General features: G+C 40.7%; 2 protein-coding genes across 11 annotated transcripts in view; one reads left to right on the forward strand and one right to left on the reverse strand.

Moving 5' to 3' along the window:
- LOC125458195 (rap guanine nucleotide exchange factor 6-like) overlaps positions 1-180,735 on the forward strand; it is a 345,812-nt gene extending 165,077 nt beyond the window's left edge. For 2 of the 8 annotated variants that reach the window (XM_048543196.2, XM_048543204.2), the window contains 24 exons: positions 53,779-53,910; positions 61,078-61,258; positions 73,836-73,972; positions 78,210-78,368; positions 79,917-80,069; positions 83,450-83,614; positions 83,860-83,967; positions 85,082-85,285; positions 86,689-86,797; positions 92,184-92,430; positions 104,577-104,734; positions 109,437-109,451; positions 123,953-124,193; positions 124,752-125,135; positions 133,044-133,255; positions 135,119-135,242; positions 142,714-142,737; positions 145,830-146,053; positions 153,664-153,834; positions 155,829-155,981; positions 163,816-164,041; positions 168,108-168,664; positions 170,350-170,685; positions 178,091-180,735. In XM_048543196.2, coding sequence (XP_048399153.2) covers positions 53,779-53,910; positions 61,078-61,258; positions 73,836-73,972; positions 78,210-78,368; positions 79,917-80,069; positions 83,450-83,614; positions 83,860-83,967; positions 85,082-85,285; positions 86,689-86,797; positions 92,184-92,430; positions 104,577-104,734; positions 109,437-109,451; positions 123,953-124,193; positions 124,752-125,135; positions 133,044-133,255; positions 135,119-135,242; positions 142,714-142,737; positions 145,830-146,053; positions 153,664-153,834; positions 155,829-155,981; positions 163,816-164,041; positions 168,108-168,664; positions 170,350-170,685; positions 178,091-178,116 — 4,446 coding nt within the window. In that variant the 3' untranslated portion in view covers positions 178,117-180,735. The remainder of the gene's footprint in view (positions 1-53,778; positions 53,911-61,077; positions 61,259-73,835; positions 73,973-78,209; positions 78,369-79,916; positions 80,070-83,449; positions 83,615-83,859; positions 83,968-85,081; positions 85,286-86,688; positions 86,798-92,183; positions 92,431-104,576; positions 104,735-109,436; positions 109,452-123,952; positions 124,194-124,751; positions 125,136-133,043; positions 133,256-135,118; positions 135,243-142,713; positions 142,738-145,829; positions 146,054-153,663; positions 153,835-155,828; positions 155,982-163,815; positions 164,042-168,107; positions 168,665-170,349; positions 170,686-178,090) is intronic. The other 6 variants (XM_048543198.2, XM_048543203.2, XM_048543199.2 and 3 more) reach the window with 6 other exon arrangements.
- Positions 180,736-428,165: 247,430 nt separating this feature from the next.
- LOC125458394 (follistatin-related protein 5-like) lies at positions 428,166-954,300 on the reverse strand. 3 transcript variants are annotated; one of them, XM_048543646.2, is made up of 16 exons: positions 954,151-954,300; positions 943,479-943,614; positions 850,498-850,528; positions 762,273-762,521; positions 609,256-609,446; positions 605,099-605,219; positions 474,342-474,508; positions 471,795-471,915; positions 467,816-467,977; positions 465,539-465,673; positions 455,870-455,896; positions 452,611-452,729; positions 447,862-448,011; positions 446,833-446,940; positions 441,302-441,426; positions 428,166-434,166 (listed from the first exon to the last, which is right to left on the reverse strand). In XM_048543646.2, exons 2-16 carry the CDS (start codon positions 943,602-943,604, stop codon positions 433,467-433,469), a joined length of 2,532 nt encoding a protein of 843 aa, XP_048399603.1. In that variant the 5' UTR covers positions 943,605-943,614; positions 954,151-954,300; the 3' UTR covers positions 428,166-433,466. The 3 variants fall into 3 exon arrangements, with proteins under 3 accessions (XP_048399603.1, XP_048399602.1, XP_048399605.1); XM_048543645.2 differs by having other exon boundaries at positions 954,104-954,300; XM_048543648.2 differs by lacking the exon at positions 455,870-455,896 and having other exon boundaries at positions 954,104-954,300.
- Positions 954,301-1,153,433: the final 199,133 nt, after the last annotated feature.

A 1,153,433-nucleotide genomic window follows, 5' to 3' on the forward strand; every position in this document is an offset into this window, starting at 1 on the left:
GGTATCCACACAAGTTCCTTCTATGCATGTCTGTTTGTAGAATGTATGGAACTTGTTCCATTCCTACCTGCAGCCCTTTCTCTGAATCATTAATAATGGCTTCAATGCTGCTTCCTGCTCTTGCCTGGAATTAGAAAAAATAATTGGTTTTGCTTTGAATTTCTACCCTTCTCTCTCATTCACCGGTTCATTTCTAATTCTTCCCTTCTCTTCCTTGGTTTCAACATTTCTATTTCTGAGGACATGCTGTCCACCAGTGTCCATTATAAGTCTCAGTTACCTCAAATACACTGCCTCAAACCCCGCTTCCTGCAACTGTTCTATTGCATTCTCCCAGTTTCTCAGGTTCCATTGCATCTGTTCTGATGATACCATCTTTCATTGGGCCACCTTCGATATAACCTCCTTTTTCCTCAACTGAGGGCCCGCTGCTTTTTCCAAAGTGGTTGACTATGTCGTCTAGCCATCTGCTGTACATCTGCCCTACTTTCCAGAACAATGAAAGGATTTCTCTTGTCCTTACTTTCCATCCCACTGGTTTCTGCACTCAAAAGAATCATCCTCCATCATTTCTCCTACCTTCAGTAGGATGTCACCACCAGACACATCATCTGTTCCCTTCTATTGTCAGAATTCCACATGGAGCATTCAGTGTGATACCTTGGTCTTCTGCACCATCACTCCTAACGCTTTCTCAATGCCAATGGCACCTTCCTGTGCAATCACAGTAGGTGTAATAATTGACCATTCAACACCTCCCTCCTTACTGTTGCCAGACACACCTTCCAAATGAAAAATCATTTTGCTTGTACTAGTCTGCTGTATTTGCTGCTCACAATGTAGTTTCCCTTCCATTGGTGTGCTCAAATGCAGACTGAGTGACCACTTTAGGAGAACACCTCCAATCTATAAGAATGACCTTAACCTCCTAGTTGCTTGCCTTGTCAATACACCATCTTACTCTTATTCTAATATTTCTGTACTGCACTTCCTACAATGTGCCAGTGAAGCACAATGCAAGCTCGAACAACACATCATTTTCTGCTTAGGCACTTTACAACTTCAAGGCCTCAACATTGAATTCTATACCTTCAGAAACTGACAGCATTATGCCAGTTATCCATTTTTCTTACATTGTCTGCCGTCCCCACCTTGTCTCCACTGCCCCCAACCTTGTTTTGTTTATTTTGATCTTAGTAGAGAGGACCCATTCTCTCTCTTTCACACCTTTAATTTACACATATCTGTGATTGTCTTTCACAATCGATTAACAGCCCCTTTGTCTTTTACGTTGGGCCTCTGCCCTCTCGTTCCTCTTCCTTTGTCAAAGGTATATTTTAAAAAATCCAGTCTGAAGAAGAGTTGTGCCAGGCTTGAAACAAACAGTTTCTCTATCTGTAGATGCTGCTAGACCTGCAGAGTTGTTCTTCAGCATTCTGTGTTTTTAAATACTTGTCCAGTTCCCCTTTAATACTATTTGCCTGTTAACATCTCAACACTCTATAGTGAAGAAGGTTCTTTTATTGTATTTTGCACTGACTACACTTTCTATGTGGTCACTTTCCCACAAAAGAAATTATTTTCTGCTATGTACTATTATCAAAACCAGTGAGACCAGTGTATCATTCTTTTCCTCATATTCATGCATATATACTAGTGCACTTCTGGTATTGTCTTCAATGCTCTCTCCAGTGCCAAAATTCATTTATGGAATAAGGGCATCACTGGTTTGGTCACCACTTATTGCCCATCCTTAATTGCCTGGAGGGTAGTGAGGAATCGACCATGAGCCTGGAGTCATCTTCCCTGAAGGGTGATGGTGAACTAGATGGGTTTTTACAACAATTGACGATCGTTTTGTGGTCCTCATTAGACTCTTGGTACCTATTTATTTGTTTATTTGGTTGGTTATCTATTTATTTAAATAAATAATAATATATAAAAATTTCAAACGCTGCCATCTGTTGTGGCGGGATTCCGCACCAACTTCTATGTAGGCACCATTGAAAACATACTGTCTGGGTGCCTAATGGCCTGGTACGGCAACTGCTCTGCCGAGGATGAGAAGAAACTATAAAAGGTTGTGTGAACAGCCCAGACCATCACAGAAGCCAACCTTACATCATGGACTCCACAGCAACTAGCTGTGTAAATAAAGATGGCCAACATCATCAAACACCCGTCGCACCCTGGTAATGACCATCTACAACCTCTTCTTTCTAGCAGAAGATACAGAAGCCTAAACACGTGCAGTAGCATGTTCAGGAACAGCTTCTTTCTGGCTGTTATCAGACTGTTGAATGAACTCTAGCCTCAAATAATATGCCTCTGTCTTTTTGATCTATACATTTTTTGCTAGCTGTGATTTGCCTGTGCCCTTCAGAAATGAAGCCTTTGACTGAATTGCGGTACACATGACAAGAAAATCAATTAAAGGATCAAATTCAAATCTGTGTTCCCAGACCTGGGTCTCCGGATTAAAGGTCCAGCGATAATACCACTAGGCCACCTCCGCTCCTCTTTACAAGATGGCGACCAGAACTACTTGCAGTACTCTAAGTGTGGTCTGACCAAGATTTGATATAGGTTTAGCATTATAGATCAATTTTTCAATACTGTTCCTCTAGAAATAAAAACTAGTGCTTTCTTTCCATTGTATTAATGACTCTGCTAACCTGTGACACAACTCTTTGGTGTATTTGTACACTCGGAGCACCTTTGTTCCTTTATTTAGACTTGCACTTTGCAAATAAGTGGTCTTTTATTCTTATTTCAAAATGTATCATCTCAGTTCTTGAAAAATTCATTTTACAGTTATTTGTCTATTGATTCACGGGATACGGACCAACATTTATTGTCCAGCCCTGACCCGCCTTGAGAATGGTATGATGAGTTACTTTCTTGAACTCCTACAGTCCATGAGCTGTAGATTGAAGAGGGACTTGGGGGAGCAGTAATATATTTCCAAGTCTGGATAGTGAATTTCTTAAAGTGGAACTTGCAGGTGGTGATTTTCCCAAGTATCTACTGCCATTGTCTTTCTAGATGAAAGCAGTCATGTTTTGGGAGGTGTTGTCTGAGGAACCTTGGTAAATTTCTTGAGTTTCCAAATTTCCTCCTGTAATTTGTCACATTTCTCGTCAGTAGTGACAGTCTCCTCCACTTTGTTAGTTGCAAATTCAGCAGTTTTGATTGCAAAATGCAATTGTTCATGCAAGTTATTTAATATCTTGTCCCATGAGTGGATACAAAAACATGGGTGTCACAGGCTAGCCAGCGTTTATTGCCTGACCCAAGTTGTCTTTGAGAAGGTGGTGGTGAGATGCCTTCTTGAGCTACTGTAGCCCACATGCTTAAAAACAAAGTTTGCTAGAAAGGCTCAGCAGGTCTGGCAGCATCTGTGGAGGGGAAAACAGTTAACGTTTTGGGTCCAGTGACCCTTCCTCAGAACAGTTTGCTAATAAGCTCCGTTAAGAGTTTTAAGATCAGTCTGGAGGGGATGATGGGTGTTGAAGGTGGAGCTGTAACCAGTGAGCAGGAGCCTGAGGTAGGTGTCATTGTTGTCCACATGTTCCAGGGATGAGTACAAGGCGAGGGATATGGCTTTTGCTGTGGGCATGAGTAGGCAAATTATAGGGGATTGAGGCAGGCTGGGAGACTGGAGTTGATGTGGACCATGACCAGCCTCTTTAAAGCACTTCATGATTATTGAGGCCAGTGCAACTGGTCAGTAGCCTTAAGGCACATTGCATGTGCTTTCTTGGGTATGGGGACATGGTGGTTTTGAAGCAGGTAGGGTCTTTGGCAATAGAGTTAGCGTTAGGGTTAGACCCCAAGTACATTAAAATCCTTGGCTCTTGATTACTTATTGCCTCCACCTTGTTATTTTTATGTTTAAATCCCTGCATGATCTACTGTCCCTTACCTCTTAACCCCTTCTTATAAATATACCCAAACATTCTCCTAACAACTTCTGAATTTCCCCATCCATTGTCCTGTTAAATACCAGGGCTTTTTGCTCTTGATAGGGAACTGAACTTTCAGAACATTACAAGTATAGCATTGAAGGTGTGACTACTGAACAAAAGTTCAATAAAAGGCTAACTGCTGATGCTACACATTGATTTACAGTGACTGCATGGGGTCAATATCTGTTTTTATTACTGGTAATAAACCACACTTGCATGTATTCTTGGAGTCATATCCCGGCAGCCCTCTTCCTAACAACAGCCACGAGATCATTGGTGATACAATAGCAAATTTTGTTTTAACTACAGGATTTTAAGGTTTATTGGTTGCTGTTGTGCCAGTGACATTGCACAGTTTTCAGTTTTTAATCAAAACTCAAACTGGTGACCTACTGCATTTAATATAAAGCGGGTTGGGATGTGATCTATTAGTCGAAGGTATATATGAACATAAGTTGGGAAAGTGTTAATGGAAAATGGAGGAAGAGTGCTTTGCCGTTCTCGCTTGCTCTTGCTCTCTCACACTCTCTTCTACTACACACACACACACACACACACACACACACACACACACACACACACACACACACACACACACACACACACACACACACACACACACACACACACACACACACACACACACACACACACACACACACACACCAGCTAGTTGATGAATGGCTTTAGCAGGCTATTTGTACACTCCCACTGTCATCACCTAACCTGGGGAGATGTGCAATGCAGGATAGACTAATGTTTTTCAATTAACTGCTGTCTTATTGTTAATTGACAAATGGATAACTGAAATCCTGTTTTCTAAATAATAATCGATGTATATGACCTTCTCACTTTTTTTTTTGAGTGGGAGAACAGTGGGAATATGATTTACTGGACATATCTCTCACTACAGTATGAGGAACATTTTCCTTTAATTATATTTCATCAAGGGACTGAATAAAGCAATTAAGCATGAGTGATAAAAATTATTTTGATATACTGTATTTCCCTCTGATATTTACTAAAGTGAAATTTCTTGAGTATTAGTATTATTTGGGCTGAACAAATGCTGACTGCGATTAGTGATGTGGAAGAATATTCGATCTTTCTGTCAGTCGGCTCCTGCAGTCACTCATAATGTGCAAGAAATTGTTTAAATGTGAATAATTTGATATCTAATGCATTTCGTATTGATTTTTTTTTTTTAACTTTCCTGTCTTTGTTGCTTTTGTTGCTTTATTCAATCCCTTGATGGAACATAAACAGTCAATGTTCCTAATGGAGATTGGAAATTTCCTCCTGAACTTGCCCAAAACAAAAATCAGCTGAATCTCATTTGTACGTTGTTTTTGGTTAAATTCATTTCACTAGTGCTTCTATTTAACCGTACATAATAATTCATAAAAAATAAAGTTAGACTTATTTTTCATTTGTGATCTGAAATAGTGTGTTCGGTTTGAACATTGAGCAGTCTGCTGAGGAAAATCAGATAATAGTCTGTCATTAGTTGTCAGAATGGGTTTACCTGGCAATAAATTCACAAAACATTTGAAAATATTTTGTATATTAAGTGTTGATGATGTTCTGTTTGAGCTCTACTTAACAAAAAGGATGAGCATTCTAACATTTAAATTTATTTAAATTTAATGTTGTCTCAAGATGAAAGTAATTCACCACACATTTCAAAAAAAAGTCTTTGTTGACAACACAAGTGAATACTACATATGTAATGATATCCAGACTGATGTCACTTATTGAGGGGTCTGTGTAGTCATCGTATTTCATGTCTCCATCACATATCGAAAGAATCCAGCCTTGTGTAACATGGATGATGAAACTTAAGTGTAGCAAATTATAAGTCACTAATATATTGAGGAATTGGGTTGATACATCAAAATGAAATCTCACCTTGGCTTCACCTAGGATATTTCTCAATTATGAACTTGCGTTCTGAAGTGTTGATTGTCTTTGTCTTTGTTTCTCATGCCTTTTTTTACATTTACACCTGTTGTTCACTCAGTGCTGTTCACTTTTGAGCCTCTTGTTCTGTGACCATTTTTGCTAGCCAAGAACTTAGCAACATTTAGGGCCAGGTCTTAGTTTAAATATCTAATTGTGAAGTGAAGTTTTTAATTCAGAACATCCATCTGTTCCAACAGGATTTAATCTTTTCATGGCTGTAAGTATTTCAATTGAATTTCCCTGATGTGTCTCTTACTTGTTCAAACTTCGTCTTTTATTGTTAGACTATGATGTAGCAAAGAGGATTTAAATGAGATATTGATCCAGCGGTTCTTCTCAGTATTTTCTAGTCTACATCTCTGAACTGATCAGTTATTTGAATTATGCTAATCCAGGGTTCTGTACAAGGTCACTATGAAGCTTTCTGTTTTTTAAAAAAAATTTAACCTAGTTCTCTAATCAACCTGTTCAGAAATGTTATCACATACCTCTGGAGCAGGTGGGACTTGAACCTGGGACACTACCACTACACCACAAGTGGGTCTTAGATTTCTATTTAGTACTTGAACATCCTATCTACGAACCTTAGCCTTTCAAACTATTTTCCCCTTAAAATTGGATTTTGTTGCAGGAAAGTATTATAAAATGTAAATTGCAGTTACGTTTGCCATTTTCAAATTAATAAATAATCATCCATGTCAGTAATTTTTCCTGACTGAGAACTTGGCAAAGCTATTTATTAACTGTTGTAACACAATGATGCTACTGTCCAAATTCTCAGTTTTGCCAATAATGAACCAATCCATGCAGGGGAAACAAAACGTTACTCAATCATTTGTCTTGGCTGACTGAAGAAATGGTGACCATTAAGGGCCAAAATAGGCAGTCATTACAGTAATGTGATTATCTGATTCTGATTCTGCTTTAGTTTACTGCTGTCAGAAGAACAATTAATCCCTCTTGTTACTTTAATCGTGCCAAATTGCTCACGTGTTACATTTGTAATGGAGATAGAAATTAGAGGGATGTTTTTATTGGGTGTCTGGGTTTTGTGTTGTGTTATTGCAGAGAGTTGCTGCATTTTAAAATGTTCTTATTTTATTTTATTAAAGTAGAATCTGCAAGCTACTTGTGAAAACCATTCACAGAACATTCTGAAGTGTTGTACTTTTGTTATTGAGGGTTGAAGAAAGATTTTATGTATTTCTTAAGGAAGCAGTTTGACACAGCTGTAGCATTCACTGAGAGTTACTAATGGCCGTTGGTTTCAGTGGCCACTCAGTACCTAGGCCTTTTTTTAAAATTAGATATTCCATTGCATCAAGTGATTGAGTCAATTTCTGCCGCTTTTTCAAATGAGTACAGTGGCTGAGAGGTTTCTTCCAAGTCAGCCTGTTACTAACACACGCCTGGAGCAGGTAGAACTTGAACCCGGGTGTCTCAGCCCTGGGGTAGGGACACTACGACTGTAACACAAGAGGGCCCGTCTTGTTCTTAATTAACCTATTTTCCTAATGAACCTGTTCAGAAATATTATTACATACCTCAGGTGGGACTTGAACCCAGGTCTTTTTGCCTAAGGGTAGGAACAGTACCACTGAGCTACAACAGCCCCTTCTGCTGAGGGTTCTTTAATTGAGTAGTTAACCAGATTCACTTGGCTTTGACTTAATTACTGATTTAAGCAAAATCCATTGCATTAAATAGTCTCAACTTTTATTCATATGTTAAGTATTGGACAGTATCCATTAACCCAGTAGTATGGTTGCTGCTATAATAGACTGGGAAACCCAGTGATTAAATTAATTGGAACACTGGATTTCCATTACAATATGAGTTCTGCATGCTGTGTGCAGCCAGTTGTAAGAATCCAGATTATCCTCATGATACTTGTCAAACTCCTTGTTGGCAACACAGCAGTATTATTAGAAAGTTCAGTGAAGTGGGCAAATTCATTTCCCGTTTATGTTACTGTCACCATTTTTCCCTCTTCTCCCTTATTCGGGTGGTGGTTTTAAATGCAGTTGAAACTACTAACTTGTTATAATTATTGTTCCTCAAAAATGAGCTGAAATATTGGTCACTTGCATAAGAACATCTGAAATGAGAGCAGTATTATGCTATTTGGCCCATGAGCCTGCTGTACCATTTAGTAAGATGAAGGCCAATCTGATTTTGGTCTTAACTTCAATTTTCTATCTGTCCACAGAACACTCCTCTTCCTTGTCAAACAAAAATCTGTCTAACTTAGCCTTGAGTGTATTCAATAACCAGTCCCCTTTTCACCGTATGAAAGAAAATTTTGACAATAATGAACCTCCTGAGAAAAAAAATCTTTCATCTTTGTAAAATAATAGGTTGATTCTCTCAGTAAAGTTCCAACAGAATGTCCTTTCACAGTGCCATGTGAACAGCTGTTTAATGACACCTGTTGACATTCCCTAATAAGAGTGTATGCCTTGAATTACTCCGTGGTGGTAGTAGTAGTGCCAGTCCCACAATACCAGGGGCAAATGGTATAAATTGCCTGGAGAAGAGGCCAGTGATAGTACAGTGTTGTGGGTGAACCACAAGGCCAGTCCAGCAATCTAACCCCAGAAGTGGAGAAATACTAAAGAGAAGCTTAGAGGTGACAGAAAACACTGAACAAAGACATGAAGACCCACCTATATACCTGTCTGTGAAGAGGGAAAGCAGTGCAACAGCTGAAAAAAAAAAAGTGGAGGTAAGCACAAAGAACATACAGTAAGTAACAAGAAAATATTGTTGTCCACAGTGAGTAAAGCATTGAAGTTAATTGGCAAAACTTGTAGGCATGCAGAAGAAACGAGGCTTTGAAAATTCAAGATCTGGGACTTGACCTTTTATTGAAGAAACTTTTCTTTTAAGAAAATAAAATGGAGGCGGTCATGTTGTCTGCGTATTTCAGCAACCAGCAAGGAAGTGTAGCATACTCTAACTACTGTTAGAAGAGAAAGTTGCTCCCTGTGTAAGAAGCAGGACCTCAGCCCAGAAGTGATCAGTTCAGTCACCAGTGAAAGCAAGTGTAGCTTCAAACATTTCTATAGCCTGCAAATGTTCTACTGCATTTGAGATGTTTCATATTAAGGAGTTAGAAAGGGATTTTCACGCTGAGCTCCAGTACAGATTCATGGACATTGCAGCTTCAGGAAGGATAGATGATGCCCCACTTGCATTGGCAGAAGCCATACATGTGTCACACATCTTTACACTCATGCAGAGAAAGTGTCAGTTCAGCTTAACATATTTGGGGGAAAAAAAAGTCAAACCTCTGAAATGATCCATTAAGGGGAAATTAAACAACTAAAGACAACCAACAAAAAGCTATCCAAGAGAGAAGATATGCTTGTGTGCAAATTATTGATGTCAAGATTCAGAAATCAATAAGACCCTTCTGATGAAGGGTCTAGGCCCGAAACATCAGCTTTTGTGCTCCTGAGATGCTGCTTGGCCTGCTGTGTTTATCCAGCATCACAGTTTAAGTTGCATAGTGTAACTGGCTGCTGAAATGTACAAAGGCAACTCATCAACATGTCATATGCTAACAAGACGTTCTTGTATTCAACAATAAAGAGGATCAAGCTGTAGACTGTTGAGTCATGCACAATACTTTGACAGAGATTTTTTTGACCTTTTTGAAAAAAAACTTGCAAAATAATAACTCTCCAAACTCCGAAAACAGTCACGTTCAAGACCTCCATGTTTAGAAATGGAAACTTATGCAGAAGTAGGATGATCTTTTGAAAATAAGCCTTAGGCCCTGATCTGCTAACAGGAAGATAGTTGTTGAAAGAAGGTAAACAGTCATTGTGTGTTAGGAACATACTGAAGTCCTGATGCAGAAAACTCCATCAGTATAGCCTGGGATGTTAAAACTTCTGATGGGCAATTACCCAGCCATTGAAATTCTAGAAAAACATTGCCAACTCCCAAGTTGGAAGTGAAGACTATGGATGTTCTGGCTGACTTAGTTCAATAGTAGCCCAATTTAAACCAGTAAAAGTCCCTCATCATATCTGATGGATACCCACAAAAGTATAAATTTAACTCGACATTTTTTCATCTGAATATAAAAGGATGATGGGGTGGCTGCTGAAATTCATTCCATGCAGATGGGATTGAAATTTTTAAAAAAATACAATGTTGAATTTTGACAAGGCAAACCATGGCAGGACATACACAGTTAATGGTAGGGCCCTGAGGGATCTATGGCTATGGGGGCATAGTTCCTTGAAGGTGGAGTCACAGGTTGACAGGGTGGTGAAGGCAGCATTTGGCATGCTTGCCTTCATTGGTCAGAACATTTAAGGATAGGAGTTGTGATGTCTTGCTGCGGCTGTACAGGATATTGGTTAGGCTACTTTTAGAATATTGTGTATAATTCTGGTTGTTCTTCAGTAGAAAAGATGTTGTGAAATTGGAAAGGGTGCAGAAAATATTTATAAGGATGTTGCCAGGAATGGAGGGTCTGCGATATAAGGAGAGACCAAATAGGCTGAGACTTTTTTTACCTGGAGCATCGGAGGCTGAGGGGTGATCTTACAGTGGTTTATAGAATCATCATGAGCATGGATAGGTTGAATAGCCAACATCTTTATTTCTAGGGTGGTAGAGCCCAAAACTAGAGGGGATACATTTAAGGAAGGAAGGGAAAGATTCAAAAGGGATGACGAGTAACTTTTTCACGAAGGGTGGTGTGTCTATGGAGCGTGCTCCCAGAGGAAGGGGTGAAGATAGGTACAATAACAACATTTTAAAAGGTATCTGGATGGGTGTATGGATAGGAAGGGTTTAGAGGGATGCTTTTGTAAATAGGACTAGGTCAGATTGGGATGTCTGGTTGGCTGAGATGAGGTTGATGTGTCTGTTTCAATGCTGTATGACTTTGTCCTTGTTCCTCATTTCACCCTGTGAGTTGCCCCACAGAAAAGCTCACTTACCAGTGCAAGTTATCACGGCTATGCAGCCTAAACCTCCAGCGATACTATCTAGCTCCTTGAAACTACTATCTTCAGATTGGCCAGCACACTCGGGTGGCTTGGACTTGAGATGAGTCTGTCGACTGGTTGAAAAGCTTGCTGGTGGCACGCAGATAACTGGTCAGCGTTTGAACAAGAGACCGGTGTTTGACATGGTGAGCTTTCTCGCTGTGATGGCTAGGCAGTTAGTTGCAGCTGAAGCAGAGCACTGAATTCTAGCCAATGTGTTTATGATGAATGATCACTGAATTGTTGATGGGTTGGGTGTCTCCCAATACATTCCACTATCAGTAGAATAATTTATGGTACCTCAATCTGCTTGTGTTTCTGTAGCAAACTCACTGTATCCTCTGTAAAATAAACTCACCCCTATGCATCCCGTTTGAACACTCAGCTATAGTCCTGTGGTTTTCTGCACCTGTATAGAACTCAGAACTCAACTCTCTGAATTCTAGACAATGTCCCCCTTTGCGTTCATTCCTCTTCAAATTACTCAAAACATTATTATTATCTCTTGCAGAATTCTTAAACTCATTTCTGGACCTGATTGAACCAGCTAGATTTATTATTGAAAATTCCATCAAGTCAGCCACAAGGGAAGCAACACATACTATTGTGCAAAACAGCAGTGAAAATCCTGAGATAATAGGAACTGCAGATGCTGGAGATTCAGAGGTAACAAGGTGGAGAGCTGGATGAACACAGCAGGCCAAGCAGCATCATCAGAGCGGGAAGGCTGACATTTCGGTTGAAGGGTCTCGACCTGAAACATCAGCCTTCCTGCTCCTATAATGTTGTTTGGCCTGCTGTGTGCATCCAGCTCTACAACTTGTTATCTCAGTGAAAATCCTGACCTCCTCAAAACAAAATGGTACACTAATCTTTCAACAGCAGTACATGTCATGAAAACATAACCTATAACATGGTTCAGCAAACTGTTACCACCCGTCACCTGGGACCATCCTTTCTCGGTTCAGCCCTTTTTTTTCTTTTTCTGACTGTTTCTTCAACCTGAGGCTCAAACACCCATTTACCTTTGAATGGGCTGGAGAGCTTGAAGTTTTTGAGAAGATTTATAGCTTGGGTTGTGGATGAGGTTATAGACTTGTGCGCTAAGTCGGTGTGTTTGATTGCGGACGTTTTGTTACTCTGCTAGGTAACATCAGTGCAGCTCTGGTGAAGCGTTGGTGTTCTGCCCCACTTGTTATTTATATCCCTCTGTTTGCTGGGGTGGTTGGCATCACTTCTGGTTTTGTTTTTCATTAGTGTGGAGCTGTAGGAACACAGCAGGCCAGGCAGCAACAGAGGAACAGGAAAGTTGACGTTTCGGGTCAGGACCTTCTTCAGAAGAGTCTTGACCCAAACCGCCAGCTTTCCTGTTCCTCTGACGCTGCCTGGCCTGCTGTGTTCCTCCAGCTCCACACTGTGTTCTATCTGACTCCAGCATCTACAGTTCTTATGATCTCCAGTTTTGTTTTTCAGTGGTTTGTATACTGGGTCCAGTTCAGTGTGTTTGTCGATGGAGTTCTGATTGGAATGCCAGGCTGGCAGGAATCCGTTGGTCTGTCTCTGTTTGGCTCATGCTGTTATGGGTGTGTTGTCCCAGTGGGAAATTGAGTCCTCCTTTTGTCCATGTGTACTGAGACCAGTGAGAACTGCTCGTGTCTGTTAGTGGCTAGTTGGTGTTTGTGTATCCTTATTGTCAGTGTATCCTTATTGTCAGTTTTCTTCCAGTTTGGCCTGTGTAATGTTTCTCTCAGTCCTTGCACAGTATTTTGTATATTAAGTTGGTTTAATTGGTTGTGGGTATGGGATCTTTTATGTCCATCAGTAACTGTCATAGGGTGGTTGTTGGTTTATGTGCTACCTTGACACCTCAAGGTCTGGGCAATCTTGTGGTCATCTCTGATATGTCTCTGAAGTACAGTAGAGTGACTAGTGTGTCTGGCCATGTTGTGTCATTTTGTTGTGGTTTGTTGCGGAGCTAATGGCGAATTGTGGCTTTTGGATATTGATTCCTTTTGAAGACTCTTCATAATTGCTCCTGTTCTTCTTTGTGCAGTTTTGGGTTGCTGCAGTGTGTTGTAGCTGATTGAATAATGTCCCGATGCAGCTCCACACTCTTTAAACGAGCAAACTGAGGCATACAAATAACAAGTGGGACAGAACACCAATGCTTCACTGGGGGCACACTGACGATGTTACCTAGCAGGGTGACAAAACATCTGTAATGGAAAGTTTGGAGTTATTTGGGTGATGCAAGAAATGAAACCATTCCTGTTTCTTTTTGACATTGCTTCCCAAATTTTGTGATTCACAAAAGGGTCTAATTCACTCCATCCAAAAAATGTCTCCCTGGCATTTTAACAAAAAATCTAAAGTGAAATAAAAGAAACAAAAACAGAACTGGGACAGGTGGATTTGCTGAATCCGACAGTCATGTTGTTCTATTCCTTCCGATTAACGTACTAGATAGATTCACATAAACATTTCTGTACAAAACTAATTATGCCACACCAAACTTGTATAAAGTGCCAATATCCTGGCTCTGCATCAAACCACAACAAAATGACACAACACGTCTAGACTCACTAGTCACTCTACTGTACTTCAGAGACATATCAGAGATGACCACAACACTACCCAGACCCTGAGGTGCCAAAGTAGCACACAAACCAACAACTACCCTATGATAGTTACTGATCAACATAAAGGATCCCACACCTTTATCCCAGTCCTTTTCTCTGAAATTCATCACGATTGGTCACAATAACGGCTTTTCAACACAGCGTTTATCATGCATTCTGTTAGGCATGGATTTCCCTGATTTGTAAAGTTGCCCGGGGTAGAATTTGGGTATTTTTTGGGGTTTTTTGTGCCCAATAATCTTGCATACAGAAATGATAACCCTTGTTGGAATCCCTGACTTTCTTTACCTTTTCGCAAGTTACCTTCTAAGTAAAAGGGAAAAGCCGAAACGTGAAGCTGTGCGTTGGGTCAACCTGTAAGAATAAACACTTAAAAGGAAATTTTAAAAAATGTGGAAAATGCTGGAAATACTCAACATTTGTAAAGCAAGAAGCAGATTGTTTCAGGTTGATGGCCTTTCCCAAAAAGCCTAAATCTGCAGAAATAAAAGAAACAAGGCAGTTTAATTTGCAAGCCAAGCGTTGTGTTGTCTTTTGCAAAGTTATGAGCACTTGCTTTCACAACATGTAGATGACCATGGAAGTTATTACTGACGACAGTAGTTATTGCATCCTATTTTAACCAAAATGTTTAAGTGCTTTGAAATATTTCTCAGCTGTCAAATCATCTGGTCAGCGAAAAGCTGTTTTCCTTCACTGAATTCTTTTCACAGACAGATGAACTTGTTACGAAGTAAAGCTGGTATTTAGGTGGGGCTTTATCATGTTGAAATGTCTTAAGTGTTTTTTTTAAATACAAGATTTATTACTGAAGTATAATAGTTTGTATTTTGTTTGGGCATGTGTGGTATCCTGAGGCCTTATGAGTTTTGACACTGTGTATCTTAGCAAACTTTGTCATTCATTACCTACCCCATCCCTGTAGCATTCTTCATGTCCAATTTCACCACAATTTACCAAGTGCTATTTCCAGAACAACTCGCTGCTCAGCACATATCCCAGAATTCACTGGTAACCCTTTCACATATGCCATCTTTAAAAGCTCATTGTACACCCAGACAAGCAGAGAGTTTGGAGTTACTCTGCAACATTGCTGGAATTCTTCCCTGACATTGCAGGCAGGAGAAGATCGGCGCCTGTTTGTCAGTAGTGTTGTGGAGGTCCTGCTGGATGGAGTGGTGCGCAAGTAGGACTTTCTATTTCCCTAGATCTGGTTGTGGAGGCCATGGTATTAGATCAATCCAGTCTGGTTCAAGGCTGCATTCCCAGTTAAATCATTCTCAGTCAGCTGGAGGAATTGATTGATGCGTTGTCATATGTACCGGAGTAAAATGAAAAGCTTTGTTTACAAGCAGTGCAGGCAGATAATAGGATGCAAGGATTTACAGATGAAAGGTTATAAAAACAGGTTACATTGCACAAGGCATGCCGTAGGTGAGACTAACATTAGCAAGATCAGCATTATTTGAGACTAGAGAATCCAGTTAATGGTCTAATAACGACCAGGAAGCAGCTGTTCTGGAACGTGCTGGTGAGTGTGGTAAAATTTCTATATTTTCTCCTGCAATCTCTTTCATCAGGCAGATCATTACCAGGATGTGATGGGTCTTTGATGTTGGCAGCTTTTCCATGACAACGAGCTGTGTAAATGGACTCTCTGGATGGAAGATCGGCTTCCATGATTGTTTGGCCTGTGCGTGTAACCTTCTGTAGAAAGGTCCATGCCCTCTGTTTTGCCAGCATAAGTGACACCATCTTCTCTCCTTTACTTCACGTTGACTCTATATCTCTGTTCTTAACTTACCTCTCACCAAGGGCCATGCCCTCCCATTCTTAGCATTGCCTGCAACATCTTCCTCGTTCTCCCTCATTGGCTTCAACCCACAACACCACTAACCCTGAATACCTCTGTGCTGCTTACTCGCTCACTGAGGACACTGACCCACATACACCAGTAGTAAAAACTGCCACCAGCTTTTTGCCTTCCATAATGCCTACCCCTTTTATATTCCAGATGGAGAAGAGTCTACAGTTGGGTAGAAAGTGCACAACTGGTGGTGTGAAGCCTGTCATTTGACTACCTCCCCCTTGTGAGGAAGGACTGGACTAGTTTAAGGCTGCTCTTGACTTGCTGTGTTGGGATTTGCTAATAGAAGTCTATATTCCCCTATGACTTGACTAATGCTTACTCACAACTAGGTTAAGCTTACCAGTTTTGTGTCTGCACTAAAGTACACAAGGAGACAGCTGTAATGCAAAGCTGTGCAAGGCAGCAATGCTGTAATAATCCAGGTAGAACTGAGTGAGTCGGTGCTATGACAGAGTGAAGAGTCAGAGATGAAGCCTGGTCCAGTCTTTTTAACTGGTGGTGTCCTTGTAGAGATTACATTAATAATTGCTGGTGCAGACCAGGGGGTGCAGCAATGAAGTTCAGAAGCATCCTCCAGTGGATTGGAGATGTTGCCATGGGGATTTTTACAGACTGGTACATCTCAAATATGTATTTCTGTGAATCTGGAAGTGTGGAAAATGGATTGGTACCCAGTATTCAATGTGGAAGTCATTTGGAGCAAATAATGACTGAGTCTGCCACATGCTTGCTCTGGTTTACTTGAGTTTTCCCAGTGTCTAGCTTTGGGTTTGGAGAGTTTGGTAAGATGGGAATTGAATATTAGTGAAACGATCTGTGCTGTTTTTCAAGACATTTAACAAAAGTGTTGATCCCCATTAATTGACATCTGAATCTTGCCATGCTGCATGTGATAAACACAAATGGTGGTGTGAGTTGCTACAGATTGTCAACATATACTTCACAGTTGTTAGCCAATTCTTGCATGCATTGCTCCAAAGCCCATGTTGCTCAGTTCCCTAAACGATTGTGCCTGAAGTGTTAATTTTAAAAAATTGTTCATACAATGTGAGCATCACTAGGAAGGCCAGAATGTTCAATTTAGATGCTCCTGGAGGAGCACTACATCTATTGTGCCCATTCAACTTAAGTCTTCAGGAAGTGTTCTTATTGATTTGTACATGTCTGTTGGAAAAAATGTTGGTCAATTTTCCAGGTAACAGGAATGGATACTTCTCTTAACAGTGCATGAAACAAGATTAAGCATGGGGAGATGGCTTTAGATTATTAAATTATACCATCTGAGGTGCAAGTCTTAAATGCAGGATAACTGTTCAGAATTATTTTCATTTACTTGTGCTGAGAAGCTCTTTCCCAGTTTTCTTCACAAAAGAGCTGTATATTACTTGGCTGGCACCCAGAGCCATCAGTAATCTTATGATATTTTGCTCCAGTGTCCAGTCTTTGACTCAGACATGACCCTGTATGTTCATCTTTTGTTTGAGCACTTGAAACCATTATCACTGAACTGGATTGCTGTTCTCATTAAACATCATCAGTATTTTCCGTCTCCTAAAATAGTTACTAAGGCTAACTATAGCACTTGTCAAACCTCCATTCCCAGAACGGATCTGGTTTTTGCTTGCCTTTTATATTTGTTTCCATTATTTTATACTTCTTCACCATTACATCCATCACAAATCTAAAATAAGCCATAAGAAAGATGAATCCATATTTTTGTTGATTGTGACTGGTCCCTAATTGCATGCATTCTAGGATGACGTGCCCATTTGTGTTTTCTTCTCCCAGGAAACACCTGGGAGTTTGCTTGTTGGAACTTCCTGGTAAAGTAGAGGGATTGGAAGTTTGTCGTGGCCAAGACAATGGCACATTTATTTATTTCACAATGCCTCAAAACAGCATATTTTTGTGGCTACATGGTGCAGTAACTTCTTGAAATAAGTCACCATTATGTTGTTTGAACAGCTTTAATTGCAACGATGGTTTAGTCTCCAATGGTGCTTTTGCATTCTTATGATCGTTTAAGTAGCATTGAGCCCTAAAAATTTGGTAATTTTGCCCATGGTTTGTAAGCGATGATTCTCTTTCCCTCAAAAGGCAGTTTTACATATTAGCGTATATTCTACACAAATCTGAACCATATTTGATCATGCTTTTTCTATTAGTGAACTAGTTAACATTTTCACTAACATGCTTTCCCTTATAACGTATTCATTTGTTGTAATAAATGCAGTTATTAACTCAATATTTTAAACAGGTACAATTTATAAGTTTAAGAAACCATACAAAGGAATGTTGAGGCGACCTGATAAATAGTAAATATAAACTTTGTATCAATTTGAAAAATTATGATTGAAATGCAGAACGATTTAACATGCCTCTATAAAGACCACCTCGGGGTTCGATCCATTTGATTTTTGTCTTCCAAAATAACAATACTGCTGCCACATTCTGAGACAGCAGCTGGTTTTGCTTCAATAACTCCTGCATTCTGTATAAAACAGTATTCCTTCACAATTTGCTCAATTTGTTGGTCACTTTCCATGTAAACAGTTTCTGCATGAAGAAATACTTCCTAATGTCCGTCCAAACTGTTATCCTGTTGATCCTGAGGTTGTGTCCCCTTTTCAGGCTTCCTCGTCTTAGGTTTACTTGACCAATTCCGCCATCTGTTCATCAGAGGCAATGATAATGGGAACTGCAGATGCTGTAGAATCCAAGATAACAAAGTGTGGAGTTGGATGAGCACAGCAACATCTCAGGAGCACATGAGCTCTCTGATGAAGGGTTTAGGCCCGAAACGTCAGCTTTTGTGCTCCTGAGATGCTGCTTGGCCTGCTGTGTTCATCCAGCTCCACACTTTGTTATCTTGTTCATCAGAGGCACCTCTTTTTGAAGTTGAGAAGCCCTAGTTTGTCAAGCTATAACTCATTGTTCCAACCTGTGATTCAAAGAGCTCCCATGTTTTTGAAAACTGTTTTCTTCCTCTCTCAAGCTCTTAACTAGTTTACAAGTGGTCTCCTATCCAAAGAGGTGAACAAAATGTGTTTTCTTGACCTTAGCAGTAACAAAGAGATGTTATGGAACTAAATGCATAACTAAAATGGTGTGGAATGATATTGCACTCCTCACTCAGGAAATAGGTCACTCTTTGACTGTTTAATTTTTGGAGACTACTAATGAATACTTGTCGATGGCTTAACAAAGTTAATTGCTGAGCCTTTATTGCAGGGACACTGAAAACTATGGCTGTTGTGTGAGAAAGCGCCATGGGATGATTTCCTACCTGAAGCTGTGTGGCACTATAATAATGCAGATTGCTTTCTTTGAAATGAGGTTGATACTACTTGTTCCTACAGTTTTCAAATTTCAAACTTTATGATGTGACTCAATTTTTTTCGCATCTTACTCTTTTGAATCAGATATTGTTTCTTGCATTTGCAAATCGAGCCCTTTCACTTTTGCTCAAATACTAACCTTAACCAATAAGTTGTAGAGAGATTGTTTATATTGTAAATTAATGTGCAGTGGATTTTTTGCTGCACTGACTTGTTGAACTCAAATGATAACTTCATGTGAAACACTCTTTTCAAAGGAATTATATAAATTTTTGCAGTCGTTCCATATCTTAATCTTTCAACATCCAGAGGAAAAAAACACTACAAAGAAACATGACCTTATCTACCAGGCTATCAGGGAAAGAAATACTCTGCCAATTTCTGAAGAAGGTTCCAGACCTGAAAAGTCAGCTTTCCTGCTCCTCTGCTGCTTGGCCTACTGTGTTCATCCAGCTCTACACCTTGTTAACTCTGCCAATACATTGTATTTTCTGCTCATCACTCTATAAATAACAGTAAGCTTAGCATGGTAGTACTACTTGGATCTGATATTCCTAGTTCAAGCTTTATTTTGCTACCTTTTCTTGCCCAGTCCTCATTTGTCCTGTTAATGTCTTATTCAATGGATGTGCGACATCCTTGACTTGTAGAGATTGTTTGTTTACATCTAAGCTCTGCCAGAAAAAGTTAATAGGTTATTTGAATATAGGGTTAAACCCTTATTTCAAGTCTCCCACCCTAAACATCCTCAAATGGTGCTCCTATCAAAAGGGGGTTACAGGAAATGGTTTGCTTTTCCTATACTTGACAGGGTCAATGTGGGACAAGTTGTTTCCCTTGTGGGAAATTCTAGGACCAGCAGACACAATCTTGGTTTAAGGGGTGACCTATTTATCATGTAGATGTAGAAGAATTTCTTCAAGTGTGAGGAGCTGTGGAATTCTTTACTGAAAAAGGAAGTCGAGGTTGAGTGGTTAAATATATTCATAGAATCATAGAATCCGTATTATGTGGAAGCAGGCCATTTTCCCATCCCTCTACCCTATCCCTGTGGGCTGAGATTGATTCACCTACTAATTAAGAATTTAAGATTATGAGAAATGGCAGGAAAATGGAGTTGTGGATTGTCAGATGAGCTAAGTGGCTGACTTTTGCTCCTATCTCTTATGGTCTCGTATCTTTCAAGGTGTGGTTAATGAAGTCCATAACAAGGACCTTATCAATTCTCTAACAACAATTAGCTCCTTATGGCAAACTTGTTCAATATGATTATTAGTGTTTCTCCCATTAGCTCTGATTAGTCTTGATTTGAGCAGTTTTATCAATGTGCTGAGTTATATGTTGCATATTTTGAGCATATTTCCAAACCTTTCCTCATGCTGGGCTCAAGAATGTGCCACACAAGACCTCAGAAGTGCTGCTTTTGATACAGAAGTCAACTTCACCCATTTGATAGAAAATGGCAAGTTCAGGTACAACATGGCTTATTTTTATGAAGTTGTAGAATTTAGAGGGGAATGATTCTCACTGGTTCATTTAAAAAAAAAGTAAGATTGAAGCATTAAATTCTCTGACGGCTTCCATGGAAACTGTCAATGAGTGCGTGCACTTCAGCCACATATGCACGGTTAGTGAGTATCTTCAGATTCAGAGTATCTTCAGTGATGACATCAAATTTGTAAAGTCTTGGCTTTGCACCTCTAACAACAGGCAAACATTTGATCATTCTCTACATCTTTTAAAATGACAGTGATGCAACTCTGCTAATTATTCAATGGTCTGCTTTCCTGATGTATATCAATCAGACCCAAGACAAATCATTGTTTGAGGTAAAGAAAAACTAATAAGAAGCTGCTCAGGGGAGCAATATTTAGCATTCCATCCTTTTTTTAGTAATGCACCATCATAAAGCAACTCACTGTTGCACATTTCACTCAGGTCTGGAAATAGAAGGATAAAAATGTGTGCATCATTTGAAGTGCATTGCTTTATCATTTCACAGATCTAACTATATCATCATACAATGTATGCCCAATCACGAGTTGTGCTCTATAACTTTAAAATTTCAACTTGGAAAAGAATAATTACATTCACTAGCTGTGAAATGTTTTTGATTTTGTTTTTGTACCTTTTACACTCTTCCCTTAGAGAATAGTGTAAAGTAGCAGGAGGAATTATTTGTTGATTAACAACAGTCTGATTGTTCACAACCATTTTTATACCAGTTGATACATTTGCAAATTGTTTACAGCATGCATGTTTTATGGACCGTGACAGCATCTGAATTGTGGAAACAGGGAGTAGGGCATATTCAAGCCATGAATATCTAGCTGGATCTCAACCCAGGCTCAAAAGTCAGAGCTTAGAACTTTTCTGGCTAGATCTAATTTAAATGGGATTTTGACCTTGCATATTTTAACTTGGAGATGGAAATGTCACCAGTAAAACAAGGGGCCATTCCTTAGAATTAGGATATGGATGTTCAGCAAATTAGTGCCTCTTCCAGTCAGTTATCAAGTGACACATCCTCAGGAATAAATTGTTCACTAATCTATATGACTGTAATGCAAAGTTTGAGTTTGTCAAAATTGCTTGATTCCTGAGCTCATTATAGCCTAGATCCAAACATGGACAAAGCTGGACTCCAAAAGTGAGGGTGACTGTCTTTGACATTAAAACATATTTGACTGCATCTTGCATTAAAGAACCTTACAAAACTTGAGTTTATGGGAATTAGGCAAGACCCTCCAGGAGTTGGAGTCATATCTAATACAAAGGGAAATGCTTAATTTGGGACATTGCCCTGAGGGATACAGTGATACTCTGAAACAGCTAATTGCTCACCAATAACCACAACCCTCCATCTGTTTCATTACTAACCTTCCATTCATCATGGGCTCAGAATTTTGATCTAATTGTTAATAATGCAATATGTAGCATCATTTGCAACTCGTCAGATGCTTAAGCAGCCTGTTTCCATATGCAGCAAGATGTGGATAGCTTCCAGGTTTGGACTTGTAAGTCTCAGGTAACTGCAAGGCAGAGACTTTCTCTAACAAGAGAATGTAACCATACCCCCTTAATGTTCAAAGACATTACAATTGCTGAATCCTCCACTATCAACATCAGTGTTTCTATTGACCAGAAACTGAAGTGGACTTGTTACATAAGTGCTGTAGCTACTGAGAGCAGATCAGAGGGTAGGAATTTGTGGTGAGTGACCCTTTTCCTGTTTCACCAAAGCCTGCTGGTCTGCAAGGCACAAATCAGAAATGTGATTGAATACTCTAACCAGAATTAGTGCAACTCCAACAGCAATTGGAACTCAACACCATCAGGACAAGGCAGCCAATTGATTGACATCAATCCAGCAGTTTCACCATCCAAGAATAGTGGCACCAGCGTGCACTATTGACAAGATGCACTGAAACAACCCGCATGAAGCAGAGTCGTCATTTCGGGTCCAGTGAGTCTTCAAACTGTCTACCTCTGTAACCTAGGGTAGCTGAGGCTTGGGACAACTGCCACCTGCAGTTTCCTCTTCAAGCCATGCCCCACCCACACTTGGAAGTACACCAACTTCCTTCAATCTCACCTATTCAAAATAGTGGAACTCCCTATTAACATTGTGTGTATACCTGCAGTCCAAGAACAGCAGCATTTCAAAAAGACAGCTCACAACTATGTCCAAATGTTTAGTGGTGGGCAAAAAATGCTGGCACAGCCAGTGACTCCCACATTCCATGGATTAATACAAATAAGTTGTGAATTATGTTGCCTATTCATAGTTCAAAGCTGGTTGAGTACTTGAACAATAAACACCTGCCATCTCCTGCAATGCTTGTGGTCAGAATTGCTTAATTTCCTTTCTGTAGTCTCTGGAGATGCTGGTTATTACATGGATGTTCTTTATGTGACTGTTATTCATGTATGAACCTAGTCACTAAGTGCTGGCAACCTGTTTGAGCAGGGAATGGATCATGGTCAAATCCACATGCTCACTTTTGAGTAGTGAATTATTGAGAAGTGATTGTAAAGAGAGTTACTGGCTGATTCCACACACTAAGAATGGTTATACTTGGCTGAGAGCAGCTAACTCGGTGTAGACCAGGTCCTAAACCCTGGATCTGATGGTGTATGTAACAATACTTTACTAGTTAGGTTTCAGTTTTTATAATCAAGGCAGTATGATTAGCTGTCTTTATTTTTATTTAATTGTATGGGAGTTTAATCTGTATTTGTGCATGTTGACCAAGATAAGGTGCAGCATACTGCGAATGTCTGTCATGCAAAAATGAGCGATGTCTATCCAGTACTTTTATAAGGGAAAGGAATTGATGCATATTTGTCTTTTCATATTTCTTAAAAAGGTCTTGGTTAATGTAGAGTAACCAAGTTAAATCTCCAAAATCAAACAAAGTCCCCATCTTTTCTGTACATTTGTTTATTCCCAGAATACATAATGATCCTTTTGTTTACTTTTATTTTGCATTTACATGCAAGTTTCAGTATCGGAGTTAAAATTCTTTTGGAAATATGTAGTAACCATTTATATGTATACTACATATCCTGCAATAGCAAATCAAGCTGAACATGCGTTAATTTGTAATACTTAATGTGTAATGTCCTTAAGGTCTAAATGCTGCCTTAATGTGTAATAGGACTATTGTTTATCACACGAGGAGCAAATCTTGTATTCATTCTTATCTACTGAAAGCTACCAAAATTATTTCATACTAGGGGCGGCACGGTGGCTCAGTGGTTAGCACTGCAGCCTCACAGCACCAGGGTTCGATTCCAGCCTTGGGCGACTGTCTGTGTGGAGTTTGCACATTTCCCCATGTTTGCGTGGGTTTCCTCCGGGTGCTCCGGTTTCCTCCCACAGTCCAAAGATGTGCAGGTTAGGTGGATCGGCCGTGCTAAATTGCCGGTAGTGTTCAGAGGTGTGTGGGTTATAAGGGAATGAGGCTGGGTGGGATCCCTCAAGGGGCGGTGTGGACTTCTTGGGCCAAAGGGCCTGTTTCCATACTAGGGAATCTAATCTATACTCATCGAAAAAGCAGGAAAATTAGTTGCTTTATTTTTCATATCGGTATATCATGAAATTTTTGGAGAAGGCATAAAGTGACCTGCTGAATTCTTGCATTGTGAATATGCTTTTCATTACAGAAAGGATTGCTCACAATATTAGCACACTGCTGCTAATTTAACAACTAAGGGACTTGCCACCTGCTTTCAGGTCAGATGTCAGCAATTAGCACGATGGTATTAATACACTGGGGTTTTACTTGTGCAGTATTTGTAATATGTCACCATAACTAAGTAGTAAGCAAGAAAGGCTTGTCTTGTATCTTTTTAATTCCAAAAATTAGAACTTCAAATCAGATCAAATATTATAATCTGCAGTGCAGAAATCAAAACATCCAATCCGATTAATAACTTCTCTTCATTTAAGTAGAAAAAGACGGAAGCCTTGGAATCAGTAACAATGCTGAAATTTAATAGGGGCTCATGTGATAGACACTGCTAAGTGTAGTTTGAGTGGTTTATCACCACTGTCAGTCCAGATATTTGATTACAGCCTTCATTGTTTTGGTATCAATTACCTTTTTGGTTTAAGAAAAGCATTAATATTATTTTTGTTTTTAAAACCTACAGCATAAACTTTTTGGTTAAGTATACACTGTGGTCTGAGTTTCAGATTTTTCAAAGAAATAATGTTTAAATACTGCATGTAAATTATAACAGGGTTTTCCTTAACAATGTGAAACCTGACTTCTGCAAATATGGCAGTATCCCCACAACCTCTGAGCTAGGTTACAAAAAAGTTGATTTGCTAGCTTCCTTTTTATTCTTGCTTTTACGTCTCATTGTGTACTCCCTTACTCCTGATTTACTACTTGGCCTGAATCAAAGACAATTAACGTATAATGGCTAAGACATTGTTATCACATGACAAACTACTCGCAGTTCGATCACATACATGATTGAGCTGTGAGGCATCATTACAGGTTACTTAATGCAGTTCTCTGGTTAGTGTCATCTGCTAGGTTATGCCCTGGTGTTGTATGAGAGATCTAAAATTGAAAATCTGACCTCAATTCTGTTTATAAACTGAAACACATCAGTATACCTTTTATTCAAAATGATTGTTGAGCTTGATAAAAATATAACCTTTGATTATCTACATATATTTATCAAACTATGACGCGATTAGACATGAGTTAGGAAGCATGGACTGGGATCAATTGTTCCATGGTAAGGGCACTATAGACATGTGGAGACTGTTTAAGGAACAGTTGTTGTGTGTGATGAGTAAATATGTACCTCTGAGACAGGCAAGAAGGGGTAAGATAAAGAAACCTTGGATGACGAGAGCGGTGGAGCTTCTTGTGAAAAGGAAGAAGGTAGCTTACATAAGGTGGAGGAAGCTAGGGTCAAGTTCAGCTAGAGAGGATTACATGCAGGCAAGGAAGGAGCTCAAAAATGGTCTGAGGAGAGCCAGGAGGGATCACGAGAAAGGCTTGGCAGAACGAATTAGGGAAAACACAAAGGCATGTTACACTTATGTGAGGAATAAGAGAATGGTCAAAGAAAGAGTAGGGCTGATCAGGGATAGCATAGGGAACTTGTGTGTGGAGTCTGAGGAGGTAGGGGAAGCCCTAAATGAGTTTTTTGCTTCTGTCTTTATGAAAGAAATGAATTTTGTAGTGAATGAAACCTTCGAAGAGCAGGTGTGCATGCTGGAATGGATAGAGATAGAGGAAGCTGATGTGCTGAAAATTTTGTCAAACATTAAGATTGACAAGTCGCCAGGCCCGGACCAGATTTGTCGTCGGCCGCTTTGGGAAGCGAGAAATGCAATTGCTTGGCCACTTGCGAGGATCTTTGCATCCTTGCTCTCCACTGGAGTCGTACCTGAGGACTGGAGAGAGGCAAATGTAACTCCTCTTCAAGAAAGGAAATAGGGAAATCCCCAGCAATTACAGACCAGTAAGTCTCACGTCTGTCGTCTGCAAGGTGTTAGAAAGGATTCTGAGGGATAGGATTTATGACCATCTGGAAGAGCATGGCTTGATCAAATACAGTCAACACGGCTTTGTGAGGGGCAGGTCATGCCTCACAAACCTTATCGAGTTCTTTGAGGATGTGACTAGAAAAGTTGATGAGGGTCGAGCTGTGGATGTGGTGTATGTGGACTTCAGTAAGGCATTTGATAAGGTTGCCCTTGGTAGGCTTAATCAGAAGGTCAGGAGGAATGCGATACAGGGGAACATAGCTGTCCGGATACAGAACTGGCTGGCCAACAGAAGGCAGCGAGTGGTCGTAGAAGGAAAATATTCTGCCTGGAAGTCAGTGGTGAGTGGGGTTCCACAGGGCTCTGTCCTTGGGCCTCTACTGTCTGTAATTTTTATTAATGACTTGGATGAGGGGACTGAAGGATGGGTCAGCAAGTTTGCAGACGACACAAAGGTAGGAGGTGTTGTTGACAGTATAGAGTGCTGTTGTAGGCTGCAGCGGGACATTGACAGGATGCAGAGATGGGCTGAGAGGTGGCAGATGGAGTTCAACCTGGATAAATGCGAGGTGATGCATTTTGGAAGGTCGAATTTGAAAGCTGAGTACAGGATTGAGGATAGGATTCTTGGCAGTGTGGAGGAACAGAGGGATCTTGGTGTGCGGATACATAGATCCCTTAAAAAGGCCACCCAGGTGGACAGGGTTGTTAAGAAAGCATATGGTGTTTTGGCTTTCATTAACAGGGGGATTGAGTTTAAGAGTCGTGAGATCTTGTTGCAGCTCTATAAAACTTTGGTTAGACCGCACTTGGAATACTGCGTCCAGTTCTGTTCGCCCTATTATAGGAAAGATGTGGATGCTTTGGAGAGGATTCAGAGGAGGTTTACCAGGATCCTGCCTGGACTGGAGGGCTTACCTTATGAAGAGAGGTTGACTGAGCTCGGACTTTTTTCATTGGAGAAAAGGAGGAGGAGAGGGGACCTAATTGAGGTATACAAGATAATGAGAGGCATAGATAGAGTTGATAGCCAGAGACTGTTTCCCAGGGCAGAAATAGCTAACACGAGGGGTCATAGTTTTAAGCTGGTTGGAGGAAAGTATAGAGGGGATGTCAGAGGTGGGTCCTTTACACAGAGAGTTGTGAGAGCATGGAATGCATTGCCAGCAGCAGTTGTGGAAGCAAGGTCATTGGGGTCATTTAAGAGACTGCTGGACATGCATATGGTCACAGAAATTTGAGGGTGCATACATGAGGATCAATGGTCGGCACAACATTGTGGGCTGAAGGGCCTGTTCTGTGCTGTACTGTTCTATGTTCTCTGTTCTATGCTCTATATTTGTGAGGAACTCTAGCTAATTATAATAGACTTGATCAGTCTGCATTTTAGAACATAGAACAGTACAGCACAGAACAGGCCTTTCAGCCCACGATGTTGTGCTGACCATTGATTCTCATATATGCACCCTCAAATTTCTGTGACCATATGCATGTCCAGCAGTCTCTTAAATGACCCAGTGACCTTGCTTCCACAACTGCTGCTGGCAACGCATTCCATGCTCTCTCAACTCTGTGTAAAGAACCCGCCTCTGACATCCCCTCTATACTTTCCTCCAACCAGCTTAAAACTATGATCCCTCGTGTTAGCCATTTCTGCCCTGGGAAATAGTCTCTGGCTATCAACTCTATCTATGCTTCTCATTATCTTGTATACCCCAATTAGGACCCTCTCCTCCTCCTTTTCTCCAATGAAAAAAGTCCGAGCTCAGTCAACCTCCCTTCATAAGATAAGCCCTCCAGTCCAGGCAACATCCTGGTAAACCTCCTCTGAACCCTCTCCAAAGCATCCACATCTTTCCTATAATAGGGCGACCAGAACTGGACGCAGTATTCCAAGTGCGGTCTAACCAAAGTTTTATAGAGCTGCAACAAGATCTCACTACTCTTAAACTTAATCCCCCGCTAAATAAAGCCAAAACACCATATGCTTTCTTATCATATTTTCTTTTAGATTTTCAAGAAAGCATATCTGCTGCCAGATAAGATTTTCCAAATGCACAATCACAAGTTCAGTATATAGCTACACTCTCAACCATTTAAAGATGATCAGTTTAGCTCATAACATAGTTCATTATGCTTGTAAGAAGTAACAGATAGTCATTCACTGCAAATAAAAGTAAATCTCTTCAGCCTTGCACTTTTATTGAATTACTCAGGAAGCCTGTAATTCCCTGTTGCTTACCTTTGAAAAAGTTTAGAATAATCTAAGTCAACTTGCCCAACAAATAAATGACCCATTCTCTAATATAAGTTATTCTGATCGGTTGAAATTTGGTGTTCTTGCATTTATCCTGATCGATGAAAGAAAAACTCCAGCAAGATTTCTTTCATCTCAGAAATCTTCAAGGAAGTGTTTGTTGTCAACCCTTTCAAGATGATAATAATAAAGGATTGCAAACTCGGTTGCCCTTTGTACTTAAATCTTTAAAGGTCACAGTTTTGCAAATGTTAACTTATGTAATGAAAACCACTAAGTTTCCTGGAAATGAAGCTTCTGTTAGTGTATTTATCAATGTTTTGTTTCTAAACAGGCAGGAACACCTCTTGATAATTGTAGTTATATTCTGGAACTACTGTCAGAATTTCAAAAGCATTCCATTGACAAGTATCGTGAAGGTTCACAATGTATAGCCGTGGAGTACAATTATATCCCTTGAGTAAACTAATCTGAGTTATGACCAGGACCAAAAATAAGATACAAATCACTATCTGAGGAAGGGCCTAGGCCTGAAACGTCAGCCTTCCTGCTCCTCTGATGCTGCTTGGCCTGCTGTGTTCATCCAGTTCTACACTTTGTTATCTACAAATCACCAATGACAGTTTCTACTTGCAGAGTGCCTCTTTAATGCAGAACTCTCTGAAAGTTGCATCACAAGTAGATGGGGACGGTTAAGAAGGTGTTCAGCATGCTTGCCTTCATTGTTCAGACCACTGAGTATAGGAGTTGGGACATAATATAGAGGTTTAGAGGATGTTGGTTAGGCCACTTTTGTGTATAGTTCTTGTTGCTCTGTTTTGGGAAGGATATTATTAAATTGGAGACGGTTCAGAAAACATTTACCAGGATGTGGCTGGGACTGAAGGATTTGAGTTATAAAAAGAGAGGCTGGATAGGCTGGGACACTTTTCACTGGAGTGTTGGAGTTTGAGGGATGACCTTATAAAGATTTATAAAACCCTGAGGGGCATAGATAAGGTGAATAGGAAAGGTCTTTTCCCAGAGTGGGTGGGCTCAAAACTAGGGGCATATTTTTAAGGTAAGAGAAGTACATAAAAGGGACCTGAGGGACACCTTTTTCACATGGAAGGTGGATCGTATGTGGAATTAACTGCCAAAGGAAGAGGTAGATGGAGATACAGTTACAACATTTAAAAGACATATGGATAGTTACATGAATAGGAAGGGTTTCGAGGGAAATGGACCAAACGCAGGCAAGTGGGACTAGTTTAGTTTGGGGAAACTTGATCAGCATGGACAAGTTGGACCGAAGGTTCTGTTCCGTATATTCTATATAACAGCAGCTCAAATGTCTCAAAAGGTACAAATAATAGAAACTGAGCCATAATACTCGTGTTTAAATAAGGAAAGTTTAACTAAACCCTTTAAAGCCAGCCTTAGTGTGGGATTTCGCGTGCATTTGTAACGGGTTTATTACTTCAGTGATTTTCTGATTTTCCTAGCTCATAGTTAGCTGAGTATTCTGTGACAGAACAGTTTTAAACCTGTCTTTTGCCACCTCTGTCTCATATGTGCCCTCTGACCTTCCTGGTTTGCAGTGTCAGTCTTTACTTCTCAATGCAGATCCCTTGCCATTTCAGCCTACCTGTACCCCCTCATCCACTGTGTAGTCTCTTTCTCCCCTCACATCCATTGTTCAATCTTTTTCTGCCCTCTTCATCCTTCTCCTCACTCCAGCTCCTTTGAAACCTCTTGCCCCCATCATACCAATCTCACTTGGAGCCTGTTTTTCCCCATGCCCCCGCAAAGCTGGTCTTGTTCATCCTTTTCCTCCTGAAATTCTGCTGTAGGTCGTCATCCCTTCACCTGATTCATCCACTGTTGCCAAACATGCATCTTGAAACTGATACTGATACTAGCTGAAATGTCTTGCATTTAAATATTAGGAAGGCTAAAGTCATTGTTTCTGATTGAAATTTTCTTTCAAAAATGTCCTTCTGTAATAAATGCTGCCTTTCCTTATTGTTGACTCCATCCTGCTCCATGGCAATGGATTGAAATTAACTCGCACTCTTCAAGTTTTTGGTGTTGCGTTTAAACCTAAAATGAATTTCTGACCTCATAAATTTGATTTTAACATCACCTGTTTTTGCCAACTCTGCTAATCTGCTGAAACCCCAAATTAGCATTTTTTCCCCTCCAGATAGGAATATTCCAATCCTGGATATCTTCCCGGATTCTGCCATCCATACACTTATTGCCCAGAGCTGCAGCCTGTACTTTAATTGGCACGAAGTCTCATTCACTTGCCACACCTGTGCTTGTGGCTTATGCTGGCACCCAGTCTAGCAATGTATTCATTTTTACGTTATCATACTAGCTTATCTCTCTCCATAGTTTTGCTACTCCCTAATTCTGCATTCTCCTGCAGTACCACAGCCTTTTGAGATATCTGCACTCTAATTCTGACCACTTGACCATCCCCAATTATAATCACTCCATTATTGATGAGCAAATCTTCAGTTTCCCATGCCCAAATCACTGGAATACCCTTCTTTCATGTGACTTTCCTCCTTTGAAATAGTTTACAAATAGATATTAGTAAATTAAGTCAGTGGGGAAAGATGTTGACCAATGGAATATAATGTGCGAAAATATGAAGCTGTTCATTTGGAAGGGAGGACAAAAGAGCAGAATATTATTTAAATGAATTATAACTGCAGAAGGCTGCAGCTCAAAGACCCTTGGGGGTACTTGTGCATGAAGTATAGGAAGCTAGCGTACACTTGCAACAGATAATCAGAAGGCTAATGGGTTATCGCCCTAATGTGAACAGGTTGGAGTATGAGAGTACAACGTGCCATTGAGACCACAGAGTCATGAGAGTACTGTGAACAGTTTTGGCCCCATTATTTAAGGATATCATTTTATTGGAGAAAGCTCACTATGATGATCCCTGGTGTGGGAATGTGTTATGAACGAAGGCTAAACAGGCTGGAACACTGCTGTCTGAAGTTGTTTAGAAGATTGAGATGTGATCACATTGAGTCATATAGGATTTTTTTGGGGCTTGACAGGGTATATGCTCATGTTTTCATTTGTGAAAGAATCTGGAACCAGTGGGCATAGCCTTAGAATTAATGGCTCCAACTTAAGACTGAAGTGAGGAGGAATCTGTGAGGTTTGGGTATTTTTGGAATTGCGTGCCATAGGGAGCAGTGTGGCAGAGTCCTTGTGTATAGTTTAGGCTGAGAGAGAATCTTGATCAACAAGGGAACCAAGGTTACAGGGAAAAGACAGGAAAGTGAACGTGAGGAATGCTGAATCAGCCGTGATCCTATTGAATGGCAGAGCAGGCTCAAAAGACTGAATGGCCCACTCCTGTTGCTATTTCTTATGATCTTAAAAACCTATCTCTTGACCTAAGTTTTGCGTCTGTCTAGTTTTACAAAATGCTGCTGTGAAGCACCTTGGATGTTTTATTATGCTAAGTGTGTTTTGGAAATATAAATTGTTGTTCTCAAATAAGATAAAGGAATTTAGGCAGGAAGTTGTAAAATAAAGGGCAAAGAAATTAGAATTTAACTGGGTGGAGCATGGAGAATAAAGTAATGCAAACATTTAATTTTAAATAAAAACATTAATCTCTGGAATTGTTCAAAAACATTGATTGACTTACGGACACAACATAGTGTGGAGCTGGAGGAACATAGCAGACCAGGCAGCATCAGAGAAGCAGGAAAGTTGACTTTTCACGTCGGGACCCTTCTTCAGAAACTATGTGGGTAGGGGGTGGAGACGGGAGCTGTGAAATAAATAGAGAGAAGGGGTGGGGCTGGGGAAGGTAGTGGGGTGGTGATAAGTTGGATGCAGGTAGCGGGTAGTGGGGTTTGATCGACAGGAAGCGCAGGGCGGGTAGTTGGAGAGGAAGATGGATAGGCTGTGTCAGCTGAAGGAGGTGAGGATGAATGGGAGGATTGGACTTGGGATGAGGCTGGAAGTGGGTAGATTTTAAAATTAGTAAATTCAGCGGTTAGATCATCGGGCTGTAAGCTTCCAAGGTGGAATATGAGGTGCTGCTTCGCCAGTTGCATGCAGTGTCATTGTGACGCCAGACGAGGCCCAGAATGGATGTATCACAGTGGGAGTGAAAAAGAAAAAGGTTGTCGTTTGTTGTGTACAGAGTGCAGATGCTCAACGAACTGGTCCCAGAGTCTACACTACGTCTCAACAATATAGAGGAGGCCACATTGAGAGCAACGGGTACAGAAGACCAAGTTGGAGGATATGAAATGTTTGCTTTAGGTCTTGAATGGAGGTGAGGGGGGAAGGTGTGGAGCCAGGTGTAGCACTTCCTGCAAGTGCAGTAAAGGCGCCGGGAATGTGGAGCGGACGATGGAGTCACGGAATGAGCAGTCCCTATGAAAGGCAGATAGAAGTGGCGAGGAAATATCTCTTAGGTGGTGGGGTCAGATTGTAGGTGGCTGGAGTGGTGGGGAATGATACGCTGAATGTGGAGGTTGGTGCGTGGTATGTGAGGACCATCATTGTGGGATGTTATCAACTGCAGTAACAACAGCAGCACAGTTGCCCACCCAAGCAGGGGCAGGCAGCCAATTAGAAGTATTAATTGTCCAATTCACAAGCCTCACAAATCAGGACTTCATCTTAGGTTGAGTTGACAAAGTAAATGGTAGGGGTTCCCCAGCAGTTTCCAGCTGGAGGGGGTACGTTGCTTAATGACTAGCCCATGGTCCAAGGGGAGACTGCCTCAATGATTAAGGTCATTGCGGTGGCTTTGACACCACTGAAGGGGATTCAGTCTTTTTTTTTGAGGGCAGAAGTGTGGGAGATGCAACAGATGCAGTTGAGGGCATTTTTGATCACCAGAGGGGAGTAGTTGCAGCTCTTGAAATAGGAGGGTACCTGGGATCTCCAGGAGTGCAACACTCCATCTTGAGAGTGGATGCAGAGGAATTAGGAGTAAGGAATCGCATTCTTGCAGGAGGGTGAGTGTGAGGAAGTGTAGTCCAGGTAGCTATGGGAGTTGGTAGGCTTGAAATAGCTGTCGGTGTTGAGAGATGGAGATGGACAATTCCAGGAAGGGAAGGGAGGTATCAGCTGGTCCAGGTAAATTTGAGTTTGGGTTGATTGACTTACATTCTTTTCTGATATTCTGGTTTTCTTCGCATTGCTACTTCTCTGAAGCAGATTTATTGTGGACCGTAGAATGGCAAGTACTTTAGTTCACAATGTATGATTTAGTGCCTGCAACAAATGCACACGTGCTACTTGAGTGCCAAGGTGTCAAGATAAATTCTGACATTATGCAATAACTAGAGTCTAAAGGGCTGAATTTTCCCAAATCTTAAGTTATCCTTGTGTCAGACCCCAGGTGAGATATAATTGGCAGTGGCCAATTATGAGGTGACAATCTAGTTGAGAATATTGGCTCCACGTTACAAAGCTGCTGGCCCAATCAGTGGTGCTCCGGAGGCCACAGGAACAAAAGAGGCTGTTTCCAAGTCCAGGCAGCTGTAAAATGCTAGGTAAGCTTTATTATTTACTGTGAATCCTTCATCAGTGGTGTCAAAGCCAAAGTAATGACCTTAATCATTGTGGCAGCCTCCCTTTGGGCCATGGACTAGTCATTAAGCAAGGTACCCCCTCCAGCTGGAAACTGCTGGGGAACCCCTGCCATTTACTTTGTCAGCTCAACCTAAGATGAAGCCCTGACTTGTGAGGCTTGTGAATTGGCCACTTAATGTTTTTAATTGGCTGCTTGCCCCTGCTTGGGTGGGCAACTGTGCTGCTGTTGTTACTGTAGTTGATAACATCCCACGATGATGGAACTGTTTCTGCCTGCCCTCCTGATGCTTGCTGCTATTGTTTTAAGATGCTTCTTGTCTTCCAGCCTGACTCCATGTTTTGGAAATCTCCTCCCACATTTTAATAAAGTTCAAACTCTAATTCTTCAGCCTCCAGGTCAATTACTTTTCCTCCAAACATTAATTCTTTTTCTCTTGTCACAGATGTTGTCACTTTTGAAATTTCTGTTTTTCCCTTGTAGTATGTTACATGCGTGGAAAGTATGCTTTTGTGATCCGAAGGAAGTAAAATTAAGATCAATATTGCCATTAAAAATGCAGGAAGTACTCACCTACCAGCCTCATGGCATAGGACATGATTTTTTTTGTTTGAGTTGTACACACACATACCAGATGCCTTTAGCAAATATCTTTAACATGGAATTGAATTCACATCACAAAACATGAAATGCAAAGAAGGAAAATCAAAAGTTATCAATAAGGAATCAACAAAAGGTCATTTTATATTGTCTCTTTAGTGAATCTTCTGCTCCCAGTCAGCATCTGCAGGCGATGATCATGAAGTCATTGACATGCTGGACAGATATATTGTGTACTGTATAAGAAGTGACAGGCAATCAGAACAAAGTATGGTCACAATAGAAAAGAGCATTGAGTAAAATCAGAAACAAAATATATTATTCCCCTGCAAAAATAAACCCTTATTTGTTGTAAAAAAATCAATCTATAATATTTAAAAGAGCAAGCTTATCTCTTTTATTTTTAAATTGTGTTTTGCAATCTCCCATTTTTTTCTGGGCTTCAACCAGCGTCTTTTCAAAACTGCTGCACAACTCTCAATTGTCTGTCACCATCTTCGCAAAACTCAAAACCCAAAACCTGCTACATAGCTTAGAACTCAAGCCATTGTTTTTACTATTTGGAATTATACAACGTGTGTTTAGAATGAAAACGTGAGGGGACAGGTAAGTAAAAGTTAAAATATTTCGTGAGCATGTAGTTAATGGAAAAATATTGAATGATAATGGATCAGCAAAGAGACCTAAGCACTCAGGTAAGTAATTCCATGTAAGGAGGGATAGATACAAACATACAAAATGACATTTACTCTTTTACAGAGATAGTAGGAACTGCCAATGCTGGAGAATCTGAGATAACTGGATGAACACAGCAGGCCAATCAGCATTAGAGGAGCAGGAAAGCTGATGTTTTGGGTCTAAAATGAAGAAGCTTCTGAAGAAGGGCCAACACTCTTTTCAGACTTGTTTAATAGTTTATCTCTACCACCCTTGTTGGAAGTGGAACCAAGTTAGCTGTTCTCCAGTCTTCTGTAACTCCCTCACAACCTGACAGGATATAAAACTTTGGATCAAAGCCCCTGCACTTTCTTACCTTGTCTCCCACAGCAGCCTGGGGTACAACTCGTCCAGACCTGGGGATTTGTCCACTTTTAAAGCCTAGCAAATCCTTCAATACCTCAATCAGTAGTCAGGCTGGTAGGAAAAGTCCTACTTGTCCATCTATTAAATTCGTGTTTTAGAAGAAGAGGGCAAGACAAGACCACGGGGAGTGTAATGGGAGCTTTACATAAGATTGATGCCAGGTGGGCCTTAGTTTAATATCTCATCTAGAAGATAATAGCACTTCCAAACGATCAGTACTCCCTTCGCACCACTCTGCTTTTGGTATAATTTATTTGCTCAATCCCTTGTGTGGTGCTTCAACCCAGGGGCTTCTGATTCTGCAAGATGGGCTACTTGTAACTTATCTTGAAATACAAATGTCTTTGTCAAAGTCCTTACACTTCAGTTTTGCAGAAACATTTCAATGAATTAGGGCCATTGAATTTTTATCCACCTATAGGAAAAGCTACGTTGGAGTTCATTTATAGTTGCAAGTTATAATATTAAAATGAATACAAGAAAATCGTGCATCTGGCCTTTAGTCACATATTCATGCATTATATATTAAATAGACTTGTGATCTTGAGGCATTTGTGACAAATGGCAAACATTTATACTGCACCAAGGCCTATGATTTGCACTGAGTCAACACTGAAACCTGCCTCCAACCTACTGCATTTTTAAAGTATAAAACACCCCATTTCAATTGTTTGCTCATCCCTCATTAAAAATTTAGGAAGTACATGTCCTTTTCAAAACAGTTCCAAAAAAATGAAATGATTACATAGATTTACCATGAAAGTGAGAATAGTTTGGATAGATGCGACATTTTCTTTTTAGAATTTTGATGTGCATGACTGATTCATCACAGAAATTTGCTAATATGCGCAAGCTAGTGTTCATGTTTTGGAAACAACCATCCCAATTTTGAGGTACTGATAAGTGGTTATTGTGAATTACTGTCCAACCCTGACTGTGTTGGTTTATTTCAGAATGCAGATCCATATTTCCCTCCATGATATTATATTGAGTGATTGAAGTAATATTTGTTTCACGAATTGTAAATTTTATCTTAGTTTCTAAGATTCATTGTGCAGTTGTTTTGGATACCATTTTTAGAAGTGCAGTCTCCCTTGGAATTGCTGACCATAACTCTAGATTTATACCTAATATTGTCTTTGACTGCTATTTTAACAAAAAGGAAACTAAAATTAAGTTGGGCGATAATTTAGTGTCAATATCAATCATGGTTTTTTTCCTACCAAACCCTGGTCATTTTAGCTACAGTGCACATCATTTAAAAACTACTTTCTTTTGTGGTATTTACCATCTGTTCAAGAGTTGATTAGAGAAATGAAACACTCACTTGAATCCTGTCAAGAATGAAGTTTAGTTAGCCTCAAACAAAAAAAAACTTTCGCGATCTCTGTTCTGATGTTTTTCATGAAGTGATGCTAAGATGTACAGAAGCTTCATCATCCAGTCTTTGGTGTGTAGATGATCTTGTCGTTTTTGGTGAGCACGCTAGAAGGTAGCCCTATAACTTGTCACCTGGAACTAGTGAATTTGTCACCCCAGTGTTGTGAACTAGCCAATGAAATTTTCAGGTGAACCCATAGGAATGAAAGACAGATAGTAGATACTCAGTGCTAGTTTTGTCCTTGGGGCTGCAAATGGAAAATTTGTTGCTGAGTTTTTTTTAGCTCAGTAGAGGAGAACGGTCAATCAGATTTAGCTTATTCCTAGTTTCTATCTTTTGCAAGTGTGCCTCAATGGCATTTAAGGATAGAATTTAGCTTGGATCTTGCCTCCCAAATCAAACGCAATGTCATTAATTGCTTCTGGGATTCAAAAAATGGAGAATATTCTTTCAGATAAATCTGTGACCTTCCCTTCCTTGACGCACTGTATCCTACCTGAAATAGAGAAAATTAAAAGTACAATGATTTTGAGGTAGAATGAAGTAATAAAATGCTTTTGAGGGGGACAAGTCCCTGTTCATTTAAATCATGTACCAACATGGTCAGCATGGGTAATGTCAAGGTACAGTATGTGATGCACAGAAGCCAATTAATATATTTTCAACCTATATCTGAAAAGATTGAAATCCTCATTTGCTTGTGTATTTTCTTATTTACCAAATGTATCTTTATCCTAGAAGTACACGCAACTGATTTAAATAATTAATATCTATGAATCTGTTTCAAAATGCCAGATGTTTTAAGTGTCATACAATGGTGTCTATTTTGACTGAAGTGAATTAAGCAGATAGATGTTGTGGTGTTATTTGTGAGAAATATCAGTACATGATGTTGCTGTAACTGGGTAGGTTAGAGTAGATCAAGTAGTAATATTTTAATTGTGTGATGTAAGTACCACTTGGTAATTTATGGGAGTCCCTCATGATGAGACTGCACTACTGGAACCCAGTACTTAACTTACCTTTCCTCTCTGATTAGGGAATTTTTATTCTTTGGGAAAACACCTACAGAGCCATCAGAAATTTTCCTCCGAGAATTTCCCGTGCCCTTTGGAAAATATTCTTAAACTTTTTCTAGGCAGTAACTAAACGACTTGATGAAGATCAAGTCTGGCAAGTGTGCATCGGTTGGGAATGTTGATGAGTAGGGGATTGACATAATTTGTTGTAGTGTTCAATGTGTCCAATAATTATACAGGACCTTACTTGCACATACAAGATCTATATGCATCAACATGAATTGTAAAGTAATAATGATTCATTTGGAGGGATATAAGCCAAATGCTGCTGAATGGCACTAGATTAATTCAGGATATTTGGTCGGCATGGATGAGTTGGACCAAAGGATCTGTTTCTGTGTTGTACAACTACAGGACTGTGACTGTGTTCTCCGTCTATCCAAACTGATGAAAAACATTATGCTTCCAGACTTTGTAGCTAAACTTAAAAACTATAGCATAATGTTTTAAGAAGTAGGTGCAGACAGAAGTTTATTTCTGTTTATTAGATAGCGAAGTATTATTGCCATAGATTTTCCTGCATAATTATAACTAGTTGTTTCAAAATGTTTGAGTGCTTTCATGAGAATTCTTAAAACATTTTTGAGCTATGCCTTACATAGTCATTGATGCTTCAAGGATCTCTGTTGCAACATAATGTGAAGGTGAATGGGTCAAGAATCACCCAATTGTTACAGTGATGAAGATGGCCATTCAGCCTATTGTGTCTGTACTGACTGTCAGCATTTTAACTTCATGCCAGTCGCATGTCTGTTCCTTTGTAATCCTGCACATTATTTTCTTTAAATAATCATCCAATTCTCCCTGACTATACCAATTAAATCTGTTTCCATCACCCTTTTACACAGTGCATTCCTGACCCTACCTGCTCACTGTCTGAAAAGGATTTTTCCCCCTTTTTTGGCCACACATTTGCTGCTTTACAAATGGTTTGCAACTGTGCCCTCTGGCTCTCAATCTTGTTCTGAGTAGGCATACTTTCTCTCTACCTACTCTGTCCAGACCACTCGTGATTTTGACCTCCTATTCCAGGCACATATCACTGATGCTGCACCACTGACTTACTGCAATGGCAGGAAACAATTTATTTGAAAACTTTTCTCCGTTTTTGACTCCGAAATTGAAGATGATAATGACAGATCTTCTTATGTTTACATCACAAACCTGAGCATTCTATACAGTCCTACCTGGGATTTGATGTGGGGCTACTTATAACTAGAAATGTACAAAAACAAGCTGACATACAACCACTCCCTCACCCCATTTAAAATCCATCTCTCCCGCACTTGAGTGTCCAACTCCAGCAATTTATGCCTCCTCTCCTTCATGCAGGCAACAAAAATCTGCCCCATTAAGCAGTCACAAGAGACATTTAAAATGTTATGATGCTGCAGTTATTATTAAATAATGCTTATGTAACATGTAGTGTTTCTTCACTCAAGTGAGATGGCCTCTGTGGCTCATGGCCTATAGATCTTTTTTTTCTTTGGTCCCTTCCTCTTTTTGAAGGAAGCTAGAGCTCCAAGGACCTTATGTCAACACATTCTTCAAGAGTGAACCTGGACATGTGTGACAGTTAATTGCAGTAAAATTCACTGTTTTTTAAATACAACTCAAAACTATTGAGTTTCCTCAGAAAAGCTATAAAATACTAAATGTTGCATTCAATAATTTGAAATGCTTTTTATATTTTCTCAATGAACTAACTCTTTAGAATGAAGCTGTGTTTTAGAGCAGGGAATTTTACTGCAATTCACTATTAGATAGTTCTACATTGTGTTGAAATGGCACTGCTAACTTCTTTTAACAGTTTACATCAGTATCATTGCTTTGTTGCTCTCGTACCAACATGCATGCTGAGCTTACTGCAGTTGCTAACAGATGTATTAACTATACATGTTATTCTAAATCCTGTTACTGAAGTGGGTGCATTGAGGAAGGAATTGATCATTAACTGATATCACTGATGAAGGGATTACTACAAAATCCAGTAATTTTTAAAAGACCAGGTATCTGTAACATACTGATTTTGTGGTTTTATTTGCACCATGTAAATGTTAAATTTGAAGAATTTAGGAAGCAGGAGTGGATTGGTGTTTTGTTTACCCAGTACAATGCATATGTTGCTAGACTGTAAATGACAGCATGTCTGAATAGTTTCTGATCATAGTGCAGGAAGAGCACAGCCTTTTCTTAGTTTAAGGAACATTTAGATAATTGGCTAATTCATGAGACTGCACACTTCTTTGTCTCTTCTACTTGACATACAACTTTTCAAAATAAAAGCCAAAAGAACTGTGGATGTGTAAATCAGTGACTGGCAATGCTCAGCAGGCCTGGCAGCATCTGTGGAGGAGAAGACAGAGTTAACGTTTTGGGTCTGGTGACCCTTCCTCAGAACTCAGAACTTCCTCAGTTCTGAGGAAGGGTCGCCGGACTCAAAATGTTAACTCTGTTTTCTCCTCCACAGATGCTGCCAGACCTGCTGAGCTTTTCCATCAACTTTGTTTTTGATACAAATTTTCAAGGCTTGTTTTAAAGTGCAACTGTTCCTTTCAAGAAGCTTTACTTGCAGCTGTTCATGCACTTGCAATTATTCGAATATTTTCCTAATTATACAATGTCAGATATTTATCCAGAATTGCATGATTTGATTGTGGTAAGTAGGGACAAAGCATGTTACTAATAATTTACTGCATGTAGCTATGCCAAAATAATCAGTAATAGTGAAGTTCCTAATAGTAAGTGCTAAGGCATGTGTTGTACCCAATTGTATTGCCAAATGAAAGGCAAATTAAGACTTTACACATTTTAAAACAGCATATTTGTGTGTTAAGGATTGGTTAAATCATTAAGGGAGTTGAGGACTCTGGGGCAAAGGCAGGAAATTGGAGTTGAGGATTACCTCGTTGACAGAATTGACTTGATGGCCTGAATAGCCTAATTCTCCTCCATCTTAGGGACTTAATTTGGCAAATATTGCAGGTTCTTAATAATTGATGGTGAATCTTTATACTGGATGCAGAACGTGAAACCTGTATCCAAACAATCACTCATAGTTACTTGTTTGTTTGTTACTACTTTGTTGCAGTTAAAATTTTCGGTGTCATAACAATGTTTTCAAGCAACGTCATCTTGATAAGAGCCCAAACTGAAATTTGTTAATACAAAGGCCTCCATATCCCCTACCCGAATTTGGTGATAATACAGCACAGACTGTCGGAAAACTGCCTGATTGTTGGTCAGTATTTTCCTTGCATTATTGGCAGAGCAACCTCTGAATGCCCATTTGATCCACTGTTTTAAACTGTAGAAACATTGGGATGGAGGATGATATTACAATTGAGGTGGAAGGAGTGTGTGATCCAACAGTGTGTCCCACTGTTGCACCAGTGACCATGTTTAGTTTTAAACTAATGTTTTACCCAGTTATCATTATGGCCAATTATATTTGTCAGTCAGATTTCTTTGCTAATTAAAAATACTGTTGCTTAATTATAAAACAGATTTACTCAACGTGCAAAGCTTATTAGCATGCAGGTTGAAATATAACAGTTTAAATATATACCTTTCCAAATAACCTAATACAGACCAGTTAAAGGAAAAAATAAAAATACTGTCTCTATTGAGATCAACTTTTTAAAACAAAGTACTTTCACCAATTAGTTAATTTGTGAAGATAAAAGGGATGAAGTATGAAATATTCCAAATAATTTTCAGTTTGGCGTCCTTGCACACACGCATGTCACTAGACACATGTGGCTATCACTGGGGATGTTTTTGGAATCTGTTCTTTCAGATGTTGGGATGAAGTCTTTCAGCAGCTTCCCAGGAGAATAGCAGCATTAGTTTTTTGTTCAGCTCTCATTCGAAGATTTTCAAGACAAATATTGTCAGATAAGTTGGATGACTTTTTTTAGCAGACAACACATTAGCTGAAAGTCCAACAGTATCTCATGGCCCTATATTCTGACAGCCATAAATTTGTGACTTCAATAAAGATGTTTGAGAGGTGAAGTGAAAACATGAAAATTACAGTTAGTCTTTTTTTAAAAAAGTGTATAGACGGCCGTTACATAGCCTAGGTCTCAGATGTTGGATAGACAAAGTATAACAAGTTTGGAGGGGGAGTGTGAAAAGAAGTATGAGCAGCAAAGAGAGAGTTATGAGATAAAAACTGGAAGTTAACCTAAAAGGAAAGCAAAAAGTCTTCTACGTGGTAAAAGGTGGGTATAACTGATTAGTGGTCAGAGCCTCGGATTTATGCGTGGAGGCATGGCTGAGATACTGAATGATACTTTCCACCTGTCTTGGATGAGAAAGAGGATGATGCCCAAATGAGTGAAGATGGGGTCACTGAATTGTTAAATGAGTTAAAAATTTATAAAGAGGTGGATGTACTGAATAGATCGGCTGTGCTCAAGGTTATGAGGAATGCAACTGCGGTGCTGAAAAATGGCAGAAATTGCAGAGGAGTTTAGCATAACCTTTCATTCCTCCTTGGATCTAGGGTAGTGGTAGAGGAGGGGAAAATTACAAATATTACACCATTCTCAAAAGGATTCAACAATAAGCTTATCAACTCGTGGTCACGTGAGTTGAACTTCATGATGAGAAAGGTTTAGAAATTTCAGGACAAGATGAACAGCGTCTTGGCCAAATATGGATTAGTTAAGGAAAGCCAGTACAAATGGCTTGGGAACAAATCATGTTTGACTAATTTGACTGAGTTTTTTTGATAAGGTAACAATGAGGTTTGATTATAGTCATGCATTTAATAAAGTGGACACAGCACTTTACAATATGTTTTGAGTGGGCACACTGGGAGATCAGCAGAGTTGGGCTGCTGGAGAAAGAAAGATTATGTGGGAGATTTGATAGAGCTGTTGAAAATAATGAAGGGTCAGAACACAGTAGATAAAGAGAAATGGTCTCTTTGGCTGGAAGGGCTGAGAACTAGATGACACCAATTCAAGATGAATAGCAAAAGATGCAAATAGCAACATGAAAACACTTTATTGCAGTGCATGTTAGAATCTGAAATGCTCTGATGGTCTGGTGAATGCAGATACAATTGAGGGCTTCAGATAATTATTCAATTCTCTTTTGAAGTGCAAAACTTTGCAGTCCATGGTGCTTGACTAGATGAGTTCCTGTTGTAGAAAAAACATGATGGATTGAAGGACCTCTTCTTCTGTCACCATTCTCTGATACGAATCAGCTTCAGACAATGGATTAAGTATATATTATGCCATGACATCATTCACACACAGCCCACCATGTTAAACTTATGGACATAATACTATTCAGCACTATATTTACGCTTGTAATCCTGAATAAGTGTATTGCCGAATATCTTTAATTTATAACTTTAAAATTACTAATCTCGTTCTAAAAAACCAACACTAGGGATTGTTCTAGGAAAGGGTCATTTCTGTGTATATTGTTATTTTCTGCTGTTAACAGTATTTCCATAAGCAGGATATTTGAGCTTCTGATGAAAGGTTATTGAGATGTTGTGTCTTATTGCTCTGTCTATAGCTGCTTCCTGACCAGCTGAGCATTTCTAAAATTTGCATCATTTGCAATTTCCTGCTTTTTGATTGTGCGGTCTGTTTTGCTTGCATCCTGTATCTAATGAAATAAATACAAAGAAAACGGTGTACTTGTTGAATGAGTTTCTTTTCCAATGGAGTTGTGTAAATTGAAAATATAATTACGTAATTGGGGTTTGCAAGTAAAATAGATCTTCTGAAAAGCAGCAAAAGTAGGTAATGTGTAACTGTCTGGTAAATCATTAAATGGTAGTCTAATGAATGTACATTTATATTTATCAATGCTAAATTTCCAGTCTTAACTACGCTACTGTGAAGGAATGATCAGTGCTTTTGTAAAGCCATTGGAGAGAATTGGAAGTGTTCCTTCAAGATCTTCACTTATCAAGTTTCAAAGCAGCATTATTAGTGGCTGAGAGTGAATACATGACATGGAGAGAGAAAAAAGGGAGAAATATGGGCTTAAATCTGCATTCTGTCGTATTGGTGGTACAACAATTTGGGCAGACTATTATTTGGCACTCAGTGCATCAAGTTCAACAGCCTTCAAAATTGCTTTTTCTTCCCTTACTTAAATGACAATAGATTAAACTGATATTTGTCATCTGGAGTAAAATATTAAAGTACCTTGTCAAATTTCTGTCTTTTCACTATCTTTTAAAGATTTGCATGTCATTCTTAATTCATCTTGCAGCATACTATATATGCATCTCTGATACATCACTGTTAGCAATATTTTAGTGATTTCTTTTGAGTACTTTAAGCTAGGAATAAATAGAAAAAGAATAGCAAAGTCAGCATCTAGTCTGAGATCTTTTAACCCATTCAAGCAAAACACTTGTATGACGGTGATCATCTTTAAAAATGGTTTGCTTACATCCAGGAATGAGACATTTACACTGAATAGTTTGGAATTTATAGTTGTTTTATTTTTTTCCACTTCGTTGCTTCCAGTATTTCTAGTATATAGCAAATGTAGGGTAGAGTCCTGCTGCAGTGTTGCTATAGAATTGGTATTGAGAAGTGGGAAAGAGCATAATGAATAATAAACATGAATTTCTAAAAGACAACTTTTGCTTGACCAATGGCATTCAGATTTTCAGGTAAACGATAATGCAGTCTGTGTAATTTATCTGGATTTCAACAGGGGCCTCATAATAGACTTCCAGGGCAGGGTAGGGTGGTGTCTGAAGCAAATAGCCGAGATATATTTAAAGGGAAGCCAGATGTGCATTTCGGCGAGAGGTAACAGGATGGTTACTGTGGTAGATTTAAAAAAGAAAAGATGGGAGGACGCTTAAGCAGGTTATTTACTGTGGAATCATGATGCAACTATATTGTCGCCAAAACCCATTTGTTTCCCTTTTATGGGTGTGAAGTTTCTGTAATTACACATTGTCCTTGGTATCACAGCTCCCAGATGAAAGTATATTGCACTGATCAACAGTTAATAGTATGTGTTTCCACACTGTGGTGAGAGTGACAGCTCTTGACATCAAGGCTGCATTTGACCAAAGGTGGCATCAAGGAACCATAGCAAAATTGGAATCAGAGGAAATCGGGGCCAATCTCTCTGGTTCAAGTCATACCAGACACCAGGTAGATGATTGTGGTTGTTGGAAGTCCATCATCTCAGCTTCAGGATACCTCTAGGAGTTCCTGAGAGCAGTGTTCTAGGCCTAATCATCATCTAGGAAATGGCCGAGTGGTATTATCACAAGACTGTTAATCCAGAGATATAGGTAATGTTCTGGGAACCTGCGTTTGAACCCTGTTACAGCAGATGATGGCATTTGAAATGAATAAATTTCTGGAATTACGAGTCTAATGGTGACCATGAGGCCATTGCTGATTGTCGGGAAAATCTCATCTGGTTCACTAATGTCCTTCAGCGAGGGAAACTGCTATCCTTTACCTGCTCTGGGCCTACATGTGACTCCAGACCCACAGAATTATAGTTGATTCTCAACTGTCCTTTGGGATGGGTAGTAAATGCTGGCCTAGTCAGCAACACCCTCATCCCCGAATGTGCAGTCATTTTTATTCAATTTTCAGCATCATTCGTGATTCCACAGGTACTGAAGCAGTCTGTTTTCAAATGTCACAAGATTTTGACAATATTTGGACTTGATCTGACAAGTAACATTATTGCCATATAAATGCCAGACAATGCCCATCTCCAACAAGAGACCATCTAACTACTACCCCTTGACATTAAATGGTATTATCACAACTGAATCCTCCACTATTAACATCCTGGGGAGATATCAATGACCAGAAGCTTAACTGGATAGTCCACGTGAACACAGTGGCTACAAGAGCAGGTCAAAGACTACAAATACTATTGCTTGTAACTCATGACCTGACTCCCCAGAGCCTATCCACCATCTCAAGGCAAAGATCAAGAGTGTGATGGAATACTCCCCACTTGCCTGGATGGGTGCAGTTATAACAACTTGAGGTTTGAGGCCACCCAGGACAAAGCAGGCTGTTTGGCACCTTATCCACAAACATCCACTTCCTCTGTGATGGATACAGTGTGTACTGTCTACAAAATATACTGCAGAAATTCACCAAAGATCTTCCGACAGCGCCTTCCAAATCCATGATCACTTCCATTCCAGAAGGACAAGGGCAGCAGATACATGGGCACAACACCACCTGCAAATTCTCATGTAAGTTACTATCAATCCTGATTTGGAAATGCATCACCATTCTTTCGCTATCAGTGGGTCAAAATCCTGAGATTCCTTCCGTAACAGCATTGTAGGCTTACCTGTAGCGCACAGACTGCAGCAATTCAAAAAGACAGCTTGCTACCCATTTTCACCAGCACCTTGGGATGGGTAATTAATGCTGGCCAGCCAGTGATGCTCAGCTCCAATGATTGAATGAAAGAAGACCTATTGACATACTACTGACACAGTACATCCATGCCAAACTACATGTGCCTCTAATGAATATGGACCTATTTTCCTAGAGTTTAGGTCACCAGAGAGACACATGCAAACACAACTGTGTGCCATATAGTGTGAATATATTTTGTCGAGTGGAACAGGTGTATCCAGTGATAGTTCCCATTAGCTACAGAATGAGGTTAAGTGAACAAGGACTGATGGATGAGGTCTATGGTTTAATTCTGTTTGAGAGGACAAAATGGTGTCCCTGCAGACAAATCACTGGAGTAGAGAACTGGCAAATTCGTGGAAGGAGTTAGAAAGCATGATTTTCAATTCACTGGGAATGATTAATTATTGTAGTTTCCTTAGGTAATCCAAACCTTGTTTTTTTAAAAAAAATCAATGAACTTCTCTGCTACCACTACTGGGTTAAGTTTTTTTTTCACCCAAAAGGCATTGCTTCAAGAAATCTTATGAAAGCATCCATAATTATTTTAAAAAAAAACAGGTTCCTATTCCTAGTTCGAGGTAGGGCCTAAACATTCTATTAAGACCCCACTAAACAGTCCTTCAAAAGCTAGAATTGAACTTAACCTTAATTAAACTTGTGCCTTTTTGAGGTTTTCCCACTATCTGACATGTATGGCATGTCTAGCAAAATTTGACTACATCTTTATGTAATCCTGGCCAATAAAAATGTTTTAATATTTTAGCCTTTATTTCTCTAATATCCAAGTGACCTATCATCAAAATGTTATGATTCACTTGTAATATTCCTTGTTCTAAAATTTCAATCCGTAGAACCAGAAGACAAACAGTATTTTCAATACAATTAGATCCAAGAAATACAAATGTGATGGTAAAGATCATGTAGAGGGACATTCTACTGATACAAAAATAGGTGAAGTTGCTCAGGGTGAAAATGACCTAAAAATATTTGGAGAAGAATTTCTTAAATTAATCTTAGTACTGAGTGAATAAAAAAAGTGAATACCAAATTACCCTGTGAGTAAATGTGAAGCTAATTTGTCTTTTTCCTCCAAGAAAGTAACTTCACTCATTGTTAGATAAAGTGAAGTCAAAAATTGAAGTGATGCAATGGAGCTAATGTCATTGCTCACAGCACTTATTGCATGGTCACTGTTCCTAAAACAAATGGGAACATTAGGATCCGTTGGAACCTGAAAAAACTCAGCAAAGCTGTTCAATGTAAAGCCCATGCAAGGTCATTGGTAGACGATAGCCCAGTTAAATTATTCAAGAATGATGTGCTCACAAAATTAGATGCTAATATTGGATTTTTACAAGTGTCTTTGGGCCAAGAATGAGGTTAGCTATTTTGCAACAGTTTTTGGTCATTATAGCTTCTACAAACAATCATTTGGAATAGTTTCTGACACTGAAATATTCCAGAGGACAATGTCCATGATACCCCCAGGAAGGATGGAATAACATAGTTTGTGAATGATGTTCTGAAACGTGGTTTCTCAAAGGAAGAGAGTGATTATCAAGTTAGGGAGGTTCTAAAAGCATTGCTAAGCCACCGGTGTGGATTTAAGTTTCTTAAATAATATTTTCAATAAAATATTTGCCATTGATTGGTAAGTCATGTCAAGCAAACTACTAGGATAACAGTTGATTCTCTGAAAATGAAGGAACCATAGAATTTCCTCAGCCAGGCACGTGGTAAACCAAGGAACTTGTGTAGCTTTTATTAAGTTGGGAAATTAATTAATAATCAATAATTTGTTGATCTAAAGTCTACAGTGATGCTGAATGGTTGATCAGAATTTTTATTTGAAAAGATGAAGATATTGTTAATTTCATGCAAAGTATTAGAACATTATAACCTACAGTTAGCAACAGTAATAGCTACAGATATCCACAGTTCTGCTACAAATCCGGGAGGATGGAAAACAAAGCCAATACGTTATGCTTCAAGGTCTCTAATCATAGCAGAGAAAAGCTACTCTGCAATTGAAAGAGAAGAGTCGGTAGCAGTGTTGGCATGTGAAAAGTCCTCAGACTGTGGTATGGAGCGAAGGTATAAGATTGAAACAAACCACAAAGCATGACTTCCACTTGTTACAAAGGGAGTTTCAAGGATGCCACCTTACATTCAGCACTTAATCATGGAATGTTCACAAGGGAAGTACCAATCGGTGGCAGATATTTTACTGAGAAAACTACCTAAAACTGTTCAGGAAAAATAAAATTTAGAATTCACAGCAGAAATAAAAGCATATACACCAGTAGTAACAAAACATTTAATCAGCATCAGAGAGAAAAATTGCATGTGATCAGAAATCCAGAACAAAGGTGGAGAATATCCCCAGATCAGATGATATTGTCAGGCTGTATGCCCAGTGTTCATGACCAATAATATAATAGTAAGACAATACTTTGAGCAAAACATGTTGCAAATATAGATCATGTAATAGTCTTTCAAGAAAGATTAGCAAAACACGAAAAATTTAGATTCTCTAAAGGTTATGTCAAGGTCATCGTTGAACATTAAAATGGTGAGCGAGAGCCCAGTACTTGGTTTGGTTGCTGGCAATTACTAATTTTCTTCCGATTGAATGCGACTGCCAAGTCTGCGTTATCAAAAGACTCAAATATAAAATGCCTTTATTGTATTATTCCTTTTCATCAGGAACTTTTGGAAAGACCAAGATTAGATTTGTTTGCGTTCGGAGGGAAAATGATTAATCACCATTACACATCATTATGGAAGCAGGCCATTTAGCCCATGAATCTACACCAACCCTCTGGAAAGCATCCCACCCTGACACCGTAACCCAGCATTTCCCATGTCTAATCCATCTCAGCCTGCATATCGTGAGCAATTTTAGTGTGGCCAATCCACCTAACCTGCACGTCTTTGGACTGTGGTAGGAAACTGGGGCACCAGGAGGAAACCCCAGGCAGACACAAGGAGAATGCGCAAACTCCACATAGTTGCCCAAGGGCATAATCAAACCCGGGTCCCTGGTGCTATCCAGTAAGCCACCCATGTCATCCGTATTACTCGAGATGGATCAAAATGAGTCATTTGCACAGTATCACAGCAGGTACGGTGCAAAATCTTTTCTAAAAATCTATTTGATTTATGGTATTCTTCATTTAGTTGTAACTGATGACGGACAGCAATTTGTAAATGAACAATCTAAAGAATTTGCCAGAGGATGTGTGTTCATTCATGTGACAAGTTTGTCTCATTGCCCACAAGCAAATCTTGAAACACCCTAAAGTATTTGAGCTATAAAAGGGCTTCTGAAGAAAAATGACATTGATTTAGCTCTATTGAGTATAGGTCATCATCATTGCCAGATTAATAATCTCCAGTAGATTTGTAGGCGGGCGACTATGAATGCAGTTTTTCATAATTGACTGGAAAGTAAAATCTAACATTACCATTGGAAGACTTATGAGGGAGTGAGAAAACATGAGATTGAAAGAAAATCAAACAAGCAACTTCAGTCGTTGCCAAGGAAGGAAGATACCAATTTTTCACCTGGTGGAATGGACCGTACAACCAATGTCAGCAACAGGAAGGAAACGTTGTTCGGAAAACAACATCTGAGACCATGCTTGGTGGAAAGACTTCATGATGTAAGGAGAAATCTGAAAGACTTGTTTTCGTTGCGGGGGTGGGGGGAGAAGGCCATTACAAACATGGACGTACTGATCTCACTTTGAAGAACAGCAGAGACCTACTGAAAGCTCTCTGCATCTACAAGAAATGCATGCCCAGGTTGAGAGAAGAGAGAGTGTAACAGACCGTGAACCTCAGAAGCAAGTCTGAATGAGGTGACAGTATGTTGGGAAACCACCTATGAGAAAAACCCTCTAAAGTTTGTGATTTTTGGTAACAATAAATAGCAAGAACCAAGACTTTGGGGACAGATGTGAACTTAGTTGACAGCACAAGTCTAAGAGAGTCTGTAAATATAGGGTTCTTGTTAAAATGAGTAGAGACTGCTGTTATTTGAAAGATAATCAGACCATGTACCATCACATCAAGAATTCATACCACTTGCACTAAATCCAATTCTTAGTTGATTTCCACACTGCTAATTTGTGATTTTAAACATGGATACTAAGATCCGGAGTAGACCTATAGTTGAGTTGGAGTAGTTGATTATCCTTCCATTGTCCCTGAGATTTAGCATCTCTACTGCCAGCCTGAGTTTAATAAATTCAGCATAGTCCTGAAATGTAGTTTTGGATTCTTGTAGCCTCCACATGTCAGCTAGATACTTCTAAGCTACTGTGGAGTGTCTAAAGCATGAAGCATTGACTTTACAGGAGACCCTGCATTCTGATAAACATTTAGTTAGTAATTGTCAAAACTAATTAGTCCAGATGTCAGTCCGTGACAAAAGGACAGCGCTAGGCATTGATATTGAAGCAAATTCCCCCCCCCCCAATAAAAAACATTAACGATCTGTTTGGCGTGGATTTCACCTTTTCTGATTCGCTTTCATTTGGTGGCCAGTTCAAGGGAACCTCCAATCCACAAACAGTGATTTAATTAGAAAAGCAAAAACGGCCAATCGTATTGAGGAATTCCCATAACAAATTAAGAAACAAAAAGCACTGATTGCCCTTCACTTTTTAACCATTTTGCAGGCAACATAATAAAGATTAGGATAATAACATATGGTTAAGGTAGAATAATAAAATATTGTACGCTTTTTTAAAAAGCCAAAACTATAGAGTGTTTTTCTTATGGTGACAACTTGACATGCTATAAATATAAAATTAATATTTAGGCAGAAATTATACAATTGATGTGCTACTGAAAGTTCAGTTGCATTTCATTCAGTATGTTGTAACTTATTACATGGGTCTGATAGCATAAAAGTGCAACTCTTTGACAGTTAGTTTAAGGAAATTTTCGTCTACAGAAATTTCAACAATCCACCCTGTGGAGAAATAATGAATTACTGGCACTTTAACTGCCGCACGTGCAAATGCCAACCTCACATACCACCCCACCAACGTCCGGATCCAACGCATCATCCTCTGACACTTCCGACATCTACAATCTGACCCCACCACCAAAGGCATTTTTCTATTGTCCACCCCATCCCCCCCCCGCCTGCTTTCCGGAGGGACCACTCTCTCTGGGACTCCCTAAATTGCCTGTAGTGCTTGGGGCGTGTGGGGTATAGGGGGATGGGTCTGGGTGGGATTCTTCAATGGGCGTTGTGGACTCGTTGGGCCGAAGAGCCTGTTTCCACGCTGTAGGGAATCTAATCTAATCTACCCACTAACCTCATCCCCACCCCCTTGACCCATCTGTCCTCCCCAGACTGACCTATTCCCTCACTACCTCCCTACCTACACTCAGCTCTACAGGCTCCATCCGCGCCCCTTTCACTTGTCTGTCTCCTCTCCACCTATCTCTTCCTCTATCCATCTTCAATCCGCCTCCCCACATCTCCTCCCTATTTATTTCATGCCCTCACCCCCTCCCCCTTTTCTGATGAAGGGTCTAGGCCCGAAACATCACCTTTTGTGCTCCTAAGATGCTGCTTGGCCTGCTGTGTTCATACAGCTCCACACTTTGTTATCTCCCATAAGTTGTTGTCAGCTTTACTGGCTGCAGCATAGAGTTATTTTGAAAGCTGGTGCTGATGTTTTCATCGTCAATACAACGGCAAAATTTAGATCATTATGTTGCTGCCGACAAACTTCTATCACCTTATATGAATCTTGCTTTTTGGTTCTCACTGTCCCTCTATTTCTTTTAAATAATTTGTTTAACTTTTTGGGCTTTCATCTTCGTTTGAACTGTGTAACCTGCCCAGTGATTATGCTTACCTCTCTCCAAGCCTCTCCTCCTCTAACCCCGCACCTCGGTTCCATCCACTCCCTCCATTTTCTTTCCCTCAAGACCAGAGTTTCTTTCACATCCTCTGATAGGTACATACAAATCATCTACTTCAGTCCCTTTCCCTTCTCTTTTTCTCTGCTTATTTTCTACTGTGTCTATTTTGTTCACATGTTATGCAGTAAGTCACAATTCAACAAGAATATGTAAAAAGAATACAAAAACAAGCAAATGACAATGCCAAGTCTAAGTTTTCTGTTTGCATGTTTAATCATCAACATTGGGAATCCATGGGTTGATTGGAGTATTGGCTTAATTATACTTTGAAGGGGAAAATACTTTTTTTTTGTGCTGCTGTTTAGTGTCACAATACGGCATTTATCAGTTCAATATATCTGTTCAGAATTGTAAATTTTTTTTCCCCTTTTGTTATGGAAGTATATTGCATTCAATGAGGTATCTAATTTTCATAAACTGTTTAACTTTAAACAGGTATAAGTCTGACTTATTAGAGACCTCTTGTCATAGGGAAGTAGATGGCTAACTTTTGGAACAGGATGGCAGTTCTGTGTATCACAATCAGAGATGTTTATGGAACTGAGAAAGATTAATTCATAGTTTCTGTGCTAATTCTTTGTTACAGAAGTACAAAGTTAGTTAATGAGCTATTTGAACGAGACAATACCTATATGTGACTTTTTTTAAAGTTAAGTAGTCCAACTGAACATTGTGATTCAATAAAATGTTCCTGTGGTTGTGGCACTTTTTTTTAAAAGCACATGATTCACGATAGAAATGTAAATACTCAAGTTTTGCATCACCCGAGTATTGAAACTAGGTGATTTAAATAAATCATGTGATGAAAACCTATATTCATTGGCTCCCATCGGTATGCTGCATGAAGATTTTTAGTCATACAGACATTCCTTGGTTGTTAGCTCATGTTAATGTTCACAGCTTCATCTGCTGCTCTGCACCATCTACCATCTACTGTCCACCTCCCGTTGCCCACTCCACATTCTTTTCTTACATTGCCGGCTCAGATGCTATGTGTTATTTTAAGTTTTCCAGGCTCGGAAGATTAGAAACACTTGCTCCTTCGTTGGTGGAAAGGGCCTTATTCCTCACTGACAAATTGAATTTTAAATCTATCAATGAAGGAACTGCCTCTTCTACTTTGCCACAACTTAAGAAAAGAAGTTACAATGTTGAAATCAGTAGCAGAACAAAAGAAACAATTCAGCAAAAGTTTCGGAGCTTTCAAGCTGAATGTAACCGTGGCTGTTGCTTGGACAACTCAAATTGGATCATTTCTTATTATTAACTAGTGTTCTTCTTCTCTCAGGGCTTAACGAAGTAAATGCTTTTCCAATGATAAATATATTGCAAACTGTATACTCCAAGTTCAGTTTTTCCTTGTTCTAGGAACCAAAACATTCTGGAATGCAAACCTGTCTTTGAATCAGTGAAATTTTGTACTCCATTGACTTTATCATATTACATACATGTCAAAGAAATTCACACACTGACGCTAAAGTATAACTTGGTTCTTCCAAAATTCACTGCCCTCTTTGCAATGCCCTTGATCATTTAAAATTTTATTAAGGAGTTCAGCAAGCATGTCTAAAAGTCTTTTAATTTATGTTTTTGGTTCATTTATCAAATTAATGAATTTCTTTTCTCCCCTTCCTCCTCATAATTTTTACAGCTTCCTGCAGATCTTTCCAAGATGCACCTCACAGACAATCCACACCCACAGGTGACACATGTCCCTTCCAGCCAGTCCGGGTGCAGTATTGCCAGTGACTCTGGGAGCAGCAGCCTGTCGGATATCTATCAGGTAAAGTCACAATGAGGAGAAACATTGTAATTACAGTATTAAACGTTTAATAATTATTTGCACAGATGCACCCTTCAAAGTGAAAGTTACATTTTATAAAACACCTTTAACATAAAGTCCCAAAGTAAAATATGGATATTAAGACAGAAAGAAGAGATCGATGGTTGATCAAGGAGATACTGTTTTTTAAGGAAAAGAGAAAGAGACGTGGTTAGGCACAACCACTTAGGGATAGAAACCAGGCTGAAGACTTGTGTTACATAAAGGCATGTAAGTATGAAAAATGGTTCACAAAACCGCCACAAATAGAATACTGGGTTGATATAGGTTTTCTATAACTTATGGAGAGAAAGTTTGTAAAAGAAAGAGGGATTTAAAAAAATGTGAATTAGGATCTAAATTAGAAGTTTGGAAGATAGGATGTCAGTATGCAATAGATGACCAAGAATATTTGATGGGATATTGGGTTAAAATAATAAATGAGTTATTTTGGGCAGGGAAGGTCTTTAATCTCTGAGAAGAATGTTTATCTTTGACATTCTGTTGGAAGTAATGACTTTATTTTGTCCAATGTTTCAATCTATTTTGTTTGGAATATCAAATCAATATTGAAATAATGTTGCTGCCTGAAAGAATCTAAAATGCCACCGTAACCTTTAGAATTATGCCCTGACATTAGCTCTAATATCAGATTTAGACTGTTTTGTTTTATTTACGATCTTCGATTAGCACCGATAACTTATTCAGGGCTTGTAAGTATTCAAATAATATGGTATTCTTACATCAATTCGACACTAATGGCTTTACGCAGAGTATTGTCACCTGTAACTTACTTTTCCTTCTTTAGACGGAAGTAGTAAATTTGTGCTAAGTTCCTGTGTGAATAATTCTAGGGAACCACGTGATGTTGTGTTGTAAATAGAATTGTATTTATGGCACTGATTGAGAGAAATGATATCCATTGGAGTCAGCACTGCTTTCAACATATATGTCATAGTAGTTTGTGATAGACTGTGATAGTCCTAAACCATGTTAGGTAGAATTACTGTCTGAAAAGTAAGAACCCACAATAGGGTCTTTTCCAGTTGAATATTTTGTAACTGAATTTAAATACCATATCTTGGTAATGCTAATAATTTTCAGAATTCTTTTGAATACGTAAAGTTCTGTCCCAGAGTGAATGTGCTTCTCTGATTTTATAAGGAATGGAAAGTCAGGATGGAATGTGACTTGGTGGAGAACTGGCAGGTGTGCTCCTATACATCTGCTGCCACCTTCTAGGTGTTTGGGGTCGTAGATTTGTTGGTGATGGCCTGTTACCCATTCCCTGATCCAACTTATTCTGTATTCATGCTGTGCTGTTTTCGCTGGCTAGATCTTCATGCACTTCTGATTTCCCAGTATCCTGAGTCTCACTGCCACCAGGACTACTTATCATTGCACAGTATGATGTAAATGGCTCTAGTTGCGCACTCATTTCATGTTGCAGAATTGCTCCAACACTTTAGCTGAACTAGATTGGATCGACACTGTTAGCTTCAACAGATAATTTTGTTCTTCAGCATTCCTTACATCCTTGCAGCAATTCATCAGCCCTATTCCCTCACCTGCATTTGATTTGCCTTTTAAACCTGGCTGGTTCCCTTGATGTCTACTGATTTTAATCCTTGACTTTTGCTCCCATTGCTGTTTGTTCTTCAGTTTGTCAACCAGTTCTGCTGATGCATGCTGCTAGTATCTGAAGCCCTGCAATGGATGCTTGAATCAACGTTTGTACATTCATTGTTGATTCCACTCTCTGATCCATCTTCAATGTTCTGCAGTGCGCCTGCTGTTACTCCACTTCTCAGACAGTTTCTGGATTCATGTTCATTTCCACAGTAATCTCCAACATTGATTCTTTGATTCTTCACCTAATCTCACCATGTCCCATATCTAGCTACATTATATCAATAGACCTTAGACATTTGCCCTGAATTTTCTTATTATCTCATCCTCATCCCCATCCCCATCCTCTGCTAACAACTAGGACTTGTTCCTTCTGATCTTTTTGTAGCTTAAATTTTCTGTCAACCTGGTATCTATTCAGTTTGGCTGCAGCTGTAACGTATAACTGAATTTGGCAGTCTCCTGTTTTTTCCCCTCTCTTGGACCTTGCCAGTCCTCCTTGTCTACTCCTTCTGTACAAGTAACACTGCCACCTTCCATTTCCCATCATCAATATTTGCTATCTGATACATTCCACCAGATTCAATGCAACATATCAGTACTTCTCTGCTTCCTGTTTTCCTGCTGCTGTTATAGGCTTGAATGTCAACTGTATAAATCCACAGTGCCTCGCTTAGGATTCTGCATAAGGCAAACTGACATACCTCTAGCAGCTTCTTGTGAACAGTAGCCTTAACTGTACCACTTTTCTCCCATCCTAGCTTTCCTTTCTAGCGTGTCTACTCTTGTACTGACTACACCTTGTACCACTCATGGTAATACTGCCAGTTCTCAAGAACTCTGCCAGTCGATGAATAATGATCACGCTCTACAAAATTTGCTTGTGAATTAATGCTGTGTTAGTCTGAAGCTTACTGTGAACAGTTGCATTATCGCTGTGGTTTTAACCGATGTTTTGCATTCCATGAAAGAAACTATGTCCCTGACTGTTTTTCGCGCCCCCCGACCAACCCCAGCTGTTTTCTTAGCACCCACTTACTCAACGCTGTGGTAATGTGACTCATATTGTGAATTCACACCCTGGTATCTCCCACTGTTTCTTCAACATATTCTGCTTCCAGTGCTCCACTTTGTTCGAACCTGCTCACTTCTTTTCAGTCCCATCCTAAGAATTTTCCAGCAAAATCAGCCTTCAAATTCTGCATGGAATGATGACCCATTTTTGCTTGGTTAAATTTTCCAGTTCCAATGTTTGAACCTGAATGATAATCCCTTGCAACCCCTACCAATGAACTCTTCTTATCATGTTTCATTACATCATATGAAAAGATATCTGAGCTCATGGCTTTATTTTCACATCCTCATGCTCACTATTAAGCATCTGGTTAAATTGAATCAGTTGAAACATAATTGCAAAAGTTCAGTTTTGTAATGTTGAGTCAATGAAAAGATGCAACAGAAATGCAGAAAAAAAATTGCACTGGGCCAAACCATGAACTGTCATGCTGATGTTTGCACAGCACTTTTTTCTTGTTGAGATGCAAAATTTCCCCTTGTTTTAACGTCTAATGTCTGTAAATTTGCAAGGGCTAAATAGCTAAGCTCATTTACAACACAGAATGTATGTAATATGATATTCTTTTTATTGTACCTGAATTTCCACCGATTATGCTACTGTGACCTTTTATTTTCACATATTAGATTTATCACATCTCTGAATGTGATTATCAATTGCTGGTGCAAGTGTGGACTTTTGTACTGCTAAGTTTAGCATGATTTAATCACATGTTACACAAGATATCCGTGTTAGAATAGACATATTATGTCATCACTCTAATGCTATATCCAAAATTAAGTCAAAGTCATGAAAGGACTGTAGAGTACATTTTCTACTTCTGTGATCTTAACGCATGTTGGTGAAGTATGTTGCATCCACAGTGTGTAATATTTTACTCACTAAAAGTTCAGAACAGAGAAAAATATGTGGCAGCTGTGCCAGTGTGGAATATTACCACTATGTTCTAAACTGTTGAACCATCTTGCATGTGAGAGATGCTACAAAGGTGTATTTAAACGCAAACACTAAATGCAAATCATTTTTACAATTAGCAGTGGCCAATGTAATCAGAAAATATAATTGCATCAGGGAAAATCCATCCTAAAATTAGGCTAATTTTCTTGACAGGTGTAGGTTCTGTAGCCAACTAATTATTTGAAGGTCTCCCTAGATTGTAGAATTGAAGTGTGGTATATGATGAGCTGCTGACCCCATTGAGATTTATTACATTTAATTTTTCGATCTGCGCTGAATTAGTTGATCTCAGCTGTTTGGCAGTGGAGAACTACAGTTGTCTGTGGCTTTCCTAATCTATGAGAAAGCAGCATCAGTCAGATTTCTGCATTAGACTCTGTTGGATTGTATTTGTAACTGGTAACTAGCTTGAGTTTGGATATATGGTGACCATTGTTGTCAACTAGACTGTTTTCCGAAGGATCGCATTTGGATGAAGTATCAAAGGATCACTGCCCACTGCCTTAGGAAGGGAAATGATGAGAGTCTCACCATTAAGGTATCATTTTAACATTTCAAAAAAAGTGTTTTAATACTTTTCAGTGAAGGGAAATTTGCAATGCGCTGATTAAGACATTCCTCAACCTGTTGGTGCGAATATGTGAAAAAATATATTTAACACTTACCCCTATTTTTGTTTTGAGGTGAAAGGTGTAAACAAATTATGAAAATACGCAAGTTTGTAGCGATATGCTAAATTTCCTAGAGTGACATAGAATGAAGGTCCGGTTCATAATTTGGAAAGATTTAGGATTTCATAAGAGGTGCCAACCCCTCCACCTGTCCCTGACATTTATTGCTGTTTAGAACAGCTTTATATGGATTATTTATTTTGGTTGTCCTTGTCCGTTACTGCTTCCTTGACAGTTCACTGACTAATTTTTTTTTGGTGGGGTGGTGTTGTTGGTGGCTTGCAAGAGGCCTGTTTTTTTTCCTGTTCATTTTGTTAGAATTCACAGCATTTTGCTTCGGATGTTCCCTGTGTTAAGCACTGCTCTTCATGAGCATTCTAATTATGGATGACTTGGGATTGACTTCCTGTTGCTTTGGATAGTAGCAATGAGATCAGGTTTGTCTTATCCCAGTTGTCTGCCTTTCCTGAAGGTTAAGCAGGAAAAGATCATTCTGTTGCCTGCTGAGTTAGGGATTAATGGAAACCAGTTGTAGAATGCACAGATGGATGCAAGATTTTTAAAATAAAAGGTGAATGAAATGTATTCATGCAGAACAGTGGAAATAGTTTCCTAGTCAACAAGGGAATAAGGTTTGAAATAGATGCTGAAGAAACTGGAACACCAGGTAGAAACCCACACAGACATGTGGAGAATGTGTGGAGTTTGCACAATCACCGAAGGCTGGAATCAAACCTGGGTCCTTGGCACTGTGAAGCAGCAGTGCTGACCATTGAACCACTGTTTAGAATCAGTCCTTGCAATGCATGGTTTGATGCAGGGTGTTGATGCATTATGCCATCATTTTTTTTGTGATTTATTCAATGATTTTGCATTTGACATGTGCTCATCACAGCTTTGCAAGTAGCTTGAAAAAGAAGTTTTTATCAGTTGCAGATTAATATGAAAGTAAGTCTCATGTCCAACAGCTGATTTGATCCTTTTAAACTTCTTTATGCAATCATAAAATTTAACAAGACCAATAATAAATATTGAAAGAGCAGAGGGCTGAATCTGCATGCAGGGGAATAATTTCCACAAAGAAAATAGCAAACCAGGATCAGAGAGTCACTCTGTCGGCAGATAGTAAAAGCTATCATTGCTGACAATGGAGATTGAGAATAGCTCTGCTGGTGAATTATTTAAAAATACTATTATTAGCTAATAGTGAATGTTATTAGTTATGGTCTTTGGTTTCTTGTTTTATCTTAATTTTCAAGGTTAGGTGTGGCCTAAAAAAAGTTAATGCTGAGATACCTGGAAATATTTGCAACATGCTCTGGAATTGAAAGCTATTGATTTGAACGTATGCTGTCATCCAGTTTCCCTGTATAGAAAGTACAAAAGCAGAATATGCTGTATGTTTTGATCAGGTTCAACTGCCAACATAATTAACAAACAGTGAAAGAGTAAGTGTGCAGTAGTGATAAACAAATGTTAATTTTAGCTATATAATACTATATTAGAAAATATTAAATGGCTTGTCCTAGTACTTCAGCTGTGTTGTCCAGTTAAACTGATGTCCTCCTTTGTTGGAATGAATAGAAACGAGGAAGAGTTGGTCATGCCGTTTTGCTGCGAATTGACATTCATATACCCTGGTGGCAGGTTTCCTGCCCATATGTCCTATGTATTGCTTCTCGCAGTTGCTGCATTATATTTTGTAAATAACATCTGTCCTGCTCATTGTGGATAGGGGGTCTTTCGGCTTTGAGAGTAGCAACAGCTGTGGCTGTTGGTTTGTTTGCTATCATTATTCCAAGAGGTCATAGGAGTCTCGTCAGTTCTGATATGTTTCTAATAAAGGGTAGAGTGGCCAGTGTGTTGGGGCATGTAGTGTAGTCTTGGTATGGTTCATTTGACAGGCATCGATGGGTGAAGCTGATAGGAAACCCATTGCTTATAAAAACTTGTATGAGTCTTTCTCTTTATTTCTGCGTAGCTGCAGGGTGTTGCAGTGTGTTATCATGTGTTCCAAAACTAGAGTCTTGAAATGGCCCTGTTTGTGGTCACCAGGGTGTATCCCAGTTTTACTGGGGCAATGTAACAGTACTAGGACAAGCAACACAAAGACAAGTGCAGGAATTCCTGGAAGCCTGGTTTTCACCCACTGGTACCATAAACAAACATCTTGAAATAGACCCCATCTATATACCACTACAGAGCAAAACCTGAAACAGAACTACACACCTTAACAGACCAGGACAGACCATATAGATTCAGAACAGATCAGAACAACAGCGCTTCAGTGGAGGGTAGACAGCATTGAAGATGTCACATAGAAGGGGGATGAAACATTTACACGAAAACCAGTCAGCTCAGCAAACCAACCATCATCTCCAGCCATCACCCAAGCTTCAGATCTCCATGAAAACATTAAGTATACCATTGAATAATTATTTAAAGTTATAAACTCAAATCTAATAGAGATTTTCATTTTTGGTTAAATATAACTGACGTTCACTAAGTTGAAAACTATAATTTGCAAGTCCAGCCGTACTGTCAATTTGTGACATCTCTGTTGCAATCAAATTTTCATTTTCTGTTCTCTGAGCATAATGTCTCTGAGGGACATTTGTTTTGAGTAAAAGATTAATTTTATAACATCAGACGTTAGCATCAATAATTTATAAAATTGATATTTTGATTTGAGTGATTAAAAGTAGATAGAGACAAAAACAGCAGGCAGTGACTCAGTTTTTCAGAGTAATGCTGTATTTCATGGCACAAATCATTCACACTGCATTTTTTCTGCAGGCTACAGAGAGTGAAATGGGGGATGTGGATCTTACAGGTCTTCCTGAAACAGCTGTGGATTCTGAAGAAGAGGAAGAAGATGAAGAAGATATTGATCGAGCATCTGATCCACTGATGGGCAGGGATGTCGTTAGAGAGTGTTTGGAGAAGGATCCAGCAGACCGAACTGACGATGATATTGGTATGATTTAAGAAATTGTCTTTATTACCTGAGATAACAAGGTGTAGAGCTGAATGGACGCAGCAGCCAAGCAGCATCAGAGAAGCAGGAAAGCTGAAGTTTCGCGTCTGGACCCATCTCCATGTGTTCATCCAGCTCTACACCTTGTCTCTGAGCCTTCAGCATCGGCAGGTCTTGCTACATTTATGACCTTCCCTTTTTGCCACCCTCATTCTCGTACACATTTTCATGCACTTTGTCAGTCTGTTTCCCCAGTTACATTAGGAATGTGCTGAACTTTAGTCTACATTTGACTAAGCTGTTGATAAAAACCCTGGAGTGGCTGAACCCATATATATTACTTTTACAGAGCCCACTTAAGTGGTTGACCATGAAGCAGTGTTGCAGTTTATTCATATACTGCAATCAACATTCCATTCTAATGTGTTAATATAGAAACTTTTTATTACAGACAGATTAACTTTGTGCTTCGAACATTTCAGGCTGACTTTATTATCATTGACATCCTGCCCGATCCAAGTTGGTACAAAGAATAAGAGCATGGTATTTTTGGACACCTTGTCTGTAAAATCTGAATGTTGATTTCAGTAACCTGAGGTTTCAGCTATATGCTTCATTTTATTTATCATAACATTATCATAACAGCTGGCCATGTATACGGGATTGTTAGTATCCAACGATGGACAAGACAGGGAAATATTTTAGATCTTGATCTGTTGCCAGGACCTGGTGCTGATAAGATGACAAAAGCTCCTACTCTTATTTCTTTCCTCTTTTGGGGTCAGTAGATGTTCTGGGATCCGTTTTTGACATTTGAGTTAATGCAGTATGTTGGCTGGTTGCTTGTTCCACCAGATGACCAAATTGAGGTTATGGTGTGATTTGCTGCGTTTGGGCCTGAGGAATGTTGTCCCACTGGGATGCTAACAGAGACCCCCACAGTTAACTCCAGTTATTCTGAAGGGTAGAGGATTGTAATACTGAGTCCAGGGAAGCAGTGACCCAAAATATTTACATGCAGCCAGGTGGAATGCAATCTGCACTTTCATACCGCCAAAAAAGGCACAACAATGTTACACATTTTCTGTGTTCCCCAATTGAAACATATAAAAACATCATTTGTTAGTATCACAAGCTCCATCCCGAAGTGCCTAGCAGTCGCAGTGGACTTATGGTGATACCACTACACCTTCACTCTTAGAAAGAGGCCTCAGACTTTTTGCAGGCCGATACTAATACAATCAACAACAGTAGATTCATGCAAACATTATAGCAAGATGATTGTCATGGCGGTGGGAGCTGGAAGGCTCGCTAGAGGTTCTATTTTTAGATCCTTAATGCTCTGTAACACTGATCTTTCTTCCGAAGTGAAAAATCATTCCAACTGTGTTTTTGTTCAGTCTCATTTCAGACGTCCACTCTTTAGTGATTGGAATGAGGTCAGTCAGGTGGACCTCAGAATATGAGTTACCTAACAGGGACCGTTAACATGGTCCAATCAGGGAATCCTGACTTGACAGATATAAGCAGAAGTGTCAAGGGTTCTGCTCACTGTAGGAGCTGACTCTGAGCTAGCTAAGTTACTGCAAATGTAAATAAAGCGTGACTCGGTGATGGGACAGTGGATTTTGTAGAGTTATTTCACACACCTCGCCCTTTTGTTTTTGTTGTTCTATTTGATCTTTTTATCATTTTCTTCTCCTTTTGTGTTCTCTTCCAAGCTAAATATTTGTGTGTTCTTTTTAATACTTTCCAGATTTTGTTGATTTGTTTTTATCTAGCTTTCATACAATAAACAGTTGGTAAGTAATTCAACCCATTAACTATGTTCTCCAAGTTCTCCCTTAGTATTACTTCAGAAATGAAGATGCACACCAAAAACATACACCTGTCTTCGAAAATTTATGTATGTTGTCTGACCTGTGTATTTTAAATTTTATTTTTTATCCGTACTTAAAATTTTATTTTCTGTATTTCAGTCTTTTTAGGTCCTTGATGAACCTTAATGTGAAGCAATTACAAACCATATATTTGACTTAGTTTGTTGCCTTCTTGTCTGAGTTAAAAGCCTTCAATTCAATGCTCACACAGGAGATGTAAGCACAACCTAAGCTGGCATGTCGGTGTTCTAGTGTGGGAGTTCTTCATTTTAAGAACACATCTTGCTATATGATTTTACTCTTCTATGAATAGCATTGCTGGACATTTTACATTCATTTTCATTTGCTCCCATCCTTCATACCATTCTTAATCCATGTTTGACTGTTCTAGTGCATTGTAGCTGATCTCTTACGTTTTATCCTTTGTAAACAGGAAGTCATCCAAAACTCTTCTGCTCGTATCTTAATTTATAGAAAGTCCTGCTTACCTTTCATTTTTTAAACTTGCTGACCTACATTGGCCCCTGTCAAGCAAGGTTTGTACTGAAACTTACATTTTTTTCAAATTCCTCTATGATCCTGCCCTCCCGATCTCTGTCATTTCCTGCAACCCCACAACCTTATTATACAATATTATAGAATTTTGCATCATGTACAGAATTTTACATTATTTTACATTGAGGTAGTTGAATCTGAATCAAGTTTGTTAAATTTGAATAAGGGAAATCATGAAGGCACAAGGCACAAATTGGCTGAGGTGGATGAAGAAAATACATTAAAAGGCATGTCTATGCATAGGTAGTGGTTAGTTTTTAAAGAACTGTTACATATGATTTTCAGCTTCTGGATATTCTATCAAGATGCAAAAACTCAAAAACATCAGTCAATTGTGACTGACAAAAGAAGTTCAGGATTGCATAAGATTAAAAAACAAGGCCTATGAAATTGCCAGAAGCAGTAAATCTGAGGACTGGGACGTTTTTAGAAAACAGCAATGGAGGACAAAGGAACTGAAGAGGAAAGGGAGGATAGAATTTAACTGTAATTTAGCAAAAGAATAAAAACATATTTTGAAACTTCTAAAGATACATTAGAAAAGAAACGTTTGACTAAAACCAAACTCATTGCCTCCTGCCACCTTAAACAGGATTCCTCCACCTCCCAAATCCCCAGCCTGACCCTGCACCTCCCCCACAATGTAACCGCCGCCATTGACCATGAGGACACGGCCAGTGAACCCACCGATGACGTCACATCCGCCACCACCAGGCACACCGCTTCCGAGATCGCCATCACGACCACTGCTGGCCCACTGACTCCACCTCCACTACTTGCACCACAACACCACCGTCACCGCTGCTGCTGCCGCCGCCCACCCCGCTCCACCCACCACCACCGACGCTGCATCGCCAACCGCAGATGCCGATGCATCTTCGCCCACTGCCGACAACCACATCGCTCCGCCCACAGCCTCCACAGCCAGCTACCCCAGAGAAGACAGCCACACTGAGCCCTGCCAAAACATTCACCATCTCCCCAGACCTCCCACTGCCGGAAGACGAACGGTCATTCCTCAGAAAGGGGCTCACCTTTGTCCCCCTCCACCCACACATCAACGAATACCAGTCACATCTGGACATCAAGCAGTTCTTCCGTCGTCTCCGCCTCTGCCTCCACACTTACTTCTTTAACCGGGAGCCTAACCCTCCCTCCACTGATCTCTTCTCCCACCTCCAACACAAGCCCTCCTCCTGGACACCACCCCCAGGTCTCCTGCCCTCCCTCGACCTCTTCATCTCCAACTGTCATTGAGACATTAACTGCCTCAACCTCTCCACCCCTGTCACCCACTCCAACCTCTCCCCTGCAGAACAGGCAGCCCTCCGCTCCCTCTGCTCCAATTCCAACCTCACTATCAAACCCGCAGACAAGGGAGGTGCAGTTGTAGTATGGCGCAGTGACCTTTACATTGATGAGGCCAGACGCCCACTTTCTGACACCACCACCTACCGCCCCCTTGATCATGACCCAACCCCAAGAACCAAACCATCATCTCCCAAACCATCCTTGACCTCATCAACTCAAGTGACCTCCCACCCAAAGCCTCCAACCTCATTGTTCCCCAACCCCGCGCCGTCCGTATCTATCTCCTTCCCAAAATCCACAAACCTGCCTGCCCTGGTCGACCTATTTTCTCTGCCAGCTCCTGCCCCACCAAACTCATCTCCACCTATCTGGACTCCCCGGCAGTGATCGAGAACACCCTTGACTGTGTCTCCCCATTTCCTGCACCTCATCGCTCACACCCCGCCCTTGCAATAACCGCCAAAAGAGAATCCCCCTAGCCCTCACATACCACCCTACCAACCTCCTGGATATAACGCATCCATCCTCTGACACTTCTGCCATCTACAATCCAACCCCACCACCAGGACATTTTTCCCACCCCACCTTTCTCTGCCTTCCGGAGAGACCACTCTCTCCGCGACTCCCTTGTCCGCTCCACGCTCCCCTCCAACCCCACCACACCCGGCATTTTCCCCTGCAACCGCAGGAAATGCTACACCTGCCCCACACCACCTCCTTCACCACCCATCCCAGGCCCCAAGAAGACTTTCCACATCAAGCAGATGTTCACCTGTACATTCACCAATGTGGTATACTGCATCCACTGTACATGGTGTGGTTTTCCTCTATATTGGGGAAACCAAGCGGAGGCTTGGGGACCGCTTTGCAGAACACCTGCGCTCGGTTCACAGTAAACAACTGCACCTCCCAGTCGCGAACCGTTTCAACTCCCCTCCCATTCCTTAGATGACATGTCTATCCTGGGCCTCCTGCAGTGCCATAATGATGCCACCCAAACGTTGCAGGAACAGCAACTGATATTTGGCTTGGGAACGCTGCAGCTCATTGGTATCAATGTAGATTTTTCCAGCTTCAAAATCTCCCCTCCCTGCAATGCATCCCAAAACCAGCCCAGCTCGTCCCCGCCTGCCTAACCTGTTCTTCCTCTCACCTATCCCCTCCTCCCTCCTCAAGCCGCACTTCCATTTCCTAGCTGCTAACCTCATCCCACCCCTTTGACCTGTCCATCCTGCCTGGACTGACCTATCCCCTCCCTACCTCCGACCCATACTCTCCTCTGCACCTATCTTCTCTATCCATCTTCAGTCTGCCTCTCCCTCTCTCCCTATTTATTTCAGAATCCTCTCCCCATCCACCTTTTCTGATGAAGGGTCTAGGCCTGAAACGTCAAATTTTGTGCTCCTGAGATGCTGCTTGGCCTGCTGTGTTCATCCAGCCCCACACTTTGTTATCTTGGATTCTCCAGTATCTGCAGTTCCCATTATCTATGAGTCCATTGCAGGCAGATTAGGGAAAATTTATGATGGAGAATAGAGTAATAGCAGGGAAGCTAAGTAATTCATTTGTGTCTGTTTTCATCGAGACAGATACCAGAAATCTCCCAAAACTGGAGATCCCAGTGGCTAGGGTGAATGAGAAGTTGTAGGAAATTTATCTTTTTAATATCATACTGGAGAAATTAATAGACTTGAAAGTTGGTAAGACCCCAGGACCTAATAATCTACATTCCAGAATGTTGAAGGAGGTGGCGATGCCAATAGTCAATACATTTGTGATTATCCTATGAAATTCTATAGATTCCCGAATGATTTGATTCCTGCAGATGTATCAGCCCACTCTTGAAGAATGGAGTGGGAGAGCAAAGAGGGAGCAACAGAAGCGCCAGCTGTCCAGATTCAATTCTAGCCTTGGGTGTCTGTCTGTGTGGAGTTTGCACATTCTCCCCATGTCTGCATGGGCTTCCTCCCACAGTCCAATGGTGAGCAGGTTAGGTGAATTGTTCATGGTAAATTGTCCATACTGTCCAGGGATGTGTAGATTAGGTAGGTTAGCTGTGGAAAATCAGGATTATAGGGATGGGGTAGTGGGTGAGTCTGGGTGGGATGCTCTTAAGAGAATTGGTGTGGACTTGTTGAGCTGAGTGTGAACCTGTTTCCATGCTGTAGGGATTCTAAATGGGATTCTATGAAAGCTGGTTAGCCTTGCATCAGTCATAGTAGGGAAAATGCTAGAATCTTTTGTAAAGGATGTGATAAACAGATAATGGATGATATTTATCTAATTGGACATAGTAAAACTTGAAGATTTTTTAAAGACGTTGCTAACAAAATTGATAAAGAAGACCCGATGAGCATTGTATTTTCAGAAGTCTTTTAATGAAGTTCTCCATGAGAGGATGAATAACAGATCTAATTTAATAGGATAGGAAGTAATGCACTGGCATAGATTAGTGATTGGCTAATAGACAGAAAACAAAGTAAAAATAAATCAGCCATTCTTGCATCAACAGACTGGCAGTGAGGTGCCCCAGTTGTTCACCATATATCAGTGGTTTGGAGGTTGGAACCAGGTTTCCAGATTTGCAGATGGTACAAAGCTAAATGGGAATGTGTGCGTGGCAAAGAGGTAAAGTGGTTTCAGGAGAATTTAGACTGGCTTTGTTAATGGGCAAGAACATGACAGATGAAATATTATGTGGAAAGAACGTGAGAGTATCCACTCTGATAGGAGGAACAGACGTGCAGAGTATTTCTTTAAATGTTATTAGAATAGAAAATTTTTTTCTTAATTAGATTTTTCATTAGAATTAGATTTTATTTGTCATGTGTACTCAAGTACAAAAATTCAGAAGTACAGCAAAAAGTGTACAAACTTCCCAACTATGGTGCCATCTTAAAATACAAAACCAGAAGTTCTTCAAAAAAAAAGCCAAAAGAAAATGGAAAAGTCCAGATTTTAAAGTCTTATGTCCAGGGACACTAGTTTCCTTGAGTGTCATAAAGTTGTCACGCAGGTGTAGTAAGCTATAAGAAGAGCTAATGAAATGTTAGCCTTTATTGCAAGGGGAGTTGATTACAGGGAAATGAAGTCTTGATTCAGTTATACAGGGGCTTGGGTATACAGTACCTGGAGAACTGTCTGTAATTTTGTCTCATTTTGAGGAAGATATTTTTGCCATCCAGGGAGTACAGTGAAGGTTCGTCAGAACTACTCCAGGATAGCACGACATCTGTGCAGGGAGATTGGGCAGACCAGGTCTGTACTCAGTAGAGTTTTGAACAGTGAGAGCTGTTCTCATTGAAACCTGCAGAATAATTAAGGGGATCAATGGGGTAGGTGCAGATAATTTGGTGCCTCTGATGGGAGAATCTAGAAACAGGGGGAACCAGCTAAAAGTAAGGATAATGCTACTTGGGTCTGAGATGAGAATGTTTTCACGCATAGTATTATGAACTTTTGGATTTCTTTACCCTAAGGTTCATAGAAACACGTCTTTGAATATGTTTAACTTTGAGACTGATTTCAGATTATCAGTGACACAGAGTTATGGGCTGGGCTGGGCAAAAGACATTAAAATGACTTGTACAAACAGAAACAAATTTATGTTTTTTCTGATTTCCAGCATCCACGTTTCTCTTCTTTTAAAAATAAAATGACCTACTCTCTTACCTGTGTTTCCATGATATCTGCACTGTAATTCTGGACTCCATTTCCAGTTTTTCAATTGCGCCACCATTGATGGTTGTGCAGGTAGTTTATGGGTTGTGTGATTTTCTCATAGAATACAATAACTACGGCGTGGTAACAGGCCATTCGGCCCCATGTATCCTCATTAACTATCCGAAGAGCATCCCACCCGGAAGACTCTTTCCCCCCAGCCTGCCAAACCTATCCCTGTAAAGGAAACCGGAAGAAACCCATGCTGACCATTGCCTGAGGCTGGAATTGAACCCAGGCGCTTTGAGGCAGCAGTGCTAACCACTGAGCCACCATGCCTACCTCTGGGACTTGGCTTTTGACTCATCTGTCCAGATAACTCTGATGGGTTGCCATACCCAATATCCCTGTGCCTTGTTGTCACACTTGATTTTATAATACTCCTGAGAAGTGGCTGAGGAGGACATTTAATAATAATATAGGTGTTGTTACATAAGATACGTTTACTTCAATATATCATACCTTGACCAAGTTTTGTTCACGATCAATGCCACTGAAACCAAAAATTTTGGACATTTTATCTCATTGCTGTTTGTGGGTTTTGTGGCACTGTTGAGTAAATTGTTAGCCCTGTTTGCTTTACAGCAGCAGTTACGTCTCACAGACGATTAAATACTTTGAAGTACTTCCGGACTTCCTGGAATTACAAATTAATACAAGTTAAAGTAGAAAGAGAAAAACTTTGCCATCTGCCCATTCATGGCTTTCAAAATATTTATAAGACTAGGCCAATAAGGCAAAGATATGGATTCACATCATGAAATCTTACTGTGAAATATTCAACAATCTAGAACTGCAATCCACAAATGCAGTACTAGATTAGTGAGTTTTGAGAAGATGTGTAGCTCAGGTTGAGGTTCTGGATGTGAGTTTGCTCGCTGAGCTGGAAGGTTAGTTTTCAGACGTTTCGTCACCATTCTAGGTAACATCGTTAGTGAGCCTCCGACAAAGCGCTGGTGTTATGTCCCGCTTTGTCGGAGGCTCACTGATGATGTTACCTAGACTGGTGACGAAACGTCTGAAAACTAACCTTCCAGCCCAGCGAGCAAACTCACATCCAGAACCTCAACCTGAGCTACACATCTTCTCAAAACTCACTAATCTAGTACTGCATTTGTGCTCAGCCCACAAGCAACATTTTATAAGCTAATTATCAGATCTTGCTGAGGATCACTCTATTTTTTAGCAGTTGTTTTCACATCCTATATTCAGTTTCTCTGTCACTCAGTGGCCAGCAGCAGTTTAGACTGGTAGTATTGTTTTTTTGGCTTCACTCTTCGTCCCTACTTTCTCGTCTTGTGCCATCCTGTCTCCTTGTCCCTGCTATTACCTCTCGTTCGCACCATGCCAACCCTTTAAGGATTATTTGTGAATGTATGCAGCTGAAACTGGTCCACAGAGATATTCTCTGTAGTGCCTGAAATATTTGTTTTGATTATTACTTGCAAAATGATTTATAAGCTGTTTGTAGTGCAGATACGTCTTTAAGCAAAATCTGACCGGAAAGGGTCCAAATTGAGATATTGAACAACTCCAACATTACCTTTAACCCTCAACTTTTAATTTTAGCTTAAATTCTGTAAAAAGCATCTTAATCCAAAATTACTCAATGTTTCATCATTTCAAAAAGTACAGTGGACATTTACAATGCTTAAAGACAAATTGATGCTTTGATACAAGAAATTCTCTCAATTCCAAGTGGTAAATGATGTGACAGAAACAGGATATATTCTGTTCACTAACTTTGAATAATGCACACGGGAAATAAAATAATCGGCAAGTCAAGTTCAACAAAGATAAATGTGAAGCGGTATCTTGCAGAAATAACCAGCAGTTCCCCAGTGAAGCACTTCACCTGACAAAGGAGCAGTGCTTCAAAAGCCTGTGATTTCCAATAAAACTGTTGGAATGTGACCTGGTGTTCTGTAACTTATGACTTTGTACACCCCAATCCAACACTGGCACCTCCACATAATCATATGTGAGTTGGTACGGTTGACTTCAGTACTTCTCAGTCTAAGAAGTGAGTATTTCTTTTGCTACATTGTCATTCAGAATTGGTGCGACATAGTGCATGTCACCTAAGGAATTATTGCTTTCCACTGCCAGTTTGTTCTTGGCTGTGTCAGTGGATACGTCATTTAGGCTTTGCTTATGATTTAGACTCTCTCACAGTGAATGCCCACAAGAGTGACGTGCAGACAGCCATGATTTTGTGGTGCCATATCCTAGCAGGAGTTAATACTTTTAGGAATGTCGAGGTGAAAATTGAAACAAAATGGTTAAAGATGCTCTGCTATGAGCTTTGCGTTCAGTTCTCTTATTTCAATATCTATTTAACCTGAAATTAAAGAATAGTTTTAACTCCTAGAGATGTAACTTTTTAAGAATTTGACCAACTGAAAAAGGCTGGGAAATGAGCAGAAGATCCTGCTGAAACTCCTACTGTAGAGGTTTTGTAGCACAGAAACATGTTATCTGTATAATATAGTGACCAGAATGCATGCAGTACGTCAGAGTGATCTGAAAATGGTTCAGTACAGGTTTAGCCGAATTTACCAACTTTTGAATTTTCCTCCTCTATAATTAAAGCTTAGTTGGTGTTATGTTTGCTCTATTCAACAGCTTTGCTAACCTGGGGACAATTTTTGGTGATTTGTGCATCTGTAGTCTGAAATCCCTTTGTCCTCAATCCCACTTAGACTTGCATTTTCTAATGAGAAGGTGAACCGCCTGTTCTCCCTGCCAGAAGATATTGCTTCACATTTGAATTTGATTTGCCAATTATTTTCTCATTGTATGAGGCTGTTGTGTTAATGTCCTCTGCAATTTTCTGCAAAGTGGTATTCATTTTTCACCCATAAATAATGCATGTTTATTAAAGGAAAAATATAGCTTTTAGTGATTTTGTTCTTTTCGGGACGGGACAAGACAATACACCGGTGCAGATGTTGGAGGACTGACAAATTCTGAGCACTGCAGACAGTTTTCATTTCTAGCACCTATGCAGTGCTCTCAGAAATAAACAAATTTCTACCTTTTATTGTTAAATGGTTCTGGCTTTATCGTCCATTGTAATTTATGTCGTTGTCATTGTCTTTAAATTTGTAGTTTAAATTACTGAAATGTTGCTGCCTTTGGTTGCAGTGAGAATTTTCTACCCAATCTCAAGTACCCATAATCTTCAATTCTGAAATCAGTTTTTGTGTTTAACAAGAACATTACCGGTGATATCACTGTTGCCCAGTGTTAACATCATGCTGTCAAAGGTGCATGAAACTTTAGGGACTAGGTTATATCTGAGGCATGCTCATGCCAAATGGCCAATGCAATGTAAATATTCATCCTGACAGCTTGGTTGAATATGACAAGAATGATTTCTTAAATAACAATATGCTCACTTCCTTTTCCAACAAGTCTGTTAATTTTCTGTACAAGAAGTAGTCAGTTTGGAATTCACGAAATGGTATTGTGAATTAAGGTACAGTTGTTTCAACGCCTGCAACTACAAGGGATGAGTATAAGCTATATTTCATGTTTTTAAAGTTAAAGTTTAATTTATTTTTGAGTGAAGTGCATGTTGCCTGCGACAAATAATACATTCCATGTATCACTTTCATATTGATGAAATCACATGTGTAACCCTGTGTACAAAAGGGAAAATCAAGCTTCTATTGTAGTTAACTGCAAAAACTAAATCTTCCCCGACTCCACTTAACCCCTCGGCTGTCTACAGGACTGAAGTCAAAAGCAACTTGGAGTATTCATCTACACTGTAACGTCATTCACACTCAATATCATTCTGTCATTGGGCCAAACATTACTGTTTTGTGAATATCGTTGCTGCAAGCTCATGGAGGAGACCCATGACTACTACCTAAGGGCACCACTGCCTTGCCAATGTTGCCTAATCCCTAACACAACATTTCTCAAAAAAGCAGTTGCTGCATACCCATTTTCTGTGAAACGGCAATGTTCAAGAGCATGTTTTCCGATGTTAGAATTCAGACTGCTCTGCTTCCTATGCGAGACATTATTAACATGATAGCACTACAGCATGGAAATACAGCTTTCATTCACCTTTACTACTTTAATTGTTCTTTTCAACAAGAAATAAGTAAATGAAGAGCTAGCTGTTTTGCCCATCTAGGTCCCTTATACCAATGACTGAATATATGTAAAATATCTTTCAAATCTTTTTAAAAAAAAATCAACTGCTAAATTTCTTCCCCTCTCCCTTCCAGTAAACCGAATTAAACTTTGAGCTACCATTCACACTTTCCATCGTACATTGCATGTTTGTGGTCAGTTGCCTTCATTCATATGATATTTTTATGGTGAAAGTAGCTTAGCAATCCTTCTGTTCTGCATGTTAAATACATTTACTGTTTTATAGTGAAATGAAATGGTTTGGCATATTTTAAGTGGTAAGTTGTTGAAAACGTTCTAATCATTTGTAGACTGAATTAAAATTTCAATTTGAAAATATCTGTATGACATACAAATTCCATTGTTGGCTGTACTACATAGTTGCAGTGGCTTCAGGTTCATTAAATCAATGATATCATGACCCCAACAAATCTGATAATGAAGATATTCCTAGGTTAATTGACTAGTTACATGGTAAATTTAGAAAGGACCTGAGGGCTAACATTTTCACGCACAGGGTGGTGCGTGTATGGAACAATCTGCCTGAGGAAGTGGTGGAGGTGAGTACAGTTGCAACATTTAAAAGGCATCTGGATGGCTATATGAATAGGAAGGGTTGAAAGGCAAAGGGTCCAAATGCCGACCAATGGGACTAGGTCAGATTGGGATGCCTGGTCGACATGGACGGGTTGGATAGAAGGGTCTGTTTCCGTGCTGTATGACTCTATAATCCATTGTATTTTGGAGCTTAAAAAGTAAATAGTCGAGAGTGGCCCATGGCACTTCTCCAGCAGCGGAAACTAGCCAGTGTAAATGTGTCTGAGATTTTTCAGTGCTTCACCTGCAATTGCTATAGATGCTACTCAGAGAATTCATGACCTGACTCTGTGTTGTACCTAGAATTGGTTCCTTGGAAATATGTCACTGTAGCCAAGGCTAAATGTATGTTTGTTCCTTTGCAGAACAATTGCTGGAGTTTATGCATCAGCTCCCTGCTTTTGCCAACATGACTATGTTTGTCAGACGTGAACTGTGCTCAGTCATGATCTTTGAAGTAGTAGAACATGCAGGAGCAATAATAACTGATGATGGAAAAGAGGTAACCAATGCAAATCAGCTGTGTTTTTTATATTTACCATTTCTAGACTTTTACTAAATCAAATTATTTTCATTAGATCTGAAAGAATTGATTTACTTTAGTAAGAAAGTTTGCGATCTTTGTTTTCTCCCTAACCCTTGACTGCTTCTGGGAATATGGGACTTAGTCAATTGATTTTGAAACTGTTGCTTCACATTCATTGAGAACATTGATAATCTAGTTGTGCTGTCTACTTCACCTTCCTATTTCTCCATGCCCCCTTGATTGGAGGGGCAGCATGCTGGCACAGCAGTTAGCACTGCTGCCTCACAGCACCAGGGAGCCAGATTTGATCCCAACCTTGTGCGAAGTTTGCACATTCACCAAGTTTCTGTGTGGGTTTTTATCAGATCTTGTTTCCTCCCACAGTCTAAAGATGTGCTGTTTAGGTGGCTTGGCCATGGTAAATTGCCCCACACTGTCTGGGAAAGCTAAGTGGGTTAGCCATGGTAAATGTGGGGCAGTGGGATTAGGGTGGGGACGTTGGGTCTGGTGAAATACTCTTCAGAGGTTCGTTATGAACTCAGTGGGCTGAATGACTTCTGCTTGCACTGTTAGGGTTCTATGTCTGTGTTGTCTGTCTAACTCTGCTTTCAGTGAGCCAACCTCCAATAATCTATGGAGAAGAGATTTCCACATATTAATCACCCTTTTAGAGAGATATGTCTAAAATCATCATAGAATCCCGATAGTGTGGAAGAAGGCCATTTGGCCCATTGAGTCCACACCAGCCCTCTAAAGAATCAATTGGTAAAATCTAGAATTAAAAGCTTATCTCTAATGATAACTGTGGACCTGTCACCCTCTCCTATGTCTTATGGTCTTATTGGGGAGAGTGTAGGGAAGTGGAGTTGAAATGCCCGTCAGCCATGATTAAATGGCGGAGTGGATTCGATGGGCTGAATGGCCTTTCTTCCACTTCTGTGTCTTATGGTCTTAGTGTAAACGCTTGACTGGATTGCCAGTGCCCTTTTAGGGAACAATATTTGCCATCCTTACCTAGTGTGGCTTACCTGTCACTCCAGATCCACACAAATGTGGTTGATTCTTAACTGCCCTATGAAATGGCCTAGCAGGCCATTTAATTCAAGGGCATTGGGGACAGTAAAAATGCTGGCTTTGCCAGTGACCCCTACATTCTGTGAAAGCCTTAGACCACACTTCTTGTTTTCAAACTGAGTGTGATATTTCACCATATTATGATCATGTCATGTAAAGATTCTATTACTATTAGTTTATTTAATCCTGCCTCATTGCTCCTTACAAGGTCAAAGACAGAATTGAGCTCTAGAGCATACTTCTCCTCTAAGAAACTGTCCTGAAAGCACTGTTTAAACTGATTTTATAGGTTAACTTTTTGGCCAATCTGATTCTCCCAATCAACATGTTGATTATTACTGTGTGCCATTCTTGTACACTGTATTTGTTTCTTCCTATCTACTCTGTCCTGAAATGTAACTATTTTTAGGAAGCCTGTTAATTATTTGCACAAGTGACATCTTAACTTTCCTAATTGTTATCATTACCCAAAAGTGATTCCACAGCTTAAAAACTGAAATTTCTGCAGGGTAGGCAACATCTGTGGGGAGAAGGCAGAGTTCACATTTCAAGTCTGGTGATTGTGCATCAGATAATGCCAGAACTGCTGAGTTTTTCCAGCAGTTTCTGTTTTGTTTTACATATCCAACATCCACTTCTTTTTTTTTGTTTTATTTGATTCTACATCTTGTTTCTTTGAGTTTAAAGTCATCTCACAACTATAGCAATGACGTCCTTAATTATGAGAGCTACCATAGTCCTGTAGTCCTAACATTCATCACCATGTGATCATGCCTCTGTAATGGCTGTAAGGTGACACTTGTTTGTATCTGACTTAACAATTGATCCATTAGTTATGAATGCTAATTGTGTTCAGATATCGTCTTTAACTCATTTTCATCAACACTCCTTATCTGTTGGTGCACACGAACTTGTGTGCCCTGTGTCCCTTTCTGCCGCAGTCTGATTATTATTACCCAGATTGCTACCTTGCCCTATTACTGCATTGTTTCCCTTTTCAGTTACCGTATCTGTGTTTACTTGATTCTGTGGCTGCAGACTTACTGCAGCCAAGGTGATCCTTTCACAAGCTTCTAAAAATACAGGTAACCCAAATGGATGATGCCTGAGACTAATTAAGTTATGATTCTTTCATCGATTTCCCCTCTATCTGTCTGAGATAGACTTGATCTGCAATTCTTCTCAGCTGTGGAGGTTGGATTAGTAGCTTTGTGAAATGGAAATACCAGACTTGGGGCCCTGTGATCCACAGTGTTATTTATTCATGGAAAAACTGTTGAAAATAATTATCAAACTACTAAAATGCATGTTATTTTAAGCACTTTTCTGTTTATAAACCAGCGATCACATGCATGTGAATACCTCACTCTCCATTTCTCAATAAGTAATGGAAGTGTTTTGTCCCCGGGATGATGGGGTGGGGTTATGAAAGGTTGCACAGGGTTTGGGTTGGCCTTAAGCTTAAAAGAATGATTTTACTGTAGCCTATAAGATTCTGAGCTGGCCTGACAAGATTATTGTTGTGAGGATGTTTCCATTCAGGGGAATCCATAGTTTCAAAGTAAGGGATCTGCCATTTAAAATAGAGATGAAGAGAAATTTCTTCTGAGGGCCTCCAATCTTAGGAATTCTTTTGTCTAGCTGGTAGCAGAGTCTGTATCATTGAATATGATCAAGGATGAGTTAGACAGATTTATGTTTTCCTTTGAGTTTGACCTGGAGTTCCCTCTGGAACTGCTATACAGTTCTACTGCCCATCCTCTGACTTTCAGAAACCATGTCATTCTTTTGAAAGCCATATTGACAGTGCAATAAATTCAGAACTAAAGGCAAGTGGCAATTAAAGGCTGACCCTGGAATCGGGTAAAGTCTGAAGCTTAAATAATTAGGGTGATGCAATGGCCTAGTTATATTATCATGAGACTATTAATCCAGATACCCAAGAAATGTTCGGAGGATCTGGATTCAAATCCCATCATGGTATTTGAATTCAATAGAAATCTGGAATTAAGAGTCTAATGTTGATTGTCAGGAAAACCTATCTGGTTCACTAATGGAAGGAAACTGCTGTTCTTGCCTGGTTTGGCCTACATATGACTCCAGACCCACAGCAATGTGCAGCAAAACTGTGGGCAGTTACGGATGGGCAGTAAATGCTGGCTGAGCTAGTGATGCCCATATCCTGTGAATTGATTAGAAAAACATTACAAAATCGTCCTATGATTTCACTGTTGTAGGTGCTCCAGACTTTCTGTCAGACTCCCATCTAAATAACTTCAGCATAACTGTTATTTGTCGTTTTATTTCCACTTGAAATTTTTTGTGTATGGAAGTTTTATTTCTTAAATCCTATATTGAACTGCCTGAGGGAAAAATTACTGGATAATGGATCATATTATGAGACAGCTGAAGATGCTTCTAGTCAATATGGTTTCATTGATTTTATTTCAATGCATGTTGACTCTGCTTTGTCACAGATTGGCCATTGACTTTACTGAGCCCCATTTTCATCTTGCTATTATTCTTTCAACCTAGAAAGGGAAACCCTTCTTATTTACCTTCATCAATTTTCTTAGTCCACTGAGTACCAGGCAGGCAGCCAACTCCAGATAGTGCACCAGAATTATTTCAAAATTGGCCACTGGGAAGCTTATGGCAGTAATTCATAAATATCATAAGTACTGTCTATTATAAATCTCTTGACTATCTTGTTTTTAATGAAGATGTTGTTGAAATTTCCTCTTTTGGAAAGTGAGACTGTAGTTTTCATTGCCATGCTTGACTGAACCATATCTCAGACTAGTTACAGTAATTGATTCAAACTCATGTTTATTTGGTCGGGCAGTTAATACAGTTAAAGGCTGCCAATTTATGACCTACACCATTTTTCATGCGTCCTTCTCAGAATGTTCTGGGAAAGAACTCTTCACAGTTCATAAACATGCAGAAAACTAAAATGTTTGCTTGTGGCATTGTTATTAATAGCAGAGGGCAGAAGTCTGCCTTGTTTGTCATGACATTGTAGCTGAGAAAGAAACGACCTGGAATATTTGAGGCTTTTCAATTTGATTTTGATTGTTTTAAGTGACTTGTACAGTTTAAATCAATATTTTGCTATTTTGTTTTGTTTAACTTCTAGTTGGAGTCCTGGTATGTTATTCTAAATGGCTCAGTGGAAATCACCGATCCTCATGGAAGAACTGAAACACTTTGCATGGGGAACAGTTTTGGTATTTCCCCATCTTTAGAGAAACAATATATGAAGGGAATTGTTAGGACGAAAACAGATGATTGTCAGGTAAGGATGTGCTTCAAGAGCAATTTGGTTATTGCAGTTTAACAAAAGAGTTTCAAATTTGGCCACATTTGGAGGTTTTGAAGTGATGACTATTTCCTGGGCAACTCTGAAACAAAATGAAATAATTAGACCATCTCTTTGAAGGCAGCTGGGCTCTTGACACTAGTAATGTGTGCATGTGTTGGCAGTGAATAGTTACAGTTAGTGCCAGGTACATGACTAAGCTGAGAATTTGAATACCAGTCAAGACTGGTTGTTTCAGTCTGATATCATCTTTCCCCATACTCCACCTCAAAGTAAGAAAATTTCAGCAGTTTGGATAGAGTTTTTGGAGAGTGAAGAATAACTGTTTATTCACTTATGATTAATGGACATGGGCACTTCTTGCAAGGCCAACGTTTGTCACTGATCCTTGTTGAACTGTTTCAGTCTAATGGAGTGATTTAGAGGATTAGTGGGAAATGAAGTTGTCTTCAAATGTTACAATCAGTGTACTGTAGAAAATTATAGGATAACTGACATTCAAAAAAATAAAGCTGAACAGTCCCCCTCATTCTGCATTCTAAGATTAGTTTGTAAGTTTATTATTGTAATTGTTCTCCATAAGTAGTTGGGAAATTTGCAATGACACACCTGAACTTGTTAGTTTCCAGTGCTGTAAGTTTAAGATCCGAATGACCGTTCATAATTCCTTTATTGCAAGTTAAGCCAGATTCCTGGTAGGTTTCAATTCAAATGTCGCTTAGCCAGATAGGGAAGAGTTCTATGCCCTTTGTATATTTATGCCATTGAGTACATTGAGATCACTATCTTTAATGATGAGAATTTAGTCTCCTCAATTTTCTACCTGATTTAATTTTTCTAGTTGCAAGATGCTGCACGTTCTTAAACTTTGGAGTAAAAGTGTACTTACATGACATTTTATTCTGATATGATGAATGTGAGATTTTGTAGCTGGTAACAATCATGAGTATCTGCAGGGCAAAATTCTAATCACGCACGTAGGTTCATTGTACTCTTTTCCATAAGCCTCGCTGAGCAGTAAATATACTGTTGCCTCAATAGATTTATGAACCAAGCATGATAGAAATGTGACTTCTAGATGTTTTTTAGATCTTCAGGTTTATTGATCATCATTATAGACTAACTTTCAGTTGAATTTACCTGCTGCTGTTTTTAATGTTGAGCTGTAGTGTGGTAGTGACCATACAAATAGGTCACAGGAAAACTGACTTAACTGTTTGTACATCTATTGTTATTTATGTACTGTGACAGTAGTCTGCTTGTGGAATGGCTTGCCTTATTATATTTGCCTTCCTTCGTAAACTTTAATGTGCCGTCCATTAAGAAAATTGATATTGTTTTCCAGTCTTTAAGTAGCAAACTTAGTGAAATATGATTATCTGGCACACGATTATCTTCTAAACCAATTAGTCATTTTATCTTTGCAAACTAGGGTACACTATGTCCCTAAGCCTTGCAAAACTGACTTTTATTCCTAAAATGTGCTTAACATGACTATTTCTTTCTTTGTCTACCTTATGGTAGTTTGTAAGCATAGCTCAGCAGGACTACTGCAGGATTCTGAATCAAGTGGAGAGGAACACTCACAAAGTTGAGGAGGAAGGGGAGATAGTCATGGTGAAAGAACATAGAGAATTGGACCGTAGTGGAACAAGGAAAGGACACATTGTTATAAAGGTAAATTGGAGTAAACTGTTTCCGGATAGAACTGTTCATTTTTTTTTTTTCTCAGTGACTCTTTACTAAAATCGACTGTCCCAGATGTGAAGTAAATTTATTACCCAGCTATTATGTAACTACAATCTTGATGTACCATGGAAACAAACTGTTACAATTCCTGTGGATACTTATTCTGTGATCAACTTGAAATTTTCTCATTTGATTCCTTTAAGCTTTTACACCTTTACTGTAACTGACAAATTAAAAACAATATCCATTAAACATTGCCTAGTCAGCAATTAATAATCTGAACTAAGATAACCCTCGTTAATGTTATAATGTGACAGATACTCGTATGCATGTTGCAAAATACTTCTCCACAGGATAACAGACTTAACAGTCTAGAACTCTGTACTTGGAGAGTTGTGGAGCATAGAATGCTGCAAACATTTAACGAGAAGGTTGATAGATTTTTGACTTATCCGCTGGAGAGGGTTCAGAGAAGATTTACGAGGATGTTGCTGAAAATGGAGGGTTTGAGTTATAAAGATAGTCTGAAACTTTTTTAACTGGAGCATACAAGGTTGAGCCATGAGGGGCATAGGTGAATACCAAGAGTCCTTTCAGTAGGTTTGGGGGGAGTTCAAAAGGTTGGGGCGTATTTTTAACATGGGACAAGAAGGTTTTAAGAAGGATGAGGAGCAGTGTTTGTACACTGATAGTAGTCTGTGCAGAATGAAGTGACAAGTAGATGCAGATAAAGTTAGAACATTTAAAAGACACGTGGTAAGTGCATGAATAAGTGAGGTTTTGAGGGATATGGGCCAAATGCAGGCAAGTGGGACTAGTTTAATTTGGGAACATGTTCGGCGTGGACTCATTGGTTTGAAGGATTTGTTTTCACGCTGTTATTCAATGCGATAACACAAGAGGAGATGAGGACTGGGGCAGATCACCCATGATCTCATTGAAAGACAAATGTTACTTGCTTTCTCTCCACTGATGCTGTTTGACCCACTGTGATTTCCAGAAGTATGTTTTCATTACGGATTCCATCTGCAGTAATTTGCTCCTCTTATTTCTTTTGTCCTTATTGTTAATCCTTTGTGTATAGTGCATTATGTTTACTGATGTGAGACATTCTGGCTGGCATATAACCGTTTATGTAAGCTAATGGATTGAAGTGTCTGTCGGAGACTGTATCTGTTGTTACCATGACCACATATAGCAAAGAAGCTGTTTGCTTTCAACTGCAATAATTGTTGTTTTTAAAATGTACGAATTCAACTCCATTTTAATGGTGAAGTTTAAAGTCTCAGTGTTAGCAATAGTGACTCATGTTAATTCTTCTTCAGGGTTTGAATGAAGATTTGTAGCTTGGGTGCTGGTTGTAGATGTCGGCGTGCTTGCTGAGCTGGGATGTTTTATAGCAGACGTTTCGCCCCCTTACAAGGTGACACTGTCAGTGCTGTGCAGCCTTCCATGAAGCACTGTTGTCTTTTGCTAGTTTGTGGTCTGGTTTTTGCTGCTTCCAGTAGGTGCCGGTTCCGGTTTTTCAACTGGGACAACACTATCATCATAGAACAAACTAAACAGCACAGCCAGGGAATTCTTGGAGGCTTGCCATTCACCCACTGACTCCATCAATAAACATATTGAATTCGACCTAATATACTGACCATTACAATGCACAACCAGAACCGGCACCTACTGGAAGCAGCAAAAACTGGACCATTTAAATTTGAACTGGCACAAGACAACATGAGGCTCCACAGCATTGAAGATGCCACCTAGAAAGGGAACAAAATGTCTGTTGTTAATGCTCTGCCTGCCAAATTGCTTTCAATGTATCTGTTTCCATCAGCATGTAGGGTCAGTTCAGCTAAGTTGTTGGAGGGCTTGTTTGTGATACATTGTGATGCCAACAGCACGGGTTTAATTCCCCCACAGGCTGGGGTTACCATGAAGGATTCTCCTTCTCGACCTCTCTCCTCATCTGAGATATGGTGGCCCTCTGCTTAAACTGCCACTTGTTGTCTCTCTCTAATAAGACAGCATACCTGTTTTCTGGTAAGACCATGGCATCTTTATCTGCCTTTTATTTCAGTGTATTATCTAGTTATAGACACATACATCTCTGTATTGTTTCTAGAGCTAGATAAAATATGAAGACTGTGCTGATCCACAGAAATACAAAAATTCATTTCAAGGTGTCCTCTGGTTGTGTTCTGCATCTAAGATGTTGTTTCTATCTATATTAACATAATTTCATGAAAGTTAGGTGAACTCACTTAAAACAGGCCTAGGAATGAATTAAAATCCCTCAGATTTTTATTTTCATTTGTCACTTCCTTTCTTGCTTTCCATTTCTCAACATGTTTATCGTTGAGAATCATGTAACCAATCTATCAACATGTTAGTGAAGAGCTGCATCAGTGCACTGTCCTGTAACACAGTAGCCTTACTTTGCCTTTAGTGCATATTCAACAGCCAAAAATTGGTACACACTTCATATTGCTTTAATTTCAGGTCAGCTATTTGTGCTCTTCTAAAAGAAGTGAGAGCTTCCAGTTGTAAAATGCCCTTTCAACATTCAAGGAATTCTAAAGACCTCTATGGTCAACTTGTACTTTTGAAATATAGTCACAATTGTAATATACAACATGTTAGCTCATCTGCATATAATTAGTTGCAATTAATAGTACAGATGACATAGCTGAAGACACCAGGGGAGCTTGTCAGCACTACAAATTCATTTTGTACCAAGGATCTTTTCTGTCTACCTTGTGTAGTTACTTTATTGCCTTAGCTGCAAGTTGGCACCTGTGGCAATGCAACAGTTAATCAGTACTATGCTGAAATATCATCTTGGATTGTACGTCCCAATGCTCCCACTGACAGAAAAACGAAACATTAGTCGACTTTATTTTCAGCATTTATGTAAAAATAAAGATTCAATTTGCATGATACCCTGTACAGTGCTTCATTAAGTAAAAGTTAATCTTTAGTCACGCTAATTCATAAAACTGAAATCTAACAGCTCCTTAACATACATGTATGTGTATGTGCATGTGAATGTACAATTTTATTAAAAGATTTTGTTTTCAGTACATTTTTAAAAACAATGTTTGATTTGATGATGCTTGTACAGTGGTTCATGAGTTAAAAATTAAGCTCCAGTTGTGTTATTTTTATAATCCTGAAACTTAACTTACACATCTGATGAGATGCATACAAACTATAGATGCACATTTTAATATGACAGTGTATAATGTCTTGATTCGTCTATTTTCTCTGAGTGAAGTACTGTCAGCACTTCCCTGTGAACTGTGGAGAAGGAGAAAATCAAAAAGGTCTGTAGAATAATTGATTTTAATAACATTCCTTTACTTTTTCAGGGAACACCAGACAGACTTATTAGGCATCTGGTTGAAGAGCACTCCATCGTGGATCCCACATACATAGAGGATTTCTTATTAACATGTAGAACATTTCTGTCAAGCCCCATGGAAGTTGGAGAAAAATTACTGGAGTGGTTTCAAATTGATAGCCTTCGGGACAAGGTTAGTGTCAAGATTGAATTAGTTTCCAGAGAATAAAGTGGAAATGTAAAAAAATGGATAGTTGAAGACTTTTTTGTGCATTTGTATGAACTAGCATTTTGTGTGACTGTATGTATTGACAATAAAATACAGCAGCCTTCTGTAGTAATAAAAGTATGTAATTAAGTTTATTTCAAACTCATGAGTTTGCTTTATGGCTTGTTTCATATGTATGTATATCTAAATTCCGAATTATCTTGTTTTAGGTTACGCGAGTTGTGCTGTTGTGGGTGAACAATCACTTCAATGATTTTGAAGGGGATCCTGCCATGACCAATTTTCTAGAGGAGTTTGAAAATAAGTTAGAAACTGCAGTAAGTATATAAATTGCACTAGTAAAAGAGAATTTCGCTCATCAGTAACTATTTTTGCATGATGGAAAGGCAAGTACAGAAGTAAGCTCTAGTATGATTAATGATAGCAATATCACTTCAAGTTGAGCACAACAAATTAAATGCGTTGTTAATATGAGTAAGTGGACAATAGAAAATACATTCAGTGGTAGAATATGAGCACCCTGAATATAGTGCTGGGGGGGGAGCGGGATGGATGTCTATGGTTTGTGAAATGTATAAACTGGAATCATTTTGGAAAGATAGTTGTTTTTACAACTGAGTCAAGGTTCCAAGCAAGCACATTCATTGCCTACAAACAACTTGCTTTTTCCATATTGTCGTCATTCCCTATTTTGCTGGCACTTTAGTTATGCTATTGATGAGGCTCTGGTGAACAACACATGGCTCAAGCTTCACTTTTGCAATTAATCATGTAATTGAACCTCAGTAGTAATTGTACCTAAATGGCTTGTTTTTTTTCTAAGCGCCTGTCATAGAATGTCACTAATTTAGTTCTGATCAGATCAGTGACATAATGTAAAACTTCTCTACCAATCCCAAACACCATTCTATTAATTCATTTTAAAAATTGCCCATTCTTTTGTTCTATTGGTACAGCATTAAATATCATCACTTGTTTGTATGAGGTCCAGTAGGAATGATAGATTGTGAAGTTAAATTAATCAACGCTTTTGTGCATAGCTCTGCCTCATGCCAAAACATATATTACACTGATGCATCAAATGTCCCATATGTTGCCTTATCATGTGTTATTTCCTGAATAAAGATTATTCTTGTTTAATAGACTCACTTAACTGGTTTTAAACAAGTAGTGCCTATGTAATAGCCACTACCAAGATTTTTAACAGTAAAAACTGAAATAAAATGAAATAAATTAACTCTAGTTTTTATATATCTATTATATATAGTTTTAGGATGCATTTTGAATCACTTGTTGTGTCACGAGTATTTAATTTGAATATTTTGATTAGAATAACGACCTTCAATAACTTTGAATTACTCATTGTTTCCTACCTTTAGTGTAAAATGTATGCAGAGTTACTATTCAATATATATTCTTTTCAATCTGCAGAAAATGAAAGGGCATCTCAGGTTGTTAAATATTGCGTGTGCTGCTAAAGCCAAATGGAGGCAGATAACTTTGTTAAAGCCTTCAAGAGAATCCCCATTGTATTTCACTTTGCTTGGTGGCAGTGAGAGAGGATTTGGTATTTTTGTGGAAAGCGTGGAGGCAGGCAGTAAAGCTGCTGAGGCTGGTATCAAGCGAGGAGACCAGGTAAAAACTCCCACATTTGAAAATACAATTATTTGAAGCAATTGAACTTTTTGAAGCTTGGGCTTTTTAAAATTTACCTGTTTTAATTTTTGTAAATGTATTAATATTAAATGTATAGTTTTGTTAATTATATTACACATGAAATAGTGTCTGAAATAGTGTATGAAATAGTGTCTGTGTATGCAATTACTAAGCCAGTATCGCGCTCACCTCCTGAGTTACAAGGTTCTGGGTTCAAGTCCTTTTCCAGTTTTAATACGAGATTCAGTGACATCTGTAGGAGATGTTGTCTTTTGAGTGAGACATTAAGCAGAGTCCCATCTGGCATCTCGGGTGGATGTAAAAGGTCCCATGGTACTATTTGGAGGAAGAACCAGGAGATTATCCCTGGTGTCCCAGCCAATATTGATCCTTCAGTCAACATCACATCAAAAGCGTGTTTTCTGGTCATTATTCCATTTCTGTTGTGGGAATTTTCTATGAGCAGTTTAGGTGCTGCATTTTTTTTTTTGGATTCTAAAAATGACTGTGTTTAAAAAGTTCTTTAGTTGCAAAGCCCTTGGAGACATCTAGTAAAGCACCATGTAAATACAAGTTTTGTTTTAACTAGACTACCTAACCGTATATATGTAACCTGATATATACAGGGCATGGTAACTTGTGTTTAAATCTTCCCTTTGTTCAGTTTCAAGCATTAGCATCTGTGTTTATTTCATATTCTGTTAGTCCATGGAAGTATGTACAGGTAAATTTTAAACTATGTGACAATAAGTCTGAAACAGGGAAGACAATATAGCAGACTTAACTGTCACCTCGAACTTACACCTCAAAAAAACCTTTTGTATTCTGTTTTGAATAGTCAGTTTAGACATGGCACCTTACTATACATTGCTAAGACGGTACTCAGTCCTATCTTAGATAAGATACTTCACCTCTACTTGGAGCAAATCTATCTAGATTTCCACTGAGTCATATGAAGTGGAAAGCCACAAAGATCAAAAGATCAATCACCCATGCAGAGCTAGCTGATCTTGGACAGGATGAGGTTGTATTAATTCTATAATTAACCCCAACAATGTAGGGCCAGGAAGACACAAAATCAGCATTCTTCAGGTTTATATGTGGAAAACCCTGTTGAAAATACAGTTTGGAAGATCGAGTTATGACGAGAAGCCTGTGGTGAGAGAAGTTGAGGTTCTACTACTTTCTGGCAATGTTTAATATTCAGACACATGCTTAATACACAAAATAAGAAATCTATAACTGGATGACAGGTGATTGATCATTGGCATTTTTGACACAGTGATGATGCAGCTACCAAAATACAAGCAAAGTGGAATGTATGCTTTGATTCTACCTTAATATCAATAAGACTTTTTAAACAAGTGACAAAACTATTTCAGATTATGGAAGTAAATGGGCAGAACTTTGAGAATATACAGTTCACAAAAGCGCAAGATATTCTGAGAACTAACACACATCTGTCTATCACTGTGAAGACCAACATTTTTGGTGAGTGCATGTGATCTACAGGGTCAGGGGGCGGGGTGGGGGGTGGCGGGAGGAGATGTGTTGGTGCGGGGAGCAAGACTGGGTGGAATGATCGTCGGAGAGTTGATGTGGACTTGTTGGGCCAAATAGCTTGCTCCCACACTGTAGGGATTCTAAACAAAAAACTTCAATATAATCAAATTAATTAGTGCTGTTAGTGATATGACACATGACTTGAGTTATTGATTTAGTATCTTTGTGAAAATACTATATACTTTCTTTATGCATATGGTTACAAATCATATTTAATTTTGTACCGTTTGTCCTCAGGATGTCCCATTTCAAATGTACTATTTTGGCAGTATGTTCAATTTCCCAGATTGCATTCTTAGCACAGTGTTAGCACTTTCAGTTCAGAGTCAGGTTGTGTGCTGAAGCCACATGACAAAGTGTTGAATGTGAAATCTCAAAAGGTACTTGAGTTTAGTAATTAGTGTTGTAGTGTCTTTTGAATGTTAAACTGAGACCCTGTCTGTACAATCAATGTGAATAGAAAAAGTACATGGGTAGGTACTACTCCAAGTTCCCTTGATGCTGTGGTCAACATTTTTTTTCACAAACAAAGATGCAGTGTGTTTGTTCATTTCTGTTTGCGGAACATTGTGCTAATGGGGCGTTGTATTTACTGACCCAACTGTAAAAACACTTCAGACGTACTTATTTTTTTGCTGTAGAGGGAGTTGGAATGATCAAAGGATTTGCAACATGAGATGAGTCAAAGTTGTTTCTTCTTCGTTTATTCTAGAAAATTATGTTGCTTCCAGAGATTTTGTAGTGGCGATATGACTGTTTAAGGAAAATTTTCATCACTGTCACCCCAGTAAGGATAAGGGAAGTTGAGGACCAGAACCTACACAAACTACTACCAAACCAATGATCTCTGTCTTTTCTGTTTCCAGTTCATTAATTCCTACTAGTCCCTTTCTTTGTTTACAAATTACAGTTAAATTATTGTAGAAAAAATCTGTTGTGCACTGACTCATGTTGCACTCCTGAACAGCATTAAAAATGAATCTAAAGCCTATGTAATTTTTTTAGAAGCCATTCTACTGACAGTAACTTCAAAGACCTTGATACAAAGGAAGACTTTGAAATAAGAAGATTGATCTTTTGTTCCCATGTCAAATGCGCAAAGTGGGCATTATCCATGGCTCTGCAAACCTCATTTTAAAGCTGGCCTCTAACACCCACTGTTTTCAGAGTTAGTGGGGAAGAGCTGAATTGGAAGATGGACTAGGTGACCCAAGAGCTGAGGCATGCTGGGTGAAAAGCTTGATTTGAGCTCCAGCGCTGTGTTTAACAATTAAAATAAAAAAAGTCTTCCAGCCCTGAACCCCATACGCCCACCATGCCCCATACAGGCAACCAAATATCCACTGTCCAACCCCTGTCCTTCCATGCCAATTCATGCCAACCCAGAATTCCACCCTTTCTCCCACCCTTTCCTGCCAATTCATGCCAAATAATATTCACTAGAGCCTAAACACACAGGAGAAAACCAAGTTTTAGCACTTGAAGATCTACATTGGAGTGTTGACAGGATCAACACTTGCTGGGAGTTCTTTGTCAACTTAACAGTTCTACGAAGCATATAAGACCACACCCACGACCACTTTCATCTGGAAGGACGAGGACAGCAGATATATGGGAACACCATGAACTCCAAGTTCCTTTTCAAGTTGCTCATCATCCTGACTTGGAAATATATCGCTGTTCCTTCACTGTCACTGGGTCAGATCCTGGAATTCCCTCCCTAGTAGCATTGTGGGCCAACCCACAGCAGGAGGAATGCAGCGATTCAAGAAGGCAGCTCACCACCACTTCAGCAGGGCAACTGAGGATGGGCAGGAAATGCTGGCCAGCCAGCGCCACCCACATCCCATGAAATGAATAGGAATAAAAGTTTAGGAGCAGAAGCTGTTCAGCTGATTGAATCAGCTCTGCCATTCAGTGAGATCTGATAATCATCAATTCCTATATTTGCTGTTTACCAATAACTTTTGGTTTCCTTAAAATTAAAATTTTGTCCATCTCAGCTCTGAATGCGCTTAATGACCCAGCCTTGACAGCCCACCGTGGTAAAGAATTCTGCAGATTGACCGCAGTCTGAAAGAAAAATACTTCACATCTTTCTTTTGAAAGTGCAACCCCTTATTTGGCGATTATGACCACTGGTCCTAGACTCTCCCACAAGGGTGTCATCTGCAAACTTAATAGTATATTCACCTTACTTATCCAAGTCATTAATATGTACTGTAAATAATAGTAGCCCCAGCACTGATTACTATGGTACACCACTACAGGTTGGCATCCTGAAAATGATGACCTTATCCCAAATCTGTCTTCTATTAGTTATCCAATTCTCTGTAATAATGTATTACCTCCAGTGCTATCGGCTCTTACCTTATTGTGTAGCCTGAGCACAGACGTAAGCAAACACCTTCTGAAGATCCAAATATATTACATCCCCTTCCCCTTACACTGCTTCACCTTTGTCTATCCTGTTCACAGTATTCTAGTTAATTTGTCATGCATGATTTCCTCTTCATGAAGCCAAGCTGACTCTGCACGATCATGCTATATTCCTTAATGCTCTTCTGTTACATCATTTATAATAGACTGTAACATTTTCCCAATAACGGAGGTTAAGCTAATTGGTCTATACCTGCCTGTTTGTGTCTCTCTTCCTTTTTTAAAAAAAGGTGTTCTATTGGGACATTTCCATTATCTGGGATTTGCTGAAGGTTTACTGCCCAGTGCATCCACTATTTCTGTAACTACTACTCATAATATTTTATTAATGGGTCTAAGGGGCTTAACAATCTTTATCTCCATTAGTTTCCCTCACTGTTCTATCGCTAGTGAGTTATTCTATTTATTTCTACTCCTTTTCTCTCTTGATATTAGTGTCTTCTACTGCATTTATGTACAACTTGTAGGCAAACTCCCCTGTACTGGTAACAACCACTGAAGATCACACCACCTCCCGAAACAAAGGGCTTATACTAATTAGACAAAGAAATCCGCAAAGTGATGTGAAAACTGACAGTTCCATAGTACAAAGGTGCCAAAATCCCAGTGGAGCAGCTGATGATGGCCAGATACTCTATAAAATGTGGATTTGCAAAACTTGGCCTGACTTCACTCCCATCCCCATAAAAATGGCAAGTGCCATGGTTTAGGGCAGACCTATGATTTTGGCCCACAACAAGTAGCTTTGCAACAGAGAGTTTCTGTCGTGAGTTAAATTTGGACCAAAGTTTGGTGATTTGTGTTACGCAATCTATGGTGTTTTATATTTGTTATGTTTCCTTTCATAGAGGTGGACACAGGTGACATGCAGCCTATATATATGCAGTACAGTGGGACCATTGTATAATACTGGGCATAGTACTGTACATGAAAGAAAATCAGTAAATGGAGGAATGAAATATGTCGAGATTCAATTAGGTCGAACGGGTTGATAATCAAGCCCTACTATTTCACAAGCCAACGATCATTTTGCCTGATGAGTACTGTTTAAGACAAAAATAATTCACATCAAGTTCTATCATTCTTGCACACAAACCTATTCTTCCACAAATGGCAAAATAATTACTAGTTTACTACTATGTCACAAACTAAATGCCTTTAAAACCCTGAAACACAACAGAGGAAGATTTTCTAAGATTACAAAGAAATCTTGATCAAATGGGTCAATGGCCTGAAAAATGCAGATGGAATTCAATCTAGATAAATGCAAGATGTTGCGTTTTCATACAACAAACCAGGTTAGGGCTTATACAGTTAATGGTAGGGCCTTAATTGTAGTGTTGTAGAACAGAGGGACCTACGGGGTTCAGGTATATAATTCTTTAAAGTTCATGTCACATGGTCACAAAGGCATTTAACACACTTGCCTTCATTGTTCAGTACTTTGATTGTCGGAGTTGGGAAGTCATGTTGAGGTTCAGGACATTGGTGAGTCCTCTTCTGGAATACTGTATCCAGTTCTGGTCGCTCAGTTATAGGAAGGATATTATTAAGCTGGAGCGGGTCCATTAGAAACTTGAGGATGTTGCCAGGTGTAGAAGGTTTGAGTTATAAAGAAAGGCTGGGACATTTTCCACTGGACTGTAGGAGGTTTAGAAGTGATCTTATAGAATTTTATAAAATAATAAGGGGTATTGGTGGAGTGAATGATTTTCTTTTCCCAAAGGTGGTGTTTTCAAAACAAGGGGGCACATTTTTAATGTGAGAGGATAAAGAATTTTTTAAAAACCGGAAATACAATTGTTTTTATGCAGAGGGTGGTTCACGACTGGAATAAACCTCCTGGGGAAGTGACTGATGTGGGTATAATTACAATGTTTAAAAGACGTTTGAATAAGTAAGTGAATAGAAAAGGTTTGGAAGATGTGGATCAGGAACAGGCTGGTGTTTTGTTTGGGGTTATGGTCGGCATGGACGGTTGGACCAAAGGGCCTGCTTCCATGCTGTATGACTATGACCGTATACGTTCGTTCATGAATAAGGTAGATTAGCAGACTGTTTGACATGTATTTTAGGTGGAAAAATATAGACAAAAACAAATTCTGAGAACCAAAATCCAGACTACAAGAATGGATGAGTTGTTTTTCACAGTTCTTTTGGTTTTTTAAAAATATTGGTAACACAGTGTCTAAAGTGATGGTCAGTTTTCAATTCAGTAACTGATCAGGTGGACCAAAGTCTTAGAATGCTTTCTTTTTCGGAGTCTTCAAGTTTTAATCTTTTTTTTCCACTGAGATGGATGGTGAGAGATGCCTTTTGTTTGCAGGTGTCTAGATGTTTGAGTGTCATGTACTCTCAGATCTGTAACAAACTGAAGCTGAACCAGTCCTCCAGGCTCCATTAGGCAATTTTCACTTAACTCGAAGACTTCTGGTACTGCTGTATCTCCTTTAAGTATCCACCCATTTCCATTAAAAGTAACATAATCTTCTGCAGCTAAATGGTACGCTGCCTATTTTGACCTCCAAATAGAAAAATTTACTAATCTCTGATCTGAGTAGTGGCAATTGAATTCCTGACAAAGGGGTGACTTCATTTAGATTCAAAGTTTAAAGAAAATTGTAACTTGATCAGGAACTGTGAATATTGTAGCTTATTTACTCTTTGCCTACTAGAATTGCATAGTGTGAAAAATGGGTGAATAGTGGGTGAGGAGCAACAACAGTTAGTAATTGGAGGCAGGAGTTGCCAAATTTTGCAGTACTAGATTTTTGGGGAGAAGGGCTCAGAACTGGGCAATTTTAAGTAGAATTATTTGACTGTGGACATTTATCTCTGAGCTGTTACCAATTATTGACTCTCCTCTTCTGTCCAGTTTTTAAGGAGTTATTAAATAGGTTAATTCAGGAGAAAAAAAACGGGGCTCCTCACATGCCTAAGATTGCAGAGAAAAAGGGGAATCGTTACTCGCATCCAGATTTGCACAGAGATATGGAACAAATGTTTCCTTCCGAGAAGGGTAACAAGAAGATGAAAGCAAACACAGTATCAGGTGGTCGCAACAAAATCCGGAAAATACTTGACAAAACACGTTTCAGCATCTTGCCACCAAAGCCATTCAGGTAGGTCAAGTATTTGAGTCAGATGAACTTGTAATGTAGTTTTCATTAATGGCCAACTATCTTTTCTGAAACTAGCAAGCTACAATCTGTTCTTATTACTAACCTACATAATTTGAAATACATATAGGACAAATTATGGAATTGAGAGGCTATCCAATTAAATCCCAGGTCTGAAAGACACCACCCAACCAAAAAATCAAGTTTTTGATGATTAGTAGATAATTTAACTACATTGAATGCTAAACATACAAATATATGACCATCTGAATTAGGAGTGGAATAACCGTTCGGCTCTTCAAATCTGCTTCAACGTTCAATAAAATCCTGGTTGATCTGTTCATATTTCACATTCTGTATTCCAACCTACCTAACTTCCAGGTGGCCTTTGATTTCCTTGTCTAACATGAATCTATTTTCTTATGGTCTTAAAAACAAAAATGACCATGTCTGCGCCATCTTCTGACACCAGGAGTTTGAAAGTCATACTATGCCCGAGATATAAAAAAGAATTCCCTTCCTAAAGGGCAGCTCTTAATTTAGAAAACAATTGCCATCTGCTTAGGACTGAAACACAAGAGGATTTTTTTTTTCACATCTGCCTTGTCATGGTCAATCAGGATTCTGTACATTTGAGTCAAATTCTCCCTTGTTCTTAAACTCCTGTGACATTAAGCCGAGCTTATCTAGTCTTTTCTTCTTAGCTGATCCACTCCTTCCAGGTACCAATCTAGAAAGCCATCACTGAACTGCCTCCAAGATAACAAAGTGTGGAGCTGGATGAACACAGCAGGCCAAGCAGCATCTCGGGAGCACAAAAGCTGACATTTCGGGCCGAGACCCTTCATCAGAGAGCTCTCTGATGAAGGGTCTAGGCCTGAAACATCAGCTTTTGTGCTCCCGAGATGCTGCTTGGCCTGCTGTGTTCATCCAGCTCCACACTTTGTTATCTTGGATCTCCAGCATCTGCAGTTCCCATTATCTCTGAACTGCCTCAGATGTGTTTACATTATTATTTAAATAAGGAGACCAAAGCTGCACACAGTATTCAAGACGTAGTCCCACCAGGACCCTGTATAACTTAAGCATATTTTTTCATTTCCATTTCCATCAAAATATTGGACAGCGTTTCATTAGCCGCCTTAAATACTTGCAGTATCTGCATGCTGATTTTTTTTTAAATTTTGACTACACAAGAGCACCTAGCTGCCTATGCACCTTCGTGTTCAATCATTCTTCCTGTCAAGGTAACAACTTTACGTGTCCCTGCATAATTCTCCATCTGTCAGATGTTTACCTGTTCATTTGACGTGTCTATATTGATCTGTTATCTTTCTCATGTCTCCTTCATAACATACGTTTCTATTAATCCTATTATTGTCTCCAAATTTAGCTACCCTGTGTTAGATCCTAAGTCCTTGACAAAAAGTTTAAGACATTGAGAGCCTGGCACAGATCCTTATGGGACACTTCTCTTTACACCCTGCCAATCTGGAAAATAGACCCATTTAGGTATACATTGGCTGGCTGGCAGAAAATAACCTTCTATCCATGTTACTATGTTACTCTGCACTCTGAACTCCTACTTTGTACAATAACGTTATTTGTGGAACTTCATCAGATGTCTTCTATAAATTGCAAAGTTGGCTATTTGGTTGAAGGAATATAATGAATGTTAGCTGTTCTTATGTAGAAGCATTATCTTTACGTTGTTTTCCTGATGCCGCCAGTAAAGATTTGAAGGGGAGATGCAAAGTATACGCCAAGGCACATCCCTGCAAAGAGGAAGAGGCACTACAGGTCAAAAGTCAAGAAGCTGAATCATAATACTTGCTCATGTGCCACCTTCATAGTGTAAATACAGTGGGTTCAGGTTGTTTTCCCAATTCATTTGGCAACATATGGCATATAATGTAACGAGGCCATGAATGATGAACAAAGCCCCATTAGAATAAATAGTGGTTTGTACTAAATTTTCTGGCTTGATATAGATATAATAACATTATTTTATTCCTTTCATGTTTCCTCAATCCACTTCAACAACAACACATACATACATCCTTTTAACCCCAGGAGTTATTCCAGTGAACGTGATTGAAGGGTATAACTTGGAGCTGAAACCTTTTATTGTTTGATATTTGGAGTACCTATGAGGATGCTGCATGGAACAATTTAACATTAACATTTATTATGCAAATGTGAACAAATGTTCCCGAGCGTTACCATAGCAGCCATTTCTGATTTTTATTAAATTTAAACCTTGCTTCCATGAGATTTTTGGGCATGTTATTACTTGAGACATTAAGTTCTAAAGGTATTTTATTTTCACTTCAGCCTGCTCACATGTAGAAGTTTCATTTTATCATTGACCAGAAACTGAACTGCACTAGCCATATAAATACCGCAGCTGCAAAGGCAGGCCAAAGGCTAGGTGTAGCGAGTAACGCATCACCTGCTTCCCCAAAACCTATCCACTGTTGACAAGGCACAAGTCAGGGATGTGATGGACCTCTGCCTATTAGCACTCTATTCACAAACATTCACTCCCTCCACCGCTGCCACCCAGTCATGTGTATCGTCTACAGGATACGCTGCAGAAATTTGGAAGTACTTTGCAAACTCATGACCACTTCTTTCTAGAATGACAATGACAGCAGTTACATGGGAACACCACCAACTGCAAGTTCTGCTTTAAGCTACTCAGCATGCTGACTTCGAAATATATTGCTTTCTTCAGTGTTGCTGGGTCAAAATCCTAGAACGCCGGCCCAAATGGCATTGTGGGTCAACCCACAGTAAATGGACTGCAGCTGTTCAAGAAGTCACCTCACCACCACCTTCTGAAATGCACCTAAGGATGTACAATAAATGCTGACCAACCACTGACATCTACATTCTATGAATGAGTTATTTTAACTAAGTAAATCAGTGGGGAATAGATACTGAACAGATTTTTGGGTTTAGACTGGCAAGTCCTTGAGTCCTGATGGACTTCATATTAGGGTCTTAAATGGCTAGTGAGACAGTTGATGCATTAGTTTTAATTTTCCAAAACTCCCTAGGTTCAGGGAACATTACATTAGACTGCAAAATAGCAATTGTACTTGTATTCTTCAAAAAGAGAGAGATGCAAAAAAACAGGAAACTACAGGCTAATTAGCTGACTATATGTCATAGAAAGATGTAAAAAGATATTATGAATGACTTTCAAACAGGACAGTTGATGTTCAAGATAATCAAGCAAAGTCAATGTGGATTTGTGAAAGCGCAATTATATTTGACCAGTTCATTTAAAGGAGAACTGATGGATATACTGTACTTAGATTTTCAGGGAACATTTGATTAAAGTGCCATGTAAAAGGTTATTGCAGGAAATAAAAACTCATTGTGCAGGGGATAACATAATGCTACGGATAGAAGGTTGGCTAGCTACTAGGAAACTGTGTGTAGCCGAAAATGAACCTTTTTCTGTTTGTCAAGATGTAACAAGTGGTGTACCACAGGGATCTGTGCTGTGGCCTGCCCTTTTCAGGTACATAACTTGAATAAAAGTACTGAACGCAATTTTGCTAGAATGCAATAGGTAACAATATAAGTTTTGAAGAGAACATAAGGAGGCCACAAAGAATGCGTTAATGGAGTGGGCAAAGATTTGGAAAGTAGGGTTTTCTATGGACAGATATGAAATTGTCCTTTTTCACAGGAAGAATAAAAAAAGTCATATTTAATTGGTGAGAAATTACTGAGTTCCAATGAGCAGAGAGATAAGGGTGTTCTAATGTGTAAACTGCAAAAATTCAGCATACAGCCAGTAATGAGAAAAGCTAATTGAATGTTTTTATTTATTGCAAGGGGAATTGATTAGAAAAATGTGTCAGTTAGCTTCAGTTATACAGGGTATTGATAAAATGGCATCAAGGTTACTGTGTATATTGTTGGTCGTCTTGAAGGATTAAGTGTATTGGAAGCAGTTCAGAGCAGATTATCTCACATGTTGTCTCAAATTAGTAGGTTTTCCAATGAAGAAAGTTTGGATGGGGTAGGCCTGTGCTAAGGACAATGACAGACAACTTGTTTGAAATATATAACGCTATGAAATAGTCTTGACAGGGAAGTTGTGGAAAGGATGTTATCTCTTGTAAGAGATTGTAGAACCAGGTATCACTTTTCAAAAATAAGGAGTTGCTTTTTTAAGACACAGGTGTGGAGAAAATTTTCTTTGAGGTTCGTGCATTTTGGAACGTGTTTTCTGAAAAGGTGGTGGAACCAGAGTCACTGAATATTTTTAATCTAGTTAAATTCTTGATAAATAAGAAAGTTAAAGGTTATCACCATTAGGCAAGAACTGCTACTTTTTATTTGTATGAAATTTACAGCATTGTTCTTGAAATAATACCATTGGCCAAAAATTAGGAAAACATATTGGATAGTTAAGAAAGAAACATGGGTGTTCTCAAATTTGAGATGCAACCCTTTGGGAACTGATGGAAGCCTTTATATTACAATGTAGATGTTGTAGAACTAGTTTTCGGGAAAACTGGTCCCCTTGGACAAAATGGTTGGTAAAAACATACCAGCTGTAGAAGACACAGTGATTAAATTTTTGACTTTGCTTTCTGCCCATTTATATGATGTAAATAACCAATGTTCAAAAAGATCATGGTTCTTAGCCTATGCATATTGAGCAGTACGAACCATTTTGCCAAAAAAACCCTGCTCACACCATAATAAAAACAAACCCCCATGTTTTCCAAAATGTATATTTTTATGTTTCCCTAATTTTAATATTGTATTCATCATTAATGGGAATTTCGGAGAGTGTCCCAGTCTGATGGTTTCCTGACATATAATAATTTGGTAACTTCCTGGTAAATTTCAGTCAGAAGTGAGAAAATGTTTTACCAAATATGTACAGAAAAGGGTAACTAAAAGGATAATGTCTATGGTAATATTGGTGGAGGAGCTGTGGAACACCTATCTTTAGAGTGGCGTGCTCACTCTAAAGATGTGTGCACAATAGTGCATGTTTAACTAACTTTTTTGTTTAAATGTAGCATGAAGAAGCTACATTTTATCTTGGGAGCTCCACAATTTATGATTTAAATATTGCACATTGTGTCACACTTAATGTGTTGTCTTTTGAGATGATAAATTGTAGACAATTTGTGAAACGCCCCTTTTAAGTGTTTCATGGCAGTTTCACCAAGTTGACCACTCTCTCGCTCAAAGGTTGTTACTCCACGTAAAGAGACCATTTGGCCCATTGTGTCTATGCCAGTCAACTAAGATCTGACGGCACTAATCCAATTTTCCAGCTTGTGGCCCATTTGTCCAGAGGCTATGGCAACACAAGATTGTGTTTCAAGAACTTTTGACTCAGGCGGTTAGTTCCAGATTCACAACACCGAAAAAAAGACACTAACTGTTTCCAAGAAAGTTTCCTAAATCAATATGCAGAGGGCCTTTGAGAGGGTGCAACACTGGACATCCTCTTAGCAAACAAGGTTGGGCATGTGACAAAGTGTGACCTGGAGACCACTTTGTGTCCAGTGACCATAACTCTTAGTTTTAACATAGTTTAGGAAAAAGTTGGGACAGGTCCACAGTTAAAATGCTAAACTGGAGCAGGGCCAAATTTAGGGAGATTAGGTAAGATCAAGCAGATGTCCATTGGGTGAGTCTGTTTGAAGGAAAAGGAATGACTGAAAAATGGGAGGCTTTTAAAAGTGTGATATTAAGAGTCCAGCCGCAGTATGTCCCTGTTAGGGTGAAGGGAGAAGCTGGCAGGTTTAAGAATCTCTGGCTCTGGTCAGGAAGAAGGCGGCATACGTTGGGTTTAGGATGTCTGGCTCAAGTGAGTTTGGAGATGGCTATAAAAAGTGTACGAGCACGCTTAAAAGGGAAACCAGAAGGGTGAAAAGAGGGTATGAGATGGATCTGGCAGATAAAGTTAAAGATAATCCCAAAGAGGTTCTGTAGCTATGTTAAGAGTAAAAGGGTAGCTAGGGAGAGAATCGGTCCCGTTAAAGATCACTGGTTGTCTGTTCATGGAGCCATGGGAGATGGGGCAGATTTTTAATGAACATTTCTCCTCATTGTTTACTGAGGAGAGAATCATGGATGCTACAGTAATAAGGAAAACAAGTGGGAATGTTTTGAACCGCATACATATTATCAGAGAGGAAGTGTTTGCGGCTTTAAAGCTCATTAAGGTGGATAAATCCCCCGGGCCTGATCATCCTCCTTGGATTTTGTGGGGACCCCGGGGAAGAAATTGCAGATGCCTTTGCAGAGAATTTGGCTTCACCTTTAGCCACTAGTGAGGATCCAGGAGACTTGAGGGTAGCCAATGTTTTGTTTAAGAAAGGTAGCAAAAACAAGCCAGGGAACTAAAGGCCAGTGAGTCTGACATCAGTGGTAGGCACATTATTGGACAAGATACTGAGGGACAGGATCAACCAATATTTAGATAGTCAAGGTAAATTTGTGCCCAGGAAGTAATATCTAACAAGTCTTTGAGTTTTTTGAAGAGGTAACCCTGAGGATAGCTGAGGGTAGGGCCATGGATGTTGTCTATATGGACTTTAGTAAGGCCTTTTACAAGGTCCCGCACGGCAGGCTAGTCATGAAGGTTAGGTCACGTGGGATCCAGGGAGAGCTAGCTAATTGGATTCAAAATTGCCTTGATGGTAAAAAGCAGAGGGTGATGGTTGAAGGTTGTTCCTCAAACTGGAGACCTGTGGCTAATGGTGTGCCACAGGGGTCGGTGCTGGGACCTTTGTTATTTGTTATTTACATAAATGATCTGGCATGATTAATAAGTTTGCGGATGATACAAAATCACGGGGTATCATTGATAGTGAGGAAGGCTATCAAAAAATAGTGATCTTGATCAGATGGGGATGTGGACTGAGGATTGGCAAATGCAATTCAAAATAGGTACCTGTGAGGTGTTGCACTTTGGAATGTCAAACCAAGGTAGAACTTATACTGTAAATGCTATGGTCCTGGGGAGTGTTATGGAGCAGAGGGATCTAAGAGTACACATAGTTTGTTGAAAGTGGTGTCACAGGTGGATAGGGTGGTGAAGAGGGCATTTAGCTTGCTGGCCTTCATTGGGCAAGGCAATGAGTATTGGAGTTGGGATGCTGTGGTACAGCTGTAAAAGTTGTTGGTGAGACTGCACTTGGAATATTGTGCATGGTTTTGGTCATCGTGTTATAGGAAAGACCTAGTTAAACTGGATAGTGTGCAAAGAAGATTTATGAAGATGTTGCCAGCACTGGTAGGCCTGAGGTATAGGGAGAGGTTGGCTGGGATAGGACTCTGTTCCTTGGAATGTAGGTGATTGAGAGGTCACCATTTTGAGGTGCACAAAATCGTGAGGTGCATAATAGGATGAATGCATGTAGTCTTATTCTCAGGGATAGGGAATTGGAAACTATAGAGCAGAGGTTTAAGATGAGGGGGCGTAAATTGAAGAAGGACCTGAGGGACAACTTCTCACAGAGTGGTGCAGAGAATGGGCTGCCAGGGAAAGTAGCTGAGGCAGGTACAATAGCGGCATTTTTTAAAAAAAAAAACATTTGGATAGGAACATAGATGGAAAGGGTTGAGAGGGTTATGGACCAGATGCGGGCACTTGGAACTAGCTGAATGGACACCATGGCCAGCATGAACTAGTTTGGGCCAAAGGGCCTGTTTCCATGCTATGTGACTCTTACAACTGAGAGCAGAGTCTGAAATCTCAAATTTGTCATCTGAAAATCTTAGTTGTTTGATGAACAAAAGAAGAAAACAGTTGAGGCAAGATGGGACTTGTTCAGTGCAAGAGTGGCTATCATTAAAATAATGGCTCTGCCGGAAAGGCCTTTTGAAATCTTGGGAAAGAGGTGCATGGTTGAAAAATTGTTGGGCTTATTTTACACCTACGTGCACTACAGATTACCGGATAGTGGGATATTGCACTCAAACATACTTAAGGTCTACTAAGGTCTCCATATTTTACTCCATATTTATTGTCAAAATTGAACCATTTCCTAATGGATGCGCCATCTTTGCTAATATTGCTGCATATATCTTGCCTGCATGATTCATAGGTTATCTTTAATCTGGAAAAATTACAGCCAAAGGGAGGGAGTTTTTAATAAGTGCACTGTTAACTGCAGTACAGGTATTTAAATTGAACTGACCTTTCTCAATAGTAGAACAAAAACAAAGTTGCTGGAAAAGCTCAGCAGGTTTGGCAGCATCTGTGAAGGTTCTCCGCCATTCCACTATCTCAATAGTGGCAGAGTTAAGTTATATTGGGTGAACGCTTATGCAATGCTGCAGCACTCTGCTGGAGCTGTTGTTAGGTGCGTTTAGTTTTATGTTAATAAAATTAGATGATTGATTTGATTCAGTTTGTACAAGGGGGCATAACTTCAAATTGAGGGGTGATAGATTTAAGACAGATGTCAGAGGCAGGTTCTTTACTCAGAGAATGGTAAGGGCGTGGAACACCCTGCCTGCCAATGTAGTTAACTCAGCCACATTAGGGGCATTTAAACAGTCCTTGGATAAGCAAATGGATAATCATGGGATAGTGTAGGGGGAGGGGCTTAGATTAGTTCACAGGTCGGTGCAACGTCAAGGGCTGAAGGGCCTGTTCTGCGCTGTATTTTTCTACGTTCTATGTTCTATGATTCATTTTGTAGGTAGGAATAACATTTTTCTTGCTTTGTTGATTGTGCTCACTTTGATTTTTGGTCTGCTGTTTAGTAACAGAAAGGCTCTTTTAGTGTGCTTGCTTTGAGAAACTTTGATCATTAAACGTGCAGTGGTAGCAGTATTGACTATCTACAAGATGTACTGCGTCAGCTAACCAAGGCTGTTTCAACAGCTCCTTTCATACCTGCATCTACCATCCAGAAGGGCGAGGGTGTCCGATGCATAGGGATATTACCACCTGCAACTTGAAACCATATTGTCATTCCTGCACTGCTGGCTGATTAAAATCCTGAAACTCCCTTCCTAACATAATTGGTGTGTGCCTACACTGCGAGGACTTGAGCAATTCAAGAGAGCCGCTCATTGTCACCACCTAGAGGAATTAAGGATGGACTGTAAATGCAGTCCTCACCAACGATACCTATATCCTATGAATAAATTTTTTTAAAAAACCTTAAAATTAGCTGATCAATATGGCATTCAGTTTTAATTTTAAATTAACACAGACCAACTCACTGGTGCACCAACATTTCATTCTGTGCACTTCAATACATTAAGAAGTAAATGAGCTTGTCTTACACCATAAATTTATAACCCTGGTTAGAAAATCTAACAAAATTCAAGTGGGAAAGTTTGTTTAGATGTTCTGTGTTCCCTTAAAGTCTGGCATGATGTCCACCTTCAGGATAGAATTGTTTATTTTGTGGGAAAATAATGGCTTTATGGAAATTAACTTTAAAAATTAGAAAATTAATGGGTGGGTTTGGAATTTTTAATGTTCTGGAAACAAAAAGGCTATGCCATCAGTTTTCCATATCTCAATTATAGTGTTGCTAATGCGATAAAGGTAAATTCCCATAATGTTACCCCTACTTTTCAAATAGTTAGAATGAGAACATTATATGAATGCAAGGCACGTCGTCCAAGTGCATGAGATGGCAAATACAATAATTAAAATACTTTTAAGTCTGCAAATCTGGGAGTGGAAGATTTGCACAGATGCTTATTTATATAAGCCAGTGAACCATTTCTTTCTTAGTCTCTTGCAAAATGATACATTCTGGGGTTTCTCTTAACTTTCCCTGAGTCAGTTCAGTTATTTCTGTAGTTTTAATTTTGTTGTCATTCTTGACAGAAAATAAAAAATGCTGTTTCTTTTTAAGTGTCCAAGTCCTGCTTTCTTTTTTGAGCTTTGTCAGCCACCTGTTCTTAAAAGGTCAGGTGAATGAGTGACCTGCAGTTGATATTGCTGTCTATCAGAATTGACCAGGAACAACTATTTCCTTTTGGCCAATTCTATGTAAGGGAGGCTGCTAGCGTTCATATTCATGGCTTAAATTTATAATCCAGTTGTTTGTAATTATTCCTTGCTATTTCATAACTTGAGATGGGCTTACTTGGCTAAATGGGCTAGAATGACATGGGTTTGATTCACACACCGGCTTTAGTAGTTCACCTTGCCTTGTGTTTGAGAAATGGTTCCCCTCAAGCTAATTGTCTTTAGTAATGGAGAGCAATGTTTTGTGGACAATGGCTAACTACCTTACCTAATAACTTTGTCTCAGTAGTCCAATTATATTGCCCTCTTCACCAACATCTCAGGTGTGTTGTGAACCAGTAACTGTCAGTTTGCACAGTTATCATCCTAAAAGACACATTCTGATATATTGCATGGCGGATCAGATGTTCTAAACATTAAGCCTGTTACAATGAGCATTTTATAGATCCCTTTTCGAATAAGGAAAAGCAAAGAACGGGACTTTGTGTATTGATATATATATATATATAGCTTTCAGTAGAAGCAAATGCACAACACTGCAAGCCCACCTCGCAATCCTAAACTGTCAACTTAATTCTTCAAACACTTGGAAATATTCACTAAATATCATCCAATTATGGGGTCACATTTAATGTTGGGCATGGTTGTGACATTTGTAAATATTTGTGGTTGGGTACAGTTGCTTGTTCTTTGTGGACAGAAAGAACACTCATGTTATTATGCTTGTTTAAATTCTATAAAATAGGTGATGGGCAGCTCATTTCTCTGATAAATGTATTGACTGAACAACCTTAAACCAAGCCTGCCAGCTCACTGTCAACATCACTAAATAGGCATGCTCATGGCAATGCCTCTAATAATCAAAATACAGTTGAGCAGCATTCTTCTCTCATTTGGCATGAATGTTGGTTTCCCCCTCAAACTTCTGTTCTTGTGAATTGTCCTGATGAGTGACAGACAAAAGGCTTTGACAAAATTGTCTTTTTCAGCCATAGTTAAGTTCCGTATTGCCAACTGAGTATTTAAGTTTTAAACACTATTCCCTTGCTCTCAACCCACTTGTTTTGCTCCTCCAGCTATTGATTCCATTATGTCAAGAATTTTGATAGTTGTCAGTTTTGGCTTATGTAATCAATTGTGCAAATAGCATTTAGCTGTTTATCCTTGTCTGTTCTATATTCTAATATCCATCTCATGTTAAATGTTGTCTTCTTTCTGTGATTGCATAACCCATACAGGGGACTATTTTGGTAAGATATTTAATTTATTTAAAGCTTTACATTACTTAATGGGCCCAACTGCCTCAGTGCATTTTCCCAATTTCTGTGCAGGGATAGAAATTTAATTTTTTTCGAAATCAATATTTTGGTAGGGTTATCTATTTTGAGTAGCCCAGTAGCAGACTGTTGGAGCCTGTGCCATGGTATAATTTAGAACTGATTTAATCACTGCCATATGGCATTCATTCATTGTTCGGACCTTTGTTAAAAATAGATGACCAAATGCAATTTTGCTGTACTGTAGCCTCATTCTACTGACTTAATGTAATTTTGGACCCTGCTTTGAGATGTTCTTTTACATTGGCCGTACATGAGGCAAATTTATCCATCTTTGACATGATGTTCAACTAACAACTTGTGTAACTTAGTTACTGTTTTAAACAGAATGTTGATGTTGTGTGCTGCTTAAAACACGTTCTTCATTCATTTTTTAACCTTGGAGCTTTATTTTACCACCTTATTAAACTTCTTATAACACCCTTCATTATTCAGGAGCCAAAAGAGAGGCAGACAAGTTGTCTGTTTTCTGGTCCTCTGGTAGTATCAGCCTGCAAGCAATAACTAGAACTTGCCCAAGAACAGCTCAAAGTAATTTGCTTGGTTATTTTCTCCAACCTCCTTAGTATAGTTAAGGCTGTGGCCATCAAGCATTCAAATGCAAGCTGTGAATGCACTCAGTGTGAAACATAATGAATTGTGAGATCCTGAGACGAATTTTATAGATAATTTCAAACTATGAGAAATTAGGACAGTGAACCCTGGTGCCTTATCCCAATTCAGTATTGTGAATACACTAACATCGTTATTGCTTGGGTACAACTTCAGGTTATTTACCTTAATCACTGAACTGTTTTATTTTTGACTTTACTGGTCCATAGTGATGCTGGTGTGAGCCAGTCGCAGGATGATAGCATCGTTGGAACAAGGCAGTTTAGGCACAGTGTTGCTGTAATGCCTTTCACTGGAACGCTTTCGTCGAGTAGTCCTGACCTGTTGCAACCTGCTACTAGTCTGCTTGATTTCACAAATCCTACAGGTAAAAAAAACCCTTGAAATATTTCTTAAGCTACAGATGAAATTCAATATTAGTCACTTTTTAAATTTTGTATGTCCTTCTGAATTCAGCATAATGAAAGTAGCAAATGACTTTTAAAACTTGCTTCAACAATTTTTATACGTTAAGAAGGAAGATAAAAGGTCAGATCGGATCACAGCACCTCAATGAAAATTGAATGTGTGTGCTATTGTTATGTAGGCTAGGAAAGCAAAATATTAAACATGCAAGGGTCATGCATATGCTGGCATAATAAAGATGGTGTACAGATTAGAAATCCAGTGGAGAAACTGTCCTTTCAATAAGTTGTACCTTTTTTGGAATGATCCCACAGTAGAATTTTCTGAAAAAATAATGTTTGTAACTTTTACTTCAGCACAAATTAAAATCAGTATAAATCAAACCTGAATTAACAAACAGATGATACTTGAAATAAAAAGTTAAATTTCATTTTAAGTACAGGATGCAACCAATTATTATCTTGCGTAACCAGAAGCATCACTTGCACCATGCAGACATGTACCATAGCTCCATTGTTCCATATTATGCTGTTCTTTCTTGTGAGTGGTTGTTCAGGAGTCCCATGTGACAAGAGCTTTTATCCCAAGGAGAACATAGGAATTGTATCTATCAGGAAGGCACTGTCCTATGAACCCTGTCTCCCTCACGACATGGTAGCCATGATGGTGTAGCTTTCCAGAATTCCTTTCTAACCAAATCAACTACTGATTTGACAACGTCCAATTAAATGCACAGTTCTTTAGTGATTCCAAAATATTTACACAGATTTCAAGATTTTGGAGTTTTTGTTTTAATCCAGCTTGCCTCGAATTGTGTTTTTTTTAAATATTCTTAAAATCAGTTCGAGATTCTGGATACATAGAACATAGAACATAGAACAGTACAGCACAGAACAGGCCCTTCAGCCCACAATGTTGTGCCGACCATTGATCCTCATGTATGCACCCTCAAATTTCTGTGACCATATGCATGTCCAGCAGTCTCTTAAATGACCCCAATGACCTTGCTTCCACAACTGCTGCTGGCAACGCAATCCATGCTCTCACAACTCTCTGCGTAAAGAACCTGCCTCTGACATCCCCTCTATACTTTCCACCAACCAGCTTAAAACTATGACCCCTCGTGCTAGCCATTTCTGCCCTGGGAAATAGTCTCTGGCTATCAACTCTATCCATGCCTCTCATTATCTTGTATACCTCAATTAGGTCACCTCTCCTCCTCCTTTTCTCCAATGAAAAGAGACCGAGCTCAGTCAACCTCTCTTCATAAGATAAGCCCTCCAGTCCAGGCAGCATCCTGGTAAACCTCCTCTGAACCCTCTCCAAAGCATCCACATCTTTCCTATAATAGGGCGCCCAGAACTGGACGCAGTATTCCAAGTGCGGTCTAACCAAAGTTTTATAGAGCTGCAACAAGATCTCACGACTCTTAAACTCAATCCCCCTGTTAATGAAAGCCAAAACACCATATGCTTTCTTAACAACCCTGTCCACTTGGGTGGCCATTTTAAGGGATCTATGTATCTGCACACCAAGATCCCTCTGTTCCTCCACGCTGCCAAGAATCCTATCCTTAATCCTGTACTCAGCTTTCAAATTCGACCTTCCAAAATGCATCACCTCGCATTTATCCAGGTTGAACTCCATCTGCCACCTCTCAGCCCATCTCTGCATCCTGTCAATGTCCCGCTGCAGCCTACAACAGCCCTCTACACTGTCAACGACACCTCCGACCTTTGTGTCGTCTGCAAACTTGCTGACCCATCCTTCAATTCCCTCGTCCAAGTCATTAATAAAAATTACAAACAGTAGAGGCCCAAGGACAGAGCCCTGTGGAACCCCACTCACCACTGACTTCCAGGCAGAATATTTTCCTTCTACTACCACTCGCTGTCTTCTGTTGGCCAGCCAATTCTGTATCCAAGCAGCTAAGTTCCCCTGTATCCCATTCCTCCTGACCTTCTGAATGAGCCTTCCATGGGGAACCTTATCAAATGCCTTACTGAAGTCCATATACACCACATCCACAGCTCGACCCTCATCAACCTTTCTAGTCACATCCTCAAAAAACTCGATAAGGTTTGTAAGGCATGACCTACCCCTCACAAAGCCGTGTTGACTGTATTTGATCAAGCCATGCTCTTCCAGATGGTCATAAATCTTATCCCTCAGAATCCTTTCTAACACCTTGCAGACGACAGACGTGAGACTTACCGGTCTATAATTGCCGGGGATTTCCCTATTTCCTTTCTTGAAGAGAGGAATTACATTTGCCTCTCTCCAGTCCTCAGGTACGACTCCAGTGGAGAGCGAGGATGCAAAGATCTTCGCAAGTGGCAAAGCAATTGCATTTCTCGCTTCCCAAAGCAGCCGAGGACAAATCTGATCTGGGCCTGGCGACTTGTCAATCTTAATGTTTGACAAAATTTTCAGCACATCAGCTTCGTCTATCTCTATCCATTCCAGCACATTCCATATTCCAAGCTATTATTAATTTTCCTTATTGAGTTGCTTCCATGTCAAGATTGTCATGAAGTATTGTCATAACTGTTTTATTCCAATCAAACGATGGATGATTATCAAATAGAAAACAGTCATTGAAGGTGTTCATATTATTTTTTTTAAATGACCCAAAACTTACAGAATATTTCACATTATCGCAGATAGACAGGATAGTGAAGAAAACATTTAGCAAGCTTGCTTTCAGAACATTAAGTATAGGAGTTTGGGGTATCATGTTGTGACCACACAGGGCATTTTTGAGGCCACCTCTGGAATGCCACGTACAATTCTGGTCATCCTTCTATGGGAGGAGTGTTGTTAAACCTGAGAGAGTGAGTAAAGATTTACAAGGACTGGAGGGCTTGATTTATAGGCAAAGGCTGAATAGATTGGGGCTTTTTCTCCTGAAGTGTCAGAAGCTGAGAGCTCACCTTATACAGATTTATAAAATCATGAGGGGCATGGATAGGCTGAATAGCTAAAATTTTTTCCTAGGGTGGGAGCATTCAAAACTTGAGGGCAAACATTTAAGGTGAGAGAAAGCAGCAGAGGCAGGTAAAATTACAACATTTAAAAGGCATCGAGGTGTGTCTATGAATAGGAAAGGTTTAGAGAGATTTGGTCAAATTGGAATGTCTGGTCAGTGTGGACAAGTTGGACTACAGGGTCTGTTTCCATGATGTATGATTCTGTGACATTCAGAAATGAATGTTTGATTAAATCCATGCATTCGAAGATTTGGAAATCCTGAATCTGTTTCCTCACCTTTTTAAAACCTACTGAACTTAAAAAGGCATTACTGATAGTCTTTTGGATAAATGATCTGCAAAGTGGTACAGGTGGAAAATAGACGTGTTAGTGTTATACACTTCCTACATTTCCAAATAGAATTTTGCATTTGAATAGTATGGGATATTTTGGAACGGTAGTATCCACACCTTGTATGAATATTTCCAATAAATTTACAAAAAAGAATAAAATCTAAAATCAATTCGAATGAAATGAGTTCCAGTCAGCATTCCCACTCATCTCTTATGTGTGGACTTCTGAGATCCATGTGTGCCAGTGACCTCTGCGGTGGGATCTCAGAGAAACGTATAAAATCTTAATGGAACTGGTCAGACTAGATGCGGGAAGAATTTTCCTGATGTTGGGAAAGTCTAGAACCAGGGACATAGCCTAAGAATAAGGGTAGGCCATTCAGGACTGAGACGAGGAAGAATTTCTTCACTCTGAGTTGTAAACCTGTAGAATCTTCTACCGTAGGAAGCTTTTGGGGCTGATTTGTTCAATATGTTCACGGGGAGCTTGTGGCTAAAGTGTTCCAGGGATATGGAGAGAAAGCAGGAGTGGGATATTGAAATAGCGTAATCAGCCATGATCATATTGAATGGTGATGCAGACTGAAAGAGCTGAACGGCCTGCTACACCTATTTTGTTTGAATTCTGAAACCCTAAGTCGATGCTGCTAGCAATCCAGTCGTTGTACATCGATCCTTGGAGTAGTTGCAGGTTACTTTGCTTCAAGGACATATATAGACCCAAATGTTGATATGACAACAGTTACTGCCTGGTCATTACCAAATTATTGACTGTACTAGCTGTGCACAAATTGGCTGCTATATTTGCTACATTACATTTGTGACTATACGTGTAACTAACTCTTTGGCTGTAAGTCATATTGACATGTCTCGTGTTGGTGATAAAGCAACTTTAAAACACTGATCAAAAAGTCTGGCACTTCAACAGTGGTAAACATAACAACTTAAGATTCCATCATCTTATTCATCCCTGAAAAAAAAAGTTAGCCATTATGTAAAGCATTAAGTTTGCCTTTGTGTTTTCTGGATGCCATTTTCTAAAAACAGAAGCTGTCAATATAGCAAAGGAATCTGAACTGTAGTTCCAATAAAATTGCTTTTCTTTTTGAGATTTTGAAGTGACTTCTTCTCAAAAAATGCCATGTAACTCACTTTGTTGATTATTTAAGATTCATGGATTAAAATTTATCTATTTCTTGCGGTTTTATTGTTTCACATGATTGAAATTCTTACAAATTGGTTTACTGTAAATATTTTATGAATATTTTTTCAATAATTGGTATTGAATATATGTAATTTCCTTTTTTTGTCTGTTCTGTTCTGAAACATTCTGCATCACAGTTGCAGGTTTTTATAGTGAGTATTCACCTGTTCTTTGGTGTCTGTGTTGGTGTGTTGCATGCTTGTTTCCTTGTACGGTATGTTCACTTATGTTGGGCCTTCATTAACATAAGTATCTGTTACAAATGCTTACTTTGTGTTATTGCTTTTATTTGACTTTGTGGAGACTGATTAAAAATCCCTATGGGCTGAATTTTTCCAGCCCCTGAATGACATGAGTATCAGTGAGTCAGTTGGGAAAATATGGCAAGATCAGAAAAATGAGATTTGTGACATTGAGAAAGTAAAATCCCATCCACTACCTGAGGTTTGAACAGGAAGATGAGAATGTCCTTTGCGAGTGGAGAGAGGTATTTTTGTGTGCATTTCTGCCTCATTGTTGCCTACTCTCTCATGTAGCATATGACAGTTTCCAACATGAAAATGAGAACAGGTACCTGGCAGCTCCATCGGACCACTTGCTGCTCCTAACCTCTACTTTGACCAGCAGTTCCCAACACACCAGGACACACAGCACATGCAGTGACCACCTACACCTCCCAACCTCCTTGTCTGAAGAGGTTAGTATCTGACACGTACCAGCATCACCAGATCATCATGGCAGATCTTCAAATCACATAGTATTGCAATGGATAGCTGTAATCTGTATTTTGAAACACATGGACGCCTCGCATTGAAATGCTGTGGCTTTGCTGGCAGTGACATGTACTCAACTTGTGGATTGGAGCAAGGTGCAGTTAGCTTGGGGCATGCTGGCTTTGTGCCCACCTGGATGCTCATAGCATCCCTGCCTTGCCTTTTAACCATTATCATGCCATTCAGAACTTAGATGATCACTGTACCTTTATCTTGCCACTTAACCTGCCTACTGTTGTGTCAGTGTTATGTTTGCAAGCATCAAACAGTTAGGGTGCATATATGTTGCATTACAGTATCGTGCTACATCAGTGTCACACCTGCAGCATGTGCAAGCAGCTTAAAAGTCAAATGCTGAATGTGCTTCAAATAATTGATGTTAGAGAATCTAAGGGGGGGGGGTCAAGTCGAGGGGTCTTCTGCCGGTCTGAGGGAGAATAGGCACAATATGTCAAGGACATCATCTGGTATCAGTCCAGTGGCTTACACATGATTAGTTTTGGGTGGTCACTTTCCAGGGTTCCTTATCATTACATTACAGGGAATGTGTAACAGTCATCTGCAGGTTTGCTGCAGCCAGACAGGGAATTAGTGGCAAATTAGTCAGGAGCTTCACAAAAATCTGTCAGGTGCCTGGCCACACTCCAGTCAAAGCTATCCTTCCAGGTCATTGAGGCAGCGAGGTGGACCAGGGTCACTTCTGAACAATGAATCCATGTTATGCTGTACTGGCTGTGGGGAAAGAGTATTACAGTTTTCGACAGGATTCAAATTTGATGTGGCGCATGTGTAGTTTGATTGTTGTCGCTAAACTTACTTTGACAGTCTGTGATATGTAAGTGACAATACACATACAAATGTGACTTTTTATTTGTAATAAAGTGTCCTGAGAAGCTTTGCTTTTCTTGTTTGCCTCCCCCAATGTGTACTGTGAAGAGCTATTAGTAGCTGGCAGCAATTAACCTGATACAAAGTTGAGTCTTAAGTCTGGTGCCAGAAACGAAAATCCCAGCAGATCTACAATGGTGGGTACTCTGCTGCTGACAAGTGCAAGGTAAAGTGAGAGCATGTCAGTGAGGTGTTAGAACTCTCCAAGGCTCCTCTTGGGCAGCACGGTGACACAGTGGTTAGCCCTGCTGCCTCTCAGCGCCAGGGACCCAGGTTCGATTCCACCCTCGGGCGACTATCTGTGTGGAATTTGCACATTTTCCCCGTGTCTGCATGGGTTTCCTCCTGGGTATTCCAGTTTCCTCCCACAGTCCAAAGGCGTGCAGGTTAGGTGGATTGGCCATGCTAAATTGCCCATAGTGTTCAGGGATGTGTAGATTAGGTGGGTTATAGGGGGATGGGTCTGGGTGGGATGCTCCAAGGGTCGGTGTGGACTTGTTGGGCCGAAGGACATGTTACCACACTGTAAGGATTCTGTGATCTATGATTTTGATACTCCCTGCAACTGACAATTAGCTGATTAGCCTATGTCCTTTTGATGGCATGACACTTCATGCAATCTGTGTGCCACACTTTGAGGAAGAATGTGTATTTCTTGCTCACCATATTTCACTTCCCCTCCATGTGTTAGGTTTCAGACTTGAGTCAAGTACGTTTATAGAGAGGTGAGGTAATTGCTATTGTGGCTGGTAATTTCCCAAAGAGGAAATGAAAATCAAATAGAGGCTTGTTGTCAATCTGCTTCATGCATTCCTTGCGAACCAGCTGAAATACAGACCCTTAAAGCAAGTCATCCAATGGCAGGAATGCTACGTTGAAGTGTGTGGGATGCCAATGCCAAGAGTTCTGAAAAGAAGATAGAGGAATTTTATAAATTGGTCGTCTTCTATTTCCCGAGTTCTTTTTCAATAACACATCTTCATTGCAGCTGTTATTCAAATCCCTCATTATAACTATGTTGTAGCAACTGAAATTTTCATAAGTTGGCTTAGCGCTTTCCTGTAATTCTTTCAAGACTGAACTTTTTAAATAATATTTTAACCTATGTGAAAACTTGAGATATTGGAGAGACATATTATAAGCCCTAAATTGCAAATTTTCGCTTTATTTACCTTTAAAGTGTTGCATGTGGGAATAGAATACTTTCTGTAATGTCATGCTATGTTAATACATTCTGATAAAGCACATCCTAATTGGGGTATAGGTTAAGGAGATGTTAAATACAGTTTTAGTGTTACTGGCCAAATTCTTAATAACATTAAAATCAATTCCTTATATTTGCTGAGGCTAGCAGTCAAAAAGACCCAGGGGTGAAATTGGTCTGTGCTTGTCTCTCTAAATTTGAATCAGCTGTCTTTTCGAGGATTTTCTTTTCCAAAGACACTTATGCTGAAGTGTGCCTGAATACTGTAGGGTGTTCAATGACATAGCTATTTTTAAAAAGAGAGAGAGCGCTAACCTGGGTAATTATTATGAAGCTAGCTGAGTATCTGTGATAGTGAACGTTCTGGTCTCTGTGTTTGAAGTTGAAAGCATGTATAACCCAGTTCAAAATTCTGAGACATAGCATAACTCACATCAAGTTCTGTTCATCCTTCACCTTTATCCCACAGCCTGATACTTCTAAAAATATACTTTGATTTCCTTCTGTGGTTTCACCTTTCCCTATCTTTTTGTAACCTTTAACCCTGTAACAAATGTTCCCTGCAAGTTGTGTGGCCATGTAGTGGCTGGGAAGTTCCGTGCTTGCCCATTGGCATTCTGGCACGTAGTTTGTGTTTGCAGAATCTGTTGTGACGTGCGAACTTCTGAAGTCCACACAGTAGCAAGAAAAATTAGAGGGAGCATTGCCTGTAATATTCTGAGAGATCAAACTTGCTCTTATTTAGGCCTCTTGCACATCCCAAAATTTTCTTTTTCCAGTTCTGAAGAAGGACCACTGGGCACGAAACATTAACTCTGATTTCTCTCCACAGATGCTGCCAAATCTGACATTTCTGTTTTTTGTTTTTGATTTCTAACATCTGTTCTTTCTTTTTTTTTGTTCCAACATTTTCTTTGCTGCATTTTTTGTGATCAGCAGCAGCCCGACGACGCTCTCTTTTAAGACCGACCTTAAAATCTGACAAAGCTTTTGTAGTGTCATATTTTGAAGCCCTGGCTTACAAAGTCTGCTGTGTCTGTATTCAAGATAACGTCTCCTCAGGGTAACTGGTTCCTGCAATGGGTTATCGTATAACTTGACAGGCCAGTGCTCAACCCATATATCTTGGTGTTCATGAGGCAGTGTGTAAGAAGATGCAGTGTGTAGGCATTTATTTCATTGTTTCCTGCCCCTCTGCTGCTTCATTAAAGCAATGTGCAGCTTGACAAGTTGGTAACAGCTGTCCCTCAGTTATTCATGCTTCAAGGAGAGCTTTGGAGTGTTCTTCCCTAGAATGTTGGCCATTTACTGGCAGAACAGATGCTTTTCTGGCCATCCAGACACTGTGCCTGGTTCATCGTAGTTGGTTATGAAAGATATTTTCCCCAAATGCTCTGCAGTTAGCATTTGAATCCTCCCACTGACTCTAAGTGAAGTGGAGAACAATCGCTGATGGAACTTGTCTGGCCTTCTGGACTGTCATTGATGGGATGTTCAAGTCTCACTGATGTGCAAGGGAACGATTATATCAACTATCCTCTGTACTAGGATTTGTGTTGATGTACAGAGATTTTTGCTGTGAAGTGTCTGCTGCTACAGTTTGGACAAAACTGAGCTGGCGCAGTTGATCCAATGGTTGAGCCCCTTGTCAGTGGTGGGTTTTTTTGAGAAAAATGGCTACCAAACTGGGAGAGCATACACTCCAAAGTGTCTCCCTCAATTTATTATTGGAGCTGAAATATTAGGCTAGTCAGGTTAGAACAAGAGTTTTGTTTGACAATGTTCAAGGGCAGGCTAAATTTTTTGCATGCTGAATTGAAGGCACAGAATTTTGCAAATCAGATGCAGAGTAGGCAATAACACTGCAGTCATCCATAAACTGTATATAATGGACAAAAACAAAGTTGCTGGAAAAGCTCAGCAGGTCTGGCAGCATCTGTGGAGGAGAAAACAGACAATGTTTCGGGTCCGGTGACCCTTCCTCAGAACTGAAGGTGGCTGGGAAAATGTCACTTCATATGCAGAAAATATGGAGGTGGGTGGAATAGGGAGTAAACGATAAGATAGAGCCCAAAGAGAAAGAAGGACAGTTGGACAGACAAAGGAGTTGCTAACGATCAGGCTGGGAGGGTTAATGGGGACTGTTAGTGACTAACAACAGGGGGTGTATAGTGGCAGGTTATGTGGTAACAAGGCCTAGTGTGTGGGGTGGGGAGCTGGGACGTGAGAGAGTTTATGCCCTATGATTACTGAACTCAGTATTGAGTCTGGAGGGCTTTAGGGCCCCCAAGCGGAAAATGAGGTATTGTCCCACGTTGGGCTTCCTTGGAACACTGTAGCAAGCCGGAGGTAGACATTGACCAGAGAGCAGGGTGGTGCATTGAAGTGGCAGGCAACAGGTAATTCACAATCTTCTTTGCAAGCAGAACACAGATGTTCTGTGAAGTGGTTGCCAAGTCTATGCTTCGTTTCCCCACTGTAGAGGAGACCACATTGTGAGCAGCGAATGCAGTACACTAGATTCTGGGAAGTGCAGGTGAAGTGTTGCTTCACCTGAAAGGTATGTTTGGGCCCTCAGACAGTGGGGAGGGAGGAGGTAAATGGGCAGGTATTTCATCGTCGCTGGTTACAGAGGAAGGTGCTGCAGGGCTGTGGGGAGGTGTCGGGGCTGGAAGAAGTGTGGACCAGGGTGTCCCGGAGGGAGTGGTCCCCGCGGAAGGTGGACAAGGGAGGGGAGGGGAATGGGATACGTGTCTGGTAGTGGCATCTTGCTGGAGGTGGCAGAAATGGTGTCTGATGATCTCCTGGACGTGAATACTGGTGGGATGGTAGGTCAGGATAAGGGAAACGTGTTGCTGTTGCGGGAGGGAAGAGAAGGGGTGAAGGCAGAACTGTGGGAGATGGGCCAGATCTGATCAAGGGCCCTGTCCACAACAGAGCTGGGGAATCCTCGGTTGAGGAAGAATGTGGACATTTCAGATGCTCTCTTGTCGAAGTTGACCTCATCTGCACATGTGCATCGGAGAGGAGGAACTGAGGAAGTGGGGTGTGAGGATGTATAGTCCAGGTAGCTGTGGGAGTTGGTGGGTTTGTAATGGATATTAGTGGCCAGTCTACCCCCAGAAATGTTGAGGAAGGGAAGGGAGGAGTCGGAGATAGACCAGGTGAAAGTGAGGGCAGGATGGACATTGGAGATGAAATTGATGAAGTTTTCAATTCTCAACAAGAGAGGGAAGCAGCACCAATGATATCAGAGAAAGAGTTGTGGGTGGGGGGTCGGAATAAGACTGGAACAAGGAATGTTCCATGCACCTCACAAAGAGACAGGCATAACTGGGGCCCATGCGGTACCCATGGCAACCCCTCCTACCTGAAGAAAATGAGAGGAGTTGAAAGAGAAGTTGTTGAGCGTGCGGACAAGCTCAGCCAAGCGGAGGAGGGTGGTGGTGGGTGGGGATGTTCAGGTCATTGCTCCATGAAGAAGCAGAAAGCCTTAAGACCCTCCTGGTGGGGAATGGACGTGTAAAGGGATTGTACACCCATGGTAAAGAGAAGGTGGATAGGGCTGGTAAACTGGAAGCTTTGAAACCGGCGTAAAGCATCAAATGAATCCTGGATGTATGTGGATAGGGATTGGACCGTGGGGAGAAGACTGAGCCAGGGTAAGAAGAGATGAGTTCTGTGGGGCATGAGCAGGTTGAAACAATGGGTCTGCCTGAACAGTCCTGTTTTTTTGGCAGAAGGTAGAAACGAGCTGTGTGGGGTTGGGGACTATGAGCTTGGTAGCGGATGGGGTGTGAAACTAATGGATGTAATTTGTTGGACATCCAAATCTTCGGAATGCAATAAACAAAGCCTCACAATTTACTGATTCAAGTCAGGTCAGGTCAGGTCAGGTCAGTTAAATGTAATGAAGAGTTACTGGTGTTACCCCTGATATTTTCTTAAATTTGTCTGGCAATGAAGATCATTTTGAATGTTTCTTTTGGGACTTGTACCTGGACAGTCTTTTTGTATCTTATTGGAATCCATGTTACATTTTTTCTCATGGGAGTGGTGGGGATAAATTTCAGAAGATGAGGCTTATCGGTACAGTAAGCATGAATTTCAAAATTAACAATTCCAAAGCAATAAATTGATCTTTTAAAATAACAGTAATTAAAGTGATTAATAAAAATGACCAATACCATGTAGCTAATCTAATACATTTTTTAAATTACCTGACTTAAGAGGCCAAGCTAGAGAAAGACAAAGATACAGCTAGACAAATTCTAAGCCCAATTTCTAAATATCAGGGAAGGGATTGGAACTGAACTGCAGCGTTAAATTTAGTAGTGACATTGACCTTGTGTGTGCTTCTGATGTACACATTCTGAGTTGGCCTCAACAAAATTCATATGAAAATGGGAGTTGAAAGGTTGCCTTTCAGCCTAAATGGTTTATCATCTCCCAGCCAGTTTTGAAAGGACTTTGGGGAGGAAGAGCAGGTGTGTAACCGGATCTGTCCTCCCCTGTACACACATTCTCCCTCCCTGCACCCCTCTGTCTCCCTGTTTCTCACACACAGACGCACACTCACTGTCGCTCTCATTCTTCTGTGCTGGTTCTGCCAATACCTCCCACAGATATTCCCTTGCCAGAAATTTTACTGTATCCCATATATCCACACTCTCTTTTACACTTTACCCCATTCCATTTTTCTCAGTCTCTGATATTCTCTCACACATACTCAGACTGTGCTTAGTCTCAGAACATCTGCTCCACCATCCTGAAAGTAGTCTTACAGGAGATTGCCTTTGCCTTTGTAAACGAAGGAAGGTTATTTTGCCCCAGTTAGTTTCCATTCACCACCTTGACCCTGCTGACAGTTTCTGTCCCAGGTCTGCTCACTCACCCAGCAGGCAGGCGTCTGTAGCTCAGTTCAGAAGACTTACTGTCACTCCCTCTATCTAGGCTTTGCAGAATACCTATGTTCTGTTTATAAAAATTACCCTAGGTTCCAGTTGTCTGGCACTTTGACACATCACCATGTTCCCATGCCAATATTTCTCTCTGACCTGTGCAGTGCCGCAGTGAAGTTGAGCACAAGCTGGAGAAATAGTACCTAGCCTCCACTTAGGCAAGTGCACAGCCTTCATGTTTAACAATTTCAGAGCATGAACACCCCATTCCTTGTCAATGATGTAGCCTCACAACACAAGGATCTGTAACACAATGGATTGCTTTCACTTTGGCCAACTATTTTAGGTGTTCGTAGTTTCCATTTTCACCAGCCAGCTTTTCCCCTTTCCATGCCTGCTATCAGTATTCCCTTTGTCTGTCTGTCCTTTTTTTCCTCTCTGACTCTCTGGTCTCCTTCACAATCTGACTGCTCGCTCTGTTCCATCGCCACACCCAAGTCATCCACAAATGCCACATTTTTCTGGCTGATTCAAGCTCTAATGAACAGTCACAGGATTTGAAACATTACCTCTGTTTTCTCTCCACAGACACTGCCAGACTTGCTAGACTTCTCCAACACTTTCCATTTTTGTTTCAGATTTCCAGCATCTGCAGTTCTTTGTTGTATTTACAATATTCAATCCTTGTTATTATTTTACAAAAAAGCCCAAATCTGCACATGGACTAAAACTATTCCTGTACTCAGTGAGGATTACAGATAACATCATTAAAAACATCAAATAAGAAATTGCAACTTGAAAATTAGTCATTTGTATCCTTGAAGTACTTTCTTGGGGTTTGAGTAATGCAGCCCATGTAATTATGCACGTTCTTGTGAATAGTTAGCATTTGATGTGAAATACACTAAGATACCCAGTTATCAAAGTCCTATTTCAGTCTTGAGTAACTGCTTGAATATTGCACTGCAGTTCAAGGTAACAACTGCATTCTGAATAGCATTCAGTTGGTAGAGCATCAATAGCCAGCCAGCTATCTTTGGCAGCATTCAGACAGAGCTGTACTGCTTCTCCATCAAAATAATTGACATTCATACAAAACTCATGTTTCTTAGTTATTTCATCACTGTCAAAGACAAGAAATAAATTATTGGAAGATTGGAATTTACTGTTGCCTTGAGGTTACAAGTCAATCAACCTCAAATTTTCCAGAGCTTGCTGTATGCTCTGAAGACCATAGGCCACTTAGAGAAATTTCAGTTATTACCATTTCACTAGAGTTCAGTTTAATATAGCTTGTAATGGGCATCATTATAAATTATGCTTATCAATGAATAAAGTAGTTGGTTCATTGTGATATACGTTATTCACATTTCTTTCCTGCCTCTTAAAGACACTTGTTTCTAGAAATCCCCTGTTACCTCCCTGAGTGCAACTGTAAACATCAGGAAACCATTCAACCATTGCAGCTGAATCCAAACCTTTCCTCTCAATATCCAAACTGTTTAGCAGTCTGTTTCATTTCCTTTTATTCATCAGCCCAGTTCGTCCCCTCCCCCCACTGCACCACACAACCAACCCGGCTCTTCCCCACTCCCCCCCCCCCCCCCCCCCCCCCACCCACTGCATCCCAAAACCAGTCCAACCTGTCTCTGCCTCCCTAACCGGTTCTTCCTCTCACCCATCCCTTCCTCCCACCCCAAGCCGCACCCCCATCTACCTACTAACCTCATCCCACCTCCTTGACCTGTCCGTCTTCCCTGGACTGACCTATCCCCTCCCTACCTCCCCACCTATACTCTCTCCACCTACCTTCTTTACTCTCCATCTTCGGTCCGCCTCCCCCTCTCTCCCTATTTATTCCAGTTCCCTCTCCTCATCCCCCTCTCTGATGAAGGGTCTAGGCCCGAAACGTCAGCTTTTGTGCTCCTGAGATGCTGCTTGGCCTGCTGTGTTCATCCACCCTCACATTTTATTATCTTGGTGCCTGAGATCAGCTGTTTGAGAATTAAACCAGAGATTATCTGCAGTACAATCATATGGAACATGTGAAATAGAAGAAGAAATAGATCATCTGACTACTCGCGCCTGCTCGCCCATTCAATAAAATCATGGCTGAATTCTACATTCCCAGTTATCCAAATGACCTTTGACTCATGTTGCCTAACAGGAATCTGTCTTGCTCTGCCTTAAATATGTTTAGTGATGTCACTTCCCACTATCTTCACTGGCAGAGTTTCAAAGTCACAAAACCCTTGGAGAAAATTCTCCTCGTCTCTGTATTAAATTGATCACCCCTCATTTTAAAATGATGCCCTCTTCTGGACTTCTGCACAAGGAAAAAAAAAATCCTTTGCATGTACATCTTGTCAAGACCATGCAGGATCTTACCTACTTCAGTTGAGTCACCCCTCACTCGTCTAAACTCCAATGAAAAGATGTCCAGCCTGTCCAACCGATTCATATTAAAAGAAAATATGAAATCCAGCTATTCGTCCAATAAGCCACCTCTGAACCACTTTCAATGCATTTACATCCTTCCTTAAGTAAGGAGATCAAACTGCACACAGCATTTGATATAAGGTCTCACCAATGCCCTGTATATTGGAAACGTAGCATCCTTACCTTTCTGTCCAATTCTTCTTCTAATAAAGAAGAGCGTATCATTAACCTTTTTGGCTACATGCTGTTCACATGCCTGGATACTAATTTCTTGTCATCTGTGTACTAGAACACCTAAATCCTTCTGCACCTTGGAATTCCTCAATAATTTTCTAGTCAGTACTCTGCATTTCGTCTTCCTACCAAATTAAACAACTATTCATTTTCCCACGTTATACTCCCATCTGGAAGAATTTTGCCCACTCACTCAACCTATTATCTGTCTCCAGCCTCCTTATTTATAGTGTAAAGAGTATATCTGTTTACTTATAGACAACACAATGTGGAGCTGGAGGAACACGGCACACCAGGCAACATCAGAGGAGCAGCAAAATTGACGTTTCGGGTTGGGATCCTTCTTTAGAAATGGGGAGGAGGAAGGAGCTCAGAAATAATTTTTTTCCTAGAATCCATACAGTGTGGAAACAGGCCCTTCGGCCCAACCAGTCCACGCCGAACCTCAACATCCCACCCAGGCCCATCCCTCTATAATCCTACCTAGCATATACGTCACTAAACATTATGGGCTATTTAGCATGGCCAATTCACCTTACTCGCACATCTTTGGACTGCGCGAGGAAACCCGCGCAGACAGGGGGAGAATGTGCAAACTCCACACAGAAGTTGCCTGAGGGTGGAATCAAACCCAGTTCCTGGCGTTGTGAGGCCGCAGCGCTAACAGCTGTCTACCGTATTTAAAAAAAAAAAGAGAAGGGGTGGGGTTGGGGAAGGTAGGTGGGATAGTGATAGGTGAATGCAAGTAGAAAGTTGTGGGGATTGGTGAGGCAGATAGGTGGGAGAGAAGATGGGAGGTTGTGTCAGGTTAAGAAGGCGGGGATGAGGGAGGGTTTCCCATGGGATGAGGCTGGGGTTGGGGAGATGTTAAAACTAGTGAAATCCATGTTTAGGCCATTGGGCTGTAGGCTCTTGAGGCAGAATATGAGGTGCTGCTCCTCCAGACATCATTATGACACTGGAGGAGGCCCAGGGTGGACATGTCACCCAGGGAGTGGGAGGAGGAGTTAAATGGCTCATGTCGTTTCTCATGGGCAGATCACAGATGCTGTACGAAACAGTCTCAGTCTCTGCTTGGTCTCAGTCTCTGCTTTGTATGCGACACCAACAAAACCTTCCTCAGGAATCTCTGAACAAGCACCTCTGTTCCTCAGAATTTCTTTGTTCCTGCTATTCATTTTGTTCTCTCTTGTTACTTTTCCCAAAGTACATCACCTCATACTTATCAGGATGAAGTTCCATCTGTCACTAATCTGCACAAAATGTCTATATTCTCTGCTAACCTAAGACTTACTTCCTCACTATCAACAGCCTGGCCAGTCTTCGTGTCATTTGCAAACTTGTTTATCATCCACACACACGTTCTTATGTTTATTGTTTATATCCAATATGACCAACAATAAGGGACCCAGCACACATTCCTGTAGTACACCACTGAATACTATTCTCCTGTCTCACAAGCAGCCTTTACACTATCTCTGTCTGTCTCCTACCTCTGAGCCAACTTTGGGTCCAACTTGTCAAGTTACTTTGGTTCCCATGTGCTTTTCCCTTCTTTACCAGTCTTACTGAAACACTGTTACAGGGTTCTCGGTTTTCTCCCTCCATCCATAATACCACTTTTTTTGTGTACTTTTAAGAAATATTTCTTTTTTGCAACTCTGGCAGTAATAAAGCTTGATTTCCTGTGCTACCCAAGCAAGGTCTGACAGTAGCTTAGATTGGTACCATTTACCCAAGTAAGTCATTGGATTGATTTCTCTCTTATATTAAACCATCTTATACTATTTGCTTACCTTGAAAAGTCATAGTTCAGAGTGGACAAGTAAGAGTATTATCACATGTCATTTGATGTATCTATTACATCATGCAGATAGTTAGAAACATCAACATTTTGAACAAATTTGCGAGTGATTTGTGCTTTCTTCTATCTTTGATTTTTTTTTGTCTGTACTATTGCACACCTGTACATAGCAAGCAAAGCTGGTGAATGATTTCGTGGATGGTGATACCTCTGTACTATCTCATTCAAATTAACTTGCTTCATGTGTTTACATGACTGGGGGGCACCAACAGGTAACATACAATGAAGGCAAACTCTTTCCTCACCCATTGTGTTTCAGGCAATGTTTGCTAGCTGTTCGGTGTCGATGGGAATTCTGGACAATATCTTTCTTCCCTCTCTTGCTTTTAGCTGTTCCCACCCATTCCACCCCCATCCCTGCTGACAACTGAAACAAGATCTGTTAACTTGCCATACTCTACAGATTAGTTTGATTCAAAGAAAATTACAGCACAGGAACAGGCCCTTTGGCCCTCCAAGTCTGCGCCGATCGAGATCCTCTGTCTAACCTGCCATCTATTTCCGAAGGGTCTGTGTCCATTTGCTCCCTGCCCATCCATGTATCTGTCCAAATATATCTTAAAAGACGCTAACGTGTCTGCGTCTACCAGCTCCGCTGGCAACGTGTTCCAGGCGCCCACCACCCTCTGTGTAAAGAACTTGCCACATATATCTCCCTTAAACTTTTCTCCTCTCACTTTGAACTCATGACCCCTTGTAATTGAGTCCCCCACTCTGGGGGCGGAAAAAGCTTCTTGCTATCTACCCTATCTATACCCCTCATGATTTTGTAGACCTCAACCTCCGTCTTTCTAATGAAAATAATCCTAAGCTTCTCAACCTCTCTTCATAGCTAGCACCCTCCATACCAGGCAACATCCTGGTGAACCTCCTTTGCACACTCTCCAAAGCATCTACATCCTTTTGGTAATGTGGCGACCAGAAATGTACACAGTACTCCAAATGTGGCCGAACCAAAGTCCTATACAACTGCAACATGACCTGCCAACTCTTGTGCTCAATACCCTGTCCAATGAAGGAAAGCATGCCATATGCCTTCTTGACTACCCTATTGACCTGCATTGTTACCTTCAGGGAGCAATGGACCTGAACACCCAGATCTCTCTGTTCATCAGTTTTCCCTAGGACTTTTCCATTTACTGTATAGTTCACCCTTGAATTTGATCTTCCAAAATGTATCACCTCGCATTTGCCTGGATTGAACACCATCTGCCATTTATCTGCCCAATTCTCCAGTCCATCTATATTCTGCTGTAATCTCTGACAGTCCCATTCACTATCTACTACTCCACCAATCTTAGTGTCATCTGCAAACTTGCTGATCAGACCACCTACACCTTCCTCCAAATCATTTACATACATCACAAACAACAGTGGTCCCAGCACAGATCCCTGTGGAACACCACTGATTGCAGGTTTCCAATTTGAGAAACTCCCTTCTACTACTACTGTCTCCTGTTGCCTAGCCAGTTTTTTATCCGTCCAGCTAGCACACCCTGGACCCCATGTGACTTCACTTTCTCCATCAGCTTCTTATGGGGAACCTTATCAAACGCCTTACTGAAGTCCATGTATGTGACATCTACAGCCTTTCCCTCATCAATCAACTTTGTCACGTCCTCAAAGAATTCACTGGACCTACAGAATCATTGGCTATTCTTTGTATCGATAATTCTTGAAATTTATATTTTACATGTTAAAAGCAGTATAAAATTGTTAAATGAAAGCAAAATATTGCAGATGCTATAAATCTGAAGTAATGAAAAGAGAGAAAATGCGAGGAAAAACTCAGCAGGCATGGCACTGCGTGTGGAAAGAGAAACAGTTAACATTTCAAGTTCGATATTGCTTTTTCTTTGGAACATTTCATTTCTGAAGAAGTGTCATATTGGACTTAAAGCAGCAACTACTTCTGTCACCAGAGATGCTGCCAGATATGCTAAGTTTCTCCAGCATTTTCTGTTTTTATTATGTAAAACTGTTACACAGCTTGTGATGGTTTTTAATACATGGTCTTTTTTATTTTCACTCTGGTGACATTTTACAACAGATGTGATTGTTCCCTGAGTAATGCTGACCCACCAATGAATGAATCCACGTTAGTTTTGTTATTTGTATTCCAAAAACCGTTTTGACTGTTCTGTTTAAGTAAGTATGCAGAATAACAGTGAATGTTTTGCTGGAAAAGCCAGGATCTCGCCCTTGTTTTGTCATTCAATAGGTGAGATCTTAGGTGTATTTATTTGTTTGGAGAGAATGTATTCTGCATAAGGTAGATGTTTGATGTGAGATATTGGCAAGACAATGCAGATTGTGAATATATATTTGTAATTGACTTTTTCATTAACAGACATACCAGATCAAGTCATCCGAGTCTTTAAAGCCGATCAGCAAAGTTGTTACATCATCATCAGCAAAGATACAACTGCAAAAGAAGTTGTTGCCCATTCTGTCCATGAATTTGGACTGGCTGCACCACCTGAAACTTACTCACTCTGTGAGGTTTCTATAAGCCCTGAAGGTGTCATCAAGCAAAGGAGACTGCCTGATCAATTATCTAAACTGGCTGATCGAATCCAACTGAATGGCAGGTCAGAAATGCATAGTCTGTTACAAGCTGAACAGCTTTTCCTTTTAATCTTCTGGTTATGTAAGATTTTGCAAGACAAATTTATAGACTTCCTCCAAGAGTGATAACTTTCTAAGTATTTTGATCTTTACTGTGGAACGTATTGGAATCCAAATGCTATTTTGTATCCATCCATATTTTAGTGTATTATTTATAGAAATTCAGATCTATTACATCCAAACTGTTTTAATCACTTCTGGGACTTCTGGCTTCAAGCATTCCTTTATGTTTGTGGAACAGTTTCATTTTATAATCTAGAAAATCTCGTAACCAAAAATATAATGAAGAATTGCCATTTCCAGGCAGTTGACCAATACCTGTGGAAACTTTTAAAATTTGAGTCAGCAAAGAACACCTAGAATTAAAGGATGAGGGAGATGGAAGAAACGTGATATGCACATTTGGAAACAGATTCTGTTTTGAAAGCTATATGAGAGCAATTATGGATTATGTTGAACAAGTGCTGTAAAATGTCTGTGCATTTCAAAGCAATATAACTTACATTTATCTTGTTGCTCAGATACTATCTGAAGAATAATATGGAAACAGAAACTCTTTGCTCAGATGAAGATGCGCAGGAATTATTAAGGGAAAGCCAAATATGTCTGCTGCAACTCAGCACCATTGAGGTAGCAACTCAACTATCAATGCGTGACTTTGAATTGTTCCGTAACATTGAACCAACTGAATATATAGATGACCTGTTCAGAAGAGAGTCAAAAACAGGAAACGTACATCTCAAGCAATTTGAGGATATTATCAATCAGGAAACATTCTGGGTTGCCACTGAGATTTTGAAGGAAACTGTTCAGTGGAAAAGGGTGAAGATAATTAAACATTTCATCAAAATTGCCCTCCACTGCAGAGAATGCAAGAACTTCAATTCCATGTTTGCAATCATCAGGTATGAACTGAGTGCGTTTGTTGGTTTAATGGCTAATCTGGTATTATTTGGCATTGTCACGTGTCAGCCTAAAGTATCCTATTATGTGAAATGTTAACTGAACTAGCCAAAATATAGTCCTTGTACAGGATGAGCCATTTTCTCTTTCAATGCATCAGAAATAATGGGAACTGCAGATGCTGGAGAATCCGAGATAACCAAGTGTAGAGCTGGATGAACACAGCAGGCCAAGCAGCATCTTAGACGCACTGAAGGGTCTACTTTTGTGAGCCTAAGATGCTGCTTGGCCTCCTGTGTTTATCCAACTGTACACTTTGGCTACATTGAAAGATAAAACATTTTAGTGAATTCAGTAAACCAAAAGCTTCGTTTTATGCTACTTCCCCCATTACTATTTAGCTTTCATTGAACTAATGAGATTGATCATAAAAGAAAATCTCCATTTTAAATTGTGGTTCATAGAACAATACATTTATTGTCTATTTTATATTTTAATGTGACAATGTTATTAATAAGCAAGAAGCAGTAGATTGTGTCTGACAGACTAAGGCTTTCAACTTCCCCTTAGCAACAAACCTTAATCTTCTTCAACAACCTCCTATTCAAATGGTCTGATATTTGATCACCACGCAGCCTGTTTGCAGCCTTTTCAGTTGTCAAGTTAGTACAATTATTTTGTTGAATTGAGTAGTTTAATGTTGTGACATGCATTCATAATAGCTAGCAAGTGGGATTATAATTCTAATTTATTGTGATTTGGACACTTACCAGGGACTTCATCCATACGTTTAGTAGAGTGAATCTTGAGGTTAAAGGTGTTAGACGACTTAAACTGCAGTCACCGGAAAGAAAGAAGGGCTGCTTGAGAAGGATGCTTCATCCATGGCTAAATAAGTTGACACTAGTATCAAACTGAAAGAAAAACTGTACATATCTGCAGGAGTACATGTTAGGTCACAAGATGCATGAGTTTTTGATAAGCAGCAAAGAATAAGTCAAATAAAAAAAGTGAGACAGAATGAGAGAGACAAAGTGTGGAGCTGGATGAACACAGCAGGCCAAGCAGCATCTTAGGAGCACAAAAGCTGACATTTCGGGCCTAGATCCTTAACAGCTGGCTAGTAATATAAAAGGAGATAGTTTAAAAATAAATTCAAGGAGTATTTAACTGGAAAGTACAATTAAAACTAGCATTGGTCCTCTAGAGAGAGTGTCTCGGAAATTGATGCGGAAGATTATGATTAAGTTGTTACTTAGGGTAAAGTTGGAAAGGAAATGACAAATGTATTGAACAGGAATTTAATAGCTGTCTTCGCTGTACAGAACTTAGAAAACTTTCAAAGATCCTTGTAAATCAAGAGGTAAAAGGAAGGAAGGAACTTAAATGAAATCATCAATCTAAGGAAAAGTGCTCGGAAAAATATTAGACCTAAATCCTGATAACTCAGACTTTATCGTTGAATCCTAGAGAAAGTTGCTGCAGAGATAATAGCTGGATTGGATATGTTCTTCCAGAATTCCTTAGATTCTGGAAGTGTCACAGCCAATTGGAAAATAGCTCATGATTTAATGATACCTTTTCTTAATGCTTTTCGTAACACCTTTATTCAAGAAAGGAAAGAAACAGGAAACTGTAGGCCCGTTATCCTAATATCTAGCATATAAAAATTGCTAGAATCCTTTACTAAGAATAATGATGAAAATCGTAACACGAATGGGCAAAGTTGACATGATTTTGTGAAAGAGAAATTGTGATTAATTTATTAAGAAAAAATAATCTGCCGTTAGGCTAACTTGCCTATGGTTTCCTGCTTTTGGTCTTCCTTGTTTCTTGAATAGAGATGACACGTGAAGCTTTACAATCCACTGGAACTTTTCTCAAATTTAGGGAATTTTGGGAGATTACAAACAATACATCCACTACCTCTGCAGACACTTCTTTTAAAACCCTGTGATACAGGACCAGGGATCTTGTTAGCCTTTTGTGTCATTAGTTTCCCTAGTATTTATTCTCTACTGACTGTGTCAGTTTTTCAATCCCCATCCTTGCCCCATGTTTTTCTGCTGTTCTTGGAATGAGTTTTATGTTTTCTGCTGTGAAGGTAGATGCAGAATATTTGTTCAAAGCCTCTGCTATTTCCCTACCCAGTTATTAATTCCCTAGTCTCATCCTCTTACTTTAGCTTCTCTTTCTATTCTCATAGAAGCTTTTAATGTTTGTATACTGCCAGCTGTTTTCTTTCTTCATAAACCAATTTCTCCTTTAATTTCCAGAAGTTTTTGAATCTTCTAGCCTACCACAGCTTTTCTTTTAACTTCCCATGGATAGATTCATTCTTCTCAATATTCTTTGTTGGGAGTAATGCAATATCTCTTTTAAATGTTCACTGCTTAGTTGTTCTACAGTCTTAGTTTTCATAGTCTTATTTTCTCATCTACTTCAGTCAAATCTGTTTTTGTCACCTTACATAAAGACAATTACAAGGGTAAGGCTCCAGTTACAGAACCGCATTTCTCATCCTCAAACTATATGTGAAATTCTGACACGTTATTATCATTCAAGAAGACCATTTTACTATGTCACTTTTAAATAACCATGTTCCATTGCACCCTATCAGGTCTAAAGTATTGTTCTAAGAAAATGTTTGGAACAGATTGAAATGGAATCCTAACTTACAGACAATACCCCATGCATGACTGTCACTGCCCCTGAGTATATCCTGTTGCATGAGCAGGACAGTACCGATAGAGATGGCTGCACAATAGGTTAGGAAGACATTGCCATGTGAGTCCTCAGTATCAGCCTGGACACCACAACTTATTGTCGGCAAGGAAATCTCCTGATAATCATGTACTTCACGGCATATCTGTGCAGAGACGCCCACCCCGCACTCCCAGCCTCACTCCACTTTACTCTATTAGCTTCACATCAAGGATACCTTACATTGCATTGTGGTTCACTGTCACTGTGCTAAATGAGACAATGTTTGAATAGATATAGCAATTCAAAGCTGGACATCCATGAGGCACTGTGGCCCATTAGCAGTAACTGAATTGTACTGCAACATAACTTGCAACCTCACAGCTCGGCATTTCTCCCATTCTACCATGACCGTCAAATCAGGGAACCAATATAGATTGAGTGAAGATTGCACGAGGGTGTGCTGGGAGCAGCATTAGACATAAGGTGTCAACCTAGTGAAACTATGAAACAGAACTGCTTGCATGCCAGATAGCATAAGTAGCTACTGACAGATGGAGCTAACCAATTCCACAACCTGTGGATTAGCTCTTAAGCTCTGCAGTCCGACTGCATCGAATCATGAATGGTAGTGAACAACTAAATAATTCATTGGAGGAGAAAGCTTCACATATATCCCCATCCTCAATAATGGGAGAGTCCTGCACGTAATTGCTAAAGGTAAGGCTGGAATATTTCCAACAACCTTCATCCAGAAGTACCAAGTTGATGATCTGTCTTGAAGTCCTCCGTAGATCCCCAGTATCACAGCCAATAATCTCCAAACAATTTTCTCTACATGATATTGAAGAACAGTTAGGGATACTGCAAAGGCTGCAGGCTTGGTTAGATGGAGCAGTAGCACAAAAGACGTGCTCCAAAACTTGCTATGCCCCAAGTCAAGCTGTTCCAAACTACAACCCTGGCATCTACCTAATAATGTGGAAAATTACTCAGGTACATCCTACACACACATAGGACAAATCCAACCTGGCCAATTAGTGCCTGATCAGTCTTCTCTTGCTGATCACGTGGAAACAAATTCTGCTTCACATCTGTTTTAAATGAGCAACCCTTCATTTGTCATCAGACACTGCCCCCATTGCATACGTTTCAATAAAAGGAAACATCCTCTCCCATTTCCTTTGTCAGTACACCTCAGGATCTTTGTGGCTGGTCTCATCCCTTTGGGACCCTCCCACCCACATGCCCATCCTTGGTATGGCTCTCAGGAGTTTCCTTCAGGCCGTACAGAGATCTTTTTAGGGCTCTTTCTCCCCTACCCTTGGTGAGGATTCTTGAATTTTCCCTCCCTGCATTGCAGGGCCCCTTGACTTTATCTTTGCAGACATTCTCTCCTCTCACCTTTGCAACCTCTCCAATTCTTGCATTCTGTCTTTGCAGACCACCTTTTTGTCACCCCTCACCTCTTTCCAACACCCCTCCTTTTTATATTGTAGCTTTTTTGCAGCCCCCAGACCACTTTGCTGCTGCTCTCTCCTTCTAACAGCATTGCCTTCTCCAGCCTCATGGCCCAGCAGTATTGTTCGCTGTTGTCACTTGCTTTCTCACAGCTCTTTCCATCACAGGATTACATTTGATTTATTTATTTATTGTCAGCTGTATTTTGTTACAATAAAAAGTGTTGTATAGTGTTGCCACTCTCCAGTGCCATCTTAAAACACACAAAAAAACTAAAACACTGAATTTGAAGGCAGAAAAATTTAAAAAAACATTTGATTGTATAGTCTTTCTTGTTAAGTGCTCAGCCATGGTACAGATGGCCAGGCATAAGTCTCCTGAGCTGTCACTGCTGGAACGAAAGTTGCCACTCTTCACCTCCACTGAGAGGCGCGCTCTGCCTCGCGCGCTCTGCCTCGCGTCCTCAACAATGCAGAAGCCACTGATGCCAGTTAGCAGCAAATGCAAGAGCAGAGTCAGCTTCTGTTTCTAAGATTTTAGAATACCCAGCAGGGTAATGAAATGTCTGTGGAACAATGAACCAGCTCGTCTAGTCAACCAACCACATCACCTTCTGGTTGAAGGAGTGTCTCCTTACTTATTCTGTCCATTCCATTTACAGAATAAACTTTACTCTGGTTACCCATGATTAAGTTTTCTTGAGCGATTTGAGGAGTTTTGGGGCCAAATTCTCACTTGCTCTCTGCTTTTGAATAGTTCAGTCATCGCTGTGGGCAAGCATATATGTATAGAGCTGTTGTTTGCTAACTGCATTATCTGGACCAGTGTGAGAGTACTAGGAAAAACATGATTGAGCTTAACTGTGGTGTCTTCATTTAAGAAAAACTAGTTTCTTTCTGATGGAACTGCAGGAAAAGTTAGTGTCAAAGAAATTAAGCTTCATTAGGGATAGCAAAGGTTGTTTTTAGCTCTAGTATGCTATAACAACATATTGTACTGTTGAATGTGCTTTGTTTCATAAGTTCCCATTTCTAAGTTGGTATTATAAAGATTTTGTCACATAAATTCCAGCTATTAATGTTTATAACTAGCTTATCAGTTACCAATTATTTCTGTTTAATGATGAAGTAAAATGTGTAAGCAGTATTTATTTACATCAATGTTCTGAATTAGTCTTGGTACAAATCATAAATAATGAATGCGTAACAGTAATTCTTTGTTACTTTATTAGGATTGAGACCTGTTAAGGTTTATAGATAATTATAAGTAGTGAGTCTTTCTCTTCTGTCATATTAGCAGTAAACCCTCTTCTTGCATTTAAAAATGTGTTGACAATCCCTGTATGTGTAACAAAGAAACAGTCATTTTGGAGAAGTATTTGTTTCCTATTCTGTGTAACTTTGTTGTTGAAGCAAACCCATAGAACGGATAACTAATTTATGTTATCGAGCAAATAATCCAAAGAACATGAGTTTGAATTCCCTAATGGAAAATTGAACTCAAAAGAAATCTGCAAAAAAGTTTTTTTTTGAATAAGTCACCATGTTGATATTTACTTGTTGCCACAACAACTAGAAATTGCATCTGGCAGCCTCTTGGAGAGAGAGATTCTAGGGAAGAATCATACCAGACCCAAAACATTAACTATGATTTATACCCCATGGATGCTGCCAGATCTACTGATCTTCATCAGCATTCTTTGTATTTGTCTCCAATTTTAAGCATTCACAAAATTTTCCTTTTATTGAACTTGCATCTTTAACATAGTAAGTGATTATTAAATGGAAATTAACAGTGGCTTACGTACGTGGCTATCAAAACATGAGGCTTGATCTAATGTATATTTTGAGGAGCATTTTAAAGGAGCTAAGAGAAAGACTGAGGTGTGGAGGTTCAGGGACGAATTTTCAGAGTTTATTACCCAGGCAACTGAAAGCACTGCATGCAATTGTGGAGTGACTAGCAACAAACGTGTGCAAGATGTCAGAGCTGGAGGAGTGCTGACTTTTTCTAGGTTTGTGAGCCGAACAGGGTTGCAGAGATTAGACCATGGAACATTTTAATAACTATGAGAATTTTAAGGTTGAGTAAGTGTAGGCTGGTGTAATTGTTGAACATGTCTTTGTGTAAGTGAAGACATGGGCAGCAGAAATTCCTATGAGTTCAAGTTTTGTTGAGTCTAGAAATAGAGAAGTCTGGAGGTAGAAGTAAAAACTCAACTGATTCACCAAAATTCTTTAGTTAACACTTTGCCTTGAAGGAAGGCTGTCTTCTTACCTGATCAGATGGCCAGTGCATTCTGATAACTCCTGTTAACTCCTTACTCCCTTCTGTCAAGGCGCAGTGACCCAGACAAATCAGGACAACTAAAGGTCTGCAAATGATACTCCAAGTAGCAATAATCAAGTTCAAAAATTACTGATTAACAAATATCTGGACTGAGACTAGTGTTAAAAGCACTATAATGTCATCATTATACAGACTGGCAAAAGATAGAAAGTGCTGTTCCACAAAGTTTGATGTTAGGGCTATTGTTCTTTATTTACATAAATGATTTCAATTTGAACTCTGGAATATGAAGTGTAGATTCATTATATGTAGACACTTCTAAATTGGAGGGTGCAATTAATACGAAGAAAAACAGTAAAAATTTAAGAATGATAACTTTCAAAAGGAGCAAATAAAATTCAACATAGGTATGTGACTGGCATCTTGGTAGGAAAGTTAAGGAGGCACATGCTCCTTGGAAAATGAATGTCTATTTAAGTGATCCCTGCAGAGGGCTCTGGGGTCCATATTCACAAGTTATTAAGATTAGGTTAATAAGGCTAACAAAATATAACAAGGTACTGGGGGTTATTTCTGTAAGGATGGATTGAAAAGCTGAGAGGTTAATTTAAGCTTATAGTCTAACCAAAATTTGATACGGTTAAATGCTGACAGTAAGTATTGGCCCCCATAATACAATAATGATATAGAGGCACTGGAAAGCACTAATTTTGGATGGTGATTGATTGGGACTTCAAAACAATGAAAGGATTTATTAGTGTGAACGCAAGATCTTTTCGCTTCTTGGTAAGATGCCGAAGTCCTATAGGGGACGAGAAGACATAAACGTAAGGCCTTTACTGAGCGATCCATTGGATTTCAGAAGAAACTTCTTTATTCAGACTTTGAATAGAATGTAGAATTCTCTACCACTGGGCATAGTTGAAGTGATTAACAGGATGCATTTAAAGGAAATCTAGACAAACACGAGGAAGAAAGGAGTAGAAGAATGAATTGAAGGGGTTAAATGAAGAAAGGTTTAAGTGCAAGGGAAACACACTAAGCCAAAGATCTGAGATCACAAAGTGTAGAGCTGGATGAACACAGCAGGCCAAGCAGCATCTTAGGAGCACAAAAGCTGACGTTTTGGGCCTAGACCCTTCATCAGACCCTTTTTCTGATGAACGGTCTAGGCTCGAAACGTCAGCTTTTGTGCTCCTAAGATGCTGCTTGGCCTGCTGTGTTCATCCAGCTCCACACTTTGTTATCTCGGATTCTCCAGCATCTGCAGTTCCCGTTATCTGTAGCCAAAAATGTGTCTCTGTTGTAAATACTTTGTGATAAAATTAAGTCAAAATCTTTCAGCAATATAATCAATCTTAAATATGCCATTATTGGAATTAACTGAATGCACAAAATGTGATTGTTGTCGGATATAAGCATTACAAGTATGCCATTGAAAGTTTTATCTGTTTCAGTGGGCTAAATCTTGCACCAGTTGCACGCCTGAGAAGCACTTGGGAAAAACTGCCAAGCAAGTATGAGAAGCTACTCCGGGACCTTCAAGATCTCTTTGATCCTTCGAGAAACATGGCAAAATATAGAAATGTTCTTAGTAGCCAGAGTCTACAGCCTCCCATCATTCCACTGTTCCCAGTAGTCAAAAAAGATCTCACTTTCCTGCACGAAGGTATTCCATTTTTATAGTACAAGATGCTCATGCAATAATTTAGAGAACGCAGTGGCTGTTTATTAAGTGTTCAATTCTCACAGCCGTATCACCAATCTTGGTGGTCATTGTTTGGAACTCCCATTACTCTCAGGGTAATAATAAGACTACTGGCCAAGTATTTATTTTGGCACGTGTTGCTTTAGTCAGTGAAGAAAACGCTAGGTTCCGAGACATAGTTCTGTAATTTTGTAAATGAACTGAACAATTGCATGAATAGCACAGTGGGTGTGCACATTTAAATCTGTTGTATAGCCTTTTAATATGTGACATGCATCAAAATATGTTCCATTTTTAAGCAAACTGAGCAGTTGACAGTCTTAGTAGGTAACCCTTAAGCTTTTATTTGTGTCAGCTGTATAGATTTTGGATTGTTAAATAGAATGAAGGTTAATCTGATCGTCACAATTTGTTAGCGGTATGTCTGAAAACCAAAAAGACATTAAAAATAGGTCTTTTCAGATGTAGACCCAAACGGATCGATAGACACAGTGTTCAGGCCCTTTAGAAAAAAAAACTTGGCTTGACCTGAACAGACTTAACTGGACCGTAATTTGATTTTTTTTATTCCCCAAAGGGCCAAACTCAGCATGTCTACACGTCCATTCTAGCCCATTGGAAAGAAACTTCACATTTGGGTCCATTAAGATTTAAGTGAATTTATTTTCCAAAGTGCTTGAACAGACTACAGTGGATCCAAAAACTTTAGAACTTGGTTCAAAATAGATTTTGTTCGTGAGAATTGGTTTTGTCCTTCAGAACCAAGTTCTGAAGAAGGGTTATACCAGACTCGAAACATTAACTCTGTTTCTCTCACCGGAGGTGTTGCCCAGCATGCTGAATTTCTCCAGCATTCTCTTTGTTTCAGATTTTCAGTATCCACAGTATTTCGCTTTTCTTTAAGAGCAGGATGTGCCTTACTGATGGTTCATTAACTGCTCGTAATTTTAAGATGATTGATTAAAGTTTAGTATGGAATTCTGTGTACCCACATTTTAACAATATGAGGAACATGTGGCAATAATGCCAGTTTAAAAACTTACTCTAGCTGTGAATCTCTTTCCAATGTAGCCAATATGATTAATCTGCAACTTTTAGCAATTGCACATTCACATCATTGCCTATGATAATTGCTGCTTTCTTTAACATTCATAACGCTGACTCTAAGGGCAGCCATTTCCTTAATATTTATGATAATGGATTCCGGCACTGTCATCACTTACGACATTCGCATCTGTGATCATGAGAATTACTAACTTTTTTATTGGTGTTGACCTTCGACCCTAAAAATATACTTGTGCATGAAAACTGGAGACAATGGCAAATGTATATTTTTCTTACTGTTAGTTGCAGCCAATAATATAAATTTTGTTGATTGCCTTTTCCTAATAACAGCCAGCCACATTTCCATCGTTTTCAGAAACTGCTCCTTGACTTGTTGGCTATATTTTTACATGAAACCTGATAGAAAATGTCACTGTGAAAATATAACTGCAGAGACTGAAGCTGATATGTTGAATACAGTGGTGCGATGCAACGAATTTGAATTTTTGTATAGAAACTCCACAATGTGAGAACAGGCAATTTGGTCCAACAAGTCCACACCAACCCTCCAAAGAGCATCACACCTAGACCATCCCCCTACTCCAATCCCTTTAACTTTGCATTTCCCACAGCTAATGCACCTAACCTATGCGACAATAGGGGTGCATTTGACACTGACAGCACTCACCTTTGACCACTGTTGTATTTTATGTATTCTGAGTAAAATTTTGAACGTTACCATTGAATACAATGTAATTTTTCAATGTGTTACTTTCTAAGGAAATGATTCCAAAGTTGAAGGTTTGGCAAACTTTGAGAAACTACGGATGATTGCAAAGGAGATTCGACATGTTGTCCGTATGACTTCTGTAAACATGGATCCTGCTGTAATGTTCAGAAATAGGTTAGTAATTGTCAAGAAAAGTGCTATCATCCGTACATAACTATCTTTGTTAGGAGAATTATGTTCAGTCGAAATCTGGAAGATGATTCCTGTTGCATAGTTAATTTTAACACCATCCTTTTGTTTACATATTCCTATAGTTGGTGCAGAACCTTTTAAATGCATGAAAGTGATTTGTTTTTATTTATTACACCTATTTTATTACCTATTCCTACTTGGCCTTGAATTGGGTGGCTTTCTAGGCTATTTCAGAGGGCAGAAAAAAGTTAACCACATTTCTATGGTCTGGAGCCACATGTGAACCAGACCAGTTAAAGACTATGTTTTAGGATCTATTAAAGTTATTTTTTTGTGTTGTTTAAGCATTAAGAAGGCATTTGGTATGCTTGCTGTTATTAATCATTGCATTGAGTATAGGAGTTGGGAGGTTGTGTTGTGGCTGTAGGACGTTGGTTAGGCCACTTTTGGAATACTACGTGCAATTTTGGCCTTCCTGCTATAGGAAGGATGTTGTGAAACTTGAAAAGTTTCAGAAAAGATTTACAAGATGTTGCTAGATTGGAGGGTTTGAGCTGTAAGGAGAGGTTGAATAGGCTGCGGCTATTTTCCCTGGAGCGTTGGAGGCCAAGGTGTGACCTTATTGAGGCTTATAAAATCATTAGCGGTACAGATAGGGTATATAGACAAGGTCTTTACCCTGGGATGGGGTAGTCCAAAACCAGAAGGCATAGGTTGAAGATGAGAGGGGAAAGATTTAAAAGGGAACTAAGGGGCAGCATTTTCACACAGAAGGTGGTGCACAAATGGAATGAGCCGCCAGTTGTTGGGGCTGATAAAATTACAACATTTAAAAGGTATCTGAATAACATGAAAGGATATGTGAATAGGAAGGGTTTAGAGAGGTATGGGACAAATGGTGGTAAATGGAACTAGATTAATTTAGGATGTCTGGTTGGAGCAGATGAGTTAGACAGAAGGGCCTGGTTCTGTGCTGTACAGCTCTGTGCTTTGCCAACAGACCCTTAATTGTCAGTTCAATGCCCATTAAATACTCAGATTTTCCCTCTTTTGCTCAATGATGCCAACAAGCTATTAATTCAATGTTTACAACATGCCTGCATTTAAAATGTACCTGCTGGTGAGAAGAGTATGTGATACTGAATGCGCATCATCCGGTTTGGGTTGCGGTTAACAGCGCACTTCTCGTGGAGGCACATGGACGCAGTTGAGAACTGGATTGGGCCTGTGGCCTACACTAATTATCTGAACTCAACCCAGACTATTCCCCAAACTACCACAGTCTAGCTCATTTTCTGAGCCATAACCCTGCAAGAGTCACTGTCTTTGTTTAGGGAAATTGGAAGCAAAACCAGTGGAACCTTCCAGTATGTAAATTAGGTGAAATTCACTGTCAACAATGGAAATGCCTGTGAATTGTTTATCTAGTTAGACAGTAAATTCACAGAGCATGAACTGTGTTGTTTAATCCTGCATAGGCAACCTGCTGTTGCTTCTTTGAACCTGATAACTCAAGTATTTGGGCTGATGCATTCAGACTTTAAATGTGAAGTCTCCTTATTAATTGATGAGAATTTAAAAATTCCTTTTGAACACAAACTTATTCAAGAGCCAGGCAACAGGTAAGATCAGAGAAAATAAACTATAATTGCTGCAGAGAAGTGCTCATAAGAGCCTGCTATTCAAAGCTTGAAACGCAGCACCTCCAATTTCAAAGCTAAACAGTAGAAAGGAAAATGAGCAGTAACGTTTTCTATTCTACTGTGCTTTATTTAATATTCTTTGATTAAGTAATGTGTGGAGTAAGCAACTTTAGTTCAATTGAATAATACAAATCTATAAGATAAATAGAAGGTAAAACAACCCCTTAATAATGTGTGCTATGAAGCATGTCACAATAGGATAACCTCTGTTCCGCTACTTTACAGCAAAGTAGTGGAACAAATTTCCTCAATTCAGAACAAATGAATATTCCATTTTGCACTACTGTTAATCAAATCTAAATAGAACAATACGATTTATAGGTCTGTTGTTTCTAACAAATTTTTTTTAACAAAACTATAACACTGCTGCAAGTGTGGAGTCTTTAGAGAAAGACATAGCAGTTGGTTGAAGGCTCCTTGTTCTTTGATTCTGCTATATTTTTCCTGGCAATGTAGGCCAGGTATTTCTGTTAGCCAGAGCTGCTGTTTCCAAATCCACCTGTAAAGTGCCTTTTCCTGTATCTATGCGTGACTGAAGTATGGAATGAGATGAACATTGCCATTTTCATTCATTTTGTGTCTTTGTGTTTGTTTCCTTATCAATTTTCTTTCCTTCCTTGACTGAAGGCATAGAATCTTTCCAAACTTCATTTCCACTCTGGCATTTTGAGTAAATGATGACTTAGCTGAGCAGCAGTCGAGATCTATGTTAATGCAGGATACTGGTGAGGAGTTAAAGTCTGAATTGGTTTGACTGCAATAGATATTTAATTAGTGTAGTGCATAATTAAGTTAATAGTCTCTGCTGATGCCTCACTACAATGTCATCAGCATGTGCTATTGAAAGAGAAACAAATCTGCTATATTCCAAAATGTTTATGAATCTAAGAATCCTAAAAGGCACGAATCATGGTCCTAATTCCATTAATAATGCAACACACTGGCCTTAAAGTTCTGAGAGGAAAACAGGAAATGCTAGAAACATTAAGCAGGTTGAGCAGCATCTACATGGGGAAGAAAGAAGTTTGGTTATGGAATATCTATCACATTCTCTTAATTTTGTGTCTAGGTGCTTTGCAACAGCTCCCCCCCCCCCCCCATGCACACGCGCACACAGTGCGCACCCACATGTACGTTCACACAAACACAGTACATGCACGCGCACACAGTGCACGCACGCACGCGGTACAAATGTCCTTAAAACATATATATTAAAAATTAGCACGTGGAATGTGTGCACTGTCACAGAGATGATGCAAACTTTGTATGGTCTTCAACAGCTGTCCTTCCTGAGTCAGGATGAAGTAGGCAAGCTTATTTCACACAACATCTGTTCATTACTAAATAATCTGAAGATGTGGCAATCGTATAATCTTACCTTCTTGTCACAAATGAGAGCTGACTCAATTCCTTTGCAATCTTATCACATAGAGGCAAATAGTGTTTTTTTTCCTGAATCAGCCACTGAAGACAGTTCAACTTGAAAGAGTAAGTTCTACTGTCCATTATTCTCATCATAATTTTTTTTACATAAAAGGAGGTTTGCTTGTGTTTGTGTGTTTTATTTTAAAGTTTATCTTCCAGAAGTGCTAGTTAGCAGCATTTGAGAGTATATATTTTGTCTTCAGAATCCAGGGGTGCTGTCTGAGTAGTTGCAGTAATTGGTGTTCTGTTATTTGCAGGGTTTTGTTGGTTTCCCTTTCAGAGTTTCAGGAGGAATCTCACAGAACCCTAGATATTTGAGGCTAATGTCTTCCCACTTTTCCTTATCCAGGTGACATTTCAAGGTTCTTTCTCACTTGGTGCTATAAGTAGCCATTCAGTATCTAAAATCCATATCCCAGATTATAAAATAAGAAGGGGAAGGGTGGATCATAGAGTCTTACGGCATAGAAACAGGCCCTTCGACCCACCGTGTCTCTGCTGACCAACAAACACCAAGCCACGCTAATTCCATTCACCTAAATTTGGTCCGTAGCCTGCTGTGCCCTGGCATTTTAAATGCCCATCCAGATGCCTCTTAAATATTGCCAGGGAACCTGTCTCCACCACCCCCTCAGGCAGTATGTTCCATATTTTTCAGATCTCCTCTTAACCACTTACTCTTCACCTTAAACTTACACTCTGGTCTTGGATAAGTCTGCATGGGGGAAAGATTCCCATGATATACTCTGTCTCCTGTCATAATTATGTATACCTCGATCAGATTGCCCCTCAACCTCTTCTGCTTTAAGGAAAACAAACTCAGTCTATTCAATCCCTCCTGTTAACTGAGTTTTCATCCCTGGCAAACATCACGTGAATTTCCTCTGCACCCCCTCTAGTGCATTCGTGAGCTTCCAATAGTGTGATAACCAGAACTGCAGTTAGTATTCTGGTTGTGGCCTAACCAATGTTTTATACAGTTGTAATGACTTCCTTGCTGCTGTGTTCTACCCCCAGCTAATGAATACCACCGTCCTGTCTGCCTGACGTCTTCACGCATCTTTGAGCTTATACACAAAGGTCCCTTTGTTCCCCAGTAACCCTTGGGAGCTACCATTCATTTTTGTATATCCTTCCCTTATGAAAGCTTCCAAAATTCATCACCTCACATTTATCAGGATTAAATTCCACCTGCCATTTCTCTGCCCAACTTATCAACTGATCAATACCAAACTAATGTTTGAGATTGTCCTCCTCATTATCAACCGTGCGACCCATTTTCATGTCATTTATACCTTCTACATTCACATCCAAATCATTAATGTATGTAAGAAATAGCAAGGGACCCAGCACCAATCTCTGTAGTACTCTGCTAGTCACAGGCTTCCAATCACAGAAGTATCCCTCCTCCATCACCCTGCTGCTCCTCTTTTCAAACCAATTTTGGATCCAGTTTGCTAAATTGTTTTAGATCCGTTATGTTTTAGACCACCGTTCCATGTGGGACCTTGTCAAGGGCCTTACTGAAGACCATGTAAATCACACTACCCTCCATTGCAGTACCCCCATCAAAAATATATTTAGTCACCTTTTCAAAAACTCAAGTTAGTCAGAAAGGATCTCTCCTTAACAAATCTGTGTTCAAAGTGTTGATTAATCTTGGCCCTCAGAATTTTTTCCAGTAATTTCCCTGCCACTGACATCAGACTAACTAATTTGTAATTACCTGGCCTGTCCCCGCTGTCCACTTTGAATGAAGGAACCACATTAGCTATCCTCCAGTCATCTGGTCTTCATCGGCAGCCAAAAAGTATGAAATATCTCTGCCTGAGCTCCAGCAATCTCCTCATGCCTCCCATAGCAGCTTAGGATACATCTGATCAGATTCCGGGGATTTATGCATCTTTGTGCCTGCTAAAACATCTAATACGTCTACCTCATTAATCTTAATGTGTTCCGCGACCTCACTATCACAACTGAAACTTCCGAATACAGATGAGAGGCATTTACTGGCTACTGGTTCCATGCACAAGTTGCCCTTTTTGGTCTGTAAGAGGTCCCACTCTTTCCTTAGCGATCCTCTTAGTCTTAATATACTTATAAAAAGGCTTTGGGGTTTTCCTTGATCTAATCCTTTCACACTAAAGTTGAAATCCTGACAGCTGAGATGCTATTTCTCTCTTACTTTTTTGTGAATTGACCACATAACTATTCCTCTATCTCTTGTTCCCATACTTAGAGCATTGCACTGGAAGTAAAATAGATATTACAACCATTGTAGTCTTCCTGTTTTATAGAATCATGGGGATGTACAGGATGGAAACAAACCTTTGGACTCCCCTACCCTGGGGAAAAGTCCTTGACTATTCACCCTATCCATGCCCCTCATGATTTTATGAACCAGTCAGCCTGTGATGTTCCAGTGAAAATAACCCTAGCCTACTCAGCCTTTCTCTATGTCTCGAACCCTTCAACCCTGGCAACAGCCTTGCAAGCCTTTTCTGAAGCCTTTCAAGTTTACCAACATTCTTCTATAACAGGGAGACCAAAATTGAATGCAGTATTCCAAAAATGGCCTAACCAATATTCTGTACAGCTGCAACATGACCTCCCAACTCCTATACTCAGTGCACTGACCAATAAATGTGAGCGTACCAAGCGCCGTCTTCACTGTTCTGTCTACCTGTGACTCCACTTTAAATGAACTATGAACCTGCTTTCCAAGGTCTCTTTGTTCGACATCATAAGACATAGGAGTGGAAGTAAGGCCATTCAGCCCATCAAAGCCACTCTGCCATTTAAATCATGGCTGATGGGCATTTCAACTCCACTTCCCTGCACTCTTCCCCAGGTCCTTACCATTAGGTGTATAGGTCTTGCCCTACCAAAATGTGGCATGTCTCCTTTATCTAAATTAAACTCCATCTGTCAGTCATCGGCCCATTTAATCCAGGCCCTGTTGTACTTTGTACTGTTCCACTGCAACATCAATTTTGCTGTCTACTACCTAATTTTCTAAATTCCTGTTGAAAAATACTTGTTTCTTTTTTTTTTAAAACCCATGTCACTGGTATCGATATGTACCATGACTGCTGGCTGTTGACCTTCTCCTGTTGGAATGCCTTGCAACCAGCCTGAGACACCCTTGAGTCTGCCACCAGGCAGGCAATGAAAGATTTGTTTGCTGCCGCAGAACGCTCATCAGGTTCCCTTACAGTTGAGTTCCCTATCGCTAAAGCTGTCCTAGTCATTTTCCTCCACTGTTGTGCAACAGAGCTAACCATGGTGCCACAAACGTTAGCTGTTGCTGCTTTCCCTGAGAGGCCATCAACCCCACCCCAGCAGTATCCAACATGATGCATCTGTTTGAGAGGGGGTTGACCACAGAGGACTCCTGCACTACCTGCAGATGCCTACTAGTCTTTCTGAACTTAGAATGGTCATTTAGAATGACAATTGTTTCTGAGACCTAGAGGTGGGGAACTGAGGTCACTAATTAACTGTACTGAATTTGTCTTAAAATTTGGTGATACATTTCAGCAAGAATGCAGTTTTGCACATGTGTGGTTCGAATTTTTTATATTGCTTCCAAAAAAAGTATCTACAGGAGCCTAATACTAGCTTTGACATTTTTCTCCCTGTGTAGTGGGGAATCCTGAGATGTATGCTTGATTGCTTATGACCAGGTTCTAAAATATAAGCACCTAAATGAAAGGCACCCTAAATGGGATGTTTACTGCCTTGTTTGATTAGATTTAGATTTTGGTTTAATGAATGATAGGTACTTCCACTTTAATGAAGTAGCTTTAAATTTGAGGGCTAGAAAATTATACTAAAGAAAAGTCAATTATGGGGTTAGAAAATGCTTTGGCAGAACCTGAAGAGGTCTATGATTCCATCTTAAAAACCTGTGTTATTTCTTCCTGTATTCTTTAAGAAGCTATGAAAATAGAGGATCTTTACAATATTTGTGATGCAATGCTTAACAAGCAGTAATCATCGTAGGTTTTTTTCATCTCCCAATTAGCAATCGTAAAACATTTCTTTTAATCTTGAATTATAAAAGATTATGAATCCTCACTATATGTGCCACTTCATACCTACAGTAAGTTTTTTGGTGTTCATTTAAAAACAAGACTACACAATTAATGCAAATTTCAAATCCTTTTGGTTTTATAATGTGACTTGTGATGCTACTTTCATATCCCTCCCTGTTACTTTATATGACATTCTACCCCCTTATCCTCATGATCTTCTGAACTGCATTGTCTTTTCCACCTTTCTTTCTGAATACATGCTTCAATGTTCATGGCTCTCACTTACAGGAAGAAGAGATGGAGGAGTTTGGGGTAAGTAATTTGTGCACAGGTGCTGAGGTCTCGGCACATAACAGCTCTATTTCCTCACAACTGCCTGCACCTTAAAAACAGCATGCCTCACGTTAACCTAATATCCACCTGGCCTTCCCCTTAGCCCAATATTGCTGTTTGCAGAATATATTACTGAATCTTACATTAATTAAGCGTTTATATGTCAGAAAATTGCATGCATTTCTTTACAAGCTATTTACAATAAATTCGGAAAGTTTTAAAGCTGCCCTGAGTTTTGTTGTAGATATCTTGTAAGTTTTTTATTCTCAATAATATTAATTTGAAGAATAAAACACCTACAAGTTTCAAGCACTCTTTGCATCTGACAATTTCAGATTAGATACAGCACAATTAAGTAAAAGTCAACCTTTTTGTACATACCATCAGTCTATTACCATTATTTTAATATCACTTCTCACCTTAGCTGTCTTGGTTTTCAATCTGAAATTGCTGTTCAAGTCCAGTTAATTTTAAAGTAAGGAAGCATATTAACTAGGTCATAGGCTGAAATTATTTACAAGCAGTTGAAAAACATAAATGAAGACTTGCTTTTATATTTAGTTTTGAGTTTACAGATGAAATTAGAAATAATGGTAGTTTTGGAGGGAATGATTTTGCATTGTATTTGGAATGATTGGTTGTAAGAGATTGGGATGTGACAAGGGCATAGAGAGATTTAACCATGCAAATGAAACATTTAAGTATAAGGCATGTGGGAGGAACAGCAGATGAAACATGGTATAGTCTCGAGTGCAAATCGAAGATTTTTGGATTGATATTTAAGAAGGTGGGGTTGAAGCTCTCGCAGAGAGAGCATTGGAGTGATTATATTTAAATGTGAAAATGTGTAATGAGATTCTCAGCAGATGAGGGACTGAACTATGTGATGTGGCAGGGTAGTAGGCAGCCTTTGGGAGGAACTCAACTTGGAGCCAGAACTCAAAAGAAGAACTAGAGGACTTCACGTGAAGAAGGGGCTAAGCTCTGAAAGCTTCTGATTTCAAATAAACCTGTTAGACTATAACCTGCCATGTGACTTATAAAGATGAAAACATGTACCTCAGATAAGTTGTGCTGGAATTGTATAAAACACGAGAGCAGCCACAGTTGAAGTACAGTATGCAGCTCTGGTCCCCTTGCTGTCGGAAAGATTATACTCGAGAATTCCACAGTATACGAGGATGTTTACAGGACTGGAGAGCTTTAGTTTTGAGAAAAAGTTGGATAAACTCTTGTTGTTTTCTTTGAAACTGAAAAAACAATTGAAATATATAAAATTATGAGGGTTCTCAATAAAGTGAATGCAAAGACCCTTTTTACCTTGGTTGAGGGGTCTATAACCTGAAAGAATCAATTTGGGGATAGAGTTTGGAGTTTTAGAGGGGATTCAAAATGTTCATTTTCTACTAATAATGTTGGGGATGTGCACTCCAAAGCCTGAAAGTGTAGAGGAGACAAAATCCTTCATAGTGTTTAAAAGGTTCATGAATATGCATTGGAAGTGCTATACCCTTCAAATTTACATACAAGAGATGCATTTAACATACTACTATTTGTAACTAAAGTTGGGGAGGAAGTACAAAAGAATATTTTTCTTCCACACTTTGTTACAATATGTGCTCTATTTTCTTCTCTAACAGAAGAGTTGGTTTGATTTTCAATAAATACCGGTACTAGAAAAAAAGGACTTGTATTTATTATTTTCCAGCATGTTCCGCAATACAAATGATGGTTTACTGTTGAAGCTAAATTTCAGTTAGTGTGCAGATAAACATAAAACAGAACTTACATATAACAAAGTCCAAAATACCTGCTTATCTTTATACTGTGTTACCAAGTTGCTTAGCAAAAATGATAACAATAAATAATGGCCCACGTTAGCTCTTCGTTGCCCCACCAGTTCTAAATGTTCCATTATTTAAAAGCTAAACTGGAAAAGAAGAAACACGTACAGGTGACCAAAGGCTTGATCAGAGTTATTTTTAAGAAACCTCTTAAAATGACAGAGGCTGATGGCGGGAATGCTAGAACTTTGAGCCTGCACAGCTAAAACACCACCTCCAATGTGCAGGAGGATAAAATTGCATGGACGTAGATGATAATGAATTGTAGGGTTGGCAGAGGCTATAGGGACGGGAAGAGCTGTCGTTACTGAAGAAGGTGAGAATATGGATGAGAATTTAAATATTGAGCCTTGGACCCTGGAACCAGTAAAATTCAGCAATAACAGAGGTGATGGGTGAGGGAGATTTGGAGGGGAGTTAAAATACGAGTAGCAGAGGTTCAGAAATCTGAACAGCAAAATACTTTGATATACGCTTGCAATGTCATAACCTATAAGCCTATGAACCAAGAACTGGAAATTGAAATTAGGCTGAACGGCTGCTGAATGTTGACGGAGGCATGATGAACTGAATAATCTCCTTCCATGCTGTGTATTTTTAGGACTTGGTCTTTAGCATATGAACCTGTAATTTGGTTAATATAGCAAATGAATGAATGGATGGTATTCTGTTTTTGTTGTTGTCTGAGGGGAGGAATGTTGAGTTTATGCTTTCAAATAAAAAGCCTTGAGTCATTGTTTTATGTCTAAAACTAAGTCTGGAACCTCAAAATATAATACTGTGAAAAGTCACTTAAGTGTCAACTTAGATTATGTGCTCAATATGTAGTGTAGTGCGAACCAATACACCTGATAGGACAGTCCAGCTTCATTCAGGATGTACTATTATCCTTGGTTTAACCACAGTTTGTGGTTTAACAACTAAACGAATGCTAATTAACAGGAGATAAGCTTTCATTGTTTTAGCTTTGCAAATCTTGTTTGATGTGGTTAGTCAAAATTTTTCTGTAGTTGAAAGTTTTAAGACCGTCTATATTTTTATTTCATTCTCAACATTGCTAGTGTATTTTTCCTTTCTCCATTATTAATGAGGGCATGCAATATTGATAAAGTGACAACAGCTGCCATTAACTAATACCCTTCCTCCACTCATTCACTGCATGCACTGTTTCTTTAAAACAATATCTGCATTTGGCTGTACTTGATTTCTCTTTCTCCCCTGGGGCAGGTCATTAAGTCAAGGCAGCACAAATTCCAACATGCTAGAATCAGTACAAGGTGGGGGCCACAAGAAGCGAGTACGCCGGAGCTCTCTGCTCAATGCCAAGAAGCTTTACGAGGATGCCCAGATGGCTCGGAAGGTGAAACAGTATCTCTCGAACTTAAATGTTGAGACTGATGAAGAGAAAATCCAAATAATGTCACTGCAGTGTGAGCCTGCCTATAGCACGTGTGAGTAAACTGCATGGATTTTTATTCTAGTGAATCTTAAGAAGCATTTAAGAATTTATTTCCTGTGCAGACTTTATTCAAAGAATGAATGAGCCAGATTTTAACTGTGAAAATAATAGGGAAGCAAATGATGCTTGCTGTTGTTTATGCACGATTGGCACAGCAACATCAAGTTACCACCGAGGAAGCAAGATATTTTCTGCCCATGTACCGCTGCTCTGCCATTAACTCCATAAAATTCATATCTTGCTATGTACCTTACCGCTGAAATGATTAAGCACAGTGAGGTTGCTTTATTTGTGTGGTAGGTATGAAAACTGTCCGCAGATTTTCAGCCTCTTACGTACTTTTTAACAAAGTAGAGGTATAATTATTCCACCAACTTCTCTGGCACTGAAAATGAATAATTACAAGTGTGAAGTATTATTCTTACAGGCTTCAATAGTTAGAGATTTTGAGATGATTTTTTTTTGAAAACAAAACTTTTGCTCTACCTTAATTTATTCTTTTCCCATTGTTTCTCCCTGTATACCCATTGAGGCATTGAGTTCTCCCACTCAAAATTAACTCCGTTCTCAGTATTTTTGCTGTTAATTTCATAGTCCTTTAATGTGATTGGTTAAGGAAATATGTAATTGCTGGTCCAGCCTTTTTTTTGCTGTGAAATAAACTAAGCCTAAGGCTGGGGATTTGCTCTCCTTAGGAAGGGCAAATAATTGGGTAAGTAAGCGTCAGGGAGATATCTGACCCTTTGCCACCACCTCAGGAATTAAGTCTTGGTCAGGAGGTCCACAATTGACCTGCTTTAAATTGAAGCCCTGAAGTGTTCAATTAATGACCACTAAGGGCCTCAGCCCAATCAAGTTTGTTTCTAGCAGGTAAGAAAAGTGTCAGCCTTCCTGACTGATGTAGGGCGGCGGCATGCTTGTTGGGTTGCAGGAATCTGCCTCGATTTGTCCTAATTTGGCTGCTGAAACCCACCTCCCAACCCACCTTATGAGAAGTGGATATTTCCAGGGTCAGTAATGTTGAACAATCATAACGTGTGGTACTTTCCATAAGATAGACATGTTGACTGCTTCTACAGTTAGTACAGTGTGAAGCTGGTGGAACTTGCTTAAAACTGGAAAGTGAAAATGAATTTGTTGGAAAATATAGAAGTCTCAATTGTTTAGCTTCACAATTTGCAGTTTTTTCCAGAAGTATATATAGAATGACTATTGACCAGTGAACATCAGAAATTTTTGTTGCTGTGGGGACATTGCAGCCAACCCAACACTGACTCTTAGATCTATCAAAATTGTCCAATATCACCTCAATTGCTGTGTCCACAAGCTGCTTGTGTTTTGACTGGTTGTCCCAGTTAACCTTCTGGGCAGTGGCAATCCCCAGCTTGTTGGTGGTAGATTCAACAGTGGTGAGATCATTGACAATCAGGGGGGCAGTGGTTTGATTTTTTTTCTTGTTGGAGGCACCTGGCACTTGTCAGCAAAATCCTGGATGTTTTCCAGGTCTTACTGCATTTGGACGTAGACTACTTCAGTATTTGAGAAGTTGCAAATGGTGTTGTACACTGCAATCATCAGAAAATATTGATATTCTAAACTTATAATTGAAGTGGCTGAAGATGGTTATGCTCAGGACACTACTGAGAGACTGCTGCAGTGTTGTCAGAACCACAGAATTAGTGCAATGCAGAAGGAACCAGCTGAGACTTCCCATTTGATTCCCACTGATTTCAGTTTTGCTGGGGCTCCTTGGTCAGTGCCATGGGTGGTTCTGGAAGACAAGGTCTTCGATACTATTACCAAAACGTTTTCAGGGCCCATAGTCTTTGCACCATCTGATGCATTCACTAGTTTCTTGATTTCACATGAAGTGAAACAAATTGACTGAAGATTAGAATCTCTGATGCTGGCGATGCCTGGGAGAGACACTGATGGATCATCCACTTAGTATTCTAGCTGAAACTGGATGTAAATGCATCAACTTGTTTCTTGCACTGGTTTTCTAGGTTTCCCCTGTCATTGAGGACAGAGATATTTGTGGAGTCTTCTCCTCTTTGCTTGTTTATTTGTCTACAAACATCATGATTGAATGTTGTAGGACTACAGAGCTGAGATATGACCCTTCGCTTGTGGGATTGCTCAGCCTGTCTGTTTCATGCTACTTCTGTTGTTTGTTGACGGACATTGAAATCCCGTATCTAGAGAACATTCCATGGCCTTGCTATCTTAACCTTGAGTAGCATGAAACTATCAGGAATGGTTGGGAGGTCAGGTGTGGCAGGTTGGTGATGAAGAAATGGTAAGGCAGTAGGTGGTAATGCAGAGGAGATTTTCTTGTCTGTGTTTGACCTGACGTGATGAGACTCGACTTCATGGGGTCCAGAGTCAATGAGTACTTCAAGGCAACTTCCTCCAAACTGTATACCTATGTACTATCACCTCTGGTGGAACAGGAATACCCAAGGAAGGTGACTCTCATGTTTGGGGATTTGGCTGTATGATGAGGATTTGTGAATTTGACTTAATAATGCTGCTGCTTGACAAATCTGTGGGACTGCTCTCTCAGCTCTTGTAGATGTATGATTTTTAAAAAGCCTAAGTTAGGAGAAAACATCAGAATAATTAGTAACAGAGATAGTGGGAACCGCAGATGCTGGAGAATCCAAGATAATAAAACGTGAGGCTGGATGAACACAGCAGGCCAAGCAGCATCTCAGGAGCACATAAGCTGACGTTTCAGGCCTAGACTCTTCATCAGAGAGGGGGATGGGGTGAGGGTTCTGGAATAAATAGGGAGAGTAGTAAAATCGGTTTTACATCCCAGACCGTAAATCAGGATGTGGCTTTCAGAGCAGCTAACCTATCACTTTTAGTGATTTGCTGTTTCATAGTGATGGAGGAAGAAGAAAAGCAAAAAAAAATCACTTGTGTTAAACAGCACAGTTAAAATTGCAATTCATAAGAACTAGGAGCAGGTATTGGTAATTTTGCCCCATAAGCCTGCTTTACCATTTGATATGATTACAGCTGATCTCATCTCAGCCTCACCTCCCACTTTCCATAACCCTTAACTCCATTAAGAGTTAAAAATCTGTCTACCTCCTCCAATTTACTCAGTGTCCCCAGATCCACCTCACTTTGTGGGGTGGGGGGGTAGTGAATTTCACAGATTCACAACTCAGAAATAATTTCTCCTCATCTCTGTTTTAGATATGCTCCCTCTTATCTAAAACTATGACCTCTTGTTCTAGATTGCCCCATATGAGGAAAACATGCTTTTTTACATCTTTTAAATTCCCTTTAACATGTTATACATTTCAAGTTGATCTTCTCTAATTCTTCTAAGCTCCATAGGGCTTAAACTGCTCAATCTCTTGTCATAAGACAAATCCCTCATTTCTGGAATCAATTTACTGAACCACCTCTGGCCTCCAATGCAACTACATCCCTCCTCAAGGAAGTGTATTGAAATTATACACGGTACTCCAGATGCAGACTCACTAATGCTTTGCACAGTTGGAGCAACACTTTCTTTCTTTTGTATTCTATTCCTTTTGCAGTAAGTGTTGAAATTCCACATGCCTTCCACATACCTGCTGTATCTGCATGCTCATTTTCTGGGATTCGTGCATGAGGACAACCCCGCACTCTGAAGTTTCTGTCAATTTAGATAATAAATTGACTTTCTATTCCTGCAATCAAAATGGATAACTCACATTTAGCCACACTATATTGCATCTGCTAAATCTTGGCTCATTCACCTAACCTATCCGTATCCATTTGTAAATTTCTTATTTCATCACTGCAGCTTACTTTCCTGCCTATTTTAATGTCATCTGCACTTTCGACAGTACATTCTTGCCCATGTTAAAGTCATTAATATAAATTGTAAGTAGTTGGGACCCGAAAACCAAACCTTGCACCATGCCGCTAGTTATGTCTTGCCAGGCAGAAAAAGACCCATCTATCCCTATTCTCTGCTTTCTGTTGGTGTGCCAATCCTCTAGCTTAGCTAATGAATTAACCCTAATGAATTCGATTTCAACAAACATACTGCCATCATGTGATTAAATAGGTATGACAAATGACAGATTTCGTGTAATCTGTTTTATTGCCTGGTTTTCAAGTTAGAATTCATGGATGACATTCCCTTGCAGCAATAGCAAAATAAATCCTGACATTATTGTGGTGAGAAAAAGGATAGAAATTTTAGAAGGAATTCAAAGTGGGAGAGGTCAGCCTTGAGACTTTGAGCAATGAAGAGATATGAGTGTGTTAAATCAATTTTCATTGGAAAATCATGCATAATGGTTAAACAAAAGGGAATTGACACTGTTGCCTCATGTTTATTGATGATTTCAATGTTAAACCAGGATAGGGAAGGCAGAGAATATAACCAAGAGCGTAGAAAATTAGAACAATTATCTAACCAAATTAATTATATTTTGAATTATGAGGAAGAAGAATAATGCCCACATTGCTTTCTCAACTCCTCAGTTGATTCAACATCCAATGTTGGTTGAATGACTTCCCTTTTCCCACATTTTTACATTCAAGTCGTGAATTGCTGTATTACTGGTTAGCAAATGATGGTTCATTTATGTTAGCCTATTTTTTTCAAAGACATGTTTGGTGTTTGACAGAGAGAAATCATTCCTTCTGTATGTTGCACATAAGTTTTCTTCAAATTTATTCTTGGGACTAATGGGTGATGCTTGCTGATTCAGCATTGACTGGCCACCCCTATTTGCCCTTAAGAAGGTGGTGGTAAACTGTTGTCTTGATCTTCAGCAATCCATTTGATATACCTTGCCCACATTGACATTTAGGGAGGGAGATTCAGGATTTTGACTTAGCCAGGCTGAAGGAAAATTTCCAAGTCTGCATGGCATGTGGCAAGGGGGAATGTTCCCCTGTATTTAATGTTCTTGTCGTTCTAGATGCTACTGGTTGTGGGATTGGAATGGGCTGTCTAAGGAGCCTTGGTGAAATTCTGCAATGCATCTTGTAATTTGTATACACAAGTGCTGCTGAGTATCAGTAGTGAAGAAAGAGATTGTGGATGTGGTGCCAATAAAGTGGTCCACCTTATAATGGATTGTACCAAACTTCTTGAGTATTGTTGGTGCTGCACTCATTCAGACAAGTGGAGAATATTCCCTCACAATCCTGACTTGTACCTTCTAGATGGGAGGCAGAGTTTGAGGAGTCAGAGTGAGTTACTTGCTGCAGAATGCCTCATCTTGGACCTGCTGTTGTAGCCACTATTATTATGTCTACTTCAGTTCAGTTTCTGCGAAGGTAACTTTAAAGGTGATTATCCCATTGAACATGAGGCAGTGATGGCAAGATTCTCTGCTGTTGGAGATCATGATTACCTGACATTTGTGTGATGAGTGTTGCTTATCACTAGTCAGCTCAAACATGGATATTGCCCAGATCTTGCTGCATTTGGACGTGGATTATTTCAGTATCTGAAGAGGTACAGATGGTGCTGAACATCATACAATCATTGGTGAACGTCACCACTTCTAAACTTGTGATGGAGAGAAGGTTATTGATGAAATCTTGAGGATTGTTGGGCCTAGTACACTCCCCTGAGAAACTCCTCGAGATATGCCCTGCAGCTGAGATGGCTGGTTTCCAACAGCCACAACCTCTTCTTTTATACCATGTATGACTCTAACCACTGGGCCGTTTCCCTCTGGCACTGATTTCAGTTTTGCCAGGACTTTTTGATACCACACTGTGGAGAGCGCACCTTGATGTCATGGGCAGTCATCTCGCCTCACCTTTTGGAATTTAGCTGTTTTGACCATGTGGAACCTAATAGTGGTCCTAATAGAACACAAAATGGACATCAGTGAGCAGGTTGTTGAAAAGTAAATGCCACTTGACAGCAATGTTGCTGACCCCCTTCATCACTTCGCTGATGATTGAGAATAGACTGATGTCGTGGTAATTGACCAGATTGGATTTGCCATGCTTTTGTGTGTAGAACTTAGCTGGGCAGTTTTCCACATTATTGGACAGATGCCAGCTTTACAGCTTTATGTGGAATTTTGAGCTTTAACTCCTTTTAGAAGTGTACTAGATCAGGAGCATTTCCCTGATAACTTCCCTGTCTTCGGTTCACACCATTTGGCTCACATTGGCACTTACTTATGAGTGACAATTCAAGTAACTATCCATCAAGGAAAGAAAATCAGTCAAGAATGTGACTGTCTTCCAGATAACTTGATTCTCTTTAATAAGTATCAGCTAGGCTGTAAATATCCCAGATATTATAAGAGCCTGGGAAACTGTTCAGAGTATACATGCCTGTTTGGGGAATGTTTAGAAATAAGATCAATTTAGTTGTATAGGGAAGACTAGATAAGATGATTTGTTGAGTTTTATAATGTTATTAACAGAAAACAACATGCAACACATTTGAAGTGTGTGAAATATGTTGAACTACTATGCCAAAAACTATTAAATGATGGAAAACAGAATCTGTATTCTAATACAGAATCCAAAAACATAATGTTACAATTAATTATCTTAGAATACCTATCATAATTCAAAATTAAACATTACCTTAAATCCCATAAATTAACATTAATATATCCTTTCTCAGTTGGGAGAAACTTTACAAGAAGTGTTCCTTGAGAAAGAAAAACACATCTGAAATTTTAACCACTAGCATCTCAAATATGCACTTTTTTAAAAATCATGTCCTGCTTTGCAAATATGAATGTTTGCTAACTATAGGATTAGCCTCTTTCCATGTAAGGTTACATCATCATCTTATTTATTCCCAATCATTTAATTGCTGAAAATCTTTTAATGAAGTTGTAAGCTTTTATCTGCTTAAATTCATTTATAATATCTTTTACATTTTAATTCTTAAAATGCCCCCTTCATTGTAATAATGTTTTTTTTCTTTTTGCTCCTTGTATTTAGAAGGTAAAATAACATCTGCTTCTGAAGGATGTTCCATATTATGATTTATCATTTACTTCTGAAATAACAATGATTCTCTAGTGCTACCTTGTACTATTCTCTTAAGCATGATCTGTCAGGATTTATATTCTACAAACAATTTTTAATATATAAAATTCTTACTTCTAATAACAGTAGATGCTAACCTGTTCCCTACATAATTTAATTAATTTAATAAATAGCATTGTGTGCAATGCTTTTTTTTAACGTTACCTGTAAATGAACTCTGTCGTTTGACATTTCTGGAATATGGAAATATATTATAAATTGCAGGAGTATCGGAGATAGGACTTTTTAGCCTAAAAGACATATCAATAGTTTAATCTTTTCCTGTACTGAATAACTATTCATTTACTAAATCCAATATTTCAAATATGTCTAATTTCTACTCCGTGATATTGATTCTATATGTTACTACACTTTCTTCACAATAACATGCTATATTTTGCCTCAATGAAATGGTTTAACTTAAGAGTTCAGGTGAAATTTTATTTCCTTAATGTTGCCTCGACTCTTAATGAAATATAGTTCTATCTCCTGTTTTTGATTGACTGTGAAGAATAACTTGTCTTTAGCTGAAGGCAATGTTGCAGATATTTGATTTTTTTTTCATAACAGTAAGCAAAACATTTGGTGAAAGACGATCATATAAAAGCTCAGATATGTCTCCAATGACTATGAGGTCATGTGGTCAACCAGGAAAACACCAGTCACAACAGCGAGTGAGTCAAGCCCTGCAAGTACCATCTTTGTACCCATCGCGGAAGAAAGTATCAGCTGCATCGTTTGGTACGTGCTTTGCACATATCTGTGTTAATCAATATTACTGTCAAATGTAGTTACTGAGTTGTAGATGGATGCATGTTTTTGAATATCCCTTAATCATAAAGGAGAAAGTTTATGCACTACCATTCTCCTAACATAATTAGAAGTTGGGCTAATGACAGAAAGAGACTTCTGCACATTTACTGTTTTAAATCATTAAGTTACTTTGTGCAGATGTTTGTAATATCTTGTATGGTATTCTGGTAGAACTTGAGCTCAGCTTTGTAAATGTGAAGCTGCGAAATAAATCGAGCAATTTGGATGCTGCATTGAAGAGGTTCAAATGATGTTATTGTTTGATTAACCTTTGAACACATACACCCAATTTTGAAGTTAATTTAAGAACTGTTTTCTTGTAATTTTGTAGAGATATTTCTTTACTGTTTTTTATAGTATATTGTTTTAAAATGCATGAAGTTGACTTCCTTAGAGTGCAAAGTTTATCCAAGGGTTTTAGGTTAATGTTGTGTTATTACTCTCCGTTTAAGAGTTGCTCCCTTTCAATACTGCCAACTGATTTCTTATAGCAATTTCCTTGTACCTTTTCTTCACTTTTCCCCTCCTTAGATAGGTGTTGAATATCACACTGGACAGAAAATATCAGTGAATTCTTTGAATGGATGAGCAAACCACACATTTGATCCTAATTTAATTTTAACGACAGAACATATATCCATGCCAGTGTGGCACACTAAATTATAGCAGTGGGACCTCTAGCTGATATTTTCTTTCCTTAGTTCAGCAGCTCCTCGGACCAAATCCAGCACTGTATACATTGTGCTGGTTTAAGACCATGAGAAATAAGAACAGGGGTAGGCTGTTTGGCACCTTTAGCCTGTCCCACCATCCTACAGGATCATGGTTGATCTGACAGCCTTCATGTGCCCCTTACCTGTCCTTTCCCCATAAGCCTTGATTCCCCCACTGATCATGAATCCATCTAACTTGAACTTAAATATACACAACACTCTGCTCCCACAGCTTTCTGCCACAAGAAGTTCCAAAGACCCACCCAACTGAGTGAAGGAATTGTTTCTCATCTCAGTCTTAAACTGGTGCCCCTTTATTTTGAAACTATGTCCTCTAGTCCTAGACTCTCCCGTGAGGGGGAACCTCCCCTCAGTATTTACCCTGTCAAGCTCGTTAAGAATTGTATATGCCTCAGAGTTCATCTCTCATTGCTCTAAACTCCAATGAGTAGAATTCCAACCTATTAACCTTTGCTCATAAATCAGTCCCTCCATTTCAGGGATCATAGAAATGGAAAGTCTTACTAATACTAAAAGTTGTTAGTTAGATCATACATAGGTTCTGTGAAAAGTTTTGATTCTCTTATCAAAGAAAGGACGCACTGGCATTGGAGGCAGTTCAGATAAGATTCACAAAGTTGATCCTAGGTATGGAGGGATTTTTTTTTTTAATCAGGAGAAGTTGAGTAAATTGGGCCTGTGCTTGTTGGAGTTTAGAGGAATGAGAGGTAACCTTATTGAAACATAGAAGAGTGACAGGGGATTTGACAGGATAAAGAAAATATGTTGTTTTCCCTTACGGGAGAGGCTAAGCGTAATCTCAGAGTAGGGTATTGCCCATTTAAAACCGATGAGGACATTTTTTCTCTCGGAATGTAATAAATATGTGGAATTCTTAACCATGGAAGACTATTGTGCCAGGAATAATGAGCATATCCAAGGATGAGATAGGTGAAATTTTTAATCTCAGTCCAAAGGTGTGGCAATAAGATGGTGAAGTGGTGTTGAGGATTATCAGACTCAAAAGGCCAACTGCCCTACTTCTGCTCCTGTATCTTAACTCATCTAAATATTATTTGATCCTGTCAGCAGATTCCATTATCATTACAGATAGTAATTCATCCAGGAATACTATCACCAGGAAAGGAGATTTTGGTATCCAAAATTAAAAAGCAAGATTACATAGCCGAGTTAATTATGTTTCCACAGGCACTAATTCTCCTCAGTCCTCCAAAAAGCCTCTAATAGTGTCTGAGGAAGTGCAAACGGATAGAAGCAAGAAAAGCACGGAAGATGCGGTGTCAACAACATCATCTCAACTTTCATCTCCTCCTGTATCTCCTCAGAGCTCTCCCCGGAAAGGTAATCTTTAACCATGAAACATCTTGAACTGCAGCATTTTACAAATGAATACGTAGTCTAACCCTGTTCTTAAAGAAAACAATCAAAGCACAAAGCCAATGAAACATTGTGCTTAATTCCTACAGAAACAAACTTAAGGTAAAAATATATAGCTAACTTTCATTAATGAGATGCAGTTTCTTTTTCACAATGATGCAGACATAAGAAAGACAAGCCCCATACTTATTCTGCAATAAACACTGAGGCCCCATTGCTAATGTCATAAGTATTTTGCGTGGCAGTGCCAAAGAGATCTGCCAAGGCATTAGTTTAAAAACCATATTGGTGAGAATCCTACGGGGGAAGGCATCTCCTGCCATACAGTGTTACAACTTTTTTTGTACACCCTTCAGCCCAATAATCTTTTGCTGCATAACCTGTTTGAAGTGGGAGCTGATGACAATATGATGAGCACTTCTGGAATGTTGCTATCAAGTTGGTCTGGCTCTCTAAAGTTCAAAACCAAATTGGAGTTAAGGATTGAGAAACATACAGGAATAACTAAAAGGGAGGGTGAATTAAGGTCAATCAGGTGGAAGTAGTTAAAGGAAAATAGATATTAGTTCAAAAGAGAACAAGTGACTGAAAAGAAAAAATATATATTTCAAAATCACTGAAAGCAGTATATCACCAGGAAGAAAGATGCACAACTGTTCTAACAGATCTTTGGCATTGTATTTACAATTACCACATAACTAAAAATATAGTGGGTTGTTATTTTCTCAAATTCATAAAGGAAGTTAGATCAAATGCACAGTTAAAATGCAAACCCTGCAAGTTTTTGTTTAAATAAAAAGGGTTTGCTGACAGGGAGATTTATGCAAAGTGAATGACAGGGTCGTTTAAATCAACCAGTAATTTCTGCCATTTGCGAATTGCACATTGATGAGTGTGCATCGTTAGCGTGGTACTTTTATGGTAAGATCTGGCTTATTAAATGTATGATGGGCATTATCCCTTCATATATATTAATTCTTTGAGGGTTCGTTTAAAAACTGATAGGTATTCTTTTATTCAGTAATAGTAATAAAAATTTCTACTTACTTGAAATAAAGGAATGAGGATCTAAGTGACTTTTAAAGCAAGTTTAACTTGCAAAACAAAAGGTCAATGATTTCCTCTATTTAATGTGCAAAAAAATTACTTTGATAGGTGAATAATTTTAATTCCAACAAAGGTTTTGATAAAAGGATTTTTGCGTAGCTAAAACTTATTTTTGACTTTGTAGTTTTATTCTAAAATTAATCTGTATTCTGTGAAAATTGGGATCCTGTTTTCCTTTTGAGGCTTTGGTGAATGAAAGACATTGTACAATAATCATCAAAATCTGATCTCCAAGCTTGTGTTTGAAACAAAAGCCAAGAGTTTTAACATAGATTACTCAGCCGATTTATCTAGAGTATAGCGGAACTGCACAGATCAGCATGTTTCTAAAGTTAAATTTTGATCTCTAGAGATGGTCGTTTGGTTTTACAGAACTTAGTATTTGCTTTAAAAACAGCTTCATTTTGTCAACATTATCAACTTGAACTCATATGGACAAAATGCAAGTACACCAATTTAAGAGGGAAACCAACATTTATACTATGATTGGAAGTAGTGATCAGTTAGAAAGTTGGCTCTAATTGGCAGAAGTGTTGTGTCAATGAATCAGGTAATGTTGATTGACAGGTAACTGCCAGGCCTTGTTTAAATTTTAAACCAGGAACATTGACTTTGCCAGGGCATTGCCCTGAAAAATGGACTAATGAGTGGTTACCTCCTGTTCGATTATATTGAAACGGTTGCAGAGTGTTTACATATTCTTTCTGTCTGCCCTTTGTGTTAATATGTAACAGTACATGCAAATAAACCACACTGGGAGCTTGACTGCCAATCATTGATTAGTCATTACTGTAATTCTTTGCAGACCCAGGATCTTCCAGAATAATTCAAGGCATGCAAAAGTAATCCGTTAACAGCCAATCTATGACTGGCATTTGAGCCTACAATGTGGCATTCTTGTATGTACTGAAAACTGCATATGTAAACACGTAGGCCCCTAGCCTTTGCAACAAGAGAGAACATGTACATGCACTCTACCTGTTTCAATTAAACACAATAGGAGTCAGCCATTTGCTGGTTCATTTCTGAACGTAATGCCCTGACAATCAAGGCTTCTTCAAAGTACACTTGCCAACCAATGACCACTCTCCTTTCATGCAATATATATTTTGTTTTTCCCTCCTTGAATTTGTATTCCTGCAAATCGTTCTGATGAGTACAAGTCAAAAGGCCTTGACAAAATATCTTTTCTCAGCAGTGTTAACAATCTTTACAAAGTTAGCTGATGCTAACCAGAATTATAGCAGGGTTACTGAGAATTTCTGATTTAGGGAGACCCGAACTCATCCATTATTCCTATTGGAAATGAATGTACAGGGATATTTTGTTAATGTTGAATATTTCTTGCTGCTGTTAACCTTTTAGTTCTCAATACGAAGGTTCATTTATGAATAGTAGCCACATGCTTGAAGTACCAGTTGTGACTGATGGCTGAGAAGCTATAAACTGGCAGCATGGCAATACTTCTAAAAGAGTGGTAGGGGAAAAATGCAGACTAAAAATAAGGGCCTTTTATTTGGTGCCTAAATCTACCTCATTTGAACTCTGATTCAATGGAGCTAACAAAGGAAACCCAAGCAATATTATCGTGCTTTACATTCTTACATTTGGATACCCAAGTGTGGAAAATAAGTTTACTTATGATCAAGGGACACCTCACTTTGTCAGTATGTCAGTGTGTGCCAAAAGAAAAGAAAATGATCCCAAAATTTCAGGTAATTTTCTTGCTGGATTAATTGTGTTCTTTCCTCCTCATTTCCATCAGGCAGTGGTCCATTGTGGTCACAGGATTCAAGTCCATCAAATGTATCCAGCTGCTCCTGTTCCCTTGCTAGTGAGGTCAGGCACAAGAGCACTGCAGCCCAGACATATGGCATAGGTGGTGTCTATTTGCAAAAGAAAATACGCCAGATCACAGGCTTGACAGGCCGCACAGACATGGATGAGGCCATAGGCACTAGAGACGAAAGAGAAAAGGAGCCAAAAAGTAGAAAGCGAATGAGATCACCCTTCAGGAGATTCCGAGAAAGAAGCTCTTCCAGAGACAGACAGGTTTCAGCAGACAGAAAAGAGGCAGAAGGAACTGCAGGAAATATGGCAGGTGTTTCGGGTGGAAGTGTTGTGCCAGCTGTAGGGACAGATCAACATGACAGCACCAACACAAGTGGCACTTCCAGCACCCGACCTTTTGAATGGTTATACCCTAAGATGATGAGAAATAAGAGAAGAAAAACAATATGATTGTTTCTCAAGCTTGTATGTTGCAGTGGTTTGTCAGATAATAGAAGTAAAACAAAGGGATTGGCTAAGCAAGATATTTTATGCCTAGCATCAGATGAAATTGACTTCCATAAAACCAATTCAAAGCTGGAGCAAGATTTAGAATATGAGGATAATGAAATACTCATTATGTTGCTGTACTGAGAAGTCACTGCTGTCCTGTTTTCATATACCATATGCCAGCCTACGGGAGGAGCAAGTGATCTATTTCCAGGCCTCCTCTGATCTGAAGCTGGAGGCCTGGAAGAATGCCTGAATGGACCTGGTAATTATTTCTCCATATTTTCCAGCCCTGTGGAAAAGGTCCTTTCTTCAATTTGACATTTGCAAACGATGGCAGTGGTTGAAACTGAGACTGCACTGTTATAAGGGACCATGGGTATAAGCCCTCATTTTGACATAATATTGCAATATATCCATGCCACTCTAATGCAGCAGATTTAAACTGTTCCAAACATAAATTAGTGTTGTGTTTGCTAAGCTTTTAAATTAGTGAGATTTTGCTATAGTAATTTTAGAATTCTGATGGTTCAGGAAACAGATTTTCACATGTATATTTACTTTGTGTGAGCTTTTGATTTGGTAACTGTGATGAGTGTTTTCCTAAACATGTCTGTTGAGTTACATGCCTATTGATTCATTACAAGTTTACTTTGATAAAATAGGAGAATACTCGTCTGTGAAACTGCATCCTAATAAAAGCAGACAGCTGCTTGGAAGATAGTGGGAGTTCAACAGGAGTCATTTTCATGGAATACAGAACTAACAAGGAGAAAACAGCAATTTTCCCTTTTTCCACTTACTTTCTCCCTGCTCACTTTAAAAATGCATTGACAGCAACCCTTAGGTACTTCACTGGTTATTTCTATGTCTACGCATAAACAACAAGCATTGGTGGAATAATTTGTGTAATGTTTAACACAGCACACCCCTTTTAATGCCTGATGTTCTTACATGGTTCCTTTTGGACTTTTCAGCAAAATCACTGGTTAACTACCAGGAATTAAAATTATTGTTCTTTTAATCCTTTTTTCACACAAGCACATGTACATTTCCTAATAAAAAGCTGAGAGAACTGCAGATGCTCTAAATCAGAAACAAATCCAGAAATTGCTGGAAAAGCTCAGCAGGTCTGGCAGCATCTGTGGAGAGAAATCAGAAGTTTCTTCGCAGATGCTGCCAGACCTGCTGAGCGTTTCCAGCAATTTCTATGTTTTTCTCATTGTTAATTCATATCAGCCAGATTTATCTGTTAGTTGCTCTCATGTTGTAGTGTTTAGTATTTATAGAATGATTGCTATTTTAATTGCTTACTCTCCCTGGTGATTGAGTTTGGTTATGTTTTTAAGCTAATGTTTCATTGACAAGTACTTTCCCAGTACATTCAAATGTGTTGACTAATTGGAAAAACCTGAAGGTTACATTTTAAGAGAATTCTAGATGCTCAAGAATGCATTGTCCATATTCAGGAGACATTGGGTTGCTATGTTATTCACGTGACCACTATTGTTCTGTTGTACTCTAGCCAAAGGCATAAATTGAGATTAACTCAGTATCTCAGCCTTTGGTCACTGAATATCCTTTCTAGACATCAGCTGACAGGTTTTTGTTAATTGTTATTAAAATTGTTTTGTAAATTTGAAAAAATGAATATTACATAATAACGAAAGGAATATATAAACCTGAATGTGCTGCTTAATACTCCTCCCTGAATCTGATATGTTAAAACAAGAAAAATATCCATACTATACAATAATCACCTGCTGAGGTCTCTAAGTTACTATCGTTTTTCAGTTTAGAAAATTGGACTTGGTGATGTGACAAATCAGTGTACCTTTCCTTCACCTTTAACTTGAATGTAAGCAAAACAGGACAAATGGAATGAACATCGTCTTTGCTGATTGAAAGGCCACCGCCAGCTTCCACCCCATTGTCCACTGACTGTTTTAGAAGAATCTTGTGCAAGTTATTGTGGCGTGTAGGTTCACTGAAAATATCAGTTGATGGATGTGTGAAGTGTAGAAATACCATTGATACTGAATTGAAGGAGATAGATAGGTCCAACTTTATAATGTTTTTAAGTGGGTTATCTTTCTGACCTAGACATGCTTAATTTCAAGATTTTGCTCCTTGACAAGAAAGGGCAGAAATTAGAACGGTCTATCAGTTAGGATCCATGTTGCCCTGTCTTATAGCTTGTCTTGTCCATGAACAAGAATGCAAATAGTGAGAGGTTGCAAAGCATATTCCTAACCAAATGGTTAAAGTATTGGATTTGAAATGTTTTGGGGTTTCCCACGCAGGTTCAAATCCTGTCAACTACATCTCTCAATAAGTCTGAGCTTACAAATGTCTGTAGCAATAATTGTGGCACAGCAGGAACATTCCTATCTCTGGACCAGAGGACCCCAATTCAAGTCCTACCTACCACAGAGTGGGGCACAACACTCTGAAAAGATTGTCCAGAAATAATTATAAATGAGCAGCTTCTGAGGAGTTGTTGTGCTTGTACCAAATAATTAGGATGGATAATAGGCTTTTAGAAAGTTAATACTATTCCAGATGGAAATGCAAAGGCATTGTACTGGCTATTGGCTTTTTCCATTGTTCCTGTCAAAATACTGTTCACAATTTTAAAAAACATTTGTGTTGTCAATTGTCATTGCCCTAAGCTGATGATATGGACCTAGCGTTTAGAATTGCTGTAGTCCTGTACTGAGAACTTGCCATAGCAAGTATCAAAGATGCATAAAACACAATGATTCATAAGAAATTGTTGTTCCACACATTTGTGATAGTACAATTACTGATGCAGGTTTTTCTCCCGATTTAATTTCCCAGCAAATTCTATTTGAGAAATGAGTTAAACTAGAGAGACATTTTCTACCTGACAGACTTTTAGTGAAGATTTATTTTGAGACTGATTTTTGGTGCAATGTACAATAAACATATCATTTTTTCCAAACAATATTTAATTTAGGAAAGCATTTTTTCTCTGGCACACATTTTAAATACAAATTAAAGTCTACATTTCTAGTTCAAGAGTGTATACTACGTAGACCCATGTTAGTTTGCAGTACATATGTGATAATATTCACACTTCTAAAATATATATATATTTGCCTGGAACAAGTAACTAAATGCATATTATCCTTGCTGAAGAAATATCAGAAGTGCTATATTTTGTATTTAAACATGTCAAGATCTCCAGTTAGTTTCATGAATTAGCTTCAGCCCATTTAAGAGTGGATTTTAAATGTTTTCCCAGTGTAAGTTTTGCAAAATAAGATGCTACTTTTTATTTGGTGAGATTGGTTTATTTTTGCTACTTACTTTCTCATCTGGAATTCACATGTTAATGTAATGAATTGGCTTGAAATGAACATCTGTTCGTACTTGAGTGGAAGAAACGCTGACTAAAATTTAGTCCCACTTCTGTACATTTAAGAACAGTCAACTACAGAGGCTAGATATCTGAAATAAAAATGGAAAATGCCGGAAACACTCAGCAAATCAGTGCACACCTGTGGAGAGTGAATGGAGTCAATGTTTCATGTCAGTCTTTCTTCAAAACAAAATATGAAAATGATGATACCTCATTGACCTGTAATATTGACTTCATTTCTGTCCCTACGGATGCTGTCTGACCTGAATACTTCCAGCATTTTCCGTTTTTTTCCAGATTTGCAGCATCCGCAATATTTTCTTTTGTAAGAAGCTCACTTTGTCCCACCCCCAATGGCATGAACCTTGATTGGTAAAGCTCCCTAGCCCTCTCAACAGCCAGCATTTCAAGGGAGATGAGGACAGCTTTGGGGAAATTGTAAGTGGCATTGCCTCCAGGGTTGGAGGAGTAGAAATGTTTCCCATGCCCCACAGAGTTTGCTGTCTTTCGTCAGTGGCCAAATGTCCTTGCACCCTGGCCACCCCTTCTCCCAACCCAGTCAAGGATCAGACCAACCACTTCCACATACCCACCCATGTTCACTCACTGGCACAATGCTACCAGTTCCCAAAGCCTCTTTACATCATTCCCACCTGACTGGGAACAGGCATGTCAAAATAGCCAATTTTTAGGCAGGGATCCTGTCATAAAGGTACACTATTTGGAGTCAAAATTCTGTAGCTTGCAGGGAATGCTGTACTTCCAGGTTTCCTGCCTAAAACTCCAACAATCTACCCAATACAGTGGAAAACCTACCCCATCAATATGAAAGTTTGTCTGAATTCCACCTGTTATTGCAGGCATGTGATGAGAACTCTGAATAATATTATATGTATGTACAATAGCCTTGCCTTGCCTGAAAGTATAAATACTATGTTGTCCACTTGCACTCTTAAAAGTAGTAGTAATTTCAAACTAGCATCTGTAGTGCAACTGCTTGGGACTAAACTTGTATTTTCTGTTCAGCTTTGGCTCTGGCTCCTATTACAAGAGTCGACAATTTCTCGGACTCAAGTCACAGTGAAATTTCATCACGATCCAGCATTGTCAGCAACTGCTCGGGTGACTCCATGTGTGCTGTTCTACAGGATGAAAGATGTTTACCACAATCTCTCAGTGTCCCAGATAACGTGGAAGCAACTGGAGGGAAAAATGTGCATCCAGCAACCAGATCTGCACAACCTTACCCAAGGTAAGATGGTGCTTTATTGGACAGAAAAAGACATTTTAATATATGCTTTGTGAAATGAGAGAGTTTCTCTATGTTCTGCACACTGCTTATTAAATTTTAATAGAAATAGCACTAAATAGCAAATCAAAGCTTTCAGTGGACCAGCTGGAAGCAGATGTGGACAGAAAACAAATTTTCATAATATAGAATAGATATTTGTTCAAATGTTCAGGGAGAAAGTTTCCTCGGTAAATTTTGTTACTTGAGAAAGTAGTTACTACTACTTGTGTAAACCAAAATTAATAAAACTTACAGCTTGCAACATTAATAGTAAATTATATACTTAAATCTTAACCTTGGTTTACTGGTGCTGTGCTTCCACTTTTTCCATTTTTGCTACCATTTAAAAAAATTATATTTTAACTAGCTTATTTGTAATAATGTATAGCCTTTCAAAAAATTTAAGATGGGTATTAGCCTGATTGGCTTTATAATTTCTACCTCTTCCTGTTCGCCTACTTCTATTTTTATGACATTTTATATTTTTGAAACTTACGGGAATTTATTAACATCGTCTATTTGAAATAACTAGATAGGATAACCACATATTCCTCAAGGCTCCCTATTACTGTGTGCCATTACAGAATGCACTGCAACAATAAATGCTTTAAGTTGACATTTATTCCTAAGTAGGAAATTCAGGCAGAGTTCAATCTTACTGTCTACTGCGTAGAAAAAAAACCACATTGGAAGCAATTTGGGGAGGTTCACTCTATTGATTCCTGGACTAAAGTTGTTTTAGGAGGAAATTCATTTCATTCTAGAATGATGAGATGTATTGAAGTGCATAAGATTCTGAGGGGATTTAACCAGGCTGGATGGCAAGAGGATGTTTCCTCATGAGGGAGAAACTAGATCTAGGTGGTACAGTTTAAAGAAACAGATTAGAAGTATCACTTTTCTGTAGGAGCTTTGTATAAATGGGAATTCTCTTCCCCAGAACGTGGTAGAGACTGGGTAATTTTTTTTTTACAGGCCAGTTGGATAGATTCTTGCTTGTAGTTTAAGAAAAGTGATGAGGAAAAGCCAGGGAACAATAGATTGGTGAGCTTGATGTCAGTGTTGGTTAAGTTGTTTGAGGGGATCTTGTGGGACAAGATTTACATGCACTTGGAAAAGCAAGGACTGATTGGGGATAATCAACATGGCTTTGTGGTTGGGAAATTGTATCTCGCTAACTTTATTGAGTTTTTTTTTGAAGAAGTGACAAAGAAGATTGATGAAGGCAGAGCTGCAGACATTGTACGTATGGACTTCAGTAAGGTGTTTGACAAGTTTTGCCTGGTAGACCAGTTTGCAAGGTTAGATCATGTGGAATCCAATGGGAACTAGCCAGTTGGATACAAATTTAACCTTAGGGTATGAGACAGAGCTTGGTGGTAGAGGGCTGTTTTTCGTTCTGGAGGCCTGTAACCAATGATATGCCACAAGGATCAGTGCTGGATGCACTGCTTTTTGTTGTTTATATTGATGATTTGGTTGTGAGTATAGGATGTATAGTTAGTACCATTGCAGTTGACACCAAAATTGGTGGTGTACTGGACAGCAGGAAATGTTATCTCGGAGCACAATGGGACCATGGATCAGATGGGCCAGTAGGCTGAGGAGTGGCAGATGGAGTTTAATTTAGATAAATGTGAGGAGTTGTATGTTGCTAAAGCACATTAGGGCAGCACCTATACAGTTAATGGCAGGGCCCCTGGGGAGTGTTGCAGATCAAAGAGACTGTAGGGGTGCAGGTGCATATTTCCTTGAAAGTGGAGTCACAAGTAAACAGGCTCATGAGGAAGGCATCTGGCATGCTTGGCTTCATTGGTCAGTGCATTGAGTATAGGAGTTGAGATGTCATGTTCCAGCTGTGCAGAACGTTGGTGAGGCCACTTCTAGATTATTACGTTCATTTCTGGTCTCCCTATTATAGAAAAGATGTTGTTAAACTTGAAATGGTTCAGAAAAAGATTTACAGTGATGTTGCTGGGATTAGAAGGTTTAACCTGTAGGGAGAGGCTGAATAGACTGGGGCTTTTATCCGTGAAGCATCAGAGGCTGAGGGGTGACCTCATGGAGGTTTATAACATCATGAGGGCTATGGATAGGATGAATATCCAAGGTCTTTTTCCCAGGGTAGAGGCATCCAAAACTAGAGGGCATAGGTTTAAGGTGAGAGGAGAAAGATTTAAAAGGGACTTGTGAGGCAACTTTTTCATGCAGAGGGTGGTACGTGTATGGAACGAGGAGTGGTGGTGGTGGTGGTGGTGAGTACAATTATGTATTCTGGATGGGTACATGAGTAGGAGTGGTTTAGAAGGATATAGACCAAATGCTGGCAAATGGGCCTAGATCAGTTTAGGATATCTGGTCAGCATGGATGAGTTGGACCAAAGGATTTGTTTCCATGCTGTACCACTCTGTGACTCCACAATTACGACCAGGGAATCAAAGGGTTTAGAAATTTAACCATGATCTTATCTAACGGCAGAGCAGGCTTGAAGAGCCAAACGCAGAAAATGCTGGAGACAAAATGCAGGTGTGGCAGCATCTGTGGAGAAAAAATGTTAACATTTTTGAGTCTGAAATGACACTTCAGAGGAGCCAAATGGCTTTCACTTGTTCCTAATTCATGTGCAGTGAGGGATCATAGGATTTAAAAAAAACGCACAAAATTCTGAATGTGAATCTGAGACTTGCTGTCCATAATCCTCTCTTTGAACCTGGAGAAGATGATCGCACTCATGTTGTACAACATAATCAGATTCTTCAATTTTCTATTTTGTGTAATGCATTTCCTTTGTCTTGTCAACATCTTTTATACAACATACTTTAATTGTGGTTTTGGTGTTCCATTGAGCTGTACTTAGTGTTGGTACAAGTATTCTTTTTAAATTCATCAATTCCCAGTCTGAATCTTACATTCAGAATAAAACCTTCTTGTAAAATGTTTTTTTTTCATAATTGCTTATTTTGAAACACGTGAAATTACCATTCTATCACTCTATAGCTTTTCATATTAAAAAAAACTTAACAAGCAGATTTTGCGTAAATATAAAACCATTATGGAATTATACTTCATACAATATAAATCATTCTATTTATGCACATTGTAAACAGTTTATATTTTGGGTTGTTATTGTGGTTTATTTTGCTTATCATTTGCATTGTCAACATTACTGTTAATAAGTTAGTTAGGTTTAAAAACTGTTTGGGTATCTAGTCATTAGTCTCATTCACCCTTATTTGAATGTACTTTTGAAAATGGACATTCAAGGTCATATTTGTGAAGTTTTCATGTTCAGGATATTTATTTCAGTAGATCTAACATGACCACTATCACATTTGACATCTATGTGGGTTTACTGGAAGACAGAATTGTGATCATTTCATCCTTATTCTTTCACACATATATAAATCACGGATTTCAGAGTGCACCTCTTGAAACTCGCTCTTCGGCACTTATTAGAGTTTGAAACAGGTTTAAAATATAACAGATTTCCAAGTAACAAAATGTTACAAAGCTGTAGAAGTGGTGTTGAGGCGAGGCTCAGAATGAGTTTTTTAGACGGTGGAAGGAAGGAGACCAAATAATGGATTTGGCACAGGCCCTTCTGAATGTAGTCAAGTGAAAGATTAATTTACTTGATACTGTATCATTATCATTCATTTATACATGTAAATACATTTGCATGTCTACCATTGACTGTAGTATCAGATGAGCATTTGATCAAGCAAGCATAATAAAATAATCTTGATGAACCCACCAGAGCATAATTTTACATGGATGCATTCATCAATGATCACTTGCAAAATATTTTTCGTAAACCATTTCACTGACATCAAAACTGTATTTGTGTCTTTTCTCCCCCTTTCCCTTCAGACATTGCTTGAATGAGAAAAAAGCGATTTATTCTACAGGGTTTCAGAGAATACTTGGGAAATTTGGGTTTTAACTGTAGGAAGTTAATCACCAACACAGCTAAAAGTTGGTCAACCATAGGCTAAATAATAGTGACACATTTGTTTTCCCCTTCAGTTCTTCTGTAATTTTAAGTACTGAAAAGCGAGGGTGCCTGGTTATGGATTCAGCAGTCACATCTTCAAGTAATGAAGAGTTGGCCCGCGAACACAATGATCACAACTCAATTGATGCAGCGGACAGTGGCCGTGGAAGCTGGACTTCCTGCTCCAGCATCTCCCATGACAGCTTCCAGACAATCCAAAATCAGAAAAGTTGGGACCTACTAAATGCATCTAAATATAATCATACTTTAGATGGACCAATTGCAGAAACTGAACTGACACAATCTTGGACCACAGGCTCTCACTTAAACTCTGGAGACCTGACTAAAAGTACTTGTCCGATTCAGTCTAAAGACACCATTGAATATGTTCATTCCAGGGAAAGCTGGACACCTTCAACAAATTCTCACTTGGACAAGTTTGAAATGGATTGTGGGACTGCAAAACGAATAGACTTGCACGAGACTACAGTTGAAGCATCTGGGCGCAATGCAAGTGTTTCAAACTCTAAGTCAAACACTGATCCCTCTTACAAAGCTGTTACTTCAACCACAGAAAAGGGTCTTATTGGTAAGAGAAACTGCATGTAATTATCTCATGTTTATAATGTGTTTTAACACAAATCAGCTAAATTACTCGAACAAGTACAAAATTTACTGTTATCCTAGGTAATTTGATTGTCAGATGTTTTGTAGCTCATTCCTAGTTATTAACAGATTACTATGCTAAAGATTTCACGTAACTTGAAATTATTAAATTTTACTGAGAAGGTGATGTAATAAAATATTGAGGTTTTGGAGTGCAAGGAATAAATAATATCTAGCATTAAATTTCTGAGCTAAAATGCATTCAAGATATTCAATACAGACTGTTTTAGTCATCCCAATCTTTAAAGCACTGTATGAAGTCCTTTGAGCAAAGGAACATAAAGGATGCCTGGAATACAGTAGAGGTTTAATATTAGAGGTAAACATTGAAGATGTTTGCAAGATTGAACATTGAATACACAATGCCATCAATGTAGCAACAGTCTTGGATTTACTTTGACTGATCTAATTTATAACTATGATGAGGTATTACTGTTTGTATTATCATCTTGGAGAGGCATAACAAGATTAAAGCATGTTTCTCTGGGGTTTCATGAATATCTGTTGAAGATGGAGGCCTACTTAATAGTTGAATAATTGTAAGGGATCTTGGTTTTATAAACAAAGACGTAGAATGCGAAAAGGAAATTATGCTAATCTGATGCAAGTCAGTGGTTAGGCCTCAACTAGTGTAATGTATCTGATGCGAAGGATCACACCTTTTCAAAGGTCATCAAGGTCCAGGCACTGGTACAGAGGAGACATGCCAGAATTATGTCAAGGATGAAATTCCTCAAGTATGTAGAGAGGTTAGTGCAATAGGGTTGTTCTATTCGGAGCAGGGTACATAAAGGGGAAAATGAATATAGATACTAAACATTAATGACAGGCTTTGGTTGAGTGAATGAAGATAAATTGTGTTCACTGGATGTGGATCAATAACCCCGAAAATATAGATTAAAATTAATTGGCTAAATCGAAAGAAGGTAAATGAGATGAAAAGTTTTCACACCAAGTTGTGATATATTGTGCACCACTTGATTGGTTACAAGATCAGATTCAACAGCAACTTTGAAAAGAAATTGGATCTTTGGAAAGTAAAAGTTTGGAGAAATTTAGATTGTAAAGCTTATTCAAAAAGTTGCTACAGGTGTAGTGAATCAAATGGTCTTCTCCTTAGCTGTAAGATTTTAGGTTACTTTTTTTTTACTTTAATCAGAAGTGTTCTATATAGAATATAGAGATATGCTATATTAAAGCAGAGTAAGCTGGAAACAATTAGCAGGTCTTGCAGCATCTTAGGGAGTGTCACTTTTCATCGGAAAGATTGTCCACCTGAAATATTAACTCTTTCTTTCTCCATGGATGGTGTCACACCTGCTTAGCGTTTTCAATTTTACTGATTTTTAAAAAAAATTCATGAGTCCAGTACCTGTAGTATTTCACTTTTGCGTAAGGATATGATAGTTGTGTTACATGTTGTAACTCTGACAATGCCAGTACTTTAGAATAGATGTCACTGCTGCTGCTGTTACTTTGATTCAGTTTAGAAATTCTTCTATGTATTTTAACCTCTTAACATTTCATATCTTTAAATTTTTTGATCTCATTGACTTTTTTTTCTTTCATGAATCTCATTGTTACATTAATGATTATCTCTTATGCTAGTGTATTGTGTTACTGCAGCACAAAGGGATGGCAGGTACAGAGAGCCACCACCCACTCCTCCAGGATACGTGGGAATTCCGATAGCAGACATTAAGGAAGGAGGACATCACCATCCACGCTTAAAACCCCCGGACTATAATGTGGCATTGCAGAGGTCACGGATGATAACACAGACATGTGACCCAGCTAGACTACTATCGGTTCCCATTGCTAACCAACCAACATCAAGCAACCAGCCCAAAGCTCTGGGCCTACCTCACTGGCACAAAATCTCTGAATCCGACCCCAGATTAGTACAGCTTAACCATCAGGATCTTCAAGATAACGAAGATGATGGTAGGTTGCTCATCTGCAAGAATCCTTAGGAGCACAATAAGTAACCTCTAGCAATTAGTTAAATTAGCAAATGGTATTCAACAGTCATTGTGTGGAGTGTCTGGAATCACGTTAGTAGAGCACTATATGCTACAATGTAGAAAAAGCATATGAAATTTAGCTGGTCTGAGCAAAATCCTTTTAAACCAACTTTGCAATAGACGTTTTTATCTGTACTTTTGGGATAAATCCCAACTTTCGCTGTTTTGTCTACGTAATATCACAAGAAGAAGAATGAATCTATTGATTGTTCTTTGACTGATTTACTCAAAATATTCCATCAAAACCAATGTAATCAGGCTGCCTGAAGGATCTCGCCAAGATCCCAGAGACAGAGCTCCTTTGGACTTTCTTTCTTTTCTGCTTTATGTAGAAGTCTAGCCAGGCTTGACTTCTTCCTGTGACAAAGCAACGAAGATTAAGGAATTAGTGCACTGTCAGATCACGCACGTGCCTTGTCATTGAGGTGTTGATCCACAATATATTGCCCAATGTAGTATTTATCTATTTCTACACATTTGGCACAACAACACAAACATAACTAATTACGCTTTTAAAATTGTGAATATGTAGAGTAGGCGTCAGTTATATTGCTGAAGCTTCTACTAATCCTGCCACCAGCACAATTTTAACCTTACTATGCATCCACCCTATGCATTTTAACCTTTTTAAACATTTCTTTCACATTTGAAACTTAATTATTCTTTCATTGTTACACTGTTCATGCTCTGTGGTGATTTCCTTTATAGTAACATGTTCTGTACTCAGTTTACAATCCAAGGAATAATATGGCTGGCTAAATATGTCTACTTTACAATCCAAGGAATAATATGGCTGGCTAAATATGTCTACTTTTTGAGCATTTTTTTTCAACTCTATTCTCTTCAGCAGTAGTTTAGGCCTTTCATTAACTGTATGTCTGGTTACAGATATGTTTTGTCTATGTTCATCTATTCCACAAAGCAGGATTTTGTTATTCATTTTTATAATCTGGATCAATAGTTTTCTGCAAATCAGCTGCAAATTATTTAGTTATTCTACAATTACATCACAATTACCATTCAGTTTTTTAAACCCTTTCATCCCTTTATATGGGGGGGCAGTGGTGAAGTGTCAATGTCATTGGCCTCGTATTCCAGAAGCACAGGTTAATGCTGTGTGAGCGTGGCTTCAAATTCCACCATCGCAGGTTGCTGATATTTCAATTCAGTACAAGCTTGTAACAAGTATCTAATGGTCTAAAACCTATCTGGTTAGCTAATGTCATTTTGAGAAGGAAATCCGCTGTCGTTATCTATTAGGTATCTTATAGTTATGAAGAAGACCACGGCAAAGGAGGTAGCAAACTAGCAGAAATAGACTGGCTTGCTATTCGATAGAGTATGCATAAACGGGAGAATGTAATAAGTTTAACTAGGCTAGTATTATTAGTACTCGGGATGTGATTTTGCTAATACTCTATACAACTTAAGCATAATCTATGCTGAAACAATTTTACGTTCAATGTCACTTATAGTAAAGGAAAATAACAGCAAAAATTTCATTGGCCTTCTTAATTATTTGCTATGCCTACACTTTAATCTTCTGTGATTCCTGCATTAGAGCACCTAGATCCCTCTAAATCTTGGAATTCTGAAGTTGTTCTCTGTTTAGGTAGTACTGTTATTCTCCTGAGCAAAATAAACAATCTCTCATTTTTCCATGCCACGCCTACTTCTTCAACCGGGAACCTAACCCTCCCTCCACTGACAATGCCAACGGAACCCCGCCCACAGCCGACGACCTCAACGCTCCACCCACAACCTCCACAGCCAGCAACCCCAGAGAAGACTGCCACACTGAGCCCTGCCGAATCTTCACCATCCCTGCAGACCTCCCACTGACTGAGGACGAACGGTCAGCCCTAAGCAAGGGGCTCGCCTTTGTCCCCCTACAACCACACATCAATGAATACCAGTCACGGTTGGACATAGAACAGTTTTTCTGCCGCCTTCGCCTCCACGCCTACTTCTTCAACCGGGAACCTAACCCTCTCTCCACTGACCCCTTCTCCCGCTTCCAACACAAGTCCTCCTCCTGGACACCACCCCCAGGCCTCCTACCTTCCCTCGACCTCTTCGTCTCCAACTGCCGTCGAGACATTAATCGCCTCAACCTCTCCACCCCTCTCACCCACTCCAACCTCTCCCCCGCAGAACGGGCAGCCCTCCGCTCCAACCCCAACCTCACCATCAAACCCGCAGACAAGGGTGGCGCAGTGGTAGTATGGCGCACTGACCTCTACATCACCAAGGCGAAACGCTAACTCTCCGACACCACCCCCTGCCGCCCCCTCGATCATGACCCCACACCCGAGCACCAAACCATCATCTCCAACACCATTCATGACCTCATCACCTCAGGGGACCTCCCACCCACAGCCTCCAACCTCATTGTTCCCCAACCTCGCACGGCCCGTTTCTATCTCCTTCCCAAAATCCACAAACCAGCCGGCCCTGGTCGACCCATTGTCTCAGCCTGTTCCTGCCCCACCGAACTCATCTCCACCTATCTGGACTCCATTTTCTCCTCTTTGGTCCAGGAACTCCCTACCTACGTCCGTGACACCACCCACGCCCTCCACCTCCTCCAGGACTTCCAATTCCCTGGCCCCCAACACCTCATTTTCACCATGGACGTCCAGTCCCTATACACCTGTATTCCGCATGCAGATGGCCTCAAGGCCCTCCACTGCTTCCTGTCCCGCAGGCCCGACGAGTCCCCCTCCACCGACACCCTCATCCGCCTAGCCGAACTCGTCCTCGCCCTCAACAACTTCTCTTTCGATTCCTCCCACTTCCTACAGACTAAGGGGGTGGCCATGGGCACCCGCATGGGCCCCAGCTATGCCTGCTTCTTTGTAGGTTATGTGGAACAGTCCCTCTTCCGCACCTACACAGGCCCCAAACCCCACCTCTTCCTCCGTTACATTGATGACTGTATCGGCGTGCCTCTTGCTCCCCAGAGGGGCTCGAACAGTTCATCCACTTCACCAACACCTTCCACCTCAACCTTCAGTTCACCTGGGCCATCTCCAGCACATCCCTCACCTTCCTGGACCTCTCAGGCAACCAGCTTGTAACTGATGTCCATTTCAAGCCCTCCGACTCCCACAGCTACTTAGAATACACCTCCTCCCACCCACCCTCCTGCAAAAATTCCATCCCCTATTCCCAATTCCTCCGCCTCCACCGCATCTGCTCCCACGATGAGGCATTCCACTCCCGCACATCCCAGATGTTCAAGTTCTTCAAGGACCGCAACTTTCCCCCCACAGTGGTCGAGAACACCCTTGACCGCGTCTCCCGCATTTCCTGCAACACATCCCTCACACCCCACCCTTACCACGACCGCCCAAAGAGGATCCCCCTCGTTCTCACACACCACACCACCAACCTCCGGATACAACGCATCATCCTCCGACACTTTCACCATCTACAATCCGACCCCACCACCCAAGGCATTTTTCCATCCCCACCCTTGTCTGCTTTCGGGAGAGACCAATCGCTCCGTGACTCCCTTGTTCGTTCCACACTGCCTTCCAACCCCACCACACCCGGCACCTTCCCCTGCAACCGCAGGAAATGCTACACTTGCCCCCACACCTCCTCCCTCACCCCTATCCCAGGCCCCAAGATGACTTTCCATATTAAGCAGAGGTTCACCTGCACATCTGCCAATGTGGTATACTGCATCCATTGTACCCGGTGTGGCTACCTCTACATTGGGGAAACCAAGCGGAGGCTTGGGGACCGCTTTGCGGAACACCTTCGCTCGGTTCGCAATAAACAACTGCACCTCCCAGTCGCAAACCATTTCCACTCCCACTCCCATTCTTTAGATGACATGTCCATCATGGTCCTCCTGCTGTGCCACAATGATGTCACCTGAAGGTTGCAGGAACAGCAACTCATATTCCGCTTGGGACCCCTGCAGCCCAATGGTATCAATGTGGACTTCACCAGCTTCAAAATCTCCCCTTCCCCCACCACATCCCTAAACCAGCCCACTTCGTACCCTCCCCCCCCCCCCCCACTGCACCACACAACCAGCCCAGCTCTTCCCCTCCACCCACTGCATCACAAAACCAGTCCAACCTGTCTCTGCCTCCCTAACCTGTTCTTCCTCTCACCCATCCCTTGCTCCCACCCCAAGCCGCACCTCCATCTCCTACCTACTAACCTCATCCCACCTCCTTGACCTGTCCATCTTCCCTGGACTGACCTATCCCCTCCCTAACTCCCCACCTATACTCTCCTCTCCACCTATCTTCTTTTCTCTCCATCTTCGGTCCGCCTCCCCCTCTCTCCCTATTTATTCCAGAGCCCTCACCCCATCCCCCTCTCTGATGAAGGGTCTAGGCCCGAAACGTCAGCTTTTGTGCTGCTGGGCCTGCTGTGATCATCCAGCCTCACATTTTATTGTCACATTTTTCCATGTTGTGTTCCATCTGCCTATCTATTTCCTTTAACATGCTTCTGTCCTCATCAAGCTATCTTTGTGACATTTGCAGATTTAGCCACCATGCCTTTGCTCCCTTCATCAAAGACTGAAAGAAATTGTAAAATGCTGAAGTCCTAGCATAGACCCTAGTGGGACTCTATTTGTCACATCCTACCACTTAACAAAGATCCCTGAATGCATGATCTTTGTTTCTTGCCAGCAAGCCAGTCTATTCATCCTCGTATGCTACCTCCTCCATCAGATTCTTCCAAATTGCACAATAACTCTAAGTTGGTTAAACATGATTTCCCTTTCCAAAAATCGATTCTTCTGATTACCTTGTTCTTCTAACTGACCAGTTGTAACCTCCTTATTGACTGACTATTAGACATTCTCCAAAATAGACATTAAGCTAAATAGCCTGTAGGTTCCTGTTTTCTGCCTTCAGCTCTTCTTAAACAGAAGAGTTATAGTTGCTATTTTTCAGTTTGGTAAAACTTTTTCAGAATCCAGAGAATTCTGGAAAATTAACATCATCACATCTACACCTCATTCTAGCATCTTAAAGGAGGTAGCTAAGGAAGTCATAAGGATCTTTCTTCCCCCACCTCCATCATTTTGTTCACTACCCTTCCCAGGTAATTGCAATTTTACCAAGCTCCTCTTTCAACTTTTGATTTGCAGTTATTACTGAGTTTTATTTTGTATCCCCTATAGTCAATGTAGAAGTAAAATGTTTGTTCATTTCACTTGCCATTTCCTTATTGTGGAGCATCAAGGCTGTATCCACACACTCTAGAGGACCTGCGTTCACTTTACATACTCGTATCTCCTTTTTAGATACATGTGGGAACACTATTTTACCTTTCGTTTCATAATCAGAATGTTTTTCAGTTAACCTTTGTCATTCTCTGCCATACCTTCTATTCAGAAAAATCATCCGACCTGCCACTCAACTTTGTGCAATGTTTTTTTTCCTTAAGTTTAATTGTTTTACTTCATTACTTTAGATAACTTTAGATATTTTGGTGATCTCGGAAAAGGTCATTAACTAATCCTGCCACATTACACTGTAGCAAGTCTGATATAACCTGCTGACTGGTTGGTTTCATAACATGCTGCATATTCAGGTTCCTTTTGTCAATCTCGTGACCAGAGATAATGGGAACTGCAGATGCTGGAGAATCCAAGATAACAAAGTGTGGAGCTGGATGAACACAGCAGGCCAAGCAGCATCTTAGGAGCACAAAAGCTGACGTTTCGGGCCTAGACCCTTCATCAGAAAAGGGGGATGGGGAAAGGATTCTGAAATAAATAGGAGGAGAGGGAGAGGCGGACCGAAGACGGATAGAGGAGAAGATAGGTGGAGAGAAGAGTATAGGTGGGGAAGTAGGGAGGGGTAGGTCAATCCGGGGAGGACAGACAGGTCATGGGGACGGGGTGAGGTTAGAAGGTGAGAAATGGAGGTGCGGCTTGAGTTGGGAGGAGGGGATAGGTGAGAGGAAGAACAGGTTAGGGAGGCGTGGTGAGCTGGGCTGGTTTTGGGATACAGTTGGGTGGGGGGGGCCGGGTGTGGATTTTGAAGCTTGTGAAATCCACATTGATACCATTGATACCACTGGACTGCAGGGTTCCCAATGTGGATTTCACAAGCTTCAAAATCTCCCCTCCCGCCACTGCATCCCAAAACCAGCCCAGCTCGTCCCTGCCTCCCTAACCTGTTCTTCCTCTCACCTCCCACCCACCTGTCTCCTCCTCCCACCTCAAGCCGCACCTCCATTTCTTGCCTACTAACCTCATCGCGCCCCCTTGACCTGTCCGTCCTCCCCGGACTGACCTATCCCCTCCCTACCTCCCCACCTATAATCTCCTCTCCACCTATCTTCTCTATCCATTTTCGGTCCGCCTCCCCCTCTCTCCCCATTTATTTCAGAATCCACTCCCCATCCCCCTTTTTCTGATGAAGGGTCTTGGCCCGAAATGTCAGCTTTTGTGCTCCTGAGATGCTGCTTGGCCTGCTACGTTCATCCAACTCCACACTTTGTTATCTCCTTTTGTCAATCTGATTTTTTTCAAGTTTATGTGCATCTTAAGATCGCCTATGATTATTGCTGCCCTTTTACCACAAGTTCCCGATATATTTTCTTGTCTGCTTTGTGCTATATTGGAGTAACTGTTAGAGAGCTCCCAGTCTTGACTATTCTTTTCCTGTTATTCCTGCTCTACCATCTTTATTATTAATTATAATACTAATTAACGAAACTGCATTTGGTTTAGTACAGCCAGCAAAGTTTACCAATACTAATTAAGAGATTAGAATTAATAATAATTTTGGTTGTTAAGGGCTTAAACAAATATTTTGGAACCAGTCTGTTCAGAGATACAATGACACTATTCTGGAGCAGATCGAACTTGAGCTTGATACAATTCAGCTCAGAGGCAGCTACACTACCACTCCACACAAGAGCCAATGGTGGCCTTTTTATAAAAGTATAAGGATATGCTGAATGCCTCACAGTTCCTAACAGCGGTTATTCACGAACCAATGTATGACTTCACTGTGATGTCACTGTTTGCCTCTGTTTATCCTCAGTCTGCTCTCTTGCTGCTGCCCCAAAGCTAAAGTGCTGAAACAAATTTAATCTTTGAGCCTTTACTGACTTGGAATTCAACATTAAAAGCATTTCAATTGGCTGTTTCTGAATGTGGTAGTGTTTACCTGTATACATAAAATAGCCTCTTAAAAATTGCTTTAGGTTCATTATCATGACTGCTTTTATAACTAGAAATCTTCCACATTTTTGATTTGTCCTCGATAGAAGAGCTTTAAATTGGTATTGTAATTTTATGAATTTGAACTGATAACATTTCTTTCAATTTATAGAAGATGAGCAAGTTTCTGCAGTTTGACCCTTGGAACGTTTCAGGTTACCACCATGACGTGGAACACAGGACTCCTAAAGATTGCATACTTTTTTTTCCAGAATGAAGGCAGCTGTTTTGTTTTCCATTCTTTCTGCCTTAAAGTGCATCTTCAATGTGTGATGTGCTGCATGCGGCAAGACCAGGAGGATCTGACCACGTTGTCTTTGAGTAGTTTTTAAATCAAATATTCTTCAGTTTTCCAGGCTTGTAAAGCAGCACTCTATCTGAAGTATAGTACTTGATAAAATTATTCTTGCCAAATTGTTTTTAATCTTGGAAGTATTAGATGTTAGACTGCAAGATTGTCTTAATAAATGAATTGAATTGTATTGTACTTTATCGCTAATGCATAATTGGAATGTAAACACATTATACAAATAACTAGACTGCTTTGGGTTGACAACTGCAAATCATATATTGTTTTAAATTATGAATTGCACCAAAAATGGTGTATAACATTTCTCTTGAATGTGTTTATACCATTTAGGTGATTCAGATTAGATTAGTTCCTATTCAATTTTAATGGAAGCTTCATTGACATATGTTTTAATACTGTATTGGCATAGGTTTTAAGGGGTTCATGCAAGTGTGTGATGAAGGCCAATCATTTCACCTATTAATGATTTTATGAACTATTCTTCTCCAATTTGATGGCTGACAGGAGGGATCTGCACAAGTGTTTAGTTTTGTCCTTTGAGACGCTGGCCTGTGAAAAAAGGCTGTGCATCTTTTCCAGGTCATTAATGGCAAATGGAGGCCCCCACAAGTTTCCCATCATCACATCTACCATTCCCGTTCCCTATCTTGTCCAACATGCTCCCAGTATTTTCTACTCTGCCACCCCAAGGTCAGCCAACATGAAGTTTCGGGTTTATCTGAAGGCCCATGTCCATCAATGAACAATGAACACCTTTTCCTGAGCTGTGATGTTGTTCTGGCAGTGGTCACAGTACCTGGCAGAAAATGTAAAAAGAGATGACTTGGCCAGGTGGAAGTTGATGCACATGCAGCGTTTATGCCAAGATGCAAGGAGTCTACCCTTAATAGCACATCTTTTTTTTTACATGAAGCCCTATTTGGTAAATATTCTTGTTGCTTGAAGTGCCTGTGCAGTAGAAGAGCAGAATATGACATCTGGTGGCATAAATTCATGCATGTGCTTCTCAGATGCTGTGCACATACATATGAGTGGAATCTGTCTGGATTAAGCCCCTGTTTTGCATTAAACCAAAGACAGATGAAGATAGCCCACTTAGAGCTGCAGAAGTGGCTTGTGTGGCACTGCATCAAATCAGTGGCATATCAGTTCACTGTCCAAGCTATGCTTCAGATTTGCTGATTATTGAAAATGTTGTGTTGTGTAACTGCTTAACAAGTTATTTAAAATATATCAGTATTTGCTTGGGCCTTTGTACACACAGGAAATCTTTTCAATTGCTGAGTGTACAGTTTAACTTGTAGTTTATTTTTAACCATACAAATTTGTTTTTTGTACTAAGTGATCAATCCCACTTTTTCTATTTGACAGTCAATACAGAAAAAAATTGTCCCCAGAATTAACACTTTCAGGCATCCAGAAACTAGCTTTTAATTACTTATTAGATGGTCTAGTTATTTGTATATGATCGTATATGTAACTGGAAAAACTTTATTTTCGTCACAAGAAACCTCTTACATTGGCTAATAACTAGTAGTGTAATAAGATTACTTGATATTTCTAAACAGAATCATTTCACTGTGGCATTGACTTCACACCTTATTTGGTGAGAAAAGTTTACAAGGCGAGCAAGTTCAATTTATTATACTTAATTATTTTTGCCAGAATTAATTTGTCTCCCAGATTGTGATAGGCCATCAGTTATGGTCAGGATATTTTGGGAACAGTACCTTGTGCCTTCATTTAATAGTAGGGGCAGCAAGGTTTTTGAAACCAAGTAGTAAATTAAAACAAGTACAGTATTATGATTACCAGAAATTTCCTCCTGAAAAGACTAATATGGTTCCTGCCTCTGAATTGTAAATAAGTGGAGATATAAAAAGATAAAACTATATCCTGATTAGTTTTCCTTATATTCAGATTACAGTGTGGCCAGCATCTGCTTGTCCTAACCTGTGACTGTTTGGAAATTTAGCTGATCATATTGATCAGTTTGTTCAACAAGATTGTGTAGTATTCATAGTAGCAGATCTTTGCTGTACTTTATTTAAGTCTAATTTAAAACTCTTCAAGCTTAGGTGATTGTTTGCTTTTTGTTTCAAAAAGTCATTTGTTGATGGTATTTTGGGCTTTATTTTTGATATACATATATATTATATATAAATAGATACAAAAAACTGGACTGCACTTCATGGACAATGTATTATCCAATCAGGCGTTAGGCGTATTGAATAAGCTGCACAATCATTATAAGCATACAGGTATTAGAAAAATATTCTGCACATGCCCATTCACAAAAGGAGTCATTGTAAAGTATAATGTAATCAACTAATGTTTTTTTCTCATACTTTTGATACTACTTGTAACTTATGTCTTTTAGAAAGACAGTTGTCTGTATGCTTTTTTCGTACTTTTATCAGTGATTGTACATATTTGTTATATTTTTGTTGGACAAATGTTATAAAATGTAATGCTTATTTCTTCAGATTCCATTGAAATGAAGTTGTAAACCAATAAATAAGTGATGTATGATCATTTCTTTTTTTAATAGCCTGTTTTTTTTTTAGTGTGTGTGTTGGTTGATTTCCCCATGTTCTACCCCATTAGCAATATTGTGAAAGGAAACAGCTTAATAATGAGCTTCACTTAATGCATACCTGAAAGTCAGGTTAATGCTAAAAGCAAGTGGATTTCCTATTTCAGGTGTTGATCATAACCAACAAGTACTCCCAAATCACTGCTAACAGGCAGATCTTATCACATCAGTTTTCCTTCACTCCATTTTTAGAATAGCTTTCTACCCAGGCTTACTTTTGAAAGGCTGTATTGCAGGGTATTTGACTGTGAAACACTATGGGACATCCTTGGGTTATAAAGGGGTCAGTAAATGCAAGTTTGTCTAGAAATGAGATGGCGGAGTTAGAGCAGTCTTGAGTTATGGCCTTATTCTCAGTTGGGATTAGGTTAAAATGATGCTTAGTTTACACTGTGGCAGGCCATCACATATTATTGTCTTTGCCAGTTGGAAAGATCTGTCCCAACTAATTGCAATTCATAGCTTTTGATTTGTAGGTGTGGTACCTTAAATGCATTACATATTTTGTTAAATGTTCTGAGGGTTTCTATCTCTACCCTTTCAGGCAGAGGGCTACAGATCCCTGTTAAGCATTCTTTTCAATTTCTGATTTTTGAGAAGTGTTAGCACAACAAAGTTTGACTGTCAATTCGAATTTTAAATATTGATATATTGCTCTTCCTGTAGTTTCTAAACCCCAGCATCACACCTGAGCAATTTTAGGGAATAATTTGAGAAATGATGAGATCTCTGACATGTATCCTTGTTACATCAAGTCCCCATATTATTAACTTTGCATTCCTAAAGAAAATAAACATCCTGGAAACAGCTAACCATCTGTACAAGTCAGTATAGCTAGACATTTAACTCTTTGTTATTGGCTGTGAAGTCTCAGGTATGGTTGTTCATTTACTCATCTTCAAAGCCACTTTTTTTTTTCATTAAATCATCCTATTCAAAAAATTGTCTTCTGAAGTTGAGATGCTATTGACAGTTCTTTCCACAACTGATTGGGATGGGACAATAGAATTAATAGCTAGAATGGGGAGGCACAGTGGCTTGGTGGTTAGCACTGCAGCCTCACAGCACCAGGGACCCGGCTTCGATTCCAGCCTCGGGCGACTGTCTGTGTGGAGTTTGCACGTTCTCCCTGTGTCTGCGTGGGTTTCCTCCAGGTGCTCCGGTTTCCTCCCACAGTCCAAAGATGTGCAGGCTAGGTTGATTGGCCGTGCTAACTTGCCCATAGTGTTCACGGGTGTGTGGGTTATAGGGGGATGGGTCTGGGTGGGATGCTTCAAGCAGTGGTGTGGACTTGTTGGGCTGAAGGGCCTGTTTCCACACTGAGGGAATCTAATCTAATTACTGGTCTTGAGAGCACGATTAAACAACTCATTTTGCAGAGATTATTTAAATATGTTCATGTTTAAAGTATAATTCTGATACATTTTCTACAACAATCAGTACAGTCTTTCACACACCTCTTCATAAAGATTGTGTCCTAACATGAGTCATAGCTTGAGTCAAAAGGCTTTATTGAGTCATTTGCTTCTAGACCTCCTGTTAATGCCTTGACAAAAATCGTGGATGCGTTTGTTGTAATTTTTAAAATTCTCTACATTCCAGAAAGATTCCAACAGATTGGAAAATCTCAAAGAACAGGTCCTTATTCAAGCATGGAAGAAAACAAAGCAAACCCCAAATAACTCGCCTTGCCTACACATTATAGGCTCGTTAGCTGACGTGTGTCATTCGGAAATGACAGGATCTATTTTAAGTAGGTGGTATTCAGGAAATTTCAAAAGACAATTCAATTAGGCAAAGTAAATGTGGTTTGACAAATGTACTGTTGTCTTTGATGTAAAAAGCCCGGATAAAAGATAAACACTTTCAGCCAAGAATACATAATGATGCAGGGCCGAGAGCTTAGATAACCATGAGATGGTCAAAACAGCTGTGCCCTAAGGAGCATGTGGATTGACAGCTCTGGTTCTGTCTCGTCTGAAAACTGCAGAGTTTATTGATACACTGTTGAGGTTTTGAGTACTTATAATTTCTGCTATGGAAACCTTAAGAGTTTAAATGACTGTTACTTCTATGGGCCTTGATAAAAAGATTTCTTTAACAACTAATAACTTTCTACTTTCTTTAAAGTTAGCTTATTGTCACCATAGGCCTCATTTGTCACCATGTAGTGGGCCTGGAATTGCCATTGCTTGGTATGGGATGGGTGGGGGGCATAGGTTAGCATTGTGAGCATGAGAAGTTTCATTTTCAACTTAACGATCAAAAGGTACCTTACCAGACTACTCTGACAAACCTCCAGGAGAATTACAGAGAATGAGGATGTGGCTATCCTTGCAATAGTTGAGAATGCGTGTTTTGTGTTAATGATCGAACCAGCCTCCACCATTAAAAGGCCTTGGTAGAAATAGCAAACATTAGAACAATACAGCGCAGAACAGGCCCTTCGGCCCTCAATGTTGCGCCAACCTGTGAACTAATCTAAGCCCATTTCCCTACATTATCCCATCATCATCCATATGTTTATCCAAGGATTGTTTAAATGCCCCTAATGTGGCTGAGTTAACTACATTGGCAGGCAGGGTGTTCCACACCCTTACCACTCTCTGAGTAAAGAACCTGCCTCTGACATCTGTCTTAAATCTATCACCCCTCAATTTGTAGCTATGTCTCCTTGTACAAGCTGACGTCATCATCCTCGGAAAAAGACTCTCACTGTCCACCCTATCTAATCCTCTGATCATCTTATATGTCTCTATTAAATCTCCTCTTAGCCTTCTTCTCGAATGAGAACAGACCCAAGTCCCTCAGCCTTTGTTCATAAGGCCTGTGCTCCAGACCAGGCCACATCCTGGTAAATCTCCTCTGTACCTTTTCCAATGCTTCCACATCCTTCCTGTAACGGGCGACCAGAACTGCACGCAATATTCCAAGTGAGGTCGCACTAGCATTTTGTACATTGCAGCATGACATCACAGCTCCGAACTCAATCCCTCTACCAATTAAAACCTAACACACCATAGCCCTTCTTAACAGCACTATCAACCTGGGTGGCAACTTTCAGGGATCTATGTACATGGACACCATGATCTCTCTGCACATCCACACTACTAAGAATCTTTACATTGACACGGTATTTTGCCTTCCTATTATTCTTCCCAAAGTGAATCACCTCATTTATCCGCATTGAACTCCATCTTCCACCTTTCAGCCAAATTCTGCAGTTTATCCAAGTCTCCCTGCATCCTACAACATTCTTCCACACTCCACCACTCCACTGACTTTAGTGTCATCTGCAAAGTTACTAACCCATCCACCTATGCCTGAGTCCAAGTCATTTATAAAAATGGCAAACAGCAGTGGTCCCAAAACAGATCCTTGAGGCACACCACTAGTAACCAGACTCCAGGCTGAATATTTTCCATCAACCACCACTCATTGACTTCTTATAGAAAGCCCGTTTCTAATCCAAACTGCTAAATCTCTCTTAATCCCATGCCTCCGTATTTTCTCCAATAGCTTACCATGTGGAGCCTTGTCAATGGCTTTGCTGAAGTTCATGTACACCACGTCAACTGCCCTACCCTCACCCACATGCTTGATCACCTTCTCAAAAAGCTCAATGAGGTTTGGAAACACAGGAGTGGTGTCAGGAATTCTGGAATTAGGACTTTGGCCCAATTTTCAACCCTCCAATGATTCTCCTGACTCCATTAACTTGAGCCTAGATGCTGAAAGCACTTTATAACTAAGTGTTCTCATGAAATGGCCTGGGCTAATAAATTATGCAATTGGTCATACCAACGTGTTGAAGAGTTTAGACCCGAAACATCAGCTTTCCTGCTCCTAAAATGTTGCTTGGCCTGCTGTGTTCATCCAGCTCTAACACCTTGTTATCTCAGATTCTCCAGCGTCTGCAGTTCCTATTAACTCCGATACAGCGGAACAATGCTTTGTTTAAGTCCAAATGAAGTCCAAACTTTTCCCATTTTTAAATATGTTGATGATTATGTTCGTGCCACTTCCAGGACCCCCCCTGAACTGGATAATTTTCTTGACTTTGTTTTCAATTTCTAACCATCTCTCATCTTTATGTTGTTCATCTGTAGCTCTTCCCTTTCCTACCTTGATTACTTGCTGACAGTTTTACTGTGCAGGCAGCAAACAATTATGCAGTATATACCCACTCTCTCTCTCAGCTACATTTTCTTACATCCAACTTTCTGTGAGAACTTTGATTCCAGTTTCTCCAGCTCCCCATATCTTTGCTTGTGATGCAATCTTCCATGTCAGTGCTTTTGATATGTCTTCTAAAGTCACATCTCAGTTCAGTTCCCACAAAAACCAGGGTCCTGACAACATCTATCCCACTTCTTGCACTTTTGCTTTCAAACTTTTCCTGTCCCTTCTATGACCATTAGGGAGTTCACCTTTCCTTGCCTTCCTTCCTGCCACCTTTTAGATTCAAGGCATCACCCTGCATCATCTTCAAGAGAGCTCCACTACCCACTTTCAGCCCACAAAGTCTGCCAGATTTTCCTGGCCCATGGCCTCAAGTGGCCCATGGCCTCATTTTATGGTAGCATAAAATGCCAGCAGACAAGAGGCCTTTAAGTTTCCTTTAATTGGGTTCTTGAGAGTCTCAACTAGCTTCTGAGTGGGAAGGCTGTTCTTCCCTTCCTTGCCGTTGATAAAATTCCATGGCATTGGGATTACAATGAATCTGCTACTGCTCTACCTTCTGTCACTATTTTAGAGGTTCCATTGTTTCTCAATGCATTCTTCGAAGCCTGATAAATTCAGCACTTAGTGTTTACATATATATTTATAGTTCTGATCATGGGCCTGATCTCTTCTTTTTTACCTATTCATTCAGAGGATGAGGACATCACTGACTAGGCCAGCTTTTATTGTCCATCTTTTAATTGCCCAGAGAGCAATGGTCAAAAGGCATTTAGCACACTTGCCTTCATTGCTCAGACCTTTTGAGTAAAAGAGTTAGGACGTTGTGTTGAGGTTGTGCAGGATGTTGGTCAGGCCTGTACTGGAGTACTGTGTCCAGTTTTGGTTGCCTGTCATATAGAAAGGATAGTATTATGCTGGAGAAGATTCAGAAAAGCTTTGCCAGATATGTTGCCTGGAATGAAGGGTTTGAGTTATAAGAAGAAGTTGTATAGTTGGAACTTTTTTCACTGGAACATAAGAGCTGGAGGCGTGACCTGATTGAGGTTTTAAAAAAATCATGACAGGTAAAGATAAGGTGAATGGTAAGTGCCCTTTCCCTAGGGTGGGGGATTTCTGGACAGGGAAGCATATTTTTATGGCGTGAGGTGAAAGATTTTAAGAAGACATGGGAGCAACCATTTTACACAGGGTGGGTCATGAGTGGAATGAATGAGAAGAAGTGGTGGATGTGGGTGCAGTTACAATGTTTAAAAGACATTTGGATAAGTAGTTGAATAAGAAAGTTTGGAGGGGTATGGGCCAAGTGCAGGCAGCAGGGACAAGTTTAGTTTGGGATTTGGTTGGACCAAAGGGTATGCTTCCAAACTGTATGACTCTATGACACGTTGCTGTGGGTCTGGAGTCACAAGTAAGGTGACCAGGTGAAGATGGCAGTCTCCTTCCTGAGAAAGGACATTAGTGAACCAGATAGGTTTGTTTTCCCCAACAATCAACAATGGATTTGTGGTCATCATTAGACTCTTAATTCCAGATTTTTATTCATTCCACCAAGTCCCCAGGATGCTATCTAAGTCTCTGGATTAGCAGTCCAGTGATGATAATACATACAGAATTACAATAATGGGTATGAACCTTCAATTTCTATGGGTGCTTTTTGTCCTCAATTCCAAAAACTTTTTTTTCCTTTTTTAAAGAGACTGCTACAGAGACAAAATAACTGCATTTGTAAATTCAGAGGCTTGCTGGCAAAAATTCTCTGTCTGACTAATGGGATGTAATACCTAAAAGTGTGAAAGAAGCTTCAAACAGATTGGACAGTGATCTCTTGTGACTAAGAAGCTAACAAGGGACTGATGACTCACACTGAACAGCATGTCAACCCCTTCAGATTATATTCCAAGCCTGAGAGTGAATTTAATAAAAACTTCAGGGATAATTTGTGTTTTGCCCTTTGAAGAATACATGAGGACAAATGTTAAAAAGCCAGTTTGAGTTTTGACTAATGGGCCTGAATGTTCTCACATGCACCAACGTAGATCCAAGTGTTAGACATTGAGTAGATCACAGTCAAAGAACTATCTTTTAGTTACTCTTGTGCAGTTAACAACTTGTCTCTCTCTCTGAGTGATAAAAGTCAGCTAGACTAGCAAAATAAATACCAAAATAACTATGGATGCTGTAAATCAGGAACAAAAACAAAGTTGATGGAAAAGCTCAGCAGGTTCATTCTGAGGAAGAGTCACCGGACCTGAAATGTTAACTCTATTTTAACCTTTTGAGTAGTTGAGTTTTTCCAGCTAAACTAGCAGCCAGACAAAAGGAGATGGGCCAATGAAAAGACTGTCTCATCCTGAATGCTGGAATTTGACCGTAGTCAAAAGGAATCGGAACTACAGAATCTCAACTAATTGCAAAACTAAGGATTGTAAAATGGGCTGTTTACCTACCAACAACCAGGGATAGCCCCCATTATAACAGTTGCAATGTTCAACTATTGTTTCCTCATGAATAATTCAGGAAATGATCAACATATCTTAATATTTTACTTTTATCTTTTAGGCCTTGCCTTTTGTTTCTAATCTGTGTACATGCTTCTTCTTGCTTTTAATAATTAATAAACTCACCCTCTTTATTCATCAAGAAAACCTGGTTAAATTATTGACATAACCAGGTGTAGAGCTGGATGAACACAGCAGGCCAAGCAGCACCAGAGGAGCAGGAGGCTGATGTTTCAGGTCTAGACCCTTCAGAAGAAGGGTCCAAACCTAAAACATTAGTCTTCCTGCTGCTTGGCCTGCTGCGTTCATCCTGCTCTACACCTTGTTATCTCAGACTCCATCATCGGCAGTTCCTACTATCTCTGGTTAAATTAAGTCCTTTTAAAACACAAGTTCATTTGGGTCTGGGAGAAAGGTAACCACAAGGGAAGGGATCATTTTCAGATTAACCTTGCTGTGACCAATCTTGAATAAAGAAGGGGAGCCAGTTCACCCCTCTTCACCCTGGAGCTCAACAGTTTGGGTTGGCCCAACAGGAAATGAAACAAATGGGAGACCATGGCTGGGATCTGGTTGTAATAGTATGGGTGCATAGCGAGTTTTGAGAAGATTTGTAGCTCAGTTTGAGGTTCTGGATGTGAGTTTGCTCGCTGAGCTGGAAGGTTAGTTTTCAGACGTTTTGTCACCTTTTGTTTTTTTTTTATTTGAAAAAATATACTTTATTCATAGAATGTACAAAAAATAAAACATTTATACACCTACCCAGTCATGCAAGCCACTCCGGGTTATCCGGGGGTATGTACACCAACTAATGGAAAAAAAAACAGAGAAAAAAAAAGCAAAGAAACCGCCCCGCCAGTCGTCGCCCCGCACAGTCCCAGTTGGCCCCCTGACCAGTTGGTGAAGGCACCAGTTGGGCCCAGTTACCAGATAGGGTTCTTTTCCCTTTTCTGGACGAGGGGGCTCATACGGTGGTCTTTCCCCACCGCGCCTTGGCGGCGGCTGCCCCAAGCTTTAGCGCGTCCTTCAGCACGTAGTCCTGGACCTTAGAGTGCGCCAGTCTGCAACACTTGGTTGGGGTCAGTTCTTTCAGCTGGCAGACCAACAAGTTGCGGGCAGACCAAAGAGCGTCTTTCACCGCATTGATGGTCCTCCAGGCGCAGTTGATGTTGGTCTCGGTGTGCGTCCCCGGAAACAGCCCGTAGAGCACGGAATCCCGCGTCACGGAGCTGCTTGGGACGAACCTCGACAAATACCACTGCATCCCCCTCCAGACCTCCTGCGCATAGGCACACTCCAGAAGGAGGTGATCGACAGTCTTGTTCCCCCCACAGCCGCCTCGAGGGCAGCGTGCGGTGGTGCAGAGATTCCGGGCATGCATAAAGGATCTCACTGGCAGAGCCCCTCTCACCGCCAGCCAAGCAATGTCCTTGTGCTTGTTTGAAAGTTCTGGCGATGAGGCATTCTGCCAAACGACTTTGGCAGTCTGCGTGGGGAACCACACGACGGGATCCACCCTCTCCTTTTCCCGAAGGGTCCCGAGGATACTACGTGCTGACCACTGCCTGACGGCCTTGTGGTCAAAGGTGTTACCTTTCAAAAATTTCTCCACGAAGGACAGGTGGTACGGAATGGTCCAACTACTCGGAGCGTTCCGCGGCAACGAGGCCAGGCCCATCCTTCGCAACACCGGGGACAGGTAGAACCTCAGTAAGTAGTGACACTTGGTGTTTGCGTACTGAGGATCTACACACAGCTTGATGCAGCCGCACACAAAGGTAGCCGTCAGGGCGAGGGTGGCATTCGGTACGCCCTTTCCCCCATTTCCCAGGTCTTTGTACATGGTGTCTCTGCGGACCCGGTCCATCCTCGACCCCCAAATGAAGTAGAAGATGGCCCGGGTGACCGCAGCGGCGCAGGTCCAGGGAATAGGCCAGGCCTGCGCCACATACAACAGTACCGAAAGCTCCTCGCACCTGACAACCAGGTTCTTACCTGCGATGGAGAGGGACCGGAGCGTCCACCTGCCCAACTTCTGCTTCAATTTGGCGATACGCTCCTCCCAAGTCTTAGTGCATGCCCCAGCTCCACCAAACCAAACACCCAGCACCTTCAGGTAGTCTGTCCTGACAGTGAAGGGAATGAAGGAGCGGTCGTCCCAGTTCCCGAAGAACATGACCTCGCTTTTACCCCTATTGACTTTGGCACCCGAGGCCAGTTCAAACTGGCCGCAGATGTCCAATAGTCTACTCACCGACCGACGATCAGTGCAAAAGACGGCGACATCGTCCATGTACAGGGAGGTCTTGACCTGAAGGCCTCCGCTGCCTGGGATAGTCACGCCCTTCAGGCTCACGTCCTTCCTGATGGAGGCGGCGAAGGGCTCCACACAGCACACGAACAAGGCAGGAGAGAGTGGGCAGCCCTGCCTGACTCCAGATCTAACAGGAAAACTATCTGACTCCCACCCGTTGATTGAGACTGCGCTAACGATGTTGGCGTAGAGCAGCCGGATCCAATTGCGGATGCCCTCCCCGAACCCCAATTTGGAGAGGACGTCCCTCATGTAAGCATGAGAGACCCTGTCGAAGGCCTTCTCCTGGTCCAGGCTGACGAGGCAGGTGTCCACCCGCCTGTCCTGTACGTAGGCAATCGTATCCCTGATGAGCGCGAGGCTCTCAGCGATCTTCCTGCCCGGTACAGCACAGGTTTGGTCAGGGTGAATCACTGACTCCAGGACAGACCTGACCCGGTTGGCAATGACCTTGGCCAGGATTTTGTAGTCCACGTTCAAAAGTGAAATGGGATGCCAATTCTTAATTTCTTCCCTCTCCCCCTTCCTCTTGTAAATGAGGGTGATGATGCCCTTCCTCATGGACTTGCACATTTCCCCTGCCCAAAGCGCACTATCGTACACCTCCAGCAGGTCCTGGCCGACCAGGCCCCACAGAGCGGAATACAGCTCGACCAGTAAGCCGTCGCTTCCGGGAGTCCTATTCCTCTCCAAGGACCTGAGGGCTCTGGCCAGCTCGTCCAGGGATATCGGCCGGTCCAGCCACTCCCTCGTGCTGTCGTCTAAGACCTCCATGATAGACGACAGGAACGACTCGAAGGCCGTGCTGTCCGTGGGCTTCGTGTCGTACAGTCCGGCATAGAAGGATCTGCTGATCCTCAAAATGTCGGGCCGAGACGACGTCACCGAGCCGTCGTCCTCCTTCAGCCGGCTAAGCACAGAGCTCTCTTTGTGCACCTTCTGAAAGAAGAAACGCGAGCACGTCTTGTCCTGCTCCACGGAGCGGGCCCTGGACCGGAAGATTATCCTGGAGGCCTCCGCGGCGAAGAGCGAGGCTTGCTGGCCCCTCACCTCGCGGAGGTCCTCCGTGACATCGACCCCCATCAACTGCAGAAGGAGCAGGTTCTGCACCCTTTTCTGGAGTCGCGACAGCTTTCCCCACCTCTCTCTTGCCCTCTGAACACCCTTGAGGACAAAGAACCTCTTGATGTTCTCCTTCACCGTCTCCCAGCAGTCGCCTGGAGACTCAAAGAGGGGTTTCACGGTTCTCCAACCGGCGTACTCCCTCTTAAGGTCCTCGACGTTCTCTGGGATCAACAGAGTCATGTTGAGCTTCCACGTCCCCTTGCCGGCCGGCTGGTCGTCCTGTAAGTGACAGTCGGCCAGCAGGAGGCAGTGGTCAGAGAAGAACACCGGCTCGACGCCGGTGGACCTGACCGAGAACGTCCGTGACACAAACAGGAAGTCTATCCTTGAGCGAATAGACGCGTCTGGTGCGACCAGGTGTACCTCTGCTGCGCTCCGTCTGCAGGGGTGCTGAAGACATCGAGCAACTTGGCGTCCTTCACCGTGCCCATCAGGAATCTGGATGTGACGTCCAGTTGACTCCCCCCACGCCGGATCTTCCATCTGCATCAATGATGCAGTTGAAGTCTCCGCCTAGGATGACCGGCCTGGACGTAGCCAGCAGGGGTGGAAGCCGCTGCAGAACGGCCAACCGCTCACTCCATACCGCTGGGGCGTACACGTTGATCAGCCTCAGGGGAGCGTTCCTGTAGGTGACGTCAGACACGAGGAGGCGCCCCCCCCCCCCCCCCCACCTCCTGAACTTGAGAGATGGTGAAGTCGCGCCCCTGCAGCAGAATAGCCAGGCCCGAGGAGCGACAGTCGTTACCCCCCAACCAGATCGAAGGCCCACAGGTCCAGGCGCCGGACCATTTCCCGTACCTGCCGAGGTGCGGTTTCCCGCACTCCTGCAGAAACAGGAGGTCCGCCTTGATGGTGGTCAGGTAGGCCAACGTGGACACACATCTTGCGGTTGATTTGACGCTGCGCACATTAATGCTCGCAACTCGTACCCCCATTGTGGGCAGTGACCGCAGTACCCTCCCCAAGTCCAAGGTCCAGCCCCTCCATCTGTCCCTTCATGCCCATTGCCCGGGCTAACTGCTGGATGCTCTCCGGGCTCAGGAAACCGTCCGTGCTGCCTTCCGGGTGGCATCCCCCTGTCAGGGGTGCGGAGGCAGGAGGGTCCGGCTCCGGGTCAGGCTGGGGACGCGCTGTTTCCTCCTTCCCGCCTGGAAGTTCCGGGGGGCCCTCCAGTGTTCCAGCGGCACTTGACTGGGTGTCAGAGGGAGCCTCAGGATGCCTCCCGTCACCTGGAAGCGGGGTACTGCTTTCCTTCTCCCTCGAGACCTTTAACTTCTGCTTCGGGTGGCCCCTCTCCGAATCCTCCTCGTCAGAGGAGCTCTTATAGCCCCCCTGTAGCTGCCTCTTCCCGTCTGATGGTTGCGGTTCCTGGGCCCGTCGACGCACCTTTCTCCTCGCTTTCCGGACTGTTGTCCACTCCCCTGGGTCGCCTGTCGCTGCCTCCGTTGGCTCCGGGTTGTCGGGGGGGATCGGAGCCTGCAGGGGTGCTTTGCTGGCCTCGGGCCCATCCTGCAGGGCTGGGCCCTCCTGCAGGACCTGGCCCTCCTGCACATTAGTGGGGTCCTTGCTGGGCCCTGGTGCCTTCCTCTCCTCCGTGGGGGCTGGCCCCGCATTTCCCCTGCCGGCGACCTGGGCGTAGGTGGTACCCTGCCGCTGGCATGCCCTATAGAAGTGGCCCGCTTCCCCGCAAAGGTTGCAGCTTCTCTCTTGTGGGCAATCCTTTGCAAGGTGTCCCTCCTCCCTGCAGTTCCTGCAGATGGTGGCTTTGCAGTCGGCCGCCACGTGACCTGACCTACCACAGGCATGGCAGACTTTAGGTTGCCCTGCATAGGTCAGGTAGCTCCTGCTCCCGCCGATCGCGAAGCTGGACGGTGGGTGTGCGACATTCCCGTCTGCGCCCATCGTCAGCGTCGCCTTGACCTGCCTCTTACTGGTCCAGATGCCAAAGGGATCCATGATGTCAGTTAGGTTCCCTTCCACCTTCACGTACCTTCCAAGGAAGGTCAGGACATCAACTGCTGACACATGCGGGTTGTACATGTGTACAGTCACCATACGGCTCCTCTGCGCTGGCATCACAAACAGCGGGACAGCGGTCAGTACAGAGAGGGGGCCCTCACCTCCTTTCTCCTTGAAAACCTCCAGGAAGCGCTCACAAAGCTTGGCACTCCTGAAGGTCATGTCGTAAAAACCTCCTCCGGGGAAATCCTGCAGGCAGTAAATGTCCGCAGCAGCAAACCCGCAACAGTCCAACAGGACCCTCTTCACGAAGAAGGTGCGGTCCACAGGTGCACCTTCATCCACCTTCTTTACGGAAACACGGATGGTGTTCCGGACCCCCTGACCTGGGGCACGAGCACTTGCCGCAGCCATCGTTGCAGGTTGGCTGCTCCCCTGAACCAGCGTTAGGCCAAAGCCAGCATTAAGACCCACTGGTCGCAAGGGTGCACAGCCAACCCGACGTCCTCCTTTCACCTACAAGACAGCACTCTCCTCCTCTCGATCCACAAGAGAGTGGGTCTTTATTGTGTTCGAGATGTAAGCTAGTTCACTGAGCTTGCCAGTTTGTTCCCAGACGTTTCGTCACCATTCTAGGTTACATCATCAGTGAGCCTCCGGTGAAGCACTGGTGTTATGTCCCGCTTTCTATTTATCTGTTTAGGTTTCCTTGGGTTGGTGATGTCATTTCCTGCATTGGTGATGTAATTTCCTGTTCTTTTTCTCAGATGATGGTAGATTGATTTGGAGCCAATGTGTTTGTTGATGGAGTTTCGGTTGGAATGCCATGCTTCTAGGAATTCTCGTGTGTGTCTCTGTTTGGCTTGTCCTAGGATGGATGTGTTGTCCCAATCAAAGTGGTGTCCTTCCTCATCTGTATGTAAGGATACTAGTGATAGTGGGTCATGTCTTTTTGTGGCTAGTTGATGTTCATGTATCCTGGTGGCTAGCTTTCTGCCTAAACAGGGTGTATGGGTGCATGTATATTTGAAATTTACTCTTACGGTTTCTAAAATAGTGGTCCAAAGAATTTAAATTAATATCGGTTGCTTGTAATCCTATAAATGTATACAATTGTGCAAATAATGCTCCCATTCCTGACAATTTCTTCCTTTGCTAAACATCGGCATGCTTGCTTTGGCACTCCCATGTGGCAAGGAAAGGAACTACAGAGCTTCCTAATAAAATGAGAGATTTGCAATTTGAAACTTTTTCAAACAAGGCCTGACTTGAATGTAGTCAATAAGGCTATTAGTGCTAGGGTGAGGGATAAAATGTGAAGAAGTTTAAGACAGTGGTAGATAGATTTTTTGATTGCTAAGAAGATGAAAGTTTGGGTGGAGAGAATGCAGTGATGTAGAATCAGGTTTAAGTTAGATGCATTCCCCTCAGCAATAAGTATACCGTTTTGGATACTGCTGGGGGGGATGACCTACCAGAGGAAAGCCATAGTAGTCAGTTCTCTGGCACTGAGCCTGACACTGTGGCAAAGAAGGGAAGGGGGCAGAATAGAAAAGTACTCGTGGTAGGGGACTCGATAGTTAGGGGAATCGACAGGAGATTTTGTGGGCAAGATCGGGATTCCCGGAAGGTATGTTGCCTCCCTGGTGCCAGGGTCCGGGACGTCTCCGATCGGGTGTATAAAGTGCTAAAAGGGGAGGGCGAACAGCCAGAAATCGTGTTACATATTGGCACAAATGATATAGCCAGAAATAGGTTTGAGGATATAAAAAGTGATTTCAGGGAGTTAGGATGGAAGCTGCAGAGCAGGACGAACAGAGTAGTGTTCTCTGGTTTACTACCGGTGCCACGAGATAACGAGGTGAGGAACAGGGAGCGGGCGCAGCTGAACACGTGGCTACGCAGCTGGTGTAGGAGGGAGGGCTTCAGATATGTTGATAATTGGGATGCCTTCTGGGGAAGGTGGGACCTGTACAAGAAGGACGGGTTGCATCTGAACTGGAAGGGGACCAATGTCCTGGGTGGAAGGTTTGCTCGAGTAGTTCGAGAGGGTTTAAACTAGTATGGCAGGGGGGTGGGAACCTGAGCTGTATACCAGAGGTGAGCGTTGATGCAGGTGAGGCAGTAGCAAGAGGTAGACCAGCTAGTGGGAAGGATTTTCCTGGGAAGGAACCAAGGGATCGGTTAAAGTGTGTTTGCTTTAATGCAAGGAGTATCAGGAATAAAAGTGATGATCTTCGAGCATGGATCAGTACCTGGTGCTATGATGTTGTGGCCATAACAGAGACATGGGTTTCTCATGGGCAGGAATGGTTGCTGGATGTTCCAGGGTTTAGAACATTTAAAAAGAATAGGGAGGGGGGAAAAAGAGGAGGGGGTGTAGCACTACTAATCAGAGAGGGTATCACAGCTACAGAAGCTTCCTTTGTCGAGGAAGATCTGCCTACCGAGTCAGTATGGGTGGAAATTAGGAACAGCAAGGGAGTAGTCACCTTGTTAGGGGTTTACTACAGGCCCCCCAATAGCAGCAGGGAGATTGAAGAAAGCATAGGTCGACAGATTTTGGAAAAGTGTGCACGCAGTAGGGTTGTTGTAATGGGTGACTTTAACTTTCCTAATATTGATTGGAACCTCCTTCGAGCAGAAGATTTGAATGGAGCTGTTTTTGTAAGGTGTGTTCAGGAGGGTTTCCTAACGCAGTACGTTGACAGGCCGACGAGGGGAGAGGCCATTCTTGACTTGGTGCTCGGAAACGAGCCGGGGCAGGTATCAGATCTTGTGGTGGGAGAGCATTTTGGTGATAGTGACCATAACTGCCTCACATTCTACATAGCTATGGAGAAGGAGAGGATTAGGCAATATGGGAGGATATTTAATTGGGGAAGAGGAAACTATGATGCGATTAGACATGAGTTAGGAAGCATGGACTGGGAGCAGTTGTTCCATGGTAAGGGAACTATAGACATGTGGAGACGGTTTAAGGAACAGTTGTTGGGAGTGATGAGTAAATATGTCCCTCTGAGACAGGCAAGAAGGGGTAAGATTAAGGAACCTTGGATGACGAGAGCGGTGGAGCTTCTAGTGAAAAGGAAGAAGGTAGCTTACATAAGGTGGAGGAAGCTAGGGTCAAGTTCAGCTAGAGAGGATTACATGCAGGCAAGGAAGGAGCTCAAAAATGGTCTGAGGAGAGCCAGGAGGGGGCACGAGAAAGGCTTGGCAGAAGGAATCCGGGAAAACACAAAGGCATTTTACACTTACGTGAGGAATAAGAGAATGGTCAAAGAAAGAGTAATTTTTATTAATGACTTGGATGAGGGGATTGAAGGATGGGTCAGCAAGTTTGCAGACGACACAAAGGTCGGAGGTGTCGTTGACAGTGTAGAGGGCTGTTGTAGGCTGCAGCGGGACATTGACAGGATGCAGAAATGGGCTGAGAGGTGGCAGATGGAGTTCAACCTGGATAAATGCGAGGTGATGCATTTTGGAAGGTCGAATTTGAAAGCTGAGTACAGGATTAAGGATAGGATTCTTGGCAGCGTGGAGGAACAGAGGGATCTTGGTGTGCAGATACATAGATCCCTTAAAATGGCCACCCAAGTGGACAGGGTTGTTAAGAAAGCATATGGTGTTTTGGCTTTCATTAACAGGGGGATTGAGTTTAAGAGTCGTGAGATCTTGTTGCAGCTCTATAAAACTTTGGTTAGACCGCACTTGGAATACTGCGTCCAGTTCTGGGCGCCCTATTATAGGAAAGATGTGGATGCTTTGGAGAGGGTTCAGAGGAGGTTTACCAGGATGTTGCCTGGACTGGAGGGCTTATCTTATGAAGAGAGGTTGACTGAGCTCGGTCTCTTTTCATTGGAGAAAAGGAGGAGGAGAGGGGACTTAATTGAGGTGTACAAGATAATGAGAGGCATAGATAGAGTTGATAGCCAGAGACTATTTCCCAGGGCAGAAATGGCTAGCACGAGGGGTCATAGTTTTAAGCTGGTTGGTGGAAAGTATAGAGGGGATGTCAGAGGCAGGTTCTTTACGCAGAGAGTTGTGAGAGCATGGAATGCGTTGCCAGCAGCAGTTGTGGAAGCAAGGTCATTGGGGTCATTTAAGAGACTGCTGGACATGCATATGGTCACAGAAATTTGAGGGTGCATACATGAGGATCAATGGTTGGCACAACATTGTGGGCTGAAGGGCCTGTTCTGTGCTGTACTGTTCTATGTTCTATGTTCTATACAGCTGTGATTTTATTGAATGGTGAAGCAGGTATCAAGGACCGGGATGCTGACTCCTTTCTTTGTATGTTTGTACAGAGTAATCTGTGTGATCCTATTCTCATCATCCAACCTGCATGGAAATGTTTGGCTATGACACAATTTCTTGCCCATTTTCAATATTAGGATCTCTTCCTATTTTTGCACTGTTTGATGTTCTCTTAGCTCCCTTGATTTTTTTCCAAGTTGCCTTATTTACCCGAGCCCTAGGCCAAAATCCTTGCAGCTTGTCTTGAACTGAATGGTGGCAATTACACAAAAGAGGTGAAAAATCACTTGGTGTTCAAAAGATGCAGGCTGAGACTGAGCCGGAACTAACTGGAATGAGCAGATAGAAAATTGTGATATTAATATAAAATACCAAAATGGAAATGCCATGCAAATGAAACCATTTGTCAGTAACACATATTATGTAAAGGTCAGAATAAATTAATTTTTTGCCAAATTAAAGCATTCCTTTCATTGCACCATTCACTCATCTTTCTACATTTTAAAGGTTTGGAATTGTCTTAAAGCTTTGTCTGAATTCTTTGGATGTGGTATACAATAGTTTTGGTTGTATCCAAAGTACACACATTTGGGGTAAAAGCATAAGAAAAGTCAATAACGAGAAAAAGTCATTTGGCACATCAAAATTTATCTTTCTCGTGCCTGATTTTTATTCTAGTTCTCAAACCTGTGCTGTTCCCTGGCAGCATATTCACGTTGTCTATTCTTCCTTCACCTTTCTTGGTACAGAGTTATTTCTATCTTGCTGGTATTCAGAAGTGCACACTGGGGAAGAAAACGGCTCCCAGAATTGGCTGGGAAAAGTCTCACAACCTGTGAAGGAGTGGGTTGCATGATGCGCCAATGCAACCGCTTTTAAAGAGGAAAACATTGCACACAGACCTATGCACTGCACAAGGCAGTGACCTGTAGGGTCCCTAAATGCCTAGCCATCCAGATGCATCACACCTGCCTCTTTGTGGTGCAGCGCCCTGCCTCCGACATCACTGACCAACTCATTCACACCAACACTTGTGGCCGCAAACGATGCAAAAGATCAGGCATGATGTACAGTGAGGGGCCATGGCATCAGCAGCACCCGTTGCTGTCTCTAGTCCCTGTTCTACCTACTTCCAGGCAATGCAGCAGGCTCTCAGCACAGCCCTCCATCCATAGAATGTTGTGTGCAGCCATGAAGTGATGCCTCTTGCTATAACAATGACATTCAGGACTACAAAGACATTCAAGCAATGTGATTTAAGGTGAATGCGGTGATATTTCTGAAAGTAAGTGCAAAATCATGTGCATGCATCACCACCCAGGCAACCAATGGGCCCTGAGTAAGTTTTCTATATCCTCCCTCATTCAGCTTCTCAATGGATTATTGTCCATTCCTCCAGACTGGGGAGATGGCCCTGAGTTCTGTTGAAACCTTGGGCCAGAGCCTGGTGCTATGGCTTCCCCATGCTATCCTCGGAGAAGAGGACCCTGCTCCCTTACACCAGCCCTCAACCAGGACACCCCCACCCATCCTGCCCCAAGTCCTGGTTAATGATTTAGGGTGCCATCTTCCCCTTCTCCAACATCTTCAGATTATGTCCAATGCCAGGTCTTACCCACGTGCACCATAGCCTTTTAAAGATGGAGTGGCATGAGGGATGCCAGTCTGTCAGTGGAAATCTGCTGAATGGTGAGTTGTTCTAGGAACAGCGCATGGTAAGATGTGGCAGGAGTCAAATGTCGTGGATGCCATGGGACAGGTTAGGTAGTTAATGAGGGGGGCTTGGTAAGATACAGTGAGGGAAATTACTTGATCCTGCTGTGAATCCGTCCAGAAATTCTATGACTTAGACTTAACCAATAGAATTTAATAGCCATGATAACATGAGCAAATATTCATCAGTGATTTACAGTGCACCCCGGATAGAAAAGACCACACAAAGTCAATAGCAACTGTCAAATAGATAATACGTTGCTAAGAATAGCTGATATAGAAAGGTCAGAAGGCAGTAAGAGAGGCACTGGGAGATGAGAAGACACTGGACGCAAACATAAAAGGAGACCCAAGCATCTTCCAGAGCCTTGAACACAGTATAAAGATAGTAAGATGAAGAGTATCGCTGATTAGGAATGAAACAAAGGAACCTATGCTTAGAGGCAGAGCAAAAACAAAGTTGCTGGAAATGCCCAGCAGGTCTGGCAGCATCTGTGGAGGAGAAAATAGAGTTAATGTTTCGGGTTCAGAGACCCTTCCTCTGAACTGATGATGGCTAGGAAAACGTCAGTTTATATGCAGAAAATAGAGAGATGGGTGGGATAGGGAGTAAATGATTGATAGACCCCAAAGAGAGAGAGAGAGAGACAGTTGGACAGACAAAGGAGTTGCTAACGATCAGGCTGGGAGGGTGAATAGTTGTTAATAGGGACTGTTAGTGACTAACAAAGGGGAGTGTGTAGTGGCAGGCTATGTGGTAACAAAGCCTAGTGTGTGGGGTGGGGGTTTAGGACCTGGGAGAGTTTAGGCCCTAAAATTACTGAACTCAACATTGAGTCCGGAGGGCTGTAGGGTCTCTAAGCGGAAAATGAGGTGTTGTTCCTCCAGCTTGTGCTGGGCTTCACTGCAACACTGTAGCAAGTCAGAATCAGAGATGTTGGCCAGATAGGTAGTTCAGGGCTTTTTTTGTGAGCAGAACGCAGATGTTCTATGAAGTAGTCGCCAAGTCTACGCTTCGTTTCCCCAGTGTAGAGGAGACCACATTGTGAGCAGCGAATGCAGTAGACTAGATTCTGGGAAGTGCAGGTGAAGTGTTGCTTCACCTGGAAGGTATGTTTGGGCCCTTGGATACTGGGGAGGGAGGAGGTAAATGGGTAGGTGTTGCATCTTCGCTGGTTACAGGGGAAGGTGCTGTAGGGCTGTGGGAATGTGTTGGGGGTGAAGGAAGTGTGGACGAGGGTGTCCTGAAGGGAAAGGTCCCTGCAGAAGATGGACAAGGGAGAGGAGGGGAATATGTGTCTGGTGGTGGCATCTCATTGGGAGTGGCGGAAATGGTGTCTGATGATCTTCTAGATATAGATGCTGGTGGGATGGTAGGTGAGGATAGTAGCGGGAGGGAAGAGAAGGGGTGAGGGCAGAAGTACGAGAGATGGGTCTGACCCAGTTGAGGGCCCTGTTGACAAAGGAGCTGGAGAATCCTTGGTTGAGGAAGAAAGTGGATATTTTGGATAATCCCTTGTCGAAGTTGGCCTCAGCTGAACATATGTGACGGAGATGGAGGAACTGAGCAAATGGGATGGAGCCTTTACAGGAAGTGGGATGTGAGGATGTATAGTCCAGGTCGCTGTGGGAGCCGGTGGGTTTGTAATGGATATTAATGGCCAATCTATCCCTAGAAATAGAAATAGAAATGTTGAGGAAGGGAAGGGAGGAGTCAGAGATAGATCAGGTGAAAGTGAGGGCAAGATGGAAATTGGAGGCGAAATTGATGAAGTTTTCCAAGGACCACTGAGCTGACTGGGAGAGACTGAAACTTCCAATTACTGAGGTAATTTTAATGTAGACACCTCAGCCTTAACCTTCACCAGTTCAGTAACTAATATATGGTGAAGAATGTAGTGAATACTATTATAATGACCACTTTGTTAACTATTACATTTAAATTACATTGAAATCTAAAATTCAATGAAAAGTCTCATACCAGCCTGGTTAAATTTTTCAAGCTTGCTGCATGTGAGATGGAAACCAGTTTGTGGAAGCAGTGTTCAGCGCAATGGATTTTTGTGTTTAGAAGTGTATTTCAGATATTTTGACAAAAATACTTTTGTTGTTAACTTCTTGGCTTGTTCCAATTTAAATACGTTAGTATCTAGGAAATTAATGCTTTTATTGTGTGTTATGACTTGAATGTATTGTAACTAATGCATGAAAACCAGAGCTTTTGAGTTTTCTATAATTTTGATTGTGGACAAGAACAGGGAAAAGAAAATTCAAGGATATTTGAAAGATTGTTGCACTTGTAAAAACAAATAGCTGGACTCTGATTGTAAGTGCTGTTTACAAAGCTACTTGGAGCAATAGTGGAAATCTGGTTACAGACCAGCTGAAGCCAGAGGTCTGTGTAGGAGTGGAGATTTAGGCAGCAGTAGGTAGCTGATTGGTCTGTAAACTAGTGACCAGTTACTTATAACAAAGCCCTTCTACTTGAGAACTTATTTCAATGTGATTGGACACTTGGTAGTTGAACATCTCGATGGTGTAAACGTTTGAGAGAATCACTGCAAGAGTAGAAGCTGTCTGTTTTTTCTCTGGCAGTGACAACAGCCTTAAGTCTGAAGAAAACAGGTTTGTTTTTCCCTCAGCGGTTGTGGTAACATATGGTTCTTCACCAGTAAGCCCAGACTGTTTACAAGCCAGTCACCAGCAAGCCATTGAAAGCACCTATAGGAGGACAATCAAGGAGCAGTGCATCCTAACAAGCAGACAGGACCATCTCGATGAGCATTGTGAACAGGAGCCATCGACTGTCTTCCCAGTCTTTATCTCCACCCATCACATCAATATTTGTTCCTCTCGTATCTGTTGAGAAATTTATTGTGTCTAGAATTTTAACTAGTAAAGTTCCATGTTGATTGTTCATAATTGCCTATGTGTTGCTAGAGTCTATTTATTTGTAATAAATAGTCATTCTTACTAAATAAAGAAAGCTGGCCCATGCTTTCTCTCCATCTGGATCTAAAAGAGAAATAATCTGGGGATTTGTACACATTAAAGTCTTTAACTTGTGTGACAATTAGAGGAATAGTAGGGCACAATTTCTAGTGCACTACCGTAAGAGTCAAATATAATTGATTATGAAAAGCAGTCCCAAGAAAATCTCAAGGACACCCCTCAAAAATATTTTGGGTCCCGGAGACAGAAAAATGACAACTCAAGTACTGGATGTTGTTAATAAAGTATAAGAATAAAGAATTAAATTATGCATTTAAGCAAAGTTTTCGTTAGATCAGAGTTGGAGCATAGTGCTGGACATCACCATAAAGGTAGAACAATAAATTTCATAACAATAATGAAATGGAGGCACAGCAACAATGATAGGCAATATAATAACAAGGGAAGACTTGAACTACTGGGACAATTTACAGGAAAGGATAATAGGGGAATTAAGAGATTTTGAAATGTATGAAGTGTTTTGTTGAGTGGTGAAAATCTATTTGAAGATTTTATTTGACATTTGGCATTCATGATGTTTTACTCCAGCAGTGAATGCTATTGATTTTCATGAAAGATTATTCCACAGCAGCAACAAGCTATTAAAAATTCCCCAAGGCTGATGTAGAGCACATTGGAGAAGGTGAGTAAAAATCACCTTGAGGCACCTCAGCGTTCAGAATGCTGGAGACTTCTTGGATTATTACAATAGGAATAAACTGATGCTATTAATCAAGTTATTTATGTTTTGCTCAGCCATTTTTCCAGGAACTTGGTCTTCTAAATAGAGGCATTCAATATAGTTGTAATCTGAAGTGTTTATATAAAAAAACTGGCTCATCCTCAGCTGGAGAATAGTGACCCATCCACACTTTAGGAAGGATATCAAGACCTTTGAGGGGGTACAGCGGGAATAGATTGAAATAGTTCTGAGGATGAATTAGTGCACTAAGGGCATTGACAAAGAAAGATGGATCCACATCCAGGATATCTACGGCTAAAGATAAAGTTATCATAATCCTAGTGGAACATGGGGCTGTGCTTTCACAAGGGATAGACAACTAGCGGTGGTTTAATTCAAGAGTCACAGTACCCTGGGTGAGGGCTGAGGTTGAGAAAGACAATAATTCATGGTAACTTCAGGCAGTGCAGGAAATGAATCCATGCAGTTGACATTACATTGCAGACTAGCCATCCAATGAACGAAGTGTGAGGAAATATGAAATAAGCTTTGTAGAGATTATCTTCTTCATTGACTCCAGTGACAAATCCAGGGAGATAGCAAAGAAACAGGACACACTATTGGCCAATCTGGACTCCAGTCTGACACTTGATTCCTTCTTCTTGCCAAAACACTTCAAAATGTGCTTTAAGCACAGGAATTGAGATAAAATTCTCAGAGGCAGAGAGATTGTTTCCCTTTCGTGGGAGAGCCTAGGACCAGAGCACATAATCTCAGAGTCGGGCTAATGCACTTAAGATTTTATTTCCTTCCTAATTATATCTCTCTTGAAGGTGAGGTGAATTTATTGAGGTCTTTACTGCAGAGTATTGTCAGGTCTGGGACATCAGCATGGTCAACACTGAGGTGGGCAGATTTCTAGCCTAATAAAGGAGTCACAAGTTATGGGATGAAACAAGAAAGTGAAATTGAGGATTGTTAAACCAGCCATGATCTCATTAAATGGTGGAACAGACTCAATGGGCTGAGTGGCGTAATTATGCCCCACATTGTTTGATCTTACATGATTCCATATCATATCTATTGCCATTGAATGGACACATAACCTGAAGGTGACAGTTAAAGAGTTACTGACAGGCACATTGCATCTTCTTCTGCATTTCCAGCATTCGATATCAAGTCCAGTCCCCATTATTTCCAACAGTTGGAGCAATAGAAGCATTCTTCAAGTTAGTTGATAGAAGTTAGCCCCAATTGTCTGTCGGATTTAGGTGGTAGTATTTCTTTTGTCAGTCTCTTTCTGCCCAGACTGACCCACTCAGGCAAATCTTCAAATGCGTGTTAATAAATAAACCCTAGTTTGGTGACCATAGGAGCTGTTTCTCCACTGTCCATGTAAATGCTCCCAGGCATTTTGAACATGCACACATAATGAAATTAATCCATCTGTATCTCGTTGTGATAAAAGGAATTTTTCCTCACGCTAATTCTGTGGAATTTCATCCTGAAGCTGAGAAATCTGCCATTCTGAGCCAGACTTCAACATTATTTTAGACGATGGCAACTATTAAATCGACAGGAAAGAGATTATGCCTCTCAATACGACCTTCTAAAAGGTTATTTACATTCTAAGCCCTGTCCAGACTAACATGCTTACGTCCAGCCTAGTGTATCTCCAGGTATTTTGGCAGAAAATAGGTCACCTGAGGTTTGTAATACAATTGTTTCAAAGCAGATTGTCCATGCTTCATTCTTTCATTATTAAAGTTAGTTCCAATTGAGGCATTAATTGATGGCATGTCTTTCCTCAACAAATTGCACCAAGGCATTTGAGTGAATTCTAGTTATATATTGGCAGTAGTTTCCCAATGTGCTGTCAGATTTAATCACCCAGCCACCCACTCCCAAACCCTTACCTTCACTGAGATTGCAATTCAGTGTGAGGTCCCTCTGTACTTTGGCTTTTAGTACGTGATTGTATTCACTATAACAAGGGTTGTTTCAACAGTTCTTAACAGAAGGTGGATTTGAATTGTTCGATGAGATCATAAAGAAATAGTGACAGGAGTAGGCCATTGGGCCCATCAAACCCACTCCACAATTCAATAGTATCATTGCTCATCCAAAAAATCATCATGTCCACTCTCCTGCCCTTTCCCTATAACTGTACTGATCAGCAACCTATCCATCTCAGGCTTAAATATGCATAAGATTATGCCTCCATGGCTCTCTGTGGCAAAGAGAAAAGAAATTTCTCTGCATCACAGTCTTCAGTTGATGTTCCTTTATTCTGAGACTATGCCCTAGACCCTTCCATAAGGGGAAACATCTTAGCATTGACCCCGTCACTCTGTCTGCTGATGAAGAGCGACCCGACTGAAAATGTTACCGCTGTGTTCTTCACACAGATGCTGCTAAGTTTCTCCAGTAATTTCCATTTTTTGTGTGTGAAAATCAGCAGGTTGGCAACATATATGGAGAGAGAAACAGAGTTAACACTTTAAATTCAATATGAGCGTTCTTTGGAACTGAAAATGAAAAGGAGTTGGTATTTTTATACTAAACTTTATTTTTGTGTTAACAACATTTTCCGGAATTTACTGTTGTTTTTTGATGGAACTTTTTTTTCTCGATGACTGTGTGTGAGTAGTTGAGTTCATGCTTGTCAGAGTTGCAGTGTGACTGGCTGAGTTTGGAAACTAAGGTAGGCTTTCAACATCCTATCATGCTCTGGTCTATGTGCTGGTTTTAGGCTAGTAGGCAAAGAGATATTTAAAGTTTTTGATATTTCTGTAAAATTGTTGTTGGACCTTGGCTCAATGCAAACACAATGATAAACAAATTATTTTTCTTACATATCTTTTACTAATTAATTCATCCTTTGCTGTAAAACATCAATATGCCATGTGAATGCAGACTCCTTTATATTCTCTGTCTCCATATATCATAGAATTTGACTGTATCCAGACCCATCAGCTTATAATGTGGTGCCAATCAACTGTCTCATTTTAAATGCCTATGTACAATCTGCATTATCCATCTTTCATTAAAATCAGCAGCACAATTTTAACTCTACAAGCCTTTAACCTTTCCAACAGTTAATCAGCCAAGCAATCACTATTTATCAATCTAGTGGTGAATATCAAAGATTAATAAGTCGTAAATTCTCTATTACTGAAAGTAGATTTTTATGACAAAGAGCATATTAATCTTCATGGCCATTACTTGTGTGAAGTCATGTAAACCATTCACAAATCCTATAAAGTCTGATACTTATTTGCTATAAATTTTTTGTAACCTTGATAAACATACAGTAATTTACATGCTTGTTGTTCTTTTTATGTAAGCATATAAATGTACTTATGGACAAAGAAAACTCTGCCTTAGTCAGGGGACATTTTATATTATTTAATAGGTTATTCTAAGATAATGTTATTTAAAAATTGGAGTAGGCTGTGAATAATACTTGAATTTATTTTTCGACAACGAAATCAGTCTTAGAAGTAATTGTTATATTAATAATAAACTTTGTGAGATTTAGTCTGATACTGCCACATAATATCTAATTTGACTGCTGTTTGCCTCATAACACAAGTACATATTGCATTAATTCCATTCCTATTGTTTTTGATATTTTCTTGCTCAGGCCTTGAGTTTTTTTCTTAATGATGAACATTAGTTATCTGACAATTAGAAGGTAGGTCTCTTACAAATTTGCACTTTATTCTCCTAATTTGCATTTATTCCTTTAAACTACAGCAGGTATAAGCCCAGCATTTCCAAACTTTTCCCATGAAATAATCTCCCCTCATTCTAAATATTAGTCTCGTAAACCTTCTTTAAATACCCCCTTCAGTTGACCCAGACTACACACAGTACTCCAGATGTAGTCTTACCAGTGGCCTGTATAATTGAAGTAAAATCTCCTTATTTTGGTATTCAGTTGCCTTTGCATAAAGCACATTTTATTAGCTTTCCCACTTATATGCCGTGCTTGTGATGCAACAATGGCATCCTGATCCCTCTGCATCTCATATCTCTGCAATCTCTCACCATTTAAACAATACGCTTTTTATCATTCTTCCTGGAAAAGAAAAATGAACAATTACCCTTTTGTAACAGATAAGGTCCAGAGGGAACTTGATAGGATAGCTAACCAGAAGATGCAAAATGTGCTTGGGGTTGGGGAGCAGGAATTTCAATGTCCATCACCAAGAGTGCCTCGGCATCATTACCACTGATCGATATAGCCACTAGGCTGGGTCTGCAGCATGTAATAAGGACTCAAACAAGAGGGAAAAACATACTTGATCTCATTCTTACCAATCTGCCAGCTGCAGATGCAACTGTCCATGTCAATGTCAGTGAGAGTGACTGCCGTAAGTCCTTGAGGAGATGAAGTCCTGCTTTCGCATTGAGAAGACCCTCCATCATATTGTGTGGCACTATCACTGTGCTAAATGGTGTGAAAGACAACAAACAGATCTGGAAAATCAAGACTGGGCATCCATGAAGCACTATGGTTCATCAACAGCAGCAGAACTGTACTCCAGCACAATTTATAACCTCATGGCCCAGCATATCCCCTACTCATACATTACCATCAAGCCAGACGATCAACCCTGGTTCAGTGGAGAGTGCAAGAGACCTTGCCAGGACCAACACCAGCACACCTAAAAATGAGGTGTCAAGTTAGTGCAGCTACCAAGCATGACCATGTGTGCATACCAAACAGGATATGCAGCAAGTGATAGAGCTAAGTGATCCCACAGCCAAAGGGTCAGATCTATGTCAAGGTTGACAGTAAGCAACTCACTGGAGGAGGAGGCTCCACAGCTATGTCCATTCTCAATGATGAAAGACCATAGCTCACCAGTGCAGAAGCTAAAGCTGAAGCATTCGTGACAATCTTCAGCCAGAAGTGCGAGTGGATGATCCATCTTGGCCTCCTCCAGTGATCCCCAGCATTACAGCTGCTAATCTTCAACCAGTTTGATTCACTACATGTGTCATCAAGATATGCTTGGAGACTTTGGATATTGCAAAGGCTACGGCCCCTGTCGACATTTCAGCAATAGGACTGAAAACTTGTGCTTCAGAAGTTGCCACTTCCCTGGTCAAGTTCTTCTGGAACAGTTACAATGTGGTAAGATGGCAGCAGGGTAAGCTGCCTGATTTGAGGCTTCACTCTGCTCGTCAGTTCCCTTTCATTTTCCTTTCTTTTTCTCTTCTTTTTCTCTCTCCTCTGTGCAGTAATTCTATCCCTCCGACCCTCACGCCCTATTGTTTACCTAACTAAGGAGTTGGGTCATCACTGGGAAATGCATGGCTGGAGCTGAATGCACGGGCCGTGTCCTGCAGTGAAGGGAGATCGAGAATAGGCCGGAGTGACGGCAAGAGCGGGCCGGTGAGGCAGTGGCAGTGAGAATGTGCCAGTGAGACAGCAGCAGTCGGTGGTGAGAACAGGCAGGTAAATTGGCGATGGTGGTGAGAATGGGCCTTTCGCATTGCAGCAATGATGGCCACCTCCTGGGTGTCCTAGTGATTGGAGCAGTGCTTCCACTGTTGTGGAGATGGGACTTGGGATTCTGCGATCTGAGGTTTTTTTCTGCCTTGCTTATCTTTTGGCTAATTTAAAATCTTTTAATTCTGGTTTCTGTAACCAAGTGAGCACCAGTGAATTGTGACTTTGTGCACTTTTTGCTGCAGAATAAGTGACAAATAAGCAAATAAATCCAAATCTACCCAGCAGTGTGCAATATTGTCCAGGTATGCCATGTGTATAAAAAGCAAGACAAATCTTACTCAACCAATTATTGCCCATTTGTCTACTCTCGATCATCAGTAAAGTGATGGAAGGTCTCATCGACAGCACTATTAAGCAGCACCTAATCAGCAAGTACTTGCTCACTGATGCCCAGTTTGTTTTCTGCCAGGCCACTGATCTCCAGGCCTCATTACAGCTTTGGTTCAAACATGGACATTGAGTTGAATTCCAGAGGTGAGGCAAGGGTAACAGCCCTTGATATCAAGGCTGCATTTGACTGAGTGTGGTATCAAAGAGCCCTAGCAATACTGGAATCGATGGGCCTCGGGGCAAACTGTGTTTTAGTTGGAGTCTTACCCGGCACATGAGAAGATGGTTGTGTTTGTTGGAGGTCAATCATTACAGATCCAGAACATCTCTGCAGGAGTTCCTCAGTGTCGTGTCCTTGCCCCCAACTATCTTCTGCTGCTTCATCAGTGAGCCCCATCCATCATAAGATCAGATGTAGGGATGTTTGCTGATGATTTCACAATGTTCAGCACCATTTGTAATTCCTCAGATAGTGAAGCAGTCTGTGTTCAAATGCAGCAAGATCTGGAGAATATCCAAGCTTCAGCTGGAAAGTGGTAATTCACATTTTCTATCATAGAGGAGGAGACATAGTTCTCTCAGTGGATTGTTAAAATATGAAATTCTCTTCCCCAGAAAGCTGTGGAGGTTTATTCAAAGCTCAGACAGGCAAAAGGGGTTGAGCCCACATCCAGATCAGCCATGGTCTGACGGAACATCTTTGAAGATCTGATCCGAGTACTTCGCTCCTAAGTCTATAATTTCCATGTCCGTCACTTTGGTCTCCATCGTATCAGGCACAATGATATTGTTACAATTTATATTAATGAAAGAAATAGGTTTTTTTAATTGTTCTTCCCTCTGGGCTGCTGTGGGTCTTCTCTAAATCTGTCTGTCTTACTGATTCTGAGAGTCAGGAAAGCTGGTCAGCTGCATCTTCCTGTGCATCGAGGTCTTAAAAATTTACATCTCACTTCCAATCAGATTCAATTTGAATTTCAGCCTGAATTTTGTCAAGATCAACAATTGACTTTTACACTCAGGGCTTAATTGCTGAGGGGTCTTGAAGGTGATAGGTATCTTCCTGGTAACAATGTGCCAGGCTATTTGGCCTTGCCACTAACATCCTTACCATTTCCAGGGAGAAGAAAATCCCATTCTTGAGTACGAAAAATTGTTATCATCATTGTCATAAAGGTGTATTGGCTTCACTAATGATCTTTAGCATAATGTAATCTGCCATCTTCATTGGGTTTGGCCAATGTCTGATTCTTAACCACCCTGTAAAATGGTCTAGTAAGCCCCTTGTTGTAATAAACTGCTACAAAAAAATAACAAAGCCAGATCAATCACTCTGCATTGAACTGAGCACTGGATCATACAAAGGTGGACCCAGCGCATCGAACCTGTCAGTCCTCAGTTACTGTTGCCAGAAAACTGCATTAGACCAGTTATACAAACACTGTGGATACATCAACAGGTCAAGCATTGGAATTTCTATTGAGAAAAAATCAATTACTTTTTGAAACAGCACAAAACTGAATAAGGGATAGTGGGAGCGGCCGATGCTGGACAATCTGAGATAACAAGGTGTAGAGCTGGATGAACATAACAGGCCAAGCAGCATCAGAGGAGCAGGAAGGCTGATGTTTTGGGTTTAGCCCCTTCTTCAGAAATGGCGGAGGGGAATGGGTTTCTGAAACAAATAGGGAGAGAGGGGGAGGTGGATAGAAGATGGATTGAGGAGAAAATAGGTGGAGAGGAGACAGCCAGGTCAGAGAGGCAGGGTTGGAGCCAGTAAAGGTGAGTGTGGGTGGGGATAGGTAGTCCAGGGAGAATGGACGGGTCAAGGGGGCAGGATGAGGCTGGTAGGTGGGAGGTGGGGTGAGGCTTGAGGTGGGAGGAGGGGATAAGTGGGAGGAAGGACAGGTTAGGGAGGTGGGGATGAGCTGGGCTGGTTTTGGGATGTGGCCGGTTGGGGGGAGATTTTGAAGCTTGTGGAGTCCACATTGATACCATTGGGCTGCAGGGTTCCCAAGAGGAATATGAGGTGCTGTTCCTGCAACCTTCAGGTGGCATTATTGTGGCACTGCAGGAGGCCCAGGATGGACATGTCATCGAAGGAATGGGAGGGGGAGTTGAAATGGTTTGCGACTGGGAGATGCAGTTGTTTATTGTGACCTGAGCGTAGGTGTTCCACAAAGTGGTCCCCAAGCCTCCGCTTGGTTTCCCTGATGTAGAGGAGGCCATATCAGGAACAGCAGGTGCAGTATACCGCGTTAGCAGATGTGCTAACTTGCCTCACCAGTGCACCATGACAGCAGCACGTACTATATGCAAGATACACTGACCAGTGTTTTTGCAACACTGCAGTGTCAAATACAGGCGGGTGAGATTCTCTATCCAGTGACAAGAACATGCCATTACTCCTCATTCAACTCATTCCATTATCTGTCCAATTAACAATCTCTGATAACTGACGAGGTTCTGCAGCACCCAGTGACTCCTGGTCACCAACAGCTTCAAGTAGGAAAGGCTTTGTGACGGTAGCATTCAATAGGGTGAAGGGCTCACCAGGTCAGCAGTTTGGTATTTAATCTGCTTGGCTTTCCTACTGGTGTGATGGTGACTGGTGCAGTTTGCCAAACACCTGAAGAAAAATGGGAAATCTCAGCCTAGGTTTCTTTTGTGTGGCAAGTCTTGACTCACAATGCAACACCCTCATGTCGCGAGGTATCTGCTTATGCTGCAAGGGAAGACAAAAAAATGTTGTCATAGTCCTACCAGATCATAGTGCTGATTGCTTATGTGAGAGAGAGAGAGAGAGAGAGAGAGAGCGAGCGAGAGAGACAACTGGTGGTGCTTTAGCCTGAGGGTCTCAGATGGAGAAGGAAAGGCTTTTATGGTGATCTCAGTGTGTGTGGGAATTGGAAGACAAAACATAGACATTGCTTCCTGACCAGACCTGCAAAAGTGCCAATGGAGTTGGCCACCAGTTACATTCTGTAAAGGATTATCTTCAGGCTGGTACAAAGTTGATGCCAGATTCCGATATGCTGCTTAACAGTAATCTTGTATAAGAATTTCTAACATTCAGAATGTGTTAATATAGAGGAATGGCTTAAACATCACTTACTATGATGATGCTACATAGAGTTGAGGGGGCAAGATCTTGCAATCTCAAAACAGCATGATCTACCATTTTCTTTATAGTCTTTATAACAATATCATGTAACTTCTACACGGTCGCTATTATACACCAATTACATTTTGCTTGAGTCAAGTGCTTCCTCTCATTAGATTGCCTAATGGTTTTCATCTACTACAGTTAATTAGATCCTTACCCTGAAAGCTGATATTGGTAGTAAACCTACTTTATAGTAAGCAAAATTACAAAATGCTCATCTAACATGATGAGCAGACATTGAGATTGTCACTTATTTTTTGAGCAATGAGATTCCTAGCAGCTAGTCTGATACATCAAGTATATACCTTCTTTTGTAACCTATTCCAGGTCACTTATGCTGTTGTCTTCACACAAATGTTACCCTTACACTGGCTGCTTTCTCTCAATTTGTGAATTATTTGCTTTGATTGGAAAGTTGTACAAGTCACGTTGCAATTAAAGTAAAAGAGGGAGGCCAGTGAAGTATAAGGAATTGACCTAACATCTATTAGAGGCGAGAAGTGATAGGGTGACTGAACACTTAAATGGTTTTCATGTGGTCAGTGAGAACCAGCATGTATTGCAAAAGACGGGTCATGTCTGAATAATCTGTTTGAATATCTTAAAGAGAGAACTAAGGTAGTGGAAAGGAAATAATGGCAATATTGTTATGGACTTTCAGAAGGTGTTTGATTAAGATCCTCAGCTTGATTAGCCAGCTTGATTAGGAAATTGCCTGAGCAGATCAAGTCAGAGAGTAGGATAATTTGTAGTTATTTGCATTGGCAAATTCTGATTAGTGGCATCTCGCAGAAATATGCATTGGGACCTCAACTATTCACTGTATTTGTAAATGACTTAGAGGATGTGATAGAAAACCATATATCCAGTTTTACAGATAACACAAATATATACAGCATTGCAAGCCATCTGGTTGGTGGCATAAAATTACAAAGAGTTTTTGGCAGATTGAGCAAACAGGCAATTCTGCGGCAAATTGAATTTGATGTGCGCAGTGATTAAATCATTCACATTGGAGCTAAAATCCTTAATTATTAGTGAGAGGCAAGAAAAAAATGGAGACCCAAAGAGACTTTTGGGTCTAGATATTCAGATTATTGACATATTTTGAATGACTACAGAAAATAAACAGACAAGGTAGTAGGATGCTAGCCTTTCCATCTCCATGAGAACATGTCAAATGAGTAGAAATTATGGCTGAGCCATATAAAGGACTGATTAAACCTTGAACCTTGATTAAAATTGGACTATGTGTCTATTTCTGAGCACCATGCCTTGGATAGCATACATATACTTTTATATATATACTTTAGAGGGAGGGCAGTTTAGGATTACTGGAATGATGTTGGGGCTAAGCAGGTTAATCGATGAAGAGAATTACACAAGCCAGTGCTGTATTTCCTGCAATTTACCAGCTTAAAAAATGATTCCATCCCTCATGATATTAAGTAGAACAGATAAGATAGATTGGGATAAATTTTTCCGCTCTTTGGAGATTCTAGGTCTACAGAACGTAGTATTAAAAGTTGGAGCTAAGCATTTCAGAATGAAATTAGGTAACACTTCTTCATGCAAAGGGTGATAAAAGGTTAGGGCTCTTTTCTGCAAATGGCAATCAAAGTTCATCAATTGTTAATTTTAAAACAGATATTGATAGATTTTTCTGATAGTGATATTAAAGGTTGTGTGGTAAAGACGGGTACGTGGAGTCATGTCACAGATTGACTGTGATCTCTCTGATTAGGAGAATAGGCTCAAGAGATCAATTCTATCCTCCTGTTGCTATAGTCCTATGTCCCTAATTTCTGCAGCCCTAACTGAAATCATATCCCAGTTATAAGCTGTTCTCTAAGTGCATGTCAATATCTGATATGGTGGCTACTGATGTGTAATGATGTCTTTTTAATTTTCCACTTGTGTGGCTGTTTCGTCAGTGCCTGATCAAATTGCAGCTCTGGGGTATCTGAAAGGAGCAAGTTGCTATAACTGTGCTGCCTAGGGTGTGCAGGGTTGGAAAGAAAGTAAGATTTTCCTGATTTCACTGTGGGTGTGTGCAGCCCCATTGGCACCAGCTTCATGCCTCAATCAGAGTTATTTACAAGCAGCATAAGGTTAGTGGGCTCCCAGCAACCAAAGCAAGTGAGGGAATGTTAATCCCACATTATGATTCTGGTGTCCGTTTGCAGACGCTGGCAGATTTAGCATCTATAGTGTCCAATTATAGAAAATAAAATATAAATTAGGAAGACAGATTGTCCACAATCAGCTAACAGTGGTTTTACTTGATGCTGCGATATACTCTGACTCCTGACTTCCTTCATAGCATGCTGCTTAGATTAGTTGTGGCTATCAGCATTCATTTGCGGTAGGAGAAATAGAGAGGCATTTACATCACAGTCTTGGACACACTTTAAAATGTGTATAACTATGATTCATAAAATCATGGCTAACAAACTGTGGAGCTGGATGAACACAGCAGGCCCAGCAGCATCTCAGGAGCACAAAAGCTGACGTTTCGGGCCTAGACCCTTCATCAGAAAAGGGAGATGGGGCGAGGATTATGAAACAAATAGCGAGAGAGGGGGTGATGGATAGAGGAGAAGATAGGTGGAGATGAGAGTATGGGTGGGGAGGTAGGGAGGGGATAGGTCAGTCCGTGGAGGGAGGACAGGTCAAGGGGGCGGGATGAGTTTAGTAGGTAGGAAATGGAGGTGCAGCTTGAGGTGGGAGGAGGGGATAGGTGAGAGGAAGAACAGGTTAGGGAGGCGGGGACGAGCTGGGCTGGTTTTGGGATGCACTGGGGGGAGGGGAGATTTTGAAGCTGGTGAAATCCACATTGATACGATTGGGCTGCAGGGTTCCCAAGCGGAATATGAGTTGCTGTTCCTGAAACCTTCAGGTGGCATCATTGTGGCACTGCAGGAGGCCCATGATGGACATGTCATCTAAAGAATGGGAGGGGGAGTTGAAATGGTTCGTGATTGGGAGGTGCAGTTGTTTACTGTGAACCGAGCATAGGTGTTCTGCAAAGTGGTCCCCAAGCCTCCGTTTGGTTTCCCCAATGTAGAGGAAGCCACACCGGGTACAATGGATACAGTATACCACATTGGCAGATGTGCAGGTGAGCATCTGCTTGATGTGGAAAGTCATTTTGGGGCCTGGGATAGGGGTGACGGAGGAGGTGTGGGGGCAAGTGTAGCACTTCCTGCGGTTACAGGGGAAGGTGCTGGGTGTGGTGGGGTTGGAGAGGAGTGTGGAGCGGACAAGGGAGCTTTCTGCATTTCCACGGCTTTAAATGGAAACTGTTGTTATGATGTTCTGTTATTTGTGTTCAAACGGAGGGCTTCATTAAATGGTAAAATTCTGGTGAATTGAAAGCAAACAACCGGAGAATCTGATGGAAACATATAAGGTAGATGTTTTTAACAGATCAATAGACAAGACATGCTGGTGCCAGACAGCTGGACCACTCAGAGGCCTTGTTTTTAAAAATTGTTCACAGAGATATTTACAAGAGTAGCCAGAAGCAGCTGAAACAAGTAGGGAAAACTCACATATTTGACCTGGTGTTTGCTAGGAGTGTAGAATGACTTGAGATACCAAAAAGCAGAAGGTTTTCAACAGTCTTTTGCATATTGATATAGTTGTGCTTCAGCTATTATTGTTAGCACCTAAAACTTCAAATGCAGAACAAAGGACAAAATTAAAGGAAAAGGCTTTGTTTAAAAGTGTTCCAGGACAAAAGAAATACCACCAATGATGGTATGTGCAGATATCTTGGATATAAGTGAAGGGTCAGCTGGTGTAGCTCTTATAGTTTTGCAATAAACATTAAAGTCAGGATTATGAACGAATCTGTCTACTGACAATGCTTTCTGTCTAATCACGCAAAAGCTAAATGTGCACAGCAGAGCATCTGGGCTCCCTTGATTTACAGATATCTACTCTTTCAGTTAATCACTTTTGTCAAAAGTCTTAGTAGTTTCAGAACAGCCTAGATTTTGCATCAGTAATATAGATGTGCTATCGGTGCAGAATAAATTGAATGAAAATTCTTATCACTACACAAGAACTCCCAGAAATTCTGAAGTTGCAGTCAAGTATTCCCATTTCCCACAAAGGCTGCAGTGTGACAGCCTTCACTAAGAGATTCAACACCAAGTCCTATATCATGCTGTAATACTGGGGCTGGCACACAATAGGTGTCTCTACAAGTCACGTTAAATTTTAAGGTGTTGCCTTCAGGGCTAAGTCTTTTAAAATAGACTTTTTATAGGAATTGAGAAGTATTAACAACAAAAAACAATCCTCTGTCCTTGAAAAAAAGCCATTTCAATTACAGATTCTCTATTCTTCAGGAAGTATTTGATTTAAAAGTCCCTCAGCATGTCTGGCCTGTCCCGTCAAAACACAAAGGCCCCAGGGATCACCCGTCCAAACTTTCAAAATCAAGGGAGTTCGTCGCCGAGCAGAATCCCTGCACGCAGCTACGGAACCAGGAACTAAATGTTGGTATTGTAGGAAAGAGGAAAAAGAAAGCTTATTGGGGACGCTTTGGTCACACATGTGACAATCACAATACCATATTTTGTATGTTTCTATAATTTGCATTATTTTGACCCTACATTGTGCAATCTGAAAGAAACCATGCTGGTGCAGCAGGTGGTGAAGAAGGAAGCTACTATATTGACCTTTATAGTGAGAGTATTTAAGTACAGGAACAGGGCTGTCTTTCTGCAATTGTACAGGACATTGGTCAGCCTACACTTGGAGTAGATATGTGCAGTTTTCATGCCCTTATCTGGCAATGGAGGTTATTAGACTGATATTTGGAATGGCAAGATTAACATATGAAGAGAAATTGGCTGGTTAGGACTATATTCAGTGGAGTTTAGATGAATGGGGTAGTATCTCATAGAAATCTGTAAAGTTGCAATAGGACATGCCAGGGCAAATGCAGGAATGATGTTCTCAAAGACTACGGTTTCCAGAACCAGACATCACAATCTAAGGATATGGGGAATCTATTTAGGACTGCCTTTACTTAGGGAGTGGTAAGCCTGTGGAAATCTTAGCCACAGAAAGTGGGTAAGGCCGAAACATTGAATGTTTTCAAGAAGGATTTAGATACTACTAAACAGAGCCCCAGGTTAGTGTTCTGGGGCAAAGGTTCAAATCCTACCATAGTAGATGGTGAAATTTAAATTTGTTAATAAGCTAGTTCAATAGTAACAATGTAACAACTGTTGATTATGGAATCATAGAATCATACAGCATGGAAACAGACCCTTTGGTCCAATTTGTCTGTGCTGATCAGGCATCTCAATCTGACGTATTCCAATTTACCAGCATCTGGGCCATATCCTCTAAACTTTTCTTTTTCTTATACCCATCTGGATTTTTTTTTTATTCATTCACATGATAAAGTTATCGCTGGCTAGGCAGCATTTATTGCCCATCCCCAAGGGCAGTTAAGAGTCAACCACATTGCTTTGGGTCTGGAGTTACATGTAGACTAGACCAGGTCAGGATGGCAGTTTCCTTCCCTAAAGGACATTAGTGAACCAGGTGGGTTTTTCCAACAATTGACAATGGAATCATGGTCATCACTAGACTCTTGATTCCAGACGTTTATTGAATTCAAATTCCACCATCTGCCGTGGCAGGATTCAAACCCAAGTCCCCAGAACATTATCTGGGTCTCTGGATTGATATTCCAGTGATAATACCACTAGGCCGTCACCTTCCCATCATCCCCAGATGCCTATTAAATGTTGTAATTGTACCCGCCTCCACCACTTCCTCTGGCAGCTCATTCCATACATGTGCCAACCTCTGTGTGAAAAAGTTACACCTCAGGCATTTTTCAATTCTTTCCCCTCTCACGTTAAACTTGTGCCCTCTAGGTTTTGAGTCCACTACCTTGGGAAAAGAAAACACTTTGACTACTCAAACTATCATGCCCCTCATGATTTTATAAATTTCAATAAGATCATACCTCAGCCTCCAATGCTCCAGGGAAGAAAACCCCAACCTATTCATCCTCAAACTACAGCTCAAACCCTCCAGTCCCAAAAATATCTTTGTAAATCTTTTCTGCACTCTCTTAAATTTAGCACAATCCTTCTTCTAGAAGGACAAACAGAACAAAAGCCAAATGTTCAAAAAAATGGCCAAAAAATCCATTTGCTTCACCAATATCCTTCAAGGAAGGAAGTCTGCCATCCTTACCTGGTCTGGGTCTACATATAACTCCAAACCCACAGCAATATGTTTGACTGTCAATTGCCCTTTGGGCAATCAGGGCTGGGCAATAAATGGTAACCTAGCTACCCTAACAGTCTACTCTTAATCATTAGTAAAGTGATGGAAGGTGTCATCAGCAGTGTTATCAAGCAGCATCTGATCAGCAATAACGTACCCACTGATATGCAGTTTGGGTTTTACGAGGGCCCCTACCCACAGCTCTTGACCTCATTACAGCCTTGTTCAAGATTGGACAAAAAATGCTGAATTCCAGAAGTGAGCCGAGACTGACAGCCCTTGATACCAAGGCTGCATTTGATAACTGTGTGGCATCAAGAAGTTCCAGCTAAACTGAAATCAATGGGAATCGTATGGGGGTGGGGCGTGGTGATGGTGGGGTGCAGCAGGGTGCTATCTCTGCACTGGTTGGAGTAATCTACGGCACATAGGAAGTTGGTGGCAATTGGTGGATGTCAGCCACCTCAGTAGGGCTTCCTCAGCTCGACCATTCTCAGCTTCTTCATTGATGATGCTCCTTCCACCATCAGGTCAGCAGTGCATCTATTCATGGATGATTACACAATGTATAGTGCCAGTCACAACTCCTCAGAACTGAAACAGTTTAAGTCTAAATGTAACAATTTCTGAGCGCCATTCAGGTTTGAGCTAAAAATGGGCATATAACACTCGGAATACACAAGTTCCAGGGTATGACTATCTCCAACAAGAGGGAAGCTATCCACTGCCTTTTGATATTCAATGGCATTCCCAACACTGAATACCCCACCATCAACACTCTACAGGTTACCATTGACCAGAAACTGAACTGGAGTAGCCATATAAAGACAGCGGCTATCAGAGCCGGTCAGAGGTTAAGAATCCTGCAGTAAGTAGGTCACCTCTTGACTTCCCAAAGTCTACCTACCATCTACAAGGTGCAAGTCAGGAGTCTGATAGAATACTTTCCACTTGCCTGGTTGGCTGCAGCTCCAACAACACTCAAGAAGCTTGACACCATCCGTCATGCAATAAATCTTATTTTTTATCTAGGAACAGTATCTTGTGTATGTACTTCAAAGCAGTGTATCCTCTATTGATAAATGCTGGACTGACCAAAGATAAAAATAACGGTGGATTGGGCAGTGAACTACCTCAAGAAACCATTACTAATATCACATATTGTTAGAGGTAGCCATACTACAATGTATCAACTGGGGACATCTCCAAAAATACCACTGAAATGTCGTGAAAAGAAGCACTACACTACAACCTGCTTTCTTGAAACTGCCTGCTTGAAATTGGACACCGTCTTTGACTCCATTGAATATCAAGAGGCAGTGGATAGTTTCCATCTTGTTAGAGATGGTCATAGCCTGGCAACTTTGTCTTCGACTCCATTCCTGTAAGTAGGCTGTAATTGAGGGAGGTTTCAATTATTCTGACTGTAATCATCCTTTTATTTTGAGTATGCCAACTTTCATCTGTCTGTCTACTGATTAACCCTATTTCTTAGTATTTGCAAGAAGTGATATGGTATTGTGTATTTGATATTTTACTTTTGCGACGTAAGGCTACCATAGCACATGATGACAATCAAGCAAACACAAATTACATTGACATAAAATGTGTTGAGGTCCTACAACAATGACTTTTTTTAAACTGTCCTGTTATTTTGTCACTGACTCATGTTGACTCTGCATTGCATTATTTGCAAATTAACCAAACCAATTCATGATGTGATCACTTGACATTCTACCCTCGTCTAGACTCTAGTCTGATCTATTTTAAACACTTGAGTTAACATAAATTAAAACAATATCATATTTATATAGTGTAGTTCAGGGAATAACTATCCAATGGCACCTCAAAGGAGCATTATAAATCAACATGTGGCATTAAACATGAGGAACAATCTTCTAATATCAGAAATCATAATTAATGTTCAACATAGTCATTTTGGAAGGAATGAGAATCAAGGAAGAGCTACATTTTGCTTTGTTAGTCCATGCAACATTTTTGGTCAACAATGTAAAACATCTATTCCAAATATTGAAAAAGTCCCGTTTATCATTTAGTCTGTTTGTCAGTAGTTGGTCAAGGATTCTTAGTAGAGTGGAGCGGAATTTTCGAAAGGGCCTTTCATTAAGCATTAGATTGCCAAGTTACATATTCAAGGGCCTGAATGTCTGTTTCAAGCATCTGTATGGGCGCTCTAAAAAATGTGCTTCATGAACCTGGAAGCTGAGGCTTACCAAATTGGTAAGCTTCACGACATTTGACATTCAAAATGAGACCAATGCATGCACATTTCTAATCATCTTGCAATAAACCTGTTTTTAAAATCGCCAATATACCAATTATCACGAGATGCCTATCCAGTCCAATGTGAATTACTGCCACAAATTATAATGCCAACAGGGGGCGCCATTACACAAGATATTTACAATTCGGTTGCTGGTTTGTATCTAGTAAGGTGCATTAATCCAGTCAATTCAGACCCTGCAGCGCAGGAGTAAATCCATAACAAATAGCTTCTTAAATCTCTGTTTTCTTATTTTGCTGACAAAAAGCATTAAAAAATTGCTGGATTGGTCCTCAGCTGTCTGAAGATGGTTTAACTAGATTAGATTTTTGTGACAAATATCTGAATGTTAATGCAAAGGAGTGTTTAATGATAAAAGGACAGAGACAGATAGAGGAATTGAAGAGAGGCTGACAGGAAGAAGAGTAGAATCAATGTGAGTAATGATGATTACTTTTAGAAGAAGCATTTTTGAATGTGATTAAGTCCCCAATTATTTTCAACAAGAATGACATGTACACTGCAGGAAGGCAGTTTGATAAAACACTAATGCAGTTCTTTAGTATATGTGTGACATTTGTAATTGCTCTTTTGTTTCATTGTGTTTTTTAAAATACTAGACAATCATTTCCTTTTTGGCAGATGCCCAATATTTTTGATAAGTGTTTCAATTTTCATACTTAAAAGAAATAGAAAATAATATTTATGTAGAACCTTGCCTGGCCTTGGGATCTCCCAAAGTGACTTACTGTCATTTATTTTGAAGTGTGGGCAAGCACCACTGTCGATTTTCACATGTAAATTTTCCAAAAGTGGAAAGACTAGTTAATTTTCTTGGGAGTGAAGGGTGAGCATTTCCAGAAACATGAAAAATTCTCTACATTTTGTTGAGAAGCTTCTATAGGCAGGCAGATCTTGAAGGCAACAACTTCAAATAATGCAGTGATCTCCCATTGAAGTGTTGGCTTAGAATTATTAGCTAAAGTCATGACCTCAAACCCAAAGGTTTCAGTAAATCAGAAGCAAAAACAGAAATTATTGGAAAGGCTCAGCAGGTCTGGCAGCACGTGTGGAGAGAAGTCAGAATTAATGTTTTGGGTCTAGAGACCCTTCCTCAGAACTGATGGTAGCTAGAACTGCCTCCTTAGTCAAACTGACTGACTGAGTCTTGAAAACTTTTAAAAAATTCTTTTCATTTTTAAGCTCCAACCATTTTGACTAGGATTCAATGTTACTTCCTGTTTACAGGGAAGTTTGAACTCACTCTCTGCTGGGTGGTTAGTGAGTATAAATGTTGTATCATAGAAACATGGAAAATAAAAGCAGTAGGAAGCCATTTTTAAACACATGGGATCTCTAAATCAAGGAAACCAGCACTCCATCACACAGTGTTCTGTGATGTTCTGTACTCTATCATTTTATTTTTGTTCAGACATATACCTGACATATAAGAAAACTCGTCATATGCCCATCTCCGAATGACTGTGCCATCTACACGATGATGGTTCTCTGTTTGTTTCATGTGGTACACATACTCCCCATAAAACTCATTTCCTCTCATTGATATCAGAAGATTAATCTCTAATATAGTAGAAGAAAAGGTCTAGGGGCCCAGACGTTCATGTTGGGAACTTGCTAGAATTTGGCCAACCTATTCAAGCATTCCTGCAAACTTCCAGTAGCTTTTCTGGGCAGGCTCATCCTACTGATCAAAGTTTGGCTTGCAGGAACTAAGTGGGAAGAATTAAAGACCAGTGAGAGGTTTACAATTCATTTTCCACAATTGAGCCAAGCACGAACATCATTCATGAACAGTGTTCTCATGTAAACATTTGTGCTGCACAATGTTTCGGTATTTTTTGAATCATTGAATCAGGTTGAAGACTTGAGCCAGTGTGTTTGACTGCCGACGCTTTGTCACCTTGCTAGGTAACATGGTCAATGTGGCTCCAGTGAAGCGTCGGTGTTCTGTCTCGCTGGTAATTTATATGCCTCAGTTTGCTAGAAGTGATGCCTACAGTCCCATCAAACTGAGGCATATGAATAACAAAGCGGGACAGAACACCAACGCTTCACCAGAGGAATACTGATGATGTTACCGAACAGGGTGATGAAACATTTGCAATCAAACACACAAGCTTGGCGAACAAGTCTATGACCTCATCCACAACCTGAGCTACAAATCTCAAAAATCATTGAGTCAGTCATAGAGTTGCCATGGCACCACATCTTCCTCACTGCGAGTTTTCCCAAGCTCAGAGAGGTTAGCTTTCCTTCCCTTCCCTCCAGTTGCATAACTCAGAGCCTGGAAGTCAGATAAACGATGAGCACAAGTTTTAACCTCCATAAAACAGACAACAAGCACAAAGAAATTTCTTTCTAAATATCGTGTTAAGTAATACTACTCTCTATGAAATGAATGAATTCATTACCACTTGTCTGCTGATTTCCAAAGGGATATTCGGCATGCAACAGTGCTGCGCTTGAGCTACAACTGCTTATTTCTCTCTAACCTCACCATGATGGATGAAGAGCCTTAAGGCTTAAGATATACCTATATACCTTTAGCTCAGTCTGCTATGAAGTTCAATGTAAGCAAAGACAAGGGCCATGGAATCCTTTTACTGTTTCTCAGTCTAGACGCAAAGAACTAGGTCCAGGATTATGATGGTATCCATGTTGGTTTTGGATCTGTGATTTGTAACCAACCAACTTCTGATACCCTTTCCAGCCTCCAATTACACCACCCCTGCCCCTGCCTCTGATAACCTCCCACGTACCTCCTCAGTCTGAATCTCACTCTCAGGCCTGCAAACATCACCATCTTATTGTAATCTCCAATCACCCTCCATGCCAACATCCCTACCACATATAAAGGTGCCATTATCCCACCACCAACAATCCACTCATCACCTCATCTCCCTCCCAAGAATGATTGCCCTCCCACACCAAGCAACTACCTGCTCCCTCAGATCACTTTCCTTCACGTGATCCATTCAACACTCTATACCGTGATTAACACTCTCCTCCACAGTTAATCTCAAATTGTGCGTTCTTCATGCTTTTCTGTACACCCTGGGGATTTGCTAAGTAAAGATTCTCCACAGTGTGTCTCTTAGAAAGAAGAATGGGACATTGTGTTGTTCAGATACTGAGAGTGAGTAGCAAGAGGATGAGGAGATGCTGAATTAATAGCAAGTGTGTATTGAAGAAACACCCTTGAACAAAGTGGTGATATGGCAAGTGCTATCGATCCTGAAAGAATTTGTGCTAATGGTTGTTGTGAAGGGAGCTAGGTAAAGATGATTTTTGTAAAGAAAATGAAATGGTGTACTGTGGTCCTGGTCCTCTGCTGGCTCGTGAGGGATGTGATAGAGGAAATGGGAATTGCTGAGAGGAGTCTATTTTACCATGTGATGGTTGAGACCAATGGAGAAATGAAAAGCTCTGCTCACCTATCTGCTGGTGAAAGGTGCTTAAAGCTCTCCGTGACGAATCCTGGCTCCTGGAACTAAAAATCTCAGCAATCTTTCACTGGACCTGTACCCAAGGTGTCAGCTAGAAAGATTCCATGCTTCACTTGCTTAGAGACTTTGGCTCTTCTACCACTTCAACAGTGAAATGACCTGGAAGGGATTGCAATATTATTTTAAGAAAATGTTTCCTGTTTTAAGGCAGCCCATGGCAGGCAGGAAACCCACTCACAAAATCATAACGGGGTCCTAAAGTTAATTTGATCTGATTGAAATCATCAAACTATGTCTGCCATAAAACTGAGCAGATGTTTCTAGGCCCGAAACGTCAGTCTTCCTGCTCCTCTGATGCTGCTTGGCCTGCTGCCTTCATCCAGCTGTACACCTTGTTATCTCAGGTGTTTGTGACATGACTTTCCAGCTCCATATTATGCATTTGTATCTATTCTGAGGGGCCTAAGAGAAATAATTTAAAGCCTGAAGTGCTATTTTAAACTAAAATGTACTATTTGTAGCTGTTGTAATAAAGAAACATGCATGCCTATGACATCTGGCATTATGGATTTGCAACATTTAAATTAGCTTGTATAACTGCACTGGCAGCAAATTACTTGTTTAAAAATGCTATTAAGCCAAAGTTAATTTGCAAAAAATATATTATTACCTTTAACTTTATTGCTATTAAAAGTACCATACTTGACAATATTCAACAAGTCCTCCACTAAGCTTTTTTCAATAGAAAGATGGAACCAAGATACCAATGATTTCGTTTGTGCTATAGTGATATATTTCAACAGGAATAGATTTACAGGCACATTTACGTGAGAATGATGTTTATTATAATTTTGGTGGAAGAAGAATAACCTTGGTGTTTTAATGTTCAAGTGGTAAACTAGAGAGGTAGAAAAATTGGAAGGTGCTTCATAGTAAGGGATTGAGTCACATAATGTGTTAATTTTCATGTTTACTGATAAATAGAGGAGTTTGAACTAAAATTAGAGAGGTGGTTATCAAAGCCATCTCTCTTGACATCTAAACCTTCTCTGAATTATCAGATTTCTTATCAGACTGCTTGTCTAACTTCTTGACAGGATCTGTCGAAATGTCCTGCAAATGAATATTGAGAAGCTTGATTATCTTCGGCCCAAAACACTAACATCATTTGTCTCCCTGGAAACTAGATGAGGCTGAACCAAACAGCTGAAATCTGGGTGTCACCTTTGGCCTTAACATAACAATAACCTTGAGAGGTAGTAAGAACTACTGATGCTGGAGTCAGAGATAACACAGCGTGGAGTTGGAGGAACACAGCAGGCCAGGCAGCATCAGAGGAGCAGGAAAGTTGACGTTTCAGGTCGGGACCTTTCTTCAGAAATGGGGTTTTGAGTCAGGAACCTTCTTCAAAAATGGGGGTCAAATAACCTTGAAATAATCATCAGCCCTCATATCTATTCATTACAAAGTCCACTTGCTTTCAGTTCTTATAGCATCACCTGAACCCACCCTGCCTCAGCTCATTTGTTGTATAATGTCTAGAGTGCTGTATAAATCTATGACTCTGACAACTCCATACAGGATACTGATTGTGGATGATCAGTCATGATCATAATGAATGGTGGTGCTGGCTCGAAGGGCCGAATGGCCTACTCCAGCACCTATTGTCTATTGTCTATTCTCTATTGCTCTACTGTCTGGTCTCCCATCGTCAATCTTTATAAATTTGAACTGACCCACCGGCTGCTGCCCATATTATAGGCCGCACCAGGTTCCATGCACCCAATATCCTATGATTACATTTCTTTCCTATCCAACAATGGCTTAATTTTTAAAATCCCACCCTTGTTTTTAAATCTTTCTGTGAGCAGGCTCCTCCTCATCTCCATTAATTATGCTTTCTTGCAAATTCCTATCTTTATCACACAATTACTCGTGACTGGGCTTTCACCTGTCTAGGCCCTGAGGTCTCGAATTTTCTCCCTTATCTTCTCTATTTCCTACATTCCTTTCCTCCAGTAAGGTATTCCTTAATGCCTACTGTGGTGATCATTTGTCCAAATATCATCTTATGTGATTCAGTGTCAAATGCTATGGTTATGATTTTCATTATTTTTTGATTTGATTTATCCATTGTCATGTGTATTTTGTTATGAAATACAGTGAAGTGTCTCCAGTCTCCGTCACCATCTTAAAACACGGAAGAATAAGGCAAAATATGGAAAATAAAGGCAGCAAAATAAATAAATAAATAAGTGCCCTACTTTTTATTAAGAGTGTTCCACCATGGGTCCTGTGATATGTCCCCTTTGCCATTCTGCCGCCACTAGAATGAAAGTCTTCAGTGCCATTTAGCCTCCATTATGAGTCCTCACTGGACCTTGCCAGTGCAGGTGACACCAGGTACTGAATTGGCCAAAACTCGACTATGTCACTGCTGTTAGTCTGCTTCGGGCCCACCTCGCTGAGGCAGCCTCTGCTGATACCATCGGGCCTCCTCCTGGGGGTCCCGAACTCTCCTCTGCCACCACTTCCATGAACCTGTGCTGGACGCAGACCCCACTGGGAACACAAAACCCGCGTCTGGGCATGCTGCCACGAGCCTGCGTCGCTGGGCCCACACGCTACTGCCAGCGCTGTTGTCACAACTGAGCTCTTCACCAAGCGGTAAGCAACATTAACTAGAAGACTGAAAACAAATGAGAGAAGAGAGAGAACAAAAGATGAAGAGAAAATGAGACGGAATGGGCAAATCCTGGGCTCGGAAGCCCTACTCTGTCGCCATCTTATTGGAGGTATGTAAAGTGTCTTGGGATATTTACTAAACTAAGGGTGCTACATAAACACAAATTGTTGGAAGACTATTTTTGCTTCAAGCAACTCCCAGTTAATTCCAAATGATCTGAATTGTTTTATTTTTAGAACCTCTCTTTGAATCCAAATTAGCCTGATGTAATGCAAATAATTTTATAGATCTAACATGAAAGTTGCAATTCTCTGAACAAAATTGAGGTGGCATCAAATGATGAGATTTGTTGGAATGATGAACACTGTGTCATTCAGGACATGCTTCAAGTTAGATGGCATTGTGTTGTGCTCTGGTTCAATGGAGCGGAGACATTTCCTTTTTACCTGATCAATTCCTCCTTCACTGATGTGAATCTTAACCCCTTCTTCAGACCTGACTTAGCCACAGCTGCAGCTTTGTGTTGTTGCCTTCCCTTATAATCCAATCAATAACCTTTCATGTGGACTGGATTACGTGACCGACTTTGATTGAAGAAACAAATGGACTGAGGTGGAGATTTAATTGAAGTTATTTTGCGAAAATAAAATAGAAACCTCCATTAAGAAGTAAAACAGTGATTATAGGGCTTTGCTGTGGCGATAAACTCCATTCCAAAGCATTTCCTTAGGTTGTTACCTATCCTTAACCATACATGGCAGTGATTATGCATGTAATTAAGCCTCATTTGCTCTCTTGCAAGTAAACAAAAATAGGTTTTTAAACAAGCCATGTTTATCAATCTTGAATTTATCGGAACATCCAGGGGCAGACGGTGGCTCAGTGGTTAGCACTGCAGCCTTTGCAGCACCAGGGGTCTGGGTTTGATTCCAGCCTTGGGCGACTATCTGTGTGGATTTGCACAGTCTCCGTGTCTGTGTGGGCTTCCACTGGCTGCTGTGGTTTCCTCCCACAGGCCAAAGACGGCACACTGTCTGTGCGGGTTTTCTCCGGGTGCTCCGGTTTCCTTCCAGAGTCCAAACCTGTGCAGGTTAGATGGATTGCCCATGGTAGATTACACCATAGTGTTCAAGGAGATGAAGGTCAGGTAGATTAGCCATGTAAACAGAGGGTTACTAGTTTTGGGTGGGAGTCTGGGTGGGATGCTCTTTGGAGGGTCGGTGCTCAATGGGCTGAATGGCTTCTTTCCACAATGTAGGGTTTCTATGATTCAATAATATTTCAATGTTACTTGAAGGTTCTGTCCATTTAATTAATGTACATTTTAGCTCCTGCTTTGTACTAAAGCCTGTTACTTCTGGTTCTTTTACTTAACCCATCTTGGATCTGATGAAGGGTCCAGGTCCGAAACGTCAGCTTTTGTGCTCCTGAGATGCTGCTTGGCCTGCTGTGTTCATCCAGCTCCACACTTTGTTATCTTGGATCTCCTATCCTGTCTCTTTCTTTTACAGTTGTCTTTAATTTCTCCAACATTTTCCATCACAAGCCCCTTTGTGAATTCTGCTCCTCTGTCATCCATTCTTCTGCTGTTACAGATGATGAAATCTGAACTGGTTCAACTTTTGTTATAAACTGGTGATCAAACAGACCTCGCTCATATTTTGGTTGGCATCTTTTCTGGGTTAATGTGATCTAAATTGACATGCTCACTTCTCTGTTAACTTCAGCCAAATATCATTTTTACTCCACTGATTTCACCATTTCCCGTAACCCAATTACATGATTTGTGAATATGGTTCAAAACATGAATATATTCATATTGCCTAAAACTGTTCTCGTTCACTTAAGATGGACTGATGTTTTTGACTGAGCTGTTGGTATTTAACAGGTAGATTTGTAAGGACCAGACTTAAACATGTCCTTGATTATTAATTCATCAAATGCCTGATAGTATGTACCTTGTAGTGGAGTTTGGAGTTGCCCTGATACTTTAGCAGGGAACTAGCTGGCAACTGTTTCGTACTGAAATTTTATCCAATTTCTAACACTAGTTTCTTGAATACTCCTTCAATTATCCTTCTGGGACTTTCAGCTACTCCTCTGGTGCCAGATGAAAGTTTGGAATGGATCAGAATGAAATTGAGGACCATTCACTGAGGCAAGCCCCTCAGGTAATCAATGAGAAAACAAAAATAGACCATAATTCATCCACTGCTTGTTCAGCTTTGGTGTCCTGACCCATATTGTTTACTTCGATCTGCTTTGACCATAAGAAATTGTCATTTTCATTTTCACAAAAGCTTACATGAAATCTTTGAAATGATTGAGTAGACCATATTGATAGTTTTTAGATGGATTTGCTGCTGCAGTTTTGTCAGATAGAATCACATGCATTGAATTTTACAGAGGGAGAAGTGAGATTCTCCCCCCCCCGGGTACAATTCAGACTTTGTCCGCTCACCCTGCAGCCATTTATGGCTGTTATTTGGCTTGATGCAAGCCACCCATTCCCATCTGGGAAATAGCCCAATCTCCAAGAGCTGCTGACTAATCTGAGGATTGGCAAGTCTCTTGTACCGGCAGTGCCACCTGGGGCAGTGCTCAGTGCTGGAACTGCAGCTAGTTTTAATGTGGAGACATGATGGAGATCACAAGGTGTCGAGCTGATGAACACAGCAGGCCAGGCAGCATCAGAGGAGCAGGAAAGCTGATGTTAAGGGTCTGGACCCTTCTTTAGAAATGGGGGCGGGGAAGGGGACTCTGGAATAAATAGAGAGGGGGGGAGGCAATGATGGAAGGTGGATAAAGGAGCAGATAGGTGGAGAGAGGATGGACAGGTCATGGAGGCGGGGATGGGGCCAGTAAAGATGAGTGCAGTTAGGGAGTTGGGATGGGGTTTGGTCAGTTGAGGGAAGATGGACAGGTCAAGGAGGCAGACATGAGGCTGGTAGGTAGAGGGTGGTGGTGGGGTCTCAGCTTTGGGAGTAAGGGGTAGAGGTGGGAATACTGGGGTAGACACGGTGAGATAGGAAGGAAAACATGAAATGGAATCCTGAGGAGGTGCTTCAGGTGAGTAAAGGGTGCCTAACCAACAGTCATTCTCCCATCCCAACCATGGCACTGAAAGGCTTTACTTTTGGTCTGGATACTTGGCACTGGGAAAATTAGGATTTTGGCTGGCAAGTCACCCGAATGCTCCCCAGCCATAGGTGAGGCATGTGAAAAAAATAGAGTGCAATGTTCAATACAAGGCAAGTCCCTCAAGTTATCCATTGTTGTAACAAAATGTCAACAAATCATGTGGATTACAAATCATTTGGACTGCATTAGTTAAAAAAGTGGCATTCAGGGGTTGGCAACACAATGCAATTTTATGCAACCTCTTGTGGACCATTCTGTCTGCATACTGCTGTAAAATTTAGTCCTGAGCCATTGTCTAGACCGGGACAATAGACAATCTCTCTGGTTGGTGATTGCATATTGACTATTTCTGTGTGCTCAGTGAAGAGTCCTGCCAGAATCCTATCTTGCAAAAAGCTCAGTACTAGCACTCTGTGACTCTCTTGATGCAAATGTGTTTACATGTCAACTAAATGTGATGACTGTGACATGATTTCAACTCCTCATCTGTACACTGACCAAGGTCTGTCTACCAACCACTGTTCACAGGCTTTTTTTCCCACAGTTTCAGCTGCAATCCCAGTTGCAGTTATTGAAAAATCCTTCTCTGTTGCTGTGATTGTGAAGATTGCACCTTCACAGCCAAAACCCAAGTCCCCATGCTACAGCCATAATGGTGCATCAGTGATAGTGTTCTGTTTTGAAATGCAATTTCTATTATTATAATCATACTGAGTAGATAAAAACAAAACTGCTTCCTTCATGCTGCCATTTCCAGTACCACAGATGCGGCCCCAGAATAGTAATGAGAGGTTTATGATCTGTTACTGTTCAACAAAAATGGCATTAAAATTTATGAGTTAGGAGATAATTTTAAGACCTTTCTTTTCTATGAGTAGATAGTTGTGTTTGTTCTTGATAATGTGTGCAATGCCAATTCTAATGGTTTCTCTGGACTTTAATCCATGATATGACTGATCTCAGCTCTATCTCCATAGTTTGAAGCATTGCATGTTAGCTTCAGCTCACTGTATGTATCATACTGGACAAAAAGTGAATCATTGGTCAAGGTTTTCCTACCTGCCTCATAAATAATTCTTTAAACCACTCACATTGCATATTTTTCTTCAATAGCTTATATAATGGACCATTACCAACACCATTGCAAGTCCAGACCAAACATAGTATTAGACCTTTCTGAGAAATCAACTAAGCCCAGTCATGTTCTTTGACTTTTGGACATTGTCTGTAGCCATATCTTTTCACTGGCTCTGGTCCCCTTTCCTTACTGTTCAAAGCAAAGTATGCTACCCAAGATTGTTCAAAGGCATACATGCTCTTTTAAAACTCACAGTTTGATTATTGTGTCTTTTTTATAACTCCCAGTAACTTATGAGGTAGTCAATGATTTATGGTCTTCACTTACTGTTTGGTTGATTGTGTCTTCAGCTTACTAAGCCAGTGTTTGCCCACTATATCAATTAAAAACAAAACTCCCTTGTAGGACAAGGGCAACGCTGTTTAGGTCAACATTTATTGCCTGACTTTTCATTGCTATTGAAAAGGTGGGGGTGAGCTGCCTTGAACTGCTGCAGTCAATGCTATTTGTTGAAAACTTGCTACAATAATGGATAACTTGAGAAACTTGCCTTGTATTGACCATCGCGCTATATTTTTCCATATGTTTCTAAAATGTCTAGTCCTCACACAACCAGAAGGATGTGAAGACTTCGGAGAGGGTACAGAGATGATTTGCCAGGATGTTGTCTGGATTGAAGGGTATTGGCCATGAGGAGAGAATGGATAAGCTTGAATTGTTTTCGCTTGAATGTTGAAACCCAATAGTTTACAAAATTATGATTGGCATGGATAGAATGGATTGTCAGAATTGTTTTCCTAGGATAAAAATGTCAATTACTAGTCGACTTGGGTTTAAGGTAAAAGGACGTAAGTTTAAAGGACATGTGAGAGGCACGTTTTGTACACAGAGGGTAGTAAGTGCCTGGAATGTGCTGTCAGAGGAGGTGGTGAAGGTAGATACAATAGCGATATTTACGAGGCATCTTGATAGATAAATGAAAAGGCAGGGAATAAAGGGATATGGACCATGTAGAGGCAAACCGATTTTAGTTTAGAAAGACTTGGTAGTCCGAAGATCCTGTTCCTGTGCTGTACTGATTTTTTTCTTCATTTTTCACCACAGGTTTTCGACTGAGTTGTGCTCTTTTTTGGGGGGTCCAACACTGAATGTACCTATATCGCATCCTGGCAAATGTTCAGTTCTACCGGCAGGTGGGACCCTGCAATGTATGGTATTGTAACTGGACCATAATTGAGAGACACAGGCTAATGTCTGGAGAAATGGTGGTGAAATCTGAATACAATGAATAAATCTGAAACAAAAAGCTAGTGTAATGGTGACCATGAAGTCATTGTTGATAACCACAAAATCCTAAATAGTTTATTACTGTCCTACCTTTAAGGAAATGAAATGTGCCATCATTGCCTGGTCTGACATCAGATCCGCAGTGATGCATTTGAAACAGAAAAGTGCTCTGAAATAGCCTCGCTAGCCTCTCAGCCATATCAAAATGTGATAAGATTTCAGTGATAATGGGAACTGCAGATGCAGGAGAATCCAAGATAATAAAATGTGAGGCTGGATGAACACAGCAGGCCTAGCAGCATCTCAGGAGCACAAAAGCTGATGTTTCAGGCCTAGACCCTTCATCAGAGAGGGGGATGGGGAGAGGGTTCTGAAATAAATAGGGAGAGAGGGGGAGGCGGACCAAAGATGGATAGAGGAGAAGATAGGTGGAGAGGAGAGTAGAGGTGGGGAGGTAGGGAGGGGATAGGTCAGTCCAGGGAGGACGGACAGGTCAAGGAGTCGGGATGAGGTGAGTAGGCAGGAAATGGAGGTGCGACTTGAGGTGGGAAGAGGGGATAGGTGTGAGCAAGAACAGGTTAGGGAAGCGGGGATGAGCTGGGCTGGTTTTGTGATGCAGTGGGTGGAGGGGACGAGCTGGGCTGGTTTTGTGATGCAGTGGGGGAAAGGGGAAGAACTGGGCTGGTTTTGGGATGCAGTGGGGGGAGGGGAGATTTTGAAGCTTGTGAAATCCACATTGATACCATTGGGCTGCAGGGTTCCCATGCGGAATATGAGTTGCCGTTCCTGCAACCTTCGGGTGGCATCATTATGGCACTGCAGGAGGCCCAGGATGGACATGTCGTCTAAAGAATGGGAGGGGGAGTTAAAATGGTTCGCGACTGGGAGGTGCATTTGTTTGTTGCGAACCGAGCGGAGGTATTCTGCAAAGCGGTCCCCAAGCCTCCGCTTGGTTTCCCCAATGTACATTTCAGAACCCTCTCCCCAACTCCCTCGCTGATGAAGGGCCTAGGCCCAAAAAGTCAGCCCCTGTGCTCCCAAGATACCGCCAGGCCCGCTGTGCTCATCCAGCTCCACACCCCGCCATCTCGGATTCTCCAGCATCAGTTAACTGTATCCCTCTTACAATCTGCCTTTCAACCTATTTTTTTGGCATCGGTAAAATTGGCTACAATACATTCAGGGATGGTGGGAGCTGCAGATGCTGGAGAATCCGAGATGGCGGGGTGTGGAGCTGGATGAGCACAGCGGGCCGGGCGGCGTCTTGGGAGCACAGGGGCTGACGTTTTGAGCCTAGGCCCTTCATCAACGTAGGAGATGGGGAGAGGGTTCTGAAATGTACATTGGGGAAACCAAGCGGAGGCTTGGGGACTGCTTTGCAGAACACCTCCGCTTGGTTCGCAACAAACAAATGCACCTCCCAGTCGTGAACCATTTTAACTCCCCCTCCCATTCCTTAGATGACATGTCCATCCTGGGCCTCCTGCAGTGCCACAATGATGCCACCCGAAGGTTGCAGGAACGGCAACTCATATTCCGCATGGGAACCCTGCAGCCCAATGGTATCAATGTGGATTTCACAAGCTTCAAAATCTCCCCTCCCCCCACTGCATCCCAAAACCAGCCCAGTTCTTCCCCTTTCCTCCACTGCATCACAAAACCAGCCCAACTCGTCCCCGCTTCCCTAACCAGTTCTTGCTCACACCTATTCCCTCTTCTCACCTCAAGTCGCACCTCCATTTCCTGCCTACTCACCTCATCCTGCCTCCTTGACCTGTCCATCCTCCCTGGACTGACCTATCCCCTCCCTACCTCCTCACCTCTACTCTCCTCTCCACCTATCTTCTCTATCCATCTTTGGTCCGCCTCCCCCTCTCTCCCTATTTATTCCAGTTCCCTCTCCCCATCCCCCTCTCTGATGAAGGGTCTGGGCCTGAAACATCAGCTTTTGTGCTCCTGAGATGCTGCTAGGCCTGCTGTGTTCATCCAGCCTCACATTTTATTATTATGGTAAGATTTCATATTGGAATGAACCTGAATGGAGAACATGACCTTAACCTTGCCAGCAGAAATGACAACTGGCCCACATAAACCTGTGGACTTGGATACATTACAGTGACGCCTCATTTTCCAATTCGCCATGACTCAATAAACACTTTTTTATGGCTGTCTGTCATAGTGTTACCTAAAACTAGTTTGGTCATTTGTTAAAAATATACTCTTACCCAGGTGACCATTTCCGAACTGATGCACACCGGTACCCTATGGCGTTGCATTATACCCAGGAGCCAGCTTGAACTTAAGAGCCAGTAGCAGGAATAGGCCATCTGCCCATTTGAGCCTGCTCCGCCATTCAATAAGATCATAGCTGATCTTTACATGGACTCAGTTCCATTTACCCACTGTCACATCATAGCCCTTAATTCCCTTACTATTAAAAAAAATCTCTTAGCTTTAAAAATATTCAGTGAGGAAATGTCAACTACTTCACTGGGCAGGGGATTCCACAGATTCACTACCCTTTGGGTGAAGAAGTTCCTCCTCAATTCAGTCCTAAGTCTGCTCCCCCTAATTTTGCCCACTTGTTCTACTTTCACCCATCAGTGGAAACAACATCTCTGTTTCTATCTTATCCAATTCCTTCATAATTTTGTATGTTTCTATAAGACTCGCCCCTCATTCTTCTAAATTCCAAATAAGAGAATCCCAGACTATTCGGCATTTCCTCATAAGCCAACCCTCTCATCTCTGGAATCAACTTAGTGAATCTCCTTTGCACCCCCTCCAGTGCCAGTACATCCTTTCTCAAGAAGGTCAGGCTTTGAACAACCCAGTTTAAAATTCACCATCTGAGCAGATAGTTCACTGGGAATTGGCTCATCTTGTTCATTACAGTCTCCAATGCTACTTGCCACCTATGTACACAGAATACAATATGCCCTCATCACCATTGTCTGTAATCAAACAGGAGGAACAAGGAAAGGCCAGGGGAAAGCCCAGCCAGTTTAAGGAATTGTATATTACATCTTTATGTCATCATTAATTAGTATAATAAGCAACTATATTGTGCACACTACCTCACGACTTTGCCATTTCACCTGCCCTTTGATTCTAATTATTTCAATTGCCGGCAGGTTCATTTCTCATTTTAAATGTCTCAACTGAATTTTCCTCACATGCAGAGTATTCCAAAACCTAACCAATTGCTGCATGAGAAAATTTGTCCTAATTTCTCTTTTAATTGTTTTACTAATTGTTTTAAATCTGTGCCCTCTCATTCTTGATCTTTTCTCGTGTGGGAACACGGTCTCCTTATTCACTGTGAGAAGATCCCTCCTGAGTTTGGTCACATTAAATAGGTCTCCTCTCAGCTTTCACTTCTCCCAGAGGAACAGTGCCAACTTCTCTGATCTATCTTCATGACTGAAATTCCTCATGCCTGGAACCATTCTCATTAATCGCTCTGCACTCGCTCCAGTGCTTTCACATCCTTCCCAAAGTGTGATTCTCAGAATTGGGATACAACACTCCAGTTAAAGTTGGACTAAAGTTTTAAATAAGTTCAACATGACCTTTTTTTAGTAGCCTGTACCTCATATGAGTAAAGCCTTCGATTATATGTAGTTTAATGACTATTCCCTCAATTTGAATTTCTATTTTCATTGATTTATGTGCCCGTAAGTCCAGTCTCTGTTACTGCACTGTCTTTAGCTAGCATCCTCTGTTTTGTATTGTCTCTGCACATTTTTTCTATCAAAATATAAGACTTCATACTTCACAACATCGAACCTCACCCGTCAGATATCATCCCCTCTGTCAATTTTTCTATGTCAGTTTGGAGTTCTGTACTATTTACAACACAGTTAACAATGCTTACAAAATTTGTAGATATTTTATAATCAACTTGTTCAGAGATGTTATTACACACCTCAGGAGCAGGTGGGGCTTGAACCAAGGTGTCCTAGCTCAGAGATAGAGACACTACTGCTGTGACTTAAGAACCTTATAGTAGAGATAAGTATGCAAATTTTGAAAATGTATAAACCAAGGTCCAGCTCATTGATATGTATATTAGGAAAAACAAACATTACAATGCTGGCCTCTGGAGAACTCCTCTCCACACCTTCCACCATTAGAAAAAATCATCCATTAGCTATTTGCTCTCTGTTTTCTGTCACTCAACCCATTTTTTTTAACCATGTTACTAACGTCATTTTTATTCCATGAGTTCAAATTTTGCTCAGAAAACTGCTTTTTGGCAATGTACCAAATTTCTACTGGATTTGCATGTACAGCACATCACCCCATTGAGCTAATCAACCTTCCTTGTTAGCACATCAAAACCACATGTGTCAATTAAAACTGATTTTCTTTTAAGAGATTCATTCTGGTCGGTTCTCCTCAATTAATCTGTACTTGTCCAAGCGGCTATTAATTTATTCTGTGTTACTGATTCTAGAAGTGTCTCAACCACTGAAATTTAACAGATTGGCCTGACGTATCCTACATCTTGTGCTTGATTAATAATGTAATGTTTGCAATTCTCCGGCACCATGTCTGAGTGTAAGAAAGACTGAAAATAATTGCTAGTACCTCTGCAATTTCTATTCTCACTTCCTTCACAATTCTTAAATGCATCTCATTTGTTGCTGGTGCCTTGTCAACTTTAAGTGCTAATGACAGTTAGGGAGAAATCTATTGTCATGAAAGGGTGACCAATCACCAGGATCAGATTATAAAACCATAAGACCATAAGACATTGGAGCAGAAATTAGGCCATTTGGCCTATCGGGTCTGCTCCACCATTCAATCATGGCTGATAAATTCCTCAACCCCAATCTCCTGCTTTCTCCCTGTAACCGTTGATCCCGTTGATAATCAAGAACTTATCTATCTCAGTCTTAAATGTACTTGATGACCTGGACTCCACAGCCTTCTGTGGCAGTGAATTCCATAGATTCACCACGCTCTGGCTGAAGAAGTTTCTCCAAATCTCCGTTCTAAAAGGTCTTCCCTTTACTCTACATGTGTGCCCTTTGGTCCTAGACTCTCTTACCAATGGAACCATCTCCCCAACATCCATTTTGTCCAGGCCATTCAGTATTCTGAAAGTTTCCAATTAGATCCCCCCCTCATCCATCTAAACTCCAATGAATATAGTCCCAGAATCCTCAAATGTTCCTCATATGTTAAGCTTTCCATTCCTGGGACCATTCTCGTGAACCTCCTCTGAACCCGATCCAGGGACAGTACAGCCTTTCTGAAATATGGCACCCAAAACTGCACGCAATACTCCAAATGTGGCCTGACCAGAGCCTTATAAAGCCCCAGTAGTACATCCCTGCTTTTATATTCAAGCCCTCTCAACATAAATGTAAACATTGCATTTGCCTTCCTGACTACTGACTCAACCTGCAAGTTTACCTTGAGAGAATCCTGGACTAGAACTCCCAAGTGTCTTTGCACTTCAGACTTCAGAATTTTGTCTCCATTTAGAAAATAGTCCATGCTTTTATTCTTCTTACCAAAGTGCATGACTTCACAGTTTACCACGTTGTACTCCATCTGTCACTTCTTTGCTCACTCTCCTAACCTGTCCAAGTCCTTATGCAGCCTCGCCATCTCCTCAATGCTACCTGTCCTTGCACTTACCTTTGTATCGTCTGCAAACCTAGCCAGAATTCCCACAGCTCCTTCATCTAGATCAGTAATGTACAAAGTGAACAGTTGTGGTCCCAGTATTGACTCTTGCGGAACACCACTTGCCACTGGCTGCCATCCTGAGAAAGACCCCTTTATCCCCATTCTCTGCTTTCTGCCAGACAGCCAATCTACTATCCATGCTAGCACCTTGCCTCTAACACCATGAACCCTTATCTTACTCAGCAGCCACCTTATCAAAGTCCAGGAAGAAAACATCTATTATCTCCATGCTACAGTTTTAAAGGAATTTGTCAATAACATTGCTCGAATTATTATCTTCCAAATTTCTTTTGATTTGAAAATTTCACAGCCATTCTACTATTTATGGAAAAAGGGCGGCACGGTGGCTCAGTGATTAGCACTGCAACCTCACAGCGCCAGGGACCTGGGTTCAATTCCAGCCTCAGGTGACTGTCTGTGTGGAGTTTGCACATTCTCCCTGTGTCTGCGTGGGTTTCCTCCGGGTGCTCCGGTTTCCTCCCACAGTCCAAAGATGTGCAGTTTACGTGGATCGACCACGCTAAATTGCCCGTGGTGTTCAGGGATGAGTGGGTTATAGGGGGATGGGATGCTTCAACGGGCGGTGTGGACTTGTTGGGCTGGAGGACCTGTTTCCACACTGTTGGGAATCTAATCTAATCTAAAGATACATTTCAATAAATTACAGACCAATTCAAATAACATTTAATGATGGAACTTATTAGAATATAATTAAAGACCGAGAAAGTAATTGCCTTCAAAATTTTACCTGATGAGTGAGAACCAAAAAGGAAAGAACTTTTTGAAAAGGTGGCTGAAATAATGGACAGGGGAATATGTATGGATGTTAGTTATATAAACTCTAAGAAAGCATTAATAAAGTTTCTTGTATGAATATCTTAGCTAAATATTAATACATTTAATGTACATAGAGCAACAAGTGCATTTCAATGCAAGCAAATGTGAGGTTATCTACTTTGGACCTAAAAAAGAATGGATCAGAATTATTTTTATATAGTGAAAGGCTAGAAAGAATTGACAATTAGAAATTTATTTGTTAATATTCGTGGAATTTTGTGAACAGGTTAGTAAAAAAAGCGATGCCCATTGATTGCAAAGCTTCATATCTAGAAGACCAGAATACACCAGAGTAAAAGCTGTGCTGCAGCCATCCCGAGTGCTACTTAGACCATTCCAAGGTTACTTTGTTCTATTTTGGACACCGTAGTTTCACAAGTTTAATTGGCCTCAGAAAATGTGCACTGTAGATTTACCAGAATGATGCTGAGATCCAAGGATTGAATTACAGGGACAGACTACACAGGCTAGTGCAGTATTCCTTGAAATTTAGCATATTAAGGGTTGGTTTAATGTTTACATTATATTAAGGTGAACTGATAGGATAAATGGTACAAAACTAGCTATAGAGTCCAGGAATAGGCTACACAACATAAAACTTAGAGCCAGACCTTTCAAAAGTTGGGAAACATCTCCATGCAAAGGGTAGTAGAAGGTTGGAACTTTCTTCTGTAAGCAGCATTTGATGCTAGGCTTTTTTCGAAAGATAGATTTATGTTCATCAAAGGTAGATAAGGATTTTGAGCAAATGCAAAGATCTTGAGTTATGTCACATATTAACATGATCTCATTAAATAAAGGTTCAGACTTGAGAGGCTGAATGGCCTTCTCCTGTTGCTATGTTCCTTTAAGATTTTAGTCCATGTTCCTAACATCGTTGGTTTTCTCGATCAGCAGCAATTTCTGACCTTACGTATATTAAAACCATATAATAATGCAATTTATTTATCTAGTGAGTTAGGTTGTTCCCGATATTGAAAATATATGTCTGTCACACAGTTTAGTTATTTAATGTGTGCCTTTTTCAGTAATAAGCCATCAACAGTCATTTAAAAGTGCATGTTATATTTACCATTCAGTGCATTAATTCATTGTGTATGTGGATGGATTCAATAACTTCACTAATAAAATATTTCTTTGTTGATTTTTGGCCCATTGGTGTGTCAAAGCAAAAAAAAGAGGACCCAGCTGCCCCTCTGCTATGGATTCTCCGTAGTTATCCAGTAGGGAGATTTATTAAGGAAAGGATAATTGGGGCATTTAAATTTCATGACAAAACTGTCTATGAGAAGAAATGTTGGATATGAAACTGTTATTATGAAAATAATTGCATAAAATATATCTGTAATTAAGTCCCAAATGCTGCACTCTGTGATTAGAGAGTCTACATCACTAATTATTCTTGGGTAACGTGTATAAAAACTCTCATCTCTATTCTCACCACAAAAAAAGTTGATCCCATTGCTTCTTATGAGACTGTGAGACACAGATTAGAAATAAGCCCAGCAATGCATCGTAGTAATGACATTTTCTTTAAATAGAAAGAAATTAGTGATGTCTCAGCATGCCAGAGTCTGTCGTTTCTTGTTGAAATGTTAAAATGCACAATCAACATTACTGCATGTAACCCCTTTGTACTTTCACTTTGCAGGATTGTTGTTACTTTACGTAATATTTGTTCAACATTCACATCCAATACAAAATATACACTGAGCACTAAGAGTGAGGTATCTTCCTTGCTGAGTTAACATTTTGGTTAATATTAGTGAAATAAGGAGAAGCTCAATATTCAGCATCATAAAATTGGTAATTCTTTACTCTAACGTGGCCCACAATCATTTCTGGATTTTATTTAATGTTCTAATTTTTAAAACCAATGAGTAAGACTTGTGTGGGCCTTTGAAACCACCACACTTGTAAGCTAGATAATAGTCTTCTGTTTCTTATGAAAATATAAAATGTTCTACACTACATCTAATGATGCTTTATAAAATCTGGGAAAACTTAATGCTGCAGCTCTGGGTAGGATTTCGATGGCCTCAGGGTGACAGGCTGAGAGGTGGGTGTAGTATAAAACAATGATTCTGACAGAATCATTGCTGAGTTGCGTTAAGCTTCTCCCAATATGATGTCACAAAGTCCTTGGGCAAAGAATCAGGTAGTCTAGCAGGAGGTGAAACACTTTTCTTAAAAATCACTTTAAAAACGTTACCACTTTAAGAAGACAGTTAGTTAGCAGCTAAGTTTCATTATCAGAAAGCAGTCAGCAGCACTCGTGGCACAGTGGTAGTGTCATTGCCTCTGAGCTGGAAGGCCTGGGTTAAAGTCCCACCGACTTCAGATATCTGTCATTGTACATCTAAATAGGTTGCTTAAAAAATTGTGGGAGCAGCAACAGGGCGAAAGCAATGCTCCAGAATGCAATCTTCACTTCAGAGCTGGTAAGAAGCACAGAAAAAGCAACATGCAGTAGGAAGAGAACTAAAGTTTGAGACACTGGGAAGAAATGAGCACTTCCAGGAGAAGGCTCAAATGGGACTATTTGGGAGTTTTAGGACTAACGATTAAGGAAAAGAGGAAAACTTCATAATAATGTTGCAAATATCATGGATAGAAGGGAAATTAGTATTGCTGCCAAAATGAGTAGGGTCCCTAAGGTATGGCTATTGCAGAAAGAGCTAAGGCCAGAAAATTAATTTATATTAAAGCCTCAGTATCAGTAAACACAGTTTCTTTAAGGAGGCAAAATTTGAAAGATTTAAGGAAGGTGTCAAGGGGGATGAGAAAGTTTGAAGAATCTTATCAGCTTTAGAAAATTGGGAACGTGTACTAAATTGTAACTTCAATGTGAAGATTTATTAGAGCTAGATCCACAGATTAGAGCTTTGCCCCTAATTAAGAGGAAAAACTCTATCATGGGCGCAGAAGGCTCCTCCAGAATGTATGTGGAAAAACAACTGTAACCTGTACAGAAATACAGTGATGCCATTTAGAATAATTTAAAGCTTGAAAGTAGTAATAAAGTACAGTTTTTCTAGTAAAATGAAGTTGAAATAATCTCAACAGTATTGCCACAGCATGGAATTTAAAAGTTTGAAGCCAAAGAAAATGTTGCAGCATTGTTGCATTACAAAAGTTCTCCTACTTTAACAAAAGATCATTTAAATCAATACTGATTTAATGTAATAGTACAAATTTGAATATAACAGATTGCAAGCAGCATTGAGATGACAATGGCTAGGACAACTTTAAAGGAATAAGAATAATTGGGCACATTTAAAGGAAATGCTAGCAAAACAATATTTTCAAAGGGAGTTGCTGCCATAAATGAGTCAAAGATAACACGAGATTAGACATCTTGGAAAAAGCAATTGTTGAAATACGGAATCACACGAAACGTAAACACTAAGTGAGATGCTGTACAAATGTGTACCGTCTTAAATTCAGCAAACTATACAGCAGATGCTGAGAGTCAGTGTCAGTAATGTGAAATAATAAAGACTAACAATCACAAGAAATATCTAGCCATGATAAAAGAATACTACATCTGGAAAATTGTAGATATCTTCCAGAGAATGTGCAGAAGTAAGACACAGTTTCAAATTAGCCAAAAGTCAAATGCTTACTCATACAAAAACGTTGAGGCTGTTAGATTTCCTTCCTCAGAAAGTAGGGTTGAGGCATTCCTAGGGGAAAGTGAGGTTTCAAGTTTGCTGAATTTAGGAGGGTACAAATTTGTACAGCATCTCACTTAGAGTTTGGTGTGATTCTGTATTTCAACAATTGTTTTCTCCAGGATGTCTAATCTCATGTTATCTTTGACTCATTTATGGCAGTAACTTCTTTTGAAAATATTATTTTGCTAGCATTTCCTTTTAATGTGCCCAATTATTTTTATTCCTTTAAAGTTGTCTTAGCCATTGTCATCTCAATGCTGCTTGCAATCTGTTATGTTCAAATTTGTACTATTGCATTAAATCAGTATTGATCTTTTGTTAAAGTAGGAGAACTTTTGTAATACAACAATGCTGCAACATTTTCTTTGGCTTCAAACTTTTAAACTCCATGCTGTGGCAATACTGTTGAGATTATTTCAACTTCATTTAACTAGAAAAACTGTACTTTATTACTATTTTCAAGCTTTAAATTATTCTAAATGGCACCACTGTATTTCTGTACAGGTTACAGTTGTTTTTCCACATACATTCTGGAGGAGCCTTCTGCGCCCATGATAGAGTTTTTCCTCTTAATTAGGGGCAAAGCTCTAATCTGTGGATCTAGCTCTAATAAATCTTCACATTGAAGTTACAATTTAGTACACGTTCCCAATTTTCTAAAGCTGATAAGATTCTTCAAACTTTCTCATCCCCCTTGACACCTTCCTTAAATCTTTCAAATTTTGTCTATATCCCATCCTATTGTTTAAGGTTTTCTTCCTCACTAGTTATCACACCATTAAATTTTATGTCATCAGCAAACTTACTAATCATATCTCCTACATTCATGTCTAGATCATTAAAGTACACAGCAAATAACAAGGGACCGACACTGAACCTTATGGTAAGCCACTGGATATAGGCTTCCAATCACAAAAAAAAGCTGTCAACCCTCAACTATCACCCGCTCCTTTGTACTCAGCCAGTTTTAGATCCAGTTTGCTAAAAGTACCCTGGATCTCCGGGATGTCAATTTCTTACCCAGTTTGCCATGTGAGACTTTGTCAAAAGCCTAACTGAAGTCCATGTAGACTATTATCAACCACACCACCCTAATTTACACACCTAGTCACCTTCTTGAAAAATTAAATCAAATTTGTTAGACATGATCTATTCCTTGCAAAGCCATGCCGACTGACCTTGATTAATCCTTGTTTCTTCAACTGGGGATTAATTCTATACATCAGATGTGAGACTCTCTAGCCTGTAACTTCCTGATTTATTCCTACCATCATTCGTGAACAATGGTCCCACATCACCTATCCTCCATTCCGTTAGCACACTTCTGAGGCCAGAAAGCAGTTGAAAATTAATATCAGAGCCTCTGCAATCTCCTCCCTTCCTCCCATAGCAGCCTGCAATACGTCTCATCTGAGCCTAGAGATTTACATACTATCAAGCTAAAACCTCTAATACCTCCCATCTCTCAATGCTAATTTAGTCAAGTATATTACAGTCTCCCCCCATATTTCCACACATACATCATCCATCTCTATAGTGAAGACAGATGCAAAGCACTAATTTCAAGTCTCAGCTATGTCTTCCAGCTCCAATACAGTTTACCATTTTGGTCCCTAATGGGCCCTGCTATTTTTCTGGTGTTCTCTGATCCTAACCCTTATAAGATGCCTTTGGGTTTTTCTTAATGTTACTCACCAGTAATTTTTCATCTCAACTCTTTGCTCCCATAATTTCATTTTTAAGCAAGGCCCTGCACTTTCTATACTCTTCAGGGACACATGCTGTTTTGCGCCTTGGTCCTTTTTGTCCTCTCTGTAACTAGCTTAAATCTTACCGAATTGTGGTCATGATCACTGAAATGCTCCCTCCCTGGCACATTTACCATTTGCTTGGCTTTGTTCCTTAAAATTAGGTGCAGCACTATCCCCTTTCTTGTAGGACTTTCTACATGCTAGTCTATAAAAGACATATTTTAAGAATTCTGCCCATCTAGAGCTTTCACACTTTGTCTATCCACTTAATATTGGGGAAGTTGAAATCTCCTACAATATTATTATTTATGTTTACACTTCTCTGAGATTTGCCTACATATCTGTTGTTCTATTTTTCCCTGACTGTTTAGGGGTTTATAGTACAGCTCTAGCAAAGTCACTGTCACCTTGTTGTTTTTAGGTTTAACCCAAATGGCCACATTTGAGGAACCTTCAAATGTGTCAACCCTCCTAGCTGCAGTAAATAACTCATTGATCAGTGTTGAGACACCGCCTCCTGTTTTATTCCTTCCTCCCACTGCACCCCCCTCCCCCAAACCTCCAGGGTCTCACTGGAACATTGAGTTGCTAGTCCTGCTCCCCCAAACCATATTTCCATGATAGCAACAATGTCACATCCTCAAGTGTTAATCAACCCCTCAACTTATCTGCCTGTCTTCCAAGACTCCTTGTATTGAAATAATTGCCATGTCACCTTGCTGTGTTCCCTTGTGCCTTATCCAGACTGTGTAAGCGCTATCCTTTAGAGTGACTTGCTTCTTCTTCTATACATGTAGGTGCATCATTCCCTACTGTATCTCCACTCTGTATCCCACATCACTGCACAATAGATTAAACCCCACCTACCACACTAGTAAACCCCCCTGGGATATTGGTCTCATATTGGTTCAACCCATTGGATTTTTACAGGTCCCAGATTCTCCAAAAATGAACCTAGCGATCTAGGGATCTAAGGTCCTCCCTCCCGATCCAGCTCTTCAGCCACAAATTCATTGGTTCTATCCATCTATTCCTATACTCACTAACACATGGCCCTAGGAATAACCCAAAGCTCACAGTGTTTGATGTCCTGCTTTTAATCTACTACTTAGCTCCTTAAATGCCTGCTGTGGAACGTCATCCCTCTTTCTACCTATGTTCCTGGTCCCAATGTGAACCATGATCTCTGATTAGCCACCCTCCCCCTTCAAAATGTCCTGCCAATATTTTGTTGATATTAAACTTAAAGGTAAGTATAGAGTTGATAGCCAGAGACTATTTCCCAGGGCAGAAATGGCTAGCATGAGGGGTCGTAGTTTTAAGCTGGTTGGAGGAAAGTATAGAGGGGATGTCAGAGGCGGGTTCTTTACACAGAGAGTTGTGAAAGCATGGAATGTGTTGCCAGCAGCAGTTGTAGAAGCAAGGTCATTGGGGTCATTTAAGAGACTGCTGGACATGCATATGGTCACAGAAATTTGAGGGTGCATACATGAGGATCAATGGTCGGCACAACATCGTGGGCTGAAGGGCCTGTTCTGTGCTGTACTGTTCTATGTTCTATGTTTATGTAAGGCTAGTGTTACCATTACGTCAGTACAAATACCTCATCTGTGGAAACAGAAGTTAAAGTTTCACAGATGAGGCTACAAGTTGGAATGGTTTCAAGGGCACTGGTAGCTAAAAGTAATACTGTAGCACAACCACTGTAAGAGAAATGTAAATGTTTTAATGATTCAAAATCAACACTTTTGAGCCTGCACACATATTGACCTTGACATCCTTAAGATTGCAAAAGCTGTTTCTGACTATCTCCACAAAAAAAATCTGGCTCAGAAGCAAGAGATAACACAGTATGGAGCTGGAGGAACACAGCAGGCCAGGCAGCACCAAAGGAGCAGGAAAGCTGACATTTCGGGTCGGGACTCTTCTTCAGAAATCTGAAGATTTGCCTGCTGTGTTCCTCCAGCTCCACACTGTGTTATCTCTGACTCCAGCATCAGCAGTTCTTACTATCTCTGGTTCAGAACCAATCAAAGGGGGGAGTCATAAGAGATTTCTTTGAACTTCCTATTCTCATGGCAGAACCTAACAGAAGACAGGTTTAATTTAGTTTATTGAGTTTGACATGGAGAATTGTTTCATGGAGTCAGCAGAAGCAAGTTATAGGTTTTACAGGACTGGTGGAAATGATTTCCATTTCTATCCTCGCTGAAAAGAATTTCAACCTGTTACCTCTGACAGCAGAATTGTCAGGACCAGTGACAAGGTGGAAGCTGAATGAGCAGCAAACCTGTAGCAACGCAACTGAGGATGTAAAAATGCCTAGTTCACTAGAAATGCATCCACAGAGAATGAAAAAAAGTGTCCAACCTGATCAATAAGCTGAAGCAATGAACTTATATATTTTCCCTCAGATGTGTCAGCAGATTGAGAGTAAAGACTTGTTCGAACAAAATGGAAATGAACTGTTTACAACTCCAGGAAAGCCAGATCATTGCTCAGATTCAACACATGGTCAAAAAGAAGAAAATAAAAACGCCTGATCTAAATGTCCAGGATACTGAAAAAAGAGAATACCTGTTCAAATCAAAAATCAATCTCTGTTTAAGAAATCCAGGATACTGATGAGCCACGTGAGCATGGATGTCTGACAAAATCACACCGGTCAAGTCCCCAAACAGCAGCCAGCCTTGAAGAGAATTATTAAAATTTAGGGCCATTTTCCTGTGCCACTGGCATTTTGCAAATGGTGGAATGCCTGCCTGCACCTGGTGAGCATTGTGTTTTCCGAAGGCTAGATGAAAGATGAGCCATGAGCAGGGAATGCTTTCCATGCAATCTTAATGTTTTTCTGAAAAGGAATTTCCCTTGTTTTTTGGTAAAATTTCTTCCTGCTGTAGGGCTGAGGTCCCCTGTATTCCTCAGCCAGTTCTAACATGCCTGGTGCTGTTGTTGAGGATTCGGAGCTCACTTGCAGTCTTTAATCAGACAATGACCCTGGTGCTGGCTGATCAGGAGGCAGTCTCTGGGAAATTGCCAATGTGGCACACTGCCCACACGAGGTCCATGTATCATCAAGATCCTGTTACTTTACTTCCCACTTCCACCCCACCAAACTCACTCCACAATAAAATTATGTACTACGTGTCTAAAATAGGGAAGTGTTTCATTTCCCAGTAGGATTGCCTCTCACCTTTTTTACACAAATTTTCACCAATTTAAAAAATGGTGGCGTTCTGAGGTATAGAACTCAGAATATTTCTATGGGGAAGTGGCTGTGAGGGGGCCTTTTGATGAGTTTGAAACTCCACTTTTTTGCAAAGTAGAAGTGCAGAGGCAAATATACAGCATCATATAAACACAAACAAAAACTGAATGAACTGCGGGTGCTGTAAATCAGGAACAAAAACAGAAGTTGCTGGAAAAGCTCAGCAGGTCTGGCAGCATCTGTGAAGAAAAAGGTCAGAGTTAAATACCCTTTTTTAATTTTAAGAAGGCATTTAACAACTAGGCAGAAAAGTAAGTGTCGTACTCAGAATCCACAAATTATTTCATCATGATCTATTCCAAATGTTGATTAAAAGAGGATGTTTTATGAATAAAAGATGCTGGTACATATTTGCATGTTGTGTGTAATCAAAATCCTAGTTAGAAATGACAGAAATCTTTCCTTGGCAATCTTTTGACTATTGTTATCTTTCCTTTAGAATCTAACACTGTGTTTTTGACAGGTTGCACTGTCAAAACAATTAAAAATGGCTGAAATGCTGAAGTGCTTCATGCTTATAACCAGCTGCTAATCTCATTAGTTGTTTATCTGTGGCAAGATTGAGGATGGAGTCAGCAGTGGCCGAGATGTGAACCAGTCAATAGTACAGAGCACTAACTAACTGCGTTACCTGAAAAATAAATATACCTGTTTATACATTCCATATCTTTAGATTTCTTTTAACAGTAAAGTCATCATCTCAGTAGGCTTCCTACAATTTGCGACTGGAAACACAAAGCTTTTCAACATGTTTTCTTTTGCTAAAGTATGGTCTATGACAATGAAACAATGGGAGCAATCAGTCCAAACACATACAAAATTAAAAAAAGCAATAACTACATATGGAACAACCACACAGAGCAGAAGCTATGCAAGGTAAGACAGAGGCTTTGAGACAGCCAAGCTTCTCTAGTTGTACCTCTCAAGATTAATCAAATAGTAATATTGATGTCTACCAGGGAGCAGTCAGTCTGTCTTCTTAGTTGATGAAATGGTGTTCAGAGGAATGTCAGAGCTAAGAAAGAAGTAGAGAAACAAGTATCTGTGAAGAGGTGACACAGAAAAACATAAGCTTTTTTTTCTGAAATGAATTTGGATTTTCAATGATAGACGGTTGAAGTCATTATTAATGGACAGCAGGAAAGGATCACTTCACTACATTTATAATAGAGGATGTGACAGCTGACGCCTCCACTTATGTGGGGATGGAGGCGTAGAGTGCATTTATGAAATTTTTCAAGACAGGGTATTTAATGTGCAGGAGATGCCAATGTAATAAATATGTGTCAAAATTTGGAAATAGGCTGTGGATTAGCATGCCTTTACTGATTGAATCAGTGTTCTTCCTTAATTTGTACTATTTTCCATTAGCACTGGTACAATTAGGATTATGTTGTTGGTACTTGCTTTAAGTTTCTTGTCTGGGGTAACAAAGTGCTGTTATACATCTGGAGCTTTTGAAATGGATCAGTGTCAGGTTGGAAGACCTCAATTGTCAAATTTATTCTTAATATCTCTAATATACTTTCTTAACTGCTTAGCTCTTGTCAATGATTATCAGTGAATACAGGATGACTAGTCTTCTCTTGGAGAACCTGCTAATGGAGCCAGCAATAACACAGTAATACATTTATTGTACAAAGTCATTTAAATTCCTCAAGGTGTAACTCAGCAAATGCTCAATTTGCATAGAAAAGCTAATGAAGACAGTCCATCTGCTGAGTAGTTGAGTTTCACAACATACCAGAAATATGTAAGTAGCATAACTGTTACAGAAAAGTTAACAATTGTTTCACTGTTTTAGCAGAAACGATTAAAAGCAATAAGTGAAAGCAAGTAATTCTAGTGAAATGATCGAATGTGGTATGGGAATTGGAGGAAATGTGAGAAAGTTGCAGCCCCACTGAATTCAAAGGAACTCAAAAAGAAATGGAAAATAGAATATGAATTTAAAGTAACAAAATCGTAACAAATGGACTGTAGAAACTTCTATGTGAACGTAAAAACAAGACGTTTGACTAAGACAAATTTAAGTCCACTATAGGTTGGGTCGGGAGAATTTATTATGGGGAACAGAGAAATGAGAGAGTAGCTAATTTTTAAAATTCACTTATGGAATGCTGATGTCACTGACCTGGTCAGCATTTATTGTCCATCCCTAGTTACCTTTCACAAGGTGGTGGTGATCTTTTTTTTTTGGACCATGCAATCTTGTTGTTGTTGCTCTAGGGCAGGAGTTCCAAGATTTTACCCAGTGACACTGAAGGAATGGCTGTTTATTTATGAGTCAGAATGAAGACTGGCTTGGTGGAGAACTTGAAGCTAATGGTGTTCCCATGTATTTAGTGTTCTTGCTCTTGTTGGTGGTAATAGTTGTTGATTGGAAGATACTCTCTCAGGAACGCTGGTGAATTTTGTAGATGGGATGCTGCTGGAACTGTAAGCAATAATTGAAGAAGTTATTGTGGATGGAGTGCCAATCAAAGGGATGCGTTTTTCTGGATGCTGACAAGCTATCGAAATTGATTACATTGTGTCTATATTCACTTCAGAACATACAATAAGTCTCCCAGAGTTAGAGATTTAAAGAACTAAGGAGAATGAGGAATTGAAAGAAATTAGTAAGAGGTTTGTGTAGGATAAACTAATGGGACTGACGGCTGATAATACTTGGGACCTGAAATTTTTCACGTGAGTGTGATGAAAGAGATAGGGTGCATTGGTGATCAACTTCCAAAGCACTTTATTTCAGGAATGGGTTCTGGAGATATTAAGGTTGCAATGTCAATCCACTTGTCCAGAGGGAGGAAAATGGAAAACAAGGGGCTACAGACATTGCACGCTTTCTGAAAAAGGGTCGAGGCCCAAAACATCAGCTTTCCTGCTCCTCTGATGCTGCTTGGCCTGCTGTGTTCATCCAGCTCTATGCCTTGTTATCTTGGACTACAGACATGTTTGTCTTACATCAGTAGTGGTGAAAATGTCAGAATCTATTATGGAGAATGTGATAAGTAGACACTTTGATAATAATTTGATTGGACATAATCAGTTTGGATTTGTGAAAGGGAAACCATGTTGATGAAATGAACATAGAACGTAGAGTAGTGCAGCACTGTACAGGCCCTTTGGCCCATGATGAGATAGTAAGAACTGCCGATGCTGGAGTCTGAGATAATACAGTGTGGAGCTGGCAGAGCAGAGCAGGCCAGGCAGCATCAGATGAGCAGGCAAGTTGAAGTTTCAGGTTGGGACCCTTCTTCAGAAATGGGGGAGGGGGTAGAGAGCTCTGAAATAAATAGAGAGGAGGGGTTGGGCTGGGAAAGGTAGGTGGGATGGTAATAAGTGAGTGCAGGTAGGCAGTGGTGGGGATTGGCCACTGAGGTGGGAGGAGCAGATAGGTGGAAGAGAAGATGGACGGATTGTGTCAGGTCAAGGAGGCAGGGATGGGAGGGAGGTTGGTCATGGGATGAGGCCAGAAACTGGTAAAGTCCACATTGAGACCAGTAGGTTGTAGGGTCCTAAGGTATGCAGGGTAGTTTGATCTTGGAGTAAGATAAAAGGCCGAGCTATAGATCAAACTACCCTGCATGTTCTACATTTTACAATCATCCAGGTGTGTCTATCCAACAGTCAATTAAACGTCCCTAAAGTATCTGACTCCACTACCACGGCTGGCAGCGCATTCCACACGCCCACCACTCTCTGTGTGAAGAACCTATCTCTGACATCTCCCCCACATCTTCCTCCAATCATCTTAAAATTATGCCCCCTTGTAATAGTCATTTCCACCGTGGGAAAAAGCCTCTGCCTATCCATGCTATCAATACCTCTAATCATTTTGTACACCTCTATCAAGTCACCTCTCATCGTTCTTCACTCCAATGTGAAAAGCCTTAGCTCCCTCAACCTTTCTTCATAAGACCTGGCCTCCAGCCCAGGTAGCATCCTGCTAAATCTCCTCTACACCTTCTCCAAAAGTTCCACATCCTTCCTATAATGAGGCGAACAGAACTGAGCACAATATTCCAAGTGTGGTCTAACCAGAGTTTTATAGAGCTGCAGCATAATCCCGCGGCTCTTAAACTCAATTCCCCTGCCAATGAAAGCCAACACGCCATACGCCTTCTTAACAACCCTATCAACCTGGGTGGCAACTTTGAGGGATCTTTGGATGTGGGCCCCAAGATCTTTCTGTTCCTCCACAGTGCCAAGAATCCCGTCATTAACCTTGTATTCTGCATTCAAATTCGACCTTCCAAAATGAATCACTTCACATTTTTCCATTGAATTCCATCTGCCACTTCTTTACCCAGCTCTGCATCCTGTCAATGTCCCATTGCAACTTATGACAGCCCTCCATGCTATCCACAACTCAACAAACCTTTGTGTCATCAGCAAACTTACTAACCGACCTTCCACTTCCTCACCCAAGTCATTTATTAAGATCACAAAGAACAGAGGTCCCAGAACAGATCCCTGTGGAACACCACTGGCCACCGAGCTCCAGGTTGAATACTTTCCATCTACTATCACCCTCTGTCTTCTATTGGACAGCCAATTCTGTATCCAGGCAGCCAAATTTCCATGGATCCCATGCCTCCTTACTTTCTAAATAAGCCTACATGGGGAACCTTATCAAATGCCTTGCTAAAATCCATATACACCACATCCATTGCTCTACCTTCATCAATTGTTTTGTCACATCCTCAAATAAATCAATGAGGCTTATGAGGCATGACATCCCCCTCACAAAGCTATACTGACTATTTCTAACAAAACTGGGCTTTTCCAAATAATCATAAATAAACTGGTTGGAGATTACTGAGGATTTTATTTGCAGAATTGACAACAGAGAGTTCACAGAATCCTCGCTGTGTGGAATCAGGCCATTTGGCCTATCAAGTCCACACCGACCCTCTGAAACGCATCCCACCCAGACCCCAAATCTGTCCCTATCCGTGTAACCTAACGTTTCCCATGGCTAATTCACCTTACATTCACATCTCTGGACACTATGGGCAATTTAGCTTGGCCAATCCACCTAAGCTGCATATCTTTAGACTGTAGGAGGAAAGTGGAGCACCTGGAGGAAACCCTCACAGACACAGGAAGAATGTGCAAACTCCACACAGTCGCCTGGCACTGTGAGGCAACAGTGCTAATTAGTGAGTCACGTGCTGCCCTATCAGTGGAGGTAGATTTTCAGAAGACTTTTGATAAAGTGCTCCCAAGAAGCTTGGTTAGCAAAGTTAAAGCACAGGTAAGAAAACCAACAACAGGAGTAAACAAATCATTCTTACATTGGCAATTTGTGAATAATGGAGTACCATAAGGATTGGTCATTCGGGCCCTACTATTTTCAATAAATATCAATGATATGGGATATAGGGCCAAATGTAATATTTTCAAAGTTGTGGATGGCTCAAAGCTAGATGGGAATATGTGCTGTGCGTAAGATGCATAGAAGGTTTCAGTGTATGGGTTAGAACATGATAGGTGGAATGTAGAGTAGAAAAATGTGAGCTTGTCCACATTGGTAGGAGAAACAGAAGTGCAACGTATTTCTTCAATGGTAGGAGAAACAGAAGTGCAACGTATTTCTTCAATGGTACAAGTTAGAATGAGTATAGATACATAGGGACCTGAGTGTCCTCATCAATAAGTCACTGAAGGCTAACATGTGGGTGCAGCAGGATGGATCATCGGATGTCAGCCTTTATTGCACGAGAAGTTAAGTACAGCTTAAGTTTAGCTTTGAGTGTGTAGGAGCTTAGTTAGACTGCCCCTGGAGTACTGTGTGCAATTGATCCTTAACCTTAGTAAAAATATTATTGGCAAAGAGGGAACTGAAGTGACTATTCATTGACTTGTTCCTGGGGTAGTGGGACTTCCCCATAAAGAGTGTGTGGAAAAACTGAGTCTTAACTTTTAGAGTTACACAGAACTACAAATGATTTCATTAAAACCTGCAAAATACCTTAAAGGGAAAGACAGAGTAGATGTGGGTAACATATTATGTGTGTGTGCATCTCGAACCAAGGGGCACAACTTTAAAATGAGGGGGAAGCCACTTAAGATTGAGATGAGCAGAATTTTTTTTAACTCAGTGTTACAAATCTTTGAAATTTTATTCTCCAGATGTCTGGGAAATTTAGTCTTTCAGTATGTTTAAAAGAAATATTGCCAAATTTCTAAATATCAATAATGTATAGAGATATGGACAGTCTTGGTAAAAGGCATTGAAGTGAATGATCAACATTAATAGTATTAAACAGTGAAGAATTAGACTGAATGCCCTGCTCCTCATCCACGCTTCTCCGTAAGGAAGTAAAAGATATAATGCAAATGAGTGAGAACTGGAGAGATAAATACAATTCTGAAGGAGGCAGTAAAAATGGAAGGTGCATACCATCAGGCGAAGCCAGACCTGTTAGCAAACTAGCAAGTGGGTTTTATGCATTGATGAGGTAATTGAATGTTATGGCTACCTGGTTCAAAATACATGGGCTTTGTGGTCTATTTGGCCTCAAAACACTCCAAGAGCCCATGAACTGTCAATGTCCAAGATAACAACTGAGAGAAAAGTCTCCCCATTTGTGGAAGAGACAGAATCTCTAAAGAATGGATCCTCTATCCACAGAGTTTGCCTGTCCTGTACTCACTTTCCTGCCTCTCACAATTACAGTTCCTCTCTCCTGCCAGAAGAGACAGATTCTATGATTGGCTTTAACTGCAATGGGAGGAAAGGGGACATCTGTGATGGTCCTGCTACCACCAACATACTGAATCTGAACCCAGCTGACTGAGAGCAATACAGAAACAAGCAGTGGCAAGTGTCACTCAGTGTGGGGCCTTCACCCAAATTCATTCAACTGTTGGGATAATAAATTCTTTACAGACTCTGACACATTGCTCTGCAGAGACACTCTCAAGCAGACTGGTGGTTTTGACTTCCAGTGCCGTGTGTAGCAGGACCACAGCTCCCTTCAAAAATGTAGGTGATTGGTATGTTTTCTGCATCGAAGAGTGTAGTGATGAGTAGTGCAACAATAGATAATTTCAAGGAGCCTACGGTTGAAAATTGGCCCTGTCTGATTGGAATGATGCTGGTGAATTTTCAGTTGAAAATGTTGCTTCCTTCCCTTTTTGTTGATGTTTCGCATAAATTGATTGCAAAACTTAAAAGGATAAAAAATAAGAACTGTGGTTGGCTATTCTGTCCTTCAAGACTGCTTTATCATTTAATATGACAATGCTAATCATTAGTTTCTGCTTTCTCTCCATAACCTTTTGAGCCCCTTAGTCCTTTCAATATCTAACTCCAGTTTGAAAACATTCAATGTTTTGGCTTCAATTGCTTTCCAGAGAGTTCCGCAGGCACACCACTCTGCATGAAGAAAATTCTTCGCATTTCAGTCTTAAATGACCTATCTCAAAATCCTGGACTGTGGCCTCTGGTTTGGGACATCCTAGTCATCGGGAACATGCTGCCTGCATTTATCCTGTTTAGCCCTGTTGGAGTTGTCAGGGTTTCAATGAGATCCCTCATCATTTTCCAAACTCCAGTGAATATAGTCCTAACTGATCAAGTCTTTTCTCATTTCCACCATCCCAGGAATCGGTTTAGTAAACTTATGTTACACTCCCTGCATGGGGATGCAGATAAAGAGGCCAAAAAATGATTACCAAACTTGTGGGGAAATAGGGAAAAAGCAGGTAGAAATGATGACCAATTCGACAGATCTCTCTCAAAGACACAGCACAATGGGTCAAATTGTCATCTTCTGCGCCTTAACATTTTATGATTCCGATGACTTCAAACATCCTGCATACCTCTGTGTGTTTCTAAAGTTGGTACAGTTCTACAACGTCTGTTGCAAAATGAAAGGTGTTGAGACATTTTGTTCCTGAGTTATCTACCTCTATTAAAATGTTATGTGTCTTTAAAGTAACCAGGGTGCTTTTGTGCTAAGGGGTTCCAATGAATGTCCCATTAAAACATGAAAAAGTGCTGCAGCTTTAATTTGTTGCATTCTCCTTACTGCACAGTTGACCTTTGGAGATTTGTCGGCAGTCACTTTAAATAAAATACTGCGAGGAAAGAAACTTGAAATTGACAGATTAAAAACCCAAAGAATGCTGGAGAGTGCTGATTTCTTGCAATTAATTTTTTCAAAAGGAGCTACAGACAGGAGACAGATTCCCATTCTGTTACTTTGTGCAAGTAGTTAAGAATTTTCTTTTGGAAGTAGAAAAGATTTATTTAGAATAAATGACTAAAAGCTTCTTAATTCCAAATTAAAATATTTAACTATGTATATATATAAAGTCGGAAGTCACACAACGCCAGGTTATAGTTCAAAAGGTTTATTTGAAATCACAAGTTTTCGAAGCACTGCTCCTTTGTCAGGTGAAATGGAGAGGGCCACTCAGGCATAGACTGTATAAGCAGAGAGATAATGACAAGATAATTCCAGGTAACTAAGAGTTTCAATAGATAAATACAAATAGTGTGAGTATTCTCTCGCTAACTTAATTAGGTTGCACAGTTTGGATTATTTGTTACTTTGGTTAGACTATCACCATGCAACTCTGATACCTATCATATTATTCTAGCCATTTGGTTTGACCCCAGGACTAGGTCCTGAAAGGAGTACAGATCACGAACCCACTCAAGTTGACCTACAAAGCAGACTATGGTGAGAGACTCTGCCGTCGCGCCTCCGACATGATCCTTAACCATCTTGTACACCAGCTCACAGCAGACGCCAAAACCCTGAAATCAAGATGGGGTCCATGTTCCCACATTGCTCCCAAGACACAGTAGACCAGCTATGAGAAGCTGCCAGGCAAACAAGGCAACAGAACTACACCACCTACATGCACACCAAGAACAGGAAACTTGAGAAATTCAACATCACCGACAACAGTAACCAAGACTCCCCTGGTACCATGGTTGAAACCGGTACCACCACAGGGAAGTCCATTGTCAACTAGTTTGACCACACTCTTCAACCAGACAAAATCAAAGTTCTCAGCTGAGGACTCAATTTCTGTCCAACTATCAAAATGGATCCCATTGGTCTTGCGGTAGATGCAATGGAATTCATCAGGCAATTGAGGCTCTGGAAATTCTTCCACAAACTCCAAGATGTCAGCAGCGAGCCCAATGTGATAGGCAAATGAACTAGAAAAGTCAGCAGAGAGATCTGCAGTGCAGCAACCAGAGGAGAAAATGTTGAATTGGACTCCGCTGCCCTAGGCTTGACATGCATGCTCAAGCCATCAGGAGATGTGTCAACATCAGATTCATCAGCCGTGTTCACAAGATAAGCCAGAACATCACCCACGCACAACACAATGTTGAAGACCAACTACAACATTGTCACCGAGCCAGCAGAGAAAGGAGGAGCCATCATCATACAGAATAGAACGGACTACTGCAAAGAAGCATCCTGACAACTGAACAACCAGCAACACTACAGACAGCTACCTGCCGATCCGACCAAAGAACACACCTGTCAACTCAACAAACTGTTCAAGACCTAGGATCCAGACCTTCACAGTATCCTGTGCATTCTCATCCTGCGTACTTCTTGCATAGGAAAGTTCTACTGCCTTCTGAAGAAACACAAAGCTGACATACACCGACATCCCATTAATCAGGCAATAGGACCTTGTGTGAGAAACTCTCTGGCTATGTTGAGAGCATTGTGAAACCCATTGTATAAGGAACCTCCAGTGGTCATGATACTACAGACTTCTTACAGAACCTCAGCACCCAGGGACCCGTCAAACCAGGAACATTCCCCGTTTCAATGGGTGTTTCAGCACTTGACACCAGCATCCCCCATGACAACAGCATCACTGCATCAGTCTCAGTACTCAATACCAGCAACTAATTCCCAGATGCCATCCTACAACTCACCTGCTTCATCCTCGACCAAAACATTTTCACCTTCGAAGACCAGCTCCTCATTCAGACACATGGGATAGCCATGGGTACCAAACTTGCGCCCCCGTATGCCAACATTTTCATGCACAAGTTTGAACAAGAATTCTTTGCTGCACATGAACTCCAAACAACGCTTTACACCAGATACACTGGTGACAGGTTCTTCCTTCAGACTCATGATGAAGAATCACTGAAACGACTAGACAATGATATCAACAACTTCCAGCCACCATTAGACTTACCATGGACTACTCTTCAGAATCAGTCTAATTTTTGGAAGCATGCATCTCTGTCAAGGATGGACACCTCAGTAATTCACTTTACTGCAAGCCTACAGACAACCTCTCGATGCTTCATTTCTCTCGCTTCCACTGTAAACGTGGTAAAGAAGCCATCCCTTATGGACAGTCCTTGCATTCACAGGATCTGCTCAGATAAGGAGGAACAAAACGGACACCGACAGACACTGAAAGATGCCCTCATAAGAATGGGATATGACATTTAACTCATCGATCACTGTTCTGACATTCCCCAGTGAAAAACTGCAATGGCTTCCTTGGAAGACAGCCACAGGACAAGACCAGTAGAGGAACCTTCATCATCCAATACTTCTGTGGACTGCAGAAACCATGCCATGTTCTTTGCAGCCTTTAACATGTCATGGATGCTGATGAACACTTGCCAAGGCCATCCCTACACCTCCACTTCTCGTCTTCAAACAGCCACCTAACCTCAAACAGGCCATTGTTCACAGCAAAGTACCTAGCCTTCAGGAGAACAGTGACCACAACACGACACCACAACCTGCCATAGCAAGCTCTGCAAGACATGTCAGATCATCGACATGGATACTACCATCATACATGGGAACACCACCCACCACGTACATGGTATGTACCCATGTGACTTGGCTAATGTTGTCTACCTCATACACTGCACGCAAAGATGCCCCATGGCATGGTGTATTGGCGAGTCCATGCAGATGCTATGACAAAGGATGAAAAGACATCATGTGACAATTGCCAGATAGGAGTGTTCCCTCCCAGTGGGGGAACACTTCAGAGGTCAAGGACACGCAGCCTCTGATCTTCATGTAATATTCCTCCAAGGAGACCCTTGAGACACACAGCACCACACAATCGCTGAGCAGAAACTGATAGCTAAGTTCCGCACTCATGAGGATGGCCACAACCATGATCTTGGGTTCATGTCGCACTATATGTAACCACACCATACTGTTCTATGTTTGTAAAATGTTCCTTACAGTTCTGTTTTGATGCTATTACCTAGTTAACTTGTCATTATCTCTCTACCTTAATTAGTTTGTAGTTTTGGATTAGCCACCTTGGTTAGACCCTCACCATACAAGTCTGGTACCTATCATATTATTCCAGTCATTTGGTTTGTCTTCAGTACCATCTTATTTTTGATTTTTAAAAAAATTTTCTCTTAATTAATCAGTTCAGAGGCCATTCCTTCACTTGTTATTCTGCTGTTGACACTTAACTCACACCATTAAACACTTCTGATCACCTGCAATGACTTGTTATTCAGCCGGTCGACACTTCACTCACACCATTTTTAACTATTGACATTCTTAATTACCTGGAATTATAGAATCATTACAGCATGGAAACACACCTTTTGGTATAATATGTCCATGCTGACCAGATCCTAAATTAACCGGTTTCCATTTGCCAGCATTTGGCCCATACCTCTCTAAACCTTTCCAATTCATATACCTGTCCAGATGCCTTTTAAATGTTGTTATTGTACAATTCTCCACCATGTCCTCTGGCAGCCCATTCCATACATGCACTACCATCTGTGTGAAAAAGTTGGCCCTTAGGTCCCTTTTAAATTTTCCCCTGTCACGTTAAACCTATGCCCTCTAGTTTTGGACTCCCCCACCCCAGGGAAAATACCTTGTCTATACACCTTTTCCATGCCCCTCATGATTTTGTAAAACTGTGTAAGGTCACCTCTCAGCCTCTGAAGCTCCAGGGAAGGTAGCCTTGCATATTCAGCCTCTCCCTTTAGCTCAAGCCCTCCAACCCTGGCAACATTCTTGTCAATCTTTTCTGAACCCTTTCAAGTTTTATGATATCCTTTCTGTAGCAGGGAGACCAGAACTGCATGCAGTATTGCAAAAGTGGCCTAACTAGCGTCCTGTACAGCTGCAAAACGACCTCCCAACTCCTATACTCTGTGCACTGTCCAATAAAGGCAAGCATACTAAATGCTGCCTTCACTATCCTATCTACCTGCCACTCCACTTTCAAGGAACAATGAACCTGAGCTCCAAGGTTTCTTTGTTCAGCAAAACTCCCCAGAACCCTATAATTAGTGCATAAGTGCTGCCCCGATTTGCCTTTCCAAAATGCAACACCTCACATTTATCTAAATTAAACCCTATCTGCAGCTCCTCGGCCCATTGGCCCATCTGATGAGGATCCCATTGTACTCTGAGGTAACTTCCTTCTCTGTCCACTGCAGCAGTGATTTCGATTTTGGTGTCATCTGCAAACTTACTAACCATACCTCCCATATTCACGTCCAAATCATTTACAGTACTCCCAAAAAGCAGTGGACCCAGCACCAATCCTAGTGGCACACTGTTGGCCACAGAAAGTCTCTGAAGAAGGGTCTACGCCGGAAATGTCAGCCTTCCTGCTCCTCTGATGCTGCGTGGCCTGCTGTGTTCATCCAGCTCTATACCTCGTTATCCAATTGAACAGTTCTTTTTTGAGGCAGAGCTTTCTGTCCCTGAGGGATGTGTATCCAACCTTAAGCTAATTAATGGCTAATTGACTATTGACTAACAACAGAACACCCAGTGAGGTGGGCTCTATTCTATCCTGTAGGATCCCACATTGTATTCCCCACTTACCTTTGTATATAAATCTGGCTACAATAGTTTATTTTTGTTCTTTCACAGGATGAGGGCATCGCTGGCTAGCAGTGTTTATTACCCATTCCTAATTGTCCAGAGAGCAGTTAAGCAGATTGCTGTGGGCCTGGAGTCACATGTAGGCCAGACCAGGTAAGGATGGCAGTTTCCTTCCCTAAAGGAATTAGTGAACCAGATGGGTTATGCCTGACAATCGACTCACAGTCATCATTAGACTCTTGATTCCAGAGATATATTGAATTCACATTCCACCATCTTCCATAGCGGGATTTGAACCTGGATCCCCAGAAAATTATCTGGGTCTCTGGATTAATAGCCCAGTGAAAATACCACGAGGCCATTGCCTCCTTGACAAATAGTCCCTTCATCTAAGTCATTAAATTTGGATTAAAAATATTTGAGGTCCCAGCACTGATCCCTGTGGCATGCCACTAGTTGGTTTATGAACAGTCCGTTCAAAATCCCCAGTTCTTTTCATTTTTGTACTTTTTTTGGTTGGGTCAATCCATCTATCTCTCTCAATTGGATTGCAATTTACCAGTTTGAAATTCCTGCTTGTCTATAATGGCTTGGTCCCCAAATGCCTTTATGCAAAAGACTCTGTTTATGGGTTTTGGAAAAGAGATCAAAGCTGACCGACAGGTAGTCAAGCATAACGTTCCAGCATTTCCATCAGAATTATGGACCTCCAAAAAACCTTGTACCACAAGATGTACCATTATGCAATCTATTGATCTGAATGAATTGATAAGTGAAGTTATAAAAGTATACAGTGTCAATTCCATGAGTTTTGTGTTGCTATTAGTCTGTGCAATTCAAGTTTAGAGAATGCTTGGTGTCATGAAAGGATGTAATGATGGAACCATTGTTCTGTTCTCCTAACACGATCATGTTTTCACTTGATGAACTTGCTTGTTCTGAAATCTTGTTCCAAGCCCTCAGATCAGTGCTGTAACTGAAGAAACTATTTCATTCGGTGTGAATCAGTATTCAATGGAGGTAAAAGCTTATTTTGAAGCTTGCATCTTTCATCTCCCCGCAGATACATGGGGATCAATTGCAACATCTAAGGTAATTAAACCTGAATCCAGCTAGACCCTCTCTGATGAAGGGTCTAGGCCCGAAACGTCAGCTTTTGTGCTCCTGAGATGCTGCTTGGCCTGCTGTGTTCATCCAGCCTCACATTTTATTATCTTGGAATCTCCAGCATCTGCAGTTCCCATTATCTCTCTCTCCAGCTAGATGAAATTCAGTTACATCTATTGACATTTAAACAAGGTACTGAAATGATAAACCCTTTACATTTATTAGTGCTGTACATAGAAAGCTGCATGAGGACAAAGCATGGGCTATTGTTTAGTGCTTATTACAAACCTCGTGGCTATATTACTCTTTATAGTTTTATTTGATTCAACTGTACTTCACTATCACAAAATGAAGACTACATATTTGTGCCATTATACTGCCTGTTTGGTGTGGTGCTATATTTCATGTCAAAATTCCCATCTGAACTGACTCTTTCAGATAAACTAGAGCAAAAATTACCTTAAGTCTGTCAAGCAGTCCTTACGAATTGGTTTATTGCCTGATAAGCTGAATCATCATCCCTAATTCTTTTCTATTTTCTGGACGCACACTGCAATGCATTTACACATCAGTAGGAGAATATTTAACTCTTTAAAGTTCATTGTTATTTTCAACCTGAAACATTGTCTGTTCAAATTTTACAGTAATTGTTAGCGCCTGACCGGGTGGTCAATACAAATCTGACAGATCTCATGTGCTGATAGCTTACAAGACTCTGGGGATATATACACAGTTGTTTCGCTGTGAGAATAATAAGTCTTCTACAGTTCTGTTCAGGGATGACTGAGCAGGTTGGTTCAGATTTTCAGTACAGCCATTTTAATTTTTGTGATCCATCCTACTTTGAGATTATGCTGTTTGCTTTTATAAAATAAAATGCTGTCTTAAGGGCCTCCCACCATGGATTGTTTGTTAAAGAAAGCATGCAGCCACCATGCAGGCTAAAAGGTTCTAAAGATCAAGGTGAGCAGATTAACTCTTCTCAGTCAATCTGGAAGGATGTAGAACTGTGTAACACTGAGAAAACCTCCACAGGTCCTCAGGTCATTTTGAAAATTTCGGAACTTCACATTCCATTATAGTTTTTACATGATTCAATTTCTTCCCAAGCTAAGCACCATTTTAAATTTATCTCCATAAACCTCTGTTTCAGGATGTCTAGTGCACATCATCAGTAGCATGTCTTCCAAATAAATAAAATTGAATGAATACTTGGGATAAAAAAGTGCACTTATTTGCACCAATCACAGTCACTGGAAATCTCAAAGAATAATAGTCAATGTATTACTTTTGAAATCTAGTCCTTATTGTGATGCAGAAATGTTGCAAATCAACTCAACAACTCAGTCGTTCATCCTGATTGTTATCCATTGATCTCTACAATTCTGAGGAAGGGTCACCAGGCCCGAAATGTTAGGTTGTCTTTTCCTTTATCGATGCTGCCAGATCTGCTGGGCTTTTCCAGCAACTTTGTTTTTGATCTCTACGGATAGTTGATGCCTACATCAACAGTGGATGAAATCAGGATCAGGTTTGTCTATGATAAAGAGATAACAAGGTATAGAGATGGATGAGCACAGCAGGCCAAGCAGCATCAGAGGAGCTGGAAAGCTGACTTTTCAGGCCTAGACCCTTTTTTCTGAAGAAGGGTTGTGGCCTAAAACGTCAGCTTTCCTGCTCCTCTGATGCTGCTTGGTCTGCTGTGTTCATTCAGTTCTTCACCTTGTTATCTCAGATTCTCCAGCATCTGCAGTTCCTACTATCTCACCCACCCCACTCCTCACCTGAATAACCTACCAAAACTCAACGTCAAAGTTCAAATAAAAATAATCTTCAATTAGTTAACTTGATATTCAATGTTCAGGGACAAGGAATAGTTCTTTCAGGTAAGGAGACAACAAAACATGATAAGAGACATATGATGGTGAAGAATTTTGAGGCTGTAGAACAGCACACATCAGAAACTCTATGAAATTGAAGAACACCTATGGGTGTATCACTGTCTACGATGGGAGATATTGAGGAAGAATGAGGACTTCTCCACAAGAAACCAATATTTATGTCAGTTCAGCTTTGCTGCAATTTACCTTGACATCTGTATCAAATTAAATGGGTGGTATCTGGAGGTTAATCCATTGATTTGTGCTCTTGACAGCAGGTAATATCATATGATAAAGGAAAGACCACAAGTGCCTTATTTTGAAAAGATTTTATCTATCTTGTAACAAGGAAAATAAAAATAGAGAAATAGATTTTAGGCTAACATCAGCAAATGTAGAATATATACCTAGATATTTTCATAGAATGTTAAAGCTTCAAAAAGAATGCAATTCAAATAAATTTACAAATTTTTGTTTCCTAGAAAAGAAAAATAATTTGAATTGGATTGGAATTGAACTGCTGTGACTTTGGCTTTGATTTCATTTGAAATTGTCCCTTTGCCCTGATTCTCCCCACAATTCCAGAACAGGCTCTCGTGAATAGCTACCTAGTCTGTTATTGAAATAAAGATGAACAAAATCATTTCTGTATTAACATAAAAGGTGCAAAAAATATGCAATTCTTTTTGGCCTCCTAACTAATTCCAGAGAATTTTAAGACATAGTTAAAAGCCAGAAAAATAAGTGGGGTGTGCCATGGTGAAACAAATACAAAATATGCCGGAGAAACTCAGCAAGTCCAGCAGCATCTGTGGAAAAAGAAACAAAGTTAACATTCCACTGTGATTTCTGTACAGAACTGTGGTGATCTTTTGCATGTACATTCCAAAAGAATCTATAATAACACACTAATGGAAGCTTCGTCTTCTCTTGATAATTTATAGAGTCAATAACATGGAAACTGATGCTTCAGTCCAACTTGCCAATGCCAACCATGTTCCCAAACTTATCTGGTCTTATTGCCTACACTTGCTTCTAAACCTTTCCTATTCATGTACTTATGCAAATCTCTTTTAAATGTTGTAATTGCACCTGCATCTACCACTCTCCCTCATCAATGTCCTGCACAATGTCAACAAGACATCCTAACTCCAGTACTCGAAAGGCCTGAGTAATGAAGGTAAGCAGCTAAATGCCTTCTTAACCAACCTGTCTATCTGCGACACAAATTTCAAAGGATTATGTATCCTGAATCTCTAGGTCTTTCCATTCTACCTCATAATTACTATCATTTAAAGTTATTGTTTCATTAGAGAGGGGGTATAAGGGGTATGGGGCAATCAGTTTGGAGATATAGCTGAGACTGTGGCAAGTGATCGCCAATGGTTTCATATTGGTGTAACTGGCTGACCCTGGTGCTATGGCTACTTTCTTTGTATGTGACCAGTTATACCAGTGATCACAATCTGTACTGAGGTATAAATTGAAAATGACAGGCAATTCGTTCAGATTGCAGCATGTAACCAAAAGAAATCACAATTCCTACTTTACTTGTTTGTGACTTTTTTTTCATCTTGAGATTGATGTTCTGTATTTTAAGTTCAGTTTCTGCTGCCAGGTATTATTAGTTACGCCATTAAATAGTTTCTGTAGCTTGTCATTATCAATCTTATAGTAATTTAAAAATGTATTTATATTCCAACTCCTAGTATTATTTGTGCTGTCCTCTCCATATGGCTGTCCACTCTAATACTCTTTCTCCCCCAGCCAGTAGGATTGAATTCTCCACACTGCCTTGAGAAAAGAAGTAGGTGTTGAATAATCTTCAGGGCAGACTAACTGAACAATGGTTTCACTTGCTGTAGGGCTGAATGGAAATTGGGCCTGCCTCACCCTGATTCATAATGACTGGGGTTCAGCATAAAAATTGTTATAATACAGCAGAAGTAAATTCAAGTTACTGAGTGTGAATGATGTAAACTGTTCCGTGATGGAAATGTAAAACGTTTAGTGAATATTAAAAGTGTCATTGTGTGGAATCATCAGTTTTAACACTTTCCATCTGTCAGAAGCCAGAGAGAGGGCTACAGTTCAAATAGAATTATCCCACACCTTTCCCTAATCCACAATTTGGATGGCTGTAATTTTAAATTGCAGGTGACAATGAGTCTCGCTCAATCTGGTAGGATTTTCTTTAAGATTGCAATTAGGCTCCAACAGTAAGACTGGGGCCTGAGCTACTATTTTAAACTGAAGTCCAAGCAGTGGAGCAGTGGTAGCTTACTCTTACAGACCAAATGTACCATGTGCAGAAGCTAGGTCTGCCAGTGGCTCAGAAAGGTACACTTTTGAGTTTTATTTTGTGGGGCTGAATGCAATCCTTTCTCTGAGATTCCGTCTGCTTCCCATAGCCTGCCAACAGAGTAAACTAAATTGAATTAACCACCCAGTTTGCACTCAGTTGTCCTTTACTTTCCAGTAACTTAATCTAATCCGACTTTATCAGTGTTGTTGGGCAGCTTAGGGCAATATTAAAATAGTACCAGGCACCAAAATGAAACAGTAATAGCACTGCAGAATTAAAATACTGATGCAGTTTGGTGTAAAAATATTAAATAAAGAGAAAGGAATATGCACTTTTTTTCCCCTTTATTCATTCATAGGATGCGGGTGTTGCTTCTAGGCAGTGCTTATTGTCCATCCCTAATTGCCCAGAGGGCAGTTTGGAGTCAACCACATTTCCTTGGGTCTGGAGTTGCATGTAGGCTAGAAGAGGTAAGGATGGCAGTTTTCTTCCCTAAAGGCCATTAATAAATCAGATGTGCGTTTCCCCTGACAATTGGCAATGGATTCATGCTTATCACTAGACTCTTAATTCCAGATATTTATAAAATTCAAATTCCACTAACTGCTGTGGCAGGATTCAAACCCCTAACATTTTCTTGGTCTCTGGATTAACAGTCCAGCGATAATGTCACTAGGCCATTCCCTCCCCCTGCCTGAGGGTGTGATGGAGACAGAGTCTATTGTACCTGCAGAAGGGAATTGGATGACTGTCTAAATGGGAAAACAATTGCAGGTCTATCAGGAAAAGGGATGGGAGAGGCATGGAACTAACTGAGATTACAAGGTGTAGAGCTGGATGAACACAGCAGGCCAAGCAGCATCAGAGGAGCAGGAAAGCTGATGTTTTGGGTCTGGACCCTTCTTCATTTCTGAAGCTTGCCTGTTCCTCTGATGTTGCTTGGCCTGCTGTGTTCTTCTAACTGTGCACCTTTTTTTCACAGATTCTCCAGCATCGGCAGTTTCTACTACCTCTAAAACTAACTGAGTTGTTATTGCAATTAGTCAGCACAGACATAACAGGCTGAATGGCTTTTTTCTGTAATCATTCTGCAATTCCATGAGATCAGATACTGAAAGCACACAGTAACTAAGATTTCACATGTTTCAAGGAGCGGGAAAGAAAGTTTCATTTCTCTACAGTCTTCAGTAATTTCTACATAAAAGAGTTTTGTGTGCACCCGACTAGCATGTATTAGTGACTATCTAGTGAGAAATTGGAGATCTTGAGAAACTCAATGAGCTATAAGACATAATTTCCTTTTTGATGTAAATGATTCCTTCTCAATGTTCAGACAATATGTGTAATAAACATTTTCTTAATACTTAGCTAGACATTGTGTGAACCAAGAATGGACAATTAAATATATTGTTTTAGACATTTTTTAAGTTTAAAAATACAATTCCTTCTGTCTGGAATATTATCACATAATATACACTTTGTTCCTCAAATAACTAATCATGTGATTAACTCAGAGTTGGATATTTACTGTAGTTGGTCCAGTTGCAGTCATCTTCACCAAATTGCAATGAAACATTAGACCAAAGTGTTTACAAGTACTGCAAATTGAAAATTATGTTCAAAATCTCCCATGTATTGCACACAAGAAACCAAAACTTCTATCATGTTGGCAAAATTGTATCTCAGAGTTCCTAAAGCATGCGAGTGTGAAAAATCCTAAAATAGTAAACAACTAAAGCCATTACTAAAACAACAGAGGTTAAAAGTCAACAGTATAAAGTGCAGAATTTACATTACAACAGGAAGTGTTACTTATTATGGCCACAGAAACAGGGGAACTGAACTCATAGATACCAGCACAACTCATGTACAATACTCACTAATTCACATCAACAAAAGGTCACTGATGAGCATTAAAGCACAGCTCTACAGCCACCAATGAATTTATGAATTACTGTGATAGAGAAGTGAGCATCACTGGGTTGGTGATATATCACAGAACAAGATCACCAATGAATTAATGGTTGAAGTTGTTAAATACATTAGAAAGATGTATGTCACTTTGTCGAAGTAAGCTGTTGGTAAAATGAAAGAAAGCCAGCAGCTGCAGGTCAGGGATCAATGAGAATAGAAACTGAATGGTGTTATCTGGGAAATTACCGCGCCTAGGAACAAGGTTAACCTAATGACCTATAAGAGGCAGTGGCAGACGAAAGAAGATTAATCAGAGCAGAATTTCAGCTCAGAGGTAACATCTGGCCTTGCAGAGTCCATGGGAGACAAGGAGAAGAGACAGTACCATGTAAAGCACCACCCAAAAATGACGGTTGTGCAATTCCACTTGGTATAAGAATTTGCAATCTTTGTAATATGATTGTAATTTTGACATTGAAAGAGTTACTCATAAATTTCTCTACTGAAATTGGCTTAGCATGGACAGGATGTGTGCATGTTAATGAAGACTCTTCTTGTATACATTGCTGAGGGATACACTGCTTATGTGCTCAATATTCCCTTTTTGTCGCAAAGCAATGAGTACCTACCAGTGGTTAATTAATATTGGTGAATTATTATGTCTCTTTAACCATTGCAATTATAATAAATAGTGCAGAAGACCAAAACCATTGAAAGTAAAATTATACCACAGGTGAAATTGATTTTGTTCAGCTCAAATTGGCCATCTGATGTCTTTATTCCTTTTGGGCATCACAGGTTTAGGAGTTCGGCTTCTAAGGTACATTTTCTGTTTGTTCACAAATGATGCAGATCCTTATCAGCTGGAAGTATGTTTTGGGAAATTGCTCTCTGACAACTTATTATTATTCATCTCTTACATTTTGTAAGTGGCACTTATTAAAATACACCTTGACAAACATTGGAGTATCAGGGAAAGGGGATATTATATGAAAGCAAAATACTGATGTTTGACATCTGAAATAAAAAGTATTGGAGAAACTCATCAGGTCTGGCATAATCTGTGGAGAGAGAAACAGTGCTAATAATTTGAATCTGATATGACTCTTACTCAGAAGTTCAGGACTCAAAACATTAACTCTTTTTCTGCATAAGACACGGCATTTTTTGTAAATCTATTCTTAATTTAGTACACTCAGCCTCGCAATCATCAAAAATTAAATATTTTTCTATGAATCTCTTACACAATGTTCTTCCAAATAGGCTGTGCTATGATGGTAGCAGTTATGAGTTCTGTCTGGTTTACAGACATTTGGTGAATCACGTACTCTATTAATTTAATATTCCAGGTTGGATGGCTGTATGACTGTAGGTTTATCAATAGTTAAAGATGGTCATTAGGAAAGCAGAGAAGAGCAAAAGCAAATACTGTTGTAGCTGGGGAATGTCATATCCTATAAAATTACAGCCTGTGAAATGAGGCAGTTATGAGGCTATCATCACCAATGTATGCATTTCTGCTTTCACTTCTTCTGAGACAGCTATTCCAGCCTGAATTCCCTGGAGACATGTTTGCAATGTAGAATAATGCTGCAACTGGGCATATAAACTATTGTGATGTTTCAGTAATGGTTTGTTAAGCCAATTATTTATTCAACCTTAGAACATTCATTTATACAGCTCCTTAAGTAGATCAAAGTTTAAATGAATAAAGTTTTAAATTTTTACTTGCAAAAGGAAAAGTCTTGCATTGACTTTTACATTGTCTTTCATTACTTCATGACAGCTCAAATAACTTTACAATCAATGAAGTACTTCAGAAGTTGTTTAGCTTCTTTAATGCAGTGAGTTATGATTTACGTTCAAAGGTCACATTGAGGCTCCAAGTGTCTTATTAAAGAAATGCATTGCAGGCCTGATGAAAGAGCGATTAACAAATTGGGATGGGTTTTTGAAGCTGGAATGATCCTGTTAAATAGAAATAAAGCATCACCATGTCAACATGACACCAACAAGCTGTTTCTCCTTTCATACAAAACTCCACTCGGTGCTGCAGCTGGTGACATGGCTCAGTGAGCAACTTCCCAGGTGAAGTATAGGCTTGCACACACTGTTAATCAGTTAGCTTTAGATTGGAGAAGTGATTCCTGGATGAGTACATAGTGTCAAGCATCCAATAACTTTTCTTCATTTCTCCACTTCTGGCAGAATCTCCAGGGACGTACCCATTCTTGTGCCATTGCATCTCATCCTCTACTACCAATTCCGCACTTAGCAGAACACACATGATAAGAAGAATAAAATAGAAGCAAAACCTCCCAATACTTATAAAAACAATTGTGAATGTTTAAATACAGCAACCAAAACAAACAAAGAAAGAGGTCAAACTAAAACTACGAACAAGCAAATTTATTTTTAATGGAATTAAGGATCGCTTCCAAGCCTATGACCATTTCCACCTGGAAGGACAAGACTATCAGGTACATGGGAGCACTACCCCCTACATAATCCCTTTCATGCCACCCAACATCCTGACTTGGAAATGGAAACTTGCTATTCCTTCACTGGAGTTGGAACCCTCTCCCTAATGGCATTGTGAACAGGGACTGCAGCAGTTCAAGAATGCAGTTACCATTACCTTCCCAAGTGCAATTGGAGATGGGCAATATATGTTGGCCTGGCCAGTGATGCCTTTGGTATCTGTTTAGGCATTGTAATTTAAGCAGTTTCTGTAGATCACTTCTTGATATTCACGGCATGATTTAAGGGGCAAGTGTAATAGTTTATCAGTCAGCTCTGGCATAGACTAATTTTACAAGTGTTCCAAACCAGTTGTAGAAACAAGTTTGTTCATTGCTCAAATATAAGCAGGCACCCAGGGTGATTCAGGGATGCCCAAAATCAGAGAGAGCTGCATTTCCTGTGCATGATTGTTCGGAACCCAACAGTGGTAAGTTTGCCATGCATGTCAAGTTTAAAAAATAGATTATGCAACACCCCATTTTGGCTCCATGCACTGGGAAACATTTAAAATTGATGGGACAAAAACAGAAGTTGCCAGAAAAGACCAGCAGGTCTAGCAGCATCTGAGAAGAGAAATTCAGAGTTAATGTTGTGGGTCAGGTGACCCTTCCTCAGTTCTGAGGCAACTTCTGCTTTTGTTCCTGATTTACAGCATCGGCAGTTCTTTTGGTTTTTATTTAAGATTTAAGATTGATGGTCTTCAAAATTGGATGTGCTGTCTTTACTTTTCAAAGACATTTACTGAAAGTGGAGTAGTTCTAAATTTCCTATTCCTAATCCAAACGAGGACTTCTTTTAGGCAGACGTTTCTAATGGTTTGTCCCAATTTTTTACAGTGATCTCCATACATTATAAATATTTGTTTTACTGAAGCCTGACTGCAGTGCATTGTTCTGTATTTAATTATATGAGTCTGTTTACAATTGATGGCCACTGTGCTTTTCTGGTTAGGATGGGGTGTGAGCTGAGTATACTAACCGCAATAACTGGAGCCAGGTAGGTTAAAGAGGGGACCTGATTTTAAATTTTAATTCATATTTAGCAAATTCATATTTGTATTTTAATGTTTTGCCCATCCTTGGAAGCTACTTTGAACATAACTAATAAAGCAGTTTTCTAAATTGGGTGTTGGAAGATCTGTCATTTTAATACCAAATTCAGATTCAATTAAGTTGTAACATATACGTTTTAATTGAAACCAGGTGGAGCTATCAGAAGACATTCATTAAAATAATGAATTTGTTGTTCAATATAGCATTTCTACTGCAAGTTAAATAATCCAAGTTATTCTAAATATATTCTATCAGTTTCAAATTGGCGCTTCTGTATAACTGAACATCTGCGATCAGTTAGGTAAATGTCGAATTATGCAGATTTTTCCTGATCACACTTTTATTAATTGGGCAGAGCAAGTTTCCAGAGGATTCGTGGGTGGGTGCTACTATTATTGTTATCCACTATTAAATGTGAAGCAGCTTTGTAACATTTGCCTTGTGGGTGTAATGTAGGTTCACTGGATTGATTCCTAGGCCAAAAGAGTTGCTTTATGAGGAGATACTGAATAGAATAGACATATAAAGCTTTGAGTTTAGAAGAATAAATGAGGATCTCATTGAAATACTTAAAATTCTTCAACAAACTTGATAGTGTAGAAGCTAAGAGGTTGTTTCCCCTGGGCAATCATGAACTCGGAGCTCATAATCTCATAGGGATCAGACATTTAGGACTGAGCAGAGTTTCAAAACTTTGGAAATCTCTACCTAAAGGATTATGGGTGCTTAATTGGTGATCATATACAAGACTGAGATTGATACACTTTTGATGTAGTGATTACGAGTTAGGATGACAAAGTAGAAGTAATGCAGATGATGAACCATAATCTTATTGTGTGGTGAAGCAAGTTCAATGTTTCATATGCCTAACACGGTTTTTATTTCTTATATTCTGGTACATCACCCACTGATACGCTGAATTCTTATGTGAGAAAGCTAACGTAATTCCCAAACTGTGTAAAAGCTGGGATGAGCCAATATTGGCTACTCTGATAATCTTCTAACAGCTGTTTGCAAAGAAGCACTGTCAGAGACATAAGATAGGAAGGATATGAAAGAGAAGCAGCAAGAGTATAAAACATGAATCGTTTCAAAGGAACTGAGCCCTGGGAATGCACTGTAACGGATCAAGATCCTGTTAACTGCTAAATGGAATAGCTCAGAACTGGGAGCTAATTTCTTTCATATTTGACCAGTATACTTCATATATCGATTAAATTTCCCTGAGGAAGGCCACTAAGTGTAAAAACTAAGAGTGCTTTATACAATTTTTGATTTCAAAAATGATTTTCCTCTTGTGTCACATCCAACATTTGAGTTAAATATAGCCTATGAAGAGCAAACCACTGAGTATAGCCCTCAAGACAATGAATAATTCAAAATTACATGGACATGTTCATTAATAAGTCTATAAGTGCTGTTATCAACTGAAATATATGATCTAATACCCATCAGTATGTTTGGAGTTATTTTATTTTAAAGAAGGAAACTCACCGATCAATCAAAATTTGAACAAGGAATTAATGTCAGTCCCAAAATTCTTGAGCACTAGTTATAGTAATATCACATCTACAGCAGATCTCCTAACTCTGGTGCCTATTTTGGAAGAAATTATGACTTAAGCGAATTGTGCTATTTTTCCTAGCACACTACAATGTTCTGGGTTATTTGCTTTGCTGAAACCTTGTTACAACAGATGGAATTTACTTGCAATGGTAACACTGATATTTAAAGGAAAGTGATGGCAAATCCGTTTGCTTTGCTGTTGTCACCTACAGATATATTGATAAGTAAGGTGACCACAGATATCGAATGTTGAGATGGAAACTGGTGACGTTGGAATTGGCTGCTGGCTGCACGTTTTTTTTATTCAGTCCCATCCTCACTGTGGTGAATTTAAAATTACCTTTACAATACATCCTAGCATCAATTCACCTCTAGAGGAATACTCAAATTTATAGCATGAAAAGTTTCTCTGAAATCCAGAAAATTCCTAGCTTCCATATTTCCACAACAAATTGCTTTTAATTTTTTTTACATTACTAAGGAGAAAGAAAGTGAAGAGTACAGGTCGAGGAACCATCTTTGTAAAGGAACTGGATTAGCCACAAAAATTGAAACTGAAAAATTACTGAGGTACTTTTGGTAAAATGAAAATATTTGCCGCTTTTCATTCAGCTCCTTCACAATATGGGATTTATTATTAAACTAAATAGATGTTGATGCCATTAGAATTTGTCAGTAAATGCAAGAGTAGCATTGGTTTTTCTGGCCCTACTGAGGTGGATTTGGAAGCAAAACAATAGATCTAATTGAGGGTGAAGCAACATATCCCTGCCTTTGAGTGATCTAGCCAAAGATCATGTCTGAATGGGACAAAGATAATTATATTCAAATGAGTCTTCACATACCTGTAAGCTGGTGAAGTGACTGGGATCTCCCCAAAGTCAATGAACCAAAACCAAAACTTTGGTTCCTATTGGCTGCTGATGCCATTGACACCTCCTTTAACTCTCCCATGGGTCACACTTGCAGTCATTGACCGTCCTGTGGAGGGATTCTCTCTCCACAGTGAAGGCCCTATAGCTGTGGCCACACTTCTAAAAATAATTTCAGACCTCTTCAGCGATCTCCTCCATCTTGAGACTTTCTTGCAGCTTTCTACCTATCTCAGCGGCATCCACAGTTTCCAGTAAGGCTGCTGATAGGAAATTGTTCCTAGCTCTCCCATTGACCACCCATTTTCCAGTTCCACACTGTATCTTTAATCAGACAGAGTTCCTGGAAGCAGCTTTTGAATTGGTCATTTCTGGCGGCTGACATCCCATCAGCTTCTGTCAGAGATCCTGGCCTGTCCAACATAAATACTCAGTGGCATTTGAAATTTGAATCAAATAACTTGTAAAGGAGAGAAACAAGAACATTCCCAATAACTTCTCTTGTGTTACCTACGTGATTAAAAGTAATTTCCAGACAATATTGTGCCTCATGGAATTTGCAATTCATCTAAACCATATGCTGCAGAAAAAGCATTGCAATAGTGAAATTTATGTATGTCAATTATTATTGAGAAGTGGGACATGTTGCTTAAGCCTCTGTTTTACACACATGAGGGCAATTGCAAGCAGGCTAATTTTGAAATGATTACATTAATTTGTAGTAGAGGAGAAGCGAGTGCTGAGTGGCAGGCACATTGACTCTGATTGCCCTTTCATGGAGAATGAAATGGGGAAATGTAAGTTCACCAATCTCTCAGGTTACTAAAAACTGTGCAAGGCTTGAACATGTTATGTTGTTTGTAGAGAAGAGGTTTCTGTGTCTGTATATTGCTTCCAGCAAGCATAAATGAGGCATACTATGAGCTTAAATGATCAGCATAAATTAGTTGTTGGTGTAGTAACTAGCATACTCTGGGTTGTTCAGTGAATGCTGCCCAATTGTAGAATTATATCTAACCACAGGCATGTTGTTTTGGGTTTTGTAGATATGGATGAGTTGAGTATTGTCTATGTTCTGTATGTAATGAACAACCCAAAGAACATGATGTTTTATTTAACTAAACGAATCACTGGGACATAAGGTTTATGTACCTGGTCATACCACGCCTTTTTATGGGCAAATTGGCTACTAATTAGTCTCTTAACAATCTTTTCATTGTTCCCAGTGCAATTTTAGCTGGTGGAGGTCAGTCTCAAATGTGATGTCCAACAGCTTTTACTGAGCTGGCTGGAGGCAGGCAAGAGTAAATTTGTTTAGGAGCTCGTTAGGCATATCAGAAGACTCCAATGTCTTGTTGCCCCCATGTTTTCCCTTTACACCTAAAATATTCACCTCTGCCTGCCAGCCATGTCAATATCTCAAGCCTGCCAGACTGATCCAAGTAATACCAATCTCAATGACCTTAGAGCATACCTCTAGTAACAGCCTTCATTGCAACCTGGATATGGCCTCAGGAGTGGCTATTTTAATTTTTTTTTTATATTCTCTTGTTGGACATCGGTACCACTGGCTGGCCAACATTTATTGTCTGTCCTGGTTGCCCTTGAGAAGGTGGTGGTGAGCTGTGATCTTGAACTGCTGCAGTCCACGTGTAGTAGGTTCACCCTTAGGGAGGGTATTCCAGGATTTTGGCCCAGCAACAGTAAAGAAATGGTTGATGTATTTCCAAGTCAGAGTAGTTAATGGCTTAAAGGGGAATTTGCAGATGGTGGTGTTCCCATGTAACTGTGCTCTTGTCCTTCTACACAGAAGTAGTCGTGGGTTTCGAAGGCGCTGTCTAAGGATGTTTGGTGAATTTCTGCAGTGCATCTTGTAGATAGTACACTTATCTGCTAGTGAGCATACATGGTAGAGGGAGTGGATGCTTGCAGATGTAATGCTAGTCAAGTGGGCTGCTTTTGCCTGGATGGTGTCAAAATTTTTGAACATTGTTGGAGCTACACCCATCCATGCAAATGGGGACTGAAACATCACATTCTTACTTGTGCCTTGTCCCTTCGATAAGCTTTGGGGAGTCAGGAGTTGAGTTATTTGCCATTGTAATTTTAGCCTCTGACCTGCTCTTGTAGCCACTGTGTTTATGTGACAAGATCAGTTGAGTTTCTGATCAATGATAATCCCAAGGATGTTGATAGTGGGGGATTCAATGATAGTAAGACTGTGGAATGTCAAGGGATAGTAATTAACTTGTCTCTAATTGGAGTTGCCATTGTATAGTATTTGTGCCAGTGCACTTGTTACTTGCCACTTGCCAGACCAAGCCTGGATGATGTCCAGATCTTGTTGTGTTTGAATTTGGATGGCTTCTGAGGAGTTGTAAATGGTGCTGAATATTGTGCAACTATTGGTGACCATCCCAACTTCTGCTCAGGTGCTGTTCACCATGCATACTTAGCAGATGAGGCTAGAGGTGGTTTTGAGGTGTGGTGAATCGCTAGCTATAGATTTGTAGGGGATAGGATGTCACATGTGACAGCCAGCTGGAGGGCAAGATTGCATTCAAACTCTGCTACTGATTTCAACAGCCTGTGTTACCTAGTAGGCTGATAGGCATGGACAAAGAATTGCCAGGTGGCAACGCAACTGGCCAGTGAACTGAGAATAGAGGAGTGCAGCTCCAGCATGCATTAACACTTTAAACAGAGCCTCAAGGTGGTATGGCCCAACATGGTCTGAGATGTCATGAAGATGATAGTGGCACACAACAGGATGCAAATGTTGTTAACATTTCTAGCAACTTCATTGGCAACTAATAGATAACCACTTTCGCCAGCAGTTTAAAGGACAAGCCACCAACTAAACTCCAAGTTCTACGTGATACTATTACATATTGCTAAAGAGTGAGAGAGGAAGATGCATTTTAGGTCATCTAGTTAAGTTGTATTTAAATCATATTGTCTTGAATGGAGCTCATTCAATGTAATACAATTTTACCAAGGGGTCCTCCAACAGGAATTAATCCCCTATTTACAGATGTAAAATTCCTGGTGCCTCTTTCAGGCATAAGCCTTGTTTGCATCTCTTTCTGCTTTTACCACCCCAGCATACAATGACTGTGTGTCCGATGCCTACCACAGTGGATGCTTCAGTGGTATCAAATTTGCAGATTGCCATATACAAAATATACATTGCCAACTGTACTCCAAATATTTATTCACCTGAGAAAACAGTCTATCAGTTGCAGAGTTCCCAAGCGGAATATGAGTTGCTGTTCCTGCAACCTTCGGTTGTGGCACTGTAGGAGGCCAGCGATGGACATGTCATCTGAGGAATGGGATGGGGAGTTGAAATGGTTCACGACTGGAAGGTGCAGTTGTTTGTTGCGAACCGAGCGTAGGTGTTCTGCAAAGTGGTCCCTAAGCCTCCGCTTGGTTTCCCTGATGTAGAGGAGGCCACAACGGGAACAGCGGTTGCAATATACCACATTAGCAGATGTGCAGGTGAACATCTACTTGATGTGGAAAGTCTTCTTGCGGCCTGGGATGGGGGTGAGGGAGGAGGTGTAGGAGAAGATATAGCACTTCCTGTGGTTGCAGGGAAAAGTGCCGGGTGTGGTGGGGCTGGAGGGGAGTGTGGAGTGGACGAGGGAGTCATGGAGAGAGTGGTCCCTCTGGAAAGCAGATGAGGGTGGGGAGGGAAAAATGACTTTGGTGGTGGGGTCCCCCTGCTTCCTGTTCCTCTGATGCTGCTTGGCCTGCTGTGTTCATTCAGCTCTACACCTTGTTACCTTACATTTACGTCTAAACATGTTTAAATCTTGACGGATTACCAAATTTAAATTCTTCCTTAATTGGGTTTCTCCTTGTCAAACTTGTGCATTATAATTTTAATTTTCAATATTCTTTTTGCCACACTGTGTTTTATGATTCAATATGTACATGTTCATGGACGACAAAGCACAAGGGCTATTTAAAGGTCACGTTATGCATGATAAATTATTATATATGTGACAGTCAGGTAATAAGAACCCATAACTTGCTATTAGAATATTTCAGATAGAAGCTTATGTCAACAAGGTATTAAATGCTGTTCAATATTTACAATAGTTCCATTTATTTCTGAAGGATCCTATATACCTATTAGCCTGCATATTGCAATTGACGACCAGCTTCTATAACATATCGTCTGTCCAATTGTGCATCATAATGTCTGATCAAAATAAGTGGGAAGTTTGGGAACAATTATTACTGATCAATGATTTCATTCAGTGAAAGATGAAGGTCAAATGAAATCAAAGGGGAATAAAAACGAAGAAGTGAATATAATTGGTTGGGTTACTTTATCTGGGATTCAATGCTCAAAGCTTGTTCCTGCTCGAATTAGTTTCTCATTAATGTGTGATTTTGTAGTGTTTCATTACATTCACATTCATCCTGGAGTCAAATTCTATATGGTGTCTCCCGGATTTATGAATACATTTGCTGATTCCTGGTTAACAAAAGGCCAGGCTCATAAAGAACAACCCCCCAATCCCATCAAGAGAAATAGCAATCCTTTATGATGTGGGAGATCATGTTTTAAGGTGTAATATTTGCACTTTTTAAGTATGCTCAGTGATTTGGTACATCAACCTTAATGCATATTTTATTAAAAGTCATATTCGCTTGACATCCTCTGATAACTCTTCAGTAGTATCATCAAACTGAGTTGTTATGGCTTTGCCTTTAGCAACATTATCATGTGATTTTTTTCTCTTAATTGGTTCAGGAGTTACAAGACAGTCCAGTCAGAGGTATGTTCTGATATTTCTGTGAGCAAATGAGGCATTTCTGTTTTTAGCAGTGTATGTAACATTACCCTGAATATCTGAATATTTAATTCTTCTGTGGCTACAAAAAGATGCTGAGGTGAGGGCTGAATGATTGTTCTGGTTTAGTGGCTGATATTAATACCTTCTGTTGAAATGATGAAGTAAAATAAGCAGAAAAATTGATGATGACGAAATACATAATTTTTAGCTTTTTACTGTAGATAATCGTTGAAGTTGACTTATAGAATGGATGTCTAATTTTGAAACATTAATGATATGTTGTAAAATGTAATTTAAGTTTTTACACTTTTTTTATGATTAGTTCTCTCCCTCCCTCAGAATCACAACAAAGGCGGACATTTGGTCCATTGTTTCTGCACTGGTTCCTTAAATGGGTAGCTCAATTAGTGACATTCCCCTGCATTTTCCCAATAACCCTGCATATCTTTCCAATTAAGGTAACTGTCCAACTTCCTTTTAAAAGCCTTAATTCAACTTGCTTGAACTACAGTCACACAGTCAAGTTGTTCCAGATCCCAATCACTTCCTGAATAAAAATGTTTTCGTTTTCTCAAATCATTTTTGCTTCTTTTCACTATTACTTTAAAACTGTTTTCTCTCATTCTCAATACTTTTGTGAATGGGAACAATTTCTCCCTCTCAGAGTCCAACCCTTCATTATCTTAAATACATTTGTCAAAACTCATCTGAGCTGACTTTTCTCTAAGGCTGTTGCAATCTGCTTTAATGAACAAAGCCTAGGATACTTGATGCTATATTAACCCGAACTCAGTCTGTCCTGCCAGCTTTAATATTTTATGCAACTACACCCAAAACCCTCTTTTCTTGAAACTGCTTTAGAGTTGAACTCTTTCTTTTGTATCATATCTCTGAGTTCCTCATACCAAAATTAATCTCTTCACATTTCTGTGTATTGAAATATATCTTCCATTCACTCCACTAAATTGTTCGTATCCAGTTGAAGTTCCACATCATCGACATCACTGTTCACATTGGTTTGAAGTTTTATTTCATCAGCAATCTTTGAATTAATATATTATTCGTGAAAATAGCGGTTTCACCATTGACTCTTGAAAGCTTCACAACAAACCTCCCTCCAGCATGAAAAATTATCTGTTGTCATTGCTTCCTGTCCCTTAATCAATTCCATATTCACATCAAAATAGTAAGAACTGCTGATGCTGGAGTCTGAGATAACACAGTGTGGAACTGGAGGAACACAGCAGGGCAGGCAGCATCAGTGGAGCAGGAAAGCTGATGTTTTGGGTCGAGACTCTTCTTCGGAAAAATGGCTTCGCAGTGGGGTTATAACTCACTCGAAGACAGTAAGAACTGCTGATGCTGGAGTCTGAGATAACACAGTGTGGTGTTGAGGAACACAGCAGGCCCGTATCGATATTGTTACATTCATTATTACTTGAAATATAACTTCATTCGTAACAAGTTCAGTTTGGAAGTTAACTGCTGTTGATATGATGCATATGAACTTCCAAAATTAACAGGCCTGCTGTGTTCCTCCAACTCCACGCTGTGTAAAGGTAAGCCCAGCAATTACTGACCAGTTAGTTTAACCTCAGTGGTTGGGAAAATACTGGAAGTAATAATTAGGTACAAGGTAAATAGTTACTCCTTAACTAATGCAGATTTGTTCATGTAACTATTATTTCCAGTAGTTTCCCAACCACTGAGGTTAAACTAACTGGTCTGTAATTGCTGGGCTTACCTTTACACCCTTTTTATTGAAAATGATTTAATATTTGTAATTCTCCAGACCTTTTACACTACCCTGACTGTAAGGATGACTGAAAACTTCTGACAGTGGCTCTGTAATTTCCTCAGTCATTTTGGGTACATCTCAGCTAGCCCGGGTATGATACACAGTAAATAGTCAATCTCATTATTACAGAATCCTGATCACAGTCCTGAAGAAGAATGAACTCACTGGAAACAACGGTAAGATGTGGTATGTTCTGGAAAATTGTACTGTGACAATGCCACAACAGAAATTATCACTTTTTGGACTGGAGAGACCCATCAATAGATAGATCCACTGTGTCCTTTGTGTAGAATACAACAAGGGATAGCACTTCCTAAGCAGACGCCATTCAGTTTGATGGACTCAGGAAATATGACAGACAGGTCAAAATGGTGCCATAACAATTTCATTTTCAGGTAACCTATGCAATACTTCCTCCTTTTTCATTTTAAATTCTTCTTTTGGCTGATTTATCTCCCTTATCACCATGGCTGAGCAGCATCTTCCTCCTTGTTAAAGTATTCATTTAATATCTCAGCTATACCCTTGCCTCCATGTGAAAACCTCTGCTTCATAATTGGCACTTTTCTTTTTCCTATCTTTTTACCCTTTATGTGCTGATTGAAGGCTTTGTGAATTTGTTTTTTCATGGCTGTCAGTCTCTTTCCGTACACCCTCGTTGCTTCTACATTTTGCTTCTCTATCTTCCCGATGAACATTTTATATTCAGCACGGTTCTTCATTCAATTTTCTACCTGACATCTTTCAAAAGCAAACTTTTCCATCTTTATCTTAATTTCTATCTTCTTTGTCATCCAGAAAGTTCTGCATTTATTTTCTCTACCTTTTACGTTTAAGGGAATCTATTTTGATCGTGCCTTTTTAAAATTAATTTATGGGATGTGGGCATTGCTGGCTGGCCAGCACTTATGGCCCATCCTCAGACGCCTTTGAGAAGGTGGTGGTGAGCTGCCTTCTTGAATTGCTGCAGTCCACCTGCTGTAGGTTGACCTACAATTCCATTAGGGAGGTAATTCCAGGATTTTGACCCAGCAACAGTGAAGGAACGGCAATATATTTCCAAGTCTGGATGGTGAGTGGCTTGGCGGGGAACCTGAAGGTGTTGGTGTTCCCAAGTATCTGCTGCCCTTGAATTTCTAGATGGAAGTGGTCATGGATTGCAAGGTGCTGTCTGAGGATCTTTGGTGAATTTCTGCACTGCATCTTGCAGATAGTATATACTACTGCTACTGTGACTCAGCGCAGGAGGGAGTGCCTGCTTGTGGATGTAGTGCCAATTAAGCAGGCTGCTTTGTCCCAGATGGTGTCAAATTTCTTGACTGTTATTGAGGCTGCGCTCATCCAGGCAAGTGGGGAGGATACCATCACACTCCTGACTTGTGCCTTGTAGATGGCCGACAGGCTTTGTGGAGACAGGAGGGTACTTACTCGCCGCCGTATTCCTAGCCTCTGATCAGCTGTTATAAGCACTGTCTTTATGTGGCTAGACTTGTTTATGAAGAGCATCCCAACCCCCTAATCGCCCTATAACCCCTGCATGGGGTTTTATTTTTGTCATGGCTAACCCAATAAAGCTGCACATCCTTGTACACTACAAGGCAATTAACCATGGCCAGTCCATCTAACCAGCACATTTTTTCTGACTGTTGGAAGAAATCAGAGCACCCAGTGGAAACCCATATAGACACAGGGAGAACTTACAAATTCCACAGTCAGTCGCTCCAGGATGGAATCGAACCCGGCTCCCTAGCACTATGAGGCAGCAGAGCTGACTACTGTGCCACCATTCCATCGTTTAAAAGGCTAGCACTAGCAATTTAGGGACAGAACACCAAGAGGTTTGTGTGACTGGAAACCTGCTTTTGACATGTTGTTGTTGTTCCGTTAATGTGAAACATTAGAGGAAATTTCAGTGGAATCCTGCTGACTGTGCATAAAGGGAACGAGGTGGCCCGGTAAGCAAGTGTTTCTCACACTAATACAACATCAACCCAGTGACAACAAAACAGAAAGTAAATTCCCACCTGTTTACATGAAATCCCAAAAGAGATTCAATGACCTTAAGAACTCAGAAGTATATTTGATCTGGGATCACACTGTAGGAATTACTACTGTAGCTATGTGGTAGTCACTAACATCTATTGGGAAAAATGAAAAAATCGATTTTCCAGAAAAATAAATGCATTGAATAACAGAATAAGTATTGAGTGAAAAGAGTAAGGATTGCATTGGTATTTCTCTGTTTTCAAAAAGTGTGTTGATACAGTTTGAGAAAATTCAATATCCCTTCCAGTCTTAATCTTAACTGCTTTCACACAGGTCATGATGGGGGTCAGTACTGAGCTTGGTGTTGTGTTATTACACTGGGAACACATGTTTAATCCTGTTTTGAGGAAAAGCCCTCCACTAAATATTTCAATGCTTTTATTGTCCGTACAATCAACTGACAGGTGAATTAAGAAAAGTGCTGCATTGGCAACAAAATGTTGGATGCAACTACGTGAAGTATTTGAAAGACTCTTACCACTTGTCATTGTTTCCTGTCTTTTACTGTTTCTACAGCAGAGAAAAGAAATAATGGGATGTATTCAAGAAGTACATAATTTAACTTGGGTTTACACTGATTGAACAAACGGTGTTTTTCATGAGATTGCCAGCCCAGCATATTCACTGCTCAAAGTAAGAATTGTAGAATTATTTTTAGTGATGTGTTTTAAGGTTCTGTCTCTGTAATTCTGTTGTTGTATGATTGTTCTAAGCGCCATTTGCCGAGCCACACTGAGAAAACAAACAATATGAAATACGGGGGTTGCAATGCACCGGTGGTATAATCGCTGGGCTGTTAATCCAGAGACACAGATGATGTTCTGGGGACCCGGGGTTCAAATCGTGCTGCAGCGGATGGTGGAATTTGAATTCAATAAAAATTATCTGGAATTAAGAATCTAATGATGACCATGAATCCATTGTCAATTGTCAAGGGAAAAACCCATCTGGTTCACGAATGTACTTTAGGGAATGAAATTGCCATCCTTACCTGGTTTAGCCTACATGTAACTCCAGACCCATAGCAACGTGATTGACTCTTAACTGCCCTTTGGGCAATTAGGGGTGGACAATGAATGCTGCCTTGCCAGCGATGCTCTCATGCAATGAATGAATGAAGAATTTTAAAAACATCACCAGTAAATTATGATTTTCATTGAAAATGATATTGTTTGCATTTTCTATTCACTTTATTTGATGTCTGAATACACAAGTTTAATTGTAAACATTGCCAGAGATTAATTAGGGAATGGTATTGATGAAGGCCCCTGAATTTTCTTTGACATTGACAGACAAAAGACTCGATATTTTCTCCAACACCCTCTCATGATATTACCTTCCTAGTGATTGTTATCCTTTACTTCATGGTGCAAGTGTTGTACTGGACCAGACTCCAACACAGCACTGTCACAAGGAATAGTATTCAAATCTAGCAAGGCATAAATAGCCATCAAGTTTTTGGACAAGGTTTAGCAACCAAATATACATCCTCTGTTGCTCTCCGGTCTAAAATATGCTGTTCTCAAATATACGGTATACTTTTTTTCAATTGTTCATTCATGGGATGTGGACATTGCTGGCTGGGCCAGTATTTACAGCCTATCCCTAATTGCCAGTGGGTAGTTAAGAGGCAACCACATTGCAGTTGGTCTGGAGCTGCATGTTGACCAGACCAGGTAAGGATGACAGTCTAATGATGATTATGAAAGCATTGTCAGTTGTTGGAAAAATCAAACTGGTTCACTGATGTATCAGTGAACCAGTTTGATTTTTCCAACAACTGACAATGCTTTCGTAATCATCATTAGACTCTTAATTCCAGGTATTTTATTGAATACAAATTCCACCATCTGCCGTGGCGTGATTTGAACTCAGGTGTTCAGAGCATGACCTAGGTCTCTAGACTAATAATCTAGTGATAATATCACGAGGTCATTGCCTCCCCATATTATAACCAGAAAGCATCTAGGCTAGAATTTCTTCTAAGTCCAATAGCTTAGAACATTAGATTTACATTTAGATGTTCTCTGTGTCATGCTGCCAGGGCTAAAAAAGCTAATGATCTTTAAGTGTTGGATAAAGGCATTAATGCATTACTTGTGAATTCTCCTATGCCTAATGTCTTGGAAATTTTAAAGAAATATTGACACATCCAGCAATAAGAGCCTGGGTTTTCTTTTTGCTGATAATTGCACCCAGGGTGAAAAGATTGGGAAATTAATTCTAATATGTCTTTTTCGATTATTTTTAATATTTTGAATCTTATGCATAAACCTTTGTAATTTTAGCTTGTTCACAGAGTAAATCTGAAATCTATGAAGTAATTCTTTGCAAACTTGAGAATTAATTTGTTAGCAGAACCTTCAATTACGGACTCTGAGTACGGTGTTGTGTATGATCCAGGTCAGCACTTCCACTCAGGGTGAGATTAGCATTTTTCATGCAAACATGTGGGTTTCAGCATATTACTAATGCTTCTGATTTGTGCTTTTAGTTAATTGCCAATCATTATGGGGCAGGCAAGAAGGAAATTCTTGTCCATTCATGACTTTCCAGGATCTTAAGTCCGGGTGCCACATTTAAAGACCTCCTAGAGACCCCTTCACTGCAGACGTGCTGCATCACTCAGACTGTACTGGTCATCTTCATTCCCCCTAGAGGAGTCTCTTGCAAGCAGGACCTGGTCCCCTGTTTTGATGACGACTTAGTGATAGTTCTGATCAAAGCCGGGAAAGAAGAGAGGCCCACTTCTCCAGAGATGGCAACAGGAAGCACTCCCATTGGATTTGGAGCAAGATCGCAGCACAGGTTAGCACCCATGGGCCACTTATCCAGACAGAGAGTGAATGAACAATTTCCTGCCTTCTGCAGGGATAAATGGCACTGACAGTCATGCAGCACCACTCAGTCTTATTGTGCTACTTCTGAGGCAGGTAACACTGTGTAATTGCCTGCAGGCTTCAGCACCAGGTGGATGACATTCTCTGAGGACCTGACAACCTCTTCATACAGCTCCACCAGTTCTTGGACATTGCACATCCAACTCACTGATTGTGGAGGGCTCAGTACCTGGTATGGCAATGCACACTCAGATAGAGCTCATGCATGTGTTGCCATCGTACTCACTCCTCCTCTTTCTCTATCTTCAAAACAAGATTGCCTAAAATAGGATGAAGAGTTCGCAGACTGGTAGAGTGGTCAATTGTTCAGATTGTCTCCCCTTTGAGAGATCAAGTACAGAGTTAGCAACGTACGCTGTACTATGTTTCAATAAGGACTATATATATTCAGCAACTAAGTTTTTCCTTTCTCCACTCCAGGTATTAACAGTCAGCAGAGAGGATGAAGGAAAAGATGCCATAACTTCCTCCCCAAAAAAGTTCACCAGCCCTGAGGATAATGTCTCTGAGGAGTTGGAGAGGAGGCATCAAAATGCATGCTTCTGCATCCATCATCATCACAGAGATATTCACCTCAGTGGGCAACTATCTAGAGTGGCTGTGAGGTCACTGTCTGGTCCACAGCCAGTGGAGGAAGCAAGAGTGAAAGATAAGACCATAAGACCATAAGATATAGGAGTGGAAGTAAGGCCATTTGGCCCATCAAGTCCACTCTGCCATTAAAACATGGCTGATGGGCATTTCAACTCCACTTCCCTGCACTCTCCCTGTAGGCCTTGATTCCTTCTGAGATCAAGAATTTGTCGATCTCTGCCTTGAAGGCATCCAACGTCCCGCCCTCCACTGCACTCCGTGGCAATGAATTCCACAAGATGAAGGGGTTGTCCAGATTCTGTCTATTGTCATGGCTCTAGCACCTGAGTACTTCCTATTGCCGTGAAAAGAATGTTGGATGTCTTCGAAACCAAGGTCAGGAACACTCAATGCCTGTCAGATATACTTTGGAACCTATAATCCATCACTGCAGTCATGGGTAAACAGCACCAATTGCAAGGCAAGAAAGGGATGAGACACCTCTACCTCATTCCAAGTATCCCCAGGTGGCAGGGCAGTGGCAGCAGCACCCAGTAGAAGGATGAGTGCCAGAGAGGCACCAGAGATCTCCTGCCCTCCCTTCCTCACAGCCAGTTGCCCCATTGCCTGCTGCCGGTCAGCCCGAGGAGGTTGTACCAGCCCCTACGTAGGTCATCCTCAGCAGACCAGGTTCCTGCAGCCTGGCACCAAAGTAATCACAGCTGCCAGGGCATAACAGTCAGCAGACTGCCTTCAACTCAGCTGTACATGTCAGAGTAAAGCCTATATGTAGTGGTAGGCAAAGAAAAAACACAATATTTTGAGGATGTATGGATGGCCCAAGTATTCATTCAATGTGTCTAGTCTGTGCATATTTAAAGTTCTATTCACTTGCACAAATGTAACATTTCCTGCAGTCGCTGACCAGGTTGTCTGAGCTGAAATCTCACCCCCATGCTTCCGAACCTAAAAGAGATGCTGGTCTCCCATTGAGGTGACTTTCTCAAATGAAAACAAGGTGTTTGTCCAAATTTGTTTCTCTGACCCATCAAAGCATTTATCAATTGTATTCAAGAATCATGAAAAGACTTATTTCAGAGACAGTGGTCTTGTTTGATCGGGACAGGAGGAGGTTTTTGGGCCTGGAATCATGACATTACAGACACCGTACACTTTATGCAAGGAAAAGAGAAATGTGGCAGAGTTCTCAGGGTTTAGGAAGGAAAGACTTTTCCCTGGACTTGTATCTCCATAGATAGGCCAAACTACATCTGAATATGAAATTCTAAGATGTGAAGGAGTTCCTAGGGATCGATAGTGGGGCCCTTGCTTTTCCTGAAATATATCTTTAGATCTTGGTGCACAGGGGACAATTTCAAAATTTGTGGACGTCACAAAACTTGCAAGAATTCTAAACTGTGAGCTGTATAATGTAGAACTTCAAAGAAGCAATAACAAATTGGTGTAGTGTACTGCCAGGTACCAGATGAAATTCAATGCAGAAATGTGAGGTGATACACTTTTCTACAAAGAACATAGAAGGACAATGTAAAACATGGAGGACTATTTGAAAGATTGTGCAGAGGCAGAAAGGCCTGTGTGTATGCATGCCTAAGCCATTTAAGTGTCATGATCTCAGTTAGAGAGAATTGTTTAAAAAACACATCAACACTATTTGAGGCATCATTAATGGAACAAGAGGATTATTCTGAACCTGTGTAGGAACAACTGGTTATATCTCAGCTAGAGTATCCTGTACAACTCTGGGGCCACACTACAGGAAGACTATGAGAAGGTTCTAAGGGTGACTTACTTCAGATATGAAGATAGATTGGAGAAGCACAGACTGTTTTCCTCAGAGAGGAGAGCCTGGACAGATACTCAATAGAAGTTTTCAATATCATGGACTTGGTAGACAGGAAGAAACTTCACATTTATATAAAGGATTGAGAACCAGAGATTACAGTTTTAAAGTGTTTTGCAAAAAACATAAATGCAAAGTGAGAAAAAGACTTTTTTAATGCAGCGAGAATTCTGAATTTGCCTGGAAGTAAACTAGAGGCAGGTTCAGTTGAGGCATTAAGAGGACATTCAATGATTATTTAATAATAAGCAAGGTCACAGGTCAGACATCATAGGATGGCAATCCATCCACAATGATTTCATGGGATCTTGTTGGAACACAATGCAATGAGTACTGAAGATATGCTGGTTAACTGGGAATGGAAACTAGCTAAACATGTGAGTCCCATTGCCTGTCACATTTGAGCAGACTCTGTTTTTGCTGACCCCATCTATGTTTCCATTAACTTCCCAACTTTGACCCCTGAATCCGTACCATCCAGATCCCAACGCCTTTCCTGACGGTCTACTCTTCCACCCTTGAGGCCATCTGCACATCTCCTTCTAAGACCACCACTTTGTCCCCACCACATGACCATGACTAGCCAACTTCCATTCTACCACATCCAAGAGTGTTAGCAACCACCCCATGACTGCTAACATCCCCTCTGCAGCCCATTGCCACCAGATACATCCCCAAAAATAAAGTTCCTGCAGTTAAGACCACGGCCTGGACATCCAGCTCTCTGTGACTCTTCCTTGCTGGCTATTGCCTCTAATGCACTATGATGTGAAAGAAACCACAAGATCCAACATTACAGCCTTGGATGGGCAGTGCCCTCACCTTGGATGAACAGTGCCCGCCCTTTTCCCACTGACCCTCCCTCTGTTTAACTGTTTTAGCTCTATCCTACTGCACAGAGAAAGGATTCCACCCTCCTCTGAGCTGCTTGGATTGTCCTCATGTTTGTAACTTAATGCAAATGTCATTTGCAACAATATCATGAAAAGACAAGCAGGAAGTACATGCTCTGATATTAAAGAAATGCTGGAGTTTGCCAGATGCATGCCTGTTATATGCAGTTGGGTATCTGAAGGGATGGATATTTCATTTGGGTCGAAATTAGTTGAGAAAATGAGCACATAATTTTGGTGAGTTTTGTTTTTAATCAGATGAAAATACATGCAGATGAGCTTGTTCTCAACTGCAATTGGGAAGGTTCACCACCTTTAAAGGTCAGAGAAGCTACTTGTAGAAGTGTGTCTCACTGATGTGAATCTGAATTTTGGAGTCTTTGTTCTTCCATCCTTCTCCAGGACTGCAAGATTCTGGCCTGTGTGCGTTTATATGTGTTAGAAATAACGGTTTCTTTATTTTCTGCTTCTCTAGAACTAAAGGTCGAGGGATTCTTCGCTGTGGATCAATAGTTAGACACACTGTGCTACAATATTGAGACATGAGTCGAGGTTGACCTTTGATCTATGCTGAGCCATGACAAGATAAAATTAAGACCACTGCTGCTTCTGACCAGTGCACAGTACCCCTGCTGAAAAGTTTATCTTTCTGGATGTTGGATGAGAATGAAACAAAGTTCAATTGTGAAGCCCCAAAGATTTAATAGTCAACTGCATTTAACACTTAAATGCAAATGTGAAAAATATCTTTTTTAGGCACTGTGGGTCAACAGCTAACTTTGGACTGCATCGTTTAGGATTTGTGCAGGAGATGAAACTGGGAGGGCAGTGATGTTAAATTAGGCAGCTAAGAAAAACAAATATTCTTGTAATGAAATATTTCAATTTTAGTTGCAGATATGAGATGTTTATGTAGAAAGCCAGCAACTCAGTGTATGAATGTACTAGCCCAATATACTTTAATTATTATTTTCACTTTTCAGCATATATTTTTATAATGTCTACATGCTTAAAAGTAATTCACCAGTAAAAGCCTACCATAAAATACCACCTAGAGACTAATTAATTGGCTGGGATATAGTTTCTCTAATTTTACTTTTGTTGCTGCTTAATTCCATTAGCTATAAAACAGTTGCAATGCTTATATGAGGAACAGCTTTGAGTGACAAGGTCACCATGAGGTGTTAGCTGCTGCGCAAAGCACCGAGCAAAATAACAGTTTAATGATGGAAACAGTCTAAAATCGAAATGCTTTGCATTTACGCTTTCTGTGCCATTAGATCAGGTTAAAGATAGACACTAATGAACAACAATCGATACAGAAAATGAGATAACAAAGAAATTTGAATGTGCCGTTTCATTTTCTCATAGGCTGCAATGTCGATGTGTTAGAGCAGCCTCCTAGACTTGTCTCTGATAATTTAAGGTTTCATTTCGCAGTCCTGGCAAAACTAGATAAGAACAAGGTTAACATGATTTGTCCCCACATGAATATATTCAATACTTGCTCAGAAAGGAACAGTAATGTGGGGCACCATCTGCTGACTCCATTTTTATTCACAGGCAATCATAGGGATAAAGGCTCCTGTCAACTCAAACATCCAAAAGAGAAATCATTACCAAAAGCAAGAGAAAAAAGCAGACATACAAAAAACTGTATTCATGACTTGCAAAAACACTCACACTTCTTGTCTTTCATGTGAAATTGGTGTGACCTTTTGCTTCACTCATTTTTATCAATATCTAACCAATTAATTCAGAAAATGGCATGTGTAAGTACATATGTATATACACATAAATACAGTTATTTTAATGCAATTTTTGCAAAACGTTTTGCATTGTTTTTCTTTCGGCAAAATATTGTGCCCACCAACATAGAGGAGGTAACTTCTGTGAAATTGAATATTTTAATATTTTCAACCATTTGTTAGCCAATGTTTCAGTGTCAAATATTCCCAGGACAGATGTAGTTTTAATTGGATATAGAGTTGCAACTGTAATTGTCAATTGCACTTGGTGTACTGATGTGATCTGGCGCATGTGAAGTACATCACACTAACATGTCTCACCAGCCCTAACTATTACTGTTCTTGTTTTGTCTCAATCTCAGAGTAGCATTCCATAAGCAGGCAGAAAATGCACATATATAACACTTGGTTGCATATTGGACTTAAATTGTCGAAAAAGAAATGACACGGATAATAGCATTTGTTGTTAATGTGTAAATTAAATAGCAACTGTAAACATCCAGGCATATGGAAGTAATTGTGGACAGTTGCTGTGCAAGTTTCCGTCTTCCTCCAGAACTATGTTTTAAAACTATCCCAGTCTTGGCTTTGCAATATAGTGTTAAATTTTAAGTCATTCAAAAAGCACCCACTTGTACTGAAAAAAAATTGGGTCCCATGGAATATAGATGTTTTTCCACTAAATGCTCTTTTATTCCTTTAGAAGTCATTATAAATGTATAAGTCATCTCGATTATTTTTAAACAAAATCCCTGATACAGAAAATGAACTCTTATGAGTGCAGAGCCTCAGTGCTTCAGATTCTAACACATGGATATTTCACAAATTAAAGATTACTTTATATACCATATCTCACCCTCTCTTAATTTAATCATTCTTTTCCTCTGCTTTGTGTACTTTATCATTCTGTTTGGAACATTGAGTGAACCATTCTGACACTTCTTGGTTCTGTTTTTGTTTTACGTATTAATGATTCTTCAACTGATGGTTAAGAAAGTAGACAAGTTTTTCATATGAATCCTCTCCAAAAAATTCTATGCCAAAATAGTTTTCTAATTTACAGTCTATATCAAATCAATATCCCTTGGGAAGTCTGCTTGCAAGTACAATTCACCCGTGGCTTTGTTTATTTGCCACTGACTGCAAAATCTGCCCTTTCGGTGCACCGATATGTACATGCTGGGTGATGGTCCAAATTTTAGAGGAAGCTACAAAATAAAGTGTATTTTAGCTGCTTGACTCTAATATTTTCTTAGTAAAAGGGTAGCTCTGGGGTGTTTTTGCCCTTCAGTGCAGAAAAAACATTCTAACTGCCCTTTGTATCGCAAATCAATGTCTTTGCGTTAATTACATGTTTGATAGCATTGAAGTCTGATGAACATGCTGAAACAATCCAATTTTTAAAAATAGGATTCAGGTTTATAACATCGTTCTGAAAGACTCAAAGTGAAAGGCAGATATATAAAACTCTCTTGCTTGGTAATCCTGTAAAGCAGAAGATCAGGCTCTCGTGGTGACATTTCTTACAAGAGAACACGAGGCAAAGCTGCCCAAAGTGTATGTGGAAATATGCCACTCTATGAAGGTGCTTCTGCAAAGGAATGAATTTATATTCGAAGAAAATCACTGCCTGAATGAAAATTATTGTTGACCTCAGTTCTGCTGATATTTTGTTCCCAGGGCTTTTGCCATGCCACTTCAAAGCTTTATATGAAATACTTGAATTATGCCATAAGGAACCAAAAGGTTGAAATACTTGAAGGGAATATAGTTCAACAAGACAGGGTTAGTAAATATTCTAACACCATACTTTTTACCAGTTTTTTTTTAATCTAGGTTACTGCTATTTGTGGACGAGTGCAATTGGCTGGCCGTTCCCTCCAGTAGAACTGAAAAAATTAACAATAATGACTTGAGCCAGGCTTTTTCTTTTTCCCTAATTTAGTGAGTAAGCTAATTACCATTATTTGAAATGTGTGGATAATTATTTCAAGAAGTGTTAGTGTTGTATTATTGCACAGATCTCAGAGTGGCATTATTTCATTAAGGCAGTTAGATAGCATCGAGTTAGATAATGCTGCAGTTTGAAGGGTTGCCAGTTTATGATCTATTCGTTCAATCATTTGGTCAGTGGGCAGTTAAGCAAGCATGTAACCAGTCTATTAGCTCGTCAGTTACTTATGTACATTAAGTAACTGAGTTAAACAAGTATAACACTTAGATGCATATGTAAGTCTCAGTTGTTGTTTCAGCATCATAGTTGGATGTTAATAAACTTCCAGATATCTGACTCCATATGAACCCAAAAATAAAGTTGCTGGAAAAGCTCAGCAGGTCTGGCAGCATCTGTGGAGGAGGAAACAGAGTTAACGTTTCGGACCCGGTGACCCTTCCTCAGAACTTCCTCAGGCCCATATGAACCCAGCTGTTTGTGGTATGTGTTTATTGGGATGACATATAAAAGCCAAATTTGGGTGACAATAGCGGCAGAACATGAGTACTAAATGATGGGGAAAGGCAGTAGGAGATGGACACAGCAAATTGATACTGAAGTTGCAGTTGACAAAAGTTGTTTTCCAAATAGTCACTTATCACCTATGATGAGTTCAAAGTTTAAATTACATTTTGCAGCTGAGGCTGGAAGCTATTGCTGTACTAAAACAAGAAACATTTCAGATCATACTCTCTTTAAAAAATAGAGACCATTGCTGAGTGATTTAGAAAACAGAACATTTAAAGAGTGTTGACAAAATGCTCCAAACTAAGAAAATGTTTATAAACTAAGTACAGCAAAATGCAGGAAGAATACAGCATTAAAAATTGCTCATATTAAAAATGTCCCATCTGTGTCCTGCTTATGTCATCTTGTTTTCAAAAACAGTACAAAATTTTAAAAAATCACATGGGATGTCACAGCTTTTACTTTTTTGGTGTGTATATCTGCTAAAGTTACAAGTCTATGTGGTTTAAAGCTATAAAACATGCAACAACCTCTAAACAGCAGCAAGGAAAATTAAAGAGCAAAGCCAACTGAAATAGAATCAAGAGAGAAACTGCAGAGCTGCGCAGATTCTTTTTGTTTTGGCATTTTTAAAACGTATGAAGCAAGCAACGTTGGAGAGAAACATCTAAACATGGTCTGCATTCCAGAAAACGTCTGATTAATCTCCAAAGATTTCAAGAAAGAATCAATGTTTGCTTCTTGGACCAACTCATCACAGGCTGTTAAATTTATTACTTTGGGGAATGAAGGCTTGAGAAGAACTATACCGTCCAGCATTTTGTGTTATGGCTGTAAACATCTAGACGAGGTTTTCCAAGTTCTAGAAGATCAACTTAAGGTTAACATAAACTTTAAGAGGCACAGTCTTAGATCACAGTAAGAGTTAATGTCTTACCACCAGGAAACTGGTGAAAATATTGACCAAGTTTAGGCAGATATTGATGTAAAGTTACAGACTATGATTTTGATGAAACTAATTTAACCAGTGGAACTGGTCATTGCTTCTATTCTTTTCAAATCTTTCCAAAAGAAAATTCTGAACAAACCTACGAACTACGTCGTTGCAGCACTGCTAGAAGAAGGATGCAAGTTTGAGTGAATTGTAGTATGCCAATGGCATCTATATGTAGTTCAACTGCAACTGTTATTACAGCATCATCAAGGATGACAAAACATCCAAATCTTGTGTTGTGGGTTGCCTCTAGACCAAAAAGTGTCCAGTATTTCATGGTGCATCCAAACTATGGTCTACAAGATGACCATTGACTAAAATGTTTAAGAATGCAGTCAACACAGCTTTGTGAGGGGCAGGTCATGCCTCACAAACTTTATCGAGTTCTTTGAGGATGTGGCTAGAAAAGTTGATGAGGTTCGAGCTGTGGATGTGGTGTATATGGACTTCAGTAAGGCATTTGATAAGGTTCCCCATGGTAGGCTCATTCAGAAGGTCAGGAGGAATGGGATACAGGGGAACTTAGCTGCCTGGATACAGAATTGGCTGGCCAACAGAAGACAGCGAGTGGTAGTAGAAGGAAAATATTCTGCCTGGAAGTCAGTGGTGAGTGGAGTTCCACAGGGCTCTGTCCTTGGGCCTCTACTGTTTGTAATTTTTATTAATGACTTGGATGAGGGGATTGAAGGATGGGTCAGCAAGTTTGCAGACGACACAAAGGCCGGAGGTGTCGTTGACAGTATAGAGGGCTGTTGTAGGCTGCAGCAGGACATTGACAGGATGCAGAGATGGGCTGAGAGGTGGCAGATGGAGTTCAACCTGGATAAATGCGAGGTGATGCATTTTGGAAGGTCGAATTTGAAAGCTGAGTCCAGGATTAAGGATAGGATTCTTGGGAGTGTGGAGGAACAGAGGGATCTTGGTGTGCAGATACATAGATCCCTTAAAATGGCCACCCAAGTGGACAGGGTTGTTAAGAAAGCATATGATGTTTTGGCTTTCATTAACAGGGGGATTGAGTTTAAGAGTCGTGAGATCTTGTTGCAGCTCTATAAAGCTTTGGTTAGATCGCACTTGGAATACTGCGTCCAGTTCTGGTCGCCCTATTATAGGAAAATGTGGATGCTTTGGAGAGGGTTCAGAGGAGGTTTACCAGGATACTGCCTGGACTGGAGGGCTTATCTTATGAAGAGAGGTTGTCTGAGCTCGGTCTCTTTTCATTGGAGAAAAGGAGGAGGAGAGGGGACCTAATTGAGGTATACAAGATAATGAGAAGCATAGATAGAGTTGATAGCCAGAGACTATTTCCTAGGGCAGAAATGGCTAACACAAGGGGTCATAGTTTTAAGCTGGTTGGAGGAAAGTATAGAGGGGATGTCAGAGGCGGGTTCTTTACAAAGAGAGTTGTGAGAGCATGGAATGCGTTGCCAGCAGCAGTTGTGGAAGCAAGGTCATTGGGGTCATTTAAGAGACTGCTGGACATGCATATGGTCACAGAAATTTGAAGGTGCATACATGAGGATCAATGGTCGGCACAACATTGTGGGCTGAAGGGCCTGTTCTGTGCTGTACTGTTCTATGTTCTATGTTCTAATTCTAAGTGCTCAAGGCAACTCAGAATGCAACACAACCTGCCTTAGCAGCATGAGAAGAACAGCCAACCAAGGAGCAATGTCAAAGATGTTTCCAAACTTCCAGCAATGGATGCCAACATATCAACAAAGGCCAGGATATAACTGTAGCAGCTTACAGACTCCAGTCAGACAGGACCCATATGGGTGCAGTCAGAAAATTTGAAGCCCTTATCAACATCTAAGTGATATATGCCAGAATGAATAGACAGTAAACACTATATCCAAGATTGGCACTGGTGCATGTGCAAATACCATCCCTTTATGCAACCTGCATGAGATGTAGTCAGGAAACCAACACAATATGATAGTCAAAATATAATAAGCTAACTGCTTACTACGGGTCTAACATATCATATATTTGCATTATATATTCTTCATGTCAATATGGCTCTGTGGGATGGCTATCCGAAAATGTTTGCATCATTTATATAGTGGAACTTTCTGCAATTATTCTACTGCATCCATAGATCTATGTAGCATTATGATCCATGAGGTAATGATTGCATCAATTCTGACCCAAAAGATTGTGGGCCACAGCAGCAAATCTATGTTTGATCTGACAAACCTCTTCCCAGACCAGTTGATTCCATTAGGAACTTTAAAGCTGATACAGTCTGACACATTTATTGCATCTGATTGTTGATTGTCAATCCAGCATTGACTTTCCTCATAAGTGCTGTATTCACATTTAGGATAAGCCCAAACTGGAATTGGATTTCATAGGATAAAACAATATTGTGGTGATTGGGACCAGGTTGAACTCATTAACTACAAGATTCTTGATTAGAGTTGTTAACCTGGGCCAATCAGGAAACCCTTGGCTGACTGATACAACCAGCAGATTAGAATTTCTTCAGCTGAGTGCTGATTCTAAGCTGGCTAACCACAGCCAATGTGCTGTTTTATATTAAATAAAGGCGGGGGGTGCTTGGTGATGGGACCCAGCAGTTATTTCAAACATAATCCATCAAATTGAGCTTCACATTGAATGGTCCAACTCCTTTACTTGTGCTTTGAAGAAAGATGGCCTTCTATTTATGTGTTTAGATCCAAGATAAACAATCATGTGCTAAAAATATGTTCACACAAGATTCCTACCGTGGAGGAGCTTTAACTCCAAGTTTTAAGAACCAAAACTTTTTCTCAGTTTAAAGTCATAAAGATTTGCTGATACATTTCCGTACAGTTGGAGGATGATTTTGAAAAAACCTTTTAGTTGATCCTGTTTTCTCAGATTACCACTTGTGTTATCTATTGGCTTGATGAGACACCGGTGCTCGGTGATTAGCCCTGCCATCTCACGATGTCTGGGACACAGGCACAACTCTAGCCTCAAGTGATTGTCTGTGTGGAGTTTGTACGTTATCCCTGTGTCTTTGTGGGTTTCTTCTGGGTGCTCCAGTTTCTTCCCACAGCTCAACAATATGCTGATTGGGTGGATTGGTCATGCTAAATTGCCCATAGCATCCAGGGGTGTGCAGGCTAGGTGGGTTATTCATGGGAAATGTAGGGCTATAGGATAAGGATGTGGATTTGGTTGGGATGTTCTTTGGAGGGTTGGTGTGGACTCAATGGGCCAAATGGCTTGCTTCCACGCTGTAGGGATTCTATAATAACGTATTCCAACTTCCTATTATAGATAACAAAGTGTGAAGCTGGATGAACACAGCAGGCCAAGCAGCATCTCAGGAGCACAACTGCTGATGTTTTGGGCCTAGACCCTTCATCAGAGAGGGGTTGGGGAGAGGGTTCTGAAATAAATAGGGAGAGAGTGGGAGGTAGGTGGAGAGGAGAGTATAGGTGGGGAGGTAGGGAGGGGATAGGTCAAGGGGGTGGGATGAGGTTAGTAGGTGAGAAATAGAGGTGCAGCTTGAGGTGGGAGGAGGAGATAGGTGAGAGGAAGAACAGGTTAAGGAGGTGGGGATAAGCTGGGCTGGTTTTGGGATGCAGTGGGGGAAGGGGAGATTTTGAAGCTTGTGAAGTCCTTCCAACTTCCTATTGTTTGTATTTAATGAATTTACCAGGCTGTCTCTGTATTGCAGATAACATTGCAATTTTTGGGAAAACTAAACATGGACAATACTCAAGCATTTAGCTCATGAAAACAGCAAGAAAACAAGGCTTAGTTTTCAGGTCTTTTGAGCTGAGGCAGCTAGATGTCGTCTGAATGAGCTCAATCTGCTCTCCTTGGTTATTACCAAAGTGAATGATATCAGCAAGGAGGCTTTCTTCAAGCTTGAATTTGATAATATCTATTTGTAAGTCTAGAGGAATAGCTTTGTATGCTTGATGCATTGAGATGTCAGCTGAGTGTCTGCCATCAAAGTCAAGGAGATTTGTTGAGTCCAGCACAAAATTGGCACGTGGCTTTAAGTGGAGCTTTGATTTTGCCCATGCTAGCATCAAAGTTGGTGGCTGGCAAGTTTCACACAGTTATGGACCCAACCATAATGCAATGACTGATGATAAATTGTCACGACATTGGCAACTCAGAGTGCTTGCATGTGAAATATATTGTGCAAATGGGGGTCATATACAATCACAGCATTGCTGAGGCACTAGATTGGAAATGACAGTGTATGGAGCCATGAACACCTTCTGGAGAATTATAGCAATTGTCCTTCCACTACTCCTATTCAGGCAGTTTTCTTTTTATTTAGCCATTGTTTAGATATGGATTTCACTGGCAAGACCAACGTTTGCTGCCTGTCTCTAAGTGGTTGTGAAGTGATAATGGTGAGCCACCTTTTTGAATTGCTGTGATCTGTGTTGTGAAAGTTACATTAGGGAGTGAGTTTAAGGAGTTTCAACCAATATAACATTAAAAGAACTATGATACATCTCAAAGTTGGGATGATGTTTTTTGGATTGTTCTGAGGAAGGGTCACCGGACCTGAAACGCTAACTGTTTTTGTTTCACAGAGGCTAACAGACCTGCTCAGCTTTTCCAGAAGCTTCTGTTTTTGTTCCTGCTGTGCCTTGGAGTTTAATTTGCAGCTGGTGATGTTCTCAGCATGGGCGGTAGAAGTCATTGATTTTGGAGGTGCTGGTGAAGAGGTTTGGCGAGCAGCTTCTGTGCACCTTACAAGTGGTGTACACTGCTGCCCTTGTAGGTTAGTGATATCCTTGAACTGAGACTCCAGCATACAAATCCATTTTCCTTAGAATTAGTTATAACTCTGAAAAATGCACACAATCTTTACTCTGTGATAATGGGAACTACAGATGCTGGAGAATCCAAGATAACAAAGTGTGAAGCTGGATGAACACAGCAGGCCAAGCAGCATCTTAGGAGCACAAAAGCTGATGTTTCGGCCTAGACCCTTCATCAGAGAGGGGGATGGGGAGAGGGAACTGGAATAAATAGGGAGAGGGGGGCGGCGGACCAAAGATGGAGCGAAAAGAAAAGTAGAGAGGAGAGTATAGCTGAGGAGGTAGGTAGAGGATAGGTCAGTCCAGGGAAGACGGACAGGTCAAGGAGGCTGGATGAGGTGGTAGGTAGGAAATGGAGGTGCGGCTTGAGGTAGGAGAAAGGGATGGGTGAGAGGAAGAACAGGTTAAGGAAGCGGAGACAGGCTGGGCTGGTTTTGGGATGCAGTGGGGGAGGGGATGAGTTGGGCTGGTTTTGTGATGCAGTGGGGGACGGGGAGATTTTGAAGCTTGTGAAGTCCACATTGATACCATTGGGGTGCAGCGTTCCCAAACGAATATGAGTTGCTGTTCTTGCAACTTTCGGGTGGCATCTTTGTGGCACTGCAGGAGGCCCATGATGGACATGTCGTCTGAGGAATGGGAGGGGGGAGTTAAAATGGTTTCTGAGGAATGTTTTCCATTAACTCCAGCATTATTTGGGCTCCCTGCTCACTTGATTTCAAAGGCAGTTCCACTGACCTCCGTTCTTGAATTCAGTTTCTTTATAAAAACCATGGCTCTATTGAGATCTGCACTTAAATAACACCAGCAGAACACCAACTCGGCATCTGTTAGTTATTTATTACTGTGTATGTGCTGCCTGATAGCACTGTCAACATCACCTTCATTACATTATTAATAATTTAGATTGGGCTGATGGGGTGGCAATTGGTTAGATTGGATTTGTTCTACTTTTTGTGGAGGTGACATACTTGAGCGATTTTGCACTTTTCCAGATAAAATGTTAATGTTATGATTATATGGGTGTAGTTGGCTGGGGTCGTAGTTAGACCTGGCTCATGAGTCTTCAACAACACAACTGGGCATTGCCAATGTATACTGTCATATGTCTCATGCACTCAGTCACTTTATGGTATCATAAAGTGTGCATCACATTGGCTGAGATGGATCATCTTGTTGCACCTTCTGACTCAAAGTGGGTGCATATGTTTGGCCTTAGGTAGAAAAACAAGAGTGAAAACAGAAAAGCGAGGAAATGTATTCCTGGTCACACTGTAGTTCTTCTCTCAGCTGGTCAAGTCTGATCAGTTTGTATCATTTCCAAGCTTTATTGGTTTTTCTTTTTGTGACACATAAGCATTTGTATCTACCACCTAGGAGGATATGGATGTAGGTACAGCTTCCCCCTTCCCTCGATTAAATTTTCTACCACCATTTCTAGCTGGATATGTCAAAACTATAGAGCTTTGATTTGATCTGTTTCTTATAGAACAATTGACATTGGTCAGAGCTTGAAGCTAACACAGGTTATCATTCGTGTAGTTGCTTCACCAGGTTGGCCCCTCAATTTGAACTTTCCTGGTATGGTTCCTTGTGAGCTCTCCTGCATTGCTCATTAAACCAGCCTTTGTTGCCTGACGGAGTAGTGATGGTAGTGTGTGGGATATGCTGGGCCATGTAATCACCGATTTATTGTGAAATTTTCTAATCCTGCTGATGGCTCATAATGCTTCATGGATGCTCAGTTTTGAGTTGCTTTAGTCTTTTCTGAGTTGGTCTCACTTGATACTGTCATTAGTACAAAACAACACGAGGGAGGGTGTCCTCGGTATGAAGATAGAACTCGTTTTCACAAGCATTGTGCAGTGGTGATGATCACCAGTGCCATAGTTGGCAAATGCATCAGTGACTGTCAGATTAGGGAGGGCAGGATTAATTAGTATTTTCGTTTTGTGTCAGTTATCTCATCCTCTGCTAAAGAATCATTTGGACTTGTGTCATCAAGGCTATGCTAATTTATTATTCAGAAGTATAGCTTTGAAGACTGCTTGGTCAGAATGTTTGAAGACCTTCACTCAGTGTATATCTATGCTCTTATTTGTCAGTTAGTAAGCCCAATGGCTGCCACTCATGCTGGTATTGTGCATTCAAGGCTTTTCTCTGAGTCTATCCATAATCTCCACCTCTGAAAGGCAACAGCCTCTACCAGCCAGACTGCAGCTATTGGGTTTCACTTTGTGGAAGCACTTGGACAGACAATGGATTTCAGAACTCTGTCACATCAGTGAATTTTTGAGAATGATTATTTGACTTTTGTATGAAAGACAGCACAATTCATTTTATTAATTTGATTTGCGATGTGGAATGTTGACTTTTATGTCTGCATTGTGACCAGTTGTGTTTAGTGACAATGGGGAATTGAGGAATATAGGACTATTGGTGAATGAGGAATTCAGTTGGGGTGATTGGTATCACAGTTGATGTAATTTTTTGCAAACAGTCCTTGCAGAAAGGAAGCTGTCTAGATTGCTGCTTCACTTTTCATCTCTCTCCTCAGATGCTCACTGCACAGTTAGTACGTGACATGAGTTTCTTCACTTTTTAAGAAAAAATTGGACAAACTGTAGTGTCCCATTTATTGAAGGACCGATTCAGTTGGCACTTTGGTCTCATTTGTTTGAACTCCCGTACTAATTAGCATTTTCGAATGAGCTAGTTCAGAGATGTTAGTTCACACTCAGACACAGGTGGTACTTGAACCTAGGCATCCTGGCACAGAGAAAGGGACACTACCATAGCATTGCAAGCGCCCCACATGTACTTGTGAATCTGGTGTCCTTTTACAACAATTGATGATAACTGCCCTGGTCCTTATCACCGTGACTACATATTCCGGGCTTATTAATTGAATCATCTGCTCTGATGGGTTTTGAACACATGTCCCTAAAGTATTGGCCTAGGCTACGAGCCCAGTGATATTACCACTGCACTATGATCTCCAGGATGCTCCCAGCAATGCTCACGTCCTGTGAATGAATAGACAGAATAGGCTGTCCTTCTTGAGATTGTACAACCATTACAAATTTTCTCATGTTTACTGAGCTCATCAGGACTCCTCCAGGCTTCTTCGGGCAGCAGAAACATTAGTTTAGAAGACGACAGTCTGCCCTATCACATTTGTGCTTAGCAGCATGCTTTGGCTTCCATTATGGCATGCGCACATAGATTGCATACTAGAGTTATCAGCCATATAGCCTGTGTAAAGCCCATGTGACACACTCACCATCTTTTTGGCTGTGCTGATTCAAGCTCCAAATCCCTTCAGCCACCTGCAATTTTGACACTTCTACATATTTCTAGCCTGCTTTGGGTGAGAGACAGCATTGTGAGATGGTAATGTGGTCCAAGAGTTAAAATTTCATGGTCTAGAGAGTCAGATGAAACATTATCTGCTTTGACCTTCTGTTCTTGCCTTGAGTAAAAATCAATCTGCTAGCACAATGTAATTCAAAGCCAGGGACAGCAATAAGCTACTGATGAAAGCCTCACCATTCTGGCCAAAAATATGATGTTAAATTTCAAACTCAGAAGATTTGTGACATGGCCATTTCCACATGGAACTATTTTCTACAGTTTATTGAAATCCCGAAGCTTTCTTGGTTCAAGCATACCTATCCTTATAATTGTATGTTTAAAAGAAGCATCTATGCAACATTAAAGTGTTTTAAAGAATCCATTAACTATGCATACCTCAGAAGAAATGTCAGTAAGACAAGAAACAGATATCATTTTGCTTTTGTATGTTAATGTAATATAAATCTACTAACTGCATAATGGTACAGCAGAGTATTGATTATATTGAACTTTAATATGCATATAAGTATTCAGTGCTACTAACTACGCAAGTTTATCATCTTTGCAGTCAACCTTGAGGTGCAATTTTTCTTCCGAGCAGCAATATTCATGATAATGATCACTGGCCTATTTAAAACTAATGCTTTATTGATTGTTCAATGTCTCTGTATCTTGATGATTGGAGAATGTTCTTATATTAATTAAAACAAATTGATTCAGTCAAAGCTTACTTAAGTATCATGTTGGGAGGTTGAGGTTGTTTCACAGTCACTATCAGCTTTCAGATTGTCATAGGCAAGGGGCAGGATATTCAACCCCACTGGGCATCACTGTCAAACCACACCTGTTTGCATCTGATGTTCTCTCAAACTGATATTTTACAGGAGTCTTTGGGTGAATTTTTGTTTGTTTTCACTGGGTTAGGACTGTTTCTCCTACCCCAATCCAAGCTGGAATCAGCTGACTGCACAACCTAACAGTGAACTTTGTGCTTCCCAAGATTCCACATGGTTCTATCACTTAGAGTGACCTCTGAAGCTCAAATAATTCTTCAACTTGAAAAACACATGTTAACCAACAAACTGATTATATATGTTTTTAATAGTTGATCTCATGTTAAATTTGACCCTGATCTTTGCCTAAAATACTTCCAACACTTGTTACTTACCATCATTTGTCACATGCCCCCTCACTGAGTCTCCCAGTTGCTGCTCTCCTGAAAGCAGAATCTTTTGCTTTTGATGACTCTCCTATTTTTCTCCCCATGATCATGACATATATGTGTTTATCATTACGTTTATCACTACTCTGTTCTGTGCGCGCTTCCTTCCCTAAAATCTTTAACTCCAGAAATTCAAGGACTCTAGAAGTTTCACCTTGTAGACTTGGAAAACCGTTTGAAATCTGTTGATTTTGATTCCTCTGACAATGTGAGGTCTCGAACTCTTTAAACTGGCAGAGTTTTCAACTCTTGGATGTTCGTGTGGACGACTACTGAAACAGGCAATTGCTTCTTTGCAAATTCTGGATGGCCTTTAATCTCTTGGATATCATCTATGGATTATGGTTGCTTTGTTTACACCCATAATTTCTTCTTTGCAGCATGCTGGATCTCTGAAGCAGGTAATTTCTTCGTGTGTGTTCTGAATCTTTGGATAAATTCTTCATTCTCAATTTTGGCTTCCATAATGTTGTATCCACCACAACTTCTGTCTGTATCAGTGGACTTGTATTCTCAGCCTGCCAGTAAATCTGTAGAGAAGTCTGTGTAAATGTTTTATTTCAGCTTCTTTGTTGGCTTGGATGCTCACATTTGCCCTAGATATTCCACTATTGGTGAAACCAACATTCTCACTTCCTTGGTTCTACCATTTGTATTTGCTTTTTGTTTGGCATGATTTCTGTCACTTAGAGTAGATTATTCCTGAGAAGATGAGGAAATGAAGTTGTTTGTTTGATATTGTCTTTTATTTGTCATCTATCATTAGTATTTGTTCAATAAGCTGTGCGCTGAGTTATATCAATTAAATAATCGGTAATGAGCAGTCAAAACACCACTCTTCCACACTATATGGCAAGTCTTCTGCAAAGATCATTTTTTAGTATAAAGATTTACATAGTTTGCCTCAGTCTAGTGTGGTAGTCATAGTTTCATACATCATGGAAACAGGCCTTTCAGTCCAACACCAAACACTTTCCCAAATAAACTAACCCCACCTGCCTGTGCTTGGCCCATATCCCTTCAAACCTTTCCTATTCACTTATCCAAATGTCTTTTAAAAGTTGCAACTGTACCTTCATTCATCACTTTCTCTGTCAGTTCATTCTACAAACCACTGTGCAAAATTTGCCCCTCATGTACTTTTTAAAAAATATTTCTCCACTCACCTTAAAAATATGCTCCTGCGTTTTGAACTTCTCCACCCTAAACCGTGACTGGTATAACTGGAAGCGGTTCTTATTGAAAAAGAAATATTTATTCCAAGTTACCAATTAGTTATAGTTTACACTGATATGACAGGTATTCCTTCAAGATTAGTCTGGTTCTGTCCAAAAGTGGAGATAGTGGCATAGTGATAATGGATGAGTAACCCAATGCCCAAGGTTAATATTCTATGGACATGTATTTAAATACCATGATGACTCATGGTGAAATTTGAATTCAATAAAAAAAACCTGGAAGTTAGTTTAATGGTAGCTGTGTAACCACTGCAACTTGTCATAAAAACCCATCTGGTTCACTAAAGAAAAGGAAATCTGCCAACTTTACATGCGGTCTGGCCTGCATGTGTTTCAAGACCCACAGCAATGTGGTTGCAACTTAACCGCCATCTGAGAAAATCTGAACCAGCTGTTCAGTTGTACAACACAAATGCTACAAAATATAAAAAAGGAAGTGTAACTGGACAGACCACCTCACATTGACTCACATCCTAGAAATGACAATGGTGAACTCAGCCTTTATAGACACTGCAAAATCCCCAGCATCTGGGGACATGTCCCCAAAATTGGAAGACCTGTTCCACAGATGAATCAAAGAAGGGTCTGACAGAATCCTAGCTTACAGACAATGTCCCAGACGCCACCATCATTATTCCTAAGATGGCTGTACAGCATAGAACATAGAACAATACAGCGCAGAACAGGCCCTTCGGCCCTCGTTGTTGCACCGACCTGTGAACTAATCTAAGCCCCTCTCCCTACACTATCCCATCATTATCCATATGCTTATCCAAGGACTGTTTAAATGCCCCTAATGTGGCAGTATATAGTTGGGAGGGAGTAGCATCAGGAGTCCCCAGCATTGACTCTGGACCCTATGAAGTCCCTTGGCATCAGGTCAAATATGGGCAAGGAGCCCTCATGCTGACGGCCACCGAACACTCTGCTTCCCCTGTTGACTGGTAAATTAGTTCTCCTCCACGTTGAGCAACAGTTGGAAGAAGTTCTGAGTGTGACAGGTCAGAGATGTACACAGTGATTTCAATACCCATCACTAAGATTGGCTTATTAGTCCCAATACTAACTGAACTGGCACAATCCTAAAGGATGTAACTCTGCTTAGAGAAGATGGACAGGGACCCAACCAGAGGGAAAAACCTACTTGAACTCATCCTCCCCATTATGCCTCTCACAAATACAGTTGACAATGATAGTTTCACTATAGCAGCGATCACCGTAAAAGTGGCAAAGTCCCGTCTTCACATTGAACATTCCCTTAACTATGCTATTGGTATGACCACCATGCTATATGGTAGAAACTCTGAATAGAACCAGTAACACAACACTACACATATAAGTTTTGAGTCATCAGTAGTAACAGAATCATATTCAACACAATCCATAACTTTGTGACCTGTTACATCCACTATTATATAATAATTATCAAGGTGAGGGATCATCTTTGGTTCAATGAAGAGTACACAAGGGTGTGTCAGAAACAGCACCAGACACATCTAAAAATGAGATATCAACATGGTGATGCTACAATGCAGGGCTCTTTTTTCTTTTATTCATTAACAAGATGAGGGCGTTGCTGGCTAGGCAGCATTTATTGCCCATCCTTAATTACACAGTGGGCAGTTCAGAGTCAACCACATTGCCGTGGGCCTGGAGTCACATGTAGGTCAGACCAAATAAGGATGGCCCTTCTCTAAAGGGGATTAGTGAACCAGATGGGTTTTTCTAACACAACAAAAAGAACAAAGTTTCTGGAAAAGCTCAGCAGGTCTGGCAGCATCTGTGAAGGAGAAAACAGAGGTAATGTTTCAGGTCCGGTGACCCTTCCTCAGAACTCAACTGGACCTGAAGTGTTAACTCTGTTTTCTCATTCATAGATGCTGTCAGATCTGCTGAGCTTTTGCAGCAACTTTGTTTTAGTTCCTGATTTACAGCAACAACAGTTCTTTTGGTCTTTATTTGGGTTTTTGCAACAATGTATTCACACTTGCCATTAGATTCTTAATTCCAGATAATTTATTGAATTCCAATTTCTCCATCTGCTGTGCAGGATTTGCACTGGGTCCCTGGGATGTTATTTGGGTCTCTGGATTAATAGTCCAGCAATAATACCACTAGGCTAGCACCTCCTCTTCAACTTGCTGCTTGCATGCTAAACAGTGAAAATAGTAGACAGGATGAAGCAATATTACAATCAACAGATCGGCTCTAAACTGTGCAGTTCTACCACATCCAATTATAAATGGTGGCAGACAATTAAACAACAATGAGTAGTTGGAAGACCCAAAAAATCTCCATATTCAAAAATGGGGAATCACAGCATATCAATGAAAAGACACAGATGTATTATTTGCATCCATCTTCAACCAGTGGACGATCCATTTCAGCATCCTCCAGAGGTCACCAGCATTACCAACGTTAGTCTTCAGTGAATTCAATTCACTCCAAGTACTATCATAAAATGGCTGAAGACACTGGAAACCACAAAAGCCCTCACAACATTCTGGTGCTAGTGCTAAACATATGTTCCAGAACTAGCATCCTTAGCCAAACTGTTACAGCACAGCTACAACACTGGCATCTACTCCACAATGCAGAAAGTTGCCCAGATAAAGCATGCCCTTTGATATTCTGGTTTCAAGGTACCTGTCTTGCTTTCAGTCGCTCTTTATGTGTAATGGAGTCAGTGGAGTTTCTTAATTCAATCAAAGTGTGGAGCTGGATGAACATAGCAACACTTTGTTATCTCGGATTCTCCAGCATCTGCAGTTCCCAGCGTCTCCTCTTAAATCAATCAGTTGTGTATTTGTAACTATAGTAATCCTGGTAATCACAGAACCCATACTGTGTGTGCAAGTCCATAGTTTGTAGCTTTGTAAATAGTTAATGTTGTTACTAAACTTCAAGGTAGCTGAAGCAACAAAACCCAGACTTCAGAGTATATGTTGTACTGATATATAGACAAGCACAGACTACATCAAGGTGGGACTATATGGGCACTTTTATTTATGATTGCTAGTTAGTGATAATGGCAGCTAAAGGCTGAAAAGGTGACAGCTGTGTCGCAGTCATGAAAAGTTGTTTTCCTAACAGTCATTTATCAATCTGTCTGAGTTCAGAGCTGAGGATATAACTACAATGCTAAGTTGCTGTAAACAATCTAAAAACTAAAAATCTATACTGAAGCACAGTGAGTATTTTACTTCATTTTCTGTGTCTTGGAAAAAAAAAAGAGTCTACAGTGATGAACAGCCAACTTCCCATTTAACAAAAAGGCGCCAGAAAGAAATAGGATAAAATGCACTGAGAAAGTAGTTTCTCAGCATTTAAAAGGTTTACGTGCAGCATGTCATTGGTTGGCTCCACCATCTTGCCTCTTGGAAAAAAAATCCAAAGTCAAAGAGAAATAATACTTCCGACATCATTGCCTCACATTTAGAACATAGAACAATACAGCGCAGAACAGGCCCTTTGGCCCGCGATGTTGCGCAGACCACTGAACTAATCTAAGCCCCTCCCCCTACACTATCCCATCATTATCCATATGCTTGAGGAGCTTATCTGCTCATAATTGAGGTATTAATGCCACAAATAGGCATAGCTGTAGCAGTAACTTTTAAAGAAACAACAGGTAATAACAAAAGAGAAGCCAAATAAATCACTGCACTGCAATGCAGATTCTTACACTGTCATTTCAGAGGGAATTTGGATAGAAAAAAACAAAGATGGAAGGCAAACATCTCACCTTGGACTGGTAATCTTTTGAAATTCTTGTCAGAACTTCAGTTTCCAATGAAAAGATCAATCTTTTTGAATCAGCAGATAACTGACAATGAATGGCAGGCAAATATCCCCTCATTTTGGTACTGAGGGGTGAGGAAGAATAACATCCTCCAGAATTTCAGACAATGACTGCAAAGATCTTGCCGACATTTTTCAAATTTTAGAAAAACAACTTACAATTAGAGTCAATTTCAGGACACACAGGACCGAGTTCACATCATACTGTCAATAGCCAGGTGAAATGCTTGGACAATTCAGAGGCAGTTGTTGACACAAAGATATAGAATGCGATTTCAACAATGCTAACTCAGTTGCAAGGCTTATGCAACTGACTCAAAAACAAAGTTGCAGGAAAAACTCAGCAGGGTCCAGCAGCATCTGTGAAGGAGAAAACAGAGTTAACGTTTCAGGTCCGGTGACCTTCCTCAAAATTGATGTTGGCTGGGAAAAAGTCAGTTTATATGCAGAAAATAGGTAAGTGGTTGGGATAGGGAGTAAATGATAGGATAGAGCCCAAAGACAGAGAGCGACAGTTGGACAGACAAACAAGTTGCTAACAATCAGGCTGGGAGGGTGAGTAGTTGTTAATGGGGGCTGTTAGTGACTATCAGCAGGGGCTGTGTAATGGCAGGCTATGTGGTAACAAGGCCTGGTGTGTGGGGTGGGGGGCTGGGACTTGGGAGAGTTTAGGCCCTAACATTATTGAACTCAATATTGCGTCTGGAGGGTTGTAGGATCCCCAAGTGGAAAATGAGGTGTTGTCCCTCCAGCTTGCACTGGGCTTCACTGGAACACTGTAGCAAGCCAGAGACAGAGATGTTGGCCAGGAAGCAGGGTGGTGCATTGAAGTGACAGGCAATGGGTAGTTCAGGGTCTTCTTTGCTAGCAGAACGTAGATGTCCTGTGAAGCGGTTGCCAAGTCTACGTTTCCCTAGTGTAAAGGACACCACAGTGTGAGCAGTTAATGTAGTAGACTAGATTCTGGGAAGTACAGGTGAAGTGTGGAAGGTATGTTTGGGCCCTTGGATAGTGGGAAGGGAGGAGGTAAATGGGCAGGTGTTGCACCTTCGCTGGTTACAGGGAAAGGTGCTGTAGGGCTGTGGGGAGGTGTTGGGGGTGAAGGAAGTGTGGATGAGGGTGTCCCGAATGGAACCGTCCCTGCAGAAGGTGGACATGTGAGGGGAGGGGAATATGTGTCTGGTTGTGGCATCTTGCTGGAGGTGGCGGAAATAGCGTTTGAAGATCTTCTGGATGTAGATGCTGGTGGGATAGTAGGTGAGGATAAGGGGAACCCTACCGCTGTTGCGGGAGGGAAGAGAATGGGTTAGGACGGAAGTGTGGGAGATGGGTCTGACCCTGTTGACGACACAGCTGGGGAATCCTCGGTTGAGGAAGAAAGTGGACATTTTGGAGGCTCCCTTATCGAAGTTGGCCTCATCTGAACAGATGCGACAGAGACTGAAGAACAGAGAAAATGCGATCGAGCCTTTACAGGAAGTGGGGCGTGAGGATGTATAGTCCAGGTAGCTGTGGGAGTCGGTGGGTTTGTAATGGATATTACAATGGAAATAAATGTTGAGGAAGTGAAGGGAGGAGTCAGAGATAGACCAGGTGAAAGTGAGGGCAGGGCGGAAATTGGAGGTGAAATTGATGAAGTTTTCCAATTCTCGATGAGAGGGAAGCACCACTGATGACGTCATTGATGATTGGAGAAAGAGTTGTGGGTGGGGGCTGGAATAGGACTGGAACAAGGAATGTTCCATGTATCCCACGAAGAGAGACATCACTAGGGCCCATGCGGGTACCCATGGCAACCCGTCTTAACTGAAGAAAATGTGAGGAGTTGAAAGAGAAGTTGTTGAGGGTGAGGACACGCTCGGCCAAGTGGAGGAGTGTGGTGGAGGGTGAAGATGGTTCAGTTCTTTGCTCCAGGAAGAAGCGGAGAGCCCTAAGATCCTCCTAGTGGGGAATGGATGTGTAAAGGGATTGCACATCCATGGTAAAGAGGAGGTGTCTGGAGCTGGTGAATTGGAAGTTTTGAAACCGGCGTAAAGCATCAGATGAATTATTCAACTGATCCTCGTCTCTGTACCCAACAAGTTTTTCCAGAAAAGCACTTCTAGTTAAACCCAAAGATCATATAATTGACATTCTGCTAGAAGGATAGCAATATTTGTAGCATTTGGCAGCTTTTTCAAGAGCATGATTCTGGAACGACTGTTGAAGCCATCAATAGATTCTGTGAATCCAAATACAAGGCTAAAGGCTGGAAATAGGTTTGGAATGGTCAGGTGGTTGTTTTTGACTGGTACAGACTCAATGATTCTGTTGATATTTATGACTCTGTGTGTATGAGAAGTGGCTTGTCTCATCTACCAAGACTATATCTAAAATTTTGTGACACGTATAAACTATGTCTGTAAGAGAACATGGAGCTAAAATGTGTAAGTAGTCCAGGTGTCAAATAAACCCAAAGTGCTCCACAGCAGCTGAAGAAGAACCAACCCAGGAACAATGTCAAAGAATTTTCTAATGTCGCATCCATGGCACCGATTTTTGAATGTCCAGTTTTGGGCCCTTGGTCATTTCTCATCCTGCTTACTGCTTTCACTCTGAAATCTTTTCTTTCTGCAAGGGCTCAGAACAGAGTTATGAGAAGAAGGTAGCAAGCAAAATAAACTGTAAGTGGGAGTGTTGGGCAAAGAGTGGTGAGTGTGAAGATTGTGAGAGGGGAGCCACAAGCAGGACAAGGGCCCAAGGAGTAAACAGGTTGCTCTGGAGATTAATTCTGATAAGTTAATTCAACCTCTGTCTGCCCAGGTATGAAACAAAGATTAATCAAAAGATATTTCAACAGCTCAAAACTATTAGCCACATGCATTATTCAGCGCCTTATATTTTCCTCAAAGTTTCAGCTCAAAAAGTCAACTTGAGTATATACAGTATATTTCTGCAAAATATAATCTTTGCCCATAAATTTTGTTTGCTTATCTTTCTTGCAGTGGCTTATATTTTATTTGAGCTTATAGGATAATTTTATCGCATTAAGCACTGTTCAGTGGACATCGCCCATGGCATACCATCAGAACCACTTCTCAAGGTCAAGAAATCAAAGTAAATATTCCAACTTCTTGTGAAGCCTTTTGAGTGCAGCTGAAGGGATATTTGGTTTGCTTGTAACATTATCTTAGGCCCCGGGACAAGCTGGCTTTCATGGTGATAATGTTCTGATTTTTAGGAAGCATATTTAATAAATGCCTGCCTGCTTTTAACCACATTTTTGATGCTTTCTCTCAGCAGGCTAGCTAAGAAAAGTTAACTGCTTTATTCATTCACAGGATGTGGCCAGCACTGGGCCATTCCTTATTGCCTTTGAGAGCATCTCTGAATAGATTTCCTTTTTACTGATATGTTGCCCTCAGATTTGAGATAACATCCACACCCCCATGAAAGAGTAAGGACTGTCAACCTTAAAATCTTATAAACAGTAGCGGTTAAATAAAGAATACCTAATACCTAATGTGGCTTTGCTTTGTTTATTTTTACTGTGTTCCTCTTCAGGTCAGTACTTTACCTCAATGCATTTTTTCTTGCTTCTAATGAGTCCCATGAGAACTTCAGCATGGATTTCTTTCTCATTCTTGTGCTACAGCCCTTGATATCTCCTCTTTCTTCCTGAAAACCGCTTTTACCCACTGGCTTCATCTTTTTATAGTTTTGTCATATCTCTCTCCACTTACCCCTTTCATGCCTTACCTCCTGTATCTACTTCCCGTCACACCACTTGGAAGAATGTTCACATTCACTACACATAAAATAATTACAACTATCATTTGAACTAATTAAAATACAGCGTCAGAGGTTAATGGCCCATGTCTACCTGCCTGCTTTATCTTGCACGTGCTCATTGGCTATTTTAAAATAATAATTTTTCTTCATATTCATTGGGGAACAGTCATCTTTTTGAAATAATAAACAAATGTTCAATGATAAGTAGAGGATTTAAACCCAAACTTACACAGCATTGCAATTAAGAAAGCGGAAGCAATTGTAAAATGTGAAATTTCACATAACTTGTAACTGATAATTGACTTGCTCACCAACTGTTTGTCCATTTCAATGGTAAATTTTAAGTAATTCCATATTTTTCATCAAAACAAAAGGAAAATCAGCAATACGTTTAAGTGTTTAACAGTCCAACCATGATCCATGAGAACTAAATTTAAACCAACCTCTAACCTCTCATTCACCTCCACTTCCACATTGGTTATCATCATAGGCCCTTTAAATTGCATGGGATTTTGCACAAATCACCATAATTATGGCAGATCTAGTCAGACTGTATGAAATAACAGACACCAAACAAAAAGAACAACCTGCTTTAATAAGGATAACTCAGATCTCTCCTGCCTTAATTGTGAGCTCCATTGGCCTTCAACTGAGGTGATGTGGGGGACAAGGAAACTTCCATAGAATTTTGGATTCATTTTCTCATGATTTAACTCTTCAAGATCATTGTTTCATGGTTTTCCAGTTCAGCCAGCACTCATCTCCCCTTTTGACCCCACCCCAACCCTTAATGACATTATACAGCCTTTTCTTTTCATTCAAGTTAACATTTTTCTTCCTTTCCTTTGAGGTTCAAGCGGACTCCAGTTCAAATTTAACACTTCAATTCCACTCTTCATCTTCCTTCCTCCTCATTCACTCCACATCCAGGAAAATAGGCATTTTTTTTCTCCCACCAGTTATTGCCATCACTCCCTTTCACCCCCTTAGCCAATTCTAACCTTCCATTCTATATCCTCCTCTAGTTTCAAAAGGTTCTCTATTCAACCACCAATTTCTCAGATCAGCCCATCATTCATCTTTAAATTCTCTAAACTTCAGCTCCTGGCTTTTCGAAATCATTGTTTGATCTGTCTTCCAAAGGCAGAAGTTTGCATTTTGTCCTGTCCGAAAACATCATTGTGCAGTGATTCCTAATCTTATGAGAATTTCTGGTCACAGCATATAGCTGCAGAATCAATTTCAGCACAGCTACAATAAGACTTGGGTAGCAATGGCAAGAAAAAAAGAGGAACCTAGTTTTCATTGAGTTTATCCTCAACAATGAACTGTTCTTGATATTCTAATCAGCAATTTTCCTTTAACCGCTGACCCCTTCCCCCATCCATCAGGAGTAAAAATGTTACGGTCAGTAGCTGCCACATTTAGTTATATATCAGCAATCAATACTGTATCACAGAACAATTTTGTGGGAATGTGATTTAATTCTGCGCAAATGCAAGTCTGATCTTTGTTTTACATTGGCAATCATAGAGAAGGCCATTGCAGAAGATAGAAAAAATCACATTGGAAATATGGGGAATGATGGCAAATAAGTAATAATTCATTCTGCCATGATTTAAGTCACAGTTTGAAGCAGTCACAGTGTTATACACTGGGACCTGCTTGAGGACGACAAGCCTTAACATTGTCACTCCAGAGCCTCATACTCAGGGTGAGGAATACTAGGAGAGGGGTCCTCAGGAGGTTTGAGGGGAGGATGGTAACAGCTGCCCTGGAAGCTGCTTCATACTAAGGACACACTGGCAATTGCTTGGGCCACCTTACATAAAGTCAGGTTGATCATTATGCATGTGATGGGCTATTGCAATGTTAGCAGGTTATTTGAGAGTAGTAGAAAGTAGTTGTATCCAAGCTCCTGGGATATTGGTGACAAGGAGCTGTAAAGCTACTCAGCTCATGGCTTGGGATTTTGGCTAGGTGCAAAGTTAACCTCAGTGAAGGCTTAACCTGGACCTTCGTGTGGAAGGATGTCAGGGCCAAACTGTCTCTTTACTAAGACTGTGTACTTCCACTTACTGTTCTCATGGATTCTAGAACTCCTACAATGCAGAAAAAGACCATTCGGCCCATACAGGCAGCACCAACGCTCTGAAGATCATCCCACCCAGACATAGTCAGACCCACCCTGTTCCCATAATCCCACACTTACCATGGCGAATTCGCCAGGCCTGCTTATCCCTGACACTACAGCAAGTTTAACATGGCCATTCCACCTTTCTTGCACAATATGGACTACGGGAGGGAACTGGACAACCTGACGGAAACCCACGCAGACACTGGGAAGAACATACAAACTCTACACAGGCAGTCACTCAAGCCTGGAATCAAACACAAGTCCCTGGTGCTGTGAAGACAATAGTGCTAACTGCTGTGCCATCATGCTGCCGTGAAAGATCTACTGAAAGTGAATGAAGCATGTCAGGTATCAACACAGCAGTTTTTGTCAGTAAGTGTATTACTGTGGCCTGTTCCAGAGGGCCATTGAGATGATTGTAGCAGGAGTAGTAACTCTAACGACCAGTAGCTGCTGCACAGCGAGTACAGTGAGAAGCAGCAGGGCAAGAATCATTCTGCCACTGGGGAGCTCTTGCATGAAAGAGGTTGACAGGCTTAGGTGCAGCTATTTGATAACCAGGATAGAAGGTATATTAGAATCTCCTGAGCCATCATGTCACCCCTCTACCAGCTGCTGGATAAGGACCTGCAGCCAAATGTACTTGGATTAATCCCATCCTGGTTGTCTAACTTCTTGGCTAGTAGAATATTTCAGGGAGCTACTGAGGACCTCAGTGTCATTTCACAGTCTTCTCAATAGAACAGCACCAGGGGATGCTACTGATGGCCTCTTTTCCCTTGATGCAGGGGCTCAAGCAGTGAGGGTATTAGAATTCTCAGCTGTCACTGCATTCCCATAGGTTCAAGTTCATTAGATCACTGTCATTGTTCTGTATCAACAAATCTGTGGTTTTCATGGTCAGAAATTTTTGCCAATCTCTGTATGATCAATCATTGGTGACCACAATAGCCAGATAATGTAGCTCCACGCTGCACGTCCAAAAAAGCTGCCATGATTCATGTCTCCTGGTTAACTTATAGGAGCTGGCTGTTTCCAAGCCCCTGAGCTCAAACAAAGAGGCCTTTTGAATGATAAGTGATAGCCCTCCATACAGGCTTTGGAGAGATACAGCACTGTCCATGCATTGGCCAGTGACACTGTAGGACAGATTATGAAGCCACTAAAGATGGAGTCCTGATATTCAGGCCGGCCAGGAAATGCCATGCAGTATACACCCAACAGAATGTGGTGCATTATTGTGGTGTGCTGCACCTTCCGTAATATCAGTCATCGGGGGGGAGTACATGTGGGCTGAGGAGGAAATGCAAGAGTGAGATGAAATCTCTCGGAAGGAATCTCAGGGTAAGGATCCTGAGATGTGTCATGAGAGTCATCGAAGAGTTGAGCACACGGGTCTGCTAAGTCAGGGCCTGATAGATCCTGTCGCAATCCACTCTCAGACTGGGCTGACTTGAAATTTACTGAGTTATTGGTAATATTTCATTTCCATTGTTGGCTGCCAGCCCTCCACAGCCAATCCTCCTTAAGGATACAGCGATTTTTCTAATTAATTCACTGATGCAATAAAATGCTGACTTTTTATTCCAAATGTGGTTCTGATCTTCTTCACCTATGTGAAAGCTAAACTGTGTCTGTAGACCTTACTCTGAATCAACGGGTAGTGCTAAAACAGCTGTAATAGAGTAAACACTTCTCATAATCCTAGACATTAGTGCTCATGTGGTCCTTATGCAAAAGCCATATGATTCACAATAAGGTGATAACGGGAACTGCAGATGCTGGAGAATCCAAGATAACAAAGTGTGGAGCTGGATGAACACAGGCTCTAGGCCCGAAGCGTCGGCTTTTGTGCTCCTGGGGTGCTGCTTGGCCTGCTGAGTTCATCCAGCTCCACACTTTGTTATCTTTGATTCACAACAAGGGGCCCTTTCCATGATGAACACTACTGAGTTGTCCCACAGCCTTAGGCTGCTCCTTATACACATCACACTCTCACTGTCCCTGCAGGGCAGCTGAATGCAATGAGTCTTCACTGTACCCTTGCAATGTCTGATCATCCTCACCGACAACACTTCAGCCACTACGGGCTACTATGTGGATCTGTTTCCTTCATTTATTTCCACATTATGGTAAACTGATGTGTGATTTGGTTATTGCTCACCTCACAGACTTTGATGTTGTAGGCTGGCTTCAAGAAACCCAGGCCTGGGTCAGATGGTCCAGGTACCCATAAATAAATGATAAGTTCCACCATTGCTCCCATGAGATGTAATTTGGCAGGCAGATTAGAAGAGCTGGATGTTGTTAAGATGGAGGGAAACTGCAGAAAGCTGTAGATGTGAGGGATTTGGAATTCTTGAGTATGATGGTCCAAGATGGTGCATCACAGTCCAAGATGGTGGCAGAGTAGGGCTCCTATGCCAGAGCTCATCCACTTTGTCCACTTTTCTTTTTCTTCCATCACTTTTTTTTACTTACTTGCCTTGACCTGAGCTTCGATGGCATTGGTGAGAGTGCACCCAGGACTTCGAGTGGACCTAGGGCACAGATCTCGATGGTCTAAAGGCACGATTTAACTTCGAAGTGGAAAATCTCAACCTATAAGTATGTTGGATAGAGACCTAGGCCCAAAATGTCAGCTTTCCTGCTTCTCTGATGCTGCTTGGCCTGCTGTGTTCATCCAGATGTACACCTTGTTATCTCAGTATGTTGGATAATTTGTTTACGCGTGCTGTTAAGAAAGTATAATAATCAAGGGGCATCTCACTATTTGAAAAGACTGAACACATAATCAATGAATTGGACTTTTAACATTCAAGGGAGACAGTAAGAAATAAATGAAATATGATACTTAAAGAATATATATCTTTTTGAATTTAGTTAGTGACTTATGTGGAGCAGTGATTTTCAAAATGTGCATTTGCTTTTCAGCACAAATGTTCAAAGGAATTTCTGAAGACCATTACGTTGACGTGGATACTTTATCAATGTCCACAAATTACATCTGTGTGCAATATTGCTATTTTGTTGGCATCTACTCAAAGCTTGTTTGTTTGCTTATTTACTAGATCATGTGGGCAGAATCTTCTGTTCTTAGCCTCTCAAATAGTGGGGCTATTTGCGGATCAGGATGCTGAATAGTGAAAGGATGAGGTTCTCTCACAGAGCAACACCATTAGCATCCCACCTCTGGGGTCCTGACTAAGTAAGTACTGTGGATGGAAAGATTCATTTATTCTGTCAAGGGAAGGATTTTAAATTAATCAGAAGTTGGCTTAATTTACAAAGATACGTTAACACTTGGAATTTTGAGGCTGCAGCAACAGTAGAAATGGTGAGGGGACCTAGGAAGTTTTCTCCTTGTTATCCTTTTGCCTCTGGAGATGCTACTCTGAGGCCTGAGGGGTTGCAGTGAGATAAACTCTTTTAAGAATGCAAAGAAGAGAACAAACTTTCTAACTAAGCGGTTGTGGAAGAAGTAGACAAGGAATTCCACAGCAGGAATGGGATCCCCTTACATTGCAGAAAATACGCTAAAAGGTAGAACACTTTCAGATACCAAATCCAAAACTCCGATTTGTTCAGCAGTCTCTTCCACATTTTTACTCAGGTTAACACACCTTAAATCTGCACTCACTATTTTTTTCCTGTCAGTCCGTTACATCATCCAGTTAGTCAATCTTACATTCACCCTTAGCCTATTGTACTCTGCACCCATCCCTTCGTGTAGCCTCCATTCAGTTCTCTAACCACAAGTGACACCCTTCCCTCCTCTCCACGAACCATTATAATCATTTATTCCACCATGCTCCTGCTCATTACTGGGGAAAAGAGCATTCAGCATACTTGATGCAGATACCAGGATGGGAGGTACAGCTGTCTAGTAACTGGGTCTTGTCAATTATTGGTAATGTGCCCTAGCTTCCTTAATGTAGGAAAATACTGATGTTAGCTGCCATAAGAGGATATCCTTTATCTCAAGACCCTGTGCTTGGGTGTCTCACAATTTTTTAGCTGGATCTCAAAGGCCACCTACTCTGCTCTGTGGACAGAATGTGATTGAGGAGAAAGCAGCCGGTGATCTTGGTTGCTCTTGCTGCTGCTGGAGCAGTTGTCAATTGTGTGGCTTCTGCTTTTTGTCCTTCGACAAGGTCAGGTAGAGCTATGTAAGCTGCACCCACATCACACTGAAAATCAACAGCAGAGCATTTCAAATGAATGTGAGTGTAGTTTCAGACAGGTGAAAGGTTTTTCGAAATGTTGGCAGTCACCTGGCAAACAGTGACGGAAGATATTCTATTGGGCAGTCTCTCAGTAGTTATAGCTTGAGTTTTTCAATGTATCTAATCAGTGGTAGCTTTTTAAATTTGTTCATGTGATTCAGACATTACTGGTGAGGCCAATATTTAGTTCCCCATCTATTGTCCTCCTGGAAAAGGTGGTGAACTACCACCTTAAAAAGCTTCAGTGTTTTGGATGTTGGTGCACCGGCAGTGCAATTATGGAGGGAGTTACTGGATTTCAAACCAGCAACAATGAAGGAATGGTAATATAGTTCCAAGTTTCATGCTGCAACTGTACGAAACGCTAGTGCAGCCTCATTTGGAATACTGCATGCAGTTCTGGTCGCCCCATTACAGGAAGGATGTGGAAGCATTGGAAAAGGTACAGAGGAGATTTACCAGGATGTTGCCTGGTCTGGAGCGAAGGCCCTATGAAGAAAGGCTGAGGAACTTGGGTCTGTTCTCATTGGAGAGAAGGAGGCTAAGAGGGGATTTAATAGAGACATACAAGATGATCAGAGGATTAGATAGGGTGGACAGTGAGAGTCTTTTTCCGAGGATGATGATTTCAGTTTGTATGAGGGGGCATAGCTACAAATTGAGGGGTGATAGATTTAAGACAGATGCCAGAGGCAGGTTCTTTACTCAGAGAGTGGTAAGGGTGTGGAACGCCCTGCCTGCCAATGTAGTTAACTCAGCCACATTAGGGGCATTTAAACAGTCCTTGGATAAGCATATGGATGATGATGGGATAGTGTAGGGGGAGGGGCTTAGATTAGTTCACAGGTCCGTGCAACATTTAGGGGACGAAGGGCCTGTTCTGCGCTGTATTGTTCTATGTTCTATGTTCTATGTTCTATGATCTATGTTCTGTGTTCTGTGTTCTGTGTTCTAAGTCAGAATAGCATGTGGCTTGACGGGGAACTTGCAATTGGTGGTGCTTCCAAGCACCTACTCGGTAGTCTGAGCAAGATGCAGACACAGAACAGAACCTGTGTCCGATTGGGAAAGAAAGATTCATGGTTCGAAGGGTTCTTAATTGTTTTTTAATAGGCTTCATTGCTTTTCTGCCCAATCAATAATGGATTTCCTGCTGGACTGAGGTTGTGCCCTTAGTAAAATGTTGACAAGCCAGGGTTGACTTTGGAATCCTAACCTAAAGACAATATTATGCACAATACATTGGATCTCCCCTCCACTTGGCTAGACAAAGTCTACCAGATGACTGAAATGGATAAGTGCGGTTTAAAGGAATGACTAAAAATATCCCCGCTTTCCTTTAAAAGGTAAACAAGCCTCTGCATGGAAATGATACCGGATTCAGCACCAGATTGCTGTCGGTTCAAGTCCCAGGGCAGCAGCTGCTTGTCATTTAAAACCAGCATGGAACGTACGCAGGAGTAAGGCAAGTTGTCAAGATGAGATTGGTGCATTCTTTAATAAAGGTCCAGATTTCCCTGAAGTCAGGAAATTGAGTCTCTGTAATGAGCAAGTCACCACGAAGCTGAGTCATTCATGGAGGGAAATCTCTGTGATTTACACATTAGAAGCAGCATTGCTTATCAACTGAAGCTCACTAAGAAAGTTGCGACCTGCAGAGACATGATTCCCTTTACTGATCATGTAATCCCAATTGTGATAAAGCTGGGATTTCATGGTTTTTTGATGCACAGCACCCTACTTTTTAATTCTAACATTTTCCCTGAACCTTTTAAAAGTTATTAAATTTGACCTTTCTCTGTTATCTCAAAGAAGGCTACCTAAAATCCCGCACCAATGGAGTTCCTTTCCTTTCCCAGCTGGAAAGCAGATAATCTCAGTCAGTATTCTGAATTGCAACAGCACATGTCTATATAACATCTTTAACTAAATATGCCATGGCTCTTTGCAGACTGTTTTAGCTATCCCTCGAGTTGCTTCACCAAATCGGAAAACTTAGTACGAATTGTGCTGCAGTAATAAATTCACATTAATGCCATTGTCTGTATGTGATGTGGTGATTTTGAATATTCATTCAATAAAACATTGAAATCAAACATTTGGATCATTCATCGACCTCCAGAAGCAATTAGTTTTCTTACTGATCCATTCAATGCAATTTCCCACATTTTTTAAAGTATTTTTATGAAGGGAGCACATTCTTTCTGAATGAGAAATGCTACACACAAAAAAGGCCTTTATTTTAGTTTCTGCTAAAGAACTTTGTAGTATATCTTATACAGGCATTTAAAATATAAAAGCAATAAACTACAAGGAATTGAGTGTGACCCTGTTTTTGTGTCACTTTTTGCACGTCTTCTCCGAACCTGACACATTAAAACTGATCTTTGATATAAAATAACTGTTACAAGGTTGGTATAGGCATCTGGGTCAAATGGCTTCCTTCTATTCAACACTGGCCTATTATTCTATATTCACAGAAACAGCCATCCCTATAGATTATCCTGTGCAGAGATAATGGGAACTGCAGATGCTGGAGAATCCAAGATAATAAAGTGTGAAACTGGATGAACACAGCAGGCCAAGCAGCATCTCAGGAGCACAAAAGCTGACGTTTCGGGCCTAGACCCTTCATCAGAGAGGGCCCTTTCACCGTCTCTGATGAAGGGTCTAGGCCCGAAACGTCAGCTTTTGTCTTCCTGAGATGCTGCTTGGCCTGCTGAGTTCATCCAGCTTCACACTAGATTATCCTGTGCAGGCTGGTTACAGATGGAGGGGGTAGTCCAGCATAATGGGTCTCTGAGCCCATCCGAGGATCCACTCAGGATATTATCCCCGTCAGCTTGCTGCAGCCCATGGTCTCTCAAACCCCAGGCCCAAATCCTGGTCTGCCAGCTGGGCACCCAGCAAGGCATGTCAAAATAAACCAATACCACATGCCCAAAGTGTTGGAGAGCTGCTGGCCTCCCATTGACAGGTAGTTTTCTGAGGTGGGACTGTGGTCCAGAAGTTGAATATCAGTGTGAAGCATTTTCTTTGATAATGGCACAATATAAATGCTATTACTTCTGATTGCATTGAATATTCCAGCATAGAAACCGACATTCTGTGAAATCAGACATTCCCCTCATATGGCATTCGTCAAACATAAAAATGAGGAGCTGGAGCAGGATATTTGGCCTTTTAACTGAAGATTCAATTTCATAACAGAAAAATAAACAATAATAAGTTAAAGAAAAAGCATTATGTTAAACTGTCATTGCACACCTCCATGTTTGAGTAAATAAATTATATTTAACTTTGCACACAGAGCAGAGCGAAAATATAAACGGAACGAACTGCGGATGCAGGTCTGCTGAGCTTTTCCAGAAATGTTGTCTTTGTTGTTATTGTTGTTGTTGTTGTTGTTATTGTACAGTAAAACATATCCTTATATTGATTGCTTCACTTTGGAGAAATGTTGATTATCTGCTTTAAAATTACAATGCACAAAGGAAGTGATAATGGCAGCTTGATTGACAACTTGCTCTTCATAGCAACTTGTATAAACCTAACTCCTTTGTACATTTAATGTGGCTCTTGGCCAGTAGTAGGACATTCTTTTATCACAGGTACTTGATATACTAGAGTTTGTTTTATGAGGTAAAGCTGAAACTCTGAATTATCCCTGATGGTAATAACGCACATATGATTTCATTATTTATTACTGCCATTAGATTTTGGCTTGCTGTGTTGTGCCAGACATTGCATATTGCATTGTTTCTTTGTTGAATCTGAACCCTAGCTATACCCCTACATTTCATTTGTTTTATTATTTCTTAATGTGAATGATAAATCTCTGCCTTTGCACAAGATATTGACAGTGATTTAAGCTCCTTCCATCTGACAAAAACCAGGGATTACCAGTTAAAATTACCCTGCTGCCTTACTGCCTTGTCCCGATGTTAAACTATTCTTTTGAACACGTTTGAAGGATTTCTAATGGTCATCATATTCGTTGATTAATTAACCTCAGAGTGATTTATAGTTATCTGTTATGGATAGCCTAGGATGTCGAATGCAATTTACTCTGTTTAACACAGTTTCTTTACCGGTTAAAAGCGACATTGGTTTGCCCAATATTGTAATAAAACACATTTACAAAGCAATTTTTCACATATTACGTACTTAATGAAACTGAAAGATATCATCCTCATGGCCATGGTGGTTCTAATAATATTTATGTGCCAATTTATGAAACATGTTTCAGGTGCAAATCATTTTTATTATTCCTTCTCAATTTTTTACATTATAAAATATTTAATTATTGTATAATGGATTTGTAGCATTTGCCTAAGCTGCAAGTGTTTTATTAATACTCATTCACTGCTTTCCTCAAAATGCCTTTTTCTCAGTTATTTGTATAGTTATAACCAGGTAGAAGGAATTGAATTCCCATCATTTTGCTGGAAAACCTATTGACTCTTTGTGTTTGTCTGTTTGTCTGGAATTTCTGCAGATGTATCAAAGATAGGCTCAGTAATCAGGAGAATATTCATGGAAATACATCCTGATGGTTTTTTCCCAAGAGTATAATAGCTCTTGGGGTAGATTTGTTTTTGATGTAGCACTGACCACATAGGTTTTGCTCATAGCAAAAGCTACTAACCATTTGTATCATCTGGTTCTGGATGACTAATTCTAGCCACAGTATGCAAACATTACATAAATATGCCACTCTCATTCCTATGTAACCACCAAAAACCTCGGAAAAAATACTCAAATAATAAAACATTGTTAACTCTGACTTTTAATCACATCACTTCTGCAAAACTATTTTTGCTGATATTTTATCTTGATTTGACACATTTTGGATATTATGGTTCCCAATAGCCTTCATTGCTCAGTCTTTTGAGTGTAGGAGTTGGGAAGTCATATTAAGGTTGTACAGGACATTGGTGAGGGTCTTCTGGAATACTGCGTCCAGCTCTGCTCACCCAGTTATAGGAAGCTTATATTCAAGCTGGAGATTTACCAGGATGTTGCCGGGTATGGAAGATTTGAATTATAAAGAAAGGGTGGCAGGCTGGGACTTTTTTCACTAGAGAGTATGAGGTTGAGAGGTGACCTGAAAGAAGTTATAAAATAATGAGTTTAAAAATAAATAAAGTTAATGATAGTTGTCTTTTCTCTAGGACGAGGCATTTCAAGACGGGGGTCACATTTTTAAGATGAGAGGAGAGAGATTTAAATAAAACTGCGAGGCAAATTTTTTATACAGAGGGTGGTTCGCGTGTGGAATGAACTTTCTGAGGAAGTGGTGGCTGTGGGTACAATTACAACATTTAAGAGACTTTTGGATAGATACATGAATAGGAAGGGTTTGGAGGGATACAGGCAGGTGAGACTTAGTTTAGTTTGGGATTGTGTTTGGCATGGACATTGTTAGTCTGAAAGTTCTGTTTTGTGCTGTATGACTCTATGTAAACAATAGTGCCTGTGTTGTATCTGTCTTTCACATCTGGAGTTCCACTGCAGTAGCTTGACCCATTTCTATCTTGTTTTAGTGAGTTGTTGATTTTCTTCATGTACTCTGGACATTTCAGTGCAGAGTGAAAAGAATTCCCAACATGTTCCATTTCTCTGTTTTTCTCTCTCCCTCTCTCTCACACATGCATGCACAAACGCACATCAAACGGAATAGTTGGTCTAATTAGAAGAATCTTCTTTTGGACATTTCAAATATGATTAACTTAGTTGACAGTTTTAATCTTTTTTTACTAATTTTAGATATAGGCATTGCGGAAAAGAAACATGCTGTTGAAAAATTTTGTATTGCATCCATCAGGGCAGATGTAAGAAATCTAAATTTCAAAGGGAGCAGCAACATTAGAAAAAGATTCTAGTTGCTTGGCAAATTGTTTCTGATTGATTGTGACATTGCCATGGTGAATGCACCAGGTAACAATCACTTCTGAAGAAGAGTCTAGGCCCGAACCATCAGCCTTCCTCCTCCTCTGATGCTGCTTGGCCTGCTGTGCTCATCCAGCTCCACACCTTGTTATCTCGATCATTCCTGTTACTTTTGTTTCATTAAAATAAATGCTGCAATTGCCTGGGTGAGTTCCCTTTTTGTGAAAAGTGCAGGTCCTTGTGTGGCATTGCAATTAGCTTACATGAACCACTTATAGTGGGCCTGAGTGACAACTTTAAATTCATTGTCAGTGTGATTCTTTTCACACTTGTGATTGTTTTAACTAATGTTGTCAACTTATGGAATAATATCTAAAGTTAGACATTATCTTCTGAGTTCATGCAATATAAAATATTGTTCTATTTGAAAATTTGCCTTCTGTGTCTGTCCAGATAAGTTTAAGATGAAACGCTTCAATAGAATGGCTCTCTTTCAGCGGTATTCAAGTTGTGTACTACCAAACAACAACTTTAGACTTGTTCCCATTCAGTCACACAAGGAATGGTAGCATTACAGCAGTCATATGTCGTCAGTAATAAATTGCAGTTGACTGTACAGAAAAGGACATTTTAGTGTACATGGTAGCAGCAAAAATGGCAATTCTACACAAAAATATAGCTCTGCTCCAAAATAAGCAGGTACGTGAATAGTTCAATATGGGAAATCAGAGCATAATAGAAGACTAACATGACATGGCAAATGTACCATTGTAACGAACATAGCACCCATATAGATGTGGCTTCTTCATAGTAAGTGGGAAAAATTAAATTGCACCATACGTTCCCAATGCCCCCATGAGTTCTAAAACACAAGGGCTTTTGGCTAGCACTATTGCAGTTGGAGCAGGGACGTGCTTAGCCTGTCTATAAACTTGATGAATTTGCAAAAGTTGCATAGTTTCAGGTTGATGTCAAATAAATAGTCATTTTACTTCTGATGAACAGTAAGACAAGACTTAGGTTGAACAATGAGGATTGTTTGTCAAACTGCTTTGTGTTTGTGGATGATGTGAGTGGAGTCATACTGTCATACTACATAGAAACAGGCCCTTTGGTCCAACCAGTCCATGCCAACCATAATTGCAAACTTGGCCCATACCCTTTGAAACATTTCTTATTCATGTGCTTATCTAAATGTTGTTTCAATATTGTAACAAATGTGCATCCACCACTTCCTCTGGAGGTTCATTCCGTAAATGAGCCACTCTCTGTATGAAAAAAAAATGCCCCTCGTCTTTTTTAAAATCTTTCGCCTCCCACCTTAAAAATATGGCCTCTAATCTTGAAATTCCCCCACACTTGGAAAAAGCCACCTGCCACTCGCCTTATCTCTCCCCCTGATAATTTTATAAGCCTCCACAAGGTCACACTTCAACCTCCAACATTCGAGTGAAAGAAGTTCCAGCCTCTCCTTATAATTGGACACTCCAATCCTGAAAATATTTTGGTAAATCTTTTCTGAACTATCTCCAGCTTATAATATCCTTTTGAAGACAGGTTGACCAGAACTGAACACATTACTGCAGGAGACGCCTCAGCAACATCTTGTATAATGTCAATGTAACATCCTAACTCCTATTCTCAAAGGTCTGAGCAATGAAGGCAAGCATGCTAATCACCTTCTCACCACCCTATCTTTTATGTGATACAAACTTCAAAGAGTTATGCACCTGAACCTATAGGTATCTCTGTTCTACAGCACTACCCAAGGCCCTACTTTTAATTGTATAAGTCCTGCACTTGCTTGTTTTGTGAAAATGCAATACCTCACGTTCATCCAAATTAAACTCCATCTGTGAGGGAAGTGGATTTTCCATGTCATTGTCAGAGAGGTGTATTGATAGAACTGAAGTGAACCTCACAATCGCACAGGCATCCCAGGCACCAATGTATGTCAATGCTACAGCCTTGGCTACATTGTGTTGTGGATCCACCTCTTCTAAATGTTCTGAAAGGGCTCTTTTCCCTGAACTCTTTCATCTCCTGGTCAGCATGGTGGGCCCAGTCTTCAGAAAATCTCATTCATGAGATTTTTCTCCTAACTGGAGACCTTGACTATTGAAGTGCACCTCCAGATCCATCTGTGCATGCTCACCATAGTACTGCTTGCTCAATGACGCACTTCACTTTCATATGGTTTTCATCATCTTGTTCTTGGGCCTTATTAGTTGGGTTCATTGTAAGTGCAATCAGTAATATTTTATAATATGATAAGGGATACGCTGGTAGCCACCTGGTAAGGCTTTTCAAGGTGTGAAGTTATCAGGGAGGGTGGACTGCTTGAAAGACAACAACATCATAATAGGTGCTTGGGAATTTTGGAAGCCAGCTAGAAACACAAATCCAATCGTATGCTTGCCTTGACTGACATCATTGGTCGCAATATTAGCATAATTTTCTCTCTTGACGAACAAGGTTAGTAACCTGTCTAATGCATTTGTGGGAGATCCACTGTGAGGCACTGAAATTGCCTCCTGCAGAGGTCTGAAAGGCGACAGAGGTAAAGCTGTTGAGAAAAATGGTGACTTTGACAGCTATTGGAAAAGCTTTAATAGGGTTTTAGTACTCACAGATTTGTTTCCCCTCTTGTCTTCAGCCTCTTCAACTTTTGGTGTTCTTACCTTGATTTCACTGATGAGTTAGTTGTAGGAAATCTGGCAGATTTGTGCAACCACAGTTAAATTCCAAAAGTCATGTTAATCTTCTTGTTTGTGAGCTCATGGCCCACATATCCTCCAGTGTACCATTACCATTAGCCATGAGGTCAACCCTTGCTCACTGAAGACTACAAGTGGCCATGCCGGGAGCAGCAGTAGGCATACTTAAAAATGAGGTATCAGCTAATACATATGGCAAAGCAAACTCACAACCAAGGTATCAGATCTAAGCTCTGCCACATCAGTTGTCAATGGTGGCCAACAATTAACAAGACATGAGGCTCCAAAAATGCCTCCATCTTCAGTAATGGGTAGCCTAAAACATAAGTGCAAATTACAAGGAATAGTTACTTTCATCTGCAGCCAGAAGTGCTGAGTGAAAGATGTATCTTGGTCTCTACTGAAGTCCCCAGCTTAGAGGTGCTAATCTTCAACCAATTCAATTCATTCCACATGATATCAAGAAAAGGTTGAAAACATTGGATACTGCAAAGGCAATGGGCCCTGACAACATGCCAGAAATAATGCTGAAAACTCGCGTTCCATAGCATCTGTGCTACTAGTCAAGCTTTTCTAGGGCAGCCACAAGACTGATACTTTGTTCAGATTCCCTACAGAAAAACCAGAACATATCCAATCAGACCATTTACGGCCTGGTCCATCTATGCTCAAACTGCGTTTAGGGATGGGCAATAAATGATGGCCTAACCAGCGATGCCCTCATTCTGTGAATGCATAAGCAATAAAATCTTTGGCAAAGTGAAAAGAGTGAGTTGTTGACTACGCTATCAAGCAGCATTGCAGAGGAATAACCTGCTCACTGACAAAAACAAAGTTGCTGGAAAAGCTCAGCAGGTCTGGCAGCATCTATGAAGGAAAAAACAGAGTTAACGTTTTGGGTCCAGTGACCCTTGCTCAGACCCTCAGGCCACCAGACCCGAAACATTAACTCTGTTTTTTTCTTTCACAGATGCTGCTAGACCTGCTGAGCTTTTCCAGCAACTTTGTTTTTGCTCCTGATTTACACCGTCAACAGTTCTTTTGGTTTTAACTTGCTCACTGACATTCATTTTGGGTTCCTCCAGGTCCTTTCGGCCTTTGACATCAGTACAGTCTTGGTCCAAACTGGTGAAAAGAGCTTAATTCCAGAAGTCAAGTGAGATTGACTGTTCTTTACATTATAGCAGCAATCAAACAAAACTGGAGTTACTGGTAACCACTGGTAGGAATCATGATTGGGCATAGGAAGATGATTGTCCTTGTTGGAGTTCAATTATCTCAGCTCTAGGACATCACTGCCAGGGTTCCTCAGTGAAGTGTCCTAGGCTTAACTATCTTTAATCCAGGACAAAGCTAGCCACTTGATTGGCAACCCATCCACTGCCTTCACATTCACCTCCTTCACTATGGTACACACTTGCTGTGACAATCTACAAATGCATTACCACAACTCACTCAGGCTCCTTCAACAGCTCTTTCCAAACCCATAATCTCCATCACCTAGAAGAACAAGGGCAGCAGGTGCATGAGAACCGCAGCCCCAGCAATATCTCTTCCAAGTAACATGTCATCCTGACTTGGATCTATATCAACATTCTTTACCGCCACTGGCTCAAAGACCTGAAATTCTCTTCCAAACAGCGATGAATGTGTGACTATACCCCAAAGGGGTATAGTTTATTAACACAGTTTATTAACATCTTTTCAGGGACAATTCAGGATGGGCAACGTATGCTGTCAGAACCAGCAACATCCACATTCCCTTGATCAAAGAAAATCTTCTTTCTCTGACAATCCCTCCTCCACGACAGAGATAGATGGCTGGTCTCAGGTATCCCGAACCCCTCTTGTTTCTTCTTAACGCTGGCCTGCATGAGAGAACATAGACATGTAAAGGTTAGGGGTTGCTCATTTCATATCCCAACTACCCCTGGTGCAAGCTTTATATGTCCAGCATTGCTTACATGGGCGTTGTGCCTTTCGTGTGCCACCTCTTGTGGACCAGTAGTCATTAATCTCATTCCCTTGGCTCAACTGATACTCCACAAACACCTGTTGTGGTGTCCTGCAGACTCTGTGGGAGTGATGATGTGGATGCACAACATCCTAGCGTTTTCTGTCTTTAGTGTCCCATGCCGTTTTTTCCTGGAAGCACAAGAAAGAAAACCATTACTGTGGAAAATGTTTCTGATGCCAGAAATCAAGTCAGAAAATGTTGAAAATGCTCAGCAGCTTAGGCAGCTGAGCTCTGGCCCTGGGTTCTAATGGAGTGATCAACCTGACTTGTTAACATTGTTTCTATCCAAAGAAGACTGTTAGTTTCCATTTGGAGGCAAGCACAACATCTATGTGGGTGAGACTCCAGTAGCTTGTGATGGGAGCACTCGAATGCAACTTTCATGCGACACCTCGGTAGACCTTGTGAGGACTCCACAAAACCAGTCAAGTGCCTCACAATGAAAGGCAGAGACAGTAGGAACTGCCGATACTGGAGAATCTGAGGTTACAAGGTGCGGATCTAGATGAACACAGCAAGCCAAGCAGCACCAGGGGAGCAGGAAAGCTAATGTTTCAGGTATGGACCCTTCTTCAGAAATTGGGGAGGGGAAGAGGATTCTGAAATAAATAGAGAGAGAGAGGAGGTGGATGGAAGGTGGATAAAGGAGCAGATAGGTGGAGAGGAGACAGGCAGGTGAAAGATGTGGGGATGGAGCCAGTAAAGGTGAGTGTAGGTGGGGAGTTAGGGTGGGGGTTGGTCAGTCCAGGGAAGGTGGGCAGGTCAAGGAGTCGGGGGTGAGGCTGGTAGGTAGGAGATGGGGTGGGGTTTGAGGTGGGAGGAGCGGAAAGGTGGGACAAAAGATGGACAGGTCAGGGAGGCAGGGATGGAGCCAGTAAAGGTGAGCAAAGGTGTGGAGTTAGGATGGGGGCAGGTCAGTCAAGGAGGAATGGACAGGTCAAGGAGGCGGAGATGAGGCTGGTAGGTAGGAGGTGGGCTGCCCACTGCTGATGCTGCTCCACCCACCACTGACATTACTCCACCCTCTGCCAACAGCCGATGTTGCTCTGCCCACTGCCTTCACAGCCAGCAGCTCCAGAGGAGACAATAGCACCCAGCCCTGCTGAGTCTTCAGCATCACCCCAGACTGCCCGTCACTGATGACAAACGGTTAGTCCTCAGTAAAGGGCTCACATTTGTCCCCCTTCACCCACTCATCAATTAATACCGCTCACACCTGGATATTAAACAATTTTTCCGCCACCTCCAACCCCGCGCTTACTTCTTTAACTGTGAGCCTTAGCCTCCCTCCACTGACCTCTTCTCCCACCTCCAACACACCCCCTCCTCCTGGACATCACCCAAGGCCTCCTACCCTCCCTCGACCTCTTCATCTCCAACTGCCATCGAGACATCAATCACCTCAACATCTCTACCCCTCTCACCCACTCCAGCCTCTCTCCCACAGAACGTGCAGCCTTCCGCTCCCTCCTCTCCAATCCCAACCTCACCATAAAACCTGCAGACAAGGGAGGTGCAGTTGTAATATGGCGCACTGACCTCTACATCGCCGAGGCCAGGTGCCAGCTCTCTGACACCTCCTGCTACCGCCCCCTTGATCATGACCCACGCCCGAACACCAAAACATCATCTCCCAGATCATCTGCAACCTCATCACTTCAGGTGGCCTCCCACCCACAGCCTCTAACCTCATCGTTCCCCAACCCCGAACACCCCTTTTCTATCTCCTTCCCAAAATCCACAAACCTGACTGTCCCGGCCGACCCATTGTCTCCGCCTGCACCTGCCCCACCGAGCTGATCTCCACTTATCTCAACTCCATTCTCTCCCCCCAGTCCAGGATCTCCCCACCTACGTCAGTGACACCACCCACACCTTCCACCTCCTCCAAAACTTCCAATTTCCTGGTCCCCAACACCTCAGCTTTACCATGGACGTCCAATCCCTATACACCTGCATTCCCCATGCAGATGACCTCAAGGCACTCTGCTTCTTCCTGTCCCACTGGCCCGATAAGTCCCCCTCCACCGACACCTTTATCCGCTTGGCTGAACTCGTCCTCACCCTCAACAACTTCTCTTTCGATTCCTCCCACTTCCTACAGACAAAGGCGGTGGCCATGGGTATCCGCATGGGCCCCAGCTATGCCTGCCTCTTTGTAGGTTACGTGGAACAGTCCCTCTTCCGCACCTACACAGGCCCCAAACCCCACCTCTTCCTCCATTATATCGATGACTGTATTGGCACCGCCTCGTGCTCCCACGGGGAGCTTGAAGAGTTCATCCATTTCACCAACACCTTCCACCCCAACCTAAAGTTTACCTGGACCATCTCCAATATCTCTCTCTCCTTCCTGGACCCCTCTGTCTCCATTTCCTGGAGACACCAGGAAACCGATATCTATTTGAAGCCTACTGACTCCCACAGCTACCTGGAATACACTTCCTCTCACCGACCTTCCTGCAAAAATGCCATCCCCTATTCCCAATTCCTTTGCCTCCGCCGCATATGCTCCCGAGATGAGGCATTCCACTCCCGGAAATCCCAGATATCCTCGTTTTTCAAGGACCGCAACCTCCCATCCACAATAGTCAAAAACACCCTTGACCACATCTCTCACGTTTCCCGCAGCTCATCCCTCACACCCCTTCCCCACAATGACAACCAAAACAGAATCCCCCTCGTCCTCAGGTACCACCCCACCAATCTCCGGATCCAACGCATCATCCTTCAACACTTCCGCCACCTGCAATCTGACCCCACCACCAAGGACGTTTGTCCCGCCCCACCCTTATCTACATTCCAGAGGAACCACTCTCTCCAGGACTCCCTTGTCCACCCCACACTCCCCATCTTCCCCATCACACCTGGCACTTTTCCCAGTAACTGCAGGAAGTGCTACACTGGCACCTACACCTTCCCACTCACTCCCATCCCAGGCCCCAAGAAAACCTTCCACATTAAACAGATGTTCACCTGCACATCTGCTAATGTGGTATATGGTATCTGCTGTTCCCAGTGTGGCCTCCTCTGCATCAGGGAACCCAAGTGGAGGCTTGGAGACTGCTTTTGGAACACCTACGCTCAGTTTGCGACAAACGACTGCACCTCCCAGTAGCGAATCATTTCAACTCCCCCTCCCACTCCTTGGATGACATGTCCATCCTGAGCCTCCTCCAGTGCCGCAACGATGCCACTTGAAGGTTGTAGGAACAACACCTCATATTTCGCTTGGGAACCCTGCAACCCAATGGTGTCAATGTGGACTTCACAAGCTTCAAAATCTCCCCTAACCCAACCACAGCCCAAAACCAGCCCAGCTCATCCCCGCCTCCCTGACCTGTCTGTCCTTTCCCTCACCTATCTCCGCCTCCCACATCAACGCCCACCCCCACCTCCTACCTACCAGCCTCATCCCCGCCTCATTGACCTGTTTGTCTTCCCTTGGCTGACCAACCCCCACTCTAACTCACCACCTGCACTCACCTTTACTGGCTCTGTCTCCGCTTCCCCGACCTGTCTGTCTCCTCTCCAACTATCTGCTCCTTTATCCACTTTCCATCCGCCTACCCCTCTCTCCCTATTTATTTCAGAATCCACTTCTCCCCTATTTCTGAAGAAGGGTCCAGACCTGAAACGTCAGCTTTTCTGCTCCTCTGATGCTGCTTGCCTGCTGTGTTCATCCAGCTCTACACCTTGTTATCTCAATGAAAGGCATCTCCGTTTCTGGCAAAACATAATGTCATCTGACCCTCTTGCTGATGAGTCAATGGTTACTCCCATGGCATTAAGCACACTCTCTCACATTACTACATACAATCCCCAAAGAAGAAATGGTGGAAAAATGAAAAAGAAAAGAAAAAAGTGCTCAAAGGGATAATTGTGGCAGTAGATGATGAAAGTGTATGTGGTACAATGCATCGAACAAATGGAAGAGGCAAGCTTTCGTACAAAAAGACAAGAACTTACATCGAGCAAGACTTCATGCAACAAGGAAAATGTAGAAGGAAACCCATTGAAAAGAAAGGGAAATAGTTTAGTAGTGACAATTCAATATTCAATTCAAGGGAGGTAGTCAGGCAGCACATGAACTTGCTTGTCATTTGATGAGGGTCATAAAGATCACCATTGAGTGCAAACAAAAAGAATTAAAATCATTGTTGAATGAACTGAAATAGGAGTCGATTGTTACTTGTCTACATACTCTTGAGATGCTGCCTCCACTTGCCTCGGGCAGCAGCAATTATCCAGCAGTTTAACCTAACACAGTCAATTATTTTTATGGCAACCCATAAAAGTTTTCAAGAGGTGTGGGAGAAGCCAGAGATTGACTGCATTCATTCTGCAATGATGAAAATTGTTGTGAATTTAGCAAAAGTATGCTGTAACATTTGAGGCTGATGTGATGTTACAAAGCAGCACAGCTTGATGTAGGCTGACTTTTTTTGTGGGGAAGGAATGCGTTGGCTATAAGGCATAAGAAACAGTTGCTAAACAAAGCTTGTGATTAGAATATTCAATTGGCAAGTTCTTCTTCATGTAGCAATAGTAAGGAGTGGATTTGTCTACCAGTGACCTCTTGAGGCTCATTGAGGTAATCTGTTTAGTTAACTTCTTAGAAGTGGTTCTAAGTGGGCAATTCCCAGATGAAAAGCTATTTCAGTTGGGGTTGAGTTGTGAAATTAGCTTTCTTTTGAAAAACTTCCAAAGTGAATCAATTTGTAAATGTGTGTAAAGTAACTTAATCAATAGCAGTCGCAAATCTTTCTACTTCCCACCAAATTGATGATTGGTCTGATATCCTGTGCAATAATTCAGCTGCAGCATTTTGTACTGCTTTGGGTTGTAATGAATTCCAGTGATATCTTCTAACCAACCTTGGGTACGTTATGACACACACTTTAAGTTTGTGTGTCTGCGTCTGTGATCAGATAAGTTCCCAATTAGAAGATTAAGTTATAGTGCCCTAGAGTCCTACAGCCCGGAGACTGGCCCTTCAGTCTAAATTGATCCATGCCCACCAAAATGTCCATCCATGTTAACCCCACTTCCCTGTACTTGGCCCATGTCCTTCTCAAACTTTCTTTTGCAATCATCCAAATGCCTTTTTAATGTTGTTAATGGACCCACCCCAACCACTTCCGCTGGCAGCTCATTCCATATGCGTATCACCCTCTGTGCAAAAATGTTGCCCCTCAGGTTTCCATGTATTCTTTCCCCTCTTACTTTAAACTAATGGCCTGACTGATGGAAGCCAGTATGCCAAAGCCTTCTTCACTGCCCTGTCTACCTGTGACTCTACTTGCAGAGAACAGTGCACCTGAACTCCAAGGTCCCTCTGTTCCACTACATTCCTTTAGGCCCTACCCTTCACCATGAAATTCCCACCTTGATTTGACTTTCCAAAATGCCACACCTCACACTTATCTATATTAAACTCCATTTGCCATTTCTCGGCCCACTTCCCCAGCTGATCAAGATCCTGTTGCAATTTTTGATAACCTTCCTCACTGTTCATAATACCACCAATTCTAGTGTCATCCACAATATTATTAATCATGTCTTGTACGTTCTCATCCAAATCATTGAATTTGATTACAAACAACAATGGGACCATCATTGACCCCTGAGGCGCATCCCTAGTCACATGCCCCCATTCCGACAAGTTTCCTTTCACTATTACTCACTGCTTCCTACTATCAAACATATTGTGTATCCAATTTGCCAATTCTCCCTGGATTCCATGCGATCTAACCTTCCACAGCAGCTACCATGTAGAACCTTATCAACAGCCTTACTGAAATCCATATAGACTACGTCTACTGCCCTGCCCTCACCAACCTCCCTAATCACTTCATCAGAGAAATCTAATTGATTTGTAAGGCATGATCTCCTATACATGAAGCCATGCTGACTGCTCCTAATCAAATTCTGTCTTGCCAAATGCATATATATCTTATCCCTCAGGATCTTCTCGAGTAACTTATCTGCCACAGACGTTAGGCTTACTGGTCTTTGCAGCTCTTCTAAAATAAGGGCAGAACATTCACTACTCTCCTGTCTTCCAGGACCTCACCCATGGGCTAACGATGACATAAATATACCAGCCAAGACCCCTGTAAATTATTCTCCAGCCTCTTGCAGGGTTCTTGGATATATCTGATCAGGACCAGGAGATTTATACACCTTCATACATTCTAATACTTTCAAAACCTCCTCTACTGTGATACTCATTTTTTTTCTGAAGAAGGGCCTAGACCCGAAACATCAGCTTTCCTGCTCCTCTGATGCTGCTTGGCCTGCTGTGTTCATCTAGCTCGACACCTTGTTATGTCTTCTCTACTGTGATACGGATTGTCCCCAAAATATAACAGCTAACTTACCCAAGTTCCCAAGCCTTTTTGTCTTTCTCCACAGTAAACACAAAGGAGAAATATTCATTGAGGACTTTGCTCATTCCCTGCAGATCTATATGTACATCTCCTTGAGGAGTTCTATTCTCTCTTCAGTCATTCCCTTTCCTTTAATATACTTAAGAATCTCTTTGGATTTACCTGAATCTTCTTAGCCAAAAATATCTTGTGCCCCCCACCTTCGCTCTCCTGATTTCCTTCTTCGGTACCTCTTATATATGTCCAGGGATTCTGTCATCCAGGGTTCCTGACTCCCACCAACCTTGCTGTACACCCTCGCAGGAACATATAGACCTTGAACTCTAGCTATCACACTTTTAAAGGTCTCCAACTTGCCAGAAGTCCTTCTGCCTGTCAACAAGCTATTCCAATCAACTGCAAGGTTCTGTCTAATTCCATCAAAATTCACTTTGCCCCATTTTAGGACTTGAGCCAATGGATCAATTTTGTCCTTCTCCAAAAGAATTTTGAAATTGCTAGAACTATGGTCTTTGGTCCCAACGTGCTCCCCCACAGTCACCTCAGTCACCTGTCCTGCCTTATTTCCTAAGCATAAGTTGAGTTTTGCTCCTTCCTGGAGAGGAAGCTCTCTATACTGCTTGAGGAAACTTTCCTGAACACATTTAACAAATTCTACCTGATCTAAGCCCTTAATACTACAGCAGTCCTAGTATATGTTAAGAAAATTAAAATCCCCCACAATCACAATGCTACTGCCCCTGCAAGGCTCCCCAGTCTCCCTGCCTATTTGTTCCTCTAAATCCTGTTGAGTATTTGGGGGCCATAGTACAAACCCAATAATGTCACCATCCCCTTTTCCTTTCTTAGCTCCTACACGCAAAGCCTCACTGGATGATTCCCTCATTGGATAGTGAGCTATCAAAATAAAATTTACTGGGAAATTTTGATTTATTTTGTTGTAAAGCCATACATATTGCCAACTCTAGAGTTGAATCGGTGTGTCTGTCCCATTTGAATGACCAAGCCTTATTAAGCAGCCGATTAACTAGATGGCACCTTGAGGTTGTTTGTAATTTGAAAGCATTGGGTGACTTGAAGGCTGCCAGCCTAACAATTAATGAGTCTTAAGGTAATTTCAGGAGCATTTCACAGGTAGGAAGGAAGGGATGCGGTGTACAAAGAGTGACAATCATGGAAATTTTTGTTGTGTGCTGAGGAACATTGCTGTTTTTTCTAGCTTTTTGAAAGAACTGTTTCTGCGCTACAAAGCTAGCAATGTATCTGTCAGAATACAGATATTTTCTTACTAGCCTATTCAGAAATGCTGTTACATGCCTCTGGAGCACGGCTTTGGGATTTGAACTCAGGCCTCCTAATACAGCAGTAGAGATGCTACTACTGTGCCACAAGAGATGTCAAAAACTTGCAGGTATTTTCCAATCAACCTGTTCAGAGATGTTATTATACACCTCTGTAGCAGATAGAACTTGAATGTGGCTTGCCTGACCAAGAGGTAGGGACACTGTCTCAAAGGCCTCACACCTTTCCCAACTCTCTCCATCAGCAGATAAATTGGCATTGGAGTGAAAGGGACTCTTGCTTGAATTGATTCAGGAGCAAGCTGCATGTGCTGGGAAAGTGCTTCAAACCAGACCAAAACATTTTTATTTGCTAACAGCCAAACCTTCTACTTTTATTTTTAACTCTCCTTTTGAAAGATGACGTATTCTCCAGCTCTGCCTCAGCCAACTCTTTCGGTTTCTGTTTGGCTGCCTGACCTACAGTGACACCTTACAACCAACCACCATCAAGTGGTAAGCCCTAGCACTGGCTGGTTGACAGCTTCCTTTATTATTACCGGCTCAGTCACTTCCCATCGCTGATACTGATGGTTGGGAAGCAGTAGAGTCGATGGCTGGCACTACAGGATTCATTCCAAGGCAAATGGAAATAGTTTTAATTTGACACTATAGAGCAACTTCAAGGAATTAAAACATCAAGGTTTTTTGAGCCATATTTTGAACTCCATAGCCTCTATAGTTACTGTGTTGAAAACATTAATTGCTAAAAAGGCTAATGCATTAATAGCTGAAATTAATTAGCAGCATTCGTTTTTCAAATTAAGTAATACTTGAGGGTTGACTGTTATTCACTATAGTTTAAAATAAGGTTACACAGTCACACATTAATACCTCCAGTGCATGTTGGTTTTGCTTTGGAATTAGAAAGCCTAATGAAATGACTGCTAGATGCACTTGGATTTTGGATTAGTCGGTGCTCTGTGGTAAATAGTTCAGGATGATAAGCATGTCTTATTACATGTGAAGGTCAAAATCTTGGTAAAACGAATGTTTGAAATTCTGTTTGTATGCACAGTGTGTGTGCAGCTAACAGATGTTTGTTTTATGCCTTTTTAACATTCTCAGTGCAGTCAAAAAACAGTGTCAGCATTTTTGCAGAATTTGTTTTTATTTCTATTATTAATTCTTATTCTTCATCACAAATAGGACATCAACCTTGGATACTGTTGGCTCCATATTCCTTTTTCGCAGTGCTTATGACAATCACTAGATGAAATAACATAACTTAATTCTTTTGAGGTTTGTAGTTGCACAGATTTTGAAAGGCAAATTAATTTAACTACCTTGACTGACTGACTGTCACTGAATGACTAACAGAACGTCTTCTCTTGAAGTGGTCTGTTCAAAATAAGTGTAGAAAAAGATATATGAAAAAAAGCCACTGTTTAACAGGATGATAGTATTAACTATTTTGAGGCAGGGAGAAATACCCCCTAGTTTGAGCAAGCTAGAGGGAATATTGATATGCAGCAGGAAATTGCTTGTGGAAAAGCTCATGGGTGAGCTTTTCTTCACCCTGCAATTTGTAGAGAAGGAACAGATAACATTTAGTAGTATGATTCTCTGGCTTGTTTCAATGACAAAAATGACCTTTATGTTGTCATAATGTATTCCTGCTTTATGCTTAAGGCATCCATTTTGTAAATAATTACCTATGCATTACTGATTGTGAAACAATAGATTTAGGTTAGTCTCCTCAATCTTCCAAACATTTGAGAGATGCACACTGTTCCAAATGGTTCCAAAAGAGTTAAAGATGGAGACTACATTCAGCTCCACCCAATCTGATGATATTACACAGTATGAAGCAGAATCCAGGAACACACTCACACTCAGTAGAAATCTCATTGATTTTATGCTTGATACAAGGATACCTATCAGCCTCCTTTCAGATCAAGTATCATCAGGTCATTTGAGCAGAGAGGAACAGAGTGGACATTTAAAATCTGGTATGACTCCCCTGTGGAAGAGTCACATTGCACTCAATGTTTACTCTGTTTCCCTCCTCTAGATCCTGCTAGACCACTGAATTTCTCCAACATTCTTTGTGTTCCAGATTACCAGCAGCTGGAGTATTTTGCTCTTATTTTTCTAAATCAAATACCTTGGCTGCAAAGAAACAGAAGTTACAGTTGATAGAGATGAGACTATGTATTCTCGGTGGAATAACTAGAGTAAAGATATGGAATGGGTAGCACCTCAATACAAAGGCATAAGAGGTTTGAAAATGTTCAACAATGCAATATCCGTAATCATCTTGTTGTTGAGCCTACACATGCCATGACCTTAATATCTGAAGGAGTAGCTGAAGGAGTTTAACTAGTTCCCAGAGAACAACTGAGCTAGCAACAAGCTATTGTCAACCAACTGATTGCAGGTTTTATTGCATTTTCTAAAATGTGACAGAATCCAAAAGGAACCTAAAAGAAGGGGAAAAAAATCATTAAAAATTGCAAATGACACATTTTGGCCTGGCATACCTCATATGTTTCAAAATGGAGCTCCAGTATGTTCATTTCCAAGTAGTACTTTGGTAAACTGGTATTCCCTGTGTGTAGAAAGATAATCACAATTGGTTCTATCTTGGCATCAGTGGATGATTTCATACTGACAAGGAAGGAAGTATGCAACACTACTTGAGTAGTGGAAATGTTTTCCAGTCCCATCAATAACCAAAAAAAACTTCAAATGCCGCAAACAGAAGAGTTTGCCAGAAGAAATAAATGCCGAGAACAAGAATGAGCAGTGCAACCCATCTGGAGGTCAGGAGGGAAAGAATGGAGAAAGTGCAAAAACAGGGATCAGGAAGGGGGAGCGACTGGAGCAGAGTGGAGAAAAATGGAAAAAAGGAGAGGATGTAAAAGAAATAGGAGTGCAGGAGTGCTCAGAATGAAGAGAACTGATAGAGTGGACAGGTAAGATGGAGGGGGAGTAGGGAAGATATGTAGGTACTAAGGAGGAATGATGGGATGAGAGATGACAGAGGGAGGGGACAGGACAATAATAATGTGACATTATAATAAGCATAGTGATTACAACTAACATAAGCGATACTGGATAACACTGTAATAATTACTGTAGTGATTTGTCTGTGTTCAACAATCACATGCTTCATGCCATTGCATTTACAACTTAGAAAAATATGTGAGACTTGCATCTCCAGCTTAAAGATTTACTTCCTGGATCACTTCTAGGCTGAGAAATTGCTTTGGTGCTTTTGTTTCAGCTTCATTCCTTGTCTTCTAGTGACTTTAGTTGACTGCTGCTGACCGCATTATAGGCAAGTAAATGTTTGCAATTGTCACAGTTTGTGTGCTGTGATAATTCATTTTGGGGTCACTTAGTTTCCTAGATCACTATTAGATGACAGGTGATGACTGAATGAAGACTGGAGATCATAGCAAATGAATGCAAACAAATGCTGTTGAGCAAGCATCATGTCAAAATATTCTGGTAGGTTACCTGCATAAACTTGTATCCAATTAATTGCATAAGTCAATGTAATCAGCTTCACCAATTAACTTCTGTCTGAGTAAGATACCGAAAGCGTCAGAAACCCGACTTCATAAACCAAGTGCCTGACCATTGACTTTAGTTTTCTATCTCAGTCTGGGTGAGTATGTGTACTGTTTATATTTTTGCCTCTAGCACCATCTTCTTAATGTTCATTGTTTTCACGTTTAATGTAACCTTCACCATGATAGTGGATGTGCCCAAGAGACCTTTGCCCAGGAGGCAAGACTGTGGCTGTAGAAAACAGTGAAGCATCAGTACGAAAGGGGGTTACATGTGGCTGAAGGACACATGGCTGCCTCAATGTCAGAGATGATACATATTGCATTTGGCATTTACAGCAATGCACCGCAAGTGCCTGAAAAGCACAACAATATGTGAATGGGAAAGGGGCGGCATGGTTAGTGAGACAGAGGGGGACTCTAGACAGTCAGATTAGACTGCCATAGTCAGTCAAGGGCTGTAGCCATTTAATAGTTAGCAGGGTTGACTATGGTCGCTCCGGCATTTGGTTCAAATCAAGTCTGGGGACTGAGCTATGCTCCGTCCTTGAAGTGAAGCAGCATCAATCCTGGTACGGGTGCTTCATTACTGAGGAACATTGCTTCATTACTGAGGAACATTGCTTTTTTCTGTTCATTTTGTGGGATGTGGGCATCGCTGGCTGGCCAGCATTTCTTGCCCATCAGTAGCTGCCCTTGAGAAGGTAGTGGTGAGCTGCCTTCTTGAAGCACTGCAGTCCTCCTGCTGTGGTTTGACCCACAATGCTGTTGGGGAGGGAATTCCAGGATTTTGACCCAGTGACAGTAAAGAAATGGTGAAATATTTCCAAGTCAGGATGATGAGTGCCTTGGAGGGGAACTTGGAGGTGGTGGTGTTCCCATATGTCTGGATCACTAATCCTTCTAGATGGAAGTGGCCGTCGGTTTGGAAGGTGCTGTCTGAGGATCTTTGGTGATTTTCTGCAATGCATCTTATAGATAGTACACATTGCTTTTACTGAGCACTGGTGGTGGAGGTAGTGAATCCTTGTGGATGGAGTGACGATCAAGAGGGATGATGTCAAGCTTCTTGAGTGTTGTTAGGACTGCACTCATCCAGGCAAATGGAGGGTATTCCATCACACTCCTGATTTGTGCCTTGTAGATGTTGGACAGGCTTTGAGGGGTCAGGAAGTGAGCTATCTGCCACAATACTCCTAGCTTCTGGCCTGCTCTTGTAACCAATGTGTTAATGTGCTGAGTCCAGTTGAGTTTCTGGTCAATGATAACACCCTGGCTGTGATAGTGGGAGATTCAATGATAGTAACACTGTGGAATGTCAAGGGGCGGGGGTCAGATTGTCTCTTAATGGTGATGGTCATAGCCAGACATTTGTGTGGCAGGAATGTCACTTGCCACTTATCAGTCCAAGCCTGGATATTGTCCAGATCTTGCTGCATGTGAACATGGACTGCTTCAGCATCTACAGAGTCATGAATGGTGCTGAACTTTGTGCAATCATTGGCAAACATTGCCACTTCTAAGCTATGCTGGAGGGAAGGTCATTCATAAAGCAGCTGAAAATAATTGGGCCCTAGGACACTACCCTGAGAAACTTCCTGTAGCGATGTCCTGGAGCTGAGATGATTGGCCGCCAACAACTATGAGCATCTTCCTATGTGTCAGGTATGACTCCAGTGACCTGAGAGTTTGCTCCCTGGTACCTGTTGATTCCAATTTTGTTAGGGCTCCTTGATAACACACTTAGTCGAATGCGGCCTTGATATCGAGGGGTGTCACTCTCACTTCACCACTGGAATTCAGCTCTTTTGTCCATGTTTGTACCAAGGCTGTAGTGAGATCAAGAGCTGAGTGGCCCTGGTGGAATCCAAACTGGGCATCACTGTGCAGGGTATTGCTGAGCAGGTGCTGCTTGATAACACAGTTGATGACACCTTCCATCACTTTACTGATGATTGAGACTGGACTGATGGGGCAGTAATTGGCCGGGTTGGATTTGTCCTTCATTTTGTGCACAGGACATACTTGGACAATATTGGTAAAAGTGACCATCGCACAGTTCCTGTGGAGACGAAGACATTGTTGGGTCGATGTCAGAGTTGTAACCGTGCTGGTACAACTTGGCGGGAGGAGTGGCATGTTCTGGAACATGAGTCTTCAGTCCTATTGCCAGAATGTTGTCAGGCCCCTTAGCCTTTGCAGTATCCAGTGTCTCCAACCATTTCTTGATGTCACATGGAGTGAGTCTAATTGGCTGAAGACTGGTACCTGTAATGCGGGGGGCTACTGGAGGGAGCCAAGTTGGATCATTCACCTGGCACTTTTGGCTGAAGATTGCTGAATTGCTTCAGCCTTATTTTTGCATTGATGTGTTGGGCTCTTTCATCATTGAGGATGGGGATATTTGTGGACCCTCCTCCTCCAGTGAGTTGTTTAATTGTCTACCACCATTCATGACTATGTGTGGCAGGACTGCGGAGCTTAGATCTGATCCGTTGATCGTGGAATCACTTTGCTCTGTCTATCAGTTGCTGCTTTTGCTGTTTGGCACGCGAGTAATCCTGTTTGGTGGCTTCATCAGGTCAAGACCTCATCCTCAGTACGCCTGGTGCTGCTCCTGCATGGCCTTTTACACTCTCCATTGAACCAGAGTTGATCCCTTGGCTTGATGGTAATGGTTGAGTGTGGGATATGCTGGGCCATGAGGTTACAGATTGTGTTGGAGTACAATTCTGATGCTGTTGATGGCACGCAGCGCCTCTTGGATGCCCAGTTTTGAGTTGCTAGATCTGTGCAAAGTCTGTCCCATTTAGCACGGTGATAGGGCCACACAGCATGATGGAGGTTGTTCTCAATGTGAACGTGGGGCTTCGTCTCCACAGGAACTGTGCAATGGTCACTTTTACCAATATTGTCATGGATAGATGCAACTGCAGCTGGCAGATTGGTAAGGTTGAGGTAAAGTATGTTTTGCCCTCTTGTTGGTTCCGTTACTACCTGCCACAGACCCAATCTAGCAGTTATGTCCTTTAGGACCCTACCAGCTCGATCAGTAGCACTGCTGCCAAGCCATCTTTGGTGGTGGAAGTTGAAATCCCCCACCCAGAGTACATTTTATTCCTGTGCCATTCTCAGTTATTCTTCAGTGTTGTTCAACTTTGAGGACTACTGATTCATCAGCTGAGGGAAGACAGAATATGGTCATTAGCAGGAGGTCCCCTTGCCCATGTTTAACCTGAAGTTATGAGACTTCATGGGGTCTGAAGTCAATTTTGAGGAGTCCTAAAGCAACACCGTCCCGACTGTGTACCATAGTGCCACCACCTCTGTTGTGTCTGTCCTGCTGGTGGGTCAGGACATGTCCAGGGATAGTGATGATGGTTCTGGGATATTGTCTGTAAGGTATGATTCTGTGAGTACGACTATGTCAGGCTGTTGCTTACCTCGTCAGTGAGACAGCTCTCCCAATTTCAGCACTAACCCCCAGTTGTTAGTGAGGAGGACTTTACAGGGCCGACAGGGCTGTTTCTGCCTTTGGATTTTCCCCTGCCTAGGTTAATGCCAGGTGACATAGCACAGCATCAATCTGGGTAATGATCTATTGTCACTCAGGGGCATACAACATGATTCTACAGTTTGTCCATGGCATGGCTGTAACTGTGGCAAACTCATGTAAGGTGAATGGCCGCATTATACATGCCAGCTAAGGAAATGGTCACAGTCATAGGTGGCAATAAAATATAGTAGGGTAGGATCTGCTTGGAATGAAGAGGAGATTGAAAAGCCTCAAAGTGGGGAGGTCTTAGTATGGCAAGAGTGCAGGTCTGGCAAATGTTGGAAAAAACAATAGTTGTAGGCTCCTGGGTTAAAATAGTGAGATTGGTTGTTACAAAAAAGGATTTAATCGAATGAAGTGATGAGTCATCAGGGAAATTGCAATTGTGTTACAACTGGGGATAGAGAAGAACAGAGTTATATCATGGGTCACAGGTGCTTCTGTAAAACCCTGCAGTGAATGCAAATTCTAACGTTCACTGCATTGATTTAAAAATCAACAGCACATTAAGCTTTCAATATTGACAAAGCGGCAAGAAAATTAAGGTTTTTTTTATTGGAAACAGGCTAGAATCATGGCTGAAATGTGAGGCCATCTAAAGAGTAACTAAGTAATCACATGTCCATTGATTAATCAATACTAAGCATTTTTCTTTCAATTCCATGTTCCATTGAGCATGTTATTATATCTCATACCATCCATTGAAACAGAAATGGTCACTAGCATCTAAATGAGAGGGAGAGAGAAGGACCTGGGGATAGCCCCCAACACTGAGATGAGTGAGAGAGGACACTTGATAAATCACACTGAGAAGATGAGAAAGGTGTCTAAGAGTGGCATCCCAGGAAAGTTATGAAGTTGGTTGGTTTTTGAGGAGTGCTGTCAGGACTGTGTTTCAACCCCAGTAATTTTCACAAACCCAATTTTCTAAACTGACACAGGGAAAGTAACAACTAAGAGACACCCGACAGAATACTTAGTGTGAGTAAATGCAAGTAATTTTGACTTCCTAAAAATATCCAGTTTTAAGTTAATATTACAAGAATGAATTGAAGTAACAAACTTAAAATACAAGTTAAAGAATGGTAGGCTGGCTCAGTCAAGCCAAATGGCTTTTCTGCAGCATGTTGTGGACATTGCTCATGATCTGTATAAGCCCATATGCAGACATGTCACTGCCTGCTCCAGCCTGAGTTCCAGGTTACAGAGCTCAAGCAGAGGCTAGAGTCACTGAGGTGCACCGTGAGGGAGAGTACTATTAAAATAGCAGGCAGGTAGTGCAGGACCCCAAAATATCCCATTAATTAATGATTTTCCATTGTTCATATTGATGAGATGAATGCTTCCTTGATGGAGTGCAGCACGTGTTAACCTGAGGTCCACTGTGCAGGACGGGAAGAATAAGAGCAAAAGGGAGCACTGACAGAGATTCTTTTGCTAGGGAAATGGACAAGCATTCCTGTAGCCATCAGTGTGATTCCATGATGGATTGTTACCTCATTGGTGCTGGGGTCAGGAGAATGTCTGTAGGGCATTCTTGGGGCGGGGTCTGAATAGCCAGAGATTGTGGTACACATGACAAATGTATGAAGTGGGATGTAAACCTGCAATCAGAATTTAAGGAGTTAGGAAGAAAATTAGTGAATAGGATCTCTGAAGTCCATAATCTTTCAATTGCACTGTGTGCCAAATGCAAGATAGTACAGAAATAGGAAGGCTGATTACTGTATGGCTGGAAAGATGGTTCAGGAGGAAGGGTTTTAGATTCCTGGCTGTGCGTGAGATGATACCTGTACAACCCTGGTGGATTGCACCTGAGGTGAGCTAGGATTGAGTTTGTTAATGCTGGCTGGGGGGTTTTAAACTAACTCGGCAGGGGAAGCAAGAAAGAATATTAGAAAGTGATTCCAGGGTGCGCAATGTAGTGTTCTGGTTTGTATCCGTAAATTTCTGATTTTTAGGTGGCTCGAATCACTCTCAGATTCCTGACATTGGATTCCTTTAGGAATGTAAAATGAAGTATGCTGTAGACAGGAGTTTCACAGCAAAATAATCTTTGTGTTTATTAAATAATCCTTCAAGCAAGCTTAACAACTTGATTAGACATGATTGCAGAATCATGCCGACTTTTCTAACCTTGAGCTTTTTCAAGTGCTCAGCTACAACCTCTTAAAGGAAAAGTTCTAATACCTCTCTGCAATAAATGTCAAGCTAACTGGCTTTCTCCATTCTTCCCTTCTTGAATTGACAAGTTATATTTGGTACTTTCCAATTTGATGGAATCTTTCCAAAATTGAGGCAATTTTGGAAAATTAACACCAATGGTTCTATTACCTCATAAAGCACCTATTTTAAGACTCTAGAATGAAGTTTATAAGAGCCCAGATCCATTAGTTTGTGGGGATAGCAATTTCACTATGATCCTGTCCTTTCTACTTGTTGATTTAAAACTATTACAACTTTTTCCTTGCTATAGTGAAGAAAGCAAAAAGTGTTCATTCATCTAATATTTCCTTACTAACTCCTCATTTTCAGTCTCGAGAGGACGAATACTCATCTTACCTTCTTTATCTCTTTTCATTACTGAAAGAAATTCTTACAATACATCTTTCCATTTCTTGACAGTTTCCTCGCATACACCCATTTGTTCCAGCTAAGCAACTTCTTCAGTTTCCTCTGCCATTCTTTTAATTCTGATTAATTATCTGACTTGCTGTTCATCTTTACAATTTATGCTTTTCCTTTAACTTTGACGCTTTTCCTGACTTATTCGCTGAATCATAGAATGTAGCTCCTCCATTTAGATTTTTTATTTATAGTAGAAGAAACTATTCGGAGTATTCTGAATTACCTTCTTAAACTGTCTCTATCAACCTGTGCCCGAGCTTAGTATGGCAGTTCATTTTTGCTAGCTCAGCTTTCGTGCTCATGTAGTTGTCCAATATTAGTCTTAAACCCAATCTTTCCTTTTTCAGGTTGGATTTAATCATATTATGATCATTGCTGCCTCGGTGGTGGGGTGAGAGGGGGTGTTGCTTTACTCAGTGGACATTAATTAAGCTTGTTACATTACACAATATCAAATCTAATATAAATAACCCACTTGTCAGAAGTAAAACTGTTCAAACTAGACTTATTTTTCTGGACTGTGTGCTTAAACCTGGGAAGAGATACCTCTCCAAACCAAGGGACTGTGGAATAAGGTGCAGTTTTTTAAGAAAAGAAAATCCTGGAATTCATTGCGTGTTGTATCTAAAAGGCAGGTTTAGTCAACAGTGGGGTAGAACCAGGATCTCTGACTAGGGACCATTTTGTTTGGTGACAGACTTTTGATCTTTTTTTCCAACCAGGAACAGCTGTGTGTGTTCAAGAGTATTCAGAACAGTAACTTGATTGGTTCTTGGGTGGGTATCTACAGCTTTGGGGACAGTACAAATAAATATCCGGTCTGTGAAAAAGAAACATCTTTCCTTCTGTCCCGTCTGTATGTGGAGAAGTAAAAGAACATTCCAAGTAACCAGCTACTCTTCTCAGTTGCTCTTTCTCTTGTGCATGTGCTGTCTCTGTCACTCTCTATCTATGCAAATTCCCTTGTTGAAAAGAAAATATGGAAATAAAAGACATTGAAAGGATGAATTCTCAACCAGTGAATGAAAGTTTAAGAATCAAGGTTTCCAAAATCTCTGGTTGTCCTCAAAGAACTGAAAGGACTCAGAAGGAAAACATCTCACTGATAACATAATCCGGGCTGATGCCAGAATTGTGTAGGACTTGCACAATTAAAAGTAAGGCCTCGTGTAGCGTTGTAGAACAGAGAGACCTAGGAGTTCAGATATATAATTCTTTGAAGTTTGCATCACATTGCTCAGTCTTTTGAGTATAAGAGTTGGGATGTCATCTTCAGGTTGTAGAGGAGGTTTGTGAGGCCTCTTACAGAAAAGTGTGTCCAGTTCTGGTTGCCCTGTTAAAGAAAGCATATTATTAAGCTGGAGAGGGTTCAGAAAAGACTAACCATGATGCTACCAGGAATGGACAGTTTGAGTTATGAGGAGAGGCTGGATAGGCTGTGACATTTTTCACTTGGGGCTATTGAGGTTGAGAGGTGACCTAATACAGGTTTATAAAATCATGAAGGATATAGATAATGTGAATTGTAAATGTCTCTTCCCTAGGATGGGGGTTTTCAAGACTAGAGAGCGTATTTTTAAGGTGAGAGAAGAAAGATTTTTAAAAAAGATAGTAGCCTGGCTGAGGAATTCATTGAATGTTTAGCGCAGCGTGTTCTGTCACAACTGACTGGGGTAATGTGCAGGAAATCAAGCCCTAATATTCCTGGAGTCAACACAAATGTGAAAAGGTTTAATTAAGCTATCTGAAGTTTCCAATTTGCCAAACCAATCAGGTCAGGGTAAAAGAAAACACTCACCAGCTTTCTGCATTCAAAGAAAAAGCCATTTCTTGAAAATTTTTTTTAAAGCAAATAGTAGTAAAGAAGCACAAATTACAAACTTATAACTTTATAACTTACTCTAACCCTTTATTGAAAAGCAAAAACAAATTCTCAAAGTTAGACACAGAGAGAAGATGCAAATGTTATGGGTAGGGAAGTAACAGAAACAAGTCATAGAGTCATAGGCAATGATTCATACTGCACAGAAACAGAATCTTCAGTTCAACCAGTCCATGTTGACCATAATCCCAAAGTAAATTAGCCCCACCTGCCTGCAAGTGGCCCATATCCCTCCAAACATTGCTTATTCATATACTTTTCTAAATGTCTTTTAACCATTATAACTGTACCACCTCCATCACTTCCTCTGGAATCTCATTCCACAAATGTACGCAGAGAGTGGTGAGCCTATGGAATTCATTGGAAAGCAGTTGAGGCCAAAATATTCAATGATTTCAAAAAAGGAGCTCTTATTGTGAAAGGGATCAAAAAGTGTGTGGGGGGGTGGGGAAGCAGGAACAGGGGACTGAATTGTACAATGAGCCATCATCATATTGAATGGTGGAGTAGGCTTAAAGGGTTGAATGACCTACTCCATATCTTCACCAGTCACCCTTCACTTGATTTAACTTCCCAAGTCAGATAGCTTTTGTCGATTGAATTAGAAAACGGATTGTCAGTCAGACATTCCGTTCCTGATTATTAGACCGAGTTTTAAGGGTTTTTTACACGATGGAAACAGCCTACCACTGCTCCTATATTCTCATTCTGTTTGGCATTTATGAATGCACCCACCTTTACCACAAAGTCCTAGAGTTGGAATGAACTCAGAGGTCTGTCTCAGATGGTGCAATGCCCACAGCAACACAAGACCTTGTCAACATATTTGTTTATGTCTACTCCATCATGCTGTGGTTTTGTTTTACTTTAAGCTGTATCCACTTCTATCACCACAAGATAAGTTATTTATGAGTGCTCCACTGGAAGAACAACATGCTGGATAAATGCATTGAATAGAACAAACAAGCAAAATTATCTTGCATACATCTAGAATCCGAAATAATTGAACATTTGTCACTTTCAGATTGGTAACAATTTTCAAAAACAATGATTTCATTTATTTAATCAACACAAATTGATTCCTATAGTTTAAAAAAATGCCCCAGGTTTCTGGATCTCCACATCCTGCTTTATCTATTTTTTATTCAGATGTGCTTGAGCTGGACAGAATTTTGAGAAATCTTGAAACACTTGTGGTTGCCTTTTTTGTTTCATTTTTGATTTCTTCTAAAAGCCACTATTATTGTGCTCAAGTATCAACAACAATCAATGAATTCAGATAAAATCGCCCAGTGTTATTTTATCAACAGAGTTCTGATGTTGTTTCATCTCAATGAAAATTTTCAAAGAATTGACCCACAGGTTTCTATTAACTTGACATCTATCATGAGGCTTGGTGCCTTTCAATATCCTCAGCTATATCTGAGTTGCATTCATACTCCTTGTGATGATCGTACACAGCTTTAGTTGGCTAGGCAAATGGCATAATGTTAGGCAAAACAGAATTTCTCTCTTTAGCAGTAAACTAGTTTCTTTGTATTTGTTTCTCTGTGAAATGTTGCTTTGAAATGAATCCTTGTGACCAGATCTGTACTCTAGCCCTTTCCTTTTCCTCAAGTCACAATGTTAAATTATTAACGTTTGGTGCTTTCTCCACCAGAAAGTATTGAATCAGTTCAGTGTTCTACGGTGCTCTTAAAATATCATTGCATCATTTGAAAAAGTGCAGCAGAATTAAGAATGTAATAAAGTGTGAAAAGTAGCAACTCAACAGTTTGCTAAAATTTCTTCAATGATGCTTTTTGTTTCATTATACCTCATGGTCGATGTGTGCTCATGATACCATTGCTGCATCATAGCATGACACCTGTGGAAATAAAGGTCTCATGTGCCATCTTGCCTTGGATAACCAGACTCAAAACAAGCCGCTGTGTTGTAACCTAATGGCTTGTTATTAGCTCGGGCAACTATGCGCCTGAGGTTGCAATGTCTGTACATAATAGTTGTGATAAATATCTAATGGATTATTCAAACATGATACGCATGCTCAGTTTTTATATGATATGGGAGACAACAGTACTGTTGCTGCTTCAGGTATAATGCCATGTTGGAAGCAAGCTCACACCATTTTGAAGCTGTGGCCTTGTGTAAAGGTGGTCACTTGATGGTCGATGCTTGGGAAGAATAGTTGAAGATGAACTGGACTGCAGCTTCGGAAAACAGAAAATTTGGGCAAAGTAGAGAGCTTCTTGCACTTAAGTGTCATTTGTTTCTATGAGAATACTAGGTGTATGTGTTACCCACTAGGAAAACAGTTCTTTCTGCCTTGAAAGATCTTACACTTAAACCAATCTAAAATTGCCTTAATCAAAAATAAAATACAAGTCTGAAGTGTACTCTTGAGCTAGCTTACAAGGCTAGTGTAGTGCAGATATCAGAAAGATCTGCTCTCTCCTGACCATTGATCTGTAAGTATCAATCTCTCATAAAAGCTGTAAGGTCTGTGTAACTAAAGAAGGATCAGCTTCAATTTATAATGGACACAAATCAGGGACACAGTTTAGTGTGCTACTGTGTATTGAATCTAAGGTGGAATCATAGATAGGAGAAACCTCTTTATAGATCATGCATCTAGTCATACACTTACTGAATTACAATTGTTCAGACAACATATGTAGTTCTATTTTACAGGCCAAATGATAGATCATCCTGAAAAAGAGTTTTTAATGTCTTGCTTGACATTGATGAGGAGAGGCTTTGCAGAATTAATATGTTTGCTCTTTCCAGGGATAATCAGAAAAACTCCAGGGAAAGCTCCAGAAGATTCTTGAAAAGCAGCTCAAAGAAAAATAAATTTCAGATTAACAGATGTTACCCCAGATCATAGACCCAGCAACCCCAAAAGTCCATTGACTGATTTTTCTTCTTCTTTTCAGAAGACGTTGCAAGAAGGGGCATACATGTGACTCTTCTAAAGAAGAATGGTCGGAGAGACTCATTGACTTAGTAATTGCTTCTATTCCAATTGAAGTATTTAGAAAATATTTTCAGGGCAATAAAAGGAGCTGTGCATTTGATGTATTATTTGACGAAGAAGGGAAGAACGAAGACTTGTGGCAGGTCAATAGAAACTACATTCTTGACATGCAGTCAACTCTGTTGCCCTGGTCAGCAGAGTATACCAAAATCTATAACTGATGTGCTTTGTCAGACCAAAACAACATTTCTTGATATCTATAAAGCATGCAGTATCAAGGGATATTAGGAACGTATGCAGGAAATCTAGCTCCACAACAAAATGCAAGGAACTAACAAGACAGTTCAACACCACAACACTGGCAGCAATGGAAGTGTTAAGAAGGAGCACTAATGGAACAAATCAATGAGATTCAGATTAACCAAATGAAAGCGAAATTTCAGAAGATGATTGATCTTTCTAATATTGAAGAAAATGTCTGGCATAAAGTGAGCAAAAGCTTCTGCAACCGTTGGTCCTGAAAAGCCAAAACAATGCAAATTAAAATCTAAAATTGAAATTGCCATAATTTCAACATATTATTACTGTGCATGTTGAAGAAAGAAGTGTATCTTAGCAAGGGGTGCTTCATGGTACAAATCTTCACATCAATGGTAAGCAGAATTGAAGAAAATCCTATGCCTATAAGATACCATCTCACAATGCATAACACATTACTAATTTTGTGCATTGCCGGAATCCCACTGCATTGTCAATTCCCCAGATCAATTTGGCTTTCTGAAATCTTCTATGTGGTAGATCACAACCATCCATTTGCGGCAGTTCTACCAGGAAGCAAAGTTCTCAGTACAGTGCCAATTCATGAGGTTCAAACCACAGCCATTGTGGCAGAGCAGGTTACACGTGACGCAATTGAATCAGTCAACTACCTGCAAGAATATGATTTTGAACGAGATATAATCCAGGTACCAAGGTGATTACAGCGGACATGTTAGCAGATAACTCAACCCATATAAACACCGCCATGCTTTCCATGATCTGCACTGATGCCCTTCATAAAGAATTTCTCAAGATGGCTCTATTACACCGTTGCCAGAGCCATTGTGGACAGATGGAACCAACCACAGCTGATTATAAGCAACTACGAAAGTTTGTTATGTAGGAATGACTTGATAGTATTAAAGAAGTATATCAGAAATCTTGTTCATTTTTGGCTAAACAGAGGACATTTTCAAGCACAAATAAATCCTAATACTGGCTTGACAGCATTGTGCGAAGGTATTATATCCATGTTTCTCCAGAAGGTCGAATGCACGAGGTTGCTAACACATGAACTTCTGCACTGACAGACGATGAAACGGTACATTCAATGATCTGTGAATGCAGCTAAGGCAGGCCCAAATACACCACTGTCAGCAGCAGAGGGACCCTCTACATCCACACATGTTCCTCCCTCTCCTTGTTTGGTAAGATGTGGTAACCTTGGATGACAAGAGAAATTAAGAACTTAGTCAAACAGAAAAAGGAGGCGTATGTAAGGATTAGGAAATTGAAGATAAACAGAATACAATGATATCAGAAAATAAAACTCAAGGAAGGAATTAGGAGGGCTAAAAGGGGCAATGAAATGTTTTTGGTTAAAAGGATTAAAGTTAATCCCAAGGTGTCTTATACATAAACAAAGAGCAAGAGGGAAGTGTAGGTCCCCTCAAGGGCAAAGGAGGGAATTTGTGTGGAGCAAGAGGAAGAGGGTGAGGTCCTTAACAAATACATTGCATTGGTATTCACAAAGGAGAAGGACAGGGACAGGGATGTTGATAGCTTAGGGCATATCTATATTAAAATGGATGAGATGTTGTGTGTTTTGAAAAGCATGAAAGTAGACAAATCCCTGGGACCTAATGGGATCTATCCCAGAATGCTGAGGGAGGCAGGTTAGGACATTGTTGGGGCCTTGTACGCAATCTTTGTATTCTTTTTGGTTACGGGGAGGTCCGGGAGGACTGGAGGATAGCCAACATCGCTCCTTTGTTTAAGAAAGGCAATGGGGATAATCTGGGAAATTATGGGCCAGAGAGCCTTATGTTAGTGGTAGGGATTTTAGCAAGGCCTTTTACAAGGTGTCTCATGGCCGGCTGATATGAAAGGTGAAGTCACATGGATTCTGTGGTGAGCTGGTAAGATGGATGCAGAGCTAGCGTAGCCATAGAAGGCAGAGTAATGGTGGAAGAGTATTTTTCTGCCTGGAGATCTATAACCAGTGGTATTCCACAGGGATCAGTGCTGGGATCCCTGTTGTTTGTGGCATATAGAAATGATTTGGTGGAGAATGTTGATGGCTGGATTATTTAATTTACAGATCACACAAAGATTGAGGAAGCTGTGAATAGTGAGGAGGATTGCCAGAGGATACAGCAGGCCATAGATAGGCTGGAGTCTTGGGTGGAAAAATGGCAGATGAAGTTTAATTGAGACGAATGCAAGGCCATGTATTTTGGGAGATCTAATATGGGAGGGAAGTATTCAGCTCAGACTTTTTTCATTGGAGAAAAGGAGGAGGAGAGGGGACCTAATTGAGGTATACAAGATAATGAGAGGCATAGACAGAGTTGATAGCCAGAGACTATTTCCCAGGACAGAAATGGCCAACACGAGGGGTCATAGTTTTAAGCTGGTTGGAGGAAAGTATAGAGGGGATGTCAGAGGCGGGTTCTTTACACAGAGAGTTGTGAGAGCATTGAATGTGTTGCCAGCAGCAGCTGTGGAAGCAAGGTCATTGGAGTCATTTAAGAGACTGCTGGACATGCATATGGTCACAGAAATTTGAGGGTGCATACATGAGGATCAATGGTCGGCACAACATCGTGGGCTGAAGGGCCTGTTCTGTGCTGTACTGTTCTATGTTCTATGTTCTATGTTCTAAATGGCTGAACACTCAGAAAGCGTTAACATACAGAGCGATCTGGCCATACATGCCCACAGTTTCCTGAAAGTGGCAATTACGTGGTAACATGGTCTGGAAGGCATTTAGTATGCTTACCTTCATAGAGTATAAAAATTGCCAAATCATGTTGCAGCTTTATAGAACTTCATTTAGGCCACATTTGGAATATTAAGTACAGAAAAGGTTTACTAGGATGTTGCCTGATTTCGAGAGTAATAGCTATGAGGAGAGATTGGACAAACTTGTTTTGTTTTCACTTGAACATCGAAGGATGTGGAGTGGCCTGACAGAAGTTCGCAAAATAGAGAGGGATGGATAGAATGGATAGCCCGAGTCTTCTTCCCAGGCTAGAAATGTCAATTACTAGCGTACATAGATTTGAGGTAAAATGGTGTAATTTTAAAGGAGATGTGAGAGGCAAGGTGTATTTTTTTAAACAAAAGATGGTAAGTGCTTAGAATGTGCTGCCAGAGGAGCTGCTGGAGGCAGATACAATAGCAACACTTAAGAGGCATCTCAACAGATTTTGAATAAACAAGAAATAGAGGGATAAGAAACACACAAAGGGATATGGACCACAAAGAGGCAAAAGATTTTTAGATTAAACAGGCATCGTGGGTCGATGCAGTCTTGGTGGGCTGAACGTCCTGCTCCTGAGTTGTCCTGTTCTTTATTGGATGTAAGTCACGATAGTCCGATTCAACGTAAACTGGGAAGATTTCACTACTTGGCAACTTTGCAACACCATGAACCTAACCATCATTGACACATTATTTCCAGGTATACAATGTCCTGAATCAGATAGTTTCTGACAATGGAGTACAGTATATTGGTAAACTGTTTTAGGATGTGTACTAAATCGGTGATGGCCCTTCTCACATTGTCAATCCTTATCCACACTCAAATGATCTAGCAGAATGTATGGTACATGCTGTTGAATCAATGACCATTAGTTTTTGAATTACATAACAGGATTTTCACATCGCATTGCTGCATGTTTGTGCAACATATGAAGAAGGGCTACCTTCTAAGTACAGCTTATGCTGACAAGCTAAGTGTGAGTGATTTGTTCAGCATCTATAGGGTAACTATTCCAAAACACAGGATTTTCTTCCCAGAAAAAAAGAAAAAGAAAGAGGTACTGTATGCAATAATTAAGCAAGTAGAAACAAACTCAGAAAAAGCTGGAGAAACTCAACAGGTCTGGCAGTACCTGTGTAGAGAGAAACAGAAGCAATGTTTCAGGTCAGACTTCAGAGCCGAAAGATTTTCGATTTTTTTATACTTTTGGACAAAGGTAGAAGAGGAGCAAGAGGGCAGATGGTGGGCAGAAAGCAGAGTTTGCATTTTGAGTCCAGTGACCCTTCTTCCGAACTCAAACATTTACTGTGGGTAAACTCTTTCTACAGATGCTGCCAATCTTTCGGAAACATTGCTTCACCTGGAAGGTGTGTTTGGGCCTTGGGCAATGAGGAGGGAGGACATGAATGGGCAAGTCTTACACCATCTGTGTTCACATGGGAGAGTGAACAAGTTTTATGCATGATAGAGAAGGACATGAAATAATGTGCTCACGTCCTACGATTATTGAATTCACTATTGAGTACTGATTGCTGTGGGGTGTCCAAATGAAAAATGAGATGTTTTTCTTCCAGATCGCATTGATATTTATTGGGGCACTGCAGCAGGCCCAAGACAGAGATGTTGGCCAGGGAACACTGTCATGTTAGATGCAGTCTAACATGAGGTGGAATCATCAGAATAAATGTGACTGAGATGGAGAATTGAGGTGACTGTGGCAGATTGTGGTTTTCTGATGGATATTGGTGGTAGCCTATCCTCAGACTTCATTGATCTCTTCTTAGGACTTCAACAGGCTCCTGGTCTGCATCTTCCAAGGTAGATTTGGTTTCTCCTATATGCAGAAGCTGGACTGTATCTGTGATGGAGGTTTGATTGAAATAACATGCATACTTTTCTGCCCAAAAACTACAAGAAGGTTGGTGGAAGGTTTGCTAGGCTTAGCGTGCAAGTTGATTCGTTGACCTCACCTTACTGCTTGTCCTCTGACTGATCTGTGTTGCGATTTATTACTGTTTACTACCTCATTGGCCTCATCATTATTTCCTCATTGACAGTTCAAATATGTTTATGGGCCCTTTCTTGAAAATGAGAAAATCCTTTGCTATGGTTACAGTTAGACGTTACAGTTCAGAAATAACAGTGGAACTTGAAGTAAAACTATTTGATCTAGGTTTGCTGCAACATGCAAACACATGACCCTAGAGGGAACCTTGAAATGGCCTGAAGAAGGTCTGAGATTTTTAAGAGCCCAAGAAGGATGTTATGGTTTTTTTTTAATCAATCTGTTCAGATATGTCATGACAGGTGGGATTTGAACGTGGGCCTTCTCACACTATTACCGTTCCCCTAATGCTCAAAGGAAGAATATTGTATGCATTATGTGGATTTATTCCTGATATTGGTCCCCTTGAGGACTGCTTCTAATAAAGTCAATGGGCAATGCATTTAACTTAAGTTGTATTACAACAATCAATGTGGGATTCTGATTTACATATTTAGCAGCCTAGTAACTGCCTGAAAATTGCACAAACATGTTTTGAGTGTTAATAGTTGCAACTGAGATATAAACTTGGCTGGCATTTGAAAACAGGACTCAATAAATCTCTTCTGTTTAATATTTTTAATCATGAAATAAAAACCTCTCTAATATCCAGACAATATCATCTGGGTATTATTTTTTGGATTTTCAAATGCATCGGAACAATATAATAGATTTTAGTGTAAAATATTGAACAACTATTTATCTCACCTAAAATCTTCCCATTTCTCATTCTCTCATTCTCTAGTAGTCATATATCAAGTCAATGTACTGTGACTAGCTCTGCCAGAGTGGAACAAAGGTCAAGGTTTTCAATCTTGAGGTGCCTTTAGGGACACCTACAGTATAACGCATCAGCACCTCAGAAGTGGAATTCTGGTTACCAGATTTATCAAGGACATAAATGTTCATGTGACCCATCTTTAGAAAGCCAGTGGAGTAAAAAGAATTCCTTTGGAGGATAAACATTGCTTGTCATTCCCATTAGTGTTTGCTGTGGCATTACCATACTGGCAATAAGAAGATTCACAAACATTTCTACAAGCAGTACACTTTGAGCGCAAGTGTTATGCACTGCTGCTTAAGCTGAATTGAGTAAATTTACATCCTTTTGGGCACAATCCCAAGTTTTAACTGAAAATGTGCAACACGGATTTTATGCATTTTAGGTGTATGCACTCTCTAGTTGCTCATTGAATTAACACATTATTGCTGCTTGCTGGCTTCAACTTTTGGCAGTAAAGCATAAATGGAGCAGGTTTAAAGCCCAATTTGCTTTATCTTTGGACAGAATGGAAGGGTTGACTTAAAATTCTCTTTAATCCTTGAGTTTTAGTTCGGCTGTGGGAAGATGCCAGACTCCTTATTATGCATTTCATAATAGAGCACTTAGAAAGCAGTGGTAGTATTAGATACAGCCAACACGGATTTACAAAAGAGCAATTAAGCTTGGCACATCCGTAGGAACTCTTCAAGAATGTAACTAGAAGAGTTGATTAGGAAGAGCCAGCTGATGTAATTTATTTGGACTTTTAGAAGCCCTTCGGCAAAGTCCCATATAAGAGATTCGACGTGTAAAATTAAAGTGCATGGAATTGAGGAGGTGTATTAAAATTGATAGAAAACTGGTTAGCAGGCAGTTAAAAAAAAGTGTAGGAAGAAATGGATCTCTTTCTGAATAGCAGGCAGTGACTAATAGGGTGCCACAGGGTTCAGAACTTGGACTCCAGCTATTCACAAAATATGTCAAGCGTTTAGATGAAGGAACCAAATGTAATTCTCAAAATTTGCAAATAAAACAAAGCTGGGTGGAAGAGTATTCTGTGAGGAAGATGCAGAGATGTCGCAGTGTATTCCAAGCTGTGAGTGGCACATGCATGGCAGATGCAGTACAACGTGGATAAATGAGGATATCTAATTTGTTAACAAAACCAAGAAAGAAGATTAGTATATGAATCAACTGGCAATGGTCATAAATAGTTGCTGGCAGTTAAGATAGCGGAATGTTTAACCAGACCTGAGTGTCCACAAGTATCAGTCACTGAAAGTAAGCGTGCATGTGCAGCAGACAGTAAAGAAGGCAAACTGTTGGCCATCATGGTGAGAGGATTTGAGTACAGGGACAAGATGACTTGCTGCAATTGTACAGGGGTTTGGTATGGCCATACCTGGAATATTTTGTGCAGTTTTAGATTTCGTGGGGAAGGGTTCTTGCTATGAAGTGCAATAAAGGTTGAGCAAATTGATTCTTGTGAAGGCAGGCCTGAAGAATGAGGAGAGATTGAGTCAGTTAGGATTGTATTCCTAGAGTTTAGGAAAATGAGGTGGATCTCCTCGAAACATATATAATGCTAACAGGACTAGACAGGTTAGGCGTAGAAAGGTTGTTCCCAATCGTGGTATAAAACTGGTGTCATAGTTTAAGCATGAGGTAAATCTTTTAGGCCTGAGATTAGGCAAACTTTCTTCAGCCAGAGAAAGGTGAGTCTATGGACATCACTACCACAAAGTTTTTGAGACCAAAACATTGTGTTTTCAAGAAGAAGACAAATATCGCTCTTATGGCTAAAGGGATCAAAGGAAATGAGCGAGGGTGGGATTAATACATTGAGCTCAATATCAGCCACGGTCATAATGAATGGCAGAGCGGGCTCAAGGGATCAAATAGCTTACTCCTGCATTTGTTGACTTGCTTGTCGAGCTGGCTTGTTCTCATTCATACGTTTCATTACCATGCTAAGTGTCATCATCAGTGGACCCTCTGATGAAGAGATGTTATTTTACTCTGCTTAGAATTTATACCGTCTGGTCCATTAAGGTGAGTCGTGTCATTTCCGGTTTTGATCTGTATGAACATCAACTAGCAGTAACATGGCATGATGAACTCTTCTTAATATCGATATACTTGGACAATGAAGGCCATCAGTTTAACTGGAACCAGGTAACCATAGTAGCCCAAGCCAAACATAGACACACATGGGAATTCCTAGAGGCATGGTTCTCCACCCATAATGCAATCAACAAACACATAGGATTGGACCCCATTTGCGAACCCATACAGATCAAAAGCAGAAATGACACTACTCACCATAACAGACCAGACAGTATAAATTCCAAGCGGAATAGAATAGCATTGCTTCATCGGAGGCTCCACTGATGATGTCACCTAGCATGGTGATGAAACAACTGAACGAGAACCGGTCACCTCAGTGAGCAAGTCAACAACCGTATCCACAACCCGAGCAACTGATCTTTACCAAAACTTAACGCTTACTCTTGCTCCTATTTTCTATGTTAACATGCTTGGAAGATTTTACAAATTTTAAATGTTTCCAGATAAAGAGAATATTGCAGCATTGTTTTAGTAATGAAGCATTCAAACTTTAAGATAAATGAATTTAAACATTGATTTAATACAAGAATCCTAGCTTGGAGATAACCGATTACAGATGCATTGAGATTCGATGTGTTTGGAGAGGCACTGATGAAATGGTGATGCTAGAGGAGCAGTAATCCAGAATTCAAGGCTAATGTTTGGGGTTATAGGTTTGAATCCCACTAACTTGATGATCTATGCGCTGAAGTAAAGAGTTTAATCACTTTAACTCACACATGTATCAGTGGAATGGGTATAAAGATTTTCTTCAACAAAATGGAGATGAGTTGTGTATGACGGCAGAGTTGATCTGCATTCCACGTCCACAGGTTCAGGACAAATTGAAAAGCATAAACAGATGGTCTGAATATCCATGATACTGCATAATGGATTACCTATTCAAATTAGAAAGCAGTTCCTGGTCCAGAAATTCAGGTAACTTATTTCAGCAGTGCAACCGTCATCTCTAATGGACATTCATGAGATTAAAAGTTACACAAGTGAGGCTATGGGACAACCACCTGGAGTTTGTCGGGAAACATTCTTCTACAAAGGAAATTCAGGAAATGACAATTCCCCTAGTAAGGTAATGAATGGATTAATGATCACGTCTAGCAAATTAGCATCTTTGATGATGTGCATCTAACAGATAAGCAGAGAAATGATTCACAGACCAATAAATGTCAACAGCCTTCAGATTTTAGATTTACCAGAGTTGTATAACCAAAGAGAATTCATTTTGTAAGAATTGTGAAACCTCCAGACTTTGGTCTCGGTCCAAAGTCCAGGGTTCTGCCTGTTTGATTTAATTCTGAGTTTTTTGCATGTTATTACAGAAGGCAGCTCACCGCCATTTCTCAAGTACAATTAAGTGCCTAGATATCAATGCCCACGTCCCATGTAGAAATAATAAATAAATTCTGAGCCCTTCAAAAATGATCCATAGTCATAAGTTGAATGCAATAATAGCAGGGAATTCAATTAAATATATCTGAAATAAAAATCTAGACTCAGTTAATGGTGAAACTGCCAGACTTCTGGTCCACTATTATACCTTTTGGAAGGAAATCTACCATTCTTACAGCACTTGGGTTTGGTCATTTTGGGTTGAAAACCTTAAACTAAAGTTTTGTTGTGGATGGAGGTGACAGATTCCAAGGTATGATTTGAAATGAGATGCTGAGTTTTTTTTCAGCATTCTGACCTATACTCAGCACTCAACCAATATTAACATGAGGTTGTTATTTTTCATACTGCTGTTTATGGGGCTCTGGTGTGAGCAAATTGATGTTGTTAATTGATAGCCACATTGCAATACTGGTGACCTTCCAATAATAACACAAACACATTGAAATCCTTAGGGACATTCTGCATCAGGAAAGTTACTCAACAATCCTTATGCTGAGATTAGCTAATGTGATGGAGATCAAACCTAAGACATAATAAAAGTTAAACTTCAAATTAAAATTGAATATTGACCAGAATGGTTTATCTTCTTTGTGGATAAACACATTGAGGTAACTTGTTATATATTCTCTAACTGGTAATCTTCATATTATGTATAATTCATTACTTTAATTTAGTTTTTATTGAATGTCCTAAACTTTATTTGCCATGCAATAATGTCCTAGTCAAATGGTCAGGCCTGCCCCTAAGCACATGTTGAGCTACTATAAAAACAGTCTCAGAATTATAAGACGGCAGGTCAACATTCCAGATCCATCTTTGAGTCTTAGCACCTCATAGTTCATAGAACCCCTACAGTGTGGAAACAGGTCCTTCAGCCCAACAAGCCCACACAGACCCTCAATGCATGCCACCCAGACCCATTCCCCCTATAATCCCCCTGATCTACACATCCCTGAACGCTTTAGCAATTTAGCATGACCAATCCACCTACCCTGCACATCCTTAGACTGTGGGAGGAAACCAGAGTACAGCTTTTATTTGCCTACTGCACCTAGTGTTCCCAGGAGATCTCCCATTCAAGTACCAACCAGCCTTAAGCTTGCTTAGCTTCCAAGATCAAACAAAATCGGGTGTTTTCAGACTAGTATGGTCTGTGTATATGCATTTTTAGCTACTTCTTTGAAGGGACCGCAGAGTGACAATTGAGGAATTTCAGGCACATACCATATCCCTTTCAGTTGGCTATGGTCAAGGAGGACTTTGGTTTGGTCTCTGCTGGCTTATCTAATCATAGAATCCTTACAGTGTGGAAGCAGGACATTCGGCTTATCAAATCTACACCAACCCTCCAAAAAGCATCCCACCCCACTCCCTATCACTGTAATCCTGCATTTCCCATGGCTAACCCACCTAGCCTGCATGTCCCTGGTCACAATGGGCAAGTTAGCACAGACAATTCATCTAACCTGCACATCTTTGTCTGAGGGAGGAGAGCCATGCAGATTTCCTGGCTATCAGAACACCAGCAAGTACAGGCAATGGAGTTGGTTTGAGGTAGCAAGTTAGATCATTTTTAATACATGACTGTAGTGAACGTTTTGTCTGTAGTAGGCAACATGAATACACACTGTTTTAGAGACAAAACCTATTGGATCAGAAAAAAAAAATACCTGTAAGTGTTGTGAAAAATAAAACACTACATGTTACAATTGAGTGACTACGATTTAGTTTTACAGTTTTACTTATACACATATATATTTTAAAAAGGTTTAGCTTCGATTTATTCTGTGAGAAATTTATTGTGTTTACCTGAAGCTTTTGGTCTTTCTCATTGCAATCATTGTTACTACAATAGAACAAAGTGATGATTCTATTTTGGGTGTAATTCACCCTCTGCGGTCCCTTCAAAGAAGAAAAAAAATTTCTTCCTGTGGGGATATCAAACACATTCATCTTATGAGCCACTGAAACCCTACCTATTATGGCTTGAGGAAACTGCATTATTTATTATATGAGGCTACTGTGAAAGATTTTAAGTGGTGAGATAGCAAATTCCAGATGTGTGTGATGCCAAATGTAAGTAAGAACAGACTAGAAAATACTAGAAAGACAATGTCCCAACTATTTTATATCCAACAGTTTGCTCTCTATGGGATGAGCCAGTTTTAAATTGAGAATTGCCAGTACATTAGTTGGATAGAAATGCATTTCTACAATGCTTTTTAAGATACCAATGTCATTAATACTTAATTCTAGGGAGGTGATATGATATGGAGTCTAAAATGACAGTAGAATATTAGCTGTGCGTCAATCTCTTGTTTCCGAATTAGAGTTTTGTGGTCTCAAGATCCACTCCAGATACATGAGCAGCAAGAAGTAAAGGATGGTGCTCCAGTGTAGTACTGAATAAGTGTTACACTACTGGAGGCATTGCCTTTTAGATGAGATGGTCTAAGGCACTGTCTACTCATTCAGATGGATGCAATAAGATTCTATAGCACTCTGTTGAATAGGGGACTTATCCCAAATCTCCCAGGAGGTGTTTATCCCTCAGTCAACCTCACCCAAACAGAACTGTCTTTCATAAGAGTTTGATGTGTGCAAAATGAATTGCTTGTCAGTTTTGGAATGGAACCCTTGTTAGAAGAAACAGAAACAGCAATCAACCTGAGCAGCAAGGTCCCGTGAATTACACTGAGAATAATAACAAGCGTATTCGTTTCAGTAACGTCAATAAAAATCTGGAATACAGCCTCCTAGAACACAAGTTAAAATTGATCTCATTCAATATAATATTTTTCTGGTTGCTTTTATATCCAAGAATAAGTGGAAATAAACCATAACACTAGGTTTACAATGCTAACCCATGTACTACCAACAGCTATTGAATTTGTGTCCCCTTTTTGATACTTTTATGGACAGAGGAATTCATGGAGATTCCACAAAAACAATTAAGGACTCATAACTTCTAGATACTCTTTCAATTTAGTCTACATTTCCAAATGATGTACTATCTTGTACAAGCTGAGAAATGATGCTGCATATTGATACTCACATGTATGCTTAACCTGCAGCCCATAGTTAGTTGATCATGTATCGCATGAAATTAGATTGTGTATAATACTTCCAACGTGAGAATTGCAGACATTAATTGAAATGGAGTTGCGTGCAGTACCAATCTTTTGTTTGACCATGGACCCTATTTTGTGTTTACACTAATTTTGCTATTCAGTAGTTTTTGTCACTCATTTTGTTCTACCACTTGTATGTACACTTGTTGAACAGTTATTGAACCTTTTGAGTAGACAACCAATATTACATATACTCCTTTATAATTGCTGACTAAAGTTTCTTATGAACTGCTGATTCACTGAGTACTTCACCTTTATTGTTTGTGAGCTTCCAATGACAATTCAAACCGGTTTGGAAGTCTCCTGACAATACGAAATGTGACATGCAAATTTTGCAAAAAGCATATGCTCACAGGGTTGACCATATGCAGCATGCATTAACAGAGCACTATGAGTCTTTGTGGATCTTTTAATGCCAGTCTTCAAATAAAAGGGAATATATTTTCCCAAATTGGCTCTGTGAAGTAACTCAAATAATGAAACATTCCAGTTCCATATGCAACTTTATTTGGACCAAATTTAAGCTTGAGTGGATAATTAACGAGTAACAATTTGCACAACACGAGAGCCAACAACAAAAGACCCAATCACCTCACTTTGCTATCCATTAGCATGACTATCATCTAGGTTTCCATCATCAATACCCTGGCAAAGAGAACTTCTTTGAGACAGAGAGTCTATTTTTTGCAAACCTGCATTAAGTTACATCCTGCATTGAGTCATGCAGAGTTTACAGCACAGAAATAGACCATTTAGCTCAACTGATTTGTTGGTGTGAATGCTCCAAATGAGTACTCTCTCACTACTTTTCACCTGTCCTAATTTGGATATCCTCCTACTTCAGTAAAGTGTTCAACAATGTTCCTCGTGGTAGCAAGGTTAGATCACATAAAACACGGAGAGAACTAGCCATTTGGACATAGAACTGGCTTGAAGGTAGATGAGGGTGTTGGTGGAGGGTTGCTTTTCAGACTGGAGGCCTGTGACCAATGGTGTGCTGCAAGGATCAGTACTGAGTCCACTGCTTTTTGTCATTTAGATCAATGATTTGGATATGATATAAGAGGTATGGTTAGTAAGTTTGCAGATGACGCCGGAATTGGGAGGTGTAGTGGACAGTGATGAAGGTTACCTCAGAATACAATGTGACATTGATCAGAAGGGCCAATGGACTGAGAAGTGGTGGACGGAGTTTAATTTAGATAAGTGGAAAGACAAGTCAGGGCAGGGCTTATATGCTTAATGGTAAAGTCCTGGGGGTGTTGCTGAACAAAGAGACCTTGAAGTGCAGGTTCATAGTTCCTTGAAAGTTGAGTGGCAGGTAGACAGGATAGTGAACACGGCATTTGGTATTTTTGCTTTTTTTGGTCAGTGCATTGAGAATAGGTGTTGGGAAGTCAAGTTGCAGCTGTGCAGGACATTGGTTATACCAGTTTGGAATATTGCATGCAATTTTGGTTTTCCTGCTATAGGAATGATGTTATGAAAATTGGAAGGGTTCAGAAAATATTTACAGGGATTTTGCCAGACTGGAGGGTTTGAGCTATAAGAGAGACTGAATAGATTGAGGTTATCTTCCCTGGAAAGTCAGAAACTGAGGGGTGACCTTATAGAGGTTTACAAAATCATGAGGGGCATTGATAAAGTGAGAAACTAAGGTCTTTCTCTTCAGGGTGGGGAGTCCAAAATTAGAGGGCACAAGTATAATGTGAGAGGGAAAAGAATTAAAAGGAACCTGAGGGGCAACTTTTTCATGCAGAAGGTGGTGTGTCTATGGAACAAGCTGCCAGAGGAAGTGCTGGAGGCTGGTACAATTACAATATTTAAAAAGCATCTGGAAGTGTAAAAGAATAGGAAGGGTTTAAAGGGATACGGGCCAAATGCTGGTAGATAGGACTAGATTAATTTAGGATATTTGGTACACATGGACGAGTTGAATGAAGTGTCTGTTTCTGTGCTGTACAGCTCTATGACTCAATATGCTTGTCAAACTTTACTGAAATATTTCAGTAATAATTGTACGTCTATTCCTTGATAGTGAGTTCTGTTCTATGGATGTTTTGTTTAAAGAGATTTCTCCTCAATTGCCTCTTGGCTTAATTGGTGACTGGATTACATTTATGATGGTTAGTTTTTCATTCTAATACAAGTGGAAAAATCTTTAAGTCTACCCTATTTAACCGTATCATTTTAAAGATGTCTCTAAGGTCTCCATTCATTCCAATGACACAGCCCTAATGTGTTCAGATTTTCCTGATCATTATAGCCTTTTCCTTGCACTTTCATCAATGGCTTAATATCCTTTCAATAACATAGTGACCGGAACATTGCACTGTAGTCCAGATGGCATGGAACTTAAAATTTCCCAATACAATGTTGTAAGGTGTTCTACAATCTTCCATCTTCAAAAAATACAAGTGATATTTAAGGAAAATGTATTCTCCTCTTGTGTTTCTGAGCAGGCAAGAGAACATTAAATCTTGAATGCATAGTTTTCATGGAGAAAAACACTGTAAGTGTGTAGAGAGACATCGGCTCACCTAGGGCGGTTGGTATGTATGGTTGACTGAAACTCCTTTCACATTTACTCTCAGGTCTGAGGAACTAGGAAAATGATACTAATCTGTTCTGTCAGTTTGTTCCATGCAGCTTGGCATTCTACATTTGTAGCAGGATAACTGCTGCCACAAAAAAAAGTCACCCATGGCTGCCTTCAGCTATTCTGACAGCTATTAGTGCTTCTGATAGAGAAGAAGAATGTCTCCCCTTGAAGGGTGAGCAAACTTCCATTAGTTCCTGTCAGATAGCCAAATGGCAGCTAGCCAGCTTGCAGACCTGACCACTTCTTTGAGTTTCCCACGCGCCAAAACTCAAGACAATTTAGGGGTGAGTGATTGATTGCAAAAGTCAACCAGCACCACCCTTTACATGCTATATCCTGTGCCATGAGTATGCATAGACACAATTGTTATGGAAGTGCAGATGTACACATTCACAGGATCATATAGCACAAAAAAGGCCCTTCAGCCCATTGAGTCCACACCGACATAGCTACCACTAAAGGTGAGCTCATCCCAATTTTCTGCACTGGTCACATATTCTTGAATTTTATGATATTTGAAATACTCAATGATGTATTGTTTAAATGCTCTTTTACACATGGAATTGATGTTAGAATAGAATGAAGAAAAACAGGCAATTAATGGTGGGCGTTGCTGACCAGCAGCCAAAAATGTTCCTCTTTGAATTTGCACTACTCCTACACAAACAATAATTCAAGTTTGATTGATGCGACGGTCTGGTCACTGAAGAATAATTATATTTGTTATTCAGGGGCCAGAGCTATGGGTCAAAAATTCTCTATTTTTATAGCAATGTAATAAATCCACTGCATGGCACAAGTTTTGTTCAATCTATTGTGCAAAACAGTGTATTATCTAAATTAACACAACTGACAGCATGCTGGATTTTCAGTGTCATAGAGATTCAACACCTTATCCAAAATGGCATTGAGATCCTGGGTTGGAAGTTCTGCCTCCCAGGATAGTAATTTTTGGTCAGTGCTCCTGAGTTTTAATCCCAGGTCAGTAGTGCAGAAATGGGATATTTCTCGGCTCTGTAAATCTGACCTTGGAAAACTGGCCAAGGAAGTCATTTTGTTTTAGGCTTGGTCAGAAATCACACGACACTAGGTCGTAATCCAACAGGATTATTTGAAAATACAAGCTTTCCGAGTTTCAGTCCTTCTTCAGGTATTAAAGAGAGAAGGAGTATAACACACAGAATTTATAAGATCAAGGGTTCACACCATTGATGAGGTTGCACTAAACAAACCTGAGGTATTGTTAAATCTTTAATCATTTAGAAGGTTTTAATTGATTAATATGCATATGTAAATCCCTCAATTCCTTTCTCCTGAGAGAAATAAAGAGTTGTTGAGCCATAACTGCAGGGATACCACAAAATGGGTGCACTCTGCCCCACTCTGATCTGGTCAGCTATTGCACAGACCATCCCAAAACTCATACACATGAAAATCAAAAACGATGCCTTCCGGAGGAAAACTTATTTTTATGGATTTTTGGCATTTGTGTCAGAGTAGAGACATTCTCCTTTCTGGAAAAAAAATTTTGACCAGTGTAGAATTTCAAGAGATCCCATTTTCACTAGCACAACTCCTTTTTGCATAGTGTCCAACTTAGCATTTTTAAAAACAGATGTGAATTCTTGCAAAAGCTGAAGGACGTACGTGGAACTGTTGTTATTTAAGTTCTCTTCCTTTTAAATTTTGATAAAGACAGTCTGCTTTGTATCTGAGTAGGAAAAATAGAGTCAATGCTTTGAGTTTGAATAGTTGCTTGTGGACATAACCTAAAAAATTATCATTACAGTGTTATTACAACCTGATTATTTCCAAAATTTATCATTGTCGTATTTGAAGGTTAGAAATTTACAGTTTGATTGACAGCTTTGATAGATTATTATGGGATAAGCTGGCTCTGATGTGGGCTTATGAATATAAATATAAGGGCTTTGATAAGCGATGAATATTTGAGGAGATTTAAGTGCATTGAATGAGCTTTCATCGATTGAACTTCTTTTTTGTCTTGGCCTTCAGCTTGAAGTAAAGAGGTTGAGTTGGACCAAGAAGTATGTTTTCGTGCTTTATGACTCTATGATGCTGTGAAGAGTGCCAGTGAGAAACGACTGAGGAGGATTCTGGGAGAATTCAGTGTAGTCGCCATGAGTGCTACTTTCAAGTAGCAGCTTTAACTTAATCAGCAGCTGGGAAGCAGCACCAGAGAGGCTGGGAGGAGGAGACAGCGATCAGAGCAGGTAAAAGTTTGAGCATGGAGCATTGTCCTTAAAGCATTACACAGGGAGTATCCGGGAAGCTTCACTTCATCACATCACAAGTGCAGAAGTGATGCTTTGAACAGAGGGATTTCTGATTGGTAAGTCATGGTCAGGTAATAATCTTTTTCTTACATTCAATTTCCATTAATATTCATAGTGATAAGGTTTTGGAGTAGTGAGATTTAGGCTAGTGGTAGAGCAGTTAGTACTGGGATTTAGAATCATACCGAGTCTATCGCTCACAGAATGGTGTATTTAGTTCTTTTTGTGAGTATTTAACACTAGGGACCATTTAGTTAGCTGTAAATTAATTTAATAGAAATGTATTTTTAATTAAATAGTTGCTAGAGGGTGAAAATGGCAGTCAGCGAAGTAGTATCTTCTCCTGTAATCAAAGAGAGTTTAAATACCCCTGATGACTCCGTCTGCAGGAAGTGTGTCCTATTGCAGCTCCTGTCACACTGCCTGCAGTGGTAGTTGATTAACTTAGGAACATGCAGGAAGCAGAAAGCATTATAGACAGGAGTTTTAGAGACATGGTCACACCCAAGTTCATGCAGAAAGGACAGTACAGGAGTCTTTTGTGGCTGTCACCCTCTAACAAGTATACTGGCTTTGGTACTGTTGGGCAAGGGACGGGAAATAACCTATCAAGGGGTGGCAACAGCAGAAGCCAGAGATAGCAAGGCCTGTCAATGCTGGAGTCAGAGATAACACAGTGTGGAGCTGGAGGAACAGCAGGCCAGGCAGCATCAGAGGAGTGGGTAAGTTGACATTTCGTGTTCGGACCCTTCTTCAGAAATGGGGGAGGGGGAAGGGAGCTCAGAAATAAATAGAGAGAGGAGGGGTGGGGCTGGAGAAGGTGGATGGGATAAGTGAATGCGGGTAGGGAGTGGTGGGGATTGGGCAATGAGGTGGGAGGGGCGAATATTTGGGAGAGAAGATGGACAGGTTGTGTCAGGTCAAAAAGGTGGGGATGAAAGGGAGGGTTGGATATGGGATGGCAGCGGAGATGGGGAGATTTTAAAGCTGATGAATTCCATGTTTAGGACATCGGGCTGCAGGTTCCCGAGGTGGAATATGAGGTATTGCTCCTCCAGTTCATGGGTGGCATCATTGTGACTTTGGAGGAGACCAGTGCATTGCCAGAGCATTGCACCACAGCTAGCACTGCTGTACAGCAGACAGGGCCAGAGTTGCAGAAGAGAAATAATAACTGGGGACTCCATAGTAAGCAGCACAGTTAGGCTTTTCTGTGGCAGTGGAGCCAGGGTTATGGCTGCCTCTGAGTGGGCGTGGGACATTGTCAAAAGGAAGGGTGATGAGCCAGACACTGTGGTATATATTGGTGTTAATGACACAGGTAGGAAGAGTTATAAGGTCCTTCAAGGGGACTTCAGGGAGTTAGGTAATAAGTTGAAAAGCAGGATCTCCAAGATTGTAATCTCAGGATTATTCCCCATGCCACATGCCGGCGAGGCTAGGAATAGGAAGAAGATACAGTTAAATACGTAGGTAAAGAGCTGGTGTAGGAGGGAGGGCTTCAGATCTGTGGACCATCAGGATGTCTTCCTGGGCTGGTGGGACCTATACTGGAAGGACAGGTTGTAGTTAAACTGGTGGAGCACCAACATCCTGCAGGGAGGTATGGAAGTGTCATTCAGAAGAGTTTAAACTAGTGTGGAAGTTGGGAAAGAAGCAGTACAGAATGCCAGCAAGTGGATTGACAAGGTGGAGTTAGAGACTCAGGCCAATATGGCTAAAAGGAAGAACTGACAGGGAGCGGTTACTGAACACAGCAGGACTGACAGTCTGAAGTATATTTGTTTTTAACATGAGGTATTTGACAGGTAAGGCAGATGAACTTTGAGCTTGGATTAATGCAAATAACTATCATATTGTAGCAATTACTGAGAGAGGTGCAAGACTGGCATCTTAACATTTTAGGATTTAGATGTTTCAGATGTGATAGAGAGGGATGTAAAAGAGCTGGAGTTGCGTTACTGGCTAGAGAGCATACCACAGCTGTGCTGAGGAAGGACGCCTTGGAGGGCTCACTCAGCAAGACCATACATGTAGAACTCAAGAGTTGGAAGGGTGTAATCACTGCGATGGGATTGTATTACAGGCCTCCCAATAGCTAGTGGGAAGTAGAGGAACAGATACGTGGACAGTTACAGAAAAATATGAAAACAAAAATTTGTTGTGGTGGGTGATCTTAATTTGCCATATTGATTGGAATTCCCTTAGTATCAGGGGCTTGGATGGGGTTTGGGGGGGGCGGGGTTGCAGTTTGTTAGTCGTATCCAGGAGTGTTTCATGAAACAATATGTAAATAGCCTAACTAGGGAAGGTGCCACACTGGACCTGGTACTGGGGAATGAGCACAGTCAGGTGATTGAAATTTCAATGGGGGTGTACTTTGGGAATAGTGAGCATAATTCCATGAGTTTTAAGTACTTACAAATAAGGATAAGAGCTGTCCTTGGTTGAAAGTACTAAATTGGGAGAAGGCTAACTACAACAATATTAGGTTGAAACTGGGGAATGTAAATTGGTTGTGGCTGTTGGGAAGGTAAATCCATATCTGCCATGTGTGAGTCTTCTAAAAGCCACTTGATTAGACTTCAGGACCACTGTGTTACTATGAAAATGAAGGATAAGGATAGCAAGATTTGGGAACCTTGGTTAACAAGAGAAATTGTAAGTTTAGTCCAAAAGGGAAAGGAGACATATGTTAGGATTTGGGAATTGAAGACAGAGCCCTTGAAGAATATAAAGGAAGAAGGGAAGAATTCAAGTAAGAAATTATGAGGGCTAAAAAGGGCCATGAAATTTCTTTGACAAGCAGAATTAAGAAAAGTCCCAAGGTGTTTTATACATATATAAGGAACAAGAGTGTAGTTAGGGAAAGGGTAAGCCCACTCAGGGACAAAGAATGGGATGGAATACATGGAACTGGATGAAGTGAGTGATGTCCTTAATGAATACTTTGCATTGGCACTTGCAGAGGAGAAGGGCATAGTGGGTGGTGAGTCTAGACAGGAGTATGCTGATATTCTAGGGGACGTCAACATAAAAAAGGAGTTGTTATTGGGTGTTTTGAAGAGCATTAAGGTAGACAAGTTCCCAGGAACTGATGAGATCTATCCCAGAGTACGGAGGGAGGCAAGGGAGGAAATTGACAGGGCCTTATTTGAAATCTTTGTATTCTCTTTAGTCATAGGAGAGGTCTGAGGATGAGAGATCAGCCACTTTGAAGAAGTTCTGTTCCTCTCTCCGACAGGATTTCTGCAAATAAACCGATATTTTCCTGCCATCAGTTCTGAGGAAGGGTCACTCGACCTGAAATGCTAATTCTGATTTTTCTCCACAGATGCTGCCAGACCTGCTGAGCTTTTTCAACAATTTCTATTTTTGTTTCTGATTTACAGCATCTGCAGTTCTTTCAGTTTTCATTTAACTAATGTTGTTCCTTTATTTAAAAAGGGAAATAGATAATCCAGGAAATTGCAGGCCGATGATCCTTATGTCAATGGTAGGGAAAATATTGGAGATGATTTTTAGGGACACAATTCACTGTCATTTTTGGAAAATATGGACTTCTGAGTTTTTTGAGTAAGTGACGAAGATGATTGATGAGGGCAGGGCAGTAGATGTTGTCTACATGGACTTCAGCATGATCTTTGATAAAGTTGCTCATGGCAGGCTGATATAGAAAGTGAAGTCACATGAGATTAATAGTGAGCTGGTAGGATAGATACAGAACTGGCTTGGTCATAGAAGACAGAGAGTAGCAATGGAAAGGTGTTTTTCGGACTGGAGATCTATGACCATGGTGTTCTACAGGGATCAATGCTGGGATCTCTGTTTGGAGGATAATCTAGGTGTTTGTAAGTTTGCAGTTGACAAAAAGATTGGGGAGCTGTTGACAGTAAAAAGGATTGCTAGACAATACAGCAGGGTATAGTTAGGTTGGAGACTTGTGTGGAGAAAGGACACAAGGAATTATATCTGGGCAAATGCAAGATGATACATTTTTGGAGATCAAATGTGGGAGAGAAATATACAGTAAATCACAGGACCCATTAATACACTGAGGGATCTAGGTGTACAGATCCACAGTTCCCTGAAAATAGCAACACAAGTGGATAAGGTGGTCAATAAAGCGTATGGCATGCTTGCCTGCGTTGGTTGGGGCAGAGTATAAAAATTGGCAAGTCATTTAGCAGCTATATAGAACTCTAGTTAGGCCACATTTTTAATATTGCTTATAGTTCTGGTCACCACATCACCAGAAGGCTTTGGATAGGGTACAAAAACTTGGAGGGTATTAACCATGAGGAGAGAATGGACAAACATGGTTTATTTTCACTTGAATGTCAGAGGCTGAGGGGCAACCTGTTCGAAGTTTACAAAATTATGAGAGGCATGGAGAGAATGGGTAGCTTCAGTTACTAAAAGAGGAAAGTTTAAAGGAGGTATAAGAGGAAAGTTGTTTTCATAGAGTGTGTTGGGCGCCTGGAATGCACTGCCAGAGGTGGTAGAAGCAGATAAAATAACAATGTCTAAGAGGTATCTTGATGTATATGATCAGGCAGGGAATAAATGAATATGGACCATATAGAGGCAAAAGGTTTTTAGTTTAGAAAGGCATCATGTGTTGTTGTGGGCCCTAGAGCCTGTTCTTGTGCTCTACTGTTCTTTGTACTTTATCTTACTAAAACTATATAATGCATTAGAAAAACCACACCTGGACTAGTGTGAACAGTTTTGGTCCCCTTATCTAAGGAAAGATATCGTAGAATTGGAGGCAGTCCAGAGAAGGCTCACGAGGTTGATCCTGGATCCTGATGCTAGAGGGATTTTATTATAAGAGGTTTAGTAGAACAGACATATACTCTTTGGAATTTATAAGACTCTGTTGAAACATATATGAGTTTTACATTGCTGGGCAAGGTCAATGTCGAGAGGTTGATCCCCCTTGTGGGAGAGTACAGGTTCGGTGGGCATAATGCCAGACTAAAGAATCACTTATCTAAGGCTGAGCTAAGAGGACATTTTCGGTCTGAGCATGGTGAAACTGTAGAGTTCTTTATTCAGAGGGCTATCAAGGCTGGATTGTTAAGTATATTTGAGGCTGAGATAGACAGATTTCTAATGATTAAGGGAATGAAATATCATAGGATAAGGAAGGAAAATGGAGTTGAGGATACTCCTGTCAGCCATTATCTCATTGGATGGTAGAGATGACTTAATAGACTAAATAGTCTACTTCTGCTTCTATGTCCTAAGATCTGGCTACCTAGAGTTCTATTTTATCCCATATCAGCATAGCTCCTGAGATTTGCCTCAGTTGGATACGATGAGTTTTCATGAAGAGTAGATGAGGCAGTAAAGGTATGTGAGGGTTTTGGGCTAGAGGGCTGAATAATGAGTATAACAACCAGGTCTTAGCCTTGAGAGAAATGAGGTTAGCTTTTTACCAAGTCTGTCTCAACACTTGGATGCACTTCTGTTTGTCTTTAGAAACATTTTTGAGGGTGGAAGGCTTGACTCCAGCACAGACCTGTGCTCTACCCCACCACCAAACAAAAATCCCAATAAAGAGGGTAATTTTTCCTGGTGCAAGACAAGAAATTTCCCACATTGGCACCACGTTTCAAACCTGTATGTCTGCAGGCATGACATTTTTCCTTGTTATAAATTGCTATGTCTGCTTTTATGTCTAGCTGGTTAAAATACATCAACTTGCCATGCTGCAGTAATAGTTTCTGGCCTGTGGAGAGCTATAGCATCACCACTTTGTGCTTACCAACAGCCATACACTACAGAGTACCTCTAATGCATAAATTGACTTAACTTCTCTTGTTTTTCAAATTGTCAGATGTTCCATAATTAACCATTAGTAATAAATCTGCATTCAAATGAAAATAAGAACAATGTGTATGAGTTAATATGTAGTGTTCTTCTGTTCACCCAGTCCAATGACTCCTTGACTTGTGACTGCTTTACCACAGGATCATAGTACACTTCATCTTAATTTCATCTGTGTCATATCAAGGGAGAGTGATTTATCTGTGAGTCCCTTTTATTTTGTAGGTTACGCTCACAGAACAGGAGCGCACCTGCATGCCACTGCAATGGACCGTCCAAAGGAGAGTCCTGTGCCTCGATACTCAAAATACTGTGTGGAACATTTAAGGAATATTATTGGTTTGGTAATATTTATGCAACAAATTAGTTCTTTTAGTGTTATACAGTTGTAAATTTTCATTACAAAAAAAGTGCAAAGAGCTGCTTCTCTGTGTGATATGAAAACAATTTATGAAACTACTTACTTATTTGTCTGAGTATGGAATTGCTACATATTTTCAAGAAATGAAACAAAAAGTATTTGTTTGCCTTGCTGGACAACATTTTTATAAATTTATCTCCTAGCCCTTTTTATAGAAAATTGGACCTCTTCTCCTTACCTATTCCCATCCCTATTCCTTTTCTATTCTGTCTTTGCAGCAGAGATCTTTGGGTTGGGCACTGAGAGAGATGTTAGAACTGGAATAATTCCACTTTCATTTCCAAACCTCGAGAAATGTAAACTTCGAAAGTGTTTTTCCTCTTTACATTATCTGGGCCTGTTACGCCATTTTTAAAGTTAATGTTGTGGAAAATGTTTATCTGTGAACTACAATGGAAGAAGTATTTAGGAAGGTAATCATGTAAAAAAAGAGCCATTGTACAGATTTTTTTTGATCATTTTGCTGTAGCAGCTGTTATGCTATTTCTTGTACATTACCAACAACTTGCTCGAAGATTGCAATGTTCTATAACCTATGTAAATCAACAAGAAATGCTAAAGCAGGAGTATTCTATCAAAAGATTGTTCATCATACCACACCTTGATCTTAACCTCTCACAACAGCACCTCTTGGACACCCTTTGCTTCCACCCCTGTCCTCTGGCAGTCAGTGCTTTGTCGTCCCACTTTCAATGAGAGTGATCACTTCAAGTACTTATTAAAAAATTCATTCATGGGATGTGGACGCTACTGGCTGGACCAACATTTAATTTCCATGCTAATTGCCCTTTAGAAGGTGGCAGTGAGCTTCCATATTGAACTACTGCAACCCATGTGTTGTAAATAGACCCAGAATGCCATTAGGGAGGAAATTCCATAATTTTGATCCAGCAAACATGATATATGTCCAAGTCAGGATGGTGAGTTGTTCGGAGGGGACTTTGCAGGTAGTGGTTGTTATAAATTTGCTGCCTTTGAGCTTTTAGATGGACGTGGTCATGTATTTATAAGCTGCTGTCTCAGGAATCTTGGTGAATTTCTGCAATGCATTTTGTAGATTGGGTGGTAGAGGGAATGGATGTTTTTGGGTGACACACCAATCAAGTGGGCTGCTTTGCCTAGCACTGATTTCTAACTCCATCACCCTCCTGTGATCAATGGCCACTGTCACCAAGCTCAGTAATGTCACTTCTAACCTGTTAAGACTGTTTTTTTTATCAGGAAGGTGCCACATTGAATGGTTATCTGTAACGTTGGCTACTTGCCTTGATTAACAAAAGATCTTCATTGTTGCTTTCTAGAATGGATTCCATCTAAAATAATTATCTCATGAACAGCATTAAGAACATTTTATTTATCTCTATCACAATTACTAAAATTAGGGTTCCATGCTTTCATTTATTTAGAGGTCAATTTATTTTGTTTTACTAACTTTGGATAGTCTTTCAAATATGGTTTGAGTGAAAAAAGAATAGTTTATTATTCAGATTCGAAAACAGGTTACAATCAGTAGAGGCAGTCATATATGTAGCCTGGGTCAGACTGGGCAAACTCATAAATTGCTTGTTCTATTTTGTCTACTGCCAAACAAGGTTTAACTCAATTAATCATTAACAAAGTAAATTTGTTTTGAACTGCATCGTGTTTCTATAATTATTACTTCATCCACAATGCCTGTAGTTTGCTTGATTTTGACGACATGCAGTATCTTCCAAAATCTCCCATCTAGTGCTGAAGGAACTTTGCCCTATTTAGCCAAAGCTTTGCTGGATTCAGCTGTCACAGGCTTGTCTCACCTCAAAAAATACACTGGTACAGTAACTCGTTGACAGTGAGTATGAAAGCATCCTGAAATCTCCAACTTCTTATGAGAAATGCATGCTAATATTTTGAACTCCCCTTAAATTGAGAATATGTTCTTGTGTCTGTTAAGAAATAAAAAGTACAATACTTCCCAACAACAAATCACTCCTTCTTTTCAATATCATTTTTTGTCACATGGACATGTACTAAATTTAATTTTGTTATGCATCAGGAGCTAATAAATTGTCCACTTTAAAATTCCCTAAAGTGCTTACAGCATACTATTAATGATGAATATTTCCCAGTAGGTGGATGACTAATTAGTAGATTAACACTTACAAGTATGAAAATTGGAAAATTTTCATTGTAAATATATTGTTTTTCTTCTTCTTAAGTTTTTTTTCATGAAGACATCCAACCATAGCACCACAATCTTCAGGTGAGATAAATTGGCAGTTATAGCATCCACTCCAGTCAGAATGAAAACTGATCCTAGTCGGTCAGCATCAAGCTTTTCCTCTTTGGTCATACAGCCACATGGCCTCCCAAGCAGACTGACTTGCTGTGGCAACTTACAATCTTATATGCATGTTGTAGCTTGGTGCTATGATTGGAGATGATAGAGGCTTCAACATTCTTCCCGTCACATTGCTGGCCAGGAAGCCTTCCCAATCTTGCTGCTTGCTATAAACATGTAGTAAAGATTTAAAAGTTGATTCTCAGTTAGTCTGAATGCATTTTGAATACACCTTCTTTCCATTAAGTCATGGAACAGAACTTGAAATTGAAGCTCTGGCACAGAGGCAGAGATGCAATCACTGCATCACAAGTCTCCGTGTTTCTCCTATCTTCTTGCAAGAGTTGCATGAGGCGTACATCAAAACCAAGTGATGCCATCCTCAGAACATAGAAACGGGTGTGAAAGTTTGATCCATGGACATTGTTAAACTTATTCACACCCTATCGACCCTATTATTGTCTCCTCAAAGAAAAAAGCAGCACCAAAAAAGGATCAGCAGAATGTTTGGGGAAAATGCTAGGATGTTGCCTCTGATGTTGTGTATAATCATGAAAGGCCTGGGAATCATGCTGTTCCATCTTTCATTACAATCTAGACCAATTATCCACTCACCTTTATAGCTAACAATGTTGTCTTCTCAATTATTAAGTTTAAAGGGTGGCACTGATTGCAAATTTTATGCACATTTCCGATTGTTGTTTCCAAAGGATAATGACTCAATGTGGACGGAAGTACTTCCTGGAAGGTAAAGTAACTCTTTCTTGTGCTTTTATAGGAATATTGGATTTGCATCGGTGCAGTCACTGCCTGCAGAAGGAGGACCTCAGCAAGACGCAGTCTGAGTTTGCGTGAAGTTGAGCGTCCGGCAGAAGGTAGCGAAGATGCTGATTGACATTTAGGGGCAAAGAATTGTTTTGGCGCAGTCATCACTAACAAACTTGGGGTTGTGAGGAAGTGTAGTCAAGGGGCAGTAATCCTTTGTAAGTGGGATTGAGAATCCTGCATGGTGTGTTGCCTGCCTAGAGCCAGGGTAAGGGATGTTGCTGACCAGCTTGAAAGGATATTGGAGAGGGAGAGGGAGAGGGAGAGGGAGAGGGAGGATCCAGTTACTGTGGTCCACATAGGAACAAACAACATAGGCAAGATTAGGAAAGAGGACCTGTTCGGAGATTATCAGAAACTAGGAAAGAAATTAAGGAACAGGTCCTCAAGGATTATAATCTCCGGATTACTGCCTGAACCACGTGTAAATTGGCATACAGAAATGAGAACAAGGTAAGTAAACACATGGCTAAAAGAGTGGTGTAGGGAAGAGTGGTTCATTTTCATGGGGCACTGGCATCAGTATTGGAACAGAAGGGGTCTGTCCAGCTGGAATGGTCTCCACCTGAACCGAGCTGGGACAACATTCGAGTGAAAAGGGTAAACAGGCTGGTCACAGGACTTTAACTTATAAAGTGGGGTGGGGGGTGTGCGGTAGAAATAAAGGGTAAAGTTCCCCCCCGGTAGAAAACAAAGCAGTAAGTTAACATCTGTAAGAGTATGAAAAAAATGACAGGAAAGGAGAACCCAGGAGAGGTTATTAAAGTCTCCAGAGTAGACACAAATAGCACAGAGTGTTTGGAAAGGGTTAGAAATCAAACTTCAAGCACACTGAATAAACAAATGATAACCCTCCCTCTTCTCACTAATACAGTACTGAAAGTGTTGTATCTGAATGCATGCAGTATAAAAATAAGGTAAACGAGTTTGTGGCACAGATCAAAATTGGCAGTTGGTGGGTTTCACAGAGACATGGCTGCAAGGAGATTAGGATTGAGAGCTGAATATCCAAGGATATACATTTTATTGAAAAGATAGGCAGGTCAGCAGAGGGGATGGTGTTGCCCTTTTAGTGAAAAAATGAAATTAAATTGATAGTAAGGAAAGAAGTAGCATCTGATAGTGTACAATCTATGTGGGTAGAATTCAGGATTCTCTCAAGGTAAACTTGCAAGTTCAGTCAGTAGTTAGGAAAGCAAATGCAATTTTGGTGTTTATTTTGAGAGGACATGAAAATAAAAGCAGGAACGTACTTCTGACGCTCTATAAGGCTCTGGTTAGGTCACATTTGGAGTATTGTGTGCAGTTTTGGATCCCATATCTCAGGAAAGATGTACTGGTCCTGGAGCGGTTCAATGGAAGTTCATGATGATGTTCCTAGGAATGAAAAGTTTAACATATGAGGAACATTTGAGGACTCTAGTTCTATACTCGATGGAGTTTAGAAGGATGAGGGGGGGATCCAATTGAAACTTGAATGGCCTGGACAGAGTAGTTGTTGGAAAGATATTTCCATTGGTAGGAGAGACTAGGACCCGAGGGCACAGCTTTAAAGCAAAGGAAAGACCTTTTAGATTAGAGATAAGGAGAAACATTTTATTAGCCAGAGAGTGGTGAATATATAGAATTCACTGCTACAGAAGGGCTGTGGAGGTCAGGTCATTGAGTACATTTAAGACTGAGATGGATAGGTTCTAGATTGTCAAGGGGATCAAGGGCTATTGGGAGAAAGTAGGAGAATGGGTTTGAGGAACTTATCAGCCATGATTGAATGGTGGAGCAGACTGGAAGGGATGAATGACGTAATTTCCGCTCCTATGTCTTAAGGTCTTATGGAATGATAATGGTGCTGCTATTTCTAATTTATTTCAAGTAGTCCCTTTAACTGGGATACATCCATTCTTGTCTGCATTTCAAAAACTTCAATAATTTTGCTGTATAGAGTTAGCTTTTAAAAGTACAAAAATGTAATCCTTGGACTTAATTATAATAATTAAGTAGTAAGATATTGTTCCATTGAAGGGTAATTGACCTGAAACGATGAGTCAAATCTCCTGAAGGACATGAATGTGGGAGGAATTCAGAGGAAGTCTCAATGAATACCAAATCCCTAATCTCCTGATTTAGCTCTGGAAGGCTGCCTTCAGGCTTTGGCTGGCATTTGGTCTCAGCAGGGAACTTGTCTGTTATCACAAAGATCCAGGTGGCATTGCCAATGTTCTCCCAAGTGGACATTAATTGTTAAGTGGCTACCTGCTGCTACTTGCCTACCTAACCTCTGGCAAAATCACTCAAATGTGGCAATGTGGCAGGGAAATGCCCTGGTGTGACATTTTAAAAAATGTTGCTCCTGATCTAGCTTCAAGGTCCAACTCTGTAGGACCCAACTCTCTTGTTTATGTCTGTGGAAAGAAAACAGAGTGATCAGATTTGATGAATATATCGATCATTTTATGTTTTTGTTTCAGATTCCCTGCATCTATAAATTTTTTTGATTTTATGAAAGATTTGTTATCATGTTTACCTTTCTTTATATCCTTAATGTCTTTCACCAAAGCCCAGATCCTTACATACATTTTAGCATTCTGATTGTGGACAGGCCAATTTGGAGTTAATACTTGTGCTATAATAAAGTTGCAATTCTTCCTTTCTAAACATTCTTTTCAAGTTGTGTTTCCTGCTTTCTTCTTCCTATATATTATACAGTCACCGATATTATGATTTGTAATTGTTTTATAAACATTACATTATTATCATTATGGCCAATAAAGTTACTGTTTTGACATATCCTTGGGTATTGTCACTTATTTCTCCTATGTACAGAATAAAGAGTTTGAACCTTAATGAGATTTTGCAGGAAGACTCACTGTACAACTTCAAATGCAAAAGCACTAATTCCTCACCCAGCCCAAGTTGGCACCTTTTGTTTTATATCTAATAGTTTTAGCAATATAATCTAAAAGCTCAAGAATTATCCCTATAACTTATCTCAGCCCGCCTTCCCACAGCTTATATTCCTAAGTCATTTTTCCTGATTTCTTTTCAATTTAGTGAACACCTTTTTTTAAACATAGCTGTACCTAAGACTTCTATAGCCCTAAGAAAGGCCTCTTGGCCAAATATCTATCCCATATTTTCCCTGAGCCATCATTTTAAAAGTTAGTCCGCAGCTTATCAATTATTCATCACAAGCTTTTGTGCAATATTTTACAATCAGAATTGCCTCCAAGTTAATGTTATAATTGATGCATTGTGATGGCTGCTGAGGAGATGCACTCATAACTGAGCAATATGAGATTTCAATCAGCTTCTGCCCAGTGAGGGAAGACACTGTAACTGCATCAATGTATCAATGAATGACAGCATTGATCACTCTTTGGGAATGACCAGAAAGAACATCTCAAATTTACTCTCTGTTCTAGGCACGACATCAAGCAATTCGTTCAAATCTTTAAGCATGAAAAACACTCAAGAGTGTTTCTTTCCCAGAGAAATCTAATTGTCATCCTGCTTCTTGGCAGTTAGTGAGGGTAGGTGGGATGTTGTATTCATTCTATCAAAGAGGAATAAAAGTAAAATTCTGTGGATTACTGCTTCTATTTCTAATTAAAACGATACTGGCCTGGATAACAAGATCACCAGAACCTGAGTTTTTAAATCTATGACAATGACAGAAATGAAGAGAAGACTTGGAAAAGCTACTCACTTATCTCTCACTCTTATTTAGATATAGTGCTGTAGGATCTGAGAGCCTGTAACCTCTCGAATTACTTTGGCATCGATGGAAGTGACCAAGGAAGATAGCAGCAGAAGCTAGGTAACTCAGACCTAGAGCATTGAACCAAGAGGATCCAGGACATCAGCAGCACACAGCAGGATAGGTACATAGCATTATGCTTTGAGGTGCCAAGCCTCAAAGCCTTCTATGTAGTTTTCCTCAGATCAACTAACCTTACAGCTCACTCGTTCAGCTTTCTGCAGGCAACTCATTCCCTACCTGATTGACTTCTCAAACTAATGCATTACACTCTGCATCTACAATTGGTGTCCTACCTCCATTCCACACAATCTATATCTGTTACTGTAACTCCTTGCTCCCTCTCTCGTACAACTTGACAAGAGACAAAGTCCTGCAATACATGGGTTACATTTAAATGTTGACTATTTTGTTGACCTTTGCAATGCTTGTCCACCTGCTGCAGTAAGGAGGTTTTGTTTCAGAAGACTGCAGATGACATTCAAGATTTGAAATGAGTGTTTGGTCCTCCTGAGGCACTGGGACTCAGACAAGTCAAGACGGCTGATCCTTTCTCTGCCTGAAGACCCAGTGTTTGAGTTTTGTCTTCTTCCAGTTGTCCATTCAATTTCTATCTCCTGTGGCCTGTGCAAGGGCGCTGTGCAGAGGCGGGCAGTTGAGGACAGTACAACTGGTGCTGGTATTGTTTCTTTTGGAGTTGATGGTTTTGGTGTTCTTACTCTTTACCTCCAGCAGAGATGGAAGATGCAGCTGGATAAGCTGTTTCATAGCTGTGGTGAGACTAACAACAGGGAAATGTAGATGAAAGTGAGTGAAGTGCTGCATTAGTGAAAGGATTTCTCAGAAGTAGTCAATCCCTTATCAAACAGTGAGAGCAGTATCTGTGATATCAATGGCTTTGAACAGCAATGCCAGAACTCTTCAGTTTCACAGATCAAAGTTTTCCCAACTTCTTGGTATCACTGCGGTCACTTTTCCCATTGTGGTTATTCAGTCATGATCTTATTTTCAAATGACCTGTGAGCTTGACTGTTCTGATTGTTAGTTAACTATGTCTGTTATTCTTTCCTCTAACAAAGAATAAGCATCACCAGAGGGATATAGGAACAAGCCATTCAGTCTATCAAGCTTGTTTCAACATTCAATAAGATCACGGCTGATCTGTGGCTGAATTCCATATGACTGTCTTTGAACCATATTCTTTAATGCCTTTGCTTAACAAAAAGGAACTATCTCAGGTTTTATATCAATGACTGATCTAGCGTCCACTGCAACCTGGAAAGGAAAGTTCCAAATATCTGCAATAACAAAATGTGAAGCTGGATGAACACAGCAGGCCAAGCAGCATCTTAGGAGCACAAAAGCTGACATTTCAGGCCCACCACCAAAGATATTTTTCCCACCCCACCCTTGTCTGCCTTCCGGAGGGACCACTCTCTCTGCGACTCCCTTGTCCGCTAACACTTTGTTATCTTGGATTCTCCAGCATCTGCAGTTCCCATTATCATTGATTCCAAATATTTCAACCTTTTGTGTGTAGACTTGCTTCCTAACATCTCTCCTGAACAGTTTGGCCTTAATTTTTAGGCTATGTTCCCTAGTTCTAGAAGCCCCAGCCAGTGAAAATGCTGTATTTTTGTCCACTCTGTCTTTTCCTATTAACGTCTTGAAGACTTTAATCATACCATTCCTTAATCATCGAAATTCTGGAGAAAACAGGCCTAATTTGTATAATATCCACTCCCCAACTTAACCCCTGAAGTCTAGGCATCAGTTCCAAATTGTACTTTCTTCAAGATTAATATATCTTTCCTGATGTGTGATGCTCAGATCCACTCACAGTACATCATGTGGGGTCTAAATAAGGTGTTGTATAGCTGCAGCATAACCTCTGTACCTTTATACTTCAGTTCTCTTGATATAAAGCCAGCATTCCATTAGCTTTTTTGATTATTTTCTGTATCTGCTCACAGTATTTTAAAGATCTGTGCACCAGAATCCCCAAATCTCTTTGAGCATCCACTGTATTTAACATCATTCCATCTAGAAAGTACTCTGGTCTACCATTATTCAATTCAAGTAGATATTCTCACATGTGTTTGCATTCAGCTCCATCTGTCACAGTTTTGCCCACACATCTAGTCTATCAAATCCCTTTTGGAATTGGGTACTATTGTCAGCTTACCGACACTGAGTGGTTGTCTCACAGATATCTTTAGAGCATCTCTGGAATGATCCTGACAAATGAAACTCCAGAGCCATGGGGAATTTCACTACAACAGGCCACTATATCTCATTCCCTTGAATAAAGGATGAAGTGGAAGTATTAGGTGTGGTGCTGAAGTGAAAGCTGCCTAGTCACTGGGGTTAGATGAGATGCATCTGAAGTTATTAGAGGAAGCATTATGGCCATTATAATATAATTGTCCTTAGCAGTAGGGGTGGTGCTAGAGAATGGAGAATTGCAACATGTTACGCCCCTGTTCAGAAATGAGAATAAATACAAGCGTAGCAATTACTTGTGAACAATGTTAGATCTCATGGAAGAAAAGGAACAGTAGCAACTCAGATGTGAAATTGGCTGAATGACAGCAACAGTCCACTGGTGGATGATTATTTCCTTGCTGCATTGTGCACTGCTGACACCTCTGGGCAGCCACAGACATAGTTTACTCTGATGCTCTGTCATCTCCATGAAAGACTCCGTCTCTCTCTCTCTCTCTCAATACTGTCCGCTTCCTTAGACAAGTCAAAATCTGAGTGCAAGTAACCAATTAATAATTGGAACAATCAAGTCTCAAAGCATCTCAGTCTGCTCATTCATCATGGAGGTGTTGTACCTCACAAAGATATTTTGAATAGTCTGCGTGCAATATGTGTAGCCATTTTACTGTTACTCTCATCTATCACTCTGAAACAATAGTATTTCTGAACCCGCCTGTATTGAAACACTGATATTCTAATGATGTCCACCACTCACCTGTCACTGAGCTCTCATCTCCTTTTAGCTAACAGGTTGAAGGTTCCAGTAAAGGAACCCTCAAAGTAGAAAACAATTGGCTACTTGGTTGTTTCAATTGTTTTCTCACCACCAATGCGCATGCTGTCTATTTAACTGACTTTACTTGAGAAATTAACTGGCTGTGAGAACATGCCAAAGCTCTGGTCCACTTCATTGCTCTTCCATTTTACTGCCCTCACCACCTCTAAACCCAACTGCTCAGGGCCAATAAAATTCCATCCTGAGCTAATGACTTACTTATTAGATTAGATTACCTACAGCGTGGAAACAGGCCCTTCAGCCCAACAAGTCCACAATGCCCCTTGAAGCATTGCACCCAGACCCATTCCCCTTATAACCTATACAGGTTAGTACCTGGGACTTCAATGTTGTGGCCATTTTGGAGACATGGATAGAGCAGGGACAGGAATGGTTGATGCAGGTTCCAGGATTTAGATGTTTCAGTAAGAACAGAGAAGATGGTAAAAGGGGCGGAGGAGTAGCATTGTTGGTCAAGGACAGTATTACAGTTGCAGAAAGGATGTTTGGGTCCTCATCAACTGAGGTAGTACGGGCTGAGGTATGGGAAAAAGTTATAAGGGATAGGATTTATAATCATCTAGAAAAGAATAAATTGATTAGGAATAGTCAGCATGGTTTTGTGAAGGGAAGGTCGTGCCTCACAAACCTTATTGAGTTCTTTGAGAAGGTGACCAAACAGGTAGATGAGAGTAAACCGGTTGATGTGGTGTATATGGATTTCAGCAAGGCGTTCGATAATGTTCCCCACAATAGGCTATTGTACAAAATGCGGGGGAATGGAATTGTGGGAGATATAGCAGTTTGGATTGGAAATTGGCTTGCTGAAAGAAGACAGAGGGTGGTAGTTGATGGGAAATGTCTCATCCAGGAGACCAGTTACTAGTGGTGTACCGCAAGGGTCGGTGTTGGGTCCACTGCTGTTTGTCATTTTTATAAATGACCTGGACAAGGGCGTAGAAGGATGAGTTAGTAAATTTGCAGATGACACTAAGGTCGGTGGAGTTGTGGATAGTGATGAAGGATGCTGTAGGTTGCAGAGAGACATAGATAAGTTGCAGAGCTGGGCTGAGAGGTGGTAAATGGAGTTTAATGCAGACAAGTGTGAGGTGATGCACTTCAGTAGGAGTAACCAGAAGGCAAAGTACAGGGCTAATGGTAAGATTCTTAGTAGTGTAGATGAGCAGAGAGATCTCGGTGTCCATGTACACAGATCCTTGACAGTTGCCACCCAGGTTGACAGGGCTGTTAAGAAGGCATACAGTGTTTTAGCTTTTATTAATAGAAGGATTGAGTTCGGAACCAAGAGGTTATGGTGAAGCTGTACAAAACTCTGGTGCAGCCACACTTGGAGTATTGTGTACAGTTCTGGTCACCGCATTATAAGAAGGATGTGGAAGCTTTGGAAAGGGTGCAGAGGAGATTTACTAGGATGTTGCCTGGTATGGAGGGAAAGCCTTATGAGGAAAGGCTGAGGGACTTGAGGCTGTTTTCATTAGAGAGAAGAAGGTTGAGAGGTGACTTAATTGAAACATATAAAATAATCAGAGGGTTAGATAGGATTGATAGGGAGAGCCTTTTTCCTAGGACGGTGACGGCAAGCACGAGGGGGCATAGCTTTAGATTGAGGGGTGAAAGATATAGGACAGATGTCAGAGGTAGTTTCTTTACTCAGAGAGTAGTAAGGGAGTGGAACGCTTTGCCTGCAACGGTAGTAGATTCGCCAACTTTAGGCACATTTAAGTCATTATTGGATAAGCATATGGACGTACATGGAATAGTGTAGGTTAGATGGGCTTGAGATCGGTATGACAGGTTGGCGCAACATTGAGGGCCGAAGGGCCTGTACTGTGCTGTAATGTTCTATATCTATATCTAACCCACACACCCCTGAACACTATGGGCAATTCAGCATGGCCGATCTGCCTAGCCTACACATCTTTGGACCGTGGGAGGAAACCCATACAGTCATGGGGAGAATGTGCAAACTCCATACAGACACCCAAGGCTGGAATTGAACTCAGGTCCCTGGAGCTGTGAGGCTGCAGTGCTAACCACTGAGCCACAGTGCTACCCATTCCGTTTCCTCACTATTTGAGATAAATATGATTCATTCTGCTTCACTGTCAATCTTAAATACAATAATCTTAGCTAAACCAATTCCATGCTTACTTCTGGTTGTTTTCATAGCTGAGAGCAAATGCTCAGAAATGCTTAGGTACGTGAAACTTACCCACAAGTAAATAAGTAAAGCAATTCTTCCCATCTCCCACACAATGTGGGCAATGGTGAGTCAGCTGGACAAATAAGATTCCTGAAATTGAAATTAAAAAGCCTGAATCTGCAACGAATTTTGCACAGTGAGATGAGTACTGTGTAGTGAGAGGCAAGAGGTTTATTTGCATGCCATCAGTACCAATCTTGTTCATTTTCATGTACTTTATATTCTGCCAAGTGCTGGAGAAAATAACCAGCGATATCCTGACATGGAAGTCAGAGTGGGTGTGTGATGATTTCAGCTCATCATTCGCCTTTTTGGGTCTCCATCTTGGATAACAGTCTCCAGTATTTCAGGGCACGCTCCATGGGCAGTGAATATTACATCCTCTGTCCACAGGTTGGCAGCAGACACAAACAAGTCTCAGTCTATCATCAGGAACATCTCTGACCCAACTGGAATACAGTTTCTGCATATCTAATCCACACTTTGGAGTGCATCAGTACATTTTGCTGTAATGCTTCTGGCCTGACACTTTGCACACAGAGCCAAGCACACAGCTCATGAAATGCAAAAAGGTGCACATCAGGGCCCCTTCCATTCTCACTTAGTGCTCACTCACTTTGAATCAACTCCAGTGCTCATGTCACTTCTGTCTTGCTTTGCCTTTTTGATCTTTATGATTCTCATGATTATGGGAAGCAACACAGGTCATTCCAGGCACAGTGAGCCACAGGTTCCTGAACCTTTATGCTTCTTTCTTCCTTGCATTCTTTATCAAGCGCACTAATACTAAGCTTCTACACATTTTCACACATCTTGTTGAATTAAAACTTCATCTCTCAACATTACCTCTAAAGTCCTTGACCTCCAGATTTTTCATAGCTCTTGTAATGCTTCCCCATAAAAGCCATGGTGTTTATGACCATTAATGAATGAGACGCTTCCAGTAATGTGGTAAACCATGTCCTCCAATGCCCAATGTATTTTCCCCAATATGTTGAACATCCAACATTCATAATCATTACCTCCACGCAATAACATGGGGGCTAATATTGTCCCAGCAGCTCATCATGCTGCTTCCAATTTCAAGAATTGAGTTTCCTTGCTTCCCTACTGCAGGACTGGCCCCTTCACTTTCATTAACTTATCCCCAAGTCTGACAGTATCTTACTCTCCAGACTGAATTGAATGGACAATCCTGACAGATGGGTGACTGGGTCCCTAACTGATCTCTACAGTTCTCCAACTACCTTTCTGTAACTTGTGGGATTTGTTGCTCTAGACCTACAGGACCCATTGTGGCCCATTCCCTAGACTGTAGTGTTATGGACAGCTTCATTCTGACCACCTGAAGTGGTTACCTGATTGCATCCTAGCCCCTGGACTGATATCAGACATTACCTTCAGTTTACTCTGTCAGGACCCGGTGAAGAAAGAATGTCTCCTTTGACTTTACCAAGAACTGCTCCCTTTAGACTTTGAGACATGGCTATTTGGTTGAAGCATATGCCACAAACACAAATTAAACATTGATATAATCCTTGAATGGTCACTGCTGACAACCATGACAAACTGCTTGGTTTGTGTCTTTGCTTAATGGCAAGGCAAGACAGAAGTATTTAAGTTCTGTAAGAGGAGTGAAAGTGAAGAGAAGTGCAGTGGTGCAATTGATTAAAAGGCTGAACCTGTGATTCACTGTGCCAAGTGCAACCCGTTGTTGCTTTCCACACTCTTGGGAATCACAAATGCACAATGGCTGTGCAAAATAGCAGCAACAAGAACTCCTGGAGTGAATGGAAAACATTTTCTTTTGTTTGAGCTTGTGGGCTTCACTTGCGAGTGATGAGAGAATCTTAAGAGGCAACATAATAATAATGCAATAATACAATTACACAGCACAGGTTGAAGACATCTGTAATCATAACAGCATGCATGTAAAAAGTGTGTCGTGTGTCAACAGTGTGAGATACAAATCCAGATCACAAGCTGTCTTGACCATGCCTTTGGTCATCACAAACTGATCATAGTCATCTCTGTAAAGCAGAAGTAACTACAGGAAACTCACTTCACAAAGATGATCAAAAGTCCCACTGGCTACACAAGGGTGTGGAGTGGATCGATTTTGTCCCACTTTGAACTGTAGGCATTCACCAACATGCTATTATATGCTATGATGCCTTACTTAAAGGAGGTGCAGGAGTAGCCGTTAAGGATACTTTCCCAGTAATTATACAGCACTAGATTCCTATTTGTATTTGCGTAGCCTGGCTGATCCTTATTCCTCCACATCAAAGATTCACACAGAATAATTCCATGGCCCTCCCTGCCAGAGTCCTCTACGTCCCATTGCACTGAGGATTAAGTTTACCCAGCACTTTGCTGTAATGTGAATGCTAACTGCTCACATTACTAAGAACCCTATGCAGTTTTTGATATCTAGCACGCAGGTTCATTGGAACCGCAGTCAATTGATCCACCTGCCAGTAGGGGTCTGAATGAGATGGCGTGTTGCCACAGGCTGCGCATGACCTGTAATATAGTTGCAGAACAATGTCAGTGGGGGGGCAGGATCTGTGATCTCAAGGCGTAGGTGGCCATCTTAACCCAGGATGCTGTGAAACTAGAAAGGATTCAGAAAAGATTTACTAAAATGTTGGCAGGGTTGGAGGTCTTGAGCTATAGGAAGAGGTTGGGGCTATTCTCCCTGGAGCATCAGAGGCTGAGGAGTGACTTTATGGAGTTTTATAAAATCATGAGGGGTATGGATAGGGTAAATAGTCAAGGTCTTTTCCCCAGGGTGGAGGTGTCCAAAACTAGAGGGCATAGGTTTAAGGTGAGAGGGGAAAGGTATGAAAGGTACATAAGGGGCAGCTTTTTCACGTGGAAGCTGATGTGTGTATTGAATGAGCTGCCAGAGGAAGTGGTGGAGGCTGGCACGAGTACGATATTTAAAAAGCATTTGGATGAGTACATGAATAGGAAGGGTTTAGAGGGATATGGGCTAATGCGGGAAAGTGGGACTAGATTCATACAGGATATCTGGTCAGCGTGAATGAGTTGGACTGAGGTGCCTGTTTCCATGCTGTGTATCTCTATGACTCTAAGTTGACAGCTGTGTTCTGTTTGAGCAGCTGCTTCCAAGAATCCACCAGGAATCCATTGGGATCACACAACCCTTGACCACAAATGTATCAGAGCTGTTATTGATGTGGTTTTTACCAGGTCACCCTGCTTCATCTCTTTTCTCCTTGATGAGATCAGTCTTGCAGCCAGGTCAGACAGCTTTGCTAATATAGCTGGCATTCTACAGGTGCAAAGCTCTTTGACAGTACATTCATCATGTTAAAAATTGCATACCATAATGCAGCAGGCTTTATCAAATTAAAAGGGGTCCATTCCATCAAAATACCAGTCATCTGTGATCATCATTACCACATTGTAGAAGCCTATGCAAGATGCCTAGAAGCTGCCATGCTATATTGTAGAGAAATTGTATGTTCCTGCTTCATTTCAAGGCCTATATGCCTTGCAAGGATGGTTACTGGAAGGCAAGGGCTACCTGCTGCATTTGTGGCTGATGCTTCCATGAAGAAGCTATTATAAAAAGCATTAAGAAACCCCCTGACTGAGCGAAACGTAGAAATGATACTGGTCATTCTTTAACCAAGTATATCATTGAGCAGACTATATGCCTGCAGAAGATAAGATTCAAATGCTTGGTTTAGTTTTGAGGGGCCTTGCTGTATACCTCTTGACTGTGCCTTGTTTATGATGGATGGGCTTTGGGCAGTCAAGAGTTAATCCCTGCAAGATTCCTATCTTCGGACCTGCTCTTGTAGCCGCAGCATGTATATGGCAAATCCAGTTCAGTTTCTGATTAATGATAACCCCCATCATGTTGATAGTGGGGATTCAGTGATGGTGATGCCATTGAATGTCAAGCAGTTGTGGTTAGATTCTTTCGTTTTGGAGATGGTCATTGTCTGGCACTTGTGTAGCATGTATGATATTTGCTACTTGTTGGTCCAAACTTGAATATTGTCTAGGTTTCGCTGTCTTTGAACATGGACTGCTACAGTATCTGAGGAGTTGAAAATGTTGCTCAACATCGTGCATCCATCAGCCAAAATTCCCACTCTGACCTAATGTTGGGGGGAAGGTCATTGATGAAGCAGCTGAAGATGGTTGGACCTTGGATACTACCCCGAGGAACTCCTGAAAGATAACATAGACTTGAGATGGCTGATCTTCAACAACCACAACCAATATCATTTGTGCCTGTTCTGGCTTCAATCAGTGAACAGTTTTGTCCCTGATCCCGATTGACACCAGTTTTGCTAGAGTTTCCCAATTTTATACTTGGGCAATCACTGTGGAAAATAGTATGAGAAAACTCATCCATGAAGGGATCACACAATGACGTCCTCCATGAAACTCCTCAAAATTGACACGTAGCTGACTTTTGGCACAAATCAACACACAACTTTTGCCTAAAAATAGAAAATGCAATACAATACTTAAAAGAATGTTTGCTACATTTAAAAGTTGATGTTGGTGGCAGCCCATTGATATATCAGAATCCAAATGTGTTAACAACTTTTAATATAACTCCATAAATCATGTCTATTAATCCATTAACCCACTAATTCGTGGTTATAATGCTAACTGCAGATTTCCATGTACTAGTCAGCCCCGATTCAAACTAATTCAGGGGTTCGCTACCATATCAGATTACAACCACTTCAATTTGTGGCTACTCCCCACTTGAAAGTGTACTCATGCATAACGCGTTATATAAACAACCCCATTTAAACAAGAGAACATTCCTTTCAATGGTGCAATCAGGTGTGACAGCTAACAAACCTGCACAGACACTACAGGATGGATCCTTTTTGTACTCCCACACCAAAAACAGTGTTATTTGATATTAAAATCCAAATGATAAGCTGCTATTACCAGAGATAACAAGGTGTCGAGCTGGATGAACACAGCAGGTCAAGCAGCATCAGAGGAGTAGGAAAGTTGACTTTTCTGGCCTCAGCCTTTCTTCAGAAAATGAAGAAGGGCCTACGACAGAAACGTTGGCCTTCCTGCTCTTCTGATGCTGCTTGGCCTGCTTCGTTCATCCAGCTCGACACCTTGTTATCTCAGATGCTGCAGCATCTGCAGTTCCTATTATCTCTGTAGCTGCTAATCCAATTCGTTTATCTTCCTCCTCCATCTAGAGTAACTCCAAGTAGTAGTCAGTGATAATTGCATAGCCCTGCAGACTCTTCCTGTATATTATGCAGCTAGGTACTTGTCCCAAGTTTTTATTCAACGTGCATATAAAACTTTACTAACAAACACTCTGCAGTGTATGTAAACAACCTTTAATTTACTAATAAAACCTACGGCGCTATGTCCAGACCTGCGTGGCCTTGAATGAATGAATGAATGAAACTGACAGCACTACTACAACAGGTGTGACCATGAAACCAAATGAACGATAGTAAATAGAACCAACAGATGAATGCAACCATGAAATTAGCTAAACAAGACTAACACCTTTTGAATTATGCAAGGAGACTTTAATCTCATTAAAATAACCTTTAAAGCAATAACTGGTAACATTTAGCATATGTTTAAACCATCTACGATTTCCTGCGAAACAGTTTTTGCACAATGTCTACTGCTTAACACTCAACTGTTAGAACGTTAATGTATGCTTGAATGCTGTATAAAATGGCTTCTTTTGAGCTATGATTTTGGGGAATTCTGTTTCGCCTTACACTGTGCTGCTGTGAAGGTACAATAAAGAGGCTATTTTTGCCCTCACTGATACTGGTTCTTTGAACGCCATCTCACACCATTAAGGATGACAACAAATCATTAGCCTGTTTTACATCCATATGATCATCCTTTCTCTCAACGTGTGTTAAATATTTTTGCTATGATCTGTTCTGTATTAATGCTCAAGACCAATTCTACCTCCTTAACCTTAATTTTACTTGTTTCTATCATTTATGAAATATTGCTTACATTCTAATCATTTTATCCATTAAATTAAGTTCTAAACATTCTGTCTACTTATTCTCTATACTTTTTTCTGGCCTCTGCCTTCTATTTGAAAGAAGTAAGAAGTTTGGAAACCCTAATTTAGTTGGTTGAAAACTGGCTTCAAAGAATAGTTGACTTGGAAAATTGATGCAGTCACACCAAAATGTGTAGAATTACGAAAAGAGTTCTTCTGCTGGCCTATTGAACCAGGCTCAGCATGCTGTGGATTAATTTCACATCCTTTTTTTTACAGCCATCAGAAAGAGAGAATTTTTCATCTGTTTGTCCTGACTGTAACAAATTTTGGCCCTGATTGGTAACGATTCAGTCTCTCAGCCACCATGTCACTAAATCCCATTTAGCAGGTAACATAAACACTTCATGTTAAGACTCAGCTTCAATACATACTCAACAGAAAGAAAGAACAAAAATAACCACAAGTGTAATAGGCCCTGGAGAATGTGAGATAAATCCAAGATACAGTATGAGTTTTGAGTCTGTCAATTTTTAACTTTGCCTGTGGGTAAATTGAAGATACAAAGTGTTGTGTTTTCATCAGTTATTGGCAAATAACACAGGTTGAGTAGCATAGATTCAGGCTGTTGAAAAACTAAGTGATGCTTATTAACAGCTTAGACTACAACTTGCAGTTACAGATAACTATGCAATAAGCCTATACTGAGCATTGATTCGTGCTGGAGAGTGCATGACACTTAATCGTGCAATTTATAGTTGGATATTTTCTAATCAACCTGTTTACGGACACATCTCTGGAGCAGGTGGGCTGTGAACCCAGATCTCCTGGCTCAGAGGTAGGAATACTACCACTTCAGCCACCCAAAAGCCTACTGTGCCTGGTAGCCCCAGCCAGTTTCCCATCCAAGTACTGCTTGGACCACAGTCTGCTTAGCTTGTGAAATCAGACATTTGCCGACTAGTATGGTAATGGGCAACACTTGGACCTTTAGATTATTAGCATATATTAAGGTCTTAAACAGCACAGAATTGACACAACATGAGGTATGATTTACACAACATTCACAATCATCCACCCCTTCCACCACTGTTGCTTAAACAGGCAGCATAGCACATTGTCAAATATAGTTCAAGGTGAGAGGAAATCTCTGTGATCCTGTGCAGCCTATGAGACCATGGATTGTCTTTGTGAGCTGTGGCCCTCAGGTAATATTTTCAAAGTCACCTGTGATAACTTCTGCTTCACAGAATGACGTTGATCCATCTTCAATGACCAATGACATAGTCAAGCTTGCTTGTGGCTAGGGTTTACATTCAACTCGGTGCATGTGTTTCATCTGCAGAATTCAATGATGCTAGGAATCTCAAGCTTGTACTGTATAATTGCCTGATTAATGCAAGTACCCCTTGAAAGGTTACACATTTCTCACAAATTGAGCCCACGTCCTTAGATAGACACATTCTTTTTCAGCCCTTTTCAGCCCTTTTTCAGTTCCATTGCCCATTTGCAATTCAGATGAGGACAGCGCAGATTACATTTTACATTTTGTGTCATAGGCTCAGTTTCTTAATTTAATAATCCTCCAAACCTCCATATCCCTATATTCCCCGCACTTCTGCCAGACCCCATCAGATATGAGCTTCCGTATGTTCCCACTCAACTCTTTCATTTAATGCCTAATATTACAATGTGGCTGCCTGAAATCCAGGCCTACAGCCTGCAAACCATCATGGTGCATTGCCCACCAGCAAATCCTGGGTTGCTGTGACATTTGTTGGCCTGTCCTCCCACAGTAACCCATGTTCTCGATTACATTATTATCTCCCACACTTATGTATTAAGTCAGCATCTGTTACAATTGCTGTCTGCTCTGAATTCCAGCATGCTGCCTTTAATCTCGTGAATTGACCTCCCCAGCTCCCCATCTTAGCTGCGTCTCCTGATAATCCTCCTTGACTTTCAGTGTTGTGAACCCCAGGACTGACTGTGCCCTAGCTATTGACTGACACAGAATAATAGCCCGGAATCACGGAATGAGCGATGCACATGCAGCTCTCTGGCTAACTTGCCACTTATCTCTGGACCAGCTGCCGTGGACCAGTGGGACTGACTGTGGCCCAATATCTGGATCGTAGGGATATATAACCCCTGACCCTGGATGACCTAAGGGGTCGGTTCGCAACAAACAACTGCACCTCCCAGTCGCAAACCATTTCCACTCCACCTCCCATTCTTTAGATGACATGTCCATCATGGGCCTCCTGCAGTGCCACAATGATGCCACCCAAAGGTTGCAGGAACAGCAACTCATATTCCGCCTGGGAACCCTGCAGCCTAATGGTATCAATGTGGACTTCATCAGCTTCAAAATCTCCCCTTCCCCCACCGCATCCCTAAACCAGCCCAGTTCGCCCCCTCCCCCACTGCACCACACAACCAGCCCAGCTCTTCCCCTCCACCCACTGCATCCCAAAACCAGTCCAACCTGTCTCTGCCTCCCTAACCTGTTCTTCCTCTCACCCATCCCTTCCTCCCACCCCAAGCTGCACCCCCATCTCCTACCTACTAACCTCATTCCACCTCCTTGACCTGTCCGTCTTCCCTGGACTGACCTATCCCCTCCCTACCTCCCCACCTATACTGTCTCCACCTATCTTCTTTTCTCTCCATATTCGGTCCGCCTCCCCCTCTCTCCCTATTTATTCCAGAACCCTCACCCCATCCCCCTCTCTGATGAAGGGTCTAGGCCCGAAACGTCAGCTTTTGTGCTCCTGAGATGCTGCTTGGCCTGCTGTGTTCATCCAGCCTCACATTTTATTATCTTGGATTCTCCAGCATCTGCAGTTCCCATTATCTCTGACCTAAGGGGCTGACTGATTGTGTGAAAGCACATTAACATAAATCAGATGCTGCCATAGACTAACTGTGGAGAGGCTCCCTGACAGACAACAAATCCCTTGACTTGAGCACAATTTGGTCCACTTAGACGTTGAGACATTGGCATCCGTCTGAAGCACATTTAGTGTTATTGCTGAGTAAACTGATCGCACTTCCTGGCAGTGTGACATTGACATATCATGGTGTCACACAGCCATATGTCTATCCCTTGGCTGATCATTGTTGGCAACGTAACAAGCTGGCTGGCTGTGGACCTGCACCAAAAGACAAGATAAGACCGAATTATTCTGAACCTTTACATTCCAAATGAGGCCATAATGGGCAAAAAGGCAAAGCAAGGCAGAGGTGTTTTGAGCATACAAGTAAATGCAGAGTTAAGGAATGTTAAAACAGCCTTGATATGTATCCTGTTCTAATGCAGGAAATGAATAAATGTCTCTATGCACAAAATGTCCTGGTGCCAATGAGTTCCAAAGTGCAGTATTGAGGTGCTGAACTGCATTATAAATCACTGGGGGATGTACCATGATGATGCGATGAGATTGGTGCATGCCTACAGAGGAAAGTTGCAAATGTACATTGTCCATTGAGAGTGTGCCTTCAGATGTTGGCGATTGTGAGCCAAGATGTTGGTCCAGAGGAACAAGTGGCAAGCTGGAGCTCCCAGATTCCTACTGTGGAATTGTTGCCATGTAATTTTTCCTATTGCCTGGTAAAATAGCAAAATGTATACGAATGAGACAACATCATGTATTCGTGAGATCATGTATTCGTGACATACAAATATGTGTGCATAGGCTTCTGGCCACTCATTAGTGAGATTCTCAACTTAGCAATCAGGACTTGGTTGCAAGAATCAAACATTTTCTTTCGAGGTCAAGAGTCTAATTTTTTCGATTATGCCATGTTTTCACAATGGGCTTGCTATCACCTAAGTCAACCAGAGGCTAGGAAGATTCTGCCCTGATATTCCACAATGGCTTCTAAAAAAAAATACATTTCACAAATCCAAAAGCATTGATGTTCATTGTCAACTTGGATAGTACTTGTTAATATTATTGGTAAATTCTGAACTTTTACCTCTACAGTTTCTAAGATGAGTGCATTCGCAAGGAGCTGAATTTTATCTGACATTGGCTATATATCAATTGTGGTGAGCTTCATGGTGCTTCCGTTTGTAAGTTTTAGTAAGAATTCCTTTGTGAGGAATTCAGCGCAGACTCAATATGTCACATGGCCTCTTATGTGCTGTAGAGATTCTATGATTCACATTTGTAATGCATTGCCATTTTATATCATCACCTATCTGATCAACGTTATTGGTAAGTGCAGCTATAAGAACCAAGCATCACAAGCTACCCACCTCAGAAACACTCCATTATAGAACATTGTTTAAGGGAGTGTTATTGTAAAAGATCACTTTTAGTTTTTTGGACTATTTTTAGAAACCTTGTTGATTTTTCATTGTTTTCATTTTTATACTTTTATCAATTTTATTTTGGAGCTGAAGATGATTAATGCATTTTGGGAAACAGCTTGTGGAGGAGGAAAAGAATAGACAAAATAAGATTTTGATTGTTTGTGAGGTCAGGCCTGAGGTTAATTGCAGGTTGACTCTTGATCAAAATGGTTCCTACAGACTTAGAAAGAGTATTGTGTTTAAATAGATAGCAAAAGTTAACTATAAATGAAGGTAGTGCATGTGAATTGGTCTGGCAAGTCTGGAAGTGACCTACATTCAAACTGATGGCAGATCTTGAATGGTAATTTAGGCCTCCAGGGGTGGGAGGAGCACGTGGAGGGAGATGTTCCATTTATCAGGGTGGAACAAGAGTTGAAGCTGATTTTTTTTAAACTCAGCTTTTTGGGGGATGAGTTTAGCTATTGCCAATGCAGCCTGATGATTTGAAATCTCCCTGCCTAATCTCCCACACCAACTTTTGGAAGCCAAAAGAGTAAAAATCTGAGTTAGACGATTTACTATATATACCTGAGTGAAAGGAGGAGCTGATTCTAATTGTTGGTTCCAGAAAAGCAACTAAGGAGTGAACAACTATGCCTGTGAAAGAACGCATGCCGAAAACCATTTAAGTAATCTGGGCAGTTTTGGTTACTTTATTCATCCCATATTTCATTAGCTGTCTCTCTTTTGCATGAATGAGGGCTGAAAACAAATGTTTTGGGTTTAAAGCATTGACCATAATCAGTTTACCTTACTGATTACAGTTTCCTCTGCTAAAGTTATTGTATATTTAATAAATAGTTAAATCTTTAATTGTTCAAAAAGTCTGGGATTGTTTATTCAAAAGTCTGGTTAGGAACCATTGGAGTGCCTACTGAGGGTCTTTGAATGTTTATTTTTACTGTATTGCAAATATAGAGGTAGAAAGGATGACTTGCTTCAGTTGTCTATCTCTGTTTTGTGACACTATGGACTTCAAAATGTGCGCAGGTACTGCTGTAATTCAAGAAACTGTGGAAGAATATGTTGCAGTTTAAAAAAGACAATGCCAGAATTCATCGCCTGATATATCTGCAAGGTGATCTTACTCAAGTAGTTGGGGCGGATGTTAGGCATCTCAGCTTCATGGGTTTGTATCCAGGTATGGTTTTGCTTGGTCTTCATTGAACAAACTGTTGTGTGTGTGTGTGTGTGTGTGTGTGTGTGTGTGTGTGTGTGTGTGTGTGTGTGTGTTCAGAGTACCCATCATAGTAACTACCTTTTGACCAGGCAGAGGCTAATCCCTGGACAACTATCTGATTGAATTCCTGCAGATCATTTCATTGGTTGCACAGAACATGCAGGATTGACAATGGCCCACTCACCAGACTGTAGTGATACGATTCCCCCTGACCCTGGCCGCGGTTATGGACAGATATTAGATGCCACCCTTGATTTACTGTGACAGTACCTCCTGATTAAAGTTTGTAATGCTCTGTTTAGATTTTGAGCGTGGTGATTTGATAGAAGCACATGCAGTTTGCTGATGGGCTAAGTTGTTGGAGCATGATGCAAGTGTAACATTGACACAGTAGGGCTGCCAGATAACTACATGGATTACTGTTGACAACCATGACAAACTGCCTGACTTTGTGTCTGTGCTAAATGGCAAGGCAAAGCAGAACTACTGTGAGTTTTAAGTTATGAATAAAGTTTGCAAAATGTTAAAAGGAAAGGCAAAGCAGATGTGCTATGAGCATCCAAGTAGGTGCAAAGTGAGAAGACAAAGAGGGCAAGGGAGAAGGTCTAATGTGCACCCAGGGGTAATTAGTGAGATAGTTACTTGTGCATGTGTACAAAGTGTCTTGGTAGCAGTAACATTACTGAAATATACTACACACTTTCAAATGCGGCATTAAAGTGCAGAACTGTATTGTAAGTGGGTTGGAGTAGTACAACGTGGTTGTAGTGAAGCTAGTACATGTCTAATGTCAAACTCTGTGGACAGCGATGTGGGTACTGTCCAAGAAAGTAGCTCTTGGGAAGAAGCGGTGAAATTGAGCCACTACTGAAGAGATGTGAATATCACGTCGAGAATTGTGGCCATCTACTTTCTCTTCAGTGCATGAGAGGATGAGACAATGCATAGTAATAAAGTGAGATTTCATACCAATGCAATGGAAATTATGCAAATATACCTCTCACTGGCAAATTCTTACCGAACCATTCCAAACTTCAATGCAGAAACTGACATTGAGAATCTGACATTTCTGGTGATTTTGCCATATTTTGCCAGTTAGTTTGCCATTGTCCACATTGTTCAGGGGCTGGCAAATTCTACACTATACTTTTAAAAATAATGTTATGAGTTAATTCTACAAGATTGCTATTACCAGTTTTTAAATTTGTCTTTATTAACCATCCTCGGTATTCACTTCTAAATGCAAGAGAAGAGCAAAGACAGTGGCTTCATCATCTCTTTACCCCGTGCGAACACATTTAAATATTCCAGCAGAGTTGTTATATGGTGATTAAGACTTGGGATCCTGAACAATTTCTTTTTCACTACAATGAGTAGTAGTGAGCCAAATTATAGCACTGTTATCATAGATGAGGCCACTTGATTCATTACCTGGGGCCTTGCCAGCCTGTACCGCTGAATGTTAGATCACTCTGCATTTGACCATCAGAAGCCATATGTTCAACAGCTTGCAAATGTTTACATTATGATTTTACATTTTAGCTACATCTTCAATAGAATCTGATTGTAAGCCAGCACACCAGTATTAAATTCTAAAAAAAGAGAATTTTATTCTTAATGCTTATTTTCTGTCTAGCAACGATATTAACAGCTTACATTTTGAGCCATAACAGAGCACATAATGAGTATAACGAATTGAGATTTTGTCTCCTGTATTCGAAAGAATAGGTGCACATAGCATGCAAAATAAGAAAATATGCTTCAGGGTGATTAGTGAACTGTACCACTAAGAATTAAGTGATGCTTCTAAAGGAAACATGTCAATACATTGACAAATTTCTGACATCATGTTGAGAATTCTAAACTATCCAAAGCTGTTGTTCATGAATTGGTTTCTAGAACCTATCTTTGTGAGCAAGTGCACAGGCCCCTCAATGTGGTAGTGCAGCTAGTAAGGTTGTAAAGAAGGTGTATGGAATGTTCTCCTTTATTGGGAAAGATATAGAGTACAAAAGTAAGGCTATAATGATGAAACTGTCAAAGATACTCGTAAGACCAAGCCACAACTGGCGTATTGAATGCAATCTGGTCATCACATTACAGGAAGGATGTTATTTCTCTGGAGAGAGTGCAAACAAGATTTACTAGAGTGTTGCCAGATCTGGAGAATTGTAGCTCCAATGATAGATTAGAGAGGTTGGGGTTGTTTTCCTTGGAACAGAGAAGGCTGAGGGACAATGTGATTGAGGTATACCAAATTGTTAGGGGTAGAGATAGAGTAGACAGGAGATAGAATAGACAGGAGGAAATTGTTTCCTTTGGCAGCATATTCAAAAACAAGCAGTCATAGATTTGATCTAAGTGGCAGAAGGCTTAGAGTGAGGAAAAAGGTTTAAGCTGGGGAGTCTGGAATTCGCTTCCAGTGTTCATGGTGGAGGCAGAGATCTTAAACTCTTTTTACGAGTACTTGGATCTGTACCTTAAGAGGTTTAAACTGAAGGATAATGGGCGGGCTGTGTGCAGGCAAATGGGATTAGAAAGGGCATCTGCATATCTTTGAGTTAGCATGGACAAGATAGGCCAAATGGACCCCTACTGTGCTATTTCATTTTTGCGGTTCTGTGGAACTACCAAAACTGGCCCTATTTTTCTGCACTAGGTCTATAGTCTTGAATGTTATGACACTTCAAGTGCTCGGAGGCATGAAGTTTGAATAGCTAACCCAGGCAAGCTGGTTTGGAGCAAACATGTGCCAGCTGCCTCCTCCATGCTCCTTCTTTTCCTCTTTCGGTGCCTTCCGTCCACTGTCCACAGTTTCTAGCTCCATCTTGCTGTCAAGTTGCAGAGCCAGAGGCAAGTGCAGATGGTAACTACAGCATTCAGACATGCTGTAGCTTGTTTATAATTAGTAAGTCACATAATACTAATGAATGGTATACAACTTCAGTGATGCCTGCTGATGCAGGAATACTCTTGGAGCTTGAGCTGAGGCTGCATGATTCTGAAATTCTCCCCTCTACTCAGTTATGTATATTATGCAAATAGTTAATAAACATTGTTCACCAGCAAGATGACAGCTTCTTCTCTCTACATCCTTGGTGTGACCTCACAATACAGCCTTTGTTTGGAAAGATCACCAAATTCGCTCTCCTTTCTGGAAGAATGCGATAACACTTGCGGCCAAATCCAGGAACCCATCACATCATCTTCAAAATCACTTCACTGTACTTCCAGAGATTTTGCAATAGCAAGAATGAGTTGTAATCTGCTCTATTGGTTAGTTCAGCTGGCTGGATGGTTTGTTTGTGTTATAGAGTGACTCTCCTTTTCAACCTCTCCCTAGTCTGAGGTTTGGTGACCCTCAAATTAAACCACCACCAGTTATCTCTCTGCAATAAGAAAATAGGACTATGATTATTTTAACTTGTACCTGGATGTAAATGGATGGCTAGCACTTTAAATCGTTGGCACCTGCTTGTTGTTGAACCCTGCATTTTGAATGAAACTTTTCTTAATTATTATCATGTTGTTTTTCCATTGGATATGGCAATCATTCAATTGCCTGATGTGGTCCAAGTTTCAATAATGTGCCAAATCTGCAGAATAGCGTTTGACATCCAGGTGGGTTGTTTCCAGGGTATACATGACACACCTACAGCTATGTTGTTCCAGGGCTTGGGGCTTTCACACTGGAAACAGTTGGAAATACTGTGCTACCACTCTAAGTGTCTCTGGAATTATGTTGCATACAGTGTGATGATGCTATGGCTTTAAAGGTTGTTTTGTTTTGAAAGGAGATTGTGAGGCAGAGGTAGTGAGCATTCTGGGGTAATGTAAACGGCTTGGGTTTTATGGAATGTAGACTGAATGGCTGTGGCTGGCTCTCACTGATCTAGATTTCTGTGTTTTGGTTTTTCGCATCGCCATTAGAAGCTAATGGGATGTAACAGTTAGAAGCTTCAGTGACCAGTTCCTGTTTGGCACTCAGGTGGAATTTTCTCTTGATTCTTTTCCCACCTCAATTGGAGACCTGCATGTGAGAACCTGTCTGAATTTTCTTTTTTACCAAGTGCTGTGTTTTTGGGATGTTGCTATATTGGAACAGTTAATTAGTAATAGGCACTGCATCTAATATTCAGTTAGGCTTCCAATCTGTTGTTATTCTAAATTACTTTTCCTTTCTTTGCATTTTTAATTACAGCATTTAAATAAATTGTATTTTGCTTAACATCGAGTAGTTTGGTTGTATCTGGAACTGGCACTTCACAATGGCTGTTAAAAATAAAAAAGAGTTAGGATTGAGATTACCTTCTTAAAATATTTTGAGGGGGTGTCGTCTGGCCCTTAACAGCAGCAACTCTACAGATGTAACAATCAAGCTTATCCTGCTTTAAAATTTTTGCAGTACAGTTTTCATTTCTAAGTACTGCAGTCGGAATTGAAGGCGATTTTACTTGCCTGAGAAATTGAATCAATATGAACTTTGTGAAACTTTTCTAGATGACTGTGAATTGTGAAATAAGATGTGTGAATTTGATTTTGAGTATGTGTCTAAACCTGAAGCAACTCCGGCTTAACAGAAATACACTGCAATCTCAACACTATAAATAAAAATTGAGATACTTAACAGGTGAAATATGAAGCTGAGTTCCGGATACTGCAAGACTATATTCGAAAATAAGTGTGAGGACAACAGAATGGAAAAGTAATGTCAGCTATTTATGTCAACTACCAAGGCTGAAAAATAAATTGGAGAGCCTGAAAGTGCCTGGTCAAAATTGGTATTGATAAGTTGATCTCAAAAATAAATCTTGCTGAAGTTTCCCTTTTTTAAAAATAGGGTGTAATTCTGAAAAGAATTAATCCACAATGAAACAGTGGGCTGTTTGCTCTGGTTTTTATTACCTGTCCAAGGGGCCTGAACATTTTACACTGCAATGCCCTTGCTTGCCTTTGTGCATGTCTATAAATGAGTTTTTAGATGAGACTGCACTTGTGTAAAGCAGTTTCTTCAACTTTTTATGTTTGTAGAGGAAGATACAAAAACCCCAGGAGAGCCCCATGTTACTTTCATTACAATGTCGACATGAACCTGGTGCACATGAATGAATTTCAATACAATATATATCACACAGTTTTGAAACAAATGAAAAGTTTTGTTAAATATCTTCAGGAATGCAATGCATTTTGTTTAAATTTAATCCATTGACAGCAAAAGTAAAATTTTGCTCGGAGTCAATTCTTCCGTCTCTTTTACTATGTTTTCACTTCAATGGAGAATATAATCAGGCAGGTGGATATCTGATCTGAATCTGTTGGTTTGCCGGTGTGTAAGAGGTGAAAAGTCCTGTCAGTGCCTGTGAATAAATTACCTGTACATTGACATTTAATAATAGGTCGGATTAGTGCAGGTACATTGACAGTAAAAGCTTAGACTTTCATGTTGGCTTTTTTGCATTATACATGAACATAAACATTCTGAGGAAACATTTTAAGGAGTTTCTGACCAAAATGGAAATGTCAATTATAACTGACAAGAGGATACAGTTTAGCATTCATTCACTGGATAACGTAATGACTGAGATAATAAAATGTGAGACTGGATGAACAAAGCAGGCCAAGCAGTATCTCAGGAGCACAAAAGCTGACGTTTCGGGCATAGGCCCTTCATCAGAGAGGGGGATGGGGTGAGGATTCTGGAATAAATAGGGAGAGAGGGGGAGGCGGACCGAAGATGGAGAGAAAAGAAGATAGGTGGAGAGGGTATAGGTGGGGAGGTAGGGAGGGGATAGGTCAGTCCAGGGAAGACGGACAGGTCAAGGAGGTGGGATGAGGTTAGTAGGTAGATGGGGGTGCGGCTTGGGGTGGGAGGAAGGGATGGGTGAGAGGAAGAACAGGTTAGGGAGGCAGAGACAGGTTGGACTGGTTTTGGGATGCAGTGGGTGGAGGGGAAGAGCTGGGCTGGTTGTGTGGTGCAGTGGGGGGAGGGGACGAACTGGGCTGGTTTAGGGATGCGGTGGGGGAAGGGGAGATTTTGAAACTGGTGAAGTCCACATTGATACCATTAGGCTGCAGGGTTCCCAGGCGGAATATGAGTTGCTGTTCCTGCAACCTTCGGGTGGCATCATTGTGGCACTGCAGGAGGCCCATGATGGACATGCCCCAAGATGACATTCCACATTAAGCAGAGGTTCGCCTGCACATCTGCCAATGTGGTATACTGCATCCACTGTACCCGGTGTGGCTTCCTCTACATTGGGGAAACCAAGCGGAGGCTTGGGGACCGCTTTGCAGAACACCTCCGCTCAGTTCGCAACAAACAACTGCACCTCCCAGTCGCAAACCATTTCCACTCCCCCTCCCATTCTTTAGATGACATGTCCATCATGGGCCTCCTGCAGTGCTACAATGATGCCACCCGAAGGTTGCAGGAACAGCAACTCATATTCCGCCTGGGAACCCTGCAACCTAATGGTATCAATGTGGACTTCACCAGTTTCAAAATCTCCCCTTCCCCCACCGCATCCCTAAACCAGCCCAGTTCGTCCCCTCCCACCACTGCACCACACAACCAGCCCAGCTCTTCCCCTCCACCCACTGCATCCCAAAACCAGTCCAACCTGTCTCTGCCTCCCTAACCTGTTCTTCCTCTCACCCATCCCTTCCTCCCACCCCAAGCCGCACTTCCTTCTCCTACCTACTAACCTCATCCCACCTCCTTGACCTGTCTGTCTTCCCTGGACTGACCTATCCCCTCCCTACCTCCCCACCTATACCCTCTCCACCTATCTTCTTTTCTCTCCATCTTCGGTCTGCCTCCCCCTCTCTCCCTATTTATTTCAGAACCCTCACCCCATCCCCCTCTCTGATGAAGGGTCTAGGCCCGAAACGTCAGCTTTTGTGCTCCTGAGATGCTGCTTGGCCTGCTGTGTTCATCCAGCCTCACATTTTATTATCTTGGATTCTCCAGCATCTGCAGTTCCCACTACCTCTGATACTAACATAATGACTGAATTGTGTTTTGTGCCCTTCTCGTTATGTGGAGTATTTAGACATTGAAACTTATATTTATGGTGTGGGTGATTGCCAGAAATTAAATGAAACGGAGCCATCTTGATTAAGGTGCTGGACGATATCAACATATTATGAGGGGGCTCCCATCGAAGTCTAAGTCAAACATACTATCCATTATGTTTATCTGAAATTCCAAAAAAATGAGATGGCATTGTCTGCTTTTTGAAAAAAGAACTTCATGGAATGTGAGCACCCTGCATTTGTTACACATCACTTATTTCTCATGAGATGGTGGCAGTCAACTTCCTTCTTTCAGGTACATGCACAGTACTATTAGAAAAAGAGTCCAGCGTTTCTGATCCAGTGACAGTGAAGGGATGGAGGTATAGCTCCAAGTCTGGATGGAGGGTGGATTGGAGGGAAACACGCAGGTTGAAGTGTTTATATGGATCTGCTTGTTTTTCTAGGCAACGTTGGCTAAGATGCTAGAAGATGCTGTCAAAGGAGCCTTGATAAATTGCTGCAATGCTTCGCGCATCCCCAGAGCATAAGCTTTGACATTTGGATTACTAGTGCTGAGATATTATCACTACTTCCCCATCTTTTACATCACCTGAAGTAACTGTGCAGATGTTGGTATCCCATCACCAAGTTGCCCTTTATTTTCACGTGTGTAGTCCTTGACACTGATCCGGCTTCCTCAGAGCCAGGTCTCAGAGCGAACAGAACCTCCGACACTCCTGTTCTTATCTGTCAGACAGGGCTCCTTGACTGATCAAGATTAACAGTCCCAATCAGGGAACTCATATTCTATGAGGTCCAGCTGGCTGACCTTGTTACAATCTCTACAGCTACCGTTGTTCTCAGCCATTTCTTGTTGTATTGTCACGGGGCAGATGCACATTTTTGTTTCTAGAGTTAATGAGCTTTTCTTTTACCTGTGTTTTGTTCTCTCACCTGGTCTAGTTCTCTGCAATTTTCAGCTCTCAAACTGGACAAGCTGTGACCATTCCTAATGATCTATATCTTTGGTATCTAAAATTCTGAAGTAATACCTTGTCAGTAAAGTCAGCGAAGGTCTTGCCAAACTTTGGTACAGTTTGTAGGATAAGCAATTAGACAAGTTCACAAGGCAGACTTAGAGAGCAAAACAATGCTTCCCAAGAGATTTATGAAAAGTAGCAATAACCAAACAGAACTTTGGATTAACTGAAATTTCTGATCATATTTTAGACGTTCACAGGGTGAATAACATAAGAGCTAGTTTGTAAAAACAAAACCTGGACATCCGCAATAATAGCTACTCATCAGACACAAATTGAATGGCTTCGGTTTATGTCCATTTACTACCAGGCTGGTTGACTGGCTTAGAACGGTGGAATCCAGAATAAGGATAGCAATATATTTAAATAGTGTGACCTAGCTTTCAATCATAGTGGATGTGGATAAGAATATAGAAAAGTGCCTTGAGGTAAGGATGCACTTTAACATTTTCTATGTCCTGCTGACAATATTGGAAAGAACTCAGCCAATACAAAGCATGTATGATGGGCTTGATTTAATTCAAACAATTATTTTTCTGTTCCTTTCCTTTTGGAAGCTACTTATACTGCACTCCTCTTTTGACTGCTCTGATGACATTGGGAGCTCACTGCAATTGTTGATCATAGATCCAAAACTATTAGGACTAGCATGACGTAACTTGAGCACATCTACAACAACAACAAATTGAGCACATCTAGGCCTATTGTTATGAACACTGAACTTTGTAAGACAGTTATGATTTTTTCTGAGACCCAGTCTCAGCTGTTTATGAGTCCCCTCTTATATGATCATTCTGGAGAAGGACAATTAACAGCTCACTTCCAGGAGCCCTGTCCAGTTGAGGGCAGTTTGGTTGAGAAGGGTTGCAGGTTCAGAGAGCATGACCTGTGAAAGCAGCTGTGGTCTCCAGACATGTGAAGTTCCAAGGTTGGAGTAAAATTAAAGAGGTCTTGCTCATTGCTTGCCATATATTTAGGATCTCCAGACACATGTCAGACTTGTCCCTTGGGAGCAGACAATCCATCATTCAGAAGAATCATTAGGCATTACAAAGTTAGCTCTGTGTTTCTGACAGAGATTCCCTAATCACTTGGCCTTGGGTAAGATTGCTTAGAGATGGGACTGCCTAAGTTAGAAGAGCTAAGGTGTATATTTCAAAAATTCCCTATTCTCAAAACTGCCTTCATGTGGCTGATAAGATTCTGCCTAATGTCTTTTCTCTGGGCTCAGCATCTACTATTGTCTGATTCTGACCCTGTGAAGGACTTTAGAACATTTCCCTAGACATTAATTTGTACCATATAAATGCAAGCTATAATGGTTGAATTAACAGGACTTCTGGGCTGCTGGGCAATAAGTACCCCATAGTTCATTGATTAGAAAGGAACTGTCACAAAATAAGCAACCTTATCCTAATGAATAGCCAAGACATCTGTACAGATACGATAATAAAAAATCATAATGCTGTTGGAAAAAGTAGTTACACACTAGTAACATGACTAATGGTTTAACCTTTACTCTGCTGAATGTTCTTTGTACATTATAAAGAATACTGCAACAGAACGGTATACAGGCATTTTGTAATGTTGCTTGGTAAGAACTGTGAGTAAAGTTGAAATCCAGAGAAAAATCAAGTTTTGTGTCTCACTGCCAGAGGCTTAACATGCTGTTTTGAGAACTTCACAGCATCATGATTACTTAACAATTATTTTCATTGAAATGTGCTCTGATGGAACAATTAAAAGCTGCTGTAAAATGAAAGGAAAAGCTTGAGATGCAATGGTAACGTAATTTAGAACAATGGAATCCTGTAACTTTCCACTCATCTTTAAACCTTTAACTATAATTTCAAGGATTGACTGATTTAAGAGGTATTTCATCACCAATTAATAATGACATTCATTGTGCATGAATGAACTCTGCTGGCCCTGAGAATATTAAGTGGTGCTTACATTTCAATTGAAGAGGTTGCTCTGTAGTACATTCTGCAATAATAGTGATAGTGAATAGTAATAGGATGCAGTTCCAGAGCTATGGTGTTGGAATAGTCTCCTGTGCTGTAATCATTCTATGATTCTATAACAGCTGCTGTTTGGATGCTCTGTTGCTTGTTCCTGATAACCATTTATCTAATTTTTATCAAGGCATTTAGATTCAATTGATAAACTCAGTGGTGAATGTAACTCGTGTCTATCATGCAAATACAGCAAATTCATGCATTGTGATTGTGGGGCAGACAGATACTGGCTTCACTAAGTTTGTGACAAAGAAATGTTCTTAGACTCAACTTTTGGATTTCTACATTAAATTTTCATTTGACCTAAGTTCTTGTAGGATATATGAATACGAACCTGAGTTATTTTGACAGAAGATTATGCATCCATTATATTCTCCAGTTTGTAATTTTATCTACCTCTAATTAAGGGATTGCTTTAGTTGGCTGTATCAGCTAAATGTCATAGTCTAGTGTTTAAAAACTTCAGAAAGTGTAAGAACAAAAATGCATCATTTTGGTGGCAATATTTATGCGTGAAAGACTAATTGAGCTGTCAACTTGACTAATGTCATCAATAATATGTTAATAAACAACGCCGAGGGATATGTTTCAAGTAGTCTATGTTCTTTTAATATATTACAAATGATCAGCAAGAATCAATTTTCGTTTAAATTAGATGCCAGCCTGTTGATATCTTGAACATTTATGGTCTTATTTTAGTAATCCAATGATATTGTATTGTAAACAGCCAGACAAGTTGAAATCAATTCAAATAACTCACATTATGCATTTTCAAGAAGCTGTTAAACAGCGTTTAAACATTGTATATCAGAAAGTGCAACATTAACCCTGCTTAATTGATTAGTGTTTAAATTAGCAGTAAAACCTTTCCTGATGTGCTCTTGCCTGCCATAAATTTAATCAGACACTTTTCTGTAGGATCCTCATGAGTAATTGTAAATTAGGGTCCAATGACTCAACGAAGATTCCAATTCCATATGAAAATAAACTTGCTGATGTCCCAGCCAATGCCCAAATTTTGCAGCACAGCAAAGTGCCACTGCTGAGTGATTGCTCGAAACGTCAATTGACTCATTCCTGCAATATCTCAGAGGTGGATATTTACCCCTCAAAGGCTATATACAGGTTAGAACCCAGAGTGTGCATTCCAGAGGTTGGGAATTTCTACTAATGTTGGATAGGATGGGGAAACTGTCTTCCCTTGTGAGGGCCTGGACCTAGAATTACAGACTACAGTCTTCAGGATACACTATGGAATGTTGCCTTTATGCTGATCCACTGCAATCTTCATTTAACTCTGACATTTATCCTGGTGTTTTGAGAGGGAAGGAGTATGTGACAGGTTTGTCATAAATAGTTTGTCATCCTCTGAGGTGATTTCTTAACAACTTTTGCAGCTATGAAAGAAGCTGTGGAAAGTAAATAAAGGGGCAAACATTAGAATGATGCTCCTATCTGATCTTGCACCTCTTTGTGACACTTTACACTGCCTTGTCCTCCTAGAAGAGTCAGTGAGTTTAAGTGAGTGGCTAATGAAAAGTTCTGTGAAGGTGCTGAGAGATTTGTACATAGTTGAGAGGTTTAGAAAGGGCAAGATGTGGTAAGAACAGTGTGGTGAATATACAGGCGGATGTGTGCAATATGAAGGGAGAAAGAAGTGCTGCGAGGAGTCGACAGTTGTGTAAGTACTAAGAGAGCTAAGAAATTGATGCTATTGTATGGTATGAAGACCACAAAGAAGTCACGAGTGCATTTAGAGGACAGGCAGCACAAACGTGTGATTTTACACTTAGGGGTATGGGGAGGTTGGAAATTATTGAGTGGGGTGAAATGAGTGCTATCAGGTGCAGTTGAGAAAGATGGAATGATCACAAGGCTCAATCATGCTTGCTTCCCTGGTGTATCTTCCTGCACTGACTGAAGCAAGGGCTTAGAGGTGATTCTGCTGGTACTATGTCAAATGAATCAAAATTTACATTATTGAGGCCTGACTAGTATCCCCCTGTGAATTCTGGGAACAAACCTTTCTTTGTGAATTGACTTCCTCCGTAAGGGTCTCCAGGGAAACTTCAAAAAGTCCAAGGCAGCTTGTTTTAGAGAATTTCCTCCTTACAGCAGGCAAGTTTCAAAATAGGAATTGTAAATTGGCTTTAAGAATTATAGTTTCATTGGAAACACACTGTAGGACGCCTGCCAGAAATTGTGCTGAAAAATTCATGACACAATCAATAAGAAGGACAGTTTATTTAATTCAACATGATACAAAGTTCACCTTGCACCCATGTTATTTATGGCTTTGTCTTGAATGTTAATATTTGATGATTGCAACAGTTGGAAGATCAATTAATGTCGAACTAAAAAGAAATACTGCATTAAATAAATGAATAGTAAGATGAAATTTGATGTATTAGCCCAGAGGAAATAATGTAGGGCCATTTGTCAGTAAATTTTATCAGAACCAATGAGAGGGTGTTTTTATGCTTCATAACTTTAATGCATATAGCTAAGTCAGAACTACTTGGTAGGATTGCCTAATAATTTTGATGTTCCTTCTTTCTGGTTTTGAAACTTTTTTTTCAGTATTATCACTTTTGTATTTTATATCAGACACTGCTGAACTGAGAGAACAGGTCAATGACCAGTGCCAAGCCTTCGAGAATGGCAGTTTGAAGATGAACAATTCCAAAGCTACTTATTCTATTGTTTTGCCCCTTCTTTCTCTCTGGGAAAGTGCTTGGCTTCCATTTTATTTCTGCTCCATGATGGAAATTTCAACTTAAACTTGTATATCAAAATCTGACAATCATAAATCGTAGGAATCATAGAATCCCTACAGTGTGGGGACAAGGTTTATTTTCATTGAATTTAATTCATAAGCAATGTTTGGAAAGTGTAATTCCACAATTCTAATACTTTGTCACTTTATAGACAGGACTGTCCCAAAAGGGTAGATTAGTGTAGTATCATAGACAGAAAATGGCAGAAAATCTTGTCTTCTAACAAGTGGAATTTCCCCTCACTTATCTATTGTTGGCTATAATGAAAAAGTTTGGAAAGTATGGTGAGAATGAAAAGATTAGAATCTCAACATTGGGAAAATGTTTTATGATTTCAAATTTCAAATGGCAACTTTCAAATCTAGATATTGAGCAGCAAATGTCTCCTTTCCATGTATTCTCATTCTTAGCCAAGCTTGCCTTATTTCTACATTGCTTACAAATTTCAACTTCTTCCTGTAAAAAGTAGCTGGCACAAATTCTCAGGATGAACTTCAGAGCTGGTACCTAGCAGTTACAGCTTACTCACTACCTGCGCCAGTCTTCATCTGACTCTGTAAGTAACATAAAGTCTTTGCATATTCCATTGAGACCATCCTCCTCAAATGTTAGTCCACACAAGTCAGCATCAACAAACCAACAAACTCACCTCAGCATAGAAAGCTGCTGTCGGACCAACTTTCAAACCAGTTCAGCACTTGACTTTCAAGCTGAGGGACAGTTATGCTGTGCACTTTTCTGCCAGGTCACTTTGCAAACAGAGACACACACATCTCACTTATGGCTGCTGGCTTTATTTCTTAGCATTGACTCACTTTGCCTGTATTTTGTGGCTGTCAGCCTTTGCATCTTGCATTGCTTGTTAGCAGAGTGCAAGAAGCATGCAATTTTTCAGAGTGGAGGAACATGGAACAATCAAGTGTATTGGACATGTCGTTGAACTGCAGTGAGATAAGTCAACTTCATACTTGTAGGAAGTGTGGCAAACATGTGGCATGTGTTTCGAACAAATTGTTGCCTTCTTTGAAAGTCAAAAGGAAGCCATCATTAGTGGGGTCAAAGAGGACTATGGTCAGTTGGCATACTTTCACATTCCATCAAGGGGCTTATTTGAATCCAGTCCAGGGGCTGACCATGGTCAGTCAGTCAGGACTTAGTCCTACCAGACTTCAGGGATCTATATCCTTGCAGTCTGGGGATTGGGCCATGGTCAGTCCTGTAGGTCAAATGTTCAGGGAATGCAGGAAGGTCAGTCCGGGTGCTGTTGAGAAATCAGCCAGGCATGCTGCATTGTTAACCACACAACCTTTTGAAAAATGTTTCAATTTCAGGTGCTCTGAGTGTACCTGCCCAGATTTTTAAATCTCCAAGCCTAGAAAAACCACATCATCTTTTAAAATGACCACATACTCTTCCCCCTTATCATTTTACAAACATCAAATTCTAACATCTTAACTTCCAGTCCACAAATATTCTGCCTAACCTCACAACAATATCAATTGTAATCAGGCAATTATACTGAAAAGCGTCAGCTGAACTTAGACCAGAAACATAGCTAGGATTAGAAGGCAATAATTGGCCACATTTTTATACAAAACCATAAGCATGCAAGGACATGGTCTGTGAGGTACAAAGGTGCCTTTTCCCTGTGGTGGATCTAGGGGATCGGGGAACAGGATTCATGTTGGCTTCCAGACAAATTTATACTCCCAATGCAGTATGTAACTTTGGGTTCGCAATTATGATGACCTACCTCAGTGTTCTTGATGGTGACATGACAATGACCTCCTTGGGAAGTCTCCATGTCATGTTGTTGAGGGAATAACATGAGGCTTATGATTGAGGGCTTTGGTGTTCCTACAATAAAATTGTATTATCTCTCTGACCTTCCCTACAGATTTATAACTCACACCTCTGACATGGTCATTGCCATTGACATTGTCCGTGTGGCCTTGCTTAGAATTCAAAGTCAAAGTAGGAGGCAGCAATTAAAGGATTATTAGTAGGCGCAGCAAGAAAGCAACCTCCAGCACAGCCTTGAGAGCAGAAGTGGCAGGTGAAGATCCACTGAGGAAGCAGAGGAGAATGATGAGACCCTGTATTTATGGACCTAGTTGTCATTTTCTTCAACTGCCTGAAAGACAGTGCAGGCACTGATTAAGAATGAGTCCATCCTAACATCACTGAACTGTGTCATCTGTTGACGTAGGACTTGTGCTCAGAAGGACTGAGTGGCAATCCTATCCCTGTTGCCATCAAGGCTACAGCTGCCCTTGAAATTTTATGAAAGTAGCTCTTTTCAAGGAGAACTTTGAGGTCTTGTTTTGTATTTCTTGCTCTTCTTAACAGAAGGCAACAAACACACAAGAAATGGAGAATCAAAAGCAAACTTTTGAGAATACAGATTAGGATGATGGTCAGGGCATTTATGAGGATGTCCAGTCAGGACAGCATGACAATGCAGTGCATCATTGAGCATTAGAAGCTTTGGAGAACCTTCTTCCATGATGAATGATATGGATGTGGACTTTGTTTTAATGTCTTAAGATTCTGTTGGCAATCTGGAAATAAGCTCCAGCTAGGTGCAAAGGACCGGAGATCTTGCTTTTTTGCCAACTTTGATGTTTTCTGTTGCTGAATAAATGTCTACTTATCCATCTAGTTATATATTTTGATACATTCACATGATCGTACTTTGAAGTGTCTACAGATTACATATCCCACTAACTGCTGGGGGAGAAAACAAAACATCAGTCCATGAAAGAGTGACCTAACATTGCATGGTATTAAGGTTAGGGAACTCTTAAGGCTGTCATCGAGATATCTTCTCCTAGCATTGTACAGGGAAGTCTCTCATGATAGCCAGCAAGTTGAGAAGAAACCTGAAGAATCCTTGTTTAACATTTCCATCATCAGTAGCTGCTAAATATTTCAAGAATGAAAAATCGCCGTGAACTGATTGAGCTTTTTCCAGGGAAGTCTGAACCTGTGAGAAGCAGCACTCTGTACAGATGCTTACAGCAGCCAACAGCACAATGAGGGAGATTAACTCACACTTACAAGATGGGTGTAAAGATGGAATGATCAGTGCAGGCCACACTTGAGTACAATTCCTGCATTTCTTGTTTCACCTCATTATTGTACACATCGAAGCCCAAAATCTTAGATATTACTGAAAACCATGGTTCAAAAAGCTATGAGGTTATCTACAGGGAAAGAGTCTGTTACCATGAGAGATGGGGAATGTTTGGCCACTACAACTTCTTTTGTGCTTGGAATGCCTGAAGAAGTTGCTCATCTCTCACATGAGTGCTATACAATCAGGTGTGACAGCAGACACAAGAAGAGTGTGCAAATTCAGACAGTCCACTTAAGGCTGTAATTGAACCCAAGTACCTGGCTCTGTGAGACAATAGTGCTAGCCTCTTATTGGCTGTGCTAACTCTCGAGTAAACATTTTAAGCGTGGTAGTGAAAATATATTTGTGGACATTATTTGCAATTCTAACACAAGGCTTTACTTGTGTCATCAAAGTGTCCTTAGTACGTTCTTTATTCTTCTTCACCCTCCCACTACATTGGAGGGCAGTACTGGCTCCCACAGCTGGGGGAGAGGGAAACTGCTTTGTAAATAGTCCCCAACTGCAGAGAATGTCTGAACCAGATGCAGGCTCACCCTTCTCTTGGGTTGGAGTTCTGCAGGCTTTTGCATCACAAGCAATGTAAGCTTTGCTTTGCTTACTGATAATGGGAACTGCAGATGCTGGAGAATCCAAGATAATAAAATGTGAAGCTGGATGAACACAGCAGGCCAAGCAGCAACTCAGGAGCACAGTGGTCCTGAGATGCTGCTTGGCCTGCTGTGTTCGTCCAGCTTCACACTTTATTATCTTGCTTTGCTTACTATTTTCCCAGGACATAATATTGACCCAGGCTACAATTTGGGTCCCACCTGTCTTGGTCTGACAACGTGGTCTCCTGTGGCTGTCAGCAGGGTAAAGGATAGCTGACTTCTCCATGACCCCATCAAGTAGCACCTCCAATTCCTGCCCACAAAGCAGGAAGCCAAATTGCCTTTGTTGACCATTTCCTTGGCTATAACAGGATAGGACCACACAGTGAGGGCCAGTTCATGGCTTGCCATTTCTGAAGTGGTATGCAGCAGGGATTTAAATAAAATCTCAGTGGCCTGAACAATGGAAGGTCCCATCAATGGCAAGCCCCTCAAGATTTCCTCCCATGCAATTCCATTAAAAAAGATGTCAAAGAGCATGGTTGCAGAATTAAAGAGATGAAGATCTGAAAGTTTGTATGAATAAAGGCATTCTAAGTCATAGCAGATTGAGTGCCATGACTCTCAATCAACAAAACACTTCAAAGGAAAATGGGAAAAATTAGTCCAATGTCTTGAGTGACAAAGCGACACTGAACAGAAGCAATGCATTCCGATTTTGTTAAATAACTGCATTAGCAGAAAAATAAGATTCATCTGCCTAGTTTACAGCTAATCCTCCCCATCCACTTTTGTTATACTTCAACTCTTTCAGCTTTTCCCTTCAGTTTAGCAACTCACATCCCTTTATATTGCATCTTTTGACAGACCCCAAAAGCAAAGTTTCACCAAGATGCACTGTGCCTTGTTTAGCAAAGCTTCATGTTCAAGTCTCCCCCTTTACAGCAGATGGAATCAGATCAATGTTCAAGTTTGGCTCATCTTTTGATGATTTGGTTTAAATCACTGAGTTGGAAAAGATTAGAAAACAATGGATTATTTTGCATTGCTAATAAGGATAAATGATCATTCTTTTATTTAAAAGGCATTATCAGCTTGACGTATTTTGATAAGCTGCTGAGTTGCATTTTGTAACAAAACAAAGGAGGACTCAATGAATGAGTGATAATGGGAACTGCAGATGCTGGAGAATCCGAGATAATAAAATGTGAGGCTGGATGAACACAGCAGGCCCAGCGGCATCTCAGGAGCACAAAAGCTGACGTTTCGGGCATAGGCCCTTCATCAGAGAGGGGGATGGGGTGAGGGTTCTGAAATAAATAGGGAGAGAGGGGGAGGCAGACTGAAGATGGAGAGAAAAGAAGATAGGTGGAGAGGAGAGTATAGGTGGGGAGGTAGGGAGGGGATAGGTCAGTCCAGGGAAGACGGACAGGTCAAGGAGGTGGGATGAGGTTAGTAGGTACGAGATGGAAGTGCGGCTTGAGGTGGGAGGAAGGGATGGGTGAGAGGAAGAACAGGTTAGGGAGGCAGAGACAGGTTGGACTGGTTTTGGGATGCAGTGGGTGGAGGGGAAGAGCTGGGCTGGTTGTGTGGTGCAGTGGGGGGAGGGGATGAACTGGGCTGGTTGAGGGATGCGGTGGGGGAAGGGGAGATTTTGAAGCTGGTGAAGTCCACATTGATACCATTGGGCTGCAGTGTTCCCAAGCGGAATATGAGTTGCTGTTCCTGCAACCTTTGGGTGGCATCATTGTGGCACTGCAGGAGGCCCATGATGGACATGTCATCTAAAGAATGGGAGGGGGAGTGGAAATGGTTTGTGACTGGGAGGTGCAGCTGTTTATTGCGAATCGAGCGGAGGTGTTCTGCAAAGTGGTCCCCAAGCCTCCGCTTGGTTTCCCCAATGAAGAGTAAGCCACATCGGGTACAGTGGATGCAGTATACCACATTGGCAGATGTGCAGGTGAACCTCTGCTTAATATGGAAAGTCATCTTGGGGCCTGGGATAGGGGTGAGGGAGGAGATGTGGGGGTAAGTGTAGCATTTCCTGCAGTTGCAGGGGAAGGTGCCAGGTGTGGTGGGGTTGGAGGGCAGTGTGGAGCGAACAAGGGAGTCACGGAGAGAGTGGTGTCTCCGGAAAGCAGACAAGGGTGGGGATGGAAAAATGTCTTGGGTGGTGGGGTCGGATTGTAGATGGCGGAAGTGTCGGAGGATGATGCGTTGTATCCAGAGGTTGGTGGGGTGGTGTGTGAGAACGAGGGGGATCCTCTTTGGGCGGTTGTGGTGGGGGCGGGGTGTGAGGGATGTGTTGTGGGATGCGGGAGACGCGGTCAAGGGCGTTCTCGACCACTGTGGGGGGAAAGTTGCGGTCCTTGAAGAACTTGGACATCTGGGATGTGCGGGAGTGGAATGCCTCATCGTGGGAGCAGATGCGGCGGAGGCGGAGGAATTGGGAATAGGGGATGGAATTTTTGCAGGAGGGTGGGTGGGAGGAGGTGTATTCTAGGTAGCTGTGGGAGTCAGTGGGCTTGAAATGGACATCAGTAACTAGCTGGTTGCCTGAGATGGAGACTGAGAGATCCAGGAAGGTGAGGGATGTGCTGGAGATGGCCCAGGTGAACTGAAGGTTGGGGTGGAAGGTGTTGGTGAAGTGGATGAACTGTTTGAGCTCCTCTGGGGAGCAAGAGGCGGCGCCGATACAGTCATCAATGTAACGGAGGAAGAGGTAGGGTTTGGGGCCTGTGTAGGTGCGGAAGCGGGACTGTTCCACGTAACCTACAAAGAGGCAGGCACAGCTGGGGCCCATGCGGGTGCCCATGGCCACCCCCTTAGTTTGTATGAAGTGGGAGGAATCGAAAGAGAAGTTGTTGAGGGTGAGGATGAGTTTGCCTAGGCGGATGAGGGTGTCGGTGGAGGGCGACTGGTCGGGCCTGGGGGACAGGAAGAAGCAGAGGGCCTTGAGGCCATCTGCATGCGAAATACAGGTGTATAGGGACTGGACATCCATGGTGAAAATGAGGTGTTGGGGGCTGGGGAATTGGAAGTCCTGGAGGAGGTGGAGGGCGTGGGTGGTGTCACGGACGTAGGTAGGGAGTTCCTGGACCAAAGGGGAGAAAATGGAGTCCAGATAGGTGGAGATGAGTTCGGTGGGGCAGGAATAGGCTGAGACAATGGGTCGACCAGGGCAGGCAGGTTTGTGGATTTTGGGAAGGAGATAGAAACTGTCCGTGCGGGGTTGGGGAACAATGAGGTTGGAGGCTGTTGGGGGGAGGTCCCCTGAGGTGATGAGGTCATGAAGGGTGTTGGAGATGATGGTTTGGTGCTCGGGTGTGGGGTCATGATCGAGGGGGCGGTAGGAAGTGGTGTCAGAGAGTTGGTGTTTGACCTCGGCGATGTAGAGGTCAGTGCGCTGTACTACCACTGCGCCGCCCTTGTCTGCGGGTTTGATGGTGAGGTTGGGGTTGGAGCAGAGGGAGCGGAGGGCTGCCCGTTCTGCAGGGTAGAGGTTGGAGTGGGTGAGAGGGATGGAGAGTACTCAATGAATGGCTGAATACTCGGAAGCTCAGAGGAATAGTGGGGTCTTGGAATGCTCTTGCACGCATTCCTGAAGACCGCAAGGCAGGTTAATAGGGTAGTTAAGATGGCATACGGACACTTGCCATTATCAGTCATGAGGGAGATTCTCAGAACAGAGAGTTCGATTAGCTTATTTGGCCGGATGGCTGATTTGCAATGCAGAGTGATGTCAATAACATGGGTTCAATTCCTCAACCAGCTGAGGTTGCTATGCAGGTCCCACCTTCTTGATCTCACCCTTCACTGAGGTGTGTTGTCCCTCAGGTTAAACTTACTTACCAATCACCCCTCTCTAATGTAAGAGCAGCTTATAGTCCTTTGGGACATTGTGACTTTACATTAGGGGTTCTTCTGGTGCTGTGATAGTGTCTCTGAGCCATGAAATCTGGGTTCAAATTTCCGAGGTGCTTAATAACATCTCTGGCCAGGATGATTAGGGAAAAAAAATTGTAGTTATGCCACTACTATACAGTGGAAGCACACATCAAATCTTCCACAGCATGCTGCGGTCAGACTGTGAAGGTGTTCTGCCAATCACACACAAATGAACAATGTCACGTAAGGGAACAGGGAGGTCATGTTGAAGCTGTACAAAACTATGGTTAGGCCATAGCTGGAGTAACGTTTGCAGTTCTGGTTGCTGCTCTATAAGAAGGATGAGATTGCATGAGGGATTGTGCAGCGGAGATTCATCAGGATATTGCCTGGGACGGAGTTGATTAGCTATGAAAAGTAGCTGGAGAGATCAGGTTGTTTTCTTTGGAACAGAGAAGTCTGAGGGGATCTGATTGCAATGTATAAGATTATGAGAGGTGTGGACCGAGTTAATAAAAATCAGCTATTCCCCTTACTTGAAAGGTCAATAACATGGGGACATCATTTCAAGGTGAAAGATTAGAGATTTAGAGAGGATTTGAGGAAAAGTTTTTTTCACCCAGGGTGTGGTGAGAGTCTGAAATGCACTGCCTCAGAGGGTAGTAGAGTGGATGAAGACTTAAAATGTCATAGCATTCAAGATCAAGTGCTAGAAAGTTGAATCAGTGTAGATTTAGAGTAGTGTTTTGTTGGGGTAGACCTCGTGAGCCCAAGGGCCTCTTCTGTACGATATGAATCTATGATCACATTCAGTTTGAGGGTGAGAAAAATGATATGCTGATGACATCACTATTGTAGATCAGATATCAAGCAATGATGAGTCAGAATACAGAAATGAGATTGAATGTTTGTCATATGCAAAGATAACAATCTCTCCCTCAGTGTCAGCAAACTAAAGAATGGATCATGGATTTCAGGAAGAAAGAAGGAGGACACACTCCTATCTACATCAATGGAGCTAAGGTGGAGAGGGTCAAGAGTGTCAAGTTCCTAAGAGTGACAATAACCAACAGTCTGTCCTGCACCTCCCACGTAGATGCGATTGTCAAGAAGGCACGACAATAACTCTCCTTCCTCAAAAGGCTTAAGAAGTTCAGCTTGTCCATAAGGACCCCCACCCACTTTTACAGGTGCATCATAGAAAACATTCTATCTGGGTGCATCATGGCTTGGTACAGCAACTGCTCTGCCCAGGGCCATAAGAAACTGCAGAAAGTTGTGAACATGGTCTGGACCATTACGCGAATCAACCTCCCATCCATGAGCTTCATCTACACTTCTTGTTGCTGCAGAAAGGCAGCCAACATCATCAAAGAGCCACCCCCTAACCCCCAATATCCTGGTTATACTCTCTTCCAACCTTTTCCATCAGGTAAAAGATACAGAAGCTTAAACATATGTACCAACCAGTTATAGAACAGCTTCTTCCCTTCTGTTTTCAGACTGCTGAATGGACATCTCTAATTTCAAATCTAATGCTGATCTTGCTTTTGTACACCTCTTTTACAGCTATAACCTTGTTTACCTTGCTCTGTTAAATACCCCATGATCTATATGAACTTGTATGTCATGATCTGCCTGTACTGCATGCACAACAAAACTTTTCCCTGTGCTTAGGTACATGTGACTATGCTAAATCAAATCAAATCAGATCAAATATATTCTCATAATATTCTTAAAACTGAAGTCAAACATCTCTGTTTTATTCCAGGCAGCAACAAATTTTCTTTTTTTTTCTCTCTGAGATAACATCTTCTTCAAAAAAATTTCCTGATAACTCATGCTAGGTACTTTACGTATACGTGTAAATTTGTCCAAATTCATTATTTCATGTACTCCTTCAAAGGACACTAACACTCTTCTGCAGGGATTCGGGTCATGATCAGTAAAACTGCTGCTGTTTTAGGTGGTACTGATCCCCCGTAGATCCCTGGTTCTGACATTGGACTTAATTTAGGAATGAGAATTGAAGAATGCAGTAGACAGGGGTTTCAGGCCAAATAATCTCAGGATTTATTAAACACAAAGGTGTGTATATTCACAAGAAATAAAAGGCAAATGCAATAAACAGGGAAATAATACAAAGGTGAATAATTTACAAGAGATGAAAAAATGCAAAACAATGAAACTGACACTATCAGTTATTAACTTAACACAGGCTAATTACTATTATAAACTGAACAGCAGTTTTAAACGCAGACACTTTAATCAGACTTCATGGCGAGAACCGTAGATGAAGTCCTTGGATGGAAGGTTGGCTTGTGTGATGGTCTAGGCTGTGTTCACAACTTTCTGGAGTTTCTTACAGTCCTGGGCAGAGCAAGCCATGATGCACCCAGATAGTCCCCTGCACTATGACACAACTACCTTTCCCTCCCTGCGAGCAAGGTTGGATACTTTGGGTTTCCAGGAAAATAAGCTCACCACAGGGGATAAATGTGTGTTGAATTACAGCTGGCCATTCCCGCCCGCTGTAGTCAGTACTTTACTGAAGACTTCGGACGGTGCAGGCCTTCAGTCTGGGTTGAGTCTACTAATGCGATAAGACATGTTGTGGATGTATTGAGATAACAAGCTGTAGTGCTGGATACACACAGCAGGCCAAGCAGTATCAGAGGAGCAGGAAAGTTGATGTTTCAGGCCTGGACCCTTCTTCAGAAATGAATATTGGGGGGAGTACTTTGGTTTTCTGACTTTTTACTGGATTTTGAGAATGTGTTTTCACTTCAGAATATATCTCAGGCCTTGTGGTGTCAATCAGGTCAGTGGTTCTCAGAGGTTGTTGGTTGTTTGGTCTGTAGCTGATGGTTGGTCGCTGGTGGTTGGAGATGGCTGTAGCAGTCTTTCTCAGCAGGACCTCTCTGGAGTCCTTCTCCTGTTGGTAGCTGTGGGGAATAGCCCTTCAGGTTGATCACTTCTTTCTTCTCTCCTTTCCTTTTTTTTTCAGGTGAGATCGAGGCCTGCAGTTGTACGAAATTATAGGTCTCTTGACACCAAAATCTGTGCTTTTCAATTGTGTTATTGTTGGCCTGTTTTGAGGCGAACTGTCTCTCTGATAGTTTAGAGTAGGTGTAAATGTATTTTGATTCAGCGGAATGTCCAGTATTTCTATGAATGAATATTAATTGAAAGCTGGATGTCTTGTTATCTGTAAAGCCTCTGTGGTGTCTGGGTTAAGTTGTTTTACGTCTCGGTCATTGTTCTTTTAGTGTTGAGGTGTGAATTGAATGTTCTAACTGAACAATGGTTCCAGGCTGCTGTCCCTGAGACTATGTATTCCCCAGAACGTAGACTAGCTGCCTTTTTTTAACTTTAAAAGATCTGTCAAAAGTCCAGCATTTTGTTATAAGTCCAAGGTTTTGGTCCAATATTTAAAATGATAGGGATTTTTGCTCAATCCTAAATTTCCTTCCAAGCCTAAAAAAACCACAGAGACTGTGCGTATGCATTTATTATTTTCCAGAATCCATTTAATTTTCGGGTAACTGTTCCTGTTAAATGTATGAGGATGCCAGATCATATGAGTCTTACTATAATTTGTTCTTATGATATTTGTAAATGTGACCAGGTTTAGTGGTTTTGAAATTCCTGATACTCAATATATTTTATGTTTTCATAGTAGTTCTCTGATAGTGAGTTTTGTGGTTAATAGATTACTTGATGGGTTAAGGATGACTCATACATCTCTGTGTTACGATGCTCAAAGTCTGCAGACAAATTCAGAAATTCAAATCTTCTGTATCGGTGGTTATCTGAAAAGTTTGACTCTGCTTTCGCTCCACCGATGCTACCAGACCTGTTGCAATTCTTCAAAGTTTCATGTGTCCCTTTTCAGTTCATCCAACAGCTTTGTTTATAACTGGCCCCTTTCTTTGTAAGACAATCAAACCGCTGACTGTTGTTATTCACCTATTTCCATTCAGAGATTTTTCCGTTCCCCAGTACCTGTATTACACAACAGTATTGATCATCAGAGATAACAAAATGTGAGGCTGGGTGAACACAGCAGGCCCAGCAGCATCTCAGGAGCACAAAAGCTGACGTTCCGGGCCTAGACCCTTCATCAGAGAGGACTGCTGTGTTCATCCAGCCTCACATTTTATTATCTTGGATTCTCCAGCATCTGCAGTTCCCATTATCACTGTTACAGTATTGATCATCTGTATGCTTTCATTCACAAAATTCATTGTGTATGTTATCCTATGATGAGGTGTTACTGATTTAGTACTCAATGCGTATTGCTACTGAGTCTGTTTATGGAACTTTTTCCAATATTTTCACTAAGAGAAACATTATACCTGCCAAATTACTTACAGCAACAGTTTCAGCTGCTTTGATATATTTTATTATTCTACTTATCTTTTTAGTTTCCCCAGCTAAAAGGCAATATTTACCTTCCTTTTACAGAAGAAAATGTATAATTCCTCCAACAATTGAGAATTTGTAAAAGAACCATGCTAAAAAACAAGAAGCTTCATGTTCCTGGCAGCTCCCATTGGTGGAAACTTCAAAATGTAATGCTCCATTTTAAATTTTCTAGTGTAGTTAGCCCAAGTATTTTCTTCTACCTTGGGATCTCTCATAGCTGTACACAAATCGAATATTTTAAAATTGTATTTGACTTGATTTCAATGAAAACCTTTCTGCCTACATACAGTACATTCGAATGCTCAAAAATGTATAACTAGTTGTAGCCCTTTACCAAACTGGGGGCTTATCGCTTGTTACTGATGGAACTTCAGGATTCTAAATTAACTAACTAACTAACTAACACTATCTATGTAATGTGGACTATGTCCTCCCACTATCTGCATGTACAGCCCACGTTAGTGCAAATGATACCCCATGACTTAATTGATCTGCTAAACTTTGACGAATTGTTTTGTCTCTTCCCGCATGGTTCCATTCACATACCCCATTGTTAAAAGGGCTTTTCTCGCCATCTTCATAACCATTATGTTTATATTTGCACTTATTTTTCTACATTCGTCATTAGCAAACTTATCCTCTCCCTATTATCAATGAGAACTTAGTTGGTGTTGAAGTCTGGTTCTATCCACTCACCCATTTGCTTATTCACAATTATTTTCTAAACATTAATATGTATTATTGTTCACTAACAAAACCTGCTGCTAAATCTAAATGTAAAAATGTGTTTTTTTTTCTTAATCTTATATCTTTAAATCCATTGCCACCATCTCATTGAACTTTCTTGCTAGGGGCAGGCATACCATCGGCTGCTGCTGATGTTTTTCAATATTCCTTACAAATTTCAAATATATCACTTTTTCCTTCCATGACCTTATTCTTACATCCTTTACAAAAAATCGTTAACCTTTGAGGAGATGGATGGGAAAATGCCTAAAACTTTGAACATAACTTTTTTTTTATCTTCTAAATTTCTTCATCTTGATGTCAATAACACTTCTTGATTTGTTTAGCAGAGGTTATGCTCCACTAATGGAATACAAAGTATTCTAATTGCATAAAGTGCAAATTTACAGATTTTTCAGATTTGTCATTTTCCATATTTTATGTCATCTGTGCTTTTTTTTCAATCAAAGGCTTACTTAATAACAATGGTACTTCACTATACACTACATTTGTGCTAATAAAGTGATTGATTCAACATTTTACAAAGGAATGAACTCTTTTTCCAAATATTTTGCAGTATTATCATCTTCAAATCTGAAACTGGAACTCTCAAATTCCTTAACTTTCTCCTGATCTTTATCAGTCAGACAGTCTAGGTGACACTTAGCCAGTCTATTCAAAGCACTGTAGATGTCCATCCACTGTACAATACTGCACAACTGAAAGATTCTGCCACTGTCACAGTTATGACTGGGTTGGAAGTAAATGTGTCAATTTAATGTCCTCTCCTTGATCTGTATCTCCATCTTCTTCCTCTATACGTTATGCTTCATGTTTAGTTTCAAATAATATTTTATTATACTGATTGGGATAATTCGTAGCATAATGATATTTTGAATTGATTCTGAAACATTGAATGACTACACTCTGAATATTTCTGGAGTTCATTAACTTATTATAAATTCAAAATTCATTTTGTTCCTCAAAATTATCAACGGAATTTCTATCCTGATTTCTGTTAATTACAATTCTTGCTTTGCCTTAACACTTACGATCTGTGTCTAGATGGCCTCAATAATTTATCATTGCGTCCCTCATTTTTTACTGTATCCTGTGATTGTCCTCTTTGTGCTATGAATGCTGCTGGGCAAAAATTTTTCCTGTGGATGTTTTTGGATTTTTTGACATTTGTCCTCGCAGTGTATGCTTATTCACAAATTTAACTCTGATAAAAACAACTTTGGCAAATGAGTTAATGACTTAAATGAGTCTTGCATACAATCTACTGAATTCCATTACGTATTCTTCTATGGTCCTATCCTCAGCCTTTCTAAATTTGTCAAAATCTTACCATGCCTCATAAGCAGTCAATAAATCATCTTTTTGATAAATTCAGTCTTCATAAGTTAACAATCTGTCCAAACTTTAAATCAAGTTCTAATTTGGAAAAGAAACATTCCTTTTTACCTTGTATGGTAACAGAAGCACTGCGGCACTTTGTTTTAGTTTTGGTAAAGAATTCTTTATGCTAAAGAAATAATCCAGTTCCACATTGTAACTTAATTCTTTCACTGGTCATAAGGATCAACTTCAATAAACAGAGGTAGATAATCATTCTTAAAAAACTTTACCAAGAAGTGACCCTGTACTTGAAATGTTTACTTGTTCTTTTTATAGATGCTGCCAAACCTGCTAAGTTTCTCCAGCCCCACTTTCAGGTTTTGTTTAGGATTTCCAGCCTTCTCAGTTATTTATTTTATTCTTGGGAACTGGGAAATTTGAACATGGAAACAAGTAATCAATTGATAATCAAGAAAAGACACTTAAATGACCTGTGGTGATCCCAGTGGGCGAGAAAGGTGCTCGTTTATCAATTGTGAAAGCATGGTGACCTACCTGTGAGTTAGTTACTACCACAATCTTGATGCAATCAGCAGGCAGATTGAGAGTACAGGGGTGGTGGTGCAGTGAAATGAGGTGGCCTGTCAAAGCCACACTGCTGCCCTTGCCTCTGAAGCCTGATCCCCTCTCCCTGCAGCTCCACTCCACAATGAGATAAGAATGACCCGCTAGATTCCACATACAAGAGGCTTTTCATTAACCAGCAGCTTAAGGTAGCTTGGATGGCAGTTTCAAGGCTTGGGGTAGGGCAGGGTATCTCATTCCCCTGTCAGCTCTTAACGGCTGATTGGCAGTTGATCTGGTGAGTTATCTCGATGTTGGAAATGACGTGGTAGGCACCACTTCACAATTCCACCTTGATGTCTGTGTGCGTCAAAATGAGAGCAAGAACACAAACAACACAAGCACAAATACAAGTGGAATGAATTGCAGAAAAAGCTTTGTTAGGCTGAATAAGTTTAATAGAGAAAAAAAAACTGTGGTAAGAAAATTTCATTTAATTTTCTGGAAATAGCAACTTAAGTCCTGGAATTGCTACCAATTACAGTTGTCCTTTCCTCCTATAATGGCCCATGGGTAAATGCATCATCTTAGTGCTGAATTTTTCAGGTTTTATCTCTGTCCTGTTCAGAATTAGACAGTTAGTTTTGATCATGAAAATACAACTAGAACCTACAGGTAATCTTTAGCAAGTTTACTGCTGATCGAAAGATTAGGACGGGGAGAGAGAAAGAGAACTGCTTGCCTATCAGATGTTGGGCTAATTTCCTGCAAATAGCTATGCTTTTGAGTGAATTTGTTCAAAATGTTTGCACCCGAACATGGATGGTAATAGTGGGATAGAAGAAGAATGACTGGTGATGGACCTGTGTGGGATTCAGGAGGGCTGGTAGCAAGGTTGAAAGGAGCAGTGCGAGTGGAGACCCAACCAGAAGCAGAGAGACCCATGGAGAAGCTAGCAGGATGTGGGAATGATGGAAGTAGCATGGAAAGAGCAGTGAGAGCCGAGTCTCAGAGGCTGACTGATCTGCAGGAGACCAGTTTAAGGCTTGGGAGTGGATACAGTGATGTTAAAAGAAGCAGTGAATGCAGAGACCTCCTAGAAATGGACAGATGAATGGGGCAGCTGCTTCAACAAAATCAAAGTGTGAGATTGCGGGAAGCAAGCAGATTTTTGGTGAGTATTTCTCTCTTGTTTTCTGTAACTGGAAATTGATTTAAACCATGTCAAAACCACATTTCTTTGTCTGAACTGTTCATGGGTTCTGTTTCTTTGTTGAACAGAGACAATATTTTTCTAGTGTACATTTAAGTAGGATAACAGTAAAATAAATGCAACTGTCCACTTTCTATTCAGTTTAATTATGTCTGGGGAGTTCAGGCAAATCATTGGTATGGCTTGTACAATGTGGGAAATCCTAGACTCTCCTGGAGTCTGGATGACCATGTGTGCAGAAGGCACCTATGACCGCAGGTACTCTACCGCTCTGTAGGGGGAACAGCAGCTGAAGACACCATGATGCATTCATGAGGCTGAGAGGTTTGCAGATAGCACATATCAGAATATGGTCACCCTACAGCTCAAAGAACTGTAGGCTAAGAGGGAATGGCAGGCTGCCAGACAGAAGAAGGGAACCAGGCAGGTAGTGAAGGAATCCCACATGAACATCTTGCATCCAAATTGTTTTGGAAACTGGTGAGAGTGATGGTCCCTCCATAGAGGCCAGACAGAGGCAAGGCCATAGCACTGTGGGTTGTCCAGATGCTCTGGGAGAAGGGTAGAAAAAAATGGAAGGGATTTCATCGGTGAGGGAGAAGTGAGGCTTTTGTGGCCATAGATGATTCCAGGTGGTATGTTGCCTCTTGGGTGACAGGGTCACGGATATCATAAGGAATGACACCAGGGTATTCTGAAGTAGCAGGTAGACAGCCAGAGGTCATTGTTCATATGGGGACCAACAACATAGGAAGAAGGAGAAATGAGGTTCCACAAGCCGACCTTAGGGACTTAGGCAGGAAATTGAAGTGCAGGACTTCAAAGGAGATCATCTTTGAATTACTCCTGGAGCAACACAGTAATAAGTATACAAAAAGAAGGACAGAGCAGATGAATGTGTGGCTGGAGAATAATAACGTAGGAGAGAGGTCTTTAAATTCCCATGGCATTGGGACCATTTCTGGGGGAGGTGGGACCAGTACAAGTTTGTCCGTTCATTAAATAAAGTCATTTGAGTAGCAATAAAAGAAATACAAAAGGGGAAGATATTGTTGAGCATGTACTGTAGGTCCTCAAACAGTCAGGGAGTCATAGAGCATCAAATCTGTAATCAAGTTTCACAGGATTGTAGTAACAGTAAGGCTGTAACAGTAAGAGATTTTAACTATCCAGATATTAACTGGGATAAGTTTTAGTATGGAAGGTAATATTTGGATCAGAGCCGATGTTATAATTGGACAAGTCTGATCCTGGACTGAAATCTGGCTTGAAAAATCTTATTTCATTTGTTTTGGTTTTACTGAGGTCGTCTTTCACAGAAATACAAACACACAATGCTGCAGATTTGGTTTTAACAATAAAACAAAAGTTTATTCCGTGAAAGAAAGTAAGATAAAATAAAAAAAACAAACTATTCACATATAACACAGTTTAAAGACGTAAAAATACACTGTGAAATACAATTTCATTAATCTCCACAAAACCTCAGGATTCACATCCGAGAGACATCCCCTCTCTTTTGCATCTATAGGGATTAAATTAATTAGTTTCAATTCCCCACCTTGAGAACATGCAAGGCTCTTCCTGCAGAGTTCAAACATGTAAGCTTAGACTCTTTCAGGTTCAAATAACTCTTTTAGGATTGAAACCAAGCTTTCAAATTAAACTGCATACACTGATGGTAATCTATTTCTCAATAGTTCTAAACCTTCTCCTTTCATGAGAAGCAACTGTTTTACACATCCAACTTCAGCCGAGACTTCTAGAAAACTGCCAAACTGAAACTCAAAAGCTTTCTTTTCATGCTACACTTCTAATGTCAACAATTTCCAATTTGCCTTCAAAAACTATCTCTCTTAGACTGACCTTTGAAAAATTCACCATGGCTACAGAAATACTTACAAGTTAATCCTTAAGCTCCCTTCAGACACACAGACCAAAACCCACATGCCACTATCTCAAATCCACACACAAAAATAAATTATATTGATATATATATATAAATCATACACCTTACATCACAGTATAGAGGCAGCAAAATTCTGAAATCATATCCAAGAAATTTTTTTAGCTAGTACATAGGAAGCCCAACAAGGAATGGGGCAGTTTTGGATGTCATATTCATAAATGAGGCTGGGCAGCTACATCAGTGGGTGGACATTTTGGAGATAGTGACCATAACTCAGTTAAATTTAGGATAGTTATGAAAAAAGGATAAGGATAGGCCAGGAATAAAAATTCTAAACTGAGAAGAGGTTAATTTACTAGGATAAGGTACATTTGGCCCAAGTGGCCTGAAAGTTGCTACTTGAAGATAAAAATGTCATAGAACATTTAAAGTTGAATGAGTGAGAGTTGAGGGCAAATAAGTTCCTGTAAAAAGGAAGACACCAAGACCTGAGAACCTATCAAAGGACATAAAGGTAGCAGTAAAAATAAATAGAACTTTATGCCAGAAATTAAGAGTTCACTATGGCAGAGTCCCCAGAAGAGAATAAAAATGGGCTGGGGGTGGGTCTTAAAGGAAAATTATGAAAGTTGAAAGAGTTCAAGTTGAAGAAAAGAAAACACAAAATTGTTTCAAAAAAAAAATGAGCAAGTGAATAATTAGGCAATGACTAGGGTTCATTATAGCCTCTAATTTTAATATGTGTGGACCCAAAATATGTGTACAGAGTCCTCAATGAATAGTTTGCATCAGTCTTCATAAATGAAAAAGTATGCTGTAGGTGCAGGTATCAGATGGATGACTGTGCAATGTTAGAAGGAATAAACATAAACAGAGAGGAGGTACCAGTAGGCTTTGCAGTAGATAACTCTGCAGGCCTGGAGGAGAGGTACCCTGGGCTAATGGAGGCAAGGCAGACGACAGCAGAGATCTTGGCAATAACTTCCAGATCCTCTTTAGTCAAAAGTGAGGTATCAGACAACTGGACGACAACCAACATTGTCCCATTATGAACAAAACAGGAGGAAATTACAAGCCAGTCAGTTCAATCTCAGTGGTGGGAAGTTATTAGAAAGAATTCTGAGGGATAGAATATATCTCCACTTGGAGAGACATGAATGTATTAGGGACAGGGAGCAAGAATTTGTTATGAGGAGGTTGTGTTTGACAACCTTGCGCAGTTGATTTGAGGAGGCAACCAGGGCTGCTGTGATCTACATGGACTTTAGCAAGGCTTTTGTTAAGTTCCTAATGGTCAAGAAAATAACAGCCCATGGGATCTAAGGCAAAGTGATACATTAGATCCAAAATGGGCTGAGAGGCAGGAAACAGGGATGATTATTTTATTGTGAATTTCATTGGGGATCAGTAGGATTTGGTGTCAGTGCCCTTGCTGGTTGTGGTATATGTTAATAAATAAAATTTAAGTGTAGAGTGAATGATCAGGATGTTCACACGTGACATGATGATCATGTGGTGGGAAGAAGTGAGGGGGATTGTTGCAAACTGCAGAGCTGTGGCATCTCACTAGACGAGTGTGAGGTAATGTTCTTAGGAAGGGTTAGCATGGCTAGGGATTAAACTATAAATGGCCAGATCCTGAAAAATACCAATGTTCAGAGGGACTTTAGCATGAATATTCATAGATCTCCGAAGGTAGCAGGACAGGTGGAAAAGGGGCTTAAGAAGACTTACTGAGATATTTGTCTTTATTAGTTGAGGCATAGAATGCAACAGCAAAAAGATAATTGTGGAATTGCATAAAATGCTAGTTCAGCACAACTGGAGTATTGTATGCAGTCTGGTCATCGCATTATAGGAAGGATGTGAATGCACCAGAAAGGGTGCAGAGAAGATTTAGCAGGATGCTGCCCAGAGTCAAGGGTCTGAGCTCTAAGGAAAGATTGAATAAGCTGCAGTTGCTTTCCTCTGAGTAGCAAAGGTCGAGGGGGTCCTAATAAAGGTGTCTGAGAGTTATTGATAAGGTAATTAAGAAGGCACTTTTTTCAATTAGTAGAAGCGTTAATGACTGGGGGGGCATAGATTTAATAAGAGGTATAAGGCTAAGAGGATAGTTGAGGAGAATATTGTCACCTGCAGGGTGTTGGGTGTTTGGGACTCACTGCTTGAAATGATAGTTGAATCAGAAACTCTTGTAACATTTAAGTAGTATTTAGATATTCACTTGCACTGACATAACCTCCAGAACCATGGGCCAAGATCTGGAAAATGGAATTAGCATAGTCAGATCTTTGCTGACCAGTGCAGACATGATGGTTCAAATTCCTTCTTCTGTATTGTACACATCTATGAGTCTATCACATCTTAAAAATTGCCCTTGAAAAATGGTATTAGAATGTTTGGTTCCATGCTGTGGACTAACATTTTTCATATGAAAATCTTTCATTGAGTCACCTTTGTATATCTTGAGTGGAACATGGTTCCTCTGCATGTATTCTGTCCCTACACTGCAATGGAGGAGGGTTACCTATTTATTGGTCATTTTATTCCAGCTTGAATCAAGAATTTGCCCATCTAACAAATTTCTCAGTGCGCAGGAAACACTGAGCTGATGCTGGCTAATTCCCAAGAGGAATAAAGAGAGCTCTCACTGCGAGCTTTTCTGTCTTGTCCTTTCGGCAGGAAGGCTTTGATGTAGGAGGAGGAGGAAAGGGGAAACATAATTCACGGAGCAGAGAATTGGACAAATATAAAAGGATGAAAGTTCCATTTATCCTCTTGTGATTTTTATTGGTCAGTAAAAGATCACTATGTGCTTGCTGATATTTGCTTTTCACATTGTGCAGTTGAAATCCCAAGTCCCAACCCTACAACTAAACTGACAATGCAGTTTATACTGTTGTTTTTCACATGTGGCATTTGCGTACTTTAATGGTTCCCAAACTGTTTGTGGATGTTTGGATCATTATATTTGTTCACTGCACATTCTCAATCAATATTTGTTATAGTCAACTCTGGGAAAATCTCATCCATCTTTAGTGTACTTCTCAAATACTGAGCTTCAGTTTACACTTTAATCCTCAGTACTGTGTTAAAGAGCTAAAATTGTTCAATGCCAGACAGTGGTCATTGACTGATAATGGAAAAGGTGTGGCAAATATTTTAGTTGGGAATATTACAAACTTAGATCGACCTTGTATGATGTTATTTTTGGTTGTGTAAATGCACAAAATATTAATGATATGCATAATAATGTCATAAAGCCATATACCATAATTGTCAAGGTTTTGTGGTTGCTATCTACAAAACTTTGGTAATCGTACTTATGAGAACAAAAATGAAAAAAAGTCCTAAATTATTATGTTATACTATACAGTATTTTCAATTACATATTTGACCTTTATTATAATATGCTAGGAAAGCAGAAAAGCTCATTTCTAGTCAGTTTCTGTATAAACTTTATCTTTCAGTTGCACGTTTATTAAATCAGGTGTATTCCAACTGTTCATTCTGAGACTGTAATAGCAAATGAAATGGGGAGACCCATAGTTCCATGAAACAGCGCCACATACAGCATTAAAAGAATCTTACTTCTGGAAAACAAAGAATGTACTTAAGCTTGAAGAAACCCTGCAGAATTCCATTGCCCTTTGGTTGAAATGTTCACTTTTGTTTCCCTTAGGTAGTTATTAGACTTGGTGAAAAGATAAGTTTTCAAATTGCATTTTCTTGGAGCAGTGTAGGCAAGGAAAAAGTCAGTGGTTTCTTTACATATGATAAAAAGGTATTCAATGTCTTTTGACTGGGAAAAAAGTTGCCTGATCAGTTGCAAGGGGACATTTCAAAGCCACTGGGGAGATGTGCTCAGTGATGATTGTCTAATGTTTTAAGGTGAGCTGGATGTTAAATTGAATTCAGGGCAATTTCAACATTCTGCTAATTGGAATTGTACTTTCAGATACCACAGTCATCATTACATCTGTGTTTAAAAAACTGTGGAAATTTTACGTAAGTCCACTCATCCAGCACTAAGCAATGCTCATACAGCATAAGTGTTAATTAATGCATTGACAATAGTGTGAATTTATCACCACACTCGTGTCTAGCTCTGTCATTTTAGGACTGTATATCACCATATGGCACAAAGCTACAGAAGCAAATTTATACAATGTAGAAGATCACACCATCTACATTGATAAAACATATTAAGAGAGTCACTGGATTAGTGGGGTAAAGGCAACTATTTAAACAACAATTAACTGAATAATTCCAATCAACTTGGACCTTTATTGTTTTTTGCTTTGTGATCCTTTGAGCGCTGTCATATGGCAATTTCACTTGAATTAAAAGGAGTGGAACAATAAGATTGATTTCAAAATAAGTTTGTAATAACAACAATTTTAGTTTCTAGACTGCAAAAGGACTGTGAAAAGAAATACCTTGTTGCTCATTTAGTCTTTTACTCCACATTTATGGTAGTCCACAGTGAAAGTTATAGAAAATATACATCTTTTTTGCAGAAATGGGACAGACACTAAGTGATTTACAAAACAAAAAAGGTTAACACTTAAAGGATTAATTTATCATTCAACCAAGAGTTGCATCCTAACACTCACGTTAATAATGTTCAAAACACTGTTAAGTTCAGCAACATAGTTGTGCACATTAAGATTGCTTTTCAGTGTAAAAAATGCAGATGTTAACTGTACAGTTGTCTTAAAAGCAGTGTAACAGGTCATTGGATAGATATAAGCTCCACTCTGTAGCCTCTCATGCTTCCCCAACCCACACGATTGTGTTGCCTCGTATAATGTTGGATATCTCACAGTTTAATTTGTTTTGTCTTGCACCTATAATGAACAGGGAATCCTTTGATGGGGTAACAAGGTGCTGTCCAAATAGGCCACTGCCTACTACTACCCTATTGTTGTTATTCCACAGCCAGTCATTCTGTTCGATGGGATCCTTTACACCCCTAATGATGTTAACATGGCCTGTGGAGAGCTCCAGGAATAGCAGATCTGTTTGGAGACGAGAACTAGCATAGATGTAATATTGGTTGGCTTCTGTGAAGGATGGCTGAAAGATCACATCAACAATGTGTAGATTGGTAGTAATATTAAATGTAGACTTGATCTCACCCCGGTAGCTAATAGATTGGACTCTAATCAACCCCTTGTCGTCATCTGTGCTGACAAGGTAGTGCCCATCAGGGGAGATATATGGTCTACCTGACACTTCATCATTGTATCCGATTAGAGAATCAGTAACACTGTCTAAGATGATCTGTGGCTGAGAAGTTGAGCCATTTGCCAAACAAGTAATAAAATAATAGCCACCCAGGTGAGTATAGGCCATTGCTTGTGGAATGCAGCTGTAGTTTTTCAAGCTGATTGTTTTAATGTAGACCATAGTCTCTAGATCGATTTTGTGAAGTACAGCTTCTGATTTGTGAAGAATAAATCCAAATCTAAAATAGAAAATCAAAACACAAATTGAATCAAGAATTAAACATTTTGTAGAAAAGAGTGAGAAAATAAATATGTGGAGAGCTGAATTTCTTTATTTATGTTAATTAGCTGTCACTATGGTAACAGAGCCTAGGAAAATCCTGTAAAAATATAACTCTTCTGTCATTTCCATGGCTCTTCACCATGGCTAAGGTTCTCTGGGCAAGAGAAACTGCTGTTTCCCCACAGTTCCATCCTCATGAATTAGCATCCCTACTCTCACAACAATTGTAGCTTAACATTGCAATCTACAATGGATAAGAATTATCATTAGGGTTTCCATTTATTTCTGCTCAGGCTGCAGTTAGAAAGGAGACACATCAATTAAAAATCAAGGATCAAAATGTGAAGTGATATATTTGGTAAATGCTTTTTCTTTGATAAAATCATATTTAATTGGTTGTCTTACAGGTTCTTTCTTACGTTCTAAAACAACTGCTACCTGATATTAGGCTTAACTGAGAGATTTTTAAATAGCAAAATCATAGAACTATAGAATAATTTAAACATAAAACACAAAAGGAGACCACGAGGCTCATCTTATTTCAACGTGCTCTTTGAAAGATTAGTCATGCTTAGTAAACATGGCCACTGTAATCCATAACTCAGTCGGTTTTTCATACTCGATTAAGGAACTATTTGTAGAATCTGCTTTCACCAACTTCTCATATTAGAAACATAAAGGAACAGGAATAGGCCATTCAGCCCTTTGAAAGCTTTGCCATGCTTTATGATTATAGCTGATCATTCAACTCAGTATCCTGGTCCTGCTTTCTCCACAGAGCCTTTGATCCCTTTAGTACTAAGATCTATGTTTACATCTTTTCAATGTTTTGGCATCACCAATTTCCTGTGGCAGGGAATTCCACAGGGTCATCATTCTCTGGGTGAAGAAATTTCTCCTCAAGAATAGCAATAATTTGTACCTAAACAGTTCCTTTCATGTAGCAAAGACATCCTAAGGTGCTTCTCGGGGTCAATATGAAACAATATAATAACACTGAAGCACTTAAAGAAATATTAGGGCTGATGACCAAAAGCTTTGTCAAAGATGTAGGTTTTAAGGAATGTTAAAGGAAGAGATCAAGGGAAAGAGGCAGAGATGTGTAGAGACAGAATTCCAAATAATGGGAGCTAGGCAACTGAAATCATTAATGGTGCAGTGATTAAAATGAGGAATTATTCATTTACTCATGGGAAGTGGGCATTGTTAGCTGGCCAGCATTTATTGCACATCTCTACTTGCCGTTGAAGGTGGTGATGAGCTGCCTTCTTGAATCTGGAGTCCACACTGTGTAGATTGATCCACAATGCCCTCAGGGAGGGGGTTCCAGGATTTTGACCCAGTGACAGTGAAGTCATAGCAATATATTTCCAAGTCAGGATGGTGAGTGGCTTACAGGGGAGTTTGCAGGTGATGGTGTTCCTATACATTGCTGCCCTTGTCCTTCTGGATCAAGTGATCATGTGTTTGAAAGCTGCTGTCTGATCTTTGTTGCCGTTTACTGTGATTTCTTCAGAGGGAACTTGTAGGGAATAGTGCTCCCACGCATCAACTGCTCTTATCCTTCTAGGTGGCAGAGGTTGCTGGTTTGGAAGATACCGATGGAGGAATCTTATTGATTCTCTGAAGTGATCTTGTAGATGGTACACACTGCGGACCATTAATGGAGGGAGTGAACATTAAAGGTGTCAATCACGGAAGCAGCTTTATCATGGATGGTGTCAAGATTCTTGAGTGTTATTGGAGTTATACTCATTTAGGAAATTGGACAACATTCCATGGCATCCCTGATTTATGGTTACGGCAGAATCTCCAGCATGTTGTGCCTATACTGTTTATATGTGGTTACATGTGGGTAATCCAATTCAGTTTATTGTTAATGATAAGCCGAGGGATATTGATAGTGGGAGTTCAGCAAGGGATACCATTGAGTGTCAAGTAGAAATGAATAGTTCTTTCTTGTTGGAAATGGTCATTGCCCAGTGTGGATGTTACTTGCCATCAATCAGCTGAAGTCTCAATGTTCTCTAAATCTTGCAGCATACAGGAAGACTGCTTCAGTATCTGGGGAGTCATGACTGGTGTTGAACATTGTTTAATTATCAGAAAACATCCCATTTTGAATTGTAAGATGCAACAATGATCATTCACGAAGCCACTGAAGCTAACTTGACCAGGATGTTGCCCTGAGGAACTCCTGTAAAAATGTCCCAGGATTGAGGTGACTGATGTCTAACATCCACATCTTCTTTTGTGCCAGGTATGAACACAACTAATGGAGAGTTTTCTCCTTGATCTCCATTGATTCCACTTTTGCTGGCGCTCCTTTTTGTCATACCTGGTCAAATACCATCCTGATAACAGGGGCAATCACTATCACTGTGCCTGGTTAGGACAAGGGCAGTAAAGATTCGGATAATCTCAAGTGCCGGCAGTGTGTTAGCATTATTAAACGCATGGATAAAAGTTGCAGCAGCAGAAGGTTTGAAATGGGACATTTTTGAGTGATGTTATTGAGATGAAAATAGATGTTCAGTCGTGGTGGGGATATGTAGTTGCAAATTCAACTTGAAGTGAAATGCCCTGCCAGGTTTGTGAAGAGTTTAGCCCAGCCTGGGACAGTTGTCAGGAAGAGTGATGGATTTGGTGGTGACAGAGCAGAGGTTTTGATAGGGACTAAAGACTGTTGTCTCAGAGTACCCAATATTTAACCAGAGCTCTGGCGATCTAGTTCTGACTGTTTGACAAGCCTTACGAAAATGCAGAGACATTGGTGGGGTTGAGAGAGGTGGTGATGAGATGGTGCTGGATGACACCATCATATCCTTGGAAATTGACATTACACTTTTAGTTGATGATTCTCAGGGGTAGTGTGTGGTTGAATAATAGGATGGGATGAATAGTTCATTGAGGACACCAGGTTTCATTGTTGTTCTCTGGCTATGATTAGATAGATAAGAATGGAACTGGCAAGTGCAGTGAGGGAAATGATATGGAAGAGATGTTGGAGCAGGATGGTGGGGTCAACTGCATCAAAGGTCACATATACTGAATGCCATTTATGACATTGTTAAGAGCTCTGTTAACAGGGTGGGAGGGATGGAATTGGATTGAAGGAAAGGATTAATACAAGTTTGAGAGGAGACAACATGGTTAAAGATTTTGGGTATGAAATGAAAAGATGTTTTGGGTTGGTTGTTTGAGATGAAAGGTGCTATGGAGACAGGGGAAGCAACTGAGAACAGAGGACGGTTTTAAAACAAATGGGTTCCTAAGGTTGGAGCCAGGAAGAAATGCTAATGCTTGTCGTGGGTATAGGGTCAAACCCACAGAGCAGGTTCCAATGCATAGGAGGAACATAGACAGGGCATGGGGCAAACGGGAGAATAAAGTGAGAAATGCTGGGATGAGGCTCTTAGGTGGTGTTTTGGCTGATGACTTCGAAGGTGGGAAGTGACAGAGGCACTGGGTTGGATGATTTCAGTCTCAGCAGCAAAGTACCCCATGAGCTCTTTCCATTTGCAGAGCTGATGGGTGAGAGCACAGGAAGAGGGGTTTTAAGAAAATGGCTTGCAACAAAGAAGCTGGGCGTTACCTCTGCACTGCAGGTCAATCTCTGAATTTTGAGTTTTTTGCAGCAGACACAAGCAGGGTCTAATAGCGCTTGACATGGTCCAGCCAGATCTGATTAACCAGTTGTCTGTCTTCTCTGTTCAAGTCTCTATCTCTCATATTCAAGTGAGTAAGGGTGAGAATTGTACCAGGGAAATGAACAGAACAAAAGGTTTGCAAAGTGGCACTTGCTATTAACATCAAGCATTTTCAGCTCAGTCTTCAACTCATTGACACCTGAGATTTTTAAAAATCTAATTTAACATATTTTGGATTTTTTTAAAAAAAACTGTTGTAAACTTTTAACAATGTTTAACACTTTTGTAGCTGTTTTGTAAAAACATTGAAAATATTACAGTAGTTTATAGTTTTATAGTGGTTTTGGCTCAGATTTCTTACATCACAAATATACCAGTTTATGCTGCCAAACAACAGGATTGACAGATTTAGGCTGATGAGGACTGGTCCTCAGGTCCTAATACCACACAGCTCCTCTCATATGGTGCCCTTTCACATCCAATATGAACCTTGCTCAAACCCCAAACCCGAGCTCTCCTTCTTACGTTCCTTTGGCTCCTGTCGTCCTGCCCCTTGCTTGTTTCCCTTGTTCCTCAATGCTGCTGATTAGCCTCACAGCACCAGAGACTGGGGTTCGATTCCACCCTTAGATGGCTGTGTTGAGTTTGCATGTTTTCCCTGGGTACTTCAGTTCCCTCCCACAGTCTAAAGACGTGTAGGCTAGGTGAATTTGGCCATGCTGAATTGTTCATAGTGCCGAGGGATGTGAAGGGGGCTGGGATGATCTTCAGAGGGTTGGCGCTAGGCTGCATGGCCTGCTTCCAGAATGATTCTATGAGTTTACTTCAGTGATAACGTCATCCAGGATTGAGGTGTCATGTTACTCACACCTATATGTATCATTTATGGTTCACATGTGGGCACATTTGTACAACATAGGACTAGGGGTAAACACTAGCTGTGAGATTTGAGACCAATTCCATTTTCAACTATATCACCATCTTCCAATGTTATGTTAGTTTTGACTCAGCCTATGTTGCTCAGCAACGGAACTGAAAGACTTAGTGATAAACAGATTGATCTGCATACCCTTCACATTGACTTCGGCATTAGTTACTTGGCAAAATTCAACAAAAATAGTATCCTCTGATGTTAGTATAAAGAAGTATTCAGGGTAGACTAATTAGGTGCAGTGTTTGATTGGTATGTAGGTCAAATAAACAGCCAGGTTTTTCACTGATACTAAACATATCAACTAAGACTGCTTGTTTGTTGACTAGATGTGAACAGAAAGTTTACCATGCAATGGAAGAAGTGTTTTGCATCAAATGGAAGCAACAGGAACAACATGTGCTCGTGTTCACTTCAAATTCAGAATCATCAAGAATAAAATAGTAAGTAGCTTCAACATTAGCATTTTGTGAACATCCAGAATTAATGATAAGTTGATTGATAACCTTAAAGGTGTACTATTATGTGACTACAGTTTATTAAACCAGTTGTCTGCTGTTTCAATAAAATAAATAAACATGCTCTATCTCTATATATTCTGAACTGTTAGAATACTGTAATCAGCTGCAGGTTATTCTATGTGGAATGATTATGTTTCTGTGGATACATAGCTGAGTTAATTTGAGTCAGCAACAAATTGGACTAAGGAGAGCAATGGGAGAAGCAACATAATTTCCCATGAGCAGAGATGACACTCAGACTGTTCACACAACAGGAATCCCATTCATGCAACTGGATGGAGTCCTGAGATTGTCAGGAGCCCTGAGTGAATCCAGTGAGAGGACACTTATTCAATGATCAATTGGTCTTGCATTATCAATTGCAAACATATCTTTTCATGATTGTTGATGTGCAGAGATTTACCAATAGATTGCACAAGTATTTAGTATAAGTATCTTGAAAAATAAAGGAATCATAGAGTCATAGAAATGTACAGCACAGAAGCAGACCCTTTGTCAAACTTGTCCACACCAACCAGACATCCTAAATTAATCTTGTCCCATTTGTCAGGATTTGGCAAATTTCATTTTAAACCCTTCCCATTCATGTACCCATCCAGATGCCTTTCAAATGCCATAATTAAACCATTCCCCATCAACTCCTCTGGCAGCTCATTCCATATACGCACCACCCTCTGTGTGAAAAAGTTGCCCTTAGGTCCTTTTTAAATCTTTGCCCTCTCACCTTAAACCTATGCCCTTTCGTTTTGGACTCCCCTGCCCTGGGAAAAAGGCCTTGGCTTTTCATGCTATCCATGCTCCCCATGATTTTATAAACCTCTATGAAGTCACCCCTCAGCCTCTGATGTTCCAGGGAAATAGCCCCAGCCTATCCAGTCTTTCCCTGTAGCTCAGAGTCCACAAACCAAACTGAACAAAGATCACGTCATTGTGCAGAAGATACTTCGGTCATTGCTAGGCAATCACCAGGGTATGGATAGCTCCAATCCTAGTAATAACAAACAGTCGGAGTACACCTGACTAATTTTGTGCCTTAGCATGATATAATCTGAATATGATGTTTATTTGGAATTGTTTCTACATCTGGTATTTGATGTTTGCTTTGATCACTTGCTCTGGCTATCTCTTCAAAACTAATTTAATATTTACTCTTTATTTGGGACCCATAAATGACAAAAGTTAAACAAACTACCCTCCATAAACCAATTTTGAATTTTGCTACCTGGATTCATGTAATAACATTCTACTTGTTGTCAATGCAAGTGTCTCCAAAATGAATCCACAGTTGACTTTTTGCACCATTCATTCCAAACAAAAGATTGCTTCTGGAATTGTGCTTTGCTTGGGAGTGAAATTAATAATGAAGGTACCTTTATTTTAGTCTGTACTACATACTACACGGTCAAGTATATCTTTTGCCTGTTCTCTTCATTTTAGGAAACCATCACTGTCGTTTCTGTGATATCGATAATATCAAAACCTGTCATAGTATGCTGAAATTATTTTGTGTATTCCTTGCTTGAAGCTGTTTTGCACAATCATTTTTACATGTTAAGTGCAAATATGTGAGTTACCCACAACGTCATAGTGCTAGTAGAATAATGGCAAATTGACATAGATGTGCAAGGGAGATAACATTGGATCTATCATTGGTTGGAATTTAAGATGGAGTGAAGCCGACGTATTATACAGGTGTTAATGTATCATTTTATACTTTCTGGAGTAATTTTTCATGCCTTGAATATTATCCATAAATTCCTCATTAATATTTTTAAGTAGTGTAATGTACAAAATGTTTTTTCAGGTATTACAAATAATGTTTAGTTTGAAGTAAATTAATCATTCCCCTCCAAGTATTTGGATGAAACTGCATTCTAGTATAATATAAAAGCAAGCTTATTGCTATACAAGACAGTCTTGGTGAGAAATGTACAATCCGGTTGCAATGGCACATGTACTGCTCTGTAAAACAAATATATAGAATTCTACCTGATGTGATTGATGATGAGGTTAGTTGGAGGAATGAAAAAATCATCCACCCGATCAAACTGTTTGCCAACTGGTTGTGTATGGATTGTGTGATGGTCTCCATTTCCACTTGCCTGAGTGATGACCTGGAAAAACAAGAGGCAGAAAAATCAGTGGACAGATGTAGCTATATTTCTCCAAGCTAAGGCTTGGGTTTCCAATGTTTTTATCTCTAAGATCTACCTTGTGACTTTAATTTCTTCAGGCTATTTTCTTTCTTAACATAATTACTTCCAAGTATGTTTCCAAACTTTTAAGCCATGTGGTGCAGTGTAGTACCTCTGTCTCTAAGCGAGAATCTCTGGTTTCATGTCCCAGTTCTGGGTTTGAGGGCCAAGGCATAATGTGGCCAAATGGATTATGTAATAATCTGTAATTCCTATCAACACAGAACAATGACAGGGAGTAAGGGTGGGAGAAGTTTCTCGTCAGTCAAGATTACTTCTCATATGCCTCAACCTCTCTCAGAGAAAATCATTCCAAGTTCTACCTAGATTGTTGGTTTCCTTGTGGGCCATCAAAAGTGAGTCACTCCCAGCACCCCAACCATCCCCCACCACAACCACTTTCTCACACCAAGTTCATCTCCAAGATCAAGAACATGTCCTCAAACTTGGCACCTGACTGGCAACACAACCCTCTGAAATCCTGATTATGGTTTAGAGAACATTATCTATCCCCCATCAATACTGTCCTAATCATTATTACATTGCTTGTTATTGCTACATTATTCCTTTTTATTATTGCCATTTTAATGGCATCCTGCACCATGGTGCCATGGCCAGGTTGTCCATTCAGCCTGTATCAAGCCTTCACCTCATCCACAATAGTAACAAGCACCTTATACTTGTTTGTCAAAGTCAATGATTGAGCTTCTTCCATCACTACTTGCCTATACCTGCCTGCTCAGGTAGAAGCTTCTCCCCCTGACTATTGACCAAATATAAAGTTCTACCATGCTTAAGGAATGTGACTGCTCCTGGGGAAAAAAAAATGTAATTCTCCTCCTCCCTAAGATCTACAATGTCTGAAATTCAGACTCCAGTTCGGTAACTGTGAGTTGATATCACTCATACTGCAGAAATTGACTTTGGATACGGTTGTCTGCGATGGAAAAGCATTCCATATATTCCTACAATTTTGCCATAACAGTACACTACCATCACTGTCATATCTGTGTAATCTTATTGATTCAATTCGTCAATTAATTATTAACTCACACAACTAAAGTAACAGATTGAAGGAACTCCACAGAGCTCGGTATACAGTCATTAACTGACCCTTTATTTACATGTGGGAGTCGTCGACACCGATTCAGATCCCTCAAAGCCAGCTCTTAGAGTGAACTGGATGTCTGACATTCCTGCTCTTATCTGGCAGCCAGGCTGTCTAACTGGACTAGATTAGCAGCACTAGTCAGGGAACCCGTATTCTATGAGGTCCAACCGATTGACCTTGTTACAATCACAACATTCCTCCCCCTCTGAGTTCGAGGACATAAGCTGGTTCTTTTTTTTGTAGACCCTCTTGGGGCATTTCAGCACTGGGTCAGGTTCGTCCGAATATGCCTCGGATATGGGTGGCGCGTAAAGCACAGCAGCTTGTGTTTCATGCCTGGAGCATCTCAGAAGAAATTCATTCTCTTCTTCCAGCAGTAAAGGCATCGATGTGACAAAGTCAGCTGTATCCATCTCAGATTCCAAGGTATATTGAACACTTAATGGAGAGGGTGAACCAACAGTTCCAGAGCAGTCAGAAAGGCTGTTAAGGAGCTGGGCACATTTTTGACCTGCACCATTGGCAAGTTTGTAGTTTTTACGTGGTGCTGATTCAGGACCATCTCACCTACTCAAACTTTATACATTATACGTCATTTGATCTGACCTTGTTTCAATCATGCTTCTTACTCATATTGGCCATTCTTTGGTTCCTACACCAATCTTCATCCCCTGAAGTAAACTCTCTCTCCTGCTTAGGGGAGCTGTGTGTCCATCATTGACATTCCTGATGCTGTTTCACCCTCCTTCCAGATCCGGGAAGATCAGATTTGATCTGATGCGGAGTCTTCTCTCCATTAGCATAAGGTTGCATAAGGTAGTTGCATAAGGTATGGACCTATAATCAAATAGGAACCAGGATGGATTGATATCGAGTGAAGCTGTAGGCTGTTTCTTTAAGCTTGCCTTCAAAGTTTGGTCTGCTCTTTCTGCCAGTCCATTGGATGATGGATGGCATGGAGCTGTCCTTACATGTTGAATATAATTCAACTTTAGAAAATACTCAAATTCCCTGCTCGTAAATAATGGCCTGTTGTCTATGACCAACACTTCCAGGAGTTTGCATTGCATTGCAAAAGATATATGCAGTTTTTCTATCATTGTCCCTGTGTTCGATGAATGAACTGTATGGACGTCCAGCCACTTTGAGTGGGCATCCACAATAATTAGGAAGATTGAGCTCGTGATAGGACCTTCATTGTAACTGAGTCCTGGTTTACCCAGTCATTTCCTGGAATGTGGGGGAGCTGCCAGCAGTAATTTCTGTCCTTGTTGGCTCTCTTGGAAGTGCCTCACCAATGTGGCTACTTCTACATCTAATCTTGGCCACCGGACATAACTTCTCATCCATATCTTCTTGTTAGAAACCTCTGGATGATCCTGATGGAGTTCAGCCAGTATCTGGCGACGACCTTTGCTCGGGGCAATCGCTCTTGCTTCCCGTAATGACATGCAACCTGTGATCTCTGAGACCAAAAATGTTACAATTCTGGTTGTGACTGCCCTTTGGTTTACCCCATCACCACCAGCTGTTTCCATTTTGGCAGGACCTGATCTTTCGGCATCCAATGTCTGATATTGTCAGCTGTGATTGGAAGTGCATTCAGAAAATTTAAAACCATTCTGGGCTCTTCCAGTGGTACCACTGGCTGTCTATCTGCCAGTGGAAGGAGGCTCAATGCATCCACATTTCGTCCTCTGGATGGCATTCCAACTTGTAATTACATGCATTTAGTGTACGAACTCAGCCTGAAATTATGGGTGGCACTGCCTTTAAGTAGACCTAGCAGGGGTTTGCAGCCAGTTATTATTACAAATTTATGTCCCTGAAGATATTGGTGGAACTTCCAGACTCCAAATATGACTTCATTCTCTACTTAGGTATATTTGTGCTTTGCATTAGCCAAAGTTCTGGATGCATACTTGTTCCTCTTCACTGGGCCACCTATGAGCTAATACTATCCTGCCTGCACCACCCTTATAGGCAGTGAGTTACAGATTCCCACCACCTGCTGCTTGCAAAAACCCAAAACCTTACCACCAAGAAGAATAAGGTCAGCAGGTAATGGAAACATCACCGCCTCTAAGTTCCTCGCCTTGTCTCTCACACCATCCTGATTTGGAAATATATTGCTATTCTTGTTTATTGCTGGATAAGTATTCTGGAAATTCCATCCATAACAGCACAGTGAATGTTCGTATATTACACGGACAGCAGCAATTCAAGAAGGGGCTCACCACTACTTGTTTAAGGACAATCACAGATAGGTGATAAGTGCCAGCCTTCTCACAGCCACCTATGTCATGAATGAATGGAAGAAAGAATCTTGAATAACTTTGTACAAATTAATTAGGAACAATTTGCTGAAATAAGTAGGAAAAGAAGTAGCCTATTTGATGTTTCAACCCTGCTCTGCCAATTTGGTGGGATTATGGATGATCTGACTGTGGCCTCAACTCTATTTCCCTGTTTAGTCCCTGTATCATTTGGCTGCCTTGTCAATCACCAACCTATCGAACTCTGCCTTGAAAATATTCAATGAACCTACCAATATTGCTTTCTGGTAAGGAAATTCCACAGAATCATGATGGTCAGAGAGAACAAATTGTCTTCATCTCCATCTTAAATGGAAGACACCTTACTTGAAATTGTCCTGATGTTCCAGACTCTACAAAAAAGGGGAAACATCTTTCCAGCATCCACCCTGTCACGTCTGTTCAAAATCTTATGCTTTTCAATAAGATCACATCATTCTTCTAAACTCCAATGTGTAAAGACCAAAGTGCCCAGCTTTTGCTCATAACACAATCATTTTATCTCCGGTATCAATCAAATGAACCTGCGCTGCACATTTTCCAATGAAATTGTAACTCTCCTGAAATAAGGCGACAGAATATACAAATGAACACAAACTATTGTGGATGCCAAAAAACTGAAACAAACGCAGAGATTTTGGTAAAGACAACAAACTAACAGTTAGGAGAGGACATAGTGCACAAACTTAGGAATATGTCAGCCAATAAGGCAAAAGGCTGTAAACACAGTAAAATGATGGAACTAAAGGTTTTGTATCTGAATGTACTCAACAATCAAAACAAAGTAGAAGAACTGGAGTAGAAGGGGAGAATAGGGTGTACAGATATAAGTGCATAGGAGGTAAGTGTGACATATCATTATCCTTACTGCTCTCTTTGCTTTGTCTTTTTTCTTTAATTTACAACAACTTTCCTTATATGATCCCTTAGTCCCATTATTCAATTTAATACCTCTGTATCACCCTCGTTATATAACTCTCCTGAACACTTCTCAGCATGATTCCAGTGAAATCTGCTTGTATTCCAGGTATTAATGGCAGTGCCTATGAAAAGAATTCTATTCTTCCACACCAGTCTTTGAGTGCTGCACTTAACCTTGTCACCTTATTTTTCCTGTGCCAATATGCTTAAGGTTCATGTAATAATCCAGAGATTCTGCAATTTGAGGTTCTGTTCACTTCCTGTGCAACCCATTATGATCCTGTATACCCGATTCTCCTCCGAGATATGCCTTTCTCCTCACATACACTCTCTCCTGACCATCCTGTTCTCCTGAATAACCTACTTTTCCCCTGTATACTGCACTCTGCTACTGTACTCCTCTCCTTCTGTACACCCCATTCTCATGTATACCCTGCTTTCCTGTACATCCCTCTCTTCTCTGTTTCATTCTCCTCTCTTGTACATCTTGCCCTCTTCTACACCCTGTTCTACTCCTGTGAACCCTGCTCTCCCCCGACACTTCTCTTTCTCTTCCCCACTGTCTTATATATTTTCTTCTGTATGCCCCATTTGCTCCTTATTGAGATGACTTACTCATTATATTCACTCTTCTCCCTAAAGTTTCACTTTATACAGCTTCCCTCTCCTTGCTGATGTCTCACTCTTTACAGCCACACTTCCCTTGCTGAATGATCGCTCTTTGCAGTTCTGCTGTCCTCGCTGAATGAATGCTTTTTATATCCTATCTCCATGCTACCTGCCCCTCCACTCAATAAGTTCACGGCTTGTCTGAATGTAGTCTTAACCTTACTTTCCAGGCTGTTCCACGTACATCTTGTCTCCCTTATCAATAAAAATCTGTACAGAAATATTGCTTGCAAAGTTTGATCAACATTAATTTCAGGTCAGATAAATTTTCTGTCTCTGGTAAAGGAGGACATACTAACTCTCTCATACCTGCAAAGTAGGATTCCTTTTCCTTACATCTCCCCAGCTAAGGACCCAAACTTGGTCATGTGACTTGTCATATTGCAATTTCACTGGGACAGGATCTGTTGATACAGCCTACAAAAGACAAAAAGACCAGCAGTTATATTGAGTGTGAGATTTTTCTTAAGTAAATATTTGGAGAGACTGACACCTATTTTGAGGTGATGAGTATCTGCATTTCAATTATGCAGATATTTTTAATCAATGTGTTTAGTAATGTCAATACACACCTTGGGAGAAAGGGGAATTTGAACCGCGGCCTTCTGGCTCAGAGGTAGGAATACTACCACTACTCCATAACCGAACAGCTGAAAGTTTTACTTTAGAACATGATTTGCATCAAGCGCTCTCTTCATGAAATAAAGTTTTTTTTTAAGTTTAAGCTACATTTTGATAGTGTTCAAATCTGATGAAGTAATGTAATGGTTTGCAACATAAAATTGTCGTAACATCTTGTCTCTAGGTGGACAAACAATTGAAATCCTTTGCTCTGACATGGCATTCTGCTACAATTTCCATATTTAGTGTTTTGTTTCTATAAGGTATTTCACTCAATGAGTTTTGGGTTGAATTCAAACCCAATAGTGCTAACGCGCTAATAGATTTGAAACAATAATTTTAAAAAAAAAGTTTACTGTCAAAAACTCCCTGTAGCATTACTCAAAGACTACTCAATCCCTCTACTTAGTTGCCGACTCAAAAGAGTATCTTGCCTCCCACACTGATATGGCATTTCTAGTTCCTGTGACAGATTTGCTTCTGCTCAGTCTTGAGCCCAGCTGCCATTTAAAGAGCAATGGCATGGTGTGCAGCAAAGGGAAAGACTGCCAAAATCAGTTTAGTACTGGATTAATACAATTATCTGTCACCAGATTTTTGCACTGACAAACTTAATTGGATACAAATTCATGTTGCTAAGGTCTTAGGCACAATTAATCCTATAACTTAAACATTGTAATTACTATCTAATGCATTAGATTAATCAGTTAAAGTTACCTGTAACACCTTCTGGGATCGAATGTCAATGATAAGAAGCCGACTCTGTGTGGGTTGGGAGACATAGATGTACTTATCTCTTATGTTGACAGCAGAGGCCCAGATACATTTTTGAGTGGTTTTCTGTTCATTGCTGGGACAAATCTCTTCCTATGAAGAAGGATAAGGTTTTGATCTTGGTATTAGGGATGTATGCATTAACACTTGAAAAAAAAAGTTCTTCTTGTCACTAGTTTAACCTCAATTTTGGAAATTTAATTTAATTTGGGAAATTTTTTTTAATTTTTTGCAATCCAAAAAATTATATGGCTTATATTAAGCATCCTATGTGAAGAAATGAGAATTTTTGGACACTGTGAGTAGACTAACATTAACAGATGTATATAACTTGTAGTAGATCCTTATTACATAAAATATTCCTTTATTTGCAATAAATATATATACTACATATTGGAATTTAGAAATCTAATTTATCAATTTATACATATATTTTGAATTATTACCATTAATATAAACTGGTCTTATGTAATAATATGTAATACATATTTACTATCACACAATATAATCAAGCTGTAACATTGCATAACATATTCAGATAATTATAGATGTATTTACTCATTGGCAAAATGTTTTTCTGTTGCGAACAGATAATTATAAAAATACATGTAACGTATCTCATTATAAAAAAAGTTTTATCAACATGTGCTTAACAATGCATCTTGTACTTTCAATAATCCTGTAAATTTACCACATCTTTAATGTCCTTGAAGCAGGAGACTCAAAAAATAATATTTTCTCTGAAATAAATTAATTTACTTCAGAGGCTTGTTTTCTACAATGATTTATTAAGATGTAAGTGACAGGTGTGTGTTTTGACAGCCACCATTTTTCTTTAGAATGGATTGTTGATTCTCTGATTTTGGCAAAGAAAACATCAGACAATTTCTCATCATTAAAGCAAAATCATTAAATGATTGTCACAGTGATCAGGAAATTTGGAATTCCAATGAAATCCCTTGAAGAACTTAAGGTGCAACAGGACACAAATAATTAAGCACAAAACATTTATGAGTACAACCATCTCCTGATTTACAATCTACATAGTTAGCTGATCTCATCCATGTTGGCAGTCAGAATCTAACAAGTGGGAATTTTGTTTTCAGGTAGTTGACGAGAAAAAAAAATCCAGGATTATTCATTCTGCTGGAAATAGATGTGTGTGGATATTATCTGAGGGAACATTAACAATCTTGCTGTGAAGTCTACCATGGTCAAATGTTTCACTGCCACCATGCAGGTTCAGACATGCAGAATGACCATTTGACAAAGGTACGTCTACCCATTAAATTATACTCAAAGATGGTTTGCCACCTTAAAGGAGAGATCAGTAAATTAGAAAAAATGAAACTTTCAAAACTAAAATGGAATTTTGCGAACAACGTAATATATTAATCATGCTTTATTGCGGATCTCCTTCTTTCTATTCTAACAGAAAGTCAAATTAGATTGTTTCCAGTTTTTATAAAATCAGGCATTAGGAGGTGCATGGATAAGGCAATGAGTGATATTCCTATTCATATGTTCGGAAACCCATTCTTCTGTTGCTTGATAGGGTTAAGATTACTGATATCCCATCATTACATCACTGTCTTAGTATGAGATAAATGTCAGATTAAAACAGGTTGGAGACACTTTAAAATTAGGATTTTACAAGATTGAGATCTATGTTTCAGGTTTTATAGAGTCAGAGAGTCATACAGCATGGAAACAGACCCTTCAGTCCAACTTGTCCATGCTCACCAAGTTTCCCGAACTAAATTAGTCCCAATTGCCTGCATTTGGCCCACATCTCTCTAAACCTTTCTTGTTCATGTATCTATCCAAATGTCTTTAAATATTGTAACTGTACCTGCATCTACCATCTCATCTATCAGTTCATTCCACATACAAACAACCCTCTGTGTGGAACCCTCTCTGTAAAATCCTAATTTTAAAGTGTCTCCAGCCTGTCATAATCTAACATTTATCTTACACTAAATGCCTGTCTACCTGTGATGTAAGTTTCAAAGAACTATGTTCCTGAACCCATAGGCCTGTTCAACAACACTACCCAGGGCTCGACCATTAACTGTATGAGTCCTGAACTTATTTGTTTTACCAAAGTGGAATGCCTCGCATTTATCCAAGTTAAACCCCAACTGCCACTCCTCACTCAGCCCATTGGCCCAATTGATCAATATCCTTTAGTAATCTTAGATAATCTTCTTCACTGTCGACTATACCACCAATTTTAGTCTCATCCACAAGCCTACACATCATACTTCCTTTATTCTCACCCATATGTTTATATAAATGACAAACAAAAGTGAACCCAGCACCAATCCCTGAGGAACACAAGTGGTCACAGGCCTCCAATCTGAAAAAACACCTTTCCACCACCACCCTCTGTCTCCTACCATTACACCATTTAGTATCCAGTTGGCAAGCTGTCTATGAATCCCATGCGCTCTACCTTTACTAATTAGTCAACCATATGGAAGGCTTTACTAAAGTAGACAACATCTATTGCTCTGCCCTCAATCACTTAGGGTTACGTCCTCAAAACACTCAGTAAAGTTTGTGAGACACAACTTTACACATGCAAAAACATGCTGACTATTTCTAATCAGTCCTTGCCTCTCCAAATGCATGTAAATCCTATCTTGCAGAACCCCCTACAAAAACTTACCCACCCCTGATGTCAAACTCGTAGGTCTATCATTTCCAGGCTTCTCCTTATGGCCTTTATTAAATAACATTAGCCACCCTCCAGTCCTCCGGCCCCTTACCAATTGCTGTAGATGACACAAATATCTCGCTAAGGTCCCTGCAATTTCTTCCCCAATTTTCAACAATGTTCTGGAAGATTTATCCATCTTTGTGTTTTTTAAAACTTCCAGCACTTCCTCTTCAGTGATGTGAACTGTTTTCAATTTATTTTTACCAAGTTCTCTTCCCCCATTTCTTTCTCCACAGTAAAAACTGATGAGAAATATCCATTTAGTATCTCTCCAATCTCTTGTGGTTCCACACATAGACAACTTCATTGATCTTTAAGAAGCCCAATTCTCTCCCTAATTACTCTTTTGCTTTTAATGTACTTATAAAATCTCATTGGACTATCCTTAGTCTTATCCTGCCAAGGCTACCTCATATGCCCTTTTTGCCCTCCTGATTTCCCTGTTAAGAATCCCCCTAAACTCCTTATACTCTTCAAGAGATTCACTTGATATCAGTTGTCTATACATATTATATGACTCCTTATTCTTGACGAGAACCTCAATGCTTTATTCATCCATTGTTCCCTACTCTGATAGCCTTACTCTTCACTCTAACATTAATATAATGCTGCTGAAATCTTGTTATCTCACTTTTGAAAACTTCCCACTTGCCAGTTGTCCATTTATCTGTGAACAGTCAACTCCAGTCAAGTTTTGAAAGTTCCTGTTTCATGCAATCAAAATTTGCCTTACTCTAATTAAGAACTTTAATTTTTATGCACAGGCTATCTTTTTCTATAACTGCTTTAAAACCAACAGAATTATGATTACTGGTCCCAAAGTGCTCCTCCACTAACACTTTGGTCACTTGCCCTGCCCTATTTCTCAAGAGAAGGTCAAGTTATGCTCCTTTTCTAATGGATACATTTACATATTGATAAAAAAAAATTCTTGAACACATTTAACAAACTCCTCACCTTAAGCCCCTAACACCTTGACACTCCCAGTCTCGGTTTGAAAAGTTAAAATCTCCTCCTGTTTCAACCTTATTATTCTTACACTTATCTGAGATCTCTCTACATATTTGTTCCTCAATTTAATTCTGGCTATTGGGTCCTATAGTACAATCCCATCAAGGTGATCATGCCCTTCTTATTTTGGAGTTCCATCCATGTAATTTCACTGCATGATTCTTCAGAAACATCCTAAGTGCAGCAGTAATGTTTTCCTTAATCAAAAATGCCACTTCCCCAATCTCTTACCTCCCTTTCTATCCTTCCTATCGCATCTAAAACCTGGAACATTGAGACGCCAGCCCTGTTCGTCCCTCAGCATTGTTCATGTAATAGCTATGATGTCCCAGTCTCATGTTCCCAAATATGCCTTGTGTTCATATGACTTGCCTGTAAGACCCTTGCAAAGTATAGCAGCAAGAGATGAGACAGAAGCCTGATTAATATACATTTTTCTGAAGAAGGGTCTAGGCTTGAAATGTCAGCCTTCCTGCTCCTCTGATGCTGCTTGGCCTGCTGTGTTCATCCAGCTTCACACTTTGTTATCTCAGATTCTCCAGCATCTGCAGTTCCTACTATTCCTAATATACAACATCCTTTGCTTTGAACCTTACAGTGCCAATTTGCATTGGAAGAATACACTGATAGATAATCGAATACAAGCTAAGTATGATGCAAATGACGAAAGGCTAATTCTGGGGGGAGGCCTGATCAATTTTTATGGTCAGGTGTAATTTAAATGGCACAGGCACACTGTCAGAGATAATCACACTATTTACAGGCTCTTTTAGGTGATCAGGAAATCAAGCGGCACATAGACTGATGCAAGCTTATGACAGGACTTTGAAAATGGCTTGCAAAAATGAGTCATTAAAGCCAAACATTTAAATGACATGGAGTGTACTAGCAGCACACTCAAAGCAATGTGGAAACATTTGTTAAAAGGGAAAAAAAATGTAGAAATATTTGCAACTTACAAAGCTTGCAAGGATCCTGTCATTGGCTCTGATCTGTCTTTGAATCTCACATCCTGTGGGCTGAATTATTGTGATTCCATCGTCAGAGAATATATAGAACATATTTCCAACACTAAGTCCTTGAAGACAAAACACAAAAAAATGTTTCATTTGCACATTCTGTATTTAGACATTTTAGAAATATTATTGTTTAAATTTTAAAACACTTGAAATCAGTGGGGAAAAAAAAGGGAAAAGCAATGTTGAAGACTCAAAAAATGCAACCTCCAAAGAAAAAGGAAATCGTGGAGATGTTTTTGTCACTTTAACAGCTTTCTATGGCAAGTCTCACTTGGCATCAGAAAGGCATTAAAACAACTGCATACAGTGAATTTGTGAGAAAATGTGATTGGGTCATTTTCCATCAGTGCATTCTCAAAGCATAACATTAATACCCACAATACCTCAAGACAGGCTTTAACAACATTGAGTTTATCATCTTGAGCATCTCATAGTTTAATCTTTTTTACAGTTTTAACAATGTATGCATAAAATATTTTTACAAATCTACATTAACATTATAGTTCATAATACATGTATTAGATATATTATTGCTTACTTCTTCATTACATATTCTGAGGAATTTTTCTGATGATCTAGTGCTGCATGAATTGGGAGTAGTTTTGTTAATGGAGTTGCAGAGTTCAGCATTTCTGGCCTGTTACCCACAAGTGTGTACACATGCTGTGGTGGATAGAAAGCTCTGCACACTGTAGCACAAACTTTCTGACCTCCAAATCAAAGTTTCAGCTTTGTAGTTCTATCACATACAACTCTGCAATGGCAGACTTAAATTGCATAAGGCAGTTCTATGAGGACTGTTTAGCATGAAGGCAGGCTTTCTAATTTGAAGATTTGTTTCCTGAAATTTGGACAAATAATAGGATGTAATCAGATACAAGCAAATTTATGAATAATGTGTGAAATAATGGTTCAATTAAATAATTTAATAGAAGAGTTGCTAAGAGTTAGCAGCTGCAGTGTTGGCCGCTCCTGCTTATTGTGACATTACTCAGTTGGCTGTATATAACACAGGTGACCAAATACTGACCTTTAGTTAGGACTAAAGCTGGAGTACTCCCTGTATTACACAGAATGAATGACTGCTTGCTTGACAGCCAGAAGGCATTATTCTGATACTAATGTTTTTAATCTTTAACAGTTTAAACTTAATTTTGTAATTTATCTTTCATTAGGGAAGGTGAAGAAAAAGGTTTATTTATCAAAGTTAGTTAGTTGCAAACCAAAAAATTATATTGCTTATAAATTGATCATACTATTTGAAGATGTAAGGTATTATGAGTAGATTAATACTAAATTATGCATATAACTTGTACTGTCCAAATAATATATATTTGTTATATATTATAATATATAGTATTGTGAATATATTACATGTTATAATATGAAATCAATATTATATATATATATATAGGTATATGCAATAAACATATGTACTAGATATTGGAATTCAGAACTCTAATGATTCATATATATTTGTGGAATTATTACTGTTAATATAATCTGATTTTATGTAATCAATGGATTATGCAATATATATTTACTGTCACATAATATAACTAAGCTGTAACATTGCATAACAAATTCAGATAATTATATATTTATTAACTGCATAATTATAGTACTTTTCTGTTGCTTATTGTTAATTACAAAAACTCATGTGACTCTTTTTTCATTAGAAAATTTTTAATCAACATTTCCTTAAGAACATCTTGCACTTTCAATAAACTGTAAATTTACTACATCTTTAATGTCTATGTAGCAAGGAAACTCAAAAATTAACATTTTCTATGAAGTGAATTAAATTTTTTTCAGAGGCTTGTTTTCCACAATAATTTATTAAGAGGTAAGTGACAGGTGTCTAGAATGGATTGTTGATCCTCTGACTTTGACAAATAAACCATCAGCCAATTTCTCTTGCACTTTATCAAAAAGCAAAATCATTAAGTGATTGCCGCAGTGATCAGGAAATTTGGAATTCCAATGAAACTCTTTGAAGAGTTTAAGATGCAATGGGACAGAAATAATTAAGTGCAAATCATTTACATCCCCTGATTTACAAGGCATATAGTTAGCTGATCTCATCCATGATGGCAGTCAGAATCTAACAAGTGGTTGTTTTCTCTTTAGATATGTGGTGAGGAAAGAAAATCCAGGGTTACTAATATTAGTAAGTTTTTTTTAGGTATGCCAAGCTGACACATTCTTTTGTATGAGAATGATACTACCATCAATTTGTCCCATACTTCCATTTACTTGCCTAAGGACAACACTGGTTGGTGAGACGAATTGGAAACCCTGATTGATTTTATTTTCTTCAATATTTTGGGCCATTGAACTATTGTACAGCCCTGTTCCAACTCTGGGTGAGATCAGTTAACAGTAAAGATCAGGGACCACAATTGGAAGTTAAATATTTATTTCTATTTTCTCTATTTTTGTTGTATTAGGAGATAAATGGAGATGCCTGCAACACTATTCCGACTGCGAACAAGATACGGACATTCTAAGCTCTAAAGGCTTTGAATTAAATGGAAACTATTACTAAAAAAATTGGCAAACCTTTAGTTCATCTGCAAGCACACAATGATATTAGTAAGAGTGGAACTAATTCCTGTATCAATTGTACATAATCATGTTTCTTTAATAGAAATGTTTTCCCTTTTGGGGGATAGTTGGAAAGATGTCAGACTATGGGGGCCCATCATTAGGCTGTTTTTCTGCAGCCAACAAGTAGCGGAATGAGATTTGAACATTAAGCATCTGACTCAGAAGCAGGGATGCTACCTAATAAGCCACAAGACTCTTACATAGTAATATGTTAAAAACATGTGTTGCACTTCCTTTGAAAAAGCTGCGTGAACTTAATTATAATGTAACAATATCCAATTATCATGTATAGACAGACAAAGAATGGTTTGATGATTTTATTTGCTGTCTGTGGATCATAAGTACTCTCTTGGAAAGTGTTCCATTGTTAGCAGACTCAAGATAACGTAGAATTTCTTTGTATATACTCTGAAAAGATTGGGATGAAATTGGGATGATGCTCTCAAAAGATGCAGCCTGCCTGAGAGGAAGTGGGAATATTAGACTTAGAGGCACAGTACGGAGAAGGACCTGTTATTGGAAGTAATAAATTGTGTTACAAATAGTGGACAAGCACATGATCACAACAACCAACAATGCACTGCAGTACCTTCCTCTCGCCACAGTATGTTTGCAACTGCAGCATCAGAGATTGGAGAAAGCCAGAAAATGATTTAAAAGAAGGGAAAAATATGTCAAAAATTTTACTTAATTCACACACGCAAAAGCTGTTCATATACATCATTTTAAAAAAAACTACTTTTAAACATAAATACATTTAATATTGTTTGTAACCCCTTTCTCAAATTCTTTAATTCTCCTCTTATCTTCCATAGATTTGAGGGGAAAGGTGGAAATGGAAGTGAGATCCTTGTTGTCCACTAATATTCTTTTGAACTGGATTGAGACATCAAAAATGATCATGGGGGCAACTCTTCCTCCAAAGCTGCTTATCTTGGGAGTTGCCTGTTTTTAACAGCATTGCTCACTATAGTGTCTTAAGTCTATTTTATTTGAACTAATGTTATTACACTACTTTTTATCAAATGTATCTGAAAGGAAAGCGTGCATGTTGAGTCATACTTTAATTATAAGCTTTGGGAAAAGAGGTGCTGCATATCGCCAGTTAGGTGTCACTAAATTGTTTCATTTCTTGGGTTACATTCACATGGCTCCCGATAAACTCCTGGTTCACAATAGTGTGAATGGAGTTTGAAGTGTAAATAGAGTTGGTCTGTGATGCACAGGGTCTGATCTGAAAAAATGTGTCATTCAGTAGCTAAGAAAATCAGGAAGTCCCAAATAATAGATTCCTCTGAAGCAACAAGCCTATTTATATACTCGTTACAATAAGTGAAAGTAACAACGTACATATTCATTAACTTTTTTAAAAAAAATTATAATTGCAATACTTTACTTCCATCTAAAACTGCTGATAGTTACCAAACTGAAATCCTACATCACCACAGTGATTGTACCAAAATAACTTTAGCGGATGCAAAGCACTTAGAGGAACTTGGCATTTCTAAAAGATAAGATAAATACAAATCTAACTTTACTACTGAATCACAAATCCGCCACTACTGAGTAAACAAAATGGACAGAAAACTACCCAGGTACAACCTTTCTCCCAATGAAGAAACTACCCATGATGTTTTTATTGTATGTTGTTTAAAAAAAAGGCAAAGGTGATTTAAAGGTCATAATTCATTCCAGCGCTTCAAGATGTGCTACTGAATTATTCACAACTCCAGTGAAATTAAAGCCTTTTAAATCATTCTCAAAATGTTCACAGTATTAATATAAAATTGCCATAAAGCTTCAGGTAATTGACTTTTGTTGGTCATATTCTTTTGACTTTATTGGAAATGAAATGTTCAGCCAGAGGATAATAAATAGACTGCCTTGGAGTTTGAAGTCTAGTTTCAGACTGTTGGAGCCACTGTCAATCTTCAAAGTTATATATTTGCTGGATTATCAGACTGTGAGGAAACACCACAGGAAGAAAACTTAGAAGATGTGAAGAAATAGAAATATTAATTATTTTACAAAAAGAGATATCACCTTCATGAAGATCTGGTCTTATTTTGGTCTAAAGGCACGATAACATGAATCACATTGAAACATATTGTGTCACTATTTGTGATGACATGATTATGAAAATGATACAGTTTTCTTTGGCCCTTTCTAAAGTTTGTGAAATGTATTTCCATGAAGATGGAACATTTTTAACGATGTAAAGCAAATAACTAAATACGCATGAAAATTGGAAAGAACTGGGTAATACACTCTAGCCCATCACACTGGAACCTAAGTTGAAATTGAACCCAGGCTGATGGAATGGAAGTCTCCTTTCTCTGCTCGTTGAAGTTGTTCAATAACCTTAGATGTTCCCTCTTGCAACAAAAATGTATCACATGAATTCCACCATTCACTATATCATTGAATGCTGCAGCACAGATGGTCATTCAACCCAATGTTCAATGTCGGCTCTTCAAGAGAGTCAACTACCTTAAATCTTTAATCTCTGGTTACTGGCTCTTTGTCATATTCTAATTTTGAATATTTCCCCTTCACCTACTTTCATCTGAGAATAACTCCAGCTTTTCTAATTCTTCCAGGAAACTGAAATTCTACACACACAGTACAGGCATCTCTTCTGTAAATCTCTACATTCTATCTGAGGCATTAGCATCCTTTCTAAGTAGTCTCAAATTTGATGAAAACTACAGCTGGAACTTTAGCAGTATAAAACCATCGATTTGCTAATAGCCTTCTTTTCCCAATATCTTCTAGATTTTGTGTTCATAACACTCACTGCTTACTCTGAACCTATATTCCCTTTCATAGCGTAACATCTAGTCATATTTCTGCTTCTCCTCATTTTATCAATGCATGATTTCAAATTTCTCCACACTTAACTCTTGAATGTCTGCATATTTCACCAATTTGTTTACGTCCTACTGATGACTATCAAAATCATCCTACATTTTTGATGTCTGTGACAATTGAAAACTTTGAAATTTTGACCTGCATACCCATGTCCACATCATTATATGTAAAATAGAACAGTCATTCTAATGCTAACATCTAGGCAACACCATTTTAGCGCAGATAACACGGTGTGAAGCTGGATGAACACAACGGGCCAAGCAGCATTAGAGGAGCAGGGGTGCCGACCCAAAATGTCAAGCTTTCCTGCTCCTCTGATGCTGCTTGGCCCGCTGTGTTCATCCAGCTTTACACCGTGTTATCCGGATTCTCCAGCATCGGCAGTTCCTACTATCTCTGAGACCATTTAAGCACATCCTCTTTTATGATGCCATTGGCAATATGCTCTACAATTTTTATTATTCACTCATGGGAAGTGAGCATTTATTGCCGTCCCTATTTGCCTTTGAGAAGGAAGTGGAGAGCTGCATTCTTGAATAGTTGCAGTCCACATACTGTAGGTAGACCTACGTTGTCCTTTTATTGATGCATTACTTATTTACTATCTCAGCCATGTCTTCTGCCTCCCCTAGAAAAATTCCTGTTTGGTGCTGAATTGATCCATCTTTTCTCTGACTGTATGTTTTATGAATTTATGTATATAAAATATTTCTGTGATCCTTTTTAAGTTATCCACTAATATATTCTCATTTTTATTGCTACCCATTTTCAGTTCTTCTTTATAGTTTCTGTAACCAGCTAGGTTCTCTTTGATATTATGAGAGTCACATTGATCCTATGTTGTTTTATTTTAGTCTGTACGTTTTAGACATTTAAGAATCTAAAATTTTGGATGCCCTTCCTTGCGCACTTTCCTGCCTTTCAGTGGCATTCTCCCAGCAACTGCCTAAAAAAATGTAAATTTTAATTGAGACAAAATTAAGGGTGTGAAAAAAAAGCAATTGCAATTTACCACGAGGAAGCTATAAGCCACATAATAATTTATCTCATAAAACATTCTTTAGTTAAATTCTACTGCAGCCAAAGTTAAATGAAAAGCCTGGAGGCATAACATTCAGCAGGAACACAAAAGTAATGTACAGAGCTGTGCTAATATATAAAAACATAATTGGCACTTTGTTTTAATTATAAGCTCAGAATTTCCGTTTTTCTACATTTTCTCACGTATTTAGAAAAATGTTAGCTCTATTTATTAGAACCTTCTGCAGACCTGGTAAGTTGTTAATGTAGCACCTGACCAACTGGATGAGTGTTAACTCAATTGAATTACTCAATTTAATATTAACAACAAAATGAAGTTATAAAACATCATAAATGTGCAAAGATGTCCTAAAGCACATCAAAGAGGTGTAATTAGAGAAAAAAAGATTGAGCTCAAGGAACAAGTGTTAGGAAATGTCACCAAAGGTTTGGTCAGTGAGGGAAGAACTAGAGGAAAAAAATCAGATTTAAAAGAAAAAGTCCTTGATGGGATTTGTCACTGCTGGCTAGGCTACCATTTTTTGTCCATCCCTTATTGTCCTTGATATCTTGCATGGTGAACTAAATTAGTTAAACATTGACATGTGTGATGTCGGAGGCAGTAGGAGGAGGTTGGGATGAATCATCCATTCATTATTTCTGGCTGAAGATGGATGCAAATACCTTGTCTTGTGCACTGATGCACTGGACTCCACCATCAATGAGGACAGGGATATTTGTGGACCTCCAGTTAGTTGTTTAATTGTCCAACACCATTGATGACAGGATTGCAGAGCGTAGATCCTGTCTGTTAGGTGTGAAATGATTTATTCCTACATATTGCATGCTGCTTTCAGTGCTTTTACACACAATAAATCTTTTGTCATAATTTCTCCAGGCTGACACTTCATTTTTAGGGATGCCTGATGCTGCTTCTGGCATTCCTTTCTGCATAATTCTGTGGGGAAATGCAAAGTCATGAGGTTACAGATTGTGGTTGAATATATTCTGCACTTGCAGAATATCAGCAGGGGAAGACGGCTGAAAAATGGCAAATGGGGTTTAATATAGCTAAGTATGAGGTGTTGCATTTTGGGAAGTCAAATCAAGGTAGGAGTTTAATGGTGAGTGGTAGGGTCTTATGGTGTGTAGTAGAACAGAGGGATCTTGGAGTTCAGGTGCACAGTTTTCTGAAAGTGGAGTCACAGGTAGACAGGGTGGTGAAGGCTTTTGGCGCACTGGCCTTATCAGTTAGGGCACTGAGTATAGAAGTTGGGAAGTTATGTTGCAGTTGTACAGGACATTGGTGAGGGTGCACTTGGAATACTGTGTTCAGTTTTAATTACCTTACCACGGGAAGGATGTTATTAAACTGGAAAGAGTGCAGTAGAAATTTACAAGGATGTTGCCAGGGCTCAAGGGACTGAGATTTATGGAGAGGTTGGGCAAGCTGGGACTTTTTTCTTTAGCGTGTAGGAGACTGAGGGGGGATCTCATAGAAGTGTATAAGATCATGAGAGGCATGGATAGGGTGAATGCACTCAGTCTTTTTCCCAGGGTTGGGGAATTGAGGACTTGAGGGCATCAGTTTAAGGGAAGAGGGGGAAGAATACATGGGAACTGGAGGGGCAACTTTTTAACACAGAGGGTGGTAGGTGTATGGAATGAGCTGCCAGAGGAAGTGGTTGAGGTGGGTACAATAATAACATTTAAAAGACATTTGGATGAATATATGGATAGGAAAGGTTGAGAAGGATATGGGATATGTGCAGGGCAATGGGGTTATCGTAGATGTCATGAAATGTGAGACAAGCCACATTGCATACAAGATCTGGATGCTTTGTTGAAGCTGTTGATGGGCAAAATATTTTTCGTAGAGTAAAACACTTGAAGATGTTGCTACGCAGCCACATTTGCTTCAATTGTGCATCCTTCTTCTAGCAATACATTAAATTCTTCAGAAGTGCCTTTCTGAAGGATTTACTAGGTGGAGAGAAAATAACCTGTTCCATTGGCCTTTCAGCTAAATTACTGTTGATGAAATTCCATTGTGTACTTTTGCATCAACACCTGCCAACAAATTAATCAAATATTTTACCCAGCTGATGACTCAAACTTAAGCTGGTCTACTAAAATTGGGAAAGTTTTGTCAGGATCTTTACAGTCATCATTAGAAATAATAAAGGATTTAACTCTTCTAAATTCTTCTTTTCCCAAAACTATAAGAAATTTCACTGAAATACATAATCTGAAATAAAAACAGAAATGGTCGAATAAATCCTGAAGGTCCAAAAAATTATTAAATTGGATTTGAAACATGAACTCTGCTTCTCTCTTCACAGTTGCTGCCAGATCTGTTGAGTTTCTCCAGCTGTTTCTGTTTTTATTTAAGGAGTTTGATAGTTTGTCTTTCTTTAGAAGTTGTGCGTAGGCCTAGGAAGTGAAGTTTAATCCTAATGCTCTGTCAGTGGTTTGCCAATCCATGCCAGATACTTGCTTTCATTCTTTGCCAAACTCTTTAAAATGCCAGCATAAAAATCTGCAGAGTAATGTAATGCATCTTCTGTTCTTTTTCCAAACAAATTGGTGTGGCTTTTCTTTTTTTTATTACTACTTTAAAAGTAGTAGCTTGTGTCTATAGGTGGTATTCATATCAAAAAGAGGTGATGACTTCATGCACACATTTTTTTTGCTTGTTTGTGCACCATTTTAAAGAGCAAGATGGTGAAATCTGATGACTGGGAGCAGCTGAGGCTTTTTATAGAAAGCAGAATTATTGGTACTTCCTTTCTGTACTTTATTAAATGGGATCTGCTCTTTAACACTTGTAAAGTTCCTTTTTTTTAAGTTAGCCCAGTCGTGGCCTTTATTTAAAGAGACAGTACTCACATAATATTCTCTCGAGATTGTTGTGCATCAATTGGGTTGTAGCACTAATTTTGGTTGTAGTTGTAACAACATCTCTGAACTCAGAAATTCTTTTCCCAGCTGCCCTATTTCAGTACTGTCTATCACTCACTAAAGAGCTGTCAGCCTTAGTTTTTAATGCTACTTGTTGTCATAACAATGTGATTTCTTGGATCAAACACCACTGCCAGTATGATATGGTCGCTGACCCTAAATGTTAGTTTATATAAAATATACTACAAAGGTTGGGACTTCATTGAGACAACTAACATTTTCCACACGCCATGTGGGATTGCCACGATGCTCATTGTCACCTTGATATCAACCCTCAATTTTGGATTTGGTAGGAGTTTTTTTTAAAGCCAGGTGGCCCTTCTGCCACTAATCCACCTGTTTACCTTACTAGGGAGTGCTACATGCTAGTTGGCTCGTACACCAGTCACTGAAAGTAAGCATTTAGTAGTGAAGAAGATAAACAGTATGTGTCCTCTGTAGTAAGAGGATTCGAGTAGGGAGCAGGGATGTTTTGCTGTGGTTGCATTGGCCTCTGTGAGACTACATTTGGAGTACTGTGCACAGTTTTGGTCTTCTTTGAGAAAATATGTTCTCGCTATGGTGGGAATGCAACAAAGGTTTACCAGGGTAATTCCTGGATGGTAGGACTGAATTATGAAGAGAGCCTGGATCAGTTAGGACTATACGCGTGGGTTTCCTCCGGGTGCTCCGGTTTCCTCCCACAGTCCAAAGATGTGCAGGTTTGGTGGATCGGCCATGCTAAATTGCCCATAGTGTTCAGGGGCATGTGGGTTATGGGGGATGGGTCTGGGTGGGATGCTTCAAGGGGCAGTGTGGACTTGTTGGGCTGAAGGGCCTGTTTCCACACTGTAGGTAATCTAATATTCAAGGGAGTTTAGAAGAATAAGGGGGGGATATGGCAGAAAACTATAAAGTTCTAATAGGACTCAACATGGCAAATGCAGGATGGATGTTCCCAATGACCAACAGTCCAGAACCAGCGGTCACAGTTTAAGGATAGAGGATCAGCAATTAGGACTGAGATAAGGAGGATCATTTTTCACCCAGGCAGTGATGAGCCTGTGGAATTTCCTGCTGGTTGAGGCTAAAACACAGAATATTTTCAAGAAGGAGATAGATATAGTTCCTCGAGCCAAAGGGTTCAAAAGGTATGGGGAGAAAGCAGGAACAGGATACTGGCTTAGATGATTAGCCATGATCATATTGATTAGCATAACAGGTTTGAAGGGCCAAATGGCCTGCTTCAGCTCCTTTCCTCAATGTTTCAAAGTTTTCTATGAACTTGTGGTAGAATCAGTGTTTGCTGCGGCCCGTCTCAATGTTAGGAGCACCTTGCTCCATCTTTCATGCTTTTCAGAGGCAGTCTGGTAGGTTCCTTACTCATTAGCAGCTGTTGGCAGTTACAGAGAATCATTGCTGGTCAAATACCTCATTGACAGCCCAACACACCTCATCATTCTGAACAATCTCAGTGAACATATTAGACATTGAGAAAACTTGACATGGAAACCACAGTCATCACCTGGCAGATCCAGCTCACCATTTACTCTGAATGACCTCCAACCTGGATACCAGGCACCAACTTTTCAGGGCACACTCCATAGGCACTGCCACATGCCAGCCTCAGGGCACATCTCCGATCCACTTGCAGGAAGCTTGAGCACTTCACTGCTGCATCTCAGGTTGTACTAATAACAATTGCAATAATGCTGCAGCAAGGGCAGCATGCATTCAGGGTCATGAACCCAGCTAAGGGGCTGGACCAGGCTGCATCTCTGGGCTGTTTTCTCACAATAACATCATTCACTTACTTTGCCCCTTCCTGGATGGCCACTGCATCCCTGCCTTGCATTGTCATTTTGTGCTTTGCTCACTCAGCTAGACATTGTTTTTTTCTTGCTTTTCCATTTAGTGCAGTCTCTGTTGTGACGTAATGGTCTGAATCTTACATTTTCATGGCTCAGTGTCTATTGCATTGGGTTTGGGAGGGTTTTTTCCTACAAGGTCCGGTGAGGTTTCTTGCTATATCTTATCAAACACCCCTCTCTACTCCGATGGTGTCCCTTTCATCCAATTCTATCCCTGTCTTACCTAAGACCATTCCTGGAACACTGCTCCCAGCTGTGCTTTACCATATTCCCACTGGCTCCCCAACAAATGCAGCTGCTCTCCACTGCAGAATTGTTATCCACTTTCCCAAGGAATAGGTTCTGGAGTCTCCCTCCTGTAGCAGGGCCCCCAACCCCAGGTCAGACCGAAACACCCTTTCTCTTTAGCTTCTCTGCGTTGACCTGACAGTGGCCTAACTCCTTCAGTGACCTAACCAGACACTTCTGGATTAGAACTGCCCAGAGCCCTGGCCAATGCCTGTACAAGGTTAAGATGGCAAAATGGCACAGTGGCTCAGTGGTTAGCACTGTTACCTCACAGGACCAGGGACCCGGGTTCAATTCCACCCTTGGGTGACTGTCTGTGTGGAGTTTGCACATTCTGTCCGTGTTTACGTGTGTTTCCTCCCATAGTCCAAGGATGTGCAGGCTAGGTGGGTTGGCCATGCTAAATTACCCATAGTGCTCGGGGTTGTGTGAATTATGGGGGGCTGGTTTGGGTGCGATGCTCTGAGGGTCAGTGTGGACTTGTTGGGCTGCAGGGCCTGTTTTCACACTGTAGGGCTTATATGATTTATGTTCTCTGAATATAACTAAGGCAAGTTGTGGCATTAATAAGCTGATAAACAAACAACAATACGTTTAATTGGTAACTCATTACTGCCGGGTGAGAAACTTGCTACACCATTCTGCAGATACATGAAAGATGAAGCGACTTGCTCCTGACATCAGGATGGACCCTCTCCAGATGGTGCCACAAATTTTGCCTTTGCTCATATCATTCAAGTCTCTATAAGGAGTGCCCGTGGAGTCAGAAGTTAAGACTTGGTACTTTAGACTTTTTGTTTGACAAGACTTTCTTTTCCTTAATTTGCTACATTAATGGTAGTGATCATATTTCCTTGAACCTGTTAACTTCTAATTTGAAAAAAAATCTTCATGTAGAGTTGGTTCGTCTGACATGCTCATATCCCATCGACTTTGAAATTCTACAAATGCAGCTGTGCTACATGCCGCTGTGCTAGTCCTCTATCAGCTCTATAAATTATTTCTATTGGGACTGACAACTCTAATTTTGTATCAGTTGGTCCTGTCAATTCATGATCTCAGAAACATTTCTAAATTCATTTCAAGCAGTTGGCAGAGACAGAAGACTTTCTACCAGAATACTGAAAAGTGTTCTAACACATTACAATACTCAGTTCCCTCATGGTAACAATCTATATGATCAAGAATTGGTGTTATTTCCACCTTGTTTTGTACAGCAAATTAGCTCAGAGTTCACTAACAAGTGTTTTAATGCATTTTGAACATACGAGTCTTTCGAGCTGAATCTTCAACAAAAAGAGACGAGATGTCTTCATCAACTCCTGCATCGTTCTTTGCAATGCAAGTGTACGCCCCTGTATCTTCATAACGCACACTGTTAATGTGAATTTCACCTCCATTTGCTATAGAAACACAGAACACAAACAAAAATGCACAGAACAAATTAACTAGCAACAGTCATTGTTGAGAGACTTAGACATAACAATAGCTTCCATTTAATGTTGTCATGGTACCTCATGGGAGCAATGGTCAAACAAAATTGCAGACCGAGTCACATATGGAAATATTAAAGTAGTGAGACAGGGACTGAAAACTTGATAAAGTAAATAGATTTTAATCTATGTACTAGAAGAGGAGAGAGGTAGAAATATGGAGAGGTTTAGGAAGAAAATTCCAGAATTTAACACTCATATAAACAATATTGCTGTGTGGTGGAACAATGAAAACTGGGGATGCAAAACATTCAAATTGGATAAGTGCAAAGATCTTGGAGGTTTGTAAGTATGGAGAAATTTCCACAGATCAGAAGGGCAGACAGAAATTCAGGAATGAAAATTTTAAAATTAAGGGGTTGTCTTTAAATGTGGCAGTCTCACATTGAGATCACAATTTAAATGCCAATCAATTAGTTGGAGAACAATTGGAATCATTTTAGACATTCTATCTTTTCTCACTTCTGTCCTTTGTTGATGTGCTGCCTTTATTGAATGCTAGGCTTAGTGGACTTGCTGATGCCAGTGTTACAAGCTGACTGCAATACATAGCTGAACCTGAAACATGTTGGGTTAATGATCATGTCAATCAATATTAATTCAGCTCCTTACATTGTCAGAAGTCATTAATCCATTAAAACAATTCAGTCAATTATTATCAAAAATTATTCATTTGTAACTACTACCACTTTAGAGATACGTTTTCTTTTTCATTTAGCTGCTCTGATTCTCTCTGCAACATTTTCTACAATGTGAAGGATAGGTGGGTGCCTTGGTTATAGTTTACTAAAGAAGTAGCCACTGGGAAGTACACTATCTGAAATTTAAAGTGTCTTCTTCTTCTTCTCACAAAAACATGGGATACAATTATTGACCTTGGGGAACTTCTATGTCCAAGCTGTTGATGCATTGAATGATAAAATACTGCTGCATTGTACCACCAAACACACTGTAGTGCAATGCTTTTTTCAAGAACACAGTCTCTAGTACCTGGATAACACAACTGCCCTTCAGATGAGTTTCACACATGAAACTTTAAAGCTGTTGTTTCATTGAACTTTATTCTGTTATTATGATTAATTACAACCAAGTTGTGTTAATCTAATGCCTGCATTTTTAATACTCCCATGTTTCCCAAACTGTTTCCAGGAAATGCATTACAAATGAAAAAGATTAATTAGAGAACTCCAGAATTTTTCCTAATATAGACCAGTCAAGATTCAGATGTGCTGGTTGGATTTTTTTGAAAGCTGTCTCACTGTTTGAGAAAAGAAAACTCTTTTGTGGCATATAAATGTTTAAGCCAGACTCAATTTATATCTGCTGATGCATTTTGTTGCTCCATGTGATAGCTTGCTACAAAACTGCAGAGACTTTACCCGGCCCTGAGAAGTGAGGAAGGAGGTGTGGGGGCCTGGTAAAATCTCAGGGAGTCTGATTAGCAGGAGCAGACGTGGAGTGGTTACCTGCTTGGTGGATGCAGGGAGCCACTTCACATAATTTCAGTGCTGGAAGTATTTTGCCAACAGGAGGTAACTCCCTGCTATGTGGGGAAGCCACCAGCCAAATGTCTCATTGCTACAGTCTTGGAAAACACTTTAGTGGAACCAAGAAGGGAATCATGGCCAGAGGAAACAGCACCCCTACGCCCACTGATCTTCCCTCGGAGGTTTCCACCTGACCTTGGCCCCAAGTTTTATATTTTAGTTTCCATAGCTGTTATACAGTCAGCGGTTCCTGTGATGCTGCTGCGGAAATCAGAAACAGGCATGGGCAATTTAAAACTTAGAATAAACCTAGAATAGAAGAGCTCTGAGTCCAATTCATTCACAGTAGAATAGATTTATCACTGATTAAGCTAATGGCTGACTGGAACATCGCAAGTCCACAAATGTAGAAAAGCTGCTGCATTTGCCTTGTTAAGCAGTCTCTGAATGTGAATGGAGGTTTCTCATATGGCCTTGCGTCATTCTGATGTGACAAAACACAGTATAAAAGCAAATATCACTAGTATATTAGAAAACAAAGGATGGCAATGAAATTAGATACTACCTAATAGCACCAGTTGGTTAGGTAATGTTGAAGTAATATCTAGACCATTCTTCAGCCAGGTAATTTTGGGGTTAGGAATTCCATCAGCATGACATTTTAAACTGGTACTCACACCAGGTTCTTGTGCCTGGCTTTCGGGATATACTCTGATTACTGGAGGAACTACAAACAGAAAAAGAAAGAGAGTTTCTCTTGAATATCAGATATCGGAATGACAATAACAGGTAGTGATAGAACTCTCTTCATCCGATAATGATAATGCAGCATTTGTCATAGAAGAAAGAATGTGTGTAAGATACATTACAGGTAGTGACTACAACATCATTTAAATTATAGGCTATTTGGGAACTTTCAATTTATCTCACATGGTCACGAAGCAAAGTATTGCAGGCAACGGAAATTTGAAATAGGAAACACAAAATTTTAAACACTTAATTGAATGAGCTCCTAAGGTGGAATGTGGCTAAAATTTATGGTTTTGTACCTAAGGGCTGTAAAACAGGTGGGTGGCCTCATAAATTATAAGGTGTACCCAGTGCAGCCGACACACCCTTGATGGCAGGGCACATGTGGGTGAATGCCACGCTCTGTGCTCCAGTTCAGATATTTATTTGGCTAACTATTACCTAATTAAGTTACTCATTTCTCGGCCACTGCAATGTAACAGGTGGCAAGAGAGAGTGGGCTCAATGTGTAACATGGCAAGTCTAAGCTACAGGCTTCTGGTCAGTGTAAACAGAGGCTGGGGGCAGGGGGTGGGGGGGGGGGAGATCCTCCCTTGGAATCCCTACCCTCCTTCCCGCTTCCCCACCAACTCCATGACAATTTGCAGTCCCCACTGTTTTGCCTTCCCGGATCCATCCTTACTTTCTGGAAGGTGCTATTGATGAGATATTGAACTTTCCCAAATCTCTGGTTCTCCTTCCTCCTGGCCCTTTTGCAATAGCAGCAGTGTTCACCGGGGTAGGTGTGACTCAGGGCTGCTGGCCTCTGATTGGCTGGTAGCTCCATATGGCGGGACTTCCCACTGGAGGCAGTGGGAATTCCTGCTTCATATTAATTAAACAGCCATCAAACAACAAATTAAACTGAGAGAATATGGTCAGGTGAACATGAGTTCACCCCGAAATTTATTCTGAGCTATGGGAAGCTTTCCTTCTGTTTATAATTTAACCTATGGTGTCACCTTTTCAGGTTTAATGATGCTTTATCAGTTTTGCCAATGTGAAGAAATGGACTGTGAGACTGATACCTCCATTTGCTATAGGGTGTGGTGATTGTAACAAGGTCAGCCAGGTGGACCTCATAGAATATGAGTTCCCTGACTTGGACTGATCTAATCAGGGAGCCCTGGCTGACATAAGAACAAGAGTGTCAGACATCCTGATACTCTGAGAATTGGCTCTGACGGAGCTGGATCAGTGTCAAGGACTTTCCATGTGTAAATAAAGGGTAATGTAATGGTAGAACACCGGCCTCTGGGGAATTATGTCATGAAAATTCTTAGGAAGCAAACCTTATTTTGCTCGGAGCAGCTTAGGGGTTACACTTCAGGCTAAGTTTTGAGTTCAGGCCTTTTCCTCTTAACGACTAAATCAGACGACATTGGGTTGCGGCCTTTTCTTCTGCATTTATTGCTGAGTTAAAGGCCTTAGGTGGGCCACATGCAGGAGACCTACCCAATACCTCTCATGATACCTGTAAAATCATGGCAAGGGAGAATGATGCATTGCCTTAATTTATGGATCTACCTAAGTATTTAGCCAAATGCAGGGGCCTGCAGAAATTGGATCAAAACTCTTTTTTATCTGACTTGTTTAGCTTTTCTAATACTTCTTACTCTTGCTTGACATAGGATACAAAATAAGAAGTTGAGAATGACTATTCAAGGGAATCTGAACTCAATTGTTCCTTACTTATGCTGCAAGGTTATTCATTTCGTTTCCTTATTTCTGGAACAGCCAATAAAGTTTAGAGGATGTTATGACTGAAGCTGGAGGAGTGCACTGTCACTCTAGTCCCACTAGGCACAACGTGAAATAAGTTATCAAGGTGATCAAAAAAAACCTTAATAATATCAGAATTTAGATAATAAGAACTGTCAATCATGACCTTTTGGAGTATGGTTACAATGGATCAGGTGGCCTGCAAAAGCAAGGACACCAGCAATCACAACTAAAACTGCTGGGCTTCTCATGGGGCATGCGTTGGCCTGGAAATGGATAAAATACCAATGGGCATGGAAGAAGGCCCTTAAGTGGTTCTTAAATTGCTTGACAATCAGCAGAGAGGTTTGCAGCAGGTAGGAGGCAGCATAAAATGCCCCCTGCTGGACGTTACATGCTGTCTCCAACTTCAAATCTGCTTGCAGTAAAGGATAGCATCTAGTCCTCGAGACATCATCAAGCCACCTAAGGAAATATAGGTTCTGACAGATTTGATGAATTTCTTAAAGGAGGAAGTTGAGACAGAGAGGTGTAGGGAGGTTTTCCAGTTGTTAGGGCCTAGGGACTTGAAGACTCAACCACAAATAGTCGAGCAATTAAAGTAATGAATGCACCAAGAGGCCAGGTTAGTGGAACCCAAATAGTTTGGAGACCTGTGCTTTAGATTACAGAAAAATTGTGATAGGCTTTGATGCAAAGTCACAGGCTTAAAACATTAACTCTGTCTCTCTCCTCACAGATGCTTCTTAACTTTCTGACTTGCTGAATGTTTCAAGCCCAGCTGCTATTATTGCAGATCCTGTACATCTGCAGTATTTTGCTTTTATATTAGACCATAGTGGTTATTTTCATATTATAATATCTTATGTAGCAATTTCAGAAGAATGCCTGGGAAATACACCCCATTGGATCCCTGAACAGGAAACTGGTGCTGTTTTGGGTCGAGATTGGAGTTTGAGCAACACCCAATGCTATACCACTAACGTCATCAGGCGTTCTTCTGATACATCTGTGCAAAGTTATTGTGTACAAGTTTAGCCCACAAACTGACAGGATTCAGTTGTGATTTTGATGGCAAAACAGATGTGAAATCTTCAACTGTCATTGTCAAGTGTTGCTGGCCTAATCTGAAGAATACGGCAGCTGTTGGCACTAATTCTTGTTTCGGGTCACTCATGCCTGTTAATTCAAAATAAATTAATGGAATAGATTTTGCTGGAATCAGGCACCTTGCAGTATGCCCTGTTGGATTTTTTATTTTCTGAAACTTCAACTGAAAGCATGTTTGTGCTGTAAGTGTAAGTTGATAACACCATAAAAAAGGCACAATGAAGGAAAGTCAGAGAAAGGTGTATTAATAAAATCAGATATAGAAAGAAAAGTAAAGAAGTGAAAAAAATAACTATTTTAAGATATCTAGAAAAGATACAAAGCCACTAGTGAGAAAGAAAGTTAAAAAAATACAATTTGACCTTTTAAAGCTATCAAACAAAAAATTATCACCCAAAATAATGACGCACGCAGTTTTGTTCAATTAAATATTTGGTCAGAGAGCTTGATTGCTTCTGAATTAACAGTTCACACATTATTAAAACAGTTACCAATCCTTGCTGAGTTTAATTACTGTGGGAAGCTAGCAAGGTTTTCAAATAATGGGGAGAAGGATATGATATTTGTTTTGCAAAGCAAAGAAATGGTAAATCAAGCAGCAACTTCTGGTGTTCCTCATGTCATGGCCGATCTCTTAATCCACTGAATTAGCAAACAAATGTTCACATTAATAATGGTGTGCATCATTAACATAATATTATTTTTTCAGCAATATCTAGCGATATCTGATCAATTATCTTGCCATTAATAACACATTTAGTGAATGCAAAGCATATGGGAAGCATAAATACCACAAGTGTCAAGTTGCCATAGCAATGAATCCAGCATTTATAAAACTTAATTTGTGATTGAAAAATAATCAGATTACATGTAATGTGGTATTTGAAGACTATCTATGACTGTCAGGTATGACATTTACTAACCATTCACCTGCAGGATGTGGGTCTGGAGAAGCTCATCATAGCCGAAAGCATGACAGGTATAATTTCCCATATGGATTGTTGTAACTTTAGTAATGTAAAGAGAGCCATCATCCCCAAAGTCCTGCAAAAGCAGCAGAAAAATATACTGTTTTACAATGAAGAGCAGGTAGCCCAAGTGAGAAATAAGCACAAAATTGAAATATGCTGATCAGAAAATTAGAGCATCGCTGAACAATAGAATGTATTGAAACTTTGAGAATTGTTTCCCTGGTTGCCTTAATATAGACAGATTATAGATGAATAAAATATTAAGAAAATGTTTGCAAATATCATGGTCATGGTCAGATTGTTTTTATACAAAAAAAGAAAAGCAAGAAAAGGACATGGAGAATAAGAGAGAATTGCATAAGCATTAGAGGAAAGAATGCTATTTGGCCATCTTGAGGTTCATGAGCTAGCTACTCTTGCAATTTGCTGCTTTTTCAAGCAATGCGGTGCAAAATGTACACAATCTGTCACCGCAAATCAGCTTTGAAAGAACATAGCGAATTGCTCACTTGTCGACGATGCCGAACAAAATTCAATGCATTGTATCAGAGATAATGGGAACTGCAGATGCTGGAGATTCCAAGATAATAAAATGTGAGGCTGGATGAACACAGCAGGCCAAGCAGCATCTCAGGAGCACAAAAGCTGACGTTTCGGGCCTAGACCCTTCATCAGAGAGGGGGATGGGGGGAGGGAACTGGAATAAATAGGGAGAGAGGGGGAGGCGGACCGAAGATGGAGAGCAAAGAAGATAGGTGGAGAGGGTGTAGGTGGGGAGGTAGGGAGGGGATAGGTCAGTCCAGGGAAGACGGACAGGTCAAGGAGGTGGGATGAGGTTAGTAGGTAGCTGGGGGTGCGGCTGGGGGTGGGAGGAAGGGATGGGTGAGAGGAAGAACCGGTTAGGGAGGCAGAGACAGGTTGGACTGGTTTTGGGATGCAGTGGGTGGGGGGGAAGAGCTGGGCTGGTTGTGTGGTGCAGTGGGGGGAGGGGATGAACTGGGCTGGTTTAGGGATGCAGTGGGGGAAGGGGAGATTTTGAAACTGGTGAAGTCCACATTGATACCATATGGCTGCAGGGTTCCCAGGCGGAATATGAGTTGCTGTTCCTGCAACCTTCGGGTGGCATCATTGTGGCAGTGCAGGAGGCCCATGATGGACATGTCATCAAGAGAATGGGAGGGGGAGTGGAAATGGTTTGCGACTGGGAGGTGCAGTTGTTTGTTGCGAACTGAGCCTGGGAACCCTGCAGCCATATGGTATCAATGTGGACTTCACCAGTTTCAAAATCTCCCCTTCCCCCACTGCATCCCTAAACCAGCCCAGTTCATCCCCTCCCCCCACTGCACCGCACAACCAGCCCAGCTCTTCCCCCCCACCCACTGCATCCCAAAACCAGTCCAACCTGTCTCTGCCTCCCTAACCGGTTCTTCCTCTCACCCATCCCTTCCTCCCACCCCCAGCCGCACCCCCAGCTACCTACTAACCTCATCCCACCTCCTTGACCTGTCCGTCTTCCCTGGACTGACCTATCCCCTCCCTACCTCCCCACCTACACCCTCTCCACCTATCTTCTTTGCTCTCCATCTTCGGTCCGCCTCCCCCTCTCTCCCTATTTATTCCAGTTCCCTCCCCCCATCCCCCTCTCTGATGAAGGGTCTAGGCCCGAAACGTCAGCTTTTGTGCTCCTGAGATGCTGCTTGGCCTGCTGTGTTCATCCAGCCTCACATTTTATTATCAATGCATTGTAACTTCCTGTCGTTTCGTGAGGTGTTTGTGTTGAGGTAATTTGAATTGGACTGTTCCACGATTGTTTTAAGTACTGGGGTAGTTTGGAAGGAATAATTCTGTCAGTCCTGAAGCTGATGCAAACACCCTAGGCAAAACATGGAGTTGTTTCAAAAATAGTATGCCAGCACTGTGCCACACTACCTGCTTAGGGGAGTAGAGCATTGAACAACTGGGATTTAATTACATGCCTCTGATCCCACTATTGAATGTGTAGAAACATAACAAAATAAATGAGGTATAATTCTGAATTCCTTGCATAGCTATAGGGCAAATAAATTAATATTCCTCAAAGTCCTGTGGTTATTTTAAAATAATTGCTTGCTTTGATGCACAGTGACAGAAGAAAACATATTAAAGAAAAAAATTGTGCCAATTAAGGGAAGAATGATTGCACAGTGGAACAACAGACAAAAATTGCAACTTTGTCAGGGGTGTACAACAGGCTTAGAGAATTTGGCAGAATTACCGCTCACTTGAGTGTCTTATTTTTTGTGGATGCCATGAAACAGGATGATATTAAGTCACTTGTCCATTATATATCACTCTTGAACTAAGTCTATTGACTTCATTGGTAGTTTAACCAGAGAGAGGTGTGTTACGGATGGCCGATGTTATATTTTCTGTTTTACATTATCACCAAAGTATAAATAAACATATTAAGTGAAAATGACAAAAGAATTACCACACGTGTTAGTTCAACAGACCACGTACATTGATATCTTCTAGATCCAAGAAATTTAAAATGATCCCATTGTGCTTCCAGATGATTGGTGGTCTCAAGATGCCCTGAATAGCACATGATAATACAGCACTCAGTCCCACTGTTACTGTGGTTACACTGATCTTCTTATCTTCAGGGAGAATCAGCTGAACAACCTCTGGAAATAAATAACATTGAAAGCTCAATAAATCAAACATTTTTAATACCTCAAATGATCTTTCTTTGAACAGCCATCAAAAGATCTATGTTTAAAACAAACTTATAGGGCAGAACCTTCAGGGCCTGGGTGAGGGAAGTGAATTTAGTTGATGAGATGTTGGCAGACCAGACCCCTGCCCCCTTCTTGACATTTTCTGAATTTAGTTCTGGGTGGGACAACCCAACCTTCCTGTCTTATTGCCAACTGAGGTCAATTAAGCACCACTTAAGGCCTCTGTTCTTCCAGGATTACAATTATGTCAGCATTGATTCGATTGAGAAAGAATTGATCCACCTACCTGGTTCACCAGTGTAGGCAGGCTGTAAATTTAGGAAGGAGGGTGCTTCGATCTGCCCTAATTTGTGAATGATCAAGGAGCTGGATCTAGGGCAGAGGGTTGGCCACTGAAAACTACCAACCTGTGCTAGCTTTCATTCTCCCTTCTCTGTCTCCCCGTGGTACAGCCCCAGATAACACAATTCTGTGGATAACCTTCCATCCTAAAGATCCAGGTGACCTAGTCTCAACAGCAGCTGCAGTCTCAATTGTTCTGCTGAGTTCTAGAGCTACCAGACTCTGTTGACCAGTGGCTCTTGATAGCTAAGCCTTCCTGGTCTGAGATCCTAATTCTGGCAGAAAGCCTGCAACAGCAGATTGCCGGAAGATTCCAGAGACATTCGCACCTTTGTAAACTGTGGGTTTTTCCTCTGGGAGCCAAGTCCAAAAACAGGAAGATACTGCCCATAAAGTGTAAAATATTGGCTATTTGGAACGCCTTAGACAATTGATAAGCTAGGCCAAAATAATTTTCCAGAAATTGAGAAATGTTATTTTGAGAAGCACTTGTTTAAACTGACAAATAATTACTGAGGAAAGACTTCTCCTTGGTCATCATTGCACTTCGTGAGAGACTGATGGATTGCAAAAGCCTAGTGAGTACAGGGTTCTTCTTTATTGGATAGCATTACCAGGAAAAAGTTTGCGTCATTCCCAAGATACTGCTACTCTCATCAAAGCAATCCATTCTGTGGTTAATTCTGTGAGAAAAATTATTAATGAGGAATGGAACTGAAGCTTATAGAGATGTGTCTGACCTGAGAAGATTATTTGCATCAAGTCACGATTGGAATTGGTGGTAAAATGAATCGATACTTGTGAAATTAGTGGATCAGTTTTGAAAAGTAGATACACACAATTTTTCTGTGTAAAAGCCTAATAAACCATAGATTTCTTAAGACAGTATATAAAACTTTTCTGAATGAATTTAAATAGCTGGACTACAGCCTTGCATATGTTTATGGAACTGGTTGACTTGAAGATTCAAATGGCTAGCGAGTTTTGAGAAGATTTGTAGCTCAGGTTGAGGTTCTGGATGTGAGTTTGTTCACTGAGCTGGAAGGTTAGTTTTCAGACGTTTCGTCACCATTCTAGGTAACATCATCAGTGAGCCTCAGACGAAGCGCTGGTGTTATGTCCCGCTTTCTATTTTTCTGTTTAGGTTTCCTTGGGTTGGTGATGTCATTTCCTGTTCTTTTTCTCAAGGGATGGTAGATTGGCTCCAAATCAATGTGTTTGTTGATGGAGTTCAGGTTGGAATGCCATGCTTCTAGGAATTCTCGTGCGTGTCTCTGTTTAGCTTGTCCTAGGATGGATGTGTTGTCCCAATCAAAGTGGTGTCCTTCCTCATCTGTATGTAAGGATACGAGTGATAGTGGGTCATGTCGTTTTGTGGCTAGTTGATGTTCATGATATCCATGGATACAAAATGTCTGAACACTAACCTTCCAGCTCAGCGAGCAAACTCACATCCGGACTCAAATGGCTTTTACTAATTTAATTTTTAAAAATTGGTTTATAGCTTTAGGTTTTTTTAACACATATACGCCTAGCCTATTTTATAAGATCTCCTGATCTTTGTCCTATTACTGATGTTTTTGCACTTCTTGATTACTGCTGTGATTGCATTTGTAAAATGAGCTCTTGCATTCCTTTAATCTCCAACAGGCTTTCTTCTTATATTCTTATGTTAATCAAATGAGACATCAGCCGTAGTTAGGTAAAACACTCAATTTGATCTACAGTAGTACTGTATCTGAGATGGTATTCTCTGAAAGAGTAAACAACGTTTAGGAAGTAGTATCCACGATGTTGCTTGCACAGTCTCCCTCAGTCACTGTTCTCAGCTTAATCCAAATGCATTTTGTGTCAATCAACAAAAATAATCGATCACAATACATGGGGTATGTCTAACATAAGACATTGAATGGATGTCTACATTGAAATGACAATTCTGTTCAAGAAACATAATAAAGACAACAAAAGGACAACACCCCAACTGGTCAACTTGCAAAAATTCCTTTCGGTAAGATAATTGGGCAAGGTTTTGAATCTCAATGAGATGCATTGCATTATATTATTCTTAGACAATACTACCGAATCCCAGCACCCTTAGATAACGTCGCAATACCATCATACCATAATATTCATAGTCTAATAATATTACTGCAGTGCCATCACACTATAATATCCTTGCAAAACATCCTTGTAACATGATACATAATATCCTCAGATAACATCGTAATCACACTCTAAAACTCTTCAATAATACAATACATTTATACCCAGATACCTTACATAACATCATAAATCCACAATATCATCATACTCTTAGATATTTTTTCTTAGTTATCAGGAATTTGAGGTAGTTTCTGATAATAGTATTGGAGGATAGAAGTTCGTACAGAGTAGAACCAACAGGACCACAGTGAAGTACATTAGAAGTTATTGTAATTCACATACTATGGGTTTAAAAAAAACAAACAGCTCAGCTGGGATGGAGCCGATCAATGTGCATCTGAGGGCTGTGGAAAGAGTTGTCTCATGAAAACTAACAAAACACAGGATGTTGCAATTGTATGTGTGGCCTAATAAAAAGAACGTTGGAAGGTGTAGGGGTTGCACCTGTTATGATCCCAGCTGACAGTGCTACTGGAATCAGAACTCTGCATTAAACCTGGCTTGATTATTTTTTAAAATCTTAATTAAAGCAATGGTCATTTACCGAAACATAGTGACACAGGGCTGCTGAGTTTCTTTAACAGTGAAACAGAACTTTCATACACAAAAGATGAAATGAAATAAGAGTTATCTAGATAGTTTAGAAAAATCTTTAAACACGCAGCAAAAATGTCTTCAACACATTTCCCAATACCATCAATTTACAGATATTCATGTGCAGAGAAATTACCTCTCTAAATCAAATCCTTAAGAACTACTTCAGAGATGGTAGGAACTGCAGATGCTGGAAAATTTCTGAAGAAGGGTTTAGGCTCAAAACGTCAGCCTTCCTGCTCCTCTGATGCTGCTTGGCCTGCTGTGTTCATCCATCTCTACACATTGTTATCTTTAGATCTACTTACCTGAATATCCACAGTTTCCTCTTTGTGAACTGTGGATACTTCTCACATGAATACTTCCTAAACTGAGTTCTTTTTCCAAATGACTCTGGTTTTGATTAAGCCACATTCATCATCCTCTACCATAAGATTCACCTACCAAAACAACATTAATATATATGGATTATATGGTTCAGTTGTTGATTTGCTTGCTGAGCTGGTAAGTTTGCTTGCAGTCATGTCAACATCATACGGGGTGACATTATCAGTGCCCCTCCGGTGAAGCGTTGATGTTCTATCCCACTTGTTATTTATGTGTCTCGGGTTGCTGGGGCATCATTTCCGGATTTGTTCCTTAGTGGTTGGTATATGGGGTCCAGCTCTATATGTTTGTTAATGGAGTTCCAGTTTGAATGTCAAGCCTCCAGGAATTCTCATGCATCCGTTCTGGGCACAGATTGATTGAAGTAATATGGAGAAGACACCGAGACAAGCAGAAAGTGCAAAACAATGACACAAAATAGAAAAAGCCCGAGAGAAGTTCATCATGGAAACAATCGTCCCCGAGGGCACCTGAGAATGAGTAAACCTGAAAATAGCCATGAGAACGTTCTGAATTCGAGAACAATTAATGGCAGTAGAGAGAAAAGGTACAATGTGAAGCTTGCTGCCATGCTATTCCTTTATAATTCCTGTTGTCTCACACGCACCAAAATCCAAACCAATAAAATCAGAAACTGTTGGAAAAGCGCAGGCAGCATCTGCGCAGGGAGAAACTCAATTGACATTTTGAGACCAATGACTCTTCTCCAAAACTGCAGACAGGGTTTCCTGCTGTTGTAAAGGGGAGGAGGCAAGTGAAATAAAAGACAATGTCAGCAAAAGGCTCAGGTCAACTGGGTGTCAAAGTAATCGAGGAATAAAAGACAAAGGGAATGGTATTATTGAAGAGAAATCAGAGCATAGATTCAGAGTAGGTGCATAGGACAGAGTATAATGATTTCTCTGATTAGCATAGCAGCACATTTTGTGGATCTCTTTATTCAAAATTCTTAATTTGAGTCTGTGGGACTGAGATTAGTGGGATTCTCTATCTTTTCCTTTGTGTTCAGTAATAAAATTTGCAACTCACTTTCAACAGATTTCAGATAGACTTCTGTCAATTTAATCAATCAAGACACATGGTCAATCTTTATAAGTGGTCTTGTGATCTCCTCTAGTGCTTCAGTTTACCTTTGATTAAACAAAACAACTTCTTTCCCTATATTCATAGCCACTTTCATGATCTTGCCATCTCACCTGGCTTCTCACCATGCAGTATATTGGTCACAGATTGAACTAGCAATGATTCCTTCCCTGTAGTCTCTCCATTCACACCTTCATTCCCTCTGGAAACCCCATTTCCTTATATGTCTGAGATGATAAAATGTGAGGCTGGATGAACACAGCAGGCCAAGCAGCATCTCAGGAGCACAAAAGCTGACGTTTCGGGCCTAGACCCTTCATCAGAGAGGGGGATGGGGGGAGGGAACTGGAATAAATAGGGAGAGAGGGGGAGGCGGACCGAAGATGGAGAGCAAAGAAGATAGGTGGAGAGGGTGTAGGTGGGGAGGTAGGGAGGGGATAGGTCAGTCCAGGGAAGACGGACAGGTCAAGGAGGTGGGATGAGGTTAGTAGGTAGCTGGGGGTGCGGCTGGGGGTGGGAGGAAGGGATGGGTGAGAGGAAGAACCGGTTAGGGAGGCAGAGACAGGTTGGACTGGTTTTGGGATGCAGTGGGTGGGGGGGAAGAGCTGGGCTGGTTGTGTGGTGCAGTGGGGGGAGGGGATGAACTGGGCTGGTTTAGGGATGCAGTGGGGGAAGGGGAGATTTTGAAACTGGTGAAGTCCACATTGATACCATATGGCTGCAGGGTTCCCAGGCGGAATATGAGTTGCTGTTCCTGCAACCTTCGGGTGGCATCATTGTGGCAGTGCAGGAGGCCCATGATGGACATGTCATCAAGAGAATGGGAGGGGGAGTGGAAATGGTTTGCGACTGGGAGGTGCAGTTGTTTGTTGCGAACTGAGCGGAGGTGTTCTGCAAAGCGGTCCCCAAGCCTCCGCTTGGTTTCCCCAATGTAGAGAAAGCCGCACCGGGTACAGTGGATGCAGTATACCACATTGGCAGATGTGCAGGTGAACCTCTGCTTAATGTGGAATGTCATCTTGGGGCCTGGGATGGGGGTGAGGGAGGAGGTGTGGGGACAAGTGTAGCATTTCCTGCGGTTGCAGGGGAAGGTGCCGGGTGTGGTGGGGAATATGTCTGCCTTTGTTTTTAAAGATTAGAAATTGGGCGGTGAATTAAAGACAACTTATCCATGAAAGCATGTGAATTAAGTTGAATGACTCAGTTACCTACCTGGGGAGTTAACTGCTGAATGTTTTCCTACACACAACCTATTGGGCAGGAGGCATTAGCATTAATTCAGGAGAAGAAAATAAATCATCCTATCAAAAGGGAAGTTTTGGTTGTGGAAGATACCAGACTGTGAGAGTTTAGTTTCTAAAAGTATTTAGGCCATGGGAATAGGTGGAAATCTTGAGGTTATCAGAACGAAAGAGAAAGCAAGTGTCAACAGAGTTGGAAAGAAGTTTCTTGGCCATCAGAACTGGAAAAAAATCTTAAGCATTTTCAACAGTTGAAACAGAATGGTGAAAAAAAGTCATTTGAATAATTTCAGGATGATACTTCACTGGGATTGAGCGACTACGAAAAATATATTACTGGAAAAAGGGTAAATTTTTATTCTTAGATGTTTATACTAAGATATTTCTAAGTTATTTTAAATATAAAGCTTTTTTCTTTCTTGTTTGTGTAATAAACTTATGCCCATTCATTAATACATAATTGGCAGCATTGTGTGAAGATATTTAGCAGCTACTTGCAATAGTAACTTCATCTGCAAAAATAAAACTTAAGATCAATGATGCCAGATTTAAATCTGGGACCTGCCGTATTATTAGGTGAGACCATAACAATTGATATTATACTGTTACAGAGGCTATGAAGACGATTAGGATGGTAGGTCTTACTTCTTTGAGATTTTGAAATTTCTTCTACCAAATTTGTACAATATCATCACTGTAGTGTATAATCGTGTAATGGTGCTTAAGGTACACCTCACTATTAACACTTTCAAAATCTTATACCCTTGTGCAACACCTTTAAGAGCCAAGTGTTAATTTCTGTAATCCCAGCCACTATTTGCAAATTCATTGCAAGAAATCACAGGCACATACCAACCATCCATTTACGGTGAGAGTGGCAGGATCACAAGCTGTTCACTGTCTACTAATGATAATATTTTTCTTGAAGCACAGGAGTAAGTCACTGGCATCGCAATTTAATGTACTCTTCCATAAGCAAGGGGATAAGTCACAAGTGATGTTCCTTCACAAATAATGTGGTAATTATTTTCATCTTGACTCCTTACCTAGCAGCCTGGTGGAACAAACTGTTGTAGAAATCACTTACCTTATATACTTTGAAATGAACAGTACAAGTTCCTTGCTCTGCCAGGTCATCATCCAGATTGTGAAGCTTACCCTTAACGTCTTCGCTCTCATTGTACTACTCAAATGGTGATGCTTACCCTTAATATTCCTTTTGTTATATTACATGACATTTAGTCTCTCAACAAAAGAGCTTGGGTGAATGTGCCATGTTAAATGTTCTGGCTGAAAAAGATCAGTATGATGGAACTGAATTAACTGTGAATCTACATCTTTCTTGGTCAGGTACATCAATAATAACAGCTTGCATTTATATTGCACCTTTCAGTTCATCCCAAGATACACTGGAGAAGTTTTGTCAGATAATGATTGGCACTGAGTGACATAAAGAGGTGTTGAGACAAGTGCCCAAAAGCATGGACAAAGAGGTATACTTTAAAAAACCAACTAATAGGAGGAGAGATATCAAGTTGACAAGATTCAGGGAGGCACTTCCAGAGCTTAAGGCATAGACAGTTGTAAACATAGTCATTAACTGGGTCAGCCAATGAACACAAACTTGAGAATTTTAAAATAGAGGTGTTTCTGGGTGGGAACCAATATCAGACAGCATTGCAATGCCACAGGAATGCCAAGTACACAGAGTTACGCACTTTCTATTGATTAATCCTAATTTAATTTACTTTGAAATATGAGTTAATATATTAGCAAACTAATCGTTTTCTGCCAGAAAACCTATTAGGACATATACTTAAACAAACTCAGAGTCAGTAGGAATAATTAACTTACAGCTAAATATTTTTGTAACTGCAAGCTTCAAATTATACCTTGCATTGGTACTTCAATGCACCTTCTGTGGGTAATGCCTGTGATGCATGTATGCAACTCTTTCCTCAGATGTGATTATTTGAAAATCTGATTGTAGCAAGAGCCAAATAAAAACAAATTGGTAGAGTTGATTAAGTGCATTTTATTCAACTGAATGTTGATTAGACATGATGAAATTATTACTTCTAATACAAAACATAACCATGCTCCTGTTCTCTGCATGGTCATGATTTTCACCTTAGCTTCTACTTTGGTGTAGATAGGAGCCCTGCTTAATTACATTACAGCTTAACTGCATTCACGTATTCATAGCATTCTGTCTTGCAGGTTACCCATCTTGTACAGTTTGTGGAAGTAAATGAATGAGTCAGTTTTCAGTTCTGCCTCAGAATGCTTTTGAAGGAGCAGTTAACCAAATTATCCAAGGACTGACAGCAGGGACAACAATAATCACATCTGGTTTCAGATATTTCAGATATGCTTTCTCTTGAGATAAAATCACTGAACAAAGAGCCATTTATTTTATAAACAAAACAGGCCATGGCAACCAACCAGTATCTGTCTATGTTTATTTGCATAAACTTCTCTTTTGGCATGATTTTATATTTGAAAATCATCATTTATCTTCCATTAACATCAGTGATGACACAAGCAAACAAAGGCAAAAGCAAACTATCTGCTTTTATCTCACGGAGATAATTTTAATTGACCTGTGATATCAACAGTGTAGTTACATGGGTCTGTACTTACACTCCCCATTTTTGAAATGGTGGTGACGCAGTAGTTTGCCAGGTAGCAAGCTCATTTGAGACCTCAGGTGGTGGTTGGCCCCGAGCATTTTGTTTTACTTGTTCATGGGATGTGGGCATGACTGGCCAGGCCAACCCTAATTGCCCAGAGAGCAGTTAAAAGTCAACCCTGTTCCTGTGGGTCTGGAGTCGCATGTTGGCCAGATCACGAAACAATGACAGGTTCCTTCCCTCAAGGACATTAGTGAGTCAGATGGATTTTTCTTGATGATCGATAATCGTTTCATGGTCATCATTAGATTCCCAATACCAAACTCCTTTGCTCCGAGTTCAAAAATCACCACCTGCTATGGCAGGATTTGAACCCAGGAATACAAATATTATGTGAGCCTCTGGATTAATAGTCTAGTGATAATACCACTACGCCAAGCTTCCCTAAATCCAGAAAAAGGTCCCATACTTAGGTTGCAGCCAACAGAGTGATACTAGTAACTATTCAACAGCAGTGGCAGGAAAGCTGGAATCTTGAGGGCCAATGGTTACTTACACGATGTAAGATAAGGAGATGATTGAAGTTTCCATTAAGCACTCTTAAACATAGTAAACAACTTCAAATCTCAGCCTCTGCTTGAGTGGTGTTTGCACCACAGATTCATGTTCATCCACATTTATATGGGTAAACAAAAGATGGTCTTGGTAGTCCTGATAATAAATGTTTTTAAATGACAGTTATTTAAGGTGAATCTTACAAAGTTCACTTATTAGGACTGTGACCATTTTCTTTAGAACACCAGGATATTCCTTCAGAAGAAAGATTATTGACATGTGGCACTGGAAACAACTGGTATTTGGAGTTTGTATGGATGTCTATTTTATGTTTTATAATTGTCAGAGCGGACCACATACTTACTTCTGTCAATTCTCATTCTTTATAGGATATGGCCAGTCAATCTTTCTCCCACTTTGCAGTGGTCATTTCTGTTTATTAATGTCGTTGTTTGGAAACAGTCAATGTTAAAGTTGCATAAGTCCCAGTCAATCTGATAACGCAGTACAGTCTTAATAAAAATGAGACAGTCTGGTATGAGGCCCCAAGAGAGGCTGATGTGTCACCTTTGGATCCTGATAATTGTGCTTATTACTAACTAATTAATGTTAATTGTACCTATTGCCACTACACATAAACTACAGCAGGTCCAGCAGCAACTGTGGGGAGAGAAATAGAGACAATGTTTTAAGTCTGATGTGACTCTTATTCAGAAAAGAGCCATATCAAATTTAAAGCATTAATTCTGTTTTATTCTCCCCCAGTGCTGCTAGACCTGCTGAGTTTCTCCAGCATTGACTATGTTTCAGATTTCCAGCACCTGCATGATCTTCCTTTCAGTTATGCAGCAAATTACACCTTGTTATCTAAGACAAGTGCTTCCTCTTGTTATGACTGTATTGTAGTTTATCCTCTTCGCCCAGTTAGTTTGACAGATTCAGCATAGAAAGGAAGATTAGCGACAGTGAACTTTATAACCACAAACATTCAGAGCTTGGCATTCAGAGCCCAATATGACAATTCCCATTTGACATCCTTAATGAAGGATGTTATATTGGTGTATTTCCTATTCTAATTCATGCAAAGTTGTGTGGCAGGAGTTTATATTCATTTTCTTGCTTGTACTACTGCTTAGTGATTAATGTGGAGAAAGGAAGGCACTTACAAACAACTGAAGCAAGAAGCGCAAGGTTGCAAGATGTGGAATAATAAGCAAAGGAACTGTTTGTGCTGACCCTTGGCTTGTGGCTCAAGCTTCTCTCTACATTGGAGAGATGGCTATAGGAGTCTTTGTGACCTGTCATGGCTTTCCCTTTACACATCAGTGACTGTAATACAAGTCCTATAGATGTCTGAAAACTCTTTTATTTACACCGTTGTACATAAACCTGTTCTCTCCAGACACATCTCGCTTAATAGTACAGAAATAGCAAGAACTGCAGATGCTGGAGTCAGAGATAACAAAGTGTGGAGCTGGAGGAACACAAAAGGCCAGGCAGCATTGGAGGAAAGGAAAGCTGACATTTTGGGTTGGGAAGGGTCCCGACCCAAAACATTAGCCTTTCTGTTCCTCCGATGCTGCCAGGCCTGCTGTGTTCCTCCAGCTTCAACATTGTTATCTCAATGATACAGGCTTGTCTTTTTTCCATAGTCCCTTGTACCTGGCTGCATATGTCATTCTTCCAGCATGGTACACATCTCTATCTTATTATCATATACATTCTTATTATTTTATCCTACTCTTGGGTAGATGATTGGTAGGGATGACAATAAATATTGGCCAGACAGCAATACCCATCTCTCACAAAAATGAATTAAAAAGATATAATGAATGTAAACATGAAAGGTGATCAATACTTTTCCGAGCTATCAGGCAAATCCCAATGAGTTGTTGCCTGAATTTGAACAGGAAGTTATGTTGGTCTGATAAACTCACACCAAATGGTAGATGAATAAATCCCTTTATTGATCAGGTCCTTGTCTTTGGCTATTTTAATAACACTGTAAATTCTCTAGCATTATCCTTCCAAATCATTTCATTCAAGAACAAAATCGGCCTTAAATCAAAATTAACTTCAGAGGTAATCTTATAAAGTATTGGATCTTTATTGCAACGGTTATCCATGAATATTTACACCTTCATAGTGTACAGGTTATTTACCTTCCTTAAGTGTACGTCCTGTGCAAATGTACTACCAACGGTACTAGAAATATGAAAGATAGTAGGAAATGCAGATGCTGGAGAATCTGATATAACAAGGTGTAGAGCTGGATGAACACAGCGGGCCAAGCAGCATCTTAGGAGCAGGAAAGCTGATGTTTTGGGCCTAAACCCTTCCCGAAACGTCAGCTTTCCTGCTCCTAAGATGGTGCTTTGCCTGTTGTGTTCATCCAGCTCCACACTTTTGTTATATCAGTACTAGAAATATGCTTCTGTTTCGTATAAGTTGAGTTTCTGGTAAATACTAAAGGTTCCAAAGGCAAGCTACAGAAAGAGTACTGTTAAACATACCTTTTGGTGATTTTGTTGTGCTTAACATTAAAGGTTAATAAATGCTGGATATAGCAAACAACCTGGTGAAATATAATTGCTATAATCTCCCTCTGAATCTGTGCTTAGAAACGGTGCTTGACGAGTGTATTCTTTGCCTCGTGATCTTTCTAATTGAAATTAACCAACTTAATAATGCATCTCAGTATTAAACGCAGGGCAATTTTGTTCTGTGGACCCACGCGTAAATTGAAGCTGTCTGAACTCAACTCATGTAGCCCAGACAGAAAGCAGAGACTTGCAACACATCAATTTGTGGTGAGTGCATATTCAGGCTTCAGAAATAAAATAACAATTTACTACCTCATTAAATCATCTATTCCCCTGGAATGTTTCATTTGTTGGATTGATGCTGAACCGGAAAAAAAAATTACTTAAAAGCCCTTCTGTATGCTGTCAATGAACTGAGAAATCATAAGAATATCAAAGATAAATGTTGCGACTGATTAAAGTGATGAATTATCTTAATATGATTTAATTGCTAAGAGGTCTGCAGCACTTTCTTAGCTCTATAGACCACCATCAAATTGCAATGGTCAGATGGAGATTACATATCCTCACTGAAGTGAGCATGTAGCATCGTGTAGAAAATGCCTACAATCAGCTCAAGGCTCAGCTTGGATCAACCTAACTTGCTTAATCCAAAGACCTTTTTATCTTACAAGAGGGTAATAGGAAATGTTTATTGGCAGAAAAGAACAAAAAGGCAAGTTTAAGAATATTCACTAGAGACAAATTTCCCATGTTGTGACAGGGATGTTTAAATTAGGATTATTTAATGAAGCTGAATTGTATCACATTCTAATTCAAATTACGAATATGATAATTGCCTGTAGAACAATATGTTTGACCCACCAAGCGCAGCAATGAAGATTTCAAACGAAATTGAGTTAAACAGACAAATCTAATATAGGAAAAAAGTGGTGCACTGTGAAATTTCTTGAGAATCCAGGAACTAAATTAATGAGAGTTTGATTATAATTGGAAACTTAAAAAGCTCAATAACGGCACTGCTAAGTTCTAGTGTTTTGGGCTTTCTCATGGCCGTAGCTTTGTTGATCACGAGGGTGAAAAGAGCACTCGTTTTAAGGTCTGTATAACCCACAGACGATCCAGTTGAATTAGAAGTCAGCACATAGAAATCCACAGGGAGAGCCTGAATCCAGGCTATGCATAGTTAGCCAACCTGTCAATACATATAACTATAAGTTGGAATTGTTACTTTTCAATGGAGATAGCTTATATTCAAATTAACACTGAGGTATAAGTGAAAGTAATCATACAGCACCATATTAAAATTCAAAGATGTGCCATTTAATCCGGATAAGAATTTATTTTGACTTTACACTCAAGGTAGGAAGCATCATTCATAGTAGCACATACCGGAGATTATGGTGCATAATATAGAGCTGAATGATCACTGAGCTTGACTTTTTGTTCACCTAAATTAATGGTCAGAGAATTATGTGCAGCAAGTGAATTAAAATGTCTGACAGGCACACGGTGGGAAGTCAGAAAATAATCCCTAATATCCATTCTATCTAGTAAGAACATTTTACAAAGGGCTGTTTAATCTGTAATGTCAACTGAGAGAATTGGTTGCTAAGACTGCTTACTGTGAATTTGGTACGCGTAGCTGTCAGCCCCATCTCCTGAATACTGAGCTGCATACTGATATCTATATCTCAGTCTATCTCATGGTGACAAAAGGTAATTTGTACTTTCTATTCTCTTTTAAAGGAAAAGCACACGTTCTAATAAGAGAGTTTATCAAAAACAGAGCTTTTTCTTGCCTGAATAGACTGGTAATCTGGAGCTCATGGACTCTAATTTTAAAAGAGGAATGTTTATCAAGGACAAAGTATGTGTTAGTTAGTGCAGTTCCCTGTATTAGAAAAATGACTGCAATTCAAAGTATGTAATTGATTGTGAGTTCCATCAGACATTCTGAAATTGTGAAAGATACTTGAATGCTGGTATGCAGCTGGTCATTATTGAGCTGTAGATTGTGAAAATGGCAGCTTTTTGCTAATGAACATTGCAATGTTGATCATTGGAGCCTGCAAGTTAATGTTGGTGCTGGCACAACTCCATGGGTCTCTTAAAATCCTGCCACTTTGAAAATACTCTGACTTTCCTAGCTTGCAAGAGCATGACCCTGATCTTCCACCAACAACAAATGTGTTGAGTTCATGGATTATTTCATCATCAAGATTGACACTTCATTGAGATGTGCCAACTGCCTCCCCTGTTTTCTTCTCCATTAACCCCAAAGCTATGCCACTCTAGCTCTAAATACAGTTTCCCTTTAACCACTCCCCCACTTCTGTGTTTTTGCTCAGGAACACTAGGACAAATTGCTGGACCCTTTGCTGCTTTCCCATTGATATTCAGTATACATGAGGGGAGAGGTTTGATTTTCACCAGGATTCTGTAGATTGATGAGGAACTTTGCAGGAGAAAGCAAGGAGCTCCCAAGCCTGGGGAATTTAACTCATGCCTGATTACAATAGCTGCAATTGTTTTTCTCTCAGGCACCCGAGACCAAGGTTTTCATAAAGCAAACTTGTAGTAGCGCTTAATAAAAACCGGGAGAACTGTGAATGTTGTAAATCAGAAACAAAAACAGAAATTGCTGGAAAAACTCAGCAGGTTTGGCAGCATCTGTGGAGACAACTCAGAGATAATGTTTTAGGTTGAGTGACTCTTCCTCAGAACTGCAGCCACTTTGCATTCCCTTCATAGCATATTTTCATATTTATCTTTGTATCATTGCAGTCTTGAATATATTGCATTCAGACCTCTCATCTAAATCATTGATATAGATTGTAAATAGGTGAGGCATAAGCACTGAACCTTGTGGAATTCTACTGGTAGGTGCTCTGCTACCATTCTCTTAATATTACTTTCTTGCATTTTTTCTACTAAAAATGTCAGATTAATTGGAGAATGAATATTTTCCTGTTTTCTCTCTCCCTTATTTTTTTAATATGGGTTACATTTATTATCTTATTTTGTATAAGTCAATGGCTCTGAAGAGCTTAGTGCTCATGTTACATTGACTCAACCATTACACTGATGTCATGCACAATCTGTAGGTAAAAACAAGGTACTTTACGGTAGCTTTTGAAAGGAGAAAATGTACTGCACCAGTTCCTTAAGATTTCAGTGTTTATGCCTGACCAAAAATAGTTGTCCTTACTAAATAGAAACATAGAAGATAGAAGCAGGAAGAGGCCAGTCAGCCCTTTGATACTGTTCTGCCATTCTTCACAATCATGGCTGATCATCCAACTCAATAGCCTAATACTGCTTTCTCCCCATAAACTTTGATCCCATTTGCCCCAAGTGCTATATCTAGTTGCCTCTCAAGTACATTCAATGTTTTGGCATCAATTACTTCCTGTGGTAATGAATTCCACAGGCTCACCACTCTTTGGGTAAAGAAATGTCTACCCATCTCCATCCTAAATGATCTACTGTGAATCGTCACACTGTGACCCCTGGTTCTTGACACACCCATTATCGGAAACATCCTCTCTGCATCTACCTTGTCTAGTTCTGTTAGAATTTTATGAATCTCTGTGAGATTTTCCCTCATTTGTCTGAACCCCAGAATAAATAACCCTAACCTAGTCAATCTGTCCTCACACATCAGTTCCACTATCCTTGGAATCAGCCTGGTAAACATTCTCTGCACACCCTTGAGAGCAGGAGCTTCCTTCCTTGGAAAAGGAGACCAAAGCTGCATGCAATATTTTAGGAGAGAGAGATAATGGGAACTGCAGATGCTGGAGAATTCCAAGATAATAAAATGTGAGGCTGGATGAACACAGCAGGCCAAGCAGCATCTCAGGAGCACAAAAGCTGACGTTTCGGGCCTAGACCCTTCATCAGCTCTGATGAAGGGTCTAGGCCCAAAACGTCAGCTTTTGTGCTCCTGAGATGCTGCTTGGCCTGCTGTGTTCATCCAGCCTCACATTTTATTATCTTGCAATATTCTAGGTGTGGCCTCACCAAGGCCCTGTACAACTGCAACAATACATCCCTGCTTCTATACTTGAAACCTCTTGCAATGAAAGCCAACACACCATTTGCCTTCTTTACTGCCTGCTGCTTCTGCATGCTTACCTTCAGTGACTGGTGCACAAGGACACCCAGGTCTTGCTGCAAGCTTCCCTCTCCCAATTTACAGTCATTTAGATAGTAATCTGCCTTCTTGTTATTGCTTACAAATTATATAACTGCACATTTATCCAAATTATACTGCATCTGTCATTGATTTGCCCACTCAACCTGTCCAGATCATGCAGAAGGATCTCAGCATCCTCGTCACAGTTCACCCTCCCATCCAACTTGGTATGATCTGCAAAATTTGAGACGTTACATTTTGTTCCCTCATCCAAATGATTAATAGCACCGATCCCTGTGGCACCCTATGAGTTACTGTCTGCCAATTTCAAAAGGACCCATTTATTCCTACTCTTTGATTGCTATTGTTTGCTAACATGCAATGAATTTTTTTGTTATCTAAGGTAGTGCCTCTTCTGTGCCTCTACTGTATCATCTTCCACTAATCATCTTTAGGCTCAAGACAAAACAAAGGCATAGGAGAATTGGCAAAGGTGAACTATGTCAAATGCCCCTTATTCAGTCCTACAACATGGTAGTGTTGGAAAATACCACAAGTACCAGGAGTGGTCACACCTTTTCCATTTTACCGATCTTTTCTAAAAGGCGAATACCATGTAAAAGTTAATTTGCAAAACTGATCATTCTGTGGCTACATCCCAGTCATACAAAACAGATCCACATATCTCCTTTTGTACTTTAAACCCATACATCTTATTAATACGTATACTTCTGGTGTTCAGATACAGCGCTTTTAATTTTAACTTCTCACCATTTTCCCTAATTTATCCTTCATTGTTAATGCCCCATTACTATTATTAAACTATTTGTCCCTCTCTGGCACAATCTGTTTGATTCAAACCACTTTATTACTTTGCCCTACATCCTTGACTTTTTCTTCAGATAAATGAATTTGCTTTTATCTCCTTCCTCTTCATTAGTTTGAAACCTTATTCACTGTTCTATTTACTTGATTCAGAAAAATACTGGACTCAACTAGACTTAGGTTAATCTCAACAGAACTGCTCCTTCTTTTCTGCAGCCCTGCTCCAACTGTTTTAGTCATACATTTAAACCTCTCGTCTGCCTGTCCATCTGCCAATTTCTGTGTCTCAGGTAGTAGTAATCTGAAATGATTACATTTGATGTTTTGTTTGTTTAAAAATGCATATCCTAGCTCCTCAAATTCTCACAACAGGAAGCCATTTTTGTTCTGTTTATGTTGTTGGCTCTTAGAAGAATAACACCAAATTGATTTGCTCCTGCCTTCTCCAATTCTTCAGCCACAAGGAAGTGTCTTTAACCATAGTATCTGAAGGGTAACAAAACCTTCAGGGCTCCTCGTCAATGCTGCAGAGAACAGGACTTATCCTCCTGTCTATTCTATCTCCTGCTGTTGTCACATTTGTTACTACTTCCCCACTTGAATTGCCTGGTGTACCACAGGATTGCAGTCATTTTACCCATTGTCGCAGGAGTCTTTGTCCTCATGCACAATGGTTACAAGCATGCTGTACCTTTGGGCCAATAGAAGTGGCTGAGCATTTTCCACCACTGTACCTACTATCTTCTTACCTGTATAAGTCACAGTCACTTTCTCCCGTTTCTTGGCCACAAATACAACTCTAAATCATTAACTAACATAAGGGTTGATACTGCTACCTGGATCAGTGAAGCCTGTACATATTGCTATATCCCTCGATGATGCATCCCAAAGTTGACTCCTCAGACTCCAAAGCCCAGAATTTTCAAGGAATGGCAATCTCTTGCAGATTCTTCTTTGTGAAATGAAACAGCTCCACATTCCTCCACACAGGAGATTCCAATCAGGGCTCCTTCAGAAATGCAAAGCCGTACTTTCATTCCGACAGGTTGCTGTATTCTATGGTTTAAATGTCCAGTATCACAGAGAGCCACTTTGACAGCTCCTGTGAAGAGGTAAATAAGTAAGATAAGTGTGAGGTTAGGGCACCAGGAAGTAGGATGCCAGGTGGGTAAAGGGTAGGGTGCTATAGAGGAAATGTGCCAGGTGGGTAAGGCTAGCGTGCCAGATAAGTAGAGTCCAGATATGTTGGTTGCAATATGGGTATGGGGCATCGTTAGTTAGGGTGCCAGGTAACTAAAATCACCACAGTCATAGAGACGTTAGGGTTACCCTCTTATTAGAGAACTACAGTTGGTGGTGAGTTTAAGTTGAGGGTTACCATATCGCAGGTAAAGGGGTGAGGTTGTTAAGCAGGAAATTCATTGTAACCTCAGCTATTGCAGGAAAGTGAGGTAAAGAGGGTGCCAGGCAGCAAGTTGACATGTGGCCCAAATATGTATTGGACTATGTAGGGTAGCTTGGTGTAGATGGGGTGGAGTTGGGATGGCGGTGGTGGTGAATGGTTGTGGTAGCAGAGGAGGAGCCAGGTTCAGGGTCGGGAGGCGGTGGGGGTGCAATGATGGTTGGCTGCAGGAGTGGGAGGTTGGAGGTGTACGGGGCCCCTAATGGGTATCAGGAAGGTGCTGTGCCAGTGTCAGGTCCAGATTCACAGTGGTTAGGGAGTCAGGTTCAAGACAGATGTGTGGTGTCAGGCCACAGGTAGGGTCTGGGGTCAAAACTAAAATTGGGGGATATGGTGTAAAATCTGGCAGTGGTGTAAAATCAGGAAGTGGTGGTGGAGGGATCAGGCCCTAAAGGGATGGTTGTTATGCCAGATCTTAGTGGTTGGGGGGTGTGGTGGAGGATGAAGGAGGGCATTTGACTTAGGCTGCTATTGGGTTCAAGGAAAAGTGGGGACATAATGTTGCATTTGGATGGGTCCTGAGAGGTCAGAGGTCTGACAGTGGGATGTTGGATTGTTGGTGGTGGGGAGCAGGGATTTTGGTACGGCAGTGGATTGGAATCAGTCATGGTCTGGAGTAGGTGGATGCTGACTTTGTGATGTGTGGGGGTCAAGATAGGGGGATGCACAGCTTTAGCATTTGGCGGATGTTAGGGTCAGAAGGTATAGTTTGGTGTGTGTGAGTTAAGTGGGCTTGGGTTTTTATACTTACTCAGGAATTAGAAGCGTTTAAATGTCTGACCTTTCCTGTGTGACTACTTAATTCACTTCAGCAGAGCCCTCCAAATTCGCAAATTTAAGTGGACACTTATTGTGAGTTTCCAGCATAGGGGAATGATCCAGTGGATTCTTCAATTCCCAAGGCGATTCCTCCAGAGTTTGCTTTAATGGTGATTCTGCAGGGTTCCATGTGTAAGTCCCACCTACACCTCATCTGGCATCAGAAGATCTTGGCCCCACTCAGCATGACAGCAAAAGCTCCTTGACACTTACTGTCCTTTCCTGCGATCATAATGTTCTCTTAAACCATCTACGTACTGCAGGTGTGGCACATCCCCTGCACTGCCATCTCTAACATTACTTTATATATTTATTTAAACTCTTACAGGATCAATTCACTTTGTACGCTTTGAAAAGGTTGACTTGACAGAAAGGATCATCTCTTTCCCCCTCTGCTTCAGAGTTCTGCTCTCAACAAATTCTCAAATTCAGACTTTGATTAGATTCATGACTGCTGTGTCCTCCTATGGGCATTAGAGGATGGTGATACAGAAGGGAAACGAAGAGATGAATTTGTTAGCTGAATGCCCTGTAGATATGATGCGCATCTATAATTCTATTAAAAACACTTGCTCTAATTAAAAGTGTTAATTCACCATGCTTAGTGGTGGGAACTAAGATATTTTCAAATATCTTCCCAGTCATTGAAATTCAGTTAATGGTTAGAGTACTCTTTCAGAGCTTTTCATCTCTATCTCTCAGATTCCAATATCTTACGTGATGTATTCCTTATTGTTATTTTTCTAGAATTATGGACTATGTTATCAATAACAAGCTAGTCTCTATTCTATTAATAAAACATTCTGCTATTCTGGGGGAAAAAAACTGCAGCAGACAATAGTGAAAAATGCTTCTTGCAGCATCTGAATTTGAAATAAGATATGGAAGCAGTGAATGCTCTACTTAAAGATGCACTGATCAAATTGGATTGCTTGGAAGAAAAAAGAGCTGATTGCAGGCTTTCTTTATGCTCCCACTTTCATACACACACAGATTTCTATTTTCAAAGGATTATTGGATATTTATTTTTCTACACCCTACATAGCAACGCCATCTGAATTCGACATGAATCTTAGCAGGTATTGCTTTTCACGCTGTTTTAACATGGAAATCATTTGGTTGCTGTGATCTCCATCCTGCTACAGGCAATGCTTAATTTTGGAATGAGGATTTTATGTAATTGAGGTCAGTGCTTGGAGAAAAACACATTGATTTACCATGATCAGGAATGAAAATTGCAAAGTGAGTGCAAGGAAAGACAGCAGACACCATTCCAGAGTTTGCATTCTTGTCAAAATAACAACTATCTGGTTTCCAAGAAAAATCTTGCAATAATTTTGCACACAGAATGTGCATATTTGTGACTTCAAACACAATTTATTTAACAGGCAAATACACCTAAGGAATTGTCCCAAATTTAAGAAACATGAATGTGCAAATGAAGAAGAGTAAATTATCCCATGAAGCCTACTTGTTTCACTTCAGACCATACCCAAGCCATCGTATCAGAGACACTGTCCTTCTAGTTAACGTCCTGAAGGCAGATTCTAAATAATTCCCCATGCAAACAGTTAGTTCAGCACATCTCATGTCAAGGTTATATGAATATGCAAAGAAGCAATGAAAGAACCAAACAGAAATTTGGAATAATTTCTGCATAAATAGTTAATCTGTGACTCTATTAACCAATTCTCACTTGGACTGCACCATGAATTATCTCAGATAAAGAGGAGTTATGCCACGTAGAAATCGTGGAATGGACATTTTCTACTGTCTGAAGAAAAGGGTAAGAGAGATCTTCATCAAAATTTATAAAATATAAAATAGCACGGAGAGAGTAAACAATGGAGTGCGTCAGTTACCCGAAATCAGTGCCAAACTAGAAGGTGTTGAATTCACAGGCTGTGGATGTCACAACCTTTGTCTAAAATAAACAACTTATCAAGGAAGCATATAATCCCTATAGTGCAAATAGAGGCCATTCAGTCCATCAAGTCTGCACCAAGTCTCTGAAGAGCATCCTATCCTATCCTCATAACCCCACATTTACTGTGGCTATAGGGCTAACCCACCTAGTGTATAGATCACTGGACACTAAGGGGCAATTTACCACGTCTAATCCATGTAGCCTGCACACCTTTGGACTGTAGGAGGAAACCAAAACCCTTGGAGACACAAGGAGAACGTACAAACTCCACACAGTCACCCAAGGCTAGGATCAAACCTGGGTCCATGGTGTTGTGAGGGTAACTATTGTGCCATTGAGGAGGGAGTTAACAGCATACTGGTTTGCAATCACTTTTAATCCTCAGTTACAGCTGACTGGGGTGCTGTGCTGGAAATCAAACCCCAACTATTCCCAAAGTCATCACAAATGCTAAAGTTAAAATTATCCAAAATTCTGCAATTTACCTGTCGTTTGGATCCAAATTGACAGAAAGCTTGGAGCAGGTTCCTGTACTTAACAAAAATCTTTATTTAATATAGTTAATACATTCTAGCTACACATAGACAATCACAAACTGTCAACATAAATATACTAGTTAAAACTCTGATGCCCTTATAAAAACTGCCTATACACACATGAGACCAAAACAATGGGTGTTACAGGCAATCAGAAAGACTGAGCAGAGAGTTCAAAGTACCTATCTACAGGGTTCACTGAGAAAACACCTTTGACTTGCCAGGAGTCACTCCTACTTCAGGCACTTTCGCTTGCTTCCAGCAGGCACAATGCAACTGATTCACACTTATAACGTCTCCGGCCTATTGGTTAAAACCCACAGATTAAAGCAACTAACGAGCCGAAATAAATTAGTTTTCTTCAGGCTTGTGATGTCTTTGCTGCAGAGAAAAGGTCCCTCCTTCTTTTTTAGAGGTCTGATGGCTTCTAACCAAACATTTACACCCTGCAAGCTCTTTAGCTGCCTGGATGCCAATGACATAATTGTTGCCATGCAGAAAGCTATAGTTGTCGCTAAAAGGTCACCTTTCCACAGGCAAATCAGCTACTTGTTGCCAGGCAAATATATTATGTAAACATTCAGGGATAGTAGGAACTGCAGATGCTGGAAAATCTGAAATAACAAGGTGTAGAGCTAAATGAACACAACAGGCCAAGCAGCATCAGAGGAGCAGGAAGGCTGATGTTTTGGGTCGAGACCCTTCTTCAGAAATGCACCATTTCTGAAGAAGACTCTAGGCCCGAAACGTCAGCCTTCCTGCTCGTCTGATGCTGCTTGGCCTGCTGTGTTCATCCAACTCTACACCTTGTTATCTCTTTTGTACACATTCCTCTGGTTTAGGTTTGTCTTCAACTTAATCTTACCTACTGCTTGAACAAACAGAAGTGTAAACAGCACTTACAATGAGAGTCAGTGATCAGCTTTTTAGAAGTACAGTAATCCTTCCCACAGCTCTTGGTTTTTAAAACAGACCTTTTCCTATAAACAAAAATACAGAAAAATAAAATGATAAAATTTTTACACCTCTCAGTGTTTTGTTTATTGAGCCCCTTCAGATCTTTTATGTTTTTAAATTAGATCACCTCTCATCCTCCTAAATTCTACAGAATCAAGACATAATTTGTTCAATCTCTCAAATACGGCAACCCACCTCCCAGGGACCAACCTAATGAGTTTAAGCTGAACCACTCCAATGCAAGCACAAAATATAGAGACCAAACCTAGAATACACTGTATTTCAGATCCAAACATATGAGAAGAACTGGGCCATTTGCCTCCTCAAATTTCTCTGGCATTCAATAAAATCATGGCTGATCCGTTTGTGTTTCTAAATCCATATTCCCATTTACCTCCAACAACATTTAATGCTATCACATGACAATAATTCACTCCTGTCTTTAAAAAAATTTATAATTCATCTTCTGAAGTAGAGTTCCAAAGCTAACCACCATTTGAGAGAAATAAAATCTCCTAATCTCTATTTAAAAGGGTAATCCCTAATTTAAAGAACAGTTCCTCATTTTTTTGTGCTCACCCACAACAGGATACATCCTTTCCATGTCCACCTTGTCAAGATCTTATATACTTCTATCAAGTCACTCCTTTTTCTAATATCCAGTAGAAACAAGCCTGGCCAACCTGTCATCATAAGACAACCAACTCATTCCAGTTATCAATCTAATGAACCTCTGATGAACCACCTCCAATGCTAAACATCCTTCCTTAATAAAGGAGACCAAAACTGTACATTCAAGATGGCATCTCAGCAAATCTCTGTACAAAGGAAGCATATCCTCATTACATTTATGTTCAATTACTCTCAATAATAAAAGCTCATGAGCTTTTTTGATTATATCTTGTCTCTAAATGATGGCATTTTGTGACTTATGCACTAGAACACCTAAATCCCTCTGAGCCTAGGCCTCCACAGCCATTCTATTAAGTAATACTTTACTTTTCATTCTTGCTGCCAAAAGAGACAAATTCCCATTTTTCACATTATGCTCCATGTGTAAGATGTTCTCCCATGCTCAGTATATCCATATCCTTAGACTCATCATGTCTTCTTCAAAACATATTTTCCGACCTATCCTTGTGTTAACAGATAGATTTCATTGGCAATTTTTTAAATCAGGAGAGTTTGATTATATATCTACAGGTTATTAATTCTGTGAAAGTTCAGGCTTTCAGATTTGTAAACTGGTAATGTCAGCATATTTGGAAAGGACTCATCAAACTGTTTCTTCAGTCCATAGGCAAAATAAACTGAAACGAATGCAGGTAAATGCTAAAGAATTGAGATTGGGGCTGTAATTTCCATGAATTTGACTCTGTAGTGATAGCATTGGGATGGACGTTGAAAATTTGCTTTACTGTGTTTTGTGAGATCATTATAATTATATCCTATATTCAGGTAGCTTCTTTAAGTACATCTTCTTTCGTATAATAAATGTGTATTCCACTGTTAAAGAAAATCCACATGTTCTTGTGAATATACTTAATTGACTAATCCCTCATGTTCACTAGCTAGACAAAAAAAACTATGAACTTTGTTGTAATTCTGGGACCTGAGTTGTCCAGTAACAACTGCCGAGATCATTATAAATGTAGGCTCATGACTGGGATTTCATCTGATTTAATTTAAGAGGGTTTGTCTCTCCCTTAAAGAAACAGGTATGTAGAGCTTTTGGACATGGAACAAAAGTATTGTGCTGAAGTTTATCGCATGGGTTGAATTTTTAAATTGGTTTTAAATATTGCTAAGGTATTTTTAGAAGACATAACAGTTAATTATGTGAAATCTTTGACTAAGGTTAGACTAAAGCAGGATCTCATAAGGAGGTGATACTTAATATGATTATCCAGCTGTTAGAATTAAACAGGCAGGAGCTGGAAATTGAAATATCATAGATAGAATTAACTCAAATTCAGCTGAAAATGAAAAAAAAATGACAAGAAAAGAAGTGAAAGGAAAGAAATTAGACGACTGGAATTGGAAAAGGAAAAAAAAAGGATGAAAACAGACCAGAGAAGTTGAAAGGGAAGAGAAAGAAAGGAAGAGAAAATCAAAAACAAGCAAGTTTGAATAGAAAAGAGAGGAGATAGGAAAAGGAGAGTATTAGAAAGGCATGTGCAATCTTAAAAAAAAATTGAGATGCGAAGTGATATGGAAATCAGACAACATGACTTAGCCAGGGAAAGTATTGAATAAAAAATAGAAAGAGGTAGAAGCCAGGAGGATGGAACTGATTCCAACGAGGGACCTGTTTCAACTAAAAACCTACGTCTAGTCCCTAAATTTACTGAGGATGGATTCAAAACATATTTCCCACATTTGAAAGTGTAGCTGGTCAGATAAAATGGCCTAAAGATGTTTAGGCCTTAATGTCACACTGACAGGTACAGCTATAACTCAGCACGCATGTTTATCAGAAGGATAATGTGGAATATACAAAACTGTTAAAAAATTGCATATAAAATTGTCCCTGAAGCTTGCCAATTAAAATTTAGAACTACAAGAAATTAATTCATTAGAAATTTGTAGTATTTGTAAAAGAGAAAGCAATGCAGTGGTTTTGATCACTGAGTTTAAAGAAATATTTTAAAAGCATAAGGGAAATCATGATTACAAAATAATTCAGAAAATTCATTCTAGCAAACCAAAACAAAATTTGGGTGCACATCAAGTTCCAAAGATCTGAGAAGCTGCAGTTTTGGCAGATAGATGTAATATATCACACATACAGTTACATGTAGGGACAATGTTACATGGGAATCCACATGGAAATTGGAGGAGTAGGAAATCTGCAGACAGAAAAAAATACTAATTTTAGGGAACAAAGAGTTGCATGACTAACTAATAAAGAAGAAAAAAGCTGGAAGCAAAAGTGGCATAAAGAAGTTAATATGCTTCCATTTTAATAAGTCAGATTGAAGCCAAATTATAGGAAGTTAGGAGACAAATTGCAGAAGGAGGACTCTAAGGAATCCCTAAAAAAGGGTGCATCAGTAAAGGATATGGGTACCAAAATGGTGGCTGTAGTACAAAGCAAACTTGTTTCCTTAGAAACAGCGAGAAAGAGAACAATGAATCAGGACAGTCAAACAAAAATATATCTCGGTCAAAAAAAGGTCTCAATTATTGATAAAGAGAATCAGACATCTGGAGGTTCTGAGTATTTTATTTATAAGGAAAGGAATTTCCTTATTCTTTAGTCAAGGAGATAAATCGGTAAAGATGTTGGGAGGCACTGGAGCAAGTCCATCACTGATGCTGAATAATGATACAATTTGTCTTCCAGAGGGGTAAAGCTAAAACATTAATGGGAGTTATACCCAGAGGTTAAAAATGAGTTCCACTGTATAGATGAGTGATAGTGGGAACTGCAGATGCTGGAGAATCCAAGATAACAAAGTGTGAAGCTGGATGAACACAGCAGGCCAAGCAGCATCTCAGGAGCACAAAAGCTGACGTTTCGGGCCTAGATCCTTCATCAGAGAGGGGAATGGGGTGAGGGTTCTGGAATAAATAGGGAGAGAGGGGGAGGCGGACCGAAGATGGAGAGAAAACAAGATAGGTAGAGAGGAGAGTATAGGTGAGGAGGTAGGGAGGGGATAGGTCAGTCCAGGGAAGACGGACAGGTCAAGGAGGTGGGATGAGGTGGTAGGTAGGAAATGGAGGTGCGACTTGAGGTGAGAGGAAGAACAGGTTAGGGAAGCGGAGACAGGCTGGGCTGGTTTTGTGATGCAGTGGGGGGAGGGGACGAACTGGGCTGGTTTTGGGATGCAGTGGGGGAAAGGGAGATTTTGAAGCTTGTGAAGTACACATTGATATCATTGGGGTGCAGGGTTCCCAAGCGGAATATGAGTTGCTGTTCTTGCAACCTTCAGGTGGCATCATTGTGGCACTGCAGGAGGCCCATGTTGGACATGTCATATGAGGAATGGGAGGGGGAGTTAAAATGGTTCGCGACTGGGAGGTGCAGTTGTTTGTTGCGAACCGAGCGGAGGTGTTCTGCAAAGTGGTCCCCAAGCCTCTGCTTGGTTTCCCCAATGTAGAGGAGGCCACACCGGGTACAATGGATACAGTATACCACATTGGCAGATGTGCAGGTGAACATCTGCTTATTATGGAAAATCATCTTGGGGCCTGGGATGGGGGTGAGGGAGGAGGTGTGGGGGCAAATGTAGCACTTCCTGCAGTTGCAGGGGAAAGTGCCTGGTGTGGTGGGGTTGGAGGGGAGTGTGGAGTGGACAAGGGAGTCACGGAGAGAGTGGTCTCTCTGGAAAGCAGACAAGGGTGGGGATGGAAAAATGGCTTGGGTGGTGGGGTCGGATTGTAGATGACGGAAGTGTCGGAGGATGATGCGTTGTATCCACAGGTTGGTGGGGTGGTGTGTGAGAATGAGGGGGATCCTCTGGGGGCGGTTGTGGCGGGGGCGGGGTGTGAGGGATGTGTTGTGGGAAATGCGGGAGACGCGGTCAAGGGCGTCCTCCACCACTGCGGGGGGAAAGTTGCGGTCCGGGAAGAACTTGGACATCTGGGATGTGCGGGAGTGGAATGCCTCATCCTGGGAGCAGATGCGGCGGAGGTGGAGGAATTGGGAATAGGGAATGGAATTTTTGCAGGAGGGTGGGTGGGAGGAGGTGTATTCTAGGTAGCTGTGGGAGTCAGTGGGCTTGAAATGGACATCAGTTTCTAGCTGGTTACCTGAGATGGAGACTGAGAGATCCAGGAAGGTGAGGGATGTGTTGGAGATGGTCCAGGTGAACTTGAGGTTGGGGTGGAAGGTGTTAGTGAAGAGGATGAACTGTTCAAGCTCCCCTGGGGAGCAAGTTGCGGCGCCGATACATTCATCAATGTAACGGAGGAAGAGGTGGGGTTTGGGGCCTGTGTAGGTGCGGAAGAGGGACTGTTCCATGTAACCTACAAAGAGGCAGGCATAGCTTGGGCCCATGAAGGTACCCATGGCCACCCACTTTGTCTGTAGGAAGTAGGAGGAATCGAAAGAGAAGTTGTTGAGGATAAAGACTCCACAAGCTTCAAAATCTCTCCTTTCCTCACCTCATCCCAAAACCAGCCCAGTTCTTCCCCTCCCCCACTGCATCACAAAACCAGCCCAGCTCGTCCCCTCCCCCCACTGCATCCCAAAACCAGCCCAGCCTGTCTCTGCTTCCGTAACCTGTTCTTCCTGTCACCCATCCCTTCCTCCCACCTCAAGCCGCACCTCCATTTCCTACCTGCCACCTCATCCCGTCTCCTTGACCCGTCCATCTTCCCTGGACTGACCTATCCCCTCCCTACCTCCTCACCTATACTCTCCTCTCTACCTATCTTGTTTTCTCTCCATCTTCGATCCGCCTCCCCCTCTCTCCCTATTTATTCCAGAACCCTCTCCCCATCCCCCTCTCTGATGAAGGGTCTAGGCCCGAAACATCAGCTTTTGTGCTCCTGAGATGCTGCTTGGCCTGCTGTGTTCATCCAGCTCCACACTTTTAATCCACTGTGTAGAGTTGAGGAATTGCCAGCAGTCAATTTGGTGATATTCTTATCTTCATTGTAATATTTTATGAATACCTCATGAAATTCCAGTAGCACCTCACTTGGTCATTTGGGCGACACAGGCTAAAATAATGAAGTATTTTTATGAGCTATTATTCCACAAAAATGTGGTCATGTTTTTCCAGGCATGCTCTACATGTCAGTGCAAAGAGAAACCCCAACCGTTGATTAAGTCTTTAATCACAGCATCAGCTTACAAAGACCTATTTGCCAAACTAGGTCTATCTAAAGCCAAGAATGTAAACCAGTATTTTTCGACAATTTTGGATGTTCTAACAAGATCTTCTGAGGTAGTCCTTTTGGGAAAAATTACAAAAAACATAGGGCAAGTTAGTTAATTGTTTGAAAAGAAATGGATTCCTTATAGAAATAGATTCAGATTAATGTTCAAATTTTATGTTGCAAGTATTGAAAAAAAAATTATGAATAGCTTGGGAATAAAGCAATGCCTATCTTCTGATTATCAGACCAAAAGGTGCATTGGAAACAGGAAATCAAACTTTAATAATTGTGATGAGAGCTTACTGTCAGGAACATCCAAACAATTGGGATAAAGAAATTTCCTTGTTATTCTATGCCTTTAGGGATGCTGTTAATGAGTCCACAGGATTCAATCCCTTTGAATGGACATTCAGACATATTCTAACTAAAATGAGTGAGCTGGCCAAAATAAAAAACACTTCAAAAGGACTCAAGAACCAATGAAAACTGGAGAAGATAAAAGTTTCCAAGTTCAAAATGTTGTTGCTGGAGACAAGAGGTGGAAGTTTATGGCAGAAAAGCACGAGAATTCTGTGAGGCCGATCACAATGTTCACTGAACTTGCATACATCTGCAGGGTGTCAAGATGAGTTTCTCACTTGGCAGTGGCAAGTTGCCTATTAAGGCAGATTATTGCTTGTTAAATGCCTATCAGCTGCATATCTCACCACTCTAATACACAGCTTCCTATCTTACCAAAAGTGTTGTACAAACTGGATGTCATGAATTCTCGAGATGCCAGTCAGAGTGAGGACCTGATGACTTCAGCTTGCCATCATTGGTCGCCTCACAACCGAATGTCAGGGTACCTTCCATGGGCACCACACATGACCCTCATCCAGAGATATTGGCATCTGAGAATTGCCAAGTCCTCATCATTCCCATAGCACATTTGTGATCCACTATGGGAATTATGGAAGCACAGACCTGTTTTGCAGGGTGCAACAGTAATTAGCAATGAAAGACTGCTGCAAGGACATTTTGCACACCCAGACAGGCACCCAGCTCATGGATTAGACCAGGCTACATCTCAGTGCTGACTCACTTAGTGCCTACCTGCATAATGCATCATCAATGCCTTGCTTTCTTATTCTGTGCTTTACCTGTTAGCACATGGGTGCTCCAGCCAGATCCTAATGGCTATCAGTATTGGCAAAATGAGGTACTGTAATGCACAGAGACGCAGTCTGTTTGTCAGGAAGGATCAGTTCTGGGGGAGGTGGGCTATACAGCACACCAAGATGTCAAACGGTGCATGTCACTTGTCTGCATGTCAAACTTACTGCATGCTTATTCAACCAACTGTCATGTCAGAAAGTGGATCGGTGCTAGTCCTCAATCCAGTTAAATGGGGGCTGCTGTCGGTCAGCAAGTACTGGCACCACAAGTCGGGGCAAACTCCTACCAGCTTGAGTGTTCTCACAGTTCACTCCTGAAAATTCTGGTTCTAACATTTAGAAGAGAACCCCAGTTCAAGACAGCTAAACTAATGAAAACAGTTTTTTCTGTATACACCCTATCTGTTGTTCTTGATATCTTGAAAATTTTTTATTGAAATCACGCATTAACTCTTTAAATTCGAAGAAATATAACTTTAGTTTGTGTAATTTATCCTCATAATTTAAGTCTTGGCATTCAGGTCTCATTCTGGTAAATTTATTCTGTATTTGGTGCAAGACCAAGTTCTGACATTTGCAGCATTCCCTCAGATGTTAGCCCCAGTAATGAATTGAAATATCTGACAGAAGTTAGACCTCTACATTTCTGAAACAAGAGTGCGACTACTGAGTCAAGCTTGACACAATCATTTTCCCACTTTGTACACCACTGATATCACTCTGCGCTATTACTGAGCCTAGCCAGTTACTGTGCAGAATTGCTGCTTGAAAATTAGAGAAGTCAACAATGCTTGGCCATGCTGTGTAATTGTGAAGTCATAATACAGAGCTCTAAATAATCCTGAAATTGTTGTTCTCTAATACATCTTTGTTCTTTTGAAGGTCAGACCGTGAAATGGTATATAATGGCCCCAAAGTTAATTCAACTATTGGCTCCACTCGACTCCTGTCAGAGTGAGTTTAGGTTAAATGCCTAGTTTATTCTCTCCACCTGTCCAACTACAGGCTTCAATGAAGTTAGACAGGATGGTCTGTAAAAACATGATGAATCAACCAAATCCACCACACTCTCTTGTGTAATCTCATTGCTGTCATAAGGCATCTCAATTTGAGGATGAAATCTAAGCAGGGTTGTAGGTTTCTGTTACATTTTTTGATGAATGGGTCAATTTCTGACCTCACAGATCTTTGGGCACAAGTGGCCTGGGGGAGTGGGATCCAGAATACATGTATTATTTGTTTTGTTTTCCTCTGCTGCTGCTCATTATGACATTGTGACTCCAACCTTATATTAAATGGAATTATGCTTTAAGTAGATAATGTATTCTCTGTGCAGTGCCACTGGATCAGACTCTGGTAACATGCACAGTGTGCCTGTACACTTTTGAGCTGATGATAGTATAATGGGAGGTCAGTTCATTGAAGTATCTCAATGGCACAAATTAAATGTACCGTATGACAGGCTAGGAGTGCCACAAAAAAGACTGAGACAGAAGATTGGCACAGGACATGATTATTTTGTAGTCAGGGAGCAGCTCATGCATTAAGGCATTTAGTTTGAATTGAATTAGGTTTATTACCACAGGTACTCACATGAATACAGTGAAAAGTTTACAAGTTGCTACTTATGACACCATCTTAGTTATAAAGGTACCTAGTACAGTATCTTGGTACAAAGCAGAAAAATAAAGAAAACGAAGTTAACAAGATAAATTTGACATTTATTCTCAATAAAAAGGGAGGCACGGTGGCTCAGTGGTTAGCACTGCAGCCTCACAGCGCCAGGCACTTGGGTTCGATTCCCACCTCGGGTGACTGTCTGTATGGAGTTTGCACATTCTCCGTGTCCTCCCACAGTCCAAAGATGTGCAGGTTAGGTGGATTCGCAGTGCTAAATTGCTTGTAGTGTTCAGGGGTGTGTGGGTTATAGGGGGATGGGTCTGGGTGGGATGCTTCAAGGGTGGCCTGGACTTGTTGGGCTGAAGGGCCTGTTTCCACATTGTAGGGAATCTAATCTAATCAAAAGTAGAAAGTCCACTGTTCATAAGCGCCTAGCCATGCTAGGCTCACACTCCTCGCAAGGGCTCAACCTACCTTGCTCCGGGCTTGATGTTGACCCCACTGCCAGCCTGGGCAGTTTCCAGCTGCCTAACTGATGGCATTGGGAGGTCTGAGATCTGTCTAACATACAATTTTCCTACAATGGGGTCTTTGGGAGACTGAAGCACCGGAAGCCTGTACAGAAGCTCGGTTCAAGGTTCATTAACGCATAAAAGTCATACTCTACGGGAAATGTTTTATTCTTATAGATCAAAATAAATATTTTAAGCTTGCGCATCTGGATCATTGATTTTCAATGCTCAGAGGCATTATACATGATTTTGGGTGTCAATCTTCAGAAGTAAAACTGTGGGTTGCCAATTCTTTTTTCATCACAGCCATTCTGATCTTAGATTGATTTTCTCCACTATCCACAGAAAACCAAATAAAAAAGGGAGACTCTGTGTTTGAGGAAAGAATTGTCTTTCTGCAAAATTCCTGCTTGTACCCTCAGACTCTCCCCTGAAACACCCATTCAAAATTGGTATTTAGAATTTGGAGGACGGCTAGCTGCTTCAGGTTATGTTGTAGGGGATTTTCTCAGTCAGAAGCACATTGAGCTCATCCAACATAGGAAAATTAAAAAAAAGATTTTTTTGGGATTCAAGCGTTGCTTCTATTTATTGCTTATCCCTGATTCCACTTAAGAAAGTGGTAGTCAGATGTCTCCATTAACTACTGCAGTCTATGTGATGTAGACATACCCACAGTGCTTTTTATTCTTTAGCTGTTTGTACAACCAAGTGGCCCAAAAGACCATTCGGTGTGCACTTAAAGAGTCTACCACATGTAGACCTGTCTGCGCCAAACTAGATACAGACGTCAGTTTCCTTCCCTGAGAACGTTTGTGAACTGGAAGGGTTTATACAGAAATGTAGTGGCTTATGATAAGTGAGACTAACATTTTGTTCCACATATTTTATGAACTGAACTTAAATTCCCCTAATGTTTGGTAAGATTTGAACTTCCATTTTGACAGCATTAAGGTTAGGGTGTTGGATTACTAGTCCAGTGATGTTGCCATTATCTGCATCCACATCTAATGCAAGCAAACAGAGTCCAAGCGACTGCAGTGAACTAAATGCACTCTCCTTTTGTTATCAATGTCAAATGCTTTCAATGGACAGTACAATGTGATAAACATAATCGTCACATTGGCAACACACCTCATCTTCACTATGGACATCCAATCCCTGTAAACATGTATCCCCTATACAGATGGCCTAAAGGCCTTCCACTTCTTCCTCTCCCGCAGGCTTAACCAGTCCCCCTCCACCGACACCCTCATCCACTGAACCAAACTCATCTTTACTCTGAACAACTTCTCCGTTAGCTTCTCCCATTACCTACAGACTCAGGGGGTGGCCATGGGCATCTGCATGGGTGCAAGCTCTGCCTGCCTCTTCGTAGGATATGTCAAACTCTTCCACTGCTACACTGGCACGATCTCCCACCTCTTCTTTTGCTACATTGATGACTGTATCAGTGCTGTCTCATGTTCCCATGAGGAGCTTGAACAGTTCATCAACTTTACTAACACCTTCGATCCCAACCTTAAGTTCACCTGGATAATCTCCCATATATCCCTCCTCTTCCTGGGCCTCTCTGATTCCATCTCCGGTGACTGTCTCTCAACCAATATCTATTTCAAGCCCACTGACTCCCACAGCTATCTAGATTACACCTCCTCTGACCTACCTTCCTGTAAGGATGCAATCTCCTACTCCCAATTTCTCCCCCTCTGCTGTGTCTGCTCCCAAGATGGGGCGTTCCACTCCCACACATCCCAGATGTCCTCTTATTTCAAGGACTGCAATATCCCCCCTTCCAGTGATCGAAAATGCCCTCAACCACATCTGTTGCATTTCCTGCACCTCCGCCCTCACATCCCTTCCCCCCAACAAAATAAAAACAGAATCCCCCTTGTCCTCACATACCACCCCACCAACCACCGTATCCAATGTATCATTCTCCACCACTTCTACCACCTACAATCTGATCCCACAATCAAAGATATATATTCCCTCCCACCCATATCTGTTTTTCGTCAGGACCTTTCTCTCCACAGCTCCCTCATTCTCTCCATACTCCTTACTAGCCCCAGCAACCCCGGCACCTTTCCCTGCAACTGCTGGAATGCTACCTTACACTGCCCACCTCACCTACATTCAAAGCACAAAACAAACCTTCCACATTAGACAGGGGTTCACCTGCACATCCATCAATGTGGTCTACTGTATCGCTGTTCCCAATGTGGCCTTCCCTACATCGGTGAGACCAAGTGGAGGCTTGGAGACCACTTTGTAAAGTACATGTGCTCTGTTCGTGATAAACGACAACACCTTTCTGTCGCAAACCATTTCAACTCCCCCTCCCACTCCCTGGGTGACATGTCCATCCTGAGCCTTCTCTCGTGTCACAATGACACCACCTGCAAACTGGAGGAGCAGCACCTCATATTCCACCTCAGGAGACCACAGCCCAACGGCCTAAATGCGGATTTCACCAGTTTCAAAATCTCCCCACCTCTGGCCTCATCCCATATTCTCAACCCTCCCTCTCATACCTGCCTCCTTGATCTTACACAACCTGTCCATCTTTTCACCCACTTATCCATCCTGCCCACCTCACCAACCAATCCCACCACTCCCTTTCTGCACTCATCAATCACCATCCCATCTACCTTCCCCAGTCTCACCCTTCCTGTCTATTTATTTCTGCACTCTCTTCCACTTCTCCATTTCTGAAGAAAGGTCCCAACGTGAAACGTCAATTTTGATGCTCCTTTGATGCTGCCTGGTCTGTTATGTTCCTCCAGCTCCACACTGTGTTATCTCTGACTCCAGCATCTGCAGTTTTTACTATCTTTGCAACTATTCTCTGATAGTCAGATACACAGAACTTGAGATAGCTTTTGATCTGTCTGATATAAATGTCAAATGGAATACTATCCTTCTAGCTTGTCCAATTACTCTCATTAGACTACTTCAATTTCTGAAACTAAGGGTGCAGTAGTGTAGTGCTTATGTTATTGGATTAGAAATCCAAACGACCAATGTTCAGGCAATTTAAGTTCAAATCCCACTATTGTAGTTGGATAATTTATATCTCAGTACTTAATTTCATTTGTAATACAAATCTGGTATTGGTATTGGTCAGACTGAAATTACTGATTGAAACAAAGCTATCTTCTTCATAATGGCTCTTTAGGCATGTAAACTCATGATCATTTCCCAGTGATTCCAGACACATAAAAATGCACCTGATTCTTAGAGTCGTAGAGTCATACAGCATGGAAACAGACCTTTCGGTCCAACCAGTCCATGCTGAACATAATCTCGAGCTAAACTAGTCCCACCTGCATGCTCCTAGCCCATATCTCTCCAAACCTTTCCAATTCATGTGCCTATTCAAATATCTTTTAAATGCTGTAATTATACCTATATCCACCACTTTCTCGGAATGATCATTCCACACGTGAACCACCCTCTGTATAAAATTTTTTCCTAATGTCTTTTTTTAAATCTCTCCCCTCTCATCTTAAAAATGCGTCCCCCAGTCTTGAAAGCCCCCATTCTAGAGAAAAGACAACTATCATTAACTCTATCTATATCTTGCATTAGTTTATAAACTTCTGTCAGATTGCCTGCAAGCCTCCTATGCTCTAGTGATAGAAGTCCCAGCCTATCCAGTCTTTCCTTATAACTCAAACCTTCTACATCGGGCAACATCCTGGTAAGTCTCTTCTGAATCTCTTAACAGCCCTTTGAAGCACCTTAGCAAACCATTGTATCAAAGTGCCAAATCGTAATAAGGATAAAACCAAATAGACCTCCCAGCAATATACCAGAGAAAACAAAGGTCCAGGCCCGAAACGTCAGCGTTCCTGCTCCTCTGATGCTGCTTGGCCTGCTGTGTTCATCTAGCTCTACACCGTGTTACCTCAGATTCTCCAGCATCTGCAGTTCCTACTGTCTCTCTCACGTCCAGCCCAGCTGACATTGCGAAGTCCTGCTTACTAGCATCTTGAGGCTGGTGTCAAAACTGGGAGAGCTGCTCTTCAGCCTACTTAAGCAGCAGCCTGATAGAGTCACATCACAGAACAACAGATTATAGCCAATATTCCAGGCTCCTCCACCATTATGCTGAGAAATATGAGCACGATTTCATGTATTCAGAATGGAGTGGCCTTTGGAGTGTTCACCATTCACTCTCTACCCCATGAAATCTGGTTGCAGCTGGTCAGACATGGGCAAGAAAACCTCTTTGCTTGTGTACAATTCTTCCTCAGAGGTTGAGTCATTGCTTCTTCATATTGAACAGCACTTGGAAGAAGCATTGATGTCGGCAATATACTCTAGGTGCGAGAATTCCATACCCTTCAAAGCATGTCTGGGGTTAGTACTGATTGACTGAGCTGTTTGCATTCTGAAGGACACCGTCCACAGTTGGGCCTGGGGCAAGTGGTGAGAGACCCAACATCTACTTGACCTCCCCTTCACTGACATAAATCTCTTGATACACATATCCACGGCAATATTGATAGGATTTAGCACCACATACTCTATAAAGACAAACTCCTATCTTTATACAGTGTAGTCTTCATTGCATTTTGTAGCTAAATGGGATAGATTGAGAACAGTTCTTGTAGTTCATGACTAGGCCTTCATAACACCCTGTGGACCATAAATGGCAGCAGTATTATATACAACCGTGAACTGTAAACCCATGCCTTTACTTATCCATCACTCTATCAGTGGATAAGGCCTGTTTTAGTGAGCAGAGTATGTCAGGGAGTGTACTTAAAAATAAGGTGCCAAAATGCTGAAGCAGTAACACAGGAGCACAACTGCTAAACAGTGAAAGCTGCATACTACAGAATTCTGCAGTTGTTTCACATCCAATCATGAATGTCAGCCAATTGAGTGGCTGATGGGAGGAGACAGCTCTGTGCATATCCCCATCCTCAATAATGCTAGAACCCAGAATATATTTGCAAAAGAGAAGCCTTCTCCACTTTCAGCCAGAAGTGCCGAGTCAATGATCCATCTGGATGGCTTCTAGAGGGTCCCCACTCTCAACTGGTTAGGTGACTGCATGTAATCCTAACATAAAGACCAGACAAAAGCCCATGAGGAATTGGATAAAACCTGGGATTCTTCATTGCTAACTTAGCTGTTGGTTAGGTCAGCAACAAACCAAGACATTCCCAAAAGCTTAGAATGAAGCCAAAGAGCATTGTCATGGCATTAGTGACATTTGCAGTTTGCAAGTATCTTTAATCAACCGGTTTGTATATATGTTAGGGCACACCTCTAGGGCAGGTAGGAATTGAACCTTGACCCAGAAGTAGGGAAACTATCACTGTCCCACAAGAATCTACCTTTGACAGGTATTTTCACCAACTTGTTCAGTGATATTTTTACACAGTTCCACAACAAGTGGGACTTGAAATTTGGCCAACTTTATCAACATACTGAGTATTTTTCCAACAGTCAAAATCCAGAGTTCTTTTTCAGAAATTATTCTTGCCTCCTGCTTAGAATCATCTCCCTTAAGCTCAATTCTTTACCTTATTTGAATAGGAACTTCAGTTTTATTTTCTACTACTGCTGGCCCAGAGGTAGGAATATTACCACATCACAAGTGTCTTCCTTTGCTCCTTGCACGTTTATTAGGTTTTTTCAATTGACCCATTCAGAGCTCTAATGATACATGTATGGAGCATTGGGACTGAAACACCGTCCTAGCTCAGGATAGGGTCTCTACTACTGTGCCACAAGAGCCTTTGGCATTTTTGTTTTTTTTTAATTTAACCTATTTTCTAATTAACCTGTTTGGAGATGTTATTAGTGGTAATGGGAACTGCAGATGCTGGAGAATCCAAGATAATGAAATGTGAGGCTGGATGAACACAGCAGGCCCAGCAGCATCTCAGGAGCACAAAAGCTGACGTTTCGGGCCTAGACCCTTCATCAGAGAGGGGGATGGGGTGAGGGTTCTGGAATAAATAGGGAGAGAGGGGGAGGCGGACCGAAGATGGAGAGAAAAGAAGATAGGTGGAGAGAGTATAGGTGGGGAGGTAGGGAGGGGATAGGTCAGTCCAGGGAAGATGGACAGGTCAAGGAGGTGGGATGAGGTTAGTAGGTAGGAGATGGAGGTGCGGCTTGGGGTGGGAGGAAGGGATGGGTGAGAGGAAGAACAGGTTAGGGAGGCAGAGACAGGTTGGACTGGTTTTGGGATGCAGTGGGTGGAGGGGAAGAGCTGGGCTGGTTGTGTGGTGCAGGGGGGGAGGGGATGAACTGGGCTGGTTTTGGGATGCGGTGGGGGAGGGGAGATTTTGAAGCTGGTGAAGTCCACATTGATACCATTGGGCTGCAGCGTTTCCAAGCGGAATATGAGTTGCTGTTCCTGCAACCTTCGGGTGGCATCGTTGTGGCACTGCAGGAGGCCCATGATGGACATGTCATCTAAAGAATGGGAGGGGGAGTTGAAATGGTTTGCGACTGGGAGGTGCAGTTGTTTATTGCGAACCGAGCGGAGGTGTTCTGCAAAGCGGTCCCCAAGCCTCCGCTTGGTTTCCCCAATGTAGAGGAAGCCACACCGGGTACAATGGATGCAGTATACCACATTGGCAGATCTGCAGGGGAACCTCTGCTTAATGTGGAAAGTCATCTTGGGGCCTGGGATAGGGGTGAGGGAGGAGGTGTGGGGGCAAGTGTAGCATCCCATGATGAGGCATTCCACTCCCGCACGCATCTGCTCCCACGATACGGCATTCCACTCCCGCACATCCCAGATGTCCAAGTTCTTCAAGGACCACAACATCCCCCCCACAGTGGTCGAGAACGCCCTTGACCGCGTCTCCCGCATTTCCTGCAACACATCCCTCACACCCTGCCCCCGCCACAACCACCTAAAGAGGATCCCCCTCGTTCTCACACACCACCCCACCAACCTCTGGATACAACGTATCATCCTCCGACACTTCTGCCATCTACAATCCGACCCCACCACCCAAGACATTTTTCCATCCCCACCTCTGTCTGCTTTCCGGAGAGACCACCCTCTCCATGACTCCCTTGTTCGCTCCACACTGCCCTCCAACCCCACCACACCCAGCACCTTCCCCTGCAACCGCAGGAAATGCTACACTTTCCCCCACACCTCCTCCCTCACCCCTATCCCAGGCCCCAAGATGACTTTCCACATGAAGCAGAGGTTCACCTGCACATCTGCCAATGTGGTATACTGCATCCACTGTACCCGGTGTGGCTTCCTCTACATTGGGGAAACCAAGCGGAGGCTTGGGGACCGCTTTGCAGAACACCTCCGCAATAAACAACTGCACCTCCCAGTCGCAAACCATTTCCACTACCCCTCCCATTCTTTAGATGACATGTCCATCATGGGCCTCCTGCAGTGCCACAATGATGCCACCCGAAGGTTGCAGGAACAGCAACTCATATTCCGCCTGGGAACCCTGCAGCCCAATGGTATCAATGTGGACTTCACCAGCTTCAAAATCTCCCCTTCCCCCACCGCATCCCACAACCAGCCCAGTTTGTCCCCTCCCCCCACTGCACCACACAACCAGCCACTCTTCCCCTCCACCCACTGCATCCCAAAACCAGTCCAATCTGTCTCTGCCTCCCTAACCTGTTCTTCCTCTCACCCATCCCTTCCTCCCACCCCAAGCTGCACCTCCATCTCCTACCTACTAACCTCATCCCACCTCCTTGACCTGTCCGTCTTCCCTGGACTGACCTATCCCCTCCCTACCTTCCCACCTATACTCTCTCCACCTATCTTCTTTACTCTTCATCTTCGGTCCGCCTCCCCCTCTCTCCCTATTTATTCCAGAGCCCTCCCCCCATCCCCCTCTCTGATGAAGGGTCTAGGCCCGAAACGTCAGCTTTTGTGCTCCTGAGATGCTGCTGGGCCTGTTGTGTTCATCCAGCCTCACATTCTATTATCTTGGAGATGTTATTACACGCTTCTGGAACAGGTGAGACTTGAACTCAGGCTCTCAGTACAGGTGTAGGAACAGTACCACTGCACTACAAGAGCCCTTTGTATGCTTGCTCCAAAATACGCTGAAACTGAGATCACTCAATATCAATTAGCAACAACTACAAACAGCAATTAGCCTATATGTTAGCTGGATTCAAACTCTGGTTTCTCGCGTTTATCAAACTTTGATTGGTACTGGTTCTCAGGCCACATGGCTGTTTTTCCTGTTGGTGGGATTGATATCTTCACTAAGCCCTGCACTTACACATGTACTGAGGGGGAAAATACACTCGAGCTATAGTGTGAGGACAAAAGAATCTAAGTAAGGAAAAAAAATCAAATTCTAGTTTCCATTTTCCAAATGGTTAAACCCCTGAGCGAATTTCAACATCACAGATGGTAGTAATGATGGGAGACCAGCACCTTCATCAAAATCATTTGGATCAAAAGTATGCTTTTTTTATGAAAACAAAGTCACACTTGTAAATGCTTTTGTTTTACTGTCAACCATTTTTATAATTGACCTTGTGAACTCAGTGGAAAGCATTGCTGAGGAGGATTGCTGATTTTGGTTTGACACAGTAAAGAAAGTCATGGACAATAATTGTAACATCAATGACTGACATGTAGAGATACTAATCCAATGTCCCCACTCCCAATCAAAAAGATCTGATTTGGCTCAAATTGACAGCCACATTCTGAATTAAAATATTTATAAATAAAGAAAAAGCACAGATGGCAAAGAAGGATAATCTGGATTTATTTTATTTTATTTGAATTGGTGTTCTGCACTTATCCTTTTTATTCAAGCATGATTTCAACTGTAGGGGGAAGTGCTACAGGATGCTTATGTAACAATAGGTTATCAACTAGATTGTTAGTCTTTTTGTTGATGCATTTCCATAGAATTTCCAGAGGAAATCAAGAGGATCATTGCATTTCTAAATAATTTGTTTACAATATTTCATTTGAACAGGAACTCGGTTTAGCAAAGTTTAACTCTGAATAATGGAATATCATGGGCATAATCTTACAGACGCTTGAATGACATGGACTATGGCAGAAAGATGGCAGAATCAAGTGAAAAATCCATCGAGGCGTCTCCTGATGTCAGCTACAACCTACTGCATCTTTAACTAAGTTTGAGGCATTGAGGTGAATTCTTGCTTGCCAGCAGCAAGTTGCAGATTAAGGGAGATTCTTGCTTGTTAACAAGTTTGAGAACAGCACATCTGGCCTCATTAATGTGCAGTTTGCTATCCTACTGTATACTATGAACAGGCTAGATGTTGATAATTCTCAATGTGAACGTCAGTGCGGATACCTGGTAAATTCAGCTCGCCGCTTACTCCACAGGTCCTCCATGTTGGATACAAGCACCAACATTTTCATGCACACAGGCCAAATTCACACAACATTCATAACATTGGCATCCAACATTGGCCTTTAAGAACCCACACATCTCTGATCTATTTACAGGATGCCTTCTCACTTCAAAGCACCACCCTGGTGTGCAATTGCAATTATTATTGGAATGCTGCAGCTAAAACAAGTATTGTAATAAGGGACATGCACCCAGTTCATAGACTGGTGTAGCTTACTCACTTTGACCTACCAGGGTGCTTACTGAATTCTTGGCTTGCCTTGCCTTTTTGCACCTTGCTCCTCTGCCAGACACACCAGGCTCACAACACTGTTGGCTTGCCTTATTATTTAGTGCAGACATAAAGCCAGAAAACTTGTCATGGTTGTCAGCAATTCTTAGTCAAGACAAAGGAGGTAGCTTTCAGTAGTGGTTTCGGTACAGTATGTAAAAGGCAACCTCTGTTACTTGCACATCTACCAATGTGGTATACTGTATCCACTGTACCCAGTGTAGCTTCCTCTACATTGGGGAAACCAAGCGGAGGCTTGGGGACCGCTTTGCAGAACACCTCCGCTCGGTTTGCAATAAACAACTGCACCTCCCAGTCGCAAACCATTTCCACTCCCCCTCCCATTCCTCAGACGACATGTCCATCATGGGCCTCCTGCAGTGCCGCAATGATGCCACCCGAAGGTTGCAGGAACAGCAACTCATATTCCGCTTGGGAACCCTGCAGCCTAATGGTATCAATGTGGACTTCACCAGCTTCAAAATCTCCCCTCCCCCCACTGCATCACAAAACCAACCCAGCTCGTCCCCTTCCCCCACTGCATCCCAAAGCCAGCCCAGCCTGTCTCCGCTTCCCTAACCTGTTCTTCCTCTCACCCATCCCTTCCTCCCACCTCAAGCCGCACCTCCATTTCCTACCTACCACCTCATCCCGCCTCCTTGACCTGTCTGTCTTCCCTGGACTGACCTATCCCCTCCCTACCTCCTCACCTATACTCTCCTCTCCACCTATCTTCTTTTCTCTCCATCTTCGGTCCGCCTCCCCCTCTCTCCCTATTTATTCCAGTTCCCTCTCCCCATCCCCCTCTCTGATGAAGGGTCTAGGCCCGAAACGTCACCTTTTGTGCTCCTAAGATGCTGCTTGGCCTGCTGTGTTCATCCAGTTCCACACTTTGTTATCTTGGATTTTCCAGCATCTGCAGTTTCCATTATCTCTGTTACCATTCCACAGGTTTGGACATGATCAGTTAGCCATTTGGAGCAGTCAGAGTCGGAATTCTCTTCTCATAAGGGGTAAGGAACTGAATGTTGGATAGCTCATCACACATCTTGATCCTTTCTGTCCTATTGTAGGGACTGTAGGGCAGTGTGTTGGCTCAGTGGTTAGCATTGCTGTCTCACATTGTGAAAGACCTGGGATCTATGGTGCCCTTAGATGACAGTGTAGGGCTTGTATGTTCTTTGCGTGTTTGTGTGGATTTCCTCTGGGTGCTCTGGCTTCCTCCCACAGTCCAATGATGTGCAGGTTAGGTGGATTGGCCATGCTAACTTGCCCATAGTGTCCAGGGATGCTAGGTGGCTAAGCCATGAGAAATGGGGGATTGTCACAATAGGGTAGAAGGATTGGTCTGCATGGGATGCTCTTTGAAGGGGTGGTGTGGACTCAACGGGCCAAGTGCCCTGTTTCCACACTATAGGGATTCGACAGATTGAACTTGGATGTCACAATTTTTTTTGATGCAGGTGGGGGTGATGTCCCAAGCAAGTGAGTAGACAGTGCAGGGTTAGTAGTGTCAGGGGCTGGGATTGGTGACAGTGAGAGATGTAAGATATGGTGGGCAATAGTTAGAGTGGTGGTGACTGAGCCTTGGTGGGAGCAGGCTACAGTAGCAGAGATAGAGTGAGTGTAAGAAATCAGACACAAGATGGCGGCAACACTGGTGAACTGAAGCAGGTCATGTATCTTCTTCCTTGAGTGATGTGCATTGCACCAGATGTCTGAGTTTGCACTGACCAGGTGCCAACTTCAGACCAGGCTGGCATAGTCTAGTGTCATGGTCTCAACTGCCATTTCTCACCACTTGCCTTCCCAACTATTTTTGTTTTATTCACAAATGGGAGTATAGTACATTCAAGTCATCATCCAAGTCACTTATTTGTCATCCAAGTCATATATATTACAAATAATGGCGGCCCTAACACTGATCCGTGGTTGAGTGCCATGGCTGCTCACTCGCTTTCTTCATGCATACTCACTTAGTACCTATCTCCAAATCCCTACCTTGCCTTGCCTCTTGTACTTTGCTGCTGCAGACAGAGCTAACCAACACACAGTATTTATATCTTCATTTTTAGCAGACACAAAGCCAGGGTACTTGTCATGGCTGTTCGACTGTCATCAGTTAAGAGGTAGTCATGATGCTGTATACGATGCTATGTGCACTATGCTATGTCAGTCACATGTCTACATGAGACGTCGACAGCCTCTCTGCCAAATACACTGTGTTTGATGCTTCAAAGCAAGTAGACGTGTCTCAAAATCTAAGGAGAGTAGTACTCAGTCATGTCAAGGGAGACACCTTTCAGTCAGAAGATCACAGCAAGCAAGTGAAGGGCAGCCTCTGATATCAGTCCAGCAGCCTATCATTCCTCTCGGCTATTGTTTCTTGTGGGATATTTACTCCTGAAGTGAGAGAGAGGGAGAGCTTGAGCCAAACAAAACTGGGAGGCACAGCTCATGCAGGTGGGGTGTAGATGGTGAAGGTTCCCAAGGTGAGTAAGTAGGCAACACAGGATTACAGAAGTGGAGAAATTGTGTGGGTAGGAGCACATGAGGAAGGATGTTGTATGTAACAGTAACAGTGGTAAATCAAGAACCTTACTTTCAGGGCTTGGGCAGTGGCAGAGAAAGAATGAGCTTGAGGTAGCAGAGAAAAGCTGGTGGTATTTCCCTGGCAAAACTGAGAAGCTCACTGGCCTTCTTTCTACACAGCTGGCCATTCCCCCACACAGCTGAGAACTCACTGACCTGGCAACCTCAAAGCAGGCAGGCAGGGTATGGTACTGTGGCCTCTCCTGCTTGTCACTCCCTGAACCGCTTCATCCACCAGGACCTCTAGGTGTCTCTCTGCAAAGGAGGGAACAAACTTTTCTTTATCTGCCACAACTGGGGCAAATGTCTCAAAGTGCAGAGGGCAGTTCCAGACTGACAGTATTTGGCCAGATGCACAATGGCAAGATACGGTCAGTGCCAGGGAGGGTGGGACATTCTGGCTGTGGTGATAACTTCTGGCTACAGCAAATGGGAGCATTGGGATAGCTTTGGTTGAGGGAGTGCCATGGGGTGCGATAGGTGGTTAATGAGGCAAGTTTGGGATGACAGTGTAAGAAAGCCCTGATAAAGAATTCTTCCATGGAACTTGACAAAAATGTCAAAATTTGGTAAGGTTCTACCTGTGAACTTAATAATGGCAGGGTAGGTCAGAGGGGACAAAATGGCGCAAGTATGCAGACTCGACCCCAGTTTTGTTCACTCAGTAGACCAGTGTAGATGCCGCTTACACAGATGACAGTTTGCAAAGTCCACGAAAGTCTGGGTTTGGGATGGTGTGAGAACTCCTGATGTTCAATCACCTATAGTTGAGAGTGCTACTAGGAAAAAGCACAGGCTTAAACACATACTGTAGGCTGACACATTCACGGACCGCTGCCTTGAAGTTTTCCATCATTACACTGAGACAATTGAAGCAAATTTGCTCTCTCAGGTGAATGTAACAGACTTCTTGGCATTTCACAAAGCAGGGGCTATCATATGTTGAAAGATTGGAGCGACTGGGCTTGTATACACTTGAGTTTAGAAGGATGAGAGGGGATCTGATTGAGGCGTATAAGATTATTAAGCGATTGGACACTCTGGAGGCAGGAGGCATGTTTCCGCTGATGGGTGAGTCCAGAACCAGAGAACACAGTTTAAAAATAAGGGGTAGGCCATTTAGAACAGAGTTGAGGAAAAACTTCTTCACCCAGAGAGTGATGGATATATGGAATGCTCTGCCCCAGAAGGCAGTGGAGGCCAACTCTCTGGATAGTTTCAAGAAATAGATAGATAGAGCTCTTAAAGATAGTGGAATCAAGGGTTATGGGGATACGGCAGGAACAGGATACTGATTGTGGATGATCAGCCATGATCATAATAAATGGTGGTGCTGGCTCGAAGGGCCGAATAGCCTAGTCCAGCACCTCTTGTCTATTGTCTATTGAAGGGTTCCTGATGTCACTGCCCAGTTTATATCTTACACCAAAATTCACTGATAAATTAGTTATTTTCATTTTTCTCATGGTATTTATGGGACCACGATGCACATGAATCTATGATTTTACCACATAGAAGGGCAAAGATAATAGGTACGGGGAACAACACAACCTCCAAGTAATACATTCACTGACTTGGAAATATATCACCATTCCTTCATTGGGTCAACAACCTGGAACTCCCTCCCTACCAGCATTGTGGATGTACCTCCATCGCCTGGTCTACAGCAGTCAAGAAAGTAGATCAGCACCACCTTCTCAAGGGTAATTAGAAAGAGGAAACAAATAGGGGCATTTCTAATCCCACTCACATCCTGCCATGTTTCTTTACATTACAATAATAAGGGATTTATCAGCTCTACAGCACCTCTGGTCTTTCAAAGGTCATGATAAGTATTATGTATATGCAAATTCTTTTTCTAATTATCCATTTTGGAAGGCACTTCATTTGTGGCATAATTATGATAAAAATCTAACAGGAAAATGTGGATTTTTTTTGCAGTTCAAATGAAAGCATGGAATTAAAAATGGCCACTCACCTAACACATAAGCTTGTGATTTTCACAGGTTTTGTATAAGATTTATCATCATGGGCATGTCTGACTAATTTCACTCCTAAAGTAGAAGTTGCAAACTTTCTCCTTGATCTTCCAAATTAATAAAAATTGAAAATATTCACAAACCACCTTTATGCAAATTTGGTTTATGATAAATATTTTTGCTGCCCTAGCAACAATGAAAAATGTTGTGCTCATAGCAGTACGTGATCATCTAAGTGCATAATAGTTCTGAAATGATTATGTTTTATTCCATATTTTCCAAATGCCTGCTCCCCACTATATTGAGGGCTGACCCTCCAGATAAAAAATGTCAATAGCATTATAACTGGTCTTTCTTAACTCACTTCTATCATTGTGGCCAATTTAATATCAGATTAAACATATTTCAATTCTGCAGACCCATACAAACTAATCAGATATTTACTAAACTCATTTTGCATTTTAACCTTCCACTGCCAAAGGGGTCATTGTTCCACCAATATTACTGGGATTCAAACCCATACATCAATGGAAGATGCCAGTGGGCTAATTAATTATAATGCTCAGTCCTTTAAATCTGTTTATAGAGTCATTGAGAGATACAAACCCCAGAAAAAGGCCATTCAGCCTACCGTCTGTGTACCAAATACTCCATTAAAAGAGCAACCTAATTCATCCAGACCCTTGCTTTTTCTCCATAGTCCTGTATAATTCTTTTCCATTCAAGTTGTTAATGAATTTTATTTGAAATGTGCTATTGTATTTGCTTTGACTACAGTGTATTGCCAATTTAAACTTGTTGACATCCTTCCTAAACTATGGTGTTCAGCCTAAATAGTGTTCTATAAAGGCATAACTTCTGTGTTTTCTAACTTTACACAGTCAATAATTTTTGACTATCTTTTAAACTTCTTCCACTATTTTCTACAACTTGTGCACCAGCTCTTAGGAGCTTAACCTTCAAACTTTCAGTTTATTTACATAGTGTCCATTAGCAGGTTTTATGGCATATGATCTAATGATTGATCAAAGAACTGCATTTATTGAGTTCATGGAAAGATGGGCGCAGATTTGGCAGGACATTTCAAGGATTTCAGAGAAGGAGTGACGTTGGGAGATTGGATGGCAGTTTGCAAAGATGGAAGGATCAATGTTTATTTTTGAGGAGCTGGTGATGGCCGAATTGAAGAAGAGAAAAGTAATAGCTGACAGGAAAGAACGAAGAAAAACAGCAGCTAATGTGGAAGCCAGGGTGGAAAGTTGGATCAATAATGGTTTAATTGGATCAATAATGGTTTAATTGGAATAGACAGCAAAAGTTAGGTCTTGTGTGCACGGTGAGCCCTGAAAGATACGTCTGGAGATGGGGCAGGAACTATGGAAACATACAAATTCAGGACAGCATAGGGAGGAATTTTAGAGGAAGTTTAATTCAATAGGTTGGAGGAAGATTGGTAGATTGCAGAGGCTTCTACTTGGATGGTCTCAATCATAGTGGCAAGTGAACTATGACCCCACTGTACTTACATTTGCAGCTGAGGATAGCGGAGAATCATTAAATAAAATAATTTTTTTAGCACAGAAAACAAACCAGCTATTATACTAATGCACTTAGAATAGTGAGCAGTTGTGGTAAGTTCATTTTTGTTTTATTGTGCAGTATACTTTCATTTGAAGATCATGTCAACCATTTGGATGATTTCATCTTCTCGGAGGTTATTCAGAGTGGTTACAATTTATCTAGTTTTTGTGTCTGTGGAATTGCATATGATTTAGTAAAGTTGACTGGATATAAATTTGCTATTATTGTATGAAATGCTACCATTCAAAATACAATTCTTCAGAAATAAAAAAAAACCTGGAAGGGAATATAAATACATTCTTTTCAAAACCAAAGCCTTAGCTGCATTCATTGGCTATTGTAATCTATTACTGTACGTGCTAAATGATCTCAAACTAAATGAAACACAAACAGACTATTTGGAAGCTGTAATTTGATACATTTACACATCATTATTCTAATAGAGAAGCAAAGCATAAAATTCAAAGCATTTCTAAATGATGGGGTAAAGGAGGTTAATAATCATCTTTGACCTTTAGTACAAAAGATAAAAGATGACAACTTTATTGCTGTCACTCAAAATTTTGTTGCATTTTTTTCTTTTGCCCGTTCCCCATAACTATTTTTTATGAAGCCTGTCAAGTTAAGGTAATAACAGCCTTCATGCTTTCAGTTGTCAGCATTGTGTCTCTGGTATATTACAGCTTTGATACATAATTAATAATCCAATTTGAATGAAGAATTATAATAATTCAAATTATTCAGAGCACAGTCACATATTATCCTGGATCTTCTCTGCCTAAGTGCTAACCTGGAGCATTGGACAACCAAACATACAATTACCAGTCCAATATCAGGCTCAATTACATCTCCTATTCTGGTCCATTGAAATGGCCTGGTAAAACCAAACACTGGGGATAGACCTAAGGAAATTGGGAGCCATGCAGGCTCTCCCGAACTCAGGGATAACTGTATTCTGGTTGTTAATGGAAGAAACATGAAGAGTTACTGATTGGAGGAAAGAATAGTGAAACAAAATAAGAACAGCATTGGAAATAAAGGCAGAAAATCCTAAATGCCCAGTCTTTTATCATTGACATGTCTTAGTTCCGACTGCAAAGCTCTATAATGCTAGGGCTGTATTGAAGAGGTGCAAATCTAATTAATTTGTTTCTCTTTCCTGATCATGGCACATAAATATCATTGAGCTCCTGGTTGCAAGGGCCTCTAAAATCAGCCTCTTTATTTCGGGCTCTCTCTCTGTCTCTCTCCATTGACTATATCACAAGATTTCTTGAAGTATCTGTTTACAGCATGGTGATTGTTACGTGAGGGTTTTAGATCCCTGGAGCCACTTAACAATAATCCACAGAGCTGCTTCTCACTGCACATAATGAGCACAATATGAGTGCAGTTAAGGGAAAGGAGAGAAACATGAGGACAGCTAGGCAGAACCTGAAGTCTAGACATGTGAGTGTTCAAAGAGTTTATGGATGGTTTACAACAATGTAACAGTACAGTTAGAGCCTGACATCTCTCTAAATGCTGTGCATTATAGTATTTAGACTTAATGTGTAATAAACGGACTATTATAATGAAGTCCGTGATCCTGACTTTGCCTACTCCTTGACCAGTTTGTCTTGAACCCAAACTCAAGGATATGGGCATAAAACCTTATGACAAAATGTGGTGCACTGATGGGCTCCCTGCCTAGAAAACCATAACAGCATGAAGATCAAGAAACAGACATGAAATCATTTGGCCAAGAGCTCAAGCAACTGCTTTCTTCAAAGGAAAACTCATTGGTGCAGCTTTAAGACTAGTTAGCAACCATAAAAGCCTTTTAGTTGCCCATGGCAACAAAGACTTCACTTGTGGCTCCATTGGAATGCCTGTCTCCAAAAACATAGTTGTATTGAGCGTCTCAATATTGAGTCTTCCTCGCCTATTTTTTAATTATTACGTGGGATGTGGGGCTTAATGTCAAGGCCAGCATTTGTGCCTAGTGCTTTTTAACCTTGATCCGAGTTGCTTTCTAGCTAGTTAAATAGTTAACTACATCTAAAAGCGATAACTATATCTGTGGATATATAGTCACATGCCATTCAAACTAACTTAAGGACAGCAGATATCCTTCTCTCAAGAACATTAATGAATCAGATGAGGTTATCATGACAATCATTTGGTTGTTGCCATTAGACAGACTTTTTAAATTTAATTCTAGATTTTACTTGATTCAAATTTCACCAATTGTCATGGTGGGATTCAAACCCATGTCACCATAGCAATTTAACAAAGTGTGGAGCTGGATGAACACAGCAGGCCAAGCAGCATCTCAGGAGCACAAAAGCTGACGTTTCGGGCCTAGACCCTTCATCAGAGAGGGTCTAGGCCCGAAATGTCAGCTTTTGTGCTCCTGAGGTGCTGCTTGGCCTGTTGTGTTCATCCAGCTCCACACTTTGTTATCTTGGATTCTCCAGCATCTGCAGTTCCCATTATCACCATAGCAATAGCCTGGGGCTTTGGATTACAAGTACAGTGACATTATTTCCACACGATCAGCCCACATCCCTCCAACCCCATGTTCTTGCATTATCAATTGCGGCTGTTGCTAGCGGCAGCACTGCTGAATCGCTGCCTTCATGTGGGCAGTGGTCCTTCCAGCAGTCTGGCTACTATTGGTAAAATTCCTTTCAGTGTTCTGCTGCCCACTGGTACAGTGTTGGCACCTGCTTTTTGACCTGGGAGAAGGATTCAAGTGTTGGGAAAAATTCAGCCCATAGTTTTACCAACCAGTGTTCTGGTCACATAATTTATTTTATTTTACCAAATGCAGTGCAGCTCAAACGTGCAAGCAATCCAACTGTGCAAGTCTGAAATCGATTTTCACTGCAGCAACAAATTTCAGTCCCACTAAAATCAATGGTGCTGCTTCTGCCAACTGACTCTCTTACTCAATCTTACGAGCACAGCATTATTCAGGCCATCAGATTGATTATGGATTTAAACTGACTTCATTACCCCATTTACCCACTTTGGTTGCCATTGGTAATTGCAGAAGATTCACTCACAAACAGCCTAATGCAGTTAATGCATCAGCAGGTTACTGGGTGAGTTTGGACTCCAATCCTTTTAAGATAGCACTTAATGCACTGATCATACTGCAGCGATCATTGCATAATTCATAATTTTCATATTGAACCTGAATCCAAAATCCTCAGATTGAAACTCATTACAGCACTCAAACTATCCAGGTCTTTGTGAGCTGTTGTAGAATATAATTTTGTGGTAATTATGAACTCCTGTATTTTTTAATAGGCATGTCAAATCAGCTCAGAATGTTTGTTTTCTAAGATTCCTCACACCCCGACTAGAAAGTTGGAATAAAGGAGTGAGTAAGCCAGCAAATGGTCAGAATGTTAAAGAATAATTCTGACAAGAGAAGAAAGATCAGCAGGCATCCAGGTCTGGATCGCATTGTACCTCAAATATCTGCTTTCACAATGCCACTGGTAGCAGTGGGATAATTATGGGAAACATTTCAAAGCACAGATGAAGGAAATATAAAGAACAGCAAACTGAAATTTAAATTCATAGTGGTTTTCAGAAGTCTGATTTAAATTCAGAGTCGATTTGGCTTTGTCATGAGGTAAAGCATTTATATAACTCATTGACTTCAATAACAATCCATCATTGTTTATAATCCCTTCTGCAGTCGCTCAAAAGCAAGAAATGCAGGAGGATTTTTAACACAACAATTACCTATGAGGCAAAAACAATATTAAAGGATACATAAAAATAGCAATATAAAAATAAAATGGTGGCCAGGCAAACTTCGTGGTGTGTATAGAATTATAATAAAATGAGGGACAAACAGATCACTGATAATTGAGGAATTAAATGTTATCAATGTCAATATTTCTCTGAATACATAAAACAAATGAAGAAAGGCTTCCGTGGAGCATTGCAGCAGAATTATGTTGTTTGAACATTTTAGGTGGCAGCTGGCAGACACAGCAAGCTGAATTGTATATTTTTTTCTGGCGATGTGTTTTCTGGAGTGAGGTTCATGGTGCCTGATCTGCCATGACCCACTGTGACTTTTCTCGTGTGAGCTTCCACTCTTTGCCTCATTAAAAATGCATCTGTCCTCAAGCGCTCATGGAATCAGCGGAAGGAGAGGCCAAAGAGCCCATAGCTGCTGGGACATTGTGGTGTTCATGCTGCTGACCACCATATTTAAAGCCCAGCTGAACACTACTTCAGATGCTGCAAGCACAGAACTGCCCTTCACACTGATTTCCTGCACCGCTATTGGAAAGGAAATAGCCCAAAGAGACAGAATAACTCCTTACTTCAGCAATAGTGAAACGGAGTTGTTGATGGACATGACTCACTCTAACCCTGCCACTGCACACTCATCTCACTAAGGCTCATGAGGTGCAACTCTCAGTATTGCATGCATCATGTCCAGCCAATGGCTCAAAACCACGTCCTTCACCCCTGCTACAAATCTTTTCCATCCTCAAAGCTTCCTTCTCACTCCACGGAGAGACTTCGTCACCTATCCTGCATCACTGCTAATTACTCATCCAACTACTGTCACTATAGTAACTCCTTCTTATTGCAGGAAAATTTGGCTGACTCCATGGGCTGATGTCTCCGTAGCACCCCAACTGGCCTATGTGTAATTCTTGGACTGATTGCACTCAACTTGCAGGACCGACCACCGCCAAACCATTGCATTGAAATCAAATGAGCTCCTTCACTGACTATAGTGGCAATCCGAGTTCATGGAAGAATCCTTTGAACCCACTAAGGATTGGTCCTTTTGACTTTCACATATAGCATGTTGCTGAATAATTTGTGCAGGTGTGACATTAACGTGCCATGCTGCCATACAGTGACATGTTCACTCTCTTGACTGTTCAATGTTCCAAGCCATGACAAGTTGCCTGCTTCTCCTTTTGCGCTGAAACAAATTCAAGCCACAGAGGGTGGCAGTTCCAACAGAGCAGAAAGTGAAGAAATTTAGCTTAAAACAACTCAATGCATCCTGTGTTTATTCTTGACATGTGTATGTATCCCTGTGTTTCTCAGCTCCAAAGTGAAGCCATGAAGGGCTGAAATTGCATGTGCCAGTCGACCCAAGAACTGCTGATGACAACTTGCTTCAACAAAGGATGGGTGAGGGCAGGGTCTGTGGAGCATGTAGGAAAGTTATGATGAACGACCAGTGAAGCAAAGGGTGAGCTGCTGCTGGCAAGGTATCTGAAGATGTGCATCCAAGGAGGATACAAAAACAGGACCAAACCACAAGCCAGTGACAATAACATGGGAACAACCCATATCATACTGTTTGTATCATACTGTTGACAGAGAAAAGGTTCAAAAGCATGTTACAGAGATAGAATCAGAGAAAATATATCTTAAACCAAAGCAAACTGCAATTGCACAGCCTCACTCGTGACTTATCTTGAACAAAGGACTCTAGGTCACAGGTAATGGGCCATTATTTACCCGTAGGGAATTTGAATGTAAAGGTGAAAGGCTTTTGACATATAAGGACAGCTCCATGTCTTCTATCATCCAATAGTCTGGTAGAATGAGCAGTCCAAACTTTGAGGACAGATTTAAAAGAAACAGCCTACAGCTTCACGAGATACCAAACTGCCCTAGTCCCTATTTGATTATAGGACCAGCCCTCATGCAACTACAGGGATAGCTCCAGCAGAGTTGCTAATGGGGAGAAGACACCAGATCAGGGAAGGGTAAAATGGCATTAGGAAAATAAATGCTGGACATTGTACTCCACTAAACAAGAGAGACAGTTTTGGTCGGGGAAAACATTTCGTGTAGGAACCATGGAAATGGGCCTGCATGGATAAAAGGCACGGTCGACGTGAGGTCAGATCCAGTGACATATGAAGTTCAGGTAGGTGTGGCAGTCCTGAACAAGCATGTGGACCATGTGAAAGCTGCAAACTCATAAATGGTGTGGGAGCAAAATGTACTGGGTTCCTTGACAGTCTTTCTGACAGTTCTGGAACCCATGGGTTCTTCCCTCTCCATTAAAGATTTCTTGGAATCTGAAATGAACACAGCGAATGTTGCCACCTCAATGCCTTTTTCACCTAAAGAGGAGAATTAATTTCTTTCAAGATACTCTGGGTGCAAGAGGTGATATACTATGCAATGTACACTGCCCATATCAGAGGCAGAGTCAGAGTAACCTGACCCAGTGCTGAAACAGCCCAGGAGGAGGCACAAAAAATAAGAACGTAAGAATAAACCCTCACACTCAGAGAGGGAGGGATATAGTGATTGTAACAAGGTTAGTCAGGTGGGTCTCATTGAATATGAGTTCCTTGTTTGGGGCCATTAACCTGGTCTAATCAGGGAACCCTGGCTGGCAGATATAAACTGAAGTGTCAGGAGTTCTGTTCACTCTGGGAGCAGGCTCTGAGGAAGCTAGATCAGTATCAATGGCCTTCCACACATATATAAAGGGTGACTTGGTGACAGGATATCAGCCTCTGTGGAGTTATTTCACTTGGGAATGTTCACTGCTTGATTTATACCAAAACAAAGCAGTTTTCTTTTCAAAAGAACACTGTTATTTGTGAAACCTTGCTTTTGCTGGCTAGTGCACATCTTCTACGTTATCACAGTGACTACACTCCAAAAGGACTTAACTGGCTGCAAAATACTTTTTGATGTTCTGATGTTATATAAATGTAAGCCTTTCTTTATTAATGCATTATCATATTGTTCCTGTGAGAGTAAAATACATGAAGTAAAACCACCTCCCTATAGCTGGGTTGTTCTAAGCTGTACATTTCATTTTCCTCTGACACTCTGATTAGCACCGAGTACTGAGAAACAGGCATGCATGAATAAATGCAATATAGGCATTAAAATCTACTTCCCAGCTTCTGTCTGTTGTATACTTTGACAACTGTATCTGTCTGCTGACTGCTTGCTGTGTGTAAAGGCGAGCTAAATTCCAGTGGTGTTGGACGTGCTTGTACGGCCTTAGTTTGTGGTGATTTTGTTCTTGTCAAACAATCATTGTTCTAAATAAACTTTCAGTTCAGATCTTTCAATTCTGAAATTTTCACTTGAATCTAAATCCAATTCACACTGCAACATCCAAATTGGTGAAAAGACTCATCTACTCAGCAACTGAACTGCTACACTTGTAATAAGAAAATCCCTTTATTCTTAGGAATGTAGAGTGTAAGCTCTTCATTCTATGACAGTAATGGTTGCATAGCATTTACCTGTCAGGTTTTAAGACATCAGGTAGGTTCAGTAGCAGCAATACTGTTACAGACGTGTAGTGTTAGTCTGTCAAATTGTGCTGTTACCATAATCTGATTCTCTCCGAGGAAAGTAGATATCTGAAAACATAACCTTTTTACTCCATGATAATGAAATGTGAGGCTGGATGAACACAGCATCTGCAGTTCCCATTATCACTGATACCTTTTTACTCCATGTTCAGCCTAACAGCCTGGGAGAGTTGAAGCTTTTCTGCATAATAGATGGCTGCTCTTTGATATGACGGTGTCATACAGTTATAATTTTTTTCATGGCCTCACATCTTTGTTACAATCAGTGACAGCAACAGGCTGGATCTGTCAGTTGTTGTCTATTCACCTGTCTGCTGGCACTAACTTGTCACCTGTGCTTTGGTTACAATGACAGCATCAGGTACTCCCTGATGCAAATACTTTGCAGCCTATAGTAATACAGGTGTTGGGTGTGCATTCAGTTTTTGGAGTGTTATTGCCTATCTAGAAGGACTGTAGGATTACCATGTCCCCAAAATGACTTTCTAATTATTTACACTATTTATGAAGTTAAGGAAAAGTACAAAGACCATGTTTTTTGTACTTTTGGTTGTATACTGAAATGGAAAGAAAATGATTGTTTTAAAGTCAAGGATTTTTGAAGGATTGCTACAGTTTTAAAAACAAGTGACCTGACACTCACTGCAAAGTTACATAGGAGAATGTGCAGATAAGCTGTGGCGAAGGACATGTACAAATGGAGATTCCATCAGCAACAAGTAGCTGACTGTTGGTATGTCATTGATGACAAAGGCTTTCTGCCTTCCAACAGCAATGTGATTGGTAGCTGAACAGCTTGGATTGTGAAAAAGATAGGATAAAGCCATCAGATCTCCATTAACTCAGGAGCTCTTTCTCGTCCCTGCAGTAAAAGCCACTCTTAGCCCAATAAAAACCAGTAAACTGTAGCTGTGACTTATAATTAACAAGTCAAAGACTTTTTATAAGTGTGAACTGGTCATTCTGTGCCACCTGCAAAGCAATGGAAGCATTCAGAGAAGGAAAACTAAGGAGTAGTGTTCTGCTCAACACTAGAATCATCTTGACAGCCCTGTATATAGGGACTTCTGAAATACCTTCCCAGTCTTTCTGTCTGCTGTAATAGCTTTATGCTTTCCTCTGTTTGTGTGTGTGTGCGTGTGTGTGTGTGTGTGCGTGTGTGTGTGTGGGGTGGGGAGCGGTGTATGTGTGTGTGGTGGACATTACAAGAGATTAGCATTTTAACTAGTACAGTTTCATAGCTGATGGTTCAGCTGGACTCTACTTACTTATAAGAAATAATCATTCTTCCTAAATACAGAAACCTGGTCCATGCTTTCTGTCAACGTGGAACTGAAAATCAGATAAATTTTCGAATTTGGCATACTTCTATTTAAATTTTTAACACTTATGACGACTCTGAGAATATTGGGACTTGATTTCCAGCACACACCCCCAGAGAAGTGAAACAAATGTTTGTAAAACTATAAGAAGTAGAAGTAGCTGTTGGCCCATTGTGTCTGCTCTGACATTCAATGAGATCATGGCTGATCTTATCATTCTCAACTCCACTTCACTGTCTTTTCTTCATTTCCCTTAACTGCCTTATGGATTAACAAAGTGACCATCTCAGCCTTGAATAGACTTAATTACCTAGCCTCTACTGCCTCCTGCAGTAAAACCTTCTATGGATGCACTACCCTCTGAGAGAAGGAATTCCTGCTCATGGATTTGACCACAGTGCACCTCATGGCTGTATGCTTGCCCACTTAGTGTTCACTCACTTTGTGCCTGCTTTGTAACCTACAGCTGCTTGCTATTGTTGTCAGTAATCCTCAGTCAAGTAGGTGACATGTTGCTATACAGTACTATGCTATGTCAATCTGACACCTGCCTCATATGCAAGGACCCCGTGCAGTAAACACACTTCATGTGCTTCACCAAAATGGCTAAATGTCAAAGTCACAGGGGAGTAGTCCTCTGTCAAGTCAAGAGTGTCTATTGTCAGTCAGGGAATCCAGGTACAGCCAGTCCAGGAGCATTGTCTGTGATTAGTCTAGGGGCCTGGACATGGTCAGTTGTTCATTTGGAGTGATCAAGGTCAGATGTCTGTCACTCTACAGTCCAAGGATTGAGCCAGGGCCAGTCCAGCATCTCTAGTGGGAGATCGTTAGTGATGGTCTTTCCAGGGAGTGCCAAGTAGGCGGAGTCTTTGAGGCTGTGGGTTTTGGGGTGGGCGGTGTCTTGACTTCAACCATGGCCATGGTGGAACAGCCGACAAACTTCCTGAAGATGAGGCTCTCCTACTTACAGCAGTCATAGGGAGGGGCATGCCATGTTCTATACTACTGGAGCTGGCAATGAGGGAATGTGGCGAACCCCAAAGAGCTGGGAGAGTGGCAGCAGCTTGCAAGGTCGAAGATAAGGGCATTGAGCAAGAGAAATATCATCTTCTGCACGACAGACTAAAACAGTATCAGGACCTACAAGCCAGATGGGACTTAATTACCTCTGTTTTGAAGCATTTGAAGGAATGCCTGTATATGTAGGTCCTGCATTGGATAATTATAAGATGCATGGCTACAGTGGGCATTGGAGAAAGAGTAGCAGTGACATAGAAAAGGATCTAACATGGTGAGTAATGTCAGGAAAGCTCTATTACTTGGTGCTTAGAATGATTGGTTTAGGAATGTGCATTTGTATCTGTAAAGAAATGTCAGCTGTGCAACTTATGTGCTGTGCAAAGGAGTGTGTCGTGGATGTTATCCCAGTAGCTGCATTGTGAAGTGCAACATCAGATTACCAAGCCTTGACTGGGTGCATGGCTGGCATTGAAAGACAGTCTCGGGTTTCCTGAGATATTCTACAAACATGGATTATTTCCATCTATAACAAGTGGGAGGATTGGGCAAGCATTAGACAAGGTAGGGAGGAGGCACCACATGGACATTGAACAGTTAATGAGGTGAGTTGTAATGTGCTAAAGATAGCACTTAACTGATTTCTATTAAGATTCTGCCCTTACAAATATCTTCTTAAAGTGAATTACTTTCTAATGCAGTAATACTGGCCTATTTGAAGAGCTGCAAAGGCAATTGGGTTAATTCCTGATTCAGGGATTTGAGGCTTCAACAGAAAACAAGGAATAATCAGTCTGAAGTGTGTGAACAAACTTTTGTTGTTCATGCCGATTAATACCAAACACTTACTCTGCCTTATCATAAGCAACTGGATAATAAGCAACAATGAATGCGTAATCTACATTATATACCCTTAACTTACATGTTCTTGTCAAATTCATAAAATGTTTCATTTCAGCTGCTTTTGATCTTTATAAGAAAACCCTTAAATTGTTGTTCCATAATGTTAGGTTGTGAGTAGGTAGCTACGTTATACACTTGTCGTTAAATTTTTGTTAACTTATTAAACTAGCAGGCAACATGATACAATCATTCTTTTTACAATCACCTCACACATGTATTATCTTGGATTTTTTTTATTGGAATGTGGGTATCTCTGGCAAGGACCAGTATTTGTTGCCTGTTCCTAATTTCGCTTGATCTGAGTGGCTCGCTCGGCCATTTCAGAGGCCAGTAGGCTAGTTAAGAGTTAGCTACAATTAGTCACTTACAAGTATTTGCAGATGATGGGAATGTAGGAAACTGCCATGGACAGGGTCAAGGTGGATAGGCCATCAGAATTGTTGAATTGAAGAACCAGAAACCTAAAGAGAATTGCCATTAACCATTCCATTTAAGGTAGAATTACAGTGATGGGCAGGAATTACAATCTGGTGACAGAACAATAAACAACTATGATGCATTATTCAAACTTAATACCATCAATGGATGAACAACAGGAAGACTGCGTGAGGTGACTGTCAAGATTGTGGTTTGTTTGAGCTAAATCATATAGCTTTCTTTTATCTTCTGTGGTGATAGGACTGACATGAAGATGAATTCTTCAATGACCTTGTTAGTTTTGAGAATATACCACTAACAACCAAGCACCGAAGAAAATATTTTTGATGTGGTTGTTCCATTTTGAGAGTTAGCTGGGCTTTCATCTGGGAATGTGGTCATCACGACCGAGTATGAACAAAGAGTAGCAGGTAGGCATATTTATGAGGGAAAAAGGCATAGTCCTCTTCTTGTTTTCCTTGCTTGAAAAGGATGCTGAGCCTCAGAGGTTCTCCCTGACAAAGGCAATGCCACATGCACATCGATAAGCTCACCCAGCACTAATAGAGGGGATGAAAGAGTCCAACGTGATCACTAGAGGAGTAGCAGTTTAGTGATCTATTAGAGTATCTATTATTGAGAATGGGTCTGCCTTTGTTGATATTCAAACAAAGCTCTCAAATTGAGTCCCTACAAGGCATGGCCACTATAATGTAGACCTTAGGTGCCAATTTGATTGCTGCCTTAAAGAGAATGATTTTTTGTGCCCATGACTTTCAAAGCTACTTGTCTTTTCCAACTGGTCTGCAGCAAAGTGGAGGCAACCGAGCAGTCAATAGCACCAGGGTGCATAGATTTACAATAGGAGTCAAAGGTTTAGCGGAGATTTAAGGATTCAAATGAGACTTGGAGCTTATTGCCTGAAAGGGTGGTAGACGCAGGACTCCCTAACACTTGGACATTCACTTGAAGTGCCGTAACTTACAAGGACTGACAGCTGGAAAGTTAAGAGTAGACTGGATGACCATTTATTGGTCAGCATGGGCACAAAGGGTTAAATGATTTCCACTCATGTTGTGATGTTCAATGATTCGATAATGTGCTTGCATAGGTTAGAGGTAATATTGGAAAGCAGTATAGACATGAGGGTTTCCATTTGTTATCTGTTACCACTGCCTTAGCCTGTGCCAGGCATGCTGTCTTATCTCCCAGGTTCAGGTGCAGTAACCTATGATGGGACCGTTGGGTGCTCCAAAACTCTCGGATTCATGGTTTAAAGCAACTCAACAATTAGTGCAGGGGTCTGAGGGGCATATCTCTATCTCTGCTAAAGCACATGAAATGTAGCATGTAGGAACTGAATGACATAAGGCACTGGATTTCCCATTTCATGATTATAATATTGGAGTGAGGGACAGCAAAGAGAATACAGGCTGCTGCACAGGTATTTAATGGACAACTTGTTATTGATAGCCTGGAGGCTGGACTTACACCCCTTGATAACAGGAGATCCTGTCTCGACAACCCTGAAGCAAAAACTAGTAAAAGAGGAGAATCAAGAGACTCGTCCTCATCTACTCTTCTTCAAAGTAGAGTTCCAGTTGACCATTCCATTCATTTCCAGGTATTACTAGACATTTTACTGTTCCTTCTCTCTGGAATCTGACCAATTAGATATGATCAACTCTCAGGTATTTGGGACAGAATTGTGCAGAGTTGGATGAGGATTTGTAGTGTTGTAGAATACCAAGCTCTCAGACCCTTGTGAAGAGACTGTGGGGCTTGTGAAGCTATAGTTTGAGTGACCTTATGGGGAACAGGTAACCTCAGAGAGATTAATATTTTGGGAGGGAGCTCTCCAATGGCACCAGATGCCTGTTAAGTCAGAACCCACAAACTGCAGCCACCAGCTCATGAAACAAAACCTGCTGGGCTGGCTGCTTGTCAAGGCCCTCTCCTGTCATTAGTTAAATCCAGGCAGCAGCTGGGATCAGGGTAAATGTTATAAATGCAGTGCAGACGAATGTGGGGATGTATGTAATAGGCAGGCCACCTACTAAATTTAGTAAGACCCTCAAATTCAAACTTTGCCAGTAAGGGAGCATAAAGTCCACCCCTAGAAGTCTGAGGAATTTTAAGTGGAAGAAGTTGTAATTTATCAAGGCGATGCACATAGGTTTTGAATGAAATATGTTGTTAATTCTCCTCTTGTTTTATGATGTCATAAAACTTAATGACTTGCAACATTTTCACATCTTGTCCATTATTGCATCCTGAGGGTTAACTTGCCCTTTTATATGTTCTGTGATGAATGCCAGTACATGCTGGGAATAATCAGGGAAATGTACAATTGGGGGATAATTGATAGAAGGATGCTTTTATGTGAAGGGGGAGGGGCTGGTGTTGGTGACGGGAGCAGATAGTGGATATGATTTGTTGTTTCACAGTGGTTGCACCTTTGACCTATTTGTGTAGCATTGGTATCCCAGGCTGCAATGTAAGTAATACAGTAATAGGCATCCCTGCTCCTCCTTTAAGCTCCCCTCAGCCAAAGCTGGGGTGACTAACTCTTTTGTTCTCCTTCAACCGTAAACCTGTCTCTGTTCTGCTTTCTAGCCTAGGTATTGATGTGTCATCAAGCACAACCAATATGTTTCCCAACCTGATCTTGTTAATTTGTAATTAACTGAAGCTCAGAAATGCAGTACTGACACAAACTCTCTATTGTCAGTCATTTTCCAGAAGGAACCAAAACAGTAGCTGCACTAAATGAATTTATATTCGGCTGATACATTATTGGCCCAGATGGGTCCAGCAAGGAAGGTTGGCGTCAGGGGCATTGTTGAGAGGGTGAGTCAGGGTACAGTCTTACTAAGGCATTAAAGTAGGTTTTTAAATCACTGTCTTATCCAGGATAAATATCAGGCCTAGAGATAACAAGGTGCAGAGCTGGATGAACAGCGCAGGCCAAGCAGCATCAGAGGAGCAGGAAGGCTGACGTTTCGGGCCTAGGCCCTTCTTCAGAAATGAAGGATATTCTTCAGAATATTAGGCCTACAAGAATCAGAATCCATTGACATTCCCGACATTTCACAAACTATTTTAAGGGGCTCCAGAAATGCCTATCAAAATCGTCAATTTCCGATGGTGTTAGCTATGTCAGCAATTCTACATGACTGATGTGTGACTCCTGTCTACACTGCTCCAGCAACTGCCTTACCATCAGAATATCTGTGCCGACAAGTTTAAATACCCAACTGAATTAATACTTAATCTCATCTCTGTTGAGGTTTTCTGAACACTATTTAAAATAGACTTATTCAATTTTCATAGCATCATAGAATAGTTATGCCACTGTAAGTGGCCATTCAGACAGTCAAGACTCTATCCAGCAGCAGTTCACCTCACAATACTCCCCCAACTTCTCCCAGTTGTCCTGAGATCATAGTGGACATCTGAAATAAAAGCAGAAAGTGCTTGAAATCACAGCAGGTCTGGTAGCATTTATGGAGAAAGAAACAAAGTTCATGTTTTGAGTCCAATATTACTCTTTTTTTGGAGAATCACTTCTTTAGTTCTGGCACAAAAGAAGGCATTGTGGTTGTTGGAGGTCTGTCATCTCAGCTCTGGGACTTCTCTGCAGGAATTCAACAGGGTATTTTTAAATTTTATAATCTGCCTGTTCAGAGATATTATGACACGTTTCTTTCAGTCTGGTGGGACTTGAACCTGGGTTCTTGACACTGAACCAGCTCCCTCAGAGCCTGCATTCAGAGTGGACAGAACCTTTCCAGTTTATACCTATCAGGCAAGGCAGTCTGAGCATCACCTATGCCTGTGCAGATTTTCGCCCACAGTCCAAAGATGCCCAGGTTAGGTGGACTGGCCATGCTAAATTACCAATCATGTCCAGGGATGTGTAGGCTGGGTGGGTGAGTCATGGAAAATGTAGGGTTGCAGTGATAGAGTAAGGGGCTTGGGTCCAGATGAGATACTCTTCGGAGAGTCAGTGTGGACTCTATGGGCTGAACGGCCTGCTTCCACACTGTATGGAATAAATGATAAGATAGACAGGTGAAGGATTTTTGGAGGATGAGACCAAGGTGGCAAAGGTGCAACTACCTATGGTTGGACAAAGGTTGGTGCGTACAGAAATGACAAGTGAAATGAACAGAGAGCTTAGCTCAGGCTGCACATCAGAAAGAGATCACAGAAGTATGTAGGAAGAGGTGAAACCATGGAGGAATTTAAAGGATTCCAGATTTTAAATTTCAAACACTGAAACTAGGACTCAGTGCTTGTTAGCTTGGAGCAGGAGACTGTCTGTGTTATGCCTCATAGTTAGAATACTGGGGGTTAGTTTACCTCAGTTGGTTTGCAGTCTGATAGTGACTGCATGGATTTAACTTCCATCATTGGCTGAGGTTACCATGAAGGGCTCAAAACCAGTCGTCTCTCTCTAGTGAGACAGAAGCCCTATTGTCTGGTAAGACTATGGAGACCCAACAAGGACAGTTAGAATATTTTTAACAAGCACAATATACCTTTAAAATACATGCTCCTGATATCATCAGCGAATCATAGGATGTAATCTGACAGTATAAAAGTCTCAGGCTCCATCTTAAATTGGGCCATTTGCAGCATAAAAATCTGATGGAAGCAGTCTGCTCTGTGGAATTGAATAGACCTTGCAAGCACAGACATAGATGTGCATATGAATGTAATGTCTGTTTATAATAGTGAGCTGCATTAAGCATCTAGTGGATCTTTCAGTGCCACATTACTCACATCTAGTTCTTATATTACCAGGCATTACATAAACATTATTGCATCAGGTACAAATACCCCACTGGAAGCAAGTCATGTATCAGACACAAGCAGCAAAGATTTGAATAAACTGAATTTATGAAAGATGCAGTCCAAATGACAACAAATCAATCAAGATTCAAATAGTTGTAATTGATATTGAATGTTAACATACAAGTAATAATAAAATATTTCTTAAAATGCACATCTGATGATCTTAAAGTACAGTTATGTTCTATGTATTAGGAAAAATACATCTTTATTCTATTTAGCAACCCAGTTCATACTACATGAATATTACTTATATCTAAATGTGATTTTAACATTATTTCCACATATATGTATCAAAAAAGAAATGGTTTTGTACTCTGGAGTAACGTTAAACATGCTGGAGCAATTTTCATTATGAAATTTAAGGTTTCAAAGTAGCTACTTGTTACAAATTCATCCAAAGTTATTGCAGCGAACATGAAGAGTTATGTGTATATGTGCTGACATCAGAAACGTAAAGATATTGTTCATTTAAATAAACAAGTCACACGCAACAAAGAACATTCAGTGGGATCATTGCAGCTAATCTAATCATCCTTTCTTTTGAAGATAATGAGGACAACTTTCAAATTGAGTGAGATGGGAAACAGGTGGCATGGGATTTGCTATTTGTTCTGCACTCTAATTGGTTTTCCACTCGAGGATATTTTATCCATCAGTTTGTCACCATCCTATCCACCCACCCCATACCCCGTGAGTATGCCTACAGTTAATCCTGTCGTTTACTAATGGATCCTTCTCTACTGGAGTAGTGGGAGATGGCATTAAGAGGTTAGATACAAGCTCACAATCATGACAACCTACTCACTAAACAGCCTGTCTCATTGTGAAGTAAGCTATATGCAGGAGTATGGTGCCATCATGATATTTTATGACGAAAACTTTTCAGTTCTTGCCATTGAGATCCCGTTCTTCAACATCATGATGATACCATAATCAAATCACAGCTTATACATCATTTCATACAATCCCCACGGAATTGAAATGGTCTTTAAATCAGTTGCACTGTTTGAAACAAAAATGAAATTGTGAACTCTATCATAATTAACTTCTTAAATTCATTATTTGCAAGTGACATACAGAGCATCACCTCCTGTTCAATCAGTGGGACTTTATCTCATAAGAAAAAGTAATGAGTGTTGAATCTGTCTGTGAAAGATAATCAAAGCTTTGCAGAACCAAACAACAAATTTGCTGCTTATGGGTTTATCTTGTTCCACAGTACTGCTTTGATCCCAATGTCTTGCTGTTTGTGATACTTTTATCAGATTTACATAGTTAAGACTTTTGAAACTTTGTGTAATATGCAGAGTGGAAAAATCTCCATCACTCCATAAAACTTTTGATCTCAGATTTTGAGTCTGAAGCACTAAGCGCAGCTGCCTCCTCTTTTCCTTTAAGGTTTTAAAGTTTGCATCTGAATTTCAATAGGTTTTGACCTAGGGCCATGGTCCCCAGCACAACCAGGTCACATAAGTCTGTCTCTGAGCAAAGTTTGCTGCATCCCCCATTCGAGGGCATTCTGTTAAAGTAAATAGAAAATTTAAAACATAACCATGTTACACTGCGCAGCAATCATAACCCCCTATTCTCACTATATGTTCTGACGGTACAAAAATCAATTATGACTTGTAACAAACACTTCGTATTAATGTTTAAAGCACATGTAGTGTTTCTAGAATAAATTATTAAGTAGCATAGAAATACAGAAGATAGAAGGAGGAGGAGGCAATTCAGCCCTTGGATTCTGCTCTGCCATTCTTCACGATCATGGCTGATCGTCTAATTCAATAGCCTAATCCTGCTTTCTCCCCATAACCTTTGATCCCATTCACCCAAGTGCTATATCTAGTCGCCTCTTGAATACATTCAATGTTTTGGCATCAACTACTTCCTGTGGTAATGAATTCCACAGGCTCACCGCAGTTTGGGTAAAGAAATGTCTCCTCATCTCTGTCCTAAATGATCTACTTTGAATTCTCAGACTGTGACCCCTGGTTCTGGACACACCCACCATTGGGAACATCTTCCCTGCATCTACCCTGTCCAGTCCTGTCAGAATTTTATAAGTCTGTATGAGATTCCCCCCTCATTCATCTGAGCTCTAGTGAAAACAATCCCAACCTTGTCAATCTTTCCTCAAACGTCAGACACACTATCTCCAGAATTAGCCTGGTAAACATTTGCTGCACTCCCTCGAGAGTAAAAGCATCCTTCCTCAGAGACAGAATTACTGTTCTTTACAAAGTGCACTAAAAATTTTAAAAGAAAATGAAAATTTTCCAATGCAATTTCTCTCAACATTCATTTAGAAATAAATGTTAAGCCTTCAGTGATCAGTGCCTATTTTCACCAACTTCCAAATAGACAAAATCAAACTTCCAAGCATTTTAATTTCCCTATGTTACAAGTAAAGGATATGTTCAGCTAACTGCAACAGTAAGCTCCAGTGCATTCTCAACACCACCAATTAATTTTACATGATAGGCAAGGTTTTTGGATTCAGCTATCAAGGATATCAGAACAAATACCAAATACGGTCACAAAATACTAAAAGATGTTTGCAATGGAAGATAATAAAATAACTGATTTTAAGCATTTTATATTCATCTAGAAAAGAGTAGCTTTAGTCAGTTGCCTATAGTAAATGTTGTTTACAAGCTGCTTTTTAGTCATTTAGTTGTCAATTTTTTTAGCACTATGTCAAAAAGAAAGTTGAATAGCTACAATACATTTTCTACATTGGTATGTTTGTCCCACTGATTCCACTTTCAATTATTGCAAGCAGTAAGCCACACACAGTAAAAGACCAGGATCAGATGACATGCACTGACCATAATTTTACAGTTTTCTTTAAACTCAGTGGTGTGCCAGAAGACTGGACAATTGCAAATAGAACACAGAACATAGAACAATACAGCACAGAACAGGCCCTTCAGCCCTCAAAGTTGCGCCGGCCTGTGAACTAATCTAAGCCTCTCCCCGTACACTATCCCAGCATCATCCATCTGCTTATTCAAGGACTGTTCAAATGCCCCTAAAGTGGCTGAGTTAACTACACTGGCAGGCAGGGCGTTTCACGCCCTTACCACTCTGAGTAAAGAGCCTGCCTCTGACATCTGTCTTAAATCTATCGCCCCTCAATTTGTAGCTATGCCCCCTCATACAAGCTGAAGTCATCATCCTCGGAAAAAGACTCTCACTGTCCACCCTATCTAATCCTCTGATCATCTTGTATGTCTCTATTAAATCCCCTGTTAGCCTTCTTCTCTCGAATGAGAACAGACCCAAGTCCCTCAGCCTTTCTTCATAGGGTCTGCGCTCCAGACCAGGCAACATCCTGGTAAATCTCCTCTGCACCTTTTCCAATGCTTCCACATCCTTCCTGTAATGGAGCGACCAGAACTGCTCGCAATATTCCAAATGAGGCTGCACTAGCGTTTTGTACAGTTGCAGCATGACATCACGGCTCCGGAACTCAATCCCTCTACCAATAAAACCTAACACACTTGTAAGCCTTTTTAACAGCACTATAAACCTGGGTGGCAACTTTCAGGTATCTATGTACATGGGCATGTCCCTCTGCACATCCACACTACCAAGAATCTTTCCAATGACCCGGTATGCTGCCTTCCTATTACTCATCCCCACATGCTTTGTCACCTTCTCAAAAAACTCAAGGAGGTTTGTGAGACACGACCTGCCCTTGATGAATCCATGTTGACTATCTCCAATCAAATTGTTGCTTGCTAGATGATTATAAATCCTATCTCTTATTATCCTTTCCAAAACTTTTCCTACAACAGACGTAAGGCTCACAGGTCTAAAATTACTTGGGTCATCTCTGCTGCCCTTCTTGAACAAGGGCACAACATTTGCAATCTTCCAGTCCTCTGGTACTAAACCAGTAGACAATGAGGACTCAAAGATCAAGGCCAAAGGCTCCACCATCTCCTCCCTAGCTTCCCAGAGCAAATGTTATACCCTTGTACAAGAAAGGGGTGTAAAGTCCAGCAACAAAACGCCAATCAGTTCAACTTTGGTGGTCGGTCTCAAAGTTTGCAAAACATTTAGTTGGGACCAAAATAGTCACATGAACAAATGCGGATTAACTGAAGACAGCAGAGATTTGTTCAGAGAAAATCATGTTTAACTGACTTACTGAATTTTGTTTGTAGACGTAACAAAGAATGTTGATCAGAGTAATGCTGTTGATTTGATGCACATAAACTTCCAGTCTTTTGACACAGTGCTACACAACAGCTTGGGAACACTAATTTAGTGCATAGCCCCACTTGGGACATATTCTGAACAGAGGGACTCTAGTTCAGCACGCAGCAAAACCCCATAACAAAGTCAAGCCTCAGTGAAATGGTTAACATTTTCTTCAAGATCCGGGCTGGCAAGCCATTGTTGCTGCTGCCAATATATGGACTCAAGACAGCAAAAGAATCCCACTTGGCCTGAATTGAGTAAGGGTATCCAGGAGAGGGCACACACTCTGGAATGTCCACTTATATCCGACTTGGAACAGTTAAATTGTTAAGCAATATTTGAATCAGAACAATCAAAATAAATGTCTGATGAAATGGTCACTCGGTTCTAACAGAGGTTGATACTGGGGAGGCTGTATCAGTGATTGCAGAACTAATCTTTAAGAAAATTCACTCCGGACTCCAACCTTTAAGTTTGAGTAAGACCTCGGCTAGACTGAGAATCTGTACCAGGGAACCTTTACAGACTAAGGTACAATTTCATTTCCGACTCTTTTAATATTGTTATCCAAAAGAATCATGAGAAGCAGCTGGTTATCACTGATTGTAGTAAAAACCTGATGGGGTGAAATCAGTAGAGAGAGATTCACTTTGATTGGTTCAACATTTATCAATTAGAAAATGGCTTCCGGAGAGAAGGCCAAATTCCTGGAAGCTTTCTAGGAGGTCAAGGGAACTACCAGAGGAGGAAAGGTCACCTTGCATGTTGACCAGGAAGCAATTCCACAATTCTGCAAGGCCCACCCGCTACTGTTTGCCTTATAGGCAAAAGTAGAGGCAGAAATCAGAAGGCTGGAAAGTGAAAGAATCATCAAACTAGTCCAGTTTGTGGAATGGGCTGCATCAATTGTGAAGCCTGACGGGTTGATACACCTTTGTAGAGATATTAAACAAACTGAATAATCTTGCAGCTGAATAAATACCCCGACCCTACATGGAGAACTTGTTTGCAAAGCTGGCAGGGATGCTGTCCTTCATGAAGCTGCACATGAGCCACGCGTACCTGCAAATACAGTTAGATGAGGATTCCCAGAAGTACGCTACAATAAATACCGATAAGGGTTTGTACCAACATGAGACTGCCATCTGGGGTATCATTAGACTGTGCCATTTTCCAGTGCACAATGGAGAACATTATACAAGGTTGATTACAGGTCACCATTTATCTAGATGATGTGCAAATAATACGGAAGCCCAATAAGGAGCACTTAGAGAACTTGGACACAGTCCTTAGATATTCCTCTCAGGCAGGCAATATGCCTTAGAAGGGAAACATGCATGTTCCAGGCACCCACAATGATCTATTTGGGCTGTAGAGTTGACAAGACGGGGTTACATCTGTGGGAAGATAAAGTGATGGTGATCAGAGGACTCTTGGCTCCAACATCTGTGCAGGAACTTAGGTATTTCCCTGGATTGGTGAACTATTATAGAAAGTTCACATGTAACCTGGTTGCTATCCTGGCACCTTACTTCAGCTGTTGTAAAAGCATCAGCCTCAGAAACGGTCTTGTGGCCAGACATAGCCTTTAGGGAAGTGAAGAAACAACGATCATTACCTAAAGTGTTGACACACTATAATCCTAAGTGAGATTGAGTGCTGACATGCAATGTTTCCTTGCATGGTTTGGGGCAGTATTGGCTCACAGATGGCCCAATGGAGAGGAGTGTCCAATAGCATATGCTTCCTGGACTTTAGCTGATGCTGAATGCAAATACGCCCAGATGCAAAAGAAAGGTTTGGTGGTCATCTTTGGTGTGAGAGAGTTCCACACACGCTTCCAGTCACAAAAATAACATTTGACCATCATCCTCTGTTAAACTTGACGGTGTGCAGAAAAGACTAACATGAATGTTGCCAGGACTGGTGGGTTTGAGTTATAGGAAGAGGCTGAGTGGTCTGGGGCTGTATTCCCTGGACTGTCGGGACTAAACTTGGATGTTTATAAAATCGAGGGACATGAATAGGGTGAATAGCCAAGGCCTTTTTTCCCAGGGTAGAGGAGATCAAAACTAGACAACATAGGTTTAAGGTGAGAGGGGGAAGATTTAAAAAGGACCTGAGGGGTAACTTTTCCATGCAGAGAGTGGTGCTTGTATGGAACGAGCTGCCAGAGGAAGTGCTGGAGGCGGGTACAATTCTAACATTTAAAAAGCATCTGGATGGGTATATGGATAGGAAGGATTTAGAGCGATATGGGCCAAATGCTGACAGATGGGTCTATTTTTGGGGGTGTCTGGTTGGTGCAGACCAAAGAGTCTGTTTCTGTGCTCTATGAATCTATGACTCTGTATTAACACATCTCGGTAACAGGTGGATCTTCAGGCTGAAAGACAGAGACATTGCAACCACATCTCACAAAATCTCTCATAAAAATTATTCAAATTTCATCTTATTTCAAATTTCAGAAAAATATTATTTCAAATTTCCTTCCATTTTGTCACCTTAGAGTGAGTTAATGCTTCAGCACTGGATCACATGTTAAAATATGAAGAAAAAGAAACTAGGTCCAATTCTACAATCGCATTGGAGAAAAACAAGCCTATAATTTTCCCAATGGCCACAAACTGGTTTGCTGCTGCTGTGAGGGCAATTTTAAAAAGCTGGGAGTGGGAAAGTCCTTGTAAGTGCTGACCAGCCCATTAAGCCTCTTAATGGTACTGCTAAGCCAAATCTGCAGATATCATCTGGGATTTTCAGGTTAGCAATTGGACCCCCCACAAAGGTTGATTCCTCACTAATGAATAGCATTGGCCTCCTGGCTGCAAGTCAGGGAGGCAACGCTCCATTTATTATTTTTAAAATGCCTGTGGCTGTGTACATACATCTAGAATCTCTCTATGGAGAGAGTCACCTTCCATGATGGCAGTTGGGCTTCTTCTTACTTTTAGCGTTTATAAAAAGTTTTCAGTGAGTGCTTTCAGCTTGCTGGACCCTCTTTCACACCTACTTACAGTGTCAGCTCCCATCCCTGATGAGCCTCCTGTCTCAGCACACACCCACCATCCTTACTTAGGTGAGGTATCACACTGGCACCTAATTGGCTTGCACTTCTAAAATTTGTTGCACATCAGGCATCAAAATGGGACAGGATCAGGAGCCGGAGATGAACCTGACATCAGGGTCACAATCCTAGGACAAATGTTCAACTTATCATTTTATTTTTCTAAATCAAAAATACCCAGAGGAAGATTGAATGGAATCTATGCTGTCATGGAATCAGTGACCTTTATTCCTGTTAACTTCAATTTCTGTATTGTGTAGTTTCATTCCTGCATCCACTGAGCGAGCATTCATACTTCATCAGCGCTATAAATCTCAACCGAGGCTTAATAGTCAATATAAAACCTTAATGATAATGCCTTTGCCAATTATGTGGAAGTTATTAATTTCACACACTGTTACCACTTGTGTAGGCTTACGCAATGCAGATCACTAAAAAGATAATAAAAGTATGCCATAAATATATTTTACTGTTTTTATCACAATAAAAAATAATCAGTGCTGTAGTAATATAATGACTTGCACATTTTGATGATCAAATTCCATGTTCACTTGTTCCAAGTTGCTGGTATAATATTTATCACACTGATGATTTAATTCATGACATGCAGTACACAGTAGGTGGTGAATGCTTTAGCGATTTCAAAAGGTTTTGTATAGACAGATATTGGATGATCTTGAATTTAATTGAAAATCTGTTGTACATGGAATGACTGTCGATGTAGTCTTGGATTTCACCACATGTTCAGTTCCTTCAGTACTTAGGCAGTTTCATGCAGTGATATTATGCCCTCAATGATATTTCTTAGCTCTTTGGAATCTGTGTGATACATCAACATCATTGAATTTACGATTGAAGTTATCTAAAATTCATTTTAAGGAGTACCTTGCAGGAAACAGAGGAAGAGGAGGAACATCTCATATCAGCTTAAGGCTGGAAGAGATCAAAATCGCAGTGGTGAGAAGATAGGTGCGTTAAGTCATGAGCCACATAGAAGCATATAATGTGGCCCTGGGGGTATACATTTAATATTGACAACAACATTAACGTACATGTATTTCTAGTTGCTGGCACTACAAACCATGGTGTACAGATTTAGAATTTATGTGGCAATGAAGCAACTGTGCTAAGAACAGCAACTTCAATGTATCCATTGTCAGACTTTCAAACAGGACAAGGCAATGAGTAAGAAATAGCAACATACATAGAACTAGAGTTGCTTTGAGTTTCAAATTGGTTTGCCTTGATCTGAGGACTGAAGGTTGGAGATTCCAAAGCTAAGACACTATGAGACCAAAGTGACATAATGTGACGATGAAACATGTTTAATAAGAACAGAGTTAAACAGGAACATAAGAACTAGGAGCTGAAGAAGGCAATTCAGTCTCTTCAGTCTACTTCACCATTTAATATGATCATGTCTGATCTCATCTTAGCCACAATTTGATATTCCTGCTTGCTCTCTATGAATCTTTAACCCATTAACAATCGGTCAATCACCTTCATAAATGTATTCAGTGTCCCAGCATTAATTTCTAGTTCAGAGCATTCAACAGATTCATGATTCTTCTGGATAACAATATTAAAAGAGGAGACTCAGACAACTGTCTTCTGTAAGGCATGATCCCAAATTATTTTTGATACAAATCATATCAAAGTGGAATTTTAAAAAAAGCTATTTCCCCCTCTATGTTTTGATTTTTAATATGTGCTCTTTTATGTGAGGGACAATCATCAGCAATAAAGGTCTCAGAGAGGAAGATGGTGAAACTTTGGCAGAGGGAGACATGAATTTGAGGTGGAAACTACCTTATTTATACACAAATCAAATTCCAATTGGGAAGAGTGAGTACACATAACTTTCACATGCTGCTTAACCTGTCCATGTCACATTTCTAAACCACCCTTTGAATTCTATCCATCATCGCTCTGTTTGGCCCAATGGAAACCATTGTATCTTTTGCCATACGTTTGCTTATAGGGAAAATCAAAGTTAGTAGTACTCAATTCTTCACTGCGAGAAAGATTTGACATCTGTTCATTTTAATAATTCTGTTTCAAAACTCTGGTAGCTCAGAATTTACTTTGGAATCAGCATCAGTAATAGTGAGCAAGTGGAGGTCCTATCTTGTGTAGTACAGAGGGAGTCAGAACATTGTGCTTTTCATCTTCAATTGAGTGATCTTTTCTGCAGCATTCAGCTCCACTCACAATTGTCAGACATCACTGCCAGTAATAGCACTGTTATCATGCTGTGTGATGGTCCCGATTGAATTGGCAAATACAAAGACTTCAAAAAAGTTGAAAAGATGAAATATTTCAATTGGCCTGAAGTGAGACAAAACAGCTTCTCCTCTGCTTTCGAGCTTCTGATTTGCTCACAAATCCATTCAATTGGTATGGAAGAACATATTAGGCTGACTTGAAAAAAAATTTCATAGTTGCTGCTAAATTGCTGAACTTAGCCATGTTGTCAAGGGAAAAGCCCAATCAGAGAACAGATATTTATATCCTTCATGCAGGGAAAGAAAAATCATGGCATTCAACATTCCCAGTTAGGTCTTTTGTATCTCTTAACAACGGCTTTCAGTACGATATAGTTCACCTCAGAGTTGGTTCCTTGAACCACCTTCCTGATGCCCAAGGAGTGAAAAGATGAGGAAACTGAAAAAAAAAGTTAACATTCAAAGCTCTGATGCAAAACAAAAGAGGAAATAAATCTACTTTTCAGCTGTGAATAGTAAAGCACTGCACAAAACTGCATACATTCCATTTATTCTGCAATATTTCCCATACATTCCAACAGTTCTGTTTAGGTGATATGAATTATTAACAATTCCCTATGGTGACGGTAGTTGGAGGATTTAGCAATTAACTAAAGGTCATTCTTTTGACCATTATACAAGTAGGCCATTCATTCTAAGAAGACAGAACATGAATTAATTAGGGTTTTAGTGCCAAATCTCTTTTCTAAATCTGTTAGAAGACCTTCATGGGATATAAATTTTTACTGCTTGTCATAATTTCTGATTTCGCTTATTCACAGTTCATTCTCAATTCTCAACATGTCTACAAAGCTTGAAACTGTACTTTATTTGCTAACGGAACTGAAATGTAAATGCATTTCCTGTTTTACTTTAGATATTTAAGAATGCTCATTCCCAATAATTTCATCACTGAATACCATAATACCATATCAGATTGCTACAGGTTAATACATCATGGACAGTTAGAATTTCACACATGCATGGTGTCAAAGAACAATGCTATTCTAAAGTGAGTGCTTGATCTCAGCTTAATATATTAACTGGGTGATACAGTGCAGCAGTGTGTGATCTGTACGGAGTGTTAGGTTATACGTTCACAGGTAGGCATGATAAGTAACATTAAAGTACTTTCCTATTGAAGCACAAGCTTATAAAAAGCAGATGTATTTCATCTTAACCAATTCACTCACTTGTCTTAATATATGATTACATCGAAGTGGGTAAAATTTGCTAGGGCACTTAGTGAAGGAATATTGTATGCAAGTTCAAAAAACTAGTATGAGAAACAGCAGGAGAAAGGGCTATAAAATCTACAAAATCATGCTTTGAAATATCCTATGTTTGATGTATTACACAAACTTGAAACAGCTAAGAAATACCATTGAATTTACTGAGGTGAAGAATTAAAAGTAGGGTGCAAGTCACCCATGCCTTTTTTTCACAAAACACAAACTACCATGTCTCATGTCATCTTCTACAGCTCTACGATTATAAAAATGTTATGATCGGTAGATGACTGTCTAAAATTTCATTGATGCCACATAAAATCAGATGCTGATATTAACCTTAAATCTGAAATTTCATATGCATTGTTTGATCAAGTAAGGGTGATATTATTGTTCTAGTTATGATCAATGAAGTTCCCAGTCACTACTTTCAATGTGATTTGACATTTTTTTGTAATCTTGTAACCATTTAATTGGGATCTGTAATTATCTCAGAAACAAATAAATACAATAATAGGGAGACATTAGCATATCTCTTGAAGACTGAATGTAACCTGAAACATCTTCATTTTTGATTATTTTGTGGTCTTGTAAAGCAAACCTTTTACAGCCTGGAAGAGGTTTTATTTTATATTTTTCATGTGACGTGGGTGTCACTGGTAAGGCCATCATTTGCTGCACATCCATAATTATCCTTGAACTGATAGGCTTGCTGACTATCTCCCAAGGCAGTTAAGAGTCAACTATATTCCTGTGGATCTGGATTCATGTGTAGGCCAAACCAGGTAAGGACTGTACATTTCTCACCCTGAAGAACTTTAGTGAACTAGACATGGATTTACAATAATCAATGATCATTTCATGATCACCACCGCTAAAGCTAGTTTTAAATTCCAGAGTTGTTAATTGGTTTTAAATTCCACAGCTGCCATTTTGGATTTGAACGCATGTCTCCATTACTTTACCCTGGGGTTCTGGATTACTAGCCAATTGGCAATACCATTATATTTCCAACTCCCAAAACCTGTAACAATGATATAATGCACGCGTGATGTCATGATGTGATTAAACCTGACTAACCTAAAGTTGAATGTTTATAATTAATCTCTGTAGAACTAAAAAATAATCAGCATTAAAAATGAAATTGGCTATTATCCATTCTAACCTAGTCTGAAAATGCAATTTCAGAATTAGGTAATACCAGAGTTTCAGTAGTGTATTTTGTGTCAATTTCGACTGAATGTCAAAATGGTGATAGTTCCTGGCAATAACACAAACCAAAAGACTGTCACATCGCAAATAACATCAATTCTACATCAAATTTAGACAACATATCAATAAAAGTGGCTGGTCAGGAACTCTTAAGTTCAATTCTACCTTTTTCAAATTATGGATCAATTCTACCCATTTAACAAGGTTGAAATGATTTTGTGCATGCTAACAATCCAGTTTTCAGTTAATAAACGCTAGCTGAAAAACATCCACATAGGTTGTTACTAAATTGACAAATTCACTGAAATGTCTCAAGCATGGCTGGTATTGCAACAAGAGAATGTATTTGTCTAGAGTTTGAATTCAGTCACTTGGTAAGTCACTTGGAATATAAAAACACAATGCTGTTTTCAAGGACAAATGGGTGAAGGGTGCTTTAGGCATGGGGTGATCTGGCAAATGGTCCTTTATGGGAAGTTTGCTGCTTACTTAAAATCATAAATTTCCATTTCTTAAATGAGTTTTATGAGATCATGCAATGAGCTGAATACGATATTCTTGAAGATGAACATTTCTGAAGCATCAGCAGATACAAATACAGATTTGCACAAATCTAGTGGAACTTCTTGTGTAAAATTTGTAGGCCAAAAGAGAATGGACATCATAATTTGTGTCTTGTACTTTTCTTAGAAACATTCATAACGTAAGGAACACTTAATGGAAAACAAGAGAGCTGAAAATGATTTTTATATTTTTGATTTTTACAATTTATTCAAACCATTTGGATAATCAAATTCTTTTCACAGTGGCACTTACCATAGGATAGTGAAACAGGAAAGGAGAGCAATGCATGTATTTTCTACCTGGTCTAGAATTAGGTTCAAATAACCCCAGAGGAAACAAGTTAAATAATAGGTATAATAATCAAATCCTTCAAAATGATAGTAAAGGTCAGTGAAAATCTGTCAGATCATGCCATGCACAGTCCCCTTAAATACATCTGTCATAGAAGGTTACAACTTAGAAGGAGGCCATTTGGCCCACTGAATGTCTGCTTTCTCCCCATACTCTTGCAGATTGAAATATAACAATAATTGTCAAATGCCTCGCTGAATGCCTCATTTGAACCTACTTCCACCACACTGGTGCATACGTCCACCACCAACTTGGCACAGGGATTTACACAGGGATGGGAGTCTTCATTGATATACATGTGGGTCAACCATGACGCAGTGTCAGCATCATATCTTCTTTCATTGAGTGCTGTAGTGGAAGCTTAGACCGCTTTCATCTTGGTTTTGAATTAATGTGGTAAAAGATTTATGGCATATCATTGTAGCTCAACGTTCTATTCTCCCAAAAACTACAAGCATTGCTGAGGAATCATCCTGGAGATTGTAAAAACCAATGTGAAACATGAACCTGTTGTTCTCTCTCAGAGAAATAGCATTTGTTGTCCCACTGCTGTCAGTACCCTTTCTGTTACCCATTAACCAGCCCTGACTATGGGCTAGAAAATGGGATTAGAATAGTTAGGTTTTTTTTGATTGGCATGGACTGGATGGGCTGAAAGGACCTCTTCTGTGCTCTAGATCTTCATGACTCTATGACTACTGTCATGGATAGTGAAATAGTGCAGTCTGTCATTGGAGCTATCAGCCAAGAATGAATTGTGATTGTTCTCTAAAGGTGTCTAGTTAATGTGAAAAGAATATGGCATGCCTAAAATTTTAAGAATTGCTTGGAATGCTTATTAGGTTATTTTTAGTTTAGATTGTAGCCAAGTGGATGATTTGATAGTCAAAGACCTAATATGCCCTGATATTGTCCTTCTGGATCTTTTGCAAGAGACCAATGTACTTAATTTTCAAATTCTTCAATGAGAAAATAAATCCTAGTCTATAGTTTAGAGACTATTTTAACTCTGATCCCATGATCATGTTAATAATGGTATTCTCAATACAAATTCCACCATATAACCTTGTTCAAACTTTGAATCACATTGTCACCTTTCTGTGTCACCTGAGGTATGGCACAATCTCATTTCTAAGTAGGCTGCAAGATTATTCATTTGCCCTGATCAAATAACTGCCTTTTCTATCAAAAGCATGTTTGGATCAGACCTTACCTTTGATAGCTATCTGAACTCATTTAATACTAGTGTCTTCTGAACAGGTTGATTAGAAAATATCTCATCATAACCCTGCACTTCAGTAAAACGTAAAGTGTGCACTTCATGTTGCCCTTTATTTAGCCAGCCCCATGAGGCTAGAGGTGGTTAACACACTTCAAAATTATTCTCAAATTTCTGGAGTAACTGCTCTATCTTGCCATTCTTAATGGCCCATGTGACAACTATAGAATGTAAACCGTCTCTGCTCAGCTTATGCTGGATCAGCCCCGCTCAGGGCAAGGGCTTGCCTTCAACTTTTATTCTAACTTACTTCTTTCATGTCAAAATCATTTGCAATTGGGGGAAGAAGTCATTCATAATAGGTGGTCTCAGAACCATATCAAATAAAATAAGAGCAACTGTTCATTTTAATTACTCAAAGTGATTTAAAGCAACACTTTGGTAATTTAAATTGTAAAAACAATAATAATTAACTACAAGCCACATAATAAGTGCTCTGAAGAAGTTCAAATTGATCTATCATTAAATGTCCATTTTGCAAATGTAGCATGCAATTCTTCAACCTTTTTTGCAGAAAAGAACTGGTGTTTTTGCAAGTGCACAAAAAAACTGTAAGCAAAAACAAACACTTGCACATCAATCTTCAAGGTTTTCTGTTGGTCCTATGTCACATATCCATGACTACAATTAATTTCTTCTCATTCTTGGCATATAGAACTTAATCTATCGGTAATGTACCTTCCATGATTATGACCTTAAGCTTGAGGGCCTGTTGGGTTTCCTTTTCGTAACTTAATTTTCAACCGTATACCTCTCTCTCTTTTGGGTCGTAGTTAGTCAATTGTCTTAACACTTGTTAATTTCAACCTTTAACTTGAGCCCGTCTAAAGGCACCAATTCATCAAAATTCTTCCTTATAGCTATTGTCCCAACTTAAGGTTGTTGGTCTTTCAGAGTAACTGGAGCAGTTTGCGCCTGAGCATTTTTAAACAAGTTCTCAATAGCACTATGTAGTATGGGGGGTTAATAGCTATTTTGCAAATTGTTAAGAGTAAATCAGCAATGAAGTCAGATCACATATAGCTGGGGAAAAAAATGCTGTTTGATAAAATCTTGCATCAGTCTCCTTCATAAATAGTTTATTAGTAACCATGTGCTTTCTAGTTCTCTTCTGTTAAAGATATGCAGACCCAGTAATGGTATTAACATACATTATAACACAACTGCCTTCAGATCACATTAAAAGACATGCAACCAAATGTCAATTAAGTTATACAAACAGCTTCCTGCAGACTCCAGGTGATAATTTTTGACTTTTATAGGCTGCTTTCTTGACTATGGATTTCTGATTGCCCTGGGAATTTGGGTGCAGCTTTCGGCTGCTTTGTCCTTCATGTGCCAATCCCTGGCTTTCAATCTTAGTCACCGATTTTTGCTTTATCTTTTTGCATAGTTGGTTTATCATCTCAACCTAGGTATCATCTCTGTATCTGATTATTGTTTCAGGGGTTATCAGCCAGTTGTTATCTATTTGAGAACAGGTCAGCTGAAGAAAGTGAGACAGAAGTTAGAGCAAGTGTAATGGCCCTTACAGCCAGCTGCATCATTCAACACAATCACATCTGGTCATCTACTGAATTCCATTTTGTCACATGGTTCTCATATCCCTCACTTCTCTTCACATCTAAAACTTCAACAATCTCAAACATATTTAATAATTGAGCACCCGCAACTTCCCAAGGTGAAGAGATCTAAAGATATACAATCTTTCATCGAACAAATGTTTCCTCATCTAAGCCCTAATTGGCTTACCCCTTATCCTAACAATTCTGGTTCCAAATTCCCCAGCTTGGGAAAAATGCTCCCAGCATCTAATATTAAACAACTGAATAATGGTATATGTTCCAATAAGACCAAAACTGTGCACAGGATATGATTTCACCTAGGTCATCTACATTGAGAGTAAGACTTTAGTTGTTCGCTATGGTTCAACTGGTAACAGTCTTGCCTCAGTTAGAAAGTTGTAAGTACAAGGCCCATTCTAGGACAATATTCTGTGTTAACACTCCAGTGAAATACCAGGAAAGCTATGCTGGCAGAGGTGCTTTATTTCAGATGTTATCACAGAGGAAAAAAGAAGTAATAATTGGAAATTGTCATAGTAAGACGACATTTTGAGATGAGAGACAAATTGGACCCTTCTGGGATTTTAAATAGGAGCCTCATCTCCCCTCTGAGGCAGATTTTAAAGGTCTCATTCCTGCACGAAGAAATGCAGGAGAGTTAATACAGGTGTCCTGGTCACTATTCATTTGTTAGTAATCATTAAATACAAAGAAAAATCATCTGGTTGCTGTGGCAAAATGCTTGTAGAAACTTATGTTTCGATTGCTTACTGCATTTCCTCTATGACAGTATAGAGTTTATGTACCAGAAGCAACTCATTGGTTGTAACATGTTTTGAAATGTGTGAAGGATGTGCAAGCCACTACAGACTTGTCACAAACCTAGAGCAGCTTGGCAAAATCAGATCCATAACTACAGAGGTTAAGTGCTGAGGGTAGTCCAGGCTTAAAACGAGAAACTGTCTGCTCTTGCCACAACATTGATTTCAGCAAAGGTTGCTGTCACTAAAATCAGTGCAGCTTCATTTGTTTGAATATATACCTTACTGCATAAGAGCATTCATTTTTATATTCCTAGGACAGGAAATGTTGTCCCAGGATTTGGAGTCACTAGCAGGTGGTCCAAGGTTTGATTCCTACTGATTTCCATTAGTGTAAGAGACCTGAAGGAAAAATGAGACATTGCAAAGTATAGGACCTCTACTGATCTGATTTTTATTGGTTGGTTCTGCAATTCATAAATTTTTAATCATTTACTTAATGGAAAGATAATAGATGCATCCAGCTCTATCAAAAGAACATTACACAGTATTGCAAAATTATAAGGGTTTAGTAGTCCATCTAATTTTCATAACAATCAAAACAATTAATTTTGTGAAGCATTTTTAGATATTCTTGAGACACACATGCTGAAATATAAATTCAAGTTTTCCTTTGCATCAAATTTCATTACGAAAATATTTATTAAATAATCACCTTCACTGGTGCACAGATAAGTGTGAATAGTATGTCCTAAGTATGTGCTTTTTCTTCTTCAGTGATCTTCCCTTAAAGGAGGCAATTTATGCTTTTATATGGATCAACTCTGGTATTTGAAGTAAGTAACTGTTTTATACATTTAAATAGCAAGTCTGGGAGCTCGTGTGTTGATGTTAAACATTGAGCCTATCCCACTTATTCTCATAGAATAGCATCACCAATTTATTTTAATAATAGATCTGCAAACCTTCAGAAGCTAATTTATGATCTAAAGACAAATGGCAGCATAGCTCAGGGAAGGTGAGGTTAGCAATGAAATGCCTCCCTTGTTAGATGAAATGATATATGATGCTTGTGTATGCCCTCATCAGTTTTCACAAATTTCTAAGAGGCTGACTAATTTGCACTTGAATGAGCTGAAATCAGATACAAATCATTAATTTTATAATCAGTCAGTTAGTAAGTGAAAATACAGAGTAACACAGAGAGAAAGTTTCACTTTAATTCAGTTTAGCTGCAAACCTATCTTGCAGTAAAGAACTAAGTGAAAATATGTCATCCTATATTAGCTGTTAAAATCACAATTTCCTTTGGTTATCAGTGTCACTGAGCCAGGCCAAAGTTTACTTTGGATCAACTCTGCTCTTGTCTTCAGATAAATGGCCTATGCCTTATTTACCACTCAACAAACTTTGCCAATTAACCTCCTATGTCTTTGTTCTTTTAAAGCCTCTCTGGCATGAAGGTTGTGCAGTTGACATCTGGTTTCTCCTCAACCACAGGATTGGCATTAGAGGTGCCAGATAGATAAGTTACAGCCTCACAAAGAGTGAATTCCTATTAGGCAATTCCGTGCCCTACATTGTGGAATACAGGGGCTCTCAATATCTCATATGAATTTCTATTGAAGGCGTATGAAACAAGTTGATAAATTGCCAATTGTTCCAGATCACTATGGATAATAGTTTCAATGACTGAATAATTAACTCCTGGTTGACCAAAATATTACACCAATTCCCTTCGTCTGGATGGTTGAAAATGCCTATCTCAATCAAGAGACACAAAGTTGTCAAGCACTTTTAGAATTAACCTTAAAAATCCTACATCTGACTAAATATCAGGAATATAGTATTTTTTACTTAACAATATTATTTTAAATTTAAATATTCGTCATGGCATTGAGAGTGGACTGGCATCCTAGCCAATTCCAATCATGTCCTCTTCTAATTTCTTATGTTCTACTTCTCTGGTAGCAACCTTTGGGTAGTGCTTGAGGGTGGGGCTTTTCGTTTTATTCACTCCTGGGATGTGGGCGTCACTGGCTTTTCCAGCATTTATTGCCATCCCTGGCTGCCCTACAGGAGGTGGTGGCGAGCTGCCCTCTTGAACAGTTGCAGTTAACGTGCTGTAGGTAGACCCACAATGCTATTAGGGAGTGGATGCTAGGATTTTGACCCTGCAACACTGAAGGAATGGCCTGGATGATTTTCTCCCTTCCCATAGTATTAACACTGATGAACAGACAAAAACCAAAGCACCATATACAGGGATTCTATTCTTTAAAAACCTGAATGTTTCTTCTCATAGGTGTTGCAAAATTTATCAGCACTTCCTAAGGCTAACTGTGCTATTATGTCAGAGATAATGGGAACTGCAGATGCTGGAGAATCCAAGATAATAAAGTGTGGAGCTGGATGAACACAGCAGGCCAAGCAGCATCTCAGGAGCACAAAAGCTGACGTTTCGGGCCTAGACCCTTCATCACTATTATGTAGTGGATTTACCTTGTCAGCTGCAATCAAGACTGCAGGGTGAACCTTATTTGTGTTTTATTTTTCTCCATTTCATTCAGACTGTGTTTGTCTTGTAAATGTGTACTTCTGTACATCAAGTGGAGAACAGATTACTCAACAAATGCTAAAAACTTGGTGAATAAAGAAATGTATAATTGAATTGCAATTCTCTGAATACTTTCTTATTGTGCCCATTACAAAAAGCAGCTCCTGTAAGTAAGCTCTCTTTTGAAATGAATCAAAGTTTTCTTCACAAAGCAATATCCTGACTGAACTCTACATATTAATCCAGGAATCTCCTGACACATCAGAAGAAATTTTACATTGGTCATGTATTGTAGACTAAACTATTGAAAAAGAAGCACAGATAGCCTTTTTAACTGCAAACTGTACCAATTACTTACAAAGGGAATTGGAAATAACAGAGTAGCTTTGATGATCATGGAAGGGTGAAAAAGGAATAAAAAACATGTCTGCAGAGATTTGGTGCACTTCTTTCAAATCGAGGATAAGCACTAGCTTCTCAGAAATTAAGTATGTACCCCATTCATAGTAATGCCAATTATCGTTTGAATTACATGAGACTTCAAACTTAATGCTGTATGTCTTATCTCTGCATTTGTTCTTGTACCTAACACAAAATGATAATTAACTGACGTAAAAAATGTTAAGTGCTCATATTCATAGAAATCTTCGGGATACTGATGTAATCTAGAAACAGTTTATTCAAACAATAACTGCAATGACCACCAATTTTGAAGAACAAGTGTCATCTACGCTGAACAGGACCAAACCTCACAAATTTGAGGCCACACAAAACTCTAGTGCCCATGTCTTAACTCCCACTGAGTCCTGTTCCCCAATCACATTTATATCATCCTTAATTGCAAGTCCCTCTGCAGCCTTGCTTCTCCTTATCTCTAATTTGCTTCAAACCTGACTCCTGGATATTTTTGTTCAATTGTAATTCTAGTCTCATGAGCATCCCTGAGTTTAATTGCACTAGAATTGGTCACCCTTTTCTCAGCTGTATTAGCTCAATGCTGCAGAATTCCTTCCCTAACCCTTTCTGTCTTTTTCTCCTCCTTTAATTTACCTTTTACCTGGCCTCGTATCAACTTATCGGCCCTGACATAAAAAGAATTGCTTTTGAAGGCGCTTATGAAATGTTTCAGATGGTACTGTGTCAAAGATGTAGTATAACTGTAAGTTTCTATTGTTGCTTTGCTTCTTAGTTGCACACTGAAGCAGGTATATTCTTCCTTAGGCAAGAAGAACCACAACCGTGAACAGCATTCAAGGTGTGGTCTCAACAAAGCTCTATAAAAATTAATGATAATGGGAACTGCAGATGCTGGAGAATCCAAGATAATAAAATGTGAGGCTGGATGAACACAGCAGGCCCAGCAGCATCTCAGGAGCACAAAAGCTGACGTTTCAGGCCTAGACCCTTCATCAGAGAGGGGGATGGGGTGAGGGTTCTGGAATAAATAGGGAGAGAGGGAGAGGCGGACCAAATTCACCAGCTTCAAAATCTCCCCTTCCCCCACCGCATCCCAAAACCAGCCCAGTTCGTCCCCTCCCCCCACTGCACCACACAACCAGCCCAGCTCTTCCCCTCCACTCACTGCATCCCAAAACCAGTCCAACCTGTCTCTGCCTCCCTAACCTGTTCTTCCTCTCACCCATCCCTTCTTCCCACCCCAAGCCGCACCTACATCTCCTACCTACTAACCTCATCCCACCTCCTTGACCTGTCCGTCTTCCCTGGACTGATCTAACCCCTCCCTACCTCCCCACCTAAACTCTCCTCTCCACCTATCTTCTTTTCTCTCCATCTTCGGTCCGCCTCCCCCTCTCTCCCTACTTATTCCAGTTCCCTCTCCTCATCCCCCTCTCTGATGAAGGGTCTAGGCCCGAAACGTCAGCTTTTGTGCTCCTGAGATGCTGCTGGGCCTGCTGTGTTCATCCAGCCTCACATTTCATTATCTATAAAAATTAAAGCTAGCCTTCCTGAATCTTCCATAATAACCATGGCCTTTAGTCCAAGGAGAGGAACTATGTTATCAGTTGGAATGAGTTTCTGGATACAAAGTTACCTATCATAAGTTAAGTAAGAGTAGAATCAAGGGAGAAAAGATGAACTCCATCAACTTGATGAAACTGAAGAGTGTGGAAGAGGGTTGAGGGAGAACGTATACTGAAGGTCACAGAGGAAATGAGCTGTTTGTACCTAGGGTTAGTATGGAAAAAGAAGTAGCAGAACAATGCATCTCAGCAATGAAGACTGTACTTGTTAACAGCGTAGAAGGAGGGTAGAGAGGTTTTAGGAAATGTAGTTAGTAGAAAAAAGAAGCGGGGGTTTAATTTGCTGCAAAGCATAAGTAGTGGGACATTTTGGCAGAAGACAGCAAAGTAAGGAGTTTTGACTGAGGCGTACAAGATCTGATGATGGGTAACTAAACCAGTTATGCCATTGTGTCAGCCAAGCTCAACTTTGCACTTCTTGGATCACAGATAAAAGTGGACGTTCCTGGCTTCTACAGCTTTTTACCACACCATAGGGTGCAGTTACTCACAAATCTGTTAGGAAATGATGTCAGCTAATTCTTCAGTGGTGCACACCACTGGAGAAAATATAATAATTTTTCCATCTTTGCTGACAGGAGTTAAATTATGACCGTGGAGTTCTTATCTGAATTGATCATTATTTGTTTGGTACTGAAGACATCAGCTGCAACAAATGTTACAAATGAATGGTAATCTTATCTATTACTTCACACTATATTGGCAGGTTTGAACAATTTAGCACAGACTGAGTCAGCGTGAATGATTTAACTGCACTTTGGAAGAATCAATGGTATGACATAAGGTTGGGAGAAAACAAGCAATAGAGATAGATGAGTGAACCATCTGTACTAACACTTTGCAAGAGAGAAAATTAGTAAGTTTTATTCCCATGTTTTACAAAGAATATTCACAAATCCAGAGAAAACAAAAGTGGTGCAGTGTACTGACAGAAATGTGCTATTAGATGATAAAAGGGTTCTATTGCTCTCCTGCAGAGTGGCAGTGAGTCGAAGGCAAGTCTTTAAAGGAATGAAATTGTAAAAATGAAAAGATGTTACAGCAATGCCACTAATGGACATCTGTGAGCTGGTGTTGCTCAGCTTGCAAGGTTGAGGGGTGGTTGGGTAAGAAAGACCAGTCTGTAAACAGACATCTGGAAAGCAGGATGAGACAATCAAACGGCAAAGAAGAAACATTTGTAATAATAAATAGATGAAAGGTGAGACACAGATATAAGTTATCAGACGGCAAATGCCTTAAATTGCTAATAAATTCACATTAAGTGCTATTCCTAATTGTACATGATAGAATAAATTTAGTCAAAATAAGTTAATTGCTAACTGTCTAAAAAGACAGTTTGAAGAGAATCATTATTATCCATTCGCGAAACTGAGGCATTTAGAATCTTACGATTTTCAGAATTAAATTTAATATATTTCTCCAAATAATAATAGATATTGTTTTTGTTTCTTCACATCACAGTACATTTCTCACTCTGTAGTTGCTGCCAACCCGCTTCAGGCCTATTGTAGTTAAATCTGCTGAGGCCTCAGAATGCACCACATATTAGCTACATAGTGGCTCTTATAAACTGCATGAGGGTATTCAAAAAGCAATGGAATATTGGGGAAACAAAAAAATGCTGCAGATCCTGCAAATTCAAAATAAACACAAAAAATATTGCAGAAACTCAACAGGTCTACTGGCATCTGTGAGAAAGAATTTGTTAACTTTTTGAGTCTGGTATGACTTTTCTTTCGTACATTCTGAGCAGGAACTTTCACACCTCTTTTGACTGTATTCAGATAATTTTGAGATGTTAAAAGAGAGCTTGGCTGGTTGTGAAAGTGTAGGAAGTTGGTTTACTCCTATGATAAACTCGAGTTTCGACAGGATTGACTGAACCTGACAGTGGATTTAGTTAGGGAGGAGGTAGTATGTATATTGGCAAAGGGAACCACTGTTTTTTACCAGTTATGAGGGTTATTTCTGCTTCTCCTAGTCCAGAGAATTGAAAGAAGTAAAGGTTTCCAGCTGCCTTGTGTTGACACCAACTATTACTTTTAAAGTTAAACTACTATTCACCTGATACAAATAGGTATGATGAGTGTGGCGAACCCTTAGCTTCTTTATCCTTCAAAAAGCATTTGGAGTTTTACAATGTATCAGGGTTTGATTGGTCCAGTTAAACAGCTTCCTGGTGAAAACAGGCCAACAATTTCTGGATTTTTGTCCATTTCACAGATGAAACATGGAGCGGCTATATTTCAAAATATCTATCTTTGAGAATATAAAAATTTAAAGAATAGCAAATAATATAAAAAGTTTAATAAAGAGGGAAAAATAGAAGTTGAGACAAAACGACCGCAGAAATATTAAAACAGATAGCAAGAGTTTCTATAAATATTTTAAAAGAGTAGTTAACTGAGGAGGGTGAGTGTTGGTTGTACAGAAAGTGGAATACCGGTGGTGGTTCTTTGGGGAAAGATTGGCCAGGCTAGGTTTCCTTCAGCAGGAGTATAAAAGAGTAATAGGCAATTTGATTGAAATATGTAAAGTCTTTAGGGGCCTTGACAGTGTAGATGTGGAAAGGATGTTTACTCTTACAGAAGAAAGTAAAGGTTGGAGTCGCCATTTAAAACTAAAGGGCCAACCCCAGTTTAAGATAATGAGGGGAATCTGTTTTTTCTCACAGAGGAACATGCAACTTTGGAAATCTCTCCCCAAAGCGGGTGGAAATGGAGTCTGTGGATATTTTTAAGGCAGCAGTAGATAAACTTTTGAACAAGAAGGTGAAATGTGATCTGAGGAAGGTAAGATTGTGGAGTAATCAGATTGGGTGTAATGCTACTGAATGGTGGAGTAAAGCCAAAGGATTGAGTGGATTACTCTTTCATTGAATTCATACGTATGAATCTCAAGTTTGACTCACCCACATCAGGGGGACTCAAAAAGTTAGGTTTTCTGGTCTAGGATCTCTCATTGCTTGGAGTGGTCAAAAGCTTTTCTAATTCTGATTTAAGTGCTGTTTCTTGTTTCTGAATGAGTTTTTTGAAAAAGTATTTTCAAACATTTTAATAATCAATACAATGACACATGCAGAAAAAGATCTCATTGTGAAGTTGATTTCACAAAAAAGAAATTATCAAATTCTTTGAGGCTATTGAATGACAAATAAAAACAAAAAGAAAATTACCAGAGAACTCCTTGGCAAAAATCAATTTATGACCATTAGTTGTTGACCTTGAGCTGAAGGCTACAACTGAGGCAATGACAGAGACAATCAGTTTTATTATACTTTTTGCATCATCCATGAAACTGCACTCATTGCTGTTTGCAAAGGTCATGGACTCAGCTTGGTGATTGTTCATGCTTGTGAGTTTCCACTGATGCAGAATACAATAAACAGATGAAGAAGCAAGATCTGACAACAGGCATCAACATCAAAAGACCCAACATTAAGTCTAAAGAGTTCAGTGAGCTGTCACTTGGAGCCTGTACTAGTGCGTACAGTGAGCTGTTTCAGCTGATGTCTTTGTTCTCATTCACTTCTACTTCATTTGGTGCAGCTGTCTGTGCTGATATTACAGCCATGAGCTCAACTTTACAGCGTGTCAGTGAAACGACATTGCTGTCATGGATGATAAATAATGTTACCTTGTCAAGCCAACTCAACTCCAAGGATATCCCTAAATTAAATCATAATGGCAGTTTCTGCACTAGCTAACAGGTTCTTCCACCTTCTCTATCACCATTAGTTACCCCCTTCTAGCTGTGCATTGTGCTTTCCCTGTGCTTTTTCTTGAAGCTCATTAGATTCAACCTCCAGGTGGATGTCAAAATATTGATCATTGAATGGAAAGAGATTAAATGTGAAGGTGTTTCTCATATTACAGAGGGTCAACAATCTTTGGATTAATGTAGAGGGTGCTGACTAAAATGAAGATGGACTTTAGGCGTGTCTTGATGTTATAAAATAATTTTTAGTTTGTTGAATTAATTATCCATTAACCATATTTGATTGATGTTGATTTTAATTTATTCATCAGATTAAAGGCCTTAAAACGTGAAGTCCTGTCCTTTGGCCATTGGGAAATTCAATTCTTGTAAAAGGTTATTGGTCTTTACAGAGATCAGAACAAGGTCTAATAAAAGCTTTCAAATGGATCTTGTCAAAGTTCTTGGTGTTACTGATATGTTGCACTATGTGAAAGGTAAGTGGGGTGTTGGGTAATATATATAATACTTAGAGAATTTCTTTTTTATCTCCAAATTGGTTGATAATTTTCCTGTTGCCTTTTTTTTAATCACATGCCTTTGGTAAATGCTTTGACTGCCTGTCCCAACATGATGATAGGGGACAGGCTCGATAGACCAGTTAATTCTGTCCTGCCTATCATTATCAAATGCTTGCATTTCATTCATCGTTTTTCCAATTTGCTGGCCTGATTTTGAATGGCTGTTTCAACTGATGTCTTTGTTCTCATTCACTTCTACTTCATTTGGTGCAGCTGTCTGTGCTGATATTACAGCCATGAGCTCAGCTTTACAGTGTGTCAGTTTCAATTTTAAAAGGTGACTGGCTACGATTTCCATTTAAAATTACCGGAGCAGAATAGCGTTTGATTCTCAATTCAGGTTCTGAGTCGTTTCGACTCTTTAAAGAGGTAATGAATGCGGAAATGCAAGTTTTTAATGATCAAAGTCAGTTGAGTTACAGAAGATATTTACCACCCATTTAGGCTCATATTTACTGCAATGAAAATGTCAATAAAATGTATCTTTAATTTATCAGAAAACAAAACATATTTCTAATGTTCCAGGAAATTTCAATCAATTAGCCGCAGCTTTTTGGAATGCGTTTTTGAAACATAACTCAATTCCTCCAATATCTTGCCAAAAATGAAATAGGCAAACTACTGTGAAAATGGCCAAAAAGCCGATAAGCTAACCAAATATTAAGAAGCAATGATTATCTTCGTAAGAAGCTTACTTACTTCTAAGACTCCACATCATGCACGTAGTTCAGTTTTCATTTCAAATGGCAGCCAGGTAAGAAAGTAGGAATGTACTTTCAGGTCTTGATGTAAGGCTCTGAAGCTTTAAGAAATCTTGTACAACAATTTGCAGTGACTGGGAGGTCTTTGTAACATGATTTCTGAAGAGTTGTCATGGATAACAAAATGGTACAACAGGCTCAAACCCCTGAATGGTTTGCTCCTGTTTCTAAGTAATAATAGAGGCCTTTAAAGTAAATTGGAGCAATTGATACCCAGTTTTCACCTAACGCAACCAACTATAGAGCTCTTCACATGTCTACAATATTAAATTTAGAAAGCAATTTCCAGGCCATTACACTTATTTTCGGCTTTTTTAGTGCTTACTCTCAGAGCGTTAAGAGCTATCATTTGAGTGACGCTTTGTATTTAGCTTGTTTTTTTTAAATGTAACACTTATCTACAGCTGCTCTTGAGCCATAAGCTGATGTATTTGTCACATAGGTTCCCATGTTTCTGTTGCTTATAGAATAGGCATGAATCACATTTTGAGTGGCAGGTTTTTCCTGTTTTTCAGACACTTTCCACGTATACCTGAAACAAACCAAGTTTGATTTGATATTCATAATGTGATATGTTTATTGTTCTGTGATGCGTAGAAAAGGTAGAAATCATATATTCAATCTTAAGTTCCTTATTTTAACCCAGAGACTACGTTTCTTGACTTGGTCTTTACATTGAAGAATAAATGCACAATTTAGTTATTACATTGTGGTCATGGAGTAGACATGAGAAACCAATTTTGTATCAGTGGGAAATGATAATGACAATAAGACCATAAGACCATCAGAAATAGGAGCAGAGTTAGGCCATTCAGCTCATTGAGTCTGCTCTGCCATTTGATCATTGCTGACATGTTTCTTAATCGCCTTGTACCAGTAACCTTTGATCCTCTCATCAATTAAGAGTCCATCTACCGTCGGTCTTAAACAAACTCAATGACAGCCTCCACAACGTTCTGCAGCAGTGAGTTCTTTTGGCTGAAGAAGTTTATTGATTCAGGGCAAAATTGAGAAGTTTTCTCAAAATCAAGAAACCTATGTATTCTTAATCTAACCATATTTTACCACCATTCCTATCATTGCTCATGTCACATCACGGAAGGGAAAATTCCACCCATTATGCTTAGTTCAAATGAAGATCTGATGACAACAAACCAGGGCAACTATATCTCTAATACTACTGGGTTACTAGATTGAGTCGCTTCTTTGAAAATGCCATGTATGGTGAGAGGTAAGCATACGTGCAAACAGAAAAATCACTGATACAACCATGATTCAGCATTAATCAACTATCAAATGGAATCATAATAAAAAAGATCGTAAATTGATTTATAGTTTGATTCCTATGTTGTATATGCATTTATTTCACGTACATAACACAGAGCATCAAATTATGCATATTTGATGTTGATGTAATAATATTTGTAATTCATTCAGTCAATGCGTTGCAGCAATTGTTTATATGTTCAATATACGCTGCGTATTTAAGCTTGAAAATATAGATACCTAGTTGGAAACAATGACTGCTCTTTGGTAGTGGTCAGGGACTTAGAACAATGTAAAAACAGTCAGCAATAGCTTTGTGACCTTACAAAGCTGCTTTGTCCTCCCTAGACAACGATCAGAGGGCAGAAAGCCAGCAATCCAGTTCTGACATGGATTCCCAAGCAGCAATCAAATGGAAAGTGTTGGAAAATGTGTGCCAGCAGTAACCTTTCGATTCACTCCAAATCAAGAGCAGATTAAACAGATTGTGCTGGAATCAACCAATGGATCAAGAATTTAACAACTGGTAACAGGTTCAATGCATTGCCTGAGGACACAACAGCCTATGAAAAATCCTGGGACTTCAGAGACCACTCACAGAATTGTAAATGTTATTGGTTTTGGAGGGAGCAGATGTATCAGGCTCTGAGAAGAGTTATACTGGACACGAAATGTTAACTCTGTTTGTCTCTCCACAGGTGCTGTCTTATCTGCTACTATGATCTAGCACATTCTGTATATAAATATAAGCTTTTATTTCTTGTAGAGTGGTGTATATGTTTTATGTATATCTAGGAACATCCTTTACTGCAATCCATCCAGCTTCTTACTTGCCTAACCTAAACTTGCCACAGATTAATAGGCTAAATTATTCTTTACTAGAGAGATCTGATTCATTTTATTGAGTCAAGGAGGAAACTGCAGAGTTCTCAGTAGTGCTCCTTTATTGTTCGGGACGTTTCGAATGATCGTGTGTTTAATCGTTTCACGAGAAATATTGTAGCAGCTTTAATTGGTTTGGCTGGTTGCAGTCATTAGTGGGCTCTTGGATCTCACCAGGGGCTGATGGCACTGTTTGACAATATCAGCAACGTCTTTGCAATGTTGCTCGCATTGTGTTACAATTATGAGGTGTATAAAACTGTTAGGCTTGGGATTGTGTCTTAAACTTAGGGTAAAATCAAAGGAGCTGTGAGGCTAGTTCTGAAATAAGATAACAAAGTGTGGAGCTGGATGAACACAGCAGGCCAAGCAGCATCTCAGGAGCACAAAAGCTGACGTTTCGGGCCTAGACCCTTCATCAGAGCTCTGATGAAGTGTCTAGGCCCGAAACGTCAGCTTTTATGCTCCTGAGATGCTGCTTGGCCTGCTGTGTTCATCCAGCTCCACACTTTGTTATCTTGGATTCGCCAGCATCTGCAGTTCCCATTATCACTCAGGCTAGTTCTGAAGTCTGCCCAACAGCAAGTCTGGGTGCTCTTTTTTAAGATTAAAGGAGATGCAAATATTTTACAGGGAAGAAAATGCTTAAAGGCTGATATCATTTATATCACAGTAGACTATGGGAAAGCTTTGTAAAAAGTCATTGTTATTTCAGGTTACAGGCTTTCCTAAACTATATTTGAAGGGGAGTGGTGGGTATAGTAGCAATGTCACTAGACTTGTAACCCAGAGACCCTGATTAATTTGTGTGGGACATTGCTTTGAATGCCGCCATTGCAGACAGTGAAATTTGAATTCCATAAAAATCTGGAATAAAAAGCTAGCTTAATGGGATAATGTAATCACTGTCAGAGCCGATCTGGTATGCTAATGTTCTTTAAAATAGTAAACCTGCAACTGATCTAACACCCAGTCTGCCCTATATGTAACTCCAGGCCCACAGCAATATGATTGACTTGTAACTCTTTCTGGGCAATTAGATATGTTTGTCAAATTCTAGTCTAGCCAGTGATACGTCCTGTCACAGAAATAAAAAAAAGAAAGCAGATGGGATATCAGCCAGTATCTGGGACAGAAGGATGATTCGCCCTGGATGATGTTGAGTTTGAGTGTTGTTGAAGCTGTGTTAATTCAAGCAAATGGAGTCACAGTCCTAATTTGTTCTTTTTACATAATGCTCAGGCTCTGGGGAGACAGGAAGCGAGTTAATCCCTGCAGGATTCCTAGCCTCTGACCTATTCTTGTTACACAGTATTTACATTGTTTATCCAGTTTAGTATCTGGTCAATAGTAACTCCCAGGATGTTGAGAATCAGGAATTCAGTTACGATTGAGTGTTAAGGGGAACTGGTTAGATCCTTTCTTGTTGAAGATAATTATTACTTGGCTACAAATGTTACATGATGCTTATCAGCCCAAGCTTGAATACTATTCAGACCATGCAGCATATGGTCCTGGGCTGTTTCAGCATTTGAAGCGTCACATATAATGCTGACCATCGTACAATCATCAATAAACATCCCCACATCCAACATTAGGATGGACGGAAAGCCACTGATGAAGGAACTGAAGATAGTTAGGCCTAGGACACTACTCTGAGGAACTCCTATGGAAATATTATGCAGTCAAGATTATTGACATCCAGCAACCATTACTATGTTCCTTTATAAAAGGTATGGCTCCGACAAGTCCCCACTGATTGCATTTTGCTGTAGGCACTTGATGCCACTCTTAGTCAAATGCTGCTTTGCTATCAAGGCAGTCACTCTCACTTCACTTCTGGAATACACTTCATTCGTACATATATGTATATAGGCTGAGGCTGTACTGAGATCAGGAATGATTGTCCTTCTTGAATTCAAAGTGAGCATCATTAAGCAGGTATAACAAGGTGCAGAGCTGGATGAACACAGCAGGCCAAGCAGCATCAGAGGAGCAGGAAAGCTGAAGAAGGATCAAGGCCCGAAACGTCAGCCTTCCTGCTCCTCTGATGCTGCTTGGTCTGCTGTGTTCATCCAGCTCTACACCTTGTTATCTCAGATTCTCCCGCATCTGCAGTTCCTACAATCATTAAGCTGGTTACTTGTTGACAAGTGTTGATTGACTGGGACTGCTAAGGCTGTCAATGAACTGCCCAGCAAAATGCTAACGATAAAAAAAGGCTGCTTGATATTTCAGCCTGTTGGCATAAGCCACTTTAGGATTTGTCTTGCTTGACTGGTCTCCCAAGTCATCATTATCACAATGGTGTATCTAACAAGCAAGCATTTTGAGGGACAGTTTAACGTACTTATAGAATTAAGTATTTGTTTACTTGACAGATTATTAATCTAGCTGAAATGGTTTCTTTCATAAGGGATTAGTTGGAAGTATTTCAATGTTTTGAATGTTTCTCAATCAGTGATGTATTTAATTTTTAATAGTAGCATCATCAATACATCGATAACTTTATTTCCTGTTGCCATACCTCCTGAAGCATGTCTATAATGGACAAAGGGTACACAGTGAGGGAAGATGTGTTGGGGGTATGAGTTGATGACAGTCAAGACTGACTTTGCATGGGAACTATAAAGGGCCATGCGGACGTCTGGGAACACTGGGCATTTAAAGGGCCATGGGGGAAAGAACAGATTGATGCGGAATAGAATAAAGGGCATGGGGGCGGCAAAGACAGTATGGGGGCTTTGTGGGGTTTGGTGGCAGGTATGGGGCTTGGTGAGTGAGGTGTAAGATCAGGAGGATTGCTTTTTTGTTTCAATCTGATTTTTTAAATCTTTGCATTCTGTGCCTGAATCTCCAGACTGGCATTGCAATCTGCCTGGCTTAGGAACCATCAACCTCCTCTGATCTTTCTAAATCATTTGACCCAAATATCAGTTTAGCCCACCCCCATACCTCATCAAATGGAGAAAACCTCGGAAGTCGGGGGGGGGGGGGGGGGAGCACTTTGAAAAGTTGGTCTATGAAGTAAGGATTTCCTCCCCTCCCGACTGTCTATCTTACACACCTGATCCAGAAACAAAAATCAAGGTTTAAGTCTCAGCTAGTCTTCAAAGTAAGATTTTTTAAAATCATTTTCTGTAAATACATTCAGCAGTAGTATTTACAATTATTCAATAATGCGTAAGCTAAGGTTAAATGTCTGGAGGAACAATTCCTCAGCTTCCACCTAGGTACCTTACAGCCTTCAGGACTCAACATTGAGCTTTACAGTTTCAGAACATGAATGTCCTCGTCCATGTTCGTTACCCATACCCAATCCCCCAACACCCCTGGGGCCTGTTTTATATAGGTTGCTCCCAGCAATCCTTTTTCCACTAATCACACTTCTCATGAGCACCCGACGCCACATTTAGCTCCCTCTCGGCTTACAATTAGCAATGACTTTGTTTGCCAGTCTTTTTCTCTCTCTCTTTTTCCACTATCTCTATGCATTTTACTCTCTCTTTTATCCTACCTCACCCTCATCATCACCACAAATGCTAGTTTTTCCCAGGTCCAGTTCTGATGAAGGATCACTAAACTGAACGCGTTAACTCTGTTTCTCATACAGTGCCAGGCCAGTTGAGATTCTCCAGCACATCCTGGGTGTTAAATGACTTGTTGCAATTATCTTATAACTCAAATATGTTTGCATCGCTTTCATTGCGTAGAGTTACAGACAATGGGTTGTCATACAAATATGTTATGATTCTCTCAAGTCAATTTTGCAACAATTAAGATTGTTGACTGTAGAAGGTTGGCAAATATTTAAACAAACACAAAGCAGGAAGCAACTTCTTTCTGAAATACTATAAATTAAATATGAGGAAATATTTTATCTGATGCTTTTGCATCACCCAGAAGCTAGACATAGCACAGATTTTAAATTGCAATCAATTTAAAGAGGAGCCAACTTCAGAAATACAGCTCAGAATATTAAAAACACTGTTTTTAAAATGAAGACCCTTTTGCTTGTTTTCTTACATACATGATGCTAGAAAATATATATTTGGCATAAAATAACATCAGAATGCTATAATTAGTAGGTTTTGATAGGCTACTGGATTTTTTTATATGTTCTATTTGCCAGGGGAAAGTAAGTTTTGACTTTTCACTTTAGCTATACAAAAGCCTGGTTTGGCCACATCTGGAGTATTGTGTCCAGTTCTGGTCACCTCATTACAGGAAAGATGTGGAGGCGTTGGAAAAAGTGCAGAGGAGATTTACCAGTATGGAGGGGAGGTCTTACGAGGAAAGGTTGAGAGAGCTAGAGCTTTTCTCTTTGGAATGACGATGGATGAGGGATGACTTGATAGATGTGTACAAAATGATCAGAGGTATAGATAGAGTAGACAGCCAGAGACCTTTCCTCAGGTGGAGTTAACTATTGCAAGGAGGCATAGTTTTAAAGTGAGTAGAGGTAGATACAGGGGAGACGTTAGAGATAGGTTCTTTACTCAGAGTGTGGTAGGAGTGGAGACGGTAGTGGAGTCAGCCTCATTTAAGTGGCTATTAGATAGGCATATGGATGATAGTATAAAGTAGGGATGGAGGTTATATAGACCTTAGGATTAGGGTAAAAGTTCAACACAACATTGTAGGTCGAAGGGCCTGTACTGTTCTATGTTCTAATGAAATATGTGACCTATTGTTCTAAAATTATGAGTTTTTCATCAAGTAATATTCATATAACGTGTTCATCCAGCTTCACACTTTGTTATCCAATATTCAATTTACATTCATTACATATTGAAAATAGAAAATCCTCTGTGAATGTAAAGTTACATGAGTAATTGACTACAATAAGTCAGTCTTAACTCAAAAAAAAGAGCTTTGGGTGTTGGAAATCATAAATAACACAGTAATTGCTGCAAAACACTCAGCAGGTCTGGCAGTATCTGCGGTGAGTAAGCAGAGCTAATGTTTTGAAATCAATGTATGGGGTTTGGGGGAAGAGCATAAGAGAAGATACTTAGGGCCTAAAATAATTAAACTTGATATTGAGTCCAGAAAGCTGCAGGGAGAGCCGAAAATGCGACGCTGCTCTTACAGCTTGCATTGAGCTTTTCTGCAGCAATGCGGCCACCCTGAGACAGAGATGTTGGCCAGGGAACATGGTGGTGTGTTGAAGTGGCAGACAACATGAAATTCAGGGTGATTTTTGCACTCAGAACACAAGTGTTCTGCAAAGTGGTCACCCAGTCTGTGTTTGTCTCCTCAAAGTAGAGCCGACCATAACTCGAGCAGCGAATACAGTGGACTAGATTGAGTGAAGTGCAAGTAAATCACTGTTTTAACTGGAAGGTGTGTCTGGGGCCTTGGATGGTGAGGGCAGCAGTAAATGGGCAGTTGTTACACCTTCTGCAGGGAAAGATGCCAAGGGAGTGTGGGGAGCTGTTGGGAATGGAGGAGTGGACCAAGGTGTCTCAGAGGGAATGGTCTCTGCCGAAAGCTGACAAGGGAGGGGAGGGGAATGTGTGTCTGGTAGTGGCATCCTGCTGGAGGTGGCAGAAATGGCTGCTAATGATCCAATGGATGTGGATGGTGGTGGGAAGGTAGGTGAAGACAAAGGGGGCTCCTACCGCTGTTGTGGGAAGGAAGAGAGGAACAAAGTGCAGGAGATAGGTTGTAAATGGCTGATGGCACTGTCAACCACCGTGGTGGAGAATCCTCGATTGTGGACATTTCAGAGACTCCCTTGTAGAAGGATCAGAAGAAATGGAGACGGAGAAACTGGAAGAATGGAATAGAATATTTTTAGGAAGCAGGGTGTGAAGATGTATAATCCAGGTAACTGTGGGAGTCATGGAGTTTCTGGTTGATATTGGTGGCCAACCTATCACCAGAAATGGAAGCAGATGTTGAGGAAGCAAAAGAAGGAATCAGAGAAGGACTAGGTGAAGGTGAGAGTGGGGTGGAAACTGGATGAGAGAGGAAATCAGCACCAATTATGTCATTAAGGTACGGGAGAAAGCATTGTTGGGGCCCGAGTATGACTGGGACAAGGAATATTCCATGTACTCTACAAAGAGGCAGGCATTACTGGTGCCAATGTGGGTACACATGGCCACCCTTTTAATCTCAAGAAAGTGAGAGGAGTTAATAGAGATGAGCTTGGCCAGGCAGGGGTGGGTAGTAGTAGTTGGGGGTGGTTCAGGCCCTTTTTCCAGTATAAAGCAAAGAACCTTAGACGTTCCTGTTGGGGAATGGGCATGTAAAGGAATTGCACAGCCATTGTGAAGATGATGTCTGCAAACTGGAAATTCTGAAAATTACGTAAAAATTCAGAGGAATCATGACTGTAAGCTGGAAAGGGCTGGACAAGGGGAGAAAAAAATGAGTCAAGGAAGGAAGGGATGAGTTCTGTGGAGCAGAAGTAGGCTGAAACAAGTCTACTGGGGCAGTCCTGTCTGTAGATTTTAGGAGGGAAGTAGAAGCATGGTGCTCAGGTTTGGGAGACTATGTACGTGGAGGCAGTTGCGGGGGGGATCGTGGATGGCAGTTTGGTGGGGAGCTGGTGGGGGAGAGATTGCTCAATAAAATGAGGTTACTGACCAATGCAGACATAATAACCTGTTGTTCAATGGTAGGGCCATGGTTCAGGGATAGATAGGAGGAGGTATCTGAAAGAACAAAGAACAAAGAACAAAGAAACCTACAGCACAGGAACAGGCCCTTCGGCCCTCCAAGTCTGCACCGATCAAGATCCTCTGTCTAACCTGTCATCTATTTTCTAACGGTCTGTGTCCATTTGCTCCCTGCCCATCCATGTACCTGTCCAAATATATCTTAAAAGACACTAACGTGTCTGCATCTACCACCTCCGCTGGCAATGCGTTCCAGGCACCCACCACCCTCTGTGTAAAGAACTTTCCACACATATCTCCCTTAAACTTTCCTCCTCTCACTTTGAACTCATGACCCCTAGTAATTGAGTCCCCCGCTCTGGGAAAAAGCTTTTTGCTAGCCACCCAGCCTATACCCCTCATGATTTTGTAGACCTCAATCAGGTCCCCCCTCAATCTCTGTCTTTCTAATGAAAATAATCCTAATCTAATCAACCTCTCTTCATAGCTAGCACCCTCCGTATCGGGCAACATCCTGGTGAACTTCCTCTGCACCCTCTCCAAAGCATCCACATCCTTTTGGTAATGTGGCAACCAGAACTGTATGCAGTACTCCAAATGTGGCCGATCCAAAGTCCTATACAACTGCAACATGACCTACCAACTCTTGTGCTCAATACCCTGTCCAATGAAGGAAAGCATGCCATATGCCTTTTTGACCACCCTATTGACCTACATTGTCACCTTCAGGGAACAATGGACCTGAACACCCAGATCTCTCTGCTCATCAATTTTCCCTACGACTTTTCCATTTACTGTATTGTTTGCCCTTGAATTTGATCTTCCAAAATGCATCACATCGCATTTGCCCAGATTGAACTCCATCTGCCATTTATCTGCCCAACTCTCCAGTCTATCTATATTCTGCTGTAATCTCTGACAGTCCCCTTCACTATCAGCTACTCCACCAATCTTAGTGTCATCAGAAAACTTGCTGATCAGACCGCCTACACCTTCCTCCAGATCATTTACATATATCACAAACAACAGTGGTCCCAGCACAGATCCCTGTGGAACACCACTGGTTACAGGTCTCCAATTTGAGAAACTCCCTTCTACTACTACCCTCTGTCTCCAGTTGCCTAGCCAGTTTTTTAGCCATATAGCTAGCACACTCTGGACACCATGTGGCTTCACTTTCTCCATCAGCCTGTCAATGGGGAACCTTATCAAACACCTTACTGAAGTCCATGTATATGACATCTACAGCCTTTCCCTCATCAATCAACCTCCATAATAGAGGTAAGCCTACTGAACAAGAACAACACCAGCCTTGTCAGTAGGGTCAATGACAAAGCCAGGAAAGGATTTGAGGGCACTGAGTGTAATCAGTTCAGAGGGAAATAGGTTCGAATGGATAGGAAGGGGTAGTCAGTTCCTCATGTTCCATTACAATTCTTGTAAAACACAATTAGACAAAGTGTAAAATGGACTGCTGTTTCACCATTATCCTAATTCATTGTATTCATATGAATCAGGTGCAGTCCCCTGGAGTCTGCTAGAATTACCTAGATAACATTACAGTCAAATTCCAGTGCTGATATATAAATATTGACAGATTTACTTTCATACACATTAAGTGATGGTGGGGCATTACATTTAAAACACAAAATTTATAAATCTGCAGTTAAGAGCATTCAGTTGTCAAAGAGACAAGTCAATCTACAATAACTGATTTGATCAGGCTCAGACACAAATGAGCATTATTTGAATCAACCTGATCACTTTTAAAAAATTTTCTTTCGATAGGATGCAGTGTATTTAAATTTATAATAATCTGAGCGTATCAGCTTGATTATGTATAGCAACACAACAGCCCTGTGACTATTGTTTCTCACATTTAAATTTTCTTCTATCTCACTAATATTTACTGACTTTGTGGCTGCACAATTAAAATAGTTGGAGTGCACCCGCTGTGTGCATGAACTTATTTTACAGACTGCATTGATTGACTGCATTATGGGCAGAGTTACGCACGGATCCTTAAAGGGCATTGTAAAATTAAATGGCTGTGCAGGGTGGATAGAGGGTGATATTTAAAAATAATTGCCAACCATTCTAAAAGCTGTACAGTATGTCTGGTTTACGACTCTAGTTCCACACCAAAACATTTGTCTCTTTAAGATTGTCCTCTGAAGTTGCCTAACAAGTTGTGTCATAAAAAAAAACTACTCAAGAAAGCAGAAAAATGAGGAAATATTAGTCACAATTTACAGTTGTAGAAGAAGGTCCTGTAGGGGCAGTCCAAATTGGAGACTCAGCCAAAATGTTTACGAGCTTCATCAATAAAGTTAAAAATCTTTCCAGGCAAGGGGGAAGCTTTAAATTAATTGTGTAAAGGAGTAGACTGGGAAGGAAAGAGCATTCATAATGAGGGCCACTGCCATTATGAGGCACCATAAGGACATAGCTGCTGTGGAGAAGTCATGGGCAATTAGAATTGAGTCACAGCACCAAGAACATAGTGGAGCAGATTTAAGTAATTTAGAGACAGTGTGTGATAGAGAAAGTATAGATGAATTTTAAAGACTAGATTGGGTGATGTGGAATTTAACTTGTGGATATGGCAGGAAGATTTAGTAAGGTCACAGCCACATGAATATTTTCCTAAAATTTGGGAAAGAGATCTGCATTTCATTTTAGGCTGTGAAAGGTTCAAAAGTATCCATTTTACCCGTGATAAAGCAAGAATTCTCCATCTAGACTGCAGAGCGGACTCGAAAGATAGTTAGAGTAATGAAACTGAAAAGGATTTAAAGCTTCAAAAGAAAAGTATTAATGTTGCCACTTTATATAATCAGAAGCAATTATAAAACCAAATACTTCAAAGCTTGTGAAACAGAGATGAGAAAAAACATTGCCATTTAAAAAAAAACTTCCCAAGAAAGATATTAAATTAACATTAATTTTCTGCGGGATTTAAAGACTAAAGCCAGAAATACAGCAGTATTTAGATTGTGCAGATTTTAAAATACTCTTAAAGGAACAAAAATAATCACATTAAGCACGGTTGGAGAAATACCACTATGGAAAGATTTAATATCTGTGATGGGTTAAATTGAACACATGTTTGAACATGTTGGAGAAAAGAAATCTAAAGACACAGAACTGATGTAAAATTGAAGACTAGATCAGAAGCTGAACAATTAAATTTACTATTTCATTCAATAGGAATTATAGCTGAAGACATTATAAATAAGCAAAATACAACGGAAGATACAGATACTTTTGAAGAAGTTATTTAAGCTTTTGATATTAAATTTAATCTTGAGAAGAAACAAAATTCTTGAAAAAGCAAGATTTGACAGAACTGTTCAACAATCAGGGAGTTGTAGACTTATTGAAAACTGTCATTATGGAGCATTGAAATCAGTATTCATAAGAGACACACTTGTTGTTGGAATTTTTGATGAATCTTTATCAGATTTATTGCAGCTCAGGAAGACTTGAATTTTGGGGTAAAGAGACCTATTCAAGTTATGCTGGAAGCAAAACGAAAGTGTTACAGACACATTTTTAGAGGAGTTAAACAAGCTCACTACAGAAAAACTACTTTATTACATAGAAACATCCTACATGCTCATATGACATGCCAACAGAAAGAGGCAGTGGAAGTGCTATGAAACAGAAATAAAGCCTCACAATACAAGTAGCAAACAGCATTGACAAAAGAATAGTATATCTGTAAAGCTATAGATCATTTCTGAAGATGTGCATGGGTAGGACAGTTTTAGAGCAGCAAACAGTCAATATTACAGATGTTAATTTAGGTGAACACCAGCATGAGGAGAAAAAAAACCCAATAAATTCCCAGATGAAATTGGTGATCCAAACAACTTGAGTTTGACAGAATCTATTTACATCAAAATGCAACTCATTAATTTTATGCTTGATGCAGAGACAGGTGTCATTGTTTTATCAGATCAAATACCATGGTTGGACAAACAGATGTTTTAGTTTCCAGCGTTGAATCTACATGGTCCAGGGAGAATAACTCTTAAGATTAAATATATTTTACAAGTAGTGTGCAACACAAAGAGCGTAAGAGAGTCAAGAATGTATATGAAATTCATAATTAACAATTCTCAATTTTTTCAGCCTGCAGACTTGTCTTGACCTCAACTTCATTGTATTAGCAAAAGTTCAAGTCCTTCCAAGTGAACACCTGGTCGGGAAAGAGACTAGTGTTGACCAACAGGTCATCTATTTGGGACTGAACAAGGATAGATCAGGGCATTTTCTAAACAACATGAAGTTAAACACAATGAACGACCAAGGAGACTTGGAGTTCAGGTGCATAGATCTTCAAACTGTCACAAACAGCTGCAGAAATTAATCAAGAAAGCTAACAGAATGCTGTTCTTTATATCAGGAGAACTGGTGTATAAGGAGGCAGAAGTTACATTACAATTATGCAAAACCCTAGTTAGAACCCACTTGGAGTACTCTGAACAGATCTGAGCACCATACCTTAGAAGGATTCTTTAGCCTTGGAGATAGTAGGTTTACAAGAACAATGCCTAGACACCAGGGGGTTAGATATGAGGAGAAATACTACAAATTATGCCTGTTTTCTCCAGTACTTAGAAGATTTAGGGGTAATCTGATCGAAGTCTTCAAGATATTCTTTGAAGAGGTAACAAGTATGTTAGACCAGGGAAACCCAGTAGATGTTATCTATCTAGACTTCCAAAAGGCCTTTGACACGGTGCCTCACGGAAGGCTGCTGAGCAAGGTGAGGGCCCATGGCGTTCGAGGTTAGCTACTGGCTTGGATTGAGGATTGGCTGTGTGACAGAAGGCAGAGAGTTGGGATAAAAGGCTCTTTTTCGGAATGGCAACTGGTGATGAGTGGTGTCCTGCAGGGTTCAGTGTTGGGGCCACAGCTGTTCACCTTATATATTAATGATCTGGATGAAGGGACGGGGGCATTCTGACGAAGTTTGCCGATGATACAAAGATAGGTGGACAGGCAGGTAATACTGAGGAGGTGGGAAAGCTGCAGAAAGATTTAGACAGTTAGGAGAGTGGTCCAGGAAATGGCTGATGAAATTCAATGTGAGTAAATGTGAGGTTTTGCGCTTTGGAAAAAATACAGGCATGGACTAGTTTCTAAATGGTGAGAAAACTCGTAAAGCAGAATTACAAAGGGATCTGGGAGTGTTGGTCCAGGATTCTCTAAAAGTTAACTTGCAGGTAGAGTCTGTGATTAAGAAAGCGAATGTAATGTTGGCGTTTATCTCAAGAGCGTTGGAATATAAATGCAGCGATGTGCTTCTGAGACTTTACAAAGCTCTAGTTAGCCCCATTTAGAATACTGTGTCCAATTTTGGGCCCCACACCTCAGGAAGCACATACTAGCCCTGGAGCGTGTCCAGTGGAGATTCACACGGATGATCCCTGGAATGGTAGGTTTAACGTATGATGAACGGTTAAGGATCCTGGGATTGTACTCATTAGAGTTTAGAAGGTTGAGGGGAGATCTAATAGAAACTTACAAGATAATGTACGGCTTAGAAGGGGTGGACGCTGGGAAGTTGTTTCCATTAGGCGGGGAGACGAGGACCCGTGGGCACAGCCTTAAAATTTGAGGGGGTAAATTTAAAATGGAAATGAGATGACATTTCTTCAGCCAGAGAGTGGTTGGCTTGTAGAATTCATTGCCACGGAGTGCAGTGGAGGCTGGGACATTAGATGCCTTCAAGGCAGAGATCGACAAATTCTTGATCTCACAAGGAATCAAGGGCTACATGGAGAGTGCAGGTAAGTGGAGTTGAAATGCCCATCAGCCATGATTTAAATGGCGGAGTGGACTTGATGGGCCGAATGGCCTTACTTCCACTCCTATGTCTTATGATCTTATGGTTTTATATTAATGAGAAAAAGATAGATAGATACATAGACAGATAGATAGGAAGAAGGAGAGAAAAGCTTAATAGATAAACTATTTCCATTGGCTCTGGAGTTTAGAACTAGGGGCATAATATGAGAATTTAGGCCATATCATTCTGGAGAGATGTTAGGAAGCACTTCTAAACATAAATGGTGGCAGTTGTTTGGAACTCTTCTACAAATAACAATAGTTGCAGGATAAGCTACTGGTTTGAAATTTGACATTAATAAATTTTTGTTAAGCGAAGATATTAAGGGGCACGAGTCAAAAACAGGTATATAGAGTTAGGCCACAGAGCTGCCACAATATTATTGAATAGTGGAACAGGCTTGAGGGCTGAATAACCTACTCCTGTTCCTATGTAATCAAGTGTCTTTATCTGGATTGGCCTGTATACAATTCCAGACCCACAGTAATGTGATTGACTCTTAACTGCCTTCTGAAATGGCCTATCAAGCCTCTGCATTCAAGGGCAATGAGGGATGGGCAACAAATTCTGGCCTTGCCACTGATGCCTGTATCTGATGAAAGCATAAAGAAAAATCTTACCCCTACCATTTCGTCATCTCTGCCTTATCACACCCTGTATTTGCAGTTTCTTTTAGAGAAAATCTTATTATTTCCTTTTGTATTTTCTGATTTTTTTTGTGTTCCTATTACATTTATATGTACAAATCTGCTTTTTTTCACTTTCTCACAATCTACAGCCATAAACATGGAGCTATTGAGTTACTGAAATTATCCATCAGATAGTCAGTGTTGGAGGCATATAGGTTTACCAGACTGGTTCCTAGGAAGGCAGAACTGATGAATGAAGACGGACTGGATCAGATAGGTCTTTGTTCACTGGAGTTGAGAAGAATGCAAAGGGGATTGCATACAAACCTCTCAAATTCTGACAGGACTGGACAGAGTAGATGCAGGAAGGATATTCCTGGTGACTGGGGATTTGAACTCCAGGAGTTACAGCCTAAAGAACTGGAGTAGCCCATTTAGGGGTGAGATGAAGAGAAATTTCTTCACTAGAGAGTGGTGGGACTGTGGTTCTGACTCTGACTTGGTTCTGCAGCTTCAGCAGATGGGCATTGCCCTGAATTTGCCACACTGCCCTCATTTGTTTGGGCCAGAAGCTGCAGAAGAAGCGTAGCCATCTGTTTAATTAGCCACTGCCAGTTAACTGCTAGATCTGTCTCCATACCAGTCCATACCACTTGCCCTTTGCTTTCAATCCCCACAGTGGGATTGTCTTTCTTAGTGAAAACAATCAGCCCAATGTTTTGGTTCAAAGATCAAATTGTCATTACCATTTGTTAAAGTTAGAAAAATAAGAAGTTGATGCAGATCCAGAAACTGGGAAAAGAGCAGTGGAAGAAGAAAAACTGTTCCAGAAGGCTGCAAACAAGTGTTTAATGCTGTTTCCATGCAATATCAATTTGAAAGAGAATTCAAAAATTGTTCTGCCTTCCACACAAATGAGTAACATACAGTATGAATTTCAGTGTCACTGTGAGGCCAGGCATGTGGGCTATATGTTGCAGTGACCAAAGGGCTGTATCAAACAGCTGTGTCTGTTTACAATAGGCAGAATACTGCATAGCCAATCAATTCATGCTTGTAAGGACCATAACAGAAACTTTTGATGTGATTCTGCAATAGGACAATTGTACTTGCTAACAATTCCAATTTTCCTATGAATTATGTAAACCACCAAGTTAAGACTATCAGTTTGGCTTGCAAATGTGGCTCCCCGTTGCATGCTGGAAGACACATATGTTCATACACAAAGATCTGTGCCTCGCTAAAAGAAACACATCCATACATTGCAGTTTTTCAACTAAACAAAAACTTTGACAGACATATCCTTATGCAACTCCCATTGCAATGTCCTATCCAATCAAAATTGACATTTGTGGTTTGACTTTAACTAAAGCTTGACGGTTAGCTGTTCCCTGGCACATTCTCCATGGCAGTGCCTCTATCGCTCAGTCAACTTGCTTACCAATCTGCAGCCTCTCCTTTGTTGTTTCCTTTGAGATTTGGTATTCTGCTTTGATAAGTGCAAGGTATAAAGCTTTGAATGCACTTATCTTTTTCAGCAATTCTTAAGTTCTGTACTTCCATGTCACTATGTGCCTAAGTAGAAGATGAGGAAGTACTGCTCAACCATAAATTGAGTTTCATTGAAGCAGTGCAGGAGGCCGAGGAAAGAACTGGTTGATTGGGTATAGGGTGGAAAATTAAAATAGCTGGAGCCAAGTATAGGGACAACATTTTCTCTATACACTGTCGATGATGAGTCAAAAAATGAGACACTCAAGACTTACTTGAAGACAGTAGGTTAGAAATTGTGTTACAGACAATGAAATGACTTTTATTTTGGGCCTAATGACCCAGGTTCTTTTCAATGCCTGGGATGAAGAAAGTTGAAATGAAAACTGAAAGAACTGCAGACGTTGCAAAACAGGAAAAAAAACAGAAGTCACTGGAAAAGCTCAGCAAGTCTGGCAACATCTGTGAAGAAAAAGAAATCAGAGTTAACGTTTTGGGTCTGGTGACCCTTCCTCAGAACACCATGATGAAAGGTCATCTTGACCTGGACTGAGGGACAGAAATTTTCAAGTCTGCTTGGACCTTTTAGGAGGAAGGGGTGGGAAACTTAAGTGGATGAGAGACATAATGTCAATCTCTTAACAATGAGTTAAATGTTTGGTATTAAATTCTGAGAAACTTTCAGCTAAATCAGCCTTTTGCAATTATCAATATGTCATACATAATCATTCAGCAACAAAAAGAAAGTTGCTGGAAAAGCTCAGCAGGTCTGAGTTAATGTTTCTGATTAGATTTGATTAGATTCTCTACAGTGTGGAAACAGGCCCTTTGGCCCAACAAGTCCACACTGCCCCTTGAAGCATCCCACCCAGACCCAACCCCCAATAACCTACACACCCCTGAACACCATGGGCAATTTAGCATGGCCGATCCACCCAGCCTGCACATCTTTGGACTGTGGGAGGAAACCGGAGCACCTGGAGGAAACATACGTAGACCCGGGGAGAACGTGCAAACTCCACACAGACAGTGGCCCGAGGCTGGAATCGAACCCAGGTCCCTGGTGCTGTGAGGCTGCAGTGCTAACCACTGAGCCACCGTACCACCCTGTTCTGTTCTGAGGAACTGTTCTGAGGAAGGGTCACCGGACTCGAAATGTTGACTCTGTTTTCTCCTCCACAGATGCTGCCAGACCTGCTGAGCTTTTCCAACAACTTTGTTTTTGTTCCTGATTTACAGCATCCGCAGTTCTTTTGGTTTTTACATAATCATTCAAACCTAATCTCTGGAATTAGATACAGGATTGCCAAAATGGGAAACAGGCATAGTCAGAAATCCAACACTATATATTAGATGTACAACATTTCCTCTGAGCTCCAACGAGTATAATACGTGCTCTTTCTGAAACTAGCAGGTTTTTTTTCTGCAAACACTGCAGTGTCTTGAGTATTGGCTGCACATATTAAACAGTTTATCAGAGCTTAAAGTCAGAGGAACGCAAACTTTCACTACTTAACAGATTGCAGTGTTAGGCGTGAAGGCTGACTGGCCCCACTAACTTGCCCAATCAAGGAACCAAATTGGTTTTATCATGCGAAACTGATTGAGACAAGTGTTCCTGAACTCAAAAGGGGGGCAACTTAAAAAGGGACAATAAATTAAATGAAGGTGCAATTTAAATCAAGAGATCACCAGAAAAGGTGGACACAAAGGTTGGATATCTGCAGAGGGAGAAAACAGGAATGTAGAGGAGAGACTCACAGCTATGGTGTAAAAGGTAAAACATAGGTGGCAGGTTGATTTTAAGGGGACTTATGGGGTAACTTGGTGCAGTGTAGTAGGTGGGGGAAATAGCAGTGATACTGAATTGGGTGTTGTAAGGGTTACATTGTGCATAGGAATATCAATGGGACTTAGATTGAAGGATAGGAAGGAATTTCCAGGGAAATTGTAAATGGCCCAAAATTAATATTAATAATGCATGATGGAAGGGAAGGCAGAGGAAATGAGAAAGCAATTGTAAGGAAGGAGGTGGGGGGTGGGTAGCAGAGTGTACAGAAAAGGGGTGAGTGCAAGAGTAAAGAATCAAAAGAAAGATCTATGATGACCATTTTTCTTCTGCATCTTCTTCAAATCAGGGGGCCAGTAAATACGCAAATGATAAGGGTCTCAGTTATAACTACATATGCTTAAGCAGGGCAAAAACCCATCCTACGGAAGATTTTAGAATCAAAGCGAGGAAAAGGCGTTTGCATTGACTGAAGTCTGTATTTGCATTGAAAATTGAAGGTCACTAATGTGCAAAAGCTAAAGCAAAAACAAAAATTGCTGGAAAAGCTTAGCATTTCAGAACTGAGGAAGGGTCACTGGACCTGAAACGTTAACTCTGACTTATCTCCGCAGATGCTGCCAGACCTGCTGAGCTTTTCCACAAATTTCTGTTTTTGTTTCTGATTCACAGCACATATTTAGTGTAAAAGCTAAAACACGCTACCTGCCAGGCACATTCTGTCATTCAGTAACCGTTCATAAGAAAGGCAGCTAGGGTTCCACTGCAATGTTGGGGGGGGGGGGTGGGGGGGGGGGGGGGTGGGATGTGCTAGGGAGAATAATGCACAGTCAGCTGTACAAAATCATCCACGCACTACTGCATCTGAAAGTTAACAATATGGAGATGAAACTGTTACGCAGGCTAAACCTTCTAATACTTAATGGCTGCATTTCAGGACTTAATGAATGGCAACAGTTGTCACATTGTGCTATTTGCTACATGCATGGAAAAGATAGTTAAGATAAAGTGCACAAATAAATGACCCATTCCAGCATTAGGAAAGAGGAAAATTAGCTATTGGTTCTGGAGGATGCATCTCTCCATGCGCTGGTGACAGAAGGGCAGCTTTCAGTCAAGGTGGAAGCATACTGATAAAGACCCAAAGGATAAAATGTCTGCACAACGAAAAAAAAGGTACGAAAAGCATCCATCTCATCTGCGGATTCTCTTCACAGATCAGAACTTTCATGCCAGATGTTGCAAGCACAGAACGTGGCAGCAGTCTTAATAATGGTAAAGCTGAAAAGATAAAGAAGGATTAAAAAAGTGAAGAGGCAAGGAAGTACAATGCTAGCAGAGTCAGAGACATGAGGGACAGGGACTGCAAAAGTGGATGAGCAAGTGGTGCATGAACAGGGGAACTAGGACTTTGGTGAGGTTGACCACTCCATGAAGAAACATCTGTATGCGTACATGAGCAATTTGCCTGCATTGGAACAGGTAAAGGTGTGAATCCCCGGGACTATACTTGTCTCGGTGCAACACATGCAAGAAATATGTGGCATAGATGGAGTTATGAGTAGGAGTTTTCTGAATGTGGTGAAAGAACTGGAGATGATGAAAACGAATGAATCTTTTCATAGTGTGTGTATGACAGATTTTCATGCAAGGTACTCCTCCTAAAGTCAGCTTTTGAGATGCTGCTGATGTCCCCCGCAAGCCTTGGCTGAGAAGCCATATGGTATGTAGGCTCTCCAAGATGTGATGCAAGGCCAGTGAGCTAATAGTGCAAGAACATCTGAGTGTTGTAGCTCCATTTCGGTTTTAAGTGTCACCCCTAGCGAATAGAGGTAGTAGCATTGAGATGCAAATGGTACAACATGGATAGGTGCAATAAAACAATAAAGGCTGATTCATAGAATCAGAGAATCGTACAGAAAGGGTCCTTACGTCCACACTGGCAAAAGCATACTATAAATCTAGTCCCATTGTCTAGCTCTTAGCCCTTAGCCCTTGCCTTGAATTTTACAACATTTTGTAGTGCTATTCCAAATACATTTTTAAAGATTGTGAGTTTTCCCACCTCACCTGCCCTCCCAGGCTGTGCATACCAGATTCCCATCCACCCTCTGATTGCAAAGAAAATCTGCAAATCCCCTCCTGCCCTTCACCTAAAAACTATGCCATCTTCTTATTGACCATCAACTAAAAGGAACGACTCCTTTCTATGTTCATGCCCATTATAATCTTATACACTTCAAGAGATCCCCTCTTAGCCTTCTCTGTTCCAAGGAAAACAACTCAAGCCTATACACCCTGTAATAATCATTTAATTCTCTATCTCGGGTAACATTCTGATGCACGCCCTCCAGTGCGATCACATGCCTCCCTCAATGCACTGACCAGAACAGCACACAGTCTGTGCCATGACTGATAAAGGCAAGTGTACCACACACCTTAACTACTTTAACAACCTGCCCTCCACCTTCAGGGATCTGTGGACAAACACCCCAAGATCTCTCTGTTCCCCTGAGTTTCTCAGTGTCCTGCCCTTCATTCAATACTCCCTTGTTTGGTTTATTCTACCAAATTGCACACGGGGCATGTGATGGAGATGTCTGGCAACCATTTTTATGATTGAAAATCCTGTGCAGATGTAAGAGTTTAATGTCAGCTCACAATCATATGGGCTTGAGGCATTGAGGAGACAGTGGCATTTACCCTGGCAGCGCCCAAGAATAATTCATTCTCTGGCAAGACTGCATTCAGTAATGTCTCTGAGCACTCAGAGCACTTACAGTCACAGCCACCTCTTAAAAGAGGATCTCCCTTCACTTGTGAACCGCACCTCTAGGGAGACCTCACTGAATGCTGGTGATGCTTCATGCCAGCACTGTGACTTGTCAAGGGGTGAAACAAGGTCTCCAGGAAAAGCTAGTCCATGCTCCTGGGTAAGAAAGAATAGTATGCTGTGCAGCATATCTTTAATTGTTCCACCTGGAAGTTGGAGCCTAGAAGGTCATGGCACGGGTGCAGAACTTTCTCTGGCTTGCCACTGGAATTCATCACTTTATGTGCATTTGTATGTAACTAGCTTAAAACAACATAATCATGTGATAAAACCCACCAATCAGCAAATGTAGGGCTACCTCTTCACACCATGCCTCAAAATAAGTCTTTTAAATGTTTTCTCTTCACATGTTGCCTGACCTGAGCATTTTCAACATTGCTTTTATTTTGAGATTTGCGATATTTTCTTTTGTATGAGGAAGGAGCTAAGATGACTGACTGGAACACATTGGTATGGAGACTGGATGGTTCTATTTTGAGCAAAGGCATCTTTTCAGACTGTAGCACTTTCTACGCTTCTCCAGTATTTCTGGGATATTTTTAGATTTATATTGTCTTTCTTCCGGCCCCCATTCGTACGAGATCAATACTGACTTTGCTGATCCTCCATTTGTTATGTTCTTCAATACTTCCATTTGTTCACCAATGTGATTTTTTTTACATTCTCCCATCATTTACACCATTTCAAATTCTGTTTCTACAATAGTTTTTTTTAACATCAGAATGATACTGAAAATAGGAAAAACAATACTACACTTACATATCATTTTCTTCAAATTTGCCTTTTAATCAGCTTTCCAGATAATTATACATATGTAAATTAGTTTTATATTTTTAACAATAAACATTCAATTAATAATCCCATAGTAATTTAAATCTATCCATGCAATGTTAATGTTAACAACACCATTTTCATGCTCTTTTTACCCAATTAATCTGCTTTCAAGAATATTCATCAATACTAGCCATTTAATATTTTGATATATCTAAGCCACATACTTCCTTCCATTTCCAGCTCAACTGTAGTTCTTTCTCCACAGACTCTTGAAAATTACTTCAATGAAAGGTAGATCATGCTGCAGCATCTTTATCTATTGAAAATTATTGCAACTTCAGATTCTTGTAATAACTAATGCATAAATACTTTGAAACTTTGCAAGCCGAGTAAGTTAAACTGACCTGTTAATAATTTCTATCCACAGTCCCCTTCTCCAATCCCCTCCCCATTTTTGACTTTATTGGCTAGGACTGCTCAATAGGTGTTCAACACACATGCTCGAAAACTGACTTTAGCCTACTGCATTTGCAAATGGGAGTGAGAGGGGAGGGAGTGAGGACCTCATGCCAGAGGACGTTGAATTGACCACTTTATGTCCTGTGCTTGCTACGGGGCATTTGTTCAGGGTCTCAGTAAACAATCTAGCAGTCAAAGCTGGGGGGTGCACCTGAAAGGTATTTATACTTGCTTTACTGTGGAACCAGGAGTAGCCTATTGATAGCAGGTGCCAATGGTGCTTTTTAAACTCTATTCTTGAGACCCTCAGCGAATACGTAAACGGATTGAACTGTAGCCTCTCAAAACACAGAAGCTGAAATGGAGAGTGAATGACATCCACAATTTGCTGGTATTAACTTAATGAAACCAAAGACCAATTTGTTTGGGATCCTGCCACCAGTCAGAGAACAAACAGGATCTAATATCCTCTGTGACGACATAACGGAAGTCATGATTAACTGTACCAGCAAAGTAAGCTTACCAGCATGGAACTGTCAAGGAGGGAGAAGGAAGCAAGGAAAAGGACCAAAAACACATACAACAGGAAGCTTAAAAAGTGAAGACAGGATGTACAGGGAAGTTTACTTTTAATTCTACAAGGAAAATAGTTAAGTCCATATGAAAGAAGCTGCTTTTTGAAGCTTTGCAAATTAATATGATTTATTCTCCTCAGGCTCTCCCATGGAATCTCAGAAAACTTGCTCCTATTGGTTTAATGGATCATGAAATAATTGTTCAGTCCAATTTGTAAATCGGCAGACTCTTTCACAAGAGGGTCAGGTGATGCTTGGAGAGTTGAGCTGATGGGGTATTTAGAGGTTTATGTGCCCTCTCCAATATCTCAACGTTGTGTCTCACATTCCTGACCAAGTATCTCAGTCTTTGCTACCCTCCTGAATAAATCTTTCAGTTGGAATTCCAGGAATCAAGGAATTCCCTGGCATGTCTCTGTTTGGCTTGTGTGATTATGGATGTGTTGTCCCAGTCAAATTTGTATCCTATTTTGTCTATGTGTATTGGACCAGTGGGAATTGGTCATGTCTCTTGGTGATAGAGCACATGGATAAAGCTTGGCATTCTAACCGGAACTCCATCAACAAACACACAGAACTGGGCCTGATATACAAACCACTGAGAAACAGAGTTGGAAGTAATGCCAACCACCCCAACAAGCCGAGGCATATAAATAACAGTGGGCCAAAGCACCAACGCTTCAGCAGAGGTGCAACTGAGAACGTTGCCGACAATGGTGACAAAACATCTGATCAAGCACGCTGACTCAGCGAGCATGTCTACAACGTCATAAGTTAGGTCTCAAATGAAACGTGACTGAGTTCTAACTAAAACAGTTGCTCTGGGAATCTGATGTCAGGCAAATGAACAGTGTATAGAAAACTTTTATCGGAAAACCATCACTTTTTGGATAACAAAATACTGTCGTGTTGTAAACATAAAAAACAGTAAATGATGAAAATACTTAGAAGTTCAGGCAGCTTCTTACGAAATGTAATCAATGTGAAAGATTAATTGTGTTTCTCTCAGCAGATGCTGCCTGATCCACTGAGTATTTCTAGCATTCTCTGTTTTTGTCATTGATTTTGCAATGTTGTTTTTATTAGAAATAGAATAACAAATAATCAATTTCAAGGCTTTCTTAATTTTATCAGATGTATTATAACCAGATGGGCATTTAAAAAAATAAGTTCACTCCACAAGTTCCAGCCTTTCAATTTCCAATGATTCAAATAAAGTAATAATGTAATTAACTAATTAATCAACTTCTTCAATGCATACTATTTTTCTTGCTCTGTGAAACAAAAAAGGCTTGAAAGTAAAGACTCCATGCAAGAGAGTTGCATAATAATCACTGAATAATATTTACAATAAAACTATTCTCCTGTGCTGAGAATAACAGATTTTATAAAGGCTAAATTCTAATCTGTTTTAGTCTGTTGATACATGTACATAATTCATTTGAAAACTAATCCAAGCAGAGGATTTGGAAATTCATCTTTAAACAAATTCAGAATGTGAATAGACATCTACCAAAATGCAATTGCGCTTCCTGTCTCCAGCACAAAATCTAGATCTTATTTCCTGATTTTAAGTTCTGTGTTACAATTGTGCAGTAAATTGGTCAAATCAAAGGTCTTAAAAGTAATTAGATTTGCGACTAAAGAAAGCTGCAGTTCAAAAATTAGGATTAACTTAAAGTTTAATGTGATGCATTGCTATAGATATAGCATGGTATAGCCTGTGCACAATGAAAAGCAGAGACTCAAGACTTATCATAAACTGCAGGTGTCTAGTTTAATTAAAACATCTCATTATCTCAACTGAGACATTTTAACACCACCTTAAGTATTACATTTACACAGTGAATACTCAACAGGATATGTAATTGCTGAAAGAAATTATCAACATGTTGTCTGCAAACAAAAAAAAAACTAGCGTGGCAAACAGATTTTAAAATGGCACTCTCTAACAAAAATTTCAAATAGCTTTTCTTTGTTTATAAATCCAACACAAGCAAGTAAGCTTTAAGAATGCCATTTCATGATTTCAAAGTTACAAAAGTTAACTGAAAAAGGTACAATTTTCTTGACTAGCTCTTCATTTTTCTAAAATAATGGAACAGTTTGCCAAATTATTTTGGCATGAAGTCTGTATCAGAATCCAACTGTAATTTCCATTATTTGCTCACCAGGTCTTTTATTGCTTCAAAAACACAATTCAGCATGCTCCAAATAAACTATGTAAAATAATTATCAGGACACTTTTCTGGGACAATGCTTAAACTAACTGGACTATTTCAGCACAGCAAAAATGGCAAAATCACGTAAATTATACCATTGCACTTTAAGAAGCTTGCTGGTTTCCCTTCCTTATGGATAAATGAAAAGAAAGCTGGGTGAGGTGCTTCATAGGTTTGTACTCAGACTCATCTGATTATATGCTGTTTGGTCCAGTGCCCTGACAAGGAAAATCTCCATTTACAAGTAACTAAATGCAAACTTGAGTATCGATGGACATAATACTAAAATCTTGAAGGCTTGTATGAGGTCAGAATGCTGCTTTTGATGAATTTGCCATGCATATGACTTTTCTGCATTCAATCGTTACCCTTGTAAAGAGCTGAAGATTGTTATCATTATAGACAACAGTGACAGCATTTTCAGACAGGCAAAAATGAAAAGGTATATAATAAGTAAACTTCAGTGTAGAAAGGTTACCATCAGGGAGTGATTGGAGAGCATGTTGAGGGCTGATTGTAATAAAAACAATACTTGAAACAATTGCTTATTTTCTCAACTTTAATTGACAATCATTGCCAAACTTGTTATTTGCCCAGCAGGAAGATAGTAATGTCTCCAATGATAACAGGTTTCTATAAACGCTGCTCTGATCTTCATTTCATGCTTACCAGGACATTCTGTAGGGCTCTCAGAATGCTGATTTAATTGCACCATGTTTGCTTTTTGATTAATTAACCTGTTCTATCGAATAGAGTTACAATGATCAGTCCTGCTATGGTCATCATCTTCTATTCGCAAAGTCTTTCTCAATATCTTCTGGACTGGCTTTAAACAATTAATATAGATCACTGCTTCCTAAGTTGACATTTGAAGGCTTGAAAATCCTTCCAAAAATATGCATCAAGTTGGATGCCCAGCCCTGTCGAGGAGGATGATGAAAAAGGTTGCCATTTTTGAAATTAAAAGCAAAATGGTGGGCAATTCAAATTTACTCAATCTGACACATTTTTTGAATTCATTAATTCAACAAGGATATCTTAAACCACAATCAAAATGTCTTTTAAATTGTTAAATTCATTGTATTTGACATAAGATCATAACATAAGAACAGAAGAACTAGGAGCAGGAGTAGGCCATCTGGCCCCTTGAGCCTGTCCTGCCATTTAATAAGATCATGGCTGATCTTTTTGAGACACATCTCCACCAACTTGCCTGCTCACCATCACCCTTAATTCCTTTTACAGTTCAAAAATTTATCTAGCCTAGCCTGAAAAACATTCAGTGAAATAGCTTCACCCACTTCATTGGGCAGGGAATTCCACAGATTCACAACTCTTTGGGTGAAGAAGTTCCTGCTGACCTCAGTCCTACATCTGCTTCCCTTTATTCTGAGGCAATGCCCCCTAGTCTAGTTTCACCTGCTAGTGGAAACAATCTCCCTGTCACCACCTTATCTATTTACTTCACAATCTTATATGTTTCTATAAGATCTCCCCTCATTCTTCTGAATTCCAATGAGTATAATCCCAGCGGACTCAGTCTCTCCTCATAATCCACCTCTCTCAACTCTAGAGTCAATTGCGTGAATCTCCTCTGTACCCCCTCCATTGCTAGTATATCCATTCTCAAGTAAGAATCCCAAAACTGCACACAATACTCCAGGACCCTAACAGCCTCAGCATAGCCTCCCTGTTTTAAAACTTCATCCCTCGAGTAATGGCAGACAAAATTCCATTTGCCTTTTTAACTACCTGCTGCACCTGCAAGAGTTCATCAGATTCTATTCTGAGTCATTTTGGCAGTGGCATATACATACTTATCCCGCCCTGGGTCAGATTTTGTTTGTGGGTTTTAGAGCCATCCATCCTTAACAAAGTTTCTTCCTCTCCATCAATTGAATTGAATATTCCATGTGTTTTCAATCATCTGGACAGTTTGTACACTTATAGCATCCCATAATTTGATGACATTAACAGTAAAAACATTAAGCAGGGCAACACATACATTCCATCATTTTTGAAAGATATTTCTCCATTAACTGTGCACCTATTTCATTTGGTACGAACAGAGTGCGTGAATGACTTGGTGAGGCACACAGCCAAAGGCTGAATTATAGTCCTTAAATCTCTTGTTATAACTGAAATTTTTGGGTGTTGATCTCAACAGCATCATGGAATTTAAAAATGAATAAGTTCTGCTCATTGTATAGACCATTGGGGCAACGATTCAATTGATACGTGTAAAAGCTCTACTAAGCATGCCAAATCAAACACAAAATCCAGCAAGGGTTTCAGAGCAATAACTTTTCAGCATGGTTTTAGCTATAAAGGTTACCCTAGACTTTCATTTTGTTTCATGAAGTCTATTACTGCCATGACTCTTGTGTTCTCAAGCCCAGTTCACATTGAAATTGATGAGTATTTCATCCATTTTGCCAAAATGGCTTGATATTTGTGTTTTTGTTGCAATGTGATAATGAATCATTGGAAACTTGAAACTTTGGCATTGAAAGCTTCTGGCAGTCTCTCAGTAACATTGGTCTTCTGGCACAACACGCGAGATATTCATTCCATAAAGTGGAATGCTTTGTGGAAGCATACAGCAACTAAGTTATTGCTCTGAAACCCTTGCTGGATTTTGAGTTTGATTTGGCATGCTTAGTGTATACGTACTCAATGCATTTCAGGTGATGATGTAACAATTCAGAGAACTTCAAAGCATTTCTCTGATATAGTATTCTTGGGCTCAAGTCCATGGCCCATCTCCATTCTCATGAAAAATTGCCCTCAGGTGTCTTCTTCAGGATAGATGACTACTTCCATTTTCGCTCCAGTTTTTGACTGAAGCGAATTTCCTCACGGCTGGATATTTATTTGATGCTTTAGCAAATATTACAAGTTTAAGCTGACATGGTACTTCATTCTTTGTGCCGGCAGATAAATTTCTGTACCTTATTCACCACATGGTCTAGTGTCGGCACATGTTTTCACCCCCAGTGCAACTTCTTGACAACACAGCCCTAATTGATATCTTGAACGGACTTAAACATTGAGTATGCATGCATTTCTAAGGTGTCAAGTGGAGACAAATAAATGTGAGTAAGGCCTCTCTTAGTGTAAAATGGGTTACGGTTGTCAACCTCTATGCCAAATAAAGCTTTGGATTCAATTTTTTGGCACCAGAAACATGGTGTGCCTTACATTTTAGGGTCAACTAACATACTCCAATCTTTTGAAGGTGATTATCAGTTGACAATGATACAAAGTTTAAAACAGGCATTGTGTTTGCATCCACAAAGTTTTAAACGCATTTATACATAAATTTTGTACGTATCAAAGTGAAACATAAAACAGGCGGAGAATATAGCGTATCGAATGGCAATAACCCATGAGACCATCAATTACTTCCGGGTCAGGGAATGCACAGTCAAAAGCAGAGTAAAACAACCTGTAGTACTCCAGTTTATTTCTTCTACAGTGTAAAGATTCTGCAATTCTGTAAGTGCCTAATCATCAGAAAGTACTCCCTAATATACCAGAGTATGACTGCTCCAAATGAGACTCATTAATTTTACGGATAATTGGTTAATCTTGTGATGTTTTCACTGAAGCTCACAAAAGAAACGTAGAAACATGGAGAATAGGTGCAGAAATAGGCCAGTTGGTCCTTTGAGCCTGTATCACCATTCAATATGATCATGGCTGATCACGTAATCTCAGTATCCCAATCCTGCCTTCTCCCCATACCCCTTGATCCTTCCAGCCATAAGGGTCACTTCCAATATATTTAATGAACTGACCCCAACAGCTTTCTGTGGTGGAGAATTCCACAGGTTCACATCTCTCTGAGTGAAGAAATTCTTCCTCATCTCAGTCTTGAATACATAGACTTACATAGAACATTACAGCACAGTACAGGCCTTTCGGCCCTCGATGTTGTGCGGACTTGTCATACTGATCTGAAGCCCATCTAACCTACACTATTCCATGTACGTCCATATGCTTATCCAATGACGACTTAAATGTACCTAAAGTTGGCGAATCTACTACCGTTGCAGGCAAAGCATTCCATTCCCTTACTACACTCTGAGTAAAAAAACTACCTCTGACATCTGTCCTATATCTTTCACCCCTCAATTTAAAGCTATGCCCCCTCATGCTCGCCGTCACCATCCTAGGAAAAAGGCTCTCCCTATCCACCCTATCTAACCCTCTGATTATTTTATGTGTTTCAATTAAGTCACCTCTCAACCTTCGTCTCTCTGATGAAAACTGCCTCAAGTCCCTCAGCCTTTCCTCATAAGACCTTCCCTCTATATCAGGCAACATTCTAGTAAATCTCCTTAGCACCCTTTCCAAAGCTTCCACCTCCTTCTTATAATGCAGTGACCAGAACTGTACGCAATACTCCAAGTACAGCTGCACCAGAGTTTTGTACAGCTGCAGCATAACCTCTTGGTTCCAGAACTCGATCCCTCTATTAATCAAAGCTAAAACACTGTATGCCTTCTTAACAGCCCTGTCAACCTGGGTGGCAACTTTCAAGGATCTGCGTACATGGACACTGAGATCTCTGTGCTCATCTACACCACTAAGAATCTTACCATTAGCCCTGTACTTTGCCTTCCGGTTACTCCTACCAAAGTGCATCACCTCACACTTGTCTGCATTAAACTCCATTTGCCACCTCTCAGCCCAGGTCTGCAGCTTATCTATGTCTCTCTGCAACCTACAGCATCCTTCATCACTATCCACAACTCCATCGACCTCAGTGTCGTCTGCAAATTTACTAACCCATCCATCTACACCCTCATCCAGGTCATTTATAAAAATGACAAACAGCAGTGGACCCAACACCGACCCTTGCTGTACACCAGTAACTGGTCTCCAGGATGAACATTTCCCATCACTACCACCCTCTGTCTTCTTTCAGCAAGCCAATTCCTGATCCAAACTGCTATATCTCCCACAATTCCATTCCTCCGCATTTTGTACAATAGCCTACTGTGGGGAACCTTATCAAACGCCTTGCTGAAATCCATATACACCACATCAACCAGTTTACTCTCATCTACCTGTTTGGTCACCTTCTCAAAAAACTCTAAGGTTTGTGAGACACGACCTACCCTTCACAAAACCGTGCTGACTATCCCTAATCAATTTATTCTTTTTGAGATGATTATAAATCCTATCCCTTATAACATTTTCCAACACTTTACCAACAACTGAGGTAAGGCTCACTGGTCTATAATTACCAGGGTTATCTCTACTCCCCTTCTTGAACGGGGGAACCACGTTTGCTATCCTCCAGTCGTCTGGCACTATTCTGTGGACAATGACGAGTTAAAGATCAATGCCAAAGGCTCGGCAATCTCCTCCCTGGCTTCCCAGAGGATCCTAGGATAAATCCCATCCGGCCCAGAGGACTTATCTATCTTCACCCTCTGGAGGATTTCTAATACCTGTTCCCTGTGAACCTCAATCCCACCCAGTCTAGTAGCCTGTATCTCAGTATTCTGCTCGACAACATTGTTGTTTTCTAGAGTGAATACTGTTGAAAAATATTCATTTAGCGCTTCCCCTGTCTCCTCTGACTCCACACAAAACTTACACTACTATCCTTGATTGGCCCTAATCTTACGTTCGTCATTCTTTTATTCCTTAAATACCTATAGAAAGCCTTCGGGTTTACCCTGATCCTATCTGCCAACAACTTCTCATGTCTCCTCCTGGCTTTTCTGAGCTCTCTCTTTAGGTCTTTCCTGGCTACCTCGTAGCCCTAAAGCGCCCTAACTGAGCCTTCACATCTCATCCTAACATAAGCCTTCTTCTTCCTCTTGACCAGAGATTCCATCTCCTTCATAAACCACGGCTCCAGTGCTCTACAGCTTCCTCCCTGCCTGACAGGTACATACTTAACTAGGACACACAGGAGCTTTTCCTTGAATAAGCTCCACATTTCTAATGTGCCCATCCCCTGTAGTTTCCTTCCCCATCCTATGCTCCCTAAATCTTGCCTAATCTCATCATAAAATGGCTTACCCCTTATTCTTAGACTGTGACCCCCATGTTCTGTACTTCCCCAACATCGGGAACGTTCTTCCTGTATCCAGCCTGACCAGTCCTATCAGGATTTTATATATTTCTATAAGAGATCTTCTCATTCTTCTAAATTTCAGCAAACACAAGCCCAATCGATCCACTCTTTCCTCATACGTCAGTTCTGTCATCCCGGGAATCAGTATCTTGAACTTTTGCTGGCCTCCTTCATTAGCAAAAATGTCTTTCCTTGGACTAAGAGACCAAAACTGCACACAATACTCAACATGTGGCTTACCATGGCCCTGTATACCTGCAGCAAAACACCTTTACTTCGATACTCAAATGCTCTCTCCAGGGAGAGGATGTAATTAACTTTGCTCACTGCCTGCTGTACCTGCAAACCAACCTTCAGGAACTGCGCCAACCCGACACCCAAGTCTCGTTGCACCTCATCTTTTCCTAAATTACCACGATTCAGATAATAACTTGCCTTCCTGTTTTTGGGATCAAAGTATATAACCTCGCATTTATCTACATTATAATGCATTTGCCAAATATTTGCCCACTCAGCCAGTCTGTCCAAGTCAGCCTCTTAGTATCTTCCTCACAGTAGACACTGCCAAACAGCCGAGTGCCCTCTGCAAATTTGGGGAAATGGTATTCAATTCCTTTGTCCAAATTGTTAATGTATGTTATGAATGGCTGAGGTCCTATCGCCGAACCCTGCAGCACCCCACTCAGTACGGCCTGCCACTCTGAAAAGGATTCACTTATTCCAACTCTTTGCTTCCTGTCTGCCAACCAGTTCTCTATCCACATCAATACATTACCGCCAATACCATGAGCTTTAATTTTCCTGACTAACTCTCGTGTGGAAACTTGTCAAAAACCTTTTGAAAGTCCAGAAACACAACATCTACTGATTCACCATTGTTTACTCTACAGGTCACATCCTCAAAAAATTCCAGAAGATTTGTCTTCCCTGAACTGACTTGACATGATTTCCCTGAACTGATTTGACAGCGACCAAAACCATCATCAATCAAATGTTACAGCAAGAAGGTACAACACTAAGTAGTATTTAATGTTTTATTTGACTTGATAGCATTTATGATTTGATTTATGATGACATGTTATGTCATCCTGTTAAACTTGATTTGATCTGAATGATACTGAGCTGTTCATTTAAGTGTTACATTTCATTCAGATCACCATAGAGCCCAAATTGAAAGTAATCCCTTCTCCAGGCCTTTATTTCAACATTTATTTTGATATTTGCTACAGGCAAGTTCCACAATAAGATAAATGCATCATTTGTAAATTATTCAATAATTTAGTTACAACTTAATTGTTGAAACTATAAATTTATATTTAAAGAACTATTTCCAAATTGGAAGATACAGAGTGGTTTGGACATTTTCTGGGCTGAAAAGTGTTTAGCATGTGGTTCTTATCAAGGAATGAAGTTAGCGGCTGAATATGTGCTATAAACCACCCACTATTTTCGAAAAATCAAGTGACTTTGGAAAAGACAAACAAAGCTTTCAAGGAGACAGGAGACAGGTTTATGGTCCTTAAATACCAGGTAACCCATTTTGAAAAGAAACCTTGGGGGGCTTCAATACTCATAGCTGCCTAGCAGCCCCCACACCTCCTCCCTCACCCACATCCCAGGCCCCAAGATGACTTTCCACATCAAGCAGATGTTCACCTGCACAACTGCCAATGTGGTATACTGCATCCACTGTACCCGGTGTGGCTTCCTCTACATTGGGGAAACCAAGCGGAGGCTTGGGGACCGCTTTGCAGAACACCTACGCTTGGTTTGCCATAAACAACTGCACCTCCCAGTCACGAACCGTTTCAACTCCCCCTCGCATTCCTTAGACGACATGTCCATCCTGGGCCTCCTGCTGTGCCACAACACTGATACCCATAGGTTGCAGGAACAGCGACTCATATTCCGCTTGGGAACCCTGCAGCACAATGATATTAGTGTGGATTTCACAAGCTTCAAAATCTCCCCTCCTCCCAGTGCATCCCAAAACCAGCCCAGCTCATCCCTGCCTCCCTAACTTGTTCTTCCTCTCACCTATCCCCTCCTCCCACCTCCAAGCCACACATCCATTTCCTACCTCCTAACCTCATCCCGTCTCCTTGACCTGTCCATCTCCCCGGACTGACCTATCCCCTCCCTACCTCCCCACCTATACACACCTCTACTGGCTCCATCCCTGCCCCTTTAACTTGTCTGTCTCCTCTCCACCTGTCTTCTCCTCTATCCATCTTCGATCCGCCTCCCCCTCTCTCCCTATTTATTCCAGTTCCACTCTCCCCATCTCCCTCTCTGATGAAGGGTCTGGGCCTGAAACGTCAGCTTTTGTGCTCCTCAGATGCTGGTTGGCCTGCTATGTTCATCCAGCTCCACACTTGGTTAACTCCTAGATTTTGATTTGCTACTAAGTGTCGGTAATGACAACACTTCAGAAGCTCTCCTGGAAGTATTTTTCATTCAGAGTTCTTTGGAAATTGATGAACCTTTCAAACAACAGTACCGCTGACTACCCTGTAAAATTAAAAAAAAACTGGGCAATGACCAATTTCCAAAGACTCAGATTCAGGAAGATTGCAAAAGGAACAATATATATTCCATCAGTCTGTGGCTATCAGTAATATAATTTAATCAACAGGAAACTGCATTAGCATGAGAAATCATCACATGCTATCCTTTTTAACCAGACCCTTGGCCATCAGGCCATTTTGCCCATTTGGTTAAAAACATCATCTCTGCAGAGGCTGTTTTCTTTTTATATCCTGTGATAGTGTTTGTGTTTGGGATTGAGGGCATATAGGTTTAATTCTGGATCATTGCTTAGATGTTAACCAATGTTTGCCACTTGTTTTAAGTATAAATTTAGTTCCTAATAAACAGGTTATTTTCAGTTTGTCAAAGAAGTCTGGTGAACATTTCTTATTCTGGATAGCAGAATAAAGAAAGATGAAATTGTTTTTTTTGGTGATCGATCCAACACTTACACTAATGCTGCAATTGGTGCAGTAGTGGGTTTAATTATTCTGTGCATCTTTCTGTCAAAGCTGTCACACAGTGTTCTGCCTAGTTTGGTAATAAATCTTGCAGATCAGGAAGATATCTCATTCAACTGCTGATCTGTCCTGATTTAACTAATCTCAGTTAAAGTGAATAGATTAGATTAGATTCCTTACAGTGTGGAAACAGGCCCTTTGGCCCACCAAGTCCACACTGCCCCTTGGAGCATCACACCCAGACCCATCCCCCAACAACCCACACACCCCTAAACACTACGGGAAATTTAGCATGGCTGTTCCACCTAGCCTGCACATCTTTGGACTGTGGAAGGAAACCGGAGCACGTGGAGGAAACCCATGCAGACACGGGGAGAATGTGCAAACTCCGCACAGACAGTTGCCCAAGGCCGGAATCAAACCCAGGTCCCTGGTGCTGTGAGGCTGCAGTGCTAACCACTGAGCCACCGTGCCACCCCAATAGTCTCTTTTCAACTTTTTTAGAGATGTTATTACACAGCTCTGGAGCAGTTGGGGCTCGCACTTGGACCTCTTGGCCCGGAGGTATTGACACTACCACCACACCACATGAATCTTTACGAGTGGAGAACGATAATAAGTATCTACTGCTGCACCTGTTTCTTATATTCTTTTGGTTTTATCACTGTAAAGGTTGAAGGATCTGGAATGCGGGACAGAATTCCCTCTGGGATTTTATTTCACTGCTGCTTTTCTGAAAAGTGAGTGCATACAGTTAATTAGTGAGAACAGGACCGCATGCAACAGTGATGCATTAACTGGCAGCTGGCACTTTATCTCCAGGATCATGAATAAAGAATGGCAACTTAGGCAAAGGTATTACAAATGGGTATGGTATCATACTGTAGCATGTTACTGTTTTCAAGAAGAGAAATGGAATCATGGGAAAAATATCAAGCATCTATTCCCACAATGTAAATAGCTGAGGAATGATTCAGAATGGTAATTATATCTTGAATGTCACAAGTATTCTACAGTAAATCCACACACACACACACACACACACACACACACAACACACGAACACACAAGCGCACACGCAGACACGCACAAATGCCTTCCTTATTTGTCAAATATTTGTAAGTAAATCTTAAGACAGAGGCATTGGGAAGAATATTTAGAACAGAAAATACTGGCTCCAGATATCCTTACCTTTTCCATTCATACCTTGGAAGGGCATGTCAAATTGTACCAGATGACTTTCTGTTGGTCATTATGAAGGTCCCATGATGCCTTAGGCCTCTGGGTGAAAAATGCATTCGGCATTAGTTTCTGCTGAATTGCTGGTTTTTTTTTGCTGGTGACGCACACCTATTAGCAAGTGAGTTGAAAAACAGAGCCCACAGATATTGGGGAGAGGAGGTTTAATATCACAATCAATTCGGGATAGATCCAGACTCATGCTACAAAGATAAAAGAATAGTGTGTATATAGTCCATTAAAACTCATTATATTCATCTAAGCTAGGAGGTCTTGTGGTGCAGTAGGTGGGCATTAAAGCAGGACACTTAGCGAAGTTCAAGATAATCAGGCAGAGTTAATATGGCTCTGTGAAAGAGAAATTGTGTTTGGAGTTCTTTGAGAAGTAACAAGTGTCGTGGATAAAGTGGATGTATTGCACTTAGATTTCCAAAAGGCATTTGATATAATACCACAACAAAGGTTATTGTGGAAAATAAAAGCCCATGTCGTACAGCAGAGCAAATTAGCACAGGTAGAAGATAGGGGAACTAACAAGAAGCAGAGAGTAGGCATTAATAAGTTTATTTCATGTTGGCAAGAATGTAATGAGTGGTGTGCCACAGGGATCAATGCTAAATCGCAAGAGCTTGCAAATAACATAAAAGATGTGGATGTAAAGACCAAAGATATAGGTGCTAAATTTGCTGATTGCACAAATACAGATAGGAAAGTAAGGTGTGAAGAGAACACCAGGGAGCTACAAAAGAAATTGATAGGCTAAGTGAGTGGACAAAGATTTGGCAAATGGACTGTACTATGGCAAATTATAAGTTGTCATTTTGGCATGTAGCACAAAAGGGAAGCACATTATTAAAGTGGCGAGATATTGGACAGTCTAAGATGCAGAGGGGTCTTGTTGTCCTGGTGCATGAATTCCAAAAGGTTAATATGCAAATACAGCAAATAATTAGAAAAAGCCAAAAGAATGTCTTCGCTTAGTGTGACGGAAATTGAATATAAAAGCAAAAGTGTTATGTTTCAGTTATTTAGAACATTGGTAGGACCACACTTGGAATACCGCACACATAATCAGTCTGATTATTTAAGGAAGGATATAAATCCCTTAGAACCGGTTCAAAGAAGGCTCACTAGACTAAAATCCTGGACTGGGTAGGTTGTCTTTAGAGGGAAGGTTTATGTTCGTTGGAGTTTAAAAGACTTGATTGAAATATGTAAGATCCTGATGTGGCTTGTCAGGATTATATGGAGGAGATAGCTCCTCTTTTGGGAGAATCTACAACTCAGGTTCACAGTTTAAACATAAGTGGCTACCCATTTAAAACAGATACGTATTTATTTTTCTGAAGGGAGGGTCGGAAGTCTTGGATCTCTGTTCTTGAAAAAAAACACTGGAAGCAGACTCTTTCAGTATTTTTAAGACAGAGGCGAATGGATTATTGGTAAACAAGGACATAAAGGGTTATCAGGAATAGGCAGAATTATAGATATGAGGTTATCACTAGATCTTATTAAATAGTGGACCAGACTTGATTGGTTGACTAATCTAGATCTGTTCCTTGTTTGTATGAGGCAGAATATTTTGGGTTTCAGTTCTTATTCAGGATTTGACGTCGCAGAAAATGAATTCATGAAGTGGCCAGACAGGTTGATTGTCAACCTGCAAATCCTACTAATCTGCCTTTGGCAGATCATAAGAATCGGAGGGTCTCTTCATCAACCAGGCCTGATGTGGAGTAAGGTTCATCAACATTACCTCCAGCAACTTGCTATCAACCTGAACTAGGAAAAATAAGTGAAGGAAACAAATGCAAGAACATCTTTGTCTGCCTCATACCACAAAGCACAGGAGAGAAGGAAGGAACAGTTCATTGCTAAATGTCTGCCACTTTTCAAATATTTGGCTGTGTCCTGCTAAATTTTAATGGACTGTATAAAGCATACCATTTTACAAGATGAAAAATCATCATAGTATGCAATAAGAAGCGCAACTCATTCAATCATTTTGCATTTGAGCAAGAACTATGCTGTGTGAAAACTTTATACCGTCCCTATTAGGATGTGTTATTTGTAAGACAATTTGGTACTTGGAACATATGTTTGCATTTCAGTTTTCATTTGCGCATTCTTCACAGTTGACATTTTAATTTTACGCTTGAATTGATGAACTAAACGAATAAAATGCTGAAAAAAAACAATCAAACTTTTGGAAATGTTAAATATGTTTACCAGAGACAATGATTAAAGGGCTTCCTTCACCATTTCTTTCTTGATCTTCTCATAATGTGGAACCAAGAGATTAGATAAAGGAATAATGGGAACTGCAGATGCTGGAGAATCCGAGATAACAAAAGTGTGGAGCTGGATGAACACAGCAGGCCAAGCAGCATCTTCGGAGCACAAAAGCTGACGTTTCAGGTCTAGACCCTTCATCAGAAAAAGATAAAGGATCTGTTGCCAGACTACCATCATTGACCACTAGGGTAAAGGTATGGAGGACTCCTCACCCAGTGTTCCATGTTATAAATCTGTATTTCTATTTGCTGCACTGCCATTGAAGTTGGGACATCCTCATGAAAAGGGATCATGAAGTAAAGCCCATGTCAACCATACTAAGGCAAAGTAAGAGCTCCTAAAATATGCCATGCCATGCCAAGCTTGTACCTAATCCATATTTCACATATTTCATAGTTCCTTCACAGTGGCTGGGTCAAAATCCTGGAATTCCCTCACTAATAGCATTGTGGGTCAACCTACAGCAGGAGAACTGGAGCAGTTCAAGAAGGCAGTTCACCATCATCTTCTCAGGGGCAACTAGAGATGGGCAAGAAATGCTGGTCAGCCAGCGATGCCCACATCCCACAAATGAATAGAAAAAAATATGTAGCATCAAAATCTAGAGCCGTATCTGAGAGAAAATAGAGAAAAATTACTGTTACGTCAGATCACAGCTGCATTATCTGATTCATATTTAAATTTCTACATCATGAAGATATTTTTATGTCCTGTGGCACAGTTTTTCACTCAAATTTAAAATGAAACTCGAAAAAATCTGTATATCAAAGAGGAAATAACTGTTAATAAATCACAATGTGATTTATGAACTCTTGATGAACGAAATGAGGCCAATAAAACTCAGGGTTTAGACGATGAGCATAAAATACTTGAATCTATGGATTTGCAATTTGCTACACTAGAGAACTGCTAGGAGGTTCTTGTTTGACATTCAACACCAGGTATTTAACATTCAACAGCAACTTTACCAAGTTAATACAGCACCTCAAAAGCACACACAAGAAAAGATGTAGATAAAGGTGGTTGTAGAGGGAGAAGCAGAGGAAAACGACCCTGAGAAAGAAATAATGTGGAAAATAGATGTACAGAGAAAGGTGATATATATAGGTTTTAAGACTTAAAGGATTACAGACAATGTTCCAGATTATGTTACATTTTTGTGGTTGGTTACACAACTTCTGCAACCAAATGACCAGCTTATTGGAAGTCAAATGTTTGACTTATCTTTCTAATTTCCTATCATTGCTGCATTTATGCAGAACTACTATGTGGACCCTCAGTGCATAATGATAGAAAATAGGAATAAACCAGTAAAACAATTCATTATGGGTTCAAGAAGACAAAGCGAGAAACAAGACAAAAGAAACAGAATCAGCAATAAAACCTCGCACCACAACGGGCACTGACTGAGGTTGGAATGCCCGCAGTATCAAATCATGAGGACTCTATTGATAAAAGTTAGAGGTGATATTGAAATCCACAAACAGGTTTTGTGGGCATCATATCTGGAATATTGACACTGCTAAGCAAGGCTTAACTGGCATTAGACACATATGCATGAGTGTGTTTAATTTTTGCAAAATGGTAGTGCAGGTAAACTGACCGCTGTGTACTAATGAAGTGAAAATCAACTACACAACTGAGATAAAATGTTGAAATGGCCTTCACAAATAGAACAATAGTATAGCCACTCAATTTGATGAATAATACATCAATACCATTACCCAAAAGAGAACATTCCACTTTATTACTTCTTACCATTCAGGAAAAGTGTTTCATAGATTGAAATTAAGCTGTACAATACAAAAAAAGTTGTATTTATAGACTGTCAACTCATGTAAAATAAATAGAATAATAATTCATTAAAATAACATACAGAGAAACAGAATCTATCATTAAGATTGTAAAGTATAGTTTCAATCCATAAATTAGTGTAATTTGTTTCTGTCATTTCTTGCTTATAACACTGGAGGGTGCTCCTTCTATTTTACTACTGATTTTTAGATAGGTATCTTCATCATGCATTGATTATACTATTAAAGCACAAAACTTCACAATGAATATAGATTTAGATGCTGGAAATTAAATGCAGTTTCAGAGATGGTTGGCCAACAGAAACCTGTATTTGTTCATTGTTCTATGCTCTGGATTCTGGCCAAAAATAATTTTACTGTATATTGTTTGCTCTCCATTTTCTGGCCTATAAAAACATTACAGCAATGGTAGAAAGACACAAAAGTTGGGAGTGCTTCTCTTCAGCGGGATCACCCAGAAAGGTTTAATATTTGACAAGGAACATAACAGTTTTCCTTTAATTTGGTGTGAAAGATTAGTGATTGGGAATATGCTATGGAGAGCTGGAATTTGGACACACCAGGATTTCCCAAAAGACTACTGTTTCTGAACATACAAGACAATGTGAAATATGTTCTCACAGGGCAGAGTTAAAAAAAAATCAAATGCTGCTAATCTCAGAAACTTAAGAGGAATTTTATTTCTACTCAAGGGCAATAACAGAGACAAAGAAGCATTAAAGCAGCGACATGGTAGGATCAGAATATTGTTACCAATAAATGTCTGCCAACTTTCATTTCCAATCATCCTCCCCAACACCCAGCGCCACTGCCAGCATTCCTGGGTTTACAGCTGATGGCAATTCCTGTAGAGGCTTACCTTTTAAGGCTCCCATTCTATTCGGAAAATGTTTCGTTGTCACTGGCAATGTGGAAAGCCATCATGTGGTTCCTCAGGAAATCATGTAGATCAGCATCCACACAGGGCTGGGATGCCGATTGGGACCAATAGTATTAAATATAAAGTCACGGAGATCAAGGTTTTCATGGAAAAAAGCATTTCGACAAATTTTCAATCCATTCCTTCCATGATGGTTTTAAAATATAAAATTAACTCACAATCCTCAAAGTTTCCCCTATTTTGCTCTAAGCCATATATCACCTTTAGTGATGTCTTTCTGAAAGTGGCTGACAGGAGACACATAAAAGAATGTCAGTGATGAGGCTTTCTCTACAATCCTCGTGGTCCACACTGATAGAATCCTCAAAGATTTAACATTATGAGGAAAGGAGGAGGAGGTCGAATTCATGTCCCACTGCTGTAACATTGCATGCATACAAAATGAAAAGATTCTTGTCTGGAAATAAGACCACAGCACATAAATAGAAAATTGCCAGAAGCCAGTTTAAGATTTTTGATTTCCAGCAAACGTAAGCAATGAAATCAACACTATCCAACATGATTGGTTGATAATTTGAACTCTCAACACATAAGTTGGCACTTAAAAATTATTAAGCTTATGCTGTTTCAGCATTGTCTAAACTATTTACTTTAAATGCATATTACACAGGACTATGAATGTACTCTCCTTTGACTAGACTTACGGAATGCTGTGTAGAGTTCCTCTAATGTCAACACCCTGTCATTATTGTAATCATCGTACTGAAGAAGATCAAATAGATTGCAGTCAAATGGGTCATTATCAAGCGTATCCTGTGTCATTGCCTGTCAAAATGAAACATGCCTGGAGTGAACTCAAACAACAAATGTTTAGATTTTACAATCAATTTAGTCAAGTATGAATGATCCTGAAACATGATCAGAATCTGGACTGAGTATTACTTTTCACCTTGATCTTCTTCAAGAACATGCTCTGCAGCTCTCCCAACTGAAAAATAGCATAGCTATCATTCTTAATCTTTTGTATCTGCCTGTTAGGAGTTTCATTAGAATAGTCCTAGATAGTGTATCTCTTCTGGTTTCTGAGCAGCAGGGTTTTTGTCTCTTTTTTGGATAAGATTGGGAATTCATTTTACAATGAACCACGTTGCAATCGGAAAGCTACATCTACAATACGTGAATTAATTCACAGCACCACTAGATATCCCTGTACACTGTTTGTTTTAGGTAGATTCCAAAAGTTGAGGATCGTAATATTGTCAATATTCTACTTAATGCAGGCTTTGAGAACTTAAAATCAGTGTTTATTTTTAACAGCAAAAGCAGGAATTTTTAAAAAACCTTACAATAATTCTTGCACACTGCAGTATCTTGCATTATATTGTTCTTTCGTAGCTCCCTTGGTCTATTTTTAATCATCCTCACAAATGCACATTCTGTCTATTTTTCACACCATCTTTCTCACATTCCCACCCTTACATATATGCATATTAAAGCAGCAGTGGAGAGTTCCAGCTCAGTACAGCTCAAACTAATTTTATTCTCAGCACATAGAGCCATATGTCTTTTCTGTCTTTTGTCCAGATTTCTATATTCCCATAGTTTAACCGACAAGTAGGAACCCTGGTAAATACTTCCTTGCCTAATACAGGGATGCTAGAAGGAATCTGAAGAATCACAAAGCACAGAAGGCCACTTGACCAATTGTACCTGTACTCGATCTTTGAAACAGCTATTTAGTTAGTTTCATTCATCTGCTGCCTCCCCCTAGGGCTACTGTTCTTTTTTTTTCAATTTCAGCAAATATTCAGCTCTAACTTTGTAAGTCACTACTGAATCAGATTCCATCACCCTTTCAGACAAAATGCTGAAGATCATAATAACTCTTGATGGAATTCTCACAGAAAGCTTTTTGGAATAAGGACAAAACTGAAAGGAAGACAGCAGGATGAATGAATGAATCACAATAAATAGTAACCAAAAATAATCTGTGCCATTCATTAACTCAATCTGATTGGCAGTACATATTAATTCTGATTGACTGAATTAATTAAGAATGGCCAGACAAGATATCTAAAATCTGTAATTTTTGACTCATATAATAGTACTCTTTGAAAAAAGATAAATATTGTGGATACCATTAGAGTTTTAAAAGACATACATGACTCATTGATAATCCATGGAAAAACAGAGAACAGATTGGTCAAAAGGCAGAAATTAGCTAAGTGTTATGGATGATGGACGAATGGGATGTGAACCATGTGAGTCTTACTGAAGGACCATGTAAATATTTTGTTTTTATCCCTCAACTCTGTTAGGCACCTTTACATTTCTCTATATTAAGGGGTTGGATAAATAAAAGTTACCTAAAAGAGTGTAGGATCTTTGCACCAGAAGCAAATGATTGAGAATGTCGAGCAGCTTTGGTTTGTTAGGCTTTACGTGACCACCTCCTGCTCAGATCAGGAACTTGGAACTCAAACAAGCTGTGTCAACTTTATAAAAAGGATTCCAGCAGAACAGCCCTTTTCTGTTGGAGGCCCTTTGACATGGATAGGTCGACAGAAAGTCATAAATCCACCAATTTGTATTGTTGCAGCAGACCTCCTAGACTTGCAGAAGTGGATGGAATTCAAAACTGTAAAATGCCATGGTGGTGAAATGAACACTTTAAAATGGATGACAGCAACAGGTAGACTATTTTAAATGTCTCCAGATTCAATGGAAATAAAATGTGGCATAAAGGTGAAGTGAGTTGTCAGTTCACTACCATGCAATTTACCCCACCACGAAGTCAAAATTTCCTCCTATGATTCTAAGAAGGATGTAATTATTCAAACTGCTCCAACCTGACAGGAGTCAAGAGGAAACTAACAGCAAAAGAAGCTTTTGTTATAAACTGGAGTATTTATATAATAAAGCATAAGGACATTATTAAATGTGGATACAGTTCTCATTATGCAGAATTTGTGTCTGTGACAAAAGTGTAAAATTTGGTGTTAGGTTTGTCATAAACTGATAGTTCTTTCTGAGGTGGCAAAAGGATGTTACAACTGGTCTCAGGAGTTAAGCTGTAGAAGGGTGGATGGAAAAAACTAGTTAGAATTCCAAGTCCTAAATATCTTCCAGAAGTTACATCAGGAAAGCTATGAGTGCATATACATGTGTATGCATGGAGGGGAACCAAGCTCTTGATAAAAGTGTGAGGGCTTCCGTCAGTAAAGAAGTTAACAGGAAAGTAAATGGGATAAAATTTGATCTTCACTGCTTCAGCCATATTCAGTGAATTATACTGCTTATCTGTGATTAAGTCTGCCTAAATTTCACTGCACAATAATAAAAAAAGCAAATCTACTGCTATAACTGCATGGTAGAATTTCAGAATGAATCAGGAGATTCAATTAAGATGAACTTTAAATAGATGATAGTGGAACAGTTCAGAAATACCAAAATTAAAAATTTAAAGGTATACTTTCTGGTGCTAATTTTTGTCAGAAAGTAAATGTGACTGCAATGGGTTGGGTTTTTTCATTGAGATTTCAGGACATCAGTGTCAGGAGCAAATGCGGCTTCCAAGCCTGAGCTTAGTGACAGTGAGATCTGTCGGACGTTCCTTTCAGAGACAGATTTCTCACTAACAGCTGACGTGTTCACTTCCAAGCCTGTCTATTATAGTACAACCCCAAAGATGGGTACAGTAGGCCAGAGTCCTGACAGGCACTCTCAAATGGCACTGCAGCCAACTTATTTGGCTGCCACTATCTGCGAAGATACCCCTTGAACGTTTGGGAGCTTTCCTGTAGCAAGAATGCAACCAAAGCCATCCTAATGAAGCTTCCCCCAAGTTTTCTACTTCTTGCTTTCTCTGTTACCTCAAACTACTTCTCCATTGGTCTGGGAGGCTACCTATTATATGGGCGCATCTACTTTTTTTTATTAGCATTAGTAAACAGAAACGTTTCAAACAATCACTTCCTTAATGGCAATATATTATGAGACTGATTAGCCCACTGAGTTAGTGTTCAAATCCCATTGTAGTATATTTTGAATCAATCCAATAAATTTGGTTATTTGCAAACCATCCGGATTATTGTAAAACCTCAAATGGTTCAATAATATTCTCCAGGAAGGAAAACCTGGCAGCCATTATGGACCAATCAACATACAACTCTAACTCCACACTAGATATAAATGTTGAATGCCCTCAGATAACTAGTATAACCAGGAATGAACAATGAATATTGGTGTTATTTATATCTCAATAGTAACCTATGCAAACAGCTGGTGCCAAATTTTCTGCTTCGTATCAAATTCTGAAAAAGTCGACAAATGCATGATAGTCTTTCAACTCAACATGGAGAGAAACAGCGTGGGAAAGAAAAAAGAGAAAGAAAGAAAGATTTGTACTTATGTAGCATTTTTCATGAAAACTGATCATGTCAAGAGTGTCACAGTCAATTAAGAGCTTTCTGAAATATAGTCCTATTGTAAAGTGTGAAATATAACAGGCAATATGTGCACAGCAACCTCACACAAACGACGATGTGATAATGACCAGCATTTTTTTGTGTTGTGTTGATTGAGGGATAGATATTGACAAACACCTTGGGAATAACTCCTCTGTTAATTTTTGAAACAGTTTAACTTTTCATTTGAACAGTGCTACGCTCCTTCAGTAGCGCACTGGAATGGCAGGTCTGAAGACCGGTGTTCTAGCCAGAAACTGAAGTTTAACATGGATCTCAGATATTGGAGAGGTATCAATTGGGTAAACAGTCCAATGAGGATTTAAGAAGGAATTAAAGTCAAATAAATAACCATCAAAAATTTTACATTGAAGTGCACAGAACACAACACCCACCTGTGCTAGTTCACTGTTGTCTATAAGTCCATCCCCACTGGTGTCAAAGTACTTGAACATATTCTCCACCAAAACTCTCTTCTGTGTTGTTGTCTCCACTGTAATATTTTCCTCTTGGAAATACCTTCGACTCTGTAGGTCCAGCAACATGCTTTTCAATCTGCTGTAGTCTGCCAATTTACACCGCCCACCTACAGAGAGGGCAAAGTATTCCAAAATAATGTATGATTATTTTGTTGCAGATGAGATGAAGACAGTGATTAGGAACCTCTCCCCTTTGGATAAAAGCAAGGGTCAAATTTGCTCTAATAAACTGAAAATATTCTTCCGTCTACTGTTCTATGTCATTCAGGAAGACCACCTAAGTGTGGGTGCTATTGAATTGTGGGTTCAGTATAGAATGCTTTGCGTTGTAATGACTGATTGCAGGTTTATGCATACAGTAGTTTTGCTTATTGACCATAGCTGTCACGGTGACGATAAAAGAAAAAATAAAATCCCATGAAGTCACTCCCACACACTTTCTGGTGATTGCTTTGCCATTAACACAACTTCTTGGTTACTGGATAACCTAGAAAGTAGACTAGCAATGAATTTAATATTAATCTTTCAGCAGTAATATCAATTTAACATATCAATTCAAAATCAACTAATGGATCAATCTACTTTTCATGTTACTTTCAGATGAATTTATGGTAAATAAATTCCTTCCAAGTGGAAGTTGATAGCCTTACGACATTATTGCGAGACTATTAATCCAGAAATTCTGCTAATGTTCTGGGGAGCCTGTTTTGAATCCTGCCAATTGAATGTCATTTTAAAAAAACATCTGCCTCACTCATGTATTTCAGGGAAAGGAATCTGCCATTTCACCTGTTCTGGCCTACATGTGACTCCAGAGCCACAGCAATGTGGTTGACTCTCAACTGCCCTCTGAAATAGCCTAGCAAGCCGCTCAGTTGCAACAAATGCTACAAAGTGTCAACAAAGAAATGAAACTGGATGGTCCACCTGGCATCGAACCAGGCACTGGAGAAGACAATGACAGAAACAGCCCTGTCGATTCTGCAAAGTCCTCCTTACTAACATCTGTGAGCTAGTGCTAAAATTCGAAGAGCTGTCTCACAGATTAGCCAGGCAACAGCCTCATGTAGCCATTCTCTCAGAATCACACCTGATAGACAACATCCCATACACCACCATCACCATCTCCAGAAATGTCCTGTCCTACTGGCAGGACAGACCCAGCAGGCTTGGTGGCATAGCGATATACAGTCGGGAGGGAGTTGCCATGGGAGTCCTCAACATTGAGTCCAGGCCCCATGAAGTCTCATAGCTTAAGGTTAAACATGGGGAAGGAAACCTCCTGCTGATTACCATGTACTGTGCTCCCTCCCATGTACTATTAATGAATCAGTAGTCCTCCATGTTAAAGAATACTTGGTGGAAGCACTGAGGGTGGCAAGGGTGCAAAATGTACTCTGGTTGCGGGACTTCAATGTTCATCACCAAACATGGCTTGGGAGCACTACTGCCGAATGAACCAGTTGGATCCAAAAGGACTGAGTCTGCAGCAATGGTAAGGGAACCAACAAGAGGGAAAAACACTTGATCTAACCCTCAGTAATCTGCCATCTACAGATGCATCAGTCCATGGCAGTAGTGGAAAGAATGTACACTATACAATTCTGTGGAGACAAAATCCTGCCTTCACTTTGAAAATACTCTCCAGCATGTTGTTCAGCACTATTATCGTGCTAAATGGGGCAGGCTTTGAACTGATCTAGCAACTCAAGACTTTGGCACCCTTAATGTGCTGTGGGACATCAAATGCTGCAGATTTATATTCCAACACAACTTGCCTGGCTTACTCCCCACTCAACCATAGCCACCAAGCCAGGGGATCAATCCCCTTCAGTAGTTCCCAGCATTACAGATACCAGTCTTTAGCCATTTTGATTCACTCCACGTGATATCAAGAAACAGTTGGAGGCACTGGACATCACAAAGACTATGGACCCTGATAACATTCTGATAATAGTACCGAAGGCTTGTGTCCCAAAACCTGCTGCTCCCCTAGCCAAGATATTCTGGTTCAGTTACAGCATTGGCATCTAAATGACGATGTAGGAATTTGCCCAGGTATGTCCTGTACATAAAAAGCACTACAAATCCAAACTGGACAATTACTACCCCATTAGTCTACTCTTGATCATCAGTAAAGTGATGGAAGGTGTCATCAACAGTGCTATTAAGCAGCACCTGCTCAATGCTACGCTGTTTGCATTTCACTAGGGCCACGTATCTCCTGACTTTAGGTCAAACATGGACAGCATGAATTCCAGAGGCGAAGTGAGAGTGGCAGAGCCTGACATTCAACTAAGTGTGGCATCAAGAAGCTCAAGCAAAACTGGAATCAATGGGTATCTGGGGCAAACTCTCTGCTGGTCGAAGTCATACCTGGCACATAGTAAGGTGGTTTGTCTTTGTTCGACGCTGGTGATCTTCAGCTGCCTTCCCTCCATCATCAGGTCAGAAGTAGGGATGTTCGCCAACGATTGCATAACATTAAGCAACATTTGCGACTGTTCAGATATTGAAGCACCCTATGTTTAAATTGCACAAGATCTAGACAATGTCTAGGCTCCAGGTGACAACTGGCGATCACATTGGCACCACACAAATGCCAGGCAATGACTATCTCCAACAAGAGACAATCTAATCCCAGCCACTTGGCAATCCATGGTGTTACTATTACTGGGGTCTCCTGCTATCAACATCCTGGTGGTTAATATTGACCAGAAACTCAACTGAGCTCACTACATAAACATAATGGTTTCAAGAGCAGGCTAAGAGGCTAGGAATACAGTGGTGAGTAACTCATCCTCTGACTTCCCAAAGCCTGTTCACCCTCTACAAGGCACAAGTCAGGAGTATGATGGAATATGCCCCACTTGTCTGGATGGGTGCAGCTCCAAAAACACTCAAAAAGATTGATACGATCCAGCACATGGAGCCCACTTGATTGGCACCACATCCACAAAGATCCACTTGTTAATCACCAATGCTCCATAGCAGCAGTCTGTACTATCTACAAGATCCCCTGCAGAAATTTAACATTGATCCTTAGACAACACCTTCCACACCCAGGACCACTTCTGTCTGGAAGGACAAAAGCAGCAGATACGTGGGAACACCACCACCTGCAAGTTCCCCTACAAATCACTCACCACCTTGACTTGCAAATATATCATTGTTCCTGTCGCTATCAAAATCTGAAAGGCATTTTTGGTCAACATCCGGCATGTTGATTGCTTAATAAGACAAATCACCACTATCTTTTAAAAAGCAGCTAGGGATGGGCAATAAATGTTGGACAGTCAGTAACGCCTATGTCCTATGATTGAACTAAAAACAATTCTTAAGCTGGTTATTATATCTTACATATGCAAATAATTCAAAACATATTAAAATCACAGAGACACCCTTTCAATTTAAATGAAAAGTTTATTCCTCTTCTAGTTTTAATCCCATCTGGAGCTAAGAAAATGAGCAAGTTGATTGGAAATTCACACAAGGAAATCAAACCCAGAGAGGGTGGCTTTGCTTTTGAAATGGTGGATTAGGAAACACAACAGCCTGAAGAGCAGTACGAAGCATTAATCTACATAAATTAACATAATAATAGTCATACATTCGTTACAGTGTTATATCAATGATTATTAATTGGTTAGTTGTGCTGTTTTGAGCAAGTAACACATAAAAAATGGATTTTCAATTTATTTATTTAATCTTCCAGTTCGTGAAGGGTGTTATATTATTTACAGTGCAAGTCACAGTTTCTCTAAAATGATTTATTGTCCCTTTCTTATCACAATAGTGTGTTGCTGCTCTGTTGAGTATGTTTTGAAAAAAATATTTTTTTCAATCATCATTGTTGGCATGAGAAGAGGGATGACAATCTTAAATGCAGTGTTGCTATAGGAAACCAATCAATGTGATCTTTATAAGAGTACAATTTATATTACAATGTCTTAACATGTATTGTTTTTACAGATTAGAATAATTTGTGGTCTTCCTCTTTTCACAAAACAGTGTGGGTGAAGTTTTGTTTTTGGAATACTGTGTTATTAAAAAGATGGAAATAAGCTTAATTCTCAGAACATGAGGCTCTTTAGCCCTTGAAATTATTCTGCAGTGAATTAGATCATGGTTGGTATATATTTTAACTCTACCTATTTGTCCTGGTTCTATAACCCTTAATAACTCTTGACACTATATGTAAAAGACCAAGTACCATCCAGTACATCACACAATATCATTAGGTCAAGTAATCTTAAGACGCTTTAATTGGCAAGAGATCAATCAATTATTCCAAGTCTTGAAAATTCCATATACAAACACTTTCCTTTCTCCATTCCTCTTCTGGGGCTACTCACTTACCAATTCACAGATTTATACAGTACAAAAGAGGTTCTTCAAACTGCCAAGACTGCAATAACAAAAACTACGCTAAATCTACACTAGTCTCACTTTCTAGCACATGACCCATAGCCTTGAATTTTATGACATTTTGAGTGGTCATCCAAATATTTATTAGCAGTTGTGAGATTTCCCACATCAACTACCCTCCCAGGCAATGCATTCCAGATTTTAATCACATTCTGGGTGAAAATTGTTTTTCTCAAATCCTGTCTAAACATCCTGCCTTTCACATCAAAATGCTACCTTCAACTAAGGGGAACAGCTACTTTTTATCCATCCTGTCCATGCCCCTCATAATCTTATCCACCTTAACCAGGCCCTCTCTCAATCTTCTCTGGTCTAAAGGAAACAACACAAGCTAATCCAGTCTTTCTTCATAGTGAACATAGAACATAGAACATAGAACAGTACAGCACAGAACAGGCCCTTCAGCCCACAATGTTGTGCCGACCATTGATCCTCATGTATGCACCCTCAAATTTCTGTGACCATATACATGTCCATATACATGTCCAGCAGTCTCTTAAATGACCCCAATGACCTTGCTTCCACAACTGCTGCTGGCAACGCATTCCATGCTCTCACAACTCTCTGCGTAAAGAACCTGCCTCTGACATCCCCTCTATACTTTCCACCAACCAGCTTAAAACTATGACCCCTCGTGCTAGCCATTTCTGCCCTGGGAAATAGTCTCTGGCTATCAACTCTATCTATGCCTCTCATTATCTTGAAACTGCTCTGTCCAAGGCAACATCCCAGTGAATCTTGTCTGCATCCCTTCCAGTCTAATCACATGCTTCCCATAGAGCAGTGACTGGACTGCACACAGCACTCTAGCCATGGCCTAAATACAGTCCTGTACAGCTCCAAAATAATATTCCTGCTTTTATAATCAATGCCATGACTGATAAAGACAAGTGTGCCATTTGCCACCTTAAGATATTTGTACACAAGCGCCCCAATGTCCCTCTGTTCCTCTGTGCTTCTGAGTGTTCTGCCATTCATTGAGTACTCCCTTGTCTTGTTACTTCATGCAAAGTGCATTACTTCACAATTAAAAGGATTAAATTCCATCTTCCACTGATATGCCCATCTGGTCAACGCCTCAGTTTCTTCATCACTTAAGTCCTCTTCCTCAATGTTAACAACCTGGCCAATTGTTTTATCTGCAAACTTAATTCATATCACCCCCACTTTCTCTTCTATATCATTTATAAATATCAAGAACCATAAAGGATCCAATACTGATCCACGTACTATTCCACTGGACACTGACTTCTGGTCATATAAACAGCCCCTCACACCATCCAGTGTCTCCTATCAGGAAGCTAATTTTGGACCCAATTTGCCAAAATACCCTGGATCCCATGTGCTTTTATCTTCTCTATCTGTGTCCTATGTGGGAACTTGTCAATGGTTTTGCTGAAATCACTATAAACCACACCAACAGCATTAACCTCATCTACATTCCTGGTCACCTCCTTGAAAAAGTCGAACAAATATGTTAGATCTGACTTCCCTCTGGCAAAGCCACGCTGCATATCAAATCACCAGATGGAGATTAATTTTCTGTTTCAGAATTTTCTCCAATGGTTTCGCAATCATTGATGTGATATTTGTTGCTCTGTAATTCTGTTTTATCTTTACCACGCTTCTTGAAAAGTTGAACCACTTTAGCTGTCCCCAGTTCTTTGGCACTTCTCCTGTACTCAGAAAGGAATTAAACATTTAGGTCAGAACCTCTGTAATTTCCTCCCTTGCTTCCTATGGCAGTCTGGCATATAACTCATCCAGACTTGGTGATTTGTCCGCCAAAACCCGCATAGCTCCTCATTCACTATATCTATCTGCTCAAAAAGATCACAGTCCTTCTTCCCAAATCTGTACCTACAGTCCCCTTTTCCAACACTCTACCCATATCCTAGAAGACTCCAGGCCTAGCTTATCCTCTTGGTCCCTACTCTTTGCATGGTTGTCCTCTTCATCTTAAATAACTAATAGATTATCTTGGGATTCTCCCTAACTTCAACTGTCATTGTTTTCTCATGCCTCCTCTTTGCTCTCCTGATTGCTTTTCCCTATAGTTTCCATTCGCTTCTCAGGCCTCTATTGATTTGCCCTCTTTATATCTGCTAAAAGCCTCTCTTTTCCTTCTATTCAAGTCCTCAATATTCCTAGACATCCAGGATTCTCTGGACTTTTTTGGTCGAGCATTTCATCCTAAAAGGAAACACTTTAATTTTTCTATTTCCTTTTCATACACCCATCACTGTTCCAATGTAGATTTTCTCACAAGTAGCTGTTCCCAGTCTAATTTGTCCAGATCACAGATCATAGATAATAGAATCCCTACAGTGTGGAAACAGGCCCTTCAGTCCAACAAGTCCACACCAATCCTCCAAGCATCCCACCCAGACCCATCCCCCTATAACCCACAATGTACACAGCCCTGAACACTATGTGCAATTTAGCATGGCCAATCCAACTAGCCTACACATCTTTGGACTGTGGTAGGGAACCGGAGCACCCAGAGGAAACCCATACAGACACATGGTTTCCTCCGGGTGCTCTGGTTTCCTCTCTTGCCTTATTTCAACAAAATCTGCCTTCCTGAGAAGCTGCCCAGACGTAGCTGTTTGCTTGACCCCATCTCTGTGATGGCAACAACATCATAGTACCAACTATCAATGCATGCCTTTAATTTATCTGACTTAACTACAATATTCCTAAGGTAGAGTCCATCCATCCTCACCTTATTCCGTTGGAACGTAACAGGGCTGAAATCTGTCTACTTTGGTTTCTTTACTAGAGTATGATGTGCCCCTGTGGTACTAAAATTCTGGGTCCCCTTCCCTTGCTGAAACATTTTAAATTCCTCCCGGCAGCAGTAGCGAACCCACCCACAGAGATGATGGTCCTGTTCTTGTTCAGGTACAGGCCATCACACATGTACAGGCCTCACCCTTCCCAGAAACAGTCCGGGTGATCCAGGAATCCCAAACCTTCCCTTCTGCACCTCAAGCCACACCTTCATCTGCCTTCTTCTCCTTTCTTTTTCCATTTTGGCATACAGGCTAAACACGTTGGGCTACAAACAGTTTCCTTCACAAGTGCCCATTATAATATTCCTTCATATAACTATTATACTATATGGGCCATCATGAAGTATTGCAAAGACTACACTCTTATGAGTGAACATTTAACAGGCGTTTCTTAAACAGAACACCTTACAAGGCATGGTGAAAGAGGGCATTCTGCTGTGAAGGGACAAACTCAGGTACCAGTTCCACATTATTTGACATCATTATCAGATAGCTTCATTCGCACATGTTAAGTCGCTATTTTTGGGGAAAAAAGTTCTAATTAACCTTTACTCTATAAGCTGCGATTGCCATCAGTCTTTTTCTTTCTCAAATTCTACAATACTTCAGTTAGCTGCCACGCCTGTCAATATGGGAAAATGTTCTAACTCTTTGATGGAAGAACCTACAGTTGTGACAAATTGTTGAAGGTAAAAGTAACCTTGGACAAAATCTGAACTTTGACAATGATTTGGCTCACAGCCTGATGGACAAGGATTGGATTTATAGAGCGAACTGGGTCTGACACCAGGGTTGGGTGGGTGCGAAACTGTAGCACTACTGACAGGTGTTCTATCCTACCTCCCACGCAATTTACCTGGAGACAGAATACTGAGGCTGGCAGGGTACCAATTCAGTTTTCTTGGCTGACCAAATTGAAAGAGGCTGACTGGGATTGTCCAGACAGCATGCAGATCTCCAGAGATGGTGGGAGAGAGTTTAGCTTCACAGAGATGGTCTACCAACAACAGACTTTGGGGTCAAAATTTGAAATAGGCAAAGAGCCCTCCCTGCTTGTATATGTGTAGCAGCAGCTTGTGTAGAAAGACTCCTTACACATACCCACTTTCCCAGCAATAGCCAGCCCCCAAAGACTATTTCTCATTTAAATTTTGAAAAAGGAGGAGAGAGGAAACTACAAAAGAAGACAGCACCGTGGCTCAGTTCCTCCGGGTGCTCCTGTTTCCTCCTACAGCCCAAAAATGTGCCATGTTAAACTGCCCACAGTGTCCAGAAATGTGGAAGTTAGCTGGATTAGTTATGGGAAATGTAGGGTACAGGAATAGGATAGGGGGCGGTTCTGGTGTAATGCTCTTTGGAGGAATCAGTGTGAACTGGAACGGCTAAATGGCCTGCTTCCACACTGTAGGGATTCTATGATTCGATGAAGGGATTTCAGGTCATGTGACATTCAGTGTGTAGAAAGAAATACTCCAAGATGGTCATGCAGGGATCTCTCCATACTGTGTATATAATGTACATTATTCAATGAACAGTCCTGGCTACTAAGAGCTGCGTCCCATCCAGCTGTGAGCACACTTAAAAAGGGTGGCAAGAGTGCAACTAAAATAACTTGCCTTGGTGCTATGGGAAATGGCATCTGGTACCCAGACTGATGTGAGAATTTAAAGCAAGGACAAGCAGCAGCAACAGTCATGTTTCATTACCAAAGCAGGATAATTCAATTCGCGAGAAAGCTGGTTTACAAAGCAGAGTGATGCCAACAGTGCAGATTCAGAGGGTAGGGGATTTCCTCCACCATCTCCACGAAACAATAAAATCAGATAGCATCGCATTGGGACAAAGGGCAAATTTAGCAGGGTATGGAATATTGCCACATTCCTGCCCCAGAAAATTTTACACAGTACAAAATACAAAATTCAATGCAACTTGAGATCCCTAAGTAAATTTCACTTCTGTGTTGTGGGATACCACTTTCTTCCAAAGCAAATTTCTCACTAATGACAGACGCCAAGTGTAGAATTCAGTAGAAATATTACCTGTCTCTCAGATTTTTCAGAGCTATGAAACACTGTAAATATTTTAAAAAGTACATAATTGGCAATTACTGATTTCAAAATTCAACTATTTTATAGACAGAAGATTATTACAGAATGCATACAGTATGCAAACAGGCCCTTTAGTCCAACAAGTCCATACTGACAATCAGAGCACCCCACTCAGACCCATTCCCCAAATGCACTTAATCTATACATCCCCGAACACTATGGGCCATTTAGCATGGCCGATCCACCTAGCCTGCACATCTTTGGACTGTGGGAGGAAACCGGAGCACCTGGAGGGAACCCACACAGACACGGGAAGAATGTGCAAACTCCACACAGTCAGGCGTCCAAGGGGAATTCGAACCCAGGCCCCTGGTGCTGTGAGGCAGCAGTACTAACCACTAAGCCACCATTATTTGAAATGAACATAATGTGAAGAGAACCAGTATGTCTCTCTGTCTCTTTCTCTCTCTCTGGCCACTGTTCGTAATCACGACACTCACATTCTCTCAAGGCGAACAAAATGGGTAATAACCAAGTGAAACAGCCGATGGCTGTTTGCAGAAAAATAATCAACATTTCTTGCACAAATTCAATTTCAAAAAAAGAGTTTAATCTGGAGATATTCCTCAACTTTGCCACCTGGGGAGTAAACTGGTATAGCAGCTTTCCTGTTCCTCTGATGCTGCCTGGCCTGCTGTGTTCCTCCAGCTCCATACTGTGTTATCTCTGACTCCAGCATCAGCAGTTCTTACTATCTTTGGTATAGCAGATTGCCAGCTTCTTGGAGGACCTGGGCAATTTTCACCCATTGAGCGATTAATAAGAGCTAAAAACCATTAGCTAGAATTGGAAGAGTGATGAAAATGTTAATAGTTTTCACACCTTTATGGTCAACAGGATAGTGGTCTGTAACAGTCATGTTTGCTCTGCATCCCTACTCTGAACATTGCCATTTATTAAAGTTACATGCATTCAAGTTTAAATGTCATTCTGCTTTTAAAGTATCTTTATCGCAATGGATTCCAAATCAAGGGGAATCATTCACATTGAAGTGAGGTCTGCTTTCTATAAAAAAGAAATTCCTACCTGCTGTCCTCGCAACAAAAATACTAGGCTTCATTCCAGAATCAATAAAAAAAAGTTTTTAAAATATGTACATGGAGAAGTGAAGCCACTTCTGTTTTTTGAGTGAATCATTCTTCTAATGTATTCCCAGATTTACTCCAATGTATTCTCTATCTAACAAAGTTGCACTAAAAGGAAAATGAACTTTTACAAGTTGCTTACTCATCATTATTCTTTATTTCTAAAATTTAAGGGTAATTTTGTGACAACATTTTAATGTTTGTCTGATGGGCAACAAGAACTAATTCTGAAGGATGCTTTAAAAATCCATTTCAACATTGGTACAAAAGCAGAGGAACTTAAAGGAATGCTGAAATGTAAAAAAGACTGCAGACAGGCACCTGAATTGAAAACAACCTTCACTGCCTGCAGAAAAATTGTGATGAATTTGAGAATTTGATTTCTAAAGTGGGGGTAATGGTTTTTTAATTGTTCCTTCTGTGAAGGTAACCGGACTGATTTTAAGCATCGGAAACTTTTAGCAATGAGTCAAAACAGCATTTCCAAGAAATCATGTGACTTAGCTAAATGACTAGACAAACTATACCTGATGAGATAATGGTTGAAGCGTTTACTAAATTAAGATATACAACCCTAAGAGATACAGGAGGCCAGAGGCAGATTTGGTTCAGAAGAAAAAGGATCCATCTCAGCTATTACCAAATTGCCTGTTTAACAGCCTCAATCCTGTCAACGTAACTTGATTTTTCCTTTGGATCTGTTCAGAAATGACAGTGAATTAGCTTGAGTGTCTCAGGGAGAGAATGTAATGGAGAGAATCAGATCAGGCGAATGGGCAGAAATGAAACACTTAATAACCTCATCAATTGAGTAAGAAATGAATATGTCAACATAGGAGTGACACTTCACTGGGTTTCAGTGTTCATAAAAGATATTCCTGCAAAAAAACTTCTCTTTCTGTTTTTAATCAGATCTTTCAGAATTGTCTCGTATCCGTATTTAGCGAAATTGTTTTTATTTTCTTTTGTATAATAAAACTATTGTTCTTCTGCTAAAAGTACAATGTATAAGAATCATATAAATATGTTCAATGACTGACCATCAGGGTAACCAAATTAAAGAAAATAAAACTTATGATCAATAAAGACACATTTCACTCTGGGATCTGACTTGACCATCAGCTGGGATCATGACGAAGTGAAGAAGTAGTTAAGATTATCAAGGCAGAAGAAAATCCTACCATACGGATATTGACACGTGCTGTTGTAGTCTTTGGTCTCCAAGGCCATATCACTGGCACAAATGAGCCAGTGCCCCTCTCCCTGAGTCAGGTATACCAATCCAATGTCAATAAAATACTGATTTGGTTGCAAAATGGCCCTCAAATATGTTGAATATTCATAAGGGTCTGGTCAAGTCTCGATGGGAGTACTGCAGACAGTTCCGATCACTACACTGTTTGAAGTATGCGGAAGTCTTTAAGGCAGTACAGAAATGTTCCAGAGTCGCAGGGATTTTATTGACTTTAGGTTTGAAATACTGTGATTTGTTCTCCTTGAAGTGAAGGAGGAAGATAGATAGAAACGAACAAAATTACAACCGATTAGAATAAACAATGAAAATCTCCTCCTATTAGCTGAACGTACAAGTACTATAGAACACAACATTGGGCAAGCAGTGCAGAGAGAGCATGATGAACATTTTTTATGCAGTGAGTGGTAATTACTTGGAATTCATTGCCCAACCAGGTAATAAAAGTGGAAACAACCAATGATTTTCAATGATAATTCAATGACCATCAGAGAACATTGCAGGGCTATGGGCAATGAACAAAAGAACCAGGTTGACCGAATTGGGAATTGCTCTGCTCATAGAGGCATAAACTCAATACTGAATGACTTCTCTGTACCTATTAGAGGCCTTCACCACTCAACTCTGTAGGTGAGCTTGCACCTGGCAAACGTCACCAGAGGCCAAAATGCATCTGTAAACTGGCCTGATGTGTTTCTTCATTGTTTTATCTTAGCTCTGACACTAAGTCTGGCTCCATACAGCCAGAAAACTTCTGCTTCGTACTTCATTTGGATGATGCTTCATCAGAGGCAGAAGATAAAAATGTAACCGCCTTTAGAACGTACATGGGTAGGAAAATTGAAGGGAGTGGATGGAATGAGAAGACAAGGCATAAAAGTCTGTGATAGATGGAAGTCAGGAGCGATTACATGACAAAATGAATGATTCTTTTCTATCATATGATCCCGCTGCTTACATCCTTTCCTTTGTGAGCTTTCTTCCTCTCTCCTTTTTCCCTGTCTCTGCATTCGCTTAGAAATTGATTTGTCCAGATCTGCTCAAAGGTCACGGGCCTGAAATGTCAATTTTAGCAGGAATTTTTCAGAGGCAGTGACACCTCTCCTGGCTGAAAAGTTGAGGACATGTCAAGCTGGATGGCTGCAGTTTGCTTTTACAGATATCAGGCTATTGTATCAATATTTCTGCCTCAATGCACATCTCAGAGTTGCTGATCAATTAACTGGCTGGCAGCTTTCTAGTCCCAACAGAAAGTGGGAGTGATGGTCACTGCAAGTACTGCAGCCAGTCCAAACTGAGGAGCAGCACAGGCGCTGGATTTAGAGATGAGTCAAGGCAGCTTGGCTGGGGTCAGCAAGATGGTTTCCAGTAAAGGTGTTGGTGTGAGGGCTGTGATTGCAAGGTATAGAACAAGAGGGGGTCATGGCAGTGCAGGTAGAGGATTGTTCCTCCCGCATGATGTATGAGGTGAGGGATGACATTAGTGTCCCATCCAAATACGCCTGCAGGAAGTGCACCTAACTCTTGTTCCTCCAAGACTGCTTTAGGAAACTGGATCGGGAGCTGGATGAACTTCGGATCATTCGGGAGGCAGAGTCAGTGATAGGCAAGAGTTACAGGGAAGTAGTTACTCCTAAGCACGAAGAAAGCTAGGTAACTGTTAGAAGGGGGAAAAGAAAAACAGTCAGTGCGGGGATCCCCTGTGGTCGTTCCCCTGAAAAACAAGTATACCCTTTTGGATACTGTTGGGGGGACAACTTACCAGGGGCATGCAGTAGGGTGCAGGTCTCTGGCACAGAGTCTGTTCCTCTCGCACAGATGGGAAGGGGGGATAGGAAGAGAGTGATAGTCATTGGGGACTCAATAGTTAGGGGGACTGATAGAACATTTGTTGGGAACGAAAGAGACTCACAGTTGGTATGTTGCCTCCCAGGTGCCAGGGTCCGTGATGTCTCGAATCGTGTCTTTGGGGTCCTGAAGGAAGAGGGTCACCAGCCCCAAGTCATGGTCCACATAGGCACCAATGACACATGTAAAAAGAGGGATAGGGATGTCAGGCAGGATTTCAGGGAGCTAGGGTGGAAGCTGAGAACTAGAACAAACAGAGTGGTTATCCCTGGTTTGTTACCCGTGCCACGTGATAGCGAGGCAAAGAACAGGGAGAGATTTCAGCTGAACACGTGGCTGCAGGGATGGTGCAGGAGGGACGGCTTCAGGTATATGGACAATTGGGGCTCATTCTGGGGAAGGTGGGACCTCTACAAACAGGACAGTCTCCACTTGAACCAGAGGGGCACGAATATCCTCGGTGGGAAATTTTCTCGTGCTATGTGGGTGGATTTAAACTAGCTCAGAAGGGGGATGGGAAACTGAGGTGTAGTTCCAGTACACAGGAGGATGAGAGTAGGGAGGACATGGACAGCATCTCACTGTCACAGGAGTGTGCTGGTAGACAGCAAGCTGAATTGAAGTGTGTCTACTTCAATGCCAGGAGAATCCGGAATAAGGTAGGTGAGCTTGCAGCATGGATAGGTACCTGGGACTTCGATGTTGTGGTCATTTCGGAGACATGGGTAGAGCAGGGTCAGCAATGGATGTTGCAGGTTCCAGGGTTAAGGTCTTTCATTAAGATCAGGGAAGGTGGTAAAACAGGGGGAGGTGTGGCTTTGTTAGTCAAGGACAGTATAACTGTGGCTGAAAGAACTTTTGATGAGGACTCGTCTACTGAGGTAGTATGGGCTGAGGTCAGAAACAGGAGAGGAGCGGTAACACTGCTGGGAGTTTTTTATAGGCCTCCGCAAAGTTCCAGGGATACGGAGGAGAGGATTGGCAAAACTATTCTGGGCAGGAGTGAAAGGAACAGGGTGGTCATTATGGGAGACTTTAACTTCCCTAACATTGACTGGAAATGCTATAACTCTTGTACAGCGGATGGATCAGTTTTTGTCCAATGTGTGCAGGAGGGTTTCCTGACACAGTATGTCAAAGGGCCAACAAGAGGGGAGGCCACACTGGATCTGGTACTTGGTAATGAACCAGGCCAGGTGTTTGATTTAGTGGTAGGTGAGCACTTTGGCGAGAGTGACCATAATTCGGTTATGTTTAGTTAAGCGATAGAAAGGGATAGGAACATGCCACAGGGCAGGAGTTATAGATGGAGGAAGGGCAATTATAATGCAATTAGGCAAGATGTAGGAGGCACAGAATGGGTTAGCAAAATGTAGGGGATGGGGACAATCGAAATGTGAAGCTGGTTTAAGGAACAGATATCGTGTGTCCTTGATAGGTATGTCCCTGTCAGGCAGGGAGGAAGCGATAAGGTAAGGGAACCATGTTTTACTAAAGAAATTGTATCTCTTGTCAAGCGGAAGAGGGAGGCTTATGTGACGATGAGACGAGATTGTTCAGATGAGGTGATGGAGAGTTACAGATTAGCTAGGAAGGATTTAAAGAGAGAGTTAAGAAGAGCAAGGAGGGGACATGAGCAGACATTAGCAGGTAGAATAAAGGAGAACCCTAAAGCTTTCTATAGGTATGTGAGGAATAAGAGGATGATTAGGGTAGGAATAGGGCCAGTCAAAGTCAGAAGTGGGAAGTTGTGTGTGGATCCAGTGGAAATCGGAGAGGTGCTAAATGAATATTTCTCATCTGTTTTTACTCAGGAAAAGGAAAATACTGTAGAGGAGAAGACTGAGTTAAGGGCTTCCAGAATTGAATGGATTGAGGTTAGTAAGGAGGAGGTGTTATCAATTCTAGAAGGTGTGAAAGTAGGTAAATCCCCTGGGCCAGATGGGATTTTTCTGAGGATTCTCTGGGAAGCTAGGGAGGACGTGGCGGAGCCTTTAGCCTTGATCTTTGAGTCCTTATTGTCTACAGGTTTAGTACCAGAGGACTGGAGGATTACAAATGTTGTGCCTTTGTTCAAAAAGGGCAGTAGGGATGACCCAGGTAATTATAGACCTGTGAGCCTTACATCTGTTGTAGGAAAAATTTTGGAAAGGATTATAAGAGATAGGATTTATAATCATCTAGCAAGCAACAATTTGATTGGAGATAGTCAGCATGGAATCTTCAAGGGCAGGTCGTGTCTCACAAACCTCACTGAGTTTTTTGAGAAGGTGACCAAGCATATGGATGGAGGGTAGGGCAGTTGATGTGGTGTACATGAACTTCAGTAAAGTCTTTGATAAGGTTCCACATGGTAGGCCATTGGAGAAAATACAGAGGCACGGGATTGGGGGAGTTTGGATTAGAAACTGGCTTTCTGTAAGAAGGCAACTAGTGGCGGTTGATAGAAAATATTCAGCCTGGAGTCAGCTCACTAGTAGTGTGCCTCAAGGATCTGTTTTGGGCCCGCTGCTGTTTGTCATTTTTATAAATGACTTGGATACAGGCATAGGTGGATGGATTAGTAAGTTTGCAGATGACACTAAAGTCGGTGAAGTGGTGGACAGTGTGGAAGAATGTTGCAGGTTGCAGGGAGACTTGGATAAACTGCAGAATTGGGCTGAAAGGTGGCAAATGGAGTTCAATGCGGATAAATGTGAGGTGATTCACTTTGGGAAGAACAATAGGAAGGCAGAATACCGGGTCAATGGAAAGATTCTTGGTAGTGTGGATGTGCAGAGGGATCCTGGTGTCTATGTACATTGGTCCCTGAAAGTTGCCACCCAGATTGATAGCGCTGATAAGAAGGCGTACAGCGTGTTAGGTTTTATTGGTAGAGGGGTTGAGCTCTGGAGCCGTGATATCACGCTGCAACTGTACAAAATGCTAGTGTGGCCTCATTTGGAATATTGCGTGCAGTCTGGTTATCCCATTACAGAAAGGATGTGGAAGCATTGGAAAAAGGTGCAGATGAGATTTACCAGGATGTTGCCTGGTATGGAGCACAGGCCCTATGAAGAAAGGCTGAGGGACTTGGGTCCGTTCTCATTGGAGAGAAGGAGGCTAAGAGGGGATTTAATAGAGACATACAAGATGATCAGAAGATTAGATAGGGTGGACAGTGAGAGTCTTTTTCTGAGGATGATGATGTCAGCTTGTACGAGGAGACATAGCCACAAATAGATTTAAGACAGATGTCAGAGGCAGGTTCTTTACTCGGAGTGGTAAGGGTGTGGAACGCCCTGCCTGCCAATGTAGTTAACTCAGCCACATTAGGGGCATTTGAACAGTCCTTGGATAAGCAGATGGATGATGATGGGATAGTGTAGGGGGAGGGGCTTAGATTAGTTCACAGACCGGCGCACCATTGAGGGCCGAAGGGCCTGTTCTGTGCTATATGCTGTATTGTTCTATGTTCTATGATCACTACTGAGGTGAGGGGTAGGAACTTCCTTTGGATACAAGATGTCAGGACACGAAGGACCACTTCAACAAAGCCTGCAGCCAACTTGCCAGGGCATCCTGGGTGCTTCATTTCTGCCTAAAAATTCCAGCGTCTGCAAATTTCTTGTCTGTTCCATACTAATTCATGTTAAAGTAAAATACTGCAAAACACAAATGGAGTTCCTTCTCTTATGGCATATAGCCTGCCTTAAAAGTGCATGGGAGAGCCCCTACTGACTCAGAGGTGACATAATCCAGGAAGGGAGTATTAAATGTAATTTCCCAACAGGTGAGCTTAAAATGTTTCGCTGAATAGTAAGGTTAATTTAATAAGAAACAGAATTGTTATAAATGCTCAGTGTGTCAGGCACCATCTGTGAACAGGGAAACAGAGTTAACGGGTTGCATTTATATTCTCCTGCAGGCAGCTTTGAAAGCAGGAGTCGGGGGTTATGTTCAATCCAACAAGTGACCTGTCCACCATTCAAACACCACCCTTAACATGTGCCACAATTTCACCTGAATTTTAGTGGCAGGCATAGTATCCCACCTGCCAGTTGTTTGATCGATGCTCACAAGGGTTTCAGTCGCTGCCCCCATGATTTAAACAGAGTTCCACTTCAAGAGATCAAATTTCCTTCTGTAGGTTGATAGCAGGCAAAGGTAGATCCTTCTTAATATTTGTGAGATTAAAGTACTACCACCTCCATATTCCTTTTTCCTGCATGGCCTCTCAAACCCTGATCCCTGAAAGTTTAGTGCCGAACTAAACAACCAGCATCTGATCATCTGAACAAGGAGTAGGCCATTCAGCCCCTTGAGCCTGTGCACCATTTAATAAAATCATGGCTGACTTGATGGCAACCTCAAATCCACATTCCTGTCCACACCAATAACTTTTCCATCTTTTTCTTGCTTACCAAGAATCTATCCACATCTGCCTTAAAATATTTAACATTCCACTTTCAGGAAGAGTTCCAAAGGCTCACCACCATCTGAGAGAGAAAAATAAATTGTGTCACCTCTGCTTATGGGATGGTGTCGTATTTTTAAACAGTGACTCCTCGTTCTAAGTTTTCCCATAGAAGGAAACATCCTCTCTAAATCCATCCTGTCAAGGTCTTTCAGGGTCTTATATGCTTCAATCAAGTTGTCTCTTATTTTCCTAAATTTCAGCAGGCACAATCTCATCCTGGCCATTCATTTCTTGTAAGGCAACCTGGTCATTGTAGGTATTAGTCTGCTAAGTCTTCTTTTACATTCTTCCTTAAATAAGGAGACTAATACTGCACAAAGTATTCCTGATGTGATTATACCAATGCCCTGTAAAACTGAGGCATAACATCTACACTTTAGAATTCCCTTTGCACAATATAATAACATTCCATTAGCTTCGGTAATTATTTACTGTAGTCTTGTGTGACTTATGAATTAGGACACCCAGGCCACTTTGCATCTCAGAGTTCTGCAAGCCCCCCCTCCCAATCTTTTTTACTCTTCCTGATAAAATGGACAATTTGACACTTTCCCACAATCTGCACCATTTTACTCCATTTACCAGATTTTTTTCCCCGCTCTGTGTTTCCTGGTAGATAGTTAATCTTCTATTCATGATGCCATGTTTTGTGATCCAGCATAACTTGCTTTCTTATTGTCTGGGTATAGGGCTGGCAGTAATCTTCCATTTCTATTAGCACTCCAAGTACAAGAGAGCCAGAGGTCTTTGAGTGACTGGCAACTGAGATGGAGTCCCCTGTTCCCCAGGGTTAGAAATCACACTTAAAGCAAAATTAAAAGTCAATTAGCTGTGGAACAAGTTTTGGCGGATCGAGGGTGTATGGTTTGCAGGATATTTGGCACTCCATAAAATGCAGTCTAAATTTTCAGTTCAGTAGGCTCTTCACATTAATTATGTTTCTCTTTTCTTGGCTAATGCCTGAGCTACCAAGTAATCTCACTATTCTCTCTGTTGTTTTTTATTGCAGAATCCTGACAACTCCAGCATTTTGGTTTGCCTTTACATAATATTTTGGTGCTTCTTCTCTTTCCACATTGCTGAAAGCCACGTCAATTCTGGTGGTGCTACAGAGTTTTGATTTTGTCTTTGTCATTCCTGCTCCACTCAAAAAGATCATTAGATTTGTGAACAACGATTCACTCTGTGTCCAACTGATATGTGGAGCCAATCATTCGATCTTACATCATTGGGCACCAAACAGACAGTTATTGTGAATCTTTTGTTCTAAATTATATCAGCAACCTACCGATCAATCAATATTCAACAATTTTTTTCCTATTGGTGGAAGGATCAGGAGCCAGGGGCACTGATTTAAAGTAATTGATTTTAAAAGCAATGGCAATGAGAGGCGCAACATTTTAATGCTGTGAGTGGTCTGGAATGTATTGACTGAGACAGCTGGTGGAGGCAGCTTTGACCGAATCTCGGAAAAAGGAAATTCCTGCAGGTTTATAGGGAGTGGCAAGATGAATTACTCCTTCAGAAGGCCAGTACAGACGCGACAGGGTCGAATGACCTCCTGTTTGCTGTAAATATTCTATGATTCCCAATTTAACATAATTCACATTGCTTACTGGTGATAGGAGGCTGAATGACTGTTCAGTATCTGAAATACCCTCTGCATCCAGAGTTCATGCCTCCAGTTTGTTTTCATACTAGAGTTGTTCACCACTGATACAATGTGTCCTGTACTCCAATGAATTATCACTGAGACAACCACAGGAATTTTGAGTATAATTTCTTAAAAATTACTACTGAAAATCAGTACAATGACCCAAATTAGACAACTGAATCCAAATACAAACATACAAACTAAAAGCAGGAGTAGGCCTTACAGCCCATCAGCCTGGTCCACCATTCAATAAGATTGTGGCTGGCTTGTTTGTGTTTTGAATTCTGCAACCTCATTTATTCCCCATTACCTTTGATTTCCTTGCCAAACAAAAATACACCAACTTCTGCCTTAGAAGTATTCCTTGGAGAAAAAAGTTTCTCCAACCTTTTTTCTTAACACATACTGCCCATTCCAGTGTCAATGTAGTAAACCTCCTTTGAATTGCATCCAACTCATTTACATTCTTCCTTAAATCAGAAGACCAAAACTGCGTGCAGTATTTGAGATGTGATCTCACTAACTTGTTACATAAACTGAATGTTTTATAAAAAAAAACTGAAAGAAATGCGGATGCTGTAAATCAGGAACAATAACAGAAGTTGCTGGAAATGCTCAGCTGATCTGGCAGCACTTGTGAAGAAAAATCAGAGTTAACATTTCAGGTCCAGTGACCTTCCTCAGAACAGTTTGAAGGAAGGGTCACTGGACCTGAAAAGTTAACTGTGATTTTTCTGCACAAATGCTGCCAGACCTGTTGAGCTTTTCTGGCAACTTCTGTTTCCAATCATTATTTTTATGTTCAATTCCTTTTGTAATAACAGACAGCGTTCCACTAGCCTTCTTAATTACTCGCTGTATCTGCACTCTAACATTTTGTGACTCATACACCAGAACAACTAAATCTAACTCCACCTCAGAATTCTGCAGTCATTTTCCATTTTATAATATTCTTCTTTGTTATTCTTCCTGCTAAAGACAATAACTTCAGATCTTTCCACAATACGTTCCATCTGCCAGATTTTTGCCCACGCAATTGACCTATCAATCGCAGTCTGAAAACTCTATGTCCTCTTCATAACATACTTTTCTACCTGTCATTTTGTCATCAGCAAATTCTTTACAGGCAATTAGATCTCCAGAACTACCAAGGTTCCCATTAGTACAGTAATTCTGTTGTTTCCTCTTGTCATAATTTGCTCAAAATATTATTGTCATATCAAATTTGCAATGAAAAAATCCTCAGTTCAAAACAACTTTATGTGCCTTTATAATGCTTTTTAGAACTTAATGTAGACAGTTCGCCTGCTTTCAATAAAACTCCTACTTATTGTCATTGCTACATTAAATATAGGATCATTTGTCATGTCAGGTTATTGCATTCCAGCTAGAGGAGCAAACTGAAGATGTTCCTGTTTCTGATTGTCTTCTCTTTAAAGGAAATTGAATGTGTGAAATGCAAGCAAGATTTTCTTCTCAAGGCAAGAGCACATGCAGTAAAAGAGCACATTCATGTCATTAAAATCTTTTAATCTTTATTTCCACATTTGGCTGCGAGGGAAGACATTGTTATGGGTTGAAGAATGAGGTATGAAGTCTTTTGTTCAATTGTGAATAATTCAGATATGTAGAACACAGTGTTCAAACGTAGAAGAGAAGACAAATGAACTTGTGAACATATGCTATCGCTCAATTAAAGCCAGCAGCCCTTTCTGCCAAGGTGACCTCCTCCTTTTGGGCCTGCACTGTGTCATTTATAGATTTTCTTGTAAGACTATAAGACCATAAGACCATGAGCAAGCTACTTGGCCACTCAAACATGTGCCGTTATTCAATAGGACCATGGCTACTCTGACATTCCTCATGGCCAGTTTCTGGTCCTTTACCCATAACTTTTGAATCCCCTACTAACCAAGAATCTATCTACCTTGACGTTAAGCATACAAAAGGACTCTGCTCCCACAGCTTTCTGTCGCAAATCATTCCAAAGGTTCATAACCCTCTGAGGAGAAATTCTTCTTCATCCCAGACTGAGATTTATTCTGAGAATATATCCTCTGGTCCTAGACTGTCCCAGAAGCAGAAATATCTTCTCAGCATTTATCCTATCAAGCCCCTTCAGAATCCAACATGTTTCAATGGGACCATCTCTTGTTCTTCTAAACTGCAATGAGTTGAGTCCCAACCTGTATAACCTTAGCTCAGAAGGCAATCCCTCAATACTAGGGATCTTCTCGTGAACTTCGTGCTAGGAATTCTTTTAAAATAAAGGATTCAAAATTGCTCACAGTACTCCAGATGAGATCTCCCCAGCACCTTGTACAGTTGAAGTAAGATTTCCCTGCTGTTATACTCCAAACCCTTTGGAATAAGGGCCAACATTCCTGACTACCTGCTGTACCTATGTGCTCACATTCTGTGTTTCATGTACAAGTATTCCCAAGTCCCTTTGTGTTGCAGCTTTCTGCAGTTTTGTTTTCCATTTGAATAATACTCTGTTCACTTGTTCTATCTTCCAAAATGATAAACTTCACATTTTCCCACATTATACTCTGTTCGCCAACCTTATGTCTGCTTACTTAAACCATCAATATCACTATTTAAGCTATTTCAGTCTCTCTGGCAACTTATCTTTTCACCTCTTTTTGTGTTAGGTGCAAATTTGCTAACAGTCCATTCACTTCCTTCCTCTGAGTCATTAATGTATATTGTAAACCATTGAGATCCTAGCACTGATCTTTGTGGAATCCCACTTGTCATTGGCTGTCAATCTGAAAATGAACCCCTTCACTCTTTCCTGCCCATGATTCAATTCTCTATCCATGCTGCTGAACTATTTTCAACGTCGCGGGCTCTTACCTTGTGAATTAATATCATCTCATTTACAAATGCTTGGCACTGCTTTACTGTTTTTCTGTCAAAAATGCAATAATTGTAATAATTGGAATCCATTTGGTGGGGTTGGTGAATTGAAGAACTATAGAGCTCAAGATACTTCAATGACAGAAATAGTTGTAGTAGATAATTACTAACCGACAGCTTTAAGCCTAGATTTTCTGTGTCTTTCCCTTCCCCTTCCTCACAGTAGACCGAAAAGTTTAGATAATGCTGCAAGACAATCCTAAATATTTAATGATGGACCTCAAAAAGGCTCAGTCACTGCAAAGGGCTGGGTCGTCTTTGTGGATGGGATTGCAAGAGTGAACCTGCCATGGATGAAGACTAAGCTTTCTACATCTAACATATTAGATACAATCAAGATTACAACTTAGGATCCTCAGGGCTCTCCTAGCAAGTTATCCAGAACACAGATAAACAGTTTGAACTTAGTAATGTATTTGGACAATTCTCTAATTGTTTACATGTTAATATTTTTATCTGAATTATGAAAAAAAAGACAAAAAATTAATCAGAGATAATAGGAACTGCAGATGCTAGCTAATCCGAGATAACAAGGTGTAGAGCTGAATGAGCCCAGCAGGCCAAGTCAGCATCTTAGGAGCAGGAAAGCTGACGTTTTGGGCATAGACCCTTCATCAGAAATGGGGGAGTGGAACGGGGTTCTGAAATAAATAGGGAGAGAGGAGGAGGCAGATAGAAGATGGATAGAAGCGAAGATAGGTGCAGAGGAAATAGACAAGTCAAAGAGGTGGGGATACAGCCAGTAAAGGTGGGTGTAGGTGGGGAGGTATGGAGGGGATAGGTCAGTCCAGGGAGGACGGACAGGTCAAGGGGGCAGGATGAGGTTAGGAGGTAGGAAATGGTGGTGGGGCTTGAAGTGGGAGGAGGAGATAGGTGAGAGGATGAACAGGTTAGGAAGGGGGGGGGTGAGCTGGGCTGGTTTTGATTTGTGGTAGGTGGAGGGGAGATTTTCAAGCTTGTGAAATCCACATTGATACCATTGGGCTGCAGGGTTCCCAAGCGAAATATGAGTTGCTGTTCCTGAAACCTTCGGGTGGCATCATTGTGGCACTGCAGGAGGCCCATGATGGACATGTCGTCTGAGGAATGGGAAGCGGAGTTAAAATGGTTCGCGACTGGGAGGTGCAGTTGTTTATTGTGAACCGAGCGGAGGTGTTCTGCAAAGCGATCCCCAAGCCTCTGCTTGGTTTCCCCAATGTAGAGGAAGCCACAACAGATACAGTGAATGCAGTATACCACATTGGCAGATGTGCAGGTGAACATCTTCCCCCAAGATGTGGGAAGTCTTCTTGGGGCCTGGAATGGGGGTGAGGGAGGAGGTATTGGGGCAGGTGTAGCGCTTCCTGCGGTTGCAGGGAAAAGTGCCTGGCATGGTGGGGTTGGAGGGGAGTCTGGGGCGGACAAGGGACTCATGAAGAGAATGGCCCCTCAGGAAAGCAGACAAGGGTCGGGGGGGAAAAATGTCTTTGGTGGTGGGGTCGGATTGCAAATTGGTGGCAAGCCCGTAGCTACCTAGAATACACCTCCTCTCACCCACCCTCCTGCAAAAATTCTATCCCCCCTTCACAATTCCTTCACCTCCACCACATTTGCTCACAGGATGAGGCACACCCTGTCCCCGCAAAAACAACCAAAAAAGAATCCCCCTCATCCTCACGTACCACCCCACCAACCTCTGGATACAACGCATCATCCTTCAACACTTCCGCCATGTGCACTCCGACCCCACCACACAAGCCAATTTTCCATCCCCACCCTTGTCTGCCTTCTGGAGGGACCACTCTCTTCGCGACTCCCTTGTCCGCTCCACACTGCCCTCCAACCCCACCACACCCGGCACTTTCCCCGGACGAAGTGCCACACCTGCCCCCACACCACCCCCCTCACCCCCATCCCAGGCCCCAAGAAGATATTCCACATTAAGCAGATGTTCACCTACACGTCTGCTAATGTGGTATACTGCATCCGCTGTACCCGGTGTGGCTTCCTCTACATTGGGGAAACCAAGCGGAGGCTTGGGGACCGCTTTGCAGAACACCTACCCTGGGTACGCAATAAACAACTTCACCTACCAGTCGTGAACCATTTCGACTGCCCCTCCCATTCCTTAGACAACGTGTCCATCCTGCACCTCCTGCAGTGCCACAACGATGCCGCCCGAAGGTTGCAGGAACAGCAACTCATATTCCATTTGGGAACCCTGCAGCCCAAAGGTATCAATGTGGATTTCACAAGCTTCAAATCTCCCCTCCCCTTACCACAATTCAAAACCAGCCCAGTTCGTCCCTGCCTCCCTAACCTGTTCTTCCTCTCACCCATCCCTTCCTCCCACCTCAAGCCCCACCCCCATCTCCTAACTACGAACCTCATCCCGCCCCCTTAACCTGTTTGTCCTCCCTGGACTGACTTATCTCCTCCCTACCTCCCTATCTACACTCACCTTTACTGGCTCCATGCCCACCTCTTTGACTTGTCTGTCTCTTCTCCACCTATCTTCTCCTCTATCCATCTTCGATCCGCCTTCCCCCTCTCCCTATTTATTTCAGAACCCCCTTCCCTTCCCCCATTTCTGAAGAAGGATCTCGGTCCGAAACAACATCCTAAGATGCTGCTTGGCCTGCTGTGTTCATCCAGCTCTATGCTGTGTTATCTTTGACAAAAAATTAAACCTATTTATCAGTAAATATCATTTTAAAGCTTTGTAAAACATTATTTTGAAATGGGATGTGGCTTTCTTTGTGGAAAGTTCAAATTATGTCATTATTACTTCTAAATGTGTCAATCCTTATTTTGCAAACAAGTAATGAAACTTGTAAACTTAAGTTACCTTTCTAAATTTAGCAAAGTAGAACGAGGAATATATTGGATTTGAAATTTAATAGCTAGACTGGATCATAGTTCCTAAAGTTTGATTTAATTTCAATAATTTTTCAAAGAAAAAATGCACCCTGTACTGTTGTTTTGGGGGCATTCACACAAAAATAAATTGAAATGACACCACTTCTCTTTTCTCGTTTTCCACCGATTTAACGTCAAGTGCTTTGACACAATATTTGGTGTTGTGAGTTTACCCCCTGCTATACACCATATTGTACAATAATGTGAATTGACACAAACATAGCAATTAATTATGTCACGACAATATGAGTTTCTAATAGGTAATGCATAATTGCACTTCAAAGGATTTCACTCATTTTGAGGGTCATTGTAGATGGTTATTTTGGCCAGCAATGTCATTATAATAAATTCTACTTAGTATTTCAACACCCTTAAGCAGATAATTCATTGACAATTTTAAAGAAATAACGCATGATTGTCTTTCTTTGACACAGTATGTGAGATGCTGTTATTTTCAAGTCAAAACTCTATAATGAACCACATTTATCAAACCTGCATACTCCCATAAAGGTCAGTAATGATTTTAAACTAAGTTGTTATGACAGATCATTAATCTGAACTCTTCAATTATCTTCTTCACTGAGAGGTCTCAAACTCAAGTGGAGAAATCCAGTTTCTTCCATAAATTGTTGCTGACAATTACCACAAAGGCTTTCCTTTCTAACAATCCATGCAGCAAGTGCAAACATTGACCTTTGCAATTCGTTAGAAGGGCTGGTAAAATAATTCTAGGGCTGGTAAAATAATTCTATCTGAAAAGTTGCCTTTAATTATCAGTGGTGAAATAAAGTAAAAGGAGAATCTGAATATCATTACAAACTTAACTTTGGGATGGCACGGTGGCTCAGTGGTTTGCATTATTTCCTCTGGCACCAGGGAGCGAGGCTTGATTCCAGTTTTGGACAACTGTCTGTGTGGAGTTTGTACATTCTCCCCATGTCTGCGTAGGTTTCTGCTGGGTGCTGCAGGTTACTTCGTCAGTCCAAAGACAAACAGGTTAGGTGGATTGGCCATGTTAAATTGCCCATAGTGTCTAGGGATGTGCAGGCTGGATGGATTAGCAATGGGAAATGCAGGGTTACGGCAATAGTGTTGTGGGCTGTGGGTAGCTGGGATGTGCTTTGGAGGGTTGGTGCAGATTCAATGTGCCAAATCGCTTCTTTCTGCATTGTAGTGATGCTAGGATAAACAATGAGACTTGTTGTTTGTAAACTGCGTGTGGCATTATACGCTGCTTGTATGGTAAATAGACAAAATGAACATTATGTAACGTGAAAACCTGTTTCACTGGAAGACTCGGTGGCATGAGGGGTTAGACATTGAACAATTCAGATCCAACTCAAGCTGATGCAATTAAAGTCGCTTTTGACTGTTCACATCCCACGAGTTATTCTTGACTTTTATTCAACGTGTAATGGATAAGACTCTTACACAACTAATAGGGTGTCTGCGCCATAGGTTTGACTAAAGTGGCAAAATGGAAATATTTCTGAAGTTGTGGGGGAGGAATGGAGCTTTCCTCTGCATTAAACCTGACTTCAAAGCTCATTATGCTCACATGGGTATTTGAAATTAAGAGTTCAATTCCCAATGCTACTGGCTTTAAAAGAGTCAAATTTAAGTTGGTGTTATATTGTTATAACAAAAGTTGTGATAGCTCATCAGATAATGTATCAACAAAACAATCCAAGTGGTTCTTCAACAGCAGTTACCCAATCACTATGCTGTCTAACTGCCTCCTCAATCAACTCAACAATGCTCCCAATTCAGGACAATTTAAAGTTAGAAGCATAATGAACGTATGAAACAACAGAACCCATAGTGAGGGACAGTCAGGAAGAAGAACCTGCTCATTTGCCGAATGTGATAACAGATGTTATTTGATGGAGATGTATTTGACAGCAATAGGGTTAGGGAAACAGAGTGAGGTATTCACAGTTTAAATCTGCATGGCATCAAGTTGACCTTGTAAGACAACAAGCTGAGATCTTTTGCTCTCATGCTAAGCTTCCATGAGAGCATTGAGATGTTGCATGGCTTCTGCTAGTGCTCGAGTAGAAAGTGTGACAGGAACTAGCAGTTGTGGATCACAGCTAGGTCCACAAGTTGTCATGGGTTTGGCCACCATTCTCACATCGGGAAGCATGGGCTCCAGACTTTGGATGAAGTCCTGCGCTATGTTGGTGGTCCAATCCTCCATGCTCTTTTACATTGAAAATATTCTCACAAGCAGGCTTGTCAATGCACTAAGCTTCACTGTGTGCATTACTGTTCTGTGTTTTTGGAAGTGTTTTTGGATAAAATAGTTTTGTTTTTTTTTTGTAGGTGATTTTTATTTTAAAGCTGTTTTCATGAGTGCCGGTGTACCACAGATGCATTGAAATGTAAGGACATTTTAAAGAATAAAGAACAGAACAGCACAGGAACAGACCCTTTGATCCACTGAGCCTGTGCTGACACATGATGCCTTACCAAACAAAAAACCTTTCGCCTCCACACAGTCCACATCCCTTTATTCCAAGCCTATTTATGTAGCTGTCAAAACATCTCTTAAATGTTTCAACTAAATCTGCCTCCACCACCTTCATTGGCAGTGTTTTCCAGGCACCTACCACCATCTATGTAAAAAAAACTTCCTTCTCACATCTTCTCTAAACTTTCCCACCTTTACCTTAAACCTATGTCCCTTATTTCTACCCCAGGAAAAAGACTCCATTCTATTAATGCCTCTCAAAATTTTGTAAACTTCTGTCAGGTCGCTCTCCCGGCTTCTGTCGTTCATGCAAAAACAAACTAATCTCTCCAAGCGGAGGCTTGGGGACCGCTTTGCAGAACACCTCCGCTCGGTTCGCAACAAACAACTGCACCTTCCCAGTCGTGAACCATTTCAACTTCCCCTCGCATTCCTCAGGCGACATGTCCATCCTGGGCCTCCTGCAGTGCCACACTGATGCCACCCGAAGATTGCAGGAACAGGAACTGATATTCCGCTTGGGAACCCTGCAGCCCAATGGTATCAATGGGGATTTCACAAGCTTCAAAATCTCCCCTTCCCCCACTGCATCCCAAAACTAACCCAGCTCGTCCTCGCCTCCCTAACCTGTTCTTCCACTCACCTATCCCCGCCTCCCACCTCAATCCGCACCTCTATTTCCTACCTACTAACCTCATCCTGCCCCCTTGACCTGTCCGTCCTTCCTGGACTGACCTGTCCCCTCCCTACCTCCCCACCTATACTCTCCTCTCCACCTATCTTCTCCTCTATCCATCTTTGATCTGCCTCCCCCCTCTCACTATTTATTTCAGAACCCTCTCCACGCCCCCTTTTTCTGCTGAAGGGTCTAGGCCCGAAACATCAGCTTTTGTGCTCCTAAGATGCTGCTTGGCCTGCTGTGTTCATCCAGCTCCACACTTTCTTAATCTGTCCTCATAGCTACTACCTTCCAAACCAGGCGTCATCCTGGCCATGTGTTTCCATACCCTTTCCAACACCTCCACATCCTTGTGGTAGTGTTGTGACAAGAACTGTAAGCAATATTCCAAATGTGGCCTAATTATAGTTCTGTACAGCTGCAACACAACTTTTTTAAAAATATTCTATGCCTGACCAATGAAGGCAAGCATTTCATACAAATTCTTAACCACCTTATTCACTAGTGATACCACTTTCAGGGAACTGCGTGCCTGTATCCCTCTGCCTAGATCCCTCTATGTTAGAATCTCTATGGCTTCTGCCATTTAATATAGCTCCCTCCTGTACTAGACCTTCCAAAACGCAACACCTTGCATTTGTCTGGTTTAAATTCCATTTTCCATTTCTCTGCCTGAGCCTCAAGCCTATCTATATCCTGCTGTGATCTCTGGCAATTTTCCTCACTATCTGCAGCTCCTCCAATCATTGTGTCATCCATTAACTTACCAATCAAGCCACTTAGATTCTCTTCCAAATCATTTATATGCTGCAAACAATAGGGGTCCCAGCATTGATCCCTGCAGAACACCACTGTTCACAGATCAACTATGAGAATGACTAAGCCAGTTCTGTGTCCATCTTAACAGTTTAATGCTGATCCCATGTGAATTCACCTTCTGTATCTGCCCACCATGAGAGACCTTGTTGAAGCCCTTGCTGAAGTCCAAGCAGACAACATCACCTCCCTGCCCTCATCAATCATGTCATTTCCTCAAAAACCTCAACTAAGTTTGTGAGACCATAAAGCCATGCTGCCTATATCTAATTAGTTCATATTTTTCCAAATGTGAGTAAATCCTGTCCCTAACAATTTTCTCCAATGATTTCTCCATCGCCGACTTAGGAGTCATAGGCCTGTAATTTCCTGGATTATCCCCGGTGCATTTCTTAAACGAAAGATCATAATTGGCTAAACTCCAGTCCTCTGGGATCTCTTTTGTGAACATAGAGGATGCAAGCATTTCATACAATGCCCCAGCAATTTCCTCCGTCACCTCCCTCAGTATTCTAGGATAGATCCCATCAATTCTTGTGGACTTGTCTACTTTAATACTTTTCAAAAAAAACTTGACACGTCCTCCTTTTTATGACCAATATGCCCTAGAATATAAACCACACCCCTCTCACAACTCACCATCTACCATGTCCTTCTCCATTGTGACTACCAATTACTCATTCAATTACTCAAGTACCATGCATAAATTTCCTCTTATTTTTGAGGAGCCAACCATTTCCCTAGGTACCTTTTAGCTTTTTATATATGGATAAAACGCCTTGGGATTTTCCTTAATCCTATTCACTGAAGACATTTTCTGGCCCTTTTAGCCCTCCTAATTTCTTGTTTAAGTATTTTCCAGTATTCTTTATATTTTTTGAAGGCTCTGACTGTCTTCAGTTTCGTAAACTTTATATACATCTCCTTTTTCTTTTCGACTAACCACACAATTTCTCTTGGATCGAGGTTCCCAAATCTTGCCGTCCTTGTTCTTCATTTTCACAGGCATGTGCTGGTCCTGATTTCTAACCAATAGACCTTTAAAAGATTCCTACATGACAGATGTGGATTTACCCTCAAACAGCCACCCCCAATCTACATGTCCCAGTTCCTGCTTAATATAGTTGTAGTTAGCCTTCCCCGAATTTAGAACTTTCACCCAAGGAGTACTCTTTTGAGAATATCCTGTGCCCACTCGGTGACATCCTTGACCCTGGTACCGGGGAGACAACACACTATCCTGGGCTTTCTTTTGCAGCTACAGAAATACCTATCTATGCCCTTAACTATGGAGTTCCCTATTGCCACTGGTCTACTGCAACTTTGTACTCTTGTACTGTGATGCAGAGCCAGCTGCGGTGGTATCGTTCTGGCTGATGCTGTTCCTCATTCCCTGAAAGGTCATTCCCCCACAACAGTCTCCAAACCAGTATACTTCTTAAAGAGTGATAGCCACAGGGGACTCCTGCCTGCCCCTTCTGGCAGTCACCCAGCAGTCTGTCTGAACCTTGGAAGAGACCATGTCTCTATATCTCCAGTCTATGAAGCTTCCCACCTCCTGCATGTTCCTAAATGTGCCCAATTGCTCCTCCAAATGATCCATCCTCTGACAGGAGCTGCAATTGGACACAATTCCTGCTGATGTAGTCATCTGGGATGTTCAAACTGTCTCTGACCTCCCCCATTCCCGAAGAAATGCATACTATCGTGCTGACTCAGAGATAGTAAGCATTGCCGATGCTGGAGTCAGATCTGATCCGAAATGTCAGTTTTCCTGCTCCTCTGATGCTGCCTGGCTTGCTGTGTTCATCCAGCTCCACACTGTGTTATCTCTACCCTGCTGACTGCTATCTTTACCCTCTAGCAACTAGTTAATTAAAATAAATTTCTACTAAATTAATTTATATGGCTCCTAAATGGTTCCAGTTGTTAGAATCCTTAGTGTTAGATTCTCACTAGAAAACACTAAATACACTATTCAGTTAACAACAGTCTAGCTATTATTCTAAATCCCAGTACAGTATTATTCAATCACTAGCCTAAATCTTATTATCCTAAAACTGGATAGGTATAAAAATTAATGAAAACTGTGGAAAGGTAAGATAGAAAAAGGATCACCCGACTGCACTTACCACTTTTGACGTTGTGATGTGATGAAGTACAGTTCCCTGTGTAGGATCGAGGTCAATGCATCACACTTGAGTTTTTACCTGCTCCAATCACTTGCTCCTCCATTTGCCTCTCTCCTTCCCTTTCCCTGGCTGCTGATCAAGGTAACACTACTCCTCAAAACTAGCAGTCATGGTGGCTGGACTGACTCACCTCAGAATCCTCCTCGATGGCTTCACACTGGCACTATCTCAATTGTCATGAGCAACTGCGATGTTGGTAGAGATGACACTGTTAGCAAATGAGAAGGCGAGTTAGGGGGCTGGCTCAGTTACCCCAGCCAGAGCATAAAGACTCCTGGGCCCTTCTTCCTGAATCCTTTTCCTACTCCTTACGCTGCCTCTGAACACCTGGTGGAAAGGGCTGTGCCTTTATGATAGCAAAGTTACCATCGACCAGAACAAATTTAGCACTCAATTTTGTAAGCATTACAGAGCATTCTCTGAGCAGCCCAGGCAGTAGAAGCATTGTTCAGGGTGTTGAAGCTTACTCCTCAGCATTCTTTCTTACTGCATCATTCTCATTTTAGAGAGTTCTCACAGAAAGGTGCCAGAGGAAAGATGTATCCGTTGCAATGTTAAATGAGTAAAATAATTTCAAAATGCAACATTTTTATTGTATAGGTTCAACATTTTTCAGGGCTCTACACTTTGAGAGATATATCCAGGTGTGGGACACAGCAGATACTATTTGAAAGAGGTGTGCGGAAGTTTAAATCAGCTCTTTACACAGTCCTTGCCAACATATGCAATTATTCTGCAGGGGAGCCATGCCCAATGGGAACTGTGTTTGAATGACTGAAAGATATCCATTATTGGATTTTCACAGTTGACGGAGGGATTGTTTTCAATTTCATCCATCTGTGTTGGATAAAATCTACATTTTAGGATGAAAGGACAGATTCTAATCCGACACATCTTCAAAATCAAACTTAAATCTTTGATTTTATTTAAGGAACTCAATTCAACAAGAGGCACAGAATCATAGCATAGAATTCCTTCAGTGCACATACAGGCTATTCAGCCCATTGAGTCTGCACTGACCATCCAAAAAGCATCCCACCCATACCTACAACACAGATCCTTTCCCTGTAACTCCACATGTACGACAGCTAGTTCACCTAGCCTGCACGCTATGGGCAATTTAGCACGGCCAATCCACTTAACCTGCACATCTTTGTGGGAGGAAACCTACAGACTTGGGGAGAATTTACAAACTCTGCACAGACAGTCATCCAAGGTTAGAATCGGGCCTGGGTCCCTGGTGCTGTTTGGCAGCAGTGCTAAGCACTGCACCCCGAAATAAAATGCAATGATTCTGATCTTAAAGCTATTGTCCCTCGATTAGAAGAAGCCAAAAAGTAAATGGAATATCTAAAGTTGAAGCTTGAGAGCACAATTATGCATTCACTCTTCATAAAACACTTGCAACAATTATAAGGGGGTGAGAGGGCAAGCTATTTTAAAATGTGTCAATTTGTGTGGGGTTTAATTCCTGGAAAAATCTGAGTGTTTTGGGAATTTGTCTGCGACCACTTCAGCTCAGTAAGCACAAACTCCTTTGTAAAGGTGATTTGCCTATTTTAGTACATAAATCAGTCAGTTACAGTAATATTAACATGGCTTTTATTAACTGTTGGTATATGGGCTTTCTGGAACTCATCAGTAGAAACAAGGCAAGAACACAACCGCAATTGAAGGAGCTGAAGATATAATGGAAAATGAGTACTGGCCCCCAACAGCTCCCTCCTGAGACAACAGGAACTGCCAATGCTGTAGAATCTGAAGAAGGACCTAGACCCGAAATGTCAGCCTTCCTGCTCCTCTGATGTTGTTTGGCCTGCTGTGTTCATCCAACTCTACACCTTTTTAGCTCCTTCCTGAGCTGCTTTTCTAAAAGGAATGATTCATAGTATTTGTGCTTGAGAAATCATGTTTGCAACTTTGAGGGGCACACCACACTTTGGAGGCTGTAAAAGTGTAATTTGCATTTGTTCTGATCTATTTGACTAGCAAAAGTGTCACCGATGTTAACTTGGACTCAGATGAGACTAAAATGAGCAACAGTAACAAAGGGAGGAATAGCAACCAGCCTGTAGGTCTACAGAAGTGAGGGAATAGTACCAGAGGCCAAACCAGCACAAAGGATCTAGAGGCAGGTTGGAACACTAATGTCTTCTAAGAGCCAGTAGGTGAAGGAAGAATCCAGGCAGTGTTTACTTAAAATAGATTTGTTATGGAAGAGTCTGATTACCTGTTTATCAAGGTCAGCAGCCATGGATACTGTCCCTGTGATGGCGCTAGACAAAATGAGAAGGGATTCAAATGCACAGCATTATTGCCTACAGGTGGAATGTTATGAGATCTTGAGGGATGTGGTGATTGGAAAATATATGGCACAATCAGACAACAAGCTACACTCCCTTAAATTCTGCAGGCACTGCACAAAGCTCTGAGGTCTGTGTGCAGCAGCAGCAGCTAGAGAAACTGGACATGGCTGCGTTGGCACAGCCTCGACACACCAACCAACATCTGTGAACGTCGGAGCAGCTGCGGGGCTGGGAAACTTAGAAGGAACATGGAAAACAAGTGCAATGAGGCTCATCTCATCGAGAGCAACCCATGCTATCTTTTATAATTTCAACAAGCAATGTAGTGGATTCTTATTAGGCAATGGCAAGATGCCAATTGGCAGCAATTATTGATTGTTAAATGCCTTCTTAAAGGCACAACTCACCTCAGTAATATTCAGCCTCCCATTTTATCAAATTCACCAGACAAACTTTACATTAGATGAACGCATCAAGCAAATAAGACTAGGTATCTCACATGCTCAGCTTGCTCTGTACAACTTCCAAGTCGTCTATGACTCAACCACAGCTGATTCATGAACCAAGGGCAAGAGTTGCACACCGCTCTCATCCACGAAGCTGGCATCTGTCAACATGTCACGATGGCTCTCCGATGCACTGGCAGTTCACTCTGCCAGCACAGGCTTGGGTTGTAGGGTTTATCAGCAATGGGCATTTAAATGCTGCAAAAAGGACATTTTGTGGCAGGCACCCAGCTCTCAGACTTTTACCACTCACTGATTGAGTGAATACCTGCGTGTTCACAGTGTCCCTGCTTTACTTTGTCTTGTCAATGCCAGTTATTGCAACGATAAAAACCATAAATAGCTTGCCTTGTTGCCAAGGCAGCCTACATCTCGTAGAATGGCAGTGTGCTATGTTAATTATGCCTGCTCAATCTGCCAGTGGCTTATGCAGAATGTGCAGTGAGCAAGCTGCCATATATACAACTGTTAGAATAATTTTCAATAAAGTCCATGGAGGTATCCATCAGTTTGTGGGTGGTGGGGGAGGGGCTGCTGGGTACGGTAAGTTAAGGGCAGCCTCTTCTGGGAGTGCAACAAGTTGACCATTGTCAGACATCCAGCTAGGGAGTCTGTAGCTCTGCAATCCATGAGAAGTGGGTCACTATCAGTCCTTTGGCACTGTAGCAACCAGTCTGGGGAACCCACGGCTGGGGAGTTGAGTACACCCCAGTCAGGGTTTCGGCATATGTTGCTATTTAGTTATGTTAGTCAAGGAGAAGGACCAGACAGTCCGTCAGGTCTGTCCACAGAAACTAAGGAGAATCGGGGGGAATGTGAGTACAATTCCACCTTCTGGTGAATGTGTGGAGTTTGCACATTCTCCCTGTGTTTGCATGGGTTTCCTCCGGGTGCTCCGGTCTCTTCTCACAGCCCAAAGATGTGCAGGCTAGGTGGATTGGCCATGCTGAATTGCCCATAGTATTCAGGGATGTGTAGATTAGGTGGGTTATAGGGGGATGGGGTCTGTATGGGATGCTCTGAATGTTGGTGTGGACTTGTAGGGCTGAAGGGCCTGTTTGTACTCTGTAATTATTCTTTTTTAATAGAATCCCTAAAGTCCAGCCCATGCCATTGGATTGAGTCTCAGCAAGTTACCCTCCAGCACTAAGGCATCAGTTCTCTGGGGAAAGGGTGCAGTATAATTTAGAAGGGGAGGGATTGGTAAGGCATGGCTGGTAAAGGTGTAATGCAGTAGGGGATAGTCACCCATGGTCAGGAGCATCCTGGCTTCAAGGTGGGAGGCAGTGTCTGACCACTACAGGTATGGTGGTCACCTCATATTCCAGGAGCCGGCTGAGGACATGGAGAAGTATGAAGCCTGTGGGTATATGGGATGGGCTACTAGAAGAGAATTCAGATGTTCAAGGATTAGTGACACATTCAAGCCAAGGCGAGATGCCACTGGAAGAAGAGCACTCATTGTCACCTTCCATTATGCTGGAATGTGGTAGAATGCAAAGGGGAAGAAGACAGCTATGAGCACACTTAAAGTGGGTACAGTAAGTGACTCAAACAGTGAGGGGGTGGCTGCAGCAATCACTAATCAGAGGGTTTTTCAAGGGAAACAGTATTGGCCACAGATCTATGAAAGATAGTGGACATAGACCTAAAGGCTGCCTATGGTCCTGACTTCCAACAGCTTAAACCTCTCTGTACATTGCACCTCCCTGCACATTGCTGCTGAACAACTGATCAACCCCGTGCACACGGGAAGTTAGCTTGACCTAACGATATGTACATACATTGCTCCCCCTGCTTCCAGGAGGGTCTTACTGAGGACCTCTATCTATGGAGCCACAACGTGTTGCTGGATGGTGTGAAAATGTACTTAGTGCCAAGTATGTGCTAAAATCAGCAACATTTATGCATAAACTGAGAACAATATGCATGTCATTTTCACTCATTTAACCAGAGTGCCCTCACTAGATTTTCTTCTTTCTCTCCCTCTCATTAATTTTATTGCTCTCCCTGGTTTCATAGCTGGCATGGAGGGCATCTACTCAGCAGTATCTATTCAGGCCACCTACTCTTGAGGTTTGGTGGGGAAACCCTCTATGTAGACTGGCTGGATGTGCCAAGGGTGTTCTTGTCATCAGAAAGTTAACTGACATCAGTTTTAACTTCTAAGGGTTGGAGGCAGATTGTCAGGTTGAGATGGAGAGCCTGGTCATGTCTGCATTGTCCCAAGTTGAAAGTGCAGAGGAGTCTGACTGTGTTTCTAATACAAGCTGGGTGCATTGGCTCCACACTTGTGCAGCAGCTGCCAGTGGGGAGATGGCTGGAAGGCCAATAAAAATTCTGCTGGTCACAAGTGTTCTGTGCTCCACCTATCACTCTCCCTTCTAATTATGTCTGTTCCTCTTCAACCTAATAATTTATTTGACAATGATTCCATTAAAGATGTAAGGCCCATCTAAACTCTGTGGCAATTGGTGAAACACAGAGAATACCTCAATTTAAATCAAACTCTTGTGGCATACAAGTATCCCTTGATTTCAAAGTCTGCATTTCAACTCAGGAGATGCATGATATATAGAACTAGTAAAAATCTAGTTCCAGTTTCCGGTTCAGATGTTGCATTTTTTGTTCTAGATTAATGGAGTTATATAGCACAGAAACAGACCCTTCAGTCAAACTCATCCACACTGACCAGGCATCCCACTTCCGTTGCCACATTTGGCCCATGTTCTTCTAAACCCTTCGTATTCACGTACCTATCTTGATGATTTTTAAACGTTGTAAAGGTACCAGCCTCCACCACCTTCTCTGGCAGTTTTTTCCACCCTCTGCATGAAAATGTCACCCCTCAGGTCCTTTTTTAAGTCTTTCCCCTCTCACTTTAAACCTTCCCCCACCACTCTAGGAAAAAGACCATGGCTATTCACCCTAACCACGCCCCTCATGATTTTATAAATCTCTATAATGTCACCACACAGCCTCCAAAACTCCAAAAAAAAAGCCCCAGCTTATTGAGCCTCTCCCTATAACTCAAACCCTCCAGTCCTGGCAATATCCTTGCAAAACTTTTGTGCACCCTCTCAGATTTAATAATATCCTTCCTATAGGAAGGTGAGCAGAATTATTGTGTAGTTTTCTAAAAGTAACTTCATCAATGTCCTGTACAGCCACACCATGACGTCCCAACTCCTACACTCAATGTGCTGACCAATGAAGATAAGCACTCCAAATGCCTTCTTTACCATCTTGTCTACCTGCAAATCTATTTTTAAGGAATTATTCACCTGCACCCTCAGGTCTCTGATTGGCAACATTCCCCAGGGCTCCACCATTAATTGTATAAGTCCTGCCCTGGCTTGCCTTACCAAAATGTAACGCCTCACACTTACCTAAGTTAAATTCCATTTGCCACTCTTTGGCCCATCGGCACATCTAATGAAGGTCCTGTTCTACTCTGACATAACCTTTTTCAATGTCCACTATACCAGCTATTTTGATGTCATCTGCAAACTTACTAACCATTCCTCTGATATTTACATCCAAATCATTCATATAAATGATATAAAGCAGTGGGCGCAGCACCGATCCTTGTGGTACACAGCAGGTCACAGGCGTCCAGTCCGAAAAGCAACCTTCTACCATCATCCTCTGTTCCTTACTTTCAAGCCAATTTTGTTTCTGATTGGCTAGCTCCTCCCCTGGATCCCATGTGATCAATCCTTGCTAAGTAACCTACTATAGAAAACCTTGTCAAACACTTTGCTGAAGTCCATATACCCAATGTCTACTGCTCTGCCTTTATCAATCATTTTTCATCTCTTCAAAATACTCAATCAAATCAGTGTGAGACACAAGCCATGATGACTACCCCTAATCAGTCCTAGCCTTTCCAAATGCATGTTAGTCCTATCCCTCAGAATCCCCTCCAACAACGTACCCACCACCGATGTAAGGTTCGACAGTCTATTGTTTCCTGGCTTTTCCTTACAGCCTTTCTTAAATGATGGTACTACATTAACCAACCTCCAGTCTTCCAGTGCCCACACCTGCAGCTATCGATAATGCAAATATCTCAGAAAGGGGTCCAGCAATCACTTCCCTAGGTTCCCATAAAGTTCTGGAGAACACTTGATCAGTTCTCAGGGACTTATCTATCTTTGTGTACTTATTGGCCTCTAGCACCTCCTCTTCTGTAACATGAACTTTTTTCAAGACATCACTATTTATTTCTTCAAGATCCCCAGCTTCCATATCTTTCTCCACAGTGAATGCTACAAGAAATATTCATTTAGTCTCACTCATCTTCTGTAGTTCCGTACATAGATAGCTAAATTGATCTTTACGGGGTCCAATTCTCTTCCAAGTTACTTTTTTGCCTTTAACGTACTTGTAGAATCTCTGGATTCTCCCTAACTCTTTTTGCCAAAGCTAACTCATGTCCCCTTTTGACCCGCCAGATTTCTCTCTTAAGTAATCTACTACACCATACCCATCTTGGGATGCACACGACCCTAGCTGTCCAAACTGGAAGAATGTCTCTTTTTCTTTCTTGACCAGAGCCTCAATATGTCTAGTCATCCAGCACTCCCTACATCTACTAGCCTTACGCATCACACTAACAGGAAGGTACTGCCTCTGAACTCTCATTATCTAATTTTTCAAGGCCTCCTATTTCCCAACCATTCCTTTACCTGCAAATAGCCTTCCCCAATGAACTTTTGAAAGTTCTTGTCTGATAACATCAAAATTGGCTTTCCTCCAATTTAGAGCTTTAACTTTTAATCTGTTCTAGTCTTTTCCATAGCTGTTTCAAAACTAATAGAATTATGATCATTTGCCCCAGAGTGTTCCCCCAATGACACCTCAGTCACTTCCCCTGCCTTATTTCCAAATAGAAGGTCTAGTATTGCTCCTGCTTTAGTAGGCATGTCTACGTATTGAATAGGAAAGTGTTCTTGTGCACACTTAACGAGTTCCTCCTCATCCAAACTCTTAACGCTATGGCAATCCCAGTCTCTGTTTAGCAATCCACCATTGTAACCCTGTTATTCTTAGAGACATCTGAGATCTCAAAAGACTATAAGGCCATAACACATAGGAGCAGAAATTGGGCCATTTGGCCCATCACATCTGCTTTGCTATTCAATCATGACTGATATTTTTCTCACCCCCATTCTCCTGCTTTCTCCCTGTAAACTTTGATCCCCTTGATAAGCATGAATCTATCTATCTCTGTCTTAAATGTACTCAATGGCCTGGCCTTTACAGCCTTCTTTGGCAAGAATTACATAGATTTATGACTCTCAGGCTTGAAAAGTTTCTCCTCATCTCCATTCTAAAGGGTCTTCCCTCTACTTAAAGGCTGTACTCTTGAGTCTAGTCTCTCCTGCTAATGGAAAAAGATTCCCAATGTCCACTCTGTCCGGGTCACTCAGTATTCTATAAGTTTCAGTTGGATCCCCCTCATCCTTCTAAACTCCTTGGAGCACAGACCCAAAGTCCTCAATTGTTCCTCAATATGTTAAGCCTTTCTTTCCTGGGATCATTCTCATGAACCTCTTCTGGGCCCCCTCCAGGGTCAGTACATCCTTTCTGAGGTATGGGGCCCAAAATCTCCTTCCATATTTGCTTCTCAATTTCCTACTGACGAGCCTATAATACAAACCAAACAAGGTGATCATCCCTTTCTTATTTCTCCATTCAATACACATCACTTCACTATGTCTAACTGTAATGTTGTCCGTAACCTGAAACGCCCCTCCTTCTCCTTTCTTGCCTCCCTTTCTATCCTTCCTATAGCATCCATATCCCAGAGCATTAAGTTGCCAGTTCTGTCTATCCCTGAGCCACATTTCTGTAATTGCTACGATATCCCAGTCCCACATTCCCGACTATGCCCTAGATTCACCTACCTGTCGGCCCTCTTGGATTGACATAAATGCAGTTTAACTTCGCTCTCTAATCTCATTCTCTGCCAAGCTCTTGTCTTGACTAGTTGACTTGCTCCCCTTATCTGCTGTATCAGCCTCAGGCTTTTCTCTTTTCACACGATCGTTTCGGTTCTCAGCCCGTGCTGACTAGTTTAAAGCCTCTTGAATGGCAGCAGCAAATATCCCTGCAAGGATATTGGTCCCCTACAAAGTCAGGTGGAACCCGTCCCTCTTATACAAGTCATTTCCGACCTTGAAGAGATCCCAATGGTCTAAAAATGTTTTATAGTGGAAAAATAAACCAAAATTAACTGCAGCTATATCTTGGAGTTGTTGGTTGGTTCACCGAGCTGACAATTGTTTAGTGAGAGATATGTAATGCTGCACGAAATTATTGCCACACCATTTTTGGTATGTATTAGAATCTTTTGCTATAGCTCATTAAACTGTGTTTCAAAATAAATAATAATATCTGTATACAACATTTCTGAATCAAAATTAAGCAAGAATAATATTACACAAAAGGAGGAGTGGTTACAATGCAGTTTCAAGCCAAAGACAATATAGTATTCTCCACAACTTGCATTGAGGGCCTGTGGCTTGGAATTTAGAGGACCTCTGCCTCCAAAAACATGTTCTCAACAATGGAGTGTCACTCTTTATCAGTCATCAGTTCTATTATCCTTTAATTGAAAGTAGAGTTTAGACTTCATCTATTATCAATTTTTGCTGTGAAGTAAATGTAAAGCTTTACAACAAACTCCAGAGACTTCGCAAATTCCTGCCTCAATGTTAATAGTGGCTTTACAATGAGAGAGAATTTAATGGATGAGATGCTGGCACAGCCTAGTTGCTATTTCTCATCTTGATGTTGACAGTTTCCATTATATAGCAGAACATTGTAGAGCTTTAATTTCAGTACCGTCCAAAATCATGAGAGGCAACAGCTTACCAAGCCCAGCTTGCAGACTTTCGTAAATAGCATTTATTTTAATCAGTCCCCTGAGCGAAGTTACTTCATAAAATAGAAAAAGGAGACATATCTTCATATATTTTAGTGAATGTTGAACAGATTTATGAGTACATAAAGAGTCACCATATAACCTTTGCTAAATAGGCACTCCACCTATGCACTGTTGCAGCACATTCTGCTCACAGTCGATCTTGTTAAAAGTAGTTTACATCCAGCAGTATCAAACCAAGACTAGGTTGAGAAGATATAGCTGCTTCATGTTTTAACGATAATCTGCAGCTTGGGTTGCAGATGGAATTGGTTTGTTCACTGCATTGCACAGATTTAATGGGTAGCAACATAGCATCAAGATAATTCATCCAGACATTCCAACAATCCTCAAATACAAACCTGCTCTAGCATTTTACAAGCACTTTGTCATGTGACACTGCATTTCGAAAGACAACAAACAACAATTTCCATCAAGCACAAAGGGTAGTAAGTCAAACGTTGTTCTGAAGTTCATGTTATCAGTTACATGTCTTTTTTCTGCAAAGTTAAAGTGCAAAGATTGGAAAAAAATATCCTGACTGATATATTCTTATTTAAAAATGATGCATAAAAGTATGTTTAAACAAAACATCGCGCTATTCAAGGCTCACATCTGTAATGAATGATATCCCAAAGGTGCAATTATGTTTCTTCCTTTCTTGTGTTTAAATTAATTCGTGGAAAATCTATTTAATGTTCAGTGAGATATTAAGATGTCTTTTCATTTATTCTGCAGATCTGTGTGTGTTAGATAAGTTTATCAACTGAATGGTATGTCAGTGTGGTGATAGCAGGAGATTTCCTGGAACAGGCTGCTGCCTATTAACTGACATACAATAGGCAGTATCACTAATTGGAAATTAAAATAATATTGTCTTCTTTTGAGTACAATTTAGATTTATTTTCACAAAAATTACTTTTTTCATTACCAAGGTGAACATCTTCAACAGCAAGGACATTTTCACAAAAAAACAAAGAATGCAGCTATTGGAATTCTGAAAAAGAAACAAAACATGTTTGAAATACTCAGAGCTTCCAGAGAATTGGTGAAGAGAGAAACAGAATAAACATATGGAATTTAAATCTCATGGCAGTGGGCCCATTCACTGGCTGAGAAGCTGCGGGAAATACCATCATGATGTTCTGTTCCCCCCACTCAATTTTTGCAGCAATCAGGTGCTTAACTGGACAGAATCAGGGTTCATGGCATCTTCAGAGAGGATATCCTACATCTCAGGGTTGTCAGCCATTCTAAGGATGGCAGTTCTCCAGTAATTTCAGAGCCTCTGGGAGCCATAGCCACCACCAACACTGCTCGAGCCTATGCATCACTGCAGCCTGGAATGAAGGTAGATAAGGCAGGCTCTCTGGGGCATATTGATCTTTAACTGCAACTTCTTTAAAACAAAAGGGCATAGAGCCAAAGGTTGAGTGCCAGTGTAAATTTAGTGATTACCTGGACAGAGAGGAGAGAGAATGTCACACTTGACGAGGTGTCAGAAAAGCTTTTTAAATGCACTACAAACCAAACTTGTAACCTTCATAAGTAAATGAGACTATGAACATGATAATTAAAAAAGATAGCCCACTGAAGACGAGAAACATTTTTGCCTTTTGCCCATGTCGGTAACAAAGGGATAGGTGTTAAAAGTAAGCTTCGGCCTTGACATGTGAGAGTTAGTGGCTTGACTTCCCAGTTTGTGGGCTAACGTACTGTGTGGATCATAGTGAGAACAGCTATTTAAACATCCCTGCAGCATAGGTAAAGACAAGAGAAAAGACTTTTGTGTATTCCGAGTGCTGCGAGTCAGCTACTACTGAAATAAATCTGGAAAGAAATGTTTCAATCAACCGACAAACCCAAGAATCTCAAAATCAACTGCTGAACTATTTGAACGTTACTGCTAACATCCAGTGGAAATGACGACACTGGTTAACAATCTGCTCTTCAGAAACTGATATGGAGGCTGGACAATACTTTTTATTTTGAGTTTTGCCTTTATGGATTCAAGTCTCATTTCTAATCAATGTGTACGTGACTATTTTTCATGTTTGGTAATAAATCAATACAGTTGTTTTGTTAATATGCAAAAGTCTGGTGAAATTTTCTCCTTTTAAAACATAAACTCATTAGGATCTCAGAGAACGGTACCTACAAGGAATGGGATCCTTTCAAGATTAACTTTTGTTGCAATCAACCAAAGTGTCGGCTAATAAAAAAGCAGAGCTAGTTCACACCTACGAGAGTTTAACAGTTTGAGGTACTTTGTCTGTAACTGTACCAAATGGAAGAACCTCGCCAAGAGCCAAGACCTAACTGCACAGAAGGCTTTTCTTATCCTTTCAATCCCTGGATTTATTCATGGGAAGTCACAAAGAAAAGAGAAGGGATACAATAGGGTGGAAGGCAGAGGAGAGTAGATAACAGAAGAGGTGATGGTTCAAAGCAAATTGGTGTGATATTGGGGTCTAGGGAAGAGGCATGAGATTGTCACGAGGTAATAGAATTGGTGCAGGTACAATGGGCTGAAAGATCCCTTTCTGCCCTGCAACAATTCTGTGATTCTATAGTGGACCAAAATGTAAAGAAACAGAAGCTTGATTAGCGATAGAATGAGGGGAAAAATAAAACCATTGTAACATTTGCTGCTCAGAAAAATAGTGACATAGGTTGTATTTTGAAATTGTTAACTTGGTGCTGAATCTAGAGAGCTGTAAATTTAATGCCAAAGTGAAAGATGAGATGTTACTTCTTGAGGGGTCTTTCTCATGGCAGAGTAAATGCTGAGAGGATGTTTCCTTTCATGGGAGCGTCTGGCTCCAGAGGACATAGTCTCAGAACACTGGGGTGCCAATTAAATTCTAAGATGAAGAGGAATTTCTTCTCTCAGAGGGCTGACAGCTTTTGGAAATCTTTGTCACAGAAAGCCGTAGGGACAGAGTCCTTGTATATATTTAAGGCTGACATAGATAGATTCTTGAACAGTATGGGAATCGTGGATTACAAGAAAAGGGCAGCAAAGTAGATGTGAGGATTGTCAGATCAGCCATGCTGGAGCAAGGACTGAATGGCCTACTCCTGTTCCTACTTCTAAAGGTCTATTGTTTTATGGTCTCATGCTCAAATTCTGTACTTGGTATTGAGTCAATGCTACTTTCCTAAAACATCAGTCTACGGCAGATCAAAGCTGATTCCAATCCATCTTAACACTGAGGGAGAATTATATTGATTATTTTACTTGGTGATCCCACAAACATTCTCAAATAGGTACGAGTTACCTTTCCCCATGTCATCTTGATCCTGCACTCAAATTAGCTTCCTTTACTGCAGCAGTCACAATCAGTCCTTTTAGTGAAGTGGACAAGACAGACTACTGCTGATAAGTCAAATTCATTTTGTGCTGAAAATGTTTGAACAATATTTCAAGTGAATTATGGGCAGATTAGTGCCATGATACCAGACATTAGCTTATTTGGTGAAATATGTTTTGCAGTATCTAGGTGATAAAAGTGATGTAAATTTCTATTTTTATTTCAGAGCAGTTGTCATTCTCAGTACTTTAATCACAGTCATACAGCGCAGAAACAGACTCTTCAGTCCAACCAGTCCTTGCTGAACATAGTTCTAAACTAAACTAGTCCCAAGTGCCTGCTCCAATCCTTTCCTATTCATGTACTTATCAAAATGTCTTTTAAACAATGTAATAGTACCCACATCCACCACTTTCTCAGAAAGTTCATTCCACATGTGAACCAGCCTCTGGAAAACCCTACTGTTCCACATCTAGACTGTTGACCTTAGGTAACATGACTGGCAGACTCTGAGCCAGCTTCATTTTGTGGATGATGATACTCTCTATTATCTATCCACAATTCTCTTTGTTCTACAGATACAATGGTGCTGTCAGAAGCCTTTTTAATACAAAATTTTGATTATGTTATAACTTTTTCTTTGTAATATTTGGAAGATTAAAGAATTCCACAACGTTCAGCCTTCTTTCAATTGACCACATCTCATTCTGTCCACTCTTTCAAGATGAATTGGACCAAACAAAAACTTGACGTCTTAGTAAATGCTACCTTTAACTTCAAGCTTCATGTCATTCCTTCACTGAGTCTATTTACAGATGCTCCCTCACAGTGGCAATCTCTCCAGAAGACAATAGAAAATAGGAACAGGAGTAGGTAATTCAGCCCTTTGAGCCTGCTCTACTATTCAATTGATTATGCCTGATCCAACATTTTTCATGTTCACTTTCCTGTATTTTCCCTGTAACCTATGCTCCTTTATTTTATGATCTTATGATCTTAATTCTTTCCCTCTTATGCCTGTTCACCAAACAAACTTTCATCCATCCTTCCATTATCTTCAGACTTGAGCATTCCAGGGCTTGTTTCTGTTCAGAATATATTCTGTAAACTCCAGTGTATTATCATCACCATAGGTCATAACCCTAGGTCGGCTATGGACATAGCAAACTGCTTGAAAAATAGCAGATAAAGGAATTTGGTCTACGACAACTGGAGCTATTTTGCAGGAATCCTACAACCAAACTGTAATTCTGTGAAAAAGCTTGACTTCTGCACCAGAGAATGCAGCGATGTTGGCAAACAGAATTGAAGGAAGGAACATGAACATTTCCCTTTTCCAGGGCCATTTGGAGTGTGAACTGGTGTCAGGAAAAGTGACTGTGGCAGTCATCCCCACTTTGCCTGTGAAAAGGACAGGTCTCTTCCTCAACAATGTCAAAGGAAATAGCATCCTTGGTGGTCTCTGTGAAGTCCATTGAGATCATGGAGCCTGAACAGTTACAGGAGAAAATGTCTGACATGCACTCTGATTATGTGGTTATATACAGTCTGTGGTCTATAACAAACAGAAGCTGATGTGGCACTGCAAAAACAAGATTCTCCCATCTGGTATCTGAAACATTTTTTGAGAGTCTAGACAATTGCAACAATAAACATAGTTTCCCAGATCGCCACCCAATTAGCTGACCCACCATTAAAACACATTAGCTCAGACTTCTCACACTGAAGCTGAGGCACAAGCAATTCCTGATTGTGGCTCCTTTAAAAATGAAGTGCCAATGGGGAAATGGAAACAGTCTCACAGATTTAAACAGGGATTAAGCCAAGTGGTCTTCTCATTAAGGCTCAGTAATGGTTGTTCGTCTACTACTGTAAAGTAATAGGCTCTTAGATGCAGTAAAACTAAAAGGAATTGTGCCAGAATTCTAACCACAGATAGCACATGGTGATCAACAGCAGGTTTCAAATGCTTAATATTACAAGGTGTAATATTGGAAAATTCCTTTGGACTCAGGAGAAGAAATTTTCAGATGGTCAAATGAGTTTACAGTCTTAAAGACTTTATTGCTTTTACAATTACTCATACAGATTGCTGCAGGCACTTGATCAAAGAAGCAGTCAGCAGGAACTCTTAGAATGGCCAACAAGGGAAAAACAGTACTCCAGACTATAACTTAAGAACTAGTGCCAACTGATCATTACAGGTTCTGTAAGGAAGCAAGGATCTTTGGAGCATTCCCTGATTCAAGGTTTGGCCATGGAGCAAATGTGTTGGAGCTCTGTAGTCACAGTTAAAAATCCCTGTTGGGCAAGGGGAGAAACTTTAAATAAACAGTGCAACAGAAAAAGCTGACATGCCTAGAAGTGAAAAGAACAGCAGTACAACTATTAATGAGTGTGGCTGCCAGGGTGAATGGACACCAGGAAACACAGCTATAATAGGGAAATCAAAGACGACTGAAGTAATTCATGCCACAACACTGAAAAGAACATGAAGCAGAACTAAGAAAACAAAAGTGACAATTTCAAAAGCTAAAGAAGAGAGGACATAACGGAAGGAAATAGTCAAAAGATGTCTGAGGCTCTGTTTCTGCACTGTACATCTCTATGACTCCATAAAATCCTGGTCAAAGCAAATGGCACTCCATGTAACATTTTCAAAATCCCTTCCCTCTACTTCTGAGGCGTCGTGGCAGCAGTATGTACCATCTACAAAATACACTGCAGTAACTCAACCCTGCTCCTTCCACAGCACCTTTCAAGCCTGTGATCTCTACCAAGTAGAAGGACAAGGACACATGGTAATATCAGCATTTGCAAGTTTTCCCAACAGTGATACATTTTCAGGGTTCCCATTGATTTCATTGTTGTATGTTCTCAGATGCTGCTTATGGCCAAACATTACCTTCAAGGCAAAGGCAATCACTTTCACTTTACCTCTAGAGTTTAGTACTTATGTTCTTGAGCAAAATATGGACATATTGAGGTCTGGATCAGAGTGACCTAAGACGACCTCAAGTTGTATAATCAGTGAGGAGGTTACCAATAAGTGATGGTGACTGGAGTCCAACAGCCTGCCTTTAGCAGACAGATAATGGAAGAGTGGTGCAGTAAACATTAATATCTGGACTGCAGCAACAAATATAGGAAGAGAGAATCTTCATTTAGGATGCATTAGCAATTATTGCTAAAATTACATCTTTTAAGTCATTCTTTCCTCCCCTTTTGCTTAAATGCAATGATGACAAATGCAAAATCAGTCATGGAGCATCATAAAAAGTACCAGCTGAGATACTTTAAGAATACTAACTTCAAAATTTGACTGCTGAGTATTGTTGGAATGAAAACAAGTCTTTTAAAACCACTGATAATCCTCTCATAGGGAATTATTTAAAATGAATTGAATATACAACTAATTGCCAATTTAGAGACCAAGGTACAGTAACGGGCTTCAGTAATTTTCAAAAAATATTTACAGTATCATATTTTTAAGCTGGCAAGGGTTCAGAAGAGGTTTACCAAGATGTTGCCTGGTATGGAAGGTTTGAGTTATAAAGAAATGCTGGATGGGTCAGAATCGAAGATTCCCAGCACCATTCTTGACAGGGGCCTCAACCGGGACCGACCCATCTCTCGCACTTACACCCCCACCCTTTCTCTTCTATCCTGCAACAGCGATAGGGCTCCCCTTGTCCTTAACTACCACCCCACCAGCATCCACATCCAGAAGATCATCAGACCCCATTTCCACCACTTCCAGTGAGATGCCACCAATCACATATTCCCCTTCCCTCCCTTGACCGCCTTCCACAAGGACTGCTCCCTGCAGGGTACCCTGGTCCACTCTTCTTTCAGCCCCAACTACCTCCCCTACAGACCTTCCACTACCACCTGCGAAGGTGCAACACCTGCCCATTTACCTACTCCCTCCCCACTATCCAACATACCTTCCAGGTGAAGCAACACTTCACCTCCACTTCAGAATCTAGTCTGCTGAATTCACTGCTGACAATGAGGAAACAAAGTGTAGACTCGGGGACTGCTTGACAGAATGTTCTGCTTGCTAAAACGACCCTGAAGTTTCCAGTTGCCTGCCACTTTAACACCCTGTTCCCTGGCCAAAATCTCTGTCTCAGGCTTGCTGTAGTGTTCCAGCGAAGCTCACAGCAAGCTGGAAGAACGACACCTCATTTTCCACCTGGGCATGCTGCAACCCTCTGGACTCAATATCGAGTTCAATAATTTTAGGGCCTAAACTCTCCATGCTGAGATACAGTAAAATGGTTGAGGCAGCTTCCAGACAACCTTGCTTTAGTTGCCATTCTTTGTGTGAGCTTAAATAACCCCTTAGCTTTCTACCATTTTGGGTTACGAGATAAACCCCGAGCCCTACTTTCACCATGTGTCATTTATTATAATGAATTCCAGTATGACTTGACTTCTCTGGCTCCTAGTTGATAACAAACTTAGCAAACAATTTTGAGTTAGGAGGAACAGGAGTGCTTATTGCATCCCCCCCCAAGTCATCACTTGGCTCCCTGGCTGATCGTAACCTCTCATTTCCTCCATTGTCTGGTCACAGCCTGTATTCAGTATCCCTCCATATTCATCCAGGAAAAGGATATTGAGGATTGTATGATTTGTGTGGAGCATGTTAATATGCTAGAGCATCTTGAAATCAAGAAAGAGGTGCTGTTGGGTCTCTTGAACAGCATTAAGGTGGATAGGTCCCCAGGCCCCAATGGTATCCACCTGAGGTTATTAAGAGAGGTAAGAGAGGAAATTGCTGGGGACTCAGCCAAGTTCTTTGTATCCTCACCAGCCAATGGAGAGATCCTGGAGAACTGGCAAATCAGTAATGTTGTTGTCTGTTTAAGGAAGGAAATAGGAATAATCCAGGAAACTATGGACCAGTGAGTCTCACATCAATGATTGGGAAGCTATTGGAGAGATTTCTTAAGGATAGGCTTTACATGTATTTGGAAAAACATGGCCTAATTAGGGACAGTCAACATGGCTTAGTGTGGGGCAGGTCATGTCTTACTAATTTTATTGAATTTTTCGAGGAGGTTGCAAAGGTGATTGGTGAGGGTAGAGCAGTGGATGTTGTTTACATAGATTTTAGTGAGGCTTTCAATAAGGTCCCTCATGGTAGGCTCATCCAGAAAATTAAGATGCATGGGACCCATGGTGTCTTAGCCGTGTGGATTTAAAACTGGCTTATGCATAGAAGGCAGAGGGTAGTGGTGGAAGGGTGTTTTTCTGGCTGGAGGCCCGTGACTAGTGGTGTTCCAGAGGGATCTGTACTGAACCTCTGCTGTTTGTGATATATATACATAAATGACTTGGAAGAAAATGCAGATGGGCGGGTTAGTAAATTTGCAGATGATGGTAAGACTGATTGAAGGGTCGCCGGACTCAAACATTACCTCTGATTTCTTTTCATAGATGCTGCTAGATCTGCTGAGGTTTTCCAGCAACTTATGTTTTTGTGTCTAAGATAGGTGGAGTTGTGAATAGTGTAGAAGATTGTAAAAGATACAGCCGGATGTAAATCAATTGCAGATATTGGTGGATAAATGGCAGACTGAGTTTAATCCAGGTTAATGTCAGGTGCTGCACTTTGGGAGATTAAATGTTAAGGGAAAAGGTGTACAGTTAATGGCAGGGCCCTGAACAGAATTGATGTACAGAATGATCTTAGGGTTCAAGTCCATAGCTCCCTGTAAGTGGCCACACAAGTACATGGGGTCGTAAAGAAAGTAAATGGCATGTTTGCCTTTGTTGGTCAGGAAGTTGAGTGCAAGAGTCAGCATATCACATTTCAGCTTTATAAGAGATAACCAGGCGTAGAACTGGATCAACACAGCAGGCCAAGCAGCATCAGAGGAGCAGGAAAGCTGACGTTTCGGGCCTAGACCCTTCTTCAGAAAAGGGTTGCTTCAGGTTTCTAAAGAAGTATCTAGGCCTGAAACGTTAGCTTTCCTGCTCGTCTGATGCTGCTTGGCCTGCTGTGTTCATCCAGCTCTATACCTTGTTATCTCAGATTATCCAACATCTGCAGTTCCTACTATTTCTGCAGCTTTATAAGACTTTGGTTAGGCCACACTTTGAGTATTGCGTTTAATTCTGTTCATTATCTTACAGGAAGGATGTGGAGGCTCTGGAGAGGGAGCAGAGAGGTTTACTAGGATGCTGCCTGGATTAGAAGCTGTGAGCAATAAGGAGAGGCTAGCAACTATGGATTGTTTTCTCTGGAGCAACAGAGGCTGAGGAGAGACTTGAGAGAAGTCTATAAAATTGTGAGATACATTGCAAGTGTTGACGTCAGAATCTTTTTCCCACAGCTGAAATATCTAATACGAGGGATCATGCATTTAAGGTGAGAAGGGGAAAGTTCAAAAGACAGTGGTAGGAGTCTGGAATGTGCTGCCAGGGGTGGTAGTGGAGGCAGATACAATAGGAGCATTTAAGGCACTTTTAGGTAAGCACATGAATATGCAAGGAATGGAGGGATATGGACCATGGGCAGGCAGAAGGGATAGGTTTAATTTGATGTTATGGTCAGCACAACATCATGGGCTGAAAGGCCCATTCCTGTGCTGTACAGTTCTATGTTCTATGGTCAACCTGCTGCTCTACCCCAAAGTAAGCCATGGCCTTTGATTTTCCCCATCACATGAAAAGCTCTCCCCATTCACCATCAAGCCACAATCTTCAACTCAGTAAATCTGCCAAGCCGATTTGTCTTTGATCACTCGACCTCCCACAGTGGGCTCTCTTTACATCCAGTCCACAGAACCCAATCGCTGGTTTTCCCTGGTGCAACTGATTGTCAGAGACAATCTCTAAGTGAGTCTGATTATTGTCTGTTGCCGGTGAGATTCCTATCAGATTCTAGTGCCCAGCAGCACGTCCACATCGCCAGCCTCAATATAATTTATGGTTGCTTTTGGCCTCTGCAGTCCGTTCCCTGCCGCCTCAAAAATATCAAGGTTATGCATTTAAGCAATCAGGTCCTTAGGTGAAAGGCAAGGAAAAAGAAAAATGAATTAACCAAACAAGAGAAAAATACTGAGTTCACACATTTTCAATGCTACTCAAGTTTGCAAAACTGGCATTTTATATCAATGTTATGGATTTAAATTCAATATTTGGTTCTTAGGAAGTGATTAACACTTTAAGATAGGTAAATCCAATAATGACACATCAAGAGATTCCACACAGTAATACAGCATGCCTGATTCCGAACACTGATTACTTGCAAATGACTCAACAGAACAATCATTTAAACACAACAAATTCTGTATTTTAGCACATGATGTTCTGTTTCCTTCTTGGTCTGTCAAATCACGTTCTGATTCATCCAGCTAGCTGCTGTTGATTCAGACTGTGGATCGGCAATAAATGTGGAAAGCTGATGTTTACTCAGCCAGAGCTGAAAGAATGTCAGTAACTGAAATATAATGATAGGTGGAATGATCCAATTATCCTGACCCTCTGCATGTTGATCTTTTTGAAAGGGCAACGCGGTTACAGAAAGTATAATCATCAAGGCCCTCTTTCGTTGGCATTAGACCGCTTTTTGAGACTTGAGCCAAAAGTAGAATCTGAAACTGTTGAACACAAACAGATATGAACAAATACGAGGCAACATCCAACAGCCAGGCTCAAAACAGTCTTTTTCACGTTAATGGAAACATAGGAACAAGGTAGGCTATTTAGCCTCGCAGCTTGCTTTGATTAAATGAAATCATGGCTAACTAGTCACCTAAATCCATAATCCTGCCTTTGATCAAGATACCTTAATACATTTGCTGAATAAAAATCTATAAATCTCACGTTTTTAACTAATAGTGATCTAACATCAATGGTTGTCTACACCGGGAATTTCAAATTTTCTGCTTTCCTTTGTACTTATGTTTCCTACTTTTACTCCTCCAAGTACTGGCTCAAAATCATTGTACACAAAATTGCAAAAATAGAAGCAAGAATAGATCATACGGCTTATTGAGCCTGCTCCACCATTCAAGATGACCATGGCTAATCCTGGTTTCAATGTCAGTTGCCCATCCTCTTGCCATGTCCCTTTGAATTCCCTGAAAGACCAATCATCTATAGATGCCAGCCTTCAATGTATACCACAATGGGCTACTGATAGTGCTCTTGAATAGAAAATTCCAAAGCCTCATGGTTCTCTTTACTAAATTATCGTCCCTGTATTCGAGACTGTGCCTCTATGTTTTGCATATCCCAGCATGCAGATACCACCTCTCCATATCAAAAGTCTTCTTACTGTTCTTCCATTAGTCATACATCATCCTGATGGACATACCACAGAGATCAACATATAAGTCAACTATTGAAGCCTCTACAAATCACTCCAAAATAGTGGTTGATTGATATGCAAAGGATAGAATGTGCACCGCCAGTATGAAGGTTGGCAGAAGTGGTTTTGAAATGTGAATAAAAGCACCAGTAATTTATTTTGAATTAATGTGATATGGTTGACTGTGTAAAGTAATTGTACAAAGATACTTTTAACCACAACAAAAATGTTTTGAACCATCAAAGTTCATTTGGCATCCAATGCAAAGAATTGAATCAGATGCTGTGCTTCTGGTTTCATCCCTCCACAACAAAACATCTTCCTCTCCATCCGGTGAGTCGACATTTTCTGCATCATCAGATGACAGTTTGTGCATTCACAGCATCTCACCATTTGAGAGTGAAACCACACACAAAAAATATAATGGTGGAACGAGAGCAGCGTGGATCTTGCAGCTAACTCCTGGGTTGCAGGTTTTTCTTGTGGGTTAAAGGTTTGAAGGGATATGGTCCAAACACAGGCTAGTGGGACAAGTTTAGTTTGGGAACATGATCGGCATGGACTAGTTGGACCGAAGTGTTTGCTACCGTGCTGAATAACTCTATAACACTATAACATCAAGTAGGCAGTGTACATATTTCAATCCATTGTGATGGCATTTTTGCCCTGATAATCATTCAACTATTCCACTTGGCAGAAGCATGATCCTTGAATGTTTTTACAAAGCACACGTCCAAAGGTTGAATACATGTTACATCCCCCAGTGTAACTGGGTGTTGGGTGCTATTCTTCATAGGATTGCTTGATCTCATTGGCTGCATATTACTGGAACATGTCTGCCACTGATAAGCTACATTCTTTACTTAGGTCACCAGGATGCCTACTCCACGCTTTGTCGATAATACTTCAGTCCACCCTCATTCATGTAACTACTGTTATGGACATGCACAGAAGGTCCTCTCGGGAATGTGACTTTTGGTAGAGGGTTTTACACTGGAAAATTAGCGCAGCTTTAATTTTGCTCTGTTGGCAATGCAGGCCATTACCACTGTATATTTTTTATCTTCTCACGTCTTATGGTTGTCAGCGAACCTGTCTGCAAACCTTTCTAGTTTGGTTGCAGGTTGCTTTCCGAAATCTAATGGAAATTTCATCCAATTTGTCAATGTGGTATAAGAGGCACTCAAATGTTTGGCCACTTTCTGATGATAAATTGCAGGGAACTGGTAATTTTGACCTTCTGGTCTTTTTATACTCTCTAAGCAATCTTGTCTTCTGCCATTAATGCCCATAAGACATCGGAGTTGAAGCAAGCTACTCAGCTTATCAAGTCTGCTTCACCATTCAATAAAATCTGATAAACTTCAACTCCACTTTAAAAACGTGATTTTTGAGCCTGGGTGCACGATCAATGATGGATTCAATTTCCCTCACCAATTCTGAGTCAATGTTTTGAACTTCTCGATCTAATGTATTGCAGGAGTACTATCATTAAAGGGACTGCAGCCTTCCTTTAGTGCTTCTTTAATTCTCTTCTGTATTTAACAAGAAGACAGAAGCTACTCAGGCCATGATGACAGAAGAGGAAACTGTTCAAAATTGAAGAATGAAGAATGCAGGCAGACAATATCAGATGTGCAGATCAGTGGAATCTGGAATTAAACCCTGCAAATGTGTGGAGTGAAACACTTCGGAAGAAGGAATAAGACAAGGGAGTACTCAATGAAATGTCAAGACACTCAAAAGCTCAGAGGAACAGAGGAATCTTGGAATGCTTCCCCACAGATCCCTGAAGGAGGTAGGCAGGTTAATAGTATAAAGAAGGCATATGGTACATTTGCCTTTATCAGTCATGGCATAGATTGTCAGAGAGGGGAGATTATGTTGGAGCTGTATAAAGTGCTGGTTAGGCCACTGCTGGAATACTGTGTACAAGTCTGGTAACTTCACTATAGGAAGGATATGATTACTCTGGAGCGAGTATAGAGCAGATTCATCAGGATGTTGCCTGGGTTGGAGCAATTTACCTCTAAAGAGAGGCTGGATAGGCTGGGTTGTTTTCTTTTGAGCAGTGGTGGCTGAGGGGGACCTGAGGTGTATAAGATTATGAGGGGCATGGATAGGGTCGATTAGAAGCATCTGTTTCCTTTAGTTGAAAGGTTTTTTCACATAGTGTGTGGAGGAATCTGGAATGCACTCCTTGGGGGGAATTGTAGAGGCAGGGAACCTCACAACTTTTAAAAAGTATTTGGATGAGCACTTGAAATATCATGGTGTTCTGGAGTATGGGCCAAGTGCTGGAGAGTGGAATCAGTGTAAATAGATCAGTGCAAACTTCCTGGGCTGAAGTATCTCTTTGTTGCATGACAATATGGCTCTACAATTTTATGTTGAATAGCAGAGTCGGCTCAATGGGCCATGCAGCCTTCTCCTGCTCTTATCTTTTCTGGCTGTTAGATTGTGTTTTGTTTGCAGTAGGGTTGCGTCTGTTTAGCTTCTCGTTTGAGTCCATGCGATGAACCCTCGCTAGATCTCTTAAAGTTTCATACCAAACTCACCTCATTAACTACCTTCCCCATTGCTATTGCACCGTCTTGCCCAAGTCTAACCATTTGTTACCACATGCCATTCTTGGAACAATTTGTCACTGCCAGGATACCCCAGAATTGACTGGTACTGCTGGTGCTGGTGCCATCTTTCAAAATCCATTGCGCACCTGAACTAGCATTGTTAGTCCAGAACTGCCCTGCCTAATTCCTGGCATTGCCATGAACACAATAGAGAAAGGAAAATTAGCACCACCTTTGGTGAGCAGGAACTGAACAAGCAGAGTGGTACATACACAGAGTGTAATCTTCCCACAGAACCAGCAGGGGATGCCAGCCCAGTCCAAGGGTGTCCTCCAGATTATGTGTAGTCACAGCCATCTGGAGGATCACACAGCAATGTAGGTAAGGTCAATGACATTCTCCACTCCACCAGCAAAAGGGCCAGCATCTACTTTCTGATACCTCACACTCACTTCATCTCTGCTACTATACCCATGTTGCACCAAGCGTCATGCTCTACCAGGGTCTCACTGTTGTTTGTACCATCTTCCATCACTTATTTCCACCTACCCCAACCGTGACAGCACTAACCCTCTATGTCCTCTGTGCTGCCTCCTCATCCAGTTGGGGCACTTTCCCAACTGCACCAAAAGTAATAACTGTGCCAACCATTTACATCTTTGTTAGTGGCCTCTTTCATTCCAGGAGGAAAACAGCTCTCGATAGGATGGAAAGACTCAACATGAGTAGTTAGCTGGCTGAGATTCAACTCTTCACTCCTCATGTGGACAGCATCCTGACTGTGACTGTCCTGAGTGGCTGACTGATTTATTCCCAGTCCCTGTACTGGTACCAGAGGCTGCCCTTAACTTATTGTGCTGGCACTCCAGAACCAGAGGATATCTCCTTTGACTTGGCTAAGGATTCCACATAACCAGGACAAGCTTCCATGTTTTGTGTCTGCACTAAATGTCAAATTAAGATAGTAATATGCCTGTGAATCAGTGATTCGCAGTCTACTGTTAGTGAATCTGTAAATTCTCAGTGCTTTTTATAATTAGATTTTTTGACATGTTCCATTGAGTGAAAATAATCTCAGAAAAAATCTTACAGAAATAATCACGTCGTTTCCATTCCAATAGAGAAATGCATAAATAATACTTTTGTTGACTTCCTATCTAATTTCTTTCTCTGAATGGTCCAGTTGTCTTCAAAATTCAAACTGGTATTTGACATTTACAATGCAATAACTCGCACCAATTTCTGCAATCGAATTGCTCAAACTCCTAAGAGAGGCAACTAATGCTTACATTTTCATGGACAATTAACAACTTCTGTGTTCTCCAATCCCAGTCAGTAAACCTAATATTCATTGAGAATTAATTAATGTTAGTGCTTCATGGACTAAGCAATATGTATGCAAATAGCATCACACTTATTTTTGGAATGCAGTTTTGATTTGCTTACTGGATTACTCTTGTGAAGTTGCTAATTCAGAAAACTTAGTCTTAGGACTTCCCTCAATGTTTGTGGATTGCTCTTTCATACTGACGCATACAGATGAGGAAAAATCTCAAATTCATTTCCTGGCTTCTACTGAGTTACACAGGGAGAAGAGAAGTCATGGTATTACTTGTCCTTCATGTGTATTATCTAAAGAGGATAGAAAAATTATCCTGAGTTCTGGATCCTGATCATGTTTGAGTGTCAGATCCTGTAATGAGCATATAAGCTGGTATCAAAAATGAACCATACTCTGACATCACACTGTAAAGATGTCCTGTCAACAAGCCTATAGCCAAGTCTCGGTCCCATGTAGGCAGACAGTGAGATTGCAGTGTGATACTAATGGCAGCTGTCTAAATAAACACGGGCTGCTTGTCCCTCAGAGCTACTTCCCCACCAAAGCACTTTGCAACTCTGCAAATCATTGCAAACTCCCGGGCACTCATGAGCTCTGCACCAGGACACAATTGACCTCCCTCATGCATAACCTTAGTGGATAACACCAAAATTGGTGGCATTGTAGACAGTGAAGAAGGTTTTCGAAGATAACAAAGGGATCTTGTTCAAATGGGTCAATGGGCTGAAAAATGGCAGATGGAATTCAATCTAGATAAATGTGATGTATTTCATTTTGGTACAACAAACAAAGGTAGGGCTTACACAGCTAATGGTAGGGTTGTAGAACAGGGGTTCCTAGGGGTGCAGATACATAATTCATTGAAATTTGCATTACACATATACAGGATGGTGAAAAAGGCATTTAGCATGCTTGCTTTCATTGCTCAGGCCTTTGAGTATAGGAATTGGGATGCAATGTTGAGGTTGCACAAGACATTGGTGAGGCCTCTTCTGGAATACTGTGTCCAGCTCTGTCACGCAGTTATAGGAAGGATGTTATCAAGATACTATCAAGCTGGAGAGGGTTCAGAAGAGATTTACCAGGCTGTTGAGTTATAAGGAAACGCTAGATAGGCTGGGACATTTTCCCATTGGAGTGTAGGAGGTTGAAAGGTGACCATACATCAGTTTATAAAATAATTAGGGATATAGATAGAGCTAATGATAGTTGTCTTTTCCCTACAATGGGGATTTTCAAGGCTGGGGGGCACTTTAAGGTGAGAGGAGAGAGATTTAAAAAAGGAACAAGAGGCAATTTTTTTTACACAGAAGGTGGTTCACACTTGGGATGAACTTCCTGATGAAGTGGTGGACATGGGTATAATTATAACATTTAAAACACATGTAGATGTATATATGAACAGGAAACGTTTGGAGGGATATAGAACATAGAACATAGAACATAGAACATAGAACAGTACAGCACAGAACAGGCCCTTCAGCCCACAATGTTGTGCCGACCATTGATCCTCATGTATGCACCCTCAAATTTCTGTGACCATATGCATGTCCAGCAGTCTCTTAAATGACCCCAATGACCTTGCTTCCACAACTGCTGCTGGCAACGCATTCCATGCTCTCACAACTCTCTGCGTAAAGAACCTGCCTCTGACATCCCCTCTATACTTTCCACCAACCAGCTTAAAACTATGACCCCTCGTGCTAGCCATTTCTGCCCTGGGAAATAGTCTCTGGCTATCAACTCTATCTATGCCTCTCATTATCTTGTATACCTCAATTAGGTCCCCTCTCCTCCTCCTTTTCTCCAATGAAAAGAGACCGAGCTCAGTCAACCTCTCTTCGTAAGATAAGCCCTCCAGTCCAGGCAGCATCCTGGTAAACCTCCTCTGAACCCTCTCCAAAGCATCCACATCTTTCCTATAATAGGGCGCCCAGAACTGGACGCAGTATTCCAAGTGCGGTCTAACCAAAGTTTTATAGAGCTGCAACAAGATCTCACGACTCTTAAACTCAATCCCCCTGTTAATGAAAGCCAAAACACCATATGCTTTCTTAACAACCCTGTCCACTTGGGTGGCCATTTTAAGGGATCTATGTATCTGCACACCAAGATCCCTCTGTTCCTCCACGCTGCCAAGAATCCTATCCTTAATCCTGTACTCAGCTTTCAAATTCGACCTTCCAAAATGCATCACTTCGCATTTATCCAGGTTGAACTCCATCTGCCACCTCTCAGCCCATCTCTGCATCCTGTCAATGTCCCGCTGCAGCCTACAACAGCCCTCTACACTGTCAACGACACCTCCGACCTTTGTGTCGTCTGCAAACTTGCTGACCCATCCTTCAATTCCCTCGTCCAAGTCATTAATAAAAATTACAAACAGTAGAGGCCCAAGGACAGAGCCCTGTGGAACCCCACTCACCACTGACTTCCAGGCAGAATATTTTCCTTCTACTACCACTCGCTGTCTTCTGTTGGCCAGCCAATTCTGTATCCAAGCAGCTAAGTTCCCCTGTATCCCATTCCTCCTGACCTTCTGAATGAGCCTTCCATGGGGAACCTTATCAAATGCCTTACTGAAGTCCATATACACCACATCCACAGCTCGACCCTCATCAACCTTTCTAGTCACATCCTCAAAAAACTCGATAAGGTTTGTAAGGCATGACCTACCCCTCACAAAGCCGTGTTGACTGTATTTGATCAAGCCATGCTCTTCCAGATGGTCATAAATCTTATCCCTCAGAATCCTTTCTAACACCTTGCAGACGACAGACGTGAGACTTACCGGTCTATAATTGCCGGGGATTTCCCGATTTCCTTTCTTGAAGAGAGGAATTACATTTGCCTCTCTCCAGTCCTCAGGTACGACTCCAGTGGAGAGCGAGGATGCAAAGATCTTCGCAAGTGGCGAAGCAATTGCATTTCTCGCTTCCCAAAGCAGCCGAGGACAAATCTGATCCGGGCCTGGCGACTTGTCAATCTTAATGTTTGACAAAATTTTCAGCACATCAGCTTCCTCTATCTCTATCCATTCCAGCATGCACACCTGCTCTTCAAAGGTTTCATTCACTACAAAGTTGGTTTCTTTCGTAAAGACAGAAGCAAAAAACTCATTTAGGGCTTCCCCTACCTCCTCAGGCTCCACACACAAGTTCCCTATGCTATCCCTGATCGGCCCTACTCTTTCTTTGACCATTCTCTTATTCCTCACATAAGTGTAAAATGCCTTTGTGTTTTCCCGGATTCCTTCTGCCAAGCCTTTCTCGTGCCCCCTCCTGGCTCTCCTCAGACCATTTTTGAGCTCCTTCCTTGCCTGCATGTAATCCTCTCTAGCTGAACTTGACCCTAGCTTCCTCCACCTTATGTAAGCTACCTTCTTCCTTTTCACTAGAAGCTCCACCGCCCTCGTCATCCAAGATTCCTTAATCTTACCCCTTCTTGCCTGTCTCAGAGGGACATATTTACTCATCACTCCCAACAACTGTTCCTTAAACCATCTCCACATGTCTATAGTTCCCTTACCATGGAACAACTGCTCCCAGCCCATGCTTCCTAACTCATGTCTAATCGCATCATAGTTTCCTCTTCCCCAATTAAATATCCTCCCATTCTGCCTCATCCTCTCCTTCTCCATAGCTATGTAAAATGTGAGGCAGTTATGGTCACTATCACCAAAATGCTCTCCCACCACAAGATCTGATACCTGCCCCGGCTCGTTTCCGAGCACCAAGTCTAGAATGGCCTCTCCCCTCGTCGGCCTGTCAACGTACTGCGTTAGGAAACCCTCCTGAACACACCTTACAAAAACAGCTCCATTCAAATCTTCTGCTCGAAGGAGGTTCCAATCAATATTAGGAAAGTTAAAGTCACCCATTACAACAACCCTACTGCGTGCACACTTTTCCAAAATCTGTCGACCTATGCTTTCTTCAATCTCCCTGCTGCTATTGGGGGGCCTGTAGTAAACCCCTAACGAGGTGACTACTCCCTTGCTGTTCCTAATTTCCACCCATACTGACTCAGTAGGCAGATCTTCCTCGACAAAGGAAGCTTCTGTAGCTGTGATACCCTCTCTGATTAGTAGTGCTACACCTCTTTTTCCCCCCTCCCTATTCTTTTTAAATGTTCTAAACCCTGGAACATCCAGCAACCATTCCTGCCCATGAGAAACCCTAAAGAAAGGGAGATTATATCTAGAAAAGAAATCCCATTTATGGTCAGAAATTATGATGACTGAAATGTGAAAATTGGTGTAAAACATGTGATAGTTATCAATTTTTGGCTTTAATAATTTTGCAAAGGGAATGACATAGCTGTGAATAGTTAAATCATAGATCCCCACCACTCTGGTACACAAATCCATCTGGTACATGGGATATGGGCCAGGAGCAGGCAGGTGGGACTATTTTAGTTTGGGCTAATGTTTGGTACGGGCTGGTTGGTCTGAAAGGTCTGTTTCTGTGCCATATGGCTTGATGATTCTATAACTTAAGCAAGGCAGTTGCTTGCAAGGTAAGTGGTACTTGAGAAGGTGAGGTGAGGGCTGACAACCATTCCAGAATTTTTGGATAAGATTTTCAGGCCATCTTTGCCCTGTCTTTGGGCTTCTGCTCACAAAGCATTGATTCTGGGACCAAAATTGGGCCAAGCCCAATTGACCATTATCGGTCTTTAGAATTTAACACCTCCAAACCTGAATATCCAAGGGCTCCTAATGGCAGATAAAATGCCTTGAAGGAAAAATGCCTCGAGTGTTTGCTGAACAATATCTTGCTATTCCACTGGCAACTTGGTGCCTGCCTACACTTAATAATGCTGCTGACCTGCTATCAAAAGCTTATCTGCAAAATCAGTGTCAACTTGAACAAGTACATTGAGGTAAACATCAGAGATATTTCTCTCCAGTAAAATGACAAGACCAGCTGAGGTGTGCACTTGAACCTGAAGACTCATCTGCAACTGAAACATGTTCTGAGCCAAGCAAGATTAACACAATGTATGCTGAGACCAACCCCGAAGAAAATTTGTTTCTGAATATTGTCACGTGTGTCACAATTTGGTAATATTCATAAATAAAAGTCTCTTCCTTTTTGCAATTTAAAATAAAAACAAATCATAACTGGAAAATAAAATGTAATTTTGTCATGTTTATTACTAGATTGAAGCTAGTGTCATACTTTACCATCAAGAAACACAGAAAATGCTTAACCTCTATCTGGTCCTAGAGAGATATAACACAATTCAAGATTGTCACTTATGACCTAACATGACCTGTGCAGAGTAACTGGATTGGGAAAGGTCAGAACAGACTCACAAAAAAAGGCATACTCAGACCTTTTTTGAGAAGGGTCTATTTGGTACATCATTAAAGATGAAAAATGTGATCCTACAGAATCCTTAATAGTTAAATTGCTAGAATGCTGGTTAACATTTGTTTATTTATTTTATTGTGGAATAGTGAATGTTTTCTTCTACTACATGAGACCAATCAGGTAGTTTCCTATCAGGAAAAAGATGGTGCCAGCAAATGTACCAGATGGATTTGTGTACCAGAGTGGTGGGGATCTATGATTTAACTATTCACAGCTATGTCATTCCCTTTGCAAAATTATTAAAGCCAAAAATTGATAACTATCACATGCTTTACACCAATTTTCACATTTCAGTCATCATAATTTCTGACCATAAATGGGATTTCTTTTCTAGATATAATCTCCCTTTCTTTAGCCTCTGCATTGAATGATTTCTTGTCCTTTGGATTTCAATCTTCTTCTTAGATGTCCCCTTAAATTTGCTTTTATGAATTCATTGACAACCTGCCTGTAATGTTTATGACTGCCCTTTTGGCCTCGCCCTAGCCCAGATATTTTATACTGTCATCACAAATAACGCCATTTCCGTCACCTGCCCATGCCTCCATTTCTTTGCTATAATCTTTCTGTGTCTATCACCAGGAAAAATAACTTTTCCCAATCACTGTCAATTGTTCTTCCTACGTTTCAAATGAATAACTGTGGATTCCATTTGCCACAATATTTAACTAGTTATCAATCTGCGAAACCAACTACTCACATTTGATAACAAAGTGTGAAGCTGGATGAACACAGCAGGCCAAGCAGCATCTCAGGAGCATAAAAGCTGACGTTTCGGGCCTAGACCCTTCATCAGAGAGGGGGATGGGGAGATAAATAGGAATAAATAGGGAGAGAGGGGGAGGCGGACCGAAGATGGAGAGAAAACAAGATAGGTAGAGAGGAGAGTATAGGTGAGGAGGTAGGGAGGGGATAGGTCAGTCCAGGGAAGACGGACAGGTCAAGGAGGCGGGACGGGGTAGTAGGTAGGAAATGGAGGTGCGGCTTGAGGTGGGAGGAAGGGATGGGTGAGAGGAAGAACAGGTTAGGAAAGCGAAGACAGGCTGGGCTGGTTTTGGGATGCAGTGGGGGAGAGGGAGATTTTGAAGCTTGTGAAGTCCACATTGATACCATTGGGCTGCAGGGTTCCCAAGCGAAATATGAGTTGCTGTTCCTGCAGCCGTCGGGTGGCATCATTGTGGCACTGCAGGAGACCCATGATGGACATGTCGTCTGAGGAATGGGAGGGGGAGTTAAAGTGGTTCGCGACTGGGAGGTGCAGTTGTTTATTGTGAACCGAGCGGAGGTGTTCTGCAAAGCGGCCCCCAAGCCTCCACTTGGTTTCCCCAATGTAGGGGAAGCCACACCGGGTGCAATGGATACAATATACCACATTGGCAGATGTGCAGGTGAACATCTGCTTGATATGGGAGGTCATCTTAGGGCCTGGGATGGGGGTGAGGGAGGAGGTGTGGGGGCAAATGTAGCACTTCCTGCGTCTGCAGGGGAAGGTGCCGGGTGTGGTGGGGTTGGAGGGGAGTTTGGAGTGGACAAGGGAGTCACGGAGAGAGTGGTCTCTCCGAAAAGCAGACAAGGGTGGGGATGGAAAAATGGCTGGGGTGGTGGGGTCAGATTGTAGATGGCAGAAGTATCGGATGATGATGCGTTGTATCTGGAGGTTGCTGGGGTGGTATGTGAGAACGAAGGAGATCCTCTTGGGGCGGTTGTGGTGGGGGCGGGGCGTGAGGGATGTGTTGCGGGAAATGCGGGAGATGCGGTCAAGGGCGTTCTCGATCACTGTGGGGGGAAAGTTGTGGTCCTTGAAGAACATGAACATCTGGGATGTGCGGGTGTGGAATGCCTCATCCTGGGAGCAGATGCAGCGGAGGTGGAGGAATTGGGAATAGGGGATGGAATTTTTGCAGGAGGGTGGGTGGGAGGAGGTGTATTCTAGGTAGCTGTGGGAGTCAGTGGGCTTGAAATGGACATCAGTTTCTAGCTGGTTACCTGAGATGGAGGCTGAGAGGTCCAGGAAGGCAAGGGATGTGTTGAAGATGGCCCAGGTGAGCTTGAGGTTGGGGTGGAAGGTGTTGGTGAAGAGGATGAACTGTTCGAGCTGTTCTGGGGAGCAAGAGGCGGCGCCGATGCAGTCATCAATGTAACGGAGGAAGAGATGGGGTTTGGGGCCTGTGTAGGTGTGGAAGAGGGACTGTTCCATGTAACCTACAAAGAGGCTGGCATAGCTTGGGCCAATGTGGGTACCCATGGCCACCCCCTTTGTCTGTAGGAAGTGGGAGGAATCGAAAGAGAAGTTGTTGAGGGTGAGGACGAGTTCGCCTAGGCTGATGAGGGTGTCGGTGGAGGGGGATTGGTCGGGCCTGCGGGACAGGAAGAAGCAGAGGGCCTTGAGGACATCTGCATGAGGAATACAGGTGTATAGGGACTGGACGTCCGAGGTGAAAATGAGGTGTTGGGGGCCAGGGAATTGGCAGTTCTGGAGGAGGTGGAAGGCGTGGGTGGTTTCACTGACGTAGGTAGGGAGTTCCTGGACCAAAGGGGAGAAAATGGAGTCCAGATAGGTGGAGATGAGTTCGGTGGGGCAGGAACAGGCTGAGACAATGGGTCGACCAGGGCAGGCAGGTTTGTGGATTTTGGGAAGGAGATTGAAACGGGCCGTGTGGAGTTGGGGAACAATGAGGTTGGAGGCTGTGGGTGGGAGGTCCCCTGATGTGATGAGGTCATGGATGGTGTTGCATCCCAAAACCAGCCCAGTTCTTCCCCTCCCCCCACTGCATCACAAAACCAGCCCAGCTTGTCTCCGCTTCCCTAACCTGTTCTTCCTCTCACCCATCCCTTCCTCCCACCTCAAGCCACACCTCCATTTCCTACCTACTACCCCATCCCACCTCCTTGACCTGTCCGTCCTCCCTGGACTGACCTATCCCCTCCCTACCTCCCCATCTATACTCTCCTCTCTACCTATCTTCTTTTCTCTCCCTCTTCGGTCCGCCTCCCCCACTCTCCCTATTTATTCCAGAACCCGCTCCCCATCCCACTCTCTGATGAAGGGTCTAGGCCCGAAACGTCAGTTTTTGTGCTCCTGACATGCTGCTTGGCCTGCTGTGTTCATCCAGCTCCACACTTTGTTATCTTGGATTCTCCAGCATCTGCAGTTCCCATTATTACTCACATTTGATATTGCTTTTCCCACTGAAAGCCTTTACTCTCACTAATGCTGTCAACCTTCCTGGCATGAATCACATCTTTGCTTCCTAAGTGATGCAGAGTATATCCAGTACTAGTCAAGTACCTAGATAAATACTGAATCTGGCTGGACTACATCAGGGACTCATTGAGCATCATTCTCCTCAGCCAAAACTATTCACTGCTCCAGGATAGTAAAGATAACCACAGATTAACTTCCCTAGCTCCCTCTATCCTTGTACTATACTGAGTGTTTTTCTAGTTTCACTATACTCCCTTTCTGAACTCATCTTTCATAGAGAGGAACGTTATCGTTGGACATGAGTAATGGAATACAATGCAACCATGGGTTTTTGTACTGCAACTTGTCAGGAAAGCAAAACACATCAGACTACAAGGGGGTTCTGGTGACTCAACTGGAATTACTGCATATCCAAGAGTTGATACCAGTCCCCTGGATTTCCTTGATCCACAAGTTTGGCTCGCAGGGGCTTAATTTCAAAATTTGTACTTAAAACAAAACTTAGAGATACTGTGAACTGTGAGAATGATTGTGACCACTCTCAACAGGACATAGACAGATAGGTGGTGGATAAATTTAATGTAGAAAAGAATGAAGTGATGCATTTTGGTGGAGGGTACAAGAAAAGATAATAATGAGTTAAAGGGTTAAATTCTAAAGGGAGTGAGGTTTATGTGCACAAATCATTGAACAGCAGTTTGGGAACTTGGTAAACAAAATATATAGCGTCTTAGGCCTTATAAATAGAGTCCTGGAGTACAAATGGATGAAGCTATAATGAACCTTCTTAAAAAAGAATGGTTTGACCTGAGTTAAAGGATTGTGTCTAGTTCTGGAACCACAGTTCGGCAAGGTTGTGAACTTCACAGAATCTACAGGAAAGATTCATGAGAATGATTTCAGGGATGAGACACTTCAGTTCTATGAATGATTGGAGATGATGGGGCTGTTTACCTGAGGAACACAGAGTTGAGAAGAGATTTGATAGAATGTACATAGTCATGAGGGGTCTAGATTGTGTGGAAAAGATAAACTCCATTGGTGGAATGGGTTGTCAAATGGAGGTCTCTGCTTTCAAATGACTGTTAAAAGTACCAAAGATGACACTAAGGAAAACATTTCATTTTCATGCCAAGTGTGGCTACAATCTGGAATATACTACCTGAGAGCGCTATGGAGAAAGTTTCAACTCTGGCATTCCAAAGGAAATTGGATAAGCACCTGAAGAAAAACAAAAATCAGGGCTATAGGGATAGAAAGCAAGGAAGTGGGAATAACGAAGGTGCTCTTGCAATGAGCCAGCCTAGCACAGTAAGGAAAAATGTTGTGCTATTATCATTATCATTTTCAGTTGAGAGTATTGACCATTATTGGTCTTTTGAATTTAACAACTCCGCACCTGAATATCCAAAGTCTCCTAATGCCAGGTAAAATGTCTTGATGGAAAAGTGCTTAGTGTCTGTTGAACAGTATCAACCAGTATATCCCATGATACAGTAACAAGGAACATGATGAGATATGTTTTATTTTTTGCAAGTAAAACCACCCAGAAGCACTTAAATCTTGATGATAAGCTCTATTTATCTATTGCATTGCATTACATAAACAGTATGCATCAGTTTTAGATCCAACAATTCTGAAACTATATTCAACTTTATCTTCCGTCTCAAGTATAAAGTGCATACATAGTCCATCACCTCACATTTCTTTGAATCTCTAGCACTTATTGAATCACTTGATGGCATTTGCAAAGCAAACTCGCTTACTCTTCCTGGGCAGGATTGTCTCAATTGGCGTATGAGCAAGTTGCCAGAGGTGGCAAGGGAAAGATGGCTGAAGCAGCTTTAAGTGATGAATAAGCTGGTCTTCAATCTCCTCCTCCTCACCGCACGATACAAAGGCAAAACAAAATCCATTTTGTGAAAAATCTCCCCAGTTCTTCTTCTTGATGTGCTTCATTATCATTATCGTCATCTGTAGCCCCAATTTATGGTGGATACAGGAAAGCATTAAAGGAAGTAAGAATGGGTAAGCATTATTCCTACAATATTAAAGAGGCAGAGAAAACAAATTGCAGGTTGTAGATTCATGTAGATGTCAGGAACAATGTAGAAGTTCAGTTACTTTTGTAATGCTGGTAAGATACTGCCACTTTGCTTTCACAATCAGCAATAGTCAGATGAGTGCCTATTGGATTCACGGCCTTGTCTACAAAACATGCATTTGATTTAAATATGAGCAATTGTGTTTAATGATTGATATATCTTATCAAGTGGTTAGTTGTGGTGGGCATTGTGCAACAAGCATTGCTGCAAAAAAGAAGTTAAGGCTGAGCAACGTGTGCCAAGTAGTGTGGAGAAGGTGGTGTAATATATATGGTGATTTGAGGGCACTAAAGTATTGCTAAGTGTTTTATACAAGTCAGTTACTGTGTGCCTTGTTTAGCTGTAACATAATCACTTTTGCAATTTCTTCAAATTGCACAAATTAAAGTTTTACGAATAGTAATAAGGTAAATGTGTTGATAATCTGTTTTAATGGCTTTGGTTAGAGATTAAGTATCAACCAAGATTTATAAATTCACTAACGATAAGCAATGTTGAAAGAATTTGGTTGCTTGATTATTTGGCCACATCTGTAGAATAGGACACCATTCAAAGCTTTCTAATGAATTCAATACATACTGCCTGAATGGATATTTATTTAATTGGCTGTGGTCACAGCAAAAGGGTATTCAATCTCAAACGGTCAAAGCTCTGATGCCCTTATTGAGCAGAAGGAATTCATTCCACAGCAGAACTTGGCTAAACTACATTCTGGTTAGTGCATATAAGGTACGGTGTCACAATTCTCTCAATAGCTCAATGAGATTAACCCACTAATTCTTCGATTCACCCCACAGGTTTGCAGAAATGGGCTTAACTCGATATAAGATGTATAGAACATGAAGCATGTAATGCAATGCAATGTAAATAAATAGAGATTATCATCAGATTTAAATGCTTCTGGGCGATTTTACTTGCAAAGAATAAAACATATCTCATCATGTTCCTTGTTTATGTATCAAGGGATACACTAAATGGAAAGTTTACTAAAACAGAACTGACAAGTTGTCAAAATGCAACACCGAGGATATCACTTGATGATTCTCATAGTTTAAATTAGACTCCTGTGTTGGAAGAAATCAATTTCACTAACCATCAAAGGCTGCCTCTGTTTATTGGTATCATAAGCATTCAAGATTAGTAACTTATCTAAGTTACAATATTGAAACTTACCAGTCTCACAATTATGAGCTAACTGTACTTGCTAGAAACTAATCTGATTGGCAGATTATACATAGGTATTCTCATGGATAATAGATTCAGTGTTCTCCATCACAGCTCAGTGAATGGCTGTACTGACCATTCAAACACATTAATCACTGATCAAAACATTTAGCTATTTCTTAAAGAGTTTCAAAATTTGAAAAACAGTAAAAACTCTAAAGTCCTTTCTAGTCACTTCATATTCATCTTGTGTCCTTCGTAGAGGTCATCTTTTAGTTGCCTCATCTCTCAGTGAATAGTGTAGATTTTTTTTGACCTTAAAATTTGGCTTTGTGAGTATTCTATGCATTGGCTTTGGATTTGAATTAATGTCTCACGTCTTGATCACAAAACTGCATCCAATTCCTTTGGTATTACCCATGCTTTGGGCCATTCAGTTTTATAATGATAACTTTTACATCACACTAATTTATTTGATGATATGGTTCATTGATAAGTTCACCTATTGTTGGTCCACACAATAAATGCAGAATCCAGGTCATGTCCAATGATTGCTTCTGCTTTAACTCAAGCTACCTAAATACCACTAATGGGGCATGTATACCTCCTTGGGTCCCCCAGCTAGCTAATTCCAACATTCATATCCACACTGAAAATTCTCTGTTGATGCCTACACCCCAACATTCTGAGTTCTACACTGGAAGATTAATCACTAAACCCAAAAGCAGGATAAAATAAAACTGAACTGCATACATCGCACACGTTCTTTAGATAATAATCTTTGAAAATGAACAAATGTTATTCAAATTACATGTGACATGAACAGTTAACAAATTAACAAATTCATTGAATATAGTCATGGAGGTAACTTATAAAATTGGTGATTGCTACAGTTAGCAAAGTACGGGATAGCCATTTACATTAATCATATCTCTTATAAAAAGGTGCAGCTACCATTTGCCACCACCAATCCTTCCTACTGATAGTGGTCCAAGCTACTGATACCTTATGTGGAAAGACGACCATAGAATGTCTCAGGCAGAAGATAGGCTCAGTCTTGATGAACAGTAAATAGATATTTTACATGTTACATAACAGATCTTTACACAAGCCAGATTTTCTGCTGGCTGAACAGTTGTTATTTCAGCACAGGTAAGAAGTACACATGAACACCCTGCAGAGTCCCCATTGTAGCATAGTCCAATGGATTTACCTGGGAAGTTGAATTTTCTGCTGGACAATTCCTCTATACCTGGAATCCTCTGAAAGTCTCCATATGAAAGGGTTGGCATGGTGGCTCAGTGCTTAGCACTGCTGCCTCACAGCGCCAGGAACATAGGTCTAAATCCACCCTTGGGAAACTGTCTGTGTGGAGTTTACACATACTCCCCACTTCTGCATGGGTTTCCTTTGAGTGCTCCGGTTTCCTCCCGCAATCCAAAGATGTTCAGGCTTGGGGGGCTGGCCATGCTAAGTTGCCTGCAGTGTCCAGGGATCTGCAGGATAGGTGGCTTAGCCATGTGAAATGCAGGGTTATAGGGTAGGAGGGGTGGGTTTAGGTGAGATGCTCTTTAGAGGGTTGGTGTGAACTTGAAGGGTCGAATGGCTTACTTCCACATGATGGGGATTCTGTGATTCTACATAAATCAGAGATTCTGAAGAGTTCTGATAAAATTAAGTAAAATGCTATGCAATAATTATTAGAGTATTAAATACATAGTTTAACTCCTGACAAATTACTTAACTCAAGTTGCCTCAAACACCCAGCAAAGCCCTCCTAGACCATTACAACCTTCGACCTTGACTGAGTCTAGTACACCATCCTCTCAGAACCCTGACATCACACTTCGATTCTCTACTTACCTATACTTAATTACCACACGTACCCCCAACCCACCCACAACAACTGTCAAAGTGGCTGCCAAGAACTTTACATTTTAGAATATGGTAACTGACTGCTGTGAAAAAAGGGTGCATGGTTTGCCTTCTCCCAACAATTCTATGTTACAGAAGAAGTGTCAGAATGGAAGGGCATCTCTGCATTTCTGAAAGAGCCCTGAGTGGAATCTCCTCTCAGAAATGTAGAGCTTCAAGAAAGGCTGAAGAGGAAATGTGTGCGAAACTGCCTTTCCAAGGAAAATACAGCCTGTTACATCAGAGACAGTTGATGTTCTCTAGTGAGATATCAGGGTCAACTTAAGAGTGATACAAATGACTACTTTAGTCACATGCTATTAACACGAAAACAAACATTGAATCATTGGTAGGGTAGACACAACTCTTCCCAAGAACAGACCTTCATATATTAAGTTGGAGCCTATCTTGTGACGATCGTTAACCTTTTCAGTACTGTTTTGTACAACGTTACCAATTGAGGTTAAGTACATAGAACATAGAACATTACAGCACAGTACAGGCCTTTCGGCCCTCGATGTTGTGCCGACCTGTCGTACCGATCTGAAGCCCATCTAACCTACACTATTCCATGTACGTCCATATGCTTGTTCAATGATGACTTAAATGTACTTAAAGTTGGCGAATCTACTACCGTTGCAGGCAAAGCGTTCCATTCCCTTACTACTCTCTAAGTAAAGAAACTACCTCTGACATCTGTCCTATATCTTTCACCCCTCAATTTAAAGCTATGCCCCCTCGTGCTCGCCGTCACCATCCTAGGAAAAAAGCTCTCCCTATCCACCTTATCTAACCCTCTGATTATTTTATATGTCTCAATTAAGTCACCTCTCAACCTTCTTCTCTCTAACGAAAACAGCCTCAAGTCCCTCAGCCTTTCCTCATAAGACCTTCCCTCCATACCAGGCAACATCCTAGTAAATCTCCTCTGCACCCTTTCCAAAGCTTCCACATACTTCTTATAATGCGGTGACCAGAACTGTACACAATACTCCAAGTGCGGCCGCACAAGAGTTTTGTACAGCTGCAGCGTAACCTCTTGGTTCCGGAACTCGATCCCTCTATTAATAAAAGCTAAAACACTGTATGCCTTCTTAACAGCCCTGTCAACCTGGGTGGCAACTTTCAAGGATCTGTGCACATGGACACCGAGATCTCTCTGCTCAGCTACACTATCAAGAATCTTACCATTAGCCCAGTACTTTGCCTTCTGGTTACTCCTACCAAAGTGCATCACCTCACACTTGTCTGCATTAAACTCCATTTGCCACCTCTCAGCCCAGGTCTGCAGCTTATCTATGTCTCTCTGCAACCTACAGCATCCTTCGTCACTATTCACAACTCCACCGGCCTTAGTGTTGTCTGCAAATTTACTAACCCAGTAGTAACATGTACTAACATGCAGTGGAGGTCATTATTATTCAATGGTTACTTGATGTACTTCCTCTGCCATAAAGTAGAGATTCCAATAGGGCAAACAGAACCAGGTTTGTCAGAGGATCTGACTCTCACTAGCCTACTGTTTCTTCTTTTCTATCTTACATAGCACAACAGTTAAACTTAGGCCAAACCTCATCCTATTCATTTCCGTCATATGAATTTCCAATAGGTTAACTATTTCCCATTCTTTTCTATTCTGTAGAACACGATAAAGGGAGGGGATAGAGGAGGTGCTGGTCTAGTGGTACTATCACTGCTCTACTAATCCAGACACCCAAGTAATGATCTAGGAACTTGGGTTTGAATCCTGCCACGGCAGATGGTGACATTTGAATTTGATAAAAATCTAGAAAAAAAAGCCTACCGATGACTGCAAATCTATTGTCAATTATTGGAAAAAAACCTATCTGGCTCTTGAATGTCCTTTCGGGAAGGAAACTGCCACCCTTACCTGGTCTGACCTACATTTGACTATGAGGGATTGGCAATTAATTAGGGTTGGGAAATAATTGATATCCTCATTCCATGAATGAATAAAGAAGTACATTTTAGTTCTCAGTTAACATGCCTTATTCCCAAATGTTCAATTTTTGCACAAAATAATAAATGCATTAGAAATAATTATATTCAATCTAGAAACATGAAGTTCCCGGCCAGCAAAAGGCTGATGGAAAAGGAAACCAAAGACCATGTCAAAATGAATAGATGCATTTTTAGAAAAAATTCTTGTGCCTCAAGGCCCCAAAAGAATATCTGAAATCTTTTCTTTTTCAACTTTGTTGCTGCAGAGACTGGTGGTGTGGCTGGATGCAAACTCAAACCAAGTCTGATCAAAATGACAATCAGGAGTACCATCCATGCCCTAGAGTTTCATTTTTCCAAATGATAAGGATGTACCATTTGCAACATGAAGTAGCCAGGCTGTTATAAAATTGATAGCAGCTAATCATGAGTATTGGCAGATGATAAAGTAACAGCCCAAGGTTTAACTAGGTTTTTATCCTTACAGAAACTGGTGTCAACAGGGGTTATGTTAAAATTACTTTGCACAAGTTTTTAAATGTCAATGAACTAGCTATGAACATAGAAGGCCAAGCAACATCAGAGGTGCAGGAAAGCTGATGTTTCAGGCCTAGAGCCTTCTTACGAAAAAATAAGGTCTGAAGAAGGGTCTAGGCCTGAAACATCAGCCTTCCTGCTCCTCCAATGCTGCTTGGCCGGCTGTGTTCATACAGCTCCACACCGTGTTATCTCAGATTCTCCAGCATCTGCAGTTCCTACTATCTCTGTGGCTGTTGTGTGTTATGTTGAATAACCATTCTGTCGTGTTGCATAGCAGCAGGCACATAACAATGCATTTTAATCACTTGTCCTTATTGTAATAAAATATCCCATCTCCTTTATAGAAACATTGAGGCAGAATTTAGCACCAAGGCACATAGTTAGCAGGCCAGGTTCCAGAGGATTTGGTCAAAGAGGGAGGTTTTAAGGAACAATGAAAGAAAAGGCAATTATTGGAGGGATCTGGGCGAGACTTGGCAGTTGAAGTCAGGGCCAGCATTGAGTAACTAAAACTCAAGAAGTCAACAATGGAGAAGCAAGGATATCTCAGAAAGTTTTATGACTGGCGAGATGATAGAAGTAGGGAGGGCAAGGGAATGGAGGGATTTGAATAGGTGGTTAACAATTTTAATAGTGAAATGCTGCTGGGCTTGATATATTAATGTCTACCAAAGGGATATTTAAGCAGGTCAATTGTATTCTATTCCCAATATTAAACATACTGTCGAAGGAAAATGTGGAAAGAAAGCCAAGCACCTCTGAATTCCTCCCGTGACTTCCTGACCATAGTTATACTGAGAAACAAGCAAAATCTGAAGAAACAATTGGCTTCTGAGCTTTGGTTGTGGGTAGTATATTGCTTGCAATACTAGAGAAGAAAAAATAATGCGACAACATGTGAGGGTAAATTAAAAAAAATTGATATAAATTGACAGCAATGTGTAAAATAATCTCATAGATCTTTTAAAGTGGGGAAAAGAGTCCTGCTCAGCTTCTGGATATATCCTGGACTAGAACCCTCTGAAGATGTGAGTTTGTGGAAATTACGTTGGACTAAAATTCACTGAACTTTTGGACTCAAGAAACCATGGGCCTCAACTGACCCATGAAACACTGGTTGGGACAGACTGAGTAATATACAACCCCAGGGGTAGATGTCTGGAACAGGGGTTAGCTTGCTGAAACTAAAGGAGACAATGGAAGCCAGGCTGCAGGGAATGAACAACTTTAGACCTTCTGGAGCCTACAGAGGTACAAAGTCATTCAATTCCCAACCAGTGCTCAGGCGTAGAAATGCTGAATATTCCACACCAATGTTCTAGACGTAAACTTTCTCACCTTTGGATGTAAGAATATTCACGTTGCTGGTCAAACCTAATGGATACCCATCCAAGGGAAATATTGGACATTCTAAACCTTCAAAACCTTAATCAAAAAGTCATTCTCACCTCCTCTGGTGATCTGGAAGCTCATTCAGCCCCAAGAGGGGGAGCAATAGCTTGGCGGCTGAAACCACATTTGGCGGGAGATAAGGGGCCTGAAGTTGAGCATAACTGGGGCCCTGATCCCAACACTGTGCACTGTGCGATTCCAGCAACACGCTCTAATTCCACCCTGGTGTGTGTTCTGAGATGGGCTCTGTGTGTGACCCATGTGAGTGGTTCGCGAAAGGAGTTCGAGGGCCCGAACAAGAAGCAGGCCCCGCGTGAGAAGGGATCCTTGAGCTAAAGCCATGAAGAGAGGATATGAGATCAGTTGGACTTGCCGATCGAGAGACAAGTTCCCGCAGACTCCTCCGAGCCAAGGACTCTGTGAAACCCCTCACGCTGAGAGCAACCCTTGCAACCACCGAACACCATCCACCAACCATCAACCCCCCCACTCGATGTCTGGAGGTAACTGAAAGCATCTAGATCCATAAGACTGGGGCAACACCAGCAGTATCTACCACTATACAAGATAACTACCTGCTTGCACGGACCACCAAGAAAGGAAAGAGATCCAAAGTATTCACCTGGTAGGTCCAACATGCCTGGCCATATCAGTGGGCACCACCAGACTGACAGTCATCAGCACTCGCAGTCCTCTACAGAGCCCCAGCTGCGGCAAGAGACTATGGACAACAGCAAGTTGAAACCGAATCAAGGGGTCAGCCTAAGGTCATTGAAGCCATCTATCGGAGCTTGACTCATCTTAGAGAGGGTAAGGTGGGGTCTGGAGGCAAATGGTGTAGGGCACCACTGAGGAAGGGAAGCAGGGTAGGACTTCAGGTTCGCAAGTAATCACTCTTTCTTTCTTTCTCTCTCTCTCTCTCTCTCTCTCTCTGTCAGCCATTAGCTAACAACCACTCACTGTAACTATTAATCCCATGTATCAAGTCTTACCCATAAGGCTTAACTGGGAGCCAGGATAACTGTGAGACAGATCTCAGTAATAGTCGCGTTTGATATTCACTTGCCAGTTTTTATGTAAATATATTCAATTTGGTTTATTTTTACAATAAAATCAGAGTTTTCTTTGCCTCTGAAACATCTGCATGCTATGTCTTCCAACGTACTACATTCCACTACATAAGCCCAGTTTCAGAACGAGGAGCTGGTGAACATTGAACCAGGCAGCACTCCCTACAATCTCTGAGACTACACTTCAAATCTAAAATAATTCAGGATATTGTAGAAATTAGAAAATCAGGATCTATTTTCATGGAAAATCTTATTTAGTTAATATGTTTAATGAATCTCGAGACATGCCCTATACTGAAATATTTACTTAATAATTACAATAAGCTACCGGGTTGCTACTTTGACCAGTGCAAGCATTTCATTTGAGCACTGGAGCCTTGGAGTGACAACTCTTAATATGGTCAGGATTTCCATTTACAAAAGGTGTCTCATGGGGAAGTGTCCAATGAAGGGGAAAATGAATAATTTAAGTCAGGTGAAATTAGCAAGGAAGTTAAAGACATAGATCAAAGATCAACACCGTAGCAATTGCAAATCAAAACAAAGCAATATATGCACTCAACTGAAATTCACTAATGGATTCATGAATGTGAAACAATGGTTAGAAATTTGTTATGGCTACTTTTCCAAACCAAATTGGCAAAGTGAACAGTCTCAAAGGGGAATCACATAAGATTCCGCTATGTGTTAAATTGTTTCTATTTGGTTGCATTCCTGGACAGTTGATCACTGGAACAGGAGGCTTGGAGTTCAGGGCCTACCCATAAGATAGAGTTTCCTAAACTCAACTCAACTACAACTCCCTTGGCTTGAATGCAGGACAGGATGATATTAATTGAATGTTAGAAGGAACAGTACAAGAGAAAGCTATTTAGCCCCTAATGCTGTGTTCTTTTCAGTGACATCCCATCCCCTTAGATCTGTAATATTCCATTTCTGCAAGATTTATTCCATTCCCTTTTAAACAATGCATTACCAATTGAATTTCCCGTCTCTCCAGCACTGCACTCAGATAAGTACTTTGGGGAGCGATGGGTAGAGCTGGAGAGCTAAAAGTTGTTGGAGAAAGCCTGTTCCTCCTCAATTCTCGTTGATCTACATAAAACAGTTACATTTACCTTTTCAATATGTGGCTGCCACATCAATATTTGGAAAAGCAGAGCAGATCCAGTATCAGCTATGATCAGCACAAGTGAATTTCTCAGAGGGGTTTTAAAATAAAAATCCTGTCACACTCCTCTAGTTTTAGGTACCTACTGTAGGTACCTGAAACATATAGCTGAGCTCAATTAGCTTGGATGATTATCGGGCATCTGGGAGGACTCTAAAGCTGTTTATTTAACATGGTTAAAACAGATGTATCAAGGTCAAATTTCTACTTATCCCAATAAGAATTTCTAAAATCCTGTTCTCTCCTCTTCATTGGTGCTGTGTACATTTCTACACATAGTGACAGCCCTCTGGTGCTTGTCAGAGATGTTATTCTTCAGCTACAAACCTGGACTTTGGAGTTGATTACATTATGTCATTGTAAGGGCAAGAGGAGAAAGGGGTCATAGTTGTAAACATCAATGAAGACAAAATGAAATTCAAGAGTCATACTTTCCAAAACATAAATATAAAATTGGAATTAATATCTGCATTTCTCCTACCTAGAACACCCCTCATAGGTCAATTGAATAATCTTCCCTCTGCCTTAATTGACATTCGGTAGTTCAGCATAAGAGTGGGGACCAAATCTTTCATACTCCAAGATCAAAACCAAATCAGCTTATTGACCAAGCCATTAGCTGTGTTGTAAATTCTTAGCAGGGGTGAGTTGTTTTACTGACAATCTGAATGAAGGCCAATCAACTACAATGCAAGGGTATACCAGCTCTGGATCCCCAACTGATTCATTCTCTGTAGAAAATCATCTCTATTTAATGCCGGCCTTCACAACCTGTGGTGTACTGAGCTAATACTTTACAGTCGCAAACGCTCAGGTGCCAATGGCTGCTGTGGATCTCCAACTGAGTGCTAAAAGCCACGTGGCACCTTGAAATTGTCAGAGGTTTTTTGGAATGTATGTTGTCTCGGCAAGTTAACTTTGAAATGTGGATCATGTCTGGAAAAGCGCTAAGGAGGAGTAGGTGATCTCCTTTGTCATAAAAACTCTCCAAATTTAAAATACACCACCCCCTGCCTACTCTCATATCTACCCCCACCTCACCAGTTTCAGAGGTTCCATTGACCCCTACTCTCCTACTCTCTCACACTTTCACAGTTCCCCCAAGTTCCTCACTCTCAGGTCTTCCCCAGCTCTCTGGTCTGGGGTCAAAGTTATTGTTAAACACAAAAATGAAGTCACAATGGGACGAGTTTGGGAATCACTAACTTTTTGCAATTGTAACCTTCCTTTCTCAATTGAGATAGTGATCATCATGGGAGAAATGAACACACAATCTGCCAATTCCCTACAAGGGTGCATTGCTACATTCTTGTCCGACTCAATCCCTATTTATAATTTACGGCTGTACTTCCTGGTTGAAATACATGGTTTCTTAACAGATTTACTATTCACACACAAAAACTTTTTCTCGCTTAATTCTGCTCATTGGCTTAGAATAAAAATTAAGCCATACCTACTGTATATAATCTGATGAAGCTACTTCTAAAACATCTGCCTCACCCATCCAAAGCATGCCAGACTAGCAACAGAATGATTAAAATTTATTCTCCTTATATTAGTAATCAATGAAAACAGATTAGAAGAGAGATGAGCAAGGATTTAAATTAATTCTAATGTATCTGGAATCACCATCTCACAGCACCATGTGACCTACTGAGTTAAATGCACTAGTAAAATAATATTAGCTTCCTAATTTCCATTTTTTACGAAATTCTTCCTCTGAAATTCCTGCAAGCGGAATTATTTTAAATAAACTGTTGAGCGGTACAGTTAATTCTCTCTCTTCTCCCCATATCTTTTTCTCCCCAAATTTTTTATATAACAATTTGTTCTGACAAAGTTTATGTCACAAAATATGATCATGTCCTTTCTTTTTGACCTGTTGTGTGTAATTTCTACTTCCATCTGGAAAGACAAGGGCAGCAGATACATGGGAACAAACACCACGTTGAAGCTCCCCTCCAAGCCACTCACTATCTCCTCACTTCACCTTGGATAAGCATATGGATAATGAGGGGGTAGTGTAGGGGGAGGGGCTTAGATTAGTTCACAGGTTGGTGCAACATTGAGGGCCGAAGGGCCTGTTCTGCGCTGTATTGTTCTATGTTCTATGTTCTATCCTGACTTGGAAATATATTGCTGTTCCTTCAGTGTTGCTGGGTCAAAGACCTAGAATTCCCTCCCTATTGACATTGTGGGTCAACCCACAGCAGGTGACTGCAGCAGTTCAAGAACACAGCTCACCACCACCTTCGCTATTGTAACTAGGGACAGGAAACAAATGCTGCCTGGCCAGCGATGCCCAAATTCCACTAATGAATAAAAAAACAAAATCAGAATTTAAGATTTTCTCTTTGTTGTTGTGAAATCTTTCCATATATTGTTGCTGAGAGCAAGGGCCTGATTTTCATTTTCCTTCCTGGCCGGAACAGGGCAGGTAGGGAATTAAAATAAAGTGGGCCACTTAGCACCTCCAGAACTGTTGTCTTCCTTTACTGTCCTGCTAGTAACCTGTTCTTTGACCAGGTGAACAGAATGCTTCCAGGAAGCAAGGAAGCTTCAACATTAGAAACAAAAACAGAAGTTGCTGGAAAAACTCAGCAGATTTGGCAACATCTGTGAAGAGAAATTTATTTCTGATTTACAGGCATCTGCAGTTCTTTCAGTTTTTATTAAGCTTCAACATTAAACAGCTTGATTAGGTCCTATAATATCCATGAGCCTAATCTAAAATTTCAATCTGTGATCTGAGCTGAGGACCAGTTTTGGTTTCTTCTCAGGTTAAAATTGTCTGCAACCTGACATTGTGCCACTTGGGGCTTCAAAGGCAACTTTTACATTTCTTTCTGGGTCACAAGTATCAGGAATGCTCCTCTCAATGTCATGGTGCGTTCTCCGCTTGGTATAGCGGCAAACCATTTTGCCTTTTAGATTCCTGCCAATGGTCTACCCCACCCACTTAATCTTTCAGTTGACTCCATTCCTCAACTGGCTGCCAAGACCATTCATGTGACCTCCCACTACATGTCTACTCCCCGTCCAGACGTTAAGTGAAACTTTGCAAAATTTAATTTCAAGAAACTGCATTGTCAAGTTCATCAGGTCCAATGTATCCTCAGCTTTACAAGGTCTGTTGTCTTCTATTTCCTATCTCAGTACTCAATACCATGAAAATGAAAGTCTTTGTCTCTGAATTTCTTTTAAAGTTATTCTCTTCTATCTCCAATTTATTGAAAACCTAGTTGCTTTAGGCAACTGATGGTGACATGATGCTGTGCTTATTATAATCAAAGTTTGGTGTCAACCTAAGGAACACTGGAGAAATGGCAATTTGAGACAAGAAATATAAATGTCCCAGCTGATTCTCACCACTTTGCTGTATCGTTGACCAGCATAATAAACATGGTGAGTGGTGCCAGCATTGTACAAGTCTAAGGATGCGCTGATCCTTTGAAATAGCTCAAGAGGTTTGATTTCTTCCATTCAAAATCTTATTAGCCATTGGAAAATAAAATAAACCAATGACCATTTATTCAAGCAACTTCAAAAGTACCATTGTGTGTTTGTGCAGTTTTGCAACAGAAACTTGTTATAATGTTTGACTGAATGCCAATCATCACAAATGGATTCAACACAGCAGCATGATTTTTAGATATGAAATGAACCACGTTGTTTAATTGGCACTTTTGTGGTCAATTAATAGAATTAAAACATTTTAAGAGATTTTTTTAACCAACTTTGTTTATTTTGATGGAATTATGCGCACTTAAAAATAATGGGTTTTTTCAAGTGGATTTTAATGACATGGTTTTACTTGTTCTATGAACTCCGAAGAGAATATTTTTGAAATAGTCTTTGAATGGATGATTGTTTTTGTGTTTCATGAATACTTTAAAGACCTTCCTGTGTTATTATAGGCCCCAAAATATCTGCCCATAGTGCAAACCGATTGAGTAGTTTGAGAGGGTGGATGGAGAAGATATGGAATATATCAAATTATAGAGAAGGGAGAAGGCTTCGGAGAGGTGGAGGTTGTACAATGGGATGGAGATTGCATGGAGATATAAGGGTACATGAGCAGTATGGCAATTGTTAAGAGCATGGGGACAGGAAACCTAATAGTCAACCATAGAACTAGGCTAATGTCCAATGAACACATGTGGCCCTTCTAACCTGCTAAACTCAGTATCCATTTAACCCTTTACCATATCAGACCAGTTCTCAGAGATTGAGGTCCCAACTTCAAGCAGATCTCAAGGCCCTGAGGATAAAATAACTGATGCAGGCAGATTCATCCAGAGGTTGGTAACACAATACTGGGGGATAGCTAACTTGTGGTTTTGATTTCTGAGTCTATAATGAAATTTTAGCCCAGGAAGTCAGTTTTGACTCTGGCACAGTTGTGTCAAACTGGATTACCAGACGCCTCTCCCACATCCATGAAACATTTTGAGCAGAAAATTAGTCCTCATGTGAATTTTTAAAAAATATAAACAATATTTCTAGACTAAATGGATTGCTTTGACACATAATGTGCTTTAACATAGAACCTTTGAGAGATTTGGAACACCAAGGAGAGAATTTTACAGAAGAATGTGGGATGAGAGGAGCAAAATTGCCACAAATATTTCTGATTTCTCATTTATCATCAAAAACCCTGTCTTCAAAATGACCAAACTTAGATATTATATCCATTCAGTTTGGAAGGATGGCAAACTCAATCAATCATATTAATTTGGTTTTCATTTGACCATCTGGATTTGACTAAATACACGGTAAAAACTTTAGAAAGACCAAGTTTTCTTTGCAGAGTTTGGAATTAAATTAGGTAGGGTCTAAATAAACTATGAGAAACTGATTTAGGCCATGAAACAGATGTCTCTTTCTAATTAAAGCAAGTCAAATATATTGCTAACTTTAGTACATTGCCGATGGAGGGAAACATTACAGAGCCACTGAATATCATTGTTGTAATTAAAATGAATCAAACATTTGTTAGTTGTCAAAGTCAAGCTTACCATGTTTGCTTTTGGTCTAAATAGTTGATGGCAGAAAAGTGTTACCGTCCTTGTTTGCTCATGTGGCCGGTACAGCAGGTTGTCAATTCTGGTTTTCACTGCAAGGTGTTGAATCCATGCATAGTTGATATTTTGAAATGAAGGATCAAATCCTATAATAAAGGATCAAGTCCTATACAACTGTAACATGACCTGTCAACTCTTGTTTTCAACGCCCCATCCGATGAATGAAAGCATGCCGTATGCCTTTTTGACCACTTGACCTGTGTTGCCACCATCAGGGTACAAGGGACCTGAACACCCAGGTCTCTCTGTACATCAATTTTCCCCAGGGCTTTTCCATTTACCATATGGTTTGCTCTTGAATTGAATCTTCCAAAATGCATCACCTCACATTTGCCATTTCTCTGCCGAACTCTCCAATCTATCTATGTTGTGCGGCATTCTCCGACAGTCGCCTTCACTATCTGCTACTCCACCAATCTTACTGTCTTCTGTAAACTTGCTAATCTGACTATCTATACCTTCCTCCAGGTCATCTATGTATGTCACAAACAGCAGTGGTCCCAATACGGATCCCTGTGGAACACCACTGGTCACTGTTCTTCATTTTGAGAAACTCCCTTCCACCACAGCCCTCTGTCTCCTGTTTCCCAGCCAGTTCTCTATCCATCTAGCTGGTGCACCCTGGAGACCATGTGACTTCACTTTCTCCATCAGCCTACCATGGGGAACCTTATCAAACGCCTTACTGAAGTCCATGTATATGATTTCCACAGCCCTTCCCTCATCTATCAACTTTGTCACTTCCTCAAAGAATTCCATAAAATTGGTAAGACATGACCTACCCTGCACAAAACCATGCTGCCAATCACTAATAAGCCCATTTTCTTCCAAATGTAAATAGATCCTATCCATCAGCATCTTCTCCAGCCATCTCCTCACCTCTGACGTCAGGCTCACCGGTCAGCAGGAGTTGAGAACATTGGGTCTTGTATTCACTGGGCTTTAGAAGAATAAGAGATGACCTTACTAAAACATGTAACATCCTTAGAAGGCTTGACAGGGTAGTTATAGAGAGGTTGATTCCCATTATGGGAGTGCCTTGGACCAGAGGGCTTAATCTCAAAGTAAGCAGTCACTCATTTAAGCCAGAAATGAGGAGGAATTTTGTCACTCGAGGGGAGAGGACTGTTGAAATTGATCATTAGGAATATTTAAGGCTAAGATAAATTTTTTAAGGAGTTAAGGGTATCAAGGGGTGAAAAGAAAAGGCAGGAAAGTGAATTTGAGGATTATTAAATTAGTTGGGCAAAATGACCTTCTTCTATTATGTTATTGTGTTATGTTATCTTCTGTATGTTACTGTCCAAAATGAGATGTGTTCTTTCTGAAACATATACAATGAGACCTGTCTGGTGGGTGCTACAAAGTTGTATCCATTTTTGAACTGGGGCACACAGTTTAAAAATTAGGGGATTTCCCATTTAAGGCTGTTAGGAGGAGATTATTCTTTCTCAAGGGTCATTAGTCTTTGGTCAGCTCTTCTCCACAGACTATTGGAGATTGGGACATTGAATATAATCAAGGTTGAACTGGACAGAATTTTGACTGACAAGAGTGTCAGAGTTTATGACGGTAGAGCGAAAGACTTCTCGAACGGAAAGTAAGTTAAGGTCACAATTATGTCATCCATGATCATATCAATGATCATATCAACCTGATGGTTGAATGCCCTACTTCTGTTTCTAATTCATGTGTTCTTGTCCGTTGTCCTGAGCTAGTAAGCTTGTCTATTTTTCCACACTTCACACTTTGCAAATTTCTATCATCAGTGAAATCTGTAAAATTCAAAGGCTCTGTGTAAAGTGTCTATGATGACGCTTCTATTAATTCCATTGTGGCTCCAGACCTTCATTTTGAGAGGAATATGGGTTAATCATAAATCACAGTCATATTATTTTGAAAAAGAAATAAAAAGACTGTTCCAGACCAGCTGCCTTTTCGATTGACTGATTTAAAGTCTCTGAGGGGTGGAAGTGGGAAATGAGAAGCATGCCACTTTAACAAGACCAATATCAGCCCACTTAACAAAAGAAAAATAAGGAGTGTTATTTTCATCGTAAAAGCCATTTGGGAAATACAATTTTTTACTCTAAAAGTATTCCTGAGGCTATTCTAATTTTACAAGTTCAAGTATCCTTTTATTGGCCTAGATAGAACATATTTGAAAGCCCCATCAAAAAATTATATCCTGGAACAAATGTCTAATTTGCTCAAATTTTTCAGGTTTGTTCTTAACTGGCTGTGCCACATCAGAGTAATTTCCATAGAAATTTAGAGAAAATATTCCTGCAAAGTAGCAAAAAATTTCTTCAAAGATATGTTCTTGGTCTCTTGGACATCAACTTGTGAGTTGAATAAAATGATATTTTCTCAGATGTTATACCATTCAAAACAATCAACTGAAATATAAGATGCATTTAAGCATTGTAGCAAATGACACAATACTATTATACAGTTGCACTTCCATGACATTGCTCATCTTTCTTTTTGGAACTATTTGCTTCTTTTGCATTGTCTTACACAATCTGTGTCTCCATTTTATGATTGTATCCCACTGTTTCCTTCTCGAGCTCTATGACTCTCAAGAACTACCCTTATTGTTATATCTCTCTTTTTACCTGAACGCAGTGAAGTCTGGACCTGAGACACAAAGGCAGAACTTGGAAGTGTGAACAGTGCAGCAATGAATTGAAAAAACATGCTGTTTCTCAAATGGACTTTTGTAGCTATGAAACAAATTTAATGGCATCCCGGTGACCAAACAGACATTTTCCAAAGATTGCTAAAAACCAGAAAATGGATTCTGACATGAGGAGCAGGAAATTTGCACAGCATCGTCAAAACAGTAACATTCTGAAGTGAGAAAGTTCCATGAATGAAACAGAAGATACAGGGCTTGCAAAGGGTATTTGTTTCAATGAGCAGGGCAAGCAGTCAAATCTTAAATGGGCATCTGATAACAAATAAATACTAGTAATAGGAAACAATCAACTTGTAAAATTTAATAAAAAGCCCATAAGACCATAAGACATAGGAGTGGAAGTAAGGCCCATCGAGTCCACTCTGCCACTTAAATCATGGCTGATGGGCATTTCAACTCCACTTACCCGCACTCTCCCCGTAGCCCTTAATTCCTCGCGAGATCAAGAAATTATCGATCTCTGCCTTGAAGACATTTAACGTCCTGGCCTCCACTGCGCTCCGTGGCAATGAATTCCACAGGCCCACCACTCTCTGGCTGAAGAAATGTCTCCTCATTTCCGTTCTAAATTGAACCTCTCTAATTCTAAGGCTGTGCCCATGGGTCCTAGTCTCCCCGCCTAACAGAAACAACTTCCCAGTGCCCACCCTTTCTCAGCCATGCATTATCTTGTATGTTTCTATTGGATCTCCCCTCAACCTTCTAAACTCTTAGGAATACAATCCCAGAATCCTCAGCTCTTCATTGTATGTTAGGCCTGCCATTCGAGGGATCATCCATGTGAATCTCTGCTGGACACGCTCCAGTGCCAGCAGTCCAAAAAGGACACTGAGGCAAGGAATATTTAAAACAGCCTGCAGAAAGGTAGAATGAAATAAAGAGAGATAGGGAGTATGGGGTGGACAAATGTAAAGGACATGGTTTTAAACTAAAACAGCAAACTGTAAACAAGACACAAGAATGACAATCCAGTATCTGAACAAAGGAGGATAAATATGATGCCCTTCCGGTAAAGTCTAAGTTGAGGTTTTTAGACAGTCTCATGCCATGAGGCCTGGTGGGTTTTCTTACTGGATCTTACCAAACTTCCTTTATTAATTACCCCCTGCTCCCCTATGGTATTTCTCATATCTGAATTTCATCCCATCTTACCATGCACCATTCCCACAACACACCACTTAGCAGATATCCAGGAAATCACTGTCACCCTTGACAGTGCCATCCCTAAAAGCACATTATGAACCCAGACAAGCACTGCCAGCCTGGAGGTGCTCTGTATAGTTCCTGATATTTTCTTGGAACGTGGGAGACTGGGAAATTTGGTGCCCTACTTTTCAGGCAGCATCCTAGAGGCCCTTCTCAGTAGTACCTCTCTTGCCCAAAACTAGCAGTAGAGGTGATGATACCAGACCATAATGGCCTAGTCTGAACTTGCTATCCAGGTTAAAGCAGTTTCAGACAGGAAAGGAGGAAGAAGATCAATGGCCTTCAGTCCACAAGCATTCATGTCACCATCTTCTCTCCGATACTTCAGATTCTATCTTTGCTACCAGACCAATCTCCAACCAAGACAGATGCTTTTCCACTCACACTATCACCTACTGACAACTGTGACAAGTTTCTAGACTTTGTATCTGCACCAAATGGCATGAAAAGACAGCGGTAATATGTGCCTGTTTGTGGTTGTGGGAGCAATATGTAAAAAGGTAATATGTAATGCAGGGATACTGTTCGCATCCACATAGGCACAGGGTCAGCAAACACCACAAGATCAAGTAAAGAAATTAGATATGCAGTCTGGTTCAATCCATGAGACAGGTACCTGCCATTGAGTGTAAAACATGCTTGCAACAGCATCGTAATTATTGTTAGCAGTGCTACGTGATTATCAAATTGCGGAAACATCCTGCAAATGGATCATAGATGTGCCATGAGGGATCTTAGAGGCTGGTACATGTTGAATGCCAATTCCCAAGGATGTGAGGTGCATGTGGCTGGTGCCAATTGACAATGGCCTGGGGTCTTGGTACTCAGTTTCCAAACTGGAGATTGTTTGGAGCAAGTGACAAGCTGAAACTGTTGGGTGCTCATTCTGGTTTTGTTGAATTTCCAGTTTTCCTAGCTTATTTTCTAAGATGAGAAGCTGAATATCAATGAGACATTTGCTGTGAACAAGGCATTTGTAAGAATGCCAAGTGAGAATCTTGCCACACCATTGGTGAAAAGCATGAAAGATGGTGCAAGTTGCTCGCAACTTGAGAATAAGACTCATCCAGTTCTGACTGACATCTTGCTATAATTTAAGTCACTCAGACCCCATTATTAAATATTATTAAATAATAAAAGGGTTAGTAAACATCTTCATTTTAGAGTACTGGAAAACAAAGAAGTCACATATTATTAGGTTGTTGAGTTGATATAATTCTCTGATCAGTCAGCTGAAAGAACATGTTTAGAAAACATCATGTATGCTGTGAAATGCTTGATCACACATTCTTCAGCATGTGAGTATTATATAGTTCAAGAATCCTCTTGATGGAATTTTCTCTTTTGATAAATTACTTAATTAGTTATTCTAAAAGATTCTACCAGAAAATAATTTATTTCAAGGCTTGTTAGATAATTAAGTGTCAATGACCTCCTGGTAATTCCTGCACAAGAATATAACTTCACAAGTATGTGCAATAATATGAAACAGTAACTTGAATTCAGCATGTTCCACCTTCTCAATGTCCACGCTTTTTTTTATCCTTTACACTCTAAATTTTCCTCAGATGAAGTTCAGAGAATGCACTTATGAATTGGATTTGAAGACAAATAGAATCTGGCGTATTAGATTTAATGGAACATCAATTGGTCACACAGCCTCTTTGTACAACCATTTTCCCTGCCAAAACATACCATAACACAGAAAGACAGAAAATTAATCTTAGAGTCCAAACTGATAACAGAAAAGCAAGTGACAACATTAACAAGTCAGTCTTTCACTCATAAGATCAATCAATACTGTGATTATGTTTCACAGAAAATGTTGGCCATGTATTGTCCAATCTTGCACAGTAAGAAATAAAATGCAAATTTAGGCTAGAAGCTTAAGACAATTTAAATATATTTAAACTGTGATTACAAACCTAAGTTTTGAGTCCTCTTTATTCAAGATGAATTAAACTAACGAAGTAGTGCGTGGAAAATGTTTATTATTTCACACAGCTAAAATTGGGAGCATTTTCGCTTTCATTATTAGATGCATTATATTAAAGAATCAAATCAGGCTACCATGGCAGTAAAAGGCCCAATTTTCATTAATTCTTGCCTTGCCAGCAGATAAAAATGGAAACTATACTGCAGAGGCCAGCTTACAGAGGAGGGGAGGGAAGAAAATATTTTTATACTTTTAGAATGCTGTTTTAATGCTAGTGGTGGCTACCAGTTGTCAGTTCAGATAGGCTTTAGGGGCACAACAGTTTCTTGCTTTCTTGCCATCAAGATGTTCAAATGGACAATAGTGGATCATAATATATGGAAACCTCGGTAATATAGTGCTGGAAAGAAATAACTGAGGAGTACACGAAATCTGAAAATGAAATAACAGCTCTGATGGTCAGATTCTAATACAGATGCACTGGGACTCATTCTCTTTGGGTGAATTGAGCTTTGTCCTACAACATGAGACCAGTTATTTGCTATTACATCACTGGGTACATGTGAGACTGAAGGAATATTACTTTCGATCCCAGCCCTTTTGAAAGAGAAGATACCAAATGTCAGAAGTAAGATGTAAAAGCAGAACAACACCATCCGAATACACAGGTTTGGAGATAGCGCTCCTGAGATTTTATAGAAAACAACTGACCTCTTTGGAATGTAAAAAGTTTGAGTTAAATATGGTCAAAACAGTGAATGCTGTCTCACCTCTGGGCCAAACCCAGAAATAGACATAGATGACCCATAATCTTATTGGGCTCAAGATGATGACCATGCTCAATAATATTTACAATGTACTTCATTTCATAACGCATTAGGGATGAAGTAATACTTCATTACCATTTCACTATAGATTGCTGCAGTGTAATGGAAGGAAAATGCGCACCAATCTGCCAACTGTTCAAATACTGATCAATTGCATAGATATAGAATATATATGTACATATGTATTCCCTTGACATTTAATGCTATCACCATTGCTAAACACCCAACTACAAACTTTGGGCATTAATATTGACCAGAATTTGGCCAGCTGTATTAATACTGACGCGTTATGAGTGGTCAGGCACTAGGAATTCTTTTTATAATTCTTTATTCTTGTCTGGTGGTGTCGGTGCTGCTGGTACGACTGGCATTTGTTAATGATCCCTAGATGCCCTTGAACTGATTCAAATGGCCTAGAGAGCCAGATAGCAGTTAAATATCAGCCATTGTTGGCCACATTGCTGTGGGTCAAGTGTCACATGTAGGCCAGATCAGGTAAGGATGGCAAATTTCCTTTCCTAAAGAGGTACAGTGAACCAGCTGGGTTTTTACAACAATTGGAGTGATTCTATGAGCACCACTGAATTGGCTTTTATTTCCAGTATTTTTCTGAATTAAAAAACTTTGCCGTCTGCCTCAGTGGAATTCAAATTCCCAGGACATTAGCCTAAGGTTCCTGATCACTAGCTCGGTAGCATTACCCCACTGCCTCCCTTAATTCTGCAGCAAGTAACACACTTCCTGTCCTCCCAATGCATGTCCAACACCACATGACACTGTCCAGTTCCACAGATAAGTGAAGTTCCAACAACACTCACAAAGCTCAACACTGTCAGGGCAAAACAGCCTATTTTATTGCCACCACAACCAACATTCACTCCTTTCATCAATGGCACAGCGTAGCATTAGTTTGTACTATCTACAAAACACACACCAAGTCTACTCTGATAGTACCTTACAACTCATGAACTCTACCACCTAGAAGGAAAAGGGACACAGATGCATGGGAAGGCCTCCATCTGCAAGGCCCCAATAAAGTAATGCATCACCCTGACTTGGAAATATTTCACTGTTCCTTCTCTTTTGCTGGGTCAAAATCTGGAACTCACTTCCTAACAGCATCATGGGTGTCCCTACCCACAAGCAGTTGAAGAAGGCAGCTCACCACCAGTTTCTCAAGGGCAATTAGGCATGGTCAATAAATACTCGGCTGGCCAGTGACACTCACATCCCATTACTTAATGAAACAGATGGTGTTTGTTGATTACATGCAGCTAGAGCATACATCAAACATCCTACCCACCTGAAGCTACTGCTGCTCCTAGCTGATTAATTTGCTTTCTCAATTTCTGACATATAGTCCTTTTCTCCTCACTTACAGAAGGTGGCAGAATTGTGTAAATGTGCTGTTAACACACCAGTGCTTCAGTTCATTTCCTGTTGAATGAATCTGTGTGACAGTTAATAACCTCTTTCACCACTTTCTGGGATGTGGGATATTCATGCAAGAGCATTTGATATATAATCAGTAAGATAACATACAATATTATGATTACCAATCAGATTTGTCTGCTCAATAAGAGGAATTTCTTCTCTCAGAATTTAATAAGTCTGTAGAATTTTTTTAGCACAGAGTGTTGTTGTTACTGTATTATTAAGTGTATTTGGTGTGTTAGGACCCCCTGAGTGAAGGCAATATCCCTTGACTTGACTGAGGACTGTCCTTGCATCTGTGCTAAGCAAAAAAGCAAGACAGAAACATTGCGAACCAGGTACCTTTGGCTGGAGATGGGGGAGCCACAAAGTGCAGAAAGGCAAAGCAAGTCAGGAATATGATCAACATCCAGGTAGGTGCAGAGTGAGAATTTTGACAGTGAGCTCTGAGTAAGTTCAGTGTGTTCAGTGAGGTCTGAGACGTAACCTGGTTGAGCTTGGTGCGTATCCCTGAGCACACAGTGTCCTCACTGCAGCAACAACATGACAGTTACCAATGCGACACAAGCATACAGTGTCGATGTGCAGAAGTGTACATTGAGTGGATTAGAAATTCTGAGAAGCTCATACATGAAGGATGCCAATTTCCATGAACATGGGTTGTGTGTGGCCAGAATCCATGGAGTGTTTCTGGGAAATTGGTGCCTAGTATCAAACATGGAAGCCCTTTGGAGGAGGCAATGAGCTGAATTCACCAGGTATCGACTTTGGTCTTCATGTTGAGTTTTCTCAATGACCCACTTGTTTGATGAGTTTAAGGTATAAACTGAATACTAATGAGCCAAGTTGGGATGTCAAAAAGGCATCGGACAAACAAAAATCCTCCTTCACTAGCAACTTGCAAATACTAGATGTCTCAACTCTGGCACTGAAATGTGCCTCACTGGATATCTATCAAATTCTGCTAAAGCCCACATTGCTCAGATATCTGTAAGATTCTGTCCATAGGGCTTGATTTACAGCAAGGAACCTAATGGGTGGGAGAGGGCTTTGAACACAGAACTTGTTTGTATCTGTACTTTCGAAACTAATCCAGTACTAGTGAAGGGAACATGACAAGCAAACCCTGACCTATTTGCTTGAAGGTTTATGGATGGATCTCAACACTAAGTGCCTTAACAAGGGATCAAGTATCAGAACAGGGAGGGGGGTTACTGCATCCACAAATCACCAAGCTGCTTTTGTTGGTTATCCTCTGGTCTCCCCGCTTCTCCACTGGTTTCCTCACCCTGCTACTTCCTCTACGCAGTCATCCATACATCGTCTGGACTTCTCTTGAACTGGGGCCCAGAGTGAGTGTTCTACTGGCAGCAGTCACTGTCTATTCAATGATACTGCTGTGCATGGAAGAGATACCAGATTCTGATTGTTCAGTTATTCATAGCAGACAGAACTTCCATTCGAGGATCCTTGGTCTGGGGAGAAGACCCTCTGGTGGGTTGGTAAGCTCCTGAGTGACAAAATATGCTTTAGTATTTCCCATAAAAAGGGGATTTTCAGCAAGAGGCCCCTTTGACCTTGTCCAAATTCCACTCAGTTAGCTAAAGCACTGAAGGAGGTCATTTGGCTCAACAAATCCATACTGGATCACTCAGAACAATCCAGTCAGACTCATTCTCCAGTATCATGAATGTTCATTTCCTTCAAGTGCCTATACTATTCCTTTTTGAAATCATTAATTATTTCCACTTCTACAACAATTATGGACAACACATTTTGCCACTTACTGAATAAGAACATTCTTCCTTAAACTTTCTTTTCATCTCTTGCCCAGAATCAAAACAAACGGTGTCCTCTAGTCCAACTAGGAAGTTAATGGAAATAGATTTTTTTTTGTGAATACCTGAACTAGCTTGACATAATCTTGTTCAGCAACGTCTCTGCAATTTCCCTTGCTTTAAAGCAAACAACACCCAGCATTTTCAATCTCAGCTTCTAACTGAAAGGCCTGCTCATGGAACTATTCTGGTAAATTTCCTTCGCATGCCCTCAAAGACTTTTGCATTGTTCCTAAAGTAGTATATTGGGAACTAGATGCAAAACTCTAGGGATGCAATCAGAATTTTATATAGCTCATGATAATTTCCCTGCTTTTGTACTTAATGCCTCTATTTATGAAGTCCAAGATCCCATATCCTTTGCTTGCCTTTTAGTATCATAATGAAAATGTGGCACATACTTCGGACTCATCAGACTACCAAGACAGACTTGCTCATGCATAACTATAAAAGTATAAAAGCTCTGGTGAGATATTATTTTCCTCCAAACCTATTCGCTTACACAGGAAAAAATCAAGCTCCTTACATCCACAAATTGTTACCAAGCCAGATTTTAATAGCTGCGAAATCTATTCGAAATTTCACATTCTGAAATTAAAAGGTTAGATTTGCAATTAATGGTCACTTTCAGAATACATTTTTTCACACATTTAATGGATTCTCTGGTAAACTTGGAAATGAATTTGAACTTCTGTGAAAGTATGTCAAAAGTTAATATCTGCTAGGTCACATCCGTACAATTGTATTTTACCTTTGACATCCATTTTTAATGGAGACTCTGTGACCTAAAATCTTCTTCACTTACTTTTTATGATATGTAATCATAATAAAATTGGGACATAAGAACTCAAATCTTTTCTCCAGAACAATTACAGCATGGAAAACATAGAAACATAGTAGATAGGAACAGGAGCAGACCATTTGGCCCATTAAGCCCACACCACCATTCAACATGATCATTGCTGAGCCGGCATTACAATGCCATACTACCAACACTCTCCCCATACCTCTTACAATCTTTAACTACTAGAAATCCTGGCCTCCACAGACTTCTGTGGTAGAGACATCCATAGGTTCACTACCCTCTGAGTGAATAAATGTCACTCAACCTTTCCTCATACAAAAACTTGCCATTCAAGGAATCAATCTGGTGAACTTTCACAGCGCTCCCTCTATTGCTAATGTATTTTCTCTTAGTTAAGGAGATCAAAACTGCATACAATACTCCAGTCATGGTTTTACTAAGGCCTGTACAGCTGCAGTAACACTTCCTTGCTCCTGTACTCAAACCCTTATATATGGATATCAACATAACATTTGCTTTACTGACTGCTTGCTGTACCCGCATGCTTGCTTTAGTAACTAGTGTACAAGGTTAAACTTTGTACTTTAACATTTCTCAAATTATCACTATTTAAATAAATTTCTGCTGTACTGTTTTTCCTCCTGAAGTGAACAACCCGTCATTTATCCATGTTATCCTGCATCTGCCATGTGTTTACCCATGCACCACTTAACTTCTCTGAATGAGCTTGAAGGTTCCTCATGTTCTAACCACTTACTGTCCACTTAGCTTTGGGTCATCAGCAAACTTAGAACTACTGTATGAGTCCCTCATCTAAATCATTGATATCTGAATAGTTGCGCCTCAACAACAGGCACCTGCAGTATCCAACTTATCACCACCTTTCACTTTGAAAAAGGTTTTTTTATTCTTACCCTGCTTCCTATTAACTAATCAATTCTCAATCTGTGCTAACAGATTACCACCAATCATATGTGCTTTGATTTTGAATACCAAACTATTATGTGGGGCTTTAGCAAAAGATCTCTGAAAATCCAAATACAGCACATTCGCTAGTGATCCCTCATATATTCTATCAGTTGCTTCCTCAAAGAAAACATTAATAAATTGTCAAATATAATTTTCCTCTCATGATTCCATGTTGACTTTAGGTAATCCCATTGACCTTTTCTAAATTTCTTGCTATTGCATCCTTTAGAATGGACTCCAGCATTTTATCTTTTGTCAGACTGACTGGTATTCAATTCTCAGCTTTCTCCCTTTTCCATTTTTGTAAATAATGGGGTTACATTTGCCACTCTCCAATCTTCCAGGAACATTTCAGAATCTATAGAAGTTTATAAGATGGAAACCAATGCATTCACTATTTCCATGGGCACCTCCCTTACTACACTGGGATGTCGATTATCAAGCATTGGGAATTTATTAGCACTCAGTCACATTAACATTTCTGGCACTTTTTCTTAGGGTCTTTCAATTTCTCCTTTACAATAGATGTTTGCATCTCAAGTACTTCTGGGAAGTCACTTTTGCGTCTTCTGTGAAAACAGACCTGAAATAGTTTTCAGAGATAATGGGAACTGCAGATGCTGGAGAATCCAAGATAATAAAATGTGAGGCTGGATGAACACAGCAGGCCCAGCAGCATCTCAGGAGCACAAAGTCATTCTGCCATTTCCTTATTCTCCATTAATAATTCTCCCATTTCAGACTGAGATTGGCCTATATTTGTTCTTACTAACCTTTTGTATATTAGAGAATTTTTTAAGCTCCTACAGTTTGCTTTAATATTCCTTGCAAGTTTACTCCAAACACTATTTTTTCCCTCTTAATCAATCCTTTGGTTTTCCTTTGCTGAATTATAAACCTCTACCAGTTCCCAGGTATGCTGATTTTTTTTCTAGCAACTTTATACGCCTCCTCCTTGAATGTAATAATTGCTTTTGTTAACTATGTTTGGGCCACTTTTCCTGCTGTGTTCTTTCATCTGAAAAGAATTTATAATTGAGAATCACTTTGATTAGCATGGTGTATTTCTGACTGTAAAACTAAAGGCTGATAATTAAGATGTATCATTGTAATTAGTAGAAAGATACAAAGGAATTCAAATATTTGTTATGTTCATTATAGACTTTATGAATGCAGATATTGATTTTGAATTGTTTCAAGAATGTTACTGCAGCATCAACAGAGTTGAACTTTTGATGTACATTTTTATTGCCAAAGTATAGTTAAAGTGTGTTTGGGAATTAGGGTCTAGGCCTGAAACATCAGCTTTTGTGCTCCTGAGATGCTGCTGGGCCTGCTATGTTCATCCAGCCTCACATTTTATTATCTTGGATTCTCCAGCATCTGCAGTTCCCATTATCACTTGGGAATTACAGTATTGCTTCATCTCATACCCGTAGATGGCGGATGACATCAGTGCAGTAATTATTATCCAGCCAGCGGTAATTTCAAAACAAAAGGCTGTGCTACAATTGTTTCAGGTCTCATTTATGTAATACCAGCAGTTTTCAACACATGTCATGTACCAATCAATGATCATCAGTTCTTTTGAAATTTAAACTGAATGTTAAGTCGATATTGCTGTATTATTGAGGTGTCACATCAAAGATAGATGTTTGACGTTCATTTTTGTTTGAAGAAAATAATAGTTGTTTGACATTTCTGCTTAAATGCTATTTCCAAAGGATGTAATGACAGGCTCTGATGTGATTCACACCAGCATTTTTGCACACAAATTAAAAATGTCTGCCAGGTATGTTTCAACAAAAGCAGTCCTTTAATTTGACTAGGATAACCATAAGATGGAAAGAGTCGAATGTATTCACTATTGGATTATTTTCGATGTAATTTTGCCAATGAAAAGTTCAGACATTAAAATGTGCATTTAAAGAGAGCAAATATAAATAAACATTTTGTAAAAAATATTCCTGGGCAGAAAGAATTCTGATCATAGAGTACAGCTACTCTGAAGGCTTTCAATCATAAATTCATTATGTAGAATGTATACTTTCTATTTTTCTTTTCAGTATGCTCTGTTGTATTTCTTACCCTTCTTTTCCCAAAGGCAGTGACTCATGCTGGGAGATGTTTTCATAAGCAGCAGTAGGATTCCAAAAACTCATTCAAACATTATTTGTCATATATGAGTCTTAACTTGCCAAAACGGTAAAACGTGCCAATGGATGAAAGGCATTACAAAAGCATAAAAAGTGGAGCAATAAGTGTCTCTGATGATACACTTGCTCTAACCTTGCAGTTTATTAATTTGCCAGTCTGAATTTAAATTTATTTGATCAATGATTGCGGTTTTATTTAATCTCAAAGATACTTCGTGTAACTTCAGGTGTTAGGTGAATTACACATTACAGAAAATAATGGTTAAACATCATATACGAGATGTGAGGTCCTTGCCTAACATCTCTCAATGTCGAACAGCAAACTTTAACTAATTACTATGTCTGTTCAACTCAATTAAAATCACCAACTGAAGCAGATCAGAATAAGTTTTACATGAAAACAAAATCCATACACCATGCTCTCAAAAGTGCTGAATTTACAAATCAAATTTGAAATAGTGAAAAATGCCTGCTTTCTTCTCTGCAAAGAATAGAAAATCAGAGAATCTTTGCGACTTATGATGAATGTTGGTTTCCATGGAAGGATATTCCAGCTGGCTTGAATCACCTCCCTCATCTATTATCTTTGTGAAGCCTTGCTTTGTGACGGTCACAGTAGGTGATAGGGTTATTGCTCAGGCAATCAAACTCCAGGCTCCTTGGAGATAAGAGGAATTGAAAAATCACGGGAATCCTTGGAAATGAAATTTCTTACAGTTTCCAGTACAGTGGATTAGTGTAAGAAATTTCTCTGATTACAAAACTTTTCTGAAATGTATTCCTGATGTAGCTGCTGGCTTGGATATTTTCCAGAACAAAGGCAAAGTATCTGTCTCAGAGATAGTAGGAACTGCCGATGCTGGAGAATCTGAGATTACAAGGTGTAGAGATAGTAGGAGCTGCAGATGCTGGAGAATCTGAGATAACACGTTGTGAAGCTGAATGAATACAGCAGGCCAAGCAGCATCAGCGGGGGTTCACAGTGGGGTTAAAATCGAATTGAGATAGTAGGAACTGCTGATGTTGGAGAAGGCTTCGCAGTGAGGTTAAAATCAATTCAGAGATAGCCTGCTCCTCTGATGCTGTTTGGCCTGCTGTGTTCATCCATCTCTACACCTTGTTATCTATGTATCTTTCTGCAAGTTTGTGTCACCTTGTTCTCAAACTGAGCGAAGCTTGGGGGTATACTCCTGGTTGCTTTGGAAATCATTGCATACTGATTTATCTTGTAAGTCAATAGAGTGAACAAAAATAAGATTTGCAAAACATACCAATTGGGATAGCAAAAATTATCTAGAGATGTGGAGTCACAAGTTTAAAAAAAAGGTACTTAGCGTTATGCATTTAAATTGTTGGTTTGAGGGCTGAGAGTCAGGGCTGAACTGAAGCATTCCTCCAGCAGGAAACAAAATAATTAGCTATGGAAGTTTTATAAGCAGACACAGATTGTGAAGCGGTTATCAGTGAAGAGTGAGATAGCAGTCTAAAAACCTTTTATTGCCAATGTTATATAGTCCCAGTGGTCAGGGGCTGGCAGGGGAACAAAAGCATTGATAAAGCCTGCCTTGGAGTAATTAACAATAATATGCCATTCTATTTTTCATTTTGCCTGATTGAGAGTCTTTACGTTGACAGCTCATTATTTAGAGATATTTACACTGGTTAAAAACTGCAGAATCTGTAGGTCAGCCTAAATGACCATCAAATGTTGTGCAGTGATCAGAGCTTTTACCCACTACAAAACCATTGCATTGGTAAGTCTTGAATGGTTCTTCTAAGAGCCTCATTGCACCATGATCTTTATAAATAATAGTGCTTAAACTATTTGTGAATTGATTCTATTTTTATTGATTTCTAATTTCTGTACCAATAATATCTTACTGCATCTAATAGCTGCTGAGCATTTGTAGACTTGCAAATGAATTTTATTTCATTTTAGCCTAGATAAAGATTTGATTGTGCTGTCTTTCATAGTGGACAGCAAAGTGTATGGCACATCTCATGTGGTCCTTGTTGTACAATACTTTATGTTAAAGTGTGTTGGTTGTGTGACACACTGATCTGGATTTTGCTGTTGGCAGGGCACTTGTTGACTTTGAAGAAAGCCTCACTGAGAGATCTAGTGATCCCTACAGTAAGATTCTTAATTTTTCCATCATGCTTTTTATTTCAAAGGTGTTCCTAACATTGTAGTGATGCTTTCAAGCTGTCCAAATAGACAATCACATTAAGGAATTTTCATAGATAATTACCATGAAAGTAAAAGCATCAATAACCAAATCACTTCCAAAAAAATTACACTGACCATAATAAAGGTTGGGACATACATATGTGTGAATTTATATCATGATCATTTTTTCAAAATATAATAATTGGAAAGACTTCTTTCAAAATCAAGTGGAAAGCAATAGTATTGTGGTAATGTCACTGGACTCATAAAGCAGAGACTCAGATGTCTGGAGAATACGGATTCAAATCCCTCAATAGAATCTAAACCTTTAAAAAGAATAATAGTGACTCTGTCGCTTCTTTGATTGTCACAAATTTCTATTTGTTTCATTAATGCCCAGTAGGGAATGAAATCTGCCATCCTTACCTGGTCTGATCTCCATATGACTTCAGACCCATAGCAATGTAATTGCCTTTTAACTACCCTCTGAAAGGTTCAGCAAGTAACTAATATCAAGGATAGTTAGGGATGGGCAGCAGGTGCCAGCTTTGCCAGCGATGTCTATATTCCATGAGGAATAAAAAATTCTAATTAATCCTAATGGAGATATTTAATAACAATCATTCGCGTCACTTTTTTAATGACTAGATTAATTGTTCAGCATTAGTTTTTACTTAGACTGCAGTTAAAAATTCCAGTTACACTCCATTGAACAAGGCTTGATTCATGATGAGGTGGCTGCATTTTACATGAAGTCTGACCATGAGGACTCAGAGATGGAGAAAGCTACTGTTCAACCCAGTCACGAGAGGTATATTCCTTGTGGTGGCTAACTTAGTGGCTACTGTCAGGGATAGTGTCCTTATTGAGCTCAGCACCCAGTCCAACTGTGTTGTCAATCAATGGTGTGGCATCTCAACAGCCTCAATAGTGCCACCACTATCAGTGGGCAGTGCTGATGTTGCAGGTCTAGGATGAAAGTCTATGAATAGCCAGGCACCCTGAAAACTGATATGTGAGATCAGGAAGCTACAGTGTGGTAGGTAGCCCCTAGTGTTTGTTTGGGGTTGGTGTTGTTGAGGGAAACCTATGGTGTTACCACAGTCGTGACTATTGCCACTGGAGGGTGGAGTCCCCTAAATGAGCCAATGGAATGCTCGAAAAGGATAACACCACCCAGGGCTCATTAGCAGGTTGCCAGGTTTCACTAGATTGGTTTCCTATGCAGTGGCAGGTGCCATGTAGTGGTGAGTTGAAAAGAGTAGCTCTTGGTAAATCGCTGATTGTTGTCTCTGGTGAGAAGATGTCCATGGCACAGCCTGAGGTGGACTCGTGAATGACAGACTATAACTTCAGGATGCTTGCATCCATGTAATGTTGTGCTGAATCTGGAGGTTCTGTGATAGCAGAAACAAACCAATACATACTTAAATGCTCATTAGGTGTAGTACCAAAGCACAACATGAATTGTCTGGGGTTAAGGTAGGCACTGGCTGGCAGAGCGGAGTGGACACAGTTTTAATTCAGGTATTTAAGGGGGCATTATTTAAATAGAAAAAAAACATGCAGAGTTGCAGGCAATAGTTACCATGCAACTGATAGTCAGCAGTGTACCCTGATATGTTGGTAGTTGGCATCCAAGATGGAGCAGGCGGTGAGCTGGGGACATGCTCTCACTTTCCCGTTGGAAATGCTCGATGTCTAGTTTCTATCTGGTGTCTGGTAGAATAGGAATTTGCATATTAATAAAGTGGTAGTTGGTGTTAATGAAGGTGATAATAAGCAATAATCCCAGTTGAACATCTTGCCACTCTCAAGTTAAGATGTCATTTCAGTATTTGGAGCTCAGCTGAAAAAGGCGATTTGTTGCCCCCTACTTCAAGAAAGCTCTCTTTTGATCTCTCACATGTTTCTCCCAGATTTCTCGCTGTGGCCACATTGTTCACAGTGCTATAAGATTCTGCCCTGTAATTATGATTAGATTCAGAGGGACAAATAAGTCTCCAGCACAAGAGAAGGTGTTAATGTAACCAAAATATGCACCACATACTTGAATTCTCTCACTCAGTTAACCTGTGAGCAATTTGGATACCTTCTGTATAGTCAATGGCTTGATAGGTCTGTCGAGCTCGTGTTACATAAGCATGCTTAGAACAGACTCCTAAAGTACAGATTCATATCTCTTCATAACAAAACTGGGACATAAAAAAACACACTGAGATTAAGTTGCTTGCAGCAATAATTCTACTTCTAAGAAAAGTTAGCTGGATGAAATACTGCCAACAAAAACAATGGAAAAATTTGGTACTCGACCCTATTTATAATTAGAGAATATTTTATGGATTTATCAATGTGCTACTGCATTTCAAAGGCAAATCAAAATAGATGTTAGTGACTATATTTTCCCTCAGGCTATATCAATGCTTTTGGGTGGAAATGTTGTAGGACACAGTTAAATGAGGCCATTGTCCCTTTCTGCATTGATTAAAATTTATGATTGAAATGGAAGGAGCCACACACTACGTTTGTTCACAAATTGAGATATTATCCAAATGACCAAATAATGCTTGGCATTTATACCCAAGGATTGCATTCACAGGGGACATGACTGGATTCCTGATGACCTGTATTAACGGCTTTCTCAGATGAGGATTCAAATTTTAAATGGTTACTATCTCTACAGCCTTTAAAAGCTGTTTCAAAAGTGCCAAACTTAAATTTTAAAGGTGATGCTAGATTTAATGCTTTATAAAAAAATATTCAAGTGGAATAGTGACTAACCAATACATTGGGTGCAAGCCAAAGCAAAATTCCAGCCAACTCATGCTGCTTTTAAACACTAATAATGTAGGTAGAACAGAGCTGATAGGGTAGTGCCATGGGACCAAAGACACGTTGAGGCATTGCTGCACATTGGCTGTTAAAGAAATGTTCCTGCATATCCTCTACCAAGCATCTTTTATTTGCCTATCAGGTCTTTTCCAGGAAAAATATACATCTTTAAAATAAAGAATTTTTGTTTAAAAGCTGGAAAAGCTTTAATAAAAATTGAATGTGCTAGAGAAGCTCAGCAAATCAGACAGCATCTGTCGAGAGATAAACAGGAGTTAATTTTTCGAGCTCTGTGAGACTTTTTATCAGAGTGGAAAGTAGCTTAGAAATTTATGGGTTTTACACTCAAGATAAGAGGGGGACGAGGAGCAAGTGAAATCTTTTTTGCCTACATCAGAAAAGCCATAATTTTCCAGCTCTTTTCAGTTCTGAAGGTGGCATACCGAACCTGAAACATTCACTCTATTTTTCTCTCTCTAAAGATACTGTCAGATGTGCTGAGTTTCTCCAGCACTTTCTGTTTTTATTTCAGATTTCCAGCAAGTGCTTCTGTTTTAGTTTAAATAACTTGGTACACTGGGAGCAGATGTAGACAGAAACCAAGTTAAGATGGCAGGTCAATGAACAGAAGTGGGTAATTTAGAATTTTTAAGTCAATGGAAGAGGTGGAATATAGGGGCTGTACTATAGACAACTTTGCAGATCAAATGCAATGAGTCCAGGGTTAAAGGTACATCAGTTGGTGTGCTGTGATGATATTAATCCAGGCAGTGGGTTGTAATCAATATTGGGATTTGGTCAATCATGGTCAGTTGGATTATCAGTGGGCAGTCCATTATGTCCTGAGGAAAAGAGGGAACTCCAGTCTTACTTAAAGAAAGATATACTTGCTGTAGAAGGAGTGCTGTGAAATTTCACCCAAGTAATTCGTAGGGTAGTGGGACTGTTCTGTGACTGGAACAGATTGTCTGGAGATCAGAAGACTAAGAGATGGTCTAACAGAAATACAAAACTCTAAAAGGAAACAACAGAGCACATGTAGAAAAAGATACTTCTCCTTGCAATGGGGTTTAGAACCAGAAGCTGCACAGTTTCAAAGTAAAGGTCAAGTCAATTAACACTATGGCGTGGAGAACATCTTCACTCAGAAGGTAGGGAATCATTGTAAGTTTATACTCCAGAGGGCTCTGGAAGCTCAATTGTTTGGTAAATTCGAGACAGAGATTAATAAAATTTCAGTTACTTTATGACATCAAGGAATATAAAGATAATGTAGGCAGCCCTGAGGTGGATGATCAGCATGACTTAGAATGGCAGAGCAGGCTAAAGGGGCAGAGATAATGGGAACTGCAGATGCTGGAGAATCCAAGATGATAAAGTGTGAAGCTGGATGAACACAGCAGGCCAAGCAGCATCTCAGGAGCACAAAAGCTGACGTTTTGGGCCTAGACCCTTCAAGGCTGGGACTTTTGCCAAGTAGTAATCACTGCTTGGCCTGCTGTGTTCATCCAGCTTCACACTTTATTAGCTAGGCTGAAGGGGCAGGCTGGCTTACTCTTGCCCCTATGTTCCTGTAAAAAGGGGGAATTGGCACCTCAGTGAAAAGGAGGGGTCTGGGAGCTCTGGAAGAACAGGATTCAAACAAGTCATGCTAATTTTGGATGATACTTGGGAAATCTGTCGAACCAACAAGCACATGGGACTCGTTGGCACGGAGAATGAAGGCACAGTACTAATTACATAAAGAAGTTAAATGAAAGTAACCAGGAGGGTTGAGGCTGCAAATAAGATTAAAGACAGGGACAGCAACACAAATAGGACTATGAAGTGCGGGGAAAATTAATGTATAGTCTGCAACACACACAGAAATGACGCTGAAGCCTTGCCATGTTGGACTGACAGTCAACTGCACAACTAATACACAAAATGGTTTTGCACTACATGCAGAATAAGTACTGCTTTTCCTTTTGGCAGTTGAATAAATCTTCAGGAATTTGAGGGTCTGCAAGAGTCAAACTGCAGTAACTGATTAGTAATAGCGGATATCAATGTACACATCATTGGTCAATCATTCATTATTTAAGAATGGGCATTAAAAGTTATGGCCTCAAGCAATCATGCTCCTTACCTTGACCTTATAGAGCATGACAGCGACCTCCTTGGGGAGCCTCCATGCCATACTATGTGAAGGCATAACATCTTCACTGTCACAGATTTTAGGACTCAGGATTTCCTTTAGAAATATTGTGTTATCTTCTGATATTTCCCATGGGTTGTCTGCTGAAGGTCTCACATGAAGATCCCTCGCTAGAATCCTTGCGGCCTGGGTGCAGCTACAAAGGCAACTCAGGTGCATGATTTGGAGGTGCTGGTGTTGCACTGGGGTAGACAAATTCAGAAGTCAGACGACACCAGGTCATAGTCCAATAGGTTTATTTGAAATCACAAGCTTTCGAAGCACTGCTCCTTCACTAGGAGCAGTGCCCCAAAAGCTTGTGATTTCAAATAAGCCTATTGGATTATAATTTAGACGCAGACAGTGATTACTACTTGGCAAAAGTCCCAGACTTTCCAGCTTCCCCTTACAACTAAAACCTTCAAGTCTCTGTAACATTCTTTTAAGTCTTTTTTACACCCTTTCCAGTTTAATAACACTTTTCCTAAAGCTTGGAAAACCAGGTGGTGGTCCTCTGGTGACTGTGGGCTGAGGACAGCCAATTGTCTCCTGCCCAGATGCAGCCTCATCACTGTTTAGCTTGATCTGCTATAGGGAGGGAGATAGAAGCTAGGCATCTCTAAAACTGTCCAGAAGGTGGGTCTTGGTGGTGACCTGTGGTTGGGTGCCGGGGGGGGGGGGGGAGGTGGCAACACTTTGTGTTGCTCCTCCTCCCTGAGAGTGAATGCTTTACCTTTTTTTACTTTGACAGCCTATTTTATCCTGGAGGGCAAATTAGGCAATACTCATCTTTTTACCAGACAGCAGCCTTGCTGCAATCAGGAACCATTAGTTAATAAAAAAAAGCATCTTGCCTGATGTACAATTAAAGCTCAATGTTTATCACTGTAAAGACCACGTTGCATATGATGGCATTTAATCAAAGATATCCTGCAAAATTAATGAAATCTGAATTCAAACATCAACATAAATACTTCTGTTATTATCTGAGCACTAATTTGTCCAACATTTTGATATCTGAGGAAAATATATTTCTTGCCATGGCTCGGAGGGAGCAAAAACCACACTATACTTACACATGTTTGTAGAATAAACCCTGTGATACAGTTAGTGCAAGTTCAAAAACATTGCATGGAATAAATTTGTCATGTAGACATGAGCACAATTAAATACAATTGTAACTTGTTTTATTGTAATATAATGAAAATATAAAACTGCGGAACAACAATCACCATTTTCTGCAAATACGTTTGTTGTTAAATCAGTAAGTAAAATTAACTTATAGAACAGTGAATAAGTAATAGGGAATGTTCAGAAAGAGCAAATGTTGAGTATTATTTTTGCCCTGCCCCTGTTTTGTTGGTGCTTGATGTCTTTCATAAATTAGGACAAAATTTCTTTTGTAATCTAGATGCACTGTTGTATCAGAATTGACAGGGCTAAATGTAAATGATATCTAATGGCACAACACCTATTAAATGTCTAACAGAATACTGAAGATCATTCAGAAAGGAAAGTATGCTTTTTCATCATTTCACTGCTGAGGAGACAGTAGGAGCAAATATGTTTAGCTAGCTAATTGAGGCAACCAGAAATCGGTCAGGATCCAACTAGCAGGCTCCTTTTGGATAACTGATTGACCTTTGTAGTTTATTCATTCAAGGGAAATGGCACCAGAGATCATGTTCCATATGCATCTGTCTTTCATATCTTTGTTCACACAATTGGTGAGTCACCTATTTCTTGCTAGGAGTTTGTACAAATTGAAATTCTCACCCTTAATTTCATTTTGAACTTTGATTCAATCCTATAATAGACATGATGCATTTTTTTAAAAAGTAAAGAATAGGTGAAAATTATTTTCAGAGAATGAATTTTCAAGGTACGTTATAAGTCTTTAAAACACAGCAGAATGAGAATGAAACGCAGTGTGGACATCATCCAAAGGCTGGATTGAACTACTTCAAGATCAGTTACATTTTGGTTGCTGATTAAATCTAGGTCATGACAGAATTAGTACTAAGCATAGGTTACATTCCCTCACCTTCACAGCTGGAAGCTCAACAAAAGATCATAATTTTAAAATTTTATTCATATAACAGAACAGTTTATCCTTCAGACTGTCAATTTACAAGGAATTAATTAAATCCATGCTCTTTCTGCTTCATGTTAAAAGGCAATAAAGTGCTATGGTATGTTTATATTTTGATAGGGGGATGCACTGAACATTAGTTTGTGAAGCAAGACCAATTCTTCAGCAAGATGAATTACCCAGGCCTATTAGAACTTGTATGCTAATCCAGCAAGAGGCATACTTTCTATTTCTCTTCACCAGCTGAAAGTCCATGCAGAATGGATTGGAAGCATTAAGAAGAATGCACTTTGTAACATCAAGACAAGAGGAACACCCTGAATACTAAGATAAATGATCACATTATTCTTAATTGGTTGTACAGGGAAAACTTGGTACCAAACTGACAAGCGTGTTCACTTGCAGAATGTACTCAGTTGATTAGCTTATTTAAATTAACATGATGTTTTTGCATCCTACTTTATCTTGTCCCTGTAGATGTATGTTATTTGTGACAGTATTATGTAAATTCACAGCACCTCACTTCTGATGATCGGAAATGTAACTCCTTTGAAAAGGTTGCCAAGCATAAATTACAGTCTTGAGCAGTAATAGCACATTATCTTAGTTGTGAACATTTTAATAGTTGCTTCATTTCCTGAATATTCTTGCAATTCTGACATCTTTATAATGGCAGAATCTTTGTGATAATTAAGTTAGCAACGAGTTACACAATCATTAATGGTAGAGATAGTATAGGTGATATGAGATATTTTTACGTAATTATTTTCTTGCTGTCATATACATAGTTCAAGGGAAGGAAACAGCATAGGAGATATAGGAATATGGGAGAAAGAGATGAGTGAGTGACAGGTAGGAAGATTAACCCATTAAAATGACAGCACAAAATCACGCAATAAATATGACGGCTACATTGTGAGTTATTTATTTGGTTGAAACCAACTTTTATACAATAATACTAAGTTTTCACCAAGTCTCTCAATTTTGATGACTCAAACAGACTTAATTGTAAGGATACGGAAGAAAGGAGAAAATGAACAACTGAGAATGCAAGCTGTGTTACTGTCATATCGTCAAAATAACAAAAAAACCTCACATTTAATTTGTGCCTTTAACACAGCTCAATGTGTTTCAGAAGGTGTGTTACCAAACAAAATTTGGTGCGTGACTTAGGAGATTTTAGGACAAAGACCAAAAGCTTGGTGAAATTGTAGGTTTTTGCAAACTTCTTAAAAGAGACATGGATCAAGGAGGGAGCTCTTACAGCACAGGTGCCAGTTGAAGAATTCAGAGATCACAAAGAATTAGAGGCTGGAGGAAATTACAGAGACAGAGAGAGGAGAGGCAAAGATTTGAAAATAAGAAATAGGATCTCAAAGTTGAGAATTTCTGGAATTCAAGAAAAAAATGAATTGAATTGAATTAGCTTTATTGTTACAATTAAGCTTAGGAAAAACAATTCTGTCTTAACACACAAATGGAACAATAAATATACCAACAAGATAAATTCTTACCTATTCATCTTTTTGTAAATGAAAATATACCAGTGACAGTTTATTTCAATTAAGAATGACACCTAGAGTACACTGAAATAAGCTAAATGCACTCTTCATAAAATAAGTTTAAAATAAATCAGTTTCTTTGGATAAAAGCCAAGAGATCATTCTTTCACTTTGCTTTCTGTAGTTTTCTTCACTACCTACAACAGATGATGGCTAAATCTTGATGAGAATAGGAAAGAATGAGCTGGTCAGAAAAAGAATTACTGATTCTAAAGTCTGATAGCATTTGTCTTGGAAATGAATAAAAGCCACTGTGCAATGTCTGATTCCACTAAACAGGTGCCTCAATCGTGTTGTTACTCGACAAATGCCTAATTGTGTTCCCAATTAATAGTTATCAATAGATATATTGAGTGGCAGATACCTGGAATCCATGAACGTTCCAGTTTTATTTCATTAAACGAGCACACCAACCAAGGTTAGGTGCTGAAAAAGAAATCCAGTATAAAAGATTTCCTTAGATATGTTGCTTTTTTGTTTTTAATCAACGTAGTTCTGTCCACTTTAGGATCACTTGAACCACCGATGTGTTCCGAAGACATAGATTTCAGGAGCATTTCTGTCATAAAATGAAAAGGAACTAGCACCTCCGAGAGAAATCAGCCGAGGTATTACTGCTACACACACAGTGAGAGATCATTTTTCCATCTCATAGTAATTGTATTTGACAGTACCATTGGTTAGTTTTGAGCTTTTCTCACACAACCTCTGGCATGTAGATCCTGTGCTGTCAGGATATCTGAATGGTTTGGGGGGATACGCAAGAGGATGCCACCAAAGCAGGTTGTTCATGGCAGAGAGAAATTCATCCTATCTTCAACCCTACTTCCTGACCTCTTAAACCAGTCTCCATTCTCTACCCAATTAGCCTAGATCTCCAACTCCCAGAAGCTCCTCAGCATTTGGGATTACTGGCTGGAATTACAGAGGTACTGGTCAATCCAAGTGACTGGCAGCCTCTAATAGGTGCAATTTTCTCATGAGAAAGGATGGGCATCTCACTTTAAAGCAATTAATGCTGTTTTCAGTATTAAATTACAGCGAGGTGGCCACTGGTATTATGAGTGGGTGCTTCCCCCAGCTTGCAACATTTTAACCAGGACCAGGGCATTCAAAATTCCACCCAGTTTCTATTGTCAGGTCAAAAGGGATGATTGCCAGTTTAAGTGCTGTCAATATTGAACAGGAAGGCAGTGCCTGATATTCTATTACTTGCAACAAGAATGGTAATTCAAGCACTGATTCTGATAATTCCAGACCATGTTCCCTGGAAGCAACATTCTGCAGTAGACCACAGCAATTTACTTAACTGCAATACCAGCCTTGGAAACTTCAGTACAGTGTTTAAAAAGTTCTAAGATGAGAGGATTTTTGCACTGAAAGTAACAAGCATAATGCTCTGTAATTCTTAAACCACGATGTGGTCTCACTGTGTGTGAATCAGATTAAATACATAACATCATTGGGAGGGACAGTAAATTCTGACACATTACAGTGGGGTCGAGTTTCTGCTCATTTTTTCTAGATATATCAATACAATCTAGATGGAAAGGATAGAAACAAATCAAAGCATCAGGAAATTTTAAATATGGGTTAAGATAAAAACTGAAACTTTGTATTTTATATTGTTTCAAGCTTCAAGAAAAATGAGATTCTTGACATCAAGAAAAAAAATCTAGTTTTCCATTCAAGTCTTAACAGCGAGATGAGAATCTCACTATTGTGTGACAAGGGGCCAATTTGCATCATTAACATCTCATTATTACTTAATTTCACCTCATTTAAATGCCGTTTACGACATTCCAAGTCAATGGACGGAAACTAAATGGTGATCATTCCTGACGTGAAAGCCTGATGCGTACCTGGTGACTTCAGCTCATTGGCATCTTCTCCAGGCCACCACCTCGGCCAGAATGCCCCAATATTTCAGGACAGTGAACACCTGCAACAATCTGTCCATGGGGACCGGCATCAGCAAAATGCCAGCTTCACAATATTAGGGCACATTTGAGATTCATTTGTAATACAATCCAGTACTTCAAGGCCGCATTTTGGAGTTCATTGACACATTTAATTGTGCTGATGCTTCCAGGTTGTTGAGATAGGCACACATTTCATCATCAGAACAGGATGCAGCTTGAGGCTTTTATCTTGGCTTCTTTGTGCTCACTCATTTTTGAATGCTCACAGAATTGCTGACTTTTTTTTAGCCCAGACAAGTAGCCAGGCATCTTGTCATGTTTGATAATAATAAACAAGTAAGGGGGACTATGGCTATTCAGGGGCTGGTCCATCTTCAGTCAGGAAAGATGAATGAGGTGTCCTGAGGTAGGAAGTGCAGAGACCAAGAAGGGCTAGTCATTTGGGGAGATGAGTGGGTGAGAAACATTAAGGAAGGTTGCTGCATGCAATGTTGTGACTGGCAGCCCATGAGTCTTGGTGCAAGGTGAATGTAAAGGCAGGAACGGAGTAATGTGAAGAAGCTGAGACAAGAAAGTGGCAATTATCCTTGCAGAGCGCAAAAGTGGATTAATACTCTGCTGGCCATGCTGCACATTGCTCCAGACCAATGGACGCTGCTTAGACGTCGGTGGGTATTTTGGATCAAGTTGACAGTGTTTGACAGTGCACAGGACAGTCCAAAAAATGGCGGATGCAGCATTTATGCCAGAAGCTCGCAGCATTAGTGAACATTTCAGTGCTGCTGATTGCAAGATAAGAGCAGTGTTATAATGGCATGGTGCATCTTTAATGAGGTAGGCAGCGTAAACATAGGGGGGAAAATATGTTTAGGGATCACTTAGAATTGACGCTTTGTTGATTTTTGGGAATATTTAACTCAGTTTTATTCAGTCACTTTTAGTGATTCTACGCCTGCATGCATGACACAATATTGACACAGGAATAAAGGGCCATGAAGGTTATTATCGGCATCTTAGGTTGACATGCTAGGCTATAATGGTGGGTAAAAGCCATTGGATTGCATGAAGTTCGTGCAACAGGGTGAAGGGATGGTGAGAATGGAAGAAAGGAACTAAAACAAAGTTGCTGGAAAAGCTCAGTAGGTCTGGCAGCATCTGTGGAGGAGAAAACAGAGTTATCATTTTGGGTCACCGGACCCGAAACGTTAACTCTTTTTTCTCCTCCACAGATGCTGCCAGACCTACTGAGCTTTTCCAGCAACTTTGTTTTTAATCCTGATTTATGCATCTGCACTTCTTTTGGATTTTATTTGGTGAGAATGGAAGGTTGGGGGACTTCCTTTGTTTCATTATTCCTGTTTAGATTTTGGACGCAGTGACAAAGTTGCAAAACTGACCAGCTGTCTAGTCAACCTCAGCAACCAACATCAACCTTGTTAATTTTGGAGCTTCCTGCCCTGACTTTGAATATAACACCCTCTGCTCTATCCTTCCAAAGAGCATCTGAGGTCTAGGAGCCATTTTAAAATGTCTCGCTTGCCAGAAATTCTGATTCTGCGCATCGAACTCACAAAGACTCAAGCCTGTGTTTAACACATAGTTAAAACACATCTGGACATTTACTAACTTAATCATTTAACTAACGCATTGCATACACAGATTAGATGATGTACGATTTATGTTCCAATCACTTTCAGTCTTTTAAGATGTGAGAGAGAGAGTTCCTTTTGTCAACTGCAAACGTTATGAAACAAGTTATTTTCTGTGTGAATTAACCACTTAAATGGTATATGTCAACAAAGAAAAAACTTCTAATTATACCAGGGCATCATCCTTGATAGAAAAACAGTACAATTTCCTCTCTGTCACAAAGATTCAAGCCCCATTCTAAAGTCTTCAGTGTTTAATTGAGACTGAGACCGTATTGTAAAACTGGGGGAGTGTTACACTATCAAAGTTGATGCCTTTCAGGGGACACATTAAATCAAGCCTGAGTCTGCCCTTTCAAATGGATGTAAAAGATCCCACGGCACTATTTAAGGAACAGCAATGATTTGGCCAATATATAGCATGACAAGTCACATTACTGAAAAACAGTGTGTGTGGTAATGTATCAGAGGTCAGAGACTAGAAATTCTGGGGTATCATAACAACAGATTAGAACGTATTGAGCTTTTAATGACAGTATGTCTTTTCCAATGAGAGTACATAATGGCAAATTGATGACTGCAGATTATGACAGAATACTCTCCATTTACTTGAATGAGTGCAACTCCAACAACACTCAAGAAGCTCAAAACCATCTAGAAAATAGCAGCCTGCTCGATTGGCATTCCATCCATCGTCTTCAACATACACTATTTTCATTACTGATGTACGGTAGCAGCACTGTGTACCATCTGTACAGCTTCATCCCATCAAGGTTCCTTCAACAGTATGTTCTGAACCTGTGTCCTCTGCCGAAATAGAAAAGGGCGACAAATAAAGGGAACACTACCATCTGCCAGTTTCCTTCCAAGTCACATACCATTGAGATTTGGAGTAATACTGTTGGGGATTTGTGAATCTATCTCCAGGACTGCAGGGCTTCGAAAAGTCAACTCACCAACACATTCTGAGTGGCAGTTAGGGATAAACAAAAGATGTTAGTCTAGCCAGCAATACCAACATTTGATGCATGAAATAAAATCTCATAGGAAGGATATACAACAGGGTGTAATGGGCAGTAAATGCTGGTCACCCAATGATGCCAATGTCTCACAAATGAATAACAAAACAAAAGGCCTTAGAGGGAGACCAACATAGATTTGCAAGAATGATACAAGGACTTTAGAGGTTACAAGGGGTGATTACACAAATTAGGCCTGTTTCCTTGAGAATTTAGAAGGTTAAGAGGTGATCTGATCAAAGGTTTCACGATAATAACTGGAAACGAAACTGGATAGATAGAGATAAACTATTTCCATGGGTTGGAGATACTAGAAATAGGGAGCAAAGCCTAAAAATTAGGGACAGGCCATTCGGGAAAGATGTTAGGAAGCACTTCCACATACAAAGGATGATAGAGATTTGGAACTGTCATCTACAAAGGGTAAATGGTGCAGGATCAATTGTTAATTTTAAATCTAGATAGTTTTTTTGTTAAGTGAAGGTATTAAGGCATATGGGCCAAAGGCAGGTGTGTGGTGTTAGGCTACAAATCAGCCATGATCTCATTGAATGGTGGAACAGGCTTAAGGGGCTGAATGGCCTCCCTGTGTTGTATGGGGAAACATCCTGAGATTATGGATGGTGTCACAAGAATTCAAGTTCTCTTTCTTCTCTGCTGTTAATATATTTGAATTCTTGACGAAACAAGCTGATAACTACATTTTTCCTGAGCTCTGAAACACACTGTACAATATTATTTGCCTTATGGAAATAATAAGAATGAAAAACAATGTTGTGCCCGGTTATACAGAAGGGATCTGAAAGTGGACATGAAAAGAAAGCAAACTGTCAAAGGCTGTATAATTTTTTTTTGGTTGAACCTAAAAGCTTATGTTCTCCGTGATTTTTTGAAAAGTTATTAATGTTGCGTATATCTCACTAACACTTCGCTCATCTTGAGCTGCATACCTGAATACTGGAAGGATAAATGGTAGAACTATTGAAGCCTGTTGGCCTGTTGGTGAATTACTGACCTGTAGATTCAGAAGTACAGTATTAATCAAAAATACAACACTGCACTTGAGCAGAAGAAACATCCGTTTGTATTTACAACAATGTCAGATAACTTGATTGATAGTAAAGAGAGGGGGAGGAAAGACTATAAGACAGTGCTGCATCATCCAGATGTGATTCGGAAAATAATATTCTGGGCAGAAATCAGAAGAAAATTTGGCTGGACTGCAGTCTTACTCATTGCAAGCCTCTCTCGTAGCTATACCATGCTGTGGATGCGCTAAATTGATTAACAGTGGTGTTTCTACTCCTCTCTCGGGAGGAGATCTTGTCTGTTGGATGCTTGCAGCCAGGCTGTAGTGGATACTGCCAGTATAGCAGGAAGGAACGTGAGAGAGAGGGAAGGAGGAGAGAGAGAGCGAGAGAAAGAGCGAGGGCGAGAGCGGGAGAAAGAGCGAGGGCGAGAGCGAGAGAAAGACAAGGGCGAGAGCGAGGGCGAGAGCGAGAGAAAGAGCGAGAAAGAGAGAGAGAAAGAGAGAGAAAAATGGGGGAGGAAGGGATGGGGCCCAAGGTCAGTTGTCTTGTGCTGAGGAGGAAAGAGTGGGGTTGGGATCTCAGAGGTTCAGACAGTGGGAAGAAAAGGCGAACAAAGCACTGGGTGAACTTTTATCAACCTCGAAGTTCCTACAATGTTCTGACTTTTTACCATCCAAACTCATATGACATTGTCAGATTGGTTAATGCTTAATACAGTCTCAAACATCAGGGCTTTCAAAACTGTTACTTTATATAACCAGAGATAGTGCCAGAAACGTTGCCAATCATATTTTCCTGACTGTGGCCCCTGCAAGATGGCCTACAGGGAAGCATTGTACATGTTACTCAGTTGTTTCCAACTGCAGTGAAAGGGGATGAGTCTGTGCTGACCCATTAAATATTCCCAATCAATAAGATTCATTGAGCTAAGAGTCCTGAGATCAAGTATATTTCCATAGATTTCAAAATAATACATCACAAATGCCAGATTTAATAAATCAAACAAAACATCTTGTTATTTTTTACAGGACTAGAAGTAGAGCATTTCCCTGAATCAGGTATTTAATACATTCCATATTTTTGTGGCAGGAGTGGAAATTTGGTTATTGCTTTTGTTGTGGCAACATTTCAACTAAACAAATGTACCAAATTTTAAAAATGAGATATCCCTTTAAAAATAACTGAAAATTGCTCAGATATACTCCTTATCTCTAGATTCTTCTGAAAGCCAAATTGCATTTGAAATTTATGCAGCATCACCATCACTATCCAATACGATAAAGTACGTTATTTATAGCGTATGTCAGAATATTTGGCCTTTAGGCACTCAACTATGAAAGGACCTTTCACAATTGGAGCCTTCTTACATAAATATCTTGTAGTCTCTGTTGCAATCGATGTACATGCAATGTCTATTCCACTCCCAGTTTCAAATTGCATCACCCCCAACTGGAATATTTTCTATTCACTTTGAAATAGCCTGTCAGTCAATAGGGAAATATGAGTGAGATTCTGGGTGCGCCTCTGGCTAATACTACAGAAAAATGTGTATCATTTTTCAATGTGGGATATTTGATGATATTCTTCAGAGATGCACTGCTCATCAATATTGCAACACAATATATTATAGGAGGTATGGGTCAATAAAACAGTTACTGAAAATAAAATATTAAGCCACAGCAGCTCTCAAACAATCATGATTACATGTCAAGTCCAACATAATTAGAAATGATTAGACCTTTTCTTGAGGTTCCTCTGATGTGACCAGCAATGCAACTTTATTGCTGTATTTTCTTCTATTTCAGTTTCTTGTTTTTGGCCCCTCCATTTTATTTCTCCACAGCTTCAGCTAACCTCCGCTCAGGAGTTCCCTTCAAATTTTAACAGATACAGATATCTGTGTTTTTGTGTGCATTTTCTAAGTAAAAGATACTGGAACAGCGGAGAAATAGCAGACGCATCTAAGGATGAGATGAGTTTTTTTACAGTCCATCAAACTAAGTGTGATTCAACAGAGTATTTTTCCTTTTGATAAGATGCACCAACAGTTAAGCCAATGAAAAGACTGAGTTGATTCTATGGTACTGCTCTGGCATGAGTTGGAAAGTCATGCACTCAAGCCCCACTTGATATCATCAATGTCTAAGTTCTGACACAATATTACATTGATGATATTATTACAATGTTACATTGGTTATCCTTTGGATGAAATGGTAAACTGAAGCTCCCATTGTGTTCTCATTACCATGACCAATTATTGCACCAGGGCCTTTTCATTCTCTTGAATCTTTTTTTAAAATATAATACACCATATCTCCAGAACTAACTTCTGTCTTAGCACATTCAAATGTGCATAAGAAACCTATACTAATTGTGGTGGAGCAGGAGGGCTACCACACAGCTTAGCGAGCAATTTCAGATGTAATCTAGTCTACCTGTAACTTTGATGCAATTATTCTCTGGTTCCATGTTAGAAAGCCAGAGAAGACTCATGTTGGAGCTAATCTTTACCCAATCCTATACTTAATTGCAGAGTTAAACATTATAAGCATAGGTCCTCTTGTGGCGCAGATGTAGAGTTGATAACCCGAAACCAGGAGGCCTACTCTAGAGGTACATCATAAAATCTCTGAACATATTGATTAGAAAAATAGATATACTGTTACTATCGCTTAATATGATGTTAAATATCTCAGATTTAAAGTCAACAACCCAAACAATTGTATTAAAATATACAGTAGATTCCAATACAGTTCCTGCCGGCTTCAGGTCAAATGTATATTAAGAAGAGTCAGTCAGAAGGTTTGCTGGTGTGTGGTTGGTCAAAATAAAATTCTTGAATAGTGGTGATTGGAACCAGCTGGATCTTACTTACGATGAGATTCTTGATTGGGGTTGCTAACCTGGGCCAATCAGAAAATCCCTTGCTGACCAAAGTAACAAGAGGGTTTAGAATCTCCTCAGTTCAGGGGACTGACTCCGAGCTGGCTGGCCACAGCCGGTGTACTGTGCACAAATACATAAAGGGTGACTTGGTGATGGGATACTGATCTCTGTGCAGTTATTTCAACTAGAAAGTGTTTGTGCAGACTTTGACTAAAAGCATTTAACTTCTAGCATACTGCATATACCTCCTATTACTAACCACCCCAGATCCAGCAATTGCCTATTTATATGTGCTTGCGAAACTTCAGTAAATACCCATCAGCTCAACACAATTAATATGCAATTAACAATACAGTCAGAATACAAGAATTACCTGGCTTCTGATTACTTTTTAAAATTGCTATCTGTTAATATCTCTGTTGTTACACAATGCTGTCTGAAAACTATTTCCAAAGTAACTGTGTTGTGGACCGTATGATAAAAGATTAGAATTGTTACATGTCACACTCCTTAACTGATAGATAAATTATATTTTAAAAAATGACAGGCTAATCTAGTTCCTTTCTTTAGTGATATGATTTTAACTACCTTTTGATCTTTGACTGTTATTTAAAAATTACAAATGTAGCAATTTCCTTTTTAGTGAAGCATCTGATACTCCTTAAGGAGACTACAGTACCACAGGCGCATAGTTACAAACCAAGGATATCTGAGAGCACTACCTTTAACTTAGAACAGACCTATACTGCAACGCTCACAGAGGCAACAGAATTGTGGTACAACTACGATACAAAGAGGTAAGTGAGATTGGAGGATACTGGAAGGGCAAAGCTAGATCAATCTTAAGAAAAAGACAAGAAATGGATAAATACAGAATGTTAGTGAGTGAGCTGACACCCTGTCAGCTGACCAGTATCTAACTACTACATAATTGTCACTCAGAATTCTTTTTTGGCTCTATCTTCATTTAAGATGAAGAAACACACAGTACGAAACTTCAGGACATTGAGAAAATGGTGGAATTTAGTGGTGTGATGTGGATTACCCACCCCCCGGCTTCATCACTCACCAGTTAAAGAACTGGTAGAAGCCCCAGAGATAACAAGGTGTAGAGCTGGATGAACACAGCAGGCCAAGCAGCATCAGAGGAGCGGGAAAGCTGACGTTTCGGGACTAGTCCCTTCTTCAGATTTCTGAATTCTGACCTTGTTGTTTCAGGTTCTCCAGCATCTGAAGTTCGTACTATCTCTGGTAGAAGCCCCATGTTGCTTCTGTCCAGGAGAGATTTAACTGTTCAATACGGGGGCTCCTGCACGATCAAGACTCCAGTTGGGCTGAAAATCCCAAATCAGAGGGCCCAGCCCCAGTCAATGCCCAGGAGTAGAATCTGAACTGTAGTGAAGCCTTTTCTAGGGTCCTCACTGGAATGCCACAGACAGAAAAGTGGGCAGAATGAGGGATGCTAGAAGTGAGGTAAGAGTGTTACAAAGAGCAAAGAACAGTACAGCACAGCAACAGGCCCATTGGGCCACCAAGTCTGTGTTGACACATGATGCCTATCTAAAGTAGATACCTTTTGCCTCTAAGCAGGCCATATCCCTCTCTTCTACCTGTTCAAGTATCTGTCAAGATGCATCTTAAGCATGTCTATTGGAATTGCTACAGAGATAGTAGGAACTGCTGATGCTAGAGAATCTGAGATAACAAGATGTAGAGCTAGATGAACACAGCAGGCCGAGCAGCATCAGTGGAGCAGGAAAGCTGACATTTCGGGCCTAGGCCCTTCATCAGAAAAAAGGATCTGAAGAAGAGTGCAGGCCTGAAACGTAAGTCTTCCTGCTCCTCTGATGCTGCTCGGTCTGCTGTGTTCATCTAGCTCTACAGCTTGTTATCTCAGATTCTCCAGCATCGGCAGTTCCTACTATCTCTGAAATAAAATTATCTTGCTATTGGGAATCGGAGCTGGGTAGTCCTGCCCAGAACATCAATGCCAATCCACTTCATGCATCCTGAAAAGTCAGATATATCTGTCCACTTGGAAAAGAGCTGAGAAAAAAATATTCTGTAAGTCGGGGAACATCAATGAAATCAGTAAAGACTTAACATGAAAGAATAGGTTACTTTAACTTCAGCAGTGGGAAAAAGGGCAAGTGACACAGTGAATAAGCTACCTATTTCTCTGCATACAATCTGGTCACGCTGCTATCAGAAGGATGTTATTAAACTGGAAAAGGTAGAAGAAAGGGTACAAGGATGTTACCGAGACTGGAAGATTTGAGTGACAAGGAGAGGCTGGATGGGCTGGAACATCCTTCCCTGGAGCATAGGAGGCTGAGTGGTAACCCCAGATTTATAAAATCATCAGGAGCATAGATAAGCTGAATAGTAAAGGTCTTTTCCCTAGGGTAGGGGAGTCTAACACTAAAGGGCACAGGTTTAAAGTGACAGGAGAAAGATTAAAAAGAGACCTGAGGGATACCTTTTCACACAAGAGAGGGCTGCGTATATGGAATGAGCTGTCAGAGGGAGTAGTAGAGGCAGATATAATTACAATATTTAAGAGGCATTTGGACAAGTACATGGATAGGAAACATTTAAAAGTGATATGGGCCAAACACAGGTAAATGGGGCTAGTTCGGTTTAGGAAATGTGGTCAGCATAGACAAGTTGGACAAAAGGGTCTCTTTCCGTTCTGTATGACTGTATCGCCTGAACTTTATTTCATTAAAGTCAATAAAAAAGAAACTGAAGCATGGCATAAAACGGAGGCTACTTTGCTCATCCTCATTTCTCACCAGGTAATTAAAGATTAAAGATACCTCTCATATACGTACAAAGTCTTTATAAAAATTATAATTACATTTTTACATAGGAAGAATTCTTTCATCCCAATAAATGTAATTTTAACTACATCCTTAGGTAACAATAACAAGCATGTATTTTGAAACAAGCATGCATTTTGCCTTAAGCACTCCAGAACATCCCTTCATTAACAATTTACATAGCAGGAGGTAAGCCTATTTATATTTAATTTATAACTGATGAATGGGAACAGTAAATTGAAATCGAATTGTGTTCAATTTTAATTGCATTTAAGTGTATTTTTAAAGGAGTAACTTTTATTTTATCTTCATGACAAATGCTGATAATTATGACGTGCTACAGCAAACTCCTGTTGCGATTATTTTTATGAAGAAAGGCACATGGCATTTTGCCAGGCTTTTTGCCAATGTTGTTGTGCTAAATGATAAGTTCCCTCTTCAAATTTCATGCTCTCCATTTGCTAAGGAGCTCAACTAGGCTCATTTTGAAATCTAAATGCGATCAAAAACCTACTGCTTGGTGAATTATACGCAAACATATCCACATCTCACCTGCAGTGGAATCACATTTTTTTTCTGAAACGCAAATTGTACATTTGCGAGAGAAAGGGCTATGTCTGTGTAAAGACAGAACTTGTTGGAAAAACTCAACAGGTCTGGTAGCATCTGTGGAAAGAGAAACAGAGGGCTGAATCTTGTTTTTGGCCGAAAATGAGTTGAATCAATTCATTTGGACAAATTCAGATTCAAATTAATTTCTGAAAAGGCACAATGGATTAGTGATCCATTATCTTAATCTCTTGGCCACTTCATCAAGAGGATAGGTTGTGTGTATTTGTGTTAATTTGTCAATTCTAGAAATGGTAATTGGGTCATGTTGAGGCAGATGCTACATGGTGACTGCAGAAATGGATTTCCATCAATTAGCATCATTTCCATGCACATAAATCAAGAAACGCACAAAAGTGTTAAAAAAACGAAGAACTGCAGATGCTGTAAATCAGGAACAGAAACAGAAATTGCTGGAAAAGCTCAGCAGGCCTGGCAGCATCTGTGAAGAAAAATCAGAGCTAATGTTTCAGGTCCAGTGACCCTTCTTCGAAACTGGTGGACAGTCCTGAGCAAGAGTCACTGGGCCTGAAATGTTAACTCTGATTCTTCTTCACAGATGCTACCAGACCTGATGAGCTTTTCCACCAAAACCTCTGTTTTTGTAAACAAATGTTAATCCTGTTAATCAGGAGGCTGAGTGGTGACCCCAGATTTATAAAATCATTAGGAGCATAGATAAGCTGAATAGTAAAGGTCTTTTCCCTAGGGTAGGGGAGTCTAACACTAAAGGGCACAGGTTTAAAGTGACAGGAGAAAGATTTATTGCTCGACTATCATAATGTTTTCGCTATCTTCCTTTTTTCCTGCATATAGATGGAAATCATATGAAAAGACAAGCTTTCTAATTATTATAGGTGGTTACTGTAAAATTACAAAAAAGAATCAGTTGTAGCTTTTTAAAAGAAAACAGTCAAAAGAATGTGTCATCAGACTGTCACATGTTTGGATAATACCTGTGTAAACTGCTTGAGATTTGCTCTCAAATTTATAATTCAGTTTGAACCCTTTGCTATGTTGCAGCCTAGTATGGCTCTTTACCATCCTTTTATTCTCTACTGTGTACACAGCAGCTTGTTCAGACCATCTGTAAGATTGCCATTTTATAAAGGTGTTGACAAGTCAAGAAACTCTCAAGTGACCGAGAAAACTTGGGTTTTAAGCACAAGGTTTTGAGAATCATGCAAAAATTCAACAGGGGATATTGAAATTCAGAACACCTTGCCAAGTACATCTCTTCAATTTAATTGCATCAAAAGGGACTACATTCGTGAAACATAAGGCCCCAGAAGCAATATAGGCAAGTTTGCTTCATGACTTCTTATTACCGTGAACAATGTACGTACTGCTGTACTGCCTCTTTTACAAACTCTGTTCCTTCTTCATTGATTCCATTCCTCTATCCAAACAGTGCCTGAGGTAGGTCCATTTAGAGTGGGAAGAATAAGCAAAGATAAAGCATTTTGCTTGGCAAGACAGTCAGTAATTCAGGAAACACAGATTTAAAAAGATTAGCGATAGAGCTGGGGAAGACGCAAATATTTTTAAAATCTACCTTTTATACCAAGCTTTTTGACACATCTATTAAAACACCTCTTTTTTTGTTTTTGTGTCTACTTTTCTCCTGGGTTCAGTGTTTTTGGCATTTTTTTTTCTACATTATAAAGTTCAATGCCTTTTTAATGCAAAAATGTATTGATGTACAATGCAGTGTGTACACTCCGAGCTGGTTTGCCTGGTTTTTAAGCTCTGGAGTCCATTAAGCTCACTTCCAGTTTTCCTTTGCAGTGGAGTGTATATAGGGTCAAGTTCTATGTGTTTGTTGATGGCTTTCTTCGTGGAGTACCAGGCTTCTAGGAATTCCCCAGCCTGTCTCTGCTTTGATTGTCCCAGTTGAACTGGTGGTTCTCCTTATCCAGGTGGATAGAGGTGAGTGAGTATTGGTTGTGTCTTGTTGTAGCCAATTGATGTTCCCTTAACCTTGTTGTTAATTTTCTTTCTGTTTGTCTGATATACTCCACTGCAAAGTGAGGTAATCCAGCTCAACGGATACCAGAGTTTAAATAACAGGCAGGAAAACACAACGGCGCTTATCGGAAGCTGCACTGATGATGTTACCCAGCAGGGTAATGAAATGTTCTTGGAACAACGAACCAGCTCGGCCAGCCAACCGACCACAAAATCCACAACCTGAGCTACACATCTACTGCAAAACCTTACAGTACATACAGCTCAAATCCCATGAGGAATATCAAAGGAAATGCCTCCACAAAATCCTGTAAACCCAATGGTAAAATAAGTGTTCTAGTATCAGCATCTTCTTTCAGGTCAACATCGCCAGTATTGAGAACTGGTTATGGTCAATCAGTTGTGTTGAGTGGTCCACGACATCCACATGACCCAAAATGAGCTTTCTATTCTGAGCTTTGTCGCAGCAAGCAGTTACGAGGAGGGCACAGGAAATATTTCATGTACATCCCCAAAGCTCTCATTCAGAAATATAATATGCCCACTGACTTAAACAAAAACAAAGTTGCTGGAAAAGCTCAGCAGATCTGGCAGCATCTGTGGCGGAGAGAACAGAGTTAATGTTTCGGGTCCGCTGACCCTTCCTCAGGACTGTTCTGAGGAAGAGACACTAACTCTGTTTTCTCCTCCACAGATGCTGCCAGACCTGCTGAGCTTTTCCAGCAACTTTGCTTTTGTTCCTGATTTACCGCATCCGCAGTTCTTTAGGCTTTTATCAGCACTGACTTGTCAGACTCTCTTGTCTGTGGTTGTCAAAACTGGACAAGAAGCATCCTTGAAGAAGCCAACAATTGTGAGTGCCTTCAAGAGGCCAAGGAGGAGGCCAAGCTTAAACAATGGAAGGAGTGAGTAAAAATTGGAGCATCTCAGTATCCCCTTCAGTAAGCACTACCCGTTCCACCTCTGACAATGTTTACAGATGCAGAATGAACTATTAAGTCACATCAGGAGCCGTTAAACCAGCCTAGAATTAAACCAGAAATAAAAACAGAAAATACTGAAGAAACCAAGTAAGTCTGGTAGCATCTGTGGACAGAAACCAAGATAAATTTCAAAGTCTCTTGTTGGAAGTGAAAGAGAATGAAAAATAACTTTTTATGCTGTTGACAAGGGAGAGGATGAGCAAGTAGAACAGAACAGAAAGTACAAAGGGAGCTCTAATGGTGGTAAAATAGGTGGAGATAAAATAAGTGCTAATGGTTGGTTTGACTGTTGGAAACAGGCCAACAGAGCCAAACCCACAGGATATAAACAGATTAAGGTAATTGAAATGGAGGGCAGAGTTCATGCTCTGATACTGTCGAACTCAGTGTTGAGTCCTAGAGGCTGTAGAGTGCCTAAACAGAAATCAATGAGCTGTTCCTCCAGGATGTGTTATGCTTCACTGGAATACTGCAGCAGGTCTAGAACAGAAGTGTTAGCATGGGAACAAGGTGGTTGATTGAAATGGGAAGCAATTGGAAGTTTGGGATCATTCTTATGGACAGAATGGTAGTGTTTTACAAAGGGGTCACCAATGCCTGTGTTTGGTCTTAGAAATGTAAAGACGACTGTACTGTGAATCATGAATACAGGAGATTAGATTAAACGAGGTACAAAAAAAATGCTTCACCTATAGGATATTACAGGTAAGGGCAAGTGTTACGCTCTCTGTGATTGCATGTGGGATTAGGGAGTGCTAGGACCATTTGCTTTAGATGTGGTATGTTTATTTCACACTTATAATTCTCAAGTTGCTTATCCTTTTGTTTGCCATATAGCAAATCTCACATCCAATGATAGAATTTAGGAGGAAATAGATGGGTCACGCTGTGTGTTGCAAAGTTTGCAATCTTCCAATAGTTGGTCCCATGTCTAAGGGAGATTGGATGATTGTGGCATTTATTTTCTGAATCCTTACATCCCTCGGTAATTTAGGAATGTAACTCATCCAGACTCGCTGAATTCTTCATTTTGAGTGCAGCCAACCTTTTAAGTCTAATTTCACTACACAAGTTTTCTTTACTATGGTCATGCATCCAGCTTCCGCAAAGAAGTTGAGGACCGTCATTTTAGACAGTCCTTTGTCCTTTTCCATAATTAGTGTAGGAGGAGCAATATTGCAGCAGGCCAGAGTGACAGCAGGCCAAAAGTGGACTTTCAAGTTCAATATTGAATGGTGGATTCAATGGAATGTTGAAAGAGATGTCAAATTTCTAAAGTGGACCAAACAGCCCTTTAGACATCCACTCGAAGAATAGAACAGGAACAGTAGCAATAGAGATCAGTGTAAAATATTTGGTCCAAAGGCCTAGCTTCTGGTGAAGGTCGTCAAAGTCCTTGAATGCATCCTTAAATATCATATACACTACACAATGTGCCACCAACCTCAAATATTGCTCAATTCAGAGCATTTCACTAATAACCTAGAGAAATCATGACTTGTGTCATATCTTGTGTGCTCTACTTTACCCAAACATGCCTTATATCTATATCATTACTTTCTACAGCCTTCCAGATATGACAGTCACGTCATTCCAACATATTGTAACATACACACTGATAATATTTCCAATCACTTGCCAGTGAAGGTGCGATACAGTGGGATGAAACAGAAAAAAAAACTATTACAGAGTATAATTGTGTGTCTTCAGTCCCTCGGTGCAGACAGTGCTCCTTTGCGACAATTACTGAGGTTTTAGAAACAGTATCTTGAAACCATTTGGGATGATACTTACGTGCAATGCACCCGTTATCAAATTACAGTTAAAACTGATCTTGCAACCTAGCATCCAGGTGTGAAGAACAATCTGCAAGTAGGATAATGATGATGAACCAATCCTTCATTTCTTCTGTTCAATCATGAGATGTCAGCGTAGCTGGCCTTTCCAGCTTGGAAGTGATATTCGACTTCACATTAGCAATTGCTGACCCAGCAGTGATGCACCATCTAATAGCTGGTTTCTCAATTTCTATTGCAGCACAAGCAGAAGCCACACAAGTGCCTGCACTGCAAAGCAAACACAGAATGGAAACATTGAACTCGTCCTCACACTCAACAACTTCTCTTTTGACTCCTCCCACTTCCTACAGACTAAGGGGGTGGCCATGGGCACCCGCATGGGCCCAAGCTATGCCTGCCTCTTTGTAGGTTACGTGGAACAGTCCCTCTTCCGCACATACACAGGCCCCAAACCCCACCTCTTCCTCCGGTACATTGATGACTGTATCGGCGCCGCCTCTTGCTCCCCAGAGGAGCTCGAACAGTTCATCCACTTCACCAACACCTTCCACCCCAACCTTCAGTTCACCTGGGCCATCTCCAGCACATCCCTCACCTTCCTGGACCTCTCAGTCTCCATCTCAGGCAACCAGCTTGAAACTGATGTCCATTTCAAGCCCACCGACTCCCACAGCTACCTGGAATACACCTCCTCCCACCCACCCTCCTGCAAAAATTCCATCCCCTATTCCCAATTCCTCCGCCTCCGCCGCATATGCTCCCACGATAAGACATTCCACTCCCGCACATCCCAGATGTCCAAGTTCTTCAAGGACCGCAACTTTCCCCCCACAGTGATCGAGAACGCCCTTGACCGCGTCTCCCGTATTTCCCGCAACACATCCCTCACACCCCGCCCCCGCCACAACCGCCCCAAGAGGATCCCCCTCGTTCTCACACACCACCCTACCAACCTCCGGATACAACGCTTTATCCTCCGACACTTCCGCCATTTACAATCCGACCCCACCACCCAAGACATTTTTCCATCCCCTCCCCTGTCAGCTTTCCGGAGAGACCACTCTCTCCGTGACTCCCTTGTTCGCTCCACACTGCCCTCCAACCCCACCACACCCGGCACCTTCCCCTGCAACCACAGGAAATGCTACACTTGTCCCCACACCTCCTCCCTCACCCCCATCCCAGGCCCCAAGATGACATTCCACATTAAGCAGAGGTTCACCTGCACATCTGCCAATGTGGTATACTGCATCCACTGTACCCGGTGTGGCTTCCTCTACATTGGGGAAACCAAGCGGAGGCTTGGGGACCGCTTTGCAGAACACCTCCGCTCAGTTCGCAACAAACAACTGCACCTCCCAGTCGCAAACCATTTCCACTCCCCCTCCCATTCTCTAGATGACATGTCCATCATGGGCCTCCTGCAGTGCCACAATGATGCCACCTGAAGGTTGCAGGAACAGCAACTCATATTCTGCCTGGGAACCCTGCAGCCATATGGTATCAATGTGGACTTCACCAGTTTCAAAATCTCCCCTTCCCCTACTGCATCCCTAAACCAGCCCAGTTCGTCCCCTCCCCCCACTGCACCACACAACCAGCCCAGCTCTTCCCCCCCACCCACTGCATCCCAAAACCAGTCCAACCTGTCTCTGCCTCCCTAACCGGTTCTTCCTCTCACCCATCCCTTCCTCCCACCCCAAGCCGCACCCCCAGCTACCTACTAACCTCATCCCACCTCCTTGACCTGTCCGTCTTCCCTGGACTGACCTATCCCCTCCCTACCTCCCCACCTACACTCTCTCCACCTATCTTCTTTACTCTCCATCTTCGGTCCGCCTCCCCCTCTCTCCCTATTTATTCCAGTTCCCTCTCCCCATCCCCCTCTCCGATGAAGGGTCTAGGCCCGAAACGTCAGCTTTTGTGCTCCTGAGATGCTGCTTGGCCTGCTGTGTTCATCCAGCCTCACATTTTATTATCTTGGAATTCTCCAGCACCTGCAGTTCCCATTATCTCTCATGGAAACATCAGTTCTCTGTTGCTATGCAAACCCTGTTTGTTATCATGCTGGCTCAGAATGCTGCTATCATGGCTGAGGATACAAGAGCTCAAAGAAGCTTACAGGCTCTCAAAGAAGCTGAGCAATCTGTCCTCCAGCAGATGGTTAGGATTGCTGAGGCAGCACACCAAGAGAGTAACTTTGTGGTATGTGAGCATGCTATATGCTCACAGCATTCCTGTTCTCACTACTCTCACCACATTGGCATCCTTGCTGTTGCCTCTCAGCCAGCCAATCAGCTCAGGATGCAGTTGCACATGCTAATGTGGTGTAGCCCAAGGCTAGCATTCGAGGCTTGGGCCTGTTTGGAAGCATCCTGCAAGTCATATGCAGTCTCTCCCATTGAAAGATAGCAGCATTCGATCAGCTATAAAGAGATAAGAGTGCAAAGGCAGGCAAAGTGACGCAATTACAGGCAATAAGGGAAAGCACAAGGGTGGACAGTTTAGCAGTGTATATATAAATAGAATTATTATTGGCCAAAGTTGGTAAACATAGCTGACCTCGCACTCACTTCCTTATATTTATGTCACAAGACAACAAGATTTTTTGCCTGTCAATCATAAATTAATCACAGGAATCGAGTCAAGAAAGTTCACTCTTGGAAGATGATATACTTCTTCGTTATAATTATACATTTCAGCCTCAGCACAAGTTGGTATACATTTATTTTTAAGGCTTTTTAAGAAGTTCTCTGGAATCCACTGGAGTATATCCTCATTTAATTGAGTAATCGTTACTGAAACTGAAATTTAATCTGATAAGTTTCAGTAACTGATCTGGCCATTTTTTAAACCTGACATATGTTACAATGTATCACACAGGTCATACAACTGAATTTTTGACAACGTTTTCTTTAAGATAGTTGATTTGAGAAAAGCAAATAGCTGAGCCATACAGATTAGGATAATTTCAAATATTCTCTGAATACTATAACAAATGATCAAACTTCTTCTAGCTTTAAGAGCTTGGCTTCATAATTGACTTCAATAGTCCCGAGTGAACAAGGATAAACAAAGGAGGTTTTACAATACTGACCGCTGTATAGCTGTCTTTTGCTGCAAAAAGATGCCAGGTGAGAACAATATTGGATTTGCCTGAAATGCCTCATAATCAGGTGGTTAGGTGACTTGTTTGAGCTCAAATGTGAAATATGGGCCCAGCAGCACAAACACATGGCAGTGGTGTCAGAAGTGAATTTGCCTTCTGCATCAACAACGTGATGCTAGCACCAACTCATGGCTAAGAATAACAAAGTGTGGAGCTGGATGAACACAGCAGGCCAAGCAGCATCTCAGGAGCACAAAAGCTGATGTTTTGGGCCTAGATCCTTCATCAGAGAGGGGGATGAGGAGAGGGTTCTGAAATAAATAGGGAGAGAGGGGGAGGCGGACTGAAGATGGATAGAGGAGATGATAGGTGGAGAGAAGAGTATAGGTGGGGAGGACTGACCTATCCCCTCCCCACCTATACTCTCCTCTCCATCTATCTTCTCCTTTATCCATCTTCAGTCCGCCTCCCCCTCTCTCCCTATTTATTCCAGAACCTTCTCCCCATCCCCCTCTCTGAAGAAGGGTCTAGGCCCGAAACGTCAGCTTTTGCGCTCTTAAGATGCTGCTTGGCCTGCTGTGTTCATCCAGCTTCACACTTTGTTATCTTGGATTCTCCAGCATCTGCAGTTCCCATTAACTCTCTCACCAACTCATGGCTGCTGCTGAAGAGGAGGGTTGGGCTCCCAGTGGCATCTGCATCCAGTGAAGATTCATGAAGGTGGTGGTGGAGTTGAGTTTGGGTCCAGTACAAGACCTGGCTGCAATGGCCCGAAGTGAACTGAATTTGGTGGCAGAGTTGAATTTGGGCTGCTGAGATACCCCATGGCATTGGTGGTGTTTGCTTTGACGAGTCTAGCATGGATTGATAGTGACAAGGGTGTCGGTTGAGATGAGATGGCAACTTTGGTTCTATTGGCAGTGATGTGGCAAATGACACTCATACCTAGCCACCAGGCTCATGGCCCACGGAGGAGCACTTAACAAGACGGACTGTAAGGTTGGACACTATCCATTTCTTCATTTCTTTTGCCTTTCCATACTATGTTCTGGTTTATTCTTCTGTGTTTTAAGATGGTATCAGAGAGTGGCAACACTATACAACACTTTTCACTATTATTTAACAATAAATCAAATCAAATCAAATCTGTTTGCCTGTGCCTTTGGGAACAGGGGATAGCAAAAAGCCAATGCTATGGAAAAGAGAAAGGAAAGGGTGAAAATATGAAAAGAATGTGAAATTTTGTTTGCCAGGTTTTCGTTCTAACACTGCTTGATGCAGTTCGACAAATCCCTTATTTTGTGATTGACACAGTCATCCAAATAGTTGGCATAAGTTCATGGAGGCTGTTTCTGCCATTCCTCAGAGGGAGGTATTGCATTACTGTTAATCTCCAGGATCACAGCTGATTAATGATGAAACATGAAGAGAGAGGCTGGGATTTAGAGCTGGGTATTCTAAACAGAGATCAAATGTATCATTACTGGAGCCATCAGATTGCAATCAATTTCTAGTTTTCTTAATGAATTGCTTGTTAATCAAGATGAGGCATTTCACTATTTGACAATGAAACATTTTTCTTCGTTTGGCACCAATCTTAACATGAATCACCCCAAATAAAATTATAATGGACAGCAAATCAGAGGATTTTCTACTGTATTTACAATTAACCAAAATTGAATTAAAAAATGCTCCATAACAGTGGTTCAGAAAGAGCTAAAAGAAGGTTATCCAGCCTTTTCAAATAGGGGGCAGCATTTCAACTATTCCCTCACAGATGTTGGGGAGAGGGTTTTGGTATTAGTGAGCAAATTTCAGTCAAGAATATTTGCAGCTACAGTAAGCATGAATTTCAGACAAAAACAATTCCAAAGCAATAAATGAGCATACTTGGATGAACAAATTACTCATACTGGTCCTCATTTTGAAATATATAAGATTAGTCAGACCAGAAGGCAACATTTAAGAGTTTTATTGCTCCTGCCTTTTGGATTAAATAAGTAGTTACATTTAAAAAGTCAAAAACACTAAGCAGCAGAATAACCAATTTTTTTTGCTTTTTCATTCAAGAACAGAGCTACAGGGAGAGAGAGGGACCAGACCCTAAGTTCTGATCATTAGGGAAGGGGCTAGGGACTGGGGATGAGCTAAGATCTTGGGTTTAACTAATCCAGACCTTGTTTTGCTACAGGTAGGCACACTCTGAACAGTAAGAGGGGAATGGAAATGGGTTGCCTTTCAGCCTTCTCCGCTAACCTGTTTTGTGCCTAGATTTTGATCATGGAGGTGGTTGGGTGGAAGGGAAGTAATGGCAGAATGTTTGGAAAATCATAATCTAATCAGAGCCAGCCTGGCTTCGCGAAAGAAAACTCATACCTGACTAATTTATTTGAGTTTTTCGAGGAAGTCTCAATCAGTAGCTGTGTTGTATTTGCACCTGGAAGTGTTTAACAAGATACCTCACAAAAGGTTGTCATGACATAAGAGCTCACGGTATTGGAGGTAGTCTATTGGCACGGATGGAGAGTTAGCGAATGGGAGGGAAATGTCAACTGGGCATATGGCATTCTTTTTCAGGTAGGCAACTCATGACCTGTAGGGTTCCACAGAAATCAGTGCTGGGCCCACAGCTATTTATAATGCCCATTAATGACTTGCCGAAAGGAAGGACTGTAGCCAAAATTGCAGGCCGCACAGAAATAGCTGTAAAGGCACATTGCAGGTGGGGCACAAACAGTTTATAGAGAGTGATTGAGAGATTAAATAAGTGGGCAAGAAGTTTCCAAATACAGTACAATGTGGGAAAATGTGAAGTTGTTCATGTTGGAAGGGGGAAACAAAAGAACAGAATATTAGTTAAATGATGCATTAATATGGAAAGCTGCAAAAAAAGGGACTTGAGGGTATTTGTATATGAAACACAAAGCTAGCACACAGGTGCAATGGATAAGCAGGAAGGCTAATGGGATGTTGGCCCTTATTTCAAGGAGGTTTGAGTATGAGAGTGGGGAATTCTCACTACGACTGTACAAGGTGCTGGGGAGTCCACATCTGGAGTACTTTGAGCAGTTTTGGCTCCTTACTTAAGGGGAGAATCATTTCATTGGAGGCAATTCAAATAAGGTTCAGCAGAATGATCCCTGGTGTAGAAGGATTATGAGCCATACTGGTTGGGATTTTATTCACTAGAGCTTAGAAGAATGAGAGGTGCTCTCATTGAAACATGAAGGATTCTTAAGGGGCTGGACAGGGTGAATGCTGAGAGGATATGTTCCTTCATGGGAGAGTCTCAGATCAGAGGACAGAGTCTCAGAATAAAGGGTCGCCAATTTAAGACAGAGATGAAGAGGAATTTCTTCTCTCAGTGTTGAAAGGCTTTGGAACTTTTCACCTCAGACAGCTGTCGGGGCTTTGTTCTTGTATATACTTAAGGCGGAGATAGATAGATTCTTGATCAATCTGGAACTCAAGGGTTATGGAGAAAATACAGGCAAGTGGACATGATAAAATCTGATCAGCCATTATGTTACTGAATGGCAGAACAGGCTCAAGGGAGACAAAAGGCTACACTTGTTTCTATTTCTTATGGTCTAATGAAGGAGGAGGAGGAGGAGGGGCAAAAGCTGTGTTTGCATCTAGTTCAGTCACATTCATTATCACACCTGAACCCCTAATCACATTGCAAGCCCCCAAGCAGTTACCTGTCCAACCCAAGTTCTCAAGCAGTCAACCATCCATCCATCTGCCCAGTTATTCTCACAGTCAACCAATGAGTAATTGGGAGTGTTGAGCAAATGAGTGAGTGACCTGTGGGTGATAGGTCAATGCACAAATGAGTCACTCACTGATTTCCTCCAGACAGCACCCCCAGCCCTTCACTAGCAAATCCAACTCTCATCTTCTTTCCTAAACTCCACTGATTGCCCATTAGACTGCCACTGCACAGATGCTGAAGCAGTCTTTGTCCATAGGCAGCAATAGCTGGTTTCCATCTAGGATTGATAATTTAAGTAGTAAGCAACTTTGGCACCGCAAAATTATCTGGCAATGATAATCAAAAGAAATTCTATTTCTATCCCTCTTTGAAACTCATTGGTATCACCATTGCTTAATCCTTCTTATCAACATCTTGGATGTTACCATTGACCAGAAACTGTACTGGAGCATCCATATAATTGTTGTGGCTACAAGAACAGGTCAGAGACTGAGAATTCTGTGGAAACTAACACATCTCCTGACTCCTCAAAGCTTTCCATTGTCGACAAGTCATATGTCAGAAGTGTGATGGAATATTCTCAAGAAGCTTGACACTACACAGGACAAAGCAATCTGAATTATTGGCATCTGGTACCCTCAACATTCACTTCATCCACCAGCAACACACAGTAGCAGTACTGTGCAATCTTTAAGATGCACTGCCACAACTCAGCAAGGCCCCTTTCACAATACATCATTGCCGCCTACCTCCTCACCAGCATCCACATCCAAATTGTCATTAACCACCATTTCCACCACCTCCAGCAGGACGCCATCACCAGACACATATCCCCTCCTGTCCCTTGTAAGCCTTCTGCAAGGACGGTTACCTCCTGGGCACTTTGGTCCATTCCTCTTTCACTCCCAATAAATCCCCACAGCCCCATGGCACCTTCCTCTGCAACTGCAGAAGGTGTAACAAATGCTCGTTTACTTCCTCCCTCCCTACCATCCAAGGCCCCAAACACACCTTCCAGGTGAAGCAGTGCATTACCAGTCCATCACTCAATCTAGTCCACTGCATTTATTCACTGCTCACAATATGGTCTCCTCTATAATGGGGAGACGAAGTGCGAACTGGGCAATCACTTTGCAGAACACCTACATTCTGTCTGCAAAACTGACCCCCAGCTTCCAGTTGCTTGTCATTTCAACACACCACTGTGTTCTCTGGCCAACATCTTTGTCTCAGGTTGCTGTAGTGCTCCAGTGAAGCTCTGTGCAAGCTGGAAGAACAACACCGCAGTTTCCATTTGGGTACCCTGCAGTTTTCAGGAGTCAATGTCGAGTTCAATAATTTTAGGACATGAGCACCATCTCCCATGTCCTTACCCCAATCCCCACACAAACAACCCAAAGTCAGCCATCAATGGTCCACATTAGCAGCTATTCATTCTCCCAGGCTAACCTTTACCCATTCCTTTGTCTGTCCAACTGTTTCTCTCTCCCTGAGCTCCATCTCCACCTATCATTTACTCCAACCATCCCTTCATTAGCACATATAGCACCTTTTTACCCAGCAGCAATCTCTTCTGAAAAGGGGTCACTGGAAAACTGAAATGTTGAATCTGCATTCTCTCTACAGATGCTGCTAGACTTGCTGAGCGTTTCCAGTGTTTTTGCTTCTGATATCCAGCATTCACATTTTTTTGTCCTTTCACAATACCTTCCAAAGCAGTGGTATCTATGTCATTTAGAAGAATAGGACCAGCAGATAAGTCCGCTGCAAGTTCCCCTCCAAGCCAGACACCATTCCGATTTGGAACTCTATCACCATTCCTCCACTGACCATGGGTCAAAATCCTGGAACTCTCCTCTAAACAGCAAAGTATATCTCTGCACACCAAAAAGGCTGAAGTGGCTTAAGAAGGCAGAAAACCACTGCTAACTGAAGGGTACTGTGAGATGGATGACAAATGCTGGTCTACACAATGAAGTCCACATCCTGGGAATGAAGTTTAAAAATTGTTTGTATTGCACTTCTCCTCCAATAACAGACTAGTTTTCTCTAGTACATTTGGTGACTAAAGCAGGGGAGAAGCTGTCCCTTATTAGAGAAACAGTTGCTTTCAAAACTTCCTGTGTAATTTGAATAATGCTTGGTAGGCAAATGGGACCTCTTTATAGGGCATAATGTGGTCTGTCGGCTGCCTGCTAGACAACTCTAAGCTAGAAATTGTACATGATAATTTCAACAGATAAGCCCAATGAGAAGAGTTCTTCCAAATGAGCATTTGGGAAAGGTCTCCTTCCTGAGAACTTGTGCCACAGAATGATCAGATTTCACCTGCCTGCATTCATTCCTTCTTTGCTGAAGTTTGCTGGCTTCTGCTGCTCAATATAAGAAACAGAATAAATCAAGCCTGAGGCTTTGGTCAGACTAGATAACATGTGTAACCTACCAGGACAATTTCAATGTTACCCAATGGTATGGTCCATTCAGTAATCAGGTAGATACATTCACTTATTGCATATGCTCGTAATTCAGAGGCCCAAAAGATCTCCTAGAATATATGGTGTCAGTTTTATTTGAAGGAGGCATAAATTATGGTGCCAAAATGAATCACGCAACTTTGAAAAATGGTGGAATCCTCTCACACTAGTAAATCAGCCCATCCACCCAACCCCATGACTTCCAGCATGTTCTTAGAATGAGTCGACAATTTCATGCTCAACAAAGACCTGGATTTTACCCAAGATCTTGACAAAAACCAAGCCTACTGCAGTCATGCAGCGCTGACAAAACATTGCCTCACTAATGCCCCCTCAACCAACTGAACATTTCTCTGTGAATAGAAGGAAGATATTCTATTCTGTTCATTTCATCCAAAATCAATTCTTTCTCAGCATTTGCAGATTCATCTGAACTTGAACTCTTACAAGGATGTGGCCACCAGAGTTGTTGAGACTTTAATATTAGTGAGCCTCAATAAATATTTTTCAGATGAGATATTTAAACAAAGGCCCATCTGCATTTAGAGTGAGTATTAAAGACCAAATGACATTATTTCAAAGAGCAACAAACCAACCCTGTGTTCCAGGTGATATTTATCCAACAAAATCGCAAAAATGAGATTATCTGGTTGTTACATTGTTCTTTGAGAGATCTGGTTGAGCATCAATTGGCAGCCATTGTTCCTAGATTAGAATAGAAAGTGCACTTAAAAAGAACTGTTTACTATGAGGTGCTTCGAGATATCCCAAGGTCATAAAATTTGATACATAAATGTGAGCTTTATTTTCTTTCAAAGGTAATAATAACTCTAAAGGACAGAGAATTGAGTTTCCTTGCTTACCGAAGGCAACAGCATATGTTTTTGCTTAAAAATCTTCAACCCTTTCACTGCTGGATACATCGCAGATTATCAGCATCCATGTATCCTCACTGAGGGCTGTATTTTACAAAGGGTGGGTGAGGGGCAACCGCTGGCATAAATGGCAGTGGTGAACCAACATCCATAGGTCCTGAAATGGCATGAACTGTCCCTTTGTCTGTGTTGTGCAGGATGTCCTGCTTCAAGAGTTACCAACCAAACAAACACCCAACAGGTTTCTGGTCACAGCAGTGTCACTAGTACCCGTGGTCTCTGCTAGGACTGCATCAGTCCCAAAGGAAAGTAAGTTGAAATGGAGTTAAGGTGTTCAGCTATGTCCTGGCTCTCGTACAGACCAGGCTGGCAGACCCTGACAATATGTAAAAGGGGTTTTGGTGGGGGTGAGGCATGGTATATAGTGTGGTAGTCAGGGAGAGGAAAGACCTTGAGGAACAGCCTAGATCGTTACAAGCCCACCCAGTGAAACATGATGGTCGGACATTTGACACTAGCCTCCTGCTCCCGATAACAAAAGTCCATTGACAAACAGGCAGGCTAGTCTCTGGACAGCACCGCATTGCTGGTAAAATTGCCTAGACATGCTGCTCAATTTTGCAGCATTCATTCATCTGCTCATTCATTCCCAGGGGCCCATCAAATTAACTCCAAGGGTCAGGATCCTCACAGGGCCCATTAGAAGGCAACTAACCTCATATAAATATTCCTCAATCCTCTTAACCTTGTAAGCTCGTCTGGATTCATCTCAAGTATTTTCCCAAAAGGTCCTCAATAAAACACCCTGTGAAGCACAATGAAGTACAGAAATGAGGGCCCAAAATTAGTGTGAGTGAGCTTGTTATTTGAATTTCACATGTTAACCTGCTCATTATAAGTGCACTTAAATATTCATTAAAGTACAGAAGAAGTTGATGAGAATGTTTACACTAATTCCTGACCTTGCACACTTGCATGCAATCAGATTTTGTTTTAAAATTCCATTCTTGTTTTACAATGCTCATATTTTCAATTACCTTTTTTTTATCTTTGAGCATGCATAAGATGTTCCTCACTGGTTCATGGCCTACAAAAGGTTTTGTTATTTATATTAGAACACATATACGCAGTCTAGTGATTTTTGAATGTGACGGCATTGAATTCAGACAGCTAAACGTCCTACAAATCAGGGCACTTGCTTATCAAGGACTATGAGCATTACTCATGTATTATGTGGAGTATGTAACATTTCACTGCAATTCTAAAATCAGTCAACTATATCTTCAAGATGACATGACTTTACCAGTCACAAAGAAGAAAATATTTCATGGATGTAATGAAGAAATGTAAGCATAATTTCTAGAAACAAACTTTTTTTTACAAGCCTACAAACAATACAAGGTGAAGCTGCTTTTAACTGTTAATCTGATAAGGATTTCAGCCAGTTAAAACAGAGGTCGAAACTGAGGTAATTTTTGGTCATGTGATTTTTTAAAATCACATTACCCAACTTACTCATCAATTAAATCTCAAAATTATTGCAACTTAACCAGGTCAAAGTATTTGAGAACCACATGTGATTCCTCAGGCAAACTAGAAAATCATGTTTTACAATTTTCAGTGCTGATTAGACAAACATCTTAATCCTTTAAACTAGAAGGTCTTTTGAACACAAGGAGAATAAAGGAAGTCGTCAGTCAGAGGTAGTGGATATGAACTTTGAACTACTGTCAGAAAATTGGCATCTATATTTCAGTACAGTCAAAATTAGCCACTTCTGCATTTTAATATTCCTCTGGCCATTTTGCAGGTGAATACAAATCAATTCCCTCCAGTGCAATCAAGTGATTGACCTCCAACTCACATGAAGTTCAGCCATTAAGAACATGCAGTTTCTTTCATAAGGAGTGATTTGAAAGTGGGCTATAAAATTCTGAATAACCTCCACATCTCTGTCAGAATGTTGTGGTGCTATTTTATTTACATTAAAAAAAATCATAAAAATAACACAATCCTGTAAACATGCTGCAGCATTTCAGAATGAACTAATAAAAATGTAAGTATTATTTTGCACTGTTTCAAGTTAAAACTTGTTCCAATGTCTAGCACGCTTAAAGCATAGTATGCCAAGCAATACAGACATGCATGAAACATGCTACATGAGAAACCATTGTAGCCATATGCATGCCACAGTTAGTATATTTATATGCTACTGAATTGATTTATAATCACAGTAGACATTTTACACACACTTACATCCTTAAAATGGTGTGTTGAGCTCCTGTATCAATGTGATCTTGTAAGGAATCTTCCCTAAAATGTTTTTGTGCTATTTCACTTGAGTGACAACGAGACAAATGCAACACTTCATAATCTACTGTTACTTTTCATGATTGTCCCCGAATGAATTATGACAACTTTGAGTTTAAGAGAAATTGGAACTGATGTCATTTCAGACAGCATAAATTGAGCTCTGTGGAAGTATTTAAAAACAAAACAAAAGAAAAAGGACCAGAAATAATCATTTAGCACATGAACCTGCTCCTCTATTTCATTAACATCATGGATGATGGGACTATGCCAAAAGCCTACCTCCCTGCATGCCTCACTTAACTCTTAACACCCTTGTAGTTAAAAATATATTCTGTGCTGGGTTATACAGTGACCAGTCACCTCTGCTCTCTGAGGTAGAAAATTTTAAAAGTTAACAACCCTCTGATAGAAGATATTCCTCCTTATCTCAGTTATCTCCTTATCGAGAACCGAAACGTTTATTCAGCTCAGCATCTGCTCAATCAAACCCCCTCCAAATGTTATCTGTTTCAACAAGATTACTTTCCAGTCTTCTGAACTCCAATGAGTCTCGGCCCAACTTGCTGAAACTTTTCTTGCTAAAAAAACCCTCTTCATCTCTGGAATTAATCTACTAAACTTTTGCTGAACTGCTAAGAAACCAAACAGCACGTAATATTCTAAGCCACAGAATCACCCTGTATTGCTGAAATGAAGTTCTGATTTTTACATTCCAGCTCCATTCCTTGGTTTCCTAATTGTTTGCTGTCCCCGTATGCCAACATCTTGCATCCTTGTATGCAAATGGCAAAGTTGCCTTTATGCAAGTAAATTAATAAGTAAGGGGAAGTGACAACTTAATGTGCAATGTTGGTTATGGGAATAAGACGTTGATAAGAAAGCAGTCGTTATGGTACACATAATGCAAATTTTGAGCAAGATTTTAACAGAAGAGGAAGCTAAGCAGGTATAATATGGAGTAACTGAACAACAGGAGAGGTGAAATAATTGTGAACATTTCTGGGCACCAACGAAATGACAGAAGATAGACAGCTGACAGTCAATATTGGCAGGTTCAATTAAAAGTTAATTTCTCAATCATTTTTGGTGTTCCTGTTGCTGCGTGTTTTCCCATTTGCCTTTATGCCGGATGCGAAGGAGCAAATATTGATCTTGTTCACTAACTCCCCTTTCAATCAGCTGAAATTGTTCTTCAGTTGGAAACTCCCTTCTATCCTTGGTTAATTTTAGAAAAAAATTCTCTCATCGCATGTGGCCAGCCCTGGCAAGGCCAGCATTTGTTACATCCCTAATTGCTCTTTCAGTAAGGTGTGCTGTTATTTCAGAGGTCAGTCAAGACTCAGCCACATTACGATACATTTGGATTCACAAGTAGACCAGACCAGGATAAAATGGCTGATTTCCTTCTCCAAGGGATGTTAGTAAACCAGGCGATTGTTATAACAATTAATGGAGGTCGTCACAGTTACCATTCGAAGGCAATCTCTCAAGTTTCACTACTTGAGTTTAAATTCCACAGCGTGATTTGAACTCATGTTATGGGGTTCTACTCTGAGCCTCTGGATTATAGTCCAGTGATGCTCCCATTACACCATATTCTCTCTAGGAGGAAGCAGCATAGTGGTGTCAGTTTGTCAAGGCAATAGTGGAGGAAGACAGTGCTAGTTACAAAGTACCCCCTCAGTTGACCATATAGGGAGAGATTTTCCTATGTGCTCTTAACTGAGCTGTAGGGCCTGCAAAGAGACTTCCAAAAAGAAACCATCTCAGTTATGTCACAACCAGACCTACAGCTCATTAACACCACTGCTCTGTGATGGTCAATGAGATTACCATTACCCTGAAGTTCATTATTGCAGGATCATTCCAAGCCTCCACAAGCATATCTTGAAACATTAGCCAAAAGCTGTATAAAAGCATATGGTAGTTGCTACCTGGCTTTCTTGATATGATAATGTAATCTCTTTCCCTAAGAGAAGCAAGGCACTGAAAACAGGGCAGCTGTTGCTGGTTATCAGCACAGATCTAGAGTTTATTTACTATTTCCCCTGTTGCAAATGTCTGTGGCCTGATGCCTGCAATTGGATGAGTGAGTAATAGCACATATGGTGAAGTGCTGCCAAATCTGAGGTACCAAGGCCCGTGCTTTTCTTCTTCAGGTCCTTCATTAGCATGGTTGCTAAGCAGCAAAGTTCATTTCACCGTTAAAAGTATTGATAGGAGTACTTCACTGCAGAGATTTCTGACAGTTGAAATAGGGCAGAGCACTGAGTAGAAAAGGAAGTAAAATGTCATCAAGAATCTTTAGTTAGCATCCGCATTGCTATCTTGCTACGGATGATGAGGTCACAACTTTGACTCAAACTGGAAGGTCAGTGGATTATGCTTTTTCTAATTAACCTGGCAAGGTGCTGGCCTGGCACCCCTCCACTAAAATTTGCCGTTTTGCTGGAGTAAGTTTTAGGAAGCCTGGCTCACAACAGTGACCTCAGGTCAGCGCAGTTTAAAGGGCTGAGGGAGGTGGTTACAGCTTTTGGGAGCATAGCAGAGGAAGAGCCAATGACCATTGACAGGAACGCTGATTAAAATCAATTGGAGCTGGTTCAACTCAAGTCTTTTTGTTGGAGGCCACTTCTAATGCTCAACTAGTGAAACTAAGGCAAGGGGTTCTATAATCGCTAAAATATACAAGGGATCCTATTACTATTCCAAGCAGCTACAAAAGGATGCTTGATAAATGGCCCAGCTTGATTTGAACAAGAATTTGTGGAGTGCAGAAAGTTGATTCAACCATAAAACTGAAGCAAGAAGGCCAATTTTGATCATTGTCTCTCATAGCTTAATGTTCGTGAAGTTGAAGTTAAAATCAAACAAAGGGGTGAATGTACAAAACCAAAATACTGCAGATGCCAGATGTAGTGACTGTAACAAGGTCAGCCAGGTGGACTTCATAGAATATGAGTTTCCTGATTGGGGCTCTTAATCTGGTCCATTCGAGGAGCCCTGGCTGACGGATAAAAGGAGTGTCAAACAACCTGTTCACTGTGATTGCTGGTTTTGAGGGAGCTGGATCAATGCCATGGACTCTCCATCTGTGAATAAAGAGTTTCTTGGTGATAGGATATTGACCTCTGTGGAGTTATATTACCAGAAATCTGAAACAAACACAGAGAACGCTGGAGAAGCTCAGCATATTTGGCAAGATCTATAGATAAAAGCAGACATTTCCTGTATAACTCTTTTTTCAGAAAGGGGCACAAAGTGCTGATGTTCTGCTGGCATTACCCAATACTGAACACTTGAGTGTGAGCAGAATTGTGAACAAGTTTCTGGAATAAAATCGCACATAGCTGTCAAGAAGAAAATAACTCTATTGCACAATTCTGGATCATATTTAAGTAGCAATGAAATTCAATGTAATGAGTTTGAGAAGACAGAATGATCATATCTCAAATTTATTTCAACACAAGTTTGAGAAAAAATTAACTGTGTGTGAAAGATGGATCATCTTCATTCTTACCCCTTTCATGTGCATGGAACTCAACAGTTATTGAAAACCTTATGGCCAATTTTGCTGTACAATATACTGCGCTGTGAAATAATACATGAAATTGAAAATAATTTATTAATGATCGTCTGAGCCACTCCATTTCTAATATACTGCTAGTTTACCTTCCTACTTCCATTCAATTTAATTTTGTGGCAGTGGACAGAATTTCTAAGCATGAAATAAGATAAAAATAACACTTCCATCCAAGACAAAGTATTTGCAAAAACATGTAATAGTACGAGAGATATCTGAATTTTCTCAGAGCTTTTGAAATATAATGCAACTTTCATTCACTGTTTTATTACTTTTTAAAAAAAATAGAATGCTATATATTCTTCATATAGTTCACGAATCATTATGTAATATGTTTGGTGAATCTATTTAAAACCACCAACACTAACTTCTTTACACATTGGCAGTAATGTTCACTTATTTTGAAGAGACTCCCATGCCTTCATCACATTGTTACATAAAGGGGTTAATTAACAGTGTGAAGGGGATAAACAGGATAGATTAAAAAAATACGCTCTATTCCACTTTACAGATCTTTAACAGCATTGGCAGAAGTCTGAGAGCAGGTTATCTGCTATTAGTGTGGTTATTGAAATGACAAGTAGTCTTGCCATAATCAGAGAACTGTACCCTCATATGCCTCCTCCCACCCAAATATATACTGATATTATCCATTATGAGAATCGCTATGCATTTTGTAGTGAAGGGTCAATTTAATAGTTTATCTGTTACTGATCTAATTTCAATCAATGAAAAATTACAAACAAGTAAGAATTTAGCATGATCTGGCTTTGAGCTGCAGCTTTAAAGAGGATTTTGCTATAGCCATGTAGAAGCTATTTGCTTTTGTGATTGAGATACTGGTGTTTCTCCCATCTTTCTTTCCTCAAAGCATTCAGCACTTCTGCGAAGAAAGCATCTGGAATAATACATTTTAAAAACAACTCTCTTCCTCCTGTGCATCAAAAGTGTGAATAGAATGTCTTAGGAGATGTTATGTTAATATAATGTCTTTTCACCCCAGAGCTTTTGCTCAAAATTGCACCATACTCGGAAAGGAAACAAAATTTCTGCAGCTGAACAAATGCTTTTCTGAATGTGTTTGACAGCTTTCAATCTAGCTCCTGATGAGAACAGTGACAGACCACTTACTACTCTGAATGATCCTAAATTGTTATTCACAAAGACCAGCACAGCTTGCATTTATCCTGTATCTAACTTTACGCAGGAGAGCCAAATATTGATGGTGGCAAGAAAATACTCAACTTGAAAATAAAACATACATTTTGCCATGTTGTTCACTCCCACTGGTCTCTTTTCCTTTTTAGAATATACAAGTGCCTCCTGTGGTACTTCTCATGGACAGCATTTTTAAAAAGTTTCACTTTGTTAAGATTTTCTGTACATCTCCCACACTTTTTTCTGGGTGCTGCCTGCTATTTTTCTGTTTATCTTTGACTCGATCTTTCTGCATATATCATTCATTTCTATTTCTCTCTGACTCTTTACTCTCTTTCTAAATATAACAAAACTACCACTTTCTAATCAATTTTATGACTTTGGCATAATCTGGTTAAATCTGCTGTGGTTATCATGTGTGATGCTCTAAAGGGAATCTTTTCTTCAATAAGTGTCATCTTAGTTATGCTTTGCTCTGTTTCATTATTGTCCATATCGCTACCAATTGATTTTCTTTTCTCTCGGACAATGTTGGGGGAATGCTCATTCTGATGAGCAAAATTTTTGTCACAATCAACATGTCTTAAGTATTCATTGTTTTATTGATTCACAGGATGTAGGTATCACTGACTAGGCCAGCATTTATTGCCAAGTCCTAATTACCCAGAGGGCAGTTCAGAGTCAACCATATTGCTGTGGGCCTCGAGTCACATGTTGACCAGACCAGGTAAGGATGGCAGTTTCCTTCCCTAAAGGAACCAGATGGGTTTTTCCACTGACAATTGACAATGGTTTCATGGTTGTCATGAGACTTTTCACAGATAGTAGGAACTGCAGATGGTGGAGAATCTGAAATAATAAGGCGCAGAGCCAAATGAACACAGCAGGCCAAGCAGCATCAGAGGAGCAGGAAGGCTGATGTTTCGGGCCTAGACCCATTTCTGAAGAAGGGTCTAAGCCCAAAACGTCAGCCTTCCTGCTCCTCTGATGCTGCTTGGCCTGCTGTGTTCATGAAACTCTTCATTCCAGATTTTTATCGAATTCAAATTCCACCATCTGCCGTGGCAGGATTCAAATCTGGCTCCCCAGAACATTACCTGAATCTCTGATTGACAGTCCAGTGATAATACTACTAGTCCATTGCCTCCCTGATTCTCTGGTTACTACCAGCCTGGAATGCTCAAATTTTATTTTTCATTATGTTTACACATTTTAGGAAATGTTTCCAAATGATGACAGATCCTAATCATAACTTGTCTTTTTTTTCTGTTCAGATTCACACAGCCAGCTCAATGTCCTGAACGTAAGATACTCGAGTATGTAATGTGGTGATTTGCTGTCAAGATAAAAGTACTTGACTGGATATTATTACACTGCAAAACAATTAATGAGGTGAAAGATATCAAAATTGATTATAAAAGATACAAAGAACGTCCAATAAAAGCCTTGACATTTTGGTAGGTTTAAATAGGTTTACTTATTTTGTTACAATGTTGTAACAGAAATCAATCCAATTTGTTCTTGGGTTTATGCGACATGAGGTAAACAATCATGTCACAATAGAACAAAAGGAAAGGCTTTCATTTTTTAGCATGTACGTTTTCTTATTAATTTTTTTATAGCTGTCATATTTCATCTCATTTTTCAGACCACTGGATAGGTAAAGTCAAGCAAAAATAACTTGTATTATATTTTATACTGAAAATTAGCTCATCCAAAAAATATCCTAAGTATTCATTTGAGAAAGGTGATTTCAAAGACTCATACAGCTAACTACTTCATTCATTATATTTGCTTCTTTATTAAGTACTCCCAACTCTCCACGAGGCACAAGTCAGGAGCTTGTTGGAACACTCTCCATTTGTCTGAATGAGTGTAGGTTCAATATCACTGAAGAAGTCGGACACGATTCAGGACAAAGTATAATTGGCATCTCAACCACTCCTTCTGTCACTAATGGATGCTGGTAGCAGTGTGCACCATCTTTAAGATGAACTCAACAAGGTTCTTTCAAATGTATCTTCTAAATCCATGGTCTCTACCAACTACAAGGACAAGGAGTGTAGAGGAATAGGAATGCCACAATCTACAAGCTTCCCTACAAATGACATACACTCCAGACTTAGGATTATGTCACTATTCCTTCACTGCAATTGGTCAAACTCCTGGAACTCTATTCCTGGCAGCATTGTTGGTGCACCCACACCACATTGGCTGTAGCAGCTCAACAAGGTGGTCACCAATGTCTTTCCGAGGGTAACTACTTGTGGTAATGTATGCTGCCTAACCAATGACATCCATATACCTGTGAATTTTTTTTTTAAAAACACATAATACAGCGCCATGTGATCACAGCTCAGCAATAATGTGCCCTGATGATGATTGATTTGGAAAATAATTCCAGTAGTTTATTCTCAAAACACAAATGAAGATGTTACATTGCTATGGACCAGACCAAATCCCCTCAAAACATATTAAGAAGATAGCCGCGACTCTAACTTTTACTTATTTTATTTGTAAGTGTAACGTGTTATATTCCAGATGCAACTTGATTGGTCAAACTACTCAACTTTAAGCAAAACACATTTTAGTTTTACACAATAGTTCAAACACTTGATTCCCCTTACTAACTGAGAACCTATCTATCTGTCTCAAGTACATATAATGACTTGGCCTCCATGGCCTTTTATAGCAACGAGTTCCACAGATTAACCACCCGCTGGCTGAAGAAATTCCTCCTCCTCTCGGTTACAAGCTGCAGCTTTGCTACTGATGTTAAGTTCATACGTCAGCAGTCATTCATCTTTCAAAAATATGAGCTTTGCTCTCAGTTTTTAACATTTGCAGATGACTATGCAGGTAGTTTTGTCAGTCGGTATCATCTCCATCACACCATGCATGATCATACAGAGCTTGAAACTGTTTAAGGATTTGGGGTAGCATGGTAGTACAGTGGCTAGCACTGTTGCCTCACAGCACCAGGGCCCTGGGTTCGATTCCAGCCTCGGGCAACCGTCTGTGTGGAGTTTGCACATTTTCCCTGAGTCTGTGTTAGTTTCCTCCGGGTGCTCCGGTTTCCTCCCACAGCTCAAAGATGTGCAGGTCAGGTGGACTGGACATACTAAATTGGCCATAGTATTCAGGGATGTGTAGATTAGGTGGGTTATGCAGGGATGGGATGCTCTGAGGGTCAGTGAGGACTTGTTGGGCCGAAGGGCCTGTATCCATACTGTAAGGATTCTATGGATATCTCATACACGTGGCCAAGTAAATGTAGCCACAAGTATTAATGCACAGTCTGCAAGAATGCTCAAAATCTGACACCTCCACAGTGCAAGTGACAAAAATAAACATTACAGTTAATATTCAGAGGAAACTTTATACATCACAATCTGCCACCCTCCTCCTCCCCCCATCATGTGCACACACCTCTTGCCCAGCATTCAAATATCTCAACAAATGGTGGTCATGCCATACTCTAAAGAGAAGTAATTGTTGCTAGCCTGCAACCGAAATCATTCTCACTGTGGTTTTAAATGTTACACCAGCCAAATGTCTTTTTCACTGTATTCTCCGCGCAAAGAAAAAGGTTTCTGATAATGCACAGCTTTTTTTTAAAAGGTCAAAATTGTAACAACCAGACCTTCAAATGTACATGAAGAGAAAGCACTTCAGCTCATCAAGACATGCAGATAAAGCAGTGAGAGATTTAAAAGGGGCGAACTGACAGGAATAAATTGGTAATAGCAGGAATTGTCGACACTGCAAGGAGCTATTACCGTCTCCAGACATTCACCTCTATTATCAGATCTCTTTACATTCCATCACACGTAAAATTTGAGCTGAGTAAATATATTGCCTTTGCAGCCTCCTTCATACTGCTCCAAGAAGTGTTATATCTTTTGTGAATGGTACAGTGGAACTACATGTAGCAGGCCACCAGTTCTTGTTGATACCTTTTAGAAGGTGTATTGTGCATCTCTGTCAAATCTGCCAAAGCACGTGAAATGGGGCTTTCATTTTCTCAATTACATGACAACTCAAATTACAAATTGTTTCACCTGCCTATTTATACACCCTCCCCAACCACTCCATGAGTGTGGACTGCATTCAAACAACCGGGTGTAATATTTTAGCTCTTCAATGCAGGTGTAATCCATCGGCAAAATACAAATAAGTCAGAACATCTTCATAATGTGCAAATTTAATGACTGTACACACTATTTGCACATAAATTTAGTTAAGTAATTAAACTCTTCAAATTTACAATATTGAAGGGATTTACATCTGACACCTTACATTCCACAATTACAAACAAGAAGACACTATACAAGGGAAAATCTGCTCTGTTGATAACAAGTTGAATATTGACTGAGAATGAGGTTACTTGAGGGGCTCCCTTCTTCCTAATCAAGTGACACATTGATGTGGATAGCATCACCTGGAATAATCTCGAAGAGCCTGGTGCCATAAAGATTCTGGGCTGTGATACTTTCAAGTCACTGATGACTACTTGTTTCTCCTTATTGTGAATGACAAGTCTTCAGCTGTTAATTGGCATGGGTTCTCAACAGTAGAAGTACAGCCTTCTGACGGATTGTCAGTGTGTGGTCAAGGTTGGAGTTCCCTGATTGATAAAGAATGTCAAGTTGGTATTCATGGGCGAGACAGTCTGAAAGACCTTGTTCTTTTAATAACCATCCTAGGTTCTTCTTCATTACAGAAATACAGAAGGTTTCCATAGATAAAGTCATTATTTCCCTGGAAGTTACTTTTTATTTTCCTATACTCAATTGGATGTAAAGCCATTATGATCACAAAAGTGTAGCTGATCCATCTCTGACACCTCTGCAGTTAAAAGAAAATCCATAAACTATGGCCTCGACCTATGCATATTACAGGCCAATATCTTATTTACATCTGAGAACAAGGTAAATACCTTTACAAGAGTTGTTGTCAAATTTTAGAAGTCTTTCTCCTAGTTAATTATTAGGGAAGCTGCAATATTAATATTTAAGAGAAGATTAGATGGGTGGGAGAAGGAAGAGATATGTAAGGATAAGCGATTAGGGTATCTTATGTGCAGAGTATGGGAAATATTTTTTTAAAAAACTAAACAACTGTGGATGCTGGAAATCTGAAACAAAAATTGCTGGAGAAACTCAGCAGGTCGAGCAGGATCTGTGCAGAGAAAGCAGAGTCAATGTTTTGGGCCCAGTGACCCTTCTTCAGAACAGTTGATTAGCTTGATAAGGCTGATTCTCATGCTACTTCTTCGATTTCTCTGCAAGGCCTCTCCAGCCTCCACTATACTGTTTTCTCAGTGTCACTGTTTCATGTTCTGATCAAGGCTGAAGATGAGGAAATAATGGTTTCCATTAAACCACTTTAAATAACCACCAGTTAAATGTGGAAGCCTCTGCTTTTACTGATGCCAAGTCATATAGATGCTTGATTTACTGAATAGAAATACGAGGGAAGATCTCAGAAAGCTTTTACCTTTCATAAATAATCCCTTCTGATGGCCAGCTGCCGTATTTGTTGCTTAAAATTAATGGAAATTAAATTTATTAAGAGGGAATTAATTAATCAGATTGGACTGTAAAGAAATCATCGTGAACCTGCAACTTTGGTACTGAACATGTTATGAGGCAGAATATGTTAATGATACAACATGCACTTGTCATCAATAAACTGTCTTGTATTTGACATATGAAGCAATCTGTCAGTCCAAAGCAACTAGATTACATGCAATTTGTGGTGTCAATTTTCTCAGTGTGATCTAACCTTTGGAGTGTAATTTACATTTCATGGCCAAGGTACATGATGAGCCCTTAGGAGAAATTGTTCCCTTCCCTGTGAGTCACTAATGACTCAATGTTCTGCAGATTTCCAAAAAGCTGTGTGAATATTCTTAATTTGAGCAGAACCTGGTCTTGGAAACAGGGATGATGATTTCATGATGGTCAAATGCCATTTGTTATGACCACAGGTGGCAGAAAACCAGTAATTTATACCTTGGTCACTTTATTACAAACAATTTCCTTCCTTCTCTGAGATAATTTACTCTCAAAATCACCACTGTGTTCCCTTGAATACAAACATGTGATTGTGCCCAACTTTAAATGTTTACTTTAATATTTCAATATTGTATCAACAAATATATATCATATAATAAATGATACATTTGATAGTAATGATATTAAAGGCATTTACAATCCAACAAGAAGAGGCATTTTTGTAATCTCACAATGACATTTTGAGACAAGTTGGAAGCATCAGCTCAGATACTCCTTCAACATTTTTTGTGTCCAGCAGGATTGGATGGTTTCATCAGGTTAGCAGGTGCATGAAGTGAGCTGTGACATATTGGGCTGAATTTCAGGGCCCTTCTGGTAGCCCCACCACAGCCACTTCCAGCAGACCCAATGGGTTTGTATATTAAGTGCCTGATATCAAAGTTGCTGTGCTTTTGAAGACTCCAAGGCTTGCTAGCTAACCAGAGGGTCAACAGTTCTTTAGTTCCAGCAGCGCAATCTAGCAAGGTAGCCTCTGCTAGTCCACATGAAGGCCTACAGCACCAGCAATATCAGAGGCACTGGAACACACATCAGTGGGGCAGATTCACCAGCCCTGTCAATTAGGCCTCGATGATAGGGCAGCAGGGTATCGGTTTGAAGGGTGTGGGAGCGACTTCGGGGGGATCAACCATATCAACAGCTAAGTCAACCATGGAGCATTGTGTGCCCATTAAACCAGGCCTTCCCCATGTCTCTAGCCCTGGATTACCTGGTAACCTGGCGGGGAGAGTGGGTCTGGATCGGATGCTCTTCGGAGAGTTGGTACAGACTCGGTGGGCCTCTTTCTGCATTGTGAGGATTATATAATCTCTGGAGGTTTAGCATGCTCTTTTTATTCATCCACAGGATGAGAACATCTCTGGCTCGGACAGCATTTATTGCACATCCCTATTTGCTCAGAAAGCAGTTAAGAGTCAATCACATTACTGTGGGCCTGGAGTCATGTATGGGCCAGGCCAGGTAAGGGTGGCAGTTTCCTGCCCTAAAGGACATGAGTGAAGCAGATGGGTTTTTCTGACGGTCAACAATGGATTCATGGTCATCATTAGACTCTTAATTTCAGACATTTATTGAATTCCAACTCCACCATCTACCTTGGCGCGATTCAAAACTAGGTTAAAAACTAAAAGAACTGAAGATGCTGTAAATCAGGAACAAAAACAGACATTGCTGGAAAAGCTCAGCAGGTCTGACAGCACCTGTGAAGAGAAAATCAGAGTTAACATTTCAGCACCGGACCCAAACATTAACTCTGTTTTCTCCTTTACAGATGCTGCCAGACCTGCTGAGATTTTCCAGCAACTTCTGCTTTTATTCAAAGCTAGGTTCTCAGAACATTAGCTGGATCTCTGGATTAGCAGTCCGTTGATAATACTGTTAGACCTTGATTTTTCTAACACTGCAGGGATCTCTGGTGAACACAGACCTTGGAGGTGTGCACAGGACAAAAAGTAAGGGCGGATAGTGATCTCAAGGATTTATTTAACAGATTTGACAGAATGTTTGTTCTGGGAGTGTTACATTAGACACTTTTCAACTCTCTCTGCTCCATAAGAAAGCAAATGGATGTTTGTTACCTTGATTCTTTTAATTCGGCATGTACAAAAGCTAAAATACCTGTAGAACTACTAAGATCGGTTTCTTGTTTAATTCAGTATCTTATAAAATATGTACATGATATGAAGGCAATAGTTGACTTACATAAGCACAATATTTCAACGTATGTCACTTTGGTGTCTTTGGAGGAAAAGGAAAACTAATAACAAATAGAACTCCAGACTCAGTTCCTATTTTGAAGTTTGGATATCTGGCCAATTGCCTGTTACAGGTTTATGCAGATTCATCCACTGTGTCTTGTGTATGGATGCATTAACTTAATTGAGATTGTGTGGTAAATTCCCCATTAATTAATTTTTGTGGCATAGAATCATGACAAATACTAGGAGATTTGTTTTTACCAGAAATTGACCAGGTTTAAATTTTGGGGAATTTCATGGAGGGTTTCTCTTCACCAGGTCTAGCCAGTTTAATCACGCTACCTTCCCAAACTCGCCTCATTGGCTATACCTCATGCCCTATGGCCCACCGTTCGTCATTTTCTCTCACCTGTTACATGTGGAAGTACTGGTCACTGCCAGGACTTCTGGGATTCCTAGTGGCAGAGCCATCCCAAAAGCCTAACAAAGTATCTGGATAAGCACGGGCAATCTGTAGCTGGTCTTCACAGTGCCTGTCAATTGTTCCACATTCTGTTCTGCCTGGAGGTCCTAGTGGATGGGGTCATGTAGACTCCTGTCCATGGAGCACACCCAGAGATGTTGGCAACTTGTGTCCAAGATGGATGGCAGGAGAAGCAAGGGGCGAGCTCAAGTTGCCAGGTTACTGCCCTGACCCTCATGTTTAGAATTGTCATTTAGTTTCTATCCAGTGGGTGAGAAAATGAATGAAGCAAGATGATGCAATAAGAAGAATGTTATTTCATGCTAATGTATGCAAATAGGACTCTCACCGCTCGCTAATGAGAATTTTGCTTCTCATTCAACACTTGGTAGGAAATTGGGAATTTCCATTCTTGAACTCAAGAAACCCCTCGCTGGCCATTTGATGTGATTCTGTCAAGATTCCCAACATCAATCAGTGACTGAAGATTCTACCACAGAGGATCAGAAACTGTGGCTAAGTTTCTATGCAGCACATTAGTACCATAAACAAATCTATGACTTACCTATATAGTTAGCCTTGAATGGTCTCCCTGGCAACATTATGAGATCAAGCCAGTTTGCTCACAACCTTCATGCAATAAGAAATTCCGAGGCAAGCATCTGACTTAATAGGCATGCCACAACTAAGTCTATTTCTACCTCAGGATATCACTCAATTTAACCTCTGTTTAGCTCTTCTGCTTTGAAGCCCTAATCAGGATTTCACCAACTCTAGATATTACTATTCTAGCCTCTCACATTTTACCATTTGCAAACCTGAAGTCATCCAAAGTAAAAACATCCTTTATTCAAAGCAAATCTGATATGCCATAGTCTTCAGTTCGCTGTCCTACATTAGTGCAGTGATGTCAAAAAAAATTGATTTAAAAATTATTATCCTTGTTTGCACATCTCTCCATAGATTTGAACTTCTTTGTAATAGCTTTCTAATCCACATCCTTCCCAAGATTTCCATGCTGCTCTAATTCCAATTCTTATTCATTTCCTGATAAAACTGTTCTGCCATTGATGGTTGTAACATGCCATACCTAAGCCACAAGTTTGAGAATTCTGACCCAACACTCTCCACTTCTTTGACAACAAAGTGTGGAGCTGGATGAACACAGCAGGCCAAGCAGCATCTCAGGAGCACAAAAGCTGACGTTTCGGGCCTGGACCCTTCATCAGCTTTTGTGCTCCTGAGATGCTGCTTGGCCTGCTGTGTTCATCCAGCTCCACACTTTGTTCTCTTGGATTCTCCAGCATCTGCAGTTCCCATTAACTCTCCACTTCTTTGCCTTTCATTCTTTCTTTAGGGCACTTCTTCTTTATTCATTCACAGGATGTGGGTATCACTGCTAGGCCAGCACTGATTGCCCATCCCTAATTGTCCAGAGGGCAGTTGAAAGTCAAAACTGCTGTAGGTCTGGAATCAGATGATAGACAAATGAGATAAGGATGGCAGTTTCCCTCCCTAAAGGACACTTGAAGAGATGGATTGTTCGAACAATCAAACAAGCTTTTTCCCAGAGTGGGGGACTCAATTACCAGGGATCACGAGTTCAAAGTGAGAGGAGGAAAGTTTAAAGGAGATATGCGTGGAAAGTTCTTTACACAGAGGGTGGTGGGCACCTGGAATGCATTGCCAGCGGAGGTGGTAGATGCAGACACGTTAGCATCTTTTAAGATATAATTGGACAGGTACATGGATGGGCAGGGAGCAAATGGACACAGACTGTTAGAAAATAGATGACGGGTTAGACAAAGAATCTTGATCAGCGCAGGCTTGGAGGGCCGAAGGGCCTGTTCCTGTGCTGTAATTTTCTTTGTTCTTTGATAATGGATTCATGGTCATCAACAAACTCTTAATTCCCGACTTTTATTGAATCCAAATTCCAACATCTGTGGCAGGATTCGAACCTGGGTCACCAGAACATTACCTGCATCTCTGGATTCCCAGTCCAGTGACAGTACAACTAGACTACCACCTCCCCAAATTTAATCATTTGAAAAGACTTTTGGTCATCTGACCTGACATCTCTAAGTGACCAGGTGCCAGTCTTCTCTGTACTGCTTCTATGAAGTGTGAAATTGTTGTTGGGAATCAAACATGGGTTTGTTCTGGTCTACATTTTTTTTCTATTTATATTGTGGAATGTGGGCGTTGCTGGTTGGCCAGCATTTCTTGCTCGTCCCTTGTTGGCCTTGAGAAGGTGGTGGTGAGCTACCTTCTTGAACTAAATGCTATATGAACCAACATTAAACATGGAACAAGTTTAAGCACAACATTTTGTGGGTCATATACATTGTAAATTATAGTTTGGGGTTGTCTTAGCCAGATTTTTTTAAACATATAATTACTGTCTTTGTATTTTTTATACTTCTCGGTGCAGCACGTAGGGTACACTTTGTTGAGTAGGGAGTGCACTGCTACTGATTAAGAAGATTGTGCTGGAGTGCCACTGAGGGGAATCCTTTTTATGACTAAGACTTACTACATCACATACACTCTGGCATCTGCCAGACAGCGCTCCTCTATTACTTGCACACAAATACTGATTCCTGCTTCAGTTTGTTTTACCAGCATCACTTGGAAAGCCGCAAACTTTTGTTAGCGAAGCAGATTTTGTGTCAACAAGAGAGCAGATTAAATGTTCAATAGCACTGAATCATTGATTCATGTCTACAGCTTCTAAGGTTTTAAATCAGTTGCATCAATATTTTCAATATAATGACAGCCTTGGAAAAGCTAACAACTTTTGCCACCATTTGCATCCATTTAGCTTTAAGCAGCACATGCTTTTAGTTACCTCTTCTTTCCCTGATGAATTCCCTGTAGCATCAGTCAAGTATTTTATATGAAAAAGTCATTATGCTTAATCTTAATTCCTGGGATTTGGTTTTGGAGAGAAGTTTGTTCCTGTTACTTTAACATCAAAACTGAAAAAAAAACTGCCATGCCTGTGATAGTATATATGATTCAATGTGATTACAGCAGTGCAAAGTAAGATTAATAGTTAATTGCATTAGCTAGACATGGTGAAATTTTCCAAAGTGCACTGCACAACTGCCGATAATGTATTCAAGCAAAGATAAATAGGAAGGATGTTGTACCATGGTCAACACTGGAATTGTCCATCTCTTGGATTCAACATCATGAGGCACTCACAACAGTGCCTTTCAATTGATTGAGATAAGGAAGTCAACAGCGTGCTCAATGGGAGTAAGATATGCCACCTATTGTCACTTCCGCTGATTGAATTGCTGTGTGTTTACAGCGATTTCTGTTCTGTTTCACACATCCAACATGTTTATTGTGCTTTCCACTAAGCTCAGACTGCTTGACAGAGATGACTGACTTCATTTGAAAAATACTCAGATTTACATATTTTTGGTACAGTACTGTTTAACTGTTGTTTCCACTTCCATTTAGCCTGTTACTGTCCTTTTTTGGCCCTTTACAGCTTTCAAATATTCCTGGGTGAGAGATTAAAATGATATTAATGCATTTTCAGCAGGTGCCGCATTTTACCTATTGTTAAACTTGAGCTGCCTTACATTCTGAAAATAAACCCTTGGCGAACTGAGCACAGCCCCTTCACATGTTTTAAGGCATGGACACACTGTGAAAGTTTACGTTTCCCTGAGCAATAAAAGCTCTGTTCAAAAAGATTTCAGAATGATTTAATCTCAGTTCCTGCTTGGGACAGGTTTGTGGAACAAAATTTTCAAGTGAGAAAAACAAAATTGACCAGCACATTATGGTAGGCAATGTCAAGAAGATATCATCAAGTCAAACAGATAAAAAAAATTCTGATTTTGCCACTTATAAAAACCTGATGAACGTTTGCAATATCAACCGGTGTTGTTATAAATTCATGATGATTATCTACTTCAAGCATTGTTTTCATTTCTGGAAAGCCCTTGGCATAGCTACTGAATGTTGCTTCATAATAAGCAAAGCAATTATACAATTGGAGAAAATATCACTGCACAAATTCCACTGGACTACTTGGCTTTCGGAGTTTTCAATCAGGTTCCCAGGGCAGATTACATCTGTTTTCCACATTTAATAAAAGGCAACATTGAAAAGTGATGATCTACCATTCAACTTCATGCTTGTTACTATACTGTGACTTACCTTGGAAGAAACATTCTTTGTTGTCTACAATGTGGATTCTCTTCCTCTGTTGGCAGGCAGTACGATGCAGTTCGCAGTGATTCTCATAAAACTTCCCATCAGAGCCACAAACCGGAACATAATTGGGCTTGCATTGATGTATGCACACACACTCTGGCAGTTCAGTCTCTTTACTTACGATACACTGTTGCCCACGGCCACAATAGTTCTTTTCACAAGCTCCATAAAGACCATCATGGCCATAGTACACTATAGAAAGAACAGAAATTACAAAGTTAAGTCTCCATGTGGAAAACATCAAAAACTCTCACAGAACTACAAAATGGCCGGTGTTTGACAGAGACTGTACTTTTCATTGCAAACTATATTTGTACACAGAACTTTGTCTGCTGAAAGATTTTGGGCTTTAATACTGAAGAATGAAACTTCTACAGATTTAAAATTCTTTTCTGGATTAAACATTTCTAGTGCAGATTAAGTATTACTGTCATCTATGGTTCAATGAGAGCAATCTTGCCTGAATCAGAAGTTTGTGTGCTCAGGCCCCACCCTAGACTCTTGAGACACAATCCAGACTTTCACCTGAATGCAATGCTTGCCTCTGGGTCCAGTCCTAAGTCAAACACAAATTCTGCCCTCTCAGGTGGATTGAAAGATACTGCGGCGCTCCTTTGAGAGTTCTCCCCACGTTCTGACAATAGCTAACCCTCAAAAACAGGTTATCTGGTCATTGTCTCATTCTTTAAAGGAACTGATCATTGACGTGCAGAAGAAAGGAGGAGGCCACACCCCTATCTTCTTCAATCAAGCTGAGGAGCGGGTCGAAAACATCAAGTTCCTAGGAGTGATTATAACTAACAATCTGTCCTGGACCTCTCACATAGATGTGACAGTTAAGAAGGCACAACAATGCCTATTTTTCATTAGGCCAGCTTAGGAAATTTGGCATGCCCATAAGGACACTCACCAACCTTTATAGATGCACTTAGAAAGCATTTTATCAGGTTCATAACAGTCTGGTACACAACTGCTCTGCCCAGGACCATAAGAAATTACAGAAAGTTGTGTGCACAGCCCAGAGCATCATGGAAGCCAGGCTCCCATCCATGGACTCCATTTACATTTCTCATTGCTGTGGAAAGGCTGCCAAAATCATCAATGACCTCTTCTATCTTGGTAATGCTGTCTTCCAATGTCTTCCATAGGGCAGAAGGTTGAAGGTTCAAGAACAGTTTCTTCGCTTCTGTTATTGCACTGCTGAATGGACCTCTCTAACTTCGAATAAAGTTGATCTTGCGAATGTCGATCTTGCTTTGTGCACCTTCTGTTGCAGTCTTAACCTTGTATGCCTCACTCTGCCTAGCACCCTATGATCTGTATGTCCTTGTTTGCGAAGAGGTGCCTGTCCTATTCACAAAACATAGCTTCTCACTGCACTTAGGTACATGTGACTATAATAAATGAAATCAAATCAGTTTGACTGCTGCTTTTCCTAATTTATTGCTGAGTAACACTTACTGCTAAGTGCACTTTAAAAGTGTTTCATTTGATATAGTGTTGTATGAATGCAGAAAATCCAAAGTCTAAAATGCACCATTAGTGTCCATGTGATACTTCTACTTCCTACACTAGCATTGTTTGTGAGCAAGGTCATTGATTGGGTTATCAAATTAGGAGAATTTGATATTGTGAAGCTCTATCCACAAGTTAAGCCACAAATTAATTCACAAGGTTGTGAGCATTCTAAAATCATTCTAGTTAAAACTCACTTTCAGCAGGGAAAATAAATTACCACCTTGACCAACAGATTAAGGATTAGCACTCCACTCCCCTTAAGTTATCTTTAAAATTATGAAACAAGTTAAACCTAACCTAAGGAATAATGCTCCAATTGCTGGAAATCTGATATAAAAGCAAAAATCTGGAAATCTGAAGCATTTCAGCAGGAGTCATTAGAGAGAGGCAGAGGGTGGGTAGCTGATGAGGTTATCACTGCCAGATGGAGAACTAATGACAAATCTGCATCACTTCATTTTTTGAAGGTTTGCTGCAATAAGTACCACTTAACTGGACAATGGGGACCCTCTTTGGAAATAGGAACCCTGAAGGATCACTGCAAACCAAAGGTCCATAGCCTGACTGAATGGCAGTTCCACTGGGAATGGCTACTCTGCAAAGGCCTAGTGTCCTGGACAACAGGTGAGTGATAGAGGGTAGGGGTTGTGGAATGAGATTCATGGGGGAAGGGGGAGGGGATTTAGTAACAAGGGAAGTGGCTGGCTCTCAACAGGGCCATGCAGCACCCACTCCCTCATCCAATTTCCAATTCCTCATCCTTCAACCAGACATTGGTTGCCTTTGAATAAGAGTCTGACTGCCACTCTACATGAGTTTGCTTGTTATTCTCACTGCATGGTAGCCCACTCCAACCTGCCTCTGGGTTAATACTAACTGGGGTGAAATGTGCTTCTTAAGAGGGTACTAACTACACATGTAAGCAGTTCAATTGGTGGCAGGAAGGGGATGCCAGCCAAGGGCATTTCCTCCAAGGACCTAGCCAGAGCAGAGGTGGGACAGTGGTGGGGTGGCCAACTGCAGCACTTCAACTCGTCTAAATGCCCTCACACACAACCAAGCTCACTGTGGGAAGGGCATTATATTCCAATCAGAGTTAATGTCTCAGATTGATGACTGTTCATGACAAATAGAAAACGTTAATGATGCAATTATAATCTAATGATATGATCTGCTATCCAGGCAATTGTTGTTTATCGTACTAGGTCACAAAAGAAAGCCTATGAATAGAATTGAAAGCTATAATCACCAAAGGTAATCAACATTAGGATGTGTCTTGAGGCATTTGATAACAAGTCATGTTGTTAATCATTGATGCAACTATTTAAGATATTAATGTTGTCTGCTATCTTCAGAAGAACACTGATGTATTGGAAATGGGTTAAAAGACAAAGGACTAAGATTATGCTTAATCTAGTTTTTAAATTTCAAGGGCAGGTTCACAAAACTCAATTTGTTTCCATCACAGAATACAAATTTGAAGGGATAGGGGAATGCAAGGGTCATAACACACACACTTAAAATCCTGAGGTACAGTTGACATAAATATAAAAAGGCTTTGAACACATAACAAGAAAATACAGGCTTAAAATTAACAAGGCTGAAATGAGGTTAATTAGAAGAATTTCCACTCTGCAGCCTAATGAATAAATAGGAGAGCTTCCCATCAAATGCAATTAATGATGCATATCTCCTAAAATGACCTAAACTAATACCTGGTTGAGAATGGGCTTACAGATTTTGGAAATCAGTTTTGACTAAAATGATCAAACAGTAAATGAAACATAATGGTCCATGAGTGAGAGTGGGAATGAACTGGATTTTGTTTTTTGAAAATGAAAGGCCGCAGGGGACAGTCACATAACGAGATGTCAGAAACGTAGAAAATAGGAGCTGCAGTAGGCCATTTAATCTACTCAATTGCCTGTTCCCTCCTTTCCTCCCATTCTTAAATCCTTTAAGACCCAAGAGCTATATCCAACTCCTTTTTTGAAATCATACAATGTTTTGGCCTTGACTGCTTCTTGTGATAGTGAATTCCATAGGCTCATCATTTACTGGATGAAGAAATTTCTCCTCATCTCAGCCTTAAATGGTTTACCTGGTATCCTTAGACTACAGCCCTGGTGCTGTATTCCCCTGCCACCAGGAATACTTTCTACACCTCCCCTGTCTAGTCCTGTTAGATTTTTATATGTTCTGTGAAATTTGCCTCCTCATTCTTCTGAACTCCAATGACTTTAATGCTACCTGATTCAACCTCCCCTCATACATCAGGAATCAGGCTGGGAACCTTCATTACACTCCTTCCATAACAAGAGCATGCTTCCTTAGATATGGAGGCCATAACAGCACACAATATTCCAGGTGTAGTCTCAGCAAAGCCCTGTATAATTGCGGCAAGACATCTTGTACTTGAATCTTCTAGCTCTGAAGGTCAATGTATATTTGGCCTTCTTTACTGCTTGATGCACCTGCATGCTTACCTTCGACAACTGATGTGTGAGGACATCCAGGTCTCATTGCATAACTGCCCCTCTCAATTTAAGGTCTTTTACATAACAATGTTTTCCTGATTTTGCTACTAATGTGGGTAACCTTGCATTTATCCACATTATATTTCAACTGCCTTGCATTTGTTCACTAACTAAATTGTCCAGATTTCGCTGGAGCATCTCTGAATCCTTCTCACAGCTCACCTGCCCACCAAATTTAGTCTCTTTGCAATTTTGGAGTTATTATGTTTAATTCCCTCATCAAAATCATTAATATACATTGCAAATAGCTGGGGCTCAGGTCCTGATTACTGTGGCACTCCACTAGTTAAGGTCTGCCATTCAGAAAAGGGCACATTCATTCTTACTGTTTTCTGTCCACCAGCGGATTTCCAATCTATCTCAATATGTTTCTTCCATATCCATGTGTTTTAATTTTCAATGCTTATCTTTTATGCAGGAATACGTTGAAAGCTTTCTGAAAGTCTAAATAAATCATATCCATTGGCTCCCCTCATCAATTTTATTCATTACTTTCTCAAAAATTGCAGTACATTTGTCAAACATGATTACACTTTCATATATTCATGCTGATACTTTCTGATCCTGCAACTGTTTTCCAAGCATTTTGATACGAAACCTTTAATAATGGATTCTAGCATGCTCCCCACTATCAACTTTCAGTTGACAGATCAACAATTTCTGGTTTCTCCCTGCTTCACTTTTTAAATACAGAGCTGTATTAGCTACCCTCTAATCTGTAGGAAATGTCACTGTGTCTATAGTATCTTGGCAGATGACCACCAATGGATCCGTTTATTTTGAGGGCCATGTCTTAAAGTAAGCTAGGATATAGATTATCAGGCCCTCGGGATTAACGGTCTTCAACCCCAACAATTTCCCAACACCACTTCCCTCTTAGCACTGATTTCCATCAGTTCCTTCTTTTCATTAAGCCCTGTGTTCCCCAACATTTCTGATATGTTATTTGTGTCCTCTTTTATGAACACAGGGCCAAAATAGGTATAAAATTGGTCAGGCATTTCTCTGTTCCCCATTATAAATTCCCCTATTTCTGACTATAATGACTTACATTTGTCTTCACTATTATTTGCCTCTTCACGTAACTATAGAAACTTTGACAGTCATTTTTTCTGCTCCCCTTACACTTACTCCAGTACGCGATTTAACTTTTTCTATCATATCCTTTGTCCTCCTTCATTAAGTTGTAAATTGCTCCCTGTCTTCAGTTCTGTTGATTTTCTGGTATGCCTTTTCCTTGAATGTAATATTATCTCTAATTTCCGTTCTAAGTCATGGCTTGGCAACCTTTTCCAATTTACTTTTGCACTAGTCTGGAATGAACAGTTCTTGCAGTTCCCCCCTGTGCTTTTTGAATGTGTGCCATTGCCTTTCCACTGTAATTAATGTTCCACAATCTGGTAACCTACTTGTGCCTCAGACCATCATCACTGCCTTTATTTAGATTCAGCACCCTAGTCTCAGAACCAGCAATGTCACTCTCCATCTTAATAAAGAATTCAATCATTCCATTCAATGGTTCCTTTCTCAATACACACGTGGTCCAGCATGACCTGTTCACCAGTTGGTTCCTCAATGGTCTAGAAAACATTCCTTATATACTCTAGAAATTATTTCTCTAATGCATTGTTACTGATGTAATTTGCCCAAGCTATATACAGATTAAAGTCACCCACAATTATGCATGGTCCTTTGAGAGATAATAAATATTCTAGAAAGTGGCTTGGGTATCTTTGGAAAACATCGAGTGTTAATTCTGAATAACACTGTGAGAGGTTAAATAAATAGGATATAATTTATAAAAAGGAAACCATGCCATAGCCATTGGCTGAAAGACAGTTTCTTGGACTAATGTTTGTTTTCACTGTGCTTTCTAAGGAAGTTCAATAGAACATTACATTTTTAAAATAACAGAATGACCAAAAATTTGTCAATAGTCTTTGATGATAAAATTGGAGGACTATCTATGAGAAGTCTCTAGCAAGGTGATAGATTGAGCAGTGCATATTATAATATTCAACAGATCTTTCACTCACTTTCCTTTCTGTGTCTGGGAATTCAACAGCAGCTTTCTGTTTATATCAAACAGTTCAATTCAATGATTGGAACACTGATTTTCAAAACCATGAGCATTGACAAGAAACAGTCAATTTGGTAACCATACCAGGAGGAAAACACCAAATAAACGGTATGTTCCATACATGTGCTGATTAAAATAAGTTTACCAAATAGGAATAGATGGCCAATGATCAAACCCTTGCTGAAAGAAAATGGAATTCAAATATTATAAACTGCACCAAAATTGTTTCCCTACCACAGATGTTGAAATGTTGACTGAACAGCTCCTTCAGTCAGTATCGGGCCAGTTGGTCAGATTGATCACTAGTCTGTAATTTTCTAGTTCATCTCTACTACCCTTCTTGGAAAATGGTATCACATTAGCTATCCTACAGTTCTCTGGCCCTCCCCGCTGTGGCCACAGAGTAAATAAAAGTTTGTGTCAGAGGCCCTGCAATTTCCTGCCTCGCCTCCTTCAGTCGCCTGGGATACAATTCATCTGGGCCAGATGATTTGTCTGTTTTTAGGCCACACAGAGCCTCCAATACCATCCCATTTCCTGTGTCAAACCATGCAAATTTCTCATGTGCCTTTTCCTGAATTCTGTGTTTTTCCTTTCCAAGATGAACATTGAAGAGAAGTATTCATTTACCACCCTTCCAATATCTTGTGGCTTCACACACAGTTCGGCACTGTGATTTCTAACAGGATGTACTCATTTCCTGGTTAACCTCTCCCCTTTAATGTATCTATAAAATATTCTAGGATTTTCCCTAATCCTGTTTGCAAACCCTTTTTCATGGCCCTTTTTGCTCTTCTAATTGCTTTAAGTTCCCTCTTGCACTTCCGATATTCCTCATGATCTGCAGCTGAATTGCTCCTCATCACAATTGTAAATGGTCATTCCTTCAATCTGAGGCTGTGCCTTAGGGTCCTAGTGTCTCCTACAGATGGAAACATCTTCTCCACATCCATTCTCTCCAGACGTCTCAGTGCTAAGGTCCAGTTAGATCACTTCTTAGTCTTCTCAACGCCATCGAGTATAGGCCCAGTGACCTCAACTGCTCCATACTTGATAAGCCCTTCATTCCTGGGGTTGTTCTTGCAAGCTTCTTTTGGAATCCTCCAATGTCAGCACATCCTTAAAAAGACCGCTTTATCTCTACACCCCGCCTTCTGCCAGTCAGCCAATTCTCAAACAATGTCAGAACCTGGCCCCTAACACCATGCCTCTTATCTTATTTAGCAGCCTCCTGTGTGGCACCTTATCAAAGGCCTTCTGGAAATCTAAATAGATCATATTCACTGGCTTTCCTTTGTCTAACTTGCTTGTTACCTCCTCTAAGAATTTGATCAGATTTGTCAGGCATGACCTCCCCCTGGTGAAGCCATATTTTTCCGTGCACTTCCAAGCACTCTGTAATCTCATCCTTAAAATATGGACTCTAAAATCTAATCAATGACAAAGGCCAGACTAATCAGCCTATAATTTCCTGTCGTTTGCCTCCCTTTTTAACAGGGGTTATTGATGTATTCAAGTAAAATACACAAACTGATAAATGTGCATTTAAAGCACGATTGCACCGCATTATGTAGTAGTTTTGCTGCAACTGTCCTCTATTTGTAGGTATCTAAGGGACTGCTTGGTTGAGTGTGGTACAGGAAAACCACTTACTGATCTAACCAGAAGATGCTCTTGAAACAAGAAGTGGATTATTATATGATCCTAAGCTGTTCTGCCCGCAAGTCCATACGACATTTTCATTGTGAGTGTATATTAACCCTTTCAATCCCTTATCCAACACAAACAATAAAAACAAAAAGTAAACAAATCCTAGTACATCAAGCCCACAACCCCCTTTGTCCATACAGAAGATTCAGAAATGAAGCATTGACTATAATGGAACTTGCTATTACTGTAATTTCGTTGACAACTTTTGTCTCATTTAGCCAGACCTAGGTCCAGATCTCTAGTCTCTTCAGTGTCAGAGACTGGATGCAAAACCAAAGATTTAAGTCAGAACACTGTGAAATCTCAATGTACTGACTTCCATGGAAATTGCCTAGAAAATCTACATTTCAATGGCCAATTACAGTGCTGCCCAGTACTTTTCAAAAAATTTTCATCCCTGAGCTGGAGTTGGAGACTCGGGGCATTCTGATTTGCTTACCCAGATTGTTATCTAGGAAATTTTAGACTAAAAAACTTGAGTCTAACCTGGGTAACTCTTCAACCAGTCAAGCTCAACTGATGCCCTCGAATCCCCTCCAAGCCCCTGACTATCCACCTGATTCCCACCTCATCCCAACCTAACCTGTCTGCCCATCCCAACCTGACCTAACTCTATCCTTGACTAGCTAGTATCACCTGAATGCCCCCCAACCAACGTGACTCGTATTTGACCTGACAACTTCTTCCAACCTGAACACGCCACCTTGATTCATCTACCCACTCACTCACAACCCACCTCACCCTTTCTGATGAAGAGATTTTATGCACTCGAAACATGGGCTCTGTTTCTCTCTCCACACAGACTCTCTGACCTGCTGAGTTTCTATTGTATTATCTGTGTTTGCTTCAACCACCTCCCCCATCTATCACCCTCTTACTTGCCAATGAATATGCAATCCCAACTCATTCACCACACAAAACCTTATCACCTAATACAGATGCTTCCCTATCCACCAGCCACATACCACGTAACAAACCGACCCACTTCTCTCCATTCACACATCCCACCTCAGCTACTGTCAGCCAAATGAGCTCATCAAGTATCTCACTTCCGATAAACATTTAGCTACTTATTAACCCAACTATGCTGCCCACCCATTCATTCATTCATCCATTTAGCCATGCATGAACATTCACAATGGGCATTTAAACTTATCATACGGCAGACAGAAGTATGGCCTGTCTTGCCCCTGTTGCTACTTCAAAATGATGGAGTTCTTCATTGAACCTTCCTGGGCATTTCTGAAGAAGACGGGAGTGAAAGACCCAGGCAGGCATGTGGAGAAATGTTGTGGGTCAGAACGTTGGAACACAATGGAATGGTAATCAAAAGTGATTGCTACTTCATGGAAAATGTGGGATCTGGGTCCAAGTATTTTCAAAGTGCCTGAATGGTAACCTAGCCCACTGCCAGCAACGTTAATATTTGACATTGTTAGAACATTGCTGTCATCAGCGGAACCAGCTTGAATCAGTTCTTATATGTAATTGATATCTCTGCTGGTCAAGGCAGAGTGTAGCTGATACACATAGAACACATAACAAATGATCCACGGTTCGAGATAACAAGGTGCAGAGCTGGATGAACGCAGCAGGCCGAGCAGCATCAGAGGAGCAGGAAGGCTGATGTTTCGGGCCTACACCCTTCTTCAGAAGAAGAGTAGGCCCAAAACATCAGCCTTCCTGCTACTCTGACGCTGCTTGGCCTGCTGTGTTCATCCAGCTCTACACCTTGTTGTCTCAGACTTTACAGCATCTGCAGTTCCTACTATCTCTGATCCATGGTTCAATCTGAGTTCTCTGATCTCAGTCAATGTGACATGAAATGCTCATACAATTGGCCCTAGTGCTTCAGGTTAGGGAGAAGAAAATTAAAGGCTCCAACTCTGATTGCAATCTTGTTATCCTAACTGAATGTTGAGATAGCTACGATGGTTCACTTGTCTTAACAACCAAGCAATACTCCCTGTCCATGCTTTAGCAGGCATTCACCTACCAGCCATTGGGTATAACAAAAATCAGCATTCAAGTAGATTTTGTAGCATAATCAGAGGACAAAAATATCTATGAACACGGGAATCCCGTATTAAAATCGGAGAATTCCAAGTAAGTGTGTAAGATTAAAATTGACCCACAAATTTTATGCCACCAACAATGAACTGCAAGGTCTGTGTAGAAACAGGCAGTGTAAAACGTATAAGTCCTGGGAGAAATAATCGTAAAATTTAATTCATTTTAATAATTGATATCTGTGTCTGAATTGAGATATTTATATTCCCAGGAACATGATTTTTTTTTCCCTTGCATTCTCATTCTCAAGGTTATTAACAATATCTGCATCTGCCAAATCTTCAGGCCAGGACTGGCAGCCAGAACTAGTCTAAAGACCGAGGGAAATCCCTAGAGTGCAAAGACCTTACTGGCAGAACAGAGACCTGAGTACAGGATCATTAGGCCTCAGCACACTCACTGTAATGAACATGAATTCAAATGTAACTGACTAATTAAACAAGCCCAGCATCAACATTTTCCTTCGTATGATTAAAACTGAATGAATTCTTGGATCCACAGATTTGGAAAATACATTAAAGTGTAACCAACCTGAGACTACGCATTAACTGTCTTTGCTTTTTATGAGCTTCAAAAGCACTTCGTAAAAAGGATTTGGTTTCATTTTGCAGACAAAAATGGTTATCTTAGTAACAATAATTAAATTTTCAAATTGTACAGCTTCAACAAGATGTTAAAATCTACACTGTCAAACCCAAACTGTTTCAGTTAAGAGTTTGGGAAAGAGCATCACTGAGGTCTGCAGATTCACTGGGGGGGCTTTGGTGTATGATTGGAAGTTGAAATGTGGCTGGGAGGTGAGGCCTGTAGCTGAGAAAGAGGGAATTTGTGGGAGTTCCTGGAGGTCAGAGTTGGAAATGGCAGTGACTCTAGAATGGGATGGGCACTGATTTAGGTCAGTAATAACCTCTCTGTGTCATTCCATGATGCTTACTGTCAGCTTTCCCACAGGCAATAACTACTAATTCAGTCTGCCTCAACCACAAGCCAAAGATGCAAGAGGGAGCGATCAGCATCAGATCTCCTAATTGCATTTGTGAACAGATGAGGATTCTTTTCTGATATGGCTAAAAATGTTATTCTGTTTGCTGTTAATCAAAATAATTTCAGCCCCAGCTTGCATTGAATTCTGGAGAGCTGCAATGCCAACATTTTGAGCTGTTGGTTTTGGAAAGGAAAACATCAGCAATAGCTAAATCTACAGAAGTTTTCAGGGGAACCATAGACAACATCAAAACAAAGTGTAAGAAACCTTTATCTCAAGTTATACTCACAAGGAAGAAAATACGATGCATAAAAAGTGTCTTTCTGGATAAGCTGTCATATCGTATGTTGAGCAAAATTGCTAAAAGCTAAGAAATAACAATAGTCTTGCTAGATTTCTTAGTGATTTGTATTCGAAGCCAGAAGAATAAAACAATCATTAACTAAGACTGTCTGTACATTAGATACTCATCCCAGAACCTCAAGGAGCATGACACTAATTAAAAAGCAGAATATAGCAGACGCTATAAATCTGAAACAAAAATAATGCTGGAAATACACATCCTGTCAGCCAGCACCGATGGAGAGAGAAGTATAGGTAAATATTCATGTCAAAAATCTTCCAGAGTATTTCCAGCACATTCTACTTTTACTTTAATAAGTATGAATGTGTTCTATCATGCACAAAAAGTGTTTGCCCCAACAACAGACAACTGGGGTGCAGATGAATGCACCACTGTTGGGGACAAGGTACAATGCGGTTGCAAAATGCCCAGGGAGAAGACATGCACTCACTGTCAGATCTGCACCAAGGATTCAACAAACATTTGATTGCCATGCCATAAAGATTGGCAATTTGTACCTATTGTCATTCCTAAGGGAAGATGGAAATTATTAATCAAAACCAAAGATATTTTTTAATTGAAGCTCAGGTTTGAGATTTTTGTCTGAGACCAAGGCACAGTTCATTGTGTAAGTAAATAACTTCACCTCCACTTTTGCTTTGGAGGACATCCAACTGTCCTCTGCATTTCTACCCCTGCACTATTTTTTCTCCTGCTTTTTTGCAGTTCGGGAATACATAATTGCAAACAGCATAATGCACCAGCCCCACACACTCCAACACTCTCAGCACAGTTGGAATCTGCATTTCAAATTGGATTCCCTTCCACCCTTCATTTTTGTCTGATGATGCAGAGCATTGAAAGCACACAATATAAAAATGTTCCCAACATCTTAAAGCTGAGGGCGTTGTCAAGATAGTTGGGTGCTATAATAAGAACAACAACTGTCTGTATGTTCTGTTCATGGGAGTTGGCATTAGCAAAGTACCATTGTCATCACATCATCATGGCTCATCTCAGATTAATTTATAATACGGCTCACCTCTTCAACATGCACTTTGGTGCTCATCAACAACTTACATTGCAATCCTACTGACAAGCTGCTTTGAGCACAGGGTCAGGACACATTTTAAGGCTCTTATGATGCTTTCTTAGCAGTCAACACTGAGTGCTTGTTTGGATAGTCATGGCATTGTTGCTTGCCTTGCGTTTTAGTGCAGGCCGAAACTTAGGTTTGCCAACACCGAACAGGAGTGGACATGTTGCTGTACAGCACTGCTTCTGCAAGTAGACAAATCGGGTTCATTTAAAGAAGCTCTGCTTGGAAATGGAAATGAGAAGAGGTATGGGGGAAATCAGAGATGATATATTATGGAATGGTACATACGTGGAGGTAAAGATGCGCTGGACTGCTGTGTTCAAAAATTGGCCTCCCAACCAGCCCGCCTCCACACCTACACTCCTCATATACTCCATGGTAGTTCACAGAATGCGCAAAAAATCATCCTAAAAGTATGCACATTTTGTGAGCCGTGGAAATAAGTTGGTCTGATTTTACCAAACCCCAGAGGAAAATTTGGTCCATCATCCAAAACTTTTAATGTTGACTGTGGACCAGAATCGAGTTTGCATTGCCATTAAGTCATGTCACTCAGTTTTACTGGAATAAACTGAGCATTTGGTCCAGATAAACCATTACAGATTGTGGTAATTAATCTGTTCATTTGAAAAAGGAAGTCAGACATATCACTCACATTAAAATCAGCAGAATGCTATGACCATGCATTTTAACCATCAAATTATTGCACAGAGACTCTTGTATATGGGGCGGAACAACACTCTGAGGTAGCAGCATTGCAGCGTACAGTAAATATTTGAAAGAATGAGTTGGTATGGATGGATTACGTTTATGTTTTTTGTCATCCCACTCCAAAAATTGGCAGATGCTAAATATGATCTCTACACCACTCACTTTTCCATCTTCACTATCATCATGGGCTCTGAATAAAAATGATCGAATTAGTCAGTTTTCTTATATTCATTACGACACATTCCAGGATAAAACATTTAATATTATCTCAAGCATTTGCAGGAAAATAATTCAATTACCATCCTTTGTCATTTTTTCTAAATTCCCTTAGGGCCTTTGTCTGCAGCTAACATGATGATCCGTCCAATTCTCAAAAGAGTATTAACAAAAGTGAAACTTTATCAAGACATAATTACCATTTGCAATAACATTTGTAAGTTATATGTTTAAGTGTCTACATTTAAAGCCACAGCGAGTGGAATGATTTTCGATAACTTAGCTGGTTTGAATTAAACCAAAATCAATCTTTTGTCTGCTTCTCCTTGTACAGTTTTATTTAAACCCTCTTCAGAGTGACTTTCTTCATCACCATTTTACTGTAATAGTTTATTTCCGTGTTCACATTAAAATCCACAGGAATTCTTACATCTTGTAGTTGAATTTCAACTACATTTTATGTTATAGACTCTTCCCACTGTGTAGCTTGCAACATCACCGTTGATCTTAATTCTTCAATAATTTCAGGCTGTTAAACTTTGGTCTGATTCTACCATTTCTCCTCATTCCATTTTCATGTTGGTAAAACAGGTAGAAATAGTTAAACCATAGGTTCATTAGTTGCATAGACTTTTTGGATAATAGGGATTGAACATTTCCCATATCTCTGTAATAGGATTTCATGTGGTTTATAGGGTATTTGCTGCATGAAAAGTCATTTGGGAAACATTTGATCATCTATCGAATGACATAACTGAAGTGAATAAATGTTTGTTAAGTTTTTGCACAAACGTATCATCTCGTGTATATGGCATCTTGGAATGAACGTAGTTCCCACAGTTTTTCTCACTTCATAAAATCATGTCTTTTGGCACCTACTTCAACTCATAGTGAAGTGGCATTTTCAAATATACAACATCAAAATTTGTGGATGAAACCAAATTAGAGGATGTAGTTAATACTGAGCAACATTGTGATAAAACAGAAAGAGATTTCAACAAATTTTGATACTTTTCAATGTAGCCAAATGTGAGATAATATATTTTGGTAAGTCCTTATCCTTGAAAGACCTATCCTTAAAAAATAAAGGTCGATGGAGGAGAGAGAAAATGGATCTACAGGTACATTCATAAATCATTAAAATAGCAATGCAAATAATCAATGAGAGAAAAGCATTGGTGTTCAATTCTACAGAAATATAAGTAAAAAAGAGACAATATATTAATTGTTTATAGCACCTTGGTTAGTTCATGCTTAGAGTATAGTACTCAGTTTTAGTTTCCAAGGGTGTAGGTTGTTCTATTTGATTTGTATTCACACATACACATGTTTTACTTTGGGAGTAGATGGGAAATATTACTAGGATCAGTAGGATTATTATCAAGTTGTTGAACCACATCATCAATGCTTCTTCTAGTATCAAGAAGTCCTAGAATGTGCCTTGAATACAGGGCTACTGCTTCAAAGACAGGACACTTCAAACCTGCAGGAGTCCATCAGGCATACTGACAAAAGCACAATGATAATTTTCAAAAATTATACCAGAACTGAGTGGCTAAAGTTATCAGAAATGTTCAAAATGTTTAGGCAATTTCTTCTGGTTGAGATGACGTGAGTAGATACATTTAAAGAGAAATCAGAGAATTGCATGAGAAAAGTTAAAGACATGAAGTAGAGAGGAATATGTCAATGGGATGGGGTCAAAATGGTGGGGTGGCCTTTTTTTTAGCTGTAAATAATATGTAATTAGGTTGCCAGTTGTTCTTCAGGCACTAAGTGTTATTAACATACTTTTGTCAACTTCACAAATCCCTCTGGCTGGTGTTTTAATCTGGTTTCAAAGCTTTAAAAAGCAAGGGTTTAGCTTGTTAGAGAAATCATTTAGAGTTTATAAAATCAACAGAGCTACATGACTATTGGCTGTAAATGGTACAATTTTCTGTCAGCTGGTAATATTTTAAGTATAACTGTAACATATACCATGAAGCTTCAATGTTACAGGTCTCAAAATCTCACAAAATTGCAGCCTTTAATCTTCACAATATTTTGCACATGATTCAAATGATGGTATAGGAATAATATTTTACCACAAATTGCAAAGCAGTGGCCATTCTAGAGAGTTTGATGTCAATAATAAGCTGCAACAGTGATGAGTGATAATGGAAACTGCAGATGCTGGAGAATCCAAGATAATAAAATGTGAAGCTGGATGAACACAGCAGGCCCAGCAGCATCTCAGGGGCACAAAAGCTGACGTTTCGGGCCTAGACCCTTCATCAGAGAGGGGGATGGGATGAGGGTTCTGGAATAAATAGGGAGAGGGGGGAGGCGGACCGAAGATGGAGAGAAAAGAAGATAGGTGGAGTGGAGATTATAGGTGGGGAGGTAGGGAGGGGATAGGTCAGTCCAGGGAAGACGGACAGGTCAAGGAGGTGGGATGAGGTTAGTAGGTAGGAGATGGAGGTGCGGCTTGGGGTGGGAGGAAGGGATGGGTGAGAGGAAGAACAGGTTAGGGAGGCAGAGACAGGTTGGACTGGTTTTGGGATGCAGTGGGTGGAGGGGAAGAGCTGGGCTGGTTGTGTGGTGCAGTGGGGGGAGGGGACAAACTGGGCTGGTTTTGGGATGCGGTGGGGGAAGGGGAGAATCCCGAAGGTTGCAGGAACAGCAACTCATATTCCGCTTGGGAACCCTGCAGCCCAATGGTATCAATGTGGACTTCACCAGCTTCAAAATCTCCCCTTCCCCCACCGCATCCCAAAACCAGCCCAGTTCGTCCCCTTCCCCCACTGCACCATACAACCAGCCCAGCTCTTCCCCTCCAACCACTGCATCCCAAAACCAGTCCAAACTGTCTCTGCCTCCCTAACCTGTTCTTCCTCTCACCCATCCCTTCCTCCCACCCCAAGCCGCACCTCCATCTCCTACCTACTAACCTCATCCCACCTCCTTGACCTGTCCGTCTTCCCTGGACTGACCTATCCCCTCCCTACCTCCCCACCTATACTCTCCTCTCCACCTATCTTCTTTTCTCTCCATCTTCGGTCCGCCTCCCCCTCTCTCCCTATTTATTCCAGAACCCTCATCCCATCCCCCTCTCTGATGAAGGGTCTAGGCCCGAAACATCAGCTTTTGTGCTCTTGAGATGCTGCTGGGCCTGCTGTGTTCATCCAGCCTCACATTTTATTATCTTGCAACGGTGATGAATTGTGGGAATGTGACTTGACTCCATACCAACAAACATTCAAGCATAGCTTTATCAACTTCTTTTCTCTGTTTTGGGGCACTGTTTTATGACTACCCAACTAAAATTTTATAAAATCATGACAGGCTTGGATTGGGTGAATATTCAAGGTCTTTTCCCTCGGTTAGTAGAGACTAAGACTAGAGGGCATAGGTTTAAAGTGAGAGGGGAAAGATTTAAAAGAGACCTAAGGGGAAACTTGTTCATACAGTGGGTTTTTTGTGTGTATGGAATGAACTATCAGAGGAAATAGTGGAGGCTGGTATATCTACAACATTTAAAAGGAAGTGTTTAGAGGGATACCGGCTAAATGCTGCAAAATGGGACTAGTTTAATGAAGAATATCCAGTTGACAGGGAGAAGTTAGATCAAATGGTCTGTTTCTGTGCTGTACATCTCTATGACTCTATATTCATTCTGAGACAGGCAAACATGTAAACTTCATGCAGCCTGTTTGTTTTAAAGGTTACATTGGCACAATCTGAATTGACCCCACTGATGAGTGGCAGCATGCCTGAGGCCTTGTCATGAGAAAGACACAGAAATGGAACAATAAGACAGAGGGCAGGCTCCAATGTGTTTTTTTTAATAACACTGCAGAAGGTGGTGATGCAGTAAGTCAATAGGACAAAAAGATTCTTTATGCTCAGGGCCTGGCAAATGGGGCTAGATTAATTTAGGATATCTGGTCGGCATAGATGAGGTGTACCAAAGGGTCTGTTTCCATGCTGTACATTTCCATGACTCGAAGTGACACGACAGGCGAGAATGCAACATATTGTCACTCTTGTCATCCAGGTTTTCCTTCAAGCTTCCTTAAATCACATACAGGTTAGCTATCAGCGAGCAAACATATTTCAACACTACTTCTACAACACACCTCATGTTAATCTGAAGGGAGCTCTCTCAGATGTATTTGTCTGTCATTTGATTTGTTTCTAGCTATGGCGATTGCGAGAGAGATTTACAATTAGCACTGAATTAAGAAATGTTTTGACCTCTGCACTTAAACACAGCAGGAAATATATTGAAATTCTCCTAAACTCATCCTGATACGTGGCGATAAAATGCTTTCCCAAAATGAAAAAGCATAAACATAATCAGTGAGCGCAGCATTCTTTTATTACTTTTCATTTTGTTCTTAAAATGCAGTCAGTCCTGACAAAGACATTTATTATCTGTTGCCAGGCAATCAGATGGATCAGCATTGTCTCTCATGAAGAGGCAATTGGATTAATTGAGGCTATGGTCACCTGTAAAGTACACCATACATCTCTCCTTTTCTGAAAGACATTTGTGAACCAGCTGGATTGTTATAAAATATTCAACTGCTTTCTGCTGTTAGCCCACCAGATTTATTGAATTCAACTTGTCTTGCTTGCTTTTGGAATCACAGCCATCGATTTGTCTGCCCACTACTAACAACACGAGATGGGGAATTGAATTGTTCGCATTTCTTTCTAAGAAGCTACAAATACATTTAGAGCTTCAAAATGGTGTTGTAGATGTGTGCGTAGTTGAGTGACTATTGTGCTTATCATGGCTTTTCCATAGCCAGATGCCCCCGACATCAGTTGACCTTCCCACATGGAATATGTTGTGGAGATGCCAGTGTCGGACTGGAGTGGACAAAGGCAGTAGTAGTCACAACACATCAGGTTATAGTCCAACAGGTTTATTTGAAATCACAAGACTTCTCAGCGCTGCTCCTTCAACAAGTGAAGGGTCTTCACCTGATGAAGGAGCAGCACTCTGAAAGCTTGTGATTTCAAATAAACCTGTTGGGCTATAACCTAGTGTCGTATAACTCCTGACTTTGTCCACATGGAATCTGGCATGTTTTGGATAAAATATAGAGGCCATGCAGAGCAGGATTATTGTTAAAGAAAAATTGGAAGATGAGGAATTGCAAATATTTCAGCTTTAACAAGGAGGTCTTGTCATTCCAAGTTAGTTACTGAGTAAATATCTGAGCTATAAAAGCAAAAATCTGAAACAAACACAGAAAACACTGGAGAAGCTCAGAGAGTCTGGTGGCATTTATGCAGAGACATTTTTGGATTCCATTATTTCATCCAAGAATGTACAAAAATATTGTCACATACCTTCCTGCCTTGAAATGACATAGCTGGTATTTCATGAGACAACAAGGTGTGAAGCTGGATGAACACAGCAGGCCACGCAGCATCTTAGGAGTAGGAAAGCTGACCTTTCGGGCCTAGACCCTTCATCAGAAATGGGGGAGGGGAAGAGGGCTCTGAAATAAATAGGGAGAGAGGGGGAGGCAGATCAAAGATGTACCGAGGAGAAGATAGGTGGAGAGGAGACAGACAAGTTAAAGAGGCAGGGATGGAGCCAGTAGAGGTGAGTGTAGGTGGGGAGGTAGGGAGGAGATAGGGCAGTCCGGGGAGGACGGACAGGTCAAGGGGGCGGGATGAGGTTAGTAGGTAGGAAATGGGGGTGCGACCTGAGGTGGGAGAAGGAGATAGGTGAGTGGAAGAACAGGTTAGCGAGGCGGGGACAAACTGGGCTGGTTTTGGGATGCAGTGGGGGAAGGGGAGATTTTGAAGCTTGTGAAATCCACATTGATACCATTGGGCTGTAGGGTTCCCAAACAGAATATGAGTTGCTGTTCCTGCAACCTTCGGGTGGCATCGTTGTGGCACTGCAGGAGGCCCAGGATGGACATGTCATCTGAGGAATGGGAAGGGGGAGTTGAAATGGTATCATCTCTTGCTGGTATTTCATTATCGTTGGGTCAAAATCCAGGAACTCCCTTTCATAGAGCACTGTGGATTTGCCTGCATCTCATGGACTGCAGCAGGTCAAGAGGGCAGCTCACCACCACCATTTCAAAGGAAATTACAGATGGACAACAAATGCCAACCAAACCAGTGATGCTGACATCTCCATAAGCGAATGTTTAAAAAAAAGCCCTAAGCTCACCACGCTGAGAGCACCAAAAATGAAGACTTATATTTCAAATGTCATTTTATCAATTCATTCCTCACAGACAAAATCAAGGCAAAAATAAAAGATTCACTGTCACTAATACAACTGAGGAAGGGTCATTCGACTCAAAACGTTAACACTGATTTCACTCCACAGATGTTGCCAGACCCGCTGAGCTTTTCTAGCAATTTCTGTTTTTGTCTCTGATTTACAGAGTTTGCAGTTCTTTTGGTTTTAAATAAATTCCATACAGTTGTGAAACCTCTCAGTCCTTCAACAGAAAAGATAATCAGAGCTTAAAGAATCAAACTATATGTTATCACTACTGCAGGGGAACTGACAAAGCAGCAATCATCAAGCGACTCACTCCGTCTTAGGCTAAATTTCTCAACTGATGAACAATGGGAGTCCGACAGTAATTAAGAAGTGTGTGTGCAGTGATGAAGTGTTTTTTAATTACTGTTAAAATACTTATTAAAATTTTGAAAGTGTGCAGCTGATTTACATTTCAAGTATAAATTAGCTTGTTAACATTGCATTGCACACTTAGAAAACGCCATCTAATCATCAATCATTTACCTATAATCCAAGCTTTCAATTTCATTTTAAAAAGAGAGAGAGCAGAATTTTGCCACAGGCCTCACGAACTGATGTCAGGATCAAATGGAGGTATGAAACCCACACTTCCCGGGAGCCAAACTGAGGAAAATATTTTCCAGAGACGGTCTCCAAATTGACTGCCTCCATGCTTCGCTACTCCACTTTGGATGCTGGGTGCACTTGCAATGTTCTTAACCCAATTACAGGGCCATCACTGAGAGTTTCCTCACCAAGAAAGGTGGGCACTGCTGCAGCAAAATAAAAAAAAATTAAAAATTGAGCAGTAAAAAGACATAATCATTTGAAGAGGAGGAAAATGATAGGGCCCTCAGATTGAATGGTCATCCATTTGCTGGGGTCATTGGTTCCATGAGGCTGTGTATCCTCTCTGGGGAAAGAGCCTTTCTCCCTGATGAGCACCCGGCTTGTAGCCGGGAATCTAGCTCCCTTAAAGTAGTAGCTTTCCCTCATGGGAATGGGCCCTTTTAATTGCTAATGAACGTTGCATAATTATTTAATTAGTCTGTTCTGAGGAAGGGTCGCTGGACCCGAAACGTTAACTCTGTTTTTCCTTCACAGCTGTTACCAGACCTGCTGAGCTTTTCCAGCAATTTTGTTTTTGTTCCTGATTTACTGCATCTGCAGTTCTTTCAGTTTTTGTAATTATTTAATTGTCTGCCTATTGCATCCTCAATCTGCATTCCTGCCCTGCAGTGGAAAACATTCCTAGGCAGCAACAATTGATCAGAGAGCTAACCCATGTGAGTTACTTAAATTTTCATGCCATTCCTTCCCACTCCCCCAAAACCCTGTGACACTTCCAACTCTACAGTCCTGAAAATTCTGACCACTCCCCACTGTTTCACTCACACCTGACATTTTCCAGACAGTGTGATTTTTGAGTTTTTATAGAAAATGATCAACTCAGTAACCTTTCAATGCACATTAATTCTATAAGTGTCTGTGGTTTATCCTTAAAGATTTATAAATCCTCTCCAAGCTATTAACAGATTTATTTTGAATGTTGGACATTATTTCTCAAGATCTATGCTCCCCTGGGGAGGTGATAGCTGAGTGGAATTACCTGTAGGCTTTAACATTGTGACTCAGGTATTGTCCTGGTGACTCGGGTTCAAATCCCATTTTGGAAAATGGTGAAATTTAAATTCAGTACAAGTCCAGAATTAAAAGTCTGAAGATGACCATGAATCATTATTGATTGTCAGAAAAACTCATTTGGTTTGTTAATGTCCATTAGGGAGGGAAACTGCTGTCCTTACTTGGCTTCGACCTACATGTGACTCCAGACCCACAACAATGAGGTTGACTCTTAACTGTCCTCTGAGGCCATTAGGGATGGGAAATAAATTCTGGTCTAGCCAGCAACACCCATATCCCCGAATGAATTTTAAAAATTGTGATGCATGTTAATAACAGTTATTAATGTCATCATTCAAGGTAGTTGCCATCTTTTCAGAATGGAGCACCATTCCATTTCTGACACCAATGTTAACATCACTTAGATCAAGTTTAGCACAAGTCAGGAGAGCTAAACTCTCTTGATTCTGTCACGAAAACAAGGAAAAGAGTTAATAGCATAAACACAGGCAGCCAACTCAAAAATACCAGTACCTCACAATACAATCTAAATGATTAGACTACAGAGGTGATTACAAGTCAGATTGTCAAGCACTTTAAACTCACAGTGACAGTCAAGAGCAGCAGCACTATTGTCTCATTCATAATTCAGCAGGATGGGGGTTACACTGAGTGCATGACCGGACAATGCCCAATTCTCTGGTTGGAATTAAGACGATGCACAGATCTGAAATCATGAACTTTAAATTAAAGTGGTGAAACACCAGGCAGACATGCAATTCACTGAGTGCTGCGACATTAGCTCCATTACTGCTCAGCAGCAGCTGGGTTCCAATTCATGCAGAAGAAAATGGCCTATAATCGCTCTAGCGAGCTGAAAGGCTGTCAAAAGTACTTCACAAACAGCTGACTTAGCTTTGTAAATAATAAAGGATTGTACGTGCCTATGCATGAGTGCACATTTATACCCTTTTATAAGCTAATCATTCAAAGATTTAATGTTCCTCTCTTTAAAACACAAGTTTAGCTTCTTTGTCTGCACTTTTTTTAACTCGCTAAACATGCGTGTGCAGAATTTCCATGCAGCATTCCCAGCTCAGCTCTGTAATTTCATGAATCCCATAGAAACTCCCAGGGTGTCTGCCCATTTTCTGATGAAGGGGAAGTTGAGGTAGCCCTGGGGGGAATAAGCCTCCCCATTCCAACTTTCATCTCTCCCCACTTTATCCTACATCTCTATATTTCGCACTTGTCCTGTTCGCAAGACAGGAGCCTCAAAGTATGGCTCTGTCACCACCTTCTCAATGCGAAATTATGGGTACCATTTTGTGTCCACATATAAATTTCTCGTGCATGCTGAGCTGAATATCATTTTGTTGTGAACATTGGCAAGAGCTTTTGAAGCATGACCTGGATGTTGCCACTGTAGCAGACAGTGAAATCAGTCAGTAACACTGTTTTGACTGGAGTAGTGTCTTTTTGAGCATCAGTTCTGCAGTTTTATATATCCTAATCAACTTGTTCAGAGATGTTACTACACACCTCTGCAGCATGTGGGACCTGAACCCACTCAACCATTGCAACACAAGAACCCTCATTTCTGTAATTCTATAATTTTCTTATATCCAGAAGTGCTCTTAAATTGAATGTTTTGTTTTCCATCAAAAAATTCACCCATGGTTAACTTTTCCAATGAACGACCTCTGAACCTCACACAGCTAAACATGACTTCAGCAGTTGGAAGGGACAATCTCCCGACCCAATCACCACCATGAGTGCTATTAATTGGGATCGCCAACTACTTTCAGGCTTGTTCCTGACAGATTTCTGCTGGCTGATTATTTTTTACATTCAGTTAAAGTTGGTGAAGTTTACAGGCTGCATTCAGTGAAGGCCTTGGGTCTCAGTTCAAGGGTTTTAATCAGAAAACCATGGCCTGTAGCAATACAGAGGCAAGGAACTGGGCAAGCCACTCACAGAGGAAGAAGAAGGCACTGCAGTCACTGTGACCAGGAACCCCTTAGCGTCAGGATCTTTCTAGGCTGAAGCAGACGGCAGCTCTAGCATGTTGTAGTGAGGAAAAGGGGAACTGTTGTATTGCTTTTCCTCAGAGAGAAAACAATGGTGTGTGGAAAGCAAGAAGTGAATGCTACACTGTGCAGTTCGGGAAACTGAATATAAAATGAATGAGGGTTGAATGAGATTCAGTAAAAAGGTTTCATATGAACACATTGCCATCTTCAATTCTTCCAGCATCAGCATAGCCTCAGTCATGTCTGCTCGGCTGTCTCCTCTGTCAGGCTGAGAACACACAATCATGTCTGTATCCTAGCCATTCTTTACTGCTCCCTTCAGTTGTGTGCCACCTCACTCTGCCCTGGTTAAATAGCTGGCAGGGTATGGAAGCTGTGAAACTTGTTGCAGTGCTAAATTTGTGAGGGTGAGCTGAAGTCATGAATATTCAGTTAAAGGTCTAATGGATGGAGATTGTTGCTGGCGGAGAGATGGGAGTAGTGCATTGAGGATTCTCTGTGGTTAGTGCAGCAGATGGTGGGAACGACATTTGAAGATACATTCATTGACCTTGATTGCACATGTGAGGCTGTTAAAAGTCTTTCAGATCCACATCCAGGCTCTTGAGGTTAGAATGTTGTACTGATTTACGGGGCTACTTGCAGTTACTGCCAGTGTGTGTGTGTGTGTGTGTGTGTGTGTGTGTGTGTGTGTGTGTGTGTGTGTGTGTGTGTGTGTGTGAGGTGGGGTGTGTTGGGGGGGTGTGTGGGCACGGTGAGCTGTTGGTCCTCTTTTCTCTTATTGGTCTCTTGTCCCTAGACGTCCTGTACCATATTGGAGAACTGTGGAGACACTCTTTGCCACATTTCTATATTTTTCTCAAGTCAAAATCAAATGTGCAATCAATTCCAACACCAGCTCCAGCCAAACCAGGTGCTGATACAGATTCAACTCATGCTGGCTGCTCGTGTGTTTGTGACCTTCACTCAGTTGTACTGGCAGTCACGAGAATGTTCAGTGTGGCAATGGGTGAAAAATTTTAATTCTACTTGCAATGAAACAAAGAAGCATAGGTTAATTAAACAGCAGTGCCTGTACCAGTATTCAGCTTTTCCAAAATTTTGATGGTCTCATATTCTTGGCATATTCTTGAGGTGATTGAACTTATCGTATTTCACCTGAGTGGTCACTGTCTGAGCCCAGATGGTGTCAATTAACTTAATTATAGGGACTTCTATGATCCAATTAAAATCTCATCTGTACTCAACATCTACGCGCAGTTGCCAGAAAGGACTCTTCTTCTCAACCTCTTCTTTACCCAAGCCATTGTGATTCTCAGGCTAAATCATCATCAGTCATCTCTCCAATGAGAAAGCAGCCCTCTGGTCTGGTAAGACTATGGCAGCTGTACTCTTATATGCGCATACTTTTTAGAAACAAAGCTTAACTAATTATCCCATCCCTAGTTCTGGATAATAATGAATTCTAACCCACCACACTGTAACTCTTGGCTAACATTAGCCAATTCAATATCGACCCAGATCAACCCTGCAGTTTTTGTGCTATGTATAGTTTAGTATCCATGTGGCTCCTGCCAATAAGTTAAAATGTTGATTTAAACCCTCTTAAAATCCAAGCTACACAATATAACTTGATATCCCAATTTGACACTGAGAGGGTAGACTGGGTAGGAGATAGGAAGGACACTGGAAATTTGGTAGGGAAAGGGTTACATTAGGACAGTATTCCAACACATTCCCACTGGCTGAGGCTAGGATCTGCTACTCGCTCCAGAGACATGTTGCCAATATGGTTTCATTTAAAGATCATTTTTTGACAGCATCAATATTTTCCCATCATCAGAATAGCCTACTACCATGTAGAGATCACAACAGCTCACTAAAGAGAATTCCCAGCAGCAGTCAGGAGAGGGCGTCATTAGAGCAAGAGACACCATATGCCAAATGAAAGGACATCAGTGTCGGGAAAATTGTTGGAGGGAATCTTTAGGAACAGGGTTTCCATGTATTTGGAAAGGCAAGGACTAATTGGGGATAGTCAACATGGCTTTGTGCATGGGAAATCATGTCTCATGAACTTAATTGAGTTTTTCGAAGAAGTAACAAAGAGGATCGATGAAGGCAAAGTGGTGGACTTGATTATATGGGCTTCAATATGGCGTTTGGCAGGGTTCCTCATGGTAGACTGATTAGCAACATTGGATCACAGAGAATTAAGAGTCAACCAGCTATTTGGATACAGAACTGGCTGGAAGGGAGAAGACAGAGGGTGATGGTGAAGGCTGCTTTTCACACTCAAGCCCTGTGACCAGTGGCATGCCACAAGGATCAGTGCTGGGTCCATTGCTTTTCATCCATTACATAAATGATTTGGATGCGAATATAGGAAGTATGGTTAGTAAGTTTGCAGATGACACCAAAACGGGTGATGTTGTGGACAGTGAGGAAGGTTAGCTCAGAGTACAATGGGATCTTGATCAGATGGGCCAATGGGCTGGGGAGTGGCAGATGGAGTTTAATTTAGATAATGTGCTGTGCTGTATTTTGGGAAGGCAAATCAAGGCAGGACTTATACACTTAATGGTGCAGTCCTGAGGAATGTTGCTGTGCAAAGACACCTTGAAATGCAGGTTCATAGCTCCTTAAAAGTGGAGACACAAGCAGACAGGATAGTCAAGAAGGCATTTGGTATGCTTGATAATTTTGATCAATGCATTGAGTATAGGAATTAGGAGGTCATGTTGCTGCTGTGTAGAACATTGTTTAGGCCATTTTAGGCATACTGAGTGCAATTCTAGTCTCCCTGCTATGGGAAAGATGTTGTGAAACTCGCAAGGGTTCAGAAAAGATTTACAAGGATGTTGCCAGGTTCAGAGGGTTTGAGCTATACGGACAGGCTAAATAGACTAGGACTATTTTCCCTGGAGCATCAGAAGCTGAGGGATGACCTTATAGAGGTTTATAAAACCATGAGATGCTTAGATTGTGTAAAAAGACACCAGTCTATTGCCTGGGGTGGGGGAATCCAAAACCAGAGGCCATAGGCTTAAGGTGAGAGAGGAAAGATTTAAAAGGGACTTAAGGGGCAATTTTTTCACACGGGGTGATGCATGTATGGAATGAGCGAGTAGTGGAGGCGGGTACAATTACAACATTTAAATGGCATCTGGATGGGTACATGAATAGGAAGGGTTTAGAGGATATGGGTCAAATGCTGGCAAATGGGACTAGATTTATTTAAGGTATCTGGTCGGTATAGATGAGTTGGACCAAAGGGTTGTTTTCATGCTGTATATCTCTATGATTCTATGACCAGGTGAATGAAAGGCCATAAACACATCCAAACAAATCTTCATTGAGCCTAACGGTCCTTCCAGCTTAGTACCGATTTATTAGCTGTTCCCTGAAATCAACGCAAGTGTCTCTATTTTGAGGCATCCTCATGATCACCTTTCTACCTCAGCAGCATAATCTTCCCTTGTGAGACTGTAGGCCATCCCAGGTTGAAGGAGCTTTGCGAGAGCCTCAGACCTTTATTCATTAACAAGATGACGGCATCGTTAGCTAGGCCAGCATTTATTTCCCATCCCTAACTGCCCAGATAAGTTGCTGTGAGTCTAGAGTCACGTGTAGACCAGGTGTGGATAGCAGATTTCCTTCCCTGAAGGGCATTAGTGAACCAGATGGGTTTTTTTCAACAACTGACATTGGTTTCATGGTCATCAGTAAACTCTTAATTCCATATTTTTAAAAAATTGAATACAAATTCCACCTTCTGCTGGGGTGGGATTTAAACCCAGGTCCTCAGAGCATTAACTGAGTTTTTGGATTAATGGCCCTGCGATAATATCTCTAGGCCATTACCTCCCCCTTATTACATCATGTTGTGCTGTACATGGGTTTCTGACTACAGGGTAAAATTACTGGGGCAGGATCTTATAATTGTTGATTATGGAAAGAAATCTTTCATTTCTATATTTGAATTTTGTGCGGAGAGGGTGAAGTGCATTTTGCTTGTATTTTTGATCCATATTTTGTAAGTTTTCCTTTAAACACGATAAATTGAAGGCACCAGCACAGAGCAAAGAAGGACATCACTGGAAAACTGCAAGTTCATTGTTTGGTATTAGTTCTTAATTTGACTACAAAGGTTACTTTGATAGGTTACTTTCAGATTGCAGATAAATAGGGGAAATATTTGTGGACTATAAACCTAAAAGACCGGTAGGAAATATATAATAGAGCAAATGAAGAGCTCAGTAAAAACAGAGGGATGCAGGGCCAGATATTGTGTTGTATCTGCGTGATGTAGGAGTTGCTGGTCCCTCATTGAGGTTCATAATGACCACATTTGTAGCAAATGTTGGTTGCTGAGGAATTCCCGCTTGGAGTTAATGAACTGCAATCTGGTCCTCAAACACTGCGACACATCAGGATGGGGGAAGATTTGCCTTGAATTCAGTCAGTAGCCAGTGGTGGTAGGACATGACAACAAGTGAGGGATGTGCAAGGATCTATGAGGTTGTGCTGATGTACCTTCAATCCTTGAACTTGTCTGACAGATTTAAGATACTTGCTCCTTGCATGGACAAGAGTGGGACTGTAGGGAGGATCAGAAAGTGACCACAGCACCATGATACAGGGAGCCATTCAAGCGAGGAGAGAAAAGAGAAATGTAGTTTTAATTAGGAATAGTATAGTCAGGGGGAATACACACTGTTCTCTGTGGCCAGGATGGTGAGCTCCGAAGGCTGTGTTGCCTGCCCTGGTGCCTGAGTTCAGGATGTCTCTTTGGGGCTGCACAGGAACTTGCAGTGAGAGGGGAAAGATCCAGTTGTCATGGTCCACATAGGCATCAACAATACAGGTAGAAAGAGGAAAAAAGTTCTGCTGAGGGGATATGAGCATCTTGGGTTTAAGTTAGAAAGCAGAGCCAAAAAAACAGTAACAACCTCTGGATGACCACCTAAGCCATGAGCTATCTAGCATTGATAACAGTCAAAAAGATTAAAGATGTAAACACATGGTTGAAAGATTAGTTCAAGAGAAACATATTTAAATTCATGGCACAATGGCACCAGTTCTGAGGAAGGAGGGAACTCTTCTGATGGGATAGGCTCCACCTGAATTCAGAAAATGAAGAAGGGTCCCAACCCGAAATATCAACTTTACTGCTCCTCTGATGCTGCCTGACGTGCTGTGCTCTTCCAGCTCCACACTGTGTTATAACTAAACATCAGTTAGCTTAACATCTGCTACTGAGAAAGTTTTAGAATCTATTCTAAAGGATGTAATTGCAGTGCATAGAGAAATGTATAATATTATCAAGCGGAACCAGCATGGTTTCATGGAGGGGAGATTATGCCTGGCAAATTTATAAGAATTATTTGAGTAGGTAGCAAGCAGGACAGGCAAACAGGGAACTTGTGAGCTTGAAATCTTAGTGTGTGGCTTAGTGTTGTGAGTGTTGCAGATTTGAAAACAGAAATTTTTAATATCTCTGCACTGCAGGTAAAACAACAGAAGCCTCTAACTCAGAAGGCTGTAATCCAGTCACTGCCAAAAAGGATTAAGAACAACAGAATTTCAACTAAAAATCCAAAACCAAAAGTCTCAAAATCAGTTTCTCAACTATCAACATCATCCCAACTGGTGCTATAAAATAATGTCAGCAATATCACCTTATCTACTCTTCAAAATTACAGATGGATTCTTTTTTAAAAAAATTATATTTTTGGACTTATCACTTATTTCTACTTTGTACCTATGTGTTTTGTGTTACTATTCCATCTCATGGTTAGTTATTAATCAACACACTCATTTTGCTAATTCAAAACAGCCTGATTAAATTGGCTCCTTTTAAGGCAAAAGTTCACATGGGTCTGGAAGAAAGGTTCCACATGGGAGGCGTTCTGTTTCAAATTAATCTTGCATGATCAACCACAGGGTGAGTGAATAATTAAGAGGAGCTGATTCATCCCTCCACATCCAGGAGCTTAATAATTTTGGGTATTCATTCTGGAACTGTAACAAATTAAATAACCTCCACCCTAGGTCTGATTGTAAAAGGTCAAAGCAGAAAATATATCAAAGTTAAAGAACTTTTAACAACACTACCTGCTTGAAGTACATGCTTGCAAAGTAAACTGCTAGCACAACCTGCAGGTCTGATGTTGAGGGAGCACTGTACTGCACAGTGGCATGCACATCCTTGCATCTTGACTGTTCTAGTGCCACAAGTTGGCTGCCTTACCCTCTGTAAACAACAGTGCAAGTCATAAAGATTGGTGGTGTATAACTGAGCATTACAGACTATGTGCTAAGAAAGCAACATAAAGTAAAGACTGTGAGCTCTAAGAAAGCAAGCTAAGGGCCATAAGATGCATCCAATGTGGATGCATGGCTGTTCCAATGCACAAACAGACCTGACAAAAGTCCTATGTGTCCCTGAGTCACAGAGTCATAGAGATGTACTGCATGGAAACAGGCCCTTCTGTCCAACTTGTCCATGCTGACCAGAAATCCTAACGTAATCTAGTCCTATTTGCTAGCATTTGGCCCATATCCCTCTAAACCCTTCCTATTCAAATAACCATGTAGATGCCTTTCAAATGTTGTCATTGTACCAGACTCCATCACTTCCTCTTGCAGCTTATTCCATACACACACCACCCCTGTGATAAAAAGTTGCCCTTTAGGTTCCTGTTAAATCTTCCCCCTCTCCCCTTAAGCATATGGTCTCTAGTTTTGGGGTCCTCTACCCCAGGGAAAAGGCCTTGTCTACTTACCCTACCAAGCCTCTCAGGGTTTTATAAATCTCTATAACGTCACGCCTCAGTGTCCAACTGTCCAGAGAAAATAGCTCCAATCTATTCAGTCTCTCCCTACTGTTCAAACCCTCCAACCCTGGCAACATCCTTCAAATTTTTTTCTTATCCCTTTCAAGTTTCATAACATCTTTCCTGTAGCTGGGAAGCCAAAATTGAATGCAGTATTCCAAAAGTGGACTAATCAATGTCCTGTGCAGCCTTAACAAGACCTCCTAACACCTCTACTCAATGCACTGGCCAAAAAGGGCAAGCATACCAAATGTCTTCTTCACCACCCTGTCCACCTGTGACTCCACTTTCAACGAACTATGTATCTGCACTCCAAGTGCTGAAGGGGTAAAGTGTGTGAGTTAGTCTGAGAACAGGCATAATGAAGTGTTAAAGCTAATGGTTTGCGGATATCAACTTCTGTGGACAAAGTGTCATGAAAGATTGTGGAGACATGGACCATGCAGTAAAGTCAGTCTGAAAAAGTGATTGCAGGATAAGCATTCAATGAACTGCTGCACTAGGTAACTGATATGATTTACATGGAGGAATCAGCACTCTCTAGTTTCTTGGTGAAAGAGAGGGGAATTGGAAGTGGCATATTTATAGGTTGCTTAATGAATGAAAATGAGCTTGTCAACCCACGATAGTGAAATTCTGAAGTGACCATTTATGGCTTGAGGGAAAAGAAAATCAGAAACTTTTTTATCGACTTTGAGAATCAGGTTTTCTCGTTATCATTGGATTTTTCTATCATATTGCCATTATACCATACCAGGGAGGGAAAAGTCCATCCACAAGACCGTAGGCAAAACTCTTATTTTTATCACCTGAGTTAAGTATCATCCTGCTTTAATACAGAAAGGAAAATCTGATGTGGAGAATTGGTACCAGGATCGGCCTGGTTTTCTGCCACTGAAATTAATGGAAGGGAAGTCCAGTGGTTGTAAAAGGAACAGGTAATCCTGTCTCTTTCATCTTTTTTTAAGCTTATTTATCAGCTTTTTCACATGTTTTAAGTTGGCATATACGAGGGAGCCAGCACTGAGTTCATTCAGTTGTTGCTGGTTGTTTACCACAACTCACAATCACACCGTCTGCAGATTCTAACATCGAAAAAAGCTGGTTTGAACACTCTACCCATACATTTCAATAGCTTCCAGCCATTTTCACCAAAGAACAGACAGTATTTCCATTTAGATATCATGCATACTTTAATTTTTATTCATAAATCTTCATTTATATTCAACAACAGCTGCCAAACAAAGCCTTTGAACCAAAATCAGAAAAGAGCTGTCTTGTGAGAGGCTCAGCTCCAGAACAAATTGCTCCGCCATTAAAATAATCTAATGGAGCAAATAATGTCACTATTTACAGCTGGGAATTCAAGAGCAATGCTGCTAATTTGCATTTATGGAATCAGCAATGTTTTCCAAATGCTTCAATGTAAATTGGAGCCCAAACACACATGAAAAGTTAAACATACATGTTTGGATATAAAGTGTCCTTGATGCTGTTCAATAAGATACTCGGTGGGGACTGGAAAATGTATCATAATGTGCAGTTATTAACTTTGCACTGTACCACCAGGATGGATCTGAGGGTCTAAGTTATGTTTTTCTCTTAGACTGAGGTAGTCTAATCCTTCATATTTATTGTCTCAATGGGGAATCATTTTGGTTTTGTTGGCTGTGGTGGCATCCTTCCACCTAGATCACTCAACTGACTTGCAAGAAATTAAATCCATTCAGGGGTAAGGTAGATTTGTGTTGTGAAATTATGCTTGTAACTGAAAAAAAACAAACTGAGAGAGGTCTGTTCTACTACAAGCGCCACTGTTGAATCCATTATCAGACATTTTTCTAAGTTCCGGCTTTCAGTGTTCATCTGCTGTTAAGCCATTGAAGTCACTGATCATCATGGTAATGCATACCTGCCTAAAAGTGATTTGTCAGTTCTGATGTCATCAACTAGTGCCTCCTAAATGCAAGAATCAATATTTGTGGTCTTTGAAACCATTCTTGAAACATTGGCTTTCTTTCTGTCCTTCTGTCTACAGCTGATTTGCTATGCAGGAAATTGGTATATCGGTCAACATTTTTGCCAAATGTCTGAGCTACTGAAGTCATCTCTGCCTGATGAGTGCAAAATACCTGCGGGGCTTTCTTCTGAAAGAGACTGCTACATTTGTGATTTTGTCTTTCCATGGAGATGCTCACACTGCATCACAAGAAAACAAAAATGGCCATTAAACAAAAACACAAAATTGCTGGAGAAACACAGCAGGTCTGGCAGCATCTGTGGGAAGTAGTTAATATTTTAAGTTTGTTGACTCTTCACCAGAGCCTGGACACTGTTGAAATTCCTTTCTTGATAGCTGTATTTTCCACAGTCACATTTTTCACAGCTATTCAACAAGGCATTAAAAATACAGGCTTTCTAAAGCAGTATCTTCGTCCTAGCAATCAGTTTAATACTATTCATGCACATTTATTGAGGGCATTAGCTGTCAATTAGGGTTTAAGTGGGAAGATTTCATGCTGTAGTGGGGGTTTATTGCTGAAGGAAAATCTATTGATGTTTAACTTTGTGGCAAGAGGACTTACTGGGCAGAAAGAGTGCCATGGTCTAGGTTTCAATGAGGATGTTAAATTGTTGCTGTAGGGCATTGCTGAAATGGTTAGATTGCTGAGGTGAGAGTCTATTGAGAAAATTGCATTGTTGAGGTCTAAGTTTATTGAGGATATTGAACTTCTGAAATGGACTGTATGATCATAAGACATAGGTACAAAACTAGGTCATTTGGCCCATTGCGTATTCTCCCATTCAGTTGTGGCCGATATGTTTCTTCTACCTTCTTGCTGTAATCTTTGCTCCCCTTTCAGATGAAGAACCTATTTCTGTCTTAAATAGACTTGATGACTTTGGAGGTTTTATTGAGGAAGTTAAATTGCTGTGGGAAGATTTATAGAGGCATTTCATTGTTGTGGTGAAGATATGTTGAGGGACTTGGTGCTGAGGTTCGGTTTTACAGAGGGGGATTATTGATGTGACTTTATGCAAGCTTAAAATGGATAATGGTGAGACAGCTCATTTTAAAATTTCTATAACAGGAATTCTGACTATCACTCATTTTATACTATCATTCAAAGCATTTCTTTGCATGGAATTTAAGTCTACTCTCTCACACCTTTTGTATCACTTAACGTTATCCTGGAGACAAACTTGATGTCCAAGCTAGTCCAATATTCCACACAAGCCTCCCACTACTTTCTTCACCTCACCCTATTCACATATCCTTCTGTTAATTTTCACCCTCATGTGTTTCTGTGGCTCCCTCTTAAATACTGAGCAAGGTCTGGAGATGAGGAGAAATTTCTTCACCCATGCAGTGGTCAACCTGTGAAGTTCTTAGCATAAACACAGCAGGCCAAGCAGCATCTTAGGAGCAGGAAAGCTGACGTTTCTGGCCTAGGCTCTTCATCAGAAATGGGGGGCGGGGAGGGGGGGAGGCGGATCGAAGATGGGTAGAGGAGAAGATAGGTGGAGAGAAGACAGAAAAATAAGGCGGTGGGGATGGAGCCTGTAGAGATGAGTGTACATGGGGAGGTAGGGAGGAGATAGGTCAGTCCAAGGAGGATGGACAGGTCAAGGGGTGGGATGACGTTAGTAGGTAGGAAATGGGGGTGTGGCTTGAGATGGGAGGAGGGGACAGGTGAGAGGAAGAACAGGTAAGGGAGGCGGGTATGAGCTGGGCTAGTTTTGGGAATGCGGTGGCGGGAGGGGAGATTTTGAAGGTTGTGAAATCCACATTGATACCATTGAGCTGCAGGATTCCCAAGCAGAATATGAGTTGCTGTTCCTGCAACCTTCGGGTGGCATCGTTGTGGCACTGCAGGAGACCTAGGATGGACATGTCGTCTGAGGAATGGGAGGGGGAGTTAAAATGGTTCTTGACTATTTCTACCAGCTCAAGATTAAACATTATTTATGGTGGTGCAGTCTGATCACTGGAATACAAAAATCATCTTCCCTTAGATCAGGTAAAACTACAGTTAACTCTTTAAAACTCAATATCTAGAATTGTCATCTTGAGTTGTTTTAACATACTTGAGCTTGTCCATTGTTTGGGAGTTTAACAATTAATTAATTTGTTTTGTTTGCACTGCCACAGTGATTTGCTTTATAGAATTATAGAGCCATAGAGTTTTACAGCACGGAAAAAGGCCCTTCGGTCCAATTCATTCATGTCGACCAGATATCCAAAATTAATCTAGTCCCATTTGCCAACATTTGGCCCATATCCCTCTAAACTCTTCCTATTCACATACCCATCCAGATGCCTTTTAAATGTTGTAATTGTACCAGCCGACACCACTTCCTCTGGCAGTTCATTCCATACATGTGGAAAAGTTGCCCCTTAGGTCCCTTTTAAATCTTTCCCCTCTCACCTTAAACCTATACCCTCTAATTTTAGACTCCTCTGCCCTGGGAAAGAGATCTTGGCTATTCACTCTATCCATGCTCCTCATGATTTTGTAAACCTCTATTAGATTACCCCCCAGTTTCCAACACTTCAGGGAAAATAGCCTCAGCCTGTCCTTCCTGTAGCATCTATACCATGAAATATTAAGATGCCAGCCCTGCCCTTCCCTGAGCCATGTTTCTGTAATTGCAATGATATCCCAGTCCCATCTTATCCCTAAGTTCATCTGCCTTACCTGTCAAGCCTTTTGCATTGAAATCAATGCAGTTTAATTGATCAACCCTACCTGGTTCTCTGCTGTGCTCTTGCCTGCTTTGACTATTTGACTTACTCCTTTTCTCAACTCAGCCTCAGACTTCTCTTTTCTCACTGTCACTTGCTACCCCCAACACCCACAAAATCTCCCCCAGGAACACTTAGCTCTGAAATTACTCGCTGTGAGGATTTCAGACAAAGAGGTCTTTCCAAGGTCAGCTGTGAAATTTTATTTTCTACTTATTCAAGGAGAAACATAAGGTGAAAAATTATTTGACCAAATAATTACACACTATGATAATGGTTGGTTGCAGTCTTGCCCAAGGTCCTGGATTGAAGTCCCACTTCAGTGCTTAAGCTCACAAAACCTCATCTCACCTTACATTACTGTGTAGTACTGAGGAGAGAGTGGACCTCAGCTTAAACATCTCCTTGAAAGAGTGCACCTCCAAAAGTGTAGAACTGCCTCAACACTGCAATGTATCAGCCTAGATTTTACTAACAAGTCCCTGGAGTGGGATTAAAACTCAAAGTATTCAGTCAAGTAGTATAGTCATTTAAGATGATGAAAAAGGATCCCTCTGAGAATTTAGGAAACTTAGTGACAGGTCACATTCCCTCTCAGCTGCATGGTTACAACATTCAATGCTCTGTGCTTGGCAACTGGTGTGCTGATGTGGATGGCAGTATTGACTTTCAGTTCCAGAAGTTGCTGCCATGAACGGTCATCAGAGGTCCACACAAAAGAAAAGAAAATCAGAAGAAATGCTGATCAGATGACAAATGGTGCTTAAAGTTATTTTTCAAGGAGCAGAATGCAAAATATCTAAAAACCTGTCAGCGAAGGGTCTGCTCTAGAAGTGATTTCTTATGATCTAAATAATAATGTGACTAAAAATCAAGTTTTGTGTGTCCATTTCACTCCAGCTCTGGGTTTTCCAATGAGAACACACCAGGACAGAAGAAGTTAGCACTGGGGGCTGTTCATGCTATCCTGAAAATTCTACTGCATTGCACTCCATCAAGAAATCTTTAAAAGTGAATGTAAAGCACTCTCACAGATGCACATTCGCAAAGCACATTGTTCGTATTTTGCATTGTAAATCCCTATCAATTGCACTATTAAAACAATTCAAATGCTGTTACAGGACTCAAGAATTTCAGATGAAAGTACTTCAGGAATCTGTTGTGAGGAATAAGTGTTGCAATGTATCTACTTAAGATCTCTGACTAAGGAGTAAAATTGGTGTCCTATCTTAACATTCAAAACATCCATCAAACACTATCTGACCTGTATCTAACTGTGAAGCCTACACAAACAATGATTAAGAGAAACAAGTGTACTCGAAGCTTGGCAGCATTGCACTTTAAGCAACAAAATTGAAAAGAGGGATAGAGTCTGAAAAATGTAACAAAAAGAAAATAAGGAGCAGGTACATAAAACAAGCGGTGAGATTGATTGTTTAAGATAATGGTTTTGAAAGAGTCACATTTGTTCCACACAATGTGATGATGACACACTGCCTTTGACTGGAGATATAATGAGTAAGCACAAGGTCCTCATTGAGGTAGGTTTACCTGATTTCTAATTGCTGTAATTATGTGTGACTAATTAATGTTAATTGTACTTATTATCATCATGTCATAACTATATCTTACTATTGTGTGTAGAGAGAGAAAACTTCTACTCCCATCAGTCTGGGATAAATATGAACAACTTGTCTGCCACAACTTGTTAATTAACACAATCTTTTGCAGTTCGGGTACAGTTTATTGAGGAGCAAAATGAGGCAACTTTTGGGCAGTCGCTCACACAAATGAGAAAAATAGGAACAGTGAAGAAAATGTATTACAATGGATAATTTCAGCTCTAATTAAGAGTCAGCAATGATACATTCAATGAGTTGAATTTTTCCAAAGGTTTTGTAAACTGATATCCAGGCCCCAAGCCCACACTTATAAAGGCATCCACCAGACAATTTGAAGTCATGTAGACAGTTCACTGAAGTGGGAAGCACAATTAGGGAGCCTGCAGCGTTGGCCACCTGGCAGCCTCATTGCAAGAGGTTGGTGCTGCTGAGGTAAAAAGGCAATTGTGCATGCATCTCAAAACCTATAGAAATTCTCAAAAAGCCTGCTGAAAATTCAAATTTAAAGAGCGTCTACAGTTATTAGTTTTGGGTATAGCTGCAGCCTTTCCATTGCTTCAATGAGAAGACATGCCTATGGGCCTCCAGTCACCTGCTGCCAACTGCCCTGCACCTACAAGCCTGGTTCCACAAGGCTAGAAACATTATGTCTAAATCTGTCATGTTGAAATTATTTACATTTTTAATGATAGCCAGAGTAACAGAATACTTAAGAGATATTTAAGCTGACTTCAGCATTCAATATGTTGCCATTTAAGAGACTGCTCACTAAAATTAAAATTCAAGGACTTGAAGGCAATTTATTGGCCAAGTTAGGAGACTGATGTGGCGGCAGAACACAAGGGTGAGGATAATGGATTTGAATTAAAGGAAATGACTTGTGGTGTTCCACAAGGGCCAGTGATGAGGGCTCCAATGATTCACCTTAGGTACAGAAATTGACCATTCAGCCCATTGAGCCTGTCCCGCCATTCAGTATGGTTATGGCTGATTGAAAACTTCAGTGCCTTTTACCCAGTCCCATCTCCAGAATTCCACACCATTGGTGATCAGACACCTACCATCTCTGATTAAGCATGTGTGAAAACTGATCCTCCACAGCTCTCTGAAGTGGAGAATTGCGAAGGTTAACAATCCTCTAAGTAAAAAAATTCCCCTCGCCTTGGAATTGAGTGGCATTCTCTCTTATTTTTGATTGTAGTTTTTTTTATTCTAGTTCTAGACTCAACATCCAGGGGAAATATCTTTCATGCATTTACCCCGGCTGTCCCTTTAAGGATTTTGTAAGTTTCAATAAGATCACCACTCATTCCTCAAACCTCCAAAGAATACAGGCCCAGATTGCTAACTGCTCTTCATAAGACAGTCCTGGTGTCCCAGGTACAATCTGGTGAAGCCTTGTTGAACTCGTTCCATAGCAATAATATCATTCCTGAGTTGTGGAGACACAATGCTCCAAGGGCAGTCTAAACAAGCTCCTCCATAATTGAAGCAAGAGTTCACTTCTTCTATACACAAATCCTCCCGCAATTATGGATAACTTTCCATAAGCATTCCTAAAAGCTTACGAGGCCTATATGTTAGCCTTCAGTGACATATGGACAAGGCACTTAGGTCCCTTTCTACATTCACACATTTCAGCTCCTTACCTTTCATTAAGTCTGTCCAAATCCCCCTGAGGCTGCCTCACATCTTCCTCACTGCACACATTCCAACTTAGTTTTGCATCATCTACAGATTTGAAAATATTACATTTAGACTCCACATGAAATCATTAATATAAATTGTGAACAATTGGGAGCCAAGTACTGATTCTAGATGTACCCCATTGTCACTGCCTGCCAAAACAAAAAAGGCCTATTTACTCTTACTTACTGTTTTCGGTCTATTAGCCAATCATTAATCCATGCCAGGATGTTCCTACCTATCCCCATGTGCTTCAAATTTTCTAATCAGCCTTTTGTGGGGGACTTTGGTAACATCTTGCTGAAAATCCACCACTACTATCCGGTGGCCTATAAATAACTTCAACTAATGTCTGCTGCCCTCTTCTTGTTTCACCCAAACAGATTCCAGACATTGTTCTTCTGATCTGAGTGTCTCCTTTACTAATGTACTTTCCGGTCTCTTATTGTCAGCAGAACCTCACCTCCTTTTCCTTCCTGACTTTCCTAAATGTTGAATATCCTTGAATATTCTGATGACAGTCCTGGTGTTTAATTATTTAATTTCTTAAATGGCAATTCGATCAGACCCTGTATACCTCTATTTGTGCTTTTACATTTTCTAACTTGTTGTGAATGCTGCATGCATTCAGAACATGCAACCTCAAATTTACTATTTGCCATCATTCTGCTTCCTAAATTTACTCAATGTTTAGTTTTATTTTTGCTGTCGTCTAGTCTCCCCGGCATTTCTATTTTAACTTCTCGATACCTACTATAATTTTTAGTGACTTAGACAACACAATAGAAAACAATATGTTCATATAAAACCAAAGAATTGTGGATGCTGGAGCACTCAAAAACAGAGACAGGGATTGCTGGAAAAAACTCAGCAGCTCTGGCAGCATCTGTGGAGACAAAGCAGGGTTAATGCTTTCTTCAGTTTTGAAGAAAGGTCACTGGACATTGAAATACCAGTTCTGTTTGTCTCCACAGATGCTGTCAGATCTGTTGAGCTTTCACAGCAATATATCCAAGGTTGCTGATGACATAAAGATTTGATATATAGTTAGTATTGCAGAAGGAGCATGAATTTGCACGACACTGACAGATTATGCGAAGAGGTTAAACTGTATAAGATAGATTTCAACATAGTTAAGTGTGGTGCCATCCATTTTGGACTAAACAAATCAGGAGCAGAGGAGTTCTGTGATGTGCACGGTTCATTTAAAATAATGTAGTTATTATAAAACAATCAAAAATGCTTGCTGAGAATTAGTCTTTATAATTGCAAGGCTTTCATATCAAGGAAATTAATTCTACAACAACTAAGTGAAACCCTGATTCCATCAGAGATAATGGGAACTGCAGATGCTGGAGACTCCAAGATAACAAAATGCGAGGCTGGATGAACACAGCAGGCCAAGCAGCATCTCAGGAGCACAAAAGCTGACGTTTCGGGCCTAGACCCTTCATCAGAGAGCATGATGAAGGGTCTAGGCCCGAAACGTCAGCTTTTGTGCTCCTGAGATGCTGCTTGGCCTGCTGTGTTCATCCAGCCTCGCATTTTGTTACCCTGATTCCATCACACCTGGTGTAATGCGTACCATTCTACACAGTGTCCCTTAGAAAAGATATTGGATGTTTTTATCATTTTGAATCAAAAAACACAGATTCTCCCAATTTGTACCATATCTCCAAGGGTTAGGTCATGAACGAACATTACATAAAGTAGGTTATTTTCCTTGGAATGTAGGAAGTCTACATGTGATTATATATTTGTAAGACATTGGTCAGGTAGATGGAGTGCAGCATTTTCCACACATAACACATTCTAGCAGAAAGGGACAAATTAAAGTCAGGCAATTTAGAAAATGCCTGCTTGTGACGAAGAATGGTAGAAGTTGAAGTTCTTCCCAAAAGATAGCAGATGCTAGTTCAATTAAAATTTTCATGTCTGAGATTGATAGATTTTTACTTACCAAGTGTAAAAAGGGTATCCAGAGACAATACAGCTAAAAACAGGCTGAGAAAATTATAATTAATATATAATAGAACAGGCATAAGGGCTGAAATGGCCTGCTCCTCCCAAATTTGTTAGTTTGTAACATTGAATACAGTTTCATATCATCCGTTTACTATAGATTGCCTTCTCAGTGGCACTTCCTTTTTTCTTGGGTATTAATTTTATGCATTTTCTGTTCGTTATAATTTATATTTTTATAATTTGGTAATGGCCTGTAAAATTTTGGCTAACTGCCTTACTAGAATTTGCTAACTAGAATTAGATTATATTTTTATTTTATTGTGTGTTGCACACATTTACACAGGAATCATCCTGGCTGCTCTGCGCACATCCATTCTAAGTATCTTTCACTCGATCAAGTATGTACATCACAGCAACTGATTCTTTCATTTGGTAAGATGGATCAATGTGAAGTATTGAGCCTTTTGCTCAGAAGGATACACATTAAGAGGAGTTAAGTTATAGAATGAAGCAGTGACAAATCATTTTCTTCTATTGCCTAAGCTACAGCCATAAGATCAATCCCCCACTTTAAAACAAAAAGTTCTTTTCCACTTCATGAGTCTTATTTAATGACAGAACTTTAGCACTTCATTAAAATCAGAAGGTATCTTCTAATGCACTTAACACTCTGAGGGTCGATAGGATATAATGCCACCTGAAAAGCAGTCCTAGCTTTGAATCACTTTCTTTCCTACATCATAAAGTTTGTATTATCACAATCTTAGCAGCATTACCTTTGTTCCTCTGAACTTACATCTCTTAAAATTCTAGAATACTAAGCCATTCTGGTTCCTCCCTGAATTGTCACTATGGGTTAAAACATGATTTATTGCATTGTTTCTCATACTCACTTGTTTTTTTATCCCAGAAACTCACCACTGACAGAATTTATAATAACCTATTAGCATTTAAAATTCAAATTGGACGTGTTGGACAGACCCTGGTCAGAGGTGGCAAAATATGGTTGACCATTGACATAAATATGCTGCAGTAACAGAACTGGCTTGCCTGATGCAGTATCAAAGCGAGGCCATATGTTAGCACAATGGTAGTTTTGAGAAGGAGTTATCCCAAGGTAACAGGCTCCACTTTGAACAAAGAATCTTACAAATTAATATACAGGGAGTTCTATAAAAACAACAGCTGCAGACGAGGGTAGGAGCCGGTTCATTAACAGATGCATGAGAACAGACAGCCTGAAGTTTGTAGCAAGCATTAAAAAGAAAAGTAGGGTCCCACAATAACAGAGGAAAATGAGGAGTGCGGAACTATGGATTGTAAAAATCTAGGAGATCAGGCAGGTTCATTGAGCTGTGAAAGTGATTGAGTTTTAGTCTTACAAATGAAAAAGATATTGTCTCATTAGGTGAAAAATGTTAGTCAGAGTAGGGGCAGTAAATTTCATTGCAGAAGACACTATGTGACTAGAATGAATTATAATGCAGCTGCAAGATAACGGGGTAGTGTCTAACTGAGCCTCCAAAGTCGGGTGGGAGCAAAACTACTCACAACTCATTAGCTAAAGAATGTTTACAGTAGGTGTAAACATAAAACTTGACATATAACTAACTTTATATTAGAACCAATATTAGGAATCGTACAAGCCTGTCGAATCTTCTGTGATTAGGTCATCAGGAAAGATAAGATGAGTAACAGTATTTGACAGGAATTGCAATGAATACAATGAATAATAGAATTTGAGCAGCCCTCAGAGATACGTAAGACTGGGAAATGTTCTAAGGAGTATAATCGATACCTTTGGAATGTGAATTAATCGAATATATTGTAAATTCCCAAAGCCTGATGATTACAATGTCAGGTAAATATCATGAGGCCGTGGGGAACCTGGGGCTGTCCATAGGGATGTCCATCATTGATGAGGTGTTTCACAGGATTGGATGTATAGATTAAGGGGGAATGAATAATGACAATGTTACATGTAGTTATTGTAATGCAAAATGTACAAAAATGTTGTGTCTCCCTGGGGAAATCAAAGCGTCATTGACCTCTCTTCTGATCTGAGCTGAATATTAAGATGGCGACTGGGCCCCATGTATAGACCCATGTCTCTCGCCTCTCCTGCAAGTGTGGTAAAGATCTTGAATAGAGATCGACCAAACTTCTGAACGTAGAGGTCAAGGCTGCTCTTTGATATCTCTCCGCAACAGGACAGCACTCGATCATGTTTCTGGAATGAATTGTCCTTGTTACAAGTAATTTATTTTCCATAATTTCCCTCCTAGATTTACAGATAATGAAGCATGGTGTCATGGGTGGTTCCCAGTATTGATTTAGTAAGTGGTGTTAAAATGCACTAGGCTATGGAAAGTAAGACTCGCAGTTTAATTTAATTCTGACATCAGCTAATTTTGTTTTATCACCTTGATGTAATGTCCTTTCATGAAGCTCAGCATGCTAATGAAGAGTCCCAGGATATTGTCACTTGAGTACAGACTGTCTGCATCATCCCTAAATACAGCCCGTTGTAGTTTTCTGTTGTTTAAATTTCACAGAATCCTTACACTGTGGAAGCAGACCGCTTGGCCCATCAAGTCTCACTGCCCTCTGAAAAGCTTTCTACCCAGACCCACCCCTCTACCCAATCCCAGTAACCTGCATTTCCCACAGTTAATCCACCTAGCCTGCATAACCCTGGACACGATGGTGAATTTAGCATGGCCAATCCACCTAACCTGCACATCTTTGGACTGTGGGAGGAATCCGGAGCATCTGGAGGAAACCCTCGCAGATAATCCCGGGTGTTATAAGTCAACAGTGCTAAGCCAGTCGGCCGCTGTGCTGCCCTGAATTTAGGTGTACTTTCTCCTATAAGAGAATACAGCTGACTTCTGATGGCTATTTTCAAGTGTAAATTATCTTTTAGAAAGGGTGAATTTTAATTAGCTGCCTGCACTATCCTAGTCAACTCAGTGATAAGCACAATTTGCAAAGAAATCTTATTTTCTTCTGTGTTCTGAATTGCGGGAACGTCTGCATTGTCATTATATTCTGTTTGCAGCTACTCCCCTTGGCCTTCCAGTTCTTATTTCTGGATAATAAAATGTGAGGCTGGATGAACACAGCAGGCCAAGCAGCATCTCAGGAGCACAAAAGCTGACGTTTCGGGCCTAGACCCTTCATCAGAGAGGGGGATGGGGAGAGGGAACTGGAATAAATAGGGAGAGAGGGGGAGGCGGACCGAAGATGGAGAGTACAAGAGAGTTGCAATGGGAGACAGATTCCCTGAAGTTGGTCCGGAGGGAGGAGGGTAACTTCTTCAGGTTAGGCATCCCTGGAAGAGGCTTCGCAGTGAGGTTAAAATAGTATCAGAGATAATGGGAACTGCAGATGCTGGAGAATTCCAAGATAATAAAATGTGAGGCTGGATGAACACAGCAGGCCAAGCAGCATCTCAGGAGAACAAAAGCTGATGTTTCGGGCCTAGACCCTTCATCAGAGAGGGGGATGGGGTTTCTGGTTTCTTTTTTCTTAAAAAGGATCCCAGTTGTGCATCATGTGATAATTTTTTATGTTCTCTGAATCTAACACAAATGAGGCATGTTGATTCTGTTTATTTGAAGATCTCTTGTGGGTTTATTTGTGACTAAACTAATATTTACAGCAGAGTAATCTCTAGGCAAGGTATGTTTCGTGTACTACATTGCAGTGGTCATGTGAATGCTTGGCTCATTTGCATGTTTAGCCCTTAAAGGGATATAACTCCAAGGTGATAGGGAAACCTCTTCTCAAGCAGTGGCTTGAATTCTTTATAGTCTATGCAGGCAAAGTATGCACTGTTCACTGTCACTACATGAAGGAGAAGCACAGAAAGTTGTGTGCTTTAATAAATAAGTACTGATGTCACTGTTGTATTGCATCGTTTGCTGACTAAAACAGAGATTGCAGTTGTCAGAAAGCATGCTAATTGTCCAATAACATTGAATACTCCTGACTAAAAGACTTGGAGCTGGAATTCGGAGACATTGAGAGCCCACCCTCAATTTTTGACTAATTTAGGAGGAGGCATCTGAAGGGAACTTTTAAAATGTTTGTCAGGTATGGATAAGTTACTTAAACTTATTAAACTAACAACAATTTGAAAAAAAATGTCCAGAAAAATTCAACAAGAATCATTGACTCAAAACATTTTAATTTACATTAATTTCTGGACATGATTTTTCAGAGATTTAAACATTTCAATGGGTGATATTTTTAAAACTATGCATAAATTTTAAATGTTAACTAATTTACGATTTATTAAAATGACTTTGAAACAATGTGACTCCATTTTTAAATATGCTTTTTCAATTCTTTTAAATGATTTTGATCAAATTAACTTTACTCAATCTTTATAACATGACTGATATCAGAGCAACATGAATGTGGTATGCAGTTACTGCATCATTTGATTTGTCCTTTCTACCTGCAGTACAGAATTCTGCCGGGTTGTGTTAATATCATGTTGTGAAGGAATCCTGTCTTTTTGGAACTGAAATTCTTACCCTAGCCATCCTTGTCAATGTGTTCGGGAAATCAATGAATAGCAGAATTCTGGCAGAACGTTTTCCCCTTTCTGAGCCCTGCAACATGAAAGCTAATTATAGTGTCCAACAAACATTCCAGCTGAGCTCAGCTAACTCAATATGGACTGAAGGTTAAAACAAGAATGTTCAAGTGTTCAACTGAATTAATTCCATTCCTTATAACACATGTGGCAGGAGAGCTAACTGGGACCTAAAGTAGAGATGGGCTTTTCAGGGAAAGAAAGGTGCTCCCTGTTGACCTCAATGAAAGCTTCCAAAAATATTGGGCAATCTCTCTCATGTGGATTTCCTCTTTCTTGATAGAAGTTTAAATCTACTCTGAAACAAGGGGTTCTCCATCAGCAGGGATGTTAGCAGGCACAGTAAATAGCCAAATGTGGTAAAACATTCTCACAGGTAGCAAAGCAGTCCAGGAAGTTAACAGAAGTGAATTCCATAATTTATAATTTACATTTTCAGGTGGAAAAATAAATGGTTAGTTTTTGTTAATTATATTTAGTTTCCATCTTAACCAAACTAAAGAAAACATTTAAAATAAGGACTTTTAAAATCAAGTATTCCTGACATTATAAAACTAATTTTTGAAATCCACTGAATGTGTTAACTAGCAATATACACCAGTAAAATTCGGTTTAATCTCATCAAGCAAGGAATAAGTTATTTAATGTACCAAATCAAAGCTAGCACCATAAAAGTGGAAGCTTTCATCAATTTACTGATTGCTTAGAGATTGTGCTCTGCAGTGACCTCAATGCGGTACGTCTATCGGCACCCTAAATCATTTGACAGCAACCAGTGGATTTCTGCATTATTCTAATCAAGGGCAAACTCTTGAGTTTGCTGTCAGTTTCAGTGGTGTAATATTGGCAAAGGCCGACAATTTTGCTGTCAGCCACAAACAACACAATCATTATCTTTAATAATATTTGTTGGTCTTCCACAGACATCCAGATTGAACAAAAAACTCAAGGGAGTAATATTCATCCTGATCTTCAGCTTTCTGCTCAGAGGCTGGTCTGACACAGAGCACCACCATTTCCACAATGGCATAAGGCAAGGTGGCAGGTAGCAAATACACCTCAGCTGGTATGGGGATCAAACCTTGTGCTGTTGGCTTCAATCTGATCTACACTAGCTGTGCAGTCAACTTTGCTAACTGACACAACCCTTCCTCAGCCCCACAGGTGCCAGAGTCGCTGTGGTAATTGTAGTCTGAGACTATGACTAATGGTGGGAGAACTCCAAGTTTCTTTCCATCACAGAACTGACCAGAACTCTGTCCTGCCATTATTGCCATCTACTGCATGTGTTGGTATATTTTGCTGGTTGACACTCATCCTGTTTACCCACATTATGAATGGACATTCCTTTGTCTTCAAGTTATTGAGTCTGGAACCTGGGACATCTGGTCAGAGGGAGGGACATGGCCAACTGTGGCGCCAGCCCTCCTGAAGTAATGTCATCATGTCAGCAACCATGCACAGATGCAAGATTTACATTCTATTTCTAGTGGTGAGTTTACAGTGAGCAAATTAGGCGCTAACCCTCACCAACATTGAAAGTAAACCAAACATTTGTACATGGCTGGAGAGAGGGAAGATTAATGTGTACGTACGGAAGTGTGCATCCAGGTGCCCCAGTCAACTATACAGCTCTATAACCTTATGGCCACTACTGTGAAAGAAAATGTCTTGCAGAAAATCTGAATACAATTTGCACATCATATTTGTGGTTCACTCCTAGTTTCAGGAAACATGACAATAACCTGAATTGATTTCTTCCTTGACCTCCTGAACTGCCTATTTTTTGAAGGTAAGTAAATTCAATTGTGAAATAAAACGGGCAGAATTTACTTGGTGTTTTGTCCATTGGTATACTTCTCACAGCATCAGCAAGGCAGCCAACGTTATCAAAGACTCTTTTCTTAACCTAGTTATAATCTCTTCCAACCTCTTCTGTTAGGGAGAAGATACAAAAGCTTAAACCAACAGGTTCAAGAACAGCATCTTCCCCATTGTTATTATACTGCTGAATGGACTTCTCAAATTTTAAATTTAATGTTGATCTTGCTCTTTAAGTGCCTTCTCTGCAGCCATAACATTATATTCTTTGCTCTGTTCTATTACCCAAATGCACTTGTATGGTATGATCTGCCTGTACTGCATGAGAACGAAACTTTTCACTGTACCTAGGTTCATGTGACAATAATAAATCAAATCAATCAAAAAAGATGCATTTATCTGTGCCTTCACAAACCAAACTATATTACGTTAGTATAAGTGTGCTGGTTGACATTAATCCAAGAACATACATATTCAAAATAAATGATGAGGCAGGAGATGATGATGTAAACTAGGAAACCACCAATTCTAAATACTGGAGGTACTAACTTATTTATAATTTTTTAGACAAATTGGATCAGAAGTGAGGGTTTACAGGCAAATCCCAAGTATTCTTGGTGTCCTGAACCCCAAGCCAAGCTAAGCAGCAAGCATTTCTATTGTCAAGCAGCTTTCCTCAATAAAGTTGAACAAAGTTGGGGCGGCAGGATGGCTTAGTGGTTAGCACTGCTGCCTCACAGCACCAGAGATCCAGGTTTGATTCCATCCTTGGATGACTGTGCGGAGTTTGCACATTCTCCCTGTGGCTACATGGGTTTTCCCCAGGTGCTCCGGTTTCCTCCCACAGTCCAAAGATGTGCAGGCTAGGCGGACTGGCCATGATAAATTGCCCGTGGTGTTCAGGGATATGTAGATTAGGCAGGTTATAGGGGGATGGGTCTGGGTGGGATGGTCCAAGGGTCAGTTTGGACTTGTTGGGCTGAAAGACCTGTTTCCACACTGTAGGGATTTCTATGAAAAACAATTCTTGGTTGCAATTTGCTCGAAGTCCATCAGGTTACAAACTGGATGTGAATACTTTAATTGTACCTGATCCCTGGGAATAGCAATACAAAAATAGAGTGAATGGCCTCGGCATAATAAGAGCTATTGTTGAATTCACTGAATCTGTGTCTCGAGCAGCTATTTTTCCCACAAAAGACACCATTAATACAATGTGCTGGCACAATAGATTATTGTCTTCATTTCCTGGAGTAACCTTGTGGAGGGAACAACTGGCCATACAAGAACAGCTGAGCTATTTACCTCACTTAAATAAAAATCAGAAGGTGACCAACTCTCACAGTTAGATTACAGCACAGATGGTGAACAAGCAGATTTACCTTGATGAATTTTCAATGTATTGTTTGCAACTGTAACAGTTATACCAGTTCCATTTTGTTCTTTCGCTTGCAAAAATTAACCACAATTCATTCCTTGCCTGCCATAGAAGAGACATGGCCTGGGGTTCTTCTTCTAGCAGCAGTGCCTCTAATACTGCCCAAAGCCCAATGCAATTAAGAGTCAATTCATACACAAGCTCACTTCCTAATTGGACTGTGACTGCCAAGAGGAAGCCTGCAGCTATGAGAACACGAAGTCCTGGTACCACCATTGCCAGACATGAAGAGCCAAGTGTGTTGATACCAGGGAAGGATCACTCTGAAGATCAGTTTGAAACTGGAGCCTATATTCTCTAAGAGTTTCAAAAAATGAGAAGTGATCTCAGCGGAACCTACAAAGTCCTTAAAGAAATAGGTTGAGTTGAGTTTTGAAAAATGAGAGGTGATCTCATAGGAACCTACAAAATGCTTAAAGATTGTGGTGAATTCAGATCCATAGCAAATTGTGAATCTGAATACAATTGATCTGGTGATTTGTGCGCTGAAGGAAGGAGGACCAGTTCACTAGATTGGCTAGTTAGTATGTTTATACTGTTAGTATGTGATGCTAAGAAATGTGAAATGCAGGCTTTATCCCCATTCACATAGGAGGTAGACACCTCCTTGCTGTACCTATAGGAAACATAATTGCATATATACAGCTGTGGTTCAGCAATTAATTGCTTAAGACCTGTCTTCGAGAGAGAACTCATGATGATGATGATCAGGAAGAAACCCAGAAAAAAATTAATGGCAGAACTCAGGATCACAAAATTGTTATGGCGCAGAACAAGGGGTTTAAGTCATCATACCTGTGTTGGAACTATTATCCAGTGCCAACCTTCACTTTGTCCCCATATCCCTGAACATCATTTCTATCTGAATTGTCATCCTGCGCTCTCTTAAATACTTCAATTGAACCTTTCTCCACCCCACTTCCAGGCAGCAGATTCCACGCTGTAACTATGCGCTTTGTGAAAATGCTTTTTCTCAATTCACCTTGCTTAGTTTGCAACATTAAATCTATGACATCTCATTATTTTTCCGTTCATGGATGGGAACAGCTTCTTCCCATCCATTCTATCTAGCTGCTCATGGTTTTGAAAACCTCTGTCAAATCTCCTCTCAGCCTTTCTATCTCTTAAATCCAACAGTCTCAACTTCTTCAATTTATCCTCAAAACTTAAGCTTCTCATTCCTGGAACCATTCTTGCCACTCACACTTTCTCTAAAGCATTCACATCTTCTTATAATGTGGGATCCACAGCTATACTCAATACTCCTATTGAGGTCCATCAAGTGTCTTGTACAAGTTTAACATTACTTCCTTTCTCTTGCCCTCCCTACCCCTGTTAATAAAGCTGAGAACACTGTATACTTTATCCTTAACTGCTCTCTCCACCTGTTCTGCCATCTTCAATGATCTTTGCACAAATACACCCTTGTTCTTCTGCTTCTGATTCCTTGAATTCTACCCTCTATCTTTCGATATTTATCCAGCCAAGGTGCACAGGGTAGGTGAGTCCAAAACTGGAGGGCATAGGTTTAAGGTGAGGGGGGAAATATTTAAAAGGGGCCGAAGGGGCCACCTTTTCACATGTATAGAATGAGCTGCTGGAGGAGGTGCTGATGGAGGCTACAATTACAACATTTAAAAGGTGCCTGGATGGCTGCATGAATCAGGATGGTTTAGACAGATATGAGCCAAATGCTGGCAAATGGGACTACTTCAATTTAGCATTTCTGGTTGGTGCGGACGAATGGGACTGAGAGTCTGTTTCCATGCTGTATAAGTCTGAGGTGACACAGTGGCTCAGTGATTAGTGCTGCTGACTCACAGCACCAGGGACCTGGGTTTGATTCCAGCCTCAGGTGATTGTCTGTGTGGAGTTTGCATGTTGTCCAAGTGGGTTTCCTCTGAGTGCTCTGGTTACCTCCTACAGTCCAACAACATACAGGTGAGGTGGATTGGGCATACTAAATTGTCCACAGTGTCCAGGGATGTGTAGGTTAGGTGGACAGCCATGGTAGGTGCAGAGGTTACAGGGTAGGTTGGGGGCTGTGACTGGGTGGGACGCTCTTCTGAGGGTCAGTGTGGACTCGATGGGCTGGATGGCCTGCTTCCACATTGTAGGGGTTCTGTGATTCAGAGTCTATGACCTCAGATTTCTCTGGCACCTATCTGCCCACTCTTCCAAATTGTCAATGTCCTCCTGGATTTCCACACTATCCTTCTTACTTGTTACAATTCTTCCAAGTTTAATGTCAGGTGCAAACTTTAAAATTTTCCCCTGTGCACCAACACTAGTCATTAGTATATACCAGGAAAACCAAGGTTCCCAACAGCAACCCTTGTAGAAATCCACCACAAACCTTCCTCTTGCCTGAAAAATATCCATCGATAATCATTCTGTTTCCTGTCACTCAGCTAATTTTGTATCCAGAGATAGTATTACTGCTGTCGCTTTTATACAATGACCAATAACTTTCCTCACAAGTTTGTTGTGCGGTACTGTTTCAAGTGTCTTTTGTGAAACCACATCTTCCACATCAACACCTTTATCCTCTTTGGCTTATTGCTTGTTAGCCCCATTAGTGTCCCAAGCACATTTTCTCTTGCCATAGTCATTATATTGATTACAAAGGAGATTGGGACAGTAAATGATTGAAAGTATAAAATTAAGAATGGTATAGACAGGAAGAAACTTCTCCCTTTGATGCAGGGATCAATTCCCAGGGGGTGTAGATTTAAGGCAGTTGACAGAAAATTTAGTTACAGAAATTGTTAGGAAAATTTAGTTCGCCTAGAAGATAGTGGGAATCCGGAACTCATTGCCTGGAGGGTGGTGGAGGCAGAAACATCAAAACATGTATGCAGTATTTAGATGTGCACTTGTGATCCTAAAGCATGCAAGGCTATGGGCCAAGTACTGTAAAATGGGATGAGATGAGTGAGGAGGGTGTTGGTCACAATGAGCTGAAGGGCATTTATCTATGCTATAGGTCCTTCTGCCTCAAATGACTCATTGTGGTACACTTCAAAAAACTCCAGCAAGTTAGTTGAACATGATTTTCCCTTAATATCCAGAATAGGATAAATGTTAGAAACTATTTAGGAGGCAACAAGGAGGTCATTTAGAAACTTAAGGTAGAGTCAACATGCCTTTTGTGAAAGAGAAAACACACGGCAAATTTATTAGTGCTTTCAAGGATTAATAAGCAAGATAACTTGTAGATCTGGTGTACTTAGATTTCCAAAAGCCATTCAACAAACAACCAAAGAAGAAAATAAGAACTTATGGTGTGTGTTTGTGTGTGTGAAGGGGCTGGAGGGTGAAGGAATAATATATTGAGCTTAGATAAAGGATCAGTTACTGAAAAGGAAGCAGAGTATAGGAATAGGCAAAAAAAAAGTTATATCCTGACATGCAATGTAACAATATAGATCAGATGCAAACTGCTTACACAGGAAGGCACTGCAATAGAACATGGAAAAATGAACAATTTCAGGCAAGATTTAACTTGAAAATCACATTGGATGAGATGTAGGTAATCACAATAAAAAAAAGTGTTACAATCAGAAGCAATCAAGGCAATAAAGATGGCCAAACAAAGAATACATTTGTCTATGATGTTAAGCTTTATATTATTAAGGAAAAGCACTCAAGATAGAATATTGAAGTTTGATAAATAAACATCATTATATTGAACAAACAAAATCTCCCGTTGCCAGACAAGCATTTGGAATGCTCAAACAAGGTGCATTCAACATTAGTTCTTAAGTCCTTTGGAAAACACTGTCAATGAAAAAACTTATTCTGTAGAACCCTATGCATTTATTCTGAGCATCCTTGTTCATTTTCTTTTCGTTATTCATTCACAAGATGTCGGCATTGCTGTCCAGGCAGCATTTATTACACAGAGCCCAAGTGCCCTGAGGACAGTTAAGAGTCAACCACATTGCTGTGGGTCTGGAGTTACATGTAGGTAAGACCAGGTAAGGATGCCAGTTTCCTTCCCTAAAGGACATTAGTGAACCAGATGGCTTTCTCCCCTGACAATCGGTACTGGATTTATGATCATCATTAGACTCTTAATTCCAGATATTCATTGAATTCAAATTCCACCATCTGCTGTGGCAGGATTCGAAACCTCTGTCCTCAGAACATTATCTGGGTCTCTGGATTAACAGTCCAGCGATAGTACAACTAGGCCGTCACCTCCCCCTAAATTCATGTGCACGGTCTTTGATTTTATTCTGGCTGCTGGATAGGAATAAATTGGTCTTTTTCTAAGTGTCAGGCAGTTATTGGTGAGCTACCACAGAGACCTCACCTGGACGCCAGCTTATTCATAAGGGTAAATGCAGAAACAATGTTTGCAATAACCAGGGAGTCCAGATCGGACATCAAGTTTAAGAATAAAGGGTAAGCCACTTAAGACTGACTTGAGGAAGCATTTTTTCACCCAGATAGTCATCAGCCTGTGGAATTCTCTGCCACAGACAGCAGATGAGGCCAAAACAGTGAATGTTTTCAAGAAGGAGTTGGGTATAGCTTTTAGTCAGGAACAGAGAAATGAGTTGGATGATCAGCCCTGATCAGAAGGAATGATGGACAGGCCCAAAGGGCCGAATGGGCTACTTGTGCTCCTATATTCCATTTCTATGTCTTACTGAGACAACATATGCAATCAGCAAACCAACTAAATAATTCTGTACATCTTGCCATCCGTGAAATCCAAGGTTATACTTAAGCTTCAATTTTAACCATCTTAACCTGTATGTACACTATGTTTTTGCACTCATCAACATGCCAGATATCACTACCACAGAATACAACTCGTTCCTAGGTAAGGTGGTAATACAGAATGATTGCAGGATGAAATTCATTCATGAACCTCATATTGCACCACATTGCCAGCCTCCACCAATCACCTGCTTCAGTAATTTGTTCACTTGCAGCAGGCCGAGTTTACAGACACCACAGCTACAGAGGACCACTTTCCCATTGTCAGCAAAGGTGGCACAGATCGCAGAAAATCAGAGGAGGGAAGGAGTGGGTTTCCTGTGTTAAAGAATGAGGTGCTGAATGCTGAAGGGAGTGCAGTGACTCTATACCTTAATTTGTAGTAGAAATGCTTCAATTACTTTTGAATTAAATGTTCTGTTTTGCAATTAAGCCTGATTAACCAAATTTAAGATTTAACAAAAAACTGAACACAATGTTATAATATTTTCTCTAAGAAACACTCCTGGCTCATTTTTAGAACTAGTGATAGTATTCTGGTCTCTGGATGGTTGGAGACCAGACATATCTGATAAGATGTGGTACAGGACCCCTTGAAAGTCTGAGAAATACCAAGGAAGTTTCAACTTAGAAATGGCAATTCCCTTGCTCCCCCGAACTCTCCAAAAAATGTCTCCACTGCAAAGTTAGAGTCAGCAATTTTGAACAGTGATGACTTCCATCCTTATTACTGATCTACGAAATGGTAGGAAGGAACAATTCCATTCTAACTCCCGGAAGCAATGCATCGCAACCTTATCCACTCAGTTACTCCCAACTCTCCCTTTGACTCCTCCAACCCATGAGACTGGCCCCTGACTTGAGCGAACTTTCCTCCCAGTATGACTAACCCATCTACCTTGTCTTATCAACCTACTACCCAAACCCTTTACTTCTTTCACCCTACCTTCAAACCCACCCTACTCGCTCATTCATTTAGCTTACCCACTCAAATTCATTAGCCAACCTTACCTAACTCTTACCCACTTACTCTTCCCACTCTGCCTCCTGGTTGTAGATGCTTTGTTGCTTTTCAATGAAGTTCAACAATATTTAAATCCTTTACTTGCGGAACAAGGCAGTCAGTCCCAGAAAAAATGACACGTGATATCTACACGGCTTCCTGCAAGAGTTGTTCAGTTGAGTCAGTTCTGATGGAACTTTCACCAGAAGATCACACAGAAAAATTGCAGACATATAAGTGAGGCATTTCTTTTACATTTGATCAGGATCAGTAATGTGGCTTCCAATTCTGCTGAGAATGCCCCAGCCAACATTTAAGCAGGTTGAGCATCAGATAATTATTGCCTGAGATTTGACACATCCTGAGCTAACTCTTAGAACAATCTGTATCAAGGTGGGAAAGCAAAGTTCCAGAAAGCAGTGTGTTCTAGATTTTTTGGGGGAAATTGGAAGATACGTCAACAATGTAACTGTGCAGGGGAGAAAAGTTGAGAATTCTGGAAGAGGTCAGCAAAATTATAATGGTGTCAGCTCGTGGGTGTACATCAATAACATCGGCTATCCTCATGATCTCCCGAGAAGTGATCACCAATTTAACACTTAAACAATGTATTGTATGTAACACTGTTTTAGTCCAAGTAAAAGAGTGACAGGGCATGTCATTCTTTGTTATTTAAAGCTAACATTTGTTCTTTTTTTACTAAGATAGACTGTTCTATGATTAAAAGGCAGAAGATAAATGCTCAAATCATTGTGTACCATTATAATGATAATTGTTCACTTGTCATGATTAATCTTGAAGACAAAAAAGGATTGAAAAAGCATTATTTTCAAAATCAATGCTGCCATTCCGCAACACAAAGACCTTTTAGCAGAAACAAGTGATATTTATCTATAATTTATGCAGTGTCTGTCTCAGTTTGTTTCAAGTAGTTTCTCCATCAAAATTTAACATAATTCAGGATTTAAGAGATTAAAAGAGAACTTTTGACTTCAAACTATTTGTGTTTGCGTTTAGAAGTTACAGGGATTATTCACAAAATTTTTGAAGGCATTGTTCAATATAAATTGAAAAAAACGACACATAGTAGCTTTAGCAATTGCAGGTTTCCAATACTAATATTTTGATTAACATTGAATGTGTTTGAGGTGACTCAGCCTCTGCTTCAAATCCATGTCAAAGACTTGAACATAAAATGTAGGCTGACACCTCAGCGCAGTACTCAGAAAGCATTGTTTAATTGCAGATGTTCAACATAAAGATCCAATGTCACTGTTTTGAAGAAGAACAGAAACATTCTGGCCAATATTCAACTATTTCACTAAAACAGGCTTTATTTGATTCATTGTTGACATCTGTTGCTCAGTGCAGTGAAAAGTTTTGTTTTGTGAGCAGTACAGACAGATTATAACAAATGAGTACATGTTTAGACAGAGCTGAGGCATACAAAGTTACGACTGAACAGGAAGTGCACAAAAACAAGGTCACTATTAATTTGAAATTAGAGAGGCCCATTCAGTTTGCTGATAACGGTGGGGAAGAAGTTACTTTTGAACCTGTTGGTCTGTGTGTTCAAGCTTCTGTATGTTCTGCTTGACAGAAGAGACTGGAAGAGGGTATTACCAGGGTGAGACTGGGCTTTGAAGTTGGCAGCCTTTCTAAGGCAATGAAAAGTGTAGATGGAGTTGATGGTTGGGTGGTTGGCTTCTGTGATGTTCTAGACTGTGTATACAACTATCTGTAATTTCTTATGGTCCTGGGCAGAGCAGTTGCCATACCAAGCCATTACGCCCACCCATTATATGCTTTCTGTGTAAAAGTTGGTGAGGGTCCTTATGCACATTCCAAATTTGCTGAACCTTTTGAGAAAGAAGAGGCATTGTGCTTTCATGACTGTCACATCTACATGGCAGGTCCAGCACAGATTGTTGGCTATCGTCACTCCTCGGAACCCGACACTCTCGACCCTCTCTACCTCAGCTCCGTTGATGGAGATAGGGGCCTGATCTCCTCTTTTCTTCCTGGTCAATGATCAGTGTTTTTGTTTTGCTGACGTTGAGAGACAGATTGTTATCATTGCACCGCGTCACCACGCACTCTATCTCCTTCCTCTACTCTGACTCATCATTGTTCGATATTTGGCCTACGAGGTGGTGTCATCAGCAAACATGTAGGTAGCATTCGTACAACATTTGGCTCCACAGTCATGGGTGTACAGGGAGTACAATAGGGGGCTGAATACGCATCCTCGCAGGGTGCCAGTGTTGAGGGTTATCGTGGAGGAGGTGCTGTTGTCTATCTTCACTGATTGCGGTCTGTGGGTCTGGAAGATCCAGTTGCAGAGGGCAGAGCCGAGACCTAGGTCTTGGAGTTTTGTGATTAGTCCAGTAGGGACTATGGTGTTGATGGTAGAGCAGTAGTCGATAACTAGGAGACTGATGTAGGTATCCTTAATATGAAGTGTTCCAGGGATGAGTGTCGCGTTTGGGAAATGATGTCCACTGTGGATGTGTGATAATGGGAACTGCAGATGCTGGAGAATCCAAGATAATAAAATGTGAGGCTGGATGAACACAGCAGGCCCAGCAGCATCTCAGGAGCTCCTGAGATGCTGCTGGGCCTGCTGAGTTCATCCAGCCTCACATTTTATTATCCACTGTGGATCTGTTTTGCTGGTAGGCAAATTTTAGGGATCGACGCAAGCTGGGAGACCAGAATTGATGTGGGCCATGAGCAGCTTCTTGAAGCACTTCATGATTATTGAAGTCAGAGCCACTGGGCAGCAGTCGAAATTATCCGCTGATATCACACTGCTGTGGGACCTTGCTGTTTGTGAATTGATTGCAACATTTTCTACGTGACAATTGTGACTTCACTTCAAAAGTACTTAAATAGCTGCCAAATCTTATTAGAACATCCTGAAGCCATGCAGTAATACTTTATTGTCATGGCACTTAATCCACTATTTCAAATTACTACTCTGATGAAAGGGTTGAGACTAGGAGCAGATGAGTAAAGAAATATGAGTGTTCATGTGCACAGATCACTGAAAGCCAATGCATAGGTAGAAAAAAATCTAACAGGTGATAAACACCCGGGGGCACAGATTTGAGTGAGGGGAAAGTTTAAAGGAGATATGTTTTTACGTTACAGACAGTGGCAAGTGACTGGAATGCCCTGCCAGGGGAGACGGCAGAAACAGAAATAACAACATTTAAGAGGTATTTCCACAGACACACAAATAAGCATGAAATAGAGACAGATTGACTATATTCAAGCAGATTGGATTAGTTTAAAATAGCATCACAGTCAGAACAAACATGGGGACCTGAAGGGCCTGCTCCTGTGCTGTACTGTTCTTTTTTCTCTGTTGTCCCCTGAAATACTGCAATAACGCAGTGATGTTTCAAAGACAATGAGACGTAGAGCTGGAAGAAAACAGAAGCCAAGCAGAATCAGAGGAGCAGGAAAGCTGCCGTTTCGGGCCTAGACCCTTCTTCAGAAAATTCTACACTTTGTTAGCTCAGATTCTCCAGCATCTGCAGTCCTACTATCTCTGAAACAAGTGATGTTTCAAAGTTTCTTTTCAGAACACAACTGAAATGCACATTTCCCTTATAATACTGAACATCAGTAGAGATATACGGGTCTTAGAAGGGGTATCACAGATTTACCAGAATGTTACTAGGTCTTAAAGGGATAAATGACAAGGACAGGTTTCATAAATTTGGTTTACAATCCCGAGAGTTTAAGAGAGTCAAGGAGTAATCTAAATGAGATCATTAAAATGATAAAGCGATTTGTAAGAGTAGATAAGTCATTCCCTCTGTTGGAGAATTAAAAATAATGGCAAGCAATCTTGAAGACACAGGTAGGACATTTGGAAGTAAAATCAAAAGTTACTTTTTTTTAAAACACAAAACATTGTGGAAACTTGGATTTTCTCTGTTAAAATGATGTGGACAGTGAGTCAATTGAAACTCTTAACATGGGTTTTGATGAACTTTTGTTAAGTGAAGGTACCAATGAATATGGAGCAAAGAGAATTAAAGTACAGATCAACCATAATCTGACTGAATAGGAGGGCAGGCTCCAGGGATTGAATGGCCTAGTCCTGTTCTTATGTTTCAGTTGCCTGACAGTTTTAATTATTAATCTGGAGATTATAAAAAGTGGGTCACTACACAGAAGGCACTTCACTTTAATTACACTTAATGGTTTTACATGTACATGATATGATTAAACAGACTGTTCACAACTTTGGAATACATGAAATGAATAAATGTCGTCAATGAGTTTAAGAAGAACATGTTGGTGAATAACAGCTTTAAAGGAGTTTTATCAAGTACAGTTCACTGGAACACTCAGATCATCAGGATATCTAATTAAGATTATTTGCAATAGAAAAGCTTGTCAGCTTGCCACCTTTCTCTACATTTCCTTAGGCACATGTAACCTTTTAACAGATTTAATTAATGAAGTCATAATCCAATTAAATTAGATTTAACATTCTTTTTAATTTGAAATTATAATTTTATTATGACCGAAAAGAACCGTGAAATCTGCATGCACAGGTTTGGAAAAGTGAGAACCTTGTCTGTCCTGCTACAAGATTCTGGGAAGGGATATGTGGCTGATCAGGCAGGTGCATTGTGACTGCAAGGACAGTTCAGCACAGCGGTCTACTTTTGTTCTACCTGGGCTGTCCCCAGGTACTTCCAGTCTGAAGAAAGCTAGGAAATTCTTCAAAATCTACAGCAGACCCATTGACCTTGTGGAGTAAGATTATCAATTCCTCAAAACAGCATTCGAATCTATACTAGGATTCCTCTTGAAAATGTTTGAAAAAAGACTGGCCCTGTCCATAGGATGTAGGAGCAGGAATAGACCATTGAGCTCATTGAGTTTACTCCACCTTTCAATGAGATCATGGATGATCTGATAACCCTCCACTCCACTTCCTGTCCTTTCCTTATAATATCCCGCTTCCTTAGCTCAGCCTTGAATATACTTAATGGCCAAAACTTAGCAGACAGTACTCTATTTTAAAGAGTGCACGGATTTACTTCCTTGTGAGAAAAGAAATTCCTCCTCATCTCTGCCATAAGTGTACAATCTTTTACTCTGAGATCATGCCCTCTGGCCCTACGTTCTCCCACAAGCAGAAACAATCTCTCTGTATATACCCTGTCAAGTTCCCTAAGAATCTTGTATATTTCAACAAGGTCAGCTTTCATTCTTCTAAATTCCAATAAGTACAGGTCCAAGTTACTTAACCTCCCCTCAAAAGGCAATCCCTCCTTACCCAGTATCAGCTGAATGAACATTGTTTGGACTGACTCCTATGTCAGCATGTCCTAGAGCTCATTGAGGTCTATAGCAGAGTAAAAGGTCCTTTGGCCCATTGAGTCTGCGCTGGTTATGAACAATCTCTGAACCGTTCTGATCCTATTTTTTAGCACTTGGTCCATAGCCTCATATGCCTCAGTGCATATAAGTACTTTCTAAATGTTATGAGAGTTTCTACCTCTATTACCCTTTACAGACAATGAGTTCCACATTCACATTGCACTCTAAAGCAAAAGAAAAATTCCCATTTACCTGGGGCTCAGGAAGGAATCCAGAGATTATTATCTTGGAGCTTCTACGTTTTAAATTTTGCTTCTAACTTTTCAAAATCTTTCAGCAGAAGCTCCTTTCTTGTCCAACCTCTGTGGCTGCATTTCATCATCACAATTGTTAGCTTGTCTAAGCTGGCATCACGAAACACTACAATTGCAATTTAGCAGAAACAAACTACCTGTCCACTCAGCCATATTTGAGTTTTAGTTGAACAGAGGTCCTAGGTATGAATTCCCATAATTTTGCTGCCAAAAATGTTAAGTAATATTTGTGTAATCCCAAAGCAATAACTTTACAGCAATAATGAAATGCTGATGTTGCATTTGTGAGGTATAAGCATTGCAACACTGACCATTTTGTCCCACCCATTGGATCATCACAAACTGCCTTTAGCAATGAACCCTCTGCATTTATGGAGAAATGTTATATAAGCTAAATGAACCTATCAAGCAACTTGCCAGTGATCAGAAAGCACCCAATTCAATTCATGTTTTCCTGCCTGGCTTCTGCGTCATGCATCGACATAGTGCAGCTGAGTAAGAAGTGAAGCATCATCACCCAGTAGTTTTCAAAGGCCACAAAAGGTTTGTTGAGCCTTAAAAAGTATGGTTACGTTCAAGGACAGCAACTTTCCCCCCACAGTGATCGAGAACGCCCTTGACCGCGTCTCCCGCAACACATCCCTCACACCCGGCCCCCGCCACAGCCGCCCTAAGAGGATCCCCCTCGTTCTCACACACCACCCCACCAACCTCCGGATACAACGCATCATCCTCCGACACTTCCGCCATCTACAATCCGACCCCACCACCCAAGACATTTTTCCATCCCCACCCCTGTCTGCTTTCCGGAGAGACCACTCTCTCCGTGACGCCCTTGTTTGATCCACACTGCCTTCCAACCCCACCACACCCGGCACCTTCCCCTGCAACCGCAGGAAATGCTACACTTGCCCCCACACCTCCTCCCTCACCCCCATCCCAGGCCCCAAGATGACTTTCCATATTAAGCAGAGGTTCACCTGCACATCTGCCAATGTGGTATACTGTATCCATTGTACCCAGTGTGGCTTCCTCTACATTGGGGAAACCAAGCGGAGGCTTGGGGACCGTTTTGCAGAACACCTCTACTCGCTTCGCAATAAACAACTGCACCTCCCAGTCGCGAACCATTTCAACTCCCCCTCCCATTCTTTAGATGACATGTCCATCATGGGCCTCCTGCAGTGCCACAATGATGCCACCCGAAGGTTGCAGGAACAGCAACTCATATTCCGCTTGGGAACTCTGCAGCCCAATGGAATCAATGTGGACTTCACCAGCTTCAAAATCTCCCCTTCCCCCACCGCGTCCCAAAAACCAGCCCAGTTCGTCCCCTCCCCCCACTGCACCACACAACCAGCCCAGCTCTTCCCCTCCCCCTACTGCATCCCAAAACCAGCCCAGCCTGTCTCTGCCTCCCTAACCTGTTCTTCCTCTCACCCATCCCTTCCTCCCACCTCAAGCCGTACCTCCATTTCCTACCTACTAACCTCATCCCACCTCCTTGACCTGTCCGTCTTCCCTGGATTGACCTATCCCCTCCCTACCTCCCCACCTATACTCTCCTCTCCACCTATCTTCTTTTCTCTCCAACTTCGGTCCGCCTCCCCCTCTCTCCCTATTTATTCCAGAACCGTCATCCCATCCCCCTCTCTGATGAAGGGTCTGGGCCTGAAACGTCAGCTTTTGTGCTCCTGAGATGCTGCTTGGCCTGCTGTGTTCACCCAGCTTCACACTTTAGTATCTTGGTTACGTTCATGGTCTTTCAGAGTTGTTCAGAATTGAACAGCATGAAAAATTGTTTATTTATTGTGAATTTTTATCCATTGTCACATTTGTAGTTAAATGAAGTTTGAAAAGGCTGTGAACTCAGACTTGGCATCTCCAAGAAATACAAAAATTTGGGACTTCTACATGCCCAGTGGCAGAATGATGCCAGAAATCCTGGGGTGAGTTCATTAATAATTTGCTAAGTGGACAAAGCAATGAGCTTAATAAGCAGTCAGTGCACAGGAGGCCTAGAAGATATGCCAAGGTTTAGGTGGAAGGTCTGCAACATTTAAAACTGGATTGCTCTGAAAGCATTATTAACAATTAGAAGGCCAATATATAATTCCAACAAGAATGAAGAACAACATTCTCAGAATCTGATGTAAATCTTAACAGGAAGTAGGCATAGGAGAATGTTAGTGAGGGTGGGTCACATGAAACTTGGAAACGCTGGCTCAGTGGTTAGCACTACCGCCTTAGGGCACCAGGAACCCGGGTTTGATTCCATCCTTGGGCAACTGTCTTTATTGAGTTTGTACATTCTCCCTGTGTCTGCATGGATTTCCTCCAGGGGCTCCAGTTTCCTCCCAGAGTCCAAAAGACGTACAGGCTAGGTGGATTGGCCATAGTATATCGCCCATAGTGTTCAGGGATGTGTAGATTAGCTGGGTTATAGGGGTATGTCTGAGGGTCAGTGTGGACTTGTTGGGCCAAAGGGCCTGTTTCCAAACTGTAGGGATTCTACGATCTTCTAAAACTTGAAACAAAATGCCACCAATAATTATGCGGCGAGTGACAAAGCCTTAATCCCCAGGACCCATCTTGTTTACAGAACAAACTTTGTATCCACAAGGTCAAACAAAACATAAAAATTAAGAGCTCTCCCATTACTTCTGCTGTACCATTAAATAAGATCATAGCTGAAATTCAAACTCAACTCCATCCTTCCACATTATCTCCACATCCTTAATTTCTGGAGTACTCTGCAATCTGTCTTGACTATATTATGGTAGAAATTTCCAAAGATTCACAATTCTTAGAATGAAGGAAATTGACTTCTTCTCAGTCTTAACTGGCTGACTTTCCTTCTGAGATTGTGATTGCCACATTCTTATTTTCACAAATAGGGGGAACATTTTCTTACCATCTACCCTGCTTAGTTACTTAAGGATTTTATATGCTTCAATTTGATCAGCTCCCATTCCTTTAAACTCCAGGGAACAGAGATCTAATTTGCTTAAACCCGACCCTATAGGAAAATCCCTCATTCCAGGAACAAGTCTAGTCAACTCCTTGGGTTGGTTAGCTCAGTTGGTTGGATGGAATGTTTTCGATGTAGATTGATGCTAACAATGTTGGTCCAACTCCCACACTGGCAGAAAGTGAAGGACTCTCCTTCTCAGCCCGTGTCCCCGATGAGGTACAGTGATCCTCAGGTTAAACCACCATCCAGTCCTTTCTTTATAAATGAGAGAGCAACCCTATAGTTTCATAGGGCAAAGGTCACTTTACCTTTACTTGGTTAACCTCTATTTAATTCCTTCTAAGGCAAATATGTCTTCCCTTAGGTAGCCTACATTACAATGGGGACAGGTCTCCAACGGTACTTTGAGACATCTACTAGTTCTGGAAGACACTGCATCTATGCATGTCTTTGTTTCTGTTAGAGAAACCAAAATTACATACTGTATCTCTGGGTGTGACCTTTCCAATAACCTGAATATTTGAAGTAAGGCTTCTTTACATTCTAATAAATGCATAATAAAAGTGAACAAACCAGTTTTACGGCTGAAAACTGTTAGTACGTCTTTGAAACTTTTAAATATTACAACGACATCTGCTTGAAAATGGTTTCATAAATTTATGCACCACCTTATGTACCAAATTAAATGAGTAACACCACAACATGGAAGAGTTTGATTTAACGGATATAGTGTTCTGTGATACACACATTCCTGTTTAAGCCTCGCTATCTGGATGGTAATTTCATAAAGAGAAGTGATGGTAACTGTTGATAAGTTGTCAAAATAAGCAGTCTGTTACAGGCAACATCAAATGTTCTTTTCTCATGGAGACAATATTATGCGCAATTATTGGGAAATGGCAGGAGCGAGGAAGGAAATTTTAAAATAAAACAGAAATTTGAAGGTAATAGTCTCGAGATTATTCTCAGTGCCACATGCTAGCAAGAGTTGACATGAGAATACAGGGAGGATCAACACCAAGCTTAAGAAATGGTGGAGGAGGAAAGGCTGCAGATTTATTGGGTATTGGGTCCACTCTGGAGCACAAGGCTAATGGGATGGTTTGCACCTGAGTAGGAGTGAGGTCAATGTGTGCATGGTATGGTTCATTAATGAATTGGTAAGGATTTAAGCTAAATTGACATGGAGATAGGTACCAGCAGGCTAAAAAGTAGAAAGGAAGGAAGGGGGTTCAAAAGGAGTAAAACTGTTGAATAGTATTAGAGATCATGTTAGACAAGAACACCCTAAGAAGCACAATGAGAATCACAGAGACAGATTTAAAATGTATTATGTAAACACAAAGGCTGAATGGGGTCCATAGTGCCAGGACGATTCCCAATTCTGAGAACCTGACTTTTAAAAATGTTTGCCTGTCAGTGTTTTTCTCTGGGTTGGGGACTGGGGCTTGCAGGTTAGATTTTGAAGTGTGTGCGCCCCTAAATAGTGAAGGGGTAGAAGTCAGCCTGACACAATGTGGGCACATAAAAAAATGTAGGTCTCACCTGCATTTTTCGCAAGCTTAAGGAATCTGCGTTCCATGTATACATAGATTGCACTTGATTATAGACACTTTTTGTTATATGAGGAATACCAACTTATAATCTTTGGCCACCCAGTGCAAACAAACAGAGAATCTGCTCATGGATCTATTCATGGGCCTGGCTTAGTTGCTATTAACAGATCCTGGCAGTTGATTGTCGATAGGGTCATTAAACTTGACTGCCTCCGTCTCTTCCTTGCTTGCTTCCTTGCCTGATGTCCCTGGACGAGGAGTACACAGAGTCTATAGGTAGAGATAATGGGAACTGCAGATGCTGGAGAATCCAAGATAACAAAGTGTGAAGCTGGATGAACACAGCAGGCCAAGCAGCATCTCAGGAGCACAAAAGCTGATGTTTCAGGCCTAGACCCTTGAGACTTTCTGTAAACTGGTAGACACCACAAATACCAGACTGCATTGACAGCTGTGGGAATGATATGAGTTAATTTCATTTAAAGATTTGTTTTTATAAGGGGCTGTCGAGTAATTAACTTGTGTTAATGGATTTCAAAAGACTGTAGAGAGAATGTTGGCGAAGAGACTGGGATGATAGTTAGGAAGTAGGGCTTCAGAAAGGCCCAATTGAGAGGTCAGATGCCCATGGAAATGTTTTGTTGGAGACGCCATGACTTATTTGGGTGAATAAGAATTATGGAAGAGTTGTCGAACTGTTAGCTGTCCTGGAATGATGACCCATCATGGGGGAATTGTCATTGCTTTTGCTGATTCAAGGTGCACAGGGTACTGTACCAAAGTACAGGGTAGTTTGGATTCTCAAGTCACAACCATACCATGCCATTATCACCTGGTACGCATATTATACAGTGAAGTCGTCAGCTGCCAAGACTCATCAGATAAATAACAAAGAATGGCATGCTAATTATCTCCTCTATTTGGCATCTTGACCCATTAACTGTGATGTGCCCACACAACTGACTTTTGGCCACGTCCCTCACATCAGAACACCTTCAGTGCAACACTTTCATGTGAGTAAGGAGGAGTACATCTAGAGTGAATTTGTCAATATTCCTAAAACACAACATGCTACATTGGAGCAACAGCCGCAACATATATGTCATCAAGCATTTGTGCATAGCCATTCTCTCCACTACACTGCAAAGAGTCTTCAGAAAAATGGTCAGTCAACGTTAATTCTCAAAAGCGAATGAATGTAATGCAGTCTGAATTGTTCATGACCCTTTCACTTTATATTTTCTTAATAGAATGTCACAGACAGTAACTGCAGGGGAAGGTCAAAATCAGAACTTCCATGTATTACTGGAAGAGATCCGTTGGACGAGATCGGGCCTATATTCTGCTGATCATCATAATCCACCTGTCACAACCAAAAAAACCTGGATATAAATTGCACCTTCAGCGACCACAGCAGGAGACCACTAGAATTCGAGGATTCAGCGCTGGAACCAGTTGACAGATATACTGTGTTCTCGCAAAGAGAGCTGCCTTCATTCATCCATACACAAGTTCAGTTGTGAGATCTGGCACATACCTTTGCCTCAGCATTGAGGCATGCAGGTGTGAACAGCTCGGGCGGATGTTCACAGCACAGATGTGAAACAGCATTTTCATGCACAGACACAGTGCAGAGAAAGGATCACTGCACACACTATATACAAGGCTGACATCATTCATGTTGTCATTGTAGCCTAATAAGGGGAAGAGGACCAGACAGGTATGGATCAGTTTTGCCAATCGAACAAATAGCCATGGAGAAAACTTACCAAAACAGCTGCGTGTCAGTGCACTGCCAGTAAGAAGTGATAAAGGTCATGGGAAATGCACCTTGACACATGGTGGTAAACATGAGGTCATGCTTTCAGTTTTCTGGGCAAAGATGGAGGATGGTATGAGAGGAAATTTAAGGCTACATTGTGTAATGAAGGCAGTATGAGCAATAGTTAAAGCACTGGTGTTTATATGTATGTGTACTTGTGTGTGTGTGTCCATGTGTGAGTGTGTGTGCACGCGAGGGTGATACCTCAATAGCACCTTCTTGCCTCAAGCTTTCCCCAGGCCAGATCATCCTTTGACCATCAGGAATAGGTGAGTTTGAGGTAGCAGCATTATGTCAAACCAGTGTACAATCAGCCAACTCTGATGGCAGAATGGTGCAGCATGCGTGTCGAGTTGTTGGAACAGCATAGGTGCTGAAAGATGTATCAGAGATATGTGTAACTGAGCACAGGTCCCTTGAAGCTGGGAGTAAATTGACAATGATGGTCCAGTGTGAAAGAGCAGGGACATACTTTTGGGGCACTGCCAATTAGCAGTTGATGTGTGGCTATCTGACAGCGTTCCCCAAGACAATGCAAACTCTATGACTGAATGGAAGATTCTATCTTTTCAAAGCTCCACTTTGCCCTAGGACAATGCCGCAGCTGAACCACATGAGCTCTCCCTGTGTGGAGCTAAAGGAACATAGCAGGCCAGGCAGCATCGGAGGAGCAGGCAAGTTGATGTTTCGGGTAGGGGCTCTGAAGAGGGGTCCCAATCCGAAATATCAACTTTCCTGCTCCTCTGATGCTGCCTGGCTGCTGTGTTCCTCCAGCTCCACACTGTGCTATCACTGGCTCGAATATTGGCAGTTCTTCCTATCTCTGAGCTCCCCCCTGGCCAACCTTGTTGAAAAATGCATTTAGCACTGCTCAAAGTGCATGCAAGAGAAATGTCTCAGTCAGGAAAGGGGCAAGATTCAATCAGAAGCCTGGGTCAGTCAGCCTAAGGTTTCAGCACTGACATACGATCAGTGTTTACAGGATTCAAAGTAATATATTGTGTCAGTCTGAGCAGTGTGGCTTTAATAATGGACTACAAAATGTCAGCATGCCATCTCATCTAGTAGGCATTTATGCTCCAGTGAGGAGTCCCAGTTGTGAAGCACATAAAATATTACAAACAGACATGGTAATAAGGTCAGAAATTATTCAACAGGTCTGGCAGCATCTGGGGGGAGAAAGCAGAGCTAGTATTTGACTCCAGTAACCTTTCTTCAGAACCGATTTGAAACATTAACTGTGCTTTCTCTCCACAGATGTTGCCACATCTGTTGAATTTTCCAACAATTTGTCTTTTTGTTTCAGATCTTCAGAATCTGCAGTTCTTCTCTCTATTGTATTGTGGTGATGAGGTCCATGGTTACAATAATGAGGATGCAGCCATATGAATGTGACTGTCAAACACATTAATAGTAATTCCCTTCCCTGGGGAGAATGGACATTCCCTTGAGTAATTATGATATCAAGGTAGGTTATTTTGGTAGAAATAGTTTCACAGGGGCTGGCTATTGGGAGTTGTGAAATCAGACCTTTCACAGAATCTATCTTGCACATCTATTTTGGATCCCACCATGCTAGATATTGAAATTTGAATTCAATAAAAATCTGAAATGAAAAGCTATCTTAATGGCAATGTAAGATCACTGTCAATTGTTGTCAACATCTCTCTCATTCATTTTATTTTGCGGCCTTCACACACTATGAATGATTAGTTTAAAAGAAAAGCTAATCTACCAACGTCACCCTCTGCACTGAGTTCACTCTTTGCTACGTTTTAAATTTTTTTAATGTTTCCTGTGGCATGGGTATTGTTGATTCTGCCAATACAAGTTGGAATCTCTTTCGATTCCTCCCACTTCCTACAGACAAAGGGGGGTGGCCATGGGTACCCGCATGGGCCCAACCTATGCCTGCCTCTTTGTAGGTTACGTGGAACAGTCCCTCTTCCGCACCTACACAGGTCCCAAACCCCACCTCTTCCTCCGTTACACTGATGACTGTATCGGCGCCGCCTCTTGCTCCCCAGAGGGGCTCGAACAGTTCATCCTCTTCACCAACACCTTCCACCCCAACCTCAAGTTCACCTGGGCCATCACCAACACATCCCTCACCTTCCTGGACCTCTCAGTCTCCATATCAGGTAACCAGCTAGAAACTGATGTCCATTTCAAGCCCACTGACTCCCACAGCTACCTAGAATACACCTCCTCCCACCCACCCTCCTGCAAAAATTACATCCCCTATTCCCAATTCCTCCGCCTCCGCCACATCTGCTCCCACAATGAGTCATTCCACTCCCGCACGTCCCAGATGTCCACGTTCTTCCAGGACCGCAACTTTCCCCCGCAGTGGTCGAGAACGCCCTTGACCGCATCTCCTGCATTTCCCGCAACACACCCCTCACACCCCACCCCCACCACAACCGCCCCCAGAGGATCCCCCTCGTTCTCACATACCACCCCACCAACCTCCAGATACAACGTATCATCCTCCGACACTTCCGCCATTTACAATCCGACCCCACCACCCAAGCCATTTTTCCATCCCCACCCTTGTCTGCGTTCTGGAGAGACCACTCTCTCCGTGACTCCCTTGTCCACTCCACACTCCCCTCCAATCCCACCACACCCGGCACCTTCCCCTGCAACCACAGGAAGTGCTACACGTGCCCCCACACCTCCTCACTCACACCCGTCCCAGGCCCCAAGATGACCTTCCATATCAAGTAGATGTTCACCTGCAATTCTGCCAATGTGGTATATTGTATCCATTACACCTGGTGTGGCTACCTCTACATTGGGGAAACCAAGCGGAGGCTTGGGGACCGCTTTGCAGAACACCTCCGCTCGGTTCGCAATAAACAACTGCACCTCCCAGTCGCAAACCATTTCCACTCCCCCTCCCATTCCTCAGATGACATGTCCATCATGGGCCTCCTGCAGTGCCACAATGATGCCACCCGAAGGTTGCAGGAACAGCAACTCATATTCCGCTTGGGAACCCTGCAGCCCAATGGTATCAATGTGGACTTCACAAGCTTCAAAATCTCCCCTTCCCCTACTGCATCCCAAAACCAGCCCAGTTCATCCTCTCCCCCTACTGCATCCCAAAACCTGCCCAGCCTGTCTCTGCTTCCCTAACCTGTTCTTCCTCTCACCCATCCCTTCCTCCCACCTCAAGCCGCACTTCCATTTCCTACCTACCAGCTCATCCTGCCTCCTTGACCTGTCCGTCTTCCCTGGACTGACCTATCCCCTCCCTACCTCCTCAGCTATACTCTCCTCTCTACCTATCTTGTTTTTTCTCCATCTTCGGTCTGCCTCCCCCTCTCTCCATATTTATTCCAGTTCCCTCTCCCCATCCCCCTCTCTGATGAAGGGTCTCGGCCTGAAATGTCAGCTTTTGTGCTCCTGAGATGCTGCTTGGCCTGCTGTGTTCATCCAGCTCCACACTTTGTTATCTTGGATTCTTCAGCATCTGCAGTTCCCACTATCACTCATACAAGTTGTTCCCTCCTGCATTGGCCTTGAACTCTGTGACTCGTTGGGTCGCCTCAGAGTCCACTTGCTGTGGATGTGTGGTCACATGTAGGCCAGGCAAAGATAGCAGATATCCTTCAGTTTTATGATAATCGATGACAGTTTCAAGGTCAATGTTACTGTAAACTAGTTTTCAATTCCAGATTCCATTTAACAAATTTGCATTCTACCTGCTAATGGTGGCTGGACGTGCCTGTAAAGGAGACTAGGCAGCCTCTTCATCCGTATTCATTTCACAATCATCACAATGGGCAGACACCTCTTTTGCCTCATCGTCCACCACAGAGGTTGGAGCTCTGCACATAGCCTCATTATCATCTAACATTGGTTCTTAGGGGCAATACTGAGGATGCTTTACTGTCAGAGATGCCATTCTTTCAGATGTGATATTCAATCAACATCATCCCTTTATCTTGTGTTACTGCAGTAGGCTGCTGAGCACTTTTTCAGAAAGGAGGAAGATCTCCCACCCAAATCTCTCTCCAAAACTCAGCCTGATATTCAACAGGTCTAGTTTGATTTGTGGGAGAAGTAGCTGTGTGCATATCAGCTCCTATTCTAACCTGTAAAATGCAGTTTGTACATTGTATGTTGCATGCTTTATTATACATTTATGTGTTAATTTTTTTACGTGCATCATATGCATTTTAAAATGCACATGCTATTATGGGACATGAGGGTATTAATCTCAATATGGTGTAGTTGAGAAAACAAATCCTGAAAGAAAACAAAGAACTGCAAATGCTGAAGATCAGAAGCAAAAACAGAATGTGCTGCAGAAACTCAGCAATGACACTGGGAGTCACTGGACTCAAAACGTTACCTCTGTTTTTTTCCCCAGAGTTGTTGCCAGATCTGCTGTGTTTCTCTTGGACTTTCTGTTTTGGTTAAAACAGTACACCATTGACTGAATGAAATAAATGCTCAAAATACAAATTGCCCTGAAAAGTTCAGTCTTGGGTGGCCAGAGACAAGTCGCCTCGTTATATGGAATGGAAGGTGAAAGTTGAACGCTGCTCCTGCAACCACAGGCTGATTCCTTCATCTAATAATAGACCTATCAGTAGGAAACACTAATAAGAAAATTTGTCACAAGAAGGTCATTCCTAACAAACCAGGTGTTCACCTCCTCAAAAAAATATCGTGTTTTGATGAGGATAATGCAGTTGATATAGTTTATACGGATTTCAGCAAGGCCTTTGATAAAGTCCCACATGGGACGCTGAAAGAAGGCAAGAGCAGGTGGGATCCAGGGTAACTTGCCAAATTGGATCTAAAATTGGCTCGGCAACATCAGAGGGTTGTGGTAGAAGGTTGTTTCTGTGACTGCAGTGGCATACCACAGGGTCCCTTATTGTCTGTGTTACATATAAACAATGTAGATGAGAATGTGGGTGGAATGTTAAGTACGTTTGTGGATGACACCAAGTGGTTGACAGTGAAAAAGCTGTTAGGTTACAGGAGGATTGAAATGGTTTGTCAGATGGGCAGATCAGTCGCAGATAGAGTTTACTCTGATAAATATGAGGTGATGCACTTTGGAAGAAGGAACAAAGACGCTAAGAAGCTGAGAAGGATGTTCGGGTGTTTGTCCACGGATGTTTGAATGTGGCAGGTCAAGTTAATGTGGTTGTTAAGAAGGTATAGGGGTCATTTGTCTTTCTCAGTCATGGCATAGATTATAACAGCAGGGAGGTCATGTTGGAGCTATACTGAACTTCGGATAGGCCACAGCTGGAATACCATGTGCTGCTCTGGTCACCAAACATTCTTCCTATAGTGATTACACTGGAGGGGTTGAAAAGTCGATTTACCAGGATGCCGTCTGGGATGGAGCATTTCAGCTATGAAGGGAACCTGGACAAGCTCACATTGTTTTTATTTTAGAGCAGAGAATGTTGATGAAGGACCTAACAGAGGTGTGTAAGATTATAAGAGGCACGGACAGGATGAACAGAAACCATTAGTTAAAGGTTCGATGACAAGGGCCTGAGGTTTAAAGTGAAAGGCAAGTGATTTAGAGGGGATTTCAGGAAAAGTCTTTTCACCCTGAAGGTGGTGAGGGTCTGGGATGCGCTGCCTTGGAGGACAGTCGAGGCAGGAAACCTCAACATATAGAAAATATTTGGACGGGCACTTGAAATGTGATGACATTCAAGGCTATGAGCCTAGTATGGGAAAATGGGACTACGGTAGGTAGTCGTGTATTTTTGGTGGTATAGACCTGAAGGACTGAAGGACCTCTTTTGTACTGTGTAATTGTTCGATTCTAACCTTTGATTGAAGGAACAGTAAACAATGGCAATGCTAATAGTTAGAACTGCCGGGAGTTGAGGAAGTCAGGAAGGGGAAGGAGGTAAGAGAGCGAAGGAGGAGGAATGAGTAAGTGAGGGCTGATGATGATGACAACAATAATACTGAACAGGGAGCTGAGGAAAATGCTGGGGAAAGACAGTACGGACAAAAACAAGCTAGGTGAGGGTGAGGTGGCTGTGTGAGAGGTAAAAGTTTCATAAGGGTTGAGAAAGGGAGACACCATTGGGATAGGACAGACAGCAAGACGGGCTTCAACAGGGAGACAGGGAGAGCAAGGCAGGAAGGGAAGCCAAGAGAAAAAGGCTGCAAAGAAGACAACAGTTTTAAGTCTTTCAAACAAAGGAACATACAGCTAACTAGGAGGTAGGAAAACTTGAAAACACTGAGGTAAAGAATTGTACTCTAAATGGACAAGTGTGTGCACATGTGAGAGACAGGCATTTTGTTTTGTGGAACACTTCTGCAGTTTTCTGATGTAGAGTGTGTTAAGGACCAGACCAGACTCCCTCAAAATATATTAAGAAGCTAGTGTTCCAGATGCAATTCGATTGATTAAACTACTTGACGTTAAGCAAAATAAAATTTATTCAAACACTATGGTTAAAATACAACAAGGAAAGAAGGAATTGGAATAACTTAATGCTATTGGAAAAGCTTAACAGAATAATAGATACAGTAACTGTTACTAATTAGCTGTTTCAATATAGTAACACCCCATAAATATTACCTTGGCAAAAGGCAAATTCAGAAAACAAATCCTCTCACATGCAATCCTATCTGCAAGAATGAGATACATCCAGCAGCTGCCAAAATAGAGAGAGGGAGGGAGAGAGGGAGAGATGTCTTTTCCGTTCACAATCTCACTTCACACCTGCTAACTGACAAAAGCAAAACCTACAAAATTCTAGAGATAATGGGAACAGCAGATGCTGGAGAATCCGAGATAACAAAGTGTGGAGCTGGATGAACACAACAGGCCAAGCAGCATCTCAGGAGCACAAAAGCTGACGTTCCAGGCCTAGCTCCTTCAAAATCCTAGGTCTGTTTGCATCTCCAATCGTTCATTCTTCTATTGTTCCAAGGTTAAAACCATTTAAAATTATTTTTAAATTTCTTTTCCAAGATAACTGCGCACAGGCTAGTATTCCATTACTAAGTCACCCTTTATTTACAGGGACACAGTATATAGACTGTGGTCAGCCAGCTCAGAGTCAGTCCCTGAAGTGAGGAGCCTCTGACTCCCCTGTTCATATCGGTCAGCCAGAGATCTCGGATTGTCCCAGGTTAACAACCCCAATGAGGGATTTCAGTCTATAAGACCCTCTTGGTTCCAATCATTAAATTTGCAAGTTGTTCACCTTCTCATAAACTGCTCCGCACCTGTACCCCCATTTGTCTCAAAAAAGGACAAAACACATCTCTTAAAGCTACAGTATCATCACAAGTGTGGTACACTAAATTGATCTTCTGAGTGGATTCGGCTGATTAAAATTCAGATACCATAATCATCCAAATTAAGGACCAGCAAAAACTGTTTTGCTGCAGGAGCACTGGGCTTTCCAAACAGGAATGTGATATACCTAAATGATCACCATGAGTCTTATGTTGATCACACCATGGAAATAATCCCCCACTTAAAAAGCAATTTCTTTGCATCAATTTTTCAGCACCTGTACTAGCCTTTACTGTACTGCACTTGTAACAGTGCCAAGCACAGGAATGGTTTAGGGGTGCATAAAAAAAAGACAAACAAACAGTTTCAAATTATTGAAGTGCAAAAAGCTAGAAAAGGAGTGCATATTTGGTGCTCCCAATTGACCACGCTTCTCAATCAACATTTGTAAAAAGTTGAGCATGCTCAAAGTCCTATTCCAGCTGGCTCCAAAGAAAGATTACAAAGGAGGAATGTGTGTGATAACAACCTGGCACTGTACAGCACAGCTGCTTAACAGCCAGATCTTCTTGTTACAGATCTGGGTTATTTGGTCATTTTTAAACTGGCCTGTACTTCATTGTGGCCATCATGACAGCAGCTTTTGTGGGACTTCACTGGATAGTGACCCCAGTAAATAATGACTCCACTATGCAATCTCAGGCACCTACCCGATCAATGGTTCCAATAACGCACATTCAAAAATCATTACAACTTTGGTCCAATGGACCCATAGGCCAACTAGTTATTTGCAAATGAAAACAAAGTGTGGAGCTGGATGAACACAGCAGGCCAAGGAGCATCTCAGGAGCACAAAAGCTGATGTTTCGGGCTTAGACCCTTCATCAGACAATTGTGATATCTCTAGCTCAAGGTTCAAGAGATACACACTGGGGTTGGTTGTCGTGGATGCTATTATAATGAATATTGCACCAGTTGTTCATTGTAAATCTGAGATGCCTTCGAGGCTATGAAGGCATTAACTGAGATGGTAATCCTCAAACAATTATATGGGCTTGCCAGCTGACTCCACTGTATATGTTCTGACGTTTGGAGGAAGGGTCGCTGGACCTGAAACGTTAACTCTGATTTTTCCTTCACAGAGGCTGCCAGACCTGCTGAGATTTTCTAGCAACTTTGTTTTTGTTCCTGATTTATAGCTTCCGCAGTTTTTTCGGTTTCCACTGTATGTGTTGTTTCCTATGATGAAGGTTGCTTCCCTCATCCTCTAAGTGTGCCCTACTTGGTCTAATTTGGTAAGAGACAAATCACTTCCTCTTTTCACTAGAACAGTCTCTTGTAGTTAACAAGAAATAATTTAATGCATATTAGCAATGAGTTATGTGTTAGATTGATGGGATGAGGGCCAGTGTAAGGTCTCACTGCTTGAAAGTCCTGATCTGCCCAAATCCATACGACATCACTATAGTGGGTAGTGCTTGTGGCACTTTAGGGTTAACCCTTTCAGACCCAGATACAAGGCATACAATAATGGATGCTACATGAAGTGAGCAAAATGTTTTATGGTATTAATGTTTCTTCACCCTATGTGTTATATATAGCTTTAAATAATTAGTTTTTTGAAAATGAAAACAATTAGACACCAATGCTTGGTGTGGACTGAAGGTGGGAAATGTGATGAAATGATGGAATTCAGGATTTACAAACTGTCCAGCTTCAAGATTTCTGTAAGCCAGAGTAAGTTTTCATTTCCTTACTTTAACCTCCACTCTCCTGCTACCCAATGTGGGGCTTTGAACAATTTTTTTTTTCCCCTGGTTCTTCTTGCTTAATGCCATTCAGCAACCATGGGTGAGAGGGCAGCCAGAGATTCAATCCCAGATCTCTGGCCACCAGGCTGAGAATTATCATCCTGGTTTCCAATTGGCAAATCCATGTCACCATTGTCGTAATTCAATAGGTTAATCAAAATCAGCAACACGTATTCCACTACTCCCTAGGATTGTAGTCACTACAGCACTGAGCAAAATATGAAGTTTCATTCTGTATAATATTTGAATTCTAAAAGAGGATGTAGAACAGGCGAATGCTCACAACGCTCTCAGTCAGAAAGACAATCCAATCTGCAGCACTGACATGTCAAATAGATAAAAGGAGAGGACGCTCCTGATGTTTAGTGCTTTCGTAAGTCACTTTGTACCACAGATATGTAGGACTCACATACCTTAATCTATCTAAAATAATTCTTTAAAAGAATAACCAGAGACATCGTGTAAAACATTGTCTCTGCTGAACCACACTGTAGCATTTAAACACAAAACCTGAAAAGATTGTTGATGACAAAAATATTGTGACTGAATGCAACCTGGTATTATGATCTTTGAGAGGCAGCCAGACCATTTTGCAGATGGCCTCAAATTAATTCGAACATGATATATGTATTCCTTTAATATTTCAATAGTGTCTTCAGTGATTGCATAGGTGAATTAATGCATCTCACATCAATACACAGTCTATGTCCTGAAATACTACAATACTAATACTTTCCTGAAGCATTCTTTCCTGGGTCACTGAGTGTTTGCATGACGAGTTGGCTGTCTTAAAGTGCAGGAAATGTGACAGGTATCAGTTAACCTAGCACTCAAATGCATTATTCAGTGCTACTGGTCACAAACAGACATACAGACATCTTTGGAACAATACAATTCTTTCCTGTGATAGCTTTAGCTACATATCCCATCAAAAAAAAAGGTAGAAGTGGAACATTATAAAGTTTGCTGAATTATCATAAGCATAAATATATTTATTTGAGAGGTTGAGAGACGTTGACAGTGCTTTCATTCTTTTGATTGGAGATATGGACTCTACTGGCTAGATCAGCAATTATTGCCCATTGGGCAATTGGGAGTCAATCACATTTCTTTTGATCTAGAGTCACACATAGGCCAGACCAGGTTAGGATTTCTTCCCTAAAGTCCATTATTGAGTTGGGTTAATTGACAGTGATTACATGGCGACCATTGGCTAGCTTTTAAATGCAGATTATTTTTGAAAATCAAATTGCACCATTTGTCATGGTGGCTTTTTCTAAACTCATGCTCTCAGAATATTAGTCTGAAATTCTGGACTACGACCCAGTTACCATTATCACTGCACCAACACCTCCCCATGTCCTGTCACCTGCTCTTGACCCTTCTACTTGCTTTCTCTCTCTTAAACCTTCACTGTGAGCAAGTTTCCTGGGATGAGTGGCAAGAGGCAAGAAGCGATCTAGAGAGTTTGAGCAGCTTTGATTTTAGGGTTGCAAAGAGCTAGAGAAATGGCCAGCAGGAGGGAGGGAGTAAACAAAGAACAGGGAGACGGAGAGTCAGTGAGTATGATTGGGCAAGCAGGAAAGGCTACTCCAAAATAATGGTGGTCAAGTTATGTGACTGTACATCCTATCCACTATGAAAGAATATTAATGCAAATTCCCAATGCTAAATATGGATCCAGACCCATTAACAATATGATGTTAAATCAGAAGATGTAAATTGGGCAACTTAAAATGAGGATTTACCATAATGTAGTGAAAATTGCTGTGTTTGTTTTGCTGCCCGACAGACATTGCACTGAATTAGATTGAGAATACATTATAATGGAGATTTTTTACAGCATTTATTACATCATGATCTTGCATATGCAGCACACAAACACATTAACCAGGAAAATGATAGTCCTGAGAATAAGTATAGGAAAAATCTGTGATCAGATTACTCGTATTAAATATGATTTGGCACCGTTGAATTCCCTTGCAACATAGTGCTTTGGCAGAATTTACATGCTTTAGGTCCTGATTATACTTATTATGCATTTCACTGCTGAATTTCTGGAGGCATCAATAGCTGTCCGATTCAAATATCCCACTTCTAACCTGACCACAAGATTGCCTGGTGTTGGAGTGAAGGTTTTTCAGTTGCAATGAAGTAGCCTACACACCAGTGCACAATCAATATTATGGCGCCAAGATAGGCATTAGAGACAATCTATCTATTTTACCAGCAGAAACTTCATCCGCTTCATATTCTCGTGTGAGAGCGCTACAATGCTCTTCCACCTCCATATTACCTGATGATTCTAAGATTCTTCAGCAACATTATCCACTGAGTGACAATCATTCAAGACTAGCTTCAATCTTCGCTTTATGTTGTGTTTGATGGCTCTGCTTCTTCTTTTATTACTTGCAATGAAATTCAATCATTGGCAGCTATAGTTCAGTTGGTGGCACCTTCTGCCTCTAAATTATAAGGTTCTGGGTTCAAGTCCCATCTTACAGCTTGAGCACAAAATCAAAGCTGACACTTCAGAACTGTATCGAAGAAGTATCCTTTAGATGAAACCTTAATTAAAGCATGATCTGCTTGTTGGCATGAATGTAAACAATCACATGCCACACAGTGGATATATCCCAGGAAAAGGTAGGAAGTTATCCCTGATCAATACTTATCCCTCAGCAATACAGAAATAAATTATCTGGTCTCTATCATAAAGATCTTGTGGAAGCTTGCTGCACATAAATTGGCTGCTGTGTTTTCTACATTGTCACAATACTTCAAAAGTACTTCATTGGCTATAAAGCCCTTTCAGCCATCCAGTGGTTTTGAATGGTGCTAGTCTCTCTCAGTCTGCTTGTTTCTTGTCACTGGCTCAACTCACCTGCACACTCATTCAATACTCCTTGTGGTGTTATTTTTCATGGGCAGTATGTCTTAAAGAGACTCACACAATGTCATCAGTATAACGCTGCACTAGACCTGAGTGTCTCAAATCTATCTAACTTCGATGACTTGAAGCATTCACACCACTGAAAATATGCTGTATTGTTGTAACTTAATATTATCCCAGAAATCTTAGTGCCTGGGGAATGTAATGCTTCTATATATTATTTAGTTGTAGTGTATACCTGTATTCTTCAATACCATAATCTCCATATCCAGATTCTCATGTTATGGGAAAGGGAAATAACAAATGCGATGCCTCATGAGATAAAATACCTTGCTGGACAAAACTCCCACCATTTCTTTTATCTCTCCATCTGCTCCCATTTCCTTTTGCTGACTGTAACATTCTACCTTTGCATCTGCAGCAAATCTATCTGAACCAATTAAAATTGATTTGTATTATGAAAGGTAAAATCTATCCCAAATTTAAAGCCAAATTTAAGCTTGATGTACTCTGCATATCTGACCTATTGTAGGGTAAATCTTAGTCAAGCTGTCAACATTTTTGAGCAGGGTAAGAGGTGTTACTCAATTTCATTGCAATGACTTCAAAGGTAAACATAAAATGAGACATTTCATTTTGAATTTCGTTATAAGGTGGTGTGTCTGAACAAGACATAGGAAAATATGGCTTTCAACATGTATTTAAACAAATTTGCATTTGTTGCTCATATTTGAATGCTGACCTCAAATATTTACACAGGTCCAGCATACATATTACACCCAGGAAGATAAACAGCTGGAAATGAATAATATAAATGTTATTATATAATTATTCTCAAAATTCATCTGTGGGAAGAAAGTTTGCAGAAAATCAAATCAGCCTGTGTAACCATGAGATTAAATCGACTGAGAGTTAATAACAGGGATTATTCGTGGCCTTTGGAAGAATGAACACGGTGGCATCAATACATTCCTCTGAATTTGTTCTTAGGTTAACAATTTTTGATGCTTACATATCATTTTCATAAGGAATGAGCAAGATTTGAACTATGATTATAGTCATGCCTTATCCTGCTCAATGTACATGTACCAATTCATTTATTAAAGCGTTGTAACATATTATTCAATGTACCTTGATAATTGACAGCTTATAGGGAATTGTTGCTGAACACTGGGGACACATGTCAAATCGTTTGACCTAGTGAACTTTGTTTAATGATATACTGCTAGCTGTGTAATGCTTTTATTGTTTCTCATTAATAGCAATTGTGAAAGAAGCTCTGTGAAAAAAGAAAAGTAAATTGATCTCTTTGGCCGGTGTTCCACCCATATCTCTCGAAAACTTTCTTATTCATGTACCTGTCCAAATGTCATTTAAATGTTGTAACTGTATTTGCACCTATCACTTCCTCTGATAGTTTATTCCACAAACACATCACCCTCTGTGTGAAAAAGTTGCCCGTCAGGTCTTATTTAAATCTTTCCCCTCTCACCTTAAAACTATGCCCTCTACTTTTGAATTCCCCAGGGGAATGACCTTTGCTATTCACCTTATCTATGCCCCTGATGATTTCATTCCCCTTTATAAGGTCACCCCGTCAACCTCCAATGCTCGAGGGAAAAGAAGTGCTAGCCTACCCAGCCTCTCCTTATAACTCAAACCCTCTAGTCCCAGGAACAACCGAGTAAATCTTTTCTGCACCCTTCCAATTGATACTTCACTAAATATGTGTAGAAAACCTCATTTTAACAAACTCATAACTCTGAAGTGGGAGGAACTCGCAAAAATTTGTTGGCCATGATTTAAGTTGTGAAAATAAATTATTTCATACTGTGTGTGTTCACAATCAATATGAATCAGTTTGGTAGACATGTGATTTCAGCATTGCTGATGAGTGAATTGTAAAATTGCAGTGAAACCATGCAGATACATTGCGAGATGGGAAAATCTCCCACAGAACTGGATGGTGAGATGGCAACAGTAAAAATAAAGTGGGAAGTGATGGGGTTTGTTTTTTTCATATATGTCAGCCCACATTACAGACCACTGAGGGTCAGGATCTTGTTGAGGCAGATGTCTTGAAGTTTTGTGAACAAAGCTAACTTCTGACACAGTTATACTATCACATAATCACTGATGTTGCTATACGTTACATGTACATAGCTGACTGACTGAAAACACCACACTGACTTAATTACACACAGAAAAAGTCACTGAAGATGAGGCCTTCCAGCACACTCTGGGTAAGGATGCTAGTAACAAGGACGACTGAAAGACATCAGAAAAGCATCGCAGCCTGAAACTTCTTCAACGTAATCTTACACAGCCCTGTTACTTTTATACCAAATTGTTATATCCATTGTTGAGCTCCAGGAGGAGATACAGAAATGTTTCCTGGGCATGCTTATTTGTAAAGCAATTATTGCAAACAGTGGTGTGAAGCTGGTAGGCAACTACGTAAGCAATTAAAGCAGCAGGAAACTTTAACAAAATTCTCTAAATATAATGTTCCATCTGTGTTATTCAGTAGAACATTAGCGGACAAGAAGACAAAGCTGAAAAATTAGTGGGCTCCTTTAATACACAGACGCTGCCTCTGCACTCCACACTTGCTACATGTCTTGCCAATATTTTTATTGTACTTGGACAGAGCGTAATTTTTATGTCCCAAGTATGGCAGAAAATGGTGGAAAGACAAAGGAGAGGAACATACATGGAGAATGCTGGATTTTCTACGGTGATGGTTATGGGATGTTTTTGTTTTATGCTGTTTTGTTTTACATTGTAAAAATGGAGAAGTTTGGAGAGGGGAATATGACATTAAAATCTGCCCAGAGACACATGCGTGACCAACTTGCTATAGAGACAACTTCAAATCAAATTTAAGATGAACATAAAGTGAAAGCATTAGCATTTTGATACAAAGGAGTAGCAACTGCCCTTGCCGTATATAGACCCACAGGCTCTCTGCTCACCAGACGGAAAGAAAACCCATTTACGATGGTCTTATGATCGCAAAAGAAACATTTGGTTTTGGGAAGCCACCAAAGCAGACTGCTAGCTTAAAGTTTTGGCAAAGATCTGTAGCGCAGGTTGTGGGTGAGCTTCTTGACTTGCTCACCGAGCTGGCCTGTTCTCACTCAGACGTTTCTTCACCATGCTAGGTGACATCATCAGTGGGGCCTCCAATGAAGTGATGTTATTCTATTTTTTTTGGAATTCGTTTCAGTCTGGTCCATTATTGGTGTGTTGTGTCATTTCCGGTTTCGATCTGTATGAGTTTGTATATGGGGTCCAATTCTATGTCTGTTGTTTGTATTATAGGTGGAGAACCATGCCTCTAGAAATTCCCATGTATGTCAATATTTGGCTTGGGATACTATGGTTACCTTGTTCCAGTTAAACTGATGGCCTTCATTATAAGAGTGTACCAATATTAAGGAGAGTTTGTCGTGCTCTTTTGCTGCTAACTGACGTTCATGTATTCTGATGGCTAGTTTCCTTCCTGTATGTCTGATGTAATGTTTGTGGCAGTCGTTGCATGGTATTTTGTAAACCATGTTGGTTCTGCACGTTGTGGGCATGGGTTCCTTAATCCTCGTAAGTGTTTGCCGCAGAGTGGCTGTGGGCTTGTGAGCCGCCATGATTCCTAGTGGTCTTAGGACTCTTGTTGTCAGTTCCAATATGTTCTTGATGTAGGGCAGTGTGGCCACTCTGTTATGGCGTACTGTGTCCTTCTTTCGTCTGTTTCGTATAGCCTATACAAAGTCTTCACTATACGTGGATATCCCCACAACATCATCCACAGATACCTACTAAGCAGACAACAGGAGGACACAGTACGCCCTAACACAGTGGCCATACTGCCCTACATCAAGAACATATTGGAACTGACAACACTCTGCGACAAATACTTACAAGGATTAAAGAACCCATTCCCACAACGTGCAGAACCAACGTGATTTACAAAATACCATGCAATGACTGCCACAAACATTACATCGGACATACAGGAAGGAAACTAGCTATCAGAATACATGAACATCAGCTAGCAGCAAAACAGCATGACAAACTCTCCTCAATATCGATACATGCAAACAGTGAAGGCCATCAATTTAACTGGGACAAGGTAACCATAGTATTCCAAGCCTAATATTGACATGCAGGGGAATTTCTGGAGGCATGGTTCATCACCTACAATGCAATCAACAAACACATAGAATTGGACCCCATATACAAACGCATTAGGATCAAAATCAGAAGTGACACAACTCACCATTAACGGACCAGACAGAAATAAATTCCAAGTGAAGTGCCAGTGATGACAGATACATAGTTTGAAGAAACAAAGTTTGTGGAAGTTAAACAGTTGCCTTGCTGTTAGAAGTCTATTTCATTAAACTCAGAGGATTGAGTGGGGTACTTTGTTTTAAAAGGACAGTGAAACATTCAGCTGTATATGGCAGCAGTTGGAGATCTCATTCAAATGGGAGATAAACCTGGGAACTTCAATGAAAACATACAATGCACAGTTAGTGGAAACATAATGTATAAGTGTGGTGCAGGGATCCTAATCATGTTAAGATATGAATTGGAAATGCATTTTTGTAACTCAGTGTGTTGGTTGTCTTCTAAGCAGTGGTATTTGGCCAATGTTAATTTTTCATTTGTTTATGACTGTGCAAGTTCAGTGTGTTCCTATTAAATAGCATTAGGATTTCTACTAGAATTAGGGAAAGTTACTTTATAGCATTTAGAAATTCTGTCCCACCAACAGTTTCAAGATTTTGTGAGGCATTTAGTCTTAGAATTTCATCCCAAAGTCAAAATAACCCAAAATTTGAAAAAGCATGTCTAATGATCTGCACATCAAAACTGAAGACACTGAAAGGATGAAGTAACAGGAAAAATAGAATTATAAGAAAAAGAAGAGAAATCAGGAAGAGAGAAGGGATAGAGGAAGAGAGAAGAGATAGAAGAAAAAGCAACTGGAGAAGAGAGAGTTTTGGGATAAAAGAAAACTGTGGGAAAAGGAGTTTGAAATAATGCTGCTACAGCTGAGGAGCTGGAACTCTATTCCCTTGAAGACATTATTAGCTCAGACTTGTGGAGAGGCAGTTCGATTCACTCATTTCATTCTTAAGTTTGGCAAAAAGCAGAGGTAGAAGTTTTCATTCTCATTTGAAATGATGGTACATCACTTAAAGTGCCCAATCCAACACTGGTTCTTAATACTGTAGAGTAAGCTTTTGGGTAAAGCGCACAAGGTTTAATTCCTCTTACTTGAATAAAGTGCCACTGATTACAACGTCACAGGAAAGCACTATCATAGGTGTATACCAACCAGTACTGGAGGTGTACAGTCAAAAATTCCATTCCATGAGGAAATGCCTGACCAGATGACTAAATTAAATTAAGCATACATAAGGTCTAGGCAACTGAAAACAGACAAAGCTTTGAAGCATATCGGGAAAGTAGGACCAATCTGAAATGAGGAATTAAGAGGGCTAAAAGAGGTCATGAAATATCTTTAGCAAACAGGGTTAAGGAAAATCCCAAAGCCTTTTATTCATACATAAGGAGCAAGACGGTAACTACAGAAAGGGTTGGCCCACTCAAGGACAAAGGAGGGAAGTTATGCAAGGAGTCAGAGAAAATGAGTGAGATTCTTAATGAGTACTTTGCGTTGGTATTCACTGAGGAGAGGGACATCATGGATGTTGCGGATAGGGATAGACGTTTGATCACTCTAGGTCAAGTCAGCATAAGGAGGGAGGAAGTGTTAGGTATTCTAAAGGGCATTCGAGTGGAGAAGTCCTCAGGTTTGAATGGGATCTATCCCAGGTTACTGCGGTAAGTGAAAGAGAAAATAGCTGGGGCCTTAACAGATATCTTTGCAGTATCACTGAGCACGGGTGAGGTCCCGGAGGACTGGAGAATTGCTGATGTTGTCCCCTTGTTTACGAAGGGTGGCAAGGATAATCCAGGTAATTACAGACCCGTGAACTTGACGTCAGTGGTGGGGAAGCTGCTGAAGAAGATACTGAAGGTTAGGATCTATTTACATTTGGAAGAAAATGGGCTTATTAGCGATAGACAGCATGGTTTTGTACAGGTAAGGTCACATCTTACCAACTTGACAGAATTCTTTGAGGAAGTGACAAAGTTGATAGATGAGGGAAGGGCTGTAGATGTCATATACATGGACTTCAGTAAGGCATTTGATATGGTTACCCATGGTATGCTGATGGAAAAAGTGAAGTTGTATGGGTCTAAGGTGTACTAGCTAGGTGGATAGAGAATGGTTGGGCACAGGAGACAGAGTGTTGTAGTGGAAGGGAGTTTCTCAAAATGGAGAACTGTGACCAGTGGTGTTCCACAGGGATCTGTGTTGGGACCACTGTTGTTTGTGATATACATAAATGATCTGGGGGAAGGTATAGATGGTCTGATTGGCAAGTTTGCAGATGACACTAAGACTGGTGGGGTAGCAGATAGTGAAGGGGACTGTTGGAGAATACAGCAGAATATAGATAGATTGGCGAGTTGGGCAGGGAAATGACAGATGGAGTTCCATCCGAGCAAATGCAAGGTGATGCATTTTGGAAGTCCAATTCAAGAGCGATGTATAAGGTAAATGGAAATGCCCTGGGGAAAATTGATGAACAGAGATCTGGGTGTTCAGGTCCATTGTGCCCTGATGGTGGCAACGCAGGTGGATAGAGTGGTCAAGAAGGCATATGGCATGCTTTCATTCATCAGACGGGGTATTGAGTACAAGAGTTGGCAGGTCATGTTACAGTTGTATAGGACTTTGGTTCGACCACATCTGGAATACTGCGTACAGTTCTGGTTGCCACATTACCAAAAGGATATGGATGCTTTGGAGAGGGTGCAGAGGAGGTTCACCAGGATGTTGCCTGGTATGGAGGGCACTAGCTATGAAGAGAAGTTGAATAGATTAGGATTATTTACATTAGAAAGACTGAGGTTGAGGACCTGACTGAGGTCGACAAAATCATGAAAGGTATAGACAGGATGTATAGCAAGGAGCTTTTTCTCTGGAGTGGGGGACTCAATTACTAGTGGTCACGATTTCAAGGTGGGAGGGGAAATATTTAAGGGAGATATGCGTGGAAAGTTCTTTACGCAGAGGGTGGTGGGTGCCTGGAACACGTTGCCAGCGGAGGTGGGTGAGGGTGCATGATAGCATCATTTAAAAGGTATCTAGACAGATACATGAATGGGCAGGGAATAGAGGGATACAGATCTTTGGAAAATAGGCAACAGGTTTAGATAGAGGATCTTGATCGGCGCAGGCTTGGAGGGGTGAAGGGCCTGTTCCTGTGCTGCAATTTGCTTTGTTCTTTGCTCTTTAATGGGCAACACGTATGACATCGATGGCATTAATCAAGAAGAGATTTTTAGAACATAAAGGCAGCAAAGCAAAGGCTCATATCAACATGATAAAGCAATACCACTTGCCGAGAAGAAGGCAGGCAGGTAGGAGCACGAGCAGGGATGAATTGAAGTGAGGCATTGGGGAGGATCACATTAAAACCCCTACTACTTTGTTAAACAATAGTGAAATAACTTAGTCTCCTTATTCATTCACTGAGATGGAAATCAGCAAGCAGACTTAATGAGATAATGGGAACTGCAGATGCTGGAGAATCCAAGATAACAAAGTGTGAAGCTGGATGAACACAGCAGGCCAAGCAGCATCTCAGGAGCACAAAAGCTGACGTTTCGGGCCTCGACCCTTCATCAGAGAGCAGACTTAATGAGGCTGTTTGTTGCCTTTAAAAGGCAAACAGAGAGATAAGTGAACTGCACCACTCCAGCTCTACATGATGTGGATCCCTAACAGCTTGCATAACTGTGCAAGCAACTGAAGAAAGAAAACAAACTCAAGAAAACTGTTTTGGTTCTTTCTTTGAAAATCAGTTTCAAAATATTCTTTTCTCTTCATCTGTACATCACAGGGAATCCCCAGTTTATTATGACCTGACTCTGCAGGGTCTCTGAATTTCTTACAGTTTCAGATGGGGACTGTCAAAGCAACTTCTTAAAAATCAAAAATTCCTAAACAACAGTGAGGTAAAAACACTTTCTGGCTGACGTGGGTGGCACAGTGGCCAGCACTGCTGCCTCACAGCACCAGGGACTGGGTTCAATCCCAGCCTTGGGCAACTGTCTGTGTGGAGTTTTCACTTTCTCCGCATGTCTGCATTGGTTGCCTCTGGGTGCTCCAGTTTCCACCTACAGTCCGAAGACGTGCAGGTTAGGCGGATTGGTCATGCTAAATTGCCCATAATGTCTAGGGGGAATATGCATGGATAGGGTAGTTCTGCGTAGGATGCTCTTTGGATGGTGAGAGTGGACTGATGGGCCAAATGGCCTGCTTCCACACCATAGAGATTTAGTGACTGGTCATCACTCCTTACACCTCTGAAATTTATATTTAACTGGACTGAATACTCAAAGTTTCAACCAAATGGTTTAAATGGAGGTACTCTCACCTCAATTCTTAAGTATAAATTTGTTACTGTTTGTCACAAATCAATGCTAAGTTTCCTGCCTCATCTAAAAAAACCTTAAATTAAACTGGTGTGAATGGAAGTGTCACATTAAGAATGTCCAAAACCCTTGAGTTCTGGTCATCATGACAAAGTAAACATGCAGGTCAGGAAATAATATAAAAAAGAAACATCAACATTAATCTGTGTGTGAAATATAACACGGGGTTTGTATAGGGCAAGTATATGGTCCCAGATCATCAGGAGTTAAGGATGCTCATAATTCCCAGGTTTTATTTCAATGAGAATGATGGGTTATCTCAAAGCAGGCACCGAAATTGAGATAAATTTTTCCAGCTTTAGATTTTGTTGAAGTTAGGCAGACTGGATTGAAATCACTAACAAGATTAGAGATTTCTGTAAAAATTCAGCAGAACCAATAAAACCTTTAATTATTATATTCTGGACTTTAATTATTTTCATGGGATTGTGACTGATAGGCCATTATGATAGCCGCAAAATTATTTTTGATATGAAATATTTTTCCACGTAGTCCTCCCTATCCTGTGATTTCAGTAAGAATTAAAATCCATCAGCATTTAAAAAGGCTTTCAGGTTTATCTCACAAACAAGATGCCAATTACAAGTATTTTACTTGAAGGCCTCTATTAGGAAATAGACACACACATTCAACAGCACAGATCTTGCCAATCACCAGATTTCTCCTCAATACAAAATATGTCATATTCTCCCCAAAAACTTGTTCTTATAGCTATAAAAATTTAAGATAACCTACCTTCATGTGTTTCAAGTACTATTTTGTACAGCCATCACACCTTCATTTAAATTTTGTTCTGAAGGAGATCTTGATCAATTGGATCAATGGACTGAGTAGTGGCGGACGGAGCTTAATTTGGATATGTGAGGTATTGCATTTTGGTAAAACAAATAAGGTCAGAACTAATATAATTAATTGTAGGGCCCTGGGTAAATTGTAGAACAGAGAAACCTAGGCGTTCAGGTATATAATTTTATGACATTTATGTCAAATATGAACAGGGTAACTAAGGCGTTCAGCACACTTGCCTTCGTTGCTCAGACCTTTGGGTATAGGAGTTGGGAAGTCGTGCTGAGGTTGTACAAGACATTGGTGAGGCCTCTTCTAAAGTACTAGAAGTACTGGAGTTCAGAAAAGATTCACCGGGATGTTGCCAGGAATGAAAGGCTTGAGTTGTAAAGAAAGGATGGGACTTTCACTGGAGGTGAGGAGGTTGAAGCCCTTATAAAGGTTTATAAAACAATGAGGGGCATGGATCAGGTGAATAGCAAGGTTGGTAGAATTTAAAACTAGGGGACATAGTTTTAAGGCGAGAGAAGAAAGATTTTAAAAAGGTGAGGGGCAACTTGTACACAGAGTGGTTTGTACGTGGAATGAATTGCCAGAGGAAGTGATAGATGCAGGCACAGTTATAAGACATTTGGATATGTACATGAATAGGAAAGATTGGAGTGATATGGGCCAAATGCAAGCAAGTGGGACTAATTCGGTTTGGGAACATGGTCAGTGTGAGCTATTTGGACCGAAGGGTCTATTTCCACACTGAGAGTCTTTAACTCTATGACTGGACCTGAAACATTAATTTTGCTTTCTTTTCAAAGATGCTGCCCGACCTGCTGAGTCTTTCCGGCAATTTCTGATTTTTTTTTGTCATTTCCAGCATTCATAGTTCTTTATTATTTTGAAACAGCATCTCTGGTTTCTGCATTTAACCTTTGCTCAGCAATGAATCAATCAGACAAGGAAATTCAGCATTGATTTACCAATTTTTTTGGATGACAAATTAATTTTGCGGCAGATTCTCCCCAGAATTGTGCCTGGTTCTAAAATTGGAAAATGGTAAAAATAAGTTTACTGACACCCACCTGAAATAGTTGTTTTGTAATTTGCATATATGAACCCGGGTCCTAACAGCATTTGTAAGATACTAACGAAAAGTTGTCTACTAGATATTTAAATTAGAGTCACTTACCTTTTTTCTTCATCAAATATGAAGGCTCACCCTGGAGCAAAAGAAAAGAAATGTGTCAGTTACTTAGGTATAGTATAACTTTATTCATATCAACTTATTATTGTCAAACTCTGCAACTCTATGCAGCAACAAGCATATAAGAACCTAAGGTGGGTCTGTGATTTTGCACCATTAGCTGTCTCCCCAACATACAAATTAAGATGTCCTTCTAGAAATATTTTAGAAGTTATTTTATGTCAGTATTTTTAAAGTGGTACGGATTGGGTGCTGATTTATGCTAAAGGAATAAACATTGTACAACATTATAAATTTGAAATATCAAAATGTTCAAACCAAACTGTATTTGGTGGTTTTAATTCAATCTTCATTAACCCGCTTCAACAGTCGCCTCAGCTCTTTGGTTATACTATCGTCTCTGACTATTTAAACGACTATTTTGTTCAAAAATCTACCTGCACAAAAATTCCTGTAACTCTTGAGCTTTCTCATAGGTTTGAAAGATTCGTTGACTAGTCTAATCAGACATTGAAGTAGACGGACTAGCCAGTCATGTTTGCTGAAAAATTATTGAGTTGTTCCATTAACTATTTATCTCCCACTAGATACTGTCTGACCTGCTGACTCTTTCCAGCATACACTGTTTTCATTCTATGGTCCTTTGTTATTTGCAAGTCAACCACAATAGAAATAAAGGCAAGAAGAGGTAACTTTTCATTGTATAATATCTTTCACAGCCTCAAAACATCACAAAAAGAGATTCAGAGCTAATGATGTAATTTTGAATTGTAGTTTCTGATACATGTAGGGAAATGTTATAGCCAGTGTGTGTATTGTTGAAACTAATAATGTAAAATACTAGTGAATCTGTTTTTCAGAGTGCTGGTGGAGAAATAAATGTTGGCCAGGACTCCAGAATTACTCTGTATCCTTACTTCAACAGTTCCACAGGATATTGTATGTCCTGCTAAGCAAAGAAATGGTTCTGGTCAAAGTCACAAAAGACATACAACATGACTATAACTTCATTAAACTACTGCCCCTCAATCTTCTTAATCTGTCTGCAGCCTTTAATGCAATTAACCAACTTATCTCTTTCCAATGCTATTCTTTTGGGATTGACTGTCCTCATTTGTTTCTTTTCTTTTTCCTAAACCAGTTGAAACTACAGAATTATGTGCTATGTTTCTCTTACTACTCCAGCAGTATTACTTCTAGAATTGCTCAGGGGTATCTCTATGGTATGTTGAGTCATGTAAATCATAACAATGTCATTAGTCACATGACTCAATAAGACCGAAATCAAAAGTCTGGAAAGAGCATGTGAAGAGAGAGGTCTTAGATATTACACTAGAGATGAGTAGTTGGGAACCTACTGTGTATGGATGTAAATAAAAGCCATATTACACTACATAGATTTCTGAAGAAGGGTCAAGACCTGAAACATCAGCTTTCCTGCACCTCTGATGCTGCTGGGCCTGCTGTGTTCATCCAGATCTACTTGTTATCTCAGATTCTCCAGCATCAGCTGTCCCCACTATTGTTGAAGAACCTTAGGGTTCAAAATAAGGGGCAAACAGCCTGAGGTAACACTCTCACTATTTTTTTTTCTGTGCAGACCTCTGAGGTCTGTGCTCAGCAGCAACTTCCGTATTTCTGTATAATAACTTACGTATTAAACAGTATCATCTGCAAATATGTCAGGATCTACACGCATGCTGAGAACATCTAGCTGTACTTTAGCACTACCTGTTTTGTTCCCTCTACTGTGATTTGTCAAACTGCCAGACTGATATCCAATACTGCATAAGCAGGAATATCTTCCACTACAATCCTACTGAGATCAAAGCCAATCATTATGACTCCTACCACAATTTATGTTCTCTAGTTATTGACTTTGATTCCTCTCCCTCAGTGTCTGTCACTGACCTAGAGTGCTCACATGTTACTGCATTTAAGACACGACAAAAGCAGTAGCAGTGGTTGCCCTCCATGTGAAAATGTAAATGATGTCTCAGTTTTGACTCGCCTGAAAGATGGCACCTCAAACTGCACTGTGCTCTGCACTGGAATGGCAGCTAAAATTGTGTATCTAGAAAAATAATTTGAACCCACAGCCCACGTGCTGATACTTAAATAATATTGACACCTGAAATGGCAGTTGATCAATAATCTCAGCAAAGTATCAATTTAATTATCGCTCCTATCTACCACTCAAGCCTACCAGATTAATTTACTGCAGTCACAAAAATCTGGTTGTGCAGCTGAAAAGATCTTGTGCCTCCCAACATTAGCAGTTAAAGTTATCAAAGACTGATGTGTTAAAAAATTGTCATAACATATTCAAAGCAAAAGCAATATATGTGTTACTGTAGCCTAGAATTAGAATTATGACATTGATACCGAATTTGCATTTAGTGCAATCAATAGTTCAAAAGGTACTGTCCATATTTCTTGTTGATGGTAATCTAATAATAATTGCTCTTGAATGTGACAAAAGTAACTTTACTTTTCTATTCATTTTTGTGGGATGTGGGTGTCGCTGGCTGGCCAGCATTTCTTGCCCATCCCTAGTTGCCCTTGAGAAGGTGGTGGTGGCTGCTTCTTGAACCGCTGCACTCCTCCTGCTGTGGGTTGACCCGCAATGCTATTAGGGAGGATTTTGACCCAGTGACAGTGAAGGAACAGTGATATATTTCCAAGTCAGGATGGTGAGTGACTTGGAAAGGAACTTCAAGGTGGTGTTCCCATTTATCTGCTGCCCCTTGTCCTTCGAGATGGAAGAGGTCGTGGGTTTGCAAGGTACAGTCTGAGGATCTTTGGTGAATTTCTGCAGTGCATCTTGTAGATAGTACACACTGCTGCTACTGAGCATTGGTGGTGGAGGGAATGAATGCTTGTGGATGTAGTGCCAATCAAGCGGGCTGCTTTGTCCTGGATGGTGTCTAGTTTTTTGAGTGTTGTTGGGGCTGCACTCATCCAGGCAAGTGGGGACTATTCCGTCATACTCCTGACTTGTGCCTTGTAGATGGTGGACAGGCTTTGAGGAATCAGGAGATGAGTTACTTGTCGTGGTATTCTGAGCTTCTGGCCTGCTATTGTAACCACTCTGTTAATGTGGTGAGTCCAGTTGAGTTTCTGGTCAATGGTAACCCCTAGGATGTTGATAGTGGGGGATTCAGTGATGGTAACATCATTGAATGTCAAGGGCTGGTGGTTAGATGGTGTCTTTTGGTCATAGCCTGGCATTTGTGTGGCACAAGTGTCACTTGCCATTGTCAGCCCAAGCCTAGATATTGTCTGGGTCTTGTTGCATGTGAATATGAACTGTTTCAGTATATGAGGAGTCATGAATGGTGCTGGACATTGTGCAAACATCAGGAAACAACCCCACCTCTGACTTTATGATGGAGGGAGAGTCAATAATGAAGCAGCTGAAGATGGTTGGGCCTAGGACACTACCCTGAGGAACTCCTGCAGAGATGCCCTGGAGCTAAGATGATTGACCTCCCATGACCACGAGCATCTTCCTATGTGTCAGGTATGATTCCAACCACCGGAGTGTTTGCCCCCTGATGCCCATTGATTCCAGTTTTGCTAGGGCTCCTTGATGCCACATTCAGTCAAATTCAACCTTGGTATCAATGGCTGTCACTCTCACCTCACCTCTGGAATTGAGCTCTTTCGTCCTTGTTTGAAATAAGGCCTCAATGAGTTCAGGAGCTGAGTGGCCCTGATGGAACCAGTGCTTCCTCTGAGTGTTGCTCAACATTGAGGAATACATACTCCTGCAATAAGATCGTGGGTAGCAACTTGCACCAGAAGAACTCTTTTAAATATTTGCCATTCTACAGTTCGATGTGTTTTGCTGTATTTCTTCTCAGCATTTGCTTCAAATATTTCAGTTTCCCACACTGCTGAACCATATAGCTTTTTTACCCACATGCAATTGTGTCATGGTCTTACATAATTTTTACTCTCTTCAACAGCTGCTTGAGGTAGGTGCAGCTGAACAGTATCTATAGAAAACATCACGGTAGGCTGCAGTGTCAGTAACTTGTCACTGACACTGTCAGTAACTCCAGTCAGTTGGAGGAAATGCCACTTTGTGAAGTTGGCTTTAAAAATGGCTGCACGCGCTTCTGAATTTCTGAATGATGAGGCAGGCTGTGTTGAGAATCCAGCAGGGCAGCTTGGGAAGAGCCCAACAGGCTGCTTGGTCCCCGAGGTGGGTTGAGGGGAAAGTCTTCCTGGAGACTCCGAAACTATTCAGAGTTTAAAAATAAAGATTAAATCAGAAAACATCCCTCCTGCTCTCACCTTCCTCACTCCCTGCCCCATCAATTCCAACCTCTGCCTTTGCAACTACCCTCAATGTTATAGAAATCTCCTCTGCTGTTCTATGCCCATCCTCCATCCCCATAGCTTCTGTGCCCCCATGTCAATCTATGCTATGGCCCCCACAAGCACATTGCACATAGCCATAAGCCTCAAAGTGCCCCCAATCATCCCATAGCCCTTTAGAATGCCTGATCCTACTCACTGTCAACTCACACTTTCCACCTACAATACTTTCTATTCTCTCTCTATGTCAGTGTGCCTACTACCCAGGATGGGCATGAATCAGGAAGTATGATGAGAGGGAATATAACAGTCCATTCCAGTCAGGAAAGAATTCAAATACGCATCCAATACAGTGAAACTGCTTCAACCAATCTCTTATGTACAACAGCATTTCACTAAAATGCACGTTATGTCAAACCTTTCACTCAAGTAAGTCAAACTTCATATTAAACAGTTCCATTCAATAGGCAGATGGAGTTATCCATCAATAGGCACCCCATTGTGGAAATTATTGTTTCCAAAATCAGTCATGCATCACAAATCCTACAATAATTTTACATAATCTCTGAGGAAGGGTCACTGGACACGAAATGTTAATTCTGTTTTCTCCTTCACAGATGCTGCCAATCCTGCTAAATTTTTTCAGCAACTTTGTTTTTGTTCAATATTTTTACATAACCAAACACTCTGAAATGCCTGGCACTTTCTTTTAAATCTCCACAATTTATTCAGATATGTTCTTGATAGGTTTGCAAATTTCAATGGATTTTTGCATTCTTTAAACACAAGCATGCCATTTCACATTCCAAAAGGGTGCCTGGGCCAAAAAGAACAGAAATACCACAAATTAGACATTTCTCCAGCCCTCATTGCTCAGAAAGTCCCCATGCACTACCAATGCAAAATCATATAAGCTAAACCCCGTTGCCTCTCTCCTTATGTATCTCTGTCAACTTAATGCTACTCTGACTAATGACCCTTTTCTCCTTCACCTACCATGCCAATAACGAACTCTAGGTAAATGTAGATTCAAGAACATTTGGGTCCAACATCATCAGGGCAAAGCAGTCCACTTGATTCACATCTCATCTAACACCTTCTAACATTCACTCTTCACCGCTGAGGCACAGTGGGAGCAGTGTGTGTCATCTAAGATGTGCTGCAACAACTCATCAAGACTCATTTAACGATAACTTTCAAATTCATGACCTCTACCACCTTCTTTAAATAGTGTCTAGAAATTTATTTCAATTTCTTTCTTAAATAAATTCAGTAACTTTGCCTTCACTACCTTGTGTGTAGACATTTCCACTGGGTCATTACCCTCTGGGTGAAGGAATTTCTCCTAATTTCAGTCACATATTGTCTAACCTGCATCCTGAGACTGTGTATTCTTGTTCTCGAGCCCCCTTCAGAGAGGCAGAACATCAGTCTGGACAGGGAAATAGTAAGAACTACAGATGCTAGAAGCCAAGATCAATAGGTGTGAAGCTGGAAAAGTACAGCCAATCAGACAGCATCCAAGAAACTGGAAAGTCAACTTTTCAGGCCTAAACCCTTCACCAGGTCTGGGGAGGGGTAGGGGTGTCCGGAAATAAATAGAGGAAGGAGTTAAGGCTGGGGGGAAGGTTAGGAGAGATTGTGATAGGTGGATGCAGGTGGGCAGTATTGTGATTAGTCCATGGGAAGGGTGGAGCAGATAGGTGAGTAGGAAGATGGACAGGTTGGATGGTTGGTGGGATTTTCAAGCTGGTGAAGTCAAGGTTGAGCTCATCGGGTTGCAAACTTCCAAGGCAAAATATCAGGTGTTGTTCCTCCAGTTTATGTTTGGCCTCACGCTGACAATGGAGGAGACCAAGGATGCACATGTCAACAGGGGAGTGGGAGGGGGAGTGAAAATGGATGGCAAATGGAAGGTCAGGTTGGTTAGTGCACAGCTGCTCTGCAAACTGGTCGCCAAGTCTGCATTTGGTCTCCCCAGTGCAGACAAGACCACATCAGGAACAACAAATGCAATAGATCAGGTTGGATGAGGTGCAGGTGAATCTCTGCTGGATCTGGGAGGATTGTTTGGGGCCTTGGATGGAGGTGAGAGGGGAGGCATAGCGACAGATGCAGTGCCTCCTGCATTTTCAGGGAAAGGTATCGGGTGTGGTGGAAAATTGGTGGGGATTGTAGAGCTGATGAGGAAATCGCTGAATGAATGATCCTTGCAGAAAGTGAAGAGGGGTGGGGAGCGAAGTATCTTTTTGGTGTTGGGGTGTGATTGAAGGTGGTTGAAATGTCAGAGGATGATACATTGGATTCAGGTTTTGGTGGGTGGTATGTGAAGATTAAAGGGACTCTATCCTTATTATCGATTAGAGGAGTGGGTTTAAATGTAGAAGTGCAGGCAATGGAGGAGATGCAATTGAGGGCATCTTTAATTACAGAGAAAGGGAAATTATCTCCCTAAAATAGGAGGATATCTGGGATGCCCTGCAGTAGAATATCTCTTCCTGGGAGCAGACGCAGCAGAGGTAGAGGAATTGGGTGTATAGAATAGCATTTTTGCAGGACGGTGGGCATGAAGAGGTGTAGTGGAGTCTTGTGGGAGTCAGTGGGTTTGAAATGGCTGTCAGTGGTAAGTCAGTTTCCAGAGAAGCAGATGGAGACGGAGAGGTCCAGGAAGAGGAGGAAGGTGTCATAAGTAGTCCAAGTGAATTTGAGGGTGTGGAGGAAGTTGTTGGCGAATTTGCACTGATGCAGTCATCAATATAGCAGTGTAGTCGCGGAAGAGGGGATGTTCCACAAATCTTACAAAGAAGCAGACTCAGCTCAGGCCCATGTGGGTGCCCATGGCTACCCCTTTGGTTTGGAGGAAGTCGCAAGAGTCAAAAGAGTAATTTTTGAGAGTGAGGACCAGTCCAGCTAAGCTGAGAGTGTCAGTGGAGGGGGAACTAGTTGGGCCAATTTGAAAGGAAGAAACTTAGGGCTCTTAGGCCCTTCATGTGTGGGATACAGATGTACAGGGATTCTATGCCCATGGTGAAGATGAGGTGTCGAGGTCCGGGGTATTGAAAATTTTGGAAAAGATGGAGGGCATGGGTTGTATCACGAACGTAGTTAGGGAGTTCATGGACCAAAGGGGAACAAACAGAGTCGAGGTAGGAAGAGATGAGCCAGGAGCAGGCAGAGACAATGTGTTGACCAAGGGCAGTCAGGTTTATGGATTTTGGGTAGGAGATAGAAAAGGGCTGTGCGAGGTTGTGGAATTATCAGGTTGGAGGCTATGGTTAGGAGATCTCCCAAAGTGATGAGGTTGTTGATGGTCTGGGAGGTGGTGGCTTGGTGATCAGAGGTGGGGTCATGTTTGAGGTGACGGTCAGAGGAGGTATCAGAGAGTTGGTGTCTGGCCTCAGCAATGTAGTGGCCAGTACCCCATACTACCGCCATGCCCTCCTTTTTGGTGGGTTTAATAGTGAGGTTGGGATTGGAGCGGAGGGCTGCACATTCCAATAGGGAGAGGGTGGAATAAGTTAGAGGAGTGGAGATATCCAAGTGATTGATGTCGCGATGGCAATTTGAGATAAAGAGGCCGAAGGAAGATAGGAGGGTGGGAGGAGGTGTCCAGGAGAATGGAAAGTATCCTCCCTCTAGCAAGAGGTCATTCGAGGGTGGATTGGATTCCCATTCATAGAAGTAGGCGCAGAGGTGGAGGCTGCAAAAAGAGAGTTCAATGTCATGGAGTATATGAAGTTCGTTTCTGTGTGGGTGCAAGTGAATGAAGGCGAGCCCTTTGCTGAGGACTGATCGATCAACCTCAGTGAGTAGGGAGGTCCAGGGGAAATGGTGAATACCTGGCAGGGCTTGGGGCTGGGGCTGGATGTAGAGCTGGAGCTGGGAGCAGGGGTGAAGCCTTCACCAGGAGTGGGTGTGTGCACTAGCTCAGTCACATGGGTGGAAGCAGAAGTAACACAATCGTCACTGTTTTCGGTTGTCACGTGGTTGTCAAGGTCGGCTGTATGCGAACTACAGGAGTGGTTGGAGCACCCATGACATCAATCGTGTCAGGCTGATCCTGGAGAAGGGCAGACATCAGATTAGGATGCTGAATGGTTCAGGAGGTCTGTGTGGGGAGCTGAGTGTGATTAATTTGGACAGCCCTGCCAGAATTCTAAATGTTTCAGTGAGATCCCCTTTCATATTTTTAAACTCCAGATAGTGTAGTCTTTGTTGATCCAGTTTCTACTCATACATAAATCACAGAAATATTATCAAGCAGAAGGAGGCTAGTCATCCCGGCATTACAGCATTGGTGCTCTGAGCATTTTGACTTAGTGTTACAACTCATGCGTTTTCCCCATAACCCTGCACGTTGTTTCCATTTAAATAAGCAGCCAATGCCCTCTTGAATGTCTTAACTGACTGTATGAAACACTTTTTCCAAAGTTGTATTTGATTCTTTTGCAAAGCACGTTACAATCCTTCACCATCGGTAGATTGTAATCCGAGAAATCCCTCCCTATTTCTGCATATCCCTAAAGACTGAATGGTTTAAGAAAGCAAATCACCACCAGCCTCTCAAGAGCTATTATGGGTGAGGGATAAATGTTGGCCTAATTCTCCCAAATCCCTTGAACAAAAACAAAATCCACTGCTACCAATGGACACAGGAAAAAAAATTCATTTGCATTTCTTTAATGCAGACTACACTCTATTGAGAAAAGTGTTGTTGCTCATAACTATACTTTGAGACTTCAACAGTGCTAGGCATTTCATTGGTTTTTGACAGTTGTTGACAGGGTGACACTTAATTAAGTTTATTCAACATTTTAGCACATTCCTTTCCACAGTTAACGGTTCCAAGGAACACTTGATCCCCAAACGTCAGCTTTTGTGTTCCTGAGATGCTGCTTGGCCTGCTGTGTTCATCCAGCTCCACACTTTGTTATCTTGAATTCTCCAGCATCTGCAGTTCCCATTATCACTTATCCCTGACCTCATCCATTTGGTGCCCTGGGGACAACTCTCCAAAGAGGTACACTGGCAATCCAAAAACAAATGCACTGAGAACAGACCTACTTTTACTTGGGAAAATCCCCACACAGCGGGTACGATACTCCAGGGACTCCAAAAGCGTATTTCAGTGGATGCTACTGATCATTTAAGTGGGCAACAAGCCCCCAGAATCATGCATGAAATCTAACCCGCTCCTATGAAAATGGTACCAACATTCGGGGACTAGATTTCCAATTCTGCACCTCTTCCAGTGTTTTGGCCAATGCAGAGATGTCCTCTGGCCAGACAAAAACCCGCATCTTGTAGTGCACAGCATTTTTCATCGCTTTCAATGCACTGTTGTCAAGCATACTAATGTCAGTGTATCATTAACAAATCTCCCATGATATTGCTTACTACATGTCACAAGTAAAGCTTTTGAAAAGAGGCTATTCCACAGAGAGTCAAGATAGGCCATTTATTTCCAGTCAAATAATTAAGAATGGCTCAAGATCGTTAAGCCTGTGAGCCGTTCCAGAATTTATCTATTTCAAGGCAAACTATCACTCATTCATCTAACTTTGTTGCATTTCACCTGACACCCTCATCTAATCAATATCTACCTATTCCTCTCCTGAGAATTTACATCAGTGACCCACAATTATTTTATGGATGCAGTTATGAAACCCCTTCTTGAACAGTATCCAAGAACCACATTAAGAAGGAATGGTTAGGCTGCTTAAAATCCAGTTTACTGGCCAGAGATCACCTATTAGAAACAAGCTGCCATTCAGTAAACTATATTCAGGATAACTACCTCAATTGTCAATCGTAGTTATGGAAACAAAAGAAGGTTCTGTATTTCCAACCTTTCTCAAGCACTATACTTTTTGATCTTTTACTTTATGGTTTTGATTTTGCTTCTTGTATATCTTTGTTGTTAGAAGGAGCTGTTTATTTTTAAAAGAAGGATCGATGTTCTCATACTTTCTTGCCTTCACAGGCATTCGAAGGCATTCCATATTAAACAAACCTGAATTGTTAGTTTGGATATTCCTTGTGGGTACTGTAACTCACAGGCATAACATGACCAGAAAATCTTCAGGAACCACTTTTTAGGCTCTCTGTTACCCTCTACCACTCTTGGATTTCTATCCAATTCAAGGTTGAATGGATAGTATTGTACAAGAATGGAATGAGTTTTCACATGTATTTACCTACGCTGGTCAAAAATTGCTACAGCCATTCTGATTATAAGTGTGACTGCTCCAATATCAGTGCCACCAGAATTCAGCCAAAAGCCATGATTGTTTTTCCAATTAAAAAATGTTACTTGATCATTGAATCATTGCTTTTAATGGGAACATTCTGCCCCGTACTTCAAAATTATATGTTTGCTTCACAGCCAATAAGGGCATCCAGGGATCATGAAAGATGGTTTTTCAATGAAATTTTTCTTGCCCTTCTCTTTTCCTCAAATTTGGATTTTCAACTTGAAACAAAAAGAAATAAAATGGGTGTCCGATATCTTTAGTCTTGAAAGATGACATTGCAGAAGCAATTGTGTCAATATTTTTTGTCACTATAGTGATGATGAGAATAGTAGAAAGCAGAACTCTTACAGCCATTCACAATGGTGTTCCAATGACCTGTACCAGAGGGGAGAAAATGTTTTTTATTTGTCCATGATGAATTGTAGATCACAGACATTAGAAGATAATGTAGAGTTAATGAATAGAAATTTAGTCATAATATTTTGAAGCATATTGGTCTGCAGGGCATGGTATTCACATCAGCTATCAGACTGAAGCCAATACATTACTAAAGCCATACCACTGCATCAGCAGCTCCATTGTTCAGTCAAGACCATTGAATTAGTTATAATTTGGTGGGCCTGCTTAGATTGTTCTCTGCCTGTTACTCCATTATGAAATTAAATTCTGCAGATTGCCAGTGAAATAAAATGATAATATTGTTTGGATAGATTACTCTGTTTTACTCCCTTTGTAAGAATTATCCATGTAACACAGATACCAAGTGCAGATGGAGTCTGCAATCCATGATGAGAATTGGGAAATTAGAAGAACATCCTGCCCTTCAAGTAACATATCAGTCTGTGTAGAATCATAGAGTCTCCAGAAAATGGAAAGAGACGGCTTGGCCCATTGAGTGTATAGTGGCTCTCTGAAGGGCACAGGTGCAAACCTTCCAGTCAGAGACATGCAATGGTGTGTACGAATAGAAATGTTGATTAATTTTTATTTTAGTAGACTGTAAACATAGCCTGATAGCCATTAATTCCATGACACCTAGAACTTGTTTTAGATGTGCACGGCTCTGCAGTACTCAAATGCAAAACATTTTTGTTCACAGACTAAAAGGAACCTTATAAATTTTGTCATGCTTCATTTTGACTGACCATTGAAGGATTCTGCTTTAAAATACGTTAGCATGCAGTTAACTTAAGTTTATCTCAGAAGAGATTAAATCCATATGCCACAAAACTGGGAATTTGACTTTAACCAACGTGGACTGGCTCCTTCTATTATGCATGAGTGTATACTGTTAATTTGAGGTTTAATTTTCGGGTTTTCCAAAAATTACTGAATATGCTATGTTGGGATGACCCACTTCATTCTATTCTGGTAGATGATGACTATTAAGAATACCATGTCCAGAAGCTCAGAAAATTTAAACTAGATTAGCAACTATGTATTTAATGCCCACCCCAATTGTCCTTGAAGGTGGTGTATGTAGATCTACACTGCCATTAGAATTCCCTCCCCAACAAAATTGTGTTCTATCTACAGCATATGAATTATAGTGCCACCACAACCACCTCAAGGGATGGGCTATGAATGTTGGCACACCAATGATGCCCACATCCCGTGAGTGAATAAAAGACTGGTCAATCTCCAAAAGTGGGCAGCTGGGCAGGTCAAGAATTCTATACAGTTCTCCTTTGAAAATTACTATTGAATTGGTTTCCTCCATGCTTTCAGACAGTGCATTCCAAAATTATAAATCGCTGTCGTGGGAAAAAAAAATCCTCTCTCCTTTGTTTTCTTTCAATTACCATCCCCCCCACCCCCGAAAAAACTTATGAACATTGGTAAGCAAGCCTCCTCCCACAGGAGACGGTTTTTCTGCTTTGCTCTTTTAAGGTCCTCCATAATCTGAAAATATCACAACTGAATCTCCCTGTACAATTTTCTCACAGAACTAAAGTTCAAGTTACTACTATAGTAAACCTCCACTGCAGCTTCTGAAGCCCTTGACATCCTTCCTAAAGTTTGGTGCCCAGAATTGGACACAATGGGTTACAATCAGAGCAATAGCAAGGTGATGGCAGCATTGCCAATTGTCACTCCACTCCCTAATTGAATGTCCTTGTTTACCTAACTCACCGCAGAGAAGGGCATTAAATTCTGTCCAATAATTCCAATGAAGCGCAACCAGTGATTTACAACAATTTTGCATAATGTTTTAGCCTTGCAATTACTTATAAAGCCAATGTTTTTTTAAAGAAAACTATAGGTTTCTCCCTCCAACTTCACAGACTGGTGAATGTCTTAGCTTTGTTTTTGTTCCTTCACCACCCACAAAGTTGTATCATATAGTTTTCTTTCAAAATTATTTATGTCACACTTCTCTGCATTAAAATTTACCTACCATGTGTCTGCGATTTCTGTCAATTTGTCAGTGCCAAAGATTGACAAATTGCCATTTTTCAGCACATCTTTCAGGAAATTAACCCCCAAATGCTGTGCGCATTCATCCAGCTCCATTTTATTATTAAAATAGTTGAACATCCAAAGCCGATACTCACCCCAATGTTATCTTTCATCACCATATTTAAACAAGCATAACATTTTCAAGTCACTGAAATGTTCAATTATCATTATTCATAACGTCACTTTTCAAGAAGTAGTTTTGATGGTGAAACTGTATTTTTTAGAAATTCATTACTGAAATTTCATTTTCCCATTAAAATATTTTAAAATGCTTTGGCTTACAACTCAATTTGTTGAACTAGTTTAAGGTCTGTACACTGAGGTGAAATGAATAATTGTCTACTTCAGGAACACTTGGGTGACTTCAAACTTTGGTGATCAACTGTTAATTCTTTATCTGTTATGTTTATAAAATTTCAAAGCAAATGAGACATTTTGCTCTGTATTTGTAATAGAACATAGAACAACACAGCGCAGAACAGGCCCTTCGGCCCTCGATGTTGCGCCGACCTGTGAACTAATCTAAGCCCATTCCCCTACACTATCCCATCATCAACCATATGCTTATCCAAGGGCTGTTTAAATGCCCCTCATGTGGCTGAGTTAACTACATTGGCAGGCAGGGCTTTCCACGCCCTTACCACTCTCTGAGTAAAGAACCTGCCTCTGACATCTGTCTTAATTCCATCACCCCTCAATGTGTAGCTGTGCTCCCTTGGACAAGCTGAAGTCATCATCCTCAGAAAAAGACACTCACTGTCCACCCTATCTAATCCTCTGATCATCCTGTATGTCTAACACATGAGGTTGCAACTGTGCAGAGAAAATAAGGTAGGGGACTTGAATAAACTGTTTCAGTTGTCCCCTCTTTCTCCCTGTAAACCAATCCATCAATGGAAGAATAAAAGTTCCTAGTTGAAGTTGGACATAGTGATGAGAAAAACATGCTGAGATTGAGACATCTAATGACTGGAGTACTCAGAATTGGACTAGATAGTTAGGCCCTGAATCGCAGGAACAAGACATTGCCTAGAATGAGAGTGAATGTGGGCTGAGTGCGTGGCTTCACTGCATGAATTCCTATAAATGTCATTCCCCACACCTTATCCCAGCTAACACTTTCCACACCCTATCCCACCACATATCCTTTATACCACCCCATGTCCTTTTACCAAGCCCCATGACTCCTTATACCCATTATGCCACATTATACCTCTCTATCCCTATATCACCTAATGGCACTATATTCAGTAACCTTGCCCTATTTGTTATCCTGTGCCACCGTATGCATCACCGTAGCCCTTTCTAGCTCCTCAGCTAACCTGTGTCCCTACACACATTCCCCTCGTCTTTCTTTGACCCGATGCCAACTCAAGCCAATTCATAACCTGATAAATCACTCTTCACTTCTCCCTCAATGCCAACAGTATCTGGCAGGGTAAATCTTGGGAGACACACTGACATGAAATAAAGTCATATCTTCGATGATATTATTTGAAAAAAAAACTCATAAAAGACAGCAACCAATATATCATAAATTTTTGAAACAATTTCTGTATGAAAACAAACATTTGTTTTTTTTTTGATAATAAAATGTGAGGCTGGATGAACACAGCAGGCCAAGCAGCATCTCAGGAGCACAAAAGCTGACGTTTCGGGCCTAGACCCTTCATCAGAGAGGGGGATGGGGAGAGGGAACTGGAATAAATAGGGAGAGAGGGGGAGGCGGACCGAAGATGGGGAGAAAAGAAGATAGGTGGAGAGAGTATAGGTGGGGAGGTAGGGAGGGGATAGGTCAGTCCAGGGAAGACGGACAGGTCAAGGAGATGGGATGCGGTTAGTAGGTAGATGGGGGTGCGGCTTGGGGTGGGAGGAAGGGATGGGTGAGAGGAAGAACAGGTTAGGGAGGCAGAGACAGGTTGGACTGGTTTTGGGATGCAGTGGGTGGGGGGGAAGAGCTGGGCTGGTTGTGTGGTGCAGTGGGGGGAGGGGACGAACTGGGCTGGTTTAGCGATGCAGTAGGGGAAGGGGAGATTTTGAAACTGGTGAAGTCCACATTGATACCATATGGCTGCAGGGTTCCTAGGCGGAATATGAGTTGCTGTTCCTGCAACCTTCGGGTGGCATCATTGTGGCACTGCAGGAGGCCCATGACGGACATGTCATCTAGAGAATGGGAGGGGGAGTGGAAATGGTTTGCGACTGGGAGGTGCAGTTGTTTGTTGCGAACTGAGCGGAGGTGTTCTGCAAAGTGGTCTCCAAGCCTCCGCTTGGTTTCCCCAATGTAGAGGAAGCCACACCGGGTACAGTGGATGCAGTATACCACATTGGCAGATGTGCGGCAGGTGAACCTCTGCTTAATGTGGAATGTCATCTTGGGGCCTGGGATAGGGGTGAGGGAGGAGGTGTGGGGGCAAGTGTAGCATTTCCTGCGATTGCAGGGGAAGGTGCCGGGTGTGGTGGGGTTGGAGGGCAGTGTGGAGCAAACAAGGGAGTCATGGAGAGAGGGTCTCTCCGGAAAGCAGACAGGGGTAGGGATGGAAAAATGTCTCGGGTGGTGGGGTCGGATTGTAAATGGCGGAAGTGTCGGAGGATGATGCGTTGTATCCAGAGGTTGGTAGGGTAGTGTGTGAGAACGAGGGGGATCCTCTTTGGGCGGTTGTGGGGGGGGGGGGGGGGGGGCGGGGTGTGAGGGATGTGTTGCGGGAAATACGGGAGACGCGGATAAGGGCGTTCTCGATCACTGTGGGGGGAAAGTTGCGGTCCTTGAAGAACTTGGACATCTGGGATGTGCGGGAGTGGAATGTCTTATCGTGGGAGCAGATGCGGCGGAGGCGGAGGAATTGGGAATAGGGGATGGAATTTTTGCAGGATGTTGGGTGGGAGGAGGTGTATTCTAGGTAGCTGTGGGAGTCGGTGTTTTTTTTGACAGCTTCTTCAGACATTCTTTGACAATTTTGACAGATCCAAACAGTGCATGAACTTTTCAGGCTCATTGTCTAATTTCTGCAATTCTGCAGGATTCCTGAGCCCCAATCACTCCCATGCCCCCTCTCCACACAAACTGAAAGTTAAATGGAGATAGCTAATCAACAACATAGCTAGCTGTCTTCACTAAGGCTGCATGTGTGAAGCCACCAAAGCCACATCACAAATCATTGAGTCAAAAAATGTGGAGGTGGAAAAGCACATCAAGTCAGAGAGCATCCAAGGAGCAGGGAGGTCAACCTTTTGGGTCAGAACCCTTCAGGACTGGGTGTGGGTAAGGGAGGCCCAGAAATAAATAAAGGAATGTGGGTGGGGCTGTGGGGGTGATAGTTGAGATGGAGATAGGTGGATGCAGTGGGAAGGAGGGAGCCGATGGGTGAGTTGAAAGATGGACAGGTTGGGGGTGGAGAGATTTTGAAGCTGATGAACTCAATGTTCAAGCCGTTAGGCTCTATGCTTCTAAGGTGAACTATGAGGAGTTGTTCCTCCAGTTTATGTTTCGTCTCACGCTGACAGTGTTGGGGTGATGTGTTTTTGGGGGCAGGTCTTCTGATTTTTGGGAGTTTACAATCTGATTGTCAGTTGCATGGCTCCGGGGCTGCGTGTAGGCCAAAACTCACCCATTTTAAAGAAATGGTCTATGTTCCAGGCATTTCTGAACAGTGCATCCTTTTGCACTCAGGTGAGGAAAAACACATCAATATTTCAAAAACTCTCTCTCTCAATTCTTACCAGCCACTCAGTTTGAAGTTAGAAGAAATGGCAATAAGAGAGTCGAACAACCACAGCAGTACACAAAAAAGAAAAAAAAGATAAAAGGCCAGTTCTAAGCTGGGAGAATGTTTTAAAATGCACTCTGTTGCAGTATGAGGACTATAAACATGTAAAAAACCTCCAACAGCCTTGTTTTTAAGCTATAAAATCGTACAGCTTATGATTTTAAGCTATAAAATCATAAACTCATTTTGCTGCAAAAATAATTGGTATATAAGTGTTGGTATTTTAAAGACTTAAATAAAATGGATGCTCTTAACTTAACATGTGATTTATAACAATGTATGAGTTATGCACTTTGATTTCTTCCTATTTATGTGTTTAAACATTCCTAGCATTTTAATTACCTTAAAAATGGCACTTAAGACTGCTTTCTCATTAGTAGCACACATCTGATGGTGAGCTTAACCCAACAATCATCATATTCCAGGTAAGGGGCAAGGTTGAGAATGCAGGACCTTCATAGTGACTTCAGCCAGTGTGAGATTTGAACCCATGCTGTTAGTCATCCAACCAACTAATCCAGCCCAAAATCTTTACAGGAAAACACAAGGCCACACTCTCTTTTTTGTCTCAACAACGACATACTTTGACCGCAACCTCATGATATCAATAGCATCGCACATTTTGCATTTCTCTTAGAAAGTATCTACCTAAACACCAAAACAAACGAGCACCAGATTACTTTTATATTCCACGCTCAACAGAAACTCCCTTTGAATAAATAAAGGGGAAAGTCATTTCATAACTTTGAATAGTAATCATATTCAGATCCAGAAGGCTTTTTTTTTAGAAAAAGACATCTATGGAAACAGTTCTTTAATTACTTCAATTTGGCAGTGTGAATATTTGGTACCCCACCAGGAATGTGCCTCCTAGGGCGGGCGTTGAGTATATGGAGGATTGTCTGAAATAAGATGGCCTCAATCACAATAGAAAGATGTGGATGTTTTGGAGAGGGTTCAGAGGAGGTTTACCAGGATTCTGCCTGGACTGGAGGGCTTATCTTATGAAGAGAGGTTGACTGAGCTCGTTCTCTTTTCATTGGAGAAAAGGAGGAGGAGAGGGGACCTAATTGAGGTATACAAGATAATGAGAGGCATAGATAGAGTTGATAGCCAGAGACTATTTCCCAGGGCAGAAATGGCTAGCACGAGGGGTCATAGTTTTAAGCTGGTTGGTGGAAAGTATAGAGGGGATGTCAGAGGCAGGTTCTTTACGCAGAGAGTTGTGAGAGCATGGAATGCGTTGCCAGCAGCAGTTGTGGAAGCAAGGTCATTGGGGTCATTTAAGAGACTGCTGGACATGCATACGGTCACAGAAATTTGAGGGTGCATACATGAGGATCAATGGTCGGCACAACATTGTGGGCTGAAGGGCCTGTTCTGTGCTGTACTGTTCTATGTTCTATGTTCTATGTTCTAAGATTGAATCCTACGACTTCACTACCATGCTGCAACTGGTGATGTTTGCAGCCAACCAGGAGGTGTGCCATTGAGATGTTAGGGCTGTCGTCAGTTGCCAGATGTGGAGTGTGTACCAGAAGGCTATGAGATTTCAGTTAAATGTGTAGTTTGTTCTTGTTAGGTCCTGCATCAATGGGAATGTTTTGTTAACCTTCAACCAGTGGTGTTTTAGAGAAGGATGTTCTCCTTGATATAATCAGGAAATTCAATGTATACTCGTACAGAATGCCACTTGAGCCAAGGCTCGATGTCCCAGAAACAATCCTGACGGTGTAAGGATTTAACAAAGATTCATAGCTCAGGTTGTGGGTGAGGTTATTGATTTGTTGGCTGAGCTGGCTTGTTTTAGTTCAGACGTTTCATCACCATGCTAGACAACATCATCAGTGAGGCCTTCCATGAAGCAATGTTATTCTACTCTGCTTGTAATTTATACTGTCCAGTCCGTTATGGTGAGTTGGTGCCATTTCTGGTTTTGATCTGTACAGGTTTATATACGGAGTCCAATTCTACATGTTTGTTGATTGCATAATGGGTTGAGAACCATGCCTCTAAGAATTCCTGTGTGTGTTTGGCAAGTTTGGCTTGGGCTACTAAGGTTACGTTGTTCCAGTCAAACTAATGACCTTCATTGTCCAAGTGTACCAATATTAAGGAAAGTTTGTTGAGTCATTTTGCTGTTAGTTGATGTTCATGTATCCTGATGCATGGGAATTACTGGAGGCATGGTTTTCAACCCATAATGAAATCAACAAACCGATAGAACCGGTCCCCATATGCAAACCCATACAGAGCAAAACCAGAAATGACACATAAATTCCAAACAGAGTAGAACAACATTGCTCCATCAGAGGCCTCACTGATGATGCTACCTAGCACAGTGAAGAAACATCTGAATGAAAACAAGCCAGCTCAGCGAGCAAGTCAACAACCTAATCCTCATGGTTTCCTAGAGATCAATATTGATTATATTCTGGCAGCTCCGAAGCAAGGCTGAGCATTAGTATCATTCTGATGGTAGAGCAGGGCAAGTAAAACTGTGCGTAATTGTATTGCTGCTCCTGTCTGTTGGGCAATGAACATTCCACACTGTTGCCAAGATGGTTTGGCATTGGCTTGAGGCTGAGCGATCGGCCACAGAACTGAACACAAATTTCTTTTTTGGCCTTCGAGTTGAAATTACAGTCTTGGTAATGTCCAGTCGAAGTCTCCATTTTCTGGAATCGATTTCCAGAGAATATCCCGTGAGATCTTCCGTGAGTGTTTTCTAAATGTCCTAAAGTTCCTCAGCCTGGAAAATCAGGAGAATTTCATCAGCGTATTTGAAGAACCATGAGGAAGCCCACTGGTATATAAGCTGAAGAGGACTGCTGTGAGCTCAGTGTTGGTTGCACATTAGCAGGTGATCTAATCTCCAACTAACAGTTCCTTGTGTATCTTGATTATTGAATTAATTAGTTCTGGGTTTATGATTTTCTGAGCTTTAGCAGGATGTCTGTACACCACAGTACACCATAGGCAAATCATAAATCAGCAAAGATGATCCCGATCTTCAGGCTTTTCTTGTCAATAATGTGAGGTCAGTGTGAGGTTCTGTTATAAGCAATTGCCACCTTTTGGAAAACCTATAGGGTGGGATTCAGGGCTGCCAACCCTCCCAAGATAATGATTGGATTCACCCTCAATTTCATAGCAGTTTCCAGTGATTTTAAAACAAGTGGGCTCTATTAATAAACTCCAATGACTTAGTCCATTTGCTTGAAAGGTTGTGGGTTATTACATATGTAGGCAGCATCATTTTCATCAAGTCTGCACACATGGGAATGCACGCATTGCTACCCTGTCTGTTTCTTCTCCTTTCAGTGAGAGAGCAAGAGCACGGGAGAGAAAGAGAGAGCAAGCAATAGCATGGGAGAAAGGGAGAGAAAGAGAGAACCAGGGCAAGGGAGAAATAGGGATACAGCAAGAGAGAGGGTGGTTAGAGAATGAAAGAGTAAGCACCAGCAGGGGGTAAAAGGCGCCAGCAATTAAAGGCAAATATCCAAACTTTCCAATGCCCCTAACTACCCTTTGAAATGGCCTAACAAGTAATTAATGATGTACAATAAATATGGGCTAAGACAATGACACCCACATCCCATGTAAAATTAAAATAAATCAATTGATGACATCAAATTTGGAGGAAAAAAAACTATTGAAATAGATTCACTCCAAGTTGAAGAATTGCACCCATCTTCAAGAATCATTGTTGTCACACTGGAGCCTCCATTTTCTTAGCTCCTGGAAAGGTGCAATTTACTTTCCCATTCACTGTTGACCAATGGGGATAGAAACGTTTCTGATGATTCAGAAAAATTAAAATGGTGCCTATCATTCAAATAAGGCACGTGGTCGTTTTTTTCAAGAAGGGGTAAAATCCAGTTCAGAATAGTTTCTAAACATCTGCTGTAAGGTAAGTTGCCTTTTTAATGGCATTAGTTGCAGGCTCTCAGGTTGGAAATTACCTTAACATGTGGACTAGGTGATTGTTGCTATTGACCTCCCTGTCCCAGAGGTAAAAGGTCAGTTTCTAATCCATTGTGTCACCCAGTTCCTTCTACTGGCTATCTGAGGAAACACCTACATTTTATGTAGGAATGACATTCAAATTCCATTGAAATTTAAATTATTGACAATTCTATTAATCAGTTATGTCTACAGTTATCCTATTTTTAGTTTTGAAATTCAGAAAGGTACCATGAAATGAAATCCTGAAAATAACCATTCACCTGTCAAGCAACATTCTGTTTGCATCAAGATTGCCATAAAATATCTACAGAATGTAATGCACAGATTTAAACAAAACCAGCAGAAATAAATTAACATGTAAATTTACATGTAATTACATGTAAAATCTGCTGTTTAGAGAGATTTACAAGATGGTTGATCAGGTTATTTTGAGCATTTAAAATCTGATAAAGGGTCTTATTTAAATTCAGTTAGCATATCTAAATTTTACAATATTGAAACATCACAATACTTTGAGTCATTAAAATTTTATTCTTGGTTACGTTTTGGCTCCTGAATTGTGGTTGTTACAATATTTGGACATCATACTAGTGTACATTTTTTTATACAGAATCAATGAAAAATGACAAAACCAAATGATGCATTATTTCGTTTCTGATAAAAGACAGCAAGCAGAAATAATTGAGAATAGATCTAAGATAACCAGAGATTTTAGTCTCCTCCAGTGTCAAAAAACCAATTGACCTTTATTGTGTCAATTCAGACAGCCTTTGACATTGTGAGATAATGGTTTGTGCTTTAGGTGGTCACCTCCAAGATAACCACTGTCGCTGCATGCTAACTCTGTTCACTCTTGCATTAGATGCATCACATTGATTTGTCGAACACCCTTTCAGTGTGTACAGATTAAGATTTCATTATGGTACAAGATTGACTAGGTTAGAATTCTATCAGCTCAAGTAAACCATCCTTTTTGGTATTGTGCTAAGACTCTACAGGGCACAAGCCCAACTGAAATTCAGGGAGATGCTGGGCTACCAAATCATCCACCTTCTCTTGACTTCCTCAGTTGTGTATAAAAAAATGGAAAGCAATTTGTTTGGCACTCGCTTGATTGCTAGATTTGTCAAAAAGATTACACATTTAGACATCAGTCTGCCTTTGGGCTCCACTCCAGATTTGTGTGTCAGCAACTACCCCCTTAGCTTTCAACTCTGCCAGGGTATCCACAAGTCATTTGGCCATTGCTAAGAGTTTGCTTCATCAGCCCCTGGGCCTAGCTATATGGCAATGGCCATATCGCCAGTATTTCCCTCAAACTTTAGCCTGAGCCTTGAGGGACCCAGTTTCTAGAACATAGAACATAGAACATAGAACAGTACAGCACAGAACAGGCCCTTCAGCCCACAATGTTGTGCCGACCATTGATCCTCATGTATGCACCCTCAAATTTCTGTGACCATATACATGTCCAGCAGTCTCTTAAATGACCCCAATGACCTTGCTTCCACAACTGCTGCTGGCAACGCATTCCATGCTCTCACAACTCTCTGCGTAAAGAACCTGCCTCTGACATCCCCTCTATACTTTCCACCAACCAGCTTAAAACTATGACCCCTCGTGCTAGCCATTTCTGCCCTGGGAAATAGTCTCTGGCTATCAACTCTATCTATGCCTCTCATTATCTTGTATACCTCAATTAGGTCCCCTCTCCTCCTCCTTTTCTCCAATGAAAAGAGACCGAGCTCAGTCAACCTCTCTTCATAAGATAAGCCCTCCAGTCCAGGCAGCATCCTGGTAAACCTCCTCTGAACCCTCTCCAAAGCATCCACATCTTTCCTTTTCGGTGATGGTATAGCTGAGAACTCGCCAATAGAATTTGTTTTTCTTTATTCATTCATGTGATGAGGGATGTCACTGGCTAGGCAGCATTGACTGCCCATCCCTAATTATCCAGAGGGCAATTACGAGTCATTGCTGTAGGTCTGGAGTCAAATGTAGGCCAGGCCAGATAAGGATGGCAGTTTCCTCCCCGAAAGGACATTAGTGAACCAGATTGTTCTTTTTCCTGATGATCGACAATGGATTTATGAATAGTTGTGCACTGACAGGGAATGTCTACACATTTGCTTCTTCTTCTCATGATTGTGTAAGGATAAATGGAAAGCCAACCAGGAAAAAGCATGCTAACTTTCTTCACCCATACGTGAGATGCATCACATTTGTGGGGCAGTCTTTCAATGCATACCCATTGAGATTCCATTATAGTCCAAGGATTGACTGAGTTAGAATTCTATTAGCTCAAATAAAGCATTTTACCAAATAGTGAGGAGGGGAGAAGAGAGAATCTTTTAAACAAGTTTTTTTCTCAGTGTGCCACTGATATGTATTGCAGTCAGAAAGTAAATTGTCAAAATTTTACAACCAGAAATTTAACTTTGAGATTGATGGCTGCACCTGGATTTTCTACAATATGAACATTTGGAATTTTATAGATTTATAGTCCTTGTAAGGCACTTGGTTTGGAGTTGATTTAGGACAATGCAGAAACTGAAGGAGTTCACCAGGTGATGATCAGATTTGGTATTTAAGTAATTGCCGTTAACTTGCTGCAGCATCAGGATAATGCAGAAGGGCAGGCTATGTATGGCACAAAGGGAAAACTTTTTAAAATTACTTTTGAGCTTAGATAAATAACACAAACAAAGGAATTTGACTAAATTAAGAATAGATACTGAAGTATTTTACTGTTCATACTAACTCACAAAATTGAGTTTAGGACAGTGAAGATTTGTTCTTGAAAAGCTACCTTTATTGTTTGTTTCGTAACACCTTTTGGTAGTTTGCAGTAATAGGAGCAGTAATAAAAGTGAAGTGTACGTATCTGAGAGACAACACAAGCAGATACACAGCATGAATAGCAGTAGAACTTAAGGTGAAACTCTGCCTTAACTTGTGAATTCAATAGAACACGAACAGGACTTATTGGGTCACACAGAATATTGTTGTGAAGATGTCTGGTGTAGAAGGAATGTGACAGCTATGGTAGTCTTAATATTTTACGAGTTTTGATCTGCACCATAAAATACATTTCCTAAAAACAATTGAATGGTCCATTTATTGGTGTGGGCCTGCTCTCCATAAAATCGCCTTGTACCTAAATGAAAATTGTTGCTTCTCACCACGAATATTGAATCTCTAGACATTAAATGCAGACCAGATGCTAGTGCACTAAAACAGAAATACAATAAAAAAAACTGCAGAAACAGACTTTAAAACATCTATAAGGTCAGCTAAGTAAGGATAAATTCTAGGCTCCATGGGGACGGTCTGGAAGTGGAATGCTCTGGCAAATGGTGGGGAAAGTCATAGGAAGTAGATCCAATACCATTACTCCTTTGACAGTATGCCACAGCAACAGGAGAGATGGTGACAGACACCATCTGGTTGAATAATTAAGGGAAATTTCCACCTGAACAGGTATTTTTGCCTGTGTCAGAAGGATACTCCACTGCATGGGTCCCTGGAGTGGGGAGAGCCATCATTTACGGGCACTCCATGGCTCACTGAGCTGGCATCTGTCAACAATGACCAACCATGCAGCATCAGCACCACGCTCGCTCAAGCTATCCTTAACCTACCACAATTCTCTACAAAGTACCCTCCTATGTAGGCATCCTGTCCCTGGAGTTGCATTTTCAGAAATGGCCACTGCTCGTGGCAGTGCCACTGTAAGATTGGAAGTGGACAGCCCCAGATTTGTCCTCTTAACTGGCCACCAGTAGCAAAAGGCAACCTGGGTCCTGTTGCATGCTCAAGTGGAGCCATTTCTTGCTTTTAGCCCAACAGGTGAACTTGCCAATAATCAAAATTTAGACCCAGAAGTGCCATTTATCACAAACATCATTCAAAGCTCTTTAAGTGTTCCGATTCCCTTTCATAGCTGAGACCATAATAAATCAAACTTTCACTTGTATGGCATCTTTCATAACATACCGCAACAATTTCTCTGCATGATTTTTAAGGGGTCAGATGACAGATGCCCGGACTAACATCCACAAATTCACCATGCACCACCCAAAGTTAAAGACATTCAGGAGCAAATATGGCACTCCCTATAAGAACATTATTGTTTGGATGATATACACTGTCTTTGGAAACTGAGGATTCAGGGAAGTGCTTGATTCCTTATCCTATGGCAGCTGCTTGATTTGACATTGCCCTTACTTAATAGAGTAACATTCCCTCAGACAATGTTCCGAAATAGGATCATGCTTGGGTCTGATAACCTGTGTAGCTTAGTTATTAAAAACAGCCCACTCCTGAATGAGCACTTGAGTTTGTAATGAAGTGTCAGCCATCCTAGCTGGACCCCCAATTCAAAAAGCATTTCTTTTTGGTTCCCCTCCCACTGTGGGCATGATGAGACCCGTGGATGGAGCACTTCACCGGGCGCATGGTTGAACTTCCAGCTCTGGTACACCCTGCCACAAACCCCATGTTCATTTTAACACAAAATCAGCAGTGTGAATTTCGATGAGTTTCATGGAGGGTTTCTCTCCATGAGTCCGAATGAGATTTCTCACACTATCCTTCAAAATTCATCTCTTTGAATAAAGCATTCTGACTCGATGGAATCTTGCTCATCCTGGCTTCCTTCTTGTCAGAGATAGAAATACTTGTTACTGCTCAGGATTCTACGCGCTCTTCCTGCTATTTGCATTTAACCTCCATGCCCATCAGCCAGGATTTAAATGGCAGAGTGGACTCAATGGGCCGAATGGCCTTACTTCCACTCCTATGTCTTATGGTCTTATGGTGTCCCACTTGGTGACGCTTGTAGTGGTTAGCACCTTCACACATGCTGCTTCTCCATTTGGTGCGTTCTGGGGCAAGTGAGTACCAACATATCAGTGGGGCTATTGCCTTTGTTTAGGGAGGCCTTCAGAATATCCTTGTAGCATTTCATCTGTCCTCTGAGTGACGCTGATCATTGTGAATCTACAATCATCTCCCTTTATATGTTGAGCTGCCCACCCCTTCACAAATATTCTCCCCTCCGCCAACATCCCAGCATGCTGCTTCCAATCCTCAAATTTGAGCTGCAACTTCCCTGAACTCAATCTCCCTAGGTTTTCATTGAGTTTACCCCTAGACTGACCATGGTTCACTCCTCAGACTGCAGCAATGCAGATTCCCAGACCTTGACAACCCTGAGACATCAACTGATTGTTTCTAAGTCACTGGACCAATACTGGATGTTGCCCCTGACTTGCTGTGCTGGGACCCCCTGACTGAAGGTTGTCTCATTCAGGAGCCTCAGGGACGGCCATACCTTTTAGAACTTGATACTTCGGCGCTTGGCTGAAGTATATGAAGTATGCTTGCCATATAAACTGCTGGCAAATGGTGCAGGTGTAAGATTCACATATCACAGAGGAATACAGCAACATGTCTGCCCCCATGACTGTTTAGTGCTAACAGCCACAACTAGTTGCCTGCCTTTGTGTCTGTACTAAACAGTAAGGTAAGACAGAACTACTGTAGACCTTTAAGCTCTGTTTGAGGGGACAAAATGCTTAATGGCTATCAAGACAGAAATACTGTGAGCATCCGAGTAAAAGCAAAGTAATGAGCACCAGGAGCGCAAAAGAAAAGAGATCCCCAAGATTCACTCCAGTTGAATCCGTGAGATGAGTGATTGTACCTGCACTTGCAAAGTGTCCTAGCAGCAGCAGCTCGACAATGAAAGGTGCCAGTATGCTTTAAAATGCAGCATTGAAGCAGACAATCATATTGTAGATGATTGAAGAGGTGCCACGAGGATGCCGTGAGGCTGTTACATGTCTGATGCCGACCTCCATGGATAGGATTATGGGCAGTCACCGCCCATGGACGATGCCCAGAGACATGGAAATATCATTCAAGACGGGTGGCCGGAGGAGCAAGCGGCAGGCTGAAGTTATCATAAACTATTTTAGGCTTCCATGTCAGGAATAGTCACTGCCTACTTTCTATCAAGCAATGAAGCAAGATGAGGTAATAGTGACGTACACTTCACGGCATGCATTTTTTTATACATTCACAGGACATGGGTATCACTGGCTGGCCAGCATTTATTGCCTATTTCTATGTGCCCTTGAGAACGTGGTGGTGAACCACCTTCATGGACTACTGTAGTCTATTTGCTGTAGGTATATCCAAAATGCCATTAGGAAAGGAGTTCCAGGATTTTGATTCAGTGACACTGAAGGAATGGTGGTGTGTTTTCAAGTCAGGATGGTGAGCGGATTGGACGGGAACATAGGCCCCTCGCTGGGGAGATTCTTGCCTCGCCATTCAACATTTAGTTGGTGAAATCAGGACTTAATTTTCTCCATGTCAATAAGCTAATTTATTACTGATCACACCGCATTTTCCCAACGGACTCACTAACTCATAAATCAATCAGCAGCTGAGAAGTCTCCAACAATAGTTTGATTTCCAATACTCAACAGAAGGAAAAATCAGGGGGTGCTGAGGAGAGGGAAGAAATTATGATGTTAAAACTTGGTTTGATTTAGTGACCTTAAACTGTGAAGTATTATATATCATATGGATTATAATCATATGAAAGTCCAGTATAACACTGTGGATGGGTGAAGAAGTTGGAAGGGGGCTTGTAGCAGCATAGTTCCCAGATGGGACCATTCGGGTAATACGGAACAGGCATTTTGTGTGCTTGCTCAGTAAATGTGGTGGTTGGCTTATTTATATTTTATGACACTCCCAGCACGTTACACAGGTCATACCAGAGGGATTAGTTATTGTAATAAGATCATGTCTAGGCTTTTGATAGAAAGTCGTCAACACCCCTCTCAGTAAACATCAATCTTTAACCATCTCTTGTATAAAATTATCCTTATTAATCAGGATATGTCTGCACACTCAGGTCCCAGTTCATGATCTGATGTCATTTTGACATAGCTGTTTATGCACATGCTCAGTGGTTTTCATTAGAGTCAAGCCATTGTTAACCTTGACTGTGCAATTACATTGGATTTTCTTCAACCATCAGTGTTCTGCTAAAGGCATATTACCATGAAGGACAAAGTGCACAAGGACAGTGACGGCATTGGAGGACAGTCATGAGGGAGGGTACCCATTGAAATTTGAGATCCTGTATTCAGTATCAATTCTGAACTGGGGTGCTGTGTGACTTTCAGGTTACATTGGTCGTATTGAAGGAGACCCTTAAACTCTAAAAAGCCTTATGCTTGATGTTGGTTGGCTATGCTTTGTACTTCGGTGCTGCAGCCTCCATAATAGACAACACACAACGTGCCTTAGTACATCAATTGCCTACTTCCACTTAACAGCTCTTTTTAAATTTTCAGCCATTGTGCTGTTATTATCATGTTCAAATGAAAAAGACACATAATAAATGAGCAATAGGTGTCCTGCCAGTTCTTGAGCATTACATTTTAAAGTACCTCTTTTTCAATTTCTAATCTCTGGGAAAAAGACTTATCCTATTAAATCTTTTCAAATCGTTAAAAATCTTGCTGACAGTGTAAAGGCAAGAATCAGTATTCTGCGCACAAATATTTTTCTTCACTCATTTAACAGAAATGAAAGCAGCTAATATGACCAGAGTTACACTGTACTGAAATGTCTGATCCATAATACATGTTCCTAAACAATACAAAATTAAACTGCAGCATTTATAAATGACTCCTGGTTTTAAAGATTTAACAAAAACATCTTTAATTATAGAATTGCTTGCTGATTTTCAGCAATTCTATCAAAATAGTATAAAAAGCTCATAATGATTAATTGTGGGTTTATTGACATCATGTCACTACTAAAACATCCAAGTATCAAGTGAACATCTGGCATTCCAATGGGATATTACAAAGAGAACACAGCATTCCACTACGGGCATCTGGTTAATGCAAGAAAAATAACATTTAATGCACAACAAAAACAAACAGCAGAAAATGCATCTTCCTTTTATAATGGCAGTTTAAAGGCATTTAAAATCACTAATGCATTATGAAATACTTTGGAAGCAGTATTATTCCTAGGATACATGATTCGGAATGTATTCTTTATTCAGGATCCAAGATTCAAATTCAAATCAGCTTTAAGGACACTACTCCAAGTGACTCATTTCTCTTTCTGCCAAGTTCTAATTTGGCAAAAAAAAATCTGCAGTAGGAAATTACAGTATTTATCCCTGCTTAATAGCATATCATCAAATCATGATACGCATGCTGTGTAATCTACAATCGCAAAAGCAATTTATAAATAAATAAACATTCCTGTAATAGGTGAAAGGATATTCATTTTACTTACTATTGTCAAATCCAATGTAGATTTTTACTACAAAATGATCAGTCCAGGGCAGTTGAAAAATCAGATCACAAACCACACTTTACATTTTATTTCCCAAATCTTATTTAAATTCTACAATTTAAATAGAGAAGAAAACAGGAACACCAACATTAAGCACACACCAGGGGTTAGGAACAGAGCAATTAGAAGCTAAGCAACAAATTACCAACAGTTTAAAGAATTATGATTAATTATGACTTTTAAAAAATTGTATTTGGTGTTTGTGTTGAATAGCAACTGAATGATATTATAATGTGGTTCCAGGTTGCAAAGGTCTGACATGATGAGAAAAGTTGTAGAATGAATGAAAATATTGAGCCACTCTAATGCTGCAATGACTGGCTCACGTCCTGACTCTTCACAATCCTGCTCACAGCCTACAAGGCACAAACCATAACGACAATGGAAGGCACACCATGTGGTGAAGATTAATCGGAAGCCAGAGGATTGGGATGGCTTTAAAAATCAGAGGACAACTTTAAAGACTAAGGGGGAGGGGGGGAAGATGAAATGAGAATAAGCTAGCTCGTCACAGAAAGAAGGTTGCAAGTGTTTTTTTTAAAAAAACATAAAAAGTGTAAGAGAGATGCAAGAATGGACATTGAATCACCGGGAAATGAGGCTGGAGAAGTGGCAATGGAGAACAAAGAAATGGCAGAGGAACTGAATAGGTACGTTGCTTCAGCATTCACGGTGGAAGACACCAGCAGCATACCAGAACTTCAAGGTAGTAGGAGCAGGGGTGAGAGTAGTGGCTATCAGTAAAGGTGAAGGTGCTGGGGATGCTGAAATGTTTGAAGATAAATAAATCATCCAGACTGGATGGAGTACACTCCAACATTCTGACGGAGATGGCTAAGAAGATCATAGAGGCATTGGTGGTGATCTTTAAGGACTCACTGGAGTCAGCCAGGATTCCAGAGGGGAGGGAGGCAGAAGATAGGAAACTCTACGCTGGTTATCCTGACCTTGATAATTGGTAAGATTTAAGAATTCATTAAGAATGAGATTGCGAAGTACTTGAAAGTGCGTGGTAAAATAAGGCCGAATCAGAACAGCTTCGCCAAGGAGAAGTCATTACTGATAAATCCATTCAAATTCTTTGAGACAATCAGCAATTTGGACAGTGAACAACCAGGGGACATAATCTATTTGGATTTCCAGAAGGTTTTTGATAAGGTGATGTACAGAATACTACTAAATAAGATAAAAGCCCATGATGTTAGGGGCAAGCTTATGGGCAGAAGGCAGAGAGTGGCAGCAAGTGGGCAGCAGCCAGTGACTAGTGGAGTGCATAAGTGTTGAAGCCTCAACTATTCATGTTATATATTAACGATCTTAACAATGTTGCTACATTTGCAGATGGAGGGATAGGTAGTGCTAAGGAAGTGGGAAGACGGCAGAAGGACTTGGATAGGCAAGGAAAGTGGGCAAAGAAGTGGCTGACGGAATACAATGTGAGAAAGTGGGAAGTTATGCACTTGGTCGGAAGAATAAAGGAATATATTACTTTCTAAACAGGGAAAGACTTTGGAAACCTGAAGCTCAACAGGGACTTTGTTTAGGATTCTCTTAAGGTCAACGTGCAGGTTCATTTGGCAGTTTTGAAGGGAAATATCATTTTCATTTTATTCATTCATGGAACGAGGGCATTGCTGGCTCAGCCTGCATTTATTGTCCAGTGGGCAGTTAAGAGTCTAGCACATTGCTGCGGGCCTGGAGTGACATATAGGCCAGACCAGGTAAGGATGGCAGTTTCCTTCCCTAACAGGCACTATTGAACCAGATGGGTTTTTCCAACAACAAACAATAGCTTCGTGGTTGTCATTAGAATCAATTCCAGATTTTTATTGAATTCAAAATTCCACTATCCGCCATGACGGGATTCAAACCTGTGTCCCCAGAACATTAGCTGTGTCTCTGAATTAATAGTCCAGCAACGATACCACAAAGTCATTGCCTCCTGTTATGAATGTTAGCATTCATTTTGAAAGTTCTGGGAAAAAAGAGACCTGGGATGTACTTCTGAGACTGCATAAGGTTCTGATAAGACCACATTTAGAATATTGAGAGCAGGTTTGTGCCCAAAACCTAAGGAAAGATATGCTGGGATTGGAGAGGGTCCAGAGGAGGTTTACATGGATAATCCCTGGGATGAAGGATTTGTCATATGAGGAGCAGTTTAGGGATCTGGGTCTGTACTTGTAGTTTAGAAGGTTTAGGTGGGGGTGGGGCAGGAGTCTCATTGAAACTTGCACAATACTGAGGCCTGGACAGAGTGAATGCAGAGAAGATGATTCTACTAGTAGGAGAGACTAGCACTAAAAGGCAAAGCCTCAGATAGAAGAAATGACCCTTTTAAACAGAGATGAGGAGGAATTTCCTTAGCCAGAAGGTGGTGAATCTGTGAAACTCATTGTCCCAAAAGGCTGTGGAAGCCAAGTCACTGAGGGTATTAAGAAATAGATAGATAATTCTTAATTAGTTAGGAGATCAAGCACTTCAGGAAGAACGCGAAGAATGGGGTTGAGAAACATACCAGTCATGATTGAATGGCAGAGCAGACTCAATGGGCTGAACAAAGGATGAAAGAACAAACTAGAGTACAGTACAGGAACAGACCCTGCGGCCCTCCAAGCCTGTACCAATCATCATTCCCTAACTAATCTATTCCCTCCCTATTCAAGTAATCATTCAGATGTCTCTTAAATGTCGCCAATGGGCCCTCTTCCACCACTTCATCTGGCAGTGTGCTCCAGGCTCCTACCACTGCATGAAAAACTTTCCTCACATATCTCCTTTCAACTTTCTCCCTCTTACCTTGAACCTGTGCCCCCGCATAACTTAAACTTCAACCCTGGGAAAAAGCCTTTGACTATCCACACTATCTATGCCTCTCATAACCTTCTAGACCTCTATCAGGTCTCCTCTCAGCCGCCGTCTTTCCAGTGAAAACAATTCAAGTCTTTTTAACCTTTTCTCATAGACAATGCCCTCAAGATCGGGCAACACAATGGTGAACGCTCTCTGCACTGTCTCCAAAGCTTCCACACCTTACTGGTAATGTGGTGACTGAAACTACACACAATACTCCAAATGTGGCCTAACAAGGGTTTTATGAAGAATTGTCCCGACCTTAAACGTTAGCCTTCCTGCCCTTCCGATGCTGCCTGGCCTGCAATGTTCTTCCAGCTCCACACTGTGTTATCTCTGACTCTAGTGTCGGCAGTTCTTACTATCTCTTTTATAGAGCTGCAACTCTTGTACTCCATGCCCAGGTCAATGAAGGCAAGCATGTCATATGCCTTCTTAATCACTTCGGCCACCTATATTGCCACATTTAGGGAACTGTGGACCTGCACGCCCAGATCCATCTGTATGTTAATGTTCCGAAGGGTTCTGCCATTAACAGTATAATTCACACTGAAATTTGATCCTCCAAAATGCATCACCTCATATTTGTCTGGATTAAACTCCATCTGCCATTTCTGAGCCTAAGTCGCCTATCTATCTATATCCTATTTTATCCTTTCACAACAGTCAGCACTATTAGCAACTCCACCAATCTTTGTGTCATCTGCAAACTTGCTAATCAGACTACCCACACTTCCCTCCTTTATTATTCATAAATATACTACAAACAACACAGGATCTAAGATTGATCCCTGTGGAACACCACCAGCCACCGGTCTCTATTCTGAAAAACTCCCTTCCACCGCTACCCTCTGTCTTCTATGACCAAGCCAGTTTAGTATCCATCTAACTGGGCCACTCAGAATCCCAGGTGATTTTAGTTTTAGTACCTATCTGCCATTTGGGGCTCTATCAGATGCCTTACATATAAACTACATCCAAAGCTCTTCCTTCTCAATTATCTTTGTCACCTCTTCAAAAATTTGATCAGGCTGGTGAGACATGGCCTTCCCCATGTAAAACCATGTTGCCAGTCACTAACTTGTACATTTTCTTCCAAATGTGCATCCCTCAGTATCTTCTCCAAGAGCTTCCCTGTCATAGATGTCAAGCTCACCAGCCTATAATTTTCTGGATTATCCCTGTTTTCTTTTTTAAACAAGGGAACATCATTGGCTCATCTCCAGTCCTCTGGAACGTCATCGTTGGTCAAGGAGGATGTGCTAATGCCTTAGTTATTTCGTCCCTTGCCTCTCACAGTAACCTGGGATAGATCCCATCTGGTCCTGGGATTGTCTACCTTAATGCAATATAGGATACCCAAACCTTCCTCCTTCAATATAGTGAAGTTCCTAGAGTATTCCCACACTCATCCCTAACCTCAACATGTCTTTCGCCTTGGTGAATACTGATATAAAGTACTCATAAAGGATCTCCCCCACTTCTCACAGCTCTCTATATAACTTTCCTCCTTTGTTCTTGAGTGGACCTACTCTCTCCCTTGTTACCCTCTTTTCTCTAATATAATGTATAAAAAGCCTTGGGATTCTCCCTGACCCTGTTTGTTAAGGACATTTCATGGCCCCTTTTAGACTTCCTAATTCTGCGTTTAAGTTCCTTCCGACTTTCTCTGTCCTCCTCAATGGTTTCATCAGTTTGTAGCTGCCTGGACCTGTCATAAGCTTCCTTTTTCCTATTGAATAAGTTTACAACTTCCCTTGTCATCCATGGGTCCTGAATCCTGCTACTCATATCCTTTAGTTTTGCAAACATGGATATCCTACACTTTTGGGGTGGCACGGTGGCTCAGTGGTTAGCACTGTAGGCTCACAGCGCCAGGGACCCAGGTTCGATTCCAGCTTCGGATGACTGTCTGTGTGGAGTTTGCACATTCTCCCTGTGTCTGCGTGGGTTTCCTCTGGGTGCTCCGGTTTCCTCCCAGAGTCCAAAGATGTGCAGACTAGGTGGATTGGCCATGCTAAATTGCCCGTAGTATTCAGGGGTATGTGGGTTATAGGGGAATGGGGATGGATTTGGGTGGGATGCTTCAAGGGGGGGGGGTGTGGACTTGTTGGGCTGAAGGGCCTGTTTCCACACTCTGGCTAATCTAATCGAGTCAATTGGTCTTTAAAAGCCTCCCACATGCCAGAGGTAGATTTGCCCTCAAAAAACTGCTCCCAATCCACATCCCCCCGTTCCTGTCTAATTTGGCCATAATTGGCCATTGCCCAAATAAGCACCCTCACCCAGGGGCCACTTGTGTCCTTGTCCATGACTACTCAAAATCTTATGGAGTTACAGTCAGTAAGCCCCAAATGCTCTCCTACCACACTATCTATCACCTCTCATGGTTCATTTCTAGTATGGCCTCCTCTTTGCTTGGATTATCAACATTCTGCCTCAGAAAGCTCTCCTGGACACATCTAACAAATTGCTCTCCACCGGAGCCCCTGGCTCTAAGGAAGTCCCAGTCAATAAGATGAAAGTTGAAGTCACCCACCACAACTGCCTTGTTTTTTTTCCACACTTTCCCAGTATCTGATTACATATATGCTCCTTTGTCTGCTGTGGGCTGTTAGCAGGTCAATAGAAAACTTCTAGCATTGTGATTTTACTCTTCCTATTCCTGAGCTCCACCCATAATGCCTCACTGCAAGACTCCTCCGATGTACCCTCCCTCAACACAGCTGTGATGTGATCCCTAGTCAGCAATGCAACTTCCCCAACTATTTTGTTTCCCTTTCTGTCCTGTCTAAAACAGCGATGTCCAGGAATATTAAGCTGCCTTTAACTATATCCCCGTTATGGCAATAACATCATAATTCCATGCAGTAATCCATTCTCAAAGCTCATCTGTCTTACCCATTATACGTCTTGCTTTAAAATAAAAACACTCCAGACTTCCAGTCCCTCTGAGGCCCGCACCTTCCCTCTGCCTGCCCTTACTCTGCACTATGCATATCTCAGTCTCTCCTTTGTCTCTCAGTCCCCACACTTACTGGCATATTGTTCCAGTTCCCATCCCTCTGCCACACTAGTTTAAACCCTCCTCAACAGCTCAAGCAAACCTCCCACCCAGGATATTGGTGCCCCTCCACTTCAGGTGCAAACCATCTTTCCTGTACAGGTTCCACCTTCCACAGAAAGCATCCCAATGATCCATATATCTAAAGCTCTCCCTTCTACACCAGCTCTGTAGCCATGTGTTCAACTGCACTTTCTCTCTGTTCCAAGCCTTACTAGCCCATAGCACAGGTTGTAATCCTGAGATATTTACCCTGGTAGTCCTGTGTTTTAGCTCCCTACCTAACTCCCTGGATTGTCTTCGCACAACCTCTTCCTTCTTCCCACCTAAGTCATTTGTGCCAACTTGGACAATCACTTCTGTCTCTTTTGCGTTGCATTTCAGGACTTCCTGTACCCACTCAGATATCCAGGACCCTGGTACCATCCCAGAATCTTTTTTATGGCCACCGACATACCTGCCTGTGCCGATGACTATCAAGTCACCTACTATTGCTTACCTGGACATTGCCCTACCCTGCTCTACATCAGAACCAGAACGCTCTCTCTGCCCCCTGTATACACCGCAGTGAGTCCAGATGCTTCTTCAACCGAACTACGCAGTGCGTGAGGAGCTGCAGCTGGTTGCACTTCCTGCAGATGTTGTCAGGGACACTAGACTGCTCCCTGATTTCCTACGTCTGGCAGGAGGAACATACCACTGCCCTAACTGCCATCTGCTCCCTTGTACACTTAAACAAAAAACAAATCTTATCTTGCCTAATCACCTCGCAGCGCCTTTCTTGTGGATAGAGATGGTGGGGATGTGGGGTTGGAAATACTACACTAATGTAGGGTTTCGGTTTAACCACTCCAAAACAGCAATTTTTCTGCAACATTCAGACCAGTCATGGTGACTGCAGCGTCACCTCCCAGAATTACTCAGTGATGTCTCAGCCACCAACTGATTATATCTTACAGTCTTCACTCTCCTGGATGAGTATGGCTCCAAAAATACTCAAGGAACTACCAACATCATGTTTAAAGCTGCCTGTTCGTGACCACACACCAATTGAATATTCACTCAATAAACAATTGGGGGAGCATGTGATTTGACCAGTGAAGCATTAATTTGGCACAATGAATACAGCTGGGGTGACTAAAATACAGGCAGATTAACTACTCGATCATTGTGTCATAATTGGAATCACTACCAAAAGGCAAATTTTTACAAAGGTACACCCATAATTTGGAGCTGGAAGACATGGGGATGCTCCTACCAAGTTGACCTCATTGCAAAATATGTTGCTGTAAATTCCTTTTTAAGTCCTTTTTCATCAGGCTTCAGAAAACTGCTTCTTGAACTACCAAAGCATGGCTTACCTTTAACAGCCATCTTATATCAACAAGCTAAATACCCAACAACTCACCTTATCAACATGGGAAATTATAGAAACAAGTTGTAGAGGCTAGATTATTGTCTTTTTCCTTTTATTCATTCCTGGATATCATTAACTGAGACAGCATTTGTTGCCTCTCCCTAATTGACTTTGATTTGATTGATTTGCGAGGACTATGAGTTGACCACATTGCTGTGGGACTGCAATCACATGCAGGCCAGACCAGGTTAGGGTAACAGATTTCCTTTCCTAAGAAGCACATCAATGAAACAAGTGGGGCTTACAACAAATGATAATGGTAACTGGTCACCATTAAGCTAGATTTCAATTCCACTTCTTTTAAATTAAATTCAAAATTTCACATCTGTCATAGTGAAATTTTAACACGTCCTCAGAGCATCAGCCTAGGGTGTGGATTACTAGTCCAAAGACATTACCACTATATGACTACCATCCAAGAAGCATACTGTTCGTGTCCAGTGAAGAGCCAACTGAATATATGATGCGAGAGATAATGGGAACTGCAGATGCTGGAGATTCCAAGATAATAAAATGTGAGGCTGGATGAACACAGCAGGCCAAGCAGCATCCCAGGAGCACAAAAGCTGACGTTTCGGGCCTAGACCCTTCATCTGATGAAGGGTCTAGGCCCGAAACGTCAGCTTTTGTGCTCCTGGGATGCTGCTTGGCCTGCTGTGAATATATGATGCTGCAGCTTTCGACAGTCACTTCACACCAATCGACATTTGGTAAGAATAATGCTGTAAGTTGAAAAATTGGCTCCATATAATATATCACAGAAAACATTTTCAGAAACATTTACAGATTTCCTTCGGATGAGGGTTATAATGATTCCCTCAGGCTCCTCTGGATCCCTTCATTGACCAATTAGACTCCTGTCTCTGGAGTCTACAATGTGCGGAATGCAGAATATTTACTATAATCACACGTATGTGTAACAAGGCAGATTATTGTTAAATGCTCATTTAATTTCATTGTAGCTTGTGGACAAAACAAAACGGTACAACTGAGGAAATACATCACTTCTCCTGAATCTATCAAACTGTTTTCTACCCTTCCAGGGTGTGGAGGCTGTATTCCTTTGATGTGCGACTAAGACCTTGTCTGACTGGCCATCTATCTAAATCAGTTAGAAGGGGCACTTTGAGCTGTGCGCACTACAGATATGGTGGAAGCTTTTAACTAACCAAACTGCGAATTAGATGCTGGAAACAATTAGAATCCACTTTCACTTTATTCCAGCCAGTGTTTACTTATTGCACACACCACAAATATAGTTTGAGTCTTTTACTGATGATGGATGTTTTACAGCAAGTACTATAACCATGACTATTATTGGTAGGTGATTCTTTCAGCCTCATTAGCCACAAAATAGAGCTGCTATAATCATTACATCTGTCAACAAATATGCTGGCAGAGGAAGAAGTCCTTCATCAAATCAATGACTTGCAGCATTCAGCTCATCTGTGCTCCTAGATCTGCTTCAAGGCCAGGTGTATGGCATCTGCTTGAAGACAGCAATTTAAGCATTTTCCATTACAATAAAGCAGCAACATTTAGATTGTATGTGTCCAAAGGTGGCTTTCTGTTTGCAGACTTTAATGAAGGCATTCATTAACCTCCGAAATTGAAACAAATTTATATTATCTCAATATCTGCCATAATCTGGGAGAGAAAAAGATTCATTGCAGCACAGAAGGAAAATAAAGCAACAGCAACACAATTCAATTAATTTAATCTTTTCCCTGGACAGACTGACAGTAAAATACCAAGCTTGGAGTCATGTGCAGCGGTTATCATGAAATAATAGAGGATACATTTCTGAGTAGTATAAGGTCACCACAAAAAAAATCACAAAGTTAAAAAAAATCAAAGGCAATACGTGTTGTGATAGCAGATTTGATTATTCCTTAGCATATAGTGTGGGGAACAGACACGATGGTACCAATGATCATTGTGTGGAATCAACATTCAGGGTACATCCTTTCCAAACCCTACTCAGCAAGACAGAATTATGGATCTCCAGGGACTATTGTTGAGGAGCAAAGTACAAGGAAGTGCATCAGCAACTTAGCCAGACATTGTTAGCTGTGACATGTACCCTTTTCACAATAACAAAGAAGATACTCACTGACACTCAGAATGGGTCCCAGATGGGCCATTCAGCTCCTGACCTCATTAAAGTCTAGGTTCAAATATGGACAAAAGAGCTGAGCTTCAGGAGTGAGTTGAGAAAGAGTCCACCCTTATCTTTCAGGCTGCATTTAAATGTTGCATCAAAGAACCCTAACAAAATTACAGTCAAATAGGAATCGGGGGAAACCTCTGCCGGTTGGAGTCATAACTAGCATAAAGAAAGTTGTGATTATTGGATGGTAGTTCTTTCAGCTCCAGCACATCTCTGAATAAGTTTGTCAGAATAGTGTCTCGGCCCAACCATCTTCAGAGGTTTCAATGAATTTTCTTCCATCCTACGGTAAGAAGTGAGAAAATCATTAATGATCGCACAATGCTTAGCGTCATCTGAGAATTTAACATTTGAGAAGCCGATGTCCAAATGCAATACTTGGGTTGACAGGTGGAATGTAACATTCATTCCACACATCCAACTCCAACAAGAGAGAATCCAACAGTCACCTCTTGGCATTCAATGGCATTCCCATCCCTGAACCCTTCACTATCCATATTCTAGGAGTTACCATTGACACAAATTGAGGGGTGATAGATTTAAGACAGATGTCAGAGACAGGTTCTTTACTCAGAGAGTGGTAAGGGCATGGAATGCCCTGCCTGCCAAAGTAGTTAACTCAGCCACAATAGGGGTATTTAAACAGTCCTTGGATAAGCATATGGAGGATGATGGGATAGTGTAGGGGGATGGGCGCTTAGATTAGTTCACAGGTCGGTGCAACGTCGAAGGCCGAAGGGCCTGTTCTGTGCTGTATTGTTCTATATTCTATGTTCTATAGAAGCTCAACTGGACTGGCTATATAAATACTGTGGCTACAAGAGCAGGTTAGGAGCTAGGAATTCCATAGCTAATAACTCACTTACTGACTCCAAAAGTCTGTCCACTATCTACAAATCACAAATCAGGACAGTGTGGAATATATTCCTCACTTGCCTGCATGAGCGCAACTTCGACTCAAGAAGCTTGACATCACCCAGAACAAAACAGCTAACTTGAATGAAAGTAAAATATTGCAGATGCTGGAGATCTGAAACAAACACAGAATGTTGGACAAACTCAGCGGGTCCGGTAACAGCTGTGGAGGGAGAAACAGAGTTAACATTGAGTCCGGTATGGCTCTTTTTGCAATTCTGATGCTGCCAGACCTGATTTTCTCTAGCATTTTATGTCTGTTTCTGACAGTTCACTTGATTGACACCACATTCACATTCACTCCCTCCATCACTGACTCACTGTAAGCATTGTTAACATCGACAAGATGCACAGCAGAAATTCACCAAGATTCATTAGACAGCATCTTCCAAAGCTATGACCAGTTCCAATGAAAAGTTACCAGACTTAACTCTGCTATCTCCCCACTGATGCTGCCAGATCTTTTGAGTTTCACCAGCAATTTCTGCTTTTGTTTCAGATCTCCAGCACCCACAGTTCCGAGTATTAATATAATAAAATAAACAATCTAGAGGGAAAACAGCAACGTACACACGAGACCCCCACTAGTTGCAATTTTCCTTTCAAGCCACTCACCATTCTAATGCTTTGATTATATCTCTGTTCCTTCCTTGTCACTGCTTAAGGCACTGCTGAGTGTACTTTGGCCAAAGGGCCTGCAGTGGTTCAAGAAGGCAAATCACTACCATCCCAAGGGCAACTAGGATTAGCAATAAATGCTAATCCAGTAGGGAAGCCTACATTCAATGAATGAATAACACCAAAAATAGCTGACTTTAATTGATCACTTGTGGGTCATGGCAGAAAATTGAGACTAGCCTGAAGCTTAGATTGCACATTGGAACATTATTCAAATCTGACTCAGGTAAAACGTGTCCCAGTAGTTTGGATTTTCATTCCATAAGGCAGGGTGGAGAAAAGGAGGAGTGACGGCTTTCCAAATACAGATGGAGGGTCGGCAAAAAGCATATATCAGCTGTCAAGCACTTCATCACTGCTCAGCCAGCGTTCTGATGGGGTTAATGTTCATATCATTTTGGCTCCACCCATTCCACTGATATCACGTTCAGTTTGACCCATACCATGGAGGAAAAGAAATCCTCAAATCCTAAAAGACAAATCAACCAAGTGAGTTTGCACTTAATGAACATTACTGCAATAAGAAAAATAGAGAGATGAAATGCGACTAACAGAAGGGAGAGCCAGCAGCAGGTCTTTAAGTAGCAAAGAAGGAAAAAGGTAAGGTGGGCATTCCGAAGATAACAGCTTAACTTAGAAGCTGGAAAGAAGCTCTTTGGCAACAGTGTGGGTTAGGAAATAGAGGGATACCAGGCACACTGAGAACATACAAAGGCCTTAGTGAAAGAAAGTCTTTCAGGAGCAACTGAAAGCCCCAGGATGTAAAGTTAGTGGTACCTAGAGGAGAAAAGGGAATAACCCTATGGAAAATGATGCAAAAACAAGAGAAAGAATTGTAAAATAACTTCTCTCCTTTCGCAACAAACATTGCAGCCATCAATATTAGGCACTAAAGGCACAGTTGTAAGGAATAGCGAATGGATCGCAGAATTAAAGCTGCATGTGAGGAAATTTAATAACATCTAGTGAATGAATCCAGCAGAAGAACTAATCAAGCGAAAAAAAAGCCTTAAAAAATGGGGATTGAGTAATTAAATCACAACTTTGGTGGGGAAGTCATAAAGGCTGAGAATATTTTTATTATCAACCAGAGAAGATTTCAGTACTTGAGTAGTACTTGAAGTGTTCAGCGGTTCAGATGGTGAAAAGAAGTGAATATGTTCAGTTTTCCCGGAAGGTTGTACAAAAATTCTTGGCTGCAAAAGGTGAAACAACTCAAAATGTGGGCAATTGCTATTTCACTTGTTTAAAAATAAAACAAAAAAGCACAGAAGTACCAGTTTACAATATTATAAATAAACCAGTTTAAAATGCTTGTAAACAATAAATTGCTAGGACATCCTGAAATAATATATAATTGACAAACTTAACAGTCATACAATATTACAAAGTAAAAAAGGCTGGCCAACAAAGGAAGAGCTGTAATGTTGCTGTGGTTCAGAGTTTAGCAAGGTCTGTGGCCATTCAAGTTAAAATAGCATAGGTGAAAACAAGGTCATAAGTTTAAGTAATAGTAAATTATCAACGATATTGCAATGACATTGATATAAAATGCATCTATAGTAATAAGATTAATCAGCATATTGAAAAGAAACAGAAGATATATTTCCTAACAGATTCAAAGGCCAGAGAAGGACATGGAAAATAAAATCAACTTTGAGGCAACAATTCCTGAATGCAGCACTGTCTGAAAATTAATCACTACAACTGAAGCTGGGCAAATCAATACACTTTTATTGTGAGTCCAAATGTGTATCGTGTTATTAGCAGACAAAGTAACAGTGTATAGGCATTTTTGAAGTTGTAGTACAAGCTTTGATAATGACTTCAAATTTGACTCAGTAGAAGAGTTTAGGTTCCAGTGAATCCAATATCATTAATGATCTGTACAGTTCAGTGAGAAACTTAATGTGAAGCCTTGACAATAAAGTTCACAAGTGATGAAATGATTGTTGAAATTCTTGATAAAACTTTATCTCTGAACGGTACGAAACCCGACGATTTAACTTCAGACAAATTGTGCTGGGAACAGAAACCAAAAAGTCCTGACAGGAGAAGGCCAAAACTCTCTCAACAGGGCAGAGTTCATTCACTCTATAAGCATTTCATTGTTCAGAGATAACATTTCATTAATATGTAGCCATTTTAGTTAAAATGGACTAACTTATGAATGAATTCATATTATTTTTATCTCATACACATATACAGAACTAGGAAAATTTAACTGCACAATACAGCTGAGAAATCCCTCAGAGCTACTCATGCTCAGTCATTCAACTACCACGATTTCAACGGATGCAGTATGGAAATGCAGTTTGAGAGACAAAACAGGGGCTAGATTTTCTCTCTGGGATGGGGAACCTGACACCAGGACAATCTCTGGGCCCTGGCAATGTGCTGCAATGGTGTCACTATCGTGATTCTATTTCCAACCATAACTGGGTTATGAGTAAGACCCATAACTAGGAGCACTGAATGCTCTTTGAAAAAATACAATTGCTGAGTCGGTCATTCATTGAGTAAATGTCACAGAGGGTGTTAACACTGAACTGAACCTAGAAGAATCAAGTATCCATAGGCACTGCCAGGTTGACCCATTATTTCTCATTTTTATTACTTTTAACCTGTTTTAAATTCTTAAGGCAGAATAGCAGTGATCTGAGCAATGTGGTTTATGAAGGGATTTGTACAAAAACTGGACGAGATGCCCAATAAGGCTAAGGGAGCAACTTGCTCTCTCTGTATGTTTAAGCCAAGTCATGAAGTGAGTTTCTCATTGGCAGCAGTTGGTTGCCAATTAAGGGAGATTATAAACAAACAAAAGCAGAAATGGGTGGTAAAAAGTAGCAGGTCTGACAGCAATCTTTGGAGAGAAAATAGAGTTAACATTTTGAATCCTGTGACCTTTCTCTAGAAAGAGCATAATATCTTGTCAAAATCCTACTGGCTCAGCTCATCTCATGAATATTCCAGGTCCTATCTGACTGAATGCGCAAATCAGGTCAGACATCAACAATTGTTCATATAGAAGCCAAAACTGGTACCTTCAGTTTGCTGCCAGATGCAAGGATATCTGTGATGAAATCTCCGATATTAGCAGTTTTTCAACCGTTACCTCGTACGATTGCAACTGCACTTATTCTTGCTTTTACAGGAAACTAGGAATCGAGTCCAGGGTTTCTGCTCCATCTCGGACAAGTCACAGCAATGGAATAGGAGGAGCTAATTTTTAATCATACCAGCACTGATTTTGTTTGTTTATTAAGTTCAAATTTTGAGGTTGTTTTGTTCATAAAGCTTAAACAGTTGCTATCTAATTGATACTCTAAATTTTCAGACAACTGAGGGGAAAATGTAAAATAAGTAATAGTTTAAAATCAAGGTAGGAGAGGACAATGCAATTGTCATAAATTGTGCTGTTGAAAGATAAACTAAAATAAAAAAATGTAAACTGATTAAAAAATTAGAAACACCATAGTAATACTTTGGATTAGAAGGGTATTTTAGCATGTGTGGCTAAAGCAAGCAATGTTTTTAGAAAAGACAGGGCATATAATGAGGGGTAAACTGCAGAATAATTCAATGTAAGCACACCAGGCCCATAATCCAGAGGTTGAGGATCAGAGCCATTTTGGTAAGTTCTCTTGTGGCACAGTGTTCGTACCCCATAGAGTCCATCTGCCTTGGAGGTGTACCATAACATGTTTGAATAGGTTCATGAAAAGTAATTAAATTTAGAATTAAGCAGGCAGTGAAAATATTATGTCTTGAATTAGGAAAAGGATTATAATGAAAATTGTATAAAGGCCCATTAATCAAACCTGTAAAATGGTAGAATGTGTAAATACAGAAATTAGATGAGCAAGTAGTAAAAACAGAGTTGTTTTAATGAAAAATTTTAACTTTCATAAATTGGGCTCAGCAAAATCATACAAGCAGCATTGTTATTCACCCATGAGATGACATGACTTCCAGTAGCTATGACATGCTGGAACATTTTCTTTTAAAAGGGGAGGTTGAGGTGACTTGCCAACTTCCATGCCTTAATTCAACTTGCAATCAAACTCATTGAAGTGTGCGTTAAAAACAACTGAAGAGGACAGAATCACATTTTCTAATAGTTGCAAGTGTGAACAGTCAGGAAATCATGAACAAGGTTGCTGGGGGAAAGTCTAGTGTAAGAAAGAGTCGTCAAACCGAGATATTTATCCAGTGCATTAAGCTGTTGCTGCTTGCGCATGGCTGAAGTTCTTCAGGAGTGAGCATTTCAGCATCAGTGTGGATGAAAAGGTTGATGCCCCCCTGTACTTCGCATGCTCCATTCAGACAATAACGAGCTCCATATTGACTGCCATGTGCCTTTTAAGATCCCTTTCTAGCACTAGTTGCCTCTTCTTCTCACCTCCTGCTGCCCCGAATTGGGTACCAGACTTGACTCTAACTCATTTATGGGCTTTACACTGAAAATCACATCATATGATTGGGACTAATGAAAGTGGGTGAGGACCCAAAAATGGTTGCAATCTTGGGTCATCAAATACAGATGAAGAATTTAATTCAAGGTCGTAGAAAGATAGTGAGTTTCTTGAGTGACTTCAGGATAGCTTTTTGCAACAATATGTTCTAGAAGGTAACACAACTGGTCCTACTCTATACCTGATGTATCACATGCTACATGTGATGGTAACTTTAGATCAAAATAGGTCAACAGTTCTACCTGTTATAAAGACTTCTTGGCTTGTCCAAAAGCTGTTTCACAGTGATTGCCCACTTCCAGTTCTTGCTTTGGCGTATTAAATTGTGTAATTGAAAATGGTTGCAAAATATAAGACAAGCCTAGTGTAGTAAATTAGCAAATGCAAAAATGATCCTTGTTGGTTGACCTTTTTAGGTGCTGATACCTCGGTTATGGATTTTAGTTGTGTAGGTGACTTCTGGTAGTCCTTTAGCATCAATGGCACGGCCAAAATATTTGATGCAAGATTTTAAAAAGTCCATAAGACCAATAGAAATAGGCCATTCAAATCCTTGAGCTTGCACCATGATTCATCAGACAATGTCCATCTTCCTGCTCATTAGACTTCCCTTCTCTTATACTCCAACCCCATTGAAATAAGGACCAACATTCCATTAGCCTTCTTGATTATCTGCTGTACCTGTGCACTAGCTTTCTGTGTTTCACATACATGTATTCCCTAGTTCCTTTGTGTTGCAGCTTTCTTCAGTTTTTCTCCAATTTTTGTTCTTAGTTCTAAAATTAGCAACTTCACGTTTACCCACATCATACTCGAATTGTCAACTTTTTCCGAACTTAATTAGTCTATCAATATCTCTCTGTAAACTAACTGCATTCCTCAAGCAATCTGACTTTCTATTTTTGTGTTGTTATCAAATCCAGCTACAGCAAACTTTTATGGATTGTCAACCTGAGAAAGAATCCTTGTCCCCACTCGCTGTTTCCTACTTATGAGCCAATTTTCTGTACATGTTTATATTCTACCTCCAACACCACGGGCTCTTATTTTATGACTTAATCTTTTGTGGAATACCTTGTTGAACACTTTCTAGAAGTCTAAGTAGAGCAGATCTACTGATTCTCCTTTAACCTCTCTGGTTAAGACTTCTGAAAAAAAATCTGCAACAAAATAGTCAGAAATGATTCCCTTTTCATGAAGCCATGCTGACTGCTTGATTGGATTATGATGTTCCAAATGTTCTGCTACTACTTCCTGAATAATTGATTCTAATACGTTTCCAACAATAGTTATTAGACTAATTGACCTAGACTTACATTGATTTTTGCTTGCTTCCCTTTTTGAATAGTTGTGTCACATTGACAGTTTTCAATCGTCTGGTACTTCTCTAGAATCTAAGGATTGTGGAAACATACAACCAATGCATTAACTAGCTCTGTAGTTACCTCTCTTAGGATCGGAGGATACAGGCCATCAGGACCAGGGGATTTATCTGCCTTTGGCCCCGTTAGTTTGTCTAATATTACTTCTTCAGTGATGGCGACAATAATTCCTCCCTCCTATTATTTAGTATCAATGGGATGTTTGAAATATCTTCCACCCTAAAGATTGATGCAAAACACCTCTTTAACTCCTTTCATTTCCTTGTTCCCTATAACCATCTCCCCATATTCATTTTCTAAAGGGACTATATTCTCTTTCACCTCTCCCTTCCTTTTTATGTATTTAAGGAAGCTCTTATTTCAGTTTCCACATCCCTCCATACCTGTTTACTCTCAGTTTACTTTCTCTGTCATTATCTTTTTAAGTTTTCTTTTGCTGGATTCTGAATTTGTTTGTCTTCTGCACAATCACTGACCTTTGCCTCCTTATATACTTTTTCTTTCAACACAGTACACTCTCTAACTTCCATGGTTAACCATGGTTGGTTTATCTCTCTCTCAGAATCTCTCATCCTTACTGGGATGTATTTCGTAAGATCATATGATCATGGGATATGGAAGCAGGGTTTGGCCAATCAGGTCTGCTCCTCTATTCAATCATGGCTAGTTGTTTCTTGGCCCCATTCTCTTGCCTTTTCTCCATGGCCCTCGATCCCCTAATTGATCCAGAACCTATTTCTGTCTTAAATACACCAAAAACCTTGGCCTGGACAGCCTTCTGCAGCAAGAGTTCCACAAATTCACCGCACTCTGAAGAAATTCATCCACATCTCAGTTCTAAAGGGTCATCTTTTCACTGAGACTGTGCTCCCCACCCCCCAGGTCCTAGTCTCTCCTACTAGTGGAAGCATCTTCTCCACATTCACTCTATCCAGGTCTGTATTCTGAAAGCTTCAATGAGATTCCTCCCCCATCCTTCGAAACTCCATGTACAGACCCAGAGCCTTCAACTGCTCTCCATATGACAACATGTTCTTTATTGTCAAGATCATTCTTGTAAGCCTTCTTTGGACCCTTCCAAGGCTAGCACATCCTTCTTTAGATTTGGGGCCCAAAACTGCTCCCAATATTCAATGTGTCTGATCAGAGACTTATATAGCTTCAGCTGCACATGCCTACTATTGTATTCTTTGTCCTCTCAAAATGAATGTTAACATAGCATTTGCCTTCTGCTCTGTAAACTGAACCCGCATGTTAACCTTAAGAGAATCTTGTACTAGGACGTCCGTTTGTGCTTCAGATTTCCAAAGTCTTTCTCCATATAGAAAATGGTAGGGAGAATAGAGGCGTAGACTCCTGCATTTTATTCCATCTGTCACTTCATTACCCACTCTCCCAGCTTGTCCATGTTCTTCTGCAGCCTCCCTGCCACCTCAACACTATCTGACCCTCCACCTATCTTTGTGACATCTGCAAACTTAGCAACAATGCTCAGTTCTTTGTCCACATTATTAATGCACATTGAGAATTGTTGCTGTCCCAGAGTCACAAATTACCCTATTAAATGTCTGCCATTGCTTGTTACTGTCATTACTCCTCATCTAATTGCCTAATCCATTTTAACTGTATGTTAAACAAATGGAATTATAGTTAAATGAAGTCAAATACTATTGTCCCTGACTCAAGTTTCTTATCACAAACTGAATGATAAGTTCTATTACGTTAAAATCACAGCTTCCTAGGGGATCTTTTACTGAGGTAATTTACTAAACCTGCCTCATTACCCATGACTAAATTCAAGATCACCTGCTCCCTGGTTGGCACCATGACATAATACTCTCAAACTATCTCCACTACACTCTGTGTATTTGTCATTATAGCCACCCTTTCTGATTTGATTAACTCAATCAACAAGATGATTAAAAGTCACCCATAACTAGTGTGCTTTTTTTAAACACACACTTCTATTGTTTGATGATATATAGTTTTTCCTACAGAGTTGCTACAGTTTGGGGGTCTGTATATAACTCCTACCAATGTCATCTTTCCCTTGCCTTTTTTTCAAAGCACTGCCCAAATGGACTCTCCATCATGAACCTGGATTATCTCTCACAATTGTCCTCATTTCATCTCTTATTAACAGTGCTCTCTCAACCTTTTTCATCCCTCCTCACTTTCCCTAAATGTTAAGTTCCCACTTTTGTTCTCCTTGTAACTGTTTCTGTAATAGCTACGCAGCCATATTTATTTACCTTGATTTGTGCCATCAGTTTGTTTACCTTATTCTGAAGGCCGTGTGTATTAAGATATTAAGCCTTTAATTCAGTTCAGTTATACTGTCAGATGTGTCATTGCATGTTAAAGAAATTTTCCATCTTTACTGAGAAGAAAGTGGTTGGCCAAAATTAAACTCACCGGGCGAAAGTGAATTGCTTGACAGATTGAGAATGCTCTGTCTCAATGGGGATCTGGGAAGCATGGAAAACATTTCTCAAATTGAAAATCAGGAATGACCAGAATGTTGGAAGGTTAGGTCAGTACTTCCAATTGCTGTCCCAGTGATGTAGACACTATGTACTGGTTGGTCTTCCTTCCTGATCATGACTCTATTCAACACTGTAGGCATTGACCAGAACCCGGTCGGGGGGTGTGTGTGTGTGTGTGTGTGTGTGTGTGTGTGTGTGTGTGTGTGTATGTATATATGTGTGTGCGCGTGCGTATATGTGTGTGCGCGTGTGTGGAGCTGCACTGTGGTTTGAAGATTAACTGTTTCATCACCATTACCTTCTGCAATGGTGTTGATAGGATTCCCGTGTGTCCAGTCCGTCTGGCGCTGTTCAATGGGTCTTTGCAGTGCCTGTGAATGTAGCATCCTGGGGTGGGACTGGCATTCTGTGCTGGAGCCCCGAGTGCAGGGTGTGGGTTTGGAGTACATGCGTGGGCTATTGGGGCTTGGGTGTTTGGGGAGCAGGGAAGAGTAATTCCATGATGGGAAGCTACAATTGCTGAAAACAGCCAGACCAACCTGGTCAGAGGTAGGAATGCGGAGGTTTGGGAAAATCTGATACATAGTAGCTGGAACATAGATTTAAAATCAGCTGAATTCTATGCTGAGTCCCGAGGGTTTGCCAATTGGCTGACCACAGGATGATAGAATGTTACTGGATCTGCAGAGAGTTGATAGGGGAGTCAGTTCCTGGTGGACTTATCTGGAATTTCATTCTTTCCAAAGCTCATCCACTGTGGAAGCCCTCATCATGGTCAGACTCAATGACACCTGCTTGCTCCTGGCCAGCACTTCGTCCCAAACAATCCCTCAATGTCTGCTCATCCACAACTTGCGATTCTGCATGCCTGCTCAGCATCTCAAATTCCAGTTACAACAAACCTCCCCGTGACTACTCCAGCATCTACAAATCACCCTATCTCTGGCATCCTCTGGTGGCCATGGCCCTCTTTGTCATGATGGCCTCTTCTGGCACTACATTCCTCCCTGTCTCTGTAGCCTCCTCCAGCTCCAACAACCCTCCCTAACTCTATAACATCACTCATCCCTTATAACTGTAACTTGTTCCATGTCTGAACAAATTTTTCTATCTCTGTAGTCTCCATATGCTGCAATCCTCGCTGTCTTCATAGTTTCCCATAGCCCCTGCACCGCTCCTAATCTCTAAACTCCTCCTGCAACTTATCTTTTGTAAGGTCTCAGGGAGATGGAGGGTTAAAGCTCAGAGGGTGGTGTCTTTGAGTGGGGTGCTTCTAATCTGAACAGTTCTTTTCTTCCTTTTTTTTGTTTTTGCTTTTTCCTCTTTATTTTAGTATTCAGAAGTGCTCTTACACATAACTGAGCATTTATTTCTCTCCCATTCAGTAAATCAGGTGGTATTTTTATCACCGATTTACCATCACCAGTAAAATCACTGGTGTTCTGCAACTGATTTACGTCCTGTCTCTTCTTGCAATCCCTCCATCTGCAGCTACTGATTTCATAGGCATTTATGTGCCTGTACATTCCACAATCAGAATGACAATTTGAAGTTTATGGTACACGATGGGAGGGTTGACACGTGAGTCCATCTCCTTGATGACCCCTTCTAAAACTACTGACAGCTTGGTGAGCTTGTGTTTGCCCCCTTCTCATTCTCTTCTCACTCCTTCATCCTCTCCTCCCTCCCTGTATCCTTCTCACTGTCCTCCCCTTTTTCATTCTCACTCATTTCTTTCCATCTCCCTTCTATTCTCCCTCATTCCCTCTCCCTTCCTCTTCTCATCCCTCTCTCTCACCTTCTCCTTACCTGTCCCTCTCTCTCTTGTCCCCTCTCCTTTGCTCCTGACACTCTTCTCCCCTCTCCTTCTCCGTTTACAAAGATGTTGCCATGATTGAGGAATTGAGCTGTAGCTAGAGGCTGAATAGACTGGGTTACCCACCCGCACCCCCCCCCCCACCCCCGGAGCATCAGAGGCTGAGAGTTGACCTTATAGATGTTTATAAAATCATGAGGAACATGGATAGGGTGAATAGCCAAGGTCTTTTTCCTAGGGTAGGGGAGTCCAAAACCAGACAGCATGTGTTTATGGAGAGAGAGGAAAGATTTAAAAAAAAAGGACCTGATGGTTAACTTTTTCATGCAGGGGGTGGTAAATCAATGAAATGAACTGTCAGTGGAAGTGGTGAAGGCTGGTGCAATTACAACATTTAAAACACATCTAGATGGGATAATGAATAGCAAGGATTTACAGGGATATGGGGCAAATGGGACTAGATTGGATTGGGATGTTTGATCGGTGCGAACAAGTTGAACCAAAGGGTCTGATTCTGTGCTGTATGACTATCACTCTATGACTTGATGTTTGAGTTTGCAGTGAAGAATTAGCAGATTCAGTTAACAACCTAATATTGATGAACCTTTATCTTTAATGATCATATTACAGTCAATCTCAACGTTGACAGAAATGCAAAATATCTACTCCAATTGCAGATTTACGTAAGATTGACTTCTATTGAGATTGTGGCTTTTACAGTAAATTGGGTAATCTGTGAATGGGTAAATTGGCAAAGAGTGAGAGGGTGTACAAAAAATATTCAGTATGCTACGGAAATTAGACATACCCTTAAGGGACAATAGTCTATTTGCCCTAAGAACAGTCACAGGCAAATAAAAATGTAACACACAGCATAAACCTAAATGATTCCGCAAACAAAACTGATAAAATAGCACAGATGCAAATTAATGGGAAAACAAACAAATATCGACAAAACAAAAGGTAGGAAGACCTACAAGGACATAATATGAAAAAGAAAGAACTTGGAAGAAATAAATCATGATCAGCACAATTAAAGAAAAAGGGGTAAGAAATATATAATCAGCAATATGGGGCCAAGCACATGCTGATAAGTGTGGTACTTGCAATGAAATTAAGCAAATGACAGACTTATTAGTATTAGTACTTTGCAACAGAATTTACCATAAATGAAGAGGTCACGAATCCAGGCAGCACAACGAAACCAACGTCAGATCAGGGATACACAACCTCAGCAAAGTTAGCATCAAAATAATATCTACAGAGAAAATAGTACCACTGGAGGAATGACAAGAATGTAAATAAAAAACATTGCAGATGCCAGACTAAAATCTGCTAAAATTCTCTAGGTTTGGAATGCACCCCTTTAGATCAAATAATTGTGCATGTACATACAGGTTATGTGAAAGAGAAACAAGGGAATTATAAACTAGATAACTCAACATCTGCTGTTGGGCAATTACAAGTGAATGTCATTATAAATACAGTATCTGAACACCTTAAAAATTTCAGCCCAATAGAGCAAGTCAACATTAATTTGTAAAGGGCTAGTTTTATCTAACAACTTGATTTAGCTTTTTGTTGAGGTGACTGAAGTAGTGGAAACATGTCTTTGAATAGATTTGACATTTCACAAGGTATTTGATTCCTCCAATGAGTAGTTAGCTGAATTTGAAGTCATAGAATTGATGACAAATTGACTCATTTAAACAATTGGGTGCAAGGTAGATGTCAGAAAATAAAGATAATTTCAGACCCCTGGCTAGCAGGATATAATCGGTTATGTCTGAAAGGATTCAGACTTTTTTCATTGCATTTATTCATAACATTGACAATAGAATAAAAGGGTAAATATCCAAATTTTGCAATAGGTAGCACTGTGAGCAGTGTGGTTAGGAGCATAACTTTGCATGAAATATTAACAGATTAAATGAATGGACAAAGCTGTGGCAAATGAGTTTTGATAAAGGCAATTGTGGCGTAAACAACTTTGTTCTGCAAAAGTATACAACAGGGTACTTTCCAAAATGGCAAAGAATTGAACACAATGGTAGTCTGAAGGAATTTAGGATATCATTACAAGAATCACTGAAATTTCATGATCAGACACAAAAAAGATAGTCAAAAATATTACTTGCAAGATTTTTTTAAAATACCAAAAATACTACTTAGATGCTGTGCTCTTTACTACCAAAATATCCTGACTAGACCATGCAAGTAGAATGAGAAATTCCACATGGGAAGGACAAACAGCCATGAAAGGAGTGCATTGTACATTTGCCATGTGCCATTTGGATTCCAAGAATTAAACTGAGGAAACATTACTTTGGAATACAGAAGGTGGTATCGGCCATTTAACCTCTTGAACCTCCTCTGCCTTTCAATGGCTGCTCCTCTAGTTTATTATTTGTTTCTCTTCCCCATTTCTACCATTGACTGATTTAGAAATGCCAATTTCAACTTTAAAAAAGCTCAATGACCAAGCTTCCAAAGCCCCCTGAGGTACAGAATTCCAAGGATTCAGAAGATTCTGGGTAAAATATATTTTTTCTCATCTCCATCCTACCTGGCATTCCACCTTGTATTGAAAGTGCGTCCCCTGATTCTAAACTCCTCAACCAGGGGAAACATCTCACCTGCACCTACCATCTTTATCCCTTTAAGTACTTTGTTGGTTTCATTGAGATCATTGCTCATTAGAATGTCAAAAAAGTACACATCTCAATTTTCCTGATCTCTCTTCATGGACAATCCCACTGTTAGAACCTTCACTGATTTTTCATGACTTTATTCTATGTATTTTTAAAACTATTTTTGGTTTAGAGCTGAGAACTGTAAGCTGAGAGCTGAAAACTGACCTTTGGACTGCGAGCAGCAACTTTTGTTGTTGTCTGCGGTAATTTTATAAGTCATTTCTTTTAATCTTATACAACTCTGAAACTTAATTTGTTAGTCATAGTGACTTACTTTTTTGGCTTTGTGTGCCTTGAGAAATTATAGTTGCTGCAAATTATTTCATAATTCTTTAAAAACTATCATTGCCTATGTATCATTATACCTTCCAATGTATTGTTCTGATGCACCTCAGGTTGCCAGAGCTGGAGGGGCATCCTTTGAGGGGTAGCACTCCACATCAAGTGGTCAGTTGTCTAGAAGTCTGGCTTCTGATGCAGGTTGATGCCAATAATGGTTCAATTCTTGCACTGGCTGAAATTGCCATGAAGGACTCTCCTTCTCAACCTCTCCCCTCACCCAAGGTGGGGGTCTGCTAGGACTGGTCAACTCCCGACCTCACTACACCTTTGGTCCAGACAGGGAGAAAGACAGCTAGATTTCAGACATGAGATTAAAGTAACTACTCTTAACATCAAGGTAGCATCTGATCAAGTGTGCCATCGAGGATCCTTAGCAAAATTGAAGTCAATTAGAAATCAGAGGAAAACACCACTGTTGTTCGCAGTTATACCTAAACCAAAAAAATACTGCTGAATCAATATTTTCAGTCTCGGGGATTATTATGGCAACATCATAAAGGTCAGAAGTAGGAGTTATCACTGATGATTGCCAATGGGTCAGAATCATGCATTATTCCTCAGATAATTAAGGCAGTTTAGAGCAAGACCTAGACTACCTTCAGATTTGGGCTGACAGATCGTGCCTGCACCATATATTATTATGTGACTGAAAAGGAAGATGAGAGGCTAAATGCAAGTAGTAAGTAACTCAAATTTCTGATTCTCCAAAGCCTGCTCACTGTCCACAAGGCACAACATGGAAATTTGAAGGAATGCTTTCAGTGGCCTGCATGAGTGCAGCTCCAGTAAAGATCAGGAAACTCAACATCTAGGACAGCCCATTTGATTAGCAGTGCATTCAATATTCAGCCACTCTACCACCAGTATATAATGACAGTAATATGCACTATGACCTCCACCATTTAGAAAAGAAAGGGCAGCATGCACTTGGAAACATTATCTGTGAGGTCCACTCTAATCCATTGTATTTTCACTGTTGGGTCAATTATCTTGGAAATTCCTTCCTAATTAGACTGTGAATGCAATTACACCAGGCAGACAGCAGCTTTTCTACCCTTCTTGCTCAGTAGGAATTGGTTCCTTCTTGTTGACCGAGAAAGAAGCTAGCTGTTTAGTACATAGTTAAAGTCTATTCCATTGTTAAGTTTTAAATAATAACAAAAGGTGGTAAATTCAACAAAATGCGTAAAAAGCATTATTAATAATTGATTTAAAATTTAAGGATACAGCATTGTTGATGTGTCACAGGTGCAGCTTGTTGGGACTGCTGGACACTGCTGTATTCTAGAGCAAAAACATCTGTAGTAAATGTTGAAGTTCGAATAAATTCAGCCCAGAGATTAAGAGGTGGAGGTTGGCCTACTGCTAAGTTGACTCACCAGGAACAGGAAAGAGGGTAAAGCTTCCAGGATTCTTTATACAAGAAGGCAGTCACAGTAAGACTAGGGTCTTCCAATTTAGTCAGTCATCAGTAGTAGAAGGGTGTGACTGTGAGCAAGACAAGCAGGAGGATCCCGAGGGCAGAACAAGATTGTCACCCGCCACAATTTTCTAATAGGTTTGAGGTTCTCAACTTGTTTAGATGGGAGCAGGAGCTGCAGAATGGTTGAGTAAAATAACCACAGCACAGGAAGCCACCCAAGCTGGTGGAGCAAAAATGGAATGTAGTGGCAGTTGTAGCGGTTGATAAAGAGAAAGAGAAAGAGTGACACCATTTTGGTTAAAGAGGAAGAGTTCAGATAGCTATAAAGCTTGTCTGGTGTTGCAATCTGAGACATCTCCCAAGGGCTGGAGAGGGATTTGCAATGGGAAGAGTAGATCCAGTTATAGTGGTTCTTGTCAGAACTAACAATAGAGGAAGAACTAGAAAAGAGGTTCTGCATATGCGGCATAAGGAACTAGGCAATAGTTAATAGCAGAACCTCAAAGGATATAATCTCTGAATTATTACCCAAACTATGTGCAAACTGGTATAAATTGTATAAAACTAAAAAGAGATGAATACATGGCTCAAAGACCATTGTAGGAAAAGTAGGTTCTGGTTTGGAGATACTGCATTTGCACTGGGGAAAAGAAGGCTGAATTATTGAAATGGACTATATCTGCTTGCTTGGATCAGTATTCTCGTGAACCACATAACTAAGGAAGTAGTGTGGACTTTAGACCTAATAGAGGAGCAAGGTATCAAACATGGAAAGATAAGAATGTAAAATGATGAAATGGGAAATGACAATCAGGGTGGCAGAAAGGATAGAAAGAATGAAAAGAATACATCAATCAAGACTAGATGTTACAACGTTAACAAAGACAACATTAAAGCTTTTGTATCTGAATGTCCATAGTAATCATAAAGCAAAATAAATTTATAGTGCACATTGAAGTAAATTAAAGATCTGATTATGATTACAGATGCATGGCTACAGAATGACAAAGACTGGTTCTCATATTGAGGGGTATGCAAGATTAATGAAGAATAAGAAGCTAGCTAAAGGTGGGGGGGGGGGGTAATACTGTTGATTAAGCATAGTATTTGTGCTATTGTTAGATATGAGCTTGGTTCTGAAGGTCAGCATGTAGCAACCATTTGGGTGGTGACAAAATCTAGTGCGGAAAGTTGGCATAGGGGGCCTGCAGACTATTCACACCAATAGTGACCAAAATATGACACAAAGAATACAAGAAGCAATATTAGATGCTTGTGATAAAAGGGTTAGCAATGTTCATCTCCTTAATCCACATTTATTCCCTAGGTCTGGAACAATTCTCCCTGACTCGAAAGTAGCAATCAATAAAACATCTTTTTTTGAAGAAGGCAGGCAGAAAACTAGAAACAATAAGCTTGGCAACTGATATGGGGAAATGTCAAAATGATTATTAAAAGAGATTAAAGTTGAGCACTCAAGATAAAGTCAGGAATTGTCAGTATGCTGACCTGAAAGGGAAAATCATATTTAACCAATTTGTTAGACTTCTTGAAGGGGGGTAAAACGTATTTTGAATAAAAGGGAGCCTGTAGAAATACGGTAACCGGAATTTTAAAAGGCATTTCATAAATTGCCATTTCTAGAGATTATTACAGGAAGTAAAGGCTTTTGGGGTGGGAGGTAACATATTAGGACAGATGATTAGTTGTTTGTTACCTGTCTGAGTATGAATAATTGAGCCTTGTCTGATTGGCAGGATGCCACAAGTGGAGTCTTACAGAACTCTGTGCTGGGACTCAACAGTTTATAATTAATATCAATAATGTAGATGAGGGATCAGAGGCTCTGTGGCTAAATTCACAAACTACAAAGACATGTAGGAAAGTATTCAGTGATGAAAACATAAGGAGATTGCAAATGGATATAGGTATCTTAAATTAATAGACAAAATCTAGCAGATGGATTATAATCTGGGAAATGAAGTTGTTCACTTTAGGTCACGGAGTCATAGAGATGTACAGCATGGAAACAGACTCTTTAATCCAACTTGTCCATGCCGAACAGATAACCTAAATTAACCAAGTCCCATTTGCCAGTATTTGGCCCATATCTCTAAACCCTTTGTATTCACGTACCCACTCAGATGCCTTTTTAAATGTTGTAACTGTACCAGCCTCCACCATGTCCTCTGGCAGCTCATTCCATTTGTACAGCACATTCTACATGAAAAAAGTTACCCCTTAGATCTCTTTAAAATCTTTCCCCTCTCAACTTAAACTATGCCTTTTAATTTTGGACTCCCATACTCTGGAGAAAAGACCTTGAATATTCACCTATCCATGTATCCCATAATTTTGTAAACCTCTATACGGACACCCCTTCGCCTCCAACGCTCCAGGGAAAATAGCCCCAGCCCATTCACCCTCTCTCTATAGCTCAAACCATCCAACCCCAGCAACATCCTTGTAAATCTTATCTGAACCCTTTCAAGTTTCACAACATCCTTCCTATAGCTGGGAGATGAGAACTAAATGCAGTATTCCAACAGTGGACTAACCAGTGTCCTGTACAGCTGCAACATGACATCCCAACTCCTGTACTCAATGCACTGGCCAATAAAAGTCAACATATTGAAGACTGAATATCCTCTCTATCTGCAACTCCACTTTCAAGGAACTATAAACATGGACTCCAAGGTCTTTGTTTGGCAATGTTTTCCAAGACCTTACCATTAAATCTGCCCTGATTTGTCTTATCAAAATGCAGCATTTCACATTTATCTAAATTCAACTCCATCTGCCTCTCCTCAGCTCATCTGCCCATCTGATCAAGGCCCTGTTGTACTCAGAGGTAATCTTCTTCACTGTCCACTACACCACTTATTTTGGAGCCATCTGCAAACTTATTAACCATTCCTTCTATTTTTAGATCCAAAATAAAAGCAGAGAATGAGTTAAACAGAGAACAAGTGTAGAATACCAAAGTTAAGCATAATCTAGGTGTTCTAGTGTATGAGTCACAAAAAAATTAGTATGCAGCGAGGGCACAGAATCAAGGCAGCTAACGGGATGTTGTCCTTTATCTCCAAAGGACAATTAGATTAGATTAAAATTCTATGCCACAAAATAATTGATCATTTTAACACAAATACTTGTAAATATAGCAATTCGATAACCAATGTCTGTTTCACGATTAAGTCCTACAGTCCCACCACATTCAGTCATGAATGGTGTTGGACAATAAAGCAACTCACTCGAGGAGACAGCTCTACAAACATCCCCACCCCCAATAATGATGGGAGCTCAGCACATAGGTGCAAAAGGCAAGGCTGAAGCGTTTGTAAAAATCTTCAAACAAACCTGCCAATTGGATGATCCTACTCAGCCTCCTCCATAGATCCCTTGCATCACAGATGCTATCTTCATCCAAATTGATTCACTCCACATGATATGAAGAAACAATTGGACACACTGGATACCGCAAAAAGGCTATTGTCTTTAACATTCCAGCAACAGCTTAAAACCTATGCTGCAGAACTTTCTGTATCTATAGCCAAGGTCTTCCAGTATAGTTACAACCCTAGCATCCAACTGAATATGGTAAATTGCCTAGGTATGTCCTGCAGACAAAAAGCAGGATACATTACTGCCAGTCAGTGTATATTCAGTTACTAAAGGGATGGAGGTATCATTAAGCAAGTACTGCTTGATAGCAGTTTTAAAAATAACATGTTCACTAACAGCCAACTTGGGTTTCACTAGAACTATTCAGCTGCTAACATCCCTACTACATTGGTCCAAATGTTGACAAATGGGCACAATTCCAAAAGGTGGGGTGAGAGTGACTGCCTTTAACAGCAAGGCCATATTTAATTGGAATGCAGCATCATTGACCCCTAGCAAAACTAGAGTCACGGGAATGAGGTGGCAAACCTTCTGCTGGAGCCATACCTGATATAAAGCAAGGTTGTTATGGTTACTGCAGTCAGTCATCTCAAGTCCAGGATATTTCTGCAGGAGATCTTCAGGGTAGTGTCCCAGACCCATCCATCTTCGGGTGCTTCAATGATTTTCCCTCCATCATAAGGTTAGAAGTGGGGATGTTCAATGACAGCAAAATATTCAGCATCATTCATAACTCCTCAAACACTAAAGCAGTCCACAGCCCAAATGCAGCAAGACGTGGACAATATCCATATTTGTGCTGACAAGTGGCAAGTAACATTTGCATCACACAAGTGCCAAGCAATGGTCATCTCAAACAAGAGAAAATTTAAACATCGCCACTTTATGAATCACCTAGGGGTTGCCATTGACGCAAAGCTCAACTGGACTAGCCATACCAGAGCAGGTTAGAGGTTAGTAATCCTGTGGTCTGAGTGATTGTTTGTGGATGTGGTGCCATTTGTCTACCATAGATGCTCAGTAGCCACAACATGTACTGCAGAAATTGACCATGGATCCTTATAGAGCATATTCAAAACCCACAACCACTATCATCTGGAAGGACAAGGGCAGCAAATACATGGGTACACCACCACTCGCAAGTTTGCATCCAAGCCACTCATCATCCTGACATAGAACATAGAACATAGAACATAGAACATAGAACATAGAACATAGAACATTACAGCACAGTTCAGGCCCTTAGGCCCCCAATGTTGAGCCGACCTGTGAAACCAATCTGAAGCCCATCTAACCTACACTATTCCATTATCATCCATACGTTTATTCAATGACCATTTAAATGCCTTTAAAGTCAGCAAGTCTACTACTGTTGCAGGCAAGGCATTCCACGCCCTTACTACTCTCTGAGTAAAGAACTTACCTCTGACATCTGTCCTATATCTATTACCCCTCAGTTTAAAGCTATGTCCCCTCATGCTAGCCATTACCATCCGAGGAAAAAGGCATTCACTGTCCACCTTATCTAATCCTCTGATCATCTTGTATGCCTCTATTAGGTCACCTCTTAACCTTCTTCTCTCTAACAAAAATAGCCTCAAGTCCCTCAGCCTTTCTTCATAAGATCTTCCCTCCATACCAGGCAACATCCTGGTAAATCTCCTCTGCTCCCTTTCCAATGGTTCCACATCCTTCCTATAATCTGACACAGTCAGGTAAAAATCCTGGAACTCCCTCCCTAATGGCATTGTAGTTCTACCCACACAAAATGGATTTCAGTGATTCAAAAGGCAGCTCACCACCACCTCCTGAATGGCAACTAGAAATAGGAAATAAATGCTGTTCCATCTCCTGTGTGTGAGAAAAATTGCACTAGTGTAATTTCACAAACACATCAAGAACCCGTTTTGTTTTAGCAAACTTTACTGTTACTTGTCCCAAACTTTAGATGCTAATTAGTAGATTGCAAAACTGTAATGTTCAGCTTCTTTTGCTTGTTGTTAACATTTTAGGAATGTAAAGCAAGTGATAATTTTTCTAATTAAAATCCTATTTACTTATTTGAAGTAAATGAGCATTTCCTTTTGCAAATTTGTTTTAATTTTCACTTTTGTCACCTTCAATGCATGAATAACCTCCGGAAAGTACACTGAATTTCCATACGTCATATTAAACCTTCAAACTTAAACCAGACAATGAGTATCAAACAAAGGAATGAACAACAGTGAGGACTGAGAATTCAGTCTGAAAACACATTCAGCAGTATATAGGTTCAGTGAATCTCTCATCACAAACAGAATTGAACGAAGGAACTTACAAATGGGTTCTGAGGAGGGATCACGGGACCCAAACCGTTAAGTCAGATTTTCTTCTACACAGGTGCTGCTAGGCCTGCTGAACTTTTCCAGCAACTTTGTTTTTGGTCCTGATATACAGCATCCACGGTTCTTTCAGTTTTTAACTTACAGGTCTAAATGGCTCACAGCCAATTGTGCAGCCAAATCATTCAGCTATTCCGGCAATTCAACTGTGTTTGATTATTAATTCTTACAGCTTGGTTAAATAAACAATTGTAATGAATTTCCTCTCACCTAGATAACACAGAAACAAAGCCAGCCACCTTGAAGTTGGAATGCCCCACTATAAATGGTTGAACTGTTTAATAACCAAAGTAATGAAAAGAATTTAGTGGTGGCACCAAGTAAAATGAAACCCTTTTAATTCAGACAGAGCAAATACAAATACAAATGCAGTGGAAATGTAGGAACTCCTTGCCTATCATTCCCCACTTCTAAACAATTAGTCTTGAGTTTTTTCAATAATTTAATTTCAATAACTCCAACTTTATTATTCTTATCTTTTGGCTATTCTGTTCACTTCTCACTAATGATCAACTGCTTTTTCTCATGGATATGTTGATTTTCTCTAAATGTTAAAAACATGCATTTGACAACTGAAGAAGAAATGCTTACTCTAAATAACTGTGCATTTCTTTCACTTAAATAACGATCTTTATGTCCCTAAATATACAATATATAAATCTCAATACAAGACGTTGAGCTAGATTTTCCACTCAGCCGGTTAGTGAATAGGTAATCAACCAAATCCCCATGGATTGTCAGAATTTACCACTGAATCTCCTACCACATTGGGACAGGAAGTCAACACCAATTCTACAACTGCATTGGCAATAAACAGAGCCATCAAATTCTGCAGTTATCTTGACATGGTTAGCGTTCAATCAGGTTGTGAACTCAGCTCAGTTCTTTGCTAACTTTTTAAGAAATCTTTAAGTGCCATGCAAGAGCTGAAAGGTGAAACAGCTATTCTCACCAAAAAATCTAGAATATCTTCTCATACTATCTCGTAAATAAATTATACAAACTATTTGCCGATCCCAGTGAGAACCACGTCTAATAACACTTGTTTACCTGTATGACGGTGCCAAACTGGTAGCATGTGGAACATTCTCTACCTTGCTTTTTTGTTATTAAAGAACTGACCATTTTTTGGCCAACGTGTTTTTTTTTGGAATGTGTGAAATAAATTAGAACTCTTGTCCCCGCCTCCCTAACATGTCCTTCCTCCCACCTCAAGCCCCAACCCGACCTCCTACCTACTAGCCTCATCCCGCCCTTGACCTGTCTATCCTCCCTGGACTGACCTATCCCCTCCCTAACTCCCCACCTACATTCACCTCTACTGGCCCCATCCCCATTTCTTTGACCTGTCTGTTTCCTCTCCCCCTATCTTTCCTCTATCCATCTTTTATCCGTCTCCCCCTCACTCCCAATTTATTTCAGAAACCCCTTCCCTTGCCTATTTCTGAAGGGTCTAGGCCCGAAACGTCAGCTTTCCTGCTCCTCTGATGCTGTTTGGCCTGCTGTGTTTGTCCAGTTCTGCATGTTGTTATCTCAGATTCTTCAGCATTGGCAGTTCCTACTATCACCAGAACTCCAGGCTAATGTTCTATGGATGTGGGTTTGAATCCCACCATGGTAGATGGTGACATCTGAATTCCATAAAAGTCTTGAGAAAGAAACTAGCCTCATGGCAACCATGTAATCAACACTGAATGTTAGAAATACTCTCTAGTTCACTGTCCTTTTGGGAATTAAGTCTGCCACTTTTACCTGGTCTGGCCTTTGTGTTATTCCAGACTCTCAAATCCTTTTAGGCAATTAGGAATGGGCAATAACTACTGTCCAAGACAGCAATACCATATCCTACAAATGAATATAAAATTTGAAAACAAACAACAGTGCAGCTGATAGCCCTCTGGATAACTCGGAATGGGTAATAAATGCTGATCTAGTGAATGACATCGATATCCTAGGAACAAATAATGTTCATTGAATTATTTTGAAGGCTAGATATTTATATTTTCACATTTAAACTGTATTAACCAGCTTTAAATAAATTTTAGTTTTAATAATCAATTTTGTTGCTTATTAACACTGTATAACTGATCCTTAATTTCAGAACTAATATGGATAAAGTGTTTAACTGGTCATTTTAGTAACCGGACAAAAATGTTTACATTTATGCTTGACTTTAAAACAGTGAAGCTAAACAGATACAGAGCGTAAGTGAAGAAAAATATCCACCTTTCTCTTCCCATGGCCACAACATTTTCCTTTTGATACATGGAGTATTTAAAAAGCATTGTGCAGGAGGTAACAGGCATATGGGGGACAGAGTGTGATCTTGAGAATTTAAATCAGCACAGAATGGATTAAGTTATAAATATCAGATCAATAATTCAAAATTAGTTTGTGAAAAGGATATATTAGTATTAATTGAGTAAAGTAAGCATTATATAAGACTTTCATTCCTGAGGTGGGCAGCTCAAATCCGAAAATTTGCAACTTGGTGTACGCACCTTGGGGGAAAGTCTCCCACAGTGGTGTATTAGTTTTGGTGGGGTAGGGTGGGATGTGACTCCTATCTATGGAAAACCTAGATTCAGCTGGATTATTTCAATGAGGTCCATGCTTTAATATAACAAAGTGTGGAGCTGGATGAACACAGCAGGCTAAGCAGCATCTTAGGTGCACAAAAACTGACGTTTTGGGCCTAGACCCTTTCTCTCATGCTTTGGTATACCTCATTTTCAACTCAAGGAGTCCTACTCCCAGAGTGTGGGAATTACAAACCTAGATTGAAAAGCTATTGAATGGCTGATAAGGTCTATATATATAACTATCAAGCTATTTAAATGACCAATTCCTCAAAAATGACAAAAACTCCCAGCCCATGTATGAGAAAGCTTTAAAAAAAACTGTGACAGCAATTTCAATGGTTGTGTCTTGACATAACTCTTTAATGCTCCAAGAATATCATAATAAGTTCATAAGAGATAGCAACTGGAGTAGGCCTTTCGTCCTGTTGAGCCTGTTCCACCATTCAAGAAGATCATGGCTGATCTATCCATGGTCTCAGCTCCTCCCATCTGCATTATCCCCATAACCATTAATCCCTCCACCATCTAAAAATCTATCCAACCGTGTCTTAATATATTTAATGAAGCTGCCTTGACTGCTTTCTTGAGCAGAGAATTCCATAGATTCACCACTCTCTAGGAAAAGCAGTTTCTCCTCATCTCTATCCTAAATATATTCCCCCTAATCTCAAGGCTATGTCCCCTAGTCCTAGGCTCTCCCGCCAGTAGGAACAATTTGCCTGCCCCTATCTTATCTATCCCTTTCATAATTTTATATGTTTCTATAAGATACTCTCTCATTCCTCTAAATTCTAGTGCCAGGCGGCTCAACCTCTCCTCATAGACTAACTCCCTCATCTCTGGAGCCAGCCTGGTGATCCTCCTCTGCACCCCCTCCAAATCCAGTATATCCCTCGAGTACGGAGGCCAGTTCAGCGCACAATATTCCAGGTGTGGCCTTACCAACACCTTGTACATTGCAGCAGAACCTCCCTGCTCTTAAGTTCAATCCCTCTTGCAATGAAAGACACAATTCCGTTCGCCTTCCTGATTACCTGTTGCACCTGTAAAGCAACTTTTAGATTCATGTACAAGTCTCCCAAGTGTCTCTATACAACAGCATGCTGCAGTCTTTCACCATTTAAATAATAATCTGATCTACTATTTTTACCAACATTATATTCTATCTGCCAGATGGAATAACTTAACCTTTCCAAATCTCTGCAGACTCTCCACATCCTCTGCATTGTTCACCTTGCCACTCAATTTAGTGTCATCAGCAAACTTAGATGCGTTACACTCTGTCTCCTCTTCCAAATCATGAACAGTTGCAGGGCCAACACTGAACCCTGCACTCACCACTGATCTTCAAACAGAGAAACACCCATTTATCCCAATTCCCTGCTTTCTAATGGTTAACCTGTCCTCTATCCATACCAATACATTCCCTGCAACTCCATGCATTCTTATCTTATAGATGAGTCTTTTATGCAGTACCTTATCGAACACCTTCTGGAAATCAATGAACACAACATCCCCTCTAGCCACCACGATTGTTATATCCTCAAAGAATTCCAGTAAGTTTGTCAAATACAACATTTCCTTACTGAATCCATGCTGCAACTGCCTGATGGAACCCTTTCTATCCAGATGTCTCGCCATTTCTTCATTAATGATCATATCAAGCATTTTGCTGATGACAGACGTTAAGCTAACTGGCCGATAATTACCTGCCTTTTGCCTGCATCTCTCTTAAACAGCAGCGTGACATTCACTGTCTTCTAGTCCGCTGGGACTCACCCAGAGTCCACCGAATTTTGGTAAATAATCACTAATGCATTTATTATAGCTTCTGCCATTTCTTTCAATGCCCTGGGATGCCTTCCAACAGAAGCAGGGGACTTATCTACCTTTAGACCCTTCAGTTTGCTCAGCACTACCCTTTTAATGATAACAACTGAATTGAGGTCCTCACCTCCCATTGTATCCTTAACATAATTCCTTGGCATGTTAGTCTTCACACTGGAAGATGTGTCTAACACAAACTAGTCATTCTAGGCCTCAGCCATTTCTGTATTACCCAATATTAATTCCCCCTTCTCATCATCCAAGGGATTGACATTCACATTATCCACTCTTTTCCGTTTTCTATCAATACAAACTTTTCCGATCTGTTTTTATATTCTGTGCTAGTTTGCACTCCTTCTCTATCTTTCCTTCCTTTGTCACTTGCCTCATGGTTCTTTAAAAAGCAACAAAGTTTGCCCAGTCTTCCTGTTTCCCACTACTCTTGGCAACTTTGTAAGCTTGAACTTTTAATTGGATGCCTTCGTTTATTTCCTTAGTTACCCAAAGTTGGCTCTTCCTACTCGTTATCCTGGTTTCCGATCAGAATATACTTTTTCCGAGCACTGTGAAAAATCTCTTTAAAAGTCTTCTACTGTTCCCCAACTATTGCACGATACAACCTGTGTTCCCTGTCTAGCTTAGCCAACTCCTTCCTCATCCCATTGTAGTCTCCCTTGTTTAAGCATGAAACCCTGGTTTTGGATGATACAATTGAAGAGTAAAATAGTATCTGAAATCCAACCATACCTTGGTCACTCTTTCTGAGAGGATCGCTAACTACGTGATCATTAATTTTACCTGTCTCATTACACAGAACCTCATCTAAGATTGCATATTCCCTTGTAGGTTCACTAACATGCCACATCATGATCAATGCTTGGCTACTTTCCACAACCTATGGGGTAGCAAGAGTAGTCATAAATTGACTCATTGACATCATTAAGAAGGTTATTAAAAAGTCTATGGGATTATGAATAAAAACATTTTTATATCGTATTAAATACTTGAGTGAAGTTAAATGCACTAAACAACCTTCAAAATGGGAATTTTTTTTATAAAACGCAGTAGACTCTAATAGTGGTTTAGAATTTGATTTTGTTTCATTTGGGGTTGTTCCTCAGGTTTGCCTATGGTGAAAACCAGGCCAGCTTGCAAACAGCACGCAAGTGCAAACAGCAATGGGTGAAAAGTCATATATTGTCACTACATTCGGATTGGGGCTATAAGAGACCCATGGGGACTCATGGAAAGTATACGTTGACATGAGTTGACAAGTACGATTGATTGATTTTTAAAAATATTGTCACATGTACAGAAATACAGTGAAGAGCAGTTTTTACGAGTGGTGCAGGCAGATCACAGCAAGCAAAGGATGTACAGATTAAAAAAGGCTTGAGGCATACAGATTAGGTTACAAAAATAATGGGAACTGCAGATGCTGGAGAATCCAAGATAACAAAGTGTGGAGCTGGATGAACACAGCAGGCCAAGCAGCATCTTAGGAGCCCAAAAGCTGATGTTTCGGGCCTAGAACCTTCATCAGAAAAGGAGGATGGGGAGAAGATTCTGAAATAAATAGGGAGAGAGGGAGGGGTGGACTGAAGATGGATAGAGAATATAGGTGGAAAGGAGAGTATCGGTGGGGAGGTAGGGAGGGGATAGGTCAGTCTGGGGAGGACGAACTGGTCAAGGGGGCGGGATGAGGTTAGTAGATAAGAAATGGAGGTGCAGCTTGAGGTAGGAGGAGGGGACAGGTGAGAGGAAGAACAGGTTAGGCAGGCTGGGACGAGCTGGGCTGGTTTTGGGATGCAGTGGGGGGGGGGGGGGGGCGGTATTTTGAAGCTGGTGAAATCCACATTCATGCCATTGGGCTGCAGGGTTCCCAAGTGGAATATGAGTCGCTGTTCCTGCAACTTATGGGTGGCATCATTATGGCCCTGCAGGAAGCCCAGGATGGACATGTCGTCTAAGGAATGGGAGGGGGAGTTAAAATGGTTCGCGACTGGGAGGTGCAGTTGTTTACTGCGAACCGAGCGTAGGTGTTCTGCAAAGCGGTCCCCAAGCTTCCGCTTGGCTTCCCCAATGTAGAGGAAGCCACACCGTGTACAGCGGATGCAGTATACCACATTGGCAGATGTGCAGGTGAACATCTGCTTGATGTGGAAAGTCAGCTTGGGGCCTGGGATGGCGGTGGGGGAGGAGGTGTGGGGGCAGGTGTAGCACTTCCTACGGTTGCAGGGGATAGTGCTAGGTGTGGTGGGGTTGGAGGGGTGTGTGGAGCAGACAAGGGAGTCGTGGAGAGAGTGGTCTCTCCGGAAGGCAGACAAGGGTGGGGATGGAAAAATGTCTTTAGTAGTGGGGTCAGATTATAGATGGCGGAAATGTCAGAGGATGATGTGTTGTATTCAGAGATTGGTGGGGTGGTATGTGAAGACGAGGGGGATTCTCTTTTGGCGGTTATTGTGAGGGCGGGGTGTGAGGGATGAGGTGCGGGAAATGCGAGAGATTCAGTTGAGGGCGTTCTCGACCACTGCAGTGGGGGGGGGGGAGTTGCGGCCCTTGAAAAGCGAGGACATCTGGGGTGTGTGGGAGTGGAATGCCTCATCCTGGGAGCAGATGCAGCTGAGGCGAAGGAATTGGTAAGAGGGGATGGAATTTTTGCAGGAGGGTGGATGGGAGGAGGTGTATTCCAGGTAGCATTTGAGGTCAGAGTCCATTCAACAGTCTGATAACGGCCAGAAAGAAGCTGATCTTGAACCCGCTTGTGCATGTATTCTGGCCTCCTTACCTTCTGCCTGATGAAGGAGGTTGTTGGAGATCATTGCTAGGGTGCAATGGCTCTTTGACGTTGGCCACCTTTCTACACCAGTGAGCAATGTAAGCGGAGTCCATGGATGGAAGTTTGGCTGTTGTGATGGTCTGGGCTGAGCACACCACCTGTCGTTTCTTACAGTCCTGGGCAGGGCAGTTGCCATACCAGGCCTTTAATGCTCCTGGACAATTTACTTTCAGTCATGCATCTGTAGACATTGGGACATGCCAAATTTCCTGAGCTCACTGAGAAAGAAGAGGCATTGTTGTGCCTAATTGGCTGTCACATTTACATGGGAAGTCCAGGGCAGGTCAATGAATATTGTACTCCAAGGAACTTGATGCTCTTCACTCTCTCAAAGTCAGTTCCATTCACGCACATAGGGGTGAGTTCTCCTCCTTTCTTTCTGAAGTCAATGGTCAGTTCTTTAGTATGGGTCTTGGGAGGATGTATAATGTGGAAGGGGAAAAGGTTCAAGCATTTAAATGTTTAACAAAGCAGCTGGGGTGAAATTGCTGAGAACTGCAGTAGTTTTTTTTAAACAGAGAACCTCAGCTCTCAACAGCCCCTCAGTTCTATTCACGAAATCATACATGGTTAAAAAATGTTTATAAAACTTAGCACAGCCTAGGCTCGAGTAGGTTGTCCAACAAGTGGTGAGTGGGCTAACATGTGGCCTGCTGAGGGGTCTTATGTGGCTCACCAGACCTCTGTTTAAAATACTGGATGATCTGCTTCTCAAAATCAGCACCTTCTCTTCCACATTCCTGTCAGTGGAAGATGGAGGGATTGGTGGGGGGTGCACGGGTTAGGGAACTGGATAGGATGAATATTATGGAGGGGCTGAATGTTGGGGTCAGTGTTGGGTAGAGAAAGAGACAAAGTCAAACACCCATCCATTTTTGCCTCTAACAACAAGTGTCCGCAAAAGCAGGCTACAACAGAAAGAAACTATAGGTAACCCATATCAGAGCCTAATTTTCATGTTAATTCGCAAAGGTTTTTAGTCCACTCTGCTGCTTGGCACATTTTAATGGCCATTTTTAATGAATTGCTCATTTAAAATGATCAATCTATTTCTTTGAATTTGTCTTTGAAATTCAGATTTACTATTGCGGAAAAATCACATTCTTCTGATATTTACCCAGCAGTCACCCATCACCAAGTGAAAGAAAGACCGAAATGTGATTTTGCCATGGGGAAAAGGCTCAGTGACTCTGGTGTAGAATAATTCATAAGAACGTTGACTCAAATGATTAATTGAGTGAAACATCCAGGAATTGAAATTGTCTGCTTAGAAAGGAGTAAAGAGTTGATTTTGCATGTGAAAGTTGAGCTTGGGTTTGATATTTTTAAAAACTATGTATTTTTAAACGTGAAAGATAATCCAGTCATTATATATTAGGACACCTAACCTTAAAGTGCACATATTTAAAAAAAAACTAGATAGGAATCATGGCATAGTAAATGAACGTACAAAATAGCTAAGTTGACAGTATCCAGAAATCAAGAACGACAGGCTGAGTGAAGTGTCAGCAAAAGCTGCTTGCAATCCAAGTCTCAAGATAACGGTGACGTTGTGAGAATGTGTAGGCCTCAGGCAAGTCTGATAAGGGGTCAAGAAATTACTTTGCTGTCATATTTCTGCTATAAAGCTGGAGAGGTTCCATCAACAAATGGCTGTTCAATAAACACAGTTTATAGAGGGAAATTCAGGTCAAGACACCGTTCCAAATGATATAAGCACACTGTCCGTTAGGTGGAGGAAAACACTGACTGAATGGTCAGGCAAGTGAGACAGCCACCTGGATCAGACATTGAATTTAAGTGGAAATGTCACAAATGGTTTGGTTACAGAGAAAACTTTTGCAATGTATGGTACCTGGGATCTGTGTATGCAGTGAAATATTGCATGAAGGGTTTGCAAAAGGCAACATGTCGCTGTAACTATATTACAGCTCTATAGTTTCTACCCAATCAGAAACTGCAAGTGGTCTTCATGGTGTCATCCACTGACATCTCAAAATTTTTATAACTCACTGGTGTCATGCACCAGAAATCAAATCCTGCTGTTCCTGGAGTCATCACAAAAGTTAAAGTTTTATAGAAGTACACAAAATTTGACAATTTGTCTGTCTGATTGATTAAGTTGGCAGAAAGCATGGACCAAGTTTCTGTACTTGACTAGAATGACGATTACAAATCAATAGATTCTCGCTGCAGGCAAACAATTGTGAACCATCGACATACAACTCTGCCTGTTAAAACTCTAACCTCCATTATCCTGCACCCACACAACAGCTTATGGGTAGAGGGAAAGACTGTGTTATGGCAGAATGACTAAATTAAATTTAAACACTTGTCACCCTGGACCATTTCCAGCGAAGAATTTATTGTTTTACACTGACAGGGAGAAATCCTCTGGGCAATCCACCATCTTATCCACTAAACAAAGGGAACAGACTTTTATACATAGAGATAGTAGGAACTGCTGATGCTGGAGAATCGGAGATAACAAGGTGTGGAGCTGAATGAACACAGCAGGCTAAGCAGCATCAGAGGAGCAGGAACCATTTCTGAAGAAGGATCCAGACCCGAAACATCAACTTTCCTGATCCTATGATGCTGCCTGGCCTGCTGTGTTTATCCGGCTCCACACTGTTATCTCAGATATTTATACGTTTCTTTTTAGCCTGCCTTTGGCTGTTACAAACCAATTGCCTTATTAATGGATTACATACACATCCAATCAGGTTAAACATGTGACTGTGATCAATCCACGGGTCATCCCATGATTTCTGGATGATTACCAGGCCCTGTATTTATTCTTGGCCCTTCTCAATCTCTCATTCAACCGCATTCCAGGGTTTAGCTCCTGCATCAGTTATTCAGTAAAGCACATTTCTGTGAATTGCAAAGAGCTTCTTGTATCAACTTTAGATTTAATTCCGTGGGAATGCAGTTAAATACCTTTATACTTAGAACTCCATTTTTTGGGTACATAACTTGGGGCTATGATTACTTCAAATAACGTTACATCTTTCCCTTCTATCCCATGATCAATACCAGACTTTGGACTGATCCCAAACAGAGGCTTCTATTTCCGTTTCTCAAGGATGCTCCAGATCAACTGTCTGCGCAAGCAGCAGCTGCATTTTGCTTTATAATCAGCAGGGCTATATTACATTCATTTCACAAGCCCCTTTTCTTCGCTGTCTTAACTTGTTAGCTTGTATATACTCCTATGGCAACCATAATTGCTCTAGCTTATAGTTTAGCTTCAAACATCAGACATCAGCCAGCGTGGAGGAGAGTAAGCCCAGCATGGAGGAGAGTGAACCCTGAGGCAAAGTCCCCAAGTTAGGCACTGTGGCCAAAGATGGTGCTTGAGGATTAGCGACTTCACTGTTGGTTGGGTCCAGCGCTGGGGACTGGTGGCGAAGCAGTGGCAGGAGGGCACCCTGCCAACATTGACTATGGTGACAGTCTCTGACATTTAAGCCTGGCATGGGTGGTGAAGGCGAGTCAGCCCAGCAGCAAAAGATGGCAACCGAGGATCAGCGGCTTCGATGTTAGTTGGGTCTGGTGAGCTGGTGGTGGCTCTGAGTCAGCTCAGAACTCCTACACAGACGGGCTTCTCCTTTCGCTATGTCTTTTCATTGTTAAGCTCTCAAAATGGTGCTGGATTATGGTGACAAATAAAAGCTTTTCACTGTACTTTATCAATTTCACTGTAAAATACATGTGGAAACAAATCATTCATACTATGGAAGTTGCTGTTTCAACCAAAAATCTTCCCCAGTGATCTTGTTTTGTCAACGAAGCCCCACTTTCAGCCATTTTATGCTGCTTCAGCTGTGGGCAGCTCTGACAAACTTGGAAGGCAATTCAATGGGTGCTGTCCATAGCATTTGCCGAGATGGTCTATTTGGCTTTATCACGACATACCCCTCCGTGATCCTCCTTCACTCAGATACTTTCAGTTGCTTGCAGAGGGTGTGATTGATTTTTATAAAAGTTTCTGGCTTCCTGGTTACAAGCCATAGGTTACAGCAGCTGCTGAGAGAAAAACAAGTTGGTTTTCTTTAAACTTGAAGGTTTTTGTTTAAACTTCACAGCAGGCACACAGCTCTTTTCTTTCCACAGATTTCAGAACAAATATTCACATGGCAAGCTGTTCAACTTCCTGCGAGCCAGTCACTTGTTGGTCACTAGTCCACAGAGCAAACAACTACTTGATGTTGATCTGATCTCCATTCCTACATGAACTCTCTAATTAGGCTTCTACTACAGTTACACCAAGAAACTAAGTAAACAGCATTTACAATGTGTGCCAGGTTACTTGCTTTTATAAAGTGCAGCAATCGTTCAACTATCCTCATCTTTCATTCCAATTACTTTCCCATTTCAGTCCATAATCAAAAAAAATAGTTAATTCGTTATTATGTCACTTTTGTAAAGATTATAAGGAGATATCACAAACAATAGTGAAGCCTTGGGATCAGATTAATCTAGCCATGCTTTAATCAATGGCATATGGATGTAACAGTACGATGTCACTCAAAACGGGGCTAATTCTTGACTTGCCTCCCTTACTTTACTGACAGTGTGCAGAAATGGACATCAAGTTGAGTCATACATGAATACGCAAGGAGAGATTGCTACTGTCAATTAATATTGACCTTTTTAACCACCATTACAAGGTCAATCCTGATCCCTGCTAATTTTCATAATTCTACATGAATTCACACATCCAATTAGTTTGAGAACGTTTGTTACACACTTTGAAGTCACATCTGGCACAATGGGCAGAATTTTCCTTGCTTGCTCAGATCTCTTAGAAGGGCAAGTGCAGTGTCATAATTTGATGAAAGACAACTTCTGTTTCGTGATGTTGGCTTAAAATGTTTCTTACGTTTCAGCAACCCAGGTTTCCCTAGCCATAAATCGACAAGAATCTGTTTTGCATTATTAGCATATTATGAATATTTATTAGCACTGCAACCCATTGGAATTATGTTCCTAGGTAGAAGCATATTTGCCAAAAACAGAAAAATCCTTATGTATACGAGTCATAATCCTGATGAAATAAGTTAGATAGAAAGTATTCAGTCTGGACTGACCAGTGGTGTTCTGGTGCCTCTGCTCTTTGTGATCTTTATAAATGACTTGAATGAGGACGTGGAAGGGTGGGTTAGTAAGTTTGCTGATGACACAAAGGTTGGTGGAGTTGTCGATAGTGTAGAGGGCTGTGGTAGGTTGCAACAGGGCATTGACAGGATGCAAAGCTGGGCAAACAAGTGGCAGCTGGAATTCAACCCAGAAAAGTGAAGTGATTCTTTTTGAAAATGTCAAATTTGAATGCAGAATACAGGATTAATAGCAGGATTCTTGGCAGTGTGGAGGAACAGGGGATCATGGGGTCCACGTCTACAGATCCCTCAAAGTTGCTACCCAAGTTGATAGGGTTGTTAAGAAGGCATATGGTGTGATGGCTTTCATTGGCAGGGAATTGAAATTAAGAGCTGCGAGGTTATGCTGCAGCCCTACAAACTCTGGTTAGTCCTCATTTGGAATATTGTGTTCAGTTATGGTCGCCTCATTATAGGAAGGATGTGGGAGCTTTGGAGACGGTGCAGAGGAGCTCCAGGATGCTGCCTGGACTGGAGGGAAGGTCTTATGAGGAAAGGTTGAGGGAGCTAGGGTTTTTCTCATTGAAGTGAAGGAGGATGAGAGGTGACTTGATAGAGATTTACAAGATGATGAGAGGCGACTTGATAGAGATTTACAAGACGATGAGAGGCATGGATAGAGTAGATACTCAGGGACTTTTTCGCAAGGCGGAAATGACTATGAGGGGTCATAATTTTAAGGTGATTGAAGGAAGGTATGGGGGAGATGTCAGAGGTACATTCTTTACACAGAGAGCAGTGGCCGTGTGGAATGCGCTGCCAGCGGTGGTAGTGTAGTCAAATACATTAGGGACATTTAAATGACTCTTGGATAGGCACATGGATGATGGTAAAATGTAGGCTATGCAGAGTAGTTTGATCTTAGAGTAGGATAATAGGTTGGCACAACAGCGAAGGGCCTGTACTGTGCTGTACTCTATGTTCAAAACAAATTCCTCCATGCTCCAGTCACAATAAACATTCGAACTAACACAAAATTTTTCTGAAAGAGTTCAGTACAAGTGCTTAGGGTTGAACCTCTCCATGTTGATTAACTCATGAGAAGTCTCAGTCATAGAGTCATACAGCAAAAATAAACAGTCCCTTCAGTCCAACCAGTTCATGCTGACCGCAATCCCAAACTAAACTAATCCCACCTGCCTGCATTTGGCCCATCTCTCCAAACGCTTCTGACACATGCAGTCTGGGTTTGGAAAGACAGCTACACTGGCTGATGTCAGCAAGACTCATCAGGTGGGACTGACGTCAAAACAGGCCAACTCAAGAGGATACTTTTATGTATGAGTTGTTCCTGTATGCAGGCCTTTGGTGAGAATCTATCCAATGTTTAGGTTCTCCTTGTTGTGCTGAGAGATCAGTAATCTGACAGTGCGTGAGCCACCAAGTGTTGAAGCCTGATCCTGTTTCAAAATGTGAACCTTGGCAGATGTGAGAGGCGCAGTACTACTATGGTACAAGTCATGCTGCATTGGTAGCAATAATAATGAATGCTGGGTTACTTGTTTTTATAAAGCGCAGCAATCGTTCATCGTAAGCAATAATAAAAGTGACATATTGATTGCACCTGAGGCATCAGATAGAGATGCCTGGCATCCAATCTTCTGAATGATAAAATTGCCTCTGCAAAACACTGCCATAGTCAATCACACTCAGCAGTATGATGCATCAAGTAGAGAGTGGCCCAGACTCTGCAAGAGTATAGCAGAGCATTTACTTTCTTGCAACACTGCAGCCAAGTTCACTTGAGTTGTCCAAGGGAGCTCACCCACTGAATCACCCAGTGCAGGTTGCCATCCATTGGAAAAGAACTTTCCTCCTCTAGTGGGCGGCTTCCAGAAGGAGTTCGAGGAAGGCATCACTAAAGCAGAGCATTCCTGGGTCGAAGAGGGTGTAGTGGTGTCTGGAGCCTTTTAAAATTGTTTAAGCAAGTTGGGGTCCTGCCATTCTCTGTGGGGAACAGAGCATTCTGCCTGCCAACTGTTACAAGTTGGCATTTTACCCATTCATACACGTTTAATGAGTTGGGAACGCACCTGAATGGGATATCCTATCTCACCACATGACCAATTCTGTCTACTGTCTACCCACACCCACACATTAAAAAACTTCTACCCAACCTAAATGACCATTGAAATATAGTCAATGGAAAAGAAATGATAGGATTGATGATAGAAACAGTGTCATCATCACAGCTGGTAGTTATACAGAACAAGTCAGGTCACAAAATAAAATGCAAAAAGATAGAGCTTTTTGTTGTCATGCAGTTTGCTTACCATGAAGGTCAGTTACAAACCATATTCACACAAGGCTGCCAATGATCTTTTAACAAAAGAAAATCTTGACATAAACAGCAAAAACAAAAATTCAGTCTTTTCCCCCCAAGCAATATTCTTTACAGTTACTCAATTTCAGTAAGCACGATTGCTATCTTAGTCTTTAATTTCTAACTTAACTGAAAGTTCCCAGTTCTGGGAAGGCCTGGATTCCTTTTTCATTCTGATGACTTCTCTAAACTATCACAACCTGGAGATTTCAAAGCAACTGCCCTTCAGCTGGGAAGAAACTGTTCTTCTGAAGTGAACTCAAACTATTATTGGTCTCTGACCATTTTCTTCTCCTGTATATAAAAGTCTGTACTATAAATGTTAATCAATTAACCTCACAGGTATCATGCTTAGACACTGATGTGAAATGGCTTCTTGGAAATGCATTTAGTTCACTAGATCGAATGACCTCAAGAAAAGCTGCTATCATGGAAGTGAAGCCATAAATCTATTTCACCATTACTGTAAAATCTAAATCTTCAATTAAGTCATTTACATGACCAAAAAGAAGATCAAGCTCTTCATTGCAGAAAGTAGGTCAGGTTCATTTAAAGCATTCAAGTGGGCATTAAATAATTATTTTAAAGATGAAACAATATTCAGCATGTTGACGAGAATGCAGGAGAATAGCACCCAGTCAAAACACTTTCAGAGAAACATATTCTGAGTTCACACATCAGCATAACTACAGAGCCCAATTTCACACCCATGTTTGAGAATTATTTCATGCGTATGCAATGGTGACATGGGAAATGTTTATCTGCTAAGGCATCATTAAAGAATCTGTAAGATAGAGAAAACAGATGCTAGCTTTAAGAAACCAAAATCAGCTTATTAGACAAAGAAAATCAGTATAATTTGGAGAAACGTGAGGTTATTCACTTTGGAAGCAAAAACAAGAAAGTAGATTACTACCTAAAAGGCTGTAATTTGGGAGAGGGGAGTGTGCAGTGGGACCTAGGTGTCTTTGTGCACCAGTCACTGAAGGTAAGCATGCAGGTGCAGCAGGCAGTCAAGAAAGCAAATGGTACGTTGGCCATCATTGAGAGAGGTTTCGAGTACAGGAGCAGGGATGTGTTGTTGCAGTTATACAGGACCTTGGTGAGGCCGCTCCTAGACTATTGTGTGCAGTTTTGGTTTGCTTTTCTGAGGAATGATGTTCTTAATCTCAAGAGAGTGTAACGAAGCTTTACCAGTCTGATACTGGGGATGGTGGGTCTGATGGATGAGGACAGATTGACGAGGGTGGGATTTTGCTGTCGTTCAGACAGACGAGAGGGTTCTCATAGAGACTTATAAAATTCTAACAGGACTGGACAGGGTAGATGTAGGGAGGATTTTCCTTATAGTGGATGTGTCCAGAACTAGGAGTCACAATTTGAAGATTCAAGGTAGACAATTTAGGATGGAGCTGAGGAGACATTTCTTCACCTAAAGAGTTGTGAGCCTGTGGAATTTATCACTACAGGAAGTAGTTGATGCCAAAACGTTGAGTAAATTCAAGCAGTGACTAGATATAGCACTTGGAGCAAATGGGATTAAAGCTCATGCAGGGAAAACAGGAACAGGCTATTGAATTGGACGATCAGCCAATATTGGGAAGAATGGTTGAGCAGACTTGAAGGGCCGAATAGCCTCCTCCTCGTCTTATCTTCAATGTTTCAATGTTTCTAAAACATGAACTGTAACACTGGATCAATCCTTGGGATGACAAATTGTCCCAATGAGGAGAGATTGAGGAATCTAAGATGGTATATTCCAGGATTTGTAAGAATGATAGGTAATCTCATTGAAACTAAATTCTTACAGCCTGGGACTGGATAGATATGCCTTATAAAATGCCATTTCCCCTGACTGGTGACTCAAGAAATGGGGGACAATAAGTGGCCTGATCTCTCCACTGAGATGAATAGAACTTTCTTCACTCAGAGTGAAAAATTATGGAATTCTCTATCTCAGGGGGTTATGGAATCTTGATCACCAAGCATGCTCATGAAATAAACTGATCATATCATCAGTCTCCAGAAACGTAAGCTTATGAAGATAATGCCGGAAAATGGCATGGGAGAGATGTTCAGCCACAATCCAGAATGGTGGAGCACACTCGATGGGCAGAATGGTCTAGTCCTATTTCTATATTCAAAGATTCTGCTGGAACTATGAGCCTATAATCAATCAAGGTGGGAACTGTATATGTTAAAATGGAGGTCGAGCAACTCAAGTGTTACCCCAAGGCCTGTCAGAATGATCACTTTGAAATGTGTTGAAGCGAGATGGCATTTCGATGACTTACTCTATCAAGATCTATTGTAACTTTGGAAAGTCTTTGGAACATAACCTTTCCAGGCGCAAAAACCTTAAATAATGCATACTGTATCATATCCAATTTTTGGTAGGCGAGCAGGGGAATGTGGTAAGAGGAAAGGAGCAGTTTGTACTCAGCAGAACTGGGGCTAGTGTGCTCCTAACTGTCTCTGTAGTAACATGGCAATATTCGAGTTAAAAAAGTATAGTCTTCCCCATCCATGGCGCTGCTCTCTCATTCGGCAAAAACGACCCGTTGTGTTTAAGTTGAGGTCGCCATAGCTCAGGTAATGGGAGGATTGAGAAGGACAGTCCTTCATGGGTATCTCAGCCACAATGGGAATTTAACCCATGCTATTGGCATGAATCTGCATCACAAGCCAGCTGTCCGGCCAACTGAGCAGCAGTTCAGGCTTGTCGTGAGTAAGCATTCAAACTTCAAAAGATGTCAAACCTCATAAAACTAAAAATTAGAAAAGGCAATAAGTGGATAGATTGGTTTTTATGGCACTCGTGATTTGGGAAATCTGCGTCTAATTGAAGAAATATTGCTGGAATTAGCATTTCTTTTTCCGCAGTTGTAATTTTTAAACTTTACTTGGCATTGGTGTGACACCTGTCACCATGGGAGGCTAGGGAACCCTGTGGACAGCAAGTGTACATTCTTGGTTCTGAAGCAATGATCACGAAAATAATGTTGATTCAATACCTGGAACTCATTTCTGTTATTTCGTGGCTTGGGCTAAACTCCCAACTCCCATTTGCTTTTCAGTGCTGACTATTGCTGTGAAGAAAAGCAAAAAAAAAGCCTACATTTGTTAATGAGCACCTCTGGGTTTACAGATGCAGTTCTACAAGGGTCACTCTCAAATGTATCACTGAGCCTTAAAAAGAAGGGCATGATTTGGTGATTGATACCAATGCACTGCAGTGTTCCCAAGCGGAATATGAGTTGCTGTTCCTGCGACCTTCGGGTGGCATCATTGTGGCACTGCAGGAGGCCTAGGATGGACATGTTGTCTGAGGAATGGGAGGGGGAGTTGAAATGGTTCGCGACTGGGAGGTGCAGCTGTTTATTGCGAACCGAGTGTAGGTGTTCTGCAAAGCGGTCCCCAAACCTCCGCTTGGTTTCCCCAATATAGAGGAGGCCACAATGGGTACAGCGGATGCAGTATACCACATTGGCAGATGTGCAGGTGAACATCTGTTTGATGTGGAAAGTCTTCTTGGGGCCTGGTATGGTGGTGAGGGAGGAGGTATGGAGCAAGTGTAACACTTTCTGCAGCTGATTGGGAAAGTGCCAGGTGTGGTGGGATTGGAGGGGAGTGTGGATCTAACCTTCAACCCCAACCTCAAGTTCACCTGGACCATCTCCAACACATCCCTCACCTTCCTGGGCCTCTGTCTCCATCTCAGGCAACCACCTAGAAACCGATATCCATTTCAAGCCCACTGACTCCCACAGCTACCTAGTATACACCTCCTCCCACCCACCTTCCTGCAAAAATTCCATCCCCTATTCCCAATGCCTTCACCTCCGCCACATCTGCTCCCAGGATGAGGCATTCCACTCCCGTACATCTCAGATGTCCTTGTTTTTCAAGGACCGCGACATCCCCCCCACAATGGTTGAGAATGCCCTCGACCGTCTCTCCCACATTTCCCACAACTCATCCCTCACACCCCGTCTCCGCAATGACCACCAAAAGAGAATTCCCCTGAACCTCACATACCACCCCAGAACCTCCGGATCCAATGCATCATCCTCCGACACTTCCACCATCTACAATCTGACCCCACCACCAAAGATTTTTTCCATCCCCACCCCTGTCTGCTTTCTGGAGGGACCACTCTCTCCATGACTCCTTTGTCTGCTCCATACTCCCCTCCAACCCCACCACACCCTGCAGCTGCAGGAAGTGCTACACTTGCCATTTCAACTCCCCCTCCCATTCCTCAGATGACATGTCCATCATGGGCCTCCTGCAGTGCCACAATGATGCCACCTGAAGGTTGCAGGAACAGCAACTCATATTCCACTTGGGGACCTTGCAGCCCAATGGTATCAATGTGGATTTCACAAGCATCAAAATCTTCCCTCCCCCCACTGCATCCCAAAACCAGCCCAGCTCATCCCCACCTCCCTAGCCTGTTCTTCCTCTCACCTATCCCTTCCTCCCACCTCAAGCCACACCCCCATTCCATACCTACTAACCTCATCCTGCCCCCTTGACCTGTCCATCTTCCCTGGACTGACCTATCCCCTCCCTACCTCCCCAACTACACTCACCTCTACTGGCTCCATTCCCGCCCCTTTAACTTATCTGTCTCCCGTCCACCTATCTTCTCCTCTATCCATCTTCAGTCCACCTCCCCCTCTCTCCCTATTTATTTCAGAACCCACTCCCTCTCCCCTTTTCTGATGAAGGGTCTAGACTCAAAAGGTCAGCTTTTGCACTCCTAAGATGCTGCTTGGCCTGCTGTGTTCAGCCAGCTCCGCACTTTGTTATCTCAGATTCTCTAGCATCTGCAGTTCCCAACATCTCAGGAATTCACAAGATGGCTAACTTAAGGCTCTGAAGCTATTTAAAAGAGATGATTGAATTTTATTCACATCATTTAGAACAACTGAAGGTCACAGTAATGCTGCATCAGTGGAGAGAAAGCAAGCTCACCTTGAGTCAGAAGAGTCGTCTAGACCCAATGTTAGCTTGCTTTCTCTCCACGGTTGCTGCCTGATCCATTGTGATCTCCAGCATTTTGTTTTCATTACAGATTCCAGCATCTGCAGTAATTTGCTCCTACTCTGTCAATTACATCGGTGTTTAAGCCAGTCTGATTGTGCTTAACTACCAGTACAAGCTATTAAACCCCAACATATGCTTGAAGAGAGAGGACATTCATGTACAGAACATGAAATTACATTTTTCATCAATTTTCTGTGTCAGATACACCTATAAGAGGGGAAAAAAGGATTATTTTAAAACTTAGTGCAGACATTTAAATGTATTCTGAGCCTTTTTAGGTGCTATATTCAGATTCTGATCTCATCGTGGGAAATAAAGTATTCTGTTGTTTGCTTATCAAATGTGATAAACATTATATTTGCCAAGAAACACTAGCTCTTCATTCCCCATGTTTTATACTTTTTTGACCATGAATGCTGTTACTTTTGTGGTGATTTGATTCAGTGGATACCTGTTATTTTGCACTACCTCAGCCAAGTAGCCATTATTAGTGTGTTAGTCGAGATAGTGAATAACAACAAGCTATTCAAATTACCAAGAGAACCTCATCCTAGTTCAATCCCATATTCAACAACCACCCACCACTTCAGGCGTCATTGGATATATTTTCTTAACGTGGCATTTAGAAAGCATCTTCAGGTGTCTGAAAATGCTTTCCAATCAACTAAAATAAAGGGCATTTATTGTACTAACACAAAACAGCTAACTTGCATACAAATTTCCACAAATGGTGGGATTAACTGGTTTATGACATTAAAGGCTTCAACATTGGCTCATACCTGAACTAGTGCTATGATATCTTTTATGTCCAGCTGAGATAGAACAGACATGACCTTGATTAAAAGTCTTGTCTGAAGGATGGCACCTCTGGAAGATCAGCCCAGACTGACATGTTCAAGTCTCTGAGTACAATACTAAGCAGAGTGTTTCCCCCATTGAATCATTATGCCACTCATTTCTTGCAATTCTGCCAGAATTCCCTTTAGTTGATGATAAAGCATACTGAAGCAATGCATCTTATGACTTACAAATCATGTAAATTATCCTCTTTCATGATGGTAAAATTAGTTCATTAAAATCAGACACATGTTTTATATAGCTTCCCTAGCAGAGAAGGAACTACAGACAGTAGTGGTAAATCAGGGGTCTTGATATATTATAGGATGTGACAGTGTATTAAGATATATGCCACATTATGGCATTGTTATGCTACAGGTATCTCAAGACATTAGCTCGTGAGGGATTTATTAAGGTGCTAAGACTAAAGTCCTGCTCTCTCAAGATTTAAAGTGCTATTTCAAGTGCAGAAAGATATACCGTCACTGAACATTTGCAAAATGTTGGTCAAAGAATTTCAGAAGAAATAAGCATATTATCAGCTAGCCTCAGAATTAGAAATGAATTCATGGAAATATAGAAAGGTTGAAACAATCTCAAATGTTCCAGTGCAGAGTAGGACATTCAGTCCTTCTTCAAATGAACTGTATTACCTCAGGCCAATCTTGTGCTTTTCTCCACATGCCCTTGCACATTATTGGATGGTTCTGTCAGAAATACCCTTTGAATGATCGTAGTGCAGAAAGGAGCCACTTAGTCCACTGTGCCCTTGCTCTGTCTTTGCAAGACCACAACTAGCATCAATCCCCCACTATTGTTTTTAGACCTACAATTTTCTCTTCAGATCATTATTCAATTCTCTTTTGAGGCCTCAGTTGAATTTGTCTCCACCACACAGAGTTATTGCATTCAATTCCTAAAAACTCACTGATAGAAAAATTATGCCTTGAAATTGGTTCTTTTGCCAAATTACCTTAAATCAGAGCCCTCTGTTGTGCATTTCTCCCCCATGCCTTAGAAACAATTTCTTTCTATCTAATCAGTCCAGATGCTTCATGAGCTAAACATTTATCAAATCTCCTCTTAATCACCTCTTCTCCAAGGATACCAACTCAACATCTCAAAATTTACCCATGTAACTTAAGCCCCTAAACCCTGGAACCAATTAACACTTTCTGCCTTTTCTCACACCTTCACATCCTTTTTAATGTCTGATGTCCACAGCATTGAGGCTGACCCTGGGTTTTTATTTAATTACAGCATATCATAACTTCATTTTTGTACTCTCGGCTCCTATTTGGAAAACCCTGAATACTGTATGCTTTACTAAAGAAGCGTCCCAACCCGAAACATCAGCTTCCCAGCTCCTCTGACGCTACCGGGCCTGCTGTGTTCTTCCAGCTCCGCAGTGTGTTATCTCAGCAGCATCAGCAGTTCTTACTACCTCTGTTTGCTTTAGTGGGTGCTTTCTCAACCAGTCTTGTTACTGTCAATGTGCACATTTACCCAAAGATCTCTGTGCTCCTGCATCTGCTTTAGAATTGTACCATTTGATTTAGACAAAATGAATAATTTCCTACTAAAATGAATTTCATCTGCCACTTGTCTGCCATTCCAGATTTCACTTTGAAAATATGCTAATAAGCAAGTAACTAGGAGGCACTGCATGTGACGAGAAGATATTTTCAGTCTACCTTGAAATATAGTATGAGGCAATGTAGTTATGTAATCTTGTAATAATAATTAATGTTCTGTAACAAATCTGTCTGCTGAGCAGTCCTGCCATATACCTTCACATAAACAAAGCCCATTGCCAATTACTAGACCTGGCGTAAGACTAGCAAAATTTGTTCAAGCAAACAAATGAGAACAGTATAGTGCTCAGTAGTGGTGTTGCTTAGATGATGTGAAGGCAGTGAGGTGAATTTGAAGACCACTGGAGAAGCATCAGCCAAGGAGTGAAATGGTGCAGAAGCTGTATTTACAGAAACTGAGGCAAAAAATAAAACACTAAAAATGGTACCAGCTTAAAATTTAGCTTGAGGTTTGTGGACTATCCTAAATGGATAGTTCATGCAAGCATTGAGCCAGCTTTGAATTGGACTGTGAAAGCTGCACGGTCATCAGAATAGGTGCTCAAGACCATCCCCCTGAGAAAGGGAAAACCATGTAAAAACACAGGAATTAATGTTGCGCAACAGCCAAAATCAGAACAGCAAAGACAGGCAAAGAAAAAGCATGCATAGCACTAGGTGGGTGGCAAGCAAGGATTCAAACTTGTTGCCTGAACTTAACTATGAAACATGCTGGGCTATCAGATGTATGTAAAGGTAAGTTCGGAGTTCACTGTTTGGAACTAATGTCTTACAGACAACTGCTATAAGAATCAATTGATCAATTCAGTGCTGTATCTAGGGCAGAGAAAGTGATTTTTCATAATCTGAGCTGTCTGGTGGATAATGGAACTAGTTATAGCTTCAAAACCTATTGAAGCTTTCCAAAATGACCTTGTGGAGAAAAAAGAAAATTAAAGAAGGTCATAACATCACCCCACTGATAAACGGAATAATATATGAAACCATGGCAGCCAGATAGTGGCACATGCAAACATTAACTGCTGTTACCTGTATTGGCATAGTAGCAAAGACACAAAGTGTTGCCAGAAGTGTGGCCCATTGCACTCACTGCAAGCCAATCCTGCACTCCAAGATCTTTGGAAGTCACACAGTGTAAAAAGAGCATATTACAGCATACTGCCAATAAGTGCAGGAAGTGCACCAGAGACACATTAATGCAAACACATACAGCAAGCTGTAAGAGAGAGCAGAATACATGAGTGGAAGAGTCTTCAAATCAGAAGGCTGTCAAATTAGATAATCTATATTGTATGGAACTGCAAGAATTCCATATATATATATATATATATATATATATAGACAGATGAGGGTAGATACTGTTATGCACAAGACCAGACATCCCTAGGCCCTAACTTTTTTTATTTTAAAAAGGTACATGCCAGGTGCTGTGTTCCAGACGCAATTTGATTCGTCAAACTACTCAATGTTAAGCAAATCACAATTTACTCATAATGTGGAGGTGCTGGTGTTGGACTGGGGTAGACAAAGTCAGACATCACACGACACTAGGTTACAATCCAACAGGTTTATTTGAAGTCACTTGACGAAGGGGCCATACTCCAAAAGCTTGTCATTTCAGATGAACCTGTTGGACTGTAACCTGGTGTCATGTGACCTCAATTTATTCAAATACAATAGCTAAAATACAAAAGACAAAAGAAAGAAGGAAATGGGTTAACAACTCTATTGGAAAACATAATAAGTAATAATTACTGTATCTATTATTCTATTAACTTTCTAATATAGTAACATCCCATAAACACACCATTGGCAAAAGAGCAGATTCAGAAAATAGATTTGTCTCACATGCAATCTAGCAGCCCAGGAAGACAAACCCCAACTTTTGGCTGTAAATTGAGAGAGAGGGAAAAATGGTTTCCACTCCTTGAAGACCCCAATACCAACTGCTGCTGAAAACTAAAAACCCTTGGCTTTGTGGGTGGGCACTTGACCACACCCATTCAGGCTGCTTCATAACACCCAAAATTTCACAAGTTGTTTATCTTCTCAGACTGCTCGGCACCTGTCCCTCAATATCTCTCTCTCTCTAACAGAAACCAGGTTAAAACACACCTCTTAATGCCACAGCTCACCACAATACCAATGTACCACTCAAGGAAGCTAGAGACATCTGTTTGCTAGCACTGCATCACGGTGATCTAGGTACACCACGACTGAGAGAATCATTATACATTGAATCTATCCACTCAGCAACTCTCACAGTTGAGTTTAATTTTGACAGAATTATGTACACCCAAATGGATATTATCATCATGGGATTCCCTGCTATGGTCAGCTTTCTCTCCTTGTTTGATTCCATGTGTTCTTGTCAGAATGATATTTATCAGAGAAATGCAAAGCATAGGTGGCGAAGTTGATGATATATTAGCTATGTTTCAATCTACAACTACAAGAAAGAGTTCCCTTACTTCCTAACAGGCTCCACCCTGTGTTAAAATTCATAGAGTCAGAGTCATACGGCACGGAAACAGACCGTTTGGTCCAACCTGTTCATGCCAACTAAGTTTCCCAAACTAAATTAATCTGATTTGCCTACGTTTGGCCTGTATCCATCTAAACCTTTCCTATTCATATATCCATCTAAACATCTCCTAAATGTTGTAACTGTACCTGCATCCAACACTTAGATGTCAAGATTGTTGTTGCATTTGAAATGGAACAGTCAAATGGGATGGTGATAGGTGAGTACAGGCAGGGAGTTGTGGGGATTGGTCAGTGAGGCTGGGAGTGGGGAGCATTTGAAACTGGTTTCATCCCCGGCCTTATCCCATGACCAACTCTCCCTCTCATCCCCAACTCCTTGATGTTACACAACCATCTATCTTCTCTCCCACCTATCCATCCTTGCCACCTCGCTGACCAATCACCACCACTCACTAATTGCACTCGCCTGTCACCATCCCACCTACTTTTCCCAGCTGCACCCCTCCACTATGTGTTTCCCAGCTCCCTTCCCTCTCCCCTATGTCTAAAGAAAGGTCCTGACCCGAAATGTCAACTTTCCTGGTCCTCTGATGCTGCCTGGCCTGCCATGTTCCTCCAGCAGCACATGGTGTTATATTTATTTTAATTTGGCACAATACTGTCGGCCAAAGGGCCTGTACCTGTGCCATACTGTTCTATGTTCTACTTTCTAAGCAAAATCTTACAACAAATGATTGAAAAGGATAACTGGCTTTCTTCATATTTCAGGTATTTTTTCAGTGTAGAGAGACATACCAACTCCTTTTCCAGAGGTCGGAAGGCTTCTGGCAATATCATTCACAACCACAAGCTGTTTACCCACCCAGGAGCCAACCACAGTTATTGACAGGACTTTGTCATTCATGGATGGCACAAACCAATCAGCTATCTGTTGTTGGCCAATCCCCACTTTGCATACACCCCCAATGGCAGCTCATCTCCAAAATTAGTTTTTTTTCCTTTAGATATTCACAGGATGAGGGTGTTACTGGCCGGGTAGCATTTACTGCCCATCACTAACTGACCTGAGGGCAGTTAAGAGTCAACCACATTGCTGTGGTTCTGGAGTCACATGTAGACCAGGCCAGGTAACGATGGCAGTTTCCTTCCCTAAAGGACACTAGTGAACCAGATGGGTTTTTCCCGACAATTGACAATGGATTCATGGTCATCATCAGATTCTTAATTCCAGGTATTTATTGAATTCAATTTCTACCATCTGCCATGGCAGGATTCAAACCTAGGTCCCCGGAACATTATCTGGACCTCTAGATTAACAGTCCAGCGGTAATACCACTAGGCCATCACCTTCCAACAAGATCAACAAAGCAGTAGTGTAAACATCAGTAAAAATGAGTTTCAGTAACTTGCTTTTTAAAAAAAAGTGCAGTAACCCATTCCACAAATTTTGGTTTACAATCCGCCCCCTTTCTAATTTAGTCCATAATGTAAAATATAGAAAAGAGACAGGCTTTAGAGCAATACTTAACTCAAATGATTACACAAAATGACACACCTGCCTTTTAAATTAGGACCCCACCCCCCATCGTCAGCAACAAGTCATCATACACTGCCCGATTTCAACCCAGTTAAAATTTTGGTTCTCAAGAAATTATGTTCAAAGCAAAACTCACCATTTTAAAAATATCTTCCTGTATTGTTGCTGTTCAGTGGAACGTAGATGACGTTCCACCTAATGTGAATCTATGACATAGTTACGTGAACATTATTCAGTAGTTCCATAGGGATGCCGATACATCATTCAATTGTCTTTCATGACATTATGGTGAATTTGGCACTAAATTTGTAATACAACTTGTTCCCTACTTGGATTAGCAAATCATAGCCTGTGTGTCACAATTGACAGAGTTTTAACAAGGTCCACTGTACATTGCAATTTTATTTTAAACAAAACACTTAAGAAAAAAATCCACAATGGATAGCATATGTTAAAATAATGTTCAACTCATCTCATGCGCCCAAAGCTTATAACCCAGTGTGATATCTTGTCCCACTGCAGCAATGATCAGCACAGATTAATGGAGCAGGCAAGTTGTGTGTTGCCTTTTGTTATTCCTTAGTGTCTTACTTTAAAAAAAATCACATGTTTGTCAATCCAATTTCATGGCATTAACTATAGTAATTTATTGTAATAAAGCTGTACCTAGAGACATCTCAGCAAATTTGTTAACAAACAACCCCTCCCCTTATTTGCAAGGATATAGGGCAATTTCAAATTTCAACTTCCCAGAGCATTGTGATCCTCTTGTTCTGTCACTTTGTTTGCACTTTGCACAGCTTATCCAATTTGAGCTGCCGTTTTGAAAAGGTTATGTCTAATACATGAAACTATGTTTGATTATGCTTCTGTTTAGAGCATTGGGACAACTGACTGCATTGAAAGTGCTAGCCAACTGTGGGTTGGTGTGTATGGCAGTTTATTGGATTATGATGATGCAATCACAAAACAGTCCTGTTGAGATTTTAAGCAGTAAAACAAAACATAAATAAAGTCCCAAACTTAAGTGCATAACTTTTAGATTGCAATGGATTAATGTCTGAGATGTCATCCAATGTAGATGAAATTAATCACCTAAATGTCTCAGAAAAATCATAAAGCAAGGCTGAGACATAACAAGCACATAGGAAGCTAACACAACTAAGAACATGACATTTATCAGTAAGTGTGAAAGTTTCATAATGTCTAGCTAACAACATGTCATTTTTGTAAACTGTCATTTCACAAATAACAGTTCATAGAGTCATACTACATGAAAAACCAACCTTGGTCCAACTCGTCCACACTGACCATGCTCCCAAACTAAACCAGCCCCACCTGCCTGCCTGCATTTGGCCATATCCTGCCAAACTTTTCCTATTCATGAAATTATTCAAATATCTTCTAAACACCAGCATCCATCAGTTTTTCTGTGAAATAACTGCACTGGTACCAGTATCACAACACCAAGTCACCTATAGGCACACTTGCACAGTACATTGGCTCTGGACAGATAGCTCAGAGCCAGTCCCTAGAATGAAAAGATCTTCTTAATTCCCTGTTTATATTTGTCAGCCAGGGCTCCCTGATTGGCCCTGGTTAACAACACTAATCAAGGATCTCAGTCAATGAGACCCACCTGGCCCTGGTTCTAATCACTACACTCTAGCAGTTCATTCCATGAACCACTCATAGAAAAAAAAATGTCCCTTGTGTCCTTTTTAAATCTTTCTCCCCTCAGCTTAAAAATATTTCCCCTAGTTTTAAACTCCCCCACCCTACGGAAAAGATCCTTAATGATTTTATAAACCTCTAATATCACCCGTCAACCTCCAAGCTTCAGTGAGAAAAGTCCCAGTCTATTTTTATACCTCGAGCCCTTCATTGCAGGCAATATCCTGGTAAATATTTTCTGAACCCTCTCTAGCGTACTTATATCCTTCCTCTGGCAGGGCAACCTGGACGTCACACAGTACTCCAGAACAGGCCTTGGCAATATCTTGTACAATCTCAACAGGACATCCCAACTCCTATATTCAAAGGACTGAGCAATGAACACTTGCCTTCATTTTAATATCGCAAACATTTTAACCACCTTGTCGACATGTGACACCAATAAAGGCCAAATGTCATGAAAGCATCCATACAGTTACTTTTACATAAGCAGATTTTCAAGGGAGATTCAAGAGAGTATGGGGCAGATTCAGTGACATACACATTTACCGCAAATAAACCACACAGATGTTTCCAATACTGTTTGAACACTGATATGTTGCTACTGTTGAAAGCAATTGTCATGAGTCAAAAAGATACCATATTTTCAAAAAATAAATACACTGGCGAATGTAAAACACATTCACATTCTCATCATCCTGCTTCTTTGCTATATCCCAATATTTCCGTCAGACACATGTATTTTAGAATAATTCAGGTGAATCTGAACATATTTCCTGGCAATTTGTTGTCATTTACTATAAATTGGTACGATGAGAATGGTATATGGTGTCAGAATTAAAATAATCAAATGGTATCACAACAATGTAATTATTGACAATAATCAAACTTAACATAATATAAGAAAGTGTGCAACCATCAGCCAACATCTGTCATACTCCAGAGATTTATGTGCAATTTTCTCCATCATGAATTCTGCATGATTAATTGCAATTTTTTCCTGCAACCCTCAGAGTACAATAAAACCTTCACAATCTCTATTTCTATCTTAACTGCATTACTCAAGCTCAAACAATATTATTTGAGGCATTTCAATGCTCACAGCTCAGAAATCATCAAATTCTGACAGTATTTTATTTTTACTGGCTTTCCCCTTGATTTGGGATTCATGCAAACTACCTGTAATGAGTGCAAGGTGAAAATCTTTGACAAAACACATTTATTTTCAGCAGTGCTCAAACATTTTACCACCTTATTCCATACTTTTCAAAGAAAGCTTTAGCCCCAATCCTAACAAGATAATCATCAAGTATTCTTTTGAGAGAATTAATTGACACATCATTAAAAAAATATATACTACAAGTTAGTCCACATATCTATGAGTGGCTAAAACAGTTTATTTAAAAAAAATTCTAATAGACCCCTATTGCACATCTACCTGTAGCATGGATCCTACCAAAAATCAGTTACTAAGGTGCACTGGGAAAACCTGAAAATATAAATCCAAATACATACACACTGTATTGCAAAAAAGGCAAATAAATATTCCAGCCACCTTCACTTTTATTGAATTGCTATGCTTTCTAATCTGAATATCAATTGGCCATGAAGATAGACCCTGATATTATTTTTGACTAACATTTGTGTTGACTTGACAGCTAGCACTTCTCTTTTTTCTAAAACTATCTTTGAAATCTGCAAAATTTTCAACTGAAATAGGTGAAATGAATAAAGAAATAAAAATTAGTCTTATGCTTTTAGCTCTTTCAATTTGAAACAAAAACTACATTTTAGTCAATTTACAGGGATCCAGCTCTTGGAGTGAAGTTTTATCTGATTGAATCATGTATTGAAACATCAGGTGAGAAAGTCATTGGAATAAATACCTGGAAAGATGCAAGCTTTCAAATTGAGATTTTTGAACTCTGCCCTATTCAAAGCCACTTTCCCCCGAACCCCATGGAGAGAAACTCACATAAGTACAGTATCTGAGAATATCAATGCAATGTGACCGCAAATGTATGATCTTTAAGTCTATACAATCTGGATTTTATGTACACATATCAAGAACTAACAAAATGAACAAATAAACCTTTCCACTATAAATCAGGGTAATTTACTAGAGTTAAAAAGTCAATTATTGTACTTTATCTTCGTCTGCAGAAAAAAGGATAGGAACTTTTTGATAAAATACGAAGCATAAAATTCCTTAAGATTTCAAGCAACCAATGACTATTCATCTTTGAACATTGCTTAGCACTTGAACAGAGAGTTTGCAAAAACTGCACTTACTCGTGTTCAATCCAGAGATCAATTACCCACCCTTGTATGAAGTGTGTGATTATAGTGGGATTTTTTTGTGTGTAATTTTCAACATGCCTTCATCCTCGAAGACTTCAATAGCTTAGATTTTACAATGTATTCATACTTTGCCAAAAATTGGTTACTCTCATTGTAAAAATAGCCCAGAAGTAGATAAATACTTTAACATCAATAGGTTAATGTTCATTTTTAAAACACAGCCAAGGCATGCAGTGGTCACTGATTTCAGACCAGGTGACTGCAGCTGGCAGTTAGCAGGAAGGATGGCAAGTAAGAAATGTTACTTGATAGGACCAGAAGGAATGCAAGGCTCTCTGTAAGTCTCTTCTCCAATAATTGCCTAGAGGCCACCAGCAGCTCTATGCCCTGGTAAAAGGTGGACCAGCCACATTTAAATCTGCCACAGTTGATAAAATCAGCCAAGACGTCAAGCAACAACTGAAGAGTTCCTGATTAACTGGTTGGACCATTTTTCCCACTTAAAATCACATGTCCACCACTCACCCAAACTATCAGCCCCCATCCCAAATATCTAGAGAGTAGGCCAGCACTCAGTCCACAACTGCCAAGGTGTTTTGTGCGGCCCACCAAACCTTTAAAATACTGATAAGGGTCAGTATAACTAAAAGACTTGGAAAGGAACTGCTCCTCCAAACCACAGGGTGGTTCTCTCCTGCATTTTCTTCCAAGAGGCTCATTTGTGAATTGATCAAAGCAGATGCAGGGCAGAAACAGTTTGTGATTGGAGGAATGAACAACACAACACAAGCAATTTAACTGTACGCAAGGCCTGGAACTGTAGTAAGCTGAGGCTTTGAAAGATAGTTGTGAGGAAACTAAAACCCATGAGGGGGCTGGTGAAAGTCAGATGGTGCAACATGGGTGGGGCAAGTGTGTGTTCGTGAAAATTTGGGGTGAGTTATCAGCAGGTGCTGTTGAGGAAGTGGTAGAGGGACAAAGACATTGACAGGAGTGGTAGGTCACAGCTATAGCCCAGGACTGACAAAATGTTAAGCCAGGTGGGAAAAAGTGTGTGTTGTTACAATTACAGCCAACCCAACCGCTCCTGCTAATTTAAACAATAAAACAGTCTGAGCCTCTGAGAAACCTGGTTTGGGAGGGTGGGGGAGTGGGTGCAGGGAATGATAGATGGATTGGATGTTGCTGGCTGGATGAGTAAGTGAGAGACTTGAGCGGGATTGCTGACTGAGTGACAGAAAAGGGGAGGGAAGGTGCAGTGACTGGCATGGTGGGTAGCATTGAGTTGGATATATCCCTTTCCCCCAAATCCTCAACTCTCACCCCATCATCTTTCTCAAAAGCCTATGTATAAAGTCAGCTAGGAAAGTAGGAAACCCCAAGCCGAAAGACAACCCACTTCCATGTGGATTCTGGAGTATGCTTCAAAGGGAAAGCAAGCTCAGTGTTAGTTAAAGCCATCTCCTTCGGTCAGTCCTGATCCCCAGCCCCTTCCAGATTCCAATCCCCACCCTCCTCTCTGGGTGATCCAGACTTGGAGATTAGCTGTTTGCTTCTTCTTACTCTATTGCTTAACTGAAAAGGACAAGTTAGGTTTTGTTAGTTAACACTGCTGCTTAGTACTTTTTGATGGTAATTTCACCTTTATTATTGCAGCAAATCATATCTTTCTGAAACTTACTCATTAGTCCCTAGAAGTGAGGGAAAATTTGACAATTAGCCTCCCCAGACAAGAGGTTGGGAGAACCCTCATCAGAACATGACATCTGATTTATAGAATTCTTCTGTAACAATACAAGGGTTTGAGCAGCAATAAAACAAATTAAAAAGTTAGGGAAATTGTCTTGGCCATGCATTCTGAACACAAAGCAATGGCTTTCTCAAATCATTACAGAACTACAATAGAGAGTCTGAAGATGTCATATAAACTGAAAAAAACAGTAGGTTCCAATTTTATCATTTAAATGGGCTTTGTAAATGGCTTTACAGTGTTGTAATTCTCACTTTTAGACAGCTCATGGCAAATCCAGATTTATGCAGTCAGTCTGTAGAGGCCCCCGTGTAAAACAGTTACCTTTTGAAGGAGAGCGAGTCCACGTGCATAAAGCTTCCTAGCCATTTTCATTTGCAACCGTCCTTCTGCCATCAATAAGCATATTCCAAGCACGTAAAGAAATGACCACAACACATTCGACTTCATTGGATCAAGTCTGTCAGAAAAGATGATAACTGTCAAATTATTGTTACTCTTCCAACATTTTGTTTTGATAGAACTTGCGTTTGTTTTACTTTAAGGCCCCGTGCAACAGCTGATCAGTGAAAATTGTGCACAACGATGTAGTTGTCATGTTAATTATGTATATCATTAGCCACACATGAGTACTAATGGGAGCTTTATCAATTCAGACATCAAATATCAAATGTTCTATAATATTCATAAAAGCTAGCCATATAAATAATAATGACAGAAAATGTAGAATGTTTGGTACAGTAATTAACATGGACATGTTAAAGAATGCTTTAATGTGGAGATTTGCTACAGCATGATATGGATGATGAATCGCAGATTATTTTGTACTCAAATTAAAATGCAAGATAATAATAGATTGTGTGATATTTATATACTAGACCAAGTAAGAGAAATAACAAAAACAGATGGTATCAAAGAAGCTCTGCTTGAATTTCCACCCTTCAATTAATGGAAGGAAAAATTCCATGAGGTGTGTGAAATGCAGGCAATTTGTTATGGTCAGTGTTCTATCGGTGATGAAGGTTAATGTTTACCCCAGTTAGTCCCGTACTTCATCTTGGCATCTTTAACAAGAGGAGCAATACAGAGGAAGAAAATTTCTACATGGCTCACCCTGCTTTCTGACATTATTATAGAAGATTTTTTAAAAAATCCTGTAAAAGTGGCTTTTAAAAGCACTATTTGCATTTTTTCTGAGCGTCTATTGATATTCCATGAAAGTTATAGCCCAAGACCAGAGGAACCTGTAAAAAAACCCCACCAATATCTTTTCTTTAAAAATAAACCTTTCCTGTTAGGAATTGCATTCTTTCAACTCACTATAGATGGACAATTTTTAGCCCTCCTGCCGAGGTCATGATAACATACAAAAGTGACAACGCTACATGACTCATGTTAACTAAGTCTCAAAGGGAATCAAAAATGCATTCTTGACTTCTGCAGAAAGACTCTATTATCTGAACGAGTCAAATCTGCAATATCTCACTGCTGATGACTAGTAATTGGAGAACCTAGCAAGGTGAATCCCTGTTTTCTCAGAATCTTGAAAAAAAAAGCTGCAGATTCAACAAGCCAGTTTTTGCTGACATAGCTGTAAAACTGAGAAAACACCTGGCTGCTGGTGCCAGTAAATTGCATAGATTCAACGGGTTACAATCCAGCTGTATATCAAGCTTTGTTAGCGTCTCCTTTCTCACACAACCAGCACCTAAAGTCTGAGCCGAGGTAATCCAGGCAAAATACATGGCTTCACATGGAGAAAGGGCTGAATCTTACCCAACATATAAATGCGAATTTTGTCAAATTTCCATGAGGCCTGGCAACTTCTCTCAAGAGATCATTTCAAACTCAACCTATTAACTAGCTACCATAAGGAATAGGAACAGGAACAGGCTGTTCAGCCCCAAGCCTGCTCTGCTGTTCAAAAGGATCATGGCCAATCCAACATTCCTCAAATCCATTTTCCTGCCCCTTCGCCTTGTGTCCACTTTCCTGCCCCTTCCAATACTTAACTCACCTACTGATCAAGAATCTATCTCAACCTTAAATATACAGAAGGACTCTGCCCCCCACAACTGCCTATGGCAAGAGAAATTCTTCCTCATCTCAATATTACATTGGCAATCCTTTATTCTAAGACTATGCCCTCTCATCCTAGACTATCCCATGAGGGGAAACATTCTCTCAGCATTATCTGTCAAAGAGATCCCATCCCTTAGTTGTGTTAGCTTAGGGAGTACACTCTATCCTCAATGCTGACAGTAGACCAATATCTCCTTATTGTTCAGTGGTGGGCCATCACACACAGGGAACAGCTCCTATTATGCCATAAACCATATTGTATTCACAAATAAAAGAAACAAAATTTGAAAGGCTCTATTTCATCCTCAGAATACAAATAAATCACTTGCATGCTGATCAACAACTATTTTACAATCAATTATTTCCTGCTGCACTCAGATCTCATCTTTTGGAGCCGAGTGTCAAGCAAATCCTGCCTGGCTTGTAGTGCCAGACCCAGCTGAGCTCTGACATACACAAAGAAAGTTTTCATAGAACATAGAACATAGAACATAGAACAGTACAGCACAGAACAGGCCCTTCAGCCCACAATGTTGTGCCGACCATTGATCCTCATGGATGCACCCTCAAATTTCTGTGACCATATGCATGTCCAGCAGTCTCTTAAATGACCCCAATGACCTTGCTTCCACAACTGCTGCTGGCAACGCATTCCATGCTCTCACAACTCTCTGCGTAAAGAACCTGCCTCTGACATCCCCTCTATACTTTCCACCAACCAGCTTAAAACTATGACCCCTCGTGCTAGCCATTTCTGCCCTGGGAAATAGTCTCTGGCTATCGACTCTATCTATGCCTCTCATTATCTTGTATACCTCAATTAGGTCCCCTCTCCTCCTCCTTTTCTCCAATGAAAAGAGACCGAGCTCAGTCAACCTCTCTTCATAAGATAAGCCCTCCAGTCCAGGCAGCATCCTGGTAAACCTCCTCTGAACCCTCTCCAAAGCATCCACATCTTTCCTATAATAGGGCGCCCAGAACTGGACGCAGTATTCCAAGTGCGGTCTAACCAAAGTTTTATAGAGCTGCAACAAGATCTCACGACTCTTAAACTCAATCCCCCTGTTAATGAAAGCCAAAACACCATATGCTTTCTTAACAACCCTGTCCACTTGGGTGGCCATTTTAAGGGATCTATGTATCTGCACACCAAGATCCCTCTGTTCCTCCACGCTGCCAAGAATCCTATCCTTAATCCTGTACTCAGCTTTCAAATTCGACCTTCCAAAATGCATCACCTCGCATTTATCCAGGTTGAACTCCATCTGCCACCTCTCAGCCCATCTCTGCATCCTGTCAATGTCCCGCTGCAGCCTACAACAGCCCTCTACACTGTCAACGACACCTCCGACCTTTGTGTCGTCTGCAAACTTGCTGACCCATCCTTCAATTCCCTCGTCCAAGTCATTAATAAAAATTACAAACAGTAGAGGCCCAAGGACAGAGCCCTGTGGAACCCCACTCACCACTGACTTCCAGGCAGAATATTTTCCTTCTACTACCACTCGCTGTCTTCTGTTGGCCAGCCAATTCTGTATCCAAGCAGCTAAGTTCCCCTGTATCCCATTCCTCCTGACCTTTTCCCCTCTTCAAATTTCCTCACGCTCTCCTGGGAAGGCTGACCTCATTTTCCAGTTCCTCAGCATTCAGGACAGCTTTTTGCTTGCTCCAGTTGTGCAAAGCACAGCACAGTAGGATGACGTGGCACACCGTGTCCAGAGTATATTATATAACAAACCTCCACTCTTCACCTCCTCCCTGTACCCTTCTTTGTCTCCCATTCTGTATCAGTGCCCCCTTTATTTTGAGCTTTCCCATTACTTACATGCCCTTCATCAACCTACAGTTCCCACTCCACCCCAGATTGAATACCCCACCCCCTTTTGAGAAAGGGATCTCCTTTAAACACTACGTCAATGTGCAAACCCACAGGACTGACTGCTGTCCAATCTTTTGACTGACTTCTACGGGCAGCTCCAGGTCATGTCTGAAAAAACCCTTGCAGTTCCCTGACTGCTTGCAGAGACCCTAAAGAATTTCTGTTGCCCAGTCCCCTGGCTGTAATTGGACAAAGACCCTGCCATGACTGATCATGACCAAGCCCCTGAACTGTGTGTGGACTTTGCCATGAATGATTATACTGGAAGCCCCTAATCAGCAGCATCTACCCCTGGACTAGATGGAGGACTAATTTCCAAAGACTCGGCCTAATTAATCATGCAGTATGTTTATTACATGGGCAACTGGCACATGCTGCAACTGTTAGATTGATGTTAGATAGAAGATATTCACGCCCTGGACTGATCAATATTGACAAGAAAAAGCAGCTTGGCTCTGTACTAAATACCAAGCCATAAAATCAGTAATCTGAGCCTTTTGACATTTGCTGAGGATCAAATGTGCTAAGAGGCTAGCAGGAATGCTGTGAATGCACCAGCCCTGAGATAGAGCCTGGACCAATTCATGATTAAGGTGCCTGTCTCTTTTTGCAAGGTGTCCTTGTAACAGTTTTTCAACACAAATTGTCAATGCACCCGAAATGTAACTTTAAGCAAAAAATCAGAAAACAAAAGTATACTATAAGTGGATTGGAGATCTGCCTTGGGAGTTCCAAAAGTTTGAAGATGTCAGGTGGCAGTGTCCGTGGACATGGGGTGTGAAGCTGCTGCCATAAAATAGACCCAAAACATTGTCTGCGGATGTTCAAGACAGTGATCTAGAAGATCAAGTAATGAGTCCAATGTAACCTTTCCGGTCCATCTCAAGAAATTATTGATGACTCGTTTCCACGTGGTAGGTGGTATAATCAGAAGTAACATATAAATGCGGTAAGATTTACAGTTACTGAGGGTAATAAATAGCAATTATCCCAATTAATAGGCAGCATCTCACCATCTACCATGGATTTCATCACAAACTAGCACTTGGTTGGTAATTGCGACCAGTTGCTCCCGATGTCATGGTAGGTCTTGCACAATTTCTCACAATTTTCTGTCAGATTTCTCACGGGTGGCCCATTCACGGCCTGGTAAGATTCTGCCTAAACTGTGCATTCCATATCAGACACCAAATTTTACTTAAAATCTAAATGCTGCAAATTTCAGAAAGATGCACCAAAACCAAAAGAGCTGGAAACATGCAGAGGATGACAGCATATGGAAAGGTGAGAAAAGTTAAATGTTTGAGGAACTCATTTTCAGAACTGGAAAACAAATGGCTTTAGAAGGAACAGAACAGTTAAAGGACTTGGGATGTATGGAGATGCAGCAGATTAAGCTGTAAAGTGCTGAAAAGCGAAGCAGAACATGGTTAAAAAAGAACAAATTTGGCAAAATGACAATGCAAGAAGCAGCATGATTCAACAAAAGTAAACGCAATTAAAAGCATATGAATGCAAAAGGATGTGACAGGGAGGGTATTATGGCAAGGTATGTCTGAAATAGAAACAGGAGCAGCTGGCAGAAGTGGAACAGGATCTCAATGCCTAAGTAGTATTAAGCAGTCTGACATCAAAAGCTGCATACTGCAGCATCAGCACAGTTTTGAGACAGAAAGTTACACTCTTGTGCCAGGCCACTGAAACAGGAATTTTCAGAGTTTCTCAAGACAATCCCCCCTGCCAACACACTCCATTGAAACAGAAGTAGGTTTTACGGTCAAGTTCATACTTACCAAACACATATTTGCCTAGACTCTTTAGGCCTTGTTGTTAATTTTTGCCTATATTTGTCCAAAGGGCTGATTACATAAAGTGACAAGAGCAATGGTTACAGGAGAATAAATATCAGATTGAGAAATGCAGAATGTTGCAGATATACAACACTGCTGAGTATTGAGAACAAGGGGAACATTGAATGTTACATGGTTTTAACTGCTGATTGGATTAACCTAAGAGGTTTTCTCGAGATTTTTAAATGGTAAGAGGTTTAGACCAGACTGAAGAGCATGGGACAACACAGCAGTCAGAACAGTTCTGAAGAAGGATCACCGGGCCCGAAATGTTAACTTTGATTTTTTTTCTTCACAGAGGCTGCCAGACCGCTGAGCTTTTCTAAAAACTTCTGTTTTTGTTCCTGATTTACAGCATCCGCAGTTCTTTTGGTTCTTTCTGGTAAAAAAAATATGCTACATACGTTTGTAAGAAAAACCATTGCCTCAACAATGCTTTTCAAAGCATCTCCAAATTTTCACTGAAGTTTCCATTATTTTAATTCCTCTCTGAAGTGCCTGAAGACATTTCTCTGCATTAGAAATAGTGTGCAACAATGTGCACACATATCTGCATTAAAAACGCTGCATCTAAATCACTATTGTGCAGTTGCATCTTCAGTCAGAATTAGTAATAAGGTTTGTTGCACCATTTGATGACAAAAATAATGATCAAGTGACATGATTAAGTGAATTCATAGTCTGGTATACCATATAAACTAATTTATGGTAAACAACTGACATAGGGAGCAGTTAATGTATGTATAAATAAAGGCTTGCTGATGATCAGGATTGCAATAGGCAAGATAAATGTTAAACAATGATGCAGCAAATAAAAGGTGCATTGTGATCTTTGCCAACTAAACTCCAATGGTGGTGTTTTCACCTTCACAACAATGCTCAGTCAGAGGAGCTGTGGGATTACAGTAATTGGCTACAGCATAGGAAGAGAAAAGCAAATAGATTTCAGTTTCCAAGTACAGAGTCCTGCTGTGACGGGCATGTGTGACATGGAAAAGATACAGACAGCTGTTAAAAGAGCCTAATAAGAAAATGTTTGAGAGAGGAGAGCATGTGGAGAAACAAAATGTGCTATTTGGCGACAATGACAAGTGATATTTATGAAATTATGCCATCATTGTCTGTTTTTAAACAGAATATCATATAGTTCATGAAGTCAGCAGATCTTTATTACTTAAAGTAGTCTCTCGACACACACCATTGAACTATGGTGCAAAAATAATCTTTTCTGCCAACAGCCCATGGACCCCTAGACTTCCTCAAATTTAGAGGAGTATAAATTTACAAAATTCACTAATGTTAGACATTATACATGCAGAAAGAATGATTTGCTGGCTGGCATCTAAAACCAAGAGACTGCCTCAAAATAAGGTCCGGACAATTTAGGACTGAGATGCAGAAGAAATTCTTCTGAGTTTGGTGAATCTTTGGCATTCCTTATTCCTGAGAGCTATAGAAGCATTAGGATAGATGGTCAGTCATGATCTAGAATGCGAGTGTGGACTCAAGGGACTGAATCATCTACTCCTGCTTGTCAAAATTTGCTTATTTAGATGCTTACAAGAGTATCCTACTGTAGGAAAAATTACATACATCCATCGTAGAATCCTTAGTATGCAAACAGGCCATTCGGCCTAATGGCCTTTACAGTCCATTCTGACTCTAAAGACCATCCCACAGAATCAGTCCACTACACCCTCTCTGTAACTCTGTATTTCCCGTGGCTAATCCACCTACACATACACATCCCTGGACATTATGGGGAAATTCAGCATGGCCAACCCACCTAGCCAGCACATATTTGGACTGTGGGAGGAAACCAGAGCACCAGGAGGAAACCCACGGAGACTCGACGAAAATGTACAAATTCCACACAGTCGCCCGAGGCTGGAATTGAACCTGGGCCCCTAGTGAGCCAGTGTGCCGCCCTACCAATGCCTCAACTCCTGATAATTCAGAGGTTAGCTGCGTCTTAGCTTTATGATGGATCTGAAAAATCATTATGTTCTTTTACAGGGTCACCCATTGAAAGCTTAACAGTATTGAAAATGGTTACGAAGCAGTGAATCGTCCAACTAAGTACCGCGTATTCTGGTATCATAGCGCAAAGATTCCAGAGAACTGATTTGGATTTGTAACACCGGTACTCTGACAATAGCAGTTTAAAAAAAAACGTGCAGATCAGAAAGACAACTATCAACAGCACAATGATCTCAGGTCTTGAGTTAAATGCAATCATTATACTACAACATTAATGGAATCGATATTGGCTATTAAAAGTGAATTAAAAATTAGCATTGGCAAATCATCGGCGCCTGGTTACCAGAAAGCTCTCGAGACTGCCTATGCTAAATAGCGCCACTCAACACCACAACGTCGACAATTCAGTTCCTGAGCTACCGGGGAACCAGGTTTAACAAATGTTCGAGCTATTAAATAATTTTGTGGATGTAAAGGAAACTGTGCGTCAAAATCGTATTGTACTCTATTGGGAGGTATGTTAGGACTAAAGAACCCAGTGTCATCTCCTTCAAGATGTCAAAAAGTCCTGAGATTTTATTATCATAGTCAGTCATGAAACAAGGCGGACATACACCTCACTTGAATTGAAAGATTGCTTTCTTCAAGGAAGCAGCGTTTTTCAAAAATCGTAAGCATCTTCAAAGTGGGGTAAAATCATGAGCGTCTGAATCTTAAGTCCCAATTTAACGGCGATTTACGTTCAAACCGGAATCGTAGGCTCAGGTCTGATCTTTTATTCACTGAGACCCACTCGACAACTCCCACTCGCGCCGCTCCACACTGTTCTTCCAACAACACATTCGGCCTCAAATATGCATTGACTTTGGTAAGCTCATAACCATCCGGACACCCTGTCAGGTTCATAACTCTGTGTAGCAGCTCGTCTTGACATGTTGTTGTCATGTATTTATTGTTTTAAAAGTCATGTTTTAGTGACGAAAGGTAGCGTGTCACTGTGTGTGCTCAGTCTGTCTGCGGACAGTCTTTAACGGGAACGTGGGATTTCAGCACCATACTAAGGACAGCTCCCTTGTATTCTAACATCGTTGCCCCAGCTAGCTGTCTGAACCGGGACTCAGTGCCGCGCTACAATTCATCAACTCTTTCAAACACTAGCCGATAACACCACTTAGACTGACATTCAGTAACGTACTCCTTTAAATTTAAAGAGTGTTTAGGTTCTGAATGGCAGTGCAATTTGCAGTACACCTTTTCAAACACTCCCTTAGACGAGATGCGGTCGGTGCAGCTCGCAGAATTGTGCGCTACACGTGTTGATTGAAGACGTATTCCACCAAAAAACTCTCAGAACGAACACAGAAGTCCCAATTTAACGGATGACACGAACTATTCGAAATCAAAGTCGCCTATGCACAAAATACTTGATTGTTATTGAAAAAATGACGCAATTAAAAGCTTAAACATGGGGTTTTTGTTCCTAGAATTCAAATTACTAGCTTGATTTTAAAGATCACTTTTTAAAAAATCTTTTGTTATTTGGAACTGAAATTCTCTCTGCAGCCCGGATTTCCACACAGACCCGTCCCAGTTCATTTCTTAGAAAACAAAGTATGGAGCTGGATGAACACAGCAGGCCAAGCAGCATCTCAGGAGCACAAAAGCTGACGTTTCAGGCCTAGACTCTTCATCAGAGAGGGGGATGGGATGAGGGTTCTGGAATAAATGGGGAGGGGGGGAGGCGGACTGAAGATGGATAGAGGAGAAGATAGGTGGAGAGGTGGGGAGGGGATAGGTCAGTCCAGGGAGCAGAGTCCAAAGTTCATTTCCTAGTCGGCTCCCTCACTTGCTCCGCCGATACGCTTCTGTACTGTAAAATGCAGGGGAAACGCTGGTGTTGCGCCAGTTTCTGCACAAATTGGGGAAACCATTTCGCTCAATTACAGCATCCGGAAACCCCAAGAGCAATATTAACCCGAATCAGTCAGAACACGTGGAGAGAAAACGAGCAAGGCTGTCAAAGAATGCCCTTTCACCCTGGTCGGTGAGGCGGAGAAAAAGTTGCAGTAAACAAGAAATAAAGAAACATTCACACCCCCGTACTCTCAGCTCCTTAAGAGTTAATGTGTATTCACCATGTCATTGATTATTGCACTGAAACGTCGGAGGCACGACAGCTGGAAAAGTTACTACACTTCCTGGGTCCAATTGATTATCGAAAGAAGAATGATGGAATCTGCTGTTTTCCACTTTGCTTGCCTGGGGTGGGTGGGAGATAGATACATGCATCTAATCCGCTAGAAATCAGGGTTCTCCTGGTATCCCTCTTAAGGTCGTAGTTTTTAGGTCAATAATTTTGCCTGCAACACCTTTGCATGTGCACACTTGGATTAATTTTAATGAAACCGGATTGCGTGACTAATGGCTGGTTTTACAAGTTGCACCGTGTTATGTGAACACTCGGTACAGGCACTCTGCTTCACCCTCCGTGTGAGTTCCAAATCTTTCAAATCTACATAGACATCGCGATCTCACTATTTTGCAACTGGGAGCTCAAGTTACAGTATCGAAAGACAGGGGCACGGCTATAGTGATGAAGACAAACGCGTTCCGAGGCAGGGAGCAGCTGCAGTACTTTTCCAGCAGCGCGTTGTATCCACCACCACGACCAGGGCCCGACTGAATCTGCATTTCTGAGTGAATAATTGAAGTAATTGTAACTTTTAAAATCATTTACAGTAACATAGCGTCCCCGAAATAAAATCTCAGAGAAAAGGTTAATAAACCAGCACAGAGAACCCGGGGAATGGAATTAATCCGATGGCTCTAGGAGCTGACACAGGCAGCGTGGGCCGAATGGCCTTTACAGCTGTGTCATTCAGTGCGCACCAAAGGTCCTCGATAGTTCTGAAGCTCAGACGAGCGTTTTCACTGAACTGTTGCGAATGAAAACTGTTCGGAGTTAGATTCCACCCCTCCCAAGTGCTCCAGTTAGATTCACGTCCAGTAAAGTCAAAGAGCGTTATCTGGTGATTAAAACAATCTAATGTGATAGTTTGTACCTATTTCGTAGCAGTAACACGTTAAAACTCAGTGCAGGGGAACAAAAAAAACAGAGACAGATGCAGCGGTGACAATTTCTATTGATTGAGTTTTACCTGCAAACAGCCTGCAGTCACAGGAGAAAGCCGAGAGCAGCACTTACAAGCGAGGGAAAGCCAATAGCAAAGAATCTTCCTTTGTTGTCGCGATCAAACCACCTCTGCGCGCTGCGAACGACCTGTCTTGGGCTCAGGATCGCTCTGACCACCAGCATTAACACCAGGCTTTGCATCGCCGGCAGCAGCAGCTCCGCCCCCCCGCTCATCTTTATGGCAGCACGCTCCAGCGCTCGGACACACCCATGGGGCCGCTCTAACCAATACCGGCGGTGCCTCACATTCTCCCAGCACACACACAGCCCGCTCCCGAACCAATACCTGTTCCAGGCGGCTGCCTCATTCCTTGATGGGTTGTAGCTCAACGATTCAGGACACGATAAGAAGAACCAGCGAATTCCCATCTCCCGCTATCCATTTCCAGCGTGCATTCAGCTACGTAGTCCACAAAGCATATGCATATCGAAAAGCAGGCATGTTGAAATTGCGCTGATTTCAAGGATTTACTCTCAACCCAAATTTCATTCCTTTTTCTGAAAGGTTGCAAATTTGCCATTGAAGCTCGTGCATTTGCCCTTTCTTAAAAGGATCTCTTCCGCTCATGATTCACTCTAGGATGGAGGATTAGGGAGCAAAATTAAAATTGTATAAACTCTGCCAAAAGTTGCTGCCCCAACTGATGTGCCTAGTCGCATGTTAGTGATATCCATTGAATCATGACCTTTCCGTATTCTCGCAAGGCTATTGTGTATCAATGTATTGAGTGCCTTTTGAATGTCCCTTGCAGCACATTGACAACATTACCCTCATTAACTCTTACTTTTTTTGAAAAGCTCCAGTTGACTCTTCTTAATTAAGTTATTCCTTTTTCTAAAACAAAAGGTTATTCATTCTGTCCTGAATAATTGCTTCGAGGCATTGTCCCACCACTGACAGGCCTGTAAATGCTGGGCTTATTCTTACAACCTCTTTTTGAGCAAGGGTGTTGCGCTGGAAATTCACCAGTCCACTAGTACCACATGAGGATGTGAAGATTAATGCTCGTGCCTCTGCAATTTCCACTTTCACTTCCTTCAATATCCTTGGTTGCAGCGCATCTGCTCCCAGCTCCCAGTCAACTTTAAGTACCGACAGCCTATCTAGAAACTGCTCTTCATCAATTCTAAACCTTTTTGGTGACTGAGTACGTCCCTTCTTTGGTCTGAAATCATTTCTACTTCCCTTTTGCCACTGTTTTACAGTTTATGCACCAAAAGAAGAATTTAGCCAACTGCTTATTTGTTTTCCATAATTCCTGTTTGCTACTCTGATTTGTTTACTCATCTTCCCCCCTAAACCAGAGATAACACAGCATGGAGCTGGAGGAGCAGAGCAGGCCTGGCAGCATCAGATGAGCAGGAAAGTTGACATTTGGGTCCCGACCCGAAATATCAACTTTCCAGCTTACCTGATGCTGTCTGGCTTGTTGTGCTCCTCCAGCTCCACACTGTGTTATCTCTGACTCCAGCATCGACAGTTCTTACTATCTCTGAGTGAGTTATATTCAATCTTAACCATCTGTGTTCTGTTTCTGAAGTGCAATTGACACCTATCGTAACCAAAACAACACCCTCCTCCCATGATTTGATTTTTAAAAATCTCCTTTTATTGTCATGGGAGCTCTGGGTTTGTTTTCTCGACCTTTCTCTTTTGAGGGAACATACTTAACTCTGTTCCAACCATTTTCTTCTTTGAAAGTAGCTTGTCATTCAGCAGCAGTTTTTTTTCCTGCTAACCTTCACTTCCAATCTATCCAGCATAGCTCCACTTTCACCAAATTGAAATCAGTTCTCCCCAACTTACTTCCATTACCGGGTAGTCTTTTATACTTTTCCACCATCGTCCTAAAACTATGATATAATGATCACTGCCACCTAAATGACTCCCCATCCCTCTCCTGACTCCACCCCCACTGGTCTTGTGCTTTGCCCCCGGGAACTGTTCTCTCTCGTAATTTTGCTTCATCAAAAAGGTGTAATGACAGGACATGTCCCTTTTTCCCTGCAGTTGACAACTCCCTGCCTATGAATATATGTATATGAAAATATGACAATAGCTCCCTGGTGCATTCTCAAGGCAGCTTTTGCACTGATTATTATCCATTGACCTCATACAGAATACAAGTGTGAAAAATACTGGATGAAAGAAAGACTTGCATTTATATCGCGCCCTTTACAATATGAACTGACCTAAAGTATCTAACAATAAGCGAATCGCTTTTGGAATACATCTACTGTTGTAATGTAAGAAACATAACAGCCAATTTACATTTATAAACTTCCATCAATAGAAACATGATATTATTTAAATAGTCTATCTTGATTATATTTTAAGTCAATTATTGGTGAGGAAAATGGAGAGCATTCCTCCTTTTTTGAATGATACCACAGGAATTTCATCTCCACTCAGAAGATATGGTTTGATACATTGACCTAGATTATGTGTTCAAGTCAACCGAACATATCTTGAACTGACTAACTTCCGATTCAGTTGAGAATCTTACCTCTGTCCAAACGACAGGGAGCTAACTTCAGCATTAATTCACCAATATTTGATAGCTAACAAATAGTCTGATTAAAAAACCAACATTAGCAGCATGCCTCAATAAGGGCTATAATGCAACTCACTGCTCTTAAAAAAACAAAGAATTAAAATGGAGAGGACATTTATTTGATTATCTTGATACATTGTTTTTATGCAATGCAGAGAAAATAAATAGTGAGCTATACGCTTTGTTCTGATTTTGGCAAACAGATCCAACATTAATCGAATAAATGTTGTGATCATTTATTGGGCCTGTCTATGCTCTCAATATATCATATCTCCAAATCAAGGGGGCAGATTCACATAGTGATTTAGCAGATATCATTTTCACTCCTGGGATCTTAGTTCAATTCAACCCAGACAGATGAGATGTAATTTTCCACTTTCATCCAGCTGTAAATGTCCCATTTGAAATGGAATTGAGCAAATCCACAAGAATTCAGAGCACAAAACTGCCATAATTTTGCACAAAGCGGCAACATCACTGTGAAATTGCAATGAAAAAGCCCAGGTTTGTGTATTTCTGTAATACTTTCCTTTCAGTTAAAGTATGTAGTAGAAGGAGACTTTGTTCTATATTGAATTTGGGTTATAACCAAAACTGTAACACACCAAAAACAGTGATTGCAATGCATTGTTCTAGTATCCTTCACTTTGATATCAGGAATTCACTAATGAAAGTGCTTTTTCCTAAATGCAAAGTCATGTGAATGAGTCAACTAATTTGCAATTGTTTAGTAATTTATGGTAATATTCATAATACTATTATTAATTTGCAGAATAGAGACTATTATTAGGCAATTTCATTATGTACAAGTTACATTTCACAAACACATCATGCAAGGCCCACAAAATATAAAATGGCTAATGTTGAACATTGCACCTTTGTAAATTAGTTCTCAATTAAAATACGAAGTAAAGCTTCACTAAGTTACATTTATGAAACTTGGACAAAAAATGGTATTTTCAGACGTTGTTTTTTTAAATTAATGCTCTGTTTTTAATCTGCACAAAAATTTGATTAATTTTGATGATGGTCAGTTCAATATGTAGATCAGTTTAAACTCCTAAGAGTTTAACATGAGATTTTACTATAAAAGTTGCCAGAAAAGAAAAATTGAATCCCACATAATTAGCTTAGTAAATTGAACAACAATTTGCACGTACATAGCATAGTTAACATTTTTTAGATCATGCTGGGGCAAGAGTGGAAGTAAATGGTACAGAGAATAGTGTCACTAGCCAACATGCCATTTTTCCATAGCCATCTCTGTCCTCCTCAAGTTTTGTTAAGTCAGGGGGAGCCAAACCCAGAAATCCAGCTGAACTTGTTGAAATGCTCATTAATAGATTGTAAAGGGTCGAGTTGGGATTTTAATGTGGGTACATGGGTTACAGGCTTGGATCAGGATCAGACCATGGGCATGGATGTGGGAACTCCGTGTGGAGCCAGTCCTGGCCACTCATTGAAATTAAATGGCCACACAAAAGGAGCTCAAAGATACAAAACTGATTCACTGTTTGATACAAAATTATAAGCGTACTTCTAAATAATCTGACAGACACATGAAGGGAATAACAAATAAACATTCTCTGTGGAGATTAACTATGGGGCAAAAAAATGCTTGGCAAATACTTGTTAATTCACAGAGAATGAAATGTTAAAATAGTAAATGTTCCACGTGGGTTTCAACCTGACAAATGTAGGTGCGTCACTGGGCACAGACAGTTGTCACTGACTCTTCAGGTTAAATTTTTTATGGAGGTGTAGAATGGTAGCCTTCCAGATTGACCTCAGGGATTCCCCAAATAGAAATTCACACTCTACCTCCCATTTTCAAACGTTCTTTTCACTCATTGAAACCATGAAGTATTTAGACGCTTTATGGGGGCATCTGTAGACAAGGATCAGAAAAGAGCCACTCATTGTTTGACACTTTCCCACTTCTAACTTTGAACCTATCAAGTAAGGATGTAATTCATTGACTTATCATCACTAAGTCAGTTTACCTACTTCTCTGTATGGACTTAACTGTAAAATGGAATAATTTAATCCCCAAACTAAAGATTGTAATTGGTGTCTTAAAATGAAGGAGAGGTAAAGGAGACATTTTGGAAGAGAATTCTTGCATTTAGAATCTATACAGCATGGTGCCTTAATGGTCTGTCAAAGGGTGTTTGTAATGAGCAACAGGCTGGATTTGGAGAGTCAGAGATCTTGACATGTAGTAATTCTAGAGGAGGCTACAGAACAATCAGGAGTGTGGGCTGTACAACCCAATGAAATGATTTGTAAAGCAGGATGAAAATTTTCAAATCAAGGCCTTGAAAGACCAGGTCCCAATATAAGTTAGGAGTGATAGGTGGATGGTGTAAGTTAAATTATAGTCAACAACTTTTTGCATTCATCTTAAGTTATGAAGAGTACAAGATGGGAAGCTGGTCAGGACAGCACTAGAACTGTTGTGACTAAATGTAACAAAGGCATAGATGATGGATTCAGCAGCAGTAGCTGAGACAGTGGTTAAAACAGAAGTAGAAGTAAGCAGAGATAGTAAGAACTGCCAATGCTGGAGTCTGAGATAATAAGGTGCAGAGCTAGATGAACGCAGCAGGCCAGGCAGGATCAGAGGAGCAGGAAAGCTGACATTTCAGGTCAGGACCCTTCTTCAGAATTAGGGGAGGGGAAGGGGGCTCTGAAATAAATAGAGGGTGGGGGCCGGTGATAGCAGGTAGATAGTGGAGCGGATAGATGGGAGAGGAGGTGGACAGCTCAAGGAGGCGGGGATGAAGCTAGTAAAGGTGAGTTCAGGTAGGAAGTGGGGATGGGGATTGGTCAATCAGGTGGGAGGAGCAGATGGGTGGGAGAGAAGATGGACAGGTCGATGAGGCAGGGATGGGGGGGAGTGCTGGTCTCGGATGAGGTTGGGGTGGGGAGATTTGAAGCTAGTAAAGTCCACATTGAGACCGTTGGGTTGTAGGCTTCAAAGCAGAATGAGGTGCTGTTCCTTTAGTTTCTGGGTGGCATTGTTGTGGCACTGGAGGAGGACCAGGATGGACATGTCGTCTGGGAACATCATCCCAAGACCAGCCTCCTCTCATCCCTGCCTCATTGACCTGTCCATCTTCTCTTCCACTAATCCACTCCTCCCATCTCACTGACCACTCTCCACCACTCTCTACTTACATCACCTTTACTAGCTCCGTCCCCACCTCCTTGACCAGTCCATCTTCTCTCCCACCTAACTGCTGCACTATCTGCCTGAAGAAGGGTCCCAACCCAAAATGTCAGCTTTCCTGCTCCTCTGATGCTGCCTGCCCTGCTGTGTTGCTCTAGCTTCACATTGTAGTTGAAGTAAGCAGTCTTGGCAATTCCTGCCACTCACCGATCAGTCACAGAAACATCTGAATAACGGCTGCCAAAACTAAAGTGTGGCCAAGAATATCTGCTGCACAGCAACTTCAAGCAAATGGTGAGTATGTGGTTAAATCTGAATGACCAAAGGTTGTTGTTCAAGATTGCCAGTCCATTATTAATTTTAGAGAAACACCATGTTTTTGTCTCCTGTATCACTGATATGCAATTAATATCATGGAACCTGAATTTTCCGATGCAAAGAATCTATTGGATATCTAATATTTGCTAGACTCCTATTGTATCTCATCTCAACACACGTCTGCACATAAAGTTGTTGGTAGTGTGGCCAATTATGATAGTGAGTGTAAAGACATCTGGGTGCTGGGAGAACAGCAATGTCCCCTTAATAATGGCATATAAAGATTGGAAAGAAAGCAGGGAGGGCTAAGAAGCAAAGCAAATTAAAGTGAGTGAATTACATGTCAAATGAAATACAGAAATAAGTAAGAAGAGAGTAATACAAATAATATTGAAAAAGAGAAAGAGACAGAGGAAATAATTTAAACCTTGATGTGATTATGTACTCTACTAGTAAGCTCAATTCTGAGTGTCATAGGTTTTAGGTTGGTTCTAATTAACAATCATCTCGGTAAAGAGATACTTACACTATGGCTAACGTATCCAAATGTTGATTATTTTGCACTTATCATTGCAAGTAATGCAGAGATAGGTTTTAATTAATATTAAATAAGCCAGTAGATATGTAAATATGGCTTTCATAATCATATGTGAGGGACACTTCTACAAGTTTAGAACTAGTACAGTTACGAGTAGGGTGCTCTGCTGACATTTCATGATGTATATATTGTTAATAAATAGTGATTTTAAAAAAAAAACTTTAGGTCTGGCAAAAGCTTATATGATGAACAGAAAAAAACCAACAAAAATGCAAATTTTCATTCAGAATCTTTTGAACTGAAAGCTTTGGGGCAAGTCTATTGAACAGCATAAACTGCTAGATGACGTGCCACAACAAATTCTGGTCAAATATTGTTTTACTGTCTTGGTTCCAAATCCAATTGGTTCACTCCATTCTATCTCTAATCTCCTCCAGTCCAAAAGCCAAACAATACTTTTTTTTAATCCAGCCCTTCCACATGTCCTCAATTTTGATTGCTTCACCTTGGAGATGTCATGTATTCTGCTGCCTAAGCTTCAAGTTCTGCAATTCTTTCCCTAAACTCCTATCTCTCGATCACATGCTCCTCTAGTCCTTAAAAATTACTTGTTTGATCAAGCTTCCAATCATCAGTTCTAATCTCTCTTGCTTTGGTTCAGTGTCAATTTTGATTTCGCCCTGTGGAGTGTTTTCAGATTTTCTAGTACATTTGACATGCTGTATATTTGCAGATTGATTTTATTATGTAAACACTGAATCTTCAAACTAAAATCATAAATGATACTGTCTGAACAGAGTGAAGAGAAAAAAAGGAAGATATTTTTAACTTATAAAAGTCAACTCATACGAGTGTATTTAAAAATTGGAGGTGGGCGTGTGCAGTTGAAATTTAGCAAAAACTCTCTTAATAGAGCCAAGATTCCCTTTTGTTTTATGAAACACAGGCATCTGAACTTATTCTGCAGCCTTCAAAAAACTGGGGCTAGATCTCTCCGTGCACCCTCCCAACACTGGCCCTCATTAAATGATCTATTCCTGCACCCTCTTTAAAACACTATTCTTTAGTTGAGATTGTTTCTCATAATTCTTCTTGTCCTAGTGTCTTTGCAAAGTTTATCCCTCAACCAGCACTTTATTATCTGGTCATTATAATATCACTTTAATATGAGTTTATTGTCTGCATATTGATTTCTATTTTACAACACTAGGCTAGACTTCATAAAACTTCATCACCCACAATATATTTTGAGACGTCCAGCAGTTGTGAAAAGCACTTTATAAAACTAAGCCTTTTTCTTTCTTCAAAATATATTACTTCACACTTTTCTGGGTTAAAATTACCCAGTCATTTGTGTGTCTGCCTGTTTTTCACTGCCTCTGTCCTTCTGAAATCCATTATTATCACGCTCATCGTTTACTACGTTTTTGTGTAATTTGTGAACTTTGAAATCATCCGTTATATATCCATGTTCAGGCCATAATACATATCAAAGACAGTGATCCTTGTATTGATCTTTGAAGAACACCACTCTAAGGTTCCCATCAGTCTGAGAAACACTCATTCACCATTGATCTCTGTTTTCTTCCCTTGGTCAATCTCATTTCTATGCTGCCACTATCATATAAACATTAATTTTACTGATACATCTATCATATATTACACTATTGGATGCTAATATGCAGACTTTCAACTGCAGTATCCTCATTTATACTCTATATTTCCAAAAAGCACAATCAAATTCAAATATGATTTACATTTAATAAAGTTTTGTTGAAATTAATTTACAAAACTGTTACAGTCCATAAGGAGGCAGTTGATCCCATCATGTTTGCACCGGTTCACTGACTGAACGTTATGACTCAAAGCTATTCCCCTGTCTTTTCTCCATAACCCAGAAATTGTTTCTACTTCATTTAATGCCTGAAAGAACTAAACTGCCTCCACCACAGTTCCAGGCAGCATATTCTATACACTAACTACTCGCTGTGTTTTTTCGCAGTTTATTAGCCTATATGTTTCCAAGTGCCAAATAATTTTGACCTGGATAATTGCCTCTGTGTTTCTCCACCACAGACATTAGATTGAGTGCCCTGTATTTGCCAGGTTTATCTCTCACTCCTTAGAAACAAACCAAGGGTGTAACATTTGCAATCCTCCTGACTGATGCTGCTAATGCCATATCCAGAAATGATTAAGCCAACCTGCAGCCTTTTACTTCAGTAATTTAGAATACAGCCAATGCAAAGATGTGAATTTTCTACTTTGAAGACAATTAAACTTCTATATACTTCTTTATTTTGTTATTATCCCAGCCAATGTTACAATTAGATAAGTCAAATCTCAGAATGAAAACCAGCTTTAATCGATCAAATGTTTTAATTTATATAGTTAAATGTGATGGTTGTTCACCAACATTTGCCAAAAATTATATATTTTCATTAATAATAACAGAACAAACTTTATTCCACAAAGTGAAAATAATGAAAAACAAACAATATTATTTAAATGTAGAAGAGAGTTATAATGACATTAAAACAGACAGCAAACAAAGCTTCAACTGGTTTCCTTGCACTATCTATTACAGAGTCAAAGCCAAAGAACCTACACCCCATCTTGACTTTAAGATTCTACATTACTGACTTATTCCACTTTCTCCACCATGGGCTGTGAAGACATTCTGAAGGCTCCCTTCAAAGTTTGTTGAAATGAACTTTTCACAATTCAGATCCTAAACATTCTCAGCTCTATTAACTTGCAAATTTCTAACCAGATTGTCTGCTTTGAAAGTTTCACAAGTTAAACCCTTTGTCTAAGGTGTATGATTCCCTGAACTATCCTAAATTTCTTCTCGGAGAGAAACTAAACTGGCTTCTAAAATCAGCCTAGGTTTCTTTTGAACTGTACATTTAAAAAAAGAAACTTGCTCAATCTTCTGTTCTGAAAACACATTTAAATGACCTTGATGGTTAACCTAGCTATAGTAAATCCAATGGCATAAACATCTTTCCATTAATAGCACAGGAATTTACAGTCGTCGGTTTTTTTAAAACAAATTTTTAATATAGCTGCTGCTCCAGAAGGACTGTTTTTAAAAGAAACTATTTTGCACAAGTAGCCCAAACCCAAATACCTCTATTGCAAAAATGATAGAAAACTGCTATAGATAACTTCACATAACCTCAGCCTCCAGAATGAGCTCTCATTTGAGAATTCTAGCTCACCCCGCCCTTCCTCTGACTGCCCTTTTATCATTTAGATGTTTAAAACACTGTAGAGTTTTCCTTCTAGCCGCTAATCTATTCTGATACTCTCTTTGCCATTCCCATTCAATTCCTCAAATCTTGTTATTTTGTATTCAGCTTAGTTCTCTCTAGTACTTCAATCATCATTGACGTTAATGGAGAGCAAAATTGGCATCTGAGCTGTTTCTACCAGGTGGATGAGGTTAACATTGAAGCTTGTGTGTCCAATAACTTTTCATATTGGGATGTAATATGCACAAGCACATTTCATATACAATCAATTATTCTGAAGCATAGCAGCTGTTATTGTGCAGACAAACACGGCATCCACTTTATACATAACAAGATGTCACCACTAGAGCTATGTCAAATTACTTCATATTGGTGATGGTATTAGTTGTACAAGGAATATCTTTGAGAAGAAATCTTCACTTTTTTTTTCATCTTGGGATCTTTCAATAAACTGAAGCTCCTTAGTTCCTCAGTTCATGTCTGTGGAGCAATAGCTTCGTCAAGGTAGCACCTTTCCTCCCAGTACAACTTGGAAATGTTCAGGTTACATGCCCAATTCCTGGAATGTATCCATTAACTTCTGAAGACAAGGCAAGAGTAGCAAACAACAAAAGCCAGCAAGTTGGGCATGTTGCCTTCAAGTCATGAGAAGTATTCGCACACAGCCCAGAGAAGGTGCTCGTAAGACAGTTTACCAAGTTCTATCGTGTCAAGAGCAGCTATATTCAAATAACTGGAATATCCACACTTGCTGGATTAAAAACCCATGTCCTGTATTAGTCATGAGTTATACAATGATAATCACCCCTTTCCATTTTTGACTATATAGTATCCGTCTGAAAAGGTATCAGTTGCATTAAAGGAGGACTTCCAAATGATTAATTTTTAAGGGCATAACTGTTTAGAAAAAGGTGCTCCACATAAGGCAGCAGGCAACTATATCATGGCAATCATTTTTGAAACATGTAAGAGTGAAACACATGGAAGGAACCTCCCAAAATAAAATGAAGAGTGTAACTTCAAAATGATTTGTGTAACCCATAGCAGTTTGGGGCAAATCAGAGTGAAAGTTGGCAAGATCCATTGTTAACTGTAATCCAGCCAAAATCTAAGGTATACAATACATTTAAATAATGCTGGGCATTGTATTTTCTGATATTAACACCCATGTGTTCAAAACCGCTATCACCTCTGATTGCACTTTAATGATATATATCCTGACATTCAGTGACAAAGTGTGACCGACAAAAGCAAAAGTCCAAAATGTAATGTCAGTATAATTTCCTTAAAAGTAGGAGCAAAAATATCCAAAAGAATAAATACCTGGACTGTTTCATCCAGAATCAGCCGCCTGGATTATTAAAATCACCTGTAAAATGAGAAGCTTGCCTCTGATGTCAAGAAAATGTGCCCAAAAAGATTTACAAAAGAACAAAGAAGAACAAAAGAGAAATATGTCACAGGAATAGGCCCTTTGGCCCTCCAAACCTACGCCAATCATCATGCTCTGACTAAACTAACAAACAAACCTTCTGCCTTAATTCAGTCCATATCCCTCTATTCCCTCTCCATTCATATAACCATCCAGATGGCTCTTAAATGTGCCAATGTGCCTGCTTCCACCATCTCCTCTGGCAGTGCACTCTCTGCATGAAAAACTTTCTTCACACATTTCCCTTAAACGTTTGCCCTCTCATATTGAACCTGTGCCCCCTTGTAATTGAAAATTCAACCCTAGGAGAAAGCCTCTGACTATCCACTCTATCGAAGCCTCTCATAATTTTGTAAACCTCTATCAGGTCTCCTCTCAGCCACCACCTTTCCAATGAAAACAATTCGAGCTTTTTTTAAGGCAGGCAGCATCAGAGGAGCATGAAAGTTGACATTTCGGGGTTAGGACCATGATATGTCAACTTTCTGGCTTCTCTGATACTGTCTGGCCTTCTGTGTTCCTCCTGCTCCACACTGTGTTATCTCTGATTCCAGCATCTGCCGTTCTTGCTATCCCCTAGTCTTTTTAACCTTTCCTTATAGCCAATGCCCTTGAGACCAGGCGACATCCTGGTGAACCTTCTCTGCACTCTCTCCAAAGATTCCATATCCTCATGGTAGTATGACGACCAAAACTGCATACAGTTCTCCAAATGCAACCTAACATGGGGTTTATATAGCTGTAACATGCTTTGCCAACTCTTGTACTCCATGACCCAGCTGATGAAGGCAAACATGCCATATGCCTCCTTAATCACTTGGCCATCTGTGTTCCCACTTTTAGGGAACTGTGGACCTGCACACCCAGATCCTTCTGTATATTAATCTTCCTCAAGGTTTTGTCATTAACAGTATAATTCACACTTAAATGTGATGCTCCAAAATGCATTACCTCACACTTGTGTGGATCAAACTCCATCTGCCATTTCTGGACCCAAGTTGCCAATCTACCTATATCCTATTGTATCCTTTTACAATCATCGGTACTATCAGCAACTCCACCAACCTTCGTGTCTCTGCAAACTTGCTAATCAGATCAACCACACTTCCCTCCAGATCATTCATAAATACACTACAAACAGAACCTAAGGTCGATCCCTGTGGGACATCACTAGTTATTGGCCTCCATTCAAAAAAACACCCTTCCACCGCTATCCTTTGCAATCTATGACCAAGCCAGTATTGTATCCATTTAGCCAGCCCTCCCTGAATCCCATGTGATTTTAGATTTTGTATCATCTGCTGTGTGGGACTTTATCAAATGCCTTACTAATATCTATATAAACTACATCCACAGTTCTTCCCTCATCAATTATCTTTGTTGCTTCTTCAAATAATTCAATTAGGTCAGTGAGACATGACCGTACACGTACAAATCCATGCTGCCTGTCGCTAACTAGTCCATTTTCTTCCATGTGTGCATATATCCTGTCCCTCAGTATCTTCACCAAGAGCTTCGCCACCATAGATGTCAGACGCACCAGCCTATAATTTCCTGGATTACCCTGCTTCCTTTCTTAAACAAGGGAACAACATTGGCTAATTTCCAGTCCTCTGGAATCTCACCTGTAGTCAAGGAGAGTGTGAAGATATCTGCTAAAGCCCCAGCTATTTATTCCCTTGAGTCTCACAGTAATCTGGGATAGATCCCATCTGGCCTTGGGGACTTGTCTATCTTAATGCAATATAGGATACCCAAAACTTTCTCCTTTAATATATTGACATTCTCTAAAGTATTCACATACCTCAACATCAGACATGCCCTTCTCCTCAGCGTATCCTGATCCTTTTTCTTGTCTCCCAAACTAATCATTTGCTTCCTTTTCCTTTTCATTAAGTTTACAATTTCCCACATCATCCATGGGTCCTGGATCCTGCCATTGTTATCCTTCAGTTTTGCAGGGACATGCATGTCCTGTACTTTAAACAGTTTAGCCTGGAATTTGCTGTAGTAACAATAGTGAAACTAATTTTCATTTAGTCACGATGGATGTCCTCAATTTTTATGTGACTTTGAATATGGCAACATCTGCAGAGAATTTGTTATGCCCATCAGCAATGTGGAGTTCAGGCAGCTGAAAGAAATTTCAGATATTAAAGCAGGGGACAAAAAAACATAAATTATAATTCACATTTAAATCATTGTGCAGAAAATGAAATAATTTAGAACTCTTGAAACAAAATAATCTATGCTGCTTTTAAAATCAAGCAATTTTTAAATATTCGGAGGGAGTGTTATTTCACAATTGCAAAAATAGCCTTATCCCCAAAGTCAAAGAGATTGTTCAGTTGTAATTATGAACTTAAAAGCTCTGATTAAACTACTGTTAACATTTTCATTTCCATTTTTACAATTAGAAACTACCACATAAAAAGTTGAAATTCATCAAATTACTGATTCTATGTTGATTGCATCTGCAATAATTGCAAAATTTGTGGAGCAACAGCATCACAAGCAGCAACTTCTGGATTTCCACACTCAATTACACATGCATGGATGTCAGAAGCTATTGATAGTTTTATACAGTAGTGACAGAGTAATGATAATGAAATTGTCAGCTCAACTGCAAATTCCAGACGAAACTGATTATAAGATTTATTGTTGATGTGTTTTGTTGTGGACGTAATTTTCAACATTGTGGTCTCAGAGGTCATCTTAGGATTCTGATGCCAATAGATCAGTTTGGAATTTTGAAACAGCTTCTCTGCAGGAAGGAACAGGACATCTGCTCTGTGTCCACCATTGACCCATTAATTTCCTGAAAAAGGAGTTTACCAGGGGGGCCTGTCTAAGATGCATGATATTTAATTTCAGTATACTCAAAAGAATCATTAGTGCCCAGTAAGCAGGTTCAGTTGGGAGATGTCAGAAAAGTTTCTCAAATTTGATTAGTTCTCTAGACTTTAGTGAATTGACACAATATAATGATGTGCTGTTTTAATAGTTCATAAGTCACTAACATAAAAATTCACATCTGTTTGAAAATTTTAGCAACTCTAGTGTTTCTGAAATGATTGTGGGCTTTTAGAAGAGGGCCAGTCCACTGCTTTTTGTTAATTTAAAATTATCTTGATCAGATACAATCTAGCTCCTGATTGACAACTGTGCTTTAGCACAAAGCTTTCTGCACTTTAGCATTAAACCATAAATATGCCTGGTGATACCACAGAATGGTTATGGAAAATGAAATATTATGCCAATACTGCAGGAAACATCATTCTAAATCCTATTAAAACCTACTGCAGAAGCTGTGTTGGCCAGGACTGCAAAGGGTTAAAGCTGGAATGGAGAGACTGAGAGGTGGTCAAGCTAAACAAATGGATATGCTACAGCCATGTATGCAATTGCTACTGCTCAGAGCAATCAGGAAAAGGAAAGCAGTTCTGGTTCCTGATTAGAAGGATCGGTGCTTCAAAACATAACATGAATGTTTCTGATTGGACAGAAGCTGATAAGACATCAGAGATAAAACCAAACATGATCAAAGCCCTCTAGCATCTCTCCTGGAGAAGAACAGTACATGAGGAACCCCCGCTAGGAAGCAAGGCGAGGCCAGTTTTTTGAGAATAAAAGAGCGAATTGGTTAATTTGAAGACTACCCTGTGCCTTCTAAGCTTGCTTTCATTGAGGTTAACTGTCATCCGAGACAGAGGCAGTCAACAGCTGTTTGGCCTGGTGCGCAAGATTTTCTATAGTTTGACAATATTAGACGCTTCAACAGAATCAAAGAGTGGGAATTTTTAACTAATCATATTTTCTTTATTAATACATGAGTAATTTTTTCATTGGACAGGTGGTCTGAAATTGAAGTTTTGAATAGCTCTGCCCACTGGAATAAATGACTTTACCCTGGGAAGAGCTGGAAGGTTCTAAGTTGAAGTTCTATGGATTTCAGCTATGCAGCATAGACTTAGAGCTGAATTTTCCCAGCCTCTGAATGACATGGGCAAGGGGGAAATATTTAGGAAACTGTTGTAGGTTTAGAAAAAAAAAGTAGGTTCTTGGAGTTGAGAAAATATACTGAAGTTGCACACAGCATGGTTTGAACAGCAAGATGAGAATCTAACCTGTGATCAGTGAGACCTGTGCACATACATTAACATCTATCTATTCTTTTCTCATTTCTGTGCTGTTTGCCGGTCTCCCAAATGTGAGAGAGACACTAGTCAGTGACAATTACTGCCACAAAAGCCAGATCAGGTTCCTGGTGGCTCCTGCTTGTTCCTCCAGACACTGACATCTCTCACAGTAATGCTGCAGCCAGGCTACTTTACACATAGCAACAATCACTCATTTCATGCAGAATAGGGTGCATTTCAGTTATCTTCACTTGTTGCCTTAATGCTCACTCACATTGGGTGTATTTCAATGCTCACTACAGCTCTACTTTCCCTTACCTTTCTGTGCTTTGCCAACCTCATTCAGAACTTACAGGATCACAACCTCATCTTCTACAGTAGGCGCAAAGTCTGGCAGGTTTTCGTGATTGTCCTCAGTGATCAGTCAATGGGATGGGCACATTACTGTTCAGCATCATGCTAATCAATGCCACTCCAAAAACATGTGACAGCAGTGTTCACGCCCAATACACTGCATGTGCTTCAGCCAAATGGCATTGTCTCAAAGTTTAAAGGGAGTATTCCTCAATCAAGTCAAAGGAGACTGTCAGTCAGGACGTGTCGCCACTGTCAGTTAACAGCAGTATCTGATCTCAGTTCAGGGGCATGGGCACAGTTAATCAGCCACTTGTTATGGTCAGGGTCAGAGAATTCAGTAGATGATACAAACCATACAGATGAGAAGTCTTCATTTAAAACCCTGCCCATTTTGCTGGCTGTACGCAGTATATGTTCTCTTTGGTCTCTTTCAAGCCTCTCTCTTTCCGTGATAATCTTCTTAGTCTTAATATACTCAAAGCCTTTTGGGGTTTTCTTGATCCCATCTGACAAAGATATTTTGCGGCACTTCTTTGCTTCCTAATTTCCTCTCTAAACAGAGTCCTGAATTCTGTACTTTTGAAGGCCCTCCCCTGTTTTTAAAGCATTGTACCTGACATATATGCTTCCTTTATCTTTGACCAAACTTTTGGTGTCCCTTAACATCCAAAGTTACCTGGACTTACTGCCCTTGCCCTTGAAGCATGCTGGCCCTGAATTTGCATTCTATTGCTCTTAAAAGACACCTTTTCCAAATGTAGATTTGCCTGCAAGTAGCTGCTCATAGTCTGTTTGCCAGATCTTGTCTAATCATATTGAAATCTGCCTTGCCCCAATTTAGTTTCTGCACTATCCTTATCCCTTTACATAATGATGTAGAAACTTAGTTATGGTCACTATCCTCAAAATATTTTCCCACTGAAACTTCAACTACTTGATTGTTTTCATTCCCTAGGATTAGGTTGGCGCGATCCCATCCCGAATCAGGGTATTGATGTATTGGCATTAAAAAGGTCTCCTGGATAATTTTAAAAATTCCACCCCAATCAAACGAATTCACATTGAGGTGAGATAACAAGGTGTAGAACTGGATGAACACAGCAGGCCGAGCAGTATCAGAGGAGCAGGAAGGCTGACATTTCGGGCCTAGACTCTTCTTCAGAAATGTTATCTCTTTAAAAATTCAACTACTTTAACCAAGAAGCAGCAAGTCAGAGACCACACCCAGTGAGTTCTGTCTGAAACAGCCCTACAGGACAGCAGCTTTTACCTAAAGTCAAAATCAGCCAGAGCTGGGGAAACAAATTAAAAAATGTGAGAGTCAGAAAGTGTCACACTTAAGATACAAAGAGATTAACTGCAGATGCGATCTAGCTAAAAAATGTATTTGGCATAGGGCTTCAGATATACATTCCATCTCTGAGAGGAAGGGTGAAAATATTTATTCTTACATCAACGTTTTGGGCTAGGAAGCTGATTGAGGACTTCAAATCATGACAATAATTAAAAGAGCATCCCTGTCATTATAAATTGTTGTAATTCACTGAAAAATTCTCCTACAAAGTCATTCTTGAAGAAATTCTTTAAAACAGTAGTATACCTCATTTCACTGAAATATAAAAGTTATGGACAGAAGAAAATCATATTGCACGTAATTGTTTCAACATTGTTGTATTTTGTTGTATAAAACCATGTAATGAAGTTAAAAAATCTCAACACTGTTTTCAGCTAAAGGTGTGAAGGAGCTAGGGGAGAAGCCAGAACAGTGGGAATTGTCCATATTGTTTAAAATAATGAGAAACATACCAACAGGAGGGGAAAACACTCCATCTTAGTTCTTTATATCAAAATTTTAAACTAATAAAGAAATAACAAATTCGAATTTTTAATATGGTGTTCAAACTATTGAAAATAATTCATAACAAACTGCACTGTGAGAATTTTTATGATTTAAAAAAATTTAAAATTAGCTCTTTCAAATACAGAAAATAGTGCAAAAAGAATAACAATTTTGAAGACTGAAGCCTTTAATACTTATGAAATTACCATTTCTTTGCAATTTACAGTTTTCTAAAGACTAATCTTCATTCCTCCATAATCAAAATGTCATTGCAATCTCCCAAGAAAGTTCTCAAACTGAAAATCTCTGAAAGATTATAGTAATCGAATTGAAACTACAACTCAAACTTAAAAGGGGGAAGACTGAAGATGCAGCAAATTTTAAATATAATTTCAGAATCCGAAGTGAGCAATTTAGTTTAAACAAGGTCAAAAGCAAATTATTCCAGCTCCAGGCAGACTCAATATCATATATACTTTAGACTGAGAATTAAGTTGGCCAACATTGAGTATATAGCTCATGTGAATTGCTTCTGGTCTCTACACCAAATCACAAATAGAACATGAGATCACACTATGGGATTATTAGCAGACCATGATGTTAACAGACAAAACGCTAAAGAGGATGCTAATACCTTTATTTGTCTTAAAGTAAACTAGTTGTAAAATAGTTTTAAGAAGCAATTGTATTACTGAAAGAGCAAGATTTAATAAATGAATTTTGTTTCTAGCACAACGTATTGACAATTTCAATGGTTTGTATTTCTTGTCTGAATGTTATAAATATCAAGTATCCTAACAGAGCTAATTCATGACAAATTTGTCACAATTTCTCATTCATTTCTTTCAGATCTCACATTGGTAAAGGGGATCCAAATTGTGTTAAAAGCTGGAATTTGAAATAACTACAGACATATCTTTGGAACAGAAGGAAAAATTCAAAACTGAAGACTACCAGAATCCACCAATTTCAAAATGCACATGTTCTTATCAATCACATAATTCCATGGAGTCATGGCCAGAGAAAGTCACTCTCTGTCCACTGTCAATGAAAGTCTATCCAAATTGATTAAAAGTAAATGTTTTAAACAAAAATAAACTTAATGCCAACAGAAGGTTCCAGCAGCACTCATTGGACAAATATTTAGACTACATTTGGGAGATATTTTTTCAATAGGTTGCTATTTGGGATGGTCTCTTCACCCAGAAATCTTCCACTGTACAAGGTTATGTGTGATCTGGGTAGCGTATTACTACATAGTGAGAAGATCAGAACACATGACTAGGGTAGACACAATTTTGAAATACCTTCGGGCTGAAGGACCCAATCTTTATGAGAAAGGAGAATACTTCAGCGAATCAATTCATTTCCTGAGCTATATCATTGATAAAAATGATAGAAGGCCAAATTGAGAGAAGACAATAATAGCTTAAAGAGTTTCCTTTTTCAAATCAGTATGAGATTTCCAAAGATGTTTAGGCATTGTAAATCAGCTGGTGAAATTCTTGTCTCATTTGAGAATCACAATCCTTGAGGCAGTTACTAAAAAAAAATGCCACAAAGTTGTTGTTGGGATACAATTCAAGAAGCTGTGTTTTGAAGAATCAAAGACATGGTGACTTCCACAGACTTCTTGGTTTAATATGGTTCATCATTCCAAAGTTTTTTTTGCAGCAAATGTCTTTGCTACATTTATAGGCTCAGTGCTCTTTCAAGAACAACCAGAAGGATACAGGGAATCAACATGTTATACATGCGGAACATTATCTGACATCTGAAATACATTACAAGATTTTTGAGAAAGATACTTTAATGGATGTGAGTTTGCTCGCTGAGTTGGAAGGTTCGTTTTCAGATGTTTCGTCACCATTCTAGGTAACATCATCAGTGAATCTCGGGTGAAGAGCTGGTGTTATGTCCACTTTCTATTTATCTGTTTAGGTTTCCTTGGGTTGGTGATGCCATTTCCTGTGTTGTTGATGTCATTTCCTGTTCTTTTTCTCAGAGGGTGGTAGATGGGCTCCAAATCGATGTGTTTGTTGATGGAGTTCTGGTTGGAATACAATGCTTCTAGGAATTCTCCTGCATGTCTCTGTTTGGCTTGTCCTAGGATGGATGTGTTGTCCCAATCAAAGTGGTGTCCTTCCTCATCTGTATGTAAGGATACTAGTGATAGTGGGTCATGTCTTTTTGTGGCTAGTTGATGTTCATGTATCCTGGTGGCTAGCTTTCTGCCTGTTTGTCCAATGTAGCGTTTGTCACAGTTCTTGCAAAGTATTTTGTAAATGATGTTCGTTTTGCTTGTTGTCTGTATAGGATCTTTTACGTTCATTAGCTGCTGTTTTAGTGTGTTGGTGGGTTTGTGGGCTACCATGATGCTAAGAGGTACCCTATGAACACCGTCCGCCGATTTCTCAGCAACAAACCCAAACAAACAGACAAAACGGGCTCAGAAACCATAACCACTCTCCCCTACATCAAACACATCTAGGAAATGACTACCAGCCTACTCAGACCTCTTGGCATCAGGGTAGCCCACAAACCCACCAACACACTAAAACAGCAGCTAATGAGCCTAAAAGATCTTATACAGACAACAAGCAAAACAAACATCATTTACAAAATACCTTGCAAGAACTGTGACAAACGCTATATTGGACAGACAGGCAGAAAGCTAGCTACCAGGATACATGAACAGCAACTAGCCACAAAACAACATGACCCACAATCACTGGTATCCTTACATACATTTGAGGAAGGACACCACTTTGATTGGGACAACACATCCATCCTAGGACAAGCCAAACAGAGACACGCACGAGAATTCCTAGAAGCATAGCATTCCAACCTGAACTCCATCAACAAACACATCGATTTGGAGCCCATCTACCACCCTCTGAGAAAAAGAGCAGGAAATGACATCACCAACACAGGAAATGGCATCACCAACCCAAGGAAAACTAAACAGATAAATAGAAAGCGGGACATAACACCAGCGCTTCACCGGAGGTTCACTGATGATGTTACCTAGAATGGTGATGAAACATCTGAAAATGAACCTTCTAGCTCAATGAGCAAACTTACATCCAGAACCTCAACCTGAACTACAAATCTTCTCAAAACTCGCTAGACACTTTAATTTGCAGATGGGAAAGATTTGCAGATTACATACTCAAAAGTTCCCATAGAAATGAACCATAAACCATTGGTATCCCTCTTAGATGGGAATGGACAAAGATGCCTCCATGGATACAGAAATTACGTCTTTGCCTTTTGTGGTTTGCTTATGAGACCGAATACATACAAGGGAAGCTGTAAACCAGGGCAACTGTTACATCTATTTTTATAACCTTTGTATTTGGAATTGTAAAATAGAAGCTGGTACGGGGTTTCAATGGATAGTAGCAAGATTAATATACTTGCTTAAACATTTGTATAACGAGTTCAACAACAGAAAAAAAAAATGCTAGGAGAAAATGACTGCAGATGCTGGAATTTGTACTGAAGACAACCAGTGCTGGAGATCACAGCGGGTCAGACAGCATCTGTGGACAGAGAGCAAGCTAACATTTCAAGTCGGGATGACTCTTCATCAGAGTTGACGGACAGGACAGCGTTTATGCTATAATTTGGGGTGGGAGAGTGTGGGGGTAATGTGTGTAGGGTGCTTGTGGAGAAAAGATGTTGACAGTTCAAATTAAGTGACTGGAATATGAAAATGGCAGAACAATGGTGCCAGATTTGAAAGGATAGACAATCCCACTGGGATGGGGGTGGGGGGAGGGGTTGGTGGCTGACGCAGAGGGAATGAGGTTATGATAACAGAATGTAACAAGGTGAAAGTAAGTGAAGAAATCATTTGCAATATGAAGGTGTTGAACTCAATATTAAGCCCAGGAGGGTTGTCAAGTGCGTAGTCTAAAGATGAAATGTTGTTCCTCCAGTTTGCGCTGTGATTCACTGGAACACTGCAGCATGCCAAGAGTAGACATGTGGCCATGTGAGCTGAACACCGTGTTAAAATGGATGGATGACAAACAAAGAGATCTAGGGGGATAGAGGTGTAGAGTTGCTTGTAAGGGGAGTTGCGGATAGATAGATAGAATAGAATAGAACATTACAGCACAGTACAGATCCTTCGGCCCTCGATGTTGTGCCGACCTGTCATACCGATCTCAAGCCCATCTAACCTACACTATTCCATGTACGTCCATATGCTTATCCAATGACGACTAAAATGTACCTAAAGTTGGCGAATCTACTACCATTGCAGGCAAAGCGTTCCATTCCCTTACTACTCTCTGAGTAAAGAAACTACCTCTGACATTTGTCCTATATCTTTCACCCCTCAATTTAAAGCTATGCCCCCTCGTGCTCGCCATCACTATCCTAGGAAAAAGGATCTCCCTATCCACCCTATCTAAACCTCTGATTATTTTATATGTTTCAATTAAGTCACCTCTCAACCTTCTACTCTTAAAGGAAAACAGCCTCAAGTCCCTCAGCCTTTCCTCGTAAGACCTTCCCTCCATACCAGGCAACATCCGAGTAAATCTCCTCTGCACCCTTTCCAAAGCTACCACATCCTTCTTATAATGCGGTGACCAGAACTGTACACTATACTCCAAGTGCAGCCGCACCAGAGTTTTGTACAGCTTCACCATAACCTCTTGGTTCCGAAACTCGATCTCTCTATTAATAAAAGCTAAAACACTGTATGCCTTCTTAACAGCCCTGTCAAGGCTGAAGATGAAATGTTGTTCCTCCAGTTTGCGCTGTGATTCACTGGAACACTGCAGCATGCCAAGGGTAGACATGTGGCCACGTGAGCTGAACACTGTGTTAAAATGGATGGATGACAAACAAAGATAGGACAGTGAAGAAGACGTTTTGTATGCTTGCCTTTATTGGTTAGTGCACTGAGTGTAGGAGTTGGGAGGTCATTTTGCAGCTTACAGGACATTGGTTAGAGATAATGGGAACTGCAGATGCTGGAGAATCCAAGATAACAAAATGTAGGCTGGATGAACACAGCAGGCCCAGCAGCATCTCAGGAGCACAAAAGCTGACGTTTCGGGCCTAGACCCTTCATCAGAGAGGGGGATGGGGTGAGGGTTCTGGAATAAATAGGGAGAGAGGGGGAGGCGGACCGAAGATGGAGAGAAAAGAAGATAGGTGGATAGGAGAGTATAGGTGGGGAGGTAGGGAGGGGATAGGTCAGTCCAGGGAAGACAGACAGGTCAAGGAGGTGGGATGAGGTTAGTAGGTAGGAGATGGAGGTGCGGCTTGGGGAGGGAAGAAGGGATGGGTGAGAGGAAGAACAGGTTAGGGAGGCAGGGAGAGGCTGGACTGGTTTTGGGATGCAGTGGGTAGAGGGGAAGAGCTGGGCTGGTTGTGTGGTGCAGTGGGGGGAGGGGACGAACTGGGCTGGTTTTGGGATGCGGTGCGGGAAGGGGAGATTTTGAAGCTGGTGAAGTCCACATTGATACCATTGGGCTGCAGGGTTCCCAAGCAGAATATAAGCTGCTGCCACTAGTTATGGCTCATTTGGAACACTTCATTCAGTTCTGGACTCTCTGCTATAGGAAAAATGTTGCTAAGGTTGAAAGGGTACAGAAAAGATTCACAAGGATGTTGCCAGGGTTGGAGGGTATGAGCTACAGAGAGAAGCTGAATAAGCTGGAGTTATTTTCCATGGACAATTGAATGCTAAGGGGTGACCTTATAGAAATTTATAAAATCATGAGGGGCATGGATAAAGTCAAAGCTTTTTTCCCTGGGTAGGCGAAACTAAAATTAGATGGTATAGGTTTATGGTGAGAGGGGAAGAAACTTAAAAGGGATCTAACTTGTAACTTTTTCATGCAGCAGGTGGTGTGTGTATGGAATGAACTGCCAGAGGAGTTGGTGGAGGCTGGTACAATTACAACATTTAAAATGCATCTGGTTGGGTGCATGAATAGGAAGGGTTTAGAGGGATACGGGGTTAAATGCTGTGAATTGGGACTAGATCAATTTAGGATTTCTGGTTGGCAAGAACATGTTGGACCAGAGAGTTTGTTTCTATGTTGTACGTCTCTATATCTCAGTTTTAGTCGTTCTACATCGGAAGTTTTTTTCTCAGATATGTCAGAAATTTAAATAACATTTTCTATGAATTATCAGGATTAAACAAGATAAATTAATTAATATTATTCAGAATGACTAAATATTTCAGAGATGTGCTTTAAAGTTCCTAGAATGTATTCTTTTGGAACCCCGTGATGTGCTTTCCTTGAACCTGACTATATTCTCTCAAACTCTTCTTTTTGTATAACATAATTCATTGCTACCACTTAGGCATTCACCAATTTTTAAATGCCTATATCTTCACAAAGTGAAAAAAACTCAATGCAAAGGACCTAGTAAAATATCACTGCCTTTTTTGACAATTACCTACAAACTAACAATTTTCTTTTAAAATGATGTCCCAAATCGTTTAAATTTATTTTTATGAGTATACTTGCAGAATACTTCTTGATATTTTTGAAAGATATTTCTTCATGGTCTGTCTTAGGTTTCATTGCCCTACTCTTAACCTTGAATTATTTCTCTTCTCATTACAGTTCCTATAAACATTATAGGTCTCTTTGAATATTATTATGTTTAAAATCTTCATGGGTTGGATTTTATGTGCCATGCCAGGTGTTTTCATAAAATATATGTTAGTTTGCCAGCTACCTCATTTCAACTCACCACCTACCATTTCTTCATATCACAGAGTGCAGGTGGAGCCTGTAGAGACAATAGACAATAGACAATAGCTGCTGGAGTAGGCCATTCGGCCCTTTGAGCCAGCACCACCATTCATTATGATCATGGCTGATCATCCACAATCAGTATCCTGTTCCTGCCTTATCCCCATAACCCTTGATTCCACTATCTTTAAGAACTCTATCTATCTCTTTCTTGAAACTATCCAGAGAGTTGGCCTCCACTGCCTTCTGGGGCAGAGTATTCCATATATCCACCACTCTCTGGGTGAAGAAGTTTTTCCTCAACTCTGTTCTAAATGGCCTACCTCTTATTTTTAAACTGTGTTCTCTGATTCTGGATTCACCCATCAGCGGAAATATGCTTCCTGCCTCCAGAGTGTCCAATCCCTTCATAATCTTCTACATCTCAGTCAGATCCCCTCTCATCCTTCTAAACTCAAGTGTATACAAGCCCTGTCGCTCCAATCTTTCAACATATGATAGCCCTACCATTCTGGGAATTGACCTCGTGAATCTACGCTGCACTCCCTCAATAGCAAGTATGTCCTTCGTCAAATTTGGAGACCAAATCTGCACACAATACTCTAGATGCAGTCTCACCAGTGCCCTGTACAGCTGCAGAAGGACCTCTTTGCTCCTATACTCAATTCCTCTTGTTAGGAAGGCCAGCATGCTATTAACTTTCTTCATTGCCTGCTGTACCTGCATGCTTGCTTTCATTGACTGATGTACAAGAACATCTCGATCTCGTTGTACTTCCCCTTTACCTAACGTGACTCCATTGAGATAGTAATCTGTCTTCCTGTTCTTGCCACCAAAGTGGATAGCCACACATTTATCCACATTAAACTGCACCTGCCATGCATCCATCTACTCACTTAGCCTGTCCAAGTCACCCTATATTCTCATAACATCCTCCTCATATTTCACACTGCCACCCAGCTTTGTGTCATCAGCAAATTTACTAATATTACTTCTAATGCCTTCGTCTATATCATTAATGTATTTTGTAAACAGCTGCGGTCCCAGCACCGAACCTTGTGGAACCCCACTGATCACTGCCTGCCATTCCGAAAGGGACCCGTTTATCACTATTCTTTGCTTCCTGCCAGCCAGCCAATTTTCAAGTTGGACAAAATTAGCCACCCTCCAGTCCACAGGAACTGATCCTAAATCTATAGAACCTTGGAAAATGATTACCAATTACCAAATGAGTACCAATGTGTACCAATCATCTACACGATTTCTAGAGCCACCTCCTGAAGTACCCAGGGATGCAGACCATCAGGTCTCGGGGACTTATCTGCCTTCAGATCTAACAGTCTATCCAACACCATTTCCTGCCTAATATAAATACCCTTCAGTTCGTCCATTACTCTAGGTCATTCAGCCACTACTGCATCTCAGAGATTGCTTGTGTCTTCCCTAGTGAAGACAGATCCAAAGTACCTACTCAACTCGTGTGCCATTTCCTTGTTCCCCATAATAAATTCACCTGTTTCTGACTTCAAGGGCCCAATTTTAGTCTTAGCCATTTTTTTTTCTTTTTACATACCTAAAAAAGCTTTTACTTTTATATTTTTGGCCAGTTTTCCTTCAGAGCTCATTTTTTCTCTGTGTATTGCCTTTTTAGTTATCCGCTGTTGCTCTTTAAAAGCTTCCCAGTCCTCTGGCTTCCCACTCATCTTTGCTATGTTGTACCTATTCTCTTTTATTTTTATACAGTCCTTAACTTCCCTCGTCAGCCACGGCCGCCCCCGTCTCCCCTCAGGATCTTTCTTCCTCTTTGGAATGAACTGATCCTGCACCTTCTGCATTATATCCAGAAATACCTGCCATTGTTGTTCCACTGCCATCCCTGATAGGGTATTGTACCACTGAACTTTGGCCAGCTCCTCCCTCATAGCTCCATAGTTCCCTTTATTCAACTGCAATACCGACACTTCCGATTCTCCCTTCTCCCTCTCAAACTGCAGATTAAAACTTATCATATTATGGTCACTACCTCCTAATGGCTCCTTTACTTTGAGGTTCCTGATCAAATCCGGTTCGTTGCACAACACCAGATCCAGAATTGCCTCCTCCCTGGTAGGCTCCAGTACCAGCTGTTCTAAGAATCCATCTCGGAGGCACTCCACAAACTCCCTTTCTTGGGGTCCAGTACCATCCTGATTCTCCCAGTCTACCCACATGTTGAAATCTCCCATAACAACTGTAGTGATACGTTTGCGACAGGCCAATTTCAACTCCTGATTCAACTTTAACTCTACATCCTGACTACTGTTTGGGGGCCTGTGGATAACTCACATTAGGGTCTTTCTACCCTTAGAATTTCTCAGCTCTATCCATACTGACTTAGAGATTGTTAAATCCCCTAGTTTGTGCTAATTATAGGCCTCCTATTGTCTTTACTGCTGTAAAATGTTGGACAGCAGCAAGCAAATCAAGGTGGACAAGTCATTTTTGAAACTGCTTTTTTGAAGCAGCGGGGAGGAAAGGGGGTCATTAATTAGCATGTCTCAGGGTCCTCACCTCACTCCAACATTTTGATCCCTCTCTTTGTTCCTCCCCACCAGACTTCTAAATCCTGACCCTCACCCCAGCTCCCTTCAGCCAACACTCACCTCACAAGTGCCCAATCCCTTCCCAATCTAAAACCCCAGCAAGTACCTTACTGAGGTCACTATTGGACTCCTTTTCATGGAGCATGTTACAGCCTGGCTGTGCCCACCACTGTGCCTGGAATCAGTCACGTAGCTAAAACTGCTGGCCAATCAGATCACTCTGTAATTTCTAATGGCCAATGTAAGGCCATGTTAGTGGAGCATTGCCATTGAGTGGGCATCCATTGAAAGATGCTCACAGGTCACAGAATTCCTGCAATGTGGAATCAAGGCCATTAGGTCCTTCGAGTCCAAATCGACCCCTCTGAACAGCATTCCACCCAGACCCACCCCACCTACTCTTTCCCTGAAACCCTGCATTTCCCATGGCTAATCCACCTAACCTGCACCCCCCTGGGTAATTTGGCATGGCCAACCCAGCTAACCAGCACATCTTTGGATGGTGAGATGAAACCGGAGCAAGGCGGGAGAATGTGTAAACTTCACACAGACAATCGCCCAAGAATGGAAATGAACCCTTGGCCCTAATGCCATGGGGCGACAGTGCTAAGCACTGAGCCATCATGCTGCCTGTGCCACCATGTTATCGGACAGTCTTTCAAAACAAAATCTATAGGGGTGGGTGCTGTATATTAACCTCCACCTGCAAAATTTAGCCTGAAATTTATCCATCTTATTCTAAAATTATAGTAGTTTCCTACTTTATTCACTACTTTGCCAATGTCTTTACAAAACAAATCCCCAATGTGCATTTCTCTCTCCACCTCTCCATGGCAGTTTATCAGTCTAAAATCTATTTAATTCCAATCTGTCATTACATGTTCTATAATGATTTCTCACCTATATCGCCATCCTGACTCACAGCTATTGAATCTCTCTTCACCAATGTGTTTCAGTAACATTGCTCAACTTCATCAGAGACCTGCAGGGCAGGCTGTACATTGTACACTTAAGAAGTACAATTAGCCTGAAACATGCTTGACACCGCAATCCAGCAGAAAACAAAGAAAAGGTTCAGACGTAGCAATGCATCTGTTTGAGTTGATTTCTGCCTCCGCTCCACCTGAAAAATAGTCTTGGAAGTTAGAACGTTTCTAGTTACTTTTTCATTCAGGCAGGAACATTCCTGTAGTGATTGTAATAAGGTCAGCCAGGTGAATCTCATTGAATATGAGTTCCCTGATTGGGGATGTTAACCTGGTCTAATCAGGGAGATCAGGCTGACAGATAGAAACAGGAGTGTTGGAGGCTCTGTTCACTCTGAGAGCTGGCTCTGAGGAAGCCAGACCAGTGTTAAGTACTATGCACATGTAAATTAAGGGTGATTTTGTGAGGGGTTACCAACGTCTGTGGAGTAATTTTAATTACTTTGTGAAGATTATGGATTTGGTATTGATGTTTGCCAAAGTGATCACAGGTCTGTTATTACACATGTACCTGAAGCTTTTTGCATCAATTGATCCAAAAGGTCATCTCTGCAGCCTTGACAACAGGCACGTGTGCAATAACATTAACTAAAAGGCTGCAAAAAAAATGTTATTGCTTATATCACATATTCCTCATTCACATTCTGTAACCCACCTTAATGACATTCCAAAACAATTTTCTTTGATTAGGTTCTACAAGCATTGTCCTTGAACAATGATTATACTCAAGGCTAATATAGTGGTTAATTGAAGAATGTATAAAACTCTATGATGAAAGTTATTTCCAAAGCTAAGGCTATTAGTGGAGCATCGCCATTGAGTCACTCAAAGTGTGACGGTAAAAACTTGTTAATCAGCTATGATATTACTAATATTTATAAGAAAACAAACTAAATGTTGAAAAATACCTTTGCTGTATCATATGACATTTCTGATTCTCTGAGCAGTTACTCATCTAGCTTGTCTTAATAAGTTGACCAGCTTTTCGACACAATGTTAGTACTAATCGTGCGAGAGAAACACAATGTTCGCTGCATACAGAAACAGAGGGCATAATCTCATACTTAAAACAGTGATAATTAGGAATTTCTTCTCTCGCAGGGTTTCGAATCTGTGGAATTCTTGACCGCAAAGGACTGCTGAAGGTGGGTCACTGAAGTATATTCAATAGATTTTCAACCCGTAGGAGAATCAGGAAATTTGGGGAAAAGGCAAGGAAGTGGATTTGAAGATGATCACATCAGCTATGATCTCATTGAATGGCTGAGCAGACTCCATGGGCTGAATGTCCTACTCCTGCTCCTAGCTCTATGGTCTTATGGAAACAGAACAATGTGCATCTGCTCAAAAAAGCTCAAAAATAACTCAGAGCATGATTTACACAAAGGCCAATCAATTACAAGAATTCCTGCCATGTTGTTCATAGGTAATGAGTAATATCCTTTCCATCTGCATAGGATACAATTACTGACTGAATTAAAACCTAAATATATTTAAGATTTTGATTAAAGTAGATTAGGAGGAGATGGAATGTTAATGTCCAAAATTAATAAAAGATTCAAAAATGTAAATATTGACCCAGGAACAACAGGGTGTAAGCTTAAATTCACAGCAGAAATGAATACATCAGAATTAGGAAAAATAGTCCATTATAATATGGGACCTATAAACTAATCCAGTCACAATACATAGGAGATTGCTAGATAAGCACATAAAGTAAAATACTAATGGATCAAGGGAAGAGTAGAACAGTTGAACTGAAGTAGCTGTGACACCAACAGCAACACATCAACATCGGTCAAACCATTTTCTTCTGAACTTAAGTATCTACATTTCTACAATAATAGGCAAAGTCACTGTAGACCCAGAGGCTACTTTGCTTTGTTTTAAAACTAGAGAGAGATTAGCTTAAGGATCATAGTTCCTAACGTGAGGGATGAGATTGAGAAGGCAGGACCTTCATAGCAACTTCAGGTAGCCACAGGTATTGAACCCACATTGTTAGCATCACTCTACATCACAAGCCAACCATCCAGCTAACTAAGCTAACCGACAACATATCTCTGCAAAATGTTAAACAGAACAGAAATCAGATCATATCCACAACTATGGAAGATACTCATTTTTAGTACAATAAATAATTGACAGCAATCATCTACATTTCATGGACATTTGTAATTAAATAACGTATAATCATTTTTGTGGAATGAAACTTAGCTTGATAGCTCAGTCATTAGTGGGAATAGCAACTAAGTTTGTATATCTTAAAATCAGTCAGCAACAAAAGCAATTTACTCAGCTAAAATGTTCCTCAAATGATCAATAAATATGATTGGTTAGAATTCAAGGCTGTTAGGGCTTAAGTCCAGACAATGTGACAATGTTTTTTCAGGCTACAGATACAAAGTGCTTCTTCTGAAGCTTCAGTTGCTGAGATCAACTTTAGATTTGAGATTTATTAATCTATTCAAGATTTTGTGTGGAAAATATATCAAAATATCTGGCTACGTGAAGCAAAATTAAGTATCAGTTCCATCATACCCTGATTCTAGGAACAAAAACAGAAGTTGCTGGAAAAGCTAAGCAGGTCTGGCAGCATCTGTGAAGAAAAAAAATCAGAATTAAAATTTCGGGTCCCGTGAGCTTTCCTGTTCTGAGGAAGGGTCACTGGACCCAAAATGTAAACTCTGACTTCTTCTTCACAGATGCTGTCAGACCTGCTTAGCTTTTCCAGTAACTTCTGTTTTTGATCCTAATTTACAGCGTCCATAGTTCTTTCAGTTCTATCCCTGATTCTAGATCTAGAACAGTGTCAGGAAATCCCCATGAATATGAAATGTTGTTTTAAACCATCAAATTTACTAATTTATTTGGCCAGAATTTATGGAAAAAAAGACGAACAGAACCCCAGAGAGAGTAACAGAAGCTGGTCTCTATACTAAAGCAGTTTTGATTGAGACTCTATAAATTACCTGAAAAACTAAAATAGTACAAACAAGTGCTCTGTTTACAAACAATTAACATGATATACAACTAAAATTTATGTCAATATACAAAGCAGAATTATTTCCCAAAGGATCACAAAATGCTATATCCCAATACTGTAGGTCATTTTGTTAAAGATTTTATTCTCCTATATTGATATTGTTACTGATCAAGTAGATGAAGCATCTCAGCTGGGGTCTGCAATGACAATAGCTTTGAAATATTAATCTTCTGTATGGCATTAGGATAGATTTTTCATTAAAGCAACCCTGCTGCCTTTATACAAATAATGGGTTTTACAGTGTTCACATAAACTAATTACAGTGAGAGATTTAGCCAGCACCATCAATTGTGAAAGAGAAGCTGAAGTAAAAATGTCACTGGTCCAGTAATTATTTTCTTGCACTTACTCCTACTCACCAATCGTCCATCAGAACCATTGGCAGTTACACCAGCATTGCAGCTTCTACAATGAACACGCTCTCAAATGCCTGAAAGTGATACACAGCCAGAGAAACATTTTTGAAGCGTTGTTAAATTTTCACACAGCACAACTTACCTGATTTTGACTGAGGGACAAACACTATCCAAGAAATTAGGAGAACTCTCAGTTCTTCTGCTAATAATGTCATTAAATATTTAAAAGATAAATAACATCTAGCATTTTACCTGAAACAGTTATTTGAATCAGCTTGTTTAGGCATGATGTGATACATCACCAGGGCAGGTGAGACTTGAGCTAGGCTCTTCTGGCTCTGTAGAGACACTAACACTGCATCACAAAATTCCCATTTTCACCAGAATGCGCTGGAATGTCAGCATTTGTGTAAATATTTGAGGGAAACTTAAATCTTCAGTTCCTTAGCAAGGAGGCACTAATACTATGTATTAAGTGACATATCCTCTCAATTCTCAATACTAAGTGTGATTGGTGAGAATCCTGGCTGATTCTGCTCTTCCCTCAGCCATATGGCAAAACACAATTTCATGAAAATGGCTGAAGACATCAAGTTTTAACTCGAGTTATGATTTCAGAGTAATGTACCAAATTTATGGTCAATGTCTGTATGGGAACCAGTGAATTTGTTGGTCGAAGTATACAAAGCATGAGGATCCAAGTACTTACAAAGAGTACAAAAATGTACGATTTCAAGGTTTTAAGCAAACAAACCGAAGTTTAGAATGTCAAAACAGTCAACTATATTATATGTATCTGCAGACCGTATCAAGTAACATAAGCAATCAAGACGGATCTTATATGTTTCTTATCAATGCACCCAGATATCAGTGACAGTGTGTGTCACAAAATCTCAGTAAAACCTGGACTACCATTCTTCACTTTCAAAGACATAGTTTCAGAATTTACTCAAAAGCCGTAGCATCACAGGCTGTTTAAATTGCTGCTCATGCCATGGTTGTTTATTCTCCATTCCTGAACTATGTCCTTCCAGATTCTGGAAACTGCTCTCCACCACTTGCTCATATGCACAGTTCCAGTTTATATTTTCACCAACCCGAAGAAGGGAGTCACCTATTTAAGACAGATGAGGAAACATTTCTTCTCTCAATGGGTAGTGCATCTATGGGACTCTTTATCACATGTCCAGGCTGGGTCTTTCAATATATTCAAGGCTAAGATAGACACATTCTTACTCAGTAAAGGAATAGAGTGCTATGGCGATAACGCAGGAAAGTGGAGTTGAAGATTATCGGATCAGCCATGACCTCACTGAATGGCAGGCCAGACTTGATAGGCTGAATGGCTTTCTTCTGTTTCTATGACTTGTGGCTTTACAGCTGGTATCACCAAGCTGGTACTGCCTTAGATTTCTCTGAGCTCTGACAATGCTCTGTTGCAACAAGCAAATACATTTTCTGGATTTCCTTTACTCTGCCGTCAGTTACGCTGAACCATAAATGACTCACTGGCTTCTTCAAGTGATACTATTTTCAAGGTTTCTCTTGAGCCTTAATATTAAGCTTGATACTAACATTAATAGTAGCTTATTGTTATGTATTTGTAAATATGCAGTAAAATGTGTGTACGTTGGCATCAGCTGGCATCATTTTACTTAAATAATTAATACAAAGAAATAAATCATACAAAGTTAGGACAAATTTAATCTTTTGATGGGCTTCTTGATTTTTTAAGTGGCTACGTGACCCTGCCATGCTCAGTGGCTGTTAAACCATTCCCTGAGGCTGCAACATAAAGGAGGAAGCAACCCCTGTCGCCGCTGAACAGACCCAGAATTTCGCCTCCGCCAATGCTGCCGCATCGCTGCCAATACTTCAGCTGCACCATAGATAGGAAACTGCCTCAACTCTTTGAAGGCTGGCACCCAAGTCAACTTCCAAAAACTGATAGGCCATCCAAATGAACTCCTGAAGACCAAGAAACCATTCACTCGAGAGATAATTCACTCTGCTGCTGTTGTAGACACTACTAAGACATCGAAGGAAAAGAATGGACCCCCAATTCATTGACACTGGAACAGTTGTTCAAGCCACCACTGTCAGGGCCACAAGCAATAGATCAGATTACTGCTCAATCGCTCCCATAACCTCTGTCCACCACCTCAGCGGCAGAAAGAAAAAAAAATGAATTTGATTCAAAAGTTAAATGAAGAGAAATAAAACTGAAAAGAAACTGGATGTGGTCGGTCACGTGATAGGGAGCGGACAGTCTGGGAGCCTGAACACCTCCAATCCTGTCACCTCTGCTATCTTGAAATACCACTTATAACTTATTAACAGTTCTAGGCACTTTATTATGCAATCTGCGAAATAATTGTCACGAAATTAGGTAACCAAACTTGTACCTTAGAAACAAATAGGTTAGGTAATAAATAGTGTGAGAAGTCAATAAGAATGTTTCCTTATCAAAGGGGGACAGCTGTTGAAATTGGAGTCTGATTTCAACTTTTGTTCATTTAATATTTCATATTAGTACTTCCTGTATAGCATAAGATCTCATTTAACTGTATTATAGCTGTAGTTAACATTCTACCTGTGTAAATAAAAGGTTATTAGGCACCACATTACCCAGTTATGAATGAAATTCTTTGACAATAAGAAAATTCTGTTTGTAGCAGAAATAAAAATTAAACTTCAAATTGAGTTGGGCAAGGGGACAATGGCCATCCAATGTCATAAGTAGCTGTTCCATGGTTCTTTGACAAAATTAATTCAGATAATTAATTGACAAACAGTAAGCTACCTGGCCCTTGAAATAAGGGATATTAACAAATGCTCAGGGAGAGACGGACATCCTCATTAGAGAGATCTTGTAGGCAGCAAACTACATTGGGCAGTCCTCAGAGAGCTGTCTTCTACAAAAGGAAGATGAACCAGGAGAAGAGGAGGAATACACAAAGAAGAACTCTTTAATACCTCTAAATAGGTAGAAAGACAGGTTGTGAGCGACATACAGAGTTTACAGGGTGATATTGATACATTTAGTAAATTAGCAAAATGTTGGCAAATGGAGTATAATGTGCCAAAATGTGAAGTTGTTCATTTTGGAAGGATGAACCAAAGAACAAAATATTATTTACCTGGAGATAAACCACAGAAAAGTCTAACACAAAGGGAACATGTGCTCAAAACAGAAAGCTAGCACACAGGGGCAGAAGGTAATCAGGAAGGCTAAAGGAATGTTGGCCCTTATTTCAGGGGGTTTGGAGTATAATAAGTTGGAAGTTTTACTGCAACTGTACAAGATGCTGGTGTGACAGCATCTGGAGCATCATGAACAGTTTTGGTTCCCTTATTTAGGGAAAGATGTCATTTCATTAGAGGTACTTCAAAGAAGGTTCATAAGGACCTTTTGTGGAGGGATTATCTTATGAGGATAAGAGAGGATCTCTTGAAACACATAGAATTCTTTAAGGGGCTTGACAGGATAAATGTTCAGATGACGTTTTCCCTCAGGGGACAGTCGAAGGCCATGGCCTCAGTATGAAGGAGAGCCAATTTAAGACCGAGTTGAGGAGGAATTCCTTCTCTCAGAGGGTGGTGAATCTTTGGAACTCCTTGCCATAGAGAGCTATGGTGGCAGAGTTCTTGTATGTATTTAAGGCTGAGATAGATAGATTCTTGATGAGAAGTGGAATTAAGGGTTTCAGAGAAAAGGCAGTAAAGTGGGTGCGAGCAATGTCAGATCATTTTTGATTCTATTGAACAGTGGAGTAGGTTCAAGGGGCTGAATAGCCTGTTCCTTTTCCTATTTCTAATGGTGTTATGATCTTATTACCTTAACTAGAGAACAGGACACTGCCCCCATAACTTTAATGAGACCAGTTCCAAGCCAACAGTCTATTTGTCAACAAATTAATAACTATCTACATTAAGTAATTGTGATCACAAACCCCCAAAATCAAAAAGACAAGGAGAAATTTTGTCACTTCCATGGTGATGAACCTATGGATTTTCCAACAACATATATTCAAGAAAGAATCAGATAGGTTTACAGAGGCTAAAGGCTTCAAATGGTATTGGGATATAGCATTGAAACAGTGAATTAGCTAGGATTGTACTTAAAGGTGGAGCAGGCTCAATGGGCCAAAAATTTCTCCTACTATATTCTTCTGTTTCTAAATTCACAGAATGCTACCTAAGATCTTTTAACAAAGGAATGTAAGGTTATTTTGTAAGATGGAAAAACTGCTTATATATTAAGAAGACAGTTCTGAAGGATCTGATTATAAGCATGAAAAAAAGATTTAAATCTTTCCCCAGGAATATCCTTTACGGACATTCAACACTACTGAAGTATCTGTCCTATCTTCCCTGGAAAAATTCTTGCTGGCTTGATGAGTTGCAAATATTTCCTTTAATTGATTTTCCATCCTTTCAGCAGATGTGTAGAGATCTTTTACATCAAGAAATATTTAGGACCGGATAAAAAAGGAAAAGAGATGCTTTTAACAGCTACAAAGGGAATAAATCAATGGAGGCCCCAATCAAGTAAGAAAAGTGCAGGGAGGAGCTTAAGAAAGCAATTATGAGGCGAGAGAGAGAGCATGAAAAGAACATTGGCATGTAGGATTTTGGAAAATTCTAAAATATTCTGTAAGTATATCAAAGAACAGTATAATCAGAGAAAGATAAGGATACATTCGTGACCAAGGGGGCAATCTGTGCATTAAGCTGGATAACAATGGGAGAGTATTAATCTAATACTTCATACCAGTCTTCAAGTCAAAGAAAGAGAATGTAGGTACAGATTTTGGGGAGAGGAGCTGTGAGTCACTTGAGCAGTTTGACATGGGGAGTTAGGAGATATTGGAAGCTTTAACAGGCTGAAAAGTGGATAAATTCCCAGTTCTGGATGAGTTGTATCCCAGGCTGCTGTGGGAGATAAGAAAGGAAATTACAGGGGCTATGGCCCAAATTGCTCATTCATCTCTGGCCATAGTGGAGGTAATAGAGGACTGGAGTACAGCTAATGTTGAACCAGGGAGTTACAGACCAGTGAGTCTCTCATCAGTGGTAAAGAAACTATTGCAGAAAATTCTGAAGGAGAGAATTAATTTCCACTTGGAAAGATAAGGTTTGATCAGGGACAGTCCGCATGGCTTTGTCAGATGAAGGTTGTCCCTAACAGATTTGAATTTTTCAAGGAGATGACTAGTTTATGGATGAGGGTCGTGCAGTTGATATAGTTTATCAATTATTCAGCAAAGCCTTTGCCAAGTTATTGCATGGGAAACTGATAAAGAAGGTAAAAGTGCATGGTATTCAGAGTAACTTGGCAAATTGGATCCAAAATTAGCTTAGAGGTAGGAGATAGAAAGTGGTGGTAGAAACCTGTTTATGTTACTGGAGGTCGGTGTCCAATGGTGTACCACAGGATCAGTACGGTGTTCCTTATTGTTTGTAATATAAAATGATATGGAATAAACCGTCAGGGGATTAATAAATAAGTTTGGGGATGACACGAAGATTAACATTGAAGAAGAAGGTCTTAGTTACAAGAACATATTGATAAATTGGTCATGCGGACACATCAGTCACAGATGGAATGTAACCCAGAAAAGTGAGGTGAAGAAGGAACACAACAAGGGAGTGCTCAATGAATGGCAAGATATTAGGAAGCCCAGAGGAACAGACGGTTCTTGGGGTGTTTGTCCACAGGTGTAGGTGGCAAGACAGGTTAACAGAGTAGAAAAGAACACATTCAAGCACTTCCCTTTCAGTCATTGTATAGATTAGAAGAGGAGAGAGGTTATGTTGGACACATACAAACTTTGGTCAGGCCACAGTAGGAATACTGTGCACAGTTCTAATTATAGAGTCATACAGCACAGAAACTAACCCTTCAATCCAACTTGTCTATGCTGACCAGGTTTCCTAAATTGAAGTAGTCCCAGATGCCTGCATTTGGCCCATATCTCTCTAAACCTCTCCTATTCACGTACCTGTCCAAATGTCTTTTACATGTTGTAATTTTACTTGTCTCTTCCATGTCCTCTGGCAGTACATTCCATATGTGCAACATGATCTGTGCGAAAAAGTTGCCCCTCATGTCCCTTTTAAATCATTCCTCTGTCTTTTCAAACATGTGATCTCTAGTTTTGGATTACCTTACCCTACGGAAAAGACCTTAGCTATTAATCATATATATGTACTTCTTATGATTTAATAAATCTCTATAAAGCCACCCCTCAGCCTTCAATTCTCCAAGTAAAAAATCTCAGCCTGTTCAGCCTCTTCTTATAACTCAAGCCCTCCAGGCTTGGTAACATTCTTATTAATCTTTTCAGCACCCTTTCCAGTGTAAAAACATCCTTCCTATAGCAGGGCAATCAGAATTGTTCACAGTATTCCAAAAGTGGCCTTGCCAATTTCTTGGACAGCTGCAACAAGATCTTGTTGTACGCTTATGTCCACTTCTTCACTGACCAGTACACCACCAATTTTGGTGTCGTCCACAAACTTACTAATTACGCCTCCTAAATTCCCATCCAATCATTTATATAAATGACAAACAAAAGTGGACAAATGAATGATCCTTGCGGCACATCACTGGTCACAGATCTCTATTCTGAATAGCAACCATCTACCACCATCCTCCGTCTCCTACCATCCAGCCAATTTTCTATGCAATTTGCTAGTTCACCCTGAATCCCATGTGATATAAACTTACTAACCTTTGCCAGTAGAACCTTGCCAAAGGCTTTGCTAAAGCCCATGTAGACAACAGCTACCTCTCTGCTTTCAAGTATCTTCCTGTTGCCTCTTCAAAAAAACTCAATCAAGATGGTGAGACATGATTTCCCATGCACAAAGCCATGCTGACTATCCCCAATCAGTGCTTGCTTTTCCAAATGCATGTAAATTCGGTCTCTCAGAATTGCCTCTGAAAACTTACCCACCACTCATGTAAGGCCCACCAATCTATAATTTCCTTGCAGTCTTTCTTAAATAATGGCACATTAGTGGCTTTCCAGTCTTCCAGCACCTCATCCATGGCTGCCAATGATGTAAATATCTCTGCCGGGGGCCCCACAATTTCTTTCCTAGGTTACCCACAATGTCCTGGGAAATACCTGATCAGGTCCCAGGAATTTATCTACCATTATGCTATTTAAGACCTCCAGCACCTCCTATTCTGTAATCAATCTAAAGATATGTTTACTTATTTCCCCAAGTTGCATCCCTTCCATGTCTTTCTCCACAATAAAAGCTAACATGAAATATTTGTTTTGGATTTCACCCATCTCCAGTGCTTACACACACAGACAGCCTTGTTGATCTTTAGGGGGCCATATTCTCTCCCTAGTTACTCTTTTGTGCTTCATGTACTTGTAGAATCTTTTTAGATCCTCTTTAGCCTACCTGTCAAAGCTATCTCATGTCCCTTTCATATTCTCTTAATTTCCCTCTAAAGCATACTCCTACTCCTCCTCTCCTCCTTAAGGGATTCACTTGATACCCGCTGTCTATACATGACATATGCATCCTTCTTTTTCTTGACCAGTGCCTCAATATCTCTTGTCACCCAGTGTTCTTTGCTCCTACCAGCCTTGTACTTCACACTAACAGGAGCATACCATCCCTGAACTCTTGTTATCTCACTTTTAAACACTTCTCATTTGTCAGTTGTCCCTTTACCAGTGAACAACCCTCCACAATCAACTTTTGAAAGTGCCTGTTGCATCCCGTCAAAATTGGCCTTGCTTCAACTTAGAACTTTAAGTTTTAGACAATGCCTATCTTTTTCTAAACATATTTCAAAATTCATGCAATTACGGTGACTGATCCCAAAATGCTCCCCCACTGATGCCTCAGTCACTCGTCCTGCTTTATTTCCTTAGAGAAGGTCAGGTTTTGCTCCTTCTGCAGTAAATAGATCTACTCATTGATTGAAAAAGTTTTCTTGAACGCATGCAATAAATTACTCCCCATCCAAATCTTTAACACTATGTCAGTCGCAGATTATATTTGCAAAGTTAAAACGCCCTACCATTACAACCTTTTTATTCTTACAGATATCTGAGATCTCCCTAAATATTTGCTCCTCAATTTCCTGCTGACTGCTGGGGGCCCTATGGCACAATCAGAAAAGGCGATCATCCCCTTCTTATTTCTCAGTTTCACCCACATAGCTTCGTTGGAAAATCTCCCAGGAATACTCTCTCTAAGCACAGCTGTGATGTTTACTTAACTAAAAACGCCAATCCCCCCTCTCTTGCCTCTCTTCCAATCCTTCTTACAATATCTACATTGCACATTGAGCTGCAAGAGTTGTCCCTCCCTCAGCCATGTATCTGTAATAGCTATGATATCCCAGTCCTATGTTCCCATTCACATACATTGGGTTTGTCTGCCTTACTTGTCAGGCCTTTTCCACTGAAATAAATATGGTTTAATTCATCAGTCTTACCTTGCCCTTTGCTGTCGACTTGCCTGACTCTTTTATTTAAATTGCTTGCTTTACTTTCTGTACCAGCCTCAACCTTCTCTTCTCACTGATGCTTAGCTACCACGTTCACCATCCCCATCACTCCCTCCCACCCCCAAACCAAATCAGGCTAGCTTAAAGTCTCATGAGTAGCACAAACATATCTCTCTGCCAGGACATTGGTCACCCTCGAGTTCAGGTGCAACCCACCTTTCTTATCAGGCCACTGCCCTAGAGGAAATCGCAATGATACAAAAATCCCAAACCTTGACCCTGCATCACTTCTTCAGCCATGCATTCATCTGTGCCATCCGCCTATTTCTACTCTCACTAGCACATGACACTGGGAGTAATACAGAGATTACTATCCATGAGGTCCTGCTTTTTAACATTGTGTTGAATTTCTTAAATTCACGGCGCAGAACATTATCCCTTTCCATATCTAAATAGTAAGTACCAATGTGTACAGTGACCTCCAGTTGCTCATGGTCACTTTTGAGAATTTGCTGAAGCCGCTCTGAGATGTCCTTGATCCTGACACCAGGGAGGCCACACAGCATCCTGAAATCTTGGAGATAGTAAGAACTGCCGATGTTGCCTGGCCTGCCATGTTTCTCCAGCTCCACACAGTATTATCCTGAAATCTTGCCTGTGGCTGTAGGAACATCTGCCTGTACCTCTAACTACAGAGGCCCCTATCACAATTACTCGCTTGGCACAGCTCACTTAAAAGCAGAACCAGTTGCGGTTCCAAAGACCTGGCTCCCATTCCTGTTTTTCTCTGAGAGGCTAACACCTGAAATAGGGTTTGAATGCACTGGAGGTTGTGCAGGGGAGATTCACGAGGACGTTGCCTAGAATGGAGCATTTCAGCTATGAAGAGAGGCTGGGTAAGCTCGGCTTGTTTTCTTTAGAGCAGGGAAGACTGAAAGTAGACCCTGGTGGAGGTACATAAGATTATGAGGGGCATGGACAAAGTGGATGGAAATCAGCTGTTCCCCTTTGTAGAAATGTCAATAACGAGGAAATATTTTAAGGTGAGGGACAGGAGATTTATAAGGGATCTGAGGAAATATGTGTTTACCCGGGGAGTGGTGGGAATCTGGAATGCACTGCCTGCAAGGATAGTTGAGGTGGGAAACTTTTAAAAGTACTTGGATGAGCAATTGAAATGTCATGCTGTTCAAGGCCATGGGTCAACTACAGGAAAGTGGGGTGAGTGTAGATTTAGATTGTTTTCTGTCGGTGCAGACTCACTGGGCCAAAGGGCCTCTCCTGTACTACATGATTCTATGTGTACCTTTCCATTATTCTCTGAGACCGGAGGCACTTAACTCACTGACTTGATTGGTTGAAGACTGCTATAACAGCTTACGACATCCTTCCTGCTCTATTGGTTTGGAGTTTGCTCAATACTAAATTGACCCTCAGTTGGCAAGGGGTTTTTCTTCTGATCTCCACCTGCTGTGACAATCTGTCTTTTCTGGTGAGTCATAAAAATATAAGTCAACAATAAGCAGTAATTATCTCATTCTGTAGTTTGTTGCATCATTTAATTTAAGTCCCATGTTTTTTTCTGAGAGAGGCTGTTTGCCGTCTCGGTTGCAAATGGCTTTCTAACCCTTTGTTATTAAAAAAAAATCAGACCTTTGGGAACCAAATACCCAAGAAACAAAGGGGTTGTAAGTTAATAACATTATAAATGCACATTGCAGCCCTTTCCAAAGGGTTACACCCTGATATCTTTGTATAGCAATGTTGTCATTGTCCCATATTAACTACATGGGCTTCAAGGAAAACATTCAACTCACATCATGTTTTTCCTTCAAATACCAAAATTAAAGTTAGAACTTTTTCAACCTCTATCGTACACCTGAGGCACAAATATGTATTTTTCCCCTACTTTTAATGTGAGTTGTGTTTATGTAATAGAAGGCATCAAATGCATTGACAGAAAACAGTGCAGGTCGAAGTGAAAATTAAAAAGGAACTGCTCTTCGGATTGTAACAAAATCACAGAAACAAATTCATTACTTCTTGCTTTTCAAAGAGTGTCTCTAATAAGCACAATTACAGTAAACTCTCATGTCAAGCTCTGTGACTTGGAGAAGAACCTGTACTTCAGGTAAAATTGCTTTTAAGTGCTTGGGATGATCTAAATGATGAAAATGATTTGAGAATTTTTGTAATTATTTCCGTCATGCTCAAAATTCACTGATCCGCCAAGATACACAATTTGAACTGGTTGTGCGCATAGCTGGAGGAAATTCAAACATGAGCTTTAATTTCAGTGCACAAGAACAAACTTCTATGATATTGTCTGGTCTGCAGTATGATATTTGCTAATGTATCACCAGGACTTTTTTTTTAATGCAGAACATCCACGATTTGTTGCAGTCATTTTTGTACTTCTTGTGTAAACGGATAGATCTGGTTTTAAGCGCCAGCAAATTTATAATGTTGCACCAGTGCTTTTCTATTTTGCTAGCTCTGCAACAATCAGTCTATCACTCTGTCTGCACCACAAACAACACACAGATTTGTCAGTTCATTCTGCAAGTTTCCCCAAGTCAAAGAAGATGAAATGAAAGCAGCAGCAAAACAGCTGGCAGCTCTCTAATTACCGAGAACATCAAACCAACATTGGTAGCCAGAAAATATTATTTCTATAATCAGCTGAAACAGTAACATAAGCAATGGCAGATAAAAAAGTGAAAAATGAAATAAAAACAAAAAATGGTTTGAATAGTCAGTGTTTGTAGAGTGATGAGGTGAATTCACATTTCTGATGTGGACAAATCATCAAAAGATAAAAACATAAGTTGCAACAATCAGTAAATTCAGTGCAATCATAATGCTATATTTGAGCAAGAACATTTTCCCCCAATGATTACCACTGTTTCCTGAACAGCACTGGAGACAGCTGAGCAAATGCAACAAGATTGCCTTTTCCTGCTCCAAGATTTCCAATATTCATCACTTTGAATGGCAGAAGGATATTGGAGTTGCTCAAACACCAACCAAGGAGTGAGAATTTAAAGCATTTGATGATTAACATGAGCAGAATAAAAGACCTTCAATTTCATCTTGCAACAAAATCAATTAATATTGATTCACTATTAAAGACTGCCAATGATGCCAATGCCCGAATGGCAGCAAAATGTTAAAAGCTTTTGTGTCAGTCATTCATGATGCTATTGAGTATATTTTATGTTGAAGAACTTTTGTAAGATCATGGTTGCATTGTTGATAGAAGCTATTTTACACCCATTTCAGCAAACATTGTTATGATTGAATTGATGTTATTACTCGATGAATCAGAGCCCAGACTGAGATCTGGCTTGACAGAACATAGCTTGTTTTGTTTTGCTTTTAAGAAGGTGGTCTAACACATAATGTTGCAAATGTGGCGTTAGCAATAATTTTTATTAAACCAAAGCAATGAATACAAAATAGAATAGATCATATTTTTTACACGTAATATACCGTTAAAAATTTTGAAACACACAGTAGAAATATAATGCCATTAATCCCAAAATACTCTCTTGACAAAAGCAATCCTTTTTCATAGCACTTACGCTGGATAAAAAAAATATACTTTTCTAACACATTGATAGGTTTAAATTAACTGTGACTTCAACTCTCAGTCTAGAGAATCTGACAACCTTTTCCTGGAGCTTCCACGACCTCTTCAGTGTATTAGCCAAACATTCTATCCTGGGGTTATCACCAAACTCCATACTCTACAGTAATCTATTTTTAATATCTTCTCCCATCCTTGGGAGCATTGACTTTCAAATGTCCATCTTCATCCGAGGCCTTCTGCAGAACTACCTCAGACTTAAAATGAAAAAGCTTAAAAATAATCTGAACTTTCTTCCTAAAAACTAGATGTGCAATTTTTTTTTACTTGTTCAGTTGTAAACCTACCTCAATCAACTAAAACAAAAATCAGTTCCGATAGCTACTCCCTTAAGCTGGTTACAAGTTAATCATCAACTCTTAAGGCACACAGAAAACCTGTATGTTACAAATTCAAAATTCAAAATTGCAAACTTAAGTTAAATGGTATTAAAAATGTAAATATATCACATGGTTCCACGCCACAACATTAATCACCTTTATTAAGGATCGATACACTACATATATGAAAGAGGAAGAAAGCACATCTCTGCAATCCTATAAACTAGTCCCAGCTCCAAGTAATCAGACATTATCATCACATTGGCTTTATGCACAAGCTCAGTGGTTATTATCAAAGTAAAGGTACAGTCAACCCATTGCTACAGATCCCTTCTTGTCTTTTCCCAATTAACTATTTAGACAATTTCCAACATGATCTCCCCCCAGTACACCTGCCTGCGAAATGTCTGTTTGGCTATGTCTGCAGGACGGTTGCACCAATTTTCCCGTGTGTGTAGGGAGTTCCTTTTGGGATTATGGAGAATGTCAACATTCCAAATGCTTCCCTGAAGGCCCTCATCCCTTGTCTCTGTCATTAGTGGCTGGATTTCCCTGTGAGGATCAGGGAATGTAGCCCATTCAACTGTTGACTTCTTTCTGAGTGACCTCAAGGCACTCCTGTTTCTTTGGATGATGCAGTTTGCATCTTGTACACAGTATCATTTTGGTTGAGATAGACTATCAATCACGATGCCTTAGTGCTGCTGTTCTCAAAACCACATCTGTACTCCCCTTTCCTATGAGCCTTATGTTTCTTGTTGAATGTTTGAGTCTGTCCAAGAGCCTTTATCTTCCTGTTGTGCTTATTCATAGCATTGCACTATAATGCTTGCGGTTATGGTATGCAAGAGGAAGGGGGGCTGGGATCAGAGCTGAACCCTCTCGGATCAAGAATAAGCTCAATACCTTTCGAATATGGTTCTATCCTTCTTTGATTTTTACCCATCATGTACCCAGCCCTGTTATGGTGCAGATTGATTTTAGCACACCAAACCCATTAGTACCCACTATCAGACTGATTACTATATTACATGGCTTGCTGTCAGCACAAATTAACCTTTTTCTGCTACCCTGCACGCTCATTATCACTTATTCAGCTTCTCTTCTGTCCTGGCCTGTCATTCATAATCCCATAATTTATATCTCCCTTTCATATTTATCTCTCTTTCTCTCTGGGCTGCATCTCCAATGATCCACTCACCTCTCCCTTTCCATTATCTCCCATCTCATCTACAGCAATAATACCAGTTTTTTTTCCAGCTGCTATCAGTTCTGATGGAGCCAGATGACTTGAAGCATTAACTGTGCTTTCTTTACACAAGTGCTACCAGTTCTGTTGTGTTTTACCAGCCATTTCTGTTTTTGTTTCATAGAACATAGAACATAGAACATTACAGCACAGTACAGATCCTTCGGCCCTCGATGTTGTGCCAACCTGTCATACCGATCTCAAGACCATCTAACCTACACTATTCCATGTACGTCCATATGCTTATCCAATGACGACTTAAATGTACCTAAAGTTTGCGAATCTACTACCGTTGGCAGGCAAAGCGTTCCATTCCCTTACTACTCTCTGAGTAAAGAAACTACCTCTGACATCTGTCCTATATCTTTCACCCCTCAATTTAAAGCTATGCCCCCTCGTGCTCACCATCACCATCCTAGGAAAAAGGCTCTCCCTATCCATCCTATCTAACCCTCTGATTATTTTATATGTTTCAATTAAGTCACCTCTCAACCTTCGTCTCTCTCATGAAAACAGCCTCGAGTCCCTCGGCCTTTCCTTGTAAGACCTTCCCTCCATACCAGACAACATCCTAGTAAATCTCCTCTGCACCCTTTCCAAAGCTTCCACATCCTTCTTATAATGCGGTGACCAGAACTGTATGCAATACTCCAAGTACGGCCGCACCAGAGTTTTGTACAGCTTCACCATAGCCTCATGGTTCCGGAACTCGATCCCTCTATTAATAAAAGCTAAAACACTGTATGCCTTCTTAACAGCCCTGTCAACCTGGGTGGCAACTTTCAATGATCTGTGTACATGGACACTGAGATCTCTCTGCTCATCTACACTACTAAGATTCTTACCATTAGCCCTGTACTTTGCCTTCCGGTTATTCCTACCAAAGTGCATCATACGTGTCCGCATTAAACTCCATTTGCCACCTCTCAGCCCAGCTCTGCAGCTTATCTATGTCTCTCTGCAACCTACAGCATCCTTCGTCACTATCCACAACTCCACCGACCTTAGTGTCGTCTGCAAATTTACTAACCCATCCTTCTATGCCCTCATCCAGGTCATTTATAAAAATGACAAACAGCAGTGGACCCAACACCGACCCTTGCGGTACACCATTAGTAACTGGTCTCCAGGATGAACATTTCCCATCAACTACCACCCTCTGTCTTCTTTCAGCAAGCCAATTTCTGATCCAAACTGCTATATCTCCCACAATTCCATTCCTCCGCATTTTGTACAACTGCCTACTGTGGGGAACCTTATCGAATGCCTTGTTGAAATCCATATACACCACATCAACCGATTTACTCTCATTTACGTGCTTGGTCACCTTCTCAAAGAACTCAGATCTCCAGCATCCATAATTCTTTATTTTATGTAAATGAGAATCTTTTTTTGCTCAGGGCTACTTTTATGATTCACATCCCTTGCGTCCTCATTGGTTTGAAGTATCTTGGTAAACTTGTAATGCAGACAAATCTACAGAAGCCTCAAAGGATTAGGAACACCTTATAGAAAATTGTAGCTTATTTTCATAGATGTCAACAACGAGAACATTATGAATGACAAATAACCTCTTTAAAGAGGCCACATCAAATTCCAAATTGGGTCAATTGAGCTTCTGGACTTTCATCCATTAGGAACAGTGATCAACTAGGATGAGAAGACCTGCCCCTTTTATAGGTAACTCACTGTCAAGTCAATATGTTGACTAAGTTTATTAATTTTGCTTCCAATTTCCTCCCTGCTCTCACTTTCACCTGGTGCATCGTTGACTCCTCCATCATCTTCCTTGATATCTCTGTTTCCATTTCTGGGGATAGGCTGGCCACTAAGATCCATTACAAACCCATTGCTCCCACTGCTACCTGGTCAATACATCCTCACACCCTGCTTCCTGTAGGGACTCTATTCTATTCTTGCAGTTTCTCTGTCTCCATTGCATCTGTTCCAATGATGCTAGATTCTCAATGGGCCTCCGAATGTTCACCTTCTTTCTCAACTTACGATTCCCCACCACTGTGGTTGACAGTGCCTTCAGCCAGGTCCCATTCATCTCCTGCATTCAGCTATCACCCTTTCTCTTCCTTCCCACAGCAGCGATAGAGTCTCCCTGTCCTCACTTACCAACCCACCAGCATCCACATCAAAAGGATAATTGGCTGTCATTTCTGCCACATCCAGTGAGATGCCAACACCAGACATGCATTTTCTCTCCCCTCTCTTATCAGCCTTCCATAGGGACCATTCCCTCTGGGACACCTTGGTCCACTCCTGCTCCATTCCCAATACTTTCCCACGCCCTCACAATGCCTTTCCTTGCAATTGCAGTGGTGTAACACTCGCCCGTTTACTTCCTCTCTCCTCATTATCCAAATCTGCGGACACATTTTCCAGGTGTGCCATTTCTACACACCACAGTGTCCTCTGGCCAGCATTTCTGTCTTGGACTTGTTGCAGTCCTCCAGCAAAGTGCAGCACAATATCGAAGAACAGCACCTCATTTCCCCTTGGGAATTCTGTTGCCCTCTGGCCTCAATATTGAGTTTAATAATTTTAAGACCAGAACAGCTTCTCCTACATCCTTACTCTAAACCCCACACACTGGGTCTTGTCACCATAAGGGGTGCCACCACCAACAACCCATTGTCGACTTCTAATGGTCCTCTTAGCAGATATTCATTCTTCCAGACTGACCTTTATTGTTCTGTGTCATATCATCAATTGGCCAGGGTGGTATTAGACAGGCTATCGGATTCCTTCACAATGAATCAAGATAAAGACTGCTCCCATGTTGGTTGATGCTGTTATAATCATCAGAAGTTTGGGATCATTGTGTGTGAGAAGTTCTGATTATATGGGCATATCCTTGATTCAGTCAAATGACTGCTGTTAATAATCAATCCAAAACAAAATCAAACACGTAATTGCATTTAATTTACTCAGGATAGGTGGAACATACTGATCTGGCTCAACATTGCCATAAACTGTTAGAATTTGGTGCTGGTCCAAGGAGGCAATTTCTTGATGGTCTCTAACTTCAGTGGATTTGTGATCCCTAATATATGCATGATGTGGCTCGAAGGTTTTATCATTTGCTTTGAAAATTCACATTTGTTAATACATGTCAATCCAGCATCTTTTAACTTTAGCGAGTTTTGAGAAGATTTGTAGCTCAGGTTGAGTTTCTGGATGTGAGTTTTCTCGCTGAGCTGGAAGGTTAGTTTTCAGACGTTTCGTCACCATTCTAGGTAGCATCATCAGTGAGCCTCCGATGAAGCGCTGGTCATCAACAATGCAAGAAATGACATCACCAACCCGAGGAAACCTAAACAGATAAATAGAAAGCTGGACATAACACCAGCGCTTCATCGGAGGCTCACTGATAATGTTACCTAGAATGGTGACGAAACGTCTGAAAACTAATCTTTTAACTTTTCCAAGCTTCTCCTTTTGTTACGTAGTGCTTTATGAAATCAGTGGATACGAGCATCAACCCATATAGCGTTTGACGCCTTCAATACATTCTTTTTTGTTGAACATCATCCATTAGAAAATCTTGGGTGGTAATTGATTCTATATTGAAGTAATAATGTCCAGAAGGTGATTAGCAGTTTCCAGTCTTCATCTAGGGAAATCCTCTATTCACATTCATCTTGATAAAGATTGTGCTATTTGCAAGTGCATTTAGGCTCTCACACACAGATGCTATTGAACATATCCTTTGGTGTACAGCTTTGTGCAAATGAGCTAAATCAGCACATTCTGAAGTATCATTCAGTTTGCATACTGGTACCAAAGTAGAGTGCAACATTATCAGTTCAGTAACAGACAAAACAGTCCCCTGTTTGAATTTGGCCTCAACCTCAGTTTATACCCAGTTTTGAAAGGGCAGTTGAAACTTTCTGGATGAACAAAATGGGTTTGGCACCTCCTTTCTGTGTGACATTACATACAGTATTCAGTTTTCAAAGACCTCAGTTTGGAAATTGTTTAAATTCATTTGTTAGTTCTTGTTTGCTTACTGATCCTGCTTTTAACGGTGAACTTGATACCTGTGCAGATGCTTCTGCCTAACAATGAGCTTGACTGATGAGGATAACATACAGTGTTTCTAAGATTTCATTGTCTTTGTGTCTTTAAGTTGCCTGAAGCTGATGTTTGATTTTGAAGCTGGTTCATACTGGGCTTTGACAATTAGCAGATGTAGGCTACAGAGTAATCTATGACAACCATTAAAGCCAGCCAACAGAATAATGACTCCTACTCCTATTTCCTATTTGAAGTGTGTAAGATGTCCATTGAATTCAGTGTCCCCACTACAATAATAAAAACCTTCGTCTGATTTCTACAAGAGAAATCATTTCCTGTGTGGGCCTGTGTTTAAATGTTGGTTTATTGTGTCTTTTGAATGTAAATGTCTTTATCAGTGGTAGCGTGACTGTTATGATTACAACCTTTACTTGGAATACTGCGTCCAGTTCTGGGCGCCCTATTATAGGAAAGATGTGGATGCTTTGGAGAGGGTTCAGAGGAGGTTTACCAGGATGCTGCCTGGACTGGAGGGCTTATCTTATGAAGAGAGGTTGACTGAGCTCGGTCTCTTTTCATTGGAGAAAAGGAGGAGGAGAGGGGACCTAATTGAGGTATACAAGATAATGAGAGGCATAGATAGAGTCGATAGCCAGAGACTATTTCCCAGGGCAGAAATGGCTAGCACGAGGGGTCATAGTTTTAAGCTGGTTGGTGGAAAGTATAGAGGGGATGTCAGAGGCAGGTTCTTTACGCAGAGAGTTGTGAGAGCATGGAATGCGTTGCCAGCAGCAGTTGTGGAAGCAAGGTTATTGGGGTCATTTAAGAGACTGCTGGACATGCATATGGTCACAGAAATTTGAGGGTGCATCCATGAGGATCAATGGTCGGCACAACATCGTGGGCTGAAGGGCCTGTTCTGTGCTGTACTGTTCTATGTTCTATGTTCTAACCTTGATCTTCAACAGTGTGGGCTAATCCTTCTAATTGCCTATGGATCTATTGATGAAGAATTGAACCTGGATTCTAAGATTCAATGTGTCACTGGAAATCCAATTCTTTCAAACTAATAGAATGGAGATGCTGTACAGAAATGAGCATGAAATTGTTAAATTTTCACCCACAAAAGTTAAATTCTTTTCTTCAAAAAAAAATCAACAATCTTCCAAATGGCGGCATCCATCTTTCTTTGTCCAACATTTCCCTGAGATACTGCTTAGTTAGCACAGATGTCCATCATTGCATATTGGAAATAATTATTTTAAAATTCGGCCTTTTGAGCATTTAATATCAAATTACTTTACAAATACAACTGAGGTGTTTACCCATTTTATGAAAACATACTCATGATTCCGATATTAATATTTGGAGAAATTAATTCCAAGCTAAATGGTGCTTGACTAAACTGACCTGTATCTCATGTGATCAATGAAAGAATGATCATTTCCATATTTAGTAGTCTCTTCTATGTCATTTTGATTTCATTTAAGGCAATAATGACATTTATTGGGGATGTTTTGAAAAACATTTGTACAACCAATGATTACAAAATGCCTTTTGATGATATGTCTTTTCTGATAAAAGGCAACACAATGTCATTTTCTCTAATTTCTGATCATTTAGTCATCATAAAATTTCTGTTTTTTTGTTGGGTTCCAAATGTTTAGTTCAGTATTGCAATTTGTACTTCTATATTCATAAATGTGACTCCTACTTGGAATACATACGTCTTAGAACAATTAGCAATTCTGTACATCATGTAAAATAAACATAAACAATAGGCTGAAATGTGGAAATGTCCAAAATTTCTCCTTTGGGACAGCAAATGGGAACTGCTACTCCTAAAGCACAGAGCATCCACAGAATGGGATTTAGTAGCAATGGACCAAGTTGGAGAGTTGGAGAAACCATCTGCTCAGGTGGCATGAGATCAAGGCAAGAAATATTAGAGCTATATATAAAGGGCTGACAATTCTATTGTTCTTTCAGAACAGTAGACACTGTTTACTTGGACTTTAGTACAGCTTTTGATAAGGTTCCACGTGATTGATTAATTAGTAAAGTTATACCATATCGGATTCAGGGTGAGCTGGCTAATTGGGTACAAAATTGGCTTTAAGGTAGGAGACAGAAGGTTGTGGTGGAGGGTTGTTTTTCAGACTGGAGGCCTGTGACCAGCAGCGTTGCCCAGAGATCAATACTAGCTCCACTTTTGTTTGGAATTGGTATAAATGCTTAGGATGAGAACATAGGAGCCATGGTTGGTATGTTTGCAGATGGCTCCAAAATTAGTGGTATAGTGGACAGTGAGGGTTATCTAAAATTACAAAGAGATCCTGACCAGTTGGGTCAATGGGCTGAGGAGTGGCAGTGGGAGTTTAATTTGGGTGAATAAAAACTATGGCATTTTGGTAAAACAAACAGGGGCAGGACTCATACAATTAATGGTAGGGCCCTGTGTAGTGTGAACAGAGTGACCGAGGGGTTCAGGTATTTAATTCTTTGAAATTTGCATCAGAGATAGACAGAGTGGTTAACAAAGGATTAAGCATTTTTGCCTTCATTGTTCAAACCTTTGAGTACGGTGGTCAGGGCGTCATGTTGAGGTTGTACAGGACATTGTTGAGACCTAAACTAGAGTACTATGTGCAGTTCTAGATGCCCTGTTGTAGGAAGGATATTACTAGCTGGAGAGGGTTCAGAAAGTATTTACCAGACAGGATAGGATGGGACAAAAACAGATATGTCTGGAAGAGCTCAGCAGGTCTGGCAGCATCTGCAGAGGAAACTCAGAATTAACATTTTGGTTTGGGTGACTCTTCCTCAGAACAGGATAGGCTGGGAGATAGTAAAGACTGCAGATGCTGGAAGTCAGAGTCAGTAAAATGTGGAGCTAGAGAAGCACGGCAGGTCAGACAGCATTGGAGGAGCGGGAAAGTTGACATTTTAGGTCTGCACCCTTCATCAGGTCTGGAGAGGGCGTAGGGAGCTTGGAAGTAAATGGGGGTTGGGTGGCGAGGCTGGGGGAGAGGCTCGGGACCTTAAGAAAGTTTATGAAATCATGAAGGACACTGATAAGGTCCAGGTATAGCACACATCTTTTCCTTGGGGTGGGAGAGTTCAAAACCATGAGGTATATTTTTAAGGCAAGAGGGGAAAGATTTAAAGACAGCATGAGTGTTAACTTTTTTACAGAGACAGTGGTTAGTGTGTGGAATGAACTGCCAGATGAAGTAATGGATGTGGGTACAATTACAACATTAAAAGGACATTTGGATAAGTACATGAACAAGAAAGGTCTGGAGGGATATGGACCAAGCCTAGGAAGGTGGGACTAGTTTAGCTTGGGGATATGGTCATCGTGAACTAGTTGGACTGAAGGGTCTGTTTCCATGTTGTACAACTCTATGACTCTAATAAATGTGGAATGTTGTTAGGCAAAGGGAAACTTCCTTTTTTTTACCAAGCTAGACTTTCAGCTGTACTTTGGCTCTTTCATAGAATATAACAAGAACCGCACCGTGTGCTGTTAAAGAATTGCCGCAGCCGTGTCACAAGCGGATGTTTTCATGGGTGTTTTAGGAGGTTGTAACTTCATTGGAATGCATTGATCTGTCATTAAGAATCACCTGAAGTGTCATGTATTAGTTCATTTTAAATTTCCTTGTACTACAATAGTGCGTGGTTGATGATCCCTGAGTTCTTTATCATGCAATAATGACATAATGGGCAAAAGGGCCTTCTCTGTATTACGTGGTTCTGTGATTCTTCCACATTCTTTACATCAGAGTCTCTCTTCTCTGAAAGGTTACGTTGAGCAGAGCAGTGCACAACAACAGAGAACCCTTGCTAAGGCATAACAAAGGACTGATGATTGATCTAGAGGGCTGAATAGCAGCTAGAGAAGGCCTTTGGCATATTTGGTGGCCATTGGTTGCTCTCTAGCCGTTTGTTTTCCTGTTGCAACACCGCTCGAGTTCTTCACAAGTGTAGGTAACTATGACTTCAGTGGGTAGGCTGTATTATCCATTCCCAATGTTTTAAGGTACAAGGGGATCATGCCAAGCTCTTAGTTGAATGTACTTACATTTGCAGATAACCCTGGCTGCTCCTCAGAAACTGGATACACAGCTAGGGGAAATGATTGTGCTGTTAGTTTTAATAACGGGAATATCATTCTATTTCCCTTTCTATTATTACTTGTTGTACCTGAATTCTGACTTCTTAATGACTAATGCTTGAAAACACTTTGATGCTTCTATACATTTTCAGGTGTTATCTTTTTCTCATTCACTAAAGTGATTAACTTCATATTTTCCTACATTATATTGCATCTGCCAGATTTTTATGAAGTAAATTAACTTACTGATATTGGTTTACCATCCCATTATGTCTTCTTCACAACTCACTTTCCTACCTATCCTTGTGTGATCTGCAAATGTAAGTACATTCAACTAAGAGTTTGGCATATTGTACCCAAAATTCATTGAGGTGTGGTGCAGTGGATAAAACTAAAACCTTTGCAGCATACAGAATGTTCAGCATCAGAAAGCAGAAGGTCAAAAGGGATAGCAAATACTTGCCAGGACGTGGGATTAAGACAGGGGTAGAGTCGGGGGGAATGGGAGGCCGGTTCCAGAGGGGTGAGGCTTTCTCTGAGTTATTGCATCTCATGTTCCTTATGCCTGAAAGAAAAAGAAGATCTTATTTTATCTGGTAATCTCTCCTACTGCCTCCAAGTTCATTGTCTTCCAATCCTGCACGTCTCCTTCCCCAAATGCACAAACAGGACTGCCTGGGCAATCCCATGTTTCTGCCTGCTCTGGCCCAAAGACCTCATTTCTTCCTCATGCAACTTGATTCTTTCTCTCCTTGTCCAGCCCCTTCCCACTTATATTTGCTGTTTTTCTGATGCTTTATGTCAGTATCAGAAGTTCCAGATCATGGGCTCCAGTTGCCTCCTCTTCACCATTAACGTGCAATCACTTTTTATGTCCATTCCCCATCAGGGTGGTGACAGGGGTCTCCGATTCCTCCTGGAAACAAGGCTTGAGCCAGCCCTATCCACCACCAACTCCTCTGACTTTTTTCAGATGAAAGGTGTGATTGTGTGTGCCAGCCTGCACCCCAGTTACGGCTGTTTCTTTGCAGGTTACATGGAACATTCCTGTTCCAGTCCTACTCAGGCCCCATCTACAACACTTTGTCCAGTCTACTGATAACATTGTCAGTGCTGCTTCCTTCTCTTTTCCAGATTTAGCAAAGTTTATCAATTTCACTTCCAATTTCCACCCAGTTCTCACCTTCACCTGGTCCATCTCTGAGTCCTCCCTGCCCTTTCTTGACATCTCTGCTTCCATTTTTGGCTATAGGCTAAACACCAACTTCCACTACAAACCCACCAACTTCCACAATTATCTGGATTATTCATTGTCATACCCTGCTTCCTGGAAAGATTCTAATCCATTCTCCTAGTTTCTCCATCTTCATTGCATTTGTTCTTATGATGACAGCCTCTACAAGGGGACCTCTGAAATGTCTACCTTCCTCTTTAATTCCCCACCACCTTTGTTGATAGGGCTGTCAACCATGTCTGACCCATCTCCTGCACCTTGGCCCTCATCCCTTCTCTTTGCTCCCCCAACAATGATATTGGGTCCGAGGAAGGATCACCTGAACCGAAACATTAACTTTGTTTTTATCCTTCACAGACGCTGCCAGACCTGCTGAGCTTTTCCAGCAACTCTTTTTTTTTTCCAAGATATTGGGTGCCCCTCGTCCCCAACTACCATCCCACCAGCTTCCATCTCCAAAGGATCATTAGCTTCCATTTCCACAACCTCCAATGGGATGATACCATCAAACACTTATTTCCCTCCCCTCCTCTCCCTTGTTTGCTTTCCACAAGAATCATTCCCTCTGGCTCACTATGATCCACTCCTCTTCCTCTTCCAACATTTACCCACAGCCTCATTGCTCTGTCCTTGGTGCAATTGCAGAAGATGTAACAGCTGCCCATTTACTTCCTCACGCCTCACTACCCAAGGGCCCAGAAACACCTTCAGGTGAACCAATGATTTACCTGCATTTCATTCAATATGGTCTACAATATTCACTGCTCACAATGTGATATTGTTGACATTGGGGAGACGAAGGACAACCTAGATGACTGTTTTGCAGAACACCTAAGTCTTGTCCATAAAAAATGACCTTGAGTTTCCAATTTCCTGCCACTTCAACACACCACTATGTTCCCTGGCCAACACGTCTGTCTCAGGTTTGCTGTAGTGGTCCAGAAAGGCTCACTGCAAGCTGGAAGAAAAGCACCTCTTTTTCCACTTCAGGACCTTGCAGCCTTCAGGTCTCAATAGCAAGATCAATAATTTTCTGGCCTGAGTATTTTCTTCCATGTCCTTCTCCCAAACACCAGCAAACCAGGACTTATCATCACATGGGCTATTATCACACACAACCTGTTGTCAGATATTGATAGCCCCCATTAGCAACGATTGATTCTCCCAGCCTACCCGACTGCTTTTCTCTTTCTCTGGGCTCTATCTCCACCTATCATTAATTCCCCCTCCCTCCTCACAGCCCACGCATTCCAACCTTTTCCTCGCTAAAGTAAATTGTGAAGAAGGATAACTGGGCCTGAAACTCTGATTTTTCACCACAGATGCTGCCAGACCTGCTGAGTTTCTGAGAAATTTCTGATTTGGTTTGCATTTCTAACATCCACAGTTCTTTGGATTTTTTTTTAGTTTGGATGCAAACTTCAAGTTTCTGTGAGACAACCAGTGTTGTCTCTGAATATTTCTAAGTGTGTATCTATAATTTTTTAAATGATTGATTCTAACACCATCTCCATGGCAGACATTAAGTTAACTTGCTCTTAGTCTCCTCTTTCCTGCCTCCCTGCCTTCCTGTATAGAGGGGTTATATTTCTTACTTTTACATCTGATGGGACTTTGCAGAATTTAATGAACTTCAGAAAATTAACATCACCACATCTGCTACCTCATTAGCAACATCTTTTAAGGCCCTTGGATGAAGTCCATCAGAACCTGATGATCTGTGAGCCTGCAGCACCACTAGCTTGCTTAGTACCACTTCCATAATGACTGTAATTTCACCAATATCCCATCTTCCTTCCACTCTGATTTGGAGATATTACTGGAATGTTTTTGCACCCTCTGTGTGAAGACAGAAGCAAAATATTTCTTCAAGTTGTCTGCCATTTCATAAGTACCTACTATTAATTCTAAATTCTCACTTTCTAGAGGACAAACATTCACTTTACTCACTCTTTTACTTTATAGATAGCTGGAGGAAAAGATCTTGCTATGCACTTTTTTAACTTTATACTTTATTTCGTCCCAGACTATAATATCTTTCACAAAACTGAAAGCACTGTGGATGCTGGAAATCTGAAACATAAACAGAAATTGCTGGAAAATCTCAGCAGGTCCGGCAGCACCTGGAGTTCTGAAGAACTGGAAACTCAGACTTGGTTTGGATGGATTTGAGGAATCATAGAGGAAAGAGTCACTGTTAGGAGACGTGTACAGATTCCTTAACAATACCCACAATGTAGGCTAACCAGGAAAGAAGAAATTTTTGGGAGGTTGTAATATAGGGCAACAATAAACACAGATGTTGTAACCTATGTATAATACCTGCCTCTACTACTTTCTCTCGGCTCATTTCATACATGTACCACCATCTGTGTGAAAATGTTGTCCTTCGGGTCCCATTTAAATCTTTCCCCTCTCATCTTAATCTTATGCCCTCCAGTTTTGGGGTCCCTTACCCTTGGAAAAAAAGACCTTAGCTGTTCACGTTATCTATGCTCCTCATGATATAAACCTCTATTGTCATGTCTCATAGTGACAATCAGTGCAGGCTATGCTACACTTATTTAGATACATAGTGTTCAGTCTTATCTGTTTTCTCTCTGCAACTCAGCTGGTTGGTTGGCTGAGTGAATGCAAAGTGATGTCAATGACATGTGTTCAATTCTTGCATCACGTGTTGTTTCCATGAAAGCTTCTCTTTCTCAACCTCTCTCCTCGCCTGAGGCGTGGTAACTGTGGTGATTGTAACAAGGTCAGCCAGCTGGACCTCATAGAATATGGTCTCCTTGACTGAAGCTGTTAATCTGGCCCAGTTAGGGAGACCTAGCTGACAAAAAATGGTGTATGTCAGGGATATTGATTTGCTGAATGCCTGACTCAGTGAGAGGTAATGCTATTGTAAAAAGTTATGCGCCAGTAAATAAAGGGTGATTGGTGACAGGATGCCAGCCTCTGAAGAGTTAATTCAATGATTTCCAGATTAAATTACTGCCAGCTGTCTCTCTCTAATGAAACAGCAGCCCTATAGCCTCTGAGACTATGGTAACTTCTACCTTTACATTAACATGTAGTCTTTATGTTTGACACATTAATCATATTATTTTCTCTCTGTCCTTTTCTGCCTTTGCCTGGCCTTCATTTACTACATGATTATTTCCTCTCCTGTCTTGATGCCACCCCTTGATTTACTACATCTACTTGAACTTGATTCTTCTCATCTCTTTAAAGCCGTCTAAATATTCCCAGTTATGCTGACTACAAGATCACAAATTCCCACACAATTCCCATAAAGACTGCCGTACTGGTAGAGATGCTATCTTCCCTAGTACCGGTGTCTGTGCCCCAATTAACCAAAATCTATTTCTCCCATTTGAATACTTGAACCGTGGATTTGTTTCTCCAATCTTATCATTATGTCCCAATTCTCATATGGTTGATGGAGTAAGATTATGATATTTGAGATTCCGCTTTCTAATTTGGAAATTACATTCTCATACTCCCTCAGCAGAATTTCTTTCCTTGTTCTATCCATGTTGTTTTTACAGAAGTGGCCCACAATCAATCGATATTTCCCATCCAGATTCTTGTCCAGCCGAGGACATATGTTTCAATGGGCACTGGCGCTGGCCATCTAATGCACCTATCCGGACCCAAGCTCTTTGATGCAGAGAACAGTCTTTGCTTCTTGGGTGGCAGAGTGGCTCAGGGGTTAGCACTGCTGCCTCACAGCACCAGGGATTGGGTTAGTTTCCAGCCTTGGGCGACTGTCTGTGTGGAGTTTGCACATTCTCCCCGTGTCCACGTGGATTTTCTCCGGGTACTCCGGTTTCCTCCCACAGTCCAAAGATGTGTAGGTGAGGTGGATTGGCCATGCTAAATTGCCCATAGTGCCTAGGGCAGGGAAATGCAGGGATCGGTTGGGTGATGAATCTGGGTGGGATGCTCTTCGGATGGATTCAATGGGCTGAATGGCCTGCTTCCATACTGTAGGGATTCTAAGATTCTAAGATATATAAGAACACTTGTAATCTGTCTTGTTACATTTCCCCCTAGATTCCTTCCTGCTCTCCAAGCTTGAATGACTTCCTTACTATAGTTCCGGTCAGTTTCTTCATTCTCCCTTCAGACCTCACTGTCATCCAAGCAAACTCAAATCCATTGGCCAATTACAAGGCTATAGCACTTGCTCTCCTGCCCTCTGTACTCTCTAATCTGCCTCATTTGCAGTCACACCAACCAGTCCCTGACCACTCGAGAAGACTCTATCCTAAGTTTTTTGATCGCCTCCTGAGATAAAGTGCTGAGATAAATTTTCATCTCCTCAATGTGATGCAGTGTTTGCAACTTGGCTTCTGTCTTAATAATGCTGAAGTTTTTACAATTTGAAAATATTTGCTGCAGACCTGCTAGCCCTAAATCACACCAATGTTCAGAAGCACTCAGCTTACGGATGTAGCACTTGTCATTTAATTATGTGCTCATTGACTACTAATTTATAATTAATTCTTTTATCATTAATAACCCCACAGCTCCTTATCTACTTTCTCACTGCCAACGAATTTGACAATACTGAGGCTTTCCCATAAGCATAAGTAGTTAAGGGGAATTTTTTGAATTTGCTATGCCAGTGTCTTCTTTGTTTCCTTCTGCTAGAGTTTGTTAAATAAAAGAAGCCAGCTAAATACTTAGCAGTCAATTGCTTGCCCCTTTCTTTAAGATGTCATCTTTTATTTGTCTCCGAAAGTACTTATAGTCATTGAGTCACACAGCATTGAAACAGATCCTTTGGTCCAACCAGTCTATGCTGAACATTATCCTAAACTAAACTAATCCAACATGCCCTGTGCTGTGCCTATATCCCTCCAAACCTTTCCTATTCATCTAATTATCCTAATGTTTTTTTCAGTATGTTGTAATTATACTATCATCCACTCCCTCAGGAAGTTCATTCCACATGCAATCCACTGTATGTGTAAAAAAAGTGGCATTCATGATGTTTTTGAATCTCTTTCCTCTCACCTTAAAATTGTGCCCCCTAGTCTTGAATGCCCCTATCCTCGGGTAAAGACAATTACCATTAACTCTGTCTGGGTTCCACACAGCTCAGTGCTCTTTGGTTTTCTGTAGCCTCTTGTGCTGATTTTTAACTCTCACTGTCCTGGAGGCTAGCAAGAATAGAGGAAGGGCAAAAGAGCACCTTTCTCTTCTCTTCACCTTACTTACCAAACTCATGGTGGTGTACTCTGATCCACTGCGTTCTATTTGGTTTATCCTCAGGTTTTTGCTGACCCACTTCATGTGCCTGCAGCCACCCCCTTGCTGATCCCTCTTTTTGCAGAATGTCTTGAAATCTGAGTGGATGAGACTCAAGTTGGACATGTGCATTTGCACTCCTGCCCTCTGTGTTCTCTTATCTACCTCACCTGCAGTCATACCCATTGGTCCCTGACCACTTTAGAAGACTCTATCCTAAGGGGTTTGAATGCCCCCTGAAATAAAGTTCTCCCGGGATCCTTCACTTCCTTGTTTCATGAACAAAACTGCCCCTTCTGACATATATCCCTACTGTGCTGGTAATCTAGCTGCTGCCACATTGTCCCACACTCCGTGTCAAGTCATGCTCATGTTCGCATCTTGAGTCATCACTGATCTCACACCAAACCACTCCCTCTTTATACATGGTGAGATTCTGAAACCCTGTTGTTACCATGCATGGCTTTACAAAATTGGCACGGTGGCTCAGTGGTTAGCACTGCTGCCTCACAGCACCAGGGACCTGGGTTCAATTCCACTCTTGGGTGACTATCTGTGTGGGGTTTGCACATTCTCCCTGTGTCTGTGTGGGTTTCCTCTGGGTGTTTCAGTTTCTTCCCACAGCCCAAAGATGTGCAGACTAGGTGGATTGGCCATTCTACATTGCACATACTGCTCAGGGATGAGTAGATTATGGAGGTAGAAGGAGATGGTTTCTGGGTGGGATGCTCTGAGTGTTGGTGTGGACTTGTTGGCCTGAAGGGCCTGTTTCCATACCGTAGGGATTCTAAAAAAAAATTCAAAATCCCTGGTAAGGCAGGTGGGGTTTGTTTGTTAAACATGTTTACTTTATGGCATTTCAGCATGAGTTCTGCTAGCCAGGCCTGTTGTGATTTTAACCCTTCTTGATGCCTTATTCAAATGCCTCTTGCCTTCCAGAACATCACAAGTGGACTGGCAAGCTAAAGAATGTGGTCAAAAGGGTACATCTTTTTGAAGCCTTGAAACGCAGACAAAGATAATAAGGCACTGCCATGAGTTTCAATGATTGACAACTTATTACAAAATGTCAAAATGCAGGCAGATAGACTCAGTGGAATAAAAGATGGAGACTAAAACTTGGCTTGTGATTAGTGAAACAGGGGATTGTGATGGCAAAAAAGTAAATTTTTGAGTTGATATAATATAGGAAAACAGGCGAAAGTGGAAGAATAAACATATGGGTTTTGGATAAGAGGATTCTGGCCATGGACTTCTAATTATTTGATGTTTGTGAAGAGTGGATGCCAGGAGAATAATGAAGAAAACAATTGAATGTCATTTTTAAAAAAAATAATGATGGCATAGAAGGAAATGCTAGCACCAGGGGAAGAGCAAAAGCCAACAATATTCTGGACTATCTAAGCAAATCCAATTTGGGGTACAAAGCTCAAATCAGAGTCAACAGAAGTTTGTAATTGTGTACCACTGGGCTCAGGATGAGCTGGAAGCTAGAGAAATTATTTTCAAAATTTGTTCCCCAGATGTTAATAGTTCTGACAAGACTTCATGTTACTGGATAGTCAAATTCAATCTATGGCATGAAGCCAAACTTTCTGAACAGTGCATCAACCTAGCCTCTGAACTAAGGGATTAAGACATGGAAGTGTTTTCTTTCCAGCAGCAATTGTGAGTACAAAACATTGAAAGGGAAAGCAGAGCAGCTGTTGAACAGGTATGAAAGATGTCATTATTTGTGTGCTTAAGGATGGGAGTTGGCAAGGCTACTGAGAAATTTAAGACTAGCTTTACTCTGAGAGTGGAATGGCATGTAAAATATTTAAGACCTGAAGAGGGGAAGTTTGATTGTGTGAAGAATCTAGCTGAAATTTGACCTTGAAGAGGACGCAGTTTTTATAAACACCTGAAGCCAAGCAATGTGAATGGGAAAGTTATCGCAGACATTATGGTTGAGGTGAGAAGGAGCTGAAGTATTTAAAGGAAAGAGAGCAAAGTATATTCATGGGCAGATTCATGAGGTTGTTGTGACTGAGAGAGGATAGATAGGAGTTCTCCACAAGGAACATAGTGGTACAGGGCTTCAGGAGGCCCATTGTTACGGACCAGAATCTTAAAGAAGACATGTCAAAGGAGAAAATGCATCAAGGACCAATTTTTCACCTTCATGTATTTTTAAAACATAAGTTTGGCATGATATATTCAATGGTTTGCTTGGCATCCTAAATATAAAATTGATCTTAGAATCATTCAAAGATGTCTTCAGTTCTAAATCAACCACAGTTTTATTTACAATATGTTAAAATATCTCTGGACTTAAAGGGTTCCCAAATTTCAGCCCAGTTCATTTCTCGGTCTTCTGTTTTTGACTTACTTTTCTAGCTGTACTCACAAAATTAAACAATCAAATACAGATACATAAATCAGGGAATAGACCAACACAGTCAAATACAGATCAATAGAACAATTGAAAACTACCATTAGCAAATGACTTTTTGTTCAAAGTGGAAATATTTCTACCACAAAAGGACACACTCAATCCCATGGGTTGTATTTTATGGCTATTAATTGGGAAGCCAAATGCCCAGTATTCATGTAAAAGTATGATGTGATGAGGTAAGCTTGAAATCAGATATCATTTGGTCAGTCTCCAATATAATGGAGGACAAGCAGCCTTGGGAATCAGAATTCTGTTGCTTCTGAGCTTGTCAAAGAGCCAATTGTATTTAATTCTTCATTACACAAGGACAAAAGAAAGACCTGCCAATGGAACCATGACTGCATGTAACAGTGGTGTCTATTGGTGTTTTTGACTCATTTATTTACTGTTTTGAGAAAGCCATAAGAAGAGGCCATTAAATTTGTGACTGTGACCAACATTGTATTTATAGCATAAACCCTCACCCACATGACATCCTTGTTGGGGGCAAATCACCATTCACACTGCTAACTGACTGCTTTCCAACGAAGTGCGCATTAATTGGCAACACAACACTTGATCAGCAGTGTTGAGATAATAAAGGCAAGAAAGAATAGATTCACTTTACATTCCACCTCCCTTACTCCACTGAAAATGATTCATTCCAACTCAATGTGTTTATGCTGCTCTCAAATCCAAAGTTATTGTCTTGTTCTTTTCTGATAGTCTTAAAACAGTGCTGCTCATACTAAAATAGAGGGGTGATAGGATGTCTGTACATTGACTATGTGGAAGGTTTTGGGGCAATGGGGGCATGTGTAATAAGATTTTCTACACTTCAACCAAACAGAGATGTAACATCCATCATTTAAGATGGCACAGGTTATTATAATGCAAAGTTACAGGTTAAGTACAAAACACAACTATTTTGCAGTTGCATACAAACTAGATGCATACAAACTAAATGAATCATCTAAGTTTCATTAGCTCACTGCCGACATTGAGCTTTTTCAACATATCACTAATCATGTTTTAAGCATCCGACATTGGAAGATGGCAATTCAAGCTTTCATTTTTAAGCAATGAACAGGAGGTTCACATTGTGGATATGTCACTTATTAAAGGAAGAAGCTTGCAGGTCAAGTCGTTCACTCAGTTTACTGAATTCTAATTATGATCATCATTTGTGGCACTGGAACATTACGTACACTTGAAACACATTAACTGTGACTGCATACAGAAAAACATAACGGGTATCCTGAACCAATTTTTTTGGACTTTAAGCTTGAGTTCAGTGTCACATGACGTAATACTGCTTCACATGCCATTCTTCACTGTGTTCTCTGAATCAGATTTTATAACAATAGAGTCAATTTGTTCCAGACCATGGGTGGATTTGTGCTGCAGGCCGAGAGAGAAACAAACAAGATTACAGTAGACCAGGAACCTATAATTATCTCGATAAGTAGCTCCTAGACCGGATACATAGGGGGAAGTTAAGGTTGCCACCAACTTGATCATGGACTAGAACATTCCAAATACTCAATGGGTTGAAAATATTAAACGAAACAAACTGAACAGCAAAAATTTGACTTAGTACCTCATCTGGTCTTTGGGGCCATATGCTGCTTGTATTCATAATGCATAACAGATATAATCTGAAGGGCCATTCTGTACAGTGTTGAGAGGAACATTGATCATACAGTAAGAGACACATCAGTCCATCGAGTCAGCATTGACAAAAGTACTCTAAATCTACATATATCTCCCTTTCTTGCACTTGGTCCTGAGCCTTGAATACTGTAACATTGCAAGTGTTCATTGAGTTTTCATATTTTTTAAAGTTTGCGAGGTTTCCTGCATCTACTACTCTCCCAGTCAATACATTCTCGACCTTCTGGGCAAAACAAAACTCTCAAATCCCCTCTAAACCTCCTGCTTTTCACTTTAAAATTATGACACCTTATTATTGACCCTTCATCTAAGGGAAACAGCTGCTTTCTATCCACCCTGTCCATAGCCCTCACAATCTTATACACCTCAATCAGGTCTCCTTTCTGCTGTAAAAATAACCTAAGACCATCCAGCCTCTCTTCATAGCTAAGTTGAAGGATCCCAGGCAATATCCTAGTGAATCTCTTCTGCACCCTTTTCACTGTAATCACATTTTTCCTGTAGTGTGGTGGCCAGAACTGTACACAGTACTCCAGCTGTGGCTCAACCAAAGTCCTGTCCAGCTCCAATATAACCTCCCGTGCTCTTAAAATCTGATAAAGGTGAATTCTATATGCCTTCTTCAATGCCGTATTAACATTTCCTACCACCTGTAGGTTTCTATGGACAAACATCCCAGGGTTCCTCTGAGCTTCCTTGTGTCCCATAATTCATTGCATATTCATTAATATTCCAATCAGCTCTGATAATGGCTTTAATAACTAACAAGGACAATGGCCACTCAGATTACTCTGAAATGTTGCAATCAATAACAGAAGCTAATTAATTCCACTTAAATATAATGAGATTTTCAACCAGAATTAACAAGTGTATGAATGTGGGCAGCTTGAAGAATGTTTTTAATAATATCTTGCTAGTAAACACTAGGCTGTTATAGACATTATAACAGTGAAATCATGGAAGAGAGTACCACTATCAGACTAACATATACCCCTAGGATATATCTTTCATTTGTTTCAATATATCCTTCACTGTTTGAAACCAAAGTTAAATAAATGAAATGTTATCATTGGTTATCAGTTCTCCAATGATAATATAGCGCTAGAGATTATTGATGGCGATCAGCCTTTGCCATGGTGTAGGAATATCATATGCAGCTCTGATGAGGATCAAAGGGAGCCCTGACACCTACACTAACAGCAGTAGCAGTTTGGTGGAACAACGTCACCACCAGCAGCAATTGCATTCTCCTCAGTCAGATCCCACTCCAAAGGGATTCAACTGGAATAATTTGAGAACCCCATGACAGGATCTCTCAGGGTGGAAAAGGCGGAGGATCAGTTACTTTAACACGTCTGATCACTAGAGTCTCAGGAATATCAGACTTCAAGACAGCTTTAACATTTCGGGTCTGGTGATCCTTCCTCAGAACAAACTCAAAACATTAACTTTAATTTTTTTTCTCACAGATGCTTCCAGGCCTGCTGAGTTTTTCCAGTAACTTTTGTTCTTGTTCCTGATTTACAGCATCTGCAGTTCTTTCGGTTTTTGCGAACAGCTTTACTGATATCTGAAGTCTTGCGCACCAAGATCCATTTCTGGGTGGAGCTGATGTACATATATTGTCTGTGACTATCCCTGGCGCAATCCTTCTCCCTTGTAAAGATGTGAGATGGCACAAGATAATGATGGGTATGGGTTTTGGGTGCTCAGGTGGGATGTGTTATAATGCCTTGGAGAGAGAGGACTGAGTGAATTTGCAAGGTGTGTTGGTCTGTAAAGCCATGCACAAGAGAATAGATGGACATGTCAGAATGTGGAAGTTGATCCCTGAAAGAATGAGGGCAATCACCTTATCTACCCTTCTGAGGTTGTGGGGGCATCCTTCCCAAGTTTCTGCTTCATTCTTGTAGCTTCCAAAGCTACAAGAAGCAATGTATAATTCACTTATTCTAAATACTGAAAAGATCTCTTTAACTAGAAATAATTTCTTTGGCATTTTTGTGTGTTTTGTGCCCTCTCTGATCAGGAAGCATGATAGAAGGGGGCTAAATGCTATGGCTGAATCAATATGACTCAGTAAAGTCCAGAACGATGACTTCCTGAATGGCTACTGGTCTCCACACTGCAAACCAGTTTGGTTCTCCCTTGATATTGTTGTTTCATCGTACAACCTCATTTACTATAGTGCAAAACAATACAGATCTATAAAATACCTCTCCACAGAGAAGCTAATTATTGCACATGTTTTAAGGATTATGCCAGTTAAATGTCTCTGTATGTAACAATAATCTTTCTTATAGTGTAACTTGGAAATCTTGGTTCTATGTGACAAAACCTGCATTTTAATTATTCTGAAGAAGCATGAGACTTTGACTTCATATCTTGAGGGAATTATCTCCTAAGATTCCCAAACAGTTTTACCAATTCATATTTGTAAGAACTTCCCATTATTCTGCTTGAGTCACATTCTAAATGTATGGTTTTATATTTCCTTATGACCAATTACACTTGTTTACATTTAACAACCGCTTCTCATCTCCTGAATTGTCAGTCCCTCTGTAGCTGGCCTAATCAAGAGACCTTAATTAGATTGTTAGGATTTTAATCATGTTACATCTCCACATGGTTCCACCTCGGAATATGTGGGGTGTAATGGGGGATTTGAATAGAATGGAATGGATAATGTGATGGGCCTGAAGGGGAGCTAGAGAATATGGATGCATGGAAGTGGAATGGAGGGAGTATGGGAGGTAGGGTAGGAGTAGATAAGATAGCATGAGAGAAAGGAAATTGGCTTATGAGATTATAATTAAAGGACATATTCTCTCCAAATCTTTCCACATATACTTGAAATAACATTAGTCATATAATACCGATTATTTCCAAAGATACTGGAAAAATTTCAAGTCATACCCAGTCCGTTTTTTTTCCCAGAAATACTAGAAATTCTTCTTGAAGTGTAAAGCTGCCTAGAAGATTGGGAAAATTGGTAATTTCACTTAAAATAGCAAAGAATTTATTTTCTACAATCAAGTGTGAGCACATCTAGTGTCAGAACTAAAACTGAAAATAGTTTGAAGGCTGAACATTCGTAAAATCAAATTGAAGATGTGAGTGTTAACTTAAGAGAGTCAGCGTATTTTTAAAAAAACATGACAGGATGTGGATTCATGAAACACTGATAGAGTAAAACCTGAAAGGAAGATAATTCTTTGCAAATGAACTGGATGGAGTTCATACAAATAGAATAACAGATCATGTGCTCATATAGTAAACTAGCAAGTTACGATAGAATAAGGACGATTGTAAATGAATAATTGCAAGTTAAACTGGTATCGTTGTTGTTGAAGATAGAAGATTGCATGAGAAAGCACGTTACTTTCATACATTGGAACAGAAGAAAGAAACCAAAATTCTCATCAGCCTGAGGATGTTGTGTCTTACATTGTCTTCTTTGAAATGTGAAGGTGTACGTCTGTAAAACATTTAACCCACTAGGTGGAGTAGTAACCAGCCCAGTACTGAGCCTGAAGTCAGATCTTGCATGTTGTCTGCCAGAAGCAAACTAACTAAGACATCCCAGATGTTGAGAGAGAATTGACAGGGAATTGGAGCTCTTCTAATGTATCATCAAAGGCCAGTAAATCACTGTACTAATTTTTAATGTGAAAGCAACTGTAATGGCCAGTGCAATTTCACCTCTAATTAAATACTGGGAGAAATTGCCCAGTATTGCAACTGGCCATTGGAACTGGAATCCTGGATGGGTGGTCTGTAAACTTTCAAAAGATGCCATGTGTTGGAGACCTGATGCTGAAAATTCTGGGCTGAATAGATATCAGAGCCAACAGGAAGTTAATCTTACAAACAAGTGGCAGGAAGTGGCTAACTGAGATTGTTAGAAAGGTCATGTCCAATGAACTGTACCGCTGATTGCAGTTAAAGGCAAATTCAACATGCGATGTGCCATCAAGGATCATGGGCCACTGGATTTTTGCCCAATCAAAGGTAGTAATTTTCAGGAGAGAGCCACAACTCTCAAGGCAAGATCAATGTTTCTGAATCCACATTCCACTGGTATGCATTAAAGGAAAGAGGAGGCCACAAACTTATAAAGAAGAGGGCTACTCTAAGAGGCAATTGCTGGACATTGCATCCAAGAGCAGTGGAGTGAACTCATGCATCATGCACAAGAGGCACCATTGCTGTGCAGATTAAATGACATGATGTGCAGATAGTGACAAGAGAGCTACACCAGGATAACCTCTTAAAATGTCTATACAGAACCCTGATGAAATAAATGATTTTGGACCTTTTGAAATTCAGTGAAGCATTCTTAATAAGTTCAGCGACAAGAACAAGCTTAGGGAACTGTAAACAATAGAATTGACTGAATTTGCACAAAGAGATTGTTAATGCCCTAGATGGACAGTCAAGTGGTCTATCAATCAAGCATACCAACAACAGATATCTATACTTTTTTACACACATTGAAAGCTGCTGTCTGTCTCCATTTTCATTTGCAAAGAGCTTGGGACTTGAAACACTCAAATAGACATTAACAAACCTTACACAAACAATTGTGGTTCCTATATAAAATAAAATTTCCCCATTCTGCAGGTTAAAGGGTTGGCATCTGTAAAAATGGAGCCTGTTTGAGTTCAACAATAATTTCAATTGGTCCAGCAGAATTACGCTGTTCTCTACTGTTATCCTCACTCCACTTTGCTTGGGGGTGGGGCAGGGGGGTGGGGGTGGGGGGGGTTGGTGGTGGGGGGGGCGCGCTGGGGGTGGTTGGCAGGAAACAGATGTGCCAGACATCAGGGTGTGAATTCAGTATCTGGATCCTGTCTGCTATTTTTAGGTTTTCTAAGTCATCACAACTTAATAGAAATATTCCCCATGTTGCACTCGCCATCGCGCATCTCTTGGAAATAAATGAGAAGGCAGTTAAATATGTTTTTTTGCTACATTGTCATTTTGAATTGTTACTGTTACTGCCAAATGCATAAGTAGCTCTCAAATCACAGGGAGTAGTCAATGTACTCCCTTTATCTGGCATGCAGGGATATGGGGAATATGTAGGAGATTGGCATGAGGGAATAGAAGGTTTGCAGACAGGAGGAGCTGTTTTACTTTTGCAATTGTGTGGTTCTCCCTCAACTGTGTCATGCAATTCATTTTGTATGGCTGTGAGTTCCGACCTGGTAGCTGTGGACAGGAAGCTAACTGGACAACTGTAACATTCAGAGAATATATTTCAAGAGTATTTGTATTCAGTCCTGCCTCAGAACTGAACACGGTTTAGTTGTTAGGTTTTCAATAGGTCACTCAACATAGATGAAGAGTCACTGAACATCAGTCCAAGATTTAAAGTCAGTTTGAATCAATTGGTTAGAACAGTTGCTCTGCCAAGCAGTTAGCTGGTCAGCTTTGGAAAGAAGAGGCTCAATCCTCATAATGGATGCTGCTTTAGGAGGCTCATTATAGTCAGAGAAGTTGTATGAGTCAGTAGATATAATAAGTGTTGAGGTTAGAGCTCAGGGAAATTTCTGCAAGTAATGGCGCCTTGGAAAAAACCTTTAAAAGCTTAATATAACTAAAGTAACTTTGAAGAAATTCCATAAATAGTATTTGTTTGTTTCCATGGAGAAAGATTGGAGTGTAGGAAAACCAAGGGAAAGTTGTTGCTTAGTGAAAGTAGCTATCTTTGAAAACACTGAAATTATGCCTGTGGGTAGGTGCTGAAGGGGAGTCTCAAAAATCTCAGAGAGTGCAGCACCAGGAAAGGCGAGTGAACTACAAAGAAAAGAGCAGATGTGAGAAGTCCACAACAGGATGGGTTTTGAATGAGTTTCAAAGCTGGATTTTCAATAGTGAGCAATTAGAATCCTTTCAAAAGCTTTACTGAGATTTAGTATAACTTAGAAAGGGTTTGTTGAGAAATTTGTGGAATCTGCAATGATCACCTATTGGAGGCTTTTTTTGTTGACATGATGTTGATGTTGTTATTTAGGCCGGCATTTACTGACAATGAAGAATTGTTTAGAGGGCAGTGAATTGTCAACTATATTTACTGTTACCCATATTAATTGAGCGTTACATTGCATGGTGTATATAGAAACCGAAAGAACTGCGGATGCTGTAAATCAGGGGCAAAAAACAAAGTTGCTGGAAAAGTTCATAGGTCTGGCAGCATCTGTGAAGGAAAAAAAACAGAGTTAACGTTTTGGATCCGGTGACTCTTCCTCAGAACAGTTCAGAGGAAGGGTCACTGGACCCTAAATGTTAACTCTGTTTTATCCTTCACAGATGCTCCCAGACCTGCTGAGCTTTTCCAGCAACTTTGTTTTTGTTATGGTGTATATAGATTGTGTTGCTCATCTAAGCTCTAACTGTTTGTTCAAAACTGTGGCATCTTGAGGTTTTGTTCACTTTGTAAGGAGCTGGGAGCTCACGCCTGGCCCAGAAATTCTGATCAGGTTGGAAAACCTATTTTGACTCTGTTCAGAATAAAAACTATGCATTTATCTCTTGGTGACATCTGTTTGGAGATTCGGAGACAGGGATAATCTGTTATGAAGTTTTTGGGGATTCTTCAAGCCCATTAGCATTGAGAATTGTTTTAGACACTTTTGCAGCCATATACTGAAGTTTAAATGTTCAGCAAATTATTTGAAAGTTACTATGAAAGCATGAGAATGCAAGGTAAGTGAGGGGAGTGGAGTTGGAGGGTATAGAGGGCATAGAGTGCCAGGTAGGTGAGATTAATTGAGTGCCAGGTGAGTGAGATGATATGTGGGTAAGATACTGGGTAGATGGATGAACCCATAGAGTATATTGAAGGATTGGGTTTGTTGGGGGGATGTGGTGGTTTTGGGCCCAGTTGGGGGATTGTTAGGTAGAGTCAGGGACCATTGGAAGTGCATCAGATTGGTTGAGTATTGGGACTGGTGGATTGATGGAGGTGCTGTGATTTTGTGTTGGGCTATCAGGTTTGGCAGGTGGGGATGCATTTCAGATTGGTCAGTTGGGAGAGGTGTTGTTGATACTGACTGAGGGCATTAGGTCAGGCCCAGGTGGGCACTGGAGAGAAGAGGGGTCACTAGGTGGGCCGTTGGGTCCAAAGCAGGGACTGGTGCAACTGTTAAGTGGAGTGGACTTGGGTCAGGCGTCGGGTGAAAGGTGTTCGTTTAGGTTAAGGTTTGTCAAGCCAGGTTGGGAATAAGTAATGGGAGGGGAGGGTGTTAGCTGAGGTTGGTGGTGGCAGGACAAACAAGGTTGGGTCAGGAAGATGTCGGGTTGCTGGGGCGATGCCAGATATTGGTATGGTGTACTTAGGGTTGTCAGTGATGAGTCTGCAGGTTCCAATTAATAGTTACTCAGGAATTAGAGAGTTCAAGCATGTTTATAATCCTCTGTTCTTTTTTTCCCAAGTTACTATTAAGCTTAAGTAAGTCAGATTCCTTCAAGTTCTCTGACGTAAAGGGACTTTTCACCCCAGAAGTTTTCAGATGCAGGTGAATTGCCCATCTGGAGTTATCAATCTATGAAAACAATTCCCTGGGAGTCAGCTGCATCAGGTTTTCACAATTGGTGTTTGTTGAAACAACAACTATCTGGCCATCAGAACATCTGGATCTTTGCATATTCTCAAAAGCTGGTTCCTAACTACACTATAGTATAAATTTGGTGGTTTTGGCTGAGATCATTACCACTGAAGCAGCATTTTAATTCAATACTGTCACAATGCCATTCTTTATAGCAACCCTAGGAATGCATTCACAAAATCCTGAGCCATATGGTTCTACCACACACCACGGTTAGTTTCCATGACAACCCAACCTTATTCAGAATGAGATCCTGAAAATTTGCCTCGTGTTTCACATGGAAACTTTGTTCGTCATGGAGAGATAGGCTTGATGGTGGCTCTGAGAGGAAAATTGAAATTAAAGGCTCTCTGTGCGCTGACATTTTTTCACACCCAGTAGGCAAGTTTTATCATTGACAATGGCTACACATGGTGGCGATGGCTGGTCAATAATGTGGGGGTGATGAGGGGGATTTAACCTGATTTTTCCAGCATTGGAATCTCTCGCCTCCCTCCAAAGTACAGGGCATATTCCCTCCAAAGGACCATAGGCATCAGAACAAGAGAGTTTGCCTGAGCAGCAGCGACCTGTCCTGGTGGAGTTTCTGTGGATGGGTACCAGCCCTCTGACTGGGTCTGGAGGCTAAAGAAGCCTTTCTTCAATTCCTAAATGCAAGTTAGACTTAATTGGCTAGAAGCTTGCTGCTTGCTTCAAGTGTAACTTTGCTGCATTAGTTTTGTAGATATCTTTAATCAACCAGGTCAGATGTTCTATGTATTTGGTGAAGGTGAGATGGGGCCATCAGCACTGTATCATAAGAACCTTAAGAAAGAGTTACTGATAGACTGTTACAGACATTTTTAACCACCCTGTTCAGATGTGTTATTACATATATATATTTGAGGTTGGTGGGACTTGAACTGTGACCTTCTAGCCCAGAAGAAGGGACACTAGTAGTGTACCACAAACCCTCAAGGAACCCTGTATTAATTAGATATGGAAGTGGTCACTTACAAAGTGAGAAGATTATACTTTCTGGTGCATACGCAGACATGGCTCCTGAATATATTCCGAAATCAAATACTGCTGCTAAACTATTTACAATAGCTGATACTTTACCTTTAGCTATTTCACCTGACTTTTCACATAGCTAATATTAGTTAATAGACAACCAATACCTTGCAAATTAATACTTAAATTGAATATTGTACGGCAACCCCAATTTTTGAATTCCAGTTATTTGCTGTCCAATAAATCTCATCACACTTCACATATATACGTAATTAAACTCATGCAGAATGGCAAAATTCTAAGATATTATGGAGTTAAATGCAACAAATTGTTGACTGAGTATTTTATTTGTTTGTACCCACTGTTGGATGATGGTTTACATTTGTTTCCATGTTCTATCTATTCTTCTTGAAGCTCACAACTTAAAAACTGGACTGCTTTATATCCTGGTTCTACCCTTCTCCAAATTCTTCCTCATTTGTTAAAGAATAATAAGAGATCCGAAATTCTATTCAATATTTGTAAATGTGAATGATGATAGATATTTTTGTTAAACACACCAACGGCCTATTTACTAAGTTGCAGGTTCTATATTGCATTAATCTGAGGTAAAGAACATCAGCTGTCAGGCTACAATTGTTTAGCTCTGGCTGATTAGAGCCAAAATGTATTGCTAATCCATGGATGATCTGATATGATTATGTTACAGTTTGGTATAATCATTTGCAAGGTTTAAACACAAAATATATTTACAAGAAATCTTATTTCATGTGAGTTTGCTCATAACTGTTAGCAACCAGCTGTAGAACTAGATAAAGTTTGTTACTCTGTGACAGACTGAACTTTCATCTGGCTTTTATTCACATTTCTAAATAATTCTACATCTGACATCTTGCATTGATTCACTCTCTAAGTCTCTTTTATGTGACTATTGACAGATTTATGTGTTATTCTATTTTTAATCTGTTACTGCGGAACCAAATCTAAATCAATAATCATCTCTGTTATATCTACATGGATCCTTCAGCTTTACCCCGAATGGCTACAAGTCTTTTTATGGATCCTCTGTGTCTTAGAGGATTTTTCTTAAGATGAAAGGAATCATTGGCATCTGCCGGATCTAGTTCCTAATTTCTTTTCATCCAAGATTAGACACAAAAGCCTTTCCTTCTAATTATCACTGAAAGACAAATCCCAATACTTTTGACTTCATTATGAACAGGCATTTGATGGAAAGTGTGAAAACGCTAGAAATAAAGCATCTGAGATAAGGGTGTTGAAACAAGCACATTGCAGAAACAAGGTAAGAAGTACTAAAAGTGAAAAGAAGGATTAAAAGATGATTTAGTAAGTGAATTCCTCAGAGTGTATAAAGGCACTATACAAATGTTAATTAATAGGCAAACACTTTGCACTTTCGCTTGCTCACAAAGAGGTAAATTGCATTCACCCACTTTGTGTCCCTTATGTGCGTGATCAACATGACTCCATCAAGATTCCTTTCCTTGTGATCCCCTCAAGAATTAGCTGGATATATTGTCCGTTTAAGCAATATCTCCTCAAGAAAGTATCAAGACCATTGGTGAACAACAGCACTTTTTTTCAGTGTAGCACTAATGAAAGGTCCAATTGGTGAAAAATAGGTAATTCTGTATGGGGATAGATAATGGTTAGATATAAATTCTGAGATTAATGGAAAGCGGAAAAAAATAACAAAGTAATTTTTCATGAAATATGGTATTGCAGCAGATAGATGAATAAGAGTTTAACAGATGCTAGAATAGCATTTCTGGCTAATCAAATGTTTGACAAACTATCTATCCATGAGGGAACTGCTAAAAATGAAGCTTTGTTTTGACAGTCATAAACAAATTAAAGCCTATTTCCAGTATTCTGTCAATATAATATGATAAATTATTTAATTGTGTAATGTGCATAGTTATGAATCTAACATTCCCAAACAAATTTATTAGATTTTCTTTGAGTTCATTGTAACTTTGAACGAATAGTTAGTAATTATATAATTTTTTGTGATGATTTCATGGTTACCTTTCATAGTCCCAATTTGAAGCGCATCTTAGACACATATTCTCTGTAGGAGCAAAATAATTAAGGATCCTGAAAAGGTTATGACTGGGTTAAAAGCCACTCAATAAACAAGATGTTTAGTATCCCTCCTACAGTAAAAATGAAGTGGCTCCCACTGGAAGGTACACAGAATGAGGAGCAGGGGAGGGCTAAAGGATGGTGTGGAATTCTTTGGAGAGTACGTAAAAGGTACCGGGGAAACAACAACACAGAAATAGAAATAGAAGAAGTGCTGGTGATGATGAGTATTTACAACCTTTGGAAATTATTTAATGTTAGGAAAGCTTGCTTTTCACATACTCGGGACATCTTAAACTCTTGCGAAGACAATAAAGCACTTTTAGAGTTGTAAAAACTCCTTAGACAACAGAGACAATTTTGAGCCCATCACAGTCCTTCAAATATTAATGAAATGATTCATCATGGGTTAGATTTTATGATCTACCTACAGATGAGAAAGCGGCTGGTGCGGATCAGTTAAATAGCATGCAATGTCATTGGTCTTATGTTTGCTACAATTTCGCTTGCCCAGCCTATTGGGATTCTGATGGATTGCCCATCCATGGCCCATTTGAAGCTTTTAAAAAGGCAATTAATGCTCACCAAGGTATCATGTCACCATCTGATTTAACAGGTAACAGGAGAGGCCTGGACCCAGCACTGAAACTGGAACACTTGTCTCGGTTGACTGTTGGTCAGAAAAAAGGACAAGGTGCCTCCTCACTGCATCCAGTACAGATTGAAGTGTCCCACTTCCTCTCCTACACATTTTTCCTTTCTAGTGTCCACCGTGTTCTGGACATTTCCAAAACGTTCCTCAGGCTACACATCTTCATCCCACTTGCCAGGGCCTGCCCAGATAGTGCACTTATCTGGAGATTAGGGTCCACTATTGTATGCTCCCTCCTTGACCTAGCTGCAATACTAGCATTGAAATACTTCCAAATGGTGCTGCCTTAACTGCAGAGTTGTTGGTCTCAAGTTGACCAGTGGTGCTATGCGGCAGTACTTCATCTTAGGGAGAGATGGAAACCTTGCAGCTTAATTCTTCAGAGATAATGGGAACTGCAGATGCTGGAGAATCCAAGATAATAAAATGTGAGGCTGGATGAACACAGCAGGCCAAGCAGCATCTCAGGAGCACAAAAGCTGATGTTTCGGGCCTAGACCCTTCATCAGAAACTAAAGCAGGGTGAGCTAGCCAGCTGGAAACAGGCTCACCTGAACATTTACAATGGAATATGGTGATCGCACACTTGGCATATCATCCAATTTAATATGGTTTGTGATGTTGGTTCAGGAATAATCATTTACTAGGATAATAAATTGAAATATTCAGCCATCGGGTAGCAACTTGAAGACAAAAATATGGCAGATAGTATATGATGTGGGGAAATGAGAGGTTACGCACTTTATTGGAAGGCTAGAGGAGCTGAATATTATTTAAATAGAGAAGAACTGCATAAAGTTATGGCACAGGAGTTGCAATTCCCATTCCATGAATCACAAAAAAAAAGATTTCCAAGTTTAGTGGATAATGCGGAAGGCAAATTAAATATTGGTCTTTATTTCAAGAGGAATGGAAAATAAAATTAAGGAGGTTTTCTAAAAGTATACAAGTCACTATTCAGACCACAGCTGGAAGACTATGAACAATTTGTGCTTCTCATGTAAGGAAAGCTGCACTCCCACTGGATGCATGTCCAGAGAGGGTTCATTAGGTTGATACCAGGTGTTAAGGGGCTGCCTTGTGAGGAGGGATTGCATAGAACATAGAATATAGAACAATACAGCACAGAACAGGCCTTTCAGCCCTCGATGTTGCGCCGACCTGTGAACTAACCTAAGCCCCTCCCACTACACTATCTCATCATCATCCATCTGCTTATCCAAGGACTGTTTAAATGCCCTTAATGTGGCTGAGATAACTACTTTGGCAGGCAGGGCATTCCATGCCCTTACCACTCTCTGAGTAAAGAACCTGCCTCTGACATCTGTCTTAAACCTGTCACCCTGTAATTTGCCCCCTCGTACAAGCTGATGTCATCTTCCTCAGAAAAAGACTCTCACTGTCCACCCTATCTAATCCTCTGATCATCTTGTATGTCTCTATTAAATCCCCTCTCAGCCTTCTTTTCTCCAATGAGAACAGGCCCAAGTCCCTCAGCCTTTCTTCATAGGGCCTTCGCTCCAGACCAGGCAACATCCTGGTAAGTCTCCTCTAGACCTTTTCCAATGCTTCCACATCCTTCCTGTAATGGAGTGACCAGAACTGCAAGCAACATTCCAAATGAGGCTGCACTAGCGTTTTGTACAGGTGCAGCATGACATCACGGCTCCGGAACTCAATTCCTCTACCAATAAAACCTAACACACCGTACGCCTTCTTAACAACACAATCAACCTGGGTGGCAACTTTTAGGGATCTACGTACATGGACAACAAGATCCCTCTGCACATCCACACTACCAAGGATCTTCTCATTGACCCAGTATTCTGCCTTCCTATTATTCTTCCCAAAGTGAATCACCTCACATTTATCCGCATTGAACTCCATTTGCCACCTTTTGGCCCAATTCTGCAGTTTATCCAAGTCTCCCTGCAACCTGGAACATTCTTCCACACTGTCCACCACTCCACCGACTTTAGTGTCATCTGCAAACTTACTAACCCATCCACCTATGCCTGCGCCCAAGTCATTTATAAAAATGACAAACAGCAGTGGTCCCACAACAGATCCTTGAGGCACACCACTAGTGACGGGACCCCAGGCTGAATATTTTCCATCAACCACCACTCGTTGCCTTCTTATAGAAAGCCAGTTTCTAATCCACACTGCTAACTCTCCCTCAATCCCATGCCTCCATATTTCCTCCAATAGCCTACCATGTGGAACCTTATCAAAGATTTTACAGAAGTCCATGTACACCACATCAACTGTCCTACCTTCATCCACAAGCTTGGTCACCTTCTCAAAAAGCTCAATGAGGTTTGGGAGACACGACCTGCTCTTGACAAAACCATGTTGACTATCTCCAATCAAATTGTTGCTTGCTCGATGATTATAAATCCTATCTCTTATAATCCTTTCCAAAACTTTTCCTGCAACAGACGTAAGGCTCACTGGTCTATAATTACCTGGGTCATCTCTACTGCCCTTCTTGAACAAGGGCACAACATTTGCAATCCTCCAGTCCTCTGGTACTAAACCTGTAGACAATGAGGACTCAAAGATCAAGGCCAAAGGCTCTGCCACCTCCTCCCTGCTTCCCAGAGAATCCTCGGAAAAATCCCATCCAGCCCAGAGGATTTATCGACTTTCACGCCTTCTGGAATTGATAACACCTCCTTCTTATGAACCTCAATCCTTTTAATTCTAGTAGCCCATAACTCACTCTTCTCCTCTCTAATATTCTCCTTTTCCTGAGTGAAAACAGATGAGAAATATTCATTTAGCACCTCTCCGATTTCCACTGGATCCACACACAACTTCCCACTTCTGTCTTTGACAAGCCCAATTCCTACCCTAATCATCCTCTTATTCCTCACAGACCTATAGAAAGCTTTAGGGCTCTCCTTTATTCTACCTGCTAATGCCTGCTCATGTCCTTTCCTTGCTCTTCTTAACTCTCTCTTTAAATCCTTCCTAGCTAATCTATAACTCTCCATTGCCTCATTTGAACCATCTCGTCTCAACATCGCATAAGCCTCCCTCTTTCGCTTAACAAGACATACAATTTCTTTAGTAAACCACGGTTCCCTTACCCTATCACTTCTTCCCTGCCTGACAGGGATGTACCTATCAAGGACACGCAATATCTGTTCCTTAAACCAGCTCCACATTTCGATTGTCCACATCCCCTGCAGTTTTCTCCCCTATTCTATGCCTCCTAAGTCCTGCCTAATTGCATTATAATTGCCCTTCCTCCAGCTATAACTCTTGCCCTGTAGCATGTTCTTATCCCTTTCCATGGTTAAACTATACGTAACTGAATTATAGCCACTGTTTCCAAAGTGCTCACCTACCACTAAATCAAACACCTGGCCTGGTTCATTACCAAGTACCAGATCCAGTGTGGCCTCCCCTCTTGTCGGCCTTTCGACATACTGTGTCAGAAAGCCGTCCTGCACACATTGGACAAGAACTGACCCATCCGACATAGTAGAGTTATTGCATTTCCGGTCAATGTTGGGGAAGTTAAAGTCTCCCATAATGACCACCCTGTTCTTTTCACTCCTGCCCAGAATAGTTTTGCCAATTCTCTCCTCCACATCCCTGGAGCTTTGCGGAGGCCTATAAAAAACTCCCAGGAGTGTGACCTCTCCTCTTCCGTTTCTGACCTCAGCCCATACCCATAGATGAGCCTGTTCTCACAGGAATGTAAAAGAATGAGAGGCAATCTTATTTAAATATGCAAGATTCTTAGAGAACTTGACAGAGAAGATGCAGAAAGATTGTTTACGCTTGTGGGAGATCTGGGACTAGAAAGCACAATGTCAGAATAAGAGGTTGCACAGTTAAGACAAGGATGAGGAGATTATTTCTCTTGGAAATAGTGAATCTGTGGAATTCTTTATGACAAGAGGTTGTTGATGTTGGGTTAACAAGTACATTCAAAGCTGAGATAGATTATTATAAATCAGTAAATGAATCAAGGATTATGGGGATAATGGAGGAATGTGGAATTGAGGATTATTGTATCAGCCATTCTCTAACTGAATTGGAGGAGCAGACTCAATGAGCTGAATGGCCTATTTATGCTCCAGTGTCTGTGCTTACGGCTTCAATATGGATCTCCTTATATTAAGGGGAGACAATTTCCTTGTAGTATTATTGCTAGACTAATCCAGAAACTCAGCTATTATTCTAAGGACATGAGTTTAAATCCCACCATAGTAGAAGATGAAATTTGAATTCAATGAAAAATATCTGGAATTAAGAATCTTCTGATGACCATGAAACAGTTATTGAAAAAACTCATCTGAATCGTGAATGTGAGACTGCTATCCTTACTTGGTCTGATCTATGTGTGACTCCAGAGCCACAGTAATGTTGTTAACTACCCTCTGAAATAGCCAAGGTAACCACTTAAGTCTATCATTCAGTATGACGTTTCAGAGAAATAAAATCAACGGACACTAGAAATGATAGCAGCAAGAACCGCCCTATCGATACTGCAAAGTCCTCCTCGCTAATATCTGGGGCTAGTGCCAAAATTGGACAGCTATCTCATGGACTTGTCAAGCAATTGTGTGACATATTTATACACACAGAATCATAAATGACAATGTTCCATTTTGTGGTAGCATAGTGGTATACATTGAGGAGGGAGTTGCCATGGGAGTCCTCAATATTAACTTCGGACACCGTGAAGTTTTGTGTCTTCAATTTTAACATGGCCAAGGAAACTGCCTGTTGATTAGCACACACCATTGTCCCTGATTTAACAGCACTCCCCCATGCTGAAGAACTCTTGGAGGAAACATTGAGGAGGGCAAGGGCACAAAACGTACTCTGGATGGGGAATTTCAATGACTACCACTGAGAGTGGCTCAGCAACAACACTACTGATTGAGCTGGTTAGGTCCAAAAAGACATAGCTGCTGGACTGACTCCTCAGAGATCGTCAGGGAACCAATAAGAGAGAAGAACATACTTGAACTCATCCTTAGCAATCTGTTTGATGATTTATCTGTCCATGACAATATAAGTAAGAGTGACCACCGCACAGTCCTTATGGAGAAAAACACCTGCTTTCACACTGAGAATACCTTCCATCATGTCGTGTGGCACTGTCACTGTGTTAAATGGAATAGACTTTGAACAGATGTAGCAACTCAGTATGGGGACATCCACGAGGTGCTGAGGGCCGTCAACAGTAGCAGAATTGTACTCCACAACAACCTGCAACCTTATGGCCTGGCATATCCCCCATTCAATTATTACCACTAAGCCAGGGGTCAACCCTGGTTCAATGGGGAGTGCAGGAGGGCATGCCAGGAGCAGTACCATGCATTCCTAAATGTCAACCTGGTGAAGCTATCAAACAGATCTACTTGCATGCCCAACAGCATAAGCAGTAAGTGAAATACAGAGCTAAGCAATCCCAAAGCCAATAGATCAGATCTAAGCTCTGCAGACCAGCTGCATTCATTCATGGGTGATGTTGGGCAATTAAACAACTCACCGAGGGGGAGCCTCCACAAATATGCCCTTTCTCAATGGTCGAAGAGCCCTACGCATCAGTACAAAAGATAAAGCTGAAGCATTCACAGCAATCTTCAGCCAAAAGTGCCCAGTGGAATTTTTTAAAAAATCATTCGCAGGTTGAGGGCCTCACTGGCTAGACCAGAATTTATTTCCCATCCCTAATTGCCCAAGGGGCAGTTAAAAGTTAACAACATTGCTGTGGGCCTGGAGTCACATGAAGGCCAGACCAGGTAAGGATGACATTTTCCTTTCCTAAATAACATTAGTGAACCAGATGGTTTCTTCTGACAATTGACAATAGTTTCATGGTCACCATTAGACCCTGAATTCCAAATTTCTTTTACTGAATTCAAATAGCAGCATTGGTCATGGCAGGATTCAAATCCAGGTACCCAGAACATTTTGTGGGTGTCTGGATTAACAGTACAGTGACAATACCTCCAGGCCATCACCCACCTCAGTGATCCTCAGCATGACACATACCAGTCTTTAGCTACCTTTTCAAGGGCAACCTGGAATGGGCAAGTCTCACGAGTGAATAAAAAGAAGCCTCTTTACTTCATTACACAGAAATGATGCCTGGCCTGTTGAACATTTCCTACATTTTTATTTCAGACTTCTGGTTTGTGCAGTCTTTAGCTTTTGTATCAATCTGAAAAATGTTTTACTTTCCCTCAAATAGTGCTATTGGTCTTTTACACCGACAAGAGGACAGATTTGGCCTGAGATTCAATAAAGAGGGTGGGATCTTCAAAAGTGCAGAATCCTCTCATTCTCCTGACATCAAGCCATATATTATAACTTTAAGATTAAACAATATCCAAGCAAAAGTAATGGTTCTAGAGGAAGGTGAAGCTTAACATTTAAGATTAGTATTTGATCAAGAAAAAAGAATCCTTCCTTTCTGGGAAGATATATTTGTTTGCAGGTCACACACCATCATGCTAAGAATAACACAAAACTTATTGAAATTGGTTATTCAAAGTTTAGGAATAGTTCTGTTATGACAGTTTTAAATCTAAAACACTAATTAAACGAAGCTTAACATTGTAGCTGCAGTTAGCCTTTGTGCAGTTTTAATATTCTTTCATTCTTTGTTATAATTTATTCATAGTTCTTTTCAAGCTCGTACAAACTTTTCTATCTGTGTTAACCTATTTTAATTTTTTTAAAATTTAAGTATCACTTCCTTGCATTTAATGTTCATTTTGCTGTTGGGAACAACTTTGAAAAGCATGGTTTAAATGGTTTAAAACTTCTGCAAAACGAGATTTTGAACTTGTCTGATAATTGACATGGTTCACCTTCATCAAAGTGAAAGGCACAGCCACAGTAAATATGTGTCATGTAAAGGAGTTTAACTATCAAGTTATTTCCTTGGCATTGATCAGACCTTATGTGGATAAAGAGGAACAGAATGAAAAACAGCATACTTGGAATTCCTTCCATGAAAGAGAAAATCAACATAAGGTTTCTATGTTGGAAGAATTCTTTCCTTATTTTGCCATGAGACCCTTGTATCACTTCAACATAATTATAATTAGTAAGTCAAAAATATTATTTGATCTTCAGCTCAAAAAGGTACTATCTTTCGACAAAATCTTAAATATGTTCTGTTCATAATTTATAAGCAAAGGCTTTATAATACTTATTACTTAGTTGTAAAATAAACCGCGACTCTGGGATATACTTCAATCTGCTGCATTTTCTGCATTCCAATTAATATCTTCACAAGGGATAGTGCTCATTTGTGAAAGATCTCCCTTGTCCAATTATCATTCATTTTGATATATACATTAGAACAGTGCTAAATGAATGAGGGAATTAGTCTATGTAAGGGCCCTAATATGACAAGACAGCTTATTTAACTTTGTTTATATAACAGAAAGCTCGTTCCCAAATTTCAATTCCAATTTTTTCTCCTTTAGAGCTTGTAGTTTGTATTTCTGAGATTTGTCCTTGACCTTCCCTGCCAGGAGAATCACACATTGAAGCAGAGTGATGGTATCATTTATTTCTATCAATGTACTTTCATTAATATTATTAAACCTCAAAGTTGTTGCTATCCTAAAGAACTGTGGTTATTCAGTCCTTGGGTACATTAAATATAAAGGCAGAGTTTTGGATATTGAAGAAATCAAGGAATGTATGGATAGAAGAGGAAGGTGGAGTTGGATACAAGAGAAACCATCATGTATTGCATGGCAGAATAGGTTGAAAAGGAAATACCTCCCCAGCTACACTCACCTTCACTGGCTCCATCCCCGCCTCTTTGACCTGTCCGTCTCCTCTCCACCTATCTTCTCCTCTATCCAACTTTTATCCACCTCCCCCTCGCTCCCTATTTATTTCAGAACCCCCTTCCCCTCCCCCAATTCTGAAGAAGCGTCTAGGCCCGAAATGTCAGCTTTCCTGCTCCTCTGATGCTGTTTGGCCTGCTGTGTTCATCCAGCTCTGCACCTTGTTATGCCAGATTCTCCAGCATCTACACTTCTTACTATTTCTGAAGCCTTTTCTAAATTCAAGATTTTTTTTAAAAACTACACTCCACTCTTGCAATCACCTATGTGTGGACTGGTTATCTCAGGCTGTCAACGCAGTGGAAGAAAAATTAGCAGTGTGGGTGACATGTTTTGTATCTTCCCCTTTTGAGCATATGCAGGAAGAGAGGATAAAAGGTAATTCAATCCTTGTCTGATAATGGTAATGGAAGAAGGTGTACTAATGCACTGATAGTAACCTGGATTCAAGCGCTTTAATTGGGATTACAGAAATGTGGCTGCAGTGTGACCAGGGATGGGAAATGAATGTCCCAGAGTATTCAGTATTTAGGAAGGACAGGAAAAAAGGAAAAGGTGGTGGAGTGGCATTGCTGGCTAAAGGGGAAATTAACACAATAGTGACAAAGGGTATTAGCTCTGACAATGTGGAGTCTGTATGACTAAGAGTTGAGAAATACAAGGGACAAAAAACATTTGTGCGTGTCATATATAGACCTCCAAACTGAAGTGTTGATGTTGGGAATAGTATTAAACAGGAAATTTGGTGATCATGGATGATTTTAATCTGCATATAGATCGGGCAAATCAAATTAACCGCAATGCCGTATAGGAAGCATTCCTGGAATATATACAGGATAGTTTTCTCGACCAATATGTGGAGGAACCACCTAGAGAGCAGGCTATCTTAGACTGGGTACTGTGTAATTAGAATGAAATCATTGCTAATCTAGCTGTGTGAGACCACTTGGGAATGAGCAACCATAACATGATAGACTTTTTTTTAATCAAGGTGGAGAGTGAGGTAGTTGATTTGGACAGTAGGGTGCTGAATCTTAATAAAGGAAACTATGAAGTTATGAGGTGTGAGTTGACCTTGATAGACTGGGGACAGTTACTTCAAGGGACGACAGTGGATAGATAGTGGAAAACATTCAAGGAACACATGGGGGAATTGCAACAGCTCTTTATTTCTGCCTGGCACAAAAACAAAATGGGTAAGAGGGCAAATCCATGACTTAAAAAGGAAGTTAGAGATAGCATCTGATCCAAGGAAGAGGCATACAGATTTGGCCAAGAAAAATAATATGCCTGAGGATTGGGAGCAGTTTAGAATTCATCAAAGAAGGACCAAGAGATTTATTAAGTAGAGGAAAATACAGTACAAAAGTAAACTTGCAAGGAACATAAAGACTGACACTGAAAGTTTCCATAGGTACCTAAAGAGAAAGAGATTGGTGAAGACAAATATAGTTTCCCTACAGAGAAACAGGGGAGTGTATATTAGGTGAAGAAATGGGTGAGCAACTGAATACATACTTTGGTTCTGTTTTCAAAAATCATACACCAGATATGTTGGAGAATGCAAGATTTTTTTGACCAGGAAGAATTGAGGGACATCAAGATTAGTAGAGATGTGGTACTGAGAAAATTGACGAGATTGAAGGAAAATAAATCCCCAGGGACTGATAATTTATATTTCAGAGTACTTAAGGAAGCGACTCTAGAAACAGTGGATGAATTGGTGGTCAACTTCCAGGATTCTATAGACTCTGGAATAGTCCCTGCAGATTTGAGAGTAGCTAATGTCAGTCCAATATTCAAAAAGGGAGGTAGAAAGAAAGCAGGAAATTACAGATCAGTAAGCCCAACATTGGTAATGGGGAAAATTCTCGAATCCGTTGTCAAGAACTTTATAGAGAAGCACTTAGAAAGCAGTGGCAGGATCAGATAAAGTCAGCATGGATTTATGAAGTGGAAATCATGTTTGACGAATCTGTTGGAATTCTATAAAAATGTTACTAGTAGAGTTGACAAGGGGGAGCCAGTCAATGTGGTACATTTGGACTTTCAAATAACATTTGACAAAGTCCCGCATAAGAGATTATTGTGCAAGATTAAAGCGCATGGGATTGCGGAAAATGTATTGAGATGGATAGAAAACTGGATGCCTAACGTATCAAAGTTTGTAGGTGATACCAAGTTGGGTGGGAGGGTGAACTGTGATGAGGATGCAGAGATCCTTTAACATGATCTGGACAGGTTGGGTGAGAAAGAAAGCCAATGGCAGATGCAGTATAATTTGGATAAATGTGAGGTTATTCACTTTGAAAACAAAAGCAAGAAGGCAGATTAATAACTGAATGACTGTAAATTGGAAGAGGGGAGTGTGCAGCGGGACCTGGGTGTCCTTGTGCACCGATCACTGAAGGTAAGCATGCAGGTGCAGCTGGCAGTTAAGAAGGCAAATGGTATATTGAACTTCATTGCGAGAGGTTTTGAGTACAGGAACAGGGATGTGTTGTTACAGTTATACAGGGCCTTGTTGAGACCACACCTGGAATATTGTTGTGCAGTTTTGGTCTCCTCTTCTGAGGAAGGATACACTTGTTCCCGAGGGAGTGCAGCAAAGGTTTACCAGACTGATTCCAGGGATAGCAGGGCTGATGTAAGCGGAGAGATTGACCAAGTTAGGGTTGTTTTCGCTGGAGTTCAGATGAATCATGGAGGACCTCATAGAGATTTTAAAAATTCTACAGGATGAGACAGGGTAGATGCAGGGAGGATGTTCCCAATAGTGACTGTGTCCAGGGGTCATAGTCTGAGGATTCAGGGAAGACCATTTAGGACAGAGATGAGGATTCATTTCTTTACCCAAAGAGTGGTGAGCCTGTGGAATTCATTACCACAGGAAGTAGCTGATGTTAAAGCATTGAACGTATTCAAGAGGTGGCGAGATATAGCACTTGGGGCGAATAGGATCAAAGGTTATGGGAAGAAAGCGGGATTAGGTTCTTGAGTTGGATGATCAGCCATGATCGTAATGAATGGCAGAGTAGGCTTGAAGGGTCCAATGGCCTCCTCCTGCTCCTATCTTCTAGACCTCTGTGAAGGTCACAGTCAAAGAGCTACCCACCGGCCATCACTGAATTACAGGTAAATAACTCCCTCATTCAGAGTGGTAGAAACCAGATCATTGGTATTTCTGTCAGAAAGATAAAGAACAACAGAAGAACACTCTTATTAGTGCCAACCACCCACTATCAAAAGCATACAGGACAATTGGATTTCAACTAAATTACAAATTCAATATTCTGAAAATTGACTGTTCAACTATCAATAATCTTCACAAATGACCCAAGGAAAACTGATTTATTTAAAATAATAAATTCTTTCTTTTTGTTAACTCAAGAAAGCCTGGTTAAATTGGCTCATTTTAAAAGAAATATTCATTTCATCCAAGAGAAAGGTTTTTCACAGGGAAGGGATCTTTTGTAAATTAACCTTGTTCTAACCATCCAAGGGTATGCATAGAAAGAAAAGGGAGGCAGTTCATTCTTCTTCATTAAGGATTTTGACAAAAAAGGGGTATCTTATTTGGAATGGAAATAACTTGTGGGCCCTCATTCAGGATCTGGTTGTAATTCCTGGGTGTGGTTCTACATTTTGGGCAGTACACTAAAGAGAATCCCATTTATTTCCATGTATTTCAAACTACTGCCATTGGATTCTCTTTGTTCACTGAGGACTCAAGCACAGGCTTTATTCAACATCCCATCTGAAAAAAAAACTGGGCAGTTCTTCCTCAATTCCATTTTGGAATGTCTGCCTGAATTTCTGTGCTCATGTCTCTGAAGTGGGGCCTGAACCCAGAACCTTTCTGACTGAAAACTATATCCATTGAACCACAGCTGACAGAGTCCAGAAGACAAACAAAAAAGAGTGTTGATTTATTGTTCAACCATCTTTGTTTTTAATTCAATTGAAATTTATCACTTTACCGCATAACTTTTGGTCACAACTCCATAGCACTCAGAAATGTTACGATAATGACAATGAGATGACACATGGTGATCTCTCTATACTCAGCAGAATAATATTTATTCTGGAAGAACCCATAAGAAACATGTTGTTTTCACCAAAAAAAGTCATCCATTAAGGTAGGTTGGAAAGACAAGGATCTATCATGCAGTTGTACTGTGTCTAAAAGCTGTCAACGTTGCCTTAAAAAGTGCTGAATATGAATCGGATCAGTGTTCAATAATAAATTGCCTTACAGCCTCTAAGCAAAGTAGACAAAACCTAAGTTAGAATGGGGATTTACTGTCAGGATACATTTACACAGTTCACAGAAGTGACTAATCCCCTTTGTTTTCATTTTTTGAGCCTAGAGAGTTGTTGAAATATCTCAGTCAGAACTGAAATTTTAAGAGAACAACTTATCTGGTTAAAACATTTTGATTACGATCATGCAAAACGTTCTAAATATTTGTGATGCTGATAGTTTGCTTTGATGTGTATCTCCAGGCTAAATGGTAATGTCGAACTGTATGGTAAAGCCATATTACAGCCAGAATGTTCAGATGGCAACATCAACCAAATAATACCGATGTATTACTCCTTTAATGGTATTCCAACATTGGTTTGTATTCACAAAATGCTGCAATTTGAAAATCTCATCTATATTTTCAAATTTCTCCTTGTGGCCTTGTCCTCCCTTTTTTTGAGAAACTGTTTCAGCCTTTTACAAAGTGCGTAAGGCAGAAACATGCTGTTAACCTCAATGTTCTCCACGTCACCGGTTTCAATGATTTGCCTGTCGAGTAGTTCACAGTACATCCATCATAGGGGTCAGGAGATGCAAGTATGATGTCTCCTTTGGGTTCTCTGCTGTTCCCTCTAATTATCAAAGAAGAGAACGAAGTGAGTATCAGTGAGTGTGTTGCAGTGTGGTTGACTAATGTACCTATCCTGGTTAAACAGTTGAAAATATTTGGAAGCTGTGAAATGCAATTATAGAGCTTGCAGTATTTGTCAAGTACCTGAAGTTGATGCAGAGCATCTGAACATTAGGTCTGGTTTTCCATTGTTATATATTGCTAATAGATAAGTGGGGAAGTGTGGTGTTATGAACAGTGAGCAACGTTGACTTCCTCTCCACTAGGAGCAGAAGACCCAACTCAAGTAAAGCTTGAAGAAGCGTCCAGACCTGAAACAACAGCTTTCGGACTTCTCTGATGCTACCTGGTCTGCTGTGTTCATCCAGCTATACACCTTGTTATCTCAAGTACAGGTCCAATGGTTCTTAAATGACAACAGGATGAGGTGGCCAAGCATAGATAGGTTTACCACTGGCTTTTACACTGAAAGCAAAGATCCAACTCCATGTAAAATTCAGCTTATATACACATTAGCACAGCTGTGCATACACACACATACAGTTGATCAGGGGAGTGTATCAGAAACCAGAAAAAGTCCTGCATGAGCAACATATCTTGTGTAATACATTCAGATTTTTGTTACAAAGACTATGGGAAATAATCCTGTTGCTTTAGACATGAGTCTAAAGAATCCTTTCTTGAGAAAGGATTGAAATTCAATGAAAAATACAGTCTTACATCTTCAAGAAGTGTGACCAAGAGGGGAACTGAAGCTATTAAATTTCTGTGACTTTTTAATGTGAGCCCTGGTTATACAGGCAGGTAAGGCCACTAGAGTGCAAAAGTAAGGAGGTAATAATGAATTCATACGTCTCTAATATTCAAATTGTTTAAAAGTAAGCTGAATGAAAAACATATAGCAAGTGGGAGAATGGATTGGTGGCTGTCAGAAATAAATAGGATTGTTCTCTTCTCAGTAAAGTGGTCAGACAAAAATCAACTAAAGTGTAGAACAAGTCCAGAATTTTTTTTTCAAAACGCTTGCAATGTAAGAAGCACATTATTAAGATTCTAACAAGCATTTGGGTGAACTCTTTGTGAAATTCATTCAGTCATGCTAATTTTAAATTCTGACAGCAATCTTTTTTAGAAGACAGTGAATGCAGTAATATATCACATATTCAGGCTATTGTGTCTCTGCTTGATTTTTCACATAATCTAGCTTTATAAAGTTCAAACAGCCAGAAGTAAGGGACAGATTATGATTTTTGTTTCCCATATTAAAAGTCTGACTTTTTAAACTCTGTTAAAATCAAAAAGATTCTGGTTCTCAGTTCTTCAATATGGCTTTCACAACCAAAAGGTTCAGTTCGTAATTTCCCATAACAGGTCATTGGGAATTGAATTGAAACGAGTCATACATATATCTTTGGTAGTGTAATGCATTATGACTACTGTTTGGTAACCTGCTAACTCATCCTAAGTTTAAGCCACGACATCATTTTTAAACATTACCTGTAATTCTCTACATATTCATATTACTACATTTATACCATTACTTAATTTTACTAATATATTTTACATTATTGACATGGAGAGGCAGTGTCATAATGATACAATTATTGGACTAGTGATCCAGAGACCTGGGCATTGTTCTGGATACATGCTTTTGAATCCCACAAGGAATGGTGGATGGGAGTTGAATTCATCAAAAGAACTGGAATTGAAAATCTAATGGTAACCACGAAACCCATTGTCAATCGTTGTAAAAATGCATCTGATTTATAAATGTCCTTTTGGGAAGGTGAGCTGCTGTTTTTACCTACCCTGTGCTACATGTGAGTCCAGACCTGCAGCAATGTGGTTGACTCTTAACTGCCCACTACAATAGCCTAGCAAACCATTCAGTTGTTTAAACGTTAAATAGTCTTAAGAAAGAAATGAAACTAGACCTGACATCAAACTAGGCCCCAGCAACGACAATGGAAAAGTTAGCCCTGTGAGACATGCAAAGTCCTCCTTATTAACATCAGGAGGCTAGTGCCAAAGTTGAACTGCCTCACAGACAATGGTTAGCACTGAAGCCTCACAGTGCCAGGAACCCAGGCTTGATTCCACTCCTGGTAGACTGTTATAAAGCAGAGGTTGATCCCCTCCCAATACCAAAACTGAAATATCCAGAAAGGATTGCCTCAACTCATAATCTGTTAAAAGATTAAAAGTGATATAACCTGCCTCTTACCCTTCAATCTGTGAAAAAGGAGTTGTTAATTTAAATTGTTTCACTAACTCTATAAACAACAAGTTAGTTATTCAACTCTAACAGTGAACAAATTAACAGATCTACTAACAAAGAATTCCCCCTTAAGTACTAACAGATCCCAAATAAAACAAAATTCTAATGTAATGCTGTTCCAATAAATACAAGTCCCACATATATAAACCAAAATAATAATAAAATAAATTAAAATGTAATCTCTCGAAATTACAGCTGGGATACATCATCTGGAATGCTGTGTGCCTTCTCCATTGATCTTCAGCCAGGAATGTCTTTCTGTGTCACAATCTGGTGTCACTGAATATTAGCCAAGGGTGTTACTGTACCTTTAGTCAGATGACAGTTTTCTGAGAGAACAAACAAAATGAACAAATGAAAAACGTACAACACAGGAACAGGCCCTTCAAGTCTCTACCGACCATCATGCCCTAATTAAGTGAAAAACAAACCTACCATTTTCGATCCATATCCTTCTTTTCCCACCCTTTTCATGTACCCATCTAGGTGCCTCTTAAATGTGTTCAATGTGCCTGCTTCTACCACCTCTTCTGGTAGTGCATTCCAGGTTGCTACCACTCTCTGCTTGAAAAACGTCCCTCGCAGATCTCCCTTCAACTTTCCACCTCTGACCTTGAACCTGTGCCCCCTTGTAATTGAAACTTCAAAACTGGGAAGATGTCTCTGACTATCCACCCTGTCTACGCCTCTCATAATTTTGTCGACTTCTATCAGGTCTCCCCTCTGCTGTCATCTTTCTAGTGAAAACAATCCATGTCTTTTTAACCTTTCTTCACAGACAATGCCCTCAAGATTGGGCAACATCATGGTGAACCTTCTTTGCATTCTCACCAAAGCTTCTATGTCCTTCTGGTAGTGTGGTGACCAAAACTGCATACAATACTCCAAATGCGGTCTAACAAGGGTTTTATATGGCTGCAACACGGTTTGGAAACTCTTGTACTGCATACCCTGGACGATGAAGGCATGGTTGCTATATGCCTTCTTAATCATCTTGGCTACCTGTGTTACCACTTTCAGAGAACTGTGGACCTGTACGCCGAGATCCATCTGAATGTTAGTGTTCCTAATGGTTCTGCCATTTACAATATAATTCAGACCTAAATTTGATCCTCCAAAATACACCACCTCTAATTTGTCTTGATTAAACTCCATCTGCCATTTCTGTGCCCAAGTTGCCATTCTATCTATATCCTGTTTTATCCTTCCACAATCGTTGGCATGATCTGCAACTCCACCAATCTTGGCATCATCAACAAATTTGTTTATCAGACCACCCATATTTTCCTCCAAATCATTTATATATACTACAAACAACAAAGGACCTAAGAGTGGCCCTGTAGAATACCACTAGATACCAGTCTCCATTCTGAAAAACACCCTTCCACCACTACCCTTTTGACCAAGTCAGTTTTCTATCCATCTAGCCAGGCCACACCTGTGATTTTCGTTTTTACACCAACCTGCCATGTGGGACTTTATCAAATGCCTTACTAAAGTCCATATAAACTACATCCACAGACCTTTTCTCATCAATTATCCTCATTACCTCTTCAAAATATTTAATTGGTTTGGTGAGACATGACCTTCCACAGACAAAACCATGCTGTCTGTCACTAACTAGTCCATTTTCCTCCTGATACGCATATACCTTGTCCTCAGTATCTTCTTCAAGAGCTTCCACAGCACAGGTGTCAGGCTCATCGGCCCCTCGTTTCCTGGATTATCCCTGCATCCTTTCTTAAACAAGGGAACATCATTCACTAATCTCCAATCCTCTGGAACTTCATCTGTGGTCAACAAGGGTGTGAAGATATCTGCCAATGTCCCAACTATTTCCTCTCTTGCCTCTCTGAGCAACCTGGAGTAGATCCTATCTGGTCCTGGGAATTTGTCTATCTTAAGGCTTTTTAGGAATCCCAAAACCTCCTCTTTCATGACGACATTCTCTAGAATATTCACACACTCATCCCTGGCCTCATCATGTCCTTCATAGACATGAGAAGTTGTTGGCGGATAGGATCAGGGTAAACCCTAAGGCTTTCTATTGGTATTTAAGGAATAAAAGAATGACGAAAGTGACATTAGGGCCAATCAAGGATAGTAGTGGTAAGTTGTGTGTGGAGTCAGAGGAGATAGGGGAAGCACTAAATGAATATTTTTCAACAGTATTCATGCTAGAAAACGACAATGTTGTCGAGGTGAATACTGAGATACAGGCTACTAGACTAGGTGGGATTGAGGTTCACAAGGAAGAGGTATTAGAAATCCTACAGAGGGTGAAGATAGATAAGTCCCTTGGGCCGGATGGGATTTATCCTAGGATCCTCTGGGAAGCCAGGGAGGAGATTGCCAAGCCTTTGGCATTGATCTTTAACTATCATTGTCTACAGGAACAGTGCCAGACGACTGGAGGATAGCAAATGCGGTTCCCCTGTTCAAGAAGGGGAGTAGAGACAACCCTGGTAATTAAAGACCAGTGAGCCTTACCTCAGGTGTTGGTAAAATGTTGGAAAAGGTTATAAGGGATAGGATTTATAATCATCTAGAAAAGAATAAATTGATTAGGGATAGTCAGCACGGTTTTGTGAAGGGAAGGTCATGCCTCACAAACCTTATTGAGTTCTTTGAGAAGGTGACCAAACAGGTAGATGAGAGTATCAGAGATAATGGGAACTGCAGATGCTGGAGATTCCAAGATAATAAAATGTGAGGCTGGATGAACACAGCAGGCCAAGCAGCATCTCAGGAGCACAAAAGCTGACGTTTCGGGCCTAGGCCCAGCCTCACATTTTATTATCTTAGGTAGATGAGAGTAAACCGGTTGATGTGGTGTATATGGATTTCAGCAAGGCGTTCGATAAGGTTCCCCACAATAGGCTATTGTACAAAATGCGGAGAAATGGAATTGTGGGAGATACAGCAGTTTGGATCGGAAATTGGCTTGCTGAAAGAAGACAGAGGGTGGTAGTTGATGGGAAATGTTCATCCTGGAGACCAGTTATTAGTGGTGCACCGCATGGGTCAGTGTTGGGTCCACTGCTGTTTGTCATTTTTATAAATGACCTGGATGAGGGCGTAGAAGGAGGGGTTAGTAAATTTGCTGACGACACTAAGGTCGGTGGAGTTGTGGATAGTGACAAAGGATGCTGTAGGTTGCAGACAGGCATAGATAAGCTGCAGAGCTGGGCTGAGAGGTGGCAAATGGAGTAACCGGAAGGCAAAGTACAGGGCTAATGGTAAGATTCCTAGCAGTGTAGATGAGCAGAGAGATCTCGGTGTCCATGTACACAGATCCTTGAAAGTTGCCACCCAGATTGACAGGGCTGTTAAGGAGGCATACAGTGTTTTAGCTTTTATTAATAGAGGGATCGAGTTCCGGAACCAAGAGGTTATGCTGCAGCTGTACAAAACTCTGGTGCGGCCGCACTTGGAGTATTGTGTACAGTTCTGGTCACCGCATTATAAGAAGGATGTGAAAACTTTGGAAAGGGTGCAGAGGAGATTTCCTAGAATGTTACCTGGTATGGAGGGAAGGTCTTACGAGGAAAGGCTGAGGGACTTGAGGCTGTTTTCGTTAGAGAGAAGAAGGTTGAGAGGTGACTTAATTGAAACATAGCAAATAATCAGAGGGTTAGATAGGGTGGATAGGGAGAGCCTTTTTCCTAGGATGGTGATGGTGAGCACGAGGGGGCATAGCTTTAAATTGAGGGGTGAAAGATATAGGACAGATGTCAGGGGTAGTTTCTTTACCCAGACAGTAGGAAGGGAATGGAACGCTTTGCCTGCAATGGTAGTAGATTCACCAACTTTAGGTACGTCTAAGTTGTCATTGGATAAGCAAATGGACGTACATGGAATAGTGTAGGTTAGTTGGTCTTCAGATCAGTATGACAGGTCAGCACAAGATCGAGGGCCGAAGGGCCTGTAATGTTCTATGTTCCATGTTCTCCTTGGCAGAAACTGATGCAACGTACTCATTCAGGATCTCCCCGACTTCCTGTGGCTCTACATATTACTTTCCTCCTTCGTCCTTGAGTGGGCCTACTCTTTCCCTTGTTACCCTCTTTCTCCTAACATATGCATAAAAAGCCTTGGGTCTCTCCTTGACACTGTTTGCTAAAGATGTTTCATGGCCACATTTGCTTTCCTAATGGTGCATTTAAGTTCCTTCCTAACTTATCTGTACTCCTCCAGGACTTCATCAATTTGTAGTTGCATGGACTTGTTGTTTGCTTCCCTTTTTCTTTCGACTAACATTGCAATTTCCCTTGTCATCTATGGTTTCTGAATTCTGCCATTCCTATCCTTTAGTTTTGCATGGACATGCATGTCCTGCACTTTAGTCAATTGGTCTTTAAAAGCTTCACACATGCCAGAGGTAGACTTGCCCTCAAAGAACTGCTTCCAATCCACATTCTCCAGTTCCAGTCTAACTTGGGTATAATTGGATCTTGTCCAGTTAAGCACCCTCACCCAAGGACCACTTGTGTTCTTGTCCATGACTACTTGAAATCTTGTGGAGTTATGGCCACTAAGCCTAAAATGGTCTCCTACTGAAATATCAATCACCTGTCCTGGCTCATTCCCTAATCCCAAATCTAAAATGGCCTCCTCTCTGGTTGGATTGTCAACATCCTGCCTCAAAAAGCTCTCCTGGACATGTCTCACAAATTGCTCTCTGCCTGAGTCCCTGGCTCTAAAAGATTCCCAGTCAATAAGAGGAAGGTTGAAGTCACTCTCCACAACTCAATAGAAAACTCCCAACATTGTGATTTCACCCTTCCTATTCCTGAACTCCACCCATAATGCTTCATTGCAAGATCTTTCCAGCGGGTCCTCTCTCAACACAACTGCGATGTGATCCCTAATCAGCAAAGCAACTCCCCCACCCGTTTTGCTTCCCTTTCTGTCCCTTTCAAAACAGTGATAGCCAGGAGTGTTAAGCTGCCAGTCCTATCCCTCCTTAACCAGGTCTCTGTAATGGCAATAGTATCATAATTTCATGCAGTAATCCATGCTCTTAGTTCATCTGACTTACCTTCTATACTTCTTGCATTGCAGTAAGTGCATTCCAGTCTTCCAGTGCTTCTGAGCCCTGTGCCTGCTCTTACTCTGTGCTGTGGATATCCCTATCACAATTTTGTCCCCAGTCCCTGCAATTACTGGCCTGATGTTCCAGTTCCCACCCCTCTGCCACCCGAGTTTAAATCCTCCCGAAGAGCTCTAGCAAACGTCCTGCCCAGGATATTGGTGCCCCTTCAGTTCAGGTGCAACCCATCTTTCCTGTCCAGATCCCACATTCCACAGAAGACAGCCCAATGATCCATATATCTCCCTTGCACACCAGCTCTGTAGCCACATGTTCAACTACACTTTCTCTCGGTCCTTCGCCTCACTAGCTCAAATCTGAGATTACTACCCTGGTCTTTTCGCTCCAGCTTCAGGATGTTCTGTACCCGCTCAGGGACATTTACTACTTTACACCAGTTCCTTCAAGATATTCAGACTGGTCACTGATGACTGCAGTGCCATCTCCCAGAATTCCTCTCAGTGAAGCCTCTGCTGGCCTCAAATTGGATCAAAAGAGCTTAGAGAATACTGTGAGAGCCAGTAATTTTCTCCTGAGAGCTGATGACCTATTAATCTTGAAGGCCTATTAACTTCTTACAATAGGATTGGTCCTAGGTTGTCAAAATCAACATATTTAAATCAAATTGCTATTTAGTTTCTAAATGCCTGGTTTAAATTAATTGGCTGATTTTCAAACTGGTTGTTTCAATTTCAGGAGCTCTCTATGTACCTACCATTTTGGTTTAATCTCCAAGCCTATAAAAACACATCACCTTTTAAAGGGACCATGCACTCTTTCCCCCAATCATATTACAAGCAGCAAATTCTAACATCCTGCCTTCTAATCCCAAACACGTACTCTACCCAACTTCGCAACTGTGACGATGTGCAGTTCGCACATTCTCCTTGCGTCCATGTGGGTTTTCTCTCGGGAGGTTTCCTCCGACAGTCCAAAGATACACAGATTAGATGGATTGGCTGTAGTAAATTACCCATAGTGTGAGGGGTGTGCAGACTAGGTGGATTAACCGTAGGGAATACATGGTTACAGAGATAGAATAGAAAATGAGCCTGATTGGATGCTCTTTAGAAGGTCAGCATGGACTTGATGGGCTGAGTGGCCTGCTCCACACCTTAAGGATTCCACAATTCATATACAGTTTTGTCACCATCCCACTAACAGGACAGACCCAGCAGAGATGGTGAAATAGCAGTATAGAGTTTAGGAGGGAGTTTCCCTTGGAATCATTAACATTGAAATGGCACTCCATGATCAATTGAGGGCAAAAAACCCTCCTACTGATTACCATATACTGCACCTTGTTGGCTGATGAAATCAGTACTCCTCCAACTAGAATGACAAGTGGAGGAAATACCAAATGTGGCGTGTGCACAGAACATACTCTGGGTAGGAGACTTCAACATCCACCTACTAGTACACCTACCAGTACTACTAACTGAGATGGTTGAATTCGAAAGGACATAGCTGCTTGACTAGGTCTGTGGCATGTGGTGAGGAAAACAATGAGAGGCAAAAACAAACATGACCTATCGTCACTACTCTGCCTAGCACAACTCCATTTATCTGTTACAATATTGTTAAGAGTGATCAGCACACTGTCTTTGTGGAATCAAAGTTACATTGAGAACTTCACATCTTCCATTGGATTGTGCGACACTGTCAGTGTGGTAAATGGGACTGATGACAAATGGAATTAGCGACTCAAGACTGGGCATCCATGAGGTGCTGTGGACCATCAACAGCAGCCACATTGTACTCCAGTACAATCTGCAACCTTGTGGCCTGACATAACCCCCACTCTACCATTACCATAAAATCAAGGGATCAACCCCAGGTTAATGGAGACTGCAAGAGGCCATGCCAGTAGCAGCACCAGGCATGCCTAAAAGTGAGGTGTCTACCCGGTAAGCGGTAAAAGAGAAAGAACCACTTATGTGCCAAACCACAAATGATAGATAGAGCTAAGTGATTGCAAAACCAGCTGCTCATGTCTAAGTCCTGCAGTCCTGCAACATCCAATTGTGAATGGTAGTGAACAATTAAAACAACGCAGTGGAGAAGAAAGCTACCCGTACTGAGAGTAATATGGGAGCTCAGCTGATCAGTGCAAAAGATAGGACTGAAGCATTTGCAACAATTTACAAATTTACAATTTGCAGTATATGGTAATCAGTAGGAGGGTTTTTTGCCCTCAATTGATCACGGAGTGCCATTTGCAACAGAAGTGTCAACTGGGTAATCCATCTCCGCCCCCTCAAGAGCTCCCAGGATTACGGTTGCTAGTTTTTAGACAGTTTGAATCACTCCTCCAGATGTCAAGATATAAATGAAGAGACTGGATATTGCAAAAACTATGGTTCCTGACAACATTCTGGCAGTAGTACTGAAGACATGCTCCAGAACTTGCCACATCACTGACCAAGGTATTCCAGACCAGCCACAAAACTGGCATTTACCTGACTTTGTGGGAAATTGCCCAACTCTATCCTGTACAGAAAAAAAAGGACAAATCCAAACCAGGCAGTTTCGTCTCCATCAGTCAACTCTTAATCATCAATAAGGTGATGAAAGGTGTCATCAATAATCTTACCAAGCAGCACTTGCTTAGCAATAATCTGCTCACTATCACTCACTTTGGGTTCAGCCATTGTCACTCATTTCCTGATCGCAGTATAGCCTTGGTTCAAACATGGACAAATTCCAAGGGGGGTGAGATGAGAGTGACTGCCTTTGACATTAAGGCTGCATTTGACAGTGTTGCAGCATCATGGAACCCCAGCAAAACTAGAGTCACTGGAAATAAGGGGAAAAATCTATGCAGGAGTCCCTCATGGTAGTGTCTAGCACAACTATCTTCAGTCACTTCATTTATGACCTCCCCTCCATCACAGGTGAGAAGCTTCACTGATGACTGCACAAGTACCAATCACAACTTTCCAGATACAGAAAAAACCCATGTCCAAATGTGCACGACCTGGTTAATATCCAGGTTTGGCTGACAAGTAATGGAGAGCATGCATTCACTTGTAACACATAAATACCAAGAAAAAGGCATGTCCAACAAGATACAATCTAACCATCACCCCTTGGAATTCAATGAAATTACCATTGCCAAATCTCTCAGGGTCAACATCCTTAGTTTTATCATTGTTCAAAATCTGAACAGGACTAGCCATACAAATACAGTGGCTACAAAAGCAGCTCAGAGGCTAGAAATACAGCAGTGAATAATTAACCTCCTACCTTTTCAAAGCCTGTAATCATCTCAAAGACACAGGTCAGAGCGTGATGGAAAACTCCTCACTTGCTTGGATGAGTGTCTCTCCAGTAATATTTAGGAAGTTTGACATTATCCAGGACAAAGCAACCCCCTAGATTGGCACCACATCCACATCTCTTCACTCCTTACCCCATTGACTTTCAGTAGCAGTAGTGTGTAGCATCTACAAGAAGCACTGCAGAAATTTGCTAAGATTCCATAAATAGTTTTTTTCAAACACATGACCAGCACTATTTAGAAGGACAAGAACAGCAGGGACATGGCAGCACCACCACCTGCAAGTTTTCCTCTAAATCATTCACTGTCCTGACCTGGAAATATATATGTGATTGGATCAGAATCCTGGAACTATCTCCATAATAGAACTGTATGTCCACCTACACCAAATGGACTGCATTGGTTTAAAAAAGCAGCTCACCAGCATATTTTCAAGGGCAATTGGGGATGCAGAATAAATGCTGGCCCAGCAAGCAACACCCACATCCTTCCAATGAATTTTAAAAATGAATAAATTATGCTGTTCTGATAACTCAAACTTTTTATTGTACATTTGGGATCACTTTGACTGTCCATGTTCAAAAATATTGCTTCCCATTTGAAAGTCTGGAATTTATAATTTTTTAAAAATATATTTGCTGCTGCTTTTCATTAAAGGTTTATTGTTTCTTCTTCTCTGAGACTTTGATTACAAAAGCTTAAGTGAAGGCTTGTGTGTCTCTTTGAACTCCTTGTCATTCAGTGTTAAACAATTCATCAGTGTTGAAGCGTTACTGTCCATTATGTTATTCTTGAAGAAGATGCACTCAATATGAGAAAGGCAATTATAAATGTGATTTCGGCTGATTAAGAAACATTAGTAATAACACATGACAGATTGTTTTCATGCTGATCAAATTTTATGAACATAGGAGTGGATATCATAACATTGGATTATCATTGTCTATGATTTGCCACCAATTCAGCTTCGTACTTAGCAAGTCATTGACAACATGAATTTGATTTCTCTCTGTGTACTGCTAGTGAGCAAGGTGCCTCCATATGATTAGGTTTAACTCTCTCTGCATTGTTGGATTCTGGATGTACAAGCTTAGATGTGTGCTGAGTCCATGCAGACATCCCTATGTTGGTGTGTGTTTGGGTCTAACTCTACTGAGTCTCCCAAAGAAGTGCTGCTGGAGTCACGGAAGCTGGAGGAAGAATTCTATAGTAATAGTTTGATCAGAGCCCAACCTCTCTGAGGTCCAGGTTGGAGCTCTTGCTCCCTTCCAGTTAATTTCCCCTTAATCAGGTAACTCTGACATTGCTTCCTAAAACATTTCACATTCTGAAGAAGGTCAGACTCAAAACTTTAATTAACAGTGGTTCTCTCTCCACAGATGATGCCAAACATGAAGAATTTCTTCAGTATTTTGATATTATTTTAGATGTCTGACATTTGCAGCCCATTCCTTTTAAATCTTATTTCACATTCTTCTGAGGTTGATCACATTACTCTACAGTTCTGACATGCCAATGTCTATGGAATTTTCCATAAAGTTTCAACATCCAATGGCAAATTCCGTTGCTTCCTGGAGTCCTCTGCAAAAATTTCCAACTCTGAGCTTGAGTCAGACACTTTTGACTTTCCTATCGGACTTAACTGAACAGTTAACCAAGAAATATCAGACAGAAAATGCCTGGCATTACTCTTGGGTCACTCAAAAACTGGACCCCCAAAACTTCAAAATGACATCTGTCTAACTCCATGATTGCTCCAACCAGCCCTGATTGCCAGGTCTTTCCTCTTGACTACCCGCTGACCTGACTACACCTATCTACCGTCTTTAACTCCTTAACAATCTGATTAGCAACTGCCAATCTCCTGCCAACCCATTGACTACTCATCCTGACCACCCTAACCACTTACCACCCCATCTACCTAGCAGCAATTCAGCCTGCCACTTTCCACTTACCCAATTAGTTCACCCACCCTACCCATTTACTCAATTACCTTCCCCACCAATTACTCTACTCTCTACTCATTCATTGAGTCAACTATTCACTGACATTCACACTGGACATTTAAACCTGCCTTGCAGAAACTAGTGCCATAAAAAAGGGCCTTTAGCCACTCTTCAGAAATACAGTTGAATTTTTTGGTGAATCAGGCTCAAGAGATCTGCCATGGGGCGTGGAGCAGTGTCTAGGCAGGAACAGTTCAAGCAGAGCTGCAATCCAATGATAATTGTTGCTGTGCAGATGATATAGGCCAGACAATGACTTTGGATGTTGTGAGTAGTTCAGTGGTTAGCACTGCTGCCTTACAACACCAAGGACCTGAGTTCGATTCCACTCTTGGGTGACTAGATGGAGTTTGCATATTCCCTCTATGCCTGCATGGCTTTCTGCTGAATCCTCCGCTTTCCTCCCTCCATCCAAGGATGTGCAGGTTAGGTGGATTGACCATGATAAATTACCCACAGTGTTCAGGGATGTGTGGGTCAGCCATGAGAAATCCAGGGTTATAGGGATAGAGTAATGTGATGGGCCTGGGTGGGATGCTCTTTGGAGTGTTGATGGGGACTTGTTGGGGTGAATGGCCTGTTTCCACACTGTGTGGATTCTATGAAAATATTTCACTACGAATCAAGCTGTATGTAACTGAAAGTAAAGAAGAAAGAGAGGAAGGAAAGGACAGCAAGAACAAGATTTGCATAAATGCTGCTCCTATTGCAACCTCAATCTATGCCAAAATGCTTCATTGCTAGTGAAGCAATTCTGAAGTGCCATACATTCCAATTAGAAAAAGAATGGGCACATTCATCAAGTTGAAAAGTATCATTCACTACATATGATTATGGAAGGCAATTTTTTTTTGTGAAGGTTACCAACATGACCATCTTCAGTAATATTATGTGGGAACCAACAGTTTTCTCCCTGTCACATTCAGTGATTTTGAGGGAAACTGAAGTACCTTTGATGCTGCCATGCTTGAGTGAGTTAATTCAATGAAGAGTCTGATTTGAGAAGGTTTGAAAGCTGAAATCCTCTGATGTCTAAAAACAGGCACATTATGGTGGTCCATTCATTAGATGTTTAATGACCTTGGAATAAAAGCCAACAAAATTCTAACATCTATAACTTTAGGTTGCACAAAAGCATCCCTGAATTAAATAAATAAAGTGAATCAAACTTGTTTGTATGAAATGTTTTGAGTTTGACCTTCAAGTTCAATGTAAAGGCAGTAGTAGCAGACATACAGCAGTGAATTAACTAAATTTTAGACCTTCACTCAGAGCCTCTATTCTGTACAATGTCAATTTGCTTGACTTGGGGCTGAAATGTGTACTAAGCAGCACATGAGAGCAACATTACAAACCCTTTACTGGGATCGAATGCTGAAATCAATTGATATCAAAGAACTCATTAGTTTAACAGTATCATTTCAAAAATGAAAGTATCTGCCCCAAGTTAATGATACGTTAATGAATTATTACAGAAATAAAGCCAACAGAAAGAGGAGCTGCACAAAATAAGGACAAAAATAAGTTCTTTTTAAAAACTGTTTATCTGTTTGATTTCCAGTGACAAATTAAGAATATGATGATGAACCTCATAGGGATTGAGATACTCTAGAGCTGTGGGAGAAAGCAACATCAAAAACATTTTTTAAATTGTTGGTCAGATATACCCAATGCCATGAAAATAAATAACAATAGAACTACTAGGGTATGAAAAGGATTAAACTAGGGTTAATGAAGTCTTTGTCATAAAAGCCCCAAATAAGTGGGGCTGAAATATTTACATTGAAATGCTTCTAGTGTATGGAAGGCAAGGCTGAATTTATTGAACCATGCTAGGTAACAAGGCAGCACCATTGTTTATGAGGACTATTTCAGGTTTGAACCCCCAGGGAATCAGGACAAAACAGGGGATAGGTACCTTTTACCCTTTATTCACTCAGAGGGGGTGAGTACAGATCAGGCAATGATGTATTTCTCAATTATAGCTGTCAGGGAGTTAGGCAGACAGGAGATCAGTGCCTTTACTCATTAATACAAAAAATAACAGCTTTGGTTGTGCTTGTGAGCCTTATTGACAGCTTTACAGATGCCGAGGCTGCTGATCCAATGCAACTTTTCATCTATGGTAAGACAATTGGTTTTAGATTTTGCAATTTATATTGAAAAGTATATGCTGAATACACCAAGTCTAACAATGTTTGATCTGTCCGATTAATGCATGGCATCTGGAGTTAAGGGCAAGAATTTCTGTTTGTGACATTCTCTTGTCATTATAAACATTATACCATGCATCTGTTACCTGGATTCTCTTCCTGTCCATTCATGGGAGCAATTGACTTTAATTCAAGATCAAAGTCCATTAAATTAATGTCCTTTCTTCTTGGTTTAACCTAGTGTCTTCCCAAAGAGTTATTCTTTGTGTGACCAGGACATGAAACCATAATATTGATCTCAGCTTATCAACAATTCCCCTGTCTTTCTATTCTTTTGTCGCTCCCCCAGATCTGGATCCTTTTTACGTAAGCTTAAACCAATTTTCCATTCATCTCCAAACATTGTTAATGGCAACTGTCACTGGTCCCACATGAGCAACAAATCAACTTCTCCATCTTCCAATTCCAAAGTATTTCACTCTCTGCAAACTATTTTGAAATTCATTGTGGCTGTGAAAAGTACCATATTGACACAAGTCTTTCTCTTTTAATTTCTGACAGAATAAATAAATAGTAATGTTAAGGTAGTATAACAGGGGCACTAGCAATCATGTACTAGAATCTGTAAAGAGAACAGCACCCGTGTGTACCAGGAAGGGATATATTGCCTTGTTATGGGATAATAAAGGAGCTTTGCAGAAGACTGCCAGATATAATTAACCTTCGCTAAAGGAAACCTTCCTGATATATACCCGGCCCTGGGTTACTTGAAGAAGCAATTCATATAACATTCAGAAAGGGAACCATATTACAAACCATGGTAAAAGTGCTGCTGCCACCAATCTCATGATAATTTCTTGGTATTGATGAAATCTATAAGGGAAAATCCAAAGAAGACTTCCTTGGAGTGACAAACTGAAAATCGGTAATGAAATTAGCACCAGTCGAATGGTCAAAGCTCCTTCTACAACCAGTTCAGAGCTTTAACAGTTCACAAAGGCCAGTGTTGACTGTGGAGAATGAACTGTTCAGTCATTTAAACTCTCCTATTTTTCAGCCAATCACAGACCTTCTTGTTGCCATTATCTCAAAAACTTACTTATTCAAAATCTTCTTGAACATTTCCCAATTAATGTAAAGGCACAGAACTGACACAATTTTCTCTTTTCCATAAACTGTTTCCATACTGCAATGCATTTCCAGCATTCTGTATTTATTTCGTATTTCTTTTTTACTTGGCAAATTCTTCACCATTGTCACCATTTTAAAATGTCAGATACGATCTGAGGTATCTTGGGCAAATTTGCTACCACAATCCTTCCTACTGGTCCTGGCTACCTACAGCATGTGGAGAGGAGTGCCCACATGACATCTGAGACAAAATATAAGTTCAATCTTGAGAAACACTAATTAGATTTATTATATTTCACTTTGTAACTCATTCAATTCCATCTAATTTTGCTCATCCCAAAGTCAGACCATTCATAAAATAAGGATCAAAATATAAAGGACTGACCCTGGGACCTGAGGTGGTGCCAAACTATGGGATTCATGGAAAAGGTTAACAGGAAGGGGATTTGGATGTCTGGAGCCTAACCAAGACATAAGATCAGAACCTGGCATTCACTATAAGGAGTGCTCATTCATGCCTTCCATCAGTCTGGAAACTACAACTGTGCAATGGTGAAGTAAATGGCTACAGTGATGCCTTTGGAAGGAAGGAGCTGCAAAACACAGAAAAACAAGGCCCTTTAAGTAGAAACAACACAAGACATAGATCCATTCATGAGAGAAACATACTGCTTCAAGCTCCCAATCCCTGGCAAACTTTATGCACTGTCTCATTGTGTGCTATACATCCCGTTTGGCTCCAAATATTGCTGCCTATTTCATTTGAGATCAGCACATTTGGCCACTAAGATCAGTGATGCCATACCGACATCTGTGCACTAGGGCAAATGGTGCCTAGTTGTGAAAGACCCTTCTTTATGTAATATTCACACTGTCCACACATGGTGCAGCTGATTCTCAGGTCAGGCATGGCTCCAAGAATTCATTCAAACCTCACAGTTCTCCTGTTACATTTAGGTACTACACAGAGACATTAACAAACAGATGGGGTGGCCTTTGAGCGTATTTAACAAATGAGAGACTTTATTTGCAGTGAAATATCACCAATGCTCAAAATGTGTCCTCCAGAGGTCCTCTTTTCTCTTTTGACAACAAAGTTCAGTTCTACAGTTGGGGGGAAGAAGGCTGCTCTCTGCTGGAGTCTATGTTCCCACTAATTTTTCTTTTCTTCTGAGTTGTCTTCTGAGGACTGTGTATGGCAGCAATTTCTGGAAATCAATGCTGTGAAAGTTACCGACCACCCCAAATGCAATGTGCAGATCTTTGAAGCCTCTGTGTGCGCGTATAGTTATACAGATTAGAGGGGTTTAGTCAAGTGACCATGGGAATGTATCTGGAAGGCCCAAAAGTGCTGAATTACCTCTTGCCATAGGTGTGTGTACTTTTGTAAGCTTGAATATGCACCCATGTGGGTTGTAGACAGTACAGAGGTGGAAGGCCTAGCTACATCAAAAGTCACCTCTCAGGAGAATTCTGAAGATCCTTCATCCTGCAGCCGAGGGCCTACAGGCAACGCACTGCCTCCTTTTGAGGAAGGGGCAGCAGGTGTGAGGATACATTGGCCTGTCCTCCTGTTTTCTTGACCTTGGAGTGCAGGCATGTGCACGTATCCAGCAGACCCTGAGATAGATGGACTGACTCACCATAGCAGCTGCCAACCTGTCCATGGAGGCAGCCAGACGATCGCATCCTTGAAGTAGCTGCGGCCCCATAATAATACTGCACAGTTGCAGGCTCTAGGCATTAGGACCACTGCCTTCTGTGTATCTGTCTGATGCTTGTGTTTCTGTCTGTGCATGTGGACCAGGTCCCCGATTTCTGACACCACAGATTTCTCTCTGGATCTCCTCTGAGTGCCAACAATCAGGGGCATTTCTTCCTTGCAAGCTGCGAAAACATAGCAGTGACCTGCTCACCAGCAGATGCCCCGACACTAATCTAGCTAACGTGCCATTAAAACATCACTAATTGAGGTGTTGAGGCTGAGAAAAGGAGCCTTGGCAATGGTGAACCATCCTCCTCACAGGTCCTGGAGGGCCTTTCTTGCTTGGCCGACAATGAGACAGTAGACATCGAGCTCAAATCTGCAAGACAAGAAAGCGAGGAGGAGTTATGACCAACAGTTGTTCATTATGTGCAATGAATGACAATAACAGATGTGTTAATGTAAGAGCTGCACTGAAATGAAGAATGACATTTACTCATTTTGCAGAAAATGACTGACTCTATATCCCACTGGAGTGGTCCAAGTCTTCTCCTGCGAGGACCAAGATCCTCTCCTCATAGGAGATGATGAGCCCATGTCAAACACCCCATCACTTGTCTGGTGCTTTCTGCATTATTGTGGCTGTTGAAAAGGTATGAAACATAGAGAGCAATTTGGTCTGTCAATGTTTGACCAGGGGTGCAGTGTTTTAAAGATAGTGTGGACGCCAGGAGTGCCAGTCTTTTCTGGGAGATCCAATGAGTGATGAGTTCTTCCAGCCATGACAATATGGGAATTAGTCTCACATCTGATAAGAGGGGGTACAACAGGGCCATTTTGTAATGGCTTGAGGAGCTGTGGGCATGAATTTCAGTGCACTCTTTCCAGCTAAATAACATTACGTAAGAAAAGTTGGCATATCATCATATAAATCAATATGTTGATCTAATGAACATCTTAGCATTCTTGGTTTTGTTCCAAAGATGTTTCGAGAAGGTATTAACCTCTTCAACAGATTAGCATTATTTATTCTGTAGTTGAATAGTTGTTGACTCTTGCACATTCACTGAGACCGTCTCATTTTCATCTAAAAGTTGCACTGGCAGGATGAAGCTGGACGTTGTTTCTGTTTGAACAGTAACTTGCAGCATCAAGGGATTTAAGACACTTTTGGTGATCTATCAAGTGATGCTGTAGTAATTTTGTGTCTTAGAAAGTTGACAAAGTCTGATCAGCTTCTTGAGCTAGGATGGCTTTCTGTTGCCATCACATTTTCATACTATTTTAAGATTTCAGCTTCTACTATTAATTAAGTAGCTCCTTCCAACATGAAATCGGCTTTTGATTGTAATAGCTCTGAAAAAGATTAATCAGAATTTTTGACTGCAACTCTATCGCCAATTAGTTCTGATTATAAATCCTGATAATCACCAAATTCTAACGAGACATGAAGGTTATTAGGGAAGTTATCTATAGGCTCTCCAGGAAGCTGAATTATTCTGTTAAATGTTGCTCTATCTGGCATAAGATTGGTACTTGATATAAAGTACTTGTCAAGTGTAGCATTAAAGTAGTGCTGTAGTACCAAAAGCATCTGTCTCTTCTCTTACATTTTGGCATTTCAAAATGAAATCTGCAAATGGACCAACAGAGTTGAGAAATACATCGACTCATTCCTCTCTGGATTTCTTGTGGAATCCTGAAGCCATTCTATATCACATGAATTGATTTTCCAGACAATTCTGTTTAATACACTGCCTCAATGGTTTGTGAATTTAAATTGGCCTGGAGGAGTAATACCTTCCTCTGTTGTCATTATGTATGCCTGCTACTTTTTCTCTTGACTAAATGATTTACTTGAAAGTTGATACAAGTCTTTTGTTTTAAGATGTAACTAATTTTACTGTTCAGTGTTTAAATTGTTCAATCACTTCAATTGTGTCACATGTTGAATTTTCATCAGCACTTTTTTTCAAGATGGTAAATATTTCTTCAAATACAGGTTCATGAGATGAATTGATGATTGAGTTTTATCCTAATGAACTTGATTATATTAATGAAGATTTTTAAGCTTTATTTTCTTATTTACTCTTTCAGAAATGTTTTTAATTTCTGTTAACTAAAGTTAAAACATTCTATACATTTCAGAATTATCCTCCTATTTTACTGTAAAATTCATCTTCAAGTGGTTAATTTTTTGGAAATGCTTTAAATTGAAGAATGTGTTGTGTGACACTTTCACTGTGCTAAATCAGATAGACTTTGAACAGATCTAGCAAATCATGACTGAGCATCCATGAGGTGCGATGGGCCATCAGTAGCATCAGATTTGTACACCAACACTCAATCTACAACCTCATATCCCAGAATATCCTCCACTCAATCATGACCATCAAACCAGGGCATCAACTCTAGTTCAACGTAGAACAACATAGCTAAAAATGATGTCTCAACATGTGATGTGACAAAACAGGATCACTGGCATGGCAAATAGCTTAAGCAGCAAGTAGTCAACAGAGGACAGCAATCGCACAACCAACAGATCAGATCTAAGGTCTGTAGTCCTGCCACACTTGGTGAAAATCGTGGTAGACAATTAAACAATTCACTGGACAAAGAAGCTTCTCAAACATCCCCTATTAATGACGGAGTCCAGCACATCATTGTAAATGACAATGCTTAAGCGTTCACAGCAATCTGCAACTAAGAGTATCACATAGATGATCCATCTCAGATCAGAGACATCTTTCATCACTGACACCAGTCTTCAGCAAATTGGCTCACTCCATTTGAGATCAAGAAATGTTGGATGCACTGGGCTAAGAACCTGACAACGTTGCCGCAATAGTGCTGAAAACTGGTGCTTAAAAAATTGTTGCACTGGACAAACAGGCCCACTACAGCTGCAACATGGAAAATATAGAAATTGCCCAGTTATTTCCCATACCCAAAAAAACAGGACAAATCCTAACTGGCTAATTACTGCCCTATAATGACAACTCTCAATTATCAATAAAATGATGGTAGGTGTTATTACCAGTGCTATGAAGCATCATTTGCTTAGCAATAAACTTTGTTCAGTGATTCTCAGTTTGAATTTCATTGGGGCCACTCAATTCCTGACATCATTGCAGATTTGGACAACAACAAGCAAAAAAGCTGAACTGCAGAGATGAGGTGAAAGTAGCTACTTTTGACATCAAGGCCATATTTGACCAAGTATGGTATCAAGGTGTAGGATTGAGCAAAAATCCCTACATTCTGAAATACAGGACCAAAAATTTGGACTTTGCAAATAACTTTTAAAAGCCAAAAACAAGGCAGTTGGGCTATGCTCTGAGAAAATTACACAGAGATAACTGCTTGGAACAATTGTTCAGCCCAAAAATGCAATTCACTCCTTGACTCTAAAAAACAATTAACTAATTTTTGAGTAGATGAGGTTGGGGATGAACTTGTAGACTTGCTCACCAAGCCAGTGTGTTTGATTGCAGACACTTCATTGCCCTGCTAGGTAACACTGTCAGTGCGCCTCTGGTGAAGTGTTGGCGTTATGTCCCCTTTGTTATTTATATGTTTGCTGAGGTGTTTGGCATCACTTCTGGCTCTGATTTTCAGTGGTTTGTGTATTGGGTTCAGTTCAATGTGTTTGCTTATGGAGTTCCAGTTGGAATGCCAGGCCTCCAGGAATTCCCTGATGTGCCTATGTTTGGCTCATGCTATTATGCATCTGTTGTCCATGTCAAATTCGTGTCCTTCATTGTGCATGTGTATTGAGACCAGTGAGACTCAGTGGTGTGCCTTGGTGGCTAGTTGGTGTTTGTGCATCGTTATTGCTAGTTTTCTTCTCTGTTGGCCTATGTAAAGATTCTCACAGTCTTTGCATATTATTTTGTATATTACATTAGTTTTATTGGTTTTGGGTATGTGATCCTTTACGTTCATCAGTAGCTGTCGCAGGGTGGTTGCTGATTTGTGGGCTACTCTGATACCTAGGGGTCTGAGTAGTCTTGTAGTCATCTCTGATCAGTCTCTGATGTACGGTAGGATGACTACTGTGTCTGGCTGTGTTGTGTCTTCTTGTTGTGGTCAGTCCCTGAGGTATTAGAAGGTTGTGCTTTTTGGGTATCCATTCCTTTTAAAAACTCTGTATAAGTGCTCCTGTTCTGCTTTGTACAATTCCAGGCTGCTGCATTGTGTTGTGACCCTTTTGAACAATGTCCTGATGCAGCTCTGTTTATGGGTATTGGGGTGGCTGGTGTTGTAATTAAGTATCTGGTCTGTATGTGTGGACACTTGGAATTGTACAAAGCAGAACAGGAGCACTTACACAGGGTTTTTAAAAGGAATGAAAAAGCACAACCTTCCAATACCTCAGGGACAGACCACAACAAGAAGACACAACACAGCCAGACACACTAGTCAACCTACCATACATCACAGATGTATCAAAGATGACTACAAGACTACTCAGGCCCCTAGGTATCTGAGTAGCCCACAAAACAACAACCACTCTGCAACAGCTTCTGACAAACATAAACGATTCCATACCCACAACCAATAAAACTAACATGATGTACAAAATGCCATGGAAGGACTCTGAGAAACATTACATAGGCCACATTGGAAGAAAACAGACAATAAGGATACACCAACACCAAGTAGCCACCAAGAGGCACGATTAATCCTCACTGGTCTCAACACACATGGACAAAGAAGGGCATAACTAGCAGGAAGCCAATTGCCTGAAAAGGAACACCAGAAACACAATGCTTAACACAGGTATGAGAGGAGATAACAGAGCACACAGTCTGCCCAGATTTGGCAGAGATATAAAAAGCCTTTTCAACAACAAGCTCCTGCAGAAACAGCTTCGCCACAGGCTTCAAGCCCAACAAGCAGCTTCAGAATTAAGAACCACAGAGGGATCGCAAAGAGTTACAGTCCGAGAGCTATCTGCCCTGCTATATGTCCAGAGAATCCTGACGGCATTCCAGGTACCTACATGCTCTGTACCATGGCAACCAACAGCAACCAATCATGACCAACAGACCTGACAACCTTCAAAACCCACCGATCCAACTGACACGGCCTCAGGAACCTCCTGAGATGAAAACTGGTTCACAAAAACCACCATAAACTAACAGGAACCAAGTATTCACCAGATAAATCCAAAACGTGTCTCACCACATCAGTGGACTCAACCCAGACTGAAGGCCTACACTGTCCGAAGTCTTCATTGAAGCACTGGCTATGGCAAGCTGGAATGGCCATCTGTATTTTAAAATCATTTTTCTCCCCAGTGATGAGATTATATTCTCAAGGCCCCAAAGTATTCCACCTAGCTAACAGGAAGGGGAATGTGGATGGTGACAGTGCAGGGAATCCCAACGTTAGGAAGTCTGATTAAAGTGTCGGTGATTGAAACTATTGCTTAGCTTCTAATAGTCGTTAACCTGTGTTTAACTTAATAGTGTATTTAAGTACAGTCCTCTGTATAGCTGATAGTGTCAATTTCACTGTTTTGAATATGCCTTTTTTATCTTGTAAAACACTCACCTTTTGTATTTAATAAACTCAGATATTCTTTTGCCCCTGAAACACCTGTCTACTGCCTTTTTCATTTGACATTTCATAAATAAATTGTGTCAGAGCTCAGGATCTGGGGGTAATTTGAACCTCCCAAAAGTCAGCGGTTTTACTGATTGCAAACCAGCAACCCCACAAAGGAGCCCTAGCAACTGGAATCAATAGGATTCAGGGGGATAGCTGTCTACCACTTGGAGTCATATCTGACACAAAGGATGTAGCTGTTGGAGATCAGTCACCTCAGTTCCAGGACATTTCTGCAGGAGCTCCTCTTGGTAGTGTCCTTGTCCCAAACATCTTCAGCTGCTTCATGAATGACTTTTCCTCCATCATGAGGTCAGAAGTGGGGATGTCCTCCAATGATTGCACAGTGTTCAGCATCATTCACAACTCCTCAATTGATGAAGCTGTCCACATCTAAAGGCAGCAAGATGTGTACAAATGGAACTTGTTTGTGACCTTTCAAAACGAAAATGAGAAAAGAAATAGAGTAAGATGATATCTGAATTTATATAATACTCTTATGTGAGTTAATGTTTAAAAATTCAATGTTGACATATAGAGTAAGTAAGTCATTTTGTTTTAATAACACAGTCATCTATTTCTTTGCCTATCTGTTCATAACTTTACACTGTCAGGCAGAAGCAGACTTTCCGCCTCTGAGACCACTGAACATGCAAAGGATAGCTGAGTAACTTGAGTAAGTGCCAAATCTTAATTTGTTTGCTAAAAATACATAGTCAAGTGGATAGATTTTTTTAACTTTATGAGATAGAGAAATGCTCTTCAGCACTCTCAAAGAATCCTGTTCTCACAAAAATACATCAGATTATCTTTCCCTTATTCTTTCAGGGCATGAAAGAGTCACTGTCAACATTAGTTGCCTCTCTTTAATTGCCCTTGAATTGAATGGCTTGCTGGACAATTTTGGAGGGCAGTTAAGAGTCAACCACATTGCTATGGGTCTAGTATGACATGTAGAACATATTAGGTAAAGATTTCCTCCCCTAAAGTTAGCAAGTGTTTCCAGATTTGCTACTGATACAAAACCAAGTAGGAACATAAGTTGTGAACAGGACATAAAGAAACTTCGAGGGGATTTAAGACAAGCTAACTGAATGGGCAAGAAGATGACAGATGGAACATAATGTGGGAAATGCAAATTTATCAACTTCAGTACAAATAATAAAAATCCAGAGTATTTCTTAAATAGTGAGAGATTGAGAAGCGTAGGTGTGCGATGTGGCGAAGGGTGCCTAGTTTGTTAATCACTAATGGTTGTCATGCAGGTGTAGCTAAAATTAGAAAGCATGTTGCCTTTTGTAGAAAGATGATTTGAGTGTAGGAATAAAATACCTTGCTGCAAAAGCTAGAAGCCTTGGTGAGACAGCAGATAGAGAACGGCATGTAGTTTTGGTCTTACCTAAGGAAGGATAAACTTCACAGTATACATAGAATGCAACAAAGATTCACTAGACTGATTCCTGGGATGGTGGGATTGTCCAATGAGGACAGATCAGAGAGACTCGAATTGTGAGTTTAGAAGAATGAGAGGTGATCTTTTTTAAGCATTCAAATCCTTATAGTACTCACCAGCTGCAGAAAGGATATTACTCAGGCTAGGGTGGTCAAGAACCAGCAAACAAAGTCTTTAAAGAGGCAAGTCATTTAGAACTTGAATGAAATGAAGTTCTTCACTCATTGGGTGGCAATTCTTTTAAATTCTCAATTCCAGGCAATCTGTGGAGGCTCAGTCGTTGATTAACTATCACAGAGATATTTCTAGTATTTATAGATATCAAGGTATATGGGAATAATGGAAGTAAGTAGCATTTAGGTGGAAAATAAGTTACGAGCAAGGTGAATGATCAAACGGGCCAAATTTCACCCACTCCTTTGTTTGTGAAGGACGCTTAAGGAGCTAAATGGGTTTTTATTTGCAAAAATAAAGTTGGCGCTGTGACCATCACCAGCTTTATATTGAAGATATATTCACTGAATTCAAGTTCCACCAATGGTAATGGTGGACCTTTGTTCCCAGAGCTTTAGCCTTGGTCTCTGAACAATGAGCCCAGTGACATTACCAATGTTTTTCCATCTCTCCATAGTTTTTTCAGTGATTAAAAAGTATAATATACACAAACAACAGGTTTAATACTAACAAGTTTCAAGCAGGTTCACCTTCTGAGAAAGACAGGAAGCTGACTACAGAGCCAAAAGAATATGTTAACCTTTACAAGATCTATAAATATTTCAAATGCATAATACAACCTTTCTAAATGCTGGTTAAGCAAGAAGATTGACTAGCAAACCTTGTGGCTGGTGAAATTAATATTGGAGCTGACAACTGACCCTTTCTGAAAATGACAAAGCATTCAAACCTTCTGTCAAATGGCTGCTAAATGCGAAGTGATGCTGCATGAAATTACTGAGTAGGATTGGTTCGTTCAATGCTCGAGACAAACCTTCTAAAGCCTGAAGGCATGGATGCCCAAACACAGGGACTGGAGGAGATCTTGACTCTCACTTGTAGTTGTACGGGTTGGTCAGAACTTCCTTGCAGATGTTCATCTCCATAGTGGCCTGATGAATCAGTTCAGCTTGGTCAGAAAAGTGTTATGTAGACATCCATTTACCTTTTACCGTCCCAACAAGAAATACTGTTGTACAGATGTTTGAAAAGTAACTATGATAAATGTTGCTTTTAAACTGAAGTTTGGGGATCTTTTTCTTAGATGTCTGAGCACTCCCCGAGCTCCTGTGAAAGCTTGTATTGTTTAAGAGCTACTTAGAGTTAAGGTATATGTAAGTTTAGTTTGCTAGATAATTCTTAGCCCTTAACAGCCTATTAGTTTGCTGACCAGAATCTGAATAGTAACATTGTTCTGTACATCCATTTCCCATGCTGCAGTTTTTGAAATTGACACCCACATTCAATCCTGATCATTTAGAGCCAATAGTCTGAAGACTTTCATCCAATAAGCCTGCAATGAGCTTGAGTGAGAAATTAGTAGTGTGTGGCGTTGTCAGTCTATTTTCTTTAAAACAACGGTTCATGAAACAATTGCCAGTAAAAGGTTGGTTTAACACAGCTGCTAGAACTATGATGAAAATTTGGAATCTATAAATTGACACTTATCCCTGTTGATGAATTCTATTTCTCAAACTAGAACTACACATACTAATGAACTAGGACTGACATATCCTCCTTTCCCCAAAACTATACTGCTCTGTAACAACATGATTAACTGGCACATTGTTAAGCTGAAAATCTACTCACATCACATAATTACAATTTCAAGCAGTATCACAATCAATTGCTACTTGCGTGGCATTAATGTAACTGATAAAATTCTACCAGCATTTTCTAATTCCAATATGTTGATATTTTATCAGATATGTTAGAAAGTTTACTGTGTAAGGAACTGCAAATGAAAACAAAAATATTAGCAGCATGGTGATCCCAAAAATATCTAAAAGGTTACTTCCTTCCTCGGAAAATTTGAATAGCAGTTTTAAAAACATTATGATACCTCAAGACATTGAAAATATGTATATGTATTATGGAAAATACATACAGCTCTTTCTGGAAGCAAGATACTGAAAATCCATGTCTATAAAATTCCTTCTCATGAGGAAAAAGCAGGATGATTAAAAGTACTTAACTGTATAAAAGAACTGATTTATAACTGATTAAAAATATTATAGCTGAATCAATGCCTGAGCTAGTTAAGATGGTGAACAGCTATGCAACAGAGACCAAGTAGGGTGCAAGCTATATCCCTGGGCAATTAGCTCATCTTATCTGTAAAGATTCCACTTAGTCGTCAGCATCTCTGTTTTAAGAATCAGAAAATTGCACAGGGCTTCTAATTCCCTGCTGGAAGTGCAGATGTTTAAATGTTGGATGACAGCAAGGTTAGTCAAAAAATCACCCATTGTTATTAGTTTGCCTGTAGTCACCGAACTGGCTCACACAATGGTGGTTTGCTTTAATATAGTGCCCTTAGAACTATGAAATGTCCCTAGACATCTTACAGGAATATTATCAAACAAAATGTGCCACATTATCACATAAGGAGATGTTAGGACAGATCAAAGAGGTAGGTTATGAGTTGCCATGAAGAAATTAAAGCACATAAGGAAGTTAGGTGAGAAAATTCCAGAGCTTAGGGCAACTTATATGTGCATGTCATCTTATTATGCTGGAAAAGCTACTGCTCATGACTAAGGCTGCAACTACCATCACTTTAAGTATAGGAAACGACATGGCCTGCTCTGTCTAGCGGAACAGTGAAAAACTACATTCTCACCTAACTAGAAGAATTTCTTGCAGTTACCAAGATATAGTTGATTGTACATTTGCAACTGGTTACAGATTGCATCACTATGATTAACATTGTTACAGAAACTTTGAGGAGGATCAAGTCGTAGATTCATAGAGATGTACAACACACAAACAGAGCCTTCAGCCCAACTCATCCATGCTGACCAGATATCCGTAATAAATCTAGTCCCATTGCCAGCATTTGACCTATATCCCTGTAAATCCATCCTATTTATATACCCATCCAGATGACTTTTAAATGTTGTAAGTATACCAGCCTCAACCACTTCCTCTGGCAGTTTGTTCCATACATGCACCAGCCTCTGTGAGAAAATGTTGCTCCATAGGTTCCTTTTAATTCTTTGCCCCCGTACCTTAAACCTATACCCTCTAGTATTGGACTCCCCCACCATGGAGGAAATACCTTGTCTATTTTTACCGTATAAATGCCCTTGTGATTTTATAAATCTCTACCCTCAGCTTCAGATGCTCCAGTGAAAATAACCCCAGCCTATTCAGAGATAATGGGAACTGCAGATGCTGGAGAATCCAAGATAATAAATTGTGAAGCTGGATGAACACAGCAGGCCAAGCAGCATCTCAGGAGCACAAAAGCTGACGTTTCTGAAACATCAGCTTTTGTGCTCCTGAGATGCTGCTTGGCCTGCTGTGTTCATCCAGCTTCACACTTTATTATCCCAGCCTATTCAGTCTCTCTCTCAATAGCTCAAACCCTCAAATCCTACCAACATTCTCGTAAATCTTTTCTAAACTCTTTCAAGCTTCATTATATCCTACCTATAGCAGGGAGGCCAGAATTGCATGCAGTATTCCAAAAGAGGCCTAACCAATGTCCTGTGCAGCTGCAGCATGACCCCCTAACTGTTATACTCAATGCACTGACCGATAAAAGCAAGCATACCAAACACATTCTTCACTATCCTGTTTACCTGCGACTCCACTTTCAAGGAACTATGAACCTGTACTCCAAGGCCTCTTTTTCAGCAATACTCCCCAGCACCTTACTATGAAATGTTAGGTTTCACTCCTTCACGATCTTAAGTTGTTCTGCCTAAAACTCCGTGTGACATCGCTATGTTGAATCCTATTTTTCTGGCACCCTTCTGTATTAACCATATTTCATCATTTCAGACCCATATTAAAATAGGGCTAAGGCAGTTGAAAGCATGGCCACCAGTGGCGAGTTGAGTAATCTTGAAGATGTACAAGAGCCATGAATATGAAGAATGGTTATTTTTGCAAGGTACAGTAGTATTCCTGGCACCTGAAAAAATTGCATCCGAGCAATAAGATCTTTTTGTTCTTTTTCGTGGAATGCAGCCACCGCTGGAATTTGTTTTCCACCCCAAATTGTCCTTGAGAAGGTGGGCATAAACTATCCTTTTGACCACTGTGGCTCATCTAGTGTAGGTACAACTGCGGTGCTGCTAAGGAGTTCCAGGATTTTGGCCTCGCAGCAGTGAGGGGCTGTCAATGATAATTAATGCCAAGCTGGTATAGTTGGTGGCACAGAAAGGTACTTGACAATTGTTTCTTCCAATTACTTCCCTAAGTGATAGAGGTTAGGAATTTGGGAGAGTTTGGTGAATTGCTGCAATGTGTTTTAAATGTGGTACATACCATTGCCATTTTCCATCAGTGATGGAGTAAAAGATGTAATGGATAGAGAGCCAAGAAGGAAGGTCACTGTCCCAGATGGTGTTGAGCTCCTAGAGTCTTCTGTTATGATCTGCATTCGCCCAGGCAAATGGATAGTATTTTTTCACACTCTTGACTCATTTTTTCTAGTCGTTAGGCAGATTTTGGGGAATCAGATCACAAGCTTACTCTCACTGTAGAATTCCCAATCTTTGACCTGCTAATTTAGTCACAGTGGTCTTTGTAAAGCCTATCAGATAATTATTAACTTCACTGCAGCAGAATACCCAACCCTGGCACTCACCTGGGACTGTGAAAAGTTCTCAGGTTACATTCTAGGCCTCATGTTCATGAGCTAACAGAAGATATGCTTAATACCAAAGAGTTGGCAAACAAAAGTCCTGACAAAGGGTTTTGACTTGAAATATTGACTTTCTTGTTTCTCCGATGTTGTCTGGCCTGCTGTGCTTCTCCAGCCTCACGCCCGGCTTCCAGCATCTGCAGTCCTTATTGTCTCCAGCTTTTGGCAAAGAAACCTGCCTAAATTCAATGACACAGACAATCTTTATGCAATTTGACTATAATCCAGAAAATGGCAGTAATTAACTTCAGACTTTTGTTCCTTATCCCTGTGGTGAAGACTACACAGAACGGTATCTATTTTGTTGAGGAGATGGAGTCCTTCCTTTTCAAATCAGTTCCTCCTAGTAGCTATTCAAAAAACTGGACAAAAGAAATCTTGCATAACTCGGAAGGCTGGCGCTTAATATTTACAAATACGACAGTACTGTATTGCTGGCTGGCCTGCACAGGGAAGTATTAATCGCATTCTAAAGCAATAATTTGAAAAATGCATCTCCTTAGCCTCCTATTCCAATAACAACTGGTAAGTTATTCTTAAGGACCTCAGGCTGAGCATTCTCCAAAGTCTGGGCACCGTCACCTGCACAATATTAAGTGCCAGACACAGGCCCCCAACTTTGTCTGGTGACCTGGTATATTGAAGGCAGTTGAAGACATGATCTCTGATTTTCCAATGCATGCTATGGAGAGGCAAGGATGCAAAGAACCCTTAGTGACCTCAATTTCCCCTCTTGCCATTGGAAATATTTCAAGATGGATCAGTTTGTCTTCAGGGTAAAATGTTACTCATTATCATTGACTATCATTCTGATAGCTGGAGGTCAAGTAAATTTATGGCCCCACCTTGATGACAGTTGTCGTTGTGCTCAGAGAACTTTGTCATAGGTGGCATTTCATGATTTTAGATAACATTTCACAGCCCATTAGTGACTTCTTCAAATATTTCACTGAACTGTACAGTTTTGTGCACATTACTAATTTACCTCAACATCTACAGGCCAATGGTGAGGCTGAGTGAAAGGGCAGGGTCTAGACTGTCAAGGTCCTGTTGAAGAAAGGTAATGATATCAACCTGGCCTTGCTTAGTTACTGGTTCATATTTTTACACATCAGTCTGAATCTTTCGGATACGTGGACGTTTCCGCACTGGCTCCAAATTCTCTCTCATACTCTTTGACCAATATCAGTTGTAAATATTTATCAGATTGCTTTAGTATGATGTCAGGTCCTTGTCTGTCAAAAGCACCCATAACTTGGTGTAGATTTTACTTTGTGAAGTTGTGAGAAACAAGTGGTGTCAAATCAGTCCTCTACATTTTTTTTCTCTAATGTACCGTAAAATCAATGGTCATCGCAAGAAAAATAATCAGGAGAGGCTGTAAATCGGATTTCCATTTTCAGTAAGCTGTCAATAAGTTGTCTGTCTTTCAGTGATAAACTATTCAAAGAAACATCCTTCATGTCATGTATGTAGGAGGCCTGAGAAACTATCTTCATTTATGCTCAAATTGAATAGGGGCCATTGTGACTTAATTAATCTAGGTCAGGTTCTCTCTGTCTAAATTTGAAGTAGAACTGAATAATTCCTTATCTTTAACACATATTTTCAATTCAGATCCTGTTAAATTCAGCTTGAGCATTTATCTTGGAGAGTTTCATGAAGGATTTCTCTCTGTGAAACTTTGTGAGTGATCTCTCCAAATAGATCTTGACTTTATGAATGCGTGTGCATACAAGTATTGGATAATTAATTGTAGAAGTCTCTTAACTTGGTTACACACGCTTTTGACAATTCTCCACTGTTTGGATTATTATATCTGTATAGCGCTCGCTTTGACACCATGCTTATGCTATTGTGTACTCACCAAAGGCGGTGGTACTTGTCATGGCCAGGATCTTCAAGGATTTCCACCACTGTGCTATATTTAAAGCCCAGCTGCATACCATTGCAATCACTGCCAGCCATGAATAACCTCTTGTCGAACGTGTATTGAGTGAAAAGTGAAAAAGAACAGTTTCTGGGGGCACATTCATGCCATGGGTGGCACATCATTGGAAACAGAAGATCACCTTCATACATAAATCCATTGTTAATTTACATTATGACTCTCAACGTAACTGCAGGCACAAGAATTAAGACACACAGGTTTCCTGTCTTTAACATCATACCATGTTTGAACCCTTCTAAGAGATTCCCAAAAGTGGAATATCTTGCCATTGTTCAATATGGAAACAATACATGCTTGAAAGTCTTCATTAGTTAATAACATTATTTTTAAATGAACAACTGCAAACGTGAAGAAACAAACAAAAAATAAGCTGTATTTGCTTCTGAAGATAACAGTCTTTTCAGAAACAGTAAAATTTACAATCAATGAATGATCACTCCACCCAACTCATGTCTGTTGGAAACAAATGTCATTTCAGTCCTAACATAACACAGTGTGAAGCTGGATGAACACAGCAGGCCAAGCAGCATCTTAGGAGCAGGAAGGCTTGATGTTTCAGGTCGGGACCCTTCTTCATTTCAGTCCTGTCTGGCTTGTTGCACCCAATGTTGAACAGTTCAATCACACTGAAGGTAGTGTTCCTGCTGCTCCATGTCCTCGTCTTCCTTCTCAGAAGACTACTGCTTCCCTGCCAGCTCTTCAGTGTCCATCACATCTCCCCATTGCCTGCTCCAGTTGTGTAGGGCACAGCATGAAGATGATGTGTCACACTCAGCGTGGACTGTATTGAGAAGCTCTTCCACAACAGTTCATGCATTGGAGTCTGTGCTTCAGGAAGCTGATCGTTTATTCCACCAGGGCCCCGATTCAAGGCTTGACTTCATTAAATTTATACTTGACTTCAGTCAGGGGTTGCATAATGGAGTAATCCGTCTTGAGTGCAGAGGATAGCCTCATCAGCTGGAAGAATCTGACCCTTGACATGAAGTAGAAACATGAGAGTTTTACGAATATAGGTGTCGTAGTTTCTGTTTTCTGAGGTACCTGGCACAAACACCTAAGCTATATTAAAGGTGACCACAGATGGGGTACATCAGTTGAATTGAACCATTTTTCTGCTCCTGAAGACACTGTTTTATGATGTAGCACTTAGAACACGTCACTGTTACAGTCCTTAGCATCCTGTATCTGGGCATGCCAACGATGTTGACAGAAACCTGCTGTGTCTGCTCTGCAGCACAAACCACATCCCAGGAAAACAAGACCAGGCACTGACACAAACAACATTAGTAACAAGATAATAAAATGTGAGGCTGGATGAACACAGCAGGCCAAGCAGCATCTCAGGAGCACAAAAGCTGACGTTTCGGGCCTGGACCCTTCATCAGAGAGGGGGATGGGGGGAGGGAACTGGAATAAATAGGGAGAGAGGGGGAGGCGGACCGAAGATGGAGAGTAAAGAAGATAGGTGGAGAGGGTGTAGGTGGGGAGGTAGGGAGGGGATAGGTCAGTCCAGGGAAGACGGACAGGTCAAGGAGGTGGGATGAGGTTAGTAGGTAGCTGGGGGTGCGGCTTGGGGTGGGAGGAAGGGATGGGTGAGAGGAAGAACCGGTTAGGGAGGCAGAGACAGGTTGGACTGGTTTTGGGATGCAGTGGGTGGGGGGGAAGAGCTGGGCTGGTTGTGTGGTGCAGTGGGGGGAGGGGATGAACTGGGCTGGTTTAGGGATGCAGTGGGGGAAGGGGAGATTTTGAAACTGGGTAAACATTAGTAACAACCTTGATACAGATCAAAATGATAGCTGCTGACCATGCTGCTAAAGACATCACAGACATTGCCTCAGGAACCTGCCACTGAAATAGCCCACTAGGCCGAGCTATTTTGTAGGTTCTGGTATGTGAAAAGTAATATGCTGATTTTTAGGTGGTTTGAATCACCCCCAGATCCTTGTCTCTGACCCTGGACTTACTTAGGAATGTGAAGTGGAGAGGTCTGCTTAGGATCCCTCTTCTAGAGATAGATGTAGGAATAGCTCTCGGGGAGATAGCTCTCTCAAGTGAGAGCAGGGCCTGCAATTATACTAATTGCGGGCTTCTTCTCTAAATGCTAAATCTGCACTTGCCATTGTGTCACCGGTGTTCCCTTTGAGGTCAAGTGGCTTCCTGACAGTTAAGAGAATGTGTGAATGTATTTTGACTGAAGTTGAAAGTCCAATATCTTAGTGAATGACTACTGAATGAAGTCGAATGGCTGGTATCTGCATAGGTACAAAAATGCCTGTGTCAGATAGCCCATGGTGAAAAAGTTAGTTCCGATCTCGTTGATTGTTCTCTTAGAGCTGCAGTGTCAATTAGACTTTTGGGCAGGACAATTTCTTTTCAGGCAGCCATCTCTGTGCCTGTGTATTTTTCCCAGAGCTCAGCCCAGGTGCTACCCCTTTCTTTTAAAAGTTTTGACAAATCCAGGGTTTTAGTTTAGTATTTTAGATGATGAGGATTTTTGCTCAATCCTGTATGTTGGAACCCTGGGCAGGTCCCACTCTGCCAAAGTAGATCATCACTGTACAGGGTGCACCCAGGAAGTAGTGCAATAGCTACAAGAAATTGTCCACATCACCTTCGCTGCTGCAGCATCCTCCCAAACGTCCTTCCTCTACCGAAGCTGTTAAAAGAAGGTAAGATGAATTTTGATGTCAATTATACATAAGTGAATAAAAGAAGCATGCTACAGGCCTGGTGATCAAAAATCGACAGGCTCAGGAGCATGAACACTTAATATCCATCCTGCTGCTACCATTTGGATATGATGGCCTTTCAGATCACATGTGCTGCCCCAATGGATTGGCACAGTTCTATGATGGTACCTGGGGACAATCTCACTATTCGTTGGCAATGCACCTCATTTATCTGGAAGAGATGGCATTAAGGACAATAGATTCTGTCTTTTGTATCTCCTTTGTATCCTGAGTGTGGCTTCGGCTGCAACTTCATGTGGAAGCCTTTCAGCAGTTTGTTGGAGGTTAATTCTGGCCCCAGGCTTGCAGATGGATTTGTTTGTCTCAGTTTTCTCTGCCTTTGTTGAACTGTGGTCACAGCGATAATAACACCTGCTGTGTTTGGATCTGTCGCTCATGGTTCCAGTGAAGGTATCAAAGCAGAAGAGGTCTTTCATGGTGTGAGCTGTCAGCACTAACACTCCAAACACAAATGACAATTTAGTTTAGTCCTCCTTACAGCGGGGCTTGGAGGACTCTGTCAAGGAAGGTATGGAAAGCTGTACATAGAACTTGACATTTTGGATTTTATTTTGATGTACACTGAGCAAACCATGGCACATAAATACAGCGGGAGATTGGAAACATAATAGGATTACTACAACCTTCCCCATTTGGCATTGCCCAAGAAAAGGAGCAATGCACACAAGTGCATCTGGAAAGTACTTACAGTTGAATGTCAGAGGAAATCATCTCTGTGCCTTTGTACAGCATATGAGACCTTGGTTGTCTTTGTGAATTATGGCCTGCAAGTGCCCCTTTTAAAGCTGCCTGTGATTATTTCCGCTTCACAGAGGTGACTATGATCAATTTGTCATGACCAGTGACATGCTCAAGATTACTTGTGGCTGGGGCTTTTATCCCACACAGTTGAATGCTGTATGTGTTCAGAAGAGGATTCAATAATCACAGATGGTTTTAACCATTTTCTGAAAGGTCCCAACCCAAAACGTCAGCTTTTCTGCTCCTCTGATGCTGCCTGGCCTGCTATGTTCCTCCAACTCCACACTGTGTTATCTCTGACTCTAGCATCGACAGTTCTTACTATGTCTGGTTTTAACCTCTACTATGTGAGTGCCCGATAAACGCTATTGCCCCTCACATTATTCACAAGTAGAGTCCACCTGCTCAAATAGAAAAAAAAATTCACCCTACCCACTCTAGAACTCTTTATGGTCCAACATCATTTAACACCAGTTTGACACCATCCAGGACAAAGCAGCTTACTTGATTGGCACCTCATCCACAAACTTTCACTCACTCCACCACTGACATTCAGGAGCAGCAGTGTGTATCATCCAAACACTCACTGCAGAAGTTCACTGAAGGTCCTCAGAACAGTGCCTTCTAAACCCACAATTACTACAATCTGGAACAGCAAAGGCAGCAGATAAATTGGTACATGCATATGCAAGATCCCCGCCAAGCCACACACCATCCTGTCACAGAAATATATTGCTGTTCCTGCACTGTCACTCAATCATATTCTGGAATTCCCTCCCTAATGGCTTTGCAGGTCTACCTACAGCAAATGAACTGTAGTGGTTCAAGAAGGCAGCTTACCACCACTTTCTCAAGGGCAACTGGGTCTGGGCCAAACCCTGGTCCAGCCAGTGACACACATGTCTCTTGTCCAATGTACCAAGAGTGTATTTAAAAAAAGGCTACAGATGATTCAGTCTAACATACAGCTATTAAGCCCTTTTATTACCTTACTCAACATAATATAAAGAACATTCTGAGGGCCTGATCTGAGCCTGGAGATGAAAATTCAAATAGACAAGGTCCATTTAGAAGAAATTACCGAGAAAGAAAAATAATTTTCAAAATAAGCAAATTGGTCTATAACATGTACAATTATTACATAGTTTATCAGTTATGTAATTTCCATCAGTAAACAAAGCGGAGGTTTATCAATTCGCACTTAAATTTGACTCATTAAATTGTTTTGGCAGTGTTTTTTGACTCGTATAAACGAACGTCTAATAGTGCACAGTGGATATTGTCTTTCAATTCACAAAGCTCTTCAGAGAAGACACTGAAATTTGATTGGAAAAATGGTATTTAAATTTCCAAAATTATAACTCAGTAGCAAAATACACAAAACTGAAAATTCTGGACTAAATGTTAAATTGTGCCGAATCAGTTCACTAGCTGGGACAGGTACACAAAGACAAATTGAGAATTTGTTCCTTGATAGTGTAAAAAAGTCGTGAAAAAAAAAAGAATAAATGAAGGAGTGCCAGGCAAATATGGGGCCGAAGAGCTGCTGGCCCAAAGAAATTGACATCATCTAGATAGAAACACTACATGAATGAAATTCTTCCCCACAGAGTTCAGGGAAGGAACATTAAGGATGAAGGAGATTGTAGATTGTGAGAGAGCCAGAGAAAAATGTAATAGAGAAAAAGGAAGACAGTTTCTTCACTTGTACAATGTTTTTTTAGAAAGGGACTCAAGCAAATAATGTTTCTTTGAGGAAGCAAATGTGAAGGGAGGAATGGGAAAGTAAGAGGAAATTGGAGTAAGGGTCAGGGAAATTCTAATTTCAAGATGTGTAACAGTGAGAGAAGGCCAAAGTTGAAATAGAATAGGGAAGTTGAATGTGCAGTCCAGAAGTAAAATAATGGACAGAATGTTATGTTTTGAGGAGAAGTGTTAAGACAGATTAAAAGCAGGAGGTATTTTGCATTGGTGACAGGTCAGATTTTCTCACATAATTTTGTTCTTCTCATCTCATTGCATGGTCATCTCAATTTTAAAGGCAGAAAGCTCCACCCTGTGCTGGAACATTTCAAGCTTCAACTTCTGGACGCCATTTTTAAAAGTCATCCTGATTCATAGTCTGCAACCTAGGAGCATCACTGAATATTAGCCTCTATACCCCACCCACATGGAGATGGCTGACACCAATCAAAAAGCAGCATCATAGTTCAATGATACACCTTAAAAGTTCTCCTGAAGTCAGTCCAGGAGAGAATGACAAGTTCTTTTCTCTGGAGATGACAATAAGAGGTCATCCAATTAATGAAGGCAGCTTGGACTAAAATAGCAGCAGAGGTCGCCAAGGATGACCCCAACGGACCTTGAATCCAGTGCCGCGAAAAGATAAATGAGCTGTTGTTCACAATCAGTATATTTTCCACTATCTATTCAATGGTTCTCACCTCTGAGAATGTGAGTTAGCATTGGAGGGTTGCCACTGCAGAGAAATGACACACAGAAAATTAGTTACCAGGCATCTCCATCAGATGCCTCATGTGTACAATCGATATCTGTCACTTCATTTCAGATATCAATGTCGCACTACTGGCGCCACAGAGGTACTGTCCTTGATACCTCTGACAGGGTTCACACTTCAAATGTAAAAGGAGCTACAACACGTTCACACGTTGACAGCTCACTGACATTCTCTTTTATTCATGGATTATGGAATTTGCTGGCTGGGCCAGCGTTTATTTCCCATCCTGAGTTGTCTTCAAGGAAGTACCAACGAGCTGCCTTTCTGTATATTGCAGTCCATTTTCATCAAAATTAGGAGAACATGTACACCTGATAGCTTTTTGGATGTGAGTTTGCTCGCTGAGCTGGAAGGTTAGTTTTCAGACGTTTTGTCACCATTCTAGGTAACATCATCAGTGAGCATCCGACGAAGCGCTGGTGTTATGTCCCGCTTTCTATTTATCTGGTTAGGTTTCTTGGGTTGGTGATGTCATTTCCTGCATTGATGTCATTTCCTGTTCTTTTTCTCAGGGAATGGTAGATTGGCTCCAAATCGATGTGTTTGTTGATGGAGTTCAGGTTGGAATGCCATGCTTCTAGGAATTCTCGTGCGTGTCTCTGTTTGGCTTGTCCTAGGATGGATGTGTTGTCCCAATCAAAGTGGTGTCCTTCCTCATCTGTATGTAAGGATACGAGTGATAGTGGGTCATGTCGTTTTGTGGCTAGTTGATGTTCATGTATCCTGGTGGCTGGCTATCTGCCAGTTTGTCCAACGTAGTGTTTGTCACAGCTCTTGCAAGGTATTTTGTCGATGACGTTCATTTTGTTTGTTGTCTGTATAGGGTCTTTTAAGTTCATTAGCTGCTGTTTTAGTGCGTTGGTGGGTTTGTGGGCTACCCTGATGCCAAGAGGTCCGAGTAGTCTGGCAGTCATTTCGGAAATGTTTTTGGTGTAGGGGAGAGTGGTTATGGTTTCTGAGCCCGTTTTGTCTGTTTGTTTGGGTTTGTTGCTGAGGAATCGGCGGACTGTGTTCATAGGGTACTCATTCTTTTTGAATATGCTGCATAGATGATTTTCCTCTGCTCTACGTAGTTCCTCTGTGCTGCAGTATGTGGCGGCTCGTTGGAATAATGTTCTAATGCAGCTTCGTTTGTGGGTGTTGGGATGGTTGCTCCTGTAGTTCAGTATTTGGTCCGTATGTGTTGTTTTCCTGTAGACGCTGGTTTGAAGTTCCCCATTGGCTGTTCGCTCCACAGTGACGTCTAGGAATGGCAGTTTGTTGTTGTTTTCCTCCTCTTTTGTGAATGTTATGCCAGTAAAGGGTATTATTGATGGTCTTGAAGGTTTCCTCTAATTTGTTTTGTTTAGTGATGACAAAGGTAGCTTTCTCCGAATTCTGCACAGGATAAGAACTTTGCTACGTAATATGATTTCAAGATGAAAACCTCACAGATATCTCAGGCATGGACATAATTCCATGCTTGATTTATTTACATCAACTCCAACTCTTTAACATCACTATACTACCTCTCAATCAGATCACTTCATTTCCACATGTCACATTGGTGAGGAGGTAGAGGTCTAGGGAAACTGTCACTGAGCAAATAATCCAGGCACCACGGATCTGAATTCTAACAAGGCAGGTGGGAAATAAATCTGAAACAGCTGGTCTAATGATGGAACCGTGGATAATTATTATAACATCTCACGAGGTTCACTAATGCTCTTTAAGGAAGGAAAATCTGCTAACCCCACCTGGAGTAGTTTATAAGTGACAATGTGTAAATCATATGATATATCCAACAGTGATAAATTCTGATAAAAGAAATGAAACAGATGGACCCCTTAGAAAGCTGTGCTGGAAATGACAACAGCACACACTGTCCTGTTGACCCTCCTTGTGGGGGGTCGGTCTGTGAAACAGCTCTCTAAATATTTGAACTAAAACAGCAGTTGCTGGAGAAGGTCAGCAAGTCTGGCAGCATTTGTCTAGAAAAATCAGAGTTAACATTTCAGGTCCAGTAACACTTCCGTAGAATGGAAGGGTCACCAGACCCAAAACGTTAACTCTGATTTTTCTTCACAGATGTTGACAGAACTGCAGAGCTTTTCCAGCAACTTCTGCTTTTGATCCTGATTTGCAGCATTCATAGTTCTTTCAGTTTTCACAACAAATATTGGACTTGTGCCAACCTTACAGGGCTCTGTGAAGTCTCAGGGTTTCAGGTTTCAGGGCAAAGATGGACAAGGAAGATCCTTAGGAAATTTGGCAAGGTCAAAGTATCATACCTAATTGCAGGAATCTTTCAACTTGCTAAGTTCACTTATGGTGTATCAACTTGTATAAGAACCTAGAATGGTTCCAGTAGCAGGAAATATGGCCGATTTCTGCATTCTGTCTGCTGACCCCATAGTGTGCTGCTTATAGCTATCACCATACATGCTTTCCAAAACACCCAGATATCTCTTAAAGCACTCAAGCACAACACTATGTGTATTCTCAACTTCCTTTCTTCTTTCCACTGGAGTATTGATTGGATCACAAACTAACAGAAATCAAGGCTATGAAAAGTGTGATTGAGTAAAGATAATGAGCGCTCAATATAGCCATGATAGGGGTTCCCTACAGAGCCCAAACCTGGATGAGGGAAGAAACATCACTAAGCTCTCAGACTTCAGTCAGATGCTCCAGGAAAGACAATTGAGTAATGGCTGACACCTTTGCTCCTGTGATAGCAAAGTGTGGAACTGGATGAACACAGCAGTCTAAGCAGCATCTCAGGAGCACAAAAGCTGATGTTTCGGGCCTAGACCCCGGGTCTAGGCCCGAAACGTCAGCTTTTGCGCTCCTGAGATGCTGCTTGGCCTGCTGTGTTTATCCAGCTCACGCTTTGTTATCTTGGATTCTCCAGCATCTGCAGTTCCCAGTATCACTGATACACCTTTGCTCCTGTGCCCATTTTGTGTGATGCATCTAACTTCTTTTACCTGCCTGCACAATCACTGTTCTTGAAGACTCATGCCAGCCATCTCCAATTGGTCAGCATCAGGCCTTGCTGGAATGTCAGGTGTGATATGTAGCAGAGCCCCCACTTGGTGTAAATCTGCGAGTCACTCTCATCACTGTTGGAGAAAAGGGTTGGCAATGAATGCAGATTACCAAATTCAATGACAAAGGAGTTTACCACAAACCAAAAACGCCCACAGATAGCCTTAAACCTGTCACTGGAATGGACAGTGGCTAAACTGGAGAAAACCTCACTACCTCATTTCAGAGACGGACATTGGTGAATTGAAGGGACGCAAGATGAAGCAGCTTGCTTCTACTCTCGCCAAGTATGGGATGACTTTCAGACAAGATGATAACAGCAGGTCTTAGGACGTAAAACATAGACCATAGAAAAGTACAGCACAGAACAGGCCCTTCAGCCCACGATGTTGTGTCGTGGAACAATCCTAATCCAAAAATGAAATAACCTAACCTACAATCCCCTCAATTCACTGCTGTCCATGTGCATGTCCAGCAGTCGCTTAAATGTCACTAATGACTCCGCTTCCACGACTACCACTGGCAAACTATTCCATGCGCTCACAACTCTCTGGGTGAAGAACCTCCCTCTGACGTCTCCTCTATACCTTCCTCCTAACACCTTAAAACTATGACCCCTCGTGGCAGTCAATCCTGCCCTGGGGAAAAGTCTCTGGCTATCAACTCTATCCATGCCTCTCATTACCTTGTACACCTCGATCAGGTCACCTCTCTTCCTCCTTCTTTCCAGAGAGAAAAGTCCAAGCTCAGTCAACCTCTCCTCATAAGACAAGCCCTCCAATCCAGGCAGCATCCTGGTAAACCTCCTTTGCAACCTCTGCAAAGCCTCCACATCTTTCCTTTAAAAGGGCGACCAGAACTGGACACAATATTCCAAGTGTGGTCTCACCAGGGTTTTGTAGAGCTGCAGCATAACCTCACGGCTCTTAAACTAGATCCCCCTGTTAATGAAAGCCAAAACACCATGTGCTTTCTTAACAACTTTATCCACCTGGATGGCAACTTTGAGGGAGCTATGCACTTGAACACCAAGATCCCGCTGTTCCTCCACTCTGACGAGAATCCTGCCTTTAATCCTATATTCAGCATTTAAGTTCGACCTTCCAAAATGCATCACTTCGCATTTATCCAGGTTGAACTCCATCTGCTATTTCTCAGCCCAGCTCTGCATTCTGTCAATGTCTCGCTGAAGCCTGCAATAGCCCTCGATACCATCAACGGCACCTCCAACCTTTGTGTCATCAGCAAACATACTGACCCACCCCTCAACCTCCTCATCCAAGTCATTTATAAAAACTACAAAGAGCAGATGCCCAAGAACAGAGCCCTGCGGGACACCACTCAGCACTGACCTCCAGTCAAAAAACTTAACCATCTACAACCACTCTCTGCCTCCTGTCAGCCAACCAATTCTGAATCCAGACAGCCAAATCACCCTGTATCCCATACCTCCTGACTTTATGAATGAGCCTGCCGTGGGGAACCTTATCAAATGAAGTCCATGTACATCACATCCACTGCTCGACCCTCGTCAACCTGTCTCGTGACTTCCTCAAAGAACTCAATAAGATTTGCCCCTCACCAAGCCATACTGACTCCCTTTAATCACGCTGTGCTTTTCCAAATAGTCATAAATCCTATCCCTCAGAATTCTTTCCAACACCTTGCTGACCACAGACGTAAGATTGACTGGTCTATAATTTCCAGGGATTTCCATATTCCCTTTCTTGAAAAGAGGAACAACATCGGTTTCCCTCCAATCTTCTGGTACGACTTCCGTGGAGAGTGAGGAAGCAAAGATCTTCACCAGTGGCTTAGCAACCTCCTTTCTCATTTCCCGGAGCAACCTAGGATGAATCTGGTCTGGCCCTGGGGACTTAGCAATCTTAATGTTTGCCAAAATTTCCAGCACATCAACTTTCTCAATCTTTATCTGTTCAAGCCTGTTTTCCTGCTCCTCAAATTTCTCATTCACAACAAGGTCCCTTTCCTTAGTGAAAACCAAAGGAAAAAACTCATTTAGGGCTTCCCCTATATGCTCAGACTCCACGCACAAGTTCTCTACGCAATCCCGGAACAGCCCTTGTAACCTGGTAGGCCCCAGGATTGTGGCCTTTGAGACTGTCCAGTAAAGAATCCTTACCGTGGGATTCCAGCCCATGATTGGGAGGAAGAAAGTCTTTGGAGCCAGGTATCATCAAGTTTATATACCTCACCCATAGTCCTCAAGAGATTAAAAAAAGAATACTGAGGATCTGTGTTGATTACCAAGCACCCAATGCAAAGTTCCATAAGAATACTTGCCCTCTCATTATGATTGAGGAAGCATTACAAGTCCTCAAAGGTACAAAGAATTTATGCAGTTTTGGTGTGGTTCATGGTTACTAACAATTACCCATCACTGAACATGAAATTGAAAAGGACAGCATTCCCAACAGGCATCAGGGGACTTTATTAATAGACAAGGTTTGTAATGCCTTTGCCACCTTCACGTGTGTGATGATAAAGCATTTTGCAAACCTGATTTCCAGTCCATCCTGATGTATCTGAATTGCATCGTTATCTTCAGCTTAACACGCAAGGTGACTCATGCCAGACAAGACACCACCTTCGCTCACTTGTGGCAGAATTATATAACTCTCAGAGATAATAGTAACTGCAGATGCTGGAGAATCCAAGACAATAAAATGTGAGGCTGGATGAGCACAGCAGGCCAAGCAGCATCTCAGGAGCACAAAAGCTGACGTTTCGGGCCTAGACCCTTCATCAGAGAAGGGGATGGGGTGAGGGTTCTGGAATAAATAGGGAGAGAGGGGGAGGCGGACCGAAGATGGAGAGAAAAGAAGATAGCTGGAGAGAGTATAGGTGGGGAGGTAGGGAGGGGATAGGTCAGTGCAAGGAAGGCGGACAGGTCAAGGAGGTGGGATGAGGTTAGTAGGTAGATGGGGGTGCGGCTTGGGGTGGGGGGAAGGGATGGGTGAGAGGAAGAACAGGTTAGGGAGGCAGAGACGGGTTGGACTGGTTTTGGGATGCAGTGGGTGGAGGGGAAGTGCGGGGCTGGTTGTGTGGTGCAGTGGGGGGAGGGGACAAACTGGGCTGGTTTAGGGATGCAGTTGGGGAAGGGGAGATTTTGAAACTGGTGAAGTCCACATTGATACCATTAGGCTGCAGGGTTCCCAGGCGGAATATGAGTTGCTGTTCCTGCAACCGTCGGGTGGCATCATTGTGGCACTGCAGGAGGCCCATGATGGACATGTCATCTGAAGAATGGGAGGGGTAGTGGAAATGGTTTGCGACTGGGAGGTGCAGTTGTTTGTTGCGAACTGAGCGGAGGTGTTCTGCAAAGCGGTCTCCAAGCCTCCGCTTGGTTTCCCCAATGTAGAGGAAGCCACACCGGGTACAGTGGATGCAGTATACCACATTGGCAGATGTGCAGGTGAACCTCTGCTTAATGTGGAATGTCATCTTGGGGCCTGGGATAGGGGTGAGGGAGGAGGTGTGGGGGCAAGTGTAGCATTTCCTGCGGTTGCAGGGGATGGTGCCGGGTGTGGTGGGGTTGGAGGGCAGTGTGGAGCGAACAAGGGAGTGACGGAGAGAGTGGTCTCTCCGGAAAGCAGACAGGGGTAGGGATGGAAAATTGTCTTGGGTGGTGGGGTCGGATTGTAGATGGCGGAAGTGTCGGAGGATGATGCGTTGTATCCGGAGGTTGGTGGGGTGGTGTGTGAGAACGAGGGGGATCCTCTTTGGGCAGTTGTGGCGGGGACGGGGTGTGAGGGATGTGTTGCGGGAAATGCGGGAGACGCGGTCAAGGGCGTTGCATGCAGATGGCCTCAAGGCCGTCCGCGTCTTCCTGTCCCGCAGGCCCGACCAGTCCCCCTCCACTGACACTCTCATCCGCCTAGCCGAACTCGTCCTCGCCCTCAACAACTTCTCTTTTGACTCCTCCCACTTCCTACAGTCTAAGGGGGTGGCCATGGGCACCCGCATGGGCCCCAGCTATGCCTGCCTCTTTGTAGGTTACTTTGGACAGTCCCTCTTCCGCACCTACACAGACCCCAAACCCCACCTCTTCCACCGGTACATTGATGACTGTATCGGCGCCGCCTCTTGCTCCCCAGAGGAGCTCGAACAGTTCATCCACTTCACCAACACCTTCCACCCCAACCTTCAGTTCACCTGGGCCATCTCCAGCACATCCCTCACCTTCCTGGACCTCTCAGTCTCCATCTCAGGCAACCAGCTTGTAACTGATGTCCATTTCAAGCCCACCAACTCCCACAGCTACCTAGAATACACCTCCTCCCACCCACCCTCCTGCAAAAATTCCATCCCCTATTCCCAATTCCTCCGCCTCCGCCGCATCTGCTCCCACGATAAGACATTCCACTCCCGCACATCCCAGATGTCCAAGTTCTTCAAGGACTGCAACTTTCCCCCCACAGTGATCGTGAACGCCCTTGACCGCGTCTCCCGCATTTCCCGCAACACATCCCTCACACCCCGCCCCCGCCTCAACTGCCCAAAGAGGATCCTCCTCGTTCTCACACACCACCCCACCAACCTCCGGATACAACGCATCATCCTCCGACACTTCCGCCATCTACAATCCGACCCCACCACCCAAGACATTTTTCCATCCCCACCACTGTCTGCTTTCCAGAGAGACCACTCTCTCCGTCACTCCCTTGTTCGCTCCACACTGCCCTCCAACCCCACCACACCCGGCACCTTCCCCTGCAACCGCAGGAAATGCTACACTTGCCCCCACACCTCCTCCCTCACCCCTATCCCAGGCCCCAAGATGACATTCCACATTAAGCAGAGGTTCACCTGCACATCTGCCAATGTGGTATACTGCATCCACTGTACCCGGTGTGGCTTCCTCTACATTGGGGAAACCAAGCGGAGGCTTGGAGACCGCTTTGCAGAACACCTCCGCTCAGTTCGCAACAAACAACTGCACCTCCCAGTCGCAAACCATTTCCACTCCCCCTCCCATTCTTCAGATGACATGTCCATCATGGGCCTCCTGCAGTGCAACAATGATGCCACCCGAAGGTTGCAGGAACAGCAACTCATATTCCGCCTAGGAACCCCGCAGCCTAATGGTATCAATGTGGACTTCACCAGTTTCAAAATCTCCCCTTCCCCAACTGCATCCCTAAACCAGCCCAGTTTGTCCCTTCCCCCCACTGCACCACACAACCAGCCCAGCTCTTCCCCTCCACCCACTGCATCCCAAAACCAGTCCAACCCGTCTCTGCCTCCCTAACCTGTTCTTCCTCTTCCCCCATCCCTTCCCCCCACCCCAAGCCGCATCCCCATCTACCTACTAACCTCATCCCACCTCCTTAACCTGTCCGTCTTCCCTGGACTGACCTATCCCCTCCCTACCTCCCCACCTATACTCTCTCCAGCTATCTTCTTTTCTCTCCATCTTCGGTCTGCCTCCCCCTCTCTCCCTATTTATTCCAGAACCCTCACCCCATCCCCCTCTCTGATGAAGGGTCTAGGCCCGAAACGTCAGCTTTTGTGCTCCTGAGATGCTGCTTGGCCTGCTGTGCTCATCCAGCCTCACATTCTATTATCTTATATAACACTCAACCTGGTTTCCAAGGTGGTGTCCACAAGATGGCGACCATAGGAGACGGTGCCTCAAGCCTCAAATTTTTTGAACTCAATTTTGAGCCCAGCGACTGTAGTGTTCCCTAATGGAAAATGAGGTGCTGTTCCAGAAGGCTGCGGAATTCCCAAGCAGGAAATGAGGTGCTGGACTCAATATCAAGTTCAACTCTTTTAGGGCCTGAGGCTCCTTCTCCCATGCCCGTACGCCAACTCCCACACTCTAGGCCTTGTTGTCACATGGACTGCTATTATATGCACCCATTATTAACCACTAATAGATCCCATTTGTAGTTATTCATTCTCCTGGCTGATCATTATCCACTGCTTTGTTCAATCATTCTTCTCTCTCTTTGAGCCCTATTTCTACTCATCATTTATCCTTAAGCCCTCACTGCATCCTATCTTCTGCCTATCTTCTACCATCAGTTTTGAGGAAGGGTCACTCAACTCAAATTGTTAACTCTGAATTCTCTCAACAGATGCTGCCAGACCTGTTGAGCTTTACCAGCAATTTCCATTCTTGAGCTTATCAATGATACCCATTCTTCCAGGTTTCATGTTGAATGCAATGTTTAACTGGTAGCTTCACAGAACTGTGTATAACTTCAGTGTAATTCTTTCATATCAAGGTTTTGATAAATTTTGAACCCTAAACTTCTGGTCATGAAAGCATAGGTAACAAACAATCCATTCATTTTATTTCAATTACCAGAAAAAAAATGAATGCCATTTAACTGTTCATTTCGCTAGGCCATCGAGATTATCTGTACTTCTGGATTTTCTGCCTATAAATTTTTCTTTCATGTTTTCTTCATGAATAAACAGTGGGTGTACAAGATCTATCAAATTAGAATCATTCTTTTTGATCTGTTAAACACTGTTGTATAATAACTGGTATGTTCAGTTTAAAATTTAATGTCACTTCCAGATCCCTTTCAACTAAACCCCAGCTAATTCAATGCCGTTCATCAAGTATCTTTATTACTTGTTTTGCTTTCAAAGCATCTTACATCACACATTTCAATATTGAAATCTTCTGACTTGTATTCAACAGAAGGAGCAAAATTATTTAGCATTCTGTTTATGTTTCTACTTTACAGTAACTTAAGTGCTGATACCATCACTACAGATTTCTATCGAGCTCATCCTGAGCTGTTTCCACATCTTTCATAATACACTTATGACATTTAATTTTCCTTCCACTTATCTGTATTGAATTTTGTCTATTTTCTGAGTACTTGCTCGTATTGGCTTCAAACAATCCGCCTCAAGCTCCAACATTTCATATGTGGATAGATGTATGGTAACAAAATGGAAATGAGGAAAACATTGCATCTGCAATGTTTTACATCAAATATTCTTAACACCAGCTAGCTATTGTTCCATTGTATTCAATGTTGAGGAATAACAAAAGGAGGCACAGGGGCCTGAACCATATGTGGGACCTATACAGATATTCTGACGACACATTCCTGCAGAGGTCCCATCTGGTAAAAGAATGATTCTCCATAGATTTCTTTGCAAAACAAGCTCTGCTATCAGAGTGGTGTGACACCCCTGTAGAAGCCAAAGAACTTGCCAAGTAATTAACATGGTACAAGAGAATCAGTCGATTTGTGCACAGCATCAGAATGAGCCAAAGTGCCCATCTGTCATTTGCACTGGTAAAATGACCCACCACAAAGAAAGAGCAGGCCAATATTTGTGTCCTTTTGTAACTCTTTTATATACCATTGTACTCTAATGCCCCTGTTTAGGACGAGCTGTGAATGTGCCAAATTACATTGCATTTCTAAATGTAGATCAGAAAGCAAAAGGCCTGCTGCTCAGCTTGATGTCATCTTTTGCTCTTTCAGCTCACCATTTACCTCTGAAATTTATCTGGGAGAACTATTGTTTTAAGCTGCAGAATTGGTCTTTTGTATATGACATTATTTGTTGTTTTCTATAAGTCGATTCTTTTATTTGTTTATGGGATTAAAGCATCATTGACTAGGCCAGCATGTATTGCCTATTCCAATTTGGCTTTCAGAAGGTGCTGGTGAGTTGCCTTCTTGAACTGCCACAGTCTATTTGATGTAGATACACCCACACAATATTAAGCAGAAGTTCCAGGATTTCAGCAAAGGAACAGCAAAGGAATGGTAATGTAATTCCAGACGAAGATGGTGTGTGGCTTGAAGGGGAACTTGCAGTTTTTGGTATTTCCATGCATCACCTATTCTTGTACTTTTAGAAAGAAGAGGTCATAGGTTTGGAAAGTGCTGTCATGGTGAGTTGCTGTTAGTTTTTCAAGCCACAAGTTTGGCCTTCACTCTGTTCGTATCTGTAAAGACTACAATTCAATTGTACAGCATTTTTGATCTAATATGGAATGATTTTGCAAAGTTGTATTTGTATCTTTAGCAATAATCATTTCTGTTTTACTTTTTGGCCTTTTCAGTGGTGCAGTGTCAACACCAGGTTATCATGTATTGTGCATCCAGCAACATTGTAATTATTTTTAATCAAACAGTTCAAAGATGTCATGACATTCCTCTAAATCAGACAGGACTTGAAAGCAGAACCTTCTTCCCCAGAGGAATGGACACCACCAAACCCCATATATGTACTCTGTATACTTCGTATTTATGGTTCACTTTGTACTGCCTTATTAAATCATCCAGGATTCTTCATGTGCAATTATTTAGATGGTTCAGAGTACATTATTAAATATATTCCTTCTCTCTGCAGCTGAAGTTTTATCAAAGCAGTATTTCAGCAATTAAAGATCCGCCCCGTTGTTTGAAAAATGTGTTACATTTAAGTTAACTGGCTTGAATATTAGTTTGAGGCATTGATTTGACCCATATTTTGTCAAATTTATCAACCAAATTGTTGTTGTCTTAAAAGGTTGCAACCTCAGAACTTTCGGTTCCTATTGTGTTAGTGACCAGATGAAGCTATGTTTTGGGATATTCTGAATGTTCCACTGACAATAATGAACATAGAACATTACAGTACAGTACAGGCCCTTCAGCTCTCGATGTTGTGCCGACCTGTCATACCGATCTGAAGCCCATCTAACCTACACTATTCCATGTACGTCCATATGCTTATCCAATGATGACTTAAATGTACTTAAAGTTGGCAAATCTACTACCATTGCAGGCAAAGCGCTCCATTCCCTTACTACTCTGAGTAAAGAAACTACCTCTGACATCTGTCCTACATCTTTCACCCCTCAATTTAAAGCTATGCCCCCTCGTGCTCGCTGTCACCATCCTAGGAAAAAGGCCCACCCTATCTAACCCTCTGATTGTTTTATATGTTTCAATAAAGTCACCTCTCAACCTTCTTCTCTCTAACGAAAACAGCCTCAAGTCCCTCAGCCTTTCCTTGTAAGACCTTCCCTCTATACCAGGCAACATCCCAGTAAATCTCCTCTGCACCCTTTCCAAAGCTTCCACATCCTTCTTATAATGCGGTGACCAGAACTGTACGCAATACTCCAAGTGCGGCCGCACCAGAGTTTTGTACAGCTGCAGCATAACCTCTTGGTTCCGGAACTCGATCCCTCTATTAATAAGAGATAAAACACTGTATGCCTTCTTAACAGCCCTGTCAACCTGGTTGGCAACTTTCAAGGATCTGTGTACATGGACACCGAGGTCTCTCTGCTCATCTACACTACCAAGAATCTTACCATTAGCCCAGTACTTTGCCTTCCGGTTACTCCTACCAAAGTGCATCACACGTGTCCACATTAAACTCCATTTGCCACCTCTCAGCCCAGGTCTGCAGCTTATCTATGTCTCTCTGCAACCTACAGCATCCTTCATCACTATCCACAACTCCACCGACCTTAGTGTCGTCTGCAAATTTACTAACCCCTCCTTCTACGCCCTCATCCAGGTCATTTATAAAAATGACAAACAGCAGTGGACCCAACACTGACCCTTGCGGAACACCACTAGTAACTGGTCTCCAGGATGAACGTTTCCCGTCAACGACCACCCTCTGTCTTCTATCAGCAAGCCAATTTCCGATCCAAGCTGCTGTATATCCCACAATCCCATTCCTCCGCATTTTGTACAATAGCCTATTGTGGGGAACCTTATCGAATGCCTTGCTGAAATCCATATACACCACATCAACCGATTTACTCTCACCTACCTGTTTGGTCACCTTCTCAAAGAACTCAATAAGGTTTGTGAAGCACGACCTACCCTCCACAAAACCGTGCTGACTATCCCTAATCAATTTATTCTTTTCTAGATGATTATAAATCCTATCTCTTATAACCTTTTCCAACACTTTACCAACAACTGAGGTAAGGCTCAGTGGTCTATAATTAGCAGGGTTATCTCTACTCCCCTTCTTGAACAGGGGAACCACATTTGCTATCCTCCAGTTGTCTGGCACTATTCCTATAGATAATGACGAGTTAAAGATCAATGCCAAAGGCTCGGCAATCTCCTCCCTGACTTCCCAGAGGATCCTAGGATAAATCCCATCCGGCCCAAGGGACTTATCTATCTTCACACTCTGTAGGATTTCTAATACATCTTCCTTGTGAACCTCGTGAATGGCACTTTGTGGTCAGACTTGCTACCACTTAGAGAATCCTAAATGGGGAAAGGCTTCAGAAATCTCAAGCAACAAAGGGATTGGGGAGTTCTAGCTCAAGATTCTCTGAAGGTTAATGTGCAGGCTTAGATTGCAGTTAAGAAAGCAAACGCCATGTTAATATACATTTTGAGAGAGTTACAATACAACCGGAGGGCTGTACTGCTGAGATCATATGGGGCTCTGGTCAGATTGCATTTGGAATATTGTGAGCCATTTTAGGCCCTGTATCTAAGGAAGGATATTCTTGTCTTGGAGGGGGCCCAGAAAAGATTCACATGTATGATCTTATGAGATGTGGCTGAGGACTCTAGCTCTGTACTTATTGGAATTTAGAAGGATGGGGGATGATCTCATTGATACTTATAGAATACTGAGAGGCCTGCATGGAGTAGATATGGAGAAGATGTTTCCATGAGCAGGAGAGACTAGGAATCAAGGGTACAGCCTCAGAGTGATCCCAGAAAAAAGTTGGAGAATTTAAACATGGTCTAACTCCTCAGTAACTATTAAACTGAACTCCCAACTCACTATCTCACTCCCCAAACTAAACCCCTCCTCAAAACTTCTGGCAGAAGAAGCTCCAACAGTCCAATAGGGCCACATCAAAGACATTTCAAGTCAATAATCTGCAAAGCTTGTCTTACAGAGATTAATAGCAAACAATGTTAAAGAGCAGACTAGGCCATCCTGGTCACACTATGAATTCTACTTGAGAAGAACTCTGGAGACACATCAAAGCTGTAGTACTATATATATCCAATCAATATACAAAATCAAAATTCCCAGAGAAGATGCTACAGCCAGTCATAGATCACTGGTCAGAGCACTTCAAAACACTCTCCAGCATCAAGTGCACAGCACATGATATTGTTATCAACCACAACAAACAACTGCCTATCAAAAAAGAACTGAATGAAACTCTGAGTCTAGAGGAGACTGTGGCCACCATTAACCAGATAAAGAACAACTAACCTGCAGTGGTAGATAGAATTTCACCTGAAGCCTTGAAGCCTGGTCGTCCTACCTTACATACCAAGCTCCATGAGTTATTCAAAGCCTATAGAGAACACTATAGGATTGCACAGGTTCTCGCGTGGTTGTTATCACCTTGTACAGAAACAAAAGAGAAAAGTCGCATTGCTCAAAATGTCATGGGATCATTCTGCCTTCTATTGCCAAGATGGTCCTGGCTAGAATATTCATCAACAGGCTGGTGCTGATCTTTGGGGAACAAAATTTTCCAGAAAGTCAGTGTTGTTTCAGAGCAAACAGGGGCACCACAGACATGGTATTTGTACAGACTACAATGCAAGAAAAGTTTCCGGGGCAAAACATTACCCTTGTAGAATTCACAAGGCATTCAACACTGTGAACAGAGTTATACTTTGGGAAATGTGAACATTCAGATTCCTGACCATTTTGAAGCAGTTTCGGGAAGATACATGTGGACAAGTCAAGTACAATAGTGGCCTCTCAAGTGCTTTCTGAATCTCTGATGGTATGAAGAAGTGTTCTGGCCTTGTCCTTATTTACCATTTTGTTCAGTCCAATGATACAGTGGGCAAGGGAAAAACCTTTTCCAGGTGGTGGAGGTCTTTTCAACTGCAGGCATTTTCAAGCTCAGATAAAGTTACCAAAAAACTCGTTCATTAACTTCTTTTTACTGATGACTGGACTCTCAGGATCCACATTCGTTCAGACCTGTAAGGTCAACAGCACATTTTTCTGAGGCCATAATTCATAAGAATGTAAGAAATTGGAGCAGGGGTAGGCCATCTGGCCCATTGTGCCTGCTGTGCCTTGAATTGAAACATTTGCACCAAAAGGCCACTCTGTTAGTAGGCCAAGCAGCAGTTCTTACAAAGCCAACAGGCTTTTGAGTTTTGTCAATCAATTTGAGCCAAGTACTGAGATACCAAAAAAACCTATCAAATTTAAATATGGTGGTTTTGACAACATACAACCGATCTGATTGTAAGAAATATTGATATATCATTAAGGGTATAAAAGAAGGGGGCAGTTAGACAGACAGCAAAGCTAACTGCATTCTGACAGACCTAACAGCCCTTAGCTCTCAAGAGAGAATTGTTGGCTGTCACAGCCTCTTCTGTGTCTTAGAGAAAGCACTATTTAAATAACAAAGGCGCCATGTCACAGCTAGTTAATATTACTGACAAAAGAATCAATGGAAAAGGCATTGGACTCCAGAAGATGTAACCTGGCTGTAATTTGGAGAGACCAAATGCTTTTTTTAAAATATAAGTGGGACTTGTGTTTATTGTAACAGCCATTAGAATTTTGTTTTATTTGGAAATAGTTAGCAGTTAGAAGGGATTTATTCGGTTTGTTAATAGTTTAGTTAATTTGATCACTGTTACAATAAAATAAGTAAATTGATTACTTGTTGATTGTAAAGTGAATGTCAAGTATTTATTTTATTTAATCACCAGAAGTTGCTGAAAAGCAAGTTACAGCATTTTTCACATCCCTTTTACAGATTGTAGAATGAGGTGTCCCTCTTTGGGTGTTTCAGTATTAGTTCTCAGAGAAGGGTCTTCCTCTGCTTTACAACAGATTGGGGGCTCGTGTCCAGGATTTGGATGGGTCTGAACAGATTTGGATAGTTCTGGGCAGGTTTGAACATATTTAAGTTACGCAAGGTCCCGGAAGATTTGGGGCTAGTATCCAAGACCTTTTTAAAAAACTGTTAAGTGAGAAGTGGAAAATCCTTTAAATTTCAGTTGTTTGTTGCTGGGTAAATCAAAAGTGGGGAAATTCCTCTTAACATTACTTAACGAGGTTCTGGGGGTCAAAGATGCTTCCCAAATTTGCCAAAAAGTTTGTAAAAGACAGAAAAAGGTGACACTTTGAGTTAGCAGGTAGGCTAAAATTTGCTTTAACTAGGATTAATAAGAATGTTTAAATTGTAACAGAGTTCATCAAGCATTTAGGTTTATCAGGTAAACAGTCAACCGTAGTGGAGTTGGAAAAGAAATAAATTGAAAATGAGACAACTGGGGTTAGAGGAATAAGAAGGGGAAAGAAGAGCCATGGCAGAGGAGAAAGAAAGGGGAACAATATTCCTAGCTGAACAGAAAGAAAAGGAGAAAGGAGAAAGGGAAAAGAGAGATTTGAACTCCATAAGTTGATGGTTCGATAGGAAAGTCAACTTAAAGGATGGAGAAGGCATTCCTGACAGAAGAATACATGGAGAAGGCACAGAACATTCCAAAAGACATGTCACCTGGCTGTAAATAAGTGGGCCTTGTATTTATTGGAATAGCATACCATTAGAATCTTACCTTATTCGGGAATAGTTCATAGTTAGAAGGGGTTTAATTGATTTGTTCACTGTTAGAGTTATTATTAAGTTGTTACTTGTTGATATTAAAGTGAGCGTCAGGGATTTATTTTACTTAACCACCAGAAGTTGTTGAAAGGCAGGTTACACTATTTTTCACATTCCTTTTACAGATGATGGGGTGAGGTGCTCCTCTTTGGATGTTTTCGTTTTTGTTCTCAGAGGGAGTCAATCTTTACGTTATAACATTGATTTTTCATTGATTCAGCTCCACTTACCTACCCACTCATGATAACCCTTAGTTCCTTTAGTGTTCAAAAATCGACCTGCCTACTGCTTCACTGAGCAGGGAAGTCCACAGATTCACAACCCCTTAGGTGAAGAAATTCCTCTTCAACTCAGTCTTAAATCTGGTCTCCCCTATTTTGAGACTATGCCCACAGTTCTATTTTCACTCACCAGTGGAAACAACCTCTCTGCTTCTATCTTATTGGTTTCCTTCATAATGTTATATGTGTTCAGATCCCCCTCATTTTTCTAAATTCCAATGAGTGTAGTCTCAGTCCACTCAATCTTTCCTCATAAGTGAGCTCTCTCAACTCTGGAATCAACCTAATGAACCTCCTCTGGACCCCCTCCATCCTTTCTCAAGCAAGGAGACCAAAATGTACAAAATACACCAGCACCCTATACAGTTGCAGCATAATCTCCTTATTTCTAAACTCCATCTCTGCAGCAATGAAAGGCAATATTCCATTTGCCTTCTTAATCATCTGCTGCACCTGTAAACCACATTTTATGATTCATGCACAAGGACACCCAGGTCCTTCTACACAGTAGTAAGGTGTATTTTCTTAACCATTTAAATAATAATCCATTTTGCTTTTATTCCTACCAATAAGGATGACCTCACATTTACCATCATTGTACTCCATCTGCCAGACCTTTGCCCACTCACCTAACCTGTCTATATCTCTCTACAGACTTTCAGTGTCCTCGGAACACTTTGCTCTACCATTCATCTTTGTGTCATCTGTGAACTTTGAGAAACTACACTTGTTCCCCAATTCTAAATCATCTGCGTATTTATTAGGCAAAAAATTAGTTTAAAGAAAGCAGAAGACTTGTGTCAGCCTACACCACAATAATATAGACCACCAAGCATTGCCATTGAAGGAGTTGGGCTAGAAAACAGAGACAATCATCTCATTTGATACCGCCATAAAGAAGGAAGTGCACAATAAGCTATCAAAAGCAAATAGCACATTCGGCAGACTCTACAAACAAATGTGGAAAAACCACAGCCTTAGAGCATTGACAAATAAAATGTACAAAATCATACCCTGACCAACTTTTCATTTGACACCAATGTTTGGAAACTGTACTGTTGTCATGTCAAGAATGCATCCATTAATGTTGCCTTTGCAATATCTTCAAAATCTTCTGGAAGGCCACATTATAAGCATTGAAACTAGCCAACATGACCATCATCAAGGCCATCCTTTTAGACAGCCAACTATATAGAGCTGATCACATTGCCCAGATGGACAAAAGTCACTTACCCAAGACAGAGACACAGCGTCATTCAGCATGGAAACAGATTCTTTGGTCAAAGTCATCCAAACCGACCAGACACCCCAATGTGACCTAATCCCATTTGCCAACATTTTGCGCAAATCCCTCTAAACCCTTCCTATTCAGACACCCATCCAGATGCCAACAGCTCATTCCCATGCATGAAAACGTTACCTCTAGGTCCCTTTTTAAATCTTTCCCCTCAATTTAAACCATTGCCCTCTTGTTTTGGATTCCCCCACACTAGGACAAAAGCCTTGCCTATTCACGTTATCCATGCTGCTCATGATTTTATAAACCACTATAAGGTCATCCCTCAGCCTCTGATGCTTCAGGGAAAAGGTCCAACCTATTCAACTTTTCCATATAACTTCAATCTCCAGTCCCGGCAACATCCTTGTAAATATTTTCTCTAAAAATTTAACATAATTTCTATAGAATGAACAGCAATATATTTCCAAGTCAGATGACAAGTGGCTTTGAAGGAAACTTGGAGAGATGGTATTTCTATGTATCTGCTACTATCATTATCCTTCAAGATGGTAGTGGCTGAGGGCTTGTAAGTTGCTGCCTCAGGAGCGTTGGTGAATTTTTGCAGTGCATCTTATAAATGGTCTACAGTGCTGCCATTGAGTGGAGCAAATGAATGTCTGTGGGTGTGATGCTAATCAAGTTAACTGCTGTGCACTGGAGAGTGTCAAGCTTCCTGGGTGTTGTTGGAGCTGAACTCATCAGGGAAATCAGGAGTGTTCTATAACATTCCTGACTTGTGCTTTGCACATGTTGGATAGGCTTTGGGAGTCAGGAGATGAGTTGCTTGCTATTGGGTTATAAGCCTCTGACCTGCTTTGGTAGCTACTGTATGAATGAGTGATAATGGGAACTGCAGATGCTGGAGAATCCAAGACAACGAAATGTGAGGCTGGATGAACACAGCAGGCCCAGCAGCATCTCAGGAGCACAAAAGCTGATGTTTCGAGCCTAGACCCTTCATCAGAGAGGGGGGTGGGATGAGGGTTCTGGAATAAATAGAGAGAGAGGGGGAGGCAGACCGAAGATGGAGAGAAAAGAAGATAGGTGGAGAGGAGAGTATAGGTGGGGAGGTAGGGAGGGGATAGGTCAGTCCAGGGAAGACGGACAGGTCAAGGAGGTGGGATGAGGTTAGTAGGTAGGAGATGGAGGTGCGGCTTGGGGTGGGAGGAAGGGATGGGTGAGAAGAAGAACAGGTTAGGGAGGCAGAGGCAGGTTGGACTGGTTTTGGGATGCAGTGGGTGGAGGGGAAGAGCTGGGCTGGTTGTGTGGTGCAGTAGGGGGAGTTGACGAACTGGGCTGGTTTTGGGATGCGGTGGGGGAAGGGGAGATTTTGAAGCTGGTGAAGTCCACATTGATACCATTGGGCTGCAGGGCTCCCAAGCAGAATAGGAGTTGCTGTTCCTGCAACCTTCGGGTAGCATCATTGTGGCACTGCAGGAGGCCCATGATGGACATGTCATCTAAAGAATGGGAGGGGGAGGTGAAATGGTTTGCGACTGGGAGGTGCAGTTGTTTATTGCGAACCGAGCGGAGGTGTTCAGCAAAGCGGTCCCCAAGCCTCCGCTTGGTTTCCCCAATGTAGACGAAGCCACACCGGGTACAGTGGATGCAGTATACCACATTGGCAGATGTGCAGGTGAACCTCTGCTTAATGTGGAAAGTCATCTTGGGGCCTGGGATAGGGGTGAGGGAGGAGGTGTGGGGGCAAGTTTAGCATTTCCTGCAGTTGCAGGGGAAGATGCCGGGTGTGGTGGGGTTGGAGGGCAGTGTGGAGCGAACAAGGGAGTGACGGAGAGAGTGGTCTCTCCGGAAAGCAGACGGGGGTGGGGATGGAAAAATGTCTTGGGTGGTGGGGTCGGATTGTAGATGGCGGAAGTGTCGGAGGATGATGCGTGGTATCCAGAGGTTGGTGGGGTGGTGTGTGAGAACGAGGGGGATCCTCTTTGGGCGGTTGTGGCGGGGGCGGGGTGTGAGGGATGTGTTGCGGGAAATGCGGGAGACGTGGTCAAGGGCGTTCTCGACCACTGTGGGGGGAAAGTTGCGGTCCTTGAAGAACTTGGACATCTGGGATGTGTGGGAGTGGAATGCCTCATCATGGGAGCAGATGCGGCGGAGGCGGAGGAATTGGGAATAGGGGATGGAATTTTTGTATATAGCTAATCCAGTTCAGTTTCTGGTCAATGGTAAACCCAATGTTGATACCATCATTGAATTTAAGGTTAGACTCTCTCGTGTTGGAGATGACATAGGCTGTCATTTGTGTGGCATGAATGTTACTTGCTACTTTTTAGCCCAAGCCTGGAAATTGACAGGCCTCAGAGACATAGGCTGCTTCAATATTTGAGGAGTCATAGGTGATGCTGAACATTGTGCAATTATCAGTGAATGTTTGATTTGTGACCTTATGAATGGAGGAAGGTGATTGATGTAGCAACTGAAGATGGTTTGGCCTCAGGCACTCTCTTTGTTCAAAGAAGAGTGCAAGAAGACATGCCATGGGTCTGGATTGAGCAAAGAAGCAATGGCAGCACAATGAAAGAATTCCCATCCAGTAAATGATTAGGCTCTGGAACGCCTGCCCTGAAATTGTGGTGGAGGCAGATTCAGTCATCACTTTCAAAAGAGAATCACATCATTATTTGGAAAGAAAATAATTTTCAGGGTTCCAGGTAAAAGGCAGGGGAATGATTTCACATGAATTATCTTTGTAGAGAGCCAGCACAGATACGGATCCTGGGACTGTACTCGGCTGTAGCTGAAGGGAAAGGAAGAAGAGACTTTATGAGGACACATGAGGGTGACACAGTGGATCAGTGGTTAGCACTGCTGCCTCAACGTGCCAGGGACCTGGATTCAATTCCACACTGAGGCGACTCTCTGGGTGGAGTTTGAACGTTCTCTGTGTCTGCGTGGGTTACCTCTGTGTTCTCCGGTTTCCTCCCACAGGCGAAAGATGTGCAGGTTAGTTGGACTAGCCATGCTAAATTGTCAGCAGTGTCCCTGTTGTGAAGGCTTAGCTTGGTTAGCCATGGGAAAAGCAGGGTGAAAGGAATGTGATGAGGTGGGGTCTGGATAGCATACTCTTTGGAGGGACAGTGTGGACTGGATGGGCCAAATGACCTGGCTCTACACTGTAGAGATTCTAAGTTCTACATGGGTTGCATGAATGTCTTTAAGACTGAAGGGACACTGCAAAGCCCTCTTTGGCGCGACTCAAGTTTTAATGGGTCCAAGATGTGAAGTGAGCATCTTTTGCAGTATGTGCAGACAATGGACTTTGGAAGGCGCTTTCAACTTTGACAAATAGGGTGAATCTTTCCAGGCATCAAGGCCAATACTGGCATTAATTCCTGTTGTGGCATAATGTGGGTAGGAAACCTTGTGGCCAGGATTTGTAGTCCACACGTAGGTTAATGCCAAAGGTACATATACAGGTTGTAATGCTTATAGGTGTCTTTCATCTAAACAGTTTCAGTTTCTGTGCGATGCTATTGCCTTTTGAAGGTCCCACATAGCTCAAAAGTGAAGCCTCCTCTGTCACAGATTGAAATACTTACCCCACAGCTCTGGGTATGATTGTAGCTGTTTGTAGCTCCATTTTTTACATCACAATAGAAGGCAACACATTGTTGTATTTCACCAGTTAGTCTCAGGCTCTGACTTTTATCCTTTGTGAACTCACAAGTGTGCACATTCCCTTCTTTGCAGCCCTTTCCCTGAACCCTACTGGTCTTCTACTTCATATTCCCATCCAACCCCTCTTTGATCTGAAATAACAAGGTGTAGAGCTGGATGAACACAGCAGGCCAAGCAGCATCAGAGGAGCAGGAACGCTGATGTTTCAGGCCTAGACCCTTCTTCAGAAGTGGGGGAGGGGAAGGGGGTTCTGAAATACTTAGGGAGAGAGGGGGAGGTGGATAGAAGATGCCCATTTGCTACTTCAGTCCCAAGCATATTGAGCAAACCAGCCATTATATAGCAGTGTACTTCACCAGCATTACTCCATTTTCTTCCATGTTCTTTCATCTCCCCCCCATATGTTGAGTTGCCCCCTTTCAAAATTATTGTTCTTTCTGCACTCCAGCATGTTGTATCCAATCCTCACAAATAAGTTTCCCAACTTTCATCCTGTAGTGTTGATCCTTTGACATTCAATGGATTGACCCTCAGGATGGGCTTTGGTCCTTGATCAAGTTGAACATACAACTGATGACTAACAAGACCCCTCCCTGATCTCCATACAGCTCCCCAGTTGAGTTAGCACCACTGGTAGGACAGGTGTACTGGACCCACAAGGTGGATTACAGCCCACTCTTTGGACTGTAGAGGCATGACACAGACTGTCCTTAGTTTTATGCTTCATGATTCTGAGAAATGTTTTGTTAATAATAAGTATTATCTTTCATATGTTATAAAATCAGACCATAGTGGTACAGCTAACTAGTAAAGACAATTACCAACATAAATGTCCTTACCCTGAATTGTCCCAATCTAGACTGATGGCATTATCATCTTTCAAATGAAACATAAAACGAGGACACCTCTTTTTTGATAGGCAGGCATAAAAGATCACTTAGCACTTTTCAAAGAAAAGTAGAACAGGAGTGTTCATTCAATGTTTCAAATTATTATTTAATTGTTATTGCCATTGCTGTTTGTGGAACCATGCTGTGTGCAAGCTGCCTGCTGCATTTGCTCACGTTTTAATGGCAATAATACTTCACTAAATACTTCATTAGCTGTAACGGCACCATGACTGTGACATGACTACAATGTGAATCATCTGCAAGATGTACTGCAGCCACTTGACATGGCTTCGAAAGCCGTACTTTCCAAACCTGCAACTGTTCTTCTGAAAAGAAAAAGTCAGCTCCACCAGATGCATGTTCTATTCCTAGCCATGCACTTTCCTAGATATATATGACTACTCCTGCACCATTGAGTAAAAATCCTGGAACTCCTTCCCCAAAATTACTGAGCCTGTACTTCCACTACACAGCCTGCTCTGGTTGAAGAAGACAGCTTGCTACTACCCTGTCAAGGGAAATAAAGACTGACATTGCCAGTGATGCCAGCATTAAATTAATTTACAAGGATAAAATTCTCTTTGAGGTTGTGAAGTCAAGATAATTAGAAAATGGGAGAGAAGTACAATGAGCTGCAGATCCATGGCCAACCATTTTGCATTCTTGCACAACACAATGCAAAATGGCTTAATCTTTTTCACTTGCAACTCTTCTTCCTCCACCTATATCTCACCAATCGTGTTGAGTTTCTTGTCTTGTTTTATTCCCTGCAGTAACTAAAATGTTGGAAAATGCAGCATGTAGAAATAATTGATGCGAGTCAGAGACATATGGCAGCCAACTATTGTGCATTTGATTCAGCTGAGGAACAGGGCCCAGGCTCCTTTTTTTTAGTTCACTAATGGGATGTGGGCATCTCTGGCTGGGTAGCATTTATTGCCTTTTCGTGGCTGCCCTTGAGAAGGTGGTAGTGAGCTGCCATCTTGAAGCTCTACACTCCATGTTTGACCCACCATGCCCTTGGAAAGGGAATTCCAGGATTTCGATCCAGCAGCAGAGAAGGAATCGTGATATATTTCCAAGTCAGGTTGTTGAGTGGCTTGGATGGGAATTGAAGGTGGTGGTATTCCTAAGTATCTGATGCCTTTGTCATTCCAGATGCAAGTGGTCGTGGATTTGGAAAGTGCTGTTTAAAGATCTTTGGTAAATTTCTTCAGTGCATGTTGTAGATAGTACACACTGCTGCTACTGAGCATCACTGGTAGAGAGAGGGCGGATTATTGTGGATGCGGTGCCAATCAAGCGGGCATAGTGGATGACGTCAACCTTCTTGAATGGTGTTGGTGATGCACCCAACCAAAAAAGTCAATTTTCTTGACTTGTGCCTTGTAAATGGTGGATAGGCTTTGGGGATAGGGAGGTGAGTTACTTGCTGCAGTATTGCTAGCCTCTGGTCTGCTGTTTTACCATTATGTTTGTGTGGTAAGTAAAGTTGAGCTTTTGGTCAACGGTAACCCTCAGGATGTTGATAGTGGGAGATTCAGTGTTGGTAACACCATTGAATGTCAAGCAGAAGCAATTAGATTGTCTCTTATTGGAAATTGTCATCACCTGGAATGTATATGGCACAAATGTTATTTGCCAATTGTCAGTCAAAGCCTGGATATTGTCCTGATCGTGTTGCAGTTGAACATGAGTTCTGAACAAGGGTCATTGAACCCGATACATTCATTCAGTTTTCTAGAACATAGGAAAGTACAGCACAGTACAGGCCCTTTGGTCCACGATGTTGTGCTGTGGAATAATCCTAATCCAAAAATAAAATAACCTAAGCTACATTCCCCTCAATTCACTGCTGTCCAAGTGCATGCCCAGCAGTCGCTTAAATGTCACTAATGACTCTGCTTCCACGACTACCACTGGCAAACTATTCCATGCACTCACAACTCTCAGGGAGAAGAACCTCCCTCTGACATCTCCTCTATACCTTCCTCCTAACACCTTAAAACTATGACCCCTCGTGGCAGTCAATCCTGCCCTGGGGAAAAGTCTCAGGCTATCGACTCTATCCATGCCTCTCATTACCTTGTACACCAGCATCTCCACAGATGCTGCCAGACATGTTGAGTTTTTTCCAACAACTTCTGCTTTTGTCTGCATTTGGACATGGAGTGCATCTATATCTGAGGAGTCACAAATGGTGCCGAACATTGTGCAATCATTGGTGAACATGCCCACTTCTGACCTAATGAAGGTGTGGGGGGGGGGGGGGGGGGGTGTCAATGATGAAACAGCTGAAGATTGCTTGGAGAGATTAATAGGTCAGATTGGTCAGTTTGCATGGATCAGTGAACAGCAGCTAGTAAACAGTGATTCTGTATTGGATGAAGAGGAGGCTTCGATCACTGGTGCTGGAGTGTTGCTTTTAGCTCAATGCTGCTGAGGAAGTTGGAACCCTGAGAGACACAGGGACAGATAATAAAATGTGAGGCTGGATGAACACAGCAGGCCCAGCAGTATCTCAGGAGCACAAAGGCTGACGTTTCGGGCCTAGACCCTTCATCAGAGAGGGGGATGGGGTAAGGGTTCTGGAATAAATAGGGAGAGAGGGGGAGGCGGACCGAAGATGGAGAGAAAAGAAGATAGGTGGAGAGGAGAGTATAGGTGGGAGGTAGGGAGGGGATAGGTCAGTCCAGGGAAGACGGACAGGTCAAGGAGGTGGGATGAGGTTAGTAGGTAGGAGATGGAGGTGTGGCTTGGGGTGGGAGGAAGGGATGGGTGAGAGGAAGAACAGGTTAGGGAGGCAGGGACAGATTGGACTGGTTTTGGGATGCAGTGGGTGAAGGGAAAGAGCTGAGCTGGTTGTGTGCCCCAGTGGGGGGAGGGGATGAACTGGGCTGGTTTTGGGATGCAGTGGGGGAAAGGGAGATTTTGAAGCTGGTAAAGTCCACATTGATACCGTTGGGCTGCAGGGTTCCCAAGCGGAATATGAGTTGCTGTTCCTGCAACCTTCGGGTGGCATCATTGTGGCACTGCAGGAGGCCCATGACGGACATGTCATCTAAACAATGGGAGGGGGAGGTGAAATGGTTTGCGACTGGGAGGTGCAGTTGTTTATTGCGAACCGAGCAGAGGTGTTCTGCAAAGTGGTCCCCAAGCCTCCGATTGGTTTCCCCAATGTAGACGAAGCCACACCGGGTACAGTGGATGCAGTATACCACATTGGCAGATGTGCAGGTGAACCTCTGCTTAATGTGGAAAGTCATCTTGGGGCCTGGGATAGGGGTGAGGGAGGAGGTGTGGGGGCAAGTGTAGCATTTCCTGCGGTTGCAGGGGAAGGTGCCGGGTGTGGTGGGGTTGGAGGGCAGTGTGGAGCGAACAAGGGAGTGACGGAGAGAGTGGTCTCTCCGGAAAGCAGACGGGGGTGGGGATGGAAAAATGTCTTGGGTGGTGGGGTCAGATTGTAGATGGCGGAAGTGTCGGAGGATGATGCGTTGTATCCGGAGGTTGGTGGGGTGGTGTGTGAGAACGACGGGGATCCTCTTAGGACGGTTCCAACGCCAACCTCACCATCAAACCCGCAGACAAGGGCGGCGCAGTGGTAGTATGGCGCACTGACCTCTACATTGCCGAGGCCAAACGCCAAGTCTCCGACACCACCTCCTATCGCTCCCTCCATCATGACCCCACACCCGAGCACCAAACCATCATCTCCAACACTATTCACGAACTCATCACCTCAGGGGACCTCCCGCCCACAGTCTCCAACCTCATTGTTCCCCAACTCCGCACGGCCCATTTCTATCTCCTTCCCAAAATCCACAAACCTGCCTGCCCTGGTCGACCCATTGTCTCAGCCTGCTCCTGCCCCACTGAACTCATCTCCACCTATCTGGACTCCGTTTTCTCCCCTTTGGTCCAGGAACTCCCCACCTACGTCCGTGACACCACCCACGCCCTCCACCTCCTCCAGGACTTCCATTTCCCTGGCCCCCAACACCTCATTTTCACCATGGACGTCCAGTCCCTATACACCTGTGTTCCTCATGCAGATGGCCTCAAGGCCCTCTGCTTCTTCCTGTCCCGCAGACCTGACCAGTTCCCCTCCACCGACACCCTCATCCGCCTAGCCGAACTCGTCCTCACCCTCAACAACTTCTCTTTCGATTCCTCTCACTTCCTACAGACTAAAGGGGTGGCCAGGGGCACCCGCATGGGCCCCAGCTATGCCTGCCTCTTTGTAGGTTACATGGAACAGTCCCTCTTCCGCACCTACACAGGCCCCAAACCCCACCTCTTCCTCCGGTACATTGATGACTGTATCGGCGCCGCCTCTTGCTCCCCAGAGGGGCTCGAACAGTTCATCAACTTCACCAACACCTTCCACCCCAACCTCAAGTTCACCTGGGCCATCCCCAACACATTCCTCACCTTCCTGGACCTCTCAGTCTCCATCTCAGGCAACCAGCTTGTAACTGATGTCCATTTCAAACCCACCGACTACCACAGCTACCTAGAATACACCTCCTCCCACCCACCCTCCTGCAAAAATTCCATCCCCTATTCCCAATTCCTCCACCTCTGCCGCATCTGCTCCCACGATGAGGCATTCCACTCCCGCACATCCCAGAGGTCCAAGTTCTTCAAGGAACACAACTTTCCCCCCACAATGGTCGCGAACGCCCTTGACCGTGTCTCCCGCATTTCCCGCAACACATCCCTCACACCCCGCCCCCGCCACAACTGCCCAAAGAGGATCGACACTTCCGCCATCTACAATCCGACCCCACCACCCAAGACATTTTTCCATCCCCACCCCCGTCTGCTTTCCGGAGAGACCACTCTCTCCGTCACTCCCTTGTTCGCTCCACACTGCCCTCCAACCCCACCACACCCGGCACCTTCCCCTGCAACCGCAGGAAATGCTACACTTGCCCCCACACCTCCTCCCTCACCCCTATCCCAGGCCCCAAGATGACTTTCCACATTAAGCAGAGGTTCACCTGCACATCTGCCAATGTGGTATACTGCATCCACTGTATCCGGTGTGGCTTCGTCTACATTGGGGAAACCAAGCGGAGGCTTGGGGACCACTTTGCAGAACACCTCTGCTCGGTTCGCAATAAACAACTGCACCGCCCAGTCGCAAACCATTTCCACTCCCCCTCCCATTCTTTAGATGACATGTCCATCATGGGCCTCCTGCAGTGCCACAATGATGCCACCCGAAGGTTGCAGGAACAGCAACTCATACTCCGCTTGGGAACCCTGCAGCCCAATGGTATCAATATGGACTTCACCAGCATCAAAATCTCCCCTTCCCCCACCGCATCCCAAAACCAGCCCAGTTCATCCCCTCCCCCCACTGGGGCACACAACCAGCTCAGCTCTTTCCCTCCACCCACTGCATCCCAAAACCAGTCCAATCTGTCTCTGCCTCCCTAACCTGTTCTTCCTCTCACCCATCCCTTCCTCCCACCCCAAGCTGCACCTCCATCTCCTACCTACTAACCTCATCCCACCTCCTTGACCTGTCCGTCTTCCCTGGACTGACCTATCCCCTCCCTACCTCCCCACCTATACTCTCCTCTCCACCTATCTTCTATTGGCAATAAATGTTGGCCTAGCCAGTGATGTCCATATCCCATAAAAAACATTTTTTGAAATGATGTTGTGATTTCTGAGGCCAATCAGAGGCTCAATCTTTGGCAGAAAGAAGCTATGATTCCTTAGGAAGAAGATTGAATTTGAAAAACTGTTGGCAAGAATCCCAGGGAAATGTTATGGATTTGTCTGGCATTTAATGTGCATTTGTGATGTATCTAACCAATTCATTTGTGCCTCATGTTAAATCTGGAGGTTAGAGTGTGGTGTAGATGTTATTGGATGTTTGCGTTGCTATCAAGCATTGAAATGGCTCCTGTTTTACAATAATGGAATCTTGTGCCGTTCTTGTCTAATTCTGAGGTTTCAAATTTCATCCGTTTTGGGAACTGTAGCAAAAATTGAGGCTATGCTCATGATGCTCATAACAATTTTCGGTCAATAATCCAACATTGCACAATCGCCAAACATTCCATGAAACATTTTGAGCATTAATGGTCTTGTTTGTAAATTATCTCAGTCATTATATTAATTTGAATAATAGATATAAACTGTAATGCTAAGTTAGCTACTCCTTAAGTTAATTTCATACTACAGAGTCTGTCAACATAACTTAAGCAAAATGTTATTAACATGTCTAAATTTTAGAATGCAACACGGCATTAATCAATGACTCAACTTGTTTAAAAGTTATAGCAACTGAAAAAGCTTTCTGTGATTGTTTTTTATTTTTGCAGCTTTACTCCCAGTGGAAAACACTTAGAAAGTGAAATGATCTCATGAAGAAATAAATATTGTTTCATGGTTTCAAATGCAGGAGTTTTGTTTAAACAAGTCTAAATCCTAACTGATATATTTACTGCTATGGAAAAAAATGAAACAATATTTGGAACACTGCAAACTCTAATGATAGACACTGGTGCATATTTTAAGAGATAGTTATAAACTGCCACTTTGTTTAGGTTGGATTCTGAAAGGCAAACTGGAAATATAATTCAAGAATAAGAGAGGTAATTAACATGCAAAGTTGTGGAGCTAACTCACATCACTGGTTTCCTAAAGGCACACAAACAAATCACTTGTTAAGTAAGGTGAGGCAATGAACTAGTAATATTAAAGGTCCAGGTTGAAAGCCTGCTGTAGCAGATGATGGAATTTAAATTCAATAAAAATTTGAAATTAAGAATCTAATGGTGTTCATTGTTGAGTTAGGAGGGGGGCATGGGTAGTGGACCCATCTGGTTCACTAACATCCTTTAGGGAAAGAAACTGCTATCTGTCATCCAATGAATTAAAAATAGCTGTTGAGAAAACAGAAATATTTGAGTAGAGTGTTAAAGATAGCTACTTACACTGGAAAAAGGTCAGAAATAGTGCTTCACAAGGATCATGGGAAGGCTCCTAGACAGGAGTAGGCCATTTGGCCCTTTGTGCTGCTTTATCGTTTGATCTGATCATGGTTGATCATCCAACTCAGTACCCTGTTTCTATTTGCTGTAAGAACTTCATCTAACTCCTTCTTGAAAACATTCAACGTCTTGGCTTCCACTGCTTTCTGTGGCAGACAATTCTTTAGGCTCACCACACTCTGTGTGAAGAAGATGCTCCTCATTTCAGTCTTAAACAGCCTATCCTGAATCTGCAACCCCTGGTTCTGGACTCCCTGGTCATCAAGAACACCTTTCATGTGTTTACTCTGTCTAGTCCTGTTAGAATTTTAAAGACCTTTTTAGGAGATCACCCCTCTTTCTTCAAAATTCCATGAATATAGACCTAACCAATCCAATCTCTCTTCGTTCATCATTCCTACCATCCCAGGTATCAGCCTGGTAAACCTTTGTTGCCCTTTCTCCATAGCCAGATCATCCTGCCTCAAGTAAGAGAACCACACCTGCACACAATACTTCAGGTGTGGTCTTACTAAGACTCACTATTCTTCATTAAGCTTTCACTATTTACACAAATGGTTTAGGCTAAGAAGTATAATTTCAAATGCATGGGACCCTTATAATTAAAGCAGACATGATTGCAACAAAATATAAGTCATAAAAATTACAGAATGGCCATGTCATTGGCACATTAATTACAGGCAAGTATGTAGTCATGCATTTTGGTAGGAAGAATAAGGGCAGGCAATGATAAGGGTACACCAATCACTGACAGTAGCATTGCAGGTTAATAAAGTTGTACAAAGTACTGGCAAATTTCACATTCCTGTTCCTGTGACAGGCATGGATCAGAAAAATGAACTAGTGTAGACAGTAGTTTGCCCTAAATTCCAATAAGTCTTTTTAAAAAGAGGAATGCTATAGAGAAAATAATTGCATGTATAAAAAACGTCCAGGTGGGACCGATAGGATCTAAGGCATAAAAGAGGTAAAGAATCTTCAAACAGACTGGGCTGTGATTTCTTGTTACTATAAATATATAGAGGAGCTAGGAGCTAGTGAGCCCATGTGAAGCAGCAAGCCACCCTTGTGGATTATGTCCCAAACTGTAGTCACATTTTGCAGAATACACAAAGATAAGGGTTAAAAAACAATTTCTACTCTAATAGTTTGGACTACTGAGACTGAATGTTATCTGTGTACATTCTGGGTTTGAGAATATGAGCATGCTGTAAAGAAACATCCCCTAGTTACCTCTGTATTTCAGAAAAGCAAGACCGTCATTCAATCTGAGTGCTTCAAACCACATGCTACGCTTGCCTTCCCTATTACCTGCCAAATGCAAATGCTATCTTTTTATGATTCATGGATGAAGACTCCCAAATCCTTCTGTTCCATAGCTTTCAGAGGTCTTTCTCCATTTAAATAACATTCTGGTCCTCCAATTTTCCTCTTTTCTTGTTTAACCTCATATTTTCCCACATTATATTTCATCTGCCAAGTTTTTGACCACTTGTTCAGCCAACACTCTGGCGAACAAATAATCTTTGCCACATTGTATGTTTCCCTCTTTTTCAATTTAGTGCTATCCTTAATGCCCCTGGATAACCATGGTCGGCTTATTCTTTTCCTACAGTCCTTTTTCCTTACTGGAATATACATCCGTTGTGAGCTATGAGTTATTTTCTTAAACATCTGCCATCATTTCCCAACCATCTTTGTTGTTATGTTCCTTTTTCAGACCACTCCAGCTAGCTTGCCCTCATTCCTCTGTAATTATCCTTACTGAAGCATAACAAAGTTGCTTCTGATACAAGTTCCTCCATCTCAAACTCAATTCTAAATTCAATCATTTTAGAGTCACTGTTTCCAAGGAGATTTTTTTATACTGACATAATTTATCATACTGGCATTACACATCACCAGATTCATGTATCCATGTGCTTCTGTCATTTTTAAACTTTTATCCTTTTGGATTCACCTCTTATTTTCAGTCTATGTATATGTGTGTTGCATTTTTATTTCTTTTGAGTTTAGAAACTAATAAACTCACACTTTGCCAATTCAAAAAAGGACTGGTTAAATTGGCTCCTTTTGAAATATAAATTCACTTGAATTAGACAGAAATGTATCCATAAGGGATGAAATCTTTTTAAAATTAACCTTGTTAAAACCACACAATGAATTGGCGAGTAGCGTAAGGGAGCCAGTTGATTTTTCCTTACCTGAGGGCTTAACTGCTCAGAATCTCCAGTGTGGAACAGGAATGAATTTGGAAATCATCCCCAATGTCTGGTTCTAACAATACTTACAATACTGGAATGGAAACCAAATACCTCATGCAAGTTTTGGAAATCTAAAAACAAAATCATTTCGGCATTGTTGAGCCACAGTTAGTTCCATCCTCAATGTCCATAATGGTGGATATATGTACGAAGAATGTATGAATAATTGATATCAGGAAAGGCCTGCAATCCTTTAGGGTAACTTTTCAACAGGTAAAACTTAACAAATAACAAAACTCTGAAACTTCTGCCCAACTTCAAAAATAATTGAATAGATCTCTGGAATATCAAACTAACAACTCATTTTCCTTTGTTTCATTCCTTTTGAGCTTTCAATTCATGCTGTGTGAAATGGATAACTTCATTTATTCTAATTCTGAATAAAAATCTTCTCTTGTCATCCTTTTATTCTAACATAAAGCACTGTCAAGAGCCCTGCAGAATTTCAAATCAATGAACGAATCATCATGGTTCATATGATAAGAGGCTTACTTTAACTGTCATGTTTACATGGACAATTGATTTTGTAAGCTTCAATGTTCAATTCTTTCCAGTTAAACTGAGCTGCTTTTTCCAAGAGTGTATCCCTTTATGTAGCACTTCTATCCTCACTGGCTCCATCACTATGGTGGACAACTCAAATACTCTGGCATAAGGTAAGGGGATGGCCTAATGGTTTTAGCACTAGGCTATTAACCCAGCAACCCAGGTAGTATCCTGGGGACCAGGTTTCAAATCCCACTGTGGTTTTCAATCCAATTAAAAATTGGTAAATAAAAGTCTAATGCTGAATGTCTCAGAAGTAGGGGGCATGCTTTTGAGGTGACAGAATCAAGAAACCCCAATGGGACAAATTTCTTACATAGAGGGTGATTTGCATGTGAAATGAACTTCATAAGGAAGTCATAGATTTGGTTAGAATTACAATACTTAAAAGAGATTTGAATAAGTAAATGAATGGGAAAGGTTTAGAGGGATTTTAGGCAGGTGGGATGTTCAATTTGGCATTATGTTTGGCGTGAACTGCTTGGACCGAAAGATCTGTTTCCGTGTGACTCTGTGACTCGATGACACCATTGCTGATTGTCAGTGAGAAGACCATTTGCTTTACTAATTCTTTATGGAGGGTAACTATCATCCCTGCCTGGTTTGGCCTATGTGTGATTCCAGGAATGTGGTTGGCTATTAACTGCCCTCTGGGCAATTAATAATTAGCAGCAGATGCTCATATCCTGTAAAATAAATAAAAAAGAAAAACATGACTGGAGTTTTTGAAAAAAAATGTTTAAGGGATATGGGTGTCAGTCTCTGCTCCAGAATCATTGCCCATCCTTAATTGCCAAGAGGACAATTAAGAGTCAGCCACATTACTGTGGTTTTAGAGTAACATGCTGGCCACATCAGGTTAGAATGACAAATGCCTTTTCCGAAAGGACATTAAAAAGCCAATGAACTGTTTCCAACCCATCTCCAGACATCTGCCCTGAGCCTTGTCCCTTCTTCCCAGAACAATGACAGTGGTCTCCTCATCCTTTCTTCCAACCCACTATTCTCTACATTCTACGGATCATCCTCTACTATTTCCACCACCTCCAGCAAGATGCCACCATCAAATAGGTCTTCTCCTCCCCTCCATATCAGAAATCTGTATAGATCATCCCATGCATGATATCCTGGTCCATTGCTCCATCACTTCTAACACTTCCTTACTTTCCCCTAGCATCTTTGTGTACAATCACAGAAGATGTAAGACTTGCCCATTCCGTACCTCCATCCTCATTGTCTGAGGTCTCAGTCACACTATGGAGGTGAACCATAATTGAAACAAACACAAAGGATGTTTTAATACATTCTGAATGCTCTGAAGTTGGATCATTGGGCCTGAAATGTTTACTCTGCTTTCTCCCCACAGATGCTTCCAGACTGCTGGGCTGAGCAAATTTTGCTTTTGTTACGGGGAATGTTTTGGTTGTACTTCAGTCCCTGGTCCTACAGTCAACCCTGCAACGTCTGGATAATAAGGACAGTTACATCTGACTCTTTAGTGACAATAGCTCCGCCTTCAACACCATAAGGCCTAACAAACTCATCTCCAAACTCTGAGATCTGGGACTTTGCTGTTCCCCACTCTGAAACTGGGTCCTCAACTTCCTGATCCACAGATTGCAATCAGTAAGGGCATGTGACATCACCTCTTTCACACTAATCCTCAACACAGGTACCCTGTAATTCTGCATACTCTGCTTCTCACCACACTCTTTATACACTCATGATTATGAGGCCAAATTCTGCTATAACTCCATTTACAAGTTTGCTGATGACACCACTGTTGTGAGTCAGATCTTAAACAATCATGAGACAGAGAACAGGAAAGAAATAGACAGCTTAGAGATTTGGTGTAAAGACAATCTCTCCCTCAATGTCAGCAGAATGAAGGAGTTGGTCATTGACTACAGGAAGCAGCGTGAAGCACACACCCCTGCTGGTATTAATGGTGCTGAGGTGGAGCAGATTGAGAGCTTCAAGTTCTTTGGAGTAAAGATCACCAACAATCTGCCCTGGCCCCCCACGTTGATGCTATTGTTAAGAAAGCACACCAACGCCTCTACTTCCTCAGAAGGCTAAGGACATTTGGCACATCCACAATGCCTCCTACTAATTTTTAAAGATCCAATCTGAAAGCATCAGAGCATGGTATGGCAACTGCTCTGCTCAAGACTGGAAGAAATTACAGGGAGTTATGAACAGAGCACATTCGATCACACAAAACCAGCCTTTCATCCATTGAGAGATAGTAAGAACTGCAGATGCTCAAGTCAGAGATAACACAGTGTGGAACTGGAGGAAGACGGCAAGCCAGGAAGCATCAGAGGCGCAAGAAAGTTGACATTTTGGGTCAGGATCCTTCTTCAGAAGCTCTACACTGTGTTATTTCCATCCTTTGACTCCACCTATATTTCTCACATGACTCCTTCTTCAGGGCTGAGGCTCTGAAACCTTGTGTTTTCAAATAAGCCTGTTGGAGTATAACCTGGTGTCATGTGATTTCTGACCTTGTTCACCCCAGCCCAACACTGGCACCTCCACTGAATGTATTTCTCATTGCCTGGGGAAAGCAGCCAATGTAAGCAAAGATCTGTCCCATTCCAGATATACTCACTTCCACTCTCTTCCATCAGGCCGAAGAAACAAAAATTTGAAAATGCGTATCGACAGATTTGAGAACAACTTCTTCCTTGCTGTTTTCAGACTTTTGAATAGAGCACTCATATATATGTTATAAGGAAGGGTCACCGGACCCGAAACATAACTCTGTTTTTTCCTTCACAGATTCTGCCAGACCTGCTGAGCATTTCCAGCAACTTTGTTTTCGTTCCACTCATATATTAAAGTTGATATTTTTCTGCACCTTCTCTGCAGCTAGAACACAGAGTTCTGCATTCTGTTCTATTACTCTGATGCACTTACGTAAGGTATGATTTGCCTGGATAGCAAGTAAAACAACACTATACACTTTATCTCCGTATATGTGATAATACTTAAATTAAATCAAAGTTTAATCTTGTCTATTGTATTTATTGCTCTCAATGCGGCCCTATTTATTTTGGCAAAACCAAACACAGTCTGGGTGACTGCTTTGTGAAGCCCACCTTCTCTCCGTCCTCAGGAATGACCCTGACCTCCCGATTGCTTGGAATTTCAATTACTCACTTTGGTCTCATGCTAATAATCTGTTCTGGGCTTATTGAATGAATAGTTGGAGACCAGAGAAGAGAGACAGGAAAGAGGTAGGCAGATGAGGGGACGATTGATAGTGGGCCAAGATAGAAGCGCTGAATAAGTGACTACGAGTGCTGAGAGTAGGGGAGAATGGGCGTGCTGTGCTGAAAATAACCTTTTGGACTACAACCTGGTATCACACGACTTAAAGCAACTGTTGTCACATCAGGATCAGGGGGTCGTGGTAGATAAAAAAATGTCATGAAAGGATGGAATCATGCTCTACAATTATTGAAACTTGATGCTGAGTCCAAGAGCTGCAAGAACCCCAAGTAGAGCAAAACAAAGAACAAAGAACAATACAACACAAGAACAGGGCCTTCAGCCTTCCGAGCCTGTGCCAACACATTTTGCCCTTCCATACTAAAACTGTCTTTGCTTACAGGATCCGTATCCCTCTATTACCTTCGTTTTAATGAATTCAGACAGGTGCTTCTTGCATGCTTCTATCGCACCTGTTTCCACCACCTCCTCTGGCGGCATGTTCTAGCCACTCACCACCCTTTGTGAGAAAAACCTGCCTCACAAATCTCTTTAAACATTCCCCCGCCCCCCACCATGCCTTGAATCTGTGTCCCCTGGTAATTGACCTCTCCACTCTATGAAAAAGCTTCATGCTTTCCACCCTATCCATGCCTTTCACAATTTTATAAATTCTTATCTGGTTGCCCCTCAACCTCCTGTGTTCCTGTTAAAATAAACCCAGTCTAGCCAAGCCTTCCTTACACCTAAACCCTCACACCATACCAGGCAACATCCTGGTAAACTTTTTCTGTACCATTTCCAAAGCACACATATCTTTCTGGTAGTGTAGTGACTAGGATGTAAGCAATATTCCAAGTGTGGCCTAACCAAAGAGCTATAAAGCTGCTGCATAACTTGCCTTTCCTGATACTCAATGCCCCTTCCAACGAAGGCGAACATGCCATAAGCCCTTTTCACTACCTTATCTACCTCTGTTGTTACCTTCGGTGATCCATGGACCTGCACACCCAGATCCCTCTGCATATCAATATTCCTAAGGCTTCTCCCACTCACTGTATAATTTCCACTTCTACTTTACCATCCAAAACCTCACATTTGTCCAATTAAACTCCAGCTGCCATTTTTCTGTCCACACCCCAAATTAATGTATATCCTGGAGTATCCTCTGATCATCCTCTCAACTATCCGCAACTCCAACAATCTTTGTATCATCCACAAACTTATTAATTACACCAGCTACATATTCTTCCAAATTATTTATGTAGACCACGAACAGCAGCGGTCCCAGCACTGATCCTGTGGAACCCCACTCGTCACAACCCCCCATCCCAAAAAGTATCCTTGACCTGCTACCCTCTGTCTTCTACGATTAAGCCAGTACCGTACCCATCTTGCCAGCTCACCCTTGTCACCACATGACCTTGCTTTCTGTGCCAGTCTACCAACAGGCACCATGTCAATGGCTTTACTGAAGTCCATGTAGACAACATCAACCGCTTTTCCCTCATCCAATATCTTGGTCACCTCCTCAAAAAACTCAAACAAGTTAGGAAGCCATGACCTCCCCCCTCACGAATTGCCAATAAATCCATTTACTTCTCATTGTATATAGGTCTTGTCCCTGAGAATCTTTTCCAATAATTCCCCTACCACCAAAGTGAGACTCATAGGCCTGTAATTTCCTAGCATATGCCTGCTACTCTTCTTAAATAATGGGACAGCACTGGCTATTCTCCAGGTCTCTGGGACCTCACCTGTGGCCAAAGCGGATACAAGATTTCTGTCAATGCTCCAGGAATCTGTTCTCTTGCCTTCATCAATATTCTGAGATAGATCCCATCAGGGCCAGAGGACTTATCTACCTTATGTTCCTTAGGATGCACAACATCTCTTCCTTTTTAATAGCAGCTTGGTGTAGAAATTGGACACTCCTTTCCCTGAGATGATCCTCCACCAATACCTTCTCCTTAGTAAATACCGACACAAAGTATTCATTTGGAGCTTCAACTACTTCTTCTGGCTCCACACATAATTCCTTCCTTTGTTCTTGAGTGAGCCAACCCTTTCCCTGGCTACCCTTTTTCTTTTTATATGTGTGTAAAAAGCCTTAGGGTTCCCCTTAATCTTTTTTGCTCATGGCTTTTCATAACCCCTTGCATCCCTTCTAATTCCTTGTTTAAGTTCTTTCCTACTTTCCTTATATACTTCAAGGACTTTGACGGTCCCCATCGACCTAGACGTTTAGAAAATGAGATGTTGTTCTTTGAGTTTACACTGAGGCTTGATGGAACACTGCAGCAAGCCTGTGACAAAAACACTGGCAGGAGAACACGGTGGTGCATTGAAGTGCCAGGCTACTGGAGGTTTTGGGTTATTTTACTGGAGAGAAATAGATATTCTACAAAGCATTCACTAAGCGTGTGTTTTGTCTCCCCAGTATAAAGCAGACTACATTATGAGTAACAAATACAGTAGACTATATCAAGTGAAATGCAGGTAAATTGCTGCGTCACCTGAAAGGTATATCTGGGGCTTTGGATAGTGAGGAAGGAGGCGGTAAACTGGCAGGTATTACACCTTCTATGATTGCATGGGCAGGTGCTATGGGGGTGTGGGGAATGGAGGGGGAATAGGATTAAATCTCAATGAGTTGTCATCACTGTCGTAAAATGCTCTCCCCATGAAATCTCTACAACTTTCCTGACTTTGTTCCTTAAAATTAGGTCCAACACTGCCCTGTCTCTTGACGGACTTCTGATAAATTGGCTTACAAAGCTTTCTTGGATACATCTTAAGAATTCCATCCCCTCTGATGCAGGCATACTTTGTCTGTCCCAAATAATAGGGGAAAGTTGTAATCCTCTGCAACTGCTACCCTGTTATTTTAAACATCTCTGAAATTTACCTTAAGTATATCTGTCCTTTTATTTCTCCCTTATTATTTGGAGTATACTCACAAAAATGTGAATGCCATTATTTTGTTTCTATAATATATCATACTGTCTCAGTTGAGGGGCCTTCTAAGTTATCATTCCTCCCTATTGCAGTAATTGACTCCTTGATCAATATTACCACACTACTTCTTCCTCTTTCACATCCCTTGTTGTATTGCCTGCAGATTCAATACCTGGGAATATTGAGCTTCTTGCCTGTCTTTCTCAGCCATGTCTCCATGATAACAATTATGTCATCTTCTCAGCACTTATTAAGCAACTCATCTCCCTTATTCACAAGACTCTTCGCTCTAAAATAAATGTCATCTAACCTTGTCAAGATCCTTTGTACCTTAAATTACTATATAATACTTTTTTTTTTCTATTCATTTGTGGGACATGGGCTTCGCTGGCTGGCCAGCTTTTATTACCCATCCCTTGTTGCACTTGAGAAGGTGGTGGTAAGCTGCCTTCTTGAACCACTGCAGTCCTCCTGCTGTGATTTGACCCACAATGCCAGTAAGGAGGGAATTCCAGGATTATCACCCAGCAACAGTGAAGGAACGGTGATATATTTCCAAGTTAGGATGGTGAGTGACTTGGAGGGGAACTTGGAGGTGGTGCTGTTTCCATATGTATATATAGGTGACAGGTGAACTAGGTCCCCATATATCTTCCTGCCAAACTAACTGAGCTTTTCTTAATTGTCTGTATGCATCACCCACTATTATACTTCCACTCTATATCCTATTTCCCTACCAAATTAGGTTAAACCTCACTAAACACCAGCAAACAGCCCTGCAGGATTTTGGTTCCATAGTGATTCAAGTACAACTTATTAGAATTATCAGGTCCCACTTTCCCCGGAAACAGATCCAGTGATCCAGGAATATAAAATCATCCCTCCTGCATGAATACCTCAGCTGCACATTCATCTGCTCCAGCTGCCTATTCCTATACTCACTACACATGGTGCTGGACATAACATAGAGATTGCGGTCTTTGAGGTCTTGCTTTTCAATCCTGCTACTGAGCTCCACAAATCCTTGATGCAGGACCTCATCCTTTTGCTTTTTATGTCATTGGTACCAAGGTGAACCACGACATCCGACTGTTCGCCTACCTTCTTCAGAATGTCCTGCAGCTGTTCAGTCTTCCTTCACTGCAGCTCCAGGGAGATACACACCCGCTCAAGCCATATCTACAGCTGCAGAAATACCTGTCCAGAGTCCTCACTACTGAGTCTCCTACCCTCATAGCTCTTCCTCTGTTTGCTACTATTTTGGGCAGCTTTGCTCTGACTGCACACTGGGAAAGAACCATCACCTGCATTACTTTAGAACACACAAAACTGTTCTTGAGTGAGATGCGCTATGGGGTGTTCCTGGCTGCCTACTTGTCTCCATTCTTTTGACTTATGGTCACTATTCCTCCCCTGGCTGCACTTCCATATGCTGTAGGGTGCCTAAATTTAAAACCGTGCTGCCCACACAACTCTAAGTTGCATGGATGCACTGCAGTGTCTGCAGTCAATGCTGAAGCCCTGTCACCCAGTGCTCAAGTTGATTAACTTGGTGGCATTTCCTGTAGATGCGATCATCCAGACCTCTAGGAGTACCTTTGATTTCCCACATACTGTAGGCTGTGCAACAAATGAGACTGAGCTCCCCTGATATAACTTTAGTTCAAAAACACCTATCCTAAATCTAAAGCAAACAGAAAATCAATTAACTTCTTACTTAAAACGTGGAAATTAGAACTCTTTTTGTTAGTGCAGCTTTTAAGTAGGCAAAATCTACTTACCCACCACCTACAATTAATTCATTGCTTTGAACTAATGCCACTTGTAGTCTTTTTGAGTTCTAGTGCGGTTCCTGGTGGAGTTTAGCTGTTGCTTCAATTGAGCTCGATCTAGCCCTCATCCATCAGGCTTTTATTAGGAAATTCTACTGAAGTCATTCACTCCCAGGTTCATTCTGCTCTTTTGCTGCTCCAACTGGCTGAACTTTGAGATAAAGCAAACTGCCAACTACACAAATATTATCCATATTTATGTCCAGAGTCCCACACGTCTGGTCTTCGCCTTCACAGTGATGCTGAATTGATGCACACTCCTTGAAGCTTACTTGAATGCATGAAGAGAAGATATAGAGTCTACAAAGTGATATAGATAGGTTAAGTGAGTGGACAGAATGTGGTAGATGGAGTATAATGTGAGAAATAATGGAACATGTACACTGGCAGAAATTAAAGAAAGCCAGCATTTAAAAGAAGAGAGATATTGCAGAATTCTGAGGTACAGATGGATCTAGGTGTCCTGCTATGTTATTATTGCAGTTAATGGTAATACAGAACAGGTCAAATCCCAGTGTGAAATCTCGCTTGATGGATCCCATATTTTCTTTCTCTCTCTCTCTCCCCCTCTCCCTCTGCCCAGGCCCCATCTCCATGTACTCTATTCATTCCCCCAAACCTCATCATCAGCATATATACACCTTCCTTCCCCATCTATTTTTAGTTCTTATGAAACGGTCACTGGACTCAAATCACTAACTCTATTTTTCCTTCTAACGGTGCTGCCAGATCTGCTGAGTTTCTCCTGAAAAACTCTGTTTTTGATTCAGATTTCCAGTGTTCACAATTTTTTTGCTTTCATTGATCAATAATTTATTTCTGTTAACAGTTAGCTTCTGGAAATGTTTCACATCAGCTGCAGATGTTCTTTAACAGGAGAACATAAGTGTAGTCTGCAAAAGAAATAAAAACAAAGCTATATATAGGAGACAAAGATGTTAACACAAAGATCAAAGCAAAATTTCAACACCATCTGTTACAGAGACTCAATTCTAGAGAAATATCATTCTGACACTTGCCAATTTCTTTGCCTTGGATTGCTGAGAGCTTTTTCTTAATATTCCTTTCTGGGTTTGCAGGCAGGAAGCTTTCACAATTCTGATGTCATAAAAGCTTACTTTAGTTTGAGCAACTTGAAGACTTTTATAAGACTAAAATCACTTCTGCTGAGGTAACCAGTTGTCCTGAAGTGAACTGAACTGAAATATTTGTTTCTCCTGCTTGAAGAAATTTAAAAAAGTACTCTGCTGAAGTAAACTGCAGGCTTTTCTGAACTGAGACCTTGAAAATTCTGTTCAGAAATCAAAACTAAGGTAATTACCTTAATGAGGTTGCCATAAGCCGAACAGCACTAACTTTTTATCCCATTCTACTAATGGGGAGTTATATCCCTTCTCAGAAATGATAAATTAAGCATACTATCCAAGTGAGTTTTTCACCTTTTTAATAACAAAAACGCTTTCACGCTGCTGACCAAAATCTCTCTTCCTCTATTTTAAATCCAGATTCTAATAGTGTAACTAAAGTATTGGGCATGTTTGTTACCATAAGAATCACAAAATGTGTGCAGATGCAGCAAATAATTATCAAGGCAATTGGATTGTTGTTATTTATTACAAAGAAAATGGAATATGAAAAGTAGTGACCTTTCTTGCTGACGTGTACAGAGCATTAGTGAGATTGCATCTGGTTTAATGTGCAGGTTTTGGACTCCTTATTTAAGAAAGAACATAATTGCATTCAAAGCAGTGCAAGGAAAGTTCACTTGATTGATTCCTGGGATACAGTGTGAGTTGGGTGGAGGGAGCTGGGGAAGTTATCTATTGGAAAGGTTAGACAGATTAGGTCTGTATCTATTGGAGATTAGAATAATTAAGAGTTGTCCTTTTGAAATACATAAGATCATCCTGAGAGGACTTGATAGGATTGTTGCTGAAAGGGTGTTTCCCCTTTTGGGAGATGCAAGAACTTGGGGATCACACTCTAAAATTAGCGGACTTATTTTAGGACCAAGTATGGAGAACATTTTATCTTTCAGAAGATAATCAATCTCTGGAATTCTGGAGATTCGGTCATCGCACATTTTTAACACGCAGTTAGATTCTTATTTGACATGGGAGTCAAAGGGTAAAGAGGGTAGATAAGAAATAGAGTTGACACTCAGATCTGCCATGATCTCATCAAGTGATAGAGCAGGTTTAAAGGACCATAGGGCAATTGCACATTTGTTTGCATGTAAGTTCAAGTCCAACCCAATGTTTGAAACAGATAATCCAGTAATTTGTTTCATTGCTGTTTGCGTACGCTTTAGCTACTGGTTTTTCCTATTTGACAACAAGTTATCATGCATCAACAATATGTTGTTGGCTACAAAGTGTTTTGTGACATTTTGAGGTCATGGAAGATACATATAAATGCAATTTCTTTCTTTATCGCCTTTGGCAGTGTGTCATGTTGCATTCAGTAGCATACAGTACAATATATAATGGGACTTTGTGGGGCACTAAGCTGTGAAAATGTTGAACAGCTTGACTGAAAAAGTATAGCCAAGAAAAGACAACAAAAACCAATAATTTCATAGCAATAGTATTGCACGAGGGAACCTCCAGTGCGGTGTAATCACAATTTCACACACAAAGAATAAACAAAGGAACCTTGTAAGTAACCAGCAGTTTTCTGATGTTACTATTTAGTCAAGCTATTGCTCATTATTTGGCAGCAAGATTTAAGTGAAATCTGAAACGCTTTTAGATTGGAAATTACAATGCATAATAAGAGCAAATCTAGGACACATTTGCAGACATTCTATTTGCTATTGTTTAAATTAAAGTGTTAAGGAAAGTCTTGAGAATAACCTAAGTATTTGTATACTTATAACTAGTCCATTTATTTTTAACCAGACCTGAATGAATGATTAAGATAATTGTATCTCTTAGGGTAGCATTCCAACAGCTCAGGGCTGGCATCCAAAGACAAACTCAGAAGATAAACAACATGAAAAGAAACAAAAGCCTGAGACATCATGCCATTACAGCACGCACAGCCTTTCTGAAGATTCTAGGGTCATGTATAGACTGAGGTCATACAGACAAATCCACTTTGCTCACAAAGTTGCTTTCTCCCTTCTTAAGGATAACAAAGCCATCTGTCAGCTCTGGAAAGAATGTTTCCAACAACTCCACAGTCATGAATCCAAAGAGGCAGTTGATACTGCACAGGGCTATCCCTCAATACCCTATGGTAGAGTACATAAGCGAACCACCATTTATGAGAAAGCTACAGCGTAACCAAACAACAAAGCCGGCAGCTCTGGAGGTATTCCAGATGAAGTTCTCAGAAGCGGGTGGGCTTTTGATCGATTCACAATTGTAGCAGCCTTCAAAAAGAGAGAAAAATCATGCTGTGGAAGCAAAGTATTTTCCTGTTGCCTATAGCAGGGCAAGTCTGACAGGCATTCTCCCTGAATAGTGGACTTTCTGTGGCTGAGGAAATTCTCCCAGAAACACCGTATGGCTTTAAATGTTCCAGAGGAATCTCTAACATGGTTTTTATTACCAGGCAAATCAAAGCAAAATATTGAGAGCGACATCAGGGATTTTCCATTGCTTTCATCAACCTGAACAAAGTATTGGATCCAGTACACAAGAAGGCTCTGTGTGTTGTTCTCCAAAGATTAAGTTGCCCAAGAAAATTTGTGATTATCCCGCAATTACTTAATGATGATATGCTGCAACTGTTGTAAGTGGGAAATCTTAAATTGATGTCTTCAAAATCCAGACTGGGGTAACGTGAGGCTGTGTGATAGCCCAGGCACAACATACAATTTACCTGACAGTAATTATTCACCCTCAAAACTCAACTGCCCTCCGATCTGAGTCTTAAATACAACCTAGATGGGAAACTCTTTAACTTCAGTCACCAACATGCCAAAACTAAACTAGCTACAAAAACTGCAGGTGTGGGGAACTGCAGTGCTATTGTCCACTCTGCACCAGATTTGAAACTCACCCATGATCTCTTCAATTCTGCATGCAAGAGACTCAGTCTTTCCTTCACTGCTCCCAAAACAAAACTCATGCCAACCCAGACCAGGTCAGTGAAATATCAACATAATTTGAATAGAAGAGAATGATAATTCTACCTCATACTTGTGCAAAAGGAGAGACTTTGGAGTACATTTAGCATTCCCATCCCTTGTCAGCCACCTCTCTCAGAATATCACTTGTCAAGGGGACCAAAACTGAATCAGCTCTCCACAAACTACTGTAGTAATTGTTTGAGAAGAAAACCTTGCACAAGTCAACAAAATTTCCACTGTACAAAACAACTCTTGTTGCTACAAACCTGCAATGCAGTAACACCTAGACTGCATAATAGCAACAGAGTGTTAGAAAACAGAAGACAAGAGAAATATGAGAGAAATTCCACCCATCATGCCTTAACCAAAAGATCTAATTGGACAACTGTGAACCAATCACAGGTGTCTTTCTTGAAATCATCTCCAAAAGCATTCAGGCAAAATTCCTGCAAAATCTAATTTTGTAGGCTGGGTATCATATTCAGATGCTTGAGAAACAATTCCACCATCACATCCTGTATCTTTCAAGTCTCAAATAGTCAATATTTCTGAAGAGGACAAAGAAAATTTCAAACAAACTCTGAAATGCAACAGCATTAACATTAATAACTGGGAGAGTTTGCTACCAATCATTCAGAATTGTGACACCTTGCCCATCATTTTCTTCATGCTTTGTGTCCAATCAATTTATTAGGCATTTTCTAAGCAACCTGTTCAGAGATATTGTCACACACCTCTGGAGTAGGATAGGACTTGATCTCTCAGGACTCTCAGAAGTAGGGACACACCATTGCCGTACAAAACCCCTTCCAACCACCTTAATGATGTGTTTATTTGTCATTAGCAGCTGACTAGTTTCATGATGATGACGCCCAATGACTAATTTAGTCTTGTCCTCAGATTTACTTCTTCAGGTATTCATATTTCTGGTGTTTGTAACAAGGTCAGCCCATGCATTCCCTGATTAGGACTGTTAATCTGATCTAATCAGGGAGCCCTGGCTGATATAATTTGTTCATTCTGAAAGCTGGCTTTGAGTGAGCTGGATTAGTGTCAAGGATAAATAAAGGATGACTTAGTGACCGGATACTGGTCTCTATGGAGTCATTTCAATAGTAAGTTGCTATAACCAGTACCCATGAATTTCCAGTGTGGGCAAAAAGTCTAAGAATTCGACTACTTTCAAATCACTTTCTGCTCCATTAGTTACAGATATAGACAAATAAATGCATTGTCAACTCAATATCCAGTCCTAATTAATTATTTAGTAATATTAAATAGTGAATCAGTTTTTTTTAAGATTGCATTTGTAAAACCACGGTATCAATGCATAATCAGCCTGCATTCTTTAATGATTTTTATGTATATATGGGATCACAAAGAAGTCCGTGATCTTTGTAGGTCTTTTCATAATGTTCTTTAATAGAAGCTTATTTATGCAATCTGACTCTTTTGCAGCAACTTGTATTGCATTTATACAATTTCCAAGGCCATAAGAGGCTGCAATGAATAATTGTTAGGTATGTGTCACATGATGTTTATCCCATATATTGCAAGCAAAGACAATCCCCCACAAATCGCCAGTAATTGGAACAAAATTCATGTATCCTTTTTTCCCTACTTTGCTGTAACCATGGCAACCTTTGCCAATCACAATTTCAGCACTTTCTGTTGCATAGATACCAGGGCTCAGTGAAATTTATCAGGCATCCCAAACATTATCTTAGCATATGCAAGTATCCTATCTGTCGCTATGGTAATAATGGAGAGATTCACTGATATATAGACTCATTTCGCTATATGCAAAATAAAATATGACTATGTTGGATTAAAGCTCTGAAGCAAAAATGTAATTTATGTTTAATTTCCAACAAGATGTTAAACTGGAACACTGTAATGAACAATATAAGTAGGCTAGTGTGTTTCTTCAAGTACAAGACAGTTGTGCAACTGGTGACATCATTGCTCACATATTATACTGCCTTGTCCTCTCCAACTATGACCTAAATATTCAACATCACCTATATTATAATTCAGTCAACACCTTATGCAGGTGTGTAGAGTAGCATAAAGTGTAGTTTTGTTTTATTTGTGCCAAAGATAATGCTGTAATAGTCTCTGCAAAAATGGTAAGAAATAAAATTTCAGCAATGAGTTAATATTATTCAGGATAAGCTGCAATGTGGATGGATAATGACTGGCTCAGCTGACAGGACATGTTGTTGATCCTGCTCTATCCACATATTCCTAGTGCTCACACCCTGTACTGACCAACAGCTCCCATGAAATATTTATTAGCACAGCTCAAACAGATAGTCACCAGTCAATCACAACCAATTTTATTCATTTTCAGGATATGGGCACTGCTTGCCAGTGCCTGATTGTCCTTCACAAGTTAGTAGTGAGCTGCCACCTTATACCTTTGCAGTCCATGTGAAAAAGGGGCACTCTAAACAGTGCTGGTTAGGAAACCAATCCACATCATTGATCAATACAGTTCCTATCAGAAAAATGTGTGACTTGTTGAGAAATCCAGGTCGGCAAATCAAGGCATTTATCCCATTTGTTCATGCAGCTACAGAAAGAAAGAAAGAAATGAATTTCTATCATGCATTCCATGACAACCATATATCTCAAAGTGCGTTTGAGCCAAAGAAGTGTAACCTCATAAATTCAGCAGCCAATGCGTACATGCATGTTCCTCCAAACAGCCGTATGAAAACGGCAGGTATTTTAACTTGGTGTTGAAAATTAAATTGAGGTCCGGATGCCAGGGTTAACTCCCTTCTTCGTCTTCAAAATAGCGTCAAGGGTTTTTTTTTAATGTTTACCCGAAAAGACTGTCAGTGCCTTGGTGCTAGTGTCTGATTCAAAAGGTAAATCTTCACAGCCAAAATACAGTTGGTGTTTAACACTTGAACCCAGAACAATCTGAGCTGCGGGTGAAACATGATGCTTCAACATTGTAAACTGAACGTAAAGAACTTTGGCCAAATCATTCAATACATTTCCTCATGATTGACATGCACATAAAACAATGAGAGCATAATGCCAACTAAGAGAATCTAACAAGCACTGCATTAAAATGAAAAGTGGTCAAGCATACAAAGAGAAAGAGATAACAAAATACTCAAAAGAATATGTTGCTAATTTTCATGAAGAATCTGTCAAAAAAAAGGTCCTTGCTGGCCTGAATGGATTGCCTGGTTGCATCTTTTAAGTTTCTTTCGAGAACCTTTGAATTTTAAAATTCAGCAAAAGGGTTTTATCTATGACCGTTCCTTAAAATAAGAAAATTAAAACACTTCCTTGTTTGAATAAAATTTAAATATCATTTAAACAGATCAAGTTTGATAAATTTTAGATTACATACTTTATGTTCTTGTGTTTTTAACCAGATTTTAAGATCATAATGATGTTCATAATGGAAAATTAAAGACTATTTGATGGACTCTTAGTAGCCATAAAAATGTTGGCATTTCCGCATTACCATTAAACAGATGGGTTAATTAAATACCCCAGTAATGAAGGCCAGTAGGTTAAAACAGGTAAGAGACAAATGCTAAACGTCATAAACAACTATGAACAATCCTTCAGCAGCCTGTTCCAGTTGAGGGCTTTCAATTGCACAATCCAGTAAGAAGATTAAGAAAGAAATGTACTCAAGCTACCAACTCTTTCTCATGGTTATAGACATTTAAAATTTGCCTTCGGCATTTTTTTCCGTCCCAAGATACATAATAAGTTTACTTAATTTTCTACAAGCACAGCTGGGGATTTCTAATAGGCGTATTTTGTAACGTAAAATTTTTGTTCTCCAAAGAAATGTTGAAAGAAAAGGCCTTCACTGATTCATATCATCACAAGTGGTTTTAATGTCTTTCAAATATTTAAGATTATAATTTTCCCATTTGTAAAGGAACCAAGTACAAATATTTACTTGATGGTCAAAAATGATAACACCCAAGTTAGTATTTATGCTTTGTATGGAGTAAACAATATTGGTGAACCACGTCAGAAATCGCTTATGGCAGTATATATGTGTCGTGTCACCTCACACTGTCAGCTCACCAAACTTTCAGAGCTTTAGGGTTTTTAAGAGGACATGGAACAACTTTACAGCAAACTGAACCATGGAAGTATTATCGGAGAATACACATTTAAGTTTATGACTGTAAGAAGTCACACAATTACTGTGTTAACGGATGGAGAATTAAACCAGGTGCATCTCACTGAGGAAAAGGAATATAAGGAAGAACCAACATTGGCTTAATTTTGCATAGTTCCTGTGACATGCATTTGATGTGAAATTGTGAGAAGTTGGCTAAGATCTGCTGCTGATGAATTTGGCTACAAAGAGCAAACAACCTGCAGAACTGCGAACGGCTAGAAATTAAAATAATTAAAGTAAAAGTAAAGTGTAATGCTGAAAAATTGAAACAAATGCGGAATAATATACAAGTCAGTCACATTCTGAAAGATGTAGGGTAGATTGACATATTGCTTGAGTACTTTAATTATAATTAAAGTATCAAGGAGCCCATCTTAGCCTGTTCTTATCTACAAAGAGAAAATAGGGCAAGGAAAGAATTATTTAATATTATGTTCCGATAGGAACTACTTTCAGGATAGTTCTTGTCATGTTTAAACCATAAATGGAATGCAAATAAGCACAGTTGAAAAATTTCCCATATTATGTTGGTGTGCAGGACATATGTTTTGGACCAGAGAGAAATTTACAGAGCAAAAACATCGAAAAGAATTTTAATGTTCAAACTGAATTTAGAACAAGCTATCGTAATACAAGCCCAGGTCATATCAAATCCTTAAAATTCTTCATGGCTGGGCGTTATAACATATATAAATATTTCCTACTCAAAGTAAGAATATACATTCTGACTACCCAACAAGTTAGTATAATTTTGTCTCATTATTAAAATGTCAGGACGCTACAGCTGCACAAATGAGCAATTTAGTGGAATGCATGCATTCTGAATTATTGAAGGGTTGCCGATGATAGAAGGGTCAAAAGGAGATTCTTCAGAATTGATCACACCCTGCTAGGTATCTTGAGAGCCTTCACCATGGTACAGTGGCTCAGTGGTTAACACTGTTGCCTCACAAGGCCAGGAACCCAGGGTTGATACCACCCTCGGGTGACTGTCTGTGTAGAGAGATAATGGGAACTGCAGATGCTGGAGAACCCTAGATAACAAAGTGTGGAGCTGGATGAACACCGCAGTCCAAGCAGCATCTTAGGAGCACAAAAGCTGACGTTTCGGGCCTAGACCCTTCGCCAGAAAAAGGGGAGTGGGAGCGGGTTCTGAAATAAATAGGGAGAGAAGGGGAGGCGGATCAAAGATGGATAGAGGAGAAGATAGGTGGAGAGGAGACAGACAAGTTAAAGAAGTGGGGATGGAGCCTGTAGAGGTGAGTGTAAGTGGGGAGGTAGGAGAGGGAGGATGGACAGGTCAAGGGGGTGGGATGAGGTTAGTAGGTTGGAAATGGGAGAGCGGCTTGAGGTGGGAGGAGGGGGTAGGTGAGAGGAAGAACAGGTTAGGGAGGTGGGGATGAGCTGGGCTGGTTTAGGGATGCAGTAGGGGGAGGGGAGATTTTGAAGCCAAAGGACCTGTTTCCACACTGCAGAGATTCTATGAACTATGAACACCAAATAGGTATAATCTGCTCAATGAGGCCTGATGAGTTACTCAACACTTATACAATGTAACATCAGCGCGCCGTCTCATGGATTACTGCTTTTTCCCTAGCAGTCAGTTGGACACATCATGTTCAGATACTTGAAAAAGTGGGGTACCACCCAAAGATATCAAGCATATGATCAGATGGATAACAAAGCATTTATTTTGCAACTGAAAGGTGAAGGACTGCAATAATAAAATGCCACACCTGTCCTTTGCTTTAAGCAATTAAACAATTAAAATCCAAATTTAGTTAATTCTTTCTAGAAGGGGTTCAATTATGTTGTTGTGTCTTCTTATGCTCAATACTGCATTCCTTTTTCATGAGTTTGGATGGCCCTCACCATCAATTTCCTGATCGTCCTTCTCATTTTCAACTTTAGAACATTGCTGCCATTCCTCATTTATTCTCCAGGACATTGTCTCTGCATTTATTTCAGTTGTGAAGAGCACAACATGCCACAATGATGTGGTATACCCTTCCTGGGCTCCACTGCAAAGCTCAGCCGGAGTAACTTAGGCATCAAAACATTTAAGGTGGAATGGGTCAGTATAAAAATGGCCCTGGGTAGAGACTCAGCAGCAATGCATCGACATTCTGTGCCACTCTGAAGGTTTCTTTAAGCTGACATAAGCTGTGGTTGGAAGGGACATCCTGCGTCTCCCACAAGGCATCTTTGTATAGTCCAAGGATCTTGGAAGGATGCAGGAATCTGAGAGTTCTATAACATTCAAGAGTCATGGCAGCTCGGAGGATATCTGACATGGCCATCCAAGATTTGACATACATAATTTGAAAATTGATGAAATTTTGCTAATAAACTCCGCACTGTCAAAGCAACATGGATGCCATTGATCATGCCTTGCATTGACAAAAATAGTAATGGTGGACCACTCTACTACCCAAGTTGCTTGACTTTCCTTCTCAAAACGGAAGAATTGTGAAGAATGTGATTTTGAGAAGGCGGCATCTGTGAAATCCCAGGAGCATTTATTGTTTGAGAATTGAGAGTTACTGCACCAGTCCCCAGATTTTCCTGGAAAGGAGTCACTGGGCATAATAATTGAGGTCACCTATGATCTTGTTGGCTAACAGCATGGGTTAGTTTCAATTCATCCACAGGACTTGGACGTCATTAGCTAGGCCAGCATTTATTGGGATTGCCACCCTCTGAATGTAAGTCTTCCACAAATAGATGACACAGATCAATGTTGATGGCCTGCGGCTTCCTTGATCTGTTGCCTTTGAGACTGTTAAAGAGAATGACGGTGAGGCCTTTCGCTGAAGTCTCTCATCATTCTTCTCCATCTCCCTGGTGGATCTTCACCTGCTGCTTCTGCCTCTGGAGGCCTTACTCTTCATGCTGGGCTTGCTAACAAAATTGTATTTGCTGTTTCTTTCTGCATTCTAGTTGGATCTGAAGTAAGAGCACAAGGATTCAATTCATGGCGATGACCATGTCAGATGTTTCAGTAAATAATCTGTGGGAAAGGTCAGACAGATAAAGTAGCTTTGTTGAAGAAACTCCTGAGGCCCATATCCATCATAATGAAGCCTCATGTTTTTCCCTCACATAGTGTAGCAAACAGCCTTCCCAAGGAGGTCATTATCATGCCTCCATAAGGAGTTCTGAGTATGTAATCTTACCTTGATTTGATTTGATTTATTATTGTCACATGTACCGAGATACAGTGAAAAGTATTGTTTTGCATGCTAACAAGAACAACTCATACCTTACACAAGTACATTAGGCTAATAGGGCAGAATGCAGAATATGGTGTTACAGCTACAGATAAGGTGTAGAGAAAGGTCTACTTCAATATTTGAGAGATCCATTCATAAGTTTGATAAGTGAGGAAAAAGCTGTTCTTGAATCTGGTGGAGATAGTAAGGACTGCCAAAGCGATCCTGACCCAAAACATTAGCTTTCCTGTTCCTCTGACGCTGCCTGACCTGTTGTGTTCCTCCAGCTCCACACTGTGTTATCCTTGAATCTGTTAGTATGTCTTTTCAAGCTTTTGTTTTTTCTGCCCCATGGAAAAGGGTGGAAGAGAGTATAAAAGGGTGGGAGGTGTCTTTGATTTTGTTGGCAGCAAGCAGTGTAGATAGAAGTGTAGATTACCTAAATGTATATTTGCTCAAACAAAATGTTGATGCTACATTAGAATTCTATTAGGAAACCAACACAATAGCACACCTCCCTCACCTACCCCCCCACAAAGAACCACCTTCTTTCCACATAGCAGATCATATCTTTGCAAATTATAGAGCAGTGTGAATGTAGCTGCTGTAAATTTAGCAATCTCTTCCAATTCTAACTTTAGATACACTTTAACTGCATTTGTCTGATTATATTTACTAAGCTAACACAACTGAGACAATTAGTGTGCACAATGTAATGGGCATGATTGCTTCAGTCCATAATTCAAAATGTGCACTCTTGTGCGATGAACAACATGCTGAAGAAGTGAAAAATCAAAGCCAGAAAAGTAGCATTACTGAATTGTTACAGTCATGATTATTGCAATTGACCCAGCAGAGACTCAATTTCCAAACATTTTATTCTATTCCCACAAAAATAGACAGCAACTTACTCCCTCAGCTTGGTAAAGAGTGCCGGCTATTTTGTACACATATTCTGGTGTTACCTTTTAACACAAGGGGGTAAAATTCCAAGTTTATGTTCTTGTGAGTATATTTGAGACTCTACTTGAGTGACAATATGATCCTCCATCCTCACTAATTGCTTTTGTTTTGCTATCACTGAGGACTTATGAACATTCGGTTTCCTTCTGTTTTGTGTTGAGTTTCTTTGATAATGATTAATGTCCAACTTTACCGTTAGGGTCTATGGCTTTGCAAATTTCTATTGTTGTCTGTGCTTTGAGCACTTCAACCAAATTATGTATTAAAAACACTTTACCCGAGTGTTCTGCTCAGTGAGGCAGACTAAGGGAAACAATTCCGTTTCTGGTTCAGCTCCATTAATTAACAAAATATTCCTTTTTAAATATACCATGTGAGAATTTCCAAAATTTCAACAGTATTTACCCTTTATCTAGCTCATTGTGTCTGAGAAAGCATATTACCTGAAACAACCCACGTGTTTGAGCAAGTTCATTGGAATCTTCTTCCTGTCCAATGCCAAGTTTTTCTTCCATGAAAGTGGAACTCACAGGTCAGAGTGGATCTTCTCTCTCTATCTCCAGATTCTCAGGCCTCCACTGCTGGGCCAGGTCAAGTTTAACCAGGTCTTTGTTGAGTCTTCACTGAAGGGGTAGCATCTAAGTATGTGTTCTTATCTCTCCACGCCTTAGACCGTTCTGTGCCTTTTAGCCAATGTGCTCATTACCTGGATTCAAAGCATCCAATGAGGTCACACCTTCCCTATTGCAATGCCGGGCACAAGCTGGGAGTCAATGTGCCTAGAGGTCTGAATGAAACTGCTTCAATACATAAAATTCGGGCTGTTTGTAACTGATTCCCCCCCAAAGCTTTGTGACCTCCATGACCTTGGTTTCCACTATTCCCTGTAACTGATAGCTGCTGGCTAATTTTTAATGCAGTTTTACCAATTTTCAGTCAGACCTAATTTCTCCAGCTGTTGGTCAATTTAGAATGCCCAATTCTGGGCTTGTGGTTGCTTGCCCACACCATAGCTTTGATGGCTATACGCCCTCCTCATGTAGAGGGCAGGTTTACAATGATCTGTAAGAAACTCTTCTCTTGGAGAACCCAAGCCCTTCCTATGATTGATACTATTCCATCTTTCTGTTCAGAATTGTCCCTTTTCTGTGTTATTGTTCTCTTAGTGGCCCAGTACAATGAAACTCATTCCCAAACTTGTGTAGCCCACTTTCCCCAGGATTCCATTGATGGCCTGCTGATATCGCCACTAACCATCATTGACCAAACCGGGCTCACCCCTGATCATAGCAATATCCTTGGACTGCTATATCCATATAATCTCCATTTAGCAACTTGTAATCCCTGAACTGGTTGCACTTGATCTGCAGGATTTACTATGGCCTTATCTCGGGATTACAAGGATGTGAATCCTAAGATTCTAAGAGAGCCAAGCACTTCATTAGCCGACACTCTGTATTATAAACAAACAAGCCTGTTCACTGACTGGTGGCACTGGTTAGCACTGCTGCTTCACAGCACCAGGGACCTGGGTTTGATTCCAGCCTTGCACGACTGTGTGGAGTTTCTACATTCTCCCCATATCTGCATGGGTTTATGCTAGGTGCTCTGATTTCATCCCACTGTCCAAAGATGTGTAGGTTAGGTGAATTGGACATGCTAATTTGTCCTGTAGCAGCCAGTGATGGTAAAAGCGGGGATAGAGTGGAAGGCTAGGTCTCAGGGGGATGCTCTTCAAAGGTTCGGTGCAGTCTTCATGGGTGAAATGGCATTTTCTGCCCTGTAGCAATTCTATAACTGCAGCAGTATCCCTGACTGGCTGTCTTTTTCCTATACCGCGTTAAGGGCTCTTTGCTTTTCATGTTCAGACTTGACCATTTCCTTGAAGTTATGTGAAACCTTAAAAATGTGTGTTTTTGATTCTGTTTTTCCCTAAGGATGAAGGCCAATTATTTACTTGATCTGTTTATCATCAGCTTATAATATTTGGCTTTTGTGAAACAATTCTAACAGCTGGGATAAACACCTTGTGGATGATGTAAAATCAGCCAAATACGATTTGATTTCTTTAATGCTGGCTTTGCTATCAATTAAATATCTTCCAGAGCTCATATTGCTATTTGTGTTATTCTGATTTTCTCATAGAGGAACAGAAATCAATAAGTCATATTTGCAAAATATTTGAGATTCTATAATATAGATTACTTTTTGAGTGTTGTTTTTCAAATATCCACTAATAATTTTCAGTCTGCATTTTAAAGGAGATGCAAATAACTTTAGAAAACAGTAAATATTCAGAATTTATCTTGTAAAATCTCTTAAGTTGAAATACCCTTCAGCTTCTGCTTTAGTTTTGTCAGTATCACAAGCTGACAGCATTAGTTAAACTGCTGAAATGGAGGAGTAAATCATGAAAGACTATAATTGGAAATGATCTAAAAATGGATCTCAAAGGTTTCAACTGATTGTTCTAAGCATATTTCCTTTGACAATTTGTTCCATTGGGGATGGGCTTTAGGAAGAAACATTGCTGATACACTGACTTGAAAACAAATGGTCTTTGTCCTTTGGATGACTGTCTGCCTGTGCATTTTGTCATTGTTGGAGAGCACCAGGTATTTGTTTCTATTAATCTCCACCGTTCCATCTAATAATTTGTAGAGCATGGATAGTCTATATTTCTCCCTCCTCTGCTATCCTGATTCCAATTCCAAGCCTTTGATCACCGATGTAAAACTGTTATCTTTTGAGTGCCGATGCAGAATCATGTGGCACATTTTCAGATCTTTTGATTTCATTTATATCTCTTTGTTCTATTTGGTAGTTCCAATAGACATTATCACAAATGTCCTTCAACAATGTAACAGGACTCATTATGTCAATTATTTTGCTCACTGAATTGATGATGGGCTGTACTTTTCTTTTCCTATAAATATAAAGAAGCAATTACTTCTCTGGTGAAGAAAAGAATATCAAGTGAACTATCAGTTTTCTCTGATTAATTGTGGGGTGAAAATGGTTAAAATGGAAATGTGAAACACATTCCTGCACTAATGCATGAAAAATGGAAAAGTTCAATTTATCTAATAGATATTGGATTGAAACTTGTCATATGTTGGCCAAGTGTCAATTTCATCAAGTTTTATGGCAGTTGTGGCTTTGTGACACGTAGCAAGCTTTATAAGCCAACGCTGCCAAGCTGTCAGTACTTCTCTGCTGCATTGGCATTTAGCACACACGAAAAGCCATGAAACTTGTCGCAAATGTCAGGAGTCCTCAAACTAGTTTTGAAGATCGCTGGGAGTTTTGACCCAGAGAAGCACAGGGAAATGAGCCTGTTGGAGAACATGGACCACCTTTGAACATATTTTCTTGTAATTTTACAAGGCTGTCAGAAATGTGAAAGCAATGTTATACCTATGTCGATGCTTTAACTAATTAATGAAAAAGTGTCTTTTCTTTAGTTTGATATAATAATTACCTGTTAGCTAACGTTTGACCTATGTTGATTGTGTTTTGTTTGCTACAGCAGAAGTTTAAACAAAATGCAGCATTGTCTTCTGGTTATTTCCATCAGATATTTGGAAAGTTCATCTATTTTTAGGAGCTATCTAACTCAATGGAGGTCCTAACACTGTGGAGAATAAATGTTCACAGATACTTTGTACTAATGTGATCTCATTGCTCTTTACAGGTTTGATGTTCAATTTCAACCTGACAAATTATTTGATTTAAAGCAACCAAATTCCTGTTCGTGTTCCTATTCATGTGCTCTAGATCACTAATACCTATCTTACCTGTATCTGTCAGTTTTCTGTATCAGTCAACCAATGTTGCCAGAAGTAATTTTGCGCAAGTTCACAGCATCTTTCTGTTCCCGATCTTTGCCAAAGCTTTAGGGAGTATTTTAATTCATGTTTAGCCGAAATAATGTCACATGCCATCCACTGACGCCATCGTCTAAGACACCTGGAGTCAACTCGAACTGAAGACGCCAATTCGGCTAATCAGATGAAATCGTTAATAATTGAGTTATACAGTACAAGGCAGATTCAGGGTGCAGCGTGACTTTAATTCACTATTAATATTCAAAAACTTATAACAAATGTCAACTACCTGCAGGGTACCTACCCCATCCACCTAATTCACTGAAATTAATATTGGAAAATATTAAGCTGGGCAAAGGAATAAAATACCCATTCAGAAAATATAGTAGTGATGGCTGAAAGATATGTAAAAAAATAATCAAACCTTCTAATCAGCCTGAGCTTTGGCTTTGCTTTTACTAATACAACACTTTCTGAACTCTATCCATTAGAATTGAAGCAGAATAAATAAGGATTATGATTTAATTAGATTTTTAACTTAATTGAAATGCCTTTAAGTCTTCAAAGTGTTATGTTAGCCTTTAGCTTCTAACTAGCAAGATTCAAAATGACAAGTATTGTTCTACATTATGTGTTATCTCTATTCCTCATTCATCCATAAAGTACTAGCCTGGTTTCAATATTTAAGTGTTTCAAATATTGCCTTTCCCTTATTTTGTTTTTCATAAACAGGTCACCATTTCTTGGACACAATTTATGTTACCAATTTTCGTTCACAGAAATAGATTTAAGAAGTTTGGGTCCCTGATGTGGAACTTCATGTTCCATTCAAGTAAATTAGAAATCTGGGTGCAATGGTTAGCAAGCTCCAAAAGATTTATTGTCTGCACTTGTAAAGCTTTTCCATTCTTCAATTCCCAATAAATACGCACAGCACAAAGAACTGCACCACCAATGTAAATATATAAAGACCTATTCTTTTGTGTTGTGATCAAGCATTCCCAGCTCAGGGCTGATAGAAGACAACGCTGCTGTACATTGGCCAAATCTGATGAATAACAATGTCAAGAGATTTAAAATCACAAGATTTCAAACTAGAGTACCTGGTTGATAGTATTTTTCCAAAACCAGGAAAATTTTTGTCGTGTCATTACAGATTTCTTTTTTATTTTTATTTGTTTACATGCCATCTTCCTTTTTTACCTTATTACGAAGAGACATTTGTTTCATTTGACTAGCAGACAGCAATCTTTCAGAATTAGAAATGAGGTTGGTGAGACGATGTTAATATTTAAAAAGAATCCAACACAACTCAAGTAGTGAAATGACAATGTTCTGACTCATATCAGTTACACCTTAAAAAAGAAGAGCAATGAGAAAAAGCAAGGGACAAAGCTGATCTTAAATCATTTTAGAGATTTATATTGTTTTATCCTGAGTCTGCAATAATGGCAAACTGGTTGAAATATTAAATTCTAATTGCTGTAAAAGTACTGAAAATTCTTAATTTTTCATTTTTAAAATAGTCTTACTGCATTTCTTTCTTTCCAACCCTCAATTTTTCAGTCCTCTCACATACTTTTCAGCCAAATGAAGTGACTTCTGGCATTATCAGTCGAAACCAGATACCTGGAGACATGCAAGTTAGATGGAATTCATCCAAACATCCAGCAGACAGACAGAAAGCCGTTGAGTCTAGGAATGGATGTGTCTTCAGTTGTTAGTGCTAGGGCAGCTGAAGTACTTCCATTTCATTCATAAAACATTATTTTCACAAATTTAACACTGTAGAAACAATTGTAATTCAAACTCAAATAGACTGCCAATGGAAGGGTTAATAGTTTAAAAGATAACGTTGAAACAAAAATAATTAGCAAAATCTTTTAAGTGCTCATGTCCTTGACAATCCTATATTCAATTCTTAGGCCATTAAGAAATCAATACTGTGAAGTAAGTGATAAATATTTAATGAAATTCAAGGTAAAGTATATATAAATGCAATAATGTAATTTCAGAGTTTGAATTGCCCACCTCAATTTCAATAATGTCCGATAAACCATTAATCTGATGAAGATGTCTTCCTGATTCTTCAGAGTGCAGGTTCTAATTTCTAATGCTGACCTCAGCTGTGTAACATTCAGGAACATTGTAACTGGCTTGAAATCCAGGAAGAGGAAATGTTAGTTTGGTTTCCTAATCCCAACCTAAACATCAATGCACAACATCATAAATTGATGGGCTACAGATTTACACTTGTAAATTCCAACTCTAATAAGTTCTTGAAATAGAAGAAGCAGTGAAAAATTACACTGTTGTCCCCAAACAGGAAGGATCAGAAATCAGTGGGATCATTAGCAGATTATCCTGCTAAGTGACTTAACAGCAGTAATGAAAAATGTCACAGGTTGTGCCACTGCATTGACTACAACAAGTTCTGCGTTTTACCATCCTGTAACCAGGATATTACCATTAATTTAAAAAATACCGACAGGACTAACTATTATCAGCACTGAATTAACTTTTTTTGAGTTTAGAACTACCTCATTAGTGATGAAATGTTGCGCCCGAGCTCCCCTTGATAAGCAACGTTTCTCATGGCTGTAATAGAAATTCATTCTGTACACAATGCAAAGTCACAGGTTTGACTCCTGATCTGAATTAGCTGATCTCAGCTGGGTAGCCTTCAGCAATTCTACAATTGGTCTTAGTACTTATATTCCAGTGAGAAGAAAAGCTACATCGTTTCCATTTGTAATTGGTGCAATTTATGCCAGTAACCATTGGTATAGATACTGAGTGAGAACAGAATTGGGATTGGCAGTGATGCCTTACACAGTTGATCTGCTTTTCAACAATCAGTAATTTGCCTACACCTTGAAACCTAGCGAATTTTGCATCTGTTTTCATGCTGAATAGCACTGTTTCTCAAGGAACAATGACAAAGACATGTTGCAGCTATTGATTAGCTGTCTTTTGATACCGTGATTGACCTAAGTTCCAGGCTAGGAAGGTGGGAAAATATACACACCCAAGTTTACTGCCCCTGATCATTATCCAGTGATTTTTGCTGGAAAAGATTTTGGTGGGGGGTAGAAGCTAATCACTGCATTAGGCCTGAGCTTTGATAAGCTTATTGTTGAATAGTCTGTCAATGTTAATTTCCAAGCTTCATGAAGAATGATTGCTTGGGTTCAACACCAGACCCTCTGACTTCTGTGAGCCCCTACTTTTAGGAGAATAGTGGAAAATTTAATTTAAAAAGTCACTACTATAATGTGATAAGTAAATAAATCAAATATTGTTGGCTTAAACAATAATTATTTAAGTGACATTGGTTTGAATTTTCTCTTCCCTAATTTGGCATGAACAATGGCAAAAGAGGTAGGCAAGCATTATGCAAGGAATTTTACCAGTTTCTGAGTGATACAGGCTGTGATGGGATAAATGTAGAATTGGGTGAGATTTTGGCAAGTCAAACACTGACAATGTTGAACAAATTCAGCAGGTTTGGCAGCATTTCAAGAGAGAGAAAAATAATCGCCATTTCAAGTGCAGTATAATTCTTCTTCAAAACTGAGTTGGAAGTGTCATACTAGATTCAAAGCATTAACCCCCTGTTTTCTCTCCACAGATGCTGTCAGACCTGCTGAGTTTTTGCATTATTTCCTGTTTGCTTCAGATTTCCAGCATCTGCTGTATTTTCCTTTTTTTCAAGATTTTGGTGAGGCCCATTGCAATGTCAAGATCATCTCAAGTGGCATCGTGACAGTCTCACTAAGCAGCAGCAAGTTCCAACCTAATGACCAATATTGCTGGTTAAACCCCTTGTTATCAACCCAACTTGCTCCGGGTCACAATTTTACTAAACTCACCATACAAACTAATTATTGGGAAAACTCAACATGGAAACCAGAATGGGCTCATTATTGGACACCAGCATCAACATCTTGGGTATGCTCTATGGGCACCAGCCACAGGCACCTCACATCCACAGGGTTGACATCAGACCATGTTGCAGCCTTGAAGAACACTCATGACACATCTCTGATCAACTTACAGGTGCTTCTGCACTTCCATAATCAATCTTTGATTGATAACTATTACTATCATGTAACCAGACAGGGCTGCTTCTCAAAGCTCTTCTTTTGCTATCATAGCACTCAGTCACGAACTACTTGGTGATGAGCTGTAGCTGAAGGCTACATACAGATGTAGTTTCAGCTGGAAACAAATAGCTGTGGACTATGTACTAGTGACCAGTTATTGCTAATGATGGCCAATTGCCTGCTCACAGTTATGGGATTGATTCTCAGATAGCTCGGGTCAATGAATAAGATAGTACAAAACTTTTATATCTCCACCAGTACAAGAACTAGCTCTCTCTGTTCTCTGCAGTAAAAGCGACTTTAAGTCTGAATAAGACAAGTTTATTTTGCCTTCAGCAGTTGCTATGAGCTGTGATTTTTAAGAGGGCAAAAATTATTCATAACTGTAAACTAACCATTGCATGCTTCCTGCAAAATCAGTTAAAGAATTCAGAGAAAGACTATCAAAAAGCAGTGCTCTGATCAGCAAAAGAATCACCTCAGCACATCATGTGAACAGAGGCTTCTGAACTGCTTTCCAAGTTTTCTCACTGTTTATAACACCCAAGCTGTAGTTAGAGACTATTTATATGTAATTAATATTAATTTTTGTTAGCTATTGAAACCTGGTCCAAGCTTTTGTGCTCCTAAGATGTTGCTTGGCCTGCTGTTTTCATCCAGCTCCTTACTTTATTACCTCAGATTCTTCTTCATCTGCAGTTCCCATTATCTCTCCCATGCATTTTATCAACCTGGGTCTGAAAATCACGTAAATTGGGGAATTCTGCATTTTAAAACCATCTTTGATTTTTGTGACATCTGCAAAAATAGTTGGGCATGTTATCCCAGTGAGGCATGTTATCCCAGTGAGGCATAACAATGCCTGCTAAATAACTTTTACATTATCACCAAATAAAATCATTCCTATATCATCTGTTTATCATCAATTTAGCTCTGATTGTTTTTGCTTTTAAACATCATTCGCAACATTTTCTGGCATTCCACTGAAGGAGAAATTATTCCAGGCCAATAAATGTTGAAGTTTAATTTAGTGCCAGAAGCAAATGTTAATTTGAAATCTGTAAAATTGCATGTTTGCCCCAAAATATATTCACTTAAAGTAAAATATTCATACAGATTTTCAGTTCAGTATAGTAGCACCTTGAATTCCAGATTGACCAAGATTTCGAGCAATGTGAATGTGTATAGTGGTTGTGGTTGTGGAACTGTTGAAGGCACTGCCTGACATGTGGTATAACACTTGTAAATAGAAGGCCATGGTAAGATTGAAACATTTAAGCATCGGTGAAATGTAAATAAGGCTGACCATGGGCAGGACATCGGCTCCAACATTTTGATGTATTAACACTATATTTTAGGTGCTGGACTTCAGATGACGAAAAAGGGAAGCTATCAGGGCTAATTATACAACTTACAGTCTTGCCCTTTGAGGAAATAGAATATCATGTCATTTTGCTGCACTTGAATGGAAGCCTGCAATTCTCATTGGCTCGGGGTGCTTTTTAAAAAGTGATCACTGGAGGGCCATAAATACCAGAGTACCCTTATTTGTCATGGAAAGAACAGGATACATGAAAGTACTCCTTATCCTGCCTGATATCGATGTCAGATTCCTGCTTATTGAATATAGCTCTGCCTTCAACACCATAATTTCAACAAAACTCATCTCCAAACTCCAAGATCTAGAACACTGCTGCTTCCCTCTCTGCAACTGGGTCCCTGACTTCCTGGCCCACAGACCACAATCAATCAATAAGGATAGGTGACAACACCTCCTCCACAGTAACCCTCAATGTCAGTGCCCCGTAAGGCTGCGTACTCAGCCCCTTATTATATTCCTTATACACTCTCAAATCTGTGGCTAAATTCTGCTCTAACCCCAATTACAAGTTTGTAATGACACCACTATAGTGGGACAGATCTTAAACAACAAGACAGTGATGAGTTTCATTGGAATGATGGTATTGAAGGCAGAGCTATTGTCAATAAGTAGGAAGCAGACATTGGTGTGAGACATGATAAAGTGTGCTTTTATGTATGCTATTCTTCCATAACATGTCCATGGGTATACTGGCAAATTAGGGTACCGTGGTGTTTATGGTGCAATGATAACAACCTCTCTCTTAGTGCTGGTAAAACTAAACAGCTGATCATTGAGTTGAGAAAGAAAGGAGGAGAGCACAGCCCCATCCACAGTCAAGTGGAGGTTGAACAGGTTGAGAGCATCAAGTTCCTAGGAGTAACTGACAACATGTCCTGGACTTCCCATGTAAATACAAAGGAGTAAGAAGGCACAACAACACTTCTTCTTCCTCAGGTGATTCAGGAAATTTGGCATGCCCATAAAAGGATGCTTACCAACTTTTACAGATGCATCCATTGAAAGCGTACTGTCCGGGTACATCACATCCTGGTACAGCAACTGCTCTGCCCAGGACTGTAAGAAACTACAGAGGTTGTGTACATAGCCCAGACCATCACAGAAGGAACCTCCCATCCACGGACCCCTGTTACACATCTCATTGTTGAAGAAAGGCTGCCAGCATCATCAAAGACCCATTGCATCCCATTAATGCTCTTCTATAACCTCTTCCTTCAAGAAGATACAGAAGCTTGAACACACACATGAGCAGGCTCAAGAACAGCTTCTTCCCTGGCATTATTAGACTGATGAATTGGCTCTCTAACTTCAAATAATGTTGATCTTGTTAATGTTGATCTTGCCTCATGCACATATGCATTGAAACCTGTACGGCTCATTCTGTCCAACTGTTTGTTTTTCACCCTGTGATCTGTTTGCCCTTGCTTACTATGATCTGCTTGTGCTGCTTGCAAACAAAGATTTTCACTGTGCTTAGGTACATGCCACAATAAATGAAATGAAATCAAATCAAATCAGAGTACAGGAAAGAAATAGAGACCTTAGTGGCATGGCATAAAAACAACAATCTCTCCATCAATGTCAGCAAAATGAAGGTGCTAGTAATCAAATTTAGGAAGCAGTGTGGCCCCAGTGTATTTTAAAGGCGCTGATGTGGAGCGGGTTGAGATCTTCAAGCTCCTAGGAATAAAGATCACCCACAATCTGTGCTGGTTCACTCACGTTGATGCTATGGCTAAGAAAGCACACCAATGCCTCTACTTCCTTGGAAGGCTAAGGAAATTTGGCACATCCACAATGACTCTTACCAATTTTTAAAGATCCTGTCCAAAAGCATCAGAGCATGTTATGGCAACTGCTCTGCTGAAGACTGGAAGAAATTATAGGGAGTGGTGAAGTCAACGTATTCAATCACACAAAACCAGCCTTTCTTCCATTGACTCCATCTATACTTCCCGCTGCCTCAGGAAAGCAGCCTACATAATTAAAGACCCCTGTCACCCTGGTTATACTTTGTTCCACCCTCTTCTGTTAGGCAGATGATAGAAAAGTTTGAAAACACATACCAACGGAATCAAGAACAGCTTCTTCCTTCCTATTATCAGACATTTGAATGGACTTCTCATTTATTAATGTTAATCTCACTCTCCACCTTCTCTACTTACATTCTATCCTATATTCTGCATTCTGTTCTCTTACCCTGATGTACTTATATTTGGTACATTTTGCCTGGATAGCATGCAAAATAATAATTTTCACTGCATCTCTATACATGTGACAATAATCAAATCAATTCAAATCAAATTTTCTCGTAGGAAAATGTGACAAATGATCATCGGGAGATTTCACAACCAGCAGAAGGTATTACAATTTTAGAAAAGTGGGGCACCTCTTTTGATATCATTAGCAGAAGGGAGAGGGACAGCATTGGAAATGGCAGATTTGAAGATCATTCACAATTGAATGCTTGGGTAGTTTCAATTTTTTTTATCAACTACAATGTTATCACAAGTCCCTACAGAATAGAAACCGGCCATTTGGCCCAACAAGTCTACACTGCCCCTCCAAAGTGCATTCCACTTTGACCCATTCCCCTACTCCTGCATTTCCCATGTTTAACCCACCTAACCTAAACATCCTTGGGCACTATGGGCAATTTAACATGGCCAAACCACCTACCCTGCACATCTTTGGACTGTGGGAGGAAAATGAAGCACCCGGAGGCAATCAATGCAGACACAGGGTAAATGTGCAAACTCCACACGAGTAGTCACCCAAGTGTAGAATCAAACCTGGGTCCGTGGCACTATGAGGCAGCAGTGCTAACCAGTGAGCCACCATAACACCCCAGTGTCTGGCTCAGGAATAAACAATCATTAATCAGAATCATCTCAGTTCCCTGAACCTTTTGTAAATTATGAGGAGCTCACCACCCCCCAGCATGCTGGCCCTCAGGCAGTGTGTAGAATAGTTCATCTAAACAGACACACGTAAGGACCCACAGGAATAACTTATCAAGAAAGAGTAAGTTAACTGCACATCGTGGAAATCATTGTAATAAATAGAATGCACACTGCCATTTTAAAAAGGGCCATCCTGAACAGTGTTAATCCTAAAACTGGTGAAGTAACACATTTTATTTGAGATTGAAGGAGAGGGACATAAGTTTATGGTGTCTACAGGAAGCTTTGCTTCACAGAAAAGAAGAATTTGTTGATGAGATGTACGGTAATATCCTGAACAGAAGATGTTTCATCTGTTATTTTTGCTTCATCTTGTCATATACCCTCACTATAATGGGGAATACAAAAGCACTCCACTCTCCTGACAACCCGCAACTGTAAATAATGGATGAAGGGGTAATGGGCAAGAAATTTCATGATTATCTGACTTGTAGGACAGTAGTCTAATTTCTTAAAATTGATATGAGTTTAGTTGCCTGTGTGAATTTGGCAGAAGAGATTCCCATGTCAGGTACACAGATCCATGTTATGCCTGAAATAAGACCTTGGGTGTCTCTTAGCAGAGACTATTCAGCTGCAGGTCTCTGCTGATCATCCTCAGGCAGGTTGTCAGAAACAGTAATTCAGGATGAAATTAGTAGTCACTTTGGAAAATGTGGGGTAATTAAAGAAAGCCAGAATTGATTTGTTAAGGGCAAATCATATTTCACGGACTTGCTTCAAACTTTTGTTGAAGTAGCACAGAGATTTAATGAGGATCGCAGGGTCGATGTGATGCAACGTTGCCTTCTGAAAGGTATTAAATAAAAAGCCACTCAAAAGACCTGTAAAGAAAGTTTGAGTTCTTGAAACAAAAGGAACATTAATAACATGGATATAAATGATCAAAAATAAAATGAAATAATAAAGCGTTGATTTCTTTTGCAACTGAAGTAAAGTTTCAAGAAGAGTTTTCCAGGGGTCAGCACTAGGACCCTTGCTCTTTTTGATGTACATTAATGGGATAGAGTTTGGAGTACAATAGAAAATTTCAACACTGGCCAATAAATTGAAAATTGAAAGAACTGTAAACTGTGAGAAGGATTGTATAGAACTTCAAAAGGACTGCAGAAAAGTTGATGGAATAGGCAGACAAGAAGCAAATTAAATTTAATGCAAAGTAGCGGAAAGGGATTAATTTTAGTCAAAAGAACATGGAGAGATAATACAAAATAAAGAATGCTATTCTAAGCGTGTTCCAGAAGCAGAGGGACCTGGATGTATACGTAATAAATCATTGAATGTAGAAGCAAAAATTGCAAGAGCGGTCAATAAAGCGTACAGAATTCTCAGCCTAATCATTAGGAGAATAGAGTGCAAGGCGGTTATGTTAAACTTACACAAAATACTGATTTGACTGTATCCAGTTCTAGGCACCATACTTTAGGAAAGATGGGAAGATATTGCAGAGGTTGCAGAAAGGATTCACAAAAAAGGCTCGAGGGAGGAACAACTTAATTTTCACAGATAGATTAGAGAAGGTTGGAATGTTTTCTTTGGGAACAGCAAGTTAAGAGGAGATTTAATAGAATCACAGAATCCCTACAGTACAGAAAGAGACCGTTCAGCCCATTGAGCCTGCACCAACCCTCTGAAGGGCATCCCATCCAAACCTATAACCCCCGGCCCAGCATGGGGCTTTTCCAATGGTTATCCCACCGAGTCTACATGTCTCTGGACACCATGGGGCAATTTTCTTTTCGCATGGCTAATCCACCTCATCTTTGGAATGTGGGAGGAAACACGCAGATATGGAGAGAATATGCAAAATCCACACATATGGTTGCCCAAGGCTGGCATCGAACACCGGCTCTTGGTGCTGTGAGGCAGCAGTGCTGACTGCTGTGCCATTGTGCTGCCCTACTTTCGATAGCAGCATGCAAAATCATGATGGGTTTTGACTGAGTAGGTAGGCAGGAATTCTTCCCATTGTTGGAAGGTTCGAGAACCAGCGGGTACAGATATAAGGTGATTGAAAAAGAGGCCATGCCAACATGTGCAAACACATTTTCCATGCAGCAAGTAGTTAGATCTGGAATGCACTGCCCGCGAGAGTGGTCGAGGCAGGTTCAGTTAGGGCACCCAAGAGAAATTAGTATATTAGCTGAAATGGAAGAATGTGCAGGGCTATGGGAAGAAAGCAGGGAAGAAACATTAGGTGAATTGCTATTTTCCTGAGCCAGCACAGACGTGATATGTCAAATGGCCTCCTGTATTGTTATGATTCTATGATTCATGGAATTGAAAACTGGAACTGTCCTCAGGTACATCCTGTAGGGAGCAGGCGAGGGAGCAGGCTCATCAGTTACTTTCAGTGTGTTGGAGGAATAGTCAAAAGTAAGGCAATGATTACTTCAAACAACATAAGTAAATAAGGCCAGTGAGGACTGAGCAGATGAATTATGGCTCAAAATCGATATGTAATCTCATGGATAATGTTTAAATTATTGTTACAGCCATGTGAAGTAGCTCTCCTCTTTTCAACCTCCTTGGTTCAACTTTAAATTACCTGTTTAGCACACAACTATACCTGACTCCACTTAAAATGTGGCTAACAAATTCACCAAAAACATTACGAAGCCAATTACAAGGTTTTTTTCTGAGTGAATGGAAAGAAATTTTATTACTTCCTAGCATCATAAAAATAATAGATGCAATACAAAACAAACTAAAAACATAAGTTCCATAGTTAAAAAGGAGATAGTGTCTAATGCAAAAAGGGAAGATAAAATAAAAAGCAGTTTAATGTCTATCGGATGGCCTTCAGGCTCAATATTTTAATATGAGATTATAGTTAGTTATTGCTGTTCTGGATCAGCTATGAAAATCACAGGTAAACCTGAATTCTTTGGTGTTGCTAGTAGTTGCTTCATTCTGCCTCTGCAAAGGCAGAAAGAATGCATCTTCCAGTTCTTCCAAGACAGTTGTCCGAAATACAGCTCAATTATGCATTCCCATGTCTGGAGCCATTGTTTCCAAGTTCTTCAATTGCAGATGAGATGTTCATCTCCACTACGTAAAAGATGATTTGTCAATTAGAAAACAGGAGATTCATATACTTTCACAACTGATTGGAGTCTCTTTTGATCAAAAGATTAGCTTTGGATCCGACAAATTCATTTTCTTCATATCGATTTCAAGAAGTGTGGCTCGATTTATGGTCAGGTGATCACCATTATCAGTGTAGTTCCTTTCTAAGCCACTTCAGTCTAATAACATCCAAAGTGCTAAAATCAAATGATGGAAATTGAATGTTGAGAGTTCATATTGTCACAGTAAAACATATACTCCAATCTCCAGGTTAATTAAATTTCCTGCACAATTCATACATCACTATGTGCTGAAAACAGCAGGGACATTTATCTCAAAATCTTTGTCCCAACTGCCAACCATTCAGACCATCACCAGGAAGTTTAGTACACAGGTTATCATATTTATCAAAACAAAGTATTCTTTTAAAAAAGTCGTAATTTTAATTAATCTATAAAGGCCAGAAAATTTAGGAAGTGCTCAGCAGGTTAGGTAGCACCTGTGCAGATGGAAACATTAACTTTTCAGGTCTGTGAACTTTCATCAGAACTGGGGACTATTTGAAATGTGAGATAACAAGGTGTAGAGCTGGATGAACACAGCAGGCCAGGCAGCATCAGAGGAGCAGGAAAACTGACGATTTGGGCCTGGACCCTTCTTCAGAAAATGTGAGACAATTTGAAACTTGGGAGATTTTCAACAACTAAAAGTGGGAAGTGAGGAGAGAGAACAAGAGAGAAAAGTCTGTAACAAAGTGCATGGCTGGAAAGAATAAATGACAAAAAGGTTTTGTGCTGTATTATTGAAGGGGGTGTGAAGAGACAAAACCTATATTGAGTGGAAATGCAGCATTCTGCTTTTGTATCGACAGAATTGGGTTTTACTTTTAATTCATGCTAAGCAAAAAATGTCTCTGGAATAAAATTGTTTTGAGACATTATGGAGATTTATTATAGGCGCAGTAAACTGTGGAGAGATCATAGAATTAGGCCCCACTAGTGATGAGGTAAGTCTTTTTGAAGAAAAAAGATTGAATGGCCAGAAGCGTTCATCTATTCTATACTCACAGAATGTATTAGTTGTGACGCTCCAAAATTACTCGGAATTGTTGATAACAAAGTGTGGAGCTGGATGAACACAGCAGGCCAAGCAGCATCTTAGCAGCACAAAAGCTGATGTTTCGGGCCGAGACCCTCCACCAGAAAAGGGGGATGGGAAGAGGGTTCTGAAATAAATAGGGAGAGAGGGGGAGGCGGATTGAAGATGCATAGAGGAGAAGATAGGTGGAGAGGAGACAGACAAATTAAAGGGGCGGGGATGGAGCCTGTAGAGATGAGTGTAGGTGTGTAGGAAGGGAGGGGATAGGTCAGTCCGGGGGGGATGAACAGTTCAAGGGAGCGGGATGAGGTTAGTTGGTAGGAAATGGAGGTGCGGCTTGAGGTGGGAGGAGGGGATAAGTGAGAGGAAGAATGGGTTAGAGAGGCGGGGACGAGCTGGGCTGGTTTTGGGATGCAGTGTGGGGAGAGGAGATTTTGAAGCTTGTGAAATACACATTGATACCATCAGGCTGCAGGGTTCCCAAGCGGAATATGAGTTGCTGTTCCTGCAACCTTCGGGTGGCATCATTGTGGCACTGCAGTAGGTCAAGGATGGACATGTTGGCAAAGGAATGGGAGGGGGAGTTGAAATGGTTCGCGACTGGGAGGTGCAGTTGTTTATTGCAAATTGAGCGTAGGTGTTCTGCAAAGCAGTCTCCAAGCCTCCACTTGGTTTCCCTAATGTAGTGGAAGCCACACTGTATACAGCAGATGCAGTATACCACGTTGGCCGATGTGCAGGTGAACATCTGCTTGATGTGGAAAGTCATCTTGGGGCCTGGGATAGGGGTGAGGGAGGAGGTGAGGGGGCAGCCCAGCTCGTCCCTGCCTCCCTAACCTGTTATTCCTCTCGCCTATCCCCCCCTCCCACCTCAAGCCACACCTCAAATTTCCTCAACCTACTAACCTCATCATGCCCCCTTGAACTGTCCGTCCTTCCCGGACTGACCTATCCCCTCCTTATCTCCCCACCCATACTCTCCTCTTCACCTATCTTCTCCTCTATCCATGTCCAGTCCATCTCCCCATCTCTCCCTATTTATTTCAGAATCGTCTCCCCAGCCCCCTTTTCTGATGAAGGGTCTAGGCTCGAAACGTCAGCTTTTGTGCTCCTGAGATGCTGCTTGGCCTGCTGTGTTCATCCAGCTCCACACTTTGTTATCTTGGATTCTCCAGCATCTGCAGTTCCCATTATCTCTTTTCTTTTTGTTTCCTATTCATTTGTGGGATGTGGGCATCATTGGGTGGCCAGCATTTCTTGCGCATCCCTAGTTGCCCCTGAGAAGGTGGTGGTGAGCTGTCATCTTGAACCACTGCAGTTCTCCTGCTGTGGGTTGACCTGTAATGCTATTAGGGAGGGAATTCCAGGATTTTGAACTAGCGACAACGAAGGAATGACGATATATTTCCAATTCAGGATGGTGAGCGACTTGGAGGGGATCTTGGAGGCGGTGGTGTTCCTATATGTCTGATGCTATTTGTCCTTCTAGATGGAAGTGGTCATGGATTTGGAAGGGTGGGAAGGAAATGACTAACAATCTGAACAGGCTTGATAGACTGAATCTGGAGAGATTGTTTCCATTTGTAGGCAATAACATAATGAGAAGCTATTAATCACCAAGAAATCCAAAAGGGATGCAGAAAGAAGTTGATAAGAGTGGTAGGAATGCTTCCACAGGGAATGGTTGAATTGAAATGCATAAATGCATTTAAAAAGAAGCTGGACAAGCACTTGAGGAAGGAAAATATAAAATAGTTATGATGACAGATTGAAATAAGTAAAGTTGGGAGGAGGGTAAATTACAGCTTAAACATTGGCATGAACTAGTGGTTGAATGACCAGTTTTTGTGCCATGTAATCAATATAACCTTATATTAAATAGATTTATTCAAGCTGTCTGTACAGTTTATCAGTCTTATCCTAGGATTAGAAGTATCCAAAGCCTTAGGCTCAATTAAATTTTTAACATAACCCAAAATAATTCAAATTGCATGAAAACAATTAAATGTTAAAAGTACCACCTGGTACATGATCCTTTGTCATCATGTTGGTGAGAGGTAACCTGGGAATATCCACAGTTAGAAGTGGTCTGTGCAGACATTGGGAATTTCCTCCAAAGTAACAGATTTGAAATATTTTCTTCAAAGTAATGTGGTTTAACAAGAACAAGAAAGCACACACACTTGCACACAAACACACACCTATACACACATGCATAAAGGGGCTTAATACTTCTCAAGCAGGTAATTCTTTTAAGTAAAGGTGTGACACTATAATATTTATGAGTTTATGTTCTATGCAGACTGGCCAAGGAGTATACAAAGTTAACAGTCTTCAGGTTTAGACCTTTTATATTATGTTAAAGCTATTTACTGCTATATATGCTAATCATAGATTTTCCAGACACCAAATTTGTGCCTACTTTGAGTAAAGACGGATCTATCTTTGAGTGTTCATGTTCATGTGCTCATGTGAGTTGGTCAGTCTAAAATAGTGTATCACAAAATCCTTACAGTGCAGGAGGCCATCCCACCCATCATGCCTGTACTGGGTCTTCAGTTGAGCATGGTTAACTAGTGCCAATTTCCTGATTTCTCCTCATTCTCTTGAACATTACTTCCCACCAAATAATCATCCAATGCCCTCTTGGAGCCTGAAATGAACCCACCTCTACCACACTTCCAGGCAGTGGTTTCTATTGTCTATTTCTATTGAGCCTAGATAACTTTTCTTTAAAGCTGACATGAAATGTACTCAGCATGAACAAAGTTTCTTTTTCACATCACAACTGCCACTTTTGCAAATTACATTAAATTTGTGCCCTCTGATTCTTGATTCTTTTACAAGTGGGAATGGTCTACTGCATCAAGTCTGCTCATGATTTTGAAAACTTTCATTTCTTCTCTTTTCTCCAAGGAGAATAGTCTCAGTTTGTTTAATCTATCCTCGTAAATGAACGGTCTCATCTCTGGAATCATTCTTTTAAATCACTTCTGCACTGTCTCTGATATGTTAACATTCTTCCTATAAAGTGGCACCCAAAAATTCTCTAACTGAGATCTAACAAGTGCCTTATTCAAGTTTAACATCAACCCCTTCACTTTACGCCCGATAATAAAGTCAATGACGCTGCATGCTTTATTAATTGCCATGCAATCTTCACTGATCTAACCACACATAAACCCAGGTCCGTCTGATCCTGCAGCAAATTACTGCAAATGCTGAAATCTGTACTGAAAACAAAAGATGTGAGAAATCACAGTGGGCCATGCAGCATCCATGGAGAGACAGCAAGCCAATGTTTTGAGTTTAGATGACTCTTCATCAGAGCTGAAGTGAAGCATGAAGGGGACATAGAATCCCTACAGTGTGGAAACAGGTTCTTTGGCTCAACAAGTCCACACCAACCCTCAGAGCATCCCACCCAGACCCATACACCTATAACCCACCTAACCTACACATCCCTGAACACTACAGGCAATTTATTATGGCCAATCCACCTAACCTACACATCTTTGGACTGTGGGAGGAAACCCACACAGAGACAAGGAGAATGTGCAAACTCCACACACAAACCCAGGTCCCTAGCACTGTGAGGCAGCAGTACTAACCACTGTGCCACAATGCTATCATAGGGGGATGGACTGCTGGCAGAGAGAGGCTGATGATATTGCAAATTGAGTGATCAGAATGTGAGAAAGTGAAATAACGCTTCACCTGGAAAAACTATCTGTGCCCTTGAACAGTGAGCAGGCAGGAGGTGAAGGTGTAGGTCCAGCACCTTCTGTGATTACGTGGGAAGGTGCAATGGGAACAGGGGGTTGGTATTGGTACTCAAGGAATGGACTGGGGCATCCTGAAGGGAGCACTTCCTGTGAAATGCAGATGAGTGAGTGAGAGGAAGATGTGCATGGAAGTGGTGTTCTGAGTTGTCTGAAATGGCAGTGAATGATCATTCGAATGCAGAGGCTGTGGGATGAAAAGTGAGGACAGATGAAGCAGCATTTTACTGTACCTTCTCCAATCTGGTCTGTTGCATTCGCGGAACCCAAAGTGGCCTGTCTACATTGGAGAAACAAAATGCAGACTAGGTGACCGCTTTGAGGAATACCTCCGGTCCGTGTACAACCATGACCCTGACCTCATCATTGTCTGTCATTTTAACATGGCATCTTGTTCACATGGGCATCTGCCCTCGGCATGCTGCAATGGTCCAGCAAATCTCAGCGAAACTGGAAGAACATCTCCACTTCAGACTAGGCACTTTACAACCTTCTAGACTTAATATTGAGTTCAGCTCCTCCAGATTGTGAACGCACTCCCATTTCTTCCCTTTCTTTTAGCTTTACTTGTGGCATTCTCTGTCACCATGTCCTCTCTCCCCTCTGTCAATCCAGTGGGACTGTCTGTTCTTGTTCATAAGCCAGACACACCACCATTCTACCATCCTCTCAGTTGAATAATTTAATCTGCTCTATCAGCAACCTGCCTCCGCCAGGACTCACTCCCACTATTGCATAAATGCTG

Source organism: Stegostoma tigrinum, chromosome 13 (assembly GCF_030684315.1).
Source record: "Stegostoma tigrinum isolate sSteTig4 chromosome 13, sSteTig4.hap1, whole genome shotgun sequence".
Classification (NCBI taxonomy): Eukaryota; Metazoa; Chordata; class Chondrichthyes; order Orectolobiformes; family Stegostomatidae; genus Stegostoma; species Stegostoma tigrinum.

Coding starts and splice junctions, on each gene's coding strand:
- LOC125458394 (XM_048543646.2), bottom strand. CDS start 943,604: ATGAAGTCGAATGTGTTGTGGTCATTTCTTTACGTGCTTGGAATATGC. Junction 448,012..452,610: donor ACAGGATCCTTGCAAGCTTT/GTAAGTTGCAAA, acceptor CCTTCTTCATAG/GAAGAGATTTGTCCCAGCAA. Junction 446,941..447,861: donor GATCCCAGAAGGTGTTACAG/GTAACTTTAACT, acceptor TGTCTTTTGTAG/GCTGTATCAACAGATCCTGT.